Source organism: Phacochoerus africanus, chromosome 6 (assembly GCF_016906955.1).
Source record: "Phacochoerus africanus isolate WHEZ1 chromosome 6, ROS_Pafr_v1, whole genome shotgun sequence".
In the NCBI taxonomy this organism is placed as follows: Eukaryota; Metazoa; Chordata; class Mammalia; order Artiodactyla; family Suidae; genus Phacochoerus; species Phacochoerus africanus.
Genome location: NC_062549.1, coordinates 19,975,497 through 21,128,929, shown reverse-complemented (window position 1 = coordinate 21,128,929; position 1,153,433 = coordinate 19,975,497). Strand labels below are relative to the sequence as shown.

Genomic DNA, 1,153,433 nt, shown 5'->3' with positions numbered 1-1,153,433 from the left:
ACATACAGCCTGGATGGTATGTCTAATGGACAATGAATACATTTTGATACTCTATCTGCTTAGCAGATTATCTATAAATTGCTTTTTGCATTGGATGGCTCCAAACTGTTATACAGACATCTGTTTTGGTTGGCCACAAACATGCAATTTGCAATGACAATTTCATGATTAACTGAAACCATGGCTTCCCCTACCTTACTACTCTGTACATTTCTAACTTTCTTAAAAATATCTGGTGTCTATGTATGTGTGGTGTGTATGTGAAATTTCTGGTGTGAAGTATTTCTTACAAAATGTGTCTTTCTATCCATTCCCAAAAGAATATAGTTGTCCTTGCTGTTCATATGTACCCTCTGCCTAAATGGCTCATTTAAAGCTGACCCTGGAGTAGCAGAGAATTCCTGTCCTCATTCGTATGCCTAGACTCTGATAATATAGAGCTAATCCAAAAAATTCTGCTGGTGAAGCTTATCATGCATTTGTGTAACAGGCTTGAGATCCCAGAGAAGATCATCAGATAAACGTATATTAAAAGATAGACTACAAAATATCTCCTCAAAACCATTAAGGTCATCGGAAATAAGAAAAGTCTGAGAAACAGTCAAAGTCTCGAATATTCTAAAAAGACATGATAACTAAAGGAATTGTGTTAGCCTGAGTGGGTTCCCAAGACAGCAAATGGATATTAGGTAAAAACTAAGGAACTGCAAATAAATTAAGGAAATTTAGTGAATCATAATGCAGCAGTATTGGTCCAGTAGTTATGAAAAGTGTATCATTCTGTGGAAAGGTTCAGGCTACTATAAGATATTAACAGCAAGGGAAACTGGCCTCAGGGTATATAGGAACTATGTCCTATCCTTGCAACTTTAAAACTATTCTAATATTAAAAAAATAAAAACTTACTTTAAAAACAACTTTTAAAAAGAGATCCCATATAGAGGGATTTCCCAGTTCCTATCGAGGGACATCTGATTGTATGTGAAAATTGTGCAACTCTAATTCACTTTTTGTGCTGTTGTTGAGGGCACAGACCTGGTCTTTAATCACTTTGGACAAGTTACTTAATCTCTCTGCAGCTCTGCCTCCTTATCTGTAGAGTGGGAGGAATGACATCTGCTTCACAGATACTTCCAGAGAATCTGTAAGACAAGATTGTACAATGCTACCACAGTGCCTGCAAATAGAAAGTGTACACAGAAATGTAACAGAGCAGAACCCTATGGAGCCTCCCCAGAACATACCCCTTCCCCATATCTTCTGCTTTAGCTCTTCTCTGAAGGACCTAGATCGTAGGATCTGATGCATATTTCCTGAGTTGTTTTACAAATGCTAAAACCACTACCAAATGGAAGAAATGAACTACTTGATGATCATGGGCATGTAGCCCCCAGGCCTCCTGGGGCCTAAGGATTGATAATGTTAACTCCTGTGACACCACCTGCCCCGTGAACCAATCAGAGGATTGTGCACGAGCTGATCACACACCCTGAAACCCTGCTCCCTCACCTGGCCTTTAAAAATGCTTTGCTGCAACTCCTCAGAGTTTGAGCTGCCCCATACTATTTGTATGGTACCAGGCTGCTCTTGAGGCTGCTTTTTCTTTCACCACAGCCTTCTGTCAGGAGGTTGGCTTGATCACACCAGCTAGCAGACCCTAATTTAGTTCCAGAACAGAAACAATAGCCCTTGTTAAAATTAGTGACAAAGTTTGGCTTTTCTTATTGTGCAGCCTGAGGCTCCTAGTTGAAGATCTTAAAATAGTATTCAGTTTTCTTGGCAATAGAGCTTTAGGGCTACAAGAAGCTGCCTTGGGAAGGAGAGGCTACAAGGGAAGCCTTTATGTGAATGAGGAGGGCAGAAGGGATCTCTGGGAAGGCAGGGAAGTTGTTGAAGGCAGAAGCCTCTGCTAAACTGAGGTGGAGGAAGTGGCTTAGAAGCTGCATATAGATTAGTCACAGATTATTACCTGACTGAAATTCACTGACACATTTCAATGGCAGGTCAGGGTGGTGGGAGCAGAAGATAGAGTTAGAAGTGGGAAAATAAAGCCGTTCTTGCCTGTTCTTCTTTAAGCACGTCCTTCTTTGCAATGGTCTACTCACCATCTCATGGCCATCTACATGCTTGTAACTGTGATGGGTCATTGATTTTCACATTCAGTTTGATGCTTGCCTGGTGGTTTGTAATTTGAAAATCTATTCGACTCAGAAGGAAGCTACAAACGACTGTCAAACATAACAAATCTTGAACTCTAACTACCCAGAAAACAACAGCCCCTGCTATTGATGACCTGATGGTCAAAGGCATTTTGTCTTCTGTTTCCAAAGCCCAAGAAACATCAATTCTTTGATATGCCCTTCATTTTCTTAAGCAGTTGACAAACATAATTTCTTCTTGAAAACCTTTTGCCTGCCTTTTCTTAAGGTCTTAGGAAAGAAAAAACTATTTTAATGTGTCTTTTACATGGTGATTACTCATGTGGGTTAGTACTTTCCATTTGGCAACGGGCTTACTGAACATCCAAATAGTCTGCTGTATCAATAACATCTGAAAGTCAGTTGTTAGAATCAATATTTCAAAGAGTAAGTCAGAGCCAGTGGACATGTAACAATCTACTTCCCCTCATTTTTCTATTGTTAACTAGTTGAGCGGCTCAGTAATTGGCTACTTCAAGACAATGCTATCACCTGGGTTCACGAAACCTAGTCGGGAAGAGCATTACATTGATTAATCTTTGGTTCAAGGTCATTCTAGTAAAAGCATCATAAGAATACAAGTGACCTTTACAGATAGGCTAGGAAGAAGCTGGTATGTTTCCTGGCTGAGGAAAAAGATATTAAAAATCCACAAAACTGGTACCAAGCAATACTATTCCTTTTGAGTAAATTAGAGGGTGGCAAATTCTGCAAGAACACAAGCACAGTAGTCATAAAAGATGGAGTCAACTTATCAATCAGGGTGAGCTAGATAGCTCATTAGGAGAGAACCCATTTTTAACAAGCACCCATTGTTACAAAACCCACCCTCTCATAAAAAGACTCCCAAGCTCCAAACAGTGTCCAATTATTTCAAGTCATCATCCATAGAAGAAAATTCCATTAAAGGGAAAGCATTGAGGTTACTCATCAGGTGTTTCATCAAAGGCTGTGAAGGAAAAAGAGGAATTGATTTGCAGAAGGGAGATTTTCAAACACATTTTGGAAACACACCTATTACATGAGGTGAAATACACCTCATGGGGTTGCTGCTTAAAAGGGACGACCCTCTTTTTCCCTTGAACTCTCTCTAGGTCACCTTCTCCCCTTTCTATGGGAAGGGAATCAGATAGGAGGAAAGAAGTCATAACTGCCAGTTATTTTCAATAAGCACCAGCCTCACAGTTCCCTATAGCCTGAGCATTATGGCAATGTTCCCTACCTCTCTGTGCCCTTTATCCATCCTTAAATGGACACCCTAAAGAGTATGTAACCTCTGCATTGTGGTGAGGATTACATGTGTTAATATATGCAAAGCCATTCAACAAACATCGACTATAATTACCATAATTTCCTAAGCTGGAATAGATAAGGAGGTTGCCCTATGCAGTCCCAGCCTTCTGATGACAAGAGAAATAGAAAGTGTCATTTAGATAGCGAGATATTGGGAACAAGCAAGAGCTCTTCTCCGCAATATCATCTTTGCTGGATGGCAGCATGAGTCATCTGGGTTTAGCCTGGCTGGATAATCTATCCCAGTCCCCCAAACAAAGCAACGGATTCAGAGATACACACACCACCAAAGTGACACCATCAAGGAGTCAACCAGCAAGAGTAGAGGCTTCACCTGTCTTGCCCATGGCTGTGTGCCCACTTGTTTGGGGGATGTTAAATTAAGTGAATTAAATTAAATAAATCTTGGGATTTAAGAAGAAAGATTTCCTTTCCATTGGGGTTGCTAAACTGGAATATAAGTCTTGAGCTACTGGTGGTCATTTTGCTCCCATGAAGGGAAAGCCTCTTTGGGAATAAAGCCAAACCAGAGGACAAAAGAGACACCAAAAAATGTTGAAGCCATTGTAGCACCTAGATCCAGCTGTGCCTGAAGGAAACATACTCTTGTAATTTTTAGTAGCAAGTGACAATGAAATCAATTGCTTTCTCTATTGGTATAGTTCTTTTAAAATAAGTTTGAGTGGGGTTCCTAAACTTGAAAACCAGAGTCCTGACTTGTACTGTCTTCTGCTTGGGTCCACTCAAATAGGGTGGATTAGACTGTACTGAAAAGCTAAGCAGAGGTCACAATCCCAGGGGAAATGGGATAAGATGCAGAGGAGACAGGTAGGCCTTTAGGGCCCTGCTTTAGCTGGAGTTTTGAAGCTCCAGCTTTCTGTGGTCTAAGCAGGAGCCACAAAAAGAGGGAAGTTCACTCCCTTTAGCTTCCATCACAGAGTCCTTGTGGCCATGATACTTGCCAGGTAACCCGATCTTCCTATTGATTTTTACAGCAAAAGAAGGACTTCAGGTAGCCTTGCCCAAATTTACCTGGCCAGTCTTTGCACCACACAATTGTCATTCCAATACCTGCAAAATTGACAAATTTTAAAATACACAGGCCTGTTTCAAAAGAACACCTTTTTGAAAACTTTTATTGTTTTTTGTTTGGTTTTTTAAACCAAGGTTCTCCAGGACTGGCCTCAGTCACTTCTACTCTAGTGGTAGGAAAACTTCTCAGTAGAAAGGCTAAAGCTAAAGTCAGCATCTTATTGCATTTTAATTCCTGTTCTGCAGAGTGCTGAGAAGCGAGCAAGGGCCTCCTTTAATCAATTCCTATGATTGGCCAAGCCAGACATATTTCATCTTCTGATTGGGCTGAATTTGCAAAGGATGCACCCTAAGCCATTAAGCCAATAAATGAACCTATTTTCAAAAGGATCATTTAAGTCATTAGTTCAATTACTTATAGGGAATGGAAAGGTGTGAAATCACAGGGAGCTCCAGATCAGAGCTCATCTTCCATTCCTACTGAGCTGTCACTACAACCTCTTGGAACAGCCACCCCAACCAGTAGCTCTGCCCAGTGACAACTGGAGACAAAAAATGATGCCCATATGGCATCTGTCTCAATAGCAACGTATCCAAGTAGGCACTGAAGCGGTGTGTCCTAGAGCTGTCATCACACGGAATTTCAACAGAAAGTGAGTGGTAGCTAATCTCTGCAAGAATGATGAGAATTAGAAGCTTTAACTCTATCCTGACAATGCAAAAACAGATTAGTCTTCTCTTCCTCACCATCAAATCTTTTTGACGCCACACTTGGAATAGTGAATATCACGGTAATTATGATTCAGTTAAAAAACTGAACCCAATGTCCCATCTCCTTTCTTGCCTTGTGAGGAAGGTCAGGTGGATTTCCTGACCTTCATTCACCTGGCTTTCCCCGGACTCACATTTCAAATCTGCCTCCTAAGGACTTTGGGTACCTGGGATTTTCATGCATGGATGTCTCCCTCCCCCAAATGAGAGCTGTGTTTAAGGTTCTTAATTCTCACACACAAATCATTCACATTAATTTATACTTCTCACCAGTATTCTCCAAAATGTGTTTCATAGGAACTGATTTTACACATGTCCTTGAAAAATAAACAAATAAACAAAAGGAGTGGTGATTCCATGGGCCAATAACTTGAAGAAACACTTCATGCTATATATTCTTCCTCCATGAGCCTCCAAGAGTCACAATGCCTGGCAGAGTGTGCTAGGGCTTAGAGAAGTTTCGTAGAAAAAAAAAAAGACCTATTTAACCGAGTCTCACCTGGTATTTCAAAAATCAATTTTGTCAATAGATATCTTTCTTCATGGACCTTTATTAAGAGTCCACAAAGATAATGGTTTGGAGATCCAGGTTTGGATCCAGCTTTCAAAAACAGACGCTAAAGTTTTCTTTATGCCCAGAGCTAAGGAAAAACAATTTAAAAGTGTACTAACAGTACGTCAGTATTTGTACTTCAGGCAAGACTACATTGGTTTAATTAAGACCTTTGATTTTATTCAGAGGTGTGTCAGGATTGAAAATGACTGGCTGGCATGGTTTCCTGGTCTATAGACCTTCGCTAAGACATTTTTGTAAATGCATATTTTGATTTACTAGAAAATATAGTTTTAAAAATTAGCACTGGCAACACAGATAATAATGCAATTCTTAAAAATTCTTATCATTGACTTCATCTTCCTTCTAGGCAGGATCTGTGTGGGCTTCTCGGGAGGCCTAACCTGCTCCCCACCTTTCAGCTTAACCACCATCCCCGTCTCTATCCTCTGTTCCCACCAGTCTGTGGTTTGGGCTTTGAGGGATAAGAAAGTAGGCAGGTGGCCAAAGGTGGGAGGGCAAGAAAAAGGTGTAAAGGAGAGGTGAGAATAATACAGGAGTAGGTAGATGAGAACAAAGTGACAGGTTATTGAATCAATCAATTAATCAGTTCATTAATTGGTGATGCCAAGCAATACCTCATAAGAGGTGGGGGGAAAACTACATTTGGCTTCCTACGGTATTTTTGTTGTTAAAAAGTTAAGGTTGTTTCATAAATGATCTCATTATTTATTTAATGTTTAGATATCTTTTATTTTTAGAAGATGCCTATCCCATGTGGGTGTGGCTATTAGGGCCCTCATCTGGGTGTTTTGATCACAAAGCTTCCTCTGTGAGTCAAAAGCCCAAGGTTACAAAGGGAGCCACCAGAAAAGGGGAGTCTCCCAGTTCCTCCTTCTTATCTAACACACCAAAGTCTGTTGCTACCTGCAAAATAAGCTTATACACGTGGCTTTAGGGTGCATTCTTATTCACTACTATGTGAAATATCATTAGGTGTGTATCCGTTTTCAGAATGTTCTCCTTTCCTCTGTTTCTCATTCTTCTCATAAACTGTTAAGTGATGATGTATTTCATAAAGAAACAAAAGATTTGTGCCTGTAGAGCACCTTCAATGTCTAAGGGTGTTTTATATTACAGCAAAAACCACCATATAAAGCAGAGGAAATTCAATCTACTACTTGTTGTTTTGTCTACAAATGTCAAACGACCAAGCACCTAGTTTGATTGATTTTCTAAACTGTGCTCATTAAGTGGATTGGCAGTTTTTATGTAACCAACAAGCCACTTAGTCCTTCTCTTTCCTACATGTAGCTTCATGTTCAGCATCAAACTCTATTCTCCTGGATTATAAAGATGTCCATGTTTGGAAATACTCCCCACTCAGAACTGGTTACTCCATCGTGGCAAGAGGTATCTGGGGATTTGGTAAACAGATCCTGGGGGTTGAGAGTCTCCACACAACATTATGGACAAGACAGGGTCAACCAGTCACCGCTTCTGCCGTAAGAACTGCAGGAAGATGAGCCTGACATGCCACTGTCACGAACAAGAGAATGGCCATCAGGGGGCGTCATGGAGATGTAGCATTGACTAGATCCTAGAAGGAAAGGGCTGGATCAGCTGAGAGGGAGGGAACAGTGTAAGAAAATCAGAGAAGCAGCAACACCAGAGTCCCTTCTGGTCCGTAGGCTAAAGGTCAGAATGGGTTGGCAGAAAATAACGCTATGTTTTGAAAGTTAGGTTGGGGTTGGTTTGAGGGGTCTTCTTGGCTCTGGAGGCTGAACCTCACTAAGTGCCCACGGAAGATTTCAATTCCCCATAGCTCTCTGTGGGAGATGGAGGAGAGGGGCTTAAACCCCAATGCCACTGCTTGCAGGGTTGACTGCACAACCTCTCAAAGTCTTGAGTTGTTGCATCTAAAAAACTGAAGGAAACAATAGCTCCCCCCCACACACACACACCAGGCCTGATGTGAGTTAGGTGCGTTTATTCATTATGCACAAGTATTTATTGAGCACCTACTATATACAAACACTCTTCTAAGTGCTGTCACCACCGTGGCAATAAGAGACCAATTCCTTCCCTCAGGGGCTTACATTCTAATGGGGGAAACAGACAGTGCACCAAATAAATGAAGCATATAGGTCATGTTAAATTCTACCAAAAAAAAAAAAAATCAATTAAGAAAGGAAGATGTGAGTAACAAACTGGTAAATTGTCCAGAGAAGACCTCATTGAAAAAGTGATTTTTGAGTAAAGACGAGAAGAAAGTGGGTACATTAGCCAGAGATATTGGTTGTCAAAACATTCGAGGCTGAGGGGAGAGGGCACATGCAAAGGTCCTGAGGCAAAATTGCGCCTGAGGTATTGGATGAAAGGTGAGGAGGTCCAGTGTGTGTCCGGAGCAGAGTAAGGGATAAGTTCATGTAGGTTACAGTAGGGTAGGTAGCAGGCTACATGGGAGAACCAGGCAGGGCCGTTGAAGTTCATAAGGACTCTAGCTATTAGTCTGAGTGATATAGAGAGCTTTTGAGAAGTTTCTTGATGACATGAAACTTACAGACATGGTTTTATGATTTAAAATGACCCTTCAGCTGATGGATAATGTATTCAAGTAGAAAGACAGGTCTTGGAAGAGGGTATGACCTCAATAAATGTTCATTTGATTCTTATTATTTTTCTTAGTTTTGGTATTACAGAGTCTAGGTAATACCAGAATCTACAGGACAAATCCTTTCCTCGGTTCTATTTTATGAGAAGGGCTGGCATGACTGACAAATGGGCTGCTCACCTTAATAATGGGATCAGACATATCTAGCTGGTGGGCGCACCTTCCTTGGATTTGCAGGATTAGGTGATCACACGTGTAAATATCAGGCTACTGCTGAGCTGTCATGTGCAGACCCATTTAAAGTGTGTAGGTGGGAATTGACCAGGAAAACACTTTCCTGGAAGTTCCAGAAGATCTTCGATGCTACACTGGGTTACTCCATCCAGTTTACCATCACCAAGAAGCCATCATCAAACAGCCATCGATACCCAAGAACCCCCCAGTTACCTGGCGGTTCGCTGGAGGAAGCCTCTAGTATATGCTGGGAGCCTCTTTGTTCTTCCCTATTCTAAGGAACTAGCAATCACATAATGAGTTAATAATAACATTTGATAATAGATGAAGGTACATCCTGTTCACCAAGAAAGTCACTTCCATACACAGCCAATGGAAATGTAAACTGGTAAAAATTTTCTGAAAGGTAATCTTGGTAATAGGTATCAAAAATCTTCACAAAATTCCTATCCCTTTACCCAGAAATTCTGCATATGGACAAAAGAACTTTTAATACCCATCAGGAAAACTCCAAGCATGAAGCATCATGAGCCTCATGTGTTCCAGACTTACTTGACCACCGAGTTCTTTTTTTGTGCCGATGTAACATTCTACAAACTGCATGTCTTGAAACGTGCAATGTTAGAAACTTCTAGATTAACCAGAATACTGGATCTCACCAAAGTAGGCGAAAACTTCTCCAGACATCCTTTGTTACTATGATTTTCAGGAAGTCAGGAGTGACTTCTAATTGGTGCCCTTTCATCAGCCCTGGTTGGAGAGTAACCATTGGCCAATGAAGAACCCAAACTTACAACAAATTGTAATGGTACAAGGAACCAACAGCTATGAAGAGCCATCACACTTGAGAACTTAAACGCCATCTATAAACAGCACATGTGCCACTTGCCAGAAGATTTACATGTTTAGATGACAAGACTTCTGTGCTAGCTGTCAGTCAAGAGAAGCCTGGAGAATTCTCAAGAGGGTTTAAAAAAAATAGCCAGGCAGATGCGCATCTGGAACAAAATCTCACATTCTATTCTCACCCTGAACATTGTCTTGAGGCAAAGGGCTACATATCTAAGAGGACTGCAGGGTTCACCTTGTATTGTCAACAGTAAATATGTCAATCACAATCAGAGAGTGCCTGACAGACTGTGATTCACATTTGCATCAAATCCAAAATAGGTGCCTACAGCTGCCTTTGGATTAGTGTCAGTCTCAGGACCGACGAAGAGAAGCCTCTCCCAATCACGTAGTCACTTTCTCTTGATTTAACATCTTACGGATAATGCATTTGGCAGTCATGACACTGGAAACTTGAGCCTCGGGTTCTGCTTCCCATACCACAGCATCATACAGCAGGATGCTGCACCCAAGGAAGATGACAAGACAAAATGAGAATAGCATATCGAGCCAACCCAGCCAGCCCCTCCCCCAACTGTGAGAACACAAAGCTGCACAGACAGGCCCTGCCTGCCGGCACCCCACCAGGCTTCTGTAGTTTTCCTGGTAAGCCGTGCTGACTACCCAAGGCTGTTTAAGAGGATCTAAACTTAGAGCTAGAGTGACAGCAGTCTTCCAACTAAAATTTAAACATCCCTAAGAAGCTAAGCCCAGCAGACACAGTCAGGTACATGATAAACACGCAACACTTTGTTAGCCCTTATTACAATTCAGTGGAGAAGGTATACGTTTTCCTATTTGAAATACTGTGAAGTCAAGATATTGGATACTTCCTTCAAAACTGAGAAACTCTAATTCTAAGCCAAGAGGCAAAAGGAGGGGTTTTCTTTTCAACTATTTTCCCTACATCTCTGCTTCTCCCTCTTACCCTAAGTACAATCTTCAAAAATATATGTGATTCTCATGGATATGAATATGGCCAAACTCATCAAAATACATACTAAATATGTGAAGGTTTTTATATTTCAGTAAAAAAAATGAAATAGTTATTCAGGTCCTTTTCCCATCTTTCAATTGAATTGTTGGCTTTTTTTTGCTGTTGAGCTGTATAAGATGTTTGTATATTTTAGACATTAGGCCCTGTCAGTTGCATCATTTGAAATTATTTTCTCCCATTCTGTAAGCTATCTTTTTGTTTTCTTTTTGGTTTCCCTTGCTGTGCAAAACTTGTCAGTTTGATTAAGTCCCATTGGTTTATTTTTGCTTTTATTTCCGTTGCTTTGGAAGACTGACCTGAGAAAACATTTGTAAGGTTGATATCAGAGAATGTTTTGCCTATGTTCTCTTCCAGGAGTTTGATGGTGTCTTGTCTTATATTTAAGTCTTTCAGCCATTTTGAGTCTATTTGGGTGCATGGTGTGAGGGTGTGTTCTAGTTTCATTGATTTGCATGCAACTGTCCAGGTTTCCCAGCAATACTTGCTGAAAAGACTGTCTTTTTCCCATTTTATATTCTTGCATCCTTTGTGAAAGATTAATTGACCAAAGGTGTCTGGGTTTATTTCTGGGTTCTCTATTCTGTTCCATTGGTCTGTGTGTTTGTTTTGGTACCAGTAACATACTGTTTTGATGATGGTGGGTTTGTAATATTGCCTGAAGTCTGGAAGAGAGATGCCTCCTGCTTGGTTTTTGTTCTTCAGAATTGCTTTGGCAATTCTGGGTCTTTTGTGGTTCCATATACATTTTTGGATTGTTTGTTCTAGTTCTGTGAAAAAATGTCATGGGGAATTTGGTAGGGCTTGCACTGAAAATGTAGATCACTTTGGGTAGTACAGCCATTTTTACAATATTAATCTTTCCAACCCATGAGCATGGAATATCTTTTCATTTCTTTACATCTTCTTTAATTTCCTTGATTAATGTTTTATAGTTCTCAGCATATAAGTAGTCCTTTACCTCCTTGGTCAGGTGTATTGCCAGGTATTTGGTTTTTTGAGGTGCAATTTTAAAAGGTATTGTATTTCTGCATTCCTTTTGTAATATTTCTACAAGGAAGATATACAGATGGCAAACAAGCACTTGAAACAATGCTCAACATCACTGATTATTAGAGAAATGCAAATCAAAACTACCATGAGATACCACCTCACACCAGTCAGAATGGCCATCATTAATAAGTCCACAAAGAACAAATGCTAGAGGGGGTGTGGAGAAAAGGGAATCTTCTTGCACTGTTGGTGGGAATGTAAGCTGGTACAGCCACTATGGAGAACAGTATGGAGGTACCTTAGAAAACTATACATAGAACTACCATATGACACAGCAATGCTACTCTTGCGCATATATGTGGACAAAACTTTCCTTAAAAAAGACACATGCACCCGCATGTTCATTGCAGCACTATTCACAATAGCCAAGACATGGAATCAACCCAAATGTCCACTGATAGATGACTGGATCAGGAAGATGTGGTATATATACACAATGGAATACTACTCAGCCACAAAAAAAGAACAAAATAATGCCATTTGTAGTAACATGGATGGAACTACAGACTGTCATACTGAGTGAAGTAAGTCAGAAAGAGAAAGACAAATACCATATGATATCACTTATATCTGGAATCTAGTATATGGCACAAATGAAACTTTCCACAGAAAATAAAATCATGGACTTAGAGAATAGATTTGTGTTTGCCAAGGGGGAAAGGGGAGGGTGTGGGAGGGACTGGGAGCTTGGGGTTAACAGATGCAGAATGTTGCCTTCAGGATGGATTAGCAATGAGAGCCTGCTGTGTAGCACTGGGAACTATGTCTAGTCACTTATGATGGAACACGTAATGTGAGAAAAAAGAATATATACATGTATGTGTAACTGGGTCACCATGCTGTGCAGTAGAAAAAATATATGTATATAAAGAAATAAAAAAAATTTTAAATGAGTAAAAAAAGAAACAAATGAAATGGGAGTTCCTGTCGTGGCTCAGCAGTAATGAATCTAACTAATATCCATGAGGACGCAAGTTTAATCCTTGATCTCACTCAGTGGGTTAAGAATCTGGTGTTGCTGTGAGCTGGGCAGCTGTGGCTTAGATTCCACGTTGCTATGGCTGTGGCCTAGATCTGCAGCTACAGCTCCAATTTGGCCCCTACCCTAGGAAATTCCATATTCTGGGAGTGCAGCCCTAAAAAGACCAAAAAAAAAAAAAAAGAAATTAAATAAAATTTGACTCATCTCTCAAACAAAAATGATTCTCTAACGACCAAACAATTAAACTAGTATATTACTTTTTGTGTCCCAAATGCATTTATAAACCATATGAAGTGGCTAAGAAAAATTACATATTATGGAAGGTTTCATGCATCTGGCCGGCCTAGCCCTTCGATTCCTGTGAATCTTTTACAAGGAGTTAATGTAAGGACTTTCATAAGCATCTCAGATATAGTCTTTGCTTTGCTTTGGTAAGGTTTTCTTTAGGGGCCTTTTCCAGAAAGTTACTTCATTCCATCCCTAAGACTAAGCCCAGCCCACTAAGATAAAATGATACAGCAAACAGAAATCTTCCATCACCAGAGGGATCTGGTCATCCACCGTGGATTCTGGCAGCAAAGCCTTATCCTTGGGGGACAACAGGACACTGAAGGGACTGGCCTTTGTGCCGAGGAGGACCTCAGAGAAAGTTGGAAAATAAATGCTGTGCCATAGGGATCAAAGCCAGCATCATGAAGAGGACCAGAAGAAAATGAGGAGGCCAAATGTAGAATCCAAAGCAGGGAGACCAAGCTCAGTCATGTAAGGTAATGCCTGGGGCACGCAGCAGCTGGAGAGGTGGAAAGCTCTGGTAAGACCATGCAGAAGAGGAAAGGAACAGCACAGACCAAAGGAGAGTAAATGTCTTCAGGACAGATTAGGAGCGCAAATCCTGTACTGGGTAGATCTGGGGCAGGGGGGAGGGGAGCACTGTGTAATACAATGTGGAGAGAAAAGAGAAGAAATGCAACTCAAGGTCAAGAGGTCACAGAACTTGGGCTGAGACCCTGACCGAGAAAAGAAGGACTGGCCGCCCAAACAGGGATTCCACTGAGGTCCTAAGCTTGCAGCCAATCATAATGCTTAATGTAACTATTTAGTAACTTGGATTTTATATATATATATATATATATATATATATACACACACACACACACACACACACACACACATATATATATATACACACACACACACACATATATATATATATATATACACACACACATATATATATATATATAATATATACATTTGTCTTTTTGTCTTTTTAGGGCTGCACCCACAGCATATGGAGGTTCCAAGGATAGGGGTCCAATCAGAGCTGTAACCACTGGGCTATACCACAGCCACAGCAACGCGGGATCCAAGCCACTTCTGTGACCTACACCACAGCTCATGGCAACGCTGGATCCTTAACTCAGTGAGTGAGGCCAAGGATTGAACCAACATCCTCTGGATGGTAACCCGCATCCTCATGGATGCTAACCAGTTCGTTAACTCCGGAGCCACGTCGGGAACTCTGTAACTTCAGTAGTATTTAAGTTGCAGGATATAATCCATTATTCACAAAGAAAAAAATTTTAGTGGCGAGTACGTTTTCATTCGCTTTTGGAAATTTCCATTTCAAGACACTGAAACAGGGTAATGAGCATGTCTACCACGAGGCCAACTGCCTCAGACTAGAGGCCAACTGGGGTCTCCCTGCTCTTTTAGCCATACGGCTCTGAAAAGTCATCTTTCTCTCTTAGTTCTCAGTGTTTTGAAATCTGAAATGCAGAAACATCAATCATGAATCAAATGAGATCATGTATGTGAATGCTTGGAAATGTCTAATGAAGTAAAAGCACATGAAGAATGTAATGAGCATGTGGTGGGAAACTTTAAATACTTATCCATTGTATGGGTTGAATTGAGTCCCCTGCTCAAATTCATATGTTGAAGCCCCAAGCTCCAAGGTCACGCTTTGGAGATGGGGCTTTTAGGAGGTAAAAAAGTTAGGAACTGGCATACAAGAAGAGTCCTAATCCAATGGAATTGGGGGCCTTATAAGAAAAGGGAGAGAAATCTCTTTCTCTCCCTCTTCTTACAAGAAGACAAATCTGGGCATTCCCTTCATGGCTGAGTGGTTAACAATCCAGACTAGGATCCCTGAGGATGAGGGTTCTATCCCTGGCCTTGCTCAGTGGGTTAAGGATCTGGCATTACTGTGAGCTGTGGTGTAGGTCGCAGATGTGGCTCGGATCCTGAGTTGCTATGGTTGTGCTGTAGGCTGGCAGCTACAGCTCAAATTTGATTCCTCACCGAGAAACTCCCATGTGCTATGGGTACCGTCCTAAAAAGCAAAAACAAGAAGAGAAACCCATACATGCACTAAGGAAAAGTCATGTGAGGGCACAGCAAGAAGTAAGCCAGGATGAGAGCCCTCGCCACAACCCAACCTCATTGGTACCCTGAACTTGGACGTCCCACCCCCAGAACCATGAGAAAATAAATGCCTGTTGTTTAAGCCACCCAATCTACGGTATTTTCTTATGTCAGCCTGAGATGACTAGACATCTATATATGTTAATATTACTGTCCACACGTCTATTTATATTTTTTTCCAGTTTGGATAGGGCATTAAGAAATGAAAGCTGGAGTTCCCGTCGTGGTGCAGTGGTTAACGAATCCGACTAGGAACCATGAGGTTGTGGGTTCGATCCCTGCCCTTGCTCAGTGGGTTAACGATCCGGCGTTGCCATGAGCTGTGGTGTAGGTTGCAGACGTGGCTCGGATCCCGCCTTGCTGTGGCTGTGGCATAGGCCAGTGGCTACAGCTCCGATTAGACCCCTAGCCTGGGAACCTCCATGTGCCGAGGGAGCGGCCCAAGAAATGGAAAAAAGACAAAAAAAAAAAAAAAAAAAAAGAAAGAAATGAAAGCTGGCAAAAATGTGAGAAGGAAACTACTCTTGTCATAAAACTCCTTGGTGGGAGCAAAACTGGATTTTTGAGTTTTGAGAAGGCAGGTAAAATGCATAAAAAAAAAATTTTTTTTAAAGAAAAGTTCTCCAGGGCACAGTGACCCTGGGATAGAATTCAGTGTGAGACTTCAAAGACACAAAGTGAGGTTGGAAAGAAGGCATATGCCCCCAGGAAGAATCTCGTAAGGCTACAGAGCTTAGTGAACAATATTTTTTACATGAGTGTCAGTTCAAGAAAAATCAAAATTAATATGTTTTCTATTTTTCCCATTTGAAATAAAAATAACTCTTCTGAGACTCATGTTAAAAAACTATATTCCTACACCTAAGATTATCCATTTTACTGAGTAGAAAATAATGAGTGAGAACACTGGTCAGCCTTTTTAACTCATTCTTTGAGAAGCAGGCCAGGAGCTCTGAAATCACAGAGAATTTGTTTATAATGATAGTCTGCATTTTTCTTTTCTTAACTCTCCTTTAAAATTTCAGGCTAACTGCATCTCCATATATACAATACCATGAGGCAATGACTGTTTGCATGGGCCATTTTGGTTAGGAAAGATTCTGGGGAGCCATTATTATTATTATTACTATTATTATTATTTATCGAGGTAAAATTCATATAACATAAACATAAAATTAACCACTTTAAACTGTATGATTTACTGGTATTTAGTATATTCACAATGTTGTGTAACCATCACCTCTATTTCCAGAACGTTTTCAACATCCTCAAAGGAGACCCCATTCCCCATCGACATGTAGTCAGGGGGTCCCTAGTTCTCCTCCCCTGCCTCCAGCCTCAGGGGCAAACACCAGTCAGCTTTTTTTTTTTTTTAATTAAGACAATTTTTTAATTGAGACAATTTCATGGAGTTCCTTTCGTGGTGCAGCGGAAATGAATCTGACTAGGAACCGTGAGGTTGAGTGTTTGATCCCTGGCCTTGCTCAGTGGGTTAAGGATCCGGTGATGCCATGAGCTGTGGTGTAGGTTGCAGATGCGGCTCAGATCCTGTGTTGCTGTGGCTGTGGTATAGGCTGGCAGCTGTAGCTCTGATTAGACACCTAGCTTGGGAGCCTCCACATGCCATGGGTATGGTCCTAAAAAACAAAAACAAACAAACAAAGAAAAGACAATTTCCCATCCCCTGCTCTCATAGGTGCTTAGCTTCCCCCACTGTCATCCCCCAGGGAGTAGGACATTCGTGACATCTAATGAACCTGCATGCATGCATCATAATCACCCACAGTCCATGGTGTACAGTTCACTCTTGCTGTCATACACTCTATGGATTTGGGCAAATGTATAATGACATGGATCCACCATGATGGTGTCATACAGAGTGTTTTCACTGCCCTGAAAATCCTCTGTGCTCTGCCTACTCACCCCACCCCTCCTCCAGCCCCTAGCCACCACTGCTCTTTTTCCTGTCTCCACAGCTATGTCTTCCCCAGAACATCACATAGTTGGAATCACAGAGTATGGAGCCTTTTCACATTGGCTTCTTTCACCTGGTAATGCAGATGTAAGTTTCTCCCACCTTTACAGGGCTTGACAGCTCATTTCTTTTTAATGTTGAGTAATATTCCATTGTCTGGATGTACCATGTTTATTTATGGAAAAGAATTTTAACTTCTCCGCAGGTAGCTGACTCAGTAGCTTAAGAGGTAAGGGAAATGTTACTTTGGAGGTCATTACCCACCTTCTCCTACCCTCTTTCTTAATCCATGCCGTTAATTCCTGGGTTCATTCATGAATCCATTTTCCAATAAATACTTACTGTTCATACTAGTTCCACAGAATTACAAGGAGCTGACAGTATACAGGAGAAGGAAAATGACTGACAACTAACTATATAATTAATTTTGTGTAAATATTATTATGATAGTGGCAACAAAAGACATATCAAGTATTCTTAAGTATAAAATAGGATAAGCTTACCCAGCACAGGATGGATCAGAAATGTCTTTCCTAAAAATATACCGTTGCAGTTGGGAATGTGAGGTCTGAGAAGGCGGTAGGAAGAGAAGGAAAAGACGCAAGAGCATCTAAGGAAAGGACTCAGATATGGGAAGGGACAGGTGAGAGTGGGAAGGCAGAAAAGACTAATGGGATCAGAATGTAGAAACCAGCTGGGCTCCTGACACAGGAAAAACCTGGTGCTGGAGGCAAAGACCAGACAACTTAGGACCTTGAGAGCATGGCAAGAAATTTATACTCTAAGAACAGGGGAATCCACTCAGAGAGGTTTTGTGGGTTTTTTTCATTTTTTAAAGTTTTATAGAAGTACAGTCGATTTACAATGTTGTGATAATTTCTGCTGTACGACAGAGTGATTCAGTTATACATGTACACATAGCCATTCTTGAGATTCTTTTCCCACAGAGATTATCACAGACTATTGGGTAGAGGTCTCTGTGTTACATAGCAGGTCCCCGCTGGCCAATTAGTCCATAGGCCTCAAGTCTATCTCTCCCACCACCACCGGTCCCCTTTGGTAACCATAAGTTTTTCAAAGTCTGTGAATCTTTCCTTTCTGCAAATAAGTTCATTTGTATCCTTTTTTAAAATTCCACATATAGGTGATATCATATGATATTTGTCTTTCACCGTTTAATTTTACTTAGTATGATAACTTCTAGGTCCATCCATGTTGCTGCAAATGGCATTAATTTGTTTCTTTATGGCTGAGCAATATTCCATTGCATAAAAGTACCACAACTTTATCCATTTCTCTGTTGATGGACACATGTACCCCACTATTCATTGCAGCACTATTTCCAATAGCAAAGACATGGAAGCCACTGAGAGTTTTAAGCTGGGAGTAGGATAATCATAGGGTCATCTTTCTCTGCTTGCTACAGCATCCCCGATGCTATCAGGGCTTTGCTTTCCAAAGCATCATAACCCCGGTAAGAGGAAACTGCAAAGTGTTATCTGGCATTTGATGATGTTATGTGATTGCCAGTGGCGGGGGATTCTGTTGTTCTTTTCTGAACACAGTTAAATATTTAAAGGCAATGTACTGGACAGCTATTGACTCTGATCAGAGAAGAGTAATTAGTTAATGGCTACAAAGTGTTTTGTGGATGGAAAACAAAGTGGAAAATATTATTAAAATGACCCTGAATGAGCAGTGGCAGGTGATGGAGCCTCAGGGCAAGCTTTGCTTCTGCAGTGTTTTCCCTGTATCAGGTCATTTAGTCCTGCTGCTCCTAGGGATAAACACAGACCATTCTGAAGGAAGAGAACAGCAGCATGAGTAAGGGTTTATTTGCTTCACTTTAATTTCAGATAAATGTTGTCCCATGGAGAACAGTCAGGATGGGCACTCATTCCAGTTTAATACACAGTCATTAGACATAATGTAACAGACCTGCCTTCCTATTATAGTCATTTCCTGGACAGTACAGAGCAGGACTGTCAGGAAACCCTCAAGCCACCACTAACTGTGGGAACTTAGGCAAGGGGCCTTAACACATTTTAGTTAACTGGCCTAAATTAACTCAACCAAGCCTTAGAGTCCGCAAAAAGGGAGACTCACTCACTCACTCACTCATTCATTAAAGTTCACATTCAATCATTTGAAAGCTATTTGCTGAATGCCAGGTTCGACCTGGAGACACAATGGTAAGCAAGACAGTTCTGTACTTCAACAGGGAAAGATACACAAACAGTAGGTTAAGTCTTACTGAAGAAGTAATGGCAGTTCTATAAGAGCAGACAAAGAGTCCTAATACATTTTAAAATATACTTTCTATTCTGAATTAATTATGGACTCACAGGAAGTTTCAAAAATAGTACAAAGAAGTCTGCTGAACCCTTCACCCAGTTCCCTCCATGGACAGTATTTTGCATAAATATGGTACAATATCAAAGCCAGGACATTGACATTCTATGATCTATGGAATTTATTCAAATTGCAACAACTTTTGCATGGTTTCAATTGTATATATGTGTGTATGTATAGTTTTGCGCAATTTGGGGGGGGGCCATACCTGAGGAAGTTCCCAGGCCAGGGACTGAAGCCATGCCACAGCAGCAACTCAAGCCACAGCTGTTATGTCAGATCCTTAACCTGCTGAGCCACAAGAGAACTCCTAGTTTTGTGCAATTTTATCACACATTTACATTGTATAACAACCACCACCATCAAGACACGGAATTGTTCCATCACTACAAAAGAGCTTTCTCACGCTATCCTTTAGAATGATTCATCTTTTTTTTTTTTTTTTGTCTTTTTGCCATTTCTTGGGCCGCTCCCTCGGCATATGGAGATTCCAGGCTAGGGGTCTAATCGGAGCCGTAGCCACCAGCCTACACCACAGCCACAGCAACGCGGGATCCGAGCCGCATCTGCAACCTGCACCACAGCTCACGGCAACGCCGGATCGTCAACCCACTGAGCAAGGGCAGGGACCGAACCCGCAACCTCATGTTTCCTAGTTGGATTTGTTAACCACTGCGCCACAACAGGAACTCCTGATTCATCTTTTAAAAAAAGGGTGTGAAACTGACCCCAAAGACACAAAGAAGAAAAATAAAAGTCTTTGCCTTCAAAGAATTTGCCACTATTAGTTGTTTGAATGGGCATTTTTAAACTTTTAATTAGTTTAAATCAAGACTAAAGTTGATGTGCCTGAGTCTTAGCAGAGGCCACTACAGGAAAGAGAGGACGAGCATTTTGATGGACTATTGTATACAAGGCATCTTTTTAGGAGCTTTACCCTATTAACTCATGTTTACCTAACAAATCTCTTCCATTGCTATGCCCTTGCCTGCTCCTGAACTGGTGAATGGACTCAGCCAGTTTGCAGTGTGAGACATTTTGTTCTCCACAATCAGATGGTTAGTGAAGGTTGTAGAAAAGTCAGTGAAGAGAGGTGGGACAATGAACTCTTTAGCCAGAGGCCCAAGTTCTCAGCCTCACTCCTCAGCCCCACCAAATTCTAAATTTCTCTCTGGCAGGGGCCATACCATAGACATATTCGTATCCTCCATGACTGAAAAACACAATATATGCCAACAAGGAGATATCCAAAATAGATCAGCTGCTCTCTTATCCTGGCAGTGATTCTGCATCCAGAACTGTAGAGTCAACCTTCCACACTGAGCCAAAGGTAGAGGGTCACATGGAATGGGGTAATGCAGGAAGGAACTCTGCTATAAATCTGGGTTTTGCCAGGAACAGCAAAGTGTCCATGACATTACCTCCTCAAATTCTACATTGTCTTGAAGTATACATTATTATTCCTATTTTATTGATGAAGATACATGTGGTTCAGAGAGATCAAGTAAATTGTCAAAATCTATACATCTACTCAGCAGTGTGGTTTCATCAGAACCCATCTCAGGCAGCAGAGCCCTGATCATCCACAGGTTAATTCCAAGAAAAGGTCATTTTTGTCTGGCAGCAACTTACTGTCCATGCCTGACACTCTACACCTGGCATTCCATTCCTTGTGGTTCACTCCATGTAAAGGCACAGTGAGATTCAATGCATTTTGCCTTGAGCAGTCATTTTTACCCCAGTGGGAAATAATTTATAAGTGTCTTTCCTAAACACTGCTGAAGAGCAGATTCGAAAAGTGGAAAATAACTCAAGGATGGACCAAAGACAGGTATACAGGGTACAAAAAACAAACTCTGCCTTAGTGTCATAGGGTGACCACTGTAGAAATTCAGTTCAGGAAGGACTGACCCAGAAGTACTAATTCCTCTTATAAAAGTCTGCTCTGATTTTTTTTAAAAGTCTGGCTTATCATGGACCACTGAGTAATCGATTATCCTTTCATTTGGAACTTTTATGCACAATTATGAATAAGCTTATTGCAAAAATGGCTCTAATTCTCCATCCCTCTGTGATTCCATGCCCTTTACAGGTGGTTTGAGGTCCTTCCCATCCCCTTGAATCTGGGTTGCCCTTTTGATATGCTTCAGCCAAGAGAACACACAAAAGACAAAGAACTGCTAGTTCCAAGCCTATGCCTCAACAGGCTATGAGTACTTCCCTTTGCTCACTTAGACCTTGCCTCTCCTGGCAAACAATCCAGGATTAGTCTGCCGGATGATGAAAGGCCACATGGAGCAAAGCCAAGGCTATCCCAGACACCTAGCTCCGGATACCCTGCCAGCTGACCACATACACAAGAGTGAGCCCAGGTGAGGTCAGCCAAGCTTGACCCAGATTAGCAATGCCACCTCACTAACCCATAGATGCATGAGCAAAACAAAATGTTTATTAATACATGCCACTGAGGTTTGTAGTTGTGTTTATGCAGCATTACTGTGACAAAAGATAGTGAATACAGCAAGAACCCTCATTCCTTTCATAGGTTAGGAGTCTAATTTTCTCTGCCTAGATATAGAGTCCAGAGCATTATCTGAATTATGCTAGATTTCTGTCTTGTGCGAGTGAGCAGCACCCTTCTGGTAGAGAGACAGTGATGGGTTTTGCTCCAGTGTACAATCCAGCCCACAAATCTCTTGCAGGCTGCTCTCTGGCAGGGCTTGAAGCAGGCTGCTGGCATCATCCTTCAACCTGAAAGAAGTTAAATCGAAAACTAGCTCCTGGGCCCGACAACCTCCCATCCAATCCCTGGCAAGAGTAAGAGCTGAGTAGGGAACTTTGGCACAAAGTTTCTAGCTTCGGAGGTCAGAGCCACAGTATTTCCACATGCAGATATTTGTTACAAATATTTATAGGTGGGGGAGATCACCTCTCAGCACAAACTGAATTGTGATACTCCCCACCGTCAGTAGATGTCATGTAACTCCATAGTTTCTCTGACCCTGAAAGATATTTTTGTAAAAATATGCTTCAAACGGAATATTGATCTTTCTAAATTCCCTTTCAAGGGCTCAAATTTTCTCCAATAGACAAGGAAAGAATGCATTATGATGATCTATTAACAAGCAACTCTCCAATTAATTCTTGTTCAACATTATCGCTAAATCTAGCAAATCAACTAGCCCTGTGTACTCTAGTTACTGATTCCAAACACAAAGCCATCAATAACTCCGATGACGACTTGCTTTTATTAACATCCTCACAATAATCCAATAAAAAGCATTCATTTCTAGGCAAGCCACAAATACAACTCAACAACTCAATACTGCCATCGCTGCCCATCAGCTGACTCAAACTCGCCTTTACCCAATCAATATAAAGACTGAGCTCTCTCCTTCCAGTGCAAACAGAGTCCAAGGACCCAGAATCAGCAAATCAGTCTGGGCTTGACCAAAACTGAAAGAGCTTATTTGTATGTGGGCTTTTAAAAAAACTGGCATCCCCCTGACCCAAAGTCTGCCCACTCCAGGGTCCAAATTGCTCACATAGGCTGCACTTAGAAAAATGGGGAGTTCCTATTGTGGCTCAGTGGTAACAAACCCAAGCCCATAAGAATGTGGGTTTGATCCCTGGCCCCACTCAGTGGGTTAAGGATCTGGCATTGCCATGAGCTGTGGCGTGGGTCACAGACATGGCTTGGACCCCGCAATGCTGTGGCTGTGGTGCAGGCTGGCAGCTGCAGCTCCAATTCAACCCTTAGCATGGGAACTTCCCTGTGCTGCAGGTGCAGCTGTAAAAAGAAAAGAAAAAAATAGAAAGAAAGAGAAATGCAGATCATTGCAATATTGTTCTGGGACTGGCTAGCACCTGTGAAAATGTTGGCAGACTAGATTATAGACACCTAGATTCAGCTTAAATGTTACATCCAGCTACATGGATGAGAGATGTACTCAAAAGCTTCGAGATATGGAGACCCCTCCATTCAGTCTGTGTTCTCATTTTTTAGAAACAGTAGTTGGAATGTGCTAACCTTAAAAACTAAACTGAAAAGAATTTTTAAATTAATTTCAATTGAACAATATTCAATGTAGCAGTTAGGTTCGGTTTAGGCTAAGTTGTGACTGAGAAACAGCTATGTCACATCTCCAATCCCCTAATAAGTTCAGTGAATGTATTCACTGAGTTGATGCTGGGTGACAGAGCCCACTGCATCTAAATTGTTAAAACATTTTTGCATATAGTTTGACTGGTATTGGTTACTGCACACACAGTACAACTCCACTGAGATGGTGGGGCAATTATTTCCCTCTGTAGATGGTAAACCCCTTAAAGTCAGGGGCCACATCTTTCTAATCTTCCTATTTCACTGCTGTATCTTCAGTGCCTAGAGTGGCAATGTCTGCCACATGACAGGCATGCATTATGGTCTTGCTGAATAAATGCGTAAGTGAGTGCATGAATGAATTAATGCATCACCAAGCTAACTAGCACATCAAGGATCATGATCATAATACTCTTCTCAGACACAGAGTTTGAGGCTCTCCATATTTACAGCAGCTTCCTTGACCATTGAGCCTGAGGAGACCTCTCTCACTCCAATAGATTCACAGGCACCTCGCCCAGATCCTTTTACAAGGCTGGTGCACCTATCCTTCAGCCTTTGCAAGTGTTGGCCCTAAGGGCATATGGCAGCACTGTTCTCTAGAAAATAGTCCTCGGCTGACAAGAGCTGCCTCATCTGTAGACATCTCAGAGGTTACATAAGGCCTCCCTGGGAGTGGCAGGCAGCCAATGATAGAGTGATTCAAGGATACAGAAGTCTGGTCCTCTTGCCTCAAGGTGGTATGATGCTGTATTGTCATTTGTCACCGCAGCTCCCTGTGGGAACAGGGTTAGACTAGGTTATGGTTGAACCGTATCTTTGCTTGGCTTTGTCCCTTATTATGTTTTGGTCCTCGCTTTTTTGTAAGTTTCTTCTGAGAGAACTTCCTTAATAAATTAATTGCATGAGAATCTCATTTTCAGCCCAGAATGGTCATGAAATCCCCATTCTCAGAAGTAGATGGACTGTTGAGATCCCCTGGCATGAGAAGCTGTGTAGTAGCCTTTTTCACCTGGATGAATGAACTGTGATGTGGGTACAAGGGCATGCACAGGTCTCAGTGAAACATCCCTGGCATTGTAGAGGTACTGAGGAAGTAGTCATCCTAAGGACTGAGTAGCTGCATCATGAAGAGAGAAAATGCAGATTGAGGTAGATGAATCATCTGTTTAAAGCAAGATGTAAACACCAGAAAGCCTCTTCTTCAATGGTCTTTAAAAAGACCCCCCACTCCTATAGCTGGAGGTCTCACTGTGCTGAAAATTGATCCTAGACTCTGATGGTAAGAGTTGGAAAACTGCAGAGGGGACTGAATAACAGCCTTGACAAGCTGTCCTAAACCAGAGTCAGGATGCTGATAGGGGAAAAGGTAGACCTTGACACTGAAAGTAAGACTGGGAGAGCCCCGAGGGTGTGGTCCTAGGAGGTGAAATACATAGTTGGGTGGGGATAACGTCAATTGAGAAACATCTCTCATGACCCAGGACTTAAGATCTTGGGAAGAGCCTGAGCACTGCTCCCAACACAGTGTAGAGTTGGCTCTGTGAAGCTTGGGAAAAGTAATGGCATATTCAATTCCAAAAAGATGTCAGAAGTTCACTGGCAAAGTATAAAGGTTTGAAAAGCTCTGAGAAGTGAGGGGGCAAGAAAGTACCTGCCGTATTTGACAGGAACCCATCAGCTGACTGTGTTCCTCTGGAGGATCTGGAGAATAACTTGTATTTCCCAAGGCTCCAGTGATGGGGACATCAGCATTGCTGAAGAGCTCCTTCGTGACTGTCCTCTATAGATCAGGATTGACAGTGGGACATGCCGTTAGAGAACTGGGCTCCCTGGTAGCAACAGGAATAAGAGGCCAGAATGACAGAGGCCAGGTGGCAGCACTTAATCAGCAGAAGGAAGGTGGGCATTATAATTGCTTTAATTGTCAGGCAGTCTGGCATTGCTGAACAGGAGGCCATGGAACACAGGATCTATAGATGTGGCTAAAGGAACAGGTGTTATTAAGAGCAAAAGAGATGGACAATGAGCCAGAATATGGATTAATGAAAATAATCAAAATAAATCAGGGACAGATCAGCACACAGCTTAGGTCAGCTGTCCCAAAGAAAAATCATGATCTTTTGCCCAGTTTCCAGAGTGGAGCTGGTTCTCAAAGCTAGACCCCAACAATTAAGGAGAAGGACTCTCTAGAACCACAGCAAGTGTACGCAATCCTTCCCCAACGTGACCTTGAGTAACAAACAATATACTGTGGAAAGGAAAATACCCAGATCTTTTGAGAGTTCTTAAATGCTGGGTTCAAGTTGATCCTGATGCCTGCTGACCCAAAGCACTGTCATGGCCCGCGTAATAGTGTAGGGTTTCACAGAGAACTGAAAGAAAAAGTGAACTTTTGGTAAAGGGTAACGTCACAGTGTGTCCACTGAAAACGTGGGACCATGTAGTGCTATTTACCTGGTTCTCAAATGAATAATCCGAATGGACACTTTTAGCAGCTGGCAGAAACCTCTTAGCCAAGATAGTAGTTAAAAAACAATATCAGGAGTTCCCGTCATGGCGCAGTGGTTAACGAATCCGACTAGGAACCATGAGGTTGCGGGTTTGATCCCTGCCCTTGCTCAGTGAGTTAAGAACCCGGCGCTGCCGTGAGCTGTGATATAGCTCGCAGATCTGATTCAGATCCCACGTTGCTGTGGCTCTGGCGTAGGCTGGCAGCTACAGCTCCAATTAGATCCCTAGCCTGGGAACCTCCATATGCCACGGGAGCAGCCCTAGAAAAGGCAAAAAGACAATATATATATCTATATATCTATATCTATCTATCTATATATCTATCTATCTATCTATCTATATATATATATATATATCAAATCCCAGGGCAAGAGAAGAAAGCTATGATGCTCTTTGTCCAACCAGTAGACACACATGGGTCCAGGAACCAAGGAAGACAGCATGGACGGTCCTATTCTCCATCACTCTCAAGGACCTAGTTAGGAACCTGTGCTTCTCATCCCTATAACTTTAGTTTGTGTGATTATAGAGGTCCTGGTTCCCAGATAGGGCATGTTTTCCATCAGGGAAACATTAAGATTCTCACTAAACCTAAAACTATTTCTCCTGCCCACTTTGGGCACCTTGTACAGTAGACCAACAGAAACAGAAAGCATTCGCTCTGTGGACAGTGGGAGCAGACCATGATTATCCTGAAGAGACAGAGTTGCAACTACATCAGGAGAGCAGGTAAGAATATGTTTATAACTCAGAGGACAAACTGGGTGTGCCTCTCGGTACTACTATGATCAGATTTAGTTGTAAATAGGCAAGGACAGCAACCACAGCTACATAAGGGCCTGGGAACCGGAGGCTTAGGACACCCAAGGGCTTACCCTACCAGGCACCATCTTGACCAGCAAGATGCTAGGTGAGACGGAGGGGACCTAGAAAGGGCAGTGGAGGAGCGATGATGTGTACCCACCATGACCTTGGGATACTACCTTCACTAATGCTCAGTCCGGTAAGTTATGATCAGTCAGGACTCTGGAGGAGCTTTGCATGAGTGGAGTAAACATAACGTGAGAATCAAATGGATCTGAACAAAGCAAGCAGGGGACTGCAAAGATGATGGGGGCCCATTTACACCCCCTTCACAGGGGGTAGTGCACTCATCTCCCAGCAACTGTGAATGATGGCTATTGATAATTCTCACTATATCCTTCTCGGGAGAACTGTTGCTGGTTAATGGGCGCCACCTCACACAGGAATGCCTGGGACATTACACACCTCACCGTGAGTGATGGTCCCCAGTAAAAAACTGATTGGTGGCCCAAGGTGAAAGAACTCTGTGGTATCATTTATGCTCCAGAGCGCTCCGTGGGACTAGACTTCTCCTGAAACCATATCTTGGCTAAGCTTCTCTCTCTGCTTTATCTTGCTTCTCTCACTTCCTTACAGGTTTCTTTAAGAGAACAGCCTCATTAACTCACACAAGAATCCTCATCTCAGACTCGGCTCCCGAGGATACTCACCTCTAAATTCCTCTAGTTCCTTTTTCTTTTTTCTTTTTTTCCTTTTTTTTTTTCTTTTTAGGTCCACACCAATGGCATATGGAAGTCCCCAGGCTAGGGGTCAAATCGGAGCTGTAGCCACTGGCCTATGCCACAGCCATAGCAATCCCAGATCCAAGCCTCATCTGCAACTTACACCGCAGCTCATGGCAATGCCAGATCCCTGACCCACTAAGTGAGGCCAGGGATTGAACCTGCATCCTCAAGGATACCAGTTGGGTCCATTACCACTAAGCCACAATGGGAACTTCTCTAGTTCTTATTACCACTCACCATGAATATCCTCTGCTAAGACTTTTTGCATAGTTGCCCTTCCATCCTGTGCAAGATGAGCTAAGTCTTTCCTCCAGGGCTTTTTTCGTACCTGTCTTCGCTCCAGTGCTATCTTAATGCCTGTCTTTCCCTCCACCTTAGCACTGGTCCTTTTATGTTGAAATGAGAAGCGAGCCTATTACCACTATTCCCACTACCCCTCAATCTTCAATTTAAGACAACTTTGCATTTTTCATATAAACAAGGGTATGAAATAATGAAAGACAGTTTGAAGAGAACAATGTCTTTCATACTAAATATTATAACTGCCAGCCTGTAATCAAATACCATGAAATGCCTACATTTTAATCAAACTAATACTCTGGCATCACACAAGTACAAACACACATACACAAACACACACACACACGCACACACACACACACACACACACACACGGATGAAACCACAGCTTACATGCCCCTGGCCAACTGTGAACTGACTCTTTTCACTCACCTTAAACCATTTTCTATTTGCAAATACAAGCTAGGGGCCTTACTGCAGTGTGTTCCTGTATTCAGGGCAATGAAGCATAACCTTGGAACCATCGGCTATTTGGGGAAAATATTTGATTTTAGACTCTGTCTTGTGGAACAATGGCTGTATTAGTCAGGGAAGGCTAACTGCTGTCACAAATATCCCCAAATCTCCATGGCTTAGCCCGGTAACAGTTTGTTTCTCATTCACGTCATAAGCAGAGGACCGAGAACAGAAGAGTTTATGGGCCAGTACTGGAAAGAGCATCCTTTCCTTCTGCCCATACCATGGCATGTGGCCCCATGTCAATGAGAAAGGTCTGGGAAATGTCATTTAATACTGTGGCCAGAAAGAAAGGGAGAAACAAAGACAGACACTGGTGAGCGCCAGCTGCCTTTGCCAGTGTGAAATTGCCACTTAAGTGTCATGCTCGCCTCCAGAGACATTCCAACAGACCCTTGCAGGAAGGGCCTCTGAGGAAGCTGACTCTTCCTTCCTTCTCCAAAAGACAACTGTCTTTATCCATGGCAGTGCTGAGCCGCATCCACTACCACCTCCTGGGACAAACAGATCTCAGCAATAGGCATTTCTAACACTCACCATTCTGGAAACAAAACAGCACAGGTTAGCTATTTAAACTCTCAAGCTTCTGCATTACATTACTTTGGAGGGGGGGAGGACATGCTCTGATCATACTACAGGTATACCTCATTTTAATACACTTCACTTTATTGTACTCCACACAGATTGAGATTTTTACAAATTGAAGATTTGTGGCAACCCTACATGGTCAAATGATGGTTAGCACTTTTTTAGCAAGAAGGTATCTTTTTAAATTAAGGAATGTACATTGTTTTCAGACGCACTGCTAGTGCAAGTTCATAGACTACAGTGGAGTGCAAACATAACTTTTATATGCACTGGGATATCAAAACATTCATGTGACTCACTTTATTGTGATGTCTGCTTTATTACAGGGGTCTGGAACTGGACCTGCAATATCTTCGAGGTTGTTAACAGAGAGATAAACACAACTCACAGCTGTCACACCGAAAACCTCTCTGTTATTCTCAACACCTCTGGCTCAACACAGTTTGAGGCGACATAAGTTTCTATTGCTTGAGAACAGTCAGAGTGAACTAAATCATTGTTTCTTCTTTTCTGCCTTTACATACACCCATCATAATCACGTCTGCCTTCAGGGGACGTTAAGGCTGATGCCTTGCATTGCGCTCAGGAAATACCCTGAAAATGTACACCCAGCCTCCTCCTTCACTGCTTCCCCTCTGTCTCCCTCTAATTTACTTTTATGCCTTCTGTCCATCTCACTGCCTACACACTAGGACAGACAACTCAGTTGTCAAGTATCTATCTGGTCCTGACTCTTCAGCCTTTGTATATTAAACGAATGGAAATTGTGTGTGAAACTCTCAAGAGTATATTCAACTTATTGACTATCTCACATGTGTGCCAAAATATAATGATAAATAAGAAGTCATGGTCCTACCATCACAGAATCCACAGCCTATGACAGAAGAAAAATACCGCTGTGCCCGCCCCCCCGCCCCCGAAAAAAGTAAGCACTCAATTGAAAGCATCGTAAGTTGTGATAACGACTGTGAGGGAAACACAATAGAACATCATTTGGAAAAGTCTACAGGCTATAAAAGCTTGACATGTTTCAGGAACTAAGACCAGAGTAGTGTGGTTGGAGGGTAACGTGTAAGAATGAGGGGGAGGGGAGTTTCATGTGAGTGGAGGGATAAGCCAGTGCTTATAGGGTTTCCAGGCATAACTGAGAGTTTATAACCACTAAGTGTCTGGTTATATCCCAACTCTTACCACCTGGGATGGTGGACAATGGCTGATATGGGGCATGCATGTCACGGGCACACACACACAGACACACACACAAACGTACATTTATCTTTATTACCACTGTGATTCTCACTCCCTTGGCCAGCAAGTCTCTTCCACCACTGCATTCGGCAACTACAGACTGAAGGGAAGACACTTCAGAGCTCCACTAAGATCACTACAGTATATCTAATACTTCTGGGAACCCAAGAGAAAATTCTGGAGAAAATTCACTGGCTCTTCCACAATGCTCCATATTCATGAGTTAGTTTAGCTAACATTTAAGTGAGGCTGTCACATTGTTAATATAGCATCTTGGACATAAAGAGTTAGACCAAGCCTTTCCCATGGAGTAGAGAAAGTGAAAGTCTAGGGTCAAGTTTGGGGGACAGCCCAGATATTCTATCAGCAGCCCATGGGTACGGCACATAACTACCGGGGGCCCATCTAGCCAACCAGTAGCAGGATGGCCCTACTCCAATTCTCTGCCCAAGTTCAACTCTGGCCACAGCAAATAGTGGTTTATGTCTCGGTAGGCCCTGGAGTCGAAGATCTTGCCTGTGAGACGGTAAAGCTTTAGATGTTTCTTACCTGATTAAAACACACAGCTGGCCTGCCCTCTATTGCAGGACTGGCCCCCATGAGCACAGACAGTGTCAGCAAACTAAGCATGGGCATACATTCTTTTTTGGCCATCCTCACCCTGCTTCTAGCCCCCCCAACCTGCAAAGGCATAATCAGGCATATCTTGAAATAAACATCCATAATCTTTACTCTTCATATCAGGGCCTGTACTACTATTTGCAGGAAATCTTTGACATTTGCTTATGAATTTGGGTATGAGTTTACTGCTGCTCCTCCCAGTAGAGTCTCTGACGTTGCCATCACTGTGGAGGCTTGCTTCTTTAAAGAAACTGAAAATACTGGTTGACCACCTCCACTCTTAACCTCAGGGTAGCTTCTCAGTACAGGTCTTCCTCTAACGTGATCACTGTGTGTCTTCTATATACCGTTTCCTTATACTTGTCAAAAGGATATTTTAAAATGTCCTTGTGCTAGAAAAGCTCTAAGTTAGGTCCCAATGATTCCCCACTTCCAGAAGTTCATGTCCCTATGAAACATGGTCATTCCCCTGAGTGTCAGCCGGGCTTTTGGACTCACTTCTAATGAAGAGCATACACATTAAGATTCTAGAAAGTTTAGATTCTACAAAGACTGTGGCTACCATCTGGGTGCTTGCCCACTCTCTCTCACTGGCTTTAAGAAAAGCCAGCTGCCGTGTTGAGAGCTGATTCATCGAGAGGCCCGAGGAACTGACAGGGAATTCCAGCCCACAGCCAATGAGAAGCTGGGGTCCTCAGTCCAACACCCATGAGGGACTGAAACCTGCCAGGAGCCACCTGAATAAGCTTAGAAGTAGATGATCCTCAATCCAGACTTCAGATGACTTCTCAGCTCTAGCCCACAGCTTCCCTGAAAACTCACAATAGACCTTGAGCCAGACCTACCATACTATTTCTGATCAGCAGACACTAGGAGATAATAATTGTTCATGAGTTTATTTTTCTTTCTTTTTCTCTTCTTTTTGGCCACACCCTTCGCACACAGAGGTTCTCAGACCAGGGATTGAACCAGTGCCACAGCAGTGGCCCAAGCCACAGCAGTGACAATGCCAGATCCTTAACCTGCTGCACCACCAGGGAATGCCTATGGATTTAAAAAAATTTTTTTTTTACTTTTTATTTTTTGAAGTAATTAGAGATTCATAGGAAATTGTGGGAAAAGTACAGAGGGGATCCATGTACACTTCACCCAGTTTCCCCCAATGGTTACATCTTACATGGCTATGGAACAATATCAAAACCAAAAACAAAACCAGGTACCATACTCTGTACCATTCTATGCCATCTTACACATGGTGTATGTGGTGTAACCACCACAGAAATCAATGCATAATTGCTCTATCACCACAAAGATATACTGCATGCTCCCCCTTTATGGTCATACCCATCTCATATACCATCCCTAACTCCTGGCAACCACCAATATGTTCTCCATCACTTTAATTTTGTTTTTTCAAAAATGTTATATGATTTAAATCATATAATACATGATCTTTTCTGGTTGGATTCTTTCATTATGTGTAGTTTTTTTCATATCCATCTGTTTTTTTGTTTTAAGCCATTAAGTTCCATAATTTGGGAGTTCCTGTCGTGGCTCAGCAGTAATGAACCTGACTAGCATCCATGAGGATGTAGATTCGATCCCTGGCCTCGCTCAGTGGGTTAAGGATCTGGCTATGGCACTGGTCACAGATGCGGCTTGGATCTTGCATTGCTGTGGCTGCAGTGTAGGCTGGCAGCTGTAGCTCCGATTCCACCCTTAGCCAAGGAACTTCCATATGCCACATGGGTGGCCCTAAAAAGCAGAAAAAAAAATTCTGTAATTATTCACACAGCAATAGATAACTAATACATCACTCTTATGGGAAAAATTACTTCCTGATTACAGTATGAGCTGAAAACAGATTTCCCATTTGGGTATGGGAACATGAACACATACTAAACAGCTCTTATAAATATACACAGAATAGAAATTTACAACAACCTCAAACTCATATTTCCAGGACTCTACTATTCACTCAATGGGTAACTCAGAGAAGTTTGTAATAGTATAAGTATAAACCAGCATTTCTCAAAATGGGTTTCACTAAACAACTGTGCCATTCCTTAGAGAATTCGCTCATTAAGGTAAGCACTGAGAGCCAGTGAAGACACACTGCTGGTTATGGTTGGTTCCAAATGTGCAGAAGATCACTTTAGGTTCTTGGGAGAAAATGAATACCTTTATATCTTTGAGCTCCCCACTTAGGGATTCTAATTCCATAGTTTAAAGTAGGAAGACCTGGGATTTTTTTTTCCTTTTTAATAAATTTCTGAGGTGATTCTGAGGCAGGTGACCCAGGACCAAACTTGGAGAAGAACCACTGTACAGCACCTTCCCCTCCCTTGGATTTTGCCAGCCTCACAACTGCTCCCCATTGTATTCTAGTCCTCATAGTTTAACTTGCTCTCTCAATATTGTTCGCCAAATATTAGAGAACAAAGGGGGCTGTGAGTAACACGGACATAAGACAGAAACCTAGCTCTGCCACCTCCTACCTTGGCCACCTGGAGATGGCTGCGTATACTACCTTGGCCTCAGCTGCACGTTCATCTCACAGGTGGTGTGAGGCTTTCAAAACACTGTATAAATTATGCTGGTACATGGTAGGAACACTACAAATCCTAGCATGCTTTTGGTCCCATGCCCTTCCTTCCCCTTGTTTAATTACAGATCTCCCTCAACTTATGAGAGAGTGACATCCAGAGTAAGCCAGGGCAAAGTGAAAGTACCCTAAGTCAAAAGCGCATTTTATACACCTCACCAACCAAACATCATTGCTGAGCCTCGCCGACCTTAGCTGTGCTCAGAACACTTACATGAGCCTACGGTTGGGCAAAATCCCCTCCTTAGAAATAAAGTGTTGAATATCTCATGTACTTTATTAAATGCTGTGCTCAAAGTGAAAATACACTGAATACACTGAATGGTGGTCAGTGTATTGGTTGGTTATCCTTGTGACTGTGTGATGCTGCCCAGCATCACAAGAAAGGGATCAAGCTGTAACCTCTAGCCCAGGAAAATATCAAAATTCAAAACTTGAAGCATGGTTTGTACTGAATGTGTATCCCTTTTGCACCATCATAAGGTGGAAAAATCCTAAGTTAGGGACCATCTGTATTTGGAAGCCTAATCGCTCCATCTTACCATTTGCCAGCAAACTTGTTTTCAGCTGCTGGCAGCCTCCTGTTCTGCCCCTGGATCCAGGACACTGATAACCAGAGTGCATTTTGTCACTGCTTTTATGACTGTTGTTCATGTAGTATCTCCATAGCATGACGTTCCTCCATATAAATCACTGTTGTGGGCCAAATGCCAATAAAAATAACCACAGGAAGTATCCAGAGCCTGATTTTGTTTTCTGATACATTTTTCCCCTTTGTAAAGGACACCATTATTAAAACATTTTTAATAATTTCTGGGACCAGCTACCTCTTTGCAAGAGTCTCTGGTTGGTAATGAAAGAATGAACATTAAATGCTTTAACATAAGTGGCTGGGGGAAAAATAGGAATAGCTGTGCTAAGAAAAACAGTTATTTAATTACGAGCATTTTGTGGTGCTGTTAAGGTATCAGAACCCCACAGCTTGCTTCACTAACACTGCATTTCTAAATGTAGCTTGTGCTGGTTTCCTTCCATTTTCAACATTTCGTTTCCTGGGCAATTTGAAAACAGCAGGCCAGTTTGGGGATAAACATTAAAATACAAATACTTCAGCTCTAGTGGTTTTGCAAAGCGGCCACACAAAGCACTTACAGTTTTAAGTATATTTTTAAAAACACATATTGTTTGGGGACTGCTGTGCTGTAATATCTTATTCTGAATAGGTAGTTGATTCCTGGTAACACGTTTAATGTCAATGCCTTTGTTACCGTACATGAAATTCAGGCAAAGGACCTGGCCCAGATTCAGAGGGAGGGAAAGCAGAGAAGCTCTTGTCCTGCTGATGTGCCGGTTCTGCTTAACAGAGAACCTGGCTTTGTAAAACACATCAATTTGCCACTTGTTCGGGGCTCCTACGGGACCTTCTTTGACAAAACGCAGTTGTTATGAGCTGCTGTGTCATTGCTGTTATTACTTTTGCAAATACAGTTATGGCCAAGTATACTGATAAGCCGGTCTCATATATGCTTGCAGTTTACAAAAGGTTTCACCCTCATTCACTGGCTCCAACAGCTCAGGGGGCATGAATCTGCTACTTCATATATAGATGTGGAAGCTGAGGTTCAAATGATGCAGTTACACATGCAGAGCTGCTAACTGGCAGCAGCAGATCTTGAACTCAGATGCCTGATCCTGTTGGAGCCATCCGCTTAACTTGCCTAGTCACTGTTTCTCCAAAACATCAAAGCAGTTATGCATTTCTGGTAAACGAGGATCCATGCAGTCGGAGCAAGTCATGCAGTTTAGCTATTTGGGAGCAGGTAGTGGGTTTTAAAGGTTCAAATCTGCGTTTCCTCCATTAAACTTCTCTGGACCCTCAGACCCAGTTTGAGGACCTTTGTGGACTTTTCCCCAGTCCTACTAGGCAGGGCCCTCTTCTTTCCTCCTCTAAACAAATGGTTATAAAGTACTTTTGTGCTTGACATTGTGCTAAGCATCACAGAATTAGCAGTAAGAAGGAAAGACACGGTCTTGAGTTTTAGGAAGCTATTGTCAAGTGGGATGGGCAAGGCATTAAACTAAAAATTGCAAAACTGTATATTTTTAATTACAATGATGATAAGGGCTCTCAAGGATAAGACCATGGAGTTTGAGGATGTACAGGAAGGGCTCCTAATCTATGTGGAGAAAGAGAAAGGAGGATAAACACGGCGAAGGACGGTATATTGAAAGAGCCAAAGGTAAGGTTTCCCTAAGAAAATGGCATGGCTCTTATTCTTTGGATTACAGCCAACACTGTATGTGTTCTTTCCCTCATTATTCTATACAGACCCTGATGACAGAAACCATATTTTATCTATATTTCTTTCATCTCTGAGTTTACAGTAGAGGTCCAATGATATTTGTAGCTGTATTGCTGTGCCTACTGAACCAATGAGTCAGCTACTTTCTGCCCAAACCTCAAGGTAAAAGCTAGATGATATCAAGTTTCCAGCTAAGTGTTACCTGGTGTTCTAGGGAGATTAAAGAACGCAAAAAGATGTGTTGCAACCATTTCTCTAAATGCTGCCTCTAGTAATATTACTATTACCATTAATAATCTCATATTATTTTTTATACTGTTGCATATGTGCTTAATGTATACAGCATATTCATCCACCATGTCCTTACGTCAACAGGGCTTTCTCTGTTTAAATAATATTAGCTAGTATTAATCATTAGCATTAATTGATTTGTAATATTAATTCTTATAGAGCACTTATTTTGTGCTACACCATCTTTTAAGTGCTTCATAAGTATTCCCTAATTTTATCTTTATGGTATTCTTAGAAAAGGGGAATTATAAGTCCTATTTTTTTTACAGATAAGGAAACTGGCACAGCAAAAGGTTAATTAATTTGTTCAAAGACCCAGTAAAGGGTGGTGCCGTGATTTAAACCAGTCAGCCTGTGTGTTAGGCCTGCAACCTTAGGCACTATTCTAAAATACATTTTTTCATGATTTGTTTGGTCTGAAGCCTGCCTAGTTCAGTAATCTTCTTTATTCAATACTGGATTACTGCCAAATTTTACCATTTCATCTAAAAAAAGTCATTCTGCAGATGCACCACATGAGTCAGTACATCACAGTATCATAACCTCAGAGTACTAGCAAGGGAAGTTGGCATTGCCCAGAATCTATAGATGTGGAGACCTGATGGCTAGATTCATTCTATCCCATAAGTTAACCATTTAGACTGAATTGACCATTAACAGAATGGTTGACCAGTTGGCTGGCTAACTGAATAGGCTTCATGAAAAACCAGAGGGCTTGAGATGTTTCAAATAGTCAGCCTGTCCCAGGGAATTCAGAGCTATTCTCTCTCTCTCTCTCTCTTTTTTTTTTTTCCCCTTTCTTCTTAGGGCCACACCCATGGCATATGGAGGTTCCCAGGCCAGGGGTCCAATTGGAGCTATAGCTGCCGGCCTACCCAAAGCCACAGCAATGCTGTATCCGAGCCATGTCTGTGACCTACACCACAGCTCATGGTAACACCAGATGCTTAACCCACCAAGCGAGGCCAGGGATCGAACCCACGTTTTCATGGATGCTAGTTGGGTTCAGTAACCACTGGGCCACGACGGGAACTCCATGAGTTTGGTCTTTTTTTAAAAAAAAAAAAAAAGCTATTCTTACATAACTCAAATCTTCAGCAATTCTTGATAAGCATAAAGTGAAATTCCCATTATCTTTTCAGATCCATTGTCTTTTCCCTTCACATTAAAGAAGCCCTAAGCAGACAGACTTGAATCTTGGGATTCAGCTCAGGTGCTCGCCATAACAGCACATGTGTCTGATCCCTCATGGATTCAAGCCCATGAAGATCGCACAGATTTTCACTATTGTCCCTCTATTTTACATACCTGACCTAGTTAGGTACCAGATTTTCCAAAAATATCGAGACAAAGAAATCTTTCGTCCATTTATTCATTCATCTCCTTGGAGGAACATCAGTGCTCATTCCTTTTAATATCATTTACACATTAACAGACTCCTTTATTTTTCACTTTATTCACATGCATATCAAATTCTTTTGATTTCTTTAAATTATACTCAGTCTGCAAATATTTCTTGCTTGGTCTTTCTCTTTATAGGTTTTTTCCTAGTTTCCTTCTTTTCTGCTACCCAGTTCCACATTGTCAGAGCATCCTGTTTCTCAAGCTATGAATGCAAGGAAACACCTTGGCCTCGTTGTCAAGAGTTTGAGGCTGTAGTTTGGGTTCTGATCATAAGCCAGTTACATGATTACATCCCTTCCTAAATCCTCATTTTTTTCATCTGTAAAATAAGGTGTGGGTAGGTGACTGACTCATCATAATGGACCTTACTAGTTGTACTATTTTTTCTGTTCCTATGTTTCTGATTTAATTAAGTGCTGGAGTTACTTAAGGTCAGAGAAGGTTGAATGAGACCTGGGGATAAGGTGGCTGGATATTTCCTTGAATGACTTGACCAAATTGCATTAAAGGCTCAAGAGAAAAATTGTCACCCCAAGCACACAAAGACAGTGTCTGATAAAACAAACACCCTCCCCCATCCCTCCAGAATCACTTATATGACAGCACTGTGGCAAGGATAAACCAGAACTCAACCTCTGCCATGGCCACACTTGACCTCACTGGCATGTCCTATTCAAGTGACTATGTCTTATCCAACTGACTGTCAACCAAGAAGAGACAGAGGCAAAATTATGCATGTCTCTGGATTTGGGTGGTTCTGCCTGATATTAATCACTTGTCAGTAGATTTGTCTCTGAGCCCAGAGCTGGCACTGTGCACAGTATAAGAAACTAAAAAGACCGGTTTCATTTATACAATATTTGTAAAACTTACATATCTCCTGGCACAGCTGCAACCCCTGCAGGATTGAAGGTCACCCTTGACACAACCCCTAGAGACTCCTGGGCCATTCGCTGTGACAGACTTTTCATTTCCTTCCATTACTGACTCTCAAAATACCCTATCCTGGAAGTCAGACAGGGACAGCACATCAAAATAGACACTAATATCTACACTTCCTGCTGGAACCATAAGCATCTATTATAGCAGTTGGATCCATTCTTTCAAAGTCTTCCCAGTAATCTAAAGCAGGAGAGAAAGTTTGGCATTGGGGTTGACAGCCAAAGTTCTCCAACCAGTAGTTTACACCCTCAATTAATGTTCTAGACACTCTTGAATTTTAATTTGCTGGAGTTTTTAATTAAATATCGATGAATTTTTGTGGCATAATGTGTCACCAAGGCCTTTCGTTTATTTGGTTGGTTCTGCTCCGATCATTTACACTGTCATTTACATTACTTTTTATGCACCTTCCCTGGTATGCAAACCCTCAGATATGCCACTAACCAAAAAACTAGGATTTCCCATAAATAAATTGTAAGGAAAGATACTTGTAATTTTAGTTAGCATTTCTCCTTCTGAAAGATTCCAGAGAAAAATCTTTCCTTAGCCTATGTATTAACATTTAACAGTTCAGCCTACTTGAGAAATTTTTCTTTATATAAACATTTACTGTGCTACTGAACACACTTTAATACACTATCTTATTTCATCTTTATAAAAATTCTGGAGCACTATAGTTCCCCTTGAAAATATGAGAAAACTGAGGCCCAGTTTGTACCACAATTTGCACAAGATCACAGAAGGAGAAATTGGCAAAGCCAGGATTCAAATGGACTTTGATTCAGAACTCCTAAAACTCTGGACCTTTGCTTCTTTCTACTAGACTTATTAACAATTCTAAATGTCATCAACCTCTTTTGTTTTGTTTGGGTGGTTCTGCTCCATACTGAGATTTTTTTTTTTTTTTTTTTGAGGCATAAGAGAAGGACAAGTGACTTTACAAATTTCCTTCTAGACTTACAAGTCCATGATATTAACTCCCTTCCTCCCTTTTTTCTGCATTTATTGAACACTTATTATGTGCTACATACCAAGTGTAAAAATATTAAAAGACACTGCACCCACCTTGGAATACTCTGCAATATACTCTTTCAGTCCTATGATTGACTCTGGCACTTATCCATGCATCCATTCATTAATTAAATGAGCAAATATTTTTTGAGCTTATACTAATGTGATATACTAAGCCTTGGGGAGTCAACAAATAATTCAAGCTTTGTCCCTAAACTCATGGATCTTATGCTCTGGTGTCTCCATCGAGGTCTCTATTTTCTCTCCTCTCTCCACATGACTATTCCATAAGGGTCTTGCTGAGTCATAAGAGATTCATAGGCTCATGAGTTTAGAGTGCATATTTTTCAGTGGGACTTGAGTTTATGAGATATTCTGTCAGGTACTCATTACTATTTATTTGATAGTAACTAGAGAAAACATGGTATCTAAAGACATTTTCACTTGTTTTATTTCATCTTCATTTTCTTTTTATTTAACATTTTATATGTATGTTTCATACTTTTTCAACTTGTCTCTAAGGTCCTGTGTCACTCCATGGTGACTCTACACAATATAGGATATAAAAATATTCATGGAATAAATTGCCAGTCCATTTCTTTGTCCCTTGTTGTTGCTATGTGTCTATAAACATGAGATAGCAACTCTAAGGTCTTGTTATAACAGGCTATCCTGTAACCATGAATAATACCTACATCCTAAGCAAGTTCCCCATCTTAAGCAGAAGAATACTACCAGGGATTACAACTTCCTGATAAATACAGCAAGTGCCCCACCAGAAGTCATACAACTCTCCAAAGTGGATTTTAGACTTTTTTTTCCCTTCTCAGTAAAAACACTGCAGATCTATGTATAGAGAAGGGGCAGGAGAACTAAAGATGCCACACTTGTCTTCATCTGTGCCTTGGTTTCCTTATTTTGGATGCATACTTAGCAGTAAAAGATGGTCTACTCATATCTCTTGGGATAATTTTCACTATCCAATAAGATAACATGTTAAAGTATTTTACAAACAAAAAACAGTATTTATATACATATATATATTTTTTGTCTTTTTGTCTTTTCTGGGGCCGCTCCCACAGCATATGGAGGTTCCCAGGCTAGGGGTCTAATCAGAGATGTCACTGGCGGTCTACGCCAGAGCCACAGCAACATGGGATCCAAGGCACGTCTGAGACCTACACCACAGCTCACGGCAACGCCGGATCCTTAACCCATTGAGAAAGACCAGGGATCGAACCCACAACCTCATGGCTCCTAGTTGGATTCATTAACCACTGAGCCATGACGGGAACTCCAGTATTTATATTATAAACCAAGTTTAAATCACATATTTGCTACAGGTAAAAATTAATTTCTATTCCTTTATTTTTCATCCTGTGCCTTCAACTTACCAGATTTGTGACCCAGCCCCTCTAGGCTATGCTCCCATTTCTGATAACTTATTATATCCAGATACTAGTGCTTAACAGTGGTTTAATTATCAACTTTCATTATACTCTCTCCTAATAATGTTTAATCATGGGGCATCATGAATTTCCCCAAGGGGAAATAGAGAACAGCTGACCTTATTGTCTATACGCAACATATAGAGAAGTGTCTTACTCACCTATCTACTCATGGCCAACCTTGTTAGATCAACCGGTGGAATGCTGCAGAACAGTCAATTTATTGATGTTTGAAAGGGAATGCATAAAACAGTTTATGGGGTTTTTCTGCCCTCTGATACCTATGCTAGGTATAATTCTAAATGTCTTACATGGATGAATTAAATCTTCACTGCAACCTTGGGAAAGAGACATCCTCATTTTACAGATGAGAAAACTGAGGAACAGGGAAGCCAGGTACACTGTCCAAAGCACACTACCAGCAGGAAGAGAAGCCAGTCAGCCTGATCACTGAGCCTACCCAGGCAGCCACCATGCTAGTGAGAACCACTGCCATGGGGGCTATAGATGTGACTCAATTCTGAATTCCCCATGAGCAAAACCAAGATTCCTTACTATGTAGACTAAAGGAATCTGTTCATTCATAACTTGGTTTCATTTTTCTCTACCAGCTCCATCTCTTCAGGCCTTTTTGTCCTTTCATGCTTTCATTTGGTGTTCATTGTATACCCTCTGCAATTATACTCTCACCTTCACCTAAAGCTTATTGATTTTTCAAGAGTTAGTTTACCAACCCCAAACTACCCATCCATCCCTGCAAACTATTACATTTAGAATGGATAAGCAATGGGGTCCAACTGTACAGCACAGAGAACTATACCCAATCTCTTGGGTTAGAACATGATGCAAGATAGTATAAAAAAAGAATGCATATATATATGCATTCTTTATATCTCTGCCCTGTGAAGACTGGAGGGACCATTAAGCCAAAGCAACTTAATTGATCTGCACTATATATATATATATATATATATATATATATATATATATAACTGTTTCACTCTGCTCTATAGCAAAGATTGAAAGAACATTGTAAATCAACTATACTCTAACAAAAAAAATTTTACATAAAATCAGTAATGTGCTCAATATGAAAAAAAAGAAAGAAAAGAAAAGAAAGAGTTAGTTTAAGGGTTACCTCCTATAGATAAATGTAGATGCTTCCCACCATAGGTTCCCACTGAGCAACACACACAACGCCACTGGTGCATTTATCTTCACATACTGCAGTCATCCCTTTATCTGCGTGTCCCATCAGGCAGCCAGTCCTTAAAGTTGGAATGAGCCTTTTCATCTCCATTTCACCAGTGTCTCTCTGGCACAGGTGGAAAGATTCATAAGAGCCCACCAACTTTGAATAAAGAGAGAAGAAGCAAATTTTATGCTAATGAAAACTAAACCCAGAATCAGATTCACTGACAAATTTATTTCCACAATTTGAAGCAGACTTCTAAAGAAAGAATTCTGGAAGACATTCAACATGTTTTCTTTTGTGGTTTTCCCAATCAGAAAACTACCTGGGAGGCATATTAAATGATTTTAAGGTTAAGAAATGAGAAACATCACTCATTTCTTGTAATCAACACTCTGCCGTGTAGAACCAGAACAAGATTTAGGAGTGTGTGTTTCCTGTTTTCCCCCCTTCCCCACCTCTCCTGCTCACGAAGGGAGTCCTTTCTAGCCCAGGTACTAGAACATTCGTGATGTGAAATCCGCGATTTGGGTGGAGAGGGGCAGGCCCAGAAAGAGAAGACTGGAGGGACCATTAAGCCAAAGCAACTTAATTGATCTGCACAATAAAGAGCAAGGTTAAAGGGGGAAGGCCCCAGAGAAGAAAATTAGTAGCCTGGACTGGGATAGAGAATTTAGAGAGCTGCCCTGTGAAGGAACAGCTGTGGGATGAAGGAATCAGAAGCTATGAGAAATAAGATATGATAAGGAGAGTCTTTCATTTTTATGAGATATATGAGTAAATTTTTTCTTATTATTTGTGGTTACTCAGCTGTAGTTCTTAACTATGACTCCTCGAAAAAGCCACTTAGGTCTCCAGGATACTTAGCATTATGAATATCACTTAACTCTAGAACTGTGTCTATGGCTACATTGCAAAAATGCTCAAAAGATCATTTTTTAAAGTTTTAGTTTTTAATTTCACTCCAGGGCAATGTCTGGCAGTGAGATGAACCCACATTTTTTCAAATTAATTCAGTAATGTCTTAGTGTTTCTTGTAGAGGGCACTCCAGGAAGCTGACTGAGCTCTGCCCTTTCACCGAGCTTTGCCTATGACTGGAGATATGATGGATTTAGAGAGATTTCTGCCATTCACTGGGGAGCAATACATCCAAAAGTTTCCAGGTCCTGGATCCCTTTGTGAATCCGATAGAAAGTATGCCCAATCCTCAGACAAATATATGCAATAGGAAAATAACAAATAAAGTTTTGCTTATACTTTTGAGTAGACTCGTGAATATCCTGAAGTCTTTCCCTGCACCTTCCAGTTATCCATCCGTGGACCCAGGTTTTCATGGGTCATGACATGAACCCACATAGGGACAGTTATAACCTGGTGCCCCTGGATGAGTTCATCTGCCTATCAAGTTTAACCATGTTGGGACATTTCATCTTTCTTCTGCTCAAATAAGCAACAACCACAGCCAAATAAACTCTAGGAAAATCTGGACTTCTGCTAAACCCTAATGTGACTCTGGTATCTAGAAATCTCAAGTATGACCTTTTCACTTGTGACTGGAGACCACAGAATCACTCAGTGGGTAACAAAGACAAATGTTGGATGTTATCATCCCTGAGACTATTTAAAGTCACCGTCCTGCTCTGGGCATTGTTTAATAATTGATATACAGCTTGGAGTGTCAGGTCTGTGATAAACAGCTGAGGTCTTGAAGTAAGAAGGGTCACCTATGAAGGAAGAGGTAGTTAGAGGAGGTCAGAGAGAACAGGTTTCTTCAAATTTCCTGGACAAAAGCCCTCAAGGGTACTCATGCTGCTATGCCAGGTACTATCTGTAATCGATGAGTGGCTTTCCCCCACTAAAGCATTTTTGCAGCAATCCACTCAGGCAATGCTTACTTGCTGCCAATGAGTCCCGTAATTCAGACTGTCCACCAGAATCATCCCTCAAGGAGTATAAGTAAAGCCTTCTTCTTCCTCCCTGCCCCTCCCTCTCAGTCATCTCTCTCTCAGAAACAGGCCAGCACTACTGAAGGCCAATTAAATTCATCTCCAGATCTGACTGCCGAATAAAACCTAAAAATCCCCTCAACTCCTCCGAAGAAACTTCGGACACTCAAATAATATAACAATTCCAACCAGACACTAAATACTCTTAGAGTACAATTTCTCATATCTTTCTGATTTCCTCTAATCATTTTTATGGAGAAGCTTTACAAAAAATAAAATATGCCGTTCTTAAGAATTACATGACACTGATGGTTTTTTTTTCCTTAACTGAAGCATGAGTCTTTCTTTACCAATCAGATGTGAGAAGCAAAAAATTATTCTTTTTATTATATTTTTTACATTAACTTGATTTGTTAAAGTATAGTTGATTTACAATATTGTGCCAATTTCTGCTATACAGCAAACTGACCCAGTCATACATATATATATACATTCTTTTCTTATATTATCTTCCATCATGATCTATTCCAAGAGACAGGATACAGTTCTCTGTGCTACAGAGGGGCCTTGTTGTTTATCCTTTCTAAATGTAACAGTTTGCATCTACTAACCCCAAATTCCCAGTCCATCCCACTCCCTCCCCACACCCCCTTAGCAATCACAAGTCTGTTTTCTATGTCTGTGACTGTGTTTCTCTTTTATGGATAGGTTCATTTGTGCCATATTTTAGATTCCACGTATAAGTGATATCATATGGTACTGAAAGTAAGTCCTTCTCTTTCTGACTTCACTTAGTACGACAATTTCTAGTTGCATACATGTTGCTACAAATGGCATTATTTCAGTAAAAAATTTTTCTTAATGCTCTTAACACAAATAGCACTTAACACACTACTAGGCAGAAGTGAGGACCTCAATATTATATATTATATAATTACATTTATATTACATAATAAAACTAGGTTTAAGAAAAGTATGTTGAGGCCCTGTTTTGCACTAGATACTGGACCAGAGCTGAGCACTGGGTGTTCTTGTTGATAAAAAGGAATTGAACACCTTCTGAAGCAAAAATGGCAGCCTCGGGAGTTCCCGTCGTGGCACAGTGGTTAACGAATCCGACTAGGAACCATGAGGTTGCGGGTTCGGTCCCTGCCCTTGCTCAGTGGGTTAACGATCCGGTGTTGCCCTGAGCTGTGGTGTAGGTTGCAGACGCGGCTCGGATCCTGCGTTGCTGTGGCTCTGGCGTAGGCCGGTGGCTACAGCTCCGATTCGACCCCTAGCCTGGGAACCTCCATATGCTGCGGAAGTGGCCTAAAGAAATAGCAAAAAAAAAAAAAAAAGACAAAAAAATGGCAGCCTCATGTAAACTAACCCAATTGCTTTTGCAAAAGGAGACCAAAGAGGGGAAATCTTTAAAACATGTGAGAGAGAATGAAAAAAAAAATCAATGTCCAGAATAAAGAATATTGAGAATAAAATCAATCCAACTGAAAACAAAGGGTTCAACTTTTCCATATAATGTCAGAAGTTGGTTAAATCTCCACAAGGATAATTTCTTCCATATTAACATACTCACACCTACTATGAGTGTATGTGAGCATCAGGACCCACATCTATAAATATTTTTTTCCTTCCATATTGAGAGAAATATGTTTTATTTTGCTCCTGCATTCAGCACAGCAATACCCTAAGAGAACGCATTTTGACAAGCTAAGAGAGAGAATTGCAAATGCTAGCTTGCAACGGACATGTGTCATTCTTGTGGGTTGTGCAGTGTCTGAGACCTATTCCTCCTTGGAGAATCCCTCCCTCTGTGGCAAAACAGGACTTGTGTGTCACTCCAGAGTTTGAAAATTCCTGATGCTCATTTTCACAAGCCTGACTTGTGTCTGGGTGAAATCCCATGACTTTGGCTCTCTCAATCTGATTTCTGCATCCTGGTCTTCGAACTTCTGGTGGTGAGCCAAAAATGCAGAGGTCCTAGAGACAAGTCCCTGGCAGTGGTGACCATGGTAAAAAGATGATCTGGGAGCAGCAGAAGCAACTGTACTGATGGTGGTGCAGACTGTCAAGCACCAGACACAGCAGCAACGCAAACTGCAACATCCAGCAGCATGTCATGAAGGTGGCTGTTCTGTCCACGAATGCTGAGCTCCATGGAGCACCACTGTTTCTGGCTCTGAAGCCTTTTAGCCCAAATCTCTTACAATCTAGTCCACTCTTGAGCTGTTCAGTAAATATCTTCCTTCTCTTTAGAAATTTATAAAAGCAATTTGTTGGACTTGATGCAGTAGTGCAACCTCACTTTGTACTTCTCTGCATCATTAAAAAATAATTTCTTAATTGGATAGAAGAAAACATACACAAAAGTCACAAGAGTAATTCAAAAAATTCCTGAATACCCTTCAGCCAATTTCCTTTTGTTAATATTATTCTACACTGCTTTATCCTTCCCCGTAATTTTTTCCAAACTGTTTAATAGTAAATTGGAGATGTGACATCTTTTCCCTAAAATGTCACTGTGTATCTCATAAAAAGAAATTCTCTTATATGATAAACATAGCCCAGTTTTCAAAATCATCAGATGAATAAGGATACGATACTATTATATAATTTGCAGACTTTATTCAGAATTTGCCCAGTGTCTCCATAATGTCCTTTATAGCAAAATAAAATTCAAGATCATTCTTGAGCCATTTAGTACATGTTAAATAAATTTATCTCCTGCCTAAATCAGCCAGAGTTGTTTTCCAATAAAAACAACTGGAACCAGGAATGAGGTTCTGCAAGTAACAGACTCTCATATGTGCACCTGCCCAGGTGGAAAAGGTAAAAGCCGAGGGGAGAGAGGACCCCAGGATGCTAGACTGGCAAGCTGTTGAACTATTTATGCTGAATTCTTGAGACCATCCAAGGGAGCTCTTGTATGAGTGGAAATCATAGGACTGGTTCAGAAGGGTTGCAAATGCCAGCAATTTCTTACAGTCATCAGTAGGATCCTATAAGAAAGAGACAGGTGAGAAAATGGCCCTTCTTCCTCTAGACAGAGCCATATCTACAAGTGATGCCTGAGACCCGACTATGCATTTTGTGACCAGAGAGAGACAAGTGCAGAAGCAAGGACAAGCCGTTGAGGATGGCATGGCATAGGTGTAGAAACAGTGGGTGAGTCTCCACTCAGATAAACTCAGAATGTGGCTGAGTTTATCCGACCTCTGGACCCTGAGCTATGGGGTGAGATACACTTTTTTATCATTTAAGCCAGTTTCTGTCATGGTTTTCTATTACACGCAGCTGAAAATACCCTAAAGATAAACATACTCGGTTAAATGACTCCAGCTCTGCGTTGACATTTTGTTTGATGGGTTAGCCGTTCTCATAAATATAGAGCTAGAGGAGGTGTCATTACCCACTACTCTATCATAAAGCTAGTTTCCTGGATGCTTTCAACATGGTATCTCTTTCTTTGGAGCATAAAAGAAGAGTGGAATAAAATGTTTAAACCACCAACAATATGTAAAACAGCCCTAGTGAAAATAACAACAGGAAGAAGCCTCTTAAAACAGAGGAGTTTCTCTGGTGTTCTTGCATAACATAGACGAAATAGCCCATCAACGTTTATGAAAGACTTAATAGTACTCAGTAAGTTAATAATGCTTAAGTCCTTTACATGGATTAATTTACGCATCTACACAATAGGCTGTGCAACAATTCTCAGTCTCATTTTGTAGACAAGGATACAGGATTAGAGAAATTAATCAATTGCATCAAGATCACAGAGATCTTAAATGATGGGATCAAGATTCAAACCCAGATAGTCCAGCTCTAGAGCTGGTTTACTACAGTTTTGAAAATAGGCCAAAGTGTTACTCCCATCAAGGGAACATTAATTTTTTTCTACTTCTATTTTTTTTTAATTAAAGTATAGTTGAATTACAATGTTTCCTCAATTTCTGTTTTACAGCAAAGTGACCCAATCACACCTAGTTCCCTGTGCTGTACAGTAGGGCCCCATTGCCCATACATTCCAAATACAGGAGTTTGCATCCAAAAACCCCGAACTGCCCTTCCATCCCACTTCACCCCCTCCCCACTGGGAACCACAAGTTTGCTCTCCTTTGCTGTGAACTGTTTCTTCTGTGTAAACAGGATAATCTGTGCCATATTTTAGATTCCACAAATAAGTGATATCATATGGTGTTTATCTTTCTGGCTTACTTCACTTAGTATGAGAATCTCTACTTCCACCCATGTTGCTGCAAATGACCTTAATTCATCTTTTTTTATGGATGAGTAGTATTCCATTGCATATATGTACCACATCTTTTTTTTCTTTTTTTATTACTCAATGAATTTTATGACATAGTTTTATAATGATCATGACAACCATATTTTATAGCATTTCCATTGCAAAACCCCAGTGCATCCCCCACTTTCCACTCCGTCTCATTTGGAAACCATAAATTTTTCAAAGTCTGTGAGTCAATATCTGTTCTGCAAAGAAGTTCATTGTGTCCTTTTTTTTAGATTCCACTTGTACGTGATAGCATATGAGTCGATGTCTCACTATCTGCCTAACTTCACTTAGCATGATAATTTCAAGTTCTATCCATGTTGCTGCAGATGCTGTTATTTCTTTCCTTTTAATGGCTGAATAATATTCCATTGTGTATATGTACCAATCCTCTTTAACCACTCCTCTGTTCATGGGCATTTAGGTTGTTTCCACGTCTTAGCTATTGTTTATAGTGCTGCAATGAACATTGGAATACATGTATCTTTTCAAGTCATGGTTTTCTATGGATAGAAGCCCAGGAGTGGGATTTCTGGGTCAACTGGTAATTCTATTTTTAGTTTTCTGAGGAATCTCCATACTATTATCCACAGTGGTTGCACCAATTTACATCCCACCAACCGTGTAGTAGGGCTCCTTTTTCCCCACATCCTCTCTAGCGTTTATGGTTTGTAGACTTTTTGATGACGGGCATTCTGGCTAGTGTAAGGTGGTACCTCATAGTGGTTTTGATATGCATTTCTCTAATAATGAGGGATGTTGAACATCTTTTCATGTGTTTTTTTTTTTTTTTTTTTTTTGGCCATCTGTAAGTCTTCTTTGGAGAATCGTCTGTTGAGATCTTCTGCCCAATTTTTTTTTTTTTTTGTCTTGTGTCCTTTTAGGGCCATACCCACACCATATGGAGGTTCCCAGGCTAGAGTTCTATCAGAGCTGTTGCCGCCAGCCCACGCCAGAGCCACAGCAATGCCAGGTCCAAGCCGTGACTGCAAACTACACCACAGCTCACGGCAACGCCAGATTCTTAACCCACTGAGCGAGGCCAGGGATTGAACCTGCAACCTCATGGTTCCTAGTCAGATTTGTTTCCTCTGTGCCACAATGAGAACTCAGACCTTCTGCCCATTTTTTAATGGGGTTGTTTGGTTTTTTGTATTGAGCTGCAGGAGGTGTTTACAAATTTAAGAGATTAATTCCTTGTCAGTTGCTTCTTTTACAAATATTTTCTCCTATTCTGTGGGTTGTCTTTTTGTTTAGGGTTTCCTTTGCTGTGCAGAAATTTTTGAGTTTAATTAAGTCAATTTATTTATTTTTGTTTTTATTGTCATTATTCTAGGAGGTGGATCTGAGAAGATTTTGCTGTGCTTTATGTCAGGATGTTCAGCCTATGTTTTCCTCTGAGAGTTTTATAGTATCTGGTCTTATATTTAGGTCTTTAATCCAATTTGAGTTTATTTTTGGGCATAGTGTTAGGACATGTTCTAATTTCTATACTACATCTTAATCCATTTATCTCTGAGGGACATGTAGGTTTTTTCCCATATCTTGGCTATTGTGCATAGCACAGCAACGAATGTAAGGGTGCATATATCTTTTTCAATGAAAGTTTTGTCTGTATGCATGCCCAGGAGTGGGATTGCTGGGTCATATGGTACTTCTATATTTAGTTTTCTGAGGTACCTCCATACTATTTCCCATAGTGGTTGTACCAATTAACATTCCTACCAACAGTGAAGAAGGGTACCCTTTCTCCACACCCTCTCCAGCATTTAATTGTTGACTTGTTAATGATGGCCATTCTGAGCAGTGTGAGGTGGTACCTTATTATAGTTTTGATTTCCAATTCTCTAATAATTTGTGAGGTTGAGCATTTTTTTCATGCGCCTGTTGGCCATCTGCATGTCTTCTTTGGAGAATTGTCTATTTAGGTCTTCTGCCCATTTTTCAATTGGGTTTTTTGTTTTTCTATTGTTGAGCTGTATGAGTTGTCTGCATATTTGGGATATTAGTGTTTGCCTGTTGAATTATTTGAAAAGATTTTCTCCCACTCTGTGGGTTTTCTTTTCATTTTTTTAATGGTTTCCTTTGCTGTGCAAAAGCTTTTTTTACAATTTATTTATTTTTTATTACTCAAATGAATTTATCACACCTGTAGTTGTATAATGATCATACAAGTTTTTGAGTTTAATTAGCTTCCATTGGTTTATTCGTGACTTTATTGTCTTTATTCTAGGAGGTGGATCAAACAAAATGTTGCTGTGATTTATGTCAAAGAGCATTCTGCCTATGTTTTCCTTTAGCATTTTTATAGTATCTGGCCTTATATTTAGGTCTTTAACCCATTCTGAGTTTATTTTTGTGTATGGTGTTGAAGAGTATTCTTTTGCTTGTTTTTCATTTCTTTTTTTAAGATTTTATTTTTTTCTATTATAGTTGATTTACAATGCCCTGTCATTTGTTTTGTTTTTCTTTTTGTGTTTTTTTAAAGATTTTTATTTTTTCTATAGAGGGTTCTATTTTCATTCTTTCATATGTAGCTTTCCATTTTCCCCAGCACCATTTATTGAAGAGACTTTCTGTATATTCTTGCCTCCTTTGTCATAGATTAGTTGACCATAGGTGCTTGGGTTTATTTCTAGGCTTTCTATCCTGTTCCATTGATCTATATTTCTGTTTTTGTGCCAGTACCATATTGTTTTTCTAACTGTAGCTTTGCAGTATTTTCTGAAGTCAGGAAGCTTGATTCCTCCATTTTCATTTTCTTTTTCAATATTGCTTTGGCTATTTGGGGTCTCTTGTGCTTCCATATAAACTTTAAAATATTCTGTTTAGTTCTGTGAAGAATGTCCTTGGTAATTTGATAGGGACTGCATTGAATCTGTAGATTGCCTTGGGTAGTATAGCCATTTTGACAACATTGATTCTTCCAATCCAAGAGCATGGTCTATTTTTCCATCTGTTTGTGTCATCTTTGATTCCTTCATCAGCATCTTATAGTTTTGAGAGTATAGATCTTTTGTCTCTTTAGGTAGGTTTATTCCTAGATATTTTATTCTTTGTGATGTGACAGTAAATGGTATGGTTTCTCTGATTTCTTTTTCTGATATTTCATTGTTAGTATATAGAAAGGGAATATTAATTTAACAGGTTATTTTGAATTGAAAAATAAGTATGTGTGTTGAGAGAGGGGTGTGCTAAAGGTATTATTTTTTTACATTATTATTCTATTTGTTTTTTTTTTTTATTTTTTTAATCAGCTTCCTAGGCCACACCTACAAAGATTCCAGGTTGGTCAGTCTGAGATTGATCCACAAAAGTAAAATTTTCAAAATGCCTCATATCCATGGACTATTTCCAAATATTAGCTTAGATATATCTCACAGACTTGTATAATTAAGTTTCCTTTCTACTGTTATCATTATATTATCTTATTTTACTCATCTTTAGAAAAAATTTTATTTTTTAAATTTTTTTATTGTTATACTCATATCTGGTATCTAATATACAGCACAAATGAAACTTTCCACAGAAAAGAAAATCATGGACTTGAAGAAGAGACTTGTGGTTGTCCGGGGGAGGGAGTGGGAGGGATTAGGAGGTTGGTATTTCTTTTTCATTTTATTATTATTTATTAGCATATAGTTGATTTATAGTGTTATATCAATTTCACAGCATAGTGATCCAGTCAGATAGATAGATAGATAGATAGATAGATAGATAGATAGATAGATAGATAGAATGGATTATTTCAAAACTTGAGATGAGATGGCCTGAGAGACTAGGAGTGTTAGTTTGGAGGAAGGGAGTTGCTGTATCTCCATCCCACTCCAGGGCAGCCACTGCCACCCAAATGCTTCCACAGACAAAAGTGGCTGGCACAGAGGGACCATAAGGGGAATGGTAACAGTTTCAGAAGAATTGTTATGCTTAAAAAAAACCTCTCAGAGAACAGCTAGAGCTAATGGCCTCATTTTCTGGAAAATGAATCTGAGATACTTGCTCAATTATATCTCTGACCTACTCTCTTGTGCTTCAGAGGATAAGACAGACTTGTGAGCTGCCTGAAGATGGGGACTTACCTGCTTATTTTAACAAAGTTCATGATCCTCTCTTGACTCTTCAGAGGCCACTCTTCCTATTTTTATGCTCACTGGCATCCTGATACACTGCAAGGCCTGGATAATTCTTCATGGAGAAGCACATGGGTATATTTCTATCAGCAACGAGCCATCTCTTAAAACATCATTTATCTGAGTTTTACACATCCTGACTCAAAAGGGTGAGTACATAGTAGTGGGGGATGGAGTGGCAGGAAATAATTAATTATACATTGAGTGATTGGCATCATTCCTATAACAACAGTATACAGGCATTATCTCTCTAATATGGTCCTAAAAATTAACAAACTCACCTTCCCAGGATTACCTGATAGTGACCCATTTCCATAATTAGCCAATCATTATCAGACAAAAAATTAATAAAAAGCTACCATTTGGGTTTTTTTGTTTGTGTTTGTGTTTGTATTTGTTTTTGTTTGCTGCCATGTGCAGCAGCTTGATATGGGAATCTCAGTTCCCACACCAGGCATCGAACCCAGGGCATAGCAGTGGAAGCATCAAGTCCTAGGCACTCTATCACCAGAGAAGTTTCCAGAAGGTAGCACTTGTGATCTAATTACTTTTTCCCAGGCCCTGAGTTTAGTGCTTTGTATACATTATATTAATTAATTCCCACAATGAGACTAATATGAGTATTGCCATCCCCAGATAGCAAATGAGGAAGCCAAGGTTCTGAGGGGTTATGTAACCTTCCCACATTCCCACAGCTAGTGAGCAGTAACCACCAGTAATGTCAATGATGAGTCAGAGATCCAAGATCCTCCTGATTCACCAAGATGCCACTACATCCACCTCTTAATCTAACTGGCCCAAAGGGGATAATACAAACAAGTTCTATTCTTTAATTAGCCTCCTTTCCAGTAGGAACAAATGCTAGAGAGAGGGGCATGGTATTGCGGCTGTTCGGGAGAAATGCAAATCAGAAAGCTGGATTTAGGGCATTCACCAAGTTTCAGCACTTGACTATCTATCTCGGCTTAGTTTTCAGATCACTGCCCACTCCTAATTTTCTTCCAACCCCAACTTTGCTCCTTCTTGATTTCTAGTTCTTGTTCCTCTTCCTCTGCCAACCCTTAACTCCATCGTCCACATCCTTTACTCTTCAAATTTCTTTTCTAGGTGATCTCATCCTGCTCTATGGCTTAAAATAACATTTTTTTTTATACTATGACTCATAAATCTCTATCTACAGCTCTCAACACTCCCCTGGGCTCTAGATTTATATATCCTACTTGACATTGCCCCTTAGCTGTCTAATAGACATCTTAAATTTAGTATGTCCAAAATAAAATTCTGATTTACCCATAGCTGTCTTCCTTATCACAGTTAATGGCATCACTACCACCAAGTTTCTTGAGCCAAAAAACTTGAAACTGCCTTCACTTTCTTACTTTTCCTCATGTCTCTCAAGCCTCCTGCAAATTTGCCAACTCTTTATCTCCAAAATATTTTCAAGATTCCATCACTTTACATCATCTCCTTTGCTATAGCCCTGATCCAGGTGACCAATATCTCAGATCTTGGCTGTGATTCCACTCTTTTCCTGGAAGAGTTCACTCTCCATACAGCCAGCCAGAGTGATCTTGAAGCAAAAAACAGATCAAATTGATCTACTGGTTAAAAGTCTCCAGTGGTTCCAATGGACCTAGAGTAAAATACCAACTCCCTCAACATGACCAATGAAGCTGTACATGGTACATCTCTGGCCAGTCTCTCAGACATGACCACACACCTCCCTCCTCACCATTCTCTTCATTCCCAGGCCCCCTTTCTATCCTTCCAACACATTGAGCTCATTCAAATCACTGTTCCTTCGTCAAGGAGGTTTCTTTCATCAGATCTTCTATCTTTACCCTTTTCCCCTCATTTGAATCTTGGCTTTAATGCCACTGCCTTGGAATGACTTCCAAGTGGTGATTCTAGCTAAAATCGCTTCATCTATTCCCTCCCCCAAGGTTCTACAGCATCTCATCACCCCGTTTCATTATTTTAAATGCACGTGGATTATGTGGTAAGTATTATTTTGTGTTCCCCATTTGTTGTCTGTCTCTACCTCCCAGAATGCAAGCTACAAGAAGAGGGTCCTGTCCGAAAGCATTCCACTCAACTAAGAGCTCTGCTGTAACATAACCGAGGTCAAGCCTCTACAGAGACTGGATGAATATTCCACAATGACATCCACTCATGATCAAGCAACCCATTAACACTTTGTAATCAGGATACATTCAGATTAAAGTAATGGTTTCTGCAATCTCTTGACTTGGAATAATATGCTCTGGTTAGAGAACACAGATATTTTAGCTACTTAACAGACTTTCAATTTTAAATTAACAAATCAGCACTTTTATCCATAATCTCTTATGAGTTTAAATGTGTATTTCCTTCAAACCGGACTTGATGACAATAAAATTTCAGGGACCTACAAAATGGAAGGCCAGATCTCTCTTACTCTGGTCAATACTAAATAAGTACTTAGAATTGGAATATATCAGAAACCTAAGGTCTGTGGCACTGGGTTAGCCGTCAGGTGGCAGGTAGCAAAGAATCTTTGGTTGCAGCTAGACAGATAACAAGTTATTCACAGTTTATCTGTTTTGCAAAACTGTCACCTGTGGTAATTTCAAAGGCAGGTAATACTCTTTGAGAACTTGTAGCTTTACAGGAAATAATTGGGAAACAGAACTTTTATATTAGGTGTTTACTACTGTTGGCTGCATTTGCAAAGGTACTGCATTAAAAACAATGTGCTTACAATTACTTGATTTGTAAGCAAGTACAGAAGGTAACAGAGATGGTCCAAAGAATTTGGAGACTTGCAGGATTAGAAGAGGCAACTGTTTCTCATCAGCAGTTTGTGAAAGACTGAAAGATTAAAACATGGCCTTCTGTGGAAGAATAAATCAACATAGTAAAGATGAAACATAGAAAGGGATGTCTCAATAAAGAACTGTGTGTACGACTATTGGCACAGGGAACTGACCAGAATCAACCATAAAAAGAAGTTGATTAATTTTTTTGGAATGTTTTCCAGCCAAAAAAACTAGGAGTGTATGATAGTTTTGTGCAATCTAAAGACAGCAACCTTAACAACACTTGAACTCGTGAATTTCCATAAGCATTTTCAGTCTAAGCGTCTCATCTCTGAAGGAGGACAAATTCTACAGTGCACTTTTCAGATGGAGCAAAGGCCAATGAGAGAAAAAAGAAAAGACTCCTAAAGGGGAGGTGTTAGGTCTCTATGGAATATGGATTGGAGAACCCTTTCTCAGGAGTTAGTCAGAACCTAATCAAGAAGCTTGCCCTTTCCCCAGGGCACTGGGACCTGCAGTTAGATCTTAGGACTGATGTCAACCAGTGATTTCCTCTTTCCAAATGGGAGTGCTGCAGACACCCTGTCCCTAGTCTACCACTCTATACTGTGCGTTGGGAGGAAGAGATAATCTGTTCTTTCGGGTGGTTGGTAAATCAAAAGGAGCCACATCTAGGTCATCAGGCACCATCCAGACATCAAAGACAGGACCTTTGGATTGTCTCCTCAGGAACAGACCAAGTGAGATGAACAATTGATACCAGAAGTGGTATCTTTAGTGCTACTTGCCAAGTATTTCTAATTCTCTCATCCCCAATTACACGAGAGGATTATAATTCCTTGCTCCTTTTCAGGTGTGTGTGACCTGTGACTAGATCTGCCGATGGGTTGTGGGCAGAAGTGTCATCTTTTTCTTCTATGTTACAGCTTTTATTTCCTAGTGGGAAACCTTCCAGAGCTCTTTTCCACATGGCCTCATGATCAGCATTGATTCTGATGCTTGCTTCATTCTGGGAACCTGAGCAGCTATGATAAGCAGAGTTTCTCTGCTAATACACAAAGCCAATTGGCTAAATAGTTGCTATTTTAAGCCAATAAAATTTTGAAGTTTTTTTTTGTTGTTGTTATTTGAGGCAATACCTCAGCCTGTAGTAAACTCCTTTCTTTGACATCTTTAAAAATTTTTTTAATTCATTATCTTAGAACAATGGATTAATCTCCTATGCACTGTTTTATGACCTACTTATAAAACAGTCTCATGCATTTTTCTGTATATAAATATTTCATCTATATAAATATTTTTGGCAACATCATCATTTGTGACTGTGTTTAGTAAAAATTACATAACTGTCCATAGTAGGGATGTTATATAATTTTTACTAAACCTCATACTGTTAAATTTAACTGAGCTGTTTTGAACTCTTAGTATGATAAACAACAATATAAATAAATGTATATTCTTACAACTAAATCTTTATAGTAGATTCATATGATTCACATATATTCTTATAATAGAATTCACATGTAATAGATTCACATATATTCTTATATTTGTGCATCAAACCACATGCAGAATTTTAAAGATTTTGGCATTTATGCAAGTTGGATTTTAGGCAATGGGGTTGAGTACTAATTCAGACCTTCATGGAGCATATTACCAAACTGCTTCCAGAGAGTTGACCGATACCCTCTGACATACCCTACTACCAACAAAGTTTGAATGCCCCTTCCCACACCCTTAGCTACACTAAGAATGAGCACAGAAGCATCTTCTTGCCATCTATTCAGATGTCCTGCCCATACGTGAAGATGAGGAGAATGATCGTAACCCCATGTCACGGTCTAAAAATATGCTTATCTTTAGAAAAGTGTGCATGTGAAATGAAAATGAGTAGTCAATCCTCTCTATCAACTTGGAAAAGAGGGCACATCTGACAGACGTATGGTGCTTTGTTTAGTCCACTTTGTAGTTTGCCTTCCATTGCACAAGCTGTCTATTCATGTCTGTTTCCCTCATTACATTATCCAGCCCTTGAAAAAGGACAAGGAACGATGTTTAAGGACATATTGAGGCAGCCAATTACTCAAGCCAAGTCTTCAGGAGATAAAGGGTAAATTATATCTCTGCTTATTTTCCCCAACTTCACCTTTTCAGTAACAACCAGCAATGAATGTCCATGTTTTCCCTCTGTCCCCACCATCCCACATCACAGAAAGGTAAGTCATTTATGCAGCTAATGACAGCAACAGCAGTGCAGTTCAAAGAGCCTCATCACAATGACTGGTCGTCTTCTGCAGACTCAAAAGGCGTTGGATAAATAGCTGAAAGTTAGCCTTATTTTTGTAGATATAAATGTTCTACTTACATTATAGGAAATGAGGGGGAAAAGAAGAGCTATAGGTTGCTTTTCCAGACTAATTCCACACATCTAGGGAGTGGCTACATTCAGTGATGATGTAGAGCGGAATCTGGTATGCCGAATCCATGGAAGGGAAAATCCAAACCCAAAATGCCTGACCTGAAAATTCACTGGCAAATTTGTATGATGAAGCTTTAGGCCTGATTATTTTTTGAAGCCTCTCATGGGAGACTCTTGGGAAGAGCCTAAAAGGAATATGATTCCAATACTTCATAAGAAAAATATTATTTTTCAATAAGATATAAAATATTTACTATCTGCCAGTAATGGTGTTCTGAGTGATTTGTAGATATTATTGCGACAGTGTAATGTTTAAAGATGCATTTCATCCCATATAAACCATAATTTGAGCAGTATATCAAAACCTTTAAAAATTTCAAAACCCAATGGAGTAGAAATTGACTATTTCTGACAATGAATGCGTGCAAATCCTTAATGTTATTAGTTTTCCCTGGGTGTTTCAAATCTTCTCATTTAGAGTTTCCCACCAAACTAGTAAGTTTTGATCAAACATCAGGAAGTGGTGTGCAATATAAAGATATGAAAAGAAAACATGATACACTTACTGCCATATTTATTTAATTTGATTTCTCTTTCCTTTTAGGTTTCTGATTGGGTCCTTGAGGAATACTATGTCTTTCTCTAGAGTGGGAATACAGTGAATAAATCTTCTCCAAACCTGGCTTACACTTTAGCTTCTTACTAATAGAAAAAATTTTTCCAGCAGGCACTCAACCTTCTTCCATCAAAGCTTTCACCGCACTGACCCAACCTCATCCCACCAGCTTCTCCACGGCAGCCTCTGCTCTGCTCAAGGTCACCTCCATCATTTCTGTTCATTCTTGTCTAATCTAACTGTCTCTCACTCCCTTCTCCTCTTCTGGGTTCCTCTCCCCCTGCATTTGTTTCTTTTGTTTGTCACACCTAGAACATCTTCTTTCTACCAAGTATGATCCCTAGCTCTGTATTTTCTTTTAGGCTAGCCCCACACCCACCTCTATCTTTCAATCTTCATTTTACCTTGCTCACTGATGGATCATCTTAAAGCCCCATAGATCAGGCACATCCAGTGATCCCCACATTTGCTTACATGATGGCCTGCAATTATTTATTCTCTAACTTTTTATAGATACATCTGATTTAACCAACTGGCATCAGGAGAAAGATTACTGGACTCAGAACTAGGGTTTTGTGGCCCACATTCATATTCCTCTAAAATTCCATTACACAAATCACCTTATAATCATTTCTTTATGGCAAAAATACTGTGTTGAATTACTATAGCATCATCTTCACAAGTAGCATTCTAAGAATCTACTTAGACTCATAAAATTGTCTTTCACTTGTGTTTCCCATAATACCTACTACAGAGCTGGACAAATAGTACTTTAATAAATGCAACTTAAGGGAGTTCCCATTGTGGCACAGCAGAAACTAATCCAACTAGTATCCATGAGGATGCAGGTTGGATCCCTAGCCTCGCTCAGTGGATCAGGGATCTGGTGTTGCCGTGAGCTGTGGGACAGTTTGCAGACACGACTTGGATCCTGTGTTGCTGTGGCTGTGGTATAGGCTGACAGCTGTGGCTCCAACTCAACCCCTACCCTGGGAATTTGCATACGCCACAGGTATGGCCCTCAAAAGCAAAAAATAAAATAAACAAAAAATAAATGCAACTTAATAAATTTAATAAGCAGCTGTTGGTATATTGATGGTTGAGTGGGTGGGTGGACAGATTTAACTCTGATTTTATCAACTTTTTAATCTCTTTCTTGAAACAGCTAAAATAAAAGTGATCAAATATTGAATATTCTCTTTCTATACTGACCACATATGTTACTAATGAATATCACTCTCATTCTTTTGTTTGCTTCCCAAATACGCTCTAATGAAAGAAAACCCTCTGCCTCCCTTCAGAAAAGCTCTGAGGCTTGTCTACCCACTCCAATGAATACATCAAGTTGCTTTTACAACTTTAATTACTAAAAAATAAAAGATTCAATTTAACACTGAGAAATGTTATGATTTTTTAAAAAATGACTGGTTCATGTGAAACGAGATAATGTTGCATAACCAAGACCTGAAATTTGATTCTCATCTATGGTAACTCTGGATGTTTCAATTTTGTAAAAATCATTTTCATCAACAATTTGACAGAGGAAAGAAAAATGATTCTGTCTCTTCTAACAGCTACATATTTGTGAGCAGAGAATAAATGACAGGAGTATATTTGGATCAAAGTGTGAAGATGTACTTAATTCTCTTCCAACACTCATTCTCAGCCCCATTTTTAAGATGTAAGAATTAATTCCTATGTACACAAACCTATTTGGATTTCCATGTGATTTGCTGCTTTACACTTCCAGGCAAAAACTGCCTGTAGAGAGCTTGTATAGGATGAACCTACAGGAAAGCTGCATCTAGGAATTCCTTCTGGAAGATCAGGATCTCCCGCAAAAAAAATTAAAATATTGCCTTCCGGACAGCGTTCCTCTCATGGCTCAGCAGTTAACGAACCCAAACTAGCATCCGTGAAGACGTAGGCTCCATCCCTGGCCTCGCTCAGTGGGTAAAGGATCCAGTGCTGCTGTGAGCTGTGGTGTAGTTTGCAGACGAGGCTCAGATCCTACATTGCTGTGGCTCTGGCATAGGCCGGCAGCTACAGCTCCGATTGGACCCCTAGCCTGGGAACCTCCAAATGCCGTGGGTATGGCCCTAAAGAGACAAAGAGACAAAAAAATAAAAAATAAAATAAAATATTGCCATCCTGGGTGTCTCTTCTCTGCTGGTCTTTAGCCTCCATCATCACTCTGCCCTTTAGTTTTCAGATTTTCTTCTACACTACCAACAGAGCACACAGCTCTCTATCAGGGTGACTAGTCACATGGACAATAAAGGATGTAATGGCCTAAACCCTTAATCCAATATCCAACCTATGAGAAAATTCTTTCTGTCTTACACAACACTCCATCCCGTTTCAGGTATAATTAAAATAACTCTGCCTCTTCCAAAATCAAGATATTTGATGACGATGGAAGTGCAGACCACATATTCTGGGTTTTTAAAGGGTGTTTTGATTTTAAGTATTATATATGACATAACAATTATATAACTATTTATCAAGTCTTATTTCAACTTTTAGTTTGAGTCATATGATCACCACAGATGTGCATCATAAACTAATTTTAGGAATGACCCTGCCAATGTAATTCTCAAGCTTGTTCATTCAACAAACATCTACCAGATGGGGAGTTTGGGTTGGTAGATGCAAACCATTACATTTAGAATGGATAAGCAATGAGATCCTACTGTACATCACAGGGAACTATAGCCAGTCACTTGGGATAGAACATGATGGAAGATAGTATGAGAAAAGAATGTATATGTGCATGTATAACTAGGTCACTATGCTGCATAGCAGAAATTGACACAACAGTATAAATCAACTATACTCTAAAAAACAACCAACCATCAAACATCTACTGGATAGACAGTTATTCACTAAGCAGACATTTACTGAGTGCCAGGTATTGGCAATGATTTGAGATACAATGATGAGTGAAAAATAGTACCATCCTTCTAGGACAGAAGTCAGCAAACTCTTGGCCTGAGAAGGGCCAAGAGTAAATATTTTAGACTTGTGGGCCATATAGTTTCTATCATGACTGCTTAATTCTGCTGTTGTGGTGGGAAAGAGCCATTGACAATACATAATGAGCTTGGCTGTGTTCCAATGAAACTTCATTTACGAAAAGAGGTGTCAGGCCAGATTTGGCCCATGGACCACAGTTTGCTGAGCCCTGCTCTAGCTGAGTCTAGAACAGTACCATCCAATAGGAATAAGATGTGAGGCACAAATGTGAGCCTCATATATATACTTTTTTTTTGTCTTTTTATGGCCACACCCATAGCACGTGGAGGTTTGCAGGCCAGTGGTCAAATCAGACCTGAAGTTGCCAGCCTACACCACAGCCACAGCAATGCCAGATTCGAGCTGCATCTGTGACCTCATGGCACCACCAGATCCTTAACCCACTGAGCAAGGCCAGGGATCAAACCTGCATCCTCATGGATACTAGTCAGATTCATTTCCGCTGAGGCACAACAGGAACACCCCATACATATACTTTTACATTTTCTAGTAGGCATGTTTTAAAAAGTAAAAAGCATCAGATGATTGTCATCTTAATAACATATTTATTTGACTTGATATATCCAAAATATTATCAATATGCAACCAGCATTAAAAATTATAAGCAACTCTGAGCATCAACCTGAATGAATCTCAAAAACAATGCTGAGCAAAAGAAGGTACACATATCACAATTCTACTTATATAAAATTCAAAATCAATTAGAAGCCAACTGATACATCATTAACAGGGTTATCATGTGATAAAACTATAAAGAAAGCAAAAGAATGACTTCCACAATAGAGTGGGTGGATCAAAGAAAGACGCAACTAGGGAAGGATATGGGGGCAGCTCTTGAAGTACTGACAATACCCTATTTCCTGGCTTGGGATGTAGGGGTCACAATTTGTTTCAGTTTTGTGTATTAAACCAAATATGTAAGTTTTCATAAATTTTTTAATATATGCTTTGTTTCACAATTTAAAAATGAAGTCACAAGAAAAAAAATTTTAATTCATATGAATATTTACTAACGAGTGAAAAAAATTATTAGTTTGCCTTTTTTACACTATGTCTTTGAAATACGGTATTTTACACATATCTCAGTTCATCCTAGCTACATTTCAAGGGTTTCATATCACAGGTCATTAAAAACCACCATATTAGGCAGCCAGGTCTAGACAGATGAATAAATAAGTAATTAACAGGCATGAGCATGACAAGGTACTCAGAGTGAACACAAAGGAGAAAAAGTCAACTTTATTTCCATAGTTGTTGTGGCTAATGGCCCTGGAGGGACTCTCAAAGGAAAGGCATCCTGGGGAATGAACAGAAGCTTCTTAGTTGAGGACAGACAGGAGGGGAGGAGGATTCAGGATTGAGGAAAGATGCTGTTTCTTAAAAGAATGCAAAGGAGTTCAGTCTGCACAGAGATGCAGTGGAAGAGTGTTGACCCCCAGCTAAGGCAGTGGGAGTGGAGTGATTTAGTTGCAGGAGAAATTAATGAGACAGAATTGATGGAACTTGGAGATTGATTGGACATCAGGTGACGAGGAAGAAGGATGAGGAAAGGATGATGCTGAGGGTCCTGGCATATACAAAACACAAAGACAGAGCCGACATTTGTCAAGATGGGATGCTTGATGCTCAGGGCAGATTTGGGGGAAGATGAGGAGTTTAGCCTTTGACACCTTGAGCTTTGAGGCCTCAAGGTGACGCTCACAAAGATAATGGGAACGGCACAAAAGCAGCACCCATGCACATATGCCTGCAAATGCAGGGAAGCCCTTTATGTCAGTAGCTGCCCTCATTTCTAATCAGAAGTCTCCCTCTCCCCTCCTTGCAACCAAGGTTTTTTTTTTCTAGTGGCTCTGCCACCACATGAAGAGTTTGGAATCCTGTCAGCCAAGGATGCTGACACTCTCTTCTCCTCCTTACCTAATTAGCTCCTGTTCATTTTCAGGTCTCAATTCAAATGTCACTTCTCAGAGAGACTTCTCAAATCCCCCCAGAAGAGGTCAGATCCCTCTGCTTTACAGTCCATGTATATTTTTCCTCAGTGGCAGTTTCCACCCTTGTAATTTCACATCCATTTGTGTAATTAGTTGATTAATGACTTTCTGCCTTGAAGGTAAAGATTTTCAGGAAGAACGGTGTCTATTCTTGCTTCACCCTCTAGCCTCTAACTTCCCTGGCACATGGTGGATAGATGTTCAGTAAATATTTGTGGAATGGGTGGATCTGATATTAAAAATCCCTGCTGAAATTCAAAATCATCTGGAAAGGATTGTAAATCTTCTTAGTATGAATCAGTGAAATGGATTCCAATATCGTTCACCAATGCAATCAGGCAAGAAGTATTCACCTTTATTGTTCTATATTTTAATCGAATCTCTTTTCAATTCCTCATTCACAGCTGAGGTGGCAGATATTTAATCCCAGTCATTTCCCAACACTGCTAAAGGCATTCCCTGCCCAGGAAGCCTTTTCCAACTGGAGTGGGTAATGCCAAGAGTCTTATTCCTTCCTTTCAGGGCATAGGCTTGTAGAAACTAGAACCAGAAAGACCAACCTGTCCTTCAATTTTCTGCCCTGTGATATCCATTTCCTTAGGCCACGGGGGGCAAAAACTTTAGCTTCATGAATGGAGGCATATGATAGAAGAGAGTGCTAAAAAATAAAAAAAGGGGGGGAGGGAAAGGCGAAATGGGTCAATAGTTTTAAAGTGTTATCCAATCACATCAGTTTTTTTAAAATTAAGAGTCGCAAATGACAATGAATGAATGGATTTCAGGTGAGAGACATTTCAACTGCAGGAAGGGAGCTATAAGAAACATGAATAAGAAAACATAAAATAGGAGTTCCCATCGTGGCTCAGTGGAAACGAATCTGACTAGCATCCATGAGAACGCAGGTTCCATCCCTGCCCTTGCTCAGTGGGTTAAGGATCCAGCATTGCCATGAGCTGTGGTGTAGGTTGCAGACGTGGCTCAGATCTGGTGTTGCTGTGGCTGTGGTGTAGGCTGGCGGCTACACCTCCAATTGGACCCCTAGCCTGGGAACCTCCATCGGCCGCAGGTGCAGCCCTAAAAAGATAAAAAAGAAAAAGAAAGAAAACATAAGATACTTCCCAGGGAAGTCTAACTACTGAGTAGAACAGATCCATATCTTCTACACTTTGGCTCCCCTATATAGCATGTAGCCTAGCCTGAGATGGAGGAAGCCCTCACCTCACAGTTCCTGAATTAAACAGCATTCTAAATTTCTTTTTTGTAATTACTCATTAAGTGCTTTTGGATCGCCACCTCCACCTCTGGACCAGAAGTTCCATGAGGGCACGAACACTGAGACAGTGATACTGTGTCCTTCTTACTACTGCATCTTCAGCACCTACCAAGATGCCTGGCACAAGGTAAGCACTGAACAAATATTTATGGCATAAATAAATATGTTGAATAAGAAAAGGGCAGCTGAGAATGTGCAGAGCCAAAACTCCCCTATCTTTCAAGTCCCAGCTCAAATTTTAAGCCTTTATCATCTTAGAAGTTCCTGCTAGACAGGAGTTTTCACCCCTACCTCTGACTTCCTCAAATATCTTGTTTATTCCTCTTGGAGCATTTCTTAAGTAGCACTGTGGTTAAGTGGTTAAGTGCACAAGCTCTGGAACCAGAATGCTGTTGTTTAAATACCAGCTCAGGTACTCATAAGGTGCAGTACCTAGGAGAATTCCTTAAGGTCCTGGCCTTCTGTTTCTCATCTACTAAATGAAGAAAACTATAGTATCAGTATCTTAAGAGTTGGTATAGGACTAATGAAGTAAAACATGAAAAACTCTTAATTCAATATCTGGCACATAGGAAGCATTCAAAAATTATCTGTTATATTTATCATTCCAATTTTATGATGATAGTTCTAAAAACTACTATATTTATTGAGCACATAATATATTCTGAACAGGGTAGAAAGCATTTTATTTGGGTTTCTACAATGGAGCCATAATTGATCCTCCGGGGCATTATTTTACCTATCCACCTTAATGAAACTGGGGCTTAAAGAGTTACATAAACTGTCCAAGGTCACATAACTAGTAATTAGATTTGCTGTCATTTGAGCCCAGTCGATAAAGCAGCAGCCCTGCTCACTGTCTTCATGAAAGTACACATCTGACGTCTTACACCGTATGGTTATAAATTCCATTGCTGGCAAGGATTTGATCTGATTTATTTTTGTATCCCCCAAAGCATCTAGCTTAATACCTTATATGCCAACGATCGGTAAATATTTATTAAATGACTGAACAGTGAGTGAAGGTACCCCAAAGTCAAATTTTATCAATGTCATCATTTTGTCCCAGCAGTGGCTTTGCAGAAGCTGCTCCTATGCATTTTGAATAGAAGGTTTCCTTTCCACATTCAAGGAGCACCTATATTAACATATGCTTTAAAGAGAGCAGTGTTCCCTAACAGAAATGTCATGTAAATAGGTCCTCTGCACAACCAAGGCTAACCTCATGTTGGCTTGATGCATCAAATATGCGGTATCCAAAAAAGTCTGCTTTATACAATGTCAGCCACACAGTGATGCATTTCATTAGCGCCCTCTATGCACAGGTTAATTTTTTAAAAGCATTTATATGTTGTGTATGATTCTGTTTGTATCAGACAGGCTGCCTTTGACAGGGCCTGGAGAATGGCCAGAGCCACAGGAATGATGACACAGTCTTCCTCAAAAAACACCGATGACAACCATCACACAAAATAGCACATGGGGAATTTGCAGCACCACAGACCCCAAATGGGAGCAGGGAAACAGTGAGTCACCAGCTCTGGAGAGGAGATGACTTACATGGGAAAGAGTCTAAGAGTTCATAGGCTCTTAAGCATGCTAGAGTAGATGCTCTCCAAGTTTGGTCCCTGGACCATCAGCATCGGCACCACCTGGGAACTCCACAGTAATGTAAAGTCTCAGACCTCAGCCCAGCCTTCACACTCAGAAACAGATGTGTGGGGCTTTAAGAAGGCTTCATGATGACCCTGATGAATGCTTGGGTTTGAGAACCGCCGATACAGGGCATAGATATTCATGCTCTTCTTTTCCAGAAATGAATTCTGAGACAAGTAATTTTTCCACCCTCACACAGCTAGTTAGCAAAGACCAGAATATCTGTCTCCTGGTTCACAGGAAGGAGGGTTGGGAGAGGTGAAGGCAGATGTAAAGGGACTTTACATCCTGGCAGCAAGTTCCATTTATATCTAAAAACTGTGAAACCATATAGCAGGTGTTTCTGGGTGAAAATTGCAGGGATGGGTTCTGACAACCACCGGATTAATGGCTGGAAGTGCTGGAGTAAACAGAGTTAGGGCAGTGTTCTTTACAGCAGGACATTTAACATGACGCTATGTAATATTCATCTCCCAGAGGATAATAGGCTATGCAGTAGTTGCCAAAATTGTTTGACCACAGGCTCTGTACTAGGTCATAAAAAAAGCGTGAAATGCCAATCTACATTATGTCAAAGTGGTAAACGATTTTTGTTGGGCAACTGATTCATTGTTCAAATTCCAATCTAATCAATCAGGCTCAAAGATGCCTAACTGGTAGTCCATCAGTTCCTAAATGGTCACTGGTTCCCAGTGATTTATAAGCACCCTGAAATTGCAACCAACATTGTACAAGTATGTGCAAATGTGGTACTTTTCTAGAGAGTTTCCAGAGATTTTTTATTAAATTTCTGAAGAGATTTATGGTTTATTCAATCACTAGCTGTGTCGGCTTTGCGAAGACACAGCCAATGACATTTGGGCATTTCCTTTAGCTTAGATCCTTGAGATTTCTCACATAGGCTACTAAAAATTGTCCTGATTGCTACTTCCACTTCCCTTCCCTTCCAGTCTTTCTGGTCTGTACTCCAATTTTATTAAATTTCAAACCTATTAACATTCATGCTTAAAAAGCATTGCTTACCAGTCCAAGTACAAATGTTTCAGACCTCCACAATTAGGCTCTTCTTTCCTCGCCTCATCTCTCACTCTCTCATGTACCCACAGTCAGACCACTTGTTTTCCCCAGACAGACTCGCCTTGACCATCTCTGTACTTGGAACTCCCAACCTCTATTTCCTTCACAGACAATTTTTACACCCGTCTCTAACATCTTCTCTTCCATGAAGTCTCCTTGATTCTCCAAACATTCACCACTTTTTTCTCCAAATGGCTTCAGGGCAAATATTTGTCAATCTGCTATGATATTAATCATTCTTGGAATATATATCATCACGAGTGGTGTGTTTATCACTTCTCCTGAGCTGGAGCAAAGTAACTGTTATTACTCCTGTCTTTAATTTGGCACTGGATCTTTCAGCTGGGTCACTCCCTTCAGGGCTGTCACTAGGAGAGCAATACAGTATTGACCTGTCATATTTTTATCCTGAAAAGATCAGATGGTGTCAGGAAAAAAAAAAAAAGTCCTTTCAGTTCTGAAACAAATCCTTATTCACTTAGAATCCCAAAGACCTTTAGATGTTTTGCATGATTTTATATTAGAAGAGTCTGCCTTTGACAAGAGCTGAGGAATGGTACAAGCAACAGGAAAGATATGGATTCAGAAGCATCCATCTCCCCAACAAGTACAAGCAGACGCTATCGTGCAAGCTTATTTCTGTGATGGAAGAATACAATTAAGGAAGATCAATAAAACAACAAAGATTTTCTCTTTCTCATTGTTCATCTTGTTCCTGATGTTGAAGAACCAGCACATCACATATATTTTCAAAAGTCATGAATCCAAAATAATCATTTTTGGTTTGAATACATTAATAGACCTCCAGTATTCATCATTCCCTGCTCCCATTTCCTTTCTCCTTCAGTAGAAATGTCTGTATGTGAAATAAAGGAAAAGCATAAAACAAGATACTGGAGGTAGAGAACAGGAGGTGAAATAGACAATTCCATGGACAGAAAATTCTAAAATACAAAATTCCAGCCAAAGTTGGAATTTCCCAGGGAAAAGCACAGAGGATTAGTGATCTATTTATAGACTTTTTGGCAAGGCCAAGCCTAAAGAATGACACATACCCCTCCACACACACAAATCTCAGCTCAGGACTCTAAGTAGCCTGCTTCAGCCAGAGACACAGTGTCAAAATCACAACAGAGTCTGGGTTGGAACAGAACAGTGGACAGGCATGACCATGGAAAGAGAAAAGAAAGAGCTCAGAGTCAGCTCTGTTTATGGTAGGGGTGTGGAGCATTCCAACTGGGAGGCTAAAATCCTCTTGTGGTCTAGGATTCCCTTTTATTCATTCCAACAGAAAAGAAGATTGTAAATAAACCCACTGGTTCTGGGTCTTCTGACACAACCAAAATATTTTCTGAAATAGAATTAGGCACAGATTTTGAGTTTCTACATTGAAAAAAAAATCTACCATATCCATCAGTTTATACACGTATAGAAGACAACCTTTACTATTTACTCTTTCCCTTTCCTGAACCTCTCTTCTCTTGTTGGCGAATGGTGGATACCAATCGGCAGAGACCTATCGACAAATGCAAACAGGATGATGGCTGAGGGGGTTTAACGGCCACCCCTCCAAGTGTTTAAGCTTAAACATACCAACTACCATTCCAGAGTTCAAAAATGAAATCTTTTTTCTCAGTAAGTTTAATTTCTTCCCTATATGTATTTTCCCAGAAAATTCAGTTTATATTCAAGTGAAAACAGCAATCTACCAAGGACACCTATCTGGGTACTGAGGTCCTCTCAGTATTTTCTGTCTCTGGGTAAGTCCTTCTCCCTACCCACCTGCCTTGGTTACCCTCTCTATAAAGTGGGAATGTCATGCTTTTCTCATTAAGTCTAGTGTCTGCTTTAAGTCACAGGATGCTAAAATTCAATAAATGTGAAATGATGCTAACAATTTGCATCATATCCTTCAAAAGCACCTTGAGTGCTTAGGATGAATCCAATAAGTAAATGAAAATAAATTCAATTCCCTGGGAGAACTGCTCAGTGGAAGAGTAGCTGAGATGCCCCCATGTTAATCACTACCAGTCAGTGGGTACAAGGGAAGATTTACTTTTTTCAACTTCAATTTGAGGGATTGATTTTATGGCTTCTCAGGTCTCTTTCACTGTTGAAATCCCGCAAAATAAAGAGTTAATCAATAAAAGAAAAATCTGCTGTTGTTGAAGCCTAGGTTACTGTTCCCTCTATCTTCTTTTTTTCCCTCCAAATCAGCATTGTCATCATGATAAATACCCCTCAGACTCCCTTCTGATCAAAAATCTAGATGCACAGCTCTCCTTTTATAAACCAACTATGTGTGGGGAGAGGTATTCATTGACACAACACTTTATTGTGCTGTGTGCGATCCCAGAACACTGGAAAACTCTACATTCACATATTAAAACAGAACACCTATATGAAATATATATTTATTTTCATTTGAGTTTTTCTGTTTAAGAAGCCATTTGATCTAGAGGATCCTTCCATCATTGTGCCTGAAATTTGGCTAATTTGCTACCTAAGAAACCACTATGAAAGTTGTCAGATTGCAAAAACATATTATACTTTTATTTTATAATAATATAGGAAATATGTTCTGCACCATACAGTGGCAGATGCAATGATATAGTGTAATGCCTCATTTATTGAGGTTAGTTGGGTAATGAGGTGGTCCACTGTCATCTGCCCTGAGAACTGAGGCTTATTCCCTTTGCATGCCAAAAGGTTGGGTTTGAACTAATTTTGTTGGAAAGAGTTCCCAAACGTATTACACGATTTCCAGCTTAATCAAATACATACAGAAGCTATTAACATGTTGTTAATGACGAAGTCAGCACATGGCTATCAGCCATGGCACTGGACAGCATCATGGACAGAGGGAAGCCTGAGAGGGAGAGTTTTGCTTGCTCTTGGCTAAATGTTCTCAGCTGGTTCTGCTTTCAAAGTCATGTACAGGAAAGGTTTTATAGTTATTTCCTTTCTCACTATTAGTTGACCTTTTATCACTTTCAATGTTCTTGCTCCAAGCAATTTTCATTCCTTGAAATTCCTGGTTTTAATTTGTAGAAAGCGCTAATATTTCATTGTTAGTATACAGAAATGCGACTGATTTCTGAATGTTAATCTTATATTCTGCTATTTTGCTGAATTTGTTGATCAGTTCAAGTAGTTTTTGGGTTGAGTCCTTAGGGTTTTCTATGTATAGTATCATACAGTGACAGTTTTACCTCTTCTCTTCCTATTTGGATACCTTTTATTTCTTTTGTTTGTCTGGTTGCAGTGGCTAGGACTTCCAGTACTTCCAGTACTATGTTGAATAACAGTGGTGACAGTGGGCATCCTTGTCTTATTCCAGATTGTAGTGGGAAGGCTTTCAGCTTTTCTCCATTGAGCATGATATTTGCTGTGGGTGTGTCATAAATGGCTTTGATTATGTCAAGGAATGTTCCCTCTATACCCACTTTGGTAAGAGTTTTTATCATGAATGGATGTTGGACTTTGTCAAATGCTTTTTCTGTGTCTATTGAGATGATCATGTGGTTTTTTACTTTTGTTAATGTGGTGTATGACATTTATTGATCTGTGTATGTTGACCCACCCTTGTGAATCTGGGATGAATCCATGCTGTACAGTTAAAAAAAAAAAAAAAGTATTGGGGAAATAAAAATAAATAAAATTAAAAATAATTTCTAGGAAGTTCAATAACAAAGCCCTGCTAGGAGTCATTTCAATTTTTACATATAAGCTAAAAGGAGAACCATTCAAGTAAGAATGAGTGAAGTTCCGTGGGTGGCCAAGTAGAGGCCTGCTTCTTTATTAGGACCCAGAGCCTGAGGTTGCTGAGGATTGTACCCTGACTCTACACGTAGTTTTATCTCATTACTTCACCCTGATGGTGTCTCCATAACTAGATTATAAAATCCCTAAGGGCAGGAAACATATTTCATTGTTCCTCTGATTTGCCATACTATTCACTAACTTACTGTCCTTCTGAGTACATAAAAAGTTCTCATGTGATTTTTCTGTGCTTTCCCCCAGAAACCTGGAAAAATACACATTTAAATGTTCATACAATATCATACTTAAAATTCCTGTCATTTAGCATTAATTTTGCCAAATGTGCCCTCCAACAGAGTTGACAGACTTGCCCTCTGCATTGCTGCAAATAAATATAAAGATTCTTGTTTAATTTGTGGCACTGTAATTAGGAACCAGCCTCTATCTTAGCTACTCTTTCCCTGATTCACAACTTTTTTCAGAGAGAATTTTTTTCTGTCTATGCAATTTATAAGCAAAATGTCCAGCTCTGTGCTCAAGCCCAAATGTATCCTTTATTTTCACACTTGCATGTCCAGTGTGAAAGTCATTAGTGTTTCTTAAGCGGTGACTATGTCAAACTATTTTTGGCCTATCAAAGGATCTTTCCTTTGATCATTGCAGTCAAAAGAATTTGAGTGGAGACTGCTCCTCGAAATGAAATGCAAAGTCATCTGACATTAATCTGTTTCTGGACCATTTAGATATTTATTCTGAACTTTTCATGTAATGTCCTATGTTGTCCCAATTATTTTGACCCTGCAAAAGTCATTTCAGAAAATAATCTTTCCTTATGACCCAATAATCTCAGCATCAAGTTCTTGACTTGCCCAAGACATAAAAGTCTATACTTTCTTGGCCATACTGCAAATATTTCTTGGCTCTATTGTAATGTTTGGTTGCTCCTCAAAACATTCTCTAATCCTATAATGTGTCCATGCCACTTGTCTGTAGACACTTAGAAAGTGGGGTCGCTGATCTAAATACAATGTGCTAACACCCAGCAATGGTTATTACTTTTCACCTGCAGAGAGACTTCTACAGTGACATGACTGGCTGAATATATTTTACAATAAAATACATGTATTGAAGAGAGATATAAATATATATATACACACACACACATATATATATTAGAAAGAAATTTTAAGATGCTCATTTACTCACCAAAGATTTGAGATATCGAGAATTATAACCCACTTGGTACTCTGTGAACCCATCCCAATCATATTTTCCTTCCTCCCCTCCATAGGTGACCACTATTCTGGGTGGCCATAGAGACATCTGTAGAATACTCCAGGCAACAGCAAAATGCATTCTTATCAACTGCACATGGAACATCTCCCAGGATAGACCATAAAACAAGTCTCAGTAAATTTAAAAAGACTAAAATCATACATATTATCTTCTTAGACCACAATGGAATAAAATTTAAAATAAATAATAGAAGCAAGCTTGGGAAATTCACATATATGTGGAAAATAAACAACACAATACTAAATAATTCATGGGTGAAATAAAAAAAATTCTCAAAGGAAATTACCAAATATGTAGAGATTAATAAAAGAATAAAACATTAAAATTGTGAGATGCAGATCAAGCAGTGATTAAAGTGGAATTTATAGCTCTAAATACCTATATTTAAAAAAAATACTTCAAATTAATAACCTAACCTTCCACCTTAAAAATATAAAACAATAAAGCCAACTAACCCGAAGTTAGTAGAAAGAAGAAAAATAATGATGATAATAATAATAATATAGAATGGAGTGGAAATAAATCAAATTAAGAATGAAAAGATAGAGAAAAATCAATAAAACAGAAGTTAGACCTTTGAAAAGATCAACAAAGCTGACAAAATTTTTGCTAGACTGACCAAAGGAAAAAGAGAAGACTAAAACTACTAATATCCAGAAAGACAGGACCTTACTACAAATCTTACAAAATTAAAGGATTATAAGTAACTTCTGTGAATAATTGCGTGCCAACAAATTAGACAACACAAAGTCACAAACTAACAAAACTGACTCAAAAGAAAAAGAAAGCTTAATAAAGTTAAAAGAAGTAAAAGATTGAATTAGTAATCAAAAAATTCCCCACAAAGAAAAACCCAGGATCTAGATGATTTTCCTAGTGAATGCTACCAAATGGTTACAGAAAACTTCATAAAAATCCCACACAAATTTTTCCAAAAATAGGAGGAAGGAACATTTCATAGTGCATTATCTGAGGCTAGTATTACCCTGATGCCAAAACCAGACCAAAAAAAAAAAATCAATTTTAAAACTATAGATCAATACACCTTATGAATATAGATACAAAAATTATCAACAAAATAGTGGCAAATTCAATCCAGCAACATACAAAAAGGATTATACATTACAACCAAGTGGGATTTATCCCAGGAATGCAAAGTTTGCTCAATATATAAAAATCAGTTAATATATACACCAAATTAATAGAATATAAAACCCTCCCCCCCAAAAAAATCATCTCCATACATGTAGAAAAAGCAATTGACAAAATCCAATATTATTATTATCTAGGATAATGACACTCAATAGCAATAGAAGGGAACTTCCTCAACATGATAAAGGGCATCTATGAAACACCCACAGCTAATACCATATTTATGAGAGAATGAAAGTGAAAGACTGAATGCTTTCACTCTGAGTACAGGAACAAAATTAGGATGGCTATTTAATACAATACTAGAGGTTCTCGCCACAGAGTTGGGCAAGAAAAAAAATTCAAAGCTTGCATTTAAAAAGAAAAAACTAAACCTTGTATGCAGAAAATCCTATGGAATTCACTAAAAAACTATTAGAATCAATAGAATTAGTTCAGCACGATTAAAGGATACACGACCAATATACAAAAATCAACTGTATTTCTCTACACTAGCAATAAACGAGTCAAAATGAAATTAAAAACACAAGTTCATTTACAATTATAATTATATTCTTAGAAATAAATTTAGCAAAATAAGTACAAGACTTTTACACTAAAAACTACAAAACATCATTGAAAGAATTTAAGGAAAACTTAAATAAGTGGAAAGACATCTATGTTCATGAAAGACTTAATATTTTAAGATGGCAACTTTTCCCATATTATCCACCAATCCAGTGGAGTCTCTATCAAAATTCCAGCTACCTTTATTTACAGAAATTAACAAATTTACCCTAATATTCACATAGAGATGAAAATGACTCAGAAAAAGCAAAACAGGAGTTCCTGTCATGGTGCAGTGATTAACGAATCCGACTAGGAACAATGAGGTTCGATCCCTGCCCTTGCTCTGTGGGTTAACGATCCGGCGTTGCCGTGAGCTGTGGTGTAGGTTGCAGACGCGGCTCAGATCCTGCGTTGCTGTGGCTCTGGCGTAGGCTGGCAGCTGCAGCTCTGATTCGACCCCTAGCCTGGGAACCTCCATATGCTGTGGGAGCAGCCCAAGAAATGGCAAAAAGACAAAAAAGAAAAAAGAAAAAGCCAAACAGTCTTGAAAAGAACAAAGTTAAAAGGACTCTAACTTTCCAATCTCAAAACAAACTAACACAAAGATGCAGTAATCAAGACTGCTGGGCACTGGCAAAGGATAGACAAATTGACCAATGGAATAGAATGGACAAATAGAGTCATTTACGGTCAATTTATTTTCAACAAAGGTACCAAGAGAATTCAATGAGGGAAAATAGCTCTTCAACAAATGGTCCTAAGACAACTGGATTTCCACATACAAAAGAATGACACTGGCCCAATATGTCACACCATATACAAAAATTAATCTAAAATGAATTAAATACCTACATATAAACTCTAAAACTCTTAGGAAAAAAACAGGTATAAATCTGTGAGATTTGGATTAGGTAACAGTTCTTAGATATAACACCAAAAGCACAAGCAACAAAATAAAAATTAAATAAATTAGACCTTGGAAAGGATGAGGGTTGGGTGTATCTTCAAGCTTAGTAGCTGCCCACACCTCATCTTGGTGGTTCCAACAGGAATCAGAGGGCCTGGGCATCCCTCTGGGTGGTTCCTCAGGGGTCAAAGGTCCCAGCCATCCCTTTTACTCCTGCATCAGGGCCCCTCCTGGTTTCACTAATATTCCTTGGCTGGGGTGGCTGTAGCCTTGACTGAGAGGGCTAGCGCCCACCCAAATGCAATAAGGGACAGCAACCACAAGTACACAGAGCTCCTGTCTGCCTTGCAGCGCTTCAAGCAGAACCTCAACCATCACCTGGATCCTGTGTCTATATGAACAAGGGGGCCCAACTCTGTCCCTGAATTCCGGGAATCTGGCACTCCTGGGCGACCTGACCAGAGACACGGTTTTCAACTCTCGCTGCAGGGCCCTGAGGAACCGCTGCAAAGATGCTGCTCACCTGGCCAGGTGCAGAGCTGGAAGTCCTTCCGGCACTCTTGGGTCACTCAGCTGCCCTTCGGTCTCTGGACCACATTGGAGGAGGGCGCAGCAAGCTGGACTTGCTCACCTTAACCTACAGAGAGCCGCCCTCGCCCTTCTCGCCTTCCCTGTACCATGCCTTCAGGAGGACGTGACCTTCATGTGTGTGTGTAGGCCTGAAGCTCTCCCTACTGATAGCCATGCACCATGAGCATGTCTCTAGCTTGTTAGTCCGCTGGTCCAGGACACGACTGTGTAGGAGGCAGTGATGGAGATCCAGACTACCGCCGAAATCAGCCTGCGCTGGCGCCAGAGCCAGACCGGCTGCTGAGGACCAGCCCGCCACAAGGACCTAACTGGCTGGCTCCCAAGCCTCGGTGCACCCAACCACAGGATGGCCAAGCAGGCCACTTAGGGCCTCCTAAGGCTGGGCTTCAATGAGGACACGATACAGCGGCAGCTATGTGGCCTAAGGCTTGGGGAGGAGCAGCCCGTCCAACCCCGCCCCCCTCCTCCAACCAGGCCTACAGGGAGGAGCCGCCAGGACTAGGCCTCCTCACACTCCCACCCCCCACCCCCCAGCTCTCACATTGGCCAAGTTTTAGGGGAGACCACAGGGGAGGGGGCTGGTGACATTGTAGGCAATACGCAAAGCCTGGGCCAGCGCCCCCAGAGCACACCCAGGACAGACTGAGGGATGGCCCGACACCTCTCCAGCCTAGAGTGGGCAGGCAGCCACCTAACAGCGCGTTTGAAGAGCTCGGTCAAGAGAGGCCCAACAGTGTGCCCACTCCCCCACGCGGCCCCCAAAGCCAAGCAGGGAGACCCCATGACTCATGACATGAAAGCGTCCTATAATTTGTACCCCTTTACTTAAGGTTTTTAAAATGTATTATTTTAACTCAATGCTTTATTTTAAATATATACAACATTTTGTGTTTAGGGATACTCGTTTCCCCTTTTGTGATATTTTTCCTTTCAGGCTTCTTTTTTTTTTTTTTTTTTTTTTTCCCCAGTATCTTTCCATTTGAAAACACACTTTTGCTGGGGAAGGGACTGGTAGTTTCTTCTGGCTTCTCTTTTTTTTTTTTTTTTTTTTTCTCCTTCTTAGGGATGTACCCACAGTATATGGAAGTTCCCCAGGCTAGAGGTCAAATCAGAGCTGCAGCTGTGCCGTCCACTAACTTGAGATCCTACCTGCAACTGCAACCTACACTGCTGTTCACAGAAAGCTTGTTCCTTAACCCTCTGAGGCCAGTGACCAAATACTAGTGGAGTTGGTAACCCCCTGAGCTACAAGAGGAACTCCCTCTTCTGGTTTCTTTAGCTGCATAAATGGCCTCAGGCCTGTGTCTATATGCCACATCTTGGTTAAGCATGTTGGGGTCAAGAATTACAGCTTTGCGAGGAGGGACAGAGCCCTGCCAAGCAGTGCTGGGTATACAGGCTCATACTGAATAGTGTGCACATCCACCGCCCCCCCCCCAAAAAAAAGGAAAGGTAAGTTTGACTTCATCAAAATTAAAAATTTTGGAGTTCCCGTCGTGGCGCAGTGGTTGACGAATCTGACTAGGAACCATGGGGTTGCGGGTTCAATCCCTGCCCTTGCTCGGTGGGTTAACGATCAGGTGTTGCCGTGAGCTGTGGTGTAGGTTGCAGACGCGGCTCGGATCCCGAGTTGCTGTGGCTCTGGAGTAGGCTCGCAGCCACAGCTCCGATTCGACCCCTAGCCTGGGAACCTCCATACGCCGCCGGAGCAAAAAAATAGCAAAAAGACAAAAAAAAAATTAAAAATTTTATGTTGCAAATGATACTATCAATAAAGCAAAGAGGAAACCTACAGAATAGTAGGTATTATTTTTAAGTCATATATCTCTTATAGGTCTCTCTCCAGAATCTTATAAAGCACACTTGCAACTAAATAATAAAAAGACAAATTAAAAACTCCATTTAAAGATGAGCAAAAGATTTGAGTAAGTATTTTCATAAAAAGATATACAAAAAAGGTATAAAAATGGGCCAATAAGCACAGGAAAGGATGTTCAACATAGCAACTCACTGGAGAAATGCAAAACCACGGGATGGCAGTTCACCCTCACTCTGGCTATAAGCAAAGAGACAAGAAGTAACAGGTGTTGCAGAGAATATAGAGAAATTGGAACCCACCCCCAGGCATTGCTGGTGGGAATGTAAAAGAGTACAGCTGCTTTGAAAAACAGTTTAGCAGTTCCTCAAAGTGTTAAACGTGGAATTACCATAAAACCCAGCAAGTCTACTCATAGGTATATAACCAAAATAATTGTATACATGTAAGTATAAACATATACACCCTTTATACTCACATATACCCTTGGATAAATACAGGCATAAGCATGTCTGTAGGAAAACTTGTTTATGAATACTCATAAAACCGTTATTCATAGCAGCCAAAAAGTGGAAACAACCCAAATATCCATCAACTGATAAATGAGTAAACAAAATGTAATGTAGCTACACATGGAATATTATTTGGTGGTAAAAATGATTAAGGACTGATACTTGTTACAACCTAGATGACGCTTGAAGACATTATGCAAAGTGAAAGAAACAATCTCAAAAGGCTGATTCCATTTATGTGAAATGTTCAGAACAGGTAAACTCCTAGAGACAGAAAGTAGATTAGTGGTTACCAGGGTTTGAGGGGAGGGGGAAGCGGGGTGTGATTGCCAATAGCACAAGGTTTCTTTCTGGGCTATTCAAAATGTTCTGGAATTAGCGATAATGTTTGCACATATTCATGACTATATTAAAACTTTAGTGAACTGTACACTTTAAAATGGTGAACTTTGTGGTGTATGAATTACTTTAAAAATCAACCTTTGCCTTTCTGATCCTGTTATGTGTTTGTTTTCTATTTCATTAATTTCTGTTTCAATCTTTATTCTGCAATTATTTTTCTAACTCCTTAAGTTAGAAACCTAGTTCATTATATTTGAGCCCTCATTTTTCTTCCTTTCCAGAGCATTTTAACAATTTGATTTAAACTTACATTTTATTGGAACATAGGAACATTATTGAAAAATTATTGGAATATTGTGTTAGTGTCAAGTGTACAATAAGGTGATTCAGTTACAGATATATTTTCAGATTCTTTTACATTACAGGTTATTACAAGATATTGAATATAGTTCCCTGTGTCATACAGTAAATCCTTATTGCTTATGTATTTTAAGTATAGTAATTTGTATCTGTTAATTTATCCCTCTGCCTCATGTTTCCCCTTTGGTAACGGTAAATTTGTTTTAGAAATTTGTGAGTCTGTTTTTGTTTTGTCTCTAAGTTTGTTTGTACCATTTTTTTAGATTCCACATATGAGTGTATGTTTGTCTTTTTCTGACTTGCCTCACTCAGTACAATAATCTCGAAATCCATCTATGTTGCTGCAACTGGGAGTATGTCTTTCTTTTTATGGCTAGGTAATATTCTATTGTATATGTACACCCCATCTTCTTAAGCCAATCATCTGTGAATGGGCACTTGGGTTATTTCCACGATTTGCCTATTGTCAATAGTGCTGCCATGAACATTGAGGTGCATGTATATTTTGAATTAGAGTTTTCCTCTTTTCCAAACATATGTCAGGAATGGGACTGCTGGATCATATGGTAGCTCTATTTTTAGTATTTTAAGGAAGCTCCATGCTGTTTCCCATAGTGGCTACATCAATTTACATTCCCACCAACTAGTGCAGAAGGGTTCCCTTTTCTTCATACCCTCTCCAGCATTTATTATTTGCAGACTTTTTGATGATAACCATTCTGACCAATGTGAGATGATACTTCATTGTGGTTTTAATTTGCATTTCTCTAATAATTAGCAATGCTACCATCTGTATGTCTTCTCTGGAGCAATGTCCATTTAGGTCTTCTGCTCGTTTTTTGATTGGGCTGTGTTTTGATATTGAGTTGTATGAGCTGTTTGTATATTTTGGATATTAACCCTCGTTGACCACATCTTTTGCAAATATTTTGTCCCATTCCATAGGTTAACCTCTTGTTGTTGATGGTTTCTTTTGCTGTGCAAAAAGCTTTTAAGTTTGATGAGGTCACATTTGTATATTTTTGCTTTTATTCCTTTTGCCTTGGAAGACTGATCTAAGAACGCATTGGCACAGTTTATGTCAGTGAATATTTTGCCTATGTTCCCTTCTGGGAGTTTTATGGTGTCATATTTTATATTTAGATCTTTAAACCATTTTGAGTTTATTTTTGTGTATGATGTGAGGGTGTGTTCTAATTTCAGTGATTCACATGTTGCTGTCCAGCTTTTTCTAGCACCACTTGTTGAAGAGATTCTTTTTTCTCAATTGTATATTCTTGCCTCCTTTGTCATAGACCATAGCTGTATGGGTTTATTTCTGGAGCTGTCATTATTTTTGATGTTAATATTTAAGGTGATATTCTTCCTATAAATACTGTTTAAGCTATTACTACACATCTTGATAATCAGTATTTTAATTATTTTATAGTTTTGAGTACATGCTAATTTTCATCATTGTTTATTCTTGTATCTGGGTTGTTTAAAAGTGTGTTTTTCAACTTCTGAGCTTATAGCTCTTTTCTCATTATTATTTATGCTAAATGTTTAACCTAATTGCAATTTTGACAGAGAAGGCAGTTTGTACAAGACTATTTTAGTCAGCTACTTGATAGATGAGAAGCTTTAAAATCTGAATGGTTTGAGAGTTCCTCTTGTTGCTCAGTGGGTTAAGAACCCAACATAGTGTCCGTGAGGATGAGCGTTCAATCCCTGGCCTCATTCAGTGGGTTAAGCATCTGGCATTGCGATAAGCTGTGGCATAGATCACCGATGTGGCTCAATCCTGTATGGCTGTGGCTGTGGTGTAGGCCAGCAGCTGCAACTATGACTTGACCCCTAGCTTGGGAACTTCCATATGCTGCAGGTGCAGCCTTAAAAATAAAAAAATAAAAACTCAGTGGCTTCACACACACACACACACACACACACACACACGTTTCTCACATATAGTTAGCTACTGGTCAGTGGATTTCCTGAGTGTCTCTCCTCCAAGTAACAACTCAGGGAACCAGGCAACATCTAGTATCTTTGTTCTCCCAGCCTCACTAGACCCTGCTGCACTGAGCTGGCTGATGAGTGAAGAGAGAGAGGGGGTAGACATCACACAAGATGAGTTCAGGGATCAGGCCTGAAAAAAGTGTAATCATTTTCATCTACTTTCCTTGGACCAGTACACATCCCATATTCCTATCTGGATGCAAGGATGCTGTAAAACAAAGACCCAGAAAGAGGAAGCATAGTGAAGATCTAGCTAATCTTTTCCACAAATGTCCATCCTTTGAAATCTGTTGAGACTAATTTTGCCGCTTGGCTATGGAAAAATTCATCAATCTTTTATGTTTAATTTGAAATATTATATACACTGCAGTTGCTGAATACAATGTTCTATAAATCTGTATCAGATTTCATTGTCTTCAACACTCTTACTGATTTTTTATGGGCTTGATTTGTCAACTGAGAGAAAAATGTTAAAATTTCAGACTTTGATAGTGAAATTGTCACTTTCTTCTTGTAGTCCTATTAATTTTTTGCATATATTTGAGGATATTATATGTATACAAGTTTAGAATTATCACATCTTGGTAAACTGAACAATTTTTGTTGTTGGTCATCTTTATCTCCAGTAATACTTTTTTCTTAAAATATATTGTCAGATATTAATATATCAGCCAGCTGAAATCATATATATTTTCAGCCAATACTGTAATTTTGTTAATATTCTTTTATCCCTGTTGTACTACTGTTATTATAATGATTAGGGAAATCAAATTTTATAAGGTAAAAGTTTTTAATTTTCATTAAAATATTCTACTTAAGAGCATCCGATGTTGCTATAAGGCTCTAAAAACATCTAATAATTATGAAGTGCTAACCAACACACAAATATGTCTATGTCTTGAATGCTATCTAAGTATGCCAACAATATTTTTTTTAATTGAAGTGTAGTTGATTTACAATGCTGTGTTAGTTTCAGGTGTTTAGCAAAGTGATTCAGTTATATATATGTGTGTGTATATATATATACATATATAGTCTCTTTCATATTCTTTTTCATTATAGGTTATTACAAGATATTGAATATAGTTCCCTGTGCTACACAGTAGGACCTTGTTTTCTATTTTATATATAGGATTTTGTTTCTACTAATCTCAAACTCCTAATTTATCCCTCCCCAACCCTCTTTCACCTTTGGTAGCTGTAGTTTGGTTTTTTATGTCTGTGATTCTATTTCTGTTTTGTGAATAAATTCATTTGTATCATATTTTAGATTCCATGTATAAGTGATACCATTTGATATTTATCTTTCTCTGTCTGACTTCACTTGGTATGATAATCTCTAGGTTCATCCATGTTGCTGCAAATGAATGCTGATTTAATTAACATCACATAAAGAACCTTCTTAACTAATTAGCTGATATGACAAAGTATTTTAGAAATTAGAATTACATGGATATAAAACTAGGGTTAAATGTTTTCTTTGTAAAATTTAAAATGTGCTTTGATGTAGACATCAAATTAAGTCATTAATGTTTAACCAGTACTTACTTTGGACTTACATTTAATCTGCAAAATATAAAACTTGACTCTATCTATAACTTTCTCTTCGTTGCCTACCATCGTTGAGCTACAACCTGTGTGCAATTTCAAGTATGGTGTCATAGCAACAATAATACTTCTCCTTTCGTATCGTTCATTGAAGTATACAAAGCAATTTTAGTTATATTAGTAGGTGCTCAATAACTGTTTTTAGAATCAAATTATCCTACTTCCTCTTGATTACCAAATAGGAATTTAATAAAGATATAACGAAGAATTTTCTGTGTGGCATTGACTGCACTGAAAGCTGAATTTGTTCCTAATCTCTACATTGCATGACTCCAGCCTCATGCACTTGAAATGTCTCCTGCACTCTCATTCTTTATGTGCTAAGAATGCAGCCAAGAAAGATTGCTCACTTCTATGAAGTACAACTAAGCCAAGGACATTAAATTCCGTCTTTACTTTTGAATAGAGATTTCTATGAAAAGGCCAATCCATTTTTTTAAAAGCTGAATTACTTGAAAGTAATTTACAGCTGATTAATATTTAGGGACCACAGAAGAAATCCAACACAAGAATATTTCCCAGATTTATTGAACTTTACTTTGATTAGGACTTGATTGAATTTTCATTCTCTCAGTTCTTACCTTTTTTGGTTCTTAACTAGTGAATGGAATGTCACTGGCCATGTTGAGCTCCGCAATTCTGCCACCCTTATTGAAATGATCTATTTCTATGGCAAGACTGCCAGCTTGAGATAGTCTTTTTCCTGCTGAGCCATTTGCAGTGATGGATGAGACAAGGAACAGTAACACTTTCCAATTTGGCATCTTTTAGGCATTAACTGGGTCTTTTATTCCACATCCATTCAACCCTACCCTTATTTTTCTTTGAGCTCATTGACTTCTAGACAAGAAAATGACACATTTCCTTAAGGAATCCCCCTTAGCTAGGAGTTGATGTCATTTTTTTAAAAGAACTTTTTAAAAAGGACAGAAGTAACTCTTCAACCTGATGTTCTTCCATTGGAAACAAGGTGGAAATTTTGTTAAACTATGTGAACAAGGACTACTTCACCTAACAACAGAATATATTGAGAAGCGTGAACTACCTGAAGATTGAAATAGGACATTTTCTAAAATTAGGAGGGAATAAGAATTTACAATGTTTGTAGTAAGTTTATGTCAATCATTATTGCTGTTTGCCAAATATTTTCATTTATCCTTTCCCAAACACATGGCAGAATTGGACTTCTTAGCTCCCTTGTGCTTGGGTGGGGCCATGTATCTAGTTCTGCCCAGTGAATTTTCTGGGGATGTGCTGTGTTCTGAGCTGGAACACACCATGTGAAATCCTCAAGAGCTCTCTTCCCTCTAGCTCATAACCACAGTGACTATCTTAATCTGATTTCCAAGTTCTGCCTTGAGGATTTGCAATAGACAGGTAACATCACCAAGAAATAACGTTTTGCTAACTTAAATGACTGACATTTGGGGATTCCTTGTTACCACAGCATAAGCTAGTTTTATACTTATTGGAGAAGACATTATAGAACTTGCTATTGCCAATAGATAAAAATTACGAATAGGCTTTAAAAACTATTTAGATAAATTTAGAGACGAGCCATCTCTTAAGGATTTCTCATTTTTTCAAGTTTTTGATAAGAAAAGATAACTCCATCTTTTCATAAAATCCTACTTAGCGTTGCTGAACAGAATTGTGTTGTTGGACACTCAAAATGTGGGTAAACTATGGATACTTTTAACTTCTGAGAAGTAATGTACATGAAAAGCATGGACTGAGGAGCAAGAGTTTGATATTTAATTATTCCGTGTTAGCTCTTGTTCTCCAAACTCTTTGAAGCCTCAGTATCCTCAGCTGTAAAAAGGAGATAATAATAATAGTGCCATATGGCAGTTTTAGGAAAAGCATCAGTAAGAATGATAGAGCCCCACTATAAAAAGGGATAAATATTTGCTCCTTTTTATAAGTTCAGGGCTGAACTTAGACAAAGTGCTTAATATATAGTGGTTGTCCTCTTGTTTTGAAGGGATAACCACACAAATCTGAATCATCTTACCAATACTGCCGTGCTGTTCTACCACTTGACCACCTTCTTCTCTCTCTGCTCTAGTTCTTTTTGATCCTGCTTCATTTTTCATGGGAAAAAAATCAGCCTGAGTAGCAATCATCCCATGGCATTTGTACACCCTACGTCATTGGTTCACTGGTAAGAGGAGCATGGTGAGAATAATTGGAGCTCTGTCTCATGTAGTGAGCAGGTGTTTTATGGATCTGGCCCTTGCTCTGGGAAACTTCCATACATTTTTCTCCTGACCACAGCCCAGTGAGGCAAGCATTTTTGTTCTCATTTTGCAGATGAGAGGATTGAGGATAGCTATCTGCCTAGAGTCATGCAACTACTCATTGATTCAGCCAGAAGTCGGTCCAGAATGATCTGAAGATTGGGCCCTTAACTGCCAAGTAGGGGAAGAATATATCCAAGTTTGCCTCACATCTTCTCTATTTCTGTCTAGTAGCCTGGCCCTCCATCTGCTTTAACATGGGTCTCAAGAGTTTTTCATTTTTATAGAAGTATTACTATTAAGAGTTGTATTCAAACAGGTTGAATTTTCTAGGCTTCCACTTTTCCCTCTAGCTTCTGCCATGGCTTCATCTAGTTTATATGTGAAATGCACATGCCATAAAGAGAGTTCTCAATTTAATACTTGGTTGTATTTGAAAAACAACCAGAGGTGACCTTTCGTTCTTCTCTTAACCCTTTCTAGATGCATTGTAATAATACCTCCCTTGGGAGGAAATAGAGTAATCTTGAACATTTAGGGAAGCAAATGTTGCTTCAAGGAAGCAAACTTCTTCGGCTTTAGGTGGTGTTGGTGGCAGAAATGACCAACAGCACTGCCCCTTCCAAGTCAACAGAGCCATGGGCAAATAGTGTCATGGCCAGTGCTACGGTCTGTGTGATACATTAAGCCACTTGAGTACCAGGGCACAGGGAAGAGGAAACTTGGGAAACTGTAGGTTGGGTTATATAAATATGTGGAGAAATAGAGACTGAGATTCCTTCTATAGAGTGGGCAGAGAATAAGTCCTACTGCAGTGATTTATCATTTATTATGTGTTCTAAATGTACACTTTTTAATTTGTTATTTTTCGGTAACTTTTAAAGAACTTTAAAATAATTCTTTAACAGCTGTGAATTCTAGGGATAAGGAATCACATGTGTAATAAAAATTTAAGTACTGAATTTCTTAAGAAAATTGATGAACTCACAACTTGGCCAAAATGTTTGCTGCTTTTTGACGTCTGACTTGGGAGCCGTAATGATATTTGTGACCATGAGAAAAGGTCAAGGGCTAATCTACTGAAAAAGCATTATCAACATTGATTTCCAAAGCTCACAGTTAGTTTGTGCAGGTTTTCCTGAAAGTAATAGTTTAATGAAACATCACTTAATTTACCATTAAAATATCAAAGAAGTGAACAATAAAAGGATGAATCCTCTTGCTGCGTATAACATTTAAATTTGCAGTTCTACAATGCAGTTTGTAACATTTCAACTTGTGGCAAGACTCTTGATTGAACTCTTACTTTTATTGGATAAATTTACATTCTGTACTGTAAAGGAGTGAAAGTAACAATGCCTATGATTTTTCCATCATCTGGGTTTGGAGAAATGTTCAAAAGAAACATAAAGACAATTTAATTGAAGAATTTTGATTGAAATATTTTTCAAAGACAGATATTCTGAATGAAGGCCAAAAAAGTACATGTGAACATATTTTAGCTGACATATTTACACATTTTTATTTTAAAAACAGGATTCAGAATATACTCCATTAGCAGTATTTTCTCTTAGCTTACCATGCACTTCTGTATCTGAAAAGAGAGTATTTTCTCAACTAAGAATATTATGGTCCACAGATGAGTTGATTAAATATGCCAATAATTTATTAGCCATAAACTACACTTATAAGACCACAGGCAATTTCATGAAAAAAAAAATCTTAAATGAGACCATGTTGAAAAAATGCATCTTAGAGAACACCAGAAAAATGGTATTAGAAACAGTGAATACCAAGAAATTGATGAATGAGTGTGAAGTATATAAAGCCTAGTTATTCTGTTTGTCATTTTTAATGTTTCATATAATCAGCATAATAATCAATGTAGAAGATTTTTAATTTTTTTTCGTCTTTTTTTGTGTGTTTTTTTAGTGCTGCACCCACGGCGTATGGCGGTTCCCAGACTAGGAGTCTAATTGGGGCTGTAGCCGCCGGCCTACGTCAGAGCCATAGCAATGCCAGATTCAAGCCGCGTCTGCAACCTACACCACAGCTCATGGCAACACCAGATCCTTAACCCACTGAGTGAGGCCAGGGCTCGAACCCTCAACCTCATGGTTCCTAGTCAGATTCATTAACCACTGAGCCACGACAGGAACTTGGAAGATTTTAAAATTTTGTTTAGATGTAAATGGATATGTGCTTTTATTTTTAGACAGAATTTTATTTTTGAAAATGTTTTGTAACAGAACTATTTTGTAAATAAATATGTGTTTTATAAAAACATGTGTATTGATCAATAAGTAAATATTCCAAAAAGCATAATTCCCAAACAGGGACTCTGTATGCCATCTGAAAGAAGTGCAGCCTGTGGGGTACGGTAACCTCTTCTGATTTCTTCCCTGCTCTCTGGATGTGGTAGGTCAGCTTCATCTAAGGCATCATGGTGAGTCATTTAAAGTGAAGAATTGAGCATAATCATCTTCCTACCTCTCCAACGTTTAAAAGGAAGTGTCTTTCTTCTGGAATCATTTGATTTGGCGGTATCAAGGATTCTAGGACATGCAGTCACCTGAGAGTTATGGCTGATAAATGTCTTCATCGCCTCAAAGAAATGTTCCGGGGTTGTGAGGCTCTCCAGTGTTGCCTGAATTCCAAAGAGAACTACATGCCTTTGTGACTTTGAAGATTAATCTCTGTCACTCACAGTTCGTTGGCTTCCCCTGCTCATTTCTGCAATGTCTGCAGATGGTGCAGAGCTGTGTGCCAGAGTTATTTATCCACAAGTTCACTCTGCACATAGCTCCCTCTTGAAGCCATTCCAGGGAGAGTTAAATACCGAACCATTACGCAACTCTTCTGTCAACCATGGGTCTTCGCCGCTCCCATCCAAAAGGATGTCTCTGCAGTTATACGTGCTATTCCTGGAGGCGGCTGCTGCCATCTCTCAACTAAAGGCAACAGGGACTCTGCCTTCAAGACGTCTCTTAAACCATAAAAATAAACATTTTCAAAATACACATGAACAACTAACTTCTCATTTGTAAGCATTCTTACCATGTTTCCAATGCTGCCTATTGCTTCATTGCACTTTTCTTCTAGAACCCGAGTTATAGAATTCACCAGTCTTCCGCCTTGTCATTCATTTACAAGTCAACAAATATTTTGACACTGAAGACCATAGCTTTAGGAGAAAGGTAGAAGGGAAAGTTGGACAAAGGAAGAGAGAAAAATAATAATTGTGGTAGTAAGTCCTTATCTTTCCATTAACACTATGAGGATTTTTATTATCCTAGGTTACATTTAAGGAAACTGAGAGTCAAAGAGATTAAATAACTTACACAAGTCACCTGCCTAATAATGATGGAAGTAGAATTCAGATCCAGGCAATTTGCATTCAGAGCTTTCAGTCGTAACCACTAAGCTGTATCTCAACTGTAGTGGAAGGATAGGCGTAGAAGTAAAAGAAAAAGAAAGGGAAAAAACATGAGGAAAGGCCATGGGAAAGAGGGGAATAAAAGTAGGAAGAGGAGTGAAGCAGGATAAAGGGGGAAATGCAGGAGAAAGACTGAGGAAGAGAGAGACAGAGACAGATGTAGGATGAGTGATGGTCCCAGAAATTCTGTAGTTCATGGTTTAGGTTATCTATACCTTGACAAATCCTGGGTAAATTTAACAATTATTAAAATTGCTAACATCCTTTTTTCAATGGTCATCTTTTATTTTTCATACTGTGAGTGTCCGCTACTGCTGATGTGCTACAGGAAACTTCAAATAGAACAAGAATACTGGCTTTCAAATCAGTGAAATTCAATTTTCTCTTCTGGAAATTTCAAAAAAAAAAAAAAAATAAATACCTACCCACCTCACATCTCATTGTAATTAAAATATTTTATGTAAAGCTTTGGAAATTACAAATCATTCTGACTGGTGTGAGGTGGTATCTCTATGTAGTTTTGATTTGCATTTCTCTAATAGTGATATAGAGCATTTTGTCATGTGTTTCAGAATGGCTATTGTTAATATGTCTACAAATAACAAATGCTGGAGAGGGTGTAGAAAAAAGGGAATCCTCTTACACTGCTGGTAGGAATGTAAATTGGTAAAACCACTATGGAAAACAGTATGAAGGTACTTCAGAAAATTAAATATAGAACTACCATATGATCCAGCAAGCCCACTCCTGGGCATATACCTGGACAAAACTTTCATTCAAAAAGATACATGTGGAGTTCCCATTTTGGCATGGTGGAAATGAATCTGACTAGTATCCTTGAGGATGAGGGTTCAATACCTGGCCTTGCTCAGTCGGTTCAGGATACAGCATTGCCATGAGCTGTGGTGTCAGTCACAGACGTGGCTCAGATCCTGCGTTCCTGTGTCTGTGGCATAGGCTGGTGGCTACAGCTCCAATTCGACCCCTAGGGCCTAGAAACTTCCATATGCCATAGGTATGGCCCTAAAAAAGAAAAAAAAAAGAAAGAAAAAGAAAGAAGGAAAGAAAGTTACATGCACCCCTATATTTATTGCAGCACTATAGCCAAGAAATGGAAACAACCCAAAGGTCCACTGACAGATGAATGGATTAAGAAGATGTGGTACATATACGCAATGGAATACTACTCAGTCATGAAAAAGAACAAAATAATGTCATCTGCAGCAACATGAATGGAACTAGAGATTCTCATACTAGGTGAAGTAAATCAGAAAGAAAAAGATAAATACCATATAATATCACATATCTGGAATCTAATATATGGCACAAATAAACCTATCTATAGTAAAGAAGTAAACTCATGGGTGTGGAGAACAGACATGTGGTTGCCAAGGGAAAAGGAGGAAGTGGGATGAACTGGGAGTTTGGGTTTGGTAGATGCAAACTATTGCATTTGGAATAGATAAGCAATGAGATCCTGCTGCATAGCACAGGGAACTATATCCAATCACTTGCGATGGAACATGATAGAGGATAAAGTGAGAAAAAGAATGTACATATATGTATAACTGGGTCAATTTGCTGTACAGCAGAAATTGACAGAAGAATTCAAACTATAATTTAAAAACTGACAGAACAAAATCAATAAAAAAATTTTAATCATAAAAAAAAGAAATTACAAATCAACTTCCTTTGCACCGTGTATCATCACTCTGGTCAAGAAACTAAAGCACAAAAAGGGAGAATTGGACAAAAGTGGAAAAAGGAAGAGGAAGAAATAATAACAAATAGCCTCGCAGAAGCCGTGTAGAACAATGCCGCCATGGAGAACTCAGGATATTTAAATTTTCTTCCTATCTTCTCCAAAGTGAAAGCAAGCATTGGCTGCTACTTCTAGACCTAGGCCTCCTACACCCCAGGCAAGGGGTAAAATGTAAAGCAGCAGTTATGAGAATGGGCTCAGAGCAATACTGGGTTTAACTACCAGTCTACCATTGAGCTCATTATCCTCATTGCTCCTCAGATGCATTCTCTTCTTTGTGCTGAGCTCTGCTTTCCTTCATCTCTGGTTTCCAGCTAGATCTGGCCATTGGGAGGCATAGGCTCTCTCCCCTCCCCCATCCCTTGCAGCCAGACAAGACATCATTGGTTTGAGCAGTAAAAGACTTCCTCTCCTTAAGATAAGAGCTCACATTCAGGGATCTCAGACATGTTTTTGCTGTTTCAGTAACCCTGTGTCTAGAGTGGTAAAAGGATTCCAATCACTTTGGAATTCCCCATCTTTGGAGGCTTTGGAATTATTTTTTATTGGTTCCCTTAATCCTACCCTCATCTCTGTAAATAGTTCTTTCATTAAACTGTCTTCGATTATCTTTTAGAATTTGCCATCAACTTCCATCAAGACTGTCCATCATAGGCACATACTTTCTGTGTGTTCTTAGATATTCCCTAGAATCATAAGCTCTGGTTTCACCATACTTAAAACAGGGATATTTATTCAGAGAGAAGATATAAAAACTAAAAGAAAATACATGCCCTTTGGTGCTTAACATCTTGTCTTGTATATAAACTTTAGTTGTTATTATTTACGGCCTACATAGGAAATATGAGTGCATATGAAGTCAGATCTTAAACACAAGTTCCACCTCCCCATCGACATACGCACACCTTTCCTCTAGTAAGTGCTTTGCAGGATCCAGAATGTAAGTGATTACCTTAGTTTCAAGTCCCTGGTAGTTCCTGACTCATTCTATTTCAAACAGGTTTAGAATTCTCCATTTGAGGATCTGAAACTCAGAGTGTCAAGGAAGAAAGTCTTGAGGTTATGTGTGGTATGCGGTATGTGTGGAATCAGCCTGCCTAGAAGACAGAAAACTGGTCCCTCACACAACTCAGTAGAGGATAATCCAAGTCCTAGTAGATTATTACAGAACTCAAGGAGCCCCAAAGCCATTTTTTTTTTGGTCTTTTTAGGGCTGCACCCATGTTATGTGGAAGTTCCAGGCCAGGGGTCGAATCAGAGCCACAGCCAGCCATAGCCGCAGCCACAGCAGCACAGGATCTGAGCCTCATCTGTGACCTACACCACAGCTCACGGCAATGCCAGATTCTTAACCCACTGAGCAAGGTCAGGGATCAAACCCACCTCTTCATGGATACTAGTTGGTTTCATTACCACTGAGCCATGATGGGAACTCCCCCAAAGCCATTCTTTTAATTTAAGGAATAAATCCTAACAGTATCCATTGGTCTAGGATACATTAGATACAGAAACTCCCCACTGCCCTATCATTGTTCTGTGTCTGGAGATTGCAAATAGTTTTCCTTTTCAGTGCCAACCTGGATCGATTGGCAGTGGTTGCCTGGAGTGCTGGCTGGAGAAAAAGTCTCAAGCCAAATGCAGGCTCAGCAGGAAAACTAAGTGTTGTAATTGATTAACAATGTCTGCTCTGGACATGGGGTGAGGGGGAGCAGTCCCATATTTTCCGCATATTTGCTGACCTTGCAGAAAAGTATTAAGAGATTTTCTGGAAGAGGGTAGAAAGGGATGATGGCTTTCCAGTGACTTTCATTGCTTTGTGCCTAATGATACTCTTCTTTGCACCCTTCTCATAGAGAACCTATTTCAAATAAAAGGTAATGACTGAGATTACAGACAGACTTTCTCATTTGGATCTTTCATTTTTATGTGCATTTGCACTCAGCAGTGAAATTATAACACGTATTTGGTATCTGTTGTAAGCATCTGGGGATGGTTTATATTAAATAGATTCAAGAAATAGAGCTCTCTACTGGACACTGACTCAGTCAAAGATGTTCAACATAGCTCACTGAGATCATCTCATCAATGATATGTTCACGCAGCTAAAGGCAAATGTTTAAACATTTAGTTAATGCACCATATGTCTTAAATGTTTTAGTTCCATATGACATTTTTTAAAATCCATTTTAGTGGAAACCTGCCAAGTAAATTTACTTCTCTGGAAGATGATTATTCCATTCATCTGAAACTCAATCCTCCCGGACAATGAACACAATGAACTCTTCATTTGTAGGCTTCCAAATTCAAAGACAGGGCTGTCTTCATATCCTGCTGCCTGAGGTCTGGAGAGATACCAGGCCAGGAGGCTCCATGTGATATGGCCTATATCCTGGGAGCCACACAGCTTGCTGTAGGCAAAGAAGGCTCTGAGAGGAACCCCTTCTCCACCGTGGGGACCCCATGGGGTATAAAAGGAGGAAAAAAATAAGGACTGATAAAAGGGACAAAATCAGAGAAATTAAAGAAGTGGCAGGGGGGACAAGAACAAAGGACAAAGGCAAATTAAGGATATTTATAACAGTATACAGTTATAACTTATTTTTCAGATCATACTCTCCTATGAGTTAAAAAAGATACAGAGACTAAAAATAACCATACAACTCTAAGGTTTAGGCACTATAGTTAGAAACACAAACTCTGATACCAGACACGTTAAAGTCTTGGCTCTACTAATTGCTAACTATGTCCCTGAGCAAGTTATTTGATCTCTCTGAGAGTAAATTCCTTATAGGATTGATTAAAATATTAAATGAGTACAGTGAGTGAGTATAAAAACTCAGATTTGAAAAAAATAACTTTAAGTGAATCCAACTTGATGTGTAAGCTGCTAGTCTGCCTATAGCAAAATATGTATTTTGTCACAATTTAGCACACTCCATTCTTATTCAGCTGTTTTTACAGGGCCAACTTAAAGTATAGCTTTCAGTCTTTATCCAATTCAAATCTTAAACTGTTTGGATAGGAATTCATTTTTTCTAAGGTTTCCCCTAATGCACCTCACCTCCTCTCTGAGGATGGACAAGTTTGTGGAGAGGAGTATTATATCAGGTCCTAGTTTCTAACCCTTGCTGGTTTGCAGTTGAGGTATCCCTTATGCTTGGCCATTGGCAAGCTGGCTTCTTTCCTTGCTCCTCTGTTCTGGCAAAGTTGGGTCCACCAAGCCCTGGGCATCCTGATTTGGTATCCATTCAAATAGGGCTGGTCCTGCCTGATCTTTGTGGTATCTTGCTGGCACTCTCGGCCAGTGCCTCTGTCAAAAGGTCCTTGCATTCTTCGGCTTCCTTCTCTTGGCGCTAGACATTTTCTTGCACACCAGTCCTTTCTTCCATTTTGTTGCCACCCTGAGAGTCTAAGGAACTCTCAACTACAATCACACCATAGTAGAATGCATAAGAGCCTGGGAGGCCACCTGCAGCTCCCCACCCATGCCCATCCCTTGATCACTGCTACTCCACACTTATTCTACCATATTAAGCACTGGATATTGCCAATAATGGGATTTCTCTGAGAGAATGTCAATCTCCCCAATCTCTCCACAGTCAGTGAAGAAGGGATTCTGGACTAATTATAAAACCAACACTGTTCTCTTTACCAATTGAGGAAGAGTGTATAGAGATAACCAAGAGAAAGAAGAAAAGAATGAAAAGGGGAAGCAACGTTAAATTTCATCTAAATCACATATATTTTTAATTAAATTTTATTGGAGTATAGTTGACTTAAAATGTTGTGTTAGTTTCAGGTGTATAGTAAAATGAATCAGTTATTCATACATGTATATCCATTCCTTTTTGGATTATCTTCCTATTTAGGTCACTATAGAGTATTGAGTAGATTTTCCTGTATTGTACAGTAGGTCCTTGTTACTCATCCATTTCATACATAGTAGTATGTTTATGTCAATCTCAACCTCCCAATTCATCCCTTCCCCCAATGTTTTCCCTTTGGTAACCATAAGTTTGGTTTTGAAATCTTCGAGTCTATGTCTGTTTTGTGAATGAGTTCTTTTGTATCATTTTTATTAGATTCCATATATTGGTGATCCCTTATGACATTTGCTTTTCTCTGTTTGACTTATTTAGTATAGGTCCACACATGTTGCTAAAAATGGCATTCTTTTGCCCTTTTTTATGCCCGAGTAGTATTCCATTGTATATATGTCACATCTTTATCCATTCCTCTGTTAATGAACATTTAGTTTGCTTCCATGTCTTGGTTATTATAAATAGTGCTGCAGTGAATTTTGGGGTGCATGTATCTTTTTGAATTGTGATTTTCTCCAGATATATGCCCAGGAGTGGGACTGCTAGATCATATGGTAGTTCTACATTTAGTTTTGATTTTTTTGTTTGTTTGTTTTTTATTTTCCCACTGTACAGCAAGGGGATCAAGTTATCCTTACATGTATACATTACAATTATATTTTTCCCCCACCCTTTCTTCTGTTGCAACATGAGTATCTAGACAAAGTTCTCAATGCTATTCAGCAGGATCTCCTTGTAAATCTATTCTAAGTTGTGTCTGATAAGCCCAAGCTCCCAATCCCTCCCACGCCCTCCCTCTCCCATCAGGCAGCCACAAGTCTCTTCTCCAAGTCCATGATGTTCTTTTCTGAGGAGATGTCCATTTGTGCTGGATATTAGATTCCAGTTATAAGTGATATCATATGGTATTTGTCTTTGTCTTTCTGGCTCATTTCACTCAGGATGAGATTCTCTAGCTCCATCCATGTTGCTGCAAATGGCATTATGTCATTCTTTTTTATGGCTGAGTAGTATTCCATTGTGTACATATACCACTTCTTCCGAATCCAATCATCTGTCGATGGACATTTGGGTTGTTTCCATGTCTTGGCTATTGTGAATAGTGCTGCAATGAACATGCGGGTGCATGTGTCTCTTTTAAGTAGAGTTTTGTCCAGATAGATGCCCAAGAGTGGGATTGCGGGGTCATATGGAAGTTCTATGTATAGATTTCTAAGGTATCTCCAAACTGTTCTCCATAGTGGCTGTACCAACTTACATTCCCACCAACAGTGCAGGAGGGTTCCCTTTTCTCCACACCCCCTCCAGCACTTGTTATTTGTGGATTTATTAATGATGGCCATTCTGACTGGTGTGAGGTGATATCTCATGGTAGTTTTGATTTGCATTTCTCTTATAATCAGCGATGTTGAGCATTATTTTCATGTGTTTGCTGGCCATCTGTATATCTTCTTTGGAGAAATGTCTATTCAGGTCTTTTGCCCATTTTTCCATTGATTGATTGGCTTTTTTGCTGTTGGGTTGTATAATTTCTTTATATATTCTAGAGATTAAGCCCTTGTTGGTTGCATCATTTGAAACTGTTTTCTCCCATTCTGAAAGTTGTCTTTTTGTTTTCTTTTGGGTTTCCTTTGCTGTGCAAAAGCTTTTCAGTTTGATGAGGTCCCATGGGTTTATTTTTGCTCTAATTTCTATTGCTTTGGGAGACTGACCTGAGAAAATATTCATGATGTTGATGTCAGAGAGTGTTTTGCCTATGTTTTCTTCTAGGAGTTGGATGGTGTCCTGTTGTATATTTAAGTCTTTCAGCCATTTGGAGTTTATTTTTGTGCATGGTGTGAGGGTGTGTTCTAGTTTCATTGCTTTGCACGCAGCTGTCCAGGTTTCCCAGCAATGATTGCTGAATAGACTTTCTTTTTCCCATTTGATGTTCTTGCCTCCCTTGTCAAAGATTAATTGACCATAGGTGTCAGGGTTTATTTCCGGGTTCTCTATTCTGTTCCATTGGTCTGTCTGTCTGTTTTGATACCAGTACCACACTGTTTTGATGACTGTGGCTTTGTAGTATTTCTTGAAGTCTGGGAGAGTTATGCCTCCTGCTTGGTTTTTGTTTCTCAGGATTGCTTTGGCGATTCTGGGTCTTTTGTTGTTCCATATAAATGTTTGGATTGTTTGTTCTAGTTCTGTGAAAAATGTCCTGGGTCATTTGATAGGGATTGCATTGAATCTGTAGATTGCTTTGTGTAGTATGGCCATTTTTACAATATTGATTTTCCCAATCCAGGAACATGGAATATCTTTCTATTTCTTTACATCTTCTTCGATTTCTTTGATTAAAGTTTTATAGTTCTCGGCATATAGGTCCTTTACCTCCTTGGTCAGGTGTATTCTGAGGTATTTGATTTTGTGAGGTGCAATTTTAAAAGGTGTCATATTTTTGTATTCCTTTTCTAATATTTCATTGCTGGTATACAGAAATGCAACTGACTTCTGAATGTTAATCTTATATCCTGCTACTTTGCTGAATTTAGGAATCAGTTCAAGGAGTTTTGGGGTTGAGTCCTTAGGGTTTTCTATGTATAGTATCATGTCATCTGCATACAGTGACAGTTTGATCTCTTCTCTTCCTATATGGATGCCTTTTATTTCTTTGGTTTGTCTAATTGCTGTGGCTAGGACTTCCAAAACTATGTTGAAGAGCAGTGGTGAGAGTGGGCATCCCTGTCTTGTTCCAGATTGGAGTGAGAAGGCTTTCAGCTTTTCCCCATTGAGGATTATATTTGCTGTGGGTTTATCATAAATGGCTTTGATTATATTCAGGAATGTTCCCTCTATACCCACTTTGGCGAGGGTCTTGATCATGAATGGATGTTGGACTTTGTCAAATGCTTTTTCTGCGTCTATTGAGATGATCATATGATTTTTGATTTTTTTTTTTTGTTAATGTGGTGTATGATGCTGATTGATTTGCGTATGTTGAACCATCCTTGTGAACCTGGGATGAACCCAACCTGGTCATGGTGTATAATTTTTTTGGTATGTTGTTGGATTCGGTTGGCTAAGATTTTGTTGAGAATTTTTGCATCTATATTCATCAATGATATTGGGCGATAGTTTTCTTTTTTGGTGGTATCTCTGTCTGGTTTTGGAATGAGGGTGATGGTGGCATCCTAGAATGTCTTTGGGAGTATTCCTTCTTCTTCAACCTTTTGAAAGAGTTTAAGGAGGATGGGCACCAATTCCTCTTTATATGTTTGATAGACTTCACCTGAGAAGCCATCTGGTCCTGGACTTTTATTTGTAGGGAGTGATTTTATGACCTCTTCAATTTCATATCTAGTGATTGGTCTGTTCAGTTGGTCTGTTTCTACTTGATTCAGTTTTGGCAGGCTGTAAGATTCTAGAAAATTGTCCATTTCTTCCAGATTGTCAAACTTGTTGCCGTATAGTTGTTCATAGTATTCTCTTATGGGTTTTTGTATTTCTGCTGTATCCGTTGTGATGTCTCCTTTTTCATTTATAATTTTGGTTATTTGGGTTCTTTCTCTCCTCTTTTTAGTGAGTCTGGCCAGGGGTTTGTCAATTTTGTTTACCTTTTCAAAGAACCAGCTCTTGGTTTTATTAATTTTCTCTATTGTTTTTTGAGTCTCTATTTTATTGATTTCTTCTTTGATCTTTATAATTTCCTTCCTTCTGCTGACTTTAGGACTTTTTTGTTCTTTTTCTAATTCATTTAGGTGGAGGGTTAAGTTGTCAATTTGGGATCTTTCTTCTTTTTTGAGAAAGGCCTGTATTGCTATAAATTTCCCTCTGAGCACTGCTTTCGCAGCATCCCATAGATTTTGAGCGGTTGTGTCTTCATTATCATTTGTTTCAAGGTAGTTTTTAATTTCCTTCTTGATTTCCTCATTGACCCATTTGTTTTTTAGTAGCATGTTGTTTAGTCTCCATGCAGTAGGTTTTTTCTCTTTCCTTTTCCCATGGTTGATTTCTAATTTCATGGCATTGTGGTCAGAGAAGATACTTGAGATAATTTCTATGCTCCTAAATTTATTGAGATTAGCTTTGTGTCCCAATATGTGGTCGATTCTTGAGAATGTTCCATGAGCATTTGAGAAGAATGTGTATTCTGCTCTTTTTGGATGTAGTGTCCTGAAGATATCAATGAAGTCTAACATTTCTATTGTTTCCTTTAGGATCTCTGTTGCTTTATTGGCTTTCTGTCTAGAGGATCTGTCCATTGATGTGAGGGGGGTATTAAGGTCTCCTACTATGATTGTATTCTCATCAATATCTCCCTTTATGTCTGTTAATATTTGTTATATGTATCTGGGTGCTCCTGTATTTGGGGCATATATGTTGACGATAGTAACATCCTCTCCTTGGATGGATCCCTTAATCATTAAGTAGTGTCCTTCTTTGTCTTTCTTTATGTCTTTTGTTTTAAAGTCTATTTTGTCTGATATGAGCATTGTGACTCCTGCTTTTCTGTCATGTCTATTGGCGTGAAATATTTTTCCCCACCCTTTCACTCTCAATCCATATGTATCTTTTGTCCTAAGGTGAGTTTCTTGTAGGCAGCATATTGAAGGTTTTTGCCTTTTTATCCACTCAGCCACTCTGTGTCTTTTGATTGGGGTGTTCAGTCCATTGACATTTAAGGTGATAATTAATAGATGATTATTTATTGCCATTTGAACCTCGTGTTCCAGTTGATTCTATGGTTCTCCATTCTTCCTTTCTTTTTTTTTTTTTTTTTTTTTGGTTGGATGATCTCCTGTTATTATCTGCTTGAGTGTATTTTTTTTTTTTATTTTTTGCAAATGCAATATTTGGTTTTGGCTTGTGGTTGCCCTGTTTTTTAAGTATGCTAACCCCTTCCCATAATTGTGTGTTTTAGCCTGATGGTCCTGTAAGTTCAAACACTTCATTACTATATTAAAATTAAGAAGGGAAACATACAAACAAACAAACAAAACGGGTTATTTATTTCCTAACATCCCTTGCCCACATTTTATGGTTTTGATGACTCTTTTTTATTTTTTTCTTTTTAATTTTATTTTGTTTGAAGCATGTTCATGATTAAATCTGTATGCTGGCTTATTTGAGTGACTGCTCTCTGATTGTGGTTTCCTCAGTCCTAGTTCTTCCTCTTCTTTTTTTTTTTTTCTTTTTTCTTCCCTTTCCTTCCTTTCCTTCTGGTTTAGAGAAGTCTTTTCAATATTTCCTTTAACCTGGGTTTTGTGTTGCAGTATTCTTTATATTTTTGTTTGTTGGAAAAAATTTTTATTTCCCCTTCTATTTTAAATGATATTCTTGCTGGATAGAGTATTCTAGGTTGCATATTTTTTCCTTTGAGCACTTTAAATATCTCTTGCCATTCCTTCCTGGCCTGTAGTGTTTCTGTAGAGAAGTCAGCTGATATTCTTATGGGGGTTCCCTTGTAGGTAACATTCTGTTTTTCTCTTGCTGCCTTTAGGATCCTCTCTTTGTCACTAACTTTTGCCATTTTTATTATGATGTGTCTTGCTGTGGGTCTGTTTGGGTTCAGTTTGTTTGGGACCCTCTGTGCTTCTTGTATCTTGAACCCAGTATCCTTTAGATTTGGGAAGTTTCCAGCGATAATTTCTTCAAATATATTTTCCATCCCCTTATCTTTTTCTACTCCTTCAGGAATTCCTATTATGTGTAGATTGGCCCGCTTTATATTATCCCATAGGTCTCTTATATTGCTTTCCAGTTTTTTGATTCGGTTTTCTGTCTGTTGATCGGATTGAGTGATTTCCATTATTCTATCTTCCATATCACTGATTTGTTCTTCTGCATTATTCATTCTGGTTTTTACTGCCCTTAGTTAAGTTTGCATCTCTGCAAATGAATGTTCTAGTTTTTCTTGGCTCCTCCTTATATGTTCTAGTTCCTTTCTGAGGGTATCTGCATTACTGTTCATATCTTCTCTTAATTCCTTCAGTATTTTCACTATTTCTCTTTTGAACTCCAGGTCTGTCAGACTGCAGAGATCTGTTTCATTGTTGACTATTTTAGGTGAGTTCTCCTGTTGGTTTGACTGGGGGTGGTTTCTCTGCTTCTTCATCTTGCTTGTTGTTTTCTTTCTCCTGAGGGAGTTGTACTCTCTGTTATTGGGCAGTGTTTGCCTTGTCACTGCTGTGGAATATTTCCTGAGGGCTGGCGTTGTTGGTCAATCTTTTTTTGAGGCAGTATGGCTTTTCTGGAGTGTTGATGGGGCTAACAGTGTTTCTTTGAAGCAAAGGAGGACTTCCTGAGGGCAGACAGGACTGGGAGGTCCACACCACGATGGTAGCAGATTTCACTTAGTCATGCAGAGCTTGCTCTGGTGTTTTTGGGCTGTGGGGTTCTTGCAGGGGGTTGGCGGTGTTGGGCAGCTGTTCCTCAGGAGTGCAGCACCCCCTGGGGGCTGGAGCAGCTATCTGGGTCACTGAGAACCTAAGAGGCTCTTCCCTAGGGCAGCCCAACTCAGAAGGCTGGCCTGAGAGTGTAGGCAGATCTTTTCACAGTCTGGCCAAGCTTGTTGCAGCTTTTCTGGGCTGCAGGGACTCTTCCTGGGGGCTGGTGGTGCTGAGCAGCTATTCTGCAGGAGTGGGGCACCCCCTGGGGGCTTGGGTGGGTAGCAGGGCCTCTGGAAACACAAGAGGCTCCTCCCCCGGGCAGCCCGACTCAGAAAGACCGTCTGATATCTTTTCCCGACTCAGCCAGGCTTGTTGCAGCTTTTCTGGGCTGTAGGGGGTCCTGCCTGGAGCTGGCAGTCCTATGCAGCTGATCCACTAGGGCACCCCCTAGGGGCTAGGGCGGGTAGCAGGGCCATTGGAAACCGAAGAGGCTCCTCCCCGGGGCAGCCTGACTCAGAAAAACTGTGCCGGAATTAGGCAGATCTATTCACTGCCTGGCTAGGCTTGTTCTAGCTTTTCTGGGCTGCAGGCCTTTTCTCGGGGGCTGGTGGTGTTTGGTGCTACTCTGCGGAAGTGTAGCCCCTCCAAAGGGCAAGCAGGCCTGTGCAGGGACAGCCCCTGTGGTGGTAGGCTTCAGGCAATTGTTGAGGCCAGCCCTCCCGGATGGCAGGCAGCCCCAGGTTCCGCTAGAGCATAGGGGGTGGCGGGGGTGGGGGGAGGGGATGCACTGGGAAGCACAGCTTTCAGCTAGCAAGCGGGCCTGTAAGCTTGCTGTGGCGTGGGGGGTATTCTATGGGGACCCACCCCTTCTTCTCTCCCCTCCTCAGCATGGGCGCAGACCAGGCTCTTTTCCCAGGTTCCCTCTGATGCGGCTTTCCACTTCCCCACCCCTAGAGTATTGCTCCCTTCCTCTGCAACAGCTTTGTTTTCTAGTCTCCCAGGCAGTCTCTGCCCCATCAAATGGTTTCTAGACCTCCCAAGCAGTTTCCGCTCTGCCCCGCCCCCCCCATCCCGGGGACTAACCTCTGGAGCCGAGGACTCGGTGCCCAGCCCCCACCCAGGCGTCTCAATTTTTGGTTACTGTGCCCATAGTTCAGATGGTCCGTTCAGTTCTTGATCAGCTTTTCCGTACTCCAACTTACTGCTACACTCTTCTCTGCATCTGGAGATTCCTCTGGTTGGTTTGATCTTTCCCCCGTGTAGTTGACTTTCCAGGGTGCGGGATCCCTTTCTCCTCCGCAGTTCCCTTTCGGGAGCACCCGTCCGCTGGGATTCACCTTCTCTCACTCTCCTCTTTTCTCCCGTTCTGCCCCGTAATGTCACGAACTTCTTGCCATTATTGGAGTTTGGGTTCTTCTGCCAGCGATTGGTTGCTGTTCTGTGCGAGTCATTTATTCTGTAGATGTGCTTTTTTTTGTTGTGTTTGTGGGAGAGGGCGAGCGTGTCCCCCTACTCCTCCGCCATCTTGTCCTCTCTCCTACATTTAGTTTTTTACAGAATCTCCATACTGTTCTCCATAGTGACTGTGCCAATTTACATTCCCAGAAACAGTGTAGGAGGTTTCCCTTTTCTCCACACCCTCTCCAGCATTTACTGTTTGAAAACTTTTTGATGATGGCCATTCTCGCTGGTGTGATACTTCATTGTGGTTTTGATTCGCATATCTCTAAAAATCAGTGGTGTTGAGCATCTTTTCATGTGATGTTTGACCGTCCTTAGAGAAATCTGACATTGAAATCCTTGAGGGAACCAAAATCTTTCTTAGCAAAGGAAGGGCAATGCTATCAGCTGCAAGCTACATCATTAGTTCAGTGATTTGGGGTAGACCATTTTGGAGAAAGAAACTAGATTCCAAAGTCAGGCTGGAAAGACAACGCATAACTTGGTTACAAAGAAGTGAGCCGAAGGTTATGACATGGTGTCTGCTCTCACTCTCTGGTGACCTCTGTTTAGCCAGTGCTGCCTTTCGGCTTCCTTAGACCAGGCTGGGTGGTAATAAGGACTGGAGTTAGAGTGGCACCCTTCACTTTTTCTAGATTTTAAGCAAAAAAATCTGCTTAGTACCCTCTAGTGATTCAAGGTCATTTCAAGGCTTATCTGTTCCCTCTAAAAGCTTTGTCTGCTATCACTGATTAAACTCTGTGGAAAAGAAAGAGGGATCAAAAGAGAGTCAGACAGACCTTAGTTCCTACTTTCTTTGAAGGGAGGGGCAACCCAAGATAAAGGTAAAGATACTTTGTGAGGAGCGGTTGAGTGTGGATTTACTAACAAGAGAGTTTAGCAGGGAGTATTTTGAACATATTTAACCAATGTATCCTGTTTTCCCTTAAACCCTTAATTATTCCTTGTTTTCCTGTCACCCTTGAGACATTCAATATTTCAAGAGGAAGGTAGAGTATCCTAGGTCAAATAAATCACTGCTTGGCTTTGAGTTTTAAAATATAGATTTGTTGTTGTTTTCTATAGGACAATAGGCTAAAGACAAGTGCCTTTAATGTGTAGATTCTATGATTTTGATGAGGTGTTTTCTTTAAACTCCAAAAGTGGAGATTTATCAATCAAGAGCCAAAGCTAGAAAGCCGGGAGCCCAGGGTTTGAGCATAAACTTGAGGATGGAGGGGAGAGGATTGGACTGAAGGGCAATTTCTCTCACTGGAGTCGAAATGAAAAATGAGCAGATAGAACCTGAAAATGAGTGAAGGAAATTTGGAGGACAGATAATAAGGGAACTCATTCCCCTGTTCCTCTGAGGTCAATGTCAGGGCAAGGGATCTAAAACCTTATAGTAGAGTCAGAGGATACAAAGTAACATGCTCATTCCTTCACTTCCCAGGGCTCACCCTTTTGCAGATGACCTGTCTCAGTAAGGCAGCTAGACTAACATAGTGTCTAGATGTTGCAGTAGAAATGACCTGGGAAAGCACCAGTTGGAAGTGCTTGAGAGACTATTCTCCCCCCTCTATCCACAATCCCCCTCCCCTTCCCAAGGTCTGGGGGGCAGGATCTGAAGTTCCCAGGAGTCCTAAGGATGGGACAGGAGTCACATCCAAGCCCCCAAGGGCCCACAGCCCCAGGAACTGCTAAGGTGAGGCCATGCCCACCATGGGGGGGACCCACGAGGCCCTAACTGTGATGTGCAAACAAGTTACTCCATTGCAGACACTTCAGCAATGGACACAGCACAAGTTCCTTCCCAGGAGAAAACCAGAAGGACCTTATTCCTCCTCAAAAAGAAGTGTCCCTCTGCTCCCAAGTGCCATCTTGGAAAAGCAGAGAGAAAAAGGTAACTACCCAAACAGTTTGCTTTAAACCACAAAGTCAAGAACCTGTAATTGGCAAGACAAAGTGTTCTTCCCATCAGTAGGGTAGGAGAGCAAGAGGTAGTCGTAGAAAATAAATTGAATTATGGGAGATAAAGGATTTGGCAGAACAGCTGGTTTTTATGTTTGTCATTAGTGTATGTGTTAGTCTGCTTGGGCTGCCATAGCAGAATACCATCAACTGAGTGGCTTAAACAACAGAAATTGGTTTTCTTACAATTCCGGAGGCTTGAAGGTCAAAGTACCAGCAGGGTTAGTTTCTGGTGAGACCTATCTTCCTGGACTGCAGACAGTGTTGTCTCACTGTGTCCTCAAAGAGGCTTTTCTCCATGTGAGCAGAGAGTGAACACTGGTGTCTATTCTTATACGGACAGACACCATCCCTATCAGATTAAGGCTCTGCCCTTATGACCCCATTTATCCAAGTACCTCCTTAAAAGTTCTATCTCCAATAGAGTTTTATTGGAAGTTAGAGCTTCATCATGGGAATGGGGGTTGGGGGTAAGGGTGTAAGTAAGTCTCTAACAGCATAAAACTAAAGTTGTGGCATAAAAATGTTGTTTACATTATACAAATAAAGACCTTAGTCTCACCCCTGGACTTAATAAGTGTTTAACAAGAGGAAACTGCAATAATAATATTATCAGTATATTATACTAATGAGCTAATTTATAACACGCACCAGGCATTGTTTTACCTACTTTACACCTCCCTGCTATATTTAGTACAACAGTCTTACAAGATATATCCTAGTGCTCTATGTCTTTATTCCTGTCAATTCTCCTGGAAAAAAATAGCCTCTTCACCCCATACTTGACTCTCAGCCACTGATAATCCACAGAGGGGATCCTCTTTGGAACACTAGTTTAATTGGAGACCATAGTGTTTCAGCTCTTTTCCTCCCCACTTTCTTTAACTGCTATGGTGATGTCATCAGTCACTCCTGATGCTAAAACTGTCAATCATGCTATTGGTACCCACTGAAGACATCATGGCAGCTACTTTTATCTGGCACTGCTGCTAATGCTGCTGCCACTGAGGATGTATATGGAGCAACAAGGTCACTGAAGCAGCCACCACTAATGACCACAGCCAGCCGTGTCACTGTCACCACCAAAGCTACTATAACTACACATTATTCAAATAATGCCACTTTGCCAACACCCAACTCAACATCCCTTCAGATTGAATCACTGCTGCAGATTTATTCATTGAGTCCTACTGCACTATGCCCAGAATCACCTATCCCTTCCAAACTTCCACATCTTTCCTCCTCTCTAATCTACCCATCATCAGTGCTTATGTTGATATTTCTGATTGTTATCATCAGCTTGGGCTCAACACACAGTACAGCGTAGAGAACTCTACCCAATATTCTGTGATAATCTATTGGGAAAAGAATCTGGAAGAGAATGGATGTGTGTATATGTATAACTGAATCACTTTGTTGTAAGCAGAAATTATCACAGCCTTGTAAACCAACCAAACTCCAAAAATCTTTAAAATAGAGACATCCTTCTCTCAAGTCTATTCATCTTAAGTACCCTAGTACTTATGTTGTTATTTCTGAATGTTATGTTGCAGACAGCTTTGGTTCAACATACAGTTAACAAAGCAAACGGAGACACATAAAATAGGATAAGAAAAATAGTACTCAAAATGGACTAGCCATTAGGAGTAAGACTGAAGATGCAAAAGTTAAATAAAAAATAATTTTGGATGAAATGATATGTTGTAAGTAGTATCGCCCAGCACCACAAGTGTTCTTCTGGGAACTTAATCCCAAAGCACATCATTCCTTTTGTGTCCAGAAGTCAGTTGCTAAGTACTCAATACCTCTACAGATTTTCCTTGCCATGTAAGAAAAATATGCTTCAAATATTAAGGAAAACTAATTTTATTCATAGAGTTCACTACCTCTCTTTTTTGAGCCTTATTTGATATGAAGCTGCCATTCTTCTCTGGACATACCAAGCCCTGAACTTAAAGAGAGAAATAAATCTGCAGCTCATGGTCCCACAGATACTATTTTGGAGAGATGCCATTTGATGCCTCCTAGATAAAGCAATCAACCTGGAAAGGAATGAGGAGCCCATATACTAAAAAGTGACATATAATTATGACCATACCTATTAAGTGACTAAACCAGCCAGAGTCCAATTACATCTTTGCAACATACAATGAAATACCTCTTAAGCAGTTCTTCCACAGAGAAATAAACCTGTCATATAAGAAAAATTTGCTGTACATCAAGGCTATGTATTGAGGAAGTAATATTGTTGTCAGGGTCGTGCTAGCTGTAATTCAATGTGCAATTAAGGGAAATTAGAGGCAGTCCTCATTACCTATATTTTATACTTTGTTTATTGTGCTGCAAATTCTGTAGTGGAACCACTGACTTGTAGCAACAATAGCTCACTTAGTGTAAAATGAGAATGTTAACAAAGGATGTTTGATGGCTGAGGGGCAGAGTATAGCAATTCACATTTCTTGCCATGTGTCCCATCTCCAAAACCAGATATTTAGATTGAGTTGAGCATGAAGTAGCCATGGGCAGAGCCAGTATGGCATGTCTGAAATTCTTCTTGAGGTTCAAAAAATAGGGAGAAAAATTAAGACATAAAATATAAGGAAATTGATGACATTTAGACCAAAATCAAATTTCCAATAAATAAATTCACAAAGACCCTAGGAAAAGAGCATACAAAAATAATGGAGACATCCCTGTTGGACCGAAACTCAACAAGAAGGAAATGCTGGTCCCTAAAGATCACTTCTGAAGGCTAACAGTTCCCTCAGGGAATACTTAAGGAAAATTCTGTAAATTGCGAAGTCTTACATAACCTGTCTCAAAACCCCACAGTTGCATAGAAGCATTATTTCTACAAACTTCCACTGTTTAATTACAGGCATATAACAGAAACTGGGGCTATAAAAAGATGAATTGTAGGGTAATAGCATAAGATTCAGGCAAGCACCATGCTGGGAAACTTGGGCTTGAGGGGAAGGAGAGTGAATTGGTTCCACGGAGTGCTGGTTCATAAATTGGCCCCTAAATATGAAAAGCAAGGAGAAACTGAAGAAAGAAGCAAGGAGAAACTGAAGAAAGAAGCAGGCCACTCCAAATTGGTAGGAGGCAGTTTTAATAAGCGAGAGAACTCATAGACAAGGCTTGTCCTGGGCACCCCAAGATGAATAAACGTCTACACTTGCACCTGCCCACCAGAATCTTAGAAGTTCATATAGAGATCTTAACTGGGTTCAGTCACCTATACCATCCACATGGTTGCGACGACACCTTACTCTCTTAAGGCTACATCCTTGGAACAGCTCCCACTGTGGAAATTGTGGGCAGAACATACATTCCAAGATTGGAGGAGCTGGTGATGGACCTCAGATTGCCCACATCCAATTCCAGCATTAACTAGTTGGCATGTCCCCTTGATGCCTTCTTCCAACATGGATGCAGGTAGTCATTTTAGCCTGCCTCCTGGGTATTGGATCATAAACCCTGACAGAGAATGAGTGTTGTATTTCCAAAAAAAGAAACAATGCATGGCTTCCTATAACCTCATTTAGACCTAGGAGCAGGATTCCAGGATGGGCAGCAGAAAAATGGCACGACACAGGCTTTGGAAATCCTCTCCAAGAAATAAAAGTCCAGGTTTACTTGTGGGTGGAGTCTCTGCATCTGAGAAGATGGGACTTTTCCCTCCCCTGCATCTTGAGTGCTAACTCTCCAAACAAACCAAGTATTTGCATACGTGGTGCTAATTATCTCTGCAATCATACTACAGTTAACATTATTTTCTCTCAAGAAAAATTAAGAATGGCCCGATGTCATTGGAATACTGCTTGCCCTTTCACTTAGAAACTCTTCCAAAACGGGCGCCTGGAGTCTGAGGTCAGGCAACCCCGCGTTCATGCTTAGTGAACGTACAGAGGTGTGTGGGATGGAAGGACAATGGGGAGGACTGGGAAGGAGGCAAGGCAAAAAGAAAGTGCCTACATCACTTGCCAGGATTCTCAAGGAGAGAAGGTTGTTCTTCTGAGCAATTAGAGGCATCCTTCGAAGTCAGAACCCTGCCAAGCTGGGGAAGCAGAGCTATTTAAGATTCTGCTTTTCTTCCATGAGGAGAAGAGACAACCTCATCCTTAACCCTTCCCAGACTTCACAGAAATAGTTACAAAATAACAATTTTAAAACGCTACATTTTCAGTCTTCTTATATTCTCCTCTTTCAAAAGTAGGTTTGCATGACTGGAAAATGTTTTCCTGCAAGTAGGTCAATGTCTGCTCTTAATTGGGTTTTTGATTCAGGGGGCACTATGAGGGGGAAGTGGTGTCGAAGTCCACTGGAAGGACTGAGTTGACCAAAGTTTCAGTACTTTTGTTCCATCTCCTATCTACACGCTTTGTGCAAATTACTTAGAAAATATTTTCTATAAATGTTATTCTGTTTTTTTTTTCTTTCTTTCTTTTTTAGCCATACCCATGGCATATGGAAGTTCCCAGGCTAGGGAATCAAATAGGAGCTACACCTGTGCTAGCCTACACCACAGCTCACAGCAACCCTGGACCCTTAACCCACTGAGTGAGGCCAGGGATCAAACTCGCATTCTCATGGATACTAGTTGGGTTCTTAACCCACTGAGCCACATCAGGAACTCCTGTAAACATTATTCTTAAGTCTTTTCTCAATAGCCCCACTAAGTGTGGCATACTGCCAGATGCTGCCTGAACTCGGTTCCACCACTATTAAGCTATATGCCCTTAGCCACATTATTTAATCCTTTGTGCCTCGGGTTTCTTCATCTTTAAAGTTAACAATAATGTTCTTTACCGTATAGGCTTGCTGGGAATAATAAATTATTTAAACCATGTAAATGACTTGGAATTATGCCTGGTATGTAGAAAGGTGCTCATTACACATTAGTTATTGTTTGGAGCACAGAGAAATGAGTGATTAATTCTATCTATGTTCACCAGAGAAGATTTTACCAATGAGTTACCAATAGAATCATGCCTGGAACATTAAACTAAAGTGTATCTGACAAAGAAGACAGGAAAGTGCATTCATGGCGGGAAGAACTGCAAGGGTGAAGATGTGGAGGATTAATCAGCAGAGTGTATTCAGAAGTCAGAAGAATTTTCAAAGAAAAAAATCATGACTTCCAGTGCCCCAACCTTGCCTAAATTCTAACCACTTTTCTCAAACTTTTAACTTAGGAGGATGTGGCAGGTAATATTTTCTAATGACAACTGCAATACCTACCATCCTACCTGCTCACTTTAAGATATGACCTTAAAATCCCCTTCATCAAGTGATGACATCTATATCTCCTCCACTATAAGCCTGAGTAGAGCTTAGTTATTGCCTCAATCAATGTGGCAGGACAGAGTGATCTCCAAGGATAGATCAAAAATATCATGCACTGCTGCTGTCTTGGAACTCTCATCTTGGAAACCAGCCACCATGTAGTAAGGAGACCCAAACTAGTCCATGCCAAGAGACCACATGGAGAGGAGATTATGGGTAAATGCTCCAGTCAACAGCCCAGCTGAGGTCTTTGTCAACAGCCAGCATCAACCTGCAAAGATATGTTAAGATGCCGTCAGATGATTCCAGCTTCCATCTATCACATTACTCTCAGTCTTCAGGTCTTCCCAACTGAGGTACCAGATATAACAGAGCAGAGACAAATCACCCCTGCTTTGCCCTGTCCTAATTCCTGACCCAGAGTCTGTGAGAAAAAAGAAAGGATGTCTTATGCCCTAAGTTCTGGGGTGGTTTGTTACTCGGTAGTAGCAGCTAGAGCAGGAGATATTTTTTCTCTTGCTGTGAGGACAGATGTTGCCTCACATGGCAACATTCATGGTTAGTTATCACTCCCATCCTAAGGGGTCACCTCCACCTAAGAGCCACATGAGAAGCAAGTAAAGGCATTGTAAACATTCCCGGAATAAGAGGCTTATCAATGTTCTAAGGTCAGGATCTCAAGCCTAAGATGAGGGCAGGGAAAGAAGGAAGGGAAGGGCTACACAGTCAGCCCTTAATGGCCTTCCCTTTGTCTGCCACTCTCTGCATTTCACTATCTTACATTTATACTGCTTCTTCTAACATCTTATTATCCCAGTTTTAATAATCATCCTGAAAACGTGTTCTCTTTTAAAAAGTGTTCTGTGTGAATCCATCCCTTATTGCATAATGTGCTTCTTCCTGGAAATACACCCTCTTGGTGCTTGTCCCAAAGATGCTTAAGAGCCTCACTTAGTGGAAGTAAGGAAAGTGATAGATCTAACTGCTTATTCTGTGCCCCATGCCACAGAGAACAAGTGGGAGTGGGTGCTCACTCATATATGCTGACGAAGTAGATGCTTAAGGCACTGATCTTTTTGAATTAATGTGTTCTTTGTCTTTCGTGTCACCCACGCCTCTAACTGGTCCAGACCACAAGTTTCACAGTAAAGCACAGTGAAGAGAGAAGGACTGTGGAGACGTCAAAGGCCAGCCAAGCTACAGTTTGGAGACCAGACTTGGCGTAATCTGATGCTTCCAGAGAAAACCTCAGTGTTCCGGAGAAAGAGGTGCCATGAGGAGCAGGGATCTTGTTTGGCCTCAGCGGTCTTCTGGGGAAGCCCTTTGTGCTTTATCACAGCTGGAGCACAGCTGCTGGCCAGAGAGCTGATTTCTTGACAGGGTCTGGATTTGGAAATCCCTGTATTTCATAGCTGTGCTCATCAGCTGCCTTAGCCAACCTTTTTCTTTTGGGGCAAAAACAACTGGACTTCTGGTCGAAACCTGCGGACTCAACAAAGACAAGATCTTGTCTGTTTAGCTCCAGCATACAAATATTCCCTGGGGGATTATTTGAGACATGTTTGCAGAAGGGTCCTTGACTCTTAGCCAGACTGAATAACTTGTGCTAACTCAAAGTATGCCTAATAATCTTGCAACTCTTTTCTCTCTCATCATCACTATTGGCAGGAGAAGGCTCTGATAAGAAAGGAGCAGTGGTTTACTACTATCCCTGTCACTATAAAAACAGCCATAGTCCCTACCCTCTAAGTACTTAATCTCATATTAAATTCCTTGAGTTGACTGACAATCTTTGATGGACATAGCAAGAAGGGGTGGAAATTTGTTTTTTTTTTTTAATTTTTTTAGGGCCACACCTGTGGCATATGGAAGTTCCCAGGCTAGGGGTTGAATTGGAGCTGCAGCTGCTGGCCTATACCACAGCCACAACAATGCAGGACCCAAGCTGCATCTGTGACCTACACCACCACTCATGGCAATGCTGGATCATTAACCCACTGAGTAAGTTCAGGGATCAAGCCTGCATCCTCATGGATACTAGTCAGGTTCATTACCACTAAGCCACAATGGGAACTCCATGGGGCAGAAGGTTTTAATCAATATCTTTTTGTGTCTATTGAGAAACCACCTGAATTATAAATGAAGATGCAATGATCCCTGAAGGATATAGGAGAAATGGAAATATCAGCAATAAGATATTAAAGGTGGTATTCTTTCTAAATTCTAGGGAGAGGATGGCACAGGTTGCCTTGATCTGTGTATAAGAAGATGTGGTAATTTTTATGGGACTGATCTAAAAGTAGAGTGACTAGTCATCTCAATTTGTCCAAGACTCTCCCCTTGTTAGCAAGGAAAGTCCTACATCCTGGGAGATTCCTCAGTTCTGGCCAAATCCAGACACTTGTTCACCCTATGAATCAGAAGACTCCTCTGGAAAAAAAATCGGTGCCCTGCCCTGCCAGCCCTTTTCTATTAAAAGGCAAAAATTCCTAAAGGGCTAGACATTAGCATCGGGGTACAGATTACCTTATCAAATCTGCACTCTTCTTTTTAGCAAGTCAACAGCTGTTTATTGAGCACCTATTACCCTCCAAGCACAGGATGGGTTACTAGAGATATGATGATAAATAAGCCACTGTGCCTAACCTTAAAGAGCTTAATGGGTGAGAAGGACAAATAAATGGGTGCTGACAGCAAAACGTGCTAGTTCCACACTACTCTTATAGACACAGTAATAGTGGGATGCACAGGAGGGCAACTCCTGTCCTGGGGGAAACAGCAGGGGTCTAAATGAGGTGACAGCTGAGCTGTGAAACTGAACTGAATTAATGAGGCAAAAGGTAAAGGTGAGAGAGGGATATTCTGAGAGGAAACAGTGTGGGACAATGCCTCCTGGGAAAAAGAGATCTTTGTTTTCCCCATAAATGAATCACAAAGGAATACGACCAAAGCAAAGACTAGTTTTCTTGGCCTGGGATAGAATTCAGGGAAATATTTCTTCTCAGTTTTGTCTGGGATCAGCCTTTTTCATAATTTTTTAAATTAGAAAAAAAATGTTAAATGCACTATGAATATGATTTCTTGCTTTTCACAGGTAAAACGTCAATTCTGCCCTCGAAAGAAAGACCAAGAGGGAGCATCTGCCATTCTCCTTCCAACTTCTCGGTATTTGCCTTTGTTTCGGTGACAAAGCAACACAAACCCAGGCAGCAACTCATCACTGCCACCTACCCCCACGGTCATCTCCACCGACCTCCTCAGTATGGGAACTGATCTCTGAGGTCAGATCATGAGTTAGGTCTCTGTTGAATGAATACATTTGACCATTTGTGTTTCGTTTATCAGAGCATTTCTTCTTGTGGATTCCGCCCCCCACCGAACTCCTAGTATTTTAAAAGTATAGTGGCATCATAAAGAAATCAATGCTGAAAATTAGAAAAAAATAACTGAAATAGCAAATACTAAGAATGAAAACTTTTCTTAATATTTTTATTATTAAAGAAACACATTTTGGTGGGAAATTTTCAAATAGTAAAAATATGAATTAAATGCCAAATCTCTCTTCCCTGCTGCCCCAACCACTCCAGAGGTGCCTACAGCTGATAGTTTCTCCATATATCTTTTCAGATATTTTCTACACATATATAAGCATAAATGGATGGGTGGATAGATATTTTAAATGCCCATCATATTAATAATGTTGTTATATAATTAGCATTTTTCATTTAGTGTTTTCCTGACATTTTGTCTACGTTAGATATATCAGTCAGGTTTTGCTGCAGTAATGCTATATAACAACCTCAAAAGCCCTGTGGCTTAGAACAAATATTTATTTATTGCTTATATGATATAAGAGTAGTGGATTGGGCATGGTTAGGGGGCTTGGATTGCCTTAGCTGGGTTCATCTGGCTCTGCTCCAATCAGTTTCTCACTCTGGAACACAAACTGATAAAGTAGCCACTATGAGGCATTATGCTCATGTAATTTCAGCCCTGGGGCTGAAGTGTCCCAGTCAAGCTAGGCAGTCATGGTTTAGAATGTGTCAAGTATCATGGCCATGCACATCCCTTAGGCAAGGCATGTTAAATGACCAAGCGTGAAGACAATGGGGCAAAGAAACATAGCTAAGGAGAGAAGGAATTGAATAAAGAAACAATGCCATGTACCATTTGGTACCTACCCCATTCTTCAGAAAGCCTGCATAGAATTCTACCAAGATATAGCGATTGTAAACTCTAATTTTATTTTTTCAATTATTTTGCCATCAATGTATTACAAAATCACACATATCCTTTAAATACATATTCTTAACTATTTGTTGCAACACTTCAGTAGATGTGGAATTACTGGGACAAATGGTATGTGAGTTTAATTTTTGAGATTACTTCTAAATTGCCCTCCAAATTAGAGTATCAATCTACACTTCCACTTCCCAAGGTGAATGACACTACATATTTCCACAATCCTCCCGCAAACTCTCTGTATGATCAAACTTGTAACTCAAAAGGCAAAACATTGATGCTTTAAATTGCATTTCTTTCATTAATGATGCAGCATTTTTAAGTGTGCCCTAAATTTGGAGATGATTCTATCATAGCTGCAGACTTCAGATCAACCTAGCTCTCCTGGAAAATACCCTAATTATATTAATACCAATCCCCCCCCCCACACCCATCATGCAATGACAAGTTTCTCTGTACCTTTGTTTCATGCTGGAGGAAAGCAGGGTAAGTCAGTTTGCTCTACAACAGGGAAAGTAAAAGGTTTTCAACTGGAGAACCAAGTCCTAAAATTTGACTCTGGCTATGTTTAGCACCATGGTGAGGAAGACTGTGCACTGAGAACAGGCTCAGCAGGGAAGAGTGAGGTGATCCATTAGTGATGTCTGCCATGGACTTGAGAATGGCAGGTGGCAATACATATAGCATTTCTTCCCCAGCACTGCCCTTGAAGCTGCTAGAACTTTGCCAGCATTTTAATCTTCTCCTTTACCATTTCATTTCTCTCCAGTCACCGAAGGTAAGTATTGAGCAAATATTTTGTAAAAAAAAAACTGTAAAAAAGATTACTTAGGCTGTTTCCCATGCCTGTATTACATGTCTGGATCTTATGATGCTTTTAAGAAAATGTCATGGACAATGATTTTGAAAAGAGACACAGCAAATATTTTGGTGATTTTTTGGCATGGGCTTTGGCCTTTTTATCTTTGCTGAGCTAAGTGGCTTAGGCTTTTAAGGAGACTTTTACCATCAGAGTAATATTATTTTTGATAACTCACATCCTGATGATATTTGAAAGATGGTTAATTGTTGTGGGGGGCGTGGTTTAAATACAGTGTCAAAGTAAATCATGATAGGATTCTTTGGTTGGGCTCAAGGTTAAAGGCAACCACATTTCCCACCAACAGAGCAACATAATCACTCCTTTTCCCACAGATAACTATGGTCTTCCTGTCAGCCTACAGGAATTCCATTCCCTTTCCCCCAGTGTAACCGGACTCCCTGCCACAGACAAACAACACTCTCCTCCTTTGCTTTGCCACAAGGCAATCAGTCATTGCTACCCTGGGCCCATCCCCAGTGCTGCAGTAACCACAGAAACCACAGCAAGCTTGGACTGATCACATGGTTATGGACACAATCATCATTTTTAACACAGAAAGATGAAGTCACTCCATCTTCTCTCTGATGAAAATAAAACATTGAAATGCAATATTGGAAACAAACACACGTTCTCCCAATGGAGAAGTGTAAGCTGTGGAAACAAGACCCCATTCCAGGTTCCCAAATAAAGGAAAGGGGAGCCCATGGGGCAAATTCCTGAGGCACCATTAGAAACAGGAGTACACCAGTCTCAGAGGAGATATCAGGGAAGTGACACTGCAGGGGTAAAGGAGATGGCCAATTGCAGGACAATTAGGCATGTGTTCCCAGAAGACAGAAAGAGGATGCCACCTGAGCTGCATAAAAGGTGGGGACCCCAAAGGAATAGAAGTAGTGAATTCCGAGGCACTGAAAAATAACTAAGCAGAGAAAAGCTTGACTTTAAAGTGGCTTTTTTTTTCTTTTTCTGGTGCCTGAACAGTAATCTTCCAAGGAGAATAGCACAAGCCCCTTCCCAATAGACTTTTAAGCTTCCGCTGTGAAAAGGCTATTCTTGGCTCACAGACTCTGCTGATTTATTCTCACCTTGAGGCAGCCCTGTAACCTTGCTTCCTACCTCAGCTTCCCAGTCAGCCAAGTGGGACATCCTACTTGCAATCTGCTTCATTTGCTAAGATGTCATGAAGATTAATTAAGAACATTAATACACTAAGCGTTCCTTGGACTGGTCAGGGAGAAAGTGTGATTAGAATCATTATTGCTATGGATTACTAGGTAGAATGCTGTCAGGATGATTCCACAGGAGATGGCTGCAGGGACAATAGTCGCAAGTAGAAAAACAGACCAAATGGTGATCATTGGATGGTTTCAAATGCCTCTGGCCCCAAAATGCTTCTTCCATATTCTTGCCCAGGGACTTTAAATTCCCATGAATATGCTAATAGAATGGAGAGTGCAATGGACTTGGAGTGAGAAAGCCTGCATTTCAGTGTGTCTTTGCCACTTATTAGCTAAGCAGATTTGTGCCTACTTAATTGTCCTGCATCTCAGTTTCCTCATCTGTAAAGGAGATGTATTGACACCTCCGATGTTGATGTGCCTCATGGTGCCTCTAAGAAGTGTAAGTGAAATGTGAATAGTTCTGAAAATTGGTCCAACCATGCAAAGATGAAATATTATCATCTCTAAGAAAAAAATGATTTAGCCATTATAGGCTATTTATCCCTTTCTACAAATTAGTTTACGAGAGTGCTGCAGTAACCACAGAAACCACACCAAACTTGGACTGATCACGTGGTTATGGACACAATCACCCACCAACATATGTACATCTAAGACAGATGAGTTGTGACTCTGGAAGGGGATCAGAAACGTTGATATGGTTGTAAAACTGGGGGCTTCAGTTGGCCAGGGATCTGTATGGGGGTGCCAGGGTACCAGTGAGAAGTCAAAGATACACCAAACATCAACTGTACCTCTTACTCTTTCCTGATGTTAAGCCTCCTGACAGGGATGAAGGGCAAAGTTGTAATGCCTTTAAATTTTCCTATTTTAAAATGTTAGGCCTGGAAAGGAATTGGAGATCATTGTAGTTCAATTCCTTTTCATAAAATAGAAGACTAAGCTTCATCCTTGCTCTGAAAACCTCTTCGATCTTCCTGATGCTTAGACCAGGGTTATTTCCATGACACACTATCTCCAATATGCCACTAGTTATTAAATGCTCTAGTGCAGTTGCATTGAATTCGTCCGCATACTCACATCCTCCATGCCAAACCCACCACCTCTTCCCAGGTCCAGACCTCCAACCTTACAAGTTTGGGCTAATACAACAGTCTCATATTCTACCTTGCTCAAATTCCCTTTCAGACCCCCAAACTTCTCCAAATACCGCTCTCAGATTAACCTTCTAAAAATGTCCACTGAACAATGGACAGAAGAAGAGCAAAGTCTGCCTACCTTATCTGAGTTACAGAATACTCTCTGTTCCGGAGGGCGGGTGACACTGTGTGCCATTGCCCCTAGTGCTCAAGTTCTAGAAAGGGATTGACAAAAATGATAAATGCACCACTTCCCTGGGTTTGCTGTTCATCTTTAAAAAAAAATCCAATTACAGTTTGCAATTGCATTTGGTGAAACATAATGAGCTCTCTTTGGAGTTGCCTTATTCAGATCAAATTACTTCTTGGTAATTTAAAGCACATTACATTTCCCAGATACCTCTCAATACACCCACACTGTTCAAGGCCCTGTGTATCTATTACACAAACATTGGCCAGTCAACTCTGGGTGCGTTCATAACCAAAGGATCATTTTGTGGTTTCCCACTGACAAGTCACTCTTCATCTCCCTCAAGCAGAGAGGTCAAAAGTCATATAACTCTTAAGGAGCAAGTCATTTCCCAAAGGTTGAAAATGGGGCATTTAGGGAAGATTTCTTCTAAAAAAAGTTATGGCAAGAGGTCTAGATACCTGTGTATGAACAATCCACATTATTACCCAGTGAAATTTCTTGGTCATTTACTCTCACGTATTGACATAAATGACACAGAGCCAAAGGATGACTTAAAAAAAAATGACAAGCTCTCAAAACATCAACCAAATCTCTCATTTTCTAAAACATTTCATTCAAACCAAAAAAGGGGCAAAGAGAAAAATAGGTGTGATCAAAAGTTATGACAGTAAGAGAGAAGAACCGAAACTTATAATAGCATGTTGTCCCCTCATTTCTCCAAGAAAGTTCAGCAGATAAAACGTCAATAGATCTGAGTATCATTAAAATTTTCTCCACCAATTCTGACAGGCCAGAAAGGTCATCAAAGAGTTTTTAAAGTGCAGCATGACCTGATTTTTCTGCAGTATCAGTGAACCAGGAGTCTCATAAAGGTATATTTTCCTCCTTCGAAACAATGAGAGCAATAGCCTTTAAAATCTTTTGTTCTTGACATTTGTATCTTCATTTCAGAGGCTGTGTACTATTGAGCTATATCAACTCTTATATTTATCTTCTGATGACTTTTCTAGTTTTAAGTAAGAATCTGTGGTTTAAAGGGTCTTCAGAAAGCAGAATCAATTTCCTCTCAACTGCTAGAATCATATTCATGTCCTTTCTTACAGATAATCACAATATTTGATTATGAATGGATCTTTTCAGTGGTGGGAGCATCCCTCACTGGACAGTGGTCCTTTGAGAAGATTTTTTGATTCAAAATTAAATTTGTGCATTTTCTATTTACTGAAAAGAAAGCAAACATTAAGTTAGGAATACAAGAAGGTGAAAAGCCACAGTAAGATGACTCCCAGCAATGGAAAAATAGATTTTCTTCTGAGAGTTAGATTGCACAATAACTGTTGGTCAGAAAGAGTTATGTAGAGACACTTGATTGAGGCAGGATAGCTTCTAAGCTAACAGAACTTTGAGGTGACCTATTTGAATGTACTATCATAACTTTGAGATTATGTCAATCTTGGTGTCAGGGATGGAGAAAGGAGGAAAGTTGATTAATTACAAAAAAGAACAAAAAAAGGAAATCATTAAGGCAAATATTGGCAGTGCCTATCCAAGCACCAACCAGAGAAAACAGCCCTGGCTACTGGACTCTTGAGTAATCTAGTCTATAGGGTAATGTAATTCTAATACGTAGCTGGATAGAAACAAGAGATTTTAAGTAGACCCCAGTTTTAACTTATTTATGATGGAAGAGAGGGCCCAATTCAATATAGCTGAATGGTTTATGACATTTATATTCTCTGGCTCCCTCATCCAGGACCACCATTCAAACCCACTGCCATCTCACTTTTAACTAGCTAAGGACTGTTTCACCTTCAGGTTTTAGATTGGAAATCATTTCCTTCCAGAAAGACTTCTCCAACACACCTAATCTAGACTTGACGCCTCCTGTATAGTTTTGAATTACATCCTGCACTTCCTTTAAGAGAGCCCTTCTTATCCAGGATATTATCAATGCTCCTCAGTAGATAAATATCCCTGTAAGATTTCTATATGAGGGAACAGCTGTTTCTTTTGTCTCCTATAGCCTCAGAACCCAGCACAGTGTCTGGCACATTATAGCTGCTGAATGAAAAAGTGTTGGATTGATGAATGCAGTTGGACCATAGCAAGGAGATGTACTGATTGGACCAATGTTAATTATTCTGGTGGTGGATCTGCCTCTGATTCCAGAGTGACTCTGTTGGTATGAATTTTCTTAGGCTTGGTAATCCCTAGGGCAAACATCAGAATAAAGCTCTCTTTGGCCTTTAAGTGAATCCAGTTCAACTGGCCTCTCCCTTAGATGGTGCCATTTTTATATAGCTTAAACCTCCTTCCAACTTCCTTTAGCAACTCCTATGTATGCCAGAGATGGGAAAATATTTAGGGTCTTAGAAGTGGGAAAAAGTAGATGCTAGAAATGACAAACAGATAAAATTGATGCCAATCCACAACTAAATTAACAGATATCTAGGTTCTCAGCATTTAGAAAAGATGGTAGCAATTATGAGGAGCCATCAGTAATAATCCCCCAAAGATTCTAAAATTAAATCAAAAGAATATGAGTATCATTACTGAAGAATATTCTTAAATGAACTATGACAAAAGATGAAATGTATGCAATTTGTTTTAAAACTTATTTTAAGAAATAATAATGAAACCCATAAGGTAATATTTTAAAATTTAAAAAGTTAATTCATGGAACACAATAATTTAATATATGATTTAAAAATACTACCCCAAAAAAGGGAAGAAAAAACATAATCTATGGGGTTTAGAAAATAGTATGTAGGAAAAAAACAGATAAGTTCTGAAAAAACTAAAAAAAAAAAAAAACTAAGTATTTTCATTTAACCAAATAATCTGGGAAAAACAGATTAAACGTTTATGCCATTAAGAAGAGATGGTGACTCTGAAAGTTTTGGAGCAGTCAAATATATTTTTATACAATAGATATTTATTAGGCAAGTACTTTGTGCCAGGTACCACTATTCTAGCACTAAGGAGTCAGGGGTCAGCAGGCCACACAGTGTCCAAACCCTTAAGGAGCCTACAGTTGAGGGAGAAGTGCCAAGCACTAAACAGGTAAACAGATTAGGAAAGAAAACAATGCTGGAGATCATAAAACATTATAAAATGTACAAAAAATGCAAAGGAAACACAACTGAAAAGAAAATATTTCCATCAAAAATGATAGAAAGGAACAATTCCTTAATGATCTCAGAATGCATACCATATATTTTTAGAAACTACCCACAGGACTCCAAAAGCTAAATGATCAAGTCTCAAATAAACAAAATTTACACAAGAGAACATACAAATAGAAAACAAATTTCTGGGAAAATGTTCCAACTAACTTGTAATCAAGAAATGCAAATTTAAGCAACTTTGTAACAGCTGCTAAGTTTTTTTTTTTTTTAAGTTTGAAAAAAAATAGAAAACAGACTTACAAGAAGGATGACAACATAAACAGTCTCCACCCTCCCCCAAGGAAAATCACCGAAATGACCATGGAGGAGGCAGGTGTGTGGGGCACAGGTAGGAAGAGAGAGTCACCTGCTGAGAACCAGGGAATGGTGCCAACCAAGTCTGAACCACAAAGTGAGGAAGGCCTGCCAGCTTCAGTACCAACTGTGAAAAGCAATAACCACCTTTCCTCCAAGGCGGTTGCAGGAGGGAAAGGAGGGGAATGGTGACAAAGCTCATGAGCAGGTCACAAGCAGATGGAAGACAGCCACATCTGGAGTCAATTTCTCTATAGCTGGGGTCATGTCACCGTTCTGCTGGCAGAAAAGGAAAGAGAGGTCATTGTGCCACCCCTCATATGTGCCATTTTTCTCATATTTTGCAACTTCAGAGTGACCCCAGTCAGGTAAATATAGGCTTGAGGGGGGACCATTCTCCTGAGTGACAGAGTAAGGCCTAGAAGCACAGGCATCCTGTGAGATAGATGGGGATTAATCAAATATAAATAACAAGGAAAGGCAGCCATTTGGGAGAATGTATTTGTAGTCACATCAAGCAAAAGAACCATAAGCCAAATGTTTTTCTCTTTTATTTTATTTTATTTTTTCTTGTCTTTCTGTCTTTCCCAGGGCCGCTCCCACGGCATATGGAGGTTCCCAGGCTAGGGGTTCAATCGGAGCTGTAGCCGCTGGCCTACGCCAGAGCCACAGCAATACGGGATCTGAGCCATCTGTGACCCACACCACAGCTCTGGGCAACACCAGATCCTCAACCTGCTGAGCGAGGCCAGGGATTGAACCCGCAACCTCATGGTTCCTAGTCGGATTCCTTAACCACGGAGCCACACCAGGAACTCCAAAATGTTTTTCTCTTAACTGAACTATTTCTAACAGCGTTCCTTTGCCCTAAACCAGAGGCTCAATATGTAACTGGAAAATTTCTCCCCAAGGAATGAGACACTTCCACAGCACAGTGAAGCCACCACTTCTGTCACTTATCTGTAGCAAAAAGTGGTATAGCCACCACTTTTCTGTAGTTTCAACAGAAACAAATTAGGCAAAATACCCAGGTTTTCAACGTCCTTGGCTCTTAAAGACTTTCTCCCTTTTATTAGGATTATAAAGACTTACCTGCTCATCTGATATTGTTCCATCCAGCCTTCTACTTACTTTCTATGGGGAGAAACCAGGCAGCACCCAAATAACCACAGAAAGAAGCTTACCTGTGAATTATTGAGGGACAGCAAGTCTGGATAGAACTTCCCCCTTTCAAAGATGAGTAAGGAGAAAACCACCACCACGAACCTCAAAAGCAACAGAAAGTGATGCAGGAAGCATTTAAACATACAGGTTCTAGAATCAGATTCCTATCTCTACCATTTTCTAGCCATGCAATCTTGGACAAGATATGTGCTTTTTCTATGCTTCATTTCTAAAATGAGGATACTCATCATGAAGAAAATGAAGATTTTAATGGCTGAGACAAGTATGTAAAATATTTACCAAAATGTTTGCTACATGGTATATCCTAGGTTTTATCATCATCATCCCTATTTTACTATGTCTTTGCAAAAAAAAATGCAAATAATAAGAAATAAATATTGAATGCATTATTAATGCTTTTCACCAAGTATTTCTGGTTATTCTCCCAGGCACACATACTTTCCATCTCCTTTAGAATTAGACAGGAAGATGTGATTTGAATTGATTGTTGAAATAAAATGGAAGTAATACGTGCCACTTCTGGAGTTCCCATTGTGGCGCAGTGGAAACGCATCCAACTAGTATCAATGAGGGTGAGGGTTCAATTCCTGGCCTTGCTCACTGGGTTAAGGCTTTGGCATAGCTGTGAGCTGCTATGTAGATCACAGATGGGGCTCAGATCCCACATTGCTGTGGCTGTGGCGTAGGCTGGTGGCTGCAGCTTGGATTCAACCCCTGGGAACATGGGTGTGGCCCTAAAAAATATAGGGAGGCAGATTTAATATTTAATGAGGGAATTAGCCAAGCTCTTTCTCCCTCTATCACAGGAACATTCCACATGGTGGCTACTCCATCACCTTGTGCCCTGGAAATAAAATAACTTGGAGCCCCAGCCACCTGTGATATAGCATGAGTGAAGAATAAAGCCTTGCTGTACTAAGCCACTAAGAAGTTGAGGTTTTTGTTACTGTAGCATGACTCAGCCCCTACAACTTAAAAGAAGTAAAAGTATATAAGGGAAATGTTTTTGAAAATTTACCTCTGGAAAAAAAATAGAAAGTAGACAGTAATTGCTGTTTTTTTTAATAACTAGAGACATTAAATGTCAAATGGGTCTATAAACAACAATTAGAACATAAGATAAAGCATCTGCTATGGACTGATTATCTATGTATCCCCAATTTTGATATGTTAAATCCTAATCTCCAATGTGGTGGTATTTGGAAGTGGGGTCTTTGTGAGGTGACTAGGTCATGAGAGTGCAGCCCTCATGAATGGGATTAGTTCTCATAAAAAAGACCCCAGAAAGCTCCTTTACCCCCATACTACCATATCAGTTTCCAGCAAGAAGATACGCATTTATGATCCAGGAAGTTAGACCATGACCAGGCACAGAATCTGCTAGTACTTTGATTTTAGATTTCCCAATCTTCAAAACTGTGAGACATAAATGCTCATTTTTTTAAACCACCCAGTCTATGGTATTTTGTTATAGCAGTTTGAAAGGACTAAGACAGAATCCAAATGTGATTAACAGTGAGGTAGTAAAGTCAAAGATAGAAAATAAGGAAATAAATGTAGACTGGGCTGGGTCAGAGATGAAACTGGCACGTGCCAGTACTGCTGGCATTAGGCCTCACCTCAACATTCATAAAGTAATCACAGATTTGCCCAAAGATTTCTACCAAAATGTTCCTGGCAATATTGTTTAGAATAGAGAAAAGAATACACTAGGGATAACTTAATATCAAAAGTAAAGGATTTGTTCAATAAACATACAGAGATAAATGTTTTTCCAACGAAGACATACAGATGGCCAACAGGTGCGTGAAAAGATGCTCAATATCGCAAATCATCGGAGAAATGCAAATCAGAACCATAGTAAGATATCACATCCCACCTGTCAGAATGGCTATTATCCAAAAGACAACAAATCACAAGTGTTGGGGAGGATGTGAGTAAACACGAATCCTTGTGCAATATTGGTGGGAATGTAAATTGGTGCAGCCACTATGGAAAACAGTATTGAGATTCCTCAAAAAATTAAAAATAGGACTATCATATGATCCAACAATTTGACTTTTGTTGGAGTATTTATCTGAAGAAAACAAAAACACTAATTTGAAAAGATAAGTGAAACCCTATATTCACAACAGTATTATTCACAATAGCCAAGATATAGAAGCTACTCAAGTGCCAATTGACAGAAGAATGGATAAAAAAGATATGGTAGATTATGCAATGGAATATTACTCAGCCATAGAAAAGAATGAACTCTTGCCATTTGCAACAACATGAATAGACCTAGAGAGTATTACTCTAAGTGAAATAAGTCAGACAGAGAAAAAGAAACTCTGTATGATTTCACTTACATGTGAACTCTGAAAAACAAAACAAATAAATAAACATAACAGAAAGAGACTCTCAGATACAGAGCATAGGTGGTTGCCTGAGGGGAAGGGGTTTGGGGAAGAAAGAAATAGGTGAGGGAGATTAAGAGGCACAAACTTCCAGTTGCAAAAAAAGATGAGTCTCAGGTATGAAATGTATGGTGTGGTAAATACAGTCAATAAATGTATAATATATATCTATGTATGGTGATGCATCATAACTAGACTTATTGTAGTGTCATTTTGAAATGTATAGAAATACCAGATCGCTATGTTGTTTAACAGGAACTAACCTAGTATTGTAGGTCAATTGTACTTCAAAACCAAACTCATAGACCTACCTCAACATAATAAAAGCCATATACAACAAACCCACAGCTAACATCATTCTCAATGGTGAAAAACTGAAAGCATTTCCACTAAGATCAGGAAGAAGACAAGGATGCTCACTTTTGCCACTACTATTCAACATAGTTTTGAAAGTCTTAGCCACGGCAATCAGAGAAGAAAAAGAAACAAAAGGGATCCAAATTGGAAAAGAAGAACTAAAACTATCACTGTGTGCAGATGACATGATACTATACCTAGAAAATCCTAAGGACACTACAAGAAAATTATTATAACTTATTAATGAATTTTGCAAAGTTGCAGGATACAAAATTGATACACAGAAAAATTGCATTTCTATATACTAACAATGAAAGATTAGAAAGAGAAATTATGGAAAATTATTATCACATCAAAAAGAAAAAAAAAATGCCCAGGAGTAAACCTGCCTAAAGAGACAAAAGATCTATACCCTCAAAACTATAAGACACTGATGAAAAAAATCAAAGATGGCACAGATGGAGAGATATAATATGCCTCTGGATTGGAAGAATCAATACTGTCAAAATGACTATACTACCCAAGGCAATCTACAGATTCAATGCAATCCCTATCAAATTAACAAAGACATTCTTCACAGAACTAGAAGAAAATATTTTAGGAGTTCCCGTGGTGGCGCAGTGGTTAATGAATCCGACTAGGAACCATGAGGTTGCGGGTTCGGTCCCTGCCCTTGCTCAGTGGGTTAACGATCTGGCGTTGCCGTGAGCTGTGGTGTAGGTTGCAGACGCAGCTCGGATCCTGTGTTGCTGTGGCACTGGCATAGGCCAATGGCTACAGCTCCGATTCGACCCCTAGCCTGGGAACCTCCATATGCCGCAGGAGCGGCCCAAAGAAATAGCAAAAAGACAAAAAAAAAAAAAAGAAAATATTTTAAAATTTGTATGGAAACACAAAGGACCCTGAATAGCTAAAGCAATATTGAAAGAGAAAAACAGAAATGAAGGAATCAGGTGCCCTGATTTCAGACTATACTACAAAGCTGCAGTTATCAAAACTTCGCACTGGTCAGAATGGCCATCATTAACACATCAACAAATAACAAATGCTGGAAAAGGTGTGGAGAAATGGAATCCTCCTTCACTGTTGGTAGGGGTGTTAATTGGTACAACCACTATGAAAAACAGTACAGAGGTACCTCAGAAAACTAAATATAGGACTACCATATGATCCAGCAATCCTACTCCTGGGCATATATCAAGACAAAACTATCATTCAAAAAGATATAGCATCCCTATGTTCACTGCAGGACTATTCACAATAGCCAAGACATGGAAATGATCTAAATGTCCATTGACAGATGAATGGATTAAGAAAATATAGTACATACAGCTGAATATTACTCAGCCATAAAAAGGACATAATAATGTCATTTACAGCAACATGGATGCAACTAGAGATTCTTTTTTTTTTAATATTTTTTCTTTCTCCAGTGCATTTTATTTTTTTTCCCGCTGTACAGCAAGGGGATCAAGTTATCCTTACATGTATACATTTTTTTCCCCACCCTTTGTTCTGTTGCAACATGAGTATCTAGACATAGTTCTCAATGCTACTCAGCAGGATCTCCTTGTAAATCTATTCCAAGTTGTGTCTGATAAGCCCAAGCTCCCAATCCCTCCCACTCCCTCACTCTCCCATCAGGCAGCCACAAGTCCATGATTTTCTTTTCTGAGGAGATGTTCATTTGTGCTGGATATTAGATTCCAGTTATAAGTGATATCATATGGTATTTGTCTTTGTCTTTCTGGCTCATTTCACTCAGGATGAGATTCTCTAGTTCCATCCATGTTGCTGCAAATGGCATGATGTCATTCTTTTTTATGGCTGAGTAGTATTCCATTATGTACATATACCACATCTTTCTGATCCAATCATCTGTCGATGGACATTTGGGTTGTTTCCATGTCTTGGCTATTGTGAATAGTGCTGCAATGAACATGCGGGTGCATGTGTCTCTTTTAAGTAGAGTTTTGTCTGGATATATGCCCAAGAGTGGGATTGTGGAGTCATATGGAAGTTCTATGTATAGATTTCTAAGGTATCTCCAAACTGTTCTCCATAGTGGCTGTACCAACTTACATTCCCACCAACAGTGCAGGAGGGTTCCCTTTTCTCTACAGCCCCTCCAGCACTTGTTATTTGTGGATTTATTAATGATGGCCATTCTGACTGGTGTGAGGTGGTATCTCATGGTAGTTTTGATTTGCATTTCTCTTATAATCAATGATGTTGAGCATTTTTTCATGTGTTTGCTGGACATCTGTATATCTTCCTTGGAGAACAGTCTATTCAGGTCTTCTGCCCATTTTTCCATTGATTGATTGGCTTTTTTGCTGTTGAGTTGTATAAGTTGCTTATGTATTCTGCAACTAGAGATACTTATACTAAATGAAGTAAGTCAGAAAGAGAAAGACAAATTCCATATGATATCACTTATATGTGGAATCTAAACTATGGCACAAATGATCCTATCTACAAAACAGAAACAGATCACAGACTTGGAGACCAGACTTGTAGTTGCCAAGGGGGAGGGGGAAGGAGCGGGATGAATGGGGAGTTTGAAGTTAGAGGATGCAAACACTACATTTGGAGTGGATAAGCAATGGGTTCCTACTGTACCTCACAGGGAACTATCGTCCAATCTCTAGGGTTAGAACATGATGGAAGATAGTACAAAAAAAAAAAAGAATGTACATATATATATGAATGGGTCACTTTGCTGTACACAGAAACTGAAGGAACATTGTAAATTAACTTTAATTTTAAAAAAAATAAAAATTCATAGAAAAAGAGATCAGATTTGTGGTTACCAGAAGCACGAGGGTTGGGGGAAAGGAAACTGGATCAAAGTAGTGACAAGTACAAACTTCCAGTTATAAACAAGTACTAGGGATATAATATAAAACACGAGAAAGATAAATGCTGCATTATGTTAAATATGAAAGTTGTTATGACAGTAAATCCTGAGTTCCCATTACAAACAAAAATTTTTTCTATGTCTTTAATTTTGTATCTATATGAGATGATGGATGTTCACTAAACTTACTGTGATAATCATTTATGATGTATGTAAGTCCTCATTTTAGTGTCTACCTTAAACTTACACAATGTTTTAGTCAATTATATGTCAATGAAATGGAAAAAAAATCATAAAAAATAAATATCACCAAATTATAAGAAACAAAAAAATGCTCTTAAAATATAAGATTTGCTGTGAAATAGTTACATTAAAAAAGAATACACGAGGGTAAGTTAATATTAAAAATAGTAAATTTATTCAATAAACCTATGCAAACGTTCATAAATTTAAAATAGTGCTGTACAGTTTGTGCAGCATTTGTGTTGTACAATGAACCATGTGTGGTTGTTGAACGTTTGACAAGTGGCAGTGTGACAGGAAACTGAATTTTTAATGTTATTTAATTTAATTTTAATAAATCTTCATTTAATTTAATAGTCACATTGGCTAGTGTCTTCTGAAAAAGACAGTTCGTATTTAAAATGATAACGTGGGAGTTCCCGTCGTGGCGCAGTGGTTAACGAATTCGACTAGGAACCATGAGGTTGCGGGTTCGGTCCCTGCCCTTGCTCAGTGGGTTAACGATCCGGCGTTGCCGTGAGCTGTGGTGTAGGTTGCAGATGCGGCTCGGATCCCACGTTGCTGTGGCTCTGGCGTAGGCCGGTGGCTACAGCTCCGATTCGACCCCTAGCCTGGGAACCTCCATATGCCGTGGGAGCGGCCCAAGAAATGGCAACAACAACAACAACAACAACAACAACAACAACAAAGAAAAAGACAAAAAAAAATTAAAAAAAAAAATGATAACGTGGATCTGTATTTGTTGGCATAAAAAAATGTCCATAAGATATTGCTAAGGCAGGTTATAGAGAGATTTATAACTATTTTTGTGTGTGGGTGTGGTGCATGAGTGTGTGTGTTCACACACATATAAATGTGGATTCCACACTAAAATATAATCCAAGGGTACTGGTTAGCAGCAATAGGGATGATTTTTGTTTTCTTCTTCAAACTTTCTGTATTGTCTGTAGTTCCCAAAGGAGATTGTATTACTTTTTAATATACAGAAAGGTACAAGGATTTTCATTTAAAAAAACAAAATTGCTAAAAGCTAATACTTGTAATACTGCAGGAAAACTGCTGATGATATTGCAAATTGAAATAATTATTTAGGAAAAAACTAAACATTTCTGTATAAGAATGTATGTTAAAATAACTCTCAAAAGAAGGAAAAAAGACTTCTTCAAAAATTTTGTCCCTAGGGAATAATTATCCCAAGTTATTTTGTAACAAGTTAGTTACAACTCTCTTTAATTGTGTCTATAGATTATAATGGATAGAGAAAAGGGGGAAATGTTAAAAGCTGATTTAGGATAACAGAATGTTATCTCTTTTATTTTCCTTTAATGTTTTAATATTACTCTCTCAATATATAAATCTTTATAGAATCACTAGGAATAAATGATTTGTAGAATCTAAGGAATAAGTAACACTAGCCATTGAAATATAACCCCCTGGTTCTCAGCATCTTAAGGTGGGGCAGCTGCTCTGGATGGTTGTCTCCCAAATGTCCCTTAACCTCACTATCTCTATGGAAGAGAGGCGAGAGCCTACAGGACTATGCAGAGAATTTGACGGTCAGCTCTACATACCACTAACCAGAATGCAATCATGCATTGATCAGACCCAAATGCACAGGATATTGATAAATGTAATTTTTCTCTATGCCCAAGAAGAAAATTGGGGACAGACTAGCCAGTCTCTGCTGAACTTGGCATGTCAAACCAAGTTCATTTGCTTTTTTTTTTTTCTTTTTTTGGCCCCACCTACAGCACATGGAATCTCCCTGGGCCAAGGATCAAATCCAAGCTGTAACTGCAACCTATGCCACAGCGGCATGGCAACCCTGGATCTTTAACCCACTGCGCTACTATCGTAACTCCTTAATAAATTTATTAAGTAGGTAAATCACGTTGACAAATGCTGCTACTGGAGCACCAAAGACTATATTTTATAATTTTTTTAAATATATAAAATCACAAGTATAATATAATTTTCTTTGTCCATCTGGTCTGCTGTAACTAAATACCACAGACTAGGTGGCTTAAACAACAATTTATTTCTTATAATGCTGGAGATTGGAAAGTCCTAGATCAAGGTGTGAAAAGATGCTGTGTCCCAAGACAGCCCACTTCCTGAGGGCTATTTCTTGCTAGAACTTCTCATGGCTGAAAGAAGCACGAGAGCACGATGGGGTCTCTTATAAGGGCACCAGTCCCATTCTTTAGGGCTCTGCCTTCATGACCTAACACATCCCAAAGGCCCCATCTCAAAATACCATCCCACTGGGGTTAGGATTTAATGTATGAACTTTGGGGGAACACAAATATTCAGTCTATAGCAATAATAATCACCCATGTTCCCACTGCCAAAAATTCACCATTTTTAGCATTTTGTCATATAACATTTTGTTTTAATATCACATTGTATTGCACGTACTACCTTGCACATTGTCTCTGTCATCAATGTGTTTTAAGAAAAATCAGTGTTTACACTTAGCGTTCTAGTTGTAGTAACGTAGCTCATTATATATACCACATTTATTTATCAATTATTGATATTGTGGTTATTTCCACTTTTATTTTTTATAACAACTCTACATGGGACAGCTTTCAATGTGTTTCCTTATGCCTCTGTGAGAAGGTATTACAGAAGGTAAACTGCAAGGTCAAAAACACTCAACTTTTTCAACATTTGATACTTGTATAACTTCTATACATGTTTGAAGATGTAAAACACACATTTATCAAATTTTCAGATGACAAACTCAGAAGGGAGAGATGATATTTTAGGTGAAAAAAATCGATGTTCAAACTTTACATAGGTTAAAATACCAGGCTATTATAATCACCAAGATGGAATTTAAGAAAGATAAAGATAAAATCTTGCATTTAGTCAAATGAATTAAATGCCCATTTCAGAGAGGCAGAGACAGAACTAGACAGCAGTTTATCTGAAAAATATCTGGGGATGTTAGCTAAACTTTACTTTGCTGTGAGCCAACAGTATGACACTGTTTAGACTATAAAAATGTATACTGATACAGCTCTATTAATAGAAGAATAAGTTTTATAGAGCCTCAACTCTAAATTTAATTCTACTCTACCAAGTCAGAAGCTCATGACATTCAAATGAAACCAATTCATAGTATATTAAATGAAAAAGAGAAAGCAGTGACCTTACATACTATGCTGCAGAGAGGGTGGGGTTGGAGTAAGGCTGAAAGAACTCAAATCAGGGTTTGAAATGCCACTGTGATTCCATTCCCCCCTTTTAGTATCTCTTATCAATGCATCTTTCTGCTTGCTGGATTTATTCTCGAAGCCAACAATTGCATAAGGCTGGTTGTGGCCATAGCAGATTTATGTGATCTTCATCTGCAGTTTCAATTCAGGAACTCCCAGGCAAATCCTCTACTTGACCAGTGCAATAGGCTGAATGTTTGTGTGTCCCAAAATTCATGTGTTGAAATTCTAACCCCTAGACGATGGTATTAGGAGGTGGGGCTTTGGGGGGAAAATTAAGTCATGAGGGTGAAGCCCTCATGATCAGGATTAGAGCCCTTATGGAAGTACCCCAGATGCTCTCTCATCCTTTTTTTTCTGCCACATAATAGTATAAGTCAGCCATCTGCAACTTGACCGAGGGCTTTCACTGGAACCTAGTCACAGTGGCACTCTGATCTTGGACTTCTACCCTCCAAGAACTGTGAGAAGTAAATGTCTGCTGTTTATAAGCCAGCCAATCCATGCTACCTCACTATAGCATCCCATACTAAGACACCCAACACGGGTCTAGTGTCCATACCTTGGACAAATTAGCATGGCAACCCCTTCTAAAAATCAGTGGTTGGTGTAGGAGAGGAACTATTGCTCCATGGCCCTAGTGGGGTGAGGCAGTTGCGGTTGATCTGGAAGCCAATTTGTATCTTCTAAAGTTATGGTTTTTCATCCTGGAGTCACTGGGGACATAGTCTGCAAGCATGTTTAATCAATGTACTTGCTTTTCACAGAACTCTCCTGATTTTTTTGTCTTACTTAGACTGTATGGTCAACACTGCATAGACAGTAAGCCCTAAATGTATGAATAAACAGGTAAACCAAACTATGTGATATTTTATTCACTATGTGAATTTTTCACATTGGTTTTATATTCTTAAGATTTATAAAAATAGAATAGTTATTTATCATGGCTTATATCAAGAAAAGTGCTCCTATCAGTTGAAGGGAGACCCTGTAAATGAGTGTGGCATGTATAATCAGAATACCTGCTTGAACTATGTATCTGGATCATTACTGAACTTGATAGTTATTGAGCTCTGACTGTGTGCAGCCCCACGGGTGTGGGTCTATTCCAAAAGATTTATAATCTCACAGGGGCAACCAAACTGTGCCAATAATAACCAGGGAAGATGGATCATATGCAGGGGAAAGACTTAATCAGCTTCTAGTTTCTGAGTAGTAGTTCCTAATCAACTCATATCTTAAGAGATAGACTCAGTAGAATCCAGACAAGAAAAAGATGTTCAGGAGAAAAAAACAAGATTCTGATATGATGTAATAGAGTAAAGGCATTGATTACAAAGAGAGATAAAGAGAAGTAGGAACTGGACACACATTTAAGAATATTTCATGCTACATCAATGGGTGGGTCTAAAACAAGACCCAGAAATAGAATCACCTAGAAAACCAAAAAAAAAAAAAAAAAGGTATCCTGGGCCCCACCTCCGAAAATTCTCATTCAATCTATCTGAGCAGAGTTTCATGTTTTATACTTTAATAATAATAATAATGGCTAATAATCTATAACACTACTTGGCAGACACTCCCTCTAAGTGTTATATGTGTAATATTAGCTCTCTACATCCTTATCTATGAATTAGGAATTATTATTATCATCCTTCATGATAAAGAAAACAAAACCCAGAGAGGCTAAGTAACTTGACTAAGCCCAGGTCCTTCTGGGATTTGAATGCAGGCAGTCAGTTTTGAGAGTTTGCTTTTGACCACTATGGTCTATTGATTCTCGAAAACAGAAAAACAGAGCTACAAATCTCCCTGGGTGATTCTGATGAATCCAGTTGTCAGACCAGCATTTGGAAAGCCGGACAAGGTGAAACAGGAGAAACCAACCATTTATTGAGCTCTACCAAAGACAAGAGACTCTGTATTATTCAGTGCTGGGCACAGAGCAGGTATGGAATGTTGTTGAGTACACTCCAGGTCGAAGGAATCCATACAGCAAAGGTTTGCAAGGAAAAATCTGCTGAGCCTGCTACAGCAAGAAGAAAATGGAACAGAACGAGTGACTCACACCAGGTTTTCTGTCCCCGTTAAAGGAAAATGCCAAGAGTGTAAGAGATACCTCATTCTGATCCCACCTTTAATCTCCTGCCCAGCCTCCTGATCTTGTGGATATTTAAGCCACATGTTATTTTAATTATTTGGAGAAACAAGGTGCTTGACTGTTCTCTTCCAGCATATCCTTCCTCTAGTTCTTTTTCAGAAGCATCAACTAATATTAAGGGATATAAAATTCCAAGCTGTTGGTTTCCCTGCTTGTTTTTGAAAGCCAGTGCCTTGTCTGTTCATAATAGATATGTAATGGATGGATGCATGATGCATGGATGAAAGAATGGACAAAGAGATGGATAGATGTCTCATCAGCGACCATTATTCATGTCTCCTGTAGATCTGGCAGGCCTGGCTCTTCCTCTGGTGAGATACAATATGATGTGATTAAGCGCACAGTCCTTGGAATTGGGCAGCTTGGGTTCAACCCTGCCTCCACCATTTCCTAGCTGTGTGACCTTGAGGAAGTGACTTATCCTCTCTCAACCTCAGGTTATTCTTTTTAAAACTGGAAAGGATACTTTCACTTAGCCTGATGCAAATATTAGTATTTACTTCCAAAAGACATAGTGAAAAAATGTACATGTTAAACACAATGTCTGACACCTAAAAAAATGCTCAATTCTTGATAAGGATTTCACAAGAAATGATATCAGATTCAGTTGTTTAAAATTGCCCTTCTAATAGCATTTCAGTGTAAAAATTTGAATTTGCAGGTGTTATTTCTTCTATAAGATAAGACTTATGTTGGAATGTGAAAGGCAAATGATAGACTTTATTCAGATTGGCATAGTAGAAAAGAAGGAAGGAAGAGGGGAAGGGGAAAAAGAGAGGGAATACATTTAAAAAAAGAAAGATAATCTTTCCTCTTCTGAAAGCCGCATCGACATTTCTTTATGCTCATGTAATTCAAAAGGTTTGACTAACACCAGTGATGAAGTTACCCCAATTATAATTCTCAGCAAGGAAAGGAAATAGTCCATTTCTGATAAAACGGCTTGAAGCCCTAGAATGTCCTGAGCACTTAAATAGTTCATGTCCAGGAGAGGGAAAATATCAAGGTTATAAACTGAAGTCATCCCAACCAGAGAACTCAGTTAATATCTTCAGGGGTAAGTTTGTTCTAGATATGTGCATTATTTACTTATTTTAGTCTTTAAGTTAGTACATCAGAATCAGGATAGTATTTTGGAGTTAGACAAATCTTAATTTGAATTCCAGCTCCAATATTTGAAATAGTCGCATGGCTTTCAGAAAATTGCTTGCAAAAAACTTGTCTCGTTGTAGATGGAGGGGAAATCATATTACCTTTTGCATCTGCATGTTGGGATAATTAAACAAGATTCTACATATAATGCACTTGGCCCAAAATCTAGCATATGGTAAGCACTCAGTAAATATTGGCTATACTTATGTTTATGACTATTATTATTATTTGAAAAATATTTCCTATTCCCTTTCTTTATGAAGCACATAATTCTCCTGGGCCTCAGTACAAGAACAACACGACCTACAGCAGGGGAGTTGCCTGGTTTTTGCTTTGCTCAGAGCCTATGCAGAGCTCACCAAATTCACCATTTCTTTCTCCCCCTTAATTTTTCTCTTGTTCAGCACCCTGTGACTGGAAGATTTTTTTCTTTGCCAAAATGCCTTCAGGCTTTCTCCCTGCCCTGGCAATAAAGTCCTTAAAAACTTCTGCTTTTCCCAGAAATCTTTTCCTCCAACTAACCGGAAATGAAGAAAAATTCCCTTCCCTTCATCTAGCACTGAATTTGACTTGTAATTCCATTTCAACAAAACCACTTGCACTAATGCTTATATATAATGTAAATAATTCATTAGAAATGTATATTTGTTTGATGTTTATGTACTTGCAGTGTGTCTGCAGACTCTATTATATCAGTCAAGTAAATAAGAGGACTCTCCATCACCAGGGATGAATGGAAAATCCTCCTTTTTAAATAGGTAAAAACATAAGGGACATGCAAATCCATCTTGAAGTATAGAATGCTAGCACAGCAAGGTACTTTGAAATGTATATATTTTTAACATGCTCAGTTTATAAATGTGGAACATAAGTCCCAGAGTATTATAACATGGCTCATGAAGGCCCTGCAGTGTTTTGGGACTCAGAACGAGGCTGGAAAGGAAAAAGGATAGGAAAAGCAAAGCCAGGTGTATAGTGGTTCAAACCAGAATGCTGTTTAAAAGTCATCATCATCACAACAAAAAATGACTAGAACTCTAGTAATAATGACTAGAATTTACCAATGATGATCTTGGTTGGCCCTAAACTAAGTACTTTTTATTTATATAGGCACATAAGACTGAACAATAAAGACTTTGAGAACTGGACCAGGGTTGGACGATTGCATGACCCTTGGCCTCAACCATCCTGCTATGGGAGAAGATGCTATTTCTTCAGAAAGGAATGGATATGAACAGTGTAGACATCCTAGGAATGGGTTCACTCTGGGCAGGAGATATCAGTGCTGCTGTGTCAGATTCTAGAGCAAAATAGAGGCACATTTTGGCACCTGGAGAGGTACCCAAATGTATCTTGCCTCTCCTGAAAATACTAGATTGTCTTCAAACAGCCAGAGCAGAGTCATCACCACCTCAATGCCTTGTCCACCAAACCCAAGAAGGAAACACAAACCAGGAACTTGATTTTAGTATCTCCTGATACTGAAGAGGGAGGGGATGGTTTGTTCTCTACTGAGTTTCTCCACCAGGCATGGCCTATAGGAGTCCTGGGTTTCCTAGCCTGGATCTCCAATCCATGTCAGCTGTGGCTGCATGTATAGTGCCTAGAGCTGGGGAGGGGGGACAATGCAGGCACAGGTGGCATTAGTACACCCTTGTCCTCTCCATGCCTAGATGTGGAAGTTCAGAACAGGAAGCATGAGAGGGGCTTGGGAATCCAGAGCAGAAAATTCTACATGCTTTGCATAATTTGCTTTACAGAACACTGGCAAACACAATTATTTGAGTGGAACTCATGTATGGAGCACTGTGAGAATGGAAAGAGAAGGTCCCTTTGGGAGAGAGAGAAGAATTAACCCTGGAGTCCAGAGGCTAAGAAAATCCTACACCCAAAGACCTGAGTTGGATAGAATGGAGAGCAGGCCGAACTTGTCCATGGATTATGAGGGAGGAAAAAAAGGAAAGACGCAAAAAAGAAAAGAAAGGAAAACTCCAGGCCCAAACAGCTTTTTTGGTGAATTCTACCAAATATTTAAGGAAGCATTTAAACTAATTTTTACATTGCTTATCAACTTAGTTCATGAGACCAGCTTTATTGTCTGGGCATTTCAAGAAAACTACAGACCAATATCAATATCCTGAAAACAGGTACAAAAATTCTTAACACAGTTTAGCAACAAAATGTTATGGTTCCACAGGCCTATCAATTCAAAGTGGATGGAGAGAAGAAGAAAATTCAAGACAAAGGCAGCAAAAAGGAAATGTGAGAAACTCACTCCAAAGAAGGTCTGAAGAAAACAATGCATAACACTGCCTAAAAGCATTTCTCAAACATTCAATTGCCGTGGAGAGTGTTTTATAAATGGCCATTGTGGGCTGGTTCAGGAAGATTTTTTATGTTGGGCTACCTATAGGCAGAGCCTAAGACAGGTATTCTGGTCACGTGCATTACAAAGGGACCACTCTCCAGGAAAAACAGATAACAGACTGATGAGAAAAGGATAAGGAAAGGACAGAAACATAGCAAAGATATGATCCAAGATAGTCTATCCTTGACCTGATCCACAGAACGTGCTAGAATCCAAGTTGGACCACAAAATGGTCCCACCTTGACACAAGGTGCTAGGCATCATTGAACTCTGCATTGGTCTTCAGATGGTCCTAGGGAGTAAGAGGGTCTTAACCTCCTAGCACCCCTGCATTAAGTGGAGTATAAGCCAAGGGTATGTCTTTGCAGAGGTCCACAGGTATAAGCTGGTTGCTGTGGCATTCATTACACTCACCCAGAACAGCTGTAAAGGAGCTCTGGCTATGGCACCAACAGCATACACTAGAGAGAACAACAGGTATTTACCCTACCGAGAACATTTGGGGTACAAAGGAAGTATGGTAGTGGAGGTAGTTAGGAGGAGATGTATTGGGACTATTTAGATGGTAGAATTGGGAGGACATACACAGGCCTATCAATTCAAAGTGGATGGAGGACAGTTTAATTGATGGACCATAAGAAGTGTAAGACCAGACTAAGGTTTCTGATTCTGGGGAAATAAAGGAATGGTGGGACTATTTCCAAAGGCAAGGAAAGCAAGGAGAAGAGCAGGACTTGGGAGTATCAGTTCGGCCATGAGGATATTCCATTTGCAGAGGGAACAGATAGCCCTTGGATAGTATGCCTGGAGCAACTTAGGAGTTTCTGGGTCCAAGTGCTTGAGGAAGGAGAAAGCTAGTATTGTAGCTCTGGGCCCCTCACCCTTTCTATACCAGAGCAGCCGTGCTCTCTTGATTTCGTGCCACCAGATACAGACTAAGAAAAGGATTAAGGCACAAGGAGTATATTGAAAGATGACCCCAGGAGGCAAAGGTGGGGATAGAGAGCCTGGGAAGGGAGAAAAAGCCACATTCATAAGTAGCTTATCTCTGAGGACACAGGGGCACAGTTTGTTGGAAACCCTCTAAACTCACCTCAAATATTTTTCCCAGAGTGACAGAAAACCAGAGTAGTGTTCTACCATGTCTGCAAACTCATTGGTTGAGGGTGGTCCCTGGGGTGTCAAACCCCTCAATTCCACCCTGTCGGCCAGCTAAAAGAACCTCTATAGATGCTGCAGAAGAAAACCCATGGGCAGAGAAGGATGTACACAAACTACCCAGTTCAGCTGGTGAACTCAAGCTGGGCAGAGGAAATAAAGAACAAGGCATCAATGTTGTCTGCTGCATTTGCTCTTCTCTGTTTCATAAATTGAATTTCCATGTAGGATTTTTTTTTAAAGAGAAGACCTGTCTAGAAGAACAGACTGGCCAATCACCCTATAATCCAAAGTCCACAACAGAAGGCACTTGGAAAGAGGGGCCATTGCCTCCTCTGGTCTCACCTCCGATTCACCCTGTAATATTAATAGTGTACTCTGGGGACATCCCTCCCATTATTTAGCCTTGGCGAAAAGGGACAATGATAGAAGCAGGATTATTTCTGCCATATCGATCTCCTGTGTGAGCCCCTCATGCCTCCAGGGAGGCCTCACTACTTTCAGTGCCTATTAGCAGTTGTATCTTTTAACCTCCCAGTCAGCCCGGCAGTGAGAGCCCAACAGGGACTCAGGCTTCAATTACTTCATGGTCACATTGCCGGGTTGACCTGGAGCCCCACTTGCTGGAACTAGAAATTGTACTTTCCACCAATGCAAGGACAGGCAAAGAATGGCATTCCGTGAAGCTAGAGCCTGGTATGACAGGGAGGCAGGAAGGACCTGCACGCCAATTAGCCAGGCAGCTGTGGCCATCCATCAAGTGCGACCTGGGTTCTTAGCTATAGGTCAAGCCTGGACCATGCTGTGGAAATCACACTGAAACCCCTGCCCCCCACGGAGGATTGGGACAGTTAACTCCACAAGTAGCAAAGGCTACCATTCCAGCTAAGTAATTCAATCCTACCACCTGGAGAGAAAGGGCTATACAATCAGTGTGGTTTTAAATATATACATCTATACGCACTAAGTATAGGAAAGAATACTTTGCTTGAATTCATTTCTAGGAAATTCTTTGCAAAGACTCCTACCTTCCTAGGGAAAATTAGATGTGGAAATGACAATAAAACACATTGGATATTTATCTCCTTGAGTGACTTAGAGCAACCTTACCGTGACTGAGACAAAGGGCCCCTTTCAATACTTTAATATTTCCTCTAAGTTGGCCTAAGGCCCAAGGGGAAGCTATGATAATTTGTCACTATTTGTGTTTGGTTAAAAAAAAAATTCACAAAGGTAATTCAGCTCAGTACTTAACTGTAGTCCTTATTATGCTCTTTGTAGAACAGGCGACATCCTTGTTAATTTGTGAATTACTATTAAACTGCATCTTCCCCACTATTTTCAATGCTTTCTCTTACACCTTAGAAACATACCCAAACATATATTATCCTGGGCCTCTAATTTAGACCTTCTACTGTGAATATTCATTAAGGGTGGGGTAACATTGTGCCTCAGAGAAGCGCTCTGGGGTCAGACCACCTGGGTTGGATTCCTGATCTGCCACTTATTGACCATGAAACGTTAGGCAACTTATTTAATCTCTGAGCCTCAATTTTATCACCTGTTAGATAAGGATAATAATATCTACCTAATAGAATTGCTGCAAGAGCACTCATAACTATGCATGGCACAGAGCTAATTTTGATCTCATTACTGAGACTACTCTACTTCTCAGCTCTTTATGGCCTGTGTTCACAGGTATAGTTACCAAAGTACCCTTGAACATCAAGACCTCATAAGCTACTCCACAAGTGGGTGATGGTGATATAGTTGGACCATGGGACAATGAGAAGAATCAGGATTTCTTTGAGGCCAGCAGGAAGGTTAGCATACACTTCAAAGTCTGTAGCAGCCCAGAGCAGAGGTGACCTAAAGCATCCATCACATGATGGAGCAAATGAGCCCTTTCTTTTGGAGAGAGGAGTGCAGTGTCAACAGGTGATAGCAAAGGTAGTGAGCATGCCCCTGGACCAGAGGGGTTAGGCAGGAACCAAGCCAGCTTAGACTGCTTTTTGAAAACCATCATGGCATCAAGACAAATCATGCCATTCTCATTCTCCTCTTCCTACCTGGAATCGCCCCTACATAGCCTTGTTGTTCACAGGCACTGCTCTCTGGGAAGGGCTGGGTGAGAACCCAACCTTTGGATCAGGAAAAAATTACCCTGTTATTTCAGTGCCTGGAGACTTCCTCTTTCCTGACTTCACATTTCCAGAAGCAGGTCCATTGTTCAGCCTTGAAAACAGTGATGAGAGGGAATTTATCACAGTCCAGCACAGACTAAGAAAACACATAGCACAAAACCTTTGAAAGTTTCACCAAAATGTTGAGAAAAGGAGTTCCCACTGTTGGAATAGCTACAGGAGTTTCTAATTTTTTGGCAGATGAATTATTTTTGCAAGTGAAACTTTACATGGAGGCCTAAGTAGAAAAACACAAAATGAAGGGCTGTTCCTTTGAAAGGGGAGCCTGTAGGCCCATTGGCTTGGCTTCTTCTGGCTCCTGAAGCAGCTCCAGGGAAGCTCCCATCTCTGAGCAACACAGTCTGGAGAAAGCTGCTCTAGTGCATGAGGGACAAACAGACAAGTAAGAAGACAACTAATTCAGGGTCCCAGAATTAGTTCCCTAGAACTGTGGTTAAAAAAAAAATGAATAGCTTAAACAATAGAAATTTATTGTCTCCAAGTTCTGGAAGCTAGAAGTATAAGATCAAGTATCAGTTCCTTATGAGAGTTAATTTGGGAGAATCTGTTCTGTGCCTCTCTCATAGATTTCCAGTGGTTTACTGGCAACCTTTGGTGTTCTTTGGCTTGTAGAAGCATCACCCCAAACTCGGCCTTCATCTTTACATGGAGCTGTGTGTTGGGGTGGGAGGAATGGCTATCTCTGTGTCCACATTTCCCTTTTTCATAAGGACATCAGTTATATTGGATTAGGATTCACACAATGACCGCAACTAATTACATCTACAATGTAAATATGATCCAAATATAATCCAAATCTGAAGTACTGAGAATTAGGACATGTGAACTATGTCCCTCAGCATATGAATTATGAGGAACATAATCCAATGCCTAACAGTCTCCTGCTTGGATTGCACTTCCAATGCTTACTATAGTGTATCATCTTCTTTGACATACTCCTCTCATTCCACCTCCATGGGGTGGGTCAAAAGGAAAAGTCACAAGAGCACTAGAAGCCACGTCAGAGGATAAAAGACCTTGAAGAAAACTGGGCCTGCCATTTAATACAGGGTTGAAGAACAGGATGAAAAGATGAAAGTGGTAGGGAGGTGAAAACAAAATCCTCAGCTGAGAAATTACCAAATAAATGGATCAAGGCAGACTTAAGAGTTTAAATGTTTCCAAAAAAAGAAAGCAAGCAGCAACTCTTCATAAAGGACACAAACATGACCAACAGTGGAACCATCTGTACAAAGAAGCATGCCTGGTGATCAATAGGCTGTTTTTTCTGTCACCAGTTGCATTTGCAAGATCTTTCTCCTGGCTAAGGAGACTCGTGCCTCTACATACACTTTTCAAACTGGCTAACCCATCCTTATAGGTTACCAGATTCCTCACAGGAAATACTAAATCTACACTGCTTTGGAGTTCTGATATTTATACCCCAACAAATTGGACAACTTAGAAGAAATGGATAAATTACTAGAAACATACAATCTTCCAAAGGTGAATCAGGAAGAAACAGAAAATTTGAACGGGCAGCTTCACAGAGGAATTCTACCAAAACTTTAAAGAAGAGTTAACACCTGTTCTTCTCAAGTTATTCCAAAACAGCTGAAGAGGAAGGAACACTTCCAAACTACTATGAAGCCAGCATTACCCTGCTATCAAAACCAGACAAGGGCACTGGAAGGAAGGAAGGAAGGAAGGAAAGCAAGCAAGAAAGCAAGCAAGCAAAAAAGAAAAGAAAAGAAAAGTTACAGACCAATATCCCTGGTGAACATAGATGCAAAAATCTTCAACAAAATACTTGCAAACTGAACTTAACAATACACCAAAAAGATCGTACACCTTTATCAAATGGGATGTATTCCAGCAATGCAAGGATGGTTCAGTATCTGCAAATCAATCAGTGTGATACACCACATTAACAAAATGAAGGATAAAAATCAGATGATCATCTCAACAGATACAGAAAAAGCATTTGACAAAATTCAACACCCATTTATGATTAAAAAAAAAAACCTCTCAGCAAGTGGGGTGTAGAGGGAATGTGCTCAAACATAATAGAAACTATACAGGACAAACCCACAGCTAACATCATACTCAGTGGTTTAAAGTTGAAAGATTTTCCTCTAAGAAAAGGAACAAGACAAAGATGCCCATTATTACTACTTTCATCAACATAGTGCTATACACATCAATCAGACTGAAAAAAAAAATAAAAGTTATCCAAATTTGAAAGGAAGTAAAATCATCACTACTTGCAGATAGCATGATACTACATATAGAAAACTCCAAAGACTCCACCAAAAAAAAAAAACCATGCGAACAAATAAATCAGTAAAATTGTAAGATACAAAATTTTTAGAAATCTGTTACATTTCAATACATAAATAATGAACTATCCTAAAGAAAATTAAGAAAGTAATCCATCTACAAATGCCTCCAAAAGAATAAAATACCTAGGAATAAATTTAACCAAGGAGATGAAAATCCTATACTCTGACAACTGTAACACCTTAATTAAAGAAATTAAACATGACACAAATAAATGAAAAGCTACATTGTGCTCTTAGATTGGAAGAATTAGTATTGCTGAAATGTCTGTATCATCCAAAGCAATCCACAAATTCAGTGCAATCCATATCAAAATACCAGTGATATTTTTCACAGAACTAGAACAAATAGTTTCAATTGTGTAGAACCACAAAAGGCCCCCAGAGAGCCAAAGCAGTCTTGGGAAAGAAGAGCAAAGCTAGAGGTATCACACTCCTTGATTTCAAACCACACAACAAACTATAGTAATCAAAACATATGGTACTGGAATTCCCATCGTGGCTCATTGATTAAAGAACCCAACTGGAATACATGAGGATGCAGGTTCAATCCCTGGCCTTGCTTAGTGGGTTGAGGATCTGGTATTGCCATGAGCAATGGTGTATGTTGCAGATGCAGCTCAGATCTGGCTTTGCTGTGGCTGTGGCAAAGGCCAGTGGCTACAGCTCCAATTCAACCCCTAGCCTGGGAATCTCCAAATGCTGTGGGAGCGGCCCTAAAAAGACAAAAAAAAATTGTGGTACTGACACAAAAAGATACACATAGATCAAATGGAAGAGGCATAAACCCATGCTTTTATGACAAAGAGGCAAGAGTAAATATGGGGAGAAGACATTCTGTTCAGTAATGAGTTCTGGGAAAATTGGATACTCACAGACAAAAGAATGAAACTAGACAACTTTCAAACTCAAGATGGGTTAAAGACTTAAATGTAAGACCTGAACCATGAAAATCCTAAATTAAAACATAGGCAATATGCTTTTGACATCAGTCTTAACAATATTTTCAGGAATCTGTCTCCTCAGGCAAGGGAAACAAAAGCAAAAATAAATGGAAATACATCAAACAAAAAACTTTTGCACAGTGAAGGAAACCATCAATAAAACAAAAGGTTATTCTACTGAAGGGGAGGAGATATTTGCAAAAGATAATGTTCCATAAAGAGTTAATATCCAAAATATACAAGCAACTCATACAACTCAATATCAAAAAACAATGTGATTTAAAATGGGCGGGAGATCTGAATAGACAATTTTCCAAAGAAGACATACAGATGGCCAACAAGTACATGAAAAAATACTTAACATCATTAATCATCAGGGAAATACAACTCAAAACCACAATGAAATATCATCTCATACCTGTCAGAATGACTATTATCCAAAAGAAAACAGATAGTAAACATTGGTAAAAATGTGGAGAGAAGGGAACCCTCATACACTATTGGTGGGAGTATAAGTTGGTGCAGTCATAATGAAAAACCATGTAAGATTCCTCAAAAAATTAAAAATAGAACTACCATACAATCTAGCAATTCCAATTCTGGACATTTATCAGAATAAAATTAAAACATTAGTTTGAAAAGTTATATGCACTCCAATATTCATTACAGCTTTATTTAAAATAGCCAAGACATGGAAGCAACCTAAGTGTCTACTGATAGGTAAATGTATAAAGATATGATATATGTATATATAAGATATTAGCCATAAGAAAGAGTGCAATCTTGTCATTTGCAACAATATGTATGAAACTAGAGAGTATTATACTAAATAAAATAAGACAGAGAAAGACAAATACAATATGATTTCATTTATATGTGGAATCTAAAAGACAAAAGAAATGAATACAGCAAAACAGAAACAGACTCATAGATGCAAAGAATAAACTAGTAGTTGCCAGAGGGAGGGGGCAGGGGATATGGCAATAATAGATGAAAGAGATTTAGGTACAAACTTCTTGTTATAAAATGAATAAGTCACAAATGTAACATACAGCATAGAAAATACAGTCAATAATATTGTAATAACTTTGTATAGTGACAGATGGTTGCCAGTGTTATGGCAGTGATTAATTTTGTAACTAACTAAAACAGCAAATTATGGCGTTCCTGTCTTGGCACAGTGGAAATGAATCCAACTATAGGAACCGTGAGGTTGCAGGTTCAATCCCTGGCCTTACTTAGTGGGTTAAGGATCTGGCATTGCCGGAGCTGTGGTATAAGTTGCAAGACTTGGCTCCAATCCTGAGTTGCTGGGGCTATGGCGTAGGCCGGCAGCTGTAGTACCAATTGGACCACCTCTAGCCTGGGAATCTTCATATACCACACATGTGGCCCTAAAAAGCAAAACAAACAAACAAACAAACAAACAAAAAAACAAATTACTATGTTGTACACCTGAAACTAAGGTAATAGTGTAAGTCAATTATACCTCAATTTAAAGAGAAGTTAGATAGGGTTGGGTAGAATATATATACATATGTTTTGGGGAATTAATATATATATAGATATTTGGGATTCATCTCCAAAATACACAAACAACTCATGAAGCTCAATATAAAAAAAAAAAAAAAACAGAGTTCCCTCTTGGCACAGGGCATTAAGAATTGGGCATTGTCACTGCAGTTGCTCAGATTGCAAGTGTGGTGTAGGTTCAGCCCCTGGCCAGGGAACTCCCACATGCTATGGGTGTGGCCATAAACAAACATCCCAATCAAAAAATGGTCAGATCTAAACTGACACTTCTCCAAAGAACACATACAGATGGCCAAAAAGCATTATGAAAATATGCTCAACATCGATAATTATTAGACAAATGCACATCAAAACTACAGTGAGTTATCATCTCACACTGGTCAGAATGGCCATCACCAAAGAGTCAAACAATAAATGCTGGAAAGGGTGTGGAGAAAAGGGAACCCTCCTACACTGTTGGTGCGAATGTAAGCTGGTGTAATCACTATGGAGAACGGTTTGGAGGTTCCTCAAAAAACTAAAACTAGAACTACTGTATGATCCAGCAACCCCACTCCTGGGCATATATCCAGAGAAAATTCATAATTCAAGAAGATACATGCACCCCATGTTCACTGCAGCAGTATTTACAAGAGTTGAGACATGGAGAAGACCTAAATGTCCATTGAGAGAGGAACTCAATGATAAAGAAAATGTGGCACACATATACAATGGAATATTATCTGGCCATAAAAAAAGAATGAAATAATGCCATTTGCAGCAGCATGAATGGACCTAGAGATTATCATACTAAGTGAAGTCAGTCAGGCAGAGAAAGACCAATAGCATATAATATCACTTTTATGTGGAATCTGAAAAAATGATACAAATGAATTTATTTACAAAACAGACTCACAGACTTCAAAAACAAACAGTAATTTCCAAATGAAAAGGGTTGGGGGATGGATGAACTGGGAGTTTGAGATTGGCATATGCACATTATTGTATATGGAATGAATGGTCAATGGGCACCTTCTGTATAGCACAGGGAAATCTACCCAGTATCCTATAATAACCTATATGTAAATGGGTATGTGTTTACATATAACTGAATCACTTTGCTGTACTGCAGAAATTAACACAACATTGTATATCAACTGTATTTCAGTAAGTTTTTTTTTGTCTTTTTATCATTTTTTAGGGCCGCACCCGCAGCATGTGGAGGTTCCCAGGCTAGGGGTCCAGTCAGAGCTGTAGCTGACAGCCTACACCACAGCCACATCAACACAGGATCCAAGCCGAGTCTGCAATCTACACCACAGCTCACAGCAACGCTGGATCCTCAACCCATTGAGCAAGGCCAGGGATGGAACCCACAAGCTCATGGTTCCTAGTCGGATTCATTTCCACTGCTTCAGGACGGGAACTCCTCAGTCAGTTTTTTTTTTAAAAAAAAGAATTATTCTTTGAGTGTAGGCAGCCACTCACCTATCTCCACTGACCCCTCAATCTGCTTCTAACACCAGCACCCTCTAAAACAACTTCTCCAAATGGCTCCCCTGATGTCAGAAATTCTCATATTGGTAACTCACTGCTAGGTCTGAATATTATAGCACCTTAGGTGAATGGTTAACCAGATCATCCATTGAGTCGCTCATAAAGGTTCTGTGGGAACAAAACAATGGAGGGGTGTGTTCAGGAGACATATCAAGAGTCAAGAGAAACAATGCAATGATAGAAGGATAGTCTTAGCACCTGAGAATGGAGGGGAGAAGCAGAGCACTTCAACTAAAGAGGAGGTGATAGACACAAGAAAAATTAACTACCCACTTCACAATTTCAGTCCAGGGTTAACCTGGACCTATTACAGAGAGACGAATAAATGAATAACAATTAAATGAATGAATGAATGAGTAAAACAGATCTAAATTGTTAGAGACTGGATCAAGTAGGTTGTATTGACCTCATCTTCCAAACATTTCTAGACTAGTGGACCTGCACAAAAGCAGCTTCAGGAAGTTGCCCACTGCCCGGTGTATGCTTGGCTGGTATTCAGCACCGAAGGCTAAACTCAAAGATCATTGACCCTGTGCTGCCCATGGATTATGACCTTGACAAAGTCATCTGTAGGCTGATTCAAAGGAACCAAGCCTCAATTTGGAAACTCACCAACCTCTCTGACCATTTTCCTACATCATGCCTACATGCTATAATTTACTGTGGAAACTAATCCTACTTCCTTCTTTAGCTAGGAGACTTTATTCCCTGTAACATCAGCTGCTGAGAGGCTCAAATGAGCAAGCAAATTACAGGTCTGAAGTCAGGGATGTGTCCCACTCCCAACCCTGGCAGGTCACACACTAAGCTGAAGTCAGCATTTTCCAGAGAGTCCATCAGCAATACTCGGAGATCTTTGCAGCAAGGTCATTGTAGCGCTAAAGCAAATCATGTGTGTGAGTGCCCCCAGCCAGACTGAGCTAATTTAACAAGAAGTTATCAGAGATAAGAAAAAGCCACAGGAATTATAAAAATATACACATCAGGTATCCTTCCTGGGGAGAAAGGGGAAGTTTACTGGAGGTGAAGGGAATGCATCAAAATGATAAGAAAAGTAAAGCAGAGAATGAAATGAAGATTTTATGAGAAGTTAAGATAAATAATAGAACAACTCTTTTTCTACCATAAAAGGAAGAAGAGGTCAGCGAAGGACACAGCAGGGTTTTGCTGAGATTGGAAGGAAGGTCACTTGCCAGAAGTGTTGGACATTGTAGGAAAGAAGGATGAATGTGTCTTTTCTGCATTCTCCGGGGAGGAAAATACAACATGAGCCAAGGCAGAAGCACTTTCCTTAAGCAGGAAAATGCATAGGGACCACGACTGGGGCAAGAACATCTTCAGAAAGAAGAGAGTCTGGAAGTCCATGTGGAAATACTCAAACAAGGAGTCCCCAGTTCTCCTGATGAGGTAGAGAAGCAGTAATAGGCACAGGGGCCACAGAGAAAGGCTTAATTCCCATCTTCTCAGAGTCTCAATTCCAGAAGGTCAGGGACCAGACGCTCCCCCTAACAAACCTTCTCTGGCATGATGGTAGGAAAGCTGAATGTCAAGGCCGGATGTAAACCCCCTTCCTGACTGCTGAGTTTTATCACTTCTCTATTACCTGCTCATTCTAGAAGCAGAACTGGGATGGACACTTGGTCTTAGACCAATAACTAGTAAAATAACTAGTTAGAGTTCCTAAGACTTAACCCATTGGCCTCAAAAATATTGAGTGGTTGTACTGCTGGCCTACCTCCTCATTATTACACTAATTGGTTATATTCTCTTACTTGGAAAAAACACAGTGAGTACCTCTCCACTGAACTCCATTCAATCACAGATAACTGTGCTCAATAGCAAAAGAAATACAAAGAGACCTTTCCAACACTGAGATATTCCTATTAATGGAGTAAAATAAATATTCTTTCTTCCTTTTTATTATTTTTTTTAGGGTCACACCCATGGCATATGGAAGTTCCTGGGCCAGGGGTGGAATCAGAGCTGCAGCTGCCAGCCTATGCCACAGCTGCAGTAACGCCAGATCTGAGCCTTGTCTGACCTATACCTCAGCTTGCGGCAATGCTAGATTCTTAACCCACCAAGAGAGGCTAGGGATTGAACTAGCATCCTCATGGATACAAGTCAGGTTCTTATCCTGCCGAGCCACAACGGGAACTCCATAAATGTTCTTTCTTGCAGCCAAAGAACTTTATACCGAAATTTGAATTATATGTAAACCAACATCATTTATTATAAGTTTTAGATATAGTAATTTTGACCATGGTTATTTTGATTATCTGATTGATAAAAAGTAAAAAAAGTTGAACTCCTCTTAGAGTAAGCTTAATAGTTATAAATATTATAAATGTTCTCAAATAGTAGGTATTATCAGACAGAATAAATAAAAATAAAATAAATAAAATACTGTATTATCATAAAGAAGCAAAAAGCCTGTGCTCTCAACTTCTCTGCCCAGGTTGGCACCAAGCAGCAATTTTCCATTTACCAATGGCTAATGCTATGCCCCCATGGTCTATTCCAGTGACTGGTGTTGAGAAAACATGCTAGCCATGAGGAAAAGATCATATTATATTTTTGCCTCATATCAGATAGGAAAATAAATTTCAAGTAAAAATTTTAAGTCAAAATATTAGAAGAAAAGGAGTTCCCATCGTGGCGCAGTGGTTAACGAATCCGACTAGGAACCATGAGGTTGCAGGTTCAATCCCTAGCCTTGCTCAGTGGGTTAAGGATCCAGCGTTGCTGTGAGCTGTGGTGTAGGTCGCAGATGCAGCTCGGATCCTGCGTTGCTGTGGCTCTGGCATAGGCTGGCAGCTACAGCTCCGATTCGACCCCTAGCCTGGGAACCTCCACATGCTGTGGTAGCAGCCCTAGAAAAGGAGGGGGGAAAAAAAAAGCCAAAAAAATGTTTCAAAAAAATATATTAGGAGAAAATAGGAGCAAATGTGGGAGACCACTTTCCTACCTATGGGTCAAGCATCAGACAGAATGAAGCAAAAGGTTAACCCTGTAGATGCTGTTGGTACCTGGTCCAGGTTCCCCGGGACATTTTCTCTCATGCGAGTGCCAGAGCCCAGCTTCCGCAGGATTGCTACAAAAGCTTCCCTGAAGAATAAGTCATTGTTAATTTAAGCCAAGGTTGCTGTGAGCTCCTTCTCTCATCCTCTTAAAGCTGAGGGGAGACCTAGCCCCAAAGCCCATCCTTGCTGCTTCCCCCTCCCCCATCCTAATTCCCTCATTGCACTTACAGTTTTCTCCTGAGAGTATTTCTCTAATAAATCACCTGTCCACAAATTGCCTTTTCAGCCTCTGTCTCTAGGAAACTCAATTTTGATACCTGGTTTAACTAGATAAACCTAAATAAGTATTAGGTGGAAAGAGATCATGAATAAATATTAAAAGATGTTTTTATTTATGTACATATGCATATATATGTTTATGTATGTGTGTATGTTATGGGCAGAATTGTGTCTTTCCATCCCCAAAATTCATGTTTTAACGTACTATCCCCCAGTATCTAAAAATGTAACTGTAATTGGAGATAAGGACTTAAAAGAGGTAATTAAGTTGAAATGAGGTTGTTAGGGTGGTCCCGAATCCAATCTGACTGGTGTCCTTATAAGAAGAGGAAACTGGGAGTTCCCACAGTTGCTCAGCAGGCTAAGAACCCAACATAGTGTCCATGAGGATGTGGGTTTGATCCCTGACCTCTCTTAGTGGGTTGAGGATCCGGCATTGCCGTAAGCTGTGATATAGGTCACAGATGCAGCTCAGATCCTGCGTTGCTGTGGCTGTGGTGTAGGCTGGCAGCTACAGCTCCAATTCCACCCCTAGCCTGGGAACATCCATACACTGCAGGTGTGGCCCCAAGCAGAAAAAAAGAAGAGGAAATTGGACACACAGACACCAGGGGCAAATTTCATGACGTTATGAAAACCCAGGGAGGGGGCAGCTGTCTAGGGAAAACTCCCTGTGCCTCTTGTTTTTCTCACACACAATATTTCTGACACAAAATGTGTGTGGGGTTTTTCCCACACCAACCAATTCTCTGGCACTAGCTGGGTGTCCTACAATTCCATTCAATTCTGACACTAAGTTGAGTTACAGCAGACCCTACAAGTTAAGGGCTCAGTCTCACAAGACTGTGGCCCACTTCATGTCCCAAGTAGTAGGTCTCCAGGCTACCCCCAACTTCGGTCTGACTTGGCTCCAAACTGGAGGTTCTCATGACCCCTGTGTGGATTCAATTATTTGCTAAAACAGTGCACAGAACTCTGGGAAACACCCAGAGTTACCAGCTTATTATATAATAAAAAATATGATAAAGGCTAAAGATGAAGAACCAGATGAAGAGATATATAGGGCAATGTTGGGAAGAGTGCTGAGTGCAGGGACTTCCGCCCCCATGGAGTTGGGCTGCATCTCCCTCCCTGTATACAGATGTGTTCACCAATCTGGAAGATCTCCAAACCCCTGCCTTGGGAATTTTCTATGGAGACTTCATCACATTGGCGTAATCAATCATTAACTCAACCTCTAGTCCCTTTCCCATTCCTGAAGGAAGGGGGATGGAGCTAATATTTCCAAGCTTCTAATCATGGTTTGGTGTATCTGGTCACCAGCCCCCAACTTTAAGCCATCCAGGAGACCACCAAGAGTTACCTCATTAGAACCAAAGACACTCCCAGCACCAGGAAATTCCAAGGGACCTGGCAGCTCTATGTCGGGAACCAGGGTCAAAGACCAAATGTTAGAATAAAAGATGTCTATATTGCTCTTACCACTTAGGAAATTACAAGGGTTTTAGGAGCTCTATGCTAGCAACTGGGAGCAGAGATCAATATATGTATTTTCTATTACATCATAGCAGCCACCTGCAAGCCAAGGGGAGAGGCCTAAAGAGAATGCAACCTGATGAGGCAGATACCCTATTCTTGGACTTTGAGACTTCAGAACTGTAAGAAAATAAATGTCTGTCATTTGAGGCACTAAGTCTGTGGTATTTTGTTATGGCAGCCCCATAAAACTAATCCAATCTGTATATAGATTTCTTTGTCTGTTTCATACAACAAAACATTTCAAAACATAATCAAAATACTCAATGAGTATCCATAAGGATTTAAGAAAAAAAGAGAGAAATAGACCAATGACTGAAATGGGCAGTTCACAAAAGAATAAATCAAATGCCAATAAGTAGCTAAGAAGATGTTCAGCCCCATTATGTCCTCCTCTGAAATTACAGCTCCTGTCCTGGCCAAGTCCTGTCTCCCGGTCACTCCTCTGCACATTATTGTCTGATCCAGGTCTCCTCCATTATTATACCCACACCAAATGCCCAGACAGTTCTGTACACAAAGTTGCTACTAAATAAACTTTGGTGACAATGTAAGAGCATTCTGAAGTGGGGAGAGAACTAGTTTTAAGATAATTCAAGAAGCTATCATAATGGTTCTTAAAAAAAATCACAAAAGAGAAAGAGCAACTAGCTCTAGAAAGTAAAAGAGAAAACCATTTATCATTAAGTCATGAGAGAAATGCAAATTGAAAGGCACTGAGGTTACATTTTGCAAGTTTGCATAATATTTATAACCTAAAGCTAGAAAGCCTTGCTTCCTGGAGTGCAGCAAAATGTATTTTCAGCTTGTTGGTGGCATTATCAGTTGGTAAATACAATTCTGCAATTAATTTCTGGTCCCAAACCCTAAGGAATAAGTCAAAATATATAAATACCCCATGAAAAACAATGTTTACAATCATGCTATATCTGATAGCAAAAAATTAGAAACACTCCTAAATGTTCTATATAAAGGAATCATCACAAAAACCACAGGACATTCACTGAAGGGAACAATGTAGAAATACCAAAAAGAACAAATATAAATACCAAATGTCAATATAAAATTAGCATAAACACCTAAACTAGAGTATACAATTACACATACATGATGATTATAGCTATATGAACACCTGCAAATAAAGATAGACTAGAAAAAAAAAAGGAAGAGAATCACAGTTTTGGATTTCGTTTCTCTTCCTTTTTCTCTAATTTAAACTTCTTGACTTCCCATTGTGGTGCAGTGGTAACAAACCCAACTAGTATGCATGAGGATCCAGGTTCGATCCCAGGCCTTGCTCAGTAGATTAAGGATCAGGCATTGCCGTGAGCTGTGGCACAGGGCATAGCTGAGGCTCAGATCCTGCATTGCTGTGGCTGTGGCATAGGCTGGCAGCTACACCTCCAATTTGACCCCTAGCCTTGGAACTTCCATAAAAAGCAAAAGCAAATTTAAAAACTCCTTAATTTTTGTAGTGTACATCTCTTGAAAAACTAAATTTTAATTAAGGAAAACAAGTTATTCATACATAATACAGATAAATGAAGCACAGATAGGTGAATACCAACATAGGATCCCAAAATAAAGACTTGGCTATTTTGAAGAACAGCTGACACTTCCTGAGATCTTACTATGTGCCATCACTGTGCTCAGAGCAGCATAAGAACTGTCCCATTTCATTCTCCAGCAACCAGTGAGGCAGATATGTTTTTCTTCTCTAAATGATTATCTCTTCATCTAACAGATGAGAACATGGAGACAGAGAGGTGAAGTAATCCATCCAGGTGCACAGAGTTTGCAAGTAGTTGTCATAAAGATGGCTACCTGCCTCCTAAGACATGTACTTCCACTTCTGTAATCGAGAATCGTGGCCAGGAAGTAGCAGCTAAGCCAGGGACACTCCTGTCTGGCCTCCATCCCCCAATTCCTTTGCTTCTAGGTGGAGCCATCTTACCAGAAGGCACACGACACATCCTGTGATCTGTCCTCAGCAGGGCAAATGCTGATCTACTGAGAAAGATCAGGTCTATAAATTACTTGAAAATCTGAAACTAAGGTGAGTGATGAACAGAAAAGATTGCCTTTTCATTTTAAAAAAGAGTGTAAAAAGATGGCAATACCATTCTTCGCCAACCCAACTGCCAACATTCTAAAAATGTTACCTCCCAGCCTTGAGCAGAGTGCCAGGAAATGTGCAATTTCCTATTCTACAGTTGAAAAATAAAATTCTCCCTCTGTGGGAAAATTTATTAGTAGGTATCAAGTGTTCAAGAAATTTAGAATTCTGTAAAATCTTTGACTCAGGGATTCTTTGGGAAATTATCTTAATGAAAGGGAAGTGAGTAAAGATAAATAGCAGAGGTATTGTTTATCTCAGAAATTTTTATAAGACTAGTAGAAACCACCTAAAAATCTAATTATAGGGAAGTAGACAATGATACTTTGGCTCAGTGAGTTATTATGCAACTATTTTAAATTATGTTGCAAAGGAATATTTAAAAGCATGGAATAATCCTGATACATTATACAGTGTGATTACATTCTTACTGTGTTTGAAAAACACATCTCTAACAGGCATGAATTTGCTCCTTCCACACAGGTGCAAGAATTACCACTTTTCTTTACATTTCTAAATTGGATGAAATTTTGCTTAGCGTCCCACCGTGCCTGGCTGAAAGAAAGAACCAAGCCAGGGATTATTGGTTCAAACCCCTCCCCCTGCCCCGACATACACATTTACACACTTTCTTTTGCATCTTCCTACTAACCCAGGGGTCATGTGATACCAAGAAATGGAGGAGATGTCTATCTCTAGACCACAGTCAGTGCCTTTGTTGCCATAATTCCTCAAAGGATGTCTTGATACTGACAAGGGCTACTGTTCTGGAGGTGGCAAGACAGGTGCTCTTCATAGCCCTGGCCTTGTCATAGGCTTGAAGACAGGAAGCTTCTGACACTGATCTCAAAACAGGGATGTTCAGGGTTCTCTCCTCAAGGACACATCACCAGAGATTTTGTCACTCTTGGTTCTGGGCAGGAGGAGTACATATCTACGAACCTTCCAACACCCATTCTCTTTCAATCTCCCCTGGAGATGTCAGCTCTCTCCTAGGGCCACTCCACCCTTTGCATTTAAGCTCCAGTTTTTCTCTCTTCTTCTCATGGTGCACAATTCTTCCTTAATTCCATGACAAGGAGTTCTTATTGTGACTCAGCAGTGAGGAACCCGATTAGTATCCATGAGGACGCAGGTTTGATGCCTGGCCCTGCTCAGTGGGTTAAGGATCCAACATTGCCGTGAGCTGTGGTGTAGGTTGCAGATGTGGCTCAGATCCCATGTTGCTGTGGCTGTGGGGTAGGCCAGCAGCTGTAGCTCTGATTTGATCACTAGCCTGGGAACTTCCATATGCCACACTTGTAGCCGCAAAAAGAGAGAGAGAAAAAAAAGTCCATGATAAGCCAAATCTTCCAAACTAAAGCCTCGGTTGATTATTTCTTCAAAGACCCTCAAGACCCAAATGAACTCTAAATCTTCATCCCTCAGACCCATTTCACGTACACATGCACACTCTCACCCATGACACACGTAAGCCCAAACACAGATGAGCTTTAAACCTTGGGAGACAAAGCCAAGAGTGATTTTCCTTCTCCTTGGAAGAATATGAGTGAGAGAAGAGGATGGAAATGGAAGGGGTAGAATGGGAGAAATGGGGAAATTAATTATCTTTTTATTCTCACCCACCTCAGGTGTGAGAATGAGTCAGCAATCTTGCCCCATGTGTATGCATTAAAAATCATCAAAGGTGTTACAAGTGTTTTACATTGGTGCTGTGTTTCAGGAAAATTCTTCTTTGTATTTATCCTAGTTTTCTATATTTCCTACAAAAAAAAAAAAAAAACAGGTTGCTCCATCATTTAAAAGAATACAATCTAGTTTTTTCATGCTAAGACATCAACTACACTTCTTTTTTTCTATTTCCCTTCTCCTCTTTCCTAATGTGCAATTGCATTTGGAGTGGATAAGCAATGAGATCCTACTGTACAGCACTGGAACTATGTCTAGTCACTTGTGATGGAACATGATAGAGGATAATGTGAGAGAAAGAATGTGACACATAATGTATGTATATATGTGTGTGACTGGGTCACTTTGCTGTATAGCAGAAATTGATAGAACATTATAAATCAACTACAACAAAATTTTTTTTGAAAAAAAAGCAAATATAGGGAGTTCCTGTTATGGCTCAGTGGTTAACGAATCTGACTAGCATCCATGAGCACGCAGGCTCAATCTCTGGCCTTGCTCAGTGGGCTGGGATACAGCGTTGCCGTGAGCTGTGGTATAGGTCGCAGATGCAGCTCAGATTGTGCATTGCTGTGACTCTGATTTGAACCTAGCCTGGGACCCTCCATATGCCATAGGTGCAGCCTAAAAAAAAAATAAATAAAATAAAATAAAAGCGAATATATTTTTAAAGCAAAGAGCTAGAAAGCAATGAGAATTACTGAGAGGCATAGATCATAATTGTAAAGGTATTTTTTTTTTTGAAGAAAAAGAAATGAGAAAGATTCTGAAAATGCTTAGTGGTAGCTTCATAGAAATCAGTATTTAATTTTTTGAGATGACTCAGTTAATGGTACGATTGATTATGAATTGTAAATATTTGGATTTATTGCATGGCTTGCTTGACTTTTTTTTTTTTCCTCTCCTCCTTTAGATCTTCTAAGCTTGATACCATTCTGGAAGTGTGTACCCACATTGTGACTAAAAGTTTATACCCCAAAGAAATCATGTTTAGCCGTTTCCCCAACTCAAAACACAATTGTATTATGAGATGGGATAGCAGATAGCCCAAAGTTCAACAAGAATTGTTCTGACCCTCCATTTTCCCTCTATCAGAATCCGAGATCTCTTGCCAACTGTCAACAGCCCAACCATCAAAGAGGAATAGAAAGAGTGATCACTGCACTAAAAAGTTAGCAGCCCCGTAGAGGCGATTAGAATAAAGAGAATTCCTGCACCCTCCCACTTCATTTTCCATTCTAGAAACATTCTATTTCAATGTTGTCTCCTTTCCATACTTTTTTTTTCCCCCAATCTGGGCATCTGTCCAAACATTAAAATTCATATCTTCTTTTAAGAAATCTCCATGAGGAAGCCATCATTACCCTTGGCGCTTGCATAGATAAGTCTGATATATGTGGTTCAGAAGTAACTTGGAGGGAGATAGAAGGTGGGGGGAAATGGAAATGGTAATAAACAGAATGTATTCAGCAACATTTCCCCCATCTTGGGCCCATCTGATTCAAGAATGCCTTGCGTTCATTACCAAACCTAGGGATGATTTGATACAGATGTACTTAAGGGGTTCTTGTCTTTTTTTCCCTCTCTTTCTCCAGTTGCCCTTAGCCACCCTGAAATCATGACCAGGATTTTTAGTACAAAAGGGCAACTGTTATGGGCCAATGAATGAACTCATCTTCTAGCCCCTGGCTCCAAGTCCAGGGTCTGTTTCCTGCCTGGGTTTTGCATATGCTTGGTTTTCAGAGCAGATCCTACTCACAGAGAGCTCAGAGAAGGAGAGTGTGGATGTGAGACAGTAAGAAGACGTACTGACTCCAACAGCTCTTCATACCCAGCACATCCAGAGACAGCCTTTCAGTTCACAGCTGGGGCCAAGTCACATCCTTTCCCAAATTTATGTTGTTCTGAATCTGAACTAATAGACCATGATGTCCCTGAGGGTTATGTCTTTAATTAATTCAATACTTATGGAGTACTATTATACGTCAAGCATTGTATTTGTCTTTATAACACCAGTCTTAGTCATAATAAGCATACAATAAGTATTTGTTTCAATGGATTCAATTTTCCCACCTAGAATAAGCCATAAGAAGTCAGAAACCTGAGCCTGTAACACCCTGGGTCATTAAAAAAACTTTTGTTCAGTGATGGATTGATTAATTCATAAGTGAGTAAAGGAATTATATGGAAAAAGTTGTAGCTGACAATGGTGGGAAGTTACATGTTTATACAATGGAAAAATTTTGGCTTTAGGAGTTAGAACTAAATTGAAATTCCAAGCTTATCTGCCCAGTTTTGGTTTCCTCATATGCATAAGGAAATAATAATATATATCTGACCGAATTGTGAGGATTTAATGAGTTAACAAACATAAAATTCTTGGTGTATTTAACGAATATAAAGCGCCTGGTTCTTTTTCTCTCTCTCTCTTTTTCAGCCACACCCACAGCATATGGAAGTTCTCAGGCCAGGGACTGAATCTGAGCCTGAGCTGCACCCTACGCCACAGATACAGCAATGCCAGATCCTTAACTCACTGCACCTCCACGTAGACAAGTTAGATCATTGACCCACTGCTCCACAGCAGAAACTCTGCCTAATTCTTTTTAATGAGTCTTTTTAAAGATGAGTTCCCTATCTTTATATCTTGTTTCCATATCTCAAATTCTTATTTTTGAAGTGGGGATAATTATGCCTATTTCATGTAAAGATTAAACTGCTGCAGAAAGTTCCTGGAACAATGTTCACCAAATATTCTCCCTCTTCTTTCATTTTCCCAGTTTCATTAGGAAGCTAATGAGTGGGGCGGGAAAAAGGAAAAAAATGGATCAGTCCTTGTTAAGAGGCACAGGGCCTATGTTTCTTAGTCATTAACCCCCAACCACCTCTTGGAAGAAGAAGATGTAACAGAAACTGGTTGTGTCCTAATATTTATGCTTCTCTTTCCCTCAAGTCTAGAATTCCTAGATTTTAATACATGGATGCTCAGAATAAAACTATTTTTCCCAGTCCCTCTTACAACTAGTTGTGCTCACATGACTAAGCCCTAGCCAATGGAATATGAGCAGTAATGATGAATGTAGGTACTTCTAGGTCTTGCCTTTATAGGACAAGGAAGTATGTTTTCTCTTTCTTCTTTCTCACTTCCTGAATGAGATTCAAATGTAGTAGTGAGGCATCTGGAACCATGTGGACAGGGGTACTACCCTCTAGAAAGCAGACAGCAGGATGTTAGCAAATTAAGTCTTTGAAATCTGGAGAAACAATGTCAGTCCCCAAATGCTTCTGTTTAGTCATCTGAGTGAGAAATAAACATCTCTCTTGCTTAAACCATAGATATTTTAGGTCTTTGGTTTGTTTTTTTTTGTGTTTTTTTTTTATCATTGCAGATGATCTAATAGAGAAGTATTAGGAGATCTCAGAACAGCTAGGCTTTGTTAATGATAAATCCTCACCTAGGATTTCCATTCTCTTCCAAAGGGATTCCTGCCACCAAAACAGGCTGATCTGCTTGACTGAGGCCACCTGTACACCCTTTTACTGACTTACCTACCCACAGATTTAAAAGTCCTCAGCTACATCATGAGCAGCCAATCAGAATTCAACCTAGTTTGAAAGCCCCTGGCAAGGCTAATCTTATCCATGAAGTCCTCCTTGAGGAGTTGTAATTCTCCAGGATCTCTTTTCTGAGCTCCATAGCTATGGCTCTATTAACACCCACCACTGGGTTCCAATCCCACACTGTTTTCTAGCATGTGAGTTTTCATTTTGCTTTGTTGACTGTCTTTCCTCCTTAACAGAAAATTCAGTAACAGGAAGAACCATGTTAAGACATTTTAATCATATTTTTATTATGCTTATCTGATTTTCAAAGCAATCTTTAACCATGAAGCACTGTGCTCTGAACTTCCAAAACTCTTGTGGACTTTAGTGATTTATTTATATCTTCCTAAATTGTGATGTCCTCAAAGCCAAAAAAGAATGTATCCTAATAACCTCTGCATCCACAGCATCTGATACTTGCATGTACCCCAGTAATGTTTATTGATGGATAGTTAAATGAAACTTGGTAGCTGCTAACATCTAGAATAATGCCTTGTACTTAATGCCTAGACGGTTCTAAACTAATGAAGGTTAACATGGGTATTGACGAGTAGGAATATTTTTGATCTTTGGATTTAGTACTTATATGAGTTAAAACATTTTCAATTGTAAGCAATAGAGGCTTGGCAGACTAACTTATGCAAAAAAGGAATTTTAATGTCTCTAACAGAAAAGTCAAATGAGTGACTTCAGATGCTACTAGACCCAGAGGTTCAAGTAAGTCATCAGGACGCAGTCTCTCTCTCCCCGCTTCCCCCTCCCACCACCCTCCATATTTTAGGAGGGTGGTATCTCTTCCATGATGCTTCCCAGTAGCCCAAGATCTAACCTAGCAACCCTTGTGGCTTAACAAAAGACATGTTCCCTGATATCTATGTCAAAACGGGATCAGGGGGTGCTTTGATTGGTCCAGCCTGGGATATGTGTCCATTCTTGAGTCATTAGGCCAAAAGGTTTGGATATTTTACTGGACATATCTAGGCCACATGCCCACCACTGTAGCTAGAGGAGAGAGCCAGCTGGGCTAGCCCCACTCAGGCTCCAGAGAAGAGTTCTATTATCAGAAGAAGAGGGAAGGGATATAAAAACAGATGTCCATCACCTTCCTTAGCTGGTACCTCTCCCTCAATTTAGTCTACTCAAAGCTTTTAGCTGATTGGCACACAATTCTGTATTTCCTCTGATCATCTGCTTGCCACTGTTATTATCCTGCGGTCACCTTAAAACATTGCTTCAGTATCTCCCCTTGCCCCAGGCCCTCCCTGCACTGTCAAAGTATGATTAGGAGTTTACCAAACAGAAAGGGAGGAGGCATTCCAAGACTTGGGAAGCTGCTTTGCCTCCTGAGTACCTCAAATCTAGGGTCTATGGCAATTGAGTAAGTCTCTGGAAATTCTATACAAAAGGACTCTGCTTCTAAGCATTCCTTTCTGGCAGGAAAGAAATTTTGTTTAAACTTATTGACTGACCCTATTAGCCTGTGAAGAAAGCACTTGGTAATTATGCTAATCAAGCACTTTGTTTTTAAATTGAGATTAGAGTTATTCTCTAAAGTCTTCAGAAGCAAGGTGAGGAGATGGAATCCTTGACTAATACAAGAATATTAAGATCTCTGTGTTCTTTGTTTGCCAGATTTCCAGCACTTGTTGAACATGGTTGGTTCCCAGGAAAATAAAAGACTTTTAAGGCTGTGCATTGAATGGTTCAAAAAATTAATTCTGGATATACTTCTGCCCCACAGCCACCCCACCCCTTTCCATGCCCTTGTATCCTTCTACCAAATGACACCTATGACATATTTGAAATCTCAACCCAAGTCAGACTCTGTGCAAGAATTCCTGATGTCCTTTGGCTTGCCTGAGTTCTCCCTGAGGTCACTATCATCCCCTGCTTTTCTTTTGGGCAGCTTCTAGTTTTATCTTTAATATTCCTAGTATCTCTTTTTGTTTCTAATATTGGCTTATAACTTTATAGTTTGCAAATTGCGTTTGTCAAACATTTTGTATGAGTGTCACAACAGCAATGAGAGATAATGTTACCACTGTGCCCCAAAAGGTGAGGAAACTGAGGCTCAAACAATATTATGTGACCGCTTAAGGTCACATGGCAAATAAAGGGCAGAGCCAGGTCTTAAACCCAGGTCCTCTCATTATGAATCCCTTGCTTTTCTTCCCATAACACACTCTCATTATAGTCCATTTGATGATCTGTACTCAAGAAGTTAGCGATCTTGCTGAAGATAGAAGGCTGATTTTTCAGCTTCTGTGTTGTACCTGCAGAAAGGCTAGCACATAACACTGTGTGTACAGTTGGTATTACAAAATAATTAGCTGGCTGAGGAAAGGAGCATTTGGCTGCTGCTGGGTCATCTTGGGAATTCAGGCTTGTAGGTGGAGTACTGCACACACACAGAGGCTGTTTCTCACTAACATCTGGAGGACACACAAAATGAAGGTTTCACCTAATTGTGGCTGGAATAGATTCTTCACATATCCATTCATTCAACTGATTCTTGTTTTCTGTCTTCTGCGTACCAAGTAGAGTAACGGGTGCTGACTCCACATTGGTAAATACAGGACACAATCCCAGGCCCAAGGAGCCTACACTTCTGTGTAGTCTTAGAATCAAGTAGGTATAATCTCATGGGGAACTCTTCATTTTTCTCATCTATATTAGTTTTCTATTGATTCAGAAAAACTTGCCACAAACTTAGCAGCTTAAAACACCACCCACTTTTTAACTCACAGTTCTGTACTTCAGAAAACTGAGCAGATTCAAGTGAGCTTTCTGCAGAAGGTCTTGAAAGGCCAAAATCAAGGTGCTGGCCAGACTGAGCTATTCTCTGACAACTTTGGGGAAGATTCCACATTTGAGCTCTTTTCTGGTTGTTAAGTAGACTCTAATTCCCTGGGGTTATAGGATTGCGGTCCTTGTTTCCTTGCTGACTCTCAGATAGGGGTTGTGCTCTGCTGCTAGGGGCCACCCTTGGGTTTTTTCCATGTGACCACATCCATCTTCAAGTCTCTGGCTCCCTCTTTTGCTTCCAGCTGGAGAAAACTTTCTACTCTACATTTTTTTTTTCTTTTTAGGGCTGCACCTGCAGCATATGGAGGTTCCCAGGCTAGGAATCTAATCAGAAGTACAGCTGCCAGCCTACACCACAGCCACAGAAATGCCAGATCCGAGACACATCTGCGACCTATACCACAGCTCACAGCAACACCGGATCCTTAACCCACTGAGTGAGGTTGGGATTGAACCTGCAACCTCATGGTTCTAGTCAGATTCGTTTCCTCTCTGCCACGATGCCACATCAGGAACTCCTGAAAATGTCTACTCTTAAAAGGCTCATGTTATTAGACCTAGCCCCCAGGACTCTCTCTTATGGTAAACCATGCCATGTAATATAACCTTGTCATGGCATAATATTCACAGGTTTTACCTGCACTTCAGGAGGAGACTATACAAGGGAAATGATCATTGGATGTTATCCTAGAATCTGCCTACCCCACCCCCCTCCCAAATTTGGGAATTTATAACTTCATCTAAGCTTTTGCCACAACCTAACAAGCCTTCCTTCCCTGTTCTGTCTCGTCCATGTTTAACCATACGACACACTTCTATACCTTTGCACACACCAGTCCCTCTGCTTGGAAGGCTTCCCCTGCTTCTAACACTTCCAGCAAAATCCTCCTTACACTTTGAGTCTTGAAATATTGAAGACTCTCTGAGAGGGGTCGTCTCAGCACCTAGTCAGCCATGGATCCATGTTACATATTCCCTTCTTTGTATTTTTATGGGATTCCGTCCATCCCACCACTACAGAACTCATCCGTACTCTTGTAGTCTTAGTCACCAAACTGTGAGATCTCTGACAGCAGAGTTGATGTTACATTCATGTACGCTTTCCCAGGGCCTCCCACAGATCCTGGCACATAGCAAGTGCCTGGTAAATGTTTGAGGAATTGAATTGAACCAGACTTTCCATTCTCTGTTATGGGGTCTCATGATTGGAAGAGTAGTACAGATTTGAAACCTAGTTTAGGTCTTAGAGAACATCCAACATTTTTAACCTCCCCAGCACATATTCATTCACACACCTGGGACTCAGGTGTGGCTAATAAGAGGCACCAAGAATGGTTCCAAGATATACACATTACAACTTAGCAGATGAGAGTCCTTTACACTGAAACCTTTGGGAAAGGGGTTCCCTCCTTATGCTGGGTTTGTGGAAGCTGGTAGAATAAAGGCTTAGAGCCACTAGTGGCTTTCTCTGCCCCCTTCTGGGGGAAACTTCTCACATGAAGAGTAATGCAGAAAAGTGTTAACACTGAGAGATGACAATAAGGAAATACTGAGTCTGAAGACTTCATGAGCCTCTGGATTGAGCCATGTCCAGAGCTTGTCATCCTCTAAATTTACCAATAAACAAAACCCCTTTTGACTCAAATTTCCACTGACACAATTTCTCATGTATTCATTCAAGTTGGGTTTTTGTCCCCTGCAACAAAGAAAACAAACAAACAAGCCTGAAAAACACAGGGTGGTTATCCCTGGTTATGGAAGCAATTTAAAAATAGCAACAGACCTCAGAGCCTAGACTCCATGGAACTGGATCTCTTCTTATTCAGCCTTGCTGAAAACTGAACAAATGGGGCCAGCAGCCCACCACTCAGCCTCCAGCTTCTCCCTACTAACTTGCTGAGTCCCTTGTACCCTGTTTTGGAATCCAGAGACCAAGGGTCCTGGGAATCATACTGTGATGGATGATGGGACAGAGAGTAATTACTGTTTATAACCTTCAGTATCAGCAATCCAAGTCTTGTGGCCAAGATTTTCTGAGGGACACCAGGTGTGCAATTTGCAAGCAAATGACAATCAACATGACTATTGATTTCTCTGACCAGCTAATTACCAGCCTATAATTTCCTAGCCCCAGGATTCCAACCCCCCCCCGCCCTGCCCACAGTAGAATTCTCCCACAGGTTCTCACTTATTTGCCCTCAAGTCATCCCTAGAGAAGAGTCTCTCCTCTCATCAGTCTTCTATGTCCTTCTCCAGCCTGCGAGCCTCTCAAGAGCTGTGTCACTGGATTTCAAAGAAGCTTTCAGCTTCTTGCAGAATCAGCTCCTCCTCCATCTTCCACCACCCTCATCATTACCTCAGGGTGTTGGAACTCTGCTGTGAGCTGCTGACAGATCGTTAAAGATCCCAGCTGTTCCGGGTCCATAACAACCCCTTTCAACTGGGTCTCCTTCCAGGAACAGCTGCAAAAGCTCCAGAAAGGAAGGGAGGAGACACTTTTAGCATGATAACAAATCAGTAGGGAGTGACCAGTTTACCCAGAAAAGCTGTGATGCAGATGTATCCACCCAGCCGCTCTCCCCACCCCCCCAGGAGAGAAGTAAAACTTTGGCTCTGTGAAAACTCTTCATAACCAATGGAACAAGATCAAGAATTCCTACTCCTGGTCCTAGGAAAGAAGTTTGGAAAAGCTTCTTGCTTTCCCCATAATGATGTGTAAAAGGATCTGTCAGTGGTTATAGAAAGTGGATCTTGTATACCCATACAAGTATTTTGTGCTCACTTATACTAAATTAACAACATGGAAGAAGTACTGGTGGCTATTTGGTCACATATAGGCAGTGGGCAAAGTGCTCTACATATAGTTCCTCATGAATACTCACAGCAAATATTGATAGATGGGGAAACAAAGGGACAAAGAGATTAAATAACAAGCCCAGGTTGGCACAACTCAGAAGTAATGGAGCCGAGATTTGAACTCAAGTCTGTCTGACACCAGAACCTATGCTCTGAACTTCTACCCCTTTCTGCTGCCTGCATACCAGCCAACCTAAACCCCTGCAGTTCCTTGATTAGTCTAGAGTCTGACGATTAGTGGGAACTCAGTAAAGACTGATTCAATGAATTTATTTTTAAAGAATACTGATTCACACCACTATGCTTTAATACATACTGCTTTCTCTCCTTGAAACATTCTTCACTCACCACTACTTTGTCTACCTGGAAAATATCTACTGATTCTTTAAGACTTATTTTAGTCATTCTATACAGTACAAAAATAGTTTATAGAACAGCTCCCTTCCCACATCCAGTGAATAGTCTTAATCATATCATTTTTCAATTATTTCCTCCATATTTTAGAATATCTTTTTATGGCCCAATTTTTTTTTTTTTTTGGCTGCACCCTTGGCATGTCGAAGTTCCCAGGCCAGGGATTGAATCTGTGCTGCAGTTGTGACCTGTGCTGTAGCTGTGGCAACACTGAATCCTTAACCCACTGCACAACAAGGGAACTTCCTTTGGGGCACAATTCTTTATGTATCGAAGACTTATTTTATTTTATTTTTTGGTCTTTTTAGGGCCACTCCCAAGGTATATGGAGGTTCCCAAACTAGGGGTCAAATCAGAGCTACAGCTGCCAGCCTTTGCCACAGCCATAGCAACGCAGGATCCGAGCTGTGTCTGCAACCTACACCACAGCTCACAGCAAAGCCAGATCCTTAACCGACTGATGGAGGACAGGGATCGAACCTTCGTCCTCATGGCTGCTAGTCAGAATCATTTCTGTTGAGCCATGAGGGAAACTCCTATGTATCAAAGATTTTAATTATTATCTCCCTACCACACGTGAGCTAGATAAAATTGTGTTGAACTTCCCATTTCCATGGCCTCATAAGTGCCCCCTCAATATTGCTGCTAATTCCTAAGTGTATGGTGAGGCCACTCAAAATGACTCTTCTCTTGCTCTCTGTACAGCCCCTGCTCAACCTGTCCCTACCTCACCCACACTCTACTCACATGACTGACCTTCCTTCTGAATCATAGAACCTAATCAGTAAATGCCCACACATTTGCCGCTGGCCCTGCTCCTGTTCCACTTCCATTCTCCTTCTCTTTCTTCTTCATGTCCCGCTTCATCCAGCATTAAGCAAAGTCTTTCCTTAAACAGTAATAAAGTAATTTTGGCTCCACTCAGACCCCAAGCTTTTATCAGAAAAATTCTGGTGACAGCTATTAATATAAAAATAAATATCAGCTATTTAAAGTAATAACAATAGTAATGTCTTGTGGAGTCTGTAAAAATACATACTTTATTAATCCAAAAGAAAATGAGAAAAGAAACAAAGAAAAAAAAAAGATGTAATAAAAAATAAAAAATAAGATGATAAGCATAAAACCTATATCAGCAACTACATTAAATGTAAATAGTTTTTAAAATCAAATTAAAAGGCATATATTTTCAGACTAGATTAAACAAAAATCTCATGCTATATATGAGACAGAACTTAAATATGTCTACAAAAATGTAAAAAAATATTTAAATCTATACAATACAAAACTAATAAAAAGAAAGCTAAGGTTGTTACATAAATAACAAGTAGACTGAAAGGCAAGAGTTAAAGAAGAGCACTTCATAATAGAAAAAGGGACAACTCAACAGAAAGACTTAGCTTCTAAAATTATACTTAGATTCTAAAATTTATATGCAATTAACACAACCTCCAAATGCATAAAGCCAAGTTGACATAACTAAAAGGAGACATAAACAAATTTGTAAGCATATCCAAGTGTAAAAGAAAATTCATAAGAAAAATTAAAAATTCTTAGGAACTGAACAGCAATGAGAATACCACATGTCAAAATGTGTGGTATAAAGCTAAAATAATGCATATATTAGAAAAAGATAAAAGTTTAAAACCAATGCACTAAGATTTCATTTTCAAGAAGCTAAAAAAAATTAGAAAATTTAAATCCAATGTAAGCAGAAAAAAAGTAATAACAATAAAAGCCAACATCAATTAAATAGAAATAGACATTCATTAAATAAAAAAAACAGGCAACTGAGGAAAACCAACAAAGGCAAAAAATTGTTTTCTAAAAGATTAACAAAATTGATATGCTCCAAAAAAATACCGATTGAGGAGAAAAAAAAGAGAAAATACAATATTAGGGGAAAAGAGAAAAGAGCTATCACTATAGTTCCTACAGAAATTATAAGGACAAATATATACATATACATATATCCTACAAAATACTCATAGAGGTATAAAGAAATTTTACAAATAATAAAAGAAACAAATAATCCAACTTTTTAAAAGGAAAAATCCTCAAAAAGCAGTTCACACAAGAAAATATATATCAATAAACAAATGTATTATTTATCGAGGGAATGAAAATGACCACCATAAGAAGATACCATCACATCTACATCTAGTTGTTGTTTGTACTAACGAACAAAACCAAGTTTTGGTCAGGATAGAGAACATTTGGATTCTCAAACACTGCTAAAGGGGACATAAAGTGAGATACTATGGGTAACTACTTACCAGTATCCATCTACTAAAGTAAACATGTGTGTCCTTATGACACCAAAATTCCCATCCTGTGTATAGAGCCTTCAAAAATGAGTGCTTAGATAAGCCTATGAGGCAATATGACTCATTGCTATTTGTTGTATAGGCAACAAATGCCTATATGAGAACATTCACTGTAGTTCTATCATAAAGTCCCCAAATTAGAAGTACTCAAAACATCCAAGAGCAGGATGGATGAATCTATGGCCACACCCAATAACATCAGTCTTGGAGTTCCCGTTGTGGCGCAGTGGTTAATGAATCGGACTAGGAACCATGAGGTTGCGGGTTCGATCCCTGGCCTTGCTCAGTGGGTTAGGGACCTGGCGTTGCCATGAGCTGTGGTGTAGGTTGCAGACGTGACTCGGATCCCGCGTTGCTGTGGCTCTGGCGTAGGCTGGTGACTACGGCTCCAATTAGACCCCTAGCCTGGGAATCTCCATATGCCGCGGGAGCGGCCTTAGAAAAAGGCAAAAAGACAAAAAAAAAATTTTAAAAATAAATAAATAACATCAGTCACAGACAATATTGGCAATAAAAGCTAGATACAAGCAGGTTCATATAAGTCCATTTCTCTGAAATTCAAAACCACAAACCTAATCTATAGTGTCAGAGGCATCCTTTTGGATGGTGTATATTAGCTAATAAAAGGCATGACTAAACTTCTGGTTCTACATCTTGAACTGAGTGTGTATGTAAAAAATTATTGAGCTGTATACCTAAGATTTGTGTGCTTCACTATATATGGATCATGTCTTGGTTAAAAGGTACAAATTAAAAGTTGTGCATTACTCAGGCATTCCTTAAGCAAACAAAAACAAGTTAACTATTGAAAACAATAGTTGTGTACTAAGAATATGACTATTTCTCCCTTACAAGCTTATGGGCTTTCCCAGCACAAAACCGCAACATACCCATAATTATACTCTTACGTCTTGGCATCTAGTATGTGTTTAATATGTAATTGTTGAGTGGCACAGAAATAGAGTAATTTGAGGGCATAAGTTTATCATGTTTTCCCTTTTAGAGTGCTCTAACTCCTCTGATAGTGCAGTCCAGATGGTAACTCTCTAGGAATCCATTGTTTCCACCGTGTTGGGCCAAAATATCATGCCAGCAACCACATGGAGTTAGTCAAGCTTCTGAAAGCACCAACCCCAAATAAGCCCAGGAGCTGGCAAATACCTGGGGATGCTGAGATATAAAAGAATGTCCAATGATGTCAAGTGGCCTCAGTAAAGATTTGAAGGGCATGAAATGGAAGTATAAATCAAAACGGTGAGACAATAGTATGGGCAAAAGTCAGGTGACCTTAGGAACTTAGAAAACGAGGTTGTTCTCTGAAAATTAACTACTAAAAGCTAACCCTCAAATATAACCCAAGCTGTCTGTCAATGTCAACCAATCAGTTCTTTAAAAGTTTGGGGAAATGCTCAAAATTCCAATCACAGTGACTATGGAATAACCTCAAGGAAGCGTAAGTTGTACTAATATATTCCCAATTGCATACACATAGCATCGATTTGGTTCATCAGGGTGAAACAAAGAAAAAATTCATTTTTGGTAAAACTTGGTCATAGCTTTCAAGACATCAACTGCGTTGGATCCTGTTTGAAGAAACAATGTGCAATCATGTAGATAATGGGCATGCCATCTCTAAAAGGCTAGTCCAAGGGGAACAAATGTATCAGTGTTCTCCGAGCCTTGTCTTGACTGGATCAGAAAGTAGAAGCATGATGATTAACACAAGTTCACTATTGAGGAACAAGTGGGATTTGCATTACTGTTTGTCCTCTGTGTCGGTATCACTGTTGTTTTGAAATTGCTTTGGGGTCTAACAACTGTGTGCCTTTATTCTGATTCCTTTGTTCATAAATATTTTGAGAAATGTACAAAAGTCTTATTTAATTTCTCCTGTGGGACCACAAATAGGAGATTGGGGACCATGAACATCATGGTCTGATTGCTGATGATTGTTATTAGCTGACATGTGTTGATCATGTTGACCAGTCAGCTACTGTGCTACACAGGTGAGGTTAGAAGTGCTGTTTCAAAAACCCTACATAGCAGCAGCTTAACTCAATACATGTTCAAAAATTTCTCCCTCACTTGTGGTCTAGTGTGGGTTTTGGTTGAAAAGAACAGGAAGTCTCTAATCCACACTTTTAATCAGGAACTGAAGCCTCTTCCATCATTGGCACTGTTGTCCCCTGAGTCTTCAGAGACTTATGAATTCAACTGATGGATAGAGAAAGGGAACAAAGATTGCTGAGCTTGCTCAGCATTGAGGTCTGCTGAGCCAGGCTGCAACTGATGCACATCACTCGTGCACATCCCAATGGCCAGAACTCAGGCACATGGTCACATCTAGCTGCAAGGAAAGCTGAGAAATGTCTTCCTCGTACTCAGAAAGGAGAACCTAGGAACTGACAGGTCTTCATGGATTCTACCCCTGGTACTGAGTGCTTTCCATAAATGGAATCCTCATCACACTCCTCAGAAGGTGGCGCGCATATTTATCCTGATCTTACAGGAGAGGAAACTGAAGATTGGATAGAATAAGTTGCCCAAGAATAGGCAACTGTATCTGAGCCGAAGCTAAGCTAGAACACATCTCTATAGTTCATACTTTTAACTGATATAGTACACAGTGGTTATATTTTTGTGGCGAATTAGTAAATCAATCTTCAGATTTATAAGCTTCAGTGCAATTACAAAACTGGGAGTCAGGATGTATAAATGGAGGACTAGACTCTAGAACACAGTGACCCACCAAGATGCTTCCTCCAGTGATGAAGAGCCAGCCAAATCTAGATGACAGTGCACCCTGACTGGTCAAACTGCAGCAAATAAGGATGACTTAACAGTAAATGAGCACTTAACACCAAGCCAGGCATGACTCAAATATCTTATATGAATTGAACATGTAAATCCCTACAGCTCTAAGAAATGGGCACTATTATGAAGAAACTCCAACACTGAGAGACTAAGAAAATTGCCAAGGTCACACACCAGAAAGGTTCAGAGGCAGGATTTAATCTAAGGCAGTTTTAGTTCTAGAATCCATGCTCCGAGGCTTTATGTTAAAGAAGTGTTCAACAGGTGTTCCCGTCATGGCGAAGTGGTTAACGAATCCAACTAGGAGCCATGAGGTTGCGGGTTCGATCCCTGCCCTTGCTCAGTGGGTTAACGATCTGGCATTGCCATGAGCTGTAGGTTGCAGACGCGGCTCGGATCCTGCGTTGCTGTGGCTCTGGTGTAGGCCGGCAGCTATAGCTCCGATTAGACCCCTAGCCTGGGAACCTCCATATGCCGCAGGAGCGGCCCAAGAAATGACAAAAAAAAAAAAAAAGAAATGTTCAACAAAGAAGATGCCAATACCACTGTTGGCATATTGTTTTCCTCCACAGGGGTTCCATAACCACCCACACTGACACAAAATTTGGTTATAGCTAGAACCAAAAAGCTGATAGAGTTCAATTATTACCTCATCTTCCTGGTAATAGAAGGCAAAATAAGTACACAGGAAATATTTATGAAACTGAAATTATTTGAATTGTGTTAAAACTGAAGGTACATTTTTTCCTTTAGTCTGCAGCCATAAAATAAAAAGTAGCTGAGCATTTAATATAAAATATCCCATTTAGACCTCCAAAAATCCTACTAAGGATGTAATTTTACCCCCATTTTTACAGGTCATAACTTTTTTTAATAAATAACATATTTTTATTGAGGTATAGTTGACATGTAACATTATATGTACATGATTTGATATACACTGGGAAATGATCACCACGATGTCTAGTTAATCTCTGCCACCATACATAGTTACCAATTTTTTTCTTCTGATTTTTAAGGTCTATTGGTTTAGCAACTTTCAAATATGCAATACAGTATTATTAGCTATAGTTAACGTGCTATACATTTTATTCACAAGACTTCTATTTTATAACTGAAGTTTGTATATTTGACCCCCTTCATCCATTTAGCCCACTCCACCCCCCCACCCCCACCCCTGCAACACTGCTTCAGTCTGTTCTCAGCATCTATGGGCTTGGAGCTGTGGGTTTTTGCATAACATCAAGTTTAACATAAGGAAACATAGTCCAATAGCCTCTGACTTAGACAGGAGTATAAAACCTCTTAGTAACACTTTCAGAAATGAGTTCTAAACAGCTCTCTAAATGATGAGAAATATCCTACTCTGACACTCCAAGAGCATGGACTGTTGAACATTTAGGACTTCGCTTTCACAATTTTATCCGTTGACTTCCAGGAAAGTCATTTCTGTCAAAGTACTGGTGTGGACAACAGTCACAGGTGGGAAGGGCAATGGGACAAGAAGGAGGAGGAAGGAAATGGTCCCATAATTTTAGAAAGAGTATGAAAAAGAGAAGTTAGACTTGAGGTTCTGTTTCTGACTCTGGCTCTGTTTTGTAGCCAACCAGCCATCCCTCTCCGTTTCTCTCCATTAGTTACAAAGAGAGGAGAAAAATATAGAGTGGGTATACAGCATCTTGTCATACTTGGGTGAAAGATCCTGCATTGTGGCCAGTGGAAACCTAGAATTAATCATGTTGAGAAATCTGCGTTGTGTTGCAATGTACTGGTTTCAAGTTTCACAGGAATACATTTACTCTGAATATACAAGGAGAGAAATGGCAAAATTGCATTTTTAGGTGGGAACACCAAAGATGGGGGTAACACTAAAAACAGAGGGTGATTGTGAGCAAAGCTTGTCCTACACCAACACATAATGTCAACCAAACTTGTGATCTATCTTTTCTCTTCCTGCATTCTTTCTTCCTCATCAGTTGCCCCATTCCCCTAAATTCATTTTTTATATCATCCTATGTCCTCATATCAATGATTAAATAGTTTACCCTGGAGTTCCCTTCATGGCTCAGCCATTAATGAACCTGACCAGGATCCATGAGGATGTGGGTTCGATCCCTAGCCTTGCTCAGTGGTTTAAGGATCTGGCTTGCCATGAGCTGCGGTGTAGGTCATAGACACATCTCGGATCCCAAGTTGCTGTGGCTGTGGCATAGGCCAGCAGCTGTAGCTCTGAATTGACCGCTAGCCTGGGAAACTCCATATGCCGCATTGTGGCCCTAAAAGAGCAAACAAGACAAAACAAAACAGTTTACCCCTCTCAGAAGTATTGCACATTGGAAGAAAAGAATCCCAAGGAAGAAAGAAATTGTGTGTCCAACACCATGGCCACTAAAAATCCCTCCACTTTAATACCCACATCAACATCCTCCCGTTTGGAGAGGATGGTAAAGGAGGAACAGGATTGAAGAGAGCTGAGGTCTTTCTTGATATTGTGACGTGCTCTTAATCTGTGTAGGACACTTGAACTTAGGTGACTAATGTTTTCCCTTCGGTGTCCCCAGCAATGGCCATCTTCAATTGTATTGATTGGGAGGTTTTCAACCTGAGAGCACTGGAGTGTTCTGAGACACACTAAGAGTTTCCATGAAGGAAAGTGTGAGTTCATGCTGACTATGGACCCTGGTCCATAGAGTCTCGTTCAAGTGATGGAGTTTCAACTGTACGGCATTCATTTGTCACAGTGTTCCAAAAATATCAGGTCTCCACGGAGTTCCTTCTTTCTCTAACATAAATAAGTGGTCTGGGGGCATGTCCACACTGATGTCCACGCCAAGCATTAACTCCTTGTGATCCATAAGCGTTCTCTATAGTGCCAAAGCAGTGTCCTTAAGAAGTGGGGAGCGATCTCTTTTCCACAGTCTCTATCACATCATTAACCCATATTCCCCCCAAACAGGACTACTTCCTTCTCAAGTCTTGCTGGCAGAAATGGGTCCTCTAACTTGCGGCAGAGCAGCCTTTCTACACCCCACCTCCGGGCACCACTATGAATCTATGGGTCTGGTTCAGACACTGACACTCTTTTCATTTCCCCCAATCCATTTCCTTTCCATGTAGGGAGGCATCAATCTCTTTTTCAATGAAACCGTCTCAATCTCACATAAATCACCTTGGATAAAAAGAGGGCTGAAGGCTATTGTCCCCACCACTGCATAGAGAGGCCCAGCTAGCCTTGATTTCTTTTAGGCTCACCAGAGATCTCTGTCCCTCACCCTACACCCAGAAGTACAGATATCTGGCTCATAGAACTCAGTGTTCTTGTGACTTCCCAATCCTTCTGAAAATATCTAATATCTAATAAATAAAATTATAAAGTATCAAATATTTTTTTAAATTCTAAAATTTAAACAATTTTTCCAAAAAATTCCTGAGAACTCCCTCTTTGAGCACCTTAATAGGCTTTTTTTCTCTCTTCGCTCTCCATGAAAAAATTCTCCATTTTCCAAACACATAGATGTGACTCTCATAACAACTAAGCTTCCCCTATGAAGAATCTTTATTACTACAGTGTTTGGTCTCAAATCTCTTAATAGCCTTCTTGTGGCTTTAAGAAGTATTATGCAGACAACGTCTGCGTTTTCATCCCTGTTTTGACACTATTTGGTCATATTTTGGGGAACGACACATTTCACTGATCATTCAGTAAAGAGAAAAAAAAAACCATAGTTCTTAGTTTAAACATGAGCAGTTGTGCCATGCATCCTTGTGTTTATGGAAATCCATTAGAGAGAGAGAGCGAGCAAAAGAGAATGAGAGAGCGAGAGCCCCTGGTCTTGTTATGTAGCATAGCAATTCTTGGACTAAATGAGCTGTGTAGCATCAAGTTCATGCTGGTTCTATGATCTCATCATTTCTAGGTCCTCATTAAAAGCAAGGTACTAGTTATTCTAATTTCCAAGTGTCTCCCCCCCACACACACACATAATTTGGGTTAAAAAATAAAAAGAATAATGTCATTCAGACACACAGGATGAGGTGAGTCACTTTGGTTCATTATTTGTAAATAAAACAACCCCCAGCAAATTTTTTTTTCTGTAAACTTAGAATGGTCCTACAAACCTACAGGGACTCTACATACCTAGAATCATGCCTTCCTACAGTCTCTCCCTGGATAATTTAGGGAGAAAAAAGTATGAAGATACATTTTCATGAATTAACTGGAGAAGTACAGAACTGTTATGATCATTGACTAACTTTCATGATCCACAACAATATGGGAGCTACCCAAGTACCGGAAAAGACAGGGAGTCTCCTAAAAGCTGAAATATCATGAAAAGTATCTCATCATCTTTAGATACTGTCCATTTTTTCTTTCATGTGCATATTTGTTTCACCAACACTATTGGGTTAAAAATATGCCCCCAAATCTACCCAGACCCAGAAGTTACAAAAGTGAAAATGTGTGGTCTTTCCTCCAAAAATCTCAAAGACCATTGGGAGATATTGATACATAAAGAGATAATAACTGTCTAATAATATAAGGGATATAAATAATGTAGATACAAGGTACAATAGCAAATTACCACATTCATGGTTCAAAGGAGGATCTTCTTAGGATCCTATCCACAGGGGCAAACAAGGCGTGTGATAACGTGTGTCAACCTTCTGGCCTCAAGGGGAAAAACCTTACTTCTACTCCTCCCTAGAAGAAGAGCATCTGTTTTCTTCCTATAAGGTGGGTATATGTGAACAAGCACTTAGCCCCCCTTATTTCACCAACTACTGCTTCACTCTCTTCGCCCAAAAGAGGGAGTAGCCAGGCTAGTTAGTTGCCATTCATTAAGCTCCTCAAAGTGCCTCTTGCTCCCTTGGACATTTGGGCTCTCAGGCGAAAGAGTCTTTCTTCTCTGCTTCTTGTCTCAGTGTGGGAAGGACCTCCCCACCATATAGGGTCTCTCTCTCCCTCTCTCCTTCTCTCCTCCCCTCTCCTTCTCCATCTCCACCTCCATCTTGGAACAGTTGCCATGTGTGTGAATCAGGCCCAAGGCTCTAGGTAGGTAAGCTTCTCTAACAAGGTTACCAGGAGCCCTGAATTGCAGGAGATGACTGTTGCTTAGCTTCAGTAAGAAGACACTCTGCTCCTGTTTGTCTGGTCACCCTCGCATCTCTTCTCTACAGTTTAGTACACAGAATAGAGGAAGAAGGGTTTCAGCCTCTCCATCTCTAATCTCTCACATTGGCTCACCAAGCCAGTCCTCCTTCCTGAGTCTTCCTTGGACACCTTAATTATCTTGCCACCTGTAATCACCCTTGAATTCAACTATGGACAACATTATTCATCCATTCGTTCAACAGATACTCAAGTATTCGCTTAGTGTCTAGCTCTGTAAAACATTTTAGCAATTCAGCAGTAAACAAAATATTCTCTGTCCTTGTAAACTCACAGCCTAGTCTGAGCAACAGACAGTAAATAAATTAGCAATGAGACCCTACTGTAGAGCACATGGAACTATAGCCAGTGTCTTGTCATAGAACATGATAGAAGATAACATGGAGTTCCCGTCGTGGCGCAGTGGTTAACGAATCCGACTAGGAACCATGAGGTTGCGGGTTCGGTCCCTGCCCTTGCTCAGTGGGTTAACGATCCGGCGTTGCCGTGAGCTGTGGTGTAGGTTGCAGACGAGGCTCGGATCCCACATTGCTGTGGCTCTGGCGTAGGCCGGTGGCTACAGCTCCGATTCAACCCCTAGCCTGGGAACCTCCATATGCCGCAGGAGCGGCCCAAGAAATAGCAACAACAACAAAAAAAAAAAATAAAAAAAAGACAAAATAATCATATGGGTAATTTATCACTTTTGATACATTCTGTGAAAGAAAAGTTGGGTGAGCAGAACATCATGAACAGAACGATTTCAGCCTATCCAGTAGGAAGAGGGAAAGTGTCCTCTGGGAAACCCTGCAGAAGGAGTGTATTTGGGACTCTAGAGGAGGGTCCAGAGGCTCCTCCTAGGTACCTTGAGCTTTAGGAGCCAGCCCGGGGAGCTGTCCCTCATCAGGTGGCTATCCTAATCTGTAGCCAAGGAAACAATGACTGAGATGAAAGTATAAATTTGCAATTTATCAGCAAATAGGTGGTGTTTAATGACCTGTGAGTGAGGAGATCCCCTAGGGAGAATGAAAATCAAGATGAGGAAAGATTGAAGGAGTGAGATCTAGTTATTACCAGAGTTAACTACTGTTAACTGTCACAGGGGAGAACTTGGATTTGAGTCCTCAAAGAATAATGGACAGATTTTCCTTCCATTAGAATGATGGGATTAGGATGTGGGGAAAAGTCAGAGGCCCATGACTTTTCCAGGCCACATCAGCACTTGCCATTCCCTCCTCACTCCAGAATCCACAATGCATCTGCAGAAGTTCCCTGGTGGCCTAGTGGGTTAAAGACCCAGCATTGTCACTGCTATGTTGCAGGTTCAATCCCTGGCCTAGGAACTTCCGCATGCTGGGGGCATGGCCAAAAAAAAAAGATCATCTGGGATGCAAGAAGCCTTGTTAAGTGAGAGTAGAGATATACTCCCTTGGAATATAAATTGGTGTAGCCATTATGGAAAACAGTAGGGAGGTTCCTCAGAAAATTAAATATAGAACTACCATATGATCCAGCCATCCCACTCCTGGGTATGTATCCAGACAAAACATTCATTCAAAAAGATACATCACCCCTGTGTTCATGTTATTAAGAAGATATGGTACATATACACCTGGAATACTATCCAGTCATAAAAAGAACAAAATAATGCTATTTGCAGCAACATGGATGGAACTAGAGATTCTCATACTAAGTGAATTAAGTCAGAAAGAGAAAGACAAATACCATGTGATATCACTTACTTGTGGAATCTAAAATAGGCACAGATGAACCTATCTACAGAACAGAAACAGACTCACAGACATGGAGAACAGACTAGTGGTTGCCAAGGGGGAGGGGGAGGGAATGGGATGGACTGGGAGCTTGGGGTTAGTAGATACAAATGACTACATTTAGAATGGATAAGCAATGAGGTCCTGCTCTAAAGCACAGTGAACAATATCCAATCACTTGTGATAGAACATGATAGAAGATAATATGAGAAAAAGAATATATATATATACACACACACACAGAGAACATTATAGATCAACTATAATAAAATTTTTTTAAAAAAGAGAGACAGAAATACTCCCTTGGATATGTGTTATTTACTCCTGGGTATTAGGTTTATCTCCCCCACAAGTGCCATCTGCAATCTGTAGTGTAATATTCTCACTAGTCCTGTTAACCAAGTGAAATCTTCTTGTGAGGAGCTAGAACATAGCTACCAAATCCTACTCCCCAAAAGCTTGATGGAAATTCAGTAAGTTCATCCCAAAAGGAAGAGAGAAATGCCAAAAGGCATACCAGTCTAGAGGTTGGTATTTAGGCAACAACCGGTGTCTTTATCTCAAAGACCTCTGAGTCTATATGAAGTTTCCTGAAACTTTTCAGAAATCTAACCAAGGTTATTTAAAACTTCATGTCAAGAGCCAGAGGGTCTTTGTTATCCACCTTGTCTCAAGTATGCCAGCTTTAATATGCACCTATTCCTATTCTCTTTTTTTCCCTTCCTTTTCTTCTATGACTTTTATAAACGATGCCCAACTCACCAGAGGTCAAGCACAAGGAAAAAGAGGTCTCAGTGTGAGAAGAAATATGTGACAGCTGGTGAAGTAGGGCTCCAGTGAGGGGAAAAAAAAAAACAGAATAAGACCAATTTCAAATTTTCCCACAGTGCTTTGAAAACGTTGCCTCAGAAGCCAAATTTGGGTGTAATCGTGGAAAGCACTTCAAGGCACAGAATTAAAAAATCACTTCACTCAAGGTTACAGTATAACCATCAATTTTCCCTTTATTCTTTCCTTTTATTTTTAAAGGCCCAAAGGAACCGGAGTTGGTAGAAAAAATACATCCAGCTTTTTGCTGTCCATGCGAGCTAACTTTAAGGTATATTCTCTATCAGCAGTTCTAAAGTTTAATATATTAAGAGTCACCTAGAGCATCTGCCAAAATAGTTTAACACGGGAGTTCCTGTCGTGGCGCAGTGGTTAACGAATTCGACTAGGAACCATGAGGTTGCGGGTTCGGTCCCTGCCCTTGCTCAGTGGGTTAAGGATTGCCGTGAGCTGTGGTGTAGGTTGCAGATGCGGCTCGGATCCCGCGTTGCTGTGGCTCTGGCATAGGCTGGCAGCTACAGCTCCAATTTGACCCCTAGCCTGGAAACCTCCATATGCCACGGGAGCGGCCCCCAAAATAGCAAAAAGACAAAAAATAAATAAAATAAAATAAAATAGTTTAACAGGCTCCATCCCCAGAGATGCTAATATGGAAGGTCAAAGTGGATCCTGTGGGGGGAAAAAAGGGGACCCTGAGAACCTGCATTTCTAACATGTTTGCAGGTGATGCCTACGCTGTTTGTCCTACAACCATATTTTGAGAATCAGTTTCTATTCAGTCTCTCAGAGGGACCTAGCAGAATTGAGCCCCAAACGTTCATAATGTAACCTGCCCCCTAATGTTCTCTTTCTTGACTTCTTTCCCTTCCCTGTTGGATTTTCCCATTCCTCTACCAGTGTTTTCAGGCATCATCTCCCTAACAAATTCTTTGCACTCAAATCCCAGGCTCAGCATGTGCTGCTGGGATTAATTTAAGCCAAGACGCAGGTAGAGTCAGAGGAAAAATAAGCCAAAAGAAAGATTATCAGGAACATCACATCAGGACGGCTACCTCTGCTCTTCTGCAGGGCACTGCTCAGCAACATGGGGTCCTGAAACATTCTAGAGGTGCACTGCCTTTGAATCCCTTACTCCAGATTTAAATCTCAGAAGAGCATGTCAGATAGACTCAGCCTTGGGCACATGCCTGCTTGGGCAATGCCCAAGTCTAAAATTTTGAAATCATCTTGAATTCCTCACTCTTTATTTACCTTCCTCATCCAATTAACTGTCACACCTTCCCACTCCAACCTCATTTCAAGAATGTCTCCTCACCTGTATCATATGTCCAGATCAGACCCTCATCCATTTTCATCTTAACAGACAAGAGTCAAATGACTGTTCCTCTTGTCCCAGTCTGCTTCCACTTCTTTGCATCCTTCATACTGATGCTAGAGTGTGCTTTAAAGAATGAAACTGTGACCCCTCCCTTAAAACCTTCTAATGTTTCCTTGGATTAAAGCCAAGATCAAAGAAGGCTTTCTCTGATCAAGTCCTTGGCTACTTCTCCTGACTAATGTCTTCTTTCTTCAAAGCATACACCCTATGCTTAAGCCATATCCAACTACTTTCATTTCCCTAAACAGATGTTCTCTTTCACCCTTATGCTTCTGCCCACATGCCTGGAATTCATTTGTTTAACAAATATTTATTAAGCTCCAGCCCTTTGCCAGGCATGGTTGTAGAATCTAGATGGTACTTACATAGCTGTGAACAAACTTAAGAAAAAATCTGTCCTCCAGGAGCCTACTTTCTAACAGACAAAAACAAAATCAATAAGCAAAGTCTTAGATAGTATCATGTGACGAGGAGAAAAATAAAGTAAGAAAGTAGAAAGGGTATGAAAGAACGAGAAGTTGAATCTTACATAGGATATGAGTGGAAAGACTCAATGAGAAGGAAGCAAAATTCCACTGGAGGAAGGCAGTGAGTCTTTTAAATATCTGGGGATGTTGTTACAGCAGAGGGAACAGCAAGGCTGAAAACCCCTCCTTGTCTGGCTCCCTCTGCCCATGTTCCTAGTCCTTCTCCTTCAGGACAACTGTTGCATCTCCCTCCATTACCAAGAACCTCCTCTGACTCCCACTGCCCATCTCAATTATGGATGCCATCTCAGTGGTCACAGAGCTTCCAGGCATATTATGGTAGCATTTAAATATCAGTGACAATAAATTGCAGTTAATGTGTAGAAAGTGCTTACTGTATGCCAGGAACTCTGCTGGGGTCTGACTTGGATAACTTCCTTTCAATTCTCACCAACCCTCTAAGAACACAAGTATTTATATTACCTTATTTTACAAAGGGGAAAAACCATACACAGAGAGGTTAATTAACTTGTTTCAGATGGCCATGAATTATAATCTTTGCTCTGGAGCTCTTGTATAACAGGGATGGTGGGTCCCTCATATTTGTATGACCCATAACAAGTTCACACTAAAAAAGGACCTCTATCTTGATGCTTTGAATAGACCTTAACATTTTAATAAAATGGAACTGTTCTCTGTATCTTACCAAGTGATGCAGAAATGGCCAGATGAATTCGGACACCTTTGGTGAGTACGTTTTCTGATGGTCTGACTTAAAATTGAACTCCAGAGTTCCCGTCGTGGCTCAGTGGTTAACGAATCCGACTAGGAACTATGAGGTTGCAGGTTCAATCCCTGGCCTTGCTCGGTGGGTTAAGGATCCAGCATTGCCAGAGCTGTGGTATAGGTCACAGACGTGGCTCGGATCCTGCATTACTGTGGCTCTGGCATAGGCCGGCGGCTACGGCTCTGATTCGACCCCTAGCCTAGGAACCTCCATATGCTATGGGTGCTGCCCTAGAAAAGACAAAAAAAAAAAAAGTGAAATCCATTTCATGAGACTCTGGGGTCACCTCCCAAAGAAAGGCTGGTGGCTTTCAGAGAAGTTGATGTGAAAGGCAATGCAAGGCTGGTTTGGTGGCCAATTGGGAGGGACCTACCCTATGTATTAAGATTCCATAGACTGAGGAAACCAAGGGGGATTTCATTTAAGAGCTCCAAATGGGAAGTCATTTGGATGGATGTTCTGAATTGCAGGTGTTAAGGTGTCATCAAGCTGCTTCTTATACTCTATAGCTCACCAGGTGATTAGCAGATCTCCAGGTGAGTAAATCTGAGGAGTTGCTCATATAATAATAATAATAATCAATAATTCTCCCAACCAGCCCCATGTACGCTTGCGAATGTCTAGTATTTCTAAAATTCTACTAACCACTCTTATCATTCTTCACCTCCAGAATTGTTCCACTTGTCTTTCTAGCTGTGTTTCTCAGTTGAGGGTAATTTTGCTCCTCTGGGGACACTTAGCAATGTCTGGAGACATTTCGACTTGTCATAAGTGGAGGAGGTGGGGTACCACTGATATATTGTGGGTAGAGACCAAGGTTGCTGCTAAATATTCTACAATACACCAGAAAGCCCCTCCGTAACAAAGAAATTATCCTGCCCAAAATGTCGGTAGTGCCATGGTCTCACCTTGTTGCATGTGCAAACTCTAGTGTCTATCTTGGATTCCCATCTATTATGTCAGGGAATCCAATGATATGTCAGGCACTGTCCTTGTTTATTTTAGGGAATCCTTGTTGTATTTTTAAAATTTCTTGGGATTAGTCTTTGGAGCAAAAATGCCCCAGAATCCTATGCATGAGAAGAACATTTATTTCTCTTTAAAGCATCAAAGTATCACCTCCAATATGAAGACTTTCCTGACACCCTATAGGAAGAACTGACCCCCTTTCCTTTGCACCGCAAATGTAATTCATACACATTACTTCCTTGTCTGTCTCCTTTACAACCACCCCATTAGCTCCTCAGTGGAACACAGAGACCACATCAAATTTTTAATTTCCCAAGTCTTTAGTGCAGCACTTGGCCCTTAGTAGGTACTCAATATACATGTCCGAAATGAAGGTAATTTCAGTATAAATGGTTCCAGCCACTGTTTTACATTCAGTAAAACATACTTTAATTTTCCTATGTCTGGACTTATTTTCAAGTTTCCAAATAGAGTAGAGGCCAAGTAAACCACGTGGTCCATCCATTCGCCCTCAGCTTCATAGCCCACCAACAACATTCAGGTTCGGGAGACATTACTCCAAGGTCTTCAAAACAACATTATAAAGTGCTGGTAATGGTGGGAAAGGATGATAAAAATAGGCTGCTTAAAAATCAAGCACTTTTGCACAGAAAAAGGAGATGCAAACAGCCTCTGGCACCTTCCTGTGAGTAACAGAAGTTTCTATTTTAAAAGAAAGGCAGTCAAATAAGAAGCAACTTTATCACAATGCCGCTTTCCCAGATTTCTTGGCCAAGGCAACATATCAGCCTGTATCAGGCTCTTGGCGTTCCATGACAGATCTGGCTCCCGTGATGATTCATAGCTGCCATGTGAGGAACGAAGGTTTTCACAGGAACTTGCCCAGTTTAAAAAAAAAAAAAAAATGCAGCCCAGTAAAAGGCCCAGCTCTGTCAATCATGCATGCAGCACTCAACTTCTCTCCCTGGCAAATAGCAAAATAAGTGATGAGCCTCACCAAAGGCATAGCCTTCCTGCGGTTCTCCATCTTTCTGCTCTCAAGTAGCTATGGATGTACATTTCCTCTCTTGGCTCAGATGTTCAAGTCTCCCAAAAGTTGCATGAACACAGCAGAGAAATTCAGTCCTCATCTTTCTTCCTCCTCCTCAAACTTCTTTGGCTCTGAGTCACCTCTCTAGGTTCTGGATGACCTTCATGTTACGGAATTTAAAGATCACTCCCCTTATTTTATTTTGACTTCCATGTATTAAATAGTTGGGATTTCTAAGTGTTTATGTTTTCATTAAGTTAGGGTTTTTATCACCGTCTGCTCTTGATAGGATCTGAGAAACAATACTAACCGTTTAAGAAAAAAACAGAGCACAGTTCATCTGAAGGAAACAGAAGGGATATGTCTATTCGTAGCCTGAATGGAGTCGATTATCATTCTTGGGCAAAATGTTGGCTTCACGTTTTCCTGAAGCTAAGCCAGAAGAAAGGAACAGATTGCAAGTGTGTGCAAGTCAGCGATGAGGAATTCAAATATTGAGAAGGTGGGAGGCAGGCTTCAGCCTCTTTCCTGAGAGAGGTTCACGGGCAGGGAGAGGACTCCCCTGCCCAGCCTGGGAGTGGGCAGTGCTCCCTGCATAGAGCTTCAGGGGGTGACAGGAGGAAGTTACCCCCAGGACCTTCCTGATGATGATTCCAAATACCTCTGGATTTCTGTCCAAGTTACGTGATCAAGGGCACAGGGGCAAGAGAAAAGGACTAGGAGCCCAAACTCAGGGCCTCTCTACGGATGAGCAGTGCACTCTTTAGCTCCACTATGCTTGATTTCCAAAAGCAGTCTCATCATAGAATTTCTAAAATTCGAATAATTCCCTTAAATGGTGAAGACCCAAGTTACTGTTAACAGTGGCCGCCACTTACGAAACATTTCTCATAGCTCAAATGTTGGACACGATTAATAATAAGCGTAAGATAATGATAATAGAAATTATGACATTTATTAAGAGTGTATGGGTGCCAGGAGCTGTTCCATGTTCTTTATGTCCTTTTATGCATTAAATCCTCTCAACAACCCCATGGAGAAGGTACTTCTAACCCAATCTTACTAGTGAGGATGCTGAGGGATAGAGTTATTTGATGGGGCCACTGTCACATGGGTATTGACTGCTGAGGTATGATAGGAAGCAACAAGGCTTCTGTCCCCCAGACCACACTCCTTTTTGTATATAACAGATTTACTGAGATGTAATTCCTATACCATCCAATTCACCCGTAGAAAGTGTACAATTCAATGGTTACTAGTGTATTCACCAAGTTGTACAACCAATACCACAATCAATTTTAGAGTATTTTCACCATCCTAAAAGAAACCCCATACCCTTGAGCTGTAATTTCTCAATTTTTTCCATTCCTCTCAGCTCTAGGCAACCACTAATCTGCTTTCTGTCTCTATAGATTTTCCCCTCTGGACATTTGTATAAGTGGATCATATAATAGATGGTCTGTTATGACTGACTTCTTTTTAAAGTTCACCCTTGTAGTAGCATGCGGCCAGGCTAGGGGTCAAATTGGAGCTGCAGCTGCAACCTATGCCACAGTCACAACAACACTGGATTGAAGCTGCCTCTGTGACTTATGCCACAGCTTGTGACAACACCTAATCCTTAATCCACTGATCAATGCCAAGGATTGAACCTATATCCTCACAGGTACAATGTTGGGTCCTTAATCTGATAAGCCACAGTGGAAACTCCAAGCATATATCATTAATTCACTTCATTTTATTTTTCAAATAAATCACAATCCTAACCATTACACTATGTTCCTCTCTGAGGCTGGTATTATTATTGTTATTTTGTACACAAGAAAACTGAGGCTTGGAGAAATTAAATAACCTGCCCAAGGCCAGGTAGACAACCAAAGACAAATCTGGCATCTGCTGATCCCAAAACCATGCTCTCAAAATCTTGCTATTCTGCCTCCAAATCATGTCTTGCCCTGGAGAAGTTATCTACACATGGGAAATTAGCCTTATGTGTACTGGTAACTTTTTTAAATGTAATTTTTATTTTATATTGGAGTATAGTTGATTTATAATGTGGTGTTCATTTCAGATGTACAGCAAAGTGATTCAGTTATATGTTTATCCATTCTTTTTTAGATTTTTTCCCCCTATAGGTTATTATGTGTCCTGGTAACTTTCTTCTTACTTTCATGAAAGGCAAAAAAGTAATGATTGAAAAAAAAATGATCTTTAGAATTAAGCTCAGGACCAACCTGTGTGACTCTAGACAAATCACTTAACCTTTCTACATCTTGATTACCACATCTGTAAAAGAAAAATAATGGCATTGACTAATTCCTAGAGTTGGGAGATAATGGAAACAAGTAGCAACACTCGTCTCAGGCACATAGTAAGGGCTTAATCAAGAATACCATTCTTTGGAGTAACATGTGTTAAGGCAGATCTAAAGACAAAGATGTAGGTTTGGCTGGAGGGAAAAAGGAGGAAAAAAAAAAAAACAATTCTGATGGTCTGGAATGCTGCAGTTTTTTCCTGCCTCTAGCTCCAAGAGAGATCAGCAACATGGAACATTTGCAAGCACGACTTCATCTACACACAGACATCTGAAAGAACACCCGAAGGAGATCTACTCCATCCTTCCCTTCCTTTAGCCCACCTATGGGCACCCCACTTGCTGTCTGCACATTTCCACTCCTCAAGCATTTGGTGCCAAAGAACTCAAAGGCTTTTGGTGGAAGTAGAGACTTCAGAGCATCCCTGGGAAGCCAAAAGAGGCTAAAACAGTAACCTTAATACAAGCGTACCAATTACACATTCAACCAAATTTATTGCTGCATTCTCCTTCATGCAATTAGAGAAGATAAGTATTAGGTTCAGGATTCACAGTAGGTTTCTAAGTTTTGAAATGAAATCATTTATAATTAATTGAAATTTGTCATTCTCAAAAGGAAGGCAATCTTATGTTTAAGATCTTGCTAGCAGGCCCTGTATCAATTTGGAAACTGCAGACATAAAACAAGGGCTATGGAAAAGACAACAATTAAAACATGCTCTTTTTAAAAGGGGAGAGAAAGGGGAAAGCTAATTAATATTACAAGCTATAAAAGAGCAAGTTGTCTCAATCACTAAATGGATTTTTTTCTCTTGCCAATAAAGCCCTTTATTCGTTTATTCAGGTAATGTGCACCTATCAGTAAAATACAATGGTTCTGCTGCTGGTTGCAGAGAATTCATTCCTTGTCAATGTAAATTTTTTAAAAAGTTGTTCATGCAGAATGAACAGGGGGAAGCGAGCAGATCTGAGGACATTTTTAGATGGCCCAGCCCAGATGCATGAAAACTGCACATATTAGACCTAAATCACTGATCCACCCAGTCCTGGACTCCTTGTACATTAATCTAAAATGTTTATATGTTGGAAAATGAAGGGTGAGAGAAGCAGCACATTAGCAAAAAGTGCTTGGCACTTTCCAGGGCTATTTGAGGATCATGTGGAAAGTGGCTTATTGGGTTAAGGATCCTGCATTGTCACTACTGTGGTGAAGGTTTGATCCCTTGTCTGGGAACTTCCACATGCCACAGGTGCAGTGAAAAAAAAATTTTTTTTAATTAGAAAAAAATCATGTGTGCGTTGATCCAAAAAATAATTCATAAGAATCTGTTATAATGAAGAATAAAATATAGTGGATAGAGAATCTGCTCTGAGCTCGCATAATTTTGGTTGTAAATTCTTACATTTCACCTTTTTGGTTTTTTAGAGAACCTCACTTTGGTGGCCACTAATGAACCATGTATGGTGGCACCCATGACTTGTGTCACTCCCTGCTTTCTTGGCCCCTTCGCAGATCTGGGCTTGGCCATGCCGTTGGCTTGGCCAATGGGACATTAGCAAGCTTGGAGTAAAGAGAAGCTTGTCCTCTTGGAATGCTTACTTTGGGGATGTACCTTCTTAAAACCTGGCCACCAAGCTCAAACTAATCACATGGAAAGAATGGAGGCCCTCCCTGGGAGTGCCAGCCAGGCTCTCCACCAACAGCAGCATTAATTCACTAGCCATCTTAGCTGAGTTAACCATCTCGGAAGAAGCTCTTCCAGCCCTGGTTGAGCCTCTCCAGATGAGCCATCCTAGCCAATGCGGCCTGGAGCAGAGATGAGCTGATCTTCCTAAATCCTGTCCCAATTGCAGAATAATGAATAAATCAACACATTAAGTCATGGTTTGGGGGTAGGTTGTTATGCATATGTAGATAACCCAAACAGTAGTTTGAGCAGAGCACCCAGCAAAGATGTGAACTCTGCTTTTCCATTCCACTATCCACCTTCTGAACCATCAAGAGGAAGAGAGCCCACCTCTTGCTTGATGCTAAGAATTTGAGAAGCCTGGCCCATGCTCTGCTGTTCCCAACAGGGTTATCTTTTAATTATAACAGCAAAAGCACCATTTATTCAGCTCTTTCGAAGTACCAGGGACTGTACAAGGGTATATATATGTATAGATTAACAGAATATCATTTTGTCTATGTAACAGCTCTGAGAGAAAAGAAATAACTCTACAGAATAGATAAGGAAACCGAATCTTGAAGAAGTTAAGTCACTTGCCTAAGATAAGTGGTAAAATTAGGCTTCCAAGCAGTCCTCTACCACGACAATCTCTTCTGCCCAGGACATGCTACCTCTATACTAGGAAGGCATTGCTGACCACCTTCATAGCCTGGGCCTTGCATTTCTTTCTTTTTTTTTTTTTTTACCCCTTTTGCATTTATTTATTTCAAATTTTATTTTATTGTGGTAAGAGCACTTATCTTAAGCCCTCTCCCCTTAACCAAAGTGTAAGTGTACAAACATATTATTGACTACAGGTAGAATGTTGTACAGCAGATTTCTAGAGTTTATTCATTGCTTAACAGAGATTTTATGCTCATATATTGGGCCTTGCATTTTTTTTTTTTTAACCAGCAGGGATAAGGGATTCTGCTAATCTTTCCAGAGTCTCCCCAACATCCCAAGCATCTATCCCACCCACCTTTTATGAGATGTACATAGAGACTAAGCACCAGGTAATGTCTCTCTTCTGGGAGAGAACAGAAAAGAAACTCATTCTGGGAGTTCCCGTCATGGCGCAGTGGTTAACAAACCTGACTAGGAACCATGAGGTTGCAGGTTCAGTCCCTGGCCTTGCTCAGTGGGTTAAGGGTCTGGCATTGCCATGAGCTGTGGTGTAGGTGGCAGACTTGGCTCACATCCCACATTGCTGTGGCATAGGCTGGCGGCTACAGCTCCAATTTGACCCCTAGCCTGGGAACCTCCATATGCCATGGGAGCAGCCTTAGAAAAGACAGACCCCCCCCAAAAAAAAAAAGAGAGAGAAAAGGAAAGAAACTCAATCTCCTCAACACACTGTATTTCACAGAGATCCTCATCCCTGCTTCATCTCCAGTCACACCCCATCCACCTCAGCTCCATTTGAGAGCTGGAATAACCAATGGGTGATTGGTAGGTGGGCAACACCCACCCCTAGCCTGTCATAGCCATATTCCTTGATGTTCACAGGCAATAGGGCCAGGAAAAAGCAGTGTTATTACTCGTTGAGGCCTGGGCCCAAGATGCCAGTACTCGCTCTTGGTGAGCTAAGCTAGATCATGGGATATGTCAAGCATGAGCCCTTGTTGGCATTAAAGTGCCTTAGAGTCCTTTCTTCTTTACCCCTTAGAACCACACCTACCACTTGGTTGTATGTCTTACCAGTGCCTCTGAAGGAACAAAAAAAGTCCAAGAAGAAGAGACCAAAGGAAAATGCAGCCCAAGATAGGACTGGTCTTAACTATCCACCACCCCTACAGTGGCTTTGGGAAATCTTTGAGCAGCAGAATTTCTACATCCATTGAAATGTGTTATATACTTATTATATTAAAAAATGTAACTACACAGAGACAAAGAGGGAAAGACAGGAAGGAGTAGAGAATGGAGGTGGGGTTTTAGGAGGGAGAGAGTTTGAAGTTCTGCCTGATGGTTGCAACTTGCTACTAATACTCCTCTTCAATATAGCTCTTCTCCCACTGATAATAATTATTCCCTTGCAAGTATATTTACCCTGCTAAATAGTGAGCTCTTTGACAAAAGGGATCCCCATCTTAGGTAAATTTGCAACTCCATTTTATACAGTGCCAACGTATATATTTTTTGAATGATTGAGAATGAACGAACAATTGTTCCTAATTTCTATGCTGCTCCTAGTCGCTGGCATCCTGCCCTTGTGTCCAAATTCTTTGTTCTGCCTCTTCAGTTCCTGTGGGCCATAAATCATGACATGACAGGAAGACATTGAGAAAATTATGTTTGGCCAAGATACAGAATTCCAAATCCTTGAATCCTGCCCTCCTACAAACACTCTCCACAGAGAACCCAAGAAGTTTTGCACAGAGAAGAGCAGTACAACACTTACATTTTATCACATGAGAACTTAGCTCCAACATCAGTCTCCTTCTCCAGCTCCCAGTGAGTAAAGCCAGATATGCGAAGGGCTGCCTAGGATAATGGCAATCCTGTCTTCTTCTCCCCCTGGACGCACAGCCACGAAAAGGTAAAGCAAACTGATGAAAAGTCACATCAAAGCTAAGACAAGCCAGAGAGTTAGCATTTGTCCTTGTCAGCTGGTTTAGCGGTCAACTCCAGGGCATTCCTGGAGCAGGGAAATTACTGAACAGGTACTGAACAGTTTCAGGCCTTCTTGCTGCATGTGTCTTGAGAAACAAAGAGAGGGAAGAAAATTCTAGGAGCTGCTAGAAGACTCCAGAGAAACTCTTTGCCATATGGGACCTGGGGAATCATCCCCCTTCATTTGTTAGAAAAGATGTCCTAACCTATAGCATTGAGGCACAGTAAATGACTTTGACCTTAGTCCTTTAGGTCTTGAGGGTAAATTGGAGGCTTGGGGTAGTAGAGGTGCTAAGAGCATCTCCTGGAGGCCAGACAGCTCTGAAGCTACATTTATCCTGGGACCTCTTTACCTTGTTTTGATCTACGGCACTTAGGCCTACGATTTCTGTTTTCCTACTACATGTTTGGTCCCATTTGTCTGACCTTGCTGCTTAGTGTGTGCCTCATCTCTCACACTGTGTCCCTTGTGGGTCCAGTCTTAGGAGAAAAGAGCAGGGCTTTTCTTCCAGTGAATTCTGGGATTTTATAGGTTCACCTTCCTTTCTTTTCATGTTTTCCATGCTGGAGGGTGGGTACCAATAAATATATACATATGTAAATAATAATCAAATCTATACATGTGCCCTTTTGCCTTTCGTTGATAATTACAATTTTTGGACACAGAGCTCGTTATTCTCTTGGGCTCTATCTTTTTTGTGATCTTTTTTATAATGATTCAAAGCATTCTTGAAATCGCTTGAAAGTTTTGAAACATTTAAGCCTTCAAGGGAAGAAGCAAAGGTGCCTGTCCTTGCACCTCATACCTCTCTCCATTTTAGGCATCCGAGTAAGGACAGGTATCCGAAACTGATGTTTAAACCATTGGGATGCAGTTCTTGCTATGAGACCCTCTCTTGAAAGCAGCGCCAGCCCTATCTCCAGAGCACAGACTAATAGCTGATGAGATGGAGCACTGAGTTAATATCCAATGTTAAGCAAAGTCAAAAATCAAATACATCAATTCTTAAAGCACATTTCAAAGGAAGACATGGCAAACTCGACAGCAGTCCCAAGCAAAGCTTGCCCTGGCGGGTATCTGATAAAGACATTGCTTTGTAATGCTTCCAAAGTCCTTCTAAGCAGGTAGCTTGATGGTCCCCAGTCTTGTTGGAAAGAGGTGACTTCAGGTCCAGGAGCCAAGGCTGAGGAAGGGGAAAATAGACCACCCCACAAGCAAAAACACTGTGTCACATTTCCCTGGTACTGCACCTACGCTAGGATGTTAATCTTGCCTGTAGTCTTCACAGAGCTGCATCAAGAACCACTGCCACCCCCCACCGCCACCCTACTACAGTTGAAAAAAAACATATATGCCTTTCCTCTCCCACTCAATGTGTCATCTTTGCCTTTACATTCTTGAGGTCTGGAATTCCTACCCATCAGCCTTGAAATCACCAGTGTACTCCTCTCCTGAAAATCAGGGCATCGTTGCTGCTGAGAAATGAAGACCGAGGATCAGTGGGCTAGGAGGGTAATGGTGCCATCGATTCTTCGAGGCCACTTCCATGCTGACATCCCTGATGTTTTCTATGCTGCCTCATTTCCCTCACTACATCCTCCAAAAATGCTCTCATGCTGGATGATCAAGAGCCACCCAAAGGGGAGGATTAGTGAATGCTTTTCCACAGGGGAAGCTGTGATGGTCTTGATTTGCTCCATCAGCCCCACTTCCCAGATTTATGTTTGACCTGTTTTATCCCAGTGGTCCCACAGAGGAGCAGGACACTGGAGGGTGGAACCACAGAATACACCGTCTCTTTCCCAAAGCAGTGCAGTCTACCTCAGTCACAAAGCTTGTCATGATGCTAAAGCACAGTGCTAGAAATGAGGACAGGGAGAAGAGCCATAAGAAAGAGTTGGAGAGACTGTGGGGGCTCCCCAAAGAAAGTGTTAACACCTTGAGATTAGTCCTATAAGGACTATAAACCTGTCACTAAAGGCTACCCATGTCACCCCACACCAATTCCCATGTGTGGGTCTGCTGTAACCAGGGAGGGTCAAGCGATTCAATTCTGTAAAAAGCAGCTTTTAAAAATAAAATCCAATTCTTGGCATGTGTTGCAATCCTTCCTCTGTTCCAAGCTTAATACTGAAGCCACCCACGGTACTGCTGTCTTAGCCAAATACAGTAAAGGAAATAAGCCTTCTCACAGAAAGGCAACAGCCAGGGTCAGGTAACACAGCGAACGGGCTGAGAAGCCTTCCAGGAGGTGACACGGCTAGACATGCTTCAGCCAGGCAAGCCCAAACTGCTGGGCTCCTGACTTCTCAAATCACTGCTCATAAAGGTAAGAGCCTAGACTAGAGAGAAATATGTCCCCCTGGAGCCTGGAACTTCTGACTCCAGAGAAGACAATGCCCAGGTTTTGGCCTGTGAATCCAATCCATATAATATACAGAATGATGACAACAGAGAAAAACACCTTTTCTGCAATCTCTATATAATCCCATGTACATTGAGTTGCCCTAGAATATGCACATTGGTATATAATTTACTAATATTTTTCCTATATATGTAATCTTTATCTTCTCAGCTAGATCATAAGTTGTTTGAGGGAAAAAACCATCCAGCTATAGATAACAATGTTGAGCCATTAGGACAGCTTCCCCCAACATATCATATACACTTGGCTTCCAATAGAAGATGAACTTCATTCAATGTTTTGCATTATTTGCTACTGAGTCCTGATCCATTTGCTCTCACTCATCTCATTTCCTGTTTCCTGAGCTATTTTTCCTTGTTTTTAAAACTTCTAGACTTTCTCCTTGCAAATGACATCTCCTTGCTTCTTGTTTGTTTGTTGATTTTTCTTTTTAGGGCTGCCCCTGCAGCATATGGAAGTTCCCAGGCTAGGGGTAGAAACAGAGCTGCAGCTGTTGGCATACACCACAGTCACCACAACATGGGATCTGAGCTGTGTTTGCAACCTATGCTGTGACTTGTGGCAATGCCAGATCCTTAACCTGCTGAGTGAGACCAGGGATTGAACACACATCCTCATGGACCCTAGGCAAGTTCTTAACCTGCTGGGCCATAACAGTACTCCAGAGGCGTCTCCTTGATTCTTCTATTTAGCCTTGAACTGGAGACCTTCAGTACTGGGTAAGAGCACAGACTCTGAAGCCAGCCTTTCTGAATTCAAATCCCACCATTCTCATTTACTAACAGTACGACCCTGGGCAAGCTATTTTAATTCTCTAAACCTTAATGTTCTCAACTGTAAATTGTGCTCATAATGGCACCTACCTCCTGGGATTGTTCAGAAGATAAAATAGTTTATATGAAAACAATTAGAATAATGCCAACACCATATAATTGCTTAATAAATGGTAGCAATTGTGAGTCATTTTTCTGTCACTTCTATGACCATGTGGACACTTTGGTCAACTTGGTGCAGCTCATCCCTCAGTGCTCTTCCTTTCCAGGTACTTGACATCTGATGACCCATGCCAGGTTCACTCCAGTAGACAGAGAAGGGAGCGTGCACTTCCATTGTGCAGACCCACTGTGGCCAGTGCAGATCAAGCCATTATAGGAAGGGTTAGGATGTTCTTATCCATTGATTAACTTCTTGCTGGAGCCAGCTTATTGAAACTGAGCTCCATAGAGCTTTAGTTAAGTTAAACACAAAAGGTGTTTTTCTCCTTTCTAACTGGTTTCCTATTAGAGAAACATGTGCCTTGCTCCTCACTACAGAGCAAAATACAAATAAACCACTATGTGTCTTATGTATCCATTCCTGGTCTCCACACTTGAGAGGACACTGAGAAAGTACAATTTATTCCATCAGCTAACATTCATTTGCCATGGACATTACCTTTAGATAGTTGATATCTGATTGTTAAGATAAGACTAACACATATGACACTATCAAAGAACAATAGAAAGTATAGTTAATTTACAGTGTTGTGCCAATTTTTGCTGTATAGCATAGCAACCCAGTCATATATATATATATATATAGACACACACACATACACATTCCTTTTCTCATACTATCTTCCATCATGTTCCATCTCAAGAGACTAGATATATTTTCCTGTACAGGACTTCATTGCTTATCTGTTTAAATGTAATATTTTGCATCTATAGCAGAAATTGGCATAACACTGTAAATCAACTATAATTTAAAAAAGCAGCAGCCCTAAATTCTAACTCTAACTAGCTTCTTTAACTTCTAACTAGATAAGATAGTTCTTTGGGATACTAGTCCACCACATTTTTGGTCTGCTGGATTTTTGAATAAAGTTACTATTCCTTGCTCCAGCATGGAAAAAAAATAATTATATATATATATATATATATATATATATATATATATATATATATTTATTTATTTATTTATATATATATAAAATTAAGTGCCAAGCCAAGTAAATGGTGCTGATTATAAATACAGAAGCTGATTATAAATACAGAAGTTCTGAAAAGGGTCAAGTAATGTACTTATTTACTTGAAAAAGACTCATTGAGCATTATTCTAGTGCCAAGTCCCACACTAGGTTTCAGACACGGGTGGCAGACACTGTGACCTCCTTCTTTACCTTCCTCTGGTCTTCCCTACTGTCTTCCATGAGATAACATCCATATGGTTAGGGGAGTTGATTCATCTAAGCCAATCATGGTAAACTCACTCATCCTGCCAGTGATTTATTCCTAAAGGGCCCCTGAGACTAAGAAGCTGTCTGGGGTCTTCTGGAAAAGCCCTTCCTTGGTCTGAAGAAACCATCACAAGAAGACATTTCCCTTTTCCTCCGCTTATGGCCATGGATTTATGTGAAGTTTGTAACTGCTGCTCACATCTTGCCATCAGCTTGAAACTAGAGAATCAAAGGCCAAAATAACTATAGGGGAGAAGTGTCAGGACCACTATATTAACTCAGTTTTATGCTTTATCTCTGGATTTCCAGTTAATCATAATCTAGTCCATTTCTTTAAGGTTGAAGTTTTTTTTTTTTCCTGTTGCTTGTGGCCTTACATATTCTATCTTATAGAACATATGAAGATAAATGAGATATGAACAACTCTCAAAGAGCTCACAGCCTGGCACTGACAAACATGAGATTATACAGTGTTGGAATTTATTAGCTGAGTACAGCCAAAGAATGTTCCAGAAACAAAAATACATCAGAAGAAGGAGGCATTGGTAAAGATGTAAGAGAGGTAGCTTCACCAACTTTAATTAGTCCTTGAAAGACAGTCAATGAATGATGATAAAAGAGTGAAAATTGGCAATACACCCAACCTATCACTATAGAACTTGGCTTCATTCTCTTGTCTTCAATTTTTTCATTATTCCAGACTTCTTAAAAGAGGAAAAGGAATACATCTTCCTAGAATTAAGGTTAAGGAGTTAAACATGTTCCTTCACCTTGATTTCTATTCCTGGAATCAGCCTGGAAGTTTCCCTCTAAAAGACCACTTTTGATCTCTGAAGATGCGACTGGTAGCAGAATATTAGAAAATCAGAACACATTATCCAGGGTGCATAGATCTTGGTAATTATGTGCATGAAAGAAAAAGTTTTCATTCTTTGATATCATTAGACGGTTGAAACTACACTTTTAGCTAACTTTCTATACAGAAAAAAAGTGATTTCTGTCTGTTAAAAAAGCCAGATACCCTTGACTAGATTTCTCATTATTAATTTTATTGGTGGTTTGGGCTTCATTCTATGCCTCTAACACTGGGGAATTCCAAACCAGATTTTGGAAATAGCACTAAAGTCTTCCTATGGTTGTGGTTAGGAGGATCCACAGCATGGTAGCTTTGTTTAGTTCAGATCTTCAAGTTAACTTCCAGCTTTCTTCAGTTTTTATTAGTCATTCTTTGTAGTCATGCTTCTGCAATGGTGTTATCTGAGGAGGCCTCCCAGGAGGCCACTCAGCTCCTGAGAACCACCTAGTAGCTCCCTTTATAGTGTCTAGTATGCTAGGAAATACATGTGTAGATATTAAAACACACTATTTCAGAATTAGACTGACTTGGGTTTAAATCCTAGTTTTACAGTTTATTCGCTATATTACGTTGGGCAAGTTACTTCATCTTCCTGAGTCACTGTGTGAAACAGTACCTACCAAGAATTAAATAAAATAATTTAGGCAACATTCTTAAAATAGTATCAAACATACATTGTCTTTCAACAGATTTATTGAGCTGGAGGCATAAAGCAGACAAAACTACCTCCAGATCTCATGTAATAAATGTCTAATAAATAATAGCCATTGTTATTTTTACTAACACCTGTTCCTCTCCCATGACACATCCATTCTCAAGTGCCCAGAGAGAAAAATAAAACATAATTCTAGATTTCTAGTTAACCCCATGCCCTCACCAACCAACCTCATATCTACTCCAACATAAGTCATGCTGGCTTCACTGTGATGTTTTCAGAATGCATCATCTTCTCTTTACTTCTGCTACCGCCTAGCCCAGCTCACGATCAGACCAATCCTAGCCTTTCATCTGAATTTATGACCATCTTGGCCAGTTACAAAGTGTTGAAGTGGTCAGTAATGGGATTCTTTGTGATGTTCTCTAAGAAATGCACTAGCCCAGTCCACATGAAATAAACCTTTCTTATATTTCTTGGTGATCTTGGGACTGCCTACTTTTTCTAGCATCTCTGCCCCTCCATATCATCATTATCTGGACATAGCAAGCTTCTTTCTACTCTTTAAACAATCCAAAGGCCTTTGCTCTTATTTTTAACTTTCTCCTATGTCTTCATAGAGCTGTCCCTTATCAAAATTCAAAAGTCAGCTCAAATGGACTTCCTCAGACAGGCTGTTCTTGAATTATGTGGACTGTTTCAAACATAATATCCCACTTTATCTTCTTCATATTACACAATGAACTTTCCTACTTATTTACCTGTCTATAGGTTCTATAGCTCCCAGAATGTAAGCTCTGTGAGGGCCAGCACTTTGCCTACCTTGTCAGTTGCTATAGCCTCTGTGCCTTATAAGATCATGTGATATAGAGTAGGTGCATAAAAAATATTGAAGAGTATAAGGCTAAAATTCCAAATCATGCTTCAGTTCATTGACAAGTTTCTCAAGTCATTTCACTTCCTACCAGAGGGGCACTTAACCCCTTAGTACCATGAGTTGAAAGAACCATGGGAACTTTGGAAAAAAGTTATTTTGCACCTTACTTAAAGGTAAGGAAATGGAGACTTGGAGATATAATGAGGCTTGCAGAATTAATGTCAGAGCCTGGACAAGAGCCCAGAGCTCTTAAGTTCTAGACATATGGTCATTATACGGCCCTTCCCATAAAACTGCTCTACTGGACCCATGCTTCCTTGGACCCTCCAGATTGGCTAGAACAGACCAATGATGTCTGAAATTACGCCAACAATTTCACAGGAGTTAGACAGGGACTGGGGTGAGAATGAGAACTACATTACTAAAGCCAAGGAAAGAATATATCAGACCAGAGAAGGCACTAGAGCACAGAATCCACCGCCAAAAACTTACTTCTCAGATGCTGTGAGTGAATGAACCTTGGATGAGGAGTACAAGTTGTTAGTGTTGGAAATATATACTGAACTCTGTTCTGATTAATAGAATTATGGAATCTCAGCATGGAAAGAGACATCTCTGGTTCATCCAACCCTCCTCAGATGGTTTATACCATTTAAAATATGTCAGCCTAGAAGTCATCAGCTTTATCTTAAATATCCCCAGTGCTGGATAACTCCTCACCTCCCTAGGAAGCTCATTCTGTCTGCTAAAGCCTATGACTCTAAGAACATTCTCATTAAACCAAGCTTTAAGTCCACTCTTCTCAATTCTATCAATTCTGATTTTGCCACTTTTGAGTATCTCAAGCAGCTACCATGGTATCCCTGAACTTTCCTTCTGCCAGTTCATGTGGAACAATCTTTTGCTGACACGGAGGGTTTTCTTAAGGCTCTCTCCCACTCCACATGGTTAAATGTAACATTCCTCACAAGGTAGGGCTTCAGGTACAGGATAACCAGTTTAGAAGCCAGAAGGTTCCTTGCTCTGGAGATTATGTCTGTGTGATGTAACTAAAACTATTACCATGAATGCTCACAGCCACCCCCACTCCACCTCCAGGCCCTTAAAAATAATCCCATATTTCCTGCTCAGTTTGCACTTCTTCCCAATTCTACTAAGAAAGGATTTTTGCTTACTGAGAGAGAAGCAAAGTTGACCTACATAATAAAGTGATAGAGGGGTAAGGAGATGAGAGATCAAAAATCTTTGGAGCCTAGTTATCCAGGAAGAGTCTTTTTGGCGTTGGAATTCTAAAGAAAGAGATTTTGGAGCAGCTATAGGATGTAAGCGACTTGGCGGGGGGGGGGGGGGGGGGAAGAGATGTTACAAAGTGTCAAAGTGGCTTACTAATGGGATTCTCTTTGATCTTCTCCAAGAAATGCAAATAGAAGATTTCAATTGCTTTTAACCGCCTTTAGTGTAGGACTATCTTTCCTTGGATGTGACATGCAGCTCTGTGACTAGACCACAGGCGTCACTGAATTTATTAGGTTACGTGCATTACAAGTTAATCCAATAACAATTCTAAAGATTTTTACTCAGGATGATTTACCATGCACCATGAGCTATACTGAGGACTTTGTCTTCTTATCACACTTAATTCTTACAGCACCCATTTGAGATATATGCCATAATAATTCTCATTTTTCAGATGAGGCTGTAAAATGCAGAGAGATAAAAGAAATTGTTTACAGCTATATGGGTAAGTAAGGACATAGTTGGGTTTCAGACCAATGGTTTTTTATAACTCTAAATCTCAGATGTTATCTCTTATGGTGGCTCCTGGTGGAATGGCCTCTATGACTACATGGCCACCAGAAAGAAAAAGAGGAAGAGCCAGAGCGGTGAGTCTGAAATCTAGGAATCTTCTGATGCTCCATGGGGATCATACCACTGAAAGCTTGTCCACGGGTTCATAGTCAACCACTGATTCAACACTGGGATCATAGCCAAAATCCAAATGATCATTGAGATTTCTGGCACATTCCTTAGAAAGAGACCCAAACTTTCAAAAACTTCAGTCTCATTTCCCATAACGTTGATTACACAATTTTAGCCCATAGGTATTTTTTTCCCCTTGAGCACATCAATTCAGAAAACTTAAAAAACAAAACCGGATTTTTAAAAATGTAATTGATGAAGCTAACTCTTTCCTAGCTGACTTGATGGTTTTAGCTAAAATGCAAGCTAAACTGAATTCCATAATGGACAATCCTTCATAATAATTGTAGTCTATTTGTATGCAAATAGCTGAACAGCATCTCTTCATTTCAGGCTCTGGCTGTAAACTCACATCAGTTTGGGTAGATTCTAATTATACATCTGGTATAATAGGTATTGAATCAATGAGAAATTCTGACACCAGTTTTGAGAGTTTACATTTATTGTTCACTATTTGAACCTTGGGTTCAAAAGGTATGTCTTTATAATAAAATGTGTTGGGTTGTACCATTATTTAGTAGCTGTTTAGTCTGAAACAGGTTATTTAATTTTCTGAGTCACAGTGCTGTAAAAATGGAAATAATAATGACTCCTTTCCAGGATAATTGGGTAATTAAATAAGATAATGTACACAATGTACTTAGGATAATATTTGGATCAATAAATTATGAGTTTTTTCTATTCTCTGCTGCCAGATCGCCCTCATGGTCGTTTGTTACTGCAGTGGCCAAATCTTAATAGCATGCTGATAATTCCTCTCTCTGCTTGCTACAGCCACCCTACAAAAGGAAGACGCCCTCATGACACCAGCCTAAGTTTTAAAGAGAAGAGACAGCATTCAATAGGAATGGAGGGAGCAAGAAGAAAAGCCAACAGGGCAGGGCCAAGCAGATATACCCATGAGGTTGCTCTGGTTCACCATCTGCTCACCTAGTCTTACATGGTGTCCTCAGGCATGAAGGATGCCCACCCAGCCCTGTACATATGAGGATAAGGGCCAAGGAAGGAAGAAACTATTTACAGGAGATGTTTATTTTTCCATTAATAAAGGGAAATTACTTTGTTGGTTGAAAGCCCAGATTTGAAAATGACTCCCAGGGCTGTATCTAAAACCAGTTCACTATTTGAAAACTTAAATGTGTTTGGCATAATAGACTTGAGGATGTCATATCTTATGACATGGTCAGCCATAAAATGTTCCATGGGAACGGAATGAGGCATGCTGGGTGGAGGGGTGGGTGGGTGGTTGTGGGGAGTGGGAAGAGGAAAATTGTAATCATTTATGTCCAGAGGAGCATAAGGTAAATGCCTGGGACAAACCTAGCTTCAGAGAACAGGAGAACATTCACCCAAATGGGTGGAAGATCCTTATACTCTTTACTGACAGTTTGGTGTGATTAAAGGAGGTCAGGTTTTAGATTGGATAAGCAGATCTTGGCTTAAATCCAGGCTCTGACCTTGATTCTCTGCGTAATGTTGGGTAGCATACCTACCTTACAATCCTCAGATTCTTTGTGAAATGTGAACCACAGTATTAATTTTATTCTTGGGAGTACTTGGCTCAATGCCTCACACAAGGTACGTGCTCAGTAAATAACAGCTATTGTATTATTTTCTTGTTTATGTGTTAGCAACTCCTATGTGCTAGATCTGCCAACATATTTGTATATTTCCTCCAGGATATAATACCCTGCCATGTTATATCACCCCTATCATATGCCACATAGTTCAGAAAAGGCTGAGTTGAATCTGGAACCTAGGTCTGCCCGACTTCAAAGCCCACATTGTCTCCGTTGCCTAACCATCACTGCAGAAGTGAAAAGCCTCATTAGTAAGATGCAGACTGTACAATAAGAAAGATTTTAGGAGTTCCCTTGTGGTGCAGTGGGTTAAGGATCCAGTGTTGTCACTTCAGTGGCTCAGGTTACTGCTGTGGCACAGGTTCAATCCCTGGCCCAGGAACTTCCACATGTCACAGGCATAGTAAAAAAAAAAAAAAAAAGAAAAAAGAAAGAAAGAAAGAAAGATTTTGACATGTGAAAGAAAGAGGTAACAGGACATCCTGATAAATATATGTAGAATTCCTCAGAAAAAAAAAAACATTTCAAAAATCGGGGCAAACAGTGATAATAGGGCTGCATTTAGAGGATCAGAAAGGTGGATGCCAACCCTCACGGGCTCAAGGTAACAAGACCAGACTCAGACCAGAGCTGGCTTAGATGCCAGGGTGGGCAGTGCTAGGTTATTCAGAAGCCCACTAGAGTTCTTAAAATCCTCTGTTGACATCAGGATGTATTAGGCTTAGGGTAACACCATGTGAGCAGCAGGTAGGACTCAAGTAGTTCCAGCTGTGGGGAGGACCAGAGGTGAAAGCAGGAAATCAGGCAAGTCCTGACGTCATCAAAGATTGGTGTCAATTCATTGATGTCATAATTTTTTTTTTCACCTTTATAAAGTTTTCCTGAGATTGTGCAGATACAATCTTAAACCTATCAATTCAAGAGGCTCCAGATTTACACATGCACAGTGCACCATCATTCTCCAAGTACAAGACTACAAAACAGAATTATAGTTATCCCCTGTTCTGCGACCTTGGGTTTAATGACAGTCACTTCTCTAACCTCTTGAAATTAGCAGCTACCTTCTCCATGAGCATTGCCAATTCTGTACATTATGTAACATTCCTCAGTCCCTGATTTGATTCTGTGATCCATGACCTCAGGGGCTCTACAGAGTCAGCACGTATGAGGAACAGGTTAAGTCACACTCCTAACCATGTCCTGGTCAGACATCACTTATCAATCACAACACTCCTTTCAATTTGACCTTGAAAATCCTCATTACCTTGCTCCAGGTGGTCAATAACAACGGATTAGATTTAGCATATGATAAAACTTACTGACCAGAGAGACCTACTTCTCAACAAGTCAATTCAAATGAAGCTAATGAGAGCAGTTTAAATTGACCTCCATAGTTAAATGTATAAAGAAACGCCCAAAGTACATTGCAATCTTGTGGTAGGTTAAAAATAAAATAAAAACAAACCAAAAAATCATGATATAAGAAGGAACATGGAGCTCTGTATTCTCTGTATTCTCTCTCTCATCTTTGAATTCAGCTATGTGAATTCCTACAGTGTGCTGGCTATAATCTAAGAATTTGCATATGTTTTCTCATTTAATATTCATAGCAGGTTAAGCAGGTACTCTTATTATGCTTTTATACAGATGAAGAATGAAATATGAACGAAGTTAAAGAATTTTGTGGTCCAAGATGTGGCTTGGATCCAGCATTGCTATGGCTGTTGCTGTGGCATTAGCCGTCAGCTGCCATTCTGATTCGACCCCTAGCTACTGTGGGAACTTCCATATGCTGCTGGTGTGATCCTAAAAAGAAAAAAGAAAAAGAAATCACTTTGTAAAGGTCACACAAGGTAATGAGAGGTAGCAATGAGATTCAAATCAGGGTCCACCTAACTTTATGGCCAGAGGCCTTCCCCTCTACATTTTCCACTTTCTCAACTAGATATATGAAGCCAAAGTAAAAACAGAAAGCTGTTGGCAAACAATTGAGTATACTCTAGAATATTCTTAAGCCAAGTGACACTCTCTTAAGGCTTTACATGAGTCTCAAGTCTTGGGGCCCAGAGAATAAAAAAAGCATCAAGACAATGCAGGATAATCTCTCTCCACAATCTCAGTGGAGGTTTTCAGGGCATCAGAAAACTTCCCTTTGGGAAATGTCTTAGCAGCAGTTGACTAGGAGATGAAAGAAAGATTACATGGGACAACAGCCCATTGATTCCCTCTGCTCTGTCAAGTTCACATACTTAACAGAACCTGTCTTTTCCCCATGGCCATGTGCACAGCAAGCTCCCACTGCCTCAACAGATGCCCTTGACACAGAGGGAGGTTGACATATGACAGTCAATGCCAACACATCAGTTATAATGTAGACATCAACCCCAAGGGCCTTGTCCTTCCTGAGGTCTGTTCCCATCACCACCCTCTCTTTTCTTTGTACTAGTACTATAGTTGGCCACTTGAACAGTGGGCAGTAGTTACAGAGGGTATGGAAAGCATAGCCCCATCCCCAGAGGGACCCATCTCTGCCCAAACAGCAATTTAATCTCCCAAATCTTCTCTTGCAGCAGGAAAACCTTGGAGTTCCCGTTGTGGCTCAGTGGTAACGAACCCAGATAGTATCCAAGAGGATGCAGGTTCGATCCCTGGCCTTGCTCATTAGGTTAAGAATCTATCATTGCCATGAGCTGTGCTGTAGGCCACAGACATGGCTCAGACCTGGCATTGCTGTGGCTGTAGTGTAGGCTGGCTGCTGTAGCTCTGATTCACCTCCTAGCCTGGGAACTTCCTTATGCTGCAGATATGACCCTAAAAAGCAAAATAACTAACTAAATAAATATTTTAAAAATCATGGCCACTCTAGCATGAGTTCCTACATTTTCCCTCCATTTTTCAATTTGTCTCTATTATCACCTTCTCTTCTTCTACTGAACTCTCAAAAAGAGAAGTGTCTCCCTTACTGACCAATGTTCCTGCCCCTTCTGGGGCTGTCTCATGCATTTCTCCTGAGACCTTGCTCCACTGGTTATCCTCTCCCTGTCTTAAGGAGATAACTCAGGAAGTTAAAATTCTCCTTTAGCCTGAAAAACATGCCTTCTCTCGAGCTGGCTTTCCTACTAAGATTTGCTATTTTTACAACACCGGGACACATCTGATAGCAAATGTATATATTTGTTTTCCACAACAACAACAAATTCTCAGATCACCAATTGGGTGTCCAATGATTCAATTCAATTCTGAGAGTACCTGGACTTTTAGACTCCACACGTTAAAGGGCTCAGTCCCACAAGACTGCCCTCACTGTAGATGCCAATCACAGGGACAGGCCTCCTGTACTTCTGACTGACTGGTTATAAATCAGAGGTTCCCATGACGCCCACCTTGAGTTCAGTTATTTGCTAGAACAGCTCATAGATCTCATGGAAACACGTTACTTACTAGTATGATTTGTTTTTCTTAAAAAAAAAAAGAAGATAATATAAAATATATGGATAAACAGCTAGATGAAGGGGTACATGGGCCAGAAGGATCTCAAGACCAGGGATTTCTGTTTCCATGGAGTTTGGGGTATACACCCCTCCTGGCATGTGGATATATTTGATAATCCAGAAGCTCTGAGAATGCCTTTATTTAGACTTTTTATGGTGTTTCCATTTCATAAATATTAAACTACTGACTATTGGTGATTAGTTCAATCTCCAGCCCCTCTTTCTTCTCCAAAGGTCAAAGGCTAGGACTGAACGTTCCCACCCTTTAATCACATGGTTGGTTCCTCTGGTAACCAGCCCCCAACCTGAAGCTACTGAGGACACTACCAAGAGTGACCTCATTAGCATAAACTCAGGTATATTTTTTAAAGCTTATTGAGAATAACAAAAGACATTCTTCTCACTTCTGTCATTCAGAAATCCCAAAGGTTTTAGAAGCTCCATACCAGGAACTGGGGAGAAAGACCAAATATGCATTTCTTATCATATCACAATATCACATCTATCACCTCTTTCTTTCCTCTCCCCACCAACATTCTTGCACAAGTAATTTGTACTGACCAGCCTCTACTTTCATCACCACCCTGCACTCTATTACCCACTGCAACATCACCTGTTACTGTAACTCTTGAGAAAAATGACATCTCCTTGCTCATCCATATGGATATTTGTACCAGACTGCACAGTGAGGGCTTCTGTTTGTAAGTGACATGACCTTGGAAAGGCCAGGAATGCACTGGAATATCATCAATGCTCTATACAACTATCCATCTGTCTCGTTTCATAGCTATGTGCCAACAGGGAAACTGGGCTACAGACCACTCTGGCCTCATATTTGTCATTGAGTATAACAGCTTGTTGGAAAAAATCTAGAGCCAGAACAAAATTGGCCTGCCTTGAGTCCCAAAGTCACCTTTTGAGCCATTCACCTTGAGGAAAAGGGAAGCTATGGCAATTGGGTCAGCCTAGGTCCAGGGTCGAAAAGGCTGGCTAGAGTGAGATAGTGTCTATACTAGAGGAAGCTGGGGAACCACATACACAGCTGCTGGAAAAAACCACAAACTGCAGCCACTGCGATTTGTGTCTACTAAGCAGACTTATGTGTAATGCTGAGAATGGTGCAGAATAAAATAATAGATGGCAGAATTAAAGTCATTATCAAAATCACACAGTCATTAAGGGTGAGCAGAAATATTAAGATATACTTGCACTTCTAACCAAATACATAGTTAAGACCTTGGAGCAAATGGACCTTGGAAGTGCGTGGTGCCTGAGCTGTAGGTTTGGAAATTACATCTAGGAGGGCTCATGTCTCCGAATCTTAATTCTACCCACCTGTTGCTCTTTTGCCTCTGGAAAAGCTCTTTTGATTTCAAAATATTCTTCTTCTTCTTCTTCTTCTTTTTTTTTTTTTTTGTTAGGGCCACATTCACAGCATATGAATGTTCCCAGGCCAGGGGTTGAATTGGAACTATAGCTGACAGCCTATGCCACAACCACAGCAACACCAGATCTGAGCTGCATCTGCAACCTACACCATGGATCATGGCAACGCTGGATCCTTAACCCACTGAGCAAAGTCAGGGATCAAACTCTCATTCCTATGGATACTAGTCAGGTTTGCAACCTGCTGAGTCACAGCAGAAACTCCCTTGAAATCTTTCAATTCAACCACAAGGCCTTAGGAGAGGGCTCCCACCACAGTTACAAGTTAACACCAGTGGAATGAATAGTTGACAAATAACTCTGAACAAAAAGACTCTGCAGCACCAGCACCAGAATCTACTGGGAAAATGGGGCCAGTAGAAGAGAGGACAAGGAGCTGGAGGGGCAATAAGGTGTCCCCAGCTTGACTGTAGCCCATGTGCATGTCATATGGCAGGACAGAGCTTTGGCATTTTCTAATATCCCAGTCAACAGAGGAGCAAATGGGGCTAAGAAATAGTTGAGGATTTTCCATGTCTCAGGTGTGCTCAATACACCCTTGGATTTAGTTCAACCCCATTTTACAGATGAGAAAACTGAGGCTCAAAAAGGGTCACAGGACCCCTACCACCACCACCAAGTTCACACAGCCAGATAGTAACAGCTTTGGAATTTTCACCCAGGTCTAGATTCTTGGCACCAAAGTCCTGAAGATGGGCAGTTAACACATAGGAAAATTTGTGTTGGAACCCGGAGTTTGGGACTTCCAGGCTAGTGCTCTTTCTACAGAGCAGACCACCTTGCTTTTGTGAGCCATAAGGCTGAACCAAGCATTTTCACAAGAGCAACATTCTTCTCTTCCTACAACATCTGTTGTAGGCAGGAAGTGGGTGATTTTTCCTGCTTAACAGCAAAAGGGACCAAGGCTCTGACAGGATAAACCCAGTAAGGATGTCATTCTGAACCCAGCAGTCCTGGGACCCCTGGGAACCCCTGGCTTGTGCTTTCTGGTGATCCTGGAATAACCAAGCTGGTTGTTTCCAAGTGAATTCATCTCTCCCTGCTTCTAGCTTCAATTTCTCATGACTGTTTTATATTCTGAGCTCTGCCCTTATTTTCAGTTTCTCATAAAGCAAAGTTGTTACATTAGAATTGAGTGACTCTGTCTGCCTCGTTCCTCATCTCAGACTGTATTTTTACATTATCAAGTAAATTAAAAGCCATACATTATGTGTACATGCATTATGGAAAACTGCTTAAAATTCTGTTCAGCACACATTTGCAGAACTTTTGCTGATTCCATGAATGCCACATTTACTAACCAGGTGTAAGTCAGCCTTTTGCTGTGGGGAATACTTTAGGCCTGGCTGATCTGACAGGGTCCATTTTGTATGTTCTCAAGTTTCGAGTTTGCTCTTGGTCCCTTCAGCTGAACAAACAGAGGAGGAAGACCTGAGTCCCAACATGCAATAAGGCCTGTGGGGCTCTTGGCCTGATGTCACACCACAAGGAGGAGAGACAATCATTCCTGGGGGGTGACACCATCTCCCATGGAGTAATCACAATAATAGCAATACTATCAATACCCAGAGCTGGCTTCTGGGCATGCAACTTGCATAATCACAAAGGTCCCTTGGTTTAATGCTCTGTTGTCACCATCTTGACATTTTTACTAATTTTTAAAAAAACGGCCTTGCATATTTATCTTCATGCTGGACCCCCCAATTAGGCAGTCAATTTTATTAATAGCTACTTTTAGTGACTATTTTTCTCCAAGTCAGATGTTGAGCTAATGTTTCTCTTGCATTATGTAATTTGGCCATTATAATATTCAGATACTCAACTAAATATTGAGCCACCCTTTAGGTGCCAGGTACTGTGCAAAATCCCAAGAATATCAAATACCAAAAGGTAGTCATGGTTCCTACCTTCATGGAACTTACATTCTAAACAGTATACTCACTAGTAATTTCAAGGCGTAATCATTGCTGTCACGGAAAAATCTAACACACTAAGGTAAATATAATAGGAAGGATCCATGTGAAGTCAAGTAGCCAGGAAGGTCCTTTCTGAGAGTCTAAGAAGCAAGAACTCTTGTACCCATTTTACAGATGAGAAAACAGAATCTCAGAGCAGGTGACTTAGCCAACATCATAGAGTCAGATGATAGCAGAGCCATTCTTGGAAGTCAAGTCTATCTGACTCAATGGCCAGTGCTCTAGAACAAGGCTTCTCAAATTTTAATATGCATAGAAATCACTAGGGAGTGTATGAAACTGATTCTGATTCAATTGATCTGGGGTGGGACTGATTCTGCTAAGCCCATAATGAGAACTGGAGAAAGATCTTGAAGGTCTGTGTCAGGGGAACACGGTTGGGGGGTGGCTGCCACACAAACTCGAGGGCACTGTGACCTGGAGGGCCAGCTGTCACTACAGAAAGTCTGATGGGACGAGGGGCATATGGACAGGCCCAGGAAGGGGGCAGAGCAGGAACTTGGGGGGCACGAGGGCCTCAAGTATTTCACGAATCTACCTAAACCTTGGGGAAAGGAACGAAAACATTACCGGCACAGATTTCTGACCAAGAACATAGAAGGAGAGAACTGACCAAGAAGAAAAGGAGCCTTCCCTCTTCGACAGATTCTTCCTTGATCCCCAAATCTAGGTGTATCACCTAGAATGTTAAGACATGCTTATGTCCAACCACAATCTCTCCCACTCTTCCTTAAACTCATTGTCTTTGGCAAAGTCCTCTATGAAGATAGAGCACGGCTAGTTAACATTTCCCCATATTCAAGTTAGTTTCAACTCATCTTTAGGTTTCTAAATTCTAATCTCAATACCTCACTCCCATTTATTTTTGTCCTTATAAGAATATGAGAGTCATTTTTAAAAATCGCTATAATAATCTGTTTTTCTGATTCGTCAACAGTTTTTATGAGCCAAATATGACATTATAAGATCTGACTAATTCGCAGCAAAAATAACCACCTCCCAGCACTCATATTCCTTTTATTCTCCCACAAGGTATTAAATGTGTGGTAGACTCTGAATGTTGGATCTTTTTCTAATGGATATGCATAGGTTGAATCTTTCTGTTCTCTGTAATTGTCTGTTTTGCTCATAACTGAAACGGTGATGATAAACACAGTAACTGGTACACAGTAGATGATTAATAAATATCTATCAAATCAATGCATGAACAGCTTTGAACTGGTTTCCGCTGAATGATATCCTGTACTTAAAGAGTATTCCTCATTTCAGGAATGATATCCTGTACTTAAAGAGTATTCCTCTTTAGGAATCTCCCTAAAGGGGGAAGTGGCTTCACTTAGAACAAAAATATGGATGTAGAATTGGCTGGTGGTGTCTAATAAATATTTTTCACAAGTAGTGGTTGACCAAAGAAAGTGCAGAATCTGCAATTTTTGAGAAGATATGGAGAAAAGAAAGACTGGAAAAGAGCTCTGGACCGGGAGTCAGGGCTTGGCCTGACTCCAAACTAGCTGTGTGTTCTTGGAGAATTTACTAGACTTCTCTGAGCTTTAGTAATCTTAACCAAGAAATGACAGGGTGAGACCAGGTGATCTCTAGAAATCTCTTTAGTGCTATCAATCTGTGAAAGCTTGGGTCAGCATTTCAAACCAGTACCGAAAGGGAAAGATTTGTATGGAAATACAAGTATCTGTTAGAGAGGATCCTTGAAGAAAAACAGCTCTTGCTTTCTAACCTGGAGTCCTATTTCCTACTGTGTGGTTATTGCAATGGTCTCTATAAATGCAATTTCCCTTTTCACCATTTTTTGTTCTTCAGAAATGTCTACATATACACTGTAGCTTATCACATCATTTGGCTCAGCCTTTGCCCGTGTTTGGCTGGAAAGTTCACAGTTTTCCTAGTGGTGCATTTGATCTGCCCTCAAACTTCCCATTGACTTTGTGCATTCCATCGCCGGATCAGGCCCATTTAACCTGCGCAACCATTTGACACAATGATGGGTTATTAAACACCCTGTGGGTACAGCTCTATTCTCCAATATATTCTCTCCCTGAATCCCAGCTCCCCTTCTCATATCCTTCAGATAAATCACCCCCTCTTCCTTGGGGGCATCTAATTTCTCTTATACCTGGGCTGTGGTTACAGATTACGGCTCCGGAAGAGCAACACGGCAACATTCATCCACCTCCACTTGCCTCTGCTTCTTCCCGCTTACCCTCTACCATTGTTGCCAAGAGATTTTGTTTTTTGCCTGTTTCCAAGCCAGGACGCAAGCTTCCCACAGGTACCTAATGTGCCATCTGCATTTTTGTGAATATCATCCCAGCATTCAGCCTAAATCAAGGGCTTTTCTCTCAGCATCTGGAACGTGTAGGTCTGCTGGGGGCATTGGCAGAACACACCATGAGTGGAAACAAAACAGCATCTGTGAAATGGGATTATCTAGGGAAAGAGGCCAAGGAGCTTGGGAGTAAGCAAAGGAGAAAACTCTGGTTGCGATTAAAGGAAGGGAAGCTGATCAGCATGGAGTGTGACTTGTGCTCTTCTATTAAAGGTTTTAATAGTGCCATCTAGCCACCGCAATGCCTCCATGTCATGCTTAATTTTAAGTGAAAGATGAAGGAAGTGGGGCTGGGAGAGAAAACAGAACTTGCCCCAAAGTCCAGTTATTAACAAGTAGGTTTAAACCTAGGCCAGCTTAACCTTCAAATCCATGGTTTGCTCCTTTTTTCTTTAAACTGCTTTGGGTGGTGAAGAAAGGAAGAATGTGAGGACAAGTTAGGAGAGGAGAAGGCGATCCAGGTAAAGAGGTGGAGGAAGAAAGGAAAAGGAAGGAAGGAAAGAACGAGAGGACTTCCATGGCTGCCTCACCAGGGTGCCGTCAATGCCAGAAACCACATACTCCACACTTGACGGTTTGGTTCCATAACAGCAGCAGTTATTAGGCATAAGTCTGTAAAGAGTCTTTCTTCATCAGGCCTCTCCTTGGGGCATTCACCCAGTGTGGACCAGTGTCTGCGCCTCACTGATGACCTACTTCACTGCTCACGTTTGGGGTAGAGATGACACATTCTCAGTTCCCAGTATGCCACCTATGTAGAAGCACTGCTATTTTCACTGTGTAAGCAAGCACCCCCAAATGTAATAGCTTGCAACAACAACAACAACAGCCACATAACATTTTCTTCTTCTCTCTCTTGCTTCTGAGGTCTAACTGGGCTGAACTGGGCAGTCCCCACTCAGGGTCTCCCATGTGGCTGCCATCACATAGTGGCTGGTACTGAAGGTCTCAGCAAGGCTTCCTCACTTGCACATCTGGTGGTTGGGGCTGTCCTGGGAGACCTCACCTGAGACTGTCCGCCAGGTCTACACATGGCCTCTCCCTGTGGCTGGGGCATCCTCACAGAATGGAGCTAGTTCCAAGAGCCAGCAGTCCAAGAAACCCTAGTGGAAGCTGCACTGGTTTTTTTTTTTATGATATTTTTATGTCTCAGAGCATCACTTCTGCCACAGCCACAGGTCTGCCCCGTTTCAAGGGGAGGGAGTACAGACCTCAATTCTCAATGAAAGAGGAGCACTTCACTTAACAAGGGCAGGTGGGATGGGAAATCTTGTTGTGACCATCCTGGAAACTACAGTATACCATCCTGGATAGCTACATTCCTCTGGCCACATCTGGCCTCTATCTCACATCCAAAATATATGTACCCCTTACTCCTAAGATCACCAAATCTCACCCCATTATAGCATCTGCTCACAGTCAAGGGGCTCATCAACTAAAACAGGTTTGGCTCTGAGTATAAGTTCCTTGCATGCCTCTCTGAGTACCATTCCTCAGTCTGATCATGTGTGAACTAAAGAGACAAGTTATCTGCCCCCTAAAGACATCCTTTATTAAACATTCACTCTATATTAGGCCCTGCATCCGGCATTTAGGTGAGTTATTGCATTTAATCCCCAGCAGTCCTGGGAAGTAATATTATCCCTAATTCCAGATGATGAAAATGAAGCCCAGGGAGGCCAAGTAACTAAGATTTCATGGCTGCTAAGTATCTTTAGTTCCCCAATGAAGCCAATTTAACCCATATTATACAAGATACATTATGAACACCTTACCATATATTTAAGTATAATTTATCTTCAGTAATAGTTCTCAAAGTCTCCACAGACTTCTGGGAGTCCCTGAGACACTGTCAGGAAGTCCAAGAGGTCAAATCTATTTTTGTAATAACATGAAGACTTTACTCACCACTGGCACTGATGGTGCCAAAAGCAATGGGATTTAAAAGGAATCAGGTCTCCTTGGAGAAACCTGAGCCACAGACTGGGGACAAGGTAGGTACAAGGTGAGCTGAGAACTTGTGCCGGAAATTAAGAAAAGGCTCAGGAAAGAAAAAGGGGTGGGGACATGTCACAAAGAGATGAGAGGAAACTTAAAGGGCTCCCACTGGCCACAGCTGGGATCACTTTAGCACCTAAACAGTTAAGTATAGGCATGTGTTGTAAATAACTGAAGAAATAAGAATTCATGGGTTTATACCAATAAAAGGTAGATCAATAGATGACAGATGAATGGGTAGATAGGATGCTCTCACTTAGAGTAGAAGGCCAAGGTCAATGGGAAACGTGAAGGCAGTGCTGGAACTGGAACATCACCATTAATAACCACCATAAGAAAGGTTAGAATGAGCAAGAATCATCCATGGATGCTAAATCTCATCCATGGACAAGAAGTAGGATATTTGCATGGTGTTAAAGTGTCTCCCCACAGATTACTTATTGCGGTAAAGGGGAAAATGAAAGCATGTAATTATACAGTGGAGAACGCAGAGCATGCCCTGACTGGTGATCACAATTAGCAGTGTCAATGAGAGACATATGGATACGGTGGGCCCCAAGACCTGGCTCCTGAGGACACCTATGCAGAATTCTGGCCTCAAATGCATAACCGGAGTCTAATCACAATGAAACATGGACAAACACAAAATAAAGATGGTTCCTTCCTCCCCCCACCCCCATGGAGGCACAGGGGGGTGTGAGCTTTACTCTCAAAACTGTCAGTGTCTTAAAAAAAAAAGTTTATGCAAATAGACTCCAAATTAAAAGAGGCTAGGAGTTCCCTTGGTGGCCTATCAGTTAAGGATTCAGCATTGACACTGCTATGATGCAGGTTCAGTCCCTAGCCAGGGAATTTCCACGTGCCACAGGTACAACCAAAAAGCAAGTAAGAAAAGACTAAAGAAAAAAATAATAAATAAAGAAAAAGAGGCTAAAGAGATGAGAGAACTAAATGCAATACCTGACTTCACACTGGATCTTATATGTAACTATGACGTCATAGGTCAACCAACAAAACCAGAATACAGGCAATAAAAATATTGTAACAATATCAGTTTATAAAGTTAATGAAAGTACTGTGGTTATTGAAGAGTATATCCTTCTTCTTAAGAAAGGCAGACAGAAATATTTATGAATAAAGGATGACAATATGTGTAATTGTATCCTCAAATGATTTGAGGGGGGAAAAAAGAGTGTGGGGAGAAAGCAAATGGAGCATATTTTAAATGTGCATCAAAATTAAACATATGTAGGTGTTCTTTGCATTATTTTTATTTTTTGGTATTTTTTGAAGTTTAAAATGATTTCCAAATAAAAAGTGATCCCAAAAAGCAATACTAAGTCAAAAAACTGTTATTTTATACAAATGCAGACAGTGCCACCAAATGAGTCTAATTGCCATTGTATTACTATCTTTACCACCACATACAATTCTTTGAAAAGCCAGTTTCATTTTAAAATGTCATTGATGAAGCAACCCAAATTATTAATTTATTAAGCCTTGGCCCCTGGGCACATGTCATTTTAATATTTCTTGTGATGAGATGAAAGTCCTCAGAAAGCATTTCTGCTGCGTGCAGAAGCATGATGGTTCTTATGCAATGACTTCTGTGTGAACTGGATTAAGCATTTTTTTAACCACGACCCCACCCGCAACCCCCAATTTCATTTTGACTTGAAAGAATGACTGACAGACAAACTGGTTATTCAGACCTGAATATCAGGCACTTTCTCAAAAATGAATGAAAGGAGACCATTACTTCAAGGACAACTAACTGACGGTATCTTTTCCTACTAATTAAACCTAAGGTTTCATGTGAAAAGTAGAAAATAATAGAAAACTTAGTCTCTGCCACAATGAGCTAGACAATGACCCAGGGCTTAAATATTTTTGTGATGAGATGGGTGGTGATATTGATCACTATGATTTTGTATGTCATCAATGATAAACATTTGGAAGATCTGCATAACTCAGTAAATCAATATTTTCCAATGACCAATATATGATGGTAGAAAAATCTTGCACGGTTAAGAGACCCATTCAAAGTACAAGAGACACTAATGGATTTTAAAGTATCTGGATATGGCAAGTTTATTAACAGTTTCAGATTTTAAGAAACTACTACTTGTTGAGTTTTGGAATAATAACAAATAATTTCCATAATTAACTGAGTGGCTTTTAAAAACTCCTCTACTTTTTATCTGTATGAGGTTACCTTTTCCTCATACACTTTAACCAAAATAACATATCACAACAAAGTGAATGCAAAAGCGGGTATGAGAATCTAGCTATCCTCTATTGAGACAGATTTATAAAGAAATTTGCAACAATATAAAACAACACTCCTCTTTCCACTAAGGTTTCTGGTTTTAGAGAATACAATTATTTTCATTTTAAAAATACGCCATTTGCGTTAAAGCAAAACAGGTTTATTGTTGTGCTTTTAAATGAATAAATAAATTTTAAAAATTTTATGCATTGTAGTCTCCACTAAGGTATCTATATAAACTGAAGCTCTTTTAGGTCCTCAAGAATTTTAAAGAGTAAAAAGAGATCATGAGATCATTTTGCGTTCTTGGCGGGAAGAGTGGGAAACCCAGGGGCCTGCCCTTCCACCTTGGCAGGGGAAGCTGTCCTTGGAGGAAGCCCCTTCAGGTGCTGTCATTAACCACCCCACACAGTCAAGGGCAGGCACATAATCTAAGCTGTCTCTTCTGGAGTTTTAATTCTCACAGGAAATGAAGCCACGACAGAAGACATGCATTTTAGTTTTCGAGACCACCTAGAGTTTCCTGGTTCCTCTTTGTGCTAAGTCTGATTTCTCCAGCCCTTTTTTCCATCCTATGAAGTAATTTATAGCAAGACAAGACATTTCTTCCCCCACCCCCTCCCGATTTTAGCCAGTCTGTTGCTTGCTACAAAAACAGTGATACATTGATTTTTCGCCTTACCTTGGAAATGGCTCCTTTGTGTTTACTGCATGCAGAAGTTCTGCTCTTTACCTCCAGTCCATTGTGTCCTGACTCTGAAAGCTGTGTTCTCTGCCTCAGGGTGCTGACCAAGAGATTTATAGTCTGCTCCTTCTAGTCAATCTTAATGAGTGGGATCCAGGCTAAAAACAACCCACTGTGGTAAGAAACATGGCTGCTGAGACAGTTCCTGTTCGTCAAGGTGAAACTCCTCTTCACCTGGAGGAGCCCAGGCCCTCGCCTTTTTGGCCAATTATAGCCCATTGTTAAGTTTCAGATTTAAATAAGTGGAAACATTTGGAGAACTAAAAAAAGCTCTAAAAACATTATCTGCCTGCTAAAAATAAATAAAATTAAAATTAAAGCATTATGGTTTTGTCATCATTATTATTTTTATTATACAGAAACTGGGGAATTATTGGGACCTCCTAGAATCAGAAGCCCAGCATTCTTTCTCCAACTTTTCAACTCATTCAAGGTCATGTCCTTGAGCAAGTTCTCGATGGTCCTGTCAGTCCCTTCCAGCTCTAGAGTCACATAATTGAAAGTTCACCAAAGCATCACTAGCTATCACTTCCCGTTATATGTCTCCCTAAACCAAAATCGATGCCACTTTTCCCTGTCGGTGCTGCTTGGTAATTAATAGCACAGGCTCTAAGTCCGTACAGAGTCCTAAACGTGACTTCACTTCTCTGACTGTCCATTTTCTCATCTGAATGGTGAGAACGATGGTATCAAAGCATTGTTTTGTGGACAAGGAGGCAGCATACACAACACATTTAGCACAGAGCCTGTAATAGAACAAATGTTTAATGAAGGCTATTCACAACTGCAGTATGGCTAGAGCTGAACACAATCTCCGTGGATTACAGTCCTCCTGCCACTGAGTACATTTTTGCAGACAGCTTGCTATTTCTTCTTCTGTAATTCTAAATGCATTTTACCTACAACTCGGAAAGAGTTAGGCTAAATTTATCACTTTGCATAGAATCAGCAAAAACAGTAATAGGATGTACTGTCAGTGAGTAATGGCATATATTTGTAAAGGATCAGAGCTTCTTGCAAAGAAATGGAAGGATTCAGAACCCCATCCAGAAGAACTCCTTTGCTGCTTAAAATTGATCTGTTTGCTCCCATCACTCCATCACTACACTAAGAGGTGTCTCAGGAAACAAACCAAGAGAGCATCATGGGCAACAGCTCACATTCAAAAGGAGCTGCCTCTCAGGATTTGTTCCTTGAGCCTGGCTGTATTTCTGCTATGGACTCAGTGGAGTTCCCCTGCCCCAAAATTCATGGGATTTTTTGTTTGTTTTTGTTTTTTGTCATGTGGCACATGGACGTTCCCAGGCTAGGGTTTGAATTGGAGCTGCAGCTGAGGCCTATGTCACGGCTACAGCCACACCAGATCTGAGCTGCATCTGTGACCTACGGCAACACCAGGTACTTAATCCACGGAGCGAAGCCAAGAATTGAACTCGAATCCTCACAGACCCTATATCGTGTTCTTAACCCACTGAGCCACAATGAGAACTCCCGAATTCATATGTTGAATCCCTAAGCCCCAGGATTTTAAAATGTAAACATGTTTCTTTAAAGAGGAAATTAAATTAATAAGAAGATCTTTAGGGTGTGTCTAATCCAGGACAACATAAGGACACTATATATAAGGAACACTGTAATTATTGTCCTTATATGAAGGGTAAATTTGAAAACAGACTTGTGCACACACAGAAGAAAGACCACATAAAAACAAAAGCAGAAGATGGGCATGAGGCCTCAGAAGAAATCGGCCCTGCCAACCAGGCCTTTGATCTTGAACTTCCAGCCTCCAGGACTATAAGAAAAGAAACCTCTCTTGTTTAAACCAGCTAGCCTGTGGTATTTTGTCATGGTAGACATAAAAAACTAGTACAATCCCTAAGGCCTAGAAAAGTGTCTGGCACTCAGTAGGTATTCAACAATTATTTGTTGAATGAATACAAGGATAAATGGAGCAGTTGGCAGCCAACACCCAGGTTTTAAAGAAAGCTAATCTCAGCCCACATCCAGCCAAATTAGACTTTTATTGACAGCCAGCATAAAATAGCCATACAAGCAGGTCTGGAAGTTTAGTGGGCTTCTAGCTGGGCTTCCAGCTCTATCCTTGAAGCTCAAAAGAAGCTTTACACAAAAGGTCTCTGGCAGGAGAATTTGTCTAGCATCCACTGGAGTCAGGATTAGGGAAATTTAGGATCGAGAACATAAAAAGAAGCAGCTGCTTCTCATCTCCGAAACAAAAGTTGCCAATTGTATTGTTGTGTCACTGAGTCTTGTCCAACTAGAAATTTGTCAACCTCTTTGGAAGAACCTATTTATGGTCATCAGTGGAAATGGAACATGACAGCATCAACTTTGTTGACTTCCAAGCACCAGACTCAACTCATTGGTTGCCATCTTTTCTACAACTCTCCATTCCTTTTCTTGTTCTTTTCCTTTTTTCTTTCATGTATGTGAATACTGAGACTATAATGGTTAAGCAATCTGCCCAAGTCCTAAATTAGTTAGTGGCTGTATCAATTAAGTTGCTTTCACAGGCAAGTAACAGCAGTAATGATTCAAGCAGCTGTAAACAATTAGGAAATTTACTTGCTCAAAGAGCTGCAGGATCAAGAGTGGTATATAATTTCGGGTTACTCTATCTAGAAGCCCCAGAGCATGCTCAAAGATTCAGATTCCTTCTCTCAGACGTGCATGACTTCAGGGTCACCCTAAAGACAGCACCTTTTACATTTGTGGGATGGTGGGCTCCTTATTTCACATTTAGGGATTCAAAAAGAATCACTTAAAGAAAATGTCCCTTGGAGAGTGAGCAAAAAACTTTTTTAGGGGTTCCCATTGTGGTACAGTGGAAAGAAATCTGACTTGTAACCATGAGGCTTGATCCCTGGCCTCCCTCTGTGAGTTAAGGATCTGGCATTGCCATGAGCTGTGGTGTAGATCTCAGACAAGGCTTGTATCCTGAGTTGCTGTGGCTGTGGTATATAGGCCAGCAGCTGTAGCTCTGATTCAACCCCTAGCCTGGGACCCTCCATATGATGCGGGTGCAGCTCTAAAAAGCAAATGAATGAATGAATGAAGGAAGGAATGAGTGAAAAAACACTTTTTTAGAATCCCCAGCAGACTTTCCCTTATTTCTCCATGGCCCAGGTTGGGTTCAGCTCCCATTGATCAACCGGTCATTGGCAAAGAAGGATAGGATGATCTTAAGCCAATCGTGTGTGTTCCTGTACCAGAAAAGCTCTGCTCTCATAAGGAGGAAGGCAGAAGTATGTGAGATATGCATCAACAATGTCTACCATGGTGGCCCAACTGGAGCATGAACAATGCCTGTTTCATACCAATGGCCGTACTCTTCCCTCTCTACCATGCTATTTCTTATCTGAAAACAAATTTTTAAACTCACTGCCAAGTAAACGAGAAAATGGTTAGTCCCATTGTTCAACAACTTTTTTTTTACACAAGAATAGTCACACTAATAATTAAAAGATGCTACGGTATAGAAAGTTCTAATTTTCCTGGAATTTTCAAGAATAAATCATTAACATCAAGCAAGATCCTTGTATATAAAAACCATCTCCTCCCTTGTCCCATCATCCTGTGCATGAAATGCAGTTGGGACTATTGCCAGTGTTCTCAGGAGGAAACTAGCATGATTGGCAACCCTGTGTTCTGGGCTGTAGAGCATTCCTGGGGAAGTGCTGGGGGCCATGCTGGGGAAGCTCTAGCTCTATCCTACAGAAGCCTTGGCACTGGAGGCTACTTTCTTTGAGCCTAGTCCTCCAGGAAACATCCTGATTGTTTGGCTGAGAATCATTATCTTCCTTAGGTTTTGCAGCAGGAGAGCAGGTGAGACAAATGAAGAAATTAAAACCATACTCAGCCTTCACCAAACCTTGAGCCACAGCCCAGAAGGGCCCACTGAGATAACTCTGTACACATGCCACAGCATTTGAGCACCTAATATATCAGGTTAGACTCAAAGGTGTGGGCTTCCACAGGACAGAGGCACATGGATCAGGAAGGAGAAGCGGTGACTGCCCCCCAAAAGATAAATGTGCCACAAACAATCCCAAATGCACTCAAGAACCTAAATCCCAACTCCATCCTCAAGGCAGTCTCTTCCCCTCAGTTCTTTTATTCTATTAACGGCTTTACCATCTGTCCATCACTCAAGCTTGAAGCCTTACAGTCAGGCTGAGGAAGTCTTCTTCCATATCCTCCATTCTTAAGCAACTGTCAGGACCTGTCAGTTCTACCTCCTTGACACCTCTTCTTTCTGCCTCTTCCTCTTCATTCTGTTTGCTGTCACCCTAATTCAGACTCTCATTAACTCTTGCTTGGATTATTAAAATGGCCTTATAACTGGTCTATCCACCTTCCATTTCTCTGCTGTCCAACATACTCTCCTGATTATTGAATTGATATGCAGACAACACAGTTCCCGTCCCGTCATGTCCCTACTCAAAAGACATCAATGAGTCTTCATTCCCTGCAAAAATAAAACTTGATCCCTATCCTAGCCGTTGAGATATTCAGTGTTCTGTTACAACCACAGCTTCATCTTCTAACCCTCCTCTGTGTATATTCATTCATATAGGGCTTCTCAGAATTCTTCAAGCACACCTCAACATTTACCTCTCCAGCTCCTACCAAAGAATCAAGCTGTACCTGGAATCCATCAAATTCCCACTTCCATCTGCCATCCACCCTCAGATGAAGATCCAGTGCCCTGGCCTTTGAGATCACTCTTACCACTTGTGACCTCACCATTCTCTGAAAATTCAAAAGATGTTACCTTTTTCCTTTTTCCTAATGCATTCACATTTCTTTTTTTTTCCAAGTACATACCAGAGTTTTCCTACTATATTCAAATCATTTATTTGTTAATTCAACATTTGTAGATTATTATTGTTGCTATAGACAGTACAGATAAAATAATGAATGCAAAGAATAGAAAAAAAAAACCCTGCTTAGAGTTTACATTTTATTAGAGGGTAAAATAATAATATTAATAATAAAAATATGTGGAGTTCCCTGGTGCCTCTGTGAGTTAAAGATTCAGCATTGTCACTGCTGTTGCACATGTTTGATCTTTGGCCCCAGAACTTCCATTTGCTGTGGGTACAGTCAAAAAAAAAAAAAAAGGAATAAAAAATATGTAATGTATTAGACAGAGGTAAGTGGTAAGAAGGAACAATAAAGCAGGGAAGGAGATAGGAAGTCTTCCTATGAATGGTTTGATGTTTTAGATATAGTGGTCAGGAAAGAACCAACTGTGATGGTGACTTGAGTGAAATTCTGAAAGAAATGAGGGAACTAACCATGCAGATATCTTAGGGGAAGAGCACTCAAGGCAGAGGGAACAGAAAATGCAAAGGCCTTGAAGCAGAAACTTGTGTGGCATGTTCAAAGAGAAGGGATGAGACCTGAATAGGATGAATAATGGTTAAGTAACAGAGAGTCCCTAGAAACAAAGATTGTATTTTAAGGCAAAGACAGACATACAGTAGAATCTTCCCCTAACATAGATGTGAAATAATAGTTACTGAATTAGTGAATGTATTCTTTCATTCATTTCTGCATTTTTATATTTATGCATGGAATCTTTTTTTTTCTTAAGAATTCTCATTACCTCTTTTCATTCAGACTTCTGAAAACCAACTTTTTCGGTTTTTGTTTTGTTGAAATGTATTTATTTCACTTTCACTTATAAAGGATATTTTTTCAGGGTAAAGTGTTCTATGTTGCCATTGTTTACTTTCAGAAACTTACATATGATTTCCATTGCCTTCTGACTTCTGTGCTTTCTGTTAAAAAGTCAGCTGATTTTCTAATTGAAGTGTTTAAATTTGATCTTTTCTACTTTGGATGCGTTTCAGATTTTCTTTTTTTCTTGTTCTTTCAGCAGCTTATTCTAAAGTATCTGAATGTGCTTTTTTGGTATTTGTTTTGCTTGGGATTCATATAAATTTTTGCATCTTGGGTTGTTATCAACTATCAATTTTGGGGATTTCAACCATTTTCTCTTTAGATATTGTGGTATCCATTTTTTACCTCTCTTTTTTTATAAGATGGCAGATACATGTATTTGATGTTTTTATTGTCTTTCATGTCTTATATGCTCTTTCCTATACTTCACATTTTTGTTTCTCTCTACTCTTAATCTGAGTTTTTCTACTTGCTTAGATTTTCCAGTGTATTAATCTCTTCACCTATGCTCAACTAGCTGCTAATTTAATCTTTTAAATTCTTAAATTCAGTCATTATGACTTTTGGTATTACTGTTTACATTTGATTCTTTTTAAAAATAGATTTAAGGGATTTGGTAGAAGTTTCCATATTGTCATTTATTTTCTTGAATATATTAATGACAGCTATTTTAATGTCTATATCTGACTAATTCCAACTTTGGATCACCTGTAGTTCTGCCCTATTATTAATCTTTCTCTTTGTCCTTTTTGATAGGACTTACAATTTTTGGTTGAATGTCAAATACTGCATATAAAAAACTGTAAGCATTTTGGATGATGTTATTTTCCTGCAGAGATTATGTTACTTACCCAAGCACATGGCAAGTAGCCAAATAGGACATGTTTCTCTTAATTATGACTGCTTAACAAAGCTACTCCAAAAGTGAGTTGTATAAGAAAATAAGAATTTATCATGTTTATGATTCTTTGGACCAAGAATTTGGGCATAATCCAGCAGAGATACCTTATCTCTGTTCCATGCTGTCTAGGGTCATAACTGAGGTGGTTCAAATAGCTAGAGATGACTATGAAAATAAAACAGAACCATATGTCTGGGGCCTCTTCTTTTCCATGTGGTATCTACTTGGGAGCTGGCTCCTTTATTCACATGTTTGTTCCATGTGCTGGAATAGCTGGTATAGATAAGAGCAAACTGGAGCACTTTCTACACATCATGGTCTCAAGGTAGTAGGATGCCTTGAGGAGCAACTGGCTTCCAAAAGAGGGGGCATGCCAATAGAAAACACTCCCAAAAGGCACACATGGAAGGTATAACACTATTTTGCCCTAGCCTTGGAGGTCCCAGAGAGTCACTTGCATCACTGCATTGACTGATCTATCAGGTTCAAGGAGAGAAGAGTGGTGAAATTGATGAAGTAGATTATGTCATTCTCATTAGCAATTTCAAAGCTAGATTTTAGACTTTGAAAGTTTTCTCTATTTCTGTTTGTCTCTAGTCACAGAGTCTAGCCTTTCAGGGGTCTCAACTAAGAATCTGGGGCTAAATAACAGGGCCCTTCTTCTTTCATGGATCCTGGATTATAGTCTGTGCCCCCTTAGTTCTGGAAGGCTGTGAAAACTTGGTCTTTATCCTTTGAAGTTTACTCAATTTATTAGCCATTGTCTCTTCTCTTCAGAATCTTACTTGCAGAACCATGTTGTTTCAAGTCATGGCTGCCTTCATGGGCCCAAACCTGAAGACTTTTGTCTCTTTAACGCCATGATATTTCCAAGAGCTCTGCTGATCTCTGTCTCTTTTGGCGTTTCTCTGCCCTGCTTCTCAACCCTCAGCTTTAAGGTCTTAAAACCATGCAATCAATTATGCTTTGCATAACCATGTTTGGTATAACCATGATCAAAATAGGAAAAAAAAAAACACTAACCTCTTTAGTAATAATAAAATGAGTTTTAAAATAATACCATCCATATTCACCTCACCTCTCTCTGGAGCACAGTAAATTTTGTTCCAGGTTTCTAAATATATCAACCCATGAACCACCATCCATCTGTTGGTATGAAGAAGAAAGTAAATGTCAAAAAACAGAAGAGGCAAAAGGGCTTCAGCTTCCTGCTTCACCTGTTAGTGTTCTTGCCTGAGTGATAGGCTTGTAAAGATGGATGTCATATGCAGCCTCAGAACACTTCTGCATCAGCAGAAAAGCATCAGGGCCTCAGATAAGAAAGTCTTTCCTTAGTGATGCCCCCTATAGCCAGATTGAGAGTGTGAGCATGTGTGTGTGTGTGTGTCTGTCGGTCTGTTGTGCACTAGTGATTTGGTAGATGAAAAAGAACATTCTGATGATTTTTTTAAATTAATTTTTGTAGCTTAAGGACTTTTTCTAGAAGAGGATAAGACTTAAGTTAGTCTAGGGTTAGTGCTGACAGGCACTTCACAAATAATTTTTGAATGAATGAGTGTGAATACCTGAATGACCAGAGGAGCCATGCATGCCTTCTTTAATGAAAACCAAAAACCAAATCAAAACAAAACATCAGCTCTCCTAACACTAGCACAAAAAGGAGACCTTCCAATTGGGGAGTGTGGGAGGGTGGAGAATATCCATTTTAAGCTTTTGCCTTAGAATTCTCATAGCAACATAGAATGATTAAAAATTATTTTACTAAAGTTGGGGGGTAAGAAAAGAAAAATGAAGGAAGCATGAGATCAGGTATGCTGATTGGCAAGGCATAGTGTTCCTTCTGCTCTCAAAAGTCCAGTTACATTAACACATGATCCTCACATGAAAAAAGTGCTTTACTCTGCTTTCATGTTATAAAGGGCATATTTAATCACCCCTACCTGAATTTACCTTCCTAAGTCTTCCAAATTCTTCCAAGATATTCAATCAACAAACATTCATTGAGTGCTAACTCGGGTTCATCACTATCTAATGACTGGTTCACAAAATGACAAAGACCCTCCTTGCCCTCACTTTTCTCCCCATCTTGTGCCAGACAGGCACTTAAATTGAAAACTCCAGGATAGTATGGTACATACAATGAAAGAAATAAGCACAGAATGTTATGATAGAATAGGAGAAGAGGACCCAGTACATTTTGGGAAGGAAACTAGGGAGAATGGGTCAGAAATTCTGGAGGAAGGATTGGCTGAGTTCAGTCTTAAAGCATCAGTGAAAAATTAACTGACATAGGTGGGAGAAGGACAGAGAATAGGACCTCAGGCAGCAAAGATAGCATGAGCAAAATTAAAGAGGATGAAATAGCAAAATATGTGCAGGGAGCAGTAAACAATTCACTGTTGCTTAAAAAAAAAAAAGGAAACTTGAACACTAGAGACTTCAGGGGTGAGGTGGCCCTGGGAGACCCTGGAAGCTGTGTGAAGAGTCTGTCCTCAGTCAGGCAATGGAGAATCACTGAGTGCTTGCAGGCAGTGGAGAGATAGGATAGGGCATGTTATTTAGATGATCCAGTCCACATGCTTTTATTGGGAGGTGGGGGTAAGGACATATGCATTTCTTTAAGAAATTGGCCCATAGCTCTCGTCAGGTTCTGAAAGACATCAATGACACAAAAGGATTATGGACATTCCTATAAGAAGTACTACTAAATATGAACATGTTTCAGAAATATTTGATCAGGGAGTCCCCGCTGTGGGGCAGTGGGTTAAGGATCTGGTGTTGTCTCTGTGGCAGTGCAGGTTTGATCCTCAGCCTGGTAACAGTGGGTTAAGGATCCAGCATTCCCACAGCTGTGGTGTAGGTCACAGCTGTGGCTCAGATTCAATCCCTAGCCCAGGAACTTCCACATGCCATTGGTGCAGCTGAAATAGAAAAACAAAATCTGATCATATATTAAAATACTCAGATGATAGGACTAACCCCATGCTTCCTGAAGCAGACTCTAAACATGGGCTTAAAAATCCATGTATATTTTTAAATTTCCTTTATTAGTGCTGATAGGCAGATAAGTTCAAGAACCACTGGTCAGGACTATGATGGCTAGACTTTCACTTTTGCCCAGGACTTTCCTATGTGCTTCCATTTTCTGTTTCCTTTTACTTATTCACATCATAAATGACCCCACCCCTCAAGTGAGCTCCTAACTTCACATAATAAAGTGAACACCAGAGTAAACATAACTAATTTTCATGCAAGAGACAAGACCCGCCTTGAGTAAAGCAGTGGGGTGATTCTCCTAGGTCACCTGTGACCTGTGCTAATTACTGAAATGCACTCAGCTTTTGGATGGCCGTCTTGGGAGTAGTTTTTAGCATCCATGTAGAATGCCTGGGGTGTTCTCCTAAATAACATGAGGACAGTTGTTACTGCAATTAAAGATTCAGGGATATGCTGCACAGTCATTGCCTTTAAGCAGCTTGAAGCTTTATTTTTATAGCTACTACAAGTTGATGGGTGAGGAAAAAAAGGGGCCTCAAAATAAAGTATTTAGACAGTGTTATGCAAAAAATAGCTGAAGGAATTTGTTCCTGCCAATATCTTGAAGCTATAAATAACGAGATAGGGAGCGAAAGGAAGAAACTAGCATGTAATGCTTCTGCGATATGCTTGGCTTAAAGAGATTTCTTTCTTCAAAAAAGTTGGAAAGAGATAGGTCATAGATATAATATTCACTGAAAATATGAATGTTCTCTTCCTTACTTAAGCAAGGGGGTGGAATACATACTCATTTACTGGAAAAGCTAGGTCAGATATATCCATTCATGGATAGTCTAAGATAGAGATAGGCCAATGGTTTGGGATTATGAAGAAAAACAAATAATTAGTCACAGACGATGTTCCACATCTGTCAAAAATACAAATGTCTACCATCACTTAGCCCTGGTCTTTCCTCCCATTTACAGGAGCAATTTTACAGATCATGACCATGCAGGCAATTATTTCTACCAAGTGGTTTGTGGCATGACTCATTGTCATGGTAATGTTGACATACTGATTGATTCTTTGACTCTGAGTGATGGGATTTAGAGGTAGGTTTATTTTCCCAATGAAAATCTCCAGAACAATGAATCCAACCCCATTTTAGGACCACAGATAAGCGATAATTTTCATTAACTATGGCCACTCCCACCAGTTTGGACAGCAAAAAATAACAGAGGGTTTGGAGGGATTTCACACGTTGCAGTTAGTGGATATGTTGTATAAACTGGAAGGTGAATGTTCTTACCAATTTGACATCCAGCATTTAGAAAGACCACTTAAAAAACATGACCATATTATTTCAAAGGAAAAGGTAGGTTCTTCATGCTGTAAATTTCTAGGGTTTTGAGGATTTAGGAAAACATTTCTTACGCTATCAGTGGAATTCCAGGAGGCCATGGATACCCTCCAGAGAATCCATGAAACATCTACCTCCATGAAACTCTTAGAGTATGTCAAATATTGTGTGCATACAGCATTTATATATATTGCTAGGCCAGAGATCTTAACTTTGATTGAATCTCAAAGGTTTCTGAGACCCCCAATAGTTGAAAAACAAATAGCACAAAATCTACATTTCTAAGTTCCAGATGTCTTACTTTTAGGTAAACTGCTACTTTGTATTCTTATTGGTTCATACCTGAAATTCCCATTAGCCAAGGTTGGAATCTTCGCACAGTATTTTAGTTATTTCAAAACTGTATTTCTCTTATTGCTAATGAGTTTGCATATTCCTAACTTTATTTTTTTTAAAAAATGAGGTATAAGTAACATATAATACAATGCACAAATTTTAGGTGAACAATTCCTTGACTTTTGAGAATTATATACTCTTATATAACTACCTCCCAAATCAAGGTATAGAAAGATTTCCATTATCCTAGGCAGTTTCCTCATAATGCTTCTTACCTCTTTCCCAACCCAGAAGCAACCATTGCTTTTATTTTTTGTCACTGTGTATTAGTTTTGCCTATTCCAAACTTCACAAAATGCTATCTTTAGATGAACAGAAACTTCCAATTTTGATGACAACTAATATTTTTCCTTATAATTGGCAATTTTTAAAAAATCCTATGAAATTTTTGCTTACTCTAAGGCCAAGGTCAAAAGATAGACTCCAATCTTTTTTTTTTTTAATTTTCCCACTGTACAACAAGGGGATCAAGTTATCCTTACATGTATACACTACAATTACATTTTTTTCCCCCACCCTTTGTTCTGTTGCAACATGAGTATCTAGACAAAGTTCTCAATGCTACTCAGCAGGATCTCCTTGTAAATCTATTCTAAGTTGTGTCTGATAAGCCCAACAATCTTTCCTTAAGTGCCATTAATTTTGATACATTGACCTTTCCTCCCAGGTTTATTGAGATATAATTGACTTTTAATATTGTGTAGGTTTAAGATGTGCAATGTAGTGATTTGATGTATGTAATATACTGCAAAATGATTACCATAATAATAATCTGTCACCTCACATAGTGTGTGTGTGTGTGTGTGTGTGTGTGTGTGTGTGTGTGTTGTGGGGAATTTTTAAGATCTCTTTTAACAACTCTCAAATATAAAATACAGTATTTTAGCCAGAGTCCCCGTGCCTACATTACATCCCCAGAACTTACTAATCTTATAACAGGAAGTTTTTACCTTTGACTACTTTTGCCCATTTCCCCACCCTGGAACCAACACTATATTGTCTATTTCTATGAGTTTGTTTTTCTCTTTGGATTCCATGAATAAATGAGATCATACAATATTTGTATTTCTCTGTCTGATTTTGTTACTAAACATAAATGCCCTCAAATTTCATCTATTTCATTACAAATGACAGGATTTCCTTATGTTTTAAGGCTGAGTAATATTCCTATATCCCCTCCCACATATATATGTATATATTTTTCATTTTCTTTATCCATTCATCCCAGTGATAGACACTTAGGTGGTTTCTATATCTTGGCTAATGTAACTCATGCGATAGCGAACATGAGGGTACAGATATCTTTTTATGACAGTGATTTAATTTCTTCCAGAAATAGACCCAGAAGTGAGATTGCTGGATCATACAGTAGTTCTGTTTTTAATGTTCTGAAGATAGGTACTGTCTATAGAGATCTGCAGCTGTGGTTGCCCACCATTTCAAGATAAAAGAATCCAGTGTAAGGATCATGAAAAAAGAATAGGAAATTCATAAAGTTGTCACTGCAGCTATGCCAGCAGGTGTGAAAACCTTGCACTTTTTGTGAAATATCTTTTTACCTCATGTTGAAAATATAGCTTTTATGTAGATGGAAGATCACTATAAGAAAGGTATACCTATAGACTCTAATACAATTTGAAAAAGAGCAAAATCATTACATGACAACTTAAAGCAAAAGGAAGGTGACGGATCTAAAACCGAAGAATTTAATGCCAGCAAAGGATGGTTTGATAATTTTAGAAAGAAGGTTTGCCTTAAAAAATGTCATGACAGGAGAAGGAATTTCTGCCATCAGAGAGGTAGTATACCAGTTCCCTGACACCATTAAGAAAATCATGAAGGAAAAAGCATTATTGGCCTGAACAGTTTTTAAATGCAGACAAAAGTGCCCTATTCTGGAAACAAATGTCACAAAGGACATTTACTAGAAAGTAAGGAAAATTGGGACTGGGATACAAGGAAGGAAGGGATAGGCCAACTCTACTCTTTTGTCCAAATGCAGCGAGTTTATGATCAGGACTGCCCTCATCTATAAAGCTGCTACCCTCCAAACCTTGAAGGGAAAAGGTAAACACCAGCTACTAGTCTTTTGGCTGTACAACCAGAAGTCCTGGACAATGAGAGATCTTTTCCTGGGTTGGTTCCATTAGTGTAGAGGCTAGGCTACTGTAAAACAATCACATCAATTACTCTAGGCTTCTACAAAGCAATCACATTGTTGCTTCCTCATTATCAATGGTATACCTGTAAATAAATATTAAACTTTTTAAATTATTCTTTCATCTTTAATGCATAGTCTTAATATATTTAATTAAGTAGATGGTACTATGTGTTAGTGACTGCATTAATACAAACAATGTACCTACATGATACCAAACACACAATATTGTCTAAAAGACAATGTTAATGTAGGTACTAACACATAGATTATTCATCTTTTAAACAGAAAACATAAACTTATGGTACTGACTTTATAGATTATTCATCTTTTAAACAGAAAACATAAACTTATGGTATTGCAAATATATTTTCTCTTATGACTTTCTTAATAACATTTTCTTTCTCTGCTTATGGTTGAATATAGTTTATAATACAAAATATGTATTAATTGACTGTACTATTGGTAAGGTTTCCAGTCAACAGTAGACTATTAATAGGTAAATTGGTGGGGTATCAAAAGTTAAAGATTTTCCACTGTGCAGGGAATTGGTGTCCCTAACCTTCGTGTTGTTCAAGGGGTAACTGTATTTGGGTTTTTTGTTGTTGAATTGTGTGAGTTCTTTATATATTTAGGATATTAACCCCTTATCAGATATACGGTTTGACAATATTTACCTCCATTCCATAGGTTGCCTTTTCATTTTGCTGCTTGTTTCTTTGATGTGCAGAATCAGTTTAGTTTGATGTATTCCCATTCATTTATTTTTGCTTTTATTGCTTGTGTTTTTGGTGTCATATCCAAAAAAATCATTGTCAAGGACTTTATTCCTCTATGTTTTCTTCTAGGAGTTTTATCTATTAACTTTTTTCCCCTCTTTATCGTGGGTACATTTTTCTTTGAAGTGTTTCATAATTTATTATTGTATACCAGACACTGTGTTAAAGTTAATGTGACTGACATAAATAATATTGTCCTCAGAAATTATCATGTTACACTGCTAGTGTAAGGACTAAATCAACCTGATCTATGAACTGTGGTTGGGTCTGATTGCAGCTATAAATTTTATTCACCACTGGCTTCAAATATTTGAGGATGAAATCAAGACTTACCCCTCCATGGGTTCTGGATGTGAGCACTAGCATCACCTAGATTGGGATAATTTCTCTATGTCCTACAACCCAGCTTTCAGCTTTCCAGGATCCATGAGATTGCTCTATGTTTTATAGCTCAGCTCCAGTATTTCAGGGAACTGAGAAATACCCTTTGCTTTTCACCTCTATTTCCAGCTTGCCTCACCTTGGGAGATGGATTTCTCTCCAGGCTGCTACACTGCCCCCAGCCTTCAGGGAGATGCTGAAATTCACTTGGTGAAGGTCCTGTGCCTCTCAGAGTATCTGTCTCAGTTCTCATGCCCTTCCCCTGGCTTCCAGCAAGCCACAACCTTGCTTTTGATAGAGGCTCTATGCATCTGGAAGGTACTCTCTCAGCTTTCATGCCCTGCTTCCAGGATTTGGGGAGTTGGTGCCTTGCCCTTGGTGAAGGTCCTGTGAACCTCAGGGATATTTTTCATCTTGTCTCACCCCCAGCCTTTGGTTGGCCACTGCCATGCACTTGGTGGAGGTTCCATGGATCTTGAAAGGGCTGCTGTGTGCTTCAAGAGGGCTTTCACTCAGCTTTCCTGCTTTTCCCCTCCATCCTCACCGGGTCATGGCTTTGCACTGTTAAGATCTTCTACATCTGCAAGATGGAAGGGATCCTCTCAGTGTTCCTGCCCTTCCTTTAGATATTGGGGTGGGGGTGGGAGGGCACTACCTTCTATCCAGTGAAGACCCAGTGTGCCTCAAGGGGACTCCTCTCAGTCAGCCTGTATTCTGAATTCAGCATTCCTACTGCATACAATTGGTGAGGATCTCATAGGAAAGAATTGGTAGGTGGGTGCAGATCAATATGTGACTGGGTCGCCTAGGAAACTGAATCCCTTATAGTAGCCCATACACTCCCACTAAAAGTTTATGAGTAGTTCACTTGGCTACTTCCTACTCCACTCTCCGATGGAGTAACATCCTGGTGCTGCTAGGATAAAAGCAGCCAAGGGATACTCTTCTCCTAGGAATGGATTGTCTCTTCCTAAGATTTAGTTCATTTAAGTTTTTTTGTGTTTTCAGCTCTGTCAGGGCTTGAAATTGCCATGACATTGTAGCTTATTGGACTTGGACTCATTGTAAGGATGAGTGTGACAGTCTTTTGCAACTTTTTACATCCTAACCAGAAATAGAAGTCAATTTTTCCATTTCAAAAGTCTTCAGAGCCAGATCTTTCCTAAATATTTTGAAAAGAATATGCTTTCTGCATACTTTCTCTGATAAGTGCAGTAGAATCAGATATGACCCACAATTCCAATGCTATGCACTGAAACTTTTGCATTAGGAGCAAAAAAATTGGACTCGAGGGAACTATTACTATTATTATTACTTACTTATTTCACTTTTTGCTGGGAGTGCGTGCTGTTAGCCAAGCAGTCATCCTGAGATGAACCAACCACATCATTGTGTTATAATGCCTTTCATACAGATCTAGGCTTTCACTTTTCTCTCCTACATACATCTGATGGAAGGTGCTTGGGTCCATGTCCCTTTGTAAGTAATGCCCTTTCTACTCTTTTATGTTAGTTAAATTGCTACTTGTTTCTTAAGATCTCACTTAAATGCACATATCCAACAAGACAGGCTAAAAGCCTACTCTCTAACACACCTACCCTTGCTAAGCTGTTAGCGTAATCCTTACTGCATTATACTATGCACGTAATGCTAGAGGAAAAATGGTTTCTCCTTCTTGAAAGTGCCACCACATGGTCTAGAATTGGATCTCAATGACCTGACAGGTATATGACTCCCCTGGCGTCAGGATAAGGGGTGGGGCCAGCAGCATATAAACCACAGGATCTAAGAGGGAAAGGGGGTTCCCCTAAAGAAAAACAGGCTGATATTGGAAGAGAAGAGGTATCAGCTGCCAAGGAGGATGATATTTAAGATGCTTTTATTAAGACTTAATTGATGTGGATATTACCAGAAGAAAGAAAACAATATTTGAGAAGGAAGCTTAATTTTCACTCCTTATTTCAACCCAAAGACAAGACCTAAGGGACATGTTACCTAGAAAAAAATTTTTCCAACATCCAATAGAAGGCTAATACCCATAAAGTTGTCCCTCCAGAAGAATAATACTTAACTTTTTCTTAACCACTGAGGATCATTCTTCGTTACTTTTGCCTCCGTGGACCCCATTTTAAACATGTTAGTTGCCAAACTGCAATTATTATTATATTTTCTAGGTAGCTTTTTATTGGGCTAATTTTTCTTTCAGTAGCCATTATAACATATTGAAATATCTCGTGAACATGAGGCAACAGCCTTAAAAATGCTTATAACATTTGATCTGCCAGTTTCAGGTCTTTGATTTATCCAAGATAAGGGTCATGTATGTGAACAAAGATTTACCTTTAAGAATATTTACTACAACATGGATCACAGTGTTCAGATGATGATTACAATATTTACCACATAATCATAAGAACTGTTAAAATACCTAAATATCCAACAATTAGGAATTAGGTTTAAAAAGTATGAAATAGTCATACAATGGCACACTATGCATCCATTACAATCTGATTGTTCAAGAGATGATTTAATGCATAGAAATACGTTCACTATATATCCAATTTTTAAAAGCGTGTTATGAAACAACTTGTATGGATGGATCTTTGGGGAGTAGTTAAAATAGCTTCCAAGTCTCCCTCTTCATAGTCTAATTTTTTTCTTCTTCACTGAGATGGAATGATCTGGTCCTACCTTGATTAAAAACACATTTTAAGTTTGTTTCACAAGTAGATTTAGCCAAGGAAATCAGGTTATTTGCAGTTCAGTTTGGAAGAGAAATTCCAACTTGGCAAATAATTTACATATTGGCAAGAGCATGTTTTCTTAATATAATTGAAGCCACCAGAAAAACACAATAATAATTGGCACACAAACTTTGTTTTCGTCCTGTGCTACCTCAACTATATTCCATTAAACGAGAATGAAAAGCAGACCATTCCTTAAAGTTCAGCCAGAAAACAGAAACTCGACTTCGCATAATTTCTGCTGATGGATTGCTCATTCCTGGATGTTAGGATGATTTCACAATGATAGACTTTAAAACATGATTGCAATTGAAAACAAGAGGTGCTTGTGACACTAGAAAAACCACAGTTCAATTTGTCAGTATTAACATCCTAAACATTAAACTAAGAATGTTTCTTCTTTAGCAGGCTAAGGAAAAGAGTCTTAAACCATTTTGGAATATAAGAGCTAAGAGTTATATATTTCTTATTATGTACTGTGTGCTATTTTAAGAACGTTATAGTTATTAATTCATTTAATTCTCATGATAACCCTCTAAAGTATAGAGCAGTACTATTCTGAGGAAACTGAGGCATAGACAGGACAGGTCATTTCTATAAGGTCACAGAACTACCAAGAGGCAGGTAGCTGTGTTCCAAAGACACACTTGGAAAGTATGTTCTTTACCCAGCACCCTTGGATAGTTCAACTAAGTGAGGTCAAAAGCAGATAACAACCTTGAATCCACTGCAGTCGGGACATATCTCCATTAGAACCTCCAAAGCCAAGCTGAGCCACAAACAGTAGGCAACATAGCAGAATGTGTTTCTCCTACATTCTGAGTTCCTGCAAATTAGAGAGTCAGCACATCGGGAGAGGCCAATGCCAAATGACTCAGGTATCCACAAATAGCTTTGTTTTCCCTTGTCATGAGTAGACTTGGTGGAAACGCTCAGACTGTAAAGCAACTCCATCTTTTATTTATAAAGTAGGTTTGCCCAAGGTCTTTTTGCATGCTATGGCATTTGTTGAAACATCTGTGAGGTAGGGTTGGGCTGAATTTAAAAGCTGCTTCTCCAACAAGCCTTCTCATTTGTCCCCATACTTGGGAACGATTCTATCATCAGTCACATTGTGGGGCCGGATTTCACAAGTAGCCCTGTCACAACCGCGTACCAGTTTGGAACCTAAGACTTGCCAAACTCCTCTCGGAGTCTCCTCTGATGACTTGCCTTAGATTTGCCTTGTCTAACCTCACCCTGGCTTCTTTCTCTCTGGCTTGAGAAGAAGGAGTAGGATTTTTTTCATCTTTATTCCCTTGGATGCACTCAGTACAGTGTTCCACATACAACAGTATGTTAGAAAATATTTGTACATAAATATGCTGAAGTTACCATCTTGGCTACTGTTCAGATGTACAAACTGAAATACATGACATAAAACCTGACCGATGTCTTAAATCAACACCCCCAAGTGCAATTTGGCATCTGCTTCCTCGCAAAGATGGACGACTGATACCCTTTCTCTAAAAATGTCCAGGTGACTGATATCCTTTCTCTAAAAATGTCCAGGGAAAGAGGGCTGAAGAAGGGTCACAGACATGGGGAGGAGAGACACTGGAAAGGAAGGAGGGCAGAGCAGAAGGAGAAGGAGGTTCACTACTGTCATAAAGCCTGACTACAGCGGTCCTGAACCAGGGAGCGGCATTCACACCTGGAACCATTTATAAATACTTTTGAGAAATGCCAGGCTAATAGATGTTTCGCCAGCCAGTAATTCATGAGCTTGACGCGGCAGGGGAAACTAAAGGGGGTAATGGGTACAGCTGTCAGGCTCCAGATGCTCTGGGGCCCAGCCCTGCCACGTCGTCCCAGCATCCATGTGGAGGAACCCTGGGAAGTGGGCATATCACCGCCGTTCGCCCTGGCCTGTTTCCAACAGTGCCAGCTGCATCTGGCCTGGGAGATGGCTGCTGCTGCTGGCAGCAGTGTGTTTCCCAGGAGGCTGGGCACTGGGCTGCAGCCAGGCTGGGAGAGTTGGAGCTCCAGCTCTTGCACATGGCCCAACCTCCTCTGCCTGTGTCCCCCAGAATCTCCACGGGAGCTTGGCGTTCCCCAGCACACAGGATCCTCCTCTAACTGACAGCTTTCTGCAGTCAACAGAAAAGATGGAATGAAAACCACGCAGAGGAAAATTCATGTCATTTATTAATAATTTCTCTCTTTCTTTTTCTTTTATAAATTGGAAGGAAAAAGTCTTTGGTGACACTCTCTATAAAACAATCTATCTTGGATGGCAAAACCCAGACATAAAGTTACACAGGTCAGTGAAGTAAACCAAGATCTATGGCTTTGCATTTTTTTTCAGACTCTCACACACACATTCGCACACATTCACACTTCGGGGCTTAGTTGCGCTACCTCATTAACAGTCTATCTAGAACAAATGGAGAAAACACTTCAGAAAAGACCTGTGGTGAGACTATAAAGACATGGGCAACATATTAGAAAACTGTCCCAAATGTACATGGTATACAAAATAAGGTATACTTTTTGCTTTACAACTTGCCACCTAAAATAGTTCCAGTTTTCCACATCTTTCTTCCACCCCTCAACATAGCCTGTACATATTTTTTCTCTCAAGATAAATATACAACCTTCATTACATGGTACCCAGGTCATCTGCATGGCCCTTATTTTAGTCATAATTACAACCAAAAGGAAAAGGGAGGTATTTCTGTAAAAGAAGAACAGAGAACTATTACAGAAGTCAAATGGCCTTTGAGACTTAAGAGGCAAACCATTGCAAAAACAGTGACCGAAAGACTAGCCTGACTTGAGTTTAGACAAAGGCGAGACCCTCTTCATCGGACGGCTTTCTTGATGGTTCTCACTTGTCCCTTTTCCTGAGGATACAACAGCCTCCCTCACCTATTTAATTGGGCAAGGCAAGTCTCAAGTTTGGGTAGCTCATCTAGGCTCCTGATAAGGAACAAGTACTGGAACTCTGAATTAGCACCTACTGACAGCCCATACTCAGTAAAAAAAAAAATCACGGAACTAAATATCCCTTGATTTGTGTAAAGATCAGAAAGGGGGGATGGTTTGCAAGAGTCACCTTTGTTATCAAGATTATACTGTAATTAGCAGCTTTTCTAGCCACAGATTCTGGACAGTATTACTGGAGTGATGGGAGAGACCATAATTCTTAGGAAGCTCGGTCCCATTTTTTTTTTTTTTTTTTTGGCTGCACCCCTGGCATATAGACGTTCTTAGGCCAGGGATAGAACCTGCACCATAGCAGTGACAGTGCCAGATCCTTAATGTGCTGCACAAGGAAACTTCTCCATCTCATTTTTTTTTCTTTTTTAAAGTAGACTTGGAGTCAAGGAGTAATCAAATGCGCACTTGCTGAAGTTCTAAGATGGAAGTTTGGCAGAGTCTGGTATTAATACTTATTCACTGAGAACTCAAGTCAAAGCAACTTGGCTCCCCTCGATCACACCTGAGAGAATGAGGCCAGCAGTGAAAGAGCTTTCTTAGTTAAACCTGGCTGAGGATGACAAAGCTGTGTGGAAGGGTCTTGTCCATTGTTGCTGCCAATGGACACTAGATAAGTGAGTTCAGCAACGAAGATGTCCTGGCTGCGTGTGTCGATTATCTGAATGATTAGAAGGAAAGGACATTTCAATTTGGGAGTTCATGGAGGTAACTGGTCCTTTTTAAAACTGGAGCTCTCAGGGAGCTGAGGGAACATAAGATGCTTTCAGATCTGGGAAGTTTGCCTCGGCTTTTGCATCCGTAACTCAGCTTCTCTAAGCAGGTCTTTTTCTAAGCTAGTGGGGCTGCCTTTTCCTCACTCCCACCCTTGAAACAGGTTTGATTAAAATTTCCTTACTTCTTAAAGCAAGAGCCCTTTTTTCTCCCTAATAGTATTTAGATCTATTTACCTTCATTCATCTCACCTCTGGTGAAAGTTCAGCAACCTTTATGAAAGGCCACTGGCATAACGTTCCATCAGGCGACCTAGTTTGCACAACCACTAAAATAAAGGCTAACATAGCCTACTGTAAATGAAAAACAAAAATCACTCCAAAAGGGAAACTGAAGGAAGCAACCGAGATCGATCCTTCTTTGAGCACCATTTGCAATAAGACAAAATTCAACTGGAATGCACGTAAGATTTCACGTTACAGAGATTTCACTTTCTCCTGAAGTATCCTATTGGAAAGTAGGCCAACATGATGTGTCCAGGTAGGTCTACCCCGCTCGGTTATCTTTTGTGACATGACTCCAGTGATTATTTCATGGATCTTTCTCTCTAAACTCAGTTTGGGGTCTTTCTGTTATTTTCAACAAAGGTGATAGATTTCATGTATATGTAAACTTGGTTTGATTTTTATAAGCCTTTTCATATAACTACATTAAGCCAGCTTTTAAAAAGTTATTTTTAAGATCCTATGTCCTAATGTGGAGCTGGAAATAGATGTTGTGTAGAAATCCTAAGTGGCTGAGTCTTCTTTGGAATTTCTGCATGAAATTCATTACATGGTTGGCACTGCAGTCTCTGGTCTTGGCTTCTTCCCAATTCATGTTGGCTGACTTAGGGACCCCTGGTTATCATTAAAGTTGACTGAGAGATAACTCCTGACATCCTACAGAGCTGGCTATGATTTGTCAATGTGCTGCAATGAAATACAACTCTTGCCTAAGTGAATTAAAGTTACATCTTCCTGTTGGGATTCGTTGATTGGCTCAGCGTTGTTCAGCTCCCAGCTGTGGGTTCCAAATGGGAAAAGAATATACTAGCTGGTATTCCAAAGAGATGTGCTCTGAGAATGTCATAAAATGAAACCACAGAGATTTCAAGTGGTTGAAAAGTGTGTCAGATCCTATTCTCATTTATAATTGCCATCTTCCCCCCCCTCCCCACAAACCTACACTGTTTGCGGGGAATATGTGAGATCGGTGACAGGTAAACCTGGCAAAGTGGCCCCTGAATCCATTCATGTGTCCGACTGGTACAATGAGGGACACAGATCGGCAAGCCACGGTGACAATGTGAGTTTCAAGGAACTTGGGGTCGTTGAACCAAACAGTGCATTCATTTTTGCAAAGGAAAAAGATAACAGGAATAATTTGGCAAACCTAAAAAATTAGATACACATTTGCAAAGGCCAGATTCAGTGCTAACCCTCTATGTTGCTGAGCACTGCAGCTGACATGGCCTGGACACCTATTTGGGCATTTTATAGAAGGAAACAAGGGCAAAAACCATAGACCTAGGAATCATTTGTCAACAAATACTTAAGAGATAGGCACATCTATTGAGCAGAAAATGTTACATGTATGAGACTGGGCTAAGGCTGGGTCAAATGGGATGAGAAATATTTAAGGGAGCACTTCTGAGTCACAAGGTGGCAGAGAAAAGCCTTTCATTGAAGTTCATTGGCTGTGTGCCACTCACAGCACAGCATCTGGATATCTGGCTCTTGTCCTTGCTCGGCCACTAGGCAGCATATTGAGTCACCTCTCCAGTGTTCACAGCGGTGTCCCTCCTTGCAGTCTTTTTGCAAGTTGTTCCCCTTTTTCTTCCAAATGTCTACCAAACAAGGATGAGTTCAATTCTCCTGGATTTATGGTTTCCACTGACCTAGGCCAGGCACGCGGAGTTATTTGAACATAATTCTGTGATGAAATTTTCTATGAACCCAACACTTGGAAACAAATTTATGAGCTATATGAGAGTTTAGAGGCCAAAAATAAATAAATAAATAAATAAATCGAATTCTTCTTGTTTATTCCACCTAAGAGGTGGTAGGGCCCAATAATATCTTTTTCTTCTCTAATTCTCTCATCTTTTCCAAGTAGAAGAAAGCATTTAATATCAGAAGACTCCATATTTTACAATGACATTAAGGGATATGGGAGAAACAGATTTCCCATTTGTAATTGCAACTTTATAATCAGGACCTTCAAGCGGCATCTGCAGGGATAGGAATGTTCTTTTAACAAGAAGCACAGCTAAACCACGGATTTAAAAATTAGTATGAAATTAAACAACATTCGCATTTGTTTCTGATTATTCTTTTTGCTAGATTCTTGCTCGAAATCACATTTGACTCCAAGTGGTATGAGGCCGCCTGTGGAGAGGTATACCCTCCTTTACTTCTCAGCAATCCTCATGTTCAATGAGACTGAGACATTGTTACTTCTTTCTCAAGGGCGAAGCTTTGGAAACTTGAGGTTTTTCACAACTGTGAGCAAAGCTTGTCTTGTGACTCCTGATCTGCCACCAACCTACTTATATCTTCTTTTGCTTCTAACCCAAAGCCTTTCCCAACTCTAAGGAGACGTGTGTCAATGGTTTAAAGTATAATCTAGCCCACCTCCCTGAAAAGCACTGGGTTGGCTATTGTGGGTCAGTATTTCCATCTCACTAATATGCTGGTGGATTGTTTGCATGGTTCCTTGCGCAAACGGAACATTTCTTAATTATACAGCGTTTTCTTGGTACTAACTCCCCCCACCCTCCCATGACAAAAACAATCATACTTCTGGATCTCAAACATAAAGTTTTCAGAACTGTCTACCTGGAGGTTGTAATACTTTCTCTCATGCAGCAAGGTTTAAGAGATAAAAGTTCAAGTGGATCTGAAAATTCCAAATGGAAAACAATGAGCGCTGGCAAAGCTGAGTAAGGAACTTGTCTTAATTACGTTTGGTTATTTCTTGACACTGGGTAGAGTGACTTAGGTGTTTTCTGAGAAGTCTGAGATTTTGGCAACCACAGATGACCCTGCGTGACCAGCAGCAACACTGTTTATGGGAAGAGGAGTAGCAGCTTTGAAATATTCACAACCAACACAATTTTGATTAAAGAAAGAACTCTGGTTTTTAATAGTTTTGATCATTAAAAAAGTTTAAACCTGCATAGCAATCATTTCAAAAATAATTATTTAATGTTCCATAATTAAACTGTACACAACCTAGTCTTGGGACATAGAAGCCAGTGAGGTGAGTCTGGAGCAGTCCCGTGCAGTCCCGAGAGTCAGGAGGTGAGTTTCCCTTGGCCTTTTTTTTTTTTTTTCTCCTTTTCTTTTCTTTTCTTTTCATGTGATTCGGTTTGTCTGAGTTTATTTGGATGCTTGGCACAATCTGGCTCCCCTGCTGAGCAGACCTGCACTGGGAAGAGAGAGCGGCCAACCCTGTCTCTTCTCTCGCGTCCCCTCCCCCACTTGGCACTCGGCCTGGCTCCTCAAAGTCGCTCGATGTCTCGGTATTTCTTCCGCAGGATAGAGACCTGGTCTTTAAAGAGGACGGGGTCGAGCCTCATCTGAGAGTGGATCAGCGGCATGGAGCCAAACCAGCTGGCAAACGTATTCATGCAGCTCTGTCGCTGGGCAAAGTGGTCGGGGTCGGCCCAGCGGGAAGCCCGAGAGGTCTGGGGAGAGGGAAAGAAACAAGGAAGGCGATGAGAGAGGTGACCCGCGAGGTGGACACGCGACCCAAGGTGAAGTTGGGCTTACCCGCTGGCAGTCGGGCTTGGGGTCTGGTCTGGCCACTGCGCAGCCCCATCCATGTGTCTGATGAAGATGCAAGCACTGATTCTGATTTTCCGCCTCGCCAGAAGATTTTCCCAAGACATGGTATGCTCTGCTCCCAAGGCCAGAAACATGCAAAGCTCCATAGGGACTGGCACACTCTCTGATCTGAGAGTACCAACTGAAGCTCAACCGCTATGGTCACGCAATATATAACCTTGGCTTTGCACTTGGATCAAATACAATGACTACTCGTGTATTTATGGTTTCAAAGATAATTTTCTAAGATCTTCCTGTTAACTTGGTTGAATCCTGGGTAAGCAGAAAGGTGGCCAGCATCTCTTCAGCTCTCTCTGTTAGCCTGAAGCTTGGTTAAATGTTTTTAGACCATTTAAATGACTGACACTGATTGAAAAGAAAGCTATTTTTAAAATGACTTGAGTGAGTGCTGAAGTTTAACTAGACCAACTAAGCATATTATCTTTAAAATCATGTTTTTATGAAACAAGGAAAAGGTGGGCCACCCAATTATGTGGAAAAAGTCACAAACATATCAATAGGCAACTGTTTAATGTGTGTGTGTGTTGAATGGGATTGTATCCTTATGCAATTGTTAGTAGACACTTTCATAGGAAGGTACATGTTGGCGTGAGAATCACTCAGAATCACTCTAAAACCACAAGTGTCAACATGCTTGAAAGTAACCATTGAAGGTAAATATCAATGTCAAGTTACCTTGGAGCAGTAGAACAACAAACAAAATACTATTTGTAAAGTGTTTTCATGAGCTCCTTTGAGCCTCACAACAACTGGTCAGGTTATCTATCCAGATAATAACATCTCTGTTGTATAGATGAGGAAGCAAGGTCAAGGAAGTTAAAATGATTTGTTCAAGGTTGGAAAGGGGCAGAACTCGGGCTTCATTTTGTACCCTCGGTACTACGAGAACTCTGCTTGGTAAACCAGAGAGACGATCAGATGAAGTTGACCAATGGAGTCCACATGAGAGTCGACAGCCCCAAAGGTACCTCTGTTTTGCTCCTAATTTGGGATGGGCTTGCAGGCCATTTCTGACCAGTCCACTCATTCCCCAAAGTCCAGACTCCCTACCTCTGGGCCAGTGCTCACACATGCAAACAGAAAACAGTCTCAGAGCTCAAGTGCATGCCTATTCTCTCTTACAAATGAAAAAAAAAAAAAAAAAAAAAAAGAATCCAGCTGAATTAATCGAGTCTCTTTTTTTGCTTCTAGATTTTAACATTTATTTTGGGTCAACCAACGTATCAGAGAAAGTAACTTTCTTTTGTTTCAAAAGTGTAATTTGAAAGCATGAGATCCATTTACTTCACTAGTCACCCAAATATTCAATAATCGAGTGTATCTGATGGGAAGAAGGATGGAAATACAGTACATCTCTAACTAGCAACATCGAGTTAGACCTAAGACTAAATTTAGATCTGTTCCAAAAGAGGTGTAAAGTTACAGGAAATATTGGGTTTGGGAGAACTGCTGGCAAATCTATGAAAAGGGTTAAAAACCAACCCCTAAGAGATCATATGCTAAGTTCCACCCCTAATTTGTATATAACTTTAGGGGAGTCCGGAGGACTCGCTGAAGAAAGAATATTAAAAGAATGGTGTGTCCTTAAATGGGACAATAAATATGAAAGTGCCTGGGGTGCTCGATTCATTTTGCTTGAATCTGAATAGTCTTTTCAGTCTTAAAAATGACAAATTTCTCGCAAATCCTCCTGCCTGTCCTTTCAGTACTTAGAGGGAAATAGAATTTTCCTCTAGACTTTGCTCACCAGAGTGGGCAGCAGAGAGGATGGCAGCTTTGTCATAACCAGGACCCAGAACAAGGTCCAATAACCTGTACATATTTGGCAAATACTGAATGACTCAATTTTATATGCTGAAAATCCTGTAAATTTTTTGCTCTTACTAAATTTAGTGAATGAAAAACCACCAATTGCGTTAACAGGCTGCCTGGCTACGTTTTCCTCTGTGAAAGCTAGATTTATATATGATTTTCAATAGCGGTTAGAACAAGGTACATGGAAAACCCCCAAAAGTGAACTGATATAACCATATAAAGTATGTCCTTTTAGGTTGACTCGAATCCTGCTGGATTCTTCTTGATTTAATTTGAGTAGATCTAAATGGTCTTAAGGTTTCTGATTTCTCACACAGAGTGCAGGGCTCTGTTCAAGATGAATAAAAGGGCCCAGGGATGTGGAAGAATAAGTAGTGGGAAAAAAACAGAACCCAGAATTCAACTCTGAGTTGCCGCTACTCCTGGGCAACTTCTGGCAATATGCTTAAATTCTGTGGGCCCTAGTTTTCTAACTTGTAAAAAGAAAGAGCTGGATTATATTTCCTTGAAAGTATCTTTCATATCAAACTTTTATGACTGTCCTTTACTTTGATAAAAGCTTTCATACAGCTGATCTCGACCCTGTGAGGTGGATTTCATCATTTCCATTTTAAAGATGAGACAACTGAGTTTCAGAAGGCCACGGATTTGCCTACGGCTGATAAGTGCTGGCTCTAGAATTGAAAATCAAGTATTAGGACTCCTGGTCTGCCTCCACAATGCTTATTACACGCAAGGGCAACCACCGGAAGGCCATGTTGAGGGTATTATTAGCTATTCATTAAATAAAACCCGTCGTGGCTTGGTGGTTAACGAATCCGACTAAGAACCATGAGGTTGCAGGTTCGATCCCTGGCCTTGCTCAGTGGGTTAAGGATCCGGCATTGCCGTGAGCTATGGTGTAGGTTGCAGATGCAGCTCAGATCTGGCATTGCTATGGCTCTGGTGTAGGCTGGTGGCTTCAGCTCCGATTAGACCCCTAGCCTGGGAACCTCCATATGCCATGGATGCGGCCCTAGAAAAAGACAAAAAACAAAAACAAAAAAAACCCCCAAAAACCCTATAATAAACTTACATAAATTCTTTGCAGGTCTTGGACTCTGGAGAAGAGATGTCTTTCTCATACCACCTTGTAGGTCATATGACAGCTTTTACATTCTTGCCATAAAGATACCCTTGACTTACATCTTCCCAATTACCCATGTGCCAACCATACACTCCCTTAGAGTTTTGGACATGTTTTTTGTTTGTTTGTTTTTTCCTGATATCTCCTCATTATGCTTTCTAGAGAAACACTGAACCATCACCTGAGACTGGGCCACCAGTGAGCAAAGTCAGGGAGGGCAGTTCTTCTCTTACCTGTCCCATCATTGTCTCCTTATACTGCTTCTTCTGGGTCACTTTGATCGGAGGCAATTTTGTCACAGCAGACACCAGGAAATTCATGAGTATGTCCTCGCAGTTGGCCAATTGGTCCACCATGTTCTTTAGGCTGGCTGGCAGGTAATGGGTATAAAGGTAGTGATAATATCTGTAAAAACCAAAGATGGGTTTCAGCAGCGACCATCCTTATGTAATAACGGTGGTCTTCTTGGACAGAAAACATACACCCCATTCTCTGAATCTCTGAACATATTATGACTGATGATGACAGTTACCATCTATATAGTACCTACTCTATCCCTGGTAATATTTTGAAGTGCTTCATAAGAAATGACTCATCTGATCCTTAGAAGGAACCTATGATGTAGGTGCTATGATGATCCCTGTTTCACAGATAAGGTAACGAGGGACACTGATGAAGATGTGGCTTGCCCAGCCTAACTTTAATAATCATGCTGGTTTGGTTAGAAATGGAATACTTAGATGGCAAATTACTTACCCATGATCTGTATACCTCATTTCAAGCTGCTTTACAGTTTTAAGTATTGGTTCAATCAGAACTGTATTCAATACTATCCCATAATTCTGAGCCCTCAAATATAACTGTTACATTTCGGAGGCCTATAAACCATATATTTCAACACTCGTAGGGCGAAACCCTGATTAATCTGGTGGTCGATCATTATGGAGAACCCACAATTAATCTGAATTATTTCTTGCCCTACTATTTTTTGAGGGACATACAGCATATATTTATAGAAAAAAATCCTTTGAATAATTCAGATTCATTGAGTGGTGCTGGCAGGAAGAAAGTGAACAAAGACTTCTCAAGAGGTGGAATCTCGAGATTAAGATTCAGTCATCCTAAGTGTTTATACCTTGGGCATTTCTAACCCTGTCCCTGAGAGGACAGGATTCTTTATGTTTTACTAAAAAAAGACTACGTTCAGATGGGTGTGTTCACCTTACCAAGGCAGAGGAGTAGGCATTTCAGTCATGACTGAGTCAGGGACACTGGCCTTTTACACTCACTTGTTTGGAAATCTTACCCAAGTTCCTTGGCTTTAAAGTCCAAATCTATGCAAAGAACTCCTACATTTTTATCTCCATCCCTGACCCTTTTCAACACATTCTTTTAAATGTCCTAACATGCCTGAGACAGAACTCTTGTATTTTCCCTAATACCTAGTCCATCTACACCTTTCTCCAACTCTGTTGATGGCTTAGTCTATCTTTTTAGTTCTTCAGGTCAAAAATCTTAGAGTCATCAAACTCTATATCCAATCTGAAGATACTGGAGCATCTTCAACGCATGCCCACAATATCAAACTATTATATACAGAATGGATAAACAACAATGTCCTAATGCTTAACACAGGAAACTGTACCCAATATCCAATGATAAACTATAATGGAAAAGAATATGTGTGTGTGTGTGTGTGTGTAATTGAGTCACTTTTCTGTACAGAAATGAACACAGTAATAAATAAACTACAATAAAATGTTTAGGATTTCTCCTGTGGCACAGCAGGTTAAGGTGCCATCATTGCTATGCAATGCTGTTGACTTGGGTCACTGCTGTGGTGTGGGTTCGATCCCTGGCCTGGGATCTTCTGTAAGCCGTGGGCGTGGCCAAAAAAAAATAGTGTCAATTCCATCAGACCTCCTAATAGGTCTCCCTGCTTCTCTCCTGGCTCCGTTATAGTCTGTCCTCAGCACAGCCTTCACAGTGGATGCCCACACAGAAGACTGCTCTGCTCATACCCTGCACCAGCTCCCCATGTCACTTAGGAGAGTCAGGTCCTCGTGATGGACAGCAGAGTCCTGAGTCCAGGCTCCCCATGACCTCTCTCACTTGCCCACACCTCACTCTGCTTTGGTCACAGTGGTCTTCTGGATGCTCTTCCAGCATCCTACGTCAGGGCATCTATTCCAGCTGCTCCCTAAGCCAGAGCCCTCTTCCTTATGGATATTCTCTGGGCTGACTTCCTCTCCTCCTTTCAAGGCTCAGCTCAAATCTCACTTGTTCCCCAAGAACCACCCTTCCCCCTCATACCTGCCCCCTTTCCACCTGCAGCCTGCCTCATCCTTTACCCTGATCTGCTCTTTTTTTTCTGTACTGTATAACTTATCTCCAAATATATTACAGAATTAGTAAGTACATTCTGTCTCCTCTTGTTAGAGTATAAGACCTGTGTGGGAAAATCATTGTTTTTCATTTTTCTCAGTGGATAAAATCTCAAGCACCAAGTGCCCCGAGATACTCAATTAAGAGTTTACTTTAGTTGTTCCTCTAAATATTCAGTCCTTGATATTCTCCGAGGATGTCTCCACACCTCTGACTCACTGAAGATGCTGCTCCACCATAATCTCTAGAAATGCCATATGCCAAACATTTCTACTGGCTTCAAAGACATATGTTGGTCACATCAACAGACCTGAAACGGGGATGCAAAACTGATTTTTGTTAAGGTCATTAACCAGATCTGGTGCAACATACTATTTCTGCAGCAGCCAAAAACTCATATGAGGAGCGATATAAAATGACATCCAGGAGTTCCCGTTGTGGCTCAATGCAAATGAATCTGACTAGGATCCATGAGGATGCAGGTTCCATCCTTGGCCTCACTCAGTGGGTTAAGGATCCGGCGTTGCCGTGAGCCGTGGTGTAGCTCGCAGACACAGCTCAGATCCTGTGTTGCTGTGGCTGTGGTGTAGGCCGGCAGCTGTGGCTCCAATTGGACCCCTCGCCTGGGGACCCCCATATGCCGCAGGTGCGGCCCTAAAAAGACCAAAAATAAATAAATGAATAATGTCCGAATCCCTCACTTGTGGTAAATAGCAGCTCCTGTCAACACCATGGAGTAGTCGTTTGTCCACTTGGAGGTGTACCCCCACCGCTCCTTAGAGTTATCCCAGAAGTGGCTGCGCGCGGGGTACCCCACAATCCTCTCGGGGAAACTCTGCCACACAGTGAAGGCAAAATCCACCTGCAGGCAGAACACAAGCCAAACAAGCAATCAACAGTGTTAACAAATGTCAACAAAACATTACCTTCCCCCGGCTAATTCCTAACGCGAAATCCCGGGACTGTTGCAAAACATTAATTCCATGTATTCATCAGCAAATTAAACTGACTGCTTGACATTTTGCCCCATAATTATGCACATTTTAATGTTTTCTGTCACAGAAACTTCCGATTCGTGTGGAAGTGAAAGAAAGGGGAAAAACTGGTAGAGATGTCCTTTAGAAACCTAGTCCGTTCAAGCTAAAAAGTCAAAGAATCAGTTGCTTCCCTCCCCCAAAAAGGACACGTGACCACTGATTGATGGGAGACACACACACATCTGTTGTATAAACAGACACAGATTTTCTCTACATCCAGAGCTGCATACACAGCATACATCATAACCAGCACACAGCAAAGCCGCAGTAACTAAAATAAAAACATCTACTTAAGAGCCAGAGAAAAGAGGTTTAAAAAGCATACAAGTTCTAACAGGAACAGAAAGCGGATATCATAAAGAAGAGTCATTTGGGCTTTTCAGGTGTGAAGATGCACAGTGCAGGGGAAATTTAGAAAATGCGTCCACAGTGAAAAATCACTAAGAGTAAGTGGGGACAGGGCCAAGTGAAGCCATGGGATTAGTTTAAAGGAAATGCAGTAAAATGACTTTCTAGTGCTCTAAAGAGGTAGGTATTTCTGAACCTGCTACAAACTAACATTTAAACTTAGCAAATAGTCTGCTTTCAAACAGGGACACTCGCTTCTGACATTCGATGATTATTTGATGAACAATAAATAAAACAACACATAGAAAAACAATATATATGTGTGTGTGTGTATGTATATATGTATGTATATATAGGTGTGTGTGAATAATCATGTAATGCTTGGGAGTTCTCCTGTGGTACAGCAGGTTAAAGATCCGTTATCACTGCAGCAGGTTAAAGATCTGTTATCACTGCAGCAGCTTGGGTTCCTGCTGTGGCAAGGGTTTGGTACATGGCCCGCAAACTTCCACAAGCCAAAGGTGCAGTCAAAAAAAAAAAAATTATGTAATACCCATAATTGTGTATTGCTGATAATGTGACAGCTGTGGTTATAGGTACTTACATTTTTTTGTTCATTTTTGGCTGCCCCAAGGCATATGGAGTTCCCAGGCCAGGCATCAGATCTGAGCCTCAGTCACGACCTAAGCCACAGCTGCAACAGTACTAGATCCTTAACCCACTATGCTGGGCCGGGGATTGAACCCACATTACAGCGCTCCCAAGATACCATCGATCCTATTGTGCCACAGTCAGTGGGAACTCCAGGTACTTACATATTTTTAAATATTTTAATCCTCACAGTAACACCTGTGAGGTACATAATGTTATCATCTCGGGTTTACAGAGAAGGATGAGAAGGACACTAAGGATTTGGAGGTTCAAGTCATTTTTCTAAATCTAGTAAGTGGCAGAGTCAAGATGTGACCTCAAGCCACCTGGTTTCAGATTTGGTGCATGCTGGTGTCCCAGCCTCCCTTTTAGCTCTGCTACAGTGTTGAAAATAATTTATTTTATAAAGGTTCTATAGTCACCCAACAGCCTTTGCCCAATCTCTTCTTGATAAGCAATGCAAATGAAGAAACTGCATTTATTCTACAGATATTTCAAGTCTCAGCACCGTGATGGCTGGCAAGTCCAGGTCCTGACATCGCAGGGGTTGGTAAGCAGAGCAAATAACTGTTCCCAATATCGAAAAGGTGGAAACAATCCAAAGGCCATCACTTCATCAATAAGGAAAACAAACATGGTATATCCATTTGATGGAATATTACTCAGCTATAAAAAGGAGCAAAATACTGGTACATGCTGCCGCATGGACAGACCCTGAAAACATTATACTGACTAAAAGAAGCCATATCCCAAAGGTCCCACAACATGTGATTCCATTTATAGGAAATGATCAGAATAAGCATATCTGCAGAGACAGAAAACAGCTTGATGGTTCCAAAGACTAGGGAGTGATTAATTAATGGCATAGGATTTCATTTGGGGGTAATATGAATGTTTTAGAAAAAGGTGGAGGTAATGTATTCACAACACTGTGAATGAACTAAATGCCACTGAACTATACACTTTCAGATGGTTAATCTCATGGCATGTGAATTCTACCTCAATCACAAGACAATGCAAATAAGCCTAGATCAGTAGTTGCCACGCTTTCACCACAGGCACTGTCCTCATCTCTCCTTTTGCCACAATCCCACCATATTATACATTCAATGGCTTAGGTCATATTTTTCTTTAAATTTCCCACTCTCTCTCTCTCTCTCTTTTTTAAGCCTCATTTTAGGTAAACATGTCAGTGAAATCCTAGGTTTGGGAAACACTGGCCTGTATGATCCAGAAGGGTCTTTTTATCTCTGAATTCTTGAGGTTTAGTTAGAAGGCACTATTTTTATAAACATCCATAAATTTAAATTTTTATGAGGATTTAGTTTGGGGCCCTGACTTGAGATAGGAAAGCCTTAACAATATAGCTTGTTCCCCTAAAACATAACATTTGGGGATGGGGAGAAAGCGGGGTGTGGGAACATACACTAAGGAAGCTTGGTGGGCACGGGGCATCTCAAAGTTAAAAGACAGCAGGGGTGTGGATGGTATTTGCCAGAAAATTGAAACCAGGTCACGATAACCTGCACACGGTCACTGGCATTCGATACTAATGGTGCCAACTGATGGGAAAGTATATTTATGCAGCCTGTTGTCAAAGAACCAGCCTGGCTGTCAGCTCTCTTTGGGGTTTTCCATTATTCTTTGAAAAGGAGACACATACACTGGCAACTACTATAGAACCCAATGGGGTGTTTTCATCACATGAATTCCTTACTATCTCAAAGCTGTTTCAAGTCATTTCAAAGGAACTCAAAAGTAAATTCAGATAAAACTGTGATTCTTGTGATAGTTCTGCTTTCACGCAGTTCATTAACACATCAAAGGATGCAAAGGTCAGCTTATGGCCTCTTCTCTTCAAAACCAACATCTGTTTTCTTCTGAGAATTCACAGCAACCCAGATAAATGTAAATAACTATAAACCAACTATGTCTACTCCCCTTTATAGGACACTGTTGAAAAAAGCTATCTTTAATACTACAGAGAGGCATTTAAACAAGCGAAGAATCCTTAGAGAGGAAAGAAAATGGACCAACATCTATTCAACTAAAAGAAGAGAAAAGAGACATCCTTGTCCTCCACCATTTTAGGCCACAGGACCACTCCCCAAGAAAAACCAGACCACCAGCCTCTTGGATTTACATTTCATGTTCAACCCATGTTGACTTCTAATCACTCCACATACAACACGCCTTCCTGCCAGTACGCATGGAGAGGCTGGAATGGCTATCTTTGGAGAAAAAATCCACAGGCACATGGATACGTCATTGCAGCTGAAAGTCCTTTCACCATGGGACAGGGAGAAACAAAACCCAGGAGTTCCTGTTGTGGTTTAGTGGTAATGAACCCAACTAGTATCCATGAGGACACAGGTTTGATCCCTGGCCTTGCTCGGTGGGTTAAGGATCCGGCGTTGCCATGAGCTGTGGTATAGGTCACAGATGAGGCTCTGATCTCCCATTGCTGTAGCTGTGGCTTTGACCCCTAGCCTGGGAACCTCCATATGTCTCGGGTGCAGCCCTAAAAAGACAAGGAAAGGAAAGGAAAGGAAAGGAAAGGAAAGGAAAGGAAAGGAAAGGAAAGGAAAGGAAAGGAAAGGAAAGGAAAGGAAAGAAAAGAAGAGAAGCAAGGAAACCCTGAGTGAGACCAATTGCCCTGTGCCATGTTAGATGAGACAGTACATCAGGTCACAGGGTAATGATTTAGGAAGATGCTGTAGTGGTCTCAAGTATATGGTCTTGAGTATAGACATCATGGCAGTGCGCGGCTTCTCCGTGTTTGCCTTTCCAAGACGCACTCTCCCCTCTTCCTGCCCTGCCCTGTGCCTGAGATGATGGAACTCTAAGGGCTGCTCAAACTGGTTTTTGCTGGTTGGGGGCCAGTGGGTTAGGTCAGTGGGAGTCGCTGGCAGGAAAACGGAGGTGGGACAGAGAGAGGGTGGTATTTCTCCCCTGCTTCTCTCCCCCACCCCACTCCCGGTGTTGACAGAACGGGATCATAACTTTTGTAGGGCAGCCTCATCCTCTCAATTCTGCCTCTCGGGGGCTCCAGAGACAGTTTCCTTCCTTCATTCCTTCAGGCTGAGACGTGGGAGCTGCTTCTTGCTCCTGCTCCCCCCAGGTGCCTCTCCATCTCTCGTGGGGTCCTTTACCTCCCCCCGACCTCCTCAAGTCATCCTGAATCCCTTCATTTGAATCGTGTGATGTGAATTCTGTTTGCTGCCAGGCCTCTGGTGGATGCAGGCAGGAACTGTGTAATTTCTGTGTAATTCTGGCATGGGGACCAGAACAACAACATCCTTCAATAAATACTTGTTGAAAGAATGTGCTCCGGGAAGATGCCAGCTTCCCCTGCCGGAAGCAGCAGAAAAACGCAAGCTTGTGGATGGGGTGCATGCGGGTGCGTGTGCGTGTTCCCTGTTCCTTGTATTCCATGGCTGGCTTTCCCTTTGAACATTGAATCTATGTCCCCCCCACCCCCACCCCTTTCTCCTGCCAACTTTCACGTGACCCAGTCGGCTGTGAGCTCATGCTTTAATCCCCTCATGCTGCACCCCTCCGATATCACTCGTTCACCAAGTATTTACAGAGCTCAGCTTGCACGGAAACTGTTTACCAAGGCGAGGCCCAGGACATTCTGTCCAGGGGGGATTCAGGTTGCCCTTACACCTAATGTGTGCTCACTGCTACCTGATGGAAATTGGAAGCATCCTTGGACTCTGAAGAAAGACACAGAGAGTGCAAGCCTAAGTTAACACTGAGTCCTAGCTATGTGGGCAGCAGAGCCTTAGAATCAGACTGGCATCCAAGACACAAATGAATCTATCTATAGAACAGCAACAAACTCATGGACCTCGAGAACAGACGTGTGGTTGCCAAAGGGCAGAGGGAGGGAGTAGGATGGATGGGAAGTTTGGGGTTAGTAGATGCAAGTTAGTTACTTGTGATGGGACACGATGGAACACGATAATATCAGAAAGAGAATGTATATAGATGAATCACTAGGTCGCTTTGGTGTACGGCAGAAATTGACAGAACACTGTGAAACAACGGTAATAAAAAATTAAAAAAAGAAAAAAAAAAGGCTGGTGTCCAGGAAAATGCCTGCTAGTAAGTGTCAATGTGTAAATTAAGAAAATGAGTATGAATAAAAAGGAAAAAGAAGAGGAGCGGTATAAGTGGCTACATCTCCAGGCTTTTTAGAAGTGCCCATTAATAATGTATTTCCCATACACTACATTTTTACGTAACTGTCTTTGGTCCCTCTACAGTGTTAAGTGAGGTTTCAGAGATCAATACTCATTCGAGTTGTTAAAATTGGTTTTCTATCAAATCTATCTTTCGCCTTCTCTTCTCTCCCCTCACATGCTTTGTGCAATCTTATTTTTGGCACAAATACCTGAACATCTGAAATAGCAGGGATCTCCATCTCAGCCTTAACGTGAAGCCGTTTGCTCTAGTGTGGGTGAAAGAAAATGAGCACTTCCAACCCTGACAAAAAAGCTGCCTTTAGAGCCCAGAATAGTGTTCCCTAAGAGAGGCGACACACGCCCACACAGGCGCTTGGAGAATCGGGGAAAGACAGAGTCTAGATGGCGAGGTTTTAAGAAAACATGAAGCAGGTGCCCCCTCCCGCCTCCCCTTGGTCCCTCTGCATACCTGCCCGCAACTGTGCTGTTTAAACACAAAAAAGTTTCTAAAAAAGAAGGTGAGACACAGCCATGCAAATGAGGAGCCAATTAGCAGAGGAAACAAAGACAAAAATGCCCGCCTTGAGGTACCAGGTGGTGGCAAGGTGCTAACAGGAATGGGGTTGATTAAAACCGTCTGTGCAGGAGGTTTTGAGAAAGGCTTTGGGCTTGTCCAAGGCAAGGGCGAAAGAGGCCATGGCATCTTGTGGTTTGAGGCCACCGCCCGCAGAGCCCGGAGCCTCTCCTCAGGTGTGATGCTTACCTCTGTGGTTGAAAGCACGGTGTCCTCATCGAGGCTGAGCACGGCGTCTGTGACGATGTTGTCATACGGTAGAAAACGGCTGCTCATGACCTGGGATTTGGAGAAAGCAGGCAGGGGATGCAGAGGTAAGTGAAAAGGCTCGTTTCCAGGAAAATCACCCCCATCGTCACCATCAGACAGGATGCTCCACCATCACATCACCCCTCCACACAGTAGCCTTCCAAGTCCCCTCACCATTATTGGGCGCCTACTGAGTACAGACCCCTAGCTAGTCTAAAGGGGGTACAGAGGTAAGTAAGATACATTCTCTGCCTTGGACTTTCAGAGTCTGCAGGGCAACCAAGGTGACAAGACGACCAAGATAACCAAGAGACTAGAATACAGATGATCAGTCCCAGCCAGACATGAAAACACTGGGAGGTCAGCAACGTGGCAACCAGTCGTTGGAAAAAGCCATGGAAGTAACACTGAAGCAGGACCTTGATGGCTAGAATCCACTGGGTATAGACAGAAATGAGGCCTAAGAGACAGAGGGCGCAGTGGCTGCAAAGGCACAGAAGGGAGAGAATTAGCCCTCTAAGGCCAGGAAAGAGTGGATGGAGGGAGCCGTGATCCCAGGTGTGTGGCACACACCACTGGAAGGCTGGATCCTTTTAAGAGGTGTGGAGACAAACATTTAACAATTCCACTCTTTATTTATTTTAGCAGATTAGTCAAAATATATACACCTGTATATTGGGAGCTGTAGGCATAAAAGGTAGTAGCACAGTTATTTAAAACTAATTTCATTAAAGTGAAAAGTAAGCTGATTTAAAGAAAAATATTAAATAAACAACAGAACATGCAGCAGTCCGTGGATGTGGGGCAACTGGGAAGGAAGTTTGGGAATAAAGTTTGGGCAGCTCCAGGATAAGGCATGGTGAGAGGGTGTGTGTATGTGTGGGTGTGGGTGTGTGGTGAGGGTTTTGGGGCCGAGGGGATCAGCTGGAAAATTGAGATTGAAGAGACTGCGACAATCACGGCTTAAACCTCTGTGTTGAAGGTACCGTAGAATAACTAGTGAGAATGAGGATATAAGAATAACTAATGTTTTTAAACATTTACTATGGGCCAGGGAATGTCCCAAGTTCTTTACGTATATTGTCTCATTTCATCTTTACAACTACCCCATTTTAGAGGTGAGAAAACTAAGGCTCCAGACGGACCCCCCAGCATTTCGCCCCAGATGGTGGATTCTAGAGAGCCCCTCAGCCGCTATGCCGTACCCGCCTCAGGCTTAAAAGGACCTCACAAGCGGATGTGGGGCATGCATAGCAATCACACTGGCCACTTCCTCTGGAAGGTACAGTAACCGCTATGCCAGCCTCTCCCAAGGCATATTTGGAGACTGAGAGCGAAGACCCACTTGCCATCAACTTTCAAGGCACGAAGGCCAGGGAGTGAAGGAGTTGGATGCTGGAGGCACAGGGAAAAGGGAGCACTTAGCTTGGCTGCCAATGGTTCACGCTCCACAAATCTGAGAACCCCTTCACCCCTGCAAGAAGCGCAAGCTTCATTTACATCCAGAAGCCCAATCAGCCACAAGCCTCATCTCAGATTCAGTTTACATGTCCATGAAGCTACTGGAGGGCGAATAACATGAGAGGATGGAAAGTGCGCACTCTAACCCATCACTGGGAGCTCAAGAGATGTATCTACCACACAAATGGCTCCAGGCTCTGCTCCTACACATCTGTCAACTGGGTCAAGTGTTTTTTGGTTTTGTTTTTTTCTTTCTCAGGCTTGCAAAATAAAATACAAAAGCGATCAGCAACCCCATATGCACAGGGCTCAGAAATCTCAGCCTGCAGCAGCTCCTGACACTGTTTACACGTCCACTGACTAACGTGGAAACCATTAGTTGCCAGCTTAGTGATGCCTTGACCTTTCCCTTGTTAAGCCTACAGGGGAGAGAGCTGCGAAGACAAGGCCTATAAATTCAAAAGAGAATTTCCCAGCCAAAGCAGCAAACACATCATTTTTAAATGCAAGGCTAGATGTGGAAATTTAAAATGGGGAATGAGGAGGACATTCGATTTCTCTCCCCAGACTGTGCCCAATCGCTGGTGTGAAGAGGGTCCATTTCCTTTTTCTGAACCCGCTTCATCAACAAGAGTTAAGAGCCCCAAAGTAGCCACTCTAAATTCTACTGTAGGAGCTAGAGGCTCTCTTTCAAATACCTTGCCTCAGTCAGCTATGTTCCAAAAGTCCAATGGATTAGCATGAAAGGAACCAATGTACTTACAAAGGCAATCCTGAGGGAATGGGGTTTTCCTTGTTAGCTCATTTAAGAAATATTTAGCTACCATGTAACAGTGCAAACCCTTCCCGAAAGAAAAAACATGACGAGGAAATGACCAAGACTCAAGAAATTTCCTGTCTAGTGGCAAAGATGAGAAATGTCTGCAAGTAAGTAGACGAAGCACAGTAAGAATGGACATTTATCAAGAGCCGACCATCTGCCCCCACCTGGATGGTATGAAACCATTTGATCCAGTCAGCTAACCTGTGAGTGAGGTATTATGATATCTTCTGTTTACTGAAGGAGAGACTGAGGCACAGAGAGCTAAATACCTTAAGTCACACAAAAGCAAGGCTCACTCCAGCCTATGACACCAAAAAGAGGAGCTGACCAAAAAGAGGAGCTGACGCTCACTGAACCCTTAGTATAGAACAGCAGCACGGCAGTATCTCATTTCATCCTCAAAATGGGCCCAACTCTTATCCCTATACAGACTTAAAAGCAAGACTTAAGTGCAAATGCTTTACGAGGAGGTACAGTCCCAGGGCAGTGAGAGTGAGGGAAAGGAAGCCCAGGGTCCACTGGAGTCCACGGCCAAGGTGAAGGTCTTATAAGACACATCTGATATAGCCTACGAGGAAGGTACTATTATTATCATCATCATCTCAGAAATAAAGAAACTGGGACAACCAGCTGGCAATGAGAACATAAAACCAATCAATGAGTCCATGCGGAAAAATGCAACACTGATCCTTGGAGTCAGAACGGCTCCCAGTCAATCAATCAGAATGGATCCTGTCTGAATAGCCTGACACATTGAAAGAGAGGCTGATCTCCAAGAAGGAGACGCAGTCACCCAGGGAAGCATAAAAACAAAGAATTCCCAAGTTCCAAGGGAAGAGTACCCTTCTGAGCACCGCCCAGGGCCTCAGGCATTGGAAGCAGGGAGACAGATCTCAGGGGTTGTAGGCAGGAGCCTTCTGTGTGCCAGTCCCTTTTGGGAAACCACAGCTCTTGGTGAGATGGATTCATAAGGGTAAATGAGATTGATGCCAAGAGGCATGTGATTATTCTGATCCCCACTTTTCTTCATTAGATGCTTACCAAGCAGCATCTTGCCTGCCTCCAGCCCTAAGGAGTATGACTGGGTCAGGCATACTCTCCGCTGTGGTCCAGTATAGTAGGTGGTCTTATGCTGGAACTGGTTAGATAATGCCCTGATCATCTTGTCCACAAGGCAGTTACAATTCTCACTGCACCCCGTCGAACTACATGAAATTGCCACTTGCGGCAACCCAGATGATGATTTCAAATGGTTCAACTTAACACACTGATAATTTTTATTTGGGGTCAAAGAGGTTTGACTCAGTGTGGGACAATTTCTCATGACCTAACTCTTTGGGGACTGACAGAGGAAGTCTCTTAGAAGACATTCCATCATCAATCTCAGTGTCATTTAATAGACACTAATCTCTTCCCAATGGATAAGAGCTCCAAGAAAGCAACAGGCAGAAGCTAGAGAAAAAAAGAACTCACCTCTGGATACGAACAGTGGAAGGCATTTCAAAGAGGAGGTGGCATGTGAACAAGGGCTTAAAGAAGAAACAGGAATTCTGACAACAGAGGTGAAGATTGAGGAGGGCTGGTCAAGACTTACAGCAAAGGGAAAAGACAACAATTAGAGGCAGGGAAGGACATAGGGCCATTCAGGTAACTGTGAATCATCAAATTTGGAGAGAAGATTAGGCCCTTGTCAGTTGCATCATTTGCAAAGCTTTTCTGAAGTATAGATATACAATCTCTTAGGAAAGAACTTGAATGAATAACTATACTTATATATGTGTGAAAGTATGTGTGTGTGTGTGTGTGTGTGTGTGTGTGACTGGGTCACTATGCTGTACAGCAGAAATTGACACAACACTATAAATCAACTATACTCTAATAAAAAAAAAAATTTGTAGAAGAAAAACAATGAGAGGGAAGATAGGAAAAGTTGGCTAAGACCAGACTACACATGGCCTCCACTGTTAATTTAAAACATTAGCGAAAAGAGTCCCTTAAGGGCCATGAGATGATTAAGAAGATCATTCAGTTCTTGGCAACAGGAGTTGGAGAACAGAGGCAGGGGGCCAGCTAGACAGCCGGTACTCCTGAGAGTCTGTGATGGAGACATCAAAACAAAATTAAGGTGAAAATGCCCTTTTTAAGATAAATATGAGGGAGAGCCACTATTCTAAAAGATCCAACTAATTGAAATGAATCAGCCAAGCAAACCTCCACCATCAGCAGCCTCATCTTCATCCTCATCATGTATAGAAAGACGGCTATTGACAGGCCCTGAAGTCATGTACTCCTAACAGTACCCCATGAGCTATGTGTTAATATTTCCATTTTGCAGATGGGGAAACTGAGGCTCAGAGGAAGAAAGTATAGACAGGGTCCCACAGCCCCTAAAGTGTTTGTATGAGGACCCAGGATTCCCTGATTCAAAAGACCATGGCTGTCAAAGAGGAGGACCTTCATAGACGGGTATGGTTTTGGAAAAGATAGTCCAGGGGAGCACCTCCCAGGAGCAGGAGGAAGACAGCTAAGGTCAACACCCAAGGCGCCCCACTGAAGAATGAAGACGCCATGCTGGTTCCACGGTGAAGTCTGCTCTGGTCCTACCTTGCTTTCTCCTTCAATGACGATGACAGGCACGGCAGTGGCAGGCCAGCGGTGTTTGGCTGGGAGGGGCTTGTCACAATTCCATAGAACTATGATCTGAAAGGGACAGGGGACCATTAGATGGCTTGGTAAGACTGGATTTATATGGGCCGCCAACCCAAAGTTTCGTCTTACAGACAGGGAAAGGGGAGATGGGAATCTAGGCAAGGCAGAATGGTAGACATCAACACTGAATTTGAAGCGCGTCTACTCCTACACAACCCTCGGAACCCAATCACTTTAACAAGTGGAGAGTGAGACAAAAAAGCATAAGCTAAGAAAAACTGTCAAAGGGGGAAGAGAAAGCTGGGGAGGAAGGAAGTCATTTCAGGGTTGCTGGCTCTTAATAAGGTTTCCTAAATTCCTCAATTCTGATGCCTTATGATGACAGTGAGCTAACAACCCTGATCACATTAAAGAAAAGCACACACTGAACATCTGCTGTGAACTCGCACTCCACCAGGAATGTGGCAGAAAGAAGAGGATTCAAGGTAAGAGCCAGCATCAGCTCGTGTTATGGTTTCTCCAGGATGGCTGTGGGTGTTCTGTGACCTTATTATTGCCAATCAGTGCATGTCACTTCAAAACGCATACTCCAACGTGATTCCATTCTTTTCTCATGTGTAAACCTGCTTGAGTAATTTCCACTTCAGAAGAACCACTGTTAAGAGTATGAGAGTGATACTAATTTGGAGAACACTGTTACCATAGATATCCTCTTCTGCTCCCAATTTTATAATGAGTCCCGGTTTCTGTGAAAGAAGAGTTGCCACCTCCTGACACCAATGGGTTTGTTCCTGCTGATGCAACTTGAGCTTTCTGGGTCCTCTAGTGGTCCTTTTGATGTTCCACTTAGAACCTTAAAGGCGAAATGCTGTGCATATGTATTCTTTAAAGAATGCGCCGGGATATGTAAGTTTAACTTCACCCCGGGGCAAAGATCTCTTTGTAACCCATCCCGTACCTGTGCCAGATTTCACTTCCAAGAATCTCTAAGCTGATGAAAAGGGCAGAGCAAGGCAGGGCAAGTGAAAAGGGAGTGACAGGGCACGATGTGAGATGAGTGCTGGGAGCAAGGAAGGAGCAGGCATTTCCATCCATTGAGCGGGAGGAGGTGAGCGCTGCTGTCACCCCCACCCCCACCCCTTCATCCCCACCCTCGCCCCACCCCCCACTCACTTGGGCACAGTACTGGGACTTGGCTGCAGCCACGAGGAGTTTCAACACTGGCTGGGACTGAGAGACCAGGGGAGTCACTGCATGGATGACCGCAGTGAATTTGGAGGGGGGCTTCAGACCTGCAATAGAAAGGGCAGAGGTGCCTAAAAGTGCTGAAAAACAGGACTTAGAAAATGACCCCTTCCTGCTCCACCGTGCACCCTGGAGCTACTGTTCCCTTCTAGCTTGTTTCTCCTCTGCCTCTTAAGTCCTGACAGAACAAAAAACAAGGTGAAAAGCTGCTAGTTCCCTCTGTGGAGTCTGGAGACCTGGATCATTTACAGTTCAATGCCCATTTCCAGTCTTCATTTGATATCCTTTCCCTGACTCCCTGGGGGTGCATCTTTGATCTCCCTTCTGCTTTTTAGGCACCCAGTCTAATCACATACTCCCCCCCCCCACCCCCAGACACCACTCTTTACTCAAGAAAGGGTCTGCTCGAGTTCCCACTGTGGCTCAGTAGGTTAAGAATCCGACTGCAGCAGCTTGGGTTGCTGCGGTGGCATGGGTTTGATCCCAGCCCAGTGCAGTGGGTTAACAGATCTGGCATTGCTGCAGCTGTGGCGAAGGTTGCAGCTGTGGCTTTGGATTCAACCTCTAGCCCAGGAATTTCCATATGCTGTGGGTGTGACCATTTAAAAAAAAGAAGAAGAAAGAAAAAGGAAAAGAAAGAGTCTATTCGGGTTACTTTCATCTTAGAATGGATTTTAGTAAATGTGCTCTCTCCTCCCAGATATTTGCGTGTCTTAGTCATAATTGTGTAGTTGAGGGGGTTTTGCCTGATTAATTTCAAATAACAACTATTTCAAATAATAACTAGCAAGTGGCAACAGGTAAAAGAACAGCGTCCAGAGCCTGACGGTCGAAGTCCGAAGCCCAGTGAGCATTGGTAGGATCTTGGAAAAATTACTGAGTGGTGGTAGGATCTTGGAAAAATTACTTAACTCTGTGTTTCCATGGCTGTGAAATGGGGCTGCTGGCAAGAGAATCAAAGCTATGGGGTCGTTACAAGAATTGAGTTAATGCACATGATGCACTGAGAACAGGACCTACCAAGCACCATCACCATCATCCTTGTTTTGGAGGAGAAGGTGCTCTATCCCAAGAACCTCTTGTTTGTGTTGCAGTGACACAGCTGAGAGACAAAGTATGTGGTCTAGACCTCTGCCGTGTGCTCTGAAGGCTTAGGCGGAAAGGTATCACAACTGTACAAAGTAGCAATTGCCACCAAAGAGAAAGAAGTGAGATGGCTTCTCCCCCAAATGATTTTTTCCTTAAGAAACCACTAAGAAATCGGAGACAAGTTAAAAAGTCTTTCAAAATGTCATTAATGGGAATTCCCGTTGTGGCTCAGGGGTCATGAACCCGACTAGTATCCATGAGGACGAGGGTTTGATTCCTGGCCTTGCTCAGTGGGTTAAGGATCTGGCGTTGCTGTGAGCTGTGGTAGGTTGGCAGCTGCAGCTCCAATTCGACCCCTAGCCTAGGAACTTCCATATGCCACGGGTGCAGCCCTAAAAAGCAAAAAACAAAAAAAACAAAACAAAACAAAAAAACCAAAGGTGATTAGTGTAGACCCACTAATTTCACATTTTAGTAGTTTAACTGGGAGCAAGAGAGTACAGGGACATTCGAGCTAAGCTCTGATAGCGACTGGATAAAGATGAGAATCAGACTACACCAAAGGATTCTATGAACATTTTGCAGGGCAAATTACATCATCCACCTAGCACCTTAACTGCAGGTGAGAAAGAAGCTAGTGTTCCTACTATTAGGTTCAAGGTTTTGCCAAGTAAGAAGAATAAATATGATCATGGGGGTTTCCTTTTTAACAGTGAGGACAAGTCACTGCCTTAAGATGCTCTTGTAATAATTTAAGGAGTGTCATACACACAATTTCTAACATGCTAACTGGGGTAACTCCACACAAAAATCTGGAGTCTTTCTGCCCCATCAACTTGAAAGATGCTTTACTGCCCCCGAGTTTCTCAAGTTTGGAACTGTGAATGAGGAGAAATGTTCTGGATGTTCAAGTGGGGCTCCAAGGACGTGCTGTCTGTGGTGATGACAAGAGCCCATCTATATGGCTTTGTCCCCTGCCTGTGCCCTTTTCCCCATTGCGACTAGACCAGAAGCTGCTTGAGAGCAGAGCTTGTATCTCGTTTGAGTTTTTAATTTCTACCACCTAGCACTGCATTAACAGGGCACAGAAGAGGCACCTAATAAATGATGAATAGAGTGAATACTTTGGTCCCCTGGCATATGTCCTTACATCTTTTTCCTTCCCCTTTATTACAGCTCCGGTTTTTTTTTTTTGTTTGTTTGTTTGTTTGTTTGTTTGTTTGTTTGTTTTTTTGGTCTGAGACAGAGGAGTTGGGATTGTGGGGAAAAAAAAAATAGGAAGTGCTCTTCTAGCTCTATTTTATACATGAGGAGGAGGCTTAAAAATGACAATTAACCCTTTGTCATGTTCAAAATGATCCACAATTTGGGGAGCCAATTTCTAAAAAGAAAAGGCTTTTCTAAGTGTAAAGTACAGTTGCTCTGATAAGAAAAGCATTTTCCACTTGGCCATGCACCACTGGATTTCTAACTCCTGACCTTGATGCACCATTTGGGACAGGGCTTGAGAAAGCAACATCCAACACAGGAGGTTGCAAGGACACCGCGATGGGATGGGAAAAAATCAAGGGGCTTGAGTTCTGGACAACGTCTGGAGGGCAAACAAGAATCGCTTACCTAAATTAGCATAGTAGTAAGGAAAATCTCCCAGATAAGATGAATACTGCGGTAGTACGAACAATCCTCCAGGATGTTTGTTCCATATTAAACTGTTACGTGATATGTGCTTGAATATTCTGTCCTGAATAATCTAGAAAATGAAAGCACAGCACATGGTGAGGGTGAGACTCTTGATGGTATTTGAGAAGGAACACACTCAATCCAAAGGTGAGAGATGATGGCAATCAAAGCAGTGAGTCCATCCCCCCCAACCCCAATTCTCCACCGATAAAAATGTCTGGGACACAAAGATTGTGAGAGAGTCATGGAAAAGGGTAAGTGAGAAAGATGAATTATTGTTCATCCAGTTTGCTAATTAAATTTCAGTTTCACCATAATGCTTTCTCGTCTTCCTATAATAGCTAGTCCAGGCTCATTTCAAAGCAGAGTGTGTAGCAGAGTGTCCTTGATGCTTAGATCTGGCAGTGCTTCCAGAGCCACCTCAGGAAGATCTGTCCTCTGTGCACAGAGACGGCCACGTGGAGACCGGGCTGGAAGCATACTGAAGGCATGGCACATTCTAGAAGTAGCTGAGTTTTTGATCTGTCCCTTTAATTTGACGGGCAGATTTGCTTGACCTAGTTCATTGTCCCTTCAAATTCAAGTGCAGGACTTTGGGGGTACTAGTTAGCTCAAGTTTTTCTCTCTTTCATCTCAAAAAGTAGTGAGGTAACAATTACTTCAAACATCCTACATGATAGGACAGGAACCATGGCATATGAAGACTAATAATAGCCAAGCTAGTTCATTAGTTTCTTTGGACTTTAAGACCTTGCAGATCATTAAATTCTACATTTAGAGTCAAACATTTTCCCATCCTGAATCATTTGTCAGATGAATGTGATTAGTCCACTTTACAGATTTTGCTCTGTGACTTTCAAACTCTTGTAATTATACTATCCACTCATTAAGATATGATTTGGCAAATAATTAACTTGATACAGAATTTCATGTTTTCAGCAATTTTTTGTACTTAAAAAGAGAGAGAGAAAGCCTGACATATATCTCAAGAGATTTAGGACCTAAATCATCATTTTCCACGTCCCCATTTAATGCAACGTGAGTTTAAGCACAGATTTTAAATGGAGTTTTATTATTTGCCAAGGTTATGAACACCCTCGTTCCATTCCACGTGGTGACAAGTAATAAAGTGAGTTACATTTATCTTGCAAACTTTATCATGTTTATATTTCTTAATGAGAGAGAAGAAAGGAAGCAAGGAGGGGTTTAGAAGAACACAAACATCTTAGATCAATGATTTCTGCATTTTCTCTTTTTCCCAGATCAAAATTGCTTGTTTTATATGGCTTGGCAGAGGTTTCTAATTTGGGGAAGATTTTAGGAACCTAGCTCAAATGTTAACGTTTGCTCTTTGTAGGGCAACGGAGATGTGTTAAAATGCCACTGTCTAGGTATTCATTATAAGAATGTTGCCATGGCTGTGAAGAGTTTTTATATGGCTAGCCATTTCACTTTGTATAGTGTGTATTCCAGTTTTTAATTATTTGGACCTTCCAATTTTACGTCTACTAATTTTCCTTTATAGGTTTACATTTAGATCCCTTCTCTTTATACTTTCCAAATGCAGGTACATTCTAGCATGTGGTTGCTTAAATAAGTTTGGATATGAAGACATAGAACACACTGGCAATGGGTGGACAGCAGCATAAATCCAACCTACACACAGGTGACATGGGACTCAAAGATGTCACCATTCACTTCGGCCCTCTGGGTGGTATGATTCTCAGTGTTTAGGTTCCCCTTGGTTCAGTATCACAACACTGTTATATTTTTGAAATCAGGGATATGATCAATAATGGTATTCTATCAAAATGCCAAAAAGCATTTTATACTCTCTTCAAACGTTATGATATCAGCAAAGGTATGAGAGCAATAGCAAATGGCAAATTTAACCTGGGTCGGGGATTTTCTGTGATGGCTCAGTGGAAACGAATCCGACTGGCATCCATGAGGACGCAGGTTCAATCCCTGGCCTCACTCAGTGGGTTAAGGATCCAGAGTTGCCATGAGCTGTGATGTATATTGCAGATGTGGCTTGGATCTGGTGTTGCTGTGGCAGTAGCATAGGCTCACAGCTGTAGCTCCAATTTGACCCCTAGCCTGGGAACCTCCATATGCCATGGGTGCAACCCTAAATAGACCAAAAAAAAAAAAAATTAACTTGGGTCAAGCAATTTGCCACCTTTACATCTTACTATCCTCGTATGTGATAAGCAATATCACATTATTTATAACAACTTCTCAGAATCTGTTGGGAATGGCTGCCTAAGTCTTTATTGTTAAGACTTGATTTATTTTTGCCTTTTTTAAAAAAATCTCATTTCTGTGTTCATTTCCTAGGCATGGATTTTTCCATTTTTACACAGCTATACTATCATGGATATTAGATCTTATAGATCTTTCCATATTATTAATAGTATTCATGGTTTACCTATCCTAAATGACCAACAATAGTTCAATTATTTTCAGCAAAGCAATGGACACATTTATGAGTTAAAACTTTCCACATTTAGGACTCCGTCAAAGGGCATGAACACTTGAAAGGATGTTCATATGTATTGCCAAATATTTTTCTGAAAGCTTGATATCAACTTGCCTTTTCAAAAATTTGAAAAAAGTATGGATCTCATTTCATCAAATTAGAAAGGTAGGGAGTTCCCAATGTGGCTCAGTGGTAACTAACCTGACTAGTATCCATGAGGATGTGGGTTCAATCCCTGGCCCTGCTCAGTGGGTTAAGGCTCTGGCATTGCTGTGAGCTGTGGTGAAGTTACAGACAAGGCTTGGATCCTGCGTTGCTGTGGCTGTGGTATAGGCCAGCAGCTGTAGCTCCGAGTCAAACTTCCTAGCCTGGGAACTTCCACATGCCATGGATGCAGCCCTAAAAAGACCAACAACAATAAAAAAAAATATAAAGGTCATTTTGTCTCTCTCCTAATGTCCAGATCTCCCCATTGCTACACTGGACAGTTCCCAGGACCCCTTCAGGGCACTTAGTGTTCATTCTTGATTGCTGTAGAAGCCACCACATATAAAGCTTGGACACTATAAAGAAAATCAACACATCCATACACGGAAACACATACACACACTCCCAAAAAAACTGTTTCCTTACAGCCCCAAATAGCACCCTCAATAGTGAAAATATTTCCCATTAATGTGGATTCAAAGAGAAGAATGACAAGCACCTTATTTTTCATTCTTATAAGCCATCTGCTATGGCTTATAGGTTACAGTCATTCTAGGTGGCCCTGATTTGGTCTTTTGACCAATGCAATGTTGCTTAATACACGCAGTGCTGCCATATGCCACCTCACTCCAAATCAAAGCAATCTTCTATTTCCATTCTCTCACTGATGTTAAGCTTTTATTGTACATCAGCATCAGCCACACTATAGTTCGAATGTGCACAGTTAGATAATTGAAGACAGAAATGGAGAATACTTCATAAAACTCATTAAAACAGTGGTTTTCCAGCTACCATGCATATGTTATTACAAGGTCATGCCCTTTTCTTTGGCTCAGCCTGATTCTGACTGAGCTCCTAGGGTTCCATCTTTAGTGCCAGGTAACTGTGGTGCAACATTTTGACAAAAAATGGAATCCAAGAAGCAACCCTGTCTTTGTGGTATTTTATCCCTGTCTCCAACATTCCTTCTCAATTTGCACCCAAAAATTCGCTCCACAGAGAGTATCTCTTCTTAAATAGTTCCTAATTCCAAGATGCAGAAATTTCAAATGGACTGGAAATACTGGCCCACTCCCAAGTAGGACAGAGGGCAGCGGAAGTGGATGTATGAACAACTGGACCCTGGCATTGGGAGAAGGATGAGGTGTCCTGTTCCCCACTGTATCAAAGAACTACCTACAACTCTAAGGTTCACCATCTCCAAAGAGCTATATTCTGAGACCCAGAATATAGCGTGTAAGGAAGAAAAAGTTTGAGTGTACAACATCCTCAAAGCAAGGGAACCTCAAATCCATGTTATCTGAGGCTAACTCTGAATTATCCTCAGACTGTAGGCACTCCAGCAAGGACTGAAGGACTTAACGCTATCTAATTTCTAAGTCGTGTAGGAATTTTTTATTGCGATCATTAGATCTTTTGTTTTTGGCTGTGCCCATAGCCTAAAGAAGTTCCCAGGCCGGGGATCAAATCCATGCCCCAGCAGCGACCCAAGCTGCTACAGTGACAATGCCGGATTCTTAACCCACTCCTTACATCATTTTTATGAACATATTGGCTGTTCAATTGTGAGTGTGGATGGCATTTTCTGCTTTTTTCTGTTTTCCTGTTCATGTTGGGTCCTGGAGTAATCTGAGCTCTGAATTAAAAAGGGAACTGGATGATATCTCCCATGCAATTCATTTCAGAGGACAAATTTTTACAATCCAATTCTGGAACTATATGAGGAGATTGTGACAGTTGCTATAAATTTGAATGAAGTATATGGTTTGGTAAAAACAACTGTGCATGGCTTAAATCCAAGGGGAAGAAGGCCTTTCCAGGTACAGAGATGAAAACAGCTTGACTTAAGAGCCTATGCTGATGAATATAACACATTCAACTGTTATTAGGCTAATTGAGCACTGCTAACTTAACAGGCAAGAGACCAGAGCTATGCAATAAGCCATACTCAAAAGAAACGTAATTAATGAGATACCATCTCTCATCTGCTGAATTAGCAAATTTGTGTATGGGTGCGTTTGAATTAGGATCCTGAAGCTGACAAAGATATACAGCAGGAGATGGTGTCCCCCCGATGGCTTGTGAGAATCTTTTGATATAGCCAGCCTTTTGAAAGAGTAATTTGGCAAAACCTATCATGAGCCCTGGTCATGCCTGGACTCTTTGGTTGAATAATCCCATTTCAGGATCTCCGTTCCAAAGAAATAAAGACATGTAGACGGTCATTGCTTAGATAAAGATGTCTCTATCTAGGAGTTCCCATCGTAGCTCAGTGGTTAAGGAATCCGACTAGGAACCATGAAGTTGCAGGTTCAATTCCTGGCCTCGCTCAGTGGGTTAAGGATCCGGTGTTGCTGTGGTGTAGGTCACAGACGTGGCTTGGATCTGGCATTGTTGTGGCTGTGGCCTATGCCAGCGGCTACAGCTCCGATTAGACCCCTAGCCTGGGAACCTCCATATGCCGCGGGTGTGGCCCTAGAAAACAGACAAAAAGACCAAAAAAAAAATTCTCTATAAAAAAGAAATAATTAAAAACAACATTAAATAGTCAATAATAGCAGATTGGTTAAATAAATAGAGGTTCATCAAAGGATGGAATATAGGATGAAAAAATGAAAATGTGGTCAGTGGTATGTGAAAATACTTTTCTTAAGGACTGGACAACTACACAGCAATTTGTCAAAAAAATAAAAGTTCATATTTTTCAACACAGATCATATGTAAATCGATGAGTTCCCTGGTGGCTCAGAGGGTTAAAGATCTGGCATTGCCACTGCTGTGGCTCTGGTAGCTGCTGTGGGAAGGGTTTGAGCCCCAGCCCTAGAACTTCCACATGCCACAGGAGAGGCCAAAAAAAAAAGTAAATCAGAATAAATAGTGAAATGTAAAAAATTAACCATGAAAGTACTAGAAAAGTGTGTGTGTATGTGTGTGTGTGTGTGTGTGTGTGTGGTGCACAAATAAAATTATGGGTCAAAAAGTCCTTTCTAAACAGTAGCCAATGGAAAAGCCACTGATGAAAAGATTGCCCAACCATAAACAAAATAGGAAGGCATACCACAATCAGGGGGAAATATTTGCAACAAAAGAATCAAAGGGTTAATATTTTTAATATACTAAGCTCTTAAAAGTTAATGAGAAAATTGAGACATTGTTGCCATTTCTATTTCTTTCTTTGTGAGCTGCCTGAGAAATACATGAAAAATATTCATTCTTATTAAGCTCTTAAGAAATATGAATTAAGAAAATAATGATTTATCATTTTGAGGATATAATCTCCAATATGGTGAAAGTGAAACCAACGAAAATAATTAAAATAGGTCCTCTCATACAAGCTAAGGAAATAGAATTATTTAAATTCTGTTGAAGAAAAATGAACAATTCATATTAGAAACCTTAGCATTTGGCATATTCTTTGAAACAGGACTGCGATTTCCAAGAATTTATCCTAAGGAACTAATCTTGAACACGCACAGCAATTTGCTATGAGGCTATTTGCATCAATGATGTATATAATAATGAAAAATCAGAAAAAATTTAACAGCCTCAAACTGGGATTAGTTAATGGAACTAAGTGATAGCATGAATGGAGTATTATATAGTCATTAAAATAACTGTAGAAAAATCTAATGGTATACCATCAACGAATACAGTATTAAGCCCAAAAAATGGCTTATAAGCTAAGTATAGAAAGACTCCTCTTTGTTTTTATTTTCACTTTTTTGCTTTTTAGGTCCAAATTTGTGGGATAAAGAAGTTCCCAGGCTAGAGGTCGAATTGGAGCTGCAGCTGCTGGCCTACACCACAGCCACAGCAATGTTGGATCCTTAACCCGCTGAGCAAGGCCAGGGATTGAACCTGCATCCTCGTGGTTACTAGTCGGATTCTCAACCCACTGAGCCAAAATGGGAACTCCAAAAGATTCCTCTTTAAAAATGACAACATATTTATACATTTGCAAGGAAAAAAATGAATACACATATGTTTATGCGTATGTACATATGTCAGTAGGGATTTGTATGGGGAGACTATTTTATTTCTGTACTATAAGTATTTTCTACCATTTTCTAAAATGAACATGAATGTCTTTGATAAAAAGCACTCATTCCAAAAAGCAAAACAAAACAAAACAATTGATAATCGACTTTCCTTAAGAAGGGCCTAGGAAGGGCCTTAGAGGGGGGACAGGATCAAAGAAAAGGGTGGAATTTATTCCACAGTCATATCCACAACTATGAATGGAAGTGAAAACTCAATTTTCCAGAGTGTTTTTGGAGGAATAAGACAAATCTGCATGTAAAAAGGAAGCTCTCGGCACGGGAGGATGGGAGGCTGTACAACTATAAATATAATTCATGGAACTATTTTAACAATAATAAAATAAACTATTCACCATCTAAAAAAATAAAGAAGGAAGCCATCGGGAACATTGTACCTGTCCCCTCTCAAGGGTGGGCCTAGGTCCTAAAGAGCCCTTGTCAGGTGCTTCGAGGATGAAAACAAGGCACCCATTCGGGGCAGGCCACACTGATGGAGCGTGGCCACTTAGGAGCAGTAGCCCAGGCCAGAGGTGGGGTAGGTCCGTGCTCCAGGGGCCCAACCTGCAGTGGCTTGGACATGAGGGAGGCCAGGACAACAGCCGCATGGACCAAACAGGATGACTTCATTTATCTTGGTATTTCTCAGACTTATCACAGTGTGCACTCCCAATTACACCAGCTTTTTGGAGTCATAATCACTTGTGCAAAGAAAATACTTCCAAGGTGAGGTTGCACAGGCCCCCACCTCCCACCTCCTGTTGCAGACACTCGGAATTACCTCAGTGCTGGGCTTCACTGAGGAGCACTTCTCTCCTTCCGGTCATTCACAAGTGTGCAAATTCCTAAATCTTTTCTTAGCTCTTCCTGCTACTTTGGTGTAGCCCCAGGCCATCGCTATCTGCTCTGTTCCCAAAGGTTTTAATCATTTCTGTGCTTCCGTTCCCTCTTTCCCTCCTGGCTGCAGAAAAGTAGCTGGGAGATGGGTACCTGTCTGTCTGCCCAGAAGATTTTCTGATTTCATAAAGTTTAACGCTTGCGGTACCAGATGGGTATAATCCTGATATTTCTCTTTTTAGGGTGGCACCTGCGGCATATGGAAGTTCCCAGGCTAGGGGTCGAATTGGAGCTGTAGCTGCTGGCCTACACCACAGCCACACAGGATCCGAGACATTACTGTGACCTACCCCAGAGCTCAAGGCAGTGCCAGATCCTTAACCCACTAAGCGAGGCCAGGGATCGAACCCAAGTCCTCAAGGATACTAGTCGGGTCCATTGCCAGAGCCACAACAGGAACTCCCTGATTTTTTTCTTAATACAACTTTGCAACAGTGATGCTGGTTGGGTTACATACATCTTGAGAATTAATTTGGCTGTACCCCAATGCCACTAGACTATGGTACCCAGTAAACTACTCACACTTTTAGAATGGGAAAAGATTTTCCCCTGCTTGGTCACTATCTGTTTCCTAAGTGGGCTCCAAAAATATGCCTTCAAAGGATGCCACTGAGTGTGAATGACAGAAGGACAGTCATTAGCTACCTATCTGTGAAATGACAGAAGACAGAGCCGATCTCTATGTCAAGAAGTGTAATTTCTCCCATGTCAGTTTTCCCCTGTGGAGTTTGCCAAGCACGGAGATTTTGCTTTGGCATGGCCAGGCAAGTAAAAAAGGGGTTAACTGACACATCCAAGTACAGAAAGTTCAGTTTTGCCTCATTTGACCAATTACACATCACTAATAGCAAAAGAGATGGTGGAGAGAAACATATAAAGGGCCATTATTCAAGACTGAGAGCCAAGTGGTCTCACTTACCTCTAGTGTAGTTAATACAATCTTCTCAACTGAAGAAAAATAAGCCTCCCACAAGAATTGTGTCTGCTGTCTAAGTGCTAGGATTTTATCCTGATGAATAGACCTGATTGTAGAAGGAATCTGTAATACAAGGTGAACACATAATAACTATAACTGGAAAACAATGAGATGCCATTTGATCAAAATAACCCACTTGGGTTAGGCTTTTATCCTTCATAGCATTCAGCTTCCAGCATACAGAGCTACTAAAAATCACCAACCCCTAAAGTGAAAGGCCCTTGAGGGGTGTTGGCTACAAAGAGCACTCACTGGGAGTCAGCTTTCATGACGTTTAAATGCATGAGAGTTAGAACTCACTTCTAAGATCTGGTAGCAGCTTATCAGTTGCTTCGAGTGCTTCTAGAGTAGCCTTTGCCATTTTCTCAGAGCCCCTCACACCCCTGATCCTGCCCATGGACAACCAGGGTGTACAGAGAAGAGCTATAGCTTTGGGGCAAGGCTGAAAGACATCATCTCTAAGCATCTCTAAGACACGTCATGCCAGGGACTGCAAATGACCTACAAAACAGCTTTTTAGGAGATGTCTCTGAGTCTCTCCATTTCATACGCAGCTGGGCTTACTCATTTCTATGTGCATTGGTTCCCTACCTCTCCTGAGAGCTCTTTTGCTCTCCAGCCTTCTCTCTTTCTTGGGCTCTAGCACTTACCCCAAACTAACATGATCTGCCATATATTTTTAGCCACCATTGCTCTCTACCAGGCTGCACAGTTTTAAAGGAGGGATCTATGTCCTATCCATCCTGCTACACATTTTAAAGCTAGGAGGGCAGCTTTTATGTACAGGCATACCTCAGAGATATTGTGGGGTCTGTTTCAGAGCACGGCAATAAAGCAAATCAAACAACTATTTTTGGTTTCCCAGTGCATAAAAGTTATGTTTCTAGAGTTCCCGTTGTGGTGCAGCAGAAACGAATCCACTAGTTTCCATGAGGACCTGGGTTCAATCCCTGGCCTCAATCAGTGGGTTAAAGATCCGGCACTGCCATGAGGTGTGGTGTAGGTTGCAGATGTGGCTTGGATCCGGCTTGGCTGTGGCTGTGGCGTACGCCGGTGGCTACAGCTCCGATTTGTGCCCTAGCCTGGGAACTTCCATATGCCAAGGGTGCAGCCCTAAAAAGAAAAATAAATAACAAATGTTATGTTTCCACCCTAGTCTATTAAGCATGCAATAGCATAATGTCTAAAAGCACAATGTGAGTACCTTAATTAAAAGTACTTTATTCATTGCAAAATGCTAACCATCATCTGACAACACAGGGTTGATACAAATTTTCAATTTGTTTAAAAATAAAAAAGTAGCATCTACGAAGTGCAATAGAGCAAAGCAAAATAAATGAAGTAGGTATTCAGTAAATAAAAGTGGAATTGAACGTGGCCATCTGAAGCTACCATAGGGATATCATTATTTTTACTAGCAGTAAAGCTCAAGGGTTAAGCACAGGGACAGAGCAGTTAGACTGAGGTAAGATCCTTGGCTCTATGGTTTACTAGCTGTGCTTCTGTGGACAAATTATTTGCAAAGATTCCATTTCCTCACTTACAAATTGGGGATATGGTACGAACATCAGAAGGTTGTAATGGAGATCATGTAAGTGCTTTGCACAGTGCCTAGAACATAAGAAGCTTATTTAACAAAGCAATTATCACTACTACTATTATTGACCTAAGGGTGATGCTAGTCCAAGTTGGACCAATTGCTTAAAACCTGCATGTGACCTTGCTTGGGTATGAAGCTTTGAAATGTACTCCGAGGGCATCTGTCTGGCGAGTTTCCCTGGCTTGCTCCCCATCTTCTCCAATAGCCCAAGGTCTGTTTCCTTTATGGAGTCTAAACTCTTAGGGGAGAGTCCTTATGATTAGCAACTGGCCTTTGGGGCTCACCTCTTTCTGCATGCTTGCCTCCCTAATGTGTGACTAATCAGACAGACACGGGGGCTGGGTCTGAAGTAGAAATACTCCTTCAACTGCTTTAATAAGAAAGTTACCCATGGCACTCTGGCTAAGACTTCATCTGAATTTCCAGTGGAGAGGAAGGAGCTAAGAGCCTTTTTTCTTTTGATTCAAGACCACTCTTCTTGGAAGCAATAGAACTGCTTCACAGTATGGACATAGGTTAAGCTCACTTGCTCCCCCACTGTCCAAAAACAGATACTAATTCTGTAGCCCCAAAGTGGGTAACTCGATTCCCAACACTGAGGCAGCATAGAGGCAACAGCAAAGGAGAAACACTGGCAGGCAAACATTCACCTGAAATCAGAGCTCAAGGTCAAGTGGGGGTAAAATATTCTTTGAGAAGCTAGAGACACTATTCAGATCGTGAATCCCTGACAAGCCAAAGCACATTTATTTTTATTTAGTGAGAAAACTACCTCGCTTGCCAAAGAAAGACTAGGAAAAAAACTGTCCCCCTCACTGTTCATAATCATGCCCTCTTCTGAATGTCAATGGTATTTTCTCAGAGTCATACAGGTTGACTTTACTGTTTTATCATGGTCATGAGGAACCAGTGCATTAGAAAAATGTCAAAAGCTATCATCACTATGTGGTCTCCAGAAAACTGAGTAGGCTGTGGGTATGAAGTGAGAAAGAATATTGCACATTAGTTACCAATACATCCACTCTCTTATATAAGCCAAATTTTGATGGTACCACATCGAGTGAAATATATCCTATCCGTTTTTACGTATGATACAAGTGTCTCACAGAACCCTGCAAAGTGCTCTGGAAGATAATTCCAATTGATTGAAAAAACAGAGTTCCAAGTTTTAATGGCATTTGGCTATTGGTTATTAATCTGCTTGTCCTGAGAGACAGGTATGGGAAAGTGATAAATTAATTCCAATTTGGCCCGACTGTTCAAAGTTGTAGAACTCAGGGAAGTCTTAATAAAAGGTCATGCATGGTAACTAAACTAATGGAATCCACCAAAATAGATATAGGAAAACAACGGGAGCTCTCTTGGTGACATGACAACAAGAATATATGCAAATACAAACATCCGAGCCGTGCTAAAACAGGAAATGAAAAATTGTAACATAACAAAAACATTTCCCAGAGCAGACATTTGGGCTGGGTGCCAGCTCTCTTAAAACCATTGTCAACGGCAGTGTAGTCGCCGTTCAATATGGAAGCAGCTGTGCAAAGACAGACTGTATATGAGAGAAGAAAATGCCAGCAACTTTGAATGGGTGTAGAATGAAAAACAAAATCTCCAGTGGCATGCCAGAAAGTTGCTTCGGAAGTTGAAATGCTCCTGGGGAATCAACTCTCGTGAAATGGTAGAGACTGAACAACCACAATTCAGGATCTTGGAATGTGCTCCACCTCACAAACTCCGACTTACTCCCATCAAATTCATAGGAGCCCTGGTACATAAATGGAGAAATTATGACTCATATTTTATTATTCCCTTTCTTAAATTTCCTTTAAACAAGCCTGCATTGTTGTTGTTGTTATTATTATTATTATTATTATCATTTGGCCACATCTGAGGCATATGGAAGTTCCTGGGCCAGGGGTCAAATTGGAGCTGCACCTGCCAGCCTGTGCCACAGCCACAGCAACACCAGGTCCAAGCTGCATCTGCAACCTACACCACGCTTATGGCAACGTTGGGTCCTTAACCCACTAAACCACAACAGGAACTCCATAGCATGCATTATTTTTAAAAATCATAAGAGGAAGGGAAAAGGCAAAATGGAAAAGAACCACAGCTATCACTTTTGTTTGGCCTTCCATGGTCAATGTTTTAGACACACACCATCTCACGTGGGGAGGACTTGAACTGATCATGTGTTCCTCTCTTGCTTCTAAGGTCCCAGGGGCCTTGGAGGTCACAGATTTGAGTACCCAGACAGAAGGTACGTCTTGGGAGCTATGTTCAGTTTGGCTTGCCTATTTCATAGCTCTCTCGGTTACAGATATTTTACCTGTTACCATAGGGAGTGTACTGAGTTATTTCACCAGCCAGGCAGCAGACTGACCAGCAGCACAGAAGCAGAATCAGTGACTGAGTTAGAAACTTACTTTTCTGCATATTAAAAAAAAGCGAGGATGTTACAAATATATCATTCTACAGATGCTTGTGGTAGTTCAAGATAAAGTACAATGCTATGAAAGAAAAGCATTAAGAACATCCCAACATTCTAGAGAAAAGAGTAAGGCATCTTAGGTTGAAGCTACAATATTATTACACAAAGCAGCTTTAGAAATCCTCCAACTAACTATTCCTATCCTTGGATTTTTCACTGAGTATCCAATCCCCCTTCCCAGGCAGCTCTTGAGAAGGTCAAATTTTATTAGGCACCTTTGTGGAAGATTACTTGATAGGTATGTGTGGATTTATTTCTGAGCTCTCTATTCTGTTCCATTGGTCTATATACGCCTGTCTTTATGCCAGAACCATACTGTTTTGACAACTACATATGTCCTTATGATAGAACCATACTGTTTTGATGATGTAGCTTTATAATATATTTGAAAATTAGGGACTATGATGCCTCGGCTTGGTTCTTCTTTCTCAAGATTGATTTGGCTATTTGGGGTCTTTTCTGGTTCTATATGAATTTTAGGGCTGTTTTTCTACTTCTATTAAGAAAATGCCATTGGTATTTTGATAAGAATTGCCTTGAATGTATAGATCACTTTGGGTAATGTGAATGTTTTAATAATATTAAGTTTTAGTTCAGCAATGCAGGACAACCTGAATGAGCCTTAAGGACATTATTCTAAGTGAAATACACTAGTCACAGAAAGACAAATACTTCATGAGTCCCCTTATATAAGGTATCTAAAGTAATCAAATTCATAGAATTAAAGACTAGAATGGTGATGACCTGGGGTTGGGGGGGGTGGAAAGTGAGGAGTTATCAGTGGGCATAAAGTTTCAGTTAAGCAAGATAAATAAGCCTTAGAGACCTGCTGCAGCACACTGTATCACTACCCGACCATAACGAGCACAGGTCAAAATTTGTTAAGAGAATAGATTTCATACTATGTGTCCTTACCACAATAAAATGAAATGAAAAAAATCAAAATGGCCAAAAAAATGCATTTTAAAAAATCTATACATTTTTCATGAGAGGCTGTTCTCTTAACTATACATCTTAAAGATAATACTCACTTGGGTACCCAGACTAGATCATTTGAGCGATGATTACACTAATTATCAAAATCAGCCCTAGAGACCTCTTTCTGATAATTAATCTGAAGGCAAATACGGAAATGGGAAAGGAGTACAAATTAGCAGTAGTACAACTGGTATGAAACCCTCTGGTATCATTTCTAAGCATTTGGGATACTGAAGGGGGTAGATACACACCTCCGCTCAGCATCAAATTTCACGTCCTCTACCTGCAACTTCTCCCTTTCTGAATATATTCCCCGGACCTGAACAGACTGTGTGTTGGGGAGTGAACAATGCCATGTTAAATGACTTCATATTCACCCTGACACAAGCAATTTTCTCCTGCTAAAATTTCTTTTATAGAGCTGACCTTTTGGATTCATCTTCTTTGAAAGTTTGGATGGGGGCAGCAATAACCCACTGATCTGTTGAAGGCCACAGCCCCTTCCTTACCTGTAATAACAATCGCTCATCGCCTATGACGGCAGCTTGGTTCCAATTAATCACTTCAGAGAATGGCAACTCCCATCCATTGCTGAGCATCACAGGGACACAGGCAGCCTGTGCAAAGAAGGGGACTTTGTGAGTGTGAGGGAGGCGGCAGCGGAAACTGTTCTAATCAGGGGTGACATGGGTACAAATTCAATTACTGGACTGCTGAGGTCAGAAGAAAAGTAGGCGTTCAGGAATTATCAAGTCACATGAAGGCTGTGTGTATCCAGCTGCAATTTTACTATTTGCAAGTCTTGCCCTAGAAGGCTACAACCCCATTTCTATTCTAGTACACGGTTTGGCTGATCTTACTTCTCCATAGACAACTGACCTCACTGGAGAAATTTTAGTTGATGTACCAAAACTGTTCACCAACCAAAATCCTAACATAAAACCAATCTTGGACATGAATGGTCTTGTCAATGTAACCATCCCAGTCCACCTGCTAAGTGGTTCATCTCAACGTCCTGATCACGATAGAGCAGAAGGGGGCTCAGCGTTCCTGATAAAGCGTTTTGAGGACTTAACTCTTACATGGGCCTCACCTTTCCCTTGCTATGCAAACATCGGAACCAGAACTTTGTTCCCTTCACTGTGGAGGGATCCCAACCACTGTTGTACCAATTTCCTACTTGCCCAGTGACCTGAGAGCTAAGGAGCATCAGGCTCATGACAAATTCTGGCTGCAAATAACCTGTAATCCAAAGCAGAGAGCAGTTTGCTCCATGCAAAAACCCAAGAGGCTAGGGGAACGGTAACAATGGTATGCTGCGTAGAACATGCCAGAAAAGACTTTCGAGAGAAGGAAGCTCTCCTGTTGGAGGACAGGACAGAATGATGGAAGTTAGGAAGCACTGCGACAAACAGCAGAGATTCAGGCCAGGTGCAGAGCACCGAGGAGGAAAGGACACAAAAGCAAGGGGTCAAGGAGAAGAGGAGAGAGGATGAGGACATGCGTTCTTGCCAACCAGGAGGCTGGCATCAATTTCCAGGTTGGATGCGTGGGGCGCTGTCTCAGCAGCTGAAGGCGTTCCTGCAGCCTCGAGGTTAACAGCAGAGTCTCGCAGCTCTGGGGTTGGGTGAATACCACCACCCTGCTGGGCATCACGCTCAGAATTTGGAGGAAGTGAGTGACAACTGAGATGGGGACAGAACAGCCAATGTGGCTTTGGGGAAACACCAGGCATAAAAGCCATTTCTGCTGCTCTCGAGCCTGGCTTCCAGGAGGAGGAGGGCTGAGTCTCTGTGAGGAGCCCAGCTTGGCTGCCTGGTGGGGAATCAGATCTGCCCTCTTGTTTGCAAAAGTGTCTCTGAAGAACCCATCCTCCCTTGAGATTCCCCTTGAATTTTCTCATGTTCAAAGGCGTGAGCGTAAATCCCCCCCTCTGACCCAGCTCATAAACAACACTGCAGAATCTCGTGGGAAAATAGATTTCAGGTGTTCAGGGCAGACCATGCATTCTGTTTGGATTCCAGGAGAAGTGCTCAGGTTAAACACCCTTTCCAAGCCACTCCCCACCACCCAGTCTGGTGTCGTCCGTAGCCCTGTTCTGGGGAGAATCAGGGTCTCTTACCTGCAGAGCCTCCAGGAACCTGAAGGACCCAAGCCTGCGACCACGAGGAACCAGACAGAAAGTGGCATTGTGCAGCATTTCCCGATAATCATACCTAGAAGGAGAGGGGGAGCCATCAGCAAACTGAGACCAGTTAGGAATGGGGCGGGGGCAGGGCGGGGATGAATGAACAACCCGTGGGTGCACACCTGCGTGAAACTGCCTAGAACAACTCCGGATGCACACTGACCAGCCTCACTTTCCCAGGGGGGACGGTGGGGAGGGTTGCTGCATGAAGGGGAAGACATGTGAAACTTATGTTAGCCCAAGCAATCAGGGTCTTTTGCAAACACTTCGGAAAAGACAAGTCTGATGGTAGCAATATGGCTTGGGCTCGCCCAGCCTTTGTTTCCCAGATCAAATTTGTGTGTCTTGGTTGATGAAACAGGTTGCCCCCACAAGCTTCAAAAATAGTCACTGCTAGTGGTTCTTTTTTAATGCCACTGTTCTTTGGTAAAACTGAGACTTTTTTTGTTTTCTACCTAGGTTTTTCAGACGTACTCAGGAAACCTCCATGACAAAAACACAAAATACGTATTTTCTCCTTCAAGCTGGAGTCTCTACATTTAACCAAGAACATTTGGTCACCCCAGACAAACACTCCTGTATAAGAATGGTTGGCATGATTCATAGGGGAAAGAGGGGGTGAGAGAGAGAGGAGCCTGCCTAAGAAATGGGGAAAGAGGAACAAAAATATGGGGGAAAATGAGGAGAGAGAAGAAAAAACAGGGGATAAAGAAAACTGGGCTGCAGAAGAGAGGATCATTTCTTTGACTCAAATACCATTCAGCCGTATCACACCATTTTTGCACTTGAAAAAAATGCAAAATATAACACGAACACCACCTGTCTATGCCGAAGAAGTGTACGAAAGATAACAAGCATCTCATTTTGTTCAGGGGTAGCACTGTAAAAATGATGCCCACCCAACACATTCCTAAACACAAGGTTGAAAGTTCACTAGGAGTTTAAGAAAACTTGGGAAAATGGCAATGATGGCTCATGTCCTATGAAGGGCCAGATTCTCAGCGTTCGGATGAAATCACTCTCCTTTTTCAAGAGCTTCCCGTGCTCAGCAGACAGGTGCAACTCTGACGGCAGCATATGTCACCAGCATTTTCTGACTCTAATAGTCTAATTTAATCGTAGCCTGAAGGCACTGGATTCTTCCCTCCTCTTTTTGGGATACTGATATATACGTTTATATTTTTAAAGTCCACATCTATTTTTATATTCTCATACAAACTAGGCATATGGGAGTAAGCCAATTTTCAATTATAAACCCGTCATTAAGGAGAACATCATGCAAAGGACCATTTGCTTAAACAAGCGTGTACAACTAATTTGCACAAGAAAAGGTCACCATGAACGGATAAAGATTATCTCCATTGAGAGTAAAAATTAAAAAAAAAAAAAACCTTGCTGCATTAATTAAACTGCAAAATAGACTTCAAAGTAGAAAAGATTTTTAAGAGGGCTCAAATTTAGCTAAATTAAAAAATATTAAATTGTGACAGTAATGGCTTCTCTTTTTCTCATCAAACAAAGGGAAGTAATTGACAAGTATCTTCAAGTTCAACAATGGATAGTCTGAATATCTATCTAATTGATGAGGAAGAGGGAAATATGTACACACACACATACATCCCAATATACATACATATACACACATAGTTTAAACTGAAACTTTTTTTAATATAAAAAAGGTCAACGAGACTTCAGGCTACATACAGCAAAGTTTAATAAATGCCTAGAATAGAAGCCCCTGAGGGACTGGAACAGAAGGCTCTACCTCCTCATCATTAGGCTGCTAAAAATGTAAAAGTCTATTAACGTTCAGGATTGTAACAAGCTTCAAAGTTGCCAGTTGCAGAATTTACTTTAGGGAGGGAGAGGAAAGGCAGAGAACTCATCGGAAAAACTCAGATGACAGCTATTCAAGGTGTTGATTTTTAAATGGTTGTCTAGAAGGAGGATTTGCTGATGTAGTGGATAAAGCTTACGTGATTGAAACTTGTGTTCATTCACATAATAGGTCACAGGGGCTGGGGGCCAAGCATTCTTGCTGGGACCAGGAACCCACTAGGCAAGCTGTGAGATGAAGAACAAAATGATGAGCTTTCTGGGCCTCGGTTTCCTCATCTGAAAAATGAGTCAGTCGGGCAAGATGACGACAGATGGTTTTGAACATCTCATTATTCACTCTTAGCATTTTTAGGGAAGAAATAAGAATGCTCCAGAAGTTTCCATAACCATTGTACATACGTATTACGTATGTGTGTCTATAGAAATCTGCTCATGTACACAATGTACGTGTGTCTTTATACTGACACACAGAGACACCTACAGAAACATAACCACGCATGACTTACAATAAGGATTTTCTGATTTCTAACCATGCTTAGCCCCTGAACCAGCCTCTCTCTTGGGCTCTAGTCACAGTGAGCTTAGGAATTACTACATGGTACAATGGAAGAAGTAATGACATCTACAAGGGGGACAGTCTTTCTAATTGAGCCATGTACATTCTTGGTGTCCTCCCACTCAGCTCCCTGATGTTCTCATCCACCCCCCATCCACTTCCTTTGAGGTGCTTAAACTCATTCATTTCCTCAGTCATTATCTCCGGAAGTATATGTTCCAGGCACTGTTCTAGTTCTGCAGATATTGTGCAGAGAAGAAGCACCTCCAGTTGCAAGACCTACCAACGAACGAGGCACTGGATAACCAGAAAGGGCTAATGAGGACTCAGGTGTAACATCTGAAGGTGTTTGTACTTAGTACACTAAGGAAGGCTGGCCTTCCAGATGACACTGTACAGAAGTGCGAGAAGACCCTTCCTAGCAAAACAACAACTTAACTGGTACAAATTATAGAAATATTCATTTAAATTTTCTGGAAACTCTCTTAAGGGCACCATGACAAATGGAAAAACATTCGTTAAGAAAATCTATCAAGTCCCGGCAAGAATCATGAGACTGTGGCATCTGAGCCAAGACCTGTTCCATTACCAACCCCACTGGCTCTGTCTTATAGGAGCTCTAACCTAGGCGAGTGCAACTAGGCTTCAGCATGCCCTCTCCATAGCTCCCATCAGGCAGGTGCAAAGACAACCAATAGAAAGGAGAAAATATTTGCACATCATAAATCTGATGAGGGACTTGTATCCAGACTTGGGTAAAGGACCCTTCTTATAACTCAACAAGCCAAAGACAAATAATCCAATTTAAAAACAGGCAAAGGATTTGAATAGTCTTCCAAAGAAAATATACAAAGTGCCCATAAGCACATGAAAAGATACTTCACATCATTAGTCATTCGGGAAATGCAGATGAAAACCAGGAAACATCACTCTATACCCGCTAGGATGGTTACACTCAAAACCACGGATTATAGCAGGTACCGATGAGGCTGCAGAGAAATTGGAACTCTCGTATATTGCTGGCAGGAAGGTAAAATGGTGTGGCCACATTGGAACATAGTTTGGCAGTTTCTTCTAAAACTAAAAATGGACTTAGCATCTGACCCAGCAGTGGCACTCTTGGGCATTTCTCCCAGAGAAATGAAAACTTACTTTCACGCAGACACTTGTCCAGGAACGTTCACAGCAGTGTTATCCTTAATAGCCCCAAACTGGAAACTATTCAAATGCCCTTCCATGAGTGAATCCTCCAACCAACTGTGGTACAGGTATAGCCGAGAATACTTCTCAGCAATAAAAGGAAATGAATGATGAATACACAACAACCTCAAGGAAATTAAGTGAGAAAGCCGATCTCAAAAGGACATCTCCTGCATGATTCCGTTTATATAGCATTCATGAAATAACATAATTACAGGGATGGAGAACAGATTAGTGATTACCAGTAGAATGAGACTGGGGGGAAGATTAGAAGATGACAGGTCACGTGAGGGAGACAATCTTTTTAGGGAGGATTTCTTCCCTCTGACTTGGGTGTAGAAATATAAATCACATCTTCTTAAGAACAAGAGCTAATGAACACATGATATCCTCAGCAAGAGGGTAAGTAGATGAGGGAGGCCACTAATCTCTGAGAACTCTCAGCTTTAATTAATAAATGGTTTTGGTACCCTTTTCAGATGGCCATTAAGTCCCCCCCATTGTATAGGTGTTGACACAAAAGATAGAACAGTTTCCATAAACTATGGCAATGAAAAATGCCGTAAAAATGACATGACCCTGTCGTTAACCTAGAAACCAAAACCATTTTACAGCCGGAATAATTTTCTCCTTATTGCAGTGAATAATGCATGGGACACACCCCATTTAAAATGGGCCATGTCATAAGCGAAGTCCTTCCTCTTCATAGGAATCCCTCTTTTTTTTGCGGGGGGGTGGGGGAGGAGGGCAGCAATTCAGTGCAACCAGGAATTGGGTGGAGGGCAGAGGCAATGGTGTTGGGGTCTTCAGAATACGCTCTTCTAACCAGTAGCATCATTTGCATCATCTGGGAAATTGGTAGAAACTCAAATGCTTAGCCTCACCCAGGCCTGCTGAGTCAGCCACCCTGGGGAGAAAGGCCCAGAATACTTTGTTTTAACTTGCCCTCCAGGTAATTAAGAGGCACCCTAAATTTTGAGAACCACTGGCATGGTAATTAAGAGCTTAATAATTAGAAGCTTAGTGGTTAAGCGGCCTTCGACCCAGCCAAACCTGGGTTCCAATTTCAGCTTGGCTATTCACAAGCTGAGTGATCTTGGGAAAGTTACTTAATTTGTCTACATCTTAGTCTCCTGGCTGGCAGAATGGGGATAATGCTTCTACTGTGAGGATTAAATGATACATTTGAACTAAACCATAGGCACATTATAAACAATGCAGAAATGATACCTATGGTTATCGTGACGGAAGAGAGGCAACAGAATGTAATGGAAGGCTGACTCGAAGTGAGAAAACTTGGGTTGAAGAATTTGGGTTCTGCTTCTACCCCTTTCTGTGTGCCTCTGTGCAAACTCTTTAGCTTCTCTGTGCCTCAAAGATATACATGTACATACAGTAGAACCTGCAACACACTACACAACGGTAAGTTTTTGTACAAATTATATCAGTTTAAGAGGAATAAAAACGTTTCAAAAAAGTAACAAAGAAATGAAAAGAGAACAGCATTCCCAAAGACAGGGTGGGGAGAAAAGTGGAGCTGACCCTTTAAAAGAAAATGAAATCAGAAGCTGTGAATCACAACAGCAGCTTCTAATTGAAAGGATTTGCCTTATTATCAAAAACCCCACAGACAGGGATGTTGCTGGTGCAGCGAGCTCCCAGTGCCTCCTGAGCATGCCACAATTCCTCCGGGGGGTGACATCTGCCACGTGGGCCTGCTTTTTGCTAATCATAGAGGAAAGGGAAGAAGCAAGTGAGCCAGACCCTTGTCTCTGTAGTCACACGATTCTAGTCTCCCCTGATGTTGCTACAGTTTTTCTCAAGTATTTATTTATAAAGGCAGTTAACATCTACAGCTGATAGGTTCCCTCTCAGCCCCCATCCTTATAAGTACTTAATCTTCTTTGCTTATACCAAGTTGGAATGTCATCCCCTAGAAGAAGAAAAAAGCACCCCAGGACAATCTATGACTATTGTAGTTGCCTCTGGGAGAAGGGAAATAAAAGAGCTTATTACTTAGCACCTCCTCTGTGCTTTTTTTCATTCATTCAACAAACAGTAGGTGAATGCCTACCATGTCTCAAGTACTGTTCAAGGAACTGATGGTCCAGGGAAAAGGTGTATGTGTTATTAAATGACTGTCATTCAGGAAGGGAAATGGGAAGATGGAGGCAAGGGCTGAGGGTTATGAAGAGAAGAGAAACAACAGCCATGACTTGGGTCAAAGAGAAGCAGGGATGCCTTCTGCAGGAATGGAGACTTTAAGGTACATATTAAAGGAAGAGCAAGAGTCAGTCTGGCAAAGAGCTGAGAGGAAGTGATGGGCATTTTGGGGGGGGAGAGCAAGCAGAGCAGGAACAAAGACACAGAGGTGAGATAAATGCCCCCAGATTTGGGGGGGGCAGGGAGGGGGTGATGAGGCTGCTGGTGCAGGCAGGGTCCCACTGGGAAGATCACGTGTGATTATCTCCTGGCCCTCAGACATGACCCTGTGCAGGTGATCATGAATCACTGAAGAGCTCAAGCTGAAGAATGACAATATTACCAAAGGAACTCTTAGGACTTGATAAAACCCAACCTCACAGGCGAGCAGTAAGTTCCGAGCCAATGATCTAGTCAACGCAGGTCACAGCTATGGTGCCTCCAGGGCCGCAGCTCTGGCTTTTCAATTCTAAAGGGCCTTTGCTTTCTACTACATGATGCCCCCTCCTGGGACAGCTCCCACAAATTCAGTGTCTGAAAGTAATTTTCCTTAGGCAGTCAAGTTCTCAACAGCTCACCTAGTTCAGAGCATTGGCAAGATACAGCTATCACTTAAAAGGCCTCTCCTCTGCCCCATGTCACACCAGGGGTTCAGTCCAAGAGGGTGCTTTGTTACTTAATAGCTATGTTGCCTTAGGCCCTTTCTTGGACTTTACAGATTTAATGCTTAAATTTTCAATTATTTTTGAGAATACCCAAAAGTTCATAGCATACAATAATATGGAATTGGCCCAAGGCAGATTTGAACTAAGAAACACTCAAGTGGGAGTGATTCAGAGTCTTGTAGCTGGAAAATGGGTCCAGTGGCCACGGTTCTATCTCTATTTGTCTTGTAATCGACACATGGAAAAGTAGGGGTCCCTGTGGGCTTTGAGAATTCACCAGACCCACTAAGCCTGTTGCTTCACATGATCTCCGTGCCCATGAACAAGCTACTCTACATTCTGGTGTTGGGTAGATGCAGGTGGGTTATGCTAACATTTGGTGCTGGGCCTGGCTGACCATGATGGCTGCTGCCTCAGGGACACTCGATGGCTCCCAGTGGGAAGGCACTCAATAGCTATTTGGAGATGGCAGGGCCACTCCACCCTGAGCACTGCCTGCTGCTCGCACCTCTGCGTCAGGCCAAGGCCTACAGATTGATTTCTTTGTGATGCTCCTCAGAACGATGCTGCCGGTCCCCAGCTGTCCACCCTTTCACATGCCTTAGCTTTCCATGGAAGCCCATCTCCTTATGGATCCATTCAGGATCCATTTCAACATTGGGAAAGGTGGGAGGAACGGGGTGTGGGCTCTAGCTAGGGCGGGAGGCCCCAAGGGAGGTTGGGACGGCCCTGCACACCCCTCATTTAAGTCTCACGGCCACCCCGGAGGCACATATTGATACACCTGCTTTTCACAGGGAAGAGGAGAGAGTCAGACGGATCCTTGAAATCAAACATCATGTCTGAACAACGGATCATAATCCCATATCAAGTCTAAACTCCCCCACCCCATCTCTACCCTAAATATCCACTGACAGCGCAGAACTATACACTTAGCCAGGTGGTAATGAATTCAACATGTTCCAGGTACGTGATGGAGTTGACCATCTCAGTCCCCGCTTATTACACAGCAGCTCAATGGCTAATATGTCAAAGCAAGTGAAAAAAAAAGGACAGCCATTAATGATAACAATTATAATAATAACTCCTCCCCCCACTGATTACATGTTTCCCATTGCTGGGGGTGGGGGCAAAACAATCTGTATTCATACCAACCCTTTCCCTCTACAACCACATGTAAAATGGCCCCATTTTACAGATGATGAAATTGAGTCACAGAGGTTTTGTGGGGCTTGTACAGAAAGGCAGGATTCACAGTGTATGTATGCTCTGCTGTCTCTCAGAGCTGCCTAGAAGGTAGGATGCAGCAAAAGGGGAAAATGAAAGAGCATTTGAGTACCTTGTGCCAGGGGACCTTAATCTCAGGAAGCCGTCTGAGGGAGGAGAGGTATTGTGGTACCGGCTTTTGTGCTCAGAAATACCAAATTTCAAACTGCTCCAAGATAAATGCAATTCCAGGATGCATGGGTCTAAACTCTCCGTTTGGAAATAAAGCAGTTCTGAAAATGTTAAATAAAGGGCTCTCTGGGTACAGGGGGGGAGGGAGGGGAATGGCAATTAAAGAGCCAGCAGCAAGCTTGACCTCAGATGGATACATGGGTCCAGAAGAGGCACAGCAAGGTCTTGGCAGCAGGAGCTAAATGTCTGGGACAGACCCCGAGGGCAAGCGAGAAGCCTGAGGTCATTATCTTACCATTAACCTTTCACCAGGCTCTGCACCATGAAGATGAGCCAAGTGGATCAGGGCCAGGAAGTGTAGACTAAGTTAAGAAGACCAGCGCCCAGGCTGGCAGCGTGGGGTGTCAAGCTTCGATGGCAACTCCTCCTCAGGGACAGGCCACGTTCCAGGGAGCAGGCTGTGGACGGGGTCCTTCTGCCCACACACCTCCTCTGCTTCCGCTGCTTCCCTTCCACCCTGATCCCCAGACCTGGCCAGACACCTTCTTGCTGTTGCCCCGTCCAGTGCTCCCCCTGGATTAATTGCCTGTTCTCTTGTTTTCCCTCCACTGGGCTCCAGGAGGCAGGACCACAGTCGTTCCTCTCAAACCAACACCTACCCCCAGAGCCTGGCCTACAGCAGCCCCTCAAACCCAGGTATTGAATAGATGAAAAATGCTCAGTGTTCACTAGTGTGCAGGGGGGCTGTGGAAGCAACAGAGACCCAAAGAAGAGATTCAAGCCCTTCGTTGCAGTTACAACAACCTCTTTGGCTACTAACAATATGTCTGCCTCTTAGTTACGCCAGGCCTCCCCAGATGATTTTCACTCCTATGTTCAGGCTGAGCCAGACTGACTTAGACAATGGAAAAGGGCGTCTTTTATATACAGCATCTTTCTTTTGTACGTTTTCTATCCTTTCTCTGTCTTTATTTCCCAAGGCCTGGCAGCTTGTTAAAAATTTCGTCTTCTCTCTGCACCCTGATGAAGCGGGTGGGGGGATGGGGGGTGGGGAATGTGTGTTTCACCAGCCCTGATAAATAGCATTATTTGCAAATCAAGCTAAATGTATGCACAGCTCTCTTCAGACTGAACTGTCTCCTGGCTTTCCTCCATGTTGGAGCTCAAAAAAAAAAATAAATAAACAAACAAACCTGGAGCATCTCCTCCTGGCTTCTGTAATGATAAACACTGCAAAGGTGATGACTCCCCATCCTTCAAAGATAACTGGGCTTCCCCCGGTGTTCTGACCCCTTCCCTTCCTGGGCCAAGACATTCTTTCCTGCACAGCCAACCTTGGTCAGCACTGGGATTAGGAGGATGCTTGGAATTCCTGCTGGGCTGTTCACGTCATTAGAGTAGGCACCTAGGGGCTATTCGGTGGCGAACCTGACATACCCCGCATTCTTGGTCAGTGCTGAAGCCTTTCATCTGGTCGTTGCACTTAAGTGATTATAAAATACCTTGAGAATCCAATTGCATACAGCTAATGAAATGATGCTGGTTTCAGCTACCCTCACTTCCCATCTCCTTTCCTATCTTTGTCATTCCTGGGCTCTTACCTTCTGACTTTGCCAGTCAGGGCCAGCTTGCTCCTGGGCCTTTTGCAGTGAGCAAGCAAATGAGACCACAGAACTCTGGCTAGGCAGAGAAAAAAAAAAAAAAAAAAATCATAGGACACCGATGTAATATGAAAGCTGCATGAAGCTTGTGGTCTCTGGAAAGTTTAATCTCTCCCATCTGGGTATGTGAATATATAAACGTACAGGTGTACAGTGTGTCCATGAGACATAAAAATCTGTTATGATTAACTGTCTGATACCACATATTGTTTATTTACAAGATCACCCTCCCAGGAAGGGTTTGGTCACTGGAGACTAGGAAAGCCCGTAAGTCTAGATTTTTGCCTTTTCCTTTGGCAGAAGCACAACAGTGCCCTGGGGGAAAGAGTCTGTGAAGCTCTGAGTCACCTCTTCCTCTCCTCCAACCAGCTCTGCTCAGCACTGTTCCCCTTGAGAAGCAGTTAAGGAGCCAGCCAGCTCCTAGGTGGCCTCATTTTGGGAAGAGGTTGTGGGACAAAGAGAAAATTTAAGAATGTGATGGGGCGGGGGGGGGGGGGGGGCGCAGGGGGGGGAGGTAGACCAGATGGCCCTTAAGATGCCTTTGGGCCCTGATACTTATTTGCTGGACAAAGGAAAACTGAGCAGCTCCTATGTGCCACATCGCATGCTGAGCACTGGAAAAACAAGATGCCAAAGCCCTCTGGGAGCTGCCCCCTCCTGGTTTTTATAAGTCCATGGGACCCAGAGTCTCCTCAGCAGCCCCCCTTCCTCTATGTCCTTAATTCTACTCCGCAGGGTTTCCACAGGAGCAGAGCCGCAAGAAGCATACGTTGGTTCTTAGTAGTTTTGGGTCAGAATAGGTTCAATCTTATGTCCCTAAAATACATTTTCCACAGAGCAACCAAAGCTATCTTTAAAATATCACACCCAGGCTGAAAACCCTCTACTGATACCTCATGGCACTCAGAGTAAGAGTTGGTCACTTTGCCCTGGATGACAGGGCTCCATGAGAACTGGCCTCTGCCCACAGCTCCAGCTGCCCCTCTCCTCACTCACCTTCTACGGCTACACTGCCCTTCTCTCAGTTTCTAGAAACACCACACTCATGAACATCTCAGGGACTTGTACTTGCTAGTCCTCCGCCGGGAACATTCTTCTCCCAGATGGACTCAAGATGCGTATCAGCCCTCAGACAAACAGTCCCTCCGCAGAGCGGCCCTCGCAGACCAGCTCCATTCATGTCTGTCCTGGGATTTACCACTGTCTGAACTCATGCACATATGCGTCTTCCTGGTTTTTTGTCTTTCTTCCTCGATATAATGTTTATTCCATGAGGGCAGGGGCTTACTGCTCCTCTTCACTGCTGGGACCCCAGCCCCTAGACCTGTGCTTGGACCGCAGCCATCTTTTAAGAAAATGTTTGTCAAATGAATGCCAGATCTTAGCAAACGACACCTGTGAGGTCATAAATTGTCCCAAATGCTGGCCCATTCACAAGGGTAATTCCATAGGACAAGTTTCTTTCTTTTTATGTTGAAGTAGAGTTGATTTATAATGTTGTGTTCATTTTTGCTGTACGGTAAAGTGATTCAGTTGTCCACATACATACACTTTTAAAAAACGTGTACATTATGGTTTATCATGGGACATTGAATATAGTTCTCTGGGCTGTATGGTAGGACCTTGTTGATTATCTCTTTCATGTATAACATCTTCCCACTACATCCCCCTTCCAACCCCTTCCCCCTTGGCAACCACAAGTCTGTTCTTCTTGTCTACAGGACTAGCTTCTAAAAGGATATAAGAGAAGTCCTCTTTCCTCTTTGTTTTATGCAAACCAGCCTCCTATCGCTGGTTAACGTGAAGATTCATCAATTTCTCCAAATGCCATCTGCTATGAAAGCCAGATCCCATTAAAAATGTCTTTAGAAAAACATTTTAAAGAAAAAGAATGTCTTTAAGAGATACTTATGTAGAATGATAGGATGGAACCTGCACAAACGAACACCAAGAAAATAGAGTTTTCTGGCCCTGACTTTGTCACAGTTTGATTTTATGTAAGCTACTCCAGCTCTGAATCCATACTTATTTACAAAAGGGGACAATCATGCTGGTGTTACCTACCTAATAATGAAGTCTACTGAGGGGGCAATGAAGCAGTATAAACGAGAGTGTTATGCAAACTAAAGCACAAACGAATGACAGTAAGGATGAGGCAAGCATATTTATGGAATGGCCTTTGTACCTATGAGGCATAATGCAGAGGACACAGAAGGCCTGGCTTTGTTTAGGTTTCTTTTTCTTCTTTGAGAGTCCCAAATCTCTACCTCCTCTATACCAAACCCATTCAACTCTTCAGATGAGCAGATCATTCTCCAAAAGAAGCATCTGGAAATAGCTAATTTGAGACCAAAGCTAATGATTAAACACACATGATCCTGTGGGGCTGAAAGGGCTGCCATGATTCCCAGTTTTCCACGGTGTTAGTTTTCCGCTATTAACCAATCAGTCTGCTTTCAGGGTTTGAATCTGCAATGAGGATGGCTCAGAACTCTTGGCTACAGGGCCTTTAAAGAGAGAGCAATTCTGTCACGTGGCCTGTCTTGTTGCTTGGTTTCCATTAAGGCATCTTGGCTTTTAAATACACTGTTAAGTAAAACCTGGCATCAAAACACAAAGTGAGTAACTCCCTTTGTAGAGGCGCTGACGGCTCAGCTGTGTGTCAGATAGATAGCTGCTAAGAGTCCGCTCCAAAGGCGACTGCATCCTCTCTTGGAAGGGAGCCGCTACCACAAACTGCCTTCCCTAGGATTAAGTCAAAGCAAAATTTAGGGATGATCTTTATGGAAGGGGAGCTGGGTAACTCCAATCAACCATATCCCTCTCCACGAGCGCCGGTTTTGGAATTATAAAAAAGTTTTGGAGGTGCGAAAATATAATTGGAAAAGTTTTTTTCCCTGCTTAAAGGGCTAATTGATTTCACAGGTGTTTAATTATCATTTGCTGTGAGATAATACCTTGTAGTGCCATAAAAAATGGATTTAATTTTCGAGTGCTTGCAAAACCATTGCCAAAGCCAAGTTAGAGCTAAAGCTAGATAATTATTCTATAAATCAAACACACTGCCTCCTTTCTTTGAAATTTTTAATACGTGGGGATAATGATATCTGACAACCTTGAAACTAACATGAAAAGGATTTTCCTGCCAAGTGCCAAAAGGCAACTATTGGAGCATTTCAGGCAGTTTGGTTCATTAATGGTGACTCAGGCAGCTCAGGATGCCGCCTGTGGGCTTCCAAAACATTCCAAGGGTAAGGGCACTGGTGTGTGTCGAGACACTGTATTCTCTACCAAGATCAAATGGCCAGATGTCCAAATAAGGTCTACAGAAAAACAGAAAAGCAGCCCCAAACCACCCTTCGCACAAACACTGCCTGGAAACCACGGCAACTCTCTGAGCTCAAACTCAGAGCCCTGGAGTGTGGAACGTGGAGGTATTTCCAACTTGATCCACGAATACTTGCCTATCTCAGGCTTATGGCACCACACTTGTGCTTTCTGTCATAACAAGAGAGAGAAACCATGAAATCAAAAAAATGTTAACAGCTGGCAGGTACCACAGCGATGGCCCGGTGCAAACACCCAGATGAAGAAAGCAGAGCCAGGAGCAGCCCAAGTAACTCTCCCAAGATGACAGGACGAGGGGCTGAAGCAAGAGAAGAAAGGGACTGTTCTGCGCAGGCAGAAAAAAGGAAGAAGCAGCTTGAAAACTGATTTGGAGTCCCCTTCTCATCCAAAATCTAAAAATAAGAGAAGGAATTTTTTCGAAGGCAAAAAGAAAAAAAAAAGTGAGGTTTCATTCTGTAAGAGGAGTGGCTATTTCTTCCACAGAGCCCAGTTTCCGTGCAAGCGCTTACGTTGCCTTAAATAACCATATGAGGGTTTTAGTTGGTGCCACGTTTCAGATTTTTTTATTTCCCCCTCCAACTTTTATTCAGAAGCTGCTGAAGTCCTAACACATTCCATTAGATTAAGTGTGTTTAAATGATTTAAGAAAGCAGGACGATCTGGCTGGGCGTGCACACCCACTGTCAGCATTATTTATTAATTGCCTGCGTATAAAGTGTGCACAACGCCCCGATCCCTGTACAGCATGGATTTGCAGGCAATGTGAGTTGGCCTTTATAGGTTAAGGGATCATAAGGCAAAATGCAGGATAATTGGTGCCATTCCTGGTCACTGTGTGTGCATCCTTCTAGGAAAAATCTCAGCCAAGGGTTGGCATTCCCATCATGGCTCAGCAGTTAAGGAACCCAACTGGTGTCCATGGGGACAAGGGTTCGATCCCTGGCCTCTCTCAGTGGGTTAAGGATCCGGCATTGCCGTGAGCTGTGGTGTAGTTTGTAGACACGGCTCAGATCCTGTGTTGCTGTGGCTGTGGTGTGGGCTGGCAGCTGTAGCTCTGATTTGACCCCTAGCCTGGGAACTTCCATATGCCGCAGGTGCAGCCCTAAAAAAAAAAAAAAAAATCTCAGCCAAAGGTATGTGGGTAGAAAGGATAGAGGGACATGTGAGTTCTAGTACAGTCCGAAAGGATTAGGATGGAAAAGCAGAGCCTTCATAGAGACTGGCTTGGGACTGCAAAGGAAACTCCTGCAATCAAGGAAAATGGTGATAATAATTGCTGTGAGCTTATTATATGCCCAACCTTCTGCAAAGCACTTTAGGTCTATTTGGCCATTTGCTCTTTCGACAACCCTCTGAGGTGGGTGAGCAGTGTGTCTCCTGTTTTATAGGAGAGGGGATTGAAGGTTATACCTAATTAGGTCTAAACTTATTTCATAAATGGGCAGGTGGGATTTGAGCTCAGGCCTTCTGAATGCAGGGCCCAAAATTATTTTCAGCATGCACACTGTCTGCATTCTATAATGCTTCTCAGAGCTGTCCCATGGGACTAAGTGAGCTCTGTCTTGCTGGACACCCTGAGAACCATGTCAGAATCTACTGGACTGATTTATGATCTTCTAACCAGAGATAGGCCTGGCATCAGATCTTTTATCCAGCTCAGAGTCAGAGAGGATGTCCTTCCCAAGGTCAGCCCCCACCTAAAGCATTACTCCTAGGTCCTGAGGGCAGGTTGGGGGAAGGAGGGAAGACGTAGAGCAGGTGAGAAACACATGGCTGTTCATTTGCTGTATTTTATCCCAGACAAGACCACTCCGGGAACACAGAAACCTCACGGCCTCTTCCTAAGAATTCATATAATTTTGACTTTCCCCGTCCACTCTGGGGCTTTGACACCAAGACACACAACAAGCCTTTTAGTTCTCTTAGAAGCTTGTGGAAGCCCCTAACACGTGTGTGGGTGCGCCAGGCCATGTGAACAGGACAGGGAAGAGACATAAAATAAATCCTGTCAAAGATGCTGGCATTTCATTAACTCATTTGCATACTCACTCAGCCATCCACCCATCGATAGACAACAGTTACCGTAAATCTACTAAGTACCAGGCACGCTATTGTCAGGAGTAGGGAATTCAATGGTGAATAAAAATCGTGATAATAGCATGAATAATGCCAATGATAATGATGTTTCTTTCCCTTATGGAATTGCCAGGCTTGTTTGGGAGACGGGTAGTAAATAATTAACTATAATAAAATCAACAGCCGTGGTGAGCGCTCCAAGGACAGACTAATGGTCCCATGGGAGTCCATGGAAGAGAACTCTGACCTAGTCAGGAGCAGAGGATTAAGCTGAGGGCTAAAGAATAAGGAAGGGGCAAGTGGGACTAGGATGGAGAAGAGTTACTGGGAGCAGTGTGGACAGCAAACTGTCAAAGACCATCAAGGAATTGAAAATACATTTGGGTCAGCAAAATATACAAACCACAAGTAGTCATCTCAACATATGTGACACAGACCACACCCAAAGAATGGGATGTAAAATAAAGGTTGGAAAAGTGAGTATTCAAGACTGGCTGTCTAGATGGACAGGCACTTTCTGCTGAACACGCTGACTGTATTACTGGCATTTCACATTCAACACACCTGTGGAGCAGTAGCCAATGGCAGCAAACCCTAAGCCATGTTGCAGGTAGGAAAGCCATGGCAGGAAGGAGGCTGGCCATCTTGATTAGAGCTAAGGAAAGATACTTAGGGCTGCACCAGTTCATTTTACCGGCTCCTCCCTGCAACCCCAGGACCTGCCAACTCACCTAGGTGAGATGTATTTACGAGTCCCGTTTCCTGTTGCTGCAAAATCCTACAGGCTCTGTAGAGCTGGTGCTGAATCCCTAAATAATCATATTTTCACAGTAATTAAAAGCCAAATTCCCCAACTCCCTAAATGCTATGAGCAGCTTGAATGCCTGTGTTTTGCCCTAACACTGAACATCTCTAGGGTGAAGGAAAAGCATGAGAGAGAAGACTGAAATGTCTTAATTGCAGAAAGAGGCAGCCTTAGGATGTGGAACAAATGGCCTGAGAGGAAAAGGAAGCCGGAACTTTTGTTGGACAGCAACTCAGGAGGCGCACCCAGGGGCCCTGGCTTTAGCCCCATCCTCAAGAACTGACCACAGTGGGCCAGCCAACTGGCAGTCCAGGGAGACCCCAGGACGGCATCTTGTTGCCACAGCGATGAGTCCTTCCTGCTGAGTTTAATGGCCCTTAAGGTAAGAGGTGTGAACGAAAGAATTTCAGTTATTAAGGCATTACTTTGGCTGGAGCTGGGGACAACAGAAAAGCCATAACGAGTGTCACCCAGCAAAGACATGGTTCCATCCATCTGCCTCCTAGACTAATTTAAGGATTACAGGACCTGCCCACGACCTCAGACTCGCAAACCAAAGACCATATTGTGAGGCCAGATCGGAGCAAACTACTGCCACCTGTACCTTCAAGGCTGCTGATCCCATAGAAAATACACTGGAAGGAAAAGGGGGGGGGGAGAATATATATGTATTTAAATATCACAAAATACTTTTCAATTCTTTACATCAAAGTCTTTCCTACAATGAGGAAGTTGACGTTTTCTAGAACAAGGAAAGCCTCTTTGCAAAAGCATATACAATATACTCATGAAATACTACCTTCATGTGCAGACATAACAATAATGATGACACTGTAACAACTGGCACAGTTTCTAGCACACTCCCATCCTAAGCACTTGGTACTTTACACAGAGTATCACCCTCTAAGCGTCACAATCTGAGGTTGGCACTATTGCTCCCATTTCACAAAGGAGCACAGAAGCTGACAGAGGCCCAGTGACTTGCCCAGAGCTACAGAGCCAGCAGAGAAGAACAATTAACATCCAAACAGGACCTGCCTGCACCTCAAGGATGAGAACCAGCCGGGTTTCACCGGCATTTTGTGCTGGCAGTTCTTGATGTTTTAAGAAGAGGCATAGATGCGATCTTTCAAAGCATTGCACACTGAAAATATTTCGGTGCTCATTCCAATGCATAATCCGAATAAAGTACGACTAAACCTTAACATATAGAATTGACATTTAAATGGCTGACTTCCACGCTCTTCTTTTTTTGGTCTTTTTGTCTCTGTTAGGGCTGCTCCCACGGCATATGGAGGTTCCCAGGCTAGGGGTCCAATCGGAGGTATAGCTGAGCTGTAGCTGCCAGCCTACACCAGAGCCACAGCAACGTGCATCTGCGACCTACATCACAGTTCAGAGCAACGCCGGATCCTTCACCCACTGAGTGAGGCCAGGGATTGAACCTGCGTCCTCACCGATGCTAGTTGGGCTTGTTAACTGCTGAGCCACAATGGGAACTCCCCCATGTTCTTCTGATTGTTGCATTCTGCACAAGTTAATGCGTTCACAGTCTGCACCCTCCCCCTTTCCTTTCTGTTCTGAGAAGGTGCTGGGCATATACGCTCTGTCATCTGAAAGCATCCTGAATGGAGAAAAACCAAGTCAAACTGCAGATCCACCCAATTTACTTGTCACTGTGAAATCTTCTAGTCGTAAATAACTGAATGATCAAATAAACAGGCACAAAACCCATCTACTTGTTCAAAACCTTCCGCTGAGGAGGCTGAGTGCAGACTCGGTGGAATAACAGTAAGGAAGAATATGTTAGCAGATACCTAATGTTTTCCAAAAAGAAAATTAAACCTACGTTTGAGAGTGATTGATCTTAAAACTTAAACTGAACTAAGATGGTTTCATGTCCTTCCTGCTACCGCTGATGTTGAAATTTGGAGGGGGTGGTGTGGTGGGAGATCCTTTTGGATGGAAATGCTAGATGAATCCTTGGAAAGCTGCACACGTTTAAGCTATCCCTCTGCCCCAAATTCACATTCAGACATCTGCATCCTCGACATAATAGCAGTAGAAAAGGAGCAGAATGAAGGCGGTGCTACCCACTTAGCCCTCAGCTCAGAGACCTGCTGGGCACCCTTTGCTAAATCTACTTGCAAGCTCATTCATAATTTACACAAGGTATCCAGGCATGGAAGCTAAGACATAAATCATTTATTGACAAAGGGACCATTTGTCATTTTAAAATAATTATGTTTCTTTAAGCAAACCGACAAATTCCATCTTCCCCAATTTACTTATTGAGCCTTACGGGCAATGTTAAGTCCTGAGTTGTGTGTGTGTGAGTGTGTGTGTTCTTCCTAGAGGAAGAACCAAAAATGGGTGTGATGCCCACATCTCCTTCAGGTGTCTTGCAGCCAAGGTGTTCTCCAAATGCTGCAAATCTGGTCATCGTTACATACACGAGGAAAAAGACATAGTCAACGCTGGTGTTAAATCACAGATTTTAACCTGCGGACACGAGTGTGAAACCCTTCACTTCAAATTTGCAAAGCCCACATGACAGAGTGTGTGCAACCCTGATGAAAATTTAGACACTAGAGATGCAAAAGGTGTGCTCCACATGCAAACCATGCTTTAGTGTTAATTCTCTTGCCGGCAGGATAATAATGTGTAATAGAATCTCCAGGCTCAGCTGCTTTTAAAGAGGTTGGCTGGGGAGCATTAGCAGTGTGGGGCATTAGCACGCACTAAGGGTGCAGCCACCTGATGCAACCAGTAGATGGAGCACATCCACATGGCAAGTGTCCCCACTGAACTTGCCTGATCAGAAAGGAGAATAGGTCCTGCTTCCTCCTCCTCAGCTCCCAACCAAATGGGCAAAAGGATACCAAAGAGAGTAAAGGAGAACATGGCTCAGTTCTAAAAGGCATCTGATTATCTCCCCGACTTCTCTTCCGCTTCCATTACAAGATAAATAAAAGGGGTGGAGACGAGTGGAATGGGGGGTGTAGGGGAGAATCAGGGTGGGCCAGCTCAGAAGAAACTCACCTTGAATAAACTCAATAAAGCACATCAGCCAGCCAGTCACTTACTCTGGAGAGATATTTACTGAGTGCCTACTATGGGCTGGCACTTCGCCAGGCTGGACACTGGCTTTACAACAGGGGTTCAAACAGAAATGAGATGTGCTCCTAGGAGTTCTTCATCTGTCACGGGATATAGACCTTGAAGAAATGCAAAGGGTCATTTGCAGCTACACACCCTGATAGGACCTAAAGAGCAGGAGGCCTTAGCATGACTATGGGTAGAAGGTCAAGACTGAGTCACGCATGCTGGTCAGGGAAGCCCTCTTTGAAGAAGCAACTTTGACGGGGCCTGAGAGCTGAAGAGAAGGCAGCTTCCTAAAGAGGGGGTGGGGAGTTGGGTCTGTCTGTGCAGAGCTCCAGTCTGGAGCATTCCTGACATGCTCAAGGAACAAGGGAAACCAAGCCAGTCTGGGTGGTGGTGGAGGGGGAAGTGGTAGCAGAAGAAGGATGGTAAACAATACAAGCAAAGTCACTGTTCTGATGGGGCAGTGGGGTCCCTGGGCGTGGTACATGCTCAAACCCTCCAGGGCAAGAACACACACAAAATTACATAATGCTTAATTTTCCAGGTGCTATTTGAAATCCCTTATGTGTATAATCTCCATTTACTTCTCAAAATAACCCTAAAAAGTAAGCACTGTTATTATTTACTAACACCCTTAGAGAAGAGGAAACGGAAGCACAGAGAGGTTCAGTGACTTGCCCACAGTCACACAGCTACTTATGTGCCATAGCCTAGATGGAACCCCTAGTCCTCTGAATCAGAGGGGCATCCTCTCAGCTTCTCTAAGAATTCTCAGAAGCATCATTTTATTATGATGATTCTGTATGACTATGTATATTTTGATATGAGCATGATAAGTTTGGTTTTTTGTGTTTTTTTTTGTTTTTTTTTTTTTTTTTTTTTTTTTTTTTTGGTTTGGGTGGCAGAGACGTGGGGCCCAAATAAGAAATCTACAATTTGGCAATGAATATAAGGCCAGACAGACTTATCCTATCCTGGTAATCAAGCACAATTGTGTACCCCAAGTCCTGCCAGATGCCAGCTTCCTCTCGAGTCTGGGTTCTGTACCCAGGCTCCCCAAAGGGCTGTAAATCAGCAGCGTTGGACAGCTCCACAAAGTTTCAAACAGATGTTCATCCTGTGCTTACTCGCCCAGGCTCCAGATGGCTCTGGGTCCCGGCTCCTTCCTCCCGCAGGCCCTCAAATCACACTTCAGACATGTCAAGAATGCAGGCTGAGGAAGGAGGATGAAAGACGTGGACCTGCTGGGGTTCTTTAAGAAGGTCTGTAGCATCCGGCAGTATTTCATATATCCATGGAAGGAGCGCAAAGCCAAATCAGCATAAATCACTGCCAGCCTTTACTACCTGGATACAATTTTCCAGAAGATGAAGTTGTCATACATGTGGCGGAAAAAGTTTCTGCTGCCAGTCAGCCAGGGCCTGCACCAATTTATTCCAACCTCTTCCACTGGCAACCGGTTGCAGAGGATTTTGCTACACTGACACAATAGCAAGACAATTCCACACCTACCCATCCCCTCAAAAGGGAGGAGTAATGCTGAAAATATGCCACCATTCCACCGAAATGTTGAAAAAGGAAAAAAAAAAAATCCGTAAGGACATGTTTCAAACCTAAAGCAAGACCATAAAATCTGTTTTAAACAATTCCATTCTTTCCCAGTCCAAGGAACAGGTTTGCATATTTTTCTTCTCCCCAAATTACAAGCATCCTTGACTTGATCAGGTAATTGGCGCACACGGACGCAGAGGACAGCGCTGTGGGTTTTCTTTGGGGCCGTCTGCAGAGGTTTCCTACTTCCCTCTCTCTTCTCCCAAGGATACAAGGACCTTTTAAAAGACAAGAAGCTGGGGGTTCTTTTATAATTTTCATGCCTCTAGCATTCACTATTTGTCTGCATAAAAGATGAATTGCCATGACGGAAGCCCAAACGGACATCTGAGAGCCAGAATGAAGGGCCTGAGAGGTGCTGGCACTTCTCTGTCCCATGCAAGCCTTTGCTGAGTCCCGCTGGAATCCCTTGTCCATTTCACTTCCTATTTCTCTGCCTTTCCCTGGAGCCCAGGAGGCTCAAATCAAACCTCGCTTTATCCACAAGCAATGATAAAGAGGAGCCTATCAGATCATTTTCCCTTCGGTGGTATCTAGGCTTTGTGATTACGGAGCAAGAAAAATATCTAATGGGCTTACTCAGAAATGACTTCCTTTTGTCTTGTTCGTTAGGAAAACTTCCTCTGTTTCTTTCATCCCTTTTGGACCCTAGGAGGACAGAGTACGAAATACCCATTGTTCCCTATCTACCACAGTCTACAGAGATAATTATAGGTAAGGTTATTTATTTCTGACTGTCAAAATGCACAGCAAGGCTTGGAGAGAGCAGGTATTCGAAATGCAGCCTATCTAGGGCTGATGGCATTAATCGTATAAATCGTGTAAATAACCAGGTGCCTGTACACACCGAATGTCTAGAAATGCATTTGGGCTGACAAATGTTTACACTGAGTTATATTGCTTTAATTTACCCTCAGTGGGAGGGGGCGTGGGCAGAAGGGGTGGGCCATGTCACATTAATAAAGGAAGGGGGTGTTGCAGCTTTTCATTCCGTACAAGTTTCTCTTCCTTATATAAATCCCAAACATCCCCAAAGTTAAGTCATTTAAAACTGACAACTAAAAACATGGTATTTAATTATAAATAAAATATACTTTTCATTTAAGTAGTGACCCTATGGCACGGACGGCTGATGAAAAAACTGGGGACCAGGGAGTTTCGGTCATTGTTCAAGGTCACACAACTGGTGAGGATCACACTGGCCAGGATCCCCAAATTACAAAGCATCCTTGCTCCAGAGCTCAAAATTAACTGCTACCGAGGGCCACGGCTTTGCCTAACTAGCCAACTATGTACCAAATATTTACCCAATGGAGGGAACGATATCAATCCTACTGCCCCTTAGAAATGCCCAGAGGTGGCTGGTGCTCAGGGAAGCCAACTTTCAGGTATAAGGGGTAATCATTTCTTCAAAAGCCGGCTTTCAATCAACATTACATAAACCCATATTCTTATCCTTTGTGGGGAGGGGGTGTTATTTCTCAATAGTAGATGATTAGCCATTCTTGGAAATGATTCTGCGGGCTGGCAGAAATTTTTTGTGGGTCGGTAGATCTTTCTGAGACTATTTCTAGGCTGTATGAATCTGTGTCTAGGAATTTGTTTCCGTGGCCTTCCAAGACATGAAGTGCATTTTTGCTTTGTTCACAGATAACTTTTTTCTTACTACCCTCGGCAATGAAACCGCTTCTGAAAATACAAATGACCCTGAAAATGTCCCAAGGGCATTCAGTTTACTTTCCTTACCTCGAATCCACTCCTCTTTTAAAAAGAAACCTTGGGGAAATTTATAGGCCAGAAAGATGGGTGGAAAAAATGATGTTATTTAAATGCAAAATCATTCCATCGCTGTGTGTGTGTGTGTGTGTGTGTGTGTGTGTGTGCGCACGTGTGCACACGTGCACACGATGGGAGAAAAGGAGGAAAGTTGAAACGGGAAGTGGGGGGTGTTGAGGAAAATGTCCATCTCCATGGGCGATTCAATTTGGCGGCTCCATGGAGACAAACCAATTAGTATGGATTGTCAAGGTGTTTTGTATGAGTTGGCTATCTGCCCATTAAGAATTGGAATGGGATTAACTAGCTCATTCCAAACACTCCACCAGACAGCAGAGAGTCACATGATAATGATTTTCAGTCACCAACACCATGGCTGGATGGAAGGCTTGGAGTTTTACCTTTAACACTCTTCAGAGACCCTCCCTCAAACCTACCCACTTCCTGTAAACATATCTTTTTCTTTTCTTTTTTTTTCCCTTCCCCGTCTGGCTTCAATTTTTTAAAAAACTCTTTGCTAACTGGGAGGCTGTATGTTCATTTGAACATAAACACACTATTAACCAATCAACCCCGTAATAACCAATTTGTCAGCTCTACCATATCTATTTGCTGGCCTCCTCTACCGACAATCTTCAAAGCCCCGTGGTGAAACACACAACCACCCACTTGCAAGTTTAATTCTACCTGAGGTTCTAGAACCAGTCCATCTCTGAGAGAGAAGCCCAGAGAAGCTTGGGCTCAATAGCCAAGGATTCAGCATATAACCAATGCCATTAGCCCTTTTAAGTATTTGTCTCTACTTCCTATAATGGGACTTTTCTGTCTTTCAGAAACCAAGTCCATACTTAATCTTCCAGGCCCAGGAACTTGGCTCCAAGGACCACCACTAGCCAGCAGCACCTCTGCCCACGCCCTTCTCCAGGCAAATAAGTTGCTCTCCCTAGACCAGGTCTAGGGAGAACCACCTCATAGAAGATGGCCCATGGTGGATTTCAGCCCAAGCATATGAGGCATCCCTGTGGGTTCAAATGCTGGAGGACTGCTGCATCCTTCCCTGCATCCCTTTCCCCTCTGGGGAGCTACCCAGCCCCTTTGGCATGGGTGGGACTGATCCCCACTCCTAGCCTTAGAGGCAGCATGTGGTAGAAGCATAAGCCGTCAGCACATCAGCACATCCCTGGGCCACAATTTTTTAGGTATGGTGCTAGGAATCATTTAAGCCAATACAGCCGCTTCCTCTGGTCAACTTTTAGTCGATGATGAGAGTCAATCGATAGAGGTAGGAAGAAAGTATGTATATCCTTCCACACATCCTCATTACCAAGTGGTCTCTTACAATGAAAACATGTTTCAGGGCAAATCCTAGAGTCCTGCCAACATACACCCTAGCCCAAGAAGCAGGGCCTGACACCAGCGTCAGACTGCATTAACGCTGATGGGAGATAGGCCAGCACTCTCCCAACAGCTCTGCTCCTAGACTTCTTCCACTTCACCTGCCCTGGGGCCGGCAGGTCCTCCAAGGTGCGGGCAGGTCCTCCAAGGTGCCAAGGGCCTGCCAAAAATCTCACTTTTTGCACAACTCTGTGTTCCCTGATGTGTGAGTTCTACCTGGCAGGCTGGACCTCCTGCCAGCATCCGCAGGCCACCACCCCAGTGCGTAAATCTTTTCTCCAGGCCCTGTGCCTTCCGTCTGCTCTGTGAACCCAGCAACCTGTCCATGCCTGGCTCCACATCCAGAACAATGGGCAAGAACTTAAGAAAAGGGATGCAAGCTGCCAATCCACAGCCTTCCAAAAGAAATTCTAGGAGGTGAAGAGCCTGGGTCTTGCCCATAAACAGCAGCTTGTCTCTTCAACCCAGAGGATGGGAAGGACGAGCCATCGGATCATCCCTGAGTCAGGGCTTGGCTAAGAGCAGCTCAGGGCCCAGAGTGGAGGATCCTTGGAGACAGTCTGACCTTGAGTGTATGATGAAGTCAATCACCAGAAATGTTGGCAATTCTCTGAAACATATACCCCCTCATAAACCATGTCTGGAAATTAAAATAAAACAAACTTAGTAATTTCTTCCCCCACCCCCTGGAAATATTGGCCCTGACTGAAGGACGGCACAGCAGGGAATGATGTCTATTTTCAAAATAATGTTTCATTTTACGATATCCTTATCTCCCTATCAAACATAAATACCACCAGTATATAGGTTTCGATTTTAAAATAATCCCATTTGATCAAGTTACATTTTAAGGACTACTGTTTGGAAAAAGAAGGTAAAGTTTAATTTTGTCATAAATATTCTCTTTTCCCTCACACTATTATATAAATCTAAGTTATATATATATATATATATATAAAATTTATATAATTTTTCTTCTTGAAATAAGGTTATACTAGGAGAATAGTTCTTTGAATAATATCATTCTGAGGAAATCAAATCAAATATAATAATCCTTTAGACTATGAACTAATTTTTCAAGATTGAGGAGAAACTTATCTACTATGGGATATAAAGCAAGGAAATAGTATGAGGTGGCACTGGTACCCCTCTTCCAAGAAGAAATGCCCCCCAATCTTAAGCCTTAAAACACTACTGATTTCAAATGAGAATATCATTTCTGTACTTTTAAGGCTGTTTCTCTTATTTTAAAAGAAAATCAAGTTTAGGAAATGAAAGACTTTCATTTAAAGATGACCCAACTATTCCTAAATTATTTCTGTGATGGCTCACCTTGCTTAACAAGTAAGCAAAACTAAAAGTGATTAGTTGTGATAACATAGCATATCTCTCAAAGCTCAGGGTAAAACGGGATGCACCGCCTTATTAACAGTCCATCCTGGAGCCCTAATCTTCCCCTATGATTGTCGAGTGTGGCTCCCTGTGCCTGGGACATCTGAGAATTGCTAAGCCTGCACATCTGCTCACATCCAGTGTTTGCTGTCAGTCTGCTCTTTGCTAGGGACTCTTCTAGATAGAGGGGACACAACAGTGTCCTACAATCAGTGTAACAAGTGGGCATCACACAGAAGGAGGAAGGAGAGGCCTGATGTGGATACTTAAATCTTGGATACATCACATGCACCTGGCCCAACAGTCTAGGTGGCTCTGCCAACAGTGAGTCCATAACTGTGGACACATGTGATCTACAACCTCTCTTTTAACTCCACTTTTTTTTTTTTGTCTTTTTAGGGTGGCACCCAGGCTAGGGGTCATTCTGGAGATACAGATGCCAGCCTATGCTACAGCCATAGCAACGCCAGATCCGAGCCGCATCTGCGACCTATATCACCACTCACAGCAACACTGACTCCTTAACCCACTGAGCAGGACCAGATATTGAACTCGTGTTCTCATAGATACTACACAAGTTCGTTACTGCTGAGCCACGACAAGACCTCCTTTAACTCTACGTTTATCCTCCTGTCGTGTAAGCTGCTCCGGAGTGCTGCCTCTGCCTACTGCAAGTGCTAGGAAATACAGAAACCAACCTCCCACCCCACAAAGCACCAGATCACTGAAATTAGACACTATGTATGTCATTCCCTTTTGTGTCCAGCATCCACCTTAGGACCCAGAGGGTCCACCAGAAGAGCTTCATTAAAAAAAAAAAAAAAAAAGAGTGAATGAAGGAACAAGAAGAATCTACTTCAGTGATCCAATTACAAAAGTCAACGTTTAGTATTCAGTGCAGTATTTACGGGAGTGCTATTCTACGAAAGGCGAAAGCAACAGAAGAGGAAGAAAAGGAAAAGGACAGATACTGACTGATTTCACACTTTAAGACCTGAACTCCAGCTTCAGCCTTTTGATGGTATGTTTATGGGCACAACCTGCGTCTTACAGGAAAGTATTACCTCATTTGTCCTCCTTTCACTGTAACGGGATCCCCATATGGTTTCCTGACTTAATCGAAAAAGAATCAATTCTATAGTGCTTTATTTCACAGTACAGTTATTCGGAGAGTCTGGCCCCTTCGGAGCATGTCCCTCTAACAATTAACTCCAAGGTAGGGATGTAGGTCCCCTGCCTTCTGCATAAATGCATACACTGGAATCCTCTGGCACCCAGGATGAGGATAAGATGACGTGACAGGAGAGCTGGTCCATCCTTCAGAAGGCTCAGTGAGAAGCCCTTGTCCCCAGCTCCAGCTCCATGAGGGGCTTTCACACACATCTGTTTTGGCTCAGACCCCAGAGATGTCTCCAATCTAATTAACCAATTAATTTGCAAATATATTCTAATGTATTCAAGGAAGAGTTTCTTGGGTGTTAAATTATTTGACAGTGAACCCTATGCAGTACACAGTGGTAGGACCCCCCTCAAGTACCACAGGTTACCGCCACGCAAGAAGGACTAGCCTACTGTCTGGTCCACGCATATTTCTGTCCCCTAATGAGAAACTGAGCTGGCATTTCCTCCATCCTGATCAGCCTGTATACGCTTTGGTGAAGCACTGCTAAATGCAATGGAGTGGGGGGTAGTGCCTTCCATGGGACCCTTGCAGAGCGGGGCTGGGGTGGGTATGGCTGCCCTGGGGCCAGGAAATTGGGAGGAAGAGGATAATATGGATAATGTGTTTATCTTAATCTGTTTTCCCAGGGTGGGAGACAGGAAGTTTAAGTTATAGGAAAAATACACTCTGTCATACTGGGAATTACTAACTGTTGTTACTTTGCATGCAGAACTCTGTTCTATAACAAAGCAGCCACAGCAGGTAACATTGTTTACCTAGACAATCAAATTGTAATTTACTGAACTTGTGGATTAAAAAAAAAAAAAATGTTCCTAATTGCTACATTGCGACATTTTATTCTGCTCAATGACTGTATAACTACAGATAAGAATTGAGAAGAAAGCTATCAAATGTTACCAGGATTACCTAATTTACAAAATGAAGACTATCTCAATGCACATTTTGTTACCTAAAAATACGGAGGGTGGATTTTAATATGTTTACCATGAGATGTTTGGATAGCTGCTAATTGCACAGCATTACAAGAAAAGCTGAGTTGTTGTTGTTGTTGGTATTTTATTCAAAGGATAATTATTTTTAATATTAGCAATATGGAAAAGAAATGGCAAAATCATGCCATGCAGTTTGGCATCTAATTTATATACTATAAATTCCTCTATTCACTCAATTTCTAAGATCTCTAAACACATGCAAATCAAATCAACTCCTTTGAGTTGAGAGAAAAACTCCAAGGAAATATAGGTCCAGTTTAAGGTTGAGGAAGCCAAGATGGAGTTTTAGGTAAAAGATTCTGAATTTTCTACAAGGATTAGGGAGAAGTTAAGAGAGCGTTTTACAGTTCTTAGAGTAATTACTTCAGGTGGTGAGTTCAGAACAGTTACCTAAAAGAGACATCTAGGAACACAAAAGTCTTTTTGAAGGTAAAACTGTAATTTCCCCTGAAGTCAGGAAGTAAGGAACTGGGGCAAAAAAAAAAAAAAAATAGCAAGCACAGTTAGGACCATATTGAACTCTCCTTTGTAAGAAGAAAACTAATGTAGTTTCTATAGAAATTCGTGCATGCCAATAGGATCAGACTGATTTTTGACATTTGTACAGATAAACGGCTCATCGATACTGTCGACTTAAATGCACAGCATGAAAGTTGAGGGTTAAGTTTCATTTGGGGCAAAATTAGGACTTAAACCTGGGAGCAGAACTTCGGTACTTGCCATGGGCCTTTACATGGATGAAATCATGAGCCCCTGCAACTGCCGTCCTGCAGCACCCCCTGAGCAGAGCTCGGGTGGAGATCAGGAGTGAGAAACGCTTTTGCTCTGGGAAAACTGGAAGAACAGGTCTTCAGAGAGTCAGATATTTTTAGGAGAAGATTTTAGGTGCCCAATTCTTGCATATCCTCATATCTAGAAAAACACTAAAATCCTTCATGGTGATGTCTGCTCCTTGTGACCAAGAGACCAGCAACAAACTTTTGAAAAATGTGTGCATAGCTGCATGCACCTACCCCTCACCTTTATCATACACACTGATATTATTTCCCCCTGCCTCTTTGGGGTGGTATTTCACAGTTGTCTGCGAATGCAGGCACCACCAAGATTGAGAACTAGTCATCCTGCAGGCTGTGAAACCTCAGGATACTGGCCCCATAGCTGAGGTGCATATCAAAGGAATGATTTCAGAGAGCCCAGATCTCTTTTGTTCTTGCTACCTGCCCTTTGTTGCAAAAACTCCTATATATCCTAGCTCCCCCTTCTCCTCCTCCTTGGAAAATTTCTCAGGGATACCTGAGATGCTGTCTCCCAGGCTTAAGTCCTAAATTTGCCACAAATAAAGCTTACCTCTCAACTTTCAGGTGGTGCATTTTTTAAAAGTCGAGACTACTCAGAAGAGATTCAGTTGGGATTTTGGGTTTGCATGTCTGGTTTGCTTGTTTAGGATGCCACCAAAATATAACACACCCCGGAGACCATCTTCCTACATCCTGAAATGGCACAGAAGAAGGTTACAAGTGGCACAGAGAAAGTTACAAGTGGCCTGGGAGGATTTCTCAGGTATCTCTTTTGCCCAAGACACCTTAATCCTCTTCACCCTTGTCAACCTGAACTTTGGCATTAGTTTAAGTGTAAATCAGTAGGTGAGTACATTTGGATAGAATGATCCAGCTTGTGAGAAATTCCTAACTTTTAAATAACCGTGTCTTTTTAACATAGAAATGAGCAGAGATACAAAGTGGTTTTTGTAGAGTGTTGAATAATGTGTGATTATGAATGGATCCGTACCGCCGAATTTTTTTGACAATTTCATTTTTTCAATGTATTGGCACCATCACTTTAAAATAAGAACTCTATCCTTTATTCCCCAGTTATCCTGGGCAATTAGCTGAATGAGCTATCGTATAGCCCCACCAACTGATCTGCTCTCCCACTTTCATGTCCATAAAAACAGAGGCAACCCTTCACTGACAACGTGAACTTCAAAAGGTCTCTCATCCCAATGGCTTCCAATACTGACGACCACAGAAACTTATAAATACATTCCTTCTCCATCATCCTGAGTAGCAGTTCCTTCACAGATTCGGGTGACTGCATTTTAAAAATTACTTTACCCCATTTTTAACATTGCTTTATTTCCTGAATTCCTTTTTTCCAATAGTCCGTTCAGAGATCTGACGGTAGGGTCAGCCAGCTGTTCTCCTTTGTACATACAGAAGCTGCAAGAGGGAAAATGTGTCAACTGCAGCTTGTGGGGAAAGGCTGTTAAGATGTTGGTCGGGTTTCCCATGCATGAGACATCTAAAAACCTTTGTCAGCAGGAGTGGTTGTACCCTTTCCTATGCTTTGATATTGAGGCTGAGAATCAGCTTCCTAGGATGACTGGCAAAAGTCAGGGAACGAAGGAAGAAGAAGCCTCACTATCTGGCCCTGCCAGCCTCTTACGTCTCAAGCCACAGCTGTGATTTCAGAGCCCTGACTGCTAATTCCACATGCGTAACTGTTTTAGGCAGTGTTCCAACTGTGTTCTAGTAACTTGCCAGGGTCATCATTTTATTGGCTATATTTCCATGATGCTTAAGTGAGCAAAACAATCAGTTGTTAAGTCTTGCCGTTCGGGGAAAGGAATTGAGGAGAGGAGGAAAACAGGATAGAGAAGAATACAATGGGAAATTGAGAAACGGGGGACTCCAGGTTTCCTGCTCAGTAAATGCCCTCTGGCCCTTCCTCCCACACAGCAGAGGGCAATAGCCTTGGGCTTGGCTATTGCAGGTGGAATCCAGCCCTACAATGGAACCTCTCAGGCAGTGAGAAGGGCAACCGACTAGCATAAAGAGAGATGTTAAAGACTATAAGCACCTGCCTGAGGCTTTCTTTGGAACAGAAACAATTATAAATGCATGCAACAAGTACTCTGAGCACCTATGGGTGCAGGCACTGTGCCCAATGCCCACCAAGCAGAGATGAATACTCCTGCGTTGGCCTTAGAGGAGTTAAGAGTCGAACCATCTACCTGTTAATCAAACAGCAACAATAAAGGGTGATAAGTACTATTGCAGGAAGTGTACTCAGCACAACAAGTACAATGAAACAGGGAAGCAGCTAATTCCTGGGATGGGGTGGGGGTTGCACCCAGAGAAAGCGATATTTGAATTTTAAAGGATGATAGGATTTTTCAGGACAGAGGCAGGAAGAATATGCACCTGGAAGGCAGGAGTGTGAAAACAGCACAGGATAGGTAAGACCTCTGTAACAGAAAGGGCAGAAGCAACGTTTATCTCAGAAACATTCAAATTCATTTGCAGAGATGCTGGACCCTAGACCTACAGCCTAGGGATGCATTTATAAAAATGCTTTTTAAAAATGTCCCCCACAAATGGCCCAATGGGACATTTCGAGAAATGCACCCCATAACGCCTCACCAGAGTTTGGATGGTTTGCCATTTTGTAACCAATCGGACCCTAGGGGGCCTTCCCAGGACAGACCCCTCCCCCATAGCCTCTGCTTTACCAACTTTAGTAACAGTATCTGATGTACATTTCCTGAGTTGTTTCATAGATACTAAAACCCACCACCACATGGAAGAAGTTAACCACTTGAAGACCATGAGCAAGTAGCCCCTAGGCCTCCTGGAGCCTAAAGACTGATGATATTAACTCCATGACCCCACCCTGTTACTTCACCATCTGTCAGAGAGCATGAGCTGGTCATATACCTGATGCTCCTCTCCTTCATTTTGCCTTTAAAAATGCTTTCCTGAAACCCATTGAGATGTTCACGTGCTTTGTGCATGAGTTGCCCTGGACGCCTCGTGCCTGCCATAAACACTGCATTTTCCTTCACCACAACCCAGTGTCAGCAGATTGGCTTGACGGCACTTGAGAGAGAGGATCCATGTTTGGTTCGGTAACAATTTCTTTCTCTCTCTCTCTCTCTCTCTCTTTTTTTTTTTTCTTTTTTGGGCTGCACCTGTGGCATATGGACGTTCCCAAGCTAGGGGTCAAATAGAAGCTGCAGCTTCCAGGCTCTGCCCCAGCCACAGCCACCCTGGATCCTTACACCACTGAGTGAGGCCAGGGATCAAACCTGCATCCTCACAGACACTATATCAGGTTCTTAACCCACTGAGCCACAATGGGCTCAGTAACAATTTCTTAAAAAGCATTTTCCATCTGCTAATAGAAGTAAGGGCCTAGGGTACATAAGAAGAAGAATGAAGAATGTGGATCATGTTACTGTGCAAACGACTCAATATTTGGAACTTTCTTTCTGAATCTTTTCCCTGACACAGAATCCAACAGGTGATAAAGGACCAAACACCACTGCAGAATTAAACAATTACTTTTCATCAGCAATCCTGGAGATGCCTTTATCCGTCTGTCATTCATTCCGCAGCCAACAACTATTTATTGATCACGTAGTAAGTCCCAGGCACTGGTCTGAGGTATTACAGCTACAGCAATAAAGAACAGCAACAGAAACTAAAGAAATGGTACAAGCAAACATTCACAGAGAAGGGAGCTTCTAGGCAGAGGGAAAGATGATGACATTGAAAAAAAGATAACTACCCAGCCAGTCCAGAGTCCATTTTCTATATATAGAGGCTCTGCAAGTGCCCCAAACTAGCCAAGGTCCCGGGTATGTCGCAGAGGCTTGCTTTAACCAGCCCTAATGACCGAGTGGACAGAAGACCATGGATCTTAATTACAGAGTCTCTTTTGTGTCTTATTCTGCTTGTAGTTGCTTCCCCTTTGCCCAGAGCAGACGTCAGTGTTTGCAATCACCCGAGGCCAGTGCAGCTGAACTGGAGAGGCCTTTGCTGGCTTCACAGGAGAAGGTCCTTGAACTCATGAGGAACTACATATAGGACCTCAAAGTTGTTCCCACTGCCCCGAGCAAAGCCCCTGGGGGAGCACTGTCAACACAAAACCTCCACAGGATGCAGAGGGCCTCGTTGGTCACATTCTAGAAAACCGAGGCTTCTTGTTCTCCCTGAAGCGCAATGAGGACGGCTAAGCTGAGGTGAGAAAAAAATAATTAGGTCCCAAGTCTGCAGTAAAACATTTTTTGCGGGATTTTGTTCTTGAGGTGGAAAACGGTTCCCACAAGGTCTATTTTTAACCATTTTATTTTAAAGAGATCAGAAAGCCTCATCGTGATGAAATTTCTCAGTGGGAAATTTCACAGTAAAGCGGCTTAAATCCAGCCCCACGATGACAAAGCAGAGGAAATGGGTGAAGGCGCTACATCTGCGGAAGCACCCTCACCCTTAAATCAGGGGCATGGCGCAGGGGCCGCGGAAACAATATGGGGCTACATTTTGCTTCTCATCCAGTTTGGTTACTGGAATATGGAAGCCAGGCTGAATCTCCTATTTTCAGAAAGGAGTAGTTCCATAATCACCTCTTTCTTTTAAACTACAAGTTAACGGTTCCTGCCCAAATGAGGCAAAATCGACATTTCAAGTAACTGATGACAGTTTGGTTATCATGAAGTGAGGTCACGATCCCTGGTGACTTAATCGTGTGGTGCCCATCAACCTATTAAGAGAAAACAAATATTCAACCTATTAACCAGAATCCGATTTCCTATCAGAGGCACAGAAACATAGTTACGGAGTGTGATTCTCCCGACTATATTCTTCACTAAAATCAAATCAAAACAGAAAAATCCACGGGACACCAATCACATTGTGCATCTGTTCACCAAATATTCCGACTGTGTGCCAGGCACTTGAGATGCATCTTTGAAAATAAACTCTTGCCCGTATGAAGTCTTTGTTCTAACTGAAGATAGGCAAGTGGCTTGTGATTCAGTTGGAAGTCTCTCAAAAGGTTAATTGAGGAGCATCAGGGAAGGGGAAATAGGATTTTCAAAACAATTACTGGAGCTCCCTGGTGGCTTAGCAGGTTAAGGATTCAGCATTATCGCTGCTGTGGCTTGGGTCACTGCTGCGGAGCAGGTTTGATCCTTAGCTGGGGAACTTTCCTATGTCATGGGTGTGGTCAATAAATAAGTAAAGGAATTACTATAGACAGAAAAATCCATTGTTCTAAATGCTATTGGCTCAGAGCCTTCCCATCCTCTCATAATCATACAAGTGCAGGTTTAAAAGTCTTTTGACGATTTCATTCTAGAACCAGAGAATTATGAACAGGCACTACAGGATGGTAAGGGTGGATGCCAGTCAGCTTGGCTGAGCTGTGCTGCAGCAACAAATGACCCAGCATCTAGATCAACGGCTCTCAACAAGATGGCCCGCGTGGGTCGGCTGAGGGCTTTGAACCACATCCTCACGATGGAAACCAGGCTGATGCCTCAGACGCCATTACTGCCTTCAGGTGAAGAGGAACAGAGACAAGGGCGGACCCCCTCGACGGCTCTCAAAGCTTTTCCTCACAAGCAGCACAGGTGACCTGAGCTCACATTTCATTGGCTAAAACAGCACAGTTGCAGGTCAACAAGGCAAGAAAATATTACCCCACAAGCAGGAGTGGCCAACAAAACAATCTATGATGGGTTGGTCCGAGTGTAGGCGACTACCCAGAAAGATGTAGAAAATATTTCCAAACCTTCAATTTTCCCAAACTTGTGATTACTATTAAATGGTGACCAGATCTTCTAGAAGGAAATAACTCCCTTTCACATTGTAATTCTTCACCAGACCCGAAGCACACAGGATATAGAATGAAACAAAAACAGAGCCCTGAGAAGCTGGAAGAGAATAATTTTTCCTTTTGTGGTTAGATGTCCAATGATTTCTTTACCCCCTCAATCATTCCTTTCCACATGAAGGAAAAGGAACTCAAGAAATTACAGTGTGGAAGACTGCATTTTACTTTGCAGCTAGTAAATTCTCCCCGAGATCCATGTGATACCCTATACTGCCCTGTGGAAGGAGATAGGGCTGGGGTAGCATCAACCTCTTGAATTTTCATCCTGCAGCAATTAAATGGAATTATAACACTGGAAAGACATACCTTAGAAATTTCAAAGGGCATTTGAAAGCCTTCTAGTTTCTTAGCAACCTGCTGAGAAATAAACTTTGGTATTTAGCCGCACTGGTTCATACCCAGCATTAAAATTTTTGACAACTAATTTCAGTTTCCATAAGGCTTGGTAATGGTGATACTACGATACTAAAGAAACCTAAGAAGTTTTGGGTTCCCACCCCCCTTTTTTTTTTAACTCTTTGAAAGTGAGAATGAGCAAGTATAAGAGCATGTACCACCTAGAGCTAAGGAATACTTCATGATTTTTTCCTAAGAAACACAAAGGAGAACTAGAAACGGTTCCGTTCTATATCTGGTCACTTCTGAAAAGATGTGGTCCCAAAAACTATCTGGGTTGATAATCTTCTAGCTACTTTGGAAAAAGAGAGGTTACCACTTATTTTAAAAATCATGAATTTCCATTGTGGCTCAGTGGAAATGAATCTGACTAGAATCCATAAGGACACAGGTTCGATCCCTGGCCTTGCTTAGTGAGTTCAGGATCTAGTGTTGCCGTGAGCTGTGGTGTAGGTCGCAGATGTGGCTCAGATCTGGCATTGTTGTGGCTGTGATGTAGGCTGGTGGCTACAGCTCTGATTCGACCCCTAGCCTGGGAACCTCCACATGCTGCGGGTGTGGCCCTAAAAAAGACAGGGAAAAAAAAAAAAACCCATAAGCCATATAGATGCTCATTGGACAATTCTTGCAACTACTCTACATGATGGAAAATTAATAAATGTTAATTTATAAATAAAGTGTTGGGGGGAGAAATTGTATGTAGGTTCAGCCTGAATCAGCTTTTGAACTCCAAGAGCAAACATTCTCTTCATGGAACCACAAATGAAATTCCCTTGTTACATAGGACTTTGATAATACTATGCTATGAGCAAGTTTGGCCACATGCACATAGTCACAAAGTATGCAGCCAGCCAGCCAAAGAGCATTTGAAGTCACAACATGTACTAAGAACCATGCTTAACTTTTCTAGGTTCCTTTGCCAAAAGTCAACATGCCCAGCTACCAAATCAAGGAATGGCCAATTCACCAAAGATAGCATACTGAATGAACAATTTCCTGCATTCACCAAATTTCTAAACAACATGTTTCTTTAAGCTACTTATGGGGTTTGCAGCAGTTTTGACATGATGGGATGGGGTGAACTCAAAAACCTTAGATTTCTGAAGTTACTAATAAGTTTCCATCTTGTCTTCATAGCATTAAAGGAATGGTCAATTCACCAAAAGCTACAGATAGTTTAGTTTTCTTGTGGGTATGTAATGTCTAGAAAATATATTCCATTGTTAGTAACCATTATTAATAATGACCTGGTTAAAAAAAAAAAGTGCTTTTTAAAATATGGTTTTGTTTTTACTGATATGTGAGACTTTTTGCTTGCTGGTTATATTGACATTTTAACCTGTTTATGAATTTTTTACCTTATGAAAGTTTCCAAGTTTTGGATCTTTCTTGTTTTGAATTAGGTGAGGTGTTCAGGAATATATCTTCCTTATAAAATATAACTACTTATAAAATATAGCTACTAAATTAAATTAAATGCAGATTACTAGAATGCACGCTCAACAAGGGCAAGAATATTATGTCTAGTTCAAGGGTAGTAAACTATGGGTCACATGTTATCTGTTTTTATAAATCAAGTTTCATTAGAACACAGCTAATCATTGTTTATATGCTATATGGCTACTCTGCCCGCTACCCCCCCCAAAAAAAAATTTAACAGAGTTGAAATAAGAATGGTAAGGGCTGTAAAGCCTAAATATTTACTATCTGGTACTTCAAAGAAAAAGTTTACAATTACTAGTTTATCACTGTATCCATAGTTCCTGGAGCAATGCCTGGCTAGTTTGGGGGTTCCATAAATAGTACTTGAAGGAATCAATGAACGACTCTGGTTTTTAATGTCGGCTGGCCAGCTCCTACCACTCATTTCAGTGTTCACTGTCTCACAACCTCATGGGCTGGTGAGGGATGTTGGTTCTTCACGGTGACACGGAAGTTAAGTGGGATGAGTCAGCTGGTAGAGCAAACCACGTTTGTGGTTCCAGGACAGAGGCCAACCCCAATCCAGAGGAACGGTTTGTAGCAATGTAGAAACAAACCCACATTTCTGCAAAGACTATATTGGGGAACTCCAAACACAACTCATCTGGCTGGCTGGTCTCTAAGAACCCAAGTCACTGCATGTCATTAAAAAAAGAAAAGAAAATGTAGGTTGGCCAATATTTCTTTCCCCTTCTGAAGGTTGGCAGTGATTTTTGTGGTTGAAGTGATGAGCAGCCCTAACAAGAAGGAAACCACAAAACCACGCCCAGTGCTTCTCCCAAACTAGTTGTTGCTGCACACACAAAAAATACATGTCTTCTTCAAGTGATTCGCTGGAATTGTCCTGGCATAAAGTAGCTTCCCCAAATGTTATTCTGATGAGGAATATTATTAAGAAATCAAGCAGTGATAAATCTAGTGAGAATTTTTTTTTGCCAGTTAAAAAATTGAGGTTGAAGTTGTGTACTTACCTCAAGATCAAAGCCTATTAAGGAAACTGTTACCAGACCAAACCTAGTGAGTTGGATTTTTTTTTTTTTTTTTTGGTCTTTTTAAGGCTGCACCCATGGCATATGGAAGTTCCCAGGCTAGGGGTGGAATTGCAGCTGGCCTATGCCACAGCCATAGCCACAGCAACTTTAGATCCAAGCCACATCTGCTACCTACACCACAGTTCAAGGCAATGCCAGATCTTTAATCCACTGAGCAAGGCCAGAGATGGAACCTGCATCCTCATGGATGCTAGTCAGATTTGTTTCTGCTGAGCCTCGACAGGAACTCCAAGTTGGATTTTTATTGTTGTTATTTAGTTTATTTGCTTGTTTGTTTGTTGGGGGGGGGAGGGGAGAAGTGATGGCTAGCAGGCTGCTTTAATTTCCTAGTGTCTTAATATCACTGCTATTAAGATCTTCCACCCCAATCAATACTCAGTTCTACCAATTCCCAACTCACCTCAGTGAAATACCCACAGTAGAAAAAGAACATGGACCATTACTTTGCAGCTTTAGATGGGCTGTAATTCTGCTCATTCCCTCAAAAGCAGAATTACTCAATCAGTCCTTTGTGCCTATCAATGTGCTAGGTGCTCTGGGTATAAAAATACCATATGGCATCATACGTTATATTTGTTTAAAAAGGTTTTGCTGTCTGAGAGAAAGAAAGGCCTAAGCCCATGAAATATCAAGGACTAAAAAAAGAAATAAAGCAACGAAGATAAAAACAATAATCAGTGAAGGGTTTTAACCCAGATAACCTACTCCAAAGGTATGCATGTTGTCTTCAATTACAACTTTTTTTTAAGGGGGTCTACTCATGTAATTTTTAATGTTCCTTTTAAGTACTAGAACATTTAAAAGTGACTCGGGGTACCCAGAATTGGGGGGTGGGGGGAATCAACTCAAGGCTTCATTTCTTTGACGTCATCTCCTGGTCAGCTTCTACTTTCTTTATAAATTTCTTTTTGGCCTTTGTGCTGCAACTCCTGAGATTACAACTCACTTCCAAATAATTCCAGAAACTGCTCTTCACTAGACAGTGCTTATCCTCATTGCCCCTGGATGGTGCTCCCAGTGAAAGCAGCAATAAAAGCTCATCGAATCCATCACGGCCATGAAACAACCACTGGCAATTCTGGAGCTAATGCTTGAGTCAATTCCGGCTCTCCTCTAAAGGCACTTCCATCGATACTACTTCTCTTTCTAGCCTTCTGAGATCCCTTGTTACCTTGACAGTACACAACTAGATAAACCCAAACTAGAGCTCTCCTCAGGAAATAACCCTAGCTAAGCAATGGTTGCAATGGCGTGCACCCTGGAGAGGTCTTTTGGAGGGTAAGGAGCTATGCAAGTGGCTTTGTGTGGCTGTCTTTTCAAAGACCACAGACCAGCTGGAGTCTAGGCCAGATGTCACTTTAACAGCATTAGCAGGTAAACTGCAGTCACACTTGAATGTACATTTAAAATTTTGAATTATCCAAGGTAGTTTCTCTGTAAGAAGACATCAAAGTTTTCATGCCATAAAAGTGCAAATCTGCTTCTGTCTTCCCATCTGTGAGCTGTTCAGCCTCTCAACCAGCTTGGGAGAAGCACTGGGGATTGGGAGGGGGTTGGAGGGAGGGAGGAAGTCTTTGCTCTGTGCCGTCAAAGAGACTCAGCAGCCTTTCTGCTCATAGAAGCGGAGGTTAATAAGTGACTCTAATTGAAAAATGGCCATATACTTGAAACAGGATTCTGCTCTGAAAATTCCTTCAATCTATTAAAGCATGAAGAGAACAAAACTAAATATTATCATACCTTCTTCTCTCTTTTCCACCCCATTCCTTGGCACCCATTACTCCATACTAGGCAGTAGAAAGACAGAGAGGAGTCTCTGTCTGTGGGAAGAATGAAATCATCTGCAAGTGAGGTTTGCCCCTGGCAGAGGTGGATGAGTGTTTTTCTTAGATGCAATCATCAAGGCCAGATGTACAAGAGAGAGTCAGCTTCACACCACCTGTATTAAGTATATCTGTATGCTGGTACTTTGGGCATCTGGGACCTTGTGGACACTGAAGAGACTGCCCCTCCGGGAGCTTGCTAATTTCTAGAGACAGTAAACTAATCAGCCCCAAACCCACACCTCTGACCCCATCCTCTATTAGGCTCTGACACTCCATGCCACTATTCCCTTGCCCTAATCACTCCTGGGACAGATAGCAGCCAATTGGTAGCCTCTATGGTCCTCAGTTGGCTAAAATCATTCAAGTTTGCCAATCCTAAACCTGTTTACTCAGACCCACCCCTTCCTTCCTACCAAAACCACCACCAAAAAAACTCTAGTCTGGGTTTGTTCCTTGTTCCCTCGGTCTCCTAACTCACTCCGCCAGGGCTTCCCCACATGGTCCTGAATGGCATGGCACGGCCCCTCCCCTTGGGAATCATCAATAACAAGCTATCTTTTCAATAGCTGTCATCTCCAGATCTGCTGGCCTCACCATGCCTGCATCATAATAAAACCTGCACCTTAAAACACCAGCCGAGGATGAACAGCCACTAATTATGGTAAACACACACAGCCAACTCACAAATACATCATGCTTCAAAATTACGAATGTGTCCTTAATGTATAACAGTTTGCACACTTTCCTTAAGAGCATGCTGGAAACAGCCCCGCCTGCAAACTCTCCTCTCTTCTCTCTACAGCACTGAGGTGAAACCACCTGAATGCCACTAACACCTAAATATTCACCTGCTGGGTTGCTTTATAAAACAAGCACTTAGGAGAGGTGTTTCTTGGGGAAGGGGGGAGGCGTGGAACCAAGCTGTATGCTGTAGGATGAATAAAAAACTTGCCATTACATCCATTCTTCTCTCCAGCTTTCCCTAGTACCAACATGGCTCAATTTCCCTTGATTAGCACAAGGATTTGGATTCACTTTTCAAAATGTGCTAATCAGCTTTAGCTTAAATGGATCGAAATGCAACCCCGAAGTGACTTCTCAGTTAATACTGGGTCTGCTGGGTTTTTTTCCCCTCTTGAGTGCTACATTAGAGATGAGTCTCGAAACACAGCTACAAAGAGGTGTTTATTTTGAAAGCTACCAGAACACTATCGAAGTACAGAAAATGGTGTCAAGGTATAGCCTTCGCATCAATATACTCTTTAGACGGAAGAGTTACCTGATATAATGACCCCCTTCTAACTCATTCCCATACAGACAGCATTATCTACTGAAGAACAAACCAAATAAATCAACACTCATCTTAAATGCATTCCTACCATGTGCTGTGTATACGTGTCAAAGTAAATATTTTAAGTAAATATTAAAAGATGGGAACTTGCCTAGAAATTTACATGTAAATTAAACAGCAAAATCAAATGACTCTATTAAGTCAGTGTTTTCTAATCTCTAAAATCTAAAGTTGTCCTAACAATATTGATTTTAATATTGGTGGTGGCAGTAAAGGGAACCCTAGAATAGTTTGGGTTTGTTTTTTTTTTTTTTTTAATGAGAAAGAACAAAGAAAAAAAATCTAGACTATAAACTCTGAGATACAGTTATGAAGACATATCAGTGCCTCCTCTCATAGGATCAAAAGGATGACGTACCAGGAAGAGAAAAAAAATACATTTTGGCTCAAAACATAGTGCTGGAACTCTCCCTTTTTTTTGGCTGGGCCCGAGGCATGCAAAAGTTCCAGGGTCAGGGATCGAACCCGCGCCACAGCAGAGACCAGAGCCTCTCCAGTGACAACACCAGATCCTTAACTTGCTGCGTCTCAGGAGGGTTCTAAGTGCTGGAATTCTTGGCAAGACTCTTACCCCACCCAACTTGTCTCATCAAGACTTTCCTTCCCATCCAGCCTATGTTTTTGATAGTCATTCATATGTTCTGAGGAAGTTGAGGGCTTCTCTTTAGTGGTCATATTATGAAAGGATTCACTCATCTTTTTTACCTGCTTATTCTTCACTCTAATCCAGGTGTGTATATTTGGGGCCCTTCCAACTCCACAGTCTCCCCAAAAGACATAATTTCTCCTCTCTTCTTCAGTGGACACTGGCTCTTTGGTCCTTAGTCTAGTGCTGGTAAGAGATGCTAGAGAATGTAGAATGGATGTAGGAGTTTGAATCTATTGGATGTGGTTTCGAATACCAGTTAAAAGGTACTGTGTACATATTCAACAGTCACTTCTCCTGGAGTCTCTGTTTTCACATTAATATGATGGGGCCAGTGTGAGATAATATATTTGTTCAATACCAGGCATCTCATAATAGAGATTTTTTTAATGGCAGCAATATTATATGTAAAATTATAACTTGCAAGTGAGCTGGCCTCAGAACAAAGTCCTTTTGATGTTCCAGCAGTTAAGCCCTCTCAGTTACAGTACAAAATGGATCCCCTCATACTGCCCTGAACTCAGTTTCATGGTGAATGTCAGTCTCTAGGTTTCAGTGTTGGTTTCTTTCCATCTCAGTGTGAACTCCCATAGAAATACTACCCAAGTGACTTGTCAGTCAATCTGATTCCACAAATATTTGGTAGCTACCAATTATGTCCTCCATACAAGAATGAGTGCGGGCGTTCCTCCCTCCAAGACAAAGCAGCTACGCTGTTGACTTAGTAAACATTTACTAAACTGAACTGCCAGCACTGTGCTGCCACATGTGACAGGTTCACCTGCAAATTGGCTGAGCACAAAAAAAAGTTCATATTCCAAAGGAAAGCTATCCCTTAGAGATAGAAACTAGATATTTACCCAGTTCTTGGCAAGACCCTATAGAAATTCCTAGCTCACTGCTCTTTGCTGTCTTCTCACTCTAGCTCAAGCTAACCAAGCCAATTATATTCATCTCGTTCCCCAGCTTCAGAAGGTGGGCTTCTTACCTGCCTATGTTGCCTTCTTTTTCTTTTTTTCTTTTCTTCTCCTGGCTGCATCTGTGGCATATGGAAATTCTGGGGCCAGGGACTGAATCCAAGCTGTAGCTGTGACCTATGCCACAGGTGCAGCAACTCCAGATCCTTAATCCACTGTGCTGGGCTGGGAATCAAACCCTTACCTCAGCAGTGACCCACAACCCTACAGAGATAATGCCTGATCCATAACCTGATCCTAACTCCACTCACATTGTTTACTTGGGCAAAACTGCTCAAGGGCTTCAACAGTCCTAGTTAAGAGCCCTATTTAATATAGGAGGTTAAAATCCTAGGATTAAAAAAGAACCCCAAAACACATTTAGGGTCTGAAATTGGATGGCCAGCATGTGAATCCCAGTTTTGCAACTTATTAGCGTGTGACTTTGAGTATGTTAATCTCTGGGCCTCCACTACACATCTATAAAATAGGAACTAAATAAATCATTGGAAACATGTTATGGATAATACAATGTCTGCTGAACAGTTTAACTAAGAAAGCTTTCTTTTCATGAAAAGTGATTCACCTTTCTCTGACTTTTGTAATGTATAACAAATACTGTTATGTTTATTTTTCTGGCCATGCTTTAATTCTCTAAGACATCTACTGGCTAATAATTCTTTAGATAGGGCTATAGGCTCATTCAGAATGATATTTATACAACCCAGAGATATTTCTTTATCTTGCCTCTACTAAGAAAGACCACACCATATTCAATCTCCCAAAAATATTGTAAGGATTTACCACTAAGCAAAATGTTTTCAGAAATGTCTTCAATTCTCTTCTTCTTCTTTTCATTTAATAATTTCTCCCTTTCTCATTGCTTATCTGACTTCCTTTTTGATCAAATATCCACAATTTGATGGATAGTGTCAAAAAATTGATAACAATAAAACTATTCCATTCAACTATAATACTTCTCAGAATACTTATTTTTAACAATACTAAAGGCAAAAATTCTGCAGACTTGTGGTACCTAGATAAACACGGGAAGTTAGGAGAAATACATGTCAAGTCATTTCATGGTGGTTATCATTTTATGCTGTAATGAACTGTCTCCAGATTATGGTGATAATAAAAATAGGTGATATAATAATAGATTAAATAATACAATTACATTCATATAGATTCATGATCCTTGTCGATAGAGAGAGCATGAGTCAGATCTTTTAGTTGCTTAACAGCTTGGGAAATAGGCTGAATAAAGTCACATAGTATTTCTCATTCTGCAAAATCCTAATGGCTAACACCACAGAATCACACCACCATATTTATATATCCTAGAAAGGATAATAAGGGTTCGTTAATGGGGCGGTAAATGGTCTAGAGAAACCTGAATGCTTGCTGGAACTCAAGGTACACACACGGCCATTCTTTGTTCTAGGGTCTTAGCTAAATGACCTTGAACTATGGCTTCTAAAGAAGACATATGCTGCTTTATATCGTTGTAGTGGATTCTTTTTGGTTTCCCCATTTCTCTGCTTATCCAAGGTCTATCTTTCTATCAGAGCCTGCTCAAGCCCCAGTTCCTCCCCTTTGACTTCTTGACTGCCTTGGATCCTGATATCAAGTTTAAATTCTGGTACCATCTGTTGTCACTTAGCACTTACCTTCTGCTCCCCAAACTACTAAGTAATGCAGGCTACCTAAGCCCATGCTCTATCCACTATTAATAACCCAATCCATCTCCGGAAAAGAATACAAAAAATACCCTGCACTCAATGGTCCTTCATTATGGAAGGCATGTGATGTGTCAGAAATACGAAATCATTTTTAGATCTGGCTGCCTAAGAAAGTTCAAGCAACACCACCACTCTGCTTTAGAGCATGCAATAAATACCAGGCTTTTCTATTAACCTGAAAACTCTGAAAAACCTATAGCTAGACTCTGGCACATGATGTACAATTTTTATATAACAAAATAGTGATTTCTTTTCCAGAAGCATTTGAAATAACTTTCAAAGAATATCAGATTTAAAAAAATGAAAAAATCTCCCCAAATACTCTGAAATTTGGGATGCATCTTTTGCACCAACAGGTACTACACACTGTCACAAAACAATAAGAGAAGTATCTTATTTCAGTATCTTCTGGGCTGATTTACATGGAGTGGAGATTCACCACATATTTGTTAAGTGTAGACCAAAAGTCTGAGTTGTTTGCCAGTGATAATGTCAAGTCTGAATCATCAAGAGTAGTTGATTTTGCTTTCCCTGGAACCTTTGGCACCATCTAGAAACATTTTTGTCACAATTGGGTGATGCAGGGCCAGTATTGGCACCTGTGGGGTGGAGGCCATGGATGCTGCTAAACACCCCATAATGCACAGGGCAGCCCCCCCAACAACGAATTACCCAACCCAATAGGTCAGTGGTGTCAAGGTTGAGAAACCCTGGTCTAACATTTGCCTAAGGATATGAATATTAAACTCTTGAAGTTAAACTCATAGGAGGCAAGGTATTATTGACTTTACAATTGATATGCTATCCTGAGAGCTCAATAAAAGTGAAGTGAGTCTGTAATTATCAGTGAGGACCAGAGAGTACAGCAAAGTTTAAACTGGGTATACCCAAGGTTGGGGTCCTTCCATTATTCAATTAATAACAGCTTCTCATGCCTACCAAGGAAGCAGAAGGTGGGAACTAGTTCATGGTAACCAGGTCCTCCACTCTCTCTTCCTATCCCACGAGATCCAAAGATTCTACCTAAACACTCCACTTCTTTTCCTTTGCATACAGATTTTTTGTTTCATGGCAGCTACTATGACAAAAAGAAAAACAAAACAAAACCGATAGCCCTTAACTTGAAAGAGAACCAAACCTCAGAGAGGGCAGTTACTTTTTCTCTCTTTTCCCTACAGCTCTCCTTCCTGTGTGCTACTCCCAGTGCCAGGCTGTATACCCCATCCTGACCTCACACCCACAACCTCTTCTATTCCCACAGACCCTATCAAGTTTCTTAGGAAGACTTAGCTACTCGGCACTTATCGGCACACCAACCGAGTAACAAATTTCCATCTGTGCCATCCTTCCTGAGCTGTGTCTACACCAACAAGCCCCGCTTCCTTTTGAAAATAGGTTGCTTCTTCTAATTAGAGTCAGCTTTGCTAATAAAAATGACGACAAGGCATTACTAGCCACACTGAAGGAGGCGGCACTTACACAGGTCAGTAGGGGTTTCCCTAAACATTTTGATTACAACTTTAACTGCTCTAAAACACATGTAAAAGTCCTATCATTAAATTTAAACAGCCTGATGATATGCTGAACAAGACGATGAGAATGGCAAATAAATTGCTGTAATCTGCCATACTGTCACTTACCCCGCTCTTCAGCAGCTGTAATTGACTAATAGGATAATAAGGCGGCAGTTTACAAATCTGAAAGCTATACTCCTTTGTTGGAAATGCCCTTGAGGGAAAAAAAAAAAAAAAAAAGGCTTCAAGTCAGGAAGACAGAGTGGGTGTGATCAACATCATTGCCCTGGGTTCAATGTCTTTGAAGATACATCTCAGATGAAGTCACTGAGCACTCGTGTACATAACGGCAGCGTCGAATGCCACTGCATCTGTTGTGCTTTTCATTAATCTGGACACAGAAAATATTCAAAAGTGTTTTCCCCCATCCCAGGGGCCCTGGCTAAAGGCACTGTCCCCTGTCCTGAGCAGGAGTGAGGGGCAGGGGAGGCCTTTGAGGCACAAGTTCACTCACGGCAGAGGCTGACCCCCCTGACAGTGCCTTCTATTTCCAGTGTAATCATCTCCTGAGCTTTGGACCCTCAGTGGAGGGTTCCAGTAACCTCAACACTACACAGGCCCTGCTAGGTTTTGCCTCAAGACTTGGGCGCAAGGTCTCAAACGCACGCACCTAGGAAAATACCCAAAATAAGTGATCTTAAAAGGATACTTTTTTTCTTCTCGTTTTAGGGCCATACCCATGGCATATAGAAGTTCCCGGGCAAGGGGTTGAATTGGAGCGGCAGCTGCCAGCCTACGCCATGGCCACAGCAACGCCAGATCCTTAACCCACCGAGCGAGGCCAGGGAGCAAACCCACATCCTTATGGAAACTAGTCAGGTTCTTAACCTGCTGAGCCACAATGGGAACTCCTTATAAGGGTACTTTCAATGGGAGGATTCTGGCCAGCAAAAGCCAGCTTAAGTCTGGGAAGAAAATTACTTCCGCCACTGCTACCACTTCTACTACTGCTACTACTGTTTGGAGAACATATGTCAACTGGGAGACTTAGGAAAAGCAGTATTAGGAGGCAATCCTTGTTGAAATCCTAATGCTCGATGTGACGGTATTATAAGGCAGGGTCTTGGGAGGAAGGTCAAGGAGAGTAGAGCCCTCTTGAATGCTATTTATGCCTTTGTAAAGAGGCCCAGGAAGCTCCCTTGCCCCTTCTGCCCTACAAGAACATGGCAAGGAGTCTGTGACGCAGAAGAGGGCCTTTGCCTGACCATGCTGGCATCCCGAATCTCAGACTCTCAGCCTCCAGAACCAGGAGAAATAAATATTTGTTGTTAATAAGCCACCCACTCTGCTGTATGTTTTTGCACCCAGCCCGAATGCACTAGGCGGCCAGTGCAATGGCCAGGTAAGAGGTGACCATGGCCAAGATACGGGAGGAGGCCATGGAGAGAAGAAGTGGATGGGTTCTGGATGTCTCCCAAAGCTACAGCAAACAGGATGTTCCTGTTTTCTTCTTGAGGGAAAGCAAGGAGTCAAGGACAAGATCAAGGCTCCTCGCCCAAGCAATTAAGAGAGAGAGGACTTGTTTTTTGCTGAGATGGGAAGACGACAGAAGTAGCAGCACTCTGGGAGGGTGAACAGGGGCCTTGGCTGCGGACAGTTTATTCTAAAATATAAACTTCTATGTTTAAAACTGCGTTCCCTGTTTCATTTCTAGAATTCCTGGAAAAGCACGTGACCCATCAGAGTCACATTTATACTCACATATATGCATATGTACATACGTGTATATATTTATATGCATGTCTATGTATTCATACGTGTCTACTGAAAATGAGAATGGGTTGATGAAGGGTGAGGTACTGTCCTCTCCTCTTTCTTTGAGGAGGGTCATTTCCTTTGGAACAAAAATATCTAGGATACACCATCTTTCTTATCTATGTGAACTTTCCACTAGTCATCTAAGAGCAAAAGTCAAAGGAAAAACATTAGCATTTTCTAATCTTTTGAGAGAAGAGGCACAGAAAAGCCGCTTGGACAGAAGCAAAGGTCTCTGAGAACAACCAAAGCTGTGCTGTTAATACCACAGGGTTAGATCAACCTGTTCCATGCCAAGGCCATATGGGAAGCTTACGGGGAGAATGGCACGAAGAAACAAAAGGTCTCTAGAATCCTCCGAGGGTTGCTGGGTGCAAATGGAATTTGGGCAGTGAGGCAAGAAGCATCCCGGCTGACGTCCTTGGGGTACGGCAACATCAATTCAAGAGATTGGCACTCAAGCGGGCTGATAAACCCCTGGTGCGGTGCCTGCCATCTGAGCCTGTCCCTAATCCCCGGTGCCTTCTGCTCTCACCTCAGCATGGAACTATACATGCTCTGAAGTGGGTAAAACTCTTGCCACCCTTGCTGTGCTCCTGGTTCACACTTACGGGGAGCAGGCAGCAAGCAGCAGAGGAAATACCCCTTGGACCCCTTCCTCCATGGCAGGCGTGCTGGAGTTTTGCACAAGGCTGGTGGGAAGGTGAGCAAGTGAGGCAACCGGCTGCAACCCCACGGTTCTGATTCTAGCTCCTTTTCACAATGCTGTTAAAATTAACAGCATTGGTCCAGAGGACCACAACAAAGAGGAAGCCCTATTTGTACTTACACTCCTAATACTGCCCACTGCCTTCATTCCCGCCTCCAAGTCCTTTTAAAGTAATACGGGAGAAATAGGTCCCTGTCTGGAATGAATTTCAAGTGGCTCTGAATTAATTATCTTTCCTTCACAACCAGGGCCCTGTTTCAAAGCAGAGCATGGACAGTCTACATGTCTCCTCCCCACGACTGCCACCTCTGTCCCTTGTCATTAGAGAGACCTTGGCTGATCCAGGTCTCAGGCAAGTTAAATACATTATAAAACCAGGCAAGTTAAATACATTATAAAAAAACATGCTCCAAATGATGCTGCCTCCTTCGTCGCGGCATCTACTTTAATCCCCGCATGGCATCTGGGGAGGGGCAGAGGACAGCAGAGGGAAAGGACAGGAAGCAGTGGAGAAGGCAGTAAAAATAAACATGGAAATGTGTGAAGATGTGTGTTTAGCTGAGTCTACGCAGGCAGACTGGATCAAGCATCAATCGGTAAATGCAATGTCCAGAAGCTTCCTAGGCTTGCTGTATCAAATTGGCAAAACCTTTGGGTGGGTGAACTAATCCACTATGGATGGGAAATCCGAGATGAGATCATGAAAATGGTTGTAAACCAAGGAAGGCTGGCAAGTCACAAGGAGCGATTTGCTAACATTCCGGCTTGCTTGGCTCTAATAGAGACTTGTGTGTATGAGTTATCTGTGATTTGGGGCAAGCACTCCAACATCAGATGCTGTCTGTGGACGTGAACTAGCCATGAAGACAAGAGTTTTACAGGAGTTCCTGCTGTGGCGCAACAGGATCAGTGGTCTCTCTGGAGCTCTGGGACTGCAGGTAGACCACTGGCCCTGCACAGAGGATTAAGGATCTGCATTGCCACAGCTGCAATGTAGGTCCCAACTGCAGGCTTGGGTCTGATCCCTGGCCTGGGAACTCCATATGCCCTCAAGGCAGAGAAAGGAAGAGAGAGAAAAAGAGAAAGAAATAAAGAGAGAAAAAAAGGAAGGAAAGAAGGAGGAAGGAAGGAAGGAAGGAAGGAAGAAAAGTTATACAAAGGCTTCCATGTTTTGTTTATGGAATACTGTAATCACTGCCATCATAACTGAGTGCCCATGCTGGCCAGGCATCAGACTAGGGTGGAAATAATTTGACTCGCGTAGCAAATGCAATCAGATTATACGAGGGAGTGGGACCAGCAGTGTCCACTCGGAGCCAGGACAGACCAGAAGCAATCTCCAGCCCTCCAAAATCAAACCGTAAACAGCTTCACGCAAGACTGAAGGGACGTCATTTAAGACCCATCCAGGTCTGAGCCTTATATGAAAATGTTAGTGTCATTAATTACCTTCCAATAATAATGCAAATTACAGAGAATAATGAGAATGTTTACCCACCGAACTAATAGGGACTGGTATTTCAGTGCCGGCTGGAATAACCTAGGCAACAAGAAACGTTCTTCCCCCACATCTGGCTGCTTCGCCTTTCCTTCTTGCCTGCCGACCCACTTCAAAGGTTTCTTGCTGGAAACACTCATCAAGTTGTTTGCCGCAGTCAGTCACAATCCTTTTGCCTCCCGCCCAGCACCTCTAACGGCACCCCAAGTAATGCTCATTACCTGTACACATACACCTGACGGGACACCCAAAACCAAAACTTATATACTGCTACCCTGGGCTGCCGGTCTTCCAGATTCCAGGGGTCTGGGCAAGACATTAGATGGGCACTTGAGGAAAGCAGTAAGATTCTGGAATATGAGGAAGGTTAGGCATTTCTTTCGTATCTGGAACATCACAAGAATTGATAACGTGTATTGTGATATTTTCACTTATAGAGGAAAAGCCAGATTCCAAGGGTTTAAATGGAAAATCGCATTCACGCACACATACGCAGGATGTACAAGCACAAGAGCGCGCACACGGAGCCATATCACTAAGTGTTTATATTTTTTAAAAAGTGTGCCAGAAAAAAAAAAAATCTCAGATCACTTTACAGGCAGATTGCCATCTCTCATACGGGAAAGCAAAGTCTTCCTCTTCGACTCTTAACTTCTAAGCATCTTTGATGCATGTGATCACAGTTACAACTCTTGCTTTGACACAAAGTGGATGCTAAAATTACGATTCAGAGAAGGGGTTTAAAAAAAAAGGCTAAAGAGAAAAGAAAAAACCAAAACCAAAAAAACACCTTGCGATATGGGAGACCGTGTGTGTGTGTGTGTGTGTGTGTGTGTGTGTGTGTGTGTGTGTGTGTGTGTGTGGTGTGGTGTGGTGTGGTGTGGTGTGGTGTGGTGTGGTGTGTGTCTGGAGCAAAAGGAGAAAGCCAGCTGGTGAGCTGGCCTTTTAAAAGGTATCAGAGAATTAGGCTCAAGGCCATTAATCCTACAGTTTTCCCTCCTCTGCCAACTTGCACTGCTTACATTACGGAGCCATCATTCAGATTAAAAACGCGTTTTCCACAAGGGTTTCTGCTGCCCCAGGAACCCTCCCTGCTACCCTTCCCACCTGCTGCCCCTCATGCAGCAACGGCATGGAATCCAAAAGAAAAATATTAAAATCAAACGAAGTTTCAGGGATTTGGGGAGGTAGATGGAGCACAGGTTCTTATCTGGGCTTTAGCACAATATTCCCTCTTCAAAGTCTTCTTAATTACATTTAGAGAAAGAACAGGGGACACACAGATTAGCTGCCTTCTAAATTCACTGCCCTCACAGGAAGGGGTCACGTTGACAGGTTTTCTTCCTGAGGGAGGAAGATGACCTTTGGGTATGACATCTTTCCTCCCCTGGTCCCAACCCATGAGCTCCCACCCCATCACCCTGGAGGACAGTGACCTCCTCCCTGCTCCAGGAGAGTCCTTACTTGCCAGCTACTCATGCCCTGCTGGGCAACTATGCTATATTTTTTTAATGGAAAAAGAATATGACACCAAGGCTGTGTTCACCATGATGTCAAAGCAGCAGCCAGTTAAAAAATGCAGCCAGAACGAGTTGTCCTCTCCATGCTGGACAAAACTAGATGCATGTGGATTTTTCACTCAGTATCTAAAGTCTGTCAACACCCCCGCCCCCAACCCCGCCAACAGCATCCAACAGAGAAACGAAAATATTAAACTGTATCCAGCAGAGCACAGAGCACACGTTATCATTCACCTGAGTGGAGGTGATTTCAAAAGTGGCTGGTCACCAGGTAACAGGGTGTGGCGGTCTTATAGCCCACATCCACGGCATTCCAAGAATGTCACCTTGGCAGTCACTGGGTATTTTTAAGCCTCGTGCTCGCTCCACTTTGAAGGCAAAAACCTGCCTCTTAGGGTGGTGGTAAGAAAATATTGAATGTGGGGCTTGGCTTAGAGAAGTGGTCTTCTCTGAGTGGTTACCATTGCTGTTATACCCATTTTCTAGATGAATAGTAAAGTCCTTGGCCCAGGAAGCAAAGCCAAGACTGGGCCCCCTAATTTGGACTCTAAAGTACCACATCCTGTTATCTGCCCGTGAAGACATACCATGCGGAGGTATCTTGGTTCTCCTTTTTTTTTGTCTTTTTTTTTGCTATTTCTTGGGCCGCTCCCTCGGCATATGGAGGTTCCCAGGCTAGGGGTCCAATCAGAACTGTAGCTGCTGGCCTACACCACAGCCACAGCAACACAGGATCCGAGCTGTGTCTGAGACCTACACCACAGCTCATGGCAAGGCCGGTTCCTTAATCCACTGAGCGAGGCCAAGGATTGAACCCACATCCTCATGGATGCTAGTCGGGTTTGTTAACTGCTGAGCCACGATGGGAACTCCATCAGTTCTCTTAATATCAAAACTTCAAGTTAGCCCAGTACCCTCTGGGGGCTTCCATGATCCCATATGGAGCCTCTAACTTCCCTCCTCGCAGAAGAAGGAATGTATGGGGAGCCAGTTCTTTGGAGGAAGTATCTCACTATGGGATGCCAGGCACACTGCCCCAGACAAAGCCAACTTGGGGGTGTTCTGAACACTTGCCCTATTTCCTAGTTTCAGTCTTACAAATTTGGTGGATAGAAGGGTCGAGCAATTTAAAGCCAGGAAAAGGCCAAATTAGATGCAGGTGGCTCAGAAACGCAATCTGTTTAACGGCATCAGGGCGTCCTCACATTTTGAAGTGTGATTTTAATCACGTCTTTTTGATTCAGCTACTGTTAAATCAGGCCTCTATGACAAGTTGAATTCTAACTTCCCTTGTCATTGCCACCTTTGTAGGTTTTGTAAAACGCGTGAACGGCTGAGGGCCCCATGAAGCTTTGTAAGTTAGAACGTTCAACATCCTGAAAAGCATGTTACAGTCCTTTCCAGGCAGAGCTAGATGTAAGGGAGGGGGAGGAAAAAAAAAAAAAAAAGAACCAGGCAAATGCAAGCACAAATTCCACTTCTGTTATCTTGCAGTAATTTATTTATGGTAGATAGTTTCCACATTACCTACTAAACTCGGTCTGCAGAAATGAAATAAAAATGAATGAATACTGTTCTCGCAAGCTCAGAAAATGATACCAATCAGGTCAGTAAATAGTCAGGAAACTACAGTTTTGCCAATTCCTGATTTGTTTTGATTCAAAAAACTGGCCCCCAAATGCTTTCTTTTTCCTACCCTCCAAGTCTGTAGGTGGAGAAAAATGCAGTGATTGATCATAAAGCTTCCAGTATTATCCAAAAGATGCAATTTGAATAAAAGGCCATTTACTCTCCTATTTGGGGGGAATACATCTATTCCACACTGAAAAGCACACGTTTACACTGGAGAGGAGATGGTCTTCAGAATAAGCACTTACTGGGATTAAATTTATATTCACTGTCGAAACACACACACACACACACACACACTACACACACGCTTATTTTAAACTGACAATGGGACATGTTGTGTTCGCATCTGCAAACACTAGAAAAGCAAGTCTGTGAAAGAAAAGGTTGACATCTTTAGAAGCTGGTAGAAATAAAATTCTGTGAAGAAAGCCTTAAGAGAAAACATAATAGAAAAGTGACCTATTTTAAGTCACAGCATATTGTCCTGTATTTAAGAACCAGCTCAGTCTCAGCCTATCACTGGAGAGGAGCGAGATCCAGGGGCATAAATAATTAGGCAATCTCAAAATGAGTCTGCAGCTGCTCTGAGATGAGCCCGCTGACAAAGTCACAATGACAGCTTGCTAACGTGTTCACAGGACATCAATTTCTCTTAAAAGTTGCTTTCAAAAGTATTAGCTGGGTTCCGACTGCGTTAAAACACAAGCATTCTGCGGCAGCGTGTGTTCAACAACCACATAAATCTACTAATCCAATCTAGAGGGACGGGGAGACCAGCGAGGATGTCTCAAAGGCAGTGCAGGCCCGTGTTTTGAGGAAGGAGCAAGATAAATGCAACCAGCATAACATCAGAGCTTACCATCAGCTGTCAGGGTTTTGTAGCTGATGCCTCCTTGGGCGGGGGGGCCTAGAGAATCTGGAAAGTATATGTCTGAGGGAAGTGGTTATCTCTATGTAATTCGAGCACAGAACACTCGACGTCCAAACACCTTACCTTGTACCCTGTGTGTGCACCCTGAGTGACAATCTGAATTCAAGCTGGAGTTACAAGAGGAAGAAAGCCCTTAAAACACACTAGAGAAGTTCAAATCAACGACAGCCCAATGGACCAAGTTCCCGCTTCATGCTAGGTGATGGAAGTGCCATAATGACTATAGGAAGGTCCTTGCCCTCTTGGGTCTCCAGTCTCATTGGGATAAGCCAACACATGAACCATTCATTTCTACACAATGTGGTGGGTGCTCTGGGAGAAGTGTTCTGAGGGAGTCTGAGGAGGAGGAAAGTCCCTCCTGGAATGAGGAAAGATAGCCAGAGATGACACCTGGGTTAGGTTTTCTTTTTAGGGCTGCTCTCATGGCATATGGAGGTTCCCAGGCTAGGGGTCAAATCAGAGCTGTTGCTAGAAGCCTACACCAAAGCTACAGCAATGCCAGATCCGAGCCACGTCTGTGACCTACACCACAGCTCATGGGAACGCCGGCTCCTTCACCCACTGAGCGAGGTCAGGGATTAAACCCGCAACCTCATGGTTCCTCGTCGGATTTGTTTCTGTTGCACCATGATGGGAACTCCTAGGTATTGGTCTTGAAGCACCCAGCTAAGCAGAGCAATGTCTGCTAAGGCAACATCAGCACTGTCATTCTCCAAAGGCATAGGACTCAATTCATATATACAAATTACAGGAGGAAGCGCTTTGCTTGGTTTTTAAAAGCCAGTTGAAAACAACTGCATTGTATTATTATTGTCTGGAAGAGAACCTGTGCCTGGCTGCTTACTGAGTTCATTCCAATTCAAGATATGGATACAGAGCTGAGCATAATGGCCAATGCCATGAAATTCACTGTTGCAGGCTCGTGTTCACCGCAAGTCTAATTATGGGGTAGGAATCCATTCTACTTTGCAGTCATTCGCATTACTGACAAACAGGGAAAACTATCACACATTGCTTAGCTGCAACTGCCAAGGTGAATGACCTCAGCAGCAAAGAACTAGGTTAGCTGGAGACCCAACCTGCATGACATAGTCTACTGTTTCCAAGCCCTCTGCTCTCACAATCCCTGTGTGATTCACTTTCAGCAACAGATTTGGCAGCTCCTAGAATGAGGGGTTAGGAAAAGCAGAAGAAACAGTAGCGTTCATAGTAGTATGAGCTCGTAGTTACCATTTATTCAGTGGAGGTTACTTTTCTTCAAACCATCATTACTTTAGGAAGTAGGTACTACTTTCCCCAAATTTACAGGTGAAGTTCAGAGATTAAGTAACACGCCCAGGGACATATAACTAATGAACAGGACGTGCATGATTCCAGCACAAGTTGGGGGAAAAAAGCCTACTATGCCACTGACAGCATCCTGTGATTCCCACCATAGCACAGACACTGTGTTAATGCTGAAATGACGCAGTCTTGCGTGTTAGCAGAGGAGACCTAGTAGGGATCCAAAAGAAGCCAGACTTCTGATCTGTAATAAATGAGACCTAGCAGGGTTGGGTCCAGCATTCTCCAGGGCACTGCTCAGTGAGACCAGAGTGCTGACTTTTAGAGTAGCTGGTGATGTGATGATAATTAAGCTCCCCAGTATTGGGGTAGCTTCCCAGTCAAAGAAGGAGATAGCAAAACATATCAAGAAAACAATACCGGAGTCTACTGAAGCCTTCGGTAACCCTATGGGAAGAGGATGGGGAGACTCCACAGGTGAAACAATACATTTTGCCTCTTCTTCCATTTATGTCTTCCTTTCTCCTCTATTATGGCCAAGGAGCCTCTCCACTTCTTGATTTAGCCCACACATCTTTAAATGTCATTGTCAGACAGGGAGAGGGACCTTACAAATACACTCAACAACTTGGGTACAGGGATTTCTTTCTTTAGCCCCTTAGGTGTTCCTTGATTTTCCCATCAAATCTCTAACATTATAAAGGAAAGTCCCTTGGTTTTCATTCTACAATCAAGAGATGAATCCAGGATCTGTGTATATCCCTACTGAGCTGCACAATCTTCACTGTCATTCCATCCCTATTTACTAAGCTCTTAATATGCACATGACATTGTGTTTTATCTAGAAACTATGTCCAGTCTGAAGGAAGCAAAAAACTATGCATCGTTCCTTCCGATATTCACCTACCTGGTTTTATTATGTTCAGGTATATTTGAAGGCTCAAACCAAAGAAAAGGAGTAGGAAATTGCCAAGGCAAAAACCCTTAATACTCCTGAAGAGATTAAGGAACGAAACAGGGAAAGGGAGGCGTGTTAATTTAACTCCAGGGAGCCCCCAGATACCAACAGAACACACTCCTTGGATGAGCCCAAATTCCTTGATAAGTGATGGGATAAAAGAAAAATACTTTCATTTTTCAGTTTAAGAACTGTTTAGAAGTTCCCACTATGGTGCAGTGGCTTAAGGGTCTGGCGTTACCACGGTTGTGGTGTAGGTTGCAGCTGTGACTTGGATTCAAACCCTTCCATATGCTGAGCTTGCGGCCAAAAAGCAAACAAACAAACAAACAATGTTTATAATGAATATATCAGAGCATTTTATAAATTTCCCAGATCACCCTTGAGTTAGAATGGACTCTTAAAAACATGGGAACAATGAAAGATTTATCAAAGAATAACTAAATATGAATCAAAGCGTCATTCCTAAAAGGGAGTTGTACAGTATTTAAAATCATTTTCAATCTCTAACGACTTGTACTGAAACACTTATTTCTTCCTCTTGTTGGACACCTGCATGCACAGGGTAATTAGTCTTACAAACGTGACATAGACAGCCTTTATTAAAATACTAAATTCAATGGTTCCTCTAATCAGTAATGTAAGGACAGACTCAATCCCAAGATGTTAGTATGCCTGGGTTTGCAAAGGCATGAGAAGAAACAAAAATAATAAAGGAGACTTATCCCCCACCCAAAGAATTCAAACTGTAAGAGTTGTTCTAATGACAGAAGTCAGAAACAAATTCTTAGATGTCCTTCTCTTGAACTTCATTTCTATCATTCAAAGGGCATTTAAAATTCTTCCTAGGAACATGAGTTACTCAAGGGACAGCAACTGACCTGAGGTTCTTAAAATCTGTTTTCTTAATTAACTGGAACACAAAGGAAATCTGATTTATCTCTTGTTAGTATCTGTTCAGGAACTTCTTGTTCTAAGAAAACCAGTTGCATCAGCTTTAAGCCAACAGTGTAACTAAACAAGGCTGCAAAGACAGGCTCTTACAGAGATCTGGAAATGTGAGAACAGCTTCTCAAAATATGAGACTGTGTCCTATTTCCAGGACTGCAATTATCTGGAATCGGAGTTCTTATTCTAAAAAAGAAAGGGAAGGGAAAAAAAAAAAGAAAGAAAGAAAAAAAGCAGTTCCTGTAACAAAGCTGGTGTGTCTGTGCCCTTTCTCGTTAATTTAATTTTATTTTTAGTTCTGTAAACTTAGTTTAACCAAGAGGAAAGGTAAAACCAGGCAGCTCTGAGGCATTTTAAGGAAAAATGAATGACTATGAAGAAATCTACCATTTACTAGGTTGTGTATATAAGTTTGCATAAGTCACTTATCCTCACTGAATTTCAGCGACTTTGTATGCAAAACGGGTGTATCTGTTTAGATCGACAAGGATATAGCCTTTAAAATATCACAGTGCCTGGGACATGCTAGGTATATGATAAACGTGAGTAGAATGTGGCTTGAATAGAATTAAATCAGCTCTCAAGATTGCTGGCACTTCTCGTGTTCTTTCTCCATAACTGAAGTGATTCCCAAAAGACAGGCACTGTGCCCCTCCAATGCACCAGGTGGGTTCATGGATGTCCTTGGGACAAAGTTCTGTGATCAAGAAGTTCAAGGTAACCCGCTTCAGCCTGGAGGAAACGGAAACAAAAAGAGGGAACAGGAGGAATGGGGAGCAGAAGGGGAAAAACAAAGGAGGGAGAGAGAAAGAGGAAATGTGCAAAAATTAAGTACCCTATGGTCAGTTTCCACTCACTTTAAATAACTGAAATACCTCAAGTTCCTCTAGGTAGGGGTTATAAAGGGTGTGTTTATGTTGGAAAACTGGTCAAGTTGTACATTTATGATGTGTAGTCTTTTTTGGTATGCATATTATGCTTCATTAAAAATGCTCACTTTAAATGTCTTTCAGAAGGAACCCTAAGAACATGCTATCTCTAGCTCTGGGCAAAGGAGAAATTAAATCAAAAAGGCCCAGAAATATACCACTTGATCAAAGTGTACTTGTAAGAAGTCTGGTGAAAATACAGAATTCAAGTGCAAAAACTGAACCCTAATTTTTGCTCTGGATCCTAATCCAGCTCTGCTGCATGACCTTGGGCAAGTTAACATGTCCAAGCCTTGGTTTTCTCTTCCGTACCAGGGCGCTAACAATGAGGTCGTTAAATGGGCATGCAGGTGTGGAGGGGTGGTCATTTCTTTCCCTGTCCCTACTCCACTCTCAAAAATCCTCTAAGCCAGAGTCCGAACCCAGTCTTATCATCTTCCTGTGGTGCCTAACACATGGTGGGCCACTTAAATCTTTGATGAGTGAAAGAGTGACTGATGACCAATTTCTTCCCTTCTAGGGACCTATGGTCTAGAACAAAATAGCAAGAAGAAGAAGGAAATCATGAAAACAATCCATTTCCGAGGCCCTCTACTAGCTGGTGGATCCCGTTTTCTCCAGATTACAATCTTTCCAAATAGGCTGGTGCCCACACATTCCTCTGAAAAGGCTACACTCTTGCTGCCTTTGCTTATATAAAACCATCTCTCCCTGCAGAAACGGCCATTCTTGATTATCTCTGATTCTTTCGACGCTCCACCGGGGGTTCTCTTTCACCTAATTCCTCCAGCAGTTATTACTGTCTGACCACTCCCCACCCCTCAGTGTCTTAACTTTAGCACTGCCTTTAACTTTGAGTGTAACTTTGCTTATTTGTTTTCATCACAGCACAGAGCACATGGTAAGAGCTCAACAAAGATTTGATTCTGCCTGACTTAATTCTTGAACTTGATTTAATTGTAGAACATGGGTTCGGAACCACGGTTTGTGCTAAGTCCCTGCTCAGACTTATGTCAGAGGAGTATATAAACCAGGAATGGCAGAACAAATGAGAAGACTGATTGACGCCCATGCCAGGCATAGGAAATAGATTTCTTTCCCACTGAATTCAAGAGTCCTCAGAATCCTTCTCAACACAGCAGTCCAGAAAGCCACTAAGATTTACTCTGACATGTCATCCATTGAAATCCATTAGTCACCCTGGGGATAAATAACCTCCCAAATGACAGGTCTCTAAGACCTTGTAGCCTCAGAGCACACTTCCAAAATCTGTTCTAACACATGCACTATTTCCTATGTAATTCCTTAGAGCAGAGAACAGTCATGTTTTGTGTATTAAGTTTTTTACATACAACTGGTATACCCCCAAATAAAAAACAAAACCAAACAAGGGATGATGTAGACCATCTGAAAAATGAATGATAAATAGTTTTACTAGGAAAACACTTGTCTGCTTGGGAAAGATTGGTGTATATATGTTTTATATCTATTTTCAGGAGTTGGTAACACTAATAGGTGTCAGGTCAATGAGATCCGAAGGCAGAGGTCATGTCACACAGGCCTTCTACTCCATCCCACAAACTCATCCAATATTATCTGGCTAACACAAAACTATTGCCATTTAAAATCTGGAGAGCTGCAAGTACAGAAAACAAACAGAAGAGAGACAGTTTTAGCACATTTTTCTCATCCCTCAGTAAGACGACGACCAGACCATGCTTGACCCTGCACATTCACCCACAACAGCCCTGAGATCTCAGCTAAAGGACATAACATTCCTCACGGAATTTTTTTCTTGACATCCCCCACCCCAACACGCACCCCCAAACCATTCTCAGATCAAACAAGGCTGCCTTAGCAAAGCAAATGTTTTCACACGGGTAAGTCCACCCATACCCAGATTCTTGCCCAAAGACAAACAAGTAACAGTGAATTTGTTGGCATTTTAATAGCTAAAACCATCAACCCATCTAAGGATCTAGCAATTTTCACCTTCAACAACCTCGTTCCACTTTCACTCCTATTTTTCAAAGCTTTTGAACACTATAAAATGCTTGTTCTGGGTATCTTACATCAGAGGTGGAGCACAATCCACAGAGCCTCCGTCTGTTATAGGACAATGCCCATATCTGGCAATAACATCTAATATGATGCCCATCTCTGATAATACCTGATAACAAGTGCCCACCTTCTGACTTTTGTTGTTAGTGGCAACACCATTACCTTAAAATAACATTCAGTAACTGCTTCCTGCTGAGCACACTGGTGCTTTCAAGTAGTGACACTTACAAATGAAAAGCTCTATTAATTATTAATAATGGAAAACGAGATACTCTGAACGAGGAAAATCCTCTTGCTTTGCTGTTTTCAGTAGCCTCTCATTCTGCCATATTACATATGAATTAATAAAATGTGCTGCGAAGTTTACTGTCATGCCACATGTCATTTTGGTAAAAATACACCTGAAGTCTTCCTGATGAAATTCACATTTTAAAAACAAATGAACTGTGAAATATTTCTCCACTATTAGGAAGCTCTCACTTTTTAAAGCAAACTATAAAGCTTGCTGATCAGTCTGTTAGTAAGTTTTGGTATTTATAAGCCTATAAGATACACCAGCTGCCTGTGGGTTTTTGGTTTTTCTGTTTGTTCGGTTTTTTTTAATTTGCGCTTGAAAAGTAAGATGGCATTAACTTCTCATCATCCACAACATCATGTCTCAGCACATGAATTACATTTCTTTTTCTCAAATAGGACCTAACCTTTCAAGAAATGACCTTTTCATTCATTTTAGCCAAACATAACGTTTCCAATACATTAGGCAACATTTAGTTGGCATCCACTAAATACCGTGCACCAGAAAGTCTCTGTAAGCAAAGAAATGCCATCAATAATATAGAATTAAGGGGAATGCTATTTGTTCTTTTAAGAGAACTACTTTCCAAAACTGCAAAAGAAAAAGAAAAAGAATTTTTAAAAATTTTTTAAATGATTTCTATTTTTTCCGTTAGAGCTGATTTACAGTGTTCCGTCAATTTTCTACAGTACAGCAAAGACCCAGTCACATATACACATATACATTCTTTTTCTCACATCCTCCATCAGGCTCCATCATAAGTGACTAGATAGTTCCCATTTCGATACAGCAGGATCTCACTGCTTATCCATTCCAAAAAAGAAAAAGAAAAAAGACATTTAAAGCTACTGTGTATCTCATACAAATCAGTTTCTAAAAAATTCATTTCATAGTAGATTCAGACAATGATAATAACTTGGAATTAAAGTTAAAGGTAAAGAGCACTGTGGCCTAAAGAGCTATTTACTGTCCCAATTCACAAATAGCTTACCTGGTGTCAGAAGGATGAACAGGCCAGGACCCAGGCTTCCTGGGTCCATACCTGGTCCTCCTTTTCAAGATGTTCTTGCTCAGACTAAATTCAGGTGTTTGGTGAACTTGAAATAAATATAAAACACAATGGGAACAAAACCCCAAAAGCCTTTTTAGAACCTATTCGTCACTGGTCCAACTCACTAAACCAAACTAGTGTAATGCCTGCTGCTCCACGAGCAGGATCAAACGCATGTCCGTTTATAATTTTTTAGGACTACGGTTCACTTTTCATTGCCTACGACCTAATCTCTTTAAACCCCAGCGATCTCATCAGTAAATGGAGTGACATCATTACAAGGATAATGTGCTAGAAGTAATTTTTTGTTCTTGTAAATGAAAAGGGTCGTTTTCCATTTCTAATTGCATTCTTTAGTGTCCTTCTCTGTTTAGAACAGGTCACAATAATATGTTTTCTTCACCCCTAGTCATGACAACAGGTTTATCTAGAGTAGCCTCTGTTAAGTCACACCAAATGAGTTGGCTAAGGAAACTTCATAAAAGAAAAAAAAAAAAAAAAAAAAAGCTTTCAATGAAAGGCTGCTCAGCTTTCAAATCCAGTCCTAACAATATATGGTGTAGCCAGGGGTGGGGCACATGCCTTAGAAAGGAAGCCACTGTCCTTTTGCTTAAGGCTGGTGAACCCAGAGGTGCCTTTAGCACCTCTGGTCTTTTGATCTGCTTGTAAAGGCCCTTTCAGGGCCCCTCAGGGGCCACTCCAATGACAAGGGAGTACTAATGGAGCTGGCAGAAGAGATAGGAATGTATTTAAACTTTGCTACTTTTATTATCCTCTAAAGACTCCATAATTCTGCTCCACATGTTTGGGAAAGAGGTGGCCCATAACACCTTTATGGGAAGGGGTGGATTTCTCATTGAAGAGGACCCACCAAAGGCCAAGGGGCAGAGCTGATTGATTTAATTGCTTTTTTCCACTATCTATCTGTCCCTTACACAACTCACGTTAAAGGGGGTGGGGGCCAGATTTAACAAAAGCCCTATTGTGGTGCTCGAAAGGGAGACCTCCAATAAGTTCTTGATGACCAGGTGACCAGGGAGAGATGTCTTGTCCAGAAGAAATGGGAGGACAGCTTTCTTCATCCTGGAGCCATAGCTCTCAGAAAAGGTATTCATTCACTCAGTCCCCAGATACTCACTGAGATACTTCTTGGATGCCAGGCACAGTTTTGGACTTAAGGATATCGTTGTGAGCAGGTTGACATCCTTACTCTCAAGGATGTCACATTCCACTGGAGACAGCAGTACAGGGAAGACTTCCTAAAGCAAACTGAACATATCAAGGCCAATTTATGACTAGAAGAGACAGATTGGCTTATTGTCCAGCCAATATTTATCATTAAAGTCATGGATTACAGCAAGAAGCTTTTCAGAAAAGCAAAATGGAATAGACAGCTGTCAAGAGCTGGGCACTGAGGCTGGAGAGAAGAACGAGCTCGGGATGCTCAAGGAAGAGAGATCAGTGTGGCTGGAAGATAAAGAAGGCGGTGGGGAAATGGGGAAATAGTGCAGCTGAAATGGGAGAGGCAGGCTGAGGCCAGGTCTCCGAGGGCCTTGTAGACCACAGTCATGGGACTAGATTTAATTCCAATGGTGTAGGGAAAGCTTTTGGGGTTTTAAGGAAGGTTCCCACATGACAATAGACTAAGATTGGAGTTCTCCCCAAATAATTCCCATCTGGGTGTCCCTAGCATAACCCCTTTTTCCCTTCGCCCTCGTTTTCCTTATGGGCAAAACCACGGTGGCTGGAGAAAAGTATCACCGGTTCTTGTGTTGGTTCATTCTGTGACTATTAAGCTTTTCAGAATTACATCACTAGCCAAATCCTGAAATTTACTGCCGAGAGAAATTCCAGCCACGTAATACGTCATACCTTGAAGATTTCTTACATTGGGATGCTAAAACGACAGACATCAATTACGGTAGGAGGATGTCAGCTATAAAACAAAGCAGAGATTAGGACTGAAAAAGAGCATTAAAATGAATAATCACTGTCAATGTCATGAAAGATGTGGAGGACGGAGGACTGTCACTGATTGGAGGCTAAAAAGACATCAAGACTAAAGGCAAGGTGGTATCCGAGATTGGATCCCGGAACATCAAGAGAAGCAGTGAAAAAATCTGATGGGATCCAAATAAAGTCTGCAGTTTAATTAATAGTATTGTTCCAATGCTAATTTCCTAGTCTGAATAATTAAACTATGGTTATATAATACGTTAACTTTAGGGAATTAAAGGGTGAAGGGTATAAAGGAATTCTCTACACTATTTTTGGAACTTTTCTCTACGTTGCAAAATAAAAAATGAAAAAAAAAAGGAAGGCTGATTTGCAGTCCTGGAATTGCTGGCAGCATATCTCTTAAAAACTTACTTTTATTTTTTATGTTTCTTTTTATTTATGTGAACACTGTTAATGATTTCAAAAGAAAGAAAAGCACAGTTGGATGTAGCATTCATTGGCCATCATTCGTTCACTGTTTTCATTTCTGAGATGATGTCCCCTTTCCTGGAAACTCCTGCTAGAGAAAACTTCAAAAGTGAATTCACTTATGAGACATTCAGAATGGGGCCTAATATGTTTTCCCCATGATAAGCATCATCGACATCCCTTTTCCTCTAAAGAGGGTGTCTCCGCCATGGATTTAAATGCCTCTGCCAGACTCACATCAGTTTCACAAGCCTCAATGAGGCCGCGCAAGTCAAGGCGTGGGAGGCCAAGATGAACTGCTAAGATAAAATCACTCCCAGGAGAAAGAGGTATCAAAACAAGAGTGTGTTCCACCAACTGGCCACCTCCTCCTGGGACTTACTTGTCTACTGACAGGCTCTTTCCTCTCCAGAACCCCAGGGAAGACGGTCCACCCAGTGTGGGATCTGACCACAGCTTAAAAGCACAACACCCTCTCACTCTGAGAGCTGGAGAGGCCATAAGTGCATCCAGTTCTGCTTTCTTGCTACTCAGAACTACAGCCTGGCAATAGATACAATTGAGGTATTGTGACAGCAAAGGAGGAAAATCAGGAAATAAAGGGAAGGAGGAAGAGGAGTTGGTGGGGGCAGGGGGAGAAAATGAACTGGGAATCGGTTATGTGAGAGCCCAGTCTCTGCTTCATGTATGTTATGCAGTTTAAACATCACTACAACCTTGTCAAGTGTCACCCTTGTCATTTTATAGATGTGCTGACCAGGGCTTAGAAATGTCCAGCTACGTAACCAAGTGTTTTGACTCCACCTGGAGAACCCTTTCTGCAAGATCATGGCAAGGTCCACAAGACCCTGGACTAGTGAAACAATGTGGTCCAGAAGTGCTCTGGGGTGCATCTGAGAAACAGCTTTGCTGTAGGTGTCACCAGTACATGTAATGAAACCACCACCAGGCTCGTGAAGTCTACCTGCGAGATGCCAGGCTATAGGAATGGATGATGCCAGAAGGGATCAGGGAAGAACTTGGACCCTGGAGTCAAACTGCCCAAAGCTGACAGCCGAATCCAAGACTCACTGGCTGAGTGATTCTGGCAAGCCACTGGTCTTCTCTAAACTTCATCTTCCTTGTCTTTACAATGGGCATCAGAGTGGTACTTGCCTCTGGGTGCAAGTGGGTGCTTTGCATAGTAAGTTCTTTATAACTATTAAGTTCTTTCATGATTAACTTTCCCCAGTTGTGTAATCAAACCAATGGCAGGTACAGGTCACAGAAGAGATGAGCCTTAGGTAAGCCTTAGACACCAGCTCTTCCCCAGCATGTGGCGGAGCAGGCCAGGAAGTATGTTCCACTAAGCATCCAAGAAAGCAGAGACTCCAACACATGCTTACTCTACCCATAATCACAAAAGAGATGAAATTCAGTGTGGATGGCCTGCTGACTCCCCATCCAGTGAGTAATTGAGAATAAACACCATAAATGGAGCACTTAAGAGAGGCAAAAGTCTACAACTACCGTCAGCAAAAAGCAACAAATACTTAAGAGCCCCAAGCCAATCAAGAGCCAAGAGCAAATGGGGACTTCTCTCAGAAATCTGGCCATGGGGAGAAGAGTCAAAATTTGACATTTCTCATACGCTTTGGGGGGGAGCCTATAAAAAGCATTCTCTTTAACATCTGTTCCCTTTTCATGACTCTGTAAAGAGTACCAGCTTGCAGGATACCCAGCCTCCCTCAGATTGAAACCAAGCAGGACCCTGGAGAGCCTTCCCAGGTAGAAGCCCCACTGTGTCCCCCACTTCTTGTCTGGCATTCTCTGAGTTCCAAAGAGCAGATTCAAGCAGTTCATGATTAGAACAAGAGTCACAGGCCTCCTGGTTCCTGCTGAAGTGATAAAGATAATAACCTGACACATATCTTTGTTCTACAGAAACAAGGACCCCTCCCCCGCAGGCTGGTTAAGGATAGTGACTGCACTCTGACCATAAGAACACAGACCCCGGACCATGTGGAACCAGAAGGTCAATGATTAAGATTCCCGAAACATCACCCTGTTACCTTACCACCAACCAATCAGAAAAAAAAAGTCCATGAGCTAATGACACATCCTGTGACCCTAAACCCTTGCCTAAAAGCCATCAGGAGTTTGGGGGCTTTTTGAGCATGAGTTGCCCATTCTCCTGGTTTGGTGCCCTGAAAATAAACGCTGAGACTGTCCACATGGTTGGTGCAAGAAGCAGAAAGAACACGGAGCCCAAGGGCCTGGGCACCTGATGGCCCTTCAGGATCTCTCTTTCTCTCTCGGATGCTTCTACCATGCCGGGGACTATGGGCAAAATCTCTCCTTTTTAAACCACATGGAGGATCCTTTTGGCTGCTGCCATGGGTTAAGTATAAAATGAGTAGTAGAGACCCTTCGCCCAGCACAGCTCCTTTGCTAAAGAACACCAAAGAGATCTTTGCGTAATCTGTTTGACCCTAAACTGGTTCCCAGCCAATTTATATATTAAAGCCAACAGTATTCAAATCACTCTTTGAGATGAGGCCTGAAATGCTCTGTTTTGGCTGAATGGAAAACCTAAAATTATAAAGCAGAGATGCTGTGGGCTGTGTCAAAGCCAGTTTTATAGCAGAAAACCACTGTCTTCTGTGGATTTCTTTGATAGAAATGGCTTTTTTTGGCATTTCACTTTTTTTCATGGGAAAGATGTTATTCTGGAGGGACTGAATGATACTATGTCTTGACACAGAAAAGTTATTTATACATAAATTACAGTAACTTTCCCCATGTTAACGAGGCTGTCATCCTCTTGTGTGATTTACTGCAATCTTGTAATAGAAAAGCTTCATTTCCCTGACACCTGGGTGGTAATAGGACCGATAATTCCATGCAGCAAGTGTGTGCTCCTCTCTCTGACTGGAGGTGTGTTAAAATCTAGAGTGCATTTTTAGGTCAGAGTAATTCTGATACCAGTCTCCAGGGCCCAGAGTGTCAGCACGCATGCAAGAACACAGACACAGACACACGGACACACACATACACGGCTACATCCATTACCTAGGAAACCCAGCTAGGCCTCCTCTGTCTTTTCCTTTAAGAGATTTATAATTCTCCGGACAGAGACCCACAGCTTAGCTTCTGGAATAACAACACATACATAATTAAGATGGCAATGACAAGGAAAAGTTTGAAATGACAGAATTAAATGGCACTTTTAACCAAAACCTTCAGGTTTCTATCTAAAGTCTATTAAAAATACTGTTTTACAACACTGTTCCCCCAGGGCTGAGTGGGTTAAGGATCCAGCACTGTCACTACTGTGACTTAGGTCACAGTTGTGGTGCAGGTTAGATCCCTGGCCTGGAAACTTCTGCCTGCCATGGGTGCAGCCAGCAAACAAACAAACAAAATACCGATATTGTTTAAGAAAAAGCTATTTCAGGAGCTCCTGTCGTGGCTCAGTGGTTAATGAATCCGACTAGGAACCATGAGGTTGCAAGTTTGATCCCTGGCCTTGCTCAGTGGGTTAAGGATCCGGTGTTGCCATGAGCTGTGGTGTAGGTTGCAGACGCGAGCGACTCGGATCCTGCGTTGCTGTGGCCCTGGTGTAGGCCGGCGGCTACAGCTTTGATTAGACGGCTAGCCTGGGAACGTCCATATACCTCGGGAGTGGCCCAAGAAATTGCCAAAAGACCAAAAAAAAAAAAAGAAAGAAAAAAGAAAAAGAGAAAGCTATTTCACAGGGAAATAGTTGCAGCTCAGCGTGTTAAGAACCCTACATAAGTGTCCATGAGGATGCAGGTTTTGGACCCCTGGTCTCACTCAGTGGGTTAAGGATCTGGCATCGTGGTGAGCTATGGTATAGGTCACAGACGCAGCTCAGATCCCGAGTTGCTGTGGCTATGGTGTAGGCCAGCAGCTGCAGCTCTGATTCGATTTGACCCCTAGCCTGAGAACGTCCATCCTTATGCCGCAGGTGTGGCCATAAAAAGAAACAAACAAAAACTATCTCAGAGCCTAATGGCTAAAAGGGAATAAAAATAATTCAAGAATACCCATCAACATCAATTCCCTTCTCTCTGGACCCAGAAAAGTTATTTACACTTACTTTTTATTTTATAAATATCAATATATTACCAAAATAGTAACGTTAGTAATCATATTGATAGGAAGGAAACATAAGAAGAGGAAAAGGATTTTCATAAACTATCACATTGTAAAGACATCTTTTCATAGCTAACTTCCTACTGCTACCATCATTTTTAATCTTCATCTTAATACTCCCAGGAAAATTTAAAAGCCTACTTATGCCTCTTTAATATTTTTCATTGTTAAGATGCTTTCATAAAATTCTCACCCCAGATTTTTGAGGTGGATAGTCTTAATACTCATTTAACAGAGCTCAAGGGAAAGCCTCAAAGCTCTCCCTGCACCTGGCGTGATCAGCATATCCGCACATTCGCCTAAGCACACAACACTGCCGTTCCTTCTGTCTGCCCAGCAGAATGGTCTCTTGTAGGTTAAAAAGAGAAAAGGAGATGAGTGTGCCTGACAGCCATCATACTCCATCCCAGAGGGATCTGCTCGGTAGCATTTGCAGGTGTACCGCACCCACATTTCTTCCTTCCTTTTCCGTCCCTCCCTGGCATCACTGACATTGCTGGTAGTGAGCGCCTACCACGTGCCGAGCCCTTGCAGAGATGCACAGACGACCAGGGCTTGGTCAGCACACTGTGAGGGCCCGGCAGCAAGGATCCTGCCCTGGCAAATGTTAACGTGGGGGGTCCTGAGCCCTTTCCAGGAATGCTACTTAAGCCACTGTGAACACCACCATCTGCCAAACAACTTCCTTTCTGAGCATCGGAGCCTCCTGTGATGCAGCTTTTAAACAGCATGGGACGGTGGAAAAAAGAGATATCGCTACACTAAAGGTGAAGTTGGTATCTCTTACTTCCCAGCAATGTTACTTCTTAAGATTTATACTAGACGTTCGGAGTTCCCGTCAGGGCGCAGTGGTTAACGAATCTGACTAGGAACCATGAGGTTGCAGGTTCGATCCCTGCCCTTGCTTAGTGGGTTAAGGATCCAGCGTTGCCATGAGCTGTGGTGTAGGTTGCAGACACGGCTTGGATCCCACATTGCTGTGGCTGTGGCGTAGGCTGGCGGCTACAGCTCCAATTGGACCCCTAGCCTGGGAACCTCCATATGCCATGGGAGCGGCCCTAGAAAAGGCAAAAGACAAAAAAAAAAAAAAAAAGATTTATACTAGACTTTCTAAAGTTGCACAGTGTGTTCTTTCATTCAACGGCAGTGAGCTTGTGTCCCCCATCAGGCACAATTCCTGGTCCAAAAAGGAACATTAGGAATACTATGGGTTCCTGCCCCAAAGGAGCTCCATCTATCTTCACCCAGAAATATGATCCAAGGGAGTCCCCATTATAGCACAGCAGAAACCAATCTGACTAGTATCCAAGAGGATGGGGGTTTGATCCCTGGCTTTGCTCAGTGGGTTAAGGATCCAGTGTTGCCGTGAGCTGTGGTGTAGGTGGCAGAGGCGGCTCAGATCCTATGTGGCTGTGGTGCAGACCAGCAGCTGTGGCTCTGATTCGACCCCTAGCCTGGGAACTTCCATATGCTGCAGGTGCAGCCCTAAGAAAGCAAAGAGAAAGAAAAGGGAAAAAAAGGAAAGAGAAAGGAAGGGAGGAGGAGGCAGGGAGGGAGGGAGATGACCCAATGGCTAAGTAACAACCCCACTGCACAGCTCTAAGGCATGTGCTGGTCTCCAGTGAGCCCTCCATCAATTCCTCCCTTCTGTGAATGTGTATGCTGCTTTTCTCTTCCAGAAATGAAGTTTATGTCCCCTCCTCTTGAATCTGGGTGGCCTTGCAACTTGCTTTAATCAGCAGAATTGCTGCAAATATGACGCTGGCTGTTTTGCATGGAGCCCTCAGGTTGCCTGGCACTTCTCCTCCTGCTCTCTGGGACTCCGCCTCTCAGGGTCCAGCCACCATGCTGTAAGGAAGTCCAAGTTCTCTTGCTGGAGAGGAAGGCTGCAAGGAGGTGAAAGGTGCTCCAGCTGACCTACCTGCTGAATACAGATGAGTGACCCTAGCTGACACCCCTTGAGGTGGATAAACAATCCAGCACAGGACTCTGAGAAGTTATAAACCGGTGTTTTAAGCTACTGTGTTCAGAAGAATCTCCTTACTCATGTGAATAACCACCGATGAGATATGTAAAGTATACCATAGGAGTAAAATATGAGACTAATATCCATCCTTAAGCGAACCATCTAAAAATTTTGAGGGAAAAAAGTCTATAGGCTTGCTAATGCAATACAGCTACATCTATTGTGGAGAAGATCCCTGTTTTTGCCCTGCATAGGCTTAGAGGACCAAGAATTCAACTCTAAAGAAAAATAATAGAATGTGAGAATTTCTCTTGACTTTCAGGCTCATAAAAGTGAAAATTAAGATGACGCCTGGCTTTTCGAGAAATAACCACGTACTATACAAGTCCAGATTCCAAATCATGTTAAAATGACTCTTTACGTCATTTAGAAGGTCAGCTCGTACGGACTGTTTATAAAGAATGAATGTAGGTTTTGCCTATTTACTATGTGCCAAGAAGTGTTTTTAAATTCTGGTTTGTTTTTCTCAGATGAATATGCAGCAGGATGACTCCACATGAGCTGACAGCTGATATGATGGGGGTGAGGAGAAGGGAGAGAAGGAAGTGGGGCACTGAGCTGAATGGGAGAGAGAGAGAGAGAACAGAAGAAGGGAAAATCAAAATTCTGTATGTCAACAGCATTGGTGGGATTTTAACAGCAAAATGATTCACCCATGAGTAACACATTCCTAAATCCTAGGTGAGAGTGTTCCTTCCCTGCATTGTTCTCCTGCTCCCCCTCCCAAGCATGGACCACATTTCCTCTTAACAAAGAAAACACTACAGAAAATAATCATCGTACAAAATCTCCTGGGAGGTGAAAGAGACCACTGCTTTCTTGTTCATTACTGCCGTCAGTATTTACAGCACGCTTTTTATGCTCCGAATGCCTTGACTTTACCATAGTTACTTCTCCCGAGTGCCCTGGGAAGCAGGGTTGCCATTGTTATTTTAGGGATTACATGGGGAGGAGGAAACTGAACTATGGCTACTCCTATTTCCACCTTACCTGTAATTTTTTGCCAGTTTGATTACTGTGTGTCTCGGCACGTTCCTACTTAGGTTTATCCTCTATGGATGGGGCTCTCTGTGCCTCCTGGACTTGAGGGATGGTTCCCCCCCCCCAATTTTTCAGCTACTCCCTCTTCAAATGTCTTCTCAGGCCCATTCTCTCGCTCTTCTCCTTCTGGGACCCCTATAAGGCGAACGTGGGTGTGCAGACCCATGGCTATGTAGATGACTTATCCACCTGGAGTCACAGGAGGGGCTGGTTCAGCATAGAACCCACTTTGCCGCTGCATGAGACTGAGACCCCGCCACCAGCATGGCCCCTCTAACCACAGAAGATGTAAACTGTGCAGCAAATCTGTTTCTTCAACTTTGTGGCCCTCGGGATCACAGCAGCGGTAGAGATCACCCTTTCACATGGTACATCAAACAGGTGGTTTCAATTTTCCTTTCTCGGTTCCAAAAAAATGCACTCACAGTTGATGAAGTCACCTCCTGGGAGGGGTGCATTTTCTCGATGGTGGTGACTACTCAAGGCTTCGGGCAAAACCCAGGGACTGCACCTCCTCTGGCCAGCGTCATTAAAGACAAGGGAGCTGCTACTCAGAAAGTCTTGCCCTTTGGTGGTAAATACTAAGAGCTGTTTTTATCCGAGGATTCTGGGGCACCTTGGAGATACTAGTCATTAAGTCACAGGAGGCTGCTCTGTGTGACACACAGAGGGCATCCCATTCACAAAGGGAGAAAAGAACAACTAGTTCACAGTCTTGATAGGGTAACAAGAGTCATTATGAACATTACCTAGAAACCTCTCATCTGGATGCTTTCTTCTGAGCATCCTTCCGTCATGGGCAAAATGAGAATAATAAGGCCCATTCAGCCAACTCCGTGGAGTCAGAGTAGAGATCAAATGAAAGAACAGATGTAAAGGTGCCAAGTAACTCTGATGTTTGGACAACTAAAAGCCATCATTTCTATTATCTAACCAGACCTAGATGTGAGACAGAAAATGCCATCTCCAAAAGCTGTGCCCCAGACAAGAAGTCTTTCCTCCAAACAGTGTGGGCCTTATCGATACAAATGCAAATGCTAAGTCTGTGACCACATTCCTATAGGATACAGAAGAAGACAGGGAAGAAGAGAAAGCAAAAACGAGAGTCAGAGCACACAGACACAACAATTAGCCTTGATTGGAATGTTTGCATGTACTCAACATTCCAAAAATCTGTTCATCTGCCTGGAAAACATGCACAATAGAAGAAACTGAACCATATGCTTAAACGCCACATAGGATCATCTCACTTTATTCAGATTTGTTCCCCGTCCCCCACCCCCCCCCATCACAAAAGCTGCAGCAAAAGTTTCGCTTAAATCTCTGTAAACACTGCAAACGTTCAACTCTCAATTGGATTTGCTGCCAGAGGAGATAATCCATTTTGGTTCAAAGGCAACAACTCCTGGAGAGGAGACAGGTTTTCTGGAAACTGTCGCAAGCAACCTGAACCACACAGCCCTTGGCACTTCCACAGCCAGCACCCACTCCTGCAATTCCTAAGTTCTCCTTCTCTAAAGAAAGGAGAGGCCACCATCCATTTGAAGAGGTCAAGTGATTTCTAACATCAATTAAGACAACAAAGGGGCACGTCGCTCTGTGTAACCAGAGTTGGTTAGGAGCCTACTTTTTGTTCCATTGAGAAACTTTTGCCAAGTAACTTTCTAGGAGCATGAAAGTCCCTTCTTCCTCTCTGGCTGCACAATAACTGATCCCTCTTTTTATGATCAAGGAATTCTCTATTGTGAGAATCTGGGGCACAGGGGGCAAGGTTTGCTTTTCATTATGGAAGCAGGAGAACGCCAGCTGCTCTCTCCTTGCCCAGACAGCGTTAGAAACAGACCCTACGGTAGCCAATCAGATGCAGCTTTCAGGATCCAGTTGTAACACTGCCCAGCACTCGGTGTGTCTGGGCTGTTTCTGAGAAGGATCCAGACGAGGTTGTAACCAATCTCCCCAGCCCACTCCTCACCACCCTGTCAATGCTGTCAACTGTCCAACGTTCCTCAATTTCTGGTCCGACTTCAGCCCGAGTCGGTATCTGTGGTTTGCTGCCAAGAATCTTCACAGGATTATCAGAGGATAAATATTTTCTAAGGCTAATATGAGATGGGACTGTGGAGGCTCGGTACCTTTAGTTGACCTAGAGAAGCAACAGGGAGTACAAGGATGACCCCCTTCTCTCCTCCCTCCTCCAAGTGTGATCTGGAATCCAATTCTACTCAACTAGTCATTGGGGCATGAAGTGCCCCATTGCGAATGATTCTGATGCTGCACCTGGGGGGCTCGGAGAGGAGCTCACCAGCCGATCTCGCTGGCAGGGGCCATGTCAGAGAAAGAAGGAAAATGCAGGGATGTGGACTGGGAGTTAAAACAGCTAAGTTCTAGCTTCAGCGCTGTCTAACCTGTACTCAAAGTTGGCTCTGGGATTAGAAGAACTGACATGCCATGGGAGGATGTTTGAAATGCAGAATATTAGACTCTACTTTAAATCTACTCATTCAGGGAGTTCCCGTTGTGGCTCAGCGGAAACGAATCTGACTAGTATCCATGAGGATGCAGGTTTCATCCCTGGCCTCACTCAGTGGGGTCAAGGATCTGGCATTGCCGTGAGCTCTGGTGTAGGTTGCAGACGAAGCTCGGATCCTGCGTTGCTGTGGCTGTGGCGTAGGCTGTCAACTACGGCTCCGATTCCACTCCTAGCTTTGGAACTTCCGTATACAGCAGCTGCGGCCCTCAAAAAAGCTAAAATAAATAATAAAAATAAAATAAATAAATCTGCCGAGTCACAAGATGCATTTTAAGAAAATAACCAGGTGATTCACATACAGACTCACCTGGCCATAACTCTTTTTTCTACATCCACTGTCTTAGTGACATATTTTGAATGCCCTCTCTGTGCATGGTGCTGGGCTAGAGCCACCACAAGGAACTGGCTGATCTGATCTATAGCTCATACATAACTATGAAATTTACTTTACATGCCATCAGCTACCTTTGGAAGAGTATCCTGGGAGGGGAAGGTGGGATCTTCGGCTGCCATAAAAACCAAAGGGAGCAATGCTAAATGAGTAGGCTCCCTTCAGGTTGTGTGGTTAATGGCAGCGAAGAGGAAATTATCTGTTTACACCTTTATACAACATCTTTCCAAATCTTCTGAGCACAAAGACAATCAGCAGCTGTCAGTAATTCTGGTGCCATGTGGGTACTGCTGACTTCATGTTGGCCTCCACGGTTACCTCATGTGCTTCGGAGAAAACTGATTATCAGTACAGGCCAAAGCAGGTAGCATAAGTAGGATACCCTGAGAAACACTATCATCTACGTAAAAGACTTGGAGGGAACAGGGGCAGATGGGAGAAGGTAAAATCGGGTCCGGTCTGGTTCAGAAAGACATAAAACCAAGCCCAAGTTTGATAAAGATGGGGCAAAATTAACATCCCCTTATTCTGCATGTTGGAGTCTGCCAGTTCAAAGGGGAGTTTATAGCATAGACAAGAGTTATTAATAAAGCATTTAAGTAAATGGCTCTTGAAATGTATTCAGCTTTTGATAGGTAATGGGCTCATTAAAGGATGCCTGAAGCTCAGAGTTCCTGCTGTGGCACAGTGGGTTAAGAATCCAATGCAGCAGCATAGGTTGCAGCTGCAGCTCAGATTCAATTCCTAGCCTGGGAATTTCATGTGCTGTGGGTGTGGCCATTTAAAAAAAAAAAAAAAAAAAGGATGCTGAAATCTCTGTGACCTATTTCCCCAGTAATCTTAAAAACTCACAAGTAGGTGTTCTGTTAATTTTTGACTCTTCAGTGATTTTTACTACCAAGGTAGAGACATGTTTCCATGGAGGAAAATATCCCAAAAGATAGATTTGAAATATTTTAGATAAGAAGGGAGTACATTAATGCCATCCCCATACCACAGTGAGTCTCTTTAGACTAGAAATGGGAATGGTTTTGAAATGTTTTACAAATACATCATCCCTCCCCACCACCTCCCCCCAAGCTGTATTTTACACCTTTCCTCATATGACAGAAGAAGGCTGTAAGATCTATGAGGACAGGAGCTATTTGTTTGTCTTATTCGTCATTCTTTCCATGGCATTTAATATAGTGCTATGGCACATAAGCACTGAAAGAATGAATGGATCAACAAACAAACAAAACAAAACAAAGCCCACAACTTATTATCCCAAGGGGACACTCAGTGGCATAGTCTAAACCTGAAGCAGAAGTTTGCAGAGAAAAGTATCAAAAGCACAAATGATACTATAACTTCCCAACCTTTTCCAGGTACAGAAAGCATGTGATTCCGGGTCTACAAGAATATACCTGAGATAGTTTGGGCTTAAAAACAAGACATTGCTTTCATCTCTAGTGTCCTCTAACAGCCATGTCACATGGTGTTTCTTTGAGCTTCCTCATTTCAAAGTTTAGGAACCTGAGATGCAGAGGGGGAAGCCATCTGCCTCAGGTCTAAGTCAAGTCCACAGAAGAGCCTGCACAAGACCCCAGGCCGGCTGCTCCCGGTGCAGTCTTTTTTTCACTCCGGCATGTTGACACTCTCACTCAGTGAACCTCTTCACAAAAACACAGTCTACAGCCTCCTACCATCCCAACGCAAATGTCAGGGCCAACTTTGATCTTGTTCTTCAGATCCCTTGGGTGGCAGAACTTCTCTTTCTCTATTTAAAGTACTCTTTAGAAACATGTATTGACCCCCAAATGGATCTAAACTGACCTTGCTTTGCAGTTTGTGATTCTAGGGATCAGGACTCAGGGGAGTTCTTTGGAAAATGGACCAGGTAAAACCCCAGGTAGGGCTTCCACTTCAATGCCCACCAAACTGACTGCTCTGTTTCCTTTACTTTCTCGTATGTGCCATTTCATCATTCGACTTTATCATCAATGCAGAGTCCCTGCTAGGTGCAGGGATGGGGTGGTGGTGCCTGAGAACTGAATCCACAGAAAGTCATCAGTTGCCACAATTACTGAGTAAATTCAAACACTTAAATGGGTTAGCTCATAAATACAATTGATTCTCAAAAATTGGGGGGTGGGTGGGGAAGGGGAGAGATGGGGGGGGCACTGAAGCCAAGGTGACAATATAGGAGGGCAAACAGAATGAGGAAAAGAAAGATGGGGGAAGGTTCAACCCCATCAGCTTAGAAGATCCACACCCAACAAAAATACTTACAGAAAAGTCTTTGCCTAAAAACATCTCTATTTCCTTTTTATTTGGATAGATTTCTAAATTTTCCTAGAGAGTCTGGGTTATTGAAAATAACTGCACTGTTGATGTCTCTTGGTTAAAGACCTGCCAAAAATTCTGGAAGAAAAGGAGCAACTAAAGCCCCGAATGTCATAACGTATTTCATCAATCTCACCTCAGAGGCTTTACCAACACTCAAAAGTCCAGCTGTTTACACGTGCAATTTTTAACTCTTTCAATGAGCCCTCTTTTGGATTCTCTGCCATGTGGGATATGTAATAAGGAGAGGGTAACAACCAACCCCTCCATACGAACACACGTACAACACCACACAGAAGAAATGCAGAGTTACAAACACTGCAAGCCTGCAAATTTCACTCTTTGACTTTCTTTTCTTGCTTTTTTTTTTTTTGCTTTTTAGGGCCGAACCCACAGCATACGGAAATTCCCAGGCTAGGGGTATAATTGCAGCTGCAGCTGCCAGCCACAGCCACAGCCACAGCAACACCAGATCTGAGTCACATCTGAGACCTACACCATAGCACAGGGCAATACCGGATCCTTAACCCACTGAGCGAGGCCAGGGATTGAACCCACATCCTCATGGATCCTAGTCCGGTGTGTTGCCACTGACTCACAATGGGGACTCCTTGCTGCTTTTCCTAGTTCTGTCTCCTCTGGTTAATATCTCCCATGAAGTCCAAGGTAGCAACAAAAACACTGAGGGGTGCTGCATCGAAAAGATTTCAAACAAAATCAAAAGAAATCCATCTCACTGCCTTTTCCACTGCATTGGCTCAGCGCTACTTCCAAGCAGTTCCCTTAATAGCCCAACTTAATCCCTCCCCCCACACACATCATGTTAAATAGTACTCTGACTTCTTTAAGCTGGATTTTAAAAACCCATTTCCATGGGAAACATGGTCTCTGGGGGGAAAAAAAAGAAATAATCACAATTTCTTCCTATAAGTAAACATTGCATTCACTGCACCCAACAGACACACGACGCCAGGTATCCAGCTGGGAAAATGCTAAATGAAGTCAACTGTAATCCTTGTCTCGGGAGATTTACACTCTCACAAGAGAAGATGGGCAGAGGGAACAGTGTCATTTAAAATAATAATTACAGTCATAATAACACAAATAACATCTACATCGTGAAAGAGTAGAGCATCCACTTCATCTGCTTATAAAAGAGGAAGATCCTTCTGTCTTTCATTGGGTTCATTCACAGGGGAGGCTGGCTTGGCGAGCGTGGGGCCCACGCAGGGACAGAGAACCCTGTACTCTCAGAAGGGTCACGGGCTTGATTGAATACTTTGTTTAGTCCCTCAAAACGCTTAACCATTTTAGTACACGGAGCCTGCGTTTTCATTCGTGCTAGACCCTGTAAGTTATGTCGTTGGTCTTGCTTGCAGGCTAAGACCTGCAAACATTCATCTCTCTGGCTTATGAACAGCTCCCTTTCATAGGAGCAGCCATGGTTCAATGAGAACGCCCGGAGGCAGGAGAGAGCAGGTTATTTGTTCAGTGGCGCCTCGAGATGAGAAGAGGCAACTTCCCCCGTTTTGAACAGGCGTGATAGGAACGACGTAGCTGATCTTAACTGAAGGAGCCTATCCCTTGTCATAAATATCTTAGACCTTTGGAGTTGATGGAGAGCATGGAGGACAATGGTCTCCTTGCGTAGGTGAAGAGCCAGGTGTTTGGGTGACTCATAAAAGAATAAACAATTAGTTCCAGGAAGACAGGATAAAACCAAGGCCATTGCCCATTCAGCTACGTCAAGTTCTATCAGATGAGAATTGTCGAACTGCCTGGAACACTGCAGAAGAATCTGGTGGAACTCACACGTGTACGTGTGCCTGCCCCAACGAACGAGCAAACCATGTAGGCCATCAAATCCATCAGATCACATGAGGCACAGAATCTAAAAATCTTGGTATTTTCTTTCCCTAAACTTTCTCTTTTTTTTTAATATTTTTTATTTTACAATGATTTTTATTTTTTCCGTTATAGCTGGTTTACAGTGTTCTGTCAATTTTCTACTGTTACCTAAACTCTCTTGAAAATCTTCATTTTTTTTTTTTAAATCTTTCAAAGAAAGAAAGCCTCTCCAGAAAAATCATGATGATGAGAATAAGAGCAACAACACTTACTTAGAACACAACAATTAAGGGAGGTGAAGAGACCACACTGGCAACTAGCTCAGATCCCGCAGCCAACAAAACTGAGTAGAAAGTTTCCTCACCTGGAAACCCCTCAAATACGTGAACCCGCAGGCTGGGGCCTGAGTGTCTGTCAGACGTGACTTGTCTCTGACGATCCGCATCTGGTCCACTCCTCACCAAAAATCATTGCCAAAGATGGATTAGGGATAGAGGATGTGGGAGAGAAGAGAATGTGACAGCAAAATGTCTATCGAGTTTAAAATATATATTTCTATATTTATATAAAGCGAATGACAAGTTGACAAAGTCTTCCCCAACCGTCAAGCAGACTGGTGTGTGGATATGTTTCCTGGGTACACCACAGAGGCGGCATGATTAGCAACTGCATAGAGGGAGAACCGATAAATATTTAAAGATACACTGAAATATACGGTGTGTGTGTGTATATATACGGGAGGAAAGGAAGAAGAGGAGAGAAGTGGAGGGTGGGGAACAGAGAGCGGGAAAAACCAAACACTTAGGAGCAGTTATTAGCTAAGTAGTAAGATGACCTTTACCGAGTTTCTCAGTCTATCAGAAACCAAAAATAACAAGGTCTAAAGAGGCTGAAGATACCTATTTTCAAAAATATGCTTCTAAAGGGGCCTGACCCCAGATAGACCAGGGAAGAACAGCTACCATGATTATTCATGGCTTAAGATTTCTATGGGGGCTGAAGTCAGAATTCCAAAGCTTTTGCATTCGTCCCATCTGGGTCCTAGATTTCTGACCACTCAAGATGCTCCACAGCTCGTTTGTAACCTGGAGCAGTGAATCTCAAATGAAAATAATATAGGTCACGTTTGAAGAAGAAAATGCCTGTGTGGCAAATGCATGGAGTAAAAGCATTCCCTTAAGTTATTTGTATTGAAATGTTCCTCCCTACGCACAAGTACAAAATTTTAGAAACCAAAGAAATTTTATTTTCCTTTGAAGTCATGGCTTGCTAAGACCCATGGGTCCATGGTGAGCTTTACAGTAGAAAAACAGAGCTCTGGTAGGTTCTGTATTGAAGGATTTTTTATTATTGTTATTATTATTATTTATTTTTTTTTTGGTGCTTGAACTTCCTTTTACATAAGCAGTTGAACAAAAAAGTTCTTAGGAACTTCAAAGTTTTGTTTGCAGGCTCAAGATAATCAGACTTCAACTTCAAATGTTGACCAGGGAACAATCCCTTCATGCTGATTCTACTGAGCAGTCACTTGGGTAAATCTGAAGAGGTGTTTTGTTCAAATGAAGATAAGGCTAGTTTTGAGGCATTGAAAGCTGCATTAAATGGTATCTAATCCAATTACTGAGTCTGGGAGCAGAGAGGGAAAAAAGCAAGAGCAGCCACCAGCTAAGACTGCTTGTAAGAAATGGGGCAGGCTGATGGGTAAAAATGGGAATTCCACTCGAAATGTATATGTGGTACTGACTGCCTGGATTCAGTTGCGCAAAACAAAAACATAAATTGTTTTGAAAGCCACAGCTTTGCTCAGTCCTTAGACCACCATGATAACCTAGAAAAAAATGTTTTTCTGACTGTTCTTAGATTACGATCCAAATAAAAGCATGAAATAAAGGTATTTGGGTTCACACCCCAGGACGACCAAAATCTAGTATGTGAGGCCCAGAGCTGGCAGCAAGGTCACTGCAGCCGAGAGAGGCTGAGGAACTTGCTCAAAGTCGCTCAGCAGGGATTGCAAACTCTCCTTCACTCAGCCAACTGCAGCCACACTGGCCTTCCTCTCTCTGTTCCTTGAACATACTACTCTCTAGTCTGCCTCAGGGCCTTTGCACGGGCTGTTTTCCCTCAGTGGTATGTTCTTGCTCAACCTTCACAAGGCTAGCACCATTCTATACTCATGTTTCACCTCAAAAGTCACCCTCAGGAAGGCCTTCTGGTCCCAGGAGATGCAGTCACTTTGCAGAACATTATAAACCTATTTTAATTCCCTGCATCACTTTCATCCCTCAGGGACAGTGCTTTTTCATCTAAGCACTGGCTTGTTTGTTTATTTTCTGTCTACAGAATATAAGCCCCTAGAGGGCCAGGTCCTTATTGGTTTTATTGGCAGGTATGTCCCATGTGTCTAGAACAGGTTTGGCTTGTTATAAGTAAGTAATCAAATATTTATTGGATGAATAAATGAAGAAAGGACTGTGTAGCACAGGGTATAGAAAGAGGATACAACTGCCCTTTCTAGTCAACTCTGCCCATGATCCCCATTCCGAAAGCATCATGTCACACTTTGCTCATCATTTTGGTTTCAAATGACCAAGTCCAATGAGTTCCCGTTGTGGCTTAGCCGGTTAAGAACCTGACTAGTATCCATGAGGATGTAGGTTCGCTAGATCACTGGCCTCGCTCACTGGGTCAAGGATCTCGTGTTTCTGTGGCTGTGATGCAGGACAGAAGCTACAGTTCCAATTTGATCCCTAGGCTGGGAACTTCCATATACTATGGCTGTGGCCCCGAAAACAAAACAAAACAAAAAAACACCCCCCCCCAAAAAAAAAACCAACAACCCAGGTCCATACTCCTGCTTACTGCTTGCAAGGAGGGGGTCCCCACCACTGGCCTCGCTCCCCTCTGGGGCTACCCTATTCCCAGTGCCATGGACCCTCCCATCCTGGCTCCAGCTCTGAAAATCTCTGCCACGATCCTGCCACGAAACTTCCTCTCCAGCTTGACTCTGAACAAAGGTTATCTTTCCCATCCAGAACAGTCTGTGCCTTCTCTCTCATGCATTGCTTCAGTACAACCTTTTGCAACCCCTACAGTCTGGGTCACACCTGGACATTTTCAGGGTGCCCCTCCCCTCCTCCCTCCCCCATGTCCCAACACGCAGAGTAGGGGCTTGTTTTGTTCTCCTCCACCTGTTTCCCCACAGTACTTAAAGACGTTTTTTTTTTTTTTCTTTTCATTTTTTTTTTTTTCCTTAAGCTCTTTTACTTGCCTTCAGGAAGAGCAAGAAAGAAGGGGTCCAGGGTGGGACAGAGTGGGCTTTATGAGAGAAAAGGGAGGCAGACATGCCCCTGGCCCTAATCAGGAGAGATGGGAGAGCCCTGGGGAGCTGAAGGAGGTCCCCAGGGCTTTGGCGGAGACTAGGCAGCGAATGCCCATTAAACTTTAGCTCGGAAGCTCTGGAGGCCGAGCCCAGTGGGGCAATTCCCTCCAAAAGATGTCTCTCTCCATTTCCCTTCCTTCTCATCTTGAGGACTTTCTTCCTTTCCTCTAACTCTTCAAAGGACTCGTGACTTTCAGCTTCTGGCTAGAGAATGAAAGCTGGTAAGCAGTTAACTTGGGAGCAGGGCCAGGGGGGCAGGTCAGCCAGCTGGGTGCCCAGAAAACCTGGAGCTGTTGTCCACCTCCGGCCCCCTCCGCAAGTAAAAGAGTCCCTGAGTCAAGCACCGAGAACACAGGACAGCAGTCTGCGTGCCTGTACTCACTTTACCATCCATTTTTAAAGCAGAGAAACTCTTCTTCCACAACAATATTAGAAGTCAAGATATGAAACCGATTAAGAGCAGAGGTTGAGGGTGGCAAAGCCAGTCCAATCCCACCCCCCAGTTGACCCTAGAGATTTTTTTAGGATTCAGCAGAATACAGCTTAAAGAGCATCATTAGAGGAAAAGCCTAAGAACTTTGTTATCAAAACAGATCCGGGCTGGAAAAATCCACTGTGTTGCTTACTAAACACTGGTCGCCTCAATTTCTTCATCAGTAAAATGAAGGCAAGGGGATTGGCAGCATCCCGGGAGTGATGGGATGCAGGTTCATCCCCTGCTGTGCCCAGTGGGTTACGGATCTGGCCTTGCTACAGCTGCAACATTGCGGCTTAGGTCACCCCTGCAACTAGGATCTGATCCCTGGCCTGGGAACTCCATGTGCCTCAGGGCGAGAAAGGAAGAAAGGAGGGAAGGGAGGGAGGGAGAGAAGGAGGCCTGCAAACTCTGCAAACTTCCTAGGATTGTGGTGAGAATTGGATGATAATGGGCATCAGGGAGGCCCACCCCTGGATGGCTCTCGGGAAACAACACAGCAGTTGGGGAGGGGATTGGGGGGGTGATAACACAGCAGTTGGGGGGGTGGGGGGTAGCAACACTGTCACTACCACGGTGAACCCCCCACACACACTTATTTCTATTCACGCATTTTTCCATTCCTCAAACCCAAGTCTTTTTCCAGCACAAAATCCTATCATTCTTACAATCCCGGGACATCCAAACTCGGTTTTGTTGAATATTCTGACGCACATATGTATTTCTGTAACTCATTGCTTTATTTTATGTTTTTGGTTTGTTTTATGTTTTAATGTTTAGACCTCTGTCACAGTCTCTCACTCAACACAGGAAATCACAGGGACAGAGACAACCTGGGTTGGCAAAACACTAGGTTGTTAACATTAAGGGCAGGTGTTGAATATTTAATGAAAACCGACCTCTACCGTTCAATGCTGTTCCAAACTCCCTGTTTCTGGTTTACATAAGAACACCAGGCAGAGGGGAATGAATGAAGCCACTTTTATAAACTCTTGCCTTAGTCAACAAGAAGGGCTAAGGAAAGAGTGGGGTTATTGCTTCCTTAATTCAGCCCATCACCCCATAAAACCCTTGCTTTTGGAAAACTGGGCACCCATATTTGCTCAAGTGGAAATGGTGGCTCGACTCGGCAACCTTATTCCACTGAGACTTTGTGCAAAGAAAACAAAATGAAGGGTTGGTTGGTGGAGGGAGGGGAGGACCTTCAAATTTAGAATTTCCCTGCTGGCTTCAGGAGAACTGAGGGCGGGAGCCTGTTCTCAGGCTGCGCCTCTAACGGAGTGTGGATCCAGAGTCCCCCCATCCTGGGCATCTCAGTCAAATCAACCTCCATGGGTCAGGAAGAAACACCAATGAACAAGGCTTCATGTGGTCCAAAATGACCAAGCTCACCCCCCACCACCATCACCACCTCGGCCAAAGTCAATCCAGGACCTTGACGTCAAGGTGATCTACAAGCAAAACACATCCAGAAGAAATAGCCCTACCGAACTGCCAACCTTCTCAATTCTTTATCTGGGAGACAGTAAATTTTCTTGATTGCTTAGACTACTTGGTGTTGGACAGCCTCTGACATGGGGCCCAACATCCGATGCCACCCCTCGACACAGTGCCTGCCACATGGGGGATCAATAACCAGCATCGCACCTGCGGGTATTCCTACTGTCTTTCTCCACCTCCTCCTCCACTCCCTCCCCCACCACAACTTCCTCACCCAACTTCCCTCCCGAAACAACCCGATTTAGCTAATTCGAAAGCCTTTTTTAAAATTTATGCTTGTTTGGCATTTTTTTTTCCCCCAGAGCGGCTGTGTGTATTTAATATGATTAACAGCTTTAGTCATTAAACAGCGCTTTCTTTAAGAGGATTGCACGAGATTACCCTTAGGGTCTTGGGCTGAAATCATTGCACAGACGACGCCTCGTACACAGCCAAGGTAGTGGAAGTTCATCATAATGTAACAACTCCGCTCGGTACTTAATATAGCCGATGACACAACCCATAAAAATATTCTTCCTAAACTAATCAAATCATTAAAATGTCAGCTTTCCCCGCAGACACTCCACGGCGCTCAGGCCCCTGGCCCGGATTCAGTGCAAATGGAATCTTGCTGAATCGTCCTGATTTATGAAGCCTGTGTGTCTTCACATTGCCCCCTCCCCATTGCTCAACTCTGCCGGCCTGGATGCAGCCGTCCCAGCAGGCGGATCAACTGGGCGGGAGGCCAGGAGCCAGGACACAAAGCGGGGTCTTGTCAACCAGCTCCCTTCTTAGCGTTCCCACACAGTAAAGGCTGCAAGGTTGTCCCCTGGACTCAGTGGGCTTCAGAGCATGCTGCCCCTTGTTTAAAATCTGAAGTTGCAATGAAAAATACCTCTTAGGCACTTTGTGCTAGAGTGAGCACTGGACTGAGAAAGGGGCGGGGGACACACATTGGCTTGTGGTCCACAGTTTATTAACAGAGCCTGATTATGACAATTGCTTCCTGGGGGCTCAGTAATCAGCCTCATATTTTCAAGGCCTTCCATCAGACCACTGCTTACGCTACTCAGAGATTTTCTGAATCCTCTCTGAAACAATCCTGATCAAAGTAAACAGCTGGTTTTGTGGGCCTTCTGTTCTGGAACCACAGCACTAGAAACTTCCATAGGAAAACATCTTCCTTGCCCCACGCCAATCCGAACCCAGGGCTTCACATCTGCACATTGCCTCTATGGATAAATAATTTCTATAGACTGCAATGCTGTGTAGCCTGGTAGCCCTCAGCCACTTGTGGCTCCATACATTTAAATTAATTAAAATTAAACAAAATTAAAAACTCAGTTTCAGGAGTTTCAGTCATGGCTCAGCAGTAATGAACCCGACTAGGATCCATGAGGACTCGAGGTTTGATCCCAGGCCTTGCTCAGTGGGTTAAGGATCTGGCATTGTGGTGAGCTGTGGCGTAGGTTGCAGATGAGGCTCGGATCTTGCATTGTTGTGGCTGTGGCTCTGGTTTGACCCCTAGCCTGGGAACTTCCATGTGCTACAGGTGTGGCCCTACAACAAACAAACAAACAAACAAACAAAAAACGAACTCAGTTTCTTTGTCAAGCCAACCATATTTCAAGCATTCAGTACCCTGTGGGACTTATGGCTGGTGTGCTGGCCAATGCAGATTTCGAGAGCCTGTCGGTCGTGCAAAATGCCTTACCTATTCAAGGAGGTACACTCATAATTATTTTTACTCTGCAGAAAAATTAATTTGGACCCATTGCTCACTAGCATCTTTTAACATAAATGGATGTTAATGGATGAAATACAGAAAATAAAAGTAATTCAAGATCTACAGATTAAAAAAAAACTGATGAAATATTTATCGAGCATACATACACTGTCTGCAAGGTACCTGATCCTGCCTATTTTACAGCTTTGGCTCCCAAAGAAACCCCTCAAGTTTTCATCAATATACCCCAAGTCCAGACCAAGTGCAAATTCCTAAATTATCTCCTCACTTGTTTTTTTCAGGCTGTTTCTTCCCATCGGAAGCCTAAGAGAAACTATAAAACTCATTGACCTCACGAAAACACCACCTATTCTATGGATCCCTCTGGTAGGAATTGGCTCATCAGTAATAATATACATAATAATATGTAATGTTTTTCAATTCTGCCAGGCTATATATATACTAAACTACCCTGTGAGTTGGGTACTACTGTTACCTCCACTTAACAGATGAAAAAAGTGAAGCCAAGAAAAGCAAACTGCTTGCTCAGAGTCCCAGCACTAATAAATTACAGGGCGGGGATGTAACCTCTGGGCCCATGAACTTTGGAGACCCAGTTCTTCACCAATGCTCTAAACACTTCCTTCCTTGTGGCCGTGATTTCACAACTCCTTAGATTATTGCAAACTGTGCACATAGCTGTCTCAATCCCATCTCCTTCTTTGGATTACAGAATTCTCTCAAATGCAAAACCCACATCTCCCTCACGTTCCCTCCACCCAGCACACAGGAAATAGACTACAAGGAAGAGAAGGCTGTGGACTAAGGAAATGACAACTGGATTATGAATGCGACTTTCAGAATCTGGTTCAAGACTAAACTGCAAAGCACCAGTCCTCTTCAATGACCAGAAATGATTCTTGGGTCTGCCAAAGATGTCTCAGCTGTCCTCGGAACAGTTTTCACCATTGCACCAGTAAGCCATGCCATTCAATGACAAGAGCCAGGATTAACCAACTGCCAAATTCTGAGGGGCAGCCAGAGTGTCATCCAAGATGTGATGCTTATTTCAACTTCATCTCCCCTGGGCCTCAGCCCATGCTGGGAGCAGATGACAGCAGGGGACCTCCCTGGGCTGACCAGGGAAATGAATTAGGGTGACACGAGGTGGGGGTGGGGTTGGGGGAGAAGACCCCAACCCAGAGAGAAAATGTAGATTGGGCTGTCAAATCTCCTTTTTTTTTCCTTTTAGGGCCGAACCCGTGGCATATGGAGGTTCTCAGGCTAGGGGTTGAATCGGAGCTGTAGCTGCCAGCCTACACCACAGCCACAGCAACGCAGGACCCTTAACCCATTGAGTGAGGCCAGGGATCGAACCCGCAACGTCATGGATGCTAGTCAGATGCATTAACTGCTGTGCCACGACAGGAACTCCTGGGCTGTCAAATCTCAATATGGAATTCTGGGGAAAAAGAAGAGCCAGCACAGCTAGCATTCCTGGAAGAGAACCACTCCACCTCAAAACTGGGAAGGTTTAAAGGAATATTCCCTTGGGGCCAAAGCAGTTGGCAGCCTGGAAGAACTTCCAGCTCATTTCAATTCAAATGATCTTTACTAAACAGCTACAGAGGGACAGTCCTGGGGTCTGGAGAGCAGCTATTTAAAGGTGAATTAAAACACACTGTGCCTTCAAGAAGAAACTCATTAGTCTAGCAGGGAGCCCCAGACTAAGCCAATCCACAGTGATACAAGGTAGGTCTGGATAAGGCCTCTAATGAGGCATAAAGACAAAGTGGAGATGGTAAATAACATCATTGGTTCAGCGGGAGGGCTTCTGAGCAGGGGGATACTTCATGCAGGTAAAATCTGTCTGGGTCTTGACGGATCAGTAGGAGTTTGATTGCAGGTATAAGCTGAAGCTTGCTTCTGGAGGCTGATCAGATCCCCCTGATATTGGTCTGGTGCAGTCTTCCCTGTGCTGCGAGTGTCAGCTACTAACGAAGGGGCACATCTCTGCCTGCATCTCCGGACAGCCTCTCCTGTGTTTGCTGTACAGGTGGCGTGCAGGTGAATATCAAGTGCTTCAGTAGGAAGTCTGGATTTTTACTATGGAGAAGGCAAAGCCACTGGAAAGTTTTGGAGAAGGTGGGGGAAGTCGGTGTCTAACGTGCCAAATTCGAATGCTGGGACTTGGCCAGTATTACCTAAGGAAGGGAGAAAAGATTTTGGGCCGGACTCATCACTTACAAAACTGGTGGTCTGGGCCAACTCCAGGAAGGCTGGATCCAGAGCAGTAGCACAGGTTGGATTCTTAAGGGGCAGCTGTGCAAACAGCAACAAGTCTTGCAAACCAGTCACGACGGCGGCAGTCACCGAAGGCTTTGCCACACACAGTGCAGAAAGGGCTGAGCGTAAATGAACCTTTTGCAGCCCCAACCCCGTCCAGGCCTCCTCAGAGCGCTGGCACAGAAAGGCTCTGTTCAGATCCATTTCACTCCCTCGTACCAAAGCCTCTGCTCTTCCAGAATGGGTCCTTCAGAAAGCTTCGCACACAAAACTCACTGTCCCCTTTCTTCAAGAGACCCCCTCATTTTATAAGGAAAACACGGGCTGGGAGTCACAGCTTCAGCAAGCCTCTTGCCATGCAGTTTGCGGCATACATAAAAAAGGAGTCTCACCCCTCTCCCGTCCTGTCCCTCCACATTGTCAACCCATCACAGTCACTAGCTCTGCCTGCCATTACCTCTGCCAGGCACTGTGCTAATCCTACCATCTCAATTCCACACACTCAGTACCTAGGACCATCCTATTTCCAGGTGAGATGACTGAGGCTCACAGAACATAAATCAACCTTCAACAGCTCAGGACACAAACACAGGGCGAACGGTCTCCACAGCCCATGATCTTTCCAACACCTCAAGTTGCTTTCTTCTCCTCATTAATGTCCAACGTTATTAATTTAAACAGGAAGGACACACTGATCCATTAAACCCCAAGGCCTCACCTCTTTATTTATTTATTCATTTTTGCTTTTTAGTGCCGTACCTGCAGCACACGGACGTTCCCAGGCTAGGGGTCGAATCAGAGCTACAACTGCTGGCCTACACCACAGCCACAGCAATGCGGGATCTGAGCCGCATCTGCGACCTACACCATAGCTCAGGGCGAGGCCGGATCCTTAACCCAGTGAGCAAGGCCGTCCTCATGGATAGCAGTCGGGTTTGTTTCCACTGTGCCACAACAGGAACTCCTCACCTCTTTAAACTCAGCTCAAGGCCTGCTCCTTCTATTCAGTGGTCTTCACCCCAAATGAGTCACACTTTTCTCTTCATCCTCTCTGTACGCCTGGCACCGCCTGTGTACCCGAGGCATTCATTGCTTTACCGTAATTCTTTGGGGTCTCTCCCTGGTGAGACTGTCATGGCACAGGATAGACCTGCCCAAGGCTTTCCCATCCCCAGAGCATGGGACAGTGGCTGGCAGGAGTAAATGATAAGAAGACTACACTCAAAAATGCACCAAGTTCTGCTGATGTAATAGAATTTATATTTGATGAAGTCATATGGTCTTGGGTCTACTCCTAGGCCTGGACAGATAGCGTTCAAGTGATCCTGGAAAAACAGGGGGCATCCGTGGATTATTGGAACATGACCCTGGCCTAGAAACTCTCCAGCAAGGGCAAAAGATCTTTTCCAATCTACAGTCGATATACACATTTATGTGAAAACAAAACAGTCCATGTATAATTTCTAGCAGCTCTCTTAAATGTGTGAAATATTCATGTAGCAAGGAAGCATTTATCTAGGCAATTTTTAAAAATGGTTTGGCTTAAATCTTTAATGCAAACATGATGTTCTGCCCTGAACCACGCAGGTTTAAACCACGAACACCCCAACGCACCACTGTAACTGCTTTGCAGATAGAGCCCTCTTACTCCATCTTTATTCCAAGGCAGAGGTAGAAAACTCTTCATTGCTCTTAAAGTTCTAATACCAAAGGAGAAACTATCTTCTCTCAATACATCAGTTAAGTACATGTAACTACATTATTGAAGTGTTCACTGGAAGGATACTTTCTTCATGGCAACCAATCCCTCCAGAGCCCCCAAAGTAAGGCTTCCCATTTCTAAAGAACCAAGGAATCTGCTGTGCTTGGTTTTTTGTTTTTGTTTTTGTTTTTCCTCCTGCTTGCAGAGGATCATACTAGCCTAAGATATTCTCTTTCCTGGAAGATCAGCTCCTTGTCATGAGAAAATTCTGCCAAAATGTGTGACCACCAGTGAGAAGACAGATTGAATATGTAAAGAGTTCTAAGAAAATAAGAAAGAAAGAGAAGCATGATAATAAGACATTTGGCAAAGGACATCAGGAGGCCCTTCAGAAAAGGGGAGTTAAAAAAAAAAAGCCTATGGTCAATAAATACAGGAAAAGATTTACAACTTCACTAGGAATCACAGACATAAAAAATTAAGGCTAAGCTTTGGAATGGATAAGCAATGAGATCCTGCTGTATAGCCCTGGGAACTATATCGTCACTTGTGATGGAGCATGATAATGTGAGAAAAAAAGTATGAATATATGTATGTGTGACTGGGTCACCTTGCTGTACAGTAGAAAATTGACAGAACACTGTAAACCAGCTATGATGGAAAAAATAAAAATCATTAAAAAAAAATTAAGGCAAGGGAGTATTTTGGTCCAACAAATTGGCAAGAATTTTTTTTCTTCAGATAATTATCTGATACCAGCAAGGGTGGGGGCAAAGAGACACTTATAAAACCACTGATGAGAAAGAGAATTGGAAACAGTAAGTCTTCTGTGGAGAAAGAGCCAAGGACGTATGTAAAGAAATGGCTATGCTGGAGTTCCCGTTGCAGCTCAGCAGATTAAGAACCTGGCTAGTTTCCACGAGGATGCAGGTTTGATCCCTGGTCTTGCTCAGTGGGTTAAGTACGCAGCATTGTTGCAAGCTGTAGCACAGGTCACCGATGTGGCTTGGATCTGGTGTTGCTGTAGCTGTGATGTAGGCCAGCAGCTACAGCTCCGACTCGACCCCTGTCCCAGGAACTCCCAAATGCAGCAGGTACCACTGCAAAAGATGGGAAAAGAAAAAAAAGAAAAGAAAAAGAAAGCAATGGCTATGTTTATTATAAGCACAGTACCAGTTACAGCAACACATGCTACAAACAAGCAAATGGCCAATGGTAAGTCCTTTGATAAATTACAGCCCATCTACGCCAAGAAGTACTACATGGTCACATACCCAAAAAAAGTTTACAGAAGTTTTATTCAATGGAATGGAAAACTGCCTATGGTAGACTGTTGGGTAAAAAAAAGTTAGGAAGCAGTGAGGATACTCTTGTGAAAGAAACTACGTGTGTGCACGAGCCCACCTACAGACTAAGTATCCGGCAGAGATCACAATCAACAGGCATATCTGAGAGGGAAAATGACAAGTGACGTTTATTTTTATTGTTGATATTTAGCACATGTGTAATACTGAATTTTGTTTCTAAATGTTTGAAATAACCTCCTCTGGGCCAGGAAGCAGGTAACTAGGGTACGCTATCCTCATCTCCTTGGACACTACTCAGCTGGTTCTTTGGGCCTCGTCTTCCAAGTGTCCTTCCTGCTCTGGATGCAGGGACCTATGCTGAGGGCGCCCCCAGCAAACCTCACCAAGCTCTATGGCCTCATCCCCACTGTCTATTGCCCTAGGTGACCATCCCACCCTCTCCTGGCTGCTTGGGTCCAAGTGCACGTCTTAGAAACTCCCTTCATTTCTGTATAAGGGATATAAGGGAGAAGTAATGCATAAAGGGATTTGGGGTGTGGCTTTTATCAGTTGATCTTCCTCCAATTCTACCTTTTCTTCCAGGGAAGGAAATGGTGCAGGGAGTACAATGCCCCCGAGGCCACATGTGATCCTGGCACTGGGTTACTTTCAACTGTCCTCTTTCTACTCTTTGGAACTTTTTTTTTTTTTTGGTCTTTTTAGGGCTACACCCATGGCATATGAAGCTTTCCAGGCTAGGGATAAAATCAGAGCTGTAGCCCCTGGCCTATGCCACAGCCACAGCCACGCCAGGTTCACACCTTGTTTGCAACCTATAGCACAGCTCATGGCAACACCAAATCCCTAACGCACTGAGTGAGGCCAGAGATTGAACCTGTGTCCTCATGGATGCTAGTCAGATTCATTTCTGCTGAGCCATGATGGGAACTCCCTCTTTGAAACTATTGATTTGGTATTTCTTTCCCACTTGATGACAGTGAAGTAGTGAGCGTTCATTAGATGACAGCCTTGCTCTGCTACACCTACGGTGCCCTTCAGCTTCTGCTTAGAAATGGCACACGATCAGGGGTACAGCAGAACCACTCCACGACTTTTAGGTTGGAAAAATTCACATCCTGGTTGGAATACCTCCCAGGAAAGAACACACGTATTAGAAGGACAGGCGATTTTTATTACTGATGCTATTTCTACATTTAAACCTACTCCCCCAATTCAAAGCACAATTACTACTGATTTCTTTTTAATAACTATCGCCATTCTCTGCAGGCCAAAGGGCAGAGCTCTAAAAGACAGTATCCCGTCCATTGTCCCCAAGTTCTTGATGAGGAAACTGAGGCTTGGAGAGGTCAACAAACTAAGGTCACGCAGCTAGCAGGTTGGCTGGGTGAGAAATGGATGGCAGAGGTCCCATCCCTGTGTATCACTCACCTTCCTTCCCTTAATCAAATCCTCAGCCCTCCCTCTGCAAGCTCCACGTAGGCCCTTAGAGACCCTGCACGTTCCACACGCCCACCCCAAACTGGACTCCAAGGCTTCCCTCAGAGATCATTTGGACATTGGGGGCCAAGTTTAATGGATCTGGAGGACCCTGAGGCTCTTTCAGATGCTGGACTTTAGATTCTAGCACCACAGAATACCTGCCATGTGCTGGCTGATGTAGATGTTTCTCACATTCGTTTGAGGAAATTGTAACCAAATACTAAAAAGTGTGACTGCGGTTTAGAGGGAGTCTATCTTAACCTGGACTTGTCTGTGTGGCACACGTGATGCTCCCATTTCCCCTTCGGCATTAAAAACCTCAGTAGTGATGTTTTACCGGACATCAAGGCGCTGAGCAAGAACCAGTAAAAGGGAACGTAAAACTCCAGGACACGGGAAAGCTGTACCTAAATGCTGGGCAGCGCTGAATCCTGGCACCCTGAGTACCCCCGGGGCCTGTGCCTGAAGCCGGTCCCATGGGAGGAAGGTACAGACAGGCCAGGGCCTGCAAAGACACAACCAGGGACTTGAACAACCCACAGAAGCCGGCACGTAACTCGGGATCATACGGGAAGCAGACAAAAAATTTTGTCAACAAAGAGCCGAGCCTTGGCAGGAGGACGAGGCGTGGGCCTGCAGCTTGTCTCAGCAAACAGGCATCGATCCAGGGCAGGGTGGGAGGCCTTGGGCGTCTTAATTACTTACGTCTCTCGTTCCCGTGTGGACTTCGCCATTGGCCCTCATGCCACTTGGCACAGTCCCGAGGGAGTTTCCACCATCCTCTTTGGGGAAAGTAAAACTTACACTGGGGACTGAAAGGGAATTGCCTTCTGGCCCCTCCTGGATAATGCTTCCTCCTTCCTCCTTCCACACTGCTTCATGAGCTCTTCATAGAGGACACCATGGATGGCTCTGAAGCCAGTTTTAGGACATTTACGGGATGTCTTTTTGAAAAGTACATGGGCTACCTGAGTCAAGAACTGTTATAAAGGAAGCTCCTAAGCTTTAATCAGAGATCTGTTCTGTCTTGTGTAAAGGGACCATAATAAGTGATTAATTCTACTGAGGATTTGCAGGAGAGGAAAAGGCAGGCACAATTATACACAGAAGTGCTTAATGCACATAAACTAGCAAATAAGCCACTCTTAGGGGGAAATATACTTGCTTGCCAGTGATAGAGGGGTAAAAGGCTCTGTATCCAGTGGCCTTGAGATCTAGCAGTTAGTTCAGGGCTTAAACACATAAATTATGGTGGGCATTTATCCAGAGTCACACTTTCCTTTCTCTGGATTTCTTTTGAGATAATGTTTATATGAAAAATACACAACCGCATCTTATAATTTTCGGCAATCAGCTGCTATGACTTCAACGCGATTGCCTCTACTTAGAAGGGCATGTTTGTCTCTCAAGTGTGGTCACAGTCGATTGTCTTCGGAGAGCATACGTCATCACTGAGGTCTGAAACTTTCTGGGGGTGATAAGTTGTTCACCACAAACCTCCTCGTGTTTGCAGGATCCTCCACGAAGCAAACGGTATGAGTTTCCTAGGTAGTTTGTGCCTTGATCATTAACTTAAACGGCATTTTGCTTGGCCCATGAGAAGCATTGCCCAAAGAACAATTGTGATAAATAGAGAGGGAGTAAGCCTGCTCATTCTTAAGGAGCTCAAAAATCTACTGGGGGAGAGAAGATGAACCAGAAAGAGCAAGAATACAATCCTTCCTATTGGAAGCAAAGAGAGAGTAAGTAACTATACCTGAGTGATTAGCCTAAGTTGTGCTAGGAAGGCAGAAACTTAGTTCCACTTCGGAGGTCAACCAAAGCCCCCATTCCACCCCCCCAGGCCTCTCATTTGAAGAGGACTTTTCCCAGCCACCCATCAGTAGAATGAACAATTGGAGGTGATTTTTCTTTTCTTTCTTTTTTTTTTTTTTTGTCTTTTCTAGGGCCGCACCGGCGTCATATGGAGGTTCCCAGGCTAGGAGTTGAATTGGAGCTGTAGCCACCGGCCTATGCCACAGCCACAGCAATGCGGGATCCGAGCCGTGTCTGTGACCTACACCACAGCTCACGACAACACTGGATCCTTAACCCACTGAGCAAGGCCAGGGATCAAACCTGCAACCTCATGGTTCCTAGTCAGATTCGTTAACCACTGAGCCAGGACGGGAACTCCTGGAGGTGATTTTTCTGTCCCCCGTGATGGTTGAGGGAATACCTATATCCTCCATCTCCCTCACCCAGTAATCAATCAACCAGCTCCCTGAGAGCTCGGGGAGGCACATGTTTTATCATAGCCCACCTGCTTCCAAAAAGAATTTAAGGGAGCTTACAAAACACTCCTATGCCCAGGGCAATTTAAAAAATGAAAAGATATATCTAAATATATATCTGGTAAGAGGGGTGAGAGAATAATGCTCTAAACCAGTAACAAACCAGTTGGCCTTCCTGAGAAGCACCAAATTTGGTTGAAAGCATTGTGGCAGCCTCAGTGGGGTTGGGAGGAAAATCATTCTAACCTTCCTCGCCTAAAACAAAGAAGCAATAGCGCTTCATGAGAAGGTGACTTGGGTTACTCTTAAATGACAGGGAACAAAGTCACCAAATGTCCCCATTGCTCAAGCAGCAGTTTGGAATAGCTACGTCTTTGGATTGTGGACTGCAGTGAGAATCTGAGGGAAGTTCTAGATGCTTTCCCTGCGAAAGCTTGTGATCGTATCTTTTTGCATACGCTTGCAGGGTTCCATGGACCTGGGCTGAATACTTGCTAAGAGTGTTCTCTAACACTTAAATTCACTTAAGAAACCCTCAATATTTATTCTTCACTGAAGGCATAAAAGGAGTCACTTGAAGCCAGATATCTTGAAGTAACCCTCTAATGAATATGGCTTATTCCACCTGCCATTCCAGCCAACAATGGCTTATAACCATAAATCAGAATTGTTCCACATGAAAGAAGCTTTAGTAAAACCCAAATAATTGGTCTTGATCTTGTTTTTCTCCATCTTTATCTTGGGACCTGCTTGCACTCGTATGGCTGAGATGTTTTCCCTGTTTAATCTACTTAGGTTTTTGAGTTGCTGGTTTTGAATTCTTGGCTTCCACATATTCTGCATCTTAAATTCTCCTAATTTACTGTGTAATTAAAACACCCATGCACATTTGTTCTCAATTAATAGAGACAAATTATTCCCCAGTGGAAGACAACTCTACTCCAACTTGGAACTGGAAGGGCGGATACGCCTGAATTTTAAATATTGTCTAACGACACTAATGTTTTGTTGAGTATTTAAGAGCCAGGTCAATGTATCGTTGGAAGATAAAGATCTCAAACTCTCATTCTCACTCAGTCAGATGATTCTTCAAATCCCCAATCAATTTCCTAATTATTTTAAGTATGTCGGCAATTTGTATATAAGATCGTCATCAAAAGCAAGAGAAAATTAATCTGCGTAAAAGAGAAAGCAGTTGGACCTGGCTAAATCATATTTAGGTTGAATAACAAATATCCCTTTGAAGTCAAGGGATCCATCATAAGGCTACACTCTTACAGCTTCAGAAATACTTAAGAGCATTGGAAAAATCACAGTGACCCAAAGAGACAACTGACATATTTATAAATTGCAGGTAAATCTATGTCGGCACCTGTTTCTTTAAAATTAGATAGATAGATAGATAGAGGTATCGATAGATAACACATATAATTGGTCTATACACATATAAGACACACACACACATATGAATGACACAACTATCAAGGTAGAAAAATCTGAACATTTGGAAGTCATTCTCTTAGTCATGGAGAAAAAAATTACAGAATGGACTGAGATTAGAGTTCAGCTATTTTATGCATAAGTAATAACACCTCAGGAAAATCCCCAATAATATAAAACTCAAGCTAGCTTATGTGGTAAAGATTTCAACCTGGTAGGAAAGAATTCTTTCACTCGTTAACACTTCGTGGGGATGTTTAGAAAAAGAGAAGTAGTGACTTATTCTTAAGGATCTGCTAATCTGGGAAACTGTGTGAAATACTACACTTAAAATACTTTTTTCAAGCCCAGATCACATCCGTAATGAAATTATGCCCATTTTGAAGACAAGGTAACAGGGGCTCAGAGAGGTAGACCAGATGGCATCTATGAATCCTTCTAAAATAAAAACCGAGAAAAATCTCTAACAGCCTTGCCACACACTCTGCACGTCCTTGGAGAGGCCCCAGACCTTTCAACCAGCAGGTAATTCACATGCCTGGTCCAAAGCCCACAGGTTGTAAGGGCCAAATGGGGAGGTACACTGAGAACTTTGTTCAGGGTTCAATACCCTTTCATGACATTAGATAAAGTCTGCTGTTCCCATTTTTCCTGGAAGTGGGGGTATGGATCCAATTCCTGTTTATTTAAGCTCCTGTCACAAGGAGCCTCTCCACTCTGTCAAAATATCACCACACAAAAGCTAAATGGAAGTGGCCACAATAGGAACAAAACCGTCTGATGCCAGTATCATGGTCAAATCTGAGTTGTCCCTTTGAAGCTTACATCAGCTTAACCTGAGAGAACCACGGATGAGCTGAGATGAACCCTGGACGAAGAAATGAGCTGAAAAGACAGGCATAGAAAAAGGCTTAAAAAAAAACCCAACAAAAACACGTTGCAACATTAAATGGATGGCCTATAAATTGTGCTCAAAGATAATCTATAAATTAGCCTTGGTTGTTTTAGTAGCAACCACTCCAGAGATTTGAGCCTAGTCCCTTCTCATATGACTAACAGGGGGATTTTACTGGCTCTCTACACTGTATCCAGGGAGGAACAAAAATGAAAAATGAAAAAAATGTGGGCTTCTCTACTTTTAAACAAAGGGGGCAACTGTGTTTGGGGGGAGCCTCATCAAATTTGGGACCTTAATTAAGGGTAAATGAAATCAAAACCAGAACTAAGTGTATCAATATGCATAAAAAGATGGCTTCTGGTTTAAAAAATCTAATCTTATTTGAGACCATTTTCTTACAGAAATCTTTCCTGAAGGTTCAGCAATCCCTCTGTAAAGGCAGAAAGCAGAAGAGGTAACATTTTAAGAGTATCATTAATGACTGATCATGTTAAAGAAAGAACCAAAATTCCTTGGCAACCTCTGGGTCCAAAGGCAGGGAAATATTCCTCACGTGATTTGCGCATTCCCTCCTTAAACAGCCCCCTTTCGCTAGTCACGCCTCTGTACAAGTACAAAGCCTCCTTATGATGTTCAGTGTCTCTAGGCAAACAGCAGGGCCGTGGGCCTCCTATTTTTGTGTTTTTCGCAAGAGAAATTTCATCCTTTGTGATTCAGGGACTTAGCTCCGACTGTGACATGTACTTTGGATTGATTCTTTCATTTTTTTGGTTCATTCATTCATAGGCACTAGGCTCTTGGAACACAGAGAAGAATGGACCAGAACTCCGCCCTCACAGGGGACACCTACTGCCTATCAAAAAAGACATGGAGCAAATATCAGTGGAATTATGACTGTAATCAATGTATGTGCAAATGGCTACAGACAAGCCATTCTTCTGCCTTCAAAGGATGCTCTTCGTACAGACCACTTCCTCTGCGGACAGCACACTTAGTAGACGGCTTGGGTCTGCATCAGTGGTCTCCAGGCCATATAGCCCATGGCCTCTTCTAGGATAGCCTATGAGCTAAGAATGATTTCCACATTTTTAAATGGTTGGGGGGAAAAAGAAAATCAAAAGAAGAAGAACATATGAAATTCAAATTTTAGTGTTCATACATAGTTTCAATGGAACACAGCCATGGTGCCTTCATTAGAGTATTATCTGTGGCTATTTTCACGCTACAACAGCAGAACTGAATAGTATGACAAGAGACCGTGTGGCCCGTAACACCAAACATATTTACTATGTGGCTGATTGAAGAAACAAGTTTGCTGACCCCTGATCTAGATGGCTGGCACTTTACAAATAAATTAACTCATTATCAGAAATTATTAAATTATAAGAGCACATTAAAAAAAGAGACTCCTAATGGCTTCCAACACAGTGTATTTGCTGATCATCCTAGGAAAATTATCCTTTACTACTCAATGTTTTTTTTTTTTTTTTTTTGCTTTTTAGACCCACACCCAAGGCATATGGAAGTTCCCTGGCTAGGGGTCAAATCGGAGCTACAGCTGCCAGCCTATGCCACAGCCACAGCAACACCAGATCCGGGCCGAGTATGCGACCTACACCACAGCTCACAGCAACACCAGATCCTTAACCCACTGAGCAAGGCCAAGGATCAAACCTGCAACCTCATGGTTCCTAGTCAGATTCGTTTCCACCGTGCCACGATGGGAACTCCAACCACTCAATCTTAAATAATCCTTTTTTTGAAAAAGAATATGCATCCCCACATTCTATCTCCACGAAGTAGCACTTGCATTCGTTGTATAAGTAATAAAGCATGAGATCCTAAAGTGTTCTTTACGTATAAAATTAGTGTCATATTACCTTTATAATACAGTTGGCTCACACCTTACAAGACCTCCTGAGCAAACATTACAGAATAAGTACTTCATTCCAGACACTCTGCTGAGGAGTAGGGATAGATGATGAAGTTGACACAGTTCCTTAAAGGGGGAATTTATAATTAATTGGGAAAACAAAACCAACTCTCAGAAAAAGGAGGGTAAGAAGACATGCTATAATAAAGCCTCCACGTCCGTTATCCTCTTTTCAATTCTGCACTGGCTGAAATGAGGTAAGCCACAGAAGGACGGTAGATGGATCTGGGTACACCAAAGGGCTTCATCAATTCTACATCGATATAAAGGTTACCCATTGGCTGACGTATCACGAGCCATATTTAGCAAATGACTAAATAATATAGTTAGAAAACCAGAGATGTCATGGCTGTTCATTCTGGCAAGGATGTGCCTGTTTTAATTAATCTTTCTTCTCATCACCCACAATCCCCACTGGGCCCCAAATAACAATTCTCTTTTGCTTCCCAGGACTTCCAAGGATTTGTGGACTATGATCTTATTTTGAATTCTAACCCAGCTGGCCCCACAGCTGTCTTTAAGCCGAGCTATACAAATACATGTATCACTGCCTTCATCTCTCCTCATAAAACCATCCAGCTGTCAACATTATGCCCAGGTCTCCGGGTTATGGGGAGAAATTGTCATCTGCTCCTATGAAAGGTGCTCCCGTGAAACACCTTCTGTGAAAGGTGTTTTCTGGTGCTGTGAACCCCAATTAGGCTTCCAACCTAATCAACACCCTGTGTTCCCTCTTAGCTGCCGACCCTCTCCAGCTCCCCCCGGGCTGAAATCTGGCAGCTCATACTTCTGGTGACAATGCCACCCTGAAAGCCCCACATACTCATGGCTCAAGAGGTCAAGTGCCCAGTCCCAAATCCGCCAGACACGAGGATGCCTTTGCTTCTGGTTCAGACTATAGGTGGTTCTGCAGTCAGGTAGCAGGCCATTCCCTCCAGTGTTTTAGCACCATTTTTTAATTTAACAGGTATTCTAACACCAATGGACTGTAATGCTTGCGAAATTGTAATCATAACAGCTACCACTTACTGAATATTTATGTGACCAGTCCTCTTTCAGGTGTGTTATCGTATGAACTCATTTGATTCCCACAGGCATCCATTAAGTACCATTGTGGTTTTCATTCCACAACTGAGGAAACTGAGGCTCAGCATCTTGATTATTGCTCCAACATCCATTTCTAGCCTCTATCTTCCTTTCTAGGAAAAACCCCACTGTGCGTGTATACTCTTCTTCTGGGGCCACTTGGCTGGGGGAAGACTAACTCAGCTCAGGGCTCTGACCCCCCCCCCCCAGAATAACTGGGTTAGCCAATCATGATGCTATGTACACGTCTGTTCTCCTGAGAGGGAAGCGGAGAGGCTTAAAGTGTTCCAGGAACCATCCATCTTCTTGCTCCTGAGAGGATCCCCAAGGAGGAAACGTCTAGAAGTTGCTGGATCCTGATGTGATAAAAATTAACTTGCGACCAAAACAGGTGTGCTGAGATGGCACTGTGGAAAGGTATAAAGTCCCTGGAATCCTAGGAGGTGCCTGAGCCATGCGGTACACCAAGGTGGAAGGTAGATCCCTTGTAAGGTAGACTAATAGCCATGCTAAATGATACAAATAGGGTCAAACTCAGGCCTGAATGGGGAGCCTTACTTTAAACCCCATCAGTGCTCCATTACCATTCTGCAGATTCCTTGCATCTGGAAATTCCTGAAAACAAATATGCTACCGGTAGCAGAGCACCACCCAACCCTGCCTCCTTGAGGACCACAGTCCATCCTGAGGGTGCCCTGGACATGACCGGCCTTCTCCTTATATACGATCAACCTACTCAAAGAAGACGGAACCCTACAAGAACAACCGCACAAGCAGCAAATTCAAGCGTATATCAGAATGAGGTTAGAAAATCTGCTGTTTGCAGATAATCTGAATGCCCCTGCATCACTTTTAAGAGTGGTTATTAATAAATAATGATACAGAAAAAGGTCCCAGAGTGATAAGCGTGGATTTTTAAAAATAGCAAAATGGAAGGTAAAAATAGTATCTCTTTACTACTTTTTTTTTTTTTTTGGCTTTTTGAGGGCCATACCTGCGGCATATGGAACTTTCCAGGCTGGGGGTCAAATTGGAGCTACGGCTGCTGGTCTTCACCACAGCCACAGCAACCTGGGATCCGAGCTGCATCTGTGACCTACAGCACAGCTCACAGCACCGCTGGATCCTTAACCTGCTGAGCGAGGCCAGGGATGAACCTGCATCCTCGTGGATACTAGTTGGATTCATTTCCCCTGCTCCACAAGGGGAACTCCCAGTATTTCCTTACTACTATTGGAAGACCCCAGCTACCATCCCATGAGCAGGCACAAAGGATTCCAAGAACGCATTTTAAAATAGAGAAATGGGCTACCTTTGTTTTCTCAGCTTAAGATTCTAAAGGAGTGAGGCCACGGCATTCCAAGCTAGGTTTCCTTACCAATGGGTACACAAACATATATTTGGGGGAAGAAAAAAGAGAAGGAGGAGGCTCTAGGGTAGACATACGCTAGAGAATAGGTTCATAATATCTGTGTCCCTGAGAACTGGAAATTGTTGGCCAAATTCAACCCTAGGACCAAGGCAGATTCCACTCTGGCAGATGAAGTGGCAAGTTTGTAACATGCTGTTTCACTTCGCTGCAACAATACATAATATATAACAACACAGTCCTAATTTGCTTTTAACTTGAACCATCTGACAGTTCCAGAAAAGCAGTTGTCCCGGCTTTGTGCCTCAGCGAGAACACTGTGTTAACAGTCACAAAGAGTTATACCCGAACCAAGGCAAAGAGTCTTAGAAGTGCAGAGTGTAGCAAATATGAGAAGCAGAAGATCGCAGGCGTGCGTGTTTTCAGAATATCCTGCATCACCTCATTACTGCTGAGGTTTTCCAAAGACAGCTAGGACGCCCAGATGAAAGTGGAGGAACTGGTTCAATCCATTACTTTTGACAAAGTTGCAACCTCTTCAACCGGCAAGATGGTGCCACTAAATTAAGTCGTCTAAAAAGATGCCAGGGCCGCTGATAAACAGCCAATAACTCCTTTAGTGCCGGTGAGTTGGTGCTGCTACCCCTGCCCAGAACAGAAGCGCTTCTTCCCTTCCCTTCCCTTCCCTTCCCTGCAAGTCTGTCCCCAGGGGCCTTAAATGGCAGACAGGCCTTGAAATAGGAAATGAGCTACCCTCGGCAGGAGTCTGCCCTTGCCCTGCAGAAGTCAATTCCATATACTCGGCCTGAGTTTCCTCTTCTAGAAGATCAGGGATCCTACACTCCTTCCTACCAATCCAGAACTCCGGTATGTACTAGCACCAAAGCTGTGGCATGAAAAATCCAGACTTCTGCTTAAAGGGTAAAGGGGACAAGCTCTCAGTAAGGACCATGCAGCATTTTAATCAGGGCAGTGTCTTACTATAAGATTGTGCCTGCAGGGTCCTAATGGTATCTGAAAGGGACTGGGGATGTGACTGAGACAGGTGTGTGTATGTGTGTTTGGGGGTGGGGAGAGGGGGGCTGGAGGTGTGGCAGGGGTGTTACAGAAATGCAGACTCCTCAAGATCCCCCCAGGGAAATTGTTAAGACAGCAAAACCCCGTCTTGTTTATACACTCTGAGACATTTTAACAGCATACTACAGAAGCTCAAGGAAGATGAGAATATCGGTACTTCCCTTTAATTTTTTAACAGAGGCTTTTCTCTTCATCCAGTTTCTAAAGAAGATTAAAAATGTTCATTTCCAACTCAACATCGAAAGCACGTCTATGCAGTTCACAATACTTAACTATGTTTCCATTGAAAAAGGCTTCCTAAGAATAATGCCTTTAGATATTGAAATGAAATATCTTAACCATCAATTGCTGTCAGCTCATTCTAAAACTAGGAGACCTCGTAAAGGTGGAACCCAGTGGCTATTTTGGAGAGAGAGGGAAGGGAATAGCTTCTAATTCCTTTAATGACAGCAACCTCAAGAGTTCCTGGTAACAAGGCTTCCCTTTTTTTTTTTTTTTTTTTTATCTTTTTGCCATTTTCTTGGGCCGCTCCCGTGGCATATGGAGGCTGCCAGGCTAGGAGTCTAATCAGAGCTGTAGCCACCGGCCCACGCCACAGCCACAGCCATGCAGGATCTGAGCCGCGTCTGCAACCTACACCACAGCTCACGGCAACGCCAGATCCTTAACCCACTGAGCGAGGCCAGGGATCGAACCCGCAACCTCATGGTTCCTAGTCAGATTCATTAACCACTGAGCCATGATGGGAACTCCAAACAAGGCTTCTTAATAGATGCACTTTATTGTCAAAGGTTTAGAGACATACTGAAATGGGGATGAAGTTCAAGTTGTGGGGGGGGGGCGATATCTCAAGCCTTTTCTCAAGTGAAATGTTCTTTCTGAGCAACATTCCAGTCTCACAAGAAAACATCCAGATTTTAAAGAACACAGGGGACCAAGGGTGGAGGAAAGGAGAAGCAGTCCTATCCTGCGTGGACAGGGCTCAGGAGATGAAATTCAGAGGAAATGTCCTCACAGTTCCCTACGTGACCCTAAAGCTCCAACAGAACTTGACTCCCCAAAAGAACCAAGCCTGTGTCAAGTGAGTGTCTCACACTTGAATCAACACCAACCACGGCCCACCCTCCCCAACCATTGGATAGTGGGAACTGTCCACTCGGCATCCACACAGAAACCCAAACAAAACTTTGTCGTCAAAACCGTCCCTGAATCCAATCGAGACTAGAAACACCCATGTCCTTCTATTTAAATCGCTAATCCGCAGACTGCTTACTTGCTTTCCAAACTAAAACAACAATTATAAACTAAACTCTAAAAAATGCATATCAGACCAACAAAATAATCTTCAAGTCCACTGGTGAGCAAATATTTGTGGAGCATTTAACTATGTATCCATGGGCTCCCGTTTTAGTCCCTACAAGTAGAACTGAACCCTTTTTTCAATGTGTTCAGACAAAAATAAGTAATTTATTGGAGTTTATTCGGTTTAAAATAGATTCAAAGATCTTTTTTTTTTTTTTTTTTCTTCCCTGAATACATCATTCATGTTCCTCCACAAGTCTTACATTTATTACCTCTGGCTTCTCTATTCGACCTTCTCATTTTTCTTACGCACGTACGTCTCTTCTCTGAAGCCACCAAGAACCAGCCGCAGGATGAGTTTACCTGGACTCTTTGACTCCCCCATTACTGCCTAGTTTTAAATGGTCTAGTTTGAACTACAGGGCCCCAGATGAAGGAGTTCTAAACTTGGACACCTCCTCCAGTTAGCATCTCTTAGCACCTGGGAAACAGGTTGTGCCTGGAGGGTGGGAACGAGAACAGAAAGGCTAGAGACTGGCTAATGCCTGAGAAAGTTGCTCTCGTGGGGAAAACGATCAGCGGACAGCCTATCTTCCAGTCGGAGACATGCAACTCACACACCCGGTACCCAAGCCTGCCCTGCCCAGGCTCCTGCCTCCTTCCTTGGCCTTGCCTCTGTCCATCACTGCCTTGTGCATGCAGCATCTGTTACTCCGCTCTGCTACAGGCTCCCCGCAGACAAAGATGCTTCATCCTTTGTGCTTCAGCTAGCTAGCTCGTATTCCTTACGAAATGTGCCCTCAAGCTGTAGCCATGGGGGGGATGGGCATGCCGTAGGGACGGTGGTACTCAATAGGGAGGGAGTTATCCACCACTTCCTCGTGTTCTTGCACTGTCACCATCACCACCTGTTGATACACATGCTGGATGAACACCTCCCATTAATTCTTCCATAACCTCCCAACCACCCTGCATGGTAGCGATTCTTCATCTCCATTTCCCAACTGAGAATGCCAGTGGCCACAGAGAGGAAGGGAAAAAGCAAGACTGAACCCCTGTTGGTCTGATGCCAGAATCCAAACTCGTAATAAATGGATTACAATGTTTCTTCATAGTACAGACATCCAAACCACCCTGAATCAGGCCCTGGAGTCTGGTGTTAGAGGCTGGGAATGCACATTGAAGAAAGCTGAATGTCTAAGCTCACATTCCACCTCTGTCCTCGAAGCCCAACTTCGCTACTTCCTTCATCTATCATCCTGTTTACGCTTCCACTGACCTGACAGGGTTGTTCTGACTAGTCCATTCAGCAGAACATTAAACTGAGCACAATGAGTACTGAGAATAAGTACCCGGTAAAATATAAAACATAAGTTACAGATTAATCTGAGAACTGAATAAACCTGCATTTTTTCATGATAAGAGCTATTATTGTACCTATAAGCCGAATGCATCCCCCAACATTTTACCCCCACTATGCCTTGACTTTCTTCAAAAACTTACAAAAAGCTCCCATCCTAATGGGCTCTTCCAGTCTTTATTCGCCCAAACTAAACACAAGTTATTCACCACCACCATCACCTCATCTTAGAGGTACTCAACTGAGGTAAGACAGAAAAGGAGGAGTTCCTGTCGTGACGCAGTGGTTAACGAATCCGACTAGGAACCATGAGGTTGCAGGTTTGATCCCTGGCCTTGCTCAGTGGGTTAAGGATCCAGCGTTGCCGTGAGCTTCGGTGTGGGTCACAGACGTGGCTCAGATCCCGCGATGCTGTGGCTCTGGTATAGGCCGGTGGCTACAGCTCTGATTCGACCCCTAGCCTGGGAACCTCCATATGCCTCAGGAGAGGCTCAAGAAAAAAACCAAAAAAAAAAACCCAAAAAACAAAAAAAAAGACGGAAAAGGAAATGAGATAAAAGAAAGAATCTTAGGAAAGTTTTGTTTCTTTTGCACATCACAATGAGGACCTGGATCTATGCAGTGAGGCAATTTCACCGTGCATAACAAATGGAGAAAAACGGGAGGCAGGTGTGTAAAACTATCATAGTTTAATTACAATTTGGTTTTGACTGAATCGACTGCCCCAGGCGGCCATCTTGGAGAAGTGATAATGAGCATCCGGGATGCGCAGCCGACAAAGGATGTTTAAGCAGTGAAATTAGACATTTAATTTTGGATACTGCTACTCATGAGAGAGAGGCCTGGGGCAAGCTATGCGAGCCTTAGTGCACGAAAGGGCTACAAGGAATCCTTTGTTTTTCCAATAATAATGAGGAAGAATTCCACAGTGGTGAAATCTGCCCGGGATGGTCCATGCTCCACCCTTACCCCTAGTGACTCTAGCAACAAGAGAACCAAAAAAGGGAGCAAGACTTGGCCTGGCATTCACAAGCTTTAAAAAAAAAAAAAAATGGGGAAATAGTCTCAATACCATTTCCTGTGGTATTGAAGAGACTGTGACCAAATTTTAGGGTATTTACTTGTCCAAAGCACTTCTTGATTTTGAGCAGATGTCAAGGAAAGAGCATATGGAATTGAGGAAGGAAAAAAAAAAAAAATCCTAGCATACAGGCCTGAGGATAAATAGCTATCTTTGACATTAATCACTGACTTGAACATACTTCACAATTAAGACTTATAGCGATTTAAACAGGCCCAGCACAGAGAAATCTGGATGTACTAGAAGAATCATTACAAGGTGAGTTGATTCTATGAGTCTATACCAGTGAATACCTAGAAACTTTTAAAATGAGTCTTTTCAAATTGGATGCTACTTGCAAACATGCAACCTACAGGCACGTATTTCAAGAAATTACATATAAAGTGAAATTCTTCTGCTATCTTCAGTTAAGAACAATTTTTTTTTTTTCTTTTTAGGGTCATACCTGCAGCATATTCCCAGGCTAGGGGTTGAATCAGACCTGCCGCTGCAGGCCTTCACCACAGCCACAACAATGCCAGATCCGGGCCACGTCTGGGACCTACTCTGCAGCTTATGGCTGGATCCTTAATCCACTGAGTGAGGCCAGGGACCGAACCTGCCTCCTCATGGATACTAGTCGAGTTCTTAACTCACTGAGCCACAACGGAACCTCTGAAAACAAACACTGTTGCAGAAAATAAGCATTGTCCTCGCACCTGAAGGAGGGCTAGAGCTTTCTCGGGAGAGTATGCAAGAGAAACTCTAGGTCCCTACAACAAGATGCACCTGGACCATTACTTTTACCTGGCAGGCTGAACTGCTGCCTTGAAACAGGTGTCTAAACAACTTTTCCCCTTGTGGTTGCCTCGCATGCAACTGCAGATCTCACAGCTGAAAGAGGTCCCAACTCTGTTTGAACTATAAATGTGCTACTCAGCATCATCCATAAGTGAGTGATGCAAAATCAGTCTTGCTAAGATCTCAGACATTAAATAGGAATGATCAGCACAGAGGGGAAAAAAACTAGCAAGGTAATCATTTCCTCCCTTCCGTTGCCTCAATTTTTGTTCATTTATATGGTCCCAAGTCAAAGTACTTATCTGTCAGTTTTGTCACTGCTGTCACCCTCAGGGAACCTCTTGATTAGAGAATCCACTTGCTAAATTGAAAGAACCACCACCTCCTGGTAGAAGAAGGTACTGCAAGCAACATAGTGGCTTCAACATCCGTCTGGAATACTCTCTAGGAATCTAAGCTATGAAAAGCAGAAACTACTTGTGTTGCTTCTGGAAATGTGGCAAATCAAATGGAGCCACTGCTAAGTCTTTGATTCCCAAGAGTACGAGGTGTATGGCTATTTACCCCCAAATATAAATTGATTTTATTACACGAAGCCCATCTCCCCTCCCCACCCCTGGGGAGTCAGGTTTGTTTGATGAAAGTCTCAATAATTTCCATGAAATGGTTATGCTGATTAAAGCTGGTGAGAGCTATTAAATATGGAAAATTAATTTTAAGCACAAACTATTGTGCATGCTCAAAGAAACTGCTTTGGGGAATTATAGTGCTTTTTTATCGTTTGTTTACTTATATACTCTAAATATTTCCCCTCTATCCCTTTAATTTACATTATCTTTGAAGATAGCAATGTAAGGCAAAGATAAGCTTCCGTCTAGACAACCCTCTCAGTTGATCTGAGATCCAGAATTAGTAGAATTCCAATGAAGTGCTTATAATTCTTGTCTGCTAAGTTTTTATAAGGATCCCCTGAGGTCAGCTATCACTTTGGCTTCTAAAGCACTGCATGTGAAAAAGAAAGAAAAAACTAACCATAGTCTACATTTATGGGGAAGGTAGAACTTACGATACCAAGAAACTGAAGAATTGTCCAGTGAGGCAACAAGGAAAGAGTCAAAGCTGATTCCAAAAAATGCCAATTATTGAGAGCGGGAGACTGAGTTATACAGACCTTTGGTCCAACACTGCCCTGTACAATAGATTTTATCTTCTCTTCCCTTTCTCCTCCCTGAAAAGGAGGAAGGTGTTTTGGTGGTGGGGTTGGGAGGGGGAGTGAGGGAATAGATGTTAGTTCACCAAAATAAGATGTGTAGAGACCTTTCCTGTCTGATTTAATTCTTCTTTCCAAATTCAATGACAGGAGGCAAAGGGCACCTTAAAGAATCCCAAGCACATCCATTCAGGAAGGGTGTAAGTTTCCCACCAACAGAAATCTTAGGTTTACTCACTGGCACACTCCAGGTGCCTAGAAGAATGTCTCCTGGCACATAGTAGGCATGCACTCACTGTTTGTTGCATAAACAAACAAAGCAAAAGGAAGAGTCAGAAATAAGTGATTTCATGGTCGTGAACTCTCAGTATCCTTCATGCTGGGCTTGAGACACAGGGTGTTTGAGAGTTAACTAGACTAGGGCAAGATATATCCAGCCAGTACATCCGCTGGAATGTAAGGATAAAGAGAAAGCCTGGTCTAAATGACATGCTGTTTTTCTTCAGTCTTGGGTACAGAATGATTTTGTAGTGGATTACAAAATGTCTGAGGTTCTAGGCATCAGTCTGCAGCATCAGAATATTAAAGATCATGCAGGCTGATTGCTACTGTTCAATTAACAACCTGGAACCAAGCAGTGCTGCCAATTCAGGGACTCCCTTGCCAGAAGCACGAAATATCTGTTTGGTTTTTCAATAGATACATGAAAAACAAGGAGAAAACAGGTCCAAAGACCACCAAAAATTATGCTGACATTTTGGGGTCAGAAGCCTCTGATTAAAGTCTCAAGGTCCTGCAGATTGATAATCATGCAATTCAGAAGCCCAAATATAGGAGTTCTTATCGTGGCTCAGTGGTTAACGAATCTGACCAGGAACCATGAGGCTATGGGTTTGATCCCCGGCCTTGCTCAGTGGGTTAAGGATCTGGCATTGCCGTGAGCTGTGGTGTAGATCACAGACATGGCTCGGATCCCGTGTTGGAATGGAAAGGGTAGTTTTCTAATACACGTGGAGCAAGAATTTTTTTCTTCTTCTTCCCCTTGGGTTATCCTCAAGTTAGATAGAAACTGAGAATGCCCTAGCACGTTGCCAGCTACAGAATTGGCTCAATACACACTAATCAGTGAATTTCTTGAACGCTTTCTCTAATACCCCCAAAGAAGTGAATTTTTCAGAATTAAAAAAAAAGGACTTTCTGTAACTAGTTAATTTTTAACCCTAACTGTGTGTAACTATTCACACAAATGGTTCAGATATATGGCGTTAACTGGAAGCTTCTCCCATCATGAACAAAAGGGCAATGTCCAAATCTCTTATTGGAGGAAGAACCCAAAAAATGATTTCTTTTTCACCACCAACCGGTCTGTGGCAGGGAAACCTTTGTAGAAATCACCTATTTTGCTAGTCAGCTCTTCAGGAACAAGTCTATTTCATAACTGAATTCTCTGAAAGGTAAAGGGTAATGACCACATGGGTGACACTGAAAATTCTCCACATCAGCACATTTGTCAACTTCATATCATCCTCACCATCGCAGTTTCAGAGAGCAGGATCAAATTCCAACACAGAATGAGATTTCTACCTGCCATATGCTACATGGGCTCAGAATTCCAAAGTTTAAAATATGCTCCCCTTGCTATTCAGACTATTCTCAATCAGCCATAACCCCAGCTGACACGCTAATAATGCCATCGAATCTTATCACTACTATACAATAAACATGTCTGGCTAAGTGCTTTATATACAATATTTCATTTAATCTTTACAACAAGGTGTGTTAATAGTAAAAGCCCCATTTCGCTGATAAAGAAAGAAACGGAAGGTGAGAGGGGTTAGTGATACGGTGGAGGCCAGACAGCCAGTAAGCGTGGGGACTGGGTTTCAGCTTTGGGATTTGCCTATTTCTGAAGTCAGGCTTTTGACTCTTCTCATGTACGAAGGCCTTTCCCTTCTCACATGAGACATTTCTTCTTTCCTGTATTTAGTCAAGCCTGAAATATACCAATTCCACTTCTATCTAAATGCAAACAAATCATTCTCCATTTCGATGGAAGGAAAGATGGAAACAATTTTTCTTTAAGACTGAGGATAATATCCACTGATAATTTGATGATGAAATCTATTTTTCTTTTATCTTTTTGTTCATTTTTCAATCTAATACAGTTCACTTTGTCCCTTAAGTAAGGTGTTCTACTGCTATTGGAAACCAATTTTCTCTCACGACGTTATTGCAATATTATCAGGAAACAGGCTACTTAAACAGCAGGTAATCTTTTATTTCATGCATAATTACCATGCACTATATTTTGATTTGATCCTAATGGCCCTAAGTACATTTTAAACAAACCCTCAACCTGCCCAAATGAAAAACATTTTTGCTTCCTCGGTTGCACTTGTGTGGCGGTGATAATTAACACATCTTGGGAAATTCGAGCTACATCTGATTAAATCATAACACACCGTAAAGGTCTTTACAAATAATCCTTTGAAGAATCCAGCTGAGAAAATCATGAAAAGAAGAATTATGAGAAAGGAAGCCTCATTATAGTTTTGTGCCTGGCACTTAAAGGTGACCCTGCCAAGGTGAGTGTTTTGAATTCGGGTGATTTTCCCAGAATGCACCTCAATGTCTGAGGGAAGAGAGCTGTCTGGGTGACCACCTCCTCACTCGCAAACTCCACATTTCTCTTGGGTACTAGCTCCTATTTTTGTGCCTTTGTTTGGGCCAACAGCCAAGGAAATGCGGCCTTTTCCTCAGACTAGAAACTTAAGCAGCAACAGTTATTAAATTAAAAAAAAAAACAACCTCCTTTCGGAAAAAGAGACAATTTCAGGCTTCCACACTTAAATTTTTAACTTGGTTAACTTGGGGGTAATATGATTAAAATGAAAACATCAAAAAATATAGATATGAACTGAACAAACCAAATTTGGGGTGGGGGGGTAGGGGACTCAAACCCAGAAATTAAGCCTAGCTGTTCCTGCCAAAGGTCAAAAGTCAAATCAGATGAACACTTCCGATAATTCACCACAACCAAACTTTCCATAATGGAGTGTCTGCCAATGTCATGGTTCTAAGAGCTACACATGCTCATAATTAAACGCGACCCATTCTGCCCTAGGTAAAGCACTAAATATCTACTTTGAACTACCTACTGTGTCCAGTAATATGAATGGAGTGTGACTACAATATTGGGCACAGAAGGAGCTCAACATGATTGTTGAAAGATTATCTCTTGTCATGCACCAAACTATTTATTAAGCAAAAATAGGTTGTACATCATGGTGGTGAATAAAGGGCGAAAATGCAAAATGCAGATCTAGTCCAAACACAATTACCATCTCTAATGGGAAGATAAGAGCAATGAAACAATTAGGACAAAACAAAGCAGCCACATTTTATTTTTCCTTTTTTTTTATAGGGCCCCACATGTGGCACATAGAAGCTCCCAGGCTAGGGGTTGAATCAGAGCTGCAGCTGCCAGCCTATGAGACTGCCACAGCAATACCAAATCCGAGCTACATCTGTGATCTACACCACAGCTCAAGGCAATGCCAGATTCTTAACCCACTGAGCAAGGCCAGGGGCCAAATCCACATTCTCATGGATAATAGTTAGGTTCATTACTGCTGAGCCACAACGGGAACTCCCAAAATAGCCACATTTATTATAGGAAGCCTTGGGGCGGGGTCCAAGCCTTCCAGGAGAAGCCCCATGATTTGGAATCCAAAGTGAAAATGCGAACAAGCAGGATCTGGTCATCGACCCCCCACCGCAGAAGCATCTTTTGCACTATTCTATGAGAATCTGTAAATAATGAAGTCAGGGAGTTCCCGTCGTGGCGCAGTGGTTAACGAATCCGACTAGGAACCATGAGGTTGCGGGTTCGATCTCTGCCCTTGCTCAGTGTGTTAACCATCCGGCGTTGCCGTGAGCTGTGGTGTAGGTTGCAGACACGGCTCGGATCCTGCATTGCTGTGGCTCTGGCGTAGGCTGGTGGCTACAGATCCGATTCAACCCCTAGCCTGGGAACCTCCATATGCCGTGGGAGTGGCCCAAGAAATGCCAAAAATAAATAAATAAATAAATAATGAAGTCAGTTGTACTCAGGGATGTGTTTCTTAACTGAATTGAACAGTTTTCCAAAGCAATCTCTTCCACCTTTTGTTTGGCCACCATTGCAAACTAAAAACATGCCAGCCTTCATGTGGACCCTCCTTATGACCTAAAGTGAAATGCCTCACATTGACACAGGCACTGGAATCCCAGAAACACAACTTGTCTTCTGAGCCTACAGTGAAATTACAGCTTAATCTTTATGGGGCTGTTTCAATGTACAGTTTCAGAAATCACCTCCAAAGACTGAAAAATCTTGCCTAATACATGCCTGCCAGTCTCCACCCCTCGGGTTGTGACAGATGTGTGTGTGTGTGTGTGTGTGTGTGTGTGTGTTGGAAACCTTCTTAGCTAGCTTATTGAATCTTTCCACCTCCTACAGAGAACTCTGAAGAAATGCACTGTTTTTTTTCAACATTCAAATGAGTGTGAATCAGAACGGCCGTTCTCACAGGACTCATCTTTTATGTGGAGTATAGGGTCACTGACAGGATTGAAATGGATCCAAGCCTCCTTGATTAGCTGATTTTTAAAAGGCTGGAGGCAGTGAGCTACAGTGTGGAGAAGGGAGAACTGGTTCTCGTCTCTGCTTTGCCTTATACGAGCCATGAGAATTTCAACCATGACTTAAACCCTCCAAACCACAGTTTTCCTTTTGTGTAAAGTGAGGCAAGAGAACCGGACACTCTCCAGGCAAACTTCACAAACTGGCTGTCTGCAGACACACTGGTTTAGCCATCCCTATAGCGAGGGCATTTTTATCCTGGAGCTCAATAAAGACGCCGTATCCCATAGTTCTCCAATGTGGGGCACCCCAGAAACTCCCAGAGGGCTTATACCTGGGCCCCCATCTCAGAACTGCAGATTTCGTTGGTTGGAACCAGGACCCAGGAGTCTGCATTTGCAGCAGGGGTTGGAACCAGGACCCAGGAGTCTGCATTTGCAGCAGGGGCCCCACGTCATCTCAAGGCACGTGGGCCATGGACCCCACTTGGGGAAACAGTGGTTTTCACTGAAATGCTTGATGGTCTGGGTGCTTACATCAGTATTTAGCAATTGCAAGCCTGACTGAGATGGATCAAAATCCTTTGCAAGTCAGATTTAAAGGAAGTGAGAACTCACATGAGAGAGGGCATGCACAGAGGACTGCACTTGAAGAACAAGGGGCTCCAACTTTACGCTTCCTGTTATGTACAGGCAGTGTAATCCTGGGCTAGCTCAAGTTTTGTTTTTGTTTTTTAATCTGAAGAGAGAAATAAACGTAGTAAGTCTTCTCACACAGGATTCTAGGCAGGATGAATAAGGAACCTTGAGGGGTTACCTAGGGTGGTTCTGGGTTCAGCTGGCTTCAGAGAAGGTTCTCAACCCCTGTTCTGTCCTTTCCTGTCCCCATTCCTTCCTAAGGCACTCACTTCAGGGAGCTGGCCTGCCCAGCACCCCCACATGTCCACCCCCCCCTACCCCCCCCCCCCGGTTTGCCTTCAGCTCTGCAGAAACAGCAGAATGATCTTAATTCCCCTTGTTTGGAAAAGGGAGCAGCCTGCGACTACCTGCACTCATTTCAAATCTGACCACTTCACTGGCTCTAGAAATTCAAAGGGGAAATGCCTCTCTTCCACCTGTCTCACAATACCGCTCCACCTCCTCTGCCCCCAAAGCCTGAGGAATTGGGGGGCGGGGGAGGCATTCCTGCAGTGGAAATTAGGGGGTAAACTCTGGCAAACCCCGTCAAACACAGCAAGGGTCCAGAGTCACAAAAGAATTACTGATTCCCTGATATTCAGGTACTCCCTGATCCAAATCAAACAGGGCCCCCCTTTCTCAGAATTAATGGGACCACAGAAACCTAAAGGAGAGGGGTAACTTTGAGGACAATTTAGAGAAACAGCCTATTTATATTCAAAGGAAATGACTCTTTGAGTCTTATATATTAATGAGGATTAAATCCAGAGTTTATAAACTCCTCATGGTTATTAATGATTTAACTGCAAGGAAATAAAGAAGCCAGTGGGAGTCACATCGGCGATGGGGAGCTAAAGAATGGCGAGTGTCATCCCTTTTCTTCCCAGGACCGAACGAACGAACGGTGGTCCTGTAAATTACAGATGCCTCATAAGCATCTGTGTTTGACTCTTTGCAAATGCTACCTCCTCTCTTGATTTTTCATTTTTCCCAAAAAGATGTTCTTGAGGTCTGTGCCAATGTGTTCAGGATCCACCAGGAGGATTATTCATAACACACGACAACTCGAATAACAGAAAAATGAAATTGAGTTTGGCACAGGTAGGGGTTCACGGATTTCCAGAGAGCTGTTGAAGTGTCCATTGTGCCGTATGCACAATATTTTATAACCTCTGCCCATTTATTCTGCAGAGCAATAAACACTGTGGAGGAATCTTTACTGTTTTCCACTTGAAAAGCAAATTTGTGGCAGGGGTGCCGGACACAAATAAAACTCGTAAGTAATAGGGAGACGCAGGAAAGGTCAATTGCTGGAAAGAATATATAAAGCCACGCTCGCTCAGATGGTAGGAGAGGGGAAGAGGTAGCAGGAGAGCAACTTCATTATGCTCTAAGTGCCTTTCCTTTCATTCCGGGGATGGGGGGGAGCACACGCTCACGCAACACACACCTGTACGTGTATCAGAGTGGCAGATGCACAATCGAATACCAATGACCTTTTCTTCGATAATTTTCATATGTTTTGCCAGAAGCCAAAGAAAGATTCTGAAACCCAAGAACAGACCTGTTGTTTGTTGCCTTAAGGCTGAACAGCATTGTCAGACACAAACTGTGTGGAGGTGGTTGTAGAACGTGGAGGGCCACTGGAAAAGATTTTATTTTCGTGAGAAATTAGGTGTTGGTGCTTCTGCACGGAAGGGTGACGGACGTCTCTCGGGGACACTCCTCCTTGAGTCAATGCGGATGGCCTCAGGAAACACAGGAGACAAGGTAAAATGACAGGACCATGCAAATCGCCATTGCAAGGGCCATACTGGACACCCTCTTGGCTCAGGGGGCAGTGGTCAAGCCGCAGAGTGGTTCTAGCGAAAACGGTATGAGACTATGTAATGGGTGTGGATAAACAGATGAAAACTCTGGCAACCTTCGGGATCTCCATGTCTATTTGCAAATCAGTGGTTGTTATGCTAGTTTAATATGGTGTAAAGACACCTTAAGGGAAAAAGTTTACAAATACATCTGGAAAAAAAGAGAAGAGCAAAAAAGTGATTTAGGGACTTTATCACCCAAAAGCAAGTGGTATATGTGGCTTTTGATTAAGCCAAGTAAAAGATAACAACTCACATGAACTATTAGAGCAGTGGAAACAAGTAAGTGACCCCAGAGGATCCTAAGTAAGCTTTCAGACCAACACAGACCAGCCCCAATTGTTTAGCCCCTCATTAGTTAAAGTCCTTTGGGCCGGGCAGGGGGGAGGGGGGGTTTTCTCACCTGTGGCATGCAGAAGTCCAAGGCTAGGAATCAAACCCACATTACAACAGGGGCCCGAACCCCTTAACCCACTGAGCCACCATGGAACTCCAATAACGTCTTGACCTAAAAAGTCAATCATTCTTTCTATTCTCTCCCAACTCACTTGGCTATAAAACTACTCCCATCTTCAGAAATACCTGGGATTGATTAACTAAGTACACGAGAGATAACAGATCAGACCTACAATGACAGCAGGAAGGCTTCTGGCTTATTTTTGCTCACATGTCCTAGGCGTCAATGAACTAAGAAAAGGCCAACTCAAAACACACAGCTGGAGGCAAGGCATTTAAACTGACTGTTGTCTGAATTAGTCCAGCTTCTGTGACTCTCCAGACTCAACTCCTACCTTCCCAAATCATCTTCTCTGTTCTGCTATCCTTCCCCATCTCTCCCCACCTGCTCCATGGCTTCATGGACCTGCCATTCTGTTACCCCAATTTGGCTGACATCAGAGACGACTGTCATCAGACTCTCCCAGATGCCATCCTCCACATGACCCTTGATTCCACAGCCTACAAGCCACTTTCACCAAATCCAGGGCTAGTGATAATGTTACAAGAATAGAATTTTTCCTCCAAAAGCATATGGACTTGATATAAGGCACATCCACTGTCTCTTATCATATGAAATGATTCAATTTTGACACAGTATCTCTAAAATAGAAACTTGGTTGAAAGCTGACTTTGGGGAAAACTGAACCTCAGCCTTAGGAGGTCATAGCCTTATTCCAATGATATGTGCTTTTTGCACACAACTGGCCTTTTGGAATTGATTTCTGAGTTCTGAGACACACACAAACGTTTGAATGTTCTCAGTAGTGGTGAGTCTTAAAACTTCTGAAGACAGACTGTATTTCTTTGGAATGAGCCAAAAGCATTCAGGAGACAAATCTGGTGAGTATCCAGCTGGGGATATACCATTTGAGTCAAAGCTATAAAATACCAAGAGCAATTTTCTGGTAGGGTTCAAAAATTAGCTCTGAAAGTCATTCTAAAAGAGGCACTCCTGAAGTGCATACAGCAATAGCACCATCAATGGCATAAAACACGTTTCATTCCCTAACTTGGCTATTAGACAGATAATACTATTTCATGCTTCCATTCCTTTAAATATGCCACTTGGTCCCTTTGCCTGGAATGGCAAGCCCTGGACCCTACCCTATCTTCCCAAAATATCTAAATGTTTCTCTTCCTTCAAAATCTGCTCCTCAAGGAAGCCCCCTCTGAGTCTCAGTCTGACTCAGATGTCCTGCATCCGTGCTCCCATGTCGCTACCTCTCCACCTCCATCCCCGCCCACCCTCCCATCCTCCTCTCTAACACGCAAAGCAATATTTAAAGGACATTTAAAAATACTGGTTTCCTTTTCTGCCCCCCCACTACCAAACTGTCAGCTTCTTGCAAATAATGGCTATATTTTTGGGTACTTGACAAAGTGATGGCTTCACATAGAGCTCCATAAATGCTCGCTGCCCAAATACATCCATTTGAAAAATTAACCTCCTCACTTTAGTTTTAGTTTTACCTCCTATAATTTGGCAAACTTGTCATCTGTAGTTCAATGTCAAGCCAGGAGTAATTTTACAAGAAGGACTCTGACAGTGTTGACCCTGAACCCACATGTTATTATTTTTCAAAAATAATCTGAATGCTGGGAAAGAAACCAGGCTAATACAGGAAACAGAAACATGAGCGTAAAGAAGTGGGCACACACACACATACACACACACACACAGAGGCCTGAATTCATGTTCAAAATAGCACTGGTAACCTGGAGAAACAGTTTCTCTAAGAGTATCAAGTGAAAAGGTATTCATACCTGTATTACAGCTATTTTTCAATTCACAGAAAAAGACACCCTATATGTCTTACTATAAAGCATAATTCTCATTATCAAATTCAGTTTCTCCCACTAAAAGTCTCATGTGATTATCCTACGACTACTCCCCTTGTGGCTACATAGCCAACAGAAATAAGTGCCTGCATCAAAAAAGATACATAAAAGAATATTTATAAAAGCTTTGCTCATAAATAGCCCCAAAGTGCAATGTTTATCCACAGCAGTCGTGGGCAAACGCACTGTGGCACATTCACACAATGGAGTACTGCTTGACAAGAACAAAGAATGAACCACAGATAAACACAACCCCATGGATGAGTCCCACAGACATAATGCTGAGTTACAGAAATCAGACTGAAAAGAGTACATACAGTACAGTTCCATTTGTATGAAATCCGAAAACCGGCGAAAGAAAGTACTGGCAGAGAATGCGGACAGCTATTTCAGGGTGCTGGAAATAACTCCATATCTGGAACATGGTGGCAGTTCCGTAGGGGTACACAGGCATGGAAGTTCTTAAGGCTGTACCTTTGGAATTTGGTGCTTTATGGAAGTTTACCCTTCACTGGAAGTTTAAGTGTAAGCTTAACAAACTCCAACGGCTTGATCCCAAAAGAGCACAGTAGGAGCAGAAGGGCTGGCAGGAAGAGGGAGCTGATGAGAGACCTTGGAGGCGGCAGGAAGAGGCGGATAGGGAGCCCTCGGATGAGCTGGGTGGTGACATCAAAAAGGGTGACTTCAGGGCATCGGTCTCCCAGGTCTGAACGCTGAAGGAAGAGTGGCTCTGAATACAGAGGTTCTAGTATTTGCACCCCTGGACATTGTGAGCAGAGTCTTTTGGAAATGATCACTCAGGGAACTGTCACATAGTACATGACAGTTGAAGAAGGCTCTTAATCCTGGGATTTCTGATATAGGTTATCATATACCCAACTGCCCCTTCAGGAGGGACACCTGACGGTGGTGTGGCAAAGAATAAAAGAAAGGCTAGGGAGTTCCCATTGTGGTGCAGTGTAAACGAATCCGACTAGGAAACATGAGGTTGCGTGTTCAATCCGCGGCCTCACTCAGTGGGTTAAGGATCCGGCGTTGCTGTGAGCTGGTGTAGGTCACATATGTGGCTCAGAGCTGGCCTTGCTATGGCTATGGCGTACGCCAGCAGCAACAGCTCTGATTCAACCCCTAGCCTGGGAACCTCCATATGCCGCAGATGCAGCGCTAAAAAGACAAAAAAAAAAAAGACCAAAAAAAGAGAGAAAGGGCTAGTAAGAAAAGAAATTGCCTGATGCTGAGATGAGGTTCAAGTGAGCTAGCTAATCTGAAAAGTAAAGATGATGTGGGGTTCACAGTAGACCACAAGCCATTTTAAGTCTGTAAACCTGATACAAAGAACACATAGAAAAGGGGCAAAAAACCACAGATGGCAGCAGCGATAGAATGGTCCTTGCATGAAATGAAATGTTGATCTGTCCTTCTGTTGGGTTTCTGGGGCCTTTCCATCACTGCCTGGCCTTGGTCATATGGAGGATCGGGTAAGAGGGTCTGAGATCCACGTAAATATCTCTGTACTCAACACTCAGGACCAGTGGCCTGGTTGGTACATAACAAAGAAGACAAGCTTAAGGACCCAAACAGCAAAGCTAGTCACCAGGTTTTCTTTCTTCAACAAACTTTTGCAAATCAAGGCAGGTAACTAGAGACTCAGTGAGGAAACAGGTGAGCTGATAGCATTTCTTTTCAAGGGGAAGAATTCCTGACCACAATAATTAACAGTGAAGTTGCCTTAACTCAGGTTTTAGGATCTTTAAAGGAGCATCTGTTTGGATGAAGGTGATGGGAAGCACACCCAATATCCACTCCATCCCATGATGTGAAGAAGGCTTTCTGCCAACAAAAGGCATGTGTGTACATCGCACCGCCCCTCGGGGGAGTCTTGCCAGATGTGGACGCCCAGTGAAGTGTGAATGTCTGGCAACCCTTTGCTCACTTATTTCCGAACGACCACATCTGGCTCCAACGAAAACCACATCATTACGCTCACACTTTGCATGTATACTTATCCTCAGTGGTTACAAAATAAAAACCGAGTAATGAGTTAATGACTTTTTCCCATCCCCTATCTGTCAGCTTCCTTCAGCCAGTGCATCACCCCTTTGGAATTTTAATGCAAATGCTAGGACACAAAAAAGAATCTAGAGGTCACATTCAACTCTGTAAAAGCAGTTCTTATCTGAAATATTCCCCTTTAAAAAAAAAATTCGCAATTTAAGTAAACTAATGAGGGGACAAAACCAGACTGGGTTATGTGTCTGCATGAGGATGGGGGTGGGGGTGGGGGAAGGGAGGAGACTTCCCGCTCTGGATGAGATATAGCAATGATGACCCAGACATTCCCAGGACATCCCAGAAAGTTTTTTTCTTTCTTCAGTGTGTTGTAACTACATGATTCACACTTTAGGTTTTGACCCACTGGGACTTGCTTGAGCGTAGTGAACCACTGGAAAAAAAAAGAGACTCTGGAAAGGCTCGTTTTGGTTTGGGGTCTATCCCACACCCCAAGACTAATATCCACAGCGGTGACAGAGGGTGATTGACCACCTCAGCTCTGCTTTGCCCTCTCCTTTGGTTGTTACTCTGATCTGTGATGGAGGCAGACCTGCTGCTCTTATTACCATGTTTCATGGGAATAAATGAGACCAGGGCTAATGGGTTACTCAAGCTGGGTTCTACTGCTAGTAACCAGCAGAGCTCAGCATGGACCCTGTGGAAATGACTCCAAGAGACCTGACTCCCCCGCCACCTCCATCTCACGCTACCCTCCCCCCAAGCCCTAGAGGAAGACATTACTACGTTGGGTTAAAATGGGGGAGGTCCCGTCGTGGTGCAGCAGAAACAAATCTGACTAGGAACCATGAGGTTGCAGGTTCGATCCCTGGTCTTGCTCAGTGGGTTAAGGATCTGGCATTGCTGTGAGCTGTGTTGTAGGTCACAGATGCGGCTTGGATCTGGCGTGGCTGTGGCTATGGCATAGTCCAGCAGATCAGCTCCAATTCAACCCCTAGCCTCGGAACTTCCATATGCTGCAGGTTCAACCCCTAGCCTCGGAACTTCCATATGCTTCAGGTGAGGCCAACCCCCCCCCCCAAAAAAAAACAAACAAATGAGATCGGTTAGTTACCATGAGCCCCACCCATCATGTATTTGTCTTCATTATTGATTACAACAGCGCTTTTTTTTTTTTTTTATGGTAACAGGGGAGGAGAGGCAGGCATAGTAATACAAGTAACAAAAATTCTAGAACTGTATCTCATGCCTGAAGAATTAAAAAAAAGAAAGAGAACAGGACTGCAGGCATCCTGGAAGCCCCCAGAGTATCACGGTAGACAGACACTGAAAAAAGGAATAACAAAAACATGACCAAGAGCTCTGCTCCACAGTTTAATAACTAGACCAGGCAACACACAGTTATTAACACTAAATGCATACTCTCCACCAAGGAAGGTTCCAGATTTTGATCCCTAATCTCTGCCTTTGAATGGATAAAGGGACTCTTTTCATCTTTCCAAAGCTCTGCTATAGAACACAGGGCCCTGGGGAAACATATACAAAAACAACATTTCCTTGGGCCACTGTCCCTTTAGTGAGTGACATACAACAGCTAGAAAAGAAATTCCCATTTAACTAAATGGTTTCTTCATAGGCCTGCTTTGCAATATTTCCCCCAGCGCCCCATGGGTTAACGCAGGGGTTCTCAGGGAGGCACTTGGGACCAAAGTCTTCAGTGCGAGGCTTGTAGATACTGGGGACAAGGTAGCAAAGCTGTAATGAAGAGACCCCAGGGGTATAAATGACTGGTTTCCCGCCTAAGAGAGCTCAGATGTTATTAATTCACAGTGGGGCCATGCTCCATATCAACGTCCAGATGCTTCAAGACGCTCTGCACAGAATTCTGGATGGCTAGGTTCTGGCCCTAACTGATGCAAGCAAGCTAGTCCTCATTCACGCTGCTGTGGTGAGAGAGAGGAAAGGGCAAGTGAGAAAGGGGGGAAATGATCTGGGGATCGTCCTGGTCCTTCCCCCCTACTGCCTCTCCCCAGGCCCCACTCTCAGACTGCAATCCACTGCCAAGTCCCGCTGAGTCTCCCAATCCATCCCCATCGGCCACCTCTGCTGCCACCTCCCACAGTCACCATCACTGCTCTCCTGGACTGCAGAAAGAGCTGCCAAGCTGGCCTGCTCCTTCGCTTCTACTTTCCATTCCCCACAAAAGCAAAGCAGACAGGTTTTTTTAAAATGCACAAGAGAGCATGTGTGTACCCCTACTATAAAATCTTCAATGGCTCCCCTACACCCTGACACTAAAGCAGAACCTCTCTGAAGGTCTTGTGCAAAGAAGCCCAGCTTACCTCTCCACCCTCATCTGGTGACACCTTCCCAGGGATCACCAGCCCAGCCATGCCAGCCTCTTTGGGGGTCTCTGACTACGACAACCTGCTTCCTGACTTGGGCTTTGCAGGTGTTTTCCCCCATTCGGAATTTTTGTCCCCTAACCCTCCAAAGGCAGATGCATCCTAAATGCCCAACTCTTCTTAAATGCCACCTCCTCTAAGAGGCCTTCACCAGCCGACACATTTTTAGGGTGCCCGTGCTTCCTCCACTGACCTGCCGCTAGCAGTTTTCCTATCACTACACCTGGTGAGTTTCCTCTGTCTCACAGCATCACAGCAAAATTTCTAATGATAAGGTTACAGCGTCCAATTACTGTATTTAAATTCCAATTTAAGATAATTCGTATTTTCTAGCTCCCCCAGGAGCACACAAGTTCCGTGAAAGCTGAGATGGTGGTGTTTTTTCAAGAGCGTCCACTGGGAACCAAGCACAGTTCCTGGCACACGGGGAATCCCTCCCCAAATTTTAGGCCAGACCACGCCATACACTGAGCACCTTTTTTTTTTTTAGGGCTGTACTTGGGGCATATGGAAGTTCCCAGGCTAGGAGTAGAATCAGAGCTGTAGCTGCTGGCCTACACCACAGTCACCGCAACATATGATCCGAGCTGTGTCTGCGACCTACACCACAGCTCGCGGCAAGGCCAGATTCTTAACCCACTGAGCGAGGCCAGGGATCGAACCCACGTGCTCATGGAAACAACTCAAGTTCCTTTCTGCTGAGCCACAATAGGAACCCCCTGAGCACCTGCTTCACTCTGGGGGGACCTTCGGAGGTGGGGACTCTTTAACTAAGATGCTCATTGATCCCACCGCTAAAATCTTCACCACACACCATACTCAGTGCTTTCCAGTTTCCTCTGTTTTCCACCGTTGGGCCCTCTGCCCGCTTAATACATGGAAATCCCACTCGGAAAGTTTGCTAAACAACAACTATTCTCATGTTTTTCCTGTCATCCGGGTTCTGGCCCACTGGTCTGTGTTTTAACCCAGATGGTCTTTCATTAGGGAAGGTCTGTTTGTTCGGCGGGTTTTTTTCCAGGGTGAGTCCTTGAGTGGAAACTGCGCCCTGGGTTTCCAACACTGTGTTCACAGCAGTTGGAGGACAGAGGCTGCTGTCTTCTCAATTGTAAACAAAAAGGCCAAACCGCAGTCCCCAGCCGGCAGGACAAACACACGCTCCTGCCGCGCGGGCGGCCCCATGTGGCGTGTGCGCCGGTGGTGGCGGTGGCCCCAGGGAGCGGGTGACTGCTCTCCTGTCACTGGGCGGTCCTTCAAGCAAAAGCCAGCCCATGGAGGCACCCGTGGCTTCCTTTCCAAAGGGCCAGGTTCGTGAATTTACTGACCGCACTTACACAGCTTCTTGCATAAAGATGCTTCCCTCACGTCTGAGTAAAGAGAGCTCATTTATGCAAACCTGCTTCTTGAAAAAAGTCTATAGACTTCGAGATCCTCATCAAAGGCTCCCTCTTTATGTGAAACCAGGAGCACCCAGGATTTTAAGCGCTTTTTAAAAAATGACTATCAATTCCAACACTACTAATTCAGAAACTACAGAATTCAGACAGCAGGAGGGCTGAAACTCATCTTTGTACTGTCTGTGAAGAAAGGATGGCTAAGCAAATTATAATACATGAATAAGGTTGTTCCAAGAATAGATAAAACCCTTGGCACAAACCATTTTAGGTCTCCTCTAGTACTTTGGAACTACCCATTCATTTACAAACACTTGATTACTAATTACAAAAACTTTTCATCTATTCATTTAGCCAGCACCCAAAGGAGCAAGGCGATCAACCCTGAACTTGATCCCATTGGCTGTGTATGTTGGTGACTCATGCCTGAAAGAAGTACTCTCCTTCAGAAAGCGAACTGAATGTGTTTTTTAAAGTTTGGATTTTTTTTTTTTTTTTTTGCCATTTCTTGGGCCACTCCTGCAGCATATGGAGGTTCCCAGGCTAGGGGTCTAATCAGAACTGCAGCCATCGGCCTATGCCAGAGCCACAGCAACGCGAGATCGGAGCCGCGTCTGCGACCCATACCACAGCTCACGGCAATGCCGGATTCCCCAAACCACTGAGCAAGGCCGGGGATAGAACCCACAACCTCATGGTTCCTAGTCAGATGTGTTAACCACTGAGCCATGATGGGAACTCCTGGATTTTTTTTTTGTCTTTTTGTCTTTTTGTTGTTGTTGTTGTTGTTGTTGTTATTGTTGCTATTTCTTGGGCCGCTCCCACAGCATATGGAGGTTCCCAGGCTAGGGGTTGAATCGGAGCTGTAGCCACCGGCCAGAGCCACAGCAACACGGGATCCGAGCTGCGTCTGCAACCTACACCACAGCTCACGGCAACGCCGGATCGTTAACCCACTGAGCAAGGGCAGGGACCGAACCCGCAACCTCATGGTTCCTAGTCGGATTCGTTAACCACTGCGCCACGATGGGAACTCTGACTCCTGGATTTTTTTATTGTTATTATTTTTTTAATGGCTGCACCTGCAACATATGGACGTGCTCAGGCCAGAAAATGAATCCAAGCCAAAGTTGCAACCTACATCCCAGCTGTGGCAAGACTGCATCCTTTAACCCATTGCCCCAGGCTAGGGATTGAACCTGTGCTTCTGCAGGGACCTGAGCTGCTGCAGTGGTATTCTTAATCCCTGTGCCACAGCAGGAACTCATGGATTTTTTTTTTTTTAGACTGAATCTAAACGAGATTTCCCTCTGTAATAGTTTTCTGTTGCAGCTGTAATAAGTTACCACAGACATGGCAACTTCAGAGAACCAATTTAATAGTCCATAGTTCTGGAGGTCAGAAGCTTGGCCATGGCCTGTGCTTTCCCTACCTAGGGTCTCACCAGATGTCAGCCAGGCTACGTTCTCAGTTGGAGCTGGTCGTCCTCTTCCAAGCACAAACAGCTGTGGCAGAATTCAGTTCCTTGTGGTTTTAGGACAGAGGTCCCCACTTCCTTGCTGGCCACCAGTCAGGGGCCACTTTCAGCCACTAACGGCCAGGCCATGGCATTTCTTGCCACATCCTCCATACCACCCACCCTCGATCTTCAGAGCCAGCCACGGAGAAGCTCCCTCAGGTCAAATCCCTGTGATGGTTTGAATCTTATCTGGAGGAAATGTCCAGTCTCTTTTTAAAGGCTCATCTGATTAGGTCCGATCCACTCAAGATAACTTTTCCTATCTGTAAAGTCAACTTTCATCCAGGACCTGAATTACATCTACAATAATCTTTTCAGAGCAGCACTTTCATTAATGTTTGATTAGATAACTGAGTTAAGATAGTGTGTAGAGCAGGGTGTGGAAATCTAGGGGCCCATTTTAGAGTCTGCTTAGCCCCAGTTCTTCAAAATTAAGGATGCTTTTCACAAGACAAGAAACTAACTTAAATTTGCTCCCCAGTCAGCACCATTCTCGTGCTCTTGACTTAAATGTTCTTGACACGTCAACAAGGCCAATAAAATAGCTGGTTTTAAGACATCACTACCCCCCCCACCCCAATCAAATAAGATTTGTAGTGCCCTTGAAGGCAGCTAACAAGGCCTTTCTTTTCTCTCTGCCACATAAGTAACATCAGTTGGGGTGGGAAAGGAGAAAACAATGACAATCAGCCTTAACCATCACAGTAAAAATATGAGACAACTCCAAACGTGCACACACAAACGCAGTAGTAGGAAACCCACCGGACAGGCGTGTTCTAAACACCTCCCGACAGTAATAACACCTTCCCCTCCCCTCCAAAAAAAAAATAGAGGCAGTCCTACTATAAGCAACACTGTAGCCATGAAAAAAAGGTACCACGTTGCAGCAACATGGATTCACCTAGAGAGTCTCATACTATGTAAATCAGGAAGAGAAGGACAAATACTGTATGATATCACTTATACGTGGAATCTAAAATATGGCACAGGTGAACCTATCTACAGAACAGAAACAGACTCACAGACATAGAGAACAGACTTGTGGTGGCCAAGGGGGAGGGGGGAGGGAGGGGGATGAACTAGGAGTTTGGGTTGGTAGATGCAAACTACCACATTTAGAATGGATAAGCAATGAGGTTTTATTGTACAGCACTGGGAACTCTATCCAATTTCTTGTGACAGACCATAATGGACTAAGAGAAAAAGAATGTGGAGATATATATACGTATATATCACTTGGCTATACAGCAGAAATTGGTTTTTTGTTTGTTTTTTGTCTTTCTGCCTTTTCTAGGGCCGCTCCTGCGGCATATGGAGGTTCCCAGGCTAGGAGTCTAATGAGAGCTGTAGCCGCTGGCCTACACCTGAGCCACAGCAACACGGGATCCGAGCCGCGTCTGCAACCTACACCACAGCGCATGGCAACACCAGATCCTTAACTCACTTGAGCAAGGCCAGGGATTGAACCTGCAACCTTATGGTTCCTAGCCGGATTCATTAACCACTGAGCCACGATGGGAACGCCTATACAGCAGAAATTGACAAAACATTGTAAATCAACTATACTTCAATAAACATAAAATTTAACACCATTTTAATAGGACCTTTCAGGGGAATCTGATGATTTCATGTGTGTGTTTACGGCAAAAATCTACCCAAACAGATGTGTTATTTTTTTTTTTTAAGGCTAACGACATTTAAGCATAGTATTCTTAGTCCTGATGACACATCCTACCTGGTTTCTCTATACTTTGAATTTATTCATCTCACTTTATTCCATATAGGGTGTCTGCCTGTCCTCTGGCTCCCCTCCTGTTGTCATTTTCAGAGAGTACGCCATTGAGAAAGAAAGAACTGAGCTCCTAGTGTGTGCCAGACGCTGGTCTAGGCGCCAGGGATAGATTCATCCACAAAATAGAAAACCACCCTACTTTTATGGAGCCCATGTTCTAACAGGAAAGACAAACCCTAAGCCAGGGGTAATGAGGAAAAATAAGGCAGGGGTAGTGGCAGCGGGGCTAGAGGCGCCCTTTTACATGTGCTGTGTCTGCAGTTAGTTCCCTTTTCCTGTGCACATGGGTGACCTCTCTGTTCCTCTGCCCCATCACACCAGGGAGCAGGCCTCTAGGAGGCACTGCTCTTGCCTGTTAACACCTTGTAACCCAGTCCATAAATTAAGGAGATTTCTCAGCTGCTTCTTGGATCACAGACACAGTATAATATTTACAGATTACTCTATTTGTGGAGATCTCTACAAATGGGACCCTAGAAATAGAAAGTGTTTTGGTTTGGCAAAAGAGCCCAAGTAAAAAAAAATGCATTACAACTGCATCTGCATGTCCCGTATGTTCTAAGGATAAAGGGATCCTGTGCCTTTGAGGAACTTGGGGGTGGGGGGATGGAATTATGAAATCTTTTGAAGGAAAATATCAGAAAAATTTTAGCTGAAAAATTAAAAGAAATAAACTGTTCACGTGAGCTACTTTTTCTAACTTTCTAAAGTGTGTAAAGATGAAGGGATGAGGGTGTATCCACACTGATTACATCTGTTTTATTTAAGGCAAAATTTATGTCACACTAGATGACATCAACTGCCGGTTCCCTGGCTAATTTGTCATTTTTATGATTGAAACAAATCTCAAATGTTAGAGACAACTCACAAATCATATTTCTGTAATACTGAAATAAGTTATATTGGAATCAGCCTATTCCTCAGCAGGAACAACAGAATTTGATGCCGTGTCCTAATTTCATTGACTTTGGACTGGGGATTTCTTCTTTTTCAGAAACCTACTATATGCTTGTCTTGTTGATAAAGGGTAGTGGTGGCTCCTGGATGTGAAGCTATACCTTTAAAAGATGTACTAAACTCTTTGACTCTTTGTAACCCTAAGGATTCTGCGTGAAAATAAAAAAGCAAGTAACACTCAAGAGTTGATATCCCACACCAGCTCCAGGATCAAAAGGGTAGCAAGGTCTTTTCATGATTCTAAAACGAATCCTACAATTCAACACACGTGTGTACACACACATACACACAAGCACACACACACACTTTGCTCAAACCTCCTCTTTCTGCCCTTGATACAAACCCTAGAAATGGATCTTTCTCTGTGCCCTGCACTCCTCTTTTCTACAAAGTTCAAACTTTCTGGTACCCCTGTCTCACCTCAAAAATGCTTATCTTCACCTCTCCTTTTATAGGAAATAACTTTAAGACTCAAGACCAAAGTCCATTAAGCCAGGACTTAGTGGAAGTAGAAACTCTACGTGGCCATGTTTGTGTTCAATAACCATTGCTTCAGTGGGGACGAAACTCTAATGAATGATGAGATACTAGTTTCAGAGAAAGTATACATGGGTCAGGGACTCGTTTTTGGAAAGCTGGCCAGAGAGCTTCAAGAGTTCTTACAATCAGCAGCTGGTAAAACACATCACGACATGGAAACATTTGGCAAGTGGTTAATGGGACAATCAATCAGTCATAAATCTTGAAGTTGCCAAAAAGGGACCAAACTTGCAAGTGTTTAGTGTGCAAGACTATTACATCTTTAAAGTACTTTTTCATAAAGATTGGGGTTTGGGTTTTCAATGTGATCACAACGCTACTAAAAACCAACAAAACTGCTTTCAGAAATGCACTCTTGAGCCAGTTTGGAGCACCAAGAACTTTTTTTTTTAAAGATTCAGAACCTGAGATGCAAGGATAAAATGTCAGTCACAACCTCTCCCCGCCCCGCATCGTATTCTAAATCATATTCTCTAATAAAACCTAGGGTCTATACATATTGAAAAATCTCTCTCCACTGTAAATGATGTGTGAGGTCATTTCTTTAGCAAATTCCTGCCTAGAGTTGGAAGCACTAGGAATCCGAAGTAAGAACGCACTATGAGTGGAATGATTGATTTTTATCTCCAAGCCTGCTGGGGCTGGTCCTATTTGGATGGCCAACTTTTCTCAGACAATAGGCTGGGATCACTAAGAAAAATACCTTCAGCAACCTCCAGACAAGGGGAAAAACCCAATTCTCCGTCTCAGCGCAGCCTCCCAGGAAGCAGATTGGAGGGAAGAGGGTGGGGGGGAACCGTGGCCGGCAGCCTGCACAGGTGCTGGCCCTTGAGCAGAAACCCTTCCATGTGCTGGCCCAGGACAGCACGAGCATCTCATGGCCCACAGCAGGGCCACCCAGCAGGGTCTGACTGACCAAAGTGAACACAATAGAATATTCCTTCAAATAACTTGCTCAGGGTCGAAATCTGAGACAAATCCAAGGCTTTTATGTTAACGCTCAATTTTAAAATATCCCATGTGAAACTTAAGGCTTCTTCTGTAACAGGAGATCACTCGGGATTCATTTCAAACTAAGATTCATTCATGGAATATCGCTACATAAGGGAGGCAGAAATGAAGAGGTAAGGGACAAGAGCTGGGGATTTGGGTTCAGACACTGGCCCCTCAATCAGTATGTGAGCAAACTCTTTAAATTCTCTCTGCCTCAGTTTACCCACCAATAGAACAAGCAGATTACTCAGATCTCACGTGGTTATTGCACGTAAAACACTGAGCAGCGTCACGTCATAAACCTACGACATGGGCTAGCCACTCTTGTGACTCCAAAAACAAAATCAAATTTTCTGAATGAGAGATGCTTAAAATTGAGCATGTGCCAGGCTGGCATAGAGAACCCATCAGTAAGTGCAGATTCCTGGGCTCGGCCCCTGGGGTTCTGATTCGGGAGATGGTGCGGAGGGGGGGGGGAGAGGGGGGGAGGCCAGGAGTCCGAGGGTGTAACAAGGACCCCAGGTGGTTCTGTGGCAAAGGGTACTCAGACCACACTTAGAGAAGCACTGCAACTCAAGGGTCAGCACGGCAAGTGCCAGGGAGAAGGCAGGACGGACCAGAAGGAGGACACCAGCGCAGGCCTGAGGCTGCCCTACTCCCTGCCCCCAATGGTTCACTTCAGCCCCCAGTGTCAGAAGCAGGTCTTGCAGGGGTGGCAGCAGGGACAAGGACATCTGGAGACAGGACAGGTGCTCTCCCCTGAAAACCAGTGGGAGGTGCTTGCTCTCATAGAACTACTTCAACAACAATGATAAAAAGACATGCATTTGTAACCACTGCATGGTAAAGTCAGTTTACCCTGAGCTCCCTTTTACAGGGGGGAAAAAAAAAAAAATGAAGGTCTTAAAGAGAAGTTAAAAGAAACCACGGCGGAGGCAAGCCCCGGCAGGTCCCCTGGAATCTATCACCAAACTACAGAGGGATATCCCAGCCCCCAGCCCCCAGCCAGCTCTACGCAGCATCACTATGGTCCAGGGGAAATCAAAAGCCTCCTAAGGGGTCTCCCTGCTTCCGCTCCCCTCTCCCGGTCTCATTTATTTCTGTTTAGTTTGGCTTCCAGGTTTGTCGTCTGTCTGCCCCCACTGGACTACACACTCTCAAAGAACAAAGACCTGTCTCTGTCCAGTTCGTCCCTGGAGCCCCAGACCTCACAGCAGAGCCTGACATTTTCATTCAATAGTTCTTTTGAACTGGCCGGCTCCAAAGCCCATTCTGTTTGGTAACCAGTCCTCTCGTGTGGAAGTGCCACTTGGAGAAGCCCTGTTGAGCATCACTTACAAACCGCCAAGTCACCCACTCAACCCCTCAAGAGAGAAAAGCCCATAACAGGAAGTCAGCTTTCAGCATCCACAGTCACCATTCTGGGTGAGAGAGTTACTTACTCACACGCGCCGTCCATGCCCAGCAACAACAGGCCCTCCCAGGAGACGCTAGATGTTCTCCCACCTCCACAGCTCACGTGACACCAATGATGTTATAAATGAAATGCATTCGCGAGAGGGAAAATGGGGGAAAAAAAAAAATCAAATGACCTCTTGGAAAGGGGGGCGGGGGGGGGGGGGGGAGTCCTTCACTTTCTGTAGCCAAGTTATCTTTCCCTGCCCTTGAAGACAGTAACAATTAAGAACAGGAAGGCAATTCTGTTTTGAGACAACAGATAAGAAACAACTGGCTTTATTTTCAACAAATTCCAGAAAACTGAGACCCCTGGGCATAGCATCCGCAGAAGGGGATTTAACAACAACAACAACAACAACAAAAAAAAAAAAACGGTGGAGAAGGAAAAACAGACTCCTTAGCAGAGGAGATGTTGTGACCCATTCCAGCCTCCTGGAAAGTGAGTATTTATACATTCCCACCTAAATAAATGCTTTCTCTGACAGCAAATGCTCAGTAGCTTTTGTTCCTATTCTAGCAGCTAGATCTGTCATACTGAGATGGATGAACTCGAGACAGATCTACAGGTCCAGTCCTGGAGAATGGAGGTTCCCTCTGTGTCTTCACTGCCCACAACTCCATTTCCTCGAGATCTTGGGCGTATTCACGGGTTTTATCCCCTCCCTAGCATTAGGCAGAACCTCCCCTTTCCTCATCTCTCATTTAGTGGGAAAACATGACTCCTGGGTAACAGCCCAGTGGGAGTTGTTCTGGACACAATGAACTGTATGGAGGAAAAAATTCTAGAAATTGCTTCAGGGACCATTTTTATCCAACTTGCAAAATGAAGGTGGCTCTCAGGTGTTGAAAGATTCTACAGGTGATATCAGAAATAGCCCCCGTTGCTCGGCATAAATCTCGACGAAGCTCAGGCACTAACACGTGCTTTCTCTAAATGTCACTCCAAACACGTGTGGTGTTTTTTTTTTATGCCTACTTTACAGATGGGAAAACCGAGGCACTGAGAAGTTAAACAGACTTCTTAAGGTCCAAACACAGGATGGAGGAAGTTAGACAACCTTCCCCAAGGTCCAAACTCAGTTCCTCCAGGCCACAGTGTCTTCAATGGATACACAGGTTCTTCAAGTCTTCCCTTCCTAAGACTCACTCAGTCTTGAGAATGATGGAGAGATGGTTTGGCGCATCACAGGGATGGGACTGAACCAGAAGACCTACCCCCCCATCAGGGTCAACAGCCCCCACCTTCCCCTCACCACCCAATGAGACCCTCAACAGGCCCATTACCAGGTAGGAGTTGTCAGCTCTGACTTGTCTGTCTAGCATTAGGCAGAACCTCCCCTTTCTGCCTAATGGCAGAACGAAAGGATGGCAGCTGGCACAAAACTTTTGGCAAAGACGCGTGTCTCGCCTATAAAACATGCTGGCAGCTGCTCAGAGCGGCTCCTCCCTGCTCTGGAGTTTCATCTCCTCGCTTGGCTCAGTGAACAGTGGCTAAGGTCTCTCAGGAAGGAAGGCCTTGTAGACGTGCAAAGAAGAATTACTGCCCCAACTTCAGAAGCCTCCCAAACACACTATAAACTCTCCCTTATGCTATGTAAATATTAAGGGTTGCATTAAACATTCAGGAGAGCTGTTCTGGGCCCATAATTAGAGAGAGCAAATATTTGTTCAAATAGGCCTCAATGGGACCTCCTCTTTTCAACGAACTTAAAAAAAAAAATTTTTTTTTTTTTTTTGGCCGTGCCCACAGCAAGTGAAAGTCCCAAAGCCAGGGATTGCACCAGCACCATAGCAGTGACCCAAGCCACCGCAGTGACAATGCCAGATCCTTAATGCACTGTGCCACGAGGGAACTCAAAAAAAATTTTTTCAGGGCCGCACCTGAGGCACATGGGCGTTCCTAGGCTAGGGGTCGAATCGGAGCTGCAGCTGCCAGCCTATGCCACGTCAACAGCAACACGGGATCTGAGCCCTGTCTGTGACCTACATCATAGCGCATGCAATGCCAGAACTTGAACCCACAGAGAGAGGCTAGGGATCAAACCTGCGTCTTCATGAATAGTAGTCAGGTTCCTTACTGCTAAGCCACAACGGAAACGCCAAAAAAAATTTTAAGTAGCTGGATACAAGATACAAAGTTGTGGCCCCCAAATATTCCCCTAGCCCTGGGTATTCTACTCCTCAAAGACCCAGGAATCTTCTTAACAAAGAGGAGGCTTCCAGGCCTTCTGCATGAGCCCCGCATTTTCCCCCAGGCCTTGGGAGCATCCGGCTCCCAATATTGACACTCTTCAGAGGCACCTACTTTGCAGACCCTTTTGTCTCCTGACAAGATAATCAGTACAAGCCAGATAACCGTGAACATGGAGGAAGGGGAGGGCTCCGAGGTAGGGGCAAGGCCATGACAATGAGCCTGGGGGTGCCTGGAATGACATGCAGACAGACAGCTGTAGACCTCTGTCTGCAAGTCTCTTCTTCCCGGAATTCTTTCTCATCCCACAATGGTGCCACTGTCAGGCAGAAAAAAAAAAAAAAAAATCACTTTTTGCTACTTTCCTGTCATCTCCTAAAGCTCAATATTTCAACTTCACAACAGACAGCATCTTGCTGACTTGACTTCTGTCGTGTGGCAGAAACTCTTCCTTCCAAGCAGAGGTGGACACGCCGACATCAGAAACCAAATTACATCCACTACTGGGGACACAGATGTTTTCTGCAGATAATTTATTGGAGAATTTTTTAAGAGAGAGAGGAAAAAGGGGAAGAGGAGGCAACAGTTCCCTCTTCTATTTTCCTATCTCTTGCCTTTTCCTTCCTTGAGTAACACACTTGATTAAATGAACAAAGTGCTCTGATCTGCTCAATGTGTCACCTGCTGGCTGCTCAAGTTATTAAAAAAAAAAAATCTTGGAGAAAGATGTATGCATGCACTCACATGCAAGTCTATACAAGCAGAAAGAAAAGAGGATAATTATTGACAGAAGACACGCCAGCATTTCTCCAACTACTAGAACTAAACCTGACCACTCAGAAAGTCAGTAATGGGAGTTCCTGGTGTGGCTCAGTGGAAATGAATCCGACTAGTATCCATGAGGATACAGGTTTGATCCCTGGCCTCGCTCGTTGGGTTAAGGATCCGGCATTGCCACAAGCTGTGGTGTAGGCTGGCAGCTGCAACTCCAGTTCAACCCCTAGCCTGGGAACTTCCATATGCTACAGGTGTGGCCCTAAAAAGGAAAAAAAAAAAAAAGTCAGTGTCAAAGTGTCAGTAGCACGGAGTCTCTCCATTTCATATGGGAAGAAAGAAAAAGCTACATTCAAGCCTTTAGCACAGGTGCCTAGTAGCTGTTACAGTTCAAGCAACTAAAACTCTCCAAAGCAGACACCTGAGCCTTTAGGCTGTAAGGCATGCAATCCAGTCAGGCCAGGCCAGATACTTCTGGACTTGAAGAGTTAACAGACAATGCAAACACAGCGAAGGAATGACAGAACGCTCAGACTCAAGGCACAAATACAAATTTTCAACTCTGCAGAAATCCAGGAGAGGGACAGATTCATTGCCTATAATAGACCTTAAGTTTATCAGCTATTTTGGCAGAAAGTGTCATGGCTTAAGCCACTATTTCCCAAAGCATTTCAAAAAATATACCAGAAAGAGAAAAGGGGGATCAAATATATTTCGCCCTGAAACCCTATCAGGAAACTCAAAATCCATATTAGCATATTTAAAAAAAAAATCTTAATGGCCACGCCCACAGCATATGATAGTTCCCAGGCCAGGGATTTTTATCCAAGCCACAGCTGCAACCTTTGCAGCAGCTGCAGCAACATTGGATCCTTTAACCCACTGAGCTGGGCCAGGGACTGAACCCCTGCCTCCTCGGTGACCTCAGTCACTGCACTCAGATTCTTAACCCACTGCACCACAGTGGAAACTCCTATATTAGCCTATTTAAGGCTGAGGAAAGCTTCCAAAAGAACCTGCATAATTGCAATTAACTTGATCTTCCCCAAATTTCTTTAGCTACTAAATCCACTAACAATACCCTGGTTATCTTGCAGAGATGCTATAGGGAAAAGGAGTGACATGACTGGCCTGGCAGCCTTTTTGGGTCATTCCCATCCCAAGCTTTTGGTTTGCTAATGGCACCCCAGCCATTGCTTCATTCCAGAGACTGCTGCTGGAAGGAAGACTTGATGCCTGAGTTAGGGTACTGCTGCAAAACCACAAAGTTAGCAAAGCTTTCAGGCTCACCTCAGCAAGTACCATTTCTAAAAATAGACCCTTCAACTGTGTTGCCCATAGGGGTGGCCACTAGCCTCAGGCGGCTATTGAAATTTAAATAATATTTAAAAATGGAGCTCCTTGGTTGTGGTCGCACCAGCCACATTTCAAGGTCTCTACATCCATCTGTGGCTAATGGTTACCAGGGGCATTTAGAACACTTCATCACTGCAGAAACTTCTATGGAAGAATGCTCCTCTAGAGGAACAAGTTCATTGTAGGTTTCAAATTTTGAAAATCTTCAATGAAAAGACTCTAGATCAGACCTTATTTAAAAGCAATGGCTGAACTCAATCCAGCCTTATCCCTGGAGCAACAAGCTATTTTAGTCAATCCAGATCCACAGAGCCAGCTAGTCTAATTTGCTAAAGAAAAACACTCCTTTTCCAGTATCTCATACATCTGGTTGTGAAGGAGATATTTCTAACCCAGTCGACAGTCAGATGCAATCAGATACAGCTAGAGCATTTTTCTACTGGTTTAGTAAGATCGCTCAGCAGACAGTCTGAATCCTAAGTCTGAACACCACTGAACATCAGCTATTTCGACATTCATATTCAATTAAGTGAATTTGGCATAGCGTTAAGAAATAGTCTCAGGTCCAGAAAAGTGTTGTGCAGAACAGGAGACAGAAAAGGAGGGTCCAAGGCCTGTGGCCGGAATGACAGAGGCCAACTGGGAGAGAGTGCCTTCGCCCAGGCTTGGGTTCTCACCATCCCTCTCGCCCTTCTCTCCACTTACATATTTCACCCTCATTTTTGAGATCTTAAAAATAGATGGAGCTTTTATTGTGGTCAATCAGCACAGTTAATGGTTTTCCACACCCCAGCACTTTTTGACATCAGACTCTAACCCACTCCAGCTCGGCTCCCCAGCGGGGGCCAATCAATATTTGCTTTCAGTGCTGACCATGTGTTCAGGCATCTTTGTTCCTCTCTCAGAGCCAGACCTTCTGTAGAAAAGCCAGCATGGTATGAGGATTCTCTAATCCAATCCATGTTTCCTGCTGACAGGCAACTTGTTGGCAATTCATCAATGATATCCCCTTGGGCTATGGATTTTTCTGGATTGGTGACCTGCTGGGTATGCGGCTGGTTCTCAATATGCACGGTGTGGGTGGGGACACACACGAGGGAAGTGAAGGATGTGGCGGCAGGGTAACTGCACAGTCTCCTTTCGGGATCAGGCATTGCAGGGTTGAGGCATCCCTAGGAAAAACGTAGCGTTTCGCCTTTCTGGTTTTGAATGGATTTGCCCTTGTGCCTACAGTACTGGTCTCTCTGGCAAACTCCTTAGTCAGTCTAGTGTGACTTTAAGATCCAGCTTCCATGTTGCTTACATGTCTCATCAAATCGCATCTACTTGCTACCTATTATCATGGCACATACCACACTGCCTTAGAGATACCCATGAGTGCCTTTCCCACCCTCCACTCCCAATCCATTATAAGCGTCATTACTTTCAACTGCCATCCTGCCTAAGTGAGCTCAAGCAGGTACAGAGAAGACACGCAATGTCTGCTCAAGGAATAAGTGAATGAATGGACTGGGTACCTGGAATACCTGTGGCAAATCACATTTTCCAGAAATAACTATAGCAATATTTCTAGTCCTGATGCTCTTGCAGAACCTTGCCACTTGTCATCAATAAGTGGAGTCCACTGTCCTCCTCTTGAACCTGGATGGGACTCTCTAAGAGCCTTGATGAATATAATACAGTGGAAGCAACACTGTCGACATTAGTGGGAGGTCCCTTGACTCCTTCTGTCAGGACATTCTCCCTGGGAACCCAGTCACCATGTGATGAGCAAGCCTGATGGAGAAGTCACATGGAAGTATTCCAATGGAGAGAGCCCCAACTAAACTCTCAACTAGTGGCCAGTGGCTACCATATTGAACAGGCCATACCTAAGCTATGTAAGCAAGCCTTCCAACTGGGACTGTCACACATGGTAGCCACTAGCCACTGGTGGCTACTTACATCTAAACTAATTAAAACTTCAATTCCATATTGCACTAGCCGTGGCTCTTGGCTGCCATACTGAACAGTGTAGATACAGAATCTTTGTATCATCACAGAAAATTCTATTAGCACTGTTTCAGATGATTCCAGCCCCAGCATTTGAGCTCTTCCGTTGAGGCCCCATATATCAAGGAACAAAGACAAGTCCTCTCTGCTCTGCCTTGTCTTACTGCTTGACCCATGGAATCCGTCAATATAATAAATGGCTGTTTATGGCAGTAGATGTGGGAGTAATTTGTGATGCAGTCGTAGTAACTGGAAAAACAATCTTTCTTATTCGAACTTCTGAGACCCTCTGCAAAACTACATGATTCCTACACTCCTTAAAGCAGGACTGAAGAGGGGGAAGAGAAAGGCAACAGGTAAGGAACAAACAGTCATTGTGGAAACGCCTGACAGTAACACAGTGGAACACTCAACCTCTGTCACTGACCCTCAGCCTGTTCTGAGCAGAGCTGTTAGCATTTTAGAGAAGCAGCTAAAATTTGCACCCAAACTCTTTTCCGGTGCAGGCTGGCAGAATACCACTTTCACTCGGGAACACGTCTCTATGGTCCTATCCTGCTCTTGCTTACACAGAGAGAGATGAGATGCTGAAAGGCCCTCTGCTTCTATGCTACAGCCTGCAAGTTAGGTGCTGGCCCTTCCAGGTGTGTGTGGTAGTCAGCTGTTGTTTCAAATCACCTTTCCACAGTGGGAAGGGATAATTACTTCCCTCCCCCATATGACCCACGAGGAATACACTGATAGATATGCATTTAGATTTCTACCCCCGCCTTTGTTCAAGCAGGATTTGCCATTTACGATAAACGCACAGATACAATAAAGCCATATTCATTAATATACATCAAGGTCGATAAGCCTTTTCTGTTAAGGGCCTGAGCCCTAGTCTGCCAACCCCTTATACCGACTAAAAGACAAGAGGTTAATGCCTTTACCTCAAACTGAAATTGTTTTGGGAAGGTGATCAAGAAAAATTAAAACTGGAGTTCCCACTGTAGCTCAGAGGTAACAAATCCGACTAGTATCCAAAAGGACGCAGATTCGATCCCTGGCTTCGTTCAGTGGATTAAGGACCCAGCATTGCCATGAGCTGTGGTATAGGTTGCAGATGCGGCTCGGAATCGACCCCAAGCCTGGGAACCTCCCTATGCGGAGGGTATGGCGCTACAGAGACAAAAAAAAAAAAAAGAAAGAAAGGAAGGAAGGGAAGAAACTGGCTGAAATGACATATTTGTTTTCCAACTTTCAGGAGAGGCAGAGAATAGTAAGCAGCCTATTCTGGCCTTTGTCTGAAAGCATTAGCTCAGATTAGATTATTCTGATTATTTTCCATAAGTTAATAAGCACAATATCTGTCCCATTAATATCCTGATACAGATGAAGCCACAAAATTAAACAACCCTTTCCTCTCAGGTGTCCAGTGTAAAAAAACCAGAACAGTTTTCTTGGACGGTTCCTGGATTAATCAACTGTCCATACTGTTCTCTTTTTACCAGAGACAAGGGAAACAGATCACACAACCTAAGGGTGAGGTGAGAATTCAGACAGGTGATCCAGGGCCAAGCCACTGTCTTCCCTTGACAAATGGCAAAACCAGAAGCTCATGGCTTTCACCCAAAGGCACACACTGGCCAATCTGTGAATACGGCCATCCCAGCCGGAGGCTGTTTCCATGACATCCCAGTGGCCTATGTGATTACGCAGGATCCAAAGTCACAGAACGAAATGCACAGGAAGAAGGGATTCACCCACTCCACACTTATCCACCTCTTGCCCACCTCTTGACCATGGTAAAGCTGGTGCCCTCCGCAGATGGCCACTCTCAAGACCTAGACTTACAAAAAATCCAGTTACAGTGGTTCTTCTCCTTCCACGCAAGGAACTCCTCAAAGCGCAGACTCTCATCAGGGAGCCAAAATGCAGAGAATCTCACTCCCACCTCAGTGTCCCTGGCCAAGCCTCCCTGAGCCATTGTGCACACTGTCAAGTTCGTCCTTGATAGTGTTCAAATGACTCACACACTCTGCCCTCCTGAGATGGCCCACTCGGTAAAGCCTACTCTTTATCATTACTGAGTTCAGCCTTCTCAGCTCTTAAAAAGAGATAATAAGCTATTCTCTTAACCAGCTAATAAGCAACAGTTGGCCAGGATGGGTATATGTCGCTCCCCAGGTCCTATCCCCTTGCCCTGTGGTTTAACACAAAGCTCTGCTTTGCCAAGGTTCACCTCTGTCCCCAAGGAGCTCCCAAGAGCCCCCATCCCCGGTGACACGATCCTCCCATCCAAGTACTAACCAGGCCCGATCCTGCTTGGCTTCCAAGATCAGAGGAAACTGGGCGTGTTCAGGGTGGATGGCCGGAGTCCCCAGGGATGTCATCCTGAGAGGGGAGCCCTTCCCTGCAGCACACCTCTCTGACTGGCTGTCCGGTGCTTCTGCAAAGCATCTTCTTTGAGAGTGAGAACCCACTGCCATTCACGCATCTTGTACCTTTTGAATGTTTAGGGAGGGAGTTTGTTGTGGGTAGGATCATTCTGATCTTGCAAACAAGAACCACACATACGAAAGTGTTCGTGCCCTTCACACTGATACACGACAGCTGAACCCAGGTGGAGGCTTCCAGGCCCCTGTCACCAAAGGCTAGCTGGGGACACTCCGCATGAGCCCATTTTCATGAAACGAAAGCAGAAAGATTGTAGGCACAGACGTGAGCACTGCATTCCAATTCCAGCTCCACGACTCCCTTCACGAGTGGCCCTGCCAGTATTAGCCAACCTCTGCCTTCATCTGTAAATGGAAGGGACTAGGACTAACTCCCCAAGGGTACCCGAAAAGGAGGGCACATCTGTCTTGTACAGAACAATGCCTGGGACACAGCGGGTCCTGGGGAAATACGCACTCGCTTCCTCCTCATTCTTTCAGAAATTCCAAAATGAGAGGCTGCCACACAGATTTTAAAGGAGAATGCGGAAGACCAACAGTAGCTGAACAGTGTCATTATTCACGAGGTCGGTTCTTGTAAATTAGTGCTTCAGAGAATTATTTATGAATAATGCCATGCCTAACTCTAGGGTTGAAAACAACCAGATTCTGCAAAGACAGTCCCCACTACCCTGAAAACAATGAAAACGTAATCGAATTATGCCCAACCAACCAATGAGTCAATATTTGCTTCCCATATTAAAGAGGGATTATTCGGGTTCAATTGATAGGAAATGCTCTATCACTGAACTTCCCGCACATCGATCATGTAGCAACTAGAGATGCAGGCAGCACAGGTGGTCACAGGACAGGTGCCCCCACCGACACACATTCTTTATCATTCGTGTAGATGCCTTAAATGCGATTAAATGGTAGATTCCAAAAATGTATTTGGGCTTCAGTTTTCAATACTCCTTTGAAGTCCTAATGCCATTCTGATCGATCCTCCCACACACAAAACACATCCTCTCACGTGCTAAAAATTTCCACTCTAAGGCCAATGGTTAGAAAAACACATGAAGCTCACATTTTGTGAGGCTCACACAAGCCTAATCTTCCATGTTATTTCAATTCAAGGAACCAAAGAGAAAGGGCTATTTCACAGTGAAGGGGGGGAAACACTAGCTTTTACTCCTTAGGGCCTTTCAGTCTGGATGCCTATTGTTCCCCTTGCTCCAGCCTCTCCTTCCTCATTCAATAGTTCACCAAAATAGTACTTTTGACATCTAGGAAGAAAAAGGGGAAGAAACATTCTTTTAAAACTTCATAAAATTTTTTTATTTTTCACAGCCAGAACATAAACCTCAGAGGCGAGCTGCAGCACACAACATAAAGCTAAAAGGAGATTTTTTTTTTTCACTACATATTTCTTTAATGGATACACATTTTATAGAGTTTGATTTTTTTTTTTTTCCCCCTGAATAATGCACCTCTGGGATGCCTCATTCATCCAAGCACATGCAAAGGGTGCCTGACGTTCATCAAATGTTACTGAAATCTCCCCGACCCTCCTTCATTCAACGCCAAATGATACTTTGAAAGGAGAAAAATTATAAATAGGTTTGTGTATAGGAAGATAGATGATGGAGAGATATTATAGAAGTGATGGATATATGGATAGATGATATGTAGACGGATGACAGATGGAATGGAATGGAAAGGGAAGGGAAGGGAAGGGAAGGGAAGGGAAGGGAAGGGAAGGGAAGGGAAGGAAGGAAGGAAGGAAGGAAAGAAGGCAGGCAGGCAGGCACAATTAATCAGCATCAGGAAACATGAACTGGGACATCCCACCCAGCCAGAACCTTGCAGTGAACCTGGGCTATACCAACAGAGATTTCAAAATGAACAATCCCTGTCCGCCTTGAGAATAGCTGAGTCAGAATACGCTCAGCCTCATGGACCTGTCCTTTCTTCTAGACCCAAGCAAGTGGAAATTCTGACAGCCACACAGGTGCCTGGAGCTGCACACACCGAGTCCATTTGCACACCTGTCCATGTAAAGGGACAGGCCTGAGGGGATCTCTCGTCTTCCTGGCTCAGAGGCAATGTCTTCGCCGGTGTAGGCAGGCACTGTTTAACTTCTTATTGGTCAATAACATGCCCCAGCAAGCAATAAATACGCCCTGACCCCGCAGCTGCCCTTTTGCACTACATGCATCATTGATCTTCCCAGGCCTTGGAAAACAGCCAATCTGAATAAAAGCTAAGCAGAGGCCAAGTGCCATTTTCCAATGCCTCCTTACCGTGCCTTAGTAACTGTAACTAGAAATAGAGCACTGGGAGAGTCATCATATCATGGATGTTGGAGTTAGATTATTATCTTCAAGAACAGGAAGGGGAGAGGGAGAAAGAAAGAGAGAGACTGCCCATGATTCTAACACGCACAAGGGAGGCAATCTGACCCAGGCGCAGCGAAATCCCCCAGTCAATGGACTAAAAACCGGGAGAGCAGCAAATCCTAAGGGGATCTGAAAGGATGGGTTAAGGAGGGAGAAAGAGAACACGCAATCTCCCAAAAAAGCAGAGGCCAAAGATAAACAAACGAAGTAGAGACACCCAGGATACGTAGTTTGTTCCCCATTCCTAAGGAAAACAAACTACATATTTTACCGGACATTTTTTAGGCTGTTTTTTCTCTCTTCCTCAACCAGAATGTGAACTCCCCAAAGGGAGGGAGTCTCAAGCACGTGTGTACGTGTGCGTGCATATGTGTACATGTGCGTGTGTGTGTTTTCCTGCTGCATCTCCAGGACCTGGGGCACAGGAGGAGTAAAATAAATATTTATTGAATGAATCAGCAAAAAAGGCAAGAAAAGAGAGGGTGGGCAGAAATACAGCAAAGACTGAAAGTGGTTTTGGCTGGGGGAGGAAAAAGCACAGCTGACCTCCAAATTTTTCAGCCATTAAAGGAAGGAAACTGAACACGGAGCCCAGTGTAGACATCCGGGAAACTCAGCCTATTGCTCAATGCTTCCATCGCTTTTGCAACCACTTGAGATCACTCTTCTTGGTCCTTTGCCTCTGGGGTTTCAGTTCCTGGCCATTCTAACCACCACCATGGCTATGAACTTCCCTTACATCACAAACCCAGGAAATTCCTTCTGATTTAATCTTAAGAAAGGCACCCCCTTGCCTGGATGCAATTAGTTCACCCACATTCTCCAAGTAACACGCCATCTGCAATGTTTATTGGTCTTCAGATATGCTGATGATTTCAGGCCACAGTCTCGCCTAAGGAGTCAGGGTACTTTGATTTACGGGATCTGAGACCAGAAGTTTTCATTTATCATACGACTGAGAGCTTCGGCCACTTCCTGAGCACCTCCTGGGCCACCGCATTCTGCAAGACATGGACCAAACAGCCCTTTCGAGGTGATGGTGTTATCCCACTTTTATATGGCGTGGAGGAGACAAAGCCCTGAAACAAAAGTGATCTGCATAAGATCCCAGAGCCGGAGTGGCCGAGTCAAAGCTCAAGATCAAAGCCTATGTTCCTCTCCAAGGTCAGCTGTCTTTTGAAAGTCAGGGGTTTGCATATAAGTGGCCGCCCAGCCTCACAGACCATCAAGCACCGAATGATGCTTCTTGTAACGGAAGGACCTCCCAAACTCATCTGCAGCTAGAGAGACCCTTGAGAATGAGTCTAAGGCCCAGGAAAGGGAGGGAGCCCCAGAGGGTGCCCATTCCCAGCATCGGTGCCCACGAGCTTCTTGGCTCTAGATCTCAAGCTCTTTCTGCTACAACAGAGCAATGCAGGAAAGAGCATCTCAACAATGATAAAAACAGCAGCAGCCGCCAACACCTATGCACTATTTAGCATGTGCCAGACTCGGTCCTAAGTATTTTTCACACAGAACTCACTGAACTTCACAACTCCATGGCATATGAATTTCTTCTCTTGGTTTTACAGAGGAGTTCTTGTCATGGCTCAGTGGTTAATGAATCCGACTAAGAACCATGAGGTTGCGGGTTCGATCCCTGACCTCGCTCATTGGGTTAAGGATCCGGCGTTGCTGTGAGCTATGGTGTAGGTCACAGACGCAGCTTGGATCCCGAATTGCTGTGGCTCTGGTGTAGGCCAGTGGCTACAGCTCCAATTAGATCCCTAGCCTGGGAACCTCCATATGCCACACGTGCGGCCCTAGAAATGGCAATAATAAATAAATAAATAAACAAACAAACAGAGGAGACAACTGAAGCAATAAGTGGCCAAAGTAATGAATGGCCTAAGGTCACACAACTGGTAGGTGATAGAGCAGGATTTAAACTCTGCAGGCTGGGTCTAAGTCCTGGGTCATCACCACTAGACCTATTGTCTTTGGAGGATCACGGGTCTCTCTGAACTTTTCTTCTATATTACATGTTAAGTGAAGACTGCAGGCTGAGTGTAAACTCTTCAACAGGTAAAGAAACATCCAGGAAAGTAGCACACCCTATGTTTCTTCATACGTGGCAAAGAAGCGCCACCTTACAAATTCTGTGGCTAATACACAGCACTATATAATTCATATGCTCCAACTATCACTGCACAATGGCTTACAATAGATCTCCATCAAGCAGCCATCTCTAACTGCTATCATACACACAACACCCTTTCCTCTGTAAGTAAGAACACAGTAGAAACAATGTTAAATGTACTTACTAACATGTAGTGTAGCCTTTATCAAGGTGCTTAAACCCTTTCAAGTATATACAGCTAGGTTCCCCGTGAAAGATTACTGAGCTCTGGAAAGCAATTTGTTATCCTTCCTAACATCTCTCCTACTTTTTAGCCATGTGCTACAGCTCAGAGACCAGAGAGCGCTTTGCAAAGAATGAGTCTTCACAAGCTGTTGTCTGATCGACCCCAGGAACTTTCCACCAGTTCTAAAACAACATCAACAATGGCGGCCCCTCCACCTTTCCTGCTTCTGTTTGCAATCAAATATGTTAGAATCATTAACATCGTGGCTGCAGGGAACCTCGGCATTCATAAAGATCTCTGTAGTTTGTGAGTACCTACAACTAAAAGGGTTGTTTCTGGATTGAGAAAACCTGGGACCAGAAGCCAGCCCTGCCTTTTTCGTACATCATCTCCTTCTTCAGAGTTGCACCAGGTTTTGCTTTGTTCCTTTGTAAAATGGATACTTTACCTATTGCTAGCAATGCCAGGAGAGTTGACTTTTAAAAATAACAGGGAGTTCCTACTGTGGCTCAGCAGAAGTGAATTCGACTAGTTAGTAACTATGAGGACACAGGTTCAATCCCTGGCCCTGCTCAGTGGGTTAAAGGATCTGGCATTGCCATGAACAGTGATGCAGGTCACAGACTCGGCTCAGATCTGGTGCTGCTGTGGCTGTGGCCAGCAGCTGTAGCTCCGATTTGACTCCTAGCCTGGGAACTTCCGTATGCTGTGGGTGAAGAAAGAAAGAAGAGAGAGAAAGGAAGGAAGGAAGGGAGGGAGGAAGGAAGGAAAGAAGGAAGGAAATAATAAAATAAAAATAATAGGAAACAACTGTGATTAGGGAAGAAAATAGAATAAAATCAGATGATCTAAGTTCAAGTTTCATGTTGTCCTAACCCACGTCAATGTGCAACTTGGGTCATTTAACCCAAGTCTCATTTTCATCCCTTGCAAAAAATGAGGCACACTCTTTTAAGACTTGCTACGGGGAGAAAAGAGTCTAAAACCCACTTCTCCTCAGGCCAGGTCAATGCCATTTAGATTAATAGCGGGCCTTGACATTTCTGGTTTGAGGCAAACTAGAGAGCACACACCCCATTAAAAGGGCCCCAAAAGACAGTTGCCACAGAGAATTGCAAGCCTAAAGCTGTCAAGCCCTCCAATTTTTCTACCTAAGCACTGAAAGAAGGTTTTTATTTGAAATCTCCCAATTGTTAGAGCTGGCAATTGCTTCATGTTTTTTTTTTTTTAAAGTAGTTGATGGAAAAACACCTGTCTGCAGGTTACATGAAAATCGCTGCACCCCCTGAGATTAACAATCCTAAATAACCTCAGGGGATCCTGAGTATCTTTGATAACTTGGATTGAAACTATTCCCCCACTCAGGGAAAATGCCCCTATTTTTTTTATATAGTTTTTTTTTTTTTTTTTTTTTGCTTTTTAGGGCTGCACCCATGGCATCGCTGAGGGAGGAAATGTCAAAGGTCACAATAGGGTCTTCAAAAGTGGGTCCTGAGCAGCTTTAGGAAAATAACCTCACCTTCCTGTTTCTAAAACTCTTCTCCGTTGTTCTAATAAACCACCAGAGCATCTTGGAAATGCCCAATTCTTGGCAGCCAAACTACATTTCCCAGATTACCTCTCAATCCTAGAAGAAACATCCCAAACTTGGCCAAGATCGCATGTCCTTATTCTCAGTACTGAAAATGAGGCCATAGGACATCCATGGCTCTGGTCCACAGAGGGCAGTTCGAGTAAAGGACATAGAGAAAGAGTGGGTCAAAGCAGGTAATGACCAGATACCAGCCAATGTTTGCAGGCTCAGCAACATCAAAACGAATGTGGACACCAACCCCGGGTTCACGTCTGCCTGCCCCAAAAGCACATTTGGCCCCAAACAAAGGGAGGGAGAGGCTGAGTACCAAGTTCCAGGACTAACAAAAGGCTAGTGAAGGCAAACCCCTGGGCAGAAGAAGCTATAAGAGAGCTAGGTTAGAGCAATCTTCATGCCTCAGTGTCTTTGTTTGCCTGGCAAAAGATGGATGTTAGGGTTGGCAGCACCCTGTACATTTGCAGGCTTGGATTACCCTTCTACCCTGCTCCCAACCTCTACTGCACCTCCCTCCCAAATCTCAGCAAAATGACACGGGGAAACAGCAAGGACCACCAGCTGGGGGAATCCCTACTGTGGCTACTGGCAAAACCAAGATAAATTCTACTTGAGTGAATTACACCAACCTCCCCGAAATCCATCTCACCTATTTTAAAAGGAGACGCTTTCGAGCAGTGACTCCTGACGTTAGCATTGAGGACCGTGAGGATACTTATCAAGCACATCAGTTTGCAAGGAGCCTTCCATTACCTTGGCTGAAGGCATCAATTCTCACGTGCAACAGAGGGGCCCCTGAATATCTTCACGGGCTGTACAGAACCTCATGAAAGTTTTAAGAACTCTCTCTGCTCTCATCTCACTTTTTCTCACCCGATCCATCTCAGGCTTTAGTTTCTCTTGTTGCCAGCAGCTACTTCCATGGCCAGCTCTCGTGGTGCCAAGGTTTCCAGTAATACCCCAGTGAAAGAGTCCCATTAATGAAAGCTTTCTTTGGGTAATTCAGCTCTTCCCAGTAATGCGATGCTGGGAGGACAGCAGCAGAGGAAGGGAAGGAGGAGGCGTAAAGCCATGAAGATGCATGAAAGGAAACTGATGCACAGTGCGAGAAAGCTTATCCATCCAGTGACAGCTCTTTGTAATCTTTAGCATGGCAGCCACCCAGCGCAATAAAGTGTCATGCTCAAACACACCCCCTCAAAGAGGCCCTCCCTGGCGACCACACCAAATACCTCATCTTCCTTTTGCCCACCTGATTTATCTTCAAGATAATACCTGACATTAAAGTACACTCCAAAAGCAACCTAAATGTCCATCGACAGAGGACTGGATATAGATGTGGTATACATATACAATGGAATATTACTCACCCACAACAAAGAACAAAGCAATGCCATTGGCAACAACATGGATGGACCTAGAGATTATCATACTAAGTGAAGTTAGTCAGACAAATGTCATAGGAGTTTACTAATCTGTGGAATCTAATTTTAAAAATGATACAAATGAACTTATTCACAAAACAGAAACAGACTCAAAGATGTCAAAACCAAAGTTACAGTTACCAAAGGGGAAACGTGGCAGGGAGGGATGGATTGGGAAATTGGGATGGACAATACATGCTACTATATACAAAATTCCAGATCCATCGGTAACAAGAACCTACTACACAGCTCAGGGAAATCCATTCAATACTCTGTGATAGCCTATATGGGGAAAGAAACTGAAGAATAATAGATATATATGCATCTGTATGGCTGATTCACTTTGCTGTACATCTGACACTAACAGAACCTTGTTAAGTCCCCTGTATTCCAGTGAAATTTATTTCTAAAAATGTGAAAATTAAAAAAATAAAAGTACATTCCATCTGAGAGTTTCCTGGTGGTCTAGTGGACCTGGTTCATGCACCACTGCACCCCAGGTTCAATCCCTGGTCTGGGAACTGAGATCCCACATCAAGCGGTATGCTGCAGGCAAAAAAAAAAAAAATTTAAGTACTCTCCATCCGTTGATTTGCCTCCTAATCATCTCCCTGCCTAGGATGGAAGCTGCACTGAAGAGGGGCGTGAATGGTGCCTGACCTGTTCATACTCTATCCCGTGGCTCAAAGAGTGCCAGGAATAGAGCAGGCACCCATGAAATATTTCTGCCATTAACATTCATGAATGAATAGCTGGAATCAGGCAACAGCTACTTTTTTTTTTCCTCATAAAAAAAAACAAAAAAACAAAAAACTGCCTATACAAAGAAACAGTCTTCCCCAAAGCCTCCAAAAGGGAACAGTCCAGCTGACATTTTAATTTTACATTTCTGACCTCCAGAACTGGAAGAGAATAAATTTGTATCGTTTTTTAAAAAATAAACATTAAAAACTTAAAAATAAAAATATACTGATAAAATGAGGTGTCTAAGTCAAAATCCATTTCCCACATTATGATGTGGGGGGGGGGGTATAAAAGTACTGAGCAAATACTGGGTCCAGGTCCTCAAGCCTTGGCCCTTTACATACAATATTTCACTTAATTCCCAGGACTGTCTGAGATCAGCATTATTAATGCTATTGCAGGTTAGGAAAACTGAGGTTCTGAGGAGCCTAAGACAACTTATACCAAATCACATATGTGGAAGGGGACCATTTCTCCTCTGACTCCAAAATTCCCTGTACCTCTTACCTCCCACTTTCTCCCCTTCTGTGGCTCAGAGGCTTTCATTTGCACTTCAAAGGATCAGGTTTCCCTCCACCAGTCTTCCAAGACCCACAGTTGATATTCACTTATGGATAAATTCCAAACTGCATCTTTGATCTCACTCTTTCAAGGAATGCTTTTAATCACTTTAGAAATGGGAAGAGCCTGTTTTTAGAAAGGGAGGACATGTGTTGCCATCAGAGTACCAGACAGGACAAAAGAACATTAGACACAGTTGGCCCTTGTGTGAAGGAAGATGCCTGCGGATGCAGCAGCAGGAGCACAGGGTACCACACTTCAGAGACCTGCTCTCCACCTCCACACTTCTCTACACAGCAACAGCCACCATGAACATGCTGTGTTTCTTGAAAGCGCTTCATTATCATTTACTGATAGAGGAAAATGCAAAGACAAGGCTTTCAAAAACATTTGCCAAAAGCAGGGGGGCCTTTAAGGGCATGCCAGATGCTGGTTTTAATTCCAAAGCAATTCTGCAATCATCGAGTTAAGAAGGCTTGCCAGAAGCTTCCGCTACAGATAGAGGACATATGACTGTTTCCCCTGGGCTAAGATCTCATTCCTTAAGAAGTCACTGTGGCCTCCCCGTGTGCCACAGGTAACAAAAGACATTTCGGGAGTGACCCCGTTCCTGGGCAGCTACTATGTCTACAACTAGAGGGAGTAAGCTGCGGGTGCCTGCGTGTTCAGTCATAAGCCCTTTGCTAGCACACGGGGCAGAGGTCACAGCATCCTTCAGGACTGTGGGCCTCCCAAGGCCAGGGACTGTGCCCAGCTGGAAAGCTCTAGCATTGGTGGCAGCAGAGGACAATTAAGAAGAGGTCTATAAGACTCACAGGCACAGAGAACAGATTTGTGGTTACCAAGGAGGAGGGGGGAGGGACTGGGAGTTTGGGGTTAGTAGATGCAAACTATTACACTTAGAATGGATAAGCAATGAGGTCCCACTGTACAGCACAGGGAACTATATCCAGTCTCTGGGGCTAGACCATGATGGAAGATAGTATAAGAAACAGAATGTATTTTATATATATATATATGTATGTATATATATATATATATAAAACTGAGTCCCTCTGCTGTACAGCAGAAATTGGCACAACATTGTAAATCAACTACACTTTAATAAAAAATAAATTTTAAAAATGTATATTAAAAAAAAAAGAACAGGACTGTAAGGGAGACCCTTGGAGGAAATTCCATCTCTGTGTGTCACCGCTGTTATTTCTGCGGCTGCACGCCTTGCATCTCTACGAGTTTGCACATCTCAAAAACGGGGGGGAGTGCCCATCATGGCTCAGTGGAAATGAATCTGACTAGTGCCCATGAGGACGCAGGTTTGACCCGTGGCCTCGCTCAGTGGGTCTGACGTTGCAGTGAGTTGTGGTGTAGGTCACAGAGGTGGCTTGGATCTGGCGTTGCTGTGGCTGTGGTGTAGGTGGGCGGCTACAGCTCTGATTTGACCCTTGGCCTGGGAACCTCCATATGCTGAGGGTGTGGCCCTAAAAAGACAAAGAAAAACGGGGGGGTGAGAATAATTACGATCTCACCAGGCAGCCTGTAAGAATGATGCATGTAAACTGCCTGCTGCATACTGAGCACTTACTCTCAGAGTCACCAAAAGATAATTCTTATTTTTCTCAGAAAAATTTTATCCCAGGAGCTATTTTTTTTAACTCATCCTTATTGTTCTGATTTTAATGATACCCCCAAGAAAAGCTGCTTTCCAGAGAGAGTAGGATGGGCTGGGAGTTTGGGGTTAGTAGATGCAAACTATGACACGTAGAATGGATAAGCAATGAGGTCCCACTGTACAGCACAGGGAACTATATCCAGTCTCTGGGGCTAGACTGTGATGGAAGATAATATAAGAAAGAGAATGTATATATGTGTATGACTGGGTCACTTTGCTGTACAGCAGTAATTGTCACAGTACTATAAATCAACTATACTTTAATTTTAAAAAAAAAAAGCCATATGCTAAATTTGATGTAGCAGACTGCTGGACTGATTCTTTCTATCATCACTAAGAAGGTATCTGACCCCTAGGGATCTTGTCTCTGAAATTAAGCCAATGAAGACGTGCATGCCATGGGTAGAGAAAGTGTAAGCTACTGGTCTGAGACAGACCTTACTGCTACCTGAGCTGTGCTTTACTGACTAGGAAGAGAGGACTAGGGTAGATAAGCCATCACTAAGCTCCAAAGAGAAGAAGAAAGAACCCCTGAGAGGAGGACAGGATGTGGCAATTAGAAAGGAGGGAATGGACTTGGAGTCAGAAGACAGGAGGCTGTGATCATAAAACCTGAAACCCCCCAGCCCCATAGAGGGTTACCAGATTTAGCCAATAAAAATACAAGATGCCCAGTTCAATGCAAATCTCGGATTGAGATTCCAAAAAACAATATGTTTTTTGGTATCAAGATATATACAGTGATAATTTCTTTTATCTTTTTTTTTAGGGCCACACCCACGGCATATGGAGGTTCCCGGACTGGGGGTCGAATTGGAGCTACAGCTGCCGGTCTACACTACAGCCACAGCAATGCAGGATCCCAGCCATGTCTGTGACCTTCATCACAGCTCATGGCAATACCAGATGCTTGACCCACTGAGCAAGGCCAGGGATCGAACCTGCATCCTCATGGATGCTAGTCAGATTCGTTTCTGCTGAGCCACGATGGGAACTGCTACTGATAATTTTTAAGAATAAGTACATCCCACTAAACTTTTGGTGTAAGTATATCCCAACCACTTTATGGGTCCTACGAAAAATATTCACTGTTTATCTGAAATCCAAATTTAGCTGGCCATCCTGTATTATATCTCACAATTCTAGTCACCTAGAGATCTTAACTCTACCTGGTGTGGTAAAAAGCCCATGGATTTTGGAGTTCAACAGACCCGTGTATGAATCTCAGCTGGACCACAAACTAGATCATTAAGCCTGGCAAGTTATTTGAACAACCTGACTCTCACATTCCATATCTGTAAATGGGGATGATAACACCTTACAGAGCTGTTCTGCAAGGTACCTGAAATAGAGATAATGATAATAACTACTAATAGTGCTGCTGCTTCATCGATTAAATGCTCAACGAATGTTAGTTTTCTTTGCTCTTTGAGCCTCAAGTCTTTCCCACCGTAAAATGGGATTAAAAGTATTGGTAGCAGAACACACATATATTCTCTGGTAGAATGATACTTCAGGAGTTCCCATCGTGGCTCACTGGTTAACAAATCTGACTAGGAACCATGAGGTTGCGGGTTCAATCCCTGGCCTTGTTCAGTGGGTTAAGGATCTGGCGTTGCCGTGAGCTGTGGTGTAGGTTGCAGACATGGCTCGGATCTCGCGTTGCTGTGGCTCTGGGGTAGGCCAGTGGCTACAGCTCCAATTGGACCACTAGCCTGGGAACCTCCATGTGCCACGGGAACGGCCCAAGAAATGGCAAAAAGACAAAAACAAAACAAAACAAAACAAAATGATACTTTAGCCTTCCTCCCACAGACCTCCAGGGAAATCGCAAGGCCTTATTTTGGGGGGCTTAGCAAAATGTCCCATTTCCCACTCAAAAGAGTAATTTTAGGTCTGCCTCGCTGTGATAAATGTATTTGATGGGAAATTGTCTTGAGTTTCTTCTCAAGAGTTCCCGCACTCTCCCCCTCACATTTCTTAGACTAGTGTTTCTCTAAAATGTGGTCTGGGAACGTCAGCATAAGAACCACAGGTGGTTGCAAAGGACCTTCCTAGGCCCCAACCACAGTTCTACCAAATCAGAGTTTCTGGGGTGCAGCCCAGAAAGCATCCGTCCTCACAACCCGCCTGGGTGCTTCTTAAGCACAGTGACGTTTGGGCACCACCACCCAAAAACCACCCTGAGCTAGGAGCTCCACCAGCAGATTCTCCTTCCCCAAAGTCAACATGCTCAAGGAAAATTAACAATCCCTGGTGATTCCATGAATGGGGCAACGGCACATCCTAGGATGATACAGGAATGGAAGTTTCAAAGCTTTTGAAGGAAGAAAGAAGACCAGCTCATCTAACAGACTGTTTTGGAGCATTTGTGTCAAATTGACATTCCAATTTCAAGACTGTACATAAAACCCCATTCAATTATTTAGCACTGTACAGATTTTACATAACTCTTGAAGTTACTGACTCAATTCATTTTCCTTCGAACTACGAGACAGATTAATCTGAAATGAATTAAGACAGGCAACCAGAAGTAATGTTACTGCGGCCAGTAAACAGTCTTTAAACTGTTCAATCTGTAAGCTGCTTAGGGTCCTGGAGAGAACGGATGCCACATCTGCTCAATAGTCATGAGCTTTCAAGCCAAGGATTTAGAAACGATGTTCATCCACAATGACAAAAACTCAAGAGAGGAGGTGATGCTTAGCCCAAGCTTCTGCTTTCACCACCAAGTACCACTTCCTTCCCCTAAAAGAGAGATGATGAAGATAATTCAGGTACTAATATTTCAAGTGATCTCAAAACACATAAATGTCTCCATGTTACTGTAATACAATGCTTCCAATGATTTGAAAACACCCTAAATTATCCCTGACATTGGGTTGCTTAGGGTCACGCAGAGAATGAAAATAAAGAAACAATTCTAAGATCGGCTAAGGCGTGTTACAGCGAGGGGGTCCCAGTGTCAAAAGGGACATGAAAGCCAGATGCTGGGAAAAAGGAACATCGCAGAAGACTTCTTGGAGAAGGGGACATCTAAACCCAGAAGATGGGGAAAGTAGGTGTTCTGGGTTGAAATGCCCCCCCGGCCAAAGTTGTTGAAGTCCTAACTCCAATACATCAGAGTGTGATCTGTTCAGAAAGAAGGTTGTTGGACAGTGAGTGTGTTAGGGTGAGATCATTCTAGAGTAGGTTGGAGATACCTTAATTCAACAGGAGTGGAGTCCTTCTAAAAAGAGGAAGAAGATAGAGAGCAGGATGCCATGTGGAGGCAGAGACATAAGACGCAGAGGAAAGACAGCCATGTGCAAGTGGAGCCAAATTTCCACAAGCAAAGGATGCTTGGAGATACCAGAGGCTGGAAGACCCAAGAAAAGAAGCCTAGAGGCTTCAGAGGGAATGTGGCCCTGCTGACATCGCACCTTTGGGCTTCTAGCCTCCAGATCTGTCTGAGAACACATTTCTATTGTTGAAAGCTCCCCAGTATATGATGTTTATTATGACAACCCTGGGAAACTAGTGGAATGCGAGTGAGCTAAAGAGGATGGAGAGGCTCCTGGCATGGGCAACAGCAAGCGTAAGACATGGAGGTGAAAGAGAGGATGGCCTTGGTTCCATGCAAGGGGGCGGGGGGGGGGCAGGCCGTGGCTTGGGGCACTGCCCCCTGGCAGTGAGGGCCATCTTCTGCTCTGTGTCACACCAACCAAAAGGCTCCACTCTAAGGAGCTAAGACCAACCCCCAGGAGAAGGTCCAGTACCAGAAGCATGAAAATGCTCCCAGGAAAAATTAACAAGAACTAAAACAACCCTGAGCTGGAGGTGTGCTCTCAAAAATCATCAGTATTTACTGCTGGTGAAAAAGTTTTCAGCACAATTGCAAAACCTCGAGTTAGTTACTGGAAGAGACACAGCAGCCTTTCTGGATTCTGTCTCTTCATCCCGGTTCTGGCCACACAAATGAGTTCACTATGAAAAATCATCAAGCAGAGAGTCCCCTGTGACTTGTGAACTCCTCTATAGGTACAACACATTCCTAAAATTTCCAAAGAAAGAGGAAAATGCTACATGTAGCCTCCTGCGCTCCCAGCTGGACTGGTCTGATCATATTCATAAGGGTAAGATGTCCATCATTTTGACTTAAATTGCTTCTACCCATTTGTCTCCTTGACCTGAATCTGATCACCTTAGGATGAATTTTAAACCTCCAAGACATTACAAAGTAAAATCGACTCCATTCTCCTTACACATTATCCGCTCGTTTGTAGGCTAGTTAAGGAGCATGTCTTGGCTGGCCTGGGTTAATAATAGAATACTACTTCATATTTAAACAACAGATCTCGCTTTTGAAAGATTTTGTCTCTTGCAAAACCTCAGGTTTTATGTGCAACGGAAGAGTTATTTGATGCTTTATTTTTACCTGAGTTGCTAACGTAAACAGTAATAAAGCCAGAAACGGGTCCTCACGAAAGCTGGGGTCAGGGCCAAACAAAGATTCCAGATTCTGTCTCTCTCTCCTGCTCACCTGGTTGGTATGCAAACCCTCTCATCGTTGCTTTAGAAAGCAGATGAGAAATACTTACAACTAGGCCCGCAGTTTAATGAACAAAACAGGTATCAGATAGAAAACCTCCTAATTGGAAGATTACATTTCTAGTTATAACCCCAAAATGTCTTTTGCAAATTACCAAAGCAACTCAAATCTGCACAATCTTAATTTAAAGCAACATAATTTGAGACCGTGAGGATCCTAATTGCCAGCTAAGCGACGGCTTCCCACCATAATTGGCTTCACAGAACTCTGCACACAATCATGTACACACACGCCTGAACCACCGGACGTGGCGGCCTCTCAACTAAGCACGGGGCTGCCAAAAGAACCTTTGGAAGAATGCAACAAAAGGCATGATCACTCACACAGGATTTTCCATGCACCGGCTCAGAGCAATTTCACTTTCCAGAATGCTTCCCTGAAACGTGGAGAAGGAAATTAGTGCTGTTCATTGCACAAGGAATTTCTTCTTCTTGCAACTCATTTCCATGCTTATGAGAAATTCTCAGTAACTGACAGCAGAAAAAATTATGATATACACATATACCAATCAAGACAAATGGCTTGAATACTGCCCCCCCTCCCCCAATGTCTATGTTGACAGTCCTGTAAAATGTGATCTTATTTGGAAATAGAGTCATTGTAGGTGTAATTAGTTAAGTTGGGCCGAGGTCACGCTGGAGCAAGGTGGGCCCCGAATCCAATCTGACTGGTGTCCTTACAAGAAGGGGAAATTTGAACACACACACACACACACACACACACACACACACACACACACACCATGTGAAGATTATGGCAAAGATTGGAGCAATGCTGCTCCAAGCCAGGAACACCAAAGATTGCCAGCAAACCACCAGAAGCAAGGTGAGAGGAACTGAAACTGATTCTAACCCTGTGGAACCCTTGACCTAAATTGGACTTCCGGCCTCCAGAACTGTGAGGTTTATGTTGCTTAAGCCTTCCAGTTTATGGCTGTTGCTACAGCAGCCCTAGCAAACTAATACACTCTACATAGACACAATTTCTAACTAAAAATCTCTGCGTGCCCATGTCCTATTTGTGCATGTCTACAGGCATCCACCAGTGAATGACCTTTGATCACCAACCCCACCCCTGTCTGCTTTGCCACAGCTGTGGGTATATGAGGTTAGTCACAGGACTGGGGAAATTCTGACTCACAATCCCAAAAGGCTGAGGTTCCAAATTTTGTCACACAGCCCTGAATTCACCTCAGCTCTGGGAACCCTCAAATCCCAACGAGAAAAAAGATCTGGTTTTCCCTTTCTCCTTTCCAATACAGATGCAGGTATAATTTAATAATAGTGCCCTGCTTCCCAAGTGCAATTAAAAATGGCCTTCATTACTCCTCTGAATGAGTGTGTTTTATAATGCTGCAATCTATGGTTCAATAAAAAAGCAACTACTGCACCTATCATGGCAAAGCTGTAAAAAGTGATCAATGTGTCTCTGGTAACTCCACAGGCGGGGCGGGGCGGGGGGGGGGGGGAGGGAACTTAAAGAAATATACACAAAATAAGCTAGCGCAACGTGAGTGGCTTTAGAAATCCGTGTGTTTTCATTTCTGAAACCTTTGATTTCCCTAATTTTAATTAATTCCTTTCCCTTTCATTTTAAGAAGGAGTAAGGTGAGACAGCACCCAAAAAACGAAGTGGAAATGGGAAAAATAGATTCAAATGGCTCTATGGACAGTTATATAGAGGGTGGCCGAATTCTTGAGTACATGCAACTCTGAGGAGTTCTTTGACCTGCTATATTCCAAAAGAAAGTGTGGGCGTGGGCGTGGGCGTGTGGGTGTGGGTGTGTGTGGGTGTGTGTGTAGAGAGAGAGAGGGGAAAGAGAGAAAGGAAGAAAGAATGTGACTCAGACACAGGCTTGTCAGAACAAGAATAATGATTAATACAAGCAACCTAGCATTAAACTGTTAGCAGAACCACCAGTAAATGGTGGGTTCAGGTTCCACTGCAGGAAAGATTCACTTCCTGTGATTATTCATCTCTCATCCTCTGGACCCAAAAAAGGAATCCTTACATCTTCGTAAGGATGGAATGGTTTGGGCCCTGGCCTTAAGGCCCCCAGAATTGTTTTCTTTCTTTCTCCCTTTCCCCAACCATTCTTAACACAGGGATTTGAACAGATGGGAGGTTTCTGTGTGCCGGACACTTTTTTTTTTTTTTTTTGTCTTTTTAGGGTCGTATCCGTGGCATATGGAGGTTCCCAGGCTAGGGGTCGAATCTGAGCTGTAGCTGCCATCCTACACTACAGCCACAGCAACACAGGAGCCAAGCCAAGTCTGCAACCTACACCACAGCTCACAGCAATGCCAGATCCTTAATCCACTGAGCAACCAGGGATCAAACCCACATCCTCATGGATAATAGTTGGATTCGTTTTTACTACACCACAACAGGAACTCCTATTTTTTTTTGGGGGGGGCCACACCTGCAGGCATATGGAAGTTCCCAGTTTAGGGATCAAATCAAAGCTGCAGTTGTCAACCTATGCCACAGCCACAGCAATGCCAGATCTAAGCCATGTCTGTGACCTATGCCACAGCTTGTGGCAGTGCTGGATCTTTAATGCACTGGGCTGGGCCAGGGATCAAACACATGTCCCCATGGATCCTAGTCAGGTTCATTACCACTGAGCCACAACAGGAATGGCCAGGCACTGTTTTAAATATTGGATATGTATGAAACAATGTTAACGTCCCCTTTCCAGAGTTGCTAAAGTTATTATTTTTTTTTTAATTTTTTGTCTTTTTGCCTTTTCTAGGGCCACTCCCATGGCATATGGAGGTTCCCAGGCTAGGGGTCTATCGGAGCTATAGCCGCTGGCCTATGCCACAGCCACAGAAACACAGGATCCGAGCCACGTCTGCAACCTACACCACAGCTCACGGCAACGCTGGATCGTTAACCCAATGAGCGAGGTCAGGGATCGAACCTGCAACCTCATGGTTCCTAGTCGGATTCGTTAACCACTGAGTCACGACGGGTACTCCTAGAGTTAACTAAAGTTAAACAACTGCCTCACATTACTTGACCGTATGGTGAGCAGTAGAGTCAGGAATGGAACCCAGGCATACAGGTTCCATATTCTGTCATCCTCACCACCAACACTGCTTTCTAGTAAACGGTGGTTAAATAACCATAAGCCATACATCAATGCACAAGGAACGCTTTTTATAGTCTCATGTTTCAGACCCCTGACTAGTCCAACATGGAAAAGACACTGCAGCATGGCCAGGTGGGCAGCCCTGGTTATCCACTGGGATTCCTCACAGCCTCTGCTTCCTCTTCCACTTTTATTGGCACTTATTATTTTATGCTTTTCCAATAGCTTCAGAAAAACAAACAAACAAACAAAAAAACACCTTGTTTTTATAAAGGAAGAAAACTTAAAATCTGTATTGGGTGATTTTTTCATAATCCTTATAAGAATGCTTGTCTGGAGAGAATTTTAATAAAATTTCCCTTGGAGGTGTTCAACAGATGTAATCATCTGGTCTCGGTTCCTACTGCCACAGAAGATGTAAACAGTTCCCTGGAATTATTAGCGTTCCACTCTGACGCCATCAGAGATTCTATTGACAAATTTCTCCCCTTGTTGGAATTAGAGAGTGACAGCTCCCAGCCTTTTCTCTATACCCCTTTGCTTTTTAAGTTCTCTGCTACATTTTGATCCAGATCTAGTTATTGATGTAGGTACAGAGGTCGTTTTAAAAGCATCAAGTGAAATCAGAACTGATTTAATTGTGTTATCTAAAACACACTACAGATGCTATGCTAATCCTCTACAAAACAGTGCATAGTGTATTATCTGATCAAAGATGCAAATACAGAGCTTTTTCAAATATTCCCCTACCCAACATCATCCAAAGGGACGAGTGCCAGCTAATCCTCGCTGTCATGGTCTTCTTTGATTAAAATGTGACATATGCCCTTCTGCATTAAGGACTCACTGTCTGAGGTTAGTTCAGGACTGTGCCTGATCGAATAGTATTATATTATGAGTTGGCCTGGTGAAGGGGAAAGAGACCTGGATTTGTGAGTCATCGAGTCTGTGTGTCATCGGGGTCTCACTTTAATGTCTCAGTGACCTTCCAACAAGTCACTTGAGCCCTCTTTACTGTAGCTCCCTTGCATATAAAACCAGGAAGAGGGAATTCCCGTCATGGCGCAGTGGTTAACGAATCCGACTAGGAACCATGAGGTTGCGGGTTCGGTCCCTGCCCTTGCTCAGTGGGTTAACGATCCAGCGTTGCCGTGAGCTGTGGGGTAGGTCGCAGACGCGGCTCGGATCCTGCGTTGCTGTGGCTCTGGCGTAGGCCGGTGGCTACAGCTCCGATTCGACCCCTAGCCTGGGAACTTCCATATGCCGCGGGAGCGGCCCAAGAAATGGCAAAAAGACAAAATAAATAAATAAATAAATAAATAAAACCAGGAAGATAATACGTACCCTCCTTCTGACTTAGATCAAAGAAGACGTAGGTAGGTACTTTGCAAAATGCTCACTGTCAAAGTCATGACCGAGCCATGTGGGGAAGACAGAGTTAAACCAAATCTACATGCTTTAATGTAGCCTACCTTTTCAGTGATAAACTGCTGTATGTTTTACAGCTTCCAATATATTTTTGTATATTAGAACAATATTTATGAGTTCATTTCAAAGCCTTCTAATTTCAGTTAGACTCGGTGGAAAGCTTACACATTAAAATTCTCCTATAAATCATTTATTGTGCAAATATGAACTTTTATTAAAAATTTTTTTTAAAGAGGGACGCTTTAATTGGCAAGGACTGACTAACCACGCACTCTGGGTTGCTTCCATGAACATATTTTTCGTACAGCGGGCCGTTAACAACGTATTATTACAAAGGCTTGGTGAGGACCGGTAAAATACGAGATCTTTAGGTGTGTCGCCACAAAGTGTTCTTGACACTACTTCCAACCAGAAAATCCTCACTGGGTTAAAGTCATTTGGTAGCTAAGTTATAAGATATATGTATTTAATCTCTCTTTCGGCCTAAACATTTAGCTAATAATTGTCAGGAAGGTTCTGACATTAAAAATTTATGACTCAAATAAAATTTCTCTGTAGAAGTTCAGGTCCTGAGATAAGAGCACGATAAAATGGACATGTCTGGAAAATGACCAGTTTTCAGAGCATAAAAATTGTCACCCTGGGTCAGACCAGAGGTCTGGTTTCCACCAGACCGTACGTGTAACGATGGCCTCAAAATATACTCTGCACCACAGGAGAATCTGCGGGCAAATACTCCTGTGGTACAGTCTGTCTGATGATGTGCAGAGGCTAGAGTGTTGTCTGGATATGGCCTGGAGGTTGAGAAGTCAGCCCGGGCTTTGCCTACCTCATCCCTCAGCTCACACCCTGGCATTTCAGATGGCACAAAGGCCTGCGTCCTCCATAAGCTAAAAGAGCCCTTCCGTGTCTTTTCACTTGAGTTGAAACTACCTCCTTCCAGCCTAAAGAGGGGCCCTCTTGTTCCAGCATTCTGGGACTTAGTGATCAGGTCCATGTGCCCACCGCCACGCCTGCACATCTCCCTTCCTCCTACACCTCTCAAGTCTGCATCTTTTTGCTCTTTACCTGCAATGCTATCCTCCTGATCACTTTAGTTGCCCTGATCAGCCTATCTTAACGACAGTCAAGAAAGATCTGAATTTTCCATCTGAAAAAAAAAAAAAATAGAAATCTGGCTGAGTACCAAGAATTTCCCCAAGCCTCCCGACGCATAAAGTTTCAGGGTAAACTGACCATCAGTGAAACTTCAGTCACAGCTTTCATCGTGGGTACAGATCATGTTCCCTAAGAGCAACAGCTTGTTTGGTATCTGGGAAGCTGATATATATGAATATATAATGGGGGAAACAGAAAGAAAGAAGACGGGGAGAGGGATATAGAAAAAAAGATGCATTCTTGGAGTTCCCATTGTGGCGCAAAGGAAACAAATCCAACTGGTATCCATGAGGATGTGGATTCAATCCCTGGCCTCGCTCAGTGGATTGAGGATACGGTGTTGCTGTGAGCAGTGGTGTAGGTCACAGATGAGAGTCGGATCCCATGTTGCTGTGGCTGTGATGTAGGCTGGCAGCTGTAGCTCTGATTTGACCCCTAGCCTGGGAACTTCCATTTGTCACAAGTGCAGCCCTAAAAAGTAAAAACATAAAATTTAAAAAAAGATGCATTCTTAATTTCCCTTAAGATTAGCTCCCAAGGCTGATCCAAGGATATCTACAATTACTGCTCATTATTTCAATAATTTCAGAGATTTATTACTTTCTGGAATGCAGCTGAGTAAATTCAAAGAAACAATTGATTCTTTTTCATGATGGAAAGTGTGTCCTAAGATTTACATAGGTAAACACCAGGGGGAAAAAGATGAGAGTCAAATATTTTGAACCCTGAATCATTCATAGCATAAGGTTTGGCACCCAGGCATATTTTAATATATGAGAACTGTATCAAAAGTCAGGAGTCAAATGAATGCAGGATAGGGAAAGACAGAAGGTGGGTTGAGGATTTAAGTCTGTCGCTTCCATCTGGCGTCATAAGCCACACAAAACTTCAGAGCAATGTCCTATTATTTCCTAGAAAAAACTGCATGTTACCTAAGCATTCAAAATATTTTATAGGAGAGCAAAATAGTTTCACTCTTTGGATGAATTAGGCTGGGTTTTGTAATTAGCTAAGGAAAAAGGAAGTTTGCAGAGAAGGAAGAAATTCACTTAAGAGAGATTTTCAGACATTCAAATACAATAACAAACAAACAATGCTCTCATTATAAATATAAATAACTCAAGAATTTTATTAAGAAGAAATGTCCCCGATCACTGGCAATTAAGCATGGCATTGCCACATTCCACACAATGGCAAAGAGCAACAAATATACCTTCCTCTGGCTTAGAAGAAAGCTCAGTCAGCAGAAAGGGAGCCTCAAAATAGGACTCCCTTGACCACGTGAGTTGCAAAAAGCAGACTGATATAAATGGAAACTGAGTCCCAGGCTACAAGGAAAAGACGATGATCATCAATTAAACCCCCAGCCTCCAAAATGAAAGAGCGCCAAGTCCAGAGGCAAAGCTGTACCTAAAAACTCACTGCCCACCCCTGCCCCAAACGCTCCCTAATTTTTCTGTCTTTCTTAGAGTCAGAAGATTAAAACTCAAGAATTAGAGGAAAAAACTAAAAAGGAAAAAAGTGATGGTAAATTTGATAGAAAAAGTGGCTTTGGCAGGTAGTAAAACATAGCAGCTTATTAGACATGAGACCTAAGCAAAACAAGAGAGCATCTCATTCATGATAACGTTGCCTCCAGGATGAGCAGCACTATTTCTTCCTTTCTGCCTCCATATTTGTTCATCATCCCATTTTTGGCTCCGTACCAGGTACTAAGCACTTAACTCGTGCCAGATGCTAGGAACATGGGTCTTATGACCTGTGGGCCAGAGGGCCAGCAAGGAAATCACTCCTTTCCCTTCCTCTTCTCTCCAATCTACCCCTTCTTATTTTCCAGAGACCTCACTGACAGATGACAATGAGCAAGAATTTCCCAAATAAAAACCGGGGTGTTTATGTTTTGAAAAATAAACCACAATAAAAACAAAATAGATCAAGAAAAGTGAGCCCCTGTAAGCAGGTAAGGTGACACCCTATTTAACTGCCAAGGTTCTTCTTGACAGTGCTTTATGACCACCTTTCCAGGATGGCTGGCTTCTTGGGAACTGGTGAGAAACAACAAAAAGAAAGTGCCTAGAGTCTACAGGTTAAAAATGTATTTGATAGTAAAGTGCGACTGTTTTCCAAAAGGCAGCATTTCCTCCCTACCCCAGGGAAGCTTCTACCTCGTACATTCATTCATCCAGTCAGCCAGCCATTTGCTTGTCATCCATTATCCATTCATTCAGCCCTTATCTATCGTGACCCTACTATGTAAATTTCAGGCAATTTCAGGCTCTAGGGATAAAAAGGGTTTGAAAAAAAGGAAGGATGGAAAGGAGGGAGGGAGAAAGAAAGGAAAGGAAAAGAGGAAAGGAAAAGGGGGAAAAGCTTCCTGTTTCCATGAAACATATAATTTAGTAGAAAAGGAAAGATGCTATTCAAATAATAGTACAAATACAGAATCTATAAACTGTGATAAATGCTATAAATGAACAGTCCAGGAAACTATGCAGCATAGAGTAGGATAAACTGGTCTTGAGGGACCAGAGAAGACTTTGTTTAAGGAGCTAACAGAAGAACAGGGGCAAGCTTGGAGACTTGAGAAAGAGGTGACAGGGAGCAGATGGGAACCAGGTCACACAAGGCAGGTCCTTGTAGGATATAAGGAGACTGTCTTTCATCCAAACAGCAGGAGGAAATGATATAATTAATGAGTTTTAAACAGTGGCGTGAGAACTCCAGATTTATGAGTTCAAACCTTATCTTGATGTTTGTATATATGTGTGTGTTTCTATGCATGTATCTTAATGAATCCAGATACGTGCATGGAATAGTTTGAAAAGGATTCAAAAGAAATGATATTAGTGGTTGTTTCTGGGGAAGGAAACTAGGAACTTAGAAGCTAGGGTGAAAGAAAGACTTCATCATCACTCTGAACCCTGGGGACAGAGTGGGAAGGAAAAGAAGTCAGTTGCTCTATATATATATATATATATATAATTTTTTTTTTTTGCTGAACCAGAAAGATGCACAGGACTGAGGTGGGCTACAGTAACATTTAGAAATTAAAATAGAAAATAAGATTAAACAACAACAACAACAACACAATCAATTCTACATACGAAGGGACTAGATCCACTCCCAACTGGTGTTTGCTGCCTTGACTATGACAACTCCAAAGTACAGAGCAGATTTCTAGGTGGTGAAGGCAGCCAAAGACCTAGAGAGCCGGCATTCCAGCCAAAGAACATTGGCTTGTGGCGTAAAAACAAAACCCAAATCAACCAACACCACGTTTAAGATAACTGGGAAAGAGCTTGATACTCTCAACGCAAGCCTCACTCAGATGCGTCTTGAAAGATGTCTGGAGGAAAAGCTTAAAAACTTTCTCCAAAGGGCAACGTTCAAACAATTTTACCATCTAGACTAGAAAAGGCACAAACAAGCAAAATATGAGGCAGGGTAAATGCAAGCCTAAGACTGTAAAAGGAGAGTGAGGCGACAGGTTTGCAAGGTCAGCAAGTCGCTGAGTGGCTAAATCATGTGAACCTGAAGCAGAGCAGTTTTGCACACAGGGAAAAATTTTTTTTTAAAAAAAAGCATAGTTAAGGAGCTTTTGGTCTTTTTTTCTCTTCCATTGTTGTTGTTTTCCTCAGAAATACCACTTCAATCAAAGTTTTGACAATTATGAAACATGTCAGCTGATAGCGAGAATTCATCAAATGTGCCATAAATGACAAGAAATGAGAAGCCAAATCCTGAAATTGGATGGGCTTCAAAAGTCCCCGACAATCACCACCATCAATCATCCAGGCACATCAATCTTTGGCTGGAGGAAGTTTTGCAGAGAGCACGCGTGCAAGACAAAAAGCACATGCAGCAAAGAGGTGCCAGACTCTAAATGGAAAAGGATGGCATTCTATTGTCAGGACTGTCTCTTAAGTTACCCAGAGGTTGCAATTATGCCAAGGCTAAGAGATGGGGACCACTCATCCCATCACCATAGTGAAAATACATGGAGGAGCTCCTGTTGTGGCTCAGCCTGTGGGTTAAGAACCCAACACAGTGTCCCTGAGGATGCAGGTTCAATCCCAGGCCTCGCTCAGTGGGTTAAGGATCCAGATCCAGTGTTGCCACAGCGTAGGTAGAAGATGAGGCTCAGTCCTGCATTGCTGTGGCTGTGGCGTCATAGGCTGGTTCCATCATAGGCAGCTCTGATTCGATCTCTAGACTGGGAACTTTCATATGCCACAGGTGTGGCCTTAAAAAGAAAAAAAGAAAAAGAAAAAAAAATGGAGGTCTCCACCTGGACAGCCAGAGACACGAGTCCAAGTTAAGCCCTATGATGTTCTTGGGACCCATGTTGGCTCTGCTAAAAGAATTCAGCCTCCAGATGAGAGGATGCACACTTCCCTGTCCACGACTCCCTCAGGGCTCAGCTGGAGCGAGGACTGGAAGGAAAACAGTATCGCCACAGCATTTATTCCATTAGCATCCTTAGATGAACAGTGTGAGTTCTTATTTTTTATTTAGTCAGAGGCTATAACATAATCTTGATAAAGATTTTAAAAGGTAACGATCTCTTCTGGATTCTTCTCTTTCAACCCCACTACTTTCTTCTAATACAATTAAACATAACAGCTGCCTCCCAGTTATACGTTTCTAATGTACATAAGCCACCAAATTTCAAAAGGGTAAAATAAATTTCTGAGATCTTTCCTTGAAGGATAATATTCATCCTCTTCCTTGAGAAGTTAAGCCACAAGAAAAAAAACAATCCCTTGATTAAAAAAAACTTTTTTTTCTTAAGTAAAAATAAAAATAAAGGATTTGCTGCTGTGGCACAGTGGGTTAAGAATCTGACTGCAGCAGCTCAGGTTGCTTCAGAGACCTGAAGCAGAGAAGGTTTGATTCTGGGCCAGGCGCAATGGGTTAAAGGATCGCGGGTTGCTGCAGTTGAGGTGTAGCTTGCAGCTGCAGCTCAGATTCAATCTCTAGCCCGGAACTTCTATGTGCTGAGAGTACAGAAGAAAGAAAGGAAGGAAGAAAGGAAGGAAGGAAGGAAGGAAGGAAGGAAGGAAGGAAGGAAGGAAGGAAGGAAGGAAGGAAGGAAGGAAGGAAAGAAAGAAGGAAGAAAGAAAGAAAGAAATCCCTTGAAGAATAGTAGTAATTTTATTCTCATTTGATTTCCAGCTCTGCCATCAGTGCTGCTTCAGTCAACTTATTTGTTCAGGGGAATCTTATCTTTGGGGGGGGGGGGGGGGGGAATGGCGTTACCCACTGAAGACAACAGTCAGCCGCTGATTCACTGGGTTCTTGGGCTACGTCTAACACCTTCAACAGCCCATTAGTCACACATTCTAGACAGTGCCTTTTCCAAGCCCAAGAGGGTTCACTTGGAACACAGAGAGCAAGATCTTCTCAGGCAATCAGATAGCCTGAAGTAATGACCCAGTGCAAGCCACAGGAATCTGGGTTACAAAAAAAGGCACAGCCAGCCCCAGAGAATAGGTCAAAAACTGATTTTTTAATTTTTCTTTTGTTTTAAAGAGAGAAACTACAAGCACTACCCAGGGGTGGTGATTTGAAACAGACTAGAATATAAAGAATAGACTTACAGTGATGCATCCTAGGCCCATTCGTCTCCTCTGTAAATTAAGGGGAGGTATCCAGTTTCCTCACACTTAGAGGGTTTTTTTATTTTATTTTATTTTTTGCTTTTTAGGGCCACACCTGCTGCATATGGAAGTTCCCAGACTAGGGGTCCAATCAGAGCTGTAGCTGCTGGCCTACGCCAGCAACATGGGATCCGAGCTGCATCTGCAACCTACACCACAGCTCACGGCAACGCCAGATCCTTAACCCACTGAGCAAGGCCGAGGATCGAACCTGAAACCTCATGGTTACTAGGTGGATTCTCTGCCACAACGGGAATCTTTTTTTTTTTTCTTTAGGAGTGGTTTCCCCTATCTACGTGATCTCCAGTATTGCTCATAGGGGCCCTTATAAAACAGCTACATGCTACAAATGTGGGAGAACTGAGGTTCGGTGCATGGAACACCTGCGGCCCAGGGCTTTCAGTTATGGGAAAGAGCCAGTCTCAAGCCCACGTCTTTCAATTTCTCCTCCTCCTCTCTCTCTACAAGTGCGCGCCTTGACTATCAGATTATGTGAAATATGGACGCAAAGGCAGACAGACTCCTTTTTGACCATACAAGGCTTGTGCTGAGCTGCAAGCTTCTGAGAAACCCTTGCCATGGCATTCTGAGTTCTGAGCAATTATCTGAAAAACCATCTGCCCCATCAGCAGTCACTATGTCCCCATACTGACACAAAGTTTTCCATCTCCAAACACCCTATTTAGTACAAAAAATTTTTTTCTGATGCATTATTAGCACTCAGATCAATCCCCGCTAACTTAAACATAGCCAAACAAGGCAAAATGGCAGGGGCTGAATTTGCAAGCCATCTATCTCCAGTCCCCTTGCTGGCTGTCTTGGGAATTAATACCTTTTATTAGTGCAACCTCCCAATTTATAGTTATCAAACAATATGCAATTATCAACACATATTAGCCAGGCTATGTGATGCTTGAGCTTGCTTTTCCACTAATAGAAATGCTGCAGTTTCTAAATGAATTACAGAGAGGATGCATGGTTGCCAAAATAAGTTTTTACCTAAAAGTGAAAGTTTTACAACCAATTATGCAGCTGTGATGGGAGAATCAGAGGGGGAACTGTGGCCCCCGTCCTCAAAGGCCCTTGGGGTGAGGACAACATCTAAAGCGATAAGAGCCCACAACACTGGACACATGACGATGGCCCCAATGCTCGGGCCCCTGAAGCAGTGGCTCTCCTCCCAGAGCTACCACTACTGCACTGATGGCCCAGAGCCACTCAGAGAAAGGGCAAGGATGCAGCTGGCCTCAAATAAAGAGGAATTCCTTTTTTTTTTGCTTTCTAGTGCCGCAAGTGCATATGTAGGTTCCCAGGCTAGGGGTCAAATCGGAGCTACAGCTGCCCGCATACACCCCAGCCACAAGATCCAAGCTGCGTCTACGACCTACACCACAGCTCACAGCAATGCCAGATCCTTGACCCACTGAGGCCAGGGATCAAACCCGCAACTTCATGGCTCCTAGTTGGATTTGTTTCTGTTGCAACACAACGGGAACTCCGAGAAATTCTTAAAAAAAGCATACTTCCGGGTTCGCTGGGAGAATACCACACGGCTCCAGAAAACTGGAGCCTGGGAGAATTCTTAATGGAAATTCTAACATGCTCCATTCACCAGATGCTGCACTTTTTACAGAATGTAGGAACCTGCCTACTTTATTTGGGTGGGAGTTTGAAAATCTAGTGTCTTTCAATTTTCCTAAATGAAAGAAAAGAGACTAAAGTATTTTTTCCCTATGTATGCAGATAGTTGGTGGATGAATCAACTAAAGAAGGAAAAAATAGAGAAGTTAAAGCTACATGTTATAAAGTCAGATGAAGTCACCATAATATATACATCAATATGCATTCAAAATCAAAGTATGTTCAGGCCTCATCAGAGAGATGGCATGTGCTAGGCAATAGCCAAAGAACTTGTATACAGTAGAGGAGTTTAAAGTAAGAAATGTTACAGATTCCACATTTAGGGGTATTAAAAAAAACTTACAAGGGATCCTCTTCCAAAGGCCATGACATATGCAGAGAATATGTGATTCAAAAGGACTCAGACCACAATGGCATGACACTAGAAATCAGCCACAGAAAGAGGAATGATAAAAGGTGGACTCAGGAAGAGCTGGAGCCAAGGCCCAGGTCCCTCACACATGGGTTGTGAGACCACCATGGAGTAAGTGACTTCCCCAGGAGTCAGTTTCTCCATCTCATAAGAGAGTCACACCCCCCCTCCCTTTTTATGACCACACCTTTGGCATATGGACGTGCCCAGTCCAGGGACCGAATTTGAGCTGCAGCTGTGACCTATACCAAAGTGGCGGCAACTTGGGATCCTTAACCCACTGGGCCACAGCAGGAACCCCTCACAAGTGAGACTCTTGATCACACTGCTAATTTCCTGTGTTGCACCACATGGCACAAAGTGAAGGCTGAATAATTCTCACTGAGTGTTCAGCTGTGGATAAACCTGACTTGAACATCATAAGACAAGGAGCCGGCAGCAGCAATCCTTAACAAGCCAACATGCCCAACCCAGGGTCGACGTCTTTGCTCTCCCTTCCTTGCTCTTGACGAAAGCCACCCGGTACTAACTTCAGCTGCAAAGCCAAGATCTCAGAGTGCAGGCAACATACTGCCCGTTCCTTATTGATTTTGAGCACAAATATTTTCCCACCAGTATTTATTTACTCTCCCCCCCTGCCACCAGGTTAAATTACAAGTTCAACCAAACTCTTGAAACACATCATGTAAACTTCACGGAACAGTTTTGGACCCCACACAACGTGGGTGGCCTAAATTCTGCACGCTGTCAAAACTGATGATGTTTATCCAGAAAATTCCCAGGGCTCTTTCCTCATGAAAGGTGCCAAAGTATTTAGCTCTCAATCTGATAATGATCAGATGGAAATCCATGCTTTTCTGACTGAGACTCTTAGACTATCTCCCTCATGACACTACCCTCAAATAAAATAACCACAGTGGGGTTCAGGCAAGCCAACGATTTTGTGAGAAGGGTTTTCTTTGTCTTCGTGTTTTCCCATAATAACAGAACCTAAGCATGTATAAATTAACCTGGGCAGGGCAGATTCCAGATGCTGAGAGAAAATGGGAAAGGGAATACCGGTGTGACATAACGGGACATAAATCACAGGATTCGGACCAGAAAAGTGTTCACACCATATAAACAATCATTAAACCACCAAGGAACAAGTCTTCTCTTATCAGGAATAGCCTCCTCTAGATTCCAGGGCAGTAGTTTGGAAAGAGAAATTGGAGGGTTCTCCAGGTTTTGGCTTCTGTTTCTAGAAAGAATAATTCTTCTTTCATCCTTTCCCCCTCTCCAAGTAAAGGGAGGGCAGGAGATAAGAACATGGAAGAAGGAATAAAAAAGAGCTACCCGACCGCTTTCACTCTTTAATGTGTAAAGGTCCTTCGAGGGAATCAAATGTTTCCCTTCTCCCCAGTGGATCTTGCACCCATGAAGAAGGATGCATAGTCTCCTGGATTTGCATCTTCAAATGGTGCAGAGGGCATGACAGCCACTGTTAGCCAGTGTGAGTGGAGATGGATGAGGCAGGCCTGATGGCTGCATAGCTGGTAGCCTGGGAACAGGCATGGACTGGGAAGGTCCTTCCCAGTCTACGTGGGGAACAGGTGGAGGAGGATACAGCTATTACACAGCTCCAGGTAATGGCTGATGACTAAGAATCTGAGACGGGGGCTGCCACAACTTCCAACATGTCAGCCAATAAAAGACACTGAAATTTTTTTCCATATGAAACATCTCAGTTAAAGTCAGCAACGAATTCAAAATCAAAAGGCTTTAGAGCCAATACAACGATCAGTCTTTAACTACTGAACTACAGTATCCATACCCTCTGGACTGCAATCCCCTTCATGGAACCACCCAGGCATAAATAAGAATTTATTTCATATCCCTCTCCATACCTGACCCTCGAAGAGGGGTAAAAGTCCGTCTCACATAAGGTTAATTTTCTTCCTTCCTTCCTCCCTCCCTTCCTTTTCCTTTTTTCACACATTTAACCCTTTTTGGTGGCAGTAACAATTGAGATCTACTGTCTTAGCCAACTTCCAGTGTACAATACACTGCTATTAATGAAGGTCGCCGTGCTGCACATTAGATCCCCAGAACTTATTCCTTAGAGCCAAAAGTCTGCACCTGCAGACCTACCTCTCCTCATTTCCCCCACACCCGTGACAACCACAGTTCTCCTTTCTGCGTCTATGAGTGTGATTATTCCGCTTCTGTACATAAGGACACCACCCAGTATTGTCTTTCTCCATTTTGCTGATTTCACTTACCCTCAAGGTTAATCCATGTTATTGCAAATTACAGGATTTAGGTCCTTCTTTTTTATGGCTGAATAATATTCCATTGTATAAATGCACCACAGTTCCTTTATCCATTCATCCACCGATAGACCCTTAGGTTGTTTCCCTGTCTCGGCAATTGTGAAAAATGCCACACTGAACACAAGAATGCAGCTCTCTCTTTGAGAAACGGATTTCATTTCCCTTGGGTAGAGACCCAGAAGTGGGATTGCTGAGTCTTAAGATAGTTCTATTTTAATTTTTGAGGACCCTCTGTACGGCCTGTTCTCTGTAATGGCTGTACCAATTTACAGGCCCACCAACAGCACCCAAGGGTCCCCTTTACATAAGGTTAAATTTCAGCATGACCTTTGACACTTCCTTATGATCCAGGGCTGTGCTGAAGAGGATCATTAAATTTTCAGAAATTTTACACAAGGTGATTGTTGTGGTATTGGAAGCTTTACACTGGCCACGATGGCAGTTATTTGCACCACAGAAACTGGGACCGGTACAAACTAGGGCTCTTCCTCAACCCTAAAGCCAATCGTTAAACATTGACCATGACACCACTGCTTATGATGTTCTATCTAAGGGGCCACAGAAGTGACTGGCTGAGCAAGCAGGCTGAAGAAGAAATAAAAACTCTGAGTGAAATGGAATACTGATATTAAATTAAGTAAATTGCAGGGCTCCCTTTAATTCAGTGGTCCTCAAAGCATAGTTTCTGGAGTAATAGCAGCAACATCTCCTGGGAATTCGATAGAAATGCAAATTCTCAAGCTCCACCCTAGACCTAGTGAATCAGAAATTGGGGGCAGGGCCCAGGAATATAAGAAGCCCTCCAAGTGATTCTATTGCCCACTGCAGCTTGAGAACCACTGCCTTCAGACAATACAGACTTGCTTCAGGGTCTGTGCTCATTTTCATGACTCTAATAATCGGGTACCTTTAAAATCCCATCAAAGCTTCCCAGTGTCTTTCATAGACAGTGAGAATTTAACTTTTAAGAGAAGCCGAAATTGTACTGCCAGGTATATAATTTAATTAATAACCAGGCATCAGGTGTAAAATTTGCTCTCCAGTGAAAATTCTATGTACACTTCTTTCCACTTCAACCTCTTTAATTATGAACCATTTCACTTGAGAAAAATGCAGCACAAATTCAGTTTCTAGATGATTGCAAGAAAGTCTAAGGCAGGGGCTGCTGCCCAATCTGGTGTTAAGAGTCCTTCCAGGGAGTTCCCGTCGTGGCGCAGTGGTTAATGTATCCGACTAGGAACCATGAGCTTGAGGGTTCGATCCCTGGCCTTGCTCAGTGGGTTAAGGATCCAGCATTGCCGTGAGCTGTGGTGTAGGTTGCAGATGTGGCTCGGATCCTGCATTGCTGTGGCTGTGGTGTAGGCGGGTGGCTACAGCTCCTATTAGACCCCTAGCCTAGGAACCTCCATATGCCGGGGGAGCGGCCCTAGAAAAGGCAAAAAGAAAATTAGAAAAAAAAAAAAAAAGAGTTCTTCCCAAGGTTAAGTAACTGGGTATTTGTATCCACCACAATCCACCAAATACCTGCCCACCTCTGTTCTTTTACACCAGACCAGTCTACATATTTGTAAAGACTGTCTGGCTGCTATAGCATATGAGCTTGAGACCTCTGCATTCAAAACTGTCCTAACCCTTCTGCTATTTGTGAATTCAGTATGTCTTTTCTGTTTTCCAGTGCTCAGAAATCTTTTGTAACACATGGAAATGTTAAAATGGGATTGGTGGAGCTCCCACTGTGGCACAACGGGATTAGTGGTGTCTTGGGAACACTGGTACTCAGGTTCAATCCCTAGCCTGGCACAGTAGGTTAGGGATCCGGCATTGCCACAGCTGTGGCTTAGGTAGCAACTGCGGCTTGGATCTGATCCCTGGCCTGGGAACTCCACATGCAAGAGGCAGCTAAAACTGAAAATTCATTAATTCATTCATTCATTAATCAATTAAAATGGGATTGGTGCTCATTCTACAGGATCTCTTCCAAAGCTCATGTCTTTGTGTCAAGAACATTACCAAAATACACATATACTCAGATTCAGGCCCTGACTTCTGCCTCTAAATCACTCCTCCTAAAGATTCAGTTTCTCATTTGTTGAAAGAGAAGTTTGGTTTTGGTTATCTACTAAATCAACTCCAATTTCTATGATTCTATACAAGATGCATGTATCAGCAAGCCCTAGCAAATCCGTGTGCAAGCTGGGTAACTGTTGAGTTGAACCATCACTACATAGTTTTAATCCCTGACTGATATAAGGGATAGGTAATCTGAAGATTATTTGTGAACAGGTAGCAAACTAAGAATGATAATAATAATACAAATAATAAAGCAAGAGCAGGAGTTCCCGTCGTGGCGCGGTGGTTAACAAATCCGACTAGGAACCATGAGGTTGCGGGTTTGATCCCTACCCTTGCTCAGTGGGTTAACGATCCGGCATTGCCGTGAGCTGTGGTGTAGGCTGCAGATGTAGCTGAGATCCCGCGTTGCTGTGGCTCTGGCTTAGGCTGGTCGATTCGACCCCTAGCCTGGGAACCTCCATATGCCATGAGAGCGGCCCAAGAAAATGGCAAAAAGACAAAAAATAAATAAATAAAATAAAATCTACAGTCGTTATTAAAAAAAAAAAAAAAAAGCAAGAGCAGAGGGAAGTTTACTCTAGGAAGATTTATTCAACATCCATCAAAATGGATGTAAGACTCAGATTATTCAGGAAGTAAAATATTATATCCACAATGTACTGGGGTAGCTATTCTAAAGTGCATTTTTTTTTTGTCTTTTGTCTTTTTTGTTGTTGTCATTGTTGCTATTTCTTGGGCCGCTCCCTCGGCATATGGAGGTTCCCATGCTAGGGGTTGAATCGGAGCTGTAGCCACCGGCCTACGCCAGAGCCACAGCAACGCGGGATCCGAGCCGCGTCTGCAACCTACACCACAGCTCAAGGCAACGGTGGATCGTTAACCCACTGAGCGAGGGCAGGGACCGAACCCGCAACCTCATGGTTCCTAGTCGGATTCGTTAACCACTGTGCCACGACGGGAACTCCCTAGAGGTCATTTTTAAAGAAGCAGCTCTTCGTGGACTTTGTTGATTCTCGATACAGTTTCTGGAAGTGACCTAGTTTAATTTCAAATCCCTTTGGAATCTTGCTGTGGGTGATTCTGAGACAATCCCCCTAAAGGTACCATCATTTTTTTTTTTTTAAGGAAGCTTTGCATCAGGGACATGTTTCCTTGGTTACCAGGATCACAAGCATATGTGCCATTTCAAACACTTCCCTCCAGCTATCTTAAGACAACATTTCTGGAACCTAAGCAGACTCTACCTTCTCAGAGATAAGAGTGATAAAGGCCAATAGCATCTCTCAGAGTTCTAGATGGTGGGCTGTTTATTGGAGGGTACATTTTTTGGCACAGAAACAACGGCCGCCCTGACAATGATGGAAAAGCAAAGTGGCACTGAGATCACACAGATATTAATGTGACAGTGCCTTGGCCTCGTGCACACATCCAAAATCACAGCAGTCCTGATGACACACGGCATCGTAGACTGGAATAGCACTGGACGGAATTCTCATGGGCTCGATCTCCTGATGGGGTCCATCTCCAGGCTGCTGTGACATTCAAAATGACTACCAATTCATCCAGGGGACCGTGCCAGGGACCTCCCTGATTCTACCCTTGCCACAGGCTGCAGGAGAAATAATTCCACCCGTGGCCAGAGCACGACCCTCCTCATGCTCTGTCTGGACACAGGAAACTCATTGCTGGGAAAGCAGGGACTCGGCAGCTACCAGAAAAGCAGAAATAGAAACCGCCCTCTCCTCATAAGCGTTAGCAGCAAAAGGTGAGTTTGTAAATCTAAAAAGCTTTCAATTTGTAATGAAAAGGCAAAGTTAAAAATTATCAACTACACCATATGCTTTGGGAAACATGGTTTGTGACAATATGTTTAGTATCAGGTTAGAACTGAATGTTTACCAAAGGGTCTTAACAGAAACAGAGCATGAAATTGGGGGTGGAGGGAAGAAAGAATGCAAAGGGAATGGATGTTTTTTGAATGGCAACCGTGGGCAGGACAGAAGGGTGCTTGGGGTTTCATTCAAAGCATAACTTAATCCTCAAACGCTGTCATGCAATTGCGTGTTGCCCTCCACACCAGCAAACAGGAGGCTAAAGCGCAGAGGCCCTGGGTCACCAACTAGAGCCCGTGAGTAGCGGTGCTGGGAAGAAAACCGCATCTGAGGCCATGAAAAGTCAGTGTATTTTCCAAACCACACTATTAGAATCTGCAACAGATCCACTGACAAATAGCACAGCTATGGTAAAGTTTAAGAACAAATTTCCTTTTACTTAAGTTCAAACTTTTTTCTGTTTTAAATATAATTTATTTAATTATGAGCTTATCCAATTAATTTTTTATCTTTATTTTATTGAAGTCTAGTAGATTAACGATGTTGTGTTAGTTTGTACTATACAGCAAAGTGTGTCAATTTTCCATATATATATATATATATATGTGTGTATGCATGTGTGTGTATATACATATATATATATACATACATATTTTATATATATATATATATATATGCACACATTCTTTTTCTTATTCTTTTCCATAAGGTTTGCCACAGGATATTGAATATAGTTCCCTGTGCTCTACAGTAGGACCTTATTGTTTATCCATTCTATACATAATAGTTTGCATCTGAATACACTGGGAGTTGTTTTGTTTTTTTTTTTTTTTTTTTGTCTTTTTGCCATTTCTTGGGCCGCTCCCGCAGCATATGGAGTTTCCCAGGCTAGGGGTCTAATCGGAGCTGTACCACCAGCCTACACCACGGCCACAGCAATGTGAGATCCGAGCCGCGTCTGCAACCTACACCACAGCTCATGGCAATGCCGGATCCTTAACCCACTGAGCAAGGCCAGGGATCGAACCCTCAACCTCATGGTTCCTAGTCAGATTCGTTAACCACTGCGCCCACAGAGTATGGGAATGATTGTCCGTAGAATCTAAATTGGACATTTCTCTAAATTCCTAAATAGTCTGTATTTGGACTTCTTTGGAATTTAAAAGAAAAAATTGACATGCTGGCTTCTTTAGAAACTTCCCACTCTTTCAGCATGAGAACTTAAATTTCATGAATTCAAGGGATGCAGTTCCATGACCTCTGTTGTGACCTGTGGAAATAACTAACTCATCCCTCTCCACTACCGTGATCTGAGTGTGGGCCCTTAGCTCATTAAACCTACGAACAAAAACACTTAAGCAGCCATGACCCTTTTGTGTGTGTGTGTGTGGTCTTTTTGTCTTTTCTAGGGCCGCACCCGAGGCACATAGAGGTTCCCAGGCTAGGGGTCTAATCCGAGCTGTAGCCACCAGCCTACACCACAGCCACAGCAACGCCAGATCCGAGCTGTGTCTGCGACCTACACCACAGCTCATGGCAACGCCAGATCCTTAACCCACTGAGCAAGGCCAGGGATTGAACCCGCAACCTCATGGTTCCTAACCATGAGGATTCATTAACCACCGAGCCACGAAGGGAACACCATGACCCATTTTACTCTTGTTTCTCTTGCCTCCCCTACTCTGCATCTCTCTCACTCTCTTTCTCTTTATATCTTCCTGGCTTCCAAATCCATATTCTTAAATTCCAACTCACTCCTAATTTCCACTTTTATGATTCCAGAAGGCCAATCAACATCTTCATACACGTATTCCCCAGGCTCTTCAAAGCTGACCTGTCCCCAACCAGATGACGCCAGCAGATTCCTAAGCTTGCTCAGTGACACCACTGTCCAGCCAGTTAACCCAGGTGGAAATCAGGGGTCCCTCTGATTCACCTTTTCTTTCACCCCCCGACACGCTATCCATTCCACTGTCTAAATATCTCTTGGCTGCCTTCCCTTTTCTGCAGCCTCCTAGGCCCTAGCTCAGCCTCATTCACCTCTTGCCTGAAATGGCTACTGAAATGGCGTAACATCTACATTTGAACATTTTCATCACATTCCATGGTATCAGCCACCAGAGCTATAATTCTCAATCACTCATTGGATCCACCCAACGCTTTACAATAGTCATTTCTCTGGAGTTGGACAGGGTAGAATTATGGGAACATCTCTCTTTGGGAATCAATTTATTCCACAATGTTTCCAATTTTTAACGGACAAATATGACATTTGTGATCAATAAGAACAAAAAAAAACATACATGCTGATTAAGGCATAGGCCCACCATGAAGTTAAAACTCTTGAGCCTTGAACACAGGCCCTTGACCACCTGTCTGTCAATCACCTCCTGGGGTTCACCTTCCCCACCCCCACCGCCCCCACCCTTGAGGCACATGGGCCCACAGCCCTTTCTCCAATGCTCTTTTGAACCTGCAAGATTTTGCCAACTCTCTTCCTTATTCCTGCAATACTTTTCCAAGTGAAATTTTATTCCCCGCTTCTCAACTTCCCGTGTGTACCAAATATGCTCTATCATAGCCAGACTAAGTCAGTAAGACTCTCTAGGGGAGAAACCTCACAGTCTGAATTTTCCTCCCCAAGTAACATTTATATTCAAGCAAGAGTAGGAAACAATGGCTTCAAAAAATGCTCAAGAGAAAGGAGGAAAGGGAGTTTAAATTCCTATCTCAGTATCATTTTACAGGTCACATTTTCTAACTTTATGGTCAATACATAAAGCTTTCTTCAGAATTTTCTCCAGGATAATCTGAGTAAAGTGGCCATGTGAAATAAACAAGCCCCCCAGACCTTGAGTGTTATAGGTGTACATTATATAAAAGCATGAGAAGTGGCTGTGAGTTTGCACAGGTGCACACATGAACATACATATACACACAGGAACACATGCACACTAATATCAAAAAACATCAATGTCTGGGAGTTCCCATCGTGGCTCAGAGGTTAATAAACCTGACTAGTATCCATGAGGATGAGGGTTTGATCCTTGGCCTTGCTCAATGGGTTAAGTATCTGGCGTTGTCGTGAGCTGTGGCATAGGCCAGCAGCTACAGCTCTGATTCAACCCCTAGCCTGGGAATCTCCATGAGCCACAGGTGCCGCGCAAAAAAAAAGAAAAAACAAAGACAAAAGACATACCAATATCAGCCTCAAGCACCATACAATTTTCAGATGAGAAGACACTTAAAAAAGTGTTCCTCTCTATGACAAACCAGAAAAGGGGGATCTGTGTTTATTTTTTCTTACACACACATACTTTAATGATCTGACTTCTCCTAGGCAGCCTCTGACCGATTTTACATGTTAGGTAAAATCAAAGATGAGTTCTCCACTGAAAACTGAAAGATCCAAAAATCTATCTTTTCCTCTATGACCAATTGGCTAAATATACTTGGATGAATTAGTTTCAGTCTTTGAATTTTCTTCCTTTCAAACAATTCCAGCTCACTCCCTTACATTAGGAAGAGATCTTAAAGATAGTTAAAAAAAAAAATAAGCTAGAAAAGAAGAATTCGAGTTTTGGGTCCCAAAAGCATTTTGCTTTAATGTAAGAGAGGGAAAGATAAATCCTGACAGTATTTAAAACATGTACTAAGTTTTTCTTTAAAAAATTGCTGAATAATGACAAATTACAAACAGAACCACTTCCACTGGAGGCTTATTTGCTCCCTTCGTGGATTAAATATAAATTTGGCTTAAATATATAAATAAATTCAGCTTAAAATATAAATTCAGTTCAATAGAAGGTCAACAGCTGTCTGCATATTCGGGAAGCACTTCCTCTGTGCCAGGGCCTGTGTGCAATGCCCTAGAAGGGGCAGAATTAGCGTGTCAGGCAGGGGGAGGGGTGGAACTCAGAGGTCACCAAGTCCATCAGCCCTCTCGTGTTCGACTTTCTTGTTTCAACATAGCCTCCAGGACATCCCCTTGCTGACAACCTATTTAGACCTAGCTCGAGTTTTTACTTAGGATCAGCTGTGTCCCCTTCTTCTAAGTCGTATTCATTGAAGACTTACCGCACATAGGATGCTGAACACTCATAAAGGCACTTCCTGTTCACTGAGCACTGACTGCCCTGGGACCCTGGGCTCGTCTCTACACTTTCTAACAACTCTGCTGTGTCCTCACACAAGGAAAGGCAAGGGATCCCTCTGGGGTCTCTTTTATAAGGGCACAAATCCACTTGCAAGGGCCCCACCCTCATGACCTAATCACCTTGCAAAGGCCCCATCTCCAAATATCATCCCAGTGGAGGTTAGGTTATAACGTGAAATCTGAGGGGCCCACAAACCTTTCTAGCACCCTTCATTAAACTCTACCAAAAGATCCTAATACACCAAATACATCCGCCCGCTCCCTGCCCCCATTCATTGCAGAAAAAGAAGTGAACACTGACCATGACCCCACCCCCTTTTAGCCTCCTCCCTTTGATATGGACCATTTGTCCCTTTCATAGAACTTGCTATAGTCTGAAATGATCTTGTTAATTTATTAAATTATCTACCTTCTCTACACACACACCCACACACACACCCACACACCCACACACACACACACACACCCCTACAGGAAGAACGCAGCCCCTTTAGGGCAGAGATTTTGAATGTCCGGGTCACTTTCCTATATCCCACCATCTGGAACAGTGGGCTTAATAAATATTTGTAGGGATGACTGAATACCTCAGGAGGTTTTGTGGCATCCTTTCATTTTAAATAGTGGAAGTATATATATACACATATATATACACGCACACACATATATACACACACACATATATGCATACATATATACACACATATATACATATATATAATTTTTTAATGCATGTTGGACAAGATATGCCCAGATATGTACATGTTAATTCCTTCTTTCAATCCAAGATTAAGTCTACATTCTGTTTCAGCATCGAGGACCAGGAAGTACATTGAAAAGACCACCAACGAGTAATATCAAGTCAAAATACCCCCCAAAATAAGAATTTTTGAAGAAAACACCGATGAATTTCTTTTCACTGAACACTCAAGCAGGCATCAATAATTCACATGAATTCTGAGAGAAGGTGAAAGGGTTTGACACTTCCTTCATTTGAGCCAGTGAGTTGGGACCCTGGCTAAGCAGGCTTGCTCAGTTTTATCCAAAAATAAATGAACACACCAAAAACGCAAAACCCCTCAAGTAGAAAGGCAGGTAATAGAAATGCTACTATGGGCGTTTCCTGTGTTAGCATTTTCACTTCACATTTTCATCCTGAAGTGTAGCTACATTTCAAAAATTCTGTGAAAGCACAACAGCCCTCAAAAAAGCAGAGTCTAGTAATGCTGAAACTGCTGTTTAATGAAGACGCATTCTAGTTCATGAAAATCTCAAATGAGAAGTAAAAAGAGCCTGGAGTTTCCATCATGACTCAGCAGTAACAAATCCAACTAGGATTCATTAGGATGCGGGTTCAATCCCTGGCCTCGCTCAGTGGGTTAAGGATCTGGCATTGCCATGAGCTGTGGTAGGTCACAGACTTGGCTTGGATCCTGCGTTGTTGTGGCTGTGACATAGGCTGACAGCTGTAGCTCTGATTCAACCCCTAGCCTGGGAAGCTCCATAAGCCATGGGTATGGCCTTAAAAAAAAAAGAAGAAATAGAAAGAGCCCATGTTTGACCACATTATGGTGAAAAAACAGATTTTGGTCCTTAAAAAAAAAAAAAAAATTCTTTTAACAAATTGCTCTACACTTAAGAAAAGAAAAAAAAAGAAAGGAGAAAAGAACAACCTGCTGCCTTAATCACCAGTTCTCAAAGCACAGATTCACACTCACCCCTATAGTAACTCTCACTCCCAACAGGTGTCTTTGTTCTCCAGAGATGGGAACCCCAGGGGTAATTTAAGTGATGGAAGGTTGTAGGAACCTATCTTTATGTATCTTTATGAAACGACCTTTTTGTTATCTTGGGAGATGAGGGTGGAAAGAGACAGGTCCATCTGTTGAAATTTCTGATTATCTGAGACCTCTTCCCCTTCCATGAGACATTGTTCACATGAGTTCTGGCAACTGAGCCTCCTTCCCTTTGTCTATATGTTTGCTTAGGTTCCATCAATTGGATCGCAAGCCTACTGGTCCAGGGACACACTTAACTCAACAATGGACGTTTCCTTTAGGTTTTCTTCAAGATTGCTCATGCTCCAACTGGAACAAGGCAGAACAGAGGGGTGTTCTTCCAGATCCAGGACCACAGAAAAGCCTGTGAGGCAGCCATCCAGAGTCCATCTTTGCTCCTCCAAGCTCTGCCAGCTTCGATTCAAACTCTTACTGCATTCTTCCCACTGCCACGAGTCTCACCTCCTCCAGCAAAGAACTTTCGCATTTCTCACAGTACAGAGGAAGAGGCCTGAGGAAATAAAAAGCCTGTGGACAGAATGGGCTGTCCTTGTTTATAAGGAGCCAGAGGCATTGTTCACGTGAGTTCTGGCAACTGAGCCCCTGGGTTTCCAACTCCAGAGCCAGTCCCGACTCAGGACTGACCCAGACTCCAGGAGAGGGTTCAGGCTCCAAGCCACAAGTTCTCCAATCTGTCAATTGTGGAGTCAAAGGTTATTAGGGGGAACCCTGTTCTTGTGCAAAACAAGCATTGTCAGCAGATGGACATGAAGAGAGGGGCACACACATATTGGTGCAAATGCATTAAGACACAAAGCCATTTCTACATAGTAGCTGATTATAATTTTTTTTTTTCCCACAACAAATTAGAGAGTGGACCCAAAGTATCTGTATGGGGCATACAACAACTGGAACATGAAAAAGGAGACCTCAGGTCTGAAAAGCATTTCTTTTTTTTATGTGCTGTGTTTTGTTTTTTTGTTTTGTTTTGTTTTTTAGGGCCGCACCCATAGCTTATGGAGGTTTCCAGGCTAGGGGTTGAATCAGAGCTGCAGCTGCCAGCCTACAACACAGCTCACAGCAATGCCAGATCCTTAACCCCCTGAGTGAGGCTGGGGATTGAAGCTGTGTCCTCATGGTCACTAGTCAGATTTGTTTCCACTGAGCTACAATGGGAATGCCTGAAAAGCATTTCAATTTCCTCCTCTAGGCACCAGGGTCGGGTGCGTGCTACTGCGCAGGTGAAGAATCCAGACTCCGAAATCCTTCAGTATGGGTCTCCAGTTCCTACACTCAGTTATATGACTCGGTCAAATTATCTTTGCATTCACTGTTCTCAAAACCCAGCAGCTACTATGTGGCAGGACCATTTCTAGACACGGGAGACACAGCAAGGAACAGATAAAAGTCCCTATCTCAGCATTATAGGGGCAGGGATTAAAATGGTACCTATCTCATTGGGCTATTCTAAGAATTTCATACCAAGTATTTTAGGTGAGGCCCTTTGAACAGAGTCTGGCACAGAATCACTCTCTCAGTAAATAGTAGCTCTTACTTAAAGCAGGAAATGTCAATTCCACAAGCTGTAGGAAGTATGCTGGATATATTTTTTTAAAGCGGGGTGGATAGAATGGCCAAATGTCACATCTGGCATCACATCTGGCCCCACCGAACCCAGGGCTGAGTGAGATCTGTCCGGCTCCATGGCTGAGGCCCCTCCTCTAGTTCCCAAGGGTTGGCCCCGTTATAGACTTACTTTCCTCATTAAATATGGGGACCCCTATGGTCTTTGATACTTAAAGCCCAAGAAGGGATTCCACAAAACTGTGGTTCCCTCATCAAAGAATGTCTAAAAGTCACATATGAAGGTGCTCTGGGTATGCGTGTCAATGATCCTTCTCTTGAGCCTTTCACTCCAATCACAGAGGGCTTGTATTATTCCCCCAATCCTCCTTGTTCTTTTAATTCCACCAGGCCTTTTCCCAGCTATTCCTGTTGAAAGGTGTGCCCTTCTCTGTTCTCTTTGCCTTGATATACCTGATATAATTCTACCCATCCTTGAAGACCAAGTTCATACAAAAGCTCATCTCCATCCTTCCTGAACTCTGAAATGGGCAGCTGGTTCTCTCACCTCTTCCCACCTGAACCCTATCACAGCCTCATCTATTGGGTTATTCTCACTCGTTTTATGTTATCCTGTCATTAGAAAATTCTGCTTGAATGTTTAACATCAAATTCAGGGCAATGGGCACACCTCAAATATTTCTTTTGCTCAGTTATTCAGAAAACATTTACTGAGCCCCGTTCTGTTCCAATATGCCAGGTTTATGGCAATGAGCCCACCACCCCAAATGCCTGCCTGCCCTCTGGAACTGCCATCCTAATGGAGAAACTGCTCCTCACCCCTCTCTGCCCACACCTGTCCTCACCAGATTAGCTGACCACCCACCTACCAAGAAGAATTCCAGGTGTGAGAACCAGTTGTGTGGGGCATGTTTTTCATGAATAAATAAATAACTTTCATTTCTAGGTTCTTTGAAGTGTGAAGCAAACCAAATGCCTAAAGCCATGTGCCCATGGGCTGTCACCACTAAGTTCCACCCTCTACCTCATGGTCTTGATGATTTGGTGCCATTTTTACAACGAGGAGGCACTTTATCCATCAAAATTCAACTCCATGCCTGTAGGGAACAGGGCAGAATCATTTCCTAGGAAAGAGATCTTCCCAGCCAAGATGAACCACACTCACCAGGGCCCAATGCAGATTTTTCTTCTCGAAGCTGCCACTGGTTACCACCACCGGATAGGACTTTTTTTTTTTCTCACGCTGAATTCCCTCAGGATCTTTGCACAGCCCACCTGCATCACCAGATCCCTCACTTATTTACCTACTGCCCCAGCATTGCACCTGGCATTTCGCATATGCAAGCATTTCTCTTCCAATTCCACCGCAAGCTCCATGACTCCTAAAACACCCTCAGAAGTCACACCACCTCACACCATGTGAACACACACAGCAGGTGCTCAATAAGTGCTTGCTACACTTCATCTCTAGAAATTATTCTTACATCTCACCTACTGTGGAGGAGGGAAGCCCAAATCTGCACACCACCCACACCCAAAGTAAAACTCTAACTCACTTCCAGAAAGGCAATAATACACATTTCTAAGAAGAAAAACCATCCAAAGAATAAACAGCATTGGCCATGTGGAGCTTTCCATGATCTCATCAACTTTTTCTAGTGTGCTAAAAACCAACCTATAACTAGCTGGCATCTGTCTGTTGCAGAGATGTGATCTTAAATGGTCCTTCAAAAACTTCACTGGTATCTCCTTCTTATCTTAAAAAATTGCAATCAAACCTCAGGATTACTGTATAATGCAGACTGAGATGGACTGTTGGTTTTTACCCCTCTAACTAACATTTTCTGTGCCCTTACTGTTTGGGGCCTCTCTGTAAAACTGCTTTGTGATAAACCATTTAATATCAAAATACCCCCTATGAAATTGGTCCTTCTACTGGTCCCATTTTACAGCTGCTAAAATAGAGACTCAGAGAGGGTATGTCACATGGTTAAGAACCTGCCAATCAAACCAAGAGCAGCTGGCCTCATGACCCACATACTATGCCAGGCATCAGAAAACTACAGCTTGAGGGCCAAATCTGGCCTATCTACCTACCGCATGTGTTTGTAAACAAAGTTTTATTGGAATGTGGCAAAGCTCATTTGTTTATATATTGTCTATGGCTTCTTTCATGTTCCAACAGCAGTGTTAAGTAGTTGAGACAGAGACTGTATGGCCCACAAAGCCTAAAATATTTACTCTCTGGCACTTTGCAGAAAAAGTTTGCCAACCCCTGGTCCAAGCTACGTTGGCAAAGATAAAATGTTGAAGTCATAGCATTCTCCTAAAAGTCTCAACACATCATACACAAAGTATAGAGCTTGCAACAAAAACGGAAGATTTCCAATGACCTTAAAAATCTAGAGTGGGAACAGTCTTTGCAAGTCATCTGCCTTCTGTTTCTGAATTAGAAGTTGAGCTTGGCATTAGTAAATGCCTTATGACTCTAACTCCCATTTAGAGATAAATGCGCTTGGAATATTAGACATATTTATTGCTTGCAAAACTATCCGTAACAAAGAATATTGCCCCATTGGTAGAACAGCAATAGAAAACTGATCGATTCCCTAGGCAAAGTATTATACTTAGACCTACGCAAACCAGTGTAAGAAAGCACAGATGGGATGCTTAGGAGCAGCATGAACCTTTCGTCATTCAAGCCCTTAAACCAGCGCAAGTTAGATAGAGAGAAAGTCTACATTATCCCCAAACCAGCAATCACAACATGCACATAATAACGTGAAACATGGCCTTGCTTTGCTCAGGATGAAGGTTGTAATGTAACTTTGCCCAGAATCTCACTCGTTATCCTTGTCCCTTTCACAATCAGCCTCCTGTCCTGTGCTGTCTGCCTGTGAATGTCAATGTTGGGACCGGAAGCTCAGTCCCTCTCTCCCCATTCACCACATGCAATATGTATCTGAGTTCCTTATACCAAAGGCCTTCCCTTCTTTGTATTGCTGTTGCCTTCTGGCTTTGATTTCCGTTTTACTTTTTTCAGCCAAGTCAGGGTCCTGGAGTCCCATCACATCCCATTCCTGTTCCTACTGGGCCACAAGTTATCTTCCAGCATTGTGTCCAGTTCCCCATTCACGCACCTTCCACACTCCTCGTGCGCCACCAAATGTAGGCAAATTCTTGACCCTGGGAATTCAAGAGCTAATAGACAGAGTTTAGGGACACAGTCCATGTGCTTTAGGGCCATCGGGATAAAGCTAAGGCTGGCTGGACAGCTTAAAGTGAGGCACAGAAAAAAAAAAAAAAAAGTTTCTTTTAAGTTAAAAAATAAAGTGATGCAGAGAGCTGGCAGCTGGGAATGACTGAGAGTCCACCCTGGGCCGGGCCAGCTGTGTGCAACCCACAGACTCTCACCTCCCATTACAGGACTGGAACATCCACTGAGCCCAAAAGGGCATAGAGACTGGGGGGGGGGGGGGCAGTGGATGAGTGGGGGGCAGGCATTCAAACCAAGGCAGCAGATTGAGGAGGTCACCCCTCAGCCCAATTCCCCCTGCCTTTGCCACCCCTGAATCCTCTGTACTCCTCTAAAGTGACTTGGAAAATTACACCTACAATGACATTTATAAACATCCCTTCCAAAATCGAAAACTCCTGGAGGGTAGTGGCCTAGTGTTATTAATCTGTGGACTCCTCAAATACCCAGCCTGGTACCCAGCTGGAGCTCAGCGAGGAACAGAGAGCCATTCCCTCTGCCAGGAAGTCTAATGGGTGAATGAAAAAAGAAAAGATCGCTCCGAAAAATCCATCAACACAATACCCCCAAGAGGGCTGCCTTTGTGGTTTGTTTACACCCCAACATATATTCACCAGGACTTCCTGAAAATAATTTTGAGGAAACAAAAACCATGAAAAATTAGCTGCCAGATTTGGAATGGTGAATTTCTGTGGAGGAGGAGGAACTAAAGGAATGGCCACATACAGCGACCAGATCTCCTAAGGAGAGTAATTCATTTCACTCCAAAAATGGGCTAAAGCAGCTGCTCTTCCCCCCTGGCTGTTCACGAGAATCGCCTGGAGAAGTTTTAAACATTCTGAGAACTGGGCCCATCTCAGACCAAGCAAATTCAAGCTTCTGGGGGTGGGCCCCGGTTATCTGTGGTTTTTAAAGTTCTCCGGGGTGGGGGGGGGGGGGGGGGAGCGGGTTTCAAGGAGCCGCCAAGGTCAAAACTGCTGAAGTGAAGGGAACTTCGTGGGAAGCCTGGCTCCCTGATTATGAATTATGTGGCCTGGAGCAAAACACTCCATAAGCATTCTTTTCCTTCAACCCCAAACAATCCCTAACTAGCTACAGGACCTCAGCTCAGTTTCCCCGCCTTGTAAAATGAGAATCCTAGCCACACATAACCCTCATGGGGTTACCATCCGCACGGAATGAGGATAATCAAAACTTCTCAGAATGGCGACCAGCACATGGAAGGCACCCAATAAACATGAGATATTTTTTTTAGCATCAAAAGTATAAAGCATTCACAGCACAGTCAGCCCTCCATCTTCGGGTTCTGCATCCATGGATTCAACCAAATGAGGACTGAAATGATGAGAAATTTTTTAAAATTCCAGAAAGTTCCAAAAAGCAACACTTGAATTGGCCATGCACTCTGCAACTATAGACACAGCCTTTATGTTGTACTTTATGAACTGCTTACACAGTTCTTACATTGTGTTTGGCACTAGAAGTAATCCAGAGATGATTTAACATATACAGCAGGATGTGTCTAGGTTATAGGCAGACACTAAACCATTTTATATAAAGGACTCAAACATTCACAGATTTTAGCATCCGAAGGGGTCCTGGAACCAATACCCACAGATACCAAGGGATGGCTCTACCTATCCCACAAGCTGAGGACTATCCACGAAAGACTTGATATTTTTAAATGCTTAATAAATGGCTTTCTCTTTTCCCATTCTTAGACCCCACTCACAATTATGTCTGAATACCTGATCTAACTTGGGGGCCCTCAATATAGAGAAACCTAGCTCCCCAACATTCACTTGGTGTTGCCAGAGAAAAGACAGGGGCCTACTCAAGATGATAGACTATAATAAATACCATATAATAAAAACATTTATTCACTGTTTATCTGAAATTCAAATTTACCTAGTAATGCTGTATTTTCATGTGTTGAATCTTGCAACCCTACATTCACCTATTAGTGAAATTTAGGCTAAAATTGAGGTGAGGAAGCAGAGTCTCGTCCATGGACACACACACACACCCACACACACACACACCAGTACCTGGGACCTTTACCACTTCACTCCCTAGGAGCCAAAAGACATGTTACTACAATTTATGAGCAACAAGCCAGCTCCCCTGCACTGGGCAAGTTAGTGCATTGTTCAGATGAACAAAACGCAGGAGGAAACTATTCAAAGGCAAAGGATGGCCAGAAGGGAGAAAGCTTCCCTAAACTGACCCCTCTATTTTGCAGTCATTTATCTGATGCATCAATCAAGTGAACTGTGGGTGTGAACAGAAACCCTGGCCTCCTGGTGGAAGATGCCGCAACCCTCCCACAGGGCAAAAGCTTAATTATAAATTATTTAGCCCACAAAGGAAGCCCTATCAAAACCCAAGGCCATGTTACGGGCTTTGAGAGTTCTACGGTATACAGATCTCCAATGGGACATGTGTTTTGTTTCATGTTTTATTTTGTTTTAACCCTTCCTTTAAAAATAGCTAAGTTTATTTTACTTTTTCAAAGCATTTTTCTTCTCTGAGAAGAAAAACAGCAAAAACAGACCCATCAGAAAAACGACTTTCTTGAAACCCACTTCATGAAGTATTTGTATTGAATTCCCAGAACGAGGTCTCCAGGGTAATGTTAAGCCCTGAACTATGTCCGCTATAATATTGGTGGATACGTAGGGAACTAAAGATTAAAACACTACAGAAGAAGTTAAGAAGCGTTAAGAGCCAACGAGTCAGCTAGTTCTGTAAGAAATGAATTAAATCAGCCACTAGATTGTTCATTGATTATCACAAACAGCGAAAGCTCTCCTGCACAGGCAGGGTTTCCAGTTCACTTGGCTAATCCCTTCTGAACAAGGATCCAAGGAATGAATATTATTTATCCAACGGCAAGCTGCACAAATTAATCACACCCAAGCACCATGCTGGCAGCCCAACACAATCTATAAAATAATTCCAGACTATCGTCATAAGCCAGTAACAAGAACGAAGGCTCCATTATCCACCCCTCCTCCCAAATGCCAAGTATCAAATGGTTTGAAATTCCACACCCCCAACCTCCTTACGGCTGACGAATTAGGACTTGTGGGTCACAAAAAAATATCTTTCAAAGGAGAGAAAGATAGGAAGATAGAAGCCAATGTTTTAACAGTTAAAAAAAAGGAAAAGGTCAAACGGCCGCATCATTCACCCTTCCAGACAAAATTCACATTAAAACCCAAACTGTAATGAGCACACAGCTTCAGCGCCTGAAGTGAGTGCACTTAGGTGAGTTACCACATATCCTAATAACCTGAATTTGATACAATCTGATGCAATTATTTTTTTCTACGAACGGTAGTAAAACGAACTCATTTTTCGGGACAAGCAGCAGATTCAGACAGCGACCCGTGGAATCCAGAAGCCAGTGGGTGGCCAAGTTCCAACTTGGCAAGGTGGCCAATAATACACGGGACGGAGACGGCACAAAGGGAAAGGAGTCCAGGAGCACAAGAAATGCCCCATTCATGACGCCCCGCATCCCTGGCGCAGGCCATGGGAATGCTGCTCTGATGAGGCTGCCAGCTTTGAAAGGAAAAAAAAATATGTGTAACTTAAGTCGGAAAGAAGGGAGTTCTCTGTTTGCGGTGCTCGCTAAGAGACAGAGGAAGACACTGCCAAAAAACCTTCATCCTCACGCCGAGCAGCTTTGTATTTCTTTTTGGCCTGCGGAGCTGCCGTTTGGAAGGCAACCGCATCGGCTTAACAAGAAGCATGTTAACTGGAAAAAACCCAGCCCGGTAGGTGGAGGTGGCCACGTGACAGCCTGGTGGTGCGGGGGTCGGTGGGTCGGGGGTGGGGGTGGGGGGGCGCTCCCTAGAGTCCCCCGGGGAGACCCTGGGTTCTGGGATCTGAATGTCAATGTCACTTGCAAAACTCTCTGCCTGAGGTCAGTCCTCTGTATGCTTCCTGCACCAGGTGCTTTCTCTGAAGTTCCAAGGACTGGAGGATGCCTGGCGTGCTTTCCTTTTCTTCAAGGTCAAGACCAGTTCTATAGACCTATTCACTTCAAGGTAACATGCATTTTGCTGTCCTCACGGGCTGCACGCCACCAGTTTTGGGGAGGAAAGTAAGACGCTGCTGAATAAAGGAAGGAGGAGGGTAGGAATGAGAAATGAGGTTCTAACTCTTCAGCTACTGCCAGGCTTGGAAGATGGTATTTTCTGCTACACTTCTGTTTGAACAGGTGACCCGGGATAAGAAAATGAACTTGAAAAATTGGTAATATTGAAAGGGAAGGACACAAGCACCAACTGAGTATCTAAGAGGCATATACATATACACACATATATATTATTATATATAATATAGCTGTATATAGTTTCTATATTATGCATAATATATTATACTGATAGATTAGATATATTATTACAAATTATTCCACTTCATGTATACATATATATTTATAGAAAGTATTACATAGTTATAGAAGTGTGCATGTGTGTATTCTTTACACTCATTATCTCATTTCGTCCTCCCCAAAATCTCCTGAAGTAGAACAATCTATAATCATTTTACCTTTGAGAAAACCAAAGCAAGGTCTCCATCCTGCCTGCCTCTGAAGTTTGTGTTCTTTCTCTTACTGACCGTTCTTGATTTTCAACCTGGGGGCAGGCAGACTCTTCAGTGAAGAGCCAGAGAATAAACATTCTAGGCTGTGCTGACCATAAGGTCTCTGTTGCTAGGAGGGAGATCAGCCCAAGAGAGCAGGTAAGTGAACAAACATGCCTGGGTTCCAATAAAACTTTATGTAGGCACAGGGCCATTGGAATTTCCGGGAATTTTCACATATCACAAAACATTCTTCTTCCCTTGACTGCTGTAATCATTTAAAAATGTGAAAGCCATTCTAAGCCCACAGGCCATGGTTTGCTAGCCCTGCTCTCGAGCATTCACAGATAACATCTAGATTCATTTTGGAGAGGGTAAAAGAGGAAGAGAGATTATACGGCCCTAAAAATTAGATGAGAGCACCAGGAGAAGATGTCCTGTGTTGTCCCATGTTGTTGAAAAACTCATTCCCACTTCAAGACAGGCCAAATGTTTTCTCCATCACGCTGCACAGAAAGAACGCAAAAAAAAAATCCCAACCGTTCACATTGGCAGGGAAAGGATAATCCATACATGCAGATTTAGTGATGTTTAATTAAAATAAACCCAGTCTACATACTAACAGACAATTCTGAAATTCATCCTTTTTAAAAAAATCTCTGAGGCATCCTGTAATTCAGTTTGCTTCCTGGGCATAACTGCCTCTCCACTATTCTGATGGGAAAAGAAGACTGAATAAAACCAGTTGAAAATCGCAAAAGTAGGAGATGATTTGATTGGGCAGGGAAAACAAAGGCAACTCTGGACAGATATTTGCAAGATATAGTACATTATGAACATCTCTCCAAGTTAGCAAAGGCAGGATGATTTCTTAATTTTGGAGTGTGGCGTTAACACTAATACTGATTATTAGTATTTTTGCCCATGATTTTTCCCAACTGCAGAGTTCTGGCTAGTTGCTTGTGGGTAAACCCAGTCAGCTATAAACACTATACTAGCAGTGTCAGTAAGATCAATCATGCACTAAATTGCTCCTGAAAATATACTATATCTTCTGGCTTTATTTCTGCACATGGCTGGCCTGTTATTTTCTGCTATGCATTCCCAACATAAAGCGTAACTGCATTTTGAAGTCAGACATGGCCTTGCCATTGGCCTTTGGAAAGGCAGTTACCATATTGCATGCGTCCTGAAAAGTAAATGGGTGCTAGAGGGTGGGAGCATTTCTAAGTGTCAGAAATAGCTTCAAGGGGAAAAGAGGAACCAGTCCGAGAAGCTAGGAGTCTTTGCCTTCTCAATGCCTTTCTGTAATAAGGTCATATATGAATCATGTCAACTAACCCTTAGCATTGTCCAAACTTTAACAATGGGAAAGGGATTTGCAAGTGAACGTGAATATGGCTACTCCCTACAAAACACTGGCTAGTAGGGAAGGTAAGATTTTTACTCTTTGTCAATCAGCTTGAAATATTTAGGAAAGACTGTCCCTCCTCCAAAAAAAATCTTCAGGACACTTCCTCCTAATACTTGCATTCTTGTTTTTGTTGGTTGGTTGGTTGGTTGGTTTGGTTTTTTGGTTTTTGTGGGGTTTTTTTTGGCCATGCCTGCAGCATGTGGCAGTTCCCCGGGTCAGGGATCAAACCCACGGAACAGCAGCAACCTGAACTGCTACAGTGATAATGCCAGATCTTTAACCCCCTGTGCCACAAGGGAACTCCCTGATTTTTTAAACCCTTGCGCTTTTTTATTTCAGTCTATAGGTTGGAACCACAAGACATGGACAAACATTTTGCTTTTGTTTCAGTGTCTGCTCTTCAAAATTTTTTTTGTTTGGGGTTGCTTGTATTTCTGTTGTTTTTCTCCTTTGATTCAGCCCTAACCTCAATAAATTCAACAAGTCCATCAAATGAAGCTGAATTTTTGGGAGGATTTTGCATACTTTTAAAACAATTAGCCTAACATAAGCAATATAAGCACTGTATTCGCAGAATGATGTGTGTTAGGCCCCAGAACAAATTTCAACTCTGAGGCTAAAAAAAAAAATTTGTAAACCCTGTGTAATATTCACCTCACCAAAGAAAGTACGGGGCCAAATGATTCTCACTTTGTTTCAGAACATTTCAAATGACATTCCAAAACGGTTTAGAGTCATGAGATTACATGAGTAAAGAAAGTTAATAAGAAAATGTTATAAAATAATAGCCTCTACTTAGAACAGAGAAGGCCCATCCATCTGTAGTGAAGGCAACACAAGAGCTTAAAAATAATCTGCCTTCCCCAGGGGGATGGTTACCCCAGCACGAGGGGCACCTCCTTTGTGTTTGGAATCTGAAGAATTTGGGAGAGAATCCTAGACAGTGGCAGTGTTGGAGGAGCCCTCTTTGAATGTGGGATACAATGGGGCCAGCTGCCACTCCTGACCTTGATAAGCCACTGCATCCGTCATCCTGCCAGGCTCTAGGCGACTCTCGCAGGGCTGGGGTGGCGGGGAGGAAGTTCTCATTTGTTGAAGCCTGACACATCCCGAGCAGCATTTCCTAAGCAGCCGCTAAACAAGCATGTTGTAAAAGCAGCAGAAGCCTCCGTTTGGGAACTGGTTACGGAAGGGAATCTGGCCATCACACGCCGGTCTCCAGTGTCCCTAAAAAGTCCCGTTGCAATAGAAGTCCTTTCGGAGCCCTTTCACGATTCTGCTTTTGTGTCTGGTCCTCCTTTAGTCCCGAGAAGAAGGACATTTCCCTGAGGCCAAGGCCACTCCCAGGAGCTCCTTTCCAGCACGCAGCCACCCACCTCAGTGACAGCCACTTCATGCTCGGATATCCTTTTCTGCTCTGCTAAAGGACACCTGGCTCTCACAGAGTGACACAAGGATCTCTCCACGGGCTCAGGGAGGAAGCAGCAGCGTGGAGACAAAGCACCGTTTTCCACCTTTATCTTTCAATGCCTTCTCTTGAGACTAATCTTTTAACTGGTCTTTTCAAGAGCTGGGCACATTCAAAATCAACTCAAGATGCTAGAGACAGGAAGACATCCTTATCTTCCGGTATGTGGATGTCAAAGTCTTTTGAATAAAAGAAGTGTTAGGCTGTTTTCTTCAAGCAAATAATCCATGGTTTCAGTTACAATTCATTTAGTCTCACAACAACCCTATTGGAAGGTATGATAATTGCCCCCATTTTACAGATAAGGAAGCTGAAGTGCAAAGAGGTTATCGGCCACCAGGCCACGCACCTTGTAGGTGCTGGAGCCAGGATCTGAAATCAGTTCTGATTCCTGACCAGTGCTCTGAACCAGTATAGTCAACCTCTACAGTGAGTTCCTTCCATCACTGGATGAGCTCCAACCCCTTCTCCCTTCCAACGAGAAAAAGAAAACATTCTCTTCCACGGAGCGTGTTGTGACAGCTAGCACAGTGGTCCTCAGTGTTCCCCAGGGGACCCCTGGCCGTCAGGAGCCATCTGTGACTCTCCCTACCGGGTAGGGGCTGGAGTGCTACTGGCATCTAGTGGGTAGAGGCCAGGGATGCTGCTAAACATCCTACAATGTATGGAGCGGCTCCCTTCTACAAAGAATTGTCCAGACCAACAAACACCAACAGTGCTGAACAATCAGATAAGAATCCTCACAACACAGATCTTTCTCTCCTCTGTTCCTTTTCATCACCATTGCCTTCAAGTCAATATGCTGTTGGCACCCAAATATATCCAGGAAACCATCTTTCCTAGCAAGCAGGCTTTTTTTCTCTTCTCACCCTAGTTCACCCCACCCCAAAAAACTGATTTATGTAGGGCCCTCTCTGCATGTTTACTTGGCTCATTCAACTTATCTGTCTCCTGTTCAGGCTTCAAAAGCTACGTCAAGTCAAGTTTTGCCTAAGAAGACCAGCCCACAGCAACTATTTCCTTCCCCTAGAATTGTCACCTCCAGGTTCGAAGTTAAAACGCGCCACCAGCTCACAGGGTGGATAATGATGATTGCTGCCCCTGCCTTCCTCCCGTGTGCCCCATACTTTCACCAAGCATTTGTCATATACTTAGATAGATCTATGACACCCCTGAAATAAAGATAGTTTTCTCCATTTTCTCCATGACAAATCTGAAGCTAAGAGAAATTAAGGGGATTCAAAGGCTTCCTCCTAAAGAAGTCCCAGAGTCAAATCAACACCCAATTGACTCCAAAGCTCAGGCTCTCTCTGAAGAGATGCCATTGCCAGGCTCAGGTAAGCTCATGTCTCACACACACCTGATTCTCCCAAAACACCTGGCAGAATGTTTAACACCCACCCACTGCTGGACTGATCTGAAAATCATGACCTCTCCAGGATTTGGGGACCACTCTCTGAATGAAATTCCCGCTGCACAGATTTCTCTTTTATTTCCCCACAGATAAGCATGGCCTTCTCTTTCCTTTCCCCGTTACATATATTTTTAAAACAGCTTTACGGAGGTATAATTGACAGACAGTAAAGTGCACATGTTTAAACAGTACACTTTGGTAAATTGCACATCCATACATGCTCATGAGACCAACTCCAAAATCAAGTTAATGATCCATCCAACACTCTGGAAAGTTTCTTTCTGGTCCTCTCTTTACCACCCCTACCCTAAATCATTCCCAAGCAACCACCGATCTGCTTTTTTCCTTTTTAGGGCCGTCCCCACGACATAGGGAGATTCCAGGCTAGGGGTCAAATCAGAGCTGTAGCTGCTGGTGTACCCCTCAGCCATAGCAACATCAGATCTGAGCCACGTCTGCAACCTACACCACAGCTCATGGCAATGCCGGATCCTTAACCCACTGAGCGAGGCCAGGGATCAAACCTGCATCCTCATGGATGCTAGTCAGATTTGTTTCCGCTGAGCCAAGATGGGAACTTCCCCCAATCTGCTTTTTATTACTGTAAATTAATTCGTATCTCTCAGAACTTTATATAAATGGCATCATATGGCACATACACTTTTTTCCCTCTGGCTTCAATCTCTCATTATACATATAAATATATATATATAATATATATATATATATTTATATATTTATATATATATAATATAAATATATATAATATATATATAATATAAATATATATATAATATATATTTTTATATCTATATATAAATATATAAATATATATATCTATAATATAAATATATAAAAATATATTTATATATCTATAATATAAATATATAAATATATATCTATAATATAAATATATAATATAAATATATAAATATATATTTATATATCTATAATATAAATATATATTTTTTTTGCCTGCACCCGAGGCATATGAGAGTTCCAGGGACAGAGATCAAATCCCTGCCACAGCTGCGACCCAAGCCACCAAGAGACAACCCCAGATCCTTAATCCACTGCACCATAGCAGGAACTCCCCAGCATATTTTGAGACTCATTCCTGCCAGTGTGTATCAATAGTTCATTCCTTCCTATTGTTGGAAAGGACCCCCCTGTATGAATATGCCACAGTCTCTCCATCCAAATGCTGAGGGGCATTTGTGCTGTGACTAGTTTAGGGCTATTACAAATAAAGTCGCTCCAAACATCTCTGTACACTCACTATTCTCTGTTAAATTCATCTGCATTCAGGAGCTCCCGTTGTGGTACAGTGGTTAAGGAACCTGACTAGGAACCGTGAGTTTGTGGGTTCGATCCCTGGCCTCGCTCAGTGGGTTAAGGATCCGACGTTGCTGTGAGCTGTGGTGTAGATCGAAGACGTGGCTCAGATCCCTTGTTGCTGTGGTTCTGGCATAGGCTGGTGGCTACAGCTCCAATTAGACCCCTAGCCTGGAAACCTCCATATGCCTCGGGTGCAGCCCTAGAAAAGACCCCCCCAAAAAAAATCCATCTGCATTCAAAACAAAATTTTGCCAGATGGCAAAAACTGTGTTACACTTTGAGCTCTTTTTCCAGCATAAAGAAACGGAGATGAGAAACAAAATTGTGCCCTCTTATTGAGTACATGTTGTAGAAACAGCTAGAACCATGCTCTGCCAAGAAGATGGCCTGTCTCATCATGTAGACCCATCCCTTAGTAATAATTTAACCTGATTTCACTTTCCTGATGTATAAAATCAAGATAACAGGACCTCCTTCGTCGGACTGTTGTAAAGATTAAATGATGATGATTATCCACATAGAACCATAACCCTGCACCCAACATATGGCAAGTATTCAATAAATCTGGGATATAATTACTGTTAACATGAATAGCTATCAAGAAAAATGATGAAACCTCATCACGCCTTCAAAGAGAAATTCCTATTATTTCTGCCAAATTTCTCTAAACTGATTCTACCTGAAGCAATCCCTCTACCACTTCCAAATGACACAGCAAACAAAACACCATCTAACACAGGGATTCTCAAGCCTTTTAGAAATTGTGTCTCTTTTGGGGAGGTGGGGGAACCAATTTAATAAAAGTCTTAGAAGAACTGGCACATTGTGCCTCAAAACACATCAAATAGAATTTTTTCCCCAGGTCTAACAGGACAGAACGAGTGAGAACACGTTGCAGCCTTCTAACTAGTAGTTTGCTGTGAGTCACCTGATTATTCACTCATCAGCAAGAAGGAAATGAATGGATTTAGCAAAACCCAACTAGTTCCTAGGAAGACTGCGATAAATGCACCTTGTACGTGGACTGACTCACCCAGCCCCCCGCCCCATCTCCCTGGCCCCTAATATCCATCCCATGGACCTGTACCTGTGCAGGCAGGTCTGAAAAGGGAGTGCTTGGAAGAGAAGCTGTTGGACCAAGTGAGGAAGAAGCGCGCTTTGTAACATGAGCCTGGGTGACCATCTGCGAGGCCGGCCAGGGAGGGACCCTGCACTGGACACTCTGGCCTCGACAGATGATAAGCTTCCCGCAAAGGGAGGCGGGGCACAGAACACCCATCCCTGATGTGATCAGAAAAAGGAAGGACAGGGCAGACTGTCAAGGAGTTCTACTCAACAGGGCCTGGAGGGGAACTCGGTGTGAGTTTCCAACCTTGGCTGGGAACAAAGTGCCTGGGGGGGGCTTGGCAGGTATAGCTGGAGAGGCCAACTCAGCCCAAAGAACAGCTCAGAAAGAGGTGACTGCCCCCTGTTACCAATCAGCCCTGGAGGTGGGACTTTGTTTCCCCAAAATGGACCCTGGGATTTGGAGCAAAAGCATTTTTTTTTTTTTGGCTTTTTAGGTTGTGACATATGGAGGTTCCCAGGCTAACGAGTGAATCGGAGTTGCAGCTGCTGGCCTACACCACAGCCACAGCAACAGGAGATCCAAGCTGCATCTGCGACCTACAGGACAGCTCACAGCAATGCCAGGTCCTTAACCCCCACTGAGAGAGGCCAGGGATTAGACCCACATCCTCATGGATGCTAGTCGGGTTCACAACAGGAACTCCCAAGGATGCTCTTCTTTGTGATCACAGCACATAGAAGGCTGCAGGATGACTGCATGTGGACATGGCAGGCATACTAGTCTCTTCCCCCAGTGTATCTCCGCTCCAAAGCCCTACCTTCTCTAAACAACCTCTTCCAGCCCCGCGCCTACATGCTCAATTCATGCTCCCATCAAAACATCCAAGTCCCCTCCAAGCATTTAATGAATGTATATATGTATTTGTGTAATCATTGATTACTGTCTGTTCCGCCGCTGCCTGTTTGCTCACCACTAAATCCTCAGCACTCGGCTCAATTCCTGAGGCACCTAATAGATGCTCAATAAATATGTAGCAAAGTAATGAATGGAATGGGTTGAATTCACAACTGTTCAACCTTCATTCTTTTGTTCTGCACCTGGGTCATGACAATCAAGCAATCTCCTCACTGAGGACCTAAGAGGGCCAAGCACCAAGGTCAGTGCCCACGATACTGAAGTGTTCAATCCACGTCTGTTCTCTTTAAAAAGATTAATCTAAGATAGAGTTCCCACCATAGCGCAGCAGAAATGAATCCAATTAGGAACCATGAGGTTGCAGGTTCGATCCCTGGCCTCACTCCCGTGGGTTAAGGATCTGGCATTGCCGTGAGCTGTGGTGTAGGCCGCAGACACGGCTCAGATCTGATCTTGCTGTGGCTGTGGCATAGGCCAGCAGCTCCAATTGGACCCCTCGTCTGGGAGCCTCCATATGCCACAGGCGTGGTCCCAAAAAAAACTAATCTAAGATGATCTGCACCTGAGCAAACCACCGTCTCCCCCTCCAGAATGTCTAGTTGCTTTGGGAGAACATTCCTTGATGACAATCTATCTCTCAACACTCCTACATTCCATAACCTCCCAGCCACACACATATACAAACATGAATACCAGAAACATCCAGTAGCAGGAGGACAGGTGGAGTTTGGTCATTTGTGTGGCAAGCAAAACAGACCAAAAACCATTTACCAAATTGGAAGTAGGTGATAAGGAAGAGTCTTGTTGCAGCCAAAAGAAATGAGGAAAAAACTTGTTGCTGGGCACTAGGTAACTTCCAAATTAACGTTCTAAGGTTTGAAAGTAATTTACCTTATCTTGTTCAGCAGCCATCCTGCCGACCAGTCAAGAAGTAGAGGTAGCCAACTTTTGAGTAAAAAGCTGAAGTATCACCTAAAAGCAGCTCACACTGTGGCAAAAAATGCCAACTTCAGCCAGAAACTGACAAACATGTTTCTCTCCCCTGCAAAGACTTGAACTCCCTAACAAGGACTCTGTCATCAGATAGAGGGTGAACAAATTAGGTAGCAGGAGTTCTCATTTCTCCTGGGACCTTCTCATCTGGAGAAAGTGATGGTCTCCTGAAATGGCTGAAAAGATGCTGACATCAAAGACTGATTTGAGTTTATTTTGTGTGAGCATTTCTAGAACTGAAACGTCTTCCTAAAGAGAATTACTATATCTACCTGATACAGAAGACTTTTAACATAAGATGGTCAAAGACCCACAAAAGTTTCCATGGAAGAGCTTTCGATGTATGTGTTGATAGCAGGACATGGATTTAATATACTGCATATAAATTCGGATAGATAAATATATAGATAAAGATATAGATCATTATGAATGGAAATAAATTGATGGATAACCGGACTGACTGACTGACAGGCAGATGACATGCAGGTAGACAAAACTACAAGGCAGCAAATTTATGTGCGTGGCCCAAGGCAAAATGGAATTCAGCTCCAAGACTTCTGTCTTTCTCTCTTCTGCTTCACGGTCTCAAATACCCCTCTTCCTCCCACCTGCCACACTACAATTTTCCAGGAAGAAAGATCAGATAAAACAATTAACCTTAATGTACATATAAATGACTCATAAAATGCGGGGAGGATCCTAAATAAAAAAAAAAAAAAAACACCTCCTTTGGCCTGGCCAAAGCAGGAGTCCCTAAACCTGTTATTTCAGTCCCACGTTTCAAAGTGAGAAGTGTTTTAAAGGCAGAGGAGAGAACCCAGCAGTTCTCAGTAGCACCATTCTAAGGAGGCGGTCACTCTTATTCAAGAGAACAGTAATGGTTCTACAGGCAACTTGGAGCTCCTCGTTGACGGAATACCCTTCCCCCTGTGGTCCAGTTGCAGCTGGCTATACAGGAAGCTTGTGTGAGATCTGTGAAGTAGAAGTGAAGTTCCATCCACTATTCGCATAAGATTGATGTACAAAAAATGGAAGATGCCCAGTGGGTCCCAACCTGTCCTTGTGTCTCTTCTCACACCCTTGTCTTTCCAATTCATGGCCCTGCTAACTAAGAGTGGCCCCAGCACTTGACCCTCAACTGCAGACCAGAGGTAGGAACTACACAGACACAGAGGCAATGGCTATTGGAGAACCCTCATGGACTTCCCTTTTTGAGCCAAGGTAGAACTTTCTTTAATCCTCTGACTTCCCCCATAAGCCCTTCACTTCCCCAGTTCTTCTCATATTTGAGAAAGGGTCCATTTCTATTAAAAAAAAAAAAATCCCTTAATCCCATGAACACTCACCCTGGCTCTGCTTCCTTGTCCGAAACTTGTTTGATAAATGGGATAATGCAAAGAAAAGACCTCCGTCCACAACCCCTATGCCTATTACCGATCCACTTATGAAGTCTTGTGCAATCTCATACAACTGGGACACAGGGACCAAAAAATTACTCATTATAGAACATGTTTCTGCAACCCCACACATATGACCCATCCAAACACTAGAATCTCAGTGGACCCCTGAAGATCTTCACAGCAAATATCATCATCCCAGTGGCTCTCTACTAGGCACCAAGTGCTACATTTCCAGTATTTTATAATTCAATGGCTCGTAATGATGAATAAGTGACTTCCTTCATCTGAATTATGTTCCTACCCGAAAGATAATGCTTTCTCAAATTCCACTTAGCCAAGTACCAGTAAGTGCATTTATCAACATGCCTTAAACCAGTGGTCACAAACTGGGTTGCTGCAAGCTGATTCTGGCCCCCAGGCAAGTTTGATGTGGCCCTCAGACTTTTTCAAATGACTGAACGGGTTCGAATTTTTGAAAATTGGGAGATTTCCCCTACAAATCCCACATTTCCATTTCCTAAAAGACCTGCTGATCTTGCCCCCCTCTGGCTCCACCTCCACTTTCCTGCAGGGCAACCACCACAGTCCCCACCCTGCATTCCATTCACGATGCCTGTTTGGTGAGAATGTTCCAAAAACATTCCAGATTGCAGCCACCAACCTGTCTTCTTAAGAAGCCAGGGCTCAGGGGCCTCCAAGGCTCAAAGAGGGAGCCTTTGTCTGATGCTTGAATTTTCTCAGTGGTTTCACCCCCAGGATGTTTCTCAGTTGGTGACTTGTGATCTGGAGTGGTCTCTGCTGGAAAGGGCCATTTCCATTTTGGGTTGCTGGACGTGCGCGCATTTTCCAGATCCTAGTAGGACATAGCCCTCATGTCAAAGGAGAGGCGATTAAGAAGAGGTACATACCTTGAGCAATTCAGGGGCTGTATCAACACGTCCAAGAACAAGCTGCAACACCACCCAGCTCAGCTGCTCCAGGTAAAAAATTACACCGTCAGAGCCCGGGGAACACATCTGTTAGTCTTCACTGAGCAGAGCCGTTTGAGGAAAACACATACAGGCTCAGTATCATTTTCTCTTTCTCTATGTCGTGAGCAGGTAAGAGGAAAAGCAGAAACGGCTGCACAAAGGATGTTCTCATGTGAAAATGGTTTGCAAGCAAGATGCGTGAGCCTGAAAGGAGGAAGTAGCAAGCATGGGGGAGACCCTCAGAAACGCCACAAAAAGTCAGTTTTCTGCAAACTGTGGCTGGCCCATGGCGGGGTAATAAGCTACTTCCGTCCTCACAGCCCTGGCTTCCTCATCGAAAATCAGGCATCACAAGAGCATTGTAGTGAGAACGAATTAAACCCTGCCTGCAAAGCACTTGGCAGAGGGGCTGGCACACACATTCAATAAGAGGCTCAAATTACTGTTATTGTTGTATTATTATCAACAAAGAATTCGTGCCAAAATGAAAAGCACATCCAACCAAAACAGGGAAGGGGATTCTTGGCAGCCACTCCAGTGAAAGAGAGACATTTATAAATCAAGTATCTTGTAAGTTGGGGGTCGTATGTGATGCAATTTGGAAATTGTTTGTGTTTGGATTGGTACAAGAGTAACCAGCAAATACATCTCCGAGAAAATGTGCTAATAAAACTGTCCATCTATATGAATCATGGTGTGGCTCATTACACACCTAAAACCCATTTCACAATCCACAAGGTTCAATACCCCAAGCTTTCTACCCAAACGTTCACACATAAAATAAGGTCAATTCCCCATGACTGGTTCAGCTCCCTGTGAGGTGAGGGGCAGGATTGGCTCTGGGATAGTTTAAAAAGCTACGAGGTGACAAGTCAAGCGAAATACTTACATTTTTAATCAATCAGTCCAATAACATTCTAAGATTGTAAAAACACAGGCTGATTTCTAGCAAAAAGTCCATAAATTGAGTTGTTCATCTTCACAGATTTGTAGTGCACATATTTCCACTGCATCTTCCTCAAGATAAATCAGTAACAGCAAAGACATTATCCCCCTTTTTTTGAGGGGGGGGGGAACAGGTCTGCAGCATGTGGAAGTTCCCAGGACAGGGATGGAACCCACGCTACAGCAACGGCCTGAGCCAGTGCAGTGACGATGGATGCCAGATCTTTAATCCATTGTGCCCAAAGGGAATTTTCACTATCCCCATTTTATAAGACAAAAATCTGAGGAACTAGGTAAGACGGTAAAATGTTTTTTTATTGGATTTTAAATTTTCTAAAGTCCAAAGAATTATCACCTTGATAATGGAAAAAAAAAATCCACAGGAAACATGGAAAAGAAAAATTGCTTTGTAATGGCAGAGCATTATTGAAAGAAAGGAAGGAAGGAAAAAAAGAAGAAAGGAAGGAGAAGGAAGGAAGGGAAAAAAAGGAGGAAGAAAGGGAGGAAGGAGAAAGGAAGAAAGAAGAAAGAAAGAGAGAGGGAAAAGAGAGATACAAATTTTCATTTAAAACACACAAAAAATCCCCTCAGTTCTCAGGTAGAACTCACGCATTCTTAGAGGTCATCTGAAGGGACCCCGACACACACATTCACTGACTATTTTCTAGCGTCTGGGTCATGATGGTCTCCCCATCTCCACAAGCCTTCCCCCCGATGACACAGAGTCCAGGAGAAGATCACTTGGTCCTGCAAAACTACTCCACTGCAGGTCATTCACTGATTTGCTCAATATTTAGGCAGAGGTCTCACAGGTCTGCCAAGCCCTGGCGGGTCCAGAGTTCCAAAAGTAAGCTGTATCCATGGAAGGGAGACAGACTCCTAGGCGAAAATTTTCAACACAGGGCGAGTTAGGCTTTATAGAAGGTTCTGTCAGAGGCTCAGGAAGCAGAAGAGGCACTGCCTGGGTCAGCCTTACCTGGGGCATGATATCAAGACTCAACAAGCATTTGAACCAAGTCTCCATAAATCAGCGGAATGTTACCCACTGGTAGAAGGAGGGGGTTTTTCAAGGCATCTAAAGCAGAAGGCTGGTGTGATGTACGGTGCCAGCCTAGGGAAGTGAGACGTTCATTTGTGAGTTACAAAAGTAAGGGTGACCTGGGAAGAATAGACCAATTTAGGAGGAATCATTTCTCAAAGCTTGGTGGGGTTTATTTATTTATTTATTGGTTGTTTTGTTTTGTTTTGCCTACAGGAAAAACAAAGCCTTTAAACAAAGTTGGCCTAACGGGATCAGTGTTCCAGGAAGAGAAGTTCTATATGTGCTTGGAAGAAAGCAGGAAAACTGAACACTAGACTATTTGTCAAAAATACGAATGTACAATTTCTTCTGGCTGTCATTTCTCTGTTACCCATCCTCTCCATGCCCAACCACACCATAGCTATTACTAGGCCATTATAAATTCACAAACTCAACATAACACGGATGCCCAGCTTTCCGGAACATCAAGGGTGCATGCAAATCTGGAAAATGGAAACAGCAAATGGCTCATCTCTCTCTGAAAGGGAAAATTAAATGCCAACTTTCTGACTGATGATGCTTTCCACAGAGTTTTGGGTTTGTCGTTGTTTTTGTTTTAAACTTAAGTTCCTTTTAAAACTTGCTATCACTGACAAGCACAGATTAGGTGGAATTTTTTTTTTTTTTTTTTTTTTTGCTTTTAAACAAACTAAAGATGGTAGAAATTAAGCAACTGGCAGTTCTAGTTTTAAAAAAAAAATTTCAAGTTCCCTTTTCAAACAAAGACGTGCTTATCTGCTTAGTAACTATAGCGCTCATCAAGGTAATCACGCATCATTCAAAATGATCACAAACCCGTATTTTTCCATTGCCGCTCATCTAGGGGTTTTTGTATGAAAGGTGTACACCTCAACAAGGCTTGCAATGTTCCATGAAAGCAGCTCCTGGGTGGGTTTTTTTTCCTCCCCCTCACAAAAACGGACAAGGCATTTTCCTAAGCTTTGGCCGAAGTGCACATCACACCAGCACGGTCTGGACAGAGTTGAAACATGGCAATGGACGTGACCACCAAGTCCACTACCTTTGCTGACGTTCCCACCACGAGCAGCTGTTTTGCTCTTCTGGGTCTTGAGAACAAACTGCCTGCCTTCCCTGTGGGAATACGGAGGTGTCTGTTTCACCAAGACAGACTGAAAACCCTCTTACCAATAACACTGCCTTACTGGCGACAAGTTCAAGCCTTCAGTTTGCAACTGGCCTCGCCTGAGAGACCACAAGCCCAATTCAGGAGACTGTTTTGCTGTAGGTTTTCCTTGAAGTATTCACTTCACAGCTCTAACAGTATTATTCTTGGATGGAGATATATAGCATGCACCTAATAAGACCAGAGCTAAGCACGATTTAGTCATATTTTAAATATGATATTAAATACACCTCCAGATGGAGTCTTTGCAAAGATCCTCAATTCCCCAGGAGTTAAAGAATAACATTCCAGAGATTCTGTAAAGTGGAAACAAGGAACTGAATGGTATTAACAAACAAACCAGAAAGACCAGGATCACCATGATTTTACAAAGCGGTGTCCATACCCTATTTCTTCCCCAGCTTCAAAACAGAACCAAATTTCAGGGTATGAATTCACAGTCTTTGAATAAATCGGAGACTCTGGTACATGTTATAAAACTGCATACTGTGCCAAAACCCACAGCGGGAAAAAAGAAGAAGAACCTGGACATTTGAACTTACACCTTGGGAATTTGCTAAAAAAAGGTTTTAATAACACATTTTGCAAACCAAGTACAAGCAAAGATGAGTTTTCTAGAATTTGAGCAAAGTCATATATAGAGAAAACTAGGACAAGATTTGGTGGGTGGGCATTTTTTAATAGTCCTCTGGTCCCAATTCTTCTAATTGGGATGGTAGAGCTGCAGAAAGGGGCTGAAGTCCTTGCTCTGTGCTCTGTCACTAAATAGCTACCTGAGCTTGGACGTAGGACTAACATCTCTCTTGGTCTCAGCAGTCACATGGGGAGAGAAGGAGCGCTCATGAGAAAAAGACACTGGACTGAAAGACGCTGAAGACCACGCTAACTCTAATAAAGTTACTGTCCTGAGCTGTCTTACAAATTTTTCTCCAGAACACCTGTTAGATAATTAGATAATCTTACAGACATGCTCATCACCTACTTGCAGATAGAGCTGAACTTTCTGAAGGAAAAGTTTTAAAACTACAACCTAATACCATAGACGCTTTGCCGCATCATAGTCACTGGACAAAATGTCTGCTCACAAATGATGCGGCCACATGGACAAACAGCACCTGCCACCCCATCTCTACGGCTCTGGGAGGTTGTTTGCCGCGGGGCCGTGATAATCTTCTCCCTCCACTGATGACCTTGAGAAACCTCCTCCTTCACTGACTGCGTTTAGTCCAATGACTTGCTTTGACCAAAAGAATGCAGCGGAAATGACACGGCGAGACTTTCAAGCCTAAGCAGTAAAAAGCTTGCAGTTTCCGCTTATTGTCTTCTTGGGACATTGCTCCCAGGTGGACAAGTCTGAGGCCTTCCTCCTGGAGTCTGCGGACTCCCGCCAGCATAATGTCCAGCTCATAGCCAGTGTCCATGAAATGGCACTTCTCCCATAGAGGGACATAGCTTGGACCAACTGGAAGAATCAAGGAACAAAAAGAGAATAAAAGAGGGCATTCCCATTGTGGCTCAACAGTAACAAACCCAACTAGTATCCACAAGGACAAGGGTTCGATCCCTGGCCTCACTCAGTGGTCAAGAATCTGGCATTGCCATGAGCGGAGGTGGTCACAGATGGCTCAATTCCTGAGTTGCTATAGCTGTGGTATAAGCAGGGAACTGCAGCTCTGATTCGACCCCTAGCCTGGGAACTTCTATATGCTGCAGGTGTGGCCCTAAACAGACCAAAAAAAAATTAAAAAGAGAACAAGAGAGGACACACCAGCAGGATGGAAGGAAGCTCTAAGGTGTTCACTGGCTGTCCCCTGACCACTGATCTCTCCAGAGGAGACCCAACACAGCCCCAAGCCTCACTTGAAGCTGGACTGTACCCACTACAGCTGAGGAAATTGTGCCAAGACAAAGGGGTTTCACCCCAGACCAAAGCAGCCATCAGATCAATAGTAATTGGAAATTATAGGCATTATCCTCTCCCAATTACGAAAATTGCAAAGCAGCTCTTTGGAGATCTTATCTCAGCAGGGATAAGGCCAGTTAAATGCTGGCTGGTTTTTAGAAATTGCACATTAAATCAAAGACCTTATCTTGACATGGGCTACTCCGACTAAACTCCCTCTTAGCTGGCTAACACTTGTGTTGATCCATGATTCATGAGCCCCATGCTGTAAGCATGGCAGGCCTGGATCAACCGAGTGACAACTATGAAAGGCAAGTAAATCATTTCTTTCCTCTGTGCGGAAGGTGAGCATAAATCACCATCTACAAGAAGAAGCCACTGAGGCCTGTTTTCAGCGTTTTCCATAACTATAACAACTGCAAATACCACTTTCTGAGACACTGTCTACCACTTTCTCAGACAGCTCCCTCTATGTATTCCCATCTTTAGAAACATTCTCCTTTCATCTTCATAGAGACTTCCGTGGAGATGGTATTTCCGTTTGGTAGCTAAGCAAGTTGGTTCAGCAAGGTTGCAGAGGGCTGGACCCCAGGTCTGAATGACTCCAAAGTCAAGATCCTTTTTTTTTTTTTTTTTAATGGCCACACCTGCAGCATATAAAAATTCCCAGGCCAGGGATAAATCCAGAACTGCAGCTGCGGACCTACACCACCGCTTACAACAACAGCAGATCCTTAACCCACTGTGCGAGGCCAGGGATCAAACCCAAATCCTCAGAGTCAGCATTGGGTCCTTAATCCACTGAGCCACGATGGGAACTTCCCAAACTCAGGGTTCTTAAGCAATATGGCAAGCCTCTTCTTGACATCTTGAAAGAAAACTCAAAAGTGTAAAGACACTTCTGAAGTCCTACCTGTCCTGAAGGAAGATCGTGTTGGTTTTTACTCACATGTTAAATAGTTTGGATAATGGCATAAGGATAAACAGAAACTAGAATTGATAAACTTGCATAACACCTGTATTTGAAAATAAAAAAAAAAAAAAAGAATCCCTTTTTAGGTGGCAGAATGTGTTACAAAAACACATTATTCCAAGTATACATGCCTGATAAACAACAGACAGTGCTTTAAAATTTTTTTTGAAAAATAATCTCTTTCTCTTTTTTGGGGGGGTGGGGGGCGCAGGTACAGCATATGGAAGTTCCCAGGCTAGGGGTTGAATGGGAGCTACAGCTGCCGGCCTACACCACAGCTCCCAGCAACGCTAGATCCTTAACCCACTGAATGAGGCCAGGGATCGAACCCACATCCTCATGGATATTAGTAGGGCTCGTTACCGCTGAGCCACGACAGGAACTCTGAAAAATAATCAAATATTTTTGATATTCAACGGACATGAGATTTGTTTCCAAATATCCTAGAAACTGTTTGCTATTACCGTTATTGTTTTGCTTTTGTTATTTGTTCACTCGAAGCCTAAACTGCTGCCATGTAAACAAGGCCAAGCCAGCCTGCTGGGAAGGACTTCCCCATGGATGCTCCCCACACACTGCATCCCGCTCATGCCAAGCATCCACTAAAGGGCAGTTCTCACTTAGAGAACCAGGGCCTGGACAAGCTGGAAGAAGCAAACGATGCGATGTAACAAGAGAGAATGAGAAAGGACACGCTAGCAGGATGGAAATAAGCCACTTATCGAGATCTTCCCACTTACCCACGACTTGTCTCTGTCAGGATCTTGTAGCTGGGGCACGCTTCCCAGGAGTAGCACTTCACACAAAGCGAGGCAACAACCCATCACCATTTTCAGCTTAAGTAAGGTTTCTTCCAACAGAACCAAAAGGCAGTGTCCATCCCTAACAGCTGCCTGCCAAGGTGATTTTCAGTTTCCTGTCTGTTCTTGTTTTGTTATTCTGATTCCATTTCCTCCTCCCTGGACTGGCTATCTCAGAACTCCTGCTGAAGCCAATCTTGCAAACCTAGCACCCTCTCCCACTTGCAAATCATAAAAAGGTTCCTGGGAAGCTGAAAAGGAAGCAAAAAACACACTTGACCAAAGCCCAGGTGGTAGAGGGCGTATGTGGAAGCTCTAGAGATTTAGACTTGGGGGGGGACACACAGGAAGAGAACTATGGCAGAATCATATGGACACCAACAAAGGACACCTATGGCCAACTTCACTGCCAGGAAATGACGTCACAGAAGGGCTGAAAGATGCTTTGTAGTAATATCACAGGCAATTGCCATGTTTATGTTAATCTACTACAGTAGCATGCACAGGACTAGAAAGTGATTCATGAAAACACCCAGGATGAAAGCTCAGTGATATCTAGTGAGAATGTAATAACTCAGTGATCTCTCCATACAGGTTAGCTATGATCCAGACCCACTACAAAGGATTGTACTACATAAGCTGATTTAATTCCGACAAGAACCTTTTGAATGAAAGAATATCCCTGCATACCTGTTTTACCCATGAGAATGAGGCTTTAAGTGAAAAATATGATCATTTTCATGTTGTTGCTGTTGTCAAAAGTAGATGGACCCAAGTGGTGTCCAAGTTTAAAGCAGTCAAGAAAGCTTTAGATTGTTTCTAAACTTCAGTAAATTTGACTTACACACAGAAATGTAACATTGACGGTGCACTTTTACTCCAGGAATATAGTGTGGAAATTTTTAAATTTTATCTACTTTACTTTTTCTCTTCTTTTCTTTTCTTTTTTTTTTTTTTTTTTTTTGGTTTTTAGGGCTGCACCCATGATACATGGAAGTTCCCAGGCTAGGGGTCCAATCGGCGCTGCAGCTACGGACCTACACGGCAGCGCACAGCAATGCCAGATCTTTAACCCACTGAGGGAGGCCACGGATCAAACCCTCATCCTCAAGGATACTAGTCGGACTTGTTTCCATTAAGCCTATGACGGGAACTCCTACATTTTTTCTGATAATCCCCAGATTCTGAAAGCACATCATAAATTTCTACGTGTGCCTCTGTGTGTACCATAAAGAATGCATGCATATCCACACATACCTAGAATAAGCATTAAGCCTACTTCAAAAAATATTTCTTAAGACGTTGTAAGTTCTTTCTCTCTCTTAGGATTTTTGCTTATGAATCAAGACCCTCCACTAGTGCTTGGCATAAGGATATTTTAAAGTTAATGTAAATTAAAATTACTTTTCTTTTAGAAATCTCAGGAGGCAAGATTAACTGGGGATCACCCAAGAGTTTGAAAAATCAAAACTAAAAATAACTGATTTAAGGAAAAATTGAAACCGACCTCAATGAACGCCATTCCATCTGGGGAAAGATTCAACTTTTGGACTCCAGTATCAATCTAAATATAAGGACTCTCTTGGAGTTCCCGTCCCGGCTCGGCAGTAAGGAACCCGACCACTATTCATGAAGATGCAGGTTCAATCCCTGGCCTTACCCAGTGGGTTAAGGATCCAGAGTTTCTGTGAGCTGTGGTGTAGGCTGCAGACATGGCCCAGATCCCATCTTGCTGTGGCTGTGGTGTAGGCCAGCGGCCAGAGCTCTGATTTGACCCTTAGCCTGGGAACCTCCATATGCCTCAGGAGCCCATAAAAATACAGAAAATAAAAAAATTAAGATTTAAAATCATCATCATCATCATCATCCTCCTTAAACTTCGGGACTTAAGTCCAAACTAACTCTTTTATGGCTGCCAAGTGCAAATTCATAGCACTCATATTTTATCATGTACAAATAATATATTGGAACCACAAGAACACTACCTATCAATACAATTAAGTGGAGAAGAAAGACACAAGGGCCGGAACTTTCTGGTAATCTCCCTTGACATAAATTAAATTGAAATTACTTACTGAAAATGGAGACTAAATGCAACCCAGCTAGAAAAGGGAACCAAGCACTAAAAAGAGAAAAGAAGCCTTTACCTAAAATATCCAATCTAAATATAAAGCCACATAAAATATTAAGCATGCGATTTGAATGTTCCTACGGCTGTCTGAAAACCTTCATTTGCGATCTGACCCTTTCAGACTAAATGCTAATTTATTTGTTTGGAAGTAGCTTTTATGAACAAAACTGCTTCTCGTTTCAGTCCTCTATGTGTGGGTGTTGTAAACACACTTGAGATCCAAAATTTAAATACACAAAAACAGGGTTGATAAAAAGCTACCTCCATCCACCAATGACTCTATCACTTGATTCCTATAAATTATGGTAGGTGGTCCCTCTTGCAGTGTCTGTCAGCATTCCCATCCTTAGGACAGAATAAATAATTAAAGAATAAATAACTCTGCCAGCACTGGGTCTCGGGGGCCATTTTTAGAGATCACCATCTGATGACAGAATTTTCCTTGAGACTGTGTATGAATACGGGGTAAAATTACATAGTTCTTTGTGTGCTTAGGGTGATGGTACCGCTCCTATTACTGTTGTCTAGATTACAAGGGAGGAATGAATGATACAGTGAGTTTTTACTGTCAAAATCTCCAAGAAGGAAAGAGGCAGCTTAATTTGCTTGTGTTTTCTGAGGCGAACTAAGTTAAGTGGTAATGATGACCGTCAAAAGGAGTGGAAGGTAAGGCTAAGAAAAGGGCTGTCTGGAGGAACAAATGATGAGTAAAGCTAAGAATAACTCCACTGGAAAATGACATGGCTTCTGCCTGCTCTATGGATGCTCCTGACCTCTATCTTAGTCTGTCCTTCCATCCATCCATCCCACAAATATCCTACAAAGGACTAACATTGTACTTGCTACTAGGGTTTAAAACATGTTCCTTTTCTCTACAATTCGAACAGGTTTCGTCGAGTGGAGAATGTGATAATGACATGCTTTTTTTTTTAATTTGTTTTTATTTTTATTGGGATATAGGGGGTGGGTATTCTTACCATTGCTTTTTTTTTTTTAATTTTATGGCCACACCCTCAGCATATGGAAGTTCCCAGGCCAGGGATTAAATCCTCATCACAACGAAAGCAATGCCAGATCCTTTAACCCACTGTGCTAGGCCAGGGATCAAACCCACACCTCTGCAGCGACCAGAGGCCACTGCAGTCGGATTCTTAACCTACTGCACCATGGCTGGAACTCCATCTTATCATTGCTTTTAATTAACAACCTTTCCTACTGTACGAGCATCTATTGCATAGGAGGTATTTAAGGCCAGAAAACAAACCTGCCCACTTTTACAACTGAGAAGCTCTAACAGATGAAGCAACTTGCTGAAGGTCCTACCTTCACAGGTGAGTAGGTAAAAAGCAGCCAGGGTTAAAAATCCAGGTTCTCTTCCCAGATGGCAAACCTGGTTCTCCCCACCTACCCTCCTAGCAAAAGGAGGAAGGAGTTAATTGGAGCTCACTTTGGGCAGGTATAAGCCTCCCCACCTTGGCTTCCCCATCTATTAAATGGAGACAAGAATATCCATCTCAGAAGTTTGCGATGAGGTTAAAATTAACTGAGATAAGCTCTTAGGCCAATCTGCTGATATAAAGTAAGTACTCAGAAAATGTGCCCTATTATCATTGCTTCAAGAAAGCAGAAAAGCCTCAATGGCCATAACAGCCTAAGAAGAAAAAAGAAAGACTTGCATGAAACGGTTCTAAAACTTGCTCAAGATATTAGAAATATTGGAAGAGAGTGATTTTTCCCATCCCATAATGCCTATACCCCGCTCTTCATAACTGAGCATTTATTTCCATACTGCCTTACATTGTTACCTAATCGCCTGACCCAGAAAGACTTCTGCACACTCCAAGGGAGACACCTTTTGTTTCAATCCATCCTCCCTGGTGACCAGACTCTTGGCACTTGTTAACTTGACATCAATTAGTATTCGCAGTGAAAGTCTTACTTACAGAAAATGTAATGGGGAAAGATCAAAAGCAAGGTGGAAATTAGTTTCTTCTAGAGATGGATCTGGCTATACATGTTTTCTGTTCATCCAGCCTAATCAGACCAACATCTGTTCACCAATGGGTCAGGATTTTTGCAAGGCGTTTGAAAAGATCTTTTTAGTTGGCCTCATAGCCTGATAAAGAAACGGAGAGGTTTTCCCTTAAACACTTAGTGGAACTCTCAGCCAAAAGGACCTATTTATGGGTCCATGGCAACTCAAGACAAAAAAGGCTGCAGAGGAGTCGTGGCGCAGCAGAAACGAATCCGACTAGGAACCATGAGGTTGCAGGTTCAATCCCTGGCCTCACTCAGTGGGTTAAGGATCTGGCGTTGCTGACAGCTGTGATGCAGGTTGCAGACGTGGCTTGGATCTGACATTGCTATGGCTGTGGTATAGGCTGGCAGCAACAGCTCCGATTAGACCCCTAGCCTGGGAACCTCCATATGCTGCAGGCGTGGCCCTAAAAAGACAAAAAAAAAAAAAAAAAGAAAAGAAAAAAGAAAAGAAAGGCTGCAGAGGTGAGCAAGGGCTCTTGGCTCTGCCAACATCTCCATCAAAGACACGGCCATATGTTGACTAAATCTGAGGGAAGCCCGAAGCTGATGAAAAGGAACCTGGTAGATTTCAGGGGCAGAATCCAAAATTACTTCATCAGCTGGAATTTGGAGCCAAATCTATTAAGTAGAAACGTAATCTAGAAAATACCTGTAGTTCAGTCTAACAAACTGGAAAGAGGAGACTATATTTAATCAGTAGTCCCTGTAGAAATCTTCCAGAGATTGTAGTTGACTATAACTACACTATGAATTCGTGAGCGAAGGGTACCTGCAAGCCAACACATTCAAATTTTAGGTTACCCGAAGAGAAATGAAGCTACTACACTCCCATCAGTCAAGCACAAGGTGGTAGGCGTTCATCAAAGACAGATGAGCACTTAAGATCCAAGATCTAGTAAAAATAATTCATTCAAGAGAGAAAGAACCACTCATAACCAAGGCCTATCATATATTTTTCTAGCTTTTGCAGATGAATAAACTCTCAGAAGATAAATCTTACTCAACCGTTCCCATTCAGTTCCTCCACGTGCCTGCGTATAACAGGTGCACTGAAATCCTTAGATGGCAATGACCCTGGACGGCAATCAGAAGGGTCCCTCAGGCGCCCAAGGGCAGACTGACACAGGTACCCAGAACATTTGCTTGGCGACTTTCTCTAAGCTGCCACAAATTTTTTTCACTGTTTAAAAAATAACCCCTTTGATATCCAAATTAAAGTCGACTTACACACACACCTAGTTCCACTATGAGATTTACAAAAAGTTTCAAGTGGGAAAACCAAAAAGTAAGTTACATACCGCATGGAACACTGCGTGCCATGATATTGCAACATCTCTTAATAGTGTCTGCAATTAAAAGGAGGAGGCAGCAGACTGAGTTTTTACTGTTAGAAGCAGAGGAAGTGGGGGAGGGATGGAGACAAGCAAGGGTGCCAGCAAACACCCCTCCTGCTGGATCAGGAAGAACTACTGCTTTGGGGTTTGATAAAATGGACCTAGTGAATAGAGTCACAGCAAAAGGAACCAAAATTAAAGTCTGATCCGACAGGTAGATGGGAGGAAAGGAGAGGCCCAGCAAACATGGAGAAAGCGAAAAGCCAAAAAGTGAAAGTCTGAAGCCAATAAAGAACAACCTAAAATCATATGCCTTGGATTTTTTAACCAATGCTGTATATGTAAAGGATAAACAGAACCCAGCTCAGTACCTCTTACATTATTCCAATCTACTAAAATTAATTATATGGGAAAGATATACAACCCACAAGAATTTTTGAGACCACAAGGAGGGATTTCAGAAAAATGAGGAAATGTGTATAATAATATTCATTATAACATATAGCTGATATTTATTGAGCCATTACTATAGTCAAATACTATGTCGAACATTTTGTATGGATGTCTTCCTCTAATCTTGCAAACAATCCTTTAGGCAGGTACCTGTAGATCAACCATTCAGGCAGGTTTGACTGGGGGCCGGGGCAGTCCAGCTACTGGGGCTTCACTGCTGCCCTCATCCTTCTCTGCAGAGAAGGATTTAACCCATCATTTCCCTCCCATCCTCACCTTTATGGGCCTCTTGCTCCATGAGCCAGGAGGAGACAAAGCATGAAAGAAAAAGGGAAAGGGACGGAGGGGGGCACCCAGTGAGAACGAAATGGGGAAATTTCCTAAATAAATGCTGGGATGAGGGGAGGAAGGGAAGGAGGGAAGAAGGAAGGGAGATGATCTAAGCCACCAATAGGAAAAGTGCATTTTTCTGAGACAGTCACCACAAAGTTCAGAGGTTGCTCCGGACCCTGTAAATCTTTTAGCATCTTCAAAAGTCATTTTCTGTCCCAGACATTCATCCTTTTTGCTGTTGCAAAGAGAAAGGGACCAGCGACCCGTGCAAGTGTCAGGAATGCATCCGAGGGAGCCCCAGCAAAGTTGCAGGGTAGCTATTGTGCCTCAGTGAAGTTCAAAGGAAAAGACCGTCCAAGGCGACTGGGGGTGGGGGAGGGGTGCAGCTGGGCTGCAGCTTGAGAAGAGGGCTCAGGACATCCGACGGAGGCAGAGCCCCGCACACACTGGTCCCCAAGCAACAAGGAGCCCCCAAGAATCGGACCTCAGTTCCAGAGGGGAGGGGAGATCGAAAGAGAACGAGGAAGGGAAAAAGATGCATAAAAAGGAAAAAACAAAAAAACAAACAAAAAAGCTAGCCCTTGCCTTGCAGCGCCAAGATTTTGACTTGAGAGAGCCCAGGGCCACACTGGGACCTGGCCAGGGGTGTGGGGCTGTGATATTTACATTGCTCCTAGTTGGCAAAAGGCGAGCCAAGGGAGATGGGGGAGGAGGGACTGGGAAAGAAAGAAAAAGAAAACAAACTGTGCTTGCTATTAAATATTCATGACAGCAGCTTTGCTAAGACTAATGGAAAGCATATAAATCCCTTTACAACTTTGTTAAATGCAAAAAAGATGGATGAGGGTCACAGCACGCTCTGGGGCAAATTGGGAGGAATCTGAAAATCTGGACCACAGGAGGTTGGGATTCTCAGGGAGAGGGGGGCGGTCTATGGTTTTATTTAGATCCATTCCCGTAGGTGTGGATACCATCCATTCATTTCCAGTGACTATAATAAAACACCACAGGGATAGTGGGGTTTCCATTACCCCACACTCCTAAAGGACATTTTTTTCTCCTAAACGTGTTTTCTTTTCCCCCTTAAATATAATGCCATGGTTAACATTTGACAGGTGCGGAGTTCCTGTCATGGCTCATCAGAAACGAATCTGACTAGCATCCATAAGGATGCAAGTTCAAACCCTGACTTCGCTCGGTGGGTTAACAATCTGCCGTTGCCGTGAGCTGCGGTGTAGGTCAAAGATGTGGCTCAGATCCCACATTGCTGTGGCCGTGGTGTAGGCCAGCAGCTACAGCTCTGATTCAACCCCTAGCCTGGGAACCTCTGTATGCCTCACATGCGGCCCTAAAAAGCCAAATAATAATAATAATAATTTGACACGTGCCACTGTTTTAAGCCATGCTTAACGTGAGGTCTGAATTCTTGAAACGGATTTATCTTGACCAAGAAAATGGAAAGCCAATCATCTCTTTTAGCTGCGACATCTTTCCAGTTGCATCTCCAAGAGAATCTTTAGAAAGCAGCCAAAGTCTCTCTTGGGCGCTGAGAGACCAGGCTGTGCAGTGTTTGCATCTTACAAAGGACAGAGCCACGGAATTCTAACCTGAATCAAGACTTGACTGGACCCAAGCATCTGTACTTTTAGGAACCTCAGCAGTGTTGTGTCTCCACTAGCACACTTCGGCCATGCAAAAGGAAGAGAGCCCAATTCATGCATTTTAAGGAAGCCCCAGGAGTACACCGGAGGCATGGAAATGTTTGTAATGAGGGGGTGTTGGATACTAAATAATGTTACTAAGGACCCAAGTTTCTCCTTATTTAAACAAAGAAGTACCTTTGGAAGAAGAAATTGTTATTTGTACTGCAGGGGGTAATTTTTCTGCGTTCTTTTACACTTTGTATACTGAAAAGAGAAAATAAATACAGCCAAGGTTATGCTTTCGGTTGAGGATAGGTTTATAGAGCCCCACTAGCCTCCTTCATGGGCTAGAAAAGCATATTGCTGAAACAATACATAAAATGATCCCCAAAGATCCTGGTACAAAAGTCACCAGTCAATAACACGGGAATTAGGAGGATCCCCAAGTCCCCTAAACACAGACGACTGGGCTGCTCTTAAATGGAAATGCCAGGTACCCTATCCTCTTTTGAAGAACTGATTTCACTGTCGGCTTTACATTCCTGTTCCAGCAGGGAAAGGAAACGCTGTTAGTCCTAGAATTCTAAAACACTGTCCCACTGTAGTCACTTGGGACTTTCATTCCAGACAAGGTAGGGATAACTAGCTGCTTTGGATGAATTTTAACAATAAACGTAAACATGAAAAAAGCTTTCCATGTATCCCTCTCTGTTCAAAGTCTAGGCACTTCCATCACCACGCAGTAATTATTCCTCCTGCGAATGTGTCTGTCTCGGCCTCTCTCCCCACAACATACTCTCCATCTTTGAGCTCTTGGAGGCCAAGAGCTATGTGGCTCACCCTCACGAGCAGTTTGGGTGCCTTGTAGATTCCCCAGGAGGCCTAATGTTTGTCATAGAGGAAGTGCTCGGGAAACGTGAGCTCCTGTTATACAGAAGCATCTGATGAATGAAGGTTCGATGGAATTTTTAGGAGCTAGAGACGACTCTCTTTGAGAAAAATCAATTATTTACTGAAATTACTTTCATTTTGTAACTAGATTACGACATTGTGCAACCAAATGGAAATTGTACAGTAATTTCTGTTTGACCTCATATAGGCAGGAGGTCAACAATTATTAAGAAAATAAAAAGAGCATCAGCATCATAATAAAAATAATTAAAGACGATATAGATTTCACGCTGGGGATTGTTTTTATTAAAATGTCTGGAAAGCGATGTTCCGACTGTCCCCCTTTCAGAAACTAGAGAGCAGGGAAGGGAGATGAAAAATCAGTTTCCAGACAGAACGTTCAGTGAAAGAAACAATACCTAGAAAAGTCCAAGCTGTTGCCGTTAAACAGGTTCATTTTTCTTCCCCAAAGTGCATTTTTGCTTTTTATCTTGAAAGAGAATATAAACAAATGATTCCTAACAGGTCCGAAATTCCTTCGGAGGCAAAAAAACTGTCTTTCAAGGTAGTATGCTAGGAATGTCAAGGTTATACTGTGGTACAGGGAAAAGGCCACCAATGAGCGGTGAGCTTCCAGCTTCAGGCTTTCTCAAGCCTTCCACCACCACCACCAGACTCTGCACAACCCCCAGGATCCAGCCAAGAGGCTTCCCTAGTGAAGATTCCACAGAGACCACTGGGGGCAGAGTCCCAGCAAAGAGGGACAAAATGCATACCCCAGGAATGGCATCTCTGGGGGGCTCCATACACTTTCATAGCCAAAATAAGGCATCCATACTCCTTATTTTTACCTACTATTCAAAACTCTGTCCTGGGAGAACCTCAGAAGCAGGGCTCCCTTGTGTTGAATCCCTGTAGCCCCAGCGCAAGGCATGGCAATTGTGAGGCTGTCCAATATTTAGAGAATGAATGAATAAAGCAAAAGAAATCCCAAAATCAAGCAGAATTCAGCAGCAGACTTAGGTCCTAATTATAAGCAATAAAACCAGAATTAACAACAGAGAGGCTAGTAATGAACAGCAAATAAAGCCCTAAGTTCATTTCACGATTCAACAAAATAAAGTCACCTTTCTATGTAGTTATTTCTGTTAGGTCCACACCTCTGAAAATATTCCTTATATTTTTGTTAAGAACACAGCACTGTCCCATTAGCTACAATTAAAATCTATACCGGGAGTTTCTGTCATGGCTCGGTGGTTAATGAACCCACCTAGAATCCATGAGGACATGGGTTTGATCCCTGGCCTTGCTCAGTGGGTTAAGGGTCCAGCGTTGCCATGAGCTGTGGTGTAGGTCAGAGATGCAGCTTGGATCCCATGTTGCTGTGGCTCTGATTAGACCTCAAGCCTGGGAACCTCCATATGCTGCAGGTGAGACCCTAAAAAAGACCAAAAAAAAAAAAATCTGTACCAATAAATAGCATGCAATCTGATTTTATTTGCATTTTCTTTAAAAATTAGAACACTGAAAAATACCAAAATGCTTCTGTCATAAATTGAGTGTTCATTCTATACACTCCTGGCAACATATTTAAGGACTAGTTTTAAGAGTCATCATATTTTGCATTTCTTTATAGTTTTATTACCCAAGTATGCCTCCACACACAGGATGATTTAGCCTTGCTCATTTTTAAAAACAAAAAGTGTGATCTCTTTTAAGTCCCTTTGACTCTACAAGTTCCCCTTCTTTATATAACTTACTGTGTATCTGTATAAGGACAAGAGGCACCTGATTAAATATTTAATTTTTAGATTTTCAAAATAAGCCTTGCTAGGTCAAGACTGCTTTGGGGAAAAAAAAAAAAAAAAAAAAAAAAACAGCCCCAAAGGTCATTATGAAAGGCATTTTACCTAATAAATATGTAAGCCAGTTTTCTAAACATGAAGGATAAATAAGACAATAAAGTCAGGGAGTTCCCTGGTGGCCAAGTGGTCAAGGATCTGTGTGCAGGTTCAATCCCTGGCCCAGGGATGTCAACACATCGTATGCACAGCCAGAAAAGAAAAAGAAAGTGAACAAATAGTGACCTCTGGTTAAATACATGTCACATCAAACTACACTGGAAAGATTTAAATCACTCTTATTCATAAATAGGAAAATGTGAGTGATGGGCATGTTTAGATTTTTTTTTTAAAAAATTAAGAGTAGGAAAACTAAGCATAATACATCTCCCAATGCACAGAAAAAGGAAAAAACAAAACAAAACAAAACTCTGTGTATTGAAGGACACAATGAAATACAAATTAGATGTGGGGAAAACAAAAATAGTCCAAACAGACTCAATTCAATGTTAAGAAACTACTACATGCAAAAACTTTCTGCCAAAACAAAAAGAGTTAAGATTTTAAATTCCATGAAGAGAGCAGTTATGGTAAAAGCACATACACTTACTGATTCTTATTTTTCCTATAAAAGTTGTCATGTGCTATAAAAATGTTACTAAAACCTTGTCCCTCACAGTCAAGATCTTTCATGAGTAAAATTAACACAATTAGATATTGGAGAATCAGGGGGAAAGTCAGGTCATGCCCAAAAAACCCACTTTCATCAAATCCAATTTTGCACAGGAAAAGTAATTCTAGGGGTATTAAAAGCAACATACTGAAAAACGAGGCAGATCTGACCTCCCCATTTTCAAAGACCAAAACAACCATAATGCAAATAAATTGAACAAATGAAAGATGTTCATTTTTCCATCATGTGCACACGTCTGAGGCTAATTTCCCTCTGTGCCTTAAGATTACTAATTCCTTGAATAAAACTTTTTTGGGAAAGCATGGAATTCCTTTTGATGTCAAAAACACAGCGAGTTCAAAGGTGAGCCTGCCACTCAACAATATGACTCGTCAAAAATCTGAACAGGAAACCCATTTCTGAACTTAGCCATACAAGGGATTGCAACCCCAAAGGGAGAGCCACTGGCCATTGTTTGGCCGCTGGTGTTTTTGTACTTTGCTTAAGGATTTATTCCGCAGGGTGACAATGCGGACCTCATCGCCAAGGAGAAACATTCTTGCCAATACAAAGACTCAGGGCCACTTCTTTTAACGCTTTCCCCCCAACTCACTAATTACTTTCTCAACATTCTAGAAGGCTAAAAGAGTCCAGTCAAGTTGAATAACCCTGGGATGGAAGCCACATTATATTCTATCTTGTACTTTACACCCCTTCAAAAATCAAAAAAGAAAAGCAAAGGATGAACTATGTTGGGTACTGGGGGCGGGAGGGGTCACACGGGGTGGGGGGGGCCGTGGGCACAATAAGATTTACGTGGAAATAAAAAATTACTTTAGTAGAAAGGAAGAATAGAAATGACTAATTATGTAAAATGGTTTCATTTACAAAAGGTTACTGGGGCATATAAACTCAGGGAGGCCAGCTTTTGGCAGAAAGTGATTCATTCGTTTTCTCAATGAACATTCACTGCTGCCTCTAGGCGCCCTGCTCAGCACTGGATGAAAAGATAAAAGTGGTCCCTGCCCAGAGCTCCCACTGTGGCACAGCAGGTTAAGGATTCATCGTTGTCTCTGTGAAGGTACAGCTTCAATCCCCAGCCCGGCGCAGTGGGTTAAGGAGCTGGCATTGCTGCAGCTTGTGGCTCGGATTTGACTCCTGGCCCAGCAACTTTTGCATGCCTCAGGTACGGCAAAAAAAAAAAAAAAAAAAGAGAGAGAGAGATCCTTGCCCCCCAAGAGCTCCAAGATGAATGGGAAAAAGACCACAAGCCAGAAGATTTTAATACAATTATAACAATGCACTAGAAGGGCCAGGAGAAGCAGCAAAAGTTGGGTGTTACGGAACCCCAAAGAGATGGTCTTTAACCCAATGTGAATCAGCAGAGCAAAGCAAGAAGCACCTTCTCAGGGGTAATGCTATAGCTGAGTCTTGAAAGCGATAAAGATGAGTAAAAAATTAGGGTAGTTCCCGCCATGGCTCAGCGGAAATGAATCCCACTAGTATCTGAGCATGCAGGTTCGATCCCTGGCCTCACTCAGTGGGTCGGGGATCCAGTGTTGCCGTGAGCTGTGGTGTAGGTCGCAGATGCGGCTCAGATCTGGTGTGGCTGTGGTGTATGCCAGCAGCTATAGCTCCAATTCGCCCCCTAGCCTGGGAACTTCGATATGCTGCACCTGCGGCCCTAAAAAAAAAAAATTTTAGGTTGAAGGGGAGACGAGTGGCAGATGCTGCGATGCTGCATCAGGCCATGGAAATAGGAAATGCTATAGTTCGAACCGAAAATATGAATATCAGTGTGTATTCAGTACAGACCTCAGATGGTCACCAAAGCAATGTAGGATGTCGGGTGGAGGGCACTTCCACTGTTTCAAATCCCCTGTGCTTCCTGAGTTAAGCAGCTGAAAAAATGCCACCTGCCTATTACCAGTGAGAACTTCACGCCATCCTGAAATCTGATCAAATTGCTGTTTCCCCGAAATACAAGACACATCATACATTTTCTTTAAGCACTCGGATTCCTATTATCCAATACCACTTTTTAGATTCAATATATCAAGTCTGGAAGAGTTAACACATGAATTAAGAAAATAATTGCCTTTTCTTTTACCTCCCCATAAATTGGATGTGGCCATCAGCAAAACACACTGAAGTCTCTTGAAGAAGGCCTGATGAAGACTCAAACATTACTCTTTAAGGGAGACTGGTTTTAATCAAACTCCCCCCCCCCTTTTTTTTTAATCCCTTGTGGTTTAAATGGTGTTCTACAGGCCTCGGGCATAATCAAAAAGGATGAATTTTTCTCTGAAGATAGTTCTTTTAAAACTCAGACAATGATGATACCTTCAAAAGTGCAGGGATTTCTGCCACCAAAAGAACGTGAGCAATGGAAAACTTAAAACTGTGCTCTTAAATATATGAAAATCCTACTCATAGAAATAATAGGGGCTAGAAAAGGTATTGAGGCCATATGGAGAGGTTCATACAATCCTATGAGCTATGTAACACCCAGGAAAATGAGGCTGAATTCCTAAGTGCCATCATTCTCCTTTACAAAATACAGAACAACCCCATAAACCAATGAGAAGCCAGAAGGTTTGGATTCTAATTCTGGCTCTTCTCTAACTAATAGATCATCTCTGGGTCTCTTACCCTTCAATGGGTAGATGAGATTGCAAGGCTTTTGTGGGGGGAGGGGAAGGGGGGGCGGTGTCCTAAAATTAAGTTGACAGTAAAACTGGTTAATATTTAGTGGGTGCTTATCCTGTGCTAGGGACTGTGCTAAATGCCTTCCATTCTGTACCTCATTTAATTTCACAATGCAATGATAATGAGACATATACTAGAACCCCATTTTACCAATGAGGAAAGCAGGCAGGGGCTGGGGATAGAATGGGGATAGTCTTAGATAGTTAAGGGACATGATCAAAAGATGCCAGGTCTCTGCTACAACATTTGACATCAAACATGCTTCACACGCTTAACCACTAAACTCAAGCCTCACAAGTTCTAAGTGATACAGGTAATTGGATGCCAACTGCTTCTTTTTTTTTTTTTTTTTTTCTTTTTACCACCACACCTGTGGCATCTGGAAGTTCCCAGGCTAGGGGTCAAACCAGAGCTGCAGCTGCCGGCCTTCACCCAGCCACGGCAATGCCAGATCCGACCCACATCTGCAACCTCGCAGCAGTTTGTGGCAATGCCAGATCCTTAACCCGATGAGCAAGACCAGGGTTCAAACTCGCATCCTCTTTGTTACCAGTCAGTTTCTTAACCGGCTGTGGCACAATGGAAACTCCCCAGCCGATTCTTAAAACACATCCTTTTCCTAAAAAAGAAACATCTTCGCAATTTTTCACACAAGACTGACAAATACAAATTCAGTATTCTTTTGGAATAAAAAGGTTCTAACTCAAAATCTCCCACAAAACTCAAAGCAGATTTCTTCTACATAAAACCTGCTTATACAGCCAGGAGTTCTTTGGGATGCAATACCAGATCGTCCCCTAGGATATCCTGCTTTCATCCCCAGTGCCTACAGATGACAAAAGGTACTTACTTGGCAGGGTGGGGTTTCCTTCCACACAGACAATCAGCCTCCAAAGCAGGGAGTGAGGAAGCCAGAGTCTAAGTGACCGTGCTGCTTCCTTGGCAGCCTTTGCGCTCCCGAGTCCCAGGAGGAGAAAGACGGAAAGGGGCTTACAAAGAAATCACAACTGTCATTTAATGAATTGATGCAGCCGTGCTTTTAATAGCCCCATTTAACTGTACAGTCGTATTTTCTGCACAAGCCCTCCTACCACTAATGTATTAACAATCTCTTACTCTGTCCCTGGAGGATTCCAACTGCTCCATTTTCTCCTCTTTCAGCCCAACCCCTACACGACTTGCTTTCCTCTTAACACTGTCACAGAAAGCTAAGAACAAAGCAAAACGCTATAGGATTTCAGCCAAGTATTACTTAGGTGTTATCAAATGATGGCATTTAACTTCCGGTGCACGGGGTGGGGTTTCTTAAAAAAAAGGAGTGTGATTATTAGCATAAAAATGATAGCAGGCTGCCACCATAACCCTGAAGACAAGAAATGTTCATTTTCGTTATTTTAAAACCATAACATCATCAAGTCCATTACGGAGAACTAAGGGCTATATCTGACCTCAGACTGAGGCAAATGGATGGCTTTTCTCACCCCAAGATAACATGACAAGCCTAAAATAGCAAAATGTATTAAAAATAGTAGATGTCTTAGCTGAACCCTGCTGTGTCCAGGGGTGTGTTTATTTCTAAACCTTCCCATCATGCAACATAAGACAATGCAAAAAGGACAATCTGATGTGGTGAGTCTCACCATTGTTCTAAGAAGCACTGTTCTTCACACCGAGTGGCAAAAAATGTGTTTGTAAAAAATGTGTGTTTGTAAATACATTTGTCACGTGGAGTGTAAAACAGACACTGTGAAAGACCATCTTAGGATTATAACTGGAAATCTTTTGACTTTACCATCTGAAAAATTCTATTTGATCTTTCTCAATTATCACAATGTGCATAAAACTCTCAGGAAATGAAACCATTTATAATGTCACAGTAAGACAGAAGATGCTAAAACAAGGATTTTCTATGTCTATAAAATGCTTTTTTTTTTTTTTTAGCAAGAAAGGGATGGGTATGGAATTCCCTGGTGGCCTGGCAGTTAAGGACCCAGGGTTGTCACTGCTGTGGCTCGGGTCACTGTTGTGGAGCGGGTTTGATTCCTGACCCAGGAACTTCCACATGTCATGGGTGTGGCCAAAAAAAGGGATGGGCTGATTTTTAAAAAATCTGAGTGTTAATATTCTCTTCAACTAAAAAGTTCCAAACTTACAGATAATGCAACCCAAAACACCATTTGAGGCCCAATGTAATTGCACGTCACATACTCAATAGACCCCATTTGTAAAATTCCAACTTCAAATAACATTCTTCCAAGTCGCTCCCAAGTCACCCCTCTCCACATCACCAATGTCATTTTGCCAGTTCTCCCAACGTCATTTTAATTTCTCTCACACACTCTGAAGTTCTTCTGAAACTGCAAACAGAGAAGAATTAAGTTGGTGGTGAGGGAAAACAACCTGAAATCTCAGAACAGGGAGGCTAGCACTAGTGATTAAACTTCTCTTCCAATCAGTTTCTCCATCTGGGTTACCAGGATACACAATGGAGTACGGTACTTATGGCTCAAGAAGTTTTTATATCTCCTAGAGCTGACTGGCAAGACCAATCAATAGTAGAACTGGTGGGGTTTGGGGGATAGAGAGATAGACTCTTCCCCTTATACTACGCATAAAATGGGATAAAATTCCTTCTTGGGATGAAACAACACCTGTAGCTAAACTCTGCACCTGAGTCATCTAAGTACCAAGTTTGAAGTTTAAAGACTTTAGAATGAGCTTGGCACACAAAAAAGCACTTAATAAGTGCATATTCAAGTCATGAATGAATAAGTCTATAGGACAGTCCACAATGTACTATGCTCATCTAGTCCCCACTGCTCCTATTAACTGCTGTGAGTATATATCTTCTTATATGTGGCCAATCACCCAACAGTCACCGTAAGTGTTTAATGATCCTGGCTGTCAATGCCAGTCTGGCCCTAATCCATATTCTGAACACGAAGAATTAAAATACCAAGTAAACCCCAATATCATTAGACAGATCTTCTGCCTATGCCTTAGTAGATAGCTCAGCATCTCTCTTCTTAACCTAAACTAGTTTAACTGGTTTCTAAAAAGTCATCCTCATCTTGGTGTCCACACTGCCCAGCACACAGCAAGCTCAGCAGAGATTTTCTAAACTCAGGAATCAAGGACTGGTTTTTTGGTCAACGGATCTCAACAAGAAAAGAGTAAAAGAAAACACCATCACACCAACCTGCTTAAGCAGCTGATGCCTTATCCCTGACCTAATAATCCCATTAAAGTGGACCTGGAGGAACACATCCATTAGTTTGGCGGGTAGAGGTGGGGGAATCAAAGAAATACACAAATGACTGGTCTTCACACCCAAGCTCTCTCGGACAAACTGAATGAAGACGATTCAACATCCCTGACTAGGACCTTCATGAGAACCTAGACCAAGGTCGTTATAAGGTTTAGAGAGTACAATGCAAAGAGCAATTGTCACAGCACTGTAAATCAACTATACTTTAATACAAATAAATAAATTAAATGCAAAGAACCCTCCGAGCTAGAATAAACAGGACTTGCTAAAGGCACCTTGTTTTAGATGCTACTACACCTGATTCACTGTAAGCCTCCTACTCAGAATTATTACAAAGTCCCTACTACCTGCTATGGTCTCAATGTTTGTTTCCCCCCAAATTCACATGTTGAAAGCTAACCACGAAGGGGACAGAATTAGGAGGTGGGGCTTTGGGGAGGTTATTAGGTCAGGAGGGTGGAACTCTCATGAAGAGGATTAGTGCCCTTCTAAAAGAGACACCAGAGAGATCCCTCATCCCTTCCACCATGTGAGGACACAGCAAAACATGGGTAGTCTGCCACCCAGAAAGGGACCTTCACCAGAACCCACCCATGTTGGCACCCTGATCTTGGATTTCCACTTTTTATAAGAAATACGTTTATGGTGTTTCTAAGCCACCCAGTCTGTAGTATTTCGTTATAGCAGCCCGAACAGACTAAGACACTACCTTAGTACTTATCACAATGCATCTTGTTCAGGTTTGGCTGCGTGCACATCTATCCCGATGACCAGACCAATAGGCTCAAAAGCAATAAGAGCTTTGTTCAGCCATTCAATAACTAGGCAAGATGCTGAGTTAGGCATGCTACAGAATTCAGTCATGGTCAAGCCTTCCTGATGGAGCCTCAGGGTCAACTGTAAAAACTTCAAGACACAGGTGCCCAGGACCCAGCTCCTGAAGATGCTGAGCCCTTGCACATCAGTCTTTTGAAAAGTCCCTGGATGACTCTGAAAGCACAGCCCGTGCTAAAACCTAGGACATGGTGTTAGCTAAGTGTCCAGGTTCTAGAGCCCAATCTGAGCTGAAGTCAAATAAATCTCCGCTCTTTTATTCTTTGAGTGACTCTAAGCAAGTCATTTCACAAGTCAAAGACTCGCTGTCCTGCAAAAGAGAGACTGGCCTAATACATACCATGTGGAGATGATAATCAACTTTGCAAGGTGAGATGAGATGGTGTGTATTATGCATAGTTCCGTCCCGATGACTCACACCTAGTGTTTAGTACATGTTAGGTATTTGAGCTAGGGGCCCAAAGCACAGGGCCTTTACAATCCATACTGCACCACAACAGATGTCAATTGGGATGAGACTTTATTGCTATCGAAGTGCAGGTATTTCAACTGCTAAGCATTATGTATCACCCGCTAGCACTCCTCAGGCAAAGATCGCATAACAAATTGGTGAAGGGTTAGGAGAAAATGTTTTTCGAAAGAGATGAGTATATTGAACTTTCATCTTCAAGTTAACAAAACAACGCTTGGAGGTCAAGTTTATACGGTATAGAGACAAGGATGCTAAACCTATTAAAATAACCTATTAGCTTAAAGCTTTGGTGATGGCTCTCTTTCTTTCTCTCTCTCTCAAAGGAACAATGGGTGGAAGGGTGATGAAAAAAAAGTAACAGCTTCAGAATTGTGATACTGTTGTGTATCGCCACTTTGTTATTACCTTAGCTTAGCGTAAGGACACCATGAAGGCAATATTTTAAACATCATCAGAAAGGTCATGTTTCCTTTTGATTTACGGTATGGAAAGGGTTTTTCTCTCTTCTCCCTCTCTTTCTTTCTTCTCGGTTTTCTCACCTGAGAACATATTACACTCACAGCCTAGTAGAAGACAACAGCATTTGTACAATAGAAGTCACTGGGGAGAAATCATTTAATAGACATTCACTTTCCTGAAAACTTTAATGGAAGAAATCTATTATGTAATTGGCACTTAAGCAAAAAGCAGTGTTTTTACTTAAATAAAATGACTTTTTCTGTTGCAGAGCATTTAAAAAGAAAGGGCTTATCTGTCCTGCATTTTCACCACCAACAAATTTGGTGTCACTGTGTATCCTCACTGATAATCTATTTTAAAGGAACATTTCAGGCATCAGAAAAATAAAAGAATAAATATCCCTTAGATGAATCTGGCTTGTAAATAAGGAGAGCTATTAAGTGCTTATGATGGATGGGTCTCTCCATCATAAATACTATAAAAAAAAATCTCAGAATATACAGCTCATCTGGCCCTACTCAGTGAGACATCAGGTTTTTGTTAAGGAACAGTACCATATCTGGCAAATTCTCTGCCACCCAATCCTTATCTCTTAAAAAATATAAAATAAAATAAAAGGGGGGAGGAAGAAAGATTGTCACTCAGATAAAAGTCTAGCAACTTAAGCAACTTTTTTTTTGTCTTTTTGTCTTTTTGCCATTTCTAGGGCTGCTCCCATGGCATATGGAGGCTCCCAGGTCAGGGGTCTAATTGGAGCTGTAGCCGCCAGCCTACGCCAGAGCCACAGCAACGCGGGATCCAAGCCATGTCTGCGACTTACACCATAGCTCATGGCAACACCGTCCTCAACCCACTGAGCAAGGCCAGGGATCGAAGCCGCAACCTCAGGGTTCCTAGTCGGACTCGTTAACCACTGAGCCACAGTGGGAACTCCAAGCAACTTTTAAAAGTGATGGCCCACTATTTTTTTGTTTGGCTAGTTATAGTTATCAATTACCTAAAATTTTGTGAAAGCACGCAGCCAAATTTTTTGCACACCATCAAGAGCGTTATGGAATTGGGAGCCTCTTTAAGTAAACCATTTTAAGAGCAAGAGTACAAAAATAATCCATCCTGAAAATGCGTTCTATTCTAAGCTCCTGGCATAAAGCTATTGTGTCCAGTGATTTCATATTATGGCCCTTCCACACATAAAGGAAACCCTCTGAATCCTCAGGACTAATTGCACGTCCGCAGACTTCCTCTTTCCACGGAGCTTTTTAATTGGGTATTTGAAGTTGCCAAGTATGTTCAAAAACGTTATTTCAAATAAGCACACAAAGTAACTGCCGATCTAGAATTGGAATATTCAGCCTCCCTTTGGGAGGAATATTCATTCCTTCTCCAATAGATGACAACAGAAAGAGAGAAATCAAGTATTATGTCTATTTAATTCACCTTGCCTTCACAATAATACGAATGTTTCAGTATAATTTCAATGCAAAAGGATAAGGTAAAAAGGGTTAGAATCTAAAATTAGAAATCATTACTCACCCTGGACAAAAATATATGTCCCATATTATAAATATATGTACTTTATGACTTCCTGTAAGCAATTAGTTTAATAACAAAATGAGGTAACTATTTAGGTAACTTAATTTGGTGTTAGGCTCAGTTATTTCTGAAGCCTCCCTTCTCCCATAAAACCCTGTGCTTTGATTCAAAAGAAAAGGGTCGATAGCACATACAAGACTCTGCAACATCACACAACCACATAAAACTGTCACCATGAAATACTGCGCTGCATGATTTTGTTACTGCTTCTTTTATTCTTGCAGCAATGGACACACAACCTCAGAGGATGAATTCACCACTTCAAGGCTCGCGCCTAGCCCGGGGTGGGAACAATAAAAACAGCCTTGGGAATAGGAGCCCCCAGGGATGGAGGCACAGCCATCCAATCTGACAGTAAATCCACCTCTGAATTAATAATTTTTACACTTCCCACAACCTGAGGGGTTTTTTCCCTCAGATAGAGGTATTTTTCCATTTCTAGAAAGAAGCTCAATCCTAAAATTAAATCCAGTGTTAAAAAAAAAACAAAAACAAAAACTATTAAGCAAATTTGTTTTCTTTTATTTTTTGGTCACACCTGCAGAATGCAGAAGTTCCTGGGCCAGGGATCAAACCCGTGCCACAACAGTGACAAGGCCGAGTCCTTAACCACCAGGCCATCAGGGAATTTCTAAGCAAATTTCTTTCATCTGATATCCATACACAAGCTAATACCTGGAATTCCCACTGTGGTTCAGTGGGTTATGAACCCGACTAGTATCCTTGAGGATGCAGGCTCAATCCCTGGCCTAACTCAGCAGGTTAAGGATCAGAGTTGCCTGAGCTGTGGTGTGAGTTGAAGACATAGCTCAGATCCCGCAGGGCTGTGAATGTGGTGTAGGCCAGCGGCTGTAGTTCCAATTTGACCCCTAGCCTGGGAGCTTCCATGTGCCGCAGGTGCAGCCTAAAAAGCAAAAAAAAAAAAAAAAAATCCTCTCTTCTTCATGAAAACACCAAACAGTGGATGACGCCAGTGCTGCGGGAGGGCCCGGAGGCCGAGGTGGCTTTCACGGAGGCTTTGGCCCTGGCATCTGAGGCCGGGGTTGCTGCCAGGGAGGGGCCCCAGCAAGGCTGCGGAGCTCACAGAGGCAAAGCGGAGGACAAGGAGTGGCTCCCTGTCACCGAGCTGGACCTGAGTCAAAGACAAGAAGATCAAATCTCTGGAAGGGATTTCTTTTCTCTGCCCATCAAGGAATCTGCAATCATTAACTTCTTCCTCTGGGGGCGGGGGAGGGGGGGGAAGACCCCTCAAGATTTTGAAGATCATGCCAGTGCAAAAGCAGACCCGTGCTGGTCACCAGACCAGGTTCAAGGCATTTGTCCCCATCAGAGATTAGAACAGACACGTCGGTTTGGGCGTCATGTGCTCTAAGGAGGTAGCCACTGCCATCCGTGGGGCCATATTCTGGCCAAACTCTCCATTGTCCCGAGCATACTGGGGGAACAAGATCGGCAAGCCCCGTACCCTCCCTTGCAAAGTGACTGGCCACTGTGGCTCCGTGCTGGTTGCCTCATCCCTGCCCCCAGGGGCACTGGCATTGTCTCAACCCCTGTGCCCAAGAAGCTACTGATGATGGCAGGAATTGAGGACTGCTACACCTCTGCCAGGGGCTGCACTGCCACCTTGGGCAACTTGGCCAAGGCCACCTTGGACACCATTTCCAAGATGTACAACTATCTCACTCCTGATCTCTGAAAAGAGTCAGTGTTCACCAAGCCTCCTTATCAGGAATTCACCGACCACCTTGCGAAGATCCACACCAGAGTTTCTGTGCAGAGGACCCAGGCTCCAGCTGTGGCCACCACACAGTGTTACATAAAAAAAATAAAAGGAACAATGCTGGTCTAAAAAAAAAAATCTGGGAGTTCCCATCGTGACTCGGTGGCTAACAAATCCGACTAAGAATCATGATGTTGAGGGTTTGATCCCTGGCCTTGCTCAGTGGGTTAAGGATCTGGCATTGCTGTGAGCTGTGGTGTAGGCTGCAGACCCGGCTCGGATCCCCCATTGCTGTGGCTCTGTCATAGGCTTGGCAGCTACAGCTCCAATTGGACCCCTAGCATGGGAACCTCCATATGCCTCAGGCACGGCCCTAAAAAAGGCAAAAAGACAAAAAAAAAAAAACTAAAAAGAAGTTAACTCCTTAGCTTCAGATTATTAGTCCAGTTTTCAAAATAGTTATCAGGCATCATCAGGGATCTTTAACCAAGGATTAGAAGATCTGAAAAACCCCATCAAAATGCATGCAAAAGTTTCATGTGTAATTTTTTAAAGGGAAGGTTTTAGGATCTACAGAGTGGTCTATCACCTAAAAAAAAAAAATCAACACTTGATATAATTGTTTCTTTAATTATGGGGGGGAGAATAATAAATATAGCTATACCAGTTGAACAGACTATCAAACAAGAAGTAAATATTTTCCTTTACCTAGAAAGAATGGGAAGACAAATCTTTATCAGCTACACTATAACAGAAAAAAAAAGTGTCTAATAAAAGATAAGTTGGATTCATGTACATAATTGGGAAGCTTTTTTTGTTATATATTAATGTACAAAGAGATTCTTTATTGTATGAGTAGATTTAAAAACCTGGTAGAAACAAGCCCATTCTCAGGCTTATAAAGCAAGCCTTTACAGATAATTATGTTTTATTACTCTTCATTTTATGGGGATTGTGTTATACAAAACAAATACCAGATGCCTATTTGTTTTATTCATTTCAGGGGGAAAAAAAAATCCTACAAGTACCTCTGCGAATAGAACTGCTTTTAATTAAACGCAGTGCACAACGAGCGCATAAAAATTAATACTGTTTGAAGCCAACAGGTAGAAAGTAAATGTATCAGAAAGCAACTGCAGAAGACCCCCTTCCCCTCCTGACTGAGCTGAGAAAATATTCCCAGACTTATTACCTGGGAGCTGAAATCAGCAAGAGATACTGGGATCAAGGTCATTCACAGGCTCGTTGGAGGTAAATGGAGGCCAATGTCCATGGAAACATAAAACATGGAGGGGGATAGGGGAATGTTTTAATTAAACCACACCCCACATTAGTTCTCCTTTATGAAATCAGGCAGGTCTCTTCTGACCCTGGGGAAAGCTGTTGAGATGGAAGGAACCAGGTTCATTTCTGCTATCAGAAAAATGCAAAGTGATTTTTGGCATGGTTCTGACTTAAGAGCAAACAGAAGGATATGTCAAACAGGGGCTGATATCTGAGTAATAAAGCCATGCAGAAAGAAAGAAAGAAAGAAAGAAGGAAGTTGGGGGAGGGGGAGATGGGGAAAAAGAACAATCAAACTAAACTTTGACAGCTTCTTCCTGACCCCAAAGACGTAAATCATATCTATTGTCAGCTCTCATTAGAAACTGAAAATCTGGCAGGCAGCATTTTAGTCCTACCATGAGAAAAATTTAATTGTTCTGTCCATTTGCTTTTGTTTTCTTGTTTGCTTTTGATCAAACCAGAGTACGATCCACTCTCCACCCTGGTCCCAAACTCTGATAATATCTAACCAGTTATGATTTGCACACGCTTGTGCCAAGAGAGAACATAAACAGACATTTTGAAAGCAGCACTATGTGAAGTAATGTGAAACAGCCTGCAGTTGTATCTAGCAACCAACTTTCCACAAAGAATTATCTAGAAACATTTTCCAAATCACACTTATTTAAGGGTTCACACCCCAGATTCCACTGTGTGCAATTCTGAATCTCAAAGTGGTCCTGATTCAAGGCAAATTTTCCCCTGTTCCTTTATATGAAACTTAAGTCTTTTCAGTTAATGGACTTTGGTCCCTTAGTTAAATTGACAAATTAAACTGTATAGTATTTTTGTATTTAAAAAAGCAATTAAAATTCTAAGATTTTTAAAAAATCTTTAAAATAGATTTTTAAACAGGTGTGGGCAACTGAGAAAACAAAGCACTTACACTTATCTTCTGAAAAAAGCACTCACTTTGCTAAAAAAATACTTGGGATACTCCTTGTTCTCAGACCAAGAATGGAGGGTGAATATACAGAAAGACACCACATCGGGATTCACATGCCACATTTCATACTTCTGTGAAAACTAATCAAAGAATTGTTTTCACAACGGAATGCCTTATAGCCATTAAAATGAGGGAGAGAGTTATATGTACTGATATGGAACAATGCTTGATATAATATTCAGTGATTAAAAAAAGAAATTACAAAAGAGGAACTATATATGTGTGTGTATACATATATGTGTGTATACACATATGTGTGTGTGTGTACACACACCACACACACATACACACACACACACACACATATATATATAATCCTATTTTCAAGAAAATAAATTATAGGCTATATGTCCAGGAAAAAAGAAAGAAATATATGCTCAACTGTTCAAGGTGATACATGGTTGCATTACAGGTAGCTTTCACTTTCTATAATGCGTGGACCTTGACCAATACTCAAGTATTATTTCTTCAATCTACAATCTCAATTAAAAAAAAAAAAAAAAAGCTTCCCCGAAACATTCACCAGATTGTGGTTTACGCTGTACCTTTGGGTGGCTCTACCTTCAAAGTTAAATGTAAACTCAAGCTTCTGTGATGAGAACCCTTAGGAGTTAGAACAGCTTGATTTGAGTGGCAGTAGGAGGCCTGATATGGGGTAAGGGAATGCGGGGGGGGGGGGGGGGGGGGGGGGGCACGCATGCGCACAGGCAAGCCTTCTTTACAGGAGGGAGCGAGGGAGGGTTCCTGAAAACAGACTAATCAAAAGGAAGAAGCATCGAGGAGGGTGGGGTGACTCAGACCGGAGGGAAGGCTTTCCTGAACAGCCACAGAAATGCCTCTGATAGCCCCGCGTTTACAGCTAGAGAGCAGCTGGGAGAAAGAGGTGTGCAAAATCCATCCTTGTCAGTGGGAGGAGGAGGTGCCAGGAGCTGCTCTGCAGAGAAGTAAGTGGCAACGGGGAAGGCCTGCAAAAAAGAACAAAGTAGCCTGGGGATGAATCCTGCAAGCGGCAGCCCGCCTGTGGGAAACCTCCCTGGTGGATGAGGCCACAAGACTGAATCCCTGGGCCCCCGTATATGGTCTCTGCTGTGGGATGAGAGTCCAGGAAAGCTGCTGGCACCGCAAGTGGCTGGCTGAGCATGGCATGTGGTGCCCCATTCATCGGCAGACAGTGGGGACTGAGGTTCTGGCCCGGGAGGCACTGTCAGGCCCTTCCTCAGAGGGGGCAGCCGAAACACAGAAGCAGTAGCCTCTAGAGGGTTCTTCTCCCGTGGAGTTGCCTGGAGAGTTTACCACAATTCTCCACAAGGACTTCTCTGTCTCAGCCTGCCCCCCAGGAGAAAGCCAGCTCTGAAGCGACAGACACACTATACCTGGCCAAGAACTAGGGCCTCAGACAATACGGTGCAGTTCCAGGGCCACAAAGCAGACTTTTAGGGATAGTACAGAGTTATCTCGAAGGTCAGATGACGGCCAAAGGCACAAGGTATTTCAAAGCTGTAAATCATCATCTGATTTTGATGAATCTCTAATTTCCTTCCTACTATGTTGAACCTCAAGCAGGGGGTTGGTTGGGGGCAAGGGGTGTTGGATTCTTCTAACCTTATGTTTTTCTATCCAGCATCCCCCGTGGTTTGCTTATTCCAAACAAAATGAAAGAATGCTATTAAGTTCCAAAGCCTTTCTTTCTGCACTGACAGGCCACTGTGACCAAAAGATACTCACCGGACAAATATCTCTAGAGGAGCTACTATATGCTCAGCACTGTGTTAAAACCAGGGAAACAGACGAAAAACAAATACACAAGCCCTTGAGATAAGACTTACAGATTTAAATCCAAGTGGAACATAAAGTGAAACATCCAAATAATTTTATGTTCAAAAGATATTTGGAGGCAAATGGTAGATAAAAAGCCCATTGGGGGCATTTTTCCACCATGACAAGAGGTGCTGCGTACTTTGATCCCCATCATTCTTTTGGTCTGGCCTCCTTCATCTATATTTGAAAAAGAAACTAAGACAACTAAAACTGGAGTTCCCGTCGTGGCTCAGTGGTTAACGAATCCGCCTAGGAACCATGAGGTTGCGGGTTCGATCCCTCGCCTTGCTCAGTGGGTTAATGAGGATCCAGCGTTGCCATGCGCTGTGGTGTAGGTTGCAGACACGGCTCAGATCCCACGCTGCTGTTGCTGTGGCTGTGGCATAGGCCGGTGGCTACAGCTCCAATTAGACCCCTAGCCTGGGAACCTCCATATGCCACTGGTGCAGCCCTAGAAAAAGACAAAAAAAGAAAAAGAAAACTAAAACTTAAAAAACTTAAAAAAAAAAGAAAGAAAAAGAAGATGGAAAAAAAAAGATGAAAAACTCTAGGATATGCCAGAGTCATACTTCTATCGGTTTTAGTTCTGGAATTTCTAGACAAAAAAAAAAAAGGACTTCAAATGTAGTAACAGTTAACTAAGCACCTGTCCAGCCAAAGACTCCAGCGGGTCGTGAACTCTGGAGTACAGGGGAGAATGAACCAGCTTTACCCAGGAATACACCCAGAGAGACAAAATATGCACCTGGAGGGACAAAAACTCAATAATTATAAGGCATGGTAGAACAATCTAAGGTTTAAAACCACCTCCAGTCTAAATTCCAGAATTTCCCCAGGCCCTGAACGACAGGATATAAGGAGCCCCCTCCAAGCTTGCAGACCCCTAAAATTATACAGGGTGAGAAAACAGAGCAGGGAGGAAAACTTCAGAGCGCCCACCCACACATGATGGAAACAAGCCAAGATGAGCATCTCATCTGTTGTGTGGACAGAGTAATGCTTAATCCAGGCTGCTGCTGATGAGCCCGGTGATAAGCAGGGAATGCCCTGGGCCTGCTGATTTATGCTCCACTATCTGAAAAATCACTAGGCCACTTTTATACCCCCGAGGGGAACTCAAATGACAGGCTTCAAATGATAGGTCTTACCCCAGTGGCGAACCAAGGAGCAGACGGGTACAGCAAGCCACTGTACCTGAGAATTCCAAAAGCAAGTATTTTAGACTTTAAGAGACATGTCAAAAAATCCAATTAATTCACCTCATCTAATTAAGTGAGTTAATTGGAAATACAATACGGTGTTTTTATTTCAACTGCTGCTTGAATCTCCAAGTCCGATTACTGGGAGAGGAAGGGCAATTTTTATTTTTGTGGGGAAGAGAGGAGAGGACTTTGGGACACGGAGATGGGAACCAAAAAAAAAAAAAAAAAAGCACCTAATTCTTGGTAGAAAACATTAGCCAGCACTGACCCAGCAGTATTTCTAAAGGGGGGAAAAAAAAAGGGGGATTTTGAATATTTACTCCACATACAAATAACTGCAGGCCTACCGTCGCTATTATGCATAAAATACACGCCTGCTTGTTGTCTGCACCCAAGCAGTATCATGTTTGAGATGAGGGCGGAAGGTCTCGCTTTACTTATACTTAATTATTCCCCAGAGTCTATTTTTCAAAAGCTGATGTTAGAGAGATGCCTAAGATTCTGTGATTTACGACAAGGACATAATCCTGTTCTAACATGCTTTTTGAGGGGACGTGGTAAGGTGCCAGGGGACAGGGTTTGACCTGTGGTGTATCTCCATCACAGCCAAGGCCCGCTACCGTGTGGAATTCAGTAGGCATCCGATCACCTCTGGATCTGGTGGCAGAGATGGTTATTACAGAAAAGCTCTGACAACGTGTTTGTTCATAACTGCAGCTGTGTCTCCCAAGAGAAAGAATGAAAATATAAATTACGATGTGCCTGAGCCCTCCCAGATCTTCAGAACACAGGCTAAAATTTCCTCCCTCGTGTTCACCCCAGCTGCCGTTATAAGTTTAATCATCAAGGCCAGGGTCACACGGCTTAAACTTAGCATGCAGAAAGGGTCCGGAGGTCCACGTCCTGCTGCAGCTGATGATGCCATCCAAAAAAGAGGCGTTAGTTGTTAACAGCCATGCAAATGGTGGAGAGTAGAAAGTTATTCAGTGTTATTGCTTCCTGATTTGCTAAGGACCCCACTATGTTGGGATCGCTCCTTCGCCTACTTGAATATTCAGAGAAGAAAATAACTAGAATTATTTTCTCTGCCTCATGCAGGTTTAGCTCAGAAAGTCACTTCAGATGTTGTCACCAGCACATCTACCACCGTTTTAATGCTTTTTAAGAAGCAGGAACAGGAGTTCCCATCGTGGTTCAGTGGTTAACGAAACAGACTAATATCCATGAGGATGCAGGTTCAGTCCCTGGCCTTGCTCAGTGGGTTAAGGATCCAGTGTTGCCGTGAGCTGTGGTGTAGGTCGCAGGTACAGCTCAGATCCTTGTTGCTATGGCTGTGGTGTAGGCCATTGGCTACAGCTCCGATTCAGCCCCTAGCCTGGGAACCTCCATATGCCACAGGTGCAGCTCTAAAAAGACAAAAAAAAAAAAGAAGCAGGAACAAGTCTTACGTGATTGCTCAGGCTTTGTAGAATGAGTGGAAAACATCATATGTACTTTTCTAAAAGGAAAAAAAGATGTAAAGACACAAAGTCGTATTAATAACTTGTACCCTCCACCGGACAACTTCTGGGAAATGGAAATCTATTGTATTTTGGCAATAGTTACAACAGGAGCTTGGAATTCTGGGCACTTGCCAAAGCACCTTGAGCTTCTGCATGACTCGCAAGCTACTGTATCATGGCGCACTACAGTTATAATGAGCTGTAAACAGATAGGTCACATGGAGGAAATGAAGTGAAAACAATGACAAATACACACACAGTAAATCTGAAATTGTACAACATGGTCTAACGGAACAAAAAGATTAATGACAGTAACGGGGGTTCCTGACTGAGTGCTTCCTATGTAGCGAGCACTGGTCTAAGCCTCTTTCATGTAACATCACTCACTTAATCCTCACGGCAACAACCCCATGAAATAGGAATTATTTGTATCCCCATGTTACAAGTGAAGAAATGGAAGCAAAGACGTTGCCCCAAGTTTCACAACTAGGGGCAGAGCCACCATTCAAATTCGAGCCACTGGTTTCCAGAGCCTGTGTGCATGACCGCCATGCCACACTTGGCAGAAGTCAGGAGGTATGTGTTCCACTCCCTTCTCTTGTCACAACCAGCTCCGTGACCTTGGGCAAGTTACCCAACTTTCCTGGAGCTCTACACCCTTATCTATGTAACACAAGAGTTGCACCAGATCTTTAAGGTCACTGCCATGATCTCATTCTCCCTCCTCCAGATAAAACTGACACCATGATAGCAGGACTGAACACAGGGCCCCCCTCCTCAGAAAAACAGGTAACAGATGCACAGACATACACCTGTGTATACAGACCCACAGCCCCAGTGGGTGATGAACTCACAAGACCATGCAGGAAAAACAGTTAAGGGAAACTGAGGCCCAAGGAGGCTCAAAGAGTCAGCAACACCCCCTAGAGTGTCCATCAATAAATGAACTGATAAAGGAAATATGTGAGATATATATATATATGTGTATATACACATACACACATACACACACACACAATGGAGTATTATTCAGCCTTTAAAAGAGAAGGAAATGATGCATTTGGGACAACATGGAGAGAACTTGAGGGTATTATGCTAAGTGAAATAGGTCAGGCAGAGAAAGGCAAATACCATATGAATACAATTTATGAATAAAAAAAGAAAAATCCAAACTTATAGATACAGAGAACAGACTGGTGGTTGTCAGAGGTTCAAAATTTTCATCACAAGGAAAAAAATGTGGGAGTTCCCATTGTGGTTCAGCGGTTAATGAACCCAACTAGTATCCATGAGCACATGGGTTCCATCCCTGGCCTCGCTCAGTGGGTTAAGGATCCAGCATTGCCATGAGCTGTGTTGTAGGTTGCAGATGCGGCTCAGATCCTGCATGGCTGTGGCTGTGGTGTAGGCCGGCTGCTACAGCTCTGATTCGAACCCTAGCCTGGGAACCTCCATATGCGGCAGATGTGGCCCTAAAAAGACAAAAAAAAAGTAACAATGTATGGTGATGGGTGTGGTAATCATTTCACAATATATACATACTGCTAATACATACATATCATTCACAATATGCATACATATAATATTTTACAATATCTATAGACATAATGTCCTTTGGCAATGTAATACATATATATATATACACACATATATATAAAATTATTATGATATACACCTAAAATTAACACACTGTTATATGTCGATTATATCTCAATTTTCAAAAAAGATTTATTTTGATATTTAGTCCTCTTTGCACTCTTTTATCCTACTCAGACATGGCTAAGGCTAAAAATAAGTGCAGGGAAATACTACTTCATCTCTGAACTATACTAAACATCGAGGTACTTAAATTTTTTCTTAATATAAAATACTGTTCAATTTTTTAAAAACACGTAATATAACTCTACAATCTAGATACAGGAAATATTATACATTTCCAGTCTTTGAATCAATAAAGGCTGCCTGCCCTACATTTACAGGTTTGCAGCATTACACTTGCATACTTAAAAATGTAGTTATTATAAAAGGTGTTGCTTAAAGGTAGCTTTTTAATGCAGTGTGAATTTTAAAGGCGAATGTAGCATATAAGAAATAGTGTTTTCAAGAAAAATTTATTCTCTGCCTCTCAGTTAAGCTAAAGCATTTCAGTATTAGGTCCCCTCTGATGAGATTTTCAGATTGGTTCAGATATACAGACCTAGAAATCATTTTGGAAAATGACCTTAGCAAGTTTTGTAAAAACATAAAGCATAATTCATGCTTAATCAAGTGTCATATGATTGCCACCAAATCGGAATCCACTTTTAAGACCCAGTAAGACGCCAAGTAACTGTGACACAGCGCCTTCGCCTTTTTCATCTGTACACCTTGACGTGTTCTTTTACACAATATCCGTACAATTCCACAAGCTGACACACACAAGCCAGGAGATTTTAAAAGCCGGAACTGGAGGCCAATGAGAGAAACGACTGTACACCTTTCCTTTGCTTTTTTTTTCCCCCTTTTGCTTTTTAATTAAATGATAAATCTCAATATGAATTCATTAGAAGCCGGATAGCTCAATTAAGCACTGTGTTACCATATACTCTGGGGCAATGCTTCGATATCCGTTAACAGAGTTGAGATGTAACCTGAGCAGAAAATGTAAGCCAAAAGTTATATCCAACTGACCACTGGGGAGAAAAATTGCAATTAAGAACAGACAAAAAAATCCCAATATCTATAGACTGTCAAAATTAAATGACAAAAGCACCATAATGGTGTCTCCTGCAGCAGTAAATTCTTTAGATTCATAACATGCAGTAAAGCCCATCAGTTCATTTTAATTTGTTTTTCCCGATATTATATCCAACAGAACAGGAGAAAAAGAAAAAGAAAGAAAAGAAACTACCTTGGAGGGGGAAAAAAAAAAAAAAAAACAGTTATTGAAAGAAACAGCCCCTTTGAAAACAAAAAGAAACTCTGGGTAAATCAGCAAATGATGAATTTGGAGGAAACACAGGAGGCCTGTGATGGAAACCAAAGAGAGAAACATCTACAGAATCCAGGCTTTAAATACATGGTCAATAGCAGTAAAATTTCACGTGGTTAAATAAATGTCTTTTTTTTTTTTTTTTTTCATTTATCCACCAAAAACTGAGTGCCCCCAGCACGCGTCGTCAGGCTAGGAAGACGCAAAGGTGAGTGAGCTCACATCACTTTCCCAACAAGGCCTTCCTTCCCCCCACATTTAAACATCCACCACTCCCATTCTCCCAAATCACTTGGTGAGCTTTTTAAAAACCCCAACTTCATCTGTAGAGAGGCTGACTGGCCAGGAGTTGGGCCCAGGCCCCATTTCCAGAAGTGCCCTAGGTTAAGATTCACTGCCTCCATCCCTTTCCACAAGCTGCTTTCCTTCCCAGCATCTAGCACCTTCTAATATATGTAAATTGATATGGTATCAGCCTAGACTACTACTAGATTGTGACCATCTTGAGGCAGGGATGTGTGTCTGTTTGGTTCACTGTTGCCTCCGCAGTGCCTGGAAACAGTAGGTGCTCAATAAGTATCTGTTGAGTAAATGAATGAAAAACCAACATGAATTCTCCCCTCAAGGCCCAGACAATTACTGGGGAGAGAAAAACAAATAGCAAATGCATGTAAAAAAGCCACAAGTATAAACTGTTCTATAAGAGCACATAACAGGAGAAGGTGACCAAGTGTGAGGTGACAAGGAAATGACTCTGGAAGAAGTGAAATGGAGCTGGGGGACAGCTTTCCAAAGAGAGAAAAGGGCATATGGGGAAAGGGAAGAGGAGGAAGGTGGCCTTGCCAAGGGGTTGGGGATGGAAAGGCAGCTGGAGCTGGACCAATCCCACCTTGATAGCATATGAATGAACCATTATGAGATCAAGGAGGAGGGTGGCATGGTGATGTTTTTTCTGGGTGATGCTGTGGATGATTTCTGCCAACCTAGAACATATGTAGGAAATATCAAATCCACTCCAGATCACTAGCCAACCAGTTCCTATCCTGGGCACCCCTAGAAATGTGGGAAAAGCAGGCTATAGGAATTCCTGTTGTGGCTCAGTGGTCCAGTATCCAATCCAGGGACTGAACCCAACTAGTATCCATGAGGACGAGGGTTTTTGTTTGTTTGTTTGTTTGTTTGTTTGTTTGGTCTTTTGTTGTTGTTGTTGTTGCTATTTCTTGGGCCGCTCCTGAGGCATATGGAGGTTCCCAGGCTAGGGGTTGAATCAGAGCTATAGCCACAGGCCTACACCACAGCTCACAGCAACGCCGGATCGTTAACCCACTGAGCAAGGGCAGGGACCGAACCCGCAACCTCATGGTTCCTAGTCGGATTCGTTAACTACTGCGCCACGACGGGAACTCCATGGACGAGGGTTTGATCCCTGGCCCCATTCGGCAGATTAAGGATCCGGCATTGCTGTGGTGTAGGCCAGCAGCTCTGATTTGACCTCTATCCTGGGAATTTCCATACCACAGGCAGGCTACAGACCTGTGTCCCAACATACTTAGCAGGGCAGCCCCTAAGCAACACGCTGGTCTTCCCTCATCTGCTTAAGGGCACCTCCCTGAACCAAGTCTCCACCTCCGCAACCCACACCTGGGGCGGGCAGGCCAGCCTGGGCTCAGGGCCACTCTCTTTACCTGAGCCCAGAGCCCGAGTCATTTGGAGCCCCAGTCAATCAAGGACGACTGGCATCACAGGCCCACACTGCAACAGCAGAAAACTTTCTATTTCTCATTACCGTAAAGTACTGCTATGTATCATAAAACCCCAGAAATCTGAGTTACCAACAAATATCACAACTCCAAAGCAAACTCTAAGGACACCCCACAGACCCAGTGCTCTGGGGGAACTTGCTAGGCTTTGTAGACAAGCTTTCAAATGGAGAGCTTCTTCTCCTGGGCGCCAAAATATTTTTAGTTTAACCCTAGGGGTTTTTTAAAGTTATAAAATTCATCACTTGCTCCTCTTTTTTTTTTTTTTTTCCTTTTTAGGGCTGCACCTGGGGCATAGGGAAGTTCCCAGGCTAGGGGCTGAATGGGAGTTGCAGCTGCCTGCCTACACCACAGCCACAGCAACGCAGGATCTGAGTCACATCTGTGACCTACACCACAGCTCATGGCAATGCTCCCTGAGTGAGGCCAGGAATAAAACCCACATCCTCATGGATACTAGATGGGTTCATTACCGCTGAGCCACAGCTGGAACTTCCTCCTCTACTTCTTTTTTTTTTTTTGGTCTTTTGTCTTTTTTGTTGCTGTTGTTGTTGTTGCTATTTCTTGGGCCGCTCCCGGGGCATATGGAGGTTCCCAGGCTAGGGGTTGAATCGGAGCTGTAGCCACCAGCCTACACCAGAGCCACAGCAACATGGGATCCGAGCCACGTCTGCCAACCTACACCACAGCTCACGGCAACGCCGGATCGTTAACCCACTGAGCAAGGGCAGGGACCGAACCCGCAACCTCATGGTTCCTAGTCGGATTCGTTAACCACTGCGCCACGACGGGAACTCCCTCCTCTACTTCTTAAACACAGACCGCTGTACCCAGCAGGGCTCGTGGTCAGCACTGCATCAGGCTGTAGCCCATCAAATATTTACAGAAGCTCTGGTGACAAGCAGGGTGCGAGGTGGTGGGACTCACCGGCCCACCCCTGGGTCGTCTGTAGGACACGCTTGGGCTCCAAGCCAGCTGTTCTAAAATTGCAATGCTTCTTTGCTCCTTCTGAGTGTGACATTTTATCATTCCCCTGGCCTGCTTCCTTCCATTTGGGTTGCCAGCTGTCCCTACCCCCCAGATTTGCCTGCAAGAATCCCTTTCTCTTGAGATGGACTGCTTTTCATCTGCTGTGGGCTGAGAAACCAGGTTATCAAGTTGGTTACAACCGTCTCTCTCCAGGAAGAATGAATAAGTCCTAGGTGAGAAACACGAGTGCTACTCTGTAAATCAATCACACTATTGTTTACAAGCGTGTGGTCTTCACGACCTCGGTTCCAGCTGTGCAGAAGCGCTCCGGTGTCACGGTTAAGAATGCCCCAGTTCAGAAGTCAGATGAACGGAACCTCGGTTCATACCCTGTGTGCTCTGAGGCAAGTCACTTTTAAAGATTCTCTGAACTTCATTCTGCACCTCCACTGAGCCTCCTTCCTGCCAGGGTGGCCAGAAAGATTAAAGAAGGTACAGCCCATCACCCAGCACAGAGTATACTCTCAAGACATATGGGTTGCTCTTGCTATTACCATCATCTACCAGGCTCAAATACGTCTGTGCCAACAGGATATGGCTTCAACAGTGCCTGCCGCAGCCAACCTCCCCTAACCGCAGTCCCCTGTTCCAGGAAGCAACTTTGGGCTGTTCTTTGAAAAAGGATGGCCACCCATTAAATCAAGAATGACAAGGCAACAGGGCAGTCTTTTATCTGACAAGGTTACCACCAGACCCAGAGATGTGGCCTCATAGGAATGGGTCTCCCCAGCGGTAATAAACCCCAGGAAAGCCAATCAGGCTGCTTTCCTCCAGGGGATTCAGGAAAGACCAACAAGTGGTCAGCAGACACACACACAGGCACAGAGGTGCCAGCCAGGGGAGACATGAAGGTTCAGAGTGGGAAGAAAGGAGCAGATCCCAGGTGTTGTGCTGGGTCCTGAGAACTTCCTGGAACAGTTCCAGTCCAGTTTCTGTTCCACATCCCCTCACAAGAAATCCTGGGACTTAAGGGGGCCAGAGCGACATTCTGCTCTTTGCAACCTAAGGGCCTGCCAAACCAGCCCACGCATACAAGGTCCCCTTTCAAAGGTCACCATCAACCTGTGAGGGCAAAGAGTCACTTGCAAAAGGGAAAACCTGCATTCTTTTTTTAACTTTTTTATTATAGTTGATTTATAATGTTCTGTCAATTTCTGCTGTACAGCAAAGTGATCCAGTTATACACATACATGCATTCTTTTTCTCACATTACCTGCACTCTTCGAGCATCACCCAGGGATCCCAGAGGATCTGGAGTCAAGGCCATGCCTGGCTCCCCCGGGGACCACCCTCCACCTGCTCCCACCCCTGCCCTGTGCCACCTGCAAGCTCCCAGGCAAGACTTAGGGCTTTCCACAGCTCACGAAACACTGGCCAGCCTTCCAGGGCACCTACCACGATTTCCTGGGAATTAAGTATCAAGAAAGAGATAAGCAGTTATTTCTGTGGCTTAGTTAAGAGCCAAGTTATGAAACTCAGCAAACCTCTGTGGTTGATTAGAAAATGGCAAGAAGATGGTTTTTTAATAACACCACCACCGTGGAGAGCACATGAGCGCGTACAAGGTTTTGCATTACAAGCAATTACCGACTCTACTTCCTTTCGACCTTTCCAGAACCCTGTGAGGGGTGATGATCCCCCACTTGACAGATGTGGGCACTGAGGCTGAGAGGCCTAGGAGTGTGTGGGGGTCAGTCACATCCCTCGTCCAGGGTGACCACTCTCTTCTCAAGGGCTCCCCAGAAGACAAAGACGTAGACAACCGGAAAATGCATATCTCCACAAATCTCAAGGCCGCTCAAAGCCATCACCAGGCCTAGAAAAAGCCCTGAAGCCCTGAAGTAACTAGGCATAAACTGTTTGGTTCATTCTGTTTTTTGTCTCAGTTTTTCAATCACTTAGAATGATGCCTCATTTGCACTTAAAATCCCAGACCTGACCTGGATGCCCCAGAAGAAAAGCCACCCGTCTTAATTCACCTCTAAAGGACCTTGGATTTAACAACCGAGGAGAAAAGAGAGGATGGCTTTAATCAACTGATACAATTAGCTAAAAAAAAAAAGAAGAAGAAGAAGAAGAAAAAATGACACCCACACAGGTGAGCTCCACAGATTCTGAGATCCCAGGAAAGGCTTTTTGAGCACAGGGAGGAATTCACCGGCTCAGTAAGAGACACAGAGAGGTTTTTGGCTTCAGCAAAAACAAAACCTCAAAGGGAACAGAAGCAGTGGGAGCCTCAAAGACCCCCTGCAGGACCAATTAACACCTACAAATGTTTATCTAAGCAGTCTTGTACTGATGGCTACTTCGCTAAGCGGGTGCTCAGACTCACCCCCAAAACAGCTATTTCTCCAAAAAGGACTGAGCTGGGGTTCAGGAGAGAAGAAGTTCTGTATCTTCGGAGAGAGAGACAAGGAGAAAACCAATCTTCGGTACAGTGAAATCCATCACAGATGCACGTATAATAAAAGAAAAGATGGGAAACAAGGTAAATCTCTAAGAAAATGTAAATAACAACGGCACAGCTCTAAGTTACTAAAAAGAATCATGCCCCCATTCAAAATCCCCCTTTAGTATTTTAATAGGATTTTCCTATTTAGCAGGAAAGGAAAATGCTCTTAGAGAGTGTGTGAAGAAAAAAGCAACATGCACAAATACACTTAAAGGGAGTTCTCGTCGTGGCACAGTGGTTAACGAGTCCGACTAGGAACCATGAGGTTGCGGGTTCGATCCCTGGCCTTGCTCAGTGGGTTAAGGATCTGGCGTTGCCATGAGCTGTGGTGTAGGTCGCAGACTCAGCTGGGATCCCACATTGCTGTGGTTCTGGTGTGGGCTGGCAGCTACAGCTCCAACTGGACCCCTAGCCTGGGAACCTCCATATGCCGCAGGTGTGGCCCTAGAAGAGGCAAAAGCACAAAAAAATAAATAAATAAAAATAAAAAAATACACTTAAAGTCTGCCTTCAACTTTAGAGAACCGACAGACTAGAATGGCCAGGAGTTTGTCTTGTTCACGTCAGTGGGCCCAGCTCCAAGACTTCTGAGTCTGCCACAAACAAGGCACTTAAGGAAAATGTGTTAAATTTACTTACTATTAATTAAATGATAATTAACATATCTGTACAAGGTACTTGGGTTCACAGAGAAAGAATTACACTGGTGTCCATGGGGTTATAACTGGCCAACTACTGAAATTTAATAATAGTGTTTAGCTCATATCATAGGGACTAGAAAATAAATTTTTTTTTGTAATTGTTTTTTAGGGCCGCACCTGCAGCATCTGGAAGTTCCAGGCTAGGGGGTCACATCAGAGCTGTAGCTGCTGGCCTACACGACAGCTTGGCAATACCAGATGGATCCTTAACCCACTGAGCGAGGCCAGGGATAGAACTCTCTTCATGGGTACTAGCCGGGTTCTTAACCCACTGAGCCACAATGGGAAGTCCAAAATTTATTTTCATATCTTTTACAGTTTTCTAATGTTCCACCAAGGCTCTGTATAACTTTTATCATGTTTTTAAGCACTGTTTTTCTTTAGGAAGCCTCAGGGCCTGGGGGCCGTAGTATGCCACCATCCAGAAATCTGGCCTGCTCTGCCAGAAATGGAATCTTCCAGTGGGTCTCCTATTCTGCTGAATCACACCTTTTACCTGGGGCACAGTCACCCCTGTACCATCTCATAGGTTCCCTGACACCCAGGACAGGGCAAACCCTGCAAGGTGCTATCAGTGAGAGCAAAGGCCACATACAGTTCACTCCCTCACTTTTCTTTTTTTCTTTTCACAGCCGCACTTGCAGCATATGGAAGTTCCTAGGACAGGCGTGGAATCGGAGCTGTAGCTGCTGGCCTACGTCTCAGCCACAGCGACACTGGGATCCGAGCCACCTCTGCGACCGACACCACCGCTCTGGGTCATGCTGGATCTGTAACCAGTGAGCAAGGCCAGGGATCAGACCCTCGTTCTCACAGAGACAACATCAGGTCCTTAACCCACTGAGCCACAATGAGAATTTCACTTCCTCACTTTTCTGAAAAGAAGAGCTCTAGGGGAGAATTAAAGGCAGAATTACGCAGACAGGGTTACAATGCTCCTTGAATGGAAGCGTGGGAGAGTTGGATGCTAAAGTGTCAGAATCAGGGGGCATCTTGATTACATCTCTGAGCCAAATTTTTCCTTGGAAAATGCGTGTGAAGGAAGCAGAGTGGGGAAAAAAAAGATATGACCAACACCCAAATCATACTGAACTCACTAATAAGCAACTGTAAACAGGTAGAAATTTTGTCTCTCTTTCAGGTGGCAACATTGTGTAGAGGAAAGAGCATGATCTTCAGAATCCAAGGTGCCTGGTTCCAACCCTGCCATTTAATCACCACATGGGACTAGGGCTCCTACTTTACCCTCTGGGGCCTGTGTGCCGATCTGTGAAATGGGGATTTGACAGACCGTCGTTGAAAGGCTTACGCGAGCTAATAAAGGCCACTTCCCATCAGGCACAGGACAAATGCCTTGCAGTTTTGGGGGAGTCCCTGTTCCTCAAAGGAACTTGGTCACAGGCAGCCAAGATCTGACAGAAACAGTCACTAAGCTCCCAGCATGCACATCCAAACATGAACATGCTCAGGATGCTGCAGAATCCAGTGACCACGGAGCCAGATGGGTTCCGTCCGAAGAGGCTGTGCAGAAAAGTGCCTGTCGTGAAGTAGCAGCGGGCCTCAGAGAAATGAGAGGAATGGGAGCCAGAAAACCTGGGCTATACCCTCCATTCAGCCAGTCACGTACAGGCTGTGCAGCCTAAGACAATCCACCCTCCAGAGCTGGCCTCAGCTTACACACCTGTAAAATGGCCTGACAAGACACCTGGCAAGGGGGTTGTGAGCAAAGCGGCAGAGGAGCCTTTGTATCCCCCACAACTCAAGGTCATTGTCAGCAGGTGTTTCTAGCACTGGATTCTGGGGAGCCACATCTACAGGCCTTCAAACAAAGAGAACAACCCACCCCCTGAGGGAGTGACAGTGCCCCTTCAGGACAAGTCTGTGCCATCCAAAGCTGCTGTCACAGTCACGGGGTCCAAAGGTGGCCTCCCACAGGCTGTGCCTGCCTAAGCCTTAGTGGAAAACCATTCTCTGGAGGACCAAATCCTACAGGCTCCCAGCTTAGGTCACTGATTCCACTTTCAACTGTCGCTTGTTAAACCAGCTTGCAAATGTCCCTAGAAGTAGAACAGACAACCCCAACCTTTCAGGATTCCGTGCAAATGAGGCCTTCGGTGGCTCTCCAGAAAGCAAGTTCAGAGAAGGTGAGAAACGGGGGAGCAGACAGAATTAGAACCTCTATGCGAGAAGACACCACTGCTGGCTTCATAATCTGCCCAGGGCTTGCCCTAGCTTTATTTTTTTTTAAACTGTGCTTATGTGGTTTATTTTAGAAAGGCTTTTGTGCTAGCATACACCTGTGGGGGGGGGGGGAGTGCAGAGGTGCTAATATTTCACATTTAAGACCTGAGAAGCACAGTTTCATCCACCTTTTATTTCTCCAAGGTGCCCTGATGGATCATGAACTTGCTCAAGGTGTCTGGCAACATAGTTTGAGATAATGGGGAATAAACAGAATCGCTGCCTTGGCTTGTGCACATTTTAAGTGCAGCTGAATTCAACTTCTCACTCAGTGAATTCACAGCCTATTCCATCAATTCCTTAGGGCCAAATTGCAAGGTGCAGAAATACTCCTCCTTAAACTAAAGAGCTCCAGGGACCTCCACCTGAGTTGGAAAAAAAAGGAACCCCTAAAGCAGGAGTTCTCAAATCTGCTGATGCCCTGAGTAGCGGCTGTGTGTCAACCCCCAAAACTACATGACAAGTCACATGTGGTTGTGCTTTCTTTTTTCACCAAGTTTGTCCAAAGTCCCTAGCAGCTTCCCAAATGATTCCAAGAGAAATCCCATAAGAAACACCATCAACTAGGACCAGCTACTGGCTGGAGAATTTTCAAGAGTGTCTGTGATTGAAGAGGGAGCACTGGAAGTCAAGGGAGAGAAAGTCAGAAGGCCTGCTTTCTAGGGCTACCCCTGCCACTAACCAGCTCCCCGACTTTAAGCAAACCTGTTAAACACTCTACCCCTCAGTTTTCACATCTGTAAGATGACGATGTTGGAAGTCGAAAGGTCACTTACCTTCAGTACCCTTAAAAACACCAGGATTGTGGGGGACAGCTTCAACAAACACAGGAAAAGATGTCCAAAAGGTCTGCATGGAATCCAGCCCATTCCCAGAAGAGCTGCTTAAAATATTCACCACTCCTCTCCTCGGAGGGGTCAAAGATAGAAGCCACCTCTCATTTCCTTCTTTCTTCTATTTCAGCAAGCCAAGTTTGAAGTTTCACAATGATGCCCTTGGAAGGGATTTGAACTATGAAGTTCATGCAAAAATATAGTGATTCTGCAAGGATGCATAAGAAGCTCAAAAGATGTAAAAGAGAATTTCTCAAAAGCCTCATTACAAATCATGTAATCGCTGCCGTCACTTATTTTAGCCACTGTCATCTACACCTGTTAATGTATGTAACCGATGAAAATTAATTATGGGTGTCATAAAAATGGATTTTTTAATATAATCCTGGGTGGGTCAAAAATCTTGCTCTTTTATAAGAGAAAAGGATTTGCCTTCATTCCATGTAGCTCTTCTAGACCTTTCGTAACAAATGTCTGTTTTTCGCAAAAGTGCAGGTGAGATGCAGGTCCTCAACTAAATCCTTACTGTCACATGAGGCTAAATTTCACTAAAAACAACTTTTTTTAGTTAATACTGCTCATACATATTCCATAGCATCCTAACTCAGCCACCATACAATACATTTTTCAATCTAATTATCAGACCCCGTGAAGTCCGAAGCAAAGTTATACGTGGTTGCTTTGTGGCAACAAATTAAAGCAAAGCCTTTCAGAGGGACTTACTAATAAGGAACAGGAGTGGATGAAAATTGATCCCATTTTTTATAAGCCATTATCAAATGAAGGCTTAGAGCACCCTGAAGCAGTCTCGAACCCACACCACCAAAGGATGAGCTAAGGTTCGAGGTGATGAATTAAAGGTCAAACGAAGCAACAGTATGAGAAGTCAAACTTGGATGCCTTCTACAGACCTAACTGCAATATCCTTCTCTAAAACCCTGGAGAGAGACGGGCATTTATTTGATTGGAGGAGTTCTGCGTCCCACACATGCACAGCTGACTTATGGAAAACCTCAGGCTAAGTAACAGAGCCCAGAAGTTGTGCTTACTTTGGAGCACAAGACCAGGCTGTCTGCTATGTGAGCATTCTCATCACATTTCAGGGCTCACTCTTCAACGTCCTATCTTTCCAAGTCAACGGCAAAAGGCAATTTGCAAGCACCGTGTCTCAGAGATAAAGCATTCAGATAACCCAGGGCGAGCAATGAGTTAAAACTCCAGGTCAACCAGGCGAATGAATATAAACACTCTGCAGGACCATCTCGGCCTCTGACACAAGATTAGAGCTGGAAAGTATGCAAGAGGGGAAGGAAGAACATCCAGAAGTGACCCCAGGAAAAGAAACCCCTGCTCAGGAGAAAGAAGCCACTTGCTTTCCTAACTGAATGCCACCTTTCAGATGAGATCCCTGTCCTGAGGGCCTGACACCTTGCGGTCTTCAAACAAAAACCAAAACGAGGGTGTGGGTGTCAGATTTCTTGGTCCAATCACAAAGAGGTCAAAAATTAGTGAAATTTACTTAGCAAAAATGAAAGTTTCTAAGAAACCAACCCTCCTTCCCTCACTGCCAATCTCTCAAAAAAGCTTCAGCAGAGCATGTAGACACTGAATATTTATTCTGAGACCAGGTGGGTAAAGAGATATGATTGTCGTGGTGGATTGAGGGTGTTCCTCCAATAAATGTACAATTCAAATTTCTGAAGGTAAGATCGCAGCTCCAGCCCCTTTCAAAGAATGAAGACCACAATGATCCTGCTACAAAATTCGGTAAGACTGCTTTAAAAGACACTGAAAGGTTAGACTTCATCTCGAGTTACTCCACCATAAACCAGACAAAGAAATTCCTCAAAGGCTATAAGCATTTTTTCCTACAAGCACCCACAGGAATAGGTCAGTGTAAATGTCGTTTAAACAAAGCATTCATTACCAACCACAGTTTGCTTCTGTTGTGAGAAAATTTTAACCCATTGCCACTGCACCCATCACTGGCCCTGAAGCAGAGTAAAATGTAGGTTCATAATTGATCCTACAGCCTTGGGCTTTTCTTACGCTTGAAAAGCGAGAGGTGTTGGGGGTTGGGAAGTCCCAGTGTTGGATATTTTCTCCTTCACCATCTCTGATCAAGTACAGGAGGACTTTAATTTCCCTTCCAATCTCTCCTACAGAGGCCCAAGTGTCTGAGGAAATCCACAGACAACAATCAAACCTTTCACTTCAGGGCCGTTTCCCCACCATGCCCCTTCCTGCTCCAATCAGGTCTGCAAAGCGTTTCCCCTAGTCTGCATTTCATGAATCAATTGCAAAATCTGCCAACCTCTGCCAGTTCCTCTTGTACTCAGCTGAGAGGTTCCCCTTCCTTCCCTGGGTAGCACAAGGCTGCTCTGGGTTTTAACTGGCGTAACGTGGAAATGCACTGTAGGAGCTCCCTAACTCTTTCACAGCCAGACAGAAGTGAGAGTCTGGGGCTCACCACCCCATCCACAAGGAAACTGACCCTCCAAGCTCAGGTGAAAGCAGATTCCTGGAAACCAGTTTTTGATCCCAAGTCCAGTGTGTCAGTTGCTGTCACTGGGAAGGAAAAGGAAGAGAGAGAAGGGCTACAAAGTATCCAACTCAGTTACTTAGCAACTGGACAAAACTTGCTTCACTCCACAGGGTAAGGAGGCATCTCAAGCCCATTCAGAGAGTAACAGACTCCGTTTTACATGCAAATCAATAAAGACAAAGGGAAAAGGGAAAGCTAAACAAGCAACTGCAGTTTGCAGCCCTGGGGCTTAGGCCCAGATTTAAAAAACTGCTTCTCCTAGGGAGGGGGTAGGATATATTTATACAAACATATAGGAATGAATGAATGAATGAATGCACTCATGCATGCAAGATCACAGGCCCCAACCAGCTAACAGTCTCCCTTCATAAAAAGTCAACACCATCTGGGAGTAAGGAAGAGACAGGCACAGAAAGTTGAGTAGCTAAAATTAAAGCACTTCCACTGCTAACACAAATTTAAGGTTCATGGAAAGAATCCAATTGGAGGGTGGGAGAATTCCAGGGAAAGCAGTTCCCCCTGCTCGTGAGAAATGCAAATAAAGCATCAATCTTGGGGGAAGGTCTCCACACTGTGGATGGATTCAGAGCCTCTGGGGTCCTTAGACCTTCTCACACAAAACACCCTCCCCGATCCATCAGTGAAGCGCCGCTTCCAAACTTGGATCAAACCCATACCCTTCAGAGGAACCACATCGCCCTGAAAGTTTTCCAGGCAAGAGGGAGACACTGTCACCTACTTGGCCCAAGAAAGTGCTCCAGGCTTTCCCGTTAGCCTGAGGAGCTCACACCCTTGGTCCTCAGCTCCTGGCCACACGCACCTGCACCGGGTGGTTGAGTCCCAGGCTCAGAGCAGGAGGAAGAGCACAGGAGGGTTCCTCTGCCCCATTCCCAGCCCCCCAAGCCTCACACCTGGACCAGGTGGGCAGGGCCCGACCCCCGAGCCACTTACTTCTCATACTCGGTGTTGTCTCGGTCACAGCGAGAATCCTTGTGCTTTTGCCAGTCTTTGCCATGCTTGCAGGTGGTAAGAAGCACGACGTCCTCCCCGTTATGGACGTGATATAAGGCATTCCTGGTGTCTGACCCTATCCCTGTCAGGTACCTCTTCCCCTTGAATACCAGCATGTACTTCCTGAGAGGAGGGATGGTGTTAAACTTTAAAAACCCCCTCTCCCCTCCTGTCCTGGGATGATCCTTAGAAAAGAGGGGAATAGAAACATCAAAGTTGGGTCGGAAGTTTTCAGTACTGATGCTGGCTTTGGCCAGCATCGCCTGGCCGATGTCAAACCCCACGTCCTCAGTGTAGTCAGGCCAAGTGCCGGAATATAAATTAAAAATTAAATGATTCCTACCATTGTTCCACAAGTGGAGACTCTGCACTTTGGATTTCAAATTGTGCACATACTGAGGTGACAACTGGTCTCTGTCTAAAGTATCCAGACTCAGGACAAAGAGGCACGCCTGGCTGGGGTCCGAGGTGTAGAACCTGGAGCCCTCGATGGCCGCTAGAATGTTTTGGTAACTTTCGGCGATTTTCTCCCCTTTTTGCTGCGGGTATACGTACACTTTGAAGCCGTTTTTCTTGCAAAGGGTGAAATCGAAGCAGGACTCCATGCGGCACTTCTTGCCTTTGTAGATGCTCGAGTTGGCATCTCGCTTCTGCCGGGGGGAAGTGTGCACGTTGGAATCCTCGTTTTCCAATTGATCCCAAGGAACGAAGGGGCGCAGAGCGTCCGGGAAGCGGGGCCAGAAATGATCCGGACTCGGGTGGTGCAAGCCATTCCGACCGCTGTGCTCTTCTCTCCGGCTGTGGCTTCTCGATGCCCTAAACTGCAAGCCTCCGAAATAAAACAAAAGGGCGAGACAAGAGCCAGCTGAGAGCAGGATGAAATAGCGTTTTTTGGCCTGCATGTGTCCTGCCTGGGTCAAGAGGATTGTAAATAAACACAAGAATCACCCAAGTTTCCCAATCAACACTTTCAGCTCCAGTCCGCCATCTTCCCGCCTGTAAAGACTTCAAACTCTCCGCTCCCACCTTCTCTGGATGCCTTTCCCCAAGCCGTGGACTGATCCAGCGCATGTGGGCGATTTCTTTAACTTTCTCCCCTTCGGTCTTTCATCTTTGGGTTGCACAATGGACAGGCGAGAGCGGGGCTGAATATTTCGCACCCAGGGTGGGCGAGCAGCGGACTGTAATTTTCTTGCATGCAACAAGACGAAGGAAAAGAAAGAGAGGGGGGAAAAAAAAAAAGCTCCCGATGCCCAATCAATGGCAAGACGAAGTGATTTCCTTGCCTCTCGGATTCCTCTCGGCAGCGTGGAAAACGAGCCCCGGGAAAGCAACTTCAACTCATCCACACTCCCGTGCAGAGCACTCGGGTTCCAACAAGTCAGCCGATCCCCGCGTTCAGCCGGCTAATGCATCTTGCAGCTGGGGCGCCGTAACCTCACAAATCCCTGCATCTCTCTTTATTCCCTTCTGCAGCGGCTCCAAGACTCCGGCGGTGTTTACTCCTGCGCTCGCGGGGCCGGCCCCCGGGACGCGCGGCGGCCCGGCTGGAGGCGGCGGCGGCGGCGCTGGGTGACGGCGGCGGCGCGTCCTCCCCGCGGGCAGTGCCGGCCCCGAGCGGCGCTTCGCAGGCCCCCGCGCGATCGCTGCCGACCGCCGCGTTCGGTCGCCGAATGTTACCCGGTTCTGAATGTTACACTTACACATTCCATTCCCGACACGACAGCGCTGACCTCATCCATCCACGCAGCCCGCGCTGCCATTGGCCGAGCGTCACGTCCGGGGGGGGCGGTGCTTCCGCTGCGCCCATTCATAACCCCCGGCCACCGGCCGAGGCGCCGGCGCGGCGCGGGGGGTGCAGGCGGCACCCGGGTCTCGGGGCGTCTCCGCCGCTGCCGGGCGGGCGGAGCGCTGGGCTGCTGGGTGCTAGCCCCACGGCCCCTCGGCGCTCCGCGATCGGGACCCCGGGGTGGGCCGTACCGCCTCCTGCCGCCGCGCCGGGAAGCAGCGCCTCCCAGAGGCGCCCGTGGGCGGGCGGCTGCCGGGAAACCGGGAAGCGGCCGGCGCTTCTCGGGCCCCGCTGCTCCGGCTTGCCCCGGGCGCCCTCGAGAATCCGGTCTGCTCGGCTGCCTGCCGCGAATGCCTCCCCGAGCGGCCGGCAGGGAGTGTGCGGGTTCCTGGAAAAGGATGCTCGAAAATTGAAGCCGTGGAGCGAGGCGGAGGGATGAGGGAGGAAAGAAAGACTTCAAAGAAAGCGTCCGCGGACCAGAAGGACGCCTCTCTCCGCCCACCTTCCACCCTCTGAGGCCCAAAATGCTTCCTTCTTACGAGCGGGTCCTTATTCCCTACAGAACCCATCCTTTTATTTTTTCTTTCCCAGGGAAATACCCCAACCCTCAAGAGTAAAGAGGAAATTTTACAATCAAGAGGAATAACTGCAATTCCTCATGTCTGTACTGAGACACCCACCCCAAATCCTCAATAACTTCGCCGCATCCTTTCCTCACTCCCCGCTGCCCCTTGTCTATTCTGTAGAAAGCTTCTCCAGGACTTCCAATCACAGTGGGGGGAAAAGAGAAATTCTAGTAGCTGAGGAGAACGTGGTTGGTTTAAGCCCATCCCAGTACCGAAAGGGACATTATTCTTTCTGTGATGGTGGGCTGGTGGTTTTTAAGGAGCTGTCGCTTCAAGATGGATGAGTAGTAGATCAGCCAATTGTCCCAGCTATGGAAGAGACATTTGAGGCAGGAAATGACCTTACTGACCACTAGTTCAAGATGGCTGGTCCTTCCTTCAACTGCCTTCCCACACCCCAGCCCCAAGCTCCTGCTACCCCCAGGGACCATCACTGGACAATTCGCATAAAGACCGAGAGTCCCTCTAAAGGTCCTCTGAGACCACAAAGATGTGCTAGTTCCCAAACAGTATTTCTGGTCAAGCCAAGCTCCCTGCCTCAGAGCCTGGATTCTGCTTTTCAGAGAACACCTCCCACCCTCTTCCCCAGCCTAAAGTCGCATGGGTCTGGCCAAGCTGGACAAACAGTTGCCTAGGGCAGCAAGCTGTTTAGTGATTGTTTATTATGGGAGTGACTGCAAGCTAGGGACAGACACTTCCCAGCTTCCCCGAGGCTGCAAAAGATTCCAGCGGGTGTGGACAAAGAGCATAGTTCTAACAAGGCAGGGTAGAATGATAGAGTGGAAAATTTTAGACATTTGTTGTTTCAGATTCGTTTTTAATCAAGGGGGAAGGGGCCTGGGTGGGACATCACGGTACATTCCAGAAGTCTCTCCCTATAGCCGGCCTGCCAAAGATGAGGTAGGTTTTCTAGATTGGACTTGTACCCCCGCACAACTTGGACAGGCCTGGGACAGAAATGAGGTTTCAGTAATCTCCCAAACACAATGACAACATGACAACAAGGCAGATAAATGCAGTAATTGAAACCACATGTGACCCAAAGCTCTCCCTCCAACCCCCCGGGTGGCTAGGAGCAGTCATCCAAGGCAGAGATCCTTCTGCTGGGATTTTTTTTTTTTTTTTTTTGGTCTTTTTAGGGCCGCACCCCCGGCATATGGAGGTTCCCAGGCTAGGGGTCCAATTGGAGCTACAGCTGCTGGCCTACATCACAGCCATAGCAACACCAGATCTGAGCTGTGTCTGAGACCTACACCACAACTCACGGCAATGCCAGAATCCTTAACCCACTGGGCAAAGTCAGGGATCAAACCCACATCCTCATGGATGCTAGTCGGGTTCATTAACTGCTGAGCCATGATAGGAATTACCTTCTGCTGGGGATCAGGGTGCAGATTCTCTCAGGCCTGTGGAAGGCAGAGTTTAGGGGATTGCAGCCCCTCTATATCCTGACAGCTGTCCTGTGTGACCTTAGTGAGAGCCAGCTACTATTCTTGCTCTTCTGTGTCTCTTTCACACTTTTCTTGTCTCGATTAACCATTACTGATTCCCTCATCCCACGCCCCAGGGTTACCCAGCCCTACTGTTGCATTCCATAGTGGTGTGTAACTGTGAGAAAAACTTCAGTGCTGAAAATAAGAGAAAATGTGGATTCAGACCCCATATCTGTCATGGATGAGTATCTTGGCCATACGGCCCAATCACACTGAATCTCAGTTTCTTATTTAAAAAGTCAGAATAAGACTTTTTTTTTTCTGTCCAGCCTCTTTGGAGCAGAAAACTATAAATTACTCTACCTTTGTAACATTTTATTTTGGGGGGGGGGCTAAGTTTCACATTTCAAAAGGCAGCTGGGATCTACAGTAGCACCCTACAGTGGCATCATCGATGCATCATCATTGGTTTTATTTTCCTCCAGCCCTTCTCATTCGCTACATCCTTTATTCATTTGCTCCTCACTTTAAGAGGAGCTCCCTGAGGGCAGGAACCCTGTGTGTCTTACTCACTCCTGAATCCCCAAGGCCCAGGGGAGTTCCTGGCACTTAGGTGGAGCTCCGTCACTGATTTGGATGATGAATGAATTACTAAAATTCTGCTTCACTTGAATTCAGCACTTGAATATGCTTGGAGAGAAAGACCTCCACCGTACTCTCTCAAATCAGGACTGGAATCTCTTGTTCGAGGTGGAAATATTGCAAACCAGGAATATCTTAACATAAGGCCAATCAGCCTGTCATAAATCCTTTAACAATGTATGTAAGATAGTGTAATTCCTCTGGTCAAAGCCCTCAAGGGATCCCCATCTCAGAATATAAGCCAAAGCCCTTATAAAGACCTATAAGGTCCTGGAGGACCTTCCCTAATTGCCCCCACCTCTCCTTGCCAGACCCCTTTCACCTCACTTCCTGCCAATAATTCTCACCCTCTATCCCAATCTACACACTCTTCTCCAGCTAGGCTGGTTTCCTTGCTGGTTCTCATACACGCCAAACATGTCCCTGCCTCAGGGCCTTTGCACCTGCTCATCTTGTCTGGTCTTCCCTCCATTCCACACCATACACTCCATCGCTTCCTTGAAGTCTGTTCCCAATGCTACCTCACAAATGAGGCCGCCTTTGACCTCCATAAATAAAGGAGCAACTCCTCCCCAGTTTTTCTATCCTATCAACTGTTTTATTTTTGTTTTCTTAACACTCTGACATCTGTCTACTACATATTGATGTGTCAATTTATCATTTATCTGTTCCATTCAGAATCTGAGCTCCAGAGTTCCCATCGTGGCGCAGTGGTTAACGAATCCGACTAGGAACCATGAGGTTGCGGGTTCGATCCCTGCCTTTGCTCAGTGGGTTAACGATCCTGCATTGCCATGAGCTGTGGTGTAGGTCGCAGACGCTGCTCAGATCCCGCGTTGCTGTGGCTCTGGTGTAGGCCGGTGGCTACAGCTCCAATTCGACCCCTAGCCTGGGAACCTCCATATGCTAGTGAGAGCCAGCTACTTTGGGAGCGGCCCAAAGAAATAGCAAAAAAAAAAAAAAAAGACAAAAAAAAAAAAGAATCTGAGCTCCATGAGGCAAAGACAAGGTCTTTTCAGTCCACTGCTATATCTGTAGAACCTACAACAGAGCCCATCACCAAATAAATATTTGTTGAGCTAATTAACTTGATCCCATTTTCTGTAGGGCAAATAGAGAATATTCAAGGTTAGAGTTCTAGCATCCAACACACACAAACCTACAGCTATCCCAGTGAGTCAAGCCTTGCTTAATTTCCTCTTTGAGGAGTAATTTTTACCTAGGGCTGATTAAAGACCTGAAAACAGCATGGCACACAGGAAACTCCGCCACTTATTCTGTAACCTTAAGCGAGTCACTTCACCTCCCTAAGCTTTGGATTCTCATTGGTAAAATCAGGAGTAACTGTAATATAATACATATTGTGCTCAGCTGAGTTATTGTGAGAATCAAATGAGAACAAATGGATACTATATGGGAAAGCCCTTTGCAGTCCACAATGCAACAGCAAACGTAAGGTTTGATAGTCACATTCTTGGACACCAGTGCATGAGACCATGTTTGCAAGTCGACAGCATTAGATATGTGAAATATTACCCACCAGACTCTCAACAGTTTCCAGATGCTTTCCAGACTCTGGAATGGTCATTGACTAGTATAAGCAAACAGGAAAAGGGAAGAAGGGAAACTCTCCAATGGACAAAAAGCAAAAAGACTTTTGTTGTGGCATATAATCATCAAAGGCACAAATGCTTTTAAAGATCTACTATTATATCTGCTGTAAGAAAAAATAATCTATTGACTCCAAAATCTAAAAAGAGCTAAAAGGTTGAAAGTAAGAAATACTTTAAAAAAAAAAAAAAGGAAAAAAGGAGTTCCTGTTGTGACTCAGTGGGTTAAGAACCCAACTAGTAGCCATGAGGATGCAGGTTCAATCCCTGGCTTTGCTCAGTGGGTTAAGGATCCAGCACCACTGTGAGCTATGGTGTAGGTCGCAGACATGGCTGGGATCTGGTGTTGCTATGGCTGTGGTGTAGGCTGGCAGCTGAGCTTTGATTTGACACCTAACTCAGAAACTTCCCTATGCCTCAGATGCAGCCCTAAAAAGAAAAAATAATAATAATAAATAATAAATAAATGCTTAAATTCTCTAAAATGTAACTTTAGGTTGACTGCCAAGGCAACCCAATTTTCGTAACGTTACATCCAATTTTTATTTGATGTGGGCACATTTTAATGTTTTGATGGCATGTGATGGGGTCTCTAACAGTAGACATTTCTGCTCCCAGAAGGGTTGGGAAACTCTGCAGGGTATGTGCTGACTGGTAGTAGGAGGTGGGAAAAGACAACCAAGGCCAAGGGTATTCTGGGGGAGTGGGGAGATTCCCACCCAGGAAACAGGAGTCTGGGTTCTAGTTCCTCCTCTGTGCGGAGCTCAGGGAAACCTAGAGCAGGTGGTTTCATCTGAAAAGTGCAGGGTAAGACCTGGTGATACCTTTTCACCTGAAACAGTCAAGGTTGCCCTGTGTAGAGCAAGGGAATTGAGGAAGGGAGTCATTTGGAAGGGGGGAAGCAGGAACTCTGTTGAGAAAGGAAGGAAAATTGCACTGGAAATGAAAGGCTCTATTAGGCATCCACCTGCAGGGCAGTCAAGCAGGAAAACTAACCAAGGGCAAAACAAAGGCCGTTCTAGCACCGGACCTGTCAAATCCTATGCCATGTGCTTTGTATACCTTGTCTCTGTGATCCTCACAAGGTGCCTAGGACACACCCTATTCCCTGTGTCAAAGGGGGAAACAGCAACTCAATCCTGGGAAGGCACTCCTTGCAACTGATCCATTCCTTGAACAAATTTATTTATTGAGCAGCTACTCTGTGTAAGGTGTGGCATCAGACACTGAGGGTATTTGTCTATAGGGCTTTGTCACGTACAACATGTTTCGTGAGAAGAATCTTGGTACAGAACCCTGTGCGTTAGCAAGACACTATCAGTCCTACTTTCCTAGTAAGAATGTAAGGCTCTAGTTTTAGCTTTATTAGCCCAGCACTGTTGCTATCTTGCTCAGCATAAGTCTTCATTAAGAGGGGCTGGCCTGTGCACTGTAGGATGTTCAGCCACATCCCTGGCCTTACCCCACAGGTGCCAGTAGCACTCTCCACTCCCACCTGCATCCCTAGTTGACACCAAAAACCTCTCCAGACGCTGCTAAAAGTCAAGACAAAACCACCCCCTGTTGTGATCCATTAATCCAGTTAAATGACTTACCCGAGGTCAGCCGATGGCCAAGAGGACCACTTAGAATTCCACCCTCATCTTCTGACTCCTGCCAGGACTTTGCCACAACACAGCAGCTTCCTTTAGAGAATCTAACTGACCTCCCTTCTGCAAGACAGGCTCATGAAAAAAAATCTCATAGATGTTAATTTTGGAAATTTTCACACACACCGTTAGTATGTGCGAGGCACTAGGCTAGGCACTCAGGAACCACAGTATAAAAATTAGAGAGGGTGTCTTCTCTTACTCTAATAGGGAGATAATTAAAATAAGATAATTAAAATAACAAGGAAGTGGATAAGCAAGATAATTTTAGATAGTTCCATGGAGAAAGTAAGAGGATCATGGCATAGACGGAGATGAGGAAGAACAAAGAGGCTTGCAGTAATAGGATGGTCTGTGAGGAGCTAACATGTCAGCTGATGTCCAGTGGATGAGGAAAGAACTCTGGGGAGAGTGTACCAGGCAAAAGGTCTGGCCAGTACAAAGGTCCTGAGGCAGAAGTGAGTCTGAAGAATTAGGCTGTGGATTTCAAACTTTGGCAGGCATGAGAACCACTAGATTTTTTTTTTTTTTTGGTCTTTTTGCATTTTTTCTAGGGCCACACCCACAGCATATGGAGGTTCCCAGGCTAGGGGTCCAATCGGAGCTGTAGCCACCAGCCTACACCAGAGCCACAGCAACGCGGGATCCAAGCCGCATCTTCGACCTACACCACAGCTCATAGCAACAACTGGATCCTTAACCCACTGAGCAAGGCCAGGGAGCGAACCCAAAACCTCGTGGTTCCTAGTTGGATTCACTAACCACTGAGCCATGACGGGAACTCCGAGAACCACTAGATGGATTGGCTCAAACACGGATGGCTGGGCCCACCCCCCAGAGTTTCTGATTCAGTAGATCTAGGGTGTTGACCTAAGACTCTGCATTTCTAACCACTTCCAGACAATGCTGAGGCTGTGGGTCCAGGGAACCACACTTTGAGAACCACTGAATTAGCGCAGAAAGGATACAGTTTCTGGAGTGTGCTGAGTGCAGGGAAGGTATGAGGGGTGGAGGGAATCAGAGAAGCGGCAGACACTTTAGCTTGCCCTGGCACTGCAGGCCCAGAAAAGTGTTGGGGTTTTATTTTCGGTGGGGTGGATAAGCCTTGGAGGATTTTAGGCAGGGGAGTGATATGATCTGATTTCCATTTTTAACAGCTCCCCTGTAGCTGATAGTAGGGGGAAAGTGGAAGCAGGGAGTCAAGTTTATATCTCTACTATGTATTTTCGGAAGTATTCTTTATTTTTTACAGGAACCACTATCATAAGCCAGGATAGCAAGCCAGGAGAGAAGGAAAACTTGAAGTCCTATTTTCATGATCCGGAAACAATGACAATCAGAGTCAAGCCAATAAGTCCAGTCTCTGGGCAATTAGCCTGTGATTGCCAATTAGGCAAGATAGCTTGCCTTCGTAGTTCTCAAAATCGAACATTTAAATTTTTTTTAAACATATGGGAAAATATTTTATTTCTCATAATTTGTAAGCACCTATGAAATGAATAATAATATTTAGTTCCAAGGAAATCCCATTTGGTAATTTTGATGGTTTTGAGGCACAACACTGTAAATCAACTATACTTTAATTAAAAAATTAAAAATTAAAAAATAGGAGTTCCTGCTGTGGCGAAATGGGATCAGTGATATCTTGGGAGTGCCGGGACGCAGGTTTGATCCCTGATCTGGCACAGTGGGTTAAGGATCCAGTGTTGCTACAGTTGTGGCTTAGGTCGCAACTTCCACTCAGATCTGATCCTTGGCCAGGAACTCCATATGCTACAGGGCAGCTAAAAAAAGAAAAAGTAAATAAATAGTTCTGAGTTAGATGATTTAAATTTTAAAGTTTTAATGGTTTGAAAACCACTTTAAAAAATTTTTTTAACCTGTAAAAGTTACTTTCCATTTACAGTTATTAAAAAATATTAACTATATTCCTCGTATTGCACAACACATCCTTTAGCCTATCTTATGCCCAATATATAATTGTGCTTTTAAATTAAGAATTTTCTCTATGATCTTAAGTCTAGTGCTTGATATAGCCCAAGGCATATATATTTATATTTAGCTGTGTCTTCCATGTGTGTTTCACAACTTAGAACTGGCAGCTATTTTCAGTGATCACACATCCTCTTGTTGGTAAGTGTTTTCTGAGGAACAAATGGTGACAAAGAAGTTGCCCTTATCTCACTCTGGATGGCATCCTAGGAGCCTTATAGAAGTTTTACTGACCCCTGGTGGAAGACACAGCCGCTCTACCTTGCTAGCTAGTCTTGGTAGCTTCTGTCTGTTTCTTGCAAAGATTCTCATTCCTTTAACCATGCCTGTGCCACGCAGCCCAAACTCCAGGAGGAGAAACAGCCATGGAAAGAAATAATCACAATAAAACTGGCTCCGTGGTATATTTTACTAGAGGAGGAAGTTGCTAAATGTGTGTGGGTCCCTATTAACATTTGTACATCCATTTATAGATGAGTAACTGAGAGAAAATGAGAAATGGAAATGTCAACGATTGAAGGTGATAAAATCAGGAAGACACCCACAATTCAAGCCAATTTTCCCCATTAGACTGTAACTTTTTTTATTATGCAATAATCTGTCAACACTCCTGTCACTTTAAAAAAAAAAAAAAAAAAGGTAACTTGTGATAACCAGTAGAATCAACTTTGTCTTACATGCCCTCAATTGGAAATTTTGTATCTTCTGGCACTTCTGGGCTACCATGGTGCATAATTATCAGTGACCACAATGATAACCAAAAGATGCTGTAGGATCTCAAGGTAAGGTACTTGCCAATTCATCGAGGGAGGTTAAATCATGTCCAGGCCTATTTCAGTGATTTAAGAGCATTTCATGATTGTCAAAATTATTTAAAGTTGGTATAGGAGAGGGGGTAACTTGTTATTGGAGTGGTGATAATATGATCTGTAGGGCTAATTATTTGAATGATGCTCCAAGGTTGTTCTATTTCTATGAATCTTGGGTTCACGGGGTCTTAAGAGGACATCTCCAAGCCAGTTTCAGGGAGCCTGTGGCTTTTCTAAATGGGTAAAAAAGCACATCTACCAAAGTCTTCATGGCTGGGGACTGCCCTCTGGCCTAGATAAAGCATCATCCTGAAAACTTTCAGTTTAAACACATCAAACCATTCCACAAATTATAAGCTATACGTAACACTAGGTCCACCACAATTTATCAGCCATTCTACCTCTACTTCTGTCTCTTCAGACACTTTTATTGGTCCTTTCCCAGAGACTGATCGCTCTGTGGAAGAGCAGACAGCTCAGGAACTCTAAGAAAAAAAAGGTATGAAGAAGACTCCCTTGTAAATATATTTCAATATATTTATATGTAAATTTCAGCATCAGCTTTGTCTCTGAAAATCTGAATATTTAAATGTCACAAAAGCAAAAGCAGACTAAAAATATACATTCTGGCTTTCATGAAGCCTTGAGGAGGGACTTGGCCTCAGAAGCTTATTCTTTCTTGCTTTCCCTAGTGTTCTCTTTCACCCACGCAGAGCCCCCCCTCACTACTGGCCCAATAATTCCTCATCACACGGGAAAAATGCAGACTTTAGTCCTGTTTAAGACCAGATAAGCCCGGTTCTTTTCTTGTCCTTTTAGGCCTGTGGAAGCTTGTTGTTAATGGGATACCCCAGGCAAAGATTGCTCCAGGCAACACAGCCGGGCCCCACTGCTTCGTGAAACTGCCCCTCCCCCAAGGTATTGTTCCCCACCCCCACCCCAACTGCTTCTCCATCTAAGCCCAGATCTGACCCGTCACCCCCTCCTCAGCTTGTCTGATCTTGGAACCCCTTGCAACAAGAACCACCAGTTGGTGTAACTTACAAACTGCCTTGACAGAGGAGACTGCTAAGCCTTCCGGGGGCCTTGGGAAGAGACCACCAAACCTATTTTTGAGGATAAGAACACTCACATCCACGGAAGGGGGTTGGAGACTCCACTGCAGTCCTGATCACCTTCTTCTGAACAAACTCGGACCCCTGGGTGGGAGAGGGGCCACTGGGGATGACCTTCTGCTTGTCCGCAGTCCGGGTCCCATTTCGCCAATACGGAATCCTGAGAAATCTGTCTGATATTTCTGTCTGGGCTGGCGTTATAGTGCCATGTAGCTGTTCAGCTGTGTTCACTTCTGTTTGTGCAGAATATTTCCTGAATGAACACCATGACTAGTGGTTAAACCCAAGAGCTCCGGAGCCTGACCCCGTGGGTCCAGTCATGACTCTTCTGGAGCACACTAGCCGGGTCTTTAGGCTAGTTAATTAAGGGCTCTAAGCCTCAGTTTCCCCATCTGCTCTCCCACAGGATAATAACTACTTCAGACGTATGTGAGCTAACACATAAAGCATTTAAAACAGTGCCCGGCACCTAGGCGGAGGTACTTAGTAAATGTTAACTAGTATCATGGCCTCCCACTCTCCCTCCTCTCCCAGCTCGTTAGCAGCCTCTTAGAATTAAAGTGACTTGGTTTCACATTCTGTTTTCCAGCAGTTTTGTCTTCCAGAATTTGAATGGATGTCCTTCGCGATTACCATTGGCATTTCAGCAAATCGTGCGGAAGTGCTATGGTGGCTGTGAAGGGACATATTCCTCCCTTCCTTTGTCCATCAATTATAAATATTTATTCAATGCCTACTATGTCCCAGGAAGGGCCCTGGGTACTGGATGTGTGTCACGTGAGTACAGCAGACCAAGTGTTAGCCCGGAGAGACTGAGAAGGCTTCTCAGGGAGACACAAGTAAATACACCAATCAAGAACCAGATTCTAGCGCTGCTCGGGCTATAAAAAGTGCGTGAAAGTGGAGGTGTTATTTAGATAGAGTGACCAGGAAAACTTCCCTGGGGAGGCAGGTAAACAGAGACCTGAAGAAGAAGCAGGAGCCTGTGTTGAAAGGAGGACCTGAGGGGAGGAAGCTGCAGAGGGAAGGAAGAGCAGATGCTGAAACTCAAAGACCAGATGAAACAGGAAACAGGCCCACCTCACTAGGAGCAGAAAACAGGACCAAGGGGCTAGAGCCTGGAGAATAAGACACCGCCCCACATTCAAGCAGCTCTTGTGTAAAGAGGCTGTTTGTGATGATAGTTTGCCAGTTTTCCATATAAAAAAAAAGAAGCTGTAGAGACTCAGAAAAACTGAGTGGATGCATTGGGGGGCAGGCAAACCCATATCCCTCCAAGGACCCCATTTATAAGCCTCCCCCTAATGCCTTCATCCACCAGAGAATTGACATCTTCCAGGCTCCAGAAGTTAATCCCAGCGTTTTAACTCTATTTGTATTTATTCTTTTTTGTTTTGCTTTTGTTTGTTTTCGCTGCTGCCTGTGGCATGTGGAAGTTCCTTCCTGGACCTGAGCCACAGCAGTGACAGCACCAAATCCTTAACCCCTAGGCCACCAGGGAACTCCTGTGTTTATTCTTTTATATATACCTAGGACTCTTGCATAGGACAAGAGTCCCAGGAGATGTGAACTCTGACTTAATCATCTTCATAATCTATCACGATGCCTCACCCTTAGTTGGTGCCTTATGAATGTTTGTTGAATGAATGAATCATCACTAAATATACTCAGTGTTGCCAGGCAATATACTAAGTGCTTGAAATATATTAATTCAACTAATCCCTTTTACATTACCTAAAGTTATGTACTACTGTTAATGGCATTTTGCAGAAGAAAGGAAGGCACAAAAGTTACGTAAACTGCTCAGGCTCTTACAGCTGAGATGTAGTTGAGCTAGGATTTGAAGCCCCCACTTTTAACTTAGTTACAAGCAGTGTTTCTCAAACTACCTTGCTTGAATATCTTGAAATGTGAAGCACCTTTCAGGACCCCACTTGCAGGTTTTCTGATCCAGTAGTTTTATTATTTATCTACTGCTGTATAACAGATTAACCCAAAATTAGAGGTTTGAACAACAAACATTTATCATCTCCCAGTTTCTGTAAGCCAGTAATCTGGGCACAGCTTAATCAGGTTCTCTGGCTCAGTCTTTCACAGGCTCCAATCAAGGTACTAGGGGCTGATGTTATTTCAAGGCTGGACTAGGGGAGATCCAGTTCCCTGCTCACGCTGCTCGCAGCTGTTGGTGGACCTCAGGTCTTCACTGGCCATTGACCTGAGATACTGCTTTCTTGCCACACGGTCCTCCCCAAAAGGATGTTCATAACAGCCCTGGGGAGTCCCTCATAGTAAGTGAACAAGTGACAGAAAACACACAAGACTGTTGCCAAGTCTTTTTGTAACCTCATCTAAGAACCTCATCCCTATGCCTAGTCTTAGAGGTTGCCCTGTCACAGGCATATGGGGTGGGACCCAAGAATTTGTATTTCTCCCAAGCTCTCAAGTGATGTGGATGCTGCCAGTAGAGGACCACACTCTGAGTAGCACCAGTACACAATGGTGGAAGTGGGGAGGGGGAGTGAGGAAGGAGGGAGAGGGGGAGGGAGGCGGGGAGGGAGGGAGGAAGTGAGAAGGAAATACAGGAGCCAATGAACACTATTCTTGACTGGATCATATGTGACATTGACTTAGGGATTTTCTCCACCCTGGCCAGCCCTCATTGCCACCTGTACCCCCAAGCCTCCTGTCCAAAAGTGTCCAGAAGGTGACTATGAACCTAGGAAACCACATGTCCACACTGCCACTCCTTGGGAAAGGATGGCTTGGCCTGAAATGGTTACATGCTCTCTTCCACTTTCCATCAGGCTCACCTCCAGGGCACATCAACTGTTTCCCTGATGGCCCCCAACCCTGCCTCATGACTTAGAATCTCACAGAGCAAAGAGGGGTAGTTTTGTGGGATTCTCTTTCTTGCTCCCTGCTTCTGAGAAGGAACAGGAAGAGGAAGCACTTCAAGTGCTCCTCCTGCCTAAATTAAACAAGACTCACTGGAGGCATTCCCGCCATGGCTCAGTGGTTAACAAATCCGACTAGGAACCATGAGGTTGCAGGTTTGATCCCTGGCCTTGCTCAGGGTGTTAAGGATCTGGTGTTGCCGTGAGCTGTGGTGTAGGTCGAAGATGTGGCTCAGATCCCGCGTTGTTGTGGCTCAGGTGTAGGTCAACGGCTACAGCTCTGATTTGACCCCTAGCCTGGGAACCTCCATATGCCACAGGAGCAGCCCTAGAAAAGGCAAAAAGACAAGAAAAAAAAAAAAAGAAGACTCTCTGGATGGCCTTCCTTGGGAGCAACGTCTCTGCCCCTGGCTTCTGTCTACCGCTCTGTTGGACCCCGCTGCCTGGCTGAGAGGGTGGGGGGTAGGCTTGGGGAATGCCGGCCCCAGCCCTCCTCTCACTGGCAACTCCAGAAACTTCGTGCAGCACACTTGCCCTTCCCCGCCTGGAAGGAGGAGTGTTTGCTGGAGCTGAACAGCTGCTCAGGGTGCAGGGAGGCGAATGTTACTAAATATACGTTCTTCTTGTACATTGGTGTGTCAAGAAAAATTATATCTCCATGTTCCCCATTTGGGTGTTCTTCATTTTGTTTTATTTTTGTCTTTTTAGGGCCACACCCAGCACATGGAAGTTCCCAGGCTTGGGGTCAAATCAGAGCTACAGCTGCCAGCCTATACCACAGCCACAGCAACACGGGATCTGAGCCATGTCTGCAACCTGCACAGCTTTTGGCAATGCTGGATCCCCAACCCACTCACTGAGCGAGGTCAGGGATTAAACCTGCATCCTCATGGATACTGGTAGGATTCTTAACCCACTGAGCTACAATGGGAACTTCTGGGTGTTTTTTTTTCTTTTAACAAAGAAAAACCTCCTTACAAAAGGACAGTGCACCTCTTAACTCCTGCCCCCTCAACTGAAGGATTCCATTGCAGCTTCATTCATCTCTCTCCCCACACCCTTAAAAGAAGGCCACCCTGGTCACATTCTGATAGCTTCTGGTACCTTCTGGTCCCAGTCCCACTACAGACACTGCTTAGGTCTCTGGGTGTCTCAGCCTTCCAGTTTTGCTTCCAACGCCAGCCTTTCTCAGAGTGGCACTCAGGGTAACATGCTCAAGATTGCCAGGGAAGACATCTCTTTAAAATGCAGGCAAGTTATCATGGTGATAGTGCCGTCTGTCCTTTCTGTCTAAATCGTAAATCAGTTTCCAGAAAACTATAAACATATTATACGCACTACATCTATGTGTGTGTGTGTGTGTGTGTGTGTGTAGCATATGTGTGTGTGCATAGTATGGCCTTAAACCAGATCTTTAATATTATGTTGACAGAGCTGTTTCTAGGAGGAGGTTCAGTTACTGATTTTTTTTCAACTTTTAAAAAAATTAAAGTGTAGTTGATTTACAATGTTGTGCCAATTTCTACTGTACAGCAAAGTGACCCGGTCATATACAAACACACACACACACACACACACACACACACACACACATTCCCTTTCTGATATTATCTTCCATCATGGTCTATCCCTAGAGACTGGATAGAGTTCCCTGTGCTGTACAGGAAGATCAGTACCGATTTGAATATAGAACTGAGATCCTCCGTTTACCGAAAAGAAAGTGACTTGTACCAGTTAGTCTTTTTTTTTTTTTTTTTTTTTTTTTTTTTTTTTTGCTTTTTAGGGCTCTGCCTGCCATATATGGAAGTTCCCAGGCTAGGAATTGAATTGGAGCTGTAGCTGCTGACCTACACCACAGCCACAGCAATGCAGGATCCGAGCTGAGTCTGTGACCTATACCACAGCTCACAGCAACGCCAGATCTTTCACCCACTGAGCGAGGCCAGGGATTGAACCTGTGTCCTCATGGATGCTAGTCGGGTTTGTTACTGCTGAGTCACAGTGGGAATTTCCCAGTTGGTCTTTTAATCTAAGGTGGGAAATTTTTAAATATGTGAGGCCAGCAATATGGAATTGACATAGCCCCACCTCATTCCCTTCAAACCAGTGCTTAACCTCTTCTTTCTTTTACTTGCATTGGAAGCCAGAATCCCCTACCTACCCAGCACATAACTGTGTGCAATAAATTTTTGGTGAATGTAGGGCTAAATGAATAAACCCCTATTCTCAAAAAAAAAAAACCCTAAAATAAAATGGAGTAGATATATTGTTTAAGCCAAGATTTGCTTTAAGACTGCCTAGTTTACTGAAATTTGACCCCAAATGGATCACTTCAGCAGTGTTTACTAATGCAGTGGAAGGAATCTGTACTGCATGAAAGGCTCCCTTTATTGAGTCCCTTTCCTGAGAGGCTGTTCATTTCATCTGCTATCATGCATTTCCTGCCCACGCCTCTGTAGTAATGCTGCTCCTATCTCATCTCACCTGTGGATTTAGACACTAGGAGTCTTAGAAGGACCGTTTACTTCATAGGGACAAAGATAATCTAGTTTTCATCTGCTTCCTAGACACCGAGCACTGTGAAGTGCTCATAAAATTCACATTGAATGAATGAAGGAAGGAGTGAGTGAATCTCTCATTTAATGTAGGGAAAATTTACTAAGAGGTTTGGGAAGAGAAAAGAAAAATTGTAAAGGGTTGGAAACAAATACATCGTGAAAATCAATAGCCCTGATAAATCATCTTTGAAATGATACAGGCCAATAGGAGAAGGGGATATTCTTTATAATAAATTGATCTTCATTCTTTTTTTTTTTTTTTGGCTTTTTAGGGCCGGACTTGTGGCATATATAGTTCCTAGGCTAGGGGTCAAATTGAAGCTACAGCTGCCAGCCTATGTCACAGCAATGCCAGATCCAAGCCGTGTCTGTGACCTACAACAGCAGCTCACAGCAATGCCAGATCCTTAACCTGCAGAGTGAGGCCAAGGATGTGCCCTCATGAATATTAGTTGGTTTCGTTATCACTGAGCCACAATGGAAACTCCTGATTTTCATTCACTTTTCATTGCTGCTTAAAATCAGCAAAAAAGGAGGCACATATTTAGAATTGCTATCTTATTTCTGTAAGCCCATTTGCCTTATTCTCAATGTGTTTCCTACTGTCTAGGTCTTATTTTCAATACTAAATCCTTCACCCAAGTATTCAATTTATTTGGCTCTAGGGAAAGGTCATTAACTGTCCCAGAATGAATGTCCCTACTGTAACAACGTGGCCCCATGGCCAAGCAGCCAACATCAAGTTCTATAACCCAGCCATCTCTTGGCCCTTTCCCAAGTCTCCTATGAAGACAGGGCTTGGCGGCAAGCTGCCAAGGCCAAGGCTATGGGTATGCCTGTGTTTCTTCTGGCGTCATGACCAATATGATCAATAAACTGTTTCCCACTTTAAACGTTTCAACATAAGGTTTCTCTTGTTGGAGATGCGATGAGATGAAATTTACTATAAAACTATACACCAAAGAAAACCCGTTTTACCCTTCAGAAGCTGGAATGTTCATTTCCTCCAACGACGCTGAAACCCAAAAATGCTTCCACAGCATCAGTAACACCCAGGGCCAACAAAGAAGAGGGCATCTCCCTGCCACCTTTTTCTTTTTCTTTTTTTTTGTCTTTTTGTTGTTGTTGTTGTTGTTGTTGCTATTTCTTGGGCCGCACCAGCGGCATATGGAGGTTCCCAGGCTAGGGGTCGAATCGGAGCTGTAGCCACCGGCCTACGCCAGAGCCACAGCAACGCGGGATCCGAGCCACGTCTGCAAACTACACCACAGCTCATGGCAACGCCGGATCGTTAACCCACTGAGCAAGGGCAGGGACCGAACCCGCAACCTCATGGTTCCTAGTCGGATTCGTTAACCACTGCGCCACGACGGGAACTCCTCTTTTTCAACTACAGTTGTGTGTCTCCCCACCTACAGTGTGAACATAACCTTGCTGGCAGGAGAGATCGACATTTCTACATATTCCTTGGCCTCCTGCAGGGACCACTCCAGTGACCTACTGGGAAACTGTAAGTGATGTTTTTTTAAAAGTTTCTAATTTTGTGGCTGCAGTGATTATAAAGAGCAAACTTTACAGAACAGATTAGGAGTTGCCGAGTGGCCTAGCAGTTAAGGATCCAGTGTTGTCACAGCTGTGGCTCCAGTCACTGTTGTGGCACGGGTTCGATCTCTAGCCTGGGAACTTCTGCATAACATAGGCATGGCCAAAAAACCAATGAACCAAACAGATGAACAAAATATGATAATAGCCGGGAGAGGGGGAGTTATACTTTTTCTTTCTCTGGCTAATTTCTGGTGTAAGTCACAGCACACTCAAACTCAAAGTGGCTCAAACGAAATACCTTATCAATAGCTTCTCACTTAATTGGTAAAACAGGTCTGCAATATCAGTAAGAATCCAGGGGGCAGCAAGAGAAAAACAATTACATGCAAGGGAAACCCCATAAGACAATTGCTAATTTTTCGGCAGAAAATATACTGCATTCCCATATATTGCAGGAGAGAATTCCAACTACAAAATAGTATGTTCAATATGATCTCACTTTTATTTAAAGTTGTTTTAATATAAAAAGTAGTGGAAGCATATATAAGGAAATTTTAACACTAGTTATCACTTGGTAATGAATTTTCAGATCAGTTTTATCATTTATTTATATTTTTTGAATTTTCTGCAGTAGTATAAAACCTGTAAAATTAAAATTTTTCTTATCAGGATAATGATAAAACATAATATATATTGAAAGCTTACTACTGTACTCAATGTTTTGCCTTTGTTTCTTCATGGAATTATGAAGTTGTCCTTTAGTGGGGGGAGGTGTTACCCCAACAAAGCATCAATCATTGTAGGGTGGAATATTACTCAGCATAAAAAAGAATAAAATCTTGGCATTTGTGGTAACATGGATGGACCTGGAGGCTATTGAGCCAAGTGAAATAAGTCAGAGAAATGCAAATACCATGTAATTTCACTTACGTATGAAATCTAAAAAACAAACCAAACAAAACATAACAGAAACAAACTCATAGATACAGAGAGTGCAGGGGAGGGTGATGGGGGTACAGATGAAATAGATGAAGAGGATTAAGAGATACAAGCTTCCAGCTAATAGAATAAATAAGCCAGGAAATATAACATACACACAGGGAAAACAGTCAGAATTGTGATCATTTCATAATGTATAAAAATATTGAACCACTGTGTCATACACCTGAAACTAAATAATATTCTATGTTAATTACAACTCAATTTATAAAAAGATTCCAGGGTTTCTCCAGCTTCACACTTTGCCACCTTTAATGTGTCAGTAAAGTCTGCAATAATACTGCAATATGGCTACACCAGCTCTAGATATTTTGTCTTCACATAACCCGACCAAAAGCAGGAAGAAAGAGGAGCCCAAACAGCATCTGTCTGTGCCACTTTCTTTCTTATCAAAGAGGAAAATTGCCCTAGAACCTCTTTTCCCCAGCGTTCTCTTTACATTTCACTCATCAGTAGTGGGGCAATGGCTACAATCACCCGTGAAAGAGAATACAGTGATCGTGATTGGCTGTTTTAGTCTGGATTCTCTAGAGAAACAGAATCGATAGAGGAAAAAAAATACATAATCATATATACTACTTTTTATTTTTATGTATAAAAAGAGTTATTATAAGGAATTAGTTCATGTGATCATGGACGCTGACAAATTCCAAGGTCTGCAGTCAGCAAGCTGGAGACCCAGGAAAATCAAAGGTGTAATAAGAGCCAGTCTGAGTTTGTGTATGAGTCTGAAGGCAGAGAAGACTAACGTCGCAGCTCTAAAACAGTCAGGCAGAGAGTCAGAATCTTCTTTTACTCGGCCTCTTTGATCTAGGCAGGACATCGACGGATGGATGAAGCCCATCCACATTTGGGAGGGCAGTCTGCTTCACCAAATCAACCAATCAAATGTTAAAATCTCATTCAGAAACACCCTCGTAGACACATCGAGTTTAACCAAATATCTGGGCACCCCATGGCCCAGTCAATTTAATACAGAATTAACCACCACATTGGCTGAGACTAAGAATAATCCATTGGCGCCGAGTCTACTTTTCCTAGCATGTCACTGCTCAATACACAAATGAAATTTGGATTGTTAGCAAGAAAGAAATGTGGGATACTGACTAGACCACAGAGAGTTTCTTTTGCAGTTGTGAATGTGTTTATGAAAAGATTTGATGAGGGGGTTAACAACAAACCTCAAACAAATTTGGATGATAGTCATATGACTATCTCTCTGGGGCCTCATAAAATAAGAATAATGGCATTTGGGGGGATCATTTGGGTTTGACATGCCCAAGGTTTCTTGGAAGTTCTATTAGTTTAGGTCTAGTTGCTTTTCAAGTCTACAGGGGTGTCTAGCTTTTTGAGTATACCCTGTTTCACCCCTCTTTACATATTTAAATGAAAATAAAGGTACTTCTTTGAAACGAATTTTAGTATTATTCACATAGCTTCCATTTGCCTTCGCTCAGAGAAAAGCCTTTTTTGCCAAGGTAATTTGGACTCTGCAACAGGTTTGAGTCTCGACCTGATCTATATCTATAATCATCACCCTTTCTATGCCAGTATGCTACTTTCCAAATCATCCTTTTCCTTTTTTTTTTTTTTTGTCCTTTTTAGGGCCACACCCATGGCATATGGAGGTTCCCAGGCTAGGGGTCCAATCAGAGCTCTTGCTGCTGGCCTATATCACAGCCATAGCAACACCAGATCTGAGCCGCATCTGTAACCTACACCACAGCTCCTGGCAACGCTGGATCCTTAACCCACTGAGCAAGACCAGGGACCAAACCCTCAACTTCATGGTTCCTAGTTGGATGCGTTTCCACTTCGCCACGACGGGAATGCCCCTTTCCCTAATTTTATTGCCTGTCTCCAAAATGAAGGCTGTAGGCAGAAGTCAAGAAGAGCTGAATTTCCAGATGACTGAGGAGTAGTAGAAAGAAATGAAATTCTACAATGAATATTGATTTATTTGCTTGATTGGGGTAACACCTCCCCCCACTAAAGGACAACCTTATAATTCCATGCGGGGAAAAACAAAGGCACTGTGTGCAGTGGTAAGCTTTCAACAAATGTTATTTATTATGTTTTATCATTGTCCTGATAATAAGAAAAATTTTATTTTTACAAGTTATATATTACTGTAGAAAATTCAAAAATGTAGATGAGATGATAAAAATGAACTGAAGTTCCATTATCAAGTAATAGCCAGTGTTAAAATTTCCTTATATATGCTTCCAACATTTTTCCATTCACATGAATACATTTTTAAATAAAAGTGAGATCATATTGAACAATGCTGTTTTGCAATTGACATTCTCTCTTACAATACACTTAACATATTATTCCATAACATATACAGTTTTACTGCATGATGTTTTGTTTATATGGTTGTTCTACATTTTGCTAAAGCAATCCTCTATTGAATATTTAACCTATGAAGATATTTCTTTTTTTTTTGTCTTTTTGCCTTTTTCTAGGGCTGCACCTGCAGCATATGGAGGTTCCCAGGCTAGAGGTCTAATCGGAGCTGTAGCCGCCAGCCTACGCCAGAGCCACAGCAACGCGGGATCCGAGCCATGTCTGTGACCTACACCACTGCTCACGGCAACACCGGATCCTTAACCCATTGAGCGAGGCCAGGGATCGAACCTGAAACCTCATGGTTCCTAGTTGGATTCGTTAACCACTGAGCCACGATGGGAACTCCTATGAAGATATTTCTAAATAAAAAAGGGATCCCCTGGTTCAGAGCTTTGCAATATTAAGAGTTTTTCATACTCCGGTGAGGGCTCTGCATTTATAGCCGTGTCCCTGGTTCCAGCTACTGGGGAATGCACAGTCTTAGAGTGTTCATTCTGTTTCCTTGAATCTCTATTTCCTGAGTGTGATATCCCTAGTTGTGTGTGAACTTCTCTTATCTCAGCTAAAGTTTCCAGAGGATTAAGAGCATCGAAGACCCATTCCCTACAATTGCTCCATACTAGTGCTGGAGGCAATGGCTGGGAACCTGGCAAAATGTAAGACTGTGAGCCGTGTTCATGGAGAGTTTCTAGAACATGTACTTACAGAAACTGGATGGCACTCTCTAAGCCCCAAGTTACAAATGGCTTGTCTAAAGCCATAGCAACTCTCTCAACAGTACTTTGGAGCTACTTTCTGGAGCTCCCCCAAATTCTCCCTTTGTGTCACAACCATTGGAGCCAAATGTAGTTTTTAATCCTAGGAGCCTTAGTGGGTAGATTTACTTAGATGTATTTTCATTACCAAAACTACTGGTCATGTTTGGGCGATTTTGTAATGTGACTACCCATCAGGTCAGTACATATTTATTGTGTGTTTTGAAGTGAGTGAGGTTATCTGTCTATCATGGATAGCATATATCACATTAATTAATTGGAACTGTGTGTACACTTTTATCTGAATAGCTTCCACAATGACAAATTGGCATTTTCCTCACCTATTTATTGCATTCTCTCCTTTTTATGTTCTTATTTCTCGTCTTATGATTTCTTATGAGTATTAAAGTAGGATCACAGAAGTCAAGCACCTAGCTCAGTGCCCCATGTAGAAGGCACGCAGTAAATGATTTTTCCCTCTCCTTTTCTGCTTTTATATGATACTGTAGTTTACAGAACATTTTGATGTACACATTCATTTGGTCTTCTTGACCCTGAGAGGGAGGGTCATTTCGTATATGAGAAAGTATTTAAATCTCACTGTGTCAGTGCTACTTCTTGTTTTAGATCACAAAATATTTCAGTAAAAATACTTCCCCTGTGTGTCTTTCTTTCAAATAGCTCAACAAGTCAGGGTTCACTGAATGACACATAGCAATAGTGAGAATGTTTTTTTCTACTGAAATCCACCTTAAAATGAGGTGGTCATTTTTTTGCCTCCGGAAATTTTGCTGCTGATAGAAGAAGACAAAGGTCCCTTTCTAGTGTGAATTTATGGAATGATTGTCTGCCCATAAAAAATTATTCTCCAGCTTGGAGCAATTAAAATGGTCTCTCTCCTCTCCAAATTAATGTAATTAATACTACAGTCTTGGTTGTTTATCATGACTTGATAATATCACAAGGGAATGAAAATATTGGCTCTTTTATCCCTTTAAATAGCTGAGATGAAACTGTTCGAGCTCTAATGTTACAACAGCTGTTTCTCATGTCCTAGAATATAATTGGTTGGTGCTGAGGTTACTAAATTGTAAGAAATTGACTTTGGTTTTATGCTTGCCTACTTTTGGTGAAGGGAGAGATGGGAAATATTAGATTTCTCCTGTAATGAAAAAGGTAAAACCTTCCCTAATGAAATGGCAGCTTCCAGGTCTCATCTGTATAATTTTCTTTACTGGCGCACTGTATCTGGGTTTGCTGGATAACATGGCTGGGAAAGCAGGACCATTCTAGCTTTCCTCCTAATTAGCTCCCAACCCAGCACAGCTGGTCAAAACGCATCAGGGCTTTCCCACGAGGGCCTCTTTCTGGAAGTCACTGTAAAGTGATCTGGTCTCCAGTGAGAAATGCAATAGGGGATTTGAGACCATCATGATCCCAAATACTTTGTAGAAGGGAGGTTCCTTTATCTGAATATCTTTCTTGCTTAGGGACATTGTTCTCAAAATGTCCTTGGATCAGACCCATTAGCATCACCTAGTAACGGATGCAGGTTTCCAGGCCAAACCTAGACTATTAAATTAGAAACTCTGGAAGGGGTGGGCCTGGGAATCTGCATCTGTTCCTTGGTTGATGCTCCCATGAATTCTCATGAACTGAATGGCTGGAACCAAAGCTGTGGAACAGATCTAGTGGGATGGTCACAAGGTGGAATTTAAGGGGAAGACCTAACTTTAACACCAGAGAAGTTTTTCCAGTTATAAATCCAGATGTCCACTGTTGAGTTCTGATTTTCCTGGTGTTCTCTTTCCAATGAGCTATAGCTTCTCCATCCTTTAGAAACTCCCCTTGGGATGGAAAGGAATCAAGTATGTGCTGGATTTTTCCAGCAGCTTCTAGGCTGGCAAGTTTCCTTTAACCTTTGAAAACTACTTCGAAGTTTCCCTTTGAGAAAACCTAGAGCTATGCACAGCTGATATCTTTGCTCCTGGATCTGGCTCCCCTAGACCAGCTGCAGCTATGTAAACTGGAGGAAGGGAAGTCGCTCTGATGCCTGCTGTGAAGTAATGGCGGGAGCCTTTAGGAGATGTGGAATGTGAAGCAAAAGTGTGATCAGTCAGCAAGGAAGAAAACCCAGGGCTTCCTGTTTGGACAAATTCCTAGTTTCTTTTTGCCTGTTCTTCCTCTTCCATCTCTTTGGTAATAGGAGTTCTTCCTCCACCAGAATGCACAGCCCCATTTCCCAGCAGTGCTTGCATTGCCCTGTAGACATTGGGTTACACAGAATGTAGAAGTATCAGCTTAAATTGAAGAACAGAAGTTTTCCTTCCGTGTTGTGTTCTTAAGCTGTACAAGTTAGCACAGCGCCATCCAAAAAATATTAAGAATACACATGAGGGGTAGTTGCAGAAGTAGTAGAAAGCATTTCTCTTGCCCTTGGCACTAATTTTTTTCTTTCATTTTTTGTGGAATGAAGATTAGAGGGGAAACTAAAATATTAATATTAGGCAAAATGAGTCAACAAGAAGAGGTATGGAACAGATGCCTGCTTAGAATGGAGGAATCAGGGATGGGGAGAATGGAGGTGAAACTTGATTTGATCCTTAAATGATAAGGAAGGAGGCAGCATGGGGTAGTGATAAGAGAATGGGTCTTACATACAGATGGCCAACAGGCACATGAAAAGATGCTCAGTGTTGCTAATTATTAGAGAAATCCAAATCAAAACTACAATGAGATATCATCTCATGCCAGTCAGAATGGCCATCATCTATAAGTCTACAAATAAACAAGTGCTAGAGAGGGTGTGGAGAAAAAGGTACCCTCTTACACTGATGGTAGGAATGAAAGTTGGTGTAGCCACCAAGCAAAACAGTATGGAGGTTCCTCAAAAAACTAAAAATAGACTTACCATATGATCCAGCAATCCCACTTCTAGGCATATATCTGGACAAAACTATAATTCAAAATGACGCATATATCCCTTTGCTCACAGCAGCACTGTTCACAATAGACAAGACATGGAAATAACCTAAATGTCCATTGAGAAATGAATTAATTAAGATGTGGTACATATATACAATGGAATAATACTCAGCCATAAAAAAGAACAAAATAATGCCATTTGCAGCAACATGGATGCAACTAGAGATGCTCATACTAAGTAAAGTAAGTCAGAAGGAGAAAGACAAACACCATATGATATCACTTGTATGTGGAATCTAAAATAGGGCACAAATGAACCTATCTACAAAACGGAAACAGACTCACAGATGTAGAGAACAGGCTTGTGGTTGCAGAGGGGGAGGAGAGAGGGAGAGGGATAGAATGGGAGTTTGGGGCTAGCAATTGCAAACTATTATATATAGAATGGTAAACAACAAGGTCCTACTGTATAGCATAGGGAACTATATTCAATAGTCTATGATAAGCCATAAAGTAAAAGAATATTTTTAAAAAACCTATATACAGAATAGAAACAGACTTACAGACTTTTAAAAATTTTATTATTATTATTATTATTAAAGAATAGTTGACTTACAATGTTTCAACAAGTTCTGTTGTACAACAAAGTGACCCAATCACATACATTTCCCTGTGCTGTACAGTAAGATCCCATTGCCCATCCATTCCAAATATAACAGTTTGCATCCAAAAAACCCCCAAATGCCTATCCATCCCAATCCCTCCCCTTTCCCCCTTAGGAACTTCAAGTCTGTTCTTCTTGGCCATGGTTTGCTCCTGTTTTGTTGTTTGTTTGTTTGTTTGTTATTTTTAGGTAGGATCATCTGTTCCATGTTTTAGGTTCCACAAATAAGTGACATTACATGGTATTTATCTTTTTCTTTCTGGATTACTTCACTTCAGACTTACAGACTTTGAAAACCAACTTAGGGTTACCAAAGGGGACAGGTGGGGAGAGGGATGGACTGTGGTGTGGGATGGGCACACGCACACTGAGCTGTATGAAATGGTTGCCCAACAGGGACCTGCTGTATAGCACAGGGAACTCTCCCCAATATTCTATGATCATTCACATGGGAAAAAGAATCTGAAAAAGAATGGATGTCTATATATGTATAACTGAATCACTTTGCTGTACAGCAGACATTATCATGACATTGTAAATCAACTAACCTCCAATAAAATTTTCAAAAAAATATATGTATATATGTATGAATGACAATCACTTTCCTATACAGCAGAAATTAACACAACATTATAAACAATCATATTACAATGAAAAAAGAAAAACGTGGGAAAAAAAAAAAAAGTATGGGTTTTAGAGGATGTTTCCTGACTACCCAATAGCAAGTGAGTGACCGGCTATAGCCAATGAATAGCCAAGAGAGATGTGATTAGTAGCACCATGTAAGTCAGGAAATAAGCACAGGAAACAGAAACCACTCTAGGTATTTCAAGCAGAATAGGATTTAGAGTAGGGCAGTAAAGTGGTTACAAAATTGTAGGAAGGATGGCAGGAACTGAGAGCAGGAGCCATTCCTAGGCTTCTCCTACTGCAGCTGCCACCTCCAGTGCAGGGAGATGCAAGAGAACACTTTCACCATCACAGCTGCTCCACCACCTCCAGTCCCATTCCCAGACCAGCTTCCTGGGTCACTGCGCAAGTTCCCCTTTGATGAGCATGTGCATCAGCGAATGGAGCCCTGAAGAGGATAGCCCTCCTGCCTTCTGCTTTCTAATCTCATGAGACTACATCTCATTGGTGGATCTGACACCACACCTAGATTTAACAGCAAGGACAGACTGAGGAGTGCCAGTTTTTTTAGCTTTCTGCACATGTGATAGAAGGCAAACTGGATCCAGAGGTGGTAGAAATGGATGCTAACAATACCTAGTGTAAGTATCAAGTGCAGAGCAGAGAATCAAGAAATGCTAGTCTGCACTAGAAGAATAAGTCATGTGTGAAGTCAGCCCAGAGATGGGCGTCAGGGTTTTGGCAGATATTTAAAAACTATCACCAGAAACTAGCAGAGAAGGAAACATAACGGAATATTTTGCCCATTCATCCAATGAAAACTAACAATAGTTTTCCTTTCTATCTGACTAGGATGGTGAAAATAATATCACAGTTAGCTCATCCCCTGAAGCTGGACCCCCATGTCTTCCCCCTGCTTACCCACCAAAGGGCTGAAACTCATTTTCCATTAGCTCCCTTTCGGACTCTATCAGCTGGGCCCGTCCCCTTCCTGCTCAACCTCCTAGGGTGATAAGCACATTTTCCAGCAGCTCTGGAGTCACGGCTGCTTATAGAGACTGTGCCAATCTAAACAAGTCCAGCTGGAAGGCGCTGCCTCCAAGCTTTCCTTCCCCCTTCCCTCTTCCCAGCTGGAACCACAGGGGCTCTTGAACCTCATGACCAGGAGTCATGAGCTGAAGCAAGAGAAGCAAGTCTCATTTCCTTAGGGAGGAGCACAGCTCTATTAGAGCAGACCTGCTTCTATCCTTTCAAAAATATGAACACCCTTGAAAATGGCACAAGTAAGGTAGAATAAGCTATAATTGAAGTGGAAAAATAGACAGTACACGATACTGTAAAATGAGAGTGCAGCCAGAATGTTTTCACTCTTCCACCACAACATACCCTCCCACATCAGGGACTTTGTCGGGTGTTCGTACTGCTATGTTTCCCTGTGTCTAGAACATTATCGGGAATGTAATAGGCAGGACTCTGGTTGAGATGAAGGGCATTGTGTTGCAGAGAAGTTAGCACTCAGGAAGTATTTTGGCACTCAGCCTTTGCTCCCTCTGCCTGCAGTTTGGTTGATCTGTATGATTAGTAATGGTCAATAGGCCATGAGTGGAAATGACTCTAGGCCAGGGCAGTCAAAAGCTCTGAGCTTCTTCTGTTTTTCTTTTCCTTCCCTATAGCAATCTTGGAAAACATGTCTTGTTTCACAATGCAGAAAAACTCTGATCCTGTGAGTCACTGGAGCCCTCCCCTGCCTCATTGATCTGTATCAGATTTTATATGAGTGATAAATAGTTCTCTTGGGCCAACTCACTGAGGTTTAAGGGGGCTTATCTGTTGTTGCAGCATAGCCTAGACTATCCTGACTAACAGACATTGAGTCATTCATTCATTAATTCCAAAGACATTATTGAGCAGTCCAGAGTGTTAGTCATAGGGGCAAGAGTAGATTCAGAGACTGGCATCAAAGATAAACTATAAAAGCAAATTCTACGAGATTGTGAAATTCAAGAGACATTGTTAATTCTTACCTGACTCAGTTTTTATGGAAGTCTTGGGATGTCAGTAACTATTTGTATAACAGAACAGAAATACTTGGTAATTTAAGACTGCCATATGCTTGCAGAAGACTCAAAAGTGAAAACAATTTTTTCACATCTTTATGTGCCTTATATTTTACAAAGGTTGTCACATGAGCGATCCCGCTAGATTCTTCGCCATAATCTTGTGAGGATAACAGGTTAGGGATTACACATTCTATTTACTGAACTGTCTCCCAAAAGACAGTATGATGTTTAACTTTCCTTTTAGGAGGGGACCACACCTATAGCATGTGAAAGTTCCCAGGCCAGGGATCAAACCTACACATCAGTAACCAGAGCCACAGCAGTGACAACACTGGATACTGAACCCACTGAGCCACCAGGGAACTCCCTGGTGTTTAACTTTCCACGATGCAAAAATAGAACTGCAGAAACTGAGATGTAGGTTAAGGCGACAGGAATGAGGTCCAAAGAACTCTAGTGAATAGTTTTGACATAAAGAGTAGGAATGGTAGCACTGATTCAGTGAGTAACAGCAGCCATATGGATCTTAAATGGAACATCATCGTAGTTCATTTATCTTTGCTATGTCATCTGACTCCATGACAACTATTAAGGATGTGTGGGTAAGAAAGAAAGACCAGATTTGGACATTCAGATGTAGAGAATCAAGCCTAAGGAGAAGAATAAAGGAGGGCTAGGAAGAGTCCTGGTCCTGAACAAGGTCCTGAACGTCCTTCGTGACTGTTTCTGGAAATTTTGGAAAACAGCCTCTCCTTGGGACAATTCTCAATGACATATGTCCTAGGATGACAACCCCAGGTATTGTACCATGAAACATACCTATTTTGGCTAAACAAATGGTAGCCCCACATAAGTTGTACCCCCAACTAAAGGGTCTCATTATAAGTTTTATAAACACATAAAAACCTTGTCATCTGATTAGGAAAGTTTTTGCAGGTCAGACACAGAGAGAGGCCTTGAATCTCTCACAGGTCCTTGAACCTCTTGTTCCCATGGCCAAAAGTAACAAATGTTAGAAGCGAACTCTGACTATTCCGCAATGTATAAGCCATGAACCAAAATGACATTAACCTTTTAAGAATCAACTGCAGCATTAAGTTTGCATCCAAATCCTACCTTTATCTCTATGCAGAGTCTATTTCAGCAACTTTGCTTATATTCCTCTAGAAGTTTCCTCTTGCCTATATCACCTAATGTCTCTCAATCCTTTAAACCTTAACTCAAATTTCTCTTTTTCTAGGAGCATTCTCTCAACCATTCTGACCTACTTCAGATCATCCATTTATCTATTTGATTCATATCTATTGAGTGCTTGCTTTTATTGAATAAACTGTGCTAGGAACAAGGATCACTATAGGAAGTTGGATAGTATACATCCATGAATTAGATTTCATACCAGAGTGTTCGCTTCCTGCTTTCCATTCCTACGACAAATTCAAGTGCCCCTATATTTGCCCTTACTCCTGACATGACTGCTCAGCTACCTTTGCATAGGTTCGTTCTTTGATGGCATGGACCATTCATGTCTTGTACACTTCTGACTCCTGCAACACCAGGCAAAGAACTGAGCTGCTTGATGAATATATATATTGATGTACATAAATGACTAATATTATCCTGTGTTATACAGCTTATAGGTCTACTTGGAGCACAGACCCAGAGATTTGTTAGAATGGTGAATAATCCATCACAGACATGGCCCCGCACCAGCTTATTGCCAATCTCGGTAAGTAAGTACGATGGTTAACTTTTTCTTGTGGAATAACTTATACTAATTTTTCATATTACTCTTAGACATGACACTATGAAACTCATACATTCAACAAAAGTGAATTCCCAAAGGTTGACTTGAGTATTTTCATAGTCAACAATATTGGGAATTACCTGGGCTGGGCAAAAACCAATAGACACACAGTACTAAGTGTTAAAATCCTTTTCCTCAGCGTTCCTGTTGTGGTGCAGTGGTTAACAAACCCGACTAGGAAGGATGAGGTTGTGGGTTAGATCCCTGGCCTTGCTCAGTGGGTTAAGGATCTGGCGTTGCCGTGAGCTGTGGTGTAGGTTGCAGATGTGGCTCGGATCCCTCGTTGCTGTGGCTCTGGCATAGGCTGGAGGCTACAGCTCCGATTAGACCTCTAGCCTGGGAATCTCCATATGCTGCGGGAGTGGCCCTAGAAAAGGCAAAAAAGACACACACACAAAAAAATCCTTTTCCTCGTAGAGAATGTGTTTTGCAGAACTTCTACTTATAGAATTAGTTATATGGGACCCCAAGTCAATTTGCATAAATTTTTTTCACCAACGTAAAAAACATTGGACTGTGGAATGAGGATTATTTTTAAAGCCAGAAGAGAACTTTAGGGTTAAACCCACCCCAAACCCTCATTTCACACAGAAGGGAACTCAAGCATAAGTAACCTAAATGACTCACCAAAGTTCATACAATCAATAGGTATCAGAAGTCGAATCAAAATGCAGAGCTCATGAGGCTCACCTGCCCCCTTTATGCCACATCACAGTGTTCTATACCTGGGAGAAGCACCTGCTGGCAAGGTGTGCCATAGCCACCTCCTTCTATCTGTAATTACGCAGGCTGAAAGAGGTGAGTGGTGTTCTAGAATCTGCACCAAGGAGGGTTCAAGTCAAACCTATATAAATTCATCAACTTTCTGAGCAAGGGAAAGGTGGGAGTGGACCCAGCAGAGCGGGAAGGATGGAGAGTCCAGAAAACGAGACACTACCCTAAAGTGCCATGGAACACAGAGGGCAGAAAACATGTGGCAGACCCAGGTCCATGCAGTCATTCCCTGGATCCCCAGCCTAGATTAGAGCGCCTTGATTACATGTCCTCTTGCATTTGCTCCCTGTGGCTGCTGTGAAAATTTATCACAGGAGTTCCCACTGTGGCTCAGTAGTTAACCAACCTGACTAGTATCCATGAGGACACGTGTTTGATCCCTGGCCTCTCTCAGTGGGTTAAGGATCCCGTGTTCCTATGAGCTGTGGTATAGGTTACAGATGTGGCTCGGATCCTGCACTGCTGTGGCTGTGGCCGTGGCCCAGCAGCTGTAGCTCTCTGATTTACTCCCTAGACTGGGAACTTCCATATGCCGAGGGTGCAGCACTAAAAAAAAGAAAAAAAAAATTATCACAAAGTTGCTGGCCAAAAACAGCACCAATGCACTTTCACAGAAATCCTCAAGTTCTTGGCAGAGCGCATCCAGGGCCCACCCAGATAAGCCAGAATTGTCTCTTCATTTCAATATCCTTAGCTTAATCACATTTGCAAAGACTGTTTCCCAATAAGATCACCTTCACAGACACCAGGGATTTGACAGGGATGTCTTTTGGGAAGGGGGCAGTTTTTGGCTCACCACATTCCTTCACTTCTGACTCGATCGAACATATTCACTACTTGGTTAATTATTTTTGACAACCTCCACCCCCACGGTGAGGGTCCGGGGGACTTAAGCCTTGTCTGCGTATTCACCGCTGCTTCCAAAGCACGTGGCATAGCAGATATTTAGTAAATGTTTGGGGAATAAAAGGAAGGAGGGAAGGAAGGACAGATGGATTGGGGGAGGAAAGGGGAAGGAAGGAAGGAAGCGAGGGAGGGAGGGAGGAAGGAAGAAAGGAGGGAGGGAGAGAAGAAAGAAGGAAGGAAGGGAAGAAGGAAGAAGATGAAAAATCAGAAGAGGAAGGGAGGGAGGGAAGATGGAAGATGGGAGAGGGAAGGAGAGGGCGAGAGGAAGAGCAGAGAGAGAGAAAGGAGAGAAGAAATATTTCCAATTCCATTATTAATTCTTATGACATGGGGTTTTGGGGGAGGAAAACAAGGGCAATTTTTAGAAGGTGAAGGTCAAAATTAATAAGTGATGAGGCTTGCATTTCAACTGAGGTATTTGGAATCCATGGCTTTCCAGTACAAAGCAGACTTTGTAGATGCTGGAGGCTAGATTCTGGTGGGAGGGCTTGCACATGAAGAGAACCACCAGGGCTGCTTGCCCTCAAGCAATTCACAAACTACTGGGAGAGCCAGGTCCTTCTTACAGGTGGTAGTGTGACAGGTACCAAATAAAGAGGGCCCAGGTTTTGAAAATGTTTTAATGGGAGTTCCCGTCGTGGTGCAGTGGTTAACGAATCCGACTAGGAACCATGAGGTTGCGGGTTCGGTCCCTGCCCTTGCTCAGTGGGTTAACGAACGATTTGGCGTTGCCGTGAGCTGTGGTGTAGGTGGCAGACGCGGCTTGGATCCTGCGTTGCTGTGGCTCTGGCATAGGCCGGTGGCTGCAGCTCCGATTCGACCCCTAGCTTGGGAACCTCCATATGTCATGGGAGCGGCCCAAAGAAATAGCAAAAAAAAAGACAAAAAAAAAATGAAAATGTTTTAATGCCATTGGATATTATTTTAGAGAGCAACTTTTAGACAAGGTTTCTAGGCATAAGCAGTAATATTTAAAATTTGCTATTTTGATAGTAAACAATAATTTTATAGCTATTATGTAATTTCAAGTACAAATACCTATTATGACTCATACTCAACTGCATTAGCCCCATGGGATTATATTAAGGGGTAAATCATATTTGGCATAAATCCAACCATTGGCAAATGCCCACTCCAAAACACACAATTGTCATTCCTACAGTGCATTTCATGAATGAATCTGAGTCTTCAAATCAGAGTGTTCTTGACTGTTGACCAGCATCTGCGGATTATAGAAGGTCAAGTCATCATTCAGTGTTAACCACTACCTGGAGCATTCATTCATTCATTCATTCAATTATTCCATAATGATTTATTGAGATCCTATTGTGAGTTGCTCTGGTAACTGGAGACTCAATTTGAATAAGAATATGGCCCTTGCCTTAAAAAAGTTCATAGCCCATGTTAATTCCAGGAAGCAGATGCGGTGACAAATTCAGAAGTGGAAGAGGTGTATTGGAGAATAACACCGTGAAAGGGAAAGGGTGAGGAAACAGGACTGGGTAGGGAAATCCTTCAAGCCCCAAAGCAGATATGACATCTGTGAAAGGAAAGAGGAAGAAGTATGATGAGGCAGAGAGTACCTTGCAGTACCAGGCAGGTCTGACCAAGTTGGTCAACTCAAAGATTTCCCACTAAAGGAGTTCGGAGTTGGCCCTAGCACCGCTGTTACGCTCAGTCATTGGCTGGGGGCTGCTGGAAAAAATCATGGCCTCAGATGGAAAGCCGGGGCAGATCTTGAAGGCATTAACAGCTGGAGGCTGTCAGCGAGCTGCACTCCTTGCAGTTAAATAGCAAGTGCTTTCTTGAAGGAAGATCAAAGTGATGCAACCCCATGGCTGCCACATAATGTGATCAGGGGAAGGCAAATAAACAGGCAATTTAAATCCACTAAGGGTAAGGACAGGGTGCCATGGGAGCATAAAGATGGAGCACCACACTCAGACCCGGGAACAGAAAAACTTCCAAGACGATGTAGTATCTAAGGCGATGCCAGGATTATAAGTAGGAAGTAGCCAAATAAAGGGAGTAGGGATAGGTCCAGAGTGTTCAAGGCCAGGAAACATGATGTACAAAGCCAGTGGGAGAGAAAGCGTGGCATATTTCGGGGAATGGAAAGATCGACAGAATGATTTTAGCATCACATTGGAGGGAGGGTGTAGCAAGAGATGAAGCTGGAAAGTAAATAGGGGGTAGATAATTAAGGTCCTTGTACACCATGCCAAGCAATTCTGCAAAGTGGTCTGTGATCTGAACCCTCAAGGACCAACAATTTTCCCCATCAGCCTTCCTAGAGATTCTTGAAGACCCTGTGTTCCTATTCTCTGGATTTAGGTACTAGGGATCCTTATGAAAAGGCAATGATGTCACTGATGAGGAATCATATAATTCATCACCGCCCATGGTCCTTTTTGTTCAATATTTTCATTCAAGGTCACCTAGCCCATCCCTCACTAGGAAAGAAATCATAAGACTGATGGGTCGTGGTTGGAGAAATAAGGAGCTTGGAGCCATAGAATTTTTCAGGGCATCAGGATAAGAATCCACGAACTGCTCTGGGTTCCTAATATCGGACAGAGGGGGCAGGGAAGAGCCAAGAACGTGTTTTGCCTATTTCTGATTGAGAGAGCAGTGTTTTGTTTTGTTTTTATTTTTTTGGCTTTTTAGGGCTACACCTGATGCATAAGGAAGTTCCCAGGCTAGGGGTCGAACTGGAGCTGTATCTGCCAGCCTACGCCACAGTCAGAGCGATGTAGGACCATAGCCGTGTTTGTGACCTACATCATAGCTCATGGCAACACTGGATCCTTAACCCACTGAGTGAGGCCAGGGATTGATCCCATGCCCTCATGGATACTAGTCTAGTTCATTACCACTGAGCCACAATGGGAACTCCTATTGTTGCTGGTTTTTTTTTAATGAGTCCTCAGATTTCACTTCTGTGATTCTATTCTGAGGAATAATCATAAATTTAAAGTTTTATAGGGTTTGTTGATGACCATAACAATGGCTAACATCTAGACAGATATTGTCATTACCAGGCTAAGTGTTTCACACTTGAGTTTATGTAATGCTCAAAATAGCCAGATTGCCCTAAGTAGGAACTGTTAATTATGCCCATTTTCCTATCAGAAAATTAAAGCTCAGAGAGGTTAACATGTCTGAGGTCACACAGTTATTTTGCACAGAAAGGTTAAACAAAACATTATTTAAAAATATATAAACAATCTACAGGAAACTCTTCAATAAATCTTGGGCATGTATATATAAAGAAATAGTAAGTCGTTATCAGAAGGATGTTTTCCAGTGGTCTTTAATGACATTCACAAATATTTATGGTATGGTTTTTAGTGAAAAGAATTGTGCTTATGATCTTTATAAAAAACAGCTTCACCGAGGTGTGGTTTTTGTACCATAAAGTTTACGGGGTTTAAGTGTGCAATTTAATGATTTTAGAAAATCTTCAGAGTTATGCAACCACTACCACAATCCAGTTTTAGAGTATTTCTATCATTCTCCCTAGCTCCCTGCAAAAATAAATATAATAATAATAACTCCTCTGCCTGTTTGCAGTTAACCCCTATTCCTATGCTGAGTCATAGTCAACTCTAACCTACTTTCTTTCTCTATCCATCTGCCTTTTTTGGACATTTTGTATAGATGGAATCATATAAGAGTGACCATGTCATCTGACTTTTTAAATTAGCATAATATTTTTGAGGTTTATCTGTGTCGTAGCATGAATCATAATTTCTTACTTTTATGTCCTAAATAGTATCCCGGCGTATGGTGGTAATATATTTTATGTATCCACTCACCAGTTGGTGGACGTTTAGATTGTTTCTACTCTTTTTGCAATTATGAATAATGATGGTAGGAACATTTGCGTGCAAATTTTTGTGTGGACATGTTTTGTTTCTTTTTTTCTTTTTTTTTTTTTTTTTGGTTGGGTTTTTGAGTTGACACCTCAATGTGAAATTGCTGGGTAATACAGTAAATATATGTCTAACTTTTCAAGAAAGCACAAACTAGTCTTCAAAGTGGGTGTTCCACTTTACATTCCCATCATCAAGGGAAGAGGACTCCCGCTTTTCCACACCCTCACCACCACTTGCAGTAGTCTTTTCTTTATTACGTCCATTCTAGTAAATGGGAAGTGAAAGCGCCTTGTGGGTTTTATTTGCGTTTACTTAAAGACTAATGATGTTGAACATTTTAGCACAAATGTTCAAATCTTGTGCTCATTTTTACTGGGGTGTTTGTTTTCTTATAATTGAACTCTGTTTTTGTATATCTTCTGGATACAAATCCTTTATCAGATATGTGATCTGCAAATATTGTCTCTCCGTTTGTGGCTCAATTTGTCCTTTAACCGAGTTTTCAAAGGTCAGACATTCCTGACTTTGATAAAGTCCAATACAACAATTTTTTCTTCTATGATTTGTGCTTCTTCTTTTTTTTTTTTCCATGGCCACACTGGCAGCACGTGGAAGTTCCAGGCCAAGGATTAAATCTGAGCCACAGCTGCAACCGATGCTGCAACTGTGGCAACACCAGATCCGTAAACCCACTGCCCCCAGCCAGGAATCGAACCTGCACTTCTGCAGCGACCTGAGCCACTGCAGTCTGATTCTTAACCTACTGCACCACAGCAGGAAATCCCCTATGTATTGGACTTTTTGTGACATCGAAGAAATCTCTGCCTAATCCATGATTCCAAAGAATTTCTCTTATGTTCTCTTTTAGAAGTCTCATAGTTTTAAGTTTTGCCTTTAGGCCTGTAATCTATTCTTTTTTTAAAAAAAAAATTATACTTAACATTTTTATTAGGTTTTTACATCCCAGAATTATTTCCATAATCTATTCTTAGTGAATTCATTTTTGTATATAATGTGAGGGATGGGCTGAAGTTCATTTTTCAAATTTTTTTTTTTTTTGCATATTAACAGCCAGTTGTTCCTGCATCATTTGTTAAACAGACTATCATTCTCCATGGACTCACCTTTCTCCCTTTGCTGCAAATCCATTGACCATATAGGTACAGGTCTGTTTCTGGACCCTCTATTCTGTACCACCGATCTATTTGTCCGTTTTGCCACCAGTACCGCACACTGTCTTGGTGACTTATCCTGGTAATTCTCAACTAGCCATCATTTTGCTCCTCCAGGGGCAAATTGCACATCTGAAAATGCACACTTGCTTGACTTCTTCCCTTTCCTGTCCCACTTTCTCCACTCCCTTCCTGGTGTGTCCTGGGAACACAACTCAGTCAACCATTCACATGGATTCCTTATCTAGGAGTCTTTCTGTGGGGAGCCTAACCTGAGACATGAAAACAATATAGTGTCTAATGCATTGTTAGTACTCAATAAATGTTGGCTGTGGTGACTATTGTTAATTTTCCTCACCTCATTTTTTAGAGGGAACCCTTTTACAAAAGTGAGAAATTAGGTCATTTTGCAGTTTTCCTTTGAGCAGACTATAACCTGATGGCATTATTTAACTATATTAGTAAAATATTTATACTTAGTAACTAAGTAACTTTAGTTAGTATTATACGAACAGTGTGTGTTCATTCAAATTACCTAAGGTGGCTGTCTGTTAACTTTTGAATCTCAAATCTAGATTACACAGATCATAGTCTCAGCAGAAGGATACCAAAAATAAATGAAGAGCAACCATCAACAACCTGGAGGCATCATGGCAGGGGCCAAACACAGATTAAGATTTTGAGGTATCAGAGTTCCCCACTGTGGCTCAGCAGTAACGAATCCAACTAGTATCCATGAGGATGTGGGTTCGATCCCTGGCCTCGCTCAGTGGGTTAAAGATCTAGCGTTGCCCTGAGCTATGGTGTAGGTCGCAGACACGGCTCGGATCTGGCATTGCTGTGGCTGAAGCATAGGCCAGCAGTGGCAGTTCTGATCTGACCCCTAGCCTGGGAACTTCCATATGTTGTGGGTGTGACCCTAAAAAGACAAAAAAAAAAAAAAAAAAAAAAAAAGAAAAAGACTTTGAGATATCAAGAATTGATGCCAAAGATATAAGATGGGGAATCCCAGGTGAGGCTGGAACATCCAAAGAGAGCACAGACCTTTTATAAATCTGCAATGGAAACTAATCCAAACTAGAGGTGTCTCATCTGGCACCTTCTCAAAGACCCAAGAACAAAGGGATTACATTTAGCACCAGTTCAGATGAAAAGACCATCCCAGTTTTGGGATGGTTACATCTAGAATTGATGTAACGAAGTAGAAAAGGATTCAGCAAGAACAGAGAAACTGTCACATAATTGGCAAATTGAACCTCTGAGGAAAGGTTAAACGAGTTTGGATTGTTTACCCAGAGAAAGAGAGGCCAAAGGTCTATTTAATACTTGTCTTCAATAATTTAAAGTTCGTATCTGACCAGAGAGTCTACATAGGCAGAAAACAAAACGAACTTCTCCCTCGACCAGCCCGCCACGTAAATAATTTAAGAATTAAGGTGGAATAAGAAATTGAGATTCAAAATAGCATGAATTTCTTGATTCAGGAGTAATTAAGATTTGCAAAAGTCCACCACAGTTAGTGGAATGTGGAATTTCTATCCCTTGTGATTGGTGGAACACAAGTACAAAGCCGTTCATGAGCAGAAGTGGATGTTTTTGGTTATTTTTCCTTTTTTTTTTTCTTTTTACAGCCACACCCGTGGCATAGGGAAGTTCCAGGGCCAGGGGTCTAATCGGAGCTACAGCTGCTGGCCTACTCCACAACCACAGCAACACCAGATCCAAGCTGAGTCTGTGACCTATGCCACAGCTCATGGCAACACTGGATCTTTAACCCACTGAGCAAAACCAGGGGTTGAACCTGCATCCTCACAGAGACAATGTTGGGTCCTTAACCCAATGAGCCACAACAGGAACTCCAGAAGTAAATTTTTTTGAGTGGTAGGTGAAAATCCATGAAGGGTCATGTCACTGATGTGATTAATGTGACTAAGCCAGCTGCTGTTCAGACCAGCATTTGATAAATTGGAGGCTCTGCCAGCCTTTCAACCCTAGGCTGGCAGAAGAGAAGCTGAAAGGATCACCATTCAGAACCGTGTTATTCACTTAAGTGCCTGTATCAGTTAGTTTTTGCTGCATAACAAAACACACCAAAACTCAGCAGCATAAAATATTTATTTCCTTATTGGGTTTGGGTGGCTCAGCTTCAAGCTGTAGCTGCTGAATTGGCTCTGCTTTGTAAATGTTCACTGTAGAACTTGGGTTAGTGGGAAACAGCGACCCAGACAAAAGCCATCCCGATGGTGCTGGGTGAACAAAAGAGCAAGCAAGTCCCACTGCACAAGCACATTTTGGGCCCTTGCTTGCATCACATGTACTAACACCTCATTGGTCAACTTTAAAGCCAAGAGAAAGGAAATTACATTCTGTCTTTTATGGAAGGTGCTGCAAAGATACACCCCCAAGGGTGTGGATTCAGAAAGGAGGAAAGTGTTGGGGTCAATCATCTGCCTTCTGCAGTGGAAGGAAAGGGCAGTTTACACAGGTAGCTTAGACCTGGAGGACTCGGTATTAAGGTGTTGCTTGTTACTGCAATAGTTGATGCTCAGGTGTATTCTTGCTTGCATTGGTGGAGCTAGGCTTCATTCCCCATATTGGCCATAGAAATGATCTTGCTCCTTGGTGCTACTTTAGAAGGGGGATGACCAGAGGCTAGGCCAGGAGCCAAGGCCTAGGCTACAGCAGTATCTCTACCTTTCCCCACCCTCCAAACCCCTCCAAAGCAGAAATTTATCTACCTCCCATACTTGTAATCTGAATTAATGATATCACAACCTAAGCAGTCATTCAATTCAGCAAACTGAAATTTACCTTAACTTCCTCCTTTTTCTTCACCCCTTCATAGTTTGTCTTCAGTCCCTTAAATGCACATCTGAAATGACACACTTGCCCACTCTCTCTGCTACCTTCCTCAGGAAGATTGTCATTGTCTCTCACTTGGATCACTGCAGTGACCCTGGTTGGTCTGCCTGCCACTGTCCTTCATCTCTTTGGTCCACCTTCTACATCATAGTCACTTTCCTTTGGAAAAAGCAAATTAGGTCAGGTCAAAACCTGCTCAAGTGAAAGCCAAAGGATAAATTTTTAAAAAATGGCAAATCCCCAAATCTCTATCACGGCATTCAAGGATCTCCAAAATCTTGCTTTCTTTCTAGCTACATCTCATCTCAGCACACCTGTGCTTCCATCACGCCCGGGAGCTATACATTCTTTGATCATGCCACTCACTTTAAAAAATATTGTATTTTCCCCTGCTATTCCCTGTTTGGAAAGCCCTTCCATAATCCTCTGCCAGACCCAAATTTCTAACTATTATTATCAAACATTGCTGTAGTTTCAGAATGCATCGTTCTCTTCTCTAGGTTCCCACAGTGCTTTGTCCATTATGTTGTCCGAGTACAGACCTCACATAAACGCACATGTATCGATCACAGAAACCCCAGGAGAAAAGAAGTGCATCAATAAGTCCAGCACAGAGCAGAAAACTTCAGAAAGCACTTAGCCTGGAAGCTGTTCTTTCTCTTCCTGAGATCTAGGGCATTCTCTGGAACCCCTCAGATCACTAAATTTCAGTGTTGACAAGGACTCTCCATGGCTGGAAGAGACAGTGATGCAGAGCAGACATTCAAGAACTATGAGAACTCTGCAGTTCAGCGTGGCATATATTTGTGCAACAGCAAATTAGGAACGACCATAGCTTGCAGTGTAGTGAAATATAATGATATATAGTGAAGTCTTAAGTGAAGAATCGAAGGTTAAACCTCAAGAGTAATGACAGAAAAGATAATAATAATTCTCTGTAAGAGTATGTCAGCCTTGGAATAAAAAAACTAAGCAAATGCCCTATAGCATGGAACCAGTTTTGGCTCCACCAAAGGAACCGAGCAGACAGATCTAGAACCTGGAGATAAGCTGAGAAGACCTAGACCCCACCATGATGGTGACATCCCTTTGGGCAACACCTTTAGCAAGACTGCTCACACTCTAATGAAATTTTAGTTAGCTCTGCATATTAGTTATGGCTGTTATTAAATTTTAATATTGCATATACATGTATACTCAACATGCATATATTTATTAGTATTTATTTAGTATATTACATTGAACCTCTTTTAAGTTGTGGGTTCAGCTCAACTATTTAATCCTTTTCATGGTTCTTTATTAAGCTCTGGGTAGAAGATGGCTTTGTTTTGTTTATCGCTTTTTAAGGCTGCACCTGCAGCATATGGAAGTTCCCAGGCTAAGGGTCAGATCAGAACTTCCACTGCTGGCCTATGCTTCAGCCACAGCAATGTGGGATCCGAGCTGCTCAGGCGACCTACATCACAGCTCACTGCCATGACGGACCCCCCACCCACTGAGTGAGGCCAGGGATGGAACCTGCATCCTCATGGATACTAGTTGGGTTTGTAACCCATTGAGCCACAGTAGGAACTCCTAGAACACTGTTGAATTTTACCAATGTTAGAATGGACTCAACCCTAAATTAAAATAAGAACCTAGAAGTTCCCACTGTGGTGCAACAGGATTGGTCGCATCTTGGGAGCACTGGGGTGCAGGTTCAATCCCTGGCAGTGGGTTAAGGATTTGGCATTGCTGCAGCTGTGGCTTGTGTCGTAACTGTGGCTTGAATCTGATCTCTGGCCTGGGAACTCCACATGCCATGGGACAGCCAAATAAGTGAATAGAATAAAATAAAATAATAAAATAAAATATGAACCTAACAGTCAGAGTACACAGGGCAGATACATCATTACAGGATGGGGTGCTGAACAACGTGTTTCCTTTTTGGGTGGGCCACAGTAATGATAATTTCTAATACACTATCTTAAAGTTCTTTGTAATTCTATTTAGTTACGAGAGCTACAAAACCAGGCATCCTACTGTATCCACTGTAGAACCCAGCACTGTGATGGCACACCCTAGGTACTCAGCCAGTGCTCACGGATCTAAATTACGTTGGTACCAGAAGGATGCTCATTGATGTACCTTGGTCTGGGCTGAAAATTGATGTGCTTCAAGGAGGGTGATGCTAGGCTACACCTTGGACCAGAGCCTCAGGGAGTTGCTGTGTTGCTACAGCCAGTGAATTGAATACAGTGGGGGTGTGCAGTGGGTGCATGTGGCAGGGATTTCATTACTTTTTCACAACACACCTTACCACATTTCTAGTCTGTCCAGCTTCTGGAAGGATGAATAATTAAAGAGAAATGGTACATGTCCAAATCAACAATGTCCGTGCACACAGAGTTGAACAGTGAAGCAGTCTGGAATTTTTACTCTGATGTTAAGATATTTTTTTTTCCTTCTCATTCATTAGTTACTCCTCCTAGCTGAGCAAAATTATTTGTTGCAAGCCCAGAAGTAAATCAAGCCATTTCTATCCAGCATCAAAACCTTTTTGTACCTTAAAGCATAGCCCCCCGCCCCATACTATGTATGTAGTGTTTATAGATGACCTGTTTTCTGCCTTATGTAATGAATAATCTCAAAGCCAGGATCCTGTTTTAGTGGAAGGCAGGGGGAGCTATAAAATGTGACTAAACTCACATGGAATTAGCTGAGGAATCCACTGTATCCATTATTCCAGCTCAAGCAGGGTTGCTCTGTGGTTCAGTCACCATAAAAAGACCCATTGATAGCAACTCTGTTCATGGCAGTGTCACTTTACATGGCAATAATAATAACATACAATCACTCGTGCCAACCCAAAACAAAACATTCGTGGTATAAGATAACATCAGATTGTATCAGTGTGAAAATCCAGCCTAATATTACTTGCTTGGACCCAAATGTCATTCAGCCACCTTGCTTTAAGACGTTAATGCCATTTTCTGTGGGTGGAAGGACAAAGCTTAAATTTTCTTTTGTGTTTCAGGGGTTTGTTGGAGCAACACTGGCCAGCGAACTCCAGGTGGACCAGAGAACTGGATGTTTTGAAAGGACTCTATGGATGTATTAGAAAAAGAAACTCTTGCCCTCCGCATTTTTTAAGTAACTCAAAGTAAATTAAAAAACAACTACTACTATATTAAGCAATGCCTACGTTTCCCATGATATCCAGATTTTGAGCATATAATTCAATTTAATAAGCATTTGGGGGGCATCCGTTATGTACAAAGGCATGGTGCTAGACATTCATAATCATGCAGAGATAAAATTACCACATAGAAGGGGGAGAGCATGTATACAAAATACTACAAAACAGGACAAAATGCTGGGAGAAGAGACGAAAAATGCTTTGCTATAGGATTCTGAGTAGTGTGGCAGAATGCCCAGTCGGGGAAAGGAGAAAAGATTCAACCGACCATTGATCATTTGATCTTTGCTGGCATCAATACTGAATATCAAGATTTAGTAAATGAATGAATCAGTGATGTGTTTTGTCAGTTAAACCAGGAGTGATCAGGATGGTTTTTAATCTATGGAAAGGGAGAGAAGAGGACATTCCAGATGGAGGAAAAAAATATAGGCAATGGAACAGCAGCAAGAAAATTCATTGTAATACTGGGGGAAACATGGTTTTGTATGATTGGAAGAGGTTTCGTAGAGCAGGAATGGCTAGGTCCACAGAAGTCATTCTTGGTATACAAAGTTGAGATGAGAAACTTAAGTTTGATTCAGGGAAAACTATAAAAATTGGCAAATGATGCAATTTGAGTAGGGCTTATTCTTTTAGTGAAGCACATGATTTTGGGCCAGAGAGACTTGGATATTAGTTCCATCAATTATAAACTGAATTATTCTGTGAATGTTAATTAATCTCCCTAAGTCTCAGGTTCCTCATTAGTAAAGTGGAGAGAAGTCCACCCTGAATGTACAAATCCAAGGACCTGAAGAACACTAACTCCAGAATAAGGCTACCTTAATGGAGAGAGGGTTGGAAATGGGTCTGGGGAAGAAGATCCAAAGAGAATTTTAACTTTTTCTTAAGCAAATATGGTAAAAGGTTAGCGCTATCAATTCTAGGTGCTGAAAACATTAATATTATTTTCAAGCATTCTAAATGTTTGAAATATTTCACAAATAAATAAGCCCAACTTACAGTCTTGCGGTTGCTGGACATAATATTTATGAAGTGTGTGACACAGACCCTGGCATATAGCAAGATTTCATAAGTGAAAGCTATTTCTTTGTTGTTTTTACAAATACAATGAGGTCAGTGGAATAGAAAATATAGAGTGAAAGAGAAATGGCAGGATAAAATCATGGGGCATGCAGGACTTCCACTTGGATGGAAGAACAGGGACCAAATTTGTCTCCCCACTTGAACAACTGGAAGAAATGGGCAAATACAAGAAACAAAGTTTTTTCAAGTCAGTGGACACGAGACAATGAATGGCAGTGTTCTCAGAAAGATGGGAAACAAATGAAGTGAGTCTTGTGACTGCCCCAGGTTATTGCTTGGAGAGAGCTTCTAAGATATGGAGCAGGAAAGGAAAAAGAAATCAGGGGAATCCTAGTTGTCTTCCTGAATTGAGGAGACAAAACTGGGGCTACTGGGAGGTCAATGTCCCAAGCCCCTGGAGTTTGCATGGGAGAATACATGAGAATAGAGGACTCTGGGTGGGTTGTGGAGGATATCGTATGCATCGTCAAATGAGTAACCATCAGAACCTGCAGGTAAGGAAACTCCGCAAGGCTGGAAAAAGAACCATTCATGAGGATAAGAGGCCTCAAGAACTTACACAGGAGTTCCCGTCGTGATACAGCAGAAACAAATCCTATCAGGAAGCATGAGGTTGCGGGTTTGATCCCTGGCCTCGCTCAGGGGGTTGAGGCTCTGGTGTTGCTGTGAGCTGTGGTGTAGATCACAGATGCAGCTGGGATCTGGCATTGCTGTGGCTCTGGTGTAGGCTGGCAGCAACAGCTCGGATTAGACCCCTAGCCTGGGAACCTCCATATGCTGTGGGTGTGGCCCTGAAAAGACAAAAGACAAAAGACAAAAAAAAAAAAAGAAAAAGAACTTACCCAGGCCCAGGAACATTGTGTGCTCACACCAGCCAAAACAGAAAATGTCATAATTCACAAAGCATGAGGGTCTTATTTTGCTAGTGGAGAAAAAAATAATCCTGGACTAAGTGCTGTTCTGGTTCTGCCTAACAAAGCTTTATAGCAAGACCCCAAAGAATCAAACTGTTTCCAATTTCCAAGTAACTTAACCATAGTCCAGAACAAAGCTCACAAATATTTATGGGAAAATAAAAATATATAGAACCCAACAAGGTAAAATGCAGAATATTTAGGAATTAATCTAACAAAAGATGAGTAATAGCTGTGTATTGAAAACTACAAAATGTTGCTGTGGTTAATTTAAACAGACTTGATAAATGGAGAGATATATTCTGCCCAAGAACCTGAAGACTTGGTACTTTAATAAATTTATTTTTCTCCAAGGTGATCTATAGATTCAATGCAATACCAGTCAAAATCCATAAAATTTGTATGGAAATTCAAAGGACCTAGAATAGCCCGTTCTTTCAAATTGAAGAACAGATTTTACAAATCCTGGTCTCAAGGCTTATTATGAAGTTACAATAACCAATATTGTCATATTGACATTCTGGTAGACAAATTTATCACTGGTATAAGACAGAGAGTCTAGAAATCAAAATAGAGAGACTCACACATATATGGTCGATTGATATCAAAAAGTGGAGAAAGAATTTCATTAGAGTTGCCAACAATGGTGTAAAACAATATGCTATCCATATACAAAAGAAAAAAGGGAATTTTGAACTGTACCTTAAGCAATATATTAAAAAACGTCTGAAAGTAAATCATAGATCTAAATGTGAAGCCTGTAACTATACAACTTCTGAAAGGAAACACAGGGGAAAATCTTTGTCACCTTGGATTACACAAAAATTTCTTAGATATAACACCAAAAGCATAATGTATAAAAGAAAAAATTAGATTGGACTTCACTGAAATTAGGAGCTTCTCTTCCAAAGACACCATAATAAGAATGAAAAGGCAAGTCATAGTCTGGGCAAAAATATTTGCAGACCATATATCTGAAAAAGGGCTTGTATCCAAAACATATGTGAAGAGTTCTCAAAATATAATGACAATAACAATATAATAATAAACTTAAGTAAATTAACATTCTAGCAAAAGATTAAACTTTACAAAAAAAAAAAAAACCAAAGGCAAATAATCACAGGAAATAATGTTTTAAAATGTGCAAAAAAACCTTTAGTAATAGAAAGCAGATAGTGGTTGCCTGGGGTGGGGAGGACAGGGACAGTTGGGAACTAGAGCCTGAGGCAATTTTTAATGATTATTGTTATGCTCACCATTTTGTGTATTTCAGCGATATATGCATATGTTAAAATTTATCAAATTAGACATTTTAAGTGCAATTTATTGCATGTCAATTGTACCTCAATAAAGGCATTAGCATGATCATAGAGAATGTTCTTTTGTTGTCAAGAAAGAAGGAAGAAAACAAAGATGACTCCAAGATAAAGTCAAGGTTTCAACTTTGGGTGACTCCATAACTTTGGTGGTTTTGAAAAGAGGAGAGAGAGGAGAAGAAACAGATTGGTAGAGGTTAATGATGAGTTCATTTGGGTCACACTGACTTTGAGATCCTGATGGGGATGTACAGGTAGAATACACAGGTGAAACTATGTCTAACTAAAAACAAAATATCAGAAAGAGAAATTAAGGAAACAATCCTACTTACTATTGCATTAAAAAGAATAAAATACCTCTGAATAAACCTACCTAAGGAAGAAAAGTCCTGCACTCTGAAAACTGTGATGAAAGAAACTGAAGATGACACATTCAGATAGAAAGATATATTATGTTCTTGGATTGGAAGAACAAATACTGTTAAAATGACCATAGTCCCCCAAGGCAATCTATTCAGTTTACCTATGGCATTGTTTGCAGAACTAGAACAATTTTTTTTTAAATTTTTGTGGAAACATACAAAAGATTCCAAATAGCTAAAATAATCCTGAGAAAGAAGAATGGAACTGGAGGAGTCATGCTCCTTGACTCCAGTCTGTACTACAAAGCTATAGTCATCAAAACTGTATGATATTGGCACAAAAATAGACACAAAGATCAATGGAACAGGATAGAGAGCCCAGAAATAAATCCATACACTTATGATCAATTAATCTACAAGAGTGGAGGCAACAATATACAATGGAGAAAAGACAGTATCTTCAATAAGTGGTGCTGAGAACACTGGACAGCTACTTGTAAAAGAGTGAAATTAGAACATTCTCTAACACAGTATACAAAATGGATTAAAGACCTAAACTTAAGATCAGATACTATAAAATTCCTAGAGGAAAACATAGGCAGAACACTTTTTGACATAGATTGCAACAATATATATTTTTTTGATCTGTGTTCTAGAGGAATGGAAATAAAAGCAAAAATAAATGAATGAGACCTAATTCAACTTAAAAGCTTTTTCAAAGGAAAGCATAGACAAATGAAAAGACAACCTACAGGTTGAGAGAAAATATCTGCAAATGATGCCACTGACAAGGGATTAATTTCCAAAATATACAAACAGCTCATACAGCTTAATATAAAATTCAACAGCTCATACAGCTTAATATTAAAAAAAAATCAAAAAATGGGCAGAAGACCTAAATAAACATTTGACCAAAGAAGACATAAAGATGGTTGAAAAGCACATGAAAAGATGCTCAATGTCAGTAATTACTAGAGAAATGCAAATTAAAACTATAATGAGGTATCACTTCATACTTGTCAGAATGGCCATCAGTAAAAAGTCTACAAATAATATGCTGGAGAGGGTGTGGAGAAAAGGGAACCCTCCTACACTGTTGGTGGGAATGTAAATTGGTACAGCCGCTATGGAGAACAATATGGGGTTTCCTTTAAAAAATAAAAATAGAATTACCATATGATCAAGCAGTCCCACTCCTGGGCATATATCTGAAGAACACCATAATTCAAGAAGATACATGCACACCGATGTTCACTGCAACACTATTTACAAAAAGACATGGATCAACCTAAATGTCCAGTCACACAGAAACAGAGATGTGGTATATATACATAATGGAATATTATTCAGCCATAAAAAGAATGAAATAATGCTATTTGCAGCAACATGAATGGACACAGAGAGTATCATGCTACCTGAAGACAAAGACAAGTGTCATATGATATCACTTATATATGGAATCTAAAAAATGATATAAAAGGAGTTCCCATCATGGCTCAGTGGAAACGAATCTGACTAGCATCCATAAGGACACAGGTTTGATCCCTGGCGTCACTCAGTGGGTTAAGGATCTGGTATTGCCATGAGCTGTGGTGTAGACTGCTGATGCGGCTTGGATCCCCAGTGTAGGCCAGCAGCTACAGCTCTGATTAGACCCCTAGCCTGAGAATCTCTATATGCCGCATGTACCGCCCTAAAAAGACTAAATAAATAAATAAAAAATAATAAATGATATAAGTGAACTTATTTACAAAATTGAAATAGACTCACAGACACAAACAAATTTATGGTTATCAGAGGGGATAGTGGTGGGAGTGGGTTGGGGGGAAAAGATAAATTAAGAGTTTGAGATTAACATATATACACTATCATTTATAAAATAGATAAACAATAAGGACCAACTTGTAGGTACAGGGAACTATATTCAATGTCTTTTAATAACCTATAATGGAAAAGAATTTGGAAAAGAATATATATATATTCTATCTATGTATCATCTATCCATCTGAATCACTCTATGATACACCTGAAGTTAACACAACATTTTAAATTAATTACACTTCAATTAAAAATGGTTTAAGAGAAGACTTCTAGGTCTAGACGTTTTGAGAGTCATGGGCTGCAGATGAGGACAGCAGAGACCCCTTTACAAAAGTGATTACTGTATTCCTGCAAATGGATGAGATTGCTAAGGGGAAATGGAAGTGCATAGAACTTTGAGGAATTTCTACAACTACAAGATAGAGGATGAGAAAATCATAAAAGTGGCATGAAAGCAATGCTTGGCAGGGTAGGAAATGTAGTACTGAGTAATGTCGCAAATTCAAAGCCTGAGAGGGGTTCAAAGATTAAATGTTCTCCGGTATCAACTGCATCCTTAAAGTTGAGAAGGATGAGAACTGAGAAAAAGGTCAAGGTTGTCAATATCTGAGCTTAAAAAACAAAAACAGGCATTCCTGTTGTGGCTCAGTGGAAACAAATCTGACTAGTATCCATGAGTATGTGTGTTTTGATCCCTGGCCTTGCTCAGTGGGTTAAGGATCTGGTGTTGCTGTGAGCTGTGGTATAGGGTGCAGATGCAGCTCGGATACCATATTGCTGTGGCTGTGATGTAGGCTGGCAGCTACAGCTCTGATTGGACCCCTAGCCTGGGAACCTCCATATGCTGTGGATGCAGCCCCCAAAAGACAAAAACAAAACCCAAAATAGAACAAAACCAAAAAAATCCCTGCTTTGATAGGATATTAGAGACCAAAGCCTGCTTTTGAAGGGTTAAATACCGAATGGGTTTAAATAAACAGGTATGCATAACCTCTATTATTGTTTAACAGTCTAAGTCATGAGTAATTTTTGGAGGTAGAGGGTCAAAGAAAGTATTTTCTTCTAGAGTTGGGATAACATGAGCATGCCTCTCTACAGGGAGAAAGCAACAGCAGAAGAGGTTTCAGATGGAAGCCAAGAAAAGGCACTACACAGCGTTACTCATGCTTGCTACACATTAGAACTACCTGGGGGAGATTTGAAGAAAGAGCTGCCTTGCTGAGTCAAATCAGAATATGCGATGGGAGCAAAACTGGAGAGGCTTCAATATTCTCAGGGTAGGGAGCCAAAACATGGGTCGGAGCTGTGATGAGTGGAAAGGTCTTCCCTTTCCAATGTTACACGGCCACTAATTAGGATTTGGGGTCAGGTCAATGGGGGGAAGTGAGAGCCCTTCAAAGAGAAAATGTAATTTCAAAGCATCTCCTCCTATCCTCTCTTTGGGTCTTGAAGATCATGCCAGCCAGTTTTTGCTTCAGCTGTGACAAAGTTAGAGCCATCAGGGAGGCCCATCCACCCACCCCACTGTCAAGTGTCACCCCCAAATAATAAAGCTATGCAGTTCCACACTGGTCTCTTCACTCCAGCCTGCTGGTCAGGCCATGTTGTCTTGTCTTTTTTTTTTTTTCTTTTTAGGGCCACACCCTCGGTGCGTATGGAGGTTCCCAGGCTAGGGGTCTAATCAGAGCTACAGCTGCTGGCCTACGCCATAGCCACAGCCACAGCCACACCAGATCTGAGCCGCATCTTCGACCTACACCACAGCTCGTGGCAACACCAGATCCTTAACCCACTGAGTGAGGCCAGGGATTGAACCTGTAACCTCATGGTTCCCAGTTGGATTTGTTTCTGCTGTGCCACAGCAGGAACAACTGTATCATCTTGTCTTAAAGCCCCCAGGCTACTGTGCATTTTGTGTTCTTTCTGGTTTGTGTTGAGTTTCAAGTTCTTCCAGCACCGTAAGCTACTCTTTTTTTTTTTTTTTCCCTGTTGGGAGGTGATTTCCACCTCATAGAGATGCAGAATGATATGGGCAAGGGATGTGGGCTTCCAGGCCTTCCTTGAGACAGATTAGGGTTCAAGGCCATGTTCTACATCTTACATGCTATGGGCAAGTGTTTTAATTTCTCTAAGACTAGTCCTAGATCTTTATATATAAAATTAGAAATAATGCTTATTCTTTCTCTTTTGCATATGTGAAAATTAGAGGCTATCAACTATTTATCTATTATCTATTACTCTATCACCTGTTGGAGGAGTCAAAGCATAGTGACACTGTGGGTACACAGTAAACACTAGCTGTTATTATTCTTTCAGGTTTTTCTATTTACTTAAATCTTTGAGACGAGTAGTTCTCAAAACATGCTCCCTAAGTCAGAAGCATCATGTTCACCTGGGGACACGGTAAAAATCCAAGCTCTCTTACTTAGACCTACAGGGTCAACAAGGTCAGAAACTCAGTGGCTGGGACCCAGTGATCTGGGTTTAACCAAACTCTCTGGGTAACTCCGATGCATGTTTTGTTTTTGTTTTTGTCTTTTGCCATTTCTTGGGCCGCTCCTGCGGCATATGGAGGTTCCCGGGCTAGGGGTCGAATCGGAGCTGTAGCTGCCAGCCTACGCCAGGGCCACAGCAACGCAGGATCCGAGCCGCGTCTGCAACCTACACCACAGCTCACGGCAACGCCGGATCCTTGACCCACTGAGCAAGGGCAGGGACCGAACCCGCAACCTCATGGTTCCTAGTCGGATTCGTTAACCACTGCGCCACGATGGGAACTCCCCCGATGTATGTTAAAATACGAGAACCACTGTTCTAGATTATTGGGCTTGAGCAAGTAAATAGTTAATGAGGGAGGGATTTAGACAGCAGAGTTTTCCACCTTATAGAACCAGCAATAGCTGCCCCTTATTGTACCCATTACACTACCCAATTCTTTAGTGTTGAGCTGGCATTGATGGAGCACTTGTTTTAGGCCATAGGTTTTAACCAATGGATTTTAATGACTTGTGATTGCGATTGTTTCATTGGCATTACCTGTAATTTGAAACTTATTGCCATGTTCTCAAAGGGCGGGGTTTCGCATTGCATTCAAATATGCCATTGTTACCACATGCTAACTAATTGATAGTATCTGGTGGACTTTTCTTCTTTTTCAGACATAGGAAAGTCCTGAATGATGCAGCAGTACTCTTTCCTTGTGCCTTTTATGGTGTTAAACATGATAATAAGTGACACAGGCAAGACGAGTTTGGTTCTTTTTTAAAAACCTTTGTCCTCTCCTAAATCCTTGCTCTCTATTTAACTTTGGGTTTGTCCTTGAAAGAAGTATGCTGGGGTAGCATCTTGGCTTTGGGTTGCTAGGTTGGGTTTCTCAACTTCATCCGATTTCAGTTCCGTGCAATAAATAATAGCCATTTTAGCTAGAGTTTTAGCTATGAATAGCTTCTCTCCTCATAACTTCATCTTATATTTATTGCTTAAAATGATAGATTGAAAGTCATCACCTAGCAACTCGCACATTTTTCTTTTGTGGTCTAGTTACTCGTAATGATTGACTATTGCTGTTGCTCCACTCGCTTGTCCTGGTCAAAAATGGATATAATGGGTCTATAAATAGAGGTCCATTTACATACTTTTAGGATTATCAGTGCAACTTACTGAAATGAGTTCATTTGTACAAAATGCTTTGTCTATCAATTTATTTCTCACATCTTCAAAAGGAGTAGCCGATTGAAGTCTGTCTAGGATTTTATACTTCCAGTACTTTATTAGCTCTGTTATCTCAAACCGCAGATCTCCAGTTGGAGACTGGCTTTTGTGTCTCTGTGAAGAAAGCAAGTAAAAACTGAAAGCAAAAAAGAACACAACAATTTTTATATCGCTTCATGTTCATTTCTCGTATAGCGCTCTGTCACAAAAAATTAATGCTTTGTACTTTAAAAGAGCCTTTCATCCCCAAACCTCAAAGAACCTTATAAATAAGTAAGTGCGATTATCTACATTCACAGGTTGGGAATGATGCACAAAGCTGTTAAAAGTGCATTGTGTGTGCATCCTTGCCAAACTGAGGAAGGAGCTCATTTTAATTAAATGCACATAAAATTAGTTGATTTAGTGATTTCAAATATGTATGCTAGGTTCTTCTAAGCCTCAGCAGACCATGGATATTAACAAAGTGCAATAACGATAAGCCCAAATTTCTCTGGTCCTTTCTTCTTTTCACCTATTTCAAGATCTCATCTTCCTACAAAGCTCCCTGTGTGTATCTGGGGATCCACAGGGATCATGGACCAATGGTCGCTTCCATGCTCATGGACCAAGGGCCTCCTTTGCTTCGCTGAGCATCACTTGCCATCAGGAGCTGGAATGTAGTTTCTCCCCATTGCCCTGCCAGACATCTTCACAGAGTAAATCATGCTTCCTGAGTGCCCGAGTTGCCCAGCGATCTTCAGTTGTGTGGGAAAGAAGCCCCTCTTCCCTTTGTGTCATGTCTGTTAGGGGAAAGTCCTAGCAGGGCATCTGGAGCTCTAGTATTTTCTAAGTAGCTTTTATAAGCAGAAATAGTTGCATCACTTCTTACTTTTCCTCATGGAGAGCTGGACCCAGAGATGTGGCCTGATGGCAAACATCATGTTGGACTCAGAACTTTGCATCTTCTCTAATGTCAAGGTTCTGTAAATATTACATGTTCAAGAGTAGAACCCTAAGGCCTGACTGTATCAGTCCAGGTCATAGAGAATAGGAACAGCTTCCCTTGCTCACATCAGGGTGGATGTGGAGAAGCAGAACTTGGGGTCTATACAGCATGTCAGCATCAGCCAGGCCAGTCTGTGACCCTTGTGGATCAAGACAGCGAGACCTCTCTGCACTCATCTCAGAACACAGACAAACATGTGAACATTGTTGGAGCCACAAACCGAGCTAATCATTTTACCTCAAGGAAGGGGATGCTGTCAGGAAGGGGGGCAATTCTGTAACTGAGCATCTCAGTAAATCTTATCTGGGATGAGGGAGCAAAGAGGTGAGACTACAGCTGTAACTGGTAAGAAGCTTTGTCTCACTTCCTGACATGGACAGCATCCAATCCAGAACAAATTTTCTACCTTCTTCAGCCCTTCCCTCAATACCCACCACCAGCCTAAATCCTAGAAATAAATCCTTCCTGACATCTCCTTACCGAGACTCCCCAAGGTTCTCTAGGGTGTGCATTCATGTCTATTACAAGGAACAATAAACCCAGTTGATTAACCACAGCTATGTTCCTAGAGGTCTTTGGCTGGAGGACATTGACACCCAAATAGGCACAATGCTCTCCCTTCCCTGTTGGCCTTTGGTTGGGTTTGGCCAATGGGCGGAATTAGTAGAAAAAGGAGGCTAAGAGGATCAGGGTATTTCTTCCCCCAATACCCTTATTCCTTACCCTGTGTCCTCTTTATCCATGTTTCACACAGTCTCACCCTGAGACATCGTACCAGACCTTGTTGGTTTCCCTAAATTCTGGCCACATCTCTGTATATAGCATTTTCATTAAAAGCTCTCCAACTGCTCAGTTTGAGAGTGGGTTTCTTGTTTTTGTTGTTGTTGTTTGTTTGTTTGTTGTTTTTGCCAGGAAAACTTTCTTACTGGCTTCTCCTCTTTACACTCTGACCCTTTTCTCTTAGGATGTGTTCTTTCAGGGACACATTTTAGTTCTCTTGCAAAGAGACCCCTGGCTTGCCTGCTTTACCAGTTTGCCTGGTACATCCCAGATAGGATAGATATATATATATTTTTTTTTTGCTGTCCCATCAAGCTTAATTAATGGGTATATGAAAGACCTTCAGAAATCATTAAAGTTCAAGCTCAGCTGACTGACAGGTCTTTGCTTTCCCTTTCTGACTTAGCAGAACTTAACTGCACACCAGTTGTGAAAATCAAGTCCCAAAGGGAAAAAATTAGGAGTATGAAGACACCCATATGTAAAATAAATCCCTTTTTACTATTGAAAAAATACAAAGAATATTAAGCAAACCCATCAATGGCTTTAATCATGGATCACCTATGAGAACAATCAACCTTAATGAACACATTCAAAAATTTTAAGCATTTTAACACTTTTTTTTTTCTTTTAAAATCAGCAACAGACTGATTATAAAGCCCAGAGTACACGACAGACACATTTCCTTTCAAGGAAGCCGCGCTAGGAGGAAATGCAGATTCTGGCACTGTATTTTAAGTTTCAGAACTCTGTTTGTTCTCCTGTGATTTAGTTTGACTTTATTATTGTTTTATCAAAAATGATACACTTTCTTTTTAAATACGTGATTTTGAAAGCTTTCCTGCAGATGGAATTGTTTCAAAATTACATGTTGGGGCTACATTTCTTTGTTCCAATGGGAATACATCTTCACTCCTATAATGTAAGTCAGTATGAAAATAAGATTTGCTTAAAGGAAATTATTTTATAGCCATGCTTCAGGAACATGTGGAGTCCATCAGTTAGACACAGCAATGTTATCAACAGAATCCTGTGTCCCCAAGGGCTCTTTCAAGGAGAACTGAGGATAGTTCTAGATGGCTTTAGAAGAGGCGTTATATACAGTTCCTGAAACATTTCATTTCATTTGCTTTTTAGGGCTGAATCCACAGCATATGGAAGTTCCTTGGCCAGGGATCAAATTGGAGTTGTAGCTGCCAGGTACACCACAGCCACAGCAACACCAGGTCCAAGCTGCCTCTGCAACCTACACCACAGCTCACACAACGCTGGATCCTTAACCCACTGAAGGAGGCCAGGGATTGAACCCTCATCTTCATCAGTACTACTCAGGTTCGTTACCCCTGAACCACAACAGCTAACTCTGAAACATTTTAATTGTAATTTTAAAAGGATGATGAGGACAAAAAAGGAATTTCCTTTTCTATGTGTTTTCTACAGAACTAGCTTCATTTTAAATATATACATACTATCCAGTTAAAATAACTTAAAATCTTTTGCACAGCAAAGGAAACTGTAAAAAAAAAAAAAAAAAGACAACCTATAGAATGGGAGAAAATATTTGCAAAAGATGCAACTGACTAGGGCTTAATCTCCAAAATACACAAACAACTCATACAATTCAATAACAACAAAACAAACAACCCAATCAAAAAATGGGCAGAAGACCTAAATAGACATTTCTCCAGAGAAGACATACAGATGGCTAGTAGGCACATGAAAAGATGCTCAGCATTACTAATTAGAGAAATGCAAATCAAAAGTACAATGAGGTACCACCTCACACCAGTCAGAATGGCTAACATTAAAAAATCTGCAAATAAGAAATGCTGGAGAGGGTGTGGAGAAAAGGGAACCCTCCTACACTGTTGTTGGGAATGAAGTTGGTGCAACAACTATGGAAAACAGTATGGATGTTCCTCAGAAAACTAAACTAAAAATAGAATTACCATATGATCCAGTAATCCCACTCCTGGGAATATATCTGGACAAAATTATAATTCAAAAAGATACATGCACCCTTATGTTCATAGCAGCAGTATTCACAATAGTCAAGACATGGAAACAACCTAAATGTCCATTGACAGATGAATGGATTAAGAAGATGTGGTACATTTATACAATGGCATAATACTCAGCAATAAAAAGAATGAGATAATGCCATTTGCAGCAACATGGATGCAACTAGACACTATCACACCAAGCGAAGTACCAAGTGGAGTAAGTCAGAAAGAAGAAGACAAATATTATGATATCACTTCTATGTGGGATCTAAAATATGTCACAAATGAACCCATCTACAAAACAGAAAGAGACTCATAGATATAGAGAACAGACTTGTGGTTGTCAAGGGGAGGGGGAGAGGGACTGGAGGTTTGGGGTTAGTAGATGCAAACTATTTCATTTAGAAAGGACAAACAAAAAGGTCCCACTGTGTAACACAGGGAACCCTATCTCCTTGGATAGACCATGATGGGAAAGAACATAAAAAAAATATATGTACACACACACACACATATATATATATACATATATATGCACACACACACATCACATATATATACATATATATATAAAACAGCTTGCTATGTGGCAGAAATTGGCACAACATTGTAAATCAACCATACTTTAACAAAATTTTAAAAATTTAAATAATAAAATAAATACATATATTATGGAGATTACATTTTTTACATGAATTTAAAGATTAAACTTGAAGGCTTCAAAGAAATTTCAGGTTTATAATGGGTGGCTTTGGGCCATGCTCTCAGACCCTGAGGGACCATTTAGATTTTACATTTGCTATTAGGCAATATCTACAAGTTATAGCTGCTTTATAGAGGAGGATCTGTTCATTTGAGATCTGGAAACATTCAAGTGACTTACTAGGTGTACGAAGCAATTTACTTAACCTTTCTCAGCCTCGTTTTTCTCATCTGGGGAAACACGTATACACTAAGTTTACAATCTTCTTGTGAAGATTAAATGCCATCCATACTGAAAGAGTGTAGCACAGTCCTGGGCCCAATATATCCTACTACTATTATTATCATTATGGCAGATATATTGATCTAATATTTTGATTCAAAAACTAGTATCCCTTATAAAACATAGAGGGGGCTTAAAGGCATCTTTAAGATGACATGCCATATGGGTTGATGTATACTTTGCACATTCTCCTTTCTAGGCACACATCAGATATTTCCCAAATGATAACACAGACCAATTTAATTAATTGCAACTTCTGGAGGAGTATATAAGGCATGATAATATAAAAATAAGCCCAACCTTTACATTTCTGTTTAACTGACTTCGACAAGGATGCTAAGACAATTCAGTGGGGGAAAGTAGTCTCTTTAACAAATGGTTCTGAGACAACCAAATATCCACATGCAAGACAATGAGGTTAGGTTTCTACCTTCATACCATACATACAAATGACTCAAAATGCATCATAGACCTAAACGTGAGTGGTAAAATTATAATAAAAGTCTTTGAAGGTAACACAGGAGTAAATCTTCATGACTTTAGTTAGGTTAAGCCACCGCCTTAGATAGGATAGTTACGAAGTAATTGAAAAACTATATATTGATCTCTGCTTCCTGTTCCTGGTACAGAGCATCAAAAACTCTCGTAGGGAGTTCCCGTCGTGGCGCAGTGGTTAACGAATCCGACTAGGAACCATGAGGTTGCGGGTTCGGTCCCTGCCCTTGCTCAATGGGTTAAGGATCCGGCGTTGCCATGAGCTGTGGTGTAGGTGGCAGACGTGGCTCGGATCCCGCGTTGCTGTGGCTCTGGCGTAGGCCGGTGGCTACAGCTCCAATTCGACCCCTAGCCTGGGAACCTCCATATGCCGCGGGAGCAGCCCAAGAAATAGCAAAAAAAAAAAAAACAACCCCAAAACAAACAAACAAAAAAACTCTTGTAGTTTTCTAAGTGATAACACTTAGGAGCATCTTTTGTTCTAATGTCTGGCCCTGGGTCCTGACACAGAGCTCTTAAATCCCTTGGAATTTCCTGGGTGATAGAAGCATCTTTTGTTCTAATGAGACAATGCTCGGTGGGCTTCTGGATGGGAGCTGGTCACTGAAAGACCAAGCCATGATTACAAGCTTGGAACTTTCGGCCCAAAACCTATCCTCCAGGAAGGGGAGAAGGGGCTGGACACTGAGTTATGATCAATCACGCCGAAATCTCCATATAAATCCCCAAAGTATGGGTTTTGGAGAGCTTCCAGATTGATGAACACATCTGTGTGTAGGGACATTCCCAGCTCTACGAGGACAGAAGCTCCTGTGCTCGGGACCCTCCCAGACCTCGCCCTCTGTATCTCTTCATCTGGCTGTTCATTCGTATCTCTTATCATATCCTTTAATAATAAACCAGCGGATGTAAATAAATGTTTTTTTTTCCTGATTTCTGTGAGCTTCTGTAGTAAATTAATTGAATTCATGAGAGGGATCGTGAGAACACCCAGTGTATAGCAAGTTGAGCAGAAGCACAGGTAATCACCTGGACTTGAGATGGGTATCTGAAAAAGGGTCAGTCTTGTGGGACTGAGCCCTTAGCTGGTGGGATCCGGCAGTATCTGCAGATAGATAATGTCAGAATTGAGTTGAATTACTGGATACCTAGATAGTGTTAGAGAATTATTTGGTGTGGGTTAAAAAAAAAGTCTAGCACCTGCATTAGAAGTGTTGAGAGTATGGTAGTCGTGTGAAAAAAAAAACCAAAACAAAACAAAAAAAAACCAAAACAGTAGGAAGAGTAAAAGTGAGTTTTTCCAACTCAACAACGAGAGTACAAGAGACAAAAGAAAAAAATAGATCAATTAAGACTATATCAAAATTGACAATTTTGTGCTGCAAATGGTACTATCGAGAAAGTGAAAAAGCAACAGGCGGGAGGAGAGAAAATATTTGTAAAGGGACTTGTATGTCTGATAAGGGACTTGTATTCAAGATACATAAACAACTCTTACAGCTCAAGGAGAAGACTAATAACCACATTTTAAAAAATGATCTAAGTGTATGAAGAGACATTTCTCCAAATAAGATATACACATGACCCACAAGCATGTGGAAAGATGCTCAACATGATTGGCCGTGATGGAAAGGCAAATCAAAACGACAATGTGATACCACTTCATACCCACTAGAGTGGCTACAGTGAAAAATTCACACAACAGGTGTTGGTGAGGCAGTGGATACTGTAACCCTCACATTTCTGATGGGAATGCAAAATGCATCAGCCACTTCGGAACCGTCTAGCATGTCCTCAAAAAGTTAAACATGTAGGAGTTCTCCTGTGGGGCAACAGGTTAAGGATCCAGCCTTGTCACTGCAGTGGCTTGGGTGGCTGCTGGGGCACAGGTTTGATCCCTGGCCTGGGAAATTTCATGTGCTGCAGGTATGTCCAAAAAAAGAAAAAGTTGAACATAGTTTACTATATTACCTAGAAATTTCAGTCCTTGGTGTATACCCAGAGATATAAAAACATGTATACCCACCTCCAAACTGGTAGATAGATACATGTTTATAATAGCGTTATTCATAGTAGTGAAAAGTGGAAACAAGCCAAATGTCCCTCAGCTAATGAGTGGATAAACAATACGGTGTATAGTCATACAGCAAAATATTATTTGGCAATGCAAATGAATGAAGTACTGACACATGCTACAACATGAATGAACTTTGAAAATATGTAAAAGAAGTCACTTATAAAAAATAACACAGTGCATAATTTCATTCATATAAAATGTCTAGGAAGGAAAATCTATAGAGACAGAAAGTAGAGGAGTTCCCATTGTGGCTCAGTGGACATGAATCTGAACAGAATCCATGAGGACACAAGTTCGATCCCAGACCTTGCTCAGTGGGTTAAGGATCGGCGTTGCCATGAGCTGTGGTGTAGGTCACAGGTGTGGCTTGGATCTGGTGTGGCTGTGGCTGTGGCTGTGGTATAGGCCAGAGGCTACAGCTCTGATTCAACCCCTAGCCAGGGAACCTCCATATGCTGTGGGTATGGCCCTAAAAAGAAAAAAAGAAAAAAGAAAGTAGGTTAGTGGTTCTAAGGGGCTGGGCAAGAGGAGAGTTAGAAGGAATGGGGAGTGACTGCTGATGGGTACAGAGCTTGTGTTTGAGGGGACAAAAATGTCCTATAATTAGGTTGTGGTAAATGGTTGCGCAGCCCTCTGACTATATTTTAAAACACTAAATCGTGTTCTTGAAACAGGTAAGTTATGATATATCAACTGTATCTTAGGAAGGCTTTTTATTTCTTATTTTTATTTATTTTTTTATTTTTAAATTTTTATATATTTGTATGGTCACACCCATGGCAGATGGAAGTTCCCGGGCCAGGGACTTAACCCGAGCCACAGCTGGGGATCAAACGTGTGTCTCCACCGTGACCTGAACCACTGCAGTCAGGTTCTCAACCCACTGTGCCACAGTGGGAACTCCTTAGTAAGGCTTTCTAAAAAAGAAAGAAAAAAGCCCCTCCAAAACAGGTCTTAAATGCAGACTTTCAAGTTAATTTCCTGAGCATAGGTTTCTAAAATATGAAATGTATATTGATCATTGTATTGGTTTAGCTTAATGCTATATTGTACAACAACGTCTGCAAGCCTGTTTGAGCAAAGTGGAGACCCCTGACAATCTGGATGGGAATGTAATTACCTGAGTTGAACCTTGATTAAAAATCATTCTAGTCTAACTAGAGATACCATTGGATTTGGATATAATTGTCAGCTCCTAGGAATGAGGCTTTTTGCTCCTTACACAAGATAGGAATGATGCTTTTCAACAAGCTCCCTTTTTCCTACTGGACAAGTGGTATTGTATTTAGTCATAGTTAAAAATGCAACCTCTTGGAGTTCCCATTGTGGCGTAGAGGAAATGAAACTGACTAGTAATCACGAGGATGCGGGTTCATCCTCTGGCCTCGCTCAGTGGGTTGGGGATACGACGTTGCCGTGAGCTGTGGTGTAGGTTGCCGATGGGGCTTGGATCCTGTGTTGCTATGGCTGTGGCGTAAGCCAGCAGCTGTAGCTCTGACTTGACCCCTAGCCTGGGAACTTCCTTATGCCATGGATAGGGCCCTAAAAAAAAAAAAAAAAAGCAATTAATTAATTAATTTAAAAAATGTGGGAGTTCCCTTAGTGGCTCAGCAGTTAACACACCCAACTAGGATCCATGAGGTTGCTGGTTCAATCCCTGGCCTCGCTCAGTGGGTTAAGTTGCTGTGAGCTGTGGTGTAGGCCAGTAGCTGTAGCTTTGATTTGACCCCTATCCTGGGAACTTCCATGTTCAGCAGGTACAGCCCTAGAAAGCCAAAAACCAAACCAAAACAAACAAAAATCAACTTCCTTTGGGAACAACACTATTCCTTGCAATGCTTGAAATTTTGTTTTCAGTTTGTATTTTCTGTCCAAATATCGATTGTAGCAGGCCTCTGTGCAGCTTGCAAGGTGTTAAGTATGGTCAGGGTGCAACGTGAGAGCTCTGGCGCTGCCCACTCTAATGGCTTGACCTTCTCCATGGAGGTGGAGGGGCAGGAGGGCAAGCCCTGTGGATTAAGGAACAGAACCACTGGCCTTCAAGGACCTAGAGGCTTGGTTCGATACCAGTGCTCCAAGAACCTCCATCTCAGTGACAAAATAAGTTGCTGTCATGGTACCTTACAAGGCTCTATCTCTAGAAAAGTAATCTCCGTTTTATGTGATAGACTATTTTTGGGATGCGGTTTTGACATATACATACATATATATATATATATGTATAGCTATACACATCAATGTGTAACTCATTTGGCAATTTAAAATGCTACCTGTTAGTTAATTGTAATATTTTTAGGTGGGCTTGATGTATAGTGAAACGGGCAAATTATTTTGAGTCAGGAAAACAAGGTTTATATATATATATATTTTTTAGGGCCACACCTGCAGCATGTGGAAGTTGCCAGGCTAGAGGTCAAATCAGAGCTGTAGCTGCTGGCTTATACCACAGCCACAGCCTAACACCTTGCAAGCTGCACGGAGGCCTGCTTCAATCAATATTTGGACAGAAAACACAAACTTAAAAAAATTTCTGGATTAGCAATGAGATCCTGCTGTGTAGCACTGTGGACTATATCTAGTCACTTAATGGAGCATGATAGTGTGAGAAAAAAGAATGCATACATGTATGTGTAACTGGGTCACCATGCTGTACAGCAGAAAAAAAATTGTATTGGGTAAATAACAATTAAAAATAAATTAAAAAAAAGAGAAATGAAAAGTTACTGAGAACAAAGACCTGGTGCTCAGACTCCAGAGGCACCGGTGCTGAATAAACCTTGATTTTCCATAAAAAAAAAAAAAAAAAAAATTTCAAGAATTGCAAGGAACAGTGTTGTTCACGAAGGAGGTTCCTTGCTTTTTTTTTCTTTTTCTTTTTCTTTTTTTTTCTGCTTTTCAGGGCTGCACCTGCAGAATATGGAAGTTCCTAGGATAGGGGTCGAATTGGAGCTACAGTTGCTGGCCTACACCATAGCTCACGGCAACACTGAATTCTTAACCCACTTATCAAGGTCAGGGATTGAACCCGCAACCTCATGGATGCTAGTCCGGTTCATTAACTGCTGAGCCACAGCCATAGCAATAATACGGGATCTGAGCTGTGTCTGCGACCTACACGCCAGCTCACAGCAACATGGGATCCTTAGCCCACTGAGCAAGGACAGGGGTTGAACCCGCGTCCTCATGGATACTCGTCCGGTTTGTTACAACTGAGCCATGCCGGGAACTCCTATTTAACAGCTCTTGACTGAGAGCTACTTTGGTCTGGGTGCTTGGGATAAAGTGGTTTACCAGACTAATAAAACTGCTCCCAGGAACTTATGTTCTAATGGAAAAAGAAGATACAGGAATCAATTAAATAAAAACATCATTTCAGAGAATTGTAAGTGCTCTGCAGAAAATAAAGCAAAAAATAAAGATAAAATTAAGATAAAAGGATAGAAAGTAGAAATGGAGACTATATTTATTCTCTTTTAATGTTAAACGGTTCCAAATGTACAGAAAAGTTGAAGCGATAGTATTCAATGAACACCCATTTTCTCATTTCCTAAAAGTATCGATTATTAACAGTTTGCACATTTGTTCTCTCACCTCCCTGAAGGTGTGCATGTCTTCATATGTAAGTATATACACATATTTTTATTGTTAACTTTTTTTTTTTTTTTGCTTTTTAAGGCCACACCCGCAGCACATGGAGGTTCCCAAGCTAGGGGTCCAATCAGAGCTACAGCTGCCATCCTATGCCACAGCCACAGCAATGTCAGATCCAAGCCAGGTCTGTGACCTACACCACAGCTCACAGCAACACCAGATCCTTAACCCATGAGCAAATCCAGGGATCGAACCCGCAACCTCATGGTTCCTAGTGGGAGTCGTTTCCGCTGCACCGTGGGGCGAACTCCTGTTAAACCATTTAGAGTAAGTTATAGATATCATGAAAGTATTTCTAAATGGCCCCCTAGTATTTCCCAAGAACAGGATAACCACAGTGCCTTCATGACCCCCCAAATTTTAATAGTATAAAATAATATTATTTAATGTGGAGTGAAATTCAAAATTTTCTCAATTCTCTCCCCAAATCCATTATTGTTTTTGTTGTATGTTTGCGTGTGTGTGGTGGAGGAGAGTGGTTACCTGGGTGATGAAAAAGAGACTTCGCATGAGTTCCCACTGTGGCTCAGCAGGTTAAGAACCTGATGTTGTCTCTATGAGAATACAGGTTCGATCCCTGACCTTGCTCAGTGGGTTAAGGATCTGGTGTTGCCATGAGCTGTGGGGTAGGTTGCAGATATGGCTTGGATCCAGGTTGCCCTGGCTGTGGTGTAGGCCTCAGCTGTAAGTCTAATTCCACCCCTGGCCCTGGGAACTTCCATATGCTGCAGGTGCAACTGTGAAAAGAAAAAAAAAAAAAAAAAAAGATTTCCCCTATGTATGTGGCGTTCGAGGGAAAAACAGAACATTGGGAAAGAAATAGTTCTGTGATGATCTGGTACGTGAGCCTTCTTTCTAGGCTTAGAGACCAGCAGGCAGGAGGCCCTTTCCAAAGCCCAGGTTTCTATGCTCCCAGCTGGTACAACCACAATGCCATACACTCTTCTCAAAACCTCTCATCCACCTGTTCCTACACTGAATTCAAACCTTCTTAAATCTGAAAACTTGAAACCATCACACTGAAGCACTTCCTGTCAACCTATAGTCTAGTTTTGACATCCAGGTGTGTTCAGGCAATTCCATGAATATTTTCTTATTTTTTGCCACCTTATTTTATAAAAATAAGTGGAAAAGGAAACAATGAATGCTCCAGGACTAGATTTAAGACAGCCAAGCACCATAGGTTTAATGAGGTTAAGATCTGAATCGATATTAATAATGTCAAAAGTGGTCAATGTTAGCAGAAATTGACAGAACATTGTAAATCGACTGTAACACATTTTTTTTTAAAAAAGGCATTTAATTCCAAAAGGGGGGGGGGTAAATCTTAAATCTTATTTTAAGCCAAACAACTCTATGTTCATTTGGGAAGGAAAAGAAGTTTAAGTTCATATACACAATTCTGGAACTCTTTCCTGAAAAAGTTAGGGGCATTTAAGAATGACATACTGTGTTTCAGCACTTTTGGATGGAAGCACCATCTCACGGAGCCTACCGGCTGATGTTTCACACATTCAAGATTTTTCCCGCATTTCCTATATTGAATTAGTCAGGGTAATTAATGCTAAGGGTCACAGCAGACAAATCCTGAAATCTTGGCTCATGCAACACAGTTCTGTTCCCTGCCCATGTGCATCTGAGGCAGGTGGAGCATCCCTCCTTGTAGCCTCACCATCTGGCATGTGTGGCCTCTAAGGTGGCCTTGGGAATTCCCGTTGTGGCTCAGGGGTAAAGAACCGGACTAGGGTCCATGAGGACGTGGGTTCAATCCCTGGCCTCGCTCAGTGGGTTGAGGATCTGGCATTGCCTTGAGCTGTGGTATAGGTCACAGATTTGGCTCAGATCCCACGTTGCTATGGCTGTGGGGTAGGCTGGCAGCTGCAGCTCCGATTCGACGTTGCTAGCCTGGGAACTTCCCTATGCCATGGGTGCAGCCCTGAAAAGCAGAAATAGATAAATAAATAAATAGATAGATAGATAGATAAATAAATAAACTGGTGGATGCTTAGAAAAGAAGGAGGAAATCCACTGCTTCTGCAGGGAGAATCATCACTCTGTTGACAGTTCTTAAGTGCCTGCCAGTCCTTGGACTGGGCGATGGAGGGGAGTCCTTGGGATGATTGTGCAGAATCAGGAGTATCTGCAGGGATGTAACATGTGAAAGTAGGGAGCGCTCAGTAGTGAAGTCTTCAGGCACCTGAGGGGTTGGCTACGCTCCTGGGGGTGGTGTTTGGAGCAGGAGGAGAAGCAGAGACAACAAAGCATTGTCCTCTCTTAGCATTCCCTTTTGGAAATCTCCCTTTTCTCCTTCCCCTTGACCTCAGGTTTCCCCTCCTGTACCTTTTGAAGACCAGCTCCTTCCTAGAGTAGGGCCCAGGGGAGCGAGGCCTTCTGCCAATAGCTGAAGTCAAATTTTGGCTTAAGCTAAAAGAGGCAAGAGAGTGTTTATGGTTCAGAGTCTGGCTCATGCAGATATGGGTCCATGTAGGAGTTTGGGATGACAACTGTGGGTATGAATAAGGTCTGGATTGACCGCGGTGATTTCTTTTTTCTTTCTTTTCTTTTTTTTTTTTTTTTTTTTCTTTTTAGGGCCGCAGCCATGGCATGTGCAAGTTCCCAAGCTAGGGGTCAAACTGGAGCTGCAGCTGCCAGCCTACACCACAGCCACAGAAATGTGGGATCTGAGCTGCGCCTGACACCTATACCCGGATCATGACACTGCTTTGGAGGCTCAGCTTGTGACAAGGCCAGATCCTTTAACCCACTGAGCAAGGCCAGGGATTGAACCCGCAACCTCATGGATACTAGTTCGATTCTTAACCTGCTGATCCACAATGGGAACTCCTGACCTGGATGATTTCTAATGCTCTCAGATTCCTGCAACAGCCTAAGGTCACGGGCAGCACTCAGAGTCCAGACTGGCATCTGCCATCACTGTCCACTACTGTCCTTGAAGATGAGACTACAAACTTCGAGAAGAGCTAAATTTAGAAATGCAACTCGTGGCTTCAAAGCACGATTGCTTTGGAGGCTCAGCCCAGTGCCTGGTAGCCTGAAGGAGGCTCTCTCAGCTGAACTCTGTTCTGGGCAGCCCTACAGACTGGGCAGTAGCAATCGGCCTCCAAGTCAGCTCCTTCTCTGTGGCTCCTGAGGGGAAGCTGTGTGTTGAAGTGGTCCTTTGGACAGGATGCTAGCCAGCTCCGTTCACCTGTTAAATTCTTTTTTTTTTTTTTTTTGGTCTTTTTAGGGCTGCATCCATGGCACGCAGTTCCCAGGCTACACCACAGCCACAGCAATGCTAGATCGGAGCCGTGTCTGCAACCTACACCACAGCTCACAACAACGCTGGATCCTTAACCCGCTAAGTGAGGCTAGGGATTAAACCTGTGTCCTCATGGATACTAGTCGGTTCATTACCACTGAGCCACAATGGGAATTCTGGCCTGTTGCATTCTTAATCTATTGTTCTTTCTCTTAGGATGGGTCCTCTTCTCATGCATGGCTACAGGTTGGGAGAGGCTGGCTGGAAATTCTTAGTGCCCTCAATTACTTTTGTGGCACTTGGGGAATATGTGACTGAGTAACAGGAGGTGAGAGACAAAGGTCTGGAGACATGCAGACCTAAAGGGCAGAGATAGTTAATACAAATATCCGTGTACATGTCCCATCCCCTGGTCATTCCCTAACCATCTGGCAGTTGGGATGAGCCAGTTGGGACTCAGCCTGGCTGGTGAGCGATGGCTGTGAGTTTTTCATGCCCCTCTCTTCCTCTGCTCTGTTGGCCTAGAATTCACATCTTTCAGATACTAGGAATTTCACTGCCAGCCGGGGTCCCTGGGCACTGTGGGGTGCCTTGGGAAGCCATTGCCCCCAAGCTGACTTAGGCAGGTGAGGTAAGTAAAAATGAAGATTTTAATGCATTAGCTGTTAGCCTTTTAGATTTTATGACTAATGCAGGATTTATTGGTACATTTTGGCTCTGCCATTTGCTATTTTTGGCCTTCATTTTCTCATCTGTAAAGTGGGAAAAATACCACCTACTGCAGAGACTGGTACATTTGTCTGCTCTGCATCCATTCCTTCTGGGCAATGCTCCTCCTCCTTTAACTCCGTGAGAGTCTGTGCAGTCTATTCAGGAACAGCCAGTTATAGGGCTGCATTCTCTTGGACACACAGACTGGGCCAAGGCGTAGGCAAGGGACCCCAAAATGGCTTACCAGTGTCTACTTTCAGGACAGGCTTGGATCTTGTAAGACAGGGTCTTTCTCTATGTAAGCCTGTAGCTCTGAAATGCTGCCTTTCCCACCAAGAATGAAAGTAGATACGGAGTGGAAAGTGGATACTGAGAAAGTTCCATCTAGCCCTGGACTTTTCAATACCTCATCCAGTCGACCCTTCCCACCACCCCCAACCCCCATGCTCTTTTTCTTTAAGGTAGTCTGAAATTGAACTTTAGTCATTTGCAACTGAAAGAGTCCTGGTCAATGTCCCTACCTGTGGAGTTACTACCAGGGTTGACTAAAACAATGCACTTAATCGCCTGCCACATTACAAGTGCTTCAAACACGGTTGCTGCCATGACTGAGGTTAGTTGCTAGGGGGCTCTAGTCATGAGCACATTATCTTGCTTTATTCCCTAGTTTCAATCCTATAGGCAACCCGCAGATTTGATGAGCTCGTAAACTGCAATCACATGACTTTGGGTCCCCTAGAATTTCTACCCACCCCCCACCACTACCCCAGTTGTATATAGTTGCTGTGCCCTTTGATGACTTTGAGAGACACTATGTGAAAACATTTATTACATTCGCTATGGGGACATTGTCTATGGCTTCACTCAAGGTCCTCCTACCTAAAAAGATGCATTAAGAACTTCTCAAAATGGAACCTTCCTACACTGTTGTTGGGAATGTAAATTGGTACAACCACTATGGAAAGCATTATGGAAGTTCCTCAGAAAACTAAATTAAGAACTGCTATATGATCCAGCAATCCCACTCCTGGGCATATATTTAGACAAAACTATAACTCGAAAAGATAAACATGTACTCATATGTTACTAGCAGCACTATTCCCTTATTCCCAATAGCCAAGACATGGAAGCAACCTAAATGTTCATTGACAGATGAATGGATTAAAAAGATATGGGAGATATATATATATATATTACTATGTATCTATATATTACTCAGCCATAAAAAGATATATATATATAACTACATATCTATATATTACTCAGCCATAAAAAAGAACAAAATAAAATGCCATTTGCAGCAACACAGATGAAACCAGAGATTCCCATACTAAGTGAAGTCAGAAAGAGAAAGACAAATACCATATTATCTCACTTATATGTGGAATCTAAAATATGGCACAAATGAACCTATCTACAAAACAGACTCACAGACCTAGAGAACAGAGTTGTGGTTACCAAAGGGATGGGGGAGGGAGTGGGATGGATGGGGACTTTGGGGTTAGTAGCTGCAAACTATTACATTTAGAATGAATAAGCAATGAGGTCCTACTGTACAGTACAGGGAACTACATCCAGTATCTTGGGAAAGATCATGATGGAAGATAATACAAAAAGGGAATTTACATATATATATATATATATGCCTGGGTCACTTTGCTGTACTGCATAAATTGGCACAACATTGTAACTCAACTGTAATTAATTAAAAAAAAAGAAAATTTTCTCAGACTCATGTGGTAAGGAAAACTTGACTTCTCCAGTTTTTTCATTCTTATCATCAGAGAAAACTGAACTCAAACTCCCATGAGTTGGATGCATGGCCCTAAGCACAATGAGGCCAGTTTCTTCTGTGTATGTTAAAAATTCATGTTATTTTTGTATTCTTCCCCACTAGACATTCAGGTTTATTATTATGGATATTGTAAATCCTGTATCAGATTACTTTGCTCGCCTTCAATGTTGACATGAAATTTATGGTTCCTCTTTAATAATGAGGTCAAAATAGATAGGTTATGACCTACGTCCTTGTCTTGATCTTCTATTTGCTGTACAATTTCTCTGGTTCTGATTTTATTTATAGCTTTCTCTCTTATGGTATATTTTCTCATGAATTGCCTCAACTACCTTGTGGGAAAAAACGGATTATGAATAAGTAAATGCATTCATATAAACATGCACAAAAAGAGAATCGACAAGCTTGAAATGATACTGTATGAGGACACAGGATGTACCCTTGGTTTCCTACAAATAGACGTCTTCCCTCCAACCTCAGCTGAATTGAACAATACATTGAATAAAAAGAAGGTGTTGAAAATTTTAATGAAAACAGCATAAAAAAAGTATAGCTAATATTCTTGTTATCCACAGAAAATCAAAAGTCCTAATTTGAAGAGAATACATTAATACTGATTTTAGAAGACAGATGTTGGAATCAGCCTCTGAAAGAGTGAGTCTATTTGCTCTCTTTTTAAAAAGAGAAAAACCAAAGGCAATAAAGAAAAATATTTTTAACAGAAGTGCTCATTATATTTTCAGCTTTATACATTGGGACGAAAGTGGTGCAGTAGCTATATCTTTATGACACCGATCCCAAACCAAGTTAGCTGGTCTGTTGGACACCTGAACACCCTTAGAAGCACCAAGAAGCTCCGAAATGCAGAATGAGGGCTCCAAATATAATGCCTGTTTGTTTACCTGTCTCTCCTTCTGAACAACATTCTCCATGAAGAACAGACCATGTCTGTACAATTTCCTGCTGTATTCCCAGGGCCTACCATGGTACTTCCCAGTAACTACCAGTGGAATGAATCATGACTCTCTCTCCTCCTCCTGTGAGAGTAAGTTTGTGCTGTCTTAAAGGCCAAGCCATTGCTGGCCCCATTTCTTCTGCTCTCATCTCCTCTCCACCAATTAAATTCTGTATCATCCCTTCAGGCAAGAGTTCTCGAAATGGGATGGGTTCCAGAAGGTCCTTGAACCCACTAAAAAAATGTATGTGAATATTTGTATGTTGGGTGCATGTTTGGACTAGAGTATCCATACCTTTCAGGGGCGTTTCAAAAGTACTTCTGACATTGAAGATGTCGAGGACAATTGATGTAAGGGATTAGTTGTGTAATCCATGCTCAATTAATGTGTGTATAGTCTTTTGGTTGAGATTTTATGCTTACCAGTCAGAAATAGCTGAGTCAGCTGTTTGATCTGGCCTAAGAATTTAATCCCTTTAAATTCTCTTAATATCTTCACCTGTGAAAGGGGAATAATAATATCTAACAGAATATTGTGAGGATTAAATGAGGTAAGAATGCCTGACCTGTGGCAAGCAGTCAGTTACAGAGTCATTGTTTTTGTTAGAGTCAGTCAATTAAATTCTATTTCAGAGACATTTATCCCTTGCTTATCAGGACCGATTCTCATGGTAACAATTTGTGTTCTCCAAAATTAAAATAAAATATATCAAAAACTTTAAAAATATTACTCTCTTTTCATGCAGCAGCACCATGGAATGATTTTGGAATGTCATGCGCACAAATATAAAGAGAAAACAAGGGCAGAGATTCATCAGTGTTGTCCAGGATCAGAGAGGAAGTCAAGGTGGCTGAAGGGGAATCAGGACGTTGTTAGAACCTTTTCTAGTCTCTTCTTCCTTCTCTCCACCCTCATCTCAATCACTCTACACACATGCACACACACCAACACACTTTCAGAAACATCAGTCTCCCAGGAGTTAATGTACATCTTTATGAATTCTTCTTTAAAATATAGTTCTGGGAGTTCCTGTTGTGGTTTGGTGGAAATGAATCCGACTAGTATCCAAGAGGATGAAGGTTCAATCCTGGCCTCACTCAGTGGGTTAAGGATGCAGCGTTGCTGTGGAGCTTTGGTGTAGGTCGCAGACGTAGCTTGGATCTGGCGTTGCTGTAGCTGTGGTGTAGGCTGGCAGCTGTAGCTCTGATTCTACCCCTAGCCTGGGAACTTCCATATGCTGCACATGCAGCCCTAATAAAAAGCAAAATATATATAGTTCTGGGTTGAGCCCCTAATTTAATTTTTGCACTGAATGTCATTAAAAGAAGAATACCAAAAATGTCAAGCTTGATATAATTGTTCATTTTTTTTAAAAAAATTCTTTGAATGACGCCTTTCTTCCTAGCTCCATTGTGTCCAAGAATCATTTTTTAAAAGATTTTTGGCTTAATCAATAAAATCAACACCTGTTCATGTCTGTGAGGTTACCAACTGTCGTCTGTGTACTTGAGTGATTGCTCAAATTGTGGTCCAAGTTCTTGTTTCCTTTAAAAATTTCCCATAATACTTGTGAGACAAAATCATGTGACATAAAAAGTCTTCAGTCTTTAGAAGAATAAGGTAGAGTGGAGTGGAACTTCTAGATTTTTAAATGTGTGTTAATTTCTATTTAAAAGCAACATTGGAGATAAGGGATTTCCATTTGTGGCTCAGCAGGTTAAGAACCCAATATGGTGTCTGTAAGGGTACCGGTTCAATCCCTGGCCTCACTCAGTGAGTTAAGAAACCAGTTTTGTCACAAGTTGTGGCATAGTTGCAGATGCATCTTGGATGCAATATTTCTGTGGTGTAGGCCAGCAGCTGCAGCTCTGATTCACCCCCTAGCCTGGGAACTTCCATATGCTGCAGGTGTGGCCATAAGAAGAAAAAAAAGTATTAGAGTAGTACAAAATTATACTTAGACTTACAATTTTGTGCTAAATGGACATGGGAGCCCATCTGTGTCAAACCCCTAGTATTTCAAAATAGAAGATTAAAATCCAGAGTTATGTGAGACTTGGCCAAAGTTACATTGCTGTTTTCCCTTCTCCCATCCATGGCTAGTGGCAGGGTTATGCAATAGGCTCAAAGGTTGACTATGTAGTGCTTCATAATTAATAGAAGTGAGCAGATTTGTTTTTGGTCCATTTTCTGGCCCTTAGGCCTCCATCACTGACTAGAGGACCCATATTTTGCACTCTCTTATTTCCTGAGGGGTGTTGTACTCACCTGATTGAGATAATATATTATCACCAAGCTGACGATCAATTAGCACAGCATTTTCAAAAGTGCCTGTCCCATGGACCATTCGCTGGTATCCTCTGGGGGAATATAGATGATGCTTGAATGAATTTTGAAAATGCTGTACTAAAGAAATATATAATTATAACCTGCAAGATTAGTCTCAGAGCCTTTAATACGCTAATATGCATCACGTGTGTCTAGTAGTGGAGGAAATAGATCATATTTTCAGAGCTTATTCCACAAGAAACATTCTTGCATCTCTCTTGAAATCCCAGCATCTGAGAATGACTGAGGCTTAAGTTATTATCCTTCCAGAGATATTTGCATTTTCATAAGGGATTCTTTCTTTTTTTCTTTCTTTTTTGGCCACACCCACAGCATATGGAAGTTCCCAGGACAGAGATGGAATCCAAGATGCAACTGTAACCTACACCACAGCTGTGGCAACGCCAGATCCTTAACCCACTGCATTAGGCTGGATACCAAACCTGCACTGCCTCAGAGACAATGCAGCATCCTTAACCCATTGTGCACAGTAGGAACTCCTTATAAGGGATACTTATTCCTTTTTTTTTTTTAATTGAGCTCCTTGTTTCTGTACCTTAGGGTGTAAAATCTTAAGGCAGAGAAAAATGTCATTCATCTCTAAGTCACCATCACTTAATCCAGTACCATGCACAGTTCCTGGCATACAGAACAAATAGCACAAGATCCATTTATGAATATTAAATAAAAAAGATTTCAATCTCCATATGGCTTCCATTCTGGAGATGGAATCTGAGCCATCAATGACAACCACAATTGTTACTCTTCATTTTTGGGTCATCTATTCTACAGTTCTGGGGCAAGAGTTATTATGAAAAATCGATGGAGAAAATTATTCAGAACAATATTGTATTATCACATTCTTTCCCCTCCTTTGCTCACTAAAGGAAAGTTAATGTTTACTAGCTTTTGTGAGGTAGAATCAGGGCGATAGGTATAGAAAAACAGAGCTGGAAAAGCAAACATGGAAAAAGTTCCATGGAAAAGGACTGAGAGTTAGAAGAGAACAATGGAGATGGGAGAAAAGCAAGTGTAGACCAGAAGCAGAAAAGTCTAGTGGCTGGGAGAGTTCTTGGTTTTTTTGGGGGGGGGGCGGTGGGCAAAGGAGAAAGATTTGGTCTAAGGAAGAGAAGCATCTGTCTGTAGGTGGATGATGAGGATGGTGTAGATGGGAAGGAGGATTTTGAAGATATTTTCTGTTTAACACAGACTCACACTCTTTTTTTTGGAGTACACTTTCTGCTTTGGAAGTTGCCGAAGGGCAAAATAAAACGTGGAGTTATTTTCGTATATATTTTTTATTCCCCTCTTGGACGTCCCTCTAGAGACTGGGCAACGGGAGACCTAATACTATTCAGGTTACACTGCCAAAAAGGATAGGGACACGAGAGAAAAAGAGGAACCTAGGAATTTTGTTTCTCATGAGAAGGGAGACATCTTCACTTGTGAAACAACTCTATACAGTTTTCATTATCCACTCCCCCTTTACAAATCCCCAGTTGCATACAAAAACAGAAGAAGGTGGTTGTCTTAATTCAGGCTCCTATTTTAGTTGATTTTTATCAATGTATGTACAAAATCAAGAAAGGTAATGGAAAGCTCTTTTACACTGTATTTCTATATGTCATAAGAATAGATTGATGTGAAAGAAATTAGTGTCTAATAATTTCATAGTCACCATAAGAAACCTCAGCTGTGGACAGCTTTCTCTGGAACAAAAGATCTGGCACCACAGAGTATGTTTCGTAGCCCCCATGAAGGAATTTTATACGATTCGGAATCATCCTAGGTCAACAATAATTTTGATGGTGAACTTCTCATGACATCACTGTCCTTGGTCCAAAGATGGCCACCACATTTACCCAGGTAAGTATGAGTTTGCAAAATGATGAGGTGACAGGAAAGACCTCCTGGTACTGGCAAAGTGGTACCTAGGGGACTCTGCCTACCTTTGGCTTGGGTTACCTAGAGCTAGGTTACCTGCTACCAAAAGCTTTTAGCCACCCCAGGAAACACGTCTGGCTTTAGTCTTTACTACTGAGTTCAATTTGCTTAACGAAGTGTTAGTAACAGTTACTAGGCTCAGTAGAAAGGAGAGGAATAAGCTGGGAAGAATGTGGCACCAAGTTTAATTCAGATCCCCTAACGTTTGTTGAGCAACTATTATGTACCAAGAGATGTGGAAATGAACACAGATGAGTGTCCTGTCCTACAGAGATGTGAAAGAAATGAGAAGGGTAAAATGGGTTAGAAGAGAGAGACTAAGATGGGAAAAGGGAGAGAGAAGGAGATGAGATAGAGGCAGAGAAAAGAATAAAGAGAAAAACACAGACTGGGCAGTAAGTTAAAGTCAGAGAACTGACAGAGGGAAAAGGAAGGAAATGATAAGAGACAAACAAGAGACAGAATGGTCAGAAATGATCCAAGAAAAGCCAAGGCAAGGACAATGTGGAGTTCATATGGCTCTCTCTAGTTTTACATCTTCTAAAAATGTTAACTGACAGAAACGTGCCCCATTTTCCATGTTCCTGACTTGTATGAATAGAAAGTGGGAGAAAATTGTGCTTCTAGAGCAACAGGGTATGCAGACAGACTTAGTAAGTCAGTAAACTAAAACTAAAAGCTTATCACAGGTTTTGCTTTTGGAAATCTTTTCCAGGGGATAAAACCCCCCAATCTCCCCAAACTAGATTCTCAGTAAACACATAATAATAATAAAAAAGGGCAGTGAGTGTTTTCTTTCTTTTTCCTGCGGTTGACATGTGCTTTTCCCTTTCTGGGAAGGAAGTGTTTCTCTAGTACAAGTTGAGGCAATTCATCATATTGAGTAAAATCACCGTGGCTCTAAGTACTCATGACCATGTCTCCTTGAGAAAGGGAAGGGTGAAAATTGTAGTTTGGAGCAGATAAAACGGACTATTGTTTATATTTGCTCCATCTATTACTCAGTGGATTTTTTTTTTTCATTTGAAGGGAAAATGTTGGTGTCTTTTAAATACATGGTTGAGAGTGGAGAATATTCAAATGTTTGCTGAGCTAGAGAACCAGTGTCTAATCCCAGATCTCCCAGGCAGGTGTTACTTGAAGGCATTTCAATTGATAAAATACAGACAGGTGACACTTGGTCATCACCTGCGAGAGATGGAGATGGAGGTGCTGGGAAGTGCCACCAATCATGCTATTATAAGCTCTTAAGACTCTCTGGGGGTGAGAGCAAATTGGTGGGCCAAGATCTGTGGTCCCACTTCTTCCCATGGTGTTAGCATATCTGCGGATGAAGAGAACTGTGTCTTTTGCCCAGCTGTGCTCAGCACTAAAGCGTTCAACAGTAATAGCCATCGTGCTGGTGGGATGTGGTGCTGGGGGAATTCTGTGTGCTGGAAGCTGGAGGGAGGCCACCAATTCATTCCACATATATTATTTCTCCAGGAAACACAGCATAATTGAGGACAATTTTCCACCCTGAATTGCATCATTAGCTAACACAGGGAAAATGAAATGCTGTTAACTTTCCCTTTTCTTCTGCAAAGCTGATGAGCTGAAGAAAATAGAAATGAAAAGTTTAATGTAATTTTTTCCCAAGGATCTATGTTGAAAATCAGAATCAAAACACTTTTACACGGTAATAGAAATCCCACATTTTAATACATCGCCATGCACATAAGGAATCAAGTAATGTTGAATACAAAATAGTCAAATATACAAAATGATAAAGCAGATTTTTCAAGCCTGATAGAGATCATGCTCACAGATACAAGGGGGCAAAAATCTGTACAGTTGCATTTCTATCAATTTAAAAAGAGTCATGCCCCCCCCCCCAAAACTCTTTTTGAGGACAACCCAAAACACAAGGAAACATTATAAGAAAATGTAAAGGAGACCCAAAGGGAATTGGCAAGTTGACAGCTGCTTAAGATATGGAAATTGGTATTTCAAAATTGTGGTGCCTAGTAATTCCTACGTTTAGAGAAAAAAGTTTCTAAACTTGGTATGCCCTGGAAATGCAGGGCACTAAAATGAACATCCAACAGAAAAGGCACTCTTATTTTACCACATAACCGGCTTGTGTCCTCCTAAGTCTAGTCTTGGGAATTTTTCTAGGGTGCATAGAGGGAGAAAAACCACAGTTGTGGGCAATGAATAAGGAAAATATTTAATTAACCACTCAGGGGACTAAGAGAATTCAGACTGCTGGTTTAACTACTCACTTAAGGATGCTATAAACATGTCTACGATCTACGTAGGCTTTTGTGTTACAAAATGTGCTTTTATAGCCATGTTTGTTAGTGTCTGCAAAACAGTGAACTAGGTTTTTTTGTTTGTTTGTTTGTTTTGTTTTTTGTGCAGGATTTTTCCCCCTCTCATACTCAATTGAGAGCCCTGGTCTCACATGCAATTCACATTGTCTCATTTTTCTTCCTCTTTCTTTCCTAGCACAAAGACTAATATATGGCAGCTCATCAAGGAAGTTCGATGTGGCTCTCTGCTTCCTGTGACCCTCAATTTGTCAACTTCATGGGCCGTCTTCAACCCCGGGGACTGGCAATCTTCACCTGCACTGAGCTCCGCCCGGCTAGTGCTCTAAACCTTTGGGAGGTGATGTGGGGATGAATGGGCACCTTGACCATGAGCTTTGTAGACCCACCGCCATGTATTGGGTGTGCATTCAGAATGCTGATTGGTAACTTTCTTATTTTACTTTTCAAAATTCCAGAATGGAATCTCAGTAATAAGAGCTATGAAGGGAAGGCATAAACAAAAGAAAAGGGCTCACTGACAAAAGCCAATAGCCCAGCTCACCAGGATGAATACACAGATTTGGGTGGTACAGCATAGCTTCTCCCCTTTGCTCATTTTGGCCTCCCAAAAACCCTGTCTGCTAAGATGGAACAGGGAGCATCCAAAACAGATGAGCAGAGGCCCAGAGAGACAGGCAGTTTCCCCTTAGTTCAAGTTCATATTCTCGAATTCAAAACGTCTTCCCCATATATGGAATGGAGGAGTAACGGGGACCTACTGTGCAGCACAGGGAAATCTGCTCAACACGCTGTAGTGACCTATATAGGAAAAGAATCTGAAAAGGAACAGACACGTGTATATAGGTAGCTGAGTCCCTTTGCTGTACACCTGAAACTAACGCAACATTGCAAATTCAACTATACTCCGATAAACATTTTCAAAGACCAAAGAAAGCCATCTTCTCATTTATCAGAGCAGTGCCAGTCTCTCCAGAGTCCTAAGAATAACTCAAGTATAGAAACCACAATAGATCAATATTTTCTTTTCTTGGGTACTTTTTACTGCTAATATGTAATTTTGTTACAATATCGATCTTTTCTAAAATTTTGTGTACAGCTATTTAATTTAGTACCTCATGATATTAGTTGGATTAACTGGAACTACAGCAAGTATGATGTAACAAACAAGAGTTTCAGTTGAATTCGTTTCAAAACATTTGTGCTGGCTCGGCTCTTCAGCAGACTAGTTGCTTCTGTGCCAATCACGACTGAGGCTTAGAGGGCACAGTCAAGAACCTGGCATTGTTCAGCTCTCTGTAACGTGGAGGTTCACTGGCTAACTGAGGGCTCCTCAAACATGGCCTTGTAAGGATAGCATTTTTCTACTGGTGAAGGAAAGGGAGGAGTGGAGAACTCACGCAGAGCCTCAGAGAGCCTTACGGTGCCCTTCCTGTAAGTTTAAGCAAGTGGAATCCCAACCACCCCCAACGGGGGCCAACACTCCCCGAAGAAGCTGCTGCTTCTAGAAAGAGAAGGGTGCTCTGAGGTGAGACCCGAATGACAATGAAAAAACAAAGATTCCAGAGTTCAAATAGGAATATCCCTTCCCTTGTTTCTCTTTAAAGTTTCCACCTATAAACAGGGGCCTTCTGATGTGAAAAAATACCTGGTTCTGTACTTCAGAACCTCTGCGGCTGGTACCAAAGGAAATTTTTTTGGTCTTCTCTTGATGCACGGAATGGGAACGTGGCATAGACTTTGTCGAAAGTTGTGACAGAGTTAGTGTGTAGCCCCTGATGCAAACACATTAACATAGAGGATGCAGGTGGAAAAAAAAATGCTGTGGATATATATCTAAAGAATTGGAATTGATTTAGGGATCACATAATCCAGAATCAAGGCAGTCCTTGATTCAAATCCCATTTTTGGAATTATGCATGAATAGGGAGTCTGTTTAGACACTTCCAAAGGTATCTTCATGATATTTGTGTTGCTTGAGAGGGAGGCCAGGCTGACCTCTGGGGAGATGGGAGAAGTCCAACATCGGTTTTTGGAAGGGCACAGGAGCAATCACCAAGGCATTTAATAACCAGTGATTTTTTCTCCAAGGTTATGTCGCAAAGTCAATTCCCCCACCCCAAGAGAAGTCATGATCTAATGAGTACGAATCTCATTTTAGAACTTTTTTTAGAGTAAAGCATATGAATCCATTTTTATAGAAAATGGGGGGTCGGGTCGGGGATGGTAATTAGATACGATCACCGGAAACAGATCTGTGTGCTTTGGCACATGAATCTGGCTTAGGATTCCATGTGTAGTGGTTGTGTGCGTGCTGGCGTGGCAAGGCCATGGGAAGGCAGCCCGTTTATTTCCCTTGATCCAAATGACTGAAACTTAAAAGGCTATAAACAATGCAGAAGGCAACCAGCAGAGTCATCAGGGTCTTAAAGAGTTTAGGTGCTAGCATCTCTAAAGTTGGATTAATATAACAGTTGCCTTGTTTGCATCAGAGGGCTGTTTCTATTTCTGTGCTTCAGGCAAAAAGATCTGGGTCGAAGAGCCTTTCTAAGGCTTCTGTAAATGTTTGAGGTTTGGAAAACAACAACAGCAAAACAAGCAATGAAACGATGGAAACCCCAAACCACTGGCTTCAAAATGTGAAAAGGAATTGCATAATCAGAATTAATGTCTAAATAGCTGTAACACTTAATGTCAACCAGTCACCTGCAAAGCAATGCAAGTCACATGGCTACTTTGAAATTTTATTAGGTGTATGTTGTTGGTGCCTTCGAGCGCTTGATATAATTGGGAGCCTCTGAAGTAAGGATGCTTGGGGCTCTGAAAGGCTTTAAAATAGCCCAACGTGGCATGGGAAAGTCCAGATTTACAAAGCCTCTGCTACCCCTTTTCTGTTGTTCTGTGGACATTATGTCTCAGTCTGTGTGGCTGGGAAGGAGGTCTGAAACCAGCCCTTTCCTCCATGGCACTTCTCCTCTAGATTTGTCATGGGCAAACTGCACTCTAAATATGTTAGATCTCTGTGCTTGTCCTCCTTGCCCAGAATTTTCCCTGCAGGGCCAAGATGATGGCCAGAAGAAAGCCTGTACTGATACCATCCTCCTAGCCAATTTCCCAAATGAGAATCCCTAGAGAAAGCTTGATTTGGTTCCTTTTATTAAAGGGTGGCCAAACCTCCCTGTGCAACTGGCCAGTTTTTCAAGCTTCCCACAGGTGGTTAGCTTTCAAAAGAAGCCTCCTTGGAAGGTATATAGGTATTACGTATAACTGATTCACTTTGCTGTACACCTGAAACTAATGCAACTTTGTTAAGTCAATGAGACCCCCATAAAATTTATTTAAAAACATTTTAAAAAATGAAGCCTTCTTGCCTCTTTACTAGAGGCAGAAGTCACCAGAATAAAGTAATGGAAATGCAGCCCTCTCTGACCTTGAAGCTGCGCAGCGGAGCCAGGGATCACTCACATTGATAAAGCAGAATTCATAAGACAGTTCTCTGGCTACAGGATTAGATGCACATCTAAAGAGACAAAGGGACAGGACCTGCTAGTCTTTGAAACACAGTCCCCAGCTGTGCCCAAGCAGCTGCATCTCCCAGGCCGTCTGTCCTTCCTCGTGAGTCGCGGGTCTTGTTTTGATTACTGCAGTGACCGGCCACTCTCCAGAGGATGAGAATTCCTGCCCAGTGTGGTCTGGGCATCAAGCTTTCACCCAGATCAAGCTCAACAAGGACTTATTAGTCAGAACTGGTAAGAAAGGGGACGACTATGTTTTTCTGTTTGGGTTCTTTGTGGAATACTTGAAATCTGCCCAAGGAACTATGTCATGAGAAGAAAGAGATTAAGAGGAAAAAAAAAACACACCTCACAAAACAAAGCAAGAAAGTGAAGTGGAGAGGGTTGTGGAAGAGGTGAATAAAACTGCCTTTAAGGCATAAAGGAATTGATGTCATTTTCAAAGATTAGACTTTTAAAAAGAGACCATGGCAGCTTTAAGTCTAGTTGTCAAGTAACAAAATTACTTGAATGGAGAGGAAAACAGTACAAAGAATGAAGCCGCTGAAGCACTGAAAGAGGAGGTTTTGGTAAAATGAAAGTGCTAAGGGGGTCTTGAAAACTTTTCCTTTGTGAGACTTCCATTGTTCCGCGCCAAAATCGATTATGTGACATTTGCAGACAAAGAAAACATTTGCAAGGAACAAGGGGGTACGCCCATTAGAAGTTTTAATCCTTCCATTATATTCTCACGTAAGGTTGATATCCCTTTTCCCCTTGAAGGTTAAAAACCAGGAAGGAGTCCCTCAGATCTAAGGACTATTAGCCACTGTCCGAGCAACTGAGAAGGGACTCTGGAGGGAACCCGGGGTTATTTCCCTGTACTCTGGAGGTAGAAGTCCAGGGGGCGGTTACACACCTCACAGAGGCTGCTGCAGAGACTTGAAGATGAGCCACGCCCACAAGAAAGCTGATAGGGTCTCTTGCCCCCCTAGGTAGGCTTAATCTACTGAAGGGATTTGCTTTTTACTGAGGCAGGACCACTGATGCTTTGCATATTTAAATTCAGCTCTGGAGCTGGAACAATTTATCCCCTGGGTACCCCTCAAGAGTCTGATAATTATTCATTTCGGCTCACTCCCAAGAGTGACTTTCCTGAACAAGCGTGTGTGTGTGTGTGGGGGGGGGGGGGGGGGACAGCCTTTAAATAAAAGGTGCAGCCTGGGTTTAAGGAAAAGTTCAGCATCCACAGTTTACAGCCCTTAGTCGTCAAAATATTTATCCCCTACCTTCCTGTCTCCTGCTTTCCATTAAACAAAACTCACCACAGCCATCTCTGCACTTCTAGGAGGTAAAACGTCCTACATATATCTTGGGAAGAAGGTACAGCACAGCAGGAAGTAACCATGGGTAACTGTGGATCAATGCATAACAAAGAATCCCAAGGCTGTGAAGGAAATCATTTCTCTATTTTGCTGGTTTAGCTTGTAACTGCTCAGATTATAGGCCACCACGTTTCCAAAACTATGCCCCCAAATGATTTCAAACTGAGGTTGACAGTTTGGAAAATAGTAGTAGCTCACATGCAAATATGTGGTATGTGCCAGGAATTAAGGCATTTTTAGAGACACCATCTTCAATGGGGCTCTTTCATTGTTTCCATCTTTGCCTTCTCCCATCTCCATCTTCAGCCATCATCTTTTAATCATTGTCCAGCACATTTGTGACTCAAAAAAAGCTATAAAACTCTACTCATGTTCAGAACATATTTTGCAAATGCCAAAGTAAGGATGAACCATCATCATCATATCATGAACATCTGCCCCATAAAGCATGTCCAGTTTTCTAAGGGTGTTAACAGTAGTTCTCAGAGCACCCCCAGCTAAACCAGTTCATTCCCAGTTACAATGTCTCGGCACCTGGCAGTAGTTCATTTGAATTCCTCAGGCCCAATTCTGTGTCCCCAGGACCAGTCATAGAATTGGGGCTTCCCAGAATCCAGTATCATGAGGAATGGCTCTACCTGTAAAACGGATGGACAAGTGGGCAGGGTGGATATTAAAGGAAGCAACTGAACATTGCTTGGGGGAGCTCTTACCACCTAAATCTGGGCACTAGAAGGGTTGGCTATACATGAAGGGTGTGAATATATGGCCTGCCTCCTCTTCCTCTCCTGCCCACTTCCTCAGCAAGGGCACTGCCTGCAAAGTGTTGAGCCTGTGCATTTGCACACAAGTTACACTGGTAGGAGAAAACACTGTCTGAATTCAGTCTTCATTGTAGAAAAGGTGGGCTGGAGTTGGTGTTTGGGAGGAAGAGCTAACATAAAGGCAGGGGAGTCTACCTTGTATACTGTTGCTGCCCCTGCACAGTGCATGGCACATGGTAGGTGCTCAATAAACGCTCGCTGGATAAAGAAAGGAAGAAATGAGAGATTAGAAGGAGCTCTGTCATGGGAATTGAACCTCATGTGATGGGCAGTGAGACTGAGGTGGCCAGCCAGGGTTTGGCCCCCTAATTTTGGATTTGTAAAGAATGATGGTCTGCTGGGGGCCTGATGGTCCTGATGCCAACCCACCCAAGGGCCAGATCTTGGCAGTGACCTGAGCTCCTCCGAGTTCCCTCTGGGAAGCCCCTTGTTTGGCACTGCAGCCCTCAGGCCTTGTGGTGAGTCATCTCGCTGGGTGACTCACCCAGTCACATTTGGAGCTTTCATTCCTTCCCTGTCACGTTTCCAAATCTCAGGCAGGGGCGTTTTCCAATGGGCTGTGCATTTCCTGATATCCCCAGGGGAGGCAAGATGTGGGGAGAACAGACAATGAGTGCGTGTCTGGTGACCCTTTAAAATGCCGAGCTTGCTTGTGCTGGCAGGTCCCAGGTTTGTTACATTCACTTAAAGAAATGTTCCCGATGCCTGCCGGTCCCAGGCTGGGACTGTGGGCCTTCAGAACACACTGTGCTGAGGCTGTGGTTCAGTCAACTTTACATTTTCAGGAAAAAAAAAAAATGCTAAAGCATGATGTAGGATGCGTCTACAGGGACAATTCTCTAATACCTAAAGACAAGCAATAACTGAGTTGACCCGTTTCCTAGGACTGTGCTTTGTTGTAAAACAGAGTAAAAAAAAAAAATTAGTGGCATGTAGAACCCCAGAAAGAATTAAAAGGGACTAGTAGCTTCTCTACTGAGGAAGAAATCTAGTGTGGGATTGGAACCTCTTGCTTTTCCAGACATGCAGGGGGTCACTTGCTGCTTTTACTCTTCAGAGCTGTGATCGAACCTTGACCTAGAAAGTTTTCCAAAGTGTTAAAGTCAGACTGCACAGGGAAACTGCAACTTCGCTGCCCTCACCATCGACCCAATATAGTCTATGATCAAAAGATGGCCACCCCCTTCCTTTTTTTGAATGAACGCGTCTACAGAATGAAAGAATATGTACATTGGCCAAAGAGAGGCCTCCTGTGTGTGAGTGTTTGCATGTGCACGTGGCCAGTTGTGCCCAGGTTAAGAGGAAACAAGAGGTAAGAGAGTACCACCTCCAGGCTCACCTCTCCTTCCCTTTGGTGCTCTAAGAAATCCAGCTGTTCAGCCAAGGGTCAAGAGATTAAGTCTAACAGTATTATGGCCATGTTTCACCATCTACCACAAACAGCCAGGGCTGTGCCAGGAGTGGAGTCTTGTCTTGGACAGTCTGAGCCAGAAATAGGACAAGATTTACAAAAAGAAAGAAGAAAAGACTCGGTTGTCTCACATGTATCGAACGTGTGGATTCGTTTCCGTGTAGTGTTGTCATGTAAAGTGCTTAAGAGTTGGACAAAATGCCTTTAGACGCCGTAACTAACACAATCAAGACATGTTTACATTCCTACCAGGGCCTAATATTGTGAACACTTCCACTGAGACTGCAGAACTGCTGTAATTTTTTTTTTCTAACACATCATGCCATCTGCACACATAATAAAATAATCCAGTAGTTGCCATGCTAAAACAGGACTTCTAGTGAAGGGCACAGACAGCTCCCCGAGGGAGCTTGAGTTATGCACAGTGATGAAAACTGGAAGCTATTTTCCAGCTAATGGTCTGCCAATGACCACTTGGAACAAGTTGGCACTGTATATTATGCACCTCATTTAAAAACCCATAGCAAACTAAGACTTTCCAAAGCCCATAATCTTGACCGAATTTTTTTTTTTTTCCAGTTAATCCAGTTAATCTGTCAATGCTCCAAGGATATCTTCTGGCAGCATCAAGAGTTCATCTTTCTGTGAGGAACAGGCCATGTTCATATCGACTGGCAGGACAGCAGCTTGGAAGGCTAACCATGTTTATGGAGAACCCTCGGTTGAGGCTGCAAGAGGAAAAAGAAGAAAACATGATAAGCTAGTTCCTTCTACTTCCATATACTGATGTAGAGTTAATAATCCTATTCAAACAAACCTTAGCATCCTCAGGTCAAAGAGAAAGCTCTAGTGCAGGTAACAGTTATTCAACTCCAAGATGAACTTCTGGTGGCTTGGATTCTTGGATTTTTTTTTTTCTTCTCTTCTCCCAGAGCATGGAAGATATCCATCTCAGGAAGAGGTGAAGTTGCATGATGCCTGGAACTGGCACGCAGCCCCATGACAAGGCTGTGGTTTGGGAAATTATTTCACAAAGGATGGGGTTTCACGCATTTACTTGATCTGGAACAAGATCAGATTGGAGATGGTGTGGAAGCATTTTTCTGGGGGTGGGGGGAATTGAGTGGAGGGAGTTTCCTTCTTCATTAAGAAGCTTTCCTAGGACAAAACCTAGAAGGAAATACTGGAAGCAGTACAGGTATAGAGGACCTGAGTTGGCTAGTTGAAGAGTCAGAATGGCTGAGCAGGTTGGCAACTAGTTAGACAACGTCATTAAAATTTGACCAGACTGAACTGTTTGAATGGCAACCTTGTTTTTGACCTTGGGAATGCTGGGACAGATTTGTCTAATTTTTCCAACTTTTTTTTATATAATGATTTTTATATATTTTTTTCATTATAGCTGCTTTACAGTGTTCTGTCAATTTTCTACTGTACCGTATGGTGACCCAGTTACACATACATGTATAGATTCTTTTTTCTCACATTATCATGCTCCATCATAAGTGACTAGATATAGCTCCCAGTGCTACACAGCAGGAACTCATTGTCCAACTTTTTAGTTCCTAATTTTCCTATGATTTTATCTCACCACTCCTGACAGATCCTTATAATTCACAGGTCTTCATTAATTAGTTAATAAAAGAGCACAGCTGACTGTTTTGCTCAGAAAAATATCAATATTAGTTTTATTTAATACATAAAACTAGTCAGCAATGGAGAGGAAGTAAGAGTTCTCAATGTCAAAAAAAAAAAAAAAAAAAGACTACCTAGGTTTTAAAACTGGCTTTTCAAAACATGAGAGGATGCATACTTTCTAGGTAAATGTTTCACTAAAACTTGGTATTTTGGGGGAGTTCCCACTGTGGCTCAGTGCAAACAAATCTGACTAATATCCACAAGGATTCGGGTTTGATCCCTCGCCTTGCTCAGTGGGTTAAGGAATAGGCGTTGCTGTGAGCTGTGATGTAGGTTGCAGGCTCAACTCAGATCTGGTATTGCTGTGGCTGTGGCATAGGCTGGCAGCTGCAGCTCCAATCTGACCACTAGCCTGGGAACTTCCATATGCTGCAAGTGTGGCCCTAAGAAGCAAAAAAAAAAAAAAAAAAAATCCCCCCCCCACCAAAAAAAACGCCCCCAAAACTTGGTATTTTTGAGACAATGCAAGAACGAAAGTAAGGTACTATTTAAGTGTATTCAATATAAAATAATATACACTACTAACAAGGTTTAATAAAAGTAGAATACTAACATATTGCGGATGGCAGGGCAAACTGGAAAAATAATGACAATTTATTTGAAAACTATTAAAAATTCACATTCATTGACCCAGTGCTCCCATTCTAGGACCGTATCTGAAGGAAAGAGTCTTAAAAAAGTGAAAGAAGCTAAATGCACAAATATGCAACCTGGAGGTTATTTATAATAGTAGAAAAATTAGAAAATAACCAGTCTCCTATTGTTGAAAATTTAGGTTAAGTAAATTATGGTACATTAACATGATGGATGATTACATGGTCATTAAAGTAATAATTATAATGATTATGTAGCAACATGGTGAACAGCTGTGATATACTGCAGTGTAAAACTTACACATACGTATAGAAAAGAAATGTGAGGGAAATGGTGTAGGCTTTAGGATTTTTTTATTGCTTTCATAATTTTTCTAAAAGAACAACAAAAATTAGGTTCATAAAAGTGCAACTTTGACCCAGGAGCTCTGACTAATAACTAAAGTATCCACAGTTATTTTCATTCACTAATACTACTTAGAAAATAAATATTTATAATTTCATTACATGATAGCACACCAGTATTATTAAAGGGAATTAAAAACTGACACAGGTAAATATCTTTCATCTAAGCCAAACTGCAAGGGAGCAGGACAGCTGGAATAACAGATTTCTAGGAATCTGACACTGTATACCAGCACTGAGACTTTTGCTAAAATCAGCTCTGGAAAGTGTGTGACCTTGGAAAAGCATTATTAAGAATAACCTAAATGTAAAAAGTAAACTTCAGAAGTGAATCATGATAAGAAAGAGTAAACGCCAATTAATGACTCTGCCTTTGGATCCTGAGTCAGGAGGTGATACCTAGGTTTATCACAGTTGCTATTTCTCCAAATAACCATGTCTTCCACATGGACCTCTAAGAGCTGATGCAAAGCAGACATGCCTAATTTTAGCATATACCACAATCATGGACATAAGCTGAGTCCATGAGACTTTAAAGGTCTTTCACCTGTGGTACTCCAGAACAGTTCTCAGGATAGACAGAATTATCCCCATTTTGTGGATGAGAAAATTGAGGCCCGGGGCATTATTCATCCAAGGTCATACTGCTAGTGAGGGTCAAATCTGTATTCAGACTTAGCTGTGTCCCATTCTAGTGACAGGGACAAATATATCAAGTATAAGCATTCAGAATATTTTCCATTCTCCTATCTTCCAGGTAGGATTCTGTGTACATCCACAAGCCCAGTCAGCACAGTGAAGGGCTCCACTGCGCAGGGAAGAAATCTGGTGGCTACGTTAGTTCACATTAGAAAGACGGAGATATTAGAAGAGAGAGCTGCTCCTACAAGACCTGAAAGTACACAGAAGTAGAGGCCACAGAGAGACAAACTTGGGGTGTGAGGAGTGATGTAGGAGATCCAGGGTGATGGCTGCCCTAGGAGTGAGACCTTGAGAAGTGGGATGGCCTGAGAGAAGAGTGTGGATGGCCTGATGCCACCTGGACCATCTTTCCATGCAATCAGTATTTACTACTCTTTGATGCTTTTGTAGTTAGTTGTGTTTCCTGTGAATGTGTCACCATGGTGAGCGGGCTTTAGGTGGGAGCAAGAGGTCCCTGTTTACTCAGGTTGTCTATGCAAGGGGTGTGCCCAGTACAAAGCTTGAACCACTGGCTTTTATCATAGATATGAAGTGATGGGTTCTGCCGTTATCACTTGGTTAGAGTTTTTTTTTTTTTTTTTTTTACATGCAACAGGAATCATGGCTTTTACATACATGCCATCGGGTATGTAAAAGCTCTATGAAGTCAAAATATAAAAACAGCAATTTGTATTAGATGGCTCTGGCTCTTTATATTTTTGTTTTTGTGTTTTTAGAATTGCAATATAGTTGATTTACAATATTGTGCTAATTCTAGGTGTACTGTAGTGATTCATATTTTTTTGCAGATTCCATTCCATTCCACAGATTATTACAAAATACTGATATAAGTCCCATTCTATATAGTAAATCCTTATTGCCTTTCTATTTTATGTATAGTAGTTTGTTAATCCTATATTTCTAATTTGTCCCTGTTTCTCTCCCCTTTGGAAACCATAAATTTGCTTCTCATGTCTGTGAATATGCTTGTTTTGTACATACATTCATTTGTGTTATTTCTTGGATTCCATATATAAGTGATATCACATGGTATTTGTCTTTGTCTTATTTCACTAATCATTATATTCTCTAGGTCCATCCATGTCTCTATAAATGGCAATATTTCATTCTTTCTGAAGCTGAGTAACATTCCACTGTGTGTGTGTGTGTGTGTGTGTGTGTGTGTGTGTGTATCTTCCTAAACCAACTGTCTGTTGATGGGCATTTGGGCGGCTTCCAAGTCTTGGATATTAAAATAGTGTTTCTATGAACACTGGAGCACATGTATCTTTTTGAATTAGAGTTTTCATTTTTTCCCAGATATATACCCAGGAGTGGGATTGCTGGATCATATGGTAACTCTATATGTTTTCTGAGGAACCTCCATACTGTTTTCTATGGTGGCTGCATCAATTTACATTCCCACCAATAGCATAGGAGGGTTTCTTTTTCTCCACACCCTCTCTAGCATTTATTATTTGTAGACTTTTATATGATAGCCATTCTGACCAACGTTAGGTGATACTTCATTGTGATTTTGATTTGTAATTTTTCAATAATCAGCGATGTTGAACATCTTTTCATGTTCCTGTGGGCCATCTGTATATCTTTGGAGAAATGTCTATTTGGTTTTTCTGCTAATTTTTTTTTTATTGAGTTATATGTTGGTGTTGAGTTTTATGAACTGTTTATATATTTTGGAGTAAATCCTTGTCAGCTGTATCATTTGCAATTATTTTTTCCCATTCCATAGGTTGTCTTTTGGTTTTATTTATGGTTTACTTTGCTGTGCAAAAGCTTTTAAGTTTGACTAGGTCCCATTTGTTTATTTCTCCTTTTATTTCTTTTGCTTTGGAAGACTAATATAAGAAAACATTGCCATAATTTATGTCAAAGAACTTTTGCCTGTGTTCTCTTCTCAGAGTTTTCTGGTGTCATGTCTTATTTTTAGGTCTTTAACGTATTTTGAGTTTAATCTATTTTGCATATGGTGTAAGGGAATGTTCTAATTTCATTGCTTTACATGTAACTATCCAGCTTTCTCAACACCTCTTGTTTTTTTAAATTTTTTAAATTGTTATTTCCCCAATACAATTTTCTTTCTACTGTACCGCATGGTGACCCAGTTACACGTACATATATATATTCTTTTTTCTCCCATTATCATGCTCCATCATAAGTGACTAGACATAGTTCTCAGTGCTACACAGTAGGCTCTCATTGCTAATCCATTCCAAAAGCAATAGTTTGCATCTATTAACCCCCAGAGACTGTCTTTTCTCCTTGTATTTTTGCCTCTTTTGTCAATATTAATTGACTGTAGGTGTAAGGGTTTATGTCTGGGCTGTCTATTCTGTCCCATTGGTCTATGAGTCTGTTTTTGAGCCAATACCATGTTGTTTGATTAATATAGCTTTGTAGTATAGTCTGAAGCCTGAAAGGGTTATACTTATAGCTTTGTTCTCTCCCCCCCACACCTCAGGATTTTTCTGGCAGTTCTGGTTTTTTTTTTTTTTTTTGTGGTTCCATATAAATCTGAGGATTATTTGTTCTAGTTCTTTGAAAAAGTTCATGAGTTTTTTGATAAAGGTTGTATTAAATCTGGAGATTGCTTTGGGTAGTATGGCCATTTTAACAACATTCCAAGAGTATGGGATATCTTTCCACTTCTTTGTACCATCTACGATCTCCTCCATCAATACTTTAGTTTTCACAGTATAGGTCTTTCACCTCCTTGGTTACATTTATTCCTAGGTATTTTATTCTTTTTGATATGATTTAAAATGGGATATTTTTTTTACTTTCTCCTCTGGTATTTCATTATTTGTTTATAGAAACATAAAAGATTTCTGTATATTAATCTCACATCCTGATACATTCCTGAAATCATTTATTAGTTCTAACAGGTGTGGCGACTTTAGGGTTCTTTACATACAGTATCAAGCCATCTGAAAATAGTGATTTTCACCTCTTGCCTTCCAATCTGGACAACTTTCATTTATTTTTCTGGTCTGATTGCTATGCCTAGGATTTCCAATACTATGTTAAACAGAAGTGGCAAGATTGGTCATCCTCTTCCTGTTGCTGAATTTAGCAGGAAGCTCTTCAGCTTCCTACCAGAGTATTTTGTCAGCTGTGGGTTTGTTATAAATGGTAGATGGCTCTGGATCTTTAAAGGGGGAAGGAAGAGCATGGTACAGTTTCACCTGTCCATCCTAAGGGCTTCATATCCCAGACAACCTCTAGCTCCTCATATGTACTAAGTTATTTACAGCTTTTGCTCAACCTTTCCTTCTGATTGGATGAATTCTTTTACACCCTCACACACTAGTGAACACCCATTACTCTGTTTTTCAAGATTGCTTCAAGTGTCACATTCTTTACGAAGCCTTCTCTCCCTCTAGAAACAGCTGACAACTTATCCTTGGATGCCAGCATGGCATCGTAAGTGTTTACCAGCAAACCCACCATTCTATTTTAATGTGTCCATCATCTCCTCCTAAATTTTTTGAAGGTGGTACCACGTCTTAACTGTCATGTATCTTCCTAATGTAAAGTGCAGTGCCAAGTATACAGAAAGTGCTTCTTAATAAATAGTTGTAAAATAATGAAGACAGGAATGATGTTGGAGAAGAAGAGTGTTTCCCCCTCTCTCCTTTTCAGGGCTTAATTCAGTACCTAATTTTACCTGAATTACTTGAATCTGCATATAGGGAGGGGGTTGTTCCTATTTCTTTCTCTACATCTAAGGATTGTTCCAGGAACATGTACATCCCAGAACTGGCCATATATGGATTTGCAGCTAACCAACAGTAACAAGCCCTTTCTCAAATCTTTTTTCAATGGGTCCACATTACTAGTTTAGACATTCTGGAAACCAATCACCTGTTCAGTTCAATAGCTTCAGAGTCCAAGATGAATAGGATGCATTAGAGTCCAGTGATTAAAGAGTGTGGGGTTCTGGAGTCAGGCAGATCTGGTTGATATCTAAGGCTCACCACTTCCAGCTGTATGATGTTAGAAACATGAATTTTTCCAAACATCAATGCCTTCACCTTTAACATGGTGATGATAATCCCCACCTCACTGGGTTGCTGTAATGATGAAATGGGCTCATACAAAAAGTACTTTGCATAGTATCTGGCAAATAGTCAATATTTGCTAAGTGATGGCTATTATTTTTTATTAATATTATTGTCACAACGTTCTAAAATTCCCTAGAGAAACTAGAGATAGAAATAGGTCAATGCACTAATGCCACAGCTGGGGGCCAGGAAACAGAAATAACATGGCCCGAAGGGCAAGCCTTTGCACCCGCCAGTGACAGATAATACTCTTCTCGCCTGCCAAGGCCACAGTCGACACACGCTGGCTTCCACTCTCACCCAGATTATTGCAGACGCCAACAGGCAGTCCTGTGATAGAGTTCACAGCAGACACTTCAAAGGCTAGGAGAAGCTGGCCTGGGAGGCAAAGGCCAGCTTGGCAGAGGATTCTAGAACAGATCTGGAATGGACTGTGTCCAGTGCCACCTGCCCCACTCCAGCCACAAGGGTGTATTTGGGAAAGAAGAAAAGAAAAGTGGGTTAAGAAAGCAAGTTCCTAAACTCCAACAGGAATGTGGGACACAAAACCAGTAGCTGTGTTTGTATAAAAGAACACTCATCACGAAGTTCCTGTTGTGGCTCAGCGGTAACAAACTTGACTAGGATCCATCAGGATGCAGGTTCGATCCCTGGCCTTGTTCAGTGGAACGGGGATCCGGCGTTGCCATGAGCTGTGGTGTAGGTCACAGATGCGGCTTGGATCTGGTGTTGCTGTGGCTGTGGTGTAGGCCAGCAGCTGCAGCTCGGATTCAACCCCTAGCCTGGGAATATTCATATGCCTCGAGTGCAGCCCAAAAAAGCAAAGAAAAAAAAAAAAGAATGCTCATCAAATGTGAACCCTATCTAAGTGCCTTAAATAAGAGGTCTGACCTAGAGAAAGTTGGTAAATTTCTATCTAACAATCTAAAACCTGTTCTATGTTTAGAGCAGTGGTTCTCAACTGGGTGCAACTGGGAACCCCCTCTGGCAATGTCAGGAGACATTTTTGGTTGTCACAGTTTAGGAGGTGCTCTTGGCATCTAGTAGGTAGAGGCCAAGGACCCTGCTCAACATCCTGGAATGCATGGGACAGACCCTCACTTCAAAGAATTATCCAGCTCAAAATGTCAATAGCGCTGAGGCTGGTTTAAAGGATACAGGTCCTTGTTTATCTTCTATTGCTGGTTGTGAGCCAAATATATCATTCCCGGAATAGGCCAAGATAAAAACCAACTTAAGTGTGCCTCTTGTGTATACAAGAAACCAGGCTGATTTCAAACCTCACTCCCCTCTTCTCTTCATCATTTGCTCATTTTATTTGATTTTATATTCAATGTAATCAAAACCTCTAATACTAAATCATTTCTAACTTTTAGAACCCTCAAAGGCATACCATTATCATCATCAAGATGGGAAGATTTAAACAGGTATGCTCAATTAATTAATTAGTATGTCCAAAAGAAGTTAGGAGATAAAAGAAGGACAAGGGAGGATTTATGTGGCAATAAAACTCGACTCTGCTAACCAGCCCTTTGGTGGAAGAAGTCACATGTGTTGTCAGTGCACTGTTTTCATTTCTGCTACTACCTGCGCCCTGATAGTTTGGAGGAGGGGGTTGCCTGCCTCCTGAGAATGCACTGAAGAAATTGATGCTAGAACCCTGACTGCATGAAGATGGAGACCAGAAACCAGGTATCAGGATAGCAGAGGACTTGGGTTAAGAGCAATAAAAGAGATGACACATGCAAACTAGTCTGTAACTTCTCATCACCCCGAGTAAACTGGAGACCACGATGGCTCTGTGATGGCTAATTTTATGTGTCAATGTGCCTGGGCCATGGGGTGGCCAGATATTTGATGAAACATTATTCTGGGTGTGTCTGGGAGAGTGTTTCTGGAAGAGATTAACATTTGACTGAGTAAAGCAAATTGCTCTCTCTACCGTGGGTGGTCCCTGTCCAAACAATTGAAAGCCTCGGTAGAATAAAAGGCTGAGTAAGGGGGAATTCACTCATGTTTGATGAGGGATATCAGTTCTCCTGTCTTTAGACTTGGCCTCAGACTTGAACTTAAATTATCAGCTTGCCTGGGGCTGCAGCTTGCAGAACGTGGGCCTTCTCAGCCTTCAAAATTGTGAGTCATTCCTTATAGTAAATTAGTTTATCTATCTGTCTATCTATCTATCATCTTTAGATAGATCGATCAGTCCATTTATCTATGACATATGTTGATATATATGACTATATATAATATGAAAATATATATCTCTCCAGTAGCTCCTGTTGGCTCTGTTTCTGGGGATAACATCGACTAACACAGAGTCTATAGACCACAACTACTGTAATACTAAGCATTGTCAGTAACCAGGTACTTACTATATGGCGAATAACATGCTAAGAATCTGTCCATTTTGCAGCAACCTGAGGAAGTAGATACCATGGTCTCACTCTACAGAAGAAGACGAAGGTCAGGTTTGGGGGTAATAAATGACCTAAGACACCTTCTGGCCAGGCTGTGACCCTTGCTCTGGTTATGACATCTTAGGGGCTTATTGACTCCACCGCTGCTAAGCAGACACCAAGATCCCAAGGCCTCCCTGGGAAGATTTTCAGGCAATCGTTTCTACCCGGACGGGGTAGGAAGGTCTCGGCTTCCATCTCCCACCCTCTCAGCCTCGATTTTATGGCTTCCATTAGAATGTGATGGGCTCCTGATACTAAAAGGAGCTGGCTTTGCTGTCCTCATTGGCTTCACTTGCTGCCTCTCTCTAGGGAGTTTGAGGTTTCAGGAGATGGGTGAAACTCTCTCTCTCTGTCTCTCTCTCTCTCACACATTCTGAGAGAGAGAGAGAGACAGACAGACAGAGACAGAGAGAATTCACTGTGCGAAAGCTGCCTCTCTCCTTTTCCTCACCCCTAGCGGAAATAAAAAACAAAACAAGTGATACCGGGAGTTCCCATCATGGCACAGTGGTTAACGAATCTGACTAGGAACCATGAGGTTGCAGGTTCGATCCCTGGCCTAGCTCAGTGGGTTAGGGATCCGGCGTTGCCGTGAGCTGTGGTGTAGGTCGCAGATGCGGCTCGGATCCCGAGTTGCTGTGGCTCTGGCGTAGGCTGGTGGCTACAGCTCCAATTCAACCCCTAGCCTGGGAACCTCCATATGCCATGGGAGTGGCCCTAGAAAAGGCAAAAAGACAGAAACAAACAAACAAAAAAAGCAAGTGATACTGTATTCGTTTCTTTACTGCTCTATTCCAAATAAGACTGCTAGTCTACACCAGGAGGCTCAAGAGCCTCTCAGAAATTGACTCTGGTTCCTATGGGTTCAGTTGAGTCTCTGGATTCCAGGGTTTTAAGACCTCTGTCATTTCAGCCTGAGGTTTGCAAACCTGACTGCACCAGACTCACCTGGAGGAGCTTCTTAAAATTTTATTTTTTTACCTAGCCTTTCTCCATTTTTACTTATTGAGCGTCCAGAGGAGGTCTAGAAAGCTCTGTGTTTAACAAGTGGCTAGGTGATTCTCATGAAGCCAGCTTGGCACAAATCCACGGGAGCACCTATATCTTTCCCCAGTACTTAAATAGCAGTTATTTGTCCTTCAGACAGAGAAAAGTGTGCAGACTGTGGAGGAAATTTGGTTTATCGTCTTGTTCACTTCATATCAAGAACCCTGGATAAGACCTAGTGCAGTGATCCAAATACTGGGTTTTAGAGTGAGGCACACCAGAATGGCAAGACCCCAGCAAGGTGGCCAACCCATTCAAAGCCCTGGGGACTTAGGGACAGTCCAGCATCATGGTGTTGTTTAGTTTCTCCAGGCTGGTTCATGCATCAGTCAAGCAGGCAAGGAACAGTTATTCCACTGAGCCCTTACTAAGATGCTGCTTCCCATTGCCTTGGGGGCTGCCGGGCTTGGGGAGTTTCATATGTCTCATTGTACTTATCATACTGCATCAGAAGCACCTGATGATGTGTCTGTCTGTGGACTAAGGCTCCCTCAACTTTGCTGTGCTTGGAAATCCCCTGGGAGAGCTTGGGACAGCCCAGGTTTGGGGCCCCAAAGGAAAAGAATCTGACTCAGTAGGTTCAGAGTAGGCCTGTGAATCTGCATTTCTAACAAGCTAGATTGTTGTTGCTAGCTTGTTGCTAGTCCGAGGACCACACTTTAAGCATCACTGCTCCTAACCCCAAGCTTCTTCAGGCAAAGAATATGTCTTATTCTTTTCTTACGGCGGTGTATGCTAGAATGCCTAGACTAGCAAAGGGGCTCTTGAAATGTTTGCTGAATGAATGAATGAATGAATGAATGAACGCAAACCAACATGCATGATGTCATTAGCAATTTCTTAAAGTAAGGGCAGAATTTTTGGGAAGGGCCCTAGTGTCGTTCTCAAATGAGAGTGGATTTAGGAACGTCAGTGTATGCAAGCCTCTGAACTCTATAAATTATCTGTGATAATTCAGGACACCTACTGACTTCAGTCTCAGGGCATGATTTCCTCAGGAAAATGACAAAACCTTACCCAGCTTTGGGGCCACCTTGAATTAGAAGCCTACGGACAACCGTGGCTGCTACCTTGCACCACATGAATATGAGATGATGCATTTCTGGGAGAAAGTACCCCCAGCCAGATGCTATCAGCAGGGAGGCATTTGTATAGCCAATTAGTCAGAGGTAACCCCAGTGATTTTATTCTCTGCACTGGACAGAGGCAAGCTTCTCAAGTCATTAAATTCCAACAGCCACTCTAAAAGCTCACAGAACCTTCCAGAAGAAAACCTGGCCCACTGGCACAAACAATAATGAATCTTATGTGAGAGCATGAACACCCTGAAGTTTAATTCCAGGTGCTGTTGAAATCCCCCTCCATCTCCACACTGTCAGACCAGCTGGCAGATTATATTCTGAGGGATGGTTTCCTAATTTCTCCCTTGGCTTCTGTACTCCAGCTCCCTCAGTTACAGAACAGGGTGGCCTTCATGTTTGTCAAGTAAACACATAAATCCAGTTTCTTTTCCTTTTTTGCTCCTTTAAGTTCATATATACCCCTCTTTGTCTTCCTAGTTAATCTTTAATCTGAAGGGCCTTTCTGTTGACCAATCCAATAGCTTCTTCACTAGAAAAATGTTCTTTAAGATTCACTTCTTCTGAAAAAGTATGCTCAAAAAAATTCTTCAGATCCTGCAGCTTCTTCAAGAGAAAGGAAAAAAAGTGCACTTTTTAAGCAGTAGAAGAGATATATTTAGTGTCCTAGTGTTTCTCCTTTTGCATGCCAAGTCTCAAGGGGCTAAAGTGCTTATTTTTGAAATAATGCTACACAAGCTACATAAATATGAACAAATAATGCTGAGAACAATCAGGGATTTCACCATACAGAATCCTAGAGGGGAAGGGTATTTTAGAACTGTGCTCCTAAAATTTGAATATGACTGAGTCACTTGGGTGTCTCAAAATGCAGATCATGCAAACCTAACAAGGTCTCAGGTGACACCAACGCTGCTAGGCGGTACACCACACTTTGAGTGGCAAGGCCGCAGAGTTCCTTAATCTAGAGCAGCACTGGCCGATGGAGCTTTCTGCAATGATGCAAATGTTCTATAGCTGCTTTGTCCAATATGGCAGCCATGAGCCACCTGGCTACTGAGCACTTGACATCTGGCTCGTTGTCTCCAGGAAATCCATTTTACATCTTATTTAATTTTTAATTCGTGTTCATTTAAACGGGCAGATGTACCTAGTGGCTACCATACTAGACAGCTGCTTTGTAGCTTTGGAAACACAGACCGAGAAATGTAGTTAAAAAAAAGTTTCGGAAAGAAGAAATCTAAAAGGTAAGAAGAAGCCATACTCTTTTTCACCCATTTTGTAAATTTGTGCTGATTCCCACCCTCCCCTCTTTCTGCTTTCTGTATGGAGGGCTCAAGGCTCACCGCCCCCCCCCCCCCCCCATTCTCCATCATGTTCCCAGAATCATCCTCTAAACAAAATAGTAATTAGGAAAGGCTTTATAAATGTTCTAAAGTGTAGCAGATTATCTTGTTTACGTAAACTGTTTTACATTGGCAATACCAAGCAAGAAGTCTTATGAGAAACATTCTTTAGTTATGGGCCCTTTCACCTTGGGGTATGTCTAGCAGGATTCTGAAGACAGGCTCCAAGGTTTTCCCTCTGCTCTGGGTTTTGGCCCTTTGGCCTGGAACACAGGAGCAAACGCAAGCAGTCCAGACAGTCTAGAAAAGTTCAAAAGGAAAAAGAGCTCAGTTCAAGTTGAGTTCCCCCAAATGAGAAAATGCTGAGGGTGGGGAAAGGGTAGGGCTTAGTTTTGTCTAAACTGGATTCGTCAGCTCTCAGCATGCTACAGTCCACATTGCAGTTAATGATGTTTGGGGATCTTTCCCGGGCTGCTGAGTACTAATTTCCATTGAGGAAAAAGTTATGAGGCTTGGATGTCTTCATGATAAGATAATTTCTCTCTATTGGCGGTGCTACAAAGCACGTTGCTATGAAACTCTGCGGATCGGGCTATTTCTTTTGTGTACACAGTTTTCCCTTAAAGAATCCACTTGGCATGGGCTGCAAACCTGCTTGGGGACCCTTGTGATTAATTGCTTGAACTGGCTGGTGGCCATGAGCAGGATCTTGCAATTCACCAAGTTCTATACAGAATTATGAAACTGAAGGTTTACTGGGATTTCAGGTAATAGAGCCCAGATGTCCAAGACTATGATGTTTGAAATTATACTGCTGGCCAGGCTTCAGGACTTAAATCTTATCTGTTCCTTGCTTAGTCAATTTCCCTGTTTCCATCTTTATGTCATCTTGGACCAGTCAAATGCTCACGCTTTCACCTTGACCTACTGTATCTAGAGCAGCCATTCATGTACAGGCACCTGTAGTCCACAGACTGGAGATACGTGGGCTCCCTCCCTTCCTGGCTAGACCCTTAGGGATTACCTTTTCACCAAGGATATGGTCACGAACAGCCCTCCCTCCACCTTGCCGCTATGCAGCGCTTAACTTCCAAAGTGCATTTTATTCTGTCAGGGTCCAGGAGAAATATGCTAGGACAGGTGTTATTATCTCCATGTGATGAGGAGACCAAGGTATACAGAAGAGAAGGGATAATGATAATAATTAACATTTGTGGGACGTTTATGTGCCAAGGAGGACTGTTCGCATGGGGACTTCCATGTGGCATTTCCCGAAAGCTTCATAAAAGCTTTGAGGTTGGTGTGATAATCAGCGCCGCTTTGAAACCCAGAAAACTAAGGCACACAGAGGTCAGGTCACACTGCTGATACCTGATGGAGCCTGGATGGGAGCAGGTACTCTGGCTCTTAGTTACTATGTGCTGCCTCCTCCCTCAGGAAGTATCGCCAGCATCACAGACAAGCCCTGGAGTCGGCTGGTGCTTATGCAGCATCCGTTTTACATCATTTACACAATGGAAGACAAATCCCAGGCACTTTTTCTAACAGGAGCCCTCTTATGCCCCTCTGCTCTATCCCTCTTCCAGAGCAACACCACCTCTTGAGGGGTCTGAGCAGAGGAGCAGGCATCTGCTTAATGGCACCCCATTCAGGAACACGGGGCTTAATATTACAGGCCCTTTGTGATCACAGTTCAGCCCATCCTTCCAGATTGATCCACCCCATCTTCCAGTCCCAGTAATGGATGGGATTTGTCCCATCTGTCCTTCCTTTGTTTACATGGTTTCTACTTCTTTCCTCATCCTCCTGCCCACAATCTCCCCTTCTTACCGGGCCAGTGCAGGAAGGCATCACATATTCCCATAAAGCGTCTTTCTCCCTGTTCGGAACCTCAGAAAGACTTCACCAAAGGGATGGTTCAACAAGTGGAATAAACACCTCTTTTTTTTTTTTTTTTCTTTTTATGGCACACCTGTGGCATATGGAAGTTCCCAGGACAGGGGTCGAATCAGAGCTGCAGCTGCGGCCTGGATCCAAGCTGCATCCCAGACCTGCACCACATCTTACAGCAATGCTGGATCCTTAACCCACTGAGCGAGGCCAGGGATGGAAGTGCATTGGGTCCTTAACCCACTGAGGCACACCCTCAGGACACACTCTCACCTTACATTACTTTTTGATTGCTGTACCAGGTGCTATGTGAAACACTGGGGATGCAAAGATGAATAACAAACAGCCCTAGTCACTGCCCTCAGGAAACTTCGGGTCTATGGAGTGTTTGCACAAAGCAAAGCCATTATTACCTAAGTGTCCTGCATGAAATTACAGAAGGAGGGGTGCCTATCACTGGGATGGCTGGGAACTCTGCCCAACCCTCGTCCCCCCTCCTGATTACGGAAACTTCACATGCAAAGAGCTTGTATTTAATACTTCTTTGTACTGACCCGAGCACTCTGCGGTCTCTCAACGGAACAACTATAGGATACATAATCAAGGGCCATCATAGAAGCGGTGGAGTCGCTCTCACTATGGCAGGAGTTGTGCAGAAACCTTCACTCTTCCTGTCTTTTCAGTGGAGACCCAGGACAAGGAGTCAGGCCCTTGCCGGCCCTCACGGCAGGCCCACAATTGCGCTGGCCCAGGCAGGAGCAGTGAGAGGAAGCTCCCGGCATTTCCTTAGCGTCAGTGAGCAGCAAATGGCCCAAACCTTAGCTCTTGTCTGCAAGGGCCAAGGAGTGTTTAATGAACTGCCTTAAAATTACAGTTTGGGTATGTCTTCCTAAAACCTACTTCTGTCTTCAAGAGTTGGGAAATCATTTTTAAAATGACTCCTATTTTGGAGTCGTGGCACAGCAGAAACCAATCCAACTAAGAATGGGGTTGTGGGTTTGATCCCTGGCCTCGCTCAGTGGGTTAAGGATCCGGCGTTGCCGTTAGCTGTGGTGTAGGTCGCAGATATGGCTTGGATCCAGTGTTGCTGTGCCTCTGTACAGCTATAGCTCTGATTCGACCCCTAGTCTGGGAACCTCCATATGCCACGGGTGTGGCCCTAAAAAGACAAACAAAAACAAAAACAAAAACTCCTATTTCAGAGCAGTTACTCTCACTAGGATTACATGACCGTTAAAAAATCTCTCTGCACAAGTAAGCTTTTTTCTGTCTTACTCTTCTTGATAGGACTGTGAGGGAATCCTGGGTGGTGGCCCAGCCCCATGAGAAATTCTCTCTAAATTGGAGTTTGGGGAGTTCCCATCGTGGCACAGTGGTTAACGAATCCGACTAGGAACCATGAGGTTGCAGGTTTGATCCCTGGCCTTGCTCAGTGGGTTAAGGATCCAGCGTTGCCATGAGCTGTGGCGTAGGCTGCAGACGTGGCTCGGATCCCGAGTTGCTGTGGCTCTGGCATAGGCCGGTGGCTATGGCTCTGATTCGACCCCTAGCCTAGGAACTTCCATGTGCCATGGGAGCGGCCCAAGAAATGGCAAAAAAAAAAAAAAAAAAAAAGGAATTGGAGTTTGGTCTGGGGATACTGCAGCAGCCCTGAATTCATATTTGTGAAGTTAACTGGAAACAAGAGGGGGAATGGCTGTCACCACACAACACTTCATATCTTTCCAGAACCACCAATCTGTGTTGCCCTACAATTTTAAGGAATCACTGAGGGATAATGAAAACTGATTCTTCTATTTGCTGGTGTTAAGTCTGGTCAAATTATTCAACCTCTCTGAGCCACAGCTTCCTCATCTGTAAAAGGAGGGAATTCACGTGTGGTTTGTAGCTGTTTTGGTGAAAACTGTTATATTTCATTGGATCTAAGGTGCATTTTTTAACATGTACCACTGAGAAAGGAAGAAGAAGAAGAAGAAAAAAACGCTGCTTGGGGATCTAGGACACAATGCTTTTTTGGACAGTCCTGTATAAGGCATGATTTTCATCTTTTGTTTCCTTGTGATTTCTTTCATTTGCTCTGAAGGACCTGGCAATTTCTCTGCCTTTAGGTATAAGCTTCGTGCATGATAAGCAAGCCCTTTGCCTGCATCCTAGTAATAAAATCAACACACCATCTACTTGTGACATCTTCCTACTTGTGCTTTACAAAACCATGTGAAGTTTTGAAAAAATTGCTCCAATGTCAAACATTTGCCTTGCTGATGGCGCTCTACTTCCCTGGCTTTTGGCATTCAGGGTAAATTTTTGCTTCAGTGCTAAATTATAGTGTAAAGTTTCTGAAGACATTTTAAAATAGCAATTAAACTCAACAGGTGGAGTACTAATAGTATATATAACTTGAGCGAAGTGATGAAAATATGCACAGTCACGGTGAAATTCATGCACGTAAAATTGCCATGTGACCTCCAGGGACAGGACTGCCTGGACTGTAAAATGTACAATTCAGAAATGTTAGAATACAAAAGAAAGTATATCTCAGAAGCAATAAAATCCAGTCAATAAAAGAACATGTATTATGGGTCTTAATCTATATACCTAATAGATGTTCAACAAATCTCAAATTCCTTTCCATTGAATAATGGAGAATGGTGAAATCTCAAGAGGGCATGGAAGCTAGAACTTAGACGGTTGGATTTAAATTTGACTCTTCTTGGATAAAATTTACATTTCAGAAAATACAAAACATGAAGAGCCTCCACAGAAATCAAAGTACTTTTCCATATGCTGTGTGAGAGATGGCTGCAAATTCTTGTCACAGCTCCTCTTCCTACCTACCCATTGGGGTCATTTTTTTCCCTACTCTCTTGAATCTAGGCCATGTATTGGACTACTTTTTTCCAATAGAATATGGCAGAAACTACCTTGGACCGTTCTGGGCTTAATCTTGAGGAAGATTGAGAAGTTCTGCTTCTTCTTCCTTCAAATGCCGTCGCCATGCTATGAGGAAGCTGAGGAGCTACATGGAAAGGCCCACATAGATAAGAACAGAGGCACCCAGCTGACGTCTTAGCTGAACAACCAGCTAACTGCCTTGACTGGCTTTCTAGCCATTTGAGGGTGCCATCTTGGATGTGGATCTCCCAGCCCCAGCTGATAGTGTATGTGGAAAAAAAAAAAAAAGAGGATCCCTGCTGAACCTTGCCCAAATTGCAAAATCACAGCCAAGTCATGTTGTTGTTTTGAACCTCTAAAATATGGGGCAGTTTTTATGCAGAAATTGATCATTGAAATTTACTACCTTGTTCATTGATAGATCTCTGAGCAAGATCTATGCAAGAACCTTAAAGACTTGGAAGTGAATCCAGATGTTCTGACTCCTGGACTGAGGCTCCTGCATCATTATTTTCTACACTGGGGTGATTAGGGCTAAGCAGGGCTTGTAAAGGGCTCTGACTCCCTTACTCCCTAGTTTTCATCTGACTCTATGCTGATGGGGGTACACAGCTTAAAATTTACTCCAATTTCTTTATTCCAGAAATCTGCAGATCACCAATGAAATTTTAAAGAATGTCCTTCCCTCTTCCTCAAGGAGTATTGCGTGCATCACTGGAAATCCTTAAAAGAGTTGAGTTCTGGTGGGTTCAGGAAAGAAACAGAGTAGAATTAAACACTCAAAATAAGTTTCTCTCTCTCTCTCTCTCTCCTCCACCCACCCACCCACCCACACACACCACTAAATCTTAAATGTTACTTGGATTTGAGAGTGGAGTTCATAAATTAGATGCAAATGTGCTTGTGCCATTTCCAAGCTTTCTTAGAGATCCAGTGGTGGCCTTGAGGAATAACATCCTAGCGGAAACAGCCAAGAGTTGCTGGGGACTCATCTCAGTCATGGACTATTCAGAATGGAATCCCAAGAAGACATAGATCACTTTGCTGAAAGATTAAAACGTGCAGTAGAACCAGTCATGCCCCTGTGACAGAAAGGCTCCACATCAAGACAGAAGTCTGGCTGATCACAATGTCACTTTAGACAGCACTCAAGTATATTTCACATTGTTGTTCACTTTCCATGCCAGAATGACACCTAGCAGCCGGTGTGCCGAGGCTACGGTTTCTGCCACGTGTTAGAATGAATGGTAAGACTGTGTGCCCTTGGTAGAGACATCTATGTCTCAAGAGGCAATGCTGTCAAGCATTTCCTATTGCACTGCGATGTTCAGCTAAGGAGGCTTAAGGAGACAGATCTCCTTTGTCTCAGGGAAACTCCAAATAATCACTGAAGCAGGAAGCCTTTTGATAGGCGTATATGCGGGACGCTGTCTACCATGGGTATGGATGTCAGAAACTTGGTGTTTATTTTGGAAATCAAAAAGGGGAGGGAAAGTAGACTTAGCATTGAATTTAATATAAATAGCTGGTGTTTATCTTTGCTTTAAAGCTAGAACACTCATGACATTGTAATTCCTTCCCCTGGCTGGCTGGCTGGTGACAAAGTGACCATTTCTTAGTGAAATCAGTTGTGTAGGAGACAGTGCCTTACAGCATACAGATATCATAAATAACAGGAGACGGTACAATGAAATGATGGCTGATGGCGGAGGCCAGATAGGACTGCTACTCAGGTGAGAGGTCAAACAAGAGACCAGGCTGTTACTGCAGTTGTTAGATATAAGAAAAAATTATTTGAGGCACTGAAAAAAATCTGAATAAGAATGATCAAGTTACAGAAACATAACTTCTCTACAAATGAAAAATCTTACTATTTCAGTTATACACACACACACACACACACACACACACACACATGCATATAAACCAAGTTATAGTCAAATTCCTCTATTTCAAAAGTTAGTGCCTGGCAATTTCAATAATCTAGAACAGGTGTTGGAAAACTATAGCACCTATAAAGCAAATCCAGCCCACCACCTGTTTTTATAAATCAAGTTTCATTGGCTCACAGCCACACCCATCCGTTTCTGTTTTGTCTATGGCTGCTTTCAAACTGCAATGGAAGGGCTGAGTTGCTGCTGTGGAGATCATATAGCCCACAAGGCCCAACACATTTACTATGGTTCTTCACACAAAAAGTTTGCTGACTCCCAATGTAGAATACTGAAATAAAATTTGTATTGGTGAAAAGGCTGTAAGAAGATTATATATTGCAAGGACAATAGTTGTTACCACCTACTCTCTACTCCATGGATAGACACGAAATACCCTTTCATCCTCCTTCAGACCAGTTTCATGAAATATGATAGCAGGAGAGAAAGCAGCAAGGACCCACAGACGGTATCATTTGGGAGAGGACTGAAGAAACAGAAAAAGTCCTGAATTGCAGCAGTCTGGGGCCATTTAGCATAGAGGTGCCTGTACCTCAGCTTAATAAACTTATGTGCAAAATGAGACATTTATAAAATCTATTACAGTGCTTAAAAGAGTAAGTTTCAATGATCCCCAAAGCTATTAAGTCTTGGAGCTTATTCCGAAAGTTTCTGGATAAATAAAGTATCAGCCATGCATGAATGTGGTGGGAGACTTCAGGAGACCAGTGATACGACTTCATGTGTGTCACGTGCAGTATATGTAAGTGTTCCTTCGCTATACACCCCCGCCCCCTGCATTAATTTTTTCCTTTCCAGTGCCTGGTCTCAGTCTTCATCTCTTAGGCCCTTGAAACAGTTTTATTCTTCTGCTCTTTCAAATGCTCTTACCATATAAGTCTCCCCTGCAAAACTGTCTGCTCATCAACACATACTAAATGAACACTATGGGCAACAGATTGTGCTGGATTCTGAAGGAGGCCTGGAGCTGGGTAAGGGCATTTTTGCCCATGAAGTGTGTAATATATCAGGGAGGAAAGACAATATACTCATACAGGTGACCCTGGCACAACATGGGTTTGAACTTTCATGGGTCCAGATATACGTGAATTTTTCTCAATAAATAATACACTTAGCCCTCTGGAGCCATGGGTTCCACATCTGAGGATACAGACAGCCAACTATGGAACTGGAGCATCTGAGGATTCTGGGACTGTGGCACTTCCTGGAACCAATTCCCCCCGCCCCCCAGATAATGAGGGATGGCTATGGAAAAATAATTTATGGTCTAAGGTATGAGTTGATGGGGGAGGAAGTGATTGCTGTTGCATAAATTGGTCCTGAGAGGGTGGCATTTGCACTAAGCCTTGAAGGAAAGGAGAAAAGAGGGCAAGGTCACTGTAGGGAGTTAGCGATGGCCAACTGCATTCAAAGACACCCTGGGGCTCCACGATCCTCACGAGATAAATCCTGGGCTACTGGGCTGTACCTGAAGCTCTCCATAATCCCCACGGGTTCTGCCTGTGCCTTCAACAGCATGCCTCATAAAAGCTGCTGAGCTTAGGGAAGAGAGCCCTTTGTGAGTGCTCTCTCACACACACATTCCTTTTTAAAATTTGTATTTTATTTTTTTAAATCTTACTTTAATTTTTTGCTTTTTAGGGCCGCAGGTGCAGCATATGGAGGTTCCCAGGCTAGGGCTCGAATCAGAGCTATAGTCGCTGGCCTACACCACAGCCACAGCAATGCCAGGTCCAAGCCGTATCTGCGACCTACACCACAGCTCATGGCAATAACAGATCCTTAACCCACCAAGCGAGGCCAGGGATTGAACCCGCATCCTCATGGATACTAGTCGGATTCGTTTCTGCTGTGCCACAATGAGAACTCCCACTTTCCTTTTCTTATATTATCTTCCATCATGGTCTCTCCCAAGAGACTGAATATTTACGTGCTTAGGTTGTTTCTACGTCTTGGATATTGTGAATAGTGTGCTGCCCACACTTTGGGGGCATGCTCTTCCGAACACCAAGAGAAGCTTTCTGTCCCTCATGCTTATCCCAACTCTATTATGGTTAGCCCAACTTCTCCACAGGGCCTCACCATGGGCCCTACTCCATGGGTCCTATGAGTCAGGACTAGCATGCACATGGACTAGCACAGCTCATGGCCCAAGTTCTGCAAAACCAAAGATGGGCCTCTATTTCCCCTTCCTTCGAATCCATGTCGGCCTTTGTCTGCTTTGAACAGTGGAGAATGGAGCCACGATGAAGCCAGTTCTAGGACTGGCCCATTAGAGATGGTCTGTCCCCAGGAGGACAAGTGCACCAATTGCTGGCTTGGGTGTTAACCTGCTATACAGGGCACCTCAGTGCTGGTGCTCCAGGTGTTTACTTAGTCTGCTATGGATCAGTGATAAGCAGTTCACAGCCTGGCACTGGTCTGCCGCCCACACTTTAAATAGCACTGCTCTGGTCTAACTTTATCTCATCTCAGGGGGAGGGGAGCCTTTTTTTTTTTTTTTTTTTTGGCCACACCTGCAGCATGCAGAAGTTCCTGAGCCAGGGACTGAACCTGAACCAAAGCATGCAACACTGGGTCCTTAACTGCTAGGTCCCCAGGGAACTCTCTTCTTAGGCATCTTTAAAGCACTCTGTGACTTTTTAGGGGCTGAAAGCTGGTGGCATGTAGGCCAAATTGTAATTAATTGGCAATGTACAAAAATGGAGAGGTTTATACTTGGAGAAATTGGTAGTTGTGGCATCATTGTCCCACATGCTCCAATGACAAGAAGTGGCTGGAGTGGAGGAGAGCTGCCTCTTTAGATGCTGCACAAACTCCCCGGTTCTCTGCATCCCCGTCACACTTTTGACTGTTCTCTGAAGGTGCCCCCCTCTCTCCTTTTGGTGCTTACCTGAGCCCTGCGGGCACCTGTGTTGGCCACAATGGTCTATGACGTGCATTTCGCCACTTTAATTATATTATTGCATCCTCTAATTGTTTGCTTGTATTCACATGTAGATGCAAATTTCCAGAGGGTGCACAACCGTGCCCAGGGCTTCTGCTCGGTCTTTCTCAGTAGACAGCACAGTGCTATGCACACAACAAGCACATGCTTAATAAATATTTTGAGAAGAACTGAATGAACCCACGATCTATTTATACACCTAAAAGGCAAATCCTAAACCAAATATAGAATGTAATTTGGTTAATGCTCTGGTGGATTAAAGCAGCTGCGTATTTCTTTGCCACTCCTCCTGGTGAGAGATGGGCATCTATTTCCCTTTCCCTTGAATCCGTGTTGGCCTTTGTCTGCTTTGAACAGTGGAGAATGGAGCCACGATGAAGCCAGCTCTAGAAGTGGCCCATTAGAGATGGACAGTCCCCCCCCCCTTGGTCTGTTGAGATGTCTGACTACCCTTCAGGAGAGACCACATGGAGAAGACTTAAGAATCTAAGGGGCAGGAAGGGGGAGAGAAGGGGGGTAGGCAGAGCCAAGTCTGAAGGCCTTCCTTGCCAAAGAACCAGGATCATCAACAAATCTATCTTAGACCAGCCCTGCCACCAGCTGAAAGCCACAGAGGAACCACCTTCAATGCCATGTAAAGCTGAAGAGTTGCTTAGCTGAGCCCTGCCCCAATTCCTAACCCTCAGAACTGTGAGATCTTAGGAAACGGTACTTGCTTTAAGCCATCAAGGTTTGAAGGTGGTTTGTGACATGGCAACGGAGACATGAAACAGAATTATCCCTATTTCCACCAGTCATCCGAATGGCATCCTTCCACTCAGAATTCAAGTCCTTTATCTTTTTTTTTTTTTTTTCCCCTTTTCTTTTTAGGGCCGCACCTGTGGCTTATGGACGTTCTCAGGCTCGGGGTTGAACTGGAGCAGCAGCTGCTGACCTACACCACAGCAACCCTGGATTCAAACCACATCTGTGACCTATGCCTTAGCTTGCAGCAACACCAGATCCTTAATCCACTGAGCCAGGCCAGGGATTGAACCGGCATCCTCAAGGATGCTATGCCAGTTTCTTAACCCACTGGGCCACAACAGGAATTCCCTTATCTTTTTTTTAAGTTAGGGTGTATATTAAAAGTGCTAATGCTTGTCTGGCACTCTGCGTAAATAGCTGAGGCTACTCATGCCTGGAGGGACCGACCTGGGAGTGCGGCTGTTGAGAGAATCAGTGCTTCCCCCACACACAGCATTTCGAGGGAGTACCTGCTGATGTGTAATTCCGCAGTCACATCCTTCAGAAACGGACGTGGTGAATAATATCTCCTTCTCTACAGCAATTCTGCTGGGCTATTAATTTTTTATTTTATATTTTAGAAAGATATCTATCCATTAGTTGGATCTACATAAATAATCTCGCCCTGAGTCTGTATTTTATGACTTTGTCTAACAGTCTAATAGTCTGTGACTAGCAGGTTGTGGGATATGAAATTTGATAGTCTCTAAGAAATGGTTCCTTTCAGTTGCCAGATTCTAGAAATCTACAGGTCCTTAAGAAGTGTACCTTTTAGGGAGTTCCCGCTGTGGTGCAATGAATTTAAAAATCCAGCTGCAGTGGCTCCAGCTGCTGCAGACATGTGAGTTTGATCCCCAGCACAGTGCAGCAGGTTAAAGAGCTGACATTGTGACAGCTATGGCTTAGGTCGTAGCTGTGGCTGAGGTTCAGTCCCTGGCCCGGGAACTTCTATATGCCTCTGGTGTGGCCATAAAACTAAAGCGAGAAAGAAAAAGGAAGTGTATCTTTTAAATAAAATCTTACCTCCTCCCCAAGAGTCTGTTTTTAGTTAATCACTACATTTTTTTCTTCTACCATTCTTATCGTGTTACAAAATCAGTTTCCCAAAGAACTGTTCTCAACTATTCTCATGAGCTTCTTGATTGTCTGTTGCAAACCCTGGTAATCATTTGGCAATAATCGTGATTCAAGCACAGAGACAAGATCTAGACTCAGCCTGGGTTGGAAAGGTAATGGAAACAGTTGAGAGTTAATTCAGCCATTCCTGGTAATTTGCCCCATTAGATAAATACACAGATCAGAGCCTTTCCAAAGAAAACCTTTTCCACATTTTGATTTGGTCACTTTGCAATTATTTAACCAGTGATTATGCAAATATGCAAAACCTGTTCTTGTGCCAGAGGTTTAAAAAGCAGGAGGGGTGGACCTCCTGTACACAGAGAAGAGATGACACATCAGAGAACATGATGATATGAAGACCTCTGGAATTATTTGCATAGGATTCTCTTAAAAAAAAAAAAAAAGCCAAGAGGGAACACTTCTGGAAGTTAAATTGAGGGTAAAGAAATGTTTATGAGAAGTGAGGCCCATGGTAAAAAGAAATAAATGACCAATCCACTTCTGTCTCCCCTACAATGTGTTTATGATCTGACTTTTGCAATAATAGAAACAAATTCAAACCTGTGTTAACCAAAACCAATCTCTGCCCACAAGGGGTTCACAGTCTGGTGGGGAGAGAAGGAGAAAGAGAAAGTAACAATATTGCAATGGGAGGAGTGCCATCTGAGTGGCATCAAAAACGTGTTAGAAAACACAAGGCATCATTAATTAGGTCCAGAGAGTGGGAAGGGGCCTTCCAGCTGAGTCTCAAGTGCGAGAAGGATATCTCCTCATAGAGCTGGAGGAAGAGCATTTCTGGAAGAGAGTTTTGCTTAAGCCAAGATAGGGAAGAATGCAGGAACAGCGTTGTTCCCAGAATGGCAAGGTGTGAACGAATATCAGATATGGCTTAGTCAGAGGATGAGTTCACTGAGCCAGGGGTGGGGTGAAATGAAACTGCAGTGGCTTGCAACCTAATCTAACGTTTGGAACAGGCTCATGAAGAGACACGTACGCCGGGCTAATGAGTTTGGATTTATCATGTCGATGATGGGGAGTTAGGCATCTTTTTAAAGCAGAGGGTGTGCCATGATCATATTTATGGTTTAGAAACACTCTCTACACCTGCATCATTGGTGGGGTGACCACATTTTTGCCTTTGTAGCCGTTTTGCCCTTTTCCATCTGCTGGAGTGAATATCTGGTTACAACTAATTAGAGAAGAGAGCGCCAGGCACACAAGGTCCTTGTTTGCCTTTGCTGAGAACTGTCTCCCTAGCACCAAGCACAGTGCCTGGCACACAGCGGAGGGTCAATGATGACTTGAAGGAATCAAACGAGTGAATATTAATTCACGCAGGCCAAGCCAGAGATGAGGAAGGCCCGAGTCACGACAATACCAGTGACAATTGGCAGAAGAGAGGAGCGTTGACATTTCAAAAAAGGAAAATCCTGGGTTAACTCTTAAGAACCACGGCAGGAGAAAGGAAGGGAGTTCAGGGAGGACTTTCAAAGTTTCCAGGCTGGGTGATTGGGGTAAAGCAATTATTAGATAAGCGGGGAGAAGAGGAGCAGAGTTTTTTTTTTATTTTTTAAATTTATTTTTATTTATTTAATAATAATTTTATTTTTTAAAATAATAATGCCACACCTGCAGCATATAGGAAGTTCCTGGGCTGGAGGTCAAATCGGAGCTGCAGATGTAGTCCTATGACACAGCCACAGCCATGCAGGGTCTCAGCTGCATCTGTGACCTGCTGCAGCTTGTGGCAGTGAGAGATCCTTAACCCACTGAGCGAGGCCAGGGATCAAACCCACATCCTCATGGAGACTATGTCGGGTTCTTAACCTGCTGAGCCACAATGGCAACCCTTGCTTTTGTTTTATTGAGGAGGGATGACAATGATTTCGGTTCTCAACATGTATTTGAGGAGTTCCCTGGTGGCTCAGCAGGTGTAGGATCTGCCATTGTCACTGTTGTGGCTTGGGTCACTGCTGTGGTGTGGGTTCCATCCCTGACTTGGGAACTTTCACATGCTGTGGGCGGGCCCAAAACAAAACCCCAAAGCGGACAACCAAAAGAACCTCATGTATCTGAGAAGCCTACAGGACATCTAGGTGGAGCTACCACATGGGCAGAAGGCAGAATGTCATAGAGGAAAACACTGAGAATCCAGAGGACCCTGGATTTGGGCTTTGTCACTTACCAGCTCTGTGACCTAGGGCATGTCCTCAGCATCTCTTAACTCAAGTTTTCAACTTAGGAAATGGAAGTGATAAGACTCGCTGCCATAACTAACTCAGAATGATTTTATACTAAGCTAAAATTTAACAATGCATTTTAAACTGTATTTTCTTAAATGCATTTGTATTTTTATTTTATTTTTTGGCTGCCCCCTGAAGCATATGGAAATTACTGGGCCAGGGACTGAACCCAGGCCACAGAAGCAATCCAAGCCGCTCCAGTGACAATGCCAGCTCTTTAACCCACTTCGCCACCAAAGAATTCCTAAAAATGTTTTTAAAGGGTAGAGACCTTTTATGAGAACTCCTAGTTATTAATATTGTTGTTGCCCTGAAGGACTGTGGTGTACCCTTTAATAGATCCTGGGACTAGGCAATTCAACCTCACAGCATCAGCATCATTAACATCTGACTTGTTAAAACTACAAATAAGTCCTTCTCTTTTGGCCAACGGCCTTGCGAATGGGTGTGACAGCCAAGGAGTCTAAGCACATCAGCAGCAGTGGCAATATTCCATAGTGACGTATTCCACTTAAAACAGAAAAAGGAGTTATTAATATGAGGATTAGGAGGTGCTGTCTGTTCCTGGTAATGACAAAACAACTCACACTCAAATAAATGGATTCTCCTGACAGGCTCCGGAGTCCTTCCTCTTTTTCAGAAAGTCAAACACACCTCTCTTATTTGAACCCACCCAGACTTCTAAGCTGCCACTTTCTTCTTTAGCTATCATCTAGGACTTCACCCCTATGCCCTAGGCCTACTGATTCAGTGCCTGATTCCAGGAGGGGTGAGCCACTTCCTGGCGACTTCCTGTAGCTACTGGCTTTCCCCCAGCAGAGGTGGACCCACTGAGTATCCTAGGGCTGAAGATATATCAGCATTCTGACTTCAGGTCAGTTCTGGGTTCTGTGAGAGTCTGGTGGAGAGGAACAGAAAAGGGCCCCCAGTTCTGACGACTGTCTTCAAGATTCCTCACACCAGGGAGTTTCCGTCGTGGCTCAGAGGGTTAAGAATTTGACCAGTATCCATGAGGATGCGGGCTCGATCCCTGGCCTTGCTCAGTGGGTTAAGCGTTGCCGTGAGCTGAGTAGGCTGGCAGCTGTAGCTCCGATTCGACCCTTAGCCTGGGAACTTCTATGTGCTGCTGGTGCAGCCCCAAATACATATGTGTATTAAAAAAAAAAAAAAAAAGGATTCCTAACATCAGACACACTTGCAACCCTGCCCTGAACTGGAGACAGACCTGTCAGGGACAGTGTTCTGTCAGAGAGGCCGGCTCCTGTCCCCCAAATGAACCTTAGGCGCGGGTTCCTTGTGGGATGGAAAAGTTGAGTTTCTGAGCAGAATCAATAGGGCGATATCTTTTGCCTGTCTCAAGTTCTCTGATGTGATAGAAAAGCAATAATGTGTCTGGGAATGGACTCATAAACAGTTATTCATTTTATGGCATAATAAAAGTACGGCAGGACTGAATTGGGATTTAGGCAAAGAATTGGGCTGGCAGTAAGACGATCTATTTTTTCTTGCCAACGTGCTCACTGTGACATCTTTAATAAATCACCAGGTGGCTCCTGACCTCCACTAGAGAAAGAGGAATAGGATTGGCAGCATACAGTAGGTCAACAGGTAATGGTAACAACTGTGATACAGAGTGAAGGCTTACTACGCGCTAGGCTTGCTTTTTTCTTTATTATTAAAGCATGGTTGATTGACAATGTTGTGCCATTTTCTGCCGTACAGCAAAGTGACCCAGCTCTCTCTCTCCACACACACACACACACACACTTCTTTTTCTCATATTGTCCCTCATCACATTCTATTCCAAAAGATTAGACACAGTTCCCTGTGTTCTACAGTAGGACCTCATTGCCCATCCATTCTATTTTGTTTGTTTGTTTGTTTGTTTTCCTTTTAGGGCCGAACCTGCAGCATATGGAAGTTCCTAGACTAAGGGTTGAATTGGAGCTACAGCCACCGGCCTACGCCACAGCCATGGCAACGCCTGATCCTTAACCCACTGAGCAAGGCCAGGGATGGAACCTGCATCCTCATGGATACTAGTCAGGTTTGTGACCCTCTGAGCTACAATGGGAACTCCGTGCCCATCCACTCGAAATGTAATAGTTTACATCTACGAGGCTCTCTTCTTCAATGAACAGAATAGAAAAAAAGCATTATTCCTAGACTCATGTTCTAGTGAGGAGGAAAGACATAAACAATACACAAAAAGGGAAATTATTTTGTATGTTGGAAATGGAGAGGTGCTGTCTTAAGGGAAAACAGAGTGGCTGAGCTGGATTTGGAGCCAGAGAGTGGATGGGAGTGTTCCAGGCTCTTGAGAGGTCTGGACTCTAGCTCTGGCTAGCGAGTCCCCGCATTCATAACACATAAATCATACTGTGCTCGGGTCACGGGTGGCGGTGATGACTCAGTGACGTCAAGGAAGAAAAAGCACTTGAGCCTTCAAATCTTACTATTACTATCTTTATTTCTCATCTCAACTACTTAGACTCCTGAATCAAGATTCTCAGATCAAAAGGACTACAGAGACAAAGGGCCATGTTTTAAAATTACAAAGAAAACCAAGGATATAGTTTAGTCCAGGTGGTTTGTTTCAAGATATGGCCCATTATGGAAATTAAAGCGATGCTTGCAGAAACAGAAGCATCTCTAAGGTTCACCCAGGACAGCCATCTGCAGGCTAAGGTTTTAGTTCCAGGAGTAAAAACAAAGCAAAACAAAACAAAGAGAGAAAAACATTTAAAAAGATTTATCAGTTTTAAAACAAAGCCTTTGAATTTTATAACAGGCCTAACGAGCCTCCAGAGGCTGGCTCTTTGGCGAATGACACACCTGAACAATAATCAGAAAAGGTAAAATTGCCTCCTCTGGGTATTGACGTTAACAGATTTGACTTTTTCTTTGTCATGCCAGGAACACAGCGCTTCTGGCAGAGGTGTGAATTTCAGTGCCTCACTTGCAGAACTGCTGACCTCTGTGGGAAATGTTTAAGTCCTTTGATGTTACTTATTGTTGAGCAAACAGTATTTCTGGCACTAAAAACATTTTGGGTTTATATGTTTCCATCAATCTTTATTCAATGACATTATCATGGCTCACCTATTACAGATATTTCTCAACTGAGACTTCTTGAAAGGGCAGAGGATTGGAGAGAGTATATATTGAAATGACCAAAAGATTTTGTTGCTTCCCCCACCCCTGCCTTTTGCTTACAGAGGTCATAAAATCACTCCTGGGAGAAGACTTTTTTATTAGAAAACAGTAAAAGTATCTCTCCTTGGCCTTCGTCCTATATTAGGTAAATGTTGCACATCTTGAAGCTAAAACTATCAAAAAAAATCAGGCCTCCTTCCCTCCCGTCTCCCTTCCTCCCTCCATCCCTCCTTCCTCCCTTCTCTTCCCCTCTTCCCTCTCCCATCTCCTTCCTTCCTTCCTTCTCCCTCCCCCTCTTCACAGTATGTTAGGTGTTTGCTATGTTCTAGGTGCTGTGCTATACCAGCACAGACATAAAACCCAAGAGCTCATAACTCCTTCTGCCTCTGACCATGAGGCTGGGTTGTCCAGAACCTAAAAGAAGGTCATTCCATTAATGTGATAGAGAACTTGGCCTAGCTTTCCCAATGCTGGGGCAGCAGGATCATTAACTACACTAACTGCTTGCAGGGGAATAGGGTTAAAGGGCCATAACATTGCTGACTCTCAACTAGGTCCCCCAAAGACCATGTTAAGTGATTTAGGCAAGTTGATTTCAACTCAGCTAAACTTGATGAAGGGACTCCTGAGAAACAAGTTGGGCCCAGAGGTGCAAGGATGAGGATGAAACCATCCCTGTCTTCAAGGAGCTTCCAGTTCAAGTCACATACGAGCTTGACCTCTGGCTTGACTCAGAGCTTGACCTCTGGCTCATTAAAAACAGCAAAGCAGCTCTGTGAGAACACATGATGAGCTGAAGGTCTGAGAAGGGAAGTAAGTTGGCTAAGGAGGCAGTGGATGACAACCTGTTCAGTCTCCAGAGTAACTTCAATCACCTCTTCAGGCTTTGTCAGAACTGGGTCTCCAGATACAGACCTGATTCAGCCAACTTGCTAGGTCACAGGATTCATATAGATGCAGTAAGACGACAGAAGAATTCTTGCATAATGGATGCTTACTCTGCGTCCAGCACTGTCCAAAGTGCTGGTATGTACCAAGTATTTCATATTTAGTATCTCATTTAATTCTCACAAACCATTTGTGTAGGAGGCACTATTATTGCCTCAATTAACACAAGGAAATTGAGGAATAAAGAATTTCTAGAAGAATTCATGCACTCAAGAAGTCAATGAACCAGGATTTAAGTCTTGGGAAATAGACTTGGCTATTGGAAGACTGTGCTATTCTTCCTAAACAATTGCCTGGAACAAGCTCTTTCTCTTTTGGTCATGATGATGACTGACGATACCAAATAAATATTTCAGCAATGGAAATTCCAGCAGAATGGGTAAGTAATTATATAGAAGATTTAAACCAAAAACATCAGAAGGAGTCTATCTTTATCACAAAGTCAAGAAAGCCCTCTGTTGACAGCAAGCTGGCTTCTTGTATGTTTCTTTAAATCTCACCCTTGAAAGACCTTCTGTCTATCCATCTGTCCATCTATCCATTCATTCATCCATCCGACCATTCAACAAATATTTTTGGAGAGTCCACTCTATGCTTTGCACTGTCTAAGTTGCTGAGGGTATAAAGTTAAATACAGGCACTGTCCTTGCCTTCAAGAAAGTTATCATGAGGGTAGTTTTTTCTTATAAAAAAGTAATTAGAATCCACTCATATCTATATTGTAACAGAAGGACAATAGCCAGCTTGGGGAAGTTAAGAACTTCTAGAGGGGGTGACAAATAAGCAAAGAATTAGAGCTGCTTGGAGGAACACAACAATTTTGCGTGTATGTGTGTGCGTGTGTGTATAAACTGAGGAATAGTGAGAGGGTGAATGAGTGGAACATTCCAGAAACCACTGGTAGCATTAGGAGTAGAGGACACCAGACTAAGAATTAGAAGAACTTGGGTTTTCTTCCTTGGCTTGGCATTCATGGAAGTATGATACTAGGGAAGCCCTGCTTTCTTTCTGAGACTTAAACTTTCCTCATACATTAGACACAACTCTTCATATATTGTTTACCTCTCACTCAAAGGGATATGATTAAATATTTTACGAAGCTTTAAGAAGAACATCTGATTAATAAAAATTACTATGATTATAAACAAATTTATCCTCTCCATTCTCCAACTGTCCCTCACCCTATAAGGACAGGTCTCAACCTTAAGGGGAAGAAAAATGACCAATGACTGGACAAATAATAATAAAGGGAAGTGGTATCTCCTGTACCAGGAGATGTCCAGATGTTTTTCTCTGGCTTCTTTATGTCTTCCTAAAAGTCTACACCATACCTTACTACTGACTAATGCTTATTTTGTTTTTACATTTGGCCTTTTCTCCCCCTCTCAGTTTCACAGGGGACTCTCACATCTGCCCTTCCCCCTCCCCAGGCACCATTTTCACGCCTCTGGTGTTGACTACAGTGACTAAAGGCTGGAAATCTACAGCAAACTCTGGGAACTTAACGAGTTAACTTGGGGTGGGTTCTGACTCCCAGCTGAGCACATCAGGATGAAAGCATTCAGAAAATAAACTCCCATATCCTCTCTCTGATTTCCCCCTTCATTACAGACACTAGCACATCTTACGGTTCCCTATGGAAAGACTTCGCTGTTAGAAGAGAACAGCCACAGCTGCCCTACTATGACCAGTAATGACTCCATCTGATGTTCAGAGCTGAAATGCAATTACCTGTATTTATTGCATCAGATTGTTCAATCTCTATTAGTTATGGGGTACAGGTTTCTACACCTCCTCCTGGGATGAAATCTGTCTGTGAGAGGAGAAATATAAATCTGCCATATAGCAAAGGGACTGAAAAAGAAAAAAGAAAACCGAGAATAACTGGCCTGGAACAGAAATGTTTTGTAATGGTTGCCTTGACATCTAAAAAGCTGCTAAGGAGGTGGAGGAGGAGAAGTAAGAGGGGTCAGAGGGTAATGATGATAAGGGCAGCCTACATTTCATGAGGGCCTTTGTGGGCCAGGTACTACGCTAAGCACTGAAATAATCATTCAATCCTCACAACAACCCTATGAAACAGATACTATTCTTACAACAGTTTGAGAGATGAGGAATAAAGAGGCTAAATGACTTACCCAAGGGACTGCAGCTAGTAAGTGATGGAAGCAGGATTCTAACCCAGACAGAAATATCAGACACATGGCTTCCTGGACCAGCTACAGATCTGGATCATCTGGGGGAGCTATTCAAACTACTGATTTCTGAACCCAGAGGATATATGGAATTAGAATTTCTGAGATGCCGTCTGGGGCAATGTCATTCCTAAAGTTTTCCTGGTACTTCTGATACACAGCCAGGTTTCAGCACCTCTGGAAGACACATGCTCTGAATGACCTGAAGGGACAGATCCAGTACTAACACTGGGATAGTGCAAGGAGTAAGATTTCAGCTCCATGGAAGACAGGCATTTCTAACTGTGAAGGATGCCCTGAGATGGCAGGTACTGGGGAGTGAGTGTGCTTCCTCTGCAGCGGGACTGGAAGATCACCCAACCAACACAATATAAACATGCTGATACTTAAGTCATTTCCCATCTCAATAGTCTACCGATTGCCATCACTCATTCATTCAAATGATATTCAGAAACTCCAATCCTCCCTTGGTATCTGTACAGGATTTGTTCTAAAACTCCCGTGGATACCAAACTCATGGATGCTCAGGTCTCTTATATAACATGGGGTAGTACAGTCAGCCTTCCCTATCCCCGGTTGGTTGAATTTACAGATGAGAAACCTGCGGATATGGAGAGCCTATTGTATATGCTGGGTACTGTGCCAGGCACCGCCATTCTACTAATGACCATGGAATACTGTCATGGTTTTCACCTGCCTTTCTGATGACTGGTAATATGTAGTTTTTCGAATTTGCGGTAGCTATGAGAAGGTGGCCCTGTACCACAGCTCAGAATACATTAAGGAGATGTCTTTTGCCCTAAGTTTTTTTTCACTCATTGATTCATTTATTTATTTACCAACTACCTATTGATTTGCTACTTACTGATGGCCACTTACCCACCCAAATTTTTGTTTTCCCTTCTGTATAAATTTGACCAGGAGTATCTGCCCAGCCAGAGGTTACGTGGCCTAGTGCCCCTGGCGATGAGTTATGGCCAGGTGACTAAGTTCTTGCCAACAGGTCATGAACAGCAATGATGTACACACTTCTAGACCAGGTCCATAAAAGCCTCCCATGAGGCACTTCTTCCCACTCTTTTTCCTTTTGGCTGAATTGAATGGAGAAAACCTCTAGGGAGCCTTTAAAAGCCACTTGCTTATGATGGCAGAACCTCTGCTGGCCTGGGATGCTGAATGACTGCATGGATGAGGACCATAACTTCCTACGTGATAAACCTGCTTAGGACCATTATCCATGCAAGACTAAAAGTCTATAGTCTTGGAGCTTTTATACCTCTCTTTGGTTGATGTGTTACAGCAATTAACCTACCTTTATATAGGTCTGTGAGCAAAACAGACTTCGTTTTGTGTTTCAGAATTCGCAGCTGCTTTGGGGAGACAAATTGCAATCAAGGAATGACAAGGTAAGCTCCCCATAGCAGCCTATAACAAGAGCATCGATATCATCATCCTGGGGGATCAGAGAAATGCCACTCCAGTTGAGACCTAGAGGGTGACCGCAGTTCATCAGAAGGGGAGAGAGGAGGAGTATTCTCATCAGAGCAAAGCCTGGGGCAAGAAAGAGCCTGGGTTGTCTGAGGAAATGGAACAGGTTGAGTAGGGCTGGAGGGGTCAGAGGGCAAAGTTGGGGCATGATAAGGGGTATTGCTGGAGGGTTCAGACCATCCGCCAGATGGGCAGAGGGAAAGAAGAGTGTTGTGTCCCCTTTAGAATACTGGGCTCAGAGGGCCCAACTTCACGGGAGGAATACCTTCTGAGACAGACTACCTTGGAAAAAGTTCTCCTTTCTCATCCCTGCTCAGCGTGAAAGTGCAAAGCATGTGTGTGCAAACGTGTGTGCACACGCATGCATGTGCATGCTTGCGGGGCGGGGGTGAAGGGGAGGCAAAAGGAAAGAAGAAGCATAAAATTGACTCAGTCATGTTTGAACTGAATCATATCAGGGACCTAACAGAGGGGAGGGTGTTGCCTCTCGGGACGTTGCCAGCCGATGCTGGAGAAGGGCCACGGTGCCGGGAGAGATTTGTGTGGTGGGATCACCAGCTGTGGCAGGCTTAACAGGAATGAAGAGTACCAGCCCAATCCCAGTTTAAAGAGACAATATTGAAACCCTGCCAGGAAGAATCTGAGCAGTATTTTGCAAACTTTAATAACAGCTCAGAGAAACCGATCAGAGCATTTGGCTTTGCCATGCATAACTGCTTAGCAGGACCCATGTAATAGCAGAGAGGAATAAATCTATTTTTTTCCATTCGCAGAGAATAATATTTTTCTTCCTCGCAAACAGAGAGGAATTCGGTAAAGTCTAAATGGATTTGTTTTGTTCCTTATTTCAACTTCTCTATAAATCACCCACAGGGTTTTGGCACCCACCGCTAAGGTAGTCAGTTTACTGCCTGCAATATCTCCTCTTATTGAAAACTGTTTTCTAGAAATTGGAACTTTCTTTGGTTGGAACCTTAATTTGTAGCTTTGATGTCCTACTTGCCAGACACTGACCATGAGAATTAGGTGGAAGGGTTTTGATACGCCACATGGTGGGAGAGCTCCATGTATTATTTCCTTCTGGGACATGAGAAATTGACAGCTTTCGGGATCCATGTAGTAGAAAGAGCATAAGATGGTTTTGGAATCTGAAATGAGGTCAAGTCCCAGATCTACAGCTCACGCACTGGGTGACTTTCAAGAAGTGGCTTAAGCACTTCGAGCCTCAGTTTTCCCTCATCTGTAGAATGAAGAAGTTCCTAAGCGCCTAGATAAGTTAGAAAGATGAGACAAGATACACTAAGCACCTGGGATGCTACCTGCCTTTTGGGAGAATCCTATCAAATGGTACATCCTATCCTCTTATTCCTCCTCCAAGAAGTCGAGTGGGGAGGCTGTGAAGCCCTGGAGAGAGTACAGAGACTTGTTTCCAGGATGGGGGGAAGGTGGGTTTGTTAAATGGTAAGGCATGTCCTGTAGGGAGAGGGGTATCTGAAAAGTCCAAAGGACAAGACAAACTCAAGCAGATAAGAGGCTTCTAGAGACTGCGAGCTAGTTATTAATGGAACTGGGTCCCTCGTCAGTATTGCTCAGATTTGGCTCAATTTCAGGACAAATTTGGCCTCACCTTGGGAATAATGTTAAAGAAAGCCAGACTGAGATATTTTTATCTTCAATATGTTTATAAAGAAAATAGAACTAGGAAAAAAAGGGTGGGGGCGGAAGTCAAATTACCTCCGTTTAGGTCTAGGTGGGACTGACAGGTGGTTTCCCAATTGTTTTTGGTGAGGAGTCTGTAAACAAAAGGGATTGGAACATTCTTAGTCATTAGTCTTTACCGGGATTCTGTTTCCTTAAAAGGCCTTCTCTGACGACCTTCTCCCCAAAGAAAGCACTGTCTACCTCCTTACTTTGCTATTTATCATAACATTTATCATCATCTGAAATCACACATATTGATTTGGTTTTGTGTTCATAACTTGTCTCTCCTAGTGAAATGGGCCTGTGATGGTAGGTTCGGGATCTCACTTGTCCAGGGCACAAAGCCTGATATAGAAATATTTATTGAATGAAGCCATGAACAATATAATACACAGTAGGTATAGTGATCGCTACTTTTATTTTTAGGAAGACAATTAAGCAAAACCAAAATTTAATTATGGCTATAAAATAAAACATTCAAATAGATAATGCCTCAGCAAATAGAGCCATTTTTTTTCTTGATTTATAAGCACTTTAGAAGCAGATTTGATTTTTTTTAACCAATTTTTTCTTACATAAATATCCTCAACAAATTCAATGTTTGGCCAATGAATTCCAAGTTATGTTTAAATAAATATGCCTATGTTTTAGATTCATCCCACATCTTAGTAGGCACAAGCTATTATCCCAAGAAGCTGTCATTTCTATCATTATTCATCTTAGAATCTGCTCGACTGTCACAGAAGTAGAACCCTTACATTTTAGGGTAAGATGTCACTCTCAACCTATTAACAAATAACATATGTATTACAAACACTTCAAATAAACATGATTACCATATATATACTTTTTCATATGTGTCCTGGTGTCTCTAGGGTTTAAACATTTTGATAAACGTAGAATCATTGCTCATCAGGCAATGACATGCAAGTTTCACTACAAAGTGAAAGGGATCTTAGCAATAGGAATGTACAGCTTCATAAGATGCTTTACATGTCAGAATAAAATTCATCCCACCCTCGGTTATTTGAAGAGTGATGGGGAGGCACACAGACACAAGGACAACTCTGTCTGGCAGTTAGAACCATGACAGCCTGCCTGGAAACGGGCAAATAAATATCCAGAATTCACAACTCATTTTGGACTCTCTCCGTTCCTTGTAAGGTGGGAAGCGTTGAGTGCTTCAAGACATGCCTCCTTTATGTTCTGCAAAAAGGACAGGGTTGGGTAGCCTGTGCTCAGGAAAACAGTGTAATAGGACTTGCAGACCTTTGCCTCTGGAGGAGACCTTCTTCGTTTTTGGACTATGTGACCTACTACAAACAAAGGGTCCAGACTCTACAAACTTGATAACAATAGTATCTACCTTCTAGGGTTGCTATGACATGAAATAAACTGTATCCAGCCCTGTATCATCAGCTACAGTCCTCCATCAATGAAAGCTAGCAGTTAGGAAAAGCTCTGTTTGGTGTCCACTTCATACCTTAACTGAATCCTCCACAAATTCCTCATTGCACTGAAATTGGTTTTATTAAAAAATTGAAGCAGAAAAGCCCGACTGAGCAGTGGTGTCTCATTTGTGAGAGAGTCCCAGCAAAGGCTGGGGAGGTCGGCAGCCATGCGCCTTCACAGCGTTACAGCGATTACACCCCGTGTTATTAAACTCTGTGGTATCCAGTTCAACTGGCGAAATAATAAGAATTAAATGTAGCCTAAATAGTAGCATTTTCCCTCATCCATGAAAGAGTGGCACTCAACAGTGAAGCTCTCTAGCTAAATCACCAAGTGCGAGGCCTAAATTTAGGATGGGGCAATTCTGAAACAGTTGATTACTGCATCTAAGATTATGTGTGTTCTTGTGAACTGTTGAAACTGATGAAACAAATACAAAATCGTAGATTATTACAGACATTATAGGAAAAACCTTGCCTGGGCTGCTTTATAATGGTTTTGCATTGCTATATGAAAAGATTAATGAGCAGCAATTGCAACTTAGGTCTACAAAAGGCATCACAGACAGTATCGGTCTTCTGTAAGAGATCTGACATAGCGACCGAAGAGAACAATTTCCTCCTTTATCACGTTTGACCCTTAAAAGGAAAAGACGTATTTAGGATATGGGAACAGTCCCCTATGCTTCACTTGGATAGAAAACAAAAACAACAAAAAACAACAACAGTGGTTCACAGCACAAAACCACAACACAGAACCACGACTTGGAGGCCACGCAAAGTGATCATGCAATTATCAGACATTTCCCTTTTTGGTTTCTAATCAGTTCCTGAGAAGATCAGAGGACAGAGCAGATTGGCATTTGTGCATTGGCTTAAGAGAGACCCTACCACTCTGTCACTTTCAAGCTGTGCATTTTCAGTTTCTTGCCTTCCCTAAGCTCTGCGTTCCCTGTCGGTAAATTTAGGATGGTAGTCAGAGAATCATTTTTTATAGAGTTGCTGTGAGCCTCTGGGTTAAAGGCTTATATGAATTATTCCATTCAATCCTTGCACTAGCTTCACTACAAGTGTTCTGTAAATGGTAGTTACTTTCCATAGTTCCATTCTGCCTCTGCAACTTAAACACATGGTGATCTCTGGCATATTAGCTACCTTCTAGGTACAGCTGTCTCCTCATATGGAAAAAGATAATGACTGGTGATTGTATCTACCTAACTGAATTGTTGGAAGAAATTAATATGTACAATGTGCTTATCAGACATATGGTAAAACTTCTACATGTTAGATGCTATTATTATTATTACTATGATTACTGCAACTATTTAAAAAATTAATAAAATGCAAAAGAGGGGACTGGGAGAAGCAATATTCCCTGGGTTGTGATGCTAATAGCTATGTCTTGTCACACTGATGACATGATGGAAGCCCTGGGTTTGCTGTTCCTCTCTCCAGCCCCATCTATGATCTGTGGGTGTGACAAGAGGATCCAGCTGACGTGGCATCATAATGCCACTCAGCCTCTTTCCACTGGAGGAACTGGAGGGTGGGAAGGACGAAGCAGAGGTGGGAAACTCTTTGCTAAGGTCTTCCAATTTTGTAGGGCCTAGTTTGGGACTTTTGATATTATTATTTAATAAAATATTTTTGTTATTAAAAACACAAACAAAACAATTAAATATGAATCTTTTTAAAAAAAACCAGCAAAATATTGGTAACTGTGTCTTGGTTTTGCTTTATTTTTTTCTTCTCTCCTTCCTTTCCTCCTTCCTACTTTCCCTCCGTTCCAATATATTGGGATCTCGAAAGAAAAGAAATAGCCAAGGCCTTTCTCAAATTTTGATGGGGCTTAAGACCACCGTTGTTTTTTTTTTTTTCCTTAAATCAAAGTTGTCCTTGACCAGGATTTGAGCTGCCTACATCTATAATTTGTCCAAAAATAAAATAAAATAAAACCCAAATAAACAAAACACCACTGGAAATGTAAGTAGTAGACACACGAGCTTTCCAGGGAGATGCATATTAGTTCAAATTCCAGCTCAGGAAATGCTAGCTTGGGCCATTTCCTCATCTATGAAATAAGGAGGATAATAAAAACCTCCCTCACAGGACCACGGAGAAAGTCACATGAGATTGTGCATCTGATATTTTAGCAGTGCTTGGCACATAGTAAAGGATCATATGTGTATCCAATATTACATGTCTCAAGCTTTAGCATTCCAGTATCAGAATGTCCTCTAGCTAGCTAGGATTTTCCTTTATTTTCTCTTTTTGACTGCGGTAAAATACACATAGCACAAAATTTATCATTTTAAATATTTTTAAATGTACCATTCAGTGGCTTTAAGTACATTCATGCTGCTGTGCAGCCCCATTTACTCTTATTCTGTAGGTAAAACCCCTGAGCCTCTGAATCACATCTTATGACCTGCCTAAGGTCACCCTGAGTCCTGAAACCTCTATCTTCCATTTCTTCAGAGTTCCCTAGATTTTGGAAGGTTCTCCTCTTCCTTTCATGTGGCACCAAGTTGTAGAATGAGTAGCAAAGTTGGGGATAAAATTAGAGGATTCATTCAGTCAAAATATTTACTCTATATTTATTAGAATATCTACTTCAGAAAGCACGCATGCAAGAAATCTGGCAAGAGAAGCTCAGTTATTCATTGTAACAGCTGTACTGCTATTTGGTTGTAATAAGTTTTCATTTTATAAGTGAGGCCATGGAGGTCCAGAGAGAATTGATAACTTACCCAAGACCACATAATAGTGCAGATGAAATCCGATACTAGGAGATTATGATTCCAAGATATTGGGGTAAATCTGGTGACAGGGCTTGATGAGTTTTTTTAGGGGTAGGAATTTTTTTCCTTAAGTCATAAAAACATAATACTGCAATACAGTGGAGTAAATTTTTTGTTAACAAGGGAAGAAGAAACAGACTCTTCTGTGAATTAAGGACACCTAAAGTGAAAAAGGATTTAAGTCTCATTTTCATAGGTGAGAACACTCTTGAATGATTACACCAGAGTATTCTTATGCCTTGGGATGGGAATGTTGAGGTGGTGTGTAATTTGTTACATAGGAATGGATAACTCATATAAATTTTGAAAGCACAGAAATTTCGTCTTTGGAGTTAGTTCTAGATTCGTATTCCAGTTGGGTCAGTTAGTTTCGTAGCCTTTGGCAACTTATTCCATGTCTCAGAGCCTCAATTTCCTCATTCACAAAATGGAGATAATAATAGTATTTAGGTCCAGAGTTTTGTTTTCCCCCAAGAGTAAATAAAACGATGCTTGTTAAACACAGTGCTTGGCACACAGAAAGCAGTCAGTATTTAGAAGTTATAATTATTATTGCTGTTATAATTTGGGGGGGCACATTGAGGCATATATTTGAAATACTGATTCTTCTTAAAGTACCGTTTATAAAGCTTTGTCAATTGAATTATGCGAGAGGAATCTTTTTCTGAGAAAGACATGCTCTGAGAACAGAGTTTTTGCCTGCTATTGCCCAGGGTGCAGAAGGACATGCCCAGATTAAAGTGCCCTAGCCAACCAGCAGCCGAGTTCTCTCCTTGTCCACAAAATGCTGATGCACTGCATTTCGTAATGTAATTAAGATTACACTGAAGAATGAACCCTCCATCACCCCATCATTCAGTCACCTTCTCCTTCACCAGCTGGAGCTGAGCGCTGGACTTCACCTTCCCCTTCCATCACCTGACCTTCCACTCATCAGTCCCATCCCTGGGAAAGTGGTCATTGATTTTAGGGGTCAGAGTCCAGTCTTTCTCTTGAACCTGCCTTTTTATGGTCTGCACTGAGGTCAAAAGGAACAACATACTCATTTTCTAAAAGGGTATCCTCTGATGTGACAATGGTTAGAAACTTCTGATAGGCCAAACCCTCTCTGACATAAATGACAGCAACATCTTCTCAGATCCACCTATCAGAGTATTGACAATAAAAAGAAAAATAAACAAATGGGACATAATCAAACTTAAAAGTTTCTGCACAGCAAAGGAAACCCTAAACAAAATGAAAAGACAACCCACAGAATGGGAGAAATCTTTGCAAGTGAATCGACTGATAAGGGATTCATCTCCAACATTTATAAACACCTTCTGCAGCTCCATACCAAAAAAACAAACAACCCCATCAAAAAATGGGCAGATCTAAACAGACAGTTCTCCAAAGAAGACATCCAGATGGCCAAAAAACACATGAAAAGATGTTCAACATCACTCATTATTAGAGAGATGCAAATCAAAACCACTCTGAGGTACCACCTGTTACACCAGCCAGAATGGCCATCATCAAAAAGTCTACAAACAATAAGTGCTGGAGAGGGGGTGGAGAAAAAGGAACCCTAGAACACTGTTGGTGGGATTGTAAATTGGTGCAACCACTGTGGAAAACAGTATGGAGATGCCTCAGAAAACTAAACATAGAACTACCATTTGATCCAGCAATCCCACTCCTGGGCATCTACCCAGAGAAAACCATGACTCGCAAAGACACATGTACTCCAATGTTCATTGCAGTACTATTTGCAATAGCCAAGACATGGAAACAACCTAAATGTCCATCGACAGAGGAGTGGATCCAGAAGATCTGGTACATATACACAATGGAATATTACTCAGCCATTAAAAAGAACGAAATACTGGCATTTTTAGCAACATGGATGGACCTAGAAACTATCATGCTAAGTGAAGTCAGCCATACAATGAGACACAGACATCAAATGCTCTCACTGACATGTGGAATCTGAAAAAAGGACAGACTGAACTTCTTTGCAGAACAGATGCTGACTCACAGACATTGAAAAACTGATGGTCTCCAGAGGAGACAGTTTGGGGGGTGGGGGGATGTGCTTGGGTTGTGGGATGGAAATCCTGTGAAATCAGATTGTTATGATCATTATACAACTACAGATGTGATAAACTCATTTGAGTAATTAAAAAAAAAAAAGAGAGAGAAGAAAAGAAACTTCTGCCTGCCTCCTATTCTTTGTATCCAAGTTTCTGTTCTCCTTGGCCCAATGGTTCATTCTACCACTAACCCTAAGGCAGGTTTAGAAGATGACTCACATTGGAAACCATAATTTGTCTGCAGTTACCACCTTCAGAACATTAAGGAAACTTATCTCCCACAAAAGTGTTCAAAGAAATGAGTGACTCCTTCCCACACTGATACCTCTGCCTTTTTTTTTTTTTCTTTTGAGAAGATCATTTGGCTTACTTCTTAGACAAAAATGATAGGTCAATCCAGACTTATTAAAATATATGTTTTGATGTGACCTTTCACCAGGTGGTAAATGACTTTCTCATGGAGAAGTTTAAGATGACTGCATTTTGCCGGAAACGATCTTGACTCTTAATAAACCCTATGGGGAGATGCTGCTCTGGAATAAGAGGTTTGTTGACCTTGGCTTGGCCACGGATTAGCTATGTGAACTCAGGCAGATCACTACATCTCTCTGAGTCAATTCAGTTTCTTCATTTATAAAATGGGGAGAATAATACCTGTTTTACCTAGTCTTCATAGGGTTTTTTTTTCAATTAATGATTTTAATTTTTTCCATAATAGTTGGTTTACAGTGTTCTGTCAATTTTCTACTGTATAGCAAAGTGACCCAGTCACACACACACACACACACACACACACACACATTCTTTTTCTCACATTATCTTCCATCATGCTCCATCACAAGTGACTAGATATAGTTCCCAGTGCTATACAGCAGGATCTCATTGCTTATTAGTTTTAAGAGTTTTTATAAAGATCAAATGAGGTGATATCAACAATGTACTTTATGTATATACATATAAATATAAATACATAAGTATATGGTAACATGGATAGATTTCAAAAACAGTGTTCATAAAAAAAGAAACTATGAGGTCTATAATGTTCTCTCATTTGTATGGATTACAAACATGCATACTGCAAATAACAGTATATAATCATATGTTCAAACTCATTGCAGTTTTTGCTTAAGTGAGTGGGGATTGAGAATGAAATTGAAAAAGACAAAGGAGAGGAAAACCCCACAAGAGTCCCTGGAGAGAAATGAAAAAACTGTGTGCCACAAAGCAAGCAGTACAGTTAACCCAGTGCAGCTGAGGTTCTGAAAGGAAACTTGCAAGCCAAGACTCCGATGCATTTCTGCAAACATTATATATATCCAGATGTACCTATATGCCTAGAAGATTCAAAGAATTTCCAATGAAATATTAAAAGTAGTTATTTATTGGTGCTAGAATGGGGTGCAACTTGTATTTTCTTCTTCTGCTTATGTATACTTTCTAGACAATGGACACACATTTTTTTTTTTTTAACAAAGGAAAATGACTTTACTTAAAAGTCCTAAAGAGATGTGTCATTAGCTTAGTAACCTGTACACGTGCCCACAGCATGGAGCTTTGAGGGCTTGGGTCCTTGAAAGGTGACTTGGAGTTCTTGTTTCTGGTTGTACTGCTCGTGAAAATGAAGAAGGGTAAAACTTTAAAGAGCTGAGTACTTGGTGATCATATTGACCAAGAGAAAGAATTCCGCATAGAAAGAGAGAGAGAACAGCACACTGGGGCAATGATTTTCTTTTGTTGGTTTCCCCACGAAACGCAAGAGGATGTGGTTAAAAAAAAAGCAGTTTATGAGAGCTAGCAGGTTTTTCCCTGCTAGTAATCTGCTGGTCAGGAATACACATAAATTAACTGCCCTCCTCCCATTCTGGCAGCAAATGAAGCCATGGACTTCTGTTTTTAATCACTGGGATTTTAGAGCATTTGTAGTCCTTTCCATGGGATGACCCTTTCTGTACATTTTGCAGAAGAAAAAAAGCCCATTCATACTTATATATATAAGATGAATTTGTTATTAATAACGATTATTGATAGCGGATGTTAGAAGTCCTCAGAAGGAGGGAAACTATCCCTTTTCAATAAAAATTTTTGATGAGCTCTGCAGGGTAGAAGGAGACCCATAGTCAAAGCCACAGAATTTGATGATAAAATACCTTGAGGGAGATAGTGAGAGAAACTCTGTTTTGTTCCCCACAGAAAATTGTGGCAAAAACTCAGAAAGGGCAGGAAAAAGAATAGCGAGAGAGGAACCAAAAGGAGGTATCGAAGTCTGTAGAAAGAACTAGATAATAGCCTAGTATGGGGTTTTGAAAATAGGGATGTTCCATCATAAATCTGAAGGTGTTTGAGGTCCATGGACAACTTCTCTCCCTGCCTCACATTTTAAGTAGGTTTATTTCTGGAACTAGGAGATGAGGCTGAGTTTTTATATCAGGGAGGCCGCCTATGGGGAAGCAAGAGCCCAAAGCTAGAACAACCTCAGGGACACTTAAAACCCCTTGGATGCCACAGCAGTCCTGACTTTCTGCTTGTCTGGATCTTCAGCGTGACCACAGATGGCAGGCTGGTTATTTTCTACCTTGCCAGGAAAGCAAATCCAAGGCACGCCAAAGCAGGTGGATGACTTCCTCTTGGGGAAACGGGTGAAATGATCAAAGATGGCTCAGGAGTCTCAAGTTCCTGCTCTCAGAGCCTGAGAGGCCAGAAGCAGCCTGAGAAGAGCTTCCTCAGCAATGGGGAGCTGCTGCTATAGTCTGGATCGCCTGGAGATTGTTATCATGGAACTTCAATCACTACGCAAACCAGCAGTGTCCTCTGGATGCTGAGGGAGAGGAGGGGATGACGTCTACTGTCCCAGCCTCGTTACACAGCGCATCTCATTTCACCCTTATTATGATGCTGGGAGGTGTTATTATCCCTCACGTTACACAGGAGGGAGCTGAGCTCAGAGAAGTTAAATCGCTTGCCCAACATTTCAGACCTAGGAAGTGATGGGACCAGGATGTGACCCAGACCCGTTTGCAAAGTCTAGTCTCTCTCTACTCTGTTATCCTCTTTCTTTTGAAGGAATAATCAAAAGATTATATATCCCTGGTTGCCTTCGGGGAATATTTAATAAAAAAGGACTGACTGACAAACCATTCTCTTTTGAAGTTTCCATCATTTCTAGTGCTATGTCCGTGCATTTATCACAGAATCTTCTACTTGTAAGGGAGGCCTTAGAGAGCCTCTAAAAGGAAGATCTTTGGGGGCTCGGGGTGGGTGTGAGTGGGGTTTAAGGTGAATTTTGACTGAGAGAAAATAACCTAGGATAAGGGAAATGGGAATCCACTTTAGGCAGAAGAATTCATACGGTGGAAGGGTGAGAAGTAGCTGTAGGAGGCAGGCAGCATGGAGGTGGAATCTGCAGAGCTAAAGTGGGGAGCACGGACAAAGGTGGGCCCTATATAGATGTGTTTTCAGTTCCAGGCAAGCTCAATTCCCTTCAGCTAAGCAAATGCATATTCATTATCTGCTCTGCATGTATCAAGCACCGTGCTACATGCTGGGAACCCAGAGATGACTATGGCAGGAGGTGCGTAACCACTAGGAGCTTGGGCTAATTGGAAAGTAGAGTGGATATTGTTGGAGGCCTCCAAAGTATTCTTTATTCCTTTCCCCTTCCTATAAGGACCTGAATTTTCCAATCTTTTTTTTTTTTTTTTTTTTGTCTTTTTAGGGCCACACCTGCAGCATATGGAAGTTCCCAGGCTAGGGGTTGAATCAGAGCTGCAGCTGCCAGCTTATGCCACAGCCACAACAAGGCAGGATCTGAGTGGTGTCTGCAACAAACAGCTTGGCTGGCTTTAACCCACTGAGCGAGGCCGGGGATCAAACTGCATCCTCATGGACACTAGCCAGGTTTGTTTACTGGGAACTCCTGAGCTTTCCAATCTTGAAGTCTCAGCCAATCAACACACTTTCACCCTTTTTATATTCATGATTAGTTTAGGGATGGCCACCTTCACTGCAGTGATTGAATCAGAGAAAGCTCAGAGTTTTCCTCTTCTTGTTATCTGGATATCAGTGGGGAAACTTGTACAAGGAGTTGCAGCAGTCATTCTGAAACCCTGAGGGATTAGTCTGAGGGTAAAGCCAGAAAGATAGGGTCAAGAGAAATAGAAAAGTGGAGTTCCCTTTGTGGCTCAGTAGTTAACAAATCTGACTAGGAACCATGAGTTTGCAGGTTCAATCCCTGGCCTCGGTCAGTGGGTTAAGGATCCAGCGTTGCTGTGAGCTGTGGTGTAGGTCACAGATGTGGCTTGGATCTGGCGTTGCTGTGGCTGTGGCTGTGGCTTTGGCAGGCGGCTACAGCTCCAATTAGACCCCTAGCCTGGGAACCTCCATATGCCATGGGTGCAGCCCTAGAAAAGATAAAAAAAAAAAAAAGGAAAAGTGAAGCCCAATGATTCTACAAACCTCTGGATCAAACTATACCTGAAGCCTGTATACTTCTTTTCATTTATATGAATCAATATAATCTAGTATGAGTTGGATTTTCTGTAACATACAGCAAAAATACCATAATCATTCAAGGAGATAAAAAATAAATCACTACAATATAAAATGGTGAGGGCTATAATAAAAATATAAAAAGAGGGATATGGGAATTGAGAGGAGAGGCACTAACCCCAGCTCTGGGATACAGGGAAGGATTTCTAAATAAATGATAATTTAACTGAGCTTTGATGGATGAATCGGAGTTAGGTGGGGAAGGAATTCCAGGTAGAGGGAACGGTATGAGAACAGGCACAGAGACATGAACTCTACGATGTTTGTGGGGAACTTCAGTGAGTTTGGAATTACGAGGTGATGAAGTATCAAGCTTGGCTGGCTGGCAGTACGGCTGGGGAGAACTTTGGGTTTCACTCAGAAGGTGAAAAGGACAGTCAGACAGTGAAACACACATGTCACATGCTATCACTAATATGTGAAATCTAAAAAAAGGATACAATGAACTTTGCAGAACAGACACTGACTCACAGACTTTGAAAAACGTAGAGTTACCAAAGGAGACAGGTTGGTGTTGGGGGTGGGGGGAGGGATGTGCTGGGGGTTTGGGATGGAAATGTTGTAAAATTGGGTTCTGATGATGGTTGCAAATTATAAATATAATAAAATTCATTGAGTTTAAAAAAAAAAGGTGAAAAGGGGACAAGGTTTTAGGCAGGGGAGGGATGTGTCCAGATTTATATACGGCTATAAAATGGAAGATACAGTTAAAGGAGGCAGGGAACTCCGTTGGGGGGAATTAGCTTATTCACATTCTCTCATTATGACAAATGGTGCTGGGTGCTCACATACAATGAACAATAATTATGGAAAACAGACACAGTCCCTGTCCTTCGGGAGCTTACTCTTGGTTGAAATTATTACAGAAGTTCAGGTAAGAAGAGATGGTAGGAGGCAGAATGGGATAGTGTCTCTGGGGACAGTTGGATGGGGACATTTCACCAGTGGGAGACATGGACTTTATATCCAGTAGGCACTGCGCGTTGCTTACCCTAAATAAGGCCTAACTGCAAATGATTAACCATTTTCCTACACGGAACTACTAGTCCACTTCTGATCATAATACAAGGGATCACATGGTCTTATTTCCACAATGAGTGCTTTTACCTTGATTATTCTGCCATCTGAACTTTCCAATCTCGAAGTCTCAGCCAATCATCACACCTCCACCCTGTGTATACTCATGACTGGTTTCGGGATATCCACCAGCACTGCAGTGATTGAATCAGAGAAAGCTCAGAGTTTTCCTCCTCTTGTAATCTGGATATCAGTGGGGAAATTTGTACCAGGAGTTGTGGCAGTCACTCTGGAACCCTGTTCTTACTCTTGACTATTCTTGGATGAACACTGGCTCCAACTCTGAAAAAATGACAGAACTCTTAGCTCAGGATCAGGCTGCTGGTCAACACTCACAGACTGGTGGTGGCTGCCAGAAGGGTTAGGATCACTCAGATTGATGTTTGATGTCTGCCCTGGGCATGGAAGGATCTGAGGGCAATCATGCCTGTTTATTTGCTAACCTGGCCTTAGCCCACTCTTTGTTTTGGCCACTATCCGATAAAATAATTAGTGAGTAGGTGACTTTTTTTTTTTTTTTAACTTCAGAAGATGTACACTCTCTTCTGAAAACACAAGAGCAACAAATGGAAGCCAATTAAAATATGATTGGTGCTAAATGACAAAAATCCCCAGAAAGCTTTCTTATTAAAACACTCTTTTAACTTAATATATACTTCCCTTAAAATACCCACTAAAACAAATCCATTTTAAGATAAATACAGTTCTGAGCACCTCTTTATTCATGAGAATCTGTTCATGCTCAAGGGCCATCCATTGAATGGAATTGCTCCTACTGTCAAAATATTACTTGAACTGACAATTATTTCATTTTCTTAACTAAAAGGAATAGATATGTATGTATACATACACAGACATAATTTTCTACTGCTGCAGTTTCTGTTCTCATAAATCACTTTAGGTATCCTATACAAGAGTATCTTGTAAAACATACTGTACTTTTTTCCCCCTTTTTATGGCTGTACTGGTGGCCTTATGGAAGTTCCCAGGCTAGGGGTTGAATCAGCCACATCTGCAACCTATGCCACAGCTTGTGACAACACAGATCCTTAACCCACTGAGTGAGGCCAGGGATTGAACCTGCATCCTCACAGATACTATGCAGGTTATTAACCCTCTGAGCCACAACGGGAACTCCAGATTTTCTATTTTAGAAAGAAATATCATTCTAATGACAGGTAGCTTCTCCCTAACAAAAAACCTGTTCTGTGTATCGTCTGTAAAACACTAGGTTCCCTTTGCTCTTTAAGCAGCAGCTTAGTCCCTTAGAATGATCTGAGATGAAGTGTAAACTGTAAATGGGATTATTGTGCAACTGTACCATGAACGTCTGATGGAGTCATGGGGGGAAGGCATGAGAGGCTCAACATGCTGTTGGTCTCATCACTGACTGGGTTCAGTGGCCTCTAGGCGACCAGGGTGAGGCCACGCTCCAGGTCTGGGGATGGCGGGCTTGATGGAGGATATGCTGAGCAAACCTCCCCCCGTCTCTTAGCTGAGGCTGAGTTTCTAGCCCTTGGAATAGGCAGGACAGCCACTCTGGCTCACTAGGAGTTTCCTGATCATGCAAGGAGGGTGGTCCGTGTGCAGCAGGCAGAGCCCAGGGTGTGCCAGTGCACGGCTGAACCGTCCAATCTGCAGAATGTGTAGGAGGCTGAGGGGATGGCACATGCTGTGTTTGAATCCTGGCTCATCAAATACCACCCTTAAGAATCATCTCAACTCTATGAGACTCACTTTCCCAATATTTAGAATAGGAAAGAACAGAGCCCTCCCTGTATGTAAGGAAGAGAGAGGATACTTTCTATCAACAGTATGTGCCATGCAGTGGGCGCTCAATCACTGCGAACAATGTACACCTGTTCAGGGGTTCCCGTCGTGGCACAGGGCGCAGTGGAAACGAATCCAACTCGTTTGAGGGTTCGATCCCTGGCCTCACTAAGTGGGTTAAGGATCCGGTGTTGCCGTGAGCTGTGGTATAGGTCTTAGACACGGCTCGGATCCTGCATTGTTGTAGCGTAGGCGGGCAGCTGTAGCTCCGATTTGACCCCTAGCCTGGGAACCTCCATGTACCACAGGTAAGGCCCTAAAAAGCAAATAAAATTAAAAAAAGTGAATAAATAAATAAATAAACCTGTTCAGATGGTGAATACGTCCCCCACCCTCCAGCACCCCAAGGCTTCAAGTATGAAAGGTGGAGTAGGTAAAACCAAGATCGGAAGTCAGTCAATTAACTACTTTTTTCCCTGATAAGCTCGGCTAAGTTCCAGAGAGTCAAAGATAGGGTCTGCCCTCCCCGGCCAGTAATATTTACCAAGTACCATATAAGTACTCCTCACTCAATCCTCACAACCTATTATTACGCTTGTCACTGAAACTGCATAAACCTTAAGAATCACAAAGTTTGAGTCACTTGTCTGAGGTTGCAGAGCTTAACCCCAAGGTAAAACTACCTCTTCTTCCAGTGGCTCCCACAGATATGTGCATAGGGTCTGTGGTCAGATGATGGTGCCTGAATGGCAGAAATCAGGAGAGGCTTCATGGAGGAAGTGATCTAGGTTTATTCTTAAAAGCCTTTGGAGTTTGGTCTTAAAATTATACCTTTTTCAGGTGCATTTTGCAGGAGTGGGTAAGAAGCTGGGCAGCCACGTATAACACAGACGGGTACAGGTGTTCTGAATAAAAGCCGGGTCCCTGCTGCTGCAATCGGGGCATCAAAGCTAGCCTTCCTTTGGTTATAAATAAGGAGATTATCTGGCTTGAAACAAGGTGGCAGAAGCAATCTTGCACCTGAAGGTTTGTCTGTCTAGGGTCCCTTCTCTGTGAACACTGAAACCCTTTTGCTTTTTGGTTACTCCTGCTTTAGAAGTTCTATCCCCAGCTACGTTCTCAGAATGGAAATTTAATCTTCAAAACTGTTCTGCACTGCTGGCCCTGGAATTAAAAGCAACCACCTTCAATGGGGGAAATTAAATTTATTTGATATACCTGTACATGTATAAAATTGGATCCAGCATCCATTTGGTTTGCAGGCTCCTATAAAATGCTTTCGGCGATATTCTGAACCTAATACCTAATTCGCGGCTGAAAGGGGGCCGACCTCAAAGACCTTGTCTCATTCGGATCCTGAGCAAGGTGATCATTAGCTGAGAGCAGGCAGCATTTTCTGGGAGAGCTTCTCCCCATGTGCACAGTGTAATCGACAGCCGAGGAGAGCCTTCCTTGGGGAACTGAATATTCAGTTGACTGAATTTTCATTAAAAAAAAAAAAAGTGAGACCTAGGGGGAAAGATACTTCAATTATAAATATCTATATTTCATTTTCCACTCTCCTTTCTGAAGCTTCCAAGTCAGGCTCTGCCTGGGGGCAGCAGAGGGCAGAACCTGAGGTTTGTGTTGGCGTGTTTCTTGGCTTTAAGAAGAGGCTAAGTGAAATACGGTTTGTCCTTTCGAATCCTCTCCATGTTCTGATTTAGCTCCTAGGGAAACTGTCATTGTGTTTTCTTCCCTAAGTTCCTGTAGGACATTTATGTACCTACTAAGATGGAGATTGGGGGAAAGGAACAGGACATGGGGCTAGATCAGTGCTGGGGGCTGGGTCGCTTCTGCTGGTCCTCAGAGGACAAGGATGGAGAAGGGGCGGAGTGGGTGGGGTGAGAAGCAGATAGAGATGGGGTGGGGGTGAGGTGGGGAGGGTGAGGACCATGATGGAGACAGGGGCCCTGTCAATAATCTGGTCTGATCCCCTCCTGTCACAAATAAGGTCCTGCATGGTCCACACAGAGCTGGGTGACTTGTGCGAAGCCCCACAGCTTGCAATGGGCATAGCTAGGGGATGCCTGTCTCTTCTCTTGGGTTGGGGCAGTGCTCCACCACCTGGATGAGCCACTGTCCACTCTCCCTGTCCAGCTCCATTGCTGCCTCTGTCTGCTCTTTCTCATTTTTCCTCTTTTGCTTTTCTCATATATCTTTCTTCTTTCCTCCCTCCTTTCTCCCTCTCATTTTCCTTCTTTTATTTTTCCCTCCTTTTTCTTTCTCCTTCTACATCTTCTCCCCAACCCATCCTGTCCTTCTTTCCTTCCTTTTACCAAATTCTGATTGACTATCAATCATGGGCAAGTGACTATACTGGGCTCTGGGCACACCCTGGTGGCCCAGGCAGCCCCCATCTCCTGTGGAGCTAGAATCTGAGCCTTTGGAGACAGGGCACATCCCAGCTTTATCCTCTGTGGGGCCCTAGCTCTTCTGTCCATCCCTGCAGTAGTCCTGGGCCTCCTGGCCCAGGGGATTTCCTGCAGAACATGCAAGGGGGTAAGGAACACGGTAGCACTGCTGAGCAGTAAGAGGGATGCCCAGCAGGGGGAAGCTGAGCTGAGCACAGGCATGATGTGGGCAGCTTTGATGGGGAAGAGCTGGTAGCCAACAGGGGAGCAGGAGAGCCCCTGGCCAATGGAGCTCCTTTGGTGAGACAGGGGTCACTGCATGGACATATCTTTGTGAACCAACCATGGGTACCACACATCCAAACACCCAATCTTCTGTCTAAGAAGAGGTGGTACTTTGATGAGAAACCTTGAGGAAAGGCAGAGTACTATTAGCTCTCTCTCTTTATGGACGTATAATCTCGAGCTAAGTCGTATGGGACAAGTAATTATATGTGTCAACTTGACTGGGCCAAAGGGGTGCCCATATATTTGGTTAAATGCTATTTCTGGGTGTGTTGGTGAGGGTGTTTCTGGATGAGATGAACATCTGAATCCGCAGCTGACTGCCCTCCCCAGTGTGGGTGGGTCTCATCCAATCCACTAAAGGCCTGAGTAGAAGAAAAGGCCAAGTAAGAAAGAAATTTCTCCCTTTCTCTCTCTCTCTCTCTCTGGCTGAGTGCCTTTGAGCTGGGATATCAGTCTCCTGCTTTTGGACTTCAGACTTAGACTGAATCAGCTCTCATAATTCTCTGGCTTTTGGACTTGGACTAGAATTACATCATAGGCTCTCCTGAGAATCCAGCTGGTGGACAACAGCTCTAGAACCTCTCAGCCTCCACAATTGTGTGACTCTGCTTCTTATAGTTAATATGTATGTATGTATCCACCCACCATGATCTCTTTCTTTCTCTCTTTTTCCTATGGTTTCTCTGTTTCTCCAGAGACCTAGACTAACACATCATGGTTTTAAGTTCTGAATCATAGAACTTAGTTTTCTCAATACCAAACTGAGAATTTTGGCAAGACATATTTTGTACCATTTCTGTGCAAATGGTTGAATAAATTATCTATAGTAAATTATAAACTATAATGTTCTATATTATTATTATTATTTTCTTTTTATGACTACACCTGTGGCATATGGAACTTCCCAAGCTAAGGGTCGAATCCGAGCCGCAGCTGCTGGCCACGGCCACAGCAATGCCAGATCCGAGCTGAATCTGAGACCTACCCTGAAGGTTGCAGCAACTCCAGGTCCTTAACCTACTGGGTGAGGCCAGGGATTGAACCTGCATCCTCACGGACACAATGCTGAGTTCTTCACCCGCTGAGCCACAATGGGAACTCCTGCATTATTATTTGTAAATAGAAGGTCCTACCTGCTTTTGTATTTATGAAGATGTATGATATATCTTTGTATCATATGGCCTAGCAAGTTGTCTTGTAAACAGGTGATGCTCAGTTTGTCTTTGGCATTACTGCTGGTGACAGGAGGCATTTGGGGAAGTTTATGTTCCTGATGCTGCCGCGCTGAGATGAGGACACATAGTAGTGACATATTCTCTTTGTTCCTCATGTAATCTCTGACACGTGGCATGTGTTCAATTAATGAATGAACAAATGAGTTAACCAACGAACTTATCCCTTAACCAAAGCCAGGCCCCAGAAAAGGAAGATAAGCTGACCAATGTACATAACACTAATTGGCAAGAGAGAGGTAATTAATGTGACATCAAAGCCCATTTATTATTAATTTCAAAATATTTATCAAATATCTGCTATGCACCAAATAAAAAACGCCTAGACTGGGAAATATAAAACTTAGGCTTGCAGTTTATAACAATCCTTTCCGTTAAAAAGTCCTTACCCTTCAATCTTGTTGAAAGCTTCTATTATACCCAAGAAAATTCTCTCAAGCACTTTTTAGTAATAGGTGAAGTTTAAATGACAATGACAACCACCATCATAACAATAACAATGCTTAAACCATAGCCTCCTGCAACTAAAATAGATTCCATCCATGTGAAAATTGGCCACATATGTTGTGGATAAAAGATGAAAGATGTAGAGGAGGCCTGTGGGAATGGGGGCCCGAAACCACTCATTTGAGAATATAACTTAAGTTCTGAAAAATCATTCTAGAGTCAATCCTCTATACGTCAAGTATTAGGTTGTAGTGAGTATTCCACCCGGGGGGTCTTTCAGGCCAAGGTTGACAGGAGGGTGAAGAACAGTTGCAGAAATGGCCGTGATGTAACACTCAATCTTCCCAATAGCCTTTATCAGTGCTGCAGCCTCCTCGTTGGAAACAAGAAAGTTCCAGAGATTATGATTCATGCCGCAAGGGAAGAGACAGCGAGCTATGTTGGAAGGGATTTAAGTAATACCCCCTATGTCATCATCCATCTTGCCACACCAGGCCCTTTGGAGACAATAATTAATAACAGGAACCTAAATTGTTTCCATTCCCTCTGTCCTGGGGGTTCACTCCTTCCTCCCCCAATTCCTCCCCGCCCCGTTTCTTCCCATGACAAATAAGTCAGAAGAGTCCCTCTGCTTCCTACATGATCACACCACATGACAAGCCTTTCAAGCCCACCCGTGCCCACTGCAGGGCCGTGCTGTTGTTCAAACTTTGCAGCACGCAGTTCAGGATTTGTCTTTCCTAAGTCTCCTTGGCCCAAGTTTTTCCATCTTTCTAGGGCTCCTCTCCTGCTCTGAGATTTGCCCTTTGTTCCTGTCCCATGTTGATTTCAGAGGCTGTGATTGACAATGTGGGTTCATTTCCCCTGCACCTGCTCACCCCCACCCCCAAACTGGTGTCTTCTGGTGATCAGGTATCTCTATGCCTTCCCCTTGGTATCTCATATTTCTTCCCAATGCCTTCCCGAATGTTCTCTTAATCCTAATTATCATGAGGTGGCTCAATTCTGGTGAGTCTATGCCTTTGGAATCTTGACATCCACACAAAGGTTAAATTAATAGGCACGTAATCACCTTCGAATTGATCGCTTAAACTGCATCACTGTGATGAAACCCATACAGATGGGGGGATGGGCTACAGAAGGCAGAAAACTCAACTATACCTGAATCTTTAAAGAGCCACATGCACCATATGTCCTTTATTTCTTGTCTTTCTAAGAATTACAGTTTGTGCTCCATTCCCATGGTAAAAAGAAAGATTAGTCAAAAAAAAAAAGAAAGAAAGAAAGAAAAAGAAGTTACCCTCAATCTTCCAGAAAAAGCTATTGTGCTCCATTACAGAATTACAGTTTGTGCTCCATTCCCATGGTAAAAAGAAAGATTAGTCAAAAAAAAAAAAAAAAAAAAAAAAAAAGAAAGAAAGAAAGAAAAAGAAGTTACCCTCAATCTTCCAGAAAAAGCTATTGTTAACCATTTAAGATCTATTCTTTCAGAGATTCTATGGATGTAGTGGATACAAGATAAATAACTATATACCTACATATGTGCATGTATATTTACTTATTCTATACAAAACTTATTCTTCATAACTAGGATACATACATGTGGTTACAAGTTAAAAATGTGTTATATTTTAACTTTTCACATTGGCTATGAGAAGACATTTTCTCATTGAAATAGTGCTGTTCCTGGAGTTCTGTCTTCTGGCTAGACCTCAAAAGTTAATTTAACCTATGAAGCATACGAAAGATTTCATCTAGAATGAAATGGACAAAACAGAAAACCCATTTTCCAATTTTAGCTTTGCCAATCCCAAAGAAAGCCCTGTGACGGGTCAAGTTTCTGTCCAAAGTATTTAAGACTAAAAGTTATAAAGCCCCTCTCTCCCCATCTTTAAAATAAAGATAATAATTCAGACCTCAAAGGCTTGTAAAAATTCTCCTAAATCACCTATATGAAAATGGCCAGCCCCTCGTTATCCCATCTTTAAAATAAAAATCCTAATTCAATGTCCCAAAGGCTTGTAAAATGTCTCTTAAATCATATATATAAAAGCGGCCAACACCTAGCAAGAACTCAATAAATGATTACAAAATGGGTAGCAAGGCCTCCTTAATTTATTTCCATTAGAGATGTTCTTTTTGGCCACGGAACCCACTGCTCAATGAATCTTTTAGGATAGTTCAGATTTAAGCAGAATACAAGAAGTCAACCTAGAATTCAACAATGGCACAGCTTCCACCTCTGGGCACACCCTCTCACCCCTCATTTCCTAGCAGGTTATTCACACAGTGCTGCTGGAGCTGAACCCATCTCATACCACCCTCCTCTCTGTTCAGACTGCAGACACACTGGCCTCCAGAAACCAACGCAGGTCCTGTGTAAGCATCTCATTAGAAAAGCCTCTTTGCTGCTCTCTCCGTTGTGAATGTAGACAAAACAAAGTTAAGTACCCACCATGTTCCAAAGTCACCCATGTCATTTCTGCTCTGTTCTGGGGAGGCTAAATGCCAGAGAAGTGATTCTTTCAACCCCCACCCTGCCCCACAGCCTGTGATTTAATCCGCCACCTTCTGCCAGAAATATGGCTGAAAGTCACCATAATAAAAAGAACCATTAACCCAGCCCAATTAACCAGTGCCCTGTCTGAAATTCTGAGACTGCAGAACCTAAGAGAGACACAGAGATCTTTTCTGACTAATGTTTCCTTTTTGAAGATACAAATAGGTGGTTACTGTGTCCTAAGAATTGTTTTTATCTTCCAAGGACTGGCTATTTTCTTATCTCTGGTCAGGTCGGACTGTCTTGACTTCTTCAATAGAACTCCCACTAAAATGACCAGACGCCGTCTGCCACTCCAAGTCACAGCCTCCCTGGGCTCATTCCGGTAAGGGACACTGAGGGAGGAGCCTGAATTTTAGGCCACGCCTGTGCTACCAGCATGATCTCTGGTTCCACAGTCCCAGGTGGAAACGAAGTCAGTCTTGGCCTCCTTTCCCAAGGATCTGGCTGCTCCAGAATCATCATGTGGAAACTTGTCACTCGTGGGGAATGTTAAGACCAGACATGACCTTGAGAGAATGCAGTGAGTCAAATGCCACTTTTCTCCCAGTGTTCGGAGTCTTATTGAACACTGATCCCTTTATCACGTACAGAGCCGTTTTTGAAATGAAACACTTTCCTCTGACCTTGCACACCATTCAGCTACTAGTTCCCCTCCAGGTTGCTTTATTCTGGCGTGAGGGATTATTCCTTGCTATAGCAGACAGAAATAGCCCAGCTACCTGAACAAGCAGCTGTCCAAGATCCCCAAGATCCTATCCACTGGTGTCAGGCGGACATGGAGAGCCTGAAACCTCTTCCCTGTCCAAGGAAAAACGTAGGCATTTGCAACAGAGGAAATAAAAGGAGGTGCATTCACCCTGCGAGCTGAATCTGCTGGGCCATTCCTGGTCTGCAAACTTGAAAGAGAAGCGTGACAGAACAGGAAATGGAATGATGTTTAGTCATTTTATTGTCCCCGCTCCGGGACTCTTGCACTTCTCTCTTTCTCTGTGACATGAAAGTTTAGCCTATGCTTTCAATCCCAACCACTTTCCTCATCGGGATTTTTGAAGTCCTTATCTGTGGCTTGTCACACCCTACAAGTGTTTTCTTTATACTGACAACTGGGAAGTGAGGTTATAGTCTAGTTATCCACTTGTATGTTTCCCTTCACAGACATTTTCCAAGCACCTACTACGTGCCTGCCACCATGTCACTCTACTAGGTGCTAACACATGAGACTTACTTAAAATTTTGTCAAAGGCCATTGTATTAGTTCACATTATACCAGGCTCCCTATGGCCTCAGAGATGACATAAATGACATATTACCCCCAAGTATAATTTCTAAATGGATGCAAAAGTGAGGAAGGTGGTGAGCAAATAAAAGATGCACTGTCTTCTGAAATGCTTGTTCCCAACTGGCAGGAATGTTTGAACTATTATCAGACATTGCACCCCTCTCTTATTTCATCCTAAAATCAGGATATGGGGAAGCTGAAGTGGGCAATGTCACAGCCATATTAATAATAGTCACAGTGACACCTCACTGACATGGCAGATTTTCTTAAGACGAGGAGCATTGGGAGTTCCCGATGTGGTACAGTGGAAATGACTCCAACTAGTGTTCATGAAGATGTGTGTTTGATCCTTGGCCTTGCTCAGTGGGTTGAGGATCTGGCATTGCCCTGAGCTGTGGTGTAGGTTGCAGACACGGCTTGGATCTGGTGTTGCTGTGGCTGTGCCATAGACTGGTGGCTACCGATCTAATTTGACCCTTAGCTTGGGAACCTTCACATGCAATGGTTGCAGCCCTAAAAAGCAAAAAAGCAAAAAAAAAAAAAAGAAAAAAAAAGAAAAAGAAATATGAGGAGCATTGAGACAGCCTCTGTGTGGCTCAAACACACCAAGCCCATCTGTCAGCTCCTGTACACCCTGACTCAGGGACTGAGTGGATTCTCATTTTAGATGCACTCCATGAAATGTGGCTAGCTGCTCTAAAAATCCTCAGCAGATCAGAAAGTGCAAATTAGTACACTTCAATGCTTACCGGAAGATGACAGCTGTCAGTCTTATGAGGAGAGAGGGAAGGAAAATTAAAAATATAAAATGCAGACACGAGGTCTACAAAAATACAGCAGACCTTGGATGCAGGCATGAAATTCCTCCATCTTTTTGTTTGTTTGTTTTGATTTTTGATTTTCGGGGCTGCAGCTGTGGCTTATGTAAGTTCCCAGGGTAGGGACTGAGTCAGTTGCAGCTGCTGGCCACAGCCACAGCCACAGCCATGCAGGATCCAAGCTGTGTCTGTAACCTACACTACAGTTCATGGCAACACCAGATCCTTAACCCACCGAGTGAGGCCAGGGATCAAACCCATATCCTCATGGATATTCATCAGTTTCATAACCCACTGAGCCACAACAGGCACTCGCACCATGTCTTAAACATGTTATGATTCCAACCAGCACTGTAGCGGAGCAACCCAGGAGCCCGTGCCTAACAGGCCATGGGTGTGACCAATGTATTTGAGAAAGATTTCCATCTAGAATGTTTAAGGCTAAAGAAGAATGTTCTCAACCAGGGGGTGACTCTGCCCTCTGGGGGATACCTGGCAAAGCCTGGAGACATTTTTGGTTGTTGCATTTGGTTGTGGGGGTGGGGTGGGCAGCGTGCCAGTGGCCAAGGGGTAAAGACCAGAGTTGCTGTAAAACGTCCTATAATAGGAAAGCCCTTCCCCCACCTGCCTGCCTACACCCCTGCTCCCAACACACACACACCTACACACACAGAAGTATTCTCGCCCCAAATGTACATAGTGCTGAGACTGAGAAAACTTTGCTCAGTGGAAGAAATTTAATTATTTGAAAAAAATTCACTTATGTGGCTCATCTCAGTCACTAATGATGCAGGAGAAGGAGGCACCTCTGAGTGTCAAGTTCTTCATACCTGCCAAGGCACCTGTGAACATCACAATAATCTTATGAGATGGCTGAGGAAGCTAGCGCGATTTCCACTTTAGAGACAGGAGAGCCAAGAAACAGGAAGCCAGAAGATGCTCCCAGTGATGAATAGATGTCTTGACTCCTCATCTTTCGCTTGTTGCACAAAACCACTATTCTTTAGACCTACTTATTTCTAGAAAGAAAGCAAGAATCAAAACAGTACCACTTGCTCATGCGTATCCCATTTAATTTTAATAAATGAAAACAAAGTCATGGGGCTTCAGTTCACATTCAACAGTCTTTTTTTTTTTTTTTTCCCAGAAAATATGTGTTTTATGCTGGTTGATACGCTGTTTCTAAGATGGTCATTCAGGAGTTATTTCTCTGCCCCCTTTCTCTTCTCCTTATGTATCTTCCAACATATCCCACAAATAAAACTTATTTGAACCCTCACTTATTTCATTGTGTACAAATGTAAAATAATTCCACACACACACACAGTCCACTCTATTTCTGTACATCTTCTTTTTCTTCTTCTGCGAGTCTATGTTTTTTCATGCAAATAAAATTATTGTGGGAAAATCTATATACTGAAAGGCTCAATTACATTCCAGTGCTTTAAGAATTAGTATTTTAATATCTATTATTACTAGCATTTTTACGGGTATAAGATAATCCTATTTTTAAAGTTGTTTTGAAGTATAGTTGATTTACAAAGTTGTGATCGTCTCTGCTGTACAACAAAGTGAGTCAGTTATGCAAGAACACACATCATCCAGTTCATTTGCTCCCTTGCTCTCATCCTCCAAAGGGCTGTTGAGTGTGAAACAGGTGCCGAGCACCTTTCCAGGGGCTGCACCCCAGTGGGGAACAAAACAGACATCTTTCACAAAGCTAGCAGGTCAGAAGTATCTTACCCTTGCTCACTATGCTGTGGTGAATCTGGATCATGTTCGCCAACAGTCCAAACAAAGCCTCACCAAATCCCACATCCTTTCTCTGTGTCCTACACATCTTGCGCTGGATACATGCTGATGGTTTCTACGCAAGCTTTGTACATTTGTGGGATTTATATTCTTGCTTTTCTTCTTCTTCCTCTTGCCCCTGCCATCCAGCAAATGTGTACTCATTGTTTGAGATCCAGAGTAAATGTCCCCTAATAGCAGAGCTGGGAGTTATCCTCTGGGCTCTCATATTATTCCATGAGTATGAGTATTATGTTAATTATCATGGGTAGTAAAATTCACCTGCCTATGAGTCAGCCTTCTAACCATTAGACCAAGTATCTTGAGGGAGGTCATCGTTGTGCCAGCCTCTTCCCTTTGTCTCTTCCACCTCCTTCTTACTCTGCTCCATGTCCTGGGGGGACGGACCTCTACGAACTGTACCCATAGCCTCCCTTTTCTCTGGCTTCCAGGAGGGACCTGCCGATGGGCAGCATCAGAAGCAGTTTCAAGGGACAGGAGAGGAGTGACCTTGGGGTTTATTTTCTTTGGCCATTCTGCATCAGCTATGCCTCACCACATCTCGGGGGGGTGAAAGGTGGGGGTTGGGGGGGGGTCTATCATCCTGGCTCCTCTCCAGGTTCCAAGAGTCACTCCTTCCTCTTGTTCACGGAGGCCAAGGGGTGGTAATGGCTCCCCACTGTCATGCTGCCCAGGGCACTGCACTATCCTTTATGAAGTTATCTAAACCCCTGTCTATACATTTGTAATCAGTCCCTTTGCAAAAACTCTCCTAAAATGATAGAATTTAATTGAACTCTTTCCCTCCTTGTACAAGCCTTACTTATCTTAGAATCCTAGCATCTGACAAGTAGCTGGCTCAAAGAAGATGATCAGAAGATTTCTGCTAAAAATGTAAGTGAGTGAACACAGGTGCTATTGAAATTTTTACTGTCAGTCTTAGGATTTTTCATTTACCAAAAAAGCTGCCCTCATCAAAGGCTTCGATTTCATCAGAGGTAGCAAGTTATTTTTTCTGAACTTGACTAGACACAGTCCCACTTATTAGCACTGCTGTTCTTTGTCATTTTCAACTTTACAGAAAGTAGAAATAAGGCGAAATCTACACTCTCCATAGAGCATCCAAACAACCCTTCTCCTGAATTCTTCATTACTAGCCTCAAACACAAAACAAAATCAAAGCATGAAGTTTCTGTCCTCATCAACAAGCCCTGGTCAGAAAGTTTCTACCTCGGAGGAGACAGAGGATGACAGCTGGGTGGACAAGAGAGGAAACAAAAAAATTCAATGAGCCTCTTGCATTTCAGCAAAAGCTTTCACCCAAAATGAATATGACACATTAAATGAGCATCAGGCTCTAAGACCTTCTCTGGGAGCCTTGTTGGTAGCTGTGTTTTCTAAGTTAGTAAGTGCCTGCTGTTAATGTGAAAATTGGTTTCAACTTAATCTAGCAGCCCAGAAAACACATTATATTTTTGTAGCTATTACCGTTCATATTTAGCACTTTCCTGTACTGTTAGTGACTTGGAGAGTTAATAGTAATTATAGCTCTTGACCATTTATAAAGTTTTTGCAATAGGTGATGGGTTCCACACTGGAAACTTTTCAAAGGTTATTTTTATGGAAACACTGCAAGGCAGGCACTATCTTGCTATTCTATGGACAACAAAGTGGGGGTGGGGGTGGGGGCTGCTTGCAAAGGTGGGATTTGAATGCAAGCACATGCACTCAGAAGCCACAGGGTGGAAACTGCCCTTCTCTGAACAACAGCCACTCACTCCTAGTACCAAAGAGAAACATGTGGACACACAGGGACTTGTGAATTTTCAATCAATTAATTTGTTCAGGGAGGCCGAGTCCCTTATTTCTGAGGGGGGGTTTAGGATGATGCTAAGGAAAAGATAGGGAGAAAAAGGAGTTTGAAAATTTTTTAATTTAAAAGGTATACAAATAATAAATGCTGGAGAGGGTGTGGAGAAAAAGGAACCCTCCTACACTGTTGGTGGGAATGTAAATTGGTGCAACAACTATGGGGAACAGTATGAAAATTCCTTAAAAAACTAAAAAAACTAAAAATAGAGTTACCATACGATCCTGCAATCCCACTCCCAGGCACATATCCAGAGAAAACTCTAATTTGAAAAGATAACACACGCCGGATGTTCAATGCAGCATTATTTACAACAATGAAGATATGGAAGAAATCTAAATGTCTATCGACAGAGGAATGGATAAAGAAGATGTGGTATATTTATACAAAGGGATTTTACTCAGTGATAAAAAAAAGAATGAAATGATGCCATTTGCAGCAACACGGGTGGACCTAGAGATTATCATATTAAGTGAAGTACGTCAGACAAAGAGAAATATCCTATGATATCACTGATACACGAAATCTAAAAAATGATGCACATGAGCTTATTTGCAGTAGAAGTAGACTCACAGACATAGAAAATACATTTATGGTTACCGAGATGGGGTAGTGGGGAGTTGGGGAGAGCAAGTCGGGAGTTTGGGGATTAACATATACACACTACTATACATAAAATAGACAAACAACAAAGACCTACTGTATCACACCGGGAACTATACTCAGTATCTTGTAATAGCCTATAATGGAAAGGAATCTGAAAAAGAATATATATATATGTGTGTGTGTGTGTGTATAACTGAATCACTTTGCTGTAAACTTGAAATGCATATTGTAAATGAACTATAATTCAATTTAAAAAACTAAAGAAAAAATGTTTGTTTTTCCTTTTTTTTTTTTTTTTTTTTACAAATTTTCCAAGGCAGAGAGATTGCTACATGGTAGTAAAACCACATTTGTATTTCTGTTCACAGCCTAAGAACCTTCCCCTCTAGGAGAAAGCCCCAGGCCCACACTAACTTGACTGTGTCTTTAAATGTTATGCAGCACCTAGTATATTACAATGCGGAACAGATGGAAGAACATAAAGCAGATGCAGATCTGCAGTCTAAATAGAGATGAACAATTCTTCAGTTAACAACAAGAAGATGAGGTGGTGGCATAGACGACATGGAAAAGAAGCAGTTTACACCGGAGAGAAGTTCCTGGGAAACGCAGACATTATCACAACTGAACAGAGCATAGAGATTGCATCTTGGCATTTGAAATGACATTCCCTTGTGTCTCCCTGGTGTACAAAATAGGCCTCCGCGGGATACCCAGGAGGAAAGCTAAAGGAAATCTGAAGTCTTCAGAGCCATCAATAGGTAAAGTGGTTGGAAGCAACAGACCCAGGGTTTCAATCGACTTCTAGAATAGAGTTCGGTCACTGTATTTCCCATACCAGGGGGAGGCACCCAAATAATCTTAACCAAAGATAAGAGGAAAAAGAGATGATTTCTCCTGACCGGTTTTTAACTTCGTTTTATTTGAATCATTTTAAATCTCTGGGCATTTATGAACTCATCCCAAAGTAGCAAGAATGGTACCAGGAACTCACATGAATCACACCCCTATTCCAATAACCATCAATGGCTGCCACCCTTGCTCATCTCAGATTTCCTCTCCACATATTCTCCTTGATAGTGTAAAGCAATCTTGATAAAGTGCTTTTTTCTAGTTTCCCTGTAAAACATGCCTACATCCTATCGTTGATTCTGGGGAGAACAGTTGCCAAGTGTTAAACACAGAATCCTTCAAAAGGAAAGCACTGTTCAACCTATGATCATTTTAATTCCTACACGTGGACACATAAAAACAATGGCAGAGGGTGTGAAAAGATGAGACTTTCACTGTCAAATGTGGCAGCATAACAAAATAGAACAGGAAAATTGGTGCTTTTAGGCTTCTGGCATTGTTTTAAGTACAAGCTCTTGGGAAATGTAAAACCCTTCAGACATACATTGAACTGAAGTCACAGAATTCTGTTCTGAGGCACAGAGACATGTATCCCAGAAAAAATATTTATTAGTGAAATCAATCCACATGTTTCAGGGCTGGCTTTTTACTGCAGCCTTACCCTAAATGCAACCAAAAGATGAGGGGAAAAAAGACATGGCTCCTAGCTTCAATGAAGTTAAGACTTCCTAGCAACTGCAAGAGAAAGACCTCAGCAACCATAAAGAGGAGCATATGTAAATATACAACAAAGAGTTTTATATGTAAATGCTTAGGGGATGCTGAGTAATTGGTCCTGCTCAGAGGCGCACCAGCGTGTGAGGCTGGGGAGATGGAAATAGAGCCTGGGCTCTCAGTGGAGGCATTGACAGCAAACGTATAAACATAATTCTTAAAAGGCTCGCCATAAATGAAAAAAGCACCGACCACTCCTGGTCTAAGCCAGGAGGAGATGGTTTTCATCGTGTAATCTGAGACTTCCTGCCCTTTGTGAAAGCTAAAGCCATCTTCCATTGCAATGGGAAGAGTCCTGCATTCTGTTGTTTCCTAATCTAAGTTTTGGTTTTATATTCGGTTTAAGTCCAACTTTTTTGCTTTGTTCCTGATGAACACCTGCAAAAAGCAACACAATCTTCTAGTTAGCTCTCTATCCATAAGGCAACCGGTTCCTGGGTAACCACCCCCATTGCTTTGGTTCTGTGGTGTCTTTGCAAGACACACCCTGACACATCCTCCTCCACCTCAAGTTCCTCCCAAGTTCCACTAAACAGCGTACTCAGATCCTGGACTTCTGGCCATCGTTGACGAAATTCTCCTCATGTTTTGATTTAATGACTTTGATAATCATATTGGAGTAATCTTTCAGATTCTTTGTGTGTGTGTGTGCCATTTCTAGAGCCACTCCCGTGGCACATGGAGGTTCCCAGGCTAGGGGTCGAATCGGAGCTGTAGCCTCCGGCCTACACCACACCCACAGCAACGCGGGATCCGAGCCACGTCTGCAACCTACACCACAGCTCACGGCAACGCCGGATCCTTAACCCACTGAGCAAGGGCAGGGATCGAACCCACAATCTCATGGTTCCTAGTCGGATTCGTTAACCACTGAGCCACGACGGGAACTCCTGGAGTAATCTTTTGGTTTTTAAAGCCGAAGAAAGGAAGACAAAATTGTTTTTATAGGAAACATTCTGCAAACCCTGGTGACCCATCACAAAGTCTTCAAGATCCTCCTAGCTGGTGGTTTGCTAAAGCCAGTTAGGATAAGTGCTAGAGTGACAGCAACAGTGCTGTGCTATGCACAGGAGTGAGCCAGGTGAAGGCAGAGGGCCAGGGGAAGCCAGAAAATGAAGGAAATGCCTGACAGTGAGAACAAGAATGTCTGGTCCTGCTTTCTGTGTGTCCCCAGAGTGATTCTGAGACACAGCGACCTTCCCCTCAGCTTTTCCTACGTGTTTGGAGAATTGCTGGAGAAGGGAATGATGGAGAAATTTTGTGGACCCGACAGCATCGCAAGAGAAGGTCTTAAATGGAGACAGAACTGTCCTTGGTAGACAGGAAAGGACCACAGACAGAATAAGGTTAATTCCATGGGTAGCTCCTATGACCTCCACTATATTGCTTCTCACATGGCCACTGGAAGTTTTATTATCCTGCCAAGGGCAGGGCTCGGGGAATGTTGCTCAGTTACTTCCGATGGTGATTAGCTGAGGGAGTGGAGGTGGCCTGCAAGGAGGCATTTTCATAATGAGAACATCCTGAATGTAGTTATCCTGGCACTATTAGCACTCCTCAACTTGCCAAATATCCCCAACTCTCCTTTGGACTTGGACATCTTCAAAACATCCACTACTGGCTAAATGATTAGGACTTGGCCTGACAGCTCCTGGTGGCTAAGTGGTAAAGCAATATCTCAAAAAGTATTCGTCTTTAATGATGGGCATTTGACATCTTTATGTAGGTTTTAAGAGCTAGTACATACATGTTCACTAGACATCCACTGGAGCCAGATGGCAGCGTGTAACAGGGAGAACAACCTGGGCACCATGGGGCATTACTTCTCTATTTATTTAAGCATGGCAAGACATACTGCTGAAGGCTTGTTTTATAAGCTGGGGCTAGAAATTGAGGCGTCTAGGCCGGAGAGAAGATAGTCTTAAAGGGGGGCGTGGAGGACCATCCAAGGGCAGACAGAATCCAAAGAGCAGGGAAAGAGAGAGAGTCCAAACCAGTCCTTCCAATTTCAGAAGGAAAATCAAAGTCATAAAAGAGTGCATTGGTTGTGGGCCCTCGCTCTCACCCGTGAGTCAGCTGGAACCAGAAGCCCTCTCTTGGGGTCCCTTCAGTCATTTAACTCAACGCTTACTTAGAATCTATTAGCGGAACAAGTGATACGGATCAGACTCGGAGCAGGTTCATGGGCACTTAAGTGGTCTCTGAATGGGCTTCTGGGACTCCCTGCTTCTCCTAAAGTGTGTGGGAAATCTGTACACAGGAATTTTTCTGAAGAGCAGGTCCACTGTTTTAATGAGATTAAAAGCCTTGTGACCAGAAAAAGGGAAAGCCCCTTGGCGCTCCCTTTCCAAGACTGCAAGGCAGGCACAATAAAAGACACTTGGGTAAGATAGGGGCCACCCCCTCTCCCAGCCCGGCCTTTTTAAGTAAGAGGCATATACCGTTTCCTTCTGAAGAAGGGGTAAGGAGTTTCCTTAAACTCCAGAGTTTTTCAGGTCTTACAATGCCTCGATGCTCAGGACTTAATCTGTACTGTCTGTAAGATCAAAAAGTGTCCTAAAGAAATACCACCAAGAGTGGCAGATAAACAAAAGCAGATAAAAGGGAGATGTTCCGAGAAGGCCGAGGCCAGCTGGATCCTATCATCCACAAGTGAGGGGACATCACCTCATCAGCTTCCGACCAAGGCGGCACGTCCACAGCATGTGGACAGAGCGGTTTGCTGGGAAAGATGCACAGACGGGGATCAGCATTGTCTCTACCTCTCACCTCTGGCGGTGGAGACAGATGCGCTCATTAATTTGGCTTTTCGGCACGTTTTTCCATCTTATCTTTGTTAATCAGTTTGAAATCTATGTGTAATATACAGATTTTACGTCACAGGTATCTAGGCCTAATTTTATTGTTTGTTCATATTTTGGCTGGGCCTGGGTATGTGGAAATTCCTGGGCCAGGGACTGAGGCCTCGTCATGGCAGAAGCCTGGGCTGCTGCAGTCACAATACTGGATACTTAACCCGCTACACCACCAAGGAACTCCTAGGCCTAATTTGAAGAATTGAATAGCAAGCACTCTAAGATGTGCTATAAGAAACCTACACTCTTCCTCTGCCCTCTCCCTAACTCCCTCTTCCCCCAACTCATTATTTTGGCATTCAGATATCTCTAAATGATATACTTACATTGCTGCTGAAATTTTTTTCAAACTTTAAAAAGGTCAATTTCCCACGGAAATTGTAGAGGGCTTGGATCCTGCGGTGGCTGTGGTGTAGGCCCGTGGCTACAGCTCCAGTTCAACCCCCTAGCCTGGGAACCTCCATATGCTGCTGCTTTGGCCCTTAAAAAAAAGTTTACTCCATCATCAGTTTTGGATACTATGTATGTATGTATGTATGTATGTATGTATTCATTTCTTCTTTTCTAGGGCCGCACCCTCGGCATATGTAGGTTCCCAGGCTAGGGGTCTAATTGGAGCTGTAGCCGCCAGCCTACACCACAGCAACAGCAACACAGGATCTGAGGCGCATCTGAGACCTACACCACAGCTCACAGCAATGCCAGATCCTTAACCCACTGAGCAAGGCCCGGGATCGAACTTGAAACCTCATGGTTCCTAGTTGGATTCATTAACCACTGAGTCATCAGGAACACCCAGATAGCATTTAAATAGTATAGTAATGTAAACACTGAATGTTGACTGAGTGAAAATTACCACATGGGGATGGAGCCAGGTGGGAAGGGTGACATGAGTGATGGAAGTGGAGGGAGAAAAGAGAGTTTAGCCCTCTGCGTTCCCATGAGGAGTTATCACAGGAGTTCCTGCTGTGGTGCAATGGGGTTAGCGGCATCTCTGCAGCACTGGGATGGGGGTTCCATCCCCAGTCCGGCGCAGTGGGTTAAGGATCCAGCCTTGCAGCGGGTCTCACTGTGTCTCAGATCTGATCCCTGGCCCGGGAACTCCAAGTGCCACAGGACAGCCTGAACAACCCCCTCCCCCAAACCCCAACCCCTCCCCACAACTACTATCACAATTCCTTTCTTGCACAACTATGCTTTCCTAGGAGGTAGCAATTATCTTGTTTTTCAGTTTGTTTGGTTTTCTAAATAGTTATCACTAATTCAGCCCCAAACTCTTCACCGCTTGTCTAAATACCCTCTCAAGATCTTTCATACTTTAGGTATTCTATCAATTTCGTCTTCCTGGAGAAGTCCCCCCTGGAGCCTCGATCTCAGCTATGTCTGGTGGCCCCCGTTCCCAGAGACTGTTTCACCCTTTCCAGGAATAAAGCTTCAGTCATTGGCCATGGTGGGGGCGTGACAGCCTTCTGGAAATAAGGAGAGGTTGGGGGGGGGGCTGGGGATATGATTGTTTCTCAAACTTCTCCATGATCTTTATTTTAGCTTAGATATTAGTATCTTGAGCCAACTGAAGTATTTACCCTACTTCCCTCTGCTTTCCAGCTTCCAAAATATGTATATTTTCCTCTCCCCTTTCGTTTTCCCTGTCTTGACGGATTTATGCCCTTAACATTTTTCTTTGTTTGCTGGCCTTTCTTTTTTTTTTTTTTTTTTTTAAAGCAGGAAATAAATGTAGAAGTGTGTAGCCAATGTGCTTTCGCTGCTTTTGAGAGTGTTTAGAAATCAATACTGCGGAAAACCCAGGCAAATACTTTAAGCAGGCATTTCATCAACAGCTATTTATAAGACATATGCTTATCTGTAACTTATAGAGGGAGGAAATGAGGCCCATTTTGCATCAAGTAAGTCATTTGCCGGACTGATAAAAACATTGAACACCTTATGCCCCGTCCTCTTTTCACTTAACCTTCTTAATTTTAGGCTTCTGTAGAGCATCGCCTTCTTGATAGTCTATGGCTGCAGTTGGGTCCCAAATACCTGAGAATTGCCTCAGGCAATCAATACCTCTGTCACGCTCTATTACAGCTGATCAATATGGACAAGGATGCAATGAGGTGGAAGCAAGATGTTTTATTCAATCAAGTTTTGGGTCTCTTTTATTGACCCCAACACTTTGGTAGTGTTTACCAAACTTCTATACTCCTCTCACCTAGTTTGTTTTACTTCTGCTAGCACGGTTTTTGTCGTTGTTGTTGTTATTTTTTGCATAAAGCACCTGCACAGCCCTTCCTTCAAAGTTTCAGACTGAATGCATCCGCATGAACAGGTCTGGATCTTAGACTCATCTCCGCCCCAGTGTCTGTGACTTGGGGTAAATACCATCATGACAGATATCCCGCATCTGTGCAATGCGAGCAGTTAAGACCCACAAACTGGTACTCCAAGGGTCAGCTGGGGTCAGCAGACATATTTAGCACGGTTGGCACAATGAAGAATTTTTTTGGAATGTGATTGCCATTCGTAGTGGGGAGAGAGGAAAGAAGTCCACAGTTTTCTGCAGTAATCACTACTTCCTACTATGGCAACATCACCAGGGGGCTTTACAAATTCTATGAAATCTCTGCTCTCTAAATGTATTTGATTTTTTTTTTGCACAATGACTACTTTCTCTCATATCCGCTTGAGCACCAACCTCCTTTGAGTTTTTGGACACTGCAAATAACATCAGCCAAAATACCCCAGAATCCTGGGGGTGGCAGAGGTAGATTAGCTGTGCAACCACCTAACAACAGCAGGAGTATGTTATGAAATAAAGCGACCTTCCTCTCCTATATGTTTGCGGGTTTTTCTCTGATCAGTACTGAGAACTAGCTGACTCCTCTTTCTATACATTTCCATTTTCTGAATGGACATCAGTGTGAGCAATATTATCACCACCCGCTTTCCTTTCTCTTGCTTCACTCCACATATTTGCCATATTTAGATCTGAAATTCCCAGAGACTAGGATGGTCATGTTTGAGTTTATTCTTCTTTTTCTTTTCTAAATGTCTATTTGGAATGCAATGTTTTTTATTCTACACATAGGACATTAAATGGAAACACTCCTCATTTGTACTTGGTCTTTTTTTCAGGAGGTTAGGGAGTCACAGAACATACCATGTGCTGAATTGGTACTTTTTGGAGCTTGGCCATTAAAAGGAAAATTGATGACACAGATATTAGAGAGTCTTTCTTAGCAGTCTCCTCTGCACACCCTTGAACATCTTCTACATCATACACTTGATCTTATAATCCGAAGGACAACAACCGTGACGTATATCTTGGATTAAAGAGAGAAAGCACACATTGCAAGAGACCAGAGAACAAACAAGGATGAAAGAAGAGAGAAGATAGCTTATTGATACAATAAGCAGGCCAAGGGGTCATTGCATCAGCTGAATATAATTATTAGGTAAATGGTAATCCCAGGAGATTAAAGTTTAAACCAAATAAAGCAGCAGTAAGTTATCATGTCTCTCATTATCAGACCGAGAAACCATGATTCATTGATTGAAGTCTGAAAACTGCCTGAATGCAAGGGAAGACTGGGAAGGATTGAGGGGGTGCAATACGATAATTTTTGAAGACCTCCTATGTCACCTGTCCGGTAGCAGCTTTTATACGTTTCCTCACTAAATTTTATTCAGGGGAAGCACCCGTGCTGACTGACTGGCTAAAGATGGTCCACTCAATTAGCCTGAGCAATGAGGAGGTTTGCAGCTCAGAGGCACAGAGGCTGAAGCCTTCCATGAAGGCTTTGTGATGAGCTTTGATACCAGGTAATGGTTATCGTGACAGAGATGCCCATACATGGCTTTCAAAGGAACCCAGTAAGCATTTAGGACCCCCCCAACAACAAACTGTAGTAGACCATGCAGATACATAGATGGAAAAATAAAGAGCCCACCTCAAGGAATGTGTCCTATTGAAAGAGGGCTGAGCATCATGGAAATGGGTTTAGTCCTGGATGTAGGGACAAGTAGCTCCAGAAGGTCATAATCAAAGTGAAATGAACAAGGCCTGGATCCATGACACAAAGAGTGGCTGGGATGTATCATTGCTTACTTTGTGCTCAACATTCTCCTAGAACTCTGCCTAAGCTATTTCATTTTATATAGCAATCAATGATAGTTAACATTTATTTGGTACCTATTAAATTCCAAGCTGATATCATTTTGTTTAATTCTCGCCCCCATGGTTGAAGCAGGTATTGTTATTTTCTGCTTGGTAGATGACGAGGTACCTTAGGGAAGTTAAGGACTTTGCAAAGGACTAAGTGAGCAGGTAGTGACGCATACTGCATGACACGGATCTGCAGTTTTAAGAAATGAAAGTGTGGGTTTAGAAGAATGTGAAGAAAAACAAAGTCGGAGAATTTGGTGACAGGCCAAATAAACACAAAGGCCAATAAATGAAATAAAACACAAAGGCCAATAAATGATTACTGTGTGAGGTTTCCTGCACGTGAAGTTGGCACTTTTCCAGAATTGATGCTTTGATGGGGTAACAGGACAAATATATCAAAGAAGATCACATATTCCATCCACATTTCTAATGATTTTTGTGTTTTGTTTTATACATTATGAAATGTCCCATAGACAATAGAAAATGTAGAGTCTAACAATAACACTTGCGTATCTCTCAGCAGCTTAAGATGTAGAAAACTGCACACAAGCCCTTCCTTGATCTCATCGCCTGTGCTCCCCTCAGATGTAATCGAGATTCTGAATTTTGTGTTATTTCCTCATTTTTCCTTACAGTGTATATGCATACGTATTTTTAAACATAAAGTTTGCCTGTTTATGAACAACTTTATGTAAATGTCATATAAATGGGATGATACTGTATATTCTTCTCCGATTAGCTTTTCATTCAACATTCTGGTGAACGCACATAGATAAGGTCCATTGGTTTTCCTGCCGTGATGGGAGGCCATTATATGAAGATGCTATGATGGATTTCTCTCTTCTAAGTCAAAGAAAGATTGGGTAAGTTCCAGTTTTATGCTATTAAAATCAAAGCTGCTATGAACATTCTGGGGCATGTCTCCTGTTCTACAAATTATTCACTAGGCCACATTTCTCTACACTCTCCAAAACTATTTTGAATAGATATGGTGACACCTAGCACCTTCATTTTTGTTCCTGATTTTAAAGAGGCTTCCAAAAATATTTCACCATTGAATGTGATGTTCACCATAAGTTTTTAAATTTTTTTTTAAACTTTTTAAAGTACAACTGATTTACAATGTTTCTTTCACTTTAAGTTTTTTATAGATATACTTTATTGGGTTAGGAAAATTCCTTTCTATTTCTAGTTCGCTGAGAAGTTTTATCATGGTTATAGAATTTTCTAGAATGATTTTTTGATTTGTATTAAGATGACATATGATTTCCCCTAATCAGCTGATATGATGAATCACATTAAATAATTTTCTAATAATGGACTAACCTTGCTTCCATGGATAAACCAAATTTATGATAAATCACTTTAAGATGCACTGCTTAATTTGGTTTGCTAAAGTTCTTTTTACTTGTTAATGCTCTACAAATTTGAATTGTGCATAATTTTATTTTCTTATACCATCTGTGCCAAGTTTTGGATCCAAAGTTAATATTGGCCTTGTAGAATAAGTTTGGGATTATTCTTTTACTGCTGTCTAAAAGAATTTACGTATTGTGGAATTTAATATTTGGCGTAACTCATATGCAAAACCTTCTGGTCTAGTGTTTTCCAGTAGAAAAAAATATTTAATTACTGCTTTCATTTCTCTCATGACAGCACCATTCAGATGCTGCATTTTTTTCTCAAATTAGTTTTATTTATTTTTAGATTGTTCATTTTACCTAAAATTTCAAATTTATCTGCATAGTTTATAATTTTGTCCTATTATATCTAATTAACTCTTGTGCATTTGTAATCATAGACTTTATATCTTTCTTATTTGTGCAATTCTTCCGTGCAATCTCATTAATTCATTACTCTTTTCAAAGAATAATGGTCATCTCTGTGTATTCTATTTCATTTGTTTTTGTTCTTTTAATTGTTCTCTGATATCTCTGGGTTTACTTTTTCTGAATTTTTCAGTTGAAATTCGTTCACTACATTTTTTTTTTTTGGATATAAGCATTCAAGGCTATAAATTTCTTTGTGAGAATTACTTTAGCTTCATGTCACATATTTTAAGAAGTATTACTTATATTATCTCTTAATTTACATAGTTTCCATTATGATTTATCCTTTGATCCGCAGGTAATTCAAAAGGGGATTTTAAAATTTCCATACATATACACTTATCTTTTTATGACTGATTTGTTTACAATCTGTGTAATCAAATGGGTTCTTTGACATTTGTTGAGACTTGCTCTATGTCCTAGAATGTGCTTAATCTTTACAAATTCTCTGTGTCTCTCTCAAAGGGATTTCTACTCTTCAGCTCTTGGAACTGTGTTCTATGTATGTCCATAAGGTCAAGCTTATTCACTGTGTTGCTCCAGCTTTCTATATTCTACTTAAAAAATAAGTAAAAATTCTCTACTGTGATGTGGAGTTGTATATTTCTCACTGAAATTCTGTTGATTTGTCTTTACTATTTAAAGCGATATTATTCATTACTTATACGTTCAAGATTAAGGTTTGCCAAGGAATGTTAAGAAAATTCAGTGTTCCTCCTTATCTCTAGCATGTTATTTTTTAGCTTTATTTCTGTCTCTGCTTGATATTACATTAATGAAAACTTCCTTTAGGTAATATTTGCCTAAGATACATTTTTCTCAATTTTACTTTCAACCATTCTGTGTCTCTTCTAAGCAACATACAAGTAAGTGGATATGTTGTGTGTGTGTGTGTGTGAATCTAGTTTTGACAATTACTGTTTTTTAATAGGGAAGATTAATACAATTGCATTGATTTCAGTTACTGAAATAACAGGATTCATTTCCACAACCTTATTTTGTGGTACCTGTTCCACCCTTTCTATATTTCTTCTATTACAACTTTTCTTTCTTGACTTCTTGAGGATTTTTGAGGTTCTTCTCTCTTTTTGCAGTTTTTCTTCCACAAACTTAGAAATTAGGCCATATGCACTCTCCTTCACCCGAAGTCATACAAATCAAGTCTTTTGTGGTATGGGTTTTAGTTTTCCTAATTTGCCTGAGAATGTCACCCTTTGGACTCTTGAGTTTGTGACTTTTTGTGAAAGACATCTGATTCAACCTCCTATCCTGATCAGAGTCCAGGTTTTAACCCCTGTCAATCTCTCTCTCACACTGTGCACAGCTCTAAAATCTAGACTATAAATGCCAGTTCCAGGATTTGCCTACCCCTGGGAAGCAGAGCTTTCTGAATATTTCTTGACTTTATATCTCTATATTTATTTGCTTATCTATCATCATCTAGCATGCTTAAGTGCAAACTGGAAGAGTTTTCTCTAAATATCTGGCCATTCACCTTGCTAGAACTGGAAACCCATGCTTTGGCTCTGATGCACTCATTTCCTTATATTGTTTTCTTGTTTGTTTTGTTTTTTAAGTTTTTAAATTATAGTTGACTTACAGGATTCCCTCTGTGTTGTTTTCACAGGTTTATGCAGACCTGGGACAAAGGAGAAAAGGTAACATATTTCATTTGATGTCTCCTACAAAATTTGCAGAATTCTACTCTCAGATGATATTATTTAGGGCTTAAGGAAACAAAAAGGATTAACCCTAATAAAATGCTTTCCTTTGACTATGCATATTATTTTCATATATTCACTTTATTTAATCCTTATAATGACTCCATGAAATAGTTATTATTACCCTCATTTTATTGATGAGGTACCTGACACCACATTTGGAGCTTATTAAATTACTGAATTGGGATTTAAACTCTTGCTTGTTGAATTCTGTAGTCCATGCCCTTTATCCTGACTCATGCTGTTTTTCCCCAAATAGAGAGCTCTGAGGGATGCTTTTCAGAGCTGGTAAAAACAATTCTGGTTAGTCCTTCAGTGGTAATTTTCATAGCAAACAATGCAGCTATTTACCAAGCATTGGTTAGAACCCTGCTAATTGCTAGCACTCATTTTGTTAGCAAACATGGTATTTATTGACTCCAGAAAGAGTCCAGATTGTGGGAAAACATAAACAGTGATAACATAAACAAATGCTTTCAAAGTAAGCCTTTGTTTGGGCCCCAATTTTTATTTTTAATTGCAATTTTTACTTCTGACCACATATCTCATACTTCATACTCTTTAAACCTCTGAGAGTAATTAAGCCTTCCATAAAATCTCCTGATGCTGGTTCATATCCTAATTCTCATAAAATACATGTTATCTGTTTATGCAAGAGCCTATGTAGCCCTGCAGGCTAAGCCTAAAGTATTATTAGAGGCAGCCTTGCCAAATCTAATGGATGACCCAAGAGTGTCATAGATAAGCTAATCTTTTATCTCTGTGCTTTATCTTTGTGGAAATAACCACAGGCAAAGGGTTGGGGAAAAGGCTCTCTCTGTGTCTTTCCACAGGTCCCCCTTTACCTAGCTGAATGCAAATGTCTAAAGAGGATCCAAGAAAGCTGGATCTGTGGGCAGCAGAGAGAACAAACCATAAAGATGATACATGGACCTGTTTTCATTGGTCAATGGCTGCCTCACTGGGGGAACAGACCCATTTCTCTTCAAAACCAGGTTGACAGCAACATATCCAGAAACAGCTTACTCTCAAGCCAAATGGGAAGAGGTTAGAGTTTGGATCACTGTCATTTAGAGGCCAGTGATCACAAACAGAAAACTAAGTCAGGCGAGGTTTCTATTCTGAGGCTTCACACATGATCAAAGAGACCAAAGGTATGCTGTTTCCTTTATACGCAGCCATGTGTATATGCACAGTGGCTCATAAGATGTTGTCTCACACACACACACACACACAAAGATGTTGTCACACCTCAGGTTATGAAAGGATCTAAATCCTTCCCTGTGCAAGGTTTGCCCCCAAGTACAGTTTGGAGAAAAAAGATATTAGCGTGCTCTCCCAGTGGGTGGCCCCAACTCTTATTAAAATGAAATGGGTGTGTTTACATAATCTGGGCATTAAGAAAAAAAATTAGGCAATTCTGTGTAATTTTCCCCAAAGAGTTGAAATTGAACAAAAATCAACTGCACATCTGGGTCTGGGGCTGCTTCAGCCTCCGATGCAAAAACAAGGATGAATTCCAAGTGATCAAATGCTCAAAAGTGCTCACCCTTGACAATTTCCCCCCTCCTTGGAACAGAAAGTGTAACAACTGTTTTTCTGAAATATAAATTACAATCAGCTGGTGTTAGTTCTATTATTTTTAAGACCTTCTACTGCCCAGACCAATAGTCTTTTATTACTAATTGAATACATATGAAAAGAAAAATAACGTAACACCTTCCCGTGCTTTTAACTAGAATGGAAATCTAGATCAAACAGGGGTGTGCCCTTGCGTATTTTAATATTAGCCAGTAATCATACATGCACCTTCTCATTAATGTTTAATGATTACCAGTAATAAGAAATGGTTATGTGAGAAGTGATGCAAACACTCCATCTTTTAAAATGATGTTAATCACCCATTTCTGGTTCCCATTTGAATTCTGCTTTGAACTGTTGCCAAGATAATGGCCATCAGATACAAAACTGAAATAGTTAATTCTCCCACCACTTCCTTGTTCTGACATTACGGGGTGCATTGTCAGTGCTTTATGGATGTAAGAGGGAATAAGTAAAAAGTGTATTTTCACATCATAATCTGGACATGCCAATTTGATGCACTTGGCTGGTTTCCATGCAGCCCAATCTTGTTCTCCCTGTGTGTCGGAGATTTCTGTTTCCGTTTGGGGGCAGCTAAGGGGAGATGGCCAGCTGGGTACCATGGCATTTACTTCATCAAAGAGGTAGGTGGTTAGGCAGACAACCTGAGCACAGACAACCACACCTTTAAACACAGAGACACACATGACTGAAACCTGGCAAACTTCTTGCCTGCGAATGATTCCCTTACCAATGACACTACTGAGATTCTGAGTTGACTTTGCACTTCATCTCCAATTGCACATGGGACTGGGCCATCTTGTTTTACTGATGGCGCAGGGGGTGGAGGTGGGGGGAGCACGAGAAATGCTCACAGGCTTTATTCTGTTTCAAGTGCCCAGATCAACCACAAAAATCAATAGCCATAACATTTTCTTTAGCTGAACAAGGAATTCCAAAAGCAAATCCCTGTGTAAATAACACAATGTCCTCATGCTTAGTCAAAATACACTGTTCAGCCTAGTCCTCAGGGGGTCACAGTAATTGCAAAGCATTTTCCATTTTGTAGCCAAGCAGCTCAGGGGGAACAACAGTCATCCAAAGTGCATTGGGCTCATCTCCGACGAGCTGCACTGTCCACTCTATGCGACCAGGGCAGGGATAAACTTGAGTTTGAGATAGAATCAAGGACAAAATTATCATCATTGATACCCCTTGGCGATTTCATGTTACAGCTCTTCACAGAAACATGGCAAAGGTGGCCAGGAGGCTACTGCTAGTATTTAATGAAGCAGAGGTGACTAGGACTCTGGACTCCCAAGCTTAGGAAAAAGAAAATATTGTAGGTGTGCTTCCAAAAGCCAGTTCCAAGCAGCAGCAAGAGGGAAATAAAAGGCTCAAGCATCTTTCAGAAATGAGAGGAACCTGGTTTGAACCTAGCTTCTAGGGAACACGCATAAAGGGTGACAGGAGGTTATTTGCTCATTAGGCAACTGAGACTTATCTCAACTGTATTACTAGATAGGTATTGTGCTCCAAGCACCTTGGTGGAGGAGCTTCTCCAGAAATAAGAGTTCTTAATAACTGTCGGCTCTGGCAGCCGCCTGCACAACGGCAGGCATCTCCATGCTTTTAGTTTCAGCAGCAGAAGTGAACCCTAGTTTCTGGGTCCTCGAGCAGAAACTGCAAGGCTGCTCTCTTTTGTCCTATGCTAATGATCAATCCTAATCACAGTCTTAGCAGTACCTTATGTTTTCCTGGATACCCTGTACTGTTCCAACCCAACATGGACTCTAGGTGCAATTTCAGAAATAGGTAGTGGTGATGGTAGAAGGGTAAATATCATAATTTCTCTATAGCAAATATGGAAATTGAGGCACAGATTTTTTTTTTAAGGTCAAGGAAGTAGGTTATTCTAGAATTGAAAGGGCCCTACGAGAACTCATTTCACCTTCTAATTTCACAGATGAGGAAAGAGAGATCGAGAAAGATCACATGGTGAGTTAGTAAGAGAGAAAGAACAGGTAGAGGTAAAATCCAGTGTTCTTTTAAAATACAGCATCACAGAGCTCCCGTTGTGGCTCAGCGAGTTAAGTACCCAACGCTGTCTCTGTGAGGATGCAGGTTTGATCCCTGGTCTTGCTTGGTGGGTTAAGGATCTGGTGTTGCAGATGTGGCTCACATCCAGGGATCCAGTGTTGCTGTGGCTGTGGTGTAGGCCTGCAGCTACAGCTCTGATTCGACCCCCAGCCTGGGAACGTCCATATGCCACAGGTGTGCCCATAAAAAGAAAAAAAAAAAAAAAGGCTGCATCACACATGCCTGGGGTGGGGGTGGGGGGGTCTCCTTCCTTCTAGGACTTTTCTGTGTGCAGAGGCTATGGGCCTAGAGATGCGAATACTATGTGTTAGGGACACTTTCTACCTTGCTCACCATTTCCTTATCGATTCCTAGCATAGAAGCCGCTCTGTGATTCACCACATATGTTGGGCGAATGTGTCTTCTACTAGATACCAGGAATTTTAGGACCAGACTGCCTATATTTGGCATAAACGGACAATCTCTAGACCAGAGAAGGGGTATGTCATCTATATGCCAGTCATCTCTACACACGTGATCCATCTAGAAAGAGTTTAGAAACCTACAGTGGTTGGGTAGCCAGAGGTTCTGAATCAGGCCCTGAAACAAGCTGGCAGAGTTGTGAGTAGCTTCAGTCACGGCCCCTTAGGTGTATACCTCCTCAGTATGCCCAGCAGACCCCTACCCGAGTATGATGCCAAGGATGGTAGAAAACCCTTCCCCAGTCTCTAAACCTACCTCTCCTCTATCTTCTGTAAAAATGTGCTCATTCATTTTTCTACATTAAAGGTTATGGTTCTCATGGGGATGGGGGGGGGGTCATTTCAAACTATCTCCTCTCTCACCGTTTAGTGGAGAAAACCACTGTTACATCTGGAAGTTGCACCCTTCCGGTGCTTTTGGCAGAAACGAGGTCAATGCCACTGAAGAGAGACTTCAACGATCTCTGTGTGACGGCACATTATTTGGAGATGGGGGTTAGCATGCGGGAGCTGAGTGACACTGGATATTAACAGTTTGATCTGCCTTGATGACAGTTGCTCAGGCCCTTTCTCTTCCATTTTCTTTCTTTTTTTTTGTCTTTTTTTTTTTTTGCCATTTCTTGGGCCGATCCTGCAGCATATGGAGGTTCCCAGGCTAGGGGTCTAATCGGAGCTGTAGCTGCCAGCCTACACCAGAGCCACAGCAACGAGGGATCCGAGCCACGTCTGCGACCTACACCACAGCTCAGGGCAATGCCAGATCCTTAACCCACTGAGCAAGGGCAGGGATTGAACCCGCAACCTCATGGTTCCTAGTGGGATTCGTTAACCACTGTGCCACGACCGGAACTCCTCTCTTCCATTTTCTTATCTGACCATCTTGACCCTATGGTGTCAGTCAAAACAATTTTTGCTTTTTTTTTTTTAAATTCAGAGAGGAAATCAAGGTTTGGAGGGGGAACATCACATGCTCCAGGTCAAACATCTGGGAGAAACCTGAACTCAGGGCTTCTAAGTTCATTGTTCTTTCCATTTTCCCAGGGACAGGAAGTCCAAGGCAGCAAAGGCCCTTTCTCCCTTTGATCTCTTCTCTATCAGCCAGTGCAGCTTGTCTGCTGAGAAAGTTCAAAGCTAGGCCCCTGCAGGTGCCTATTTCTTCTGTCAGCTCAAGAACTTTCCTCCAAAGAAAGGGAAACTTCTATATAAATCCAACTTGTCAGTCTCCTACAGTTTATTTCTCTTACTCTTCACACAGTCAATATTTTTCTCGAAGCCTAAGAAATTGTTGAAATTGGAATTCCAATTAACATTGGCAGTAAGGTTCTGTAATGTAACTGTAGGGGAGTTCTTATTATTTAAGAAATGAGAATGAGTCTCAAATGTTATTGGAATCTGCTGAAACTAGACAGGGATCAAGATGTGGAAACTTCAGTTGACACCATCTAGTCATTCTCTCTAGAAATTCAAGGAAGGGATGTGGGTTTTCAAAGCTAATGTGATTTTTTTTTTTTTTAAATCATACAGGTTATTTTCATTAGCCTTGGCGCCCTGCAATGTTTTCATTTCATTTTTACACTAGCCAGATATATTTTCAATTTTTTTCTCTTTTTCTTTTAGGCATATCATTTAAGCCCAGATTAGGTATTAGGTAGACAGAGCTGAACAACTGCTCTAATGGATTAAACATACAATTAATAAAAATTCCAATGGGCCCAGATGTATCCCAAAGTAAAATCTAAGTTCTAATCTAGTTCAGAGTGTGGCTGCATGTGGAATTTCTCTTTATCTTGCTATCTGGCTAGGAGTCATGGGGAAAAACCACAGTACTCCTTCTCTGGTACTTTACTTTTAGAGGCAAACTAATTTCTTTAATACTGCTTTCTAGACTCATTTAGAACTTACTCCCAATGCAAATGACACCTTTTGGGACACCAGTCAACAAATATGGTTTGAGCCCCCACTATGAGGTCAGAACCTCACCAAGCATGCAAAGGATATAAAATCATTAAAAAAGGTACATGCACCCCTATGTTCACTGAAGCACTATTCACAATACCCAAGACATGAAAACAGCCTAAATGTCCATTGACAGATAAATGGATTAAGATGTGGTATATATACACAATAGAATACTATTCAGCCACAAAAAAGAACAAAATAATGCCATTTGCAGCAACATGGATGGAGCTAGAGACTCTCATACTAAGTGAAGTAAGTCAGAAAGAGAAAGACAAATACCATATGGTATCACTTATATCTGGAATCTAATGTATCGCACACATGAACCTCTATCTACAGAGAAGAAACAAACTCATGAACTTGGAGAACAGATTTGTGGTTGGCAAGGGGGAGGAGGGGAGGGAGTGGGATGGACTGGGAGTTTGTGGTCAATAGATGCAAACTATTATATTTGGAGTGGATGAGCAATGAGATCCTGCTGTATAGCACAGGGAACTATATCTAGTCACTTATGATGGAACATGATGGAGGATAATGTGAGAAAAAGAATGTCTGTGTGTGTGTGTATATATATACATATATATACATATATATATATATATATATATATATATATATGTCTGGGATGCTTTGCTGTACAGCAGAAATTGATAGAACATTGTAAATCAACTGTAATAAAAAAAAAGAAATCCCCAGCAACACACACAAAAAAATCCATCGGGCTTTAGCTTCATCTTACGAGTTAGTTCAGGTATGGCCGATGGGCTTCATCTTGTGTGTCAGTTGGGATTGGGTGTGGCTGATTAGACAAACAAAGATTACATGGCCAATTAAAAGGCCTTGACGAAAAAGGACAAAAAAAAAAAAATCCAAAGTAAGAGATTCTTATTCTCTAGGCATTTATGAGCTAGCTTTGGAAGGGTAGCCCAAAGGTTCTATTCCCACTCCCATCCTCATTAAAGAAGCTGCTAATCCATCAGACTCATCCCTGGAGTCTAGGAGGTACCTCCCTTCCCTAGAGTTCAGTGCTTAGACTCCAGGGATTAGCCTACTGTAAAGAGAAAGGGTTTCTGGAGTTCCCGTCATGACTCAGTGGTTATTGACTCCAACTAGGAACCATTAGGTTGGGGGTTCGATCTCTGGCCTCGGTCAGTGGGTTAAGGATCTGGCGTTGCTGTGAACTGTGGTGTAGGTCACAGATGTGCCTCAGAGCCTGTGTTGCTGTGGCTGTGGTGTAGGCTGGCAACTACAGTTCCGATTTGACCCCCAGCCTAGGAATTTCCATATGCCACGGGTCGGCCTTAGAAAAGACAAAACGACCAAAAACAAAAACAAACAAACAAACAAAAAAAAAAAAAAAAGAGAGAGAGAGAGAGAGAAAGGGTTTCCACTGGGTCTTGCCAGTATGGCTAGAACTTGGAGAGGTGGGGATAGGGGTGGGGAGAAACAGAACAGAATGAATTAAGACTTCAAATAGCAAATGTATAAACAGAGGAGATGAATATGGAATATGAACATAAATTTGGACTAGGGATTGCCCTGGGGTTGGAGAGTGGGGTTCTATTCTCATTATCTGGGAGTTTCATTCAGAAACCTCCCCTACTACAGAATGTTTCAGTTCATAAATTCTAAGCATGAACACACAGTGGTTTCTGGTCTAGAGATGCCCGCTGGCACCCTAAAGTAAAATGTATCACATTCTGGAAGGTGAGTGACCTCATTTTCAAGGAATAAAGATGACTATGAGTCATAGCTTTCATGTCAAGAAAATGGGTAAGATAAAGGGGACTTGAAAAGACTGCCAAATCTTCCTTCCACCAAACTTATTAAATGAACCTTTTCTAAATGGACTCCTTCAGATTCATTACCGGCAACCCTGATGCTCACTTTTTGCCTTTATGATAAAATGAAGAACCCTCCAGATTTCTTGGCCTTTTTAATGACAGATGAAACAATCAGCCAATCTCTTTGTATTTTACAGTTGGGGTGTGTACCTGGCTTGAGGCAAAACTGCCTAGGATGACCTCCTAACTTCCCCTCAAGCAATACGATTCCATCAAATTTCGCACTGAATTGGACAAGAATCAGCATGTCCTGTTTTGAACCTTTGCACGAGTAGATTGACACATGAGGGATACCGATTGCCTGTTGTGTCCTCATTCCTTCCAGTCTTCATCCATAAGGAATCTGAAATAGTCCCTCTTACTCTTTCTGTCTAGAGAGAAACAGAACATCAAGATGGACTGGAAATGATGGTATAAAATTCATTAAATTGGGAGGGCATGGGATGGACTGGGAATCTGGGGTTAAAAGATGCAAACTATTGCCTTTGGAATGGATAAGCAATGAGATCCTGCTGTATAGCACTGGGAACTACGTCCAGGCACTTGTGATGGAGCATGATGGAAGATAATGTGAGAAAAAGAATATACATATGCACGTGTGACTGGCCACTTTGTTGTACAGTAGAAAACTGACAGAACACTGTAAACCAACTCTAATGGAAAAAATAAAAATCATTTAAAATAAATAAAATTCATTAAATTCTCTTATAATTGCCAGAGGGGACCTAATGGAGCCCACATCATTGTTTTCTAGAAAACAGGCTACTGGAGAATCTTGGAGAAGCAGCAGATTAAAAATTCATCTGTTGTTGGAAACTACATGATCCCAGGCTGGGATAAATGATCTGACCCAAGTTCCCTCTAACTGCCATATGGGTGCAGTCTGCATTGTGTGGTACCCTATCCTGTTATATTCAGGCAGGCTCCTCCTGATTTCCTACGCAGTTTCCTTGCTCTTAGTCATGTTTGTTCAGGAATGGTCACAAGAAAGAGCCTGGGTTATTAGCTGCATGGGTGGACTTTTGGACGAGATCTGCCAACAATCAGTGGCTTGTAAATCCATTTTGTCCAAATTGCACAGTGGGCACTCATGAGTCCTGAAATAACCTTCCATGGGAGATCAGATCCTGCTCCCAAGTTACAGTGATCATATTAACTTTGGGGAAGACGCATATTTTTTTTTTTTTTAAGCAGCATGTAGCAGAAAAAGCCAAACTATCCATAGAGCATCTTGAAGTTTTGTTGTATTTAATGAGCTCTGAATGTTGTCATTAAAAAACAAAAAACCAAAAAACAAAAAAAAACAAACAAAAAACCAGTGCTATTTTCTCAGGTCACTGTGGCATCAACAGATTTTCGTAAAAGCGTTTTCCTTATTCTATGGCCATCCTTCCCCAAAAAGACACAATAATTTGAAACGGCATGCTTGAAAAACCATGCTGTCACAGATGATGTGGCACTGTGGAAATGACTGGTCTTGGGAGAAAAGAGGGCTTAGTTTTGATACCAGATCTGCCTGTTTCTAACTACATGACAGTAAACAATATGCTTAAACTTGTCCAGCCTTGGATTTCTTATAAGTTGGGAATGAAAATTCACCAATTTCACAGACTTACTGCAGAGAATGAATGGGACCTGGTCCCATATGTGGCACAGAGGTGATGTACAAACTGATAGCTAATACTATTAGAAAAATCTGATCCTGTAAGACCCCTTGCTTGATACTTGGAGAAAGACAGCATGGCTGGTTGTATAACTGTGGTGCTCAAGTTCAGGGGGTGAGGGGAAGCTTATGTTAGAAAGCTCTGTTGGGCTCTTCTGAATGAGATGAAGTTAGGGAGGGCAAGTTTCTTGTCTTTTGGGGGTCCTATTCATCTCAGATTTCCTGTTTCTCATCAAACCCTCCTCTGAAAACCATCCGACCTTCTTTTTCCTTCCAGCATCTTTATGAAAAATAATACAGACTAACACGACCACTCCCTTATCCCATTGAGATGGGAGCGTGTTCTTCCATTACCCCTGAGGCGATGTGTCATAAACTGGCAGGGTTCTCCTGCTGAGAAGCCAGGATAATGGGACCAGGAAGCTGTGAGTAAGAAGGAAACGGATTCAAGAAGGAAGGCAGAAAGCATGAGAGTCAGCTGGACTTGTGACTCCTTTTTTTTTTTTTTTTTTTTTAAGGGCCACACCTACAGCATAGGGAAGTTTCTAGGCTCAGGGTCAAATCGGAGCCTCTGCCAAAGCCACAGCAATGCCAGATCTGAGGCATGCCTGCCACCCACACTGCAGCTCATGGCAACGCCGGATCCTCAACTCACTGAGTGGGGCCAGAAATCGAACCCACATCCTCATGGACACCAATCGGGTTTGTTACTACTGAGCCACAATGGGAACTCCTGGACTTGTGACTCTCCATCAACATCTCTACACTGAAAGAACTGGAGAGATTCCACTGAGGGCTCTGCAGAAGTCAAATTAAAAACCCACAGTCGGAGTTCCCATCGTGGTGCAGTGGTTAACGAATCCCACTAGGAACCACAAGGTTGCGGGTTCGATCCCTGCCCTTGCTCAGTGGGTTAAGGATCCGGCGTTGCCGTGAGCTGTGGTGTAGGTTGCAGACAAGGCTCGGATCCCTTGTTGCTGTGGCTCTGGCATAGGCTGGCAGCTACAGCTCCGATTCGACCCCTAGCCTGGGAACCTCCAAATGCCGCAGGAGCGGTCCTAGAAAAGTCAAAAAGACAAAAACAAATAAACAAAAAAAACCCACAGTCATAGCATCTACACTTAGAATCAAAATCAAAATCTGGTTTCTCTGGTAGATGTTCCATCTAGAGTCAACAGCCTGTAGTGACCTTGTTGAATATAGCTAGGAAGTTGGCCTGCTTTCATGTGCCTAAAGAACTCACTCCAGCCTTTGCTCCAGCACTTACTATCTCTATGATTCCACACTTTTTTTTTTTTTTTCTCAGCTATAATCCTGATCTGTTTTGAGGATTAATTAGGATAATCCATGTGAAGCATTTCACTGCCTGGAATATAAGGAATGATCGGCAAACTTAGTACCTGGAAACCAAGAAACTAGGAAGAATGTTCCCTAAACCAACAATGAAATGAAAAATGAGAAGTCAGAGCAAAGAGCTAGGGTCAGTGAAAGGCAAAGAGTTTACTGACGAAGACAGTTGGGGCAGTGCTGGGAGTTCAAGGGAAATCCTGAAGGTGACATTCATCACGCCACCTTCTGACCAAGACACCTGGGACTCAGGTTTTAGTAACCTGTTTAACTCCTGAGAGTAATTTGTAATACAGAGTAAAGGGAGGCAGAACTAGGGGGAAACACTTGTGAGGCGCATGTGTAGGAGTTTTTTTGGTTGGATGGTTTGGGTTTTGGTTATTATTGTTTACCTTTTTCTCGCTTGTTTTCCTTGTTGTCCTAGGGAGATCTTGAGAAAGAGTGGACTTCATGAATTTAGGAAGGATTGGGCTTTCGAGAGCTTGTTGGTCCATGGGAAAGCCCCTCATAAATCACACAGCCCGGGCAGTCACATTCTACCCACGCCTCCCCCGGCTCTGGCCCCAAAGGGTCAAACATAACATGGAGAACTGCTGCTTCCCTGGTTTGTTTAACTTAAGAGCTGTGCTCTTGGTAGAAACACGTTTGCCATTGAAAACAACACTGTCACAAGAAGCCATGGACTGCCTGTCCTGAAGACCAAGCTTGGGCCTCTGAGCAGTGGTAAATTCTCTTACCATGAAAATAATGACAGTCATGATACATGGTGCTAATAATATTAGCTACTAATTATGAGGCCAGCTCTTGAGCTAAACATTTCATAGATGTTATCTTTAATCCTTGAAACAATGCTGCAAGGTAGATATTATTATCCCCGTGCAGAAAAAAAAAATGCAGAAACTGAGGCTTAGAGACATTAATTAACATGCAAAGGTCACAGTTGGCTTCTAGTAGTGCTGGAGTGAAATTCTGGTCCATAAGACAGTAAAAATAATTTTTTAATGCCATCTGTCTGTGATGACCTTCAGAAAGTCAAATATTTTCAAAGTCATGAAAATTCAGATCCTGACTGCTTTAGACCCTCTTCCCCATCAATTGCTTTTCCTTTTGGAATTGAAAATTGCAACCATTGGAGACTAGGGCTCCAAGGCACTGATTTGAGATTTCTTGAAGGCCATTATAAACTACAATTAGCTCATAATAATTAGCAGGAAACAAATGCTTCTTAAAAAAGCATCCATTCACTTAAAATGATTTTTTAATTTTATAATGACTAGTATATAATTATAGCAGAACAGAGCTATTTACTTAGAAAAAAATAACTTCAAAGATGAGAGCCCATTTAGTGTTTATTTGCTCTGGGGTTCTAATTACTTTGAAAACTACCAAAACTTTGTATATGATTACTAAGAACATTCAATAGCAGCTTTGAGGGAATCTGCACCAGTCTTTCTCTTTTCAAGCTCCATTAACATGGGAGAAACAAATAATAAATGGTAACATCAGAGGCACATATTCAATACGTCATTATTATTTTCCTGCTCTGTTGCCGGTTCAGGTCTCATGCTGGAAAGATGAAAAATAACACCAAACATGTCTTCCTGGTCATTTTCAAAAGGAGGACAACAAAACAGGATCAGTGAGGACCACTAAACATGGTATTGCTTTTGTGTAATATATTAGCAAATCCTGATGGCCCCCATGTGGTTTCCTCACATTTCCAATCTATGCATGCATCAATTCATCTTCTTTTTTCCCATAGTTAAGATATATGCCCTGTATTAATCACCTTGCGAGAGTCATCTCAGCAGTTCCATTTAGCAGGGTAAACCAGTCAAAGCCCGTCAGACTTCTGCAAGCATCACACGGCAAACTTTGGATTCCTGGCAAGTTGAATTACTCTTGCCAATATGAGATGTTTCAGAGCAATCCATCTCACGGCCATCTAATACATCACATCTGCCTCTGCTCTCTTCCTAATTGCTAGGTGGAAAGAGACGCCAGCCAGATCTTGCCTGTATCTCCCTGAAGCTGCCTCGGGAGAGAGGTTCCTTGGCAGCAGCAGCTTAAGATGGTAGGGAGTTAAACGTTCTGCTTTCCACAAGTAATCTGAATGATATGAGGGGCCTGTGTGGCATCTGCGAGCCCACGTTTTCCAAAGAGCTTGGATAAGAAACAGCCACCTTGCACGTACTCACTGCACACTCAGGTGGCCTAAGAAGACGCTGCTGCCAGGTGGGATGGCTTCATAGCTTCCAGCATTGCTAACTAGATTCAGGGGTTGTGGACGCTTCCTCAGTTGCTGTCACCGATTCTAATTCTCAGCCACGCTGTATTTTGTATGGTATCACTTTTCCGATGCCAACGCCACTCTCCCCAAACTTCTAAAAGGATAGTTCTAAACATACTTAGTGTGAACTCAAATAATAGTCACATGCTCTTTCCTAAGTCCTTAACACCATGTCTGAGTTATTGGCCAGCCTGCTTGGGGATCCAGAGCAGAGAGCTGGATTCCAAGCATAGCTATCAACAGAAAGCAGCATTTTTTTTTTGGTCTTTTTGTCTTTTGAGGGCTGTACCCAAGGCATAAGGAGGTTCCAGGCTAGGGGATGACTTGGAGCTACAGCTGCCAGCCTCCACCACAACCACAGCAACATGGGATCCGAGCCACATCTGCAACCTATGCCACAGCTCCCGGCAATGCCGGATCCTTAACCCAGTAAGCGAGGCCAGGGACCGAACCCATGTCCTCAAACAAACCCGGGTTTGTTAACCACTGAGCCATGAAGGGAACTCCAGAAAGCAGCAATCTTAACATACTTATTCATTAAAGGGAGGCGTCTTCTGAGCTTTTCTAGGTCTTACCTGTTCATTGGATCAAACAGAAGGGTTTGGGAGGAGCCTGTTTCATACTAAAAGGACTCAAATAAGGAAGATTCAATGACTTGAAAGTTTACAGTGGATTGGCTAAGTAGAAATGATGGCTCTTACATAATAGCATGGCCCATGAGATGGAAAATAAAAAATGACCAATTCGTTATTAAGAAAATTCAGTGAGAAAGCCAGGGAGGAAAATGGGTTACTACGGTGCTATTTCTACAGACTTTCCAATGCAGCTGTGATTCCAAGATCCTGGAATTAATAGCGTTCAAAACTTCTCAGCCTCACAAGGGTATAAAGTGGCAGTGTGGTTTCACAGAGGGAGGGTTACACTACAAATTGCGAGACCTTGGGTTTTAGCTCTGACTTGGTACTAGACTGCACATTCTTAGGCTGAGCCATTAAAACCTGTCATACAAGGAAGGGGCTGGAGCAGACAGTTTGGGTCAACCAGTTGCCCCTAAAGGTGGCAATAGCCTCCGGGGCCTATTTTTGCTTTTCAGAAAAATAAAAATGTTAAATTTATCTGCTTTTTTATGATATTGACTGAACAGGGGAACACTACTCTATGCTAATACTCTAATTGCAAGATCCTGTTTTCATTTAGTGGGAAATCAAGTTAGCTGCTCTGTAATAAGTGCATATTGTAAAGGGATTCTTTCAAAAAGTAAAACTTGTAGGGGAAAAAAATGTTTTAAATGGAAACCTGGTGGTGGCTAGTTTAGAAATGGTTTTACAAAAATCCCTTCTAGCTCAGGATTTAGTTTTTTCCCAGTGTCTTTGGACTTTCAGCACAGAGCAGTTTTTATTTACTAAGCCTGTGGCTTTACAACTCCTTTCCCATTCAATCCCATATATACCTGCAGCGAGAGCATTTTAACCAAACCTCCCAATTTCCTGGGCTTATACGCTCCTCGCTTCACTGGCCTAATTATTTTAATAAGCAGCTTAACTGAAATGCTGGCTTACATTTATATTTCAGCTTAATTGCGGACAGTTCTGAGTACAATGAAAACCCTGAAAATCTTTCTTATTTGTGACAGTGTTTCATTGTATCTAGTTGTTAGGGACACTGAAAAATCAAGGAACTTTATTTCATTCTATGCATGCATCTTTCCTTTTCTCTCTCTCTCTCTTTTACAGATTAATAACGCAAAGAAAAGTTTCCCCAAGTTCTATCCTTTTGGCTGTCTAGATGAAAACAGAATCCCGATCCAGGCTAGATCTGGCTGGTGAAAATGAAAAGGCTATAGCGCATTCCTGGAGTTACCCATACAGCTTGAGGTGCTTGAGTATTCCCACTCCATTTGTTCCCATGCTGTAATAAACAATTTTCTCAAACAGGAACAAAACAGGAAGTGGAAAAAAGAATGACGTGGAAAGTCACTTACTAATCATAGTCCCTGGGGAATGGAAAACAGAATTCCCCTCATGGTCTCATTATTCTTTGGCATCTTTAATGAAACCAAATCATGAGAATTTCCAGTGTCTGGCTGATGTTTCGGAGGCCTGATTTCCACGTGTCCTTGGCTCTGAAAGGAAAGATCTGCTAACTTCCTGAGGTCTCCTTATTATCATCTATTACTATTTAGTTCCCAGAAAAAAATCTTTGTCATTTTTCTAACAGGGAAGGTAAAATCTAGAGAACCGAAAAGGTCTGTGTAAGCTGTCATGTGTTTTGCTTGCTTGAGATTGCAGAAGCGTGCCTTTGGAACTGTTTTCAGAGCAGCTGGCATTTTGGTGACAATTTGGTAGGCGCATAACAATGGACCCTAAGCATGACCCTGCTTCATCATGCAAAAGTCAATATATGTGTCTCTTTTCATCCATGCTCCTGCATGTAGGTCTACAGAAGAAGAAAAATGTTTCAGAGTGCTGCTTTAGAAACTGACTTCTATTGCCTACTATAAATTGTAGCATACCAGCATAAAGGGATTTTTGGTAAATCTAACCAAACTCATTCTAGAATCCGTGGCTCCAAAGCCATATTTACAAATTCACAGAAAAAAAAACAGCAAGAATATAATACTAGCTACTTGTATTCTATATTACTATTAGGCCAGGCTAGACGTTAATCTTTATTTCATTGAAAACAAACACACAAAAAAATAAACCTTTGCAAATTGGGCATTCTTTCATTTTTACTAATGCAGGGTTTGAAACTCAGAAACATTAAGCAGCGTCCTTAGGACCACATAGGTGCTGATGGCAGAGCCCAGGTGAACATTTTCCAGGTACCTGAAGGATTTTCCAGACCCATCCTCCTCATTTTACACATGAGATGCTGAAATTCAGCCACAAGGGATGCAGACAAGGTAAAATAAAGAGTGTAAAAAAACATTAAGGCAAAGGGTCTGTATACAACCAACCCTCATAACTGAAGAGAATGCTACCTTTTATTTTACTTTATTTTTATTTTTTCCCCACTGTACAGCATGGGGATCAAGTTACTCTTATATGTATACATTTTTTTCCCACCCTTTGTTCTGTTGCAATATGAGTATCTAGACATAGTTCTCAACGCTACTCAGCAGGATCTCCTTGTAAATCTATTCCAAGTTGTATCTGATAACCTCAAGCTCCCGATCCCTCCCACTCCCTCACTCTCCCGTTGGGCAGCCACAAGTCTATTGTCCAAGTCCGATTTTCTTTTCTGTAGAGATGTTCATTTGTGCTGGATATTAGATTCCAGTTATAAGTGATATCATATGGTATTTGTCTTTGTCTTTCTGACTCATTTCACTCAGTATGAGAGTCTCTAGTTCCATCCATGTTGCTGCAAATGGCATTAGGTCATTCTTTTTTATGGCTGAGTAGTATTCCATTGTGTATATATACCACATCTTCCGAATCCAATCATCTGTCGATGGGCATTTGGGTTGTTTCCATGTCCTGGCTATTGTGAATAGTGCTGCAATGAGCATAGGGGTGCATGTGTCTCTTTTAAGTAGAGTTTTGTCCGGATATATGCCCAAGGGTGGGATTGCGGGGTCATATGGAAGTTCTACGTATAGGTTTCTAAGGTATTTCCAAACTGTTCTCCGTAGCAGCTGTACCAGTTTACAGAGAATGCTACTTTGATGGTTAGCTTCTTGCGGGCTGGAAAACTGTCTGTTTCACTCACCTTCTTGGTGACATGGACCATGCATTTAATCAATATTTGAGAATGAAAAGACAATATACAAGTTTATTGTCAATGTATATTTGGTTGGGAAATGTTCTCCTCAGCAGATTTATCTTCTTAGGAAATCACATCTTCTTTAGGATTACCACACCCAGCTTGCATTTTTCCCCCTTTCCTTCCTTTTTTTTTTTTTTAACACCTTAGTGAAAATCAGAGCCAGATGTGTACCACTAGAAGCCAGATGAAGACGTGAAATGCAAACCACCCCCAATGCACAGTCAGATCCTAGGTCCCAACTGTGCTATTTCCTACCCGTGGGGCTCTAAGCCTGGTCCTCCAAGCAACCCCAGCTCCCTTCACAACCGCCCTGGGGTTTCCATGCTGGATGGGGCGTGGCATGGAGAGGGGAACAGGCAAGGGGCGCCGGTTAGTAGAGAAAGAATGGGCCCTTGAGTAAGTCTTTAGACCCAAACCAGCTCTGTCAGACTGTGTTCCTGCTGCATTTCCTCGGCATCGGGGGCACGTCTCAAGGCTGATAGCAAATCACACCAGAGTAAGATTCGGCACAACCCACTGAACTGAACAGATGTGGCCCTGGTCTTGGGGTGTCCTTGCTGTTCAAGCTCAGGGCAGCCTGCGTGCAGGTCAGACAGCCTACCTGTGGGGTTAGGAAAACGCTCACATAGGGGTGGCATTCGGGGAAAGGAGCAGAGCCTGTGGGGCAACACTGGAGAGAAAAGCTCATCCTTCCAGACTGACAGCCAGCAGGGCCATTTTCTTGTTCGATGAGTGCAAATCTTTTCATTTCTACCCCAAAGCGCTAGAGCCTGGCTCTACATTTTGATTCTCCCCTGAGCTGAGCAGGTGGAAAAGACAGGCACGGGTTTAACAGCCACAATCAACTGAGAGGGCACCGTTGTCAGCAAATGGAACATAAATTGTTTCACTGGCGGAAGAAGAGATGCAGAAGCTTTCTTTGCTGGTAAAGCTGGGCATGCGTCAGGCGCCCTGATGCTCGGCAGAAATTACTAGTAGTTACATGTCAGGAGGGCCTGTTTCTGAACGTTTTTTTTCCAGTGTGACATTAATAATTTATGAATAGGCCATAATACAGAACTGTATTTGTAAGAAGGAATGAGGGGTAAGATAAACAGGAACTTAATTTCTTAATAAAAGCAGAAGGATGGAAAAGACAAAAAAAAAAAAAAACGCTTGTGGGTAACGCTTGTGGAGTGTAAATATTATCTTGTATTTACCATCAATAGTTAGAAAAAGAAAAAGAGACTCATGTAGGATCATGCATAAAATAAAAGGTGAGGCTTTGGGCCTTCTTTCTCCTCTGATCTGCCTTCTGAGCATCTGGTTGGGTTTGAGTACATTAAATCTGATTAAAGGTAGTCGTTCACAATTGCTTAGACTGTGGTTAAGGAAGGTTGGGGTACATTCTATTCTATGTTGTGTATTGTGGACAGAATTGCCAGTTAAAGTTTGGAACGTGGGAACTTTGTTATTATGTCAGAGAGAAAGAGGGAGAAACTAGTTTTAGTTTGAGGTTTTGCCAGCTGGAAAAAAAGAAAACGGATTTTTTAATTGAAAATTGGGAAACTGGGCATACAAGACTTCTAGACACAAAAGAAATGGAGTTTGTCTAGGTCAGTTTTTGGCATATTGATTCACTTAGACTTCTCCATCAATTAGATGCAACATAACATGAAATAAAAAGAGAATTGGATTCCTCTAATCAGCTGAATTACAAGGTCAGTGCTCTAAATTACTGTTTTGTTGTTACAGCAGCAAATTATTGGTGGAAGGATATTTTTATTTTTATGCATTCATTTAATCTCTGTATTTGTACGCTTTTCTAAGAGCTATCAGAAAAATGCTGCGATGCAAATATCAGAAAAATATCAGAAAAATGCTGTGATGCAATTCAATATATATAGATTACATTTTTTTTGGCACGCTAAATCTTAGGGATGCTTTGAAGCTCTGAAATAACCAGTATTCTACTTGCTGGAAAATACCACCGTGTCCAATCTGCACAATCCAATCCCAAATATCAATGGATAACAAAGATGCATTGTCCCACATATGAAAGTATCAGATGCCCAAGACTCAATTTAGGATTGAAAATCCACAGTAATTTTTATTAAGTAAAAACCTAAGTAAGAAAATATATGTAAAATCCTAGCTTCCAATGGACTGCTTACTACTAATAATGGTAACCCCAGCTGTCATTATTGAGCATTTACCAAGCGGTTCATACTGGGAAGGATGGGCAGATAGGGGATCCACTGAAATAGAAGACCAAGTTCTGGCTCTTAATGACCTCAAAATACAGGTAATAAAAGGAAAGAAAGAGGAAATAAATGACCATAACCGAGCACTTCTATGGGTCAGACATTAAGCAAATAGCTATATGTTCTATCCTCACAATAAACCTGTGAAGTAGGTGTTCCCAAGCCCTTATTGCTGGGAAGGGTCAGAGCATCTCTCGCTCATCACAAGGAAAAGAGCTGCAAAGACCTTAGATAAGGTCTTAGGCAAGGAGATCCAACTTCATCTTCCAACACTCTTCACCTCTTGCTGGGCTTGCTGGTACTCGTTTTTCCTTCCATTACTCCAATGCACAGGGCTCTTATGTTTGTGTTCAAAATGCTCTCTTTGCCTTCATATGCAGTTGAAATACCCCTTCCTCAGAGAAGAAAGCCATCCTTGAACACCCGAGCCAGGTAAGCCTATTACATGCCTGGCACTTAACAACTCTGTAATCTTTCTCCCTCACTAGACTGTAAGTTCCCTGGTGGCAGAGCCTTCATGTGCCACACTCCTCAGGTGTCTCCAACATTCATCCAAGTGCGAAGAAGGACTGACAGCAGGATGGCGGGTCTGGAGGTCCCAATGCTCAGCTCCCCAACAAAGACAGTAAATAAAAAACCATAAGCCAATGAAAATCATTCTGGGAAAGCTAAAGACTGCAACAAAGTAGGGGCAAAACCTCAAAACCTGAGGAAGGCTGCCCAGAAAAGCAGAGAATGTTATTTTACCTGCATCTGCCCACTTCCCAGCTCAAAGCAGCTTGGCACTAAGCACTAAAAGGGATCCCCTTGGAGGGGTTTCATCCCACAGGGGACAGGAGAACAGGAGAGCCACTGGAATTCTGTAACCACTGTGGACATCTGAGGTCTTTGTGACCAACCACCTGCACAGTCTTCACCAGTGCTAAGTCTAGCTGATGGAGCTGCCCAGAGCCCCTGCCGCAACATCTCCTCCCCAGGGCTGGAGCTGTCATTGAGGTGAGACCTGCCTTAAGGGGCTCGAGTCATTGCTGTCCCTGTCCCATCCATGACTGGGACACTCTAGAACCTCACCATGTATGGGGACCGAGCTGCTGTGGCACTGCCCCCTGCCCCCTCGGTCGGGCGTTGGGGCTCTGACCTGCCATCACCTTGCTGTGCTGCTATTGCTCTGAGACCCACTCCCTGGGTTCCGAGTCTGGGCACTGATCCACCATCACTGGGGCCGAGCTGCTGCTGCCCTGCACCTTGTTCCCTGGGGCCTGAGTCAGGACTGTGACCTGCCACCCTTGGGGGTATACCTCTGCCACTCTCAGCCTCCTTGGCATGGGCCACCATGGTTCCCTTTCATCTACTGGTCTGTGCTGTTGCTGTTTATTGTTCTACATTCCATGGGGCCCAAGTCACTGTTTGAGCCCCAAAACTCAAACCTCAGCTCTGTTGGAAATATGTACATGCCCAAAGTCAGACACTAACACCACCACTGCAGCCAAGTATCCTGTGCTTCAGGACCCAGGAACTGTGGTGGTTCCATGTGGCCCTGAGCCCAGGGCCATAGCTAGCTTACCGTTTTAAGTGCCAGCATCTCAGACTTGGTGTCCAGAGGGCGCTCTCAGTTAGAGCTCCCCCTCCATGGGGTAAAAGGAGAAGAGGAGGATTCTAGCAGCTTCTGACAATGAGGACTTCAAAAACTCTACCTCCCACTGTTACCATGGATACCTGCAGGATGCCCCCAATTTTGGGCACTGAGGACCACTCTCCCCTGATCTTTGAAAAAGTTAACTTCAGCTGACAAAGCTTCATGGAGACATACTTCTATGCCATCTCTGGAATTAGAGTCTCTGTACTCACTTAGCCAGTGCCCTCGTGGCCACCTTCAGGCGAAATCCTTCCCTATGAAGGCAGTCTGAAAAGGCCGGGAGAGGTGATGGCTCCTTGAAATGCTCAGTCGTCAATGAAGTGCCATAGAAAATATACACAGCAAGAAAATATGAAACCACCAAAAGCACACAATTGCCTAGTAACTAAGCCCAAAGAAATGGAGATCTATGAGTTACCTGATAAAAACTTTAAAAAATTATTTTAAGGAAGCTCATCAAGGTTTAAGAGAACACAGACAACTCAATGAACTAAAGAAAATAACACATGAACAAAATGAGAAACTCCACAAAGAGACAGAGATCATTAAAAAAAGCCAAACAAATTCTGGAGCTGAAGAACACAATGACTGAAATAAAAAAAAAAAATACAATATAAAGTTTCAACAATAAGCCCTATCAAGCAGAAGAAAGAATCTGCAAATTTGAAGACAGATCTCTTGAAATTACCCAGTTAAAGGAGAATAAGGAAGAATGAGAAAGACTGAAGAAAGTCTACATGAATTATGTGATATCATCAAAAAAAACCAATATTCACATTATGGGAATCTCGGAAGGAACAGACAGAGGGAAAGGGACAGAAAACTTTTATTAAAAAAATGCCTGCAAACAATGCTTTTCAAATCTGAAGACAGACAAGAACATCCAAGTATATGAAATTCAAAATTCCCCAAACAGATTCATCATAAAGAAATATTCACTGAAATGTGTTATAATCTAACTCTCCAAAAGGACAAAAGATAATTTTAAAAGCAGCAAGAGAAAAAGAGACTCATGACATACAAGGGAATCCTAAAATTTTCATTAGATTTCTCAGTAGAAACTCTTCAGGCAGGAGTGGGTGGGGTAATATATTTGAAATGCTCAAAGGGAAAAAAAACAAACAAACAAACCTACCAACCCAGTTTACCTGGAAATATTTTCCTTCAGAAATGAAGGAGAGATAAAGACTTCCCCAGATTCACTACCCCCTAAAAAAAGCTGAGGAACTTAAATGCTAGACCGGACTTATAAGAAATGATAAAGGGTGTTCCCCAAGCTGAAAGGAAAGGATGCTAATTAGTAACAGGAAAACATGTGAACATATGCAATTCATGGTAAAGGTAAATATATAGTCAAACAGGCAAATTCAAAATATTTTAATGTGTAATGATCGTATATTAATCACTTTGAACTTGAATATAAAGGTTAAAAGAAAATGATGTTGGGAAATTTAGATGTCCATATGCAAAAAAATGAAATTGGACCTGCATACAAAAATGAACTTGCAATGGATAAATGACTTAAACACAGGACCAGAAATCATAAATTCCTGGAAGAGAACATAAGGAGAAAATCCCTTCATATTTAACATTTCTTGACAATGATTTTTTTTGGACAAGACTCAAGAAAGCAATGATAACAAATGAAAAAAATCAACAAGTAGGACTACGTCAAACTAAAAAGCTTCTGTGCAAAATAGAAAACAATGAACTGCAAAGACAACCTCCAGAATGGTAGAAAATATTTGCTAATCATATATCGGATAAGGGGTTAACACCCAAAATATAAAAGGAATGCATAGAACTCAATAGCAAAAAAAAAAACAAAAAACAAAAAAATTGTCTAATTTAAAAATGCACAGCATACTCGAATGGGTACTTTTTCCAAAGAAGACATACGAATGGTCAGTAGGTACATAAAAAAAATGTCCTTGATATCACTAATTATCAGGAAATGCAAATCAAAACCACGTGAGATATCATCTCCAACCTGTGAGGATGGCTACTATCAGAAAAACAAGAGACAAGAAGTGCTGGCAAGGATGTGCAGGAAAGGGAACCCACTGCACTGTTGGTGGGAATGTAAATTAGGACAGCTATTATGCAGAACAGTATGGGGTTCCTCAAAAAAGTTCAAATAGAGCTACCAAATGATCCAGCAGTTCCACTCCTGGGAATAGATCTGAAAGAAGTAAAATCAGTACTTTGAAGAGATATCTGTACTTCATATTTATTCGCATTATTCACAATGATAGCCAAGATGTGGAAGCAACCTAAGTATCTGCTGATGAATGAATGGATAAAGAAAACATCACACACACACACACACACACACACACACACACACACACACACAATGGAGTATTACTCAACCATGAGAAAGAAGGGGATCTTGCTATTTGTGACAACATAGATGAAGCTGAAGGGCATTATGCTAAGAGAAATAAGCTAGGCAGAGAAAGACAATACTGCATGGTATCACTTACATGGAATTTAAAAAAACTGCTCAACACATATAAACAGAGAGTAAAAAAGTAGTTGCCACAGGGTACAAACTTTCAGTTATAAGATAAACAATTTCTGAGGATCTAATGTACAGCAAGATGTTTAGAGGTAATAACGCTGTATTGTAAGAGTTCTCCTGTGGCACAGCGAGTTAAGGATCTGGCATTGTCACTGCAGCGGGTTAAAGATAGCTGCTATGGTGTGGGTTTGTCCCTGGCTCAGGAACTTCCACATGTTGCTGGTGAAGCCAAAAAAAACCCCAAAAAACAAAAAAACAAAAGCAAAACAACAACAACAACAAAATGCTTGTATTGTATATTTGAAATTTGCTGAAAATAGCTCTTAAGCAATTTTCATAACACACAGAGTTAACTATGTGAGATAGAAAGGATGTGTTGATTACCTTGATCTTGGTAATCATTCACAATATATATCAAATATCATGTACATTTCAAATATCTACGATTACATTTTTTAATTTACTTCAATACAGCTGGCGGGAAAAAGTGCCCAGCATGTAGTATGTATTTTTGACAAAAATTGATGGAGTGAATGACATAACAGCTACTCCCAGACAGAGCCAAGGTTAGAATGGAAGCTTGCCCTTTTCTCAGTGCCATTTGACCTCTATCATGTATTTGTCACCTGTATTATTCAAAAACATTTGCCATCTTGTGTTGTCTTACAAAATAAGGTAAACAAAGCTTGGGTCTTAATGTCCAATTGCGAAGCATTGGTTTGTTCATTCATTCATTTATATTTTCATCATGTATTCATCTATTCAATAAGTAATTGTTGAACACCTAGTCTGTGCTAGGAACTCTTCTAGGTGCCTGGAATACAAAGATGAACAAAAAAGACAAAAATCCTTAGGATGAATGACATTTGAGTCAAAAATATGGTTGGTCTACAATCCTGATCCAATATCTGAGTGTCTGCTATGTATAAGGCTGCAAGTCAGATGGACATGCAGACTAATGGACAACATTTAATTAATACAAATGTAATAAGTATAATGTCTATTAAGGCACGAGGTGGATGGAGTGAGAAGCCTTCCATAATGGATACAATCAAATGACGGTGGTGCTTTTCAAGAGCCACATATTCATTCTGTTCATGTTCTCGTGGCTCCGCAGGTAACTGGAATGCCTTTTTGACAGTTTCTGTTATGGATCATTTAAAATCACAAAAGAAAACTGAGGTTATCGCTATGCAGTTACTCTGCAAATTTTCCCCTAACTTGATGATATAACCGGTCCTAAGAATATCCCAAAAAATGGTCATTCCAAAAGAAGAGTTACCCAAATGTTTAAGCCATGCCACTGGTATAAGGAAACCACTTTCCAAAGTGACGAATGTCACCGGGACAGTATACACAGGATGTACAAGCTTTCAAAGGTTCATTTACAAAGCCAAAAGAAGACATATAAATGGCCACTGAAGCAGACAGGAAAGCAGTTTAACCTTATCAGTTAAGACAAATTCAGCAAATTCAGATTAAAACTGCATGTCATTTTAAAGCTAATTAGAAAATATTTGAAAAGAAAAAGAAATACCTACTTTGTAGAGAGAAATGTTTTACATTTTTGATGGGAGGCTAAATATAAATTTTCAGAAGAGTGGTTTGCTCATATGGGTATATAATATGAATTCTTTCAAATGTTCAACACCATTTTGAGTGCATAACTTCACTTGGGAAAAACAAAATAATTTTTATAACAATGTTTATTTTTTAAATCACAGTAATAAACACAAAAAGTCAAAGGCGGTGCTTATAACTGAAAAGAGCATTCATCTGTCCATTTCTGTCCATCCTAGTGAAATTCTTGCCAGACACAACCTCTTTTAACACTTTAGCTCTTTCTGGCAGTATTTATGTCAACTGTTCATACACTTTTATCAAGGGATTTCCTTGCAAAGAATCTAGAAATAGATCTACCCTAGAAATATTACCAGGTATGTGCACAAGATTTAGTCACAAGGATATACAACCTGTCAATATTTATAGTAATAAGAAAATCAGAAGCAACGTTTGTTTGGACTGTTTGAATAAATGATGGCCCAAATGTACACCAGACTATTAAGCAGCCGGCTATATTTAAATGACATGGCAATAAAATAAATATATAAGAAATTATCTTTGGATAGAGGCTGGTACTCTTCTGAATTTCAAAATTTTCTCTTCAATAAATGTATGTTAAGCTATCATCAGAAAAGTCAACAGCATTTTAAAATGTGAATCTTTTAGTTCTGTAATCTTACAGTTTTGATTTCAAGGAAGGGAGTGTGGGGTAGGATGAGAGGAAAGCACTGAAGGAAGTGCACATTTCCATATGGTATATTTGGGGAAAATCTTCGCTTGTGGTTCAGCTCTGTGTGGGGGATGTTCATAGGGGCAATGGTAGATTTGCATAAAAAAGGAACAGAATTTGACTAGAATCTACTTTAGTCATAGAGCACCCTGGGTGTGGAGGTCTGGACAGGGGAACTGGCAAATACTCAAGGTACCAGAGCCTGGCAGATGCCCAAGGTCAAATTCTTCACGCTGGAAGGGGTCAGGCACATCCAGGCAGAGTCCAGAGAAAAGGGGTGGTCAGCAAAACAGTACCAGCCATGGGGTATAGGAACAGGGAATACATGGGAGGCTCTGGAGGCTCAGGACCACAATGAAAGATGTGGGTCACTCTGGTCCTTAACTCTGAAGCTGCCCTAGGGGAAGTTCTGCTGTTCAAGTCGGGGTCAGAAATTCTGGGATGACCTCCCTGGCAGAACAGGGTAGACGAGGAACAGAGCCAGGCAAGCAAGAGCTGTCAGTAACGTGCTTTGCATGAGCAGAAGAGGGCCTTGGTCTTAGTCAACATAAAGCCAAGGATGTGTGGGCAGAATCCTTCTGAGAGTATAAGAGTCCAAGGAGAAGGCAGTTGGAAAAGTTCAGATGAAAGATCATCACCCCAAAATGTATTAAAGTGGTTTTAGGAGATGTCTGAAGGACTGGCCACAGTCTCTTTGTGGCCTATACACAGGTGGCTTCAGGCTAAGTACATACAATTTAAACAGAATTTTTTTTGGGGGGGGGGATGGGAAGAGTGGATGGTAGATTGATTCAACCTTTCTAAGTTGCATAGTAGAAGCTGCCTCAGGGCTGGGCATCTAGTTCATCTCATGAGCACATGAAAGTCATGTGGATCAGGGTGAGTTAGGCAATGGGGCCCTCAACCTCAGTGATTTTGATATAACAAAGGCTTACTCTCCTTTCCACGTGACAATTTTACATCACCTGCATCTTGGCAGGCCATTGTCTTCGATCTGCAGTCTCCGCCGTGGTCCAGGAAAGGGGAGAGAGAGTAGAGGACTGTGCAGGGAATTTTGTGGCCAGATTTGGATGCATGCCACTGGCCTGAACCCAGTCATGTGGGAAATGTAGTGTTTCTGTGTGTCAGGAGGAGAAGTGGGACAGCTTTCAACATGTGGTCCCAGATCAACAGAATCAGGACCAACTGGGATCTTGTTACAAAAGAAAATTCATAGGCTCTGTCACTGAAATAGGAGCTCAGCAATCAGGGTTTCAACCAGCTCCTCAGGTGATTCTGGTGCACAGCGAAGAAAGAAAACCACCGTGGTAGGATAGTCAACTTCACATGATTCTGTTAATTTTTAAATGTTACAAGATTACAGATAGACAGCACATCTTCATAAAATTATACACTCCTGTGAGCATTTGTACACTTATTCTACCGGGAATTAAACCTGTAGTTTCTACAATGTGCAAATTTAAGCATATCTTACCAATTGGGAACTTAATACAATACATAAAGATGCTTATAGAGAACTGCACGTGTTTTTGAACATTCATTTATGAAGTTAAATAATTTTATGCACTTGCAAGCATTTATTTACCTAAAGGTCAAAAGATGTCTAACAGTGGCTGAATCATTTGCAGAAACTCGACATACCAGCAGAAATGTTAATGACAAATTAGATGCAGAATCAAATAGGTTGACATGGGAGTGAAAAGCTGGGACAAAGATAACATAAAAACTTAAAGAGAGGAGTTCCCGTCATGGCGCAGTGGTTAACGAATCCGACTAGGAACCATGAGGTTGCGGGTTTGGTCCCTGCCCTTGCTCAGTGGGTTAAGGGTCCGGCGTTGCCGTGAGCTGTGGTGTAGGTTGCAGACGCGGCTCGGATCCTGCGTTGCTGTGGCTCTGGTGTAGGCCGGTGGCTACAGCTCCGATTCAACCCCTAGCCTGGGAACCTCCATATGCCGCGGGAGCGGCCCAAGAAATAGCAACAACAACAAAAAGACAGAAAGACAAAAAAAAAAAAAAAAAACTTAAAGAGAAACTTTGGAAAGGCAAAGAGCGAAATATAGTGGGGCCACAGGATGGGTAGAATGAGCAAGCTGTAATCAAGGTGGAGGACCCTTAGCATGTGAGAGGTGTTACAAGTGTGAACACTGCCAAGAGTGAAAACACGAATAAAAATATGAAGTAAAACTGTTGCTATTTGCAGATGATACGATATCATACATAGAAAATCCTAAAGATGCTACCAGAAGAACTGCTAGAGCTCATTGATGAGTCTGGTAAAGTTGGAGAATACAAAATTAATGCACAAAAATCTCTTGCATTTCCATACACTAATGATGAAAGATCAGAAAGAGATATCAAGGAAACAATCCCATTTACTAAAAAAAAAAAAAAAAAAAATTTAAATCTGTATGGAAACAGAGAAGACCTGAATAGCCAAGCAATCCTGCTGGGGGCGGGGTGGAACTGAGCTGGAGGACTTAGGCTCCCTGACTTCAGATTACACTACAAAGCTATAGTCATCAAATAGTATGGTACTGACACAAAAACAGAGATATAGATCCATGGAACAGGATAGAAAGCCCAGAAATAACCCACACACATATGGCCAATTAATCTATGACAAAGGAGGCAAGATTATACAACGGAGAGAAGACAGCCTCTTAAATAAGTGGTGCTGGGGAAAACTGGACAGCTACACATAAAAGAAGGCAATTAGAACATTGTCTCATACCATACACGAAAATAAACTCAAACGGATTAAGGACCTAAACATAAGGCCAGATATTATAAAACTCTTAGAGGAAAATGTAGGCAGAACACTCTTTGACATAAATCACAGCAATATCTTTTTTGATTCACCTCTTAGAGTAATGAAAATTAAAAGCAAAAATAAACAAATGAGACTTAAACTTAATAGCTTTTACCAGCAAAGGAAACCATAAAAAACAACCACAAAAAAAATGAAGACAACCCAAAGAATTGGAGAAAATCTTTGCAATGAAAAATAAAGTGACTGACAAGGGATTAATCTCCAAAATATATAAACATATCATACAGCATTTTATCAAAAAAAAAACAACAACTCAGTCAAAAATGGTCAGAAGATCTAAATGGATATTTTTCCAAAGAAGACATACAGATGGCCAAAAAGCACATGAAGAGATGCTCACCATTACGAATTATTAGAGAAATGCAAATCGAAACTACAATGAGGTATCACCCCACACCGGTCAAATGTCCATCATCAAAATGTCTACAAACAGTAAATGTTGGAGAGGGTGTGGAGAAAAGGAAACCCTCCTATGTTGTTGGAGGGAATAGAAATTGATGCAACCACTATGGAAAACAGTATGGAAGTGCCTCAGAAAACTAAATACAGAACTATCATATGACCCAGCAGTCCTACTCCTGGGCATTTATCTGGAGTAAACCATAATTTGAAAAGATACATACACCCCAAAGTTTATAGCAGCCGTATTTACAATAGTAAAAACAACTTAAGTGTTCATCTACAGAAAACTGGACAAAGAAGATGTGGTAAATACAGACAATGAGATATTAGCCATAAAAAAGAACAAAATAATGCGGATTTGCATCAAAATAGATGAACCTAGAAATTATACTCAGTGAAGTCAGACAGAGGAAGAGAAATATCATATGGTATCACTTTTATGTGGATTTAAAAACATGATACAAATGAACTTATTTACAAAACAGAAACAGATTCACAGACATATAAAACAAACTTATAGTTACCAAAGGGGAAAGGTGTGTGGGGGGGAGGGATAAATTAGGAGTTTGGGATTAATATATACACACTACTATATGTAAAATAAAAAATCAACAAGGACCTACTGTATAGCACAGGGGACTCTACCCATTATTCTGTGATAATCTATATGGAAAAAGAATCCAAAGAAGAATACATACATGTAAAGGCATAACCGAATCACTTTGCTATACAACTGAAATTAGCACAATATTGTAAATCGACTATACTTTGATGTAATATAAAAATTAAATTAAAAAATAAAATAGGTACCTGTCAAAAAGAAGAAAAAGACAGCACACAAATGACAGCGGAAACTAAGCAAAATTTTAAAAGCTTAAGGGAAGGCCAAGAATAAAATAAGTATATAAATACACAAATGTTGGAATATGGTGAAGCTCTTCAAAATATTTTCTAGTGCCATAGAGTTGAGTGTTTTTACTGGGGTGGATTCAAAGGACAAATGACCAGAGGGAGAAAAGTTAAACCTGTATATTATTACAACAACAACAACAACAACTGCTACCACTACTGCTACTACTATTATTTTGGCAATACCTGTGGATCGTGGAAGTTCCTGGGCCAGGGATTGAACCTGCACCATAGCAGTGACAATGCTGAGCCCTTAACCACTAGGCCACTAGGGAACTCCTAAACCTGTACATTATCCAGGGAACCCAGAGGAGGAGAAAATTAATGCCTTCCACGGAAGAACTGGGAACATCCTCAGGAGTTCCTAAATTTTTCGGTTACATCTTGTCATGTAAAGGGTGGCATCTTGAACCTGTAGCCATGTTCATCTAGTCCTTTGCTTCTCAATTTATTTACAACGTATTTATTGGGTATCTACTGTGTGACCTTAGTGCTGATCTCAAAGAGCTGGAGAAAACGTGAAGGGCATGGATGAAACATTTGGAGAATAAGAGATGGTATATAAAAAGAGACAAACTGAAAATAATTAAGTGACAGCCTGTCTGGTGCCATGAGCAACACTTAATTAAATTTAAGCCATAATCTACATTCTGATTTTAAGAGTCTCCTACGATTTCTCACTTTCCACTGTAACTAATACCTGGAATTCAGGCCAGTAGTGTAATTTAGCAATGACTCTATTTACATTCTCTGTTATTCTTGAAATGTATATGTGTGTATATGGATGTGTATTTAAAAAAAAAAACTATTTGGTTTTAGGGGAAGGAGGGTGGAATTGACTGCATTTAGAGATTGATCCTTCAAATTTAATACCTGTGGGAAAAATATATCATAGGATCATAAAATCCAGAGAAAGAAGCCTGAGAAATCAATACTGTCAATCCCTTGCCACCAGGTGGGATGGAACTTCTGACCGATTACCCAGCCAAAAAGTTATGGTGACATTCTCATACATCTTTTCTTCCTGCATAGATTGAATCAAAGAACAACTAAGCATCTGGTATCAGAACATTATAAAGCCATATGTGATGCTCATTAATACAAAATGCCTGGAAGGAAACTAAGTTGATACATATGGCATGGAATTTACAAATAAGGACTCATCCATCATCAAAGACTCAGAACACTCACTGCATGACATGAAAAGAAGTAATGAGGAATATCTGTTTTCATTTGTGCATCATCCCCCTCAACACAAGCAACCAAGAGAAAGACACGTGTGTGTTTCCTAGACTTGATCTGGGGCATGCAACACATTTTACAAAGGGATTAAAGGGCCGAGGGTCTTTTAGGCAAGACTCTCTTAGGCCAATTTCACATCAGTGACAACTTACGTTTAGGAGTCTTCAGAAGAATATCCTTATGCATTATACCAAAGCCATAAACATTATTGGAGGCTCTTTAAAAAAAAATTTATACCCAAGAGACAAAATAGAAGACAGCTCTGGAATGGAATTTTATGGCTCTGCTCCAAACATTTTATGGCTTCCTTGTCCAGGAGAAAGAATGTGCAGTTCATACGCCATCGCCTCATATAGTGGATTAGGAGGAGACATGAGCGTTCTCAAGGGAATTCTATGATTAACAAAAATGAAGGAGGAAACAGATTCCTCTCATGTCTTTGATGTTAGCAGTACCTTCTTAGGATCTCAAAAAGACAGTCCCTTTCCCTTATTTTGACCCTTTCTATTTGGCAGATGTGGCTTTTTTCCCCCCGCCTGTGTTTCTAATGGAGCTTGAAATTAACATGGCTTTTTGTTTACCTCCTAATTTGTGTGCCGCCATCATCAATGTTGTCAGCGTAGTTCTGGGAATACGGTTTGTTTACCGCTTCTGTTGGGCCAGCAAATGGAGACATGCAGAAAAGACTGTTCTTCACATCCGGTTTCAGTATAGGATCCCCCTCCATTCATAGAAACAGCCTTCATGAAGCAGCCAGTTGCCATCCTGGGTGCCAAAGCCAGCAATTGTTTCCAGTGCTTCTCCTTGGGGGCATTTCTGAGCTGCTTTCATAGTTGAGCATATCCTGACCTCTGCCATTCCTTGTTAACAAGTGACCCAGAAATGGAATCTTTCCCCAGTTATTTCCCTTCTTCAAAAGATCCCTGGTAGTCTTCCTGGGTTCTCCCTTCCCCTTGTGAGACTTCTTTCCAAGTCTTCAGATGGATGATCCATAGATGTGATAGAGGTGACATCTACTTCTACCTGGAAACCTCTGGTTTTTCCTTTGCCTACCAACTTCAGCTTGGGAAAAGGGGACATACCATTTGTCTCCCCGCCCCCCCACCCCAAAAGTGTTACTGAAACTTCACAACAAATCTTAGAAACAGAGTTTGGGCTTTGAAATCTTCATGGTCTTTTGATCCCATTGTTTTTGTCCACTAGACAGCTTCTGTTCTTCATTACCAACATTCATCTTCCTCATAAAGGGTTCCGCCATCACTATACACATTTGGGAAGCAGAAGGATCCTTATTATTTTTTATGCTTTATCTTAAAATGTTTACTCTTTTAACTATTTTTTAAATATAAAATCCAGGGCATTAAATACATTTACAATGCTATACAACCATGCCCACTATCAATTTCCAGAACTTTTTCATCATCCCAAACAGAAACTTTGTACCTATTAATCAACTCTCCACTGTTTCCAGGTAACACCTCCTTTCTGTCTCCCTGAATTTGCCTATTCTAGGTATCTCGTGCAAGTGAAGTAACATAGCATTTGTTCTTTCGTATCCTGGCTTATTTCACTTGGTATGTTTTCGGGGTTCATCCAGGCTATGGCATATATCAGAATTTCATCCCCTTTTTATGGCTACATAATACTCAGTTATGTGCATCACACACTCTTTATCCATTCATCTGTTGACGTTTATTTCGGTTGTTTCCACTTTTTGGCTATTGTGAATAGTCATCTTGTGAACACTGATGTACAAAGATCTGTTTGAGTCCCTGCTTTCAACAGAAGGAGACTCTTTTGCTTTGCAAAATTTTCATCCAGAAATAATGTCTAGCCAGGTGTTGATTATTAGCAATTTATTCTGATCCACAACATGGGTTTGGTGCTGCTCCAGTCAGCTGTTTGCCTTCAGGTCTATCCTTTACTCTTCTTTGCTGGTTGTTTGCATGAAACTACATTTCCCAGACACCCTTGCCCTCTGGCTTCTGGGCAGTTTTAGCCAATATGAGGCAAGAGAAGGAGACTGAACAGCAGCAGAAGGGAATGGCCAGAATGTTTTGTCCTGGATCACCTTGCTTCTGGTGGCATCGTGAGCAGGGGCTATACCTCTTGGCTCCAGCTCCCACTGGAATGGCCCACTGGGGTTCCACGTTCTGCCAGGCAACTCTGCCTCCTTCTTTGTCCTTCTAGCCCCAGAGAAGGTAGAAGCTTCCCCACTGTTGTTAACCTCCCGGCTCCTCGTTTTCACACTTGTGCTGCCAATTCTCTTCATTAAGTTCCCTCTTCTAAATATAGCTGAAGTGATTTCTGAGTTCCTGACTGGGACATGACTGAGAACCATTCCATTGGGAAAAGAAGATCCAAAGTTTCTCAGGATGCAAACCGATGGCGGTGACATCTAGCTGTCCCAGTACCTCATCCAATTCTTTTTTTTAATTTTTAACTTTTTTTATTACAGTTGTTTACAATGTTCTGTCAACTTTTGCTGTATAGCAAAGTGACCCAGTTTTACACACACACACACACACACACACACACACACATATATATATGCATTCTTTTTCTCATATCATCCTCCATCATTTCATAGATTATTTAGCTGCGATTCTGTGTCCAAGCTAGACTTGTAGTTTGGTGCAGCCACGTGCACGAGTTCTGGCCAAAGCAGTGTAATCAGATGCGTTGTGTGGCAGATTACACACCTTCTTTAAAAGTGAACTGTTCCATACTCTCTGTACCTTCATCCCTTCTTCCTGTGGTTTGGCACATGTGTGTGACAACTGGCATTCCATCCTGGTACATGAGGATGTGGTCCACCATAGGGGGAGAGCAGGACCAAAAGCCAAAGGAGCCTGAGTCCTTGAAACTCTGTGGAGAACAACTGCCATCCCAGCCCTGCTCTGGCTACTTCTGCAATTTTACATGAAAAGCAAATAAAATTCTCTTTCTCTACCTCTTTTTTTGTTTTGTTTAGTTTTTTTCTTCTTACAGTCTCACCTGCAGCATATGGAAGTTCATGGGCTAGGGGTGGAATCAGAACAGCAGCTGCCAACCTATATCACAGCTACAGCAATGCCAGATCCGAGCCACATCTGTGAGCTATACTGTAGCTTACGGCAATGCTGGATCCTTAACCCACTGAGGGAGGCCAGGGATCTGACCCGCATCCTCATGGACACTATGTCAGGTTCTTAACCCTACTGAGCCACAGTGGGAACTCCAAAATTCTCTTTTGTTTAAGCCCTTGCTCTTTCCAGTCTCTTTATTGCAGCCAATCTGAGTTCTAACAAATTCAGGACCCAAATCAAGAGCTCAATGTCTGGCTCGGATTGCTGATTAACTTTCTTATACCTTTCCTTACTAAATTAAAGCGAGGTCCTTGATCCTCTGGTCTTATTCTAAGTGTTGGCCTCCTCCTGTTTATACTCAGAATTAACCTAGACTCATCTACAAAGTTTTCAAAGGCTTTATTCCCTTTAACAGCTTCTGCTTTGTTTATTAAGTTTTCCCTGAAAGGTGTGTGTGTGTGTGTGTGTGTGTGTGTGTGTGTGTGTGTGTGTGTATGGGAGCGGGGAGGGGGGGGTCAATCCAGCTACTTGCTAAGCCCATATCCAACCTAGAAAATGATTAGAGTCTAGATGTTAGAGAATTTTTAATTAAAAGCCTGGGAACATTGTTCCTCAGGTATTAATAAAGCCAGCAAAATAGAGACTCAGCATGGACTCACACTGCAAGACACACCGTGAGGGTCCTTGCCTCATAGCCCCTCTTCCCAGGGCCGATGGGCTGTAACTGTACCTAAAGCCTGCCAAGTACAGACGAATCTCATCTATACTTCACTCAAGTGGGCGTCAAGCAGAAATACGGACGTCTAGGATGGTGGTTTCCAAACTTTATTGTGCACAAGAATCATGTGGGGGAACGTGTCTGAAATGAGGAATCCCACCCTTTTGCTCATGATTTAGTTGGACTGGGGTGGGGGCCGTGAACTTGCCTGTTGAAAAAAGACCCCCAGGTGTCTCTAAAGCACAGGGTCTCTGGACCATGTCAGGAGAGCTAGGGCTCCTGGGGAACTCAGGAAGGTTATAAAACAGCCCCGCGTGTAGAGAGCTGTTGTCCGCTGGGGGTGGGGCTGGCGCAGGGTAAGTGATGCCTATTACGTTCCAGAGGCCCTGCCAGGCATGTTCCAGACATCACCTAGTTTACGCTTTTGACAACCTGCATAATTATCGTCACCACACTTGTTTTGCAGTGAGCAACCTGAGGCACAGAAGAATTAAGCAATTTGCCTAAAGTTACAAAACGGCTTCAAAGCTGGTTGTGCGTGCGGGCGTGCTGGATACAGTCTACTTACTCCTCCAGTTTTGCTCCACACCCTCCCTCTCATGCTCCGTACTCCTGGACGCTGCCCTCCGTGGACTGTATCCCAGGGCCCTCTGCCCCTGGCTTGCAGGTGGGCTGGTCCTGCCCATGGGAAGGACTGGGGGGAGACTCGGGGAGAAAGGAGAGTGAGTTCAAGGCACTGCTTCCCCGGCATCTTGCACTGCAGGTCTCCAGGCTGCATCCTTGACCAAAAGCCACAGCTCTTGTCAGCGGCTCTTACCACATGACGGTCTCCTCCCAAGTTCCTGGAATTATTCTCTCTTCTTGTTTCTCCCAGCCTAAGGCTGATAGCTGGTACCCTTCTCCTCCTAATTAGGATGAGACAGTATGCTAACCCTCGCCTTCCCTACGGCCTGCCCACAACTTTGTAAATACAGTTATTTCTTTAGTAAATTCTCTTCCAAGTCACTCCATTTGAGGGTTGCATGGGTTTCTTGCCAGGAATCTGACTGGTACAGTCTGCTTGGCTCCAAACTCTTCCTCTTTCCACTGTTGTACACTGCCTACCCCCATCCCTCGGTGATGGTGATGGAGATGACACTAATGACAACAATGACGACACTGGCTGAGCACTCATGATATGCAAGGTACTGTGCAGAGCGCTCTACATGGGCTTTCTCACTTAACTTCCACCACTCCCCTGGGCACGGGATGCCATTTCACCCCCATTTTACAGAGGAAAAAAATGAGGCTCAGGGAGATTATGAGAAATGAGGCTAAAGGGTGGTGCTGAGATACACGAGCAATACTTATCCCTACAGGGCATCAGTGCCATCACACATTATTCTCTAGCTAAATGCGTGTGAATAAAATCCATCAAAAATAAAGATGTTGAAAAGTCTATGTTGCTTGCTTTTCATAGTGGAATTTGAAAAACCTCACTGCACTTTAAAAGGGAATATACTGCTATGTGAGAGTGTCTTCATGCTTTCTCCAGTACAATTCAGTTCAGACTCTTCCATGGCACAGTGGTGAACTCTTAGCACACCCCGAGGGTCTCCCTGTATTCCCCTGCACCCTCCTTATCACAGCACTAGTTGAATGTCCCTAAAAATCATTCTGATTATTGTCACCTCTCTGGAAATCATCAATAGCATTCAAGGATTACTGTTAGACTAGAACAAACCACAATTCTAGGGGCTACAAAGGCTTCAAGGATAAGATCCTTCCCAAGTCTCCAGTCATTTTTCTAGCCTTGAATGCAAGGACTTCCTTATATAACCAGAAGCCTATAAAATCAGACTGTACGTATGACTAAGCCATAATCCTGAGTGTGTCTTATCCTTATATAAACTATAGGCTTTTGCTTACGAAATTCTCTTTGCTTAGAATTCCACACTCTTTGGAAAGTTCCATAAAGGCATCCCTTATCACCACTGCTTAGCTCTTGGGTCTCTGATGACATCACTTCCATATTTATTATCTCAGCTTATCACAATTTACACTCATGCCTAAGGAAATTAATTCCACTCTTATTTATTGAGTCCCTGCTATGCTCCTGACACTCAGCAGAGCCCTGTATCCATGGAACAAAAGACACCCATTCTCTCTACACATGGATTTACTTCCTGGTAGCAGGAACCATGGAAATTACTTAAAAAATAATTATTGAAGGAAGAAAAATCCTTGAAAGAAAAATTTTGAAGGAAGCTTCTACTACTTTCCTTAAAGAAAAGTGAATCTTCAAACCCGAGGAATTTGTTGTCACTTTTGGGAAGGAGAATGGGAGAAGTATACCAAGATTTTTCCCTTGCTGTTTCTTCTGCTCTGAATGTTTTTCTTCTGTTTGCCTCATTAGCTTCTTTTCATCCTTCAACTCCAGCTATTTCCTCTCTGGTTCGAAAAAATTCACACCTGCCTTTGTGCTGCTGTTTTACTTAGTGTGGTCTCCTTTTATTCCACTTACTCCTCAGCCGTAATATTCTTGATTTATCTGTTTGTCCCTCTACAGTGATGGGTATGTGGTATCTATGCTACTCTGCTTCCAGTTTGCTTTACTGTACTGCAGAGGCTGTAAAGCTTAAGAACTACATTTTCCAGACTCCCTTGCAGCTAGATGCTAAGTTTGGCAAATTACTCTTTGGGTAGAAGAAATGAAGTGGTGGCTGTGTATCACCAGCTGTAGGGGCACTGTATTTGCTTGTGTGTTTGTTTGTTTGTTTTGGGTAGAACTCCCAGGAGCAGCCATTACTTCAAGGATATTCAGAGGCAGTTGCAATGATGGGGTTTCCTAATCTCTGAATGACAGCTAAGGTGAGGTACACTTGCCTCCAATGATTTCCCTGCTATTCTCCTGAGTCCCCACCTTCCATATTGAGGCAGACAGTGTGGCTGTCCTTGCAAGGCCAGATGGGTGATAGTGTATGAGAGTCATTTCTAGACTTTCAGTAGAAAGCTTGAACTTCTAGCCCTTTCAACAATTTTGTAATTCCCTACATTAAACACTCTATACTTAGAATGGCGAGAGTGGTTTCTCTTCCCCGCCTTTGAACCCTAATTGATATCCTTACCAGAGAGTTTGTTGATGGCGGGTCAATAATCTCTCTTTTTTTTTTTTTAATCAGTCTTTTTAGGACTGCAGCTGTGGCATATGGAAGTTCCCTGGCTAGGGGTTGAACTGCAGCTACAGCTGCCAGCTTACGCCACAGCCACAGCAATGCCAGCTCCGAGCCATGCCTGCAACCTACACCACAGCTCATGGCAACAGTGGATCCTTAACCCACTAAGCGAGGCCAGGGATTGAACCTACATCCTCCTGGATACTAGTCGGGTTTGCTACTGCTAAGCTACAAAGGGAACTCCTGTACTTCTTTATCTTTGTAACTTCCGTGTCTAGAATAGTGCCTGTTTACATAATAGAAAAAATTTAGTGTATGTTGATGTGAATAACCACTTTACTAGTCCAACAATATGGTAACTATTCTCTATTAACTCATTTAATTCTCACAATAGTCCTATGAAGTGGGAGTGATGTGGCTCATTTTACAAATATATTCAGGGAGGTTTAACAAATTGTTCAAAGAATCTGAAACAGGACCTGGCATCTATGGCCCAATTCAAATACACTTTGCAGTGTTCAGAATATTTGCTCTTTCTACTATGCCATTGCTTCCTTATAAGATAAAAGTATTTCAGGAGAGAGAAAAAAAGAAAATATATGACTAAATTGTCTTTATTTTTTCGGCCATGCCCATGGTGTGAAGTTCCCTAGCCAGGGATCAAACCAGTGTGACAGCAGCCACTCAAGCCACAGCAGTAACAATGCTGGATCCTTAACCTGCTGGGCTGCCAGGGAACTCTACTAGTTGTCTCACTGAGTCATTGAAAACATTATCATAGAGCTGAAAAAGTTGACTCTTGAGGGTATGGTTGACATTTTTCAAATAGTCTGGTTTTTACTATGTGTCAAATATTGTAGTAAGCGGTCTAGAGTATTCCTTGAAATATTAACTCAACTTCCTGCCTATGCAATTATATAGTCAAAAAGTGGTCAATAGGATATTTGTGGACAAACTAAGAGGTCACTGAAGCTCATGTGCTTACAGTACAAACTAAAGGAATCCAAGGTCCATCAGGGCTCTGAGTTCCCAGTGGAAGGATAACTGATTTTGGCCAACACGGAGATTTCTTAAGACATTGAATGGGAGGACCCAAAGTAGCATGCTTAAAATAATGAGAACTTAAGAATTTGCACTATTTGCACTATTTATTACTCTCAGAGCAGTAATTGTTAAGTAAATAGACTGAGCACATTTGTCTGTTCTCACTTAAGGTTTTGCCACTAGACTGATGTATCAGAATTTTAATCCCAAATAGTTACATATTCTATGAATTAAAGCAGCATGGCATACTGGTTGGGAATAGAATATTTTACATTTCATTACATCTGTGGTGACTGGCACCTTAACTAAGTTCTGATTCTTCCTACTAGCTCAAGACATCTTTTCGATATATACCAAATCTTGCTTATTATAAGAAGTGACACAGCAAAGTGTGGTACTGCAAACACAAACAATACAACTTGGAGAATCTGGACATGGCAGCTGCTCTGTCTCTCCTTGGACTGTGGAACAACACCCTAGGATATCGTCAGTGGTTGGGGTTGTATACATTCTAGAGCAGGGCCCAGCACACCCTGACCTGTGGGCTAAATCTGGCCCACCACCTGTTTTATATATAAAGTTTTATTGGAACACGGTCAAACACACATTCATTTAATATTGTCTCTGGCTGCTTTCACATTGTGACAGTAGAGATTAGTAGTGGTGACAGAAACTGTCTGGCTCACAAAGCACAAAATATGTACCACAGAATCCTTTGTAAAAGCTGTAGAGAAAGTGCTGACCCCTGTTTCAGAGCTTTTCTTTCAGAAGTTATGTTGGACTCCTCTGAGTTTCGGATCTACTCTGAGGTGGGTCTAGACTGAAAAGAAGGAATGAATTCTGAGGATCCCGTGCACTTGGAATCAAGGTAGGGGCCTCATTTCTGATTAAGTCACCAGAAGACACCCCCCTTTTTGGTTTTCTTAGCTGGCTTATCTTTTTTCTCCTATCTCTGCTCCAGGACCCTCCCTCTGTGGAAATCTCTTCTTTTCTCAGCTCTTCATCTTCTCTCTCTGAGAGAACCACTTTCTCACACGATTTCATACACCCGCCTCTGTGGTTCTGACCACAAGGCTTCTCACTCAGGTAATTCCCTTCACCACCTATAATCATATGCCCCCAAGTGTGTCAATCATTTTTTGCTTTTATATCACACTTTTACCTCAGACTTAGTATGTCCAAACGGTAATTAAGTATCTGTCTTCTCTCGGGTATTCTGTCTTCTGTCTTTACTACCACCCTGATTCCCCTCATATTTGGGCTTGAAATCGAGTGGCCCCCTCAGTCTTACATGCCTTAGAAATGGTCAGCAATATGCTACGTCCTTGTCATTCCTAGAATCACTACTACTCCTTCACAAACTTTCACCTGCTCATCTTTGGATTATGTTCATAACCATTTAGATTAGGTTAATCTTCAGTAATTGCTACTTTCATCTTGCTATGTTCCTGCCCTCATTTCTTGGCTGTTGATTTGCTCTTGAATCAAATATAACAACACCCTCTGCATAATCACAGTTGTCGACACTGTATCTCCACTGCCCTGTCTCTCCTCGTTTCTTACTGCCCTAAAGGATGCCTCTCTCTGAGCATTTCAGCATTTCACAAACAACATCTGTCTGATCCAGCCGGCGTTACCCACCTTTCTTTTAATGGCCTTCCGACCCCCTCCATCGCGCCCATCCTCACCATCCCGAAAGGCTCAGATCAAGCCTCACCTCCTGCATATTTGCATGACCATCTAACCCTCACTTCTGACTTGCTCTCTAAACTCCTGGAACCTGTATAACATTTAACATGTTATCTTCAAATACGGGTTCATGTTGGTTAGTCTTTCCTCCTTGTTAAATGTACGCACTCCTCCCTGCCCCCTATAAATGCTCCCACCCCTGACCATGACCATGACCATCTCCGCTTCGGCTTCTACAAAACCATTTGTTGAGTGAATATCCACGGAAGACATGCTCTGTGTATTTTCTACATATAACAACTTTGACGGTAACAATGTTATACTTAAAGTGTAATAACAGGGGAAACTGAGGTTTGGAAAGGTTAAATAACATGTCCAAGGTAACATGTCCAATAACAATCAGAGCTTGGGGAGTCCCCATGGTGGCTCATTGGTAACAAATCCAACTAGTATCCATGAGAACATGGGTTTGGTCCCCGGCTTTGCTCAATGGGTTAAGGATCCAGCACTGCTGTGAGCTGTGGTGAAGGTTGCAGATGAGGCTTGGATCCTGCATTGCTGTGGCTGTGGATGTAGGCTGGCAGTTACAGAACCGATTCGACCCCAGCCCGGAACATCCACGTGCCTTGGGTGTGGCCCTAAAAAGAAAATAATCAGAGCTCTGTTCAAAGGCTGGGCTAACTTCAAATTCCTGCTCTTTCCAGATCAGACTCACAGATGGTCACAGAATGAACACAGGGAAACTTAGGTACCTTAGTTTGGTATTAAATGAAATAATAATATTCCCATGTTACTACCTGTCCTATTTTGAGATGACTGAACCAAATTGGTGGAAAGAAGTCAGAGCTTGCAGCCACAGAGTAGATTATATCCTACAGACCTTAAGCATGTCATTGTCCCTGTATTAAGAGCCAGGGGTATAAAACTATTAATGGAGATAATTAAGAGATTTCCTTCTTGTCACATGTCTTCTGTGGGATTTAAGGGAGATATTTTCTGTCATGAACATCCATGCACCTCAACTAGAAATTTATGTAGAACCTAAATCACTTTATGCCTCTGTATTGACACATTCGTTCAAAACACTGCTGGGATGCAGGTGAGAGAACAGCGGGGAGAAAAAAATGAAATAATTGGCTGATAATGTGCTAATTTACAAGCAGAGAGAAGGTATGCTGGCTTTACATCACTTATATTTATCCATGTGGCCCAGCCCAAAGCAGAAGCTGAGCCAGTGGCTGTGGAATTTCTCCAAAATGGACACGTGAGACCGGCCATCCTCCCTCCTCTGTACCTGCAGGTGCTGAGCTGCAGTGACTCTGTGGGCAAGTAGAGAGTGCCAATGTTTATCAAGAAATACACAGAAATTCATAAAGAATTCACTCTATTTTTTTTTTTAAATAGAAAGTATGTTATACCAGAACTATTTGGGGTAGCAGACAGGATTTATGGTAAATGATTCCAAAGAGCAATACTGTTCCTCTGGGCAGAAGGTAGACCTGGGGGTAGAAGTGAAGTGGAGAGATCAATTTACAAACTTGATTTGTTTGTTTTTTGTTTTTAGGGCCACACTCTCAGTATATGGATGTTCCCAGGCCAGGGGTCGAATCGGGAGCTGTAGCTGCTGGCCTACGCCACAGCTACAACACTTCGGGATCTGAGCCACGTCCGAGACCTACACCACAGCTCACGGCAACGCCGGATCCTTGACCCACTGAGCAAGGGCAGGGATTGAACTGATATCCTCATGGATACTAGTCGGGTTTGTTCCTGCTGCACCACAACGGGAACTCCCCAACTTACACACGTTTTTAGGACCTCTTGTGACCTCATCTATAGCATGTGTTGTTGTTGCTGTTTTGTCTTTTTTTTTTCTTTTTTAGGGCCACACCCACAGCATATGGAAGCTCTTAGGATAGGGGTCAAATCATAGCTAGGGCTGCCGGCCTATACCACAGCCACAGCCACACCAGATCCTTAACCCACTGAACGAGGCCAGGGATTAAACACACGTCCTTGTGGATACTGGTTGGATTCGTTACAGCTGAACCACGACAGGAACTCCCACATTTTTTTTTGTTTATGTTAAGTCTGAAATATTTACCCCTGGTTTAATGGGAAGAACAAATGCTCAAATTCACAAAGATTTCCACTCCTGATACTAACTTGGCAATTATCTTCATTTCAAATATGGCTTCTTTTCTTTTTTTTTTTTACTTCTTATATGAGTGAAGGCATGAATATACACACATATGTGTGTGTATATACATATAAATAAAGGCAGGGAGAGGGAAAGGAAGAAAAGAGGGGGTCCCATATTGGTGAATAATTCTGAAGTTCTATAAAAGAAGTTAAAAATGAAGTTTCCTCAGGAGGTGATTTTGTCTTTAATCTTGCTAAAATAAATTTAAAAGAAAGTATAATCCCAAACACTTTCAAATGCCCCTATTACGGCTCTTACTCTCCCCCTTAAAGAGGAACAAAGGCTTGACATCTTGTACATTTTTCTCTATCTACTGCATCATTTTAATCCATAAATTCTATCAAATCAAATCAAATCTAAATTTAAAGGTAGGAGAGTATGACTCGTCTGCCAATGGAAACATGAAGACATAAAACATACCAGCTTTCTTTTTTTTCCAACTTTTTTTTTTGGCTGCGCTCAGACATGCAGAAGTTCCTGGGTCAGAGATTGAACCTGCACAATACTGCCCAAGTCATAGCAGTGACAATGCTGGATTCTTAACCCGCAGAGCCACCAGGGAACTTCTCAACCTTTTATTTTGAAATGATTACAGATTTGGGGCAGTGGCAGACTTAAGTACAGGGAGGTCCTGTGTATCTTTACCCAGCACCTCTCAGTGCCAACATCTTGCATGATGACTTCAGTACAATATCAAAACTAGAAAACTGACATTGATCCATCCCCTTCCTTTTTTTTTTTGGCTTGTTAGGGCCACACCTGTGGCATATGGAGGTTCCCAGGCTAGGGGTCGTATTGGAGCTGTACCTGCCAGCCTGTACCACAGCCCAGCAACACGGGATCCGAAGCCGCGTCTGTGACCTACACCACAGCTCACGGCAATGCCGGATCCTTAACCCACTGAGCGAGGCCAAGAATCGAACCTGCATCTTCATGGACTCTAGTTGGGTTTGTTAACCACTGAGCCCTGATGGAAACTCCCTGGTCCATCACTTTCACATGCACAGGCACATGTGTGATTTTATCACAGGTGTGGCTTTGTGTAACCACTACCACACTCCAGATACACGGCTGTTCCATCAGCACAGGGCCCCTTGAGTTATAGTTTTATAGCCACCTCTACCCCCACCACCCACCCCTAATCCCTGGCAGTCACTGATCTGTCCTTCAATTCTATAATCTCTATAATTTAATGTTATTTACATTCTTTTTTTTTCCATTGAGCAAAACTCCCTTGAGATCTAGTTGATCTGTTGCCATGTATGAATAGTTTGTTCCTTTTTTTGCTGACCCATATGCCATAGATGAATGTCTCACAATTCATTTAACCTTATACTCAACGAAGGGTATGTGTACTGTTTCCAGTCTTAGGCTATTGGAAATACAGTTGCTATGAACATCAGTGTACAGGCTTTTGCATAAATAAAAATTTTCATTTTTCTGGGTCAAACATCCAATAACTTTCTTTCCTAAAAGAAACATCTTAAAAAAAAAAAAACCTTTGGTTGTTTTATTTCTTCTTCATGCAGTAAGTAGAAAAATAAACTTAGATTAATTCAATGTACATATTTATACAATGTCCCTGTCTCCACATTTACGAGCATAACCATATGTTATTTAGTCTCTCAGATTCTTTCCCTCTGTTTAATGGTCAGAAGTTTTAAAAAGATTGGCCTAGTGCTTCATGCTTATGGAGATATGTTTTCATGGAGCCACTGCTATTTGCTCTTTGAGGATGCTGCTAACTTCCCAACTAATTTTTGTAGCTTGGAACACTAGTTCTAAAAAGAAGAAGAAGAAGAAGTAAGAAGGAAAAGAAAGAAAGAAAGAAAGAAAGAAAGAAAGAAAGAAAGAAAGAAAGAAAGAAAGAAAGAAAGAAAGAGAGAGAGGGAGAAAGAGAAGAGAGAGAAGAAGGAAGGAAGGAAAGAAAATAACAATATGCAAAGTCCTATCCCTGTCTTCAAAATTTAAAACTATGGCACCTAGAGAAAAGAATTTACCACATGATCAAGATATCATGCCAAATATAGATCTGCTTAGATATCTATCCTTAAAATTATGGGATATTCCTGTATTTTGCATAAATAGTTTCCTCTATTTCTCTTAAATTCCTGAGTTTGGTGTTTTCCAGGAGGGGGTGAGAGAGTCATCATTCCAACCTTTGGAAAGATCTGTGGGATGAAGAATCCTCTCTGAGCCAAGAGCAAACTAAACATTTTTGTTATAAGTTGGGCACCAGTGATGGGATCCTGGGGCAGGAGATAAGAAAGGTATTATGAGACTTATTGCTCCTATGCGGGTCCTTGGAGGATTTGGATATATATTTTAAAATAGTAATTTTGGAGAAATAATTTTATTTTATTTTTTGTCTTTTTAGGGCCACACCTGTGGCATATAGAAGTTTCCAGGCTAGGGGGCAAATCAGAGCTGCAGCTGTTGGCCTATGCCACAGCCACATCAGATCTGAGCCACGTCTGTTACCTACACCACAGCTCATGGCAACGCTGGATCCTTAACCCACTGAGCGAGACTAAGGGATTGAACCTACGTCCTCATGGATACTAGTCGTGTTCGTTACTGCTGAGCCATGATGGGAACTCCTAAAATAGTAGACTAAGGGATTGAACCTACGTCCTCATGGATACTAGTCGTGTTCGTTACTGCTGAGCCATGATGGGAACTCCTAAAATAGTTATTTTGGAAAGAAGTGTATATACCTGAAATGCCATCAGAAGGTGAGGAAACGTCCTTCCCGAAGCCTCCCATTACAGAAGATGGTGCAAAGGCCCCAGCGCACTGTCCAGCTATGGAGGAGGGGCGAGGAAGGGACAGGGGCTACGCTGCAGGTGAGCAGCCACTGCCGTCGAGATCATAAGCCACCTCCAGTGAGTCAACTTCCCCTGAGAGATGTTATTACTGGGGTTCACCCTGAGAGCTGCAGCCCCAACATCAGAATGAAGAGCTCTTAACTGCTAAGGGATTTCTGGTACCATCTTCTTTTTGGTGTGAGTCAGCTCAAAGTGCCAGGGCAGCTTGGGGAGAGACAGTCAAATTTCAAAAATGCAATGAAGGCATTGGCCCTGTCAACTTACCTTTCTGCCTAATGATGTACCAAACAAGTGAGCGAAGATTCTAGAATGAGTAACATGTTCTGAGAATGAAGTCTCCTGTGAAGACGGCAGAAGCCACATTCCAAAGATGTCACACGCCTTGCACAAGCCATGTACGGTTTGCAAAACAGGGGTGTAGCTGGTTTCATTCTCTCAGCCCCTCCATCCCATCAAGCCCATGTAAAGGTTGGGAACTCATGTTTAAAGACGTCTTGAAAAGAAAGTATCAAGTGTTGCCGAGGGTGTGGACCAACCAGAATTCTCACACATTCTTGGAGGGAGTGTTTATTGATAAAACCACTTTGAGACCCTGGAAAAACCTACTAAGGCTGAACATAGGTGGATGGACTATATTGTGCCCCTCCCCCACCCCCAAATCCATATATTGAAGTCCTAACCCTAGTATTCCAGTATGTGACTATATTTGGAGGTAGGATCTTAAAGAAGTAATTAAGTTAAAATAAGGTCACTAGGTAGACCCTAATCTAATATGACTAGTATTTGTGCAAGGAGAGGAAATTTGGACAGAGACCTGCAAAAGAAAGCCCATGAGAGAATACAGGGAAAAGCCAGCCATCCCCACGCCATGGAGGAGGTCTCAGAAGAAATCCACATGACTGACACGGTGATCTCAGACTTCTAACTTCCAGAACTATGGGAAGATAAGTTCTGTTGTGTGGGCCAGCCACTATTTGGTACCTTGTTACGGTAGCCCTAGCAAACTAAACCAACATACCCTACCCTACTAAAATTGGCTCTAGTACACACCAAGGGAAATGGGTAGTTTCATGCACCCACACACATCTGAGAATCCAGAGGCAGGACATTTTACAGAGTAGCCCCAAACTGGAAACTACCCAAATATCCATGAATTGCAGAATGCGGAGTTAAATTGTGACATGTTCACATGGCGACCAATTTAGAGCAATGAGACTAAACCATCAAAAATTGCAGGTGGTGATGCAGGTGACTCATCCACAAGTACAATGTTGAAGGAAGGGAGTCACACGCAACGAGTAACAGAGTGAATGATTCTAGCGACATGAGGACAAAAACAGATGAGGCTAATCTTCACTATTGGAACTCAGAATCAGAAGTTCCCCTCGTGGCTCAGTGGGTTAATAAGAACCCCACATAGTGTCCGTGAAGATGCGGGTTTAATCCCTGGCCTCGCTCAGTGGGTTCAGGATCCGGCATTGCCATGAGCCGTGGTGCAGGTGGCAAATGTGGCTCAGATCTGGTGTTGCCGTGGCTGTGGGATAGACCAGCAGCTGCAGCTCCAATTCAGTCCTTAACCTTGGACCTTCCATATGCTGCAGGTGTGAATGTAAAAAAAAAAAAAAAAAAAAAAAAAAGAAAGGAAAAAAAAAAAAAAGACCAACCAGAGACTGGAAGAAAATATTTGCAAAAGACACATCTATGAAAGGACTGTTATGCAAAATATACAAAGAACTCTTAAAACTCAATAGCAGAATTTAGAATTGCATTATCTCTCGGTGGGTAGAAATTGGAAGGGAGCATAAAGGGGGCTTCTGGATACTAGCCATTTTTGACTTCTTGATCCCAGTACTAGTTTCAAGGGTGTGTTCAATTTGTGAAAATCGAGTGAGCTGTACAGTTAATATATGTGTGCTTTTCTATAAGTATACTTCCACCAAAAAGTTTTAGATGGAGGTGTTCCATAAAAAAGCTGGGCACGAATCCCTGACATTCTGACTTGCCTCTATTTGCCTGTGGGAAGAGGGAGGGAGGGCTGCTTTCGGATTCCAAGTCTAGTGAGGAGGCTTTGCGGGAACTCACAAACACCTTGACGTGTGTCTGGGAACTTGGGGGACAAAGGAAGACAGCTAAAGAGCCAGAACGTGTGGCTCGCCAACTACCCTGATGGCAGACTAAACAAAAGATTTAGCTGCGAGAGACAGCCTGCCCTCATCTGTCTGTGCAAGGACTACAGACGCATTTCCCCTGGACCAGACCCGGGCTGTCTGCGTGAGACAGCTGGTGTGGAGGTGGGACCATCTCCTCAAAGAGGCCATTGAAAAGAGAAAGACACGAAGTTTCATTGTGGCTCCGCAGAAACAAATTCGACTAGCATCTAGAAGGACGCAGGTTTGATCCCTGGCGTTGCTCAGTGGATTAAGGATCTGGTGTTGCTGTGAGCTGTGGTGTGGATCACAGACTCGGCTTGGATCTGGCATTGCTGTGGCTGTGGTGTAGGCCGGCAGGTACAGCTCCAATTCAACGCCTAGCCTGGGAACTTCCATATGCCATGGGTGTGGCCCTAAAAAGATGATTAAAAAAAAAAAAGATTAAAGACACAACTCAAACCAAGAAGCTGACACACTGCTGAAATACTGTGGGGTGAAGGAACACAAGCTTGTAGGAGGGCACACACGCATTTGCTCTCATCAAAAGCAATACAGGTGAGTCCCCTCCAGCCGCGGGGATGGTGGAGTGTCATCTGAAGAACCCATCAAAGAGTAAATACCTGTGTGCCCTCAAGAGCGAGGATGGACTTAAGACAGTATTGGTCAAGTCAGAACTTTCCCGACCCTCAACTTCCTCAGGAACTTCTAATCAGGAAAAAGTTAGAAGACCTTGGCCAGCAAGGGAAGGAGCGGATGCAACAACGGGCAGAGGAATGTGGCCTATTTGTCCAACATATTCCCTATTGAGAAAGAGAGGAAAACCAGTAAAACTGGATTTTTTTTTTTTTCTTTTTTAGGGCCGCACCCAAACATGTGGAAGTTCCCAGGCTAGGGGCTGAATTGGAGCTACAGCTGCAGCCACAGCCACAGCCACAGCCACAGCCACACCAGATCCGAGCTGTGTCTGCGGCCTACACCACTGCTCACGGCAATGCTGGATCCCCGACCCACTGAGCAAGGCCAGGGGTTGAACCCGCATCCTCATGGACATTAATCAGATTCTTTTCCACTGAGCCACAACAGGACCTCCTAAAATTGGAATTCTAAGTCATAACTTAGCCATCAGACCTCTGGCGGAAGTTGTAGCCCAGGGAAAGAGAGTTAAAAATCATACACCAACTCTTCAAAGTTCTCATCACACAAAAAACAGCCTGTAGCTAGCTATGTGTGGGAATGGATGTTAACCAGATTCCTCGTGATCATCTCACGACACAGACATGTACCTACTCATGGGGCACACCTGAGACAATACAGTGCTCTCTGTCAGTTACATCCCAATAAAATAAAAACCACAGAGCAGTTTTCAAGGGGGTCATAAACTGCTGTTGCACTCATAAACCTTGTACCTAGGACATGTATTTCTCTCCCAGTGGTACACATCATTCTTGGGCCATGTCAACTCCACCTCCTCCACAATGGACCAGTGGGAGCTGCTGGTTCAGGAGAAGCAGGAGGGAGGGTGGGGAAGCCGTTGAAGGCAGCCCCAAGGTTTTTAGTTTGGGAGATCAGAAGAAATGGATGTCCTTAAGCAAGATGTGGATGTAAGAGGAAAGAGCAGGTTTAGCGGCTGAAGTGATACGTGACTTCCTCCCTGATGTGCTGTATTTGAGGAAGAGCTGGGCTACGGAGGTGGAAATTATCTCTGGACAGCTGGGAGCTCAGGAATGAAGCTGAGAAGTGGCTGGGATCGGAATCGTCAGTGTTTAGGTGCAGGCAACGTGGTAGGAGTAGATGTGCTTTCCCAAGAAGAGCATTAGGAAAATTATTTTTTGAGGAGTGATTAGTGGAGGAGCTGGTAAAGACCCTGCAAAGCACGTAAGAAAAGGAAGAGTGATTTTGCTGAAGCTGAAACAAGAGCGCGTCCTCTGAAGGCAAATGGGACCCACAGTGGCACAAGTCTATAGCTGTCGGGAAAAAGAGGTACTGAATAGCAGTCCTTTAACTTCGGAGGGCTCCAGTGGCCTTAGAGTTACCATCTTGTGAAAAGAAGTTGGAGGTGAAAAACCAGAAAACAGTCAACTGTGGAGTAAATGAGATGAAAGAAAGTACAGACAATCCATACGGACTGTTTCAGAAATCTGGTTGTGTAGGGAAAAAGGACAAAAGTTACAACATAGAAAGGGTCAGTGGAAGGGGTTCTTGACTCCTTCGGCAGTCTAGGGAAGCCTATGATTTCCTTCCCAAGAATGCTTTTAAAGGCAAAAGGGAAAATACGTAAGATTACAAAATAATCAAGTTATACTAAAAAAAAAAAAAAAAAACCTACCAAAATCATTCTTCAAATTCTGTACTAGAACTACAGAGGTGTTTCTTTAGCAAAGCATTAAATGAGAGCATTTATAGCAGGAGTAACAACTACCATAATTTGAAAGTCGTGATGAGTGCCTCACCTCTATAGCTCTAGTACAGAATTTGAAGAACGATTTTGGTAGGTTTTTCTTAATATAACTTGATTAATTTGTAATCTTATATACCTTCCCCTTTGTTCCCATCATGGCACAGCAGAAATGAATCCAACTAGGAACCATGAGGTTGTGGGTTCGATCCCTGGCCTCGCTTAGTGGGTTAAGGATCTGGCATTGCCGTGAGCTGTGGTGTAGGTCGCAGACGAGGCTCGGATCTGGTGTTGCTGTGGCTGTGGTGTAGGCCGGCAGCTATAGCTCTGATTAGACCCCTAGCCTGGAAACCTCCATATGCTATGAGTGTGGCCCTAAAAAGACAAAAGACAAAATAAAAAAAAAGAAAGTAGTGATGAGTACAAATGATACTGCAAGGTATCTTCGACATCTGCTATGTGATTAAAAATCACCTGTGATTCTAGTGACAGTCCCATGAACTGCCTCAAGCAGTGACGTTTTGTACTTACGTTTGTAATAGAAAGAAATGTTAAATTTCAGTAAAAATAGAATGAAGTGTAATTTGTATTTGCATCAGCATAAAATTGAGTGTAATTTTACTTGATTAAAAATATCTTATATAGAGAGTTCTCTTTCTGGCACAGTGGATTAACGATCTGGCGTTGTCACATTGTCACCATAGTGGCTCCGGTTGCTGCTGTAGCGTGGGTTCAGTCCCTGATCAGGAACTTCCACATGCCACGGGTACAGTCCCCTCCCAATTTTATTTTATTTTTCTTTTTGTCTTTTTCTTTGTTGTTGTTGTTGTTGTTGTTGTTGCTATTTCTTGGGCCGCTCCCGTGGCATATGGAGGTTCCTAGGCTAGGGGTCGAATTGGAGCTGTAGCCACCGGCCTACGCCAGAGCCATAGCAACGCTGGATCCAAGCCGCATCTGCAACCTACACCACAGCTCACGGCAACGCCGGACCCTTAACCCACTGAGCAAGGGCAGGGACCAAACCTGCAACCTCATGGTTCCTAGTCAGATTCGTTAACCACTGCGCCACGACGGGAACTCCCGCTCCCAATTTTTATATATAATTAGTGTACATAAAATGATATACATTATATATCCCCAAATTCATTGGCCCCACTGAATTCTGTCCATGGTTCCCTTGGAGGAAGGAGGGCCCCAGAGATCTCAGGTTAAGAACCTATTACTAAGGGAAGAGAGGTAGTTTTGTTTTAAAGGAAAGGTGATGCGTTTATGGAAGAGTGAAAGGTTTGCAGTCCTGCTCTGGCAGTATGACAGGGTAATGTAGTCACATAGGGGTGGACTCTGGGATTAGACTCCTTGAGTTTAAATCCTGGCCCCCTGTTTATTAGCTGTGAGACATTAGGCTAGTTTCTTAACCATTTACTTTCTTTATACCTCACTTTCCTTATCTGTAAAATGGGGATAATATATAGTAACCCACCTCACAGGTTGCTGTGAGGGTGACGTCGGAATGCTTTCGCCAGTATCATCCTGACCATTGTCCACTTACTCAGTATCCCTCAGTACAGGGGACACCTTGAGTTCTCTAAATGTGTCCTACTCTTCCTCGCTCAGGACCACCTACACTGTTTTCCTGTCTGCAAGACTCTCCCCACTGTCTCAGTGTGGCTGACCCCTTCGCATCCTTTGGGATTCAGTTTAAATACTACCTCCTTAGAAAGACTTTCCCAGGCACTGTCTTTGAAATTGGACCCCATCATGATTCTCATTCTCTCTCTTTCTCTCTTTCTCCTTCTCTCTCTCCTTTTCCCTCCCTCCCTCTCTCAGTACCCTTTGTTCTGATGTGTAACTGTTTTGTCAGTTGTTGTCTATGAAGAACTCTGTAAAGGTGGGAATTGCATCTCTCTTGATCCTCTCTGCAGCTCTGTGGCTACCTAATAAGTGCCGCATAAATATTCATTAAATGACCCATCAGACAGAGGGCAACTGAAGACACAAGGGAGAGCCGTGGCTACATTCATGCTTGTGGACAGTGCTTCAATTTTCAACATGGGTATGGATTTTATGAGTCCGTTCTCAGTCTTGTTTTGGAGCTGCGAGAAAGCCAAACACATTGCCTACATTAAAGTGTTTATAAGGCAGCATTTAGTCTTTCTTCTAGCACTAGGAGGATCGTCTCTCTGGTCTAAGCTGAATCAAGCAAAGCAAGACAAGAATATCAAATTCTGGGCTGTGCTATGACAGTTCGTGTCCATGCATCAAGGCACAGGGCAGCCACGGTTAATGCTCCCACCATGCCAGTCTTTTGCTCTCACTCCATTTCTAGGCAATGGGATGTGATGAAAGAGATACTGAGCTAGAATTCAGCAGCCAGACTTCTAGTTCTGGTTGTTCATATTGAACTGGGTGATATTAAGCAGATCAAACTCTGAGAGTTAGTTTTTTTCATTGAACAAACGGTAATTTACAAATAGCCCCTGTGGCACACAGACTGAGAGCCATTCCCCAAATGCCTTCTTCCCTTCAGCCTGAGTACAAGACTAGACTACAATTCCAAACTTGCCTTGAGGCTGGTGTGGTTATGTGACTATGCTCTTGCCAACAGAATGTAAGCACAAGTGATGTTTGTCACCTGTTTCTTGCTCAAGGCCTTTTAGTTTCAAGGTAGAGTGACAAGGGCTGGAGCAGTATTAAAATGTATGTTAAACACGACAGAACTGCTGCCAGCCCAGACCCCTAAATGACTCTGTGGAACAGAGTTACCCCTTGACTGATAACCTTCAGCTGAAACTTAAATGAGAGGGAACTAAGCCACCACCTTTTCAGAATCTAGTTGTTACAGCAGCTAGTGTTTCTCTAATACACATGCCCTATCTACTTTACAGAACTGTGAGAGAGAGAGAGAAGTTCTCATGCATAAGAAAGAACTTTGGGAGGTAGAAAGTGCTATTAAAATTTGTCATGATCAGGAGTTCCCATCATGGCTCAGTGGAAATGAATCTGACTAGCATCCATGAGGATGCAGGTTCAATCCTGGCCGCGCTCAGCAGGTTAAGGAGGGCCTTAACGAGGCATTGCCATGAGCTGTGGTGTAGGTCACAGATGCGGCTCGGATCCTGCATTGCTGTGGTGTAGGCTGGCAGCTATAGAGATTAGACCCCTAGCCTGGGAACCTCCATGTGCCACGGGTGCAGCCCTAAAAAGACCAAAAAAAAAAATTATAATTATTTTTCCCAGCTTTTTTGAATTATAGAAGACATATAACATGTGTAAGTTCAAGGTGTACAACACGATTTGATACATGTATATACTGCAAATCATTGTATTAATACAAAGAAAACAGGCATATTAGAGTACCTGAGACAGAGTAGATATTTAATGCTTACACGTTAAACGAGTGAATGAACATCTTGCTGATAAAAGGCCTGAGAGTAAAAAAAAAAAATCTATGCAACACGAAAGCACAGGAAAAATATTTGTTTGCTCAGGGAAAACTTAATTGATTTGCTCGAGCTCATACAAGTAAAGCAAAAATCTGGACATGTGCTTTTCCCCCAAGAAGACTGTTTTTCTTTTTAATACTTTTTCCATCAAAAAGAAATTATAAAATATTAGAGGACATTTTTAAACAGGAAAATAAACCCTTAATCATACCACCCAAACACACTTTGATTTTTACCCATTGCCTTAGAACTTTTATCTACATGCATGTCTATTTTTCATAGTTGCAAATCTGTTTCTTCTTCTTCTTTTTAAAATAAATTTAATTTGTACTTGGTAAGGAAATCACAGGCTTGGTAATTCTCTAGAAGTGATTCCAACAAAGAACCACCTAATATTTCCAACAGTTCCAATTTAATTTTGCCAAGGGGTTCCATTCTTATTAAAAAGCATACCAGGGAGAGGAGGTGATTTTCATAAGAAAGTACACAGGGGTGTTAATTCTCATGATTAGAGTGATAAGATTACAAATATCACCATCTTTCTACTTCCTTTGAAGAGCTTATCTTGTGGGTCTTACAAAAATTATATGAAGGGCAAATGAGTACATATATGGATCTTATTTAAGGACAAATGATTTCAGCGATTAATTCAACCCAAGTTTATTGAGCGCCCACTATGTGTCTGGCAGGATGTGGACCATACTGAATAAGACACAGTCTCTACCCTTGAAAAGGTTAAGTATGGTTGAAAGACAAGAAGACACATTTGGGTGAGCTCAGAGGGTGAGGCTATTACCTGGAGGAAATGAGACCTGAAGTTTGGCTGGAAGCCAGGCAGGCAAATGGGTAGGAGGAGGTCCCAGCTCACTAGACCACATGGACCAGAATGAATGATGCTCATGAGACTGTAGGTTATTCTACCTGACTGGACGTTCACAGAGCACACTGGGGCTGAATGGATGAGAACAGAGAAGCAAGCAGAGGTCAGATCACGAAAGGAAATAAGCTTCATCATGGTAGTGATAGTGTTTTTTCAACAATGCCTAGGACAGCACCTGGCACACACACACATTCATACATTCCATCTACTTATTGGAATGAACTAAGTCATATCATGCTATGCAGCTTACTTACCACTGCTAGTCATGGTTACTAGACTCTGGTTGCAAAGGAAGGGTATGCACAGCTGGAAAGGGACAGCTACTCCTCTCTCTACAGAGACTGCACCTGTGATGGCCCTTGTTTGCTGTGCTGGGTATGCCACGTGATCATGGCTTGCTTCTCAATGCAGGGACACTGCTTTATTTTTGTTGGTCTTAACTGCCTGATGCTAAACAGTCAGGCTCAGGCACACTGAACCCTAATCTGACAAATGCTCCCTCATTTCATTTTTCAATGGCATCAGGAATGCCACAAATGTAGTTTCTCAGAACATGCCCACAAAGCACAAGTATAAATGCCAGTTCCAACTCCTATTCCTAGAAGCATAGAGTCAGGGTGGGTTGGGAGAGGGAGATGGGGAAGTTACAGAAGAAACAAGGGAAAGTTGAGTGGAGAGACTGCTAACTTCTCCGAATTGTTTCTTTAATCTTGATTCTCATCTTCCTTATTTTTTGAAACTAATTTTAGTTGGAATTGAGCATTAATGATGTAAACTTACCAGAAATCTGACTCTCCAGGGAGATGAATGGATTAATAAACCAGATCTAGTAATACTGAGTTATTTGGAAGCAAAACCAGATTTGACTCACAAGAACCCAACAGGGTGGCTTTACTGTGGAAACATTTTGCTACCACTCTGCTGGGCGCTAAGGATGCAGGCACTGGCTGACTCCATGGGGAAAGTGCATGGCTTCGGCTGCTAAAGAGTGATGCGAAATTAAAGAGAGAATGAAACGTGTGATCTTATTTAATCACATCTGGTGCTTCAATTTCACAATAACCGTACCCTACTCTAACTGTGTCAAATTGGAGAATGGAAAAAATATATGTAATATATGAATTATAGCAAGAAGATGGATTAACTCTCTAGTGCCTGCCAATCCATTTCAGGAATCTAAAAGGCAAATGACAACTGAGTTTTCCTTATAAAGAATTTGGAAGCAATTATCCCTGGACTTGGATTGGCATAAAATGACCGTAAACTGAGGAGTAAGCAGTGAAATGTCAACTTCAAAGAGAGATAAAGCACAGAGGGTCCCAGGCTAGGGGACAGCTTGGGGAGCATTACGTATTTTCATACCCAAGGTATGTTCTAGGTCATGCTCTACTTCAGTTCTGAGGACTAAATACATGCTTTGTGTTGTTTTAGATTTCTAGGAAAGATTACAGCCACCAAGAAAAAGAAAAAGAACCATTTCAGCCTCTGTAGGAATGTGTGTCTTTGTGGAGTTTAAAAGTGATGAATCTGTATTGGAATTGATATGTAATGGAAACACCTCCCCCATTCCTGTTGCCCTCTCACAAAGGAGTTGCTACTTTATGACATCTGCAGGTTTATGCGGAGTATCCAACACAATACACAATGTAATTCTGCAGGACGTGCATATTTCCCTGGTTACTCAGATAACTTTCTGGCAGTAAGTCCTAAAGGATAGTAAGGTGATTCATCTAATATAAAAATGGTTATTGTGGTTAAATGTTCCATTCTTTTGGGGTGGAATGGAAATGCCTTCTACATGATTCCATTTAGCTGCAGAAAATAAATGCTTAGGTATAATGAGCTTAACAAAGCCAGCTTTACATCCCATTTACCATGAAGCAAATCAAATCTGAAAACAACTAGACAGCAGTCGTTTTGGTTCCTTCCATACGGTAAGCATGCAGTGGCATGCAAACGTGCACATAAGTGATACCTAAAGATGCACAGCCAGTTCAGAGATTGTTTCAAGAGGCTCACTCAGCAAAGGGCATTATATAGCGAATAAATGAATGCAACGTCTAGAATTCTAATGTACTCAATTTTACAGAAGCCCAGACATCCAATATATTTTTAAAGCAATCTACTAAAAAATCATTTCTACTGCCACATACCTGAGTAACTGAAAGTGCTCCTGTGGTTCCTCTCTTGCTTCTGAAAATCCAATGGCTTAGCCACCACAGAAGCTTGTATGTCACCATCTACTGTAATCCTCTGATCTCCTCCACTAAGACTGGAGGTCCTCTGAGGGCAGAAAAGCTGACCTGCTCATCTTCGGCATCCATTTCCAAAGCATATGGTGTAATAACTCCCTGGCACAAGTACTCGATAACCAGGTGTGAACTGGACAGTTCACCCTCTAGGGAGCATCATTCTGGAGAGCAACCAGTGACTTCTCAGTGTATGGAAGAACAACAATGGATCAACAGCACCGGAAGGGGGGAGAGGTTTGGTGGGCAATCAAGTGAAGCTGTATTAAAATGAATTTTCTGATGTCAAAAAGATCTACCAAATGGGCCCTTTATAGGTGATGAATGAGAATTACAACAACAAAATAACAAAATGTTGATTTAAAACAAAGGCCCATTCATTTCACCATGGGGTACATTTATTTAGCCCCTTGAAGAGCTTAAGTGGTCATCAATGTTCCTGGCCCCAAACTTTTGCTGGCAGGAGGGCAGGCAAGTCTGACTGAGGGGGTGGGCTATGTCAAGATCCATGAGGGCTGCATCCTGGCATCTCCTGTTCAACTAGCAAACTGGAGAATGCCAGGGATGTCTTTTAAGGTCTGCCAGATAGACTTCCAATTGCCCATATGTAGAGTGAAAGTGATCTATTTTTAATCCATTTAAAGAGTCTTATGGAGACTATATACTTTTACATAAATCTATAATAATATAGGAGGTATTTCTTATCATTCTCAATTGTACTCTGGCTTAAAATAAGCTCGTCTGCTCTCTTTACCCTCTTTTCAGTAGACAAAATGGGTGTGACCACACCTCCCTTCTTCTTTAAAGGCTGTGGAGGCTTTCCCTTACTTTTAGAATAAAACCAAAGTCTGGACCATGACTTACATGGCTCTCCAAAGTGTGTTACTTCCCATCTTTGGCTAATGTCCATCTGCCTTATGAGGCCCTTCTGCTAATTTCCTTAGTTTACCAAGTTCTTCCCAAACTCCGGGCTCTTCCTACAGGCTGCACCTTGACTGCATTGCTCTTCACCGTGCTTCTCCGCCTGATGAATTTGTTTATCATTTGGGGCTCCGATTATTGGTCACTCTCTTAAGAAATCCTTTCCCTGGCCCTGTAGTCTCAGTTCCCCTTCATACACTATCACAGAGTAACTTCTTCACTACTGTCATTTAATTGTTATTGATGTGATACTTTTTTATTCCTATTTTTTAAGTGTTACGACATCAATGAAAAAAAGGTATGCCTTGTTCACCACTGTGTCCTTAGCACCTGTTCCAGCACATAATAGGAGCTCAATAGATAACGAGTGAAGGACTGAAAGTACCTTCCAACCGGAGTTGACTACAGACTTGAAGGATCAGGCACCGTGATGGTGTAGACAGGGGGTGAATGTTAGACTCTGAATTCTGCTTCAGCAAGAGGGACACGCCCTTTCAACCTCCCAGGCCTCGCTGTCCTCATGTGGAAGCATAATGGCAAGAATCCAACCTCTGAAGACAGTGAACACACGCCGTGCTGCTTGACCAGGAGGCTCAGCACTGTCCAGAGCCGTACTGTTGCTAATATCACCCTGTGTATGGCTCAAGCCCAGTCTGCCTGTGTGTCTGGGGAAAAGTCTCAGATGAAACTAAGCTTCCTCCTTTCCTCTTTTAAGAAACCCAGAGAGAAGCAGGAATAGGGGAAAGCCTCGCCTCAGTGCTGAACCAGATTGCCTAACAAAGCCATTTATCAGCGTTTAGAAACCTCACACTGAAGGAAGACACATGAATTCTCATTCTCAGAGTGGAGCACAGTTATTCGGTGACACGCATGAGGAAGGCATTGGGGGAAAGTCAAGGAGCATCACTAACTAGAAGCCGGGCAAAGTGGGTGGGTGGGTGGGTAGAAGGGACAGGGTACCATGTGGAACCCCCTTCAACATGAGGGACACAGGGCCCCCTAGGACCTCAGTGGGGGGAAAGCAGGGACAGTCAAATGCTCACCCTGAGCTATTTTTTCTCTTACATGACTTCTCCATACTTTTAATTTTTTTTAATTGTGAAGGGTCATAGGTTAAAAAAAAGAATTATGAAAATTACTGTGATTGGATTGAAAATGTTATTGATATTATTATTACTTTAAAATTTTAAAGGTACAGTTATTTAAAACCATTGTCATTAAAACTTGGCATTACTGTGAAAAAAAAAAAAAAACAGTCAAACAAATACCTATGCATCTGTTACCAATCTTAGCAAGGAGGGTGGTAGCAGAACCTTTAAGTGTTTGGAGGCCTTTTTCCTGATTCCTTCCTTCCCTGCTACCATGATCATCATCATTGCCATCCTGCGCTTGGGTTCCTTGTTCACTCGTCTCTTGTTTGTTTGTTTTATGCTTTTTTTTAGGGCCGCACCTGCGGCATATGGAAGTTCCCAGGCTAGGGGTCAAAACAGAACTTCAGCTGCTGGCCTACACCACAGCTCACAGCAACGCCGTATCCTTAACCCACTGAGCAAGGCGAAGGATCGAACCCGCATCCTCATGGATCCTAGTTGTGTTCGTGAACTGCTGAGCCATGAAGGGAACTCTCTGTTCACTGGTCTTTTTTTTTTTTTTTTTTTTTTTAAATACCTCTACCACCTATGTACATATCTCTATCTAAGCAACGCACTGCTTAGCTTTGCCTGTTTGGCAACATTGGTAAATGGATCATATCAAACATTTTCCATTTGACTCCCGCTCAACTTTGTTTCTGACATTTGTCCATACTGATGCATGCGGCTGATTAGGATTTAATTTCCATTGTGCAAAGAGCACGATTTATTAACCATAACTGCAGGTGGCTCTTGGGCTTATTTCCAGTTTAGGGCTATTACATGCCTTTTTGTGGACTTACTCTGATGTCTAGGGGAAAGGTTCCAGAGGCAGGACAGTCTGTTGAAAGTGGAGAGACTCCCTCTTATGGAACAATATGGAATGTGCCGTGTGGGAAAACCGTGCCCATGGCCCAGCCACAAGGAACTCCTATGAAGTGGGGAATTTTCTCTAATCTAGCTGTCACCCATGTGGTCATTCCTAAAGAAATGGGACAAACATTTTGGTACTAGGCAGGATATTGTTCCAGGGCGTGTAAATTCTATCCAGGTCACATAGTGAGACAATTCATGCGAGCTACTAGGAGCCATGGGAGGTACACAGAAGAGTGGACACAGAACAGTGACATGTACCCAGGAAATAGAGAGATGGGACTTGGTGCAGGAGTTTCCAGACATGTAGAAAATGTCGAGTAAGGCCTGTTGGGAATACTCATGAAGTTGGCTCCTCTCCATTCTCCTCAGGCTACCAAATGACAAGACTTATCATGTAAATGCATATCACCCGGTCCTCAAATTAAGAGTGCCTGGGAATGTGCAGACATCACCCAGGCACCAAAGGAGACGAAGTTATCAAATAGGCTCTCAATGAGGAATTAAAAAAAAAGGGGGGGGGGATTTCACCACACAGACTAGCAACATCATAAAACCCAAGGAAATAAACATAGCACATGAAAAAATTGGGGAAAATGTGCCACAAGACAAAGACAAAGAGGAACTACTTTGGATTCTCAAGGTAATTAATCAAAACACAAATCTGCTAAAAGAGAGGTCGCAAGGCAACAAATGAAAATTTAAAAAAGAGCATTTTATGAAAAGGATACACATAAGCAAATAATTCCACTGCAGAATTTAAAACTGCTAAAAAGCAGTAAAGAGGAGAATCACCTCTGAATTAAATGGAAATAGACTAGTGAAATAGAACAGTGGTTCTAAACTTAGACAATCACAGTAATATGGGGGGATACTTAAAAAAAATATATATATGTGTGTGTGTGTATACATATATATATATAAAATAGGGTCAAGTATAGGAGATTTTGGTTGAGTGGGCCTTGGGGGAAAGTAAGAAATCTGTATCTCAAAAATTCCCTGAAGTGATTCTGAAAATCCATGTAGTTTAGAAACTATTAAGGTGACTGTAAACTTGAGGAACTCACCCAGAATTCAAAGAGAGAAAAAAAAAACAAACCAAGCATAAATGATTAAAGAGAAAAAGATGGCCTGGAATTGTGGACATCGTATAGGTAGCATACGCATAACGGGAGTAAATGAGGAAGCAGTCAGAGCCAAAGCAACAGCCTCAATTTCAAAACCTGTACACTGCCCTAATGTGAAAGACACAATCTACCGAATGGGAAAAATATTTGCAAACTATGTATCTCATAAGGGGTTAATATCCAAGACATAAAGAACTCATACAACTCAATAGAAAAAAAACCAAATAACCTAATTAAAAAATGGGCCAAGGACCTGAAGAGACATTTTTCCAGGGAAGATATATGAAAGGCCAGTAGGTACAATAAGACAATGCTCAACATCACTAGTCATTAAGTTAAAACCACAAGGGGACACCACTTCACACCTGTTAGAATGGTCATCATCAAAAAGACAAGAGATAACAGACATTGCAGCAGATGTGGAGAAAAGAGAACTCTTGCGCAAATGAGTGGGGCTGTAAATTGCTATAGGTGCTATGGAAAACAGTACAGAGGATCCTCAAAAAATTAAACATAAAACCACCCTATGACCCAGCAATTACACTAATGGGAAAGTATTCAAAGGTAGCAAAAACACCAACTCGAAAAGATATCTGCAACTCTACGTTCACAACTGCACTATTTACAAAGGTCAAGACATGGAAATGACCAAAGTATCCATCGATGGATGAATGGATAAAGAAGTTGCAGGATGGGGGTTTGAGATGGGAAATGGTATAAAACTGGGTTGTGATGATCATTGTACAGCTGTAAATGTAATAACATTCACCGAGTTTAAAAAAAAAACAAACCTCAGAAGTACAGAGAAAAAATAAATTTCAAGAAAATAAAAAAAGAATAATCTACTCAAATTACTTGAAAATAAAAGCTGCATAATATCAGAAGTAGAATGAAATGAGAAAAGGATAAAGAACAATATAAATAATAAAATGTGGAGAGATACACAAAAGCAAGTGAAATGAAGCAATATTGAGAAAGCTGTATGAAAACAGTCAGAAGTCACAAAAATGGTGTGAGAATTATAACCCAAGAAAAAATGTCCTTTAATTATGTTAGATCACACAGTGCACTATGTTATAAGGCATATAAAGTAATCATGAGAAAAAACAAAAAGCAGTATGTATAAACAATGCAATATTATTTAGCCATAAGAAAATGAGGAAATCCTACCATTTGCAATCTATATGAGAAGATGGATGTTTGCTGAACCTCTGGTGGAAATCATTTACAATATATGTAAATCAAACCATCATGCTGAATGCTTTAAACTTACACAGTGATGTAAGTCAATTATTTCTCAATAAAACTAAAAAGAAGGATAAATGAGAAAAAAAGGATAATAAAATGGATAAATGCAAACCAAAAAGATGTATACTAAAGAAAAAAATCTGTCTGCCATGAAAACAAAAATCTCTAGTTGAAGTTTTACTATGGACTCTATAAACATTGATAAATATTAAATCCACTGAATAATAAGTCCAAAAAGAGAAACTTTCCAAAATCCAGGAAAAAAAAAAAAAGATCCGGTATAAAAGAATAAGGTATCAGTCAAATTTGTTTATACGGTTTTTCAGGGAGAATGATTATGCCATGCTTCCCAAATTCTTTTTTTTTTTCTTTCTTTCTTTTTAGGGCCGCACCCTCAGCTCATGGAGGTTTCCAGGCTAGGGTTCCAATCAGAGCTGTAACTGCCGGCCTGAGCCACAGGCACAACAACTCCAGATCTGAGCTGCATCTGCGACCTATACCACAGCTCATGGCAATGCCAGATCCTTAACCCACTGAGCAAGGCCAGAGATCAAAACAGTGTCCTCATGGATACAACTCGGGTTCCTTACCGCTGAGCCACAGTGGGAACTCCATGCTTCCCAAGTTCTATTATCGGTAATAAAGGAAGGCAAGGAATGAGAAGGCATTTTCAGCTGGGAAACCTGTTCTGCATGGTCACTGAGGTCAACCGCCAATGTGGAAGCTGAGGAATGCAAACTGTTAAACAGCATTGTTTCTAAGGAGAATGTAAACTGCTATCTCATTCTGGAAACAAGGGGTCGGATAATGTGAGAATCAACAACTTAACTACTGCAGACTGGGATAAAAACCTTAAAGGAGAATAACAAAAACTGGGAGGAAGGGGTGGTGTGTGGGGCGAGCCCCAAGGAAGGAAAGTGTGGGCATTTTTCATTTGTATGTAGAGGTGAGTCAGCAGATAACTGTTCCATGCTGGACATTTAATAACTTGTAAAACAGAGGTTTAGAACATGGGTTTTAACCATGTATCAGTGTTATTAAAAAGGTAACAGTAACGATCAGAAGAACTTTAAACAAGTACAACGTCTTGCAAATTCCTGGAGTGAGATGAGAAGGGGAGGGAGGAAAAGAAACAGAAAAAGTCATATCAGAGAGCAACATTAGCCACCCCCATAAAAAAAAAAAAAAAGAACAAAAGCAACCAAAAACACTGAAGTCAGACGTAAGCTAAGAGAAGAAATAACACAATAATCAGCTTTTATAAATCTACATATTCATGAAAGTGTGAAAGGATAGACACCAAAATGTTAACAGTTTTTCCTGCATGTTTGGTTTAGAGTAACTTTGACTTTTAAATTTCGGACTAATTTTTTAAAAATTTTCTTGCAGTGATTACATATTACATGTGCGATTAAAAATAAAACACATACCAAAAAGTCCCCTTCCTTCATCTGATGAACGCTGATCACGAAGCCGCTCATTAAAACTAGAAATGACCAGCCGAGCTGCAAGGGCCAAGATTGGCATTTGCTGTGATTATGCAACTTGTTTCACTAATTTGACTCATTTCCCCAAACAGGATGCACAGGTGGCGTTCATTTATTTAGTCACAACACTAATTACTCTTTACAATTGTGCTCTTCCCTGGTTTTCTCAACATAACCATTGCAATGCTTGGAAAGCACCCTTGGGTGCTGGCTTGTCGTGTGTACTGAAGGTGCGGGACCTGGGCTCACAGCCAAATGAGACTGAGCCCTCGGTCGTGGGGTCAGTCCTTTTACGGGTGACACTCCAGCCCCCTAGCACCATATGCTTTTATCTGCACTCCAGTCTCAGGCCTCATAATGGCCCCCACCCCAAGCCTCAAAGCCCAGTCATTTTTGGAATCTTGCTGCCACGTCTGGAATGCTTTGCCACCTTAGGGGAAAATTAAGGGCCGCTTCTGGGGCCCATGGCTCCCTCTGCCTATCCCTCGTTTGCCTCATGTATTATGACTGCCTAAGTCATCTATCTGCCTACAGAGGAAACGTCTGTCTCACCACGTGGGATGCTCGCTGGCAGGGAAGCAGGGTACCCGCCATCCAGCATTAGCATGGTGCCTAAGAAGCACAGGTGTTCAACTAACACTTCTGCTGGAAGAGCCTCTCTGAACTGGTTCCTCGGCTCCAGCCTCTTCTTCCCTTGCTCACATCCTTTTCTCCGTGGGCGAGATCCTGACACCAAGTCCTCCCCAAACCCAGTTCCCTCTTTCTAAAATGTACTCCCCTTCTTGTCCTGCCCCTGCTCCCCTCAGGGCTGAGGAGAATCAAAGGGGTGACTGAAACAGCGGGACCTGAGACGCCTTCCTGGGTATAAGCCCCTCCATGTCCCCGGATTCTCCTCTGGCATTCTCCAAGTTGCCAAGAGCAGACTCAAGCAGTTAAGGTTTAGAACAATGGAGAGCCCCAGGCCTCCTGGTTCCTCCTGAAGGGATAAAGATAACAGTCTGATTTGTATCTTCGAGTTGTGCTACAGAAATGAAGACACCCCAGCCCCTTCCGCACCACCTGCCATAGCCCGTGGACCCCAGACTGATTGAAACCAGAAGGGTGATGACTGAGATTCCTGAACCGGCATCCTGTTACCTCCCCACCATCAGAAATCCATCAGAAAAATGTCCACACCCTGTGACACTCAGCCCTAATGCTGCCCTTAAAAACCCTTGCCTGGGAGTTCCCATTGTGGCTCAGCGGGTTAAGAACCTGACTAGTATCCATGAGGATGCGGGTTCCATCCCTGGCCTCACTCAGTGGGTTAAGGATCTGGCACTGGCACAAGCTGCGGTATAGGTGGCAGATGCAGCTCAGATCTGGTGGGGCTATGGCTGTGACTGTGGCGTGGGCCAGTGGCTGCAGCTCGGATTCAACCCCTAGTCTGGGAACTTCCATATGCAGCAGGTGCAGTCTGGGGGAAAAAAAAAAAGCAAACCCCAAAAAACCCTTGCCTGAAAGCCGTCAGGAGTTTGGGTGTTTTGAGTACTAGCTGCCATTCTCCTTGCTTGGTAAATAAACCTGTACTTTTCCTTCATCACAACCCAGTGCCAGCAGATGGGTGAGGGAAGCCATGCTCTGCTGGGATCTAAGGGTCAGCATGTGGCAAAGCTTGTTCCCTGAGCTTCTGAGCTCCACAGAGCCACTCTCTCCCAGTGCACAGAAGAGATATTTATGCAGCAAAATAAGCTGGCAAGAGTTCAATGGCACAGCTGTTGTGCTTGATGGCCAGCTCCACCCTCAGGGAAGAGCCTGGCTAACACGCGCTCTCTTCTCGTCCACCTTCTACAAGGGGTCCCACTGCTCTCTGGAGCGACTGAAACCCAGCAGGACCTTCAGGGCTTTCCTGGGACAAGCCCCTCCAAATCCTTGGCTTCTTGTCTGGCATTCTCTGAGTTCCAAAGAGCAGACTCAAGGATTAATGATCAGAACAATGAAGATGCTGAAGTTGAATATTTCCAAAGTGAAGAATGACCTCACCCAACCTTATCTTTTCCAATTAGATCAAGCAAGAATTATTTTCCTTAATAAATTTACAAACAAAGGACAAAAAGGAGGGTCTTGTTATCAGGATGGGTCAGGAGAGTAGTGAGTACAATAGGACCTCCCTTTCATAGCATGAGAATCACTGGGAGCTCAAGAGTTACTCTAAAGAACTGGGGTTTATGCTTTTCCCTTTCCCCACCTCCTCTCTGATCACAGGCGCCCTCAAACCTCTACTCCAGTCACAGTGTACCCAAGAGTGTCCAAAGAGCCCATCACAGTGTCCCTTGCACGTGTCCCATGCCTTCATGCCCACCTGCAAACCAATAATCATCTTTCAAGATGTTGCCCAAATGCCCACTCTTCTGCAAAGCACGCTCAAATTACTTTGCTCATAGTATGACCTTTAAACACAGTGCTGAGACAGCTGTTAGGACTGTGTCATTGTGTTAAAACTTATCTGTGTCTACCTCTCCATTTACGTCTTTATTCATCCACTAGATACTGAGTAAGTGGCCCCAGTGGGTGAGCTCTTTGAGGATGGGGTCTGCAGACCCTAGACCTCAGCTCTGCACCTGTACAGGTTAGGAACACAATATCTGTTTGGTGCATAAAAAATGATGGGAAGATGAAGCCCAGCTCTTTGATATTCAGGAATGACTATGCTCATCTTATAATTGAGAGGTGCCTGATTTTGTATCTAAGATATGTAAGAAAGATACCACAGTTTCCTTCTTCCTCTTCTTCTATTTATAGCTGCACTTGCACCATAGAGAAGTTCCCAGGCCGTGGATTGAATCTGAACCGCAGCTGCAACCTACACTGCAGCTGCAGCAATGCCGGATCCTTTAACCAACTGTGCCAGGCTGGGGATTAAACTTACACCTCCACAGTGACCCAAGCCATTGCAGTCGGATCCTTAACCCACTGTGCCATGGCGGGGACTCCATCTTCATTTTTTTTTTTAATAGATTACTCTTCTCAAATCTAATCCACGTCACACGTCCCATACTGCAAGCCTCCTCTGTGTTCTTCCCTGCTTTGAAGATTAGACAATGTTGCTCTTTGTCACTATTCCAATATTTGAAAATGATTCTAAAATTTTCTCAGCTAGTCCCAATGTCCACAAAAAAGTGGTGTTGAGAATCTTACTTAACTTGATTCAAATGGAGGCCTGTTCTCAAGGCTAGATATCTTTTACATATGTTTTCTCCCAGGGAAGGGTGAAGGCCTCTGCATCACAGGTCACAGTGGTGGGGCCAGAAGCTTCCTTGGTCTGATAAAGGCACAGCTTTGGCTAGAGGAAGAAAGACTTCCCAAACCCAAGAGAGTACACTCCCTGTTTCAAAGTCTCTTGGCCTTTCCTGTGACATTATCAACGTGGCTCAGTCACGGCCCCTATGGTTGTCTTGTTCATTTGTGTCCAGACTTCCCGTCCCCCTCTGTTGTTGCACCTGGCTCTGCAGCTCTCCACTATGACATATTTCTTGCTCTCTTAAGACCAAGGTGCTCAAGGTTGGTTTTCCAAGGAACTATCTTTCTGCCCCATCTGGGGGGCTGGCCACAAATTACTTTATCCTAAGTCCCAAGTGTAATGTCAAAATATTTTCAGGAACTACTAACTACCCCACAACTTCGCATATTATGGGTTGAAATGTGTCTCTTCCAAATTCCCATGTTGAAGTCCTGCTCCCCATTGAATCAGAATGTGACCTGACCTGGTGGTGTAGATGGACGGATGTGAGGGGAGTGTGGGCCCCTCCTCCAAGGTGAGTGGTGTCCTTTTATAAAAAGGGGAAAACTGGATACATACATGGAGATACATACATGGAGAGAGAAGGCCACGTGAAGGTTGGAGTTATCTTGCCAACAAGAAAGCACCAGGAGGCAGGAGAGAGGCCTAGAGCAGACCCTTCCTGAATGCCTTCCTGTGGAATTTTCTGTTGTTCTATGCCACCCATTTTGTGGCACTTTGTTACTGCAGCCCTGGTAAACTCAGACATAATGTGACATACCGCCTGCGTTTCTATTTGGTCCTGCTATTCTGAAAGGGGCAAGCGTGTCTGGCTTTATAGTTTATGCCACGTTTTCAAGTTAGACTGCACTATCTACTCTCTTAGGAAATGATTAGACATTTGACATTGTCCAGTGCACCGAGGCAGCAAACACTCAGGCTGCAGTGGGAGGGGATCGGGGGAAGTAAAGGCAGAAGAGAGGAGGGAACTGTCCTCTTGGCCCAGGCATAGCATGTGGCTCTCTACTCCCCCAAAACACCTCCTGATGTAAGGAGACTGCCGTTTATTCGCATACTGCGAATTCGTTAAGGTTGGGCAAGATTGGTGATCTGCAGCTAATCACACAACCAGAGAGTAACTTCAGGGGATCCAGCTCTGTCCCACTTCAGAGCCAGCCCAGGATTTTCCTCCTGGGGAAAGCAATTAAGCACGAGGATAAGATACACCAAAGAAACCTGGCTACTATCATTTTCTCGAAGGCTTAAAAACAGACACGGAGTTATCTTTTCAGAAGAGCTTATGCATCATTTTACCTGGAGTCAGGAGCATGGGCAATTCAATCTTTCAAAATTCTTTTTGGGTCTTTGATTTTTATGACTAGAGAACAGACTTCATGAATGGTGGCAATAAGAACCTCATGCTTCAGGAATTTTATCCATGTCATCCTCACCTGAGAGTTCAGCTCTCTTGGGGACAAGACTATGCCACCATGCTGGTCCCTAGTAATTGCCAGCTTGGGACCCGTAATCCATGTCACATGCCAGTTCTGCTTTTATACACCGGTGTCTCTTCCACGCCTTGAGTCCCAAGGTATTGACTGATTTCAGACCCTTTAGAAACAGGGAGACCATGCATGCTATCTTGACATGCTGTCTTTAACCTTATTTCACCTTCTGGTCACCTCCAGAAGATTAAGCAATAAAACTTAGTATCCACTTAATAGCACACTGCCCATCTAACGACAGGAATGTGGGGCCATGAGAGTTTAGATTTCAATGTAGTGAAATCACCAGCGGTCACGGATCACACAGGAAACACAGGTTAACAGTTACGAGTCATGCACTCCCTAGTTTACAGATCAAAGGAAGGTGATGAAAAGAACAGAAATGAAAATGAGCAAGCAGCTTCTGCTTTCAGAAATAATATATACAGCTTCCCCCCTTTGAAAGCAGCTCTCTTCAGCCAGAATTGGAGGAGGCGCGTGGTCAGTGGTTATCACAAACTAAACTCGGCTTAGCTAGAATCAGTTTCTGTAGCAGCTCTTGAGTTTTTAAAAATCTGTATTTTCATAATTGTACCTAATTACCCACACCGTTTGTGTTTTGCTTTGCATTCCAATGATGGCATGATGAAAAAGCTACTCTTTAAAAAAGTAAATGACCCTGGATAGAGATGACATTTTTCTCCTCACAGCATTAAGACACAGTTCTAAACTGTGAGGAGTGGGAGAGAAGTTGGGTTGCACTGCTGTTACTTTTAGCCTTTTTTTTTTCCTTCTTTAAACAAGATTTCTACTTGAAGAAGCTCAGAGTCTACTGAACACAGAACATTCACTGCTGGTTAGGTATTTTACCAGGTTCGGACAAACAGAAAGTCATTTCCACCTGTAGCAGCTGCTTGGAAATTGACAAGACCCCAGCATCCCTCGCTAGTAACTTCCTGATATCCTGGGGTCCTGCTATTTAACACACACACACACACACACACACACACACACACACACACACACACACATCTTTCACATCTTTCAAGAACCCCAAAGCATGGTCATCAAGTCTCTGTACAATGCTGATCGTATTCATATATTGACACTGATACTCCATCTCAGCAGAATAAAGAATCGGAAGCCACTCATCTTTAAACAAAAGTCTTCGCCTCCCCTCTGTCCCACTTTGCAAAGCCCTCAATTATAAAGAAAGAAAGGGGACAAAATGCCCAAGCTGACATTCTGCCAAACCCACTTGGGGTGGGAAAATAAAGATAATTCCTCAAAAGCCCATATGGGCCAGGCTGATGAAAACCAGGGGCTTCCTCCCCTCTCTTAAAAGGCAACACAAAGCGCAGGGGTGTGCCCTGAGTCTTTCAGCTCTGCCCGCAGTTTTGTGGTCTGTGCAAGCGGAGCCTGGTGATGCGCCAGCGATTCTGTTCCTGCTTTTCTGATGGGTCCCCGAGGGGACTTCCCAGTAATAGTGCCTTGTCTCCCACAGCTCTGATGGGCTGTACTGCCCTTCCTCCTCCTCCAAGGTTAAGGCCTCAGCACAGGGAGTGGGAGGCTGCCTCTGCCGGGTGGTTGGCAGCAACACCCTCCCCCCCATTATGGGCTCCTCTGAAGCATGTTTCCATGAAGCTTGCCCTTCCATCCGGGTATGCGCTCAACACAGACAAAATGATGTTTCTCAATAAAAGAATCTGCTACCCAGGAGGCAAAACTAGTATTTAATTTGCTGGCTGTGTTCAATAGACTGTGAGCTCCTCAAGGGGAGGGACTAAGTCTCATTTGTCTTTGTAGCTTCGGTGAGTAACACACATTCACTTGTTCATTCATTTATTCAATAGCTCTTTACAGGGAGCTGGAGGTCTGAGATGAGAAAGGCACGGGCTTCAACAAAGAATGAGACATATCTTTTGCCCCACAGGCTGGACTGCTATGGAATAAATATACTTTCTAATATGTTCCAAGAGACAAAAATACACACTCAAAATAAATAGTACAAAAGTGGAGCTATCTCACTCCTAGGTTCGTTGGATGTCAAAAATGAATAGGACCTGCTTTCACAGATAAGGAAGACACCGCTCAGAAGGAGCTGACCAATCCTTGATCTTGTGCTCTTTTTACCTTGAACAAGGCCACCCATGGAAGAGAAAGCTTCAAGTAGAAATGTCCATTGCTCTCTGTAGCCCTTTTATCCTCAGAACCTACTTTATATATATAGTCTAATTTCCAAAAGTTCACAGAACTCAAGGGGCTCCAGACCATGGTTTAAATAAGGAGTGTGAACCCAAACTTCTATAGAGGCCAAAAAGGTAAAATAATTTAAGAAAGCAAAGCCGGGGGAAAGAACGGAGGGCAGGAGAGAGCAAACTAAACACACGTGCTCTTGTTTCAGTCATCAACTCCAATTTTATGATGGAAAGCCATGGTTTTCTCTGGCTTATGCTTTTGTTGGTTGGGAATCCACGAAGAGGCCAGCTGGGTGGTCCATCTTTGATCCATGCCATGTGCCCTCTGGGGAGTGGGGTATCCACTGCCAAGACGGCTTCTGCAGTCACGTGTCTGGGACGGTGGTGCTCCTCGACCTTTGTCTTTCTCCCCATGATGTCTCTTCTAGGGCATCTTCTTGTGGCTTGGGCTCCTCACACCACGGCAATCCCAGGGCAGTTGCACTTATTATATGGTGGCGCCCTTCCTTGACCAAGGGTCTCAAGACACAGGAAGGAGATGCTGCCATTTTCTGCCCCATGGTACTGGTCAAAGCCATCACCAAGCCTTCAAGGAGAGGACACCAGACACCATCTCCCAGTAGGAGGAATGTTAAAAAATTTACAAATGTTGGTAGGGTGCCTTAGTTGGTTCCAAAGAACAGCCACTAGGTCCCAGGTTGTTGTACTGTGGGACTGTGGTCCAGTACAAAATATTTTAAACACTTCGTCTTTTTTTAGGGATGCACCCGCGGCATATGGAGGTTCTCAGGCTAGGGGTCAAATCCGAGCTGCAGCTGCCAGCTTACACCACAGCCACAACAATGCCAGATCTGAACCTCATCTGTGACCTACACCACAGCTCGCAGCAACGCCTGCTCCCTTAAACCACTGAGTGAGTCCAGGGATCGAGCCTGCATCCTCATGGATACTAGTCAGACTCTTAACCTGCCGAGCCACAATGGGAATGCCGTATTTTAAACATTTTATGTAGAAGATGGAAATTTATATTTGAAAGTACAAATAGTTTTAAATGTTGGTGATTAAATCAAAATTTGTGGGAAAAACTGTCAGATTTTGCTGTTGTCCACTAGCAAATGGCCCGCCCTTCATGTACAAAAGAAAATTCTTACAAAGTTGTTTTAGGAAAATACTGACATACATTGGGATTTTCTTTTTTTTTTTCTTTTTTTTGCTGAAAATGAAGATCTTCAGAGTGTTTTATCATCTTCGACAACAGAATTTTACTGTAAATATACCAGCAGGTAAATGAGGGATCCTTCTGTATCATTCTATCATGATCCACAAGAGAAACCTGAATGGCTCCTCTTCTGAGAATCCCCTTCTTCCATTTCTATCTTGGCCAAATCACAGTTTGATGAAATGTCTAGTGATTTTCATTTCTTGTTGAACTGGACTAAGAACTAGACAACCAAGATGATGGAGGTACGGACTTTATGCCCCAAAGGAAAGAAACACAAGGAGAAGCCCAAGAAACTAGGCAAGAAGTCATGGATAAAACAGTCTCATCACCACAGGAGTACTTTTTAAACTTTAGTGACTGAATCACCTTCTGAGTCAGAAGAACCGGGGGTGTCCCACTCCAGATGATTCTGATACAGGTGGCGCCTGAACCACACTGTTGGTACTCAGTGAAGGGGCAGGTTTTTGAGAGGCAGCAAACGGGACGCAGCTAAAGTGCGAATCAAGCCTCTTTTTATGAGTTGGTGGCTGTGGAAGTAATGCAGCCAAGAGAAGAATGTATACAGTGGACTCCATCTCCCTGACTCAGGGATGGAAGTGTGCAAGGAGTAGCGGGTCGGGTGTCTAACCCTGGTTTTGCATTAGCCAGCCAACTGAGCTCAAGGGAGTCACCCCCGGGGCCTCCTCATGGCTTCTCTTCTACACAATGAGGAGGGCCAGCCTGGGTTATAACAATGGCAAGCACAACTGCCTGGATCCCAGGCCTGAGGTGGGGCCTGCTACCCAGACCACTCTGCTCTCCACTAAGCCCTGGCTGGGCCTCCCAGTCCCCCTCTTCCCAGCCACTTCCAGCAGACTGGAATTAACACCTGGGTTGAGTACAGTTTGGTAGCCCCCTCCAGAAGGTCTCAGTGGCCTCTTCATGCTTGTGTGGGATATTACCACTGGGAGGGAAAATCAGGAGAAAAGAAACCATGAAAGGCAGTTTTGGAGGAGGGAAAAGAGTTTTAGGGGCAGGGGTTGTTCAGAAATAGAAATGTGCAATCTGGGGTGTGGGGTGGGGAGCGCAGGTGCAAAGCATCTGCCTGCCAATCGCAGGCCCATCCTGGTTATCAGTGTGATAGAAGTCCAGGTGGAATTCTCTTTAGCAAACCCTGGCAGCTATACTGGGGACAGTCAGCTTCAGGAAGGGCCTGGCTAGGATCTAGGTGAGCAAAATCATGGTTTGACTCATACATGAACCTGGGAGTGAGGGTCTCCCTTTTGCATCAGGCACCTCATTTGCTTCACGCTAGTCCCAGCACTGAAGAGGCTGCATTAAAGATGATGGAGTTGCAAGCTTGCTGCAATGCTGTCACCTGTACCAGAGGCCCCTGGGGCAGAGCCAGACTGGGTCTAATAGACCGGGAAATGCAGACCGATCAGCCCAGACTAGGCCAGAACCTCCATTGATTTGATCTACCAAAGGGTGTTTGGTGTGAAGGGGAGAGAAGCGTGGATCTGTGTTGGGTTTGCTGTGCAACTTTGGTCAAGGGGCTCAACCTCTTTCAGCTTGAAAATCTTTGCAGTGAGATCACCTTCTCAGCAGGGATGCTGTGAAAAGGGACAAAGCCTACGTGGCCAGCTGGCACACGGTTTTCTGTCATTTCATGGGAAGTCTTTCCTCCTTTCCAGCCTCCATTCTGCCTTGGGTGGCTGTCCAGAAGTGAAACAACCTAGGGACAGCAACCTTTGTGCCAAAAAAGGGATGTGGGAATCCGCATCCTGGGGCAGAGGAAACCCAGCGGGTCTTGACGAGCTGCCGTGGCTTGCTAACTCACCGTTCCTTTCTCTCTTAACCCCTCGCATCCCGCTCAGGTTGGACCTGATGTGGGACGTGGATAGTACAATGCCAGGATCTTGCTCACCAGGAAGAACCTCCTGGTGCTGCTCTGAGGCCACAGGTCCAGGCAAAACTATTAGGAACTCTTGTGTCACAGGCCTGCTTTGTAAGAATTAAAGCCACCGTTTACTTAAGTGAGTACCACGTGCCCGGCCCCATGCTGGGCACCTGGGAACACGGCCCAGGGCAGCCCTCACAACGCGGTCAGAGGCAGATACGACTTCTCAGTTCACAATGAGGGAGGAGAGGCTAGCGTGGCTCATTACTGTAGCCACAGCATAGGAACCAAGCCTTTTTCTGAGGTCTTAACCCCTCCTTACAACGGAAGGTTCATCACCCTGGAAATGCAAAAAATCCAAGAAGAAGAGTTCATTATTCTCAGGGAGGCAGAGAGGAAACAGCATGAGTAAGTGAATAATAGTGTAACAGTGCGAAGCAGCGCAAGCAGACAGGAACTCCTTGGGGCGGGAGCTTTGTTTTACACTCTCTTTTCACATCTCCATTTCCTAGTGTGCTGAACGGCTCTTAGCAGGAGCTCCTTCTACATGGGTCGGGATGTATGCAAAGATAAGAAGTGTAAAAGTGGGTGGTCCAGATAGAGATGCTGTGGGGATTCGAGGTCCAGGGAGGTCCACCCGGGTAACAAGGAAAAGGCCAGCTTCCCAGAGGACAGAGTGGGACCTAAGCTGGGATGAGGAGAGGTCAGAGAGCCAAGAAGGGAGAAGAAACACACAAATGGAGGCACAATCTGGTGTAAACTCAGGGTACTGAGACCATGAGGCAGACGGACTGCTTAGTCAACTTGGCCAGCAGCCAGCTAAGCCAGCGAAAAACTGGCGGGTTCTTGGTGGAGGCCTGCGTGTTATCTGGAAACAGGTCAACCGTGCCTGTGAGAACAAGTCACAGGAAAACAGTGTAGGCTGGTCTAGACATACAAGCCAGGGAAGTGAGTTGGAGCAGGCCGGGCTGCAGGAAGTTCAGCTCCCCACCCAAGGTGGAGGATATGCAAATATAACTTTTGGCAGCTGTGAAAAACACGGGGAGGGCAAGTCAGCCATGAAGAAGGAGGGGGCGGGGAGGGGGGTGCGGCGAAGGCACTTGGGGGAATACACGAGGGGGCTGATCACCCTCTTCATCTGGTTCTTCATGCATCGTAGCAGCCCATCTGCTCTCAGGAGACCCTCGGTGCATCTGTTTATTCTCTAGAATGAATTCAAGGAAATCTCATTTTCAAAGGGATAAGCCACAGGCTGGAGCCAGAAGGCTCGAAAAGCCTCCCTTTAGTAGGGCTGTCTAACTAGATAGCTAAAACATGTCCTCGGCACATATATGAGTTTATATAATACATTTTCATACAAATGCTAATATAATGTAAAATACATTTATCATAAATAATTCTACCCTGGGCTCAAGAGCTAAGCCCCAAAAATGGAAGAACATGAAAGGCGGTTCTATTGAGGCTACTGGTTCCAATCTTCCTGTTCCATCCAACTGTGCCAAAATTACGATGAAATCGCACCAGCCAGTTCTGCTCTGTCACTGTTTAGTTAATCTGTGTATTCCAGCCAGGAACAGAATCTTCACTTGGGCCTCAGGAACGCTAACATTTTCCACCCAGAAGCCCAGAGTGGAGATGTGGTGTGGTTTCTGCCTCTAGCTTGTGGGACCGAACAGCTCATCCTTGTCTGTACCATAAGCTGTGGAGCCCCAGTGAGCCCCAGGATGTTCAAAGGCATCCTGCAGGAATGGGTTTTCTGGTTGCGACAGGGGTCCTTAAGGACATCTCGGGTTTGGTGATTTGCTGGGGGCACCAACAGGACTTAGCACATAATTGTGCTCACAGCTATGACTTAGCACAGGAAAAGGATGCAGAGTGGGGTCTGCAAAGGGAAAGGCCCCTGGGGTGAAGTCTGGAGGAAACCAGGCACAAACGTCCAAGCACCCTCTCCCTGTGCTGTGGAGTCGGGGCAGAAGATGCATGAATTCCTCTAGCTACGGGCTGTGATAACACGTGTGAAATGCTGTCTATCAGGAGCTCGTTAGAGACTCACCGCCCAAGGTTTTTATCACACAGGCATCCTTGGTCGGGCATGTGCCAAAATTCCAGACTCTCAGAGGGAAAGCAGGCATTCAAGCATAAGAGCTATTGTTTGGACCAACAGTTTAGGCACGTGGGCCGTTCTGATGGGGGGTGGTGGGAACTCTCCTGGAAATCTGGTATGGGCCAACCCTGCAAGAAGCACCTTCTAAGAAAAGCAGTCTCAGCCCTGCCAAGCTAATTTTTCCCATACAATAGTCTGTTAAGTCTGGAAAACTACGCCATGGTCACCTTTGGGAGATTACTAATACACAGGAGCACATCAATGTGCTTTGAGGAGTGTATGTTAGCATCAAAGACTGTTTTTAAATTTTAACCAACACTTCTCAAACCCATTTGACCAGTATCCTTAAAAAAAAAAAAAATACAATACTTATTACCTCCTTTTGGAGACCAGCACTCTACAGAATATGATTTGGGAAATCCTGGGCCAAGTGTATGAATCCGCATCACTTCTCTGGCCTTAGCTTTCACCATTTATTGAACACAATACTAACACCAGCTGGCCCTTACATTGCTCTTACTGTGTGTTAAGAGCTTTTTATACAATAACTCATTTAATCAAATAAGAGGTTGGACGAGGCAACCTCTAAGCAGAATACCGCAGCACAGCAGGGGGATACAGTGCAGACACTGAATTATGGCCCGAGACAGTGTCCTGGCTTTGCCAGTTAGCAGCTGTATGAAATGTTGTTTAACCTTGGTGTGCCTTGGTCCCTTCATCTGTAAAATGAGAACGTGCCTGATACATAGAGAGCGCTACACATGTGCTTGTCGACTTTTTTTTAAGTAAGTGAAGATCTTTCCAGCTCAAGCAGTTGTGTTCCATTGCACTAAGCCATGAACCACAGAGAGGCACAGGCAAGAGACTCAGGTGGCTTCAGAGACCCAGGAAGGGGATGGTCCTGAGGGAACCAGAATGGCCCCTGGTGGAGCTCGGTCTACGTCCTAGGAAGCTGTGACCCCCAACACCACTCAAAGCCAGGGCCTAGGCCAGGGAGTAGATGCAGAGCGATACTGGCCGAGAGGCCCTATTAATTTCCTGGGAGTCTAGGATGGAGGCCAACAACATACGTGATCTGCTTTTGATTGTAAATAGAGCAAGACTCCAAACAGCCTTCAATTAAACCTGGCGATTTCATCCATATGGTTGAAGAAAGGCACCTCACGAGAAAACCCCTTCTGAATTGAGAACTCCTACAGATCTCCGTGATGGAAAGAAGAACAGGGACAGATGCCAAATTGAAAAATGACAAACTCCCAGCAGGAAAAAGCCAATTTTTAATATGCCTTAACACTTTTTCTTTCTCCCCTTCTCAAGCTATCTCTAGTTGAGGAATGTTCCATACAACTGAATAATCCTTCATGGAGATAGATGACGAGTCAGCAGTGTCATTCTGGAATGTGAAGGACAGTGACATATTTTGCAGCGAGTTGAGAGGGATACAGGTGGGTGTCAAGAGTGTGGCATGTGGAGCGGGCTAGGACCCCTCAGTGTGCTTGGGGGTGCTAAAATCATTGTTGGAATAGAGAATTTTGCAAGGGCTCCCTGAAGAGACGAGCTTACTTCTCTGAGGCAATCCCGGGTTAGTCATACCCTGATTGTTGGCACAGATAATTCCTTGTGGCTGTTTTCCCAGGACGCATCTCTTTTTTGAAGTCAGAACCGAGCACATTCCACCCACCTTCACAGTGCCATCCACACCCATCTATCCCTAACTAACTAACACGGAGCACAGCGCTCGGCTCACTGTCAAGGCTCAAAACCTGTGTGTTGAATAAAGTCATTCGTTCACAGACCCTTCAGTTTTAAATATCCAGCCTTTGCCTTCTTGCTTAGCAACAGCTGATGCGTCCAAGGTTTCTTCCTCTCTGAATCCAGCCTGCCTCCTCTAGGCAGCACCGAGTCTCTCGTCTCAAGGGACAAAGTGCTTTGTGGGTAATAGGAAGAGTGACCTTTGTAGGAGCCTTTACTTTGTTTCAGGCACAACTCCAGCACCTTTACATGTATCAGCTCTTAACTCCACACGACCACCTATAGCGTAGGCCCTTTTTACCCCCTGGCTTTTATCCGAGCAGGGCAATGGCGCGCAGGGGAGAAAGGAACCTGCCCGAGCTTCCACAGGAAGTGCAGACACGGCTCCTCAAGCTGCCTCAGTCACAGCCTCACAGTATTTACCATCCCATTGTGGCTTCTGGACCAACCGTTCACAGGTCCACGTCAGTGCTGGCCTGGGGCCATCTGTGATGGGGCAGGGCTGTTCCTCACCTAATCCCTCAATCCATAGAAGAGGCTGAACAAACCACAACCACACAACTCAAACACTGGAAAAATACAGCCCAGGGTTTTGTGGTCAGATAGATCTGGGTTGAGTTTCAGCCTCTCCAGGTTCTAACCTTATCACCTTGGCCAAGTTATTTCTGTTTCTCAGAGAGTCAGTGTTCTCTCCGTAAAATGGGAAGCTACTGTATGGAAGCTATTTCTTGGTGCTTTTGAGAATTAAATGAGTTAAAGGACATGAAGTGTTTTTTCAAGCATCTAACGGAAAACTTAATTAATAGTGTACTCATCTAAAGGTCCCTTTGATAATCATACTGCCCAGTATTTGCCTGAGGCCTGGTGGGTGTTTGACCAGTGTCTGCTAGATGAGTGGATACAGACACACCTTGCCTGGGGGGGGGGGTCCAAGGCAATGAGACCCACACAGAGAGGCTAGCTGTATTTTGTTTGGTTGCTTCAAAATGGATCTTCCTATTTCCAGGAGGCAAGCTTCGTGAAACATAAATACATTGGTGCCTAGGTTCTTAAACCTGGTACCAAAATAGCTACATTCACTATGAGAAACCTGCCTGCCTCTTACAAGCTAGTCCTTCCAGGTTTCACTTTTCTTGGCATCATTCTTAGTTCCGATATGTTTCTTCAGTTTCTTTAATCACATCCCATCATCTGCCTGACCTATCTCTGTAACGATCTCATACGTCGAGAACACAACCTGTTCTTTCTTGCCAGGTAGAAAAGAAGTCATCAAAGCTCACTTTCTTCCATGATTCCACCTTTATGAGCTATCTGCTTCTTCCACGAAATATTAATGCAAAAAGAGAACATTGGTAAACATTGGTAAATTTATTAACTACCCTGATTAAGTACAGTGAAAGCGTCAACCACATGACAACAATGGTCGACACTTTGTAGGGTGTCTTTCTGCCTCACAGTGACCACAGCGGACAACTCTGGACAGTGAGGAGATACATTACAACCCTGCTGCTGGCTGTCATTGGCTGGATCAAAACTGAGCCAATCAGCGTTCCTGTCCAGAGAATATGGAATTGGGCTGGGGAGGGCAGAAAATCATTGGGAGAAGAAAGGGAAGGAATCGAGAGAGCACTTGAAAGCATCCTGAAGGCTCGAACCATAGCAGGTGAATTTGAAAGAGGTGAGATGTCATCTGCCATCTGTGACCTGAGTCGCAGAGATACTGTGCATCGAGAGTGAAGCAGATAGAAAAGAAGAAAGAGAGAGAGAGAGAGGGAGAAAAAGGGTGAGAGACAGACACTGAGTGTGCACAAGCAGGCTATTATCTGGATTATTGCTGGTTTTTCAGTTCACAGTTCTGCTTCTTTCTGGGGTCCTGCTGCCTCTTTGCTCTGAGTCCTGTCGAAGACTCTTCTCTGTGTATGAGGAACACCCAACAAATCCTGTTGTTTGGCTGAAGCCACTTTCAGCTTTCAGTTCTCTGCAACTATGACAATCATAACTTGCCTAGGGGTGAAACTATGATTACAATTAGGATTATCAGCAATCATCCTTATGTTCATTGAACACTGTGCACATTACAAACTGCTCATTATTATGAATATCTACTATGAGCAAGTACTAGAGCTGCTGAAGCAGCCATCCAAAGAACTAATAATTGGGTAGCAGCTGGAGGTTAAAAAGCAAGCCAGGGAGAGGGGGTGGACTTTCTGAAATGATAACTGATATGAGAAGCCATCAAGTTACTGGCCATGACTCTGTTTACAAGAGTCCATCAAGGTTGTATGATTATAGATGAGGAGGACAGGAGGGGGAACTGTTTTCCTATCGGGGACGAATAAAACAATGAAGCAGATGGATTGCTGCTTTTAAGATGAGGATTACAAGAGCACAAAATACTGGCTATGCTCAGGTGGTTTCGAAAAAAGAAATGACTACTGTCTTCATGGTGCCTAAGAAATACGCTTCCCTCTTACAGATGCCAATAAAGCATTATGCAACTGTCAATCTGATAATGGAAGTGCCACCGAAGATTCATATTTAACAGCCACTAAATGTAATAGACAATAGAGAAAGGTGGGGACCTGAATTAACTAGCCATGTTTGAGAAAATAATTGAGGCAATAAAAAGATCAATAGGGAATCAGTCCATTGTCCAGGACCTAAGGGTTTCTCAGTGGAATGTTTCAAAAGAAGAGCATTTTATTAACTCATCCCATTTTTAATACACAAAGAAATGTACCTCAGAGGCCTGTTGTCACTGTAGAATGGGTACACAGTGAGACTTGAGTTAACTACAGAGCTAGTAAGTGACTAAATAAAAAGGAATTTGGTCACATACCTCCCTCTACTCAACGAAGCCCTGCAGATACATCAAGAACAACAGAAACACCATTCCAGATCAGAAAAATTATGTTGCTTCAGAAAATTTAGAAAACCCAGGAGAGTTCAAAGAAGAAAAAGCACCCTCAGACCACCATCCAGAGATACAAAAATTAGTTGTATTTCTTTCCAATTTTTTTCCCCATGAGTGTGAATATACACTTACAAATTATCTGTATATACATGGAAAATAACATTTTCATCTTCCTGTATGTTATTTTCATAGGCTTTTCACTTAATGTCTAGTGAGGATTTTTTTTTTTCATTCCACATAATTTCAGTGCTCCAACACATTTGGTTGTATGGTTTTGTCATAATTTAATCCATATATTAGGTATTTATATAGTTCCCACCTTCCCTCTTGCTACGGACTAAATGTATCTTCCCCAAATTCATATGCTCAGGCTCTAATTCTCAATGTGAAGGTGTTAGGAGGTGGGGCCTTTGGGAGGAAATGAGGTCCTGGTGGCGGAGCCCTCCGGAATGGGATTAGCGCCCCCATAACCTGAGGCACGAGTGAGCTTGCTTTCTCTTTCTCCAACCTACACGCCCCTACCCCCACCGTATCATGTGAGGACACAGCGATGAGGCAACTGTCTGCAAACTAGGAAGAGAGTTCTCACCAGGAAGTAAGTGGGTGGGCACCTTGGTATTGGACCTCCCAGCCTCCAGAACTAGGAGAAACACATTTCCTTTGTGTCAGTCACCCAGCCCATGGTATTTTTGTTACAGCAGCATGAACCAAGACACTACTTTTTTTGTCTTTGTTGTTGTTGTTGTTGCTATTTCTTGGGCCGCTCCCGTGGCATATGGAGGTTCCCAGGCTAGGGGTTGAATCGGAGCTGTAGCCCCTGGCCTACGCCAGAGCCACAGCAACGCGGGATCCGAACCATGTCTGCAACCTACACCACAGCTCACGGCAACGCCGGATCGTTAACCCACTGAGCAAGGGCAGGGACCGAACCCGCAACCTCATGGTTTCTAGTCGGATTCGTTAACCACTGCGCCACGACGGGAACTCCAAGACACTACTTTTTAAAATGTCAAAAAAAAAAAAAAGAAAAAGAAAAAGGAAAACTAGAGTGTCATTTGCACTTCTTTCCCTGCCCCTTCCCCATGATCCAGTCTCACTTTTTCTGTCCAGTTCTGCTACAGCACACTGGTCCCTGAGGACTGTGTGACCTGTGACCTTGTGCCAGCTTGCTTCCGCCTGTGTTTATCTAGGGAGAGGCACCAGCCAGAGGCAGCAGGCAAGAGGTCTGACTCTTCTCTTGCTTCCGCCCTGGTTGGATCAGAGCATGGCTCTGCATAGGCTACATGTCTCTGCTACGGTCAGCTCACCCCCTGCCAAGGCTCCAGCTCTCTGCAGACCCTGCTGACACAGCTTCTCCCTTTGCTCCCTCTGGTTTCCACTATTGTTAGTCCCTGGGTGACTCAACTACCCCTGATGGCGCCTTTAACCTCTGTTAAGTACTTGCTGCTTCATTATCTTTAGATTTTCATCTGATCTGTATTGAATGTTTCAATGAACACCTTGTAAATTATTACATGGCATAACTGTGGAATTCATTTATTTATTAAAAGCGTAACAAAATCAACACGATGTAAGCCCTGTTCCAAAGAAGGGGAGGCTGAATGCAGGTAAAATACACCAATCTTGTGAAAAAGCAGAATGGTCTAGACTCTAGAAACTTCTTCCCTGACATATTTAGAGAATCTCACTCATCTGAGGTTCCTCAATTTCCTTTCCTCTGTAACCTTCACAAAGTTCATGCGTTCCCCTTCCTCAAAGCCTCTGCTCATGCTGTTGCCCTAGATGGAGTGGTCCTCCGGCTTCCTCTAAGTCACTTCTAAGTGCAGGCTGGAGTCCTACCTCCTTCCTGAGTTCTTGGAGTCCACAACCATCTCTCCTTAGAATTATGGGAGCTGCGCTGTTCAGTAAGGTAGCCATTAGCCACGTATGGCTGCTAAGATGTAAAATAAAATGAAATGAGGAGTTCAGCCGCTGAGTCACACTAATTACATTTCAAGTGCTCAATAGCCACAGGTGGTCAGTGGCTACAATACTGATCAGTGCCTATCTAGACTATTTCCATCATTTCAGAAAGTTCTTTTTTTCCTTAATGGCCACACCTATGGCATACGAAAATTCTTGGGGTCAGGGACTAAATCTGAGCTGCAGCTGTGATCTTTGCCACAGCTGCAGCAATGCAAGGTCCTTAACCTACTGCACTGGGCCAGGGATCAAACCCATGCCTCTGCAGCAACCCGAGCTGCTGCAGTTGCATTCTTAACTCACTGCACCACAGTGGGAACTCCCATTTCAGGAAGTTCTATTGGATAGAGCCATTCTGGAGCACTTAATTATATATGACTCCAGTGACTTAAATCATAAGTACTTTTGTATTGTTCTCCAGTTGCACAGTCGGGAAATAACAAGGAAGCGTCTTTGTTCTGAGTCTGCACAGTGCTGGGCACACAGGAGATGCTTGGCAGATACACCTGCTGACTTGGGTAATGACCACGGCTATTTCTCAGTAAAATATTAAAACACAAGGAACTATTAATATGGAAGCAGGGGCAGAGCAACAGTCCAGAACGGACAATTTGGTGGTAGTTTCGTCAGGGAGTCTTCTAGTCCCACAGTAATAAAGGCAAAAACACTCTGTCTTATAAAATTCCCTTCTTATGTGTTTATAAAGAATCTCTAAACATCAGGAATGACTCTTTCACAAGTTATGTATCCCGATCATATGAAACCATCAGAAGGACTCAGTGTACAGCCGTAGAAACTTCTATATCATCCTCCAGACTTGTTCACAGACAATGAAAACCTGTCTTGAGGTATTGGTACACTAATGACTGTGATTCTGCTTGGCAAAGAAACTGGCCTATGTCAGAAACAATTTAATAGAGTGATAAAGCTATATATCCTATACAACACCCTCTTGCTCATCTCACTGGCTGCAGATGATTGATTTGTTGAAAATTTCAACAAGAATTCAGTATTTGGTTGATTGCAAAAGCCTTATAAAACACATACTTCATCTTTTTTTTTTTTTTAAACAGATGCACTCAAGGCATATGGTAGTTCCCAGGCTAGGGGTCAAATAGGAGCTGCAGCTGCCAGCCACAGCCACAGCCACCACAGTGCCAGATCTGAGCCGCATCTGCAACCTACATGGTAGCCTTGGCAATGACAGATCCTTAACTCAGTGATGGAGGCCAGGGACTGAACGCGCATCCTCACAGACACTGTGTCGGGTTCTTAACCCGCGGAGTGGCAAAGGGAATTCTAATACTTTGTCCATTTATTAAATCTCTGGAAAGAATGTGTTCTTAGATGTAGATCCACTCGCTTTCTGTCTATTATTTATTCAGACCTGTGACAAATCTTTTCAAAAACCTCTTTTATTCCTCAAAGCAACTCTGTGAGCTAGGTACTTCTGTTCTCATTTGATAAAACTTACTCTTCAAGAGGATATGACATTTGCCTGAAGGTCAATAGGTGGTGATGGGCGAAACTAGGGTCCCAACCTAGGTTCTCTGACTCTGAGGCTCACACTTTGGGTCACACTGTGACGACGTCTCCTAACGTGGACAGAGTAGTATGGGAACAGGGAACTGGAAGAGTAGGGGGTGTGGCTATAGCCTCACAATGTCATTTTCTGATATTCACGTGAACAAGCTTTCATCAAAAGAGACTTGGGGAGTTCCCATTGTGGCGCAGTGGAAACAAATCCAACTAGTATCCTTGAGGATGCGGGTTCGATTCCTGCCCTCACTCAGGGGGTCAGGGATTCGGCATTGCTGTGAGCTGCGACGTAGGTCGCAGAAGCAGCTCCAATCCTGCATTGCTATGGCTGTGGTGTAGGCTGGCAACTGCATGTGCCACGAGTACAGCCCTAAAAAGACAAAAAAAAAAAAAAAAAAAAAAGAGGACCCAGGATGGATGACCCAGTGAAGGAAGCACACACAGGACGCTTGGAGCCTGCCCTCTAGCTCTCTTATGTAACATAAAACAAGACCTACTGCAAGCAAAGGTCAGGAGTGCTTCCTGGTCAAGTGATTGCATCACCTCAACGCCCCCTCTCGCTAACCCCCAAGCATATTTGACACATATATTCTAATGATTCCTAAATGTATAAGCACTGTGCCCATGCTTCACTGGAGCTCCATACTCAGACACCCAACTGCTTATATGTCCCAAAGGCACTTTGAACTTAACACGTTCCCAAGTGACCTCTTCATTTCCCAGACCAGCCTCTGCCTCCCTGTCCCCCTTTCAGGCTCCTATGCCTGGGTGGCTGCTCAGACCTGGTCTCAGTCTGGATTTTCCCTCTCCTGTCCACATCCAGCCCATGACCAAGTCCTGCTGGTCCTACCTGCAAACAGAGCCATCCCTGTTGTCCCTGTTCAGCCCAGTGGCCGCCACCCTACTTAGAACCTGTTCTCACCTGGATTTCTGCAAAAGTCGCCCACCTTCCCAGTTTCATCCCTGCCCTCATCCAATCCATTTCCCACACAGCTGCCAATATGATCTTTTAAAAATGTAAATGAGATCTCATCGCTCCTCTGCTTAAAACCCTATAATGGCCTCTCATTACACTTCCTGAGACCAGTCCGAATCCTTACCGTGACTTCGAGGCCCTGCAGGATTGGGCCCCTTGCTGCGTCCAGGCCACATGACTTTCCCTTGAGCTCCGTGGGCCAACCTGTGCTCTGGGTTCAGTGCCCAGGTAATGCTAACCTCTTTTGAGCCCTAGAGTTTAGCACATGCTTTTTCATCTGCCTGCTTGCTCTTGTCCTGCTCTTTACCTAGCCACCCTTACCTCTCCTGTCACCACTTAATGTCACTGTGACCCCCAGTCTAACTCAGAGCTGTTCTTTACATTTCTAATTTTCCTTTATTACCCTTGTTACAATTTTACACTTCACACACACGGAGTCCTCATTGCTTGTGGACACAGCCCTGAGAGGGAGGTGCTGGCGGTGTTGCGGGGGGCAGTGCGGTGCAGCTCCTCTGGAGGGGCCTCAAGGACCGCCACTCTTCCAAAGCTAATGAAGTCTCAGTAACTCTCACAGCAGACCTTTTTCCAACAACCAGTGGCCAACTTTGTGATGTCCATATTGGCTTTCATTAGGTCCAGATAACTCCTAATTTCCTGCTTATCTTTCCTTTGCTTCTTTGAAAGCAAATTTATGTCTTTACTGAAAGCAAAGGTGAGTCCCTATAGAACTTGAATTTTCACACCTGCAATTAGGTGGGTTTTTTTGGTTGTTGTTTTGTTTTTTTAGTTTATTTGCTGCGGTTCCAATACTATCCCTTACATGCCTTTTTTTTTGGCCATTATAGCCCAAACTGGTCACCAGACAGCAAAATAAATGGCAGGACGAGAGGCCAAAGTGGAATAAACATAAGCGAGTGAGCACAATTAACTTAGAACATTAAGAAAGATTGCCGGTTGGCTGGAAATGTTCCAGAGTAGTATTCTGGTGCTCGCGGGCTGAGCGTACACTAAGCCATGCTGTACCAGCCCTGTGGATGGCGGAGTAGGGAGGGAGACATCAGAGAATGGATAAAATACAGGCTAGCAATACTATGCTGGAGGGTTATAGGTCTAAATATTTCTTAAAAAAAAAAAAACTGGTTGGCCGCACCTGTGGCACGGGGAAGTTCCAGGGCCAGGGATCAAATCATAGCTGCAGCAGTGACAACTCTGCAGAGTGATGCTGTAGGCCATAAGGGAAGTCCTCTAAATGACTGTTTCAAAGGAAACATTGAAGAAAGGGTAGTTGTAATGAATCAGGGCTGTTGCAGGGGGTGGCATTAAATGAGGTGTGACTGTATTTATGCACAGGCTCCTTTCTTTCCTAATATCCACCTCCCCTTGAGGTTCTAAACTCACCTAGGTCAGGGGTCGTTTCTATTCTGTTCCCAACTGTAATGAGTACCTGCCATGGAATGTGACACAAAGCAATGATGAAGTATGATAACAGGCTGGCCAGAGTCATCGCCATAAACTTAGCCTGGTGTCTAAGAGCAGGGGCCTGGAGAGAGCCTGGATCCAAACCTTTGCGCCATCACTCCTTACACTGTGTGATCTGGCTCAAGTCTCTTCAATTCTCTGTGCCTCACTTAGGTTAGCCACTGAATAGGGACAATCATAGCTCCCATTTTACAGGCTGTTGGAAGGACAGTGTCGATGTCAACAGAGTGCTTGGAATGGAGCTGATATATAATAAGCATACAATTAATGACAGTGACTATTGCTACTGCTGCTGTTCACCCCGGCCTCATGTGGGGTTAGGGCATTCTGGGTCAATGGAGCTATTTTAATACGACCTAGAGAAGGTAAAAGTTTAAGGTTTTTTTTTTTTTTTTTGTCTTTTTTGCCATTTCTTGGGCCCCTCCTGCGGCATATGGAGGCTCCCAGGCTAGGGGTCGAATCGGAGCTATAGACACTGGCCTACGCCAGAGCCACAGCAACACGGGATCCGAGCCGCGTCTGCAACCTACACCACATCTCACGGCGACGCCGGATCCTTAACCCACTGAGCAAGGGCAGGGACCGAACCCGCAACCTCATGGTTCCTAGTCGGATTCGTTAACCACTGAGCCACGACGGGAACTCCAAAGTTTAAGGTTTTGAAACACTCACTGGGCTGAAAGATCCTTGAAGGCAAGGACTGTCTTGGGCCTAGCACAGCATCTAGCATATAAATGTGCTCAGTACATGTTTATCAAGTTGAATACAAGCTGCACTCACAGGGTCTGGGATGGTGCCCCTAAGCTGGAGCCATTCTCTCGCACTAGGTGACACCCGATCACCGTTTCCTCTCTACTGGGCAGTGGGATTTCTGCCAGAGTCAACACTTTCCACAGGCAGGTCAACGGACAAAAAAGTCAACTCTTTCTCAGCCTTTTCTTTCTAAGCCTAGGGCTCAAATGGACTAGGTTCCCCAGAGTCTAAGTAGTAATTATTTCAATTATCTTAACCGTCACAGCACTTTTATCTCCCAGGAGCTATTTCGAGGATGAAGAAACTCAAGACCTGGCTGTTCCCAACCCCAGTGCTGGGTTAACTCAAGGGACCAACCGACTCACTGACTCCCCGTGCTGCTGTCTTTCACAATGGGAACTGCCCAGCTGTCGTAATTTTAGTTCTTATGATGATGCAGAATAGAAAACAAAAGGATGATTTAAAGATGAAAACCATGCTTATTCCATTAGGGAAGAACTCATTCAGCTGTTGGAAGTCCAACATTCAAGGCATTTAAACCCTGTGTTGTCTCCAGATCCTTTAAGATAAAAAAAAACAGAACCCCCCACAAACCCCAGGTAGAATCAGAGCAGGCTTGTACGACACAAAGGGAAATGGCCACATGTGTTGGGGGGTTGCAGTTTTTTCAGGACAGAGCTGCTCTTTGTACCCACAGGGATGCTGCTACAGAGGCTGGGTGATTCGGGAGTTCATATTTGTGGTTGTGAGATCACCAGGAAGTCTAAATAAAAATCTAGCAGTGCCAGCCGGACATCCGTGTCCTCTTCTCCCCTCTCAATGGGATGGAGAGCTGCTTTGGTGTACCTGTGGCTTCCCAGAAGGAGTTCAAGGTGACATTTACCCCTCTCAGTATGTGTTCTGCTAAGAATCAGTGTGCAGCCTTCCCGAAAGGGACTGAAACTTGCTCATGCCAAAAAGACTCTGGTAAGTCTTTGCAGCTGACCTACGTGTCCAGTTTCAAGGATGGCATCCCCTGCCCCCTTTCTGGGCCTCACCCACGGCATATGGAAGTTCCCAGGCCAGGGATCGAATCCAAGCCGCATCTATGACCTACACCAGGGCTGTGGCAACACCAGATTCCTTAACCCACAGCACTGGGCCAGGGATTGAACTGGCAATGCTTGTAGAGACAAGCCAGATGATTAACCCTCTGCACCAGTGCAGGTACTCCAAGAATGACATTCTTTATCACTGAGTCCTAAGACCTAGCCTGACACACTTATGTACTCAGCAAAAGTTGCTGAATGACTGGATGCATAAGTATGTTCCTTCTGTTTTTATATCTTTAAGTACTGATTATAATGTTAGCGACAGACTACGCTCACTCAGTAGGTAACAAGTCCAAAAATCTGATGGGAAACATAGGGCAGAATTTAAACCTTGCACCATCCGTTAGCATTTTGAAAAAGCAAGTAAAAACTCACTTAAAACATTATCTCAGACGCTTCCCTAAGGTCTGAGTGGACTCTGGTCACGGGTACCCGCATCTCCTGCTTGAGCACATGCAGATACACATGTGTGCACGGCCACACTCAAAGATGGACCCCTGGTGACCTTGACATGAGAAAACAGCCACGTGCACATGTGCTAATCCCAGCTTCGTTTATACAGCTTCTATGGGGAGGACGAAGCATTTGTGAGCCTTTCAAACTGATAGGAGACATTTTTTCAGTTCATTCTGTGAGCAAGTGTGATGAGCCCAGGACCTTGTGAAGAAATTTCAGCCTGAAGAACCAGATAAATAAATATAAATGAACGCATTGGACTGAGTGACACGTTCATTTAATTAAAGCAGAAAATCAGCTCTAAAACAAATGACTGTCCCTGACAAAGCAGAAACTGGTCTCTAATTAATAAATTTCTAATAGTTCTTCTGTGGGCTGAGAGGACTCTCCAGCTAAAAAGCAAGTGGCAAGTGGGGAGAAATTGAGGGGAAAAGGAGAGAGGACAAAGAAAAGATAATGCATAGCTATACTTTCAGAAACAGGAAGAAAATTAGAGACATCTATTTATGCCTAAATGCATGTCAAATCCTGCCAGGCCAGAGTTATGATAGTAAAACTCTTTGGGTGACAAAACAAATATCCAAGCCTCAGGAGGGGAACAATTAATTTTTTTTAAGTTAAAAAATTTTTTTATTAAAGTACAGTTGATTTACAATGTTGTGCCCATTTCTGCTATACAGCAAAGTGACCCAGTCATACATATATACATTCTTTTTCTCATACTATCTTCTGTCACGGTCTATCCCAAGAGATTGGCTATAGTTCCCTGTGCTGTACAGTAGGATCTCATTGCTTATCCATTCAAAATGTCATAGTTTTTATCTACCAACCCCAAACTCCCCAGGAGCAATTAATTAAAAAAAATAATTTTAGGCCGATGAAATGTATTCTGCTATTATTCCATCTCTTCCTCCCTTCCATGGCATGGTCTGAATTTTAGGGCCGCAAATGATAACAATCAAATTCCTCAATGCTGAGAAGAACAAATAGTCACCTAGGTAGTTTGCAGTAAACACAAATCAAGAAAACCAACCAACAGGAGAGAAATGGGATGTGCTAAAAAGTGGAGGCAAATGCTTCCCATACATATATGTATATATGTTTGTCTTTTTGGGACTGCACCAGTGGCACAGGAGGTTCCCAGGCTAGGGGTCGAATCGGAGCTGTAGCTACTGGCCTACATAACAGCCACGCAGGATCCGAGTCATGTCTGCAACTTAAACCACAGCTCACAGCCACACCAGATCCTTAACCCACAGCAAGGCCAGGGATCGAACCCATGTCCTCATGGATACTAATCGGGTTCGTCAACCACTGAGCCATGACGGGAACTCCACTTTTCATGTATTTTCATACTCTCTGTATACTACCCTCTCAGTGTTGAATGCTTTTTAGTGCTAAACACCTGTTTCACTTCTCTGAAGTAACCTGAACGAGTGAGCCTTTGGATGTATTAATCGAAGCCCCATCTCCTCTTACACAGCAGACACTTGAAACCTTTCAGGTCACTGTTCATAATTTTCTGTGCAATCATTTATGCCGAATCAATTTCAATTAAATCAATTAAAATGACAACCTGCAAAATTTCACAACATTGATTTAACAAGATTGAGATTACTCAGGGTATCTGGGGGCATCAAGAAGTGCTAGGCTGGCATCTTTGCTTCATTACGGTGTCAAGTTGGGAGATAAACAAATGTGATTTCTCAGTGCCCCCAAATCTCTGGTAGGTGGCTCAGCAAAACCACACCCCTCCCACTCCCAGCAGCCCCAAGAACGGAAAATGGGGGATGGAAAGTGATAACATGTGTGATGAGCAAGCTATTAAGAGAAACCTTTTACTTGAACAGTCTCAAGCATTAATGCTGAAAAGTGCATCGGCATCATGAGTTTTTAATAAAAGGAAAAACTGCACCTTTGGAAGAAGAGATGCTGCACAGCAGGCAGGCAGGTCAGAAGGAAAGGGCATTGGTTTTGGAGACAACTAGTTATCTTACCCGCTGTGGTGATTAATTTTCTGTGTCAACATGACTGAGCCGTGGGGTGCTCAGATATTTGTCAATGTTATTTTTGAGTGCGGCTATGAGGGTGTTTCTGGATGAGATTAACATCTGAATAGGTAGCCCAGGAAAGCAGATTGCTCTCTCCAGCCTGGGTGGGCCTCAACCAAGCAGTCAAAGGCAAATAGAACAAAAGGCTGATCCACCCTTAAGGGAAAGGGAACCCCTCCAGTCTGATGGCCTTGAGCTGGGATTTCTTTCCCTGTCTCTGGACTTAAACCAAAACACTGGCTCTTCTTGGGTTTTCAGCCAGTTTTCGGCCTGGAACTACACCACTGGCTCTGCTGGGTCTCCAGCTTGCTGACTGCAGATCTTGGGACTTCTTAGCTGGCATAATCATGGGAGCCAATTCCTTATAATCAATCGAACAATCAATCAATCAATGCATCTCTCTCCCACCCTCTCTACCCTGGCTTATATATGTACCTCCCATATATCTACCTCCTATTGGTTCTATTTCTATGAAGAACCCTGTATACCCACTTTTTATTTTATCTTGGCCACGCCTGTGGCATATGGAAGTTCCTGGGTCAGGGATCGAATCCAAGTCGCAACTATGACCCATACCACAGCTGCAGCAATGCCAGATCTTTAACCCACTATGCCCGGGCCAGGGATTGAACTCAATGCCTCAACAGCAACCCAAGCTGCTGTAGAGACAATGCTGGATCCTTAACCTGCTACACTGCAGTGGGAACTCCTATATACCCACTTTTAAACTGTGTGCCACTGCAGCTCTCCAGGCCTGTTTCTTTATCTGTGGAACAGAGTTCCTGCGATCTACCCTGTAAAATTATTGTATGGCCTAAATAAGGAATTTAACATGCCAAATGTGCCAACAGGCACACAATCAATGCTAGCTCCTGACCTCCCCTCTGTGATACACTGGTAGTCTGTGCCTTTGTACAGAAATAAAACAGTATCTAATGCTAACGTTCAGTATTAATGGTTTTGAAAATGTCAGCCAAACTCCGAAACCACCACGGTTTCAGTTATGAATACCTAAACTGTTCTCCGTGGAGCTGAGGCGAGTACTCTTTCTCTCTTCCCCTCTTCTAGCTTAACAGGAGGTCCCACCACGGCAGCTCTGCCCTGATACCTGCCTCGCAGAGGCAGTGGTGGAGGCTCCGTGTAATGTACTTTCTCCATGGCCCTGTGGGACCGCCCAAGAGGGCTTTCCATTTTGTCTGCAGGGAGGCGATGAGGGATGCCAGTGGTGGTGTCTCCCGAGAACTGTGGAGAAAGGGCCACGTCCTTAGATCTCGGGGACGCCACCTTCCAGGACAGGTGAGTGTGTTAGAGGGGCTCCGTTCCATCTGGGCTTTAAGATGAGACACCCTCCTGCACTCCAAGGACTGACGCCTCCCTCTGAGTTACGATAAACAAGCTCGCTAAACCCAACGGGGGTTTTACTCTGATGCTCCAGAGAGCTGAGTGCTGGTGGACTGTGTGGGCTGAATCTACACTGTGCTGGGCAGTGGCCCTCAAGCTCTCATGAGTGAGTGTCAGAGTCACCTGGGGATGAAGCTGTGAAAAATGCTGCTGCCTAGGCTGGAGAGCCCAACCTGACAGTTCCAGGGTAGGGTCCAGAAATCTACATTTTGAAGAAGCAAGCCCATGGCAGGGAGGCCATGGATCTGGGGAGAGGACCGTGGTGCAGAGAAGGGAAGGCTGATGCCTGATGATCCCCTCGTTGGCTGCTTCTCTGTCTACCGCCGCAGGCTGCCTTGTCTCTTGAGTTCACTCCCCCACCCCCACTTTCGACTACCCTCATTCAGGCTGCTGTCATCTCCTGCACAGGTCAATGTTGCAGCCTCCTGCTGGGTGTCCAGCCCCCTGTCTTGTCCTTCTCCAGGGCATCGTCTCTTCTTCGGACACACAAATCTGACCAGGATGGCTCTGGCCCCGTACCCTTCAGGGTCTCCCCAAGGTCTCGCCATCCTTTCACCCAACAGACAGAGCATTCGCATCACCCCTGGGTCCCTTTCCAGCCTCACCTCCAGCTGGCTTGCCTCCCTTCTTACTCCCTGCTCTCTCATCAAGCTAGCCTTCTTCTTGTCGCCAGAACGCACCAAGCTTCCTCTTCTACCCTGACCTCACCACAGGCTGTTCCCTCCCAAGGGACATCTTCTGAAGTCCCACTTGCCCTGGGTAATGCCTCCTCCTCTTTCAGATCTCAGCTTCCTGAGGGAGGTTTTTCCTGATCCTTCAGAATCAGGGAATTCCCTCTGCTGACTCACTCCCAAGGCATAACAAACATCCCCTTTCACATTGCTTATCATGTTAACGACTCTTTCTTTGATGAGTACCTTCCCCATTAAATCATAAAATCCGTGTTGGTAACAACTGTGTCCATCTAGCTTGGTGAGTTCCCCCAACACCCAGTAAAAAGGCTGACACATAGCAGGCACCCAGTAGTAAATCCACGATTTGTTAGTAAACCTGCTTTTAGGGCAAGGTGTGCCTCTCCAAGGCTCTTATCACCTTGGCAATTTTAAGTTTGCTTGATGATTAAAGAGAAACACACCCTGCTAACTGTAACACCTGGCTCAGTTCAGAGGTCACTTTCTCTTGGAAATCTTCCTGATACATTCCTTTTAAATCAGATGCCCTTCCTCCTGGATCCTAGAATTCTACATTTACCTGTGTTACTCCTCCTGTCTCTTTGACTTCACAGTCATGGACAGGCATATACCTCCCTGTATCCCTAACACAGAGCATATCGTGCTGGGTCCGTCTGTAGTAGGATTGCAGTAAACTTTTTAAAGATGAATTACTAGTTGATGGTGCAAATTCTACTATAAAGGGATAAACAAACAAAAAGGGATACTAAGAATGGAGGGGTTCTTTCAGGGGACAGAAGATTTTAATTCTTGGCTGGGGCACAAGGCTGGGCCATCCACAGTACAGTGTGTGCATGTGGTGCCTTCTGGAATTGGCCCGGAGAAACCTGGATGTGAGAAGAACCTTGAACACCTACCCTGTTTAGAGCTTTACACCAGGCACTGAGAATGGGTTGCCCTAAAGAAAAAAGCTACAGAGAAAGTAGATCATATACAACACACGGACAAGTTCTCAAGCTCATAGAAGGCATATTTCCCTATTTCTTCTTAGAAAAGCCAAAATAGCTCAGAGCATCCTTGAAAATGGATTTGATTTTCTCTCATCGGCTCCACATGCCATTGTCGTACTGCAATTACCTTTCTAAAAGCCCGCAGGAGATTTGAACATCATAGAGCCCAGATGGTAGCATCTAGACTTACCTCAAAGAAATGAACCCATGTCAGTGCTGGAAAACCCAGATGTCATCTTTCTCCAATGCAATATCAGTCATTCGAAATTCTCCAAATCCATAGTCAGAGCACAAGATGACATAACAATGCAATCTCATGGCCATCTTGAATTGTCCAAATCAGAGACAGCAAATGTATTTTTAATTTCATTTAGAACAAACATTTAATGTAAAGTGTCAATAGTTAAAAAAAAAAAAAATGAGGTTGGTGATCCCTGCCAAGGCAGACATGAAGCATTTGGAGTCTCTGGGGTTCCCTAATGATTGCTCTTCACCATGCAAAAAATGCCTTAGAACATTGGGTTGTGAGGAAGTAATGACAATGGTAATTCCTGATAGAGCAGTGCCCAAGCTAGAAAGATGTGCGAACACATCTACCATACTGCAGTGAGAGGGACCATCAGGGCACTGGAACAAGCAGGTATTTTTCTACCATGAAGACTGCAACAGATAAGGAGCAAGAGTCCACTGCAAGCCTCAATACAGATAAAACACTTTCTTGAATGAATTTGCCAGGATGAAAATGGAATAGGAGTGGACACTAGCTAGGGTGTATCTGTGACAATTCCAACCCTACTGCTGAACTGCCTGACAGGTGAGCTTCTTAATAATCTGCAAAGAAGTCTGTGCTTAGATCTCTACATATGAAGCTTATACCAATGAGGATTTCTCTGAAGGCTCAAAGACCTGATAAAATTAGAAATATTTGCGCAATAGGGTATGAAGACATTTAAATGCATTGGGGGAAAGCTTGAGAAGGTAGTGGGTTGAAGAAGTGCTGTCCTGGAGGCAGCTGGGAAGGGATGTGTGGTTGGTAGGGAATAATCAAATAACACCGACTGAAAAAGTGGTAATGAAAGACCCTGATGCCAGAGGAATCATCTGCTCACAATCCTATAAAATGATTCATTCAACATCCTCATCCACCGTGACCCCTGGGGCAATTAACTGGGTTTTAGGAGAAAAGCTTCATTCTACACTCAGTTGACAGTGTCACTCAGGAGAACACTGAAGTCTAGAAAATATTAAGCAAAACAACTCAAGGTAGGTGGAGTAGCGTATACATTTAAGAGCCCTTGACAAAAGTATACACATTTAAGAGCCACTGCGGTCATCTTTACCAGTCAGGTCAATATAAAAAGATCACAAACAAATAAAAGATGCTGGGCAATTTGCTCATGGATAATGCAAAGTGGCTTTGTAGCTATTCTCGTTCATTACAAATCCCTTAAAAAAAGGATACTGCATTCACTGTTTTGAGATGCCACTGAAAATGAAATAGAGCTGGTAAATAAGAGAACAGGGCAACAATTACACTTAAATCAGCAACAATAAACAGAGGATCCACTTTCTGTAGACACTGTGCTAGGAGGCAGGAAACCCCAGCAAAGTCAGAGGACACTGAGGTTGCCATGTTCTGCAGGGGAGACAAAAGAGACACCAGGTCACCATGTCCTTAGACAAGCAGCCGCTCCTGCTTCAAGCCAACCCATGTCCATCTGTTAAAACTTTTATCCTTTAAGATCTAGTCTGTGAACTATACCTTCAGCAAATCATCCTTTATCCCCCTCCCATCCCCAATTCCCAGATGAGTTTAAGCTCTAGTTCTATGCTTTCACTATGCATCTCTGCATCTCTACACCGGCATACATGTCCTTTCCTCGCTGCTAGACTGGGTGATCCTTTTTTTTTTTTTTTTTTTTAATTTTTCATGGCCGCACCCATGGTATAAGGAAGTATGGAAGCTCCTGGGCCAGGGACTGAATCTGAGCCATAGGTGCAACCTACGCCACAGCTGCGGCAATACTGGGTCCTTTAGCCCACTGTAAGGGGCTGGGGATCAAACCCATGCCTCTGCAGTGACCTGAGCTGCTGCAGTCGGAGTCTTAAGCCACTGCACCACAGTGGGAACTTCTGGATGCTCCTTTTTATCCCTAGTACCTAACACAGAGCCTACTGCTCATTGGCTGGGAGAACAAATAGATAATCAATGGATACTGTGTAAAGAATAGATAATTAGTGTGAACAAAGTGCTTAGTGATAAAGAAGAGAGAATGACTGCTTCTGCCTGAGAGATGGGCATGGCTTCTCAGAAGAGGTGATATCTCATTATGCCTTGGTCTCTTCATGAGTATTAATTATTACACCACAGACAACAACCCTGTGAAATGGATCCTACCCCCATTTTTACAACTAGCGAGTCTTAATCTCTGACAAGTAACTTGCCCAAAGTTAATACACCTATGAATTGCTTTCAAATGGCTTCCTATGGAATGCTAAAGAATTATTCTGTAGGCAACTGGGAGCCATCAAATGTTTTAAGGAGGAAAAAAGGTCATCAGAAATATATTTAAATTAACTCTGGCAGCAGGAGTAGGAAGTTAATTAAAAGGAGAATGAATGGGGCAGGGCAGAGACTAGAGATCAAAGAATAACTAGTAGGTTATTCTAATGGCTTGGGAAAGAGCCAGAGAGGGATAATTTAACACAGCAGCAAGGGTGCGGATGAGGCAGGGAAAGACTGGAAAGCCATTTTACAAGCAGATTTCAAAGGATTTGGTCACTGATGACATGTAAGTGGGGAGTGGAAAGAAGTAATCACAGGTGACTCTGAGCCTTCTTTGCTAGGTGATGGAATGCATCAAGCATTAATAACCTCGAGAGGAAACACAGAGAGAAGAAGAGGGTGGGGAGGTGTGAATAAGACGATGGAGTTGACTTTAGATATTTTTACCTTAAGATGTCAGTGGAATATTCGAGGTTCACAGGGATATTAAAGTGAGGAACTGAAGCTTCATAGAGGCCTAACATGCATTTGAGAGTAACTCTGAAGTAGGGGGTGATTAAAGCAACGGGAGTGGGTGCAGTTCTCCAGGGAGCATGCAAGATGAGAAGAGGCAGGAGAACCTGTCCCCAGGGGCATGAACATTGGCGGAGTGGTGGAGGAGGGCGGTGTGTTACCAGCCTGAGGAAGAGCCATTAGAAAGAGAAGGGAACCGAGAGAGTCATTACAAGGCCCATGAACTAGAGGAGCACCAAGGAGGAAAAGCTGACTGCTATCCAATGACAAAGCAGAAGAGCCAAGCATGAAGAGAACTGATGTGTGAGCATCAGGTTTATAACACCAGTGACAGGGCTGAATAACACATATGGAGAAGCCTGGATGTGTGTATAGTATGATTTGAGAGATACTAGAAAGGGCTATTAGACATACCTCATGTATGCATATAAGGGAATCTGATTGGCTCATGTTTTCTCTCCCAAGAGCTGGAAGTATTAGACTTTCTTCCTCAGAAAAGAGACAAAAGAAGTACTTATTTCTCAATGACAACTGGGGAAAACCATGACCTATTGCCTGTACATAGATGCTAATTTTTTGTATTGTGTGCACTGTAGACATGTTTAACCTGAACTTGCTTTGAGACAATTTACTAGATATGCCCAGGGAAGCAGGGCCTTCTTAAAATAATGGTGGCTCCAAGCAGTGCTAGGGAGGACTTCTGTAATGGTGTAATGATTTTCAGAAAACCTCCAATAGTTTTACATGTACTAAAGCCAGTCTCCAATGTCATCATTCTTTCTATTACTATTTTTTTTTAAATCAGAAGAATACTGGTCTGGCAGTTTCTTATCAAATTAAATGTATAATTATGATACAATCCAGCAATCCCACCTCTCAGTACTTATCTAATGAATGAAAACTGACGTTTATATAAACACCTGTATGTGAATGCTTTCAGTAGTTTTATTAGCATTTGCCAAAATTGGAAACAACCCAGATGTCCTTCAAACGGGGAAGGGATAAACAAACTGTGGTATATCCATCCCGAGTCAATACTAAACAATCAAAGTGAAGGAACTAGTGACACACACCCTCAGCTTTGATAAGTCTCTGCATTATAGCAAGTGAAGCCCTTCCCTTTACATGACATTATGGAAAGGGCAAAACTATAGGAACAGAACACAGTGACCTCTAGAGGCTGGGGTAAGGAGAGGTCTTGAGAAGAAGGGAATACCAGGAGCAGCAGTTTTTTGAGTTATGGAACTTTTATATCTCGACTGTGGTAATGGTTATACAACTGTATGCACTTGTTAAAATTTGCAGAACTGTACACTAAAAATGGTAAATTTTACTGAATGTAAAGTATATTTTATTAAAAACAAGGAGAAAGAAGAACACCTGCCTGGGAATTAAGAGAACTGGAATCCAGTTTCAGTTCTGCCACTGACTAGCTGTGTAATCATGGACTACCCTCTAACCCTCTTGGGGTCTTGGCGCCCAAATCTGTAAAATGAGATTAGAAAGTTTCTCAAAGAGTCTACTGCTATGCTCTACAAAGACTTCCTTCTTGAAGCAAGGAGGTGGACCAGATGGCCTATTCTAGTTCAGATGGCCTACTTCAGTTGCTGAAGTATCACTGTGGGGGTGACTGGACTAAAATACTCAGTCTGTACACATGGTTCTGAAAAGTCTTCTTGGATTTGAAAGTAGTGTTTCTAATTTGTGCTGTTCCATAAGATGGAGCTTTGGAAAAGTCCATCTGGCCATCTAATTCACAACTGAAATTTGACACATATATTTGGACAACGTGGAAAAAGCCCCTCGGGAAACACTAATGTTTAATGAGCTATAACTGGCCTTGGTAAACAATCATATTCTTGATTTTTTTGCATTTTGTCGGCACTAATTAAAAAGGCCTTTGAAGATGGCAGCGTTGACTATCTTCATTTACCTTATCCTCCAGTTGGAACATTGCTTCCTACTGCTTGAATTTACCCTTGAGGACACAGGTTCAATCCCTGGCGTCACTCAGTGAGCTAAGGATCTGGCGTTGCTGTGAGCTCTGGTGTAGGTCACAAACACGGCTTGGATCCCACATTGCTGTGGCTGTGGTGTAGGCTGTCAGCCACAGCTCCGATACGACCCCGAGCCTGGGAACTTCCATATGCTGAAGGTATGGACCTAAAAAGAAAAAAAGACGTTGGAAGAGATGCCCCAAGAGCAGCACCGTATTACAGCGTCCCTGGGTTAGAGGGAAAGATTTTCAGCTCAAAAGGGAAGATACTAGGAATAAAAAAAATAACCTTTTTTCTTTTCCATTATGGCTTACTATAGGGTATTGAATTCCATTCCCTGTTTTATACAGGGGGACTCTTTTGTTTATCCACTCTTTTTTAGTTTTTAAATTTTTAAAATTATGGTTGACTTACAACGTTGTGCCAATTTCTGCTGTACAGCAAAGTGACTCAGCCGTATATATATACATGCATTCTTTTTTAATATTATTTTCTATCAGAGTCTATCCCAGGAGATTGGATATAGTTCCTTGTACTTGTAGGACCCTGTTGTTTACAAAAAAATGATCTTGCTGATGATGTCAAAAGTTTACATTTTTTGACCTTGTAAAAAACGATTCACAATGTATGGCCCAGAAATTGTGCTTGTAAATAAAGTTTTATTGGTTTACTTCACACAGTTAATTTAAGATTGTCTGTGTTTGCTCTCCCATGATGGAGTGGTTACTTACAACAGACACTATACGGCCTGCAGAGTCTAAAACACCCTTTAGAGAATAAGTCTGCCAACCTACCTTCCTAGAATATGCCATGCTATATAGTTTCCACACAAAACCTCATGTATTCCTCACATCATTGCCATGAAATAGGAATTAATATCCTCATTTGACAGATCGGCGGTGATGAAGTGTAATGGATAAAAGATTGCTGTGGAGACAGACAGACCTGTACTATGCTTTTTAACAGCTATCTGCCATTGGGTCTGTTATTTAAATTCTCTGTGCTCCATTTCCCCATATGTAAATTGAGGCTAACCACAGTCCTGATTATGGTAGGGTAAATGTCAAGAGTTGATGGGACAATTAGTGCATCGCTTTGCATATAGTAAACATTTAATACTCATTAGCTATATGAAAAATAACTTTCCGTATCTCTGGGATGTTTTCCTTCTTAGAAATACCACCCAGCATGAAAGAGCTAAGGATGTCCTGCATATGCTTGATTATGGATTAATCTGACGGATCCCAAAATAATTTGCACTACTTCTGTGTGTTACATAAGGCAACTTTTTTTTCCTCCTGTCTCTCATGAACCAAGCAAAAGGAAAAGTATAATAATGATGTTTCCAGCTCTGTACTGCATTTTCCAAAAGTCAGCTGGAGGTGCCCTGACACGGCTGAACTTCTTACAGGAACATGTGAGCAAGCAAGACCACCTGGCCAAGATAGACATCCTGGCCACTCCATGGACAGGACACAGAAGACCGAAAAGCTGCATGGAGGGAGGACCCAGCTCAAAGGCACCAAAGAGAAAAACAATAAAGCAGGGCCAAACATTGATTGTGGTGCTTGCAAATGTCCAGTAATTATAGGGCCCTTGTGAATAAAGACATGGAAATCAGGGGCTGGTATTTTAGCTGAAGGATCATTCTGGCTTTAGATAACGAGCCATTTCAGGAATTTTTGTCATGAATCATTGATGGTGTCTATAAACTGATGTATTTACTATGGATCCGCTACACATATTTTTTAAATACTTTATAGTTTTTGTCTCTGGTTGGTCTCCAGAAGGAGGATTGCAAGAAAAAGGAGGGCAGAGACTCCATCTTCCCTGTGTTCTGATAACCCATAGTGGCTGGCTGGAGCCCCCCCCCCCCCCCAGGCCACTTGTAACAGTCTTGGGCCTATTGCTATCATGGGGCTCCTAGCCAACTGGGTGAAAATGACCGGTGTAGAATGAAAAGCATGAGACAAGTTTTAAAACATCAATCAAAAATTGGAAAATTAGGCCTGATTATTAGATTATTGCCTCTAGAAACATGGTGGAAGGAGCTTTGAGATGGGTGTATCTAAAGTGGAGGTCTGATTACAAACTGATATAACTGATGGGATATGTGCATAAGTTCTTCATCCACAGGAATGTTGTTTCCATGAGAGAAAAATCTTTAGAATTCATTCATTTGTTTCATTTATTCATTTGTTTGGCATTGATTTCCAAGTGTGCAGCAGGTTTTTTTTTTTTTTTTTTGAATGCCTCCAGTGGGGACAAGACTTCATCCTTTGAAGATGGAGTTCCTCTTAATAAGTGGCAGTCAAGTATTCAGCTTTATATTGTTTTATTTTTAAATTAAATTTTTCTTTTTTTGGCCATGCCCACAGCATGAAGAAGGTCCTGGGCCGGGGACTGAACCCAAGCTGCAGCAGGGACAACACTGAATCCTTAACTGCTAGGCTACCAGAGAACTCCAGTATTTAGCTTTAGATCTTATAAATAACTTCACAAGTCTCAAGCTTGGTGAAACATGGTGGGTCCAAGATGAAGCTTGAAGAAAACCAAATAACCTAATTGAAAAATGAGTAAAGGATCCAAACAGATGTTTATTCAGAGAAGATACACAAATGGCCAATAAACACTTGAAAAGGTTCTCAACATGACTAGCCATCAGGGAAATGCCAATCAGAAGCACCATGACATACCACTCTACACATTATGAGAATGCTTAAGGCAAAAAAGATAGACAATAACCACTGTTGGCAAAGAGTATGGAGAAATGGAGACCCTCATATGCTGCTTGTGGAAATATTAACTGATGCACCTGCTTTGGAAAACAATCTGACAGCTCCTCTAGTGGTTACTCCTGCAGTTACCATATGACTCAGAAATTTCATGCTCAGGTATATACTCAAGAGAAATGAAAACAGGTCTGCGCAAAAACTTATGCAAGAATGTTCAAAACAGCATTACTAATAATAACCAAGATTCAGAAACAATCCAAATGTCCATCCACTGATAAACGGATAAGTAAAACGTGATCACTCATATGATCATTTTTTGGCAATAAAAAGAAATATTGACACATGCTCAGAACATGAGTGAACATAAGAAATGTCATTCCAAAGGAAAGTAGCCAATTGCAAGAGACCACGTATTGAATAATTTCATCCATGGGGAATGTCTAGAATAGGCAAATAGACAGAAAGCAGATGATTATTATTTCTAAGGGCTGGTGGTTAAAAGGATATTGGGAGGAAATGGAGAATGACTTTTAATGGGTACCAGGTTTCTTTTGCAGATGATGAAAGTGTTTTGATATTAATTCTGGTGATGGTTGCACAACTCTGTACCTGTACTAAAAACAACTGAATTTACCCTTTAAGTGGGAAAACTGCAAGTCCTGTGAATAGTATCTCAATAAAGGATATTACAAAAATAAGGCTTGGTTATAAATCACTGAGGTTGATTTACTTTTGTGGCTTCTATTACTGCCTGCTAACTATGTTCTGTACTTAGTGTCACACGGCACTGAGCGGTGTATGTATTTTGGCTCCTTTCATTCTTATGACGTCCCTATGAGGTGATTCGATTTGTTGATCTCACTTTTCAGGAATTAGGAAACTGGAACACAGAGAGATTAAGTAACTTCCCTGAAATAACACAGCAGTAAGTGTTGGAGCCAAGATTAAAAATTCAGGTCTGTCTGATGCTAAACGTCACTCTTTCTCCTTCTCCTTGTTTTTTTTCTAAAAAAACCTTTGTTCTTTTAAGCAGTTAACACACATTTCAAGGTATATAAAGTGACTTACAAAGCATACATCTCCTCTCTGTTCACCTTCTTCCCTGTCCCGCGGGTAGAGCTTGTATTAGCCTCTTGTGCATCAGTATTTCCCCACGTAAACAAAGCACTTATGGATACACACGATTATTTCTCCCTCTTCGATTCAGCATATGCTATACCTTGTTCTCCAACTTGCTTTTTCCACTTCACCCAGCATCTCAGAGACCCTTCCATATTACTCTTCTTCAGTCTTGTGTTTCTAACTTCAGAATATACTCCAGGGCCTGGAGGTACCATGACTTATTTAGCTGGTCTCCTAATGATGGACATTTAGGGTCTTCCTCAACTTTTGCTATTCAATTAAAGCTTGGGTCTTGACATTGCCTCCAAAAGCCAGAAGGAAACACATAAGGAATTTAATCAATCATTTGTAAAATAAATCCCTTTCCTAAAAATAGACTACTTTGAAAGCAATGACCCCCATTTAAAGGCACCCATTGGTAAATATTTCTTAAAAACAAACAAAAAACGAATCATATCACAGCAGAGGCATAGTCCCATGCGAGTTGGGAAAGATACTATTACCTCTAGAGACCAGAGGGGTGCGTTATACCCTTAAAAAGGAAAGCCCAGGGATTTCCAAAACCTAAGTCATATTCTAAGACACCGGTTTATATTTATTTAGCATATTATTTCCACTGATTAATATTTTCAGAGATGAGCCATCAAATATTCAACCCTGACTCACAGATCACCCCCCTGATGCTTTCCATGTGATACAGATGTTAAGCCACTTGGTTTACTTGGGTGGAATGGAGTCCCTGTTCTTATTACAGTAAACTTAGACACCACATATTTTAAGGCGACTCCAACTGTCTTTAGAATTTCTATTATTAGTCCTAAATATGATGTGCCAATTTTTGTTTCACTTTTTGAAAAAAGAAACCATTATTTCAGCAAGGCTATGGATTTTCAAAGGCTGTCTGACATGAAATGAGTTTGAACATTAACGTGGAAAGGACAAGCAATAAAAAAAGATAATACAAGTGCAGACAAAATATCCAAGAGCTAGACAACATGATCTCTTCTAAAGGGAATGCAAGGAAAGAATTCAAAAGGCAGAGCTTTTCAAAGCAGAAGAAAATGACAACAACTGAATTGAAAAGGCTGAACTTAGCATTACCTTCCCAGAACACAAACATGTATTTAGCTTAATAGAGTTGAGCACTATCTCAGGAAAAATCTTATATATTATGCATCTAGGGCAATGAAAGCTGTAGAAAATGATTTTACAAAGCAAACATGCTGCAGGCTGACAGTAGCAGAGGGGGAAAAAAAATTAAAGGCACATGTGATAAGTTCAGGTCTCATTCTATATGTCACCATGGGAGGAAAATGAAAGAGCAGAGGAAACCCCAGACACTAAACAGAAGTGGGCAGAACGACGCTTGTGACTGAAGCCTAAAAAAATTTACGTGCATGTTCTGATACAAATAATATGGATTTATACTTGGAGGTTTGGAAAACTTAGAAAAATATAAAGAAAACAATTAAAATCACCAACCATCTAAAGAGAACCATTATCAAAATACTGATAAATCAACTTGCATCCCCTTTTCTATGTGCTATAAAAAATATTCTTGTTACAAAATTGGGCTCCTATTAAAAATAAAATTTTATATATGGCCTTTCCCCCCAACCTCCTATTACTTCTTGAGGACTTTTCCACATTGTCATGAATTCCTTGAAGATATAATTTCAATGACTATATTGTAGCTTCTGAATTTAAACAGAATTATCTGATTCTTCCCATACTGCTGAACCTCTAAGTTACTTCTAACTTTTCAGTTTTATCAAGAGCACTAAGATGAATGTTCTTGTGATAAATCTTTGGCTCTCTATTTACTTTTTTTTTTGGCTATGCCTGCAGCATGTGAAAGTTCTGGTGCCAGGGCTTGAACCCACAACACAGGAGTGACCTGAGCCACAGCAGTGACAATGCTGGATCCTTAACCTGCTGAGCTACCAGGGAACTTTTGGACCTCTGTTTCTTTCTCTCTTTTTTCTTTTTAGGGCCACACCTGCGGCCTATGGAGGTTCCCAGGCTAGGAGTTGAATCAGAGCTGTAGCCCACTGGCCTACACCACAGCCACAGCAATGCCAGATCTGAGCTGCATCTGCAACCTATACCACAGCTCACGGCAATGCCAGATCTCAGACTGAGTGAGGCCAGGATTGAACCTGTGTCCTCATGGATGTTAGATTTGTCTCTGCTGAGCCATGATGGGAACTCCTAGACCTCTGTTTACTTCTTAAAAGAAACTTAAAAATATATCAGCATGTTAGACTCACATTTCAGTCACTCAACATACCCATACCTGTAAATTTACCACTGGAAGTCTCTGGAGACTGATGCAAATAATGCATACCAAATAAATAATATCATTTTCATATCACTCGAAGTCTATACTTATCCTTCTGGAGCAGTCATTTTTCAGGCAGTACATTATTTCCTCTAGGCAAACAGACTATTACTGGGTTAATCTAAACGCAATAACATGAAACTTGGCTGACCCAGTTTCTCCAATATCAGCATGCATGCAATTACAATATCCTGCAGATCGAAAAATACCCAAGACTCTCAAAAATACATATTTTATCATCCTTTCATTTAAAACAGCTGTACAATGGGCATTAAAACAAAACAAATAAAGGGTTATAGCCAACAGAGGTTGACAGTAACCAAATCTTACCTAGACTTACAAGTTACACATAGTGTGACTTAAAGGTTTCTTCAAAGCCAGCTTTATTCTGTCACTTCCGGTTATAGGGCTTTTAAGTGCTCTCAACATATTGAAAGTATTAATGATTCTTGTTTAGAACTATATGGTTGTAATATTCCAGTTTTAAATTCCCTAGAGTCTATTTTAAAAAAATGATTCTATTTTGTTTGTAAGATGCTAAATAGGATTCTCAAAATTTCTAAAGAGTGTGTGTATTCTTATTTATACATATAGACACCTACCTCTAAAATACTTTTCTCCCATTAGTCAGTGAAAAGCAAAGTAAAGCAAAACCCAACAAAAATTCCACTTATATCACAGTCATGTTAACTATAGAATCACTCAAATTCCAAGGCCACCTCAGAATTGGTAGTCAGACCAAAATAGCTTGGGCTGCACTGTACAGTTGTGCAGACTGCACACTGTACAATTCTAGGGGGTGCGATCGTATCCTGATCTATGAAAATGATACTCCTTGGGAGTTGTGTGGCCTACAACCTATATAGCTATATGTGGTAACCTTGAAATTAGCTCAGATAATTCTGCCTGCTCGTTCATGACTTATCTGTACATCCTTCCCTATGTGAGCTATGGAAAAGAGAAGTTCTAGGAGGAGGGAAGTGGACTTTTAGTCTACATCCTTTTTTTTTTTTTTTAAATAAAGGAAATTCTGCAAAAATAAGACAAAGCAACCAGGAGCAGTTTTTCCCTGGCTCCCCTCTGTCACGACGGTAGTGGTTTTTTTCCTCCTGTCTTCCCTCCCATCCACCCACTAGGCAGCAGCAGGATACCTTGTGTGAGTAACTGTAGGTTTCTGACTTCTTCTCGCACCTTCAGCTGGAGCACCTGTTGTAGGATGTGCTGCCGGAGGTTCTCCTGGGCAATCCCCATTCGCTCGAGCTTTTTGTCTGTAAGTCTCAGCAGGGCGCGCCCTGCAGGGTTTCAAGAAATAAAAGGAAAAGCAAATGAGCAATGTCTGGAAAAGGAGTTCCATCTTCCTCTTGGCTGATCTTCCTCTTGCCCTAACAGAAGTTTCCATCTAAACACAGACACTTTGGTACAGAGAGTCCTCCATTAGGCCTGCTGACAGGAAGAGATAAGCAGGATGAAAAAGTGTTCCACAAATTTTTAAAAAGAACCTCAATTTTTATCTAATATTGGCAATCCCCAACTGACCTGTGCATTGAGTTAAATAAAGCAGCAAAATTTTAACCTGGGTATGTGGGTCAAGATTGCAGGTTTCCATAGAAACAATGCTCTTTGCTGGGTGATGGGTTCTGAGGCTTGCCTAGAGGAGCCCATGTCACTGACAAGCCAGCTGAAGACCTAGGCGCTCTAAGTGCGGAGGAACTCCAGCAATGTTTAACTCGGGTTTAATAAGGTTTCTGTGAGACATGCATTTAAAGTTGCAGTTTTAGGAGTTCCCATTGTAGCTCAGCAGTAATGAACCCAACTAGGATCCATGAGCATGCGGGTTCAATCCCTGGCCTCGCTCAGTAGGTTAAGGATCTGGCATTGCCATGAGCTGGTGGAGGTCACAGACACAGCTTGGATCTGGCATTGCTGTGGCTGTGGCGTAGGCTGGCAGCTGCAGCTCCGATTCGACCCTTAGCCTGAGAACTTCCATATGTTGCAAGTGCAGCCCTAAAAAAATAAAGTTCCAGTTTTAATCGGCAGGCATCCACCTCCCTGGGGCACCTCTGGGACTGGAGTTCCATCTCTGGCTGGTGGGAGTCATGCCTTAATCTCAACCACTGGCCTAACGCAAAGGTTCCAGCAGGGCTGAGCACCAGAGGAGAAGGGTGAGCGGGGGCAGCTAAAGACTGTAAACCAAGGAGCCGCAGGTGAGCGCCCTCGGAGCAGATATCCTGGGCCCTGGGCCCCCTGCCATAGTTTCCTTTCAATTACTTTCTTTTCCTGGGGAGTGGGGTGTCTGCCTGCTTCCCTTGCTATTGTGCTTACCATCAAATACCCCAATTCTCTCCACTCTGTGCTTGCCTGGGAATAGGGAATAAGCACACATCCACTGTGAGAGTTTAGCACGAGAAAGACTGTTGTTAAAGGACCACAGTACCACCCTGTATTCCCCCCAACAACACCCCCAGTCACCACACCTGCAGCTCTTTTTTCATTTCAATTGACCAAGAATAAACAGAGTCTACTGTGTGTGATCCGTGATAAGTCTTTGGGTATACTATTGTATATGCTTCAGAAACAAAAAGAGTATGCATACATTTCAAAAAAGAAACTCAACATCCAGAAGGTGGGGTCAACAGGCATTTTCATCTGAGAACAGGAAGCCTATGTGTCCTGTGAGTAGAGAGAGGACACATGGGAAGAACGAGTTAGGAGTAACCCGTGCTGTTCACACTTATTTTCTACCTCCCTTTAATGCTAAATGCATCAGTCAGGTTAAGTTAGGTTCCTTATTGGAGTAACAGGCAACCCCCAAATATCAGTGCCTGTGACAAGGTTCATTCCCTGTTTATTCTAAGTGTCGACTGCAAGTCCATCCACTCTGAACATTGTGCGTCACTGTACCAGAGGGAAACAAGAGGTGCTGGAAGGTCTCATAGCATCACTGAAATGCTCAGCCTCGACGCACTTACAAATGATGGGCCAGAGCTAAACACATGAACCCTCCCACTCACCAAGGATCCACACGTGACCTCTGCTTCCATCATGTGCTGGGGAGAGGAGGGGGAGGAAGATATATTTAATGGGCAGCACTGATGAGAACCAGGGCTACCGATTTGGCCCTGGACCAGTGCCTGGCAAGGAAGTGAGTGTAGGGAGCTGTAGAGGTGGGTGGTGGTCTCAAGTGTCAGTAAAAGCTGCATCTGGAAGAGGAAGGAGAGGTGGGGGGAAGGGAACCGGAGGTCTCGTGGCAACGGCAGGCAGATCATGGTGGCCATGAGAAAGGAAGCAAAGGACACCCACAGACTCAAGTGGTTCTTCCTTCTGTGATAGGCAGATGGATGCTCATCTCTGGGATCTGTGAGTTTGTTATCTTATATGACAAAAAAGGACATTGCACATGGGATTTCGTTAAGGATCTTGAGATGGGAGATTATCAGGCATTATCCAGGTGGATCCAATCTAATCGCATGGGTCCTTATAAATGGGAGACAGGACAGCCAGAGATGGGAAAGATGTGATGATGGGTCCTCATAAACCAGAGACAAGATAGAGAGGGAGAAGATGTGATGATGGGTCCTTATAAACCAGAGGTAGATAGAAAGGGAAAAGACGTGAGAATGGAAGCAGACGTTGAAGTGATGTAGCCACCAGCCAAGGAATTCTGGCTACTACAAAGTGCAAATGATAAGGACACGCCTTCTCTCCCACACCCTCCAGAAGGAATGCAGCTCTATCAACACTGATTTTTTACGCCGTAGGACCCATTTTGGATTTCCAATCCCTACAACTGTTAAGATAATAAATTTGTATTGTTTTAAGCCACAACACAGTCTGGCTTAAAACAATACACATTTTGGGTTGATTTAAATTTGTGGTATTTTGTTATAGCAGCAATTGGCCTTGCAACAGGAATGTACATGTTTTTAAGAACTATTGGCTTGAGATTTCCTTTCCGATCCCTTCCTTAATTTCTGGGCACTGGCACACTCAAAGGTGGAGAGCTAAGGAGGCATGAGCCTGAGCCCCGAGCTTTCCAGGCCAGCCTTGCCTTCAAATATTCTGCCATCAGAACTTGATCCTGAAGTGTCATTCAGGAAACACAGAATGGGACTTGGGGTTCACTGACATAGATAACCCTCCAAATAGCAGACGTCTGGCTCTTTAAACAGGCCCTCAACTCAACAACAAATATTACGTTAAATAACCCATGAAGTTCAGAGTATCTAAGTCCACTCCATCACCCAAATGCAGATGTCCTCCCGTTTTTCTGTTCCTCATTATTTGGATTGTGGTTTCACAGGCTGGGACACTCAGCAGCCAGAGCTGCTGATGTGTTGGTAAGACACACAGTCCTGAGATATTGGCTGGTCCATCATCAATGCTAATAAGTCAGAGGCGGGGGAGGGGGTTATTCCCATGTGCAGGGCTCAATTTCTTGGCAGGAAAAAGACACAAGGATGGCCCCTTCAGAACCTCTGGCTTCAACTTTTCCATCAGTGCATCTGACTGATCCAAGATGGATACATAAGCCCTATCAGAATGTTATCTTCTGCTTGGCTGGGTTAATAGCATCAGCTCAAGGTACAGGTTACAAAACTCTATCACTTATACAAGTCTGTGCATTTTACAGGATCTATTACACACAATGGTACCAATCAAGATTTCATCTTTTACATGCCTGGCTGTTCAAGTTGTTTTATCTAAACCCTGAGACTAAAGATGCTCTTGCTGTTGTTATTTTTATTTCTTTTTCTTTTCTTTTTTTTTTTTTTTTTTGGCTTTTTAGGGTTGCACCTACAGCATATGAAGTTCTCAGGCTAGAGGTCTAATCGGAGCTGGAGCTGCGGGCCTATGCCACAGCCACAGCAACGCCGGATCTATAACCTGCTGAGTGAGGCCAGGGATCAAACCTGTGTCCTCATGGATTCTAGTCAAGTTCATTAACGCTGAGCCATGATGGGAACTCACTATTTGCATTATTTCCATTGAAAGAAAGGAAAACCGAGAAAAAGCTTAAAGAATATTTAAAACATGAGTGCTTTTTCCTCTTACTACTATATCTTTAGTGGCGCTTTATCTTCCTTGGGAAGAAAATAAAAGTCTTAGACCACAGGAGAACGACTGAGAAATTATATGAGAGAACTTCTATGAAAGCTCATGATCTGTACACTGAGGAATTTCTGACTTCCTGCCTTCCATGGATGGTTTTTAGAGAGTCATTCAAGACTGTGGTTGCGAAAGTTCTTCACAAGAATTATATCATTTACAGGAGTAAATGTCCCAGTCATCTCCTATCCTCCCGCCTCCCGCTGATCACAAAAGAAAGAGAATCCAAACAAGTGTGAGTCAGGGAAGTGATAAGTAGTCAATCATCAATTGCATTTTTTTTTTTCAATTTACATTGTCACTTTTCGTTCCTTATCACAAACATGCAATTGTTAATTCAACAAACATTTACTGAGCACGGACTATGTCCTTTACCCTGGGGATAATGATAGACAAGAGCTTCAGACTGATAAGGAAGGCAGCTAATGATAAATATCTATAGGTGTGTCATGAGTCCATCCTAAGAAAGGGCAAATATGGGAGCCCAGAACGGGTGACCTGAACTAGTCTGGGTATCAAGGAGCTATCATTGAGTTTGGGCTATTTAGCCTGGGACTTAAGGAGTAAGTAAGAGTCAGTCAGGTCAAGACTACTGGATTAAGTAAAGATTTCATTCAAGAGTCCAGTAACCACCAGATGAAGGAGGAGGCTGCTACCGCAGGCAGAAAATAGAGGAGTGCTGCATGGCTTTTACAGTCCTGCCTTTTCTCACAAAGGTGTCTGGACCACCCACGGTTAGCTGCCTCCATGGTGAGGGATGAAGGAGAGAAAAGTCAACCCAATCTCAAAAAAGCACCAACTAAATTTCCTGATACTCCGAACTGGTTCCAAATGGCAATTGTGGTGACCTAGGCTGCTGGGCCCTTCATAGGCTCGTAGGATCTTGGAGTTGGAAGAAGCATAAAGTCCTTCATGTGGATCATCCTGGGGCCTTTGACTCCTTTCATTTTTTAAGTATTTACTGAGCACCACTGTATGCCTGAGCCTATCCTGGGTACTGGAGCTACAGAGACAGAGTGGTAGCTTCTGCCTTTGTGAAACTCACCATTCGTGTGAGAGGTAGGCCATGTACAAATTAGCTGATGTACAGGCATAGACAGGGAACACTCCTGGGAGACGGTGCTATTGTAGTTTGGGTGGGGAGAGAAGGCCTCTCTGAAGAGGTGACACTGGAACATCTAGACGTGTCAAGGCAACTCGAGGAATGGCAGGAAGGCTAGTGGTATGAGGTCAGAGTAGGCAAGATATGTGAACGTAGGAAATGAGGCCCAAGAGAAGGCAGGGGCCAGGTCACTTGGCCTCTTAGGCCTCAGTGAGGACTTCAGACTTTTTTCTTTTTGATTTCTTTTGTTTTTTTAGGGGTGCACCCGTGGTATATGGAGGTTCCCAGGGGTTGAACTGGAGCTGTAGCCTCTGGCCCATGCTGCAGCCACAGCAATGCCAGATTCAAGCTGTGTCTGCAACCTACACCACAGCTCACGGCAATGCTGGATCCTTAACCTGCTGAGCAAGGCCAGGGATCAAACCTGACTCCTCATGGATACTAGTCTGGTTCATTAACTGCTGAGCCACAATGGGAACTCCAAACTTTATTTTAAATGGGGACAGTTTTGTGTAACGGATGACTTGGGCATGATCTCATATATTAGAAGAATCCCTCTGGTCACTCTATGGGGGACAAACTGGGGGTGGGGAGGGAGCTGAGGAGCAGTGAGTCAATGCACTGCCATGGCCGTCAAAACAGGAAGTGAGGCTGCCATGGGCTAGGGTGGTATCATAATCTTTCATACCTAGCACAGACAGATCCTGGTGGAATTTAGAGAAATGAGAGGGACCTCCTATGACTCGAGGTCTCTAATGCTTAACCCTCATAGCTGTCTTGGGTGCTGTAACTGTGTCTCAGGATCCCTTGGAGAAGCTCAAGTCAAGGAATATTCCAAGAGGGAGTTCGCCCAGCAGAAACCTGGATCTCATGCTCTGCTAATAATCTTGGAGAAGCAGAAATTTGCCACAGTTGAAGCTTGACCATATACACAAAAGCCTTGCTACGTACGGTCTAACGCAACGCCAGCTCCGTAAGTACCTTTCCCGGGAGGTTCTCCACTGTCACACATGCCCTACTGTTGCCCACCTGCTGGTGCACAGTAACACTCAAGAAATACTGAATGCATGAATATGCGTAGATGCTTAGAGCCACTAGATGAATGTTGTCTTTTTTTTTTTTCTTTAAGGACCGCATCTGTGGCATATGGAGGTTCCCAGGCTAGGGGTCAAATTGGAGCTGTAGCTTCTGGCCTATGCACAGCCACAGCAACGCCAGATCCGAGCCATATCTGCGATCTATGCCATAGCTCATGGCAATGCCAGATCCTTAACCCACTGAGTGAGGCCGGGAATCAAACCCTCGTCCTCGTGGAAACTAGTCAGATGACCCGCTGAGCCACGACAAGAACTCCTGAATGTTGTCTTCTTTATGCACATACTGAGGACGTCGAGGTTGTTAAGTTGCTGCCTTTTCCAATGCAAGAGACTTGGCTGGAACCTGACTCTCAGACAGGACACCCCCAACTATGAGAAACTGAATGTAGCACAGGGAAGAGGTGGCATTTCATTGGTGTTGACCAGAGAGATGCCAGCCAAGGAAGACAGAACTCGAGACTAAATGATCACTTCACCTTCCTGTAGGCTCAAAGACAGACAGGTGCCAAGCTTTGCTGAGCAGATGGGCAGCGAGAACGGGTGACTGACAGCAGACTTAGAGAGCAGTGTCTCAGTTTCCAACAGTTGCCTTAACACATTACAAACACAGGGGTTCCAAGCAACAGAGATCTATTCCTCATAGTTCTGGAAGCCGGAGTTCAACAGCAGTGTCGGTGGGCTGACATCAAGATGTCGGCAGGGCCATACCTCCTCACACCTCCTCTGGAGGCTCCAGGGGAGAATTCCTTGACACTTCTAGCTCCTGTTGGCTGCCAGCATTCCTTTGCTTGTGGCCACATCGCTCTACCTCTGCCTCTATTAACACATCACTTTCTCCTCTTCAGTGTGCGAAACCTCATCCTGTCTCTCTCACGCATAAGGACACATGATCTGATTTAAAGCCCATTTAAATAATGGTGGATAGAGTTCCTGTTGTGGCTCAGGGGTAACGAATCCAACTAATATCCATGAGGATGCATCCCTGGCTTTGCTCAGTGGGTTAAGTATCCAGCACTGCCATGAGCTGTGGTGCAGGCCACAGATGCGGCTCGGATCCTGCATTGCAGGTTGGAAGCTACAGCTCCAATTTGACCTCTATCTGGGAATTTCCATATGCTGTGGGTGTGGCCCTAAAAAGACAGCAACGACCACAAAAGCTGGAAAATCTCTATGAAGATCCTTAACTTAATCGCATCTGTAAAATCCTTTCTCCTCGTAAGGTAAACATGTATAGGTTCCAGGGACTAGGATCTGTGTCTCTGAATGGCCATTACTCAGTCTGCTATTTGTTGGAAGGAACTTTGGAGATTTCTGAGTGGTTCACTGCACTCCACATGGAGAAGTGAGGCTCAGAGAAAGTACTTGAATAAAGCCATACAGGAAACGGGGATGTGGGGGCAGTGGGGAGACTTGGGGGTAGGCATGTGTCTCTGATCTTCAGGACCCATCTGGCTTTCCTCTCTAGTTTGGGTGACTCCAGTCCCTGCTCAGGAGACTCTAACAGTAGCCCCATCACAGCTTTCCAAGATGAATGAGCACACACCATAAAGCCCAACAGGAAATTTCAGGGCAAGCCGGAGTGGGGCAGAGGATGTGTCTTCAGCTCCTACCCTACTGGAAAGTCTTGGTGCCACTGCAAGCGGTTGGGAAATGCCATTTTTCCCAAAGAGTCTAAACTACAGGGCCTCTTTTCTTCTGGAAATAGAGGTCACTGTACATTTCCCCCCAAAAATGTCCACTTGTATACTGGGTTAGCTCCAAATCTGCTCCCAAGCTAAGGCCACCTGTGATGGCAGGTAGATGCCCCTGGCTCTGTGCCAACCCTGTCTGGGCAAGAGTGATCAGAGTGACAGGTGCTGGGCATACCACCAGGGTACCACTGCCTGAAGTCATGTTCCTCCCATCTCACCATTACTCCAAAATAGGAATTTCTGGAACAGAGATACAAGGAGAGAAACATAATCACAAAAGCATGGGCTCATGTGCTAAAGGGTAGAGATAAGGGCCCTGGAAAGCACATCAGAGGCTTAAATTCCTCATCTCTACTCTGGGGACGAACATGACACTTTCATAGGGTGAATGTGAGGATCAGGTGACATCCCAGGAACACATGCCCTTTGCAAACTGGAACCACCAGGCAAACTGGGGACTGTGGTTCTTTGGCTGTCGGGGGCTCCTCCTCCCCCCTTCTCCTCCTCCTCATCACAAGAACACCAGCAGACCTTTATTGAGCCGTCATTAAGTGTTAAACACCGTTCTAAGAGCTTTACATGGATTACCTCATTTTCAACAACTCTCTGAAGATGCTATGATTATCTATCATCGATTAAGAGCTACTAAACATAGCGAAAGGTCATATAGTCACTAAGCTGCAGGTCTAGGAGATGAAGAGACGTAGGAGCCATGCTCTTTAATCAGCTCCCTAAATTGCCACGCAGGAATTCTGCACACAGACCACATGTGCTCCCCAAATCTCAGGAAGGGAGCATGAGGGTCAGGAAAGGATCACTGTCCCTGAGCACTTAAAGCAAGCAGTGCAAACGGGGGCGTGACGCTATGACGCACGAGGCTGTGCTCATCATCACCCTTCGGTCCCCCTGCAGTGGAAAAGGACAGGGGCCTGAGGGGTCCTGGAAAGGAGCCGGGAACAGAGCCAGCCCTCCCTCACCACTGAATGTCCGTGTCTGTACCATGGACTCAATGTGTCTCCTGACGATGAACCAGGAGGAGAAGGGGAACATCCCTGCCAGTGGGACAAGCGCAGATTCTTCTGGAGCCCATGGGAGGAGGTACCTAGCTTTGCTGAGGTCCTTGAATAAGAAACAGATGTCAGTGGAGTTCCCTGGTAGTGCAGCAGGTGAAGGATCTGGCGGTTACTGCTGTGGCGCAGGTTCGATCCCTGGCCCAGGAACGTCCACGTGCCATGGGCATGGGGGAGGGGGAAGGGCACTGCAGGTGGAGGAAACAGCTTAGGCAGAGGCAGATGGACCACCAAATGGTGCCTTCAGGGAACTCTGAGAAGCTGGACATCACTGGGTGTGGAGCATGAGGCTGGGAGCATGTTTACAGCGTCTCCCGTTGCCATTTCCAGATGCCCCACTTACAGGGAAGCCGGTTTTAGACTTTCTTTTCTTTCTCTGCCCAACCCAAAGCAGCACCTGAGAGATACAAGAGGTGATGTTCACAGGCATAAAACACTCGCTTGGAGATTCTGAATACCTCCTTTTTTGCCTACACTGCATCCCTGCCCATTTCTGGTAAAAGAAGCTCACTTTTGTCTTTCTCTGGGAGTAGGGGCTCTTCCTCCTCTTTAGGTGGGGCTTTTACTAAGCAAAACAGTCCCTGTAGTCCTTTTCATTTCTGAAGTACTACATACTTTTCTCATTATGTTTACTTTCTGTTTTCTGATTCCCTCCCACCTCCTCCTGTCATGTAAGGATGTTTCCAACTGCTTAGCTAGAGCTGTGCTCACTGGAGGCACTGAATACATATTCCTTTTTTCAAAAAAAATGATTTTTATTTTTTCCATTATAGTTGATCTACAGTGTTCTGTCAATTTTCTACAGGACAGCAAAGTGACCAGTCACATACACACACACACACACACACACACACACACACACACATATATATATATATGCATTCTTTTTTTCACATTATCCTCCACTATGCTCCATCACAAGTGACTAGATATAATTCCCAGTGCTAGACAGCGGGCTCTCATTGCTTATCCACTCCAAAGGCAAAAGTTTGCATCAATTAACCCGACTCCCAGTCCATCCCACTCCCTCCCCCTCCCCCTCTACCTTGGGGACCACAAGTCTGTTCCCAAGTCCATGAGTTTCTTTTCTGTGGACAGGTTCATTTGTGCCATATGTTAGATTCCAGATATAAGTGATATCATATGGCATTTGACATCACTAATTATTAGAGAAATGAATAAATATTCTTAAACTAATGCTGGGCGTGTGACCCAGACAGGGCAAATAAATGTACCAGAATTGCTATGGTTTCTAAGAGCCGAGTTCTTTTTCTTAGATCTCATCCCAAGGAACCCTACAAGCCTAAACATGTTGTCACTGGCTGTCTTTGCCACTAATATGGAGAGAATTTGCTAGAGAATTCAGCCAATGGAGAGAGCAGAGCTGAGAAAGAGAATGGAGGAGGGGGGTTGTGAGAGGAGGGAGATAAGATAGCATTATTTGATTTCCTGAATACAACCTTGCCTGAATTCAGGTACCCGGGGGTTTTTCATTTATATAAGTCAATGCTGGGGGGGGGGAGGGCAAGTTGAGCTCCTTTGTACCGCACGTGCACCCAGGAGAATCTTGACTTACAGATCCAAGCTTATCTGTAATTCTCAGTGGAGCTGCTGTCCTGTCCTGCTTATCGCCATTCAAGAAAGCCCATCAGGGTGCAGGTACGAATAAGAGAGAACCCACAGCAACTTATTTTCAGAAAGTTAACCATTGACAAATGTTGGTACTTTCATGACTATTCCTTATAAATTATATGAACTACACCTTAAACCCCACAGCATACTTCTGTCTGTTTGATGCACCTGGGCAACCTCCTTATCCAACAGAGGTGACAAACTCAGAAGCTGTCAGGATAACATCACTGGGTGAAGCTGCCTGCTCTAAAGGACAGCTGGGATTAGGTGGCTGACAGTGGACAGACTGGTTTGTTTTTTTTCCTAAAATGTGCAATTCCAACCCATTTTTGCTATGCTACAATACAGGCTAGGTGTTGCTACTTCTCCAATTTTGAAGCTAAGAACAGAAAGTTCAAAAGTTTCATGAAAACTCCTGATTGAAAATTTGTCCCCTTTTTTCCACACTAGGAAAGCCAAATGAAGCACGTCTACGGCTCACATCTGACTCACAAGTTGCCACTTTCAACATCTGACTTTTAATCTTTCCTCCTCCTCCACCTCCCTCTCAATTACAATGGAAAGGGATTCAGGCAATCTTGCCTGCAGGGTTTCAACTGGCTTTTGGAATGGACTCCAAGTTCTGAGATTCCATTCTAGGCGGCTTGTCCTAGGATGAACAGCTAACGAAACAATGGGCGGTTAGCAACTAGTCCAAACTGGCTGGCTGTTTTTTGGTGTTTTTTTTTGTTTGTTTTTGTTTTTTCTACAATTTAACGTGCAGTGCAAACCCATCTTTTGAAGTAACCCTCCGCCCAGCCTGATTTCCTAAAGGTGACTGAGAATCACCAGGACCGGAGCGAGCAGGACTCTGAGGTCAGCCAACCCACTGCCTCATTGCTTGGCCAGAAGGTGCACTAAACCTTTCAGGACTAGTAAGTCTCCTCTCACTTCTACCTGAGAGCACAGTCCACTGCCAGGCCTGGTCATTCACTTGGCTACATTCAGATTGATTAGCAGTAAATTAAAGGCCCCTCCTCTGTGCTGAGGAGGAGAAGGGTTAATGGACATTTGCAAGTGGTCCCTGTAAGTAATTGACCACACTGATAGGAACTCTATATGGATTTTTTTTTTTTTTAAACCAGTCTTGGGTAAAAAGACTATTTTAGACAATCTAGTGTTTTGGTTTCAATATAGTTAGGTGCCGAGATGCTAACAGGAGGAAACTGAAATAGTGCTAATTTCCATCTGAAATATAAAGTCAGAGAGAAATTACATTATAGTGCTTTTCAAACAGAGGGAAAATGGGGCCTTGCTCTATTTTCCAGTCCCCCCTGCCCCCAAGAAGGCAGACAAAGCTTCCAGACAGAAAATTAAGGGTTAAATCCTTGTATGTTGTTGGCAGTACACAGAGTTACCAAATCCCCTCCAAAAATTAATTTAAGAAAACCTTAAAACGGTTTGTTTGGGGATTCTGTTTTAGTCCCTGAGAAGACTCAGTAATTACTTCCCTTGTACCTCAGAGCAGATTTTTCAGGCGAGGAAGTGTAGTATCAACATAATGGAGACTATAGCCGAAGATTTATGATCTCATAAACCACTTCAAGGGCTTTTCTGTTTTTGATAGGTAGAACAGAGCTCTTGGTGTGTTTGCTTTTATTTGTCAGTATTTGTATGCATGGTTTTGGAGATTCTTTGTTAACCCAATGTCAGTAGGTGAGTAACCCACCATGCATTAGGCATCTTCCAAAATTAATTACCAAGAAGCATGTGACTATCACCAGCCTCCTCCTCCCCCTTGGTATTCCACTCATGACCTTAACCTGCTCAGGAGGCAGGCTCTGGGCCTGCTGGACTCCACACACGAATTAATCTGACCAGTGACCCATCAGCAAAAGAATGTTTAAAAAAGTTTCAAAGCTACTTCAACTTTCTCTTCCTGATTCTTAGAGATGCATTTTTTTTTTTTTTCCTTAAACTTTGCGAGGTTGGACTTGATTCATAGCAGGGATTTCTTTGGGAGAAGAACAAGTGAGTATTATCCCAGCTCCAGAAACATGCTGCAGGAGAGATGGAGACAGTCCTGTCTTTGGGGCGCTGAAAAATAACCTGCAGATGTAAGACCAGCAGGTATTAAACAGCCTAAAAGTAATTACGTGATAAAAGCTATAGCAGTGACCATGAGGCTCATGAGATCTACTGGGAAAGCTTTGGAGAAAAAGAAAGAGGTTTCGGGTTTGGAGTTGAGAGTCAGGGCCGGCTGGATCAGTTTGCTCCATGGCTACTGCCGTGATGATTCATCTCTCCAGCTTCTTCACTTACAAACTGGGGATGAAATGCCACCCTCTCCCCATGTTGTGCTGATTAAGTACTCAATGAAGTCAGTGGAATAGAAAGTATTATTGCCATCTTCAGGAAACAGACCTAAGGGAAGGTAAGGGGACAACCCAAGACCCTATAAGGAGTGGGGTAGTTCAGGTAGGGGTTAAAACGGTGAAAAAATTGACTTAGTACATCCCACACTGATATGCAAGTTGAGAGGAGCTTATCTGCGTGACTCTGTCTGTTTGGGCCCTATTGACATTTGGGAATGGGTAACTCCTTGTTCTGGGGAGCTGTCCCAGGCATTGTAGGATGCGTCCCAGCACCCCCAGCCTCTCTACCTACTTAGGATTGTGCCAGTCAAAAATACCCTTAGATTTCTGCCAACTGTCTGCTGAAGGGCAAAATCACTCTTGGTTGAGAACCATTGCTGTAGATGTTTGCTTTCAACTAACTGATTCTCAAAATACTAATTAATCCAAGAGACAGACGCAACGTCAGGTTTGGAGGTTCCTGGGAGTCAGGTGAATGATGAGGCAAAACAACACAAAACACACTTTCGGGAAAAGCACCTACCATGTGTCAGGCCCTTTCCCATCCATTGTCCCATTTCAGCCAAAAATCAGCCTGGGAAACATTATTTTCTCCATTTTAAGGATGAAGAAACTGATATTCATGGCAGAACAGGGATCCCAACTCAGTTCTACATGAAAAAATTTCCCTTTCGAGGTCTTGAAATGCCTCGGAGCCCATAACCACAACACTTCAGATGAGGTTTAACTTAAGGGTCCTCAAGAATAAAAGAGTAATGAAAGTGAAATAAGGTTGCTTTGTTTGATAAGAAAAAATATGAGGAAACTAAGACTGTAACAATTGATTGACACTGTCTGGCATTGCTTCAATGCTGAAGAGACAGTACAAATGCACATCTACTGAACAGCTTCTTCCTGTCCTCCAAGCAGGAGTAAAAATAAGCTCATCAGGCTAAAGTCCAAAATTTGATGTCAACAGGTTATAGCACTAAAAGTTATGCCGGAATAAAATAAGCCACAGGAAGAGATTCTCTCTTCAGTACTTCCTTTATCCGTGTCTCCCCAGATACCTACCTTCTCATGTCTTCCCTCCCCCCTTCCTGTCTGATGGGCTTCAAGGGTTGGCTCAGGTCTTACTTTCTCCCTGACTCCCCTGGGAACCTACAGGTCAACTATAAGGTGGGAACTGTTAGAGGGAGGATGTTTATTCCCCTACTTCAATGAAAGGTCCTTAAAGCAAGGGAGTATATTTTCATTTTTATATTGTGAACATTCAGGACACTGTTTAATAAACTTGTGAAATAATATTTGGACAGTGTCAAAACAAACTCTGTCAAGGGAAACTCAAGTTAGAGAGTGTAGCCGACTCTGCGGGTGCCAGCCCCACGTTGCAATTTCATGTACACTTGAATTGACTGGCTTTACCACATCTGTAATGCCCATACCTTGACTTTGCAAAAAGACTTGCAGGCTTGCAACAGCCACGTGGAGGCCCAGGCTAGTAATGGTGCTAAGGATTGTGGAACTTGAGATGTGGATGGATGACAGCTTCATTCTCTCCCTTCACTCATCCCAGCCATTACAATGCTGGAGCAGGAGGATGGTGGGAAGAACAGAATGAGAGGAGAAGGGAGAGAGCTCATGTAGCAATGAGTCTGATCACCCCTGGAGACTGGCAGCACAGTGGAAGGGGGGACTGGCCCTTACAGCAGAGACCAACAGCTTTATGAGGGTTAAGGGCATGTCTGTGAAGTCAGATGCGTGGGTGCAAAACCAATCTCCACCAATTACATGTCATGCTACCTGAAGCAAGTGAGTTAACCTGAGTTAATCTTCATTTACCCATCTTACTAATGGGTGTGATAATAGAATCTCTGTCATAGGAATATTTATGAAGAGTAATGAGATGATACATAGAAAGCACTGTGCCTGTCACATACATTAGCAATGGATGATGATGACGACCAGTCCTAAGACTAAGAATTTGCCACAGGTGAGTCTCTAATGAGCGCTGTGGCCCCTCTGTTCCCACAGGTGAAATACACCATGCACCGTTTTACATAGTCTGGCCAATTGATAATCACGTACAGCCGCACCTTCGCTGAACGCTCCTTCACGCACTGTTACTCTTAACCACTTCTGGAGGGCTCAGGTCACTCAGCTACCCTTGCTTCCCTTTCTGTAATGCCATTATTACAGGATGTGTCCCCCATATATTTAATCTCCAATTGCGTGCTCTCCAAAGAACTTTAAGTTACAATGAGACATTTAAAGAATTATTGGGAGAGGAAGCAAAGCAATGCCCACTTGAGTTCTCTCCAACAACCATGCACGAGGGCCAGTGTTTGGGGACTAAAATGCCATGCCACTGTTGTAGGAAACACTTTGTTCACTGTCGGTACAAATAAAGACACATAATAATCAACAGAGACTCTTTATAATCAGTCATAAATGATAACAAAAAATGGACGCGGAGAAAGCCGGAAAAAAAGAGGAAGGTGAAGGAAACAGTGAGATTCTTTGATAACGTGTCCTCTTCTGACTTAGACTTGGCTATTGAATACTTCAGATCAACATTAACCAACTAGTGAATTCATTCTTCTAGTAATAAGGTAGTAACACCTTATTTCATTTTGGATTATTTTGGGGAAAGCAACCTGAACTTGTGGAGTAGAAAGCTCACGTTAGAAGTTTGGTGCTTCCACGTGCTGTGAGTTGGAGTAGTTACATAAGGCCCCTGAATCACAGTGTCCTCACCTGTAAAATGGGAATACTGATTTAAGTTACGCTGAGCTTTCTTTGTGAAGGTTAAATTAGGCAGTAGATCTGAAAGTGCCTAGCGCAGTACAGGACCTAATACATTCTTTTTCGAAGGAGAGATTTCATAAAGGTGTGCCTTGTTTCTATCATTACACTTACTATGTTATAATATAACCATGAATTTGTTCACATGCCTATCTTCCTTTTCAGATTCTAGGCTTTTTACAAAGAGAAGGTGGGTTTCATTTAACTGAGTAACTCCAGTGCGTGGCACCTGGTAAAAGGTGACCTGAACAAATGGCCTCATGAGAAAAGATGGTTATCACCCCCCATTTTGAAGGTAAAAAACTAAGCCCAGAAAAAATGAAGGGAATTGCCCAAAGTCACATGCCTAGGAACTAGCAGAGCAGAGACTGGAACCAAGATACCTGATTCAAATTCATGCTGTGCCTAGAAAGGCTATGCCTGCTTTAGTTTGGCCTTTGGTTTAATAAACAATGATCTTCTAATGCAGCCATTAGACTAGGTGCTGGGTATAAGCAGTGACTACAATCCATATGGTCGCCATACTCACAGAGTTGCAGTTTAGTGAATGAAGTACACATAAAAAGAAAACATGCAAATAAATTATTTCAACACAGAATGTTGTCTTTGGGATGGATTAGCAATGGACTCCTACTGTGTAGCACTGGGAACTCTGTCTAGTCACTTTTGATGGAACACATAATGTGAGAAAAAGAATGTATACATGTATGTGTAACTGGGTCACCATGCTGTACAGTACGAAAAATATATATAAATAAATGATAAAAAAAATTTCAAAAAAGGAAAAAACAAAATACTTATTTCATGAAAAATAGAGGAGGCCAAGTGAGCCCCAGAAACTCAAGTTGCTTGTGGGGAAAGCAAATCAGAAAGAAACTTTTGGCTAAGATCTGAAGGATGAGAAAGACTGGTGAAGAGTAAAGTTAAAGAGGTTGGAGGCAGAAGAAAAAAAATAGATGCAAATGTTCTATGTAGACTATCACTGTCCGTGGAGGCAAGAAGGCCAGTGAAGTGAGGTGGCCTTGTGGGAAGGGTAGAGGCCAATGGCTTGAGATGAGGATGGAAGGGCAGACAAGAGTAAGATCAATCTGGGTCTTGGAGGCAACACCAAGGATCCCATTACCTACTCCAAGTGTGATGGAAGATCAAAATATACTTTTAAGAAGGGCAGTGACATGATGCAACTTCCATTTAAAAATTCTCTCTCTAGCTGCAAAAAAAAAAAAAAAAAAAAGTCTCACTTAAGGGTCAAGGGAACATCTGGAAGTTGGAAAAATTAGTTGGGAGACTGCAGCTTTTGTTGAATCCCCAGAAGACGTGGCTTCTACTAGAAGGTGGTGGTAAAGATGTGAAGAGAGGAAATATTTTTGCATCTAGAATCAAAGGTGGTAGATTAGGTATTTGAGGCAAGAAGGAAATGGATGTCAATGACAGAACACGTCTTTCTGGCTTGGGCAATAAAAGAAGGGACAGGGAAACTGCTGACCTGGAGAACACTGAGTGAGGACGGTAGTAGAAGATCAAACTTCCGGTTCGACATGGAATAAGCCTGACCTGCCTACATCCATGAAACAGTCAACAGAAATGTAGAGTGGGTGTGTGGAGGTGTACAGTGGGAGCTCCAAACAGAAGTCAGCCACCATCATAAAGCTGACATACAAACCCGTGATCAGCGAGGAAGGGGAGCGAAGGGAGGAGAGGCTTGAGGACTGATCTCTGGGGACCCCCAGCACCGCGTGGGTGGATCAGTGAGACAGGCCCACAGAGACACACTGTGAATGAGTGGCTGGAGACACAGAAAGAAATCTTGGAGAATGAGGTGTCAGACAGAGTGTAGTTCAAGAAGAACAAGAGACCATTTGTGCTGAAGGCTGAGGAGCCCAGTCAGGCGTAGTCACTAGAGAATACCTTGCAATGGAAGGTCCTTGAGGCCCAGAAACCCTTGTATACAGAGTGTGTGAGGGGTAGAGTCCAAGACATCATGTCATTCAATCACTGAGCTTTCCTCCTGCATGAGGTATCTTGCATTTGACCCAAGAGACAAAGGGAAAGGAGTTACCTGGAAAGGGACCCATAAGCTTTGGACATCATCATTATTATCCATAATAGGGAGTTCCTGCTGTGGCACAGCAGAAACGAATCCAACTAGGATCCATGAGGACGCAGCTTCGATCCCTGGCCTTGCTCAATGGGTGAAGGATCCAGCATTGCTGTGAGCTGTGCTGTAGGTCACAGACACAGCTAGGATCTGGTGTTGCTGTGGCTGTGTCATAAGCTGGCAGCTGTAGCTTGATTCGACCCCTAGGCCGAGAACTTTCATATGCCAAGGGTGCAGCCCTAAAAAGACAAAAAAAAAATAAAAAAATAAAAACATCATCAATAATTGATTGGACAATTACGATGGGCTGGGTATAAATGTGGATAATTTCTCATTCTTTGATTTGTTCTTTGGGACAGTTTTCTGGATAGGTTTAATTGTTATCCCTATTTTAAAAATGAGGTTTGAGAATTTTAGTGACTATGATCACAGTAGTAAGAGACAGTAAAATTCTGAATTATTAGTTTTCCAACTCCACCGTTCATCTTCTCTGCCCATTTTGCTGTCTGGATTTTCTCTGCATTTGAATAGAAGCTTTGGAAAAGGAAAAGAATTTTTTAAAATGTTTTAAGTTCCAGCCCTCATTAGAGTACCTGCCGCATAGCAGACCATCAATAAATGGTGGATGGAAGAGTGAGAAAGAAGGAAAAAATAGAGGGGGAAAGACAGGAGAAAAAGAGGGACCAGATAACTTAGGCCAAATCAATTTCCAACGATTATCAGTTCTACCGACTGGAAGGCTCTGGCCCATGTCACTCAGATCCCCAGCTGCTGGCTGCTCTTGGCTGTTGGCCCTTCTGGGCAATGCCCTGGCTGAAAAGAGCTACTTCACCTAAGGTCATGACCCTCTTCCTGAGAGCAGCCTGTATCCTATGACTGGTGGGCAGGCAGGAGGGAGCTGCATCTTTAGGTCTAGCCTTTATAATTGTATCCAGGTGGCCCAGCCCCAGCTGGATTAACTCCAAAGGCCAGTCCCAGCTCCAGACAGCTGCAGATGGCTGAGGTCTTGTTCAGATTGCGTCACAGCCTAAATCCAGCATCTTTCACGTTCCTAGCAAGTGGTGAATAGGAAGACACCACCCAAAAAACTTCTAGCACCCAGCTCTCCTTCTTTGAGCCTGCTTTCCAGGAACCCATTGTCTGACAGGGGTTCACTGGGCAAAGGGGTGCCCGATCAATTCTCTGCTGTAAACATGATGTGTTACCTGTGATGGTTTTTGAACAGCCCAGGTGGCTTCATTGCCCCATCTAGTATGTCCCGAGGTCACCTACCTCCATAGTAAATGTGAGAGCAGGGAAGGATAATGAACTGTGATAGTGGCCTCTGCGGAACATAATCAGTAAGATAAATCTGCTAAAAATTGTATGTGTACATCATCTATTGATTTTATAAGTGTATCTCATTTTCCATAAAACAGAGTACTATGCAATAATAGCACGCTATGTAAATCATAAATACATATGCACATATGCATATATGTTCATGTTCATATAAATACCTATGTATAATCTATCTTACTGTTATATGCTTGACATGAATTATCTCATGAGATTCTTACATATAAGCATAATTATTTTTCAGATGAGAAAATTAAGCCCAGAGAGGTTGAAGATCCTGACAAAGACTTTCTAGCAAAAAGAGTTCATGCTTTGGGTCAAATCTGGCAGTGATAGACTTCAAACCCTGTACTTTTAATCCCTCTACCACACTGAACATCACCTTGAGCAAATTTCTTACAAAGTGCTGTGACTTCACAAGAAAATAACAAGAACAAATACAGACTCATGAATCCCTCATTTTGCAAATTTCGATTTTTGTGTCCTGGGTTTCCTTAAATCGGAAGACATCTGGTTACACCAGGAAGTCAAATTCACAAAGACAAAGCCACAGGGGAAGTGTAGCATTGTCCTTTGTCCCTTGCAGAAGCGACCTCTTCCCAACAACTCCAGTGAGCTGAGCTTGCTTTTACAACCGAGATGTTTTCCTTTGTATGCAGAGTAATGGAGCATGGCAAGAGTACATGCCTTCAGCAACAAAATCTGTAAATCAACACACACACTCCACCATGTTGTGACTGTAAGAACACACACCCTCACAAGGCAGGAGACAGCTTCTGTCAAAGGAAGAACTGAATACTGATAAGTCCATAAGAAACAGAACTGAGATTGAAAAAAACATCTTAGAACTGATAAATGAATTGGTATCATAATAGCAACAGCTTGGCTTCAACAAAAACTATATTGGTTAAATTAAGTCTTCTACATAAAGATGTCAAGTGTTACAACTTCACCACTGCAGTGAAGAATAGCTTCAAAAGGTGCCTAAACGGAAGAATTAGATGATACCATCCTTAGAAATGACTTTATAGAATTGTCAGTTCTAAAATCATAAATCTCTACTCCAGCACCAGATTTCTATTGGTTTGGGCTGTATCTTTCAGCACCATATTATTCCAATCCTGCCATCCAAACCATTTTCCTACCTTTCTCCTAACATAAAGAATAAAGGAATCTAGTGACTACTGCTGGATTTCTCCCTCAATCATACAGTGCTGTGAAAACTAGACATGGCTGAAAATTTTACTCTAAAATCTTTCTTTCAAATTTTATTTCCGTGCTTCTTTTTGCCTTGAGTCCTGCGTATTTTTTGGATTGGACAGTTAGAGCTCTACTCTTTCCTTCCTCCCTTCCTCTTCCTTTTTTTTTTTTTTTTTAATTTCCAGGGCCAGGGAATGAACTCAGGCCACAGCAGTGATCTGAGCCACAACAGTGGCAAAGCCAGATCCTTAACCTGCTAAGCCACCAGGGAACTCCTAGACTTTCTTTAAAAAATACCAAAATATTAAAAGTTCCTAATGACTCAGAAGTCAGCCCCAATGAGAATTCACTTTTTAAATGAGCTAAGCCATGACAGTCATTGCTGGGAACACACACACACACACACACACACACCTTTGAGGATACTGGGATTGTTCAAATAGCCACTAAATGTGCTTCTATGTTTAACCTTGAGATTTTATTTTCTGGATGTCTTTTCATCACTCGTAAATGTAGCCACATGATTTTTCAATCTAACATGTAAGATGAAAGTAAGCCTTTCTTGAGCATGATTTACATTTCCTGTATTTGTTCCTTATAAATTATATTTTAAGCCCAATATTCTGATTTATGAAGCTCTATTTCCTTTTCTTTCCATAAGAAAAAAAAGGCACATGTGTCTAAGATTAGATTCTAAACAATCTACTGCATTTAATTATGAAAACCTACATAACACGGGGAATTTTGAAGAGGAGAGGAAAATCATATGCCTACCAAAAAAAATAATTCAGTATTACAAAATCATTGAAATTAGAGATGGAGGAGGCTTATCGGGTCATCTATCAAAGCATGCATTTGACACCAAGATTTAATATGCCAGAGATGTTGGGTCACTAGAGGTGCCTCCAATCTTTTGATAAAGTGGAGAAACTGAAAAAGAACATTTAAAGAGCAGAGCCCTTAATCAAAGGCAAGTTCTCATAGATCAAAATATCAGGGAGAAATATGTAAGATGCAGAAGAGAGGCAAATGGAAAAAACACTGAAACATCAAGGAGATAAAACTTTATTTCAAAGTTTTCTAGATAGAGGTGCAAGTCTCATAGGATAACCACGCAGCTGATGGTGTCCAGGGACTGAGGTTTACAGGGAACTGTTACAGCCAGAAGAGCCAGAGGGGTCAAAGGCTGAAGCATATTATGTATGTGTAAAATCCCAACCTTTCATCTATGGACTGTAACCTAATACTTAGAAATCTCCTGCCCTGTTTCCCTTCTAGTAAAGGGCAACGGCTTATAGTAAACATTCTTCAGAGTGTGTGTGTGTTGGGGAGAGGGGAGTTTTGAAAGAAGGGGCACTGGGCTGATAAAGCAGAAACAAGAACAGATGCTAGCATTTACTCACAAAATCAGAGCAGAATTATCTAAAAATTTTAAGTATCTTTAGATTTCACCATAGGATCTTTGATAAGACAAATCTTCTGTAAGGCCTGGTCTTGTCTTTTATTGTTTTCCTTTGTTAAAAAAGAAAAAAAAAAAATCTAATCCTAGTAACTAGTTGCTACAAGCCATTTAAAAAGTAGAAGCCTGCCAGAAAACAGTGAAAACGGGGTAAAAAGGACTTGCTGTTGAGCAATCTCTAAAATTTATCAGGATTCCCGCTGAGCATCCACCCACACACCTTATACTCTGAATTGGGTACACCGCCTCTTTCCTGATTTATTGCATCTCTCTACACAAACACTGAGGCTAGCATCTGCCAGCGTCGGAAAGGCTGCATCTTTACACCAGCCTGCCAATTCCTTTAACGCACCTCTAAGAATTCAAGAGGATCTGTTCATTTCAACCAGGTTGCTGGTGCAAGGGGCTAATGAAAACAAAGGCAAAGAGATAAAATGTGCCCTAACCCTTTGAATTGGGCTCTAGCTCTCAATGGCAATGGGGAATACAGTCTGCCATACTTTTATGTTACATACGGTATATAATCGTGTGTGTGTGTGTGTGTGTGTGTGTGTGTGTGTGTAGTGGAGGTGGTGCAGTTTCTTTTATTTATTTTTTATTAAGATGCAGTAGAGAAGAATGGATAAGAGCAGAAGTTTTTTTCCCCCCTTACAATACATACCCATATCAAAACATCAAGTCATACACCTTAAATACATATAATTTTTATTGGCCGATTATACCTCAACAAAAGTTGGAAAGAAAAAGAGGCAGCATCCTGGAGGCAGATCACCTAGGTTTAAATCCTAGCTGTTTCACTTATTTGCTGCGTCAGTGTGTCGACAAATATTTTAAGTTCCTTTATGCTCAGTTTCTACATGTGTTTTAAAAATAAGGAAAATAATAGTATTTACTTAATAAGGGTGTCATGAGGATGCAATGTGAGGGTGTGCATGTACATTTAGTACCTGCCACACAGGAAGGGCCTAATAAGAGCTACCGCTATTAAATTAAAAACAACAAAAAAGAGTTTTAACAAGTGAGTTGTTCCTATTTGGAGGAAATGACTTTAATGAGTCAACTTCGAAGACTGGCACTGACGGGCCTATCATGACATAAAAAAATAAAGTGTGAAAATAAATCAGAGGGAGGAGAGGCTCTGAGGAGGCAAACAAACAATAGCTCATCCTCTTACATGGAGAACCTATAACCTGAATTCAGAAGGCCACAGGGTAATTGATTACAGAAATGTTTCACGCCTTTGGAATATAGATAACATACTGGATTTTGGTCTTCAGCAATATACTAGGCCTTGGCATGGTTTATTTTGTTTGACTTTTTTTTTTTTTTTCCCCTGGTCATCCTATGACATATGGAGTTCCCAAGCCAGGGATCAGAGCTACACTGCATTTGCAGCAACACTGGATCCTTAACCTGCTGTGGTGGGCCGGGGATTGAACCTGCGTCCCAGTACTCCAGAGCTGCTGCCAATTCCATTGCACCACAGCAGGAACTCCAAATGATTGATTTTTGGTGTTTGTTCTGCTTGGTGTTCTCTGAGCTCCTTGGATCTGCAGCTTGGTACCTGCACTAATTTTGGAAAATTCTCAGCCTTCCAAAGAAAATTCAAATATTTCCTTGGCTTCATTCTCTTTTTTTTTTCCCTTCTGGAATCCAACTAGCCATATGTAAGACCATCTGATATCCGGGGTGACTGAGACTTTTTTGAGGCTGTCCTTATTTCACGCACTTCAATTGTTAGCCTCAAAATACAGTCGATATAGATTTAACCCAGTTTCTACATACATTGCCATTTGTGATCTCTATCACTTTAGTGGTATACACACAATCTTTAACATCCTAAGAGTTACTAAAGGAGTTTGGTATAAAAGGACAGGAATTCTGACTCACTGGATCAGGGGCGAAGCCAGGAGTCTGAATACTCACCAAGCATCCTCAAGGCTGAGGCAGGTGATCTGGGTATCTGGGGTTATATTTAGAAAGACATCAATTCAACAAATTCTTTGCTATTTTCTATTTTTGGCACTCTAATAAACTCAGTAAGATTTTTTGCTTGTTTGTTTTGCTTTTTAGGGCCATGCCCATGGCATGTGGAGGTTCCCAGGCCAGGGGACCAGTCAGAGCTTTGGCTGCTGGCCTACACCACAGCCATGGCAATGCCAGATCCGAGTTGCATGTGCAACCTACACCACAGCTCGTGGCAATGCCAGATCCTTAACCCACTAAGTGAGGTCAGGGATTGAACCCACAACCTCATGGTTCCTAGTCAGATGCATTTCTGCTGTACCAAGACAGGAACTCCTAAACTCAGTAAGATTAATGGCCCTCCAGTTGAATCTATATTTTCATTCATTCATCTTTTTTTTTTGTCTTTTTTGCCATTTCTTGGGCCGCTTCCCATGGCATATGGAGGTTCCCAGGCTAGGGGTCCAATTGGAGCTGTAGTCTTTAGCCTACACCAGAGCCACAGCAACTCGGGATCTGAGCCGTGTCTGCAACCTACACCACAGCTCATGGCAACGCCAGATCCTTAACTCACTGAGCAAGGCCAGGGATTGAACCCACAACCTCATGGTTCCTAGTCTGATTCGTTAACCACTGCGCCATGACGGGAACTCCTCATTCATTCATATTAAAGCTGTCTTGGTTTTAGTTCAAGAATAAACTTTTTCTATAACTCTCTTTCCTAGAATGGCTCAAATTGAAAGCAATGACAATACCAAGTGTTGACAAGGATGTGGAAAAAACTTGAATTATCTTGAACGGCTGATAACTGTGTAAAGCTAGAATAATAAGTGTAAGTGTAAGAATAATAAGTGTAAACTATAATAATCACTTTTGAAAACTTTGGAGTACCTATTCAGGCTAAAAGACCAGCAGCTCCATTCTTTGGTATGGAAATGAGTGCTTCTTTTTAGCAAAAGACATGTATGAAGAATGTTCATAGCAGCTTTATTCAAAGTAGCCCCAATTTGGAAATTATCCAATGTCCCTCAGCAATGGAAGAGAGAGATGAGAAGTTATTCATATGATTAAATATTATTCAACAGTGGAAAAACTGCAGATTACACTTTTGCTCAACAATGTAGAGGAATCTTATAGAGAAAGTATTACGTGAAAAAAGCCAGACATAAAAGCATTTAAAAAAGGAACAGATCTAATCTATGAGGGTAGGAGTCAGAACAAAGGTTGACTCTGAAGACAGTCAGCTGGGAGGAGCCAGAAAGGACTCTGTTGCAATGACAGAAACATTCTATGTCATGAGCTGAGGGAGGCTTACATGAGTATATGTACATATGTAAAAATTCATTGAGCTGTGTGTTTAAGACTTGGGTGCTTTGCTGTATGTAGGTTACAAACGAAAGAGAAGAAAGAGAGAAGAGAGAGGGAGGGAGGGAGAGAGAGGGAGAGAAGGAGGAAGAAAGAAAAGATAAACCATTTTGCCCTAGAAATTGAAAATCTGGATAACAATTCTGAAAGCCCTTTGATTCTAGCTCCCTGATGGCTTCACAGATTTTATTACGTTCTTTCTCAGTCATCATGTTCCAGACTATAAAGAAAGTTAGATGGAGTATTTCCTGTTAATAAATATTAACAATCGATGGAAATCATATGTGCAAAGAGATAAGTCTTGCTGACACTTCTTTTCGGCTTTGTCTCCATGGTCAGTCACAAAAAATATTTTCCATGGACAAATACAAGCTTCAATGACTTCAGGAGGCTGGGAAATGCTGGTTTAAGTAGGTTATATAAGCTGGATTAAACCAGATTTAAGTATTTCCCTCTGAAAAGCCTTAAAGAAGAAAAATATACAAGGCTTTCCCTGAAATGCCTGGCTCCAATATTTCTTATGAGGCAATTAGGTTAAAATAAACACTATGCAGTCCTAAAGGAAAATAAATCATAAGATGATAAAATAAACTCAGAAGGGGAAACTGTTGGAGGTAGAAGAGGGAGGTCAGCTCTGTATTTTTGCATTTGTTAAACTGGAAGGACAATGCATGGAAAAAACTTCCACTTGATTTTTAAATTTTCATTATTTTTAAAATGACCAACTAGAAATTTCCTCTTTGCCTCCTCAACAAATGTCACTGGAGGGACAGACAATGAAGTAGGTCTGAGTGATGGTGGGCAACAGCTTCCTAGTACTGCTTCCAGGTTATTGCTCTATTCTCATCAAAGAGATCCTTTCCCTTTGGAGTTTATGCCATCCTCCAATTTCATCTTCACCTCTTGTCATTATCCATCTTCTCAATAACCCATATCCCCTGAGGAATATGGCACCTGGGTTTTAGACTCACTCTTACATCAAATCTTAGTCTCTCCCAGGAAAATGAATCTGTTCTCCTATTCAGCCACTCATCCTTTTGGCCACACTCTGGACTTTGTTGCCACTGTGAATTATTCACACTCTTAAAAGTTCACGCTTCATCACCAATCTCTTCTCTGCCCAGCTCTTCTCTGTCTCTGGCTACTCTGTCCTTTAGTCGTTTGCACATCAAGTGCCTTCTCCTTCCCTCTTCCCCACATCTATAAATCCCCACCTGAGTTCACTTCCTTCCCCAAATCCTATACTCAACTGCACACAGACTCTCTTGGCAACATCCTCAATTTCAGCATCCCTTGTTCTTACGTTGCAAAAGCTAAACATCAATCAACAATCACACCAAACCATCTGCCTTCTCAACCTACACATTACTGGAGAGAAGCTGCATCTATGTGGACTACAGCCAATTATATAAGCTAAGTCATGGTCTCCAGCCCCACCTGGACCCTCAGACCCAATCGGCAGTTCTGTGAATCTGTACCACTGCAACTCCAAATTCTCCAGTATCCTCCCTTCCCTATCCAATCACTATCTACCATCACTGTTAGAAGTGCTCTGCCTTGCAGAGAAATCTGGGGGTTGATAGAAGAGAACTCCTTAAATTTTACACTTGAACAGCAACCAACAGACTCTACTTTGGGATGGAGGTAGACCGAGCCATCAAATTTCCAACTTCCACCTTCCTATAAAGGGTCCTAGAAGAAACACAGTCATCTGCTGTCTTGTTTTATTTTCTAAGTTAATAGGCTGTTTCATAGCAACTCTATTGCATAAAACAGTATTCTCACTGAATTTTCTAGGCTAACTGCTTTTAGTTTTGAAAGCACCATTATTTGCTGATTTAAAAGAAAGTCCACTTATTTAATCATCAAGAGTTATTTTATTTCAAGCCAAGATCAAAAGGCCATAGTGGCTCAAAGGAACACAGGTAAAGCCTTTGAGTAAGAATTTTTAAAAATTAATCCCGGCATGGTTACTGATGCTTTAGGTGGCCTTAAGCAAAAATCTTCAACTCAATATGCCTTAGTTCTTTCATTAAAAAGAACAAAAAAAGATATTAATATCTCCAACTCAACTCAGCTAATTGTTGCAGGGAAATAAATGATTTATGAGGCTGCTATGAAATGTAAAACCCAAGACATCAAGACGTTACAAATGGGAAGGGTGTGGAAAGGAGGGAAAATTGCTAATCTCCACTGATACAGAAAGTTCATTTTTCAAATCAGCCTCCAGTGGGAATGCAATTCATAGGAAAATAAGTTCTAATCTTCCACAATGTTTTGACTACTTCATTGAGGAGATGAGTTGTTGGGAACAGCAGAGATTTTGCAATTTACTTTTTGTTGCAGATACAGCAATTTCATTTTTGTTCGACAAATACTGAGTGCTTACTTTTGTGACATATTTTTTAAAATTAATATAACATACATCTATTGAATGTCCTCTAAGTCAACTGCTTTGATTATGGCATGTTTGCACACCAGGGGGTGTGCCAGATGACTCATTAGGGTGTGGTAAGAAAAAGACTACATGGTCATAATTTTTTTTTGGTCTAAAAAAATAAGACTACATTGTTTGGAAGCTTATGATGTATTTCAAATACTCCCTAGAGAAAAGTGAGAATTCCATAGGCTTGGAGGATGGCACTGTTACCCACATTCACCGGTTCCTGATCAGTGTACTAGGATATATCCCATTTACTTATGCCTGATAAATGCCTTTGCAGCCTATAACATTTAGTTTAAGAAAAAAGGACACATAAAATAAGCACGTCATTTAAAACAGTTCTTGAAATTCAAGAAAATGGTGAAACTGGCACCATTTACTTCAATGAAAATCAGTTTATGAGCTGCACTATGGGTGTACAAGCAACAAGAATATTCTATTCTGATAAGAAAGCCCCCCTGCACTAAAAGTTATCAAGAAAGAGTAATTGAACTATGTATTGACAGTCACTATTGTTACCTATATAGATTATCTTACATAAATCTTTTTACCTTGAAATGTAACCTAGTGATAACTATGGTAATATGAAGTCATCACAATTAGCAAGATATTTAAGAATATTTTATCTTTGTCTTTTCCAGATCCATTTTTAATTTTCTATTTTGCAATTAGCATAATAATGAGATTATTTTTGAAGTGTATATATGGGAGTGTTTACACATACTGGGTATATATGTTCAAAAAATGTTCTACTCCTTGGGGATGTATGATAAAATTATGAGCTTATTTATAAAGTCTACCTATAGGGTATATACACATATGGGGCATATACATTGTAACATTTTACACTAGAGTATGTGATCAAAAAATTAGAAATCCATGAAAGCTAGTACTGGGAAATGAAGGTTAAAAGAGAAAGAATTGTGTTATGTTAGAATCTAATAAAGTATGGGCAGTCCAAGTTCAAATATTTCCACAAGAGCTATGAAAGATTTCTCATATGGAATATTATTTGCATTAATGATCCATATGGTAGTTTAAACACATGGATTTGACTACTTTAATACTCCTCTCATAGAGAGGTAGGAAGTATGTCTCTGCCCTGTGGATCTAAGCGGATTTGCATCTGTTTTCACCAGAAGACTTTACTGTCAATAAAAACCACTCATCAGGTTCCTGGCATTTGGGATGCTTGCAATTCTATGGAGAATAAGTAGTTCAACTGCCATAAGATGTAAAAGCAGTTTAACTGTTACATAAGAAGTTCAACTACCCCAAGACAGCCATGCCAGAGAGGTCATATGTAGGCGAATGGTTTAGGTGGAGCCAAATCTTCTGAGGCACACGTGTCTGTGATGCCATTTTGGACTTTCTAAAACCAGTCCGTCCACCAGGTGACTACCAGTGAACAGCCTCAACCGATATTGAAAGGTGCAGAAGAATCACCCAGCCGGGCCTTGCCTAATTTCCATAAATATAAAATCTGCAATATAATAAACTGCCTTTAAGGCCATGAAATTTGGAGGTTGTTATGCAGTGAGAGATAACTGTGACGGAACATGTTATCAGAAGTGAGATGCTAATATAACAACCAAAACTCTAAACAGGTGGCACTGATTTTGCGACTAGGTTGTGGATGAGAGACAGACCTTCAAGAAGCATTCAGTGAGGCAAGTGAAGAGAATGTTATGGGAAAGCGAAGAAAATATTGTTGGAAGCTGGAAGAAAAGAAACCCTTATCACATAATAGTGGGAATTTTATTTTGTAAAACCTAAAATACACTAGTGAGTTAAAGAACCTGGCTAAGGAAAGTTCCAGTAGAATATCAAGTTTCCATTGGTTACTTTGAACTGTGTTTCATAAGTTACAAAGGGATACGAGTTAAAAAAAAAAAAAAAAGAAAGAAAAGAAAAGAAATGTGCTATTTCAGGCAGAATTTAGAGAAGATGTAAGGGAAGCAGGAGTTGCTTAGCTCAAAAATAATTTCTCAGGTCCAACGTCTGTCAGCAGAACATTATCAAACTAAGAAAAGGTACAAGGGTGAAGATCAAATCCAAGATGCTGTAAGGAAGATGTGTCTCATGATAAAGATGAACCCAAGGTTTGACCATAAAACCACTTTTTAACACCTCAGATGATCTGAGGTAGAGCATCATAGATCATTTGAGTAAAACAAAACAACACCACCCAAAGCATCATAAAAATTTTAAGGATGTGCCTTATTGATTCTCTTGTTAAACCATAGGGCTTCTCAAAAATCTTAAGGTCACTGTCCCACCTGGGCATATTTCAAAGATCTGTATGCATGTGACGTTTTTCTGATAGAGTAAATTCCAATAAGCGTTCTAGAAAACCCACAAAGTTTTTAAGAAAACTGTATGGACAGAATACACTATCAGCTTGGACTCAAAAGTTCAGATAAAAAGAGAGCTTTCTATTTCCCCAAATTCTATACGCTGGAAACATATTTGGACAACTACTCACCTTTAAACACCAGCTATGTCTGTGGGCAAGGCACAATGACTTAAAGGGTAGAATATATGTCAGGGTTGGCAAATTATGGCCGAGGGGCCAGATTCGGGTGGTGGCCTGATTTCATATGTCTGGTAAGAATGTTTTTACATTTTTAAAGGATTATTTTTAAAAAGAATGAAATTCAATAGAGATAATATACAGCAAGCAAAGATTGAATGTTTACTATCTGGCCCATTATAGAAAAGGTTTACTGACTTTTACCTACAAGGCAAAGCCAAGAAATATGGGGAATCATTTCTAAGCAGCAATAATGGGCTCTCATCGTGGAAGAGGCAGTATGAGCCCAGTTATATTTCAGAACTGAAACTGAGTTGTGTCTATTGATGTGAAACCCATGCCTGTTTCACCATTTTATATTGGAAGTCACATAATTCATCTCATTTAATAATCTTCAGTTCCAAAGGAATCCTACTTAAGGAAAGGCACCTGAGGTGGAAGTTTCAGCTGTACCTGATTTGGATCAGATGCTCGATCTTATTCCTGAGCTTGATACCATAAATGGGGTGGGTCTTTGGATGGGTGGGTCTTATGAGAGGTTGAGTATAATTCATACAGTGGAAAAAGGCAAATAACTTGTTTGTGGAATGACCATGAGTGGTTTCAAAACATGTCTACAAATTCTTCTATACTTCTCCCATAAAGGCTGTGTCCCCACTCCTGGGATCTGAGAGGGCTTGTGTCTGCTCTGATCCATTGAGCACAGCAGAGCTTACTGCATGCTCAGAAAAGGCCATGCTGTTTGTGCCTAGCTCTTTTGGGAAGATGGCTCCGGGAAGAGCCTGTGCCATGTAAGGATTTTAAGTATCCCTAGAGCCTCATCAAGCTGGAGTGGAGTACAGCCACAAGCCCAGCTGAGCCCAGACTTCTAGCCAAGGCACCAGATATGAGAGTGAAGCTGTTTTGGAGCCCCCAGAACAGTCTATCTACCCGGTGAGAGTATCATTCATGTCATGAGGTCCACCAGGCTCTTCCTAAATTATTGATCCATAGAACCTGTGAGGTGTAACACATGGTCAGTGTTTTAAGCCATTGAGTTTTGGAATCATTACGTAGCAATGGATTATTGGACTAGTTCACTATGCATATGAAGGATATAATGTATGGTGGTGTGGGGTGGGCCTGTGAACCCAGTCATGTGACTTGGTCAAAGGAATGTTAGCACATGTGACACAAGCAAAAGATTGGGTAGCATCTGTAAGACTGGGGTTCTCTTTCCTCGCACCTCCACCACTGTCAGGAGAAGATATGCCTGGGGTAGCGGGGCGGCGATCTTGGTCATTCCTGTCATCCTGGTCTGTTCCACACAAATGGACAGCCAGCTGGTCCAGAGACCAGTGGATGAGCCCAGCCAAGACCAGAAGGACCATTCATCAAGTCTAGCGTAAATCACCAGACTGTGAACTTGTAAGCTAAATAAACATTTGTTCTAAGCCACTCAGTGGGAGGATATATGTATGTGTTATATACCTTGAGTAGCAACAGATCATCAATACGATGAGGATTTTTATATCAAGACACTTCCCTAATAAAAACACTATTTGTAATCATACAGTTCTGTGCATTTCCCCTAAAACACTTGGCAGATTCAAACTACTCTTTTTTTCTGATGATGCCCTTTTCCCTCTTTCTAGCTTTCCTAATTCTTAACAGTCTATCTTAAATCAGAATCAGCTTAGACAATTGTACCACCACAGCTTCACCTCTGGATTCCTGCAGAATTTACCTTGTGCAATGCTTTCTTGACAATGAACTGCATATTGCTTTGAGATGTTACTCACCTTACAGGTGGGGAAGTTGAAACATAACAGTATTTTAGGATCTCCCAAGGGTGGTCTCTTGTGTCATACTGCTTCTCACCCTTCTTCCCAGCCCTTAGAGCCCACAGCCTAGTTTCATGCTCATAATAGGTGTTAAATGAATATAGAAAGAAAGCAAAGAATGCACCATAGCTTTTGAAAGGTTCTTAGACAGGTAGAGACAACATAACACACATTTTATAACTCTGCTTACGGTCGTTGTCTATTACTTCAAATTTGAAAGAATAATAGAACTCTTTATGGAAGATAATTGAGCAATTTGGTGCAGGGTCAGGGGGTGGGAGGGAAATCTGCTGCAATCTTGAATGTTTTCAATGATTCAGAGGCTTTATGGGTAAAAAGGTATTAAACAATTGCTGTCAGGCTTGACTATCTGCCAAATGGCTGATCATAATGGCATCGTTGTATTTCCCAACTTGGAGGCTTTGCAAGTCATTAATAAACTGTGCAACATTTACCAGGTGTTTGGTTAAAGCATGCTCACATAAAGAGTTTGCAAATATTTATATTCCACAGAAATCCTCCCACTGTATTCGGAGTGAAAACAGAAATAACATTTCCCTCCAAACAACTGTATTTCTCATGAAAGGGCATTATTTTTCCAAGAATCATAAAGAGAGGTGCTACTTTGCATCTTCTCTTCAGCTCAACTTCCTCCCCAGGGAAATTACCACTGAAAAAAAATGGGGAGGCTGAATTAGAGCAAATAATTACCTGCCAAAAATTACATTTTAGAGATAATATATCATATCTGAACTTTTTTTTTTCTTAAAAAAAATAGGAAATAACCTTTCAGCATCTGTTTGGAAAAAAAATTAAGTCTTCTACATACTCCCTCTATTCACTTTCGACTCCAAGTAGAGATTAAACACAGTCACTAATTACTCTTTCCTCTTATTTTTGAAAAAGGAGTCTGAGTAGGACTTACCCAGTCCTCACATAAAAACATTCAAAAGGAGGATAAGTGTGTATTCCACACTGAGAGAGATTTGTATTGAAGGAATAGGGTTTGGAGCAGGGGTAAGGAAAACCTCCTGAGATCTATTGAAGGATAAAAGGAATCTCTTTCTTATTGGCCATAGAAAATGGCATTGCTTATGTGGCAGTACGAAATGGTAGGTTTGAACCGTCCTCAGAGAATGTTCTAATTAAAACTACATGCCTGAGGCCCAAATGCCATTGCTTTCTTACCCAGTGGGGGACATCACCCAGACTGACCACATCTGTAAGTTACGTGTGTCCTGCCTAGAGGAGGACATCTAAGAGTGAACCTGATTCATGTACAACTGAGTATAACTTGATAGAATTTTTTAACAGATTGCAAGGGGCTGCCTGTTACTTCCCTCACATCAATTAAAATGGTAAAACTTGCATATCAAAGGGAGAGTCCTACCATGACTAAAGGGATGGATAAGGAGAGGAGGTACCCACCAAAAGTCCAAGCGCAACCTCAGAGGTGAAGGTGAGTTTACCACTGTTAGCTTGTGTGAAAGCTCCCCCTTGAGGAGTTCAAAACAACTACACAGCTGAAAAATTACATGGCCCACTGCAAAAGTCAGACTGAAAAATGACATCACCAGCTCTTGTCCTTCAGGAGAAGAGGCTAAGGGCTCCATTAGGACAAAAGAAAGAAAATCCTTTACAAACATTTCTGAAGAAGACGATCTGACAAAAGTTTCTTCCTTCCTTTCTTCTTCCCTCTCCCCCTCCCTTCCTTTCTTCTTTCCTTTTGTCTCCATCCAAGATATTTTATTATTTAACTGATATCTCTAATGTTGAAATGAGACATAAGGAACTGTACCTCCTGGTAAGACCCATCCTCTTCAACAAACTCGAGGAAAAGCCACTATAAAAAATAAAGGTTATTACTTTCCTGTGTGTAGACTGTTACCAACAATTAGTTGCTTTGTGTTCTGAGAATGACATGAAGAGGAAAAAGACACTTCCTGACCGAAGGGTGTAATTAATTGGAAAACATTTCATTGGACTGAGTGAGCATTTGTTGGAGACTCTGCTTTTTGTTCAGGATGCACATACCATAAAAGCTGACTCTTGTGGAGGTTCTTTAAGAATTAGAAAGAATGAGATTTCATTGTAGCCTGGGGTCTTCGGGAACCATTCTTCACTGTGATCAACAGCCTCCTTTTCCAAGTATGGTTTTAAAGAATGCGCTAACCAGCCTGCCCATGTAAGTCAAATACGCAAACCTCCAGGGCACGGTGCACACACAGAAGTGGCAACACACAAGTCAGGATCTGCCCATTCTGTGCCAGAGCTAAAGAGAGGGCTCCCTCAGACTCACAGTGCCTGAGGCTTCAGATGACTCAAAAGGATCTTCTATTAACACCGGCTCAGCATTCTCCCTTTTCTAGAGTGGTTCTCCCCTCCTTCCCTTTCAAGCTTTTGGAGACATTTCCTCAGTACAATGAAGAACAGACACCAATGCTCAGTGTTATAAAACGAAAATAGGGTTTTCTTTCTATCAGTTCGAGGACGCTTGGCTCCAATAGCAGTTTAATGGTTCCTACTGAAAAGTGTAGACAGGGAGGCAGTCTGCAATAGGCACTGTCCATCTAAGTCACAGTATGATGGCATCAAATGCGGGATGCAGGGAAAGAGAAAATGTTGTATGAAGTGATGCGCTTCATAATTATATTATTATCAACAGGATAACTATTCTTATTAACTATAATTGTCAGAAGTTAATCAGATCAGGGAAAGAATTTAGGCCAAGAGGCGTTAATGTTTTATTCAGGGCATATTATCACAAATTCTGGCAAAGGGTGATCAATGATGCTATCTTTTTACTTAGTCTATCTCTAACATGCTCTGGGGAGTCAGCTGGAATCAAGGAAATCTTTAAACTTGGGCAGAATCAAATAACAAAGGCTTGGTTTCATCTAAAATAACATTTAGCTTGTTGAGCTGAATGTAGCAGCTGCCAAAATTCCAGATCGAAAGAACTGTCCCATGTGAAAAATCGAACTGCCTCGAGGTTTACAGTGTCATTCATTTGGGCTTGGTTACCCTGGCTGGTACCACCCAGGAAAATCAGTACAGTGGAATCACAGGATTAATCCTTAAACCTCATTTAACCCCATTAACTTCTCCAGGTGTTCGTTCTTCCCCCTCAGTATCTCCTTCCATCTCTCATTCCTCCATCGTGCTTAGCAGCTTAGCATCGCTTAGCATCGAGACTTATTTGAAGAGTAACATATGGAAATTTGTGATTACATAACACCCAAATCTAATTGTGATGATTCCATTAACTTCATACATTTTGATTTTTCAAGGTCTTTCCAGATGATGGGAGGTGTTTCCTTTTGACCAATCTTAGAAAAAAACTGCAGCAGATAAAACTTTCTAAATGCCATACTTTTGGGGATTTTTTTAAATGGAGTTAAATGGAATTAAGTTAATGAAGAAATGTTATGAACAAACATGTTTGCACTATTCTTTAGTATTCCAGAAGCGACACATAGTCACTGTCCTTTAAAGGAGCCCAACCTCCTTCCCACACGGGCTTGCATCTCCACACTGCCTACACTAGCCATCTAGTAATTGCTCAGCAAATGTTTATTGAGTAAATTAATGAGCACTAATTTAAAGATAATTAAACAATTAGCAGGTAATGAATGATTTGTAAATTGGCAACTTATAATAAATTACAAATGATTTAGTTAATCGGGAAATAATTAAACTTCAATAGAGATAACAATAAAATATTCAGCAAGTAAACAAACTGTTGGAATTAAAAAAAGGAAGATTCCCCTAAGGATGAAAGGTCCAAACTACAGAATATTTGCAACAGAAAGAAATGTTATTGTTTTCAAACACTGTAAGATATAAAGGGAGACTGAAACAAAATTAGATAAATTAGTGAGCAGAGCAATTCACCATGCTATCTTGCATAAGAACCTGTTATTAACAAGGGTTTCTTTAATATTCAACTGCTAATTGCCCAATTTAGAATCTTATGGTTAAAATACACGTGAGGTTTTCTACTCAAACTCCGCTGTTTTGCAGATGAGGAACCTGAGGCCCATTTCGATGTATGACCTACCCAAGTCTACTTGTCTAGCACATAGCTGGCCTTCTTTTCAGTCAGTTTTTTCTATCTTCTACCTGCCATCAACTCAATTGCCATTTCTTCACTGCCCACTCTATTATTTAGATGGGCTAGACCAGTTCTTGTGAGGGAAGAGGTAGTGGATCCCAAATAAATGAGAGTATATTTGTAACAGTTACCTTTTTAAACTACAAGATTTCAAAGATAGGAGCTATATTATGCATTCCCTTTCTGAACTGGACTTGGTTTTACCCTTAGCGCTTCATGCAACAATCCTTTTTGACATGCTTCTAAGCAGCAGAGGAGACCTGTCTGTAAATTCATTCATTTCCTAGCCTTTTTTTTTTTTTTTTAAATGCACTAAGAAAATCCAACTTAAATGTGTGCAGCCCGAGGTGATAAAGAGGGAGGGATACAAGTACAAAAACTTCCCAGGGAAAGCCAGCCAGTTTCTTAAATAAAAAGCAGAAAAAACAAAATCAGGAAACAGGTTTTGCCAAGACAGCATCTAAAATATATGATCAAAGAGGAACTTCAGAAAAACATATGTTTTTCCAGTTTCAAGTCCATCTGTCTCTGACATTTTACTAATTATCTCGAAAGAGAGTTTCATTGTAATTTTCTTTTCTCTGCTAGTTCTAGTTAAAGATAACACTATCTTTGTTCTCTCTCTCTCTCTCTTTTTTGGTCTGTTCTGGGGCCACACCTGCGGCATATGGAGCTTCCCAGGCTAGGGGTCTAATTGGAGCTTAGCCGCTGGCCTACGCCAGAGCCACAGCAACACAGGATCTGAGCTGCGTCTGAGACCTGCACTGCAGCACACGGCAATGCCGGATCCTTAACCCACTGAGCGAGGCCAGGGATCAAACCCGCAACCTCATGGTTCCTAGTTGGGTTTGTTAACCACTGCGCTACGATGGGAACTCCAGCAACAGTATCTTTGGATGAATAACAGCTTCGGTATTAAATGTATTAAACGATCTTGGACAGCCATGCTTGGGCCATGAAGATTATGACAGAGTTCTCAGTCTGCTAAGACAGTCTTCTCCATGGTTTCAAAAATCTTCCCCCATGGTTTACATGTTCTATAGCACAGAATAGCATAGAATGTTTAGTCAGATATGACTGTGGCCAGCATTTAATTAACAAGGGCAAAATGATGGGAGTGAGGAAGGCAGAATTGCCTTGGACTGGAGAAAAAAAAAAAGAAAAAAAAAACTCTTAGGTGTCAGAGGAGCTAAGTACTGCCATCTACTGGCTATGTAGTCCGGGTCATTTTTCTTTTCCGTTTAGACGCCTCATCCGAAAAGAGACTCACAAATATTATGTCAACAGGATTCCAAGGTTAATAATGCGTGTGAAATATCACCCTATGCAGTTCCAGGATGATATGACTATCAGTGGGAAATTTCTTAGGAGTAACAAAATCTGTACAATTTGGGGGACACCCTCAGAATAGTTACTTGAACACATTCAAGAAATTGTTTAAAGAAACAAAGCGTTTTACATCTATGAAGACACTTTGTGTCTGTTCCCAACTATAAGTGCATCCATCCTTTACTCTGTAACCTTCTACGTTTTTTGGGAGAGAGAGAATAATCTTTGACCTGAACCCAGGAGGGGCATATTTTGCAAAACCGAAAGTAACTCTATCGTGTCCCCCTTTCTCATGTGCTGAGCTGACTATCACTGTGAATTTACCACCCAATGGCAGGTTTGGAGTTAAGATTCTTCAAGAATGACTACAGCTGTCCCATTGAGCCTATTCTAGAAAAGCCTCAGCTTCCCCTGAAAGATTTATAAAGAAGGACACTGGCAACATGCAACCTTTTGAAACTCTCACGGTATGTGCTCTCCCCAGAAGGAATTCGAATGCCCTCCTGTCTTGTGTTACCTGCTGAGTACCGACCACTGGGAAAAGACACTGAAAATTTCATGAATTTAAGAAAAGCTGTGCAGGCTTCCCTTTTGGGGAAGCACTGGGGAAGAGGGGAGCCAATAGGAAGAAAACATTCAAAGAAATTATGCTGCCCCCCAGGGTGGCATCTATAGGCGACAATGACAGGGAGTTGGAAATGGACTATTTTGGGGTGCCCATTTATCTCCAAGGCTGATTTCACTACTGTGCTAGCCACCCCCAGGGCAAAGATGAGGGCATCTGATCTATACCAGAGGTACTAGTGCTACAGAAAGAAAACAGACTCACACCTGAAGGCTACTGACATGGAGATTAAGGAGCTTGGAGGGCAGTGTTTGCACATGCCTGTGTGTTAAGAGTATGAGGAAGAAGAATTCAGATTACAACCAATATAGGACAGGCACACACAGCCAGGGAAGGGACGATGGGGTGTAGAAGGAGCAGCATATGGGACCAGATAAACAATTTATCTGGAAGGTGGAAACATATACAACATCAGAGAATAGCTACTAACAGCCAAAGAAAATGCTTTACATTCACCACTGAGATAGAAATTGCATTTGCCGTATATTAAATGGAAAAGAGAAGGCAATTCCACTAAGGTATGATGCCACTTCTCATAAATGTGTGTGCAGAGACAACAATCTGAATGGATGCATATCAAAATGTTCATACTAGTGATTATTTCTGGATGTTGGAATGGGGGGGAGTGTTACATATTTTTCCTTTTCGTGGGTGTATAGTTTCTAATTTTTCTCCATTGAATATGCAAAAAGAAAAGAAGGAATACATGTTTCTAAAAACTACGCCTTCTAAATTTATAACCATCATGGAGAAAACATCTTTGGGCAGAGGAAGGAAGAACTCAGAATAGGGGTCTGCAGGCTACAGCTATGGGCCTGCTGCCTGTTTTTGTAAATAAAGTTTTATCGGAACACAGCCACTTCATTCATGTACGTGCCACACAGGCAGAGTTCAGTACTTGTGACAAAGATCATACAGCCTACAAAACCAAATGGCCCTATTTGGCCCTTTATAAAAAAAAATTAACAAGGTCGGAAGACTCAGAAGAATCTAGGTCAGAAGACTCTTTTCCCTCCCTAAGCCATTACACTTCTTAGCTGTGTGAGCTTTACGGAGTCAGAACCTCCCTGCCTCACTTTGCCCATATAGAAAGAAGGATAACTCGCCTTACAGTCATTTGTGCCTAAGAAGTGTTTAACATTGTTCCGCGCACACTAGTTAATATCTGCTTCCGGGATAGAAGATAGATCATTCCACAATGTAAAAACCTAATGCAACTATCATTTTTTTTTGTTGGTCAAAACTACTCAATAGGAGCGACATTAAACTTCAGCCACTGTTCTCACTTCTGTGTAATTTCTGAGACTGTATCAATGTCATTAAGGTAGCTGATTTGCCATGAAGGGCTGGGATTCAAAATCTAGCACTGTCGCGCCCAAGTCCAGTCACTGAGACAACCCAAACCATAATGCGATCTTTGTATTAGGCCTTGTTACTCGTGAAACACAGGCAAATTAACACAAAATGTGGCTATGGTGTCACGGATTCTGCATTCCTGCCGTGCTGCCCCTTTCAGATGACTGCCCCAAACAGAAGCTTTTCAGATGTGGGAGATTCTTCCCATTCTACAAAATAACACCCATCCCTTGAATTTTAGTGGGCCGGGCAAGCTCCCACAAAGTGGTGATGCCCACTGTACATACACATATATACAGAAACGCAGACACAGCCTGCCTCAACAACCTTGGGAAGACCTGCCGAAGGAAAGATGGGACTCTGATCCTGCGAAACTTCTAGAGCCTGTCGTTCAAGCACACTTAAAGATGGCATTTGGGAGCTGGGTACAGATTCAAAATAAGTGTTCTTTAAAAAAGTAAAGTGTGGCTCTTCCAAGAATGAGATGGGAAGAGAGGCTTGATTATCAATGGAATGTCATTAGAAGACACTTGCTGATAGGAAAGGATAGAATGAGCTTCATGAAAAGGAGGCAAATCAGGAAACTGAAGGACTAATCAAAGTATTCTTATCAACGGAAATGAAGAAAGGCTTGAAGTTCAGGGTTAAGCCTATCAAAGGAAGAGCAAGCTCAATTTAATCCAATCGACACTTACGAAATGTCTATTTTATGCCAGGCACTGGGTTAACACAAAAAGAGATGGTAAGATAAATCAGATGCTCTTTCTACCCTAGAGGAGTTTCTGGGCTGGTAGAAGGGAGATAAACATGTAACCAAATGACAACTGCTATAATATTAACAATCATAGCTGTTATTCGTTGTTAAAAAAAAAATACAGAAGATACAGAATGGAAAAATTAGTTCTGCCTGGAAAGGCCTAGGGAAGGGAGGAAAGGGGAATAATTTGACCGAGGCCCTGGAAATTCCTGGAGCTCACCAGGTGAATGTTGGGACAAGAATGGGAGTAGTCTGCTGCAGTTTTGGAACAGGATAGATGGAAAGAATGGGCACAGTGAAGATGAGGAATGATTATGCCAAGCTGAAGAATGTGGATTTACCCAGGAGGTTTTAGTTATACATATATATACATACACAGATATACATGTACACATATACACAAAGCTTATACACACATATTTATTAATATTTACATTTTTTTCTTTTTTTATGGCTGCACCTGCGGCATATGGAAGTTCTCAGGCTAGGGGTTGAATCAGAGTTGCAGCTGCTGGTCTATGCCACAGCCACAGCCATGCAAGATCCAAGCTGCATCTATGACTACACCACAGCTCATGGCAACACCGGATCCTTTACGGAGCGGGCCAGGGATCGAATCTGTGTCCTCACAGACGCTACAAAGGGTTCTTAACCCCCTAAGCCACAGCGGGAACTCCACACATATGTATTTTTAAATGCAAAAGGTAACCTGGTGGAGTCTGGTTTCCAATGACAAAATAATGGTTTCCTAGGGAGCCATAATGTTGGATAACAGGAGACAGCTCAGGAGAACAACACAAAGCCTAGACCACAGGGATGGCAGTAAGAATAGTGTACAGGATGCAGTGTGTTTTCAAACAGAAATACAAAAGGGTAGGCAGAAAGCCTGAAGCCCCAGAAGAAAGGGAAAAACAGATAAATAAAAGTCTGGTGTGGGAGGAGGAAGGGTAGGTAGGCAGGAAGAAGAACATGGCGAGGGTATCAGCCTTGGGGGAGAGATTGTTCCCTAGAGACATAAAGGAAGAGTTAAGGAGCGGTAAAATATTGCAGATAATATTGCAGAGAGGGGTGTTATGGAAATTCATTATTCTTGATCTCTACTTTTAGAGAGATGGGCAAAAAAAGGAGTTCGGTAATGGAACCTTTGGAGACTTGGAAAGGGAAAAAGCTAGAGATTGGTGAAAGATTTCTCCCACAGCCTCAGAATCCAGCTGGGCCAACAACTCAGACACTGGGGATGTCCCTCATCTGTACATTCCATTTTTTTTCCCCCCAAGAGTGCCTTGAGCTTATCATGTCACTTATCATTGAAGGTGCTGTATCATTAATGGGTGTTGAGTGACACTCAAGAGAGGATAATCAAATTTCCTGAACCTGACACTCAAGCCTCCTCTAAGGCAGCTCTCAATCTACTCTTCTGATCTATCTCCACCTGCATCACTGTTCCCTCCTCAGGATTCAGGCACCTGAATGCTTTCAGGTGCAGGCAGGTGTAACACAAGCATAAGAGGAGGCAGGGTCAGAGGCAACAGGAAGTGGTGAGGTTCATGGCTCAAAAGCTGTTTCATATATATATACATTTATATATATACTCACACACATATATACATTTATATATATATATATTCTATCAGGATCAAACAAAATATGTCAATGCAATTTGATATTTCTCTTCTAAAATTGACTTTCTCTTCTAAAATTTTACTCAAATAAATTCAGCCAGCTCCAAGCAGACTTCCTAATAAACCAGGCTCATAGATACAAGTTCCTTTTCAAGTCCTCCTTGGTACTAACACCCAAGTTTATTCTGTGTTACTTGAACTTGTATGATGCTATCTTTCACAGCATAGCGGTCAAAACATGCGCTTTCGATTCAGATGGCCAAAGCTTTTAGGCCTGTATGAGAAGTTTCCTGTAAGACAAGTTTTCTGAGTCTTGTTTTTCTCATTTGTAAAATGGGAATAATATTACCTCCTGGGGTTACTGTGAAGATAAAATATACACAAAGTGCTGGAGTGCCTAGCATGCAAACACTCAAATATTTTTAATAATGTATGCTTTTAAAATTTTTATTTATTTTTTTAGGGCTGCACCTGTGGCATATGGAAGTTCCTAGGCTAGGGGGTCGAACCAGAGCTGCAGCTGCTGGCCTACACCACAGCCACGGCAACACTAGATCCGAGTCCAAGAATCAAATCTTTTGAATTCTTCATACACTGAGTTACTAGAGAAACGCCTTGGGAGTATTTGATGCTAAGTATTTGTTTGGAAGATAAGTTGACATTTATTCACAGTAATTGGTACTACTCAAAAATGCACGGGGCAAAGCAAAATTTTGATGGGCTGGGGAAATTGATAGCTTTTAGGGCCCTAATTAGAGAACTGAGATATGCTTAAACAATGAAACAAGAACTATACACACACATGTGTGTATATATACACATACATATATATACACACATATATGCATATACACACATAGATACATTCATATCATTCTTTACCATTTGCAAAATAATCTCTGTACTCTGCTTCTTATAAACCTTTATATGGAGTCCATACAGCTCCAGGTCAACAACAGCAATAGTAACTAATACCAACTTTGTAAGATCCACATTATCATAATTTTATTTTAGAGGATGGGAAACTGAGGCTCAGAGAGGTTAAACAGACCTGCCAAGGTCACACAGTGAATCCTCAGTGGAGGGGACCCCATTACAGGTCTCCCCAGGCCATGCTTTCCCTAATCTTTCGTAACTATCCAAGATACGAACTTGTCAGGAGGAATTAAACACTTAACAGCCACATCACCCTAAAGTGAATGACGGAACTGGAAAATATATCTGATGAGACTGTGAATGAGGAACATGAGCATCCAAACACAAATGACCTAGAATGATGTTGGCCAAGAACTCTGGAGGACAATCGTAGTTCATGTATTTCATCCACACATTTTAAACAGAATCAGAGAGTTCCCACTGTGGCTCAGCAGGTTACAAACCCGACTAGTATCCATGAGGATTTGGGTTCCATCCCTGGCCTCCCCCAGTGGGTTAAGGACCCGGTGTTGCCATGACCCATGAGCCATAGGTCGCAGGCGGGGCTTGGATCTGGTATTGCTGTGGTATAGGCTGGCAGCTACAGCTCTGATTTGACCCCTAGCCTGGGAACTTCCATATGCTGTGAGTGCAGCCTTAAAAAAAATAAATAAAACAAAAAAGAAACAGAGTAAGTCCGATCCGTGGGCTTCAGTTCCCTCCATTAATAACGTACAGCATCACCCTCACCATCACTGTCACCAAAACCGTCCGAAGGAAGAGAGTCCTTGGGGCACTTAACAGACGGCTTCAACAAGGGCATAATTTGCAATCCTCAACAAGGTGCAGTGATCGAGGTTCTGCCCACTCAGCCTGGGCTCTGAGCGAGTGGGAAATCTGACCTGACAGGAAAGCAGCTCATGGTATATACAAACAGGGATTGGGAGAAAAATCAAGGGGAGGGACCGGCGATTCTGACTTCAGCAGGTTCTATACACACACAGTAAAAAAACAAAACAGAGTAATTAACAAAGCCATTAGGAAAAAGCACATCAAATGGATACAGAAGCTGAAAAGCAAACAGGGACTTCTCAGGACAGAAGGTGCTTCATCAGCTTAATTTCTCTGACAGTGTAAAAAGCCCCACCATCAAGGTAAGGAGGCAAGGAAGCCGCACCTCCCGTCTTACGTGATTTAGCACAAGGTCCCGTTCTCCCAGGGGACTGCAAAGGTGGAGCAAAGGGGGGAAGAGAAGCAAAGGCTGGACCTGCTAGAGGCAGGGAAGTAGGAGGCTGAGTTGGAGGCTGTAAAACCTTTGCTCTGCTCCTGGAATTGGGAGTGGAAAACCACGCCCACAGAAAGGGAGCCTTGTCTGTTTCAGGCCCCCACTCTGATTACTTCTACGTGAGGTATCCTCCTGCTCTCCCAAAGCAACGTGACCTAGCTCTTCACATTTCCTGGCAATCCGAGAAGCTGTGTGCCCTGCACAACTCAGATCAGCGGCGGGCCTCTGTCTATTCATATGACCAACAGGAGATGGGAGGAGGTCCCTTCTCCTCTGACGCGGTGGAACCATTGGTGGCTGCCCATGGTGGCACTCATTAAATGCTCAACTAAATTCAGATTATGAGGATGGCAGGTAACATTTACTGCATCCCTGCAATGTGCGAGACACTATTCTAATGTGTCCTGCATCCTGCTGATGTCCAGCGCTCAGCTTCAGTCACCCATGAAGCCTGAGCCTCACCTGTTAACTGGCTGCAAGATTACTGAGAGCTACTAACTTACTAATTATGAACGGTTCCAGACACCAATCTAGGTACTTGACAGGCAGATAGTTCTCAGCAGAGCCTCTCGGACATAGAAGGCCTCCAAGAAACAACAGGTATTAATCCAGATGTCAGGAGCTTTCTAGTGCAGGACTGCTCCAGGGTTACAACTTCGGTAAGACAATTCCTTCCGGCTGGCACTGGCATGTCTCAGGTCTCAGCAGCCTTTAGGGTAGCTCTGCTCTCTGGTGCTGACCAGTTAAAGGGTATCTTCTAGGTGAGAGAGGCATTAGGATAAGGGTTTAGAAAGCCAGCTCCTGACCGCAGCTCTCCATTTCCTGGCCATGGGACCTGGCCAAGCCTTTCCCTTCCGTCTGTTTCCCAAACTATAAAATCTGTCAAGGTGGTGAGGGGTTGGGGAGGTCATTCAAGAGAAAACTGAATCTAGAAGCCATGATAACCTTCCCACCTGTGAGAGGAGTCTTGTTTATAGTAATTCTACAGAGGGCAGTCAGCGGGTGATGGAAGAGCAGTGTATGGGGTATGTTTAAGACTATGCTACTGGTTATAAAAAAAAATATTCCTCCTGTTCTAGTTCTGATCTGTGAAACAGGTAGTTAGTTCATCTGGTGACAGCTTCCATTCTTATCCTGCCAAATACCATCTCTACTATTAAACATATTTAGAATATCAATAAATGTCCCCTAAAGGCAGCACTTCCCTTATGCCGGCTTACAAAGGGATGCTGTTCTATGATGAAAATGGGAGAAATAAAAATAATGCATGTTTTTCCTAAAGTAAAATGTGCTCCATTTTTAAATCCTGAGTTTTTTGGATTTTGTGGTTTGGGGGAGTTCAAATTCACCCAGTTTATAAAATGGTGGTGGGCAGTTTTTAATTGAAAAAGCAATTCATGAGTAAAGTAAGTGGCAACTACATGCTACTGCAACAAATATTTTCTGAAGTTAACTCATCAGTGAAATGCAAGCATCTGGAATGCCCAGGGGGGTGGGCTCAGACAAGCAGAAGCTCAAGAAGACAAGAGAACTGTTCTTTTGTCAGCAGCATAACCTTCCAACTACTAGCAGAATTATGCCTTTCTTAATAAATGTTCTGGTGGCTGATTGATTCTTCTTCCAGTGGGAAAAAAAATGCACAAAGCAGATTTTAAAATATAATCTTTTTATATATAGCTATACATTACAGATAAATGAAAATAAAACTATATCATCTTTAACCTAAACGATCCTATATGGAATGATACAGGATGACATTTCCATTTTTCCTTTTTAAAAACAGTATGTCCATTTTAGAATGGAAAGAACAGAAGCTTTTAAAAATCAACTTCGTGAGATGTAAGATATTTACAATAAATTTCACACATTTGAGGTGCCACATTATTTCAACAAAAATATAAAATATTTGTCATCTTCACAGAAAGTTCCTCTGCTCCTCTTCATGATCAATCTCCCTTCCACCTCCTCCTCCAAGAAACTGCTGATCTGACTGCCATAACTGGATTAATTTTGTTTTAGAACTTCATGATTGGAATCACATGGTATGTGCTCCTTTTGAAATGAAAGGGTAGTTGGGAGTTCCCACTGTGGTGCAGAGGAAGTGAATCCGACTAGTATCCATGAGGACACAGGTTCTATCCCTGGCCTCGATCAGTGAGTTAAGGATCTCCTGTTGCCTTGAGCTGTGGTGCAGGTCACAGATGTGGTTCGGATCCCATGTTGCTGTGGCTCTGGTGTTGGCTGGCAGCTGTAGCTCTGATTCGACCCCTAGCCTGGAAACTTCCATATGCCATGGGTGTGGCCCTAAAAAAAAGGGTCAATAAATTAATAAAAGTGTTGATTTACAATGTTTTGCCCATTCCTGCTGTACAGCCGAGTGTGTATTCTTTTGTTTCTAACATTTTTCACTGAGCACAGCATGAGATTCATTCATGCTGGCACATGCATCAGTAGTTAGTTCCTTTTATTGTTTCTGTATTGTTTCTGGTGTGAATATGGCACAATTTATTTACCCATTCTTATCTTTTTTTTTGTCTTTTTAGGGCTGCATCTGCGGCATATGGAGGTTCCCAGACTAGGGGTCAAACCAGAGCTGTAGCCAACCTATGCCACAGCCACAGCAACGCCAGATCCGAGCTGCAAATGTGACCTACACCACAGCTCATGGCAACGCCAGATTCTCTAACCCACCCAGCGAGGCCAAGGATCAAACCTTCGTCTTCATGGGTGCTGGCTGGATTCGTTTCCACTGCGCCACAACGGGAACTCCTCACCCATTCTACTTTTGATGGACCTTAGGGTTGTTTAGAATTTCTGCCTGAGAAAAGCTCTTTTGGATGTTAGAGGACTGGAATTTTTATCAACATATGTTTCCAATTCTCTTGGGTAAATACCTCAGAGTGGAACTGCAGGATCATTTAATAAGCAGGTGATTAACGGAGTAAGGAATTTAGCTTTTGAATCAGGTGGCACCCTATTTACCCTCAGCAACAATGTACAAGAGATTCTGTTGCTCTACATCTTTAGCAGAACCTGGTTTCACCTAACCAGGACCTGGGGGTGGGTTTCAGTGAAACTTCACCAGAGCTTTATAATAATTAAAATTTCCAACTATCAACTTCATGTGACAAATCCTACTACAGAGCTTATCCTGAGAGCTACAGGATGAGTTACTTAATCTAGATGAGAAGGAGTAAAAAAGGTTTTGTGGGAGGTGGTATCTGAACTAAAGCATGAAAGGAAGTTGGGATTACTGGAGACAAACGGGTGGGTTCGAGGATGGTGGCAAAGGGTAGGGCATTTGAGAGTGCTGCCACCTAGAGGAAGGAACAGGGAAAACCACATGCTATAGCCACCCCGACCACCGTCTGTAATATGCAAATGAACCTACCTGCAGAACAGAAAGGGACCCACAGACTTTGAAAACAAACATAACATTACCAAACGGGACAGGTGGTAAGGGGAGGGAGGGATGGACTAGGCGGTTGGGATTAGCATATGGACACTGGCATATGGAATGACTGGCCAATGGGGACCTACTGTATGGCACTGGGAACCCAACCCAATACTCTGTGATAGTCTATGTGGGAAAAGAACCTGAAAGAGAATGAATGTATGTACATGCATAGCTGCAACACTTTGTTGTACAGAAGAAATGACCACAACCTTGTAAGTCAAATATGATTTAATACACCTTAAGAAAAAATAAAAATTACGAAGTGCCCATCCCTGGAGGTGTTTGAGCAAAGGCTGGCTGGCCATCTAGCAGGATTCTGGAAAGGGCCAGGAGGAGGACCTGACTGAACTGGTGGAGGGTCACTCATCCCCCACTCTTCCTGGTCCCTTGTGAAAGGATTTCCCAGACTAATGCTCCTGGCCTTTCTCCTGCTCTCTATTTGGTGCCCTTGGGAGCATCAAACAGGTTGGCATAGCCCAGCCTCTGGCTCTGTCCTGTCTTAGGAACTGTGTGCCTGAAGTGGTGTGCTTTCTCCCATGCGGTTAGAGGGGCAGTTTCCAGCCGTGCTAACGGCCAGAATGCGTAATTTAGAGAGAAAATATTCTTAGCAAGTCGATTTATCTGAAGACCTAAATGACATTCTCCAAAAAAGCTTTATCAGGAATGAAGCTGATATTTTGATCTCCATTCCTATTTCTCATTGAGAGGGGTATTTTTAAACTGACCCCATAAAACCTTAGACATCTGAAGTCTATTCCCAAATTCAGAAGCCTATTATCCTGAATCATCAAGACAACCAAATTCAGTGCCCTCAGTTTAAGAGTGCCCTGGAGTATAGAGGTGATGTTACTGGGCTTTCTATCAAAACGGGGTTAGAAGCGAAGAATAAATGCTGTTACTTGAAAATTAATTTATGGGACACTCATGGCCGGATATGTCAGAACCGCTATGCAGATATAAAACGCTGCTGAAGATTCAATAAAAAATATTCATACAAAAGAGAAATGTAACAAAATACAAAGATATACAAAAGTAGAACACACTACCCAGAGGGAAAACCAATAAAGACCAGAAAATGCAGAGATGAGGCACTGTGGTAGTTCCAGAAGCCCACATTTTATTGGACTCTTCTAGATTCCACAAAGTAGTGTTCCCACAGGTACAGCACATAAAGTAATTACTCCATTTCTTTTGACACTTTTTTTTGGGGGGAGGGGGGGGCGGGCTACACCTGGGGCACATGAACGTTCCCAGGCTAGGGGTCGAATTGGAGTTGCAGTCCTACACCACAGCTCACAGCAACACCAGATATACTCAACCCACTGAGTGAGGCCAAGGATTGAACCTGCATCCTCATGGATCCTAGTCAGGTGTGCTACTGCTGAGCCAGGATGGGAACTCCTCGACACCTGTTAACCATATATCCCACTGGTCTCAATGGTAAACTCTAACCACCATAAGAGACCAGGAACACAGCAGAAGGATACACGTTAGCAAATGCACAGAGCCCACAGTCCAAAGGTATGAAAAAGATAAAAGAGGTCTCCCTTTAGCCAACAGCAGAAGCAGAACTGCCAGATTTCGGGGTGCTACATTCCAGCGGCATATTTAGAAAGGGGGAAAGAGGTACAAATGGGCAGAGGCTGAAGCACAAAAAGGACCTGAAGTATTCATTGATTTTGTAGGAGACCAGTGAGAAGCAGGACAAGCCCACCCTGACCTGGCCGGGGACACTCACATGGTAACGAGGGATTCCTGCACACATCCGAAGGTTTCCCATCACTGTGCCACCAAGCAGGCCACCTGGAAGCCTCTCAGACATTCAAAAGAGCTTTTAAAAATACATTTTGTATTCTGGGGAGCTCTGAGTGCTTCACCCAGGAAATAAGGCTTTAATGTTGGTAGGGAAAGAACCCTTTACGGATGGAGGGCTGGATGCTGAAGGAAATGAGTTGACTTTGGCATCCGCCACAGGAAGAATACCAGGCACAGCCAGGGGCTGAAATCACCTCAAACCTGAAAAGATTCTTAACTGTGCATAAAAGAGCATCCGAAAGTTGCCTGTGAGCTTACACCTGGCCTCAGCAGAGCTTCCTCATCAGCATTCCAAGCCCGGCCTTAGAAAGCTGGGCAAAGAATCTTGCAGGCACAGGAAAATAGACAAATTTCTTTCCTTCAAGCCTAATCTGATGATTTAAATCTATCCATCCTAATGCTTCTCAGGTGTTCCAACCATTTTATGCCTGTTAAGAGGCTCCTGCAGGGAGTTACCACTAGGAGCATCTCTTCTGATGAAACACATCTGCCACAAAATAGCAGGTGCCTCGTAGGACACAATGAAATTCTCATAGGAAATTTGCAAAAGGTTCTGAATGCTGGCATGTTATAACATATCTTAAGCTTTCTTAGACTTGGGAGAACCTGGGCAGGGCAGGGGGAGTTTGTTTAAAATTAATGTCTTTTATTTTTTTCCCCCCTTTAGGGCCGCATGGCTGCCTGCGGCACATGGAAGTTCCCAGGTTGGGGTTGAGCTGGAGCTGGAGCTGCCGGCCTACACCACAGCCACAGCAATGCCAGATCCTTAACCCACCGAGCAAGGCCAGGAATCAAACTCAAGTTCCCAAGGATACCTAGTTGGGTTTGTAACTGCTGCGCTATGACAGGAACTCCTAGAATTAACGTCTTTTAAACAAATGCATCAGAACAATTCCATGTTCATGTTGTGGAATTGTTGGCCAAAACCAATTAAAAAAAAATTTAACCGGAGTTCCCGTCATGGCGCAGTGGTTAACGAATCCGACTAGGAACCATGAGGTTGCCGGTTCGGTCCCTGCCCTTGCTCAGTGGGTTAAGGATCCGGTGTTGCCATGAGCTGTGGTGTAGGTTGCAGACGCAGCTCAGATCCTGCGTTACTGTGGCTCTGGCGTAGGCCAGTGGCTACAGCTCCGATTGGACCCCTAGCCTGGGAACCTCCATATGCCGTGGGAGCGGCCCAAGAAAAATGGCAAAAAAAAAGACAAAAAAAAAATTTAACCGCTGAGGTTAAATGGTAATTTTCAAATAAGTTTAAATCGTGACCCTCAGCAAATACAAAAATGAACATGCTATTTGTGGAAACTGGAAGATGTTATAACTAACGCAAAGGAGATTCCAAACAGCAGACAGAGTTTTAGATCAGGGAGGTGTGAAACTAATGTGTAAGTGGAAGGCAAAACTCACCTTTCCACGGTGGATGGGGAAGTCAATTGCATCTCTGTGGGACAGAATTTACACAGCTACAACAAGAATTATTTTATGCTGCTATCAGTTACCTACAACTTACAGAGTTGTAAAACAGCTTCGCAGAACCAGAATTAGATAACCCCAAAATGATGTGCTATTGAGGATGCACAGTTTTCTATGGAAGCACAATTTTTTCCCCACACAGATCACTGACCATTTTATTTATTGCTGTACTTCCCAAACCTGGTACAGGGTAGATGTGCCATAAATACTTGCTAAATGGATAAACGTCTACTATGTATCAGGCATTAAGCTAAACCCTTCACATGCATCATCCCCCTTAATCTTTCCAACAACCCTTTAAGATAAACATCATTCTCCTGTCACTAACTTGAAACTAGCTTGTGTGAGGTTGTGGTTATTACTTGTCAGAGGTTGAGGGTGGAGAATGGTGGGGAGGATTTGCCTCAGGTCTGTGATTAGAAGGTCCATCTTTTTCTTGTCTTCATTCTTCTTACCATTATATAGATGTCCTTTAAAATTTATCATCATGGTACCATGTGCCTCTAAATTAAGGGTCTGTGTTCATGTTTATAGAAATATAATATGCTTCCTTGATGAGCATGATATTGGAGATCCTTGCTTGAAGAAAAATAAAGGAACAGCAGTACTCAGGAGAATCTAAGCATAACTAAGAGACACAGGAACATCTTTATTGCAGCCTTGCAGATAAATACAGGACACTTACCAGCCCAGATTCCCCTCTACCCCAAATCCTTAGGTGCTTGTTTCCCAATTTTCAGGATAATAAAGAGGGGTGAATTCAGTAGTGTTTATGTGTGGTTTGTGTTCATAGAAAGTAAAGCAGTACTTAGGAAAACAGTAGCAGCTAACACGTACTGCATACTTACTACGACCATGAACTACTTTCAAGGTAATACTATGAGGTGGGTACTATTTTCATCTACTCTTTACAGGTAAAGCAAGCCGAAGCCCCCTTGACAGAATCACACAGCTAAGCTGCAAGTCTGGGCTTTGACCTGCCGCTTGTAACTACCACCCTGCCCTCACTCTAAGTCGCTCTACTGTCTGCACTGGCTATTGAGGTTTTCCTCTGCCATCATGCCTTGATGTTTCCTGACCCTCTCTGGCTAGTTCATCAGAGCCTATGAGGGTACTAGGATTCCTGCAGCTTCCAGCATCCTAGGGCTGATAACTGCAGGCTGGCTTAAGTCCTCAAAGGTATTTCCTGGCTTCCTGGCACTTGCGATCATATGGGTAGTTTACATTCACCCTTGGAGAGGCAGGGGCTGGAGAACAGGGTGGTCCTTGGAGCCGTGAAAAGGTGAATGTCAAGAAGGTGTGGGCCAAATGCTCACCTAAAATCATTCCCTCTCTTCTTAAAGGGCCTGAGTAACCCTCTGCCTTCTTTTCTTGCCAGGCAACAGGCTGCCCTACATAGCAGGAGGATTTCAGATACCTCCGGGTGAGCTTTGACATGAAGAACAGCACAAGGCTGGCATGAACAGGTGTCAATAAATGGTCAACTTAGCGGTTTATTTATATTATTTCCCTTAATCATCACAGTGACTCTGAGACGGGTATTACTATTATGGTCTCATTTTGAAGATGAAAAGGTGAGTTTAAATAACCTGCCTAGGTTAAGCAGTTTGCCCAAGATCCCAAGAAGGGTGTGGTTTGGCAGTACCAGGGGTGCACATGGAGCCCCAGTGCGCACCAAAAGCAAGATGACAGCTGTTTGAAACACATCACTTAGCAGAAAACTTTAGGAAGTGGTACCATTTACTCCAGATGCACTGAAGCTTGAGATTTTTATTTCTGAGGGGCGTAAGGTTCATCCTCTTCAAACCATTATTAATGCTTACCCTTCCCTCAAGGGGATCGCAGAATTTCCACCCCAGTAAAAGATAAATGCTATTTTAAAGCCAGATCATGAAAAAGGCTTTGCCATTACTCTCATACAGGCATTGAGAATTAAGCAGACATTATCTGACAAAGGCTACCATAATCAGCCAAATGGCTACTAACTGATGGATAACTTTTAGGGTAGAATAACTGACCACGTAGGGGAACTTCTTGTACTTTTAAGTGAGGGAAAAAGAAAAAACATCTAGACACTTGGAATTTAAGTGAGGTTCTGACACTACCTTCAGGATTTCAGGAATTTCATTCAAATGGGCCAGGACCTCTGGTTGGGAGGAGAAAAGAAGTCCTCGAAAGATCATTTCCATGCTAAGTTAGGAGGATTTCACTCTCTTAACTCAGTTTGAGCTACTCGTGCATGTCTCCTACATACGTAAACATTACTAACTCGGTCATCAGGAATCTCCGAACATCTAGCTCAGCATATTCTATTTTTATTTTATTTAAAATTTTATTTATTTCTTTTGGCCACACCTGCAGCAGGCATAAGTTCCTGAGTCAGGGATCAAACTGCGCCACAGCAGTGACCCAAGCCACGGTAGTGACAACACCAGATCCTTAACCCTCTGAGCCACCAGGGAGCTCCAAGCTCAGTGTTTTTTAAATCTTATTTAATATTAGAAACCTTTTTTTCCAAATTGGGTTTTCTGTACAATTTGAGTACGTGCAACAGATACACCCATCTCAACCCCAAACACACCCTTCTTCCCTCTGGTAGCCTCCAATGCACCCAAAGGCTCCACGGGACACACTTTAAGAACCACTTGCTTGGTCCCTCTTCAGGGAGGTATGATCTGCCCCAGATCTCAAAGCTACAGGGTAAGAACTGAACTTCAGAAAGACCGAACTTCCTGGTTAATATGCCCCTTTCCAAAGTAAGAGCAGTGAATAGAGAGAGGGCAGGATGTCTGAGAGTCTGGGAACAGCTGTGGCATCAAGCATGGCATTGAGCATGCTGAGCTATGACAGCAAGTCACTTTCCTACTGGTGTGTCAATTTTCGCTTACAAAAGAGGAAGAGCAGTTCCTGTTGTCGAGCAGCAGAAACAAATCCAACTAGTAACCATGAGGCTGCAGGTTCGATCCCTGCCCTCTTGCAGTGGGTTAAAGGACCTGCCATTGCCATGAGCTGTGGTGTAGGTGCTGTACTGTAGGTTGCAGACTCAGCTTGGATCCCATGTTGCTGTGGCTGTGATATAGGCTGGCGGCTACAGCTCTGATTCGACCCCTAGCCTTGGAACCTCCACATGCTGCGGGAGTGGCCCTAAAAAGGCCAAAAAAAAAAAAAAGGAGACTCTAGACTAGAATCAGGAATTTTCAACATTTTCTTTCCCCCTGAAGCACAGTTTTGGGGGCACAGAGCATGTTCCTCCATCCTATCTTTCATTACAGGGTTTGCAAGAGAGGAGAGTGGGTGGAAAGGTGCCCCTAAAGAGGCAGAATCTCGGGGTGGGCGGGGGTGGGGGGACGAGGTCTGAAAAAGTCCCCTCACTCTGATGGGCTCCCAACCTTGGACTGCCAGCTCCCTCTTGCCCACCTCATTCTGCAATTGAGAGACACAACCCTAAGGGCTTTTACAGTTTGCGTTACTGTCACACTGCCTGCTTTCAATGCTTCTCAACTTCCACATATAATACTCAAAGCCCCTTGATCTAAATGGAGTCTTAATTCACGCTTTGAAGGTATTCATCTCAGGGGCTGTCAGTATTATTACATTCACTCCAGAATTTTCTTATTTAGAAATCCTTTCTACGTAAAACATCTACCTACGGATCCTGCAGTCAAGTTAATTTGAAGGAGTTCCTTTCTTTTCTCTACGACTGCTACACTCTTATTTTCTCTAGACTCCTCCAACCCCTTACCCTGATTACAGCATATTTTTATAGGGGACACTCACAATCCAGGGTTCTCCGTAACCACCACTTATGCTTGTTGAAGAGCAATGGCTTGCAAGGATCTGGAATTTACCAACCCCCTTAAAGTAAAGCCACGCCAGAAAACTTCAGCAGGGAGATGCTTTTTCATTTTAAGCGTCTGGGAAAAGCCATGGAAATGGGGTGAGGGAGAGGGAGTGAAGCCTTTTGGAGACTGCATACTTTACCAGTTATGTCATGCTGTTTGAACGACTCGCTGTAGATCTGATACTGATTCGGACAATGTTTCTTCAACCACTTGCAGACATCCTGCTGAGTCCACAGAGCCACTGGTTTTGACAGCTTCACCGTAGCCGACTACAAATAAAGAAGGAAAAGCAGGTCGGTTACCAGCAGCCCCATGCCTAGAAAGGCACTATCCTTAGATGTCCTATAGTGTGGTAAAGGCTACAAGCTGAATTCCTCGAAGATAAATGGCTGGCTTGTGCTCTCCTCTGAATCTCGGCAGAAACTCTCCAAACCCCCAAAAACTAGAGAGAGAAAAGGTCCAGATGTAAAAGGCCATGGAAATTACATCTATTCTTGAGTTCTCTCTGAGAAAAGTCCCCAGGAAATAGTGTTTTCTAATAAATACTCTAACAAGACAACTGGTTTCCTAAGCAATTGAGTACATTGTAGGGGTGAAACAGCTGCCCCCAAGTGGCCTTTCTCTGTATCCCAAGAAAGTGCCCATTTCTTTTTATCCTCTGATATCTCTAGGACCTAGTATAACTGGCCCCAGTACGTGCTAATAATTATTTTAGGAATGAATGTTATAGGGTTTAGATACTTGCATACTCAAAAGTGTCAATGGACGTGGGAGCTTTAGATTTGGGGCTGTTCTGTGAAGTCTAGGAATTAGTAATGCACAGTAGGTAAGGAAAAAGTCAATTTCACCAGCACACGGGGAATGGTAATAAGATAATTAGGGTAGCTAGACTTCATGTAGAAGCCAATCAGCTGAGGTCTGTTATTGGTCCTGGTATCTTGTAGGGAGATTTGTGAAACAAAACCAAACACAGAGGTGCGAAAGACAGACAGCCTTTGACCAGTGGCAGGTTACAAATACATTCGTTAATTAACAAGCATCAATTGTGCTGGATGCTGGTCTTCTTCATAGACCCCAGCAACTTGGCTGAGGCCAGATGAAAACCTTATCACTCTGGACTAGCATTTGCCTTCCAGGATTTTAATACAAATAGTTCTCTTTTATTTATTTATTTTTTTAATTTGTTTTTAATTGTTATTTCCCCCAACACACTTTTTCCACTGTATGGCATGAGAACCCAGTTACACATACATGTACACATACATTTTTTCTTCCACTGTCATGCTGCGTTGTAAGTATCCAGACATAGTTCTCTGTGCTACACAGCCGATTTCATCGCTAATCCATTCCAAAAGCAATAGTTTGCATCCGTTAACCCCAAGCTCCCAATCCCTCCCCCGGGCAACCACAACTCTATTCTCCAAGTCCAGGATTTTCTTTTCTGTGGAAAGGTTCATTTGTGCTGTATATTAGATATCAGATATGATACAAATAGTTCTTTAAAGGCTGTTGGGCGGGACAGAGACCTGGCCTTAGATATAACGACTCACTAGGGATCATTCTCTTTCACTTCTCTTTCAATCTTTCAGATTATGGAAAGGGAAGAGTCTTGGTTTTGTGTGTGATTTAACATCTTTCCAACACCTGCTAACATGATTTCGACAGAGAGGCTTCCTTCAGTCTCAGAATTGTTGTCAAAAAGCAGAATCTTCATCTAGCATGTAAAAATGGCTGTTTTACTTTTTTTTATATTTAAGGTTACCTTTATGACAAATAAATTGTGGCAAAAATACATCTTCTGTAGCTATATCTAGGTTGCTTTTAAAACAAATTTGAGTTAAAAAAAAGAAACCTAGGTCATCATATAAAATTGCCAAGATACAGAAATAATCTAAGCATCCATCAACGGAAAATTTTTATATCACATGAAAATAATGTGGTATATATACACAATGGAATATGATTCAGCCACCAAAAGAGTGAAATTCTGCCATTTGCAGCAACATGGATGGTCTTGGGAGGGCATTATGCTAAGTGAAATAAGTCAGACAGAGAAAGATAAATAGCATATGATATCCCTTATATGTCAAACCTAAAAAATACATCAAACTAGTAAATATAACATCAAAGAAGCAGACTCACAAGAAAGAACAAACTAGTAGTTATCAGTAGGGAGAGAGAGGGGAGGTGGGGCAACAGAGGGGTGGGGGTTAAGAAGTAGAAACTAATAGGTAGAAAATCAGCCACAGGAGCATATTGTATAGCACAGGGAATACAGTCAAAAAATTTATAACTATAAATCGAGTATCATTTTAAAAAACTTTTAAAGCCTTTAAAATCTTTACAAAATTGTGCATTACCATATTGCACACCTACGGTTTATGCTTTTGTATATCAACTAAACCTCAATAAAAAGCTGGGTCAAGAATCGATGTATAGGAGTTCCTCCTGTGGCTCAGAGGTTACTAAACCTGACTAGTATCCTGAGGATGCGGGTTCAATCCCTGGCCTTGATCAGTAGGTTTAGGATCGGGCATTGCCATGAGCTGTGGTGTAGGTCGCAGATGCAGCTTGGATCCCCTGTTGCCATGGCTGTGGTGTAGGCCAGCAGGTGTAGCTCCATTTCAACCCCTAGCCTGGGAACCTCCATATGCTGTGGATGCAGACCTAAAAAGACAAAGGACCAAAAAAAAAAAAGAATGTATATACAAGTATACCTGAATCACTTTGTCATACAACTGAAACTAACACAACATTGTAAAGAAGCTATACTCCAATAAACTTTTAAAAATTAAAAAGAAAGCCGGGTCAAATTTAAGAGAAATTAATGACACAATAATACAGCTGGTAACAGAAAAAAATAGCGGCAGTGATATGCAGGTGATCCAAGTTTAGCAAATAGTGCCCAGGTGTTATTTTTTTTTTTTTTTTAGTATGTCTCCAACTAAAGGATTCTTTGGGCCATCGCTTATAATCATAAACAACACTTAACACTTTCTACTTTGTGCTGTGGTCATTTTTTTTCTTAAGAGTGGCAGACTTTGTTTTTCACTGATGATTTTATATGTGCACATGCATATCTGCTTTTCATTCATTGTAACTGTCATTCCTCCACAGATAATTGGGGTTGATGTCCCCCCCCCTTGAATTCTGGCAGGGTTCCTGGTGGTCCTGGCCAGTGGAATACAGTGCAATTGATGCTATCTATGTGACTTCTGAGACCATATCACATATGAGACAGAGCTTCTGCCTGGCTCACCCTCTCCTGCACTCATCTTTGGAATTCAGCCACCATACAAAGAGGAAGCACAGACCACATGAAAAGACCATGTACAGGAGTTTTGGCCAACTCCCCCCCACACCCCGCCCCTCACTTATGGACTCAGCTAACAGCCATCACCAACCCTATCGACCATCAGACAAATGAGTAAACAAGCTTCAGATGATTCCAGCCACCAGGACTCATATCTTCCTGCTGAGACATGCCCGCCCCCAACCCTGGACACCATGATGCAGAGACAGAGCATCCCTGACCCACATAGTCCATGAGCAGCATCATATATAGCTGTTTCCCACCACTAAGTACTGGAGGAATTTATTTTGCAACCGTAGTAACTGGCATACTCAGTGAGAATAGAAGAGTTATAACTGTGCTCCCCAGAGTGCCTTGGGCTTAATAGATGCTATATAGCCACAATGAATGCTCTATATAGTGAATGAATTAATGAAATGAAACCATTCTCACCAAGCCTGAGCTCACAGACTCGCTTTTACTATTTAATTAGCAGCGTGTTTCAAGTGCACCCCTTGCTGCTGTACTCCTTCCCCGTGCGTTGTGCTCACATGGCTCCTAATGAAACTTGCCCGCCTCTTTCTTGTACCCTACATCCTCAGGTCACAGGCCACCAGCCATTTGCCCCTAACCTCTGCGTACAACCATTTTCCTAATTCTGATGAGAAAGAAGGGCCTCTGGCATGGATGGTGCAAATGAGTGAATGTTTTGTTCTTTTTTTTTTCCTTTGCCTTGTCATCATCTTCCCCTTGCATGGTTAAGAAACCAGAGTTTTGGCTCTTTGAGCTAGAAATGCTCTTACCGTTGTGTTTCACTAGTCAGCACGTCTGAATCCGGCTCCTTCCTGCTCTAAAAATTTTCCTCCAGATTAGCTAAATGAGTTCATAGCTGACACATCATTGCCCTGAAAACCTCTGCAAGTTTCCTGCAAGTGAAGCTAATCACATCTTTTGAAAACTCCCATAAACCAGTCACAGAAGGCTGTAAATTAAGAAGGGAAAGGCAAGATGATAAAGTTGCTTATACATCAATATCCTAGACTTCCCGGAAGGTCATTCTTGAACTTGCTCATTTCTTGGCAAACAGAGCACCCTCAGCACCAAGACAAGACCCGTCAACTGGAGATACAGGTGGAGATTAATCCAAACACACCACGTCAACTCCAGAACATATCCTTGCCAGCCCCAGCCACTATGCACGCCTGTGTTATGAATTTCCTTTTATTATAAATCCAGGTGTTTTGAGGCTAATACTCCAGGAAGTGCTTTGCTGTCCCTTCACAATGTACTTACTCAGCAGTAATCTGGTGTTACTTGCTTGCACAGCAATAAACTCAAAGCTTCAGGCAGAGATTTTTTTTTTTTTGTTGTTGTTATTGATGTTGTTGCTATTTCTTGGGCCGCTCCCGCGGCATATGGAGGTTCCCAGGCTAGGGGTTGAATCGGAGCTGTAGCCACCGGCCTACGCCAGAGCCACAGCAACGCGGGATCCGAGCCGCGTCTGCAACCTACACCACAGCTCACGGCAACGCCGGATCGTTAACCCACTGAGCAAGGGCAGGGACCGAACCCGCCACCTCATGGTTCCTAGTCGGATTCGTTAACCACTGCGCCACGACGGGAGAGATTTTTTAAGACCACATGAACCTACAGAGATGTGTCTCCATGTAAACAGGTGTAACAAATATAATGGGGGAGGGATACAGATTCTTAACATTAATAAGCCCGTTTGTCTCTTGCTCAGACAGTGATACATTATCTGCCCCATTTATTAACAGAAGCTTAGCCTTGGCTTTAAAGTAACTTGTTACTAGTTTGCTCCACATTAATTTATGAAGAGCCATCCTCCTCCAGTAGCCCTGGTCTGTGGCTGCTTTCTCTCCTCCCAGAGGAGACTTTCATTTGTTCTGCCTCAACTTCTCTTTGCAAATAGCAGCCCAAGTCAACCTCTGCTCCTTCTCTATCAGATGCCCCCATCCTCAAGTGGGGAGTGAATGCTATAACCTGATTTCTCTAAGGAGCTTAAACATTCTATGTGCAATTTGGAACAACAAGCCGAAACATACATTAATCTACTTATCACACGGTCCCTCTGGGAGGTGCAGAGCTGTCCAATCTTCATAGATCCACAGTGTTATTTCAACTGCCCTTCTTTCCTCTGCCACCTGACTCTCATTGCCTCTCTCTACACCCAACTTGACATAATTTTCTTTTAATATGCTATGTTTTATTTCCCCCAACAGTAGAAGCCTAAACCAAAATAACCATTCACAAAACAGATAGGGTTTCTTATTAAAAACAGTAAACTAATAAAAAAAATTAAAACAAAACAGTTGCTGTGTCTCTCTCCACACTCTGATCTGCTACACCAGTCTCTGGCTTTCCATCCCTGGAGACAATTTTGGTTTGTTCTGCTGGCCTGAGACAGGCTAGAGGCAGTTTGTTATCTTAACCCCTAGGCACTGTGACAGCAAACAGAATTCCAGGCATTTTCTTTCTACATTGGTCCTGGCCTTTCTACAGACAATCTGAATGTGCATTTCAGAAGCCTTCACTTTCTGTTTTACAGAGACCTCACTTTATGCAAAATACACTTTATTTTCTTGAGGGAAAAGCTGTTTACAAATTATTTTTTTCTGCAAGTAATTCCTATTATAATTCACCTTTACTCCATAATTTCAGCCATATTTATGGTAATTTCTGATTTGTATATAACTGAAAAGAATTCTTAAGGTAAACAAAATATTTCTGCTAAGAAAACTACGCTTTAAAGAAGTCTGATATTGAAAGACCTTATTAGAAAATGCTGCTAACGTTAAAATTTATTTTATAATTCAATTACACCTTAACTTAATAAAAAAGTTTGCAATATACATTCCTTCTTTTCTGGTCATATCCATGGCATGCAGAAGTTCCCAGAACAGGGATCAAACCCGTGACACAGCAGTGACAACTCCAGATCCTTAACCCACTAGACCACCAGGGAACTTCTATAATTCTCCTTTAATACACCAAGTTTTGATTCATAAGGAATGCTGAAATTTTATGCCCCCAATATCTGTACAAACTTTTAACAAGCTAGGCTCACACAAAGCCCAGTGAGTTGGTGACAGAAAAGCAGAGAAAGCACAGATTGTTTATTTATTACATTGGCAGGACAAAGCAAGCTTTATGGTCAAATATCAGAAAATGGTAAACGTACTTGCAGCATTTCATTACAAACAAGTATTTGCCAACCCTAAAACTGCTTCTTTCCTCTCTTACCATCTTGCAATGTTTTTCTTCAGTTCCCGATATTCTCCTTTATTGGCTTCAATTGTGTAATCTCACTCAAGATGGGAGAAAGGAAAGAAAGGGACACATACACATAATAACAACAACAATAACCCATTAATGTTTATTTACGCAGTTTTCACTATCATTTAGCAAAAAACAAACAAACAAACAAACAAACAAAAAAAACCACAGGGCCTCTATAAGTATCAGGAAAGATGGGCTAGTTCATAGAACACTTGGCATTTGAATTCATTAATTTTAAGTACTAATAATGCCCTCTTCTGCCACCTTAACTCTTTCATGGAAAAATATAGTTGGCCAAATTTTAAAAGCTATCTCTTCTATTGTATTCTATTCCCAAGGTAGTTTATGAGATCTACTTGGTCATTCTTGGATTCAACCCAAAATATCGTATGAGGAACGAAAGGCTCAAACTTCTTGCCTCTCTAAGAGAAGATATCTCCCTGCTGGCAAGTTTCCAGGCAAAAGTTGAACCCCTTTCCTCTGGGATGAATAAAAGGTTCATTTCATTTACACTTTCCAGCTTTGACCACTGCTTTACTGTCACCTGGATCACTCTGTGCTTCCTAATTTGTGATGCTCACATCTTCTGAGAAGTAGCAACTTAAGCAGTAATGACTTAGGAATGACCCAGCAACCTCTGTAAGGTTTCCGAGTACACGGTGTGGTATGGTTTAGTTTAACTCATCAGCATCCGTTTTAGACCTTTTACTTTCCGGTCTCCACCACAGGGCACTGGAGCCTGTTAACACCTCCTTCAAAAGGTAGTGTCCTAAATACAATGGCTACAAAAACAAGTGTGTCCTTAAACCTAAACCTTCATTACTACAGAGTCCTATCATTGACCTATACTGAACTTAGGAGAAAGTTCTAAAACTCTGTGTCTTCTGGTTTGCACAGCACACTGGTGCTCTCCGTGAGACCGCATTTGTTTTTGAACTTTGGTGTATGCTGAAGAACCCCGAAATATTCCTCTAGTTCTGTCTTCTCCTCAAACTAAAGAATCAAATATACAACTGGTGACTTCCCACGTCCATTTCATACCTAGGAAACATTTCTAATTCAACCTGTCTGAAGACAACCTTCTGGTCTTCCTCTCAAAACGGCCTTCTGTAGAAGGCTCATCAGAGAGAGTGGCTACACTTTCTGTTGCCCCCAATATTGGGTTCATCCCAGATGCTTCTCTTTCCCTTGTATTGCACATTTAATTTACTGGGAAAACTTGAGAGGTCTACCTTCAAATACACCCATATGCCAATCTCCTTTCATCACCAACATTGCTACGATCCTGGACAGAATCACTCTTCCACTACATCTAGTTTACTTCATCAAGGTACCTAATGCACCAAGCAGGCCATTTTCCCCTTACTATTATTTTTTATTACGGTAGATTTGATTTAGTGTTGAGTCAATTTCTGCTGTACAGTATAGTGACCCAAGTTGTACATATATATACATTCTTTTTCTCATATTATCTTTCATTGTGGTCTCTCCCAAGAGACTGGGTATAGCTCCCTGTGCTATACAGCAGGACCTCATTGCTTATCTATTCTGAATGTAATACCATCTACCAGCCCCTAAACTCCCCATTCATCCCACTCTTATTTTAAATCCTGAAAGTGTTTTATAAAACTTTATACAGTATGACCTTTCCCACTCCTTCTCAAATACATGCTGCTCCCACTGTACCAGCCTGCCCACTGTTGCTCACAAATGCCAGCTATACCCACTCCTAGTTTTCTCCCTGACACCTACACAGTTAATTCCCCACTCCCGTCAAGCCTTTGCTCAAATACTGCCTTTTTAGTATCCTAGCTTAGTCTCCCTAATTAAAAAATGCAACATTCCTCCCTCCAGCTTCCAATGTCATTACCTTATTCCACTCTTCCCTTCCCTGGAGCCAGTATCAGCTAACGCACTACAGAGTTAACTTATTTGTTTATTGCTTATTATGTTTCTTTCCACTGGCTTGCAACCACCACACACTTCAGAACAGCGCCTGGCACACAGCAACAATAATTTGTTGAAGGAAAGACAAATCAGTCTGTCCATCACATATTACAGCTTCTATATTCTTGGATGTCAGAAAACTGGTTCAAGTCCCAGCTGTGCTTTTGACATTCTCGGGTTGGGAGTAAAACAGGCGTTCCTCCAATTAGATTTCTCTCATATTGAGCCAAAAATGTAGAGGCACTGCAGCACTATAATTCTTAGCAAGGCGGCTCACATTTCTGATCCTCAATTTTTTTCCCCCTCTTTTTCAAATGACACTAAGAGTGATGTAATGAAAGAACTTGGCATTTGGAATCATACAGACCTGGACTGAAGGTCAGCTTTGGCTTTCACTAGTATATGACCTTGGACAGTCAGTCACCGAGCCTTTCTAAAGATGGTCCTTAGTGCCCTGGAAATAATTCCTATCTTGTCCCTGGTTGAAGGATCAGAAATAATTCATCCCAACACTTAAAAGCATGTGTCACATAGGTGCTCAGCAAAGTGGCTCACATCTCCTGAAGGGCACTGATACACACTCCTGCTGGATTTCCAAGCCTGATGTGTGTGAGGAAGCACCTGTGAAGTGGTCACAGACAGTCCTTGGAGTCCGGTTGACACGAGCTGCATTGCAGGCACTGTGAGATGGTATTATGTACAATGAGCTGAGATCTATAGAAAAACAGGCGACAGGAAAGGAGGAGGATGAAAAGGCAGTGGTGGAAAAGGTAGTTATAGGAACAGGAAGAGAGTGGGAAATGTAGAAAAAGGAAAGAAAGACGCAAAAATAAAGATACCAAATTAGGAGACATGAAGGCATGGTCCTCCTTATTCAGGCCGGCTTTGCTGAGACTGCATAAATATTGCCTCATGTCTTCCAATGAGAGGTTATGCCTTTGGTTTCCCTCCAACTCAGAGCTCTTGTCTCCAGGGACGGTCAGGCACAGAGTGTCCTAATTCCACACCAAAGGTACCGCCCCCATCGCCCAGGCACCTGGTGGAACTATTTACAAAGGCTCACCAGCCAGATGTGTAGAGTCTGCCACTCATAAGCTGTGAAGTAGATGCTTGCATGCAACACTGGTTAAGATAGGCTGCATCCCAAAGGTGCGCTCCTGGGTATCAGGGTTTCAAACAATAAAACCTCATAGAGGGAATGAACAGACATGCTCAGGCAGTCAATGGAAACAAGATGCCTCTGGCATCCCAGGTGGCTCTGGTTATCAAGGCCGGCCTTTCCTACCACCCCAGACGGTTGCATCTGTCAAGAGGGGTGTGAAGGGAGAAAATCACAAAGGATCACCAGGCTTTGTGCCTGCTCTTAGTGCAGCAGGAACACCCATCACTCACCTGCCAAGAGGAACACAGCCTACAGGGAGATGTCGTGTCTGCGAGGCGCCAAGACACACACGTACACCTCCAGCATGTACCTTATGCGTGAACCCTTGTGCCAATGATCGATGAACAAAAGCAAAAATGAAAATAAAGAGAAACAATACACATAGTTATTGATCATCATCACCTCATATTTTTACAAAAATTCCTTTGGAACAACAATGTAGTAGACTGATAACAAAAATACCCTTGGTGCAAAAAAAAAAAAAAAAAAAGGACACTTTGCAATATGACCTGAGGTCCTTAGATAACAAGGTGACATCTATTTCTCCATCTCTTGAGAAGGGAGCCTTGCGGCTTGCTTTGAGAAAAGAACAAGGCAGAAGTGATGATGGGTCTGGTCAAGAGCTCTTTCATTCTTGGGCATTCTTCTCACTTCCTGAAATTGCTAGGAGGGCATGCCTGGTGAAGTTGAACCAAATCAGGCTTGGGAATGTGGCAGAGGAGGTGAATGTTATCCTACACAGCGTATTGGTTACAACATGGCAACAGCATAGGAAGAATTGCTTTAAGTACTTTAGATACATCATCTTTAATCTTCCCAACAATCTGCAAAATGGTTTTTATGTTCAGTTTACAGAGAAACAGTCTTAGAGGGGGGACATGACTCATCCAAGGTCACACTGCTAGTGGATTCAAACACTATGCTTATCCCATGTTATCACTCTGGCCTGATGGACACAGGGAAAGAATGAGCATCATGATACAACTCTGGCTTGGTGGATATAAGGGAAAAAGAGGAGATGTGACTTATCTTGTGGAGGCTCCCAGTGCTGGGATGCTTCCATAATTGAATAATTATGTTATAAATCTGATCAACAACAGCCCTGCCTTTGTCCTAACCTGGATACTCCAACCTTAGAGTTGAGATTGGCACCAGTCATAAGACCCCTAGGCCAGGTCTCTTTCTGATCTCGTGATGGAAGGAGGCATATTTTTGGCACTGTACTGTAGGGCAATGCTCTATAGTACTCTCTCAATTACATCACCAGTCAAATGTGAATAAACACACCTTCCTTCTCCATCTTACAAAGGAGGTGTGAAGATCAAATGAAATAATCAAAATGCTGAGTGTTCACTTTGGATGATGTTACAGAAAAAAAAGAGGGCTGATAAGTCTTGGGGAAGTTAAGGCCCCATGCCACTGGTCCTCGGGAGAAAACAAAAGAGCTAAGAAAATGGTGCAGCAATTGTGTTTAGCAGGGGCAGGGTGGGTTCTTGGGTTTGGAGAGCCTAAACTCTAGAAAGACTCTAGAATCTGTTAGGGTGGGGGTCTGTCCCTGTAAAGCTTCTAATAGTAGTGTTGTTCAGCTTTGAAATTCAAGCCTACATAAAGGCGAGCCATTCTCCAGGTCCGTGACTTCTTGGTGGCAAAATAGTCTATCCATATGTTCAACTGAGCCATATGACCACTTAATACAGTGGGGGCTATTGTGGACTAAGTATTTGTGTCCCCCAAACCACACAAGTTGAAGCCCTAACCCTCAATGTGACTGAATTGAAGACAGAGTTTAAGGTTAAATCAGGTCATTGGGTGGGGGTGGGGGGGTCTTGATCTCCCACAGCATTACTGTCCTTACATAAGAAGAGACATCAGGCATTCCCATTGTGGCTCACAGGTTAAGAATCTGACTAGTATCCATGAGGATGCAGGTCCAATCCCTAGCCTTGCCCAGTGGGTTAAGGATCTGGTGTTGTCATGAGGTAAGGTGTAGGTTGCAGATGGCTTGGATCTGGCATTGCTGTGGCGTAGGCCAGCAGCTTCTGCTCCAATTCGACCCCCTAATCCAGGATCTTCCATAAGCGCAGGTATGGCCCTAAAAGCAAAAAAAAAAAAAAAAAAAAAAAAGAAAGAAAAAGAAAAAAGAGGAGATATCAGAAAGCTCTTTCTCTCTCTCTATAGGGTATGGACACAACAAGAAGGTGACTGTCTTCAAACCAGGAAGAGAACTCTCCCCAGAATCTGCATTCAGGCACCCTGATCTTGGACTTCTAGCCTCCAGAACTGACAAAATAATTTTTGTTACTTAAGCTACTCAGTTTGATGGTGTTTTGTTATGGCAGCCCAAGCTAATACAGGGGAAAATTCTAATTCAACCTAATTCTCAGACTGTTAGACAAAACAGTCTAACAATCTAAGACTGCTAGAGCTTTGAAAATCTTACTACATACATAGAAGAGAGAAGAGAATAAAATGAAGGTAAGATGCATTAGATGATAAAAGCAAAAACACATTTTTCTTATATATTTACTTTTTAAATATTTCCATACAATTAAAGAGGACTGTACCCAGGACTTATTAGCACAACTGCCTTTATTTTTATAAACTATTTTTCCAGAATTTATGTGCATGCATGTTTTTACGGCCACATTTTCCTCTGAACGAAAAATTATGTACCTGTAGCTGCTTAACAATTTTGGTAATTTTTAAGTTTCTAGAGTCATCTTGTGTATTCTTAATATTTTTGTTGCTAGCAAAGAAAGTATGCCCATGGTTTTTTAAAAAAGTTACACGAAAGAGCTTATACTCAAAAACATAAGTTTCATTTCTTTTCTCTGGAAACTACTATATCTTCAAAGTTGAACACACACATAGTCTAACTCAAATATCTTCATTCTCCAACCCCAGTTGCAATTTTCAGGGGCAACCTCTTTTTTCTTTTTAAGAAATATTTTACTTTTATCTTTTTTTAATTTGTATAATGATTTTTATATTTTTCCATGACAGCTGGTTTACACTGTTCCATCAATATTTTACTGTACAGCATGGTGACCCAGTTACACATACATGTATGCATTCTTTTTTCTCACATTATCAAGCTCCATCATAAGTGACTAGACACAGTTCCCAGTGCTACACAGCAGGATCTCATTGCTAATCCATTCCAAAGGCAACAGTCGGCATCTATTAACCCCAAGCTCCCAGTCTATCCCAACTCCCTCCCCCTCCCCCTCGGCACCTCTTAATGGTTTCTTGTTCTAGTCTCTTGAATTTACCAACTTAGAGAATAATCTGTGGACTCCCCCATGAGAATCATGAGGAGTTAGCAGAGATGGTGCTAGCTTCCTCCTTCCATTGCCTTGGTTTGCTCTTTGTATTACTAATTTTAACTCTTAATGGGTTATCTCTGCAGTCTTAATATATTTAAATATTTATGATTTTCCAAGTTCTAGTTAAAATTATTAAAATAATTATTTTCACCTGTGGCTATTAATTTCCTTTTATATTTTCAATACTTGTTCATCTTCTTTCAAGTCCCACTTTGTGTGATCTACAGTATTTTTTTCCTTCTTTTAGGGCCACACAGGTGGCATATGGAAGTTCCCAGGCTAGCAGCTGAATCAGAGCTGACGCTGACAGCCTACGTCACAGACACAGCCATGCTGGATGTGAGCTGCATCTGATTCCTACACTGTAGCTTGTGGCAATGCCAGATCCGTAACCCACTGAGTGAGGCCAGGGATCGAACCCGTATCTTCACGGATACTAGTCAGGTTCTTAACCAACTGAGCAAATGGGAACTCCTACATTACTATCTTTATATTGTAATGATTAATAGTGTATCTTTTGCCCCACAATGTCTAGTTGATCTGCTGTGTTGTAACTGTGCACTGATTCAAAGTTAAACAAAAGATCAATAAGCAGCATTTGCCTTATTATGACTATGTAAGTACTGCTCAAATGTTGAGCCAGTTAATTTGGTTAGAATTATTTTTTCTTGCATCACATTCTCACAAGTCCAATGTCATATCTGCTGAGAATCTCAAAAAAGTTTCCCAACATGAAAACCCAATAGACTTTATTGTCTTGTATGCCAGCACTTGCTTAACTTCATTCCACAATTTAGTTTGCTGTTCCTACACACCACCCATATTTTCATCAACATTAGGAGTCCATTAATCTATGGTCAAATCCAGTCCATTACCTATTTCTGTATGGTCCATAGTCTAATTAACCATGTTCTTACATTTAAATGGTTGAAAAGAAAAAAGAAGAAAAAGAATATTTTATGATGGGTAAAATTACGTCCAACTCAAACTTCAGCGTACATAAAGTTTTACTGGAATAAGGCTGTGTCCATCTGCCTTCGTGTACAAAGCCAGAGTGAATGATTTTGACAGAGATCAACAGCTTACAAAGCTGAAAATATTTACTATCTGGTTCATGACAGGAAAAGTTTGCCATCCCTTATTCTACATGTTGAGAGATTTTTCTCAATTTTATCTGCCAAATCATTTACTAAATTTTAAAATTTATTTCAAAAGTTGCATTTTAATTTCCATAGGCTGCCTTATTCTCTGATGTGTTCCTTTTTCAATGTATCCGGGACTTTTTTTTTTTTTTTAATGAATGCATTTTTATACGGATGCAATATGTCTCTAAATATTTTTGAGGACACTGAAAGAATTTTTAAAATGTTTTTTTTTTTCAAAAGTTCCCTTTGCATATATTTCACTTTATCTGTAGGTTTCCTGCATATATCTGGTTTATAGCCACACCTCTTAATTTTTTTAAAAATGAGGCAATGGAGACTAAAGAGGGGTTTCTGCTCATCTGCACTGGGCTTGATGCCTGAGGAGCCTATTACTCAGAATGCTCCTCAAACGCCAAAATAAAGATGACATCACTCTGGAGTGCTAATACCCACACAATATGCTCCAATTCATCCTAGACACTTACAGAAATTAACTTTTAAGATACAGACTTTTTTTGTTTGTTTGTTTTGCATGAGGAATAAACATCTGACCATTGGGTTTTCCTTCTGGAAGCAGAAATGGGAAAGAAAAAGAGTCTGATGAACGTTTATTTACTTCCCATTTTTTTTTTGTCTTTTGTCTTTTTTGTTGTTGTTGTTGCTATTTCTTGGGCCGCTCCTGCGGCATATGGAGGTTCCCAGGCTAGGGGTTGAATCGGAGCTGTAGCCACCGGCCTACGCCAGAGCCACCGCAACTTGGGATCCGAGCCGCGTCTGCAACCTACACCACAGCTCACGGCAACGCCGGATCCTTAACCCACTGAGCAAGGGCAGGGACCGAACCCGCAACCTCATGGTTCCTAGTCGGATTCGTTAACCACTGCGCCACGACGGGAACTCCTTACTTCCCATTTTATGTCCTGTTTCTCACTCCTGCGCCCAAGTCTAGAACCTTTGTGAGATTTTGCAGTGAAACTCACTGGTGTCTCTCCTCCCTTCAGGCATTCAGGTGGCTAATTCCACCGTCACTTCTTCCAACAGCACACCTCCCTTCATGGGGGGCCTCTTGATTGCATTGGATAGAACAAAATACACTGTGATGTTGAAATAACGTTCTACTTCTGGTTTCCATACATCTCACTCGAAGAGTTCTCTTTCTACCTGGTTATCTCTTTTTGCTAATTTCTTCTCTCATTCACTCCTAAACGTTCTGCTTTGGGATTTGATCCTGTAACCCCTTCTCCTATCTGTACTCTCCCCCATGGTAATTTCAAGTCCTGTTGCCTTCAGATATTGTCATTAAGTCAGTGTTGCTGAAGTTTTATACTTCTTCCTTAGTATCTCTAAGTTCAACTTATTTTTTCAAGCTGCCTACCTGATCGCTCCCTTGGATGTCCAACGGGACATTCAAACTCAACACTTCCAAAACAGAATTCACAATTTCCTTCTAATCTGCTCTTCCACAGTGTCTCTACATCTTGGGAGATACTGACCCAAAGTCCAGTAATCCACCTTTCAGTCTTCAGCTTTCCTTTACCCATCCGTACATACCATCCACACCAGGACTGTCGAGTCTGCATGGAAAATGTGTCCAGGATCCATACACTCAAGTTTACTCCTTCCAATTCAATGCAAAAGGTAACCGTTTGTCACCTAGACTCTAGTAATAATTTCCTATCTCATTTCCCACCTTTCATACTTGCCATCTATAATCTAGTCTCCATTGCTCAGTAGGGATAAATGCTTAAGTGTGTACATCTGACTGAGTTTACAAGGCCCTGTCCTAGGGCACCTTCTATGCTGCTTTGCTTGGTATTGATGTTCCAAGATCAAAACATTCTCACCTTCTTTCTGTTCCTCCAACACACCCATCTATATTCTGGGATGAGTATCGCAGGCTATCTGTTCTCTTAGCTCTTCTCATTTCTAGCACTGGCTTGTCATTTAGATCTCAGTTTATTTCTTATTTTTTGCTTTTTAGGGCTGCACCCACGGCATATGGAAGTTCCCAGGCCAGGGGTCACTTTGAGCTGTAGCTGCTGGCCTACACCACAGTTCACAGCAACACTGGACCCTTGGCCCACTGAGCAAAGCCAGGGACTGAACCTGTGTCCTTATGGATATTAGTCGGGTTTGTTACTGCTGAGCCATCACGGGAATTCCTAGATGTCAGTTTAAATGTCATTTCCTCAAGGCTGTCTTCCTTGATCATCAGAGCATAACCTATCCCCAAGACATTGTTAGTATATTATATAGTCTCTCTTGTTACATGATAGGTTTTTTTTTTTTTTGGGGGGGGGGGACACACCAATGCTGGATCCCAGCTGTGTCTGCAACCTATACCACAGCTCACAACAACACTGGATCCTTAACCCACTGAGTGATGCCAGGGATTGAACCCATGTCCTCATGGATGCTAGTTGGGTGTGTTAACCACTGAGCCACGACAGGAACTCCCGATAGCTTTCTCTTTACTTGTTTATTACTATTTTCCCTGCACCCAGCACCTAGGCACAAAATAAATACTCTTCAGATGAATAAACCAAACAGTACATCCAGAGCTATCTCCAGGGTCCGAAATGATTCTTGATTATGATGAGGTATAAATTTTAGAAGTGAGGTTACAGTATAATGGTTTATCTCCTGTTTTTGCATGGCTTTAAAAAAAATAGACTATCATTTAGTGCAGCTTTAAAGTCACAAAAAGTTGAAGGGAAGGAAAAGAGATTTCCATAAGCTTCTGCCCACACTCAGGCATGATCTCCTCCACTGTCAATATTCCCCAATAAAGAGGTACATTTGTTACAACTGATGAACATACAGTGATACATCACTATCATCCAAAATCCACAGTTCACATTAGGGTCCTCTCTAGGTCCTGTATATTCTATGTGTTAGGGCAGATGTATAGTGACAGGTATGCATCACTGTACCACCAAAAAGGGTAGTTTCACTGCCTTAAAAATCCTTGGTGCTCAGCCTGTTCGTCCCTGCCTCTTCCCTAACCCCTGGCAACCAGTGGTCTTTTACACCGTCTCCATAACTGTGACTTTTCCGTCATGTCATATAGTTGCAATCACACAGTATGTATCCTTTTCATATAAGCTTTTTTCGCTTCGACATATGCATTTATGTGTCCTCCATCTTTTTACTGCTTGATAATTCATTTCTTTTCAGAGCTGAATTATATTCCATGGCCCACATGTACCACAGTTTCTGTTTTAAATTCACTTATCTATTGAAGAACATCTTGGTTCCTTCCAAGTTTTTCTGTTTCCAAGTTTTACAAATTATGAATAAAGCTGCTATAAAAGAGTTTTAGTATGGACAGACACTTTCAGTTCCTTTGGAAAAATACTAAGGAGAGTAACTGCTGGATAATATGGTAAAAAGTAGCTTTAGTTTTAGAAGGAATCACTAAACCACCTTCAAATGTAGCTGTGCTATTTTGCATTTCCACTGGTAACGAATGAGAGACCCTTTGTTTCACATCCTTGTCAGCATTTGGTGTTGCCAGTGCTCAGGATTTTGGCCATTCTAACAGGTATACAGTGGAATCTCATCATTGTTTTAATTTTCATTTCCCTCATAGCATATGACATGAAGCATCTTTTCGTATGCTTATTTGCCATAAATAAAACCTCCTGACTTTACCAAAAGTCCTTGGACCCTTTTAAAATTGCGTTTTTATAAAAAAGCTTTTTTTTTTTTTTTTTTTTTTGCTTTTTAGGGCTGCACCCATGGCATATAGAAGTTCCCAGGCTAGGGGTTGTTGAATTGGAGCTGCAGCTGCTGGCCTCTGCCACAGCCTTGACAATGAGGGATCTGAGCAGTGTCTTCAACCTGCACCACAGCTCCAAGCAACTCTGGATCCTTAACCACTGAGCGAGGCCAGGGATTGAACCCGTGTCCTCATGGATATTAGTCAGGTTCATCACCCATCCTAGTCAGGTTTGTAACTCAGTGAGCCACGATGGGAACTCCCAAGAAATACTTAATTTTATAAATACAGCTTATCAATTATTTTTTATTTAGATTGCCCTTTGGTGTCATATCTTAAAAGCCATTGGTGGAGTTCCTGTCGTGGCACAGAGGAAACCAATCCAACTAGGAACCATGAGGTTGCAGGTTCGATCCCTGGCCTCGAGCAGTGGGTTAAGGATCCGGCATTGCCGTGAGCTGTGGTGTAGGTTGCAAATGCAGCTCAGATCTGTGTTGTTGTGGCTCTGGCGTAGGCCGGCAGCAACAGCTCCGATTATACCCCTAGCCTGGGAACCTCCATATGCCGCAGGTGTGGCCCTAAAAAGACAAAAGGCTAAAAAAAAAAGTAATTGGTGAAACTAATAGATTTTTTCCTATTTTATCTCCTAGGAGTGTTACGGTTTTGCATTTTACATGTAGGTCTGTGATTCATTTTGAGTTAATTTTTATGAGTTCTTTTTTTTTTTTTTGCAAGTGAATATCCAGTTGTTCCAGCATCATTTATTGAAAAGACTCTCTTTGTTCCATTGTATTGCCTTTGCTCCTCTGTCAGTAATTGACTGACTATATTTATGTGGATCTATTTCTGGGCTCATTATTCTGTCCCATTGGTCTCTACATCTATTCTTTCACTAATACCACTCTATCTGGATTCCTGTAGCTATACAGTATGTCTTGAAATTAGGTAGGGTCAATCTTCCAACTTTGCTCTTCTTCAATATTCCATTGGCTATTCTGGGTCTTTTGCTTCTCTATATAAACTTTAGATTCTGTTTGTCAATATCCACTAAATAACATGTGGGAATTTTAATTGAATCTAAATATCAACTTGGAAAGAACTGGTATCTTACCAATACTGAGTCTTCCTCCATGAGCAAGGAATCTCTCTCCATTTATTTAGTTCCTCTTATTTCATTCATCAGAGTTTTGTAGTTTTCTTCATACAGATCATATACATTTTATTAGATATATACCTATTTTATTTTGGGAAGACCTAAAGTAAACAGTATAGTGTTTTTAACTTCAATTCCACTTACTTATGGCTGGGATATAGGAAACTGACTAACTTTTGCCTCTGAACCTTGTATCCTACAACCTTATTATAGTACCCTTATCAGTTCCAGGGCTTTTTTTTTTTTTTTATTTTTGGTGAACTTTTAAAGATTTTCTACATAGAAATGATATCTTTACACAAAAATAGTTTCTTTTTTTTTTTCCTTCCCAACCTGTATTCCATCCTCCCCACCCCTTTTCTTGTCCTATTTTATTAGACAGATTTTCTGTAGGATGCTAAAAAACAGCAGGGAGAAGGACTTCCTTGCCTTGTTCCTGATCTTAGTAAAAAGCTTAGAAATTCTCACTATTAAGTATGTTAACTATAGGGGTTTTGTATACATTTTTTGTCAGGTTGAGGAAGTTCCCACTATTAATAAGTTACTGAGTTTTTCTCATGAGTGGATGTTGAATTTTGATATCGTGTTTTTTTTCTTTAGCCTATTGATGTGGGAGATTACATTAACTGATTTTTGAAAGCTGAATCAGCATTGCATTGCTGAGATAAATTCCAATTGGTCATCATGTATAATTCCTTTCCTACATTGTTGGATTAAATTTGCTAGTATTTTGTTGAGGATTTTTGTATCTATGTGAGAGATATTGGTCTGTAGCTTTTCTTATAATGGCTTTGTCTTGTTTTGACATGAGAAAAATGTTTCATAGAATGAGTTAGGAAATATTCTTTCTGCTTGTATCCTCTGAAAGAGATGCTAGAGAATGGTTATAACTTTGTCCTTAAATGTATGATAGAATTCATAATAAACCCATTTGGGAGTTTTGATTGTGGTGCAGTGGAAACAAATACGACTAGTATCCATGAGGATGTAGGTTTGATCCCTGGCCTTGTTCAGTGGGTTGTGGATCTAGCATTGCCATGAGGTGTGGTGTACGTCGCACATGAGGCTGGGATCCCAAGTTGCTGTGACTATGGCTTCGATTTGACCCCTAGCCTGGGAACTTCCATATGCCACAGGTGTGGCCCTAAAAAGCAAATAATAATAATAATAATAATAAACCCATCTGAGCCTGATGTTGTTGTGGAAGGTTATGAATTGATTCAATTTTTAATAGATATAGGTCTAATCAGATCATTTATTTCTTCTTGTATGAGTTCTGGCAGATTATTATTTTTTTCAAGGAATTAGTCTTTTGTCTACGTTACCAATGTTACACAGACACAGAGTTGTTTACAGTATTCCCTTATTAATGCTCATGGGATTTGTAGTGATGTCTCCTCTTTAATTTTTGATATTAGCACTTTGTGTCATCTCTTTTTTTCCTAGCTAGCCTGGCTAAAGGCTTATCAATTCTATTGAGTTTTTACAAAAGAACCAGCTTTTGGTTTCATTAATATTTTCTATTGATTTCCTGTTTTCAATTTCTATTGATTTCTACTGTAATTTTAATGAATTATTTTCCTCTGCTTAGTTCAGATTTTATTTGCTGCTCTTTTTCTAGTTTCCCAAGGTGGAAGCTTACATGATTGATTTTAGATCTTTCTTTTCTAACATATGCATTCAACACTATAGATTTCTCTCCAAGAGCTGTTTTCATTTCATCCCACAAATTCTAATCAGTTGTGTTCTCATTTTCGCTTAGTTCAAAGTAGTTTCTCTTGAGGTTTCTTCTCAGATTAATGTGTTTAGAAGTGTGCTATTTAATCCATACATATTTAGGGGATTTTCCAGCTTTCTGTTACTGATTTCTAGTTTAATTCTATTGTGGTCTGAGAGCAAACATCAAATTATTTCTTCTCCTCGAAATCTGTTAAAGTATGTTGCATGGCCCACAATGTGGTCTATCATGGTGAATGTTCCATGTGAGGCTGAGAAGAAGGCATTCAGCTGTTGTTGGATGAAGCAGTCTACAAATGTCCATTACGTATAGTTGATTTATGGGGTTGAGTTCAACCATCCCCTTACTGATTTTCTGCTTGCTTATTCTGACCATTTCTGATAGAGAGATGCTGAAATCTCCCACTCTATTAGTAGATTCATCTATTTCTCCTTGTATTTCTATCAGTTTTCTTCACATGTTTTGATACTCTTGTTAAATGTTTACACATTAAGAATTGTTAGGCTTTCTTGGGAAACTGACCCTTTATCATTATATGATGTCCTTCTCTCTCCTTGATAAATTTGTTTGCTCCAAAGTCCACTATGACATTAACACAGCTATTCCTGCTTTCTTTTGATTAGTGTCAGCATGATGTATTTTTCATTTATTTTTAATCTATATGTATCTTTACATTTAAAGTGAATTTCTTGTATATAGCATATAGTGGGTCTATATGTTGGGTCTATCCACTCTGCTAATCTGTCCTTATTTTGTACATTTACACCATTAGCATTCAAAGTGATTATTGCTATAGTTGGATTAATATGCACCATATTTGTTACTGTTCTATTTGCTGCACTTATTCTTTGTTCCTATTTGTCTTCCACTCTTTTGATGTCTTTATTTACTGTTGTTTTGTTTGTTTGTTTTTGCTTTTTAGGGCCACATGTGGAAGGTCCCAGGCTAGGGGTCAAATCAGAGCTGCAGCTCCCAGCCTATGCCACAGTCACAGCAACACCAGATCTGAGCCACATCTGTAGCCTACACCACAGCTCATGGAAAAGCTAGATCCTTAATCCACTGAGTGAGGCCAGAGAGCGAACCTACATCTTCATGGGTTGCTAGTCAGGTTTGTAATCTGCTGAGCTACATTAGGAACTCCCTTTTTTTGGTTTTAATTACATATTTTATATGATTTCATTTTCTTTCCGTATGAACATATCAGTTATACTCCTTTTAGATGGCAAGATATACCATGCTCTTGGATTGGAAGAATCAATATTGTTAAAGTGAGAATACTACCCAAGGTAATATACAGATTCAACAAAATCCCTACCAAATTACCAATGGAATTTTGGAAACACAAAAGACGCTGCATAGTCAAAGCAATCCTGAAAGAAAAACAGAGCTCCCTGACTTCCGATGCTGCTGCAAAGCTACAGTCATCAAAACAGTATGGTACTGGCACAAAAACAGAAAAATAGGTCTATGGAACAGGATAGAAAGCCCAGAAATAAATCCACACACCTATGGTGAACTAATATATGACAAAAGAGGCAAGAATATGCAATGGAGAAAAGACAATCTCTTCAATAAGTGGTACTGGACAGCTATATGCAAAAGAATGAAAGTAGAACACTCTCTAACACATACACAAAAATAAACTCAAAATGAATTAAAGAGCCTTTTCTAAAACTCACAGAGCAAAAAATAGGCAGAACACTCTCTGACATAAACAGCAGTAATATCTTCTCAGATCAACCTCCTAGAGTAATGAAAATAAAACAAAAATATACAAATGGGACCTGATTAAACTTAAGTTTTTTTCACAGCAAAAAGAAATCATAAACAAAACAAGAAGGCAACTCACAGACTGGGAGAAAATATTTTCAAATGAAGCAACTGACAATTGACTAATCTCCAAAATATATGAACACCTCTTTCAGCTCAGTATCAAAAAAGACAAACAGCCCAATCAAAAAATGGGCAGAAGATCTAAACAGACATTTCTCCAAAGATGACATACAGATGGCCAAAAAACACATGAAAAGATGCTCAGCATCACTAATTATTAGAGAAATGCAAATCAAAGCTACTAGGAGGTACCACCTTATACCAGCCAGAATGCCCATCATCAAGAAGTCTATAAACAAATGCTGGAGAGTGTGCAGAGAAAAGGGAACCCTCTTATACTGTCAGTGGGAATGTAGATTGGTGTAACAACTACAGAAAACAGTATGGAGGGTCTCCAAAAAACTAAAAATAGAACTACATATGACCACACAATCCCATTCCTGGGCATCTATCCCAAGAAAACCATAATTTGCAAAGATATGTGCACTCCAATATTCACTGCAGCACTATTTACAATAGCCAAGATGTGAAAGTAACCTAAATGTCCATCAACAGAGGCATGGATAAAGATGTAGTACATATATTACAATGGAATATTACTCAGCCATAAAAAAGAACGAGATGATGCCATTTGCAGCAACATGGGATGAGTCTATAAATTATCATACTAAATGAAGTTAGTCAGACAGTGAAAGACAATCATCATATAGTATCACTTATATATGGAATCTAAAAAAAAGGATGCAAATAAACTTATCTGCAGAACAGAAACAGACTCACAGACTTTGAAAAACTTATGGTTACCAAAGGGGACTAGTGAGGAGAGGGGAGGGATGGACTAGGGGTATGAGACTGGCATATGCACACTGAGGTATATAGAATGATTGACCAATGAGGACCTGCTATATAGCACAGAGAACTCTATTCAATATTCTGTGATAATCTACATGGGAAAAGAATATGAAAGAGAATGGATATGTGTATATGTATAACTGAATGACACTGTTGTACAGCAGAAATGATCACAACCTTGTAAATCAACTGTGTTTCAATAAAACTACAAAAAACACATTTTAGTGATTTCCTTTAGCATTTTCAATATACATTTAAAACTAATCCAAATCTACTTTCAAATAACACTATACTGTTTCACGGGTAGTGAAAGAAACTTATAATAACAAAACAATCCAAATTCTTCTCTCTCCTATATCATCACCATCATTTATTTTACTTACACATATGCATATATGCACATGTATACATAATTGAGTATATTGTTGCTGTTACTATTTTGAACACATTTTTATCTGTCAGATCAATTAAAAATAAGAAAAATAAATGTTTCTTTAACTTATTCCTTCTTTGGTCCTTCCTTTCATATGTAGATTTGAATTCCTGACCTACATAATTTTTTCTTTTTCAAAAGAAATTCTTTTAATATTTCTTACAAGACAGGTCTACCAGGAACAAAACTCCTCAATTTTTGTTTGTCTGAGAAAGTCAATTTCTCCTTCATTTTTGAAAGATAAGTCTGCAGGGTACAGAATTCCAGGTTGGGTTCTTTTTTCCTCTGAACACTTTATATATTTCACTCCATTCTCTTCTTGCCTGTATAGTTTCTGAGAAGTCAGGTATAATTTTTATCTTTGTTCCTTTATGGATAAAGTTTCCCCCCCCCTCTGGCTCCTTTAAGAATTTATCTTTGATTTTCAGCAGTTTGTACATGATATACACAGGCTTAGGTTTTTTTTCAGTGTTTATCCTGCTTAGGGTTGTCTGAACTTCCTGGATCTGTAGTTTGGTATCTGACATTAAACTGAGGAAAGTCTCAAGTTATTATTTTTTGCAAATATTTATTTTCTTCCTTTCTTTCTTCTCCTTTTTTTATTACATATATGCTATACCTTTTGTAATTGTTCTATAGTTCTTAGGTAATCTAGTCTGGGTTCTTTTTTTCTATCTGTTTTTCAGTTTTGGACATTTCTATTGAGGTATTTTCAAGCACAGAGATTATTTCCTCAGCTAAGCCCATCAAAAGCATACTTCAACCCTCCTGCACTGTTGGTGGGAATGTAAGCTGGTACAGCCACTGTGCAGAATAGTCTGGAGATACCTTAGACATCTATACATGGAACTACCATATGACCCCACAATCCCACTCTTGCGCATATATCCAGACAAAACTCTAGAGAGACAAACGCACCTGCATGTTCATTGCAGCACTATTCACAATAGCCAAGACATGGAAACAACCTAAATGTCCATCGACAGACTATTGGATTAGGAAGATGTGGTATATATACACAATGGAATACTACTCAGCCATAAAAAAGAACGATAGAATACCATTTATAGCAACATGGATGGAACTAGAGACTCTCATACTGAGTGAAATAAGTCAGAAAGACAAATACCATATGATATCACTTATAACTGGAATCTAATATTCAGCACAAATGAACATCTCCACAGAAAAGAAACTCATGGACTTGGAGAATAGACTTGTGGCCGCCTGAGGGGAGAGGGAGGGAGTGGGAGGTGTTGGAAGCTTGGGGTTATCGGATACAACTTGGAATGGATTTACAAAGAGGTCCTGCTGAGTAGCATTGAGAACTATGTCTAGATACTTATATTGTAACAGAACAAAGGGTAGGAAAAAAAATGTATGCATGTAAGTATATCTTGGCCCCCATGCTGTACAGGGGAAAAATAAATAAATTAATAAAAAATAGCATTCTTCATTTCTTTTAGTGTTTTTGATCTCTAACATGTCCTTTTGGTTCCTTGTTAGAATTCTCATTTACTTAACATTGCCCATCTGTTACTGCATGATGTCTACTTTATGTATTAAAGCTCTTAGCCTATCAATCATAATCGTTTTAAGTTCCTGGTTTGATAATTCCAACATCCCCACCATACTTGAATCTGTTTATTTATGCTTTTCCAATCTCTTCAAATTGTATTTGCCTTGTAGTATGTCTTGTTAGTCAGAAAAGTACTGGGGAAAAGTAACTACTATAAGTAAGTCTTTAGTAATGTGGGTGGTAAGGTATGGTGGGGCATCCTATAGTCCTGTGATTAGGGGTCAGTCTTTTAGTGAGCCTGTGCCTCTGAACTGTGAACTTCACACATGCCTCTCAGTCCCCAGCCCCACCTTAGGTACAGCAGGATTGTTGGAGTGGTCTGGAGATGGGGAGTTCCCTCCTCCCACATAGAAGGCTAATGGGGACTAGAGTTGATATTTCCCATCCTCCCACATAGAAGGCTAATGGGGACTAGAGTTGATATTTCCCATCCCTCCCACATAGAAGGCTAATGGGGACTAGAGTTGATATTTCCCTTCCTCCAAGACCATTAGGCTCTGAAAATACCATAGGAGAATAGGCTCCTATTAAGTAGTTTCTCCTGAGAGAAAAACTTGTTAAGAAGAACAGAATGCATGCACCCTCCCACCCCCTTATTTTTTGCTTTTTCAGGACTGCACTCTCGGCCTATGGAAGTTTTCAGGCTAGGGGTCAAATTGGAGCTATAGCTGCTGGCCTACACCACAGCCGCAGCAACGTGGGATCCTAGCTGCATCTGCCACCTACACCACAGCTCACGGCAACACTGGATCCTTGACCTACTGAGTGAGGCCAGGGATTAAACCCACATCCTCATGGATACTAGTTTGATTTATTTCTGCTTCACCACATTGGGACCTCCCAGAACGCACTCTTGCATTTCAAAATAGTTCCTTTCCCCTTCCTCTGCCAGATGCACAAAGGAATCCGTCTCTGACATTCACTGTGAGAACCTGGTAGACCTCCAAGAGGTCAGATTCACAAAAGTAAGGTATCCACCAATGACTGTGCGCCCATGGAGATTTTTATTTCTCAGACTTGCGACCACTGAGTCTTCAGCAACTTATCACCTACAGTTCAAGTTTCCCCACCCTAGCACTGGTTCACATGGAGGTTTATGCTCTGGGTAGACGTGATCCTCTGTATGCATCTGTTGGTCTAATTTCAGGGGCAGTGGTTTGTCCTGTGACCTCACTTCTCTTATGGATCTAAGGAGATTACTGATCTTTCAATGTGTTCAGCTTTTTACTTGTTATTAGGATGGAATGATAACTTGCAAGCTTCTTACATGCTGGATCAGAAACTAGAGTCCTTGTGTTTTTTCCTGAACAATTTTGATGCTAGAGAAAGGCTTTGGTATGCTACAAAGAGGGCAAGGTGGCAACCTGCAAAGCCAAGAAGGGTCTTGTGTATCTGAATTTGAAAATAAAAAGAGCTCCGTCCTAATTCATCCATTCATTCAAATGTATTTACTGGATACTTGATTCCCAGTATTGCATAAGGTGTAGGGTACTATGCACTGACTGACACAGAAGAGCTTTTCATTGCATGCTTTACATTCACAAGTATGATCTCAAAAGACCAAGAGACTTAAACAAGGGAGGCTGGATGACACCACGGACAGGTACTCAGCCCGACTCTGCTCAAATGGAATTCCAGGGACCTAGATTTGCATTCATAGGCTGGCTATTTAATTGCAAGAAGAGGACAATTTCTTTATGCCTCTGCGTCAACATAAAGGAAAGGAGGATAATTTGCTTATCTCATAAGTTTGCTATGATGATTTGATTAGACAATAAACTCAAAACATGTTGTTTATTCTCTGGTACTTCTGACAATAATAATTAATAAATGATAGCCTGTCATTATTATTTTCTTTTTACTTCTACGGCTGCTACGGTTACTACTCCCACTACTCTACTACTAATTGTTAATGAAGTGTAGGTCAGTTGGAAAGCAGATTAAAACATGTTTTTAGAAACATTCATTGACAGCTGCATAGTAAACCAGATTTGTTATTTCCCAATGGCATAATTTACCCAGATACACAGGAAGGCAAAACTGCAAAGGATTTGGGGGTTGCCATTCCATAATTCTCTTCCAGAAAACAGCATGAAAGATAAGAAACATGGGACCCTATCCTGTTGATTCCTTAGCTCCAAGCATGAAGCTGGCACTTATTATTCACAAGAGAGATCTGAGCCTTCTCTGTGATTGGCCACAAATACCCAATTAAACATGAATCCAAGCTCCCAATCAGTACACACACACCTTGGACAAGAGAAGCATTTCCATTTGCTAAGTCTTTCTTCTAATATGTCTTGTCTTTTTGGTCTGTGTGCCTGACAGCCCTTCTCTAGGGAGAATCATTCAGGGCCATAAATAGAAATCTGGAATCTCACAAAGCAAGGCTCCCTTGGCACATGAAGGTTGTTTGTGGAAATGAGATCCTGGATCCTACGGAAGCGCTTAACAAATCCAAAACAAGTAAAACTCTCCCACTCAACAAGCATCATCCAGAGTCTGTAGGAATGAATATTGGCACTAAAAGATACAGCAAAAATACAGTTTCCTTACTTAACTAAAACAGCATTTCCCATAAATAATTAAAAATTTCCCATGTTTTCACTTTTTCTATCTCCTGTTTATTCCTTTTAATATGCTCCTCTTTTCATTTTCTATTTTTGTTTTTTTTTCCCCCTGAATTTATACAGGTTGTTAAGTTAAAAAACCTTCATTCTCTGCCTTTTCATGCTCATTATTTTCCATTTTTTTTCCTGGGGCCTAATTCTGATCTTTTAGCCATTTGGCATTGTGAGCAGGTGCATAAAGAGCTAAAGGTTTAAAGGTATCTTCTGCATTTCTTGACCTCTTTGATTTGAAAGCACATTATCTTAATAATGAAAATACCTGGGTTACACATTTGATATACAGACCAGAGAGAATTGAGTGCAGGACATTTTTCTGATCCTTTAAAGAAAAGCCTGGAAAAGGATTCCAAACTAATTTTCCACTGATTCTCTGTTCCTCCATTACATCACTTTTCTGTACCTTTTATACATCAGTGGAGCCCTTCAGAGTCATTTGGGATTATTGATTATGAAGCACCAAAAATCTTTCATACTCCAAGCAGAATGATTCCAGCCTCTCTCCCAGCAACACTTTCAATCACATTATTTCTACTCATCAAATGTATTTTATTCCATAATTCTTTTTAGAGTCAAACTAGTTTTCAAGTTACTATTACTCATTGAAAAGTGACCATATAAAAAGTTTAAAATCTGTAGATTTAATGTGCCCGACACTTAATTTCATGCTCTGTTTGCCCCATTGTTCAAAGCAAACAGTAGTTAAGTTTTTAGCTGTCTCTGTCTGTGTGTGTGTGTGTGTGTTCAGTTCAAGACTCCAGGTTTTTACAATATTAATATATTGCTTTTAAAAAAAGTCTGCCACACAAGAAAGGTGTCAAACAATAATTTATAGCCTATCACATTGGCTTTGCCGTTTCCTATTTGAAAAGTTCTCTGATTTCCATGGTTAACGTATTCCAGGGCACTTCTACATTTTTCTTTACTTTCTACTTTAAACAAGTCAACTCTACATCCAGATGACAGAGGACTGAACAGAAAGGCAGCACGGAAAGCAGGGGAAATGCCTCTGCATATTATAATTCAAATTTTTTAAAAGCTACTTAAAACAAGCAAACAATTATTAATAATGTTGGGTGACTATTTTGTGTCAGATGCATACAAAGGTTTTTAAATGTACTGCTAAGTGGCCCTGGCTCATTCCCAGAGGTTTAAAAGAGGAGAACGTCAATATGATGCATTTTTAATATCGGGCAGAAGGCAAATGGTACTTAGGTAGTTTTTCTAAAGAATACTTGGAGGATTCATTCATTCATGAAGTATTTAATCAAGTATTCACTATCTGTAAAGTGCTCTGGGATGCACTAGTGAGAAAGAAGGAAAAGACCCCTGCCCGCAAATGTCTTATGTTCTAGCATAAAAGACACACTCCACAAGTCAACAATGAAATACTGATGAGCACCACGAGGACAATAAAGCTGGTGAGGGACAGCGTAGGAACAAGGCAGTGAGGAGGAACACAGCGAGAGGTGTCTATTTCAGAGGGGGGCGACCACGTTTATTTCCTATCACAACTAATCACCAAAGTAAAAACTGATACGAGCTGGAGTTATATTGAAAAAAATTAACACCTACAAACCTCAGCATGAGAACATGAAAATTAACAATAGTACTACAACACTGATGTATTGAGAAGTTTCTACTATTCCATAAAAATGCATTTTCCAATAATAATATGGCTTCCAATCTGTTCAGAGATTTCATATGATGCTGACCCCCACAAATGCTCCCTCCCCATGAATTACTAGGACTTACCGTGTCCTATAAACCCACAATGACACTGCCTGATAGGCACACATGACATGGTACTGTTCGATGGGCCAGGTATAAAAACAGAAATAATCACCAACCCATCCTTCAATGGAGGGAAGAGTCATTTATTTAATTCATTTATTCAACATTTATTAAGCACTTGCTATAGGCCAGGCTCTGTGCTATCTGCTGCGGACACAGAGATGAAAAATGAGGACATGAAGCCAAGAGTTTCAAAAGAGAGAGGAACCTAACTGGGTAAGAGCAGTACACAGCACAAGTACAAGGAGGGAGCAGTGCCATGGGTGATGTGGGCACCCACAGGGGTACACCCAGCCTGCAGCCTGCCTGAGGGAAGGTGCAGTGAAGTCAGAGAGGAGGAAGACTCAATAGGGGATAATTTTAGGACAAAGGACATGAGAATACCAATGTGATCAAGAGAAGAAACCAGAAGATTGACATGGACACAAACCAAATGCCCAATGAAAAAGGAATGGATAAAGAAAATGTGGTGCTTGGAGTTCCTGTCATGGCACAGCAGAAATGAATCTGACTAGGAACCATGGGGTTGTGGGTTCGATCCCTAGCCTCGCTCATTGGGATAAAGATCTGGCATTGCTTTTAGCTGCGGTGTAGGTCACAGAAGTGGCTCAGAGCTGATGCTGCTGTGGCAGAGGCTGGCAAGTGCAGCTCCAATTTAACCCCTAGCCTGGGAACCTACAGGTGCTGCGAGTGTGGCCCTAAAAAGCGAAAAAAAAAAAAAAGAAAGAAAAGAAAAGAAAAATGTGGTACATATATACAATGGAATATCACTCAGGCATAAAGGATGAAATAATGCCATTTGCAGCAAGATGGGTGGAGCTGGAGATTTCATGCTAAATGAAATAAGTCAGGTGACAAACATCATAGGGCATCACTTGTAAGTGGGAATCTAATAAAAATGATACAAAAGAACTTACTTATAAAAGAAATAATGATTAAATTAATGGTCAGCAAAGGTAAAGTGTGGTTGGGGGAAAGGGATAAATTAGGAGTTTAGGATTAACATATACACACTACTGTATATAAAATAGATAGGTAACAAGGACCAACTGTATATAGCACAGGGAACTCTTTTCTATAATAACCTATATGGGAAAAAAATTGATATGAGTAGGGTATAACTGATTCACTTTGCTGTATACATGAGGCTAACACAAGACTGTATATCAACTATACTCTAATAAAATTTTTAAAAAATTAAAGAAGGAACCAGAAGATTGAGAAAGTCCAAAGATTCTGGGAAAGGAACACTACTGATGAAGAAGCATACAGGAGGATGGGAGAAGAGCTGAGGTAGACCAGGAACGACGAAGCCATGAACAGTGATGCAGTGTGGTTCTGAGATACAGTAGGGATGCCTGTACGCACACACTCATGTCTCTCTCCAGCTGCACTAGGTCAGGTGCTGGTGAAGAAAGAGAGAATGAGACCCATTTCTACAGTCCCATCTGGCAAACCCGACATGACCAGTACCCAACATCATGTCCCAAAGTCACCACCACCATTTCCCCAGAACTATTTCTCCAACCACATAAACACCTGCACCCTTTCCACTTCTGTGCCCTTGCATTTAATGTCTCATCCTGCTAGGATGTCACATTCACTTTCTTTACCTGAAAAATTCCTGCACATCTTTCTAAGCCCCATGTCAAATGTGACCTAGTTTGGAGGATTTCCCCAATTCTCCCCTGCCTTGTCCCCATAGCTGTTGATAACATTCTCCCCTTAGCGCCCTTCTCCAGTGAGGTTTAAGTATCTGCAAACACGTCTGCTCCCACACACAACCATGAGCATTTCAAGGCTACCGACAGTTCCGTCCATCATCTCTACCTCCGTGGCTCCAGCACAGGGTCTGCCATATAGGAGGTGTTGCTGATGTAAATGTGGCTTTTATATAATTTGATATTCTGGCAGTCATTTAACAGGCTCAGATACCCGAGACAGAAGGCATTAAAATAAATTAAAACATCCGTAGTATAAAGAAGTACACATGGTAATTATTGAATGTGTTTTAATTGTAACAATTCAAACAGTAGAGCTGTATAAAGCGCCACATACTCTTCATACTATGTTTCCAATTCCATTCTTTTCAGCAGAGTTAAAAACTATCATCCCCACTTTGAGGTACAGCCTAGCACACACTTTCTTCCCTATGTAGTTTATATCTGTATAGATGCAAAATAGGAAAATACGGGTTTTTTTGTGAGCCTGGCCCACTCACAATTGGACAGTACCATGCATACTGCTTTTCAACTTATTTTTACTTAATAGATTTTAAAACTATATTTCACCCCAAAACAGATAGATTCATCTCATTATTTTCAACTGCTGTATGGTGTTCCCTAGTAAACAGACATGCAAAGGAAAACCATGATGGAGTTCTTACTAAGAAATATGCAAGTACTGAAAAAACAGATGATATCCATTGAGGAAGTGTGCTCTCCCGGATGAGTTTGGTCCCTTTGAAGTATAAATTAGTTCTAAAAGTTTACAAGGTGCAATTTCACTTCAAGGTCTGTCTTGAAGAAGCCGAGGTACATACGTTTAAAAGAACACATGCAGGTGGCCCTGTGTGGTGCTATGGTATTTGCCATGATGAAAATGTGGAAGCATCCTAAATGCCATAAGAGTTTAATAAATCATGGAATACCTGCATTTTGTCGTGGGTACATGGTATTAAATGAATCTAACTTTATACTCTGGGCCCATGTCTGTCCCTTCCCAAAGCTGCTTTATTTCAAATCTCTCTCATTTCTAACATTTTCAAATACTGGGATGTAGTACCATGTGTGCAACTGATAACGGCATTCCTTTGGAAACATCAGTTATTTCCAGAGATTTTAATAGCCTCGTCTCGCTTCTCTTCCTACACAAAGTGAAGGATATGGTTACTCTGGCAAATGTGTATAAGCTCTCCTTCATTCTGACACCAAACGCGAATTTGACAAGATAATAGTTTTTGTCTTATTATTGATAATAGGCATGTGTTGAATGTTAACCACATTTAAGACACTATGGAGGGAACAGTGATAAAACAGAAAGATACACTACTTAGTTACACACACAAAACCATACTAGGTACTCTAACTGTGACAGTGATGGATCATTAAAAAGGAAATAAATGACTGTTTGTGGGGTTTCTTTATTTTTTTGTCTTTTTAGGGCCATACAGTGGCATATGGAGGTTACCAGGCTAGGGGTCTAATCAGAGCTACAACTGCCGGCCATGCCACAGCCATGCCAGATCCAAGCCGCATCTGTGACCTACACCACAGCTCACGGCAGTGCTGGATCCTTAACCCACTGAGCAAGGCCAGGGTTCAAACCCGCAACCTCATGGCTCCTAGTCAGATTCGTTTCTGCTGCGCCATGGCAGCAGCTCCTACTTGTATGTTTTTTGACTGTTGGTCCATTCATCCACCCATCCAGCTGCTGGTTAGAAAGATACAGTGAAAGGTGGATTAAACAAAACCCTCCACAAAATCAAAGAAGAGGGAAAGAGAAAAGACTGGCCCCATGGCGGAAAACAAGGATAATGAGAAATGAAACCAATCTACAAAACTAAAAGCAGAGAGGACAACCACCACTTGGAAATACAGAAGACAACTGCTGATTATCCTCAAATGCCAGGGTGGAGAGGTTAAGTCCTATAAGAAATAAATGCAAAGGGGAGAATTCAGCTACTACAGGGTATGGATGGCTTCTGCCCAGACCCCAAAACCAACGTCACAGGTGGTGGCATAAGGCGAGAATCTTGAACCCAGACAGTCTCTCAGAGCAAAGGTAGCCCCGCTGCAGGCAGTGGGGAGAACTGGGCAGGCAGGTTGGCTCTGGGTCTGGGTGCTAGTGAGACAGTGGCTCTGGCAGGCATTAAAGGCCAGGAGGTCTAAAAGAAAGACAGTGATCTGGCTGGGAATCACAGGGAGCAAGGTCTCATGTGAAAACCAGAGACGTGCAGGAAGGCCAACAGGTGGTGAGTGGGCAGGAGAAGGCAGGGCTCACAGGAACACATGGATGCAGGCAGGGCGGCCAGGCACCAAGACTGAGCACCCTAGCCTTGCAGGAACCGAAGGACAAATGGGAAAATCCAGCCAAGGAGAACAGAAGAGTGGTCCTATTTATTACCAGCACCAGGTTACAAGGTGGGGCTGTGTCACAGCCATAAAGATCAAGCCCAGAGAAGGCCTAGTGGCAAAGCCTGACCCCTGCGGAGGATTCCTTAAATTCCCGCCTGATGAAGGACCGCTTATCACCCTACGCCCTTGGCCTGGAGGAGAAGCCTTAGATGTGGTCAAACGGCTTCAGCTGCGGGCATGAGAGGGCTTCCAGGGCAAGGGGCCAGGCAAGTCATCATACTCAATTACTGGTTTTGGCAGGAGGAGGAGGGAAAAAGTGTGGTTTTGGCAACACTGCTGGAATTATAAGGCCTTAATTAGATTACTGGATCAACCTCTGACTAGCAATGAATGTCCTTGGGGAGGTCGTTTAATCTCTCTGTGAGGCTATGTCTGAGTTCCCACATCTAAAAAAGATGAAAATAATATTTCAGAGGTGGCTTACAGGAGAAGTTTTAAGAGCCACAGTGTTGCTAAAAGGATTAGGATTTCAGCTGATCCTTCAATTATATATACTGCCCTTCCCCCTCTGGCCTTGCAAAGAATAAAGGCGGGCTAGGAGAAGTCCCCTCAAGTAACCACTGCAGAGAAATGCACTTGCTTTAGGTTTATGATAGGCAGAGAGGTTAACTTTGAATTTAAATTGGTTAGGTTGTAGGACAGTTTAATATGACTGAACTGTTTACCTTGAAGAAACCTGCAACGAGAAACAACAGGGACACAGAGACTATTTCCACCGAGAGTGGAATTAGAACCACGACGGAAAACACTTCAGCGAAAAGATGGCTCCAGGGGAAAAAAAAAAGGTATGAAAGGTTGACAACAGTTAGAACCAGGGAAATAACCACAGTAAGTAAAGAGCTGTTCATATTTGGTAAAGTGGTATTAATTTGGAGTCTAACCAGTGGAATGTTGACTATTTAGCTAAGAATAAAAGGCTTCTCTCAAAAATTTCCAAAGGCAAGTTAAGAAGGAACAAAAGGAATCTTTTTTTTTTGCATTTTTGGACTGCTCACATAGCATATGGAGGTTCCCAGGCTAGGGGTCAAATCGGAGCTATAGCTGCTGGCCGACACTGCAGCCACAGCAACAGGGGATCCAAGCTGCGTCTGCAACCTACACCACAGTACATGGCAACGCCAGATCTCTGATCCTTGAGCAAGGCCAGGGATTGAACCTGCAACCTCATGGTTCCTAGTTGGAGTTGTTTCTGTTGCACCATGACGGGAACGCCACACAAAGGAAGTCTTTAGACAGTGGAGTAAAGAATACACCAAAACAATTCTTCTTGGTATTATCTGGCTTCTTTATTTTGAGCTAATATGGCACCTGTTAAAGGCTCCTGGTGGGCTGCCCTTCTAAGCTTCGGGGGCAAGATTTACAGATGGCATTATCTAAAACTGGAGCTAATAAGAATCAATTATAAATGGAGGTTACAGCATTGCTGATGGACGTGGAGAGTATCATACTAAGTGAAGTCTGACACAGAAAGACATATATTACATGATGGCACTTAAATGTGGAATCTGAAAAATAATAGAAATGAACTTACAAAATAGACTCATAGACATAGGGTTCAAAGAGCTACACACCAGTTGTGTAAAAATGGACAGGCAACAAGAATTACTATATAACTCAGGGAACAATATTCAGTATCTTATAATAACCTATAATTGAAAATAACCTGAAAAAATATATAACTGAATCACTCTGCTGTATACCTGAAACTGAAATATTGTAAGTCATCTATACTTCACTAAAAAATGAAATAAAAAATTAACGAACACACAAAAGAAATGGAGGATGTTAAACACGCAAAGATTTATCCTACTATAAGAAATAATAAGCCCTGTTAAGACAACCTAGAGTTTCTTGTGGGAATTACAAACAGAAAGTGATGGGTGTTATGCTTTGCTGTTGTCTTAATGGAATGGTTGGGTCTTTACAGAGCTAAAGCAGAGGTGAAGAGCATGATTTTCCATGTGTTTGGTACTCCCCAGTGGAGAAGGTTCTCAGCGTCCTTACTGTAACCCTGGATGAAAATAAGAATACCCTGGAGAGTTTTTAAAAACAGAGCAATGTCTGAGACCCACCTCAATAAAATTAAATTGGAATCTCCGTGGGCATATCGAGGAAGCGATGATTATATTTCACAGCCAGAATTTAGATCTGCTACACAGCTGACCCTTGAACAACATGGGTTTGAACTGGGTGTCCATTTACACACAGATTTTTTAAAAAAATACACGCATAGGATGACATCATCAGCGGCAGGTTGAATCCACAGATGTGGATCATTGGATAAGGAGAAACCACTGCAAAGTTTTCCTTGCATTTTTGGCAGTGTGAAGGGTCTTACCCCCATTGTTAAAAGGTCAACTGTGTACCTTCAGGGTGGGTGAGAGGGACTCATAAACCCTGATGGCTTTCTAATATGATTATTCACCTTCCTTTGCTCTGTCACCATGATTAATAAGCCATGTTATGGTTATCTGATTTTCTAGAATGACTGTCTTTACAGGGGCTAAAATAAGGTGATCAGCTGCCCCAAGGCATCTGTCTGCTAGCCAGTTATTTTAAATCAATAAAAAGGACTTCTGGGAGTTCCTGTCATGGTGCAGTGGAAACGACTCCAACTACAAACCATGAGGTTTCAGGTACGATCCTTGGCCTTGCTCAGTGGGTTAAGAATCTGGCATTGCCATGAGCTGTCGTGTAGGTTGCAGATGTGGCTCGGACCCTGCGTTACTGTGGCTGTGGTGTAGGCCGCAGATGTGGCTCGGATCCTGCGTTCCTGTGGCTGTGGTGTAGGGTGGCAGCCGTAGCTCTGATTCAACCCCTAGCCTGGGAACCTCCATATGCCACGAGTACGGCTCAAAAAATGCAAAATAAAATAAAAAAGACTTCTGATTTGTCAATTGCCTTGTTATTGTGAAAAGTCCTAGAGAATCTCCAGAATCGGTTTAACTAGAGAGGATATATATGGCTTCACATACATAAAGAAAAGAGCATCAGACCTGGGTCCCTCATGACTCACAGGCGCTCTTCTTGGGAGAGTGTGTATTAGCCTCATCAATGGAAGAGAACGTTAAAAGCAGTTATTATATTTCAAAGGGAATAATTAATTTCTATTTTTATTATGGCCAAATGATTACATACAAACAGGATAGGAGGTGTGCACTGCTGACTGTCTTGGTCTTTTGCATCCACAGTGACCAACATGCCTGCTTGCCTGGGACTAGAGAGGGATCTTCAGTTTTAAAACCGTGACAGTCCTGGGCAAACTATCCCTTAGGGGGTTCCTGGAGCTCAAGACTTCGGTGCTAAATCTAGGAGGGGTGGTCCTCACGCATACCTCTAGGATCTTAAGATAGCTCTATAAAAGAAGTGTCGTGGGTCCTTTAGTGACAGCTAAAGGAAAACGAGCAGAGTCGAAGAGGAATCATAGATGTTCTCAATCTCACGTCTCAATTCCTCACACCAACAATGACAAACCAGCAAACAGTCCATCGCGTGGCCTGAGGTAATACCTGGGGTGGTGTGTCTTCAGGTGAAATCCTGATAGAGGACTGAAAAGGGCTGTGGTTAACAAGCCACGAGTAAATGAGAGTCCCGATGCAGGTCTGGGAGCTAGGAGAGCATGGGGAGATCTCAGACCAGGGCAGCCAGCTGACTTGATGTCAACCTTGAAGCCATGGGGCCATGGCTAACATCTGTTGAGTACTTAGCCTAAGACATTAACAAAGATTATGTAATTTAATCACACCTCTGAAAGAAATCTAATGACCACTTTCATTTTATATATGAGAAAACTTAAATTGTAGGTGTGAGTTTTATTCACCCCCTGTTTCCTCCATACCCAACCCACAGTAGGCACCCCATAAATCCCACAAAAATATCATTAACCATACAAAACGATCTCAGCGTGGGACGTATTTTAAAGATAGTAAAAATCTTTTGGTTTTTCATGTATTCTGCAAGATGGCTGACATCTATTTAAGCGGGTCTGTAACTGACCATCCTTTACAAATTACTTCAAATAAAGACAAGAAGGGAGAAGGATTCGGATTAATATTATTAACTCAACACTCAAGTAAAGTGAAACTACAAATGATGTGTTTGGGCTAGCAGTAATAGAGAGAGAGAAAGAAAAAAATGGAGTGTCTGCACTAGGAAGGAAAATTAAACTGAAAATTAGATTCCCTGCCCACAAATTTTGACAAAAACTTAAAGGAAATTAATCAACCACTTTACACTTGCTTTACTGATCACAGAAGGACTCTGACTCCACTTGACATAAGCAAATAAAGATGGTAACACTTGACATGTAATTCTTGGCTCACTTAATTGGATTGCTTCACAAACCATTTTCGGTAATCAATGGTTCCTAGTAGGAATCACAAAAGAAGATACCAGGCAGTTGGGAAGAGAAAATGACAGGACTGCATTTTCTTGAGTTATGGATTCAGAGACACTGGGCCAACCATCAAATGTTTCTGACCCCTGTCTATAGCTCCTTGTCCCTATGGCTACTTCCAGGCCATACTTGGGACCCTTACAACCAGTTAGAGACTGAGACTCAAAACAGCATTCAGCCACTATATGGCCCAGAGTGGATCCTCTCAGCACGCCCGTCTCCTTGTCCGTAAAGTGTACCTACCTCACGGGGCTGTTGAAGGATTAAGCAATGTAGAGTGCTTGCAGTAATGCCTACTACATGGGAACATTCAGAGGAAGGTTTATTACTATTTTTATTACTGTTTTTGTTGTTTTGTATTTCAAAAGATGTACTACCTCTACTTGGAAGATCTCTGACTCGGGTTCGGGTGGTAAAGCGGGAGCGTAATCTCTCGTGCTGCCCTGTAGAAGGACATGTGGCCAAGATCTTGGCTACAAGGTCAACTTGTAGGTAACATCAAGACATCTACACTGTAGCTACTTCCCTTATGGGCTTGGTGGACACCCAGTCTAGGACAGCCCTGGGCTCAGCAGCTCCCGGCAGCAGCCAAGCAGTGTGTGTGTGGCTAGCTGGTAAAGATCTGTTTGAATCTTGCTTCATCAATTATAGTCTGAGAAGAAAAAGCAAAGTAGATGGTTCTCAATCTATGTACGACTCAGGGTCAATCTATGTAGGACTCAGGGTTGCTAATTAGACTACCACATTCAAATTATCCGCTCTCCTCTAAGTCCAGAGCCCAAAGAGCCATGAGGAGATCCCCAGACTTGTGGTTTTCTGAGCCCTACTGGTGCGTAAAGATGGGGACCACTGTGGCACCATGCTGTGGATCACTTTATCCATTGAGTGGGAGGCTGAGGTCTGCTTCAAGCCAACACCTCTTTCTCCAATAATCCCACTCCCATAAACCACAACTCTTACTTTGCGGCAAAAAATAGGATAGTGTGTTAAGAGTACAAATGTGGAAACGAACAATTACAAAGAGCAGAGTACTCTAGCACAGGAAGCAGGCATACGTAGGTACACCCAGGCCAGACTCCCACCAATATGAAGTGATTGGGGACAGTGGGCAAAGAGCTGCAGCAGTCAAACCACAAGTATATCATCATGATCTCTGGCAGATTCTCCAGGCGCCAACATGAACTAGCAAAGAGGGCTGAGTCTTTGTCCACTGCCTCTGAAAACCTGCCCATCCTCACACACTCACAAAAAATCCACCCCTCTTGGCTGCAGCATCCTCCTAAAAAATGCCACAATGCCTTTCAACTACCCTGCTACTGTTTCCACTGGGTCAGGAAAGCCTTTGGAAAGTGACTCCCTGCAAAGGGAGCTCCAGGGAGGCACGTGGTGCTTCCCAGGGATTTGCTGATATGAAATAGTCTATTTCCCACCTCAAGCTTTCAGTGGATTCAGGGTTGGTTTCATAACTTTCTCGTCCCCTCCACTCCTCTTTCCTTGCCTCTGAAGTGCCTGGCAGAAGGCTGGGCATGGAACAAGTTCAGGCAGCTGAACTCAAATGAAGCTTAATCACAGGAATGGACTAGATATTTTCCTCCAGTTCAGCTCTGTCACTGAACTTTTTACCGACACTCTCCCCTAACTAGAGGGATATGCAGGACGCTTGATAGCCTACCCAGGGGTGTATAATCCTCGTCACTGTGCAGAGAAGTGAGGTACAAAAAGCAATGGCCAAGCTGAGCAGACAAAGCACAGTGGCTGACCTGGCTGCACGACTAATGAGATGCAAGGTGAATGCTGTGACCAGCGAGAGGCTGCAGCTGCATCACACTATCTAGGACCCTTCGGGGCTGCAAGAGCTCCCCATCATGCTCCTCTTCTCTGCCCTGGGCCACACTCTTCTTCCAGGCATGTTGATGTGCTTATTCCCAGCCACCAGGAGGGCCAGACTCACTCTCCCACCCTCCCACCACACAGCAGCCAGAAGTCCGAGTCTTCCTCTGACCTTTGAAAATTGCCTGAGCCATCCAGATGCCCCTGCCATTCACAGCCTTGCTCTATACATTTTTTTTTTTTTTTTAAGGGCTGCATCTGCAGCATATGGAAGTTCCCAGGCTAGGGCTAAATCGTAGCTACTGCTGCTGGCCTACTCCACAGCCACAGCACTGCCAGATCTGGGCCATGTCTGCAACCTACACCACAGCTCATGACAATGCTGGATCCTTAACCCACTGAGTGAGGCCAGGGATTGAAGCCAAAACCTCATGGTTCCTAGTCAGATTTGTTTCCGCTGTGCCATGACGGGAACTCCATGCTGTGTACATTTTTTGTAGCTCCGTCTGATTCACAAGAGAGGGCAGGGCCCTATAGGTGGCTCTTCTTACTGGGCTTTAACTCTGCCTCCACAGCAGGGTCAGGAGAAGCCTACGAGGTTCTAGGGTTATTTCCTCTCTTTTATAAAGGAAAAAAAAATGCTCATGGAGATTCAGTTTGCTCATGCTGACACACTGTTGGTTCAGCTTCCGTTGCGGACAGCTAGGCAAAAACCGGTAAAATTTAAGCATGCCCATCCTTTAACCCTCTACACACAGAGAGCGAGCCCACAACAAGTACACGCTAGCACCGACAAGCACGTGCCACAGTTTCTACAGTTTTATTTAGCATTAGTTGAAACTGAAATTACATTTGGAAGCAAGCCAAATGTCCAGTGACAGGGAAATGATTTATTAAATCATTGTAAATGCATAGAATAGAATACTCTTTATTGGTTAAGAAAAGAGATAAAACTACATATACCCATGTGAGGATTTCTCAGTGCTAAGAACAGTAAAAATTTGTTAAATGAAGGAACAAACCTGCAAGACAGACTACAAGTCAGAAAAAGCACATCACAAAATACTATATGCAGTATGATTTCATTTATGCAGAAGAGCTATTTACACATACCTAAATACTAGAAAAGAAACAGTGGGAAGGACATTCATCATTTCTTACTCCATATTTTGCTTTTAATTTTTAAAATAGTGGGTTTATGTTCATGCATTACTTATGTAATTAAAAGACTAACAGGGGAAAAGAAGTTGCCTAGATTTTAGAACATAGGGAAAAAAAAAGTTGGCATTCTCTTGTGGTCCAGCAGGTTAAGCTGGTGTCACCTCAGTGGCCAGAGTCATTGCTGTGGTGTGAATTCCATCCCTGGCCCAGGAACTCCCACATGCTACAGGCACAGCCAAGGGGAAAAAAAAAAGTAGAAGAAGAAGAAAATAAAAAGGTTGCAGGGGTGGATTCCCAAGCAGGACTTAGGCTTTGGAAGCCCCTGTGCTAAAAGGGGACTTGCAGTTGGGAGATCCAGGTTCTGGTGCTGTAAATACGGACTTATGAACCTTAGCAATGTCACCCAGCCTTCAGAAGGTATCTTATTCTTTAGCCACAAAGTAGGAAACTGATGTCTATCCTCTAAGGCAACTTTGAGTATAAATAAGATGGTGCATGTAACATCCCCTTAAAGACTACAAACCACCACCCCAGTGCAAAAAAGTACTATTTGTCATCTTGATTATTACTCCCATAAAGTACTTGGTCTCTCGCAGAGATAAGGCACATAATATAAATTAGAATAATGAATGACTAGGAGAATATGCGTATACAGTCTTCTGCAGTAGCACCCTTCAAAGAGTTCTTTTGGTCTTTCAGGGGCATCTCAATGGGAAAAAAATAAACAAAAAGATCTGAATCTCTATTGTCCCTGATCTAAGATGCCAAAGATTTTAAGACACGCAGTTATTTTAGGTACCACCAAGACAGAAAAAGAAAGATGCTCAATAAACGATGTCATAGAAAGATGCCTGCTTTTGTAAATGTGAAAATGTGAAAGAAAAATGTGAAATACAGTATATAAATGAAAGGCTTGGGGCAAATGAGCTGATCAATTATACATTGTGTCTCTCGGATAAAATTACTAATTTAATAATAAAGCATGGTTCTCACGTACCAGTGATGTGTTGCAGTGCCTTTTCCCCTTTGGATGTGCTGGCCACAGCATTTTTTTTCATGTTTTAAAAATTATAGAGAATAGATAATTACTAGTGAATGCTGACCTTTTCCTTATTATGACTAATTATGCTATTAAAAGCATCATTTGGACCTTAATTTGGTATACAAATTATTCAATTACCTAGTCTGCAGTTGTAAGGACTTTTAGCAGCCACCATTTGGGGTGAGAGCAGAAGGACACACAGCTCTGGGCAATTTCATCTTGGACTGTGTTGCAAAAATTTTATTTGCATCCAAATAGTATTAAAGTCGTGGCTGAACTGATAACTTCCATTGAAATGTTTCATGGCACCAAAATATAGCCAATACGTTACTGCTGAGAGTACCTACGAAAAGAAACCTGAAAAAATACATTCACAAAGCCAAAATGGAAATTTATCATTAAAAAAAAATACAGCCAGAGGTTAAGTAAAAATAAGTCTTCCTGAGGATGTTCAGTGTCCAAAACATTTGCCTCTCCTTCTAAAACATTTAGTTGCTGCTTTTGTTTTACTGGTGGTGGTGATGATGGCAGAGATGGTGAGAGGGACAACAGTAGTGGTGATGGTGATGACAGTGGTGACCCAGGTATCCAGTATCTTTTACCAAAACAGGTGGTTGGCCTCCCTAAAGGTCCTTTATTACCTAAAGATGGTGGGGAATAGACAAAAACCCCAAACTGAATTGGAACTGCTGTTTCATTACAGCTAGAGTGCCACTGTTAGACCACTGTCTCAATTTCCTTATGCATCAAGTGTGAATACCATATAGCACCTGTCAGACCGTTGTAAGGATGGGGGCGCTGCGTCTCAAGAGCCTGTCACACAGATGAGTTTCAATAAATGGAAAGAAGAGGAGGGGGGAAGTATTGTACTTATTCTGTGGTTTTCCATTAGAATGCCTTAATAGAGGAAAGGAGCTGATTAGAATAAAATGTCCAGTATAGTTTTCTGACTCAGAATAGGAAGGTGACTTGAAAAACTTCACAAATCCCAATCTAGTCCACAGTGAGTTTTGACAGGTGCCAAAAAAATAAAAAGAACTTAAAATAATTGGTCCCGGAGTTCCCAGTGTGGCTCAGTGGAAATGAATCTGACTAGCATCCTTAAGGACACAGGTTCGATTCCTAGCCTCTCTCAGTGGGTTAAGGATCCAGAGTTGCTGTAAACTGTGGTGTAGGTTGCAGACGCAGCTCGGATCTAGCGTTGCCGTGGTGTACGCTGGCACCTGCAGCTCCAATTCGACCCCTAGCCTGGGAACCTCCATATACCAGAGGTGCAGCCCTAAAAAGACAAAAAAATTGGTCCCAACAGGAATACTGATTGTTTCCCATTTTCCCACATGACTCTTCTCAGCCCTTCCCTGGGCTCCAAAGAGGCTAACCTCACACATCCCTTTCCTGCTTCCAGCAGGGGACAATGATGGGAGGCGCTAGGGGATAAAAGGGTGGGGAAAGAAGAGGAGGACAGGGTCCCTTGTGCCCTGCAGCTAAGCATGCCTGGCAGTGGCTGGTCCTCTGTCAGATGGCCCTTTGTTTGTGGTTTTAGCTCACTCCTCTAAAGAGTCTCTTTCTTAACATTTATTTTCAAAAATCCTAGTCTAGTAGGAGCATCTGTTTCCTGCCTTATTGATGGAGAATCCAAAAAGAGAATGTTCTGTCCATTCACTGTGTACTTATAAGCACAGCAGAGACCTTAATACTTGCAGTCCCAGAGGCCCTGATTTTATAGATGAGGAAACTCAAAAATGCTGAAAGAGTCACAGATGTTTCTGAATTTTTGATCCTCTGCCTCCCTGGCACTGTCATTCCCGGCTTCAAACCTTCCAGATAATAGCTCCATTCCCCATGCAGGTGTATGAGACCGTTTCTGATCTGGCTCCTACTTCTTTCTTCAACATAATATCTTTTCACCCCTCCCTCCCCTGCATCCTACATGCTAACTAGCCATGCCACACCAACTATGATTCTCAAACTTGTCTCATGCCTTTGGACACATTGGTTCTTCCATTTGGAAGGCACTGTTCTCACCTCTCTTCCCAGCTAACCCCTGTCACTGCTTGAGACACACCTGGCACATCAGACCCTCTAAGCTACTCCCACCACCCCACACCAAGTCTACACACACTACTGCACGCTTCCATCCACACACATCAAATCCGTGATGAAACTCTTGACGGAATTGGCTGTATCCCCACCCAAAATGACTAGCCACTTGATGGCAGAACTATTTTCTGTTCTTAGCCTAACAACAAAACCGTCATTGTCGCCATTGACACTGTTGTTATAGTCATACTCACTGTCATCACCATCAGCCATCAGGCTCCTAAACAGCACTTATGATGGTCAAACACTGGTCCTTTGTGCTTTTGAGATGTTAATTCATTTACTGTTTCTGTCAACTCAACGACACAGATGCGCATCTTACAGATGTGGTGACTGAGGCATAGAATGATTAAATCAAGTGACCAGATCATATAACTCACTAGTCAACTGCAGAGCCAGGACTGAAATGTAGGCCATCTGTTTTAAGCCTCTACTCTTATTTTTCATCCTCTACTACCTCTCAGGGCCACTTAATGAAGGTTGGATGGATTATTTAGTAAATGCTAGTGGGCTTGATATACGGCAGATTAGATATTGGGAAGATATGGCTAATCTAGAGAGAAGACTTTGGGGAAAATTCCATTTGAGGCTTGAGATCCAATAATATCACCGGGTGGATTCTTCCCTTCTAGTGAGAAGCAGATGGGTCTGTGAGTTAACAAATTCTTCAGTGTTCTCCAGCAAGGCCCTGCTAGGCTCTTCCCTTCTCAGAAGACTAACTGGATCTGCAGCGAGGTGAATGGGGGTCAGTGTCATGTTTGCAAACCTCCTGTGAAAATTCCTTCCCCTCTGTAGAAATCAGACCTTTAAATAAAAGTATAAAACATCTGCCACTTGGCATCCCAAACGGCACGCACAGCCTGTGCCTGTGGTTGTATTAAACCTGTTCCCAAAGCGAGAGAAGACTGACTTGTTACCAGCGGTCACCATTCCTGACCTGAAGGACAGTGAAATGGGGAGTCGAAGCTCATTCCCACTGATGGGAATGACCACCCACTGGGGATGGCACTGTTTCAGCTGCATGTTGAAGGGGTGCCCTCTATGATGCATCCTGCCCCTGTAAATAAGGGAAGACTCCCACCTTGATGCAAAGGGCAGGAGCAGTATGGGTAATTTCTGGGTTTTGTTCTGTACTCTATTTTTTTAAAAGACAATAAATACAGAATACATAGATTTTGGATGCTTTCTGTCCCCTCATGCCTGAAATTTCCATCTTGCAGTAACAAAGAATCCAAGCAGAGCCTAGCCCAGAAAGGCAAGACATCTTTAATTCCACCAAACCTTCTAAAAGTTCCAAAACTCTCAGACTGCAGTTCAGTCCTCTATATGGCAGATATCATCTTAGTGTGAGTATGTAAGAGACAAACAGGAACCACATGGAGGGCCTTCAAGTGTGGGGGGAAGGAGACTAAAGATGCCTGGCATTGCTTCCATCCCAATTCAATAAACCTGAACAGGTGGCTCAGGGAACAAGACAATACTAAGCATGTTCTTAAAATTCCTAAAAATAAATGCCAATTTTTTTCATGCCTTCACGCACATCCTGGCAGCCCAAAATATCAAACATTTCTGCCAAGAAACCTTAGTGCTCAGAAGATGCCATTTGTTCCTCTAGCTCAGCGGTCCTCTGCCAGCTCTTGAGTGATGCTCAAAGCTTCTTCCCAACCGCTGGCAAGAGTACAAACACAAGTCTTCTAGAGAGCCTGCCACCACTGATTCCCACCCAACCCTTCAGTTCTGGTCCCTGCACACTCCAGCAGCCCTCTCCTATCATCTGGATGAGCTCTATTCCCGAGGTGAATCACAGGCTGATCCTGTGGTCTGTCTGATGCTCAGTTCATGATGGCTGCTTCATAATCTTCAACGGCAACACCTGCTTATTCTCTGAGACCCAGACACACAGTTAGAAGCTGATAAAGAGCCTTTGCTGTAACACAACACAGGGATATTTAACTCAAATTACTTACTTTTCTCATTTCCCTGTTTTGAGCTAGTGTCTCTCATTTTTCTAATCTTTCCCCTTTATGTGAATGGCTAAGAGGATCCTTTTGTTTGAATAGGAGTTGAAAGTCTCTAAGTTCCAGTGATTACTGGGGACAAGATACGTAGAAGGATCTATGTCCAGGCCAATTCTACATATAGGTTCTGGGATCCAAAATTCAGACAGGGAAGCCTTAATACTACCCATCAGGATAGAATAATTCAAGTTCTTTGACTCATAATGCTCAGCAATGACTTCCCAAAGGAGACAACAGAGTAGAAAGAATGGTGTCTTGAGAAGAAGACACAGAAATTTCCAAACACTGGCTCTGTCATCTTTAGTCTCCTTCCCCCCACCCTTCCATTAACCTGCCAGGCACACAGTGCCTCAGGATCTTTGCACGAGCTGCCTTCCTCATTGGGATGCTCTTCCCTAACATCCTCGTAGCTCACTCTTCAAGTATTTGCTCAAATGTTGCCCTCTCAGTGAAACCTTCGCTGATCCACGACCTCATCAACAAGTCCTTAAATTGTTAGAGATTAATTTATGTACACCTCACCAAGTGACCATTAACTGGGGTAGTTTTTAAAAAGCACCTGGAATAGAACAGGACTCAGTACTTGGTTGAACTCTCCCCTCAACAATTACCTGATTCTAGAGTGAAAAAGGACCAGACACCATTCTAAGCAAAGCATCGCACAGATGCCAATTCCGCTAAAACCTAAGAACATATGAAGAATTAATATGTGTTCAATAAGCCTTCCTGACCCTGTACCTCGAGCTCTCAGTATGTCTCCATTCTTATTCTAGTCATCATCTGATTACTTAAATATAAATCCTTTTCTATCACATTAATTTAATAAACTATTTTTTAAGACCGTAAGCTCAATGACTACCAGAAAATTAATTCCTTTGAGCCTTAAATAACTAGCATGATAGATTGGCCAACAGATTTTCTTCTAACAGGGTTGTTACCCTTAAAGGAAATCTGCTGCTCCAGCTGCAATCAGGACTGGAGGAGAGCCCTGAACCACAGAGCCGTAATGCATCCAAAGACAGCGAGGAAAACACAGGGACCCAGGAAAGAGCCAACATGGAGAGCAATCTCACTTCCTTGAGGCAAAAAGTAATGAAGTATAAGCCTGAAAAAAGTAGGGAGTACATGTGGACTTTATTTAAAACATTTATAAGGCACTTTACAAGTAGTCACTAAACCTTATAGCAACTCTAAGAGGTACAATTATTCTCATTTCGTGGTTGTAGCAACTGAGGCACAATGGAGTTAGCTTCCCTAACATCCCATGGCTTGCGAATTGCAGAACGGGATTCCAACCTAGGCAGTCTGGCCCAAGAATCTCTGCTATTGGCTATGACGCTGGGGCTGCATCTCTTCCTAATGACCGGCTGCTTAGGGCAGTTTCTGTCATCAGTGGTCACTACTGCTCAGATCTACTTTTCACAATCCCATCTCTCTCTCTCTCTGGCAGTGAATAGGAGCCCCAAGGCCTCATTAGAGAAGAGCTGACACTCCATTATTTGATATTAAGCTACCCCAGCGATGACAATGTGTCATAGTTATTCAAGGTCACTGTCAGTGATTTTCTCTGCCACACCTGGGACACCAGTTTCAAGACAAATGCACTTGGTAAATAGCTTTCCCCCTGTCACTTAATGAGCAGTTCAGAGTCAATACACCTGCAATTCCTTGGTCAATACTGTGCACCAGCTCCTCACTTCCTTCAAATGAATAGCCAGGCCCTCACAGTGGACCAAAGGACTATCCTTGTCTGTCTCTCTGCCATTATCTCATGGACCACACATCCTTCCAGTTGCCCTGAGTTCATACCCCTCCTTTCATGCTGGTCTCCCCACCCTTCCATTAACCTGCCAGGCACACAGTGCCTCAGGATCTTTGCACGAGCTGCTTTCCTCATTGGGATGCTCTTCCCTAACATCCTCATAGCTCACTCTTCAAGTAGTTGCTCCAATGTTGCCCTCTCAGTGAAACCTTCACTGATCCATGACCTTATCAATCAGAAACCCTTCCCTTACTTTTTTCCCCCCTCATAATACTGACCATCTTCTCATATAATGGCTCCCAGAAAGGAAGTTCTTGCCAAGGTAGACATTTTTATCATTTTTGTTCACTGCTACACCCCTCCATATGGTCAGAACTGTACCCCTACCCAAGTCATTGCTGCACCTCTACACACAATCACAGCTGCACCCCCTGATCACAGCACCTCTTACTCTGCAGTTGTGCAAATTACCTCCTGAAAACAGTACAGCAGGGAAGGAAGGTAGAAGGGAGAGAAGTATAAACCTCATACCGGAATCCTGTTTAGATTTAAAAACCAGGTCCTTGAAGAACTTGAGTAACAGCAAACACACAAATCTTAAAAAACAACAACAACTAAAAACTAAAACTAAAAAATTCGTGCTTTTGGAAACTTCAGCATCAGGTAATCTGATGATTCTCCAGGCAAGGAGAAGCAAGCGGTTTCCTCTCCCAGGACCACTGCTGTAGCAGGGGGTGCTGTATTGGGTTGCTGGTGCTGTGGAGTTCAGCAGCATGGGTGCCATGTGTCCTCAGCTGGGGACAGCAGTGGAGGATCCTCATCATGAGCAAATCAGAAGGTCACAGACAAGGGAAGCAACTTCCCAGACAGCATTAAGGGAGGCCTTTCCTTCAGCCACTGCACACTTTCTGCCACATCTCACTGTATGTCAGGCAGTAGGTCAGGACTCAGTGATGCCAGCATGAAGAGCCAAGTAGATCGATCATTAAATAACTCGATGTGTTCAACATGGTAACAGAGGAATGGTCTGTTGCAAGAGCCTCCAGGCTCCCTCATGTTGGCTGGGATTCCCTCCAAAGCAATATCCACAGAAGCCACCAGAGTGGTTTAAAAATGAAAATCAAGGGAATTCCCATTGTGGCTCAGCTGTAATGAATCTGACTAGCTCCAAGAGGATGCAGGTTTGATCCCTGGCCTCGCTCAGTGGGTTAAGGATCCACCGTTACCATGAGCTGTGGGGTGTAGGTCGCAGATGCAGCTCAGATCCCATGTTGCCATGGCTGTGGCTGTGGCCAGCAGCTTCAGCTCTGCTTCGACCCCTAGCCTGGGAACTTTCCTATACTGTGGGTGCAGCCATAAAAAGCAGAGAAAAAGAAAGAAAAGAAAAGGAGAAAAGAAAGAAAAAAGTGTAAGCTTCAGCCATCTCACTGACTTCTATTATCCTTCAGATCTGGACCCTGACCTGGCCTGCAGGGCTCTATATGGTCACCCTCGTGTACCACGAAGTTTCCATTGTCAGAATTCCCCTCCAAGTCACAGGTCTTCAGCTGGGCTGGTCATCCTCACTTCCACGAGGGCCTCCATGCCTCCCTACATACAGTTCCTTCCCTCTCCTGGCCTTCTTCACCTTCTTTCTACCCCGTCAATCTTGGCACAATGGTTTCCTCTCATCTTTCAAGTCCCAGTTTGAACATCATTTCCCCAAAGCTGCCTTAACTCACAGTGTCAAGCAGGTTCCTACTGCTATTCATCCAGAGCACTCTGTTTTTTTAGTCTTCAAAGTAATCTATAATTAAGTATTAAAGCACTTGCTTATGATACACTATGAAAACAGGGGCTATGTCTAAGCTGACCATTTGAACACTTAACACCTAGCACTGTTTGGGGCACATAGCTAGCTAGAGATTGGAAAAAAAAAAAAAAGTTGAGTAGCTGGCTTGGTTGGAAGGATGGGGGGAATGGAGGAAAAGAAAAAAAAAAAGCTTTTAGGGGATAAAGGAATGCTAAGAAAAACACCAACCCTCCATAGGAATAGGAGGTAAGATTCTAACAGGGCTTGCAGAGGTGAGTCATTTTCATTTGTTTTTACCAAAGAGCTGAAGTAAAAAAAACTTAGCCAGCCTTCTGCTACAGGGGGGCAGAGGAATTAAGAGGTATGAACTACTACATATAATATAAACTACAAAGATACATTGTATAGTACAGGGAATATAGCCAATATTTCATAGAAACTTTACATGAAGTATCTATAAAAATATTGAGCCACTGTGTTGTACACCTGATCCTAATATGATATTGTAAATCAACTGTACCTCAGTTTGAAAAGTGGTTGATGACAATCCCTGCCCTCAATTATCCTATAAATGTGTGAATGAGACTGACTTACATGGATTGGGGGGTGGGATAAGCAGAGGTACAAAAAAGGGTTACATTAAATATAATAAAGATGCAAAATACATAGCTCAGACAATAAATCAAATAGGCAGCCAGAAAGAAGAGATCTGAGAAAATCCCATTGAGAAGCAGGATCTGCTTAGAGATGTGCCTTTTTAGAGCCAGGCAGTGCTCCAAGAGTTCCATACATTAACTCATTTAATTTCCCCAACAACCCTATGAGGTAGGTTACAGTTGTTGTCTCTAGTACACACAAGGCAAGATCACATAGCTAATGACTGGAAGAGCAAGGATTTAAGTCCAGGTAGTCATACCCTCCTAGAAGGATGCCCGCTGGCATGTGTTACATGACTCTCCATTGCTTTCACTCCCCCAAAAGCTCATGAGTATCTTCTTCATTCAATAGGTGCAGTGCAGGATCCCATAGCTTCAAAGACATGAAATGAGCTTTTAAGGCAACAAAAGGATACCCCCCCCCCAAACAAGCATTGTCAGACTTTTCAATCTTCTCTGTAGAATAAAGAATTTTTGAGGCAAAAATCACTTTAACTTGTTGCAACTCATTTCACGTCATACATCTTCAACTTCAATGTTTACTGAATGGCTACCAAAAAAGATAAACAGATATAGGTTTTATTGCTTGCTTTAAAGCTCAGGATCAGTAATTCAGGACACCCACAGAGGTCACCTCACCCTATAATAAAGACATTCTGATACTTTGGCAACAAAACTCTTCCAGAAGTGGTTGAAGAAGGACCCACTTGGAATTCTGCTCTGTCGTGAGCACTGGGTTTTTGAGTATTATTCCCAGAGAAGCCGCAAGGAAGAGAAAGTAAATACATTTCACATTCAGTAAAATTGGCAATTAGAGGGCAGTGCAGAAAGTAATTTTAAAATATCTGATCTTTGCCATCCATCTCAATCTAAAAAAAAATTCAGGTGCAAATATAATCATGCCAGCTTTATGCAGAATATGATGAGCCTCATGAATAAATTATTAGAGAGACATGGAAGAGATATAAGGGCATTAAACAAAATTATTTAATAAAGTAATAATCATGTCAGAAGCACATCTGCTATTTGTAACAATCAAGACAATAACTGGGAGTGTCTGAGGTTAAAACACAAACCATCAGCAACATCTTAGTAATTCACTGCACTTGACATTTTAAGGAGACACTGTTTTGCATTAACATGTACTTTTTATGGAGAAATATACCACTTAGATTTGTAAATCGAAAAGGACTGACATTATAAGAACCTGGTTTTAAATCACTTTCTACATTTATTGCTCTGCTTGTGTCATCTAATGTGGTCATTTACAATTTGCTTTAACAAATAAGACCTTCTGCCAATCACTCACCTCTTGCCATACTGAGACCAAGATTGCCATCTAGTGAATTTCATTACAACATTTATTTAATGGTCAGTGGCCAACTTTGATTTTCTGTTTCCATGATGAGATTTGATTCCTATAACTCATATCTATCTCATTAATATTAACACATTCCCTAAATACCTAATAATAGTGATCCTTAACAAAGAAACATTACTATGCATAATTAAAACAGACAACTTTAAAGAAACTCATTTTTGAGGGCATCAAAAGCCAGGAGGCTGTGCCAGGATCTTTCAAATACTATCTAATTTTTAAAACAATTCCACATTATAATTCTAACCTCCATTGCATAGATCTTAAAACAGAGGCTCAGAGAGATGGGTCTATAGTAAGTCACCAGACAGATTCAAAGCCAGATTCATTCACCCAGCAAATACATACTGATTGCCAACTGTGGGTCAAGGATTGGTCTCAGAACTGGGAGTACACCAGGAAATAAAACAGAAAGAGTGCCTAGATGCATGAAGTTCATTATTGTAGGGATAGACAGCTGTCATGTGATATCACCCCATAGCACGTGCTGTGAAGGTGAGAGAAGAGGATGGTAGTGAGACTGGGAGCCCAAACCTAGAAGGAACATGTGATCAGAGGCTTGAGTGATGTTAAGTCATGAAGAAGACATGGTCATGTGAATACTACAAGAATATGTTGAAGTATGTCAGCTAAGAGAAGTGTTAGCTGAGCAGACCTCCCAACTCATCTATGGTATTGCTTTTCATTATTGAGATATAGTTGACACATAATATTGCATAAGTTAAGGTGCACAGTGCTGATTTGATTCATTTATATATTGCTCTATAATATTCTATCACAAATAATTTATGTATGTATTATTGGTAGAGCTTTATTGTTCAAATTATCACTGACCCTCAAAAAGGGAAACAATACTTGAGTCAAGACAGTAGTTGAGATTCCCTCATAAAATCAATAGCTAACATCTCCTGGGGTGCTTTGCCTATTTCTGGCTGTCAAGACACCTCTATCAACCCCGAGGGTTCTACCCTCAGAGGGGCAAAAAGATGGCAAGGGAAAAACAGCCTTTGTCTTTGGAGGGGTGGTTACCAATCCTGAAATGTCACTTCTTTCTCTCCTTCCACTCTTTGAATCCTTTACTTAACATACATCTATAGAATATTTGCTCTGGGCACTGGGAATACAGAGACCAGGGAAACCAGACAACAATCCCTAGTCCCACAGGATTTTTCATGCTAATGAGTCTCTTCAATGTTGCTTCTTGAGGCCCTGGCCTTCCTGCTTGGAATCTGCTCCTGCTTGGTCTACAAAGGGATCAGCGCAATCTGTAGACCCAAAGCCCTGGCTTCTCATTTGGACTGTTCCTCTGCCAAGTGCTCACTCATTTACCACCCGATTTCTCTGTTACTTTGGTTAGCCCAGCACACAGGATCAGCAGGGAGGAGATGGATTTAGTGCTGTCCCATCAGGTAGGACTGAACAAGTCATGGGTCCAAAATACCTACTAATAAATGAGCTGGCCTGGTTTGGAAACATCTCCTCTCTCACTACCTCAATACTCCTGGGAGAGGTAACACATTAAACCAAACCACACCAAAGCTGCAATGTCTTATTAGATATACAGAAGTGGGAGTGGGGTGGAAGAGGAGGAAGAAGAAACTAAGTTAACTGATTGGATGAGGAGGGAAGCAGAGGAGACATGGGAACCAGAATAAAGTTTAACCTGTCTTATTTGTAGTTGTCTGAAGTTTAAAGTTCTTGATACAGATTCTCTTTCTTCTAATCTTTGTCCTTTTAAAAATTTTATTCTGGGTTATGATCTTTGGGCTGCAGAAGTTAACAGGTAGTATACATATGTGCATATATGTCATATATATATTAAAAACCAAGCAATTTTGCCTTGAGCTAGCCAACATATATGGAATTTTATGGGCCACTGCAGTAGCTAGCAGGCATAAATAATTTTAGATTTTCTGGTTTTTTAAAAACTAGTCAATATCATTAAAATTACCTAATGCTGGCATGGTAAATCCAAACCTTTCCGAAGCAAACCCCCATTTGGGCTGGTGGTCAAACTTCCAGTTATGAGATAAATAAGCACTAAGGATGTAATGCAGAACCTCATGACCACAGTTAACAGTGCTGTGTGGTGCACAGCAAAGCTGTTAAGAGGGTATCCTAAGTTCTCATCACAAAAGCTTTTGTTGTCTGGAAGGTTTTTTTTGGGGGGGGGGGATGTATCTTAGATGATAACATTAACTACATTTATTATGGTAATAATTTCATGTATATGAAAGTGAAATCATGCTGTAAACCTTAAACATATATAGTGTTGTGTGTCAATTACATCTCAATAGCACTGGGGAAAAAAATTTAAAAATAAGGCATTTGAAGACAGGTGCTCCACATACTGCATCTAATGAAAATATTGACTAATACTCCAATAAGACTCAGAATCAAAATAGAGCATTTTACCTTTTCCCCCACTTTACTGACCTACAGAGATAGTAAAATACACTCATCTTAATTGTACAATGCAACAACTTTCACCTTACATCAGGCCATTCCAACCTGGCTCGACACAGTGGAAGTTTCCAACACCCTAGAAAGTTCCCCCCATGTCCCTTGCTCAACCACAACTTGTCCCACATTACCCCCCCCCCCCCCGCCTCCACCCCACTCATCCCCAGCCCCAGGTGCCTCTCTCTCCCTCCTCTGTTTTCCCTTCTCTTGAATCACACATAATTGAGATCAAACAGTATGAACTTTTGCACCTGGTTTCTTTTGTTTAGCACAAAGTCAGTGAGATGTATTCATACTGTTACATGTATCAATAGTTCATTCCTTATTTAACACTGTGTAGAAACTATACCTTTGTTGGTTTTAGTTTTTTCCTCCTTCTCTGACTGAATAGATTTTCAGTTTATAGCAACTTTGAATAAAGCAGCTGGGACATTCTTGTATGATCTTCGTTTGAACACATTTGCATTTTCTTGGGCAAATACTTTATTTAAAAAAAAAAAAAAAAACACCTGCTCAACATTTTTCTGAAGAGTTGTGGCAAATTTACACATTAGCAACAATGTGTAAGAGATACGGCTGATCCACACTCTGGTCACTCTCCTTGTTGTTGGCAGTTCTTTCAACTGTAGACATTCTGCTGAAATATCATAATATTTCATTTTGCTTTTAGTAAGAATTTCTCCCCTTAGTGATGTCAAGTGTTATGGCAATTTCAACATCTGCATTTGTGAAGTGCCTGTTCAAATCTTTTGACCATAAAATTTAAAAAATTGGGGTGTTTGGCTTTTTTTTCTAATTTAAAGAACTGCTTTATAAACTCTGGATATAAGTCCTTTGCTGGATTTATGTATTGCAATCTTCACCAAATCTATGTATAACCTTTTCATTCTACTCACTATGTCCCTTGATCATGAGTTCTTAATTATAATGACATTCAATGTATCCAAGTTTCTTAGGGTTAGTGCTTTTTGTGTCTTGTTTTAGAACTCTCCCACCCCAAGATTATGGAGACGGTCCCTTTGCACAGAACTTTTAAAATAGCCTAGTAAAAAAGTCAGACCTCCCCAAATACCAGCAATTTCAACCACTTGCCTCCTACCAAGTTTTCCCCAAACTAAGAAAGATGAGCTTCTTCCCCTTTAATGATCTTCAGAGAAACCACCTTGACAAATTGCCTTCAGTAATCTGTTCCAGTGTTTTTAAACCCTTCCTATCAGGCTGTTTTTTCTTTATATTGATTAGAAATTACAACTCTGTTCATGTGATGGATTTATAATGCCTCTAATTTTCACATTAAGAAGTAATTTAAAACATTTTTAGTTCATAATGCCCTTCTGCTCTAAATACAGTTGTAGTGGTTTTTGTTTTACTGTTCTTTTTTTTTTTTAATATTAGCTGCTTCTTTTCTTTGACGCATGGAAAGGAAGTTAACATGATTTAATTATTCAAAACACCACGCAAATTGTTAGTTATTCTTAGGATACTGTGGTCCTGGGGAACACTGAGGAAGGGGGATGGGAGGGAAAGAAGGCAGCTCTGCTCTCCAGAAGCATCCTAATAGAATTCAGATTAATATAGGGGAGGAATGGTCCTTTTCCATGGGACCACTATGCACAGAACCTGCCTAGGTTTCTTTCCCGCAGACAGAAAAGGGTTTTTTCTTTTTTTGGTAGTAAAATGTTTCAAATCCTTCCTACCTGGGCATCTTTTAACTAAGGGGTTTGGTAGTGTTGATGTAGTAAATCATTCGCATATCTTAACATTTTGCAGCTACTCAGATATGAAAGTCATGTAACTTTTCTACTTAAGATGCTAATCAACTTTGCTCAATATGACCGGGGTGTGTGTGTGTGTGGGGGGGGTCATTTATTGAGATTTGGTTCCCAGTTCTTGGTAATTAGTTTATAATTGTGAATCATATCTATCATTCTGCTATGCCATAAACCACCCACTTGCAGAAGTTGAAAGTAAAAACCACAAAATGTTATTTGTGTTGATAAAAGATCGTTTCATGTTTATCATCTAACTCTCTAAAGGACAAGGAAACAAAAAAGAAAATAAAACATCAAAGGAAAGTGGATGAAACTTTGTGTTTTGGAATCACAATGAAGCCAGGATGATCTTTTAAAAATGGAAATCTAGGAGTTCTCTGGTGGCTCAGTGGGTTAAGGATCTGGCATTGTCACTGAATTGCCTTGGGTTCCTGCTGTGGTGTGGATTTGAGCCCTTGCCCCAGGAACTTCCTCATGCTGTGGGTGTGGCCAAAGGAAAAAAAAAGAATGAAAGTGTTAATGGGAGTTTCTGTTGTGGCTCAGTGGGTTATAAACCTGACTAGTACCCATGAGGATGTGTGTTTGATCCCTGGCCTTGCTCAGTGGGTTAAGGATCCAGCGTTGCCATGAGCTATGAAGTAGGTCACAGACACGACTTGGATCCTGAGTTGCTGTGGTTGTGGTGTAGGCCAGCAGCTATAGCTCTGATTAGACCCCTAGCCCGGTTATCTTCATATGTTGCAGGTACAGGCCTAAGAAGACAAAAAAAAAAAAAAAGACGTATAACAAAATGTATATACCTTAAAAATAAAGTTGACAGATTCTGAGACGTGCATTCACTCCCATAATCAATACCTTAATCAAACACAGGACATTTCCAACCCCCCAGGAAATTCCCTCATGTCCTCTTCCAACCAGTCACTGCCCCTTAGAGCAGTGTCTATTTTATTTTCTATCACCATCGATTGCTTTTGCCTCTTTTCATACTTCATATAAATGGAATTATACTGCATATAAATTTGGGGGTCTGGCTTCTTACAACACAGTGTCTGTAAGATTCGATCATGTCGCTGTGTGTACAAGTAATTTGTTCTATTTTCATGCTGCAGAGAACCATTATATGCCACTATTTGTTGAGCCATTCCCTTATGGATGGACATTTGAGTTCTTTACACTTTAGGGATATTAGGAATAACAGTGCTATGAATATTCATATAAAAGTATTTACATGACTACATGTTTTCATTTCTCTTGGAAACACTTGAGAAGAAAATTTCTGAGTCACTGGGCAAGAATGTATTTAACTTTATATTTACTATACGTTTAAGCTTGAGATGCTGCTGACAGTTTTCCAAACATGGCTGCATCATTTTCTATTTTCACTCAAGCTGAATGAGAATTCTGGTTGATCCACACCCTCAGTGAATTGGTGTTGCCCATCTTTTTAAAGTTGCGGTTATTTCTAGGAGTACAACATTGTTTCTCACTGTGGTTCTAATTTACATTTCCCTAATGATGCTGAGAATATTTTCATGAGCCTATCAGCCATGTTGATATCTCTGTGTCTGAATCTTTGCCAATTAAAATATTTGGGCGGGAGTTCCTGTCGTGGCTCAGCAGTTAACAAATCTGACTAGTATCCACAAGGATGCAGGATCGATTCCTGGCCTCACTCATTGGTTTAAGGATCTGACATTGCTGTGAGCTGTGGTATAGGTCACAGATGTGGCTCGGATCTGGCATTGCTTTGGCTGTGGTGTAGGCCAGCAGCTACAGCTCCGGTTTGACCCCTAGCCTGGGAACCTCCATATGCCATGGATATGACCCTAAAAAGACAAAAAATAAAATACAATAAAAAAGTTGGGCAGTTTGTTCTTTTGTTTGTCTTTTTAGGGCACACCCGTGGCATATGGAGGTCCCCAGGGTAGGGGTCAAATTGGAGCTGTAGCTGCCAGCCTACATCATAGCCACAGCAACACCAGATCTGAGCCACATCTGCAGCCTACACCACAGCTCACAGCACCGCTGGATCCTTAACCCACTGAGTGAGGCCAGGGATCCAACCTGTGTCCTCATGGATGCTGGTCAGATTCGTTTCTGTTGAGCCAAGATGTGAACTCCTGTTCTTTTTTCATAATTAATTTCTATGGCTTCTTTATGTATTCTGAATACATGTAATATTGTCAGATACATGTATGGGATATACTCCTCTCAGTCTATGTAAACACAATGCTTAACAGTAAGAATTTAATCAATATATTCTGAATTTTTACAAATAAAAATTGTATATAATAAAGGGTACAACATGTTTTGACACATGTAAACACTGAAATGATCATCATAATCAAACTAGTTAATGTAGCCATCACATCCCACAGCTACCATTTTTCGGTGTGTGTGGTGAGAACTCTGGAGATCTATTTTCACAGCCAATTTCAAGTACGATACATTATTACCGAGTATAGTCACCACGCTGTACATTTGAGCTGAGACTTATTCACCTTGTAACTGAAAGTTTTCACCCTTTGATCAATACCTGTCATTCCCCACCACCCCCGAGCCTCTGGTTACCACCACTCTTCTGAGATGAGCATTTTTTTTTTTCTTTTTTAGATTCCACACATAGGTGAGATCATGCAATATTTGTCTGTCTGTGTCTGGCGTATTTCTTTCAGCAAAATGTCCTCCAGTTTCAACCATGTTGTCACAAACAGCAGGATTTCCTTCTTTTTTAAAGCTGAATCTCTCTCTCTCTCTCTCTCTCTCTCTCTCTCTCTCTCTCTCTCTCTCTCTCTCTCTCTCACACACACACACCAGCACACAATGGACTAGGTATATACACATTTTCTCTATCCATTCCCATCTATCAACAGACACTTAGGTCGTTTCCATATCTTTGCTACTGTGAATAATGCTGCAGTGAACATGGGAATGCAGATATCTCGTTGAGATAGTGATTTCATTTCCTTTGGATATAAAACCAGAAATGAGACTGCTGGATCAAAAATTACTTTCTTAGACATATCGAGAGGCAGAAGGAAGAGGGATGTGTGTCAAGCCTTATCATACCTTAAGAGCTCCAATTATGGGCTAGTGGAAGATACTACACAAAAATGCCATGTAGTGCAGGAGACATCTGGGTTTACCAGTGTATTAAAAAGAGGGAAGAAAAATATAAAAACAGAAGACTCAAATAACTGAAGGTCTAACACCAGCGACTTGCTGGAAGTCAATGCAGCTAATGTTATACTGGCCTGAATATTTTTTGATGCTGAGGTGGAGCAGTTGAGAAAAAACCATTTTAAGCAGAACATCTGCTAACTAGCTGATCAAGGGAGGAAGTTTGGGTCATCTTGGAATTCTCATCTTTCATCCATTTATCTAGCTAATCACCAAGTGCTAATAAACATAGTAATTTTCTCTCAAATTGCTTAATCTTTTCACTCCCAATGACACTACCTTACTTCAGACCCTCATCATTTCTTACCAGTAAAAAACAAAATAAAACAAAACAAAAAACCAAAACCTCTTAACACTTTTTTTCTATTTTCTTTTTGCTACTGCTCATTTCCAATCATTCTATTATTTCTGTTAAACAAAGCTCAAGTCCCAGAAGGTCAAATGAATGTCTTCGTCATCTGACTCTCCTGCAAAATAAGAGGCCCCAGAGGTATCCAGGACCTCATCTTCAGAATTTGTGACTGTGTTACTTGCCATGCAAAAGGGACTTGGCAGGCCCGTGTGATTTAGGTGGATGGAAGATGATCCTGGATTATCCAGCTGGGTGGAGCAGGAGGGTCAGAGAAGGAGAGATATAAAGATGTTACTGCTGGCTTTGCAGACAGGTGGAAGGGGCTGTGTGTCAAGGAATGCAGGTGTCCTTCAGAAGCTGGAAAGGACAAAAGAATGGAGTCTTCCCCAGAGCCTCTAAAAGGAACATACCCCTGACTGCCCATTAAGATTTACTTGGGACTTCTGACCCCCGGAACCTGTAAGATATAAACTTTGGTTTTAAGCCACCATCTGTGGTAACTTGTTGCAGTAACCATAGGAAGCTAACCCAATAGCTTCAGATGCCTTTGCTTTATAATCCCCAGTTGTAGCTATGTGCTTGCTGTGTCACACCCTTCCCAAAATCCCATTCAATCTGCTGCACGTTTGGGGTACAGGGTCTGTTGAGGGCAGTCCTGGTGAACACACTCAATCACACTGGTTGAAGAGATCAGTGAAGGACTTCAGCCTCTACACAGAGTCACCTTCAGGCTCGAATGCCTTTCTCTTATTCACCTGGTTAATTCCCACTCTAGCAAAGGTATTGACTCAGTTCTCAGTTTTCACCTGAGGAGTTGGTTGGTCTTCCCTATGTGCTTCTCCAGCACTGTTCATCTCTTTATTTCAATTATTTGTAGGCACAGCTCACTACTTGTTCATGAGGGCCAAACCTACCTGAGTGCTCAGCCCATCTCACACAAATAAATAGAATGAATGAATGAAGAACAGATGTTTTCCACATGCCACAACTCATGGGTGGTGAGAGCAGGGGTTACCTAGTGCTGCAATCTCCCATCTGTGTCTCATAAACAAGTCACAGAAACTTCTCTAGGCTGTATCCCTATCTCTAGGTTGGAGATGTGACAGTAGATACATTATGGAACTGCTATATGCACATCATGAGAAAATGCCTAGGAAAGCACATGGCACTAGGGCCTGACAGACCAGAAGTGTTGGCTGTCATCATCCTTGTCACTGGCAGAAGAAATTAAGGAATGCAGGGTGACAATCAGGACTAGCAGACAGAAAACCAAATGAAGAAAAAAAAAACAAAAGTAGTATAAGAGATCTATGGGACAGAGGAGACAAGATGGTGGAAGAGTAGGGGGACACGCTCGCCCTCTCCCACAAACACAACAAAAAAAGCACATCTACAGGATAAATGACTCGCACAGAACAGCAACCAATCGCTGGCAGAAGAACCTAAACTCCAATGACAGCAAGAAGTTCGTGACAATACTAGGTAAAACAAGAGAAAAGAGGAGAGTGAGAGAAGGTGAATCCGAGCTGGATGGGCGCTCCTGAAAGGGAACTGAGGAGGAGAAAGGGATCCCTGCACCCTGGAAAGTCACCTACTCGGGGGAAAGATCAAACGAACCGGATGGAATCTCCAGATGCAGAGAAGAGTGTAGCAGTAAGTTGGAGTACTGAAAAGCCGATCAAGAACCGAACAGACCATCTGAACTACGGGCACAGTCACCAAAAATTGAGACACCTGGGTGGGGGCTGGGCACCGAGTCCTCGGCTCGGGAGGTTAGTCCCTGGGAAAGGGCTGGGGGGGCGGGGCGGAGTGGAGACTGCTTGGGGGAGGGGGTCTAGAAACTGGTCTGTCAAGTTTGACAGGGCAGAGACTGCCTGGGAGACTAGAAAACAAAGCTGTCGCAGAGGAAGGGAGTAATACTCTAGGGGCAGGGAAGTGGAAAGCCACATCAGAGGGAACCTGGGAGAAGAGCCTGGTCTGCGCCCGTGCTGGGGAGGGGAGAGAAGAAGGGGTGGGTCCCCATAGAATACTCCCCACACCACAGCAAGCTTACAGGCCTGCTAGCTAGCAGAAAGCTGTGCTTCCCAGTGCATCCCCTCCCCCCACCCCCACCACCCACTATGCATTCACCGGACATGGGGCTGCCTGCCATCTGGGAGGGCTGGCCTCAACAATTGCCTGAAGCCTACCACTGCAGGAGCTGTCCCTGCACAGGCCTGCTTGCCCTTTGGGGGAGCTACACCCCTGCAGATCAGCACCAAACACCACCAGCCCCCAAGAAAAGGCCTGCAGCCCAGAAAAGCTAAAACAAGCCTAGCCAGGCCGTGAAAAGATCTGCCTAATTCTCGGGCGGTCTTTCTCAGTTGGGCTGCCCTGGGGAGGAGCCTCTTGGGTTTTCAGCAGCCCTGCTAGCCGCCCAAGCCCTCAGGGGGAGCCGAGCTCTAGCGGATCAGCTGCATAGGACTGCCAGCTCCAGGCAGGACCCCCTGCAGCCCAGAAAAGCTGCAACAAGCCTGGCTGAGCCGTGAAAAGATCTCAGTTGGTCTTTCTGAGTCGGGCTGCCCTGGGGAGGAGCCTCTTGGGTTGGCAGCTGGCCTAGCTAGCCGCCCAAGCCCACAGGGGGTGCCGCACTCTTGCAGAACAGCTGCAAAGGACTGCCAGCTCTCTGCAGGACCCCCTGCAGCCCAGAAAAGCTACAACAAGCTTGGCCAGACTGTGAAAAGATCTGCCTACATTCTCAGGCCGTCCTTCTGAGTTGGGCTGCCCTAGGGAAGAGCCTCTTAGGTTCTCAGTGACCCAGATAGCTGCTCCAGCCTTCAGAGGGTGCTGCACTCCTGAGGAACAGCTGCCCAACACCGCCAACACCCTGCAAGAACCCCACAGCCTAAAAACACCAGAGAAAGCTCTGCCTGACCGAGTGATATCTGCTTCCACCGTGGTGTGGACCTCCCAGTCCTGTCTGCCCTCAGGAAGCCTTCCTTTGCTTCAAAGAGACCCTGTTAGCCCCATCAACACTCCAGAAAAGCCACACTGCCTCAAAAAAGACTGGCCAACACCGCCAGCCCTCAGGAAACATTCCAAGGCAGTGACAAGGCAAACACTGCCAGTCACGGAGAGTATAACTCCCCCAGGAAAAAGAAAACAACAAGCGAGATGAAGAAGCTGAGAAACCACCCCCAGTCAAACCAACAGGAGAACTCACCTAAAATAGTCAACAATGAAACAGATCTCTGCAGTCTGACAGACCTGGAGCTCAAAAGAGATATAGTGAAAATACTGAAGGAATTAAGAGAAGATATGAACAGTAATGCAGATACCCTCAGAAAGGAACTAGAAAATATAAGGAGGAGCCAAGAAAAACTAGAACATTCATTTGCAGAGATGTAAACGGAACTAAGGGCAGTAAAAACCAGAATGAATAATGCAGAAGAACGAATCAGTGATATGGAAGAGAGACTAATGGAAATCATCCAATCAGGTCAGCAGACAGAAAACCAAATCAAAAAACAGGAAAGCAATATAAGAGACCTATGAGATAATATAAAGCGGGCCAATCTATGCATAATAGGAATTCCAGAAGGAGTAGAAAAAAATAAGGGAATGGAAAATATATTTGAAGAAATTATTGCTGGAAACTTCCCAAATCTAAACGATACTGGGTTCAAGATACAGGAAGCACAGAGGGCCCAAAGCAAATTGAACCCAAATAGACCCACAGCAAGACACATCATAATAAAAATGGCAAAAGTTAGTGATAAAGAGAGGATCCTAAAGGCAGCAAGAGAAAAGCAGAATGTTACCTACAAGGGAACCCCCATAAGATTATCAGCTGACTTCTCTACAGAAACACTACAGGCCAGGAGGGAACGGCAAGAGATATTTAAAGTGCTAAAAGGAAAAAATATGCAATCTAGAATACAATATCCAGCAAGAATATCATTTAAAATACAAGGGGAAATAAAAATTTTTTCCAACAAACAAAAACTAAAAGACTACAGCAACACAAAACTCAGGCTGAAAGAAATAATGAAAGGGCTTCTCTAAACCAAAAAGAAAGGAAGGAAAGGGAAGAAAAAAGAAAAGAAAAAAAAGAAAGAAGAGGAGGAAGAACTAGTACTGAGGAAACTGCAGTCAGAGAGCAGTCACTCAAGCCAGCATACAGATTTAATCATGAACATGCTTCAAACAAAATAAAATTAAAAAGAAAAAAATAAAAAAGAGTCATCAAAACCATAAAATGTGGGCAAGGGATGTTAGGAAATAAATAACCCGTTTTGTTTGTTTGTTTGTATGTTTCCCTTCTTAATTTTAATATAGTAATGAAGTGTTTGAACTTACAGGACCATCAGGCTAAAACACACAATTATGGGAAGGGGTTAGCATACTTAAAAAACAGGGCAACCACAAGCCAAAACCAAATATTGCATTCGCAAAAAAATGAAAAAAAAAAAAACAAAACAAACAAAAGCACTCAAGCAGAAAATAACAGGAGACCATCCAACCAAAAAAAAAAAAAAAAAAAAAAGAAAGGAAGAATGGAGAACCATAGACTCAACTGGAACACGAGGTTCAAAATGGCAACAAATAATCATCTATCAATTATCACCTTAAATGTCAATGGACTGAACACCCCAATCAAAAGACACAGAGTGACCGAGTGGATAAAAAGGCAAAAACCTTCAATATGCTGCCTACAAGAAACTCACCTCAGGACAAAGGATACATATAGATTGAAAGTGAAAGGGTGGGGAAAAATATTTCACGCCAATAGACATGACAGAAAAGCAGGAGTCGCAACGCTCATATCAGAAAAAATAGACTTTAAAACAAAAGACATAAAGAAAGACAAAGGAGGACACTACTTAATGATTAAGGGATCCATCCAAGGAGAGGATGTTACTACCGTCAACATATATGCCCCAAATACAGGAGCACCCAGATACATACAACAAATATTAACAGACATAAAGGGAGATATTGATGAGAATACAATCATAGTAGGAGACCTTAATACCCCCCTCACATCAATGGACAGATCCTCTAGTCAGAAAACCAATAAAGCAACAGAGATCCTAAAGGAAACAATAGAAAAGTTAGACTGAATTGATATCTTCAGGACACTACATCCAAAAAAAGCAGAATACACATTCTTCTCAAATGCTCATGGAACATTCTCAAGAATCGACCACATATTGGGACACAAAGCGAATCTCAATAAATTTAGGAGCATAGAAATTATCTCAAGTATCTTCTCTGACCACAATGCCATGAAATTAGAAATCAACCATGGGAAAAGGAAAGAGAAAAAACCTACTGCATGGAGACTAAACAACATGCTACTAAAAAACCAATGGGTCAATGAGGAACTCAAGAAGGAAATTACAAAATACCTTGAAACAAATGACAATGAAGACACAACCGCTCAAAATCTATGGGATGCTGCGAAAGCAGTGCTCAGAGGGAAATTTATAGCAATACAGGCCTTTCTCAAAAAAGAAGACAGACCCCAAATTGACAACTTAAGCCTCCACCTAAATGAATTAGAAAAAGAAGAACAAAAAAGTCCTAAAGTCAGCAGAAGGAAGGAAATGATAAAGATCAAAGAAGAAATCAATAAAATAGAGACTCAAAAAACAATAGAGAAAATTAATAAAACCAAGAGCTGGTTCTTTGAAAAGGTAAACAAAATTGACAAACCCCTGGCCAGACTCACTAAAAAGAGGAGAGAAAGAACCCAAATAACCAAAACTATAAATGAAAAAGGAGAAATCACAACGGATACAGCAGAAATACAAAAAACCATAAGAGAATACTATGAACAACTCTACGGCAACAAGTTTGACAATCTGGAAGAAATGGACAATTTTCTAGAATCTTACAGCCTGCCAAAACTGAATCAAGTAGAAACAGACCAACTGAACAGACCCATCACTAGAAATGAAATGGAAGAGGTCATAAAATCACTCCCTACAAATAAAAGTCCAGGACCAGATGGCTTCACAGGTGAATTTTATCAAACATATACAGAGGAATTGGTGCCCATCCTCCTGAAACTCTTTCAAAAGGTTGAAGAAGAAGGAATACTCCCAAAGACATTCTAGGATGCCACCATCACCCTCATTCCAAAACCAGACAGAGATACCACCAAAAAAGAAAACTATTGCCCAATATCATTGATGAATATAGATGCAAAAATTCTCAACAAAATCTTAACCAACCGAATCCAACAACATATCAAAAAAATTATACACCATGACCAGGTTGGGTTCATCCCAGGTTCACAAGGATGGTTCAACATATGCAAATCAATCAGCATCATACACCACATTAACAAAAGAAAAGTCAAAAATCATATGATCATCTCAATAGACGCAGAAAAAGCATTTCACAAAGTCCAACATCCATTCATGATCAAGACCCTCGCCAAAGTGGGTATAGAGGGAACATTCCTGAATATAATCAAAGCCATTTATGATAAACCCACAGCAAATATAATCCTCAATGGGGAAAAACTGAAAGCCTTCTCACTCAAATCTGGAACAAGACAGGGATGCCCACTCTCACCACTGCTCTTCAACATAGTTTTGGAAGTCCTAGCCACAGCAATTAGACAAACAAAAGAAATAAAAGGCATCCATATAGGAAGAGAAGAGATACAACTGTCACTCTATGCAGATGACATGATACTATACATAGAAAACCCGAAGGACTCAACCCCAAAACTACTTGAACTGATTCATAAATTCAGCAAAGTAGCAGGATATAAGATTAACATTCAGAAGTCAGTTGCATTTCTGTATACCAGCAATGAAATATTAGAAAAAGAATACAAAAATACGATACCTTTTAAAATTGCACCTCACAAAATCCAATACCTCGGAATACACCTGACCAAGGAGGTAAAGGACCTATATGCCGAGAACTATAAAACTTTAATCAAAGAAATCAAAGAAGATGTAAAGGAATGGAAAGATATTCCATGCTCCTGGGTTGGGAAAATAATATTGTAAAAATGGCCATACTACCCAAAGCAATCTACAGATTCAATGCAATCCCTATCAAATTACCCATGACATTTTTCACAGAACTAGAACAAACAATCCAAACATTTATATGGAACAACAAAAGACCCAGAATCGCCAAAGCAATCCTGAGAAACAAAAACCAAGCAGGAGGCATAACTCTCCCAGACTTCAAGAAATACTACAAAGCCACAGTCATCAAAACAGTGTGGTACTGGTATCAAAACAGACAGACAGACCAATGCAACAGAATAGAGAACCCGGAAATAAACCCTGACACCTATGGTCAATTCATCTTTGACAAGGGAGGCAAGAACATCAAATGGGAAAAAGAAAGTCTATTCAGCAAGCATTGCTGGGAAACCTGGACAGCTGCATGCAAAGCAAGGAAACGAGAACACACCCTCACACCATGCACCAAAATAAACTCCAAATGGCTGAAAGACTTAAATATACGACAGGACACCATCCAACTCCTAGAAGAAAACATAGGCAAAACACTCTCGGACATCAACATCATGAATATTTTCTCAGGTCAGTCTCCCAAAGCAATCGAAATGAGAGCAAAAATAAACCCATGGGACCTACTCAAACTGAAAAGCTTTTGCACAGCAAAGGAAACCAAAAAGAAAACAAAAAGACAACTTACAGAATGGGAGAAAATAGTTTCAAATGATGCAATCGACAAGGGCTTAATCTCTAGAATATATAAACAACTTATACAACCCAACAGCAAAAAAGCCAATCAATCAATGGAAAAATGGGCAAAAGACCTGAATAGACATTTCTCCAAAGAAGATATACAGATGGCCAACAAGCACATGAAAAAATGCTCAACATCACTGATTATAAGAGAAATGCAAATCAAAACTACCATGAGATACCACCTCACACCAGTCAGAATGGCCATCATTAATAAATCCACAAATAACAGTGCTGGAGGGGCTGTGGAGAAGAGGGAACCCTCCTGCACTGTTGGTGGGAATGTAAACTGGTCCAGCCACTATGGAGAACAGTTTGGAGATACCTTAGACACCTATACATAGAACTACCATATGACCCAGCAATCCTACTCTTGGGCATCTATCCAGACAAAACTCTACTTAAAAGAGACACATGCACCCGCATGTTCATTGCAGTACTATTCACAATAGCCAGGACATGACAACCCAAATGTCCATCAACAGATGACTGGATTCAGAAGATGTGGTGTATATACACAATGGAATACTACTCAGCCATAAAAAAGAACGACATAATGCCATTTGCAGCAACATGGATGGTACTAGAGACTCTCATAATGAGTGAAATGAGCCAGAAAGACAAAGACAAATACCACATGATATCACTTATAACTGGAATCTAATATCCAGCACAAATGAACATCTCCTCAGTAAAAAAAATCATGGGCTTGGAGAAAAGACTTGTGGTTGTCTGATGGGAGAGAGAGGGAGTGGGAGGGATCGGGAGCTTGGGCTTATCAGACACAACTTAGAATAGATTTACAAGGAGATCCTGCTGAGTAGCATTGAGAACTTTGTCTAGACACTCATGTTGCAACAGAACAAAGGGTGGGGAAAAAATGTAATTGTAATGTATACATGTAAGGATAACTTGATCCCCTTGCTGTACAGTGGGAAAATAAAAAAAAAAAAAGACATTTAGTAGTAAAGTTAACTTCACAAATGGAAATGTATGGGAATTTAAAATAAAATGAAACAAACAAACAAAAAAAGAGATCTATGGGATAATACAAAGCAGGCCAATCGACGCATAATAGGAATTCCAGAAGGAGAAGAAAACTAAAAGGGGATTGAAAATATATTTGAAGAAATAATGTCTGAAAATTTTCGGAATCTAAAGGAAACTGATAACAAGATACAAGAAGCACAGAGGGCCCCCAACAAGTTGAACCCAAACAGGCCTACACCAAGACATATTAAAGTAAAAATGTCAAAAGTAAAAGATAAAGAGAGGATTCTAAAGGCAGCAAGGGAAATACAAAGTGTTAATTATAATGGATCCCCCATAAGGCTATCAGCTGATTTCTCTATAAAAACACTACAGGCCAGAAGGGAGTGACAAAATGTATTTAAAGTGCTGAAAGGAAAAAATGTGCAACCTAGAATACTCTATCCAGCAAGAATATTTAAAATAGAAGGGGAAATAAAAAATTTTTCCAACAAACAAAAGCTAAAAGGGAACAATACCAAACCCATTCTAAAAGAAATACTGAAAGGGCTTCTCTAAATAAAAAAAGAAGTAAAAGAAATAGGATGGAGGAAACCACAACTGGAGAGCAATCACTTAAATAAGCCAGCATATAGATCTAAAAGAGGAAAAACAAAAACAAAAACAAACTACTGAAAAGCGATGATAAACACAAGAAATAGCAAAAGGACAAACATGAAGATGTTAAAAAAGGACTTCAAAACCATAGGATGCGGGGAAGGGAAGTAAGAAAATATAGAATCTTTTTTTTTTTTTAAATAATGTATTTGAGCCTATATGACTATCAGGCTAAAGCAAGCAGATACAGGAAGGGGTTAACATAACAAACAGGGCAACCACAAATCAAAACCAAACATTACATTCACAAAAACTAAAAAGAAAAGTACTCAAGCATAAAATAAATGGAAATCATACAACCAAAAAAAGAAAGGAAGAAAGGAGAAACATAGAATGAACAGGAAAACAAGGTTTAAAGTGGCAATGAATAGGAGTTCCCTGTTGTGGTGCAGTGGAAACAAATCTGACTAGGAACCATGAGGTTGTGGGTTCTATCCCTGGCCTTGCTCAGTGGGTTAAGGATCCAGCATTGCCGTGAGCTGTGGTGTAGGTCACAGGTTTGGTTTGGATCCTGCACTGCTGTGGCGTAGGCCAGCAGCTGTAGCTCTAATTCAACCCCTAGTCTAGGAACTTCCATATGCTTCAGGTGTGGCCCTAAAAGGAAAAAAAGACCAAAAAAAAAAAAAAAGGCAATAAATACATATCAATGATTAAATGTCAATGGACTGAATGTTCCAATCAAAAGACACAATGGCAGATTGGATAAAAAACAAAACCTACAATCTGCTGTCTACAAGAGATTCACTTTAGGGCAAAAGACACATATAGATTGAAAGTGAGGGGATGGGAAAAGATATTTCATGCCAATGGACAAGACAGGAAAGCAGGAGTTGCAATACTCCTATCAGACAAAATAGACTTTAAAATGAAGTCCATAAAGAAAGACAAAGAAGGACACTATTTAATGGTTAAAGGATTCATTCAAGAAGAGGATATTACAATTGCCAATATATACGCCTCTAAAATAGGGGCACCCGGATACCTACAACAAATACTAACAGACATAAAAGGAGAAATTGATGGGAATACAGTCATAGTAGGAGAAGACTTTAACACCCCACAAACATCAATGCACAGATCCTCTAGACAGAAAATCAGTAAGGCAACACAGATCCGAAATGACACAATAGAAAAGTTAGACTTAATCAACATTTTCAGGACATTACATCCAAAAAAATCAGAATATTCATTCTTCTCAAGTGTACATGGAACATTCTCAAGGACTGACCACATACTGGGGCACAAAACCAACCTCAACAAATTTAAGAGTATAGTAATTATTTCAAGTATCTTCTCTGACCACAATGGCATGAAACTAGAAATCAACCACAGGGGGAAAAAAAAATACAATGGGTCAATGAGGAAATCAAGAAGGAAATTAAAAAATACCTCAAGACAAATGATAATGAAGACACAACCACTCAAAATTTATGGGATGCCACAAAAGCAGTGCTCAGAGAGAAATTCATAGCCATACAGACCTTCCTCAAAAAAAGAAGAAAAATCTCAAAATTGAAAACTTAACCCACCACCTAAATGAATTAGAAAAAGAACAAACAAAACTTAAAGTCAGGAGAAGGAAAGAAATCATAAAGATCAGAGAGGAAATCAATAAAACAGAGATTCAAAAAACAGTAGAAAAAATTAGTAAAACCAAGAGTTGGTTCTTTGAAAAGGTAAACAAAATTGACAAACCTCTGGCCAGACCCACCAAGAAGAGGAGAGAAAAACCCCAAATAAACAAAATAAGAAATGAAAAAGGAGAAATCACAATGGATACTGCAGAAATACAAAACCCGTAAGAGAATATGGTGAACAACTGTATGCCAACAATTTTGAAAACCTGGAAGAAACGGACAACTTTCTAGATACTTACAGCCTGCCAAAACTGAATCAATAAGAACTAGACCAACTGAACATACCAATCACTGAAAGTGAAATTGAATATGTAATAAAAACACTCCCTACAAATAAAAGCCCAGGACCAGATGGCTTCACAGGTGAATTCTACCAAACATACAAAGAGGCGCTTATACCCATCCTCCATACACTTTTCCAAAAGGTTGAAGAAGAAGGAATACTCCCAAAGACATTCTAGGATGCCACCATCACCCTCATTCCAAAACCAAAGATACCACCAAAAAAGAAAAGTATAGGCCAATATCTTTGATGAATATAGATGTAAAAATCCTCAAAAATTTTAGCCAGCTGAATCCAACAACATATAAAAAGATCATACTCCACAACCAAGTGGGATTAATCCCAGGTTCACAAGTGCTGGTTCAACATATGCAAATCAATCAATGCCAAACACCATATTAACAAAAGAAAAGTCAAAAAATCATATGATCATCTCAATTGATGCAGAAAAAGCATTTGAAAAAGTCCAACATCCACTCATGATCAAAACTCTTACCAAAGTTGGTATAGAGGGAACATACCTTAACATAATAAAAGCCTATTTATGAAAACTCACAGCGAATATAATACTCAATGGAGAAAGGCTGAAAGCCTTCTCACTAAAATCTGGAAAAAGACAAGGATGCTTACTCTCACCACTTTTACTCAACATGGTATTGAAAGTCCTAGCCATAGCAACCAGACAAACCAAAGAAATAAAAAGCATCCAAATAGGAAGAGAATAGGTAAAACTGTCACTGTATGCAGATGACATGATACTCTCTATAGAAAATTCTAAGGACTCAACCCTAAAACTGCTTGAACTGATCAACAAATTCAGCAAAGTAGCAGGATATAAGATTAACATTCAGAAATCAGTCACATTTCTGTATACTAACAATCAAGTATTAGAAAAGGAATACAAAAACACAATACCTTTTAAAATTGCACTCAAAAAAAAAAAAATCAAATACCTGGGAATAAACCTGACCAAGGAGGTAAAGGACTTATATGCTGAGTACTATAAAACATTAACTAAAGGAAATTAAAGAAGATGTAAAGAAATGGAAAGATATTCCATGCTCCTGGGTTGGAAAAATTAGTATTGTAAAAATGGCCATACTACCCAAAGCAATCTACTGATTCAGGGCAATTACCCATGACATTTTTCACAGAACTAGAACAAACAATCCAAACATTTATATGTAACCATAAAAGACCCAGAACTTGCAAAGGAATCCTGAGGAGCACAAATCAAGCAGGAGGAATAACTCTCCCGGACTGCAGGCAATATTACAAAGCCACAGTCATCAAGACAGTGTGGTACTGGTACCAAAACAGACAGACAGACTGACAAGTGGAACACAGTAGAGAACCCAGAAATAAATCCAGACACCTACAGTCAATTAATCTTCGACAAAGGTTGGTTGAGTAAGCGGTGCTGGGAAAACTGGACAGCTGCATGTAAATCAATGAAACTGGAACACACCCTCACGCCATGCACAAAAATACTCAAAATGGCTGAAAGACTTAAATATAAGACAAGAAATCATCAAACTCCTAGAAGGGAACATAGGCAAAACATTCTCTGACATCAACTTTACAAATGTCTTCTCAGGTGAGTCTCCCAAAGCAACGGAAATAAAAGCAACAATAAACCAATGGGACCTAATCAAACTGAAAAGCTTTTGCACAGCAAAGGAAATCAAAAGGAACACAAAAAGACAACTTACAGAATGGAAAAAAATAGTTTCAAATGATGCAACTGACAAGGGCTTAATCTCCAAAATATATAACTTATACAACTCAACAGCAAAAAAGCCAATGACCCAACTGAAAAATGGGCAAAAGACCTGAATAGATATTTCTCCAAAGAAGATATACAGATGGCCAACAAGCACATGAAAAAATGCTCAACATCCCTGATTATTAGAGAAATGCAAATCAAAACTACCATGAGATACCACCTCACACCAGTCAGAATGGCCATCATTAATAAAGTCCACAAATAACAAGTGCTGGAGGGGCTGTGGAGAAAAGGGAGCCCTCCTGCACTGCTGATGGGAATGTAAGCTGCTACAACCACTATGGAGATCAGTATGGAGGTCCTTTTCAAAACTATACATAGAACTACCATATGACCCAGCAATCCCACTCTTGGGCATCTATATCTGGACGAAACTTTCTTGAAAAAAGACACATGCACCTGCATGTTCATTACAGCACTATTCACAATAGCCAGGACATGGAAACAACCCAAATGTCCATCGACAGATGATTGGATTAGGAAGAAGTGGTGTGTATATAAACACAATGGAATACTACTCATCCATAAAAAAGAACAAAATAATGCCATTTGCAGCAACATGGATGGAACTAGAGAGTCTCATACTGAGTGAAGTCAGTCAGAAAGAGAAAGACATATACCATATGATATGACATATCTGGAATCTAATTTATGGCACAAATGAACATTTGCACTGAAAAGAAATTCATGGACTTGGAGAACAGGCTTGTGGTAGGTAGCCAAGGGAAAGGGGGAAGGAGTGGGATGGACTGGGAATTTTGGGTTAATAGAGGCAAACTATTGCCTTTGTAATGGATAAGCAATGAGATCCTGCTGTATAGCACTGGGAACTATATCTAGTCACTTATGATGGAGCATGATATAGGATAAGTGAGAAAAAAGAATGTATACATGTATGTGTGACTGTCACCTTGCTGTACAGTAGAAAACTGATAGAACACTGTAAACTGGCTATAACGGAAAAAATAGAAATCATTATAAAAAAAGCAATGTGGGGTGAGCTTAGGCAACAATGTATCAAATGGGAAGAGAACAAATGTGCCCAGGTGGATAGAGGGCCAACCTGGCTCCTGAGCATCGAGGCAGCCATACTAGCACAGGGTTCTCAGGAACCCAAATTCCAAAGCTCGGGGAAGCACTACATCATGACATTTATGTCCTCTCCTAAAGAACTGTGCCAAATACAGTAACCCTGTGAAATATTTCTTTTCTTCCAATTTCAGCTGGGTGTATGGGTTTTTTGTTGTTTTTTATTTTTGTCTTTTTAGGTCTGTGGCACATGGATGTTCCCAGGCTACTGGATCAAATTGGAGCTGTAGCCACTGGCCCACACCACAGCTATAGCAACATCGGATCTGAGCCATGTCTACGAACTACACCACAGCTCACGCCAATGCCAGATCCTTCACCCACTGAGCAAGTCCGGGGATCAAACCTGCATCGCTGTGGACACTGTGTCAGTTCTTAACCTGCTGAGCCATAACGGGAACTCCTTGTAGGTATTTGTGACCGGTTATTTACCTTCTCTCTCTCTTTATGGTGGTTAAGAGAATGGTACCATGATCCAGCTGCTCCCTTGAACTCCACAGCTATTGATCCTTAAGTTTTCTGTAAGTTCCCTCATGTGTAAAATGGAAAAAACTTGTACCGACCTCTTAGGGTTTTCATAAGGATTAGTTATCATTGTTGAGATAATAAATACAAAGCACTTAGGAAAATGCCCGACACGTTGAGGTGCTCTTTAAATGTTAACTATCAGCATCATTATTTACAATGTTCTAAAACACTACCATGTGATCTATCAGGGATATTATACAGGCCATCTACTTGGAACTTATGAAGATCAAAAAAACGCTTTTCAGAATCACGAGCATTTGGAAATATTTATTTCCTCAAACAGGGTAACTTTTTGAGGCTCTATATACTTTATTGAGAGTTTAAAAGTTTTTAGATATGTAAAAATGGCTGACTGAAAGTGTGAAATCTGGTAAGAAATGCTAATGAATGTGAAATGTTAGAGGAGACATCAATCAGACTTAAAGACCAAAATGAAATTCTCAAAGACAGAAACAGATGGAGATGATGAAAGGAAGAATAAAGTCAGGAAGCAGGAAGAATGAAACACAGGATTAATTAAACAGAAGAAGTGGCAGCAAATCATTACTGCTCAGAACTAAGCTGGGCAGCGGCTGCAGCAGGACCCGGAACAGTGAACTTCTGCTCCAGCTGAGGCCAGGGATTTGCAGGCCATTGAGAGTTTCAATGACCAGCAGGTCACGGAAACCATTTCTGCTGAAGGAACCTGTTTACACAGCTACATGCTATTCTCCGGAATAAAGGCCGATTAGCGTAGTACATAGAAGGTGAAGACAGTGTCTTCAAAGAGATATAAAAAACTCAGTAACTTAGCACTCATCTATTTCATTTAAGATCTGCTGGATAGGAGTTTCCGCTGTGGCTCAGGGGTTAACCAACCCGACTGGTATCCATGAGGATGTGGGTTCGATCCCTGGCTGTGCTCAGTGGGTTAAGGATCCGGCGTGGCCGTGAGATGTGGTGTAGGTCACGGACATGGCTCAGATCCTGCACTGCAGTAGCTGTGGTGTAGGCCAGCAGCTACAGCTCCGATTAGACCCCTAGTCTGGGAACCTCCATATGCCGCAAGTGCGGCCCTAAAAAGACAAAGGACAGAAAAAAAAATCTACTAGGTAGGCACATCGTGCCTGTGTCATGTGCTACCTCATAACCAAACACTCCTAGAAGTACAAAGACAGCTGTAGGAATATCACATCAAGCCAGAGGATTCTTGCTCTGAATCTCTAGCAACATCACAACTTCATGCCTTTTCTCCTTGAAAATCTATGATTCGAGCTGTTTGGTGGTAATACAGATATCCGACCCAAACTAAATTCCTGGGAAAATGTTAGTGTTCACACCTAGTATTCCCATGGCTTACAGTGTAGAACATGCAGAAGTGATACTGCTAAAACATCTCTTGATAGAAAGAATATACCCAAAAGATTTACTTTAAATTGAAGCATGTTTATTCATTCATTCAACAGACAGGGCGAAAAAGAGGAGGTGTGAGATATAAGGCAGAAACGGTCTATATAACTAGGAAAGAGGTAGGCACAGCACGGCGCCTTCCCTCTGAGAGTACGTATTACAGAGTGTTTTAGGCACGTGCTTTAACACCCTGCCAAGTTCATTTTATACTCCTCACTCTCCAGTAGGCACACGCAGGCTTATAGACAAAAGGATCCGATGGAGGCCGTACCCATCAGGATAGGCTAGGTTGTACTGCAATCCCTCCCAAATCTGAGTGACTTCATGAAAGTTTATCTCCTAACCGCACACGTCAAATACAGCAGCTCAACTCATCATCGTTGCCCAGGAAGGCAGGCTGACAGAAGCCTCATCCTAACATGGTTTCCACGACAGATGACCACACACGTGAAGGGTCCAATTGGTCGAAAACTCATCATTAAATATGCTTCAGGCTGCTCCACTTACATCTCCCTGGCCAGAACCATTCAGCCAGGTAGAAATCAGAAAGTTCACTGTTCCATGTGCCCAGCAGAGAGGAGGATCAAATATTGTTAACTACAACTCTTACCACAGTGGTTTACCATAAGGAATGAGAGGAAGTGTGGAAATGAGGGACGGACCATTAGCTGGATCTATTCCCAGCTTGAAGATTGATGAGCCCCACGTTCAAAGTCCCTTACCTTCCCTAAGCCAAAGTTCGAGGGCAACAGTCTCTCTCCTGCCTAGCTTGGATGGGGGCGTCTACAGCTGCAAGAAAGCAGGGGGATATGAAAAAGCTCTGAAAGCTTACACATGCTCTGGAAATGTAAAATAATGTTGAGTATGAGTTTCATGTGTTTGAGGAAGATATGGTTGGTCAGTGCTGGAGAAAAACTGATAAACACAGGAGGCTGCCTAGTGATCGGGGGTGGGGGGGGGAGGATAAAACACAAGTTGCTTATGAATCTTAGCCATAGACGCCAAGGCCAAGAGCATCAAGAATGTTTTCCTGTTGGGTAATGAGAAAAAAAAAAAAAAAAGGATGCTAACTCCCTGGAGCTCCGCGTCACCTTAAAACAAACAACAAAATTTCAGCCCATCCTTAGGGCTCCATGGTCCACCCTTTACACTGGCTCTCTCCACATGCCCCCTTCTTCACCCACACTAAAGGTGATGCTGATCGGGGCTCCAGCACAGTTTTCATGCCTCTGAGTTTTGCTCTGTCCCTTCCGCCAGCTTTTCCCTTCCATATCCATCTTTCTCATATGTGATGAGAACAATGCCTGGAACACAGGGATGGGCTCCTTTTGGGAGAGTCATTCCTGATTCTTTTAGCTAAAACCATTCACTCTTTATGGTGTGACTACCATTACTTTCCCTTGTTTTTCTGTTTATTCTGTTCTCACTTGGATCAGTGACCGATGTTGTTTCCCCTACTCATAGACAGTGTCCGATTACTCACTTCAGTGTGCGCCAATGTCTAGTATGAAGACCTGTATCAAATAGATATGGGATGGAGCGGCTCTCTAGCCACTTTTGCTGTCACTTCCATCTTCTCTTGTCCTTCTCAAATGGCCTCTGGCTCATGAGAATTTGGTACCTTAGAGCATGGTCCCTTTTTCTGGATATGAACCTCCCTTTATCCATCCTTTCTTCATCCAAACTTTACAAATTGTACATTTTCTATCCCATTCTCCAATGTCTTGCTTCCTATAAAACTAGCTGTTCATCACAACTGCCTGGAAAGCTTTCTAAAAATCTACAGAGTCCTCACCCCCCTGAGACCTATTAAAGCATCATTTTGCAGCTGTGCCTGGGAATCTATCCAGCTTGGACACTGGCCCTCTGAGTGACACTTGGAAAGCACCTTTGCAGTGTGTATTCATGGGTGATAATGGGCCCCTCCCATAGACTACAAGTTTAGCTGCAGAGACTTCTGTTTCATCCAGTGCAGTCGCAGTCAGTGCTACTCAAAATATGCGTATGAATCACCTGGGGATTTTGTTTAAATGCAGACTCTGATTCAGTAAGTCTGGGGTGGGGTCTGAGCTTCTGCATTTCCAACAAATCTCCAAGGGTGGACACACCACACTTTTAACTCCTTGTTTTTAGTTTGCTTATTGGGAGGCTATTTTAAAACAGTATTTTTCAGGGACTCTTAGGCGAGAGCAATCTTTTATTAGCTTGAATATTTAAGTTCACATTTCTAACATCTCTTACTTTTAATCAAGCTGGCCAATTCTAAAGGCCAGCAAGGCTGTTTCAATGAACGCAAAATCTGAACTCATGGGTTATGTAAGACAAATGCAAATTAGCATTTGTACTTCATTTATTTTTGCACGTTTCCTGATGAATGCCCTGATTCACAGAGACAAAAATAACAATCATCATTTACAACTATTTAGCAGCTTGATTTACAATCTTAGGTTAGGTGTCAGTGAAACAGAAATGGCAGGGAAAGCTTTTCTCTCATATCTGCCTAAAAGTCAGGGCAAGTTAAAGCATTAATGGTCCCCATTGTATTCAAATCTGGAAGACACTGAGGGGAGTGTTTTCATGACACTTTTTTCCGTGAGTAAAAAAAATGCATGTCAAACTCAATTCAAAGCAAATATCTGGTGAACTTTTGAGCTACCTCTGTAATTTTGAGAAAGACATCTTAAAAACCACACCTTGATCTTAATAAGTAGATTTTGGAGGTTTTTTTCAGCATTGAGTTATGGCCTCTGCAGAGGATGGTTTTGAAAATAGGGAAAGGACTAAGAATAACATCACTTAAAGGTCTCTCAAAGGATAAACTAAGAGTAGCACCTTCATCCAATTCTCTACAGCAGGCGGAGTATGTAGTCTTGATTTGCAGGAAGTTTCAAGGTAAGGATTGCCCCCACCTCCTGGTGAAGTTCACGCCAAAACAATACATTTGTCAGAATAAACCACTAATGTGACAAGCACTATAAATAACCACAAAGAGCAGAGAATGTCTGTGTGTGAGGCAGAGATATTAAAAGCATCAAGGTAACAATTTTTTATGTTCCATGGATGGTTCTGCCTCAATATTAAAGAGCTTGGTGGCTTTTATGATGAAAAAATTATGCAAACATTAAAAAACAATTTTATATAATTATTTGGAGTTTGCTTTCATTTTACAAACAACAATTTAAAATAAATCCATTAATACTGTCTGTGGGGATGTCTTGCAAGTAGGAGCTGTATCATGTGCTGCCATTTGGTATAATACTAGAAAATAGGCTCTCCTTCCCAGCAGTGCATTATGAAAGAAAATTAAGCGATTATTTCTGTGGCTGGGACTGAGTCTTTAATGAGCAGGGTTCTTTCACGGAAAGGTATTAGAGTCATCTATTCCTTTAACCAACCTTTATGAAGAGGATGGCTGTACTCAGGGGTCCCTTCCCACCAGCCAACAGCACCTGCAAGGTTCAGGTTCATCTTGCCAAGACCTCCCTATGACCCTCTAGAAAACTTCCAACAAGGCCAAAATTCATCCTAAAAGCATCCACGGAAACCACAGAGAGTTAGCGATTTGTTTCAAGACGATGCTGCCTTTCATCATTCGAAAATGCTGAGGAGAAAGACAATGATTCAGTCGGATATCAAGCGCCACCTGGCGGTTGGAGGGGGAATCACATGATTGGCACCATCTCCCTCCACCTTTCATTCTCCAGTCAATCTTCCTCCATAACCACCACCTGTTTTTCTACCCCAGGTAAAATCCAGTTAAAATAATTACCTGGAGCAAAACCAAAAGATGAAATTATCACAAAATGGTTGCCTGAGGTGATTTTGTAGAGTCTGAAAGGAGCAGTGACTAATTCTGCAAGTTGGCCATGCTGGGTGGAAGCCATACTCCAACCCCCTTTATTTAACTTTATCTCAAAGCCTAAGTCCTCAAAAACTGTTTCTTATATTAACCATACCCTAGAAGTAGCCTGTGCCACATGATTTCCTTGGCTTACCTCCATCCTCTGCCCCTGTGAAATCAGCCATTCCCTAACTCCTCATTCTCCTGTCTTTTTCTGTCACCATATTCTGGAGTTCATATTCACCATGCCATCATCCATATCCTGAGGCCATCGCTGAATGGGAAGCAAAGGCCATTACAATGCAGCTCTGCACCAGCCTCTTTAACCCACCACCACACACACAAAAAAAAAACACTCCTGTCAGTGATCTGCCTTTCCTACACCAGGCATTATAAAGAAGCCCAGGTAAGAGTAACAGAGTAATAATGAATAGATCCATCTTCTTTACTGGATACACACTGGTGTCAATTCCACTTAATCCTCCAAACATGATAAGGTCACCCAAAGTGAAAGGTGACCAGACTGTTAAGCATTCTCTCCAAATATACACAGCTGGAGAGACCTGAATGGTGAGTGTGTCTGACTTGCTATTTCTAAAGGGTTTAGACTCTTCAGGGCTTATCAGAGGGTGTAGTGATTATAACAGTAGCCCCCAAATACCCCTTCACCCCAAAGCTATATCCATGTCCCAATCCCTGGAACCTGTAAATGTGACCTTACTTAGAAAAAGGGGTCTTTGTAGATCTAATTAAGTTAAGGATCTTGAGATGATGAGACCATCCTGGATGATCCTGGTGAGCTCTAAATCCAATGACAAGCTCCCCTATAGGAGAAAAGCACAGGGAGATTTGGGATAGACAGAAATGGAGAAGACACAGGCTCACAGACGATAAGGCAGTGTGAAGATAAGCATGGAGATAGATGACCAAATCAAGGAAGGCTAACAGGTGCCAGAAGCTAGAAGGAACAGACTCTTCCCTAGAACCTTCTGAGGTAGTGCAGCCCTCTGTCACTTCCTCTAGGATTTAGAACTCCAGAAATGTGAGTAAATGAATGTGTTATTTTAAGCTTCCCAAACTGTGGTAATTGGTGATAGCAGGCACACAACACTAATACAGGATGGACACATGAGCTTCCTCTTTGTGAATGACTGTTTCCACTTCTGACTCCTGCCCTTCTTGGCACTAGCTGGCACAAGGTGACATAGAGAAAGATCTGAGCCTGGGTTTTGGGGAGCAGTAACAGGCTGGACAAGACTCAAAGCCCACTTTATTCTGAAGTTATTCAGGCGATTGGTCGTTCAATCTGTCCCCCACTCTTATGAACAGAGCTCTGATTGTTTCAGGACAGAAAAATGTGAAAATTACACTTCCCAGGATCCTTTGCCACCAGCCATGTAACTGAATTCAGAGAGAAGGGAAAGATATTAGGTTGCCCCCTAGGAAACCATTTTTAAAGGGGCAGACTCTTCTGGAACTCACATCTGGCCCTTGGGTCTTCACCTGGCATGAAAATGAGTAGGACTACAACTATGGAAACAAAAATCCTTATTCTAAGGAAAGTATAAGACAGAAGGAGAAAATATTGTACACTGCATACACTCTGGACTTCACATCATGTGAGAAAAGTCAACCATATATTCAAGCCACTGTTTAATTGGATTTTCTATAACCCATCCCAGATCCTAACACGTCCACCGGCTTAGAAAACATTGTTCTTTGGGAACTCACTCAATTACTAGAGCTCTCTACATCAAGATTTGAGGTGAAGACACAGCCAAAAATGAGGCATGACTTTGCCTCCCATTTTGCAATTAATGGACTATCTTCCTTGGGCCCCTGAACGGGATTTGAGTATTCTTTGGTGCTTTGGCCATAATGTTGTCCATCAGAGCACTCCAACCTCATTATCATCCCTAAAAAGTAACGTAGGCTCATTCAGTAAATGTCAGCTCTCTTACTTACTGCTCCGGCCACTCCCAGACTGGATACCCCTAACCACAATCACACCTACAGTCTAGGTATGGAACACTGATCCCTAGAAACCAGCAGGATGGATCAGTCACAATGTGGGGAAGACCAAGCCCTGGCTTTCAAAGCTGACACTCTTTCTTTCCTAGAGGTTTCCTGAACTCCAATCTCTTTTATTTACTCTTGATAATATCAACCCACTTAATCAATGGCTTGGCTTTGTTATCTTCAGTTTTTTAATATCTTGACTATTCATGAGACTGAGTAACTTACTCATTTTTCTATGGCCCTGAGTACTTGTAAGCTCTGAATTCCAACTTGGGCTTTGCTCTCTAGTGAGTGAAATATATCCTGAACTCCAATTCAGGTTAAGACTACAGACCTCCAAGAGGGGTGGTGTGGTTTCCTCCTGGCTTGCCTGCCATTCTGTGTCTTCCATGGATCAGCATAACTTCCCAATTTTCCAAGGGGAAAAGGGAAACAAGGATACATTAACCCTGCCACGATGTCAACAGTGTTTCAAGAACTAAAAAAAGATATACAATCCTTTTGGTTAGGGTTTTTCAAACCACAAATGGATGGAAAAAAGCACTTGGTAATGACTTAATGCATGAAGTCACGTGTACTCGATGTTGTCACCAATGCTGGCCGACAGGAGCCAAGGTTGTTCCTTTGATAGTTTCCCAGGCAGACGGTATTTATAAGAAAATCAGTGATAGCCAATTTAGAAAGTGTTAGGCCTTTAACTCAGTCAATACCTGCTCCTCCCCCCAAAAAAGAGGCTTCTAATATTTGATGACTACATAGGTATGGTGGAAAGTATGACCAGCAGGATAATAGATGAGTCCAGACCTGCACAGGATGCTTCAGCCATTGGACTGTGCCAACTCTCATCCGCCACCATGGAGCTGTGTTTGGGACGGTATGAGGAGATGAGCTCTCAATCAAGGGTAGGTATGTTGGTGATAAATGAGCTGGCCTCCACATGTTCAGAAGGAGAAGCTCTTTCTGTGTCTTTGAGACCCACCGTTTGAACACAAAGCATAGTCAGTGTAGCTAAACCTACTTCATTTTCCCCAGTCTTCACTTATGCTGGCTGCATTTCACAAACTCCCTGATGCAGTCACACGCAACACCTCCTTGACTGTGTACTTTCCCACCTCCCCAAGTCTGCTTGTACCACCCCACCCCCATCCCAGAAAGGCGTCTCTACTGATTCCAACATTATTCCTTCTATTCAAGGCTCAGGTCATGTGACACATTCTCCTCTAAGTCTTCTAGGTTAGAGGTGATCTCTTCCTCGTCTGAACTCTACCTTGCATGAAATTATAACCATGTGAATACACATCCCATCTTCACTACTAGACGGTAAATGCCTTAAAGGTGCATGTAAAACAGACAACGTCTACCAAAAAGCACATATTATGTTGCACTAAGTGTAATGCCAACCATGGTATGATCAGCATCTCATTTACTCCTTATTATTCCTAATTTGTAGATGAAAAAGGCTGACCCTTAGAAGGGTAGGTGCTGTGCACAAGATCCTAGGGCTACCTGGGATGTGAACTACAATTCCAATAGTAAGAGCTAATTATACACTAGCGGTTACATAGCATATACACCTAGACCCCAACACAAGTGGAAAACAACCTCAATTCCTAGTTTATGAGAAAAGTACTTGCTACAGCCAGATCTTACTTCTCAAAAGGAAGGAGAAGCTGGCTTGGTCAAACTAATGCCCAGATCATATAATCTTCCTTTTTTAAGAATTAATGAATGAAAGTCTCAAGGAGTCTTCTCCCAAAGATGAATTTATTTTTATTTATTTATTGGCCATCCAGGAATTCCCTCTTTTCACAATAATAAACTTTGACTTAATGACATTTCAATTTATCTAATATCTCTGCAGGTCTAAAAAGATAAAAAGAAGATATCTCCATGTCATTCTATATTCTTGCTTCAACATCATTAGACTAGTACAATCACCACTTATTTGTATTTATTTTTCTTACTTTGGGTAGGAATTGCTTATTTTCACTATTTTTAAATATAGGACACTTTGGGGCACACAGCAAAGGCTGGATCAATACACACTATTTTCAACCAAATTCCTGGGAGCACTCAAAAAGGGAGGCAGAGCATGGCAAAGGTAGAGATACGAATAAAAGGGATAAATGCATTTTTCTCCAAGCTCATTTTAGTCTTCAACTTTGAACATAGTTCCAAGGATTAGGCAACATTAAAAATGGGACTTTAAATGGTACAACATGATTGAAAGTCTGGTATCATAGTGTAGTGATGGATCAAATTTCTTATGAAATCTGCTCTGTAATAACATTTCATACTCTTAATAATGCTCTGGTCTAAATATTGACAGTGAGTTGCCACTTGGGAAGCAAGCGGATGATAAAATATATACCAAGAATATTAGCCTTCTTCCCTTAAGGTTCAATAATAGTCAAGTAAAAGAATAGCCTTCCTTTCTTGGGTGATTCTGAATTGATCTTCAATGAAGGCACAAAAAGATCACAAATCTAGTGAAAGGTGCATTTGTGTGTGTATATTTTATAAATGCCAAATAATTACTTAAGACTTTTAAAAGTTCCTGTGTGAATGGGTTTGGCCAACTATCCAAAGTTTAATCATTTTTAACCCTCAGGGACTGGCTCATAGCCAATAGTCACCTTGTCTATTGTCAAAAAACCCACAGGCTGGAGCGGGGAGTGGCTGGGACAACAGAGGGCAATGGGCCTGATTAGCTAGACCTGAACTTCTGCAAAATAGCTTGACAGTTTCAGAAGTCATTTCCCTAAGGAACAGAAATTATATCATGTCTTCATGAAACAGGTTTTGCCTCTTGGAGGACAAGGCTAGATGTATTTATACATGGTCTGTTTTTAAAGTGGTTCTTTCTCTGAAATGTAGAAATACATGACTTGGTAAAAATCCTAAACATAATTGCCCCCAGACTAAAAACTGAATATTGTGTGTGAGTTCACATGCACACGCGTGCACACACACACCCCTCCTGACACACATTTTCTATCAACACAGTCCAGATTATGTTTACTTTTTTTAACTGAAATGTAACATCATGAATAGCTTTAACTTACACATAATATAAATAATTTCTCTGACTTCTATCCTAAATATCCAACATATGTCCTAAATATCCAACAGTAATTGAAATCCAGCAGGAACCTGTGGTGCTGCTGGGCATCAACGCCTTTTTTTCCTCATTTCTTATTTTTTAGGAAATAGGCCTCATTCAGCCTCCATGACCTTCCCTGAGTTCCAAATGGTAGGTTCAAACAGTTGCTAATCAGGGAAGGAAGGGGATGCAGAGACAAGGGAGGAGTAGTCAAGAAACAATACCAGGAGCTCCCGTCGTGGCGCAGTGGTTAACGAATCCGACTAGGAACCATGAGGTTGCGGGTTCGGTCCCTGCCCTTGCTCAGTGGGTTAACGATCCGGCGTTGCCGTGAGCTGTGGTGTAGGTTGCAGACGCGGCTCGGATCCCGCGTTGCTGTGGTTCTGGCGTAGGCCGGTGGCTACAGCTCCGATTTGACCCCTAGCCTGGGAACCTCCATATGCCGCGGGAGCGGCCCAAAGAAATAGCAAAAAGACAAATAAATAAAAAAAAAAAAAGAAAAGAAACAATACCAGTCAGAATGGCCATCTTTAATAAGTCCACAAAGGACAAATGTTGGAGGGGATGTGGAGAAAAGGGAACCCTCCCACACTGTTGGTAGAAATGGAAGCTGCTACAACCACTATGGATAACGATATGGAGGTAGCTTAGAAATCTATACATAGAACTACCATATGACCCAATAATCCCACTCTTGGGCATATATCCCGACAAAACTTTCCTTAAAAAAAGACACATGCACCCACATGTTCATTGCAGCACTATTCACAATAGCCAAGATATGGGAACAACCCAAATGTCCACCAACAGACGACTGAATTAGGAAGATGTGGTATATAAACACAATGGAATACTACTCATCCATAAAAAAGAACAAAATAATGCCATTACAGCAACATGGATAGAACTAGAGACTCTCATCCTGAGTGAAGTAAGTCAGAAAGACAAATACCATGTGATATCGCTTATATCTGGAATCTAATGTACAGCACAAATGAACCTTTCCACAGAAAAGAAAATCATAGACTTGGAGAATAGACTTGTGGTTGCCTAGGGGGAGGGGGAGGGAGTGGGATGGACTGGGAGCTTGGGGTTAATGGATGCAAACTATTGCTTTTGGAATGGATTAACAATGAGACCCTGCTGTGTAGCACTGAGAACTATGTCTAGTCATTTATGACGGAGCATGATAATGGGAGAAAAAAGAATGTATACATGTATGTGTAACTGCATCACCATGCTGTACAGTAGAAAAAAAATTATATTGGGGAAATAACAATAAAAAAATTAAAATAAATAAATAAAAGCAATTCTGATTTTGGAAAAAAGAAACAATAGCGCAGCCTGGGGGCAGGGTCCTAGTTTCTCCTGAAGGAACATATAACAGTATCTTTGAGCTCTTCTGCAGAACAAAAACAGCCAACGAATGAAAGATGTTGACTACTTAATGAAGCATTCTTCATTCCAGAAAGGAGGAGGACCACCAGAACCAGTCTGGGAACCACTAAACACCAACTTGAAGAAGAATGCAGGCTTGCATTTACACCCTGATCCTTATCTGTGGCCTAATTTCCCACTCCAAAACTCTAAGACCACCTCATATTCTCTCCCAAAGAGGGCACAATCTTTAGGACAATTAGCCTGCTGTGGCCTCCTTTGCCTGGAAAGCAATAAAATTATTTCTTTCTCCTTTACCAAAAACTCTGCATCCACATTGCTATTTGGCATTGGGGAAAAAGGCCAAGTTTTGGCAACATGACTATTGTCTATCTTAGATTTTAAATACTGATGGCAACGTGATTTCTGTATCATAATGCAGTATTATACCTAAAGTGACATTATATATAATGTATAACAAATTATTTTAATAATTTGGACTATCACTGATAGCTAAAGATATTAAGGGTGAGAGTTACCTGTGCAAACAAAAATAGTTACACACACACAAATATAGTTGACCTTTGAACTATGCGGCTCTGCCTAAATGTGGATATTTTCTAATAGTAAACACTACATGACTACATGGTTGGCTGAATCCATGGACATGGAGCACCATCTGTATGTTATGGGCATTAACCCCTGAGGTGTTCAAAGGTCAACTGTAAACAATTTTTTCCTTTTCATACCCCTCTCATTTTAGAGTGTGGGAAAGTCATTCTTCTATGTGTGTTGTGCTGTTACTTTACAATCAGTAATCTTTTTTAATAATGGTGTTCAATTTTTACTTTACCTAAGAATTTCCTGGGAGGCTTGGTGATCAACACTCTTCCCACCAAAAAAATTCTGCCTGAGGCGGCTTAGGGTAGGGGACCCAGGAGCCTTCACTGACATGTCATGTGATTCTGGTCCAGATCACATTCTGCTAGGAAGTACTTCACTCAGTTGTCAGTATCATAATCATTTTTTAAAACCAGAAAGGGAATGATATATATTTGTGGAAGTTTCTTTTATAATATTTACTGTCTATGTAATATATAATATTGAACTTTGAAGAAAAGTTTTTTTGCAAGATAATTCCAGGAAGAGTCTTTCGTGTGATAAATGAAGTGAAAGCACCCCTGCCCCCATGCCCACCCCTCTGTTAATGCAGTTTACATTTGCTTGGCCAAAGTCAATGGACAAGGGGGCATCATATGGTGGAGAGTGGCACCTACTGGTCAGGTTTAGATATTACAGCCCAGCTTTATGAGGCAGTAAATGCCCCAAACCTCTCTAACCACTCCAAAACCCCCAAAAGAGACAAAGCAACTTATTTCCAAAACAGGAGACCTGCAGACATAGAAAACAAATTTATGGCTACCAAAAGGAAAGGGGAGTGGGGGGAGAGACAAATTAGGAGGTTGGGATTAACAGATACATACTACTATATACAAAATAGATAACAAATGAAGGTCTACTATACAGCACAGGGAACTATATTTACTATTAATAACCTATAAGGGAAAAGAACCTGAAAAAGAATATATATATTCACATACATACACACACACACTCACATGTGTGTATAACTGAATCAATGTACTATATACCTGAAATTAATATGATATGGTAAGTCAAATATATGTAAAAAAATTAAAAAACAAACCAACAACACCGCCCAAAAAAAGCATGTGGAGTAGGGGAACACTATTTTTTCATTTAACAATTCTTCAGAGTCCCTATCAAAAGCTTGGGTCAATAGTTTAAAATGCTAATATCTCAAAATATGCAGTAGATAGACTGCATTTTCTCCAAGCAAAGAAAGTGTGAATGTGGTTACTTTTCTATGGATTTTGAAACTATCAAAGCTTGAAGTTCCTCTCGAAATTCAAGTTAAAAGGTATTAACAACAGTTGTCATTTAAAAAATAAACTGACTGTGACAGTCTGGGATATTATATTTTTCTTCACAAAGAACCTACTGGAATTCAAATATTATCATTGACAACTCATCTAGAACGGCAGAAGGAAATTGAACTGTTAACAAAAGGGATGTCTTAGTGCAGAAGATTCACCAAATTAGAAAAGAATAAATAAATAAATACAAAAATTCAAAGCTGCAGAGATTAATTTAATTTGGTTACTTCCCTGGAAAGCACTCAGAATGATGGGACCAGGAAGGGGAAAAAAAGATCGATTCTTATTTAGAGGAGCTGACAGCAATTGAAATTGAAATGTTCATATGAAAGAGAAAACCATTAAGAACCCTAGGTGATTTGACAGTTCCCCCTCCCCCCCAACAGTTTATGGTGTTATTTTAAGCAACATAATATGCAGTGTCTAGCAGGTCAATTGGCAAACTTAGAAATCTCTCAATGGTTTAAAAAAAAAAAGTGCTTGAATAGACATTTTGTGGATTGGAAAATCTGGGTACATTTGATAATGCAAACTTCAGAGCAATGTTTGCTAAACCTCTGCTGTGTCAATTATCATGGCGGGGCCCTGGCAACTCTATAGTTCCGGTTGAAGAGGCACTTTCTTTCTTAAAACCCTACATTCAAGCTTCGGTAGCAAGCTCTAAAGAAAAGGGGAAAAAAAAGACAATTTAAAATATTTCTCAGCACAATGCAACAGAAAATTCACAGCAGAATGAAGGTCTGCACTGGGCTTTACAAAGTCATGAAGATCAGTTGGTAGAAAATTAAACACACACAATTTGGTTGTAGTTAAATCATTTACCATTGTGATTGACTTTAAAAGTATCCATTTGTTTTGTTAAAAGCATACAGCAGAGACAAATCCACAGCCTACTGAACAAAGCTTTGGACTTTTTTGCAAAGGCTTGTTGCTACCTGCAGGACAGACATACAAATCAAACTTGCCCTTTCTGTGGTCAATGATATCTGAACCTCTAATCCTAAGTAAGTGAAAAAAAGTAAATGAATAAATAAATCAGTCATTGAACGTAGGCGAAGAATAGTGCATTGCAAGGGACTTTTTTGCCTTCCAACTCTGCAGCCACTCCCCTTCATCTGGGAATAAGATCTATATCTTCCTTGGAGGCACTTAATACTTCCAGGTCCACGTTTCAATTGGACAAGCAAATATAATCAGAATGATTCCTTAACTCTCAAGATGTTGGCAAGAACTTCCAGGAAGGAGACATTTGCCTAAGGGACCTGGCCTGAGGAGTGGCACCTACAGAGATCTTGCTGTAAAGCCAAGACAGACAAAAACAGACCTAAAAGATGAGATTCATGACACTGTGAGCCCTGGATCTGCCATGCCTGAGCTATAATTGGCTTTTTCAGTGTTGTGAACCCATAAATATTTACCCCTTTATTTGACTGAATAATTGCATAAGACTCTTTAAATTACTTTTCTGTCACTTACAATTGAACAAATCCCAGAAAATTCAAACATAGCTCAGGCCGCACTGAAACAGGGCCATATCAGATACTCAATAAAAAACTTTTTTTTTATGAGTTTACAATAAAGGGAGATAAAGCCACCAGACTTTCAGCAGAAGAACTGAGGTTTTCATTTCAGTGCTGAAATATTTAGCATGGAACAGAAATTCTAATGATCTAGTCCCACTCATTTTTCCAATGAAATGGCACAGAATATTTTCCCTTGCTTCCTAAGATCTATCTATACTGACTTACTAACCATATCCAAACATACCTTACCCTTGCCTGACTCTTTGATTTTGCTCATGTCATTCTCTTGGCTTGGAATGTATCCCTATAACCTCTTCTCCACTTTCAGGTTACAGACTATCTCCTTCACAGCCAAGTTCAAGTATCACCTCCTCCATGAAGCTTCTCCCAAGTCTTCCAGTCAGGTATAATCATTCCTTTCTCTATGAAGCTCTTGCTTATATCACGTGCTGTATATGCAAAATATTTTTGTGCACTTTTGGGAAGTATATAATCAGTGATTTCTAGTATTGAGCACTTACATTTTTTCTAGCAGTTACACTGTAAATGTTTATTTCCTTCACTAGACTTTGAACACCTGGAAGGTAGGAAAATCAGCTTTATTTCTCTGCCTCATCAACTGTCTTGGCATAATACAAAATAAACAGTATTTGTGTAGTTCAGACAAGCACTTGTCATTTGATTTTTTTCTCTAGAAAAACTGGAGCCCGTGAAATTTTAAAATCTGCCAATCCCAAATGCAGCTAGCTAAAGGAGAAGGAAATTTTAAATATTTTCAAGTGAAGTATATAAATAATCCAGAAAAGATGAACAGAATTGAAAACTCTTAAAGGAAAAGGACTGAGAGTACATCTATTCACAAATAGTAAAAGTCGAAGAACACAGGAGAGGTTGTGGGGATTGTAAATGGCCAAGAATGCACAGAGCACATGTTAAGCTGTAAAATTTATCTACCCTGTTAAAGAGGGTGCTTCCCAAAATAGCCCTCCACCAAATCACAAAATGATTATATATTCCTATATGCATTTTAGAATAAAGACCAGGTCAAACCCAGCGGAGTCAGCTCAGAAGAACAGAACTTGGATGCTCCAGAGAGAAAAGAGGACACACCCCTAAGTTCACCCCTCCATCCCTGACCAAACCCTAGCGAACTCCTCCAGCAATGCTCTGCCCATAATGTGAGCTGCCACTAACTGCACAACTACTGTATGCCAGGCACTCTGCCGGGCACTTGACATCTTTAGTTACATGAGTCATTAACAAAGAAGAGTCTAAATAGCTAAAGCTTAGGAATGAGCCTAAGTGACAACAAAATTTCAATGCAAGTCTGGCTGAATTCTTATATTCTTTCCCCTGGATACAAATCAGAAGTCCTCTGGGGCTATTTTCTTAATCAACGTAGGACAATACACTTAGGTCCATTCTAAGGTACACAGAGCCGAGTTTTATTCTTTTTGAGGATTTATAGAGGTATGGTGGCTAAACCCTTGCTTTCAAGTGTCACACACTATTTGATGAGTCTGCGTGGGCAGGGGGGGGGTGTTGATGCAAATTGGGTATGCAGATTTATAATGGGACAGTTCTGCCTAAAGATGACCTGCTTCATCTATGGCTTTAATGAGCATGTTGCAATTACAAAAATAACAAGAGGCCCATAGATGGTCTAAAGCTGTGTACTCTGCAAATGAGGACTTACTTTTAGTGGTCACCACTAAAGAAAGTGACTTAACTCCTGGTCTGTGTATTCTAGATCATTTGACTAATAAAGCCACAGCAACATCATTTGTGCTTGAGCTATCAGCACATTTAAGTTCTTCGCACTGAAGAGATATAATAATTATGTTGGTACTTCTATGAGTTATAATTGCCTCTTCTATGATTAGTGATAATTTCAGGTAATTGTCAGCAGTATGAAAAAGCTTTTTTTTTTGGTCCCATACTAGTGTCCTAGAGAAGGAATTAGGGAGCTGTGAGGGGAGTTGAGGAAGGGGAGGGTGAACCTTTCTAGTAGGATTTGCTTCGTTTATTCTCTAGAATAAATACATGGCTGGAATCTAATGATTTAATTACCTCATATGACAACCATATGCTGACACACAACGCCAGCTTTCAGCAAAGAAAGTATATAAAAAATTTTCTTTTCATTTTCAATTCTTGACTTTTCAGAAAATGTCGTCAATTTAAGTCACTTGGAAGCCTACCTGAACATTTCTGTATCTGAAGTATCTGAACTGGCAAGCGTGGCAGGAAATCACACTACATGGGTGTGAGATACTTCAAAACACAGCCACTGTGACTGTCAGGGAAAGAAAAAGCACCCTAACACAACACAAGCCAATTTTTCTCCATACGATTATGATGAGGATAGAGTGGAAAAAAAAATCATTTTAAAATATAAATGCTCAGTGGCATGTATACACAGACACATTTAGTCCAGAACTTACATGAATTAACTATTTCTGAAAACATATAACTCATTTGTGAAAATACAGGCTCTCAATGGTAAAATGTTAAGCAATAAAGGGCTAGATATGCAGGAAAAGTAGTCAGGAAACCAGAAGAGCTTATATTTCTCTTCTGGAAGACTCAGCAATAAGACATCTAAAGACAATCACTTACCTTTTTGCTTTATCCAAATATCAAAAGGTCAGTGGCTCAATTTACTGCTCCTTAGACAAACTTTTTTTCATTGATTTAGAAAGGAGAAGAGCAAAAAGATAGTAAAACACTAATCAGCTTGAGAGAAAGGTTAAAGCCATTCTTTTTTATATCCATTCTGCATAGTGATCCATAAAAAATAATTAGGACAAGGGTAAACCTATTAGGTAGCACAGATTCACCATTGGACTTGTCAATCCGTATTTTCTCAGGCACTAAAGATTTGTTGGACTCCGTGTATATGCCTAATGAAAATGTATATTAAGTGTATACGTATACATTTTTCTTCCTTTGTATCCTCTAGTCCATGTCTGGGAGAATGCCTGACTTTCCCCTTTTAGTCTTAATTAGCGTCATTGTGCTGATCTAAAAATTGTGGAGTGTTTCCCGCCTCTCCATCTTATTTGTTGCACTGTCCAATTTTTCACACGTTTCTAAACATTCATCATGCAGCTGTTATCTCCACCAGCACTCACGGTCTGTCACATTTCCCTTGATCCTCCCTTTGAGCTAAGCTCCTTTAACACCGGCTGCCATGTCTATTTCCTTCATCCCGGTGCTGAGCGGAGGTGGTTGAGCATGGGGTCCCTAATTCTCAGAGGCTGGTTATGTCAGGTGAAGGATTTTGTATTAGAGACCTGTCAGGGCTGGCCTGAAGGAGGGCACATTTGAAATCATTTCTCTTATTGAGAGATAAGTGCTCGCTGTCTAAATTTACTCTTCCCTTCTCGCTTTTACCTTTTGCACCACTTCCATATTTATCCTCCAGCCACCTGCATATTTGACAGTGTTACTGCGGATAGTGTTTTACGACCAGATATGCACATGTGTGGATGAGTGACGGATGCGTGACCTTCAGCACTTTCGGTGCTTCATACACACATCCGGGCTCCATTCAAGACCGGGCTGCACCCATGACCTCTACCCAGGGTCCTTATTTTCCTTAATGGTACTAATAATGCAAAGTGATAAAGCCAAGAATGTATTAGGCTTCTTTCTTCCCAAGTAATCAGGCTCATATCCTTGTCCCCGCCTCATTTTGCTGGCATTCGGCCAGACCCAGAAGCTACAGAGCAAATGAAATGAGGCTTCCCCCTTCATAGTGTGGGTGATGGAGGGAAGGGTGTGTTTTTGCCTCGTTTTTCAAACTTACTTTGAATTACTCAATAGGGAATCTTACAGTGACTGACAATACAGATCTGCCAACAGAAAATGCATCGTCCCAAGGAAGTACTGGTTAACTAACGAGGTAGCCAGCGTAGCAGTTTGCCCCGTGTTCCCCGAATGGTGAACTCTCGGGGATGAGAACTGTGTCCTCACCTAAGTCTGCCATGTTTACAGGGTCTGGCACTGTGGCTGCCACTCATAAACACTTACTGATTGAGTTACAGGAGGAAGGGAGGATGGGAGGGAGAGGAGAGGGAGGGAAGAGGCATGGGAAGACATCACTCAAACATTTTAGTTCCCATCTTAGAGGCCACTCCTAAGGGCTGGTGGGCAGAGGGAATTTTTAGCAGTCTTAGGGGAGACATAAGCACATCAATGTTAAGTTTACCGTTACTTAAAAATGCATGCCTCAAACTAAATTACAGATGAACACTCACATGTCAGAAGACTGATACCAGTTTCAGCACTACATAATCCTCCATCAGCAAACATTAGCTTTAATGGTTTCCATCAAAGAGGAACAGAAAGGAATGATTTTAGTACTTTTTAGTAAAGTATAGTTGATTTACAATGTATTTACAATGTTGTGCCAACTTCTTCTGTACAGCAAAGTGACCCAGTCTCACTCACACACACACTCCCATTCTTATATTATCTCCCATCATGGTCTTTCTCAAGAGATTGGATTTAGTTCCCTACGCTGTACAGTAGGACCTCATTGCTTATCCATTCTAAATACAAAAGTTTCCACCTACTAACCCCAAAACCCCCCTCCCTCCCCCTCAAGAACCACAAGTCTGTTCTCTATATCTGTGAGTCTGTTTCTGTTTTGTTGATAGGTTCATTTGTGTCATACTTTAGTTTCCACCTACAAGTAATATGATATGGTATTTGTCTTTCTCTTTCAGACTTACTTCACTTAGAGAATCTCTGGTTGCATCCATGTTGCTGCAAATGGCATTATTTCATTAGAAAAGAATTTTTTTTTTTTCCTCTTTAGGGTCAAACCTTCAGCATATGGAAGTTCCCAGGCTAGGGGTCTAATTGGAGCTATAGCCACCGGCCTATGCCACAGACACAGCCACTCCAGATCTGTACCACATCTGCAACCTACACCATATCTCATGGCAACATCAGATCCTTAATCCACTGAGCAAGGCCAAGGATCTAACCCATATCCTCATGGATACTAGTTGGGTTTGTAACCTGCTGAGCCACAATGGGAACTCCAGAAAGGAATCATTTTAAGAGACACTCTTTCACAAAATTGTGAACTTTTCATCTCTTTGGAGCAACTGCAAATTGAGGAATTTCATATCAAATTTAACTGTAAGCCCTTCCTGACTTGCTACATTGAGAAACAAATGCATCACCAGATATGAACCAAATCTGAACAAAACCGACACACCTTAGCGCAGTAATTCTTAAGGTTTTTTATTCATGTAAAGGTTTTTCTTTGCATGAATAATAATAATAAAAAAAAGACACTGAATTGGTGCTCAGAGTCTATAGAAAGCAAGCAGTCAGGAGAAGGCCATCCCAGGATGGATGATTCTGGGGTAAACACACTTTATACATACTCCCACAACAGATTTTTGTTTTGCTCTCTCTACTTAATAAAATACACAGCGTTCCTGGATGTGTTGGTCCTTGGAGGTCATTCTGATATTTGATATTTCTCTAGCAGAAAATGCAATTTTATCTGGCTTTACAAAATATACTCTTTAGATAGATATCTAACTCATAAAATATATTTTGTAGCTGAAAACAGTTGGCTCAGCTGAACCAAGAGTGGCCCAACATGTGTTCTCTGCTGCACCGAAGTTTTAAAATTAGCTTTGGGAACCTCACACCTTTCCAAGCCTGCTGACTGGACGCATTGTTTACTGAAGACTGTGAGGAGTGGAAGGGCGTGCTTCCTCAATTCCCTGTGAAATGGAAGTTACTACTGGCCTGTGGGCAAGAGCTACAAGTCTACTGGGAGGTCCAGGCTTCGAACAGTGCAAACCAAAAGCAAAGGTGGCTGAAGTGGAAGCAATTAAGATCAGCTCTCATTACCCAAGGTAGCATCACAAAGGTTTTCCCCTTTTTCGTGCTTTATCCTGGTAGAACACACTTGCAATCATAGATGAGTCCTAGAGTTTAGAGAATGAAGCTAAACTTGCTACATAGCATATTGTTTCTTTCTCATTTGGTTGCTATACCTGCCCAGCAAAGCCCCAACCTAGATAAATTCAACTATGCGTACACCATACCCGCGGCTACCTAGCTGAATAAGGCTGGAGTACAAAACACGACCCTTGAAATTCAACGCCAGTAACTTAAGAGTACCTTCGTGCTCTTGGGCATCTCCATTACCTGCCCCTAATCCAGTCCCTCACCTGTTCCTCTCCAACATTGGCTGTCCATGCTCACTGCTGAATGGAACTCTCTTATTTCTGAGAACAGAGAGGCCAGCAGAACAGAGCCCTCCCCGCCCAACCCTCCTTATCCTTACACCCCCGTCTTGTCTCTGGGCCCATTTCCTTCGTCTTCTCCCTTGTACCTCCAGGAGCCCCTATCTGAAGTCAAGCCTTCCATTTGCACACGAGACCCCACGCCCTGGCACCTACTTCAGGACATCACTCAGCCCCTGCCCACTCTTTTCCCTCTTCAATCCCCCTTCTCCACTGGATCATTCCCAACAACGTCTAAATCCCTTTTTATAACTCTAACTCAAGTCCCCACATCCACCTCCCGTTCCCTCTCCTTCCCTGCTTTAGAGTAAAGAGCCTCAACCTTGTTGTTCTTTCCCTTGTTCTCCAACTTCTCAGGGCCCATTCTCTCCTAAGTCCACTCCCATCAGCCTTTTGACCTCCACTGCCCCATGAGAAAGCGCTTCTGGGCCACTATCACTGACTCCACCTGGTCAAATGCTGTGGTCCATTCTCAGTCATCATATTCGACTTAGCAGGGGATGCCACCAACCCTTCTAGAAGCACTTTTTTCTTTTTTTTTTAGCATCTAGGACATGACTCACCTCTTTTCCCTCTACCTCACCACTTGCTCTTTCTGAGTCCTGTTTCTTCCTGATTTCTAAATATTGGATGCCCCTGTAGCTCTTCTGTCTCTTTTCTCTCTTCCTAAGAAAACTCACCCCGTCTCAAGGCTTTAAATGACATTTACACACTGACTTTCTTTTTTTCTTTTTTTTGCTATTTTACTTTTTAAAAATTTTTTACAGAATAAAATACATACATTTACACACAATTACATTCACACAGATTATTATAACATGGATCTTAAGAAACAGATTAAGTGACTCCCACTGGAGAAGTGGAATGGAAAATATGCTGAGACAAATAGGAAATTTATTCTATACTTCATCCCAATTTTATGGCTTTCATCTTTACTACTTAGTTTTATCTATTACATTTCTATTTTTCTTTAAAAATTAGCATTATATTAAATTGTTATATTATGCAACTAAAATTTATAAAGAAGAAAGCCTTATATACCATTAAATATTTTATATAGCATAGTAAAAAGAATAACAACTGGTAAGCATAACAAAAATAATACACCCTCTGAAAATAAGTAAAATATAAAATGCATAAGTTGGTTAAAAAACAGTGTAACTATATAAATATGTCCTCACAATTTGTTCCATCTCATTGATTCTTCAATAAAGGCATTACACCATTCTAGGTGATGTGATAAACAAGACATTATAGACCTTACATTGTACCATGGTGAGAAATGGTTATTAATAATGCAATTGTAGAACTGTATTATTTAATTGTACAGTTGTGTTATTATAATTATCATAAATTCTTTGATGGAGAGGAAATCAGAATCAGATCTGAGAAGACTTCAGCATTCCAAGAATGATGTCAAATGACCCCCTTCATGGTGGATCATGCACTTATTTACTATGAGATACATTTCTTATCCAGAGATTCCTTGTTTGCGTATCAATTGTAGATTTTTGGTTTGCAGTTATTCTGAAGTTTTGATGTAAGAGTCTATATGTATACAAGATTGTTTTAAGTTGTTGTTCTCTTAATTGCAAGTTCATCTCCGGTGTCCCACATTTGTACCCACCTCTTCTCATGATTTCTGATTTTGGTGGTATAATTGTGCATGGATGATTTCGTATCTTTACTGTATATACACCTTTACTGGTGAGCCTTGTCATTTGTGGAATTTTTGTTTCCTGTTGCTGATCTTTTCTTTCCTGCCTAGAGAAGTTCCTTTAGTATTTGTTGTAAGGCTAGTTTAGCGTTGCTGAATTTTCTCAGCTTTTGCTTATCTGAGAAGGTTTTTATTTCTCCTTCAAATCTGAATGAGAGCCTTGCTGGGTAGAGTATTCTTGGTTGGAGGTTTTTTCCTTTCATCACGTTAAGTATATCATGCCACTCCCTTCTGGACTTCAGAGTTTCTGCTGAAAAATCTGCCAATAACCTTATTGGGATTCCCTTGTATGTTACTTTTTTCCCTAGCTGCTTTCAAGATTTTCTCTTTATGGGAGTTCCCGTCGTGGCGCAGTGGTTAACGAATCCGACTAGGAACCATGAGGTTGCGGGTTCGGTCCCTGCCCTTGCTCAGTGGGTTAACGATCCGGCGTTGCCGTGAGCTGTGGTGTAGGTTGCAGACGCGGCTCGGATCCCACATTGCTGTGGCTCTGGCGTAGGCCGGTGGCTGCAGCTCCGATTCGGCCCCTAGCCTGGGAACCTCCATATGCCGCGAGAGCAGCCCAAGAAATAGCAACAACAACAACAACAACAACAACAACGACAAAAAAGACAAAAAAAAAGATTTTCTCTTTGTCTTTAATTTTGGTCAGTTTGATTATTATGTGTCTCGGTGTGTTCCTCCTTGGGTTTATTTTATATGGTACTCGTTGTGCCTCCTGGATTTGAGTGAGTGGTTCCCTTCCCATGTTAGGGAAATTTTCGGCTATTATCTCTTGGAATATTTTTTCTGTCCCCTTCTCTCTCTCTCCTCCTTCTGGCACCCCTATAATACAGATGTTGGTGCATTTAACATTGTCCCAGAGTTCCCTGAGACTCTCTTCATTTTTTTTCAATCTTTTTTCTCTTTTCTGTTCTGCATCCGTAATTTCTTCTAATCTGTCCTCCACCTCGCTTATTCGTTCTTCTGCCTCCTGTATTCTGCTGTTAGCTGCTTCTAGTGAGTTTTTTATTTCAGTTATTGTATTTTGCATCTCTTCTTGTTTAAGTTTTATATCTTGTATCTCTTTGCTCAGTGTTTCCTGTAAGTTATCCATCTTTGCCTCCAGTTTGTTTCCAATGCCTTGCATCATCTTCATCATCAACAGTCTAAAGTCTTTTTCCTGGAGGCTGAGAATCTCCTTATGGCTTAGCTGATTTTCTGGGGTTTTTCCTTTCTCCCTCATCTGAGTTATAGTTCTCTGTCTTTTCATTTTTATAGGTTTTTGGTGTGGTGACCTTTTTATAGATAATAGAGCTGTAGCCTCTCTTACTTCTGGTGTCTGCCCCCGTTGTGGCTGAAGTCTGTATGGGGGCTTGCTGTAGGCTTCCTGATGGGAGGGGCTGATGCCTGCCCCCTGGTAGGTGGAGCTGATTCTAATCCCTCTGGTGGGTGGGGCTTAGTCTCTGGATGGAATTGGAGGCTGCTGTGTGCCTGAGGCTCTTTAGGTGGCCTGTTTACTGAGGGGTGGGGCTGTGATCCCACCTGGATTGTTGCTTGCCCTGGGGCTTCTCAGCACTGACAACGGGTGGGGCCAGATTTTCCCAAAATGGCCACCTCCAGAGAAAGGCAACTGCTGAATATTCCTGAGAGCTTTGCCTTCAATGTCCTTCCCTCACAACAAGCCACATTCACCCCTGTTTTCCCAGGATGTTCTCCAAGAACTGCAGTCAGGTTTGACCTAGGTTCCTGTGGAGACCTCGCTCTGCCCTGGGACCCAGTGCATGTGAAAATCTGTGTGCGCCTTTTAAGAATGGGGTCTCCGTTTCCCCCAGTCCTGTGGAGCTCCTGCACACAAGCCCCGCTGGCCTTCAATGCCAGATGCTCCAGGGGCTCTTTCTCCCAGTGCCATATCCCAGCATGTGAGGGTTTGATGTGGGGCTCAGAACTCTCACTCATGTAGGTGCGTCTCTGTGAACCAGTTAGTTTTCAGTCTGTGGAGCTTCCCACCTGGGAGGTATGGGGTTGTTTATATCACGAAATCACCCCTCCTACCTGTGGATGTGGCCTCCTCTTTTTCTTCTGGAGTAGGGTATGGGTTTCCGGTCCATTTGGGTGGAGATTGCTCAGTCTTTAGTTGTGAATTTTGTTGTTTTTAGGAGAGAAGCTGAGCTCCAGTCCTTCTATTCTGCCATCTTAATCCCATCCTCCACACTGACTTTCTAACTAAATTTCTATCTGCAGCTTGGACTTCTCCCCTCAACTTCAAACTCTTTACCTAAGCTGTCTGCTCACCATCTTTAACTAAAAATGTCTTTAGGAGAATTCCTGATTTTCAGTCTCACACAATAACCCTATTCCTCTTATAGTTCTCTGATTCAGTTAACAACTGTGACCTTCCAATTGCTCAGCTCAAAAACTCTGAGTTGATCTCAACTGTTCCATCTCTCTTATGCATGCACTCACGTGTAATCCAGCATCAAAACATGTGGCTCTATCTTCAATAAAACCAAGTGTCTGACCACTTCTCACCACTGCTCCCACACTGGTCCACCCTATGGTTCCCTGGGTTATGACAACACCTTCCTAAGGGGCATCCCTGCTGCACTCCTGCTCCCCCTACAGTCTATTCTCAAACAGTAGCCGGTGTGATCCTTTGTAAAGAAGTCAGATGCTATCAAAACCCAATGATGCTTTACTACTTCATTTGAGACAAAAGTGAAGATGCTCACTATTGCTATCCAAGCTTTACATGAGCTACAACTCCAACCAGGTCTCTGATCTTGTGCTTTGCCACTCTTTTCATTGTCCTTCTGCTCAAGCCACACAGGCTCCTTGCTGTTTCTCCAGTCCATCAAGCATGCTCTGTGTCAAGGTCTTTGTATCATGTCCCCTCCATTGGAATGTTTTTCCCCTGAGTATCCACTTGACCAGCTTCTGCATTCCCTTCAGGTTAGCTTAATAGAGGAGCCTTCCTTGGCCACCCCACATTTCGCTCCATCCACCCTATGGCAATTCACATCATTTCACATTATACATTTATCCATCTACTCATTGAGTAAAACTCTTACTAGAATATAAGTTCCATCAGGACAGACAAGGACTATTTGGCACTTGTCTGTGCCTTCAGCACCCAGAGCAGTGTCTGATCCACAGGAGAAGTTCAATAAATATTAGCTGAATAAAAGAGTGGCCTCAAAGTTTTATCAGCCATTTCTAATATTGCATCCTTGTCATACTAAACTTGCCTTTCTTAATGATCCCAATTGCATAGCCACTGACTCTGTGTGCTACTCACTTCAGTGAAAGACTTGCCCTGACTCCTTGCCCAATGGATAGACAGCTTGAAATGTTTATGACGTGTCACAATCATCTATGAAACCTGCCCTGCTTCTCTCAACCTCTCCTGTACTCCCAAAGAAGTTCCTTACATCACATCTCTATCCATAGTTAGGTTCATAAATCCATTTGCACTTTGCTTATATGTCCAAAGCAACACTGCCTAGGAAACTGCTAACCCTACCCTACAGGACAGAGCTGACAAACATCCCCTCTGGGTCACAGCTTTGTTAACATTGGTGAAAAAGTCCCTAAATTCTTAAGTTAGAAGTTTTATAAATATTAAGTAATCTAATTGTATTTTACTGTAATTATCTTGCTGTGTCCTTTACAAGACTGAAAACAGGAACCAAGTCTTATTTGCCCTAAAAGCTGACAAATTACAGAGTGAATGGACACTGTCAACAGATAATAATGAACACTGGACGTTTAGGAGTATCTGTTTAGATTTCCTAATTTAAGCCTCTGAGTAACAATATGAGGCAGAAACTCAGAGCTTCCTTTACATTTATGGAACCCAAGGCTTCCACAGGTGCAGTTTTGCCCAAGGTCACCCAAGGGCAATGGCAGAGCCTGGGATTAAACTATTCAACCTCCACTATTTGGCCTATACTATTATATTGTCTCAGCCGTGTCACTAGAAACACTAGGGAAGGGTCCCCGATCGGGCTACAGCATCACCTGAGACACCCCAAACATTGCTGGGTCTTTGGTTCCCCCTAGAAATTCTGTTTTGAGGAGTTCCCATCATGGCGCAGTGGTTAGCAAATCCGACTAGGAACCATGAGGTTGCGGGTTCGGTCCCTGCCCTTGCTCAGTGGGTTAACGATCCGGTGTTGCTGTGAGCTGTGGTGTAGGTTGCAAACGCGGCTTGGATCCCGCATTGCTGTGGCTCTGGCGTAGGCTGGCGGCTACAGCTCTGATTGGACCCCTAGCCTGGGAACCTCCATATGCCACAGGAGCGGCCCAAAGAAATAGCAAAAAGACAAAAAAAAAAAAAAAGGAAATTGTTTTGATAACGCTGGGATGAAGCCTGCGGAGCTGTAGTTTAACAGGCACCCCAGGTGATTCTGATGCAGCCAATTCACTGACGGCTGATGTAGCAAACTGGTAACAGCATATCAAATGGGAAAACTGGGAGGAATTTACTGAAGGGACTCGTTTTAAGGGTGTGGGCAAGGATAAGGTAGAGTAGAACCCCAGCAATGAGTATTTAAAACCTCCAGCCTGAAAGGGACTAGGGAGGGAGAAGCTGTCTAAAGTTTACAGAATTGCTGTAGCTGCAAGAAAAAGACAGCCTGGCAGGAGCAAGAATGTTTGAGTCAAGACTAAAGGTGGTCAGGAGCCAGAGATCTATTGTCCTTGCTGGACATCCTTCTCAGGTGTGGAGCAGCAAAGTGGAGAAAGAGAGAAGTATACTGGTCTGGAGGACTCAAAGGAAAACATTCTTTACACCAGGCATTCGGAGACCAGTTTCCTCTGGAAAGAAACATGGATCCAGTAACTGCACCAGGCATATCAGACAAACCTGCTGATGACACCCAAATGTCTTTTTCCAATGCATCTTTCACTCTCAGCTCTGAACCATGTAATCATCTGCCTGCCAAATGCTCATATATCTCACAGGCATGACACACCCAAAAGGAACACATCCCCAACTCCCATCGTATGGACCAGCTCGGCCTCCTGTGTTCCTACTTAAGGGACAGCAGCCCCTTCCCCCAGGCTCCTGGCCAGAATCCAGGGAGTCATCTGTAAGTCTGCCCTCTTCCCCTCCTTTCAAGGAGCTGATGGCAAATCCTTTATTCCCTACTTGAGCTCTCAGATCCTTCCCTTTCTCTTCTTTCCTGCTGCCGCAGCCACTGTCACTGCTCGAGGCCACATCCTCTCTGCCTGGATCATTGCAGGAGCCTCATAATTGGTCTCCCTGCTTCAAACTAGTCTCTTCAGAGCAGCCAAAGCATTCTTTTCAAAATGCAAACCTGATCCTGTTTCTCCCGGGCTTTAGATCCAACAGCAGCTCCCCTCGGCATACGGGCAAACTGCAGACACCAGCTGTGAAAGCAGCATTTCCTTATTCCCATTTGTTGCTCATTTTTGCTCATTGGAAGGAAAACCTACTGCTTTCTGTATATTTATTGTGGACCAAGCCCGCTTTTAATTTTAGTACCTTATTGGTCTATCATGCCTTTTCTAGGCATACAATTTTATAACAAGCATAGATGATATAAACTACATTCTTTTTCAATTTATACCATTTTTTTCCACATTTTCATTCCTTACTACATTAAAAGCTCCAAAACAATGCTAATACTAATACTAGCAGTCATCTGTGTCCAGTTCCTGATTTTAACTAAAATGATTTGAATGTTTTGCCACTTAATACACTAGGTACTGATTTTCTTTTTGTCAACAGCCTTTATTTAGGAAACTCCCACATATTTTTACTTAACCTTAAGTCTGTTTAATTAGGAATATCTGCTGAAGTTTAGGAACTGCCTTTGGAAGTATTTTAATAATTTTTTTTCTTTAATTTGTTCTAGAAATGAATTATACTGATAGATATTCAGTGTCTGGAAATCTTTTCCCAGAAAAAAATTTACTTAGCTATAGCATATTATTGACACAACACTAGATTATTTGATATTTATAATCACATGATATTGTTCTGTAGTTTTTGTTCCTTACACTATTTTTAAATTGAGTTTTGCTATTAGTGTTAGGTTTTCTTTATAGCCAAGAATAATCAGGATTCACTACTTCTTAAAAAAATTATTTTTTAAGCCTTTTCAATTTTTTTTTTAGAAAAAAATTAAGTGTAGTTGATGTACAATATTATATAGGTTATAGGTATACAGTATAGTGATTCACAATTTTTAAAGGTTATACTCAGTTGATAGTTATTATAAAATATTGGCTTCACTCCTCATGTTGTATGCCATGTCCCGGTGGCTTATTTTATACCCAACAGCTTGTATCTGTTAATCCCTTAGTTCCACATTGCCCCTCCCCTTCCCTCACTGGTACCCACTAGTTTGTTCCCTGTATCTGAGTTTGCTTCTTTTTTGTTAATATTCACTAGTTAAGTCAGACAGAGAAAGGCAAATACTGTATGTTACGACTTAAATATGGAAACTGCTTTCTGATATACAAAGACTTTAGCTGTACAACGGTCTGATTCTCGTGACTTTTAAATAGGAGACCCTCTGCGTGTTTCTAAAATCTTCTATGATAAATATTTTATGTAAACTGTTTTCTTCCCAAAGGAATGTGTAATTTTTCTGGCTTAAATTGACTTAATACTGAATTTATATCCAATTAAATTCATTCCTTTTGGTACACATGCTGGTAAGTTTTGATAAATGCCAAGAGTTACATACTCATCATGACGGGGTTCTGTCTTTCCCGTTCTGATGGGGCTGAGTCTCAGACACCCCACTGTCTACACTTCTGTGCAACCGGGGCTGCCCTCAGGCAAAGTGGTGAGAGATGGGAGACAAGGGAGAAACCACAAGGCATGACCTCCCCATTAGACTCTTAGAACCTGGGGTGGTGGAAGGGTCGGTTTTTCTGATTCATCTGGCCAGATACCAATTTCTCTCAAGGTTTTAGGTGCTTGCACCTCTGCTGAGGCCACCACCTGGTGCCACAATGAAAACAGCCCTAGAGTGGGGATAAGACTGCAAGAGAAAAAGAAACGAGAGAAAAGATTTCTCCCACACTCTTCCATCTGTAAAAGCCCCCCTTTCCTAGTCCTCTGGCCAAAAAGAAGGGGTTTTTCTCTTGTAAAAAGTTCAGGTTCCAGCCAGGGGGGCAACAGGAAAAACCAGGAATCTCACCACTGTACCAGTAGTTCAAGTTCTGACTCCCTCCCATTTTTATACTGTTTACTTTTCAGAAGCCTCTGGCAGTGGCCCTTGGGGAGTCTGTTCAGAACGTCTAGTTGTAACCACCAGGAGAAATAAGCTTGGTGGGGCTACTCTGACTTGGCCAGTGCTGGAAATGACCTATAATTTGCATCCCAAACATTTCCTTCGGGCTCTCAAATTTATTGTCCCGTAGGTTTACAATGTATCCTCTTACAAGTCTTTCAATTTGTTCTCTGTGGTTTTTGTCTCCTTTCTTGTTCCTAATTACATACATTGTTGCTGTCTCTCCCTTTTTCTCAACAACAATCAAGAAGAGGTTATGGATTTTATTGGTCTTTTCGAAGAACCAGATTTGGGACCCACTTAACTTTTCTACAAGTTATTATTTTCTGCTTCAACAATTGAAGCCTTTATCTTTACTACTTCTTTTCCTACGTGACTTATTTTTATGTTCTTTTTCTAAATTCCTAGGACACATTTGAAGTTTCTTTATTTTACTTTGTAAATATTGATGTTTAAGGCCATATATTTCCCCGAGTTCTGCTTTCAGCATGTCCCTTAGATTTTGGTAGAAAAATTTTCTCCCCTTAATTATTTTTGAGGTAGTTTATAATTCAAGTTTTGACTTCTATTTATATCCAAGAATAATTTAGAAGAATTTTATTAAAATATAATTAAGATGGTTTTGGTCATCATTTTAGTATTAATTTTACAAATTATTTTTAATTATTAGATTATAAATAGAGAACATGGCCTATGAAAATTTTGAGATTAGAACATAATCAATTCTTGAAAGTATTCCACAGACATACAAAAATACACGTATCTCCCCCCCATAGTAGAATTCAAAGTTAAATACATTCAACGTTGTTTATTATAACACATAGTTTGCCTGGTCTGGGTGATGCTGAAAGATATATAGCAAGATTATACACTAAAATTTAACTAATATCAAGTCCCCTTTGCATTTTAATAAGTTCTGCTTTTATTTTTCAGTCCTGTTTGATGCCTTTGTGTTTATGGCTATTATATTTTCCTTTATATTGTGCCTATAATTAAGTGATGTACTTATTTATCCTGTTTAGTGCTTTTAAACTTAAATTCCCCTACGTTTGATCATAAATTACAAGCTCTATTTTTCTTGGTATCTTTTTGCACATTCCTGTAATTTAAACCATTTTTCAGTTCTTTGATTTAAAGTGCTTCACGTAGCTGAATTTTGTGAACCTAATCTGTATAAAATAAGGGACTCTACCATGTTCATCATAAGCGACTGATACACTTAATTTTATTCTTTGTATCTTCATTGTTTTCTATTTATTTTGTTGCCTTTTTTTCCCCCCTTTTCCTTGTTTTTCTTGGCTTGATCAGGTTACCACTCACTTCCTCTCCCACATGCACACCTTCATTTACAAGTTCAGCTTTTTTTGACACAATTAGGAAAAACTGAGTATGGACTTATTATTTTATAACCTTAAGGCATTTTTACTAATTTTTTAAGGCATGATAATGACATTGTGGCTATGCCTTAAAAAAAAAAAGAGGTCATCATCTATTATAGAAAAATCTTAGAATATTCTCCAGCAAAATGATAGTATATCTTTGGCTGAAAGAGGTGGAGCAATACATAAAACTAGCTATTTGTTGAAACTAGGTTTGGGTGCCTGGGGTCCATTTTAGCCCTCTTTTACTTTTTGACTATGTTTGAAAATTTCATATTGAAACAGCTAAAGTATTTTTTTTTTTTTACACACAAAGGCTTTTTATGTTAATACTGAACTTTCTAAATGTCTGTATCACTGTTTTCTTTAATGTTCCTGGCAATCTCCTCATCAGCTTCCATAGCACTAGCACTGGCATCGGCATCCTTTTTCTCTACCAGACCTCAGGCTTTGTGGGTCAAGAGGAAAAATTGAGGATTTTGTGTAGGTATATACATAATAAGAGGGAAAGTCAATTTCCATAAATTCTTCACTGGTTAAATTCAAACTATATAACAGTTATAACTGAGTATAATTTTTGTAACAGATCTAAAGGCTACTAATGAGAAGAACAGAATTATTTGGGGGTAGTAGGAAACATTTTGCTTAATTGGAGTTCAAAGTTATTTAATAGTTAAATTTTTTTTCTCTTTATGGCTGGTTATACCTTTGCCATATGGAAATTCCCAGGCTAGGGGTTGAATCAGAGCTGCAGCTGCAGGCCTAAGCCACAGCCATGCCAGATCCGATCTGTATCTTTCACCTATGCCACAGTCTGTGGCAATGCCAGATCCTTAATCCACTGAACAAGGCCAGAGATCAAATCGGCATCCTCATGGATGCTATGTCGAGTTCTTAATCCACTGAGCCACAACAGGAACTCCCTCAGAGTTCAAAGTTAGTGGTCCCTGTTATCACAGAGAAACAGTGCCTCCCCCTCCTACAGAGCCTTTCTTCACACCCCTTAAATACAGTGACCTTTCCGGGGAACTCACCAGAACGTGTTCCTTGCATCTTTCTTTTGTCACTTCAATTTCATACACTCAGGGAAACAGATGAAGAGCCTAGGCTCTAGGGTACCACCTCCTGGGTTTGACTGGAGCTGAATGACTCATTAGCTCTACCATCTACTTAACCTCTCTGGAAGCATCAGTGGCCTCTTGTGCAAAATGACTACCAGTACCTCTTTTGCAGGCCTGGCATAAAGATTAATTGAGCTGATAAATGCAAAGACTTAGAAGAATGTATGACGCGTTGTAAAGCATTTGATACGTTATCTTCCTTTGATTTTTTCCCCCCACAATTTAAAACTGTAAGATCATTGTAGCTTGCAAGCCACACAAAAACAAGCGGTTGGGCCAGATTTGGTCCATGGGCTGCAGCGTGCCCACTCCTTACAGCAACTGCTACCTATTCTTAGTGTCTCGCACATCTTTCCTCTTGCTGGGTTCTGGGCCCGTTTTAGGTTATTTTCCTTTGCCTGTTCATGGCTCTCTTCACCCTTGAGGTTCAGGTCCAGCTGCTGAGGCCCCTTTAAGCAGTAATCTGGTAAGAAGCAAGAGGCACAATGGGCCTATGGACCAGCAATGGCCAGGCTGGCAGTGGCCACTCCCAAATGTGGTGGCCATTTCCACTGTTTACCAATATACAGTTGCCTCTCTGGCACACAAGGTATTACACTCCCCTCCTTCCGACCCCCAAAGTTACTCATATACATGACTTGTTTTTTCCAGCAAATATGAAAAAAAAAAAAAATGATGTGCATCATTTCTCGGTGAACACAGGAAGGGTCAGTGAGCAATTCCTCATCCTTCCCCACTCCTGCTACAGTGACTACTGACCTTTCAGATGGTGATGTCTGGTCCCTGATGTAGAGACCTCCAATGATGGGTGATTGACAGGTAATACGAGAAAGAAATCTGCTGTGATCTGGTCACTGAGGTTTGAGGGATTTTTGTTTCCACAGTTAAACTGAGACTACAAGGACAAAGACACGATGACAAGGAAGTATGTTTCCTCCTTGGATCCCTCAAGCTGGAGAAGCTGGCATTTTCCAGCTCACATGGAAAGACTCAACTTGTGTATTCTCATTCCTCGGCATAGGACTTTGGGGGTTGGCAGGTCCTTCAAGAGCCACTTTCCAGGATGATGCTGCCCTGAGTCCTGAGTCCATAGTGCTCTGCAGTCCAAACTCTCTCCAGGAAGCAAGGTGTCCTGACACGCCCTGAGGGCTCTCTGCCAGTGCACCCCTGGCTGGATGTGACTCCGAACTTGGCCCTCTGGTTCTGGACTCTAGCAAATCTTCAGGTGCCCCTGCCTAATACATAACTACTCCACACAGGACAGAGGCAGGGCAATTAGGTTGCACTTAGGAAAACTGGTGGCAGTGACCTGATTCAGTGCCACCATTTTCCCAGATAAATCCCCAGGTAAAGTTTACAAAGACCTTGTAATTGGCTCTCAGCATCACTCTACCACCACCTCTCTCAGAATTTCCGTCCATTTCACTCTGAGGTTTTGACATAGAGTCTGCTAGGCATTCTGTCTTCCTGACTAGAGCACTGCTGTTTTCTTACTCTATCTACCTACCCACCGCCAGCCCCCTCCCACAAATCTATCAGCATTATTCTCCATGGGTCCATGATTCTTCCTAAATGCTTCCATACTATTATACGCTCATGTTATGCTGCATTTGACCACTTACTTTACAGCCTGTCCTTGGCTTGGTGTCTGGCCCACATGTGAACAACACTGTCTCTGATCCCCTTGGAATGCTACAATCTAGTCATGGAGACACATGTAAATAAGACATTCTAACACAGGTATGCAGGAAGAAAGCACACACATGAAAGGGTGGATATGCTCTGCTTGGGAGGGGACCAAAAAATGATCAGAAAATGTAGCCAACTAAAGAAAATTAACAACTTAACTGGAACATGCCCAACATGAAGTGATGCAGTAATGGTAGAAGTTTGTGGAAAGCAGAGGTAATATACATTTATTTATTGTACACTGGTCCTCTAAAAAAGGAATCCAGGCAGCTTAAAACAAAAGGTACAATAAAACTTTAAAATAGGGGTAAAAAGCTAAGAACCAACTCATTAAAGGGAGTAGGGAGACAAAAAGGACTAACTGTACCAGAAACCCTCCAGTAAGTTGTAAAATGGAGGGACAGCTAGGATAGATAAGAATATTAGTCTGCATCAAGCTCTGAGATCACAATGGGAAAGGGATGCTCTGACTCTGGGAAATGGTCCAGTCTAGGCATAGACATTACTAGAGTGGATAAACCAAGATTCCAGCAACTATGGTCCCAAGTCTGAGCTCATTGGGCATCTTCAGATGGGCTGCCAATCCCTGCACCAGTGTCTGGTTCTCAGTCTTGTTCCACTTGCATTGACCTTGGGAAATGAATAATTTTGCCTTCTGGCTTATGATCAGCCTCTTGTGTGCTTGATGACTGTACATTAACAGCCCAGAACCTGTGCACTTCTGTTTAAACCAAAAATATACGGTCTCCAAAATCTTGAAACATCAAGGCCAGATCATACCTTTATCATCTTAACAACTAAAGAAGCAAGAAATGAACAAAAGCATGCACACGTGGAAATAATCGTCAACCATGGGGTTCTTGCTGTGTCCTCAGCCCTGAACATAGTTTCCCTAAACTTTGGCTATTCCTATCCCCACCACTGGAATGTCACACTACTTCATCTTTTCTGACTCTAGTTATTCCTATTCTCTAATCAGCAATCTAAGTTCCAACTTTCCCATGACTTTTTCTAAGATCTCAGCTCATACTGACCATTTACAATCTCACCACACCGGCACAAAGTTAAGCAGACAAGCACTGCACAATTCTAGGAGATGCCATGTACTTCAGAGGCTACACTTGTGCAGTGCCCAACCTGTACAACCATACAGAGCAGGCCTGCCAATTGCTCATGAAAGTTCTTACCTGTACTTTCTGTTTTACAGATTACAATTTCCTTTTTCAAATCCACATTTCAAGTGAATCTTCTTAATCTTTAAAGGTAGGTTATAAGGTCCTTACAGATAAGCTCTCCCCAGGACACAAAGTAGTCACTAATATTTCTTAAGTCATACAATTCTTACCCATTCTAGCAAAGGATTAAAAGACGAAAATACTAATATGTATTAAGGACCTATTATGCACTAAGCAAGTAAGTCAAGCAAGTAAAATAGAACAATGAACCCTTCATACCATGTTAACAGAACTAGTTTTTAATAATACTTTTGTTTAAGTGATTTACAATGTATATACTCTTTGACCAAGCAATTCCATTTCTAGGAACCCACCAAGAATTCAACTGCACACAATAATGTATGTACAGAGAGTCTTATTTTAGAATATTTTGTTGTAAGGAAAAAAATTAGAAGCAACCTTTGCGTAAATTATGGTATATCCATTAGAGTGAAAAATTAGAAACGCTTCACCTAAAATGGTTAAACACAACAATATATGAAAGTGTTGACTATCATCCTTCATCCATATATCAAAACATTCCACAAAGGTCCCTACTGTCAAATTTGATGTGATCCTTCTTGTCTCTTTTCCATGTATTTCCAAAAATGTACCCAGATATAAATAAAATTAATCACACTGCATCTGTGATTCTGTTAGTCAATTTTTTTCATTTAATAATAGGTCTTAGAGAACTATTTCCATAATATTGTTTGTGGATCTACCTCATTCTTTTAAATTTCTGCATACTATTCCACAGGATTGTTGAACTTATCATGATTGATTTGGTTACACACTTATTGATGGGTATTACTTTGCTTCTAATTTCTCATTCTAATGATATATCATAATTTAGCTACTCCTAGTCAGATTGGTTCTATTTTTTCTATATAGCAAAACATTCTGAAATAAAAATCTTTATATACACATTATTGTGCACCACTGAATTCTTGATGAATTCCCAGAGGTAGAATTGCTGAGTCGAAGGGCATACACATTTTATATCTTAGAATTAAGCCAAAATAACTTAAACAGAGGCTTCACCAGAAAATACTTCCAGTAATAATGTATAAAAGTGGCCACGGCTCCATATCGTTTGCTTTTTTTTAATGTCTGCTAATCCTATGCAAAGGATCTCATTCTTTTAAAAAAAGGAATTTTTTGATTAATGATGAAGTTGAGTCTTTAAGTTTATTGTGCCATAAAAATTTCTTCTCTGCATTGCCTATTTTATTCTTTTGGCCTGTTTGACTTGTTTTACTGATTTGTTCTCGGTATTTATTTCACTGACTATATTATGGATATTAATTCAATGTCTGCCTTACATTGCAGGCATCTTCTCCACACTGTCACCTATGTTTACTTGTATTCATGGTGACTTTTTTGGTATTTAGAAATATTTAATTTCGTGATGCTTAAGAAAGCCCTTCTTCTTTCTTGTCTTCTGAAAATTTTAAAGCTTATCCTATTAGTCCTTTAATACATCTGGAATTTATGTTTGTGTCTGCTATAAAGTAAGGCATCTATTCCATTTTCTTTTTCTTTTTTTTTTTCTCCTGAAATGTCCTTATCTCCATCGTGCAAATGACAAAACTAACTCAACGAAGGTTAAGGAACTTGCCAGATATTTCGGAGGTAGCAAGTGGCCTTACAGGGGGGTGAACCTATTGGACCCTTGCTACCAAACCAAGCCATCTCCCAAGAGTAAAGCTTGATACATTCCACATTAAAACATTATTACACTCAGTGAAATACAATAGCCTAAAAATGTCACTCACATCTGCTGCATGGCTTTAACAGCAAGAGATGTCTTGGCATTGCTGATCACATATAGACATACCTGCCAAGATCTGCTTTGCATTTGCTCAGAGAGAGAATCACGTAGTCCAGGAATAGAATGCCATTATTATTCAGCACCAAGTAGCTGCTATCATGAAAATGAGGATGCCTCAAATTGACACTTTCTCAAAAGACAATTCTGTGTTCTCTTGGTTGGCATGGAACCCGAGGGATAACAAAGAAAAAGAGTAGGGCTGGCATCTTCCCTAAGACCAGGGAGGCTGAACTGCTCTGACTCCAGCTACAACCACCAATCCCGAGAGTATCCCATCCTGCTTCAAACCACATGGAGAGTTGGCTTTAGCACTGTTCACCTCATCCATCTCACTGGGTCAAGAGTAGACACCCTGGACCAACTTCTCAGTTTATAATCAACTCCTTTGTGTCTGGAACACTCCCCATAGGCCCAACCTGCAGGATCCTAGGGAAGATGCTGCTGGCCACCAAGTATGCATGACCACTGCTTTGCCAGAGGCACGTCACCAGCTCATACTGGGCTGGACTCTCTCCAGGAATTTAGAGTAGGGTGAAGGAATCGCGTCTGCCTTATCACATGGCTGGAACCAGAGAGAATAAGCTCAGGATAGCCCCAGGCTGCCGTGTGAACTGGGAAGCAAGAAACCAGCTGTAGGAGTTTAAAAAAAAAAAAAAGACAAATGGAGTATCACATACAGAGAAGCAGAGATGAGAGCTGGAGACAGACTGCCTGGGTTTCTAATGAGTGTTGGCTGAGATCATTCATACAAATATTTACTTTGTACCTAATATGAGCCAGATGTCATTTTAGGTGACTGAGGACTAAAAGATACACTTCACTGTTAAACACATTTTTTTTTTTTTTTGCTTAAGTTAACTGGAAGGGGTTTCCATTTCTTGTAAGCATACTCTCAACTGGTCCAGGTGCCGGCTCCACTTATTAGGCACTCAACCTCGCTACAATGTATCACGACTAATTTTATAAACCTCTTCCATCACCCTAAGGTGACTCCAAGTTCTTCCAAGGATAGTGGCTCTCAGCCACCATGACACAGGTCCCCAGGGTACTGTGATCGGCAATGAGGCACATCATTACTAATTTTCACTTTATAATGAAGTCCTCAAGTTGGCTAGTACTTTATGACTGTCCCCACCCCCTGAGCAGATTCAAGGTCATTGGTAATAATGCCAGCTTGCTTTCCCACCTGCATTCTTGTGGAAGAGAAGTGTGATAAAGCCAGCACTCAGGGAACTGTGCACACCCAGGGCATGTCCAGAGAGAGCTGTAAGTCATGTAAAAATCGTCCCTACAGTTTGTCAAGGTAGGTTGAAAAGTTAAGACTCACAAAGATTGTGTCATTCAAAAATTCTAAACGTATCACAGGGGCTCAGGAAACTGCTGATGGTGCTAGTGCTGCAGAGAGGAGCCTTTTTACTCCTTAACCCTGACCCCCTGCAGCTGGCCATTAGGCCGATGTCTATGTGTGCGCTAGGCCTTAACTGCTAAAAATATTTATCTCGAGCTGGAACATAGGCAAAGCTTGGGTAAAACCAAAGAATGAGGTCTAACAAAAGTAAAGACAATGCAATTAACACGTGATTTTTTTGGTTGTATCCCCTTCTCACGAGAAATGCTTCTCCCTCAGCCTATAGCATCTTGGTAGGTCAGGGATTGGTCCTGAGGTGGGCAGTGACTAGAGAGGTTGAAATAATAGGAAGTCTTTTTTTTTTTTTTTTTTTCCCCGCTGCAGCCATGGCATGTGGAAGTTCCTGGGCCAGGGACAGAACATGTACCACAGCAGGAACCTGAGCCACTGTAGAGATCATGCTGGATTCCACTGAGCCAAGAGAACTCTGAACAGGAGTCTTCTTAAATCTCAACTAACAGATCCCTGCAAGACTGGGGCTACAAGGACCTGTCTTTCCCAGAGAAGCTACTACATAGTGCCATGCTAAGTACCATGTGAATGTGTGTGGTCTCGATAAATTCTATGACCCAGGCAAATATCTATTAAAAAGCCCACTTTCCTGATGATCAAACTAGGACTCTAGTTGTCCAAAGTCATCTCTGTTTATGTCTTTCTGGTTTGCTCTCCTCCAAGTAGGTATGTCATCTTTTATATGAATTTGTAGCCAATCTGAAACTGCTTCTCCATGGGACCCTGCTGGGGCAAGTCTTTCTGCATTGATAATCCCTAAGTGCTTCTAAGCTTGGGGGTCAAGAGAACCTCATCTATGAAGGGCTTGATAAATATTTTAGGTTTTTCAGGCCACAAAAGCTGTTAAAGCTACTCAAATCTGCCACTGTAGTATGAAAGCAGCCACAGACAACATGTAAATGGCTGCGTGTAGCTGTGTTCCCATAAAACTTTATTTACAAAGCAGGCATTGGGAGAAGGTAGGATTTTGCCTGTGGGTAATAATTCACTGTTTTAAGCTATAAATCACCATGCACCTATATTGTCAATTTCTTATGGGGAAATTCCATTTGTTAACTATTTCATGCTGTCTTATAATTTCCCTATGACTAAACAGACACACAGTATGTATGCGACTAAGTGCCAGATGCATACAAAGTACACCAATGCACCCTGTACACATACAAAGTACACCAATGTATTAACTGATCGAGTTGATAAAGATGGTAACTCATGATGATTTTCAGTATTTTGATTCTTGAAGATGAGGGTGTTAAGTATCCCACTTGCAAGAAATGAAAGAATGTGAAGGTAAGCAGGTCATGCTAGAGGGTGGGCATATGTCCTTTGAAAAGAACTTTTAAGCTAGTGAGCAACAGGCTACTTTGGCTGCACAGATATAAGTGTTAGGGACTATCAGACAGTAGCAGGAAAATGCTCTACCAAAAAGATGTTCTCTGAGATATGTAAAGATGATTGGATCACCTCATTCTCAGGAGGAAAATAGGTACATACATTGCCATTAATTTTCCAAATAGTATTTAAAAATTAAATTGCTTTCTGAATTATTGTTTCAAATATAAATTAATATCCCTGAGATATTTGCTACAAGTATGAATTAGTTCTTAAAATACTATATTTAAAAAAAAAGAGTATAATCTTAGATACACCTTTTCAACTCTAGTTTCCATTTCCAAAGGAGGCAGTGCTTTGATTACAAGTTCCAACATCACTCTATAGAAATATAAGGGAGTTGTCCCATGTCTTGCAGAATTAGGAAACCAGGGAACAAGGGAAGACAGTTTTATGACCATCATTTTTATGAGGTTACTTATAACTAGAACCAAGTGAAAGTTAATTTCCAAGCCTATACACACTTAGGTATGATAAGTTGCCTGTAATTCCCACTTAACAAAATGCATTTTATTTCTATTACAAAGAATAATTTGCCCTTGAGGGACAAAGCAGTCTTGTATGTAACACATAAAACAGAACCATGGACTTCCCAAGGTCGTCCATACTCCTCTTGCATCCAAAATGGTCCCTAGCCTACACCCAAACACTCAAGCATCTCTGCAGAAGATTGGGGGAAAGGAAGACAAAGCAAGAGAAAAAAAGGAATGGAAAAAGGTGAAGAAGGGAGGGAGGGGCAAAAAAAGAGGAAAGAAAGAAAAGAGGTAACACGATGTAATGCATAGCACGGTAACTAGCTGGAAGATGAGTACATTCTGGGGATCTGACACATAGCATGGTGTGTAGAGTGAACAACACTGTATTACACACTTGAAAGGTGCTATGAGAGCAGCTCTGAAACGTTCTCACCACAAAAAAAGAAATAGTAATTATGGGTTGTGATAGATGGGGGTTAGCTAAGCGTAAGGGGAAAATATTTTACAATATATAAATGAATTAAAAATTTGTACACCTTAAACACAGTATTATTTGCCAACAGTATCTCAATAAATCTGGGGGAAAGACACTGTATGATACACATGAAGGTTGTTAAGAGAATAGGTCTTGGAGTTCCCGTCGTGGCACAGGGGTTAATGAATCCGACTAGAAACCATGAGGTTGCGGGTTTGATCCCTGGCCTTGCTCAGTGGGTTAAGGATCCTGTGTTGCCGTGAGCTGTGGTGTAGGTTGCAGACGCAGCTCAGATCCCGCATCGTTGTGGCTCTGGTGTAGGCCGGTGGCTATGGCTCCGATTAGACCCCTAACCTGGGAATCTCCATATGCTGTGGGAGCGGCCCTAGAAAAGGCAAAAAGAAAAAAAAGAAAAAATGAAAAAAAGAATAGATCTTGTATGTTCTCACCATGCACCAAAAAAAGGTGATGGGTGTGTTAACTAATCTTAGCATTTTAATGATTTTATAATGCGTACACATAACAAATCATTAGATAATATACTCAGACTTCCACAAAGTTATAGATCGTGTAGGTGTGTGACAGTTTTTTTTAAAGAGAGAAAATATAATTTTTTTTAAAAGGAAGAAAACAAGAAAGTTCCTGTGTGGCACAGCTGGTTAAAGAGCTGGCATTACTGCACCTGTGGTACAGGACGTAATGGCAGCACAGGGTTTGATCCCCTGGCCCAGGAATTTCTACATGCTGTGGGTGCAGCTAAAAAAAAAAAAAAAAAAAAAAAAAAAGTCAGGGGGAAGTTCCCGTCATGGCTCAGTGGTTAATAAACCTGACTAGTATCCATGAGGATGTAGGTTCAATCCCCGGCCTCACTCAGTGGGTTAAGGATCCAGTGTTACCATGAGTTGTGGTATAGGTCACAAACACAACTCAGATCTGGCATTGCTGTGGCTGTGGCTGGCTGCTGAAGCTGTGATTCAACCCCTATCCTTGGAATTTCCATATGCTGTGGGTGCGGCCCTTAAAAAAAAAAAAAAAAAAAAGAGGTAAAACAGATGAAAGAAATAAAAAGGGAAGAAGGATTAAACAGCAAAATGGGCTTACTCTGATGTAAGAATGCTGTAGTGTATACAGAAGTAGAAATACAACATTGTACACATGAAATCTTTGATATTATCAATCACTTTTCCCTCGGGGGGGGGGGGGGAAGCCTAAGACTAAAGAAAGAAGGACTATCTTTGTAGGCTTAGCAAAAAATAAAACATTTAAAAATTAAAGAAAAAAATAAGCTGACCTCCCGCCTTGGGGATTCCCAGAGTCTATGCATCTAGTCCTAAGCTCACCATCTTTTCACACTCATGACACCAGCTACACCTCTACGTGTACATCTTCTAAATCTCTCTTCTCTTTCACTGATATCGTTCCTAGTCTCTCATTTGGAGTCTCTGTCGGCTGAACATCTCCCTTCAGAAGAGTTACCTTCAGGTCAAACCCTGATTGGAGCAGACAAAAACTCATCTTCTCTGCTAGCCAGCTGCCTGCCTCACGTTGGTTCATGATGGAAACCTCAGGGATTTGGCTGAGGTTTGGCCAGATATTTGGGATATTTGGCTCCACATCCCTCAACAATCAAGACTCTTCCTTCATAAGATGTTTTTGTGTCTATTCCTCACTTTTCATCCCTTCTGACAACATTCAACATCTTAGGCACTCACCCATTTCTAGGGTAATGTTCCCACTCCTCTTTCATCACCTTTCCTTCTGCACCCCCCGCCCCATTTCAAACCATTGGGCTAAATGAATCTTACCAAAAAATCCTTCTACGCCATCAGTCTCCTGTTCAGAAAAATCCTTTGAGACCCCATCTATATACAGAACAGAGTCTAAGCTCTGGGGTCTGGTATCGTAGGGCTTTTTCCCCATCTGTTTCCAACCTACCTTTCCCGGCTCCCCAGGATGGAAACCCTCCCTGCCTCAAGTTAGTCCTTTAGTTATTCTGTTCCCCAGTCACACATTCCCATCTAAGCAGTGATGAGCTAGACACTTTCATGACTAGACAATATTTACGGTGGAAGCTGTTAGCTACACAAAGTTCAAAGCTATCAGGGATGCATTAGTTCTAAGGGTGTGAAGACCTAAGAGAAACCAGAAATAATGATGAATTCTTTCTCCTCTTCGAGGCCTTGGTTAAGGACAGAAGAATTCCATAAAAACTTTCAGGAAAGGGTGGTGAAGGACCCAAGGATTCACTGCAGGGCCAAAAGAAGCAGTAGTTTGGGTATGGGGGAGAGCACTCCAGCAGTGCCCGCATCCAGGGTTCCTGGGTAAGAGTTACACTTACTTATAACCAAGAACAGGCAAACCACAATGGCTTCCTCTATTTTGGGGTTTCCAAGCATATGATGTTTAGATTGGTCAGGAATAAAAGACGGACAAAGAGAGTCGAGACTTACTCAGGAGATTTTTACCCCAGGCCACGGGCCATGAAAAATCACACTGAAATTCAAGTCCTCGAGGTCCCCTCTAGAGAACCAAGGAGACAAGGAGAGCATGACACAGAGATGGCCAAGAACCATGCAGGCTGAGTGCTGTGCCCTCCTTCTCCCTCCCGACTCCTCATTTCCAGAAGGAACATGGACAAAGGTCCGTCGTAGTTTCCACCTCACCATACCACGGCTCCCTCTGCATACCCTGCAAACCCTGTCCCCCAAACATTCTAGTCACTCATACTGGAAATGTTAGGGAAAAAGAAGTTCAATTTATGAGACTGTGCTTTGCGCCAGAACTTGTGCTAGATGCTTCCTCATATAACAAAGAGAAGGAATGAAAAAAAGGGAAAAAGGCAGAGGAAGGACCAGAAGGAGAATGAAAGCCAACGGCAGGTGGTAGGTGAATGAGCGCTTTGGATCTCAAATGCTTTAATGCGAGCCACAACACACCTCCCTGGAGCAACTGATAAAATGCAGATGCCCAAGCCTTAGTCAGAGAGAGATAAATCACTAGACTGGCATGAAGCCCCAAACCATATAAATACATATACACATGCACACATATACAAATAGTCATGCTATACTTTTTTTTTTTTTTGTCTTTCTGTCTGTTTTGTTGTTGTTTGTTGTTGTTGTTGCTATTTCTTGGGCCGCTCCCGTGGCATATAGAGGTTCCCAGGCTAGGGGCTGAATCGGAGCTGTAGCCACCGGCCTACGCCAGAGCCACAGCAACGCAGGATCCGAGCCGCGTCTGCAACCTACACCACAGCTCACGGCAACGCCGGATCGTTAACCCACTGAGCAAGGGCAGGGACCGAACCCGCAACCTCCTGGTTCCTAGTCGGATTCGTTAACCACTGTGCCAAGACGGGAACTCCGCTATATACTTTTAAAGAAGCAGCACAGGCAGTTCTAAACAACACATAGGATCAGGCTGTCTACTACTTCCTCTAGACTCCATATTCTATCTCTCCTAAGAATTTTTTTTTTTTTTTTTTGCCTTGTTTTGGTCTTTTTAGGGCCGCACCCACAGCATACGGATGTTCCCAGGCTAGGGGTCTAATCGGAGCTGTTGCCGCCTTCCTACGCCTGAGCCACAGCAATGCCAGATCCCATGTCCTAAGAATCTTGACCCACTGCCATTTAAACCATGATGTGCAAGCAACTGTAAGATGTTTCTCAGTTTCAAAAATGTTAAAAATGTTAAAGGTGGCCTGCAGTTGAAAACTTGGCATTGTCACTGCCATGGCTCAGGTTCGATCCCTTGCCCGGGAACTTCCTCAGGCCACAGGAACAGCCCAAAAAAAGTGGGTGTTTTTAAAAAGTGTCCCATTTGCAAGGGATGAAATATGGTAAACACGGCTCAAGCACCCTGTGGTCATATGCCTGGCAACTGAGATTAGAGTTCCCTGAGTAACAAGCTCAGAGGGTGTCAGGCTAAGATCATTTCTACCTCCAAAGCCAGGGCCCCTTATCATGGCCCAACCTCAGCCCAAGTCCTGCCTCTTTCACCCTCAAAGAGTTCACATGCGTGGCCTAGCTTAGGGACTGGAACTCAGCCTCCCATGGAAAGCACTTAGAAGGGGCTTGGCACGAGGTAAGCTCCCCGCAAATGCCATCATCCCTGTCTTCCCGAAGCGTGCAGTGCAGTGAGGCAACTGAGAAGTGACGCTACCAAGCACAGGGTGGGGTCTCACCCATGCCTTATACAGTCAGGGAAGGTGCCTGCAAGAGGTGGCACTGAAGATGGGACTTAAACAACAATGAGGAGCTTTGAACAACTGAATTGAGGATGGGATGGCGAGAAGCATCAGTAAACCCCCAGCCCTGACAGGACAATTTTCAACCAGAGGAACACTGCATCAAACGATTCTCCCTGGCAGCCCACACCTACTTTATACATGATTCCCACCAGCTCCCAAGGTGTCCAGATGAGGCCCACTGGGAGGCAAGGCAAACTTAAATCTGCAGGCTGTCAAGGGAACAGATGAACAGATCTGCTTGCAGGGCAGGCGGCAATGGAGCAATAAATTAGCCCCATAAAGTACTTCACATTTAAAAGTGTAATCTCTCCTATTTCTACAGAGGATTTTTTTTTTTTTTTAAGAAGGCAAATGCAATGACAATGTTGGACAGAGCGGCAAGCCCCTCTGCACCCCCGCCTCCATCCCTTGCTCTACTCTGGCAGCTCTTCTTGTAACCCTTTGGGGGATAGCTTTATCATCCAAGGTGATGTCATCAGCCTCCGAAGCTCTGCAATACAGGGTGGGACAGAAGGAATGCATTACCAGACTCAGTGGGAACCCAGCCCAGCAAGCTCTTGGCGCCTGGAACAGAACAGAAGGCCACATCGGTTTGCTTTACAGTAGGCTCCCAGCAAACACAAAACCAAACTCAGGCATTTAATTAGGGCCACAAAGTCTTTCCTCATCCAAGATCATGAAAATCATTTTTCTTCTCTTTGCCTTTTTAAAAATAGCAAAAGCCATATTGAAAATGAATGTTTAGAGGATATGCAGATTTTTACTTAGGACTCATTCAGGATAGAAAGAAAAAAAAAAAAAAAAAAAGCCCTGAGCCAGGTAACAGGAGAGTGCAGAGATGGTGGCCAATGTTCCAGAATCTAATCCATGAATACTGCAAGATTAGCTCAGGCTTGTGGCATGGAACTGGGAAGAGAGAGTGAAAACATCTTCTCTAGTAGGTTCTTGCTATACGAAAACACATATCAGGAAACACCAAGAATCCCAAGAATCTGCTGAAAGCCTCCGGACTGCCCATTCCCTAGACCTGGAATGGCCATTCCCAATGTGTCAGCCAGGTCAAGAATAATTGCAGCGATGCTTTCCCTGGTGCTCCCATGGAAGAGGTGGCCTCCTTCCTCTCTGCTATCCCCAGTCTGGTCCCTAGTACATACTTGCACTACTGCAGATATGATACTGGGTTACAATTACTCATTTGCACTCCTGACATCCCATGAGACTACAAGCTACCAAAGGTCTAAGTCACAACCACTCACCCAAGGATCCTGGGACCTGGCACAGTACTTGTCAGGTTACACTCAATGCAGGTCAAACAAATGGTTAAATCACCATCTACAGTGTTCTCCTAAGAGAACTGTGGTCTTTCTGGGTCTCATGAAAAGCAACGTGAGAGCACATCAACTTAGATTCATGAATTAATAGAGTATATTGGACCTAGCCCAGGCTTGCAATATTTCTAATGTTTCTCCATACATGTATAAAACACATATTTTCTTAATATTTTTCACTAAAATGATTCCTTTTATTTTCACCTTGTCCTAAGCATCAATAATCAGGAAACCTTGATTTTTTTTTTTTTTTTTGCAAATCCTATTTGGTTCAAACTCACAGTAAAATACTGAATTATTAAACTAAACATTGTTCCCCTGTACACCACTTCCAATCTTCCAGCATGGAATAATGGACAGGACCAGGTACCCCCCACCCACCCCTCTTGTAATAGGGAAGAACAACTTTGACTCTATATTGAATCTGTTCTTTTTATTTTGACCTTACTTTAATTCTTGTCCTCTGTCACTTGTGCTAAGTCATCCTGGCTCTGCTCCTTTTGCAAAAATATGCCGCCTATAGGATGCTCCCTATAGCCTGAAATACACAGCCTCTTCTTAGGGCCATGACCTTTAAGAGTATTACATTTTTAGACAAAAACTTGCAGAACAGAGAATAACATCTATTTTGTTGGAGCTTTACAGGAACACACCACGGCTATAAGAACAAAGGATCAGACACCAAGAAATCTGCGAAAACTAACAACGCCCCCCTCTCATCCTGCCTTTAAAAGGGCTTTGATGAAAGCCTTCAAGGGAGTTCAGGGCTTTTAGAGGCACAAGTCATCCATCTCCTTGCATGGCCCTGCAATCAACCTTTCTCTGCTCCAAATTCTGACCTATCAGTATTGTTTGGCCTCAGTGTGCGTCGCGCATATGGATTTGCGTTGGGTAACAGTCTTAAGAAATCCCAGATTAATAACATTTTCAAGCTGAAAAGGTCATTAGAGATTTCCAAACACAAACAATTCATAAACATAAGAAAACTGCGGTTCAAGAGGATTCTCTTTCTCAAATGATGAAATTAGTGAGTCGCAGATACTGGACAAACATCTGGGAGCCCCAGGGCCCATTTTGGTCTTTTTGCTCTGACCACTAGGACAAACATGTGAAAGAGAGAAAAGCTTTCAAACATTCGAAACATTTTTGCAAACAGTTTCAAGATGCTTTAAAATATACCCTTTTATTTAAAAGACTGGAAGAGGAAATTCCCGTTGTGGCGCAGTGGAAATGCATCCGACTAGTATCCCCAAGGATGAGGGTTTTGATCTCTGGCCTTGCTCAGTGGGTTAGGAATCTGGCGTTGCCGTGAGCTGTGGTGTAGGTCGAAGATGTGGCTCGGATCCTACATTGCTGTGGCTGTGGCTGTGGCCAGCAGCTACAGCTCTGATTCAACCCCTAGCCTGGGAGCTTCCATGTATGCCTCGGGGTGTAGTCCTAAAAAAATAAATAAATAAAAATAAAAATAAAAGACTGGAGGAAAAGAAACAACTTCTGGTGGGATAATGGATATTTTCCCCTCCTTCTAGTATCTTAATCACAAACCATCGGTCCCAGTACTTTTAACAATGGAAAAAAAAAAAAAAGGTTAATCTCATGCTTGACTGAGTCGCAGGTGCCTAGATATTTGGTCAAGCATTATTCCAGGTGTGTCTATGAGGATGTTTTGATAAAGTGGACATTTGAGTTCACAGACTGAGTAAAGCCAATTTTCCTCCCTAATGTAAGCAATCAGTTGCATCAACCAGTCAGGTGAAGGCCTGAATAGAACAGTAAAGCCTACCCTCTCAGGAGTTAAGAGGGCACCTTTTCCAACCGACCACCCTGAATTGCACTCTCAGTCTTTTCCTGCCTTTAGACTCAAACTGAAACCCTGGCTCTTCCTGGTGTTGAGCTTACCAGTTTTTGGATTGGAACTATATCATCAGCTTTTTTGACTCTCCAGTTTGCCAAATGCAAATATTTGGGGGCTTCTCAGCCTCCATAATCATATGAACCAATTCCTTATGCTAATCATATATATATATATACACACACACATTCAAACACACACATATGTATATGTATACATACACGCAACCAACCTATTGATTCTGCTTCTCTGGAGAGCTTAATACACCCTCCTTAGTGTAGGTGGGTCACATCCAATCAGTTGAACGCCCTAAGGGCAAAGACTCAGGCTTCTCAAAGAAAAAATTCTGCCTCAAACCTGCAAATGATAAACCCTGCATAAGTTTCCAGCCTGCCTCAAAACTGCAGTTTGAACTTGCCAGGCCCCACAATCACAGGTCATTTCCTTACCCAGGCAATCTCTAAATGTTTAAGTAGGTAGGTAGGCAGATACCGAAGTAAGTAGACAGGTGCCTGGGTGTATAGATCTATGTCATTTTATTGGTTTTTTCCAGAGAACTCTGACTAATGTACCATTTTTTTGCTATGTTTGTGCATTTTCAACAGGGTGAGTCATACCTAAAGTGACCAATCAGGGATTTGGTGGAGTGGGGAAGAATCACTAATTTGCTAAGTACAAAAGAGCTGACATTCATCTGTTTAACACAGTAAATGTGAGAATAAAACAAAACAAGCACACCAAGTACACAAATCAATTAATGATAAACTCATTTCAATGACAACTTTCTCAGGACATACTGAAGAATTCCTTTCCTGATGTTGTTTATCTTTACACTTGCATTCGAGTCTTAGTTTTGTTTAAATTGCTAATGAGACGACTAGGACATTCCTACCCAAGTTTCACAGTTTGCTTACAGTATTTTTCTGAGTGGGTGCCAGAAAAAAATACACTAAATTCCTCAAAACATTTCCCTAAAATAACAGTGTTCTTCCTTTTCATTCCCCCGCCCCACTCCCAAATGAAGCCAGCCGGACTTCCTCCAGTGCATTACTCTGTATTAGAGACATAACAACAACAACCTTGTCTTCCTTCCCACTAACACAGGGACAGTAGACATAAAGCCTTTTCTCAATGAATCACACAACTAAATGAATTAGACAGCCTGTGTTGACAGCCAATATTCAAAAATATTAATATCATACAATTTAAATAAGAGATCTATTCTCCACAGGAGCATGTTGTGCATTTCCCTATTTCTACTAAATAACACATCCAATGAGGTGGAGCCCTGTTATGTGTTTATCATTACGTTTACCTGAACAGAGAAAGAAACCACAAGAAAATGTTTGCTATACTGTAATTAGTGTGATCACAACCAAGGCAGCCTGTTCTCACTGCAACATGAAACTGCGCAGTGACCATGACTGCTTCCTCGAGCGCTGTGTCAATTCACTACATAGTAAAGTGATTTTTTAAGTGCTTTTAGGGGTGCAATTTTTTTTTTTTTTTAGGACATATACTGAAGAATTCCTTTCCTGATGTTTCTGTAGCTGTGGCATATGGAAGTTCCCAGGCTAGGGGTCGAATCAGAGCTGCAGCTGCTAGCCTACACCACAGCCACGGCAACACTGGATCCAAGCTACAGCTTGCGGGAAGGCCGGATCCTTAACTCACTGAGTGAGGCCAGGGATTGAACCTGCAACCTCACGGACACTATGTCGGCTTCTTAACCTGTTGAGCTACAACAGGAACTCCACCAATTCTTGATCCTTGGTGATTTCCAGTGAGTACCCCATCATTAGTTATGTTCTACTACACTGGCTTTGAAAAAAGAATGAAATCACATTCTGAGAATGGGGAAGTAGAAAATGTCAGAGTAGAATAATTATGGATAGAACACTGAGCCAAAGGTGTGGAATTTAGATTTGGGGTTCTCCCTTTTGTGGCTCATTGGTATTATCTTTAAACGGGGGGGAATAGAAATCTACCTACCTATCACCTTATGGGGAAACGGTAAAGATTTAAAAGGAAAACAATTATATTTAGAGTATGATTTTTTTTTATATTCTCAAAGATCCAACACTCATCCCTTTATATTCCAGAGCTGAAAATGTCACTCCCACACACCCAAGCATCATCTTCGAGAATTGCTTTTAACAGCAAAAACAAAAAAATTCACTCAGAAGAACTTTTGTAAAACGTGTTCCCCTTCCTTTCTCCTTCCAGTATGTACACATATCACTTACCAGTTGGCAATGATTTACGGACCCATGAATACTATGGTTTTTACATTTTAACTTAACATTAACGTCATTATGCTACATATGTTATTCTACAATTTGACACTCACCTTTATGAGACCTACCCATTTTAAGTCAGATAATTCTAGTCCAGTCGTTTTAACTAACATTTAGTATTCCTTGTATGAACACAATCCGTTTATCTGGTCTTCTACTTCTGGGCATTTGGGAGTTTTTTGTATTGTAAACAATCCTATACTTAACATTTATGTAAATATCTTCTTTCACAACCGAGAGTTTCTATGCAAGGATGTAAATGCAATCTCTAGGTTATAGCACATATAACTTTCATTCTGTCACCTGTAGCTTACTGGCTCATATATACAAACAGAAAGTATTTCTTGTTAGTCCAAGGTTCTGACTTTGTCTATGACATCAAGATTCTTTACTGACTTGTTTCGTATTTTCTATGTCCTTTCTAATACTGGTCCACCTAGGGTCTCAATTACCAAGAAAAGGAAGTTGAAACTTTTTTCCTGTGATTGTGAATTTGCCCATTTCTCTATTCGATTTATTTATAGATCCTGAGACCATTTTATTAGGTGCATGCAGCTTTAGAACTGTTCCATATTACTGTAGGTGGATTATTCCTTCTGCAATTATTTAGGGACAAAGATGACTGCAAGACCACCTACAATCTTTGGGGGATTTCTATGAACGGTCTGTCTCATGTGGGCGATTAGCAATTATAATAAAGCTTAGCTAAGACAAGGAAGAAGTTGATCAGGTTTGAGAGTGAAGTCCTAGTGAGCTCATGCTGCGCACTATCCAACCAGATGTGTCAGGCATAGAGGTGAAATTCCAATTGACACCTGCCTCGTTATGATTTAGTTGGGTCCCAAGTCAGGAGAAAGAGAGTTATTTATTGATTCCCTAATACCTCAAAAAGACTCCCTCCAGGGTAGATTTTGGGCCTTGGACTTTTCCCAAGGCTATTACGAACACAAAACTAATTTGGGAATTAATTTCTCAGCCCGCAGCTCCTGGAACACATGGGAATTACAAATATAAATTTCAAATTCACAGGAAATCAGGTACTTAAGTCCAAGTTTTTCTAGGACGACTTTTCTTTTCCTACCCAGGACCCAGAGAAACACAGATCCATTTCCTTCTGCTTTCCTGTACGAGGGCAAAGACTCTTTAGAACACCCTGGCTCAGAGAATACAGCCTTTTCAGAGTTCTTATCTTATGGAGGAGGAGCAGTTCCAACTCTCTCACCTCTAACTCCACATGAGCTTTATAACCCAAGTGTTGACCTTCTACCAAGGGCATCACAGAGCCCTTCCCAGTTGTCACCTCCTAGTTTTCGGTCCCCTTCCTGTTTCGAGCATTTGGTGGCTTCCTTTACCTTCCCTTAGAACTTCTGCCAGGCATTTACTAGGAATTTTGTTGTATTTCACCTAGAAATTCTTGATATTGGGGGGGGGGCTTTCAGTTTATCTGCTATGTGCAGTTCTGCCAGAATTAGACATGGCCACACAGGAGAGGCACTTGAAGCAGCACCTGGCACATGGTGTAACTGTTGTACACTTGTTTGCTGTAACTAAAAACACTCTCTCTTCCCACTTACTTTGCATAGAAGCAACACACATGGCATCACTGGTGTCTTGTACTCCCTGAATGAATATACAAAACCATTCCTTTTAATAGTAAGCCAATTTCTTTAAAGTAAATCTAATAGGTTTTTTTAAAATTTCATTTTCCATTAGGGGCTCTTTGTTACGAGAGCTCCAATAAATTTTTATTTTAAAGCACAAACTGAATAAAACCTCAAAAAGCAATAATATGCACTAATACCATGTCATCCACAGTGAATTAAGGTAGATACAATTCAGAAAGTTAGTGGGTTTTATGAATCATCCTACATATCGAAAGTGAAATAGGGGCAAACATAACTCAAGCCAGGGAAGCATCTCATCTGTTCAGGGACTCACCTGTGGACTCACACAATCATTTATTTTGTTAAAATTTGTGACATTTTCTATGATCAAGTTTTTCATCCATAGTTGCTTAACATAACTTTCTCTTTCTATTCACGCCTTCCTCATGTTGGGCAATGTCAGAAAATCCAGACATTTTGGAAATCCAGCCCAGAGAACTTGAGGCAGATCCAAGTTAAGTTTGGGTTTAGTAAGAGGTATTTATAAAGTCTGCACGGCATTACATGGTTAGCTTCCATTCCTAGTTAAGTTATTACTAGTCACCTCAGTACATAATGACCTCTCAAAACACCTCTACCACCCTCTCACCTGCATGGACTCAGAGTCGACTGGCACCAGAAGTACACGCATAGCAGAGGAAGCATGTTTTGAAATGTAATGAAGAAAGGCACTAGTCTTTGGAAAATTCTTCTTATAGTTACACATGGAAAACTGAAAGCTGAAAATCTATTTCTCATGGACACTAGGTCAAAAGAACCCTATTTAAGAGACTTGACAATATGACATATTATAAACAGAACTTCTTCCTCATTTTTTTTTTGCCTTTGTAGCAAATCTTAGGAAACAGGATTTATTATGATTTTGGTCTTAGGGCTCATGCATATATCCCTACTACAACCGGTAAGTAGGTTTGTAGGAGAGGTCATACGATACCAAGGCAGAATCACAAATACCAACACATTGTGGTCAAACATCCCAGAGGAAAGGGTTAATTATCTTTCTATTCTTCCTATAGAAAATATTATGAAATCATTGTTTTAGGGAAAGGCAGCCAATGAGCAAGCAGTCAAAATATGAACAGAAAAAAAGTACTATATAATCAGCTATAAATTTTTTTCTGGATTATGTGATGTTTGCGATATTTATCAGCTCTTTCAGATGTGCAGTTTTTGTGTTTTATTGTTCTAAAATGGTTAATACCAATATTAATTTTTGCATTTAAAATTGTGTAGCAAAAGTTCCAAAACTACATATGCTTCAGATCCCACAAAAGCCAACCCAGAGATAAAAACAGAAATGGAAGCAACTAGACTAAAAGTGAAATTTCTTTCACTTTTTGATGAAACAATGAGATTTAAGGCCCAATTTTAAGAAAACTTAAACTTTTGATAATGCATAGCAAAGAAGCCTTTTTATTCATGTATCTGGTAAGAACGACTTTTTAAGAAAAGCAACTTTTTATGTTTTAAGTTATATCTGCATTGTTCCTCTGCAGGATTTAAAATAGGAATTAAAACCATTTATAAATATCTCAAACTTTAACTCTAGGGTTATAATCATTGTCTTAAAGCTGCCTTCTTTAATAAAAGAAGCCAAATGTTAAATTACAACTCCCAACTTGAAGTAAAAGAAATTAGTGTATTAAAGTTTATGGTTCATGGGGCTCTCTGATTAATAAATTTTGTTCAGAAGGCTATAAAATATTAAAAAAAAATCCTACCCAGTCTATATAGAAATTGATACTCAGTAATGGAGTATAAAAGGTAATTTAGAAATGTAATCTTAAACAAGTAACGCAGCATTTCTAAAAAGGAACACCATCCTTAAAAATTAGCAGAAGGCACAAATGAACCTTTCCACAGAAAAGAAAATCATGGACTTGGAGAATAGATTTGTGGTTGCCAAGCGGGAGGGAGAAGGAGTGGGGTGGTTGGGGAGCTTGGGGTTAACAGATACAAACTATGGCCTTTGGAATGGATTGGCAATGACATCCTGCTGTGTGGTACTGGGAACTATGTCTAGTCACTTACGATGGAGCATGATCATGTGTGAAAATAGAATGTGTACATGAATGTGTAACTGGGTCACCATGCTGTACAGTAGAAAAAGAAATTGTATTGGGGAAATAACAATTAAAAAAAAAAAAAGTGTAAAAGGCAAAAAAAAAAAAAAGCCAGACGGATGAGAAAGGGGCTTGATTGCCATCTACTGTAATATACACTAGATTTTTCTCCCTTGATTTTTGTGTCAAAAGCTTATAAGTTGCCCAAGAAGGGATGCAGCCTTCCTCTGTAATATTCCTTTTGATGCAACTGCAGTAGGTCCCAGGGAACCTGTCCACCAGGCAGCTGGAAATAAAAGGAGAGACCTCAGGAGAGAAGTCAGGTCAGGAGATCAGGACCTGATGGTCATCTGCTCAGACACTGCCTAGAGAGAAACAGTAAGAAAGACCACAACAGGGCTGAGAGGACAATCTTGGAAATCACATAGTTGAGGACTAAAATTAAAAGGTAACAATAAACATAGATTGTTGTAATTGTGGTTTTAAACACAGAGGACACGTATACATGTTTACTCAGCAGCATTTTACAGAAAGAAAAAAAAATTAAAAGAAAAAAAAAAAGGATATGGCTAAGGGAGTCAGCCAATCCCAGAGTACCCTAGAGAGGATGAGTTTAAAAAGTGAGCAGACTTCCACAAGTATGGTAGTGGATTCACCAGTGCAATTTTTTTTTCTTTTTAGGGCTGCACCCACTGCGTATGGAAGTTTCCAGGTGAGGGATGGAATCGGAGCTGGAGCTCCAAGCTCCATCTGCAACTTACACCACAGTTCAAGGCAGTGCCAGATCCTTAACCCACTGAGTGAGGCCAGGGATCAAACGTGCATCCTCATAGATACTAGCTGGGTTCATTACTGCTGAGCCATGACAGGAACTTGACCAGTGCTAATTTTATTATTAGTCATATATATATATATATTTGTATATTTTTTATATGCTATTGTGTATTTATCAAATACTACGTATATTTTTAAAAGAGTGGAAATACAGATATGAGCCTGGGAATCACTTTTAATAGCTGTAGGAGTTCCTATCCTTTAAAAAAGTTATTAGTATTTTATTTAACATTTTCATTCAAGTAGAGTTGATTTACAATATTATATAAGTTTCAGGTGTACAACATAAATTTATGAGGTGACTCGAAAATTTTAAAGATTATACTCCACTTATGGTTATTATAAAATATTGGCCATATTCTCTGTGCTGTACAATCTAGCCTTGGAGTTTATGTATTTCACACATAGTCTCTTAACCCCTTACTCCTGTCTTACCCCTCTTCCCACTGATAACCACTAGACTGGTTTCTGTGAGCCTTTTCTTTTTTTGTTATATATATTTACTAGTTTTTAAGAGTCCATATATAAGTGAAAACATATAGTATTTGTCTTTATCTGTCTGAGTTATTTCACTTAGTGTAATATCCTCCAAGTCCATCCAAGTTGTTGCAAGTTTTCATTCCACTCTGATTAGTAGCCATCATCAATCATGCCCAGCGCATAAAGCTGAAGGCAGTTTCTCCCCCTGCTCTAACCAGGGAATGGCTCCAAAGAGATCCAGGAAGGAGGTGGACAAAACCTGAAAATGCCGAAAATATCCAAACTCAATACATCTTTGTGTGTGTGTGTGTGTGTGTGTCTTTTTAGGGCTGCACCCATGGCATATGGAGGTTCCCAGGTTAGGGATCTAACTGGAGCTGTAGCCACCGGCCTATACCACAGCAACACCAGATCTGAGCTGCATCTGCAACCTACACCACAGTTCATGGCAGCGCCATTCTAACCCACTGAGCGAGGCCAAGGATCAAACCGGCAACCTCATGGTTCCTGGTCAGATTTGTTTCCGCTGTGCCACGACAGAAACTTCCAAACTCGATACATCTTGAGCTTTCTCACATTTGTCTTCCCTGAAAGAAAAATCTAAGCAATGATCTGTGAACAAAGAAAGCTTCTTTCCCATAAATATTTGGATTAAGTATTGGATTAAGACAGAAAAGCCATGATACAGCAATAAACAGAACCAGTGCAAAAACACATGAGTCCTAACTTGAGCTTCTAACGTATTTCTTGCGGGTTTCTGAAAGTCATCCCTCTTCTTTGCCCGTCACTTTTCTCTCGGGTAAAGCAAGATGGCTGGATGAGATGATTCCTAACATCCAGGCTGAACAGAACCACTCTTTAACCCTATGTTTTCTGGGTTTTCCTTCAAGGCACACAAGCCTTCTGCTTCCCGAGAAAAAGCTGCAAATCTTGGGGTTCCACTGGGGATCATCCTCCCAACGAAATGGCAGAGTTGGCTAGAAACTGCCATGACTCACAGAAGTGCACTAATAAGCACTGCTGCAAAAAACCTCATGGCATTAAACTCCAGATGTTGCCAATAAATATTAGGCAAGTAAGCCCAAGAGGTAAAAGGGTCATTCAAGGAGAAGCACTTGTGTCTCAAAGTCAATGTGCATATTGTACGAGATACCTATATCACAAAATAGCCCATGTTTGCATTCTGGAGGGAAAAAGAGGTCAGTGTCTCTAAAACAAAATAATTGCTTTAATGGATTAATACACATACACACACACACACAACAATGGGAAAAACAACATTCATCTCTAAATTAAGCCCAACAATGTAGACCGGTTACAAGTGCTGAGCACTTGGTGACTCATTCTAGAAGAAAGCATGAGCAAAAGGAAATCACAGCATCACCATGAGATGGGAACGGTGGCTAATTGCTGTCAGTTACATACAAACACCAATCAGGGCAGGAGGGGGATGTGCCCCACAACGTCCAATGTCCTGACATCGGTAACCATCACTAGGATCCAGGGGAAAAGCTTTAAAACCTTCAAATAGCAGGTTAATTGTCATTCGGTAGTTCAGAGTGCAAAGGGCACTGATGGTCTCCACCTGCTGAGAACAAAGTCAAGACCAGCACTGACTGTAGAGCGTTAAGAACACTCATCTTTGTCAGGTTGCACTTGGCTTGCAGTTCAACAAGATGCCTGCCTATGAGGAGCTTAGGTTTGGGGCAAACACTAAGGCCTTGTTCCCAGATGCCACCTGCATTAAACTGGTTGGGCTAGGCTTATGCTGCAGTAGCAGACATTCCTCCAACTCTTGGGACACAATGAAAGTTTATTTCTTCGGCTCCTGGCAGTTGTCCTCTACATGGTGACTTGATCAAAGTCACCCTTTGACTCTGTGCTTGTGCTCCGCCATCTGAACATGTGGCCACCACACTCCCTGGGAAGGGAAAAGGGAGCTAGAGGTTTGCGCCAGGGTTTTTGCTGCCCTAGCCTGTTAGGGCTGCATGTTTCTCTCACAGCTACTGTCTAGAGCTAGACATCCTGGGACGCTGGGAAGTGCTGTCTTCCAGGAGCATAGGAGGAGAGTAGATATCAGCAAACACAAGAGACAACTACAAAGAGAGAGCTAACAAAGAAGAGATACACCTTCTCGTCCCTACAGAAAGTTAATAGATCTTAAAGGCTTAAAACCTATCAGCTGTTCACCCCTAGAAACCCTACTGCTCCCCTTTTCTAACTGGCTACACAATGGACTGGCCTCTTTTCACTAAATCTATAAAATGAGCTAACAGTAAGCAGATATGATTGTGGGTGGGGGACGTAAAAATATTAGGCTGAGGAAAAAAAAGGTTAAGATGAGCTGTTTCTACCCAAGTGCTTTCATGCCATGCCATGACCCTCCAAACCAGTCTTGCCCTTAGGCTTCATCAAAGCTCAATGACGACAGGGCAAAAACAAGTATCAAAGAAGCAGCAGAGGCAGGGAAATCAAAGAGATTAAACCTCCAACAAGTAAGGACCAATGAAAAATCCCTTGGTTTCTATATGTTTCCCCCCACCCCAACACACACACACACACACACACAGATAACCACAGCAGTGTGACAGACGTGACCTCCTATCTACAGATCTACAGCTCTGGCTAAGACCTCTCTTGGGCACCTGGATTCCCAAATTTAATGGCTTACTTGACATTTCCTCATGGATGCAACTTAAAAATCATAAAATTACTATAGTCAAACTCCTGATTTCACCCCCAATCTTCCCCTATTAACATCCCCCCCCACACTTGCCATTTTTCTCCATCTTACTAAATAACACCAAGGCCCAGTTCATTGCTCAAGCCAGCATCTTAGGAGTCAGCCCCAATTCCTCCCTTTGCCCCATGGGTAACACCTTATCGCATCTTACCACTTCCATCTTCAAAATGAACTTCAACTTGGCCCTCTTCTATCCAGCTCTGCTGGGATCACCCTGGCCCAAGACATGATCCATCAGCTCCAGCAGCTACTTCCCCGCCTCCCCACCTCTCCTCTTGACAGCTTCTCACCAACCCTCTGGGAGCCTGAGTTTTCTCTTTGTAAGCCTCTCCCCTATCTGAAACCCTTCATTGATTCCTCCATTGCACTAAATATGATATTCAGGCAAAACCACAGCATCTCTCCAATATGCTCTTGAGCTAACTATGCATCTGCCACACTGGTCTCTTTCCACCCCTCAGCAGGAGACATTCTTCCCTACTTTGGGGTCCTGGCACAAGCTGATCCTGCTCCAGGAAGGGTTCTTGGCCCGTCGTTTAACAGGGCTGCTCTTTTCTAACATTTAGGTTTCATTGCAGAAGATACACTTCCTTCCCCCTCCCATCTTCTACGCCATCTTTATTTTCTATCTCGGTTTCTCAAAATCTCAGTTGGTTTCCTGGCAAATATATGTTAGAGCTTGCATCATAGTACATGTTTTGAGATCCAGTTTCCACTCTGTCTTCCTCAATATAGTATCACCAGAGAAGGGGTCTAATACATACTTTGAATGTAGAATGACATGCATTTTACAGCGATAAAAGCCATTCTCACCAAAAAAGGGAGGGTTAACTGTACGTTTTATACTATGTCAGTGTCCAATACCCCAAAGGTCACAAAGCAAACTCCCTACAGAAACCTAGCAGGAAACCTCATGAGTGAAGAGGGCCAAAGACAGAACCAACGTGGAGAGACAGCTCATTTAAAGTGCAGCTGCTGACAACTCCAGCTGGTACAAATTTAGGCTTATTTCCAGATTTTTAAAAATTTTTCAAGAGAAGTGGGAAATCTGGAGCATTTAAATGAAGAACTTCAGGGTTTTTCCACTGCTGAAGATTAAACTTTAAGTTCCTGTGGGCAAACAAAACTTGTTAGTAGACCCAATATGGCTGCAGGCAACCAATTTGAAACACCGGCTTTAAAAAAAAAAATGTATTTTCTGTAATCTGTCTTTCCAAAATATTTTCTGAAAATAATTAAGAACAGCAATGGTAGCAAACTTAATAGCATGCTTAGTATATGCCAGGAGCCCTTAGAAACACATTATATATAAATTCCAATGATACAACCACCCACCCAATGAGATAGATACTAGGCCTATCCCTACTGGACAGAGAAAGGAAGGACAAGAAACTAGCCCCAGGTTAAACAGCTAGTAACTAGCAGGGTAGAGTAGCAATCGGACCCCAGGTCCCAGAGCCTGTGCTCTTTACTATGTAAAGAGAAATCAAAATAATGAGATCACATATCCTCCTTAAAAATGTTCTGCTTGAAGAACTACAGAGACATTTCTCCCAAGAAGATATACACATGGCCAAAAAACACACAAAAAATGCTCAACATTGCTAATTACTAGAGAAAGGCAAATCAAAACTACAATGAGGTTTCACCTCACACCAGTTAGAATGGCCATCATCAAAAAACTCTACAAACAATAAATGCTGGAGAAATGTGGAGAAATAGGAACCCTTCTACACTGTTGGTGGGAATGTAAACTGGTGCAACCACTATGGAGAACAATATGGAGGTTTCTTTAAAGAAAAACTAAATATAAACTACCATACGATCCAGCAATCCCACTCCTAGGCAAAATTATATTTCTCCAGATAACTTCTCTACCTGGAGAAAACCATAATTCAAAAAGATACATGTACATCCATGTTCACTGCAGCACTATTTACAGTAGCCAAGAAACAACCTAAATGTCTACCAACAGAAGACTGGATACAGAGGATGTAGTACATATACACAATGAACTATTACTCAGCCATTAAAAAGCATGCAATAATGCCATTTGCAGCAACATGGATTGACCTTGAAATTATTATACTAAGTGAAGTCAGAGAAAGAGAGATATCACATGAGATGTCTAATCTATAGAATCTAACAAAAAAAATTACACAAAAGAACTTACAAAACAGAAATAGTCTGAAAGATTTTGAAATCAAATTCATGGTTACCAAAGGGGAAATATAGGGTGGGAGGGATAAATTAGGGGGTTGGGATTGACATATACATACTATTATATATAAAATAGATAGGTAAAGGACCTATTGCATAGCACAGGGTAATCCACTCAGTACTTCATAGTAACCCATATGGGAAAAGAATCTGCAAAAGAATGGGTATATGTATATGTATAACTGATTTACTTTGCTGTACACCTGAAACAAACAACTTTCTACGTCAACTATACTCTAATAAAATTTATTTAAAACAAACAAGCAAAAAACATTCTTCCTGACAAAACATTCTTTGATGCCTTTCTGTCTTCTGTTTAAGTTCTGGCTACCTCTAAAAAGGTACCACTGTCCAGGTATGTATAGGGTTAACCCTTCTTTATCTATTTAGTACAATGTGAGAAAAGCTCTTCTCAGATTTCTCCCTGCCCCCCAAACAAATTACACAATGTGCAAGTCAGACATGAGCGCATTTAGGAGCTAAATTGCTTAACTATATAAAGAATAGATAAAGTTTGGCTTTGGTGTGGCATTGGGCCAAAATTCTATTAGGATTTGGCTTCAGCCTTGGTTTCTGGCAGGCCAAGCAGCCAAATGCTATTTCAACTTTACTTTTGGCAACCCTGACCTTGTGAAATTAATGATCGTTTGATCACGTAGGTTACTTACATATCTGATCATCTTATTGCAGCCCTGTTAGTCACAAAAATAGGGATGTTCTTTGGGCTATTGTTGCCAAATGAAAATACCTTGTCCAATAATAAAAGTAGGAAATTTCATGTAACTTATAAAAAGTCTCCTTTTTTTATATTAAAAGTTTATCAGCCAGGGGAGTTCCTGCTGTGGCTCAGCAGTAACAAACCCAACTAGTATCCATGAGGATGGGGGTTTGATCCCTGGCCCTGCTCAGTGGGTTAAGGATCTAGCATCGTGTGAGCTGTGATGTAGGTTGTAGATGCAGCTCAGATCCCGCATTGCTGTGGCCAGCAGCTGCAGCTTCGATTCGATCCCTAGCCTGGGAATGTCCATATGCCACAGGTGCGGTCCTAAACAGTGGGGTGGGAGTGGGAGGGAGCTTATCAGCCAGGTGAAAATTAAAGGCACACTGATTACAGTAATTCATGTAAACAACAAATAATTGTGCCCCTATGGTATACCAAGTATGGTTATGAGTCTAAGGGATCTATCAAAACACAAAACTGGTCCCTGTCCTCCGAGTCTACACTTTAGTGGATGACCTAAAAAAAAAAAAATGTAAGACATAAGATGATACTGCTTTAGAAAGTGATGGATATATTGAGTAGGGGAGGGAGAATAACCCAAGAGCCAGAGGATCAGAAGCATTGAGAAAGAGGCCAAATGGTGCAGGAAGCCTCACTGAGGAGGTTATGCTAGAGCAAAGGTTTGAAGGAGTGAGCCTTATGCATCCTGAGAAAAAGAAATTGCAGGCAGAGGGAACAGCCAGTACATGGGCTCTGGGATGTGAAGATGCCTGGTTGGATCCAGGAGCAGCCTGAACCTGGAAGAGTATACGTAGCAGCAGATGACACAAGTGACTTGCCAGGGACCAGATCATGCAGGGCCTGGTAGGACACCAAAAGGACTCTGGTTTTTAATTTTAGTAAAATGAGGAGTGTTTACAAGAGTCTGAGCAGAGGAATAACACGATCTGACTCGCACATTAACAAGATCATTCTGGCTGCTGAATTGAAACCCACGTTTTATAACAAATACTGTGCACATATCTTTAAAGAAAGGAAACCACAGGAATGGCAACAAAATTAAGCTTGGTCTTGAAGACTTTTAAAAAGCATCTTCCTTAAATACAGCCCAAAGCTTTGGTTTATGGGATCCTTTCAATGAAACTGCCTTATGAGCTTCAGCCAAGACAGCAAGCCCAAGAGTTGAGGTCTTTTTTAAGTCAGTTGTCATTGGAGAGGAGGAAAGTTTAATGACTTGAGAATAGCACCATTAGCACGACCCTGTAGCATCCGAGTCTGACAAAAATCTATGTTGCTCCTTCACTGACCTGAGTTGAAAGAGTATATTTTCAGTATCACAAGTATACAACACAAAAACCACAGGAATTGACAGCTCTGGGAAATTATTACCACTACACTACGATGCCAATTTAAAAAAAAAGAAAAATATGCTTGGTACAATTTTAATTAGGTTGTAATAAATAGGTATTCTTACTAATATTACAGATTCTTATACACCAGACATTCATTCTATGACGATGATATTCAACTTCAGCCAAAGAGTGATTTAACACTCAGCCACTTGACCAAAATGCGGTTGGTATGTATTCTGGACCAAATGTTTTTGGCCCCTCCCGAATCCATAGGTTGAAGCCCTAACCCCCAAAGTGGACGGTATTTGGAGGTAGGGTGTCTGGGAGATAATCAGGTTTAGATGAAGCCAAGAGAGTGGGGCCCCAGGATAGGATTAGTGTCCCTTTAAGAAAGGGGAGAGAGACTAGAGCTCACTTTCTCTCCACCAATGTGAGGTCACAGCCAGAGGGTCCATCTACAAGTCAGGAAGAGGGCTCTCACCAGGAACCAAATTGGCTGCCACTTGACCTTGGACTTTCCCACCTCCCGAACTGTGGAAACGCATGCCAGTTATTGAAGCTACCTAGTCTACCGTGTGTTGTTATAGCAGCCCAAGCAGTCTGTAACAGTAGATGTGTAAGGTCACATGTGAAAGCAACATTTGAAAACTATTATTATTATAAGATCTTTCTCGTCATGAGCAATATATCATGGCAGTCTTAAGTGACTTATGACTTACTACAGTGTTTTTTTTCTTTTACAACCATTAACTTTTGGCAACTTGGATCCAAGCAGAACATAATCTATAGCCATTTGTATATTTATAGAGAAGAAAGAAGAGAAAGCAGAGTGTTTTTTAAAAATGGTTTCAAATATTCTTTTCTACCTCCCACCCTCTCCCAACAGTTCTCCATAAAACTGGGTGTTCAGTAACTAAAGCCAAGCTGTCCCACACCTGATACTGACTGAGGCACGGCCAAGACAATGGGTAGCAGTGAAGACATGCAGCATGAATCTAAAAAATGCATCCACTTCCTCAAAGTTAGATGGGGACAGCAATACCAACCATGCAGAGCCATTTACTATCTGACCTTTTACGGTAAAAGCTGTCAAACTCCTCTTCTAAATGGTTACCTGTGTCCAAGTAGTCATAGTTCAACAGTAACTGTGATGTATCAGGGAAAGCAAAGATATGCTTGGAAATTGTATTAAATAACATGCATCGTATAAAAATGTTTTAGCATCTGGGTGTGAAATTAGAGAAGGTAATCCTGTATATGCTCAAGGATGGTGTGTGGTTGATGAACCACAAGGCCCCCCAGCCCCCACCAGGAACTAGCAGTAGCCCTCCAGCTGGGGGTGAAGGCAAAGATCACACCCCACTTTCTTCCATCACCTTCTGCTGCTCATCCTAGCCTCAAAGCTTCTCTCACAAGTTCTACTTTATCTGCTCCTTGAGTTCTTCACTTAGCTGAATTGACCAGGGCTCTTGGATGCCTTTAGGCTTTTCCAGTGTTGCCCATCAAGGACTCAATTCTTCATTTTTTATTTTTTTTTGTCTTTTGTCTTTTTAGGGCCACACCCGCGGCATATGGAGGTTCCCAGGCTAGGGGTCCAATCGGAGCTGTAGCTGCTGGCCTATACCACAGCTACAACAATGAGGTATCTGAGGTGTGTCCGCGACCTACACCACAGCTCATGGCAATACCGGATCCTTAACCCACTGAGCGAGGCCAGGGATCAAACCCGCAACCTCATGGTTTCTAGTCGGGTTTGCTAACCACTGAGCCACAACAGGACCTCCTCGAGTCTTTACAGCACAACTACAGAATGAGCTTACTGCTCATGTGTGCCACCTAAGTTTGTCTCTTTCTTAAGTACAAATTATACACATGCTTTTATACAGATGCATACAATGCTGGAATTTCTCGACCAATTCTGACCATTATGACTCTTTAACTGCCACTATGGTTGAAAGGTTTATGTATAAAAAAGCAAGTTTCAGGCTGGAGAGGAGAAGCATTTGGGCAGAGTGCCACCAGACAAACCATCCCTGGAACTCCAATGCCCTTTCTTTGCTTTGTTATAATTGTCGATGGAACTGTAACTGGGCTCTGATCCAACACTGCGAGGAGCGCCCTCTCCCCTGAACACTATCCTCAGTGGCATGCACCAAGGTCTTGGTACACAAGGAAAGGAATGTTAACCAAATGGCTGCAAGCATTTGTTGTTTTGTGTGGATCTGTCAGCACAACAGAGTAGAAAGCACTGGCCAGGTGTTAGAATTGCTGTGTTTTAGGCCAGACAGTGCCACTCCTAGCCTCAGGATTTTGGAGAAGCTATTTAATCTCATTCTTACCTACGAAATCAGGTCCCTTCTTTGTTGATCATACCATGAAACTATGGCCCGAATATACGCTCTACTGTCATACTTTTCAGAGCTCAACCCTTTAATAATAAATGCTCACCTGTTCAAATACGGGTTAACTGCAGTTTCTCCTGAGATCTTTTCAAGCATCCAGTGCATATGTAGTGGGTCTCTGGAACTCACTTAGCATGAAGTCATTCTGGCTTGCCTCTCTTATTCTGACCCCTGACAATTCCTAACTAACTATGTGCTCATTATGTTTCCTGTGCATTATGTCCTTTCATATCATTGGTGACATTATATTGGGTTGGCAGCTTCTGTTAGAGACATGCCTGCTCCCAGAGCCAAGAAATACAGATAGCCAAGAATTAGATCATTCTATCCCCAAATTGCTACAGACCTTCTCAGAGGCAGCTGAGCTATGTAATTTGATCAAGGGTAAATATAATCCACCCTTCATCTTTGACCCAAGTCAAAATTCTTTGAGCTTTCTGTTTTAATCCCAGATGACTGCTTCCTGCCCACTATTATAAATGTCCACCAGTCGCCCTCCAGTCATCTCCCATTTATCCACCTGTGGCTTATCCACAGCACCAGGCTTTCTCCTCCCCCTGCCTCCAGCACCAAATTGCAGGCCAGCTCCTTTAACTCTGTGCCAAAGAAATACAAACTAAATCTAATATTAGCCTAATGAGAAAAGGCTATCTGCTGCCAAAGATTCACAGAATGCATCCCAAAGCCAAGGGCAGGCAATTATTCACTGTTTTAGATGCTGGCACTGCTTCTCCCTTATATAATACAGCAATCAAGATTTTCTGTGTTTCTATCCAAGGAAGAAAAAATACTTGTAGCATTTTAACCTCTTCTTTTGCCTCATCCAGACTGTCAGTGTATCAGATTATATTTTCTTTTCAAGTAAATCATTAGCACATTTAATGTTAAAGGAATGAAAAAAATCCTGGTTTTAGAGGCATTATTCTTAGATTTGAATTTCATCTTCCTCCAATGGTTAGCCAGAAACTAAGTTTTGGGAAGTCATCCAAAGCCTTTGCTTTCTCAGCTGCAAAATGGGGATTTTATAAACAAAAAGGCAGGGGGCAGTCACACGTATACAGGGGACACGAAAAGCCACCAAGGCTCTTGATCAGTCCTCTGATTCACCACTTTACAGGCTCCGGTGAATTAGCCTTGTGGGCAAGAAAAAAAATAAAGATTAACTTTATGAAACCCTTATTTTATAGGCATGAAAACACAGCATACGTTTCCTCGTAAGGTCAGAGAAAATCAGTTTTAGAAGTCAAGAGTTTCTAATTTCCCACTGCTGTGTTTAGGCCATTTGTGAGGACACAGACCAGAATTCCAAGAGAGGGAGCAGCCAGGATATTGCCTGCTGATGGGCTGATCTTTCTCCACAGGCCAAGTTGCCATGGAAACGCACATTCCAACTATCAGAGCATTTAGGAATATCACTTTCAAAACAGACTCCCTTTTCCACATTCTTCTTATGATTGAAACACATGTGCCCCCAGGCCCAAGAACAAAGGTCAGCGAGAATGTTCGCACAATTCTATCTTTTCATCTTACTCCTATACCGGGAGATCCTCAATGGCTTCCAAAGATCAGAGCAGCACTGTCCAATAGAACCTTCTGTGATGTTCTATGTCTGTGCTATTCAAAACATCATCCCTGGACTCATGCAGGCCACTGGAGATTCAGTTGGTATGACCAGAGAAGTGATTTTTTTTTTCATTTTATTCATTTTCATATGTGTCTAGGGCCATGCACAGCTAGTGGCTACCATACTGGATGGTACAGATAGGAAATAAATCCATGCTCCTAGCATTCAAACCCCATATGACTTGGCCCCAGCCTACTGTTCCAACCTCAGCTTCCACAACACAAATCGTGACTCAAGGAGACTGCTGCCCAGTGTGCCTGAGGATGTTCGCGGCCACCCCTTGGCTCAGAGAGCCAGGACTTCACTGCTAGGGGTCCTGGGCTCCTTCTATTCTTACTGCTGGGCATTTGAATGTTACTTGCATTATACACCATAGGTAAATTTCTTCCTCTACCTACTTTCTCTGGCAATCCCATCCTTACTGCACTGGGAAGAAAGAGTTAGTCAACCTCAGCCTAGTCTGGGAAGAATGTCAGTCACTCACAGGGCTGCCTCCTGGAAAGATGCTATGTGGAACCACACCTGGTCTACAGGACCGTGAGCTGGCCTTGAGCCCACATGACTAGAACGGTAATAATGGGGGAAAATAGGGGCTGTGCCTTCAAGGAAATGCATCCTCATCTTGGCTCTCATCTGGGGTGGTTGTACGTGCCCCTGGGTGGGAGAGGGAACAAAAGAAGCTGTTTACCTTCACACCTCCTGGACCTGAGGAGATGAAGGGTGAGACTGACTCTCCCTTGCCTGGTATCCACCTGTAAAGCTAAGTCAACATAGTTTTTGCCTTTTGAACTTATGACTGCAGCTGTGATATGTATGCATACCCTCTGGATTCCAAAGTCCTTGTTGGCATTTAGGACTCCCATTGGTAAACATCTTTTGCAAATCCACATTTTAATTAGATCTGGCTTTTCTAACTAGCCTTTGCTACCCAGTAATAAGGCTTAAAAGTAAGCTTGGTTCTCTAGTGATGTCTCTTTGGTCTATAAGAGTGGAAGGCAACTCGTGGCATGGAGAACCTCTTTCTGGAACTAGAGTCCTAGTTTTTTGTGTAATTGGGGCCGAAGGTCCCAAATCACATTTAAGATAAAAATGATTTTTCTCAGAATATGCAGAGATAAGAGGTTTTTTTGTTTTTGTTTTTATGGCTGCACATGCAGCATACAGAAGTGCCCGGGTGAGGGGTCAAATCAGAGCTGCAGCTGCCAGCCTATGCCACAGCCACAGCCAGATCCGAGCCACATCTACAACCTATGCCACAGCTCATGGCAATGCCAGATCCTTAACCCACTGAGCGAGGCCAGGGATCAAACCTGCATCCACCCATGTCAGTTTCTTAACCTGTTGAGCCACAAAAGGAACTCCAAGATAGAGATATTTTTTAATTAAAAAAGGATATAAAATTCAGGGTCAAGATGGGAGATTAAGCTCAATACAATCCCCTCTCAGGCTCCAGAAACTTCAAGATGCTATAAAATATATTTTTATGTAAATTTATGGAAGACCAAACCTGACATGAGGGAGGAGGAATCTAGGTGCCAGAAACCCACAGCAATGAGGAAGCCTGAATTTCCCTATGCCCACTGGAGATTTGGAACAGGAACTGGCTTCAAAGCCCAACATGGCCAGAGCCAAAGTGGCAGAGCTCACAGGTGTGCGAGGGAGCTGGAACCAGGTTCCCGTGTGAAGCCTGTGGAGGGGGGAGCCCATCTGGAGAGGGCTTGATTTGCTAGTCAGTCAGCAACAAAAAGAACATCAAATTGAAACATAATTAAACACCTGGTCAAAGCTGTTCCATCCCCAAAAGTTCATGAAGAGACAAACACAAAAGCACCTCATCAGTGCTCCCTTCAGCAGCACAAAGATCAAAAAGGCATCTCATCGAAGGGCCTCCACATTCCAAGGCACACATGGTCCCCAAGGTAACTACCCCCCCTTGGCAAATAACAAGCAAAACTGGAAGCCTCTGGAGGAAAGAAAGCACCATCAAAGGCAGAATGCCAACTCAACAAACAGAAAAAGTCACAGCTGAACTGCTTAAGTTAATGAGACAATCTGAAAAGGGCTTTAGAATAAATATGCTTCAAGAATGCTTATCTTTAGGGAGTTCCCATGGTGGCTCTGTGGTTAACGAATCTGACTAGGAACCATGAGTTGCAGGTTCGATCCCTGGCCTTGCTCAGTGGGTTAAGGATCTGGAATTGCTGTGAGCTGTGGTGTAGGTCACAGATGTGGCTTGGATCCTGCATTGCTGTGGCTCTGATGTAGGCCGGTGGCTACAGCTCTGATTCGACCACTAGCCTGGGAACCTCCATATGCCATGGGTGTGGCCCTAAAAAGACCAAAAAAAAAAAAAGAATGCATATCTTTAAAAAAAAAAAAATCAAGTGCAGAAGAAAGTTTTCCCCATAAAATTTCAGCTCCAAATATAAACTGCTGCTCAAACTGTGGAGTGGACTCTCAGATTCCATGATGCCTTTTACAGAGAAAGGACATTTTTATGAAAAGGGGAACATGCTATACACACTGGGTGGCGATCTCCCCCTCAACTCTAAAAAGAAGCACCATACTCATTTTCCCACATAAACCCTGCCATAGACTAAATGTCTCCACTCCCCGAAAATTCATATGCTAAAACCCGACAGTTATTAGGAAGAGCAGCCTTTGGGAAGGGCTTATGGGATGAGGGTGGAGCCCCCATGAATGGGATTAGTGCCCTTGTGAAGGACTCCAGAGGGATTCCTGGTCCATTTCTACCATGTGAGGACCCAGTAAGATGATGGTGAGCCGTCTATGAGCCAGGAAGCAGGCTCTCATCAAGTACTCAATCTGGTGGCACCTTGATCTTGAACTTCCCAGCCTCTAGAACTGTGAGAAATAAGTGTCTACTTTTTTTAAGCCACTCAGTTTAAGATATTGTTACAACAGCTAGAACAGAGTAAGAAAAATACACATCCGCTCCCTCACCCTTATAGTAAGAAAAATACACATCCGCTCCCTCACCCTTATAAAGGGAGAGTTGTACTCCATTCCATAAATAAGCGGTTTCTTTGGCCAGTGTCCTATGAATAGGCATTGCTTTCATATTATAAAGATCACCAGAGGGACCATTCTCCTGCAGCTGTCTTTGCACTCCTGCATGATAATTTCCTTAGGACAAGTTCCTTGAGAGGGAAGTACTGGCTCAAAAATTATATACATTAACAAATTTTGATAACTACTATCAGACTGTCCTCCAGAAAATCTGCACCAATTTACATTACAGAGTGGCTTTAAAAGCATGCATTTCTAGCCAGAGGTTTCTTTTTTTTTTTTTTTAGGTGAGTCGAGGGTAGGTCAAGTTACCAGAGATTCAATTATTTACCCCAGGAAAAAAGATGACTCACAACTCCAATAACCCTCTAAATGCAACAGAAGGGCACATTTACATGTGTCTGTACATGCACAGAATGCATTCACACTGTCCGTGGTACAAAATCTCCAGGGCAAGTGACACTGCAGGTAATCACTCTGTGGTACTCATTTTCATCTTGTCCTCCCAGCAATCATGGTTGTCATCAAATCTTCCATGAAAAAATAAGTCCCTTGAGTGCAACTAAAAGCTTCTAGTCTGTTCACTCTGATTCATAAGGTCCGTGTGGAGACACTCAGAATCCCCTCTCCACTCCAATTGTTTGGGATTTCACTGTAGATGATCTGGATAAATGCAAAGAAATCTGGTTTCCAATTAGTCTATTCCCAAGGAGAGATGCATTGTGGATTACTACATTCTCAGTGAAGTGGGTGTGCAGCAGAGCAAACGTGAAGTGATCTAGAGGCACAGGCAAGTGCTGCTGACATGAAAACTGAAGGCTGACAACAATAGCACGTTCCGAATAATTCAGCAGCAATCAAATCACATTAGATTTGAATTGAACTTCTTACGTTACCCATCTGTGCTGCAAATAAGAGAATCTGGATCTGTTTAAAGTGGAATTAAAATCAGGGAGGTGTTAATTTTTCCCTACTCTAATTTTTAATATTTTAAGCATCTCTTCGAAAAGAGCTTACTCGGACATAGCATTTATCTTCCTGGTTAAAGAAGACCCTTCAGACTTTTCTTCACTCTTTCAAGATGCCTGTGTGGCATCACTGGCTGATCAGACAGACGTCATAATAAGGCTCACTTATTCCCAACTCTTCTCACAAACCAAACATCCACGATCAACTAATTTCCTATGAGGTGCAACTTCTCTCAACTAAAATGTGTAGCACAAGATATGGACAATACCTTCCTCATTAATCATTCCCCGCTCCCTATAACACACCCACACACACACAGTTTTAATGTCATCAGTTTTTAATTATCTACACTCACGAAGGGAAGCAACTGTGGTAATTATTCAAAACCATAGATAAAGTAGAAAAGTTCACATGTGATTTTGGAAGGCATGTTTTCGGGGCTGGGAAGTAATTACTGTATTGCAGCCAAGTGCCCTTTCCACGTAATGTTTTGTTTCTTGGGTGGCTGCGAAGTTTGCTTTCCAAAGTATGCATACATTCATGCCCTCCACAAACATGTGACGGGCAATTCCTTTGCAGGAAACGCACAGGGGAGAAACCAAGTGCCACATAAAGATTACGTCTCTGTTTCCAAGGAGCAACCTCATATGCCCCTCCAACAAGAGTATCTTCACCGATTTCAGACAAAACCCCATACAGTGCCAGTTTCATTGTGGAAAATCTTCACAAGACATTTTCCTTGCTAAAGAATCATCTACCCTCTAGCTCCCTGATTGCTACTGTGTGTTTTATGGCTACATCTAGGCTAAAAACTAAAAGAACAAAGTAGTCTGCAACAAAATAAAACAATTATACCTGTCATTAATTAGGGTCCTGTTTATTACTCTCTACCTCATAGAACTGTTACAGAGACAATAAGCCAGTATATCGAGAGTCCTTCAAACGGTACCCGGGATACATGTATGTATTTAATAAAATGTCAGTTGCTATTCATTGCGTGTGTCTGCAAAAGCTCCTCATACTCATGCAGACAACTGGGGCTTTGGCGAAACACTTCCACACACACTGTATTATTGCATCTGTTCAATCGGATGGGGGAGGTAGTTTGTATGATATCCACTCTTACAGGTGAAGAAGCTGAGACTTGGAAGGTCACATGACTTGCCCCAAATCATAAAACATTAAATCTGAGCCTGGCAAACAAAACATTCAGCATGAAGTCCAAGGCACTCTGTAGATCATTCTATACCATTCCCAAGAGTCTCATGCTATGAGACCGACCACAAATGTGTTTCAATTTTCCTCAAAAGGGGATGCAGCCAATGTTTTCATTTCTGATTCCATGCAATCGGGAGCAGTGTTCCTTTAACTGAAGATAACTATGATAATCAGTGAAAGCACCATCAGTTCTTCTCTGGGGCTGGACCACACAAGATCAAAGTCGCAGCCTCAGACTCCTTAACTGGCTGGATTATGACCTACCTTAGCTGTCTCGGCTTCTGCCTGCAGTCGCTTGGGGGTTCCTTTTTGGTCAAGCACCTTCTGGAAGTTTTTGTTTTTAATGGATTGAGATTCAATGCCTTCACCTTCAATTTGCAGTTTAATACCTTCGGCACAGGCAGGGTGATCAATACCCCGTGGGTTCAAACCGCAGTGGAGAGCTAGGAAAGAGGGGGAAAAAAAAAAAAAAACCCAACTCAGAAAAGAGATCTGCTGAAGAAGGCGTCCCTGAAAGACACTATTTCATCGGCTTAAGTGGGAAGAAATAAGGCATCTCCAAGCTGAGAGGTGGGGTCATAACTGGGGCGATGACTGGTGAGGAGGGAGCATGGTAGGGAAGGGAATCCGGAGCTTGTGAAGTCAGGAAGACTAGAGTACAAATCCCTGAAACCATCAGTTTCAAGTGTCTGACCTTGAGCAAGAGATGAATCCCCACATTACGAGAATAAGAGTCAGGCAACTTGGTGACTGCCTCCCACACATGCAATTATTTCGACCCCCTGCAATTTTGTTTATATCTCTGCTTCCATCTAGAAAAATCCTCATTCCCTCTGGCTTCTGAATCTTCTCTATTCTTTCCAGCATCTTCTCGAGTATACCTTCTTGTAGTCATTCAACAAACATTTATTGAGCACTTACTATGTATCGCTCCTGGGTCAGATCCAAGAAATATGGATTTACATAAGATGGATGTTGGCTTCCAAAAACTCAAAATCCAACAGAAGAGGCAGACAACAGACAAAAAAATGAGTGGTTTTACAAGAGTCAGTAATGCTTCACAAAAGAAGGAAAGGTCAGCGGGGAGGGGTCAAGGGAGTCGATCCTAGTAGCTTTCTATTTTCATCTTTCTCTCTACATCCTTTCATGCGGATACCCTCACAAATAGGATCTAAAGCCCATTCTGAGGAGTCCCTCCTATGTACCCGTCACCATCAGTGAAATAGCAGTGATGTTATAGAAAACATACATTCCACCTGGATGACCTGCATGAACCACCAGGGGGGGTGTGTGTGTGTGTGTACTTATGCACATGCAGCTGGTCGCTGTGCATAAATATGTGTTTATGGTCGTATGTGTGTTTTGAGGTCTCTGGTAGAGAATTCCCTCCTCTGTGACCCCCAACCCTTCCAATGTTGCTAAACTTCCATTATTATCCCCTGCCCTTTGGCCTCAGAGAATTTAAGGCCAGAATATTCAATCCCCTGCCATCTCCCTCCAGATTCCACTTCATCGACCATGGCCTTTTACTCAGCATCGTCAGTTTTCCCCTTTCTCAGCATTCTTCCCCTTCAAAAGACATCTGTGATTCTAAAATTCTTCCCTTTACTTAGCACCCCATCCAGGTCAGAGCTTCCTTTTCTCTGGACTAGGCTTCTGAAATAATATTTCACACCTGAAGGTGTGACGGAGGGCTTCCCAGAAGAAGCAGAGGTTCTTTTCCCACTCTCCCACCACCTCCCTACAGGACCCATCCATTCCCATTGCTTCTGATCCAATCTAATTTTAAATCCAGCCTAGAAAGGCATCTCTGGAGTTTCCTAGTGGTTAAGGATTCTGCATCGTCATTGCTATGGCTCAGGTTTGATCCCTGGCCCTAGAATTTCTGCATGTTACCAACATAGCCAAACAAACAAAAACTTCTATGAGCGTCAGACCTAAGTAAAACTGTTATTCAACATCCCAATGTCAACGTGTCACAGATCTCACACTTAACATGGTCAGGCTGAACCTTGGTTTTGCTACCAAAAGATATTCACCTTTTCCAGTCTTCTGCAGTTACTCCCACAGAAACTGGAGTCCTCCTTGACACCACTCTCTCCATAATTCACCGCATCCCTTCCATCTGTCATCAGAGCCAGTAAGGTCTACACTCGAAATGCTGCTTGAACCCATCTACTTCACTCCATCACTTTGGTCCAAGATACCCCATCTCTCCCTTAGACCACAGACCAGCCCGACTGTTCTTCCTCACTTGACACCAGCAACCCCACTAAGAAACGTATAGGTCGGGTCACGAGACTCTTCTGCCTCATACATTCTAATGGCTTCATCTTACACCCAGATCATGCAAAGATCTTTAGTGTGGCCAACGAGACCATGCAGCATCTATCCCCTTTCTACCTCTCCCACTACACTATCCCTCATTCACTCTACTTGGAGCACACACTTCCCTGTCACTTCCTTGAACACTCCAAGTGCTTTCATGCCTTCTGGACTTTGTATATAATGTTTCTTTGCTTGAGCTGTTCTTGTCCATTCTTCACCTAATTCCTCCTCATCCTTCAGGTGTTGGCCTAAATACCGACTCTCCAGATATGTCTTTTCCTTAATCCTATTCCTCATTCTCTCCCCTCCCCAAGTACATCATGTGCCTGGAACAGTAAGTATTCAACAAATATTGAATGAATGATCTTAAACTCATTGTACAAAGGTCCATATGCATGTGATCTTATTTATACCATTTTATACCAAAATTATATGAATTTATCTTCTAGTCTTTAAGCTTCCTAAAACAGTAACAACCCTATTTCATGGTGCATAGTAGGCACTCAATATGTACTAGTGCATACCTCCGCCCTCAGACTTTTTGGTGGATCGCAAATAATCTTCATGAAAAACTCAGACATAATTATATTCACTTCACAGATAAGGGAAATGAGGCTCAAAGGGTTATAGTCATAAAAAGTCATACAGGTGTCTCCTGAAGGTCACAAAGATCATGCATCATTTAGGCTGCAAATGATTTCAAGTTTTAGATGAAAAACCCTAACAGATTGAATAGTAAGGAAAATCATTAGTTTTCAGGAGAGGAAGCCCAATAATGGGAAAAAGTTCCGAGTTTGCTGATTTCCCAGCTTAACAGTGCCATCAAGGACTCTCTTTTCATCTCTCCATTCTGCTATCCATAACGTCACCTTTATCCTAAGCCTAGGTCCCCATGTGGCACCAGAGCTACAAGCTTCTGTTTCTCATGAAGCAAGGCAACAGCTTGGTTGACCATAGTCCTTTTTCCCCATTCCTCCTCCAAACTTTCATCTTTTCTCATTGGTCCCAAGTGAATCCCACACACCCATCAGTGAACTAAAACTCTGGAAGTGGAGACAGGATTACTCTTAAACCAGCTGATCTTCAGCTAAGGTCAAGTCCCTAGACCACACTGCTGCTACTCACCCAGGCAGCAGGGAACAGATACTGGAGCACTAACCACAATGCCCAATTCAGGCAGTGGTAGAAAAAGAACAAAACCTATGAGAGCATGAGACTAATTACTGTTAATATCAATCAGCTTCCCCATCCCCTAAGATTAGCCTACTTACAATGAATCAATTAAATATACGCTTGTGATTATTAAAAAGAGGTGTGCTTGTGTAGGGAGGTGGAGGATTGGCATGGGATGGAGTTAGATATTAATGAGGAAATGTGAAAAAAATATTTTTGATATTGCTCCAGCCTGGTTCCCAGTTGCTTCCTGCCTTGACATTCATGGCAGAGGAATGTCACTGAGCTGCTTGTAGCTTCTAGTACCTCCTGTCCTCCTCTGCCACCACCTCGTCATTCATCAGACTCCGTACTTCCCTCACCTAGGCTCAGGATGGTCCCTCCTCCTAGAAAGAGGTTCTACTCCACCTGAAACCCACTTCCTTCTTGGGGAAGTGAATACCCACGCAGCTCGCGTATCTGTTCAGACTTCTCCAGAAGGCTTTCAAGGAGCCTCTGGCATCCTGATGCCTCATCTCCTGTCTGAGGATGCCTGTCTAACTCATCTGTCCACCTCACCGACCCCAACTACAAGCTCCACAGCCACTGCTCAGTCCCGAATCTGGCATGCAATAGGCACTGAAGAAACATTTGTTCAGCTGCTGAATGAACCAGTAATCTTCTCTTTTTTACACCAGCATGGTTTACATTGAAAGGCATCTTTTCTTGCTAGGATATACCGAACACATAAAACATAAGATCTCTATAAACACAAGGCAGGGTATGGAGTTTCGACTTCCTATGCATGTTGTCTTCTTCACACAGACATTTTATTCCTCCATAGCTATTCCCTCCTCGGCTGCAGTAGTTGATTTAGGCTTTTGTGCCTGGGTTTATTTATTTTAAAACCGTTTCTGACAGGCTTTGCTTTGTTTTCCCTGAAATTTCCTGTCCCTAATGTTTAGGAATCAAGCAACTTTCAAGTGGCCTCTGACACGCTGTGACCTCCATCTCTTTGTTCATCCTGTAAAAGGTGCCCCCATTTGATTTCCCTTTTCTGTCCTCATCACTACCCTTTCTTGTTTTCACTAAAGAAAGTTATTTACTCAATTTAACAGGCTCAGCAGCTCACAGGTCAGCTTCTCGTTTCCTTGATCTTCCCAACCAGCCTTGTGCCTTGTGGACTTCTAGTGACAGAATTGACACGGTGGGCTGCATGCAGTCTTTACCTGAAGGGTTGCCACAGTCGCTTGAATGTCAAAGTTGCTAACAGTGAGCTCTTAAAATCAGTTAAGACCAGGACAGTTTTACCAATGTCGCTTTGTTTTTGAAAACTTGAGAAACTTCTTCGTGCAAATGCGTGTCTTAGCATTGATTTGAGAAATCAATCCTAAGAAATTGAAACCCCTGTGCATTGCTGGTGGGAACGTAAAATGAGACAGCTTCTGTGGAAAACTGTACGGTGATTTCTCAAAAAAAAAAAGTTATTAAAATAGAATTATCATTTAATCCAGCAATGCAGCCAAAGAATTGACGGAGGGATTCGAACAGGTATTTGTATATCCACGTTCATAGAGGCATTATTCACTATAGCCAAAAGGCAGAAAGAACCCAAATGTCCATTGATAGATGAATAGATAAAAAAAATGTGGTATCTATATACTATGGAATATTCTTTACTCTTCAAAAGGAATGAAGTTCTGATATACACTACAACAGGAGTGAACCTTGAAGACTTTCTGTGAAATGAAGTAAGCCCATCACAAAAGGATAAGGATTGTATGATTCCACTTACGAGATACCTAGAATAGCCACGTTCATGGAGACAGAAAGCAGAACAGTGGTTACCAGGGGCTAAAGGAGAGGGCAATGGGGACTTATTTCTTAGCATGGAGTTTAAATTTAGGGTGATAAAAAAATTCTGGAGATGGGTGGTGATGACGGTTGCACAACAGTATGAATATATTTAATGCCACTGAATCACACACTCAACACACTTGTTCCACATATTCTACAATAACATTTAAAAACAAAAATGCACTCCCTCTCATTTCACCTCCCTACTGTCTCCATAAGTGGAAAATTCCAAAAATATTTTTATTCAAAGTTTTGAGAGGGTTTTTTTTTTCTTCTATCATCTTGTGATTTTCAAGTATAACAAGTTGCTTTTTTAATTTTTTTATAACAGTTGATTCACAATGTTCTGTCAATTTCTGCTGTACTTTCTTTTTTAAAAAAAATGGATAATGATAGCTCAGTGGTATCAGATTATCAAGCTTTCCTGGAAAGGTCATGTTCTCCAAAATGAGCCTCAGCCTGACCAGCAGAAGAGATGCTCCGCCTTGCTGGGGTGAGCCTAAGCCCTCCTGGCCCTCACCTCTGAGGCATCCCATCGTGATGGGACTAGTTCACAGTAACAGATGATGCCTAAGAGCCAGCGTTCATTTCATCTCAAGATGACTCAGGAGCTGAGGGATATGCTGACATCACAGCATGCATTTGTAAGAACAAGTAGATCTTATCTGCCAAGAAGTCACCCAGCTTCCCAGTCCTTTCAATCCCCATCATGCCACACTCTCCCTCTAGTGAAACAAGGGACAGAGCCTTATTCAAATTGAATGCTCCTTTATTCCCAGCATGCTGTGAACAGAGAGGCTGTGCAAATACTCCCGATGGTGCTGCTCTGGCTCCTGCGCCAATGGTTTTTAACATCACATAGATGCTGCATGCAGCTCCTGTGATGTTTTGTGCTTCCCTGCTTTGTCAGAATTGATCTTTTCCCATAATAGTCTTCCCTTCCCATATTTGCATGGATAACTCTTCAGGAAATTGTTCTTTCCACTATGAAGTTTTAACTGATTTTGCACCCATTATATCCTCCTAAGTAGTGTTGACAATTCATCTCTTTTTCTTATTATATCTGTTGTGTGTGTATATACCATGCATTGAAAGTATTTATTAACATGTCTGCCTACTCTATAACTAGGAGCCCCATGAAGCAAGTGACTTCTTATTGAGCTTTACAAGCCCAGTGCCTAGCCAAATGAGTAATCCACAGTTATGCTGAATCATTCATAGAATGAACAGAGGTGTGACAGAAAGATACTGACTCAACCCTACTGACTGCCATTCCCTTATATGAGTAGCTTACATCTTTATTTTTCAAAAGAGCAAACAAAAGTAGCTTCCAACCTAATTGTGTAATTTAAAGATATGGTAAATCGCAGAACCATAGCGCTGTCCCAGAACTGCTGTTTTACTTAAGTGCCTTCTGCAGAACAGAAACACTATTACTCATCTGTGTACCTGCAAAGACTAAAGAGCTGTACATATTTGGCACCTAATAAATGTTGCTAAATGACTGCATAACCTTATGACATGAATATACTGCAGTCCCCATTATTAGCAATTAAAACTGAGAGATATTATTTATAATTTCATGTACCTCTCTTGCTTCTAGCTAGAGAGGAAGTTCCAGGGACATGGACCTTGTTTCATACCTCTCTCACATATAATATACACATAGCAGACACTCTCCAAATATGTGTTTAATTAAGGGAAGTGCCTTATTCATTATATTCTGGATCCAAATTCAGCACAACTCTAGAAGTACTCCGGGCATCACAGGAGGCCTTTCACTGTTGGCAGCAGAACTTCTGGCTGACTAAACGTTCTCAACACTATCCTCCTTGCCACTTCCCATACATGGCTACAAAGTCAACAGTCAACACTTCAGCCTCCCTTGCAGCTACAAGAAGCTGCTGATAGCTTCCCACCTATGGGATCCAAGAAGTTGGATGGGTAAAGAGATAGTTCTGGAACCGACAAAGGAGCAGATTTTGATGCCACACTTCCTTCCTTCTCTCTGCTTTGAATGCTGATGTTTTATCTACAGATGCCATTGACCTTTTGTGACAACTGGGCTCTAAACAAAGGGAGGGCCCAGAGCAGATGGCCACACTGTCTGTGCCATCATTGGGCTACCCAAACTGTGTTCTTAACTGCCTCCCTCTTGACTAGGTGCTACGTGAGAGAAATAATCCCTTACGTTGCTAAGCCACTTTTTTGAATCAAGTCTTCTCTAACTTTCAGGCAAACAGTTCCCAATGGACATACGGTTCCAATGTAACCAGTAACATACAACTGCTTGGCTCTTCCTCAAGGAGGAAAAAAAAACAAAGAGAAATTAAATTCTAGCAAAGTAGTCCAGTCTGGGTCTCATAACTCCCATTATGACTTAGAAAGCTGCATCTTAGCAAGAATGATAACATTAAGAATCTATGCTATCAAGAAAAATTTTATCAGAGGTAGAATCAATCCAGGTGATACTGAAGACTTGAGGGCAAAACTCTAACTCATCTGGGGGCCTCTGGTGCCCAGAACACGCATAAAAACTTTTTCATGAATGAATAGGAGTTCATGGGTGTCAAGTCACTAATGTTTTAACATGAAAATATAGCAATGTACATCTCAGGAACAAAAGTTTGTGTTAAACTAGTGGGCAGCGAACCCACTATCTCTTTGGGCAAAGGAACCTGTCCAGGGGACATCAGCTAGGGCAGGGGTCAGCACACTGCAGCCCATGGACCAAATCTAGCCCACTGCCTGTTTTCACATGCCTTGTGAGCCAAGAATAGTTTCTACATTTTTAAATAGTCGGAGGGGGGTGGGAAGGAATATTTTGTGACCCATGAGAATTTTATGAAATTCAGATGTCAGTGTCCATAAAGAAAGTTTTACTGGAACACAGTCATGCTTATTTACCTACTGTCTATGGCTATGTTTGTGTTACAGTGGTGGAGGTGAGTACATATGGCCTAGAAGGACTTAAATATTTGCTGGCTGGCCCTTTACAAAAATAAGTCTGCTGAGCCCTGTGTTCCAGGGGAGAGTAGACCCATGTTCTGGAAGACCCTAGAGTCCAAGAACCCCAGTCCCCTTCACTTCAGCATCATCAAGAAAGAACTCATGGGTCGCTGAAGGACTCGCTCTGACTTATTCTGCACTCCCCACTCCCAGACAATTCAATGAGCTAAATTATGTTGGATTTATCATTTGGGTCAGGCTATGAGAAGACAGGATATGACGACCAAACCTCTCCTTGGTCAGCTTAATGTGGTTCTGCAGATACAGGCTGAGGCTTAATATTTCCAGATACAGGTTGAGGTCCCTTTCTATCAAAAGGAACAGGATAAACTATAAACTTCCTCATGGGTAACTCTGCAGCATTAAAAGAGGACCTGTCCATTCCCAGCCAGTGTGGAAATGACCAGTAACAGACAGATCATTTATCCTGGATAAGCAGAGGCTGGAGAAGAGGCAGGCCCTCTGCCCTTGAGAGAAGAGAGGAAATACCATGGGAACACAAAGGGCTGGATCCCCCAAAACACACTCTGCTGTCCACACAGGTCTGCCTGATGGTAGCCTTGGCAACTACTTTGTGGTCACCAGATCTGGCCCTGGATGATTGTCCACCCCGTCCAGGTGTTCAGACCATATGCAGCTGTGTTGGGACACTGCCTCCTCTGAGGCACATGAGGCAGTCTCACTCTGGCTCACTCAGCTACACAGGCGATGCCGTCTTTGTAAAATAGTTTAGGGGAAACTTGTTCCCCAAAGACAATTAAGCGTAACAACCACAGCAAATATTTGCCCTTCCTACCCATGACATCTGGACAAGACAATCTAAATATAGCAGAAATTTAGATAATGCTTCATTGACACTTTTCAACATCAGCAGAGTAGGGGAAGGCTTTGGACAGCCTCTAGGGCACACTAACATTAACTCTTCTCTCTCAGGAAGAGAATACAAAGCCAGATACTCAAAGGTTCTATGAAGTTTTAGAGGATTCAGGTATCAGTTTGAGAGAGAAACAGGTGGTCTATGATGGTGATGAAACATTTTTTAATCATCGATACTATAAGAAACAGATTTCATGCTATGAACCAGTGCCCAAACATATTTATATCTATGTATATAAAGTGAAACAAGTTTTCATAAAACAATATTTTCCTTTACTACATGTGACTTATCCTGAATTTTTTTCAAGGTTTTTTTTTTTTTTTTTTAGGTAGTACCTCTTGGAAGTTTGAGAAAATGGAATAGACACTTATTTCAATTTGTCCCACTAGGAAAAGTAAAAACCCTGGACATAAGGTGACTTTGAAAAGTAGAGAAAAATACCATCCAGGGACCTTGGAACTCAAGGAAGACACAAAGGTGAGCTCCTTGGGCTCTCTCTTCGCCTCATATGTTCTAGACTTGGAGCTGAAGAAGCCTGCAACCTGAAAATGCCAAAGGGCACAGACAAAAAAGTAAGACAAGAGCCCGTCCTCTTGAGCCAAAGGATGAGCACAGAGGCAGCCCAGCAAGACAGAACCTTTGAGATAGTAATTGCTCTATTCAAACATCACAGTAAAAATGAATGCAAGCATTCACACCAGCAAAGGCTGAGTGAGGAACCTAGACGTCCACCCTCCCTGGGCTATTATAAGGTACCCCCAAACCCCCACTGGGGATAGGGGGTAAGTGTCATAGAAACCCAAGTAGGGAGGCCACCTCCCCACTCACGTAATGTCAGTTGAGTTGATGTGGGAAGACTGGATTCCCACCATTCCTCCCTCCACGTTCCCCCCAACAGGGAAAGAGGCAGCCCCTCCCTCTTAGGTTATCAGAGGAAGCCTGGTGGGGAGTTGGGACTTTAACTGCCTCCTGGTGATAAATAACAAAGAGGAACCCATTTTCCAACTACACTGGGCCAGAGTAGTATTAAAGAAAGCCAGCTAAACAGAAGGTTTAAGCAATTAACATTCAGAGACTCATAGCATAAAATGAAAATGTCCAAGTCTGGGGTTTTTTTTCGGGGGGGGAGGAGGATGTCCAAATTTTGATTTTTAAAAAATCACTCATAACCAAGAGCCAGGAGGATCTCATACTAAGACAAATCAACAGATGCCAATGCCAAGATGATAGATCTCAGAATTCTTCAATGATAATTTTAAAACAGGCCATGTTAAAAATGCCTTAATGAGCAATTACACCACACATACACACAAACACACACACCCAGCAAGGTTCAGCTAAGAAATAGAAAGTCTCAAAGAAATAAAAGACATAAAGAAGAAACATAGAAATGTTAAAACTGAAAAAAAAACAAAAAACAAAATAAAAAGGCCATTGGACAGGTTCATGAGCTGAATGGAAGAGACAAAGGAAGATTTAATCAGAAAGAGTAGAGGGAACCTCCTCAGAAATGAAATGAAGTGCTCTCCGTGTTGCTTTGGTATACCCACAATACCATACGACTACTAAAACCCAGTCAGCTGGACACTTAACATATTTGATTTCGGAGTCCCCATCATGGTGCAGTGGAAATGAATCCAACAAGGAACCATGAGGTTGTGGGTTCGATCCCTGGCCTCATTCAGTGGATTAAGGATCCAGTGTTGCCCTGAGCTGTGGTGTAGGTCACAGATGCAGCTCAGATCTGGCGATGCTGTGGCTGTGGCGTAGGTTGGCAGCTGTAGCTCCGATTGGACCCCTACCCTGGGAACCTCCATATGCTGTGGGTGTGGCCAGAAAAGACAACACACACACACACACAAAAGAGAAAAAAGATACTTGCTTTCCATTGGATATAAAATAATCTTTAACATGTAACATACAAATACTAGATGTGTTTTAAGAATTTACAAGTGTTTTGGAATCATGTGTTTCTATCCAGATCTCTCACCTACCCAGCATACAGCTACACACTAATCCAAGCTCTATACTTACTTGCTATATACATTTATACATGGGCAAGTTAAATCACCTCTTTTCCATTAAACGGAAATACCACTACCTTTTTTACTTATGCACACATTGTTATTATATTGACAAGGTGAGATGACATCTATGGGACACCAGACACCTACCCCAGGCTCAAATGAACATTAGCTCTCCATATACATGCTTCTGCCCTCCTCCATCACAATGGAGGAATATTTGGCATTAACAATTCCAACAATTGTTAAATAAGCAAAACGGTAGCCATGTAACTTTCAAGGACATGGTACAGACTTAAAGTAGGGGTCCCAGGTGAAAAGAGAAAACTAAAGTGAAATCCAAAAAAAAAAAAAATGTGGGGTAAAGCCAGAAGGAAAAAAAGAACAGCTTTACAAATATATAAACAACCTTGGTAAGGGTTGAGAAATGAGGTTTGAAATAAAGATAAAAGCAAACAGCTGCACCTTGGAATATACTCTACTGGTGCGCTGATGGCATTCTCTGTCAAACCAAACTGCTAAAAAAGTGAGTCTGTTTTAAGAAGTCCTTCCATAGTACAATCTCGTATTTCAGAAAGGGAGGAGGAGGCAGTACAGGATTAACATACATGGAAGACTTTGCATCTCCTGTCACTAAGGTATTAATTAGTAGGAGGGAATTGGAAATCAGAAGGAGGGAAAGACTTGAGATACTAAGTCACTTGGTTAAGGCCACTATGAAAGTGGCAAAGCAGAAATGAAAACAAGAACTTTTTCTCATCACATGCAATGCTGTTCCCACCACACCGTGCTACTTGGGGGAGTAAGACAGGTTTTTTTTTCTCTACATCTTAATTATTCCTTAGTCAGTAAAATCATGGACTTGGGGATCAAATAAATCTGCCTCTGCCACTGACTAGCTGTGTGGCCTCGGGCAAGTTACTTAGCTTTAAGTTAGGGTTAGGGTTGTCTTATCTATAAAATTAGAATAATCATAACTCTTTTTTTTTTTTTTTTACAATGCTTTAGAGAATTAGATGAGAATGTATTTAAAGTGCTTAGTCAATGCCTGGCCCCTTAGTGCCCCACAAATGGTAATCACTGCAATAATCATCACTTCCTTCACTCTGGTCACTGTCATCTTCAGGGTAAGGAAGCCAACAAAGTCTTCAAGAGCCAACACCTTCACCCTTGGATTACACATCGGCATGTACAAGCACACGCAGCTCCACTACAACGAGAGAGGTCACTGGTCAGTGTGGGCAGGAGAGGGAGAAGAGGGAGGGCAACGGGTCAGATAAAGGCTTCAGAGAAGCAAAAGCAGCTTTAAAATTCTTTTGCAAGGGTTTATATCCTGGCAATAAGGGAAAAAACATTTCAGGCAAAAACGTAAGTTTTCCGTCAAATCACAGAAACATGAAGAAGATATGACAGGTGCCAGTCCGATCTGATATACATGAGGGTTCTCCTTCCTCAAGGGGGTGGAGGGAGAGCTTAGGCAATTTTATTTGCTTATCATCTCTATTCATAGAGATGCTCAGACTAAAGGAACATCCAAGTTTAACAAGCCCCATCCCTCATTGCACCTGATCTTCCCAAATGTTCATATGCTGTCTATGTGTGTGTGTGTGGATTCATGTATGTGTACATATGCACATAAATCAGAGATCATCATATCATCTAAAAGAGAAAGTAAGAGCTACAACAATGGAGGCAACGGACTGATTTTAATTTATGGATTGAGAATCGGCATTTTAAAAACTTGCGCTGATCTGAGGGCTCAAAGTAGCACAACCATCAACACAGCCTTTAATAATAAGTATACAACTTGCTAGAGACTAATGAAAAATGCTCCTTTTAAAGTTTCTCAAATTTACTAAGAAAAATTGATAAGATGCCATCCAAACTGGCATCACAAATTGCAGCTCCAAAACTCCTCGGTTGATCCGTTGAAGCCGCAATGTCCGAAATGGGAGCCAACAGATGCATGTGGCTATTTTAATTTTATACAAGTAACAACTTGAAATTTAGTTCCTCAGTCATACCAGCCACATTCCATTTGCTCAACAGTCACAAGGAGCTGTGGCTACCATATCAGACAGTGCAGATAACTGAACATAGCCATCATTACAGAAAGTTCTATTGAATAGCACAAATTTGAAAAATCAGTGCCTTTCTTCCCAATGTTAAAAGTCAATGTTTATTCTGTACATGTTACTTGAAAAAGAACAGAGAAAACAAGAATCTGAAAATGATTGCTGGCTTTTCTATATTTGCTCTAGCGATGTAAATAACCACATCTACATTTTAGGGATAAGAAAAGGATTAAATATAATGCCATAATTAGGAATTCTATAAAATTTTTGCTCTTTGAAAATGCACATCCTTTGTAACCTGTCTATTGCTCTTTCATACACATTTCAGATATGCTTTTATCCAAGTGACATTCTTGTTTGGTTATTTTAGACAACTGTCAGATCTCTGAATAATCTAGCCCCCAAGTGGTTGCCTCTGCTGCCACAAATCACGGTTTTTGTTGTTATAAGCTTTTAGAGACCCAAGATTATCTCTGAGAAAGACAGAGATAAATTAGAAATCAGAGATAAATCAGCTCTGGCAAAGCTCACAGTCTACTGCAATAGCAGCTCCCAAATATCTACCCAGAGAAATGTGTGATGAAAATTTTTCATCAGGTCAACGAAATGAAAACCCTCTCTCGTGAGTTTTCCACCGGCCACATGCCTTTAGGATAAAGACCTGTCCTTCATCTGGATATCATCTTCCCTGCATTTCCTGGTGTTGACTGCTAATCGTTCATGGAATTGGATAAAAGATGGTGAGTACATGCATATCTGTGCACATAAAGTTTAGTCTGTGAATTTAAGTCTTAATGTTAGCAAAATGCTATAGAAATTGAGTGTTCCCATTAAAAAAATTTACTTGTTTGTGAAACCTAGGGGTTTAAGTATTTCTCTGCTAAAGACCAAAAACAAGACAGCCAATAGTTACCTGCAGATGCTATGAGGATAAGAGATGGTAGGAATAAACACTGCTGAGAAAGGAATGATGAGAGGCTTCAAAAATGTGAAGAAAAATGAATACTTCCAAGCCCTCCCCCACTCCTTCCCCCCCCCACCAAATCAAGCACGACTTCATAGGGACTGGGTATTTGAGACAGGTTTTGAAGAAGAGTTGAGGTCTGCACTCAGATCAGAAGAAGGTGTCCAAGGAGAAGGACTACTTTATTATTATTATTATTATTTTTGTCTTTTTGCCATTTCTTGAGCCACTCCCGCAGCATATGGAGGTTCCCAGGCTAGGGGTCCAATCAGAGCTGTAGCTGCTGGCCTACGCCAGAGCCACAGCAACACAGGATCTGAGCTGCGTCTGCAACCTACACCTTAGCTCATGGCAACGCTGGATCCTTAACCCACTGAGCAAGGCCAGGGGTCGAACCCGCAACCTCATGGTTCCCCGTCAGATTTGTTAACCACTGAGTCACGATGGGAACTCTGAGAAGGACTACTTTAAAATAAAGTACAGATTAGGGACATTTGGAGCAATTACAAGGAGGACCATGTCTTAAAATCTAAAGTACATGAAAAGAAATCATGAAGATGAGACAGGATGAGCTGGGAGCAGATTATAATGAGAGTGTGGGGTCCTAGGTATTAGGATAAGAGGTCTCTAACATTTTTTCACTAAACAACTAGAAAATCACTGTCTTGAGTAGGGAGAAATTTAGCTAACACCGTATTTCAATAATATGGATGACTATGAGATTATTCACATGCTAACATGCACACACCCTTCAAGATACAGTTTAAGCCCCATTAAAACCCATTCCTCTATGCTAAGACATACCTATACTCTTTCATCTGAACTCCCAAAGCTTCCATTCATACTACCCAGGGCAGCATGCTGCTACCCCTTCTTCAAGTCTCTACCAAGAAAAGTCAGGCATCAAATTAAATCATGTTGTTGTTAATTATCATCATTACCTGTGTCCCTTCAATTCGGGGCCCATCATAAGGGTTCAATAACGCCAGTTAGTACAAGTCAACATGTATCCCACATCCCTTCTGCTCCTCCCCGTAAGTCCTGAAGCTGAGTGCTGGTGGGCGAGCATGCTGTGGACATCTTAGCCACCCTGCCCTAGGAGGAACAAAAACAAAACCACAAGCAAACAGCAGGGAGTGTGACTGCGTATTTGAGGAAGGATTTATATGCCTACTCAGCTTTTCAAATGAGACGATGCTGCTAAAATATTTGAGCAGTTTCTTCATTGGTCTACCAGCTCTTCTTGGCTGGTATACAAAAACAAACAGAAACAATGCTGAAGAATACACTCTGAAAGATTAGCAATTCATTTTATGGTGTTGTAAATTATTTCTAAAGATGCTTCTAGTCAGTTCTCAATATGACAGCCATTAAAACATTGTAAACACCAACTGTTACCATTTAAATCTCTCCTTAAGATTAGAGAAGGGCGGGGTGGGGGGGGGATTGAGTACATAAAGCTCAGATTAGAGAAAGTTATCAATCCAACCATTTGCCTCCTTGGCTCTTGCTCTCAAAAGCCATGAGAAAGATGGCACCACTCCAATTCCATGTTTTCGAATTTCAGCTCAATCCTCAAGCTTTGCCCTTCCATCTTCAACCAGCCTACTGGCTCTTCCCCTAATTCGATTAACATGCTTCAGTCTCACCCTATACAACAATCCTTCCCCAAATCTGTTCACATATCAACAAACTTCTCCCTTCTTTTCCCTTCCCCTACGATAAGACTTAAAAGTACATTCTTGTTTCTAGCTTAGGCATACCTATACAGCACTGTTCTAAGCACTTAACATGCTAGAGTAGACGCAATATTTGATAAATATTCACTCCCCTACCCTGGGAGCAGAATAGGTCCCTATACAGTGACTCTGGTCTTGAGCATGTGAGATAATTTGTCCAAGGGATGTCAGTGTAGGAGAAGGGAGTAGCAGAGTTCAACATGGTTCTGCAGGTTGCCTCGGCCACATAAGTGCTTGTTTCAAGCAAGGAAAGACCATTCCCAGAAGCTATTGCCCTTTCAACCTTGACCCTAGAATAAAATATACAAAGAAGAACTGACCCCAACCAGTCTCTCTTGGCAGAGTGGTAGTGAAAACCCGAGAATGTGGCAGGCGCGGTGAGCCACAGGAATTTGCAAGCCACAGCAGGATCCTGCTCCTTATTCTCAGGCCGATGGGAGACCTTGAAGGATGCAGCTTCTAGGGAAGTCTTCTCCGTCCCATCCAGATGCTGTCTGGGGGTCCCTTTTATTCCTTCAGTGGCCCAGCATATGATTACAGAAGCATGTGATGCCATTCAATGGTTGTTTATGCATTTACCACACCATCAATGCCAGCTTCTCCCCCCCCCCACAATGGGTACTCTAATTCAGGCCAAGGACAATAATGACTAAACTCTGGTGATGTCAGGGAGAGTTTAGAGGAGCAGATCTTTGCATTGATGGATCTCAGCTCTTTGAACATATGACCTAAACATTTCTGAGACAGGAGAAGAAAAAGACATCCCAAGCTAGGGAAGCAAGCCACAAGAGCCATGCCTGTCTCAGAGCAGACCCTGAATTCCCGCTCTGCAGGCAGCAGAACTGAATCGGGGCAGCAGCTGGTGCTAGAGGAGGGGCTCTGCCAGCTGATACTAAAATAAACCAGAGAGTAACAGGCATTTTATCAGCCATCAACCCTCTGCCCCTGTTTGCACGGCTGACTCCTTGTTATTCAAGCCTCCATTTAAACATCATCTCCTCAGTGAAGACATTCCTGACCACATAATCTAAATAGCTTCCCAGGCAAACACCACCCCATCATTCCACTTTGATTCTCCACACGGCACTTGGTGTTCTTACACTGAAGTGTGTACGTGCGTTACTGCCTGCCTCCGCCACCACCACCACCAAAAATCCGAAGTCATGAGACAAAGGTGCCTTGCCTGTGTCACTGTTATAACCTTAGCACTTGGCAAATAATTGTTAAATGAATAAACGGATGAGAATGGGATGTCCTCTTACACACCTTCTTCTGATTTGTTTTCCTCTGCAAGGCTGCTTCAAACATTCCTGTTTTGACAGATATCTTCAAAGCCCGTAAGCATAGGTAAGGTTTAATACGTACGTGTGCCTCCACATTTGGGGGTAATAAAGAAAACCCAAGTTTTCAGAGAATCGAAAAATCCATGAACTGAAATGTGTCCCCTGCCACTGCCAAAAAATTCTTATGTTGATGTTTCGAGCCCCAGTGTAACTAAATTTGGAGACAGGACCTTTAAAGAGGTAATTAAGGTAAAATGAGGCCATGAGGATGGGCCCTAATCCAATATAACTGGGACCCTTATTTAAAAAGGAAGGAACTACAGGGATGTGTATATACACAAAAAGGTCATCTGCGAGCCTAGGAGAGAGGTCTCTAGAGAAACCAAACCTGCCAACACCTTGATCTTGGGTTTCTAGATCAACTTGGGCTTCTTCAACCCCCAAAATGTGGAGACACACGCACACATTAAAATTCATGCTGCCTGTGTCATGTCAAGCCAACACTAGTCTTAGGACTAGAAGTGTCTTCAGATGTCAGTAGAGTGGTTTTCTAACCTGTGTGTCAGGTAAGGAAATTTGATCTTATCCTGAGTTCATGTGGGTGCCCCTGAAGGGTTTTAAGCAAGCAAACTGGTATTTCAAGATTTTTCTTAAAAAATTATACTGTTTCTACACATAGCACATTTGGGAGGCTCAAAACTAGAGCTGGAAAAACTAAAATTAGAGGTTCCTGGGTTCTCCAGGTGAGAAAAGATGAAGACATAAGTTAAGACAAAGGAAGGGAAAATGAAATGTGTTTGCAACTCATTTAAATCAGGGGCTGACTAACTTTTTCTATCAAGGACCCAGATAATAAATATTTAAAGCTTTGCAAACCTGATAGTGTTGTAATTGCCCAACTCTGCCACTCTAGTAGAAAAGCAGCAATCAATATATAAACTAATGAGCATTAACTGCGTCCTGGTAAAACTTTAAGAAAGTGGATGGTCTTTCCCCAAACCCTGACTTAGACTATTAAATGGGTCAAACCTGATAATTGTACGTGAAGGAGGAAAAAGCAGAGTCAAGGTAGCTACTGGGTTTTGGGATCTTTATGTGCTCAGTGTTTGGTCTCAGAATCATAAATTCAATGTCATTCAATGTCAGGAGAAGGACAGAACCTCATTACAATTACATAGTTCAACCACTTCATTTTATTGGTTATGATACCAACGGCAGGTCCTTCTGAGGTAGCAAACAGCAGTGTAGGCAGAACCAGGATTTCTGACTCTGGTTTCAGTAGTGCCTTTACTGTAATACATTCCTTTCTTTTGTGCCCTTAGATATAAAGATTTCTTCTTCTGCCTTGAGACCACCACATTATATAGAATAATTATTGTCTATTTATTAAGTAATACTAGACATCTACGTGTCTTAAGTCCACTGAGAAACTGTCTCCCATCTAGAAATCTTATTTTTGTTATACACATTTTCCCCAAGCCATTTTTGTACTTTGCTGTTTTTTTTTTTTTTTTTAGATCTGATATTTTTTTAAGTGGTTGTGAAACATACATCATACTTCTTTGCTCTAAGGATTATTCACTTTCTAATCTGAACAATGTTTTATGTTAAAAGCATATGAAGAATTTATTCAAGCCAAGAACTAACTCAATGCTTATTCAGCCTCATGACAAGAAAAGAATAAATCACAGACATGTGTTATCAGAATATAACCACATTCAATGCCAGTTGAAGACCAAAAAACTCCTACTAAAAGGCAAGTAAAATGCCTTATGCCTGCTATGAAAAAACAAGAATCATACAAAAAAAAAAAAGGTTAGAAGAAAATATGCCAAATACTAACAGTGGCTGTCTTTTGAAGTTGGGACTATGAATAATTTTTTTTCTTTCTACTTTCCAAAGGGTATATATAATAAGCACGTAATTATAGTTATTGTAAAAGGTTAATTTTAAAAATATGAAAATGTTACTATGTTGCACTTTTTAAAAATTCTTGAATTTTTCTAATAGTATTTTGCTCTAGGGTAGTTAACAGAATAAATGATGTAAAAAAATTAAAAACCTTTATGTTTGCAACAAACTATGCCTTTAGGGCTAAAGAACTAGTAAAGCTTTATAACTGCCTAAATTATTTTTTTCTTCATGCCTAGTGAATGATTCTTTTTTTTTTTTTTCCTGATATTTCTAGTCACCATACTCTCTTCACTATTTATTCGATTTTCTGTACAGGTCCATTTTCTCATCTCCTGACAAACCCAACACAGTTGGCCAAGTGAGTGGCATATGTTCAAGTTTTTTTGACCAATTGTCTTTAAACATGTTTGCCTCCTTCTCCTCGAGAGAGAAGTCTTGCCCTCCTCTTCTTTCAGGGAATCTTGATCCGACTGATGGTTCCCTGACACTGAGACCCTAGATGTCAAAGTGGAGGACAAACACATTATCATGGAGCAAGTGGTCACGCCAATAAGTGGGTCCTTTTGGCCCAACAGGTGGCTCTTCCATAAAGGCCAGCTCGGCATCATCAAGCTCTCCTCCATTCCCACTCCAGTGATGGAGAACTGGTGGGGTGACACAGAAGGAAGGAGCTGAGAAAAAGCTAGTCTGGATGGAAAGAGGCAACTGTGGTTGACCCTTGGCAGCATCTCTCCACTCTTAAGTTCAAAATGACCCAGTCAGCAGAAAGCAGCAGATGGCAGAGTCTCTAGGAAGCAGGCAGCAGTGTGCTTAAATCAAGCTCCCAAACACAGCCCTCTGACACATAAGATCTGTAAGTTCCTAAGAGCAGCAGCTCTGTTACCGAAGCCAGCACTTTCCACTTGCCCTTTTCAAGGCCAGCTTATGGTTGGTGCCACTTCAGTAACAACTCCCAAATCTCAAATGGTAAATGCACTCTCGCCCTAAGAAGTTTCACAACAGGAAACCCTGTTTCAGGGTTGAATCTATGTTGGTTTGCATGGCTGCCACGTCAAATCTGAGTAACTACACATGCACTTTAGCACTAGAATGGAAGTTGAGGAAATTTAGGCTTTTTTCTACGTTCTATCACATGTTGTTCAAGAAGCCTCATGCATGACATATGATGAATTCATTCAACAACTGTTTTCTGAGCACCTACTATGTACCAGGTATTCTTCAGGAGCTCAAATACAACCACACACACACACACACACACACACACAAAAGACTATAGCTGTAGTGGAGGAAAATTTCTGGTTAAAAGAATGAATGGGAGTTCCCATTGTGGTAGAGCAGAAATGAATCTGACTACGAACCATGAGACTGTGGGTTTGATCTCCGGCCTTGCTCAGTGGGTTAAGAATCTGGCATTGCTGTGAGCTGTGGTGGAGGTTGCAAATGTGGCTCTGATCTGGCATTGCTATGGCTGTGGTGTAGGCTGGCAGCTGTAGCTCCGATTAGATCCCTAGCCTGGGAACATCCATATGCCATGGGTGCAGCCCTAAAAAGACAAAAAAAAAAAAAAGAATGAATAGAAGGAAAAGCAACTTGGAAGAAAGAAATATGGAGAGAGAGGTAACTTTCAACTGAAAAAAAAAGTTAGCATTAATATCCTCAATAAACTATGAAATACTATATCCACAAAGTAAGATTAGGATGCTATAAAAACTTCAGAAAGCCCTCCCAAAAAAACTCTTTAAAAGTTAAAAAATGAGAGTAGAAATTATAAATGCCACAGAAGCTTGAAAGATAAAATTAATCTCCCAGAAAACAGACCAAAAAGAACAGAGATGAGAAATAGGAAACCTAGACTTCAAAAATAAGAACCAGTCCAGGAAATTTATCATCTTAAAAATAGCAGCCAGAGAAATAAAGAACAGAATGCACTGGATAAAAGGAAATCAAATAAATAATTCAAAAAAAAATTTCTCAGAAATGAATGACTGAGTTTCCACTTTGAAAAAACCACTAAATACACAACATAATGGATAAAAATAGACTCACACCAAAGCACATTCTCATGAAGTTTCTCAACGCCAGGAACAGAAAGAAGATTAAGTAATTTCAAGAAAAAAAATGTGTATTTCATACCAATGACCAAGAATCAGAAGGCTTCAGATTACTCAAAACCAAGACTGGAAACTAGAAGATAGTAGAGGCTTCAAAATTGTGAGAAAAGATAATTTCCAACTTACTTTGAAAACCTAATCCAGGAGTTTCCATTGTGGCTCAGCAGTTAATAAACCTGACTAGCATCCCTGAGGATGCAGGTTTGATCCCTGGCCTCCTTCAGTGGGTTAAGGATCCAGTGTTTCCGGGAGCTGTGGTGTAGGTCGCAGATGCAGCTCAGATCCGGCGTGGCTGTGGTTGTGGTGTAGGCCGGCAGCTTCAGCTCCAATTGGACCCCTAGCCTGGGACCCTCCACATGCCATGGGTGCGGCCCTAAAAAGACCAAATTTTAAAAAAAAAATCCAGTCAGGTTTATCCATTAAAGTACAATGGTAGAATAAATACTTTTTCAGATATGTAAGGTTTCAAAAGTAAGCTAGCATCCCATGTACCTTTTCTCAGGAGGTAACTAGAGGATGTGTTCCATAACAACCATCTCAGAGGATTATCATGAAAAGGCAGGGCACTCAAGACAACCAGTATGCCGTGGACCCCAACCCATCAGAAGTCACTGGCTACCAGCAATCAGTGTAGCTGCACCAGAGTATGCTGGCTGAGGAGCTATACTGGCTGCTGATATCAGCAAGCGCCTAATAAATTTCAATTGCTATTCTTAGTCTCAAGTCTGCTTTTATGATATTTTTTCTTTCTATGGTAAATAGGGAGAATTTTCACACCTGAAAAAGTGTTTTTAAATATTACTTGAATGTAACTATTTAGAAGATAACCAAGCGAATTCTCTGTAACCATGAGAATCATTAGAATACTGACAGAAAAAGAGGAACTTCCCCCTTGAGCCGGGGATGCCTCTCAAGAAACTACGTTGACCTCAGGCCCCATTCTGGCTGCCTTCATCCATAACTGAAGAACAATTCTTGATCCTTTGAGAACCTCCCACTTGCAAACCCCTTCAAAGTAGGCACTGCGCCATCCCTTCCAAATTACAGCAGTAGTGACATGATAAAAAGACTCAAGACACAAAGTTTTAAATTGAAGCTCTGTCACTGATGAGTTATGTGATCCTGGGTGAGACAGCCTTCACATCCTTATTTACAAAATGGGCACAAGAGCACCTGTTCCAGCTGCCAATGGATCAGCGGTAGCTCAAATGAGAAGGGCTGTGGAGAGCTGTGCCAAGCCAGGGCGGTATGATTGCAGTGATGATGGCCTTGGGGTGAGCCCCAGCAAACATGCAGGTGCCAAAGCCATCAGCTATTGAGTTTCAATTAAGAAACCCTGGCCAGGCTAAGCAGGTCAGAGGGAGGCTGGAGCTTCACGAGGCTGTAGAGAGGCACTTAGCAAGCAATAGACCGACATCAGCCAACGGAAATCACTCTCCCTTACCATTAAAATCAGGGACAATGGCCTCAGCACCCTGGAAACCTAAATCTCAAGGCCTTTAAGAGCAGAAAGGGGGCAGGAGATAGAAGGAAATGGAGATCATGTTCCCGTCCTGGCAGAACTGTGAAGCTGGCCGCGTTTATTTTTGGCATCTTTTCACCGTCCCTTTCCGACATCACCTCTTCTTGCTATTATTTTCCTGAAACCCCCAAACCCAGGCTGTAGGATCAGGGTGACTTTATAGCGCCTGCTGGCTGGCCTGTGCACCCAACCCCCACCCCACAGGCAAGCACCCACCCACCAAGGTCTAATCTCTCCTGAAGATGACTTGTGTTCCAAAAATTACCCCCTCCCAACATAGGAGAAATAGAAGTCCTCTGAAAAGGGGACCCTCCTACACTGTTGGTGGGAATGTAAATCGGGACACCCACTATGGAGAACAGTTTGGAGGTTCCTCAGAAGGCTGAATATAGAACTACCATATGATCCAGCAATCCCACTCTTGGGCATATATCCAGACAAAACTAAATTCAAAAAGATACATGCACCTCTATGTCCACTGCAGTATTCACAATAGCCAAGATGTGGAAGTAATCTAAATGTCCACTGACAGATAATGGATTAAGAAGATGTGGTACATACAAACAGTGGAATATATTCAGCCCTAAAAAGGAATGAAATAAGGCCATGTGCAGCAACATGGCTACAACTGGAGATTCTCATACTAGGTAAAGTGAGGTCAGAAAGAGAAAGACAAATACAATATGACATCGCTTATACATGGAATCTAATATATGGCACAAGTGAACCTATCAACAAGATGGAAACAGACTCACAGAGAACAGGCTTGTGATGGTCAAGGGGGAGAGGGGAGGGAGTGGGAGGGACTAGGAGTTCAGGGTTAGTAGATGTAAATTATATCTAGAATGGATAAGCAATGAGGCCCTGCTGTATAACACAGGGGACCATATCCAGTCTCTCGGGATAGACCATGATGGAAGATAATATAAGGGATTGTATATATATGTATAACTGGGTCACTTTGCTATACAGTAAAAAGTGGTACAACATTGTAAATCAACTATACTTTAATAATAATAATAAAAAAGAAGTCCTCCAATTCCATCCCTCTCCTACCTGGAGCTGGTTATTACAAAATAAACTCATACACGAGAATCATCAGTGACCCATACATTCTTAGAGATCATCCTTTAAGTTTTTTTTTTTTTTTATTGAGACGTAATTGATTTAGCAGTATATTAGCAGGTCATCATAACATTTTTAAAGAAAATTCTGAAGGTGATACTGTCTTAATCCAGTATTCCCCAAAATGTCCTAACTAGGAAACTGAATGAATATTTTTTGGTTTTTATTAAATTCTGGCTCTGCAGATACTAGCTGGGTGACTGTGGGCAAGTTACTTAACATCTCTGTGCCTCTTTTGTTATTTATAAATTGGGATCATCATGGTACTTTTAGGATTGATGTAAAGATTAATGAGCTAATACATAGTCACAACAGTGCCTATCACATAGTACAGGTATTGATATTTTTAATAGTTATGCTTCTGTTTTACAGTTACAACATCCTTACCTGCACTACCCACCCCTTCCAGAAAGAATACTTTCTCCAAGAGATTATACATCTCAGCTCCTGATGGCCCTTGCTCTAATGGTGATTCCTTCTATCCTTTGTCCCTTCAAAATCTCCTGTTCCACTGGCTCAATTCACAGCCTATAAAGACTCTCGAATATTGCCTAGCTTAAAAAACAACAACAAAAATTTTTCTGGAATTGCTTCCCATCTAGGTTAGACCCTTTATCTTCCTCCTTCCAAATTCTCATCACATTTACAACTCCTTTGACCTTGACCTCTCCCTTGCCCCATTTCTCCCTTCTTTCCACTTTCATTCCATTTCTATACCTCTGCACCAAGAGTAGCTTCCTTAACACCCATTCAACCCTTGAAGTAGTAGAATGTGGATCTGCCTCCCCATTTCATTAGAATGCCTTGAAATTCTTGCCAAGCCCATGGGCATGTCCCAGCACACGTCGTGCTGGCTGTCTCCGGGCATCCAGGGATGCTGGCACACTGCACTCGGAAATGGTTCTCCTAGCTCCCCTGGCTGCTTCCTCCTAACTATCTCCTCCAGGCTTCTCTTCCTCATCCCATCCCTTAAACACTGCAGGTGCCTAGCAGTCATGTTCTTCTCACCCGAGATCTCCCTTTCTCGAACACCTACTCTCTTCCCTCTCCTCCCTCTGCATGTAGAAGGATGTGCACACAAGGGAGAAAGGCATCCGAGGTGGAACAACAGCACAGACAACATGGGAGGGGTTCAGGGTGTACCAAGCCCACAGACAGCTCATCGGGCTCCCTAAATAGCAGGGAAGGTTCCTAAGGGGAAAGGGGGAGTCAGAGACCGGCCTGGAGCAGGGAGACTGACATTCTGGCAGGCGAGAATTCTACCACTGAACCACATGCCCAACTGTGACATTCTGGGAAGGTCCCTAACTGCTAAGCACTTTGGGCTTGATGCTGCAGGGAGCCCCTGAAGAGTTGGGAGCAATTATGTGTCAGCCACACCTTATAACTAAACAATCTCAAATCCTATCTTTTTCCCCCCCTATGAAATATTTCTCACATCTGCTCCTCTGTTCCTTTCTTTTCCCTTACTAGCACATTTCTTCAGCTTCCTTGTCTTTTTTCCAGTTTCTCCAGGCTATGATCAAACTCTCCATAGCAGTTAAATCTCCCTTGAATGGAGGGCCACTACTGTGGCCATGGTGGCTCCCCTGAGAGGGAGCAGGGCCCTCTGTATAGCCCGCCAGGCCCATGCCCACATCTTCTCTCACTGGGACACATTTAAAACCCAAGTCTTGAATCTGAAGCACCTGTAAGCTTGATGAGGGGCAGGTTTGTAGCCTTACATGCGTTTCTACTCCCCTGGTGAATGCCATTCACAGAATTGAGCTTATCACAAATGCACAACGAATACTTATTATCCAAATAAAACAGAAATGCACACTAATGTGTGCTGCGTGTAGAAGTGAGCTTGGAAGGCAGCATGGGAAAATAGCCACAACCAAACCGCAAAGACCTGGGACTCCTTACCCCAAGAGAAGCAAAAGTATAGAGCGCCAAGATCAAGCTAAATGCCTTATTATAGATTTAACAGAAAAACCTGAAAAACATTTCTCAATTGTAGAGCCCAATAAGCAATGTTGTTTATTATAGTTTTTTTCTCTTAAATTAGCAATGTTTCCAACAGACAGCTAGTAAACCAGAACCAAACTACCAAGTTGAAACAAAACCAGAAAGCAATATAGAATGGTGAAAAGGCATGGACTCTGAAATATGGCAAATCTGGCAGCAGAGCCCAGTCCCACCATGAACTAGGTGTGTAGGCTTGGAGAAATGTCTTATCTTCTCCAGACTTAAAGTCTCTCAAGCATTGGCTGGGAAAACCACCTCTGCCACTGCATTATGAAAACTAATGTTTGGAGAATGGACATCAAGAGGCTGGCTGAGGGCAGGCACAAAAAATGTTCTCTGTTTACACAACAAATAGTTGTGTGTTGTCTCTGTCAGACACAGCTGTAGGCACTGGAGATGTTACCAGAACAGAAAAGATAAATGCATGTTCTCGAGGAGCTCATCTTACTCATCATCAGCCCCTGGAGGACAGAAGGAAAGACCCAGTCCTCTTCCCCATGAAAAATACAAATAATATCCACATACCTATTGTGCATAAGCTGTAAAGAGGTCAAGGATTCCAGGAAACCTTTAGTTCCCTCTTGTGATCTCAGATCAAGAATCCCGCCCTTACAGCAACATTTCCAAATATGCTTATTAAGAATGACTCAGGGCATGTTGAGATTCAAGGCCCCATTTCTGATTTATTAAAAAATACCATCCAAGGGAGGACAGTAGGCATGTGGATGTTATTAAGTGCCCTAGAAGAATCTCATCATTAAGGAAATACTATCTAAGCAGATCTGTCTTCAGAACACCTGCTTTTCCTAAGCTTATAAATCAAACTCTGCTAGAGACTGGTGTATAGAAGATGCTCAATAAATATCTGTGAATGTAAAATGAAGATTCTTCCACTTCTAAGCTACAGGAAGTAAATGTTATAACCACCTAAATTTCCTAGATGTCTTTTTAATACCAAATGTCAATGTCAGTTTAATCCAGGCAGAAATACTCATTATTTTTTACATTGTGTTTACTTCAGATCTCTCAGAAGGCAGAAAAGCAAGCAAGAGCTCAGGCATCAGAAATTACTGACACACATCTGGTGCTAATCTTAGAGGTGGAAGGGGATAAAAGGGTGATGACTCAGCCAAGGCCAGAAGTTAGATGTCCACTTCTTGGCTGCTGGTTGCTCCCTCTCCTCCATCTACCATAGGGGCACTAAGAAATTCCAGACAAAGTCAAGTCTAAAGTACATCTATTGAAGTTAATACCATATTTGCACCTCCATGTAATGCAAAGGCAACTTCTCAAAACACACACACACACACACACACACACACACACACACGCACCAAACCCCAGAAAAACAGAACAACAAAAATGAACCCTGCAAAAACCCTAAACTGACATTTTACAACCTCAAAAACAGGATAGCATAGTGTTAGGGCAATCACGTTTCATAGGAATTCTGTAGCTACCCCAAATTTGAATATCCCATCCCATGGTCCCATAGACCAGTGAGAAATCCTGGAATCCTAATACGGCCATACCCAAATTAGACCTCCCAGACGGTGCTTTGCATTTGGAAGCAATTCTGTTGTCAGGCTCTCTACCCAATTTGTAGCTGGGCAAAAATGCATTCTTTGCAGTGCAAATCAAGCACTGTTCCTACTGTATAAAGGAAGAGTTCAAATGTAATTTGAAATCAGAATCACAATAAGGTTGCAAAACAAGCTTGGCTCCTGCCATACTCAAAATTTAAATCACTCTAGAAATAGAGACACCTAACTTTTCCTTAGGTTTCATAAAATGGAGTCCTTGCCTCCATTAGCAATCCCCTTTGCAGGGAAGACTGAGTAAGCTTTTCCTGTTCTAGACTCATCTCCTGAGGCCACTCAGACCTGGTCTTCCCTTTCCTGTCCTCATGTTCTTAATTTTTCTGCAAAGGTAAGCCCTCCCTCATCTGGGCTGCTTTCCTTATCTGTTTTTCCACAACAACATCCAAAAAAATCATAATCCAGAACTTTGATGACAAATTATTGTTACTTTTTATTATAAAATGGAATTTAACAGCTTTCTTTTGGATGCAGAACAAGTGGCATTTCTAGGTTATATCCATCCTGGAAGTCTGGACTAACTTGTTAATCAGGGTGTGGATTTGCAGCAGTTATACCTGCATGCTCTTCTGTAATAAGGCTCAAGGAACTTGCTTCTGGTAAACTGTTTCTTTCTAATTCCACCCAATTGCCTACTTAGTCCCCATCAATGCAATTCTCTTATTCTTATCATTATCAGCAGATGATTAATACAGAAAAAAAAAATCCAAATTGAGGAAAACACATGTGAAACACAGTAACTCTAGAAGACAATTTGACAGTTTCTTTTAAAGTTAAAACACTATGATTTCAAAATTCCACTCCCAGCTATGTACAGGAGAAATAAATATGTTCAAATACCCATATGCAACTGTTTATGGTGTTGTCTTCATAATCAACAAAAACTGGAAACAATTCAAATTACAGTTGGTGAATAAACTGTGGTATATCCATTCAATGGAATAGTACTCACCAATTAAGAGAATGAAGTGCTTGAATCTCAAATAGGTTACACTAATGAAAGAACTCAGACTCAAACAGCAACATAGTATATGATACCATTTATATAACTTTCTGGAAAAATCAAAAGTATAAAGACATTAATTCACAGGAGTGTCAGGGGCTGTGAATAAAGAGTAAAGGGCACAGGAACAAATGCAGGGTGTAGGAACTGAACTTGATTGGTGTGGTTGTTACAAGACTGAATACACTGTATATGTCTGTCAAAACACAAAGAGGTACAAAAGCTTAATTTTACATTATAATTTATAATGTAAATTATACCTAAATAATCCGAATTGGAAACTCTTTAAAGTTCTAATAGAGAATAGAGAAAAAATCTTGAAATAGGAACTCAAGTTTCAAAAAAAGTGAAAAAGTTTGAATGATACTTTGTCTTGAAAAGAGAAACTGAGTTTATCTCCTATTTAACCAAACTTAGATTATAAATTTTAAATACAATTCTAAAATTGTTAATTCTTAGAATAAAAAAAAAATCACTTTTATTTGTTATATAGCTCCTTCAGTAAGATTTATGTCAGCAGGCAAGATATTTTTCATTTTGTGTTTGACTTTTCACAGCCCATATAGGAGATCATTTCTTCCCTAAAATACTTCAGGGCATCACTTTCCACCAAAGGCTTCTCTTGGAGTTCCTGTCATGGTGCAGTGGTTAACAAACCTGACTAGGAACCATGAGGTTGTGGGTGCGATCCCTGGCCTTGCTCAGTGGGTTAACAATCCGGCGTTGCCATGAGCTGTGGTGTAGGTCGCAGACGCGGCTCGGATCCCGCGTTGCTGTGGCTCTGGAGTAGGCCGGTGACTACAGCTCCGATTCGACCCCTAGCCTGGAAACCTCCATATGCCACAGTAAGCGGCCCTAGAAAAGGAAAAAAGACAAAAACAAACAAACAAAAAGGCATCTCTTAAACCTTTAATGGTCTTAATACTTTTTCTTTGGTTCCTACCAAATCAGCATCTTAGGTCAATTTTCTCTTTTTTAATGGTTACCTGGCCTTACTCAGCCAAATCTCAACAGCTGCATGATTCTATCAGTTTTCCAATGTCACTTTCACAGGATCTATCAATTTTTTTTGCTTTTACATGATCTGAAATTTTTCTCTGCAATCAATTTACATACATATTGTATGATCACGCAATTATCAGACCTTCTAAGAGAGCCTGACCTACACAACAACTGTGGATGGTAAGTGGAAAGTAAATTTTTGTTGGGGAAACATTCTTTAGGTGATGAGTCTTTAGTAAATAAATCCACTCATATTATGATCACTTTTACTTCCCTCTGTTACCGCATAACTTCAAGGAATAGCATAATAAATCAAATACTACATTTAAAAGTGAAGACAGGAAAACACCAAGGTCCTACTGTATAGCACAGGGAAATATATTCCATATCCTGTGATAAACCATAATGGAAAAGAATATGGAAAAATATATGTATATATAACTGAGTCATTTTGCTGTACAGCAGAAAAATAACACGGCATTGAAAATCAACTATACTTCAATTTTTTTTTTTTTAAGTGAGGATGGCTTTTATTTTGCCAGTTACATTTTGTTGGCCTTACCCCCAACTCTGAGGATCTACGTTTCTTCATTAGCAACTACTATTATACCAGATGTGATATTACCACAGGGGTCATAAAAATGGCTTAGACACTTTCTTAAATGTGGCAGGAGGATGGAGACAGCACTCCAACATTTACTTAGTATTTATTGAGCACCTACTAAACTGGGACCTAAGAGCTTTATTGATAATTACTGACCCTCTCAACATACCTATGAGGTCATGATTACTCAATTCCCATTTGATGGATGAGCAGAGGAGTATCAGAGCTCTTCAGTGAATTACCCAGTCCCAAGGGGCAGATCCCTGGCAGGGCTGTCTACAAAGCGTGTGCATTTCAAGACAGGACTGTGCATGCTACAGCCCCCCAGTCCCCCTGTGAGGCCCCAGCAGGAGTTCTGAGCTCATTCTGTATCCCGTGTTCCCGGATCAGCTGTAGCTATGAGGCTCACACCCCATGGCCAGTCCACAAATGTCAGATCACCCAAGACTTGTATTTGCTGGACAGAAGAGCACCAAACACTTTCTAGAGCATCAGTGGCAGCTGAGAAGCGAAGGAACTAACTACCCAATTGGCTCCTCTTAGCCCCAGGTGCTCCTGGAAAAAGGCTGCAGAAAGGAGGCAGGGAGGCGACCGCCCCTGTCACCCAACAACTGCCACCCCTATGTGCTCTCCACTCAGGAGGCAAGCTATACAAGAAGCTTCTTGCACCCACACTTTAGAAAAATCAGACTAAATATAGCCAAGTGTGATCTCATGAGCCAGCTCCGAGCTGGCAGTGCTGCTATATCCACATCAGAAAATTGGGGCGGAACCAGCTTGATTTACAGGAGAGCAACTCTCCTTGCTCGCTCTTGTGGCTACAAAAGGACCATAGGCAAGATCCATCTGTGCTGAGGGTCTAGCCAAGCAGAGAATCGAGCCCATAGGAAAAGGAATGGACCAACCATGACAGGAACATCCTCACTCACTTTGTTGCCCATAAAGGGCTAAACCACCACCATATCAGGATTTGGAAAAAAACCCATTAGGAAGAAATGTATGCTACACACAGCCTCTGTTTCATGCCCTCTCCCCATTCCCCGCCCATCACTAGTGTACTCAAAAGCTTACTCAAATGCTATCCCCTTGGTTAGGCTACCCCATCCCATCCAGATCAGAACTAAATGCTCCTTTTGTTCTCAGACCTCCCACATTATGTTGCTTGTGCTTTTATTTAGCACTTATATCATTCAGCCAATTCTGAATCTGTCTCCAGCAAAGTGGAGGCAGAGAGGCAGTGGGGAGGCTAACTTCCTTCTTTACTGACTTCCCCCCCAGTCTCATAGAGCTGCTTGCACACAGGCAATTGCTTTCCCGCTTATCAATAGCAAATGCAAATCCAGCCTGAAAACCAGAGAAAGAGAGTCTGCAATTTTCTCCTCTTTCTCCTAATCCATTAAATGCATGACGGCGAATGGTCACACCGCAGAGTTCAAGCACAGGCTTCAGATCCCCAGCTGCCCCTCCTGCAACATGTCCCCACAGCATCTACCAGCTGCCGTGACTCAGCATTCCAGGACCCAGCTACAAGGGCAAACGTTCGGTACCATCTCTGCCTTGTTAGCAACAGCCCTGGTTCCTTTCATTCTAAGAGTACAGCAAGATGGATGAGCAAGAAGGGTGGGCTGGAAGGAACTAGCAAGGGCCAGGCCAGGCAACAGTAGGGTTAGACTGAAGCCTTGTCTGAACCAGCTAGAGGTCCCAAGGAAGAGCAGGGAATGGCAGGAACCATTGTTGAGGGGATTCTAGAGGCCAGGGCTTGGGGCCCCACTTCTCTCTATAAGGCACAGTCACTGGACAGGAGTTTTCAATGAGAGGCTTCTAGTCACCAGTCTCATGTCCTAAAACAGAGTGGTGAGTAGAAGCAGCTGATGCAGGAAAGTCAGATCCTGTGGGCTACTGAACAAAAACTTCAGAAAAAAACACCCATGGTGATAACAGACAAGGAAGAGAATCCAGTTGCTGTTGGGTAAACACCAACACCAGGATGCATGGAGCTGGAGCCAGAGCTGTGCGGGAAGGATGTTGAGGGGAGTCGCTTTGGTTTTACTACAACCACCGTGCAGAGGAATGCAGCTGGGCATTCTCCTTGGGGTGCTTGCGGCTACCATGGAAATCAAATGCACTCACAAGCCTACCTGCTTCAGTCGCCAGTCAGCCATTCATCACTGGTTGCTTCATTCAACAAAGCTCAGGCAGAGCCTACTATGGGCCAGGCATAAGGCAGTGTCCCTGCCCTCAGTAAGGACCACCAAGTAGAAATGCACATAAACCATGCTCTCAAAAAGGAAGTGCCACTAGAAAAACTGCAGGGGGGCTAGTGCCTGAAGAGCCACCTCCCTCCTTGCTTCCTGTGTCACAGATGGCAATCCCAGACTCTCCCCACTCTCAGTGGGCTCTCCTCAGCGAGAAGACAAGTCCTGACATCCAAGTCTGTGGAAGGGAACAGGGCATATGAGGCTCGAGCCTCACGCCCTCTGGGTCCCATGTGCCTGCTGCAGGAGCCCACCTTCTCTCTGCTGTCCAGGTTGCAGGCATTACAGGGCGGGCGCCCCGAGGAGGGGTAACTTCACTGCTGGGCTGCAGTATTAGCAGGTCCACTTTACCACCTAGCCCAAAGCCCCCCCAAATAACCCTTGTACTCCTGTAAGCAAGACGACGTCTCCATCTCCTATTGTGACTGTGACTCAGTTCTGAATGCCAACAGGACACAGAATCATCATTTACAACTGCTTTTTTTTTCCCCATCTTTTTGTCTTTTTAGGGCTGCACCCAAGGCATATGGGGGTTCCCAGGCTAGCAGCTGAATCTAATCGGAGAGCAACTGCTTCTTTTTGCCCCAAGGTTCTGACTCTCGTTGCCCCTTTTATCCCCAGCTATGGTTATGATTACTTATCCTTACAATAATTTGGTGATTGGCAGTCCTGTCACTTTTACAGGAGAAAAACTATAGAACTCGAGCCCTGAATAACTAATCAGAGACCACTTTGGATGGAAAATTTAGATCCCTTAGCACAGATGTCATTTAAAGCACATAGCCCTCCCTTTGAAATCTTTTTGGAGGGGTGGTTGCTATCGGAACTCATTTTTCTGCCATGTAAGAGCAATGATTATTCTATTCGATTTGGAGTAGGAAAACTATGTACAGCATTTATCCACTCTATTTTTCTTTTACGGGTCTGAGGATGAAGCAAAGAGGAGAGGAAATGGGGACCAGGAGTAGGAAACCCTTCGCTTTCTCCGGGGCATTTATATTTCATTCATGAAACAATTACTGAGGTTGGCCAAGTTGCCAGTTGCCAATCTTGAAATACAGAGGTGAATACAATACTCTATCCATGAGTCCATTTTTTTTCCCCCTCTCTCTGCAACCCATTAATGTGTAATGCTACACAGTCTGTTCATGGAGAATGGATTGCTTTGTTTCTTCAGGCTACCTCCTTTCTAGAGGACCTACTTCTCTAGCTATTTGGAGTAATTTTTTACAAAGGTTTTTTTTTTTTTTTTTTTCCTTCTCTGAAAGACAATGGGGCCAACACAATCCTAATCTGAATGCAGACGATTACATGTTCTGTGGCTGGAAAGCACAGCTCTTAGTCACCGAGCTGTCCATAAATGCAAGGTCTGAACACAACCAGGTCAGAGAACAGGCATAGAATGCTGTCATTAATTCAAAGAAAATCTAACCCAGGATAGCCATAAAATAAAGAGGGCACCTCTTTTGTCATCTTAAATGCAAAGCTACAAGTTCAACAAAACCAGTGAGCCTGCTACTTGTTCTTAACACTTTTACAAACTCAAGCTTACTTAAGAAAACAGTCAGAAAAACAAACCTTCTAATTTGTTACTAATTACAAAAAGTGGTGTGAATAAGTGAAAATTCAGGATACAAAACAGGTTCCTAACAGCTTCCTAAAAGGAGAAGGATGGGAGGGAGTACCAACAACACTTCCTGAGAATTCATGTTCTAAGCACCGCTTATAAGCCCTTTTCTTTACTCGGTCTTCACAACTTCAGTGGGACCTAAACAGAACTGGGCCCATTTTTTTCCCCCCGATGCAGAAACTAAACCTCAGATGTTCAGTAGCCTGATTATATTTCCTATTCCATTTCCTCTGGCTAAATTCCTCATTCTCTGAATCAGTGTCTCTCAGTGAGCTTGGGGAAACTGGCCCCTATGTGGTTTTAGGACAGTCATGCAATGCAGGACATTTAGAATACCTGGCCCGGGGCACAAAATACCAATAGCAGCCCCCAATAACAGTGCCTACATATCTCAAATATGCCCTAGGAGGATAATGTCCCCTTTAGATGATAGCCACTGCTCTAGAAGAATCTTTTTGAGCATCAGAAGACTGAAGAGAGGGGCACTTCTTTTAAAAGTGTCTCCCACCTTCAAACCTCTCAAAAGTCCCTTTTTTGATGGCATTTGAGCTCCTAAGAAAGTCCCACGCACCCTTATGGAGTCAGCCACAAGAGTTCCATGGATTTATTCCCCATGCATTCTATGAGCATTTATGGAGCACCTATCATGGGTCAGGTAGTGTGCTATCAGAAGGGAGTATAAAGTCAAAGGGTTGTGGTCTTAGAGTCTAGTAAGAGACATTAAATATGATGTTAGGATAGATGCAAGCATGGCAGCTCTGAGGGAGACACCTCCCCCCAGACGAAGGCAGAGCACTCAGAAGGCAGAGGGAAGGGAGGGCTGGGACAGGTTCCCAGAGGAAATGCAGTTTTCCCTGAGCCTTGAAAGACCAACTGAGAGTAGCCAGGAACAGCCAGGTTCAAACTGAGAAAACTGCCTTTGCCAAGACCTGAGATAGGAATCCTATTTACAGCCAAAGTTCAAAATATTCCCTTTATTCCAGTTGAGACCTCGCTGTGATTCAAGCTCAGGATCTCCTGTTTACCAGACAGGCGCTTTAACCAAACAAGTCGCTAGAAAATAAAGCTTTCTGCCATCCAGGGACACTTCCTTCCAAAGCCTTTGTTTTTGTAAGGTCTGGCTTCACTGGTATAATAACCCATCAGACAAGAAATATGACTAATCCTATACTTCTTCCAGTGAGCAGGAAACTGTTTTCAAGTAGACCGTGGACTGGCAACTGATGGGAGTGCCCTTTACCGGAGGACACAGAAGAGTGGGGAGGAGAAGAGAGAATCATCTGAGGGATAAGGTAGCGAGGTGCCAGGAGGTCAGCTTACCCTTGGCCTCAAGCTCAGAATGAACTTTTTCTTGATTATTATTGTTTTCATCTAAAGTCTTGTCTCAGTTACCATCAACTGCAACAATGCAAAAAGCCAGATTTGCACTCTATTATTATAACTGCACAGTAAATAAAAATTTTTATTGCTTTTTCAAAGCCATATATGAATTATACATGAGCTATAGGTGATATATATGTGTGATATATAGGATATATGAGATCATATATATGAGATCATCATATACACACACACATATAGAGAGGAGAGAGAGTTTTAAATTATATGTATAAAAAGTAGGTAGAGAGAACTGTCCAGCTGGGGATCTCTGAACCCTAGACAGCCCCAAAGCAACAGTGTCCGGAGGTAATGAGTGCTGACCACAGAAGCTGGATTGTTGCTACATCAAGTTGTTAAGTAGTTACAAAGCGTGCAAAAGTTAAATTAGGTTAGTTTCTCTCACCTGGGGCGGGGAAGGGAGAGGGACTGCCAGCAAGCCTTGTGGTTCCTTCTTGCCATCAGCCTCCCAGAACAGGCTCATTTCCCCTTGGCAAGGAGGCTGATGTAGCTGGCAGGCATGCCCTCTTCCTCCAACACCCATTTCCCCTCTGACCTGAGCCACCACTCAGGAACTGTAATTCTGTAGGTGGACTTAGGCTCCTCGTTAGTCCGACGATTTCATTTTATCTTTCAGGTACAATATGACCCGCTAATGTGACATTACAAACACACCTGGCCCACATATTTTTGCCCTGAAACTACCCTCAACAAGAAAGCCTTTCTTCCAGGGTGGGAGAATCTGAAATGAAAACTTGGAATCCCACACAAACTGCCTGTCCCTGCTTTCAGCCAGGAAGTTCAAACGAAGCAGGATCATAGAGCCCAAACTGCAAAGCTGAAGGCCGAAATTAGAGGAGGAAAGAGGAAGGTGGGCTTCAAAGAAAAGGATTCAATTCAATCGAAGAGGTTGGACGTCCTTCTTATCACTGGCTGATTCCATTTCGTTTCTGTAAAGTTTGCTAACCTTGGGAGGGTTGTATAAACAGAGGCAGGTGTAAGGCCACCTCCACCCTGTAGGTACGTCTGCTGCTGTCGCTGCCAAATACACACGACAGGGGCCCTCAACCCAAGAGCAGCCCATGCTTCCCAATGACGCACCTGGCGAGGGTCCTCTCTCACGTGTGGCGGGGGCGGGGGGGTGGGGGGCGCAAAGCGAGCATCACAAACCTCGAGGCTACCCAGCGGGCCCCGGGGGGAGAGCGCAGCGAAGAAGGTACCTCGGGGCTGAGATCTCATGCCAATCTCTCGGGCTTTACCCCATTTCCAGCACATCGTTTCGCATTAGGGACACTCTTCGCCTCCAAACCTAGAGTCCTGTGCATCTACGTGTCTTTCCAAAGCAAGTGACTAAAGCGTCTACTGGCCTTCCGTGGCTCAGGTGAGTGCCAAGAGGTGTAAGAGCAAAGGGCCCGCTCGCCACCACCCCATTCCTCTCCTCCCCACGTTCCCCAAGCTTCATCAGGGATGTGTGTATTGGGGTGCGCGGGTTAAGAGGGAGCTTAAAATGCCCAAGCGTCCCTTACCTTCCACAGCCATTCTCTCAGAGCTTCCCTAACGCATGCATAATTTTCTTGGCCGAGATACTCCTCCTGCCCCGCGCTCCCCCCCTCCTCGCGCTTTCGCCTAAATATTCTGCGCTCATCTGCTCCAGGACCAACCTGCCGCGGTCACGCAAAGCGAGGCTGCCGGCTCCCGGCTCGGCGCAAGGCAGCCTGGGAAATGTAGTTCCCTCTCTTCGCTTGGACCCGCGTGGGCACCCCAAGACTCCGCGGAACGCAGCCCCACCTCCACGTTAGGTTGGAAGCTCCGCTTTCATTCGGTCTACGCAGATAAATCGCTCTTGATGGTGGGGATGGGGGTCTGGTGAGTGGATGCGGAGACCCCCAGGAGCTGACGGGGACTACATTTCCCAAAATGTCGCGCGCTGGGCTTCGTTCCGCGCTGAGTAGAGACCCGTGATTGAGATCTTCCCTGTCGTTTAGAAGAGGGTAAGCACCTGGCAGGGCTCGTGCGGGAGGCGAGAGGCGGGGCAGGGGGGGTGGAGGTTGTGGCGTGATCTTCTGGACTTGTCGCTGGCCTCTTTGGCCACCCATTTAGTGAGGGGAGCCGAGCCACCGGCCACCTGTGTTTTCCCGCCTGGGCCAAAGAGCCGCTGCACAGGGTGCGGTTGAAACTTGTTCCTCTGAGACCCGGGATGTGGATGAGGGAGACGCTTGCCAGGTAATACAGGTGTGTTCTGCTCCTTCAGGTGGTTCAGGTGGCTAAACACTTAGCATAGGGATGGGCGAATGGCTTAAAAATAGCGAAAACATATCACCCCCGAAGGGGTTATTAAGAACAAAAATACGCGAACTCGGATTCCACCTGAGGATGTCAGATGACAAAAACCTGTGTAGTTTCCAAGATAGGATTTTCCTGCCCTGGGAGTCCCTTGGCGGTGCTTGGTAGAACCTGATAATTTAACAGCGCCCAAGAGTGTTCTTTCACCTTATGAACGTATGTCCTACCTCCAGGTGCTGGGAGTGCTGTGAGCAGAGAGGAAAAACAGAATCAAGCGGAGGGCAATAGAATTCCAGAGCTGGTTAGTACTGATAAAAATGAAGTTCCCAGACTTTTTTTCTTTTTTTTTTTTTTTCTCCTGTGTGTGGAAATACAGATGCAGTTATCACTGGCAGAGGTAAGGGGATGGCCTTGGGAACAGATCTGACTAAGGACTCCAGTAAGATTTTTAAAGGCCTTGAACTCAGAATTGCATGTGGTGCCACTTTCACCCAGCTCTTCTGCCCCCTGCCCCATATTTAATTTTTAAAGAAATCACTCAGGAAAATAACTCTAAGGACATACAGAGTTCTGATTCTTCCCATCATGATGACTACTTAGATTTCCTTTGTCCTCCTTGGTCATATATATATATATATATATATATATATATATATATATTTTTTTTTTTTTTTGAACACTGAGTGGTTTTGTTTCTGAGTGTGTACGTGCACACCTCCTTTCCAGTGGCTAAGTAAGTATATGCTTAGTCCTCCTATTGGATAATATGGTTGTGCCTGGGTGCTTTTAAAATACTTTTAAAAAGTGTGTAACCAGCAAATGCCCATGGTGATACTTTAACTCTGAGTTCATAGCACTGCATGCAATTCAAACCCAAGCCTTCCATCCTTGGAACACTAGAGAGACTTCTGTTCAGTGAGACTCAATTGCCATTTTTCCTGATATGCAGGTCAGTGTTCCGAAATCCAGAAGGAACTAAAATCCAGATGCTTATCTCCCAAGTATGTAAAAATCACCAAACTGTTAAAGTATTTCCTGAGATTGAATAAATAGTAAAGAAAACCATATGGCAGGTCATATCAACAGCTCTTAGCCCTGTCATCAGCCTTTTATGAACACACATTCCTAAGCCTCACCTTAGTCTCACAGAATTAGATTTCTGAGAGTTTGGCTAGGGACAGAAGTTTTAAAAACCCACAGGTGATTCTAATCTGCAGTGACGGTGAAAACCATTAGTCTGTTCTCAAGCTTTTAAGGCTCTCGGTGATGTTAAAATGTAAAAGTCACTGAAACCATTTTTAATTTAAAAACTTCATTTCAGCTCAGATCTTTAAGATCTTTCCCAACTGATGTGCTGTTCAGTTAGAGTTTCATTTTTAACATAAATGTAAGATGTGAAGGAAATATTAGTTTAACCACATGAAATAATCTCTCTTTAACTTTTCTTAAGTCTATATATAGAGTAGCTTAATGTGGTTCTACCTAATAAAGGATAAGTAGTAGTTAAGCAGGATTTTTCAATTCTGACTGAATGTTAATAATACCTGGGAACATGAAAAAAAAAAAAAAAAAGGCAGTTCCCACTGGAATGGCCAAAAGAAAAAGACAGAAGATACCAACTCTTGGCAAGATCGTGAAGAAGTCAGGACCAATTTGTATTTCTGGTATTGTGCAAGTTGATACACCCATTTTGGAAAAACCATTTGGAATATTAAGCTGAATATATCCTTATCCAGTGACCCAGCAATTCCACTCATAGATGTGTACCAGACAGATATGCATACACAAATTTCTCCCAAAGACATACAGGTATGTTTATGGCTGCATTATTTGTAGTAGCTACAGACAGGATATAGTCCAAATGCTCATCAACAATAGATTGGATAGATGAATTATGGTATTTTATATAGCCGGGGTCAGCAAACTGTGGCCCAAGGATCAAATATGGCCCAATGCCTATGTTTGTATGGCTCATAAGCTATGCATTTTTACATTTTTAAATAGTTGGAGGGAAAAAATCAAAAGAATCATATTTTGTGACATATGAAAATTGTATAGAAGTACCTACATAATAATTCAGTTTTGCATTTGGGCTTGCAAAGTCTAAAATTTTTCCTTTAAACAAACAAAAAAAGGCCTTGCCAAATGCTACTATAAAGTAGTGAGAATAAGTGAGTTACATACAACTGCATGCAACCAGAGGGTAGAACTATATGCATTAGTTGTCTATTGTTGGTAACAAATCACCCCGAAATTTAGTGGCTTAAAATAACACCCATCTATTATCTCAGTTTCTATGGGACAAGAAATTTGGTATGGCTCAGTTGGGACTTCTGCTTCAAGTCTTTTATAGGCTGAAACCGTTGGCTGGGCTGAAGTCACCCGAGGGCTCAACAGGATGGATCACCTCCCAAGCTCACATGGTTGTTGGCAGATTTCAATTCCTCATATGCTGTTGGACGGAGGATCTCAGGTCCTTGCTGGCTGTTGGCCAGAGTCCATCCTCAATACTTGGCTTCAAGGGCCTCTCCAACATGGCAGCCTGCTTCATCAAAGCATGTAAGCCAAGAACTCAGAAGTCATAACCTTTTGTAACCAAATCATGACAGTGCCATCCCCTCAACATGGCCATATTCTATAGTTAGATGCAGGTTCTTCAAAGGAAGGGGATTCGACCTGGTGGTGAACACCAGCTGGCAAGACTCACTGGGGTCATCTTAGACCCCCACAATGCACAGAATGTTGAACCAAAAAAAGCCAGACAAAAAGAAATAAGTATTATGCTCTTCTGTTTATATAAATTCAAAGAACAGACAAAACGAATCTATGGTATGAAGGCCATACCCATAAGGGCATCTAGGATGCTGGGGGTATTCTGATTGTTGAGCTGTGTGCTGTCCACACATGTGTGTAATGTTTGTGAAAATGTTTGGAGCTAAATATGTGTGATCTGTGGAAGAGAAAGTGTGTATATGTTCTATACTCCAATTAACGTTTTAAAAAGGAATATATGCTTAGATTCAACTCAGTGATGAATGACCTATTCATCAGCCACTCATTGATTATCTGGGCCTTCTCTTTCTTTGCCACAGCAAAGTGACAGTTCCATTCCACTTATCAAGTAAGGTTTGAGGCCCTACCATGGGCCAGGCCCTCGTCTAGATGCTTGCAATATATGATAGGTTGAATTTATAGAAATAGCCCTCAAGAGTGCATATCATAACCCTCTGAGCCTGTGAATGTGATTATAAAGTCCTGGGATTGTGTTCTGTTCAAAGGCACAGGTGACCTTAAAAATGAAAGATTATTTAAGTGGGCCTCATCTAATCGAGAAAGAGTTTTCTCCAACTGAAAGCACAAGAAAAGCACAGAAGAGAGACTTTAGGCATGAAAATACTCAGTGCTCTGGTTATTCAGTTATTCCTTAGATGGTAGAGAGGGCCCCTGGCTGGCAGCCAGCAAGCACTCAGGGACCTGAGTCCTATAGACATAAAAAACTGGACTCTGCCAACAATTTGAATGAGTCTGAAAGTAGATTATTCCCCAGAGACTTCAGATAAGAGTCCAACCCACCTGACACCCTCATTTAGGTCTCGTAAAACCTGGCAGAGAACATAAATGAGTCCTGCAAACTTCTGAGCTACAGAACTCTGAGCTAATAAACCAGTATTGTTTTAAGCTGCTAAATTTGTCTATTTTTTTTATTATATGTTTAATTCATTATGCAGCAGTCCAGGACACATCCTATTCAAAGCAGTTACCCTCGCCCTATTTTTGTGGTGGAGACAGTTTTTAAAAAAATGATAATAACACAGGAAAATGTGTGTGATTGGGTCACTTGGTTGTACAACAGAACTTGATGAAACATTGTAAATCAACTATTCTTTAATAATAATAAATGCTAGTAATACCAAATACGGACAAAGTGCATCAGAATCTCTGGAGCTAGGACGCCCATCCCCAGTACTTTCATTCTTTTTTCAGGTGCTTCAGGAGTTTCTAATCTGTAGCTTCTATCACACAGTCTTGTTAAAGTGATAGAGGCCAGAATGCTTGGCTAAGAAGTAAAGAGGGGACATATTTGGCATCCCTCTCTGTTACCTGCTCTGTTAATCTGTCACTGAATCTTATCACATCTTCCCGAATAGAGGCTGCCCCTCCACTCCCTCTGCTGCTGTGCTGGAGGAGTCCCACCTAAGTCATGGGCTTGCCTCCACTGGTACAAGGGGACAGGGATGGACTCTGGCTCTGCTCACCTTTGATGTTCCAGCCACCAGCACTGTTTGGCCCATAATAAATACTTAATACCTGTATTATGTGTTTATAAATAATGCCTGCCTGATGGGGTGCATGAATAAACTACCTAATGATGATCAGGTCTCCATTTTCCCTGGTGAAATTGCAAGTTAATATTTTGCTTTTGTTGGTTTTAATTATTCCGTACTCTTGGAAGTAGGCATTTTATAATCAATTCAAAAATGACTTTGACATTAAAAAAAAATTACAAAAAACCCCACTGTAAACCAGCTACAATGGAAAAAAATTAAAATCATTAAAAAAAATGACTTAGAGACAAGTTGATCTCAGCCCCCTCATTTCACAGTTAAGGCAGAAAAGCTAAAAGGTTTACCAAGATCATACCATTGCCAAATACTGTCCAGGATGCAGGTCCAGGCTAAGGCTTATTCAGCATGAATGGCAAGGGAGGGAATGGGGGGAAAGATTTCTGTTTCTCTAGAATCATCCTGGCCTGGCCTGGTTTGCTGGCTTAGCTTTAAGTCACAGAGGCTGGGGCAGCTCTGCTCTTCACCGTGCATTTGAGGGTAGGTTCGGAGGGCTCTGTCCCAGGCTGAAGGGGCGGCAGCTGTCTAGGGGAAGCCATCCTCATATAGTAATGGCAGAGGAGCAAGAGGGCAAAAGGAAGCATACAAGACTTTTTAAGGCCTGGCTCAGAGCTGGGGCACTGTCACCTCTTCTCTTAAGTCATTTGTCAAAGCAAGTCACACGCGTGGCCAACCTCAAAGTCAGGGTGTGAGGAACTACCCTCTGGCCGTGAGGAAGCCATGGAAGGACGTGAAGGCAGGAAGGGTGAAGAATTGGGTGCACTCCTCGATCTCTGCAGTGAGTCTGTATTAGCCTCCTTTGGCTGCTTTCACAAAGTTCTATGGGCTGAGTGGCTGAACACAATGGAAATCTACTCTTTGACAGTCCTGGAGGCTAGAATTCTGCACTCAAGGGGTCGGCAGGGCCATAGTCCTCTGAAGGCTCTTGGAGGCATCCTCTCTCTCCTCTTCCTAGCTTCCAGTCTAAGTTCTGGCATCTTTCGGGTTCCTTGGCTTATAGCTACATCACTGCAGTCTGTTCTCATCATCACAGGGTGGTCTTTTTTCTCGAGTGTGTTTCTGTCTCTAAATCTTTGCTATCAGGACCACAGTCATTGGATTTAGGGCCCACCCTAATCCAGTATGACTTCACCTTAATTTGATGACATCTACAAAGATTCCATTTCCAAATAAGGCACATTCACAAGTACCTGGGGTTGTATTTAGGGGACACAATTCAACCCACAGCAGATCAGAGTCTTGTACCATCTTTTCTAAACTAGAGCAGTTGTTCTCAAGGTCTGGCTCTTGGACCCATAGCATGAGCATCACCTGGGACCTGGTTAATTAAAATTCTTGGGCTTCAACCCAGACTTACTGAATCAGAAACTTAGCTGGGGTGGGGGTGGGTAGGACTCAGAAATCTGTGGTGTCACAAGTCCACCAAGTGGTTTTCATTCATGCTTAAGTTTGAGAATGATTACCAAAGAATATGTTAGAACCCAGGCTTTGCAAAGAGGAAAATTTAGTTCTTAAAGAAGGAATCTTCTTAAGAAGGATTGAGAAGTGGGAGCCAATCCCAATTGGGTGCCACTCTGTGTCTTCATGTGTGTGTGTGTGTGTGTGTGTGTGTGTGTTGTGAGTGCACAGGCGTGTTGGAATAAGCACTGGGGCATCTCATTGGTGGCAAAATGGATTACTCTCCAGGGTGCCGGTGCTAGAAATAGAGCAGCACAGAATTGGTTTAACCAATTCACTGAGTAATAAGGATATAATTCTAAGGCATGTAGGACCTATTTGCCTCATGGAGTGGCAGAGTTGATAACACACTGTTCTTATATCCCAAAGCCATCACAGTGAATCTTCATCTTCTGTGGGTGTGAGAAAGATGAGAGGGGGCATCAGGGCTGGCTCCTGGATCTGGCATGAGGTACCCTGGGAAGAAAAGGAGCAAATGTAGGCAAGGTGCTTGGGACAGTGTTCAGTACATTTGTGGAAATGATTATCACCAAAGACCTATTGCTGACTCCACAGTTCTGCCTTCAGCCTGTTCTAGAAAAGAATGACCCTGGGACCCCTATGGCTGTATGTGCAGAGTTCAGAAAGAAACATGTCACAGCTGAAGACAGCATTTCAGGCACGGGGCTTGGGAAGTTAACTTACCAGAGAAGCCACATATCATGCTCAACTAAATTTAATAGAGGGGAGTCAGAGCTTAGATTGGGGTTAGACTCTCAAGTAAAAGTGTAGAGTGAAAATAAATGGGCAACTTTGCCCTTGAAAAATTCCTTATGTTGCCTTTGAAATATAGGACATGTAATTTTATATGTATGCAATCCTACAGAATAATGTCCTAGCACACCAGAATTGGAAAGCATAAAGAAAGGATGGAAAGTCTTTAATCAAATGTCTGTATATGTGAAACATTCTTGCTTTAAAATAGCAATCAGATTCCTAGTTCTGAATGGGGCAACAGATAGAGCGTTCTGGCCTCTAATATCTTAATATGCTCTTTGGTTTTTTGGAGATTAAATGAGACAATTAAAGGTCCATCTCAGAACAGAGGCAGTTCTCTGAAGAAATGAGAGGGTTTTTTTAACCTACTTATATGAATCAAACTCTGGAGTGGTTATGGTTTGCCAGAAATTCTTCTAAGTGCTTTAAAAATATCCCAACATTCTAGCTTTGCAGGCCACGTATGTAATCACTATGCAATCTCATCTTTCTCGTTTTTCTCATCTTGTGTTTGCACCCTATGTAGTTTTGCAGAGTGCAGACCAAGGTCAAAACATGGAGCAGGATCCATTGATATCAGGTGTGGACCCAAAGGAGCCACTCTACGTGCCTCTCCTGTGGAAGGGTGGGCAAGTAACATGGGTAAAACGTCTGCAGCCTTTTTGTTTCAGGAAGCTGTATGCTTTTCTTATTTTCCCAGGGGCAGGAAAATATAGCATATTGTGCTGTCGCAAAAGGAAAGAATGGGGTTGAGGCTTCATGGTTAGAGATGAGAAAAGTCTATCCATTGTCAGAAAGGAAGAGTCGGAGGAATTCATGCAGTCAGAGGCCGATAAAAGGCACTGCAGGTGCTGATGACAGATTACTGTCCTCACAAACCTGAAGGCATGATCTAAGGCTCAATCCTAATGTCTGCCAAACTCAAAGAAGTTAAAGAAAAATGGGACATAGCAGATGATTTAGATGGCACTTGGGAGAGAAGGAATGCAATGCACCCAAGATAAGCCTCATGAGATAAGGCAAGCATTAGCATAGTGCACACCCAGGCTCTGCCTTCCACTTGCTGTTTCCAGCTTCTTCATCTCACTGGTAGATGAGGAAGAATTTGGCATTCGAAAGGTATTCTTGTGAGGTCTGATTCCATTCAAGAATCCCCAAAGCTGGAAATGTGAATTCTATGGGGGTGGAAGAAACTCTGCTAATTTGTGCCCCATCATTTTAAATGCTAATGGGTTAGGTGTCTTAATTGATGCAGAATATATTTGTGAAGGTGATCTCTGCCTTCCTCATACAACCTTTCTGTGAACCCCCCACTGGGGGTTCTTCATTCTTATGCCCTCAGCTGGTCTCACGCAAAACAAACAAACAAACAAACAAAAACCAACCACAAAGCCTCCCTGAGGCCCTGTATCCTTGTAGTGCTCCCTTATGGGTGCTGTAGTTATCATCGACTCTGGCTTTGGAGGCACAGTGATAGAGGAGAAATACCCTGGACCCTGGAAACATGTAGACCTGAGTTGAAATCTGGGTGAACTGAAAAAAGAAATTAACATCTCTTCTTTTCTTTTCTCATCTGTAAAGTGAATAACAATATGTCCCTTTCAGGGCTTTTTGAGGATACCTTATCTATTTCTCTGACAAGTTAACCCAAAAGTTAGTGGCTTAAAATATAAACGTTTATCGTCTCGATTTCTGTGGTTCAGGGAATCTGAGAGCAGCTCAGCTGGGTGATTCTGACTCAGGTACTCTTGAGGCTGTAGTCAAGATGCTCGTGGGAGCTGCAGGCATCTGAAGGCTTGACTGGGGCTGGAGGATCCAGCCCTGTGGTGACTCACACAGCTGGCAAGTTAGTGCTGGCTGTTGGCAGGAAGCCTCAGTACCTTGCACCATGGCCCACTTCATGGGACTACTGGATTGTCCTCACAAAATGACATTGGCTTCCTCCAGAAAGAATGATCCAAGGAGGAAACCTCATGTTTTTTGTGACCTCATCTCAGAAATCATACATCATCATTGGAGTTCCCTTTATGGCTCAGCGGTTAATGAACCCAACTAGTATCCGTGAGGATTCGGGTTTGATCCCTGGCCTCACTCAGTGGGTTAAGGATCTGTGAGCCGTGGTGTAGGTCACAGACGTGGCTCGGATCCCATGTGGCTGTGGCTGTGGCTGTGGCCGGTGGCTGTAGCTCTGATTTGATCCCTAGCCTGGGAACGTCTCTGTGCCACAGGTGCAGCCTTACAAAAAAAAGAAAAAAAGAAAAAAAAAAAACAGAAATCATGCATCATCACTTCAGCCTGCTCTATTTGCTAGAAGTGAGCCACGTAATCTAGCCAACACTCAAGGGGAGAGGAATTAGGTTGTCCTTTTTGAAAGGACTGTCTAAGAATTTGTGGACATATTTAAAATCAGCATAAGAGGTAGCATAAGTACAATTCTTGGAATAAAATAAGTGTTAGTAAATGCAGGGCTTAAATAGTATCTTGTTCTCCTCGTCTTTCCAGTACCCACAACAATGCTTGGCATATAGCAACCATCCTAAATAGTGAGGTAGTGTTGATTATATAATGAGCTAAAGTTGTTGCTTGCCTCGTGCTAAGCATTTTCAACAGACTAGCTCATTTCATCTTCACCATAACCCTGGGAAATGTATGCCCCTCTATTTTTATCCCAGTTTTACAGATGGGAAAACTGAAGCATGCCCAGAGAAGTTAAGAAATTTCTTGGATGTTAACATATGAAAGGGTGTGATAGAGCCAGGAACTGGCGTCAAATAGTCAACTCTAGGATGGAGCTTTTAACCACAAAATTATGGGTGTCCCTACAACTCAAGTCCTCTAAAACTATTCATGTGAATGATCCCTTTCAAATTTATTTGTCCTGGACTACTTTGAGAGTGGGAGAAAACCATATTTGAATTGCAAAGTCTGTATCTTGAGGCACTTCTCTCTGATCCAGAATGGTCCCCAAAATTCCCAGCCAAGATTTCAGAATGTGAAGCCCAGAAGTCCCTCGCCCACACTCTTCCTTTCTCCACTAGAATAAAACACTCCCACAGCCCTCTACTTTCTTATCTCCTGCACTTAGGTTTCTCCTTGAAACTGATATTTGAAGGTCCTAAGGCTGGATATTAATTTGACAACTACCAAACTGGATGATTTTAAAGGTTATTTACTTCCTGCTCTAAAGTTTTGTGATGACATGGGTCCTCCTTCTTGCGCCTCCTTATCCTTTTAGAAATGAGTGACCAATTCTGGTCAGTTTGTCCTCAAAGACTACTCATTTGACTCCTTTTCTCATCCTTAGCCACCATCTTCAATCCACACTTGATGAGGACAGGGATTGAAACATTTTAGCCATCCGTAAACAGAACGCACCTCTCCATTCATGACTTCCAAATAACCACACAAACTGCTAGGAATATCCTCTTTGGTTGTGACAACCTGTTTTTAAATAACCCCCCCAGGAGTTCCGTTGTGGTGCAGCAAGTTAAGGACCTACATTGTTAGTGGCTTGGGTTGTTGCTGTCTGTGGTGCGGGTTCAATCCTTGGCCAGGGAACTTCCACAGACCATGAACACGGCCAAAATATATATAATAAATAATTGGCTGTGAAGCAGTCCTCATACAGGCTACCACAGATATTAGTACATGTCAACAGCTTTTGGAGAATACAGTCTTAAAAGATGTTAAGTTGTTTTCTTTGCTGACAGGATTTCCTGAAGATTTTCATGTGCTAACGTGCGCTGTGATCTTCCTGAGGAGAGACAGTGTAACGCAAGAGATTTATTCTCTTGGTCTTCTTGTGGACTCAGGTTAGGAAACTCTCTTGGGTTGTCTATTTGCAAGCTTTTTTTTTTTTTTTTTTTTTTAATCACTGGGCCGCTTTCCTGAGACTTCTTACTTGGTGGTGACCCCACTCTGCCCTGCACTGTGCCTTCACACATGAAACTCCACAAAGCCATTCCTCAATAACTGTTCCTCTCTTGATCCTTGACTGCCCAACCCTCAGCGTCCACTGAGGCTCTCTAGGGTAGAGAAACTACTCTGAATGATGCTATATTGATGGATACATGTCATTATACTTTTGTCCAAACCCACAGAATATACAGCATCAAGAATGAACCCTCATGTAAACCGTGGACTTTGACGATAGTCATGTGTCCATATAGGTTCATCACTTAGCACGGTTGTACCGCTCGAATAGGGGGATGTTGATAATGGGGGAGGCTATGCATGGGGGGGGGCGTGGGCAGAGGTTATATGAAAATCCTCTACTTTCTGCTCAATTTTGCTAAAGCCTAAGGAATTAACTGTGCTTCATAATGTGAAATTTTGGCTAGGAGTCTGTGGAGCCTAAAACGGCTGTGTTTAAAAAAAAAAAAAAAAAGTCTATTTAAAAAAAGAAAAGAAAAAAAAATTAAAACCAAGACCTAAATAACTTCCTTAAGGTCCAAAAGTGTGTGTGTGTGTGTGTGTGTGTGTGTTAATGAAGAAGTCAGCCTTTTGCTAGGTGGGTTCTCTTTGAACACCTGTACTTTCTAATGACTTCCCTATCCCTGATTTTGCCTTTCTATCCAAGAGAGCCTAATCTTCCAGACTTTCCCATTGAAATTCCATTCATGTTCTGGAAAACCCCAACTCCTACCCACTGGGTCCTTCCAGGACCCTTTGTGATTCCCCTCATTAAAACATTCCTTCAGGTCCACGTTATTGAGTCCAAAGTAGCATCCTTGGGTTTTGAATGATTCAACCAGTGATTTCTTCTAGCAACCCAAAAAGCTACAGGGGGAAAGGTCTTTGTGCTCCACGTTTTACAGCATCATTGAGGTGGACGTTTATTCTCCAAGACTTCTCTTTGGGGATTTTCCTAAAGATGCACCTTTAAAGAAAACCCTAATCAGATCTATTAGACAGCACATAGCTCACCCTGAGGCCATTTTAATTCTCAGGTGTGCACAGTTCCTTTAAACCCTGTTGAAAAGCAAAGCATTTGCTAACCGTTTTCTAATTTGCAGTATAACCTTTTCTTCCTTTGAAGGCAGTAAATTTCATTATAATGCAGAGTAATATCACACTCCTTTTATGCTTCTAGCATATCCCTTTGGACCTGATGGATAAAGAAAGGAGCCATATGCCTCTTAGTCATAAAAAGAGAACATTCGAAGGACCATTCAAGCAAGTAAGTAGTCAGGCACTGTGCTAGACCCTGGAAATGGATACATGAATAATACAAGTTTCCTGCTGTGAGTGCAGGCCTTAAAAGACATTTATCTTTGTTGAATGGCAAGTCCGTTCTGAGCACCTACTATGTGCCAGGTACTGTATTGGTAGGTGAGGGGCTTTAGACTGTGTTCTCTGGAAACAGACTCTAAAAATGAGAATCGAGAATGGTGTGCAGAAGGTTTATTGGGGAATATTCTTGGGCGATGCACTTGCACAAAAGTGAGGATGGCAGGATGGGGCAGGAAAAAAAAATGGGTATTCAGTGAGGTTGCAACTAGTCCTATTAAAAGCTCTGGAGCTGAAATGACCATTTAGGGAGTCCCTAAAGTGGCAATGAGGCCCTGCTTTTGTATGCCCATGTCAGCCAGTCACTGGGAGACCAGCTCTCTAAGAATGTCTGTAGCTACAGGCAAGCCAGTTTTCCTGCAGCCTCAGGCAGTGCCTGGCAAGGGACATGGCCTTGAGCCCTCAGTAATCCATATCTCCAGGAGCTGGGAGATGAGAAGACAACGTCCACTATTGAGGTGTAGCCAGAACAGGGTCCACCCATGCCCTCAGGGAGCTGATCATTTAGTTGATGAGCCCTAGCAGCAAAGAGGTGAGTAGAAATGCAAAGAGATTAGTACAAGAGGAAAGTGCTGTGAGGACACAGAGCAAGAGCAATTAGCCCAGTCTTAGAGCAGGATTCCCAAAAGAGGTGATGGCAATGGCAGTGACAATGATGGGGTAAAGAATTAGGCCTGTGAAGGCCATGGGTGTGGAGACAGTTAAAGAGAAAGTCTTCTCGGTAAAGGGAGCAGCGGGTGCAGAGGTTGAGAACATGGCTTGGGGGGAACCTCGCAGCGTTAGGAACGCTGGTGTGGAAAGTGCTCTAGAAGGAGGGGTGCACAGTGAGCGACAAAAGAGCTGAGCAAGGATTTGAACCTGAAGGTTGGACTTGAAAGCTCAGGCCAGGCCAGGTCCAGCAGTTGGGGATTTTATCTGCATTATCCTGACCATCAGTTTCCAGCAGGGAGTTACACGATCAAACATGCACTGCGGGAAGATCATTCTGGCTGCAGAGTGGAGAAAGGAATTGAGATAAAGGAGCAACACAGGGCCCCTGTGTGTGACCATGGTGATGGCTAATTTGTTAATTTCTGATGAAAAATGATAGTGACTTAAAACAGAGGCATGTTGTGGGATGGAGGGAAATGGATAGATCTGAGAGATATTAAGGAGGCAGAATCCATAAGACTTGACTGACCGGATGTGGGTCTTTAGGGAAAAAGAGGAGTCAACTCAGATTTGTCTTTGAGCTGGAGCAGGCAGGCAGTGGTGTGAAGGATGAATCTGAGAGAGTGTCGGCCTGAAACAAGGGAGCCAATTAGAGCCATGATAAACAATGTATTTTTGTGCGGGGACCCATTCAGAAAAGAAAGAAGAATTATGACCACGCTCGTTGCATTCAAATGAAAATAATGTTATAGGATTCTATGAAAATCATACTGTACATTCTTAACCTTTAAATTACCTTCGTTAGTAGTAGACTATCGGTGAGAAAATTGGCCCTGCTTTACGTATTAATAGCTGGGCCACATTTAGATGTAGCATCCTGGAGGCAGCTTGTCGCTTTTTTGGTTCCCTTTTGTGTGGTGCTTTGGACCCCATAGAGAACATTCCAGAGTGCATTCTTTCTCTATCCTTGATGCCACCCTGCCAGTGAGAATTATTACAATTCTGATACATAGAAGCAGAAATGGGGGCTCGGAGAAGTGAAATGGCTTCACATCCCACATGGCGAAGTTGAATCTAGACTGTTCATTCATTTAGTGCTGGGTTCCCTAAGGTTACCCCTCCTGGCTAAGCCTCACACAGAGGTGAATTCAGTGTGCCTGCAACCTGGGACTCTCTCTCTGGCTGCAGGATTGTCTACCTGCCCATGAGCAGAGAGACTGAGCCGGGCAGAGAATGCCTCGTTACCCGGGAGCCGCAGCACCACTGCCTCTTCTCCCGAAGCTGCTGGCCATGGAGTGTCCTTGCTACCTGACCGCATTCAGGCCACTTCTGGGGCCCCACCCTGGGTCATCCTATCGGACAAGCTTTGACTTTTGGTTACATGGAACACAGAAGCTGGCATGACAGAGGCGGTTTCTCCAGATGTAGAGCCTTGTGATATATAGGATTGGAAAGCCTTCCCATCAACTAGATCTTGCCTGGGCTGTATTCTGTGACCAGATGAACTAAATGTAGCCCAAAGATCCTTGCTACCTAAATCAGTGATACCATCACCTCCAGGTCAGATGAATCAGCCTTTAACTAGAGCAGGGGTGAGAAGGGGAGGGCAGGGGAGGGAGGGCTGGGAAGGAGAAGGGGAGGGCTCTGTCTGAAACTGCCCCTCCAGGTGGCATGCCCAGCCACACAATGGCCTCCTTTCTGACAAGCACTTGCTATGTTAAATTCTCAAATACAATGAGAAGGGAGCTTGTTTCTTAATCTGGCAATTTAGAAATTAAAGATGCAATTAAATATGATTACGGATAAGCTCGAAATAGATTTTCTGAATATAACACACACATACGGATGCATGCTTTTCAGGTTTATTCATTAGTCTCTTCACAGGCACTTTGTAGTCTTTTTTGTTTTTCACCCCCAGCTCTATTGACATATAATTGATAGGGTGTTAAAATATTGTGTAAGTTTAAGGCCTACAACATGTTGATCTGATAACACTTATCTATTGCAAAACGATTGCCAGTATAGTGTTAGCTAACACCTTCATCACATCACACAATTACCATTTCGTTTTTGTGGTGAGAACATTTAAGATCTACACGCTTAACACTTTTTCAGTATATGATACCGTATGATTAACTATACTCACCATGCTGTACATTAGGCCTCCAGAACTTACTTGCCCTTTTAATTGGAAGTTTATACCCTTTGACCAACATCTTCCCAATTTCCCCCAGCCCCCAGCCCCTGGTAATCACAAGGGCTCTCCTCTCTGTTTCTATGATTTGGCTTTTTTTAGATTCCATATAGAAGTGATGTCGTATCATATTTGTTTTTCTCTGACTTATTTCGCTTAGAATAATGCCCTCGGTGTCCAACCACGTTGTTACAAATGGAAGTATTTTCCTTCTTTCTCATAGCTGAATATTATTATGTGTATATATATTTATATATTTATATCTAGAGAGAGAGAGAGGGAGGGAGAGAGAAAAATCATATCTTCTTTATCCATTTACCTGTGGATAGGCACTTAGGTTGGTTGGTTCTGCATCTCAGCTATTGTAAATAATGCTGTAATGGACCTGGGAAAACAATTTGTGGTCTTGATACAAACTATGCATGGTTAGTACAAAGTTTTGGTTTTTGTCATCTTCCTCACCACCTTCTCTGAAGTCCGCCTCCATCCTGAGTAGCCTTAATCTACTCCCAGAGTCCCACGATACTGTCCCTGAAATGCCCATCGAATTGAGCAAGGTGACCTTGGCATATAAATACTGGCTGTGGAGAATTGCAGAATGCTTCTAATTTTAGTTGCAAAAGTAATAGCCATAATATAAACAGCTACCAGGTACTGAACATTTGCTCTTAACCAAACTCTGAGCTAAGTGTTTTACACAAAGTCAATGTTACGTTGGGATTTAATTATTTTACAGTGTAAGGATTTTGCAGCTTTTATAGCAACAATCCAGCTATTGAAAAAAAAAACCTCTTTTTTTCACTGCCTTTATCTAGTTCTTTGAATTGTGCACTTTGTGCAGGGCTTGAAATGCCGATTTTGCATCATTATATATACCTTCTTCTTACACTTTTACACCTTTCTTGCACTTTACACATTTCGATGTAAAGAAGGTATATTACCTTCCATTTTTTTTCCCCCATGCCTCTCCTCCTCCTGAAGATCTCTTCCCTTTCCCGGGAATCTTCCTTAAGAATGTATCTCAGGCCAAGCAGTCTTCCAAAGGCAACAATTCTCCATAATCCCCTCCCACAATCTTATAGCAAAAGGCGCATTTTGACAAAACCCTCAAACCAAAAGCTGTCTCCAGTGGCTATGCAAGAGGTAAGACAGGCTGCAAATACTGCATGGTTCCCAGCATGACCTGGATGCCTCTCCTACCCTGCTCTTTAGGCATTTGCAGCACTGTAATAGGAACAATCTGGGGTGTATTCTAACTCATTCAGTTTAAAATTGGGCTGCTGTGACTCTTATCCCACAAAGACAAACGTGCAAAAAGTGTCACACTTGTGTGTAGAAAATCCAAAGGAAGTCACCAGAAAGAGCGACTAGAAATAATAAATGACTTCATCAAGGTCACAGGATACAGGATCGATTTACAAAAATCAATGGTAATTTTACATGCTGGCAATAAGCTATCTGAAAATGAAATTTAGAAAATAATTCCATTCAGAATAACACCAAAAAGCATAAAATACTTAGGAATAAACTCAACAAAAGAATTAGAAGATTTGTACACTGAAAAATGCAAGACAATGGTGACAAAAATGAAAGAAGTTCTAAATAAATGGAGAGACAATCCATGTTCCTGAATTGGAAGATGTTAATTCTCTACGGTCACTGTCAAAGTCACAGCAGGTGTCCTTTCTGGAGCCTCCTCTGCCCCTCTATTGGGCCACCCCTTAGCTAGAAGCTGGACCAACCGTGTTTTTTCTCCAGATGCAGAGCTTTATGCTTTGTAGAGTTTGAAAAGTTTCAGTTGAAAGTGGCTCCCCCATCATATGTGATGGCCAAATGAACTAAACGTAGCTGAGGGAGGTCTGTACATCCTGAGTGGACAGATATTATAACCACCCAGGGTCAGAGGGACTCGAAAACATCATTCATTAACTGAAAGGACAAGCCCCAGGTTGGACTGAGAAAAAATTCACAAATCATGTATCTCATAAAGGATTTATGCCTAGAACATTAAACAACAACAACAACAAAAACCCTCTTGCATCTCAATAATAAGACAAACAAGCCAGTTAACTTAATATGTGGGCACAGTACTTGAACAGACTTTTCATCAGAGAAAAAGGCTAGTGAGTACATGAAAAGATGCTTGACATTACTGGTCATTGGGGATATGTAAGTTAAAGCCACAATAAGATACCACTTCCCATGGAGTCCATTGGCTGTAATAAAATGGAGACGATAATAAGTGTTGGAGGGGATGTAGAGAAACCGGAACTTTGACATGTTTCTGGAAGAAGTGTAAACTGATGCGACCACTTTGAGACACAGGTTTTTAGTTACTTAAGAAACTACCACGTGACCCCACAATTCCACACCGAAGAATCTACCCTAGAAAAGTTAAAATATGTACACAAAGACTTTTAAATGAATATTCATAGCATCAATTTGTGAATGCATAAACAAAATGTGGTCTACCCATCTATCAAAATACTCTTCAGTTATAAAAATAACTGAAAGACTTATACATGCTCCAACATGAAAGAACCTCAAAAATATTACAGTAAGTGGAAGAATCCAGGAACAAAAGATTACATGTTGTATAATTCTCTGTACATGAAATATCCAGAAGAAGCAAATCTATAGGGATGTAAAGCAGATCAGTGGTTGCCTGGAGCTCAAATTGGAAATAGGAATTGACTACAAACAAGCATGGGAGTAGGGAGGAGAGAGTCCATGGGACTTGGGATGATGAAAATGCTTTATTTAAGACTAGATTGTGGTGATGTTTGCAAAGATACTAAAAATCTTTGATTCAAAGAATTTTTTTTTTTTTGCTTCTTAGGGCCACACCTGCAGCATATAGAGGTTCCCAGGCTAGGGCTGCTGGCCACAGCCACAGCCACGGCAATGCAGGATCCTTAACCCACTGAGCAAGGCCAGGGATCAAACCCGCAGCCTCATGGTTCCCAGTTGGATTCGTTTCCACTGCGCCATGAAGGGACCTCCTAATTCTGTGAATCTTATGCCTCAATAAAGCTGTTGAACAACCAGCACAGAATGGAGCGTGAGAGGTAGAGATAGAACGAATTTGGCAACATATTGATAATTTTTGAGGCTGGATAAAGGGTCATGAGGGCTTTTCCTTTTGACTCTCTGTGTATATTTAAATTTTCAAAGAAAAATTTAAAAGAAATGGTTAAATGAAGAATGTTACACTTCTTAATTTCTTTACATAGAGTGAAAGATGACTCAGTCTCTATATCCCCAAGCTGGGGGACAATTCAGTCTGTCATCATAGAGGCCCCCAGCCAGGCATCCTCATCAATCTGGGAGGCTCAGGTGGTGCTCGAAAAAATCTTCAGGCCAGCAGAGTCATGGCCATATATCTGGTACAAATGATCTTTAGAAAAAGTCAGCAATGTCACATTTATTCCAAAGCTGGAGCAGGCGTCTTTTCTGAGGTCCGTGGCATCCATGTAGAGGACCAGCCTCCCTAGATCCCCTAGAGACACTGAATCCTTGTCATTCCCCTCTGAGTCCTAGTACATTCATTCCCCGGGAGGGTTGTGGCTTTTGGACACACATGAGTGAACCACAGATATGCATCTTCTGTGCTGTGGGATTAATTTCCCCAGGCTCACCCCAGCTCGCTAATCTTAACCTCTTCCCTGGATTTAGTTCTTCACAATGGTTGGGACAGGAGTTCATCTTGCAGTCACCTATTTAGCTTGTGTTAATGCATCTGAGGTATGAACTAAAAATATATTCTTTCATTAAAATGTGTGTGTGCGTGCATGTGTATATGAAATACAAAGAATAGGGAGTTCCCCTGTGGCATGGGGGTTAAGGATCTGGCATTTTCACTGCACTGAATGGCTGGAGTCACTGTTGTGGCGAGTCCTGGCTCTGGAACTTCCACATGCTACCAGTGTAGTCAAAAAGTTAAACAAATTAAATACAGAGGAGTTCCCGTCATGGCTCAGTGGTTAACTAATCTTAATAGGAACCATGAGGTTGCAAGTTCGATCCCTGGCCTCGCTCAGTGGGTTAAGGATTCAGCATTACCCTGAGCTGTGGTGTAGGTCGCAGATGTGGCTTGGATCCTGCGTTGCTGTGGCTCTGGAGTAGGCTATAGCTCTGATTCGACCCCTAGCCTGGGAACCTCCATATGCCTTGGGTATGGCCCTAAAAAGACAAAAAAAAAAAAAAATCAAATACAGAAAATAATATACAAATAACTTATCTTTTCAAATTCATCTTTAGCATGCAAGCTTTTTTCATTCATATAACAAATGTTTATTGAGCCCCTCCAGGTAACACCAGGCACCATTTGCCACACTGGAAATCTAACACCAAACAGGGCCACAAAAGCTCTGCTTTTATGTAGCTTGGATTTCAGGGCTTATGTTTTCGAACTATTAGGTGCATAAGAATCACGTTACAATGTAGATTCTGATTTTAAAGGACTGGATGCCGCTTGAGATAGGGGCTGCTAACAAACTCCCATGCCAGGCCAACGCTGCAGGCACACAGAACACACTCTGAGTTGCCAGGTTCCTGGGTGGAAAGTAGGGGAATATTGGAAATCTTGGAAAACACAAAAGCTGATCATTCACAGTTTTCATACTGAATTATTTCCCACATGCTTCTCTGGATTATTTGCAACTTGTCTGTGCTGAGAGATGGTTACAGCTATGCTTGGCCCTGAGGGACCCCACCCTTGTCACCTGGCCCCTAAGTGGATTATTCCTCTTTTGTTACACAGACCACCCCCCTACTCAGCAGCCTACTCAGACCACACCATCCCACTGTTCAGCACTGTCTGTTCACACCCAGCGGCTTCTCTGATTAATTCACCAGTCAGGACTTGTGTGTCAGAATCCCCTTAGGGAACTGATTCTGTTTTGCACTTCAAAGGCCCATCTGGCAGGTATCAACAGTGTGTGTCTAGATCTTTGGAGTTGAACTTGAGCCTTTTCCGGTCTTGTATTTTAATTCTTTCCTGCTCACCACTTTTAGGTTATGGTGTTAATGAGGGGAGAATGGGAAAGAAAGGAAAAAAGTGCCCTTGGGTTCTGGTTATATTTTCTCTCTTTGTATGATCGTTGCACAAAAAAAAAAAAAAGGGATTAATTCTCTTCAGTGGCTGCGGTGGTTCGAAACAGCAGCCTCTTCTGAACAGCCAGGTTGCTTGGGCATTTACTGAGCCATGGACTAGCATGTTGGAATGTGGTGCCAGCTCACAGGAGTTCTAAGCATCCACTCAAACGTAATCATGGGAAAAGCAGACAAAACTATTTGTAAAAGGAAGTGCATCACAGCATCGTGACGATAGTAAAGGATCGGGGGAAAACCCTAAATATCTGTCCTAGCTTTCTGTTGTTGCTGTAACAAATTACAGCCTACCCTTGAATAATTTAGGGGTTAATCTGTGTGCAGTTTACAGTTGTCCCTCTAGCCGCTGTCCCTCCGCATCCACAGATTCAACCAACCATAGATGCAGTAGGATTGTAATATTTACCACTGAAAAATATCCCCGTGTGGTTGGACCTATACAGTTCTAACCCACAAACCCGTGTTCACGGGTCAACTGTACTTATAATCTAGGGACTTTTAATAACACCAAATGTAGGAGCTCTTGTTGTGGTGCAGCAGAAACGAATCTGACTGGTGTCCATGAGGATGCAGATTCGATCCCTGGCCTTTCTCAGTGGATCAGAGATCTGGTGTTGCCATGAGCTGTGGTGTAGGTTGCAGACACGGCTCAGATCCCACAGCTGTTGCTGTGGCTGTGGTGTAGGCCGGCAGCTGTAGCTTCAATTCAACCCCTAGCCTGGGAACTTCCATATGCTGCAGGTGCAGCCCTAAAAAGCAAAAAACAAACACCACCAATTAATTTACAGTTATAGAGGTCAGAAGTCTGAAACCAGCTTTGCTGAACTAAAGTCAAGGTGTCAGAGCTGCTTTATTCTTAGGTCCCCAAGAGGATATGCATCCCTTTGCCTTTTTCAGCTCTGTTGGCCGCCCACATTCTTTGGCCATGGCCCCCTTGCACCATCTCCGAAGTGCATCACTTCCACTGTTGCCCAAACTCTGTTGCCTCTGTCCACCAGTGCTGGAAACGTGGAGACACAGTTTTGGACAAAGGAGAAATGAACAGCTTTAATTGCTCTGCCAGGCAGAGGAGGCCCCTGCAGGCTAATGTCCTAAACCCTGAGCCCTCCTTCGGGAGCAAAGAGGAAGGGTCTTACAGTTCAGGGAGTGTAAATTGGCCCACAGATAAGGATCAGGGTAGATGCAAGCCTACATTCTTCTTCAAAGCCGTCCACAGACAGGTTCTGGTGGTCCTTGAGGCTATGACACCATGACCTTCTTTCTAGAATGAAGAATGCTTCACATCAGGCAGTTAACATCTCCTGATTGTTGGGGTTTTAGTTCTGCAGAAGAGCTCAAAGATACTGTTATGTGTATCCCTTGAGGAGAAACCTGCCCCAAGGCTGCAGGGCTTCTTGACTGCTCCTCCCTTGTCTCTGCATCCCCTCTCTTCCCTGATTAGCAACTGTTGGAACCTGACTTTTGGAACTCAGGGAGGTCCTAGAAGCCAGAAGAAGCCTATTTCCTAAAAACAGGAAAAGAGGGATGCGGAAAAGCTTTTGTGCCTTGGAGCCTCACAGAGTCCTGCTGGGTTTCACAACCTGTTTCTGTCACGTTGCCTTCTTTTTCCTTCACTTTGCCTGTGTCCCTTTTATAAGGATGGTTGTGATTACATCAGGTCCATGTAGGAAATCCAGAATGATATTTCCACTTTTAAATAATTCTTAAAATTAAGATCCATAATCACATCTGTAAGGTCCCCTTTGCAGGTATAAGGTAACATTTTTCCATATAAGGTAACATTCGCAGGTTCCTAGGATTAGGAAGTGGACATATTTAGGAGACTATTATTCAGTTTACACAATATCAAACCAGAAGAAGTAGTCAAAGGTGTCATCTTTATTCAATGGAATATTATGGGACCATTAAAGCTCTTATGTGACATAAAATAAAACAAAATGATCATAATGCATTCAGTGTTTATTCACCAAATGTAACACTATGTTCCAGGCCCTGTTTTGATATGGTCAGGAGCCAAGACCCAGCTCTTTTGCATCCTGTGTCCTAGTCAAGGAGATGGAGAGTAAACAGATAAACAAATTAATATGCAGGATAATTTCACTTAGTGATAAGTGTTATGAAGTAAATGGAGGGAGGGGATGAGATGATGAGTGACCTTGCAGAGGGATACAAAGAAAATGCTGTGAAAAGGCTGCATTTCTACTAAGACCTGATAAAGAGAAGGGGCCAGCTGTGTGCCGACCCGGAGGTCAGAAGCTTCCAGACAGAAGGGAAAGCAAGGGCAGTGACCTTTCTGGAGGCAGATGGGTGAGACGAAGGCCAGGGTGCCTGGGCATAGTGAACGAGGAGAGAGGTAGCACAGGTAGGCACCAGGAAGGATGCTGTGGGCCAGGGGGTAGCAGCAGATCCTAGCTGCTTACCTGACCCTTCCATCTCTCTTCTTTCTTACAGAGGCAGTCAGTTTAGTGTGGAGCATCTGTGTGAATAATTAAAAGACTGGTTTTTCTGGTGTTTCCTGCAGCTGCAGTAGGGGTTAGGGAGATTGTGAGGCTGGCCTCGCCAATAAAGATGTACCATGAAGTCAGGGGAGAGGGGGAGGCTTCTACGAAGACTCTTGCAAAGGGGACAGACTCCGCAGCTTATCTCCTTGGACTCCGACTTGTGTCCTTTCACCTCTCTCTTCTCTTTCTCTCTGGAACATGAAAAAGATCTTGGAGATTGAGGAGTTCCTTGTAGTCCTAAAATTGAGCGCTCTAAGCTAACAGTTTTGGAGCAGGAAGATATAAGGCACCGGGGCCCTTGAGGGCATCTGCGGCTGTGACACTCCTTCTGGAATTCCCACCTCTATTTGATCTCTTCCTATTTGATCTTGATACTCTAACCAGGGTTCCATGGCGTGAATTGAAATCCAGTCCCTAAAGGATAAGTAGAGTAAGACATTTATATTTTGTTTTTTTGCGCAATTGAAAATCATCAGAGGGTTTTAAGTAGGATAGCTGTATGGTCTGATTTATATTTGTAACAAATGATTCTACCTACCCTATGGAGACTAGACTATAGGTCCTACTGGAGACGTCAATTAGATGTTCATTGCAGTAATTCCGGAGAGAGGTGACACTAGCTTAGACTAGGGTTATGGAGGTGGAGATGAAACTGACAGCACTAACAGCCTGAACCTAGTTGGAACCCAGATTGGGACTTGAACCCAGCCTAAACCCACATTGGGACTTGAACCCACGGTTTTAAGTTAGAATCACCCATCCTGTGTCTGGACTCACTGGGGTTCTGGTTCTTCATATCTCCGTGCAGAAGGAATTCAGAGAGAGACAAAGTGATAGGCAAGAAATAGATGTATTAATATAGGACACTTGCAAGATGCAAGTGGGCAGGCCCAGAAGCTCTGCCCTGAGGATCCTGTGGTCTACAGTTTTATCATCCTAGGGGAGTGGGGGTGGGAAAAAACTGCCTCTTCCTTTCTAGGAGGAGTAGCTCCTCCTATTTATCATATAGCTAAATTGTGTATTCAAATCAGCAGAAGGGTAATCCTCAAACTCCTGCCCTTGGTCTGAATCTGAATGCAGGACTCATCCCATCCCCCACCCAATGACCTGAGGCAATTCTCGCACTTCCACTCGTCAAGCAAGCCTGCCTTGTTCTGAAGGCTTTCTTGAGCAATTATTAACTTACAGTGATCTCCCAAGGTCCCCTAAGTTTCCCTCATTAGCTATGGTCCTTTATTGGGATTTCTACAATTACCTCTGCCTACTCCATCCCTATCAGAGAGACAATTTGAGTGTATTTTATAGGTTTTTTTTTTTTTAACGGAAACAGAACTGAATATACAGTGAGCTAATAGTGGCCAACGTTTATTATCATTATGTTCAAGACTAGATTCTAAGCATATTCCATGACTCACTCATTTAATCCTAACACCAGTCAGTGAAACAGGCTTTTTTGTTTGTTTTTTAGGACTGCACCTACGGCTTATGGAAGTTCCCAGGCTAGGAGTCCAATGGAGCTAGAGCCGCCGCCAGTGCCACGGCCACAACTCGGGATCCAAGCCACATATGTGACCTACACCACAGCTCATGGCAACGCAGGATCCTTAACCCACTGAGCGAGGCCAGGGATCGAACCCACATCCTCATGGATCCTAGTCGGGTTCATTAACCACTGACCCATGAAAGGAATTCCCAAAACAGGCGTTATTTTTACTTGCATTTTTACAGCTGAGAAAACTAAGAATTAAAAAGATTAAGTAAGTTTTTAGTAACTGTTGGGGTATGCCTTCCTTTATATGTGTATATTGGGCAGGGGGCTTCTGTGTGTGTGTGGTGGTATGTATTGAGGGATATGGACAGAGCCATCCTAGGAAAAAAGGCTAGAAAAAAATATACCAAATCTTTTAGAAATTTTATGTCTCAGACATAGGATGACACCCAACTTCAGTACACTTTTCTTATTTTCCAGTATTTCTGCAGTGAACATATGCTACTTCTATGTACAGAAGAATAGTTAATGTATAAAAAATATTGCGGCTTAGAATTGCACTATTTAGCAGTAGATGTAATGCCATATCAGCTGTTTTCAAGAAAACAGAGAATGGGTTGTTGTATAGTCACCATGGCCAAGACAGAAATGATGCCAAGCTGAGCTGTGGAAATTAGGTCATGGAACAGAAGTTTCTAGACCTCTAGGGCATGATTAGAGCCTCCTCAGCCTAGCCTAGTCATCTGTCCACGAGTTGATGGTGTCTTCTAGGAATAGCCCTAGTCAAATAACCAAACTTTTCAACTTTTCCAAACGCTGCCATTGTGAGAAAGCAGCTCTTTAGCCCAGAGTCTGCCTATTTGTTCAAATACGCTCCCCACTGCTGGATTCTATATGCCAAGCTGGCCTTGAAGAATTTCCCTTGTCTGACATGACATCATTTAGTTTATTTATGTTGGAGAACCCTCAGGGAAATACTACACCTGTGTTATGTATGTGTGTATGTGGATATAAATTGCAGAGCAACAAATCACTGGAAGGTGAATTCACTTATCAAATTTCTAGTCCTCAGGCTGTTCAAAGGTAAACTATGCACCCTGGGCCAGAGTCAGCAAAGGAGGAGAGGGCAGTCAGAATTCAACTAGGGATTGTGGAACCCCACAACAACCTCTTAGACTCCAAATCATGAAAGTGTCAGGAGCCATTTTTCAAAAATCTAGATTCAAAGCTCTCTACAAGCAGTGAACATTATTTCATTTCTTAGAATAGCCCCAACTTTCTGTCCTCAAATGCCTTGACATGTCTACTCTTTGCCTAGTTTTTAGCACTGAACCTTTCACTTCAATATCATGAATATATTAGAAGAAAGAATGCAACCTAAATGTATCAAAAGTAGAAATTAAGAGATCATACAATAATGGGCTCAAAATTCAGCATGAACAATTGCTAATTGAATATTCATATTCCTATATCTTTTTCTTGAGGATTTGAGAACTTTAGCGTATGTGCTCCTTACATAGAAAATTCGAAGGACATAAAGTCCATGATAAATTAGGCAGCTTATTTTTTATTTTATTTATTATTATTATTATCATTATTATTATTATTATTATTATTATTATTTGGTCTTTTTGCCATTTCTTGGGCCGCTCCTGTGGCATATGGAGGTTTCCAGGCTAGGGGTCCAATCGGAGCTGTAGCTGCCAGCCTACACCAGAGCCACAACAACTCGGGATCCGAGCCGCGTCTGCAACCTACACCACAGCTCACGGCAACGCCGGATCGTTAACCCACTGAGCAAGGGCAGGGATCGAACCCAAAACCTCATGGTTCCTAGTCGGAACCACTGCCCCACGACGGGAACTCTGCAGCTTATATTTTAAAAATTTGATAAGTGTCTAAATAAACAACACTTTATTTGTTAAAAATAGCTCTCTGTTTCATCCATTTTCTGCCCTCTTTAAGGTTTGACTGATTGATAAGTGAAGGTAGCCATCAGATCATTCCTGTCAGATTACATGGAATGTCAGTGGGGAAGAAAACGATGATGAAGAAAAAGTGGTCATTATACATTCGAGAAGCATGAAAAGATTAGAATAAAGAGGCTCTAGCATAGAATTGACTGAAGATCAAAGAGGGTATTTTGTTTTTGTTTTAAATTTTTATTAAAGGAGTTCCCATCGTGGTCGTAGTGCAATGGTTAATGAATCCGACTAGGAACCATGAGGTTGCGGGTTCGATCCCTGCCCTTGCTCAGTGGGTTAAGGATCCGGTGTTGCCGTGAGCTGTGGTGTAGGTTGCAGATGCGGCTCGGATCCCGCGTTGCTGTGGCTCTGGTGCAGGCTGGTGGCTACAGCTCCGATTCAACCCTTAGCCTGGGATCCTCCATATGCTGTGGGAGCAGCCCTAGAAAAGGGAAAAAGACAAAAAAAAACCAATAAATAAATAAATAAAAATTAAAAAACTAAATAAATCTTTATTAAAGTATAATTGATTTGCAAATGTTTCTTCAATTTCTGCTGTGTAGTAAAGTGACCCATTCGTACATACGTACACATATTCTTTTTCTCATACTGTCTTCCATCACGTTCTGTCTCAAGAGATTGGCCGTAGTTCCCTGTGCTATACATAGGACCCATTGTTTATCCATTTTAAATGTAGTAGTTTGCATCTACCAACCCTAAACTTTGTTTTTAACTTTAAAATAGATACGGGAGCGTAATGTAAGCTATGTGACAATACCAGTGTTTGGATAAAACAAAGAGCACAGATTTCAACTGAGCAAGGCACTCCTTCCTAAATGGACTAATTCTGATAAATCACCAAGACATGGGGCTGCTACATTCTAGACAATGAATTTATACAAAAGGAAACAAAGCCACATAGATATTTTTATTGTAGATGTCCTCACTATGCCAGTACCAAGCTATAAAACAAGCAAAGAACTGAGCATAATTACAGCCTCTCTCAACAGAGCAAGAGGAGAATTGGTTTGAGAAAAGCCCCATTGTAATTCATTGATGGGGGGCCGGGGAGGGTTCCCCCAGGAGGACCATAAATCAGGTTCAAGGACAGGAACCACAACCGCGCTGTGCAAAGCTTTGGGTCTGATTTTGCAGTTAGAAGTTGATTTATCTCCTTCCTGTAGGCAACAGAAGAATGATCTTAAGTCCAGAGGGCAGTGGTTTGCTACTTGCTCTTAGCTCTCATTTGAGGCAGGGTTGCCTTAGGAAAGTCCACCAGCTTCTCTGAGCCAATATGACACAATATGGTGCTGTGACTATGTGAAATTGGGACCTTGCCGACATGAGCGTTTTGATTCTTTCTCTTTCTTCTAAAACCTTAAGGTGTATTCTTCACTCCAAATACAGGACAGTATTGTAAAGCTCAATTTCTTCTCTTTTAAAATTATTATTATTTTTTAATAGTTATTTCCCCAATACAATTTTTTTTCTACTGTACAGCATGGTGACGCAGTTACACATTCATGTACACATTCTATTTTCACACATGATCATGCTTCATCATAAGTGACCAGACATAGTTCCCAGTGCTACACAGCAGGATCTCATTGCCAATCCATTCCAAAGGCCATAGTTTGTATTTATTAACCCCAAGCACCCCATCCACCCCACTCCCTCCCCCTCCCCCTTGGCAACCACAAGTCTATTCTCCAAGTCCATGATTTTCTTTTCTGTGGAAAGGTTCATTTGTGCCTTATATTAGATTCCAGATATAAGTGATACCACATGGTATTTGTCTTTCTCTTTCTGACTTACTTCACTCAGGATGACAGTCTCTAGTTCTATCCATGTTGCTGCAAATGGCATTATTTTGTTCTTTTTTATGGCTGAATAGTATTCCATTGTGTATATATACCACATCTTCCTAATCCAATCATCTGTCAATGGACATTTGGGTTGTTTCCATGTGTTGGCTATTGTGAATAGAGCTGCAATGCACACTGGGGTGCATGTGTCTTTTTTTAAGGAAAGTTTTGTCCAAATACATGCCCAAGAGTGGGATTGCTGGGTCTTATGGTAGTTCTACGTATAGATTTCTAAGGTATCTCCATACTGATCTCCATAGTGGTTGTATCAGCTTACATTCCCACCAATAGTGCAGGAGGGTTCCCTTTTCTCCATACCCCCTCCAGCACTTGTTCTTTGTGGACTTATTAATGATGGCCATGCTGACTGGTGTGAGGTGGTATCTCATGGTAGTTTTGATTTGCATTTTTCTAATAATCAGGAATGTTGAGCATTTTTTCATGTGCTTGTTGGCCATCTGTACATCTTCCTTGGAGAAATGTCTATTCAGATCTTTTGTCTGTTTTTCCATTGAGTTGTTGGTTTTTTTGCTGTTGAGTTGTAGAAGTTTCTTGTATATTCTAGAGATTAAGCCCTTGTCCAGGTGCACCATTTGAAATTATTTTCTCCCATTCTGTGAGCTGTCTTTTTGTTTTCTTTTTGGTTTCCTTTGCTGTGCAAAAGCTTGTCAGTTTGATTAGGTCCCACTGGTTTGTTTTTGCTCTTATTTCTGTTGCTTTGGGAGACTGACCTGAGAAAATATTCATAAGGTTGATGTCAGAGAATGTTTTGCCTATATTCTCTTCCAGGAGTTTGATGGTGTCTTGCCTTATATTTGTCGTAAAGCTCAAATTCAGTGAATGCAAAGGGAAAGTCCAAATGTTAGAAAAGAGGCTCACAGCCTGCCAGTCCCTGTGTGATGAATTACATTGCTGTTTGTCAAATATTTCATTTTCCGTCCTTGAAGAACCTCTTCTTGTGTGAGTTTTATATGTCTCTGCCCTGTTGAACTCAGGAGTAGCTATGTAAACTTGCTTTCTTTAATGGGATACAGATGGAAGTAACATGTATCACTTCCAAGATGAATATTTTAGGTTTGTCATGTTTCTTCTCTCTGTTATGACAGCCATAGATATGTTGGAGATAGAGGATGTTCTGTCAGCCTAAGTCTGGGGTGACCCATATTGGAGCAGTAATGATCATGAATTGTAAGCCACTGTAATTGAGGGGTCATTTGTTACTACAAGTAAACCTAGCCTTTCCTGACCAGTATACCCACATTCTAGGAATGGCCAACTATAAAAAGAAGTTTTGATTTCTTGACTGTGATTCCAACAGAAAATCAAAATTACAACTTTTTTTTTTTTTTGTCTTTTTAGGGCTGCACCTGCGGCATATGGAGGTTCCCAGGCTGGGGATCAAATCGGAGCAATAGCTGCCAGCCTACACCTCAGCCACAGCAACAGGAGATCTGAGCCGCTTCTGTGACCCTCACCACAGCTCACAGCAATGCCTGATCCTTGACCCACTGAGTGAGGCCAGGGATCGAGCCCTCATCCTCATGGATACTAGTCAGATGCATTTCCGCTGAGCCACGACAGAAACTCCCCAGATTTCCAAACTTTTATTTTAAGAAATGTCTCTCTTTCCCTGATCTTCATCTAAGTACTATCATTCATATATAAAATATATATATGAGTTCTCTGCTGAGGCCCATGCAAGGTGCCTGAATACAACAATTTAGTTTCCTTTTTAGTCTGTGATGCCTTAAACTTTTTTCCGTGGACAAGTGTTGCCTCTGTGCCTTTTACTTATTTATCCAATAAATATTTTTTGAGCACCTAAATGGTGAGCATTGGAGACAGGAGAATGAAAAGACAGTCCTGGTCCCTTAATGTGGCTGTCTTGTATCCTCCACTAGCCCCAAGGCAACAGATACAAGATGTTGTGATAAATGCTATGCTCAGGAATGCACACAATTTTGTGGGAGCACTTGTAGTGAGCATTTTAAATCAGAGGTTTGGCACTGAGGAAGGCTTTCAAGAGGAGTTGTGTCTAAACCAAGACCTGGAGACTAAACAGTAATCAGACAGGAGAATGATGAGTGTGTGTGTGTGTGTGTGTGTGTGTGTGTGTGTGTGTGTGTGTAAGGGTGTGGAAAGATGGGTTGGGGAATTTCATGTGGTAGCTGTTCCAAAAGAGAAAGGCACATATGTAAAAGCTCAGTGGGGAGTCTAGATAACAGATATTAAGGGAGGCATTGTTTGCAAAGGAGGGAGAAATCAGATCACAAGGCATCTTTTGAGTCGTAGTCAAGATTTTGGGTTTTATCTTGAGCCAATGGGGAATCGCTCAAGGGATTTAAGGCAGATATTTTGTCTGCTTTTAATATGTTCTCCATCCAACCCCCCATACTCCTCATCTTGTCCACTCAACAATCTCTTCCTCTTTAAAGGCATATATAGCTCCTTCCTTTCCTATATATATATGTATTCCTGAGCACATTTATTTTGTGTTGATGCACTTTAATGCCTTTCCCAGGACTTAAGACCTAAAAATCTTGAGGGCCGAGTCTCGTCTTTTACTGGCTTCCTATGGCAGGCAGAGTTCTAAGATGACGCTCAATGTCACATGCTGCGTGATCTCCCTGCCCCCCACCTGAAGATGGGTGGAACCTGTGAACACAATTGGATATCACTCTTCTGACTAGGTTACTAACCAATTAGTTGCCTTTGAGTTAACCAAAAGGGAGCTTACCCCTGGTTGGCCCTGACTGGCCTGGGAGCACATTGTCAAGTTGTAAACTGCCTGCTGGAGTCGTGTGAAAAGGATGGGTGTGACCTTCACCAGCTGAAATGAATTCTGCCAGGAACCACTGCTCTTGGACAAGGCCCCCAAACCACAGATAAGAACCACAGCCCTGGCCAATACCTTGATTTCAGTTTGGTGAGATAGGAGTGGAGAATCCAGCTAACTCACACCGGACTCCTGACTCATGGAAAGTAGGAGACAGTGCAATTGTGGTGTTTTAAACTGCCATGATTGTGGTAATTTCTTACACAGCAAGAACACAGCAGTGGAAAACTAATACGCTGTGTGATTGTGTGACTTTAGGAAAGTGGCCTACCTCCTCAGAACCTCATTTTTATCATCTGTGAAGTGAGCCTGATAATTACATCCCCTGATGAGCTGTTGTTGAAATCAAATGGGATAATATATGCAGAGTGCCTCAGAACCTCCAAAGGGATTCATGGCCCCCTCTGCTGTCTCAGCCCCACCAACAGCACTGTCCATGCCAATGGTGTTTCTAGAACATTCTGCCCTAGTTGCCCCTTGAAGAGCCAGCAGAGGCAATGCTGTGGCTGTCATTTGCCCAGCAGCCTGTCCCCTGGGCAGGCGTTCTGATGAAAATTCCCATTGTAATGCACAACCATGAGGAGTCCAGAATGAAATTGCTTTGGGAGCCTTTGTGTGATTAACATTTCGGCTGTTTATGGAGTCTTTGCCCTATCAATTCCTGTTTTAAAAAATTAATGTGCTGGTTTTTTATTATTAAAAACCAAGAAGGGGAAGTTCAACTGGAGCACAAAAATAGTTCAGTATTATTCAAATAAAAGTTTCTGAGAAGAAAGACCATTTGGAAGACCCCTCTTTATTCCAAGGCTCTTTTCATCCCTACATCTTGTCTTTTGATATTATTTCTTCCAACCTGAGCTCCTTGTCCCTGGCCCACCCCACCCCTCAATTTGGGATAAAGGACATCTGACTCAAGAGCATTGTGACTTGATAATCATGCCAGTGGTATTGTGTAGGACAGTATTGCAAAACCCACTGAATCAGTTTTAAGAGTCCGAAGGGACTTTGCAGACCATGTAGCCTGACTCTCTCATTTTACAGATGAGGAAACTGAGATTTGGGTGTTTAATTGTCTAAGAAGACACAGTTCATTAGTGACTGTGTCTTCTCTGAAGGAAACTAGGTCTCCTGCCTGTTTTCCTCATGTCATCGGCATTGATTACTTTTATTTTATGTGTATGGAAGCTTAAAGCCTGCTCCTTCAGTATAAGGATCAAATGCCTTCTTCTTTGGGAGCCAACCTCACTGTGGACTTTGGTGGTCTGTCATCCTGCTGCCAACTGAGCTTCCACAGAAAATGGAAGGTTTGCCCTTAGAAATATGTGTTTTCCTTCAATCAGTAGGAAAGAATTAGGTTAGATATAAGAGGCAGAAATGTCTCAGGTGTAGGAACTAACTTTCAAAAGGGATTGAGAAATAATGTCCTCTAGCGATCATCAGTGAAACTATAGATTTATGTATCCATCAGATGGATTTAGTCATTACCTCTTGGTCTTACCCATTTTTCCTCTATTTGCTTTTCTTTTTTCCTTCTGCACCTGTGGCATGTGGACGTTCTTGGGCCAGGGATCAAACCCATGCCACAGCAGTGACCTGAGCTGCTGCAGTGACACTGCTGAATCCTTAGCCTGCCGTGCCACAAGGGAACTCCCTAATATATTTCTGATGACTGGTATTTATATACTGCAACTGTCTGGGTTCCCTTTTTCCAAGAGGAAAAAGGAAATTCTGTTTCAGAGCCTAATCAACCTGAAACTATAGTAAAGCTTTTGGCTGGATGAAGCATTTACTGTGTATGCAGACCTGAGACTGCCATCCTTAGGGCGTCCCGCTTGCTCTATTGGCCTTGGCTGGCATCTGGGAAATTGATGGCAAACAGTTCTTTACACTGATGCTAAATGGCCCCTAACTGACAAGAGCGGCTCACTGGTCCTAAACTGTTTGGACAAATGGTATCATTCAGGCAAAACATCTACTTTCCTTTCCTTCTAGGATTCTGGAATTTTGGTACATGCCAGGCAATGGGTACCTAAATACCCAGCTCCCGATAAAATTGTTGGTCATTGAGTCTTCAGTGAACTTCTGTGGTAGGCAGTATTTCACGTGTGTTGTAACAACCCACTGCTGGAGGGATTAACCCTGTCCTGTGTGAATGCACTGGGACAGGCCCTTGCAAGCTTGCATTCGTTTTCCTTCAGACTTTGTCCTATGGAGCCCTTACCTTTGTTGATTTTGCTTTGTATTCCTTTCACTGGAATATATCTTACCTGGGAGTACAACTATATACTGAGTTGTGTAATTCCACCTATCAAATCACAAAGCTGGGGCTGATCTTGAGCCTCTCTTCCTTGGGAGGCGGGATATATTTTAAGAGTTGTCCCTCAGTATCCACGGGGTATTGGTTCCAGGAACTGCCATGGATACCAAAATCCATGAATATCCAAGTTCCTTTGTAAAATGTGTAGTACATTCAGCTTTCCCTGTCCCCAGGTTCTTTTTTGGGGGGGGGGATTTTTATTTTATTTTTTAAAATTTATTTATGTTTTTATTAAAGTATGGTTGATTTACCATGTTGTGCCAATTTCTGCTGTACAGCAAAGTGACCCTATTCCCCAAGTTCTTAAGGCACTGATTCAATCAAAATTCCGGCAAAATTCAATCCATGGTTTGTTAAATCCATGGGTGCTGAACCCATGAGTATGGAAGGTCAACTGTATTTTATCTTATTTTCTTAGAGCCCCTCCCCTCCAACACCAACTAGACCAGTAGGCTCCGACTTCAGGGAGCTCAAGTTCAAGAGACAGTATGTATCTAAAATATTCCAGTGCAATGTCATATCTCTTTTACACCCATCTTTTTTCTTTGGTTTGCCCATCTGCCCCTCTCTAGATACAATATTTTTCCCTTTAAATTTTTTACTTTGCTTTTCCTTCCTGTTCTCCACTTTCTGTTGTTCTGTCTGTCTTAGCTTACATCATGGACTGTGAATTTCATGATATCAGAGACATAAGAATAGCAGGTTTAGCAGAAAAAAACCCAAAACATTAGTGTATGGAGAGTCCATTTTTTTTTTCCCTCAGAAATTTATTATTTGCCTTCTAATTAAAGGAAACCACAACATTTTATTGTTCCTTCTGTTTTCTAATTTAATAAATAGGATTGATATTACCTGTCCATGTTGCAGAGGGGAATCAAATGAGATAATTTATTTTTATTTTTTTTTTATTTTCCCACTGTACAGCAAGGGGGTCAGGTTATCCTTACATGTATACATTACAATTACATTGTTCCCCCACCCTTTCTTCGGTTGCAACATGAGTATCTAGACAGAGTACTCAATGCTACTCAGCAGGATCTCCTTGTAAATCTATTCTAAGTTGTGTCTGATAAGCCCAAGCTCCCGATCCCTCCCACTCCCTCCCCCTCCCATCAGGCAGCCACAAATCTCTTCTCCAAGTCCATGATTTTCTTTTCTAAGGAGATGTTCATTTGTGCTGGATATTAGATTCCAGTTATAAGTGATATCATATGGTATTTGTCTTTGTCTTTCTGGCTCATTTCACTCAGTATGAGGTTCTCTAGCTCCATCCATGTTGCTGCAAATGGCATTATGTCATTCTTTTTTATGGCTGAGTAGTATTCCATTGTGTATATACACCACATCTTCCGAATCCAATCATCTGTCGATGGACACTTGGGTTGTTTCCATGTCTTGGCTATTGTGAATAGTGCTGCAATGAACATGCGGGTGCACATGTCTCTTTTAAGTAGAGTTTTGTCCGGATAGATGCCCAAGAGTGGGATTGCGGGGTCATATGGAAGTTCTATGCATAGATTTCTAAGGTATCTCCAAACTGTTCTCCATAGTGGCTGGACCAGTTTACATTCCCACCAACAGTGTAGGAGCAAATGAGATAATTTTTATGTAAGAATTTCAGAAATTTGAGTCACAGGTAAATGTTGAGACTTGGTATTCTCCTGGAGCTCTGCACAGTGGATTGCATGAGTAACATATGCTCTTGAGACATGGGCATTCTCTTTATTCATAAGGTGACAGAGAAGAGAATCAAAGATTCTCAATGAGGAAGGGCCATAGGAATAGTTAGCCCTGAGAAAAACAAGATTAAAAGAAGGTTTGATTGTTGACACCAAATAATCTGAAGAGGATCCATGAAGAAGAAACTAATAGAGGAATTCCTGATGTGGCTCATTTGGTTAAGAACCTAACATAGTGTCTATGAGGATGCAGGTTCAATCCCCGGCCTCGCTCGGTGGTTAAGGATCCAGTGTTGCTGCAAGCTGCAGTGTAGGTCGATGATGAAGCTCAGATCTGGCATTGTGGCTGTGGTGTAGGCTGGCAGCTGAAGCTCCAATTCTACCCCTAGACTAGGAATTTCCTTGAGCCCTAAGTGTGGCCATAAAAAGAAAAAAAAAAAAAAAGAAGAAGGAGAAGAAACAATAGAATAGTTCTATCTGACTCCACAGAATAGAGGCAGGACTAATGGAAAGAAAGGGAAAAAAAACAAACAGAGGAAGAACACGAAAGACCTTGCTGAGGCATGCGAAAGGGTTAGCAAGAGACTCTAGTCATTGAAGCTGTTCCATATCAGCCTGAACCATAACATCTTGCATGCTGCACAAGGACTTAAATATTAGACTCATGAATGAACTTCTTTTGTGAACCAACCCCACAATTTTTGCTCAGATGTTCTCTGTACTAGTTTTTATTGAATCTTTTTCTTTAAATGACTCACTTGATTTTAAAGATAAATTTATTTTAAAACTATATTTTGCACATTTGATGTCCTGGTTATTTTAATGGACATTAAGACACAAAAATTACTATAAACTTTTTTTTTTTTGTCATTTTAGGGCCACACCTGAGGCATATGGAGGTTCCCAGACTAGGGGTCCAATCAGAGCTTAGCTGCTGGCCTACGCCACAGCCACAGCAATGCCAGATCTGGGCTGTGTCTGTGACTTACACCACAGCTCCTGGCAACGCCAGATCCTTAACCCACTGAGTGAGGCCAGGGATCAAACCTGCATCCTCATGGTTCCTAGTCGGATTCGTTTCCGCTGTGCCATGACAGGAACTCCCTATAAACTTTTATATCTGTCAGTAAACCTCAAACTAGATTTCTTCCAAACTTGATATTCCATGAACATTCTCAGGCCAAATGAAAGGCAAGAACAAAGGCTAAACTACAGCCCTGGGGCTCTGATTTCTTTTCCTGTGAACCCTTTGGTCATTTGGCATCACAGAGTCTTTCTCAAAAAGAAGGATGGTGCTTGATTTGTGGAGCTTAGAGTACCACCATATCTCTCCTCGAGTGATGAACCATGTATGAATTTACTCATCACTCTCTCACAATCCACCATGGCAACAGGTGCAAACCAGGACTAAAGCAAACTAGGATATATGGTTTTTCTCACTCTTGCTGCCCTGGTTTTGCTCCTCCCGAATGAAGCATTAGCTTAACTCCTGCTCTGTGTTTTAGGGATACAGGCTCAGACCTCCCTTTGTCTCAAATGCACACTTGGACTGCAGGAGTTATTATCCTGCCCCATCACCACAGTTGTTTAGAGCAGAGAAGGACCTCTGACCCAAGATGCATCAGTTCTGTTCTTGCTGGAATTTGGAATAACAACCTAGAGAAAAGATATAGTTGGTAGGGCTGTTGTAACAAAGTACCATAAACTGGGTGGCCCCTGGAGAGAAGCCCGTGAATAATTTATTACAGAATCTGAGCAAAAAATAAGTTGAAGCTATATATTCAATGAAGAATAAACAGTGGCCAAAATAGACGAAACTGTATTGGTAACATCTCAAATATTATAGTCGGCCCAAGCAAATGTCTGAAGCAACTCACCTTTATCAGTTGAGGCTGTAGACAGATATAGAAATTTTATAATACATTTTGATGTATCACATGTACCTTTAGTATGTTATATAATTAATGTTACTTATTGGAGAAATGAAAGCCATTTTTAATGAGCAATGCTTCAAAATAGCTTGATCAGATAGAAGTACTTCCTTAAACCCAGGACCAAATTAAGATCTTTGCAGAACTTAAGTTCTCTTACTTTTAGAGGCCAATATTACGTCAAATGTATTTTAGCAAATGGTACATTTTAGCATATATAACTGTCTTAAGATTTAATTGTCATTGAATAGTTAACAAAAGGATGCCTTTTGTGCATATAATATCATTTATTAATTCCTACTTTGCAATTCTCTTTTTCTATTTTAGAGCCAATACATTTCTGTAGCTTTTTTTTTTTTTTGATGGGTTTTGAAGTTTTTGTAGGCCTTAGGCATGGTGCTTTTTGTGCCTAGTGGGAAAAAAAAATAGATTTTGTGGTATCTTAATCTTTTGTAAAAATTTAGCCGGTCTTTAATTACATTTTTCTTAACAACTGCAAAACATAATTAAGAAATAGTATAGCATTTAAACGCTAAAGTATTTGCTCTCAAGAAGTGTCTTGAAATAAGCCTATGTTTGTGCAACATGAGTAGTTCTGTGTTTTAAAACCTGCTGTTAATAGCTTCTGAAACACAAACTCATCTCTCATTTTAAAGAACACTTATTAAAAAGTGCAACTAAATAAACCACATTTCATAATTAGCTGACTTACATGAGCATCAGTATATTTTCAAACTTGAAATGTGTTCAGAAGCAAGCATATAATCAATCTGCTTATATAACTTCTGCATTTTTGACATAAAATTAACCAAAACAGACTGCTTCCATAATAGTGAAATAAAGAGGAAAATAACGGTTGCAGGTATTATCGTATTTCCTGTTTAAAGATAAAAGGCAATTTAAAATGTTACTATTTGCACCCATTTCTCCTTTTTCTGCATTTGGTTGTATCCAAAGAGTAGGCTAACTATTGCTCAGAAGGACTTGCTACACCCATTCAATAGTTACATTAGATAAATCTCACAGCATCTCAGGATCTGTTGGGGTTTAGCTTGGGGCCTAGCCTTGGGAGTTTTCTCCCCTCTCAGACCTACTATAACATTTGCATTTCATTTAACTCATGACTGGGTAATGAATTATTTTCCAACTGCCTTCAGTCAGTAAATACCTCCCACACCTTTAGGGATGGTAAGCTTCTTGAAGGAGCATCTATTACCTTGTGTCTGAGTTAAGAAAGGAGCCCCACTGGGGAGAAATATTAATGCTGTGAATTTTCCTGTGTACAGTTTCAAATATTTGGCTTGCCTTTAATTGCTCGGTGGCCACACTGTTCTTTCAAGCCTGCCAGTCTATATCCAAGTCAGTTGAATCAGCCTGCCAGTCTTTATTCAACCAGTTCTTGATCTGATTTGCATAAATTCTCCTCTTTTTAAAATCTTTTTTAGGGTTGCACCCATGGCATATGCAGGTTCCCAGGCTAGGGGCCAAATTGGAGCCATAGCCACCAGCCTACACCACAGTAATGCGGGATCCGAGCTGCATCTGTGACCTACACCACAGATCACGGCAACACCGGATCCTTAATCCACTGAGTCAGGCCAGGGATCGAATCTGCATCCTCATGGATGCTAGTCAGGTTCGTTAAACTCAGAGCCACAACGGGAACTCCCAATTTTCCTCTTTTCGAAAAACTTCAACTCTTGGCTGAACTCCAGCTACATTCGAGGTACTATTTTTCTCAAAGAGGAACAAGATCTATATAGTTCAGGATAAAGGCGCTGGGCTGAATACGCAATTTAAAAATAAAGATATAAGTTTAATTCCCTAAGTCACTTTCTCATGTTAAATCCCTCTTACTGCATTTTTCTTTTAAATTTTATGGCTGCACCTGCGGCATATGTCAGTTCCTGGGCCAGCGATTGAATCTGAGCCACAGCTGTGACCTACACTGCACCTGCAGCAATGACACATCTTTTAACCCACTCTGTGGGGCTGGGGATCAAACCTGTGCCTCTGCAGTAACCCAAGCCACTGCAGTAGGATTCTTAACCCTGTGTACCATGGCAGGAGCTCTCTTTTTAAAACTGAACTATAGCTCACTTCAGTATTGTGTTGGTTTTGGCTGTATAGCAAAGAGATTCAAAATATGTATATTATATATAAGTAAATGCAAATTTAATATGTAAAAATTGGGGACAGATATTAAAAGCAAAAATGTTCTATTCTGGTAAATGTAAGATGACAGAAGACGAGGTGTATGCTTTCACATGAAGTTGCATATTATATGATCTTTAAAAACATTGACATTTTTTATCAAAAGCATTGCAACTTTTCCAAAGAGGCAACTTGGAACAGTGGTTAGGAACATTTATCTGAATTCAAAGCCTGGTTCTTCCACATACTCCCACTGTGACTTTGGGAAATTATTTAATCTTGATACCTGTTTTCTTATCTATAAAATAAGGATAACCATGGTATCTACCTACTCCTTATAAGGATAAAATAAATAAGCTAATGTTATTAAAGGTGAGAGCAGTATCTGGCAAATGGTATGTTCTATATAGTCTTTTAAATATCTTTGACACAATATTTTTGCTTATAGAAACTTTGAGAAAAAGCTCTGAGATGAGAGCAAGAATCTGGGGTTAAGTATGAAGAAGTAAATACATCTTAAATATTGAACAAGCAGTAAATGGTTAAATTGACTAAGATAGATACATATTAGAGAGTTTTACATAACCATTAAAAAATTAGATTTTCACAGAATGGAAAAGGGAAAATTTCTCAGGTATAATGTTACATTTTAAAAGCAATATGGATCAAAATGTGTATAGAATACAAAAAGAAAGGCACAAAGGAAAAGTGCTAGAAAGAAATGCCAAATTATTAATGGTGATGATCTCGGGGCATTGAAATTAGGGAGTGATTTTTAAATTTTGTTCTTTAACTTTTCTATGGTTTCAAAAATTTCCCAAAATATGTACTTTATTCTTATCTTTAAGAGTAGCAGGGAAGGAGCTCCAGTCGTGGCTCAGTGGAAACAAGTCTGACTAGTATCCATGAGGATGCAGGTTCAATCCTTTGCCTCATGCAGTGGGTTAAGGATCCGGCATTGCCATGAGCTGCAGTGTAGGTTGCAGATGCAGCGCAGATCCTGCATTGCTGTGTATGTGGCATAGGTCAGCAGCTACAGCTCTGATTCTACCCCTAGCCTGGGAACTTCCATGTGCCACAGGGGTGGCCCTAAAAAAAAATGACAAAAAAAAAGAATTGCATGGGAAATATGTTTAAAAATTAACACAAAAAAGGAAAAGTCTGAAGAATTTTTTCCCCCTTGAGCTGCTGGATAAACAAACATACACAATGGGAATCTTGAATACTATCAAATAGCGACTTTTAAAGCAAGAAATTATTTTAAGGTCTAATTAATTAGAGAGTATCATATATATGTATGTATGTGTATATATATAAAATATATGTATGTATGTATATTTATCTTCTTCCACTCCCCCCCACCCAAAGAAGAAGCTTAAGTGCTGATACTCGCTTGTCAGGAGGTGAAGCAAAGGCTGATAAGTTTGGATACACTCAGCAATAACTGAAGTCAGTAGACCAGTAGGAAGCAAAGCCAAGTTTCAGAGAAAAAAAAAAAAACAATGACAGAACTACAGACTGATGATCTTGAGAGTTGGAAAAGTAATTTGCAAAGGCTAAATGTTATTGCAAATCTGACAACTAGAGGTACCAAAACTCACTCCCTCACCTGCCAGCTAAGTGACAGAGCTCCCTCCCAGGTCTGGGGAGTCACTTATTCCACTCAACAAACTCCCTTCCCTGGACATGTGAGTTATGAGCTCAAATCCCAAAGTTTCTTAATGAAAATGTACCCTCAAATGCTTTGAAAATTTTTCTCTTCTCATTTCCTGGCTTGGAGGAAAAAGTATGCCTTCATGGTGGGTGTCCGACGAATATTTACTACTTAGGCAATTCCTACCTGGATTATCTTAAAATAATAAGAAAGGAAAAAAGGTGCTCTGAACACTTGTAAACCTGCCCACTGAATCAAAGAATATATAGAAGCAACTGGGTAGTGTACATGGCAATTACTGGTAGTAATGGCTGAGGTGTATTTCTGTCATTTTTACAGAAGCTTTGTGCCTGTAATCCAGGAACCCTGGAGAAAGTTACATAGGAAAATATTATGGTTAAGGACATATCCTTTATATGGGAGACAGGCATAAGATCCAAGCTCAGCCACTTTTAAAAAGCAAGTGATAATTGATAATTCCTTTCATTTGAAAGGAAGCATTCTTAATTTATAACCTTTAAGAGAAACTCTCTTTATTATACTGCAGAGTATTCTAAGTGTGTATTGTGGCTAATATTTTATGCATACATTTTTTCAGTTGAAGGCATTTGCCATAATTTAGCTTTAACAAACTCTGCTCTCAGCTGTAACTCAGAGCATGACATATATCCCTTGTCCAACTATAAATCTGTGGTTGTTATTATACTTTTATGAATCTGATTCATGCAGAAAGCATTGTCCCTGCAACTTTAATTAAGGAGTTAGGAATTTCCCCACTTGAATTCCTAGCATTCTGTACACTTTATTGCATCTTCCCCCAAGAGCTCCAAATGAGGTATTTGGATTACAGATCCTTAGAAGAATAAAATCCATAAGCTCTAAATCAGGGATAGATAAGTGGATTTGATCCAGCTTTAGAACTGACTTTGATGGTTCAAATTGCATTGAGTCTCTTAGGATTGGATCAACCATTAATATCTAAATTTTTAAAGCTATCATTTTTGGTATTTGCTAGTTTCAGGATATTAAGAGGCAGTGTCTTGTTTGGTTTCTTATTTCTGGGGAGCCCTCCAATCTCTTACTTGGGTTCTAAAGCCAAGATTCTGTTTGATTCAAGCTTGATAGGACCAATTCAGATATGAAGCAGAGAGAAATCTACATGTGACCTGTTACATTAGACGGTGTTACCTTTAATATAATGGTATTATATTATTATTAATATAGTGAAGTTGTGAATATTTATTTGTGCATATGTAGAGGTGATTTTACACAAATGCGTAGAAATAACACACATCTCACTGGCATTGTGTCTTTAGTTTGGCTGCAAATTTAGGCATCTTGCATTCCCATCTCAGTTCTGACTTCCCATTCTAATGCTACAAATATTATGCAGCATAATAATGACAATACTGGCTCTTAAATACCAGGCAGGCTTGGTCTAAAGGTTTTACAAAAGGTCACCCCCAGAATGTTCCTAATTAGCAGGTAAGTTCATTGTTTATGATTGTCGCCATTTTGCTGACAAGAAGTTTGAGGCAATGAGAGGCAGTGAGAGGTTATGCAACTTGCCCAAATCACAGAGTCAGAAAATGGAAGAGCTATGAATATGAGCTCAGACAAGATCCAGCTCTGGATATCATGATCTTAAGCATTCTGCTTCACTGCCTGAGCTACTCTAACTCTGTCAGCACACATTTATTAAGCATTTTAAACCAGTACTGCTCTGTCCTTTCAGGTTTAAAAAAAAAAAAAAAAAGGTGTACGACTGCGTCCTTAACCCCAAAGAGTTTGCAGTTGGGTCATGAAACAAGATGTGCACATGGGGAAAACTTAGGGAGGAGTATGTGTCATGTTAATAACATTTGTTATAGGCTTGCTCTGTGTCAGCTGCCATACTAATAAATAAATCCATATAACCACAGAAGGGACTATTTTTAATCTCCCTTTTCCAAGAGAGAAACTAGAGGTGAGTAACAAAGTTCCACAGTCAGTTAAGTGGGCAGAGCTGAGATTTGAACCTGGACAGTCTGCATCCAGAGCCCCTGCTCCTAACCCCTGTAGTCTACATTGGAGTTCACTGGATGTGAACACGTTTTCAAATGCATGTGATGGATAGCAGCAGAAAAGTGCCATAGGAGCTTAGGGAGAGTAGGGAGGGTAGGAAGGGTAGAGTCCAGCTTTTACTTAGCTAATTGACTAAGTATTTATTGATTATCTTTATTGTCTCAAGCCATACTGAAAAGCTTTTGACTCTGCACCCAGTAGGCTCTTTTTTGTTTCCAGGTCCCTGCACATTCCCTGTCAAGAATGTCCTTCATGCACTGCCTTGCCTAGCTCCACACACCAACCTCCTCACTTCTGCCACCTCTACTACCTCTGCCACTCCATTGTGTGGCTGATTCCTATGCACCCTTCAGGTCTCAGCCTGAATCCCAAAGCCTCTGGGATGCCTTTCTTCCCTTCTAAGACTTGTGTACATGCAGTCACATGTCATCCCACCCGACTGTAGCCTCTCCCATGCTGTGGCATGGTTGCACCTTTTCTTGTCTATCCATCCCCTCCATGCTCTGCTCTGTCTTCCCCCAGCCAGCACTCCTTCAGCCACCCCAGTAATAGTCTCTAAGCTTGTTGAATGCTGGGGCTGAGTCTTATTGCCTCTGTTGAATTGCACACAATGCCTGACACATCCGAAATGCATTATAAAACTTTTTTGGATGAAAGAATTGGTTCTGTGTGCCAGGTACACATAAAACACATATTCAGTGACAGCATTGACTAAGCATTTGTTCCTATGATTTCACTGAATTCTCATAATAATCCCCTGGGAGAAATGTTATGATTTTTTTATTACACATGAGGGTTCTGAGGATCATGAACAGTAAATAACATCCTCAAAGTCACAGAGTAAATGGGTAGTTGGAAATAAAAATTGTCTATCTGATCCTAAGACTGTGTTACAGATGAGTCAGTAGTTGCAATAGAGGTTCCAAAAGGCATAATGTAGTTCTGAGGAGACACACAGGTGAAGCCAAGGGGTTAGAAATCATCTCTCCTTGGGGTTAGTGAGGAAGACAGCAGGATCTTCACAGGGAGGTGATGCACAGGCTTGATCTTAAAAGATCAGTCAGCCTTGGTTTGGATGAGAAAGAGAGAGGGATCAGTGGATGCAAACATCATGAGTTATGGGATCCCAGTCTCTTACTCCAGGGAGTGGTGAGAAGTCTTCTGTAACAGGGGCAGAGGGAGAAGGGGAAAGGCAGCCATGGTTACTTGGATTGGAGGGTAAGGAGTAGAGCTGACCCAGTGCAAGGGAGGGACTGGCAGAACTGGAGGAGTGACTAAAGAATGTACCCACCTTAATTCTAAGAGGTCGAGGGTAAGTTCCTAGGGAATGAGTGGCGTTATCAAACCCTGGAGAGGATGTTAAGTTTAGTGTGAAGTGAGGTGCAAAATTAGTTGGCAAATAGAGGGATATAATTTCTTCCCCTGATTGCCTGAGAAGCTGGAGTCCAAAGCCTTTTACTCTGTTAGCAACTCTTCCAAACACATGCCATAGACAGTTGAGCGGAGACTTGTAAAGGTGGAAGAGTAGTCACAAGGCAGCTTAGACATGCCTCCTCTTCCTTGCCATTCTCTTTCTGCAATGCCTGATAGATGGTCTATTGCTCATATTGTATTTGTTATTATTATTCATATGCCAGACACTGCACTATATGCATTCCTTTATTTGTTCAGTCCTTCCCCCATGAAGGGTGTGATTATCTCCACTTTCTAGATACAAAAATGGAAGATCAGAGAGGGTAGGTGAGGAGTTCCCATTGTGTCTCAGCAGGTTAAGGATACAGCATTGTCTCTGTGAGGATGTGGGCTCGATCCTTGACCTCACTCAGTGGGTTAAGGATCCAGTGTTGCTGCAAGCCATGGAGTAGGTTGCAGATGCAGCTCAGATCCATGTGCCGTGACTGTGGTGTAGGGCTTGGCTGTAACTCCATTTCGACCCCTACCCTGGGAACTTCCATACACCACAGGTATGGCTGTAAAAAGAAAAAAAAAAATTTTTTTTAAAGAGGGGGGTGGCTAGGTGACTGGTCCAATTCTACAGCTAGATAGTTACTACTAAAAATTAACACTTGTGTATCTGACATCGAAATCTGTGATCTTAACCAACATGACAGAGGTTAAAGACATAAGTAACAAATATCCAGTGCCTCCTCTGTGCCGCGCACTTTATGTAGATAATATACAACACGTGGGGCAAGACATTTGCTCTTTCTAATCCTTGAGTCCATCGATTCTGAAAGTAAAAGATTTGTCTAAAATTCACTTGCTGTATTTTCTGCAGCATTCCCTCCCCTCTGTGGTCCACCCCCTCAGTTTCTAATTCCACATGTAGAAGGCATGGGATATTTTGATAATTATTCTGTTATTAGAAATTCTCTTTTAGAATCTTCAAGTCCACAGTTGCGTCTATGAGAACAACTTCATGCAAGAGCTTTAAAAATAAATGTGTGGTGCCAGCTGTACCCTCAGTCTCTTTCTAATGAGAAATGGACGGGTTATTATGCCATTACATGGTACATCCTATTCCTGGAAGCCACCTTAAGCTGTTCAGGATAATGTATCTCTGCACTGCATCGGCCTCTTTGTTCCATAGATGCTATTTTTTTAGATTTTTATGAACAGCAAATGCCTCCTTAGGAGAACATTGTAATCGCTCAATCTGGATTTTCCAGCAGTCTTGGTATAAGGATGATAAAAGGCCCATGGGACAGTACCAATTTGAAATGGATGATTAACTCCAGATTTCCCATCTTTGGGAAATAATGAATGTCTGGATCAAGGTCTGATGTGTTCCAGGCGATGTGCGAGGATGTACAAACATGCAGGCTTTCATTATGAGAAAGACAGGGGACAAAGCAGTGCATTATTCATCTGTTTAATCACCCAGTAGATATATAGTAAGTGCCTGTTTTGTATCAGGCAGTATTCGAGGTGCTGAGAATACAAAGCCTCTATCCTCAAGGTGTTTCTATCCACTGAGAGAAGACAAGAAGTAAGTAAATAGATTTATTATGTTCTAATCAGGAAAAATCTAGCAAGGTAAGGGACAAGAAGTGATATGGGTGAGACATACTATTTTATGTAGAATGAACAGGAACAGGCCTCCCTACAGTTACACCTCAGCAAAGCCTTAAGGAAGCAATGGAGTAAGACTTGCAGATGTCAAGGGAAGAATGTTCCAGGCAATCAAGCAAAGTCCCTGGAATATGTTTAAGGTGTAGGCATATGGATGCCCTTGTGGCTGGAGAGGGAGGAAGGGAGAGAGTGACAGGAGATGTCATTGGGAGGAAGCAGGTGAGAGGCAGAGGAATGATGGGGTACAGTCCATCAAGCCTCACATAAGCCTGGGTCGAGAATTTAGATTTTATGGTGTGTAGATTGAGAAAGCACTGCGAGGGTTTGAGCGGACTCATCCTTATAAACGATACTTTTGCTTGTGAAATAGACGTAGGAGCAAAAGCATAAGGAGGAAAGCCATAGGTAGGAGGCTATGTTAGTCCAGACAAGAGATGCTGGTGCTTGGACTGGGGGTGTTGTGGTAGAGATGGCGCGTGGGGATCCGATTGTGGATATTTAGAAAGGAGAGTTAGCGGAATTTGCTAATAGGTTGAACGTGAGTGAGAGAGAGGAATCAAGATTTTTATTCCTGCATCCCTAGAAGAGTGGAGGGATTATTTAGTGAGATTTCAGGAGAAACAAATGGGGGAGGTGGGTGGGTTATCTCTGGGGTGTGGGGACTTGTTCAGTATCAGGTGCTTGGTTGACATCTGTGTGTAGCCATAGAGAAGGCATTGAGGTAGTGAGTCTGGATGTCCAGGAACAGGTTTGAGCTAAAGGTTTAAATTTGGGAATCACAAGCTCATAGTTAATTGATGAGACTAGATCAGATCATCTAGACAAGTGTTGGTGGGAAAATAAGTTCTTTCATTGGCTTCGTCAAGGGGTTCCATTATATCATTAACTTGGTGTAAAATCTCCCACACATGTTGCTTTCACCCCACGCCAAGCACAGTACTCTCAGGGTCTTCCTAAAATGATTTAAGGTTAGGTACCACTTAACTGCAAATTTTGTTTCTAAAGTTTGCAGAGACTTAGCAGAGAACAGCAAAGATAGTACCTTGTCCAACAACAGAGCAATTCTGAACAGCTTTCCTGCTCCATCTGTTTGGGAAATAAATCACTGTGGCCCAACCACATGGTGGTGTGTTCAGAGTGTACATTCCTCCGAAATATCTACCAGTGTCACAGATGTATCTTTGGATTCTTCTCAGTGGTGATGGTAGCTACTGGTTAAGGTCCCAGTGTCATTTTGCCTTTCAGTGTAGGACGTCATCCTAAATGTATATTTAGTAAAGCAGAGACTTGAAAGGAGGAGAGCTGTGGATATTCCAGCCTGGGGGTATCCACTGGAGTCCCATGCTGGGGAAGGCAATGCAGAGTAAATCACACTTCTGGAAGTGAATTTGAATAAATTGCTTATTTCAGTGTAACTAGTGTCCATGAAGAAAAGATGTAGTGATTGTGAAAAGGAGCATATCAACTATTTCTACACCAAGTCCCATATATGGAATCTATTATAACATGCATGAGATTCAGAGTGTTTGAATCAGTAAGATGGAGAGATACAGGTACAGAGAGAAGGTATGTCCACCGGGCTGGAGATGTTCCATGTAGCACAGAGCGCTGCCAGAGGTTGGGGAAAGTCTAGGCAGGCAGGTATATGAAGGGCCTGTGGACAAGTAGTGATAGATGACCATGCACCTGCATGGATGGATGGCCTCAAGTTAGAGAGGTGCTCTGACTCCACCAAAGCCTCGCAAGAGAAGCGCATGAAGAGCAAAACCGGCAGAAGTCAAAACTGGGAGGTTGATCTGTTTGTAGCCTATAGGTAACTAGACACAGCCTGGGCCAGAGCTGGGACTCTGGTTTTAGGAAATGAAGAATGGAAACCCCCGGCCATCAGAAGGACCATTAGATTTTGGCTTTTACACATTTAGAATTTTTACTTTTATCTCTAGAGTTGCAGCAGGAAATAGATGTTACTCCCAAACTGGATGATTTGGGGAAGTTTAATGAAGGGATTATTATCAAAATGTTGGCTACATATAGAGAAACCACAAGGATAGTGCAGGGCCCTGGAGCTAATAGCAGTGGGGAGTGGTTACCATCCCTAGACCTGAAGAAGTGGAGGGGAATTATAAGCAAAACTTAGAGCCGGAGAGGCTGTGTGGAGCAGACAACTTGATATGAGCTAAGATTGGAGGTTGAGGGAGGCAGCCAGCCCATGGCAGCCTAGCAGGATGGGAACTAGAATTATTTATGTTATAACCTCAACTGCCCATAATTGGTATAGCTGGAGATTATAACCCTAAATAATTATTGACAATGATTTAATTTTAAACTAAAATGTTATAAAATTTAAAATATTCCTTAGTACACAATTATATTGTGAAAGATACTGGGACAATGCTCTCTTACATTCAGTAAAATATGTCCAGTAAGCTAATTTTATTAATTTGTAATTAATTTAATTAATTTACAGATGATGGAATATGTAAGCTTTTTCTGCACTGAGAAATTAAAGGACAAATTTGGATAATTATAATTTAAGCACTTCAGTTTTTTTTTTTTTTTTACCATATCCAGACAACTAAGGTTAAAGGGAGATAGACCGTGATGAAAAATTATCTAGGTATCTCAGTTTTAAAATTTATTGTGTCAATGTAGACAAAACATACTTCTAATATTTTACTGATTTATTTCTCAATTAACTATATTCTTTTTAAGAAAACAAACATATTAACATAAGCAAAAAGAGGAAAATAACAATCATTTGTGACTTCAGAATCTAGCAATAACAGCCAAAAACATGTAGACCTATAAGTTTATACCTTTTAATGTGAAATTTTAAAAAAAGATCATTCTTTGTACAGTTTTTCAAAAATATGACTTTATATAGAAAAATATGACTATACTGCACAGATTTTTAATCGAGAATGATTTAATTATGGTAATTTATGTTTCTCAGTGGTTGCACCTTGGGTTAAAAATTTTATTTTAGGATTTAGGTTTGGGATTGGCCAGCTGGGACCTGTTGTATAGCACAGGGAACTCTACTCAATTTCTGTGATAATCTATGTGGGAAGAGAATCTGCAAAAGAATGATAGCTGACACACTGTTAAATAGCAGATAACTTTTGTGTATAACTGAATCATTTCGTTGTACAGCAGAAATTATCCCAACATTGTAAATCAACTATACTTTAATAAAACTTTAAACAATGAAAACGTTTTATTTTAGGTTGATTCTGATTTCTGTTTCCAATGATTTAAACTAAATTTCTTGATTTTTGATAATCTCCAAGTAACTATAATTCATTTCGGAAAATTCTTGGATCTCGGGGTAGAAAAAGACTTTAGAAGAAATCCAGTTGACTCCTGGCTCTGATGCCAGACCTCTTCTTCAATATTTCTGCGTGTTTATCAAGTCTGGACTTGATTGCTTTTATTCATAAACAACTCACTTCCTCTTGGGGATTTTCTACCTTGAAATAATTTTGACTGCTTGAAAATATTTCCTTATGTTGTTATACAAGACATCTCTCTTTGGTCTCTATCCCTCAGAAGCATCAGAGAAAGTCTAATCCCTCTTCTACATGACAGCAGCCCAACCACAAAATTAAACACAGCCTTAAATTCCCTTATCCTCTCGGCTTCTTTCCCTACGTTTCCTCTTCTTTGGCATAAGTGTGTACATGTTCCCTTAGGCCCTCTTTATATCTGAGCTTCAAAATAGCTAACACACTGTTAAATAGCAGATAACTTTTACCCCATTATTATAGAAACTATCGGGTTCATGAAGGAGTCATTTATAAGTTAGATACAAATTTGCCATGAAAAAGAATCATAATATATTTTTTTCCTAGAGAGATAAAATTCAATGAACTGCTCTGTTGAAACTGGGCAATGTAAACTTGCAATATTTATCTTTCAGTGATGTTTCATTGAGCTATTAAAACTCATACTTAATTCAATAAATTGGATTTTTTAAAGGCCTGCTTAGATTCATTTGGTATATTTATGGACCCCCCAGCCATTGGCCAGGGGATAATCCCCAAATTCTTAGCTCCCTAACCATCCCAGCACATTACTGATGCAATAAATAATTCCACAAATTATCTGGTACAAAGATCTGGCTCTTTGAACACACTGCATTTAAAAGGGGAAAGCTCCAAATCTACATACCTAATTATACAGCATGATCATTTCTGTCCCTAATTTCTTAATCAAAACAGTTATTAGCAATACAAATAATAAAGGAAATTGGATTGTAAAGGAAATAAAGCTTAGTGACTCTAAGATCAGATAGCTGGTTTTAGCAAGTCAGGTTGAAATTGGACTCTATTTTATTATTCAAATAAATAATGAAACTACCTTGTCATAAACCTTTTCAATTTTAAGGATAAAGCACTAGGTATTTGTTTTCTTTGATGCAAGTTTTGCATGTGTTAAAATACAAAATTCATTTGAGTAAACTTTAAAGATCTTGGATTTATTCAGTGATTCATGAATCAGGCAGCATCTAATCTAGCAAATAGAAAGGAACTCCAAGGAGCTATACAAAATGTAAGACTTTTATAGGCAGAAGGGAGCAGAAACAAGAAGGTTATACTAGATAAAAAAGTGAGTTGGTTATTGCAAGGTCCCTCATCTTTAGGGGATGACAGGTGTCTATCAAGCAGATTACTCGACTAGTGCCGATCATGTGATTCCTGATTGACTTGTTTAAGATTCCATCCGTGGGAGAGTCAAAACTATAATTAGGTATGGATTTAGGGAAATGGGGCTTAGCATAAGTGACTCCATTTTGGACCTATTGTCTTATTTTTAAAACACGAAATTCATGAGTAGCTAAGAGATTAAATTGTTATGCATTTTAACAGAATGTCCTATCGCTTCACCCCAAATTAGGGGCAGTGCTTTTGGGGATATCATTTGTGAGACTGGTTTTTGGTAGATTCAATCAAATGTGTTTCTTTGAGTTCCTATTGTGGCTCTGTGGGTTAAGAACCCAACGTAGTGTCTATGAGGATGCGGGTTCGATCCGTGGCCTCCCTCAGTGAGTTACGGATCTGGCATTGCTGTAAGCTGCAGCATAGGACACAGATGCGGCTTGGATTCAGCTGAGGCTGTGGCAGTAGGCTTGCAGCTGGAGCTCTAATTCAACCCCTAGCCTAGATATTTCTATTTTGGTTGTTTATATGGCTGGAGTCCCTAGAGTTCACCTATTTTAACTTTATTCAACCGCAAGCAGTGCTTTCTACTCTCCTAAAAGTTCCAAGTAATTCATTGAGAAGAAAAAAAGCAGTACTTGGGAGAATTATAAATAAAGTTCTACCAAGGTAAAGATTGGCAAATGGGCCTTTGTCAGCTCCTGCCTCCAAGACAGTTTTACTCTGTGCTGTGGGGGCTGGCGAGATTCACCAGGCCTGTGTCTCCAATGCAAAAAGCATCTCTGCTATTGAGATTTCTAGATTGTACATATTAGGTCTATAAATATTAGTTTTAAAATTTTGCCCTTAAATATCACGTCACAGTTAATATTCTGTACAAAATCTAGCTATCTGCTTTGCAGTATTTGCTGTTGGAACTTTATTAATAAATTTGAAGCTTGTGTTTTCCTTGTGTATGAATTTTATCTGGAACACTATGCTCAAACCAATAAGGGAAAAAAAAAATAAGGGCCATTCATTGATTGATACAGTCTTAGCAATGTAAGATATTACTGAGATAAATGTTATCCTAATGTGATGTGCTTCATCTTCTGTTTAGCATAGCAGAGGAATGTGTCACTGTCTCTTGGGGGTACAGAGTCTCCCCCTTATTGAAGAGCTAGCAAAACAAGATATCAAGGATGCTGAAGAAGCTTCCTCTATTGGTGAGAGACTCAATGGCGGTACATATCTACTTGGCTGCCCATTGCAACCTCTCGGGAACTTTACAAAATACTGATGCCCAAGTCCTAGCCTCAAGGATTCTGAACTGATTGACTGGGGATAAGGCTTGGTCATTGGGAATTTTAAAAGCTTCTCAAACGATTTCAATGGGCAGACACAATTGAGAAGAGCTGTTTTAAAATCACTTCTGAGGTTAGAGATCACCTCTAATATGATTCTATAATTAAAAAATCAAATCTGGTTCTATGCATTTTAAAATATGCTCCCTAAGAAAACCCTGGATCTGCAAAATAATCTACAAAGAGATTCTGTGGTCAGCTAAACTTGGGAAATGTTACATATCTGATCAGTTTGCCTTGACATGTTAAAGACAACAGTAAAGACACTTGTTCTATCAAGTGTCTCCCAGAATTTGTAACCAGAATCCTCATTTTCTATAACAGCTGTTATCGTCCCCTGAAACCAGCATTCTGTGGTCTACATGTAAGTGTTGTTGATTTGTTTCTGAACTCTGTGTTTAAAAAAAGAAATTCCCTTGGAGCTTCCTTGTGGTGCAGTGAGTTAAGGATCCAGTGTTGTCACTGCAGTGGCTTGGGTCGATGCTGTGGCATGGCTTTGATCTCTGGCACAGGAACTTCCACATGCCCTGGGTACAGTCAACAGAAAGAAAGAAAGAAAGAAAGAAAGAAAGAAAGAAAGAAAGAAAGAAAGAAAGAAAGAAAGAAAGAAAGAAAGAAATTCCCACCCTACCTACTTATCTATACATTACACTGCAAAATTCACTAAGCTCTTATTTGTCACACAATCATATACTGGTAATTATTATATTTGCGTGCCTGTTGAATAAAATGCACGTTGGTATGAACCTTGCTGGAGATACCTTTTCTCTATGACCATTCCCTTTAAACCAGGTGTTTATTAGCGCAGAGGGCCTGGTATTAAGGCTATCCATCTTCAGTGTCCTAGTGACGACAAGCAGGGAAAGGCTACCAGTCCGGTTTGCAAGTTACCATCTCACCAAGGACTTAAATCTCCTTTAACTGCACTCCGTCTTCCGCTTAAGTCATGGATCCCTTGTCTTAAAAGCTCTCTCTGTCTTAAAATGTCTTAAAATCTTGAAAACATTGTGGGAGGTGTTTCTTTGCCCAGGAGGAGAGCTGGAGGATTTGGGACGTGGAAAGAGTGGGAAATGGAGTGATCGAGGTTGTGGAGACAGAGCCGAGAAAGGGGGGTTTACTCACAAATGAGAGTTAGATTGAGGGGCCGGGAACATGGCCTGGAGGCTGGAGAAGGCAGCAGACATGTCATTTATCATTTCTCCTTGGGTAGAAATGAAGATGTGACTAGAATACACACCAGAAAGCAAAGCTACTGTGCCGTTCGTTTCCCATCTCAGGTGTTGTCTTATTTGGTTTCTCGGCCGAATGCCAGGATGGCCTCTTCCTACACTCATTTTCTTCCCTTGGCTTCTGTACCTCTGTGTGTCTTCTCATTGCTTTTGCCTCGTGACTTGCACTCTTCCTTCCCGTCTCCCTCAGGCCGGTGCAGATCTTCTGGCTTTTTGCTGCTATGGTGGCCTCTACCCACTTATTTCTGTTATGAAACCAGCTCCAGGTGATGGAAAGCTTTCATTAGTTTTCTCCTAAGCGAATTTTCTTTATATTAAATATCTAAGTAAATAATATCGCTTTATATTTACTGTAATACCCTTAAGAGTAGGAAGCATACTGTCTCCCCAGATCATGGCAGACACTTAACAAATGTTTGTTACCCAAAGTTGATTGATTAATCCCATAAACACTCAGAGGCTCTAATAGGGACTCTAATTGGAGTTAAGGCCAGCAAGAAACACCACCAAAAGGAATAATGGCTTACGTTTCTAATGTGCACATACCTTTTGTCACTTAGAAAGGCCACTCTTTTTGGTTATAGAACTGATTAATATTTCTTACAGAAAAATTTTAAAATAAAGAACAAAAACAATGCACAAACCTACCACCCCAAAGTAGCCATTGTAAAGAATGCTGAGTTTTTCCTTTCACAGATAGGGGTCTATCCATCTTATCTGTTTAAGTAATACTTATAAGAGAATTTGGAACATGCTGAAAAATATGCTTTGTACCCTCTTTCATTCAATGCTATATTCTTTCATTTGAGAAATATTTAGAGGGCTTTCTATCATGTGCAATTTTAAGTTCTAGGAATACATTAGTGACTAGTATCATGAATGTTTTTCTGAAAAATTGATTTTTTTTTTTTTTTTAGTGGTTGCACCTGTGGCATTTGGAAGTTCCCAGGCCAGGGGTTGAATCTCAGCCACAGCTATGACCTACCCTGAAGCTGTGGCAATGCCGCATCCTTTAACCATTTAACCTGGCACTTGGCCGGGGATTGAACCCTGTGCCTCTACAGTAACCCAAGCAGCTGCAGTTGGATTCTTAACCCACTGTGCCACGGCTTAATAACTTACTAATATTTCATATTTTAGGTTAACTATAATGTATTTGCCAGGTTTCTGATTCGTTACCATTTCACACTATTATTTTAATCTTGTGACAGGCATCCATGCATCTTTGTGTTCTTCTCTGATCACTCAAGATAGAAGGGTAGTTAGTGCGTTATAAGGCATGACCTTTTTAAAAATTGTTTAGAGGTGCTTCTGTGAAAGGTTATGATAATGAATAAACCTTGCCCCCAGATAGTGTATGAGAATGTCCATCTCCTCCTGCCACCGTTCCTGGTATTAACTTGTACTTTCATTGTTAAATATATTTGTCTGCCTAGTTATTGCCTCGTAATAGGATGTTTTTATTCCAGTATATCAACCTTCGTACTCTTATATGAATAAGTAATCTTCGTTTTTCCATTAATTTGTGTTGATTTTCACTGAATGTAACCATTCAGAAAATACAGACTTTAAAGGAAACCTCTGAAAACCTATTTTTTTTTGTTTGTTTGTTTTTTTGGTCTCTTCTAGGGCCCTGCCCATGGCATATGGAGGTTCCCAGGCTAGGGGTCTAATTGGAGCTATGGCCCCTGGCCTACACCACAGCCACAGCCACGCCAGATCCGAGCCGCGTCTGCGACCTACACTGCAGCTCACAGCAGTGCCAGATCCTCAGCCCAATGAGCGAGGCCAGGGATTGAACCTGCAACCTCAGGGTTCCTAGTCACATTCGTTAACCACTGAGCCACAACGGGAACTCCCTGAAAACCTATTTTAAGGGTTTTCTTTTAAGGATCTAAGTTGTCCAGTCATCCCTCAGTACTCACAGGGGATTTGTTCCAGGACGCACCATGGATACCAAAATCCCTGGATGCTCAAGTCCCATAGTCAGCCCTCTTTCTCTGTACCCAAGGTTCTGCATCCCTGGATTCACTTGTGTTGTACTGTATGTATTTGTTGAAAAAAATCTGCATCTAAGTGGACCCTCTCAAATTCAGACCCTGTTGTCAGAGGGGCAGCTGTATTTTAACCTCCTGGCAGAGCTCCTGGGGTTTTCCGAGCGGCCTCTTGCTGGTTGCCTTCCTCGGTTCACATATTCAGCTCAGGGGCTGTCTTTTAGTAGAGGTACATTAAGCAAAGCAGATGTTCGGTGAAAGTCAAGTGTCCTTCAAAGAGGAATAACAGCACCACAGGGGCTCCCTTTGAGTGTGAAACCTTCTCTAAGACTCAGCATAATAATTTGTTGGGAGAATCCCATTGCATCAGTCTCTGCAAGAAAAAGAACAATCCAGCTTCACCTAGATGAGCGTATCTGACCATACTGGCCATTGCAGAATGCTGTCTCTGTTTTTATCTTATTTAATTAATTAATTAATTTATTTATTAATTTATTTATTTTTGGTCTTTTTGTCTTTTTAGGGCTGCACCCGCAGCCTGTGGAGGTTCCCGGGCTAGGGGACTATGCCACAGCCACAGCAACGCAGGATCTGAGCAGCATCTGCAACGTACACCAGAGCTCACGGCAACGCTGGATCCTTAACCCACTGAGTGAGGCCAGGGATCAAACTCGCATCTTCATGGATGCTAGTCAGGTTCACTAACTGCTGAGCCATGATGGGAACTCCATGTCTCTGTTTTTAGAATATTAATTGAAAAGGTCCAGGTGTTGTCAGAGAGAAACAGTTTTAATCCCAATCATTAATTAATAAAATGCTTTTGATAAATTTATTGAAAGCAAATGATAAATTTATTGAAAAGAAGACATATCCAAGGACAAGGATTCATCAAGTGTTAATAAAATGTAATGTAAATGAAATACTATTTAGTTTAATTAATGGGAAATTTAAAATAGCTTTTTTTTTTTTTTTTTATCAGTGAGGGTCACCATGTGAAGGGTGCAATAGAAAATTAAAGGGAGTTCAGCTGGTCTTAAGAGCAAAGCTTCTTTGCTTTTGGTACAAAAGGTGGTGTGAGTGGATGGACTCTAGCTTTACAGCTTCTTTTTATTTGTTCTTTTCTTCCTATAGTTTGCTTATTTGCTTCCATGACGATACACCCCTTAGAATTTATTTAATTTTTTTTTCTTTTTACGCCTGCACCTGCAACATATGGAAGTTCCCAAGCTAGAGGTCGAATCAGAGCTACAGCTGCTGGTCTATGCCACAGTCACAGCAACACCAGCTCTGAGCCACACCTGCGACTTATGCTGCAGCTTGCAGCAACACCAGATCCTTAACCCACTGAGTGAGGCCAAGGATCAAACCCACATCCTCACAGAGACTACGCTGGGTCATTAACCTGTTGAGCCACAATGGGAACTCTTAACTTCTTTTTCCTGTTGCTTCTACCATGTGATCCAGAAATCAAAAAGCAGATCTACATAGGGTAAATCAAGGTTTCTCAACCTCAGCACCAGTGGATGGATGGTTCTTTATTAAGAAGGGCTGTCCTGTGTGCTGTAGGACTTCAAGCAGAATCCATGGTCTCTGTTCACAAGATGCCAGCAGCCTTTGATTCATCTCTTGGCAGGTCACCTTCCATTGTCTACCTGATAGCCATAGTGGTCTTTCCTAAAAATAAGACCTTGTCACTTTCTATCTTAACATTCAAAGTTTTTCTCATGGCTCTGTAATTAAAATCTGAATTCCAGGAGTTCCTGTTGTGGCTCAGCAGTAATGAACCCAACTTAGAATCTGTGAAAACTCAGGTTTGATCCCTGGCCTCGCTCAGTGGGTTAAGAATCCATCATTGCCATGAGCTATGGTGTAGGTAACAGATGCGGCTCAGATCTGGTGTTGCTGTGGCTCTGGCATAGGCTGGCAGCTACAGCTCCGATTAGACACCTAGCCTGGGAACCTCCATATACAGTGGGTGCAGCCCTAAAAAGACCAAAAAAAAAAAAAAAGAATCCAAATTTCTTTCGGCACCCATTAAGGCCCTCCACAGTCTTGCCCCGGCCTGTTCTCTGACCTCATAGGCCACCTGATGTCCTTTCCTCACTCTTCTACATTTATCCTGGTTAAAGTGACCACCTCCAGAAGCCTTTCCTGTCCATCTATGATCTATGGATGTAACCCCTCCCTCCTTCCCATCACTTCATTATGTCATCTGGTTTCTTTTCCCTGTAAGTACTTATTACAACCTGAGATTGCCTGATATCTTTATTCACCTACCAGTTTATTGTCTTTTCCTAAGCACAGTAGAATGTAAACTCCATGAGTGCAAAAGGCATTTCTTTTGTTCACTACTCCCTTCCCAGGGCCTACAACAAACCCAGTACTTTCTAGGCCCTCTAAAAATATACTATGAATGAATGAATACATTAATGGGTACTTACAGGCAGAACTATTTTCTAGGTATATGTATTTTCGTTCTTTCCCTATTCAAATTTAACAATTCCATAATATTTCAAATAGTCAAACAGATACAGAAAATAACTTCAGTATCGCCTCTCCCGACAATGTGATCTAGAGGTACAAAGGGTGAAGTGGGCCATGATGCATTTGACAGAATCTGTGTGCACTTACCTACAATATTTTACAAACAGTCGAAGACTTTTTCCAGTCGATATAAAAATCCACACTTACGATTAAGTATTCATCGAGGGTGCAGTACCGAAGAGAGTCAGATTCATTTTCCACCATCGAGGGGCTCACAGTCTGGTGGATGGGCAGGCACAGATTAGGAGACCATCAAAGATGGACTGATAAGTGCTTCAGTGTGAAATGAAGCATGAGGGGCTAGGGGAGCACTTAAGAGAAATTCTGGAACAGACAGGAGCTGGAGTATGTGTGTTAGAAATCAGGGAAGCCTGACTGGAGTTCTGACTCTCAAAGGGCCCTCGGATGTGTTTCGGAGGAGAGTCACTCTACGTGGTTCGTGAAAGGAGTGTGCTGATGTACCCCGCCTCACCGGGCGGTGGGGGGGGGGGGGTCGCTTCTGGCAACTGGCTGTGCTCCATGGCCCCAGGAGCCTCCACATTTGGAAGGCCTTAAGTTCCTTCCCTTCTTTCGTGTTCCATTATGCCTTGATAGATGTGCACCTCCTGGAGTTCCCTAGATTCCAAAAAACCTTCTGAGCCAATAGAGAAAAAAAAAGTTGGTTTTGGGGAACTTCCAGACATCTGGGGATTGCCATTGATTGCTTTCTTATGGCAACAATGAGGCAAATCTCCACTGTCTGGTAGTAGTATAACATTGAGGTTCTGCCCTCAATGATGGTAAGGATTGTGCGTGAGCATTCCCTTTCATTTTTGAGTATGGCACTATTTTTTTTTTTTTTTGTCTTTTTCTAGGCCCCACCAGAGGCACATGGAGTTTCCCAGGCTAGGGGTCTAATTGGAGCTGTAGCCGCCGGCCTATGCCACAGCCACAGCCACGCCAGATCTGAGCCACATCTGTGACCTGCACCACAGCTAATGGCAACGCTGGATCCTTAACCCATTGAGCAAGGCCAGGGATCAAACCTGCAACCTCATGGTTCCTAGTCGGATTCGTTAACCACTGAGCCACAATGGGCACTCCAGTATGGCACTATTTAATGTGGGGGCAGTGGGATTTTCAGGCCTTTTCTGTAATTCCAAAAACTAAGGTTTGAGGGGTGGCTAAGAAATGGAAATCGTATAAGAGTATGTTTTTAAAAAAAAAAAAAAACTGAGGGGGAGGAGTTTGTGACCTGGTAAGTCCAGCTTATTAGTTCTTCAGTTGAGTAGTTGCTCAATATGGCTTTAATCGATTGGGTGTTTCAGGGAACAGCAACCAGGATAGTCAAAATTCTTGTAATTATTCCATTGCAGTTACCCAAGAACGCAAAAGGCAGATATCTCTCAGATTAATTTAATATATGAGAGGTAGTTCATCCTCTTGTTGATGGGGGGGGAGTTGGGCAGACATTATATTATGCACTCTTTCCTCGATTGTTTCCCATGTGATTTCAGATACGTCTAAGCCACTGAGATATTGTTAATTGGCGAAGACAGATGCAGAGAGGAGCTCAGACAGAAGGAGCTGAGATTTTCTATTCCTCATCTGAAGGTGCCTGGGTAATTATCCTAAGATTAAGACCCTTTCCTCTCCCCTTCTTCTGCTTTGGATTTTAACTATCCAGAGTAGACTGTAAGAGGGATTTGTTTATCACTCCCTTTCCCTCTCACCTGTTTTCTTTGTCTTTTATTTTTCTATTTTTCTTAGGTTCTGTGCTTATAGTGGTGCACCGAGATGGTTTTTGTGGTCTTTGCATTTGTTGTTGTTAGTTGAATTTGTGTAGGGTTGGTTTGTTTGTTTGTTTAAACTGCTTTAATGATGCCATGCATCCCCCACAGGCAAAATACTCACACTATCTGCAAGGCTGGGATTGGGAGTCAGTGATAAGGAACATCTTCCCCAAGGATTAAAGAGATCCACTTACTAGGCTGTTTCTACCCCTATGGACACAAATGCCAAATTCTGTATTGCTGGTGGCATTTGAAATGGTATATGCACAGTTCAGGAAGCATAGCTGTTTACCCATTAATCACGCTGGGCCACCAGTCAAAATATTTTCTCTGCAAAAATGCCTTTCCTATTTTGTATCAATTAATATTGGATGGAACTCAAGAATCACAGTTAATCTGTGGCAAAGCTTTTATTTGCTGTCAGGCATGCAGACATGAAAAATGCTCAATGCAATATTTTAATTAATAAAAATATGCTGAGAAGTGTATTTTTCTGAAGTAGATTTTTATTACACTTCATTACATTTCCAAATTTAATGGACACATATATTATGTCCCGTCACCATGGGAACCGCATCAAGGCAGGCTTTTTATAGGCTGTTGGATGTCGTTATAAAACTCTCACAAAGACAAAATTGTTTCTTGTAAGTTTAAAAGAAACTGTGCTCATTTACAGTATGTATAATTTACTGCAGAGCTTGAGGCAATAGAGAAGGTCTTTATTTGATTTAGACACTAACAGTTCTTTTTATGAAGCTCTTAAGTTTTAATTATTTCAGGTCTCTGTTCATGAAGATATAACTTAGCCTATTATGAAAGTAAATAAAAAACACAGAAACTTTGTATAACTTAAGACAAAAAAATTTATAACTTTTAAAAAGCAAAACACTTTTGAAAACAAAAATTTCCAAACATACATAAAAGTAGGAACTTCAGTGAACCACAATATCCAGCTTCAGTAACCATCATTGTTACTTATTTTATCTTTCCCCATACCATCATCACTGTTATGGGCGAAGTATTTTATTTTATTTTATTTTTATTTATATATTTATTTTTGCTTTTTAGGGCTGTACCCGCGGCACGTGAAAGTTCCCAGGCTAGGGGTTGAATTGGAGCTACAGCTGCTGGACTGTGCCATAGCCACGGCAATGTGGGATCTGAGCCACGTCTGTTACCTACACCACAGCTCACAGCAACACTAGATCCTTAACCCACTGAGCAACGCCAAGAATTGAACCCTCATCCTTATAGATCCTAGTTGGTTTCGTTAACCACTGAGCCACCAAGGGAACTCCCTCTGGTTGAAGTATTTTAAAGAAAATCTCAGACATGATATCATTTTACTATCAAATACTTTGGTACATCTTAAAAAAGGAAAGGGGCAAGAATGGTGTCCACATGGTGAACAACTTTCTATATTCAACTAAAAATGTCATGAAGCAACATGACAAAAGAGAGATCAGGCACATAGATCATATCAACAAACATAACAGGCTTACTTTACTTATTACAAAAAAAGAAAAGAAAAAGAGAAAGCATTTTCATATTGCCTCTGAAAGCAAAATCTGGCTCTCTGTTGTTTAAAAGGGACATACCTAAAAGTTATTCCAAAGGTCAAAAATAAAAGGTTAGGCAATTGCTGTTAAAATAGCATAGGTTGGAGGTCCCACTGTGGTGCAGTGGGTTAAGAATCTGACTACAGAGGCTCAGGTCACTGCTGCAGAGGTGGGGTTTGATCCCTGACCCAGCACAGTGGGTTAAATGATCCTACATTGCCACAGCAGCTGCAGCTCAGATTCAGTCCCTGACTTGGGAATTTCCATTTGCTATGGGTGCAGCCATTAATAATAATAATAAAAAAAGGCCTAAGTTGATATAGGCAAGATAGAAGTAAGGCCAAAAATATTAAAATAGATTAAAAGGGATGTTTTATAACACCACAGGCTGAAAAATCACAAAAATGCAAAAGCTATCGTTACCTCTTCCTTCAATAATACCAATGACTTTCAAAAAAACAGAAATTACCAGAGATGAGAAATAGAGACACACTAAAAGTAGGAGATTTTAATATGCTGTCTCAATCCTGGGAAAATCAGAGGACAAAACAGCAATAAGCATAGAGAAAACTCACCTAACATAATCAATAAAGTGCAACTAATAACTCTGAATCGAAATTTGAACCCTGATAACAGAGGTTCTGCCTTCCTTTCACGTGAGTCTTTGGAACTGAGATTAGTGACATGATGGGAAAAAGAAAAAGAAAAAGGCACACAGTTTGCCATGGCTGAACATTCTGCATCACTTTCAAAGTCAGAAAACGTGTTCACTTTTCCTACTCAGAGTTATTTATGTATTTTCCATATGTCATTCACATGGCCCACCCATTCCAAACAGAGATTTATTCTAGCGATTTATGATTTTCCATATTAAAAGTCAGGGTTGGTGCTGACTTTTACATCAGGCAGAGCTTGAAAGATTTTCCTCAGTGATTTCCAACTTTAACCTGCAAGGAACTATCCAGTTTAGCCTCATAAATGCCTTTTTTAAAGGCAGGAGAACACTGAGGTTTCACTATCAGGGTGATTCCCCCATCAGTCACAGCCCATGCCCAATAAGTGCACGGAGCCTCCTAAACAGACAAGTATATGCAGGTCTCTTTAGAATTTTTTTAAATTGAAATATAGTTGATTTACAATGTTGTGTTAATTTCTGTACAGCAAAGTGATTCAGTTGTACATACATACGTATATATATTCTTTTTCATATTCTTTTCCATTATGGCTTATTATAGGATATTGAACATAGTCTTCTGTGTTATACAGTAGGACTCTGCTATTTATTCATTCTATAAATAATAGTTTGCATCTGCTAACCCCAAACTCCCAATCCTTCCCTCCTCCTTGGTCTTTTTAAACAAAGTGAAAGATTAACTGGTGTCTTAGGGGTATTATTTTCTTTCTTTCTTCAGACTCTTCCTCTTCACAGAAAAAGATATTTAGAATAGAGGTTTTGTAGCCTGATTTTCCTAAGAATGCGGCACTTGTTTAAATGTGTGGTTGATCCTTGAACAACATGGCACTGACCCTCCTAGCGATCGAAAATTCTCGTAAAATTTATAGTAATCAATTGTTGTATCCAGGATTCCTTCTTTCAGTGGTCCCTCCATATCTAGGTTTCAATATCCGCGGATTCAACCAACCCTAGATCTTGTAGTACTGTACTTACGGGTCTTATTATGATATTTACAAGTCTTATTAGCTTATTCACTGTAAGTAGACCCATGCGGTTCAAGCTTTGTTTAAGGGTCAGCTGAACTGTCTTTAGGATTTTTTCAGTCTCTAAGGTTTAGCATTATTTTCTGCTCCCAGTTTTTGTAAGATGCATTGAATATGAAGGAGTTGTAGGGAGCATGGTTTACACCGCAGCAGCCAGTATTGGTTGTAACAGGATCGCAAATGGGGACCAGCAATCTATAAAATGGTAAAAAGCCTGTGGGTACATTATGAGAAATGCATAGGCATTCAGAGTCAGTTTACTTAAGTGGCTGGCTGCTCTGCTGGCTTGGCATTTATTCATTTGTTTATTCTTGTGGGTTTTTTGTTTGTTTGTTTTGTTTTAATACCTGGGGATTGTGAACTACTGCAGTTGACATTTGCAAATGTAGCAAGGAAAATAGCTATGAATGTGGATTTTTGGAGTCAAATTGTTTTAGAAATTAGAACCACCTACTAGCCATGTGACCATGGCAATTTACTTAAGCTTCATATTCACCACCTGTCACATGGGACAGTGTACAGCACAGTGGTTCCTCGAGCAACACAGTTGTGAACTGCACAGGTGGATGTTTTTCTCTAAACATGAACTACATGATCTGTGATTGGTTGAATCCCAGGACGTGGGATCAAGTATATTGAAGGATGGGGGTCACGCTATATGTCGGTTTTCAACTGTGTGGATGGTGGATGCTTGGTGCCCCAACCTCCACGTTGTTTGAAGATCAGCTGTAATAATACCCACCTAATGGAGTTGTGAGGATTTCACTGAAGAATTTTTTAGAAATGCTTGGTATAGCCCTTATCTACATTAAGCATTCTGTTGATGCTAGAAAGTCTCACTAGTAGGAACGACAGTGTTGTAATAATTAATATTTAATTAATTGAAATGAGAAACTCCTATGTTACTGAAAGTCTTGAAAATTTTTATTTACTTTTAATTGTGGTAAAAACCACATACCATGAAATTTACCATCTTAACCATTTTTAAGTGTACAGTTCAGTAGTGTTCCACAGAGCTCCAGAACTTTTTCATCTGGAAAAACTGAAACTCCCTGCCCATTAAATAAGGCCTTAAAAAAACATTTTAAAAGAACAATTTTAGATTTACTAAAAATTGTAAAAATAGTACAGAGATTTATGTATACCCTTCACCCAGTTGCTCCTATTATTAACATGTAACAATAATTATGGTACTTTTGCTATGGTTAATGATGTTGATACATTGCTATTAACTAACATCCGTATTTATTCAGATTTCCATAGTTTTTGCCTAATGTTCCTTTTCTTGTCAAGATCCCATCCAGGGTTCAACATTACATTGCATGTCTCTTTAGGTTCCTTTTGGCTGTGGTAATTTCTCAAAATTTCCTTCTTTTTGATGACCTTGACAGTTTTGAGGAATCTGGTATTTTTTTAATTTTATTTTTATTATAGTTGATTTACAGTGTTGTGTCAATGTCTACTGTACAGCACAGTGACCCAGTCACACATATATTTACATTCTTTTTCTCATACTGTCTTCTGTCATGTTCTGCCCGAAGAGACTGGATATAGTTCCCTGTGCAGTACAGTGGGACCTCAGGGCTTATCCATAGGAGTATTATATTTTGTATTTTGTAGATGGCTCTTTATTTGGGATTTGTCTGATGTTTTTCTCATGATTAGACTCAGGTTAGAGGACATCCTATCAATGACATCCCTATTAATAGAGATCACCTAGCTAAGATAGTGTTTGCCAGGATTCTCCACTATAAAGTTAGAAACGTTTTCATTTGCAATTCTCTAATGACAAATGACATTGAGAATCATTTCATATGCTTACTTATCTTCTGTATACCTTTTTTTTCAGGGAAGAGTCGCTTCAGATCTTTTGTCCATTTTTTAAAATTGGGTTGTTTTCTTAGTGTTGAATTTTAAGAATTCTTTGAATATTTTGGATATAAGTCCTTTATCAGATACGAGTTTTCCAAATATTTTCTCCCAGACTCTGGCTTGCCTACAGCTTGCTTTTCAGTCTCTTAAAAATATCTTACACAGAGCAGCAATTTTTAATTTTAACAAACTCCAACTCAGTGTTTTCTTTCATGGATCATGCTTTTAGCGTTGAATCTAAAAACTCACCGCCAAATACAAATTCACTTAGATTTTCTGCTTTGCTCTTTTCTAGACCTTTTATAGCTTTGCATTTTACATATAGGCTTGCCATTCATTTGGAGTTAATTTTTGTGAAGGGTGCAAGGTCTGTGTATAGGTTTTGTTTGTTGGTTTGTTTTTATGAATTGGGTATCCAGTTGCTCCAGCACTTTTGAAAAGACTATCTTTTCTCCATTGCTTTGCTCCTTTCATTGTGCTCATTTAGTTTGAAATGCTTTTCCATTTCTCTTACAAACTTCTTTGATCCATGTGTCTTTTGGAAGTGTGATGTTTAATCTTCAAATATTTGGGAAATTTTCCAGTTATCTTTCTGTTCTTGGGCTCATATTTTAATTCCATTGTGGCATGAGTACATACTTTATAGGATTTCTAGCCTTTTAAATTTGTCAAGGTGTATTTTATGGCTCAGGATGTGTCGTGTCTTGATGAAAATGGAAGTTTTAAAAACAGGTTTTGTTTAGTTACTTTATTATTTCAAGAGAAACATACACAGATAGAACATTTTCACTATTGATAGACCTGTTAGAAAAAAAGTTTTTATCACTCTGAAACGTTCTGGCCAGTATCTCCTTTATGGGATTGGAACAACTGGTTTTGTAATATGAGTTTCAATAGTGTTATGAATAATTTTAGTAGAGGAAGCAGCTGCACTTATTGATCACCTTCTATGTTCCGAGTCCTGTGCTTGCCCCTTAAGAATCTCAATTCTCATAACAATCCTCTAGGATGGATGCCTTTAATACCTTCATGCTGCAGAGATGGGGAAGTCAAGGCTCAGAGAGCCATGGAACTTGCCTGGTCACATGTCGGATAAGTGGCAGAAGCAGGACATGAACCTTGATTAACCTGATCCTGGGTGTACTTGTTCCACTGTTTTCCTGGCACATTTTTTTGGACATTATCACTGCTTAAAACATTATATTCATGATGATAAACTTCTTTTTCTTTAATATCACCTCTTGAAACTTCCTTTACTAATTTATTAAATATTATTTGATCATTGAATACCTGCCAGACCCTAGAGCAAACCAGAGATGGTCTTGCCATAAAGAAGCTTATAGTACAACAAAGCAGGAATTCATCAAGGTCCATAAGAATGAATGTGGGCTTAAGTAAAGCCATAGCAGTACTCAAAACTGGTTGGACTTGATGTGATGTAAACAGGAAATGACTCAGCTTCTACTGTTTCCGCCTTTAAACATTTTAAACATTTTCGACAGACTTCCATCCTTATGCAAAGAAGGTATCTTTGGCATGTCCCAGAAGTTTTTAATTGAAACTTTTATAGAGATGGTTTTAGCTTTAATCAAGTTATAAGAAATAATACAAAGAGATCCCATGTACTCTTTTCTCAATTTCCCCTAACGGTGGCCTCATGCAAAACTATAGCACAGTATCACAAATAGGATATTGACATTGATAAGGGAGAGACATTCAAGGGTCAAGGTCTTAGTGAGACTCTGATTATTTTTAGTCCATAATGTGAACAAGTAATAACTCGATCAAAGTAAAAGAAAATCCCGAACGAACCCCTACCTCCATTTCTTTACATAGATGTCATCAGAAATAGCAGTCATTTTGTACTTTATCAGAAATATTCTACTTTACTCTCTTCCTCTGTTTCCTTCTTCATCCACCTTCTTCAAATGGATGCACGACCGTGTAGTTGGCTAAAAATATAAAATGAGATGGCTGCATATAGGTAGTACCTGAATCTGTGACTTTACCTTCATTTTCATCAAGGCCTTGAAAATAAGAAGGAAGATGTAGGAGCATTAAAAAATATAAATACTCATCGTTGTCAGAGCTTTCTAGATATATTCTTTCAGTGCGGCAACCAATTTGCAGACGAGGTGACTATATTCATCTCTCAGCCAATTCAAACCAATTTAACAAATAGAATTTTATGAGATTTTGTCACAACCTTCACCAAAGGCCAATTATGAAACATCTACTTCATTTCCTTCAGTCATTGATTTTCTAATTTGTTGGCAAAAAAACCTGTGACTCCAGGTTAACATGATATTTTCTTTGTAAGCTCATCTTATCTTTTGCTTATGATCCCATTGTGTTCTAACTGTTTAAAGATTTTTCATCTTATTATATTTGTTTCATTACATCGCTAAGGTAGAGTTTCTGAATTACAATGGCTAGCTCAGCCCTTCTTACCTGCTCTGTGGAACGACACCACATCTGTTTTCCTCTAATCTTGTGGTGTGTCTTGAGTGCTTTGTTTAAAGATAATTATAAGCAATTCGATAGATGTTTGCTAATTTTCTTACTATGATAGGGTGTATATCATCTAGACCAAATGTTTATGTTCGCATTTACTCTAAGTACTCCCCACCTGCATTTTGCCAATACTTATTTTGCAGTGTCTCCATTATTCTTATTGTGCAAGTTTATTTTTCTAATTTGACTTGGTAAACAGGAGTTGAAAAATGACTACAATCATTCAGCTAAGTTTAGACTCATAATAATTTAGTATTCTATCTTTTTATTAGCAGACCTGTCTTCTGTAGAGTTTATATTTCTCCCCTGGTATATTTGTTTAATGCTTTTTTAAAATTCCATTTTCTTTTTTTTTTTTGTCTCTGAGTAGCATTAATTTTGTTCTGGATTTTTACTCACATGATCAATTCTGGCTTAACAGAGCAGGTATTTTTCCTCTTTCTTTTGCTGTCCCTCTCTGTGGGACCATAAAGCAAATTATAGACATTAATTTTTATGACGTGGAGGCCAAAGTTAACGAAAACTGTCAATAAAAATTATACAAATGACTATAATCATTTGCCTTGATAAGAACTTATGCTTTTAAATCCTGGCCCTTTTAAATTCTATCTGCAAGTATGAAAAAACCTTCACTTGGCACAAATTAGGCATTGTAGGAAAATACTGTGGCATTTAGTACATTAGGTAACTGAAGTCAGAGAAAAAAGAAGGGGAAGAAATTAATCCACATGTAGATATCATGACACAGAGGCCTGGGATCTAAAAGTTAGAAAGCACAATGCATGATGAGGGCTTGAGAATTCGTTTCTAATACAAATATGTAGTGATTAAGACACCCTCCATGTATAGAGTCTTGCTCTGAAACAAACATCTCACCAGTTGTGCACATGATCTCTTGCTTCTCAAAATGAGGCTGATAAAAGTGGAGCATTGCCCAAGGGTACCACCCATGCTACCATACAAAGAAAGTGATGGAGGCTAACAGTATGATTGGCCAGAGCCTTTCCTCTGGTGGTTGGACTTGGCCTTCTTCCTAGACCATTGCATTTGGGGAATGCGAATATGACTCTGGGCAGAGAGCTGCTGCTGCTTCAGTGCAGAGTACAAGTGTTGGCCCAGGGGCCTTAAACACCTGGGTACTTACTGGGGGCCCATTGAGAATCATTAAACATATTGAATGGGCGTATCACATGGTCAGAGAAGCTAAACCTTTCTTCAGTCATGCTCCCATCTCCCAAACAAACAGAGTTGGGTTTCTGTAGCAGTCAGACTTCAGTCAGAATCTCTAGTGTGTGTGTGTACACACAGACACACACACATATTTGTTTTAAGGATTTGGCCATATGCAATGTGGAGAGCTGCTTAAGTATTTTTCTAAGGTTGTTGTCTTTGCATCTGCTACTGGAGATTGATGTCCACAGGTCCTGCACTCCTGAAGGGAAGGTGGACGTAAAGTGGGGTCGAGCAAGATGAAGCTGGAACCACACTTCTGAGCTGGACTAAAGTTGGTGTCCATTGTGGGTACCTGTGATGTCAGCAGTGTGAATGCTCTACGGAACATGGGACAAAACACGGATCTCCAGTCCGTTTGTCGAAAGTGCTTCTACTGAAGAGACTGACTCTATCTTTGTTGTTAGTGCTGACAGTTCCCATTTCTCACCACTCTCCCTTCCCCTCTGCCCCACATCTGGGCAGCCCGGTAAGAAAGCCTGGAAACGCCCTCCTCTGGTACTTGTGGACGTTCAAACCATGTAAGCCTCAGCCGCTGTGTCACTCCCACAGAGCTGGAGGATATAGTGAAATGTGGAAGACCCAGCCACTATCTCATACCAACAAGGCGCCCGATAACAATGTGTGTGAAAGGACTACCCTCCAGATTTCTCATAAGAATCTCCCTTGTGGTCTAGCCTAACCCGAAACATACAGGCAAAGGAATTTGGGGAAATGTTGATCAGCCAGCCAACTTAACACATTGCAAAGCTACTGTAGCTCCCCTTTGATGTCTTTGTTCTGATTCCATTACCTTTTTTTTTTTTAAGTTTTCATTCTTTATTTAATTTTAATTTTAATTTTTTTGTGTGTTTTTAGGGCTGCACCTATGGCATATGGAGGATCCCAGGATAGGGGTCCACTCGGAGCTGTAGCTGCCAGCCTATGCCATGGCCACAGCAGTGCCAGATCTGAGCTGTGTCTGAGACCTACATCACAGCTGAGGCCAGGTATCGAACCTATGTCCTCATGGATGCCAGTCAGATTCGTTTCCGAGGAACCACCACAGGAACTCTTTTTTTTTTTTTTTTTTTGGCGTTTTAGGGCTGTACCCGTAGCATGTGGAGGTTGGACTGAATCGGAGCTGCAGCTGCAGCTGCCAGCCACAGCCTCAGCCACAGCAACACAGGATCTGAGCTGCATCTGCAACCTACACTGCAGCTCATGTCAATGCCAGATCCTTAACCCACTTAGCAAGGCAAAGGATTGAACCTGCATCATCATGGGTACTAGTTGGGTCTGTTATCACTGAGCCACAATGGGAACTCCCCCATAATCATTTTGTAACTGACCTAACCCAATACATGATGTACAGTTCTTAGCATCGCCTCTTTTTTCCCCTTAAATGAAATCCTATTAAAGCCTCTAGCATAAAGTCTTGTACATGCAGAACACTTAAAAGTTGGCTTAGGAGTTCCTGTCATGGCTCAGCAGTTAACGAACCTCACTAGTATCCATGAGGATGCATCTTCAAACCCTGGCCTCACTCAGTAGGTTTAGGATTCAGCACTGCTGTGAGCTGTGGTGTAGGTTGCAGATGCAGCTAGGATCCTGCGTTGCTATGGCCATGGCATCGGCCAGCAGCTACAGCTCTGATTCAGCCCTTAGCATGGGAACCTCCTTAAGCTGTGGCTGCGGCCCAAGAAAGACAAAAAAAGAAGTTAGCCTAATATTCTGTTATCACTGAAAATCATTTTGCAGGGCTGATCTTTCCCATCAATCACTTAAGAAGGCTCTTGATTTTCTTGGCCTTGACATCCTCCAAGGGTAGAGTTGAGAAAGTGTAGAGGAATTTGCAGCCATGACAAATCTGGTGAGCTGCCACAGAGTAAAAGGATTCTGATTCCTAACAGATGCAGATTTCCAATGCAAGAAGTCCATGGGGCCAGGTATCTACTGTCCATTTTAAGTGTGTTTTTCATGGGATGTGTAAATCTGTGAGTTTATTACATTCTCCTTCATCCCCTTTGTTCTAAGTTAAAACAGGTTTTATTATCTGGATAGCTCTTCTACTTGTTTTTCTTAAGTCCTTCATCCCTTTTTAACTTGGTCCTTGGTTCTCCTTTCTGCCCTCTACTCTGATTTTCTGGTGCAAGACTTAGTGTACTTTGGGTTTTATTTTAAAGGATCCAGGTCTATTAATTTTCTCAAGTACATTTCAAGAGCAAAACTGGAAACTTGGAAAAGGGAAACTAATGTGCAGAAGTTTAATGAAATACTGGCAGCAAGATAATCCCCTTTTAAGGTGATTTCCAGTAGAGGGCATGTTGAACAATATGGAGAAATACAAGTGATATTTTTCAGAGGTGCACAGGTGGTGCTGTGATGCAGCAGGTCAGGTCCCATGGAAGCAGGCTGTGAGATGGAGATCAGCACTTAGGGTTTTTCTCAGGGAGTGCTCTTGGGATCAGCCTATGGAAGGAAAGAGAAAGAAGCAGGATTGCACAGAGAGGTCAGGTGGAGATGGAGTCTCTGAGAGGCTGAGCCATCCTAAAGGGGTTTTCTCAACATGGCCTGACCCTCCAGAACTATCCCTACTTGGGGTGAAGGTCCTTTATAGGCTTGTGTTAATCAGTCATTGGATGTGGGTGGTTTTAGAACTGGAAAGAGACGCCTGACCTTGGGAGAGTGTTTCTCTTCAAGCTCAGGGAATCCCTGGAGGGTGCGGACAGATGAGAACTGTTGGCCAACACCATTCCCAGCAACCGGGGGACTAAGACCTTTATTTGTGATGAGGAATCTGAGCAGTGCACCCCCATTTCCTAGACCCTCTGAAAGGAGTGTTTATGGGGGACCATTTTCTAGAAATGCTTTTTTTTTTTCCCTACCCTATTATGGAATATTGTCTACTAACCCAAAATCCAGGACCTATATCACTCGTGGTTAAGGGAATAAAACCATCCTAAAAGGTGCCTTTCATATTTTTTTTATGAGTTTCGTGGTCAATGTCATATTTTTCTTATAATGTCTTTGTATCATAGTCACATAGCCATGCCATCCTTAAAAAATTATTGAAAAACAGGACTTTTATAGACTCTGCCCAGGGGAAAAGACCATTTTTCTGCTCTTAGTCATACTTCTGATTCCCAGTCAGGTTTAGATGAACCGAGTGGATCTCCAGAGCCTGAATGGAGGAGATAAAAAATCACAGAAATGATCTTCCGTCTGCCCGTCCACTTGCATCTCGTCTGCTCTCTGCTCTGTGCCGTGGAAGGCTGGTCCTCAGGGCTCCATTTCCCCACCACCCTTTCTGGCTTCTTCTCATTGGGTTCAGCCAACGGGAGACAAGAAGGAAGTGAACATGTTGGGGGGGAAGAGAGTGGGAGATTTCTTCCCCGTGGGCCCCATGTGTCAGTGCCACCTCTTCTGCAGTAGCGTGTCCTGTGACTGCAACCCAGCCATGTAGTCCCTCTTCTGCTTCCAAGCTCTCACTCACTCAGCTCTACCCTTGGGCCACCATGTTCATGGTTAGAATGGCAGTTAAAGCCCTCGATTTACTTTAAATCATCACTGTCTTGTTACATAGGTTCCAGGAGATCAACCCCGGAAACCTGGCCAATTAGCTGTCGATGTCGCTCAAGATCAAAACACCACCTGTGAGTTTTTATTGTCTAGCAGATACTCATATTTTCTAATTACGATCTGTTGTTGGAGGGTGAGAGTGATAAACCCACATGCAGCAGAGAGGGTTGGCTGTGGATCCTGAGGCAACAGTTTATCATCATTAGCCGAGTTGAAAAGGCAGGTACCAAGAAAACTTGGAAGGTCTCCTGCAGAATTAGTGAGGATGCCTGCCAAGCTCAGGCACTCTGACTTCTGCACACCTTTCTCTAGGCTGCCTGCAGCCAATTCTCTCATACTTTGTGCAGGTCGTACCCACCCCCCTCCGGCAACTTTCTTCATCGCCGTTTGTTTCCTGATAACAGCTGTTATTATTTAGTGACAGAGTGAATGATTGGGAAGAATATATATAATAGGGGATTTTAGTGACTCTTTTCTCCCCTCCTAACCTATGACAAAGGAGCCAGCACTATGTTGCTAAATTTCTGAATTTTCTAAAACTGCAAGTGAGGAGTGATTGATTGATTGAAGTATAATTGATTTACAATATTGTCTCTTTCAGGTGTACAGCATAGCAATTCAGTCTTTTGTATATTATATTTCATTATAGATTAATTTAAGATATTGGGTATAATTTCCTGTGCTATATGGTAAATTCTTGCTGCTTCTCTGTTTCATGTATCTGTTAAATCTCTACTCCTAATTTCTCCCTCCTCGCCTCTCTCTCTCCCCTTTGGTGACCAGAGTTTGTTTCTATGTCTCTGAGGCTGTTTCTGTTTTGTATATAGATTCACTTGCATTTTTTTTTTTATTGCGTGTATAAGCGATATCATATAATATTTGTCTTTCTCTGACTTATTTCACTAGCATATTATTCTCTAGGAGCTTTTAAGGTTTGGATCTGTTCAGGAGGATTAACTGTTGGTTTCTCAGTGGAGGAGGGGGATGTGGCCAGTGTTTGTTTGGGCAGAGTTAAAGTGACCTCTGTGACTAAGTACATGGTCAAGGCTCTCCTACATCTCAGTGGGGAGAGGGAGGATGGGGAATCAGAGTCTAGGGGGATAAATCCTAGGAGATGCATCCTTGAGCTTGGTCAGGCCAGGCATGCTTGGGAGGACAAACTGTAATACTTGATAAGCTCAAAATACCCCAACAGTGGTACCAGTGTGGAAGAATTTGAGAGAGAAGACATTTATTTATTTACTTATTTTAATACATAAAGAAAAAATATCTACTTGGAACATTAAAACTGTGGTTTTATAGCTATTTATTTTTTATACTAAGTAGGTTGATTTTAAGAATATTTCAGGGAAATAATAAGATAGGAGGTCCCTAGACATGTAAACGGCTCAAGTGGGGAAATACTGAGTATTCCAGGGGCACAATTATAGAGGTGACAGCCACCAAGACCTAGAATCTCTCCCAGTATTTCAGCCACAAATTCCTAGGATTCTTCTATAATACCAGGAGGTAGAGGGGCCAAACATTTACTGAAAAATTGAATTTCTCTCTAACCAGGTAGATGGAGACTTAGAGCAGATATAATCTGATTTAGAAAAATAAAGCATGTGTGTTGGGCATTCTCCATGTTCTTCTACTAATTTTTTCCGTCCTCTCTCAGCCTTGCTCTACAGCCTGTGTGGCTATATCCACAGGCTGCATGGCTCTCTGGCTTTAATTGGCTTCATCCAGTGCCAGATTTAGGTGGAAAGAGAGAGAGGTCCCCAGGACATAGTGATGACCTCCTTAAGTTCTGTGCCTCCTCTGGATCCTGAGTTCACCCATAGGATGGAAGAGAGTGAGGATCGGGTATTTATTCTCCCACCCTGGCTACTGGGTTGCTCAGGGCTGGTTGTGTTCTTTCATGGAGGCAGTGGTTCCTATTGGGTAGGGCTCTCCAAAAAGGGTCTTTCTCCAGGTTCCCTGAAGCGTGGTCCTCTTACTCCTTTAAGTGTGTAAGTGAGATGGAGGTGGGAGCTGGGAAAAAGAGCTGGGGGTAATAGCTGGTTCTTTGCTAGACACTTAAGATACTGTATCATTTTTTTTGGTTATTACCCTGGAGAACTCCACTCTTCATCATTACAACCCTGTACTACTGTATGCTTCTTTTTAAGGGACTAAATCCTGACCACACCTTTGTAAATGGTCCCTTTATTAAAGTCACCCATTTGCTTATGTAAGTGTGCCTCTGTTTCTCCTGGGACCCAAATGTGACATAGCATGTAACTTGTCTTTATCCCTAGAGCTCTGGTCCAAAATTCAACTCTTTTACATTTAACAAATGAAATTGTTTCCTTAGTATTTGTCTTCTCCACAAAGTTTTCTGGCTCCCTTAGTTAAGCAGGGCCACTATTTGAGTTGTTACCAGTGTGTCTACAGAGCCTAGCAAGGTGCTCAGCATATAATAGGTGCTCAATAAATGCTTACTAACTGATTTACTCTCCCAGGAAAATCTAGGTCACAATTTCCCCATTTAAGAAAAAGGTCAAGGTTTATTGGATACCAATTTTTTTTTTTTTGAGTAGAGCAAAAGTTTTGCAGTAGAGGAATAGATTAAGAAAAGAGAGATGAATTTGTTTTCTGTCCCTGCCTCTACAATATATCATGGATTTCCCTGAGCCCTTTACTTTTTCCTCTGTCCTTTCTTAGCTGTCAACACCCCTGTCTGGTAGATGTGTAGCAAAGCAGCTTCCAGTAAGCAAACTTCAGGAAAAAATAAAATAAAAAAGCATGATAAGTATAGCACATGTTCATTTCCTCTTAATTGCTTGATCTTCCATCTGTTGGTCTGGTATAATATTGATAAAGGAATTAAAGACACCACACCACCTCCTGAATCAAATGAGAACAGTCATTCTCAAATTACAGAGCATGACATTTTTATGTTTTGCAACATGAAAAGGAAAGAGCATTTAATTTATTTTAATGTGGTTAATTTGAAGCTAGATTAGATCATCTAGTTAACTCATAGGCTCTTGACTTTTAAGACCAGATGTTGTGTAGCATCTCATTTTCACAGTGGTAGTTGCTGCTGTTAATATTGGCTTACATCTAATCAACGGGGAAGTTAACCTGGAATCCCAAACACAAAATCTATAAACTGAAAGCGAGAACTAACATGATTTCGGGGAGAGAGTCACTCTTAAGTAAAAGGCAGCTGCATGTTGCTTCAAAATAAACACAGCTTTGGTGCTTGAGTGTTTCAATTCATTTTTATATGTGGAACATGTTATTTTGAAACCTAGTTACTTTCTCATGGCAAAGACTAGATAGAGTGATGGATAATTTCAAAGGTGAATAAAAGCGATGCCAGTGGCCAGTACTTGGGATTATTTCTGTGGTGCCTGGGGAAATGGAATAGCTACCCTCCATCTTAGAGATAATACAAGATGACATTTTCAGCTGGACTTGGATGGATTCTCACGTGGAAGTTCTTGCTTCTCCAGGGAGGGGATCCGTTAAATTGCTTAGCCAGATTTGGAGTTGATAATAAGCCATAACAAACAACTGCAATTTTCCACCATAGTTTAGACTGCAAGTTCGAGAATGGAATTGAGCAACTAAAATATTTCAGTGACTTAGACTTTTGAGACTCTTGAAGACTTCAGTATTTGGAGACCAAGGTAGTAAGATGTGAAGCTCAATTTTCTTTTTAAGTGATTTGGGGAGCTCTTAAAAAATACTTCAGCCATTTGCTTAGTGGACATTTGATCTTGAATTGGCAGGCAACTGCACTTTAGTTTACCAAACTCAGGTTTGATTTAAAGCTCAAATATTGGGAAATAGTTTTCAGAAGGTCACCAGGTCCCCCAGAGGCATGAGGTCTAAATTCTCTCCCTGATTAATTTTTACCCCCTCTATCCTTCTACTCCCACCATTGCCCTTAATCTTATTCTGGAATTATCTGTTTTTCTCTGATTAAAACTGTAAAGACTGTCATTTAAATGAGTCCAGGCAGATCACAGAATGAATAGATAATATATTTTAGTTCACTTTGCCTATCCTCCAGGTATCTTGGGATGATTGTTCTAGATTATTTGTGTTTCCTGCAGGCTGTTTTTGATGGTATTTTGATTATTGCCTATTATTTTTGTATGCTTTAAAAAGGCACTTAAATGTGTCTGTATTTAGCTCATCTCTAATTCTTTATGGTTTTTTAAACAACTGTTTTATTTAACATACTTTTTATTTTCAAGCCCAATCATTTGAAACTCTTTGTGATCCACCTTTTACAGATGGGGGAAAAAAATGAGATTTTTAAGTTTGATCAATAGCCTATCCATACTAGAATAAGAAATACTTCAAGGACGTACGTGTGAAAAGACTTTTCAGCAGAGTGGCAGAAATCTGAATACCAGCATCAGTATTTGTGCTTTAAATATGGCAGGTTGTATTGGTTACATGGCTCTGAAGGCCAAGGAAAAGCTTTAAAAAGATGAATAAGATGAAATTATTCAGGAAGGCTTTTAATCTTTAGAAGTGTGTGTGTATAACACTTGGCCTAGAGGCTCTTCATTTTTGCTAAAAACCATGGAATCAAAATCAGTTTCCCTCTCCTCCCCCCTCACCATGTGTTTACAGATGAAACTGTCAGGGGCATCTTAAGATGAGGCTAGACTGATGCCATAATAAATCCATAAAACGGTGATCTGGCTGAATGAGATCTTTGTAAATCACTGTGCTACTCAGCAAAGATCCCACAATGGATGAACAAGCCAACTGAAAAGAGGGAACCAGTGAGCTTCCTGGGTGTGGGTTATGTATTTCCCTGGAGAAATATGAAGCCTCAAACCTATTCCCAAAGGTGGTCAAAGAGAAGGACTAGACTCTTCTACATATTAACGTAGAAGGGAATGGATTGACGCACAAGGATACTCAAGTTAAAATAAAAGAAACTCAGCCTAGCTGAGATCAGTGTATTTCAAAGGTTAGATAAAAAGGTTTTCAGTGGTTTGGATTACAAAGAGAAAAGGTAGCCTTCACTCGGGAAGCACAGAAGAAAGCAGGTATTAGAAAGGTAAGAAGGTAAGGGTTTGGGGATGGAAACTGTATTTATCCAAAGTAGAGTCAAGAAAATTCGAGAAAATCTGATAAATAGCAACACATCCAGTCTTAGAGACAATCCTTCCAACAAGAGAAGACAGAAACAGCGAAGACAGGGACAGAGGTTTATAGGCTGAAGGGCACTGCTTATCCCTGACAAAGAGAGATTAAACAAGAGAATGGCATCGGTGAAGGGTGTGGTGGTTTTTATACCTAACACAGTTTGAAGCCTCTGGTTTGCATCTGGCCCACAGGCAGCTTCGATTCGTCCTGCTCTGTATTTGAAAATGTATCAGTTGGTAACATTTAAAATGTGAATGATTTCACATGGGTTAAAATTTCTAGCCCCTGAAAAATGGGACAACCTGGCCATTCTGTGCGTAGATTCCTGCAGAGCAGCAATTACGTGGATCTGAGTAGCAGCTGCCCTCTGTAGATAAAGCCTGCCTTCACCAGTTCACCAAAATGCCCCACTTCAGGCCCAGTTTACTCACCTACCCTAGCTGCTCGGCCTCGATAGACATTTGGTGAAGGAAAGCCTGGCATAGGATGGGAATGACGAAACCCTGTATGTCACTTGTCTAAACTGATTAGTGTATGTGTGTATTCATTTTTATGTGTCATAACCACTTACCAACCAGCTGTTATGCACTGACCTAAATACATTAGGAAACCTGAAGACAGCAGACCTAAACTTTGCTTTCAAAGAATGCATGCTCTAATAGAATGATCCATCCATGCACACATCACATACGTGTGAGCTGTGGTGCAGCATACGCTAGGATACACATAGGTAAAGGGTCACGGGAGTTCAGGATGTGACAAGAGTGCTTCATTCTGAGCAAACATCAAGGAAGGCTTCATTACAGAGGAGCTATTTTTCTCAATTAGTGGCTTTATTTTTAATATACTTCAAGGATTTAAGAATTTCGTACAGGTAGTGGTGAATATAGAAATGCCTGGTCCTGGGTAAATGCCGATGATGCAATTAGGTCCCTAGCCAAGATCATTCTTGATTGAGTAGGTCAGAATTCTAGCTGCAGAGTGGCTCAGATAATCCTGACTTTGACATACACATCTTTATCCTTAAACTACACGTATCTAGGATTGCTGAGTGACTTTCACTTCACCGCATCCTTTCAAAGGACTGCTTAAATTTTTTTGTTTAGGGTCTATTTGCAGTCCCGTGATACACTCTGACTTTGGAGTCATTTACTTCCTTTCCTGATCAAATGTTAGGTCATGTTCTTTGACAGTGATAGTCAATAAAATGTTCGGCTGTTTGGCTTTGTCAGCGGTTAGAAAAAAAATCCTGGGACCCACGCAGTAGGTTTGATTCAAAGCCAGGCTGAAGTCACTTCCTCCGGCCCCATTTAGGCTCATCTCAGCATTTTTTTCTTTTGGTCTTCTCTCTTCATAACCCAGGTGTGGGTTTGAGAAATATGTGTAGAATAATGTGAGAGGTGATGACTGGAATCCAAAATTGCAGATAATCCTCCATTCTGTCACTCTACTTTAAAATCATTTCATAGTAACAGAACTGTCTCCCTGCTCTTATGTGAACTGGTTCAGTTTTTAAATAAGGTTATGCCTCTTTATATTCTTTTTTGTATATTTTGAAAATACCTGGGTCTAAGGAGGGCAAATAACTATTCCACTCTCCTCTCCTGTGGCTGCAGTAGAGTTTAGTCACCTTGAACCTAGACTCGCCCTGAGAGCATTCTGGACATGGCACTTCCGCAATGCCCAGAGTGACCCATCAGGGTCACTGTTTGTCTTCCCTGCAGTGCTGCTGGAAGGAGAAGGCAGGCAGTGAAGGGAAGGCACTCTGGGTGGGGTCAGTTACTGAATGCGCTATGTGTCACACCTTGGTGGGCACCTCACCCCAATTTTCCTTTCATCTCTACCCATTCTCATTCTTATTTTAGAGATTACAAAGTGGTTGCTAAATCAAGCTAGATTTATGGAGTCTGGCATCATACTCATTCCTGGTAGCCAGTAAAAAGAAAAATCATTGAATTGAAGATAACTCCTAAGCCTGCTCCCCGTTGAACCTTCTCATAGGCCTGGGGAGCTCCCTGCCCCATTTCCACAGCACAGTTCAGTTTTGTTATTTTATTGGGAGCCAACTCTGCATCATGCTCCGAGATCACGCCCTGTCTCCCCAGGGCCTACATAGGGCCTGACACACAACAAGTCCTCAGAAATCTGTTTCCTGACTTAGTGAAGTGATGCTTCTTCAGTTTACATGGAGGGGGCGTATTTGCAAGGAGTCACCCTCTCCCTCCTGGTAATGCAGTACCTCTCTTTAAAAAGATGTTTGTGAGTTTTTCTGATCCTAAAAATATGCTCATTGTAGAACAGTTGATCATGATGGAGAAAATAAACTTGTAAAAGAATAAAGCTATTTAAAAATTAGAGAATTTTAGTTTGCTGTTAAACAAAACAAAACAAAACCAAGAATACCTATATGTACATTCATGTCCATGATGTATTTCTGAGTAACAAAAAGTGAGTTTTAGAATACTGACTGTGTTCTAACACAACTCTGTTTTCCTAAAGTACAGTGAAGGTGAATCAGCTGAAACAGGAAACATCTGAAAGGATATACAGCAATACATTCTTGAGTTGAGAGTGAGCGTTGAAGAAGGAAGTATGTGTGGGGCCTTACGTGTTGCTTTATATGGTTCTAGATATTTTTTATCTGAATGATTGTGTTATAATTTAATTGCTGTAAAAATCAACTACTTGTTGCTTTATATGTTCTAGTTTTGTTAATCTGAATGTTACAGCTTGAAAATCAATTTTTAAACTATAGGTTTATGATTAAACAAAGCAATAGTAATCTCTTGTATCAGAGATCTTCTGGTAACATTTTGTTATCTTCTGGCCTTTTTGGAAAAAAATTGGATCAAACTATAAAAAGATTATTGTTTCAACTTTTTTCACTTAATGTATCTTTTAAAATTATAATTATAAAAGTGTAGTTGATTTATAATGTTTTGTCAAGTTCTGTTGTACAACAAAGTGACCCAACCGCACACATTTCCCTGTGCTGTGCAGTAGGATCTCATTGTCATCTATTCCAAATATAACAGTTTGAATTCTAGAACCCCCAAAATGCCTATCCATCCCACTCCTTCCCCTCCTCCCAGGAACCCCAAGTCTGCTTTTCTTGGCCATGATCTGTTTCTGTTTTTTGTTTGCCCGTTTATTTGTTATTTTTAGGTAGGATCGTCTGTTCCATATTTTAGATTCCACAAATAAGTGATATCATATGGTATTTGTCTTTTTTTTTCTGGCTTACTTCACTTAGTATGAGAGTTTCTAGTTCCATCCATTTTGCTGTAAATGGCATTAATTTGTCTTTTTTATGGCTGAGTAATAGTTCATTGTATATATGTACCACATCTTTTTAATCCGTTCATCTGTCAATGGACATTTAGACTATTTCCATGTCTTGGCTATTGTAAGTAGTACAGCTATAAACATAGCGGTGCATGAATTTTTTTCAAAGAAAGTTTTGTCCAGATACATGCCTAGCAATGGGATTGCTGGGTCATATGGTAGTTCTATATTTAGTTTTCTGAGGTACCACCATACTGTTTTCCATAGTGGTTGTACCAATTTACATTCCCACCAACAGTGAAGATGGGTACCTTTTTTCCCACACCCTCTTCAGCATTTGTTATTTGTTGACTTGTTAATGATAGCCATTCTGACTGGTGTGAGATGGTACGTCGTTATACTTTTGATTTGCATTTCTCTAATAATTAGTGACACTGAACATTTTTTTCATGTGCTTGTTGACCATCTGTATATCTTTGGTGAAATGTCTATTTATATCTTCTGCCCATTTTTCAACTGGGTTGTTTGTTTTTTTGTTGTTGAGTTGCATGAGTTGTTTGTATATTTTAGAGATTAGGTCCTTGTCTGTTGAATCATTGGCAAAGATTTTCTCCCATTCTGTAGGTTGTCTTTTCATTTTTAAAAATAAGGTTTCCTTTGTTGTTTAAAAGCTTTTGAGTTTCATTAGATCTCATTGGTTTATCTGTGTCTTTAATGTCATTATTCTAGGAGGTGGATCAAACAAGATGTGGCTGTGGTTAACGTCAAAGAGCATTCTACCCATGTTTTTCTCTAGGAGTTTTAGTGTCTGGCCTTATATTTAGGTCTTTAATCCATTCTGAGTTTGTTTTTGTATATGGTGTTAGATAGTATTCTACTTTCATTCTTTTACATGTAGCTTTCCAGTTTTCCCAGCACCATTTATTGAAGGGTCTTTCTTCCACTGTATGTTCTGTCCTCCTTTGTCATAGATTAGTTGCCCATAGATACTTGGGTTTACATCTTGACTTTCTATCCTGTTCCATTTGCCTGTATTTCTGTTTTTGTGCCAGTACCATATTGTTTTGATGACTGTAGCTTTGTAGTATTGCCTAAAGTCAGGAAGCTCAATTCCTCCATTTTCGTTTTTCTTTTTCAGTATTGCTTTGGCTATTTGGGGTCTCTTGTGTTTCCATACAAATTTTAAAATATTCTGTTCTAGTTCTGTGAAGAATGTCTTTGGTAATTTGATAGGGATGGCACTGAATCTCTATATTGCCTTGGGTAGTATAGTCATTTTGACAATATTGATTCTTCCAATCCAAGAGCATGGTATATTTTTCCATCTCTTTGTGTCATCTTTGATTTCTTTCATCAACATTTTATAGTTTTCCAAGTGCAGGTCTTTTGTCTCTTTAGGTAGTTTATTCCTAGGCATTATATTCTTTTTGATATAATTATAAATGGAATGGTTTCTCTGATTTCTCTTTCTGATCTTTCATTATTAGTATATAGAAATTCAGTTGATTTCTTTGTAATAATTTTGTATCCTGCAACTTTGCCAAATTCATTGATGAGTTATAACAGTTTTCTGTTGCTGTCTTTAGGGTTTTCTAAGTATTGTATCATGTTATCTGCAAACAGTGGTATATTTACTTCCTCTTTTACAGTTTGGATTCCTTTTATTTCTTTTTATTCTCTGATTGCTGTGGCTAGGTCTTCCAAAACTATGTTGAATAATAGTGGTGAAAGTGGACATCCTTGTCTTTTACTGATCTTAGTGGGAATGCCTTCAGTTTTTCACCGTTGAGAATGATGTTAGCTGTGGGTTTTTCATATATGTTTTTTATTATGTTGAGGTAGGTTCCCTCTATCCTGACTCTGTAAATAGTTTTTATCAGAAACAAGTGTTCAATTTTTTCAAAAGCCTTTTCTGCATCTATTGAGATGATCATATAGTTTCTGCATCTATTGAGATGATCATATAGTTTTTATTCTTAGTTTGTTGATGTGGTGTATCACATTGATAGACTTGCAAATATTGAAAAATCTTTGCATCCCTGGGATAAATCCTACTTTATCATGGTATAATGTATGATCCTTCTAATACATACTGGGATTTGGCTTGCCAGTATTTTGTTGAGGATTTTTGCATCTATGTTATCAGTGATATTGGTCTGTAATTTTATTTTTTTGTAGTATCTTTGGTTTTGTTATCAGGGTGATGGTGGCCTCATAGAATGAGCTTAGGAGTGTTCCTTCCTCTGCTATTTTTTGAAAGAGTTTTGGAAGACTAAATGTTAACTCTTCTTTGAATGTTCGATAGAATTTACCTGTGTAGCCATTGGGTCCTGGACCTTTGTTTTTGGAAGGTTTTAAATTACATATTCAATTTTGGTACTCGTGATTGGTCTGTTCATATTTTTAATTTCTTCCCGGTTCAGTATTGGTAGGTTGTACCTATGTAAAAATCTGTCCATTTCTTCTAGGTTGTCCATTTTATTGACATATATTTGCTTACAGTAGTCTTTTATGAACCTTTATATTTCTGTGGAGTCAATTGTAATTTCTCCTTTTTAATTTTGAATTTTACTGATTTGAGCCCTCTCCTTTTTTTTTGTCTTGATGAGTCTGGCTAATTTATCAATTTCATTGATCTTTTCAAAGAACAAACCTTTGGTTTAATTGATCTTCTCTATCATTTTCTTTGTCTCTCATTTATTTCTGCTCTGATCTTTATTATTTCTTTCCTTCTGCTAATTTTGGTCTTTGTTCTTCCTTATCTAATGGTTTTAGGTGCAAGGTTAGGTTGTTTATTTGAGCTTTTTCTTTTTTCTTGAGGTAAGATTGTATTGCTATAAACTTTCCTCTCGGAACTGCTTTTTCTGTGTCCCATAGGTTTTGGGTTGTTGTATCTTTGTTGTCATTTGTCTCTAAGTATCTTTTGATTTCCTCTTTGATTTCTTCATTGATCCATTGGTTGTTCAGTAGCATATTATTTAGCTTCCAGGAATTTTTGTTTTTTTGCTGTTTTTTTTTTTTTTTCTTGTAGTTGATTTCTAATCTCATAGCATTGTGGTTGGAGAATTTCAATTTTTAAAAATTTACCAAGGCTTGATCTATGGTCTAAAATGTGATAATTTCAATTTTTAAAAATTTACCAAGGCTTGATCTATGGTCTAAAATGTGATCTATCCTGAAGAATATGCCATGTGCACTTGAGAAGAAGGTCTAGTCTGTTGCTTTGGGATGGAATGTTCTATGAATATAAGTTAAATCTATCTGGTCTAGAATATTGTCTAAGGCCTGTGTTTCCTTGTTGATTCTCCATCTGGATGATCTGTCTCTTGATGTAAGTGGGGTGTTAAAGTCCCCCACTATTATTGTGTTGCTGTCAATTTCTCCTTATATGGCAGTTACCTTATATATTTAGGTGCTCCTATGTTAGGAGATAGGTGATCTACCTGAGAGAGTATTTAGAGTGATCATAGTAAAGACGATCAAAGACCTTGGAAAGAAGATGAAGTCATAGATAGAGAAGTTACGAGAAATGTTTAATGAAGAGCTCAAGAACCTAAAGAACAATCATATTAAGATGGATAGCACAATATCTAAAAAGAAGAATACACTAGAAGGCATCAATATCAGGATAATGGAGGCAGAAGAACGAGTAAGTGACATAGGAGACAGAGTGGTGGAGATCACTGCCACAGAAAAAATAAAGAGAAAATGAGGAAAAGAACTGAGGAGAGCCTAAGAGATCTCTGGGACAACATTAAACATACCAACATTTGTATCATAGGGGTTCCAGAAGGGGAAGAGAGAGAAAAAGGGCCAGGGAAAATATTTGAAGAAATTATAGCTGAAAATTTCCCTACTATGGGAAAGGAGACACTCAATCAAGTCAGGGAAGCACAGAGGATCCCATGCAGGATTAACCCAAAGAGAAACACAGTGAAATACATACTAATAAAACTGACAAAGATTAACTACAAAGAAAAATATTAAAAGAAGCAAGGTAAAAGCAACAAATAACATACAAAGGAACCCCCATAAGGATAACAGCTGATCTTTCAGTAAAGACTCTGCAAGCTAGAAGGGAGTGGCAAGGTATAGCTGCAGTGATGAAGGGAAGGAACCTAGACCCAAGAATACTATACCCAGCAAGGCTCTCATTCAGATTTGAAGGAGACATCAAAAGCTTTTCAGACAAACAAAAGCTAAAACAATTCAGCAACTCCAAACCAGCTCTATAGCAATTACTAAAGGAACTTCTCTAAGCAGAAAGGAAAAAGCCACAACTTGAAACAAGAAAATTTCAAAAGAGAAAAATGAATGGTAAAGACAAAGATAATATAAAGGTAGAAAATCACCCATTGGCAAAAATGATCTCAAAACTAGCGGACATGAGAAGAGGAGACGACAAATGCAGAACAGTGAAAACGCATTCGAAAATAGGAGAACCACAAACCAAAATAATAAGTAAAATAGACACACACATAAAAAAGAAAAGCAATCCAAACATGACCTAAAGATAGTCAGCAAACCACAAGAGAAGACAACAAAAGAAGGGAAGGAAAAAAAAATACCCAAAGTAAAAATTCAAAGCAATTAACAAAATGGCAATAAATACATACTTATCCACAATTACACTGAATGTAAATGGATTAAATGCTCCAACCAAAAGACACAGACTGGCTAAATGGATACAAAAACAAGGGCCATATATATGCTGTTTACAGGAGACCCACTTCAGACCCAAGGACAAACACAGACTGAAAGTGAGAGGATGGAAGAGATATTATGGAAATCAAAGGAAAGCAGGAGTAGCAATACTCATATCAGACAAAATAGACTTTAAAATAAAATCACAAGTAACAAAAAAGGACACTACCTAGTAATTAAAGGATCAATCCAAGAAGAAGAAATTGTAAATGTATACTTACTTAATATATCTTGAGTGCTTTAATATGCCATTAAATATTCTTTAAATTATTTATTTATTTATTTGCTTTTTTAGGGCTGCATCCACAGCACATGGAAGTTCCCAGGCTAGGGGTCTAATTGGAGCTATAGCTGCCGACCACAGCATTGCCAGATCTGAGCCGTGTTTGTGACCTACAGCACAACTCATAACAATGCCAGATCCTTAACCCATTGAGTGAGGACAGGGATCAGACTCACAACCTCATGGTTCCTAGTTGGATTCGTTTCCACTGTGCCACGACGGGAACTCCCAAATTTTCCTTAAATTAAAAAAAAAAATTGTTTATTGTTTCCTCATTTGAGTTTTTCACAATTTAGCTATTCCTTGGGTATAGAACATTTAGATCATTTCCAGGTTTTCTCAGTAATATAAAATGCTTCCATCAATATCCTGGACAGACTTCCTTGCTTGCATCTCTATTTCATTAGTCCATATTTCTAGAAAAGGGATTACTGGGTAAATAAATATGGAGAATTTGATAGGCACTGCTGTGGACCTTCGTGGCTGGCCAGACCAAGCTTAGTGGCCCCAGATTTTGTATCTTAGTAGTTGCTTGAGATAGCATGCCTGCAAACTGGCCATTATTATATTCTTCCGGTTGGACTGGGTGTGTGTGAGGTCCAACCATTGCTCCACAGTGTGGCCTCAGGCAACAAAGCTGTGCTGGGAATAGAGGAAGAATTCACATGAAGAACTTGGAAGTATGCTAGAATTTTTGGTGACTTTGTAGAGTAGACAAAAACAGAAAAATCTCTAATTAACCTTACCATGACTTGGCAGATTCGTTTTCCTCAATCCTCTACCTAGTCTTCTGTTAGACTATAAATTCTTCAATTTATTTAAAAAACTTTCTTTAACCATTTACATCTTTTACTATCTGGTTTTCAAATCTTTATCAACAGAGAACTTGTCATTTTTAAATACAAATTTGCCATTTGGTGGAAATATCTTTTTTTATTTTAATACTTCTTGGATGATACTTGAGCTTGAAGTTTTGTTCGTCTGCTTATTAATATTTTGCATTTGTGAGATTTGAGTATTTAGGATCTTTGACTTTTTTTTTCCCTAGTGGAGATTTTTATTGAATTATAAGAACTAATTACACATCATAAATAATTGTCTTTTGTCTATCTTCAACATTGAAAATATTTCTGTTATTTATCTATTGACTTTATTTATAATATTTCATGATCTATGGACATTTAAATTCTTATGCAACAAGTTCTACTAAAATGTTCCTTTGTGTTTTCTGTTTTTACGCTTCTAAAGTCTTTCTCTACCAATATCTGCTTCATGATCTATTCTCTCTGGGTCTTGCTTATTTTTTACATTTCACTCTTTCATCCACATGGATTTCATTTTGATGTATGCTTGAGGTGAGTCTCCAACTTGACATATTTTCCTTCAAATAATCTGTCTTCTTACTTCCAACCCTCTACTACCTTTGCCCAGGGAGCTGGGTCACAGGGTAGATAATTCATTGAAAAAGAAGTACTCAAGGAGTTCCTATTGTGGCACAGTGGAAAGGAATCTGTCCAGCATCCAGGATGCTGGTTCCATCCCTGGCCTCATTCAGTGGGTTGGGCATCTGGCACTGCCCTGAGCTGTGGTGTAGGTCTTGGACACAGCTTAGATACCATGTTGCTATGGCTGTGGTGTGGGCTGGCAGCTGTAGCTCCCATTCGACCCCTAGCCTGGGAACGTCCACATGCCATGGGTGCAGCCCTAAAAAGCAATAAAAAAAAAAAAGTAATCAAAGACCACCTCTCCTAATGTCCACCATGCTAACGAAGGGGTGCCCACCCTGATTGTGTCATTCAGAGACTCATTGAATATGTTGCCGAAACTCTACCTCTATCTGCCATTGCTGAACAAAAACTCGAAGACAGAGTTTCAGGTGAAGGAGAAATAGATAGCCTTATTGTTTAGCCAGGCAAAGGGGGCCACAGTAGGCTAATGCTGCAAAGACTGTGCCCCCCTTAGGAGAGATTAGGAGGTGGTTTTCTATTTTGGGGAGTGGAAAATATGGCCGTAGATAAGGATCAGGGTAGAAGCAAGCTTGCATTATTTCTCAAAGCTGGTGTTTAGTAGCCCCAGGACTGGTTCTGATGGTCCCCCCTTCTTCGTCAGATAGTTCTTACATTTGTTGGGGGATTTAGTTCTGCAGCGAGGCTCTAAGATATTGTTATGTATATTCCTTGAGGAGGAACCAGGACCCTGCCCCAAGGCTGCACTGCAGTCTGGACTGTTCCTCCCTGGTCTCTGCATCCCCTCCCTTCCCTGATTAGCAACTTCCCTTTGGGACTCAGGGAAGGTCAGGGAGGCTGAGGCTTAATTCCCTAAAAACAAGAAATGGAAGACACAGAAAGGCTTGTGTGCCCAGGAGCCTCACAGGGCCCTGCTTGGTTACAAATATACCATTGAGTTTTCTAAAATGAAAGCTTTTCAAGCTGCCCTGAGTCCTCATTAATTCTCAACATAAATAGTGGTCCTTGGCTTGTTCCTTTATGCTTCTGAATATTATTTTTCCTGGTGTAAGATGTGATTTTTTTCCTTTTGTTTTCATTCCCATCATCACTCATGATATTCTTTTCAAAAGAGGTGGATAAAATTGACTTCCAGCTTCCCCTATGCCCTGGAATTGAAGCCATGCTTTTATGATAAATTGCACAGAAAAAAAGGCAGCAGGAGTTGCTTGTACCAAAATGAGAGTTGCTTCTGGCTCTGCTTTAGTGACTTTGTTCCACATTTCTTTCTGAACTCTCAGACAAAAGTAATAATGAGAGTTTAATCTCTAGACTTGTGCCATCAGCTGTTTACTTTCCTTAGACTATTTTAATTCCTACAGGGCCTCAATATCAGCCACTAGAAACAGCAATTTTGTGGTGGTTCTTCCCTAGGGTGGAAATAATCAGAGAAGAAAAATCCAAGATTTGCCATATTTTCCAGCTGTGATCCAGTGTATTTTCACCATTTTGAAAAGACTGAGGGTGTAAGGAAAGCTTTGTAGAAGTGAAATGAAAGATGGAAGGAAGGTATTCAATTCACTGGAGCTTGGCTCTCCTTATGTTTAGTGTTCAGTATTCCATAGATGCTGCTACTCTGATCTTTCCATTCTTTGAATTTTCCTCCTGCCTCACTGTAGAGACCTGCTCTGCCACATCCACTGTGGTACTTGCTGTTAGACCTCAGCCAAGTTGTGTGTGTGTTGCCCACAGATGTGGGACCTTTAAGAACTAGAGAGTCCTTCACTGGAATCCCTTTTTAATGAAGGTAAAGAGTAATGTAGCCAGAGAAAGGGATGGGGTCCAACAATAGTGTTTTTCTAACTTTTTTTTTTTTTTTGTCTTTTTGCTATTTCTTTGGGCCGCTCCCGCGGCATGTGGAAGTTCCCAGGTGAGGGGTCGAATCAGAGCTGTAGCCACTGGCCTAGGCCAGAGCCACAGCAACTCGGGATCCGAGCTGCATCTGCAACCTACACCACAGCTCACGGCAACACCGGATCGTTAACCCACTGAGCAAGGGCAGGGACCGAACCCGCAACCTCGTGGTTCCTAGTCGGATTCGTTAACCACTGAGCCACGATGGGAACTCCGCCACGACGGGAACTCCTCTAACATTTTTTAAAGCAGGAAAACCATTTTTCCCAAAGTCATATGAAAATAAACTTTTAATTACTACACGATGCTTGGGATACAGGTAATGCTGTATTTGCACATTTGTTTAAATCAAATCAAATCTGTCTTCCAGCCTCTTCTTGCCATCATTGATGGAAGGGCTACCCTTTCGTCTTCTGTTTCTGTCACTCTTATATATTTGACAACAGTTCTAATATGGTTCCTTCCCCTCCTCCTCCTCTCTGTAGTCACTGCTGCGCCCCCCCCCCCTTTCATCCCTTTCCCCTCCTCCTTCTGACTTGGCAGCTGGTCAGACCTCAATTCCTTTAGCTTGGTAACTGCTGTGGCATGGATTTGATCCCAGGTCCTGGAATGTCCACATGCTATGGGCATGGCTGGAAAAAAAGGATAAGCAAGGCTACTCTGAAGTAACAAATTCACCGCTACAGCTTAGTGGCTTAATAAAACAAGGATTACTTGCTCACACAGATGACAGTGGGTTCAGTGCCCTAAACAGTGATTCAGGGACCCATTCCCTTTCTACCCTGTGGCTCTCATCTCACTGTTGGACCTCTGGGTGGTTGCAGCAAGGGAGAGAGTGCTTTTCATGGCTTCAGTATATAGGTTAAAGCAAAATACTTTGTTCTTGGTCCTCTAACCAGAACTAGCCATCTGGTGCCACCTAACTTCAGGAGAACTGGGACACGTGGCCTCTGTGTGCCTGGGAAAGATGAGAATCTCATATTGATACCTTCTAGTAATAACAGCTGCATGAGGACTCTGCTGTGTGAATGTACTATGGTTAGTGTAACTAATCCTCTCTTGATGGATGGTTAGTTGCTGTTGTTTCTCTATTGTAAACAATGCTGTGATGAGCATACTTGCATGTGCATCATGTACTTGCATCCATTAATTTATCAGTTTAAATTTGTACAGGAGGAATCACTGAGTCAATGACAGAAAGATTCAAGATATTAATATTTAGTAATAGATGTTAGATATGCCCTGTCCCTACCCTTCTAAGTTCACCTGTGCAACACAGGAGCTTAAAGCCCAGAAAGTGTGTTTCCAAGATTACCTCGATTTAGGGATCTGTTTAAAATGCACCAAGGAGAGGTGCTCACAGAAGAGGAAGAAGGAGATGGCCATGATTCCCTGGACCAGCTGAGGGCTGACACAGGGGGGAACTCAGCAATGGAGTTTTGCCCATGACTTTCAGACATCCTCAAGAAGGCCACCAGCGTGTCCAGACATCATCCCAGAACCACATATTTCAGCGTTGTGGGGAACTGGGATGTCTGTGGGGACTTCTTTAGGAATCCTATTCCTCCAGATTTCCTCAAAGAGCCTTTCTGATCTCCACACCCCCAGACTCCCCACTGCACTGTGAGCCTCAGTATAGGTGCTCTTCTCCTGACAGCTTCTGGATTGATGCCACACCAAATTGCTTCTCAGGAAATAGCTACCAGAGAAACTCCCAACAGCAGTGCCTCAGACTGGCATGCTTTCACACGTGTGTGCTTGCTGCCAGCAATATTTTTCAACGTTGGCAAAGTAATGGGCAAAATAAAGAAAATTAATGGTGGTTTATATTTGCATTTCTTGGGTTGAAAATATATTTTACTAGCCATATTTTCTTCCTTTGTGAATTGTGTGTTAATGTTTTTTGTCGGTAGGTCTTCTCTTTTAATTAGCAACATCCTTTCTTAAAAGCTCTCCTTAAACATAATACTTCTGTTTGGAACTACTTCTTTTGGACTTTAAGGAGGAATCGTTTGTTTTAGGATATCGGACTTGGAGAGGAAAAATCAAATGCATGTGAACAGATTACTTAAAAATTATTTAAAAATAGGAACTGGACTTTCTGAGTCTAGTTAACCATTTTAGGAGCAATATTATTCAAGAATACCACAATATTTTGGAACATATTATTTCTTCCTTTGAGAATATATCTGTGTAGTGCAAAATTTTCATACTCTGTGTCAGTAGAAACAAAATATGGGAATAGCCTTGTTACTACTCCTGATAAGAGAATCTGACCTGTCAATAGTTTTCCTCATATTAAAAATATGTAATCACTGGTAGTGGGTTGAATTGTGCCTCACCCCTCAATGTATACCTGGAATTTATGATTATGAGCTTATTTTAAAAAGGGATCCTTATAGATGTAAATGAGATAAAATCACACTGGATTTAAGATGTCCCTCAATCTGACGACATTTGTCCTTATAAGGAGAAGGGATGATGCAGAGAAACAGAAGTATGTCTTCCAGATGAGGACAGAGTCAGAGATTGAAATTGTGCAGGCACAAGCCAAGGACCGCCAGGGGTTGCCAGCAGCCTCTGGAAGCTAGGGGAGAGGTCTGGATTCTCCCTCAGAGCCTCCAGAGGAAACCAGTCCTGCCAACATCTTGATTTGGGACTTTTCTGATCTCCAAAAATGTCGGAGAATTAATGTCTGTTGTTTTCAGACACCAAGTTTATGATAATTTGTTACAGCAGCCTTAGGAAAGCAACCATTCCTTCCTTTCTTTTCCCTCCCTTCTCTTCTGCCTTCCTTCTTTCTTTCCTTATCTCATTTATTAACTCAATAAACCTTTGGGTGCCTACTGTGTGATAGGGTGGACCTACTGTGTGATCTAGAGAAACTGGGAATATAGCAATAATAAAGAGCACAGCAACATTATCTTATAAACTTTGCTTTTATTATACCCTTAACCATTTTTTATTATATGTTATTCTTAATTTTGTCTCCCTGTGAGTCCTTGTGGCCTCCTGGACATTCACATCAGCATCTGAATATGTCCCTGACAGATGTCACTTTAAATGCGAATGTCACCTTCTTTGACTTTATGTGTGCCAAGCATTGTTCTGGAAAACTTGTTCTGGTTCTCAGTACTGATCAGATGCCCAACTGAAGGCACTGGCTTGTCTTGGGAATGGACACCTTTTTCTGTACCCACCCTGGTGCTCACCTAGCTCTCAGGGCTCTGGTGGTCCAACACCACCCACTGTGGCCCCTTATCAGGATTTCCCCTCTCCCACTCTGCCCATGTTAAAATTCCTTCCATCTCCTTTCCTCATTTTCACCAAAACTTCTCTTTTATTATCTTAGCTTCCATGCTTTGTATCTTCCACTTTACCCAAGTTTCTTGTTCTGGCTCACAAGTACTACACGATCTGGGTTCCATCTCCTTCCACCCCTGCCTTGCTCTCTAGGCTTCAAATGCATCAGTTTCCTTAATGTTCCTCCAAGATTCCAGTTACGCTCCTGCCTCCATGCACAATGCTTGTGTCTTCTCTTCCAGGAAGGTTCTTCCTGAAATAGACACATGGTTCATTCTTTCACTTCATTCAAACCTCTGCTTTTAAATGTTACTTCTTCAGAGAGCATTCTGACCTCTCTAATCCCTAGGCTACTTTGTCTTCACCTTGCTTACAATTTCTTGAGATGTAGTATGTAGATTTACTACTCTGGTTATTCCTGATCTAGAATGTGGGTTTCGGGAAGAGAAAAACTTCATTTGCTGCATTTGCAGCTCCCAGAGCTGCATCTGGCACATAGTAGGTGTACATATTTGTGAGTGAGTGAATGAATGGAGAGCCAGCTAATGGGAACAAAACAGTGAAATCCCAGGACACATGTTGCCCCTCCTTGTAATACAGTTACACTGGTTACACTGTAGTAGCATCTTCCTGGTGACTTTTTAAAAATCCTCATCATAAGTAGCATTTACAATATGTAAAACACTTTCAGAAGTTCCAAGTACCATATTGCTTAAGACAACTCCAGTTTTTAGAGCCAAAGAAATTGAAGTTCAGGGAGGCCACATGACTTAGCAGCTAAGGTCACACAACTTGTTAACGACAGACCTGGAATTCAAACCTTGGTTTCCAGATTTCAAATCCAGGGCATTAAAAACAGCAATCACCACCACAATAACAGACAACAAAACGTGTCTATCATAACTGCCTCTTTCTCAAAGGGGGAGAAATCCCTATACTGTGCAGAGCAGGGTCGAAGGTGTTTTTTCGTTTAATGGCGGCGTGGTTATCACTAAGTCATCATACATGGAGTCATTTATTTCTTCAGTGCTTGAAGAATATTCCTAATGATTGGGCACAAGTGCTTGCACCTTCCATGGGTGATGATGTCACTGCATCTTCCACGGGCATATTTACATTACCATGGCACTGTCTTGCTCATGGAAAACAAGAGCAGCAGCAATGTGCATAACAACAGCAGCTAACATCCATTGACTCCCTGCCTTATGCCTGCTAATCCTTACAAGCACCCTGAGATACTAGTTTGTGCATCTTATAATTGAGAGAAGAGACCTGGAGGGATAAGGAAACTCTTCCAAAGTCACAGTAATGAAGCAGTTTTGCTATTATTTTAATCCCAGCCTGAACCTTAAGGCTGGACTCCTAACCATTGTGTTAGTAGCATTTCAATCCTTTAGAAAGAGACTCAATACCAGTCACTGCAGGTGCTGGCACAATACAAGAATTCATATTGGGAGCCCCTGACAACTACAGTTTCATATTCGATGGCAAAATGTTTTACAGTACACACTTGGACATGCCTACTCCATGCTTAATGGATATTTCTTAAAGTTCTTCTTGCGATTATAATTTGGGGAACTGGGCTGCAAAAAGGGAAAACATATGCCATTTTTTAGTTTTAAATTATTCTAATTTTCCTCCAAATTGCAAAGAAAAAAGGAGTCATTGGTATGTGCAGGTTTCAAAGAGTGAATATATTTTGGCCTAAAATCATGGTTCAATAAAACTTGAGAGAAATGTTTTGATTTTTGCTGTTGCTCAAATTCTGTCTGCTCAAATCAGATAAGGGACTTAAGCTGTTTATAATTAGATTCCCAGTCCTGTTATTGGCTCTCTTGGCAAACTTTGATGAGGCAGAGAAAAATAAGTTTTTTTTTTTTTTTTTCTCCCCTGATGTAACAGCCCTTGCATAACTGGATGAGGAGCCTGAAAAAACAGAAGCTGAGAACATCATATTGGGTTTTGCCAAGGAGGAGTTGGGGATACAGCAATATTCATCTTGTTTAGTTGGCAATTTTTGTATATTCCATTCCAAAAACAAAGCAACAGAAATTGAAGCCTGACCAGCTGCCAAGTCACGTTTTCAGGGTCCTGGTCATCATTTTGGTCACTATCCACATGGATCTTGAGTGACAAGGCAGAGATTATATCAGAATCATACCCAAGGAAAAGCAGAATGGGCATTTCCCCATCATTTCCTTTTTGTCCTCACCACCCAAGCTGATCCATCTCTTTCCTTATTTTTATTGAGTAGTATAAAATGTTCTTCGTTTTATGACAGCATTTGAGTGAGTTACAGAGAATTAAAATAAATCATCATATATTACTTATGACTCCTGACCTAGATTTTCTATAATATTTTTCCACTAAAAAATATAGCTAACCTTACAGCAATTTCTCTTTGGGCTAAATTTTATCCTGCAGTTATGAAGGACAGGGTTATTAGGAATAAGTTCTGTGTGATTTCTGAAATTTGGCTTTCCTTTTCTAGCTTGAATAGCCTTGAATTTGAATTGGGTTTTTGTGCATGTGTGTGTGTTAACGTAGGTACCCTCTGCAGCTAGGGTGTAAGCATATCAAATCAATACCATCAAAGAAGCCCAGCTCTTTGTGTTCCAACCCCAGAGATGGACTGTTAGGTTATGGTAATCAGGACATTCTATTTTGTTCTCCAAGATCTTGGAAATGAGGTTACTATTCTGAAAATATGGCTTTAGGAAATGAATAACAGTCAACTCTTTCTAGATACTAAAGTGAAAGGTTCAGACCAGACCCGTCTAATAAAACTTTCTGTACTGATGAGAACGTTAGGTATCTGTGCTATTCTTATATGATACCCACCAATTATATGTGCTTATGGAACACTTGAAGTGTGGCTAGTGTGACTGAGGAACTGAATTTTTAAGATAATTTATTTCTAATTTATTTAAGGGTACATAGCTACATTTCTGGCTCATGGTTACTCTCAGGGCATATTATATTGTTATTCCTACAATCATGTATGTTCCAAAGCCAATGATTAGAACTCTCTTGTCTAAATTAGGTGAGCAGTCAAATCTAGTTTTTGCCAATGAAGGAGGCATTTTGTTGACAACTATAGGGCTGATTCTTTTCAGGACTCTGTTACTCCAGGCTGTGTTTATTTTCATCTTGATTGCAGGGGAGGCGTGGGTATATAAGTCTCCATGTGTGTGTGATTTCTGTGGCAGTTTGCTCTTAGAAACTCTCCTAGACTGAAATTTACTTGCACTTGAGCTTTTTAATCAATATGCTCTCCACTTATCTGATGTTGGAATCCTTTCGCCTAACGATTTTGTCCTGTGACTTAACCACCGAAAGTTTTCCACAGAAAATAAGTAAACAACCTTCTCAAGGTGACAGTTTTTCAAATCAAAGGAAGCCATTGCTGTTTGGAATCAAAGAGAAAGTTTGTGTGTGAGTGTTTGGGGCTTCCCCAGGTGTTTCTGGTTCACTCTCTTCTGGCTGGGTGAGTACTGCCAAGCCCTCTGTGCTTAGAGGGGGCCATGGGGTCATTCACGACACTGAGTTATGACAAGAAGCTATGCGTGCCACTTGGGGGGTAGTCAAGGGTTTAATTGCTGATGCAGGACACTGCAGAGCCCTTCCCCCTTCGCCCCAGCAGCTGGCAACGTTTGTGATGGTGCCTATTCCGTCTCCTCGGGACCCAGAATGACTAAGACAAGCTGAGATTTCTTGGCGGCTTGCAATGGATATATGATATGGAAAAGAAATAAATCTTTGATGTTTCCAGTCAGCAGACTGATACATGTCCAAGTAAAGATTCTGAGTAGAATATAGGAGTAAGCCAAAATAGCAGTGGAACTTGGAGAGAGATGAACTATCTGAAGTTGAAATCAACTGACCACGTGTTTGTCAGAACCCGCATGACACACTGGATGAGTACATCAAGAAGGCTTTGGAACTTTTGGGAATCAGGCAATTTGTGGAGCCCTGGGTAAAACTCTTTCTAAACAAATATCAGTGCCGGGTTTCTTTGTAGAGTGAAAAAGGTGCTGAGTGTTGGCGATGAAGCTCAGCAGTCTCAGAGTTGCCCCACGTTAAAGGGCCATGCAGAAAACCCCTCCATCTGTGGCCCAGATCAGTTGAAGGGAGGATGCTTAGCAGGTGGAATTATGTTTTGATTATATTTTTTAGTTTTGAAGAGGAAACTGGGTGATGGAAAAATAAAGAGCGAGAGGTAGGATGTTGGCAATGACGTCGACTCAAATTCCTACAGTTACTGTTTCTTAGCCTGAAGCCTGGGCTTGAAATTTGTGTAACAGTTCTCATATCAGGAAATCTAATAGCCTCTAAGTCATGTGTTGATAATATCAGGTTATTTTTACATTAAACCCCAGTTTCATTAATATGACCTCTTAAAGAATCACATACATTATTCTTTTCAATAAAAATATTCATAAAAATCACTTGGCACCACATTCAGTTCTTCAGCTTAATTACAATCAATAATACTAATTAATTATTAGTATTACTTAATATAATGTCATTACTAATAGTTCCATTAGTAATTATAATGTCATTACTAATAATTCCAGTTATCATAACAACAATAATAATAATGAGTAATTAATGACTTCTATGTTAATGCTCTTTCTATTCCCTGGCACTGTAGTAAACACTATATATGAATTATTTTATTTAATCCTAGCAACAACACTCTATAATTTATATTTCACAGAAAAGGGAACAGTCTCTAAAGTCTGGGAAACTTGGTGCAGGCCCAGTAGTTGGCAAGCAGTAGAATGGTTTGGAGTCGTGTGAATCCAAAGACTGTTTTTTGGGAGTTCCCATTCGTGGCTCAGTGTTAACAAATCCGACTGGGAACCATGAAGTCGCGGGTTTGATCCCTGGCCTCGCTCAGTGGGTTAAGGATCCAGCGTTGCCGTGAGCTGTGGTGTAGGTCACAGACGCGGCTCGGATCCTGTGTGGCTGTGGCTGTGGCTGTGGCATAGCCTGGGACCCTCCATATGTCGGGGGCGGGGGGGAAGCCCTAGAAAAGACAAAAAAAACCCAAAAACAACAAAAAACAAAGACCGTTTTTTGAATGGTCTAAGATACACCACTTTTCCTCTGCTCAGCTTTAGAATATCAACTTTAATATGATCTGTACCTTGACTGTATTTAGTTAAATCTTCTACTCAAAGGCATCACCAATTTGAGAAAAAAAAAAAAAGAGAGAAAATAACCTTACAGAAAAATTTGAATTTCTGCCCCTTTCAGATGCAATCTCTGATGGCCCCTTATCATAAAAAGGTATAATGTTTAAAGAAAATGTGAAAGCCCAAAATTAAAATTATGAACATAGGTAATGCATTTTTTTTTTATAGAGAAGGAATGCCAAGGCCACCGCTTCTTGCATGTTACCATATGCAGACTTCAAATGAGGCTTGCATGCATCAGACTGAGAATAGCTTACCTGAGAATTGCTACCACTTTGTATGTCATTCTTAATTCACATCTAATGGATTAGAAGACAGGTAAACTGTATTACACTGCCTCTGGGAAATTATAAGAACTTGACAATTTTCTCTACCTTCCTGGATGTCATTTTACTCACTTGTAAAGTGCAGGTGGGGTCTGAGATGACACTAACCTCATTCTGATGCTAGTAGTCTCATATCCTGACATCACAAACTAATAGGTTCATAGATGGACCCACCAAGAATTTTCCTGGGGTCCAAACTTAGAAGGGGAATGTGGTGGATTCATATTGTTAATTTAGCTAATCTGGAACTAGAGTACCCCAGTTCCCTTCGTGTATAGCTCTGGGCTGGGGTGAGCTACAAAAAATGTTCTGCCCAAGATTCAGAAGGTGAAAGTGAAGCAATAACAATATGTAATTTAGGTTTAGGAGGTCACTACTTTGTCTGAAGTGCCATTATAACTGGTGTGAATTGTCATCCATCAGCTGATGCATCCTGCTGGCACATGGCAGCTCCAGCTAGACTCCCACTGGCAGTTTTTTGACTCTAAGTCAGGTACAGATTTAGCTCCATGAAGAGGGGCATCAGCTTCTCCTTCAAATCATTCCCATCATCCAGGTTGGAGGCTCAATGATGGTGACAGCCTGATGCAGATTCTTGTTCATCCTCCTGGGTCCCAGCCCATTCCTGCGGTGGGATTCTTTGAAGTTTGCTCCCCCCACCTCACATCCTTCTTCCATTCCAAAATGCCAGATGGCTGACTTCCCTCGCTGCAGGAGCCATAGCTTAATAGATGCTTTGACCCACCTTCGCCTAAGATCAAATCCCTTCAATAAGTCTCTATTATATAAATCTCCTAGTGGTTCTGCTTCTCTGACTAACACCCATTACAAAAACAGATCAAGGAAGATAATTAGATGGAGAAAAGAATCTAGCAGAATTCTTATCAGAGGAATAATTATTGGAAGGAATTTTTGTTCAGCCATTTGGGGGACTTTAACGGGAAAACAGGAGTAACCATCAGTGTTTACTAAGCTGCCTTTTAAGAAGTGGGGGCATCCAGTTCAGGGCTTTTCCTTTTCTGTTGAGTGGGGATCCATGTTAGAGGCCAGGACTATATCGCTTGGAAAGCAACAGGGAATGTGGATGTTATCACTGGTGTTCCTACTACCCTCTTTCTGTGTGCAGAGCTCAGAATCCCCCCTAAACACAATTAAAACCTATTTTAGGAATACCAACTTGGAGAGCTTCCAAGTTGTTAGGCTACCTAAGGCAACTTTGTGTCTTGATGTAGCTGTGAAAACCACATGCCCTAAGCTACATGATGACTTTTCACAAATTCCACCTTCTGCAACTGTCAACAAGAATTTTCCTCTTGTTTTGGAGTGTTAGAATGAGTGGTTCAGCCCTACTCTCCACCCTCCATCAATTTCTGTCATTTCAAACACATTGTACAAGTTTCTTGACTAGTTCATTAGGGCCTATTGGGGGCCTCATGTACAAGCAACATTTTGCTGCTTGGTTGGAGTAACCATCATAAGTTTCGAATTCTCAGAAAGTAATGTAGGCAAGGTGAAGTTCAGGCATCCTTAATTGCATGATACTGTCCAATTCCATTTATTTATTTTTTGTCATGTCACTGATAGAATATAAAAAGAAGCTCTGAAAGATTGTGGGGGAAGAAAATTCACCAATTTAATCTTAGTAACATACATTAAAAACAAACAGAATGATGGCGAATCATGATGGAAACGTGGGCACTCATTTTTCCTGTGACCGAAGGAGCGTTCACCCTCAGGGGTGCACGGCAATGGAAGACACCCAGGGAGATCTCGCAACCTTTCACAAGCAGTATGTACAGGCGGATGCTGTTTTGCCTGTATAAATGGCAGTGACCTCTCTTCTCTCTCAGATTTTCTATAGTACCCCTGTTAATAGGCTGAGTGAAACTTTCTAAGCAGCTCCCTCAGCCTATTCATCAAATATGGACAAAAACATAAAAGGAATGGAAAAGCAGGGCATAGCATGCTGGCCTTCATTAGGCATGTTGTTTAATAAAAGGAACATTCTCTTTTTTTCCTAGCGCTTACACTTTTCCATGTCACTTTTGCATTTGGTCCTCATATGCGGGGTAAATTTTTATATGTCACCTTGGCTAGGCTGTAGTGCTTGGTTGTTTGGCTGAGCATCAATCTAGATTGTGCTAAAGGCATTTTTGGTATATGTGGTTAACATGTCAATCTGTAGAATTTAAGAAAATTATGCTCATCATGTAGGTGGGCCTCATCCAATCAATTGAAGGCTCTAAGAGCAAAGATTGAGTTCCTGAGAAAGAAGGAATTCTGCCTCTAGACTTACCTTTGGACTCAGGATCAAAACATCTACTCTTACCAGAATGTTCAGCCTGTCAGCCTGCCCTACAGATTTTTGGACTTGCCAGCCCCAGCATTTTGTGAGCCAGTTCCTTAAAATAAATCTCTCTCTGTCTCTGTTTCCATCTCTCTCGTTCTCCATGACACGTATATATGTTATGCACATTTATATATGGACACATCCCTCTGTCTGTCTATCAAGTTGTCTACCTGGGTTTGTACATCTTGTTGGTTCTGTTTCTCTGGAGAAGCCTAATTTTAAACCATTTTGTCAGAAAGATGGGCAAGAACATGAGTTTTTGAGTCAAAAAGTTCTAGGGATTGAATTCTTTATCACTTATTAACTTTATCACTTTAGGGAATTTGTGGAAGCTTCTCTAATACTCATTCTTTAACAGCCATAAAATAAGAATAATAAAAATAATAACGAATTGGACTTCTGCTCTATATCAGACTCTCTGTTAAAGCCTCACACACATTATTTAATATTCACAACAGTCCTCTTAAGAAGGCCAGTAATATGACCACATTTGCATCTCATCAAGTTTCTCTTGTCAGGAAAGAACAGATGTGAGGGTGTTGTGTGCACACGTGCAAAGAGAAGGTACAAGGCTCTCTGGTGGGGGAAATAGACCCCCCTGCCTCTCCGTGTCTCTCCGCTCCAGCAGATTTCAGCTTTGGTAGTTTCTCCTAATTGATCTCAGGCCCAAACTCTAGCATTTATTAGAAGATTTACCTGAGCTCATTAAATAGATCTCACCATCACCAGTGCAAAAATGGCAAATAACTCTCAGTTGCTTTCCTCTGAAGCTGGCAGACTGCAGAATCCCCTTAAATTAGCCAGTGGACAGGCTCTGATCACATCTGGGGTGAAGAAGCTCCAGCTGCTTTTCTCTCTGAGATCCATGAAATTGCAATAACAATGCATGCTGATGAGTCTAGAATGATGCCGATAACTGTTTATAGTTTCTCTGAATGTAAACATAAATATTTTAGATGACTGGGCCCATTTTTTTTCACTGTCATAGTACCTGTTAACTCTTATTCTCAGGAAAGAATTATTGGACCACTTACTTCCTCTATGTCCTTGACTCTGTACTTCCTTTCTTCCAATATTCCAGGGTCCTAAAATTTCAACAGAAATTTTAAGGGAAACGTCTGACATGAAAATGAACCTTGTGTCTTCATACAGACGCTCTGATGCTTTTTTTTTTCCCCTCTTAAATCTACTATCCATATTAGAGAAATGAAAATCAAAACTACAATATGGTACCACCTCACACCAGTCAGAATGGCCATTATTAACAAGTCAACAAATAACAAATGCTGCAGAGGGTGTGTAGAAAAAGGAATCCTCCTGTACTGTTGATGGGAATATAAATTGGTACAACCACAATGGAAAACAGTATGGCGGTACTCAGAAAACTAAATATAGAACTATCATATGATCCAGCAATCCCACTTCTGGGCATGTGTCTGGACAAAACTTTAACTGAGAAAGTTACATGCACCCCTCTGTTCATTTCAGCACTACTCACAATAGCCAAGACATTGGAATTACCTAAATGTCCATAGACAGATGAATGGATTAGAAAGATGTGGTACATATACAAAATGGAATACTATTCAGCCATAAAAAAGATAAACTAATGTCATTTGCTGCCAACATGGATGGAACTAGAGATTCTCATACTAAATGAAGTAAGTCAGAAATAAAAAGACTAATACCATATGATATCACTTATTTGTGGAAACTAAAATATGGCACAGATGATCCTATCAACAAAACAGAAACAGATCACGGCCAAGGAGAGCAGACTTGTGGTTCCCAGTGGGGAGGGAGGGAGGGAAAGGGATGACCACACTGTCTTCCATCTCACTTATTCATTCTTCTGCCTCATGGATTCTGCTATTGATTCTTTCTAGTGTATTTTTCATTTCAGTCATTCTATTGTTCATCTCTGTCTGTTCTTTAGATCCTCTATTTCTTTGTTAAATATTTCTTGTAATTACTCAATCTTTGCCACCAGTTTTGTTCCAAAATCATCCTTTCTGTCATTACTGTAAAGTCTTTTTCATTAGTTGGTTATCTCCATTTCACTTAGTTGTTCTTCCGGGGTTTGGCTTTTTTTCTTCATCTGGAGCATATTTCGCCGTAGTTTAATTTCGTTGACTTTCCTGTGTTTCTGGTCTCCTTTCTGTGGGCTGCAGGGTTGTAGACTCTCTTGCCTTCTGGTGTCTGTGTGAAGTTGGGACAGGAGCTCGTTGCAGGCTTCCTGATGGGAGGGATTGGTGTCTGCCCACTGGTGGGTAGAGCTGAGTCTTGCCCCTCTGGTGGGTGGGGCCATGTCTCTGGGTTTGATTAGAGGTGGCTGTGCACATAGGAGGACTTTAGGCAGCCCGTCTGCTGATGGCTGGGGCTTTGTTCCCCACACTGTTTGTTGTTTGCCCTGGGACTTCTTGACATACTGTTGAGTAGGGCCAGAGTTTTTTTAAAATGACAGCCTCCAGGAGAGCTCACACTGATGACTGTTCCCTGGAACCTCCACCTCCAGTGGCCTAACCCCGCAGTGAGACATGGCTAATCCCTGCTTCCTTGGAAGACCCTCCAAGACCCTCAGGTGGGTCCGACCCAGATTTTTATGGAGTCCCTGCTTTGCTCTGGGACCCAGTGTACATGAAAGCCTGTGTGTGCCCTCCAAGAGTGGAACCTGTTTCCCCCAGTCCTGTGGGGCTCCTGTGCTCAAGCCCTGCTGACCTTCAACACCAAATGCTCCAGAGGCTCCTTCTTCCAGTGGCAGACCCCCAGGCTGGGGAACCAGATGTGGGGCCTGGAACTCTCACTCCTATGGGAGAGCCTCTGAGATATAGTTTATTTCTAGGTTGTGGGTCACCCATCTGGTGGGTATGGAATTGCTTATATCATGAAAGCACCCTTCCTACCATCTTGTCATGGCTTCTTTGTCTTTGGGTATAGGATATCTTTTTTGGTAGCTTCCAGTCTATTTTGCCAATGATTGTTCAGCAGCTGGTTGTGATTTGGGTGTTTTCATGAAAGGCGATGAGCTCGAGTCCTTCTACTCTGCCATCTTGTCTCTGTCCCTGCCAGTTTAGTTTTTTAGTTTTACAAAATTTGAAATTTGTTTTGGTTCCCATGGCCTTTAATGAAGAAATTTATGTTGCTTAAGAGCAGGCAGTGCCTTTGGTATTGAATGTGTTGCTTCTACCATGAATAAGGTCCATTCAAGAAGTTTAGTTTTCTTCTGCCATCAGGGTCATTCTCTATGGGAAAGTCCTCCCTGTGGTTGTGAATTCTGTTCAGTTACACAAGGTCCCATTCTTCGACGTGGAAATAAGTGGCCACGCCCACTGAAGTCAGCAGTAGGAATTCGGCTTTCGTTGCCATGGATTGTGTGGTTCCATGAATCCTGAAGATAAGAGGCGGAAAAAAAAGTCAGAACTGAGTAGAAATGCTTGGCTCTGACTTCAAGGGTGAGTTTGTGTCAACATTTCTGAAGCATGATCCTTATTCTTGTGAGCCACACGGGAAGTCCAGCATGATCCTTACTCTTAAGCATTGGAGACTGGCTTTTATAATGAGAAAAAAATTCCCTCATCTTCTGAACATCAGTGATTATGTTTCAGTCACTTGGGTTCTGAGAGACAATTTTTTTTTTAATTCCTTTAAAGGGAAAGAAGCTGTAGTCAATGTCAGTATCTTAGGAATGATTCAACCTGTTAAATCTTAATTTCAGCTCATAACAGGCTTCGCAAGGTAGGAGCTCATTGCCTGAGTTGATGGGGCTTGGCTCTTAGGTTTATGGTGATGGATTCTACCTGGGTGCAGAGGTTAGTAGCCTATAACCTCATTTCCTCACTGTATGTTCCTCACTTGGAAGTCTGCCATAAACAAATTTTGTATGTTTCTTCTGCTTTTCCACTGTAAAGATTGTGTATGTGTGTGTATTGAAGCTAGACAAGGTTTATGAAGAAACTTCTTTTTCATTTGTTCAGAGAAAGCTTTTGTTTTCAAACCAGTGTCACCTGATTGGCTTTGGAGCACATGGTGGTCCATCCTGTAATGTCAGCGCTATGCCAGCAGATGGCAGGCACACCACACTGCGCTTTGGCATTAGGGGATGCTTTAGGTTGCTGGGAGTTTGTTCTGCTCATAGAGGGAGGGTCTGATGCACTCTGCCTTGGCAGGAGGGGTAACTTGTATGGAGACTAATTCCAGGGAATCCACTACATAAATCTATAAATTTGGCCTTGAGTTTGTAGATATATACTTAGTTGGAAAAGGAAACAAAAAAACAAGTTAAAAAAAAAAACACAAAAAAACCTCCTTAAATAAATCTGTCAGAATGAACTATAAGGTGAATATCCCAAGGTCTTAGGTCTATTCTGGGCTTTGTTTTACTGTTACATGGATCAATATAATCATAGTCGAGGAGCTGGCATGAACACATAATGGCCAAAAGAATAAGGCCAGGAACAACTGCAAAAAATATTTTATTTTCAGAAGTTTAACTGAGCTCTGGGTGGCTGGACAGGGTAGGGAAAAACAGAAGAGACTTGGAAGTGAAATTAGAAATCTTAGAACCTTTATTTCTTCCATAGAGAGAGTATTTCCAAAATAAATTCTTTATTGGAAGAATACTGCTTTTTTCTTCAGCTAGAAGGAGACGTTGCATAAATTACTATCATGCCAGCTTCAACTTCATCATGCTTTCCTGAATTGCTGCCACCACAAGCCAGCTGCTTTGGGTCACTCTTGGTTTTCCACCGGTTAAGTGGTTGCCTTGCTTTTTGTAGAAGGTACTCTGGGTTTTGGACAGATGGAGGGTTACATGGCATTAAGAGGACATTCCCATTTCTCCACCTGCAGTGTGGTTTCTATGTCTGAGGAAAAGGCACATTTTATCTCTATTTAAATTTGGTTTGTCTTTTGGAGAGTGTCTTACCAGGAATGGTGTGGGAACAGAGTTCTGTTTAAGGAAAATGGCCACGGCCATTGTTAAGGAGGAGCCTCAAATCTCAAGGCAAGGGACTACCTAGGTCAGGAATTTCTGCAAATGCTTCTTTTCCCAGAGAGCTATTGAAATCAGAACTGTTGTTTCTGATGCAACCTTTTAAGGAGATTCTGGAATACGCAGTGACAGAACTACCCACAAATTATGATAAAAATTGTACAGGTTTAAGCACAAAGGCATCAGGAGGGGCATCGGCAGCTTCTTGGCTCTGTTGCTGTTTCTAAGCTTGTGGAGGGTATGCTTATTTGCCATTTCAGTAAGTGGAGAATTAGCTGATCATCTGCCTGTATTTGAACAGGGGTTTAGATACACTCTCCATTTGGGCTGCAGTTGGGGCTGTATTACCTGCAAAGAGTTTAAAAACATAACTACACCGACCAAAGATGGTCTGCTTTTAAATTACCACCAGTGCCCAACAATTCTTAAGCACTGTCTGTGAAAAAAGAATCTTTCTCTAGTCTGCTTTTAAAATATTTGCCATGATTGCAGCTGGATTTCAACACATATTGATGTTTCAAATTAGCACGTGCAGATCACCTCTTTAATAAATACTGGATTGTATATGAAAGCTAATTCACAGAACTCCCAGCTATGCACTTGGTCTCTGACACATGTGGACTCAGCTACCACGTTAATTTCTGGAAGACGTTCCTGATGGTTCATAATCCTTGGAGCGTCTTTTGCAGTTCGTATTTCCAACTCCCATTCCTGCATTTAAAGCAGTACATTTGAAATAAAGAAAGATAGTTGTATGTGATTGTTTTCTTTCCCGAATTATACACGTTCTGGTGTGAAGAAACCAGACGTAAAAATATTTGCCAACAGCTAGAATCAGTTTAATGATGTACTGAAAACAGCAAGCGTCAAACTTGTTCCCTGATGCTCAGCACACAGAAATGGTGAAAAAGCTATTCACTATGCAGAATGTAAGGAATTTGGACATTTATATAGAAAAATGAATCAAATTTGATGAAAAATACCGAGAATAACAAAAGATGTTCGTCTTACATTCTTGGGGAAATAATAAGGCAATGTTTAAATGTCCTGATCATTTTCACTAAAGCAGAAAAAAACTTAAAGGTTTTTATTAAATGTAATAGGAACATAAGATGAATTTCTGATGAAGGTATTTTAGTGGAACTTTTTTTTGACTATGAAAAAATTCGGAACAATTAGAATTCATACCAAATAAATGAGACATGGACAGTACTCATCTTCTGAAATTTATTTTGAAGTCTGATTTTTATGAATCTTTGCCCAGTTTTACATTGTTTTCTTAGTTGTTTTTTATTTTTGTCTCATGCTTCATGTGAGAGAAACTTTGACGTTAAAATTGATTAAAAATGTTCTTCCATCAGTGAACACAGATGGACCAAAAAAGTCTATATTGTCTTGAACATAAGTATGTGAAAAAAATAACTGACAAAATCCTTGACAGATTTATTGAATGTTAAAGCTAGAAAAACAGGAACTATCATTTTATTGTTCATTATTACCATAGCTCAAGATGGAGGTATACATTTTTTCTTCCTTAAAAATTCAGCAATGCAATCAAAATGATTAATCCATTGCCTTTTTTTTTCTTATGCTGTCATATCATTTAGGTTTAAAAAAATGTAAGACATTATATACGTAGTATAGTCCCTGGTTATTGGCCTTTAAGTGCTCGACTTAGACCTTGTTTGATGAGGCATCCTCTTCGGAGAGGCAGCCACTTCAAAGCTGACTATCTAGAATGAGCACGGCATCAGCCACCCGACTGGGTGAAGAGCCAGGCCACCTCTCCACACTGAGGCTTCTTTGTTTCAGAGACCTTGGTGGATTCCAGTAAGGCCCATAGGACCACTTGTTTTTTCTCCTCCTGTGCTTTAAATTCCAGCTCTTATGTTTGAAATTCACCAGTGAAGAGCTGAGCCCAGGAAACCCTAGACCAGGACCCCCAGTGAAAGCTAAACCCCAGACGCTATTTGCTTTTCTCGCTCCTTCTCCTTCTCCCTCTCCCATTCCCCCCTCCTCCCTCCCTCTCTATCCCTCCCTTCTTCTCTACCCCTTCCTCCTCTCCCCCCTCACCTCCCCCTCCTTCCCTCCCCCTCCTCCTTCCCCTCTTCATTCTTCTTCTTCCTCTTCCTCTCCTTTTCCTCCTTCTCCTTCTTCTTCCTCTTCTTCTCTTTTCTCTCCCTCCCTCTCTGCTCTCTCTCTCTCCCTCTCCCTCCCTCCCCACAGCCTCACTGTGTGGCCCCAGTTGTGCCATGTGCTTTCCGGGACCAGTGAGTAATAAACCTTCCCCCCACCCCCAGTTTCCAGATCATTATTGCTAAGAGTATCTTGCAGTCTTAATAAGAACTACAAGAGCTGGCCCAGCCATAATATTAGTCATGGATAGGCTAAGACCATCACTAAACAATATAAAAAGTTCTATAAAATAAAAAATCATTCTGCTTTTATTTTCCGACCATTATCGTGTTTTTCATTTCGTGTGATGTTACTCAAAATAATTTCCTCATGTTAAGAAAAGGGTGTTAAAAATTATCCTTTAGTCGTCAGATATGCTAGGTAGAGCGTGCTGCCCTTTCACCATATTTATTGGTCACAGTGGGCTGTGCTATAGTGACAAAGAAAGTATGACATGTCGATGGCTTAACACAATTAAAACATGTGGCTTTCTAGAACAACGCCAAATATGGGAGGTCCTGATTGGATGGCAAGTCTTGATGGTTCTCTGCAAGTGGAGACTCAGGGCCATGCCACCCCGAGCCTCTACCACAGTGTCACTTCCGGGCTGCCCCGCTCCCTACCATTTAGCTGATGGGGAAGGAGAAGTGGAGGATGAGAGAATGTTGAAGATTAGGCAAAGTATTTTATGGACAGGCCTGGAAATAGCACACATCACTCTCTTCTGCATTCTGTTGGCCAAATCCAACCATCTGGTACCAATCCGACTGCAAAGAAGCCTGGGAATTTTGTCTTCCTGTGTGACATGGAAGAGGGAACAAGACTGATGAGAATTCTGTCACTCCATCTGTGTTTAAGCTGCTATTTCTGCATCTCTCTCCCACTGCAATGGCTTGTTAAATGACATCTCTGCAGTCTCTGCCTGTTGCCAACCATGTAATAGATGACCACTAACCATCAGTGGTCTTCAGACCAAGCAAGTGAACCACTCTTTTTCAAATAAAGTATTCTATGCAAGCCAATATATTAAAAATAGTTAACTACATCGCTGTTCTGTAGGAGTGAGCAGTCAAAAACATTGTTTAATTGATCTTTTCATTAGCTCACACATACTTCCCTTCCAACCCACCCCAGCCATTCCTGGAGACCTGAGTTACTTTGTGTAGTTCCTGGGCTCTGATTAACAGAAATGGATAAGCCTTGCAGTAGGCAAAGTCAGACCATCAATGCTTTAGAACAGGGAGTGTTGTTTAAAAAGATTAAAGTTCAGACCCTGGCATGTAAGGTTGTCACACCCTACCCAATATTTGAAACTTTATCCTATTCAGTTCTACTAACGTTCCTTAAAAGAGGCTATTCATTTCAGCCTTTGTGTCCATATATGCAACCTTTTAGCACAGTTTTTAATGTCGAACTTTAATTTATTCAACACTGAGTGCCAGGTATCAGTAAACTGTGATAGAGACTCTGAAGTCAAGAGAAAGAATTCTAATTCTCATAGTATAAAAGTAAATGAAAAACTTTACACACAAAGTTGAATATATGATGTGATATTAATAACATAGAAAGGAGTTCTTTCTCTCTCTATAAAAATATGTGTTGTGTGACTTGTTCATTTACCTAGCCCCTTGTTGGGATCAAGTCCCATGAAGAGCAATCAAGCCAAAAGACTGCCTTACTTTCCAGGAACCCAAGCCAATCTGCAACAGCCACCATACCAGGGAAAGGAGCTTTCTTTTAGTTCTGGAATTTCCTTCCATTCAAGGAAGGCCATTGCGAATAGCAGCATTTATTTTTGCTGACTGCCCAGGACAGAGCTCTGTGCTGCTCAGACCCGCTGGAGGTCTGTCTTATTGATAAACCAAGGCTAAACGTCTGTGACCGTCCATTTGTGAACCCTCCAGCATCTCTTCCAAGCTTCCCACCACGAGCACTTGGCAAAACCAGCTAAATCATGGTCTGTTCCACCCAAAAGACTGTTCACTTCATGTGCATGGAGCTTTTCTTCGCAGGATGTCATCGACGCAGGCAGAGCTTTATAACCAGGCTGCTATGCTAGCTGTCGAGCAGACATAGTTTCATCTTTTGAGAGAACTTCCACTCATTTGGCAGGACCCAAAACATTCCAGTCTTATCGCATGCTTAGGATTCCAGGAATGTAAACAGAGCTCCCTAAGAATTTGCAGGCATCATAGTGAAAGCATTTCCAACCTTGCATTTTTATGTGTTGGAAATTATTTTCTCTAGAACAAGTCTGATACTTATAATTCAGTTACTAAGTATCCTTCTGATTGCTTTTCACACACTAGATGCCAGCTCTCTACACTGTTGTCAGAACAAGTAATGGGCAAAACATGCTTCTGTAAACATGAATTTTATCATAAGCTTTTTTCCTACATATGATAAGATCAGATTTTCTTCTTTTTATTAATCTGGAAAATAACATCGACTCATTTTCAAAATGTTAAATTGACTTTACATTCCTAGAATAAACTCAACTTTGTTGTGTTGTATAATCCTTATAGATATGTCGTTTGTACTACTTAAATCAGTGAAAAGGACAAATTTATTTATTTTTAATTGTAATATTCTGTCCGTTTGTTGTCAAATTTATGCCAGTTGCATGATATGAATTGAGAAGTGTTTGCTTGATTTCCTGTTCTCTGCAAGGTAAGATTGGTCTAATTTCTTGCTTAAGGGTTTGATGTAATTCTCAATGATTCCATCTATACCTGAAATCTTTTTGGTTTGGTGTGGAAAGATTTGAAATTATGGTTTCAACTTCTCTAACACACATGAAATTATTCTGATTTTTGTCAGATAAACAGTATTTGGGACCTACTTATACTAAAAATGATCTGTTGTTTATCTGAAATTCAGACTTAATGATATCCTGTGTTTTTCTGGCAGAAAAATAATGTCCTCATTGTATTTTGAATGTCTGCACAAGTAATAATTGTCTGCTTCCATCTCTATTAACAATTATTTGTGCCTTTTATCTCTTTATTTTTTTCTTGGTTAATCTCACTAGGGGTTTATCCATTTACTTAGTCTTTCCAAAGACCTAACCTTTAGGTTGTTCATTGTTTTTCAGTATGTTTTCATTCCCATTAACTTCTATCCCCATTTATTTTTTCCTTGCTCTTTTTGCATTTAGTTTTTGTTAGATTTGCTGAGGGAGGAACACGGAAGGCCAAGTAGGTAAAGCAAAAGAGATTTGTAAGGCTTCAGAGGGGCATGGGCTGAGCTTAGGATGGCACCAGCCTTGACTGTGAGGAGGTGCTAGGCTTATAAAGGGTCTGTGGAGGGAATCTGTGATTGGAGTTCATGGCCGGAGCTTGTGGCAGGAACAATGAAGAAGGAGGAGAGGAAGGTCAAGGGAGGGTTAGGGGGCTTGAGTCCCATGACAGAGGGCAGTTAATCCTTCTAGGAGGTCAGTCTATGCAGGCAGAGGTTTTCCACAGGCCATTGTTTCCTGCTGCCCAACTTGAGCCTCCACATTCCGGGAGGGGGAGAGGGTGTCCACAGCCTATCTCCGAGGTGAACAGCCACATTTGAGGGTGAGGGGGGCTCTGTCTCCATCCTCCTGGGAACCTATCAGTTTGCACCTCTAGCTTCTTGAGATGATAATTTGATCTTCGATTTGGGGCTTTTTTTCCTTTTCTGTTCTAGGAATATAAATTTTCCCTGTGTATGATTTTAAATCGTTCCCAAAGAGTCAGACTCAGGGACTTGGATTTTATTTTGCACATGATAAGGAACCACTGCTTTTATGTGCAGGAATGATAACTTTATATTTGCTTTTTTGATGTGTGCCATTTGCTGTGTATTGAAAGAGGTAATCCGGGGAGGTAGAGGAATAGAATTGGAAGGGCATATGGCTGAGGGCAGAATATTGAGGGGCAACCTTAAGAAAAAGGACAAAGAACACAGTCATCTTTATTAGAGAGAAGAAACAATTAGAGAGGAAACAGCCTCTGGTTCATCCTGGGTTTTAGGGTTGAGGATACAGAAACTAGGAAGAAGGAATTTCTCCAAGTTCCCCATTTTTACACTTGTATTTCTACTTAAGGTTTCCCACTAGATTTTGCATATATACTAAATATATATATATACTAAATTATTTTTCAGACAAAGTGAATAATGGCCGGACATATCTTTTTGGAATAGCCATCTCTAGAAACCACCAAAGCTTGCGATCTCATGAAGAGTGGAACCTAGTGATTTTCTAAAAGTGAACCAGAGTCTACAAGGGGGCCGTTGTTCTACCAAATTCCAGTGTCTAAAGTTCTCTCCACTGTCTCTTTCCTGGCACGTGGGAAAGAAGCCCATGGTTTATTTCCTTTTTTCCCCATTGGTTCTTGAGACTGGCCATGTGCAGGGTTGCTCAGCTGACACGTCTGTGGGAAGGGGAAAAAAATGTCCTTTTCAAAGGACAATCTTTGTGGTCACAAATTTAGGGTTTGCATAAACATTGCCTGATTCTTTCCGAAATCTGAAACTTCCTTGAAATTCCCACCATCATGTTAATTCATAGAAAATTGAGATCTTTAAAAAGTCATTCCCCCCTCCCCAAAATAAATAAATTACTTTTAAAGCCACATAACACCATCCTATGTATACACCTTATATGCTATATCATGGTTCAAATTTTAATGACAGGGAATAGGTTCTTTAGATTTAATGCTAAGGTGTGGGTTTGGGTGTGATGACAGGATAAAGAAATGGATACTTTCCCTGTCTATAAGTAGTTACAACTTCTTATTATGTTTACTTTTTAATTTTTTTCCCAATTTTTAAGTTTTATTGAAGTATAGTTGATTTACAATGTTTTGATAATTTCTGCGGTACAACAAGGTGATTCAGTTACACATATACACACATCCATTCTTGTTCAGATTCTTTTCCCATATAGCTTATCACAGAATATTGGGTAGAGTTCCCTGTGCTATACAACAGGTCCCCATTCCATTGACCATCCATTCCATATACCATAGTGTGCTTACGGCAATCCCAACCCCCCCAGTCTATCCTTATTATATTTAAAATCAACACAAACGAACAAACCTATGTTCCACTGACTATTCATTTGTGTTAATTGTACAACTGCTTGCCAAGAATGTAGAAGAGGAACTCAAAGAGTAGGAGAATTATTGCACTGCCTGTAATGGTTTCATTGTACTGATTTGCTTTTTCATTCTTTATCAATCCATCTTCTGTCCATTGGGTGGCTGGAGATGAAACCGTAGAGATTTGTTCATGAATAATCTATCCTAATGATAGAGGAGGATATATAACTATGCATGTCTAGAATGTCTCGATGTTTGGTTGGAGCTAGAGATGAATAAGATGAAATAGCTACCTTTATAATGGGAATAGAAAGAGAGGAGACAGATAGCTTGGGTGAAGTAAAGAGAGTCTGGACCAGGACAGTATCAAGGGTGATGAAGAGGAAGATGAAATTAACCTGCTCTTAGGAGAAGCAAATCACAAAAGTTAAGAGTTTGGTTTGATAGCGTTCCCTTCATGCCTCAGTGGCTAACAAATTCAACTAGGAATCATGAGGTTGTGGGTTTGATCCCTGGCTTCACTCAGTGGGTTAAGGATCTGGTGTTGCCATGAACTATGGTGTAGGTCACAGACACGGCTTGGATCCTGCATTGCTGTGGCTCAGGCGTAGGCTGGTGGCTACAGCTCTGATTAGACCCCTAGCCTGGGAACCTCCATATGCTGCAGGTGTGACCCTGGAAAAGACAAAAAAATGACAAAAAAAAAATGAAAACCGAAAAGAGTTTGGTTTTGATACCTGGTATACTGGTACTTTGACTTTCCAGCATACTGGTTAGATCATTAGTGCAGTTCAAGTTTTTAAAACCAACCCAATCTTAGTTTCCTTATTTATAAAATTGGGTACTAGTACCTACCTCAGAGGAGTTTTGTGTGGATTAAATAGGGTCATTTGAAAAAAGTTACGAGCATCGAGTGCATCAAACATAGTGACTTGATACCTAATGGCTGTTTTTTAGTCAAGATTCTCCAGAGAAATAGAACCAATAGGATACATTCTTATCAGGAATTGGCTCACACAGTAGGGAGGCTGAGAAGTCCCATGACCTGCTGGAGACCTGGGAAGGTTGGCTGTGTGGTCCAGTCTGAGTTTGAAGGCCTGAGAACTGGAGCTAATTATGTAAGTTCCAGTCCAAGTGCAGGAGAGACCAATGTCCTTGCTTGGAAACAGAGCAAATCTCCTTTTCGCGTCTTTGGTTCTATTCAGGTCTTCAATGAGGGCAACCTACTTGACCATTCTACCTCTTCAAATGTTCATCTCATCCAGAAACACCCCACAGATACACCTGGAGTAATGTTTAAACAAATATCTGGGCACCACATGGCCCAGTTGAGTTGACACATAAAATTAATCATCACAGCTACTGTAATTACTATAGTACTAGCACTGTATGAAAAGTCACCTAGTATAGTTGAACTCATGTGAGGGTTTAAGCCACATAGCCTTTCATTTAAATCCTATTACTGCCTTTTTCTATCTGTAAAACTTTGGTCAAATTGCTTAATATTTCTGGCCAAATTACTCATTGACCTACATCAAATCAGAACAGTTTTCTTGAGAGTTATCTGGCAACAACATCATCCTTTCTCTTTCCACCCTCCCCCCTTTAAAGCTATATTCGTCTTTTGTAAAATGTCCATCTCTATTGTCACGCTCCAAGAAAGGTTATTGGTGTTTTTTCCAACAAGCTTTAACTTATGTAAAAATGCTAGCATACATCCTAGAAGATGGCCCCTTTCCTTCCACCTCAGATCCTTTAAAATTCGTTTTAAATTTAATAATAAATAGGAGTTCCCATTGTGGCTCAGTGGTTAACGAACCTGACTTGGAACCATGAGGTTGCGGATTCGATCCCTGGCCTTGCTCACTGGGTTAAGGATCTGGCGTTGCCATGAGCTGAGGTGTAGGTTGCAGACGCGGCTTGGATCCTGCACTGCTGTGGCTCTGGCATAGGCCGGCGGCTACAGCTCCAATTAGACCCCTAGCCTGGGAACCTCCATATGCCATGGGAGTGACCCTAGAAAAGGCAAAAAGACAAAAAAAATTAATAATAAATAATATTAAGTGTGGGCATCAATGATTTATTAATGTTATTAATGATGAAAAATATTAATAATGAAGCTAATAGTTAAATTCACTAGCCACCTAAAAGAATGGGATATGAGAAAATGGCATTCTGAAGCTAAGTGTTGGCCAGGTGGTAGTCATGGGAAACAAGTATTGGAATGATCCCCAAATTATAGTAATGCCTCATTCTGGTGGCATTCCTCTGTAGGGACTGGGTTGGAGAAGGTATTGGAGAGTCATAGGGTCTCTCACAACATATGAAAAGGGACATGAGAAGCATGGTAAAGAACAGTAGAGGCCTTCCAAGCTTGAAGGATATCCTCCAGCATAGAGAATGAGAACTGGGCAAGGAGGAAGAGAGTAATGAAGGTGAGAGAGAAGTTGGTACGTGGTGCGCTGGGGCAGCCAAATCTTGGGCAGGTGACAGATGAATAGGGAAGAAGATGAATGCTAGGAGGTGAGGGAAGGACCGAAGGACATGGGAGGTCATCCAAAACAAATACCATCTCATGTGAAGCTTTCTAGCATTGGCTTTACTTGCATTTAGTCTCATCCGCCAGCCAAGCCAATTCCTCTGGGTAATTTATAAAGTGAGAAAATATGAATTAACATCCTCATTTACATAATCATTTTTCATAACCAAGATGTCTTAAGCATCCAAAAGGTTGAATGTGTCTCTGTGTGCATAATAGCTTCAAATGATATATTTGGATTTCTTCTTTTGAAATGCTTCATTCTCCTTTGACAAAGCAAAGCTGCTTGAATGAAGGAAGAGCATTACTGCCCATCAGAAAATCATAGTAAAAATATGAGACACGAAGTCAGTGTTGTAATAAGGATAAGAGACCAATAAGCAGACAAGAAAACCTAGTTTTGAGATGGCACAAAGTAGCTTTAGGATCTTAAGGAAGCCAGTTAAGCACACCAGGTCCTTGTTATATACATCTGTAAGATGTAAGGTGAGAATATTTATGATTTCTGTGATCTTGTGTGATACACAATTCTATTAGGCAAGGGATTCTCTTGAAACTTATGGAAAGAGTTGGGAAGAGCAGTGGGAAATGACGATACAGACTTCTATGTTATAGATTAGTAGCTAAGAGCTGAAGTTGGGAGCCTCACTGACCTGGGTTTAAATTCTGGCACTACCACATATTAAAAAGTAACCTTGGGAAAGTTCCTCTGTACTTACTCCCCCATAAATAAGACTGAGGCTAAGAACAGGTCTCCAGCTATCAATGTGATGAGTATTAAATGAGATAATGTGTTCATATTATGGTAGAAAATAAAGTGAAACATTTCAGTTCATCTAAGAAGCCATGCTTTTCTCCCCCATCCCCTTTTTAGTAATGGTTTTCCCCTGCCAATGGAAAAAAGGAGGGTTGTGAGCATTGTGGCGATAAAAACACAAGTAAATATGGTAGCGATTTAGCAATACACAGTAAACATACCATTTCACAGCAGGAAGGAAGGAAGGAAGAATCAAGAGTTGAGCAAACAAAAGAGGAATATTATCCAGACAGGGAACTAGCCAGCTCGATGGCTAAAAATACTGTGGGATTGTCAAAGAAAGTAAGTTGTTCCTTGGGTCAGGAACCCTGTGATTTATAAAACCCAGTACATTTCCCCGTGGACTCTCCACTTCCAGGACTACCCTGCTGTCCTAGCCTCACAGGGGCTACTGATTGAGCAAGGTTGTGAGTGTCTTGAGTGAGAGAAATGACCTTGAACTTCATGCCACCTCCACATGGTGCCTCAGGTTCAAAATCCCTGTTAAGTGCTCACAACACCTGCCCCTTCAGAGCTGTCTCTTGGGTTGACGCCAAGAGATTAAATCCTTCCATCTGCAATACTTAACTCACTGTGAGAAAATGAAGGTTTCAGAAAGGGCAACACTACTTGCACACAAACTCTGGGCATGGCCATATGCGCCCAACCAATGTTTTAGCCGAATCAGACAAGCCACCACAACTTGCTCCTTGTCTTCTCATTGTCCTGGAGGAGCTTACAGTCCAGCAGTGACACATAGGAAACAGTGTTTAGAAGGAAAGAGTGACCTAATGGTGCCAAGTTGAGATCATTGACATAAATTCCTATCTTCCAGATGTCCACAGGCTGGTGAGTGGACAGAAGTGGAAGGGGGATGATTCTGTAACATATGAATTATAAGCACTGATGCAACTGGGCAGAACGGAGACGTGGGCATGTAGAAGAAACCTTCTGGAGAACTGTACTGCCTGCTCTTGGGAATAGGTAAAGAATGTCAGCCAATAAGTTTGGAAATCACATTGGAATACTGGGAGAAAAGATTGGGTGCTATGATTGAGTCAAAATTCTTTCCCCTATTTTAACACCTAATTTTTTTTTTTTCAGTTAGGAGATTAGGCCATGTGTTTCGTGTTTTCCTGATTTTTTGCCTAATTATTCAGATAAAGTTTTTGGTTAAATTGAACAGGAGTGAAATTATGAAGGCATAGACCAAAGGCATCCAGAAATCATCTGGGCTCAAAATATATCTCAGAAAAAATCTATTCAAAATGATGGTTTTGGAGTCCCTGTTGTGGCTCAGCAGAAACGAATCCAACTAGTATCCACGAGGATGCAGGTTCAATCTCTGGCCTCACTCAGTGGGTTAAGAATCTGGTGTTGCCATGAGCTGTGGTATATGTTGCAGATGTGGCTCAGATTTGGCATTGATTGCTGTGACTGTGGCATAGGCCAGCGGCTACAGCTCTGATTCGACCCCTAGCCTGGGAACCTCCATATGCCATGGGTGCAGTCCTAAAAAGACCAAAAAAAAAAAAATGGTGGTTTTAGTGGTAATATTATTCTATCATCACTAATGGTCTTGGACTAGCAAGTCTGGCCTTCCACCTGGACCTGGTGTCCCCTCATTCTACACAAGAAACAGAGGCACAGAGTGGAGGCAGAGGCCCCAGGAGTGTCCTTGCATGAGCCATCACGTGTGGGTACACACGAAGGAGCAGGGAGGAGAGGAGAGCCCTGCCTTTTTGGTAAAGGGCACATTTGATCTTTTCCAACCACAGCAGAGGATGAGGCAGGTTTCCTGGAAGAGGCTAGGGGAGGGAGAAGGAAAATTAGAAGGCTTCATCTGAAAAGTCAGGGCTAACCTTGAATTCCTGATTGCCGCAGGTCTAGAAGCATGTGTCTGTGGTGTACCAGCCTTCAACTGGGTGGCTCCTACATCATGTCTCCTTAGGCAACCCAGCCGATGGCACCAGCACCAGGAGCTTCCTTCCAGGAAAGCAGTGCCCATCTTCTCTGGTTTTCTGTTGAGTTGGTCTGGCCCTACTTAAGAGGAATAATTGGTATTCTTTACTCCTGTGTTAGGCAGCAATTTCCCTTTGAGCCACCCTTCACATCAGGGCCAGCCCTCTGCAAAATTATGCACTAGATAGTTTTTTTAAATATTCTTTTTTAATTTTTTAAATTTATTTTTTAATTGTTATTTTCCCAATACATTTTTTCCCACTATACAGCATAGTGACCCAGTTACACATACACGTATACATTCTTTTTTCTCCCATTATCATGCTCCGTCATAAGTGATTAGACATAGTTATCAGTGCTAAACAGAAGGATCTCATTGCTAATCCATTCCAAAAGCAATAGTTTGCATCCATTAACCCCAAGCTCCCAATCAATCCCATTTCCTTCCCCTCCCCCTTGGCAACCACAAGTCTATTCTCCAAGTCTGTGCTTTTCTTTTCTGTATGAAGGTTCAATTGTGCTGTTTATTAGATTCCAGATATAAGTGATATCATATGGTATTTGTCTTTCTCTTTCTGACTTACTTTACTCAGTATGCGATTCTCTAGTTCCATCCATGTTGCTGCAAATGGCATTATTTTGTTCTTTTTTATGGCTGAGTAGTATTCTATTGTGTATATATACCACATCTTCCTAATCTAATCATCTGTTGGTGGCCATTTGGGTTGTTTCCATGTGTTGGCTATTGTGAATAGAGCTGCAATGAACATGCGAGTGCATGTGTCTTTTTTCAAGGAAAGTTTTGTCTGGTTGGAGGGTTTAGTGGAGCTGTATGGAATTGATTTGAATAATCCAGGCCTCTCCTCTCTGTGTTTCCATGTGCTCCTGTCCTCCTTCACCCTTAATTTTTCTCTCACTTAAAAAAAAATCTCTAATTTGACCCCCTTGAGCCTCCCAATCAGATTCATTCTTTGATCCCTTCCTGTTCCAGCATTGCCAAAATCTCCCCCTCTGTACAAACAGCATTGGCTCCAGCATAAGACCTCCCAGTTATGTGTATTTGTAATCTAAATAGAAAAGAATGAAGATTTCTTTCCCATGAACTCAGTATTCAGACAATCTCTTATTGTTGCCACGGATGATGTTTAGAGAGAGCAGTGATTACTGAACCAAATAAGCATTCCTAAATCCTTGCTATTTCCAAGACACATAAGCTCAATTGTGTTGATAGAGCTCAAAGAAGCAAGATACTTGGGAAGTAAGAGAAATGTCTTAATATTTAAAAGCTCCATGTCCCCTGATTCCTTTGTTAGTATCAATGCAACCCTTGAAAATATTCATTCTTTTTCTCCCCTATTTCTTGATCTATGGGTATCAAGTGAAAACCTTAAATTCCCCATTCTCCTACCCCCCACAATAGTTGTATTTTGTTAGAATGTGAGGAAAGAGAAAAAGTAATAGACTCTTACCAGGAGTCAAAGAAGGAATAGCAATGGATATGTGTAGAAAAAATGTTTAATAATCAACATGGAACCAGAAATCTTGCAATTTTTGTGCCTCAGTGTAATAAACAAATACTTTTACTGTTCATGTGATCTGGCATCTAGCTACCTCGTGCCCCTCATCATGTGGTGGGAAGAAGACATCCACTTGTTATGCAATGTGGACCTAGGAAGTGGTTTTGGATTGGTTTTTTGGGTTCTTTGAGATGGTTTTGGATGAGATTTTGTTATGACAGCTAAACACAAGTGATGATTGCATGCCATAAGAATGGCCCATGTTCATTGGCTGTTCAGTCTCCTAAACCCCACACTGCAATTCTGTAGAACAATTGATGTCAGAGGTAATTTAGAAAGAAAAGGATAGGAGTTAGCTCCTAAAAAATCAGAAAATGGCTTTGGGGCTTCATTCCGAGGATGAGCAATGCAATAGCTATGATAATGGACAATGCTCAGTTCCGCTTTGCAGAGGATTCTACCTTGAATGACTTTATCCAAGTGGCATGCCAGGACCCCTATAATTCAGTGACATAATAAAGGTAAATATCATCAGGAGAGGTCTCAAGACATTCCAGTGGAGTTAAAGATGGGGTGAGATGTCACATTTGCTAACTCCCATTTTCCACCTCCATTAGAAAAACAATAAATCACTGGTCTAATATGTAGCAATGTGAAATTCAGTAATCAACAATGGATGGAAATTGAGTAGGAGAAAGAGGCGGACATATTCCTTTGAATCAGAATTTTGAAGAACTTCTTTTGTTCTTCTTAAATTCTTCCAGAATTACCATGAAAATAAAATGGTAAGACTGATTTCCTTGAGAGCCATGACCATATATTACATCCTCAGCAACCAAGATAGTTTCTGGTATATCGTAGGTGCTCAGTAATTATCTATTGACTGAATGAATATGTGATCAAATCCTTACATCCACTCATCACAGTCATAATATTTATGATACCTACAATAACATAAATTTTGTCTACCCATTATCAATAACAAAAAGTCAGCGAAGTTTTTCTATAAAGGGCCAGTTAGCCAAACTTTTAACTTTTCCAGTCAAAGAGGTAAAATTGACAGTATTATGTAGTTGCTTCTGTAACATGAGGGAAAGCACATCTCCACTATATTTTACTGATGAAATTAAAACTATAATAATAACAATAATAATAGTAATAATAAAGTATGCTTTTTTGTAATGGAATGAGAAAAAATGGAATTCTTTTGGGGGGTAAGATTTCATTTATCTGATGCCCTCTATTATCAAAATATTTTGCAAATCTTCATCGATTTATGCTGACGTGTAATAAGATTTTAATCATTTCATTTAGAGTTTGAACTTTATTTTTTCGTGTCACTAGCATTATTTGTCTTTATTTTTCCTGACGATTTAAGAGTGTAAAAGGCATCCTTAGCTTTCAAGCCATACAAACACAAGTGATTTGGGTAGTGCGCTTTGCTGACCCCTGATCCATACCTACTCATTTTGAAAATGGTTTTATTTATTTCTTTCTTTCCAAACCTGTCACAGAAAGTTGAATTGGAAAATTTGCATCTAATTACATTATTTGCAGTCTCTCACAGAGCAGAAAAGTCCCCACATGTGAAAATTTTCTTTCTTTCTTTTTTTTTTCTTTTTAACATACTTTCTTGTGAGTATTAGGCTAACAACCATACCAATAAATTTCCTTTGGATAGCCTCTTGGTTAACGTGATAGCTTCACTCCTAAACTGAGTACGATACTTAGCCAGACTGGGCTAGAAGACAAGGACTTCACAGAAACTTCCTCTTCTGGGATAAAAATACAGTGACAAGGACAGAACCCTCAGGAACTGCCAAGTCCTCTGGATGCCCAAATTTGAACTTATTTTTTCTTGTTGTCCTTTTGGTCGGAAATGCTTAAAATGCTTCTGTGCCTTGTAAGCCTTGCTCCCCACTGCCACTTCTGGGCTGTCCCTCCTCCTTCCTCTCTCAAAACCCCAGATTCTTTGAAGTGCATGTCACTGACTTCACTATCCATCATCACCTTCCTTGTAGCTCTCATGCCTCTGCCTCCGGATGTCTTCTCCTCCTTCATTGTGTCCTCACCTCCTGGCCTCATCTATTTCCCTGGAAGTTTGGTGGTAAAGGGCAGAGAATCTGGAATCAGATTGACTTGGGTCAGAGCCTGGCTTTGTCACTCACTAGCTGTTTTCTGTCGCTTACACTATGAAACGGGTGTTAAAGTGGTACCAAGCTTGTGTAAGAACATTGTGGGGATTAAGTAAGACTTAAAAAATGATAGATGCTTAGAACAGTGGCTGTCATATCGTGAACACTCAATACATTCAGAATCTTAACCAGCATTGGAAAGTTATCTGGTTCTTGTCAGTGTTGTTGACCCTCTGAGCAGCCTAGGGTCTGAGTCTATTGTTATCTGAGATGGCTAGTCTCAAATTGTTTAAAATAATCTCATTTGAGGGCTCTGCGGCTTGCAGTAGAAAGAATAATGGTTCAGACTTCTTTATTTATTTGATCTCGTGTATTTGGTAGCATTTATCATCGTTGACATCTTTCCACTTCTTGAACCACATTTTCCTTTAGGCTTCTGTGACTCAGAATCCTTCTTTTTTCCTGCTACCTAACACACCATATCTCATGTGACTTCACCAGCACTCTAAATTTCGGTGTGACACAGGGCTCTATCTCGATCTTTCTTGGTTTAGAAAGCACATTCAATGGAATGGTATCCATGAACTGAACATTCTCACTTTTATATCTCCAGTCCCAATCAGCTTTCTGACTTGCAAACTCATTTATCCAACAACCTACATGCCTCTCCATTTGGATGTCTAACAGGCATCCTAAATATAACATGGACAAAACAGAAATACCTGCCCAACCACCTACAATATCTGCTTTCACAAGACTTTTCTATTTCAGTAAATGTCATTCCCAGATAACCTGTCATACAGGCCAACAATCGAAGATCTGGGGGTTTGGGTTACTTTATTTTCTTCACACGCTATATACAACCTTATATGCTTTTTTACCAAAATGAGCCCTATGTCCAACCATGATTCACAAGTGTTACTGCTAAAACTTGAGTTCAAGCCTTCATCCTCTCTGATCTGTTCTCCTGCAGTGTCCTCCAACCTCACTGATCTCTGTGCCTTCACATGTGCCTGTCCCTCCCATAGTTCTTCCTTTAGAGTCTAAAAGGCAAATCAGATTTCATCACTTCCCAGGTAGAGCATCAGATGACTTCCCCTCAAAAATGTCAAACTCCTGGCTTTGCCTGCTAAGCCCTACAGGATCCAGATGGTGCTCCCCTCTCAAACCTCTTCTCATATTTCTCAGCTCAACTACAGAGATCTAGGTACCTTTTCTTTCTTTCTGCGCTATGGGCAGATCAACCTTGTTCTCTTCTCAGGATCTTTGCACTTGATCTTCTTTCTCTTTGGAACAATCTTCCCCATCCTTCTTCCTACCCCTCACCTCCCATCCCACCCAGATTTCTGCCTGACTGCCTTTGACTTGTAATTCAGGGCTAAACACAGATCCTCTCTGACAAC

The 1,153,433-nt window shown here is 41.9% G+C and overlaps 2 protein-coding genes, 2 long non-coding RNA genes and 1 pseudogene across 5 annotated transcripts; 3 read left to right on the top strand and 2 right to left on the bottom strand.

The window, feature by feature from the left end:
* Nucleotides 1-236,827: 236,827 nt before the first annotated feature.
* EXT1 (exostosin glycosyltransferase 1) lies at nucleotides 236,828-527,470 on the bottom strand. The gene is made up of 11 exons (XM_047783377.1): nucleotides 525,710-527,470; nucleotides 274,677-274,770; nucleotides 273,064-273,171; nucleotides 267,426-267,545; nucleotides 258,821-258,953; nucleotides 256,043-256,161; nucleotides 254,825-254,920; nucleotides 249,877-249,966; nucleotides 243,589-243,749; nucleotides 240,736-240,907; nucleotides 236,828-237,401 (listed from the first exon to the last, which is right to left on the bottom strand). Exons 1-11 carry the CDS (start codon nucleotides 526,669-526,671, stop codon nucleotides 237,216-237,218), a joined length of 2,241 nt encoding a protein of 746 aa, XP_047639333.1. The 5' UTR covers nucleotides 526,672-527,470; the 3' UTR covers nucleotides 236,828-237,215.
* Nucleotides 486,278-506,953, top strand: LOC125130013 (40S ribosomal protein S2-like; annotated as a pseudogene).
* A 74,790-nt stretch (nucleotides 527,471-602,260) lies between the features above and the next one.
* Nucleotides 602,261-1,030,970, bottom strand: SAMD12 (sterile alpha motif domain containing 12). 2 transcript variants are annotated; one of them, XM_047783375.1, is made up of 5 exons: nucleotides 1,030,811-1,030,964; nucleotides 994,090-994,268; nucleotides 846,824-846,953; nucleotides 792,189-792,329; nucleotides 602,261-610,732 (listed from the first exon to the last, which is right to left on the bottom strand). In XM_047783375.1, exons 1-5 carry the CDS (start codon nucleotides 1,030,821-1,030,823, stop codon nucleotides 610,710-610,712), a joined length of 486 nt encoding a protein of 161 aa, XP_047639331.1. In that variant the 5' UTR covers nucleotides 1,030,824-1,030,964; the 3' UTR covers nucleotides 602,261-610,709. The 2 variants fall into 2 exon arrangements, with proteins under 2 accessions (XP_047639331.1, XP_047639330.1); XM_047783374.1 differs by lacking the exon at nucleotides 602,261-610,732 and having other exon boundaries at nucleotides 792,116-792,329; nucleotides 1,030,811-1,030,970.
* On the top strand, nucleotides 685,036-694,319 carry LOC125129082 (uncharacterized). The gene is made up of 3 exons (XR_007135408.1): nucleotides 685,036-685,064; nucleotides 685,826-685,856; nucleotides 694,002-694,319. It is a non-coding gene; the product is annotated as an uncharacterized LOC125129082 (long non-coding RNA).
* On the top strand, nucleotides 1,030,951-1,102,969 carry LOC125129081 (uncharacterized). Its single transcript, XR_007135407.1, has 5 exons — nucleotides 1,030,951-1,031,275; nucleotides 1,031,801-1,031,868; nucleotides 1,043,217-1,043,303; nucleotides 1,090,161-1,090,265; nucleotides 1,102,896-1,102,969. It is a non-coding gene; the product is annotated as an uncharacterized LOC125129081 (long non-coding RNA).
* Nucleotides 1,102,970-1,153,433: the final 50,464 nt, after the last annotated feature.

Excerpts from the sequence above, each read along its gene's own strand:
- SAMD12 (XM_047783374.1), bottom strand. Across the intron at positions 846,954-994,089 it reads CAGAAGCCGAGACAGCTAAG|TCGGCTACGGTGAAGCTGTC; the intron begins GTAGGTCATAAT and ends CTTTATTTGTAG. Across the intron at positions 792,330-846,823 it reads CAAACAGCATGACATAACTG|GGCGCGCCCTGCTGAGACTT; the intron begins GTAAAGTATGCA and ends GAAACCCTGCAG.
- EXT1 (XM_047783377.1), bottom strand. The coding sequence starts at position 526,671 with ATGCAGGCCAAAAAACGCTATTTCATCCTGCTCTCAGCTGGCTCTTGT. Across the intron at positions 274,771-525,709 it reads GACAACACCGAGTATGAGAA|GTATGATTATCGGGAAATGC; the intron begins GTAAGTGGCTCG and ends CTCTCCTTCTAG. Across the intron at positions 240,908-243,588 it reads GGAGCTGCTATTTACCACAA|ATATTATCACTACCTTTATA; the intron begins GTGAGGGATTCG and ends TGGTTTTTACAG.